General features: G+C 39.0%; 4 protein-coding genes, 1 long non-coding RNA gene and 3 pseudogenes across 12 annotated transcripts; 4 read left to right on the forward strand and 4 right to left on the reverse strand.

Annotated features, from left to right (window-relative positions):
- The first annotated feature begins 366,687 nt into the window (after positions 1-366,687).
- Positions 366,688-386,510, forward strand: LOC125164407 (uncharacterized). The gene is made up of 5 exons (XR_007151754.1): positions 366,688-366,729; positions 367,379-367,603; positions 381,394-381,494; positions 384,066-384,208; positions 385,809-386,510. It is a non-coding gene; the product is annotated as an uncharacterized LOC125164407 (long non-coding RNA).
- A 19,748-nt stretch (positions 386,511-406,258) lies between these two features.
- Positions 406,259-725,934, reverse strand: GRXCR1 (glutaredoxin and cysteine rich domain containing 1). Of its 3 annotated transcripts, none has more exons than XM_047857561.1 (4): positions 532,344-532,745; positions 465,778-466,020; positions 417,165-417,230; positions 406,259-406,511 (listed from the first exon to the last, which is right to left on the reverse strand). In XM_047857561.1, the coding sequence occupies exons 1-4, from the start codon at positions 532,743-532,745 to the stop codon at positions 406,332-406,334; spliced, it is 891 nt and encodes a 296-aa protein (XP_047713517.1). In that variant the 3' UTR covers positions 406,259-406,331. The 3 variants fall into 3 exon arrangements, 1 of the variants encoding a protein (XP_047713517.1); XR_007151864.1 differs by lacking the exons at positions 406,259-406,511; positions 417,165-417,230; positions 532,344-532,745 and adding exons at positions 599,275-599,359; positions 724,508-724,577; positions 725,823-725,934 and having other exon boundaries at positions 465,935-466,020; XR_007151865.1 differs by lacking the exons at positions 406,259-406,511; positions 417,165-417,230; positions 532,344-532,745 and adding exons at positions 599,275-599,359; positions 602,024-602,103 and having other exon boundaries at positions 465,935-466,020.
- TRIM61 (tripartite motif containing 61) lies at positions 418,742-419,347 on the forward strand. Its single transcript, XM_053447923.1, is given in 4 exon segments — positions 418,742-418,818; positions 418,820-419,018; positions 419,020-419,072; positions 419,074-419,347. Coding segments are annotated over 4 exon segments (603 nt in total).
- Positions 655,538-656,002, reverse strand: LOC125164711 (39S ribosomal protein L42, mitochondrial-like; annotated as a pseudogene).
- Positions 725,935-726,075: 141 nt separating the features above from the next.
- ATP8A1 (ATPase phospholipid transporting 8A1) lies at positions 726,076-958,324 on the forward strand. Of its 6 annotated transcripts, none has more exons than XM_047855524.1 (37): positions 726,076-726,408; positions 761,617-761,731; positions 762,982-763,081; positions 764,248-764,346; positions 771,537-771,582; positions 787,413-787,453; positions 794,173-794,246; positions 800,183-800,252; positions 801,309-801,436; positions 805,560-805,671; positions 806,944-807,109; positions 808,365-808,492; positions 811,094-811,171; positions 812,371-812,459; positions 818,912-818,956; positions 828,474-828,546; positions 830,630-830,735; positions 831,924-832,006; positions 836,653-836,702; positions 841,084-841,153; positions 846,189-846,273; positions 848,684-848,823; positions 863,208-863,346; positions 866,893-866,957; positions 885,407-885,579; positions 904,337-904,520; positions 904,614-904,724; positions 911,575-911,649; positions 911,754-911,876; positions 915,364-915,442; positions 920,657-920,718; positions 923,891-923,947; positions 924,875-924,982; positions 945,180-945,268; positions 945,981-946,073; positions 954,027-954,118; positions 955,302-958,324. In XM_047855524.1, the coding sequence occupies exons 1-37, from the start codon at positions 726,360-726,362 to the stop codon at positions 955,397-955,399; spliced, it is 3,495 nt and encodes a 1,164-aa protein (XP_047711480.1). In that variant the 5' UTR covers positions 726,076-726,359; the 3' UTR covers positions 955,400-958,324. The 6 variants fall into 6 exon arrangements, with proteins under 6 accessions (XP_047711480.1, XP_047711481.1, XP_047711482.1 ...); XM_047855525.1 differs by lacking the exon at positions 794,173-794,246 and adding an exon at positions 797,594-797,667; XM_047855526.1 differs by lacking the exon at positions 818,912-818,956.
- Positions 958,325-967,376: 9,052 nt separating this feature from the next.
- On the reverse strand, positions 967,377-972,067 carry SHISA3 (shisa family member 3). The gene is made up of 2 exons (XM_047856486.1): positions 971,284-972,067; positions 967,377-967,944 (listed from the first exon to the last, which is right to left on the reverse strand). Exons 1-2 carry the CDS (start codon positions 971,846-971,848, stop codon positions 967,505-967,507), a joined length of 1,005 nt encoding a protein of 334 aa, XP_047712442.1. The 5' UTR covers positions 971,849-972,067; the 3' UTR covers positions 967,377-967,504.
- A 40,018-nt stretch (positions 972,068-1,012,085) lies between these two features.
- Positions 1,012,086-1,012,186, reverse strand: LOC125165071 (uncharacterized; annotated as a pseudogene).
- A 114,739-nt stretch (positions 1,012,187-1,126,925) lies between these two features.
- On the forward strand, positions 1,126,926-1,129,753 carry LOC125164902 (TOM1-like protein 1; annotated as a pseudogene).
- The last annotated feature ends 23,680 nt before the right edge of the window (positions 1,129,754-1,153,433 follow it).

Raw genomic sequence — 1,153,433 nt, forward strand, 5'->3', positions numbered from 1 at the left:
TATTTATTTAGTTGTATGGATATTAAGAATCACCAAATGTACAAATTCAGCAGACAAGTGAAACAAAATTATGTTATAAAATTATTAATTAAAAATGTTTTAACGTTTATTTATGTTTTGAGAGACAGACAGAGACAGAGCATGAGCAGGGGAGAGGCAGAGAGAGGGAGTCACAGAATCCGAAGCAGACTCCAGGCTCTGAGCTGTCAGAACTCATAAACTGCGAGATAATGACCTGAACCGAAGTCGGAAGCTTAACCAACTGAGCCACCCAGGTGGCCCTAAAATTATTAATTTTAATGAGTACAAGTCTTTTTAAAGGAAAGTGTTTTCTCTTTCTTGGATACAGTAAGCACTGATAAACTTTAAAATACTTTTAACACATGGTTGAAAGCATAAAGGACAATTGATAATGACTTTCTATCAACATGCCTAAAATAATATTTGCCAAACACTGCAATTCATTTCCTCCCTTTTTTCCAGGATGTGAGTTAAAACATACAAGAAAGAACAAAGGGAAGAGTGAAATATAGATGGGTAATAATAACAAATTAATTAAGATTTTTGAAACATTTAAAAAACAAAATTTAATATTGAAAAACGTTCAATAATTTCACAAAATTTGCTGAGTGTTAATTGAAAGTGAAACAAATCATCTAGTTTGTCAGCCTCATCCTTACCTTTTCTTTTTTAATTTTTATATCCACTTGCTGCCATAGAAAATTATCTAAATCCTCACCTGCTGTTTCCAGCAATGTCGAAGACCTATAATAACCACGAAACTCTGCAAGAGCTTCGTTGTACTTGAATCATTCTCAAAATTGTGTGTCTCATTGAAACTGAGAAGTACCGTTTCAGAAAAAAAATCAAGCTGCTATATTTAGTAACTATATATCCTTATTCTAAAGTATCATTTTGAAAACCAGGAGCAGTACTTTCAAATTTTAAAATAAATGGTGACTTATAATAAATTGAAGTATTAATGATTTTAAATATTTTTTTCCTTTCTACACTCTGGAAATCTGATTATTATTTCTCTCTGGAATATGATTATTCATAGTATATATTTAGAAAGTCACATTTGCGCACTTTTTTGTGCACTTTTTTTTCTCTTCAAATGTGTTTGAATTATTGTGCTAAAACACTTCACGCTTTCTAGAATTTTTTTCTCATTACTTTTGTCTTGCATGATACAGTTCATACATGTTAGGTAAATCAAAACCTTTTTTTATTTCTACCTATTAGAACTTACATACATAAATGGCCACTTATTGACATGAGAGTGTATCTTCCACTTTTGTTGATAGCTTAATAGAGGCTACTATTCCACAACAGTTATTATCACCCAACTTTAGTCCCTAGTACCTTAACATGTGACTATTTTGTGACTATCATGGAATTTTTATTATATATTTTTATTACAGAATTCACCTGAAGTAAAAATACACAATGTAATTCTAAAAAGAAAAAAAAAAGAAAAGAAAAAAGAAAAGACAAAGAAACAAACAAACAAAAAAAGCAAGATAGTAATGCACAGCATGATGGACCATCGCAGAACTGATAAGGCAAGAAGCTAAAAGCTTAGATAATGGGATAGTCAACAAAATCAAGTCTTATTCCTCCGAAGACTTAAAGGATTATAATTATACCTAGATCCAGAAGTGAAAAGTAAATAATTTAGAAAAATTATAGCCCTAATCAAAAGCAGTTCTAGAAGGAAGAAAAAAGAATTCGAAAAAGAGATTAGAGTTATATACATGAAAAATATTCTTAAAGATATTCTTGAATACATAAGTGATCTAAATAACATGATAATAAAGCAAGGCACCTCAGTTTTCCCTTACCAGTTGAACTAGTCCCGTATTTTTACTTATACTTAATTCTTTTCCTCTGAAGGACAATATGTTGAGAAAAAAAAAACACTAAAAAAGAACAAAAATAAATTAGTATATAAATACTTTTAAAAATAAATTATTTTTAGGAGTTAAAAATATCATTTTAAGCCCCATTACTCAATATTTTCCAAATTCTTTTGTTTGTTCTTTAGTATTTGGAATAAATTCACTGATATTTGGATACATTTATTGTAAAATTCAGTTCAACTTGCATTAATTATAGTTTTCAAATGCTGAACTCTTGTATAATTTGGACAAAATTTCAATAGAATCTATTACCATAAGTTAAAATTATCAAGATGAGATTTCACTGAAAGTGTTATAGGTCATAAAACCTTAAATATAAATAGAAGTTTGGCTTAATTAAATGCTGATCAACCAGATTTTATTCTTAATTTATTAACAGAGGATTTAGAATGTTCCTAGTAAATGATTACTATGATTACTCAGTAAGCATCCAGGAAACAGAAAAGACTCAAGATATTTTAACAAGAAGGGATTTAATATAGCAAATTGCATGCTTATAAAATTTATGAAAAGTTGACTGCTGATTGAAAAGGAATTAGAAAATGACAAAATAACAGGAATTTACCACTGGTAAACCCAATTGCTTCTAGCATGAAAGCAGGTGATCTGAAACTGCTGAAAATCCTAGAATTGCCGTTTTCCCAAATACCTACCTACCACTGACAGAAGAGATAACGGATTCCTTATCCTCTGTCTTCCTAATCTCATTCCAGTGGCTAAGACCCATTATATCCTTAATCATTGTCACAAAGTATGTGGAATAGTTATTTAAAATGTAAAGTTGTGCCCACTTCCAGTTCTGTGTCTCCCTCTCTCTCTGCCCCTCCATTGCTCAGGCTCTGTCTCTTTCTCTCTCTCTCTCAAAAATAAATGAACATTAAAAGAATTTTAAATAAAGTAAAATAAAATAAAATGTAAAGTTGTAACATACATTATGTTTAAAATGCCAACACAAAGCAAAAACCTATGAAATGTCTCATGTCTTATGTTCTCTGTGTACCTGCAACTGACTTGTCTGTTACTGAAGCGTGTGTGGGTTCAAGGAGTTCTCTTCACCCAGTTTGCATTTGTAAATCTACAGAGATTCTGGCAGCTTTTACCTCATTTCCTTCTCTATATTATCATAGTTTGTTGTAAATAAACTATATCGCAACAATGAAGAAAGTGATGTCTTCCTCTATTGCAGGTTTTTTTTTCTCCTTTGTTACCACATGGTGATCCCTTTGAGGAAGTAATTAAGGTTAAATGTGGTCATAAGCGTGACCCTAATGTGATAAAATTGGTGTCATGAAAGAAGAGAAAGAAACACCAAAGATCTCTCTCTCTGAAGGAACACGAAGGAAAGGCCATGTGAGGACACAGTGAGAAGGGGAGGTCTACACCCAACAAGATAGTCTTCACTAGAAACTAAATTTGCTGGCACCTTGATCGTTGATGTCTAGCTCCAGAACTGCGAGTAAATGAATGCCCATCACAAGTCTTGGGTCATTTCAAGTTTTATGATTCATTCCCCATACACTTGGTCTTCATAAACCCCTTCACCTCACTCTGTGATCACTTTGGGGTGTTAAACATATCTTTTATTTCATTGAAAAATCATAAAATATATTTTTTGCATGCATATATTATAATTTACAGAAAGTTTTATTTTTATATATTATTATACATCATTTAATTTTTTCACTTAGCACACCATTGTTAAGACCCATCCATGTGTGTGTGTGCATATAAAATACCTTGTTTGTAATTGCGGGATACTATTCTATAGTCGCTTTTGACATGTGCAGTTCGCCAATTTTCCAGAGATGACTCACAAGGCCTCGCCTGTTGAAAATATCATGTAAGTATTCAGTATTCAACTGCTGTCTTTTACTTTGTCTTCAGGTTTCTTCTATTTATTTTGGCTTCTTTACCACCAGAGAGCCTTTCTTCATGTCCTAATCATATCTTTTTGAACTGCCTCGTATTCACAGACCCTCTTTTAAACAGCCTTTGTGAAAATCTCTAACTCCCAGATAAATGCAGTCCTATCTAGGCCATCCACATCATGCAGTGGCATTTTGTCTTTAATAATAAAGGAATTGGGGAGCCCGGGTGGCTCAGTCGGTTAAGCATCCTATTTCAGCATAGGTTATGACCTCACAGTCTGTGAGTTTGAGCCCCACATCAGGCTCTGTGCTGACAGAGCCTGGAGCCTGCTTCAGATTCTGTCTCCCTCTCTCTCTGTCCCTCCCCAGCTTCACTCTGTCTCTCAAAAATATATAAACATTAAAAAAATTTTAAATAATAATAATAAAGGAATCAATTAATGTAGAAATTAGACTTCTCCTAAAAAACACATTCAGGCAATTGTGGTTTAAATGGTACTTTTCTTTCCTCTGTATATTTACTTATTTATTTATTTAAAAACATTTTTTTAATGTTTATTTATTTTTGAGAGAAAGAGCATGAGCAGGGGAAGGGCAGAGAGAGACACACACACAGAATCTGAAGCAAGCTCCAGGCTCTGAGCTGTCAGCACAGAGCCCCACATGGGGCTCAAACCCACCAACTGTGAGATCATGACCTGAGCTGAAGTTCAACGACTGAGCCACCCAGGCGCCCCTCCTCTGTATATTTAAATAACAACATTGAAACTAACAAATTCTAACTTAAACTTAAAATGACAAAAATGTTTACAGACTAGACAGCATGATTAAGACTATACCTTACCTTCTACCCATTACCCCTCTCCCACCCCAAAACCCCCAAGGCTCCCTCTGTGAATTCAGCTGTAGCTGAATCCCACTGTGGAATGAAATGGGCAATTTTTGAGTCCTGTTTTACATTTCAATCAAAGAAGGAAGTGTCATTTTCGGTGGGCATTGCAAAGTCCAGCCTTCACCTTCAATTAAAAGAACTCAAGTAGAGGCTCTTTCTCCTAACAGTCCAAAGCAGACGACTACAGGCATTTGGATTTCCTCCTATATATCACTTGCCGTTGCACATTATCTCCCAGCAACAGCTGGTGACACACAGGCACCTCGCCTCTAGGAAAGCCCCCCTCTTCCCCCTTCCATCTGTTTCAGTCCATTTACCTCCGCAATAGCACACTGTTTTAGCTGCTTTGCTTACCATATCTTATCCACAGTGTAATTTAAATCCTTTCAGTTAAGAGAAGAGGATTTTGCATCTTGAAGCCGGTTTTGCTTTGAAAACTATCCGAGGTTGGAGCTCTTCGCAACTTGAGTATCAGTCAGAAATTTTTCATAGGTCGAGTCATAGGAGAACATAGGACGCTTACATGGTCAAAATAAAGTAAGGCTAATATGTACATAGGGTTAAATTCAAATCGAGGTGACCCATTTTTAGTTTCACTAGAAAACAGGAAGAATTTTCAGTTTTTATGAGGGCTGCTAGCGCTCTGTTTCCATGCTCCACTGCTCTGGAAGTAGCAACAGACATGAGAATGGAAACGACTACACCTTCTTTTGCTGCTTCTTCACCTTCACACTTGGTCTGTATGTCCAGAACATGACTATCATAAGATTTGTTCTTTATTAATTTATTTCTCCCTTGGTTAAGTGTGTGTGTGTGTGTGTGTGTGTGTGACCTCCTTTCCCACACATGATGAAAAATAAAGTTCTGGAGTCAAATTGCCAAAGTCTGAGACAAGACCATCATTTTATGTATCACCTTGGGACAATTATACATGTCCTAAGTCTCAGTTTCTTTATCTAAAAAATGAGGTACTGTCTTATAGAGTTGTAAGGAGGATTAAATAAAAAGTTTTGTTTAATGTGTTTAGCACAGTGTCAACCCCATGGTAAATGATCAAATGTAAGCTAATTTAAGTATGGCAGACATAATGAGATGTTCTTTTCTTTGTTTTATTGTGATTCTTCGTAGTTTTCTTTTTTTTAATTTTTAAAAGTTTATTTATTTTTGAGAGAGAGAGAGGCAGAGTGCAAAGGAAGGAGGGGCAGAGAGAGAGAGAGAGAGGGAGACACAGAATCCGAAGCAGTGTCTAGGCCCTGAGCTGTCAGCACAGAGCCCGACGCGGGACATGAACTCACAAACCGTGAGATCACGACCTCAGCCAAAGTCAGAGGATCAACCGACTTAGCCACCAAGGTGCCCCTTTCCTAGTTTTCAAGAAAAGGGAGCTTCATCCTTCTTTTGGTTTCAGGAAGTGAAAATAATACAATCTTATTTTTAATATTGACGTTTTGTTTTGTTTTGTTTAATTTTTTTTTCAATTTTTATTTATTTTTGGGACAGAGAGAGACAGAGCATGAACGGGGGAGGGGCAGAGAGGGAGACACAGAATCGGAAACAGGCTCCAGGCTCCGAGCCATCAGCCCAGAGCCTGACGCGGGGCTCGAACTCACGGACCGCGAGATCGTGACCTGGCTGAAGTCGGACACTCAACCGACTGCACCACCCAGGCGCCCCTTAATATTGATGTTTTAAGAATTATGCTGTAAGTTTAGATACTAATTTTTCTCAGAAAGCAATAAAACACATCAATAATAAGTTATGTTTTACAATGTATTTATTAATTTTCCACTTGCAGTCACTCCTCCCATTCATGTGTGTTTGTTTGTACCTTTGTCAAGCAGCAAATGAATGTAAAAGTGGAAGTTTATTCTTTTGACTCTCAATTTTATTGCTTGATTTACATTTCTAACATTATGGCAATACTACACTGTCTTAAATAATATTGATTTGTGGTAAGTTTTGAAATTTGGATTAGTGAGTTCTCCAACATTGTTCTTCTTTGTTATGATTTTTTCTGTAATCTTTCCATTATTGAAAATGAGATATTAAAATATCCATCTATTATTGTTGAATTGTCTATTTTTCTCTTCAGTTCTGTCAGTTGGTATTTTGTATATTTTGGAGTCCTATTATTAGGTGCATACATGTTTATAATTTTATCTCTTCCTGATGGATTGAAACTTATTATTATGAAATGTCCCTGTCCCTGTCCTCATTTTTTTGTTGTTTTAGTATCTATTTTATCTTATATTTACATAACAACACACATCTTATGGATGCTGTTTTCCAAACTTTTATTTTTATTTACAAATGTTTATTTATTTATTTTGAAAGAGAAGGTGCAAGCGGGGGGGGGGGGGCAGAGAGAGTGAGAGAGAAAGAGAGGGAGAGGCAGAGAATCCCAAGCAAGTTCTCCGCTGTCAGTGCAGAGCCAGACATGGTGTTTAATCTCACAAACCATGAGATCATGACCTGAGCTGAAGTTGGCTGCTTAACTGACTGAGCCACCCAGGCACCCCAATCTTTTATTTTCAATCTTTCTAGGTGTTTGATTTCTAAGGTGTGACACCTGTTGACTGTATATAGTTAGGTCTTTAAAAATATATATATCCAATTTATAAACTGCCTTTTGATCAGATTATTTAATCCACTCATACTTAGTGTTATTATTGATGCAGTTGGATTTACATCTTCCATTTTACTTTTTGTTTTCTATATGTCTCATGTATCTTTTATTCTTATATTTCTCCTTAATGTTTTTTGCATTAATTGAATATTTTGTAGTGTAACATTTTAATTTCCATAATGTTTTAAACATACTGTCTTAGCTATTTTCTTAGTAGTTGTTCTAGAGCTTATCATATATATCTCAACTCATCTAAATCTAATTCAGATTTACACCAGCTTAATTTCAATGAAATAAAGAAGTGTTGCTCCTATATAGCTCTCTTTCTTCTCCCTGTGCTATGTGCTATTATTGTTATATATATTGCATCAATATATGTTACTAACTCAAATATAAATTGTTACAAGTATTACTTTTTTTTGTCTTTTAAGGAAATACATGGGGCAGGTGGGTGGCTAAGTCGGTTGAATGTAAGACTTTTGATTCTGGCTCAGGTCCTGATCCCAGATTTGTGGGATTGAGCCCCATGTCAGGCTCCCTGCTGAGTGTGGAGTCTGCTTAAGAATCATTCTCTCTTTCCCTCTTTCTTGTCTCCCATTCACACACACTCTCTCTCTAAAATAATTTTTAAAAACACAGAGAATAAAGGAGAGTAAATATATAGAGAATTCAGCTTTGTTTCTACCTACCTCCTTTGTGTATTTTTGTCAAATATATTACATTTACTTGTGTTATAACTCCAACAACATACTGTACAGGTAAATAGATATAAATACAGATATACATACACATACAGGTATGGATATATATACGGATGGATATGGATGTGGATACACATATGCAATTGCTTTTGAATCAGTTAAGAATAGAAAGGAGATGTAATATGCATTTACAATGGCTTTTATAATTACATAATTACTGGTATTCTTTGTTTTTGTTTTTGTTGTCATTCTTGTTTTAAATTAGTGTGTAAGATCACTTGATTTCAGCCTGAAGAGAATTTAGTGCTAATTTTATTGGGGTTCCTTTGTGCATGACAAATCATTTTTCTCTTGTTGCTTTCAGGATTTTCTTTTTCTCGGTTTCAACATTACTCTGTGACATGCCTGTGTGTAGATTTCTTTGCTTTTGTCCTACTTACAGTTCATTGAGTTTCTGAGATGTACAGAATAATGATTTTCATCAAATTTGGAAAGACTTCAGCCTTTGACTTTTGTTCTGCTCCCGTCTCTGTCATTAACGAATTAAAACTATAAAAGTCAAACAGAAAATGCAATAAAGCATAATGCATAACTAAACTAAAAACAGGAACAGGAGTCATTTCATAATTTCTTAAAGGAGGCAGTCTGGTGGACAAAGAAGTAATATGCTAATAAATTTATACAAATAAGCTAGCACGCTGTAGCAAAGTAAAATAAGGTGGTTATTGGATAAATATGATTCATCAAAACAAAGAACATAAAACATTTATCACAAAGCTAATTAATTTTTGTATTTTGAAGAGATAAGAAAAGTGATTAAGTCTACAAGCTAAAAGTGAACTATATAGCTAGCTACTAGGTTATTATATTAATCCTTCTCTCAGCCAGCTAAAAAAAAAAAACTTTCAGAAGATACAAAATAAGAAGATAATTGAGAAAAAAATCATCAAACATTTAATGAGCAAGAATATGAAAAATGAAATGTATCGATTTCAATATGATTGAAAGTACTAAGAAGGCAGACTTCTCATTTGTCTAAGCTTTTAGCATATACTATAACCAGGATCAGATGAAGAAAATAATTTATTCTCAATTTTCTAAAGAATGCGATTATAAAGGATCAAAGGTTATATTTAAATATAGTGATATGAGAGGAGACTTTGGGGGGAAATGGCAGAGTGGGAGAATCCTAGGTATACAACCTCCCATGGATACACCTAGCTAACATCCGCATCAGAGTAAATAGCCTAGGAAACAACCCAAAGACTGATGGAAAGGACTCTCTGCAGCTAACTGTAAAGAAGAAGCCACAATGAAGAGGGTAGGAAGGGCTAAAATGTAGTCAGGAGCCACACTAACTTGCAGGACTGTCCTCAGTGGAGAGGGTTTCCACCAGCACAGAGAGGGGAGAGGAGCAGACCCCATACAGGTATCCCAGGCATGAAGGTCCACACTGGGAAGAAGACTCTTTGTAACATTTGGCTTTGAAAACCAGAGAGGTCTAATTTCCTGAGTTCCTACAATCAGTGGGGCTTCACAACTGCCGCAAGCCTGGCAGTGTGCAAGCAGCCCCAACGGGAGCCAACACCACTCCAAAGTGACTCCTGTCCTTGGAAAAGGGGAATAGAACCACATATCCCAGTCCAACTGTGGCCCCAACAGTGGGCTGGGGGCAGACATCAGGTCTGACTGCAGGCCCCACCCACCAGTCAAAACCTCCCAGGGAAAGCACCCTGCAGTTCAGTGCTCTGGCAGCTATGGTAAACGCCTGATCTGACTCAACTCAAGCCCACAACTGGCCCGCTAAACACAGGGACCAAATCCTGCCCACGTCAGGCAAAGAGAGCCAATACAGATGAGTAGACTGGAGACAAACATGGCTCAGCCACAAAGCAGGACACACACAACACATACAAGAGACACTCTTGAAACACCAGGTTCTGGTAAACAGGAGATATGGCACTGTCAGGCCTTTCAGGATGTCTTCTTCAGAAGGCCTCTACCTTCAAGAGCAGAAAACATAGCTGATTTTCCTAACACACAGAAACAGACACGGAGAATTATACAAAATGTGGACACAGAGGAATATTCCCAAATGAAAGAACAGGACAAAATCTCAGTACAAGAGCTAAATTAAATGGAGATAAGTAATATGCGTGACAGGGAATTTAAAGTAATGGTCATAAAGATATTCAGTAGACTTGAGAAGAGTGGAGGACCTGAGTGAGACTCTTAACGAAGAGATAGAAAACATAAAAAAGAACCAATCAGAGAAGAAAAACTCATTAACTGAAATTAAAAATATTCCTGAGGGAATAAATAGTAGGCTATAGATTTCATCTGTAGCAACATTTTTCTAGAGGCAAGGGAAACAAACATGTTTCTGAGACAAGGGAAAGAAAAGCAAAAATAAACTATTTGGACTACAGCAAAATAAACACTTCTACACAGCAAAGGGAATAATCAACACACTAAAAGATAATCTACTGAATGGGAGAAGATAATTGCAAATGACATATGTGATAAAGGGTTAGTATCCAAAGTTTTTAAAGAACTGACACAACTCAACACCGCAAAACCAAATATTCCAATTTAAAAATAAGCAGAAGACCTGAAGACATGAACAGACATTTCTCCAAAGAAAACATACAGATGGCCAACAAACACCTGAAAAGATGCTCAACATGACTCATCATCAGGGAAAGGTAAATCAAAACCACAATCAGGTATCACCTTGCACCAGTCAGAATGGCTAAAATCAAAAACGCAAGAATCAACAAGTGTTGGCAAGGATGTAGAATAAAAGGAACCCTCTTGCACTGTTGATGGGGATGCAAACTAGTGCAGCCACTCTGGAAAACAGTATGGAAGTTCCTCAAAAAGTTAAAAAGAGAACTATCTTATGATCCAGTAATTTCACTTCTGGATATTTACCCAAAAAATATGATAACATAATTCAAAAAGATATATGCACTCCTATATTGATTGAGGCATTATTTACAGTAGCCAAAATATGGAGTCCAATGTCCATCAATACATGAATGGTGTGGAATATTACTCAGCCATAAAAAGAATGAAATCTTGCCATTTGCAAAAACATGGATGGATCTGGAAGGTATAATGCTAAATGAAATAAATCAGTCAGAGAAAAACAAATACCATATGACTTTACTCATACGTGAAATTTAAGAAACAAAACAAATGTACAAAGAGAAAGAGAGACAAACAAAAAACCAGACTCTTAAAAATAGAGAACAAACTGATCGTTACCAGAGGGGAGATGGGTGGGGGGATTGGTGAAACAGGAGAAGAGGATTAAAAGTACACTTATGTGAAAAGCACTGAGTAATATATAAAATAGTTGAATCACTATATTATACACCTGAAAATAACATAACATTGTATGTAATTTATACTGGAATTAAAATTTCTTTAAACAAAGAAAAATTGATAAGTAAATATAATGATATTACCTTTTTATTTAATTCAATTGATAAATAATTATCAACCTTCTGTTTTAGGTACTATTAAAGGAATAAAGAAAGAAAAAGAGAGAAAAGAGCTCAAAAAGCTTACAGTTTAAGAAAGGATACAGACAAAAGAATAAATCTGTCATAATAAAATGTTATAAATGAAGCAATGAGATCATTCACAAAGTATAGTATCATGAGTGTGCTTATAGATATCATAAGGTTTGTAAGTACTTCATGAAGATGTGAACTATGTTAAGAAAAATAAATGCAATTTTTCAAATGTACAAGAAGGAAAGATCTTTCCAAAGGACTGAAGAAATATGTTCAAGAAAACAAAACCATCAAAAAGTCGAATGTATGTAAGGATTATGGAATGCTAAAAGCAGTAAATAACATAGGGGGATATGATCAGGTCAAATGGGTGATTAAAAGATCGTGAATAGCCTTCAGTAAGACTTCAATTGTACATTCAAAAAGAGTTTAAATGCTGAGAAAAAGATATACATTATAACATATCCCATAGCAAACTGACATGATATGATTATCACTTAGAAAAACCTTGCTCTGGAAGCAGCACATAAGATTACAAGAGGTAAGCTGAAAATAGGCGGCTAGTCAGAGAACTAATGCCGTAAGTGGGAGACTTGATGATGATCTAGGATAAAGCTTTAGAATTTTTGATAAAGGAAAGACAGGAGATGCTAGGAGGATAGGAAGGAAAGAACTTGTTGGCAAATTGTGAGATTCAATAGAAAAGGAAGTAGCCAGGATTACTTCCAATTTTCTGGTTTGGGGTTGTGATGTCTTTAAGGTAAGGAATAAAAAGAAGACACAAGTGTGTTGGGGCGAACGAGAGAGAGAAAGAGTTTTGCCTAAAATCCAATCTGCTGTAAATATCTTAGAAAAGTCAAGTGAAGTTTTCATGGGAGAAACGAACAGCTGAATATTCTAAGCTGGAGTTCCAGAGGGATAATCTGGGCTGACGATTTAGATTTCAATCGGTCAATATATAGTGACAGACACTTGAAGCTAAGGGAGAGAAACTAGTTATTTACACAGAATGAGAAGAGATTTTTAAGTGGAATTTGGGGAAATATTCAATACATAATAGAAGAATACTAAGGGAAAAAAAACTATAGACAAGGAGAAACGAACAAAAGACAAGCACATTGCATATTAGCAGCCAAAAGCAGAATTTTATTTCAAAAGGTACATTTACATAAAAGTATCAAATGCTATAGAAGAAATGTGAAATAAGATAATAGACTTATTTGTTTCCAACTGGATCTGTCAATGTAAAAATGTTAGTGGATGCTAGAAACCATAATGCAAATGTTAAAGACAATTTGATGTTCAGACGAAGAGCCAAAAAGGTAGACAATCTTTATAAGAAGCTTGGTGGTAAATGGAAAAATATAGAATAAGGAAAAAAATAGAGAAAGAAGAATCAAGAAAAAAAAATATTATATGCCATGGATTACAGAATTGGAAATACAAGTATAATGGTAAATTGGAATATTTGGCAAAAAGCATAAGGTACAAATTTTTGTAAGATTATGATATTAGAATATTATAATTTTGGATGGTATTTACTGAAAAAATTATCTCAACACAGGAATAGAATACCTTTTTTGGCTTTAATAGCATGGTGCAAGATGAAAGATGTCAGTGGTAAGAAGTTAAAGGAATTTATGGCTTCTGTTTCCTCTGTGAAGAGGATTGAGTTGTACTGGACTAAGGTGTCAGTGGTGTTGGGGGCGCCTGGGTGGCTCCGTTGGTTGAGTGTCTGACTTTGGCTCAGGTCGTGATTTCATGGTTCCTGGGTTGGAGCTCCGCGTTCAGCTCTGTGCTAACAGCTCAGAGCCTGGAGCCTGCTTTGGATTCTGCGTATCCCCCTGCCCTGCTTGTCCTGCCTCTCCCTGTGTGTCAAAAACTAAATAAACACTTGAAAAAAAATTTTTTTAAGTGTCAGTGGTGTTGAAGTTTAGGCTTCTAAAAGTCCCTAAAGAAGTAAACTGGCAATTGCTCTAAATGTGGGAGGAAACAGATGGAAAATAAGATCCTTGTCCATCAGTGATAAGGCTCCAGTAAAAATGTCTAATGATACACATAGAATAATCCTTATGAACATATATATGTGGTTTCCTCAAGATGTGCTCAATAGCTCAGGTGTAGAAACTAGATTGTTCAGATGAATTTTCCAAATGGGTGCAAAAGAAGGACAAAGAAGCAATGGAAAACTCTTTCTTGTCATACGTGATTTTACTCCCAAGGGATTTACAATTTAGAAGAGAGGATCCAAGTCATTGATGTATAACCTTAGCACCGGATGAAGAGTCTTTGGAAAAAAAGAGCAGCGATCTAAGCCCTTATGAGACAAGGTGAAAGGTAGAATTGCCTGGTGCTGACCAAGTGTGCCTTTATCCCAGATCTTTAGTTGCTTTGTAGCAAAACGCAACATCGTCTAAATCCTTAAGTACAACAGACATGAAAGGGTAATGAAAGAAGGAAGGTTGGCTTCTTTAAAACAATTACTAAGATGTGTACCTAGGTCAAGTGGAATAGAGGCAAACTATGTCAGTAAGAATAAAGGTAAACACCATTGTATCCTCCTGGCCTATTTCAGGGATAGAGAGTTATTTTACCTGTGCTCTGGGTTGTTCCACCACTGAGATTTTACCCAGCTTTAAAAACATCCTCTTTTTATTTGCTTTTCCTCTAGCACATAAAACATTACCATTTTTTTAGCCACACTATTCAACTATTACCAATATGCTCACAATTTCCAAAGCTATAATTCCCATCTTGATACTTCTGGGACTCCAGTCCTGAGTGTGAGTGTTAACTTACCCTACTTGAGTATCCCAGATATTTATCCAAACTCAGAATGTCTCAACTGAATATACACTCTCAAATGTGTCCCCCCCTCCTCTTTTTAAAAATCTCACCGTTGGTTAAAATGTGTCACGTTCCATCTAGTCTTTCAAACTGGAAGCTTGAAAGTCCTTCTAAGTCTCTCAATTTCCACCTGAGATTTCAATTCTCGATACCAAGTCCCACCCACCTTTATTGACATCACAGCTCATAAGTCTCTTTGCGTCTACACGGAGGAGGCAATCATCATTTCCCGGAGCCTCCATCCACCCTCACACTTTCGCGAGAGCGAAATAATCGTTCCAAAGTGCAAAATGGGTTATTACACTGTGTGCTCAGTGGCTCACGATGTCCTGTTCAATAAGTGTGAAATTCCTTTATATGGCCCTTCGTCATCTGTTCCTTGCTCAGTTTTCAAAATCCTCTGCCACATCAAGGAACCATTTACCAGTGGTTTTGCCTAAAGTGAGAATAACACAAAGAACAGACAAAACTCCTCGCACTCGTGAAGTTTACATGCAAGTGGGAGGGAGAAGAAAGATAATAAACAATAATAGCAATAACTGCTATGGACAACATACAGCAAGTTCAGGGAAATTGGAGTCTGGGTTTGGGGAGAGATTACAATTATATATAGTGTAGTCAGGGGAGGTGTCATTGAGGTGATATTTACGCAGGGACTAGAAGCCCATGTGAATATAACTTACCAATTTCTCTTACCTTGCACTGTTTTTGCACAGTACTTCTCACCTTCTAACATACATAAATTACTTACTTATTGCAATTATCTCCCTACAACTAAAGGATAAGCTTCATAAAATATACATATTTGCTGTGTCCCTTGATTTCTAGTTCCAGGAATAATATCCATCCCAGCACATGGTGGCCTCTCCATAAGTACTTGGTGACTCTGTGTAGGACATTAAATTGGACTTCAGCCGTATTTGAAGAAAGCATTACGTTAAAACAAACTCTGGGCAATACCCACCCTCATATATTGCAACAGAACAGTTTGCCATGTAAACCCGTTGTGAAAAAATTCGACCAGCTTCTCGGCTCTATACATTAAAGCCTCATGAGTTAACGCTGAAGTGGGAGGCCTGAAGCAACAGCAGCTGGAACAGCATATGCAACTTAGCCCCCTGCCTGCTCAGAAGGAGAGAGTACAGAAACAGAAAGGAGAGCAGCAAAGATTATACAAACATCCCAGCAGCATAATTTACTTTAGTTTGTAGTGAACACTTGGATTGTGGCCATCCTTTGGAATATCCGAGGTGCGCGCATTCCATCTTCCAACGTGCAAGTCATTTGCTCTGATGTTACAACAAAATCTCAGGACTGAATATCTGAGTCTCAGTGAAGTCTGCTCAGATGTGTTTCTACCATACCGTTCCCACTTTCAGTGAGATTTCAAGCTACTGTTTATTGATTGCTAATTACATGCTAGACATAGGTTCATATGTAATCTTCGTAAAATTCCTACAAGATGGATTTTATTATCTCTATTTTATGGTTGAGAGAACGAGGAGAAAGGTTAAATAAGTTGCTTCAAAATCACATAGTAAAAGGCGTGGTGGAGATTTCAAGCTGCATCTGCCAACATTCACAGCTTATACTTTTAACAAGTATTTTGTGCAGCCTTAAATTTCACACAGAACAGTATCCTATCAATTTATTATTGTACAGAATTGTTTCCTACTTTTTTTAGGACAAAAATACACATTACAGCATTTGAAAGAGAGCAAACTTGGCTTTTTGTGTTAAATTCTATTTTTTAAGAAAATTAGAAGTAATCTAACTCCATATCAAATTTGAAGATATTATGAGTTTAATTTTTTAAAGTCTGTAGAACTTCTATTTATTTTAATTTGTTTTTTATAATAAAGGGATGCATGCTAATTTCAATGATAAATTAAAAAAAAATTTTTTTTAACGTTTATTCATTTTTGAGAGAGAGAGACACAACATGAACGGGGGAGGGGCAGAGAGAGAGGGAAACGCAGAATCGGAAGCAGGCTCCAGGCTCTGAGCCATCAGCCCAGAGCCTAACGCGAGGCTCGAACTCGCAGACCGCAAGATCATGACCTGAGCTGAAGTCAGACGCCTAACTGACTGAGCCACCCAGGCGCCAGATAAATTTTTAAATAAAAAAGGGAAAGAAAGTAAAATCACCAACATGCCACCACCCAGAGACAACTACTGTCAATATTTGGTGAGAAATTCTTTATTGTGTACATATGCAAATATATTTACATGGGCACATTCATATAGATATCTGTATTTCTGGAGTTTGTAAATTAAATTTTATTTAATTCCTCATTTGCTATATCCATACAAACCCAATTGGTTAACAGGGAAAAATTGAGATCTTCATCTTGAAACAAATCTTTAATCTGTTTTCCCTCGTTTTTATTTTCCCCTTGATAAGTGCCAATCTCTCTTCCAAACTTGTTTCCTTCCATATGAAGCGAAACTAACAGAAAGGATGCTCAGAGAGGGTAATGATGTCCAGCCTCGGCTCTACTAAATGTACCAAATGGTTGAATCCAATTTGGTATTCTGGAAGCTTGCTCACGTCACTAATAACATGTTGCATAGTTACTAATTCAGTGGTCAATGTAGGCATCAAAATGAGAAACATGTTTGACATTTTCAAGGCTGAGAAAAAGTTAAACTTTTATGAATATCACTCATCAATATATTACAGACTATAGTCTGTAACTTGCATGGTGTGCATACATAACTTGTCTGTTTGCCATTTAGAGACAATTGCCTATTGATTGATCTACCTTAGCAAAGCTTCTTAATAGATAATTCAGGCTGTCCTTTCAAGTAAAATGTTTGTACTATTACCTAATCCAAAGTTCTTTTTTTACTGAGTAAATCTGTATGAACATGTCACTTGTTTCTACCTTGTATAATCTTTTGAGTCAAGTCCTCTCTTCCCAAACCTTGTCTCATTTATATGGCCATCCTACAAATAGAAGCAAAAAATTGTTGATTTTGATGAAGATTGATACACTGTTTAATGATTGATTTTCTAACAGGAAATTGCTCTGGTTTACAATATTTGCTAATTTCCTTGGTGTAAATGCTTCCACCATGGCATATTTCATGCTATTAAGTGACATCACTCAATGCAGAAATGGGAAGTGATGTGCCATCATATACCCTTATACAGAATTTTACCAATTGGAAACAAGAGACATAAATAATCTTAGGATCACAGGTTGTACAATGTGATCAAATAACTAGGAAGTGATGAGTTCTGAGTTTTTCTTACTGTTGTTTTTAGTATGATTTATTTAATTTTAAGTTCATATAATTTAATTGTTCAATAAAGTTTTACGTTTTTCCCAAAAATTGAACATTTTGCTTGTGAGAACTAATAGGGGCCGGCTTTAGTGCACCACTGCATAATGGTTTGAAACTTCACCCAGGATTGTGGTTTTGTAGCAAATCAATTATTTATGGGTTATTATGATATGCTAAGAACTGTGTGAAGTATTACAGCTACTAGGCTGGCTGGGAATTCAGGAAAATCAGGAGTTATGGAAGAGTAACTCAACTGTTTCTGTTATTCAAGTTCATTGCTAACAGCACTACAAGTTGCTTAGGTATTTTCTCTTAAGTTACCACTCTGTTTCCTTTGTGATCATGTTTTCCAATTCTTAGTTTTGAAAGAATAAAAAACACTCATTCAAATCCAGCCTTGTCTGTGGAATAAAATTATTAAATACTTTTGTTTCCATAATGATTTATTACTGCAGAAATTATACATTTTACTAGTGTCTATAATATGTAATATTATCTTTAAATGATATTTTCTTATCACATATCTACTCTAACTTTATAAGAAAGGGGGGAAAATGTTCATTGTTTGAACTGATATTTGTCCTAAAACTCAAAGAATTAATATCAAAATCATGACAAGTAATTGATGGGTAATTAATAACTATGAATCATCATGGAAAGAAAATGATGTTTAGTATTGAGCTGTTAGTCATTATGAGTCATAACATATTTAGTAATTATTTCATAAAAACTATGTGATACTTTATACATATAAATAAATCTTTAAAAATACAAATTCAATTATCTACTTGGCTCATTTTCCACTCTACTTATTTATTTAAGTAAGTAGGAAACAACTGCTAGATGTCAGTCTCTGGTCTGCCTTTGAGAGTCAAAGATGTCTCTTTTTAGGTTGGAACCCATCTTTGTTTTGTTTTGTTTTGTTTTGTTTTTTAGTATATTTGACTATTGGGATGACATCAAAATGAAAAGCTTTCACACAGTAAAGGAAGCCATCAACAAAACAAAAAGGCAACCTACTGAATGGGAGAAGATATTTGCCAATGACATATCTGGCAAGAGGTTAATATCCAAAATATATTTTTTAAAAATGTATACAACTCAACACCAAAAAAAAGTCCAATTAAAAATGGGCAAAGGATCTGAATAGACATTTTTCCAAAAAAGATACACAGATGGCTAACAAACACATGAAAAGATGCTCAACATCATTGATCATCAGGGAAATGCAAATCAAAAATGTCTTTTTTCAGAGAAACCATCAGATCACTACTTGTAGGGTCAAGTCAACTCATACTCAAAGGCCAATGGTACTGGCCAAGAGAAACAAATATTATTACTAGTCAAGAGAAACAAATATTATTGCTAGTCAAGAGAAACAAGTATTTGGAGCCCAGCAAGTCAAGGATTCAGCATGATTCTCCTTTGTTCTCATGTTTGAATTGTAGTACTAGGACTTCTACTCTAACCTTCAACTGCTGTCATGTTTTCCTCTTCCATAAGTAGTCCCTGTCTTCTCCCTTGAGTCTGAATCTTGTCCTGATTTTCTGTTTGGTACCTTTATTACTTCAGGCCTGACTTTCTCTCTACCACTAAGGCCCCCCTGATATCAGTAGTTTGATTATCAGAACTTCTTTCTACCCATTCACTGAATATTTATTTAGTATCCTCAGTGCCACACACTTTCCTAAATACTAATTTACAGTGGTGAATAAAATAAACCATAATATATTGGCCCATCTCATGTCAGTCTTATTCCTTTTGCCACTAAGATTGATTGGTTACACCAATAATTATTATTATAGGCTAAATAGCAAATGTAATAGTTGCATGATATAATCACACACAACACTCAAATGCACAAATGCATGCACACACACACACAAACATACACAATAACTAGGAAATCCCTGCACTACCATTTCAATATTCATTTAGGTTTTGATTTATAATAGCCTTGAACATGCTAACATTTAGGTTTGCCTATATGAGAATGCCAATAGGTTGGTAAGTATTAATTACATATTTTCTAAACCTAAACTCAGCCTTTCATTTTATTCATCCCTAAAGTGTTCATAGAATCACTAGCTTGATGGTCATTTTGGCAAGAAGTACAGCAATATATACATTTTAGAATTTTTGTCACTGAATATATTTGGTTAAATTAAAATAATGAATTACTTAAACAAAAATTAAGAATTTCTATGAGTCCATATAAAGAAACCATGTGTATTATAATCTTCTGCAGCTGAATATATATATGTATATTACATATATATGTATATAACATATATATAACATATAACATATATATGTATGTGTATATACATATATATATGTGTGTGTGTGTATGTATATATATATATATATATATATATATATATATAAAACAAGGATTAGCAAACAGCTCAAACCCACGTACCAAATATTATACTTGGTGTGTTTTGGCATGGCCTTTGAGCTAAATATAATTTTTATATTTTTATAAAGTTGCAAAAGAAATTTTAAAAAATATGTCATTAGGATCATGCATGGCTTACAACATCTAAAATATTTACTATTTCATTTTACAGAAAAAGTGTGCCAACTCCTGATGGAGACTTTGAATCAACACTCTTGCTCAACAATTCAGGTTTCTTGCATATACAAATGATTGTGTATCCAAGATGCTGTTAAAATCTAAATCATAAACGTTAGTTTGTGTCTAAAAACTTAAAAATGCAAATTTACTAGAAAGAGTAAAATGAAGGATAATTCTCTTATTTTCTTTACTGATATTTTTAACACATAAGAATGCTCATTCTGATATCTGTGGATTTTTGCATCTAGCTGAACTGAAGACTTATGGACACTTACAGAAAATAATTTATCTCTGAATTGTTGAGGGATTTCAAAAGCTGTTCATTTTCTTGGAAAATTTTGACATGGTAACTTGGTCTAATTAGAGCCTATTCATATCATGTCATTCCTTTTATCTTCATTTATACAATATTGATAGTTTAAATATTTTAATGAATATTTCAGTTATTTATTTTCGTCGCTCACAGAATGTGGCTAAGGGCCTAGAGAATCATTAATAATGGAAGGGACTCCCTTGTCTTTGTTGAGCTTCCTACGTCAATCTGGCAAAAGCATAATACAACATATGGGTCTCACCACAGGCATTTAAATTCAACCTACTCAGTTTTCTGACACAGCCAGAAGTAGTAGGGAATTCCAAAATTCTACAGACCTTGATGGAAAATATATTCTCATGAGATTACTAAAACACAAATCTTCATATTCATTACTAACATGCCAACCACTATCAATTACTGCTCAGCATCCTGAGGGAAAAAAGTGCAAGTAAATCATAACGAATGACTCCGTACTAAAGTTGGTAGAATCTGTGGAAGATCTCTGGTCCCCAGTATTGGGGCCAAATGTCAATATGCATGGTCCCTCCATGTGTATAAAGTAGCCTGACGGTAACTGTTCAGTCTGGGATTGTTTTGAAAAATATGTGAGATTAACTTTCCAATTTTAATAATTATACTATGGTTATGTAATGGGAAAAAATGAAAGAAAATCTACACATGAAAATGTCTATGAAAGAATGACATTGTGGGGCACCTGGGTGGCTCAGTCATTTAAGCATCCACCTTTAGCTCAGGTCATGATCTCATGGTTCATGAGTTTGAGCCCTGCAGCGAACTTTCTACTGTCAGCTAGAGCCCGCTTAGGTTTCAGATCCTCTCCCCCTCTCTGTCTCTGCCCCTCCATTGCCCTCTCTCTCTCTCTCAAAAGTAAATAAACATTTAAAAAAAAGAATGATATTGTTTTTATGAGTACATTCTGAAATGTTTAGAGGTATAGAGGTATCATGTCTGTAGCTTATTCTCAAATATTTCAGAAAAATATAAATATTCACACATTCACATATATGGGTACATGTGTTATGTATTATGTGTGTGTATTCATCCACTATTTTGAATTCTCAATGCTATAGTTTGTACCCATCATCATGATCTATATAGACCCAACATGGCCTTACCATATTTCTTACCTTTAGAGAGAGCTTCCTTCCCAACTCTAGGCCCCTGGCTTCACTTTCCTTAGAATATTTACTTTAGAAAACTTGTAATTGTAAATTCTTTCTTGCCCCTCAGGAACGTAAATATTTTCTTGGCTTTTGCCAGTTTTACAACCCAACAACATCTTTCTCAGGGATCTAGGAGTCACCCCTTTGAAATGTAATCATCAGGAAAGATAGTATCCCTATAGTCCCATCTTTGTGGGAGAGTAGGAGGCTAATTTAGATAAGTACCAATTAGCAAACATAGATGGACTAATCACATTGGCCAGCCTCCCCTGTAATGTCCTCCAGTACTTACCTATTAGATCACTCCAAAGTTAAAAAATCCTCCCACATTTGTCTCTCAGTAGAGAGACTGAGATTGAGTTCAGTCTCTCTACTCCATTGCAATAGCCTTGAATGGTATTTATTTATTTATTTATTTATTTATTGCCTATTTACCTCCATCAGTGTAATTTGTCTTTGATCACACACACACACACAGTGAAAAAAATGATTAAATGAATACAGTAACATTAACTTTGGGGAAAACCGGAGTGAAGGGCAACCAGGAACTCTATTATTTTGCAACTTTAGACTTTCTCAATTTTTCAAAATAAAAAGCTAAATAATCATATAAACATATATATATATATGCATTCTATAATATCTAGCAAACTATTTGAATAATACTACTAACTACTATTAATACTAAAAGTATTTGAATAGTACTACTGAATTCCAAAATCACACTCAGGATACATGTCACACCAAGTTGAAATGTATCTGTTAACACAATAAATTGTTAAGAAAAGCATTGGGGAATAATTATGGTATGGCATCACACATAAATAGCCATGCTCAAGAGGCTGGAAGCAAATTTTGCTCTTTTGTACAAACGTAAAATTTCTTTCAACTTGAAGACCAATTAGCAATGTAAACTATTTAAAATATTTTACATGAAATTCAAAGGCAGAGATCAAAGGACTGTGGAGACTTGGAGTTACTCTAATCTTACCAATTATGTAGTCCAGTCTCACACTCAAACAGTAATTTGTTCCATGACATCCTAGGAAGTGACTGTCTTGTTCCTGCATAATTACTCCTAATAGCAGGGATCTTGCCCATTCCAATTTTGGATGTTTTTAATATTAAAAAGAAATCTTACCTTATCATAATTTTTACTCATTAGTCTTTGCTCCATCCTCTGGAAAACTTGAAATTATTTCATATGTATGTCTTTTAAATATTTAAAACAGCTTTCATTCATCTTCCCAAACTAAATATTTCAACCAGTTATCCTTTAACCACCCCGATCTCTATTTTGCTGCTATTTTTTTAAATGTAGAATACAATATTCAAATTAAATCAAACAGTTGAGACATGGTCAGACGAACACTGAATACTGGAGGTGGCCAAATGATGGCAGTCACATAATCCAGCTGCTAGAGGTAATAGTGACAGCAACACAAGAGGAAGAGTCAGGTGTCTCGCATGGGTCACGATGATGGAGTAAGCTATGGTATCTGTGGTTCAGAACAAAAGACAGGTATCATATGATTTAATGCACCTGTGGAATTTGATAAACATAACAGATGAACACAGGGAAAGGGAAGGAAAAATAGGATAAAAACAGAGAGGGAGGAAAACCACAACAGACTCTCAAATACAGAGAACAAACAGAGGGTTGATAGGAGGTGTTAAAAGGTGACGGGCATTAAGGAGGGCGCATTTCAAGTTGAGCACTGGGTGTCGTATGTAAGAGATGAATCATTGGGTTCTACTCCTGAAGCCAGGACTACACTGTCAGTTGACTAACTTGAGAATAAACAAAATCAAAGAACAAAACAGTGGTTGTGGTGTCTTCACCAAACTCATTCTCTGAAGCTATTCTGTGGTTCTCACTTTCCCCTCACCTCCTTTGTCCCTGTCCGTTTTACAAAACTCATGCCCCAACCTCTTTAGCCAGTCTTTCAGTCAATTCCTTTGCTGCTTTAACCAGGCAGAGACAGTTTCATTTGCTTAATTCTAAGAACCTTAGTGATATCAAAGTTTCTTTTCAACTAATCACCTGATTATTGAACGTTTATTCTATGAATGCTACATACTGGGCCAAATGCCACACATACAAGTGAAACACGGTCCTGGTCAGACTGTCACAATCTCCCTTAAAACCAACCGCATGGTTATCATTTATGGATTTATTTAAATATCTCAAGTTTGCTTCTAGCTTCATCGCTTGTGTTGGAAAGTTTTTAGTAAAAACACCTGTGCTCCCTGACAGCCAGACCTCCAACTGGAAACATTGTCTTCTTGTCCTGAGTGTGTGTGATGAAGGCAGAGAGTATCAGTAGTCCTAATGTAAGTCTACATGGGTGGATGGTCAACACAGAAAGAAACCAGGCCTAGTAAATTCTGGGGTCTGAGCTAAGAATCTGATCACAGGAAGAGAGTAATCGTAGACTCTGTTATCAAGCTGAGATCAGAATTGGGGAGAAAAAAGTGATATGCAGTGGAGCAAACACCTGACCTAATTCTAGGAATTAATTCCAGGCCATTTTGTCGCTTAATCAAAGGCTAGAGTCAAGTTTTTGAGTTTTGTGACCTGACTCATATCTTTGGTCCCAATTTTTGGATAGCGCTGCTATGTTGAAAGAGCCTAGACCTTCTGGAAAAGTTCTGATTCTAATGAATGGCACTTGCATTCCACCAATGGTCCTTAAAGTAGATCTAAACTGAGTGGTCATGTATTAAACTTCATCTTAATTCAAGGAGCATGTCCTAATTCTAGTGTATTGAAATGAGGCCACGAGATCTGTGTTTATCTTATTTGAATTCTCCTTGGTTTTCTGGAATTCTATCTTATTTTAATTTTATTCCAGTTTAAAATGTGCATTTCTTAAACTGTTCTCCATTTTTGAGCAAAACAACACAGCCATTTGAGTTTGAGCTATTTAAGGAGGTGTAAATAGTAGCACTGGCCCCAAAATAAAAATATTAGTTATTTTCTTCCATTAAATTTTAAATAAGTAGAATCTATCTAATATGCTATTGAGTTTAGCTGATTAACCACTCTTAATTTAATGTCTTCAAAATAGCCTAGCTTTGGGAGAACAAAACAGACTTTGAAATCAGACTAACCTACCTCAGAAACTTGTTTGGTGTGAGGCTTAGGGAGGAAGTAAATGAACTTCTCTGGACTTCAGGTTCTCACTTGTTTATTAAAATCATTTATGCCATCTCATAGTGGAGTTGAAGGTAATAGATACAATAATGAAAAAAATCAGTCCTATCACGGAGACTGGAAAAGGGTAGAAGAGTACGAAATAAAGTTAATTCCCTTTGTATCACCCTTCCTCTGCCTTTCTCTCTCGTTTTTTTCCTTTTTTATCCATTTCAATCCCTACCTATTCTTTCCAGGGTAGCTTCCTAACTATAATTCACACTTGTGAGGGGGCAAGCAGTGAGTATAGAAGTCATGGTGTTGTTTAAAGAATTGCAGTAGGGGCACCAGGGTGGCTCAGTGGGTTAAGTGTCTGACTTCAGCTCAGGTCATGGTCTCGCAGTTTGCAGGTTCAAGCCCTGCATCGGGCTCTGTGCTGTTAGCTCAGAGCCTGGAGCGTGCTTCAGATTCTGTGTGTGTGTGTGTGTCTCTCTCTCAATCTGCCCCTCCCACACTCTCTCCCCCTCTCTCTCTCAAAAATAAATAAACATTTTTTAAAAAGGTGGATTCTGTCACCCTGCTTGCTCAAGAATTACAGTAGAATTGATATATTTAATCATTTCTATGAAGTGGCAACAAATTTATTAACAACATACATGAGTATATGTAAGCAAGTTTCCACAACTCAAAAGTAATACATATAAGATTTTCTTGTAATCAAATTTCTGACATTTCCATTAATTTCATTTAACTTTCTGTTTTTTGGTATTTTGTTTCTTGCTAGTTATCAAAAGTTGAAAAATATTGGGCAGGGAAACTTAAAACTGAGAGATTTTGTTAACATTTGTTTTCATTTTTTTTATGTCTTGTTGAATGGGAAAACTCACATTATTTGACTTTTGTTTAAGTGTGCTTGCTACTCAATGGTCCATGGATACATAATTTAATATCCAATGGTATGATTCTATAAACGTTGACTTGTCATAAAGTCCTCCTACACTGAAATATTTTCCAATTTCTGAAATATGTCTACAGAATCCAGATTCCACTTTTCAAATTGCATTTCATTTAATGGACAATGTATTTACCAAATATTAAGAACACTGCTCGCCATGCTATTTATTTTCCTCTGTAGCATTTACCTTCTCATTCCTGAGCAGAAAATCTCAAGAGTGTCTAAACTGAACACACACCATTAACCTGATCCCAAATGCAATGCATTCAGATATACTTTTTCTATGCTTCCTTAGGATCTCATTACTGAACAGATCTTCATTTCAGTGAAAAGGCATGTACTTTCCCTTTGCTCCATGTATATAATTTTTTGCTGTCATTCTTCTTACTTTCAACCAATAATCAAAATATCTCAACTCTATCAAAAGAGTCTCTTGAATCCCATTATATTTTCCCATCCTTACTGCCTTCATTCAAGCTTTTTCGACTTTCATATTAACTATTACAATATCCTCCTACCTCACCTCTTTTTCTCAAGTTTCCAAGCCCATGTCTTTTCTTCAATGAGTAGTGAAAATCGAAAGTCAAGGATTAGTTCATGAAGCCCTTGAGGACCCTATAGACATTATTCTTTAAGCAATGGAGAATGTTAAAAGAAGGCAAATGGTTTATGTTATGTTGCTGTTCCCATAATAGAGGATATTTCCTTAAGTATTATTGATTCTATCTATTCTAGCTTTTTTACAATGAAAGTGAGAGTTGCTGGATAATTTCCAAGGCATTTTATGACATGTCAGTCATATCTATAAGCACAAAAGTTAATCATCAAAAGGGAAATTGGAAGGAAAATACTACTAAATTTTAAAACTGATTTCATACCTAAATCCATATCTCTATATATTTTGCATAACTACAACTCTAATCAAAACCTCTATACAGTGGTGCAGTGAGCATTTTATACAGTAATAACTTAGCACATTACAGGGCTATGTATGCTGTTTTTTATTTTAATAAATTCTTTTAAGTTTTTTTAATTTATTTATTTTGAGAGAGACAGAGGCAACGTGAGCAGAGGTGGGGCAGAGAGAGAGGGAGAGAGAGAATCTCAGTCAGGCTCCTCACTGTCAGCACAGAGCCAGATGCAGGCTTAAACCCACAAAACCATGAGATCATGACCTGAGCCGAAACTGAGAGTCGGACGCTTAAACGACTGAGCCACCCAGGTGCCCCAATTTTTTAAGACTAAGATATGCTTACACGTATAAACTCTTCAAAAATATCAAACAACAAATATTATTTAATAAATTACCAAAAAACATGAATTCTGAAAAAAATGACTATGAAGATTAGGCCCAAATGAAGTAATTTTTCACAAAATATTGTAATAATATGTCTGGTGGGTAATAAATTGAACAAACTTTAAAGGTGTTTGAACCAGGGGCAACCTGGGTGGCTCAGTCAATTGAGCTTCCAACTTTAGCTCAGGTCATGATCTCGTGGTTTGTGAGTTTGAGCCCTACGTTGGGCTCTGTGCTGACAGCTCAAAGCCTGGAGCCTGCTTTGGATTCTGTGTCTTCCTCTCTCTCTGCCCCTCCTCTGCATATGCTCTGTCTATCTGTCTCACTCTTCTCTCTCTCTCTCTCTCTCTCTCTCTCAAAAATAAATAAAACAGTAAAAATAATAATAATAAAATAAAGCTGTTTGAATCAAGGATATATGCAGAGAGGTGTGTATGAAAGGTAGGGAAATATATAAAATTAGACAATTATGTTGTGTTTAGATCTTTAACATCTAAGAACATAAGGGAAAAGTCACAGGGCAGCACATGACCAATTAAACAGAAAAGAAATAGACAATGTCACTAGCTACACAGGTATAAATTCGGACAGTTTTCAGCTATGGGGAAATATAAGGGTCATTAAGAAAGTTTGGTCAATGGCAATCTAAGCCTCACGATGATTGATTAGCTATCTTGATAATTAATAGATGATTTAGGTATAGTTTACTTCAGTCAGTGAATCATATAAAATGATAAAAATTAATACACAATTAGATTTGGTTTTTATAAATCATTTTGATGATTCTTATGTCACTATAAAAAAAAATCTGATGGAGAAGTTAAAAAAAATTATCCTCCAAAGCAAACTTATTGTTGTTAAAATGTATTATTAAATGTACATTTAAATTATTATTTTTAAAATGATAAACTAAAAGGGCACATATAAAATATTTAAGTCAATTTTGGCACAAAACCAGTAATTCCTCTTCTGGGTATACACCCAAAGGAAATGAAATTGTTATCTTAAAGAGATATCTGCACCCCCATATTGATTGCAGCATTAGTTACAATAACCCAAACATGGAAACAACTTACATGTCCACTGAGGGATGAGTGGATTAAAAAAGGTAGTGTATATACACAATGGAATATTATTCAGCCACAGTAATGTAGAGAATCCTACAAATGAAGCTTGAGGGCATTATGCTAAGTGAATACAGAAAGACAAATACTATATGACTTAACTTGTATGTGGAATCTAAAAATTGAAAGAAAGAAAGAGAGAAAGAAAGAAAGAAAAGAAAAAAAAGAAAGAGAAAGAAAAGGAAAGCAAGCTCATAGAAACAGGGAACAAATGGGTGGGGGGTGTGGAAAGGAGTGAAGATGGTCAAATGGTACAAACTTCTAGTTATAAGATAAAAAGGCTGTGGGGATGTAAAATACAGCATGGCCAATATAGTTAACAACACTGTCTTGTATATTGAAAGTTGGTAAAAGAAAATGTCTTTAAAGTTTTTATCACAAGAAAAAGAATTCTGACTATGTGAGGTGATGGCTGTTAACTAAACTTATTATGGTGATCATTACACAATATATACAACATGAAATCATTATGCTGTTATCACTAAAATTATATGATGTTATATGTCAATTATATCTCAATAAAACTGGAAAAGTAAATAAGAACACTATTCATAAGAACAAAAACCTATAATCATGGTTTTAGTCTTTGTTCATACACAAGCTTTTGAGTTAGCTCATAGTCCCTGTAAACTACATATCAGAGGACGTTCTGCTCACCTTAACTGAAGCTTAAATCCAAAACCAAAACCATATTCTGATTTTTTCAAGGCTGGCTTCAGAAATAAATAATAAAATTTATTTAAAGCATTCTTATCTACAATGATTTCTAAACTATTCTGTTTATCTTTTTTACAGCCATTTTTAACTGCTATCTCCTCTTGTTTTCTAGCTTAAAATATTTTAGATAGCTTGGAGAAATGTGTATTTGTCCAAACTGGTTTTGTTTCATTTTGTTTGTTTTTTTCTAAACAAGAATCTCTCTGCTCTCAGTGCTTTACAAGTTTCTAAGAGATCATTTTAAGTGGCAGTGGAAAACAATGTTTACATATTAAGAAAAAAAAATGTTGGCAACATTTTTAATGCACTGTACTTATAAGCCAAGATATATTAGAGCTCTTTATGGACAAAATGTGTTAAGACACAGAGTGAAATCTACTTACAGGGAAAATAGAAAGGCCCTGATCTCATTCCCGTTTTTAGTATCTAGTGTTGACACGCCTACATTTACAGTTGGCTGAAATTGCCTGTAGTTGGCAATTACCATGCCTGCCTCTGAAAGTACAAAACCATCAAATTAACAATAGAATGAACTTCTGACCCCCAAAAGTCATGGTAATAGCTGAAGAACTGTGCAAGGCTTTGCTAGTCTAAGTAGTGAGAGTCACCATTTCATAGTTCAATGTACACAAATGTTCACATGGGGTGAATTTTTTAATATAAAAAGTTGGGCTACCACGTTTTTTTCTATTTAAATAATATGAATGATTATCCTCTGGTATCATGAAATAAAGCGGCTATTACATTTTTTTGGTGATCTTTTCATGCCAATGGTCTTTTCATGGCTTCCTAAAGTTTCCAGCTTATAGATCATTTTGTTCACTAGCCCCTTTTTGATAGACTATTTTTTGCTATCACATACAATGCTACCAATTATATTTTCAACTTAAAATTTTTTATTGAAGCATCATTGACATATAATGTCATATTAGTTTCGGGTGTGCAACATATTGATTCAACAATTCTATATATTGGTCAGTGTTCACCACAAGTGTCGTCACCCTTTGTCACCAAACAATGTCACTACAGTACTATTGACTATAGTCCCTATGCTGTACTTTGCATCTCTGTGACTTATTTACTTTATAACTGGAAGCTTGTACCTCTCAATCCTCTTTATTGTTTTCACACCACCCCCCGTCACCTCCCCTGAATTTACTCAGCCACAAAAAAAGAATGAATGAGATCTTTCCCTTTACAACAACATGGATGGACCTAAAGGCTATTCTGCTAAAAAATAAGGCAGATAGACTAAGACAAATATCATCCGATTTTAATCATAAATGAAATCTAAGAGACAAAAGAAATAAGCCAACTTAAATATTTTTCACATTAAAATTGTTATGAAACAGAAGTCTAGAAGAGGAATTTAGGGGCAAAGGCTATGCATGTTTTAAAAGAATCCTTATAGGCACTGCTTTTGCTTTCTGAAAACCTGCACAAATTTATACTTTCATTAAAAATTGATATGAGTGCATATTTTTGCACTCTCTTGCACAATGTATTAGTAACTTATCTATTAGTACCCATGAGATATAAAGTATTTTGTTAGTGTTTCAAGTTGTGTGTCTATAATTATTATGTAGGTTGAATATTCTTCTACTCACTTATTGAATTTCACTATGTCATTTTCTGGGATTATCATCGCATATAATTTGTCTATGACTTCTATTAATTTATTTGCTTTAAACATATTTTTTTCAGGAACTAATTTTGGTGTTATGCTTATTAGTAAATTTCAAAGGATGGAAAGTAAGTAATAATATCTTCACATTGTCATCATTAAATAGAAATTTCTATAATTGTTATTGAAATTTTAATTGTTTTTGTTTTTCAGATACTGAACCTCCAAATACTGAACCTATCAGTTTGCTTAAGTATCAAACCTTTTTTAATTTCTTCATGGAATGCTCTCAATAATAAATAAATGTTAAAAAAAAATTTAAGCTCTCAATAATAAGTAAATGTTTAAAAAAAATTAATTAAAAAAAAGGGGGGGGCGCCTGGGTGGCTCTGTCGGTTAAGCATCTGACTTTGGCTCAGGTCATGATCTCACAGTTCGTGAGTTCAAGCCCTGCATAGGGCTGTGTGCTGACAGCTTGGAGCCTGGAGCCTGTGTCTCCCCATCTCTCAGCTCCTCCCCTGCTCATGCTCTGTCTCTCTCTGTCTCTCAATAATAAATAAATGTTAATTTTTTTAAATTTCTTTGTGGAATGTAACTTTTAGATTAGCCGTAACATAATTTTAAAATGTGATAATGCCCCCTCACTATTCTTTTCCATGTCATGGAAGTATTAAAAAATACAATTTGACAAGAAAAGGAAATAAAAGGTATACAGATTGGGAAAGAAAAAAATAAAACTATCTTTGTAAATGACACTATCACCTATGTAAATAACTGGAATAATTGACAAAAGAATCTCCTGGAACTAATAAGCAATGTAGCAAGGTTGCAGGATACAAGGTTAATATATAAAAGTCAATCACCTTCCTATACACCAAAAATGAATGAGTGAAATTTGAATTTTTTTTTTTTTAATTTTTTTTTTTAACGTTTATTTATTTTTGGGACAGAGAGAGACAGAGCATGAATGGGGGAGGGGCAGAGAGAGAGGGAGACGCAGAATCGGAAACAGGCTCCAGGCTCTGAGCCATCAGCCCAGAGCCTGACGCGGGGCTCGAACTCCCGGACCGCGAGATCGTGACCTGGCTGAAGTCGGACGCTTAACCGACTGCGCCACCCGGGCGCCCCATGAGTGAAATTTGAATTTAAAACACAATATCATTTACATTAGCAATCCCCAAATAATATACATAAGTATTAATCTAATAAAATCTATACAAGATCTATATGAGGAAAAGAGTAAAACTTTGATGAATAAAATCAAAGAAGTAAATAAATGGAGATGTATTCCATGTTTATGGATAGGAAAATTCAATCATGTCAAGATGTCAATTCTTCCCAACTGTATCGATAGATTCCAAGCAATCACAATTGCAATCTTAGGAAGTTATTTGGTAGATATAAACACATTGATTCTAAAATGCATATGGAAAGAGGAAAAGATCAGAGTAGCGAATACAATATTGAAAGAGGAAAACAAAGTTGGAGGACTGGATTACCCAAGTTCAAGATTTACTGTAAAGCTACCACAATCAAGACATAGTATTGAAGAGAAAACAAATAAATCAATATAACAGAATAGAGAACCCAAAAATAAATTCACATAAATGCAATCAACTGATCTTTGACAAAGGAACAAAGGCACTACAATGGAACAAAGATAGTCTTCTTAAATTCTGCTGAACCAACTGGGCATCCATATGCAAAATAGGAATCTAGATGCAGAACTTACACCCTGTACAAAAATTAACTTAAAAATGATCACAGACCCATATGTAAAAAGAAAAGATATAAAGTTACTTGAAGATAGCATAGGAGAAAACTTAGATGACCTTGGGTATGAGGATGACTTTTTTAGATATAATGCCAAAAGCATGAACCATGAGAGAATTAATTGATAATTCTTACTTCATTAAAATTAAAATCTGCTCTGTGAAAGACATATACTGAGAGAAAACACTGGCAAAACACACTTCTGATAAAAGACTATTATCCAAAATATATAAAAGACCTTTGAAAACTCAACAAGGAGGGGCCCCTGGGTGGCTCAGTGGGTTAAGCATCCGACTTCCGCCCAGGTCTTGATCTCACAGTTTGTGAGTTCCAGCCCTAAGGGCTCTGTGTTGACAGCTCAGACCCTGGAGCCTGCTTCAGATTCTGTGTCTCCCTCCGTCTCTGCTCCTCTCCCACTTACAATCTCTCTCTCTCTCTCTCTCTCTCTCTCAAAATAAATAAACATTAAAAAATTAAAAAAGATATAAAACTCAACAATAAAGAAACAAATAGCCTGATTTTAAAAAATGGGTTAAAGATCTTACCAAGACACCTCACCAAAGAAGATATGCAGATAGTGAATAAGCATATGAAAAGATGCTTCAATGCAAATTTCAGCAGGGAAATGCTCAAAACCACACTGAGATACCAGAACACATTTATTAGAATGGATCACTAACAACACCAAATGCTGGTCAGGATGCAGAGCAAAGGAACTCCTGTTTACTGTCGGTGGGAATGCAAAATAGCCACTTTGGAAGACAGTTTCACATTTTTTTAAAACTGTGTTAACTCTCTTACCATGTAATCCTGCAATCACACTTCTTGGTATTCACTCAAAGGAGTTAAACTCTTAAGTTCACACAAAACCTGTGTATGGATGTTTGTGGTAGCCTTATTCAAATTGTCAAAACTTGGAAGCAACCAAGATGTCCTTCAGTAAATAAGTGAATAAATATACTGTGGGACATTCAGACAATGGAATATTATTCAGTGCTAAAAAGGAAATGAACCATCAATCCCTGACAAGACATGAAAGAATCTTAAACGCATATTACTAAGGGAAAAAGTCAATCTGGAAAAGCTGCCTACTGTATGATTCCGTGACGTCCTGGAAAAGGTAAAATTATGGAGATGATAAAAAGACAAGCAATTGTCAGATGTTGGAGAGAGGAGGAGGGATGAATAAGCAAAGCACAGAGGATTTTTAGGGTAATAAAAATACACTCTATGATACCATAATGATGGATACATGTCATTATACACTTGCATAAACTCATGGAATATATAATATCAACAGTGAACCCTAATATAGACTATGGACTTTAGGTGATTATGATGTGTCAATGTAGGTTCATCAGTTGTAACAAATGTACCACCTTAGTGGGGGGTGTTGATAACAGGAAGGGGGGTGTTGATAACAGGAAGGGCGCTGATAATGTGTGTGCAGGGGCAAACAGTATATAGGAAATCTCTGTACCTTTCCCTTTAGCTTTGCTATGAATTTAAAATTGCTTTAAAAATACAGTGTTTAAGGGTGCCTAGGTGGCTCAGTCGGTTAAGCATCTGACTCTCAATTTTGGCTCAGGTCATGATCTCACAGTTCGTTGGGAATCACTTGAGATTCTCTGTTTCCCTCTCTCTCTGGCTCTCTTTCTCTCTCTCTCTCTAATAAATAAATAAACATTTAAAAACACTATTTTTAATAAAAATATAGTGTTTAAATGTTTTTAAATATTTATTTATTTTTGAGACAGAGACAGACAGTGTGAGGGGGAGAGGGCAGATAGAGAGGGAGACACAGAATCTGAGCTGTCAGCACGGAGCCCGATGCTGAGCCCAATGCGGTGCTTAAACTCACAAACTATGAGATCATGACCTGAGCTGAAGTCGGACACTTAACCGACTGAGCCACCCAAGCTCCCCCCAAAATATAGTGTTTAAATAGATAAAAAATAAAATAGAAAAATATCGTTTTAATAATGAATTTTAATCATTTAATATTCACTTTCTCCTTCTGTAATTCTACTTTGGTGTAAATATATCTCCCTCTTCTTTCCTTCTTTTGTCAGTGTCTTAGTCTGTTTGGGCTGCTATAAGAAAATACCATAGATGGGTGGCTTATAAACAACAAAAACGGATTTCCCACAGTTCTCGAGGCTGGGAAGTCCAAGATTAAGGAATAGGCACATTTGGTGTCTAGTAAAAGGCTGATTTCTAATTCATAGGTAGCTGCCTTCTTGTTGTGTTCTCATATGGTGGAAGGAATAAGGGCATTCTGTGGGATCACTTTTATAAGGGCGTTAATCCCACTCATGAGGGCTTTACCCTCATGACCTAATCTCCTCTGAAAGGGCTCATCTCCAAATACCATCACACTGGAGATTGAGCTTCAACATATGAATTTTAGGGAAACACAAATATTCAGGTTGTGGCATGTGTCCTATTTTATTTTACATTGCATAATTTGATTTCACTCTTTGAGCTAGGTGCAAGGAATGTGATTCAAGCCTAAGTCAATATTGTCCACATTGCTTTATGAAATGATGGGCATCTGACCTCTTCTGGTCCTATCACAATTCTCTCAAACATAGTCATTCACCCACATACGTAAGTAATGAGGCACAGGAGGCATCATGGGACCCAAAGTGGAGCATTCTTCCAAGAATGAAACCAACACTGAAGAAGGAGGGTTGAGAAATGGACCACAATTAGTGAGGTCCTGGACATGCTAAGTTTTTGAACCAGCCCAGTTTAGGAACTACACTTTGGTTACAAAGAATGCATTCCTTTTTTTTTTTAAATACAGTTTGATCAGCGTTTTTCATTACAAAGAAAGCATACAGATAATGACATATGAAGAAGGTAATGGGAAAAGCATAAATTACAAACAACATTTTGCCGCAAATTACGACTCCCCCATTTTCTAGATGAGCAACAGTTTCAAGATATTTAACTTCCCTCTCAGTTTCAGTTGACTCGTTACAAAATAGAAATAACCCAATTACAAAGCATTTAGTACAGACAGAATTGACAGGATGGGATTAGATGGGATAAAAATTAATATGTTCCTGAGCAATTCAACTTTGATGAAAGTGTGTTACAATGGCCTTAAACGTATTGGCTCAAAGGAAGGATATGACTAAAGGGTCTAGTACATTTATTTGAACACTATTCTGCTTAAAGAGCTCTAGGAAGTGGCACCTTGATGGTTCAGTCAGTTAAGCGTCGGAATTCAGCTCAGGTCATGATCTCCTGTCTTGCGAGTTTGAACCCTGAGTAGGGCTTTCTGCTGTTAGCATAGAGCCCACCGCAAATCCTCTGTTCCCTTCTCTCTCTGCCCCTCCCCTGCTCATGCTGTCTCTCTCAAAACTAAATAAACACTAATAATAATGATAATAATAATAATAATTAATAATAATAATAATAATAATAATAATAAAGAACTCCAGGAAAAGAAGTTAGAAAGCCCTAAAGGTAATTAGGCATAGAGATTAGGGTCTGTGTTAGGAAATTCACTGCAGGAACAGGAATGAAAATGGACTTGCTGGAAGAATATTTCAAAGACCAGAAAAAAAAAACCAATTGATCCTCTAGTTCAGCAGAATAAAGAAATATATTGGCTTAGTTCTACTGAACACTGACATTCTAAATGGCTGTTTTATAAGAAAATAATAAATTTGGTTTATGGTTCAGCAAGAAATTAATATTTGAGTTATACTAGGTTTCAGAATTTTGTAAATCTGTGCTTTTCTACCTGGCTTGTAGTTCACAGTTCAGTTAAAGACCTTGCTGAAACATATGATGCTTTGCTGCACAGCCAAGAGCTACAGAATAGAATAATATATTACAGTGAAATAGTAGATTTGTATTTGGTAGAACAGTGCAGAGGAGTGTAGAGTAGTTGAGATCAGGTTGAGAGTAAAATAAATCAGACAGCATGAATTTGAAAGAAACGCTAACCTAAAAATAGTCATAGGTTTTGCCATGTTTATATATGCTAGGGGAAAAAAAAAAGCAATACTTCAGACTGAAGTTTTTCTCCAACCAGGAACCATGTTTACAAAGATAAAGGAAACTGAAGAGTTGGAAAATGTTTAATAGATATTATAAGAATAAAACCATAGGTTTCTTGGAAACCATGAATAGAGGGAACCATCGAATTATCTAGAATAATAACTCTATCTGTAATATTGACTTGGTTATTTTCATTTCAACTTTTCATTTCTCTAAAAATAGCTCAAATCTTGAGGTAGAATGTGGGTAGAACATGAAGTGCATTCACTTCAGAGGAATATAGATTTCTGCCCTGATGCTTCTGCTACGATTGCAAGCTGCTTATTCTCTATGTTGCTTTATTCCCTCTACAAACAAGAAAAAAAAAAGATAATATCCCAGAGATGATTTACACGGTTGCTTTTTAACAGCAACTTATAAAACATAGGCTGTAAAGCATTCGGAAGATATCAGATTTGGAGCAAATGAATAATCATATGTGCTAAGATACCATGCTACAAAAGACAACTCGAATGTTCCAGGTGTTCACAACCGAAAAAAGGCTAATGACACCAGAGTAGCTATAATTCACAAAAAAGACAAAGATCTAAGTTCCGCAAGCCAGAGAAGGATGCAGTAAACATTGTAAGACTTTATTCATTATTAAAATATGCAAAAATTAAATAGCCAGGGCCTCAAGCTAAGAACCCTATTGCATATAAAATGGATTGCAAATTAGTTATTTAGTTTATGCTAGACTATCAGAAGAATTAATCTATAATTTACGTTAAAGAATTATTCATTTTAATTCTTCACCAGGATCTGTGTGAGCCAGATATGCAAATGAAGAAGAAAAAAAGTCAATTGTCAGTCCCAATATGTTTTACTACCTCGTTCCTTTTGTTTTCAGCTTTTTACATTTACTCATCAACACAATCTCCACAATGCCTGTACTGAGCCAGTTCCTGAGCCACTTCTGATTAAGCCAAGAAATATAGCAGTGCTATAATCTGGGGGCCTATAAAATCAAGTCAGGTTCTCACTTTTTGGTCTATGTTGTTGCCTTGTTTAATATTTTACACAGTCCCTCCCTTGGTGGAGACTCCGTTTCAGCAAATTCATCTTTATTGATCACTTAACTTCATGTTAAAATCCGTGTTCATCCTATAAGCTTTTTTAGCTTCAAATATTATAAATTGAGTTAATCATATGCCTCAGTTCATGACACTTAATCACCACTGGTCACTGCAAGGCTCCTTGTTAGTTCAATTCATAATTTTTTTTTAATCCATCATCTGCTTTCTCAACCTCTTTCCCAGCTACTAAGGGGTAGGTAGCCGCAGCTGCACAATGCAAGTAGGGAGAAGGAATGAAATGCAAAAGTCTTACTCCTATGTATTGTGATGACAATTAATGGCAAACTGCAGATGAAATAAGCAGGTGGTCTTAATGGTACAGACCCTTAAGGAATGAAGCTTGGGGGGTCACTGCACCAAAAAAGAAATCATAAGAAATAAGAATCATAAGAAATAAGAAATCATAAGAAATCATAAGGAAATCATGAGGTGCTTTCTGAGGACAAAAGACATATGAAGTTGCTAGCATAAAATGGAAATTATCGATACCAGCTATGACCACATGATCACTTGCAGCAAAGAGGATTAGCAGTTATAGCTGCTTCTTCCTTGTGTGTGCGTGTGCTGTGCATACACATATGTGTCTGCATGTATATGAAAAAAGGCATTTGTATACGTGTGAGTATGCCAACTGTTATTCTTTTTATTTTTTCACTCCTGTTTCTTTATCAAGGATAAAGGATGTTGCTGTGTTAATAGTGGTAAACCTTATATTTAGTATTTAACTGAAGAGATATCAAAGTTAGAAAACATCAAGGGGAGAGTATAACTTAGAAGAATGAACATTATCTCAAGATGAATAAAGTAAGAGTTTGTGTATCCTCTTTTGGGGGAGTAGATCAGCATGTTTTGGGTTTTACGAGGGACAGTTGTGTTGTGTTAGATTCAAATCCATTGTGTTTATTTAGAAGTTACATATGGCTAAAATGATGTGCATGAATACCAAACAGACAAGGGGTAGACTGTGGTGGACTTTTCTCTGTGGCTTGGTTACGCTGGAAATTAAATTTTCAAGAATGTCCTTCCTGTATGTCTCTGGATTAAAATTAGCCAAAAGAGAAACTCATGAGTGGTTTGGAATGCACAATAGCAATAATGACTGTAATCCTTAAAAGGCATTTGTCGAGTCCAGATGTGGTGACTAACAGATTCAGAGATGTGTGCTGATTTCCCATTCATGGTCACTAAGCTCTCCTCCATGCTCACCCTTGTTCACAGATGCTGCCCTGCGAGCAGTCACCTGAGGCTCACTGCCATATACTTGGCTATGGATCCAGTCTATTGCTCACACACCATTCAAATTATAATTGTATAGTAGATGCCTATATAAACGTATAAATCTCATGAACTACAAACTCTTTCCTATTAAATGAATGAAACAACAGATGCGTTTTAAATTCTACTATTCCAATAGTCTAAGTTCTCATTAAGATTTTTCATGGAAAGCCTATGATTCTAGCCAGTTGAGTTGTCTAGCTCCACTTCTAAGCTCAGCCAGCGCTCTGATCATTTTGAGCCTCTGGTTTGGTTCAGAATTTGAACTCAAATCCTGGAAAATATTGCTTTATCTCATATTTAATTCTGTTTCTTCAGCTCTTGCTTGTCTCCTGATTTCTGACCTTGTTCATTGGTCCTTATCACACAACGAATACACTGCCACTGATCCTGGGGCTGTGCCAATATTATTAGCCCGTGTCATATGGGACTTCTCTCTTTAACTAGGCTTGCATTTCTCAATGTGGTCCCAGGCCAGCAGCAACAGCAATACCTGGGAAGTTGTCAGAGACGGAAACGCATGTGTCTCATCCCAGACCTGCTAAGTTGGAATCTCTGGGGATGGAGCCCAGCCATCTGAATTGTAACAATCCCTTCAGGCGACTCTGAGACAATTAAGTTTTAGAACCATTGAACTAGAGTGTGCCGTTTCCACTCTTCATTAACCATTCCTTCTACCTTGTTCCTAACTTCCTGTGTTCCTGTTAGCCGGCTTTAGTGCTATTTGCCCAGAAAGCAGTCACTGTAATAGTATTAATCTACTTATTTAATTAACATTAGTTCTATTAGGAAATAAATTAGGGAATTTTCTGCAGCCTATTTAATACCTACAATAAATTGTGAGATTAGTCCTTGTTTACATCCTTAATTACATTGTTGCTATGACAAAAACTGTCCAGTTTGTTTTTCACATTATTCCCTGTGGTCTTTATCTTGTTCTTTATTACTGGACTAAATACCTAATAGCTTCTCCTCTTAGAAACTTCTTTTGAATGCTTATGTAGAGCTTTTGCATTCTCTTGATTTGTACATTTCTTCAATTATGTGTTGGTAAGCATAATATGATAATCAGTCATTTGTTTATGAAGTTATTTATTATGTCCAAATCCATAGGTATTAAAGGTAGAAGCATAAATGAAAATCTGTTGTCTAGTGCTATTAAGTTCTTAAATTTCTCTTGTAATATGAATGTTTTTCACTTAAAATATATTTCGTAAAGTAAGTAAATACTGAGATACCAGCACAACATTTGTCGTGTAGTGATTAAACACACTGCTCTAACATTTTCCTTGCATTTCTTAGAGGGAAATTTAACAGTCTCATGGAAGACATATAATGGTGTTTTTGCTGCTGCACAATAGGGGATCCATTTTAAGCTTGAGACCAAGCAGAAAATGGCTTATTTCATCAAAGAGATTTAAACCACCTCTCCTATCACCCAGTAGCAGAGGCTGCTGATTACAGTAGGAAACAAGACCGCTCACATCCCCAACACACACACACACACACACACACACACACACACACTTTTCTCAGGTTAGAGAAAATAAGACTTTAAGTGTCACACAGCCACTTTCTTTCAGATGTAAAACACATAGCTAGTTTTAAGCAGAAGACACTAAAAAGAAAAGAAGTCTTCCATAACAATCAATTTATAAAAACTCAGTTCTTACAGGACTCAATGATAGAAGACTTGCTGTGTGTAGTAATGAATCCCCTGAAGCAAGAAGTGGCTATCCCAGCATGGAGATCTTAGAATGAAATAATGGCAAAAGATTTGCAAGATGATCCTGGCTCTACCTGAAGGTATCCAGCACTGTGGCTTAGGGGTTTTTGTCAGTGCCTTCGAAAAGCATATCCCTATAATTTTATAGCAAGAACCCTGGCACAGCCTTTAATTTCTTATATATTATATATAGAATCAAATCTAGCTAACTTTTTATTATCAGAAAATATGAGTCACTGTTAGAACATCATTTTGCGGTCTTTTTAAAGTCCCATGATAAGTAAATTCTCCAGGTGGTATTATAAGTAACTATGTGAATAGAGTGAACTCTGTTTTGCTATAAACAGTTGAATACCTAGCCAGCACAAACTCTCAGGAATTCTATTGAAGCAAGAATTTTATTTTCATTCAGGAAATACAAAGTAATTGCCTCCTTCCTTCCATGCACTGAGCTAGATCATCTACTCGCCCTCCTGTATTTACCATTTAGTGGAAGAAATAGTAAAAGACACTGTGCACAATATAAAATATAAAATTATTAAGGAAAAATAGAAGTCTGAGAGAGATGATTTATAATGATGGAAGAAGAAGGGTCTAAGTTTGAAAGACTAATGATGGAAATAATTTTTATAAAGAAAAAATTAGGCTAAAATCTAAAACAGATTAAGGATTCAGTTATATGAAGGTACAAGAAAGAATGTTCAAAAATAGGGGCACCTGGGTGGCTCAGTCGGTTGAGCGTCCGACTTCAGCTCAGGTCATGATCTTGCGGTTCGTGGGTTCGAGCCTCGCATCAGGCTCTGCTGACAGCTCAGAGCCTGGAGCCTGCTTCAGATTCTGTGTCTCTCTCTCTCTCTGCCCCTCCCCTACTCATGCTCTCTCTCTGTCTCTCAAAAATGAATAAATGTTTAAAAAATATTTTTTAAAAGAATGTTCAAAAATAAAATTCCTTTTTACAAAGACATATGTTAAGAAATAATATATTTGAGATATTAGAGGGTTAGAATGATCCTATAAGACCCATGTATATGAAGCATAAGAGGCAGAGGTGACCTTGAAGGAAGGACAACTAGATCACACAAGTCCTTTTAGATCAGGTAGGTGTTTGGATTTTTTTTAAATAGGAATAAGAACCCAGTAAGGAATTTTAGACAGGAAATTACATGACTCTATTTACATTGTCAGCAGATAATTTGGAATCATATATGGGAGAAAAAGGAATGAATTAGGATTATGGATACCAGCTACCACGCTGGGGCAATAATTCAGACAAGTTTAGACATTAAGTTGTACAATTTAAATATACAAAATTTGTATATGTCATAGCATAGATGTCTCAATACAAAGAATAAGAATTTTGGCATTATGAGTAAAGCTCTATACACATCCATGTGCGGATTTTTGTGTGGATATAAGTTTTCAGTTTCTTTGGGTTTATACTAAGGAGTTCCTGAAACTTATGATAAAAGTGTGTTTACTTTTGTAAGAAACTGATAAACAGACTTGCAAAGTAGCTGAAGCGTTTTGCATTCCCATCAGCAATGAATGAGAGTTATGTCATACCCTCACTAGCATTTGGTCATGTCAGCATTCCAGATTTTGGTCAATTTAATAGTTGTGTAGTGGTATACTTTTCTACCTCAGATTAAAAATGTCTGAGGGCACAGTAGAAGAGTTTATGGGGAAGGAGAAAAGTGAAGTTTACAGAGTAGTTTGGAGATATCCAGCTCTTCTAGATATCGTATTAGTATACGCACTTTCCTACCGTGTCCCACGGTTCAGTTTTATCTATAAACAGAACCCATTTGATGACAAGTTTAGTTAATTTCTTAGGCTATAATCAGTGTACTAGTTAAAATATACATTTAAAGCTTGGGGTTCTTATAACGATAAGAAGAAAGGAAGAATGAATTTGGAGGGATGGAGGCAATTGGCAGTCCCACCTTAAAAAGTATCTCAAAAGCCAGAAAATCAAAAGAAAGTCAGCATATTAAAGATTTTTTTTTTTAGCTGAGGAAAGTATGTGACCTCTCTCCAAGAGAGACAGGATAATATTCTCCACACATTCTCATAAAAAAGGATGTCTGTGCAATGTAATAGAATTGCCCTTAATCATTACTGCATTGATTTTATACAACAATCTTGCAATGTCCTTCAATAAAAACTAATGGAACAATTCAGTAAAAAACAATTACTCTGTGGTTAAAATGATGAAGGAGATAAGATTTTTAAATATTTTAAATGAATGAGTAAAAGCATTATTGCTCCTAATACAAAGGTAGAATTATCTTCAAGCACACATAATGATTATGTTCTTTAGTAATGACCATGAAAGTTTGCAAGACATAATCTATATTCCATTAATTCACCTTGAAGTCCAATGGCACATATGCAACTTACCCTTATTGAGAAAATTCCTTTAGTCTCTTCAATTTTGTAAGACATGTTTGTATTTATTTCTATTACAGTTTTATTGTACTGTATAATTGCCACTTGTGATTATTAGCATACTTTCACTTGATGAAATTTATTGAAGAGTTAAACAATATTTGTTAATCTTTTCTTGATAAATAGTAATATATTTAACAATAATTTTACTATATATTTCTGCTCTTCCTCTCATAAATCAAATTTAATTTAGAATGTAAATGTGTCTTACGAATATTTTGTTCTCAGTTCCTATTTCCATAGCTGGCATATTATATGTGTTCAATTGTTGCTTGTTGATTTTGTAAACAATTATACAGTAGTATGATTAAAGGATATATTATTTTTCTAATATTTATTTTTGAGAAAAGGACTGAGCAGGGGAGGGGCAGAGAGAAAGGGAGACAGGAGATCCGAAGCAAGCTCTCTGTTGACAACAGAGAGCTCAGTGTGGGGCTCAAACCCACACACCATAAGATCATGACCTGAGCTGAAGTTGGACACTTAACTGAGAACTGAGATTAATTCAATCAAATCATTTTTTGTATATGGTGGGCGTAGATAAGAGCCCCAGTTGATAAAGACTCAGAATCCTCTGCATCCAGTCTGCAAAGGAGTAAATACCATATAATTTCACCCATATGTAGAATTTTTTTTAATTTTTTTTAACGTTTACTTATTTTTGAGACAGAGAGAGACAGAGCATGAATGGGGGAGGGGCAGAGAGAGAGGGAGACACAGAATCGGAAACAGGCTCCAGGCTACGAGCCATCAGCCCAGAGCCTGACGTGGGGCTCGAACTCATGGACCACAAGATCCTGACCTGACCTGAAGTCAGACGCTTAACGGACTCAGCCACCCAGGCGCCCCACCCATATGTAGAATTTAAGAAACAAAACAAACCATCACCACCAACAACAAAAAGATTTTAAAAAGACTCTTTTTTTAAATAGTTTTATTTAAATTAAGATTAAGAATATATAGAATTCTTGAATCACTAGAACACCTGAAACTAATACAACACTGTATGTTAATTATACTGAAATTTTAAAAATATAAATAAATAAATAAATAAAGAGAGAGGAGAGGAGGCCAACCCATTTCCTTCAAGGCTCAGACTACAAGTGAAACACAAAACTTACACACATTATGTCGGCAGCAACGTGGCACTTGGCTGAAGATGAACACTGGCAAAACGGAGTCCCTGGCTTGGTTAACATAATTAAAAGCCAACACAAAATTGAGGAAAGTATATTTACTAACTTATTTTCCAGTGAATTTAGGGGAAAATGCCAATATTCTATTTTAGTACAAGAACAAGTTGGTGCAATTCATTAGACGTTAAAATCTTTCGGAATGTAATTTAAGAAAGAATGATCTAGAAGTTGATCAAGAGACTCAAATGACTTGAAGATCTGATACGTAAGAGAAAATTTCATAGTTGGTATTCTTTTCAGCATTCCTAAATAACAGTGTTGTTTTAAAAAAAATTCAAATACCAAAGAATATAAAATCAAAACATAAAACCCCTTTCTATTTCCTGCCACCTCCCATTTCCTTATTGGATGGTGGAGCCACTATTAAAAGAACATTTGTACACATGTGTACGTATGTGCAAATGTGTGTGTCTGATTGCACATATAAGAAAAATGGAATAATCTCATGCTTATTTTTGGAACTTTCTTATTCCACAAAATAGCATATATTAAATTTCGCCATGTCATGCATATGTAATTCTATAACATATAAATATATATATACATATAATGTTATCATTGATGGACATGTAAGTAGTTTCTAATTTTCTGTTATGACAATGTATAAATTTGTATCTAACAATATATCTTCAAATGTTTCCATGCTGTGCGTATAATTCTCTATTATGTGTATATGAAAGCCTATGCAATAATTCCCTTATTAATGGTTAGTTATTTCTATTTTTTTGTAATGACAATGCTGTAATAAGTATACTTGTAAGTACATTTTGGTGAAATATGCATGCACTTGTGTTTAATTGGTAATTACAAGTGAATTTTCTGAGTCAAAGTAGGTACAAGCTCTATGTAAACTTATTTATAGATTTGGTCCACATTACTCTCTAAAAATACTCTATCAGTTTCATTCCACCAACATTCATTCCATTTCAACATTGTCTCTACTCTGAATCTTTTTGGATAATTTTCAATAATCTAGTTGGTAAAAACATGATATCTTTTTGTTGTTTTAATCGTATTCATTCCATTACTTGTAAGATTAAACACATATGCACTGGATGTTTAATTTCTATTTTTGGTAATTGACTTCATACTCTAACTTTTTTATTGGATTTCCATGTACTTATTTCCAGTGTTCATATAAAGGCACAAATAAATTGCTGCCTTTTTCCATACATTAGCAGTTTTCTCAGTTTTTCACTGAGTTTTCTTTGTTTCTTTTGTAAAAACTAAATTTCTGTGTATTCATATCTGTCAATATTTTTCCTTCATGTGTTCTGGATTCTGTTAAACTTAGGAACCACACTCCAGGATTATAAAAATGGTCTCCCATATGTCTTCTAATATATTTTTGGTTTCAGTTGTTCAAACTAGTTCTTCAATTTATGTAGAAATCAATTTCTCTATAAGATGTAAAATAGGGATCTATCTTTATCTTTATTCAAATGACCTATGCTTATCCTAAATCCATCTCTTCCCTCCTGATTTAAAATATCACATTATTTTTTTTAATGTTTATTTCTTTATTTTTGAGAGAGAGAGAATGAGAGAATGGGAAAGGGACAGAGAGAGAGGGAGAGAATGCCCAGCAGGCTCCTGACGGTCAACGCAGAGTCCACAGCGGGGCTTGATCTCACAGGCTGTGAGATCATGACCTGAACCTACATCAAGAGTCAGAAGCTTAACCAACTGAGCCGCCCAGGCACCCCTCACATATCACATTCTAATGGTATTTTGTTCATATATCTATTTATCTATATCTCTGTCATGACCACACTTTTCCAAAAGATCTTAGATTATGTTGTCATTTGATAAGATGTGTCCGCCGTTATTGTTATTCTTTTTTAAAACATGGCTTAGCCATATTCATGCACACATTCATTCACGTACGTTTCACAATCAATTTGTAAACTATAAATAAATTGTAAAGTGGCATTGTGGTTATTGCAAAGGATTTTACTTAATTTTATTTTATTGTTTTATTTATTGTAGAGAAAGAGAGTTAGCACACGCATGCTCAAGTAGGGGAGGGGCAGAGGGAGAGAAAGAGAGAGAGAATCCCAGGCAGGCTCTACACTCAGCGTGGAGCCTGACATCTCACAACTCTGGGATCATGACCTGAGTTGATATCAAGGGTCAGATGCTCAACTGACTGAGCCACCCAGGCACCCCCAAAGAATTTTTAGACTATGTTGCTGAGAAGTATTATGTGATGAACATGGTATATTATCTCTTTTATTCATGTTTATTCAGATTTTCTTTTACAAAGTATTCAAAAGTCGCATGGTTATATTGGAATGTGTTTCAAACTTTTCTTGATGTGCAAACACATCACAATTTTCTACTACATTTTCTGGTAGGATAATAATGGTATATAAGAAAATAATTAGGGGCGCCTGGGTGGCTCAGTAGGTTGAACTTCCGACTTTGGTTCTCGTCATGATCTTGCAGTCCGTGAGTTTCAGCCCTGCGTCGGGCTCTATGCCAACAGTTCAGAGCCTGAAGCCTGCTTTGGATTCTTTGTCTCCTTCTCTCTCTGCTTCTCTCCTGCTCACGTTCTGTCTCCCTCTCTCTCAAAAATAAACATTACAAATTTTTTTAAATAGTAATTAATTTTGGACTACTGATCACATATCTACCTGTGAATACATGAATTTACATTTACTAAACCTCTTTTATTTGTCATATACCATGTCATATGATTTCCTTCTTGAATTCTTTCAATTCTTACCAAAAAAAAAAAAAAAAAAAGACAAACAAAAAACAAAACCCAGTAATATTATTATCCCCATTTGAGGGAAGGGCAAACTGAGGCTGAAGTGATTCTTTTGGGGCAACTAGGAGTGCAGGGAGACACAAATCAAATCCAGATGTGCCTGTCTCCAGTCGGAACTCTTAACGCTGGGACGGTTTCTAAGTTCTAGTGCTTTATCATCTGAGGTTCACAATTTATAAGTTGACAGCTATTTCTTTTGCAAATATGGGTGATATTTGGTTTCTCTCTGTAAGATTTTTCCCCCTATTTTCTCTTTGCATAGGATGGAATTTATGGTCTGATTTTCTACCAGAAGTTTTATTCAAATTTGCCAATATTCCAGTATTTCAGAAAGACCAGATTTGTTTGAGAACCCACTTTGAGTTCGTTACGAAGAAAGCACTTCAGAATCGTTTCAAAATTTTCAGTGTTGTGAGGAAAATTTAACTTTATTCACAACATCAGATTTCAAATTTTGCAATTTAATTTTGAGCTAAAATTTTATCTCAAAGAACAAATTAAAGCTCCCATTAAAATCAATTTTTTGGCTGGCTCCACAGGCTTTGTCCTGTTCCACGAAGGTAGTCCTCTTCAGAATAATGCTGGGGTTCAGTGTTTGCTTTTTCTAATTTCTAACTTTAAGATAACAGAGAAAGACTTGCCTATCCTGTAAACTGCCCCCCCCGCCGCCCCCCCTTTTTTTTCTAAAATCTATTTTGGTGTCTGTTAAGCTACTATTAAAGGTCATTTTTGGCTTTGCCTACACTGAGAAGGCATCGATAGGAAGAAACTAATATTTGAGTGATTATACACTGCATCAAGAATATTGATGAGCACTTTCTCTTAATTGATCTCAGTTACTCTCATATAATTCTCACCAAAACACTTATGAAGTTGGTATCATTTTTCCTGTTCCTAGATATCAGACAATTATTTTTATATTCCTTGGTGATTTAACTCCTGCCTTTTAAAAATCGGAGCTGCTACCTGTTTGCTTCTCCCTTCATTATCAGTTAACACATGTGATTTCATGTACATGTAACTAAATGCAGGAAAAACTAATTTATTTGTTTGCAAGTATATTTAGGTAATGTCGCTGAGAGGGCTCAGGCTGTTAGACAAATTTCGGGTTAGACAAATTTTGTTTCACGCATTAACACTATCGCTCACTTACTTAATAAACTGGTGCACATCACCTACTTCTCTGTGCCAGAGTTCCTTCAATGGTCAAATGGAGATAATAGCATTTATATGATAGTGTTGTGGGAATGATTAAATAAGAAAACTTGTGATAACTGCTGAGTTACAATATCTGGTACAGTATACATCAATATGAACTGTTGTTTATAATGGTTTCAATGCATCTAGTGAAAAATGAATAGAAATATTTAGTGATGTCTTAGATTTTTTTTTCTGAAGTATGCCTGTTTATTTTTAAAAAATTTTTTAATGCTTATTCTTCAGAGAGAGAGAGTGAAAGAGACAGAGTGTGAGTGGGGGAGGGGCAGAGAGAGAGACACAGAATCTGAAGCAGTATCCAGGCTCCAAGCTATCAGCACAGAGCCCTACACAGGGCTGGAACTCATGAACCATGAGATAATGACCTGAGATGCAGTCCGACGCCTAACAGACTGAGCCACTCAGGCGCCCCTAAAATATGCCTCTGTTTACTGAAAACATCTTGGGGCGCCTAGGTGGCTCAGGCAGTTGAGCATCCAAGTCTTGATCTCGGCTCAGGTCATGATCTCGTGGTTTGTGAGATCGAGCCCCACGTTGTGCTCTGTGCAGACAGCATGGAGCTTGCTTTGGATTCTCTCTCTCCCTCTTTCTCTGCCTCTGTCCAGTTCACACGTGTAGTCTCTCTCTCTCTCTCTCTCTCTCTCTCTCTCTCTCTCAAAATAAATAAACTTTTTCAAAAACCTGAAAAAATCTTAAAGGAAATAGCGTTTTGCTACGAATATTTTTTACCAGTTCAACATAAAACAATAGCAAAAAATGTAGTACATAGGAAGAAAGAGAATTTAAAATCAAGAATTTTCCAAAATCAGAGATGTGGAGTAAGGCAATGGCAAACTCTGGGACTTATGGAGATTTTTCATCAAGAAAATATTGAGGTTTTATTTTTTACTGCCTGGATGTCTAATGCATTTAGTATTGCTTAGAAATATTCCAAACCACAAAACTCTCTAGCAAGTGGAATAAACAAGTCATTCTTTTTTTTAAATGTTTCATGACTCAGTGCTATTGAATGCATATGTAATCCAAATTTCATTTAGTTTTAAACATTTGCCTCAAAAAAATCTCTTTGCCACAGCTATTCATTCATTTGTGCATCTTTCTACACACATTTCATGTCATCTAACTATAAAATTAAGAGATATATTTTAATAAATTATTCAGATATAAATTGCTGCTGCATTTGAAGCATACAAATGCGATTGATCAGATGTTGCCAGAATGTTATATGGGATATAAAAATTAAATAAATAGAATTTGTAATTTGTGAATCTCATAAAAATTAATTATCTAGATAAATTGAGTATATTAGATTCTAAAAAGTTGTCATCTGAAATCAGTGTCATTAAATAATTTATTGTCTTCTATGTTTGCCAAACTAGCAAAATTTTCTAGCCTGTATTTTAGAAGCAGATTGTATTAGAAAATTTCTTGGTGTCTTTGTTTTAAAGCTTCAAGATTAATAGGGCACCTGGGTGGCTCAATTGGTTAAAGCTTCAAGATTAATATTTATCAAACTTTTTTATGTATTTACCACATTCTAAAATAAAGTAGCTAGAGAAATACAAATCTAAAAAAAAAAAAATCATGTTAGGAATTATGGCACACATAGCTATGAAATGCTCAGAGTCCCCTCGAAAAACAAAGACTTATTTCCCAGCCACAAAGCATATGGGTCATCTGGAAACCTCCAGTTGTCAGTTCTTTGGAGTCTACCTCAGCCTTCAAGGTCATGCTATTCTTGGGCAATCCCCAGACACTAATTGATTACAGTAGTGGTTTATAAGCCTGGTGGTGTCCACACATGTGGGCAGTCTTCCCTCTAGAGCTTTCTCATGCCGCAGTACTACCGGCAGGTCTCTGCACCTTGGCGTGGTGACTCCTCTACCCATTCATACTCCATCTCCTTCCCTTCACTTTCCCTTCACAGATGGAGATCTCCTGTAAATCGGCATTGCTAACTTCTTCTCAGTTTCTGCTTCCTAGACAATCCAATCAAGCTCAGGAATTGGACTCCAATGTTTTGCCAAATACATTATCACATTCGAGAAGTGACATAGTATTTTCCTAAAACAAGACGCTTCCCGCAGCACCCAACCTAAAAACTGCTGGAGTACAACTGAAAATTTTTCCCCCAACACCACAGTAACTACACCAGCTTTAGTCATTTGCGTGGTTAGTTTCCATCTTCACGTGTAATTGCTGACCAACCATTTCTCATTAGTGATATTGCATTATTTACAAGCTGAATGCAGTAATGCAGGAGCCTCCAGAACACGCATCTAGTCCAACCTGAATAATCGGACTGATGGGTCAAATCTTCACATTAACATTTCAGTGCAGGAAAAATGACTGCTCGTGCCTCAGTTTTTCGCTTTGTATTTTCTATTTCTTCAGTTACCTCAATAAGGTGTTCATTTGGGGAAAGAGAGTCAACTCTTTTTAGCTGGTGGCTTTGACACTCCCAATATAGAATGCATCCTTGTTCTGAAGGTACCTACTTGCCTCCTTTTGCGAGAGATAATAGGGAAAGCTTGAAGCTTGCATCTAGATTAGCTGAAATATTAATCTTTGTGATAGCACAAAGACAGAGTTTCCAGAACCAGGATGTAGTCAAGCAAGAATTTCATTCCTTCCATAACCTTCTAGAGATGGAGGGAACCTCTAGCTACCATGTGAGTTATAGTAAGACCAAACACCCCAAATTTGGTCTGGCTCATTAGTATCAATTCTGGTGACATCAGTCCTGACAAAGAAGTGGGTTGCATTGAAAATGAAATTAATATGAGTAACCTGAAAGTATGTCTTAATTTTCCTACATAGATACATTTTTGTATAAAGTATTTTTGGGTGATGCTTATAACATGACAACATGTTGATGCTGAACCGTTCTAGAAGGTTTCAGAAATACTACTGTAGGTCAAGCCGGAGTTGGGTATTTGCTCGTACAACAATAAAAATAAACACTGTCCCTTCCTTCCTGTTGTGGTGGTGATGACAAGCCAGTAAAAGGCTAAGGCCACGTGGTGAGGTCGGTGCTATTGAACAAAAGTCCAGGATGCCACAGGAGCACATATGACATGCCTGGAAGCAGATGGGGGAAATTTGAGCCACTGATGGTTGATTATGGGAAATGACGGCCAAACTGAGAACTGAAGGATGTGAATGTGAGGGATGGGCAGGAATATTGTGTAGGGAAAGGAGTAAACTATTTCAAGCAGAGGGAGTAGTATGTGTAAAGATCCACAAGCCAGAGAGAACTTGTTCTTCTATTTTCCTGTATTGGAGATTTCCCTGTAAGTCCTGTGGGATAAAGGGAAAGAAATGTCATGCACGGTTAGATAAGAAACAGTCCAGTTCTTCGTTGAATTAGCCTTTATTGTGTGTTGTGTCTATAGAGTGATCACACAGTCTTCTGCCCCCCCCCCATTTGCTGGAAAATGTCTCCTCTGCCTTGAAGCACTAACTCATGTCTCCTCTCTGAAGACTTTCCTGACATTCAGCACAAGTTTAATAATTTCTTCCACTGTGTTTGGAAGGATAACATGATTTTAGCACAAAAGGGCTGAAAAGTTATATCCATGAACTCTTGCTAGAGCAGAGCTTTTAACGTTGGTGTAAAGAAAGTAGCAGAGCTTACACGATGAGCAGAGCCAAGTGTCACCTCGGGCTCTAAGCAGAAAGCGATTCCTTCATCAGAGGGGACTTCAGAGCATGCTGATAGTGAGTGAAAGGCCACTGGTCCCTCCGAACTGGGCACAAAATACTCAAGCTGGAGAGGCAGAAGCTGCAGCAGCTAGTTGCCATTTATATGAACCATGCAAAACAGCTAGCAAAATCAAGCATCACTTACTGGCGGAACATGCATCCTGCCCCAAAAGTGATTCCATGACGATTATTTGTGTAAACAAGGGGGAAGGTGTTCTGTGATTTATCAAATGAAAAGAAAGAGAAGCTGGAAGCTAGCTCCAGAAACAGAAGCCAGTATCAATACGTGCATTTAGATATCCACAAACAAAAGCATGTTGGTACTACAAATGAAAATATATTTTGTATGAGGGCATTTTTTTTTTTTGGCCACACTTGTTAAGGATTCTCAACTGCTTCTGGAAGTGAGCAAGTGGTGATTTCATGATATATTATTTACTATTTGTTCTATGTACAATTTAAAATTATACATATGTATGTATATATATATTCTAATTACAGAATTTGATATATATATATGTATATATATATATATATATATATATATATATATATTCTAATTACAGAATTTGCATCTGGTACAAGTGCATTCAGAACAAGGGTACTTTTTTTCCTCTTGTCTCAAAAGTCTCTAGTCAGAGAATACAAGCTAGTATTGTCCGTATCATCCTACAGTGTTCTTTTAGATCCAGAACTCCGTTACTCAACTTTGGAAAACTCTGATAAGTACCCCCTGTATAAAATGCTAAGTTAAGGAAGCCTACTTCTGTCTCAGTTTCCTCAGTATATATACACATAATAGAGTACTATGTTCACATCTTAGCATTTTTTATGTGCATGTGTATACATTTATGTATACATGAACATACACATGTTGTGTCCGTGTGTATAGACAGATAGATAAAATATACTATATATATACACCCATCACTGAAATATGAAATTCAAAGTACAGGGGACTTTGCAGGTCTAGTATAGGTGTCTCTCATACTTTTGATGGATGAATTAAAAAATAAATGAATGGATTCTTGGCCAAAAATTATTTGGCATAGGAATGCAGTTGGATTTTAAAGTAGTCTTAAAATAGTATCATTAAATTATGTTTTGAGATATTTAAGTTGAATTAGAGGAAGCTGGCTTTTCAGAGGTAATCAGTGAGAAATCCAGCATTGCAGATGAACCTGGGGGAATCTCTGACACTTATGCAGAATGGCAGCTGACAGAGCGTATCGTGTTAGTTCACTCACATAACAGAGTATAAAATGTTTCTTTGTCTTGCCATATTTCTATCCCTGAGGTGTGTTCTATGATGCTTTTGGGGGGAAGTAAGGACAAAAAGCAGAGGTTAAAGAAGTTCTATAGTGAAGACTGTATTGAAGGTGCCGGGGTAACTCATGAATACAATTGCTATCTTTGAAAATTCTGTAAATCTGTTTTTCAATGGAATATTTTCATAACTGGATCATTTTATAAATGCATTAAGGATCTTACAAGATGAATAAACTCCTTTTGTGAATTCCCTTGTAAAGTGAATAATCAATTCTTAATTACAACATATGTATTGAGTTTTCTTAAAGAAGAAAATCATATGTATTCAAATGCCTTCTGTGGGCAAATTTTCCACCTATCTAGAAAATAACAACATACACCAAAATTAAAATATTGGGCAAGAGCCAATCTCACCCTATCTGGCAACAAGGAAATAACTCTGCTTGCATTAAAAAAGAAATACTTATAAAAGCATGTTAAATGGTGTGGTTATATGCACAAACCACATAAAACATAGAACAACAACAGAAATACAATAATGTAAAGAACAACTTTCCTCTAAAGAAATTAAAGTGCTCTCTAGTGCATTATCTCATTTAACCTTAGCTTCTACCCTGCTTGGAAAGCAACTGAATTTACTGCCTACAAAATATTATGAATTCCCAGTTCTCTCTACACATCCTGAAATAGACTAGCTTAAATTAGACAAGAACTTTATAAGCTTGTTTAAAAGCTGAATCTAGGCTATGGATATTGTTATCACCACAAGGCTGAAAATCACTTCTTTTAAGACACGAACTCCTGCAATCTATATCTAACCTAGAAAAGATTACAAATAGTTGCAGGAAAACCATGAATTTCTCGATTAAGGCAACACCACCTTTAACCAGGCCACAAGCCGGAAGTAAAAGCCACTGGTGATTTCACACATTATACTATTAGTGGAAGTTTAAGAAAAAAATGGCTCCTTAGTCACTAATCTCTTAGTCTAAGACATTAGTCTTGTTTTCCCTGAGTTTCATTTCCTCTTACCTGGTCTACCGATGTCTACTCTTACTTCCATAGTGTCCATCCAGTAGCCAGTCATCCATTTATTTATTTATTTATTTATTTATTTATATTTATTTTTTATTTTTTAAATATGAAATTTATTGTCACATTGGTTTCCATACAACACCCAGTGCTCATCCCAAAAGGTGCCCTCCTCAATACCCATCACCCACCCACCTTCCCCTCCCTCCCACCCCCCATCAACCCTCAGTTTTTAAGAGTCTCTTATGTTTTGGCTCCCTCCCTCTCTAACCTCCTTTTTTTTTCCTTCCCCTCCCCCATGGACTTCTGTTAAGTTTCTTTGTATGGAACCACAAAAGACCCCGAAGAGCCAAAGTAATTTTGAAGAAGAAGACCAAAGCAGCAGGCATCACAATCCCAGACTTTAACCTCTACTACAAAGCTGTCATCATCAAGATAGTACGGCATTGGCACAGAAACAGATACATAGACCAATGGAATAGAATAGAAACCCCAGAATTAGACCCACAAAAGTATGGCCAACTAATCATTGACAAAGCAGGAAAGAATATCCAGTGGAAAAAGACAGTCTCTTTAACAAATGGTGGTGGGAGGACTGGACAGCAACATGCAGAAGGATGAAACTAGACCACTTTCTTACACCATTCACAAACATAAACTCAAAATGGATAAAGGATCTGAATGTGCAACAGGAAACCATCAAAACCCTAGGGGAGAAAGCAGGAAAAAACCTCTCTGACCTCAGCCGCAGCAATTTCTTACTTGACACATCCCCAAAGGCAAGGGAATTAAAAGCCAAAATGAACTATCGGACCTCATGAAGATAAAAAGCTTCTGCACTGCAAAGGAAACAATCAACAAAACTAAAAGGCAACCAATGGAGTGGGAAAAGATATTTGCAAATGACGTATCGGACAAAGGGCTAGTAGCCAGTCATCCTTTTAAAATGAAGGCTACACAGGGTGTTTGGGTGGTTCAATCGGTTGAGCATCCAACTGTTGATTTCGGCTCAGGTCACGATCTCACAGTTTGTGAGATCGAGACAGTGTCAGTCTCTGTGTTGACAGTGTGGAGGCTGCTTGGGATTCTCTCTCTCCCTCTTTCTCTCCTCTTCCTTCACATAGTCTCTCTCAAAATAAATAAATAAACATTAAAAAAATAAAATAAAGTGAAAGTTACAGGAAGTTTATTTGGAATTTGTTATTGGCACAAAGTAAGATATAATAAATATGATATGGTGAAGTTACAAACGAGACCTCTCTTTCTTTGTGATCTTATCATAGTCATCTCTTTTCTTTTTTCAAATATGCTCATTGTAATCTGATGCAAGACTTTTGAATTTAATCTTCCCTCTGACTGGATCTCTCTTTGCCTGAAATTTACAGAGCTCTTCCTCACCTTTACTTCATTTAGATCTTTGCTCTGAAACCACCTCCTCACAAAACCCTTTCCTGAACACCGTATTTAAACAAGAACCCACCCCTTCTCTACAAAACCAGCCACTAAGACTCATACTTCCTTCACTTTTCCTTCGTAGCATTGAGCACTGCTATGATTAGAACAAATGCTCAGTATACAGTAAGGGCTCAATGTATATTTGATGTACAAATACACGAACACATCCAAATAAAATCTCTGTCATTGATCACATGGAATTATTTCACCTAGTAAATAATGGAGGTATTACTAATTAGACATTACTGTTATGAATTTGTTCAGACATTCAGGCTTATCAATACAGGATTTTTAATTTTTTTTAACATTTATTTATTTTTGAGACAGAGAGAGAGCATGAACAGGGGAGGGTCAGAGAAAGAGGGAGACAAGGATGTGAAACAGGCTCCAGGCTCTGAGCTGTCAGCACAGAGCCTGACGCGGGGCTCAAACCCACGGACCTGAGCGGAAGTCGGTCGCTTAACCGACTGAGCCACCCAGGCACCCCAATATAGGATTTTTAGAAGCAAACAGAATATGTTATAAATAAATAGTGATATGACGAAAGAAAAAATTATTATTCACTCTAAGATATTTTACACTTTCACTGAAAATGGTATTACTCCAGAATTCAACCCCAAAAGAAAAGGTCGATTCTGTCTCAATAATATTCCCCTGAGCCAGTGGAATTTAATTGGGGGGATAATAAAATACCTTGAATTGCTAATTTAAAATATGTAAATTCTTTTTTCCCAAAGTGTGTTTCAGCCAATGCTTAAAAATATGATGCATTCAAATTCAGTGAACATGACCGTAAGATTAAGACCGGGAGCCATAGACTCAGAATATTTAATGTTACAAAGAGTCTTTGGTCCAAACACTTGACTTTAAAAGTAAATAGAGAGTTAGCACGGCTTGTGGAAGGTTGAACAACTGTTAAGTAATAGGTTAATGTTTCAATAGAGCATGAAAAACCAGCGCTTTTTGAATAACATCTTTGTTGAAAAGATTTTTCAAAGCCAGAATTTCTGACATAACACTTTGTTACATGTCCTGAAATTAGTTGGAAGTCCAGTATATTAAAATGTAAATTCCGCAGGAAAGGAAGTTCCACCACGTCCTCCATTATACCACTTGTTTTTCCAAAGTATTCCATAAATAGCTTTTCATCAATCTTTGACAATCTATATACATGACATCCAGCCCCTTTAAATGTTAACAATTAAGTATATCATCATATATGCCAAGTAAGTATTCTCCCAAAATATTATATCTATCCTATAATACTTAATTAAAGTCGTTTGACAAAACCATGATGCAACATTATTTTCCTCAGCTTAATTTATTGGAGCAAATTTATAGCATGTCTTCTCATCTAAAAAATATTGATTTATATGATGATTTTTTAAATTTTTTAGATATTGTATTTTCATTTCTAGAATACCTTATTTATTTAGTTAGCCAGGTAGTTATATTTTTGATTTGCATCCATTATCCTTCACTAAGCCAAAGAAAGAAGACTTTTCCTGTCTGTTTTTTGTTGTTAACACATTTAGCAAAGACTTTTCACATGCTGAATGTCCCCAACTTCTGATGATTCAACTTAAAAGAGTTTTTGACTTTATAATAGTGCAAAAGTGATGCACATTCAATAAAAACCATACTCTGAGGGCGCCTGAGTGGCTCAGTCGGTTAAGCCACTGACGTCAGCTCAGGTCATGATCTCGCGGTTTGTGGCTTTGAGCCCTGCATTGGGCTCTGTGCTGACAGCTCAGAGCCTGGAGCCTGCTTCGGATTCTGTGTCTCCCCCTCTCTCTGCCCCTCCCCCGCTCAGGCTCTGTGTCTCTCTGTCTCTCAATAATAAATAAACGTTAAAAAATTAAAAAAGAAAAAACAGAAAAAAACACCATACTTTGAATTTTGAATTTCCATCTTTTCCTAGGACATCGATGGACAAACTGGGCAGCAGCAATGAGTGACAGGTCCCAGTCAGCCGATGATCATGAGGGTAAACAACAGATACCCATATAACCTGTTTTTTTTTTTCCACCTTCCTTACAGTATTCAATCAATTCCGTGAGATATTCAACACTATATCATAATTCTTTTTTTTTAAGTTAAGCCCCAGTGTGGGGTTTGAACTCACAACCCTGAGGTCAAGACCTAAGCTGAGTTCAAGAGTTGGACACTTAACTGACCGAGCTGTCCAAGTGCCCCTCAACACTGTATTATAAAATAGATTTTGGGGGCGCCTGGGTGGCGCAGTCGGTTAAGCGTCCGACTTCAGCCAGGTCACGATCTCGCGGTCCGTGAGTTCGAGCCCCGCGTCGGGCTCTGGGCTGATGGCTCAGAGCCTGGAGCCTGTTTCCGATTCTGTGTCGCCCTCTCTCTCTCTGCCCCTCCCCCGTTCATGCTCTGTCTCTCTCTGTCCCAAAAATAAATAAACGTTGAAAAAAAAAAAAAAAAATTTTAAAATAGATTTTGTTCCAGATGATTTTGCCCAACTGTAGGCTAATGTAAGTATTCTGAGCACATTTAAGGCGAGGCTAAGCTATGATGTTTGATCGTTAGGTTATGGGAGGCAACCCTATCATAAGCTAAGGAAGATCTGTATGTCTGTCTCTTAGCTAGAAAGGTTGGTGCATACCTTAGTATGCCTGAGAAGACACACTGAGGGCTAACTGCTTCTGGAAAACCCCAAAGAAATAAGTTAGCTAAATAAAGAAAATTTAAAAATTTTGTTAATGGCACAATCAATATGCAAGTAAGTTTACTTGAACAAAATCTATATTTTGAAGTCGTTTTTCTAAATTTTAGTCTTAGTGAATGTCAAGTTTTCTGACTAGATTTTAAAAATCTCATGAGTAACCTCTTAAATGGTTATACATCTATGTGTATATTTGACAAATATTATCATTTCATTTACCTTACAATGCTAGTGCCATTATTATTCAAAAATACTTGGCTCAGTGCTTGCCGACTTCAAAATCAAACTAGTTTTCAGACAGTTTTTAGAAATACATTAAGCAAATTATTTTTCAATAATGACGAATATAAATTATTTACTTCACATGACTCAGATGTTCCGTGTTTCTGACAGGGAAACATCATGTTATCTTTAACCTGGCTCTGCTACAAAGAAAACCTCCTGTTAGGTTCATATCTTGGTATCGACAGGTCTGTGCTAACCCTCATTCTTCTGATCAAAGGTCCTACTCTCCTGGTCCCACAAATGGTAAACGTCCCAAAGTAGGCCCATTATAATGTGTAATATGACTTAGGGACTGATCCACGTAACGCTCAAAGCCCATGAAGGGCTGATCAACTTCTCTTTTCATCTGATTGAAAGAGCAATGTTGTGTCAGTCACTGCTGTGAGACTGCCCATTTATGTTAGTAGGAAATAAAGCCAACAGAGAGAGAAGCAGAAACACAGGCATCGTGATAACATTTAATTTTTTTTTTCTTAGTCTTCCCAGTGACCAGCTACACATCTACACTGATCAAGGTGTATAAATATAAGCAATTAGCTATCCCATTTGATTATACCGCAATAAAGAATTTAAACTCTGCATAGCACAAGAACGAAGTCCGACAACATCTTCTATTGTGATTCTCCAGCCCTCTCTTAAAACTGCTCCCAATTCCTGGTTCCCCCTCTCAGCTTCTTCCTCCTAGTGAACGGAATGACAATTTCAAATCCTTGTTGATTTTAGATGAGGTCTCTTTCAGTGATGATTTATAACCATTCACCTACCCCTCACCTTCAGTGACAAATTCCTTTATCCAATTACCATTAAAATGGAGAGGTACAAGAGACATATAAAGGCAGATTAACAGAATTTTGTGTAGTTACAAAAAAGCCACCGTTTTTTCTTATATTCTTTAAAAAAAAAAAAAGGGCTGCAGGGTAAAATTTTTGGATATGTGCCAGTGCTAGACTTTAGTCATTAATAGATGCAATAAGACACTCTCAGGTTGTTCACTTCTTTTTGTTTCTACCCAAAACTTGTCAACAATTTGGATCATTTAATGAAACAACATTCCATGAGCTTGTATAAATAAATACCACTTTGATGTCTCTTTTCTAAAAGGAAATGTCAAAAACTATCCCCTCTAAATCTTATTGACTGAAAAAAAATAAAGACACAAATGAGCAATAACAAAAAGGTGTCTTGTAAAAAAGAGAAGAGGAAGAAAGCACTTTTACTTATGGTATTTTAAGAGGATGATCTACTACTACCTTTTCCATAAAATGGATTTTATAAATTATTTTTATTTTCATACGTATCTTAATTTTTGCCTATTCATAAAATAAAGATAAAGACAATGCTCTTAATAACATCCTTGGATGGTTGGTGCCTTTCAAATTTATCAAACTATTCAAAACAGCCCACTTATCTCTCTCTCTTACGTTTCAAGATTAAAGCAATTAGGCTCTCTCCACAGTATCCTTGCAACCTACCGGGATATTAGGATTGGTTAAAACTAGTTTGTTATGCATCAAAATATAGACACTTTAGGGGCGCCTGGGTGGCGCAGGCGGTTAAGCGTCCGACTTCGGCCGGGTCGCGATCTTGCGGTCCGGGAGTTCGAGCCCCGTGTCGGGCTCTGGGCTGACGGCTCGGAGCCTGGAGCCTGTGTCCAATTCTGTGTCTCCCTCTCTCTCTGCCCCTCCCCCGTTCATGCTCTGTCTCTCTCTGTCCCAAAAATAAATAAACGTTGAAAAAAATTAAAAAAAAAATAGACACTTTCATGATAATTAATGAATTTTGAATGACTTAAAAGAATTCCATTCTTATCCTTGCAATGACTATCATTTGCTTTGTTGTATCTTTTTTTCCTGTGTGGGTAAAAAGAACATGAAGTAATGAGCAGTGTCCTTGGAATTAAGCAGACTGTAATCCGCTTTTTTTTTTTTTTCCCCCCAGCCTCAGTCCACAGAGAGGAACTCTTTCGGGGACCTAATGGTTGTGCTGCATATAAATTATTGAGAAGCTTTACTTCCTTAAAAAAATTTTTTTTTGTTTTCATCAAAATATGAATGCTTCCAGAACACTGTCACGCATATAAATACCATCCATTACGGGTGACTTTTCCTTAAGGGAAAGGAAGTTTGAGAATCAGCCAAACTGTCACCTTTATTTACTCAATAAATCTTCACTGGATTCCTGAAATGTGGAAGTCACTAAAAATCTGTTAACTCTCTTTTTCATTTCCTCTAATTAGTAGAAAAATATTAATCCTAAATGATACATTTTTCAGTATCAGAGCAGAAATTATTGCTGAGTTCATTTCCTGGTACTTAGACCTACGTTATTACTAGACAAACATTTTTAAAAGACTGCCAGATCTCATCTTCAAAGATCTGTCTCCACGGGCTTGCATGAAGGAAGAAAAACTGATCCTACAAAAGTAATAATTTAATGCCATTTTGAAAGGTATCACATGACTTGTGGGTATGCCATCAATTTGAGGCTATTAGATTAAACAACATTTATTTTAGCTTCATTTATTTAGGCTCCTAAAGCCAGTCAGTTATAACATTAATGTTATAACTGATTAATGTTAAGCACTCAAATGCCCAATGGCAAAGAAAAGTGACTATGGAGCTTCTGTTAGTGATTTTTAAAGCACAGAGACTCAAAAATAATCATATCCTCAATTTCAAAATCTATGCTTTTAGTTACTTAGTATACATAAGTATGTATATATATATATATATATATATGCATGTAGATGTATGTATTCTTATATACATATTCTTTAAGAGCAAATTTGCATGTTCTTTTTTGAATTATTTTATTAATGTTTTTTATTTATTTTTGAAGGAGAGAGAGAGAGACAGAGCATGAGCAGGGAGGAACAGAGAGAGAAGGAAGCAGAGAATTCGAAGCAGGCTCCACAGGCTCTAAGCTGTCAGCACAGACCCCGATGTGGGGCTCGAACCCACGAACTGTGACATCATGACCTGAGCTGAAGTCAGACGCTTAACCGACTGAGCCACCCAGCTCCCCTGCATGTTCTTTTTTCTCTTTATGTTAATACATTTCAAAAGCAACCTTGAGAAGACTCTGTTTAAAAAAAATCTTTAGGTTAACAAATGGTTATCCATTTGTTATCTTATAGGCAAGATCTTTTTAAAATGACACCTCTGATTTTACTTGGTAAAACTTCTCACCTGGGGAAATGGGACAATCTCAAATATCTTCTTTAAATGAGTCTCTAATATTTTAATGAAAATCCATCCTAATTCTTTTTTTTTTTAAGTAGGTTCCATGCCCAGCGTGTAGACCAACATAGGGCTTACACTCGTAACCCTGAGATCAAGACCTGAGCTGAGATCAAGAGGCAGAAGCTTAACTGACTGAGTCACCCAGGCACCCCATCTTAATTCTTAAAGAGGTCTTCTCAACTACCAATAAATTGACACATAGATGTCCTATGAATTAGAAAAAAATTAAAAACAAATTCTCTGGTATCCGATAACTCCAAAAATATATACAATTCCAGAAAATAAGATACACAGAGAAGGAGAATCATTACAGAGTATCAGACAAGATTACTACTTTCACTAGTTATTACTAGTTTCACTATTCTATTAAAAGAAAAACAAACAAACAAACAAAAAACTCTTTATTTCCCCAAATTTTTCTTTTCATGGTAGAATTTGTTTTCCTTGGAGAAATATACCAGATGATAAACAAGGGAAGCAGGGAGAGGAATAGATACTTACGCTACTAAAGATATAAAAAGCTATTTCACTTAATAATGCCTATGCAACCCATATACTGAAGTTCTGCCTGTTTTGTTTTAAGACTTCTTTGGTCCTGGGGTGCCTGGGTGGCTCAGTCGGTTAAGCATCTGACTTCAGCTCAGGTCATGATCTCACAGTTCGTGAGTTCAAGCCCCACATCGGGCTTTGTGCTGACAGCTCAGAGCTTGGAAACTGCTTTGGATTTTGTGTCTCCCTTTCTCTACCCACCCCCCTGCTCGCTCTCTCTGTCTCTCTCTCTCAACAATAAAGCATTAAAAAATAATAATAATAAAGATTTCTTTGGCCCCAACAAATTATTTAATGGTTCTTTCGTGTGGAACTCTACCCATAGGAAGAGAAGCAGTCTTTAAAGTCTCTGAATACTAAGGACAGCCCTCACCCCTATACTCTCTAGACCTACCTCAACACATCCCAAAGCAAGATTCGTTCCCTAATGTTTTAGCTTGAGGACTGGACTTGTCTCAGACCCAACAGCTGCTCTTAGTGATACTGCTCACCCTAATTTTTCCCATATTGTTTTCTGCCTCCAAAGGCCTGGCATGAACATGACAGGAAATATTGAAGACCTCATATATGAAGGTAGGACTTCACCCTTGCAGTGACGGGAAAGAATAACCCAAAACATATCCACGAGGCTCAAAGGGATTAGAGGAATTGGTATTCAGCCCCACTGCCAATATGCCCACATGTAGTTGGATCAGGCTGTCTAGTTCAAAACCAGAATGGTTGCCTAAACTCCAAATTCACGTGGGCTAAGAACAAACAGAGAAGTATCACACAGGGCAGAAAGGCACTGGCTCTCTTACCCTCCAGCTGCAAAAATCCAAAAAGAGGGAGAAAAAGTAACAAACATATCCCAGGTCTCCTTACCACACAACTTCAGGAAGCACAAAAGAGGGCCCAGGACATGGCATCTTAACATTAGGATGAAGGATCTTCACCCCATGTGGCCTCTTTAAACTTAGTATGACTCACTAAGTGTCAGGGCTCCAACAGATCCAGGTTGCCTCGGATCAAGTTTTATAAGACAATTTTGAAACTAAAATATACTCTCTTCCAAATAAATTTTAACTGAAAAGAAAAGAAGAGTCTTATTCATAGACTATTTAAAGAATACGGGTAAGGGGCGCCTGGGTGGCTCTGTCGGTTAAGCATCCAACTTCGGTTCAGGTCATGATCTTGTACTCCGTGAATTCAAGCCCCGTGTGGGGCTCTGTGCTGACAGCTCAGAGCCTGGAGCCTGCTTCAGATTCTGTGTCTCCCTCTCTCTGACCCTCCCCCGTTCACACTCTGTCTTTCTCTGTCTCAAAAATAAATAAACATTAAAAAATATTAAAAAAAAAAAAAAAAGAAGGGTAAGTTGGGGCACCTGGTGGTGCAGCCGATGAAGCATCCTACTCTTGATTTCAGCTCAGGTCATGATCTCCCGCTTCAGGGGTGGAGCCCTACCTGGAGCATTACGCTGGATGTGGAGTCTGCTTAAGATTCTCTCTCCCTCTCTCCCTCCGTCCTTCCCCCCACTCACATGCGGGTGTGCTTGTTCTCAATAAACAAATTAATGAATTAATTAAAGAATAAGGGTAAGTGGGGCACCTGGGTGGCTCACTTGGTTGAGCATCTGACTTTGGCTCGGGTCATGATCTTGTGGTTCATGAGTTCGAGCTGCATATCGGGCTGGCTGCTGTCAGCCTGTCAGTGCAGAGCCTGTTTCTGATCTTTTGTCCCGCTCGCTCTGCCCCTGCCCTGCTTGAGCTATGCCCAAAATAAATTTAAAAAATTGTTTTAAGAGAATAAGGATAAGTAACAAGAACTTTACATTTTTTAAGGTTCAGGTGATGTGACCAACTTACAGGAAAATGAAATGATTGGACTACTTCATATTAAACAAAAAAGAATGAAGTAAATGTTCTGTTTAGGAGGTATTTAAACGCTGCAGAGATCATCTTAATAAATAATGATTGTTGTCATCATTATAAAGTGGTCATAATGATTTTTAAATAGTAATAATGAATCTAGAAGAAAGAATTCAGAAAAGAACTCAAGAAGGAATTTATAAAAAAGACAGAAATAAGCAAAAAGAAAAATGTAGAAAAGATTAAACATATTAGGGGCACCTGGGTGGCTCAGTCGGTAAAGCCTCCTACTTCGGCTCAGGTCATGATCTCATGGTTCATGAGTTCAAGCCCCACATCAGGCCTGCTGCAGTCAGTACGGACCCACTTTGGATCCTCTGTCTCCCCTCTCTCTCTGACCCTCCCGCCACTGGCACGCTGTCTCCCCAAAATAAATAAACATTTAAAAAACATATCAAAGGTGTTTGTCTCTGAAAGCCCCAAGCAAATAAATAAAGCTCAGGAAAAAACAATCAAGAAAAGGTGCAAGAAAGTCAAAGTAAGAATTAGAATAAACAATTCAATGTAACCATAGATATAAGAGTGGGTAAAGATGGTAAGAGGTTGTAAAGTACAGTTCTTTATCATATATCAGAAAATTAATGAAACACAGATAGAGATTTCTATTGAAATGCATCATTGGACGTGTTTACTGTGAGTTTTGCAGCACTCCATAGAGAAAACCAAGATCTATTCGCAAGCCTCTCTGCTGTAGCGGTTCACGTAAAGGAAAATGAAATTGAGTTCTGCGGTGTGGGGAGCAGGAAGTGGTCCAACCTCCAGTTCCTGCTTCATCCCGACGTGTGGCTCGGTTATTCAGCTTTTCTTCCTTTCGTGTTCTGTCCTGCATTGTCAGAAGATGACCTTCAAACCCTGGGAAGGAATCATAATATCGAAAACAATTCAGTGTTATTTTGTTAAAAACATTAGAAAATACTCTGATTCTTCAACGTCATCAATTTGTTACTCGTTTTGCATACATCTGTTTAAAAAAGAAAATTGTTACAGATGAGGATTCTGCTACATGAAGAGTTAGGCAAAATGTACATTTCCCTAAAACAAATCTGCACAGTAAACACAGTTTCCTGATCTGCTTATGGAAGGATGTCACCCACAGCATCCAGTAAAAGACAGTAGGATTGGTAGGGATTGAATACATTTACCAGTGTCACAAGGTGAATTCATGGTTGAGCCAGACATCAGATTAGGTCTTCTGACTCTTTCTCATGTAATGATGCCTGAATGAAATCAGAAATTAAAAAAAAAAATGGAATATTCCCTAGAGTGGATCCTCATGAAAATCCTTTTCTAGGAACAGAGTAGCCTGTAATGAACAGTTACACATTTTAGGTAAATCAAAATGAGAAGCAGTGTATTTATGTATCAGTCATTCATTTAACAAAACAGCAGTGAATTTATTTATGAACATGTTTTCCCTTTTTCGTGGCTAACTTGAAATCATTTTATACACTTCCAACTGATCCTAATACATCTGTGTTTTCAGTTCCCACTACCAGACACAAAGGCATGAAATTCTGCTTCTTTGTATCACTATTTTCTACCTAGAAAACACACAAACACACAGACACACACACTCTCTGTCACACACACGCTCACACACACGTCTTCAAGAAGAGTTGAGTAACTTTTCAGAATCCAGTCAGCTAAAGAGAAATGTGAACGGAAGAGGAATCATATGACATTGAAAGAAAGGATAAGAAAAGAAGTGTGATAAGGAAAAGAAGGATCTAGTAATAGGCAGCATGTCAGGATAGACTAATTATTTTGATTGGTTTGTTATTTTGAGCTATGTGGCTCTGAGGTTAGATATCAGTTGGAGTTTTAACTCACGAACAGTAAAATCCCCTCCAGCCAATCTGAGCATAAAAGAACCTCCTGGTGAATCAAATAGTCAAGCTTGTACATCAAACAGCCAAAAACAAACCCCAGCCCACACCTCCAGGTTGATCCCGTAAGACGTCACTCCTCTGCTATGGGCACAGATAGTGCAGCTTGCAACACCGAGGTGTGGCACAGGATGCCAGAACCAATGCTTCTCCCTCCTGGGAAAGACAGAACTTCTTTGAGAAAAATACTACCACAGAGGTCTTGCATTTTCAGTTTGATAAAGTCTAAATCACATGACACAGAAGGACTGGGAAGGTGAGTTTCTGGCTTCTAACTTGAGGTATCCAACTTCTCATTATGGGAAATTCCATGGGCATTGGAAGTTTATTCTAAATATGGCCACGAATCATGAGAAATAGCCACATGGGCCACCTCAGATTTTCCTGCCATTTGATGTCTGGGCAAAAACAACAATCACCACAACCACCACCACCACCACAACAACATTGCTTCGATAAGGTTAGTCTGTTTGCTTTAAGCCTACTGAGACTGTAACACGTGCTCAATCACACTGTGCAAAGCACGTGGGAAGACTGACTTTTCACACCAGACATGGTGTGTTGGGGACAACCATGAAACAAAGACGTGGAGACGGTGACTTTGTTGGATTTGGGACCGTCAGCCATATTGTTGGTGCGATATGGACGGAGCTGAAAGACGGGTCAGTTTTTGGCACACTGGAAAAGTAGCATGGTGTGTGTGTGTGTGCGTGTGTGTGTGTGTGTGTGTGTTTATTCATGTGTATGATATAAGGTTGTTGAGGAATGGAAACAAAGAACAGAAAAAGGGATTTGTTGAGACTACGGGTAGAGCTTGGTGATGTGAAGTAAATGTGCTTGGTAAAAGATGAGGTGATCCAGCCAGATTCAGAAGGATGAGCTACTGAACAAAACGTGAGAGCAGTTATGGTAACAGATTGTTTCTCCGGGGTGCAACTCTTTCCATCTTAGATTTTGAAGATGAGTCAAAATTATACTGCCCTTTATATCAACTTCATATACCGTAATAAAAGTTTTGACTTTCCTTTGCAGCAAACAAGTCATGACAGACCACTTAGCTTCATAAGCACTTTAGCACTTTGTTGTGCCCCAGTGCTGGGTTTACTCCCAAGAATGGCTGCGGGGTCTCAGAAAAAGTCTAAAGATGGCAGAAAATGCCAACTGGTAAGGATGATTCCTATCTGCTGAGTAAAGTGGTAAGGGGGGGAGGCGTGGAAACTGAAGAATGAGAAGATTGCTGCTGAGGGAGGGCAGCAAATAAGAAATTGTTGTTTGAAAAAAAAGACCAGATAGAAACATTGAAGGAGATGATGAGGTCATGACACAATCAGCGGTGAGCAATTTAGACTTTAAATTGAGTGAAACTACCAGGTTAATAACTCCCGCACACTCTGGGTGTTTACAGTTCACTTTCAGAGGCTTCCAGGAAAATGGATTTCTTTTTCTCCCGGAGTTTGAATCAAAGTCCCTACTTCTGAAAAGGAAGACATCATCCTAAGATCAGACACAAGTTAGTGACCAAAACCATTAAGTTCTATTAGAAATAGTTAGTATAAAAAAAAATAGTTTAACCTTTAAGACAAAATGGACATCTTTGGAAGTGAACAAAAAAATACCTTGTAAGAAAGAAGAGCCGGATTAGGGATTTGAGAGCCCCACATACAAAATGGGGAACAGGCTAAAATCAGTAGCAAGAAAAACCATCGTATGATAAAAGGTACTTCTGCACAAAATTCAGAACCATACCCCAGTTAAACATTACAGATACAGTGTTGATAATTAAAATAAAGTTGTTTTTAATGTTTATTTATTTTTGAGAGAGAGAGAGACAGAACATGAAAGGGGGAGGGACAGAGACAGAGAAGGAGACACAGCATCTGAAACAGGTTCCAGGCTCTGAGCTGTCAGCACAGAGCTCCATGCGGGGCTCAAACTCACGAACCAGAGATCATGACCTGAGCCGAAGCTGGACGCTCAACCCTCTGAGCCACTCAGGCACCCCAAAAATAAAATTGTTTTAAGTTTACAAGAAACACTGGAGATATGGGGATACTAGACCAAAATTCCAAACTCCATTTATAAGCTTCCAAATTGAAAAATACTTTATACTCTGTGCTGACAGCTCAGAGCCTAGAGTCTGCTTTGGATTCTGTGTCTCCCTCTCTCTCTGCCCCTCCCCTGCTTGCACTTTCTCTCTCTCTCTGTCTCTCTCTCTCTCAAAGATAAATAAGCATTAAAAAAATAAAAATCGGAAAAAAGAAAGAGAGAGTTCACATTATAATTATAACATCTTTGTCACTGTGGTGTCCTTGTAGAACCGTGTTACTAATACGTGAAGTAAGCAAGTCAGTTTTACCTGATCTACATGTAACTATTAAAGATAAAAGCTTTAGAAGAGGTTCCAGGAAGACCTCTCCTTACATGGAAAATTTATACAATGATGAGTCTTGATATTTAACAATATAATTTGTTCTGAGCTTTAATTAGTTCCAAATGGTCCTAAGGAAATTATTTTAAATTTCTATGAAAATGGGCTTAATTTCCTACTGCTGGATTTTTAGATTTTTAATTCAATAATCAAACATCTATTCTTTTGTACAGCAGTCATTCATGGGGCAGGATGAGGTAGTCTATACCCTTCAACCCGTTTGTCCGTCTCTACAGTATGTGGAAGCCGAGGAGACAGCCATCACTCTACATTTGTGCGTGAACTATTCACTGGACACTTACTTTGTATTAGCTGCACTGCTATCTGCTGGGTAATAACACTTTAAAGCTATGCTGTGAAATGTGATCAGTGTTAACAAGAGAGACACTAGCTCATCTTAGATAGTCTTTCATGGGAGGGAGAAAAAGTGTGAAAATCCAAGACAAACAGGATTGACAGAACAGAAAGGAGAAGTGGAAGCATGGCAAACCAGGCCCAGGGGAAAGGATAGCAACGGAAAACAGGGAGATCAAGAAAAATGAAGTTCCCAAGTAATTATGAAAAGGAAAGTTAGCACAAGCTGAAAAAGTAGAATGCTTAAGTGTGTGTGCGTGAACTCGTGCCCATGTATGAAGAGAAAATACCTATGTTTGCCGTTTCTGCGGGATTCTCATTGACTAGAACATAGATGGGATGTTTTCTGGTAATACTATGAGCTTATGTACATTCACGGCAACTGATAACATAAAGAAGAACATAGAAAAAGGAATCAAAATGGGAAAAGTATGGAAAGGCAAATTTTTTTTTAATTTTTTTTTCAACGTTTATTTATTTTTGGGACAGAGAGAGACAGAGCATGAACGGGGGAGGGGCAGAGAGAGAGGGAGACACAGAATCGGAAACAGGCTCCAGGCTCCGAGCAATCAGCCCAGAGCCTGACGCGGGGCTCGAACTCACGGACCGCGAGATCGTGACCTGGCTGAAGTCGGACGCTTAACCGACTGCGCGACCCAGGCACCCCCGGAAAGGCAAATTTAAAACACTTAGCACCTGAAAACTTCATGCTTCTCGTCTGTCAGCACTACTCATGTCCTAAGCCAATCTGAGCTCTTCTCCTTAAACGCCTAGGAATGTATTTCACTCGGGCAGGATCCAAGAACCTCAGTCCTGAGGATTATCAGGGCAGAGCAAATATCCTCACCTCAGGTTTGAGAAGGCAACGCCAGGCCCTTCTGCAGTTGAGAGGACAGACAAACCCTTCTCCATGGAGCAGGCACGAGGCTCTCTTGGCTACACTCTTCTGGGGATTTTAAACACCTGGATCGTGCTCTCTCTTCCCAGGGCACCTGCAAGATACAGGCTTGTCGGGCTCTTCGTCACCTGGCTGGGACCTGGGGCATTAGGATCAGATCATCTTCTCGTATAGTATTTTTCTCACACTTATTTAGTAGCATGTAAATTTGGGCAAATTTCTTAGTCTTTCTTTGCTTTACTTTGTGCCTACAAAAACAGAGTTACTACCCAATCCTAGGGGATTTTAGACAAGTAGGTGGGTAATACATGTAAAGTATTTGAAACTGTGCCTGGCACTATCAACCATTCAATAAATGTTAGATATCTTCATCAGCATCATCAGCAGCATCAGCATCGTCCTCATCCTCACGATGTTGTTTATGTATTATTGCTGCACCGACTTTTTCCCCCACAGACTTCTGTGTCTACTCTTTAGACTACCTTTAGAGTGGTAATTTCACCTTGTACCCTCGCAGGCCCTAACTGTATCCCCCGATGCATAAAGCAATCCGAATATGCCACCACTCTGTGCAGACAGAGTCTTAACTTATTGACTCTTTCTTTCATTCGCCTATTCAACAACACCTGGTAACCAGCATGTTGGATATTCAACACTAAGGTTAAAGTTGATCTGGGAAGGCAGAAAGAAGACAAATCCTGTTCCCGCTTTTGAAAATAGCTTCTAACTTCCTATAAACTCCTTCTTTAAGCTTTATTTCCCAAAGACTATTTTGGCACACAAAATGATTACTTCATCCAAATCAGTTTTCTGTGTGCTATTACTTCTGAATCAATTATAAGAGGTTCCTATAATCCAATATAAATTTTAAAATGCAAACATTTTTAGTACTTAATAAAGTAATTACCTCTTATTGAACACCTACTATGTCCCAATTGATTTTTTTCTTAACTATTCGTGTAGGTTATTTGATTAAATCCGTACGTTGTGAAGTACATACTGTTATATCCCTTTTATAGGTAAAGATGCTGAAGTTTTGGGGACTTAATTTTCCCAGGGCTGCACAAATGCTATGTAGCAAAGGTCTGATTGAAACCTGTCTGACTCCAAAGCCCACGTTTGCAATCATGAAATGACTCTGCCTTGTCTTGCTCGATCTCAATACTATCCACAAATCAAATTCACTTTACATAGTCGTGCATCTCATGTTGTATCTATAAAGCCCTCATCGAGACTTTCTAATTTTCCCTCACGATAAATCTCTAAAGTGTAATAAATAAAATATCCCTTTACAAATAAATAAATAAACAAATAAATAAGCAAATAAATAAATTCAGTCCATGAGAATCAGAGGACATGGTGTCAAGTCATGTAGTTACCAAGGGGCAGAGCTGAGACACAAACTTCTGACCTTGAATCTCATCTGAGAAGACAAAAATCTGCTGATGTAGGCTTTAACGGTGGGAAAACATGGTCTACCAAAAATTATCTAGACTAGAAGAAGTTGAGCAAGGGTAGCTAAAAAAAAAAAAAAAAAAAAAAAAAAAAAAAAAAAACCACGACAGAAACAAAAAAGCAAGATTCCTAACAGAAGCAGAAGTAGAGGCTAAAATATTACATCAATCAAGTTTTAAGGTAGGAATCAACCAAAGAGACAAAAACATAAATCTGATCACATTGCTTTCTGGTTTTATATCTGTCAAGAGTTCCAGTAACCCATATGGTAAAGGTCAGAAGCCTTATGATGGTTTGCAAACTCTCAGACATATGAACCATGACTTTATCTGCAGTCTCCTTTCTAGTCATTTCTGCTGCCCCACTAAGTGTTTTTCTGCTCTTGGAAGGGCCATGTTCTCCTGTCTGTTAGCTCTTAAAACATGGTGCAAGTTTTAAATTCAAAGACAAAATGGGAGGATCTGACTTGGTCTAAGCAATCACCATCCAGTACTATGCAAAAGCTCTGCTCATAGGCAGTAGGCAAGTCGGTTGATAGTGGTCATTAATCCAGATGCCATTTTCTTCCACCACAACCCCAGGTGATCTGTGGTTACAAAACTACAGATAGGGCCCCTGGGTGGCTCAGTCGGTTAAGCGTGCAACTTCAGCTCAGGTCACGATCTCACGGTTCGTGAGTTCGAGCCCTGCATCAGACTCTGTGTTGACAGCTCAGAGCCTGGAGCCTGCTTTGGATTCTGTGTCTCCCTCTCTCTCTCTGCCCTCCTAGGTTGTGCTCTGTGTGTCTCTCTCTCAAAAATAAATGAACATTTTAAAGAAAAAGAAAAAAAAAATTACATACAGTCGTTGCCTCCCAAAGGAGTTTGTGGAAATGGAAAGTCTAGCTCAAGATGGAAAACTGCAGCAAAAGATCCAGCCAAAATGCAGAGTGGATAAGCAAAACCTTCATTAGCAGCACCTCAAGGATACAGTCACGCATCATCACATAGTGCCTTAAGACTGAATCAATGAATTGTTAATTATTTCATATAAGTTAGTAAGTCTGAAGAGGCTAAACAATGAACTTGGATTAATACCCTAAACAAGCAACAGCTATTAGCAAAGTCATTAATTAGGGTTATGTTTACCCTTTTATCAGCAACTCTAATTATTTGTTTGCTGTTATTACCAATAAACATCACAGGCAGTAAAGGAAAGCATGCTTACATTTCTCAAGTATGAATTTCAGTTTTGCCCAAGCTGAGCTTTAGTCTGGCTTACTATTTTCATAACAAGGTTGCTAAGGACAGGTTTTTCTTTACAACAGATATAGGAACCTCATTAGTGAATTTGCTAATTAGTCTGCCTTTAATAGATAAACACATTGAAGTAGGAGGACAGACTAATCAGTTTTGCTAAAAGAGCATGGTTACCTTCCATTTTAAAAACCCTTGGGCTTATAATGAGACATATTAATTCTAGCGAATCGTCTTTGGAAAATGAGTTACAGCATCAATGCTACATTTTAAAATTTCACATCATTATAACCATATTAAAACCTGACCACTAGACTGATGATCATAACAGCTATTACAATTGTCCCTTTCAAGATAATAATTACATATATTGAAAGTTACATTTGCTATAGTACTATTTTAATTGTCCTAAATACAACTGACAACTATCATTAAGTCTGTTTCATTTCTTGGGACATTCCAAATAGACCATATATTTTGGAGTCTGTATGAACAAATCTGATTTGCAAGTTAATCAACTAATGAAAAATTTTACACACTTTTTAGTTTTTTTCACACTGCATAAATTAAGTGGCAAGTTTCCATAGGTTTTGCCATCTATGATACTACTGTATTATTCTGCTTTCTCATTTCATCAATGCATTGACCAAGGTACCATAAGGAAACACAAATATTTCAATGAGCAAACTTACAAAGGACCCTCAGTTACAGAGGAGTGGGCGGGGATAAGGAGATAAATTAGCAATGGCGAGATACCCGTAAGAGAAATGCAAAACCATTACCATTCCTAGGGCTGAAAAGACAAGGGCATGAACCAGAGTCCACTGAGAACTGGAGTTTTGGAAGAGTGGCCAGCTGGCATACAGATACTTCCAGAAACCTTGTAAAAAGAAAGGAAGGAGCAGAAGAAAATATAGTGTTTTCTTCTGTTCCACTACAGTCTGACAGTGGCTCCCGTTGGCTTGACTCAATCAGAAGACTGTCAGGGAAATGTGAAGGTGTATTCAGTTCACAAGATTCAGTGTCCTAGGGCAATGCATGGTAGAGAAGGACAGAGAGTGGATTAGGATGAGGTAAATGCAAAATTTAGCACAATTAGTAACACAAAGAGATACAAATACCACCGGGTAAATATACATTTTTCTAAGAAGGCTTTTAATATGAAAATTTTATTTTGTAGCATAAAATAATTCAAGTACAGAGAAAGGTATAAAATACTAAGATTTTTTTCTTTTTTTAAAAATTTTTTTACCATTTATTCAGTTTTGAGAGAGAGAGACAGAGTGTGAGCAGGGGAAGGGCAGAGACAGAGGGAGACACAAGAATCTGAAGCAGCCTCCAGACTCTGAGCTGTCAGCACAGAGCCTGACGTGGGGCTTGAACTCATAAACTGTGAAACCATGACCTGAGCCAAAGTAGGAGGCTTAACCGACTAGGTGCCCCTAGAATACTAAGATTTTTCTAATCTCAAAAACTGCCCATGTTTGCTTCATGTATTTAAATATATATATGATATATATATATGTGTATATATATATCATATATATATATATATATATCTCATATATATAGTTGAAGCCCTCCATGTAATTCTGAACGTTGTCCCCTTTCATTCCTAGAGAATTTTATAACTGATAATTCAACAAGTGTATCTAGAATTTTACTTCATATATATACATAATATATAGATATATAAGCATATGTGGCCATATAAAATATGTACATATATAATAAATATGTATACACATATAAATATGTATAAATATGTACATAATATACATAATTATTTCTATAATAAATAGTATTGTTTAGTATGTCCTAGTCTTCAAATAGATTGTATTAGACTGCATATATATATATATATATATATGTGTGTGTGTATGTATATAAATATATATACATACACACGTGTTTTTTACAGGCTCTCTTTTCTCATAACCTTTTAATTGGAAGCGTTCAGATATATACAAGAAATTCTAGTTCATGCATTTTAGTTTCACCATATTCCATTATGTTTGATATGAAATTTCCTTATGAATTTTCATGTTGTAAAGAATTGTCAATATTTAACAATTGGAAATAAAGTTATATTGGACATAGTTCTGCTTCTCTCTTTGTGCCCTTAGGATCTGCTCAGCATGGTCAGACAGATACCATTTCACTTGATGAAAATGTGCTGTTAGACCTCCTCGATCTGTCACTCCATGGCTCCTATGACATAATCACCAAGTTCCCCACAATCCAGTACCCAGTTTCTATCAAGGTGCTGGCAGTGTGAAAACTATTTCTCAGGACAAGAGCTGTTATTTTCTAAAGAACACATGCTCTTGAAGCAAAATACAGTTGTTCAATTTGGCTGCTGATAATGGTTGACTAAAGACAAGGAGAAGAGCCACAGAGAATATAATGCATCTGAAAATTGTCAAAGTAGTAAGGAATTATAAGACAAGGATTTAGAAGAAAATTAGGAGAGGTGAGGCTGTGTCCACAGCCGCTTCACCCTGAAAATTTTGGAGAAGACGGGGTAAGTGAGTGGTGCTTTCCACAGACAGATGGGAAAGACAAAGGTTGGCATTTAGATTCACAAGTAGAGCCCCTTGGAAAATAGCTTGAGTATTTTCATAGGATGGAAGGTTCATACTACCAATGTCTCAATTCCTAATTAAATTAAATTAATCTGGGGTGGCTAGTGAGTTTAGGCCAGCAGGTAGCAAACACAAATACCTGGAGGAATATCTACTGATTCAATTTATCTCTATAGATTTTATGTGCACGGTGTGGTATTCAATCAAAAAGAACCAGGCATGCTAGTGGGAAATGATCACGAAGCCAAATAATTAAACAATAAAAGAGTCAGATCATGCAGTTCTTTATTTTATTCATCATTTTTATAGCACTTAATGTGTGCTAGCCGTATTCTATGTAATTAAAGAAAAATGCTAACCTGATGAAATCCTCGTAACAACCCTAGAAAGTAGACATTATTACCCACCTCACCCCACTCCCATTTTACAGATGGGGCTATTGTAGACGTAGTAATATCCCCAGAAGAGGTTCACATTTTATTGCCTGAAATCTCTAAATACATTGCTTTACATGGCAAAAAGGGCTCTAAAATTCAAGCTGAGGATCGAGTTGAGGATCTGGAGATGGGGAGATTATCCTGGATTATGCAGTTGGGCTCCATGTGATCAACCACAAAGATCCATAAGAGAGAGGCAGGAGGATAAGCGTCAGAAAAAGAGATGGGATGAACAAAGCAGAGGTTGAAGTGATAAGAAGGGGTCATGAGCAAGGAATGTGGGCGGCCTCTTGAAGCTGGACAGAGCAAGGTAATGGACTACACTCCAGCCTCCAGAAGGAACGCAGCCCAGCCAACACCTGATTTTAGTACCTTTGACCTCCAGAACTGTACAACAATAAACTTGTGTTGTTTTACTGCCACTATATATGTGGCATAGAGATTGAATTAATAGCCCATATCTTGTATTTGATTTTTTTGGTTGGTATTTTTTAAATTCATTTTTGTTTTATTTTATTATTTTTAGTATTTTAGTTAGTTAACATACAGGACAATATTGGTTTCAGGAGCAGAAGTCAGTGATTCATCACTTACATACAACACCCAGTGCTCATCACAAGTGCCCTCCTTAATGCCCATCACTCATTTAGCCCATCTCCTGCCCGCCTCCCTTCCAACAACCCTCAGTTTGTTCTTGATTGTTAAGAGTCTCTTGTAGCTGTTTCCTTTTCTTCACTTCCTTCTCCCCTTCCCATATGTTCTTATTTGTTTCTGAAATTCCACAAATGAGTGAAATCATAATGGTATTTGTCTTTCTCTGATTGACTTATTTCGCTTAGCATAATGCAGTCTAGCTCCATTTCATTTATTTTTTTTAATGTTTATTCATTTATTTTTGAGAGAGAGAGAGAGAGAGAGAGAGAGAGAGAAAGTACAAGGCAGAGAGAAAGAGAGAATCTGACAGTGTACAGCCTGATACAGGCTTGACTCACGACTTGAGCCAAAATCAACAGTCAGCAACCCAGGAGCCCCTCTAGCTCCATTTTAAAATATATGAATTGGGGCACCTGGGTGGCTAAGTCAGTTAGGCATCTGACTTCAGCTCAGGTCATGATCTCACAGTCTGTGAGTTCGAGCCCCGCGTCAGGCTCTGTGCTGACAGCTCAGAGTCTGGAGCCTGCTTTGGATTCTGTGTCTCCCTTTCTCTCTGCCCCTCTCCTGCTCCTGCTCTGTCTCTCTCTGTCTCAAAAATAAATAAAAATATTAAAAATAAATTAAAAATAGGTAAATAAATAAAATATATGAATTAAGTGGGCACTATATCTAGTAATTATTTCTGTTGTCTCTCAAACACGTTGATTTATTTCCTTGTGTCTTGGGGATCTTTGCTGTCTCACATTTTCTTGACCATAGTCTTAGGAATCCTAAAGGCCTCAGTTGGGTATCTTTTACTCTGGAAAAGATTTTCATTTGCTTGTGATGGAAATTAAGAGTAGTGCTAACCTAGGACCACATTCATGTCCTTTGAAAATCACAGACCTAATGGAAGAACCTCAGATTTAATCCTGCCCCTTGGCAGATGGGTTTGTTGTGCTGATGATCCTCTTGTCCCTCGAGATACCACCACTCTGTTTATGTTTAGGTGTGTAAGGAGAGGAGATCCTTGTAGATTGTCCTTACTTCTTGAAAGCCCACAAATATATGAAAAAAAAATGGCTTATTTAAAGTGTAGTGTTTTTTTGCTTTTTGTTTTGTTTTGTTTGAGAGAGAGAGAGCAAATGAGCAGGGGAGAGAAGCAGAGGGAGAGAGAGAGAGAAAGAGAGAGAGACAGAGACAGAGAGAGAGAATCTCAACCAGGCTCCACGCTCGGTGCAAAGCCCAATGCAGAGCTTTGATCCCATAACTCTGGGATCATGACCTGAGCTGAAATCAAGAATTACATGGCCAACCAGCTCTTTCCCAAAATCTATTCGATTCCCAAAATCTAGTTTTATAGTGAGAAGCACTTCATGGTATATAGTCCAACAAATTGTCAAAAGCAGACCTTTCTGTGTGTGCTTAATTACTTCCTATTGCTCAATCACATGACTTTGCTTATTTACTTTATACAATAACACAGCTGGACACTCAAGATGTTTCTGTTTTACTTTTACGATAACCCTGTGATACAGCTTTTTGTGTATAATTTAAACTCTATTCTGATTATATCCTTGGGATAGAGCTTTACAAATTTAATTACTGGATCAACACACATATAATATCTAAAGGTTTGAAAATACTTTGCCAGGTTTTATTCCAGAAAGTTTCTATCAATCTGTACCCTCACTAGCAATGTATAATAGTTCATGTATTTAACTTTAGTGTGATCATTTATCCAAATTATTTTCCTTTGGTATGTGAGGTCTAGTACATAGAGCTTATCAATTTCATCAGTAAATACGTCAGAGAAGTTAGAGGTTTCCCTGTCTTATGTGAGTAAAGTATTTCAAGGGCACCCTTTCTTTTTTTTTTAATTTTTTTTTCAACGTTTATTTATTTTGGGGACAGAGAGAGACAGAGCATGAACGGGGGAGGGGCAGAGAGAGAGGGAGACACAGAATCGGAAACAGGCTCCAGGCTCTGAGCCATCAGCCCAGAGCCTGACGCGGGGCTCGAACTCACGGACCGCGAGATCGTGACCTGGCTGAAGTCGGACGCTTAACCGACTGCGCCACCCAGGCGCCCCAAGGGCACCCTTTCTTTGATCACCTGGAGATAATCCTGGAGCACCTGATAGAAGGTTTATAAAAGAATATGAGGAAATAGGATCACAAAATTACCTGCAAAAAATAAACCATACCTATTTTGGAGATCTGCTGAGAGCTGATCCAATTTATGGGATAAGAAATCTTAATAAATTAAACACCTCTAGATCACATACACAGTTTTAAAAAAGTAATTTTCCCGAGGGGGAAAAAAATCTGGACAGGGATTTATTTCTATTAACTAAGGTAAAGGGGAGGAAAAATGATTGTATTAAGAAAACTGCTTTTACTTGCATTACTGCTGACGGGGCCCAAACTAGCAAAACAACCATGCGGGATTTCAGCTGGCTAAATGATTAACTTGGCAAAAGTAGAAGCTGCTGACACACTAATAAGAAAAGATTTATTTGCAAAAGATCTGTTGTTGCCCCTGCAGAAGATTATGTAACTGGATGCTATGTATCTTTTTTTTTCTAAAAAATATTCCTTAAGTGTGAAATATCTCTAGAAGAGTGGAAACTCTTAAAAGGAATGAGGGCTTTGCAAGAAAAATACATAAAATGATATTTTTATCTTTCCACTTGCTTTTCTGTAAGCTATCTACTAAATGAGATAATATTCACTTCTAAGTGTAAGTGTAAAAATAATGTGCTCCTCATTTCAAAGCAGTTTTGACCCATGCACCTGAATAAAATGTGACCTAAACAAATATTCAATATTCTAGAGCGTATTTCTGATTCCTCTAACTTATTCATGTGATGGGAGCCCTCCTTTGCTTGTATGCTTTTGCAATTTTTGAATTTCAAAGAGCTATACTAGCATGTAATAGGTCATAGAGTCATTGGTATACCTAGCCGAGGATTTAGCCGTTTCATTTACCCTCTTGGTCCAGGATTGTAAAAACGTATCCTATGATTAATCAGCTCTGGAAGCAAAGTTCAACAAATAAAAAGGTTGATCCATACTTGTGAAAGTGTCACATATCCCTAATTTGAGGAAGAATTTCATGTCCTAGAGATTCATATTTCCAGACTGCTATCCTCCAGTAAATGTGCTTCTCCTTAACTGTTTTCTGAGCACAAGGCCTAGACACATTTTAATGTTTTCTCTTTTGCAAGTTTCTCTTTAAAAGTTACTTTAGGGGCGCCTGGGTGGCTCAGTCGGTTGAGTGTCCGACTCGGCTCAGGTCATGATCTCACGGTCCGTGAGTTCAAGCCCCCGGTCGGGCTCTGGGCTGATGGTTCGGAGCCTGGAGCCTGCTTCCGATTCTGTGTCTCCTTCTCACTCTGCCCCTCCCCCGTTCATGCTCTGTCTCTCTCTGTCTCAAAAATAAATAAATGTTAAAAGTTACTTTAAAAAGATACTTTAGGGCCCCTGGATGGCTCAGTTGCTTGAGCGTCTGACTTCTGCTCAGGTCATGATATAGTGGTTTCTTTCTGAGTTCGAGCCCTGCGTCGGCTCTGTGCTGACAGCTCAGAGCCAGGAGCCTGCTTCAGATTCTGTGTCATCCTCTCTCTCTGCCCCTCCCCTACTTGCACTCCGTCTCTGTCTCTGTGTCTGTCTCTGTCTCTCTCTAAAATAAATAAACATTAAAATTTTTTTAATTACTTTAAATATACTTTATTATTTTAAAATAATGAAACGAACGGAAACATCTCATTGAAGAATCTTAAAGAACAAAAACCATTGTCATACCATGAAGCATGTGAACAATATTTGACATTAAATATAAATCTTCCCTAACCTGCGATAGTAAAGGTGACTGAAGGCATTCTACATTAAGAAAGGAAGAAGAAAAAACCACAGTGAAATATAGTTGGAAACCTATCGTGTTGACAAATGAAGCCCTGTTCACAACGTACCTGATACTTACTATATGGAAAACATCGATTTCCTTAAAAGAATATGCTTTGTCATTAACTGACGTCTTAAGTCAAATCACAGTATGTTGAAAAAAGTTTCGAAAGAAAGCTAGAGTCAAGGTCATAATGGAAAGAGTTTTACATACATTTTAAATACATACTAGCTTGAGGCTCCATAGCTCAGGGGTTAGAGCACTGGTCTTGTAAATACATACTAGCTGGAAAGGTTTTATTAGTACTGTTTGAAAATGTCCCTCAGATAAAGAGAAGACTCATCGAAAATAATTTTGATATTTTAAATAATAAAAACCATTTTAAAGTGGTCTAACCAACAGTTCCTTCAATCAGATAATTGATTTGCAGTATATGGAAAAATAAATTTTTGTTAGATCTTAGGATGGGATAGATAAAACAACAAAAGCTCTGTAATTAAACATCACACAGACACAGGAGTATTTCTTCACAAGCCTCTTGGGTGTATTCTCATGCTCTCTTTAAATAAAGTTCTTTAGTGCTTTGGGTTTGAAAATGTTGCCTTGTTTCTCTATCATGAATCTTAATTAGATGTCTCACATCCTAATTTATGGGCTTTTTTTTTCTTCAATTGCATCATTTTGTCCAACTACATTAGAATAAATATCTTGAAAATCTACCACAACAGCCATAGTATGTTATTGTTTTTTTTTAATTTTTTTTTTTTAATGTTTAGTTATTGTTGAGAGAGAGAGACAGACAAGAGTACAAGCAGGGGAGGGGCAGAGAGAGAGACACACACAGAATCTGAAACAGGCTCCAGGCTCCGAGCTGTCAGCACAGAGCCCGACGCGCGGCTCGAACTCACAAACTGTGACATCATGACCTGAGCTGAAGTCGGACGCTTAACCGACTGAGCCACCCAGGCGCCCCATATAGTATGTTGGTTTTAAAAAACAATGACTTAAGGGGCACCTGGGTGACCCAGTTGACTGAACGTCTGACTTTGGCCCAGGTCATGATCTTCTGGTACATGAGTTTGAGCCCCACATTGGGCTCCCTGCTGTCAGCACAGAGCTCATAGGACAGAGCTTTTATCTCCCTCTCTCTGCCCCTCCCCTGCTCTCTCTCTCTCTCTCTCTCAAAAATAAATAAACATTTAAAATAAATAAAAATCAATCAGTCAATTGATCAATCAATAAAAACAAAAAAGAATGACTTAGGCTTTTAAAAAATAAATATACAAACCCTAAAGATTTTTTTAAATTAAGCACTATTGTATTGATACATAGTTTCTCAGGGATATAAGTGCCATTGTTCAATTATTAGATGTGTAGAAAAAAGAGGAGAAACATTTGGGTTTTTTTCTTCACAATTGCTATATTTTCTATCAAGGTCCACCAATTACTGGGAAACAGTATAGGCTATCGATACATTGTAATATTAACTTAGATGCAATTAGTAGAATTGAGTGAGGAAATAAGTTCATATTCACCACAAAGAAAAGGAACTCCTTTGTGATGTTCTTCAAGTATTATTATATGATTAAAATTGTTCAAACTTCAAGGAATATCCACTATAACCATTGGATTTAATTTTCTAAACAATTCTACTCCCCACTTTCTATCCTTAATAATACTGTAGAACCTAACCATTTTCTTTTTCTTTGCCTTGCTTTTCTTTGCCTTTACCTGAAGGATATGTATTAAGCCTGTATGTTATCCTCATAGCAGAGTTTTCTTGATCCCAAATTACTTTTATTACTTCAGTTACATTATCCATAGTTTTCCAACTCCTAAAAGCATTCCCTGAATTATACAAAGCATTTTGTTTGTGAATATACAATTGATCATGCACAAGAATCATATGATCATTACTTTTTGTCCCCTGAAAATGCACTTTTGGTGGCTCAAATTTTCTTTTCTACACAGAAGCGCAAAACATCAACAGTTTCAGGGAGTGGTCTAAAAATTCTTCTGTATATGTTTCTTTGATGATTAACTATGCAGATTCCATCAACATCTAAGTATATTTTGGATTATTTTTTCCCAAGTATTAATTTCCACTTTCACATGCTGAAGCCTTCTGCTGTCTCATGGGCATGAATTAAGTCTTGTCTTTGTTACCAGTGGCATGTGAACAGTGGCCTTGTCCACCTCTCCTGCCGCAATGCTGCCTCCACCCTACTAGGTGATTATTGCCTTATATGGAGAAGGAAAATCAAAACTGTGAAGACGACCAAGAAAAAGGTCATTGAAGGACCAGGATTTTGCAATTTTGCAATACTTTTTTTTTTTTTTAGAAAGAGAGTGCACATGCACACAAGTGTGGGAAAGAGACAGAGAGAGACAGAGAGAGAGAATCTCAAGCATGCTCCACGTGAAGCCCCACATGGCACTAACTTTCACAACCCTGGGATCATGACTTGAGCCAGAATCAAGAGTCGGTCGCTTTACTGACTGAGCCACCCAGGTTCCCCTGAAATACTTTTTAAGGGCCGCCTATATATCACTTTGAATAGCTTTCCTGGGATACTTTGACTTAAAAAGATACATCTTCCCCCTTACCAAAAGTCTCACTGGGCACATTAGTCAAAAGGAGCTGCCATAAAAATATCACAGGCTTGGTGGCTTAAACAATGGACATTTATTTCCTCAAAATTCTGGACACAAATAGTCTAAGACGAAGGTACTGGCATGTTTGGTTTCTCTTGAGGCCACTCTCTTTGCCTTGCAGATGGTCACCTTCTCACTGGATCTTCATAGAGCTTTTTCTTTGATGCAGTCATACCTGGTGTCCCTTCCTTCTCTTAAAGGACATCAGTCCCATTGGCTTAGGATTCCACCCTTATGATCTCATTTAACCTCATTAATTTGAAGGAGGATACAATTGTGTCCATAATACTAGGCTTTATTTTCTTTGGAAAAAAAAAAAGTTTCCCCGAAGCTACAGCTATGAAAAAGTTTTGGCATCAGCAACAATTTTGAGTGAGACTGTCTCGTGCCCCCCAAGTTATACCATTCTGTACCCGAACAACCTATTTCTGTTAAGTCCCTATAGAGGATATTTTCTTCATTTTATATACACCAGAAATTAGTGTAGGAAAAAAGGAAGTATTTGTTATTTTATTTGTCCTCTGGAACAGCTTATTTTTTTTTCTTTGCAATTAAATACTTTATTAGAGCAAGACTATAGAAGAAAAGGGGGTCCATACACTTTCCAGGGTATGCATTATTCAATTGTTCCACTAAGTCCCTTGGGTTAATGGATACCAAAAAACTGAAACCAAAAATAAAAAATAAAGATCATATTACAAATCCATAAGTTCATAAGTGCTTGCTATTTCCTCAAACACCTCATGTATGTCCTTCTTAAGAGTCACTCTGTGGGGTGCCTGGGTGGCTCAGTAGGTTAAGCTCCCGACTTTGGCTCAGGTCATGATCTCATGGCTTATGGGTTCGAGCCCCACATCAAAGCTGTCAACGCAGAGCCTGCTTCTGATCCTCTGTCTCTCCCTCTGTCCCTCCCTGCTTGTGCTCTCTCTCTCTCAAAAATAAATAAACTTAAAAAAAAAATTTTTTTTAAAGTCACTCCATATATGAGGAACAAAGACCCACCTTAAAACTTAATCCAAATGATACTGGCCTATCCAAGAAAAAAGGCCCCAGAATCTCAATTCAAAAGGCAGTTTATTTATTTTTAAATGTTTTACTTATTTTTTGTAAGAAAGAGCGTGAGTGGGGGAGGGGCAGAGAGTGAGAGAGAGGGACAGAGGATTCAAAGCGGGCTCTGAATCTCAACTCTGAAGCTCAACCAACTGAGCCCCCAGGCGCCCCTCAATTTAAAATGCATTTAAAAAATTATTTATGGCTGGCTTTGGTTAGTGAGGACTTATGGCTTCAGATATCTTCAGGAATAGGACAAAGCAGATGAATCATAAAGGTTTAGCTTTATAACATGCTCTTCCCAGGTTACTCTGCCTCTCTTGGCATTTCAGAATTCATACACAATATAACTTACTCTGCAAAACCTAGCAGAGTAATGTGAAGCAAACGCAAAAGAAACGTGTCATTCCAAGTTTACTGTGGATTGTCATGGGTAAGAAAACAGGTACAGTTTGTGTGTGTGGTTGACCTATGTTGGTTTCAGATCTTGTGAGTAAATGAAAGATCTGGGGAGGAATAAACGAGCCTCTTTAATATAAGTTAATTCTTTCAATCATTCATTGTTTCAGAACGGCCAAACCGACCAAATTAATTATTACCTTCTCTCCTTCTCCTCCTCACTCTCCTCATTCATCGTGTTGTGTTCTTATGCGTGTATGTATAAGACTGTTACCAGCATAACTAAAATGATCAGTTGGAGGGCAAACAAAGTGAATGAATTTTCACCGTGGAAAAGGAGTTTGCTGGGTCAGTAAAACGTCAGGGACACCCCTGAGCTATGTGAATTAGAAAAGAACAAACAGCTCATCTTCAAAATGAAAAGGAGAATAAGAACTGTGGATTTCCAAATGATTTTCTTAAAGGAAACTAATTCAAGCCCCTAATGTATAAGCTTTAAAAAAAAAGCAAAACTCCTTAATAAAAGCGTTCTCTGTTAGACAATAAATAATCAAGTAATCAATACCTGCTGTACATGGACAAATAATATCGTTGAGTAGACAGTAGAAGAAAAAGTATTATGTTTAAAATATATTGTAAACATTTCAACAGGAGAGAAAGTTCAAACCCCTTGCAGAAATTCCTTCAGGAAGAAAGAGTTCAAGCAGCTGATGAAAATAAGGAGGGGAAATATAAAACAAGGCTTTGTGGCCTCCTTTTCATAGTAAAAAAAAAAAAATTTCCCTTAGGGAGTGGGGATGGTCCCTCTGTTGAATCATTGGAAGAAAACAGTGCAGGAAGCCATATACCCTTGGCTAAGATGAGATAGAAATCTAACACTTACATGCCATCACAAAAGCTAAGAGGATTCTTGTTCTACCACGTCTGGGTTCTCGACAGATATTCAAAATGGGAACAGCTTAAGTAACACCGTGGAAGGGAAGTGGCTAGGAGGAATTTGCTGGCTCACCTTGAAAATGAAAGCATCTTATTCCTAGGTGTCTCAGGGTTTTCTGAAGATTAGAGCGCTTCTTGAGAGGATAAAGAAAAATGGAAGTTAAGAGAGATGAATTCCAGTCAGTAAGAACCAAATATCACAGCTTTGGGTGCTGAATTGATTTTAGAGCATGCTTATAATGGCATATCCATATATCTGTAATTTTCTCATGGAGTAAAACTAATCCACATTACCCTACACTTTGTCAATTGTCTTGACTCTCCATTCAAATTTTGAAGTACCGAAATGTCAGACTGCAACTAAAAATACCTGAGGAAAAAAACCTTTGTTTTCATCCTCCACTTGCTGAAAAATGTTCAATAGCTTAGTAGTATTTATGGTATGAAGTCATATGCTGTGGCAAGGCATGCCAGTATTTCTATCATATGTCCTTAATTTAGTTTTTAAAATAATATCTCCTGGGATTATATTCTTGGTCTCCAAGTGTTATTGGCTCAATTATGTTACCAAAACTCATATGTTGAAGGCCTAACCCCCAGTACCTAAGAATGTCACTGTATTTGGAGATAGAGCTTTAAGAGGTGATTAAGTTAAAATGGAGCCATTAGGGTGCACTCTGACCCAGTATGCCAGGTGTTCTTAAAAGAAGAAGAAATTATATCCCAAACAACACAGAAGGGAAACCTTGTGAGGACACAGTGAGAAGTTGGGTATCTGCAAGCCAAGGAGAGAGGCTCCCAGAAAACACAAATCTGCCAACACCTTGGAGGTTGGACTTCTAGCCTCCAGAGTGTGAGAAAATAAATTTCTGCTGCTTAAACTATCCATTTTGTGGTATTATGGGAGTCCTAGGGAACTAATATATTGTTTTAGTTCAAGGTGATTAAAATTTTTCCCAAAAAATCTATTGAACATTTACTAAATGTCAAATATTATGTATTGTGTCAGTTAAAGCACAAACAAAAACTGAATGGAGATTAGTATCATCCTCATCTTAGAGACATTATTAGTATTTTCCCCCAAATTATACAGTTGGTTAACATTGGGTGCACCATTTGAATTTTACTTTACATTTTATATTCTACCTCCCCGAATAAAACTCGTCACACTCCTACACACCCCGGCTTAATCCTTTTTCCTTTTTGGAGCCCTAGTTTCTTGACTCCTGCTTTAGGATTTTGTTCACTCTGCCAAATTTTCTGTATCTGATATCTCCAATGTCAAAATTACAAGAAATTTAACAGCAAGTGCAGTGGAAGGAGAACAGACCTCATTAGGAATCTTGAATCTACTCCATTCAATAGTTGTACAATGTGCACCCTCCTAATCTCTGTGGGCCTTAAACCATCTGAAGAGTGGAGTCACATCTCCTTTGAGGGCTCTTCTGAGGTTTCATGTAAAGTCTGTGCACAACGCCTGGTTTACAACAGACACTTACGTATCAATTGGATCATAAACAGCATTTAACACAAAATCTGTGACTATCAGAAGACTTCACTGTTGTGTGAGGAACAGAACTATATAACGAGAACATCAAGATTCTTTTAACAAATTTTAAGATTGCTAGCTTCTTGACAATTAAAAATTCATTATTTGCACAATGTTATCAATGAGAGCAAAGCAAATGGTTCTTTGGATCGATATTCCCATCTAAGAATTGTTTTTTCATAGGGTACTGCTACACAAATAATCAACTGTGAAATTATTGAGAGCAAGAGTTGTTGCTACTTTGAGTCGGTGGGCAACAAAAACCAAAGTAAAGAATTATTAAGAAAAAAATTCTATCCGTCAATATTACTTCATTGGTTGATTCATTTACTCAATAAGTAGCTAATGAATGACTATGATGTGCAAAGCGCTGAGATGATGCAGAATTGACAAAAATAAATCAAGAAGGACAAAGTTAATAAAAATACATAAATGTGATGAATACAGGATAAAAAGTGAGAATTTTTGTACTAGAATTGCGCAGAAAATCTCAAGAGAGTCTCTAGGTTGAAGAGATTATTTTTAACTGACTTCATTAGGGTAGGCAACAGAGAAGGCATATAATTTAAACTAGGTTGTTAAAGACGAGCCATATTTAGTCTTTGAGGAAACAGGAGTGTGGAAACAGCAAAGTATGTTTTTAATGGAGCCGAGGAACCAGTGGGCACGTATACAAGAACTCAGTAGTTCCATTCGGCTGTAATGGAGTTTTCCTGATGGAAAAGAGCTGAAAGTAGGCTTAGAAATCATGAGGGTCTTTAATATAAAATTAAGGAGTTTGGGTTTACTCTGAATGTAGTAGAAATTAATTATTTTGAGCAAGGGGCATTACTCAATCACAGCTGTGACCTTTCTGTTAGTAACTCTTGCCCCCTAGTCCACTCCAGCAAGGGGCAGGACTGGCCTCAGATTTGAGTTACAAATCAACATACCTCTGATCCTGCACCCCATTTTCGTAAAACTCCTTTAGAATTCATCTAGATCAAGAGCTTTAGTCTTTTACCTATGGATAGTCTTAGGGGTTCTATAAACTAGGGGTAGCCTGAAAAAGATGCCTCTCTCTCTCTCTCTCTCTCTCACACACACACACACACACACACACGTTTTTTAAATTACCTTTTTGTTGTGTTTAAAAATGTCTATTTGTCTATGAAGAAAATGTTACATTGTTGCTTTTATGTCTGCTCTAAATGGTATAATACACTACTGTGATTACATATGTGGATATAGTCATCACATCATATTTTATTTACAATATCATTTAAAATAGTTTCTGGTTGATATAAATTAATAAAAAAAATCTTTTTCCATTTTTTATATTGAGCATAATTAAGATGGAAACTATCAAAGAAAAGAGAGTTGAATGAAATTGAAATTACTTTTGTTTCTTTTGGCTCTGAAAATTTTATCTTAGACGAGAGAAAGAAAGAAAGAAAGAAAGAAAGAAAGGAGAGAGAGAGGAAGGAAGGAAGGAAGGAAGGAGGGAGGGAGAAGTTACTTTTGATCTTAATTTCATTTAAGCACATGACTGGACATAAAAACCACAGTTTTTTGTTGTTGTTGTTGTTTTTAATGTTTATTTATTTTTGAGAGACAGAGACAGAGTGTGAGCAGGGGAGGGGCAGAGATAGAGGCAGACACAGAATCGGAAGCAGGCTCCAGGCTCCGAGCTGTCAGCACAGAACCCAATGTGGGGCTTGAACCCACGAATGAACTCAGAGATCATGACCTGAGCTGAAGTCAGGCGCTTAACTGACTGATCCACCCAGGGGCCCCAACCACAGTATTTATGGGATGTGTTGTTGTTGTTTTGCCAGTTGTAACCCAAGGCTGAAAAAGCTGTTCCAATGTATGGAACCTGAGAACAGGTCACAGAGCATCGGTATCTCTCATGAGAAGATGGCTTGGTTTAAAGAGCCTGGAAATTAAAGCTGTCATGAGTCAAACCCATCCTGCAGAGCATTCTATAGGATTTCATGTTCCATTTCTAATTATGAAATAGAGCTGCCCATAACTGGGGAGACCTTAATACAACCATGTTTCCTGGCAACAGATGAACTAATTTGTAGCTTATTGTTTAAGAAGAAAAGTGAAGCAGTACCTGTGACAAATGACACCACCCATTCTCAAAACATGTCGCCGTTTTCTAATATACTAGAGAAGGCCACGAAGAATTAGTGGGGCTCTTTTCTCATCAGCATGCAGATACATGAAAACTAACGAAATATCTTTGGTGCAGCCAGCTCCTAGATTTCGGTTTATGTGCACTCAGATGACATCAAAAAATTTCTATTTGCAGAGTTTCTTTCAGAAGCATCAAAATCTCCTGAATTTACTCTTTACTAAAAGTAAATTCTTGATTCTCTGTTCAGAAATAGAATATCTGCAAGGCTTAATAACACTGGTTTTGCTGTTTGGGCAAATAAGAATATGCAAACGAGCCATGATTCATAAAACATTTGTCAAATAGCATCCAAAGATTCTGAAGGAAAGTCTGAATTTTGGCTGCAAGACATTAATTCCAATGAAGCTGCTGATCCCTACTTTTTAAAAATGTTTTAGGTAAAAATTGACAGCATAGGGTGAAGTTGCTTCCTTGTGGCAGAGAAGTTTTTCGCCTCTCAACAAATAATTCACAAAATATCTGAATGAACTATAGGCAGATGTTTGAGTATTTTTTGAATGAACAGGAAAGCTTCCTCAAAATAATTGGACAGAAAGTAGTTCATTCAAGGTTTCCTATATTCATTGAAAAATTTTGGTATACGATCAAGTCTTTTTTTTTTTTTTGTCTGCTTGATCTCAACGTTTGTGAGAGGATTATATTAAAATGACAATTTCTGATTTACATTTACCCTGTGGCTCTGCCAGAAGCCACTTAATATATTTTGAAGTAGTTTATACATGGTTCTGATGAATATAACTTTTTCATCCATTGTTCCTTTTATAAGATTTCTTTTCTCAAGGGGCACCTGGGTGGCTCAGTTGGTTAAGCAGCCAACTTTGGCTCAGGTCATGATCTCACCGTTCCAGGTGAATTTCACTTGTTCTTTATCAGTTTTCATTATATTATTGAACTTTCATGCTACTCCAGCATTAGAGTGAATTAAGAAAAACACATTTTGTCCAAAACAGTTTTTAAGATGAAACTATATATTTAAAGTCACTTTTGTCCGTTATTGTCACCAAAGATTGCGATCTATCATTAATAAAGTTACTAATTTTCTTTGGACACTATTTTGGGGGGGGGTACCTTAAAATGATTCAAAATCTTGTTCTGCTCCTTTAAAATATAGAGTTAATAGAGGCAGCTGGGTGGCTCAGTTGGTTAAGTGCCTGACTTTGGCTCAGGTCATGATGTCACAGTTCTTGACTTCGAGCCACGTGTCAGGCTCTGTGCTGACAGCTCAGAGCTTGGAGCCTGCTTCCTATTCTGTGTCTCTTGCTCTCTCCACCCCTCCCCCACTCACACTCTGTCTCTCTGTCTCTGGATACTGAATAAAAGTTTTAAAACATTTTTTTAAAAAATAAGATTTCTTTACTCTGACCTTATTTTTTTTCTGTCACCTGAAATGCCATTTTGATCATTACTAACATTGTTACATCCACCTTTATAATGGTGCACATTTTCCTGGTATCCTTTTTCAACCCTTTTATTTTTAACCATCAGTATATTTTTAAAACTGAATCTTGAAAAAATTATTGGGTCTTATTTTTTTAATTCAACATAAAGCATCTTTCTAACTGATCAATCAAGCCAACAGATAACTTCCTTGAAAGTACTGTGAAGCTAGAACTCATATATTTCATTGTATTTCATATTTTATACTAATTATACTTTCTACACATTTTTTTTTCTTCATCTCTAGGTTCATTGGATGATGGCGTTGTCTTCTAGCTGTTTCTTTTTTTTTTTTTTTAATGTTTATTTATGGTTTGAGAGGGAGAGAGAGAGATAGACAGAGAGAGAGCAAGTGTGAGCAGGAGAGGGGCAGAAAGAGAGGGAGACACAGAATCTGACGCAGGCCCCAGGCTCTGAGCTGTCGGCACAGAGCCTGACGCGGGGCTTGAACTCACCAACTGTGAGATCATGACCTGAGCCGAAGTCGGACGCTCAACTGACTGAGCCACCCAGGCGCCCCCTCTTCTAGCTGTTTCAAAGCTATACACGTGTCCCACTGAAACCCTTCAACTTTCTTCATTCTTTTTATTTTTTTATCTGTTCTTCAGATTGAATAATCCCTACTCATTGTTCTTCAATTTTGTTGATCTTTTTCTTCTGAGAGCAGCTAAAATCTACTGTTGATTTGCTGCTAGTGAATTTTTAAATTTCACTTGTTCTTTCCAACCCCACATATCTATTTTTAACAATTCATGTGTCCTTGTTGTTATTCTTTGTTTGGTAACATGTTTGCATCATACCTTCCTCGGATTTTTGAAGCATGGCTTCCCAGTCCTACCTAGACTGGCATCGAGCAGGAGAGGCAGCCCAGTGTGTGTGGCTGCACTGCGGGGAGTAGAGAGTGTGGGGTTGAGAGAGGAGAAGGTGTAAGGGAGCAATGAATGGCTCTAATGCCCCCAACTTTCACATTCTTGCCAAGACTTAATAAATATTACTGAATTAGCATTTCTGTACATTTTGTGTTCCCTATATCCTGTAATTCCATAGCATATATCCAGGCTTGCCCTTAGGACAATTTCCAGAGACTCTAAGATGATTTATTTTTACAATTCTCACCAGATGAATTGTTATTTTGCTAGGGAAATGATCCACCAAGATCCTTACCCTACCGTTCTGGAGTCCTGCCCTGCACCTTCTTTCGCACAGACATTTGAATTTGCACAGCCCGCTCAGGAAACAGGACAGTGCATTGGGTTATAGCTTCTATGTAGAAGGCACTCAGAGGTGATGCTGAAAGATACGCGGGTAAAACGTGGTCGATCTCATTTTGGGGACTTAGATGTGATCCCATTGGTAGAAGGAAGCCATCCAAAAAGTTTGAATAAAATCGTGATGTAATCAGATATTTTTGATGTTGGAGAAATAAAATTAAAAATGAAATCCCAAACCCAAACCTACCAGCCCAAAACCTCTCCAAAAAAGTAGAAAAGAATGAAAACAGTTTTAATGTTGAATAAGCGTTAAGCTAGAATGCAACGCGCATCGCAGGCAATCTGTTAAAGGGATCGTAAAGAAGGAAACCAACAAACCTCACTCTTTACTATGAGAGTAGATACACGGCACTGCATGCATCTTCTCAAGATAAACTAGTCTTCAAATAAGAGGACCTGACAGAATCATTGATCACACACAGTTCACTCTAAACTGACCTGGTAATTGGGGTGACCATCTAGGTTAGCTAATTGACGTTATCCACAGTAAAAAAAAGTTCATATCCTTATGACAGAGGTTTGCAGCTTGAACCAGGCACTAGCTAAAGTTAGGTTCCTGCCTTCCCACAGGAACTGGGACATGGGAGGGCTCTCTACCTGATGACTATATTTCAAAGAGATAGCTCTCAGGTCCTTCCTTCAGAAAGGCATTCATGGTTCTTAAATTGACAACAAGTCTTATTTTACTTTTAACATGATTTACATACATCTCAAAGAGTCAGAAAGAAATAAGTTACAGGTTTCCTCAGGGAAATTCTCTAAGAAAAGAGAAAGAGAGGAAGGTCTCTTTCCCTGTTTATACAAGGGAACATCCATTTTCTTTCCTTTTGTTATATGTGTGTTTGCCCTTATAGTTACAACATCATTCGGTTCAAAATGTGAAGGTCTGTGACATGTGTTCATTATCCATTGATCTTGGACAGAACAATTACACAAATCTTTCTGCGTTAAGAAATACAGACAAAATGATACTGTACTTGCATAATAGTTTTTTTCACTTGCCCTATTGCTGACATAATCTTAGCAAAGGCCCAGCACAACATAGTGGAAGAATTAAATATGTGAAGCAAATCTATTTTCTTCCACATTTTATGGGAGCAACAGTCACTGTCTCCCACAAAACCGTGCCTTTGCCCATATATTACCTGAAAAATAAAATATTTCTCATAGCTCTTTTTAGACAGCTTTTCTTTCATGATTCATATTTATTATTCTGTATTTCAAAAAGATTTTAATATCAGATTCTTATAGCAAATCTATAGCTGTAAACCATATACTTTTAAAAATAATTCTTAAATCTGCTATATAGAACACAAAGTAACTTTTTTTGATAGAATATTATAAATTATATGGTGTTTATGTAAGTATTATCTACTTCCTCAAAAAATACAGTAAGTGAGCAAGATAGGTAGAATTATGCATGATATGCTGATAAGGATTTGGGGACTCAGAAAGCCTGGGAGACTTTTCCAGAGTACGGGAGCTGAGATTCAGATCTCAGCTGATCTCTAGAGCTGAGATTCAAACACAGCACTCCTGATGCCCTAGGACTTTCCATTATACCACACCAATATAGGGGTGCAAAATTTTTCTTTTATCTTTCAAAAGTTACTCCTAGCTTGTCTAACAATTAAAACAACATGAGATAGATTAATAGGAGAAAATTTAATTTAATTTTGTATATGCGGGAACCCCACATGCAGGAGAGATTCAAAGACAGAAAGGTAAAATGAGGTATGTAAGTCATCCTGAGTTAAGCAATGGAGTAGGGGCCTGGGGCTTTAAAGGGAAAGAGGACAATTCACAAGGCAATAAGGAGCTGATATATACTAAGTAGATGTTTGCCCTGACATACAAATGGATTGCTCACATAAAATTTATCTTGGAATAAACTCTTATTTTGGGAAAGATGTCAATTTAGATTCTTCTAAGTAAGAGGGGAGCAAAATTTTTCTTGAACCCACAGGGTCTCAGTTACCTTCAGCTCAAAATAGTCCACATGCCAAAGAAGGAAATCTTGGGGAGGCCTGTTCTGAACTCCCTCACTAGCAAGCCTTTTTAAAAATTGAGCATTTAAGCAGAAGAGTTACAAAGCCACTTTATATATTGAATTAAAATTTGGGCTAAAATGTCTGCATTAAAAGAAAAATTAATCATCCAAAAATGCATTCTTTCATTTACAATCTTATAGATACAAAGATTCACTATAAACTAACCAAAAATCCTCGTTCCTATTTCTGAAGAGGTTTTAGTCTATTATATAATGCCTGTATGTGCACTAGTTTATTTATTCTATTTAAGGGGAGCAAATATGCCCCTTTGCCATAAGGTTTACCTCGAGCTGATTAGTTTTGAGAAACAGCAGACAGAAGAGAAGCTCTGAAAACCAAGTAAATGTTATGCTTTAGTTAAGAAGCACTTATAAGGGAAATCTCCATGTGTGTGTCTCCTTTGTACCAGGAAGAAGATGACTAAATCTTATGCTTATTCAGTAATGATTCAGATTCGGTAATATATTTAAAGCTTATCCTTGTAACTTTCCATAACACCTCCACCCCCAACATCTTGGCATTTAAGGTGATGACTTAGGCTATTTCAGAGAGTTACTCAATTGTCAAACTTCTGTTTATTTTTCTCCTGTTAATCTGTCCATTTATTAGAAGAGGATGCTCAGCCAAGAATCTAGAAGGGTAGAGGGAAAATTATTTTCCTCTCTCGCACTGTATTCACTCTTTTTTTTCTTCACTGGAGGTACCATATGTGAAATAAAAGATTTACACCTTGTTTTCTGTCTTTTGTTTTAGGGTAAGCCTCATTCTATCTATGGTGGTTATCACCTAGCCAAGAATAAAAAATCTCCTCTCCCACCCTGGAACCACAAAACCAAGCATTGAGTCTGGAATCAAAGGTATTTAGAAAACAAAAAATTCCAACTTGCTCCAAAAGTTCTCTCTTAGAGGCGTGTCATGTCCCTCCTCCCCACTTCTATGTGAGCTGAACACTCCCACCCAACTCAGACACACACACCCCTCCACTAACCTAATAGAATGGCTACGAAATTCAGTTACAGTAGATATTTTTAAAATTTCAATATTCCCCTGCCATTTTCAACCAATGGCCCTTTGACACTGTCTTTTGGTTTTGCTTCGCCAAAGTTGGTTAACATTAACAAGTAGATTATGTTAGCAATACAAATGACTAATCACAGGCAAGATCACTTTGAATCAAAGAAAAATTGTCTACAGATTAGATAACGAAATAAAGTCTTTTTTCCAGTTCGTAACGAATTAGTAAAAATAAATTTGACTGGTCCAGTACTTGACACATAGTAGGTATTCAGTAAGTTTCACTTTTCTTCTGAGTGAATTTAATTTATTAATGTTAACATTATAGAATTACAACTTTATTAAAAGAAATAGGTGTTCCTGTCAAGGATCCAAGAGCATCATCACATACAGGGTAGAGAAAACCAAAAATTCTCTCCAAAGAGGCAATAGATGACTGGATGATTTCCCAAGAGGACAAATAAAATAAAACTTAATCCCAGAGTAAGTCAATTATAGACCAGTGGCTACAAGTAAGAAATACTTAAACCCTAATAAAATATTTCTCATTTTTATTATAGAGATTTTCTTCAATTTTTATATTACAGTGTGTGGACACCTAAGAAGTTAATAGAGCCCAAAATTATATTGACAGCTCCTTTCCATCAGCTCAATTTATTTAACAAAGAAAGGAACTCCACTGGAAAAACTGTATGGAAAAAAAATTGCACTGGGAAGAAATTCATTCCAATGAGCTATTATCTTTATCTATACAAGATACTTCTAAAAGGTAAAGGGGCTAAGAATCCTGATGATGGAAATATGATATAGAATATCAACAAGATGATAATATGATAGAATTCTCCTAATTGGCACATCTAGGTAGAAAAAATATGCTAATTAATAAGCATTCTGATTAATAGAGGTTTTAGGGATATCTTGTGCTGTAACATATGCATTTGTAAGTAAGATATTGTTTGTAGAAATAACAGGAGATATGATAATTTTTTAAATAAGAAATTTAGATTTTCCAAAGCACATATAGCAACATACTAAAAGAAACTGTCTTATAAGTAACTGATATAATTTGTTTCTGGGAGAATGCCTCAATAGTTTTCTTGCATACGAGATATTTATAGAAATAAATTTGTGCATAACAACATGTCCTCCAATTTAACTTTGACTAGTGTGTGCAGCTGATATAAGCAAGCTCACTCAAAAGTCAATCAAAAGTGAATTCATATCTAGATAATAGATTAACACAACCAGACAATGATAACCTTAAATTCAACCTGAGTCAGACACTAGATTGCCAACCTACTAACAGATTAACTGCTAAAGAAGATGTGACCTTTTTCTAATAGACTTTTACTCCTTTATCTATCCTATTTCTGTGCCATTTTTGCTACGAAAGTAACTGGATTCAGGATCCAGCTCTCTCTACCCATTCTGTAGTTAGGGCTCCTCAGATGCTGATTAAAATGATTGAAGGTAACTCAAGTAGACACCTCTGATAGCAGTTGATTGATTCTGTAGTGTAATTTTCATTCTTTTGCATGTATATTCTATAGGATACAGATAGGACTTGATGAAGAACAGATACGCACTTATTTCAAGGCTTAAATAGTGACGGCTCGGAATAGAGAAAATCTTTAGTGACTATAGTAAAATTCTGTGAATAACAATGATTGGGTTTATAAGCCAAGGAATAGTTTTAAAAATGGATGAGATATACCAGCATACTGTAAAATTTGACTATATCCAGCTGTGTGATCTTTTATAAATTACTAACTACTCTAAGTTTTGATTTTGTTCTCTGTAAAATAAGGATAATAATTTTATCAATTTCAGGTGACAGGTGAAAATGAACAAGGAGATAATCTATGTAAAGGGCTTAACAGTGGAAATGTTTAATAGTGTTAGTCCTTCCTTGCTCTTGATTTAAATATAGGTGTTTTTTTTAATAATAATGTCAGAAATGGATATGGTAAGAAGTGTGACGATTATTTCCTTCTACATCTCCTTTCAAGAGTCAGCTGTGTTTCCTGCCTCGTTACCTTAATTCGAGCAGTTGAGTTGGTACCCTCTCTTACTCTGCCAACACGGTTTACAGTTAATAAATACTGATACAGGAAGGCATCCAACTTATTTAACCAAAAATTTTGGTTTAGCAAAAGCCCTCAAATGATAAAAACAGCACAGCATCCAGGAAATCCTTTTCATTTTTTTTTTTTGAGATCTACTTGATATGTGACATTGTGTAAGTGTAAGGTATACAATATGTTGATTTGATACATTTATGTATTGCATTGTGATTATCATCCTGGCATTGGCTAGCTCTCTATCATATCACATAATAATAATTATTGTTTTGTGTGGTGACATCAGTTAAAAATCTAGTGCCTTAGCAATTTTGCAGTTTATAACACAGTATTGTTTATTATAATGACTATGCTGTGCATTAGATACCCAGGACTTATTTATTTATTACTGGTAAGTTTCTACCCTTACACATCTTTCCCAATTCCCCCATCTTTAGCCTCTGTTAACCACCATTCTACTCCATTTTTACAAGTTCAACTTTTTTAGATCCCAGTAATATCATGCAGTCTTTGTCTTTCTCTCTCTGATTTATCCTACTTAGCATAATGACCTCACATTCCATCCATGACAGCATCACACAACAAGCTTCAAAGGGTGGCTTGGACAGGGTTGCATGAGGGGCCACGTAGTTTACAGCAGAAGAGCTTCCAAAGGCATCATGAGGCCACCACCCAGAAAGAGAAGGGAGCAAGGGGATCTCTGGGGCAGGGGAGAGTAGGCTTGCATGTCTGAGTGATGGCCTTCAGCCAAGGTGGGAGTGTCTGGATCAGGGAACTCCAATGTAGCCGCAGTCTGGAGTCTTTTCTAGTTACAGGGTTTGTGTTACCTGTGGCTGGTGGGTGTCAAGCACAGTTTCACAGACTATGCAAAGCAGAGCAGCTCAAAATAGTTCAAAATAGGCTTATGTTGGCTCTTTGTAAACTATTTGGGGGCCGCCTGGGGTGGGGAGGGGCTCCGTTGGTTAAGCTCCGTTGGTTCTAGTCCTATGTCAGGCTCTGTGCTGACAATTCAGAGTCTGGAGGCTGCTTCGGATTCTGTGTCTCCCTCTTTCTCTACTCCTGCCCCCACTTGTTTCTCTCTCTCTCTCTCTCTCTCTCTCTCTCTCTCTCTCTCAAAAATAGATACACATTAAAACAATAAAAAAAACTGAATGTGTAAGAATTTGAGTTCTTACTCAAAACTTTGAGCTAATGGTACTACCCTGCTGTGAAGAAGCAAATAACATAGAGATCAAAATGCAGAGACCGTCTTTGGCCCATTTACATAGCAGCACCCGATATGGAAACTACAGTCTTTGATAACTTAATCCGAGAATTGATATATCATCATTTCTGCAATATGAAAATGGGTCAAACAAACCCCAGTGTAATGCAAGAGCAACTCACAAGAGTGAGAAATCAGGAGTTAGAGAGATCACTGAAAACCATCTTCGAGGATGGCTGCTACATCTAGGAGGAATCACAGCCGAAGAAGAGAGGCGTGAGCCACAGTTCGATACCAACTCTTCTTACTTCTGCTGCCAGACCTTTCCAAGAGTCAATCTCCGGCTGTCTGAATATTTAATTCCTGACATTTTGCTCTCTAGTCTCTTAATCTAGTTTTCTTATCCTTGCCTGAGCTAATTTTCTGGCTTCAATCCTTTGCTTCTTTGAACTCCTGGCTCTTGTTTTCCTTAGCTGATCTTCTTGGACTTCACCTGTATAAGCCCTGATTTATTGCATTTTCCCACATGTTGTGCACAGCTCAACTTCTTTCCCAGTTCCCACAAACCTTCACTGGTCACTTGTCACAAAATACAACATGGCACTGAACCTCTGGAGCTCAAGGCTGCTACAAAAAAAACCTCCACCAACTTCGTATGAAGACAATTAATTAACACCGTATTATCACATACAATAATAATAAAAGCAATGATCTTTTCTCAGGGTTCATTCTTCAGTGGCTTCTATCTTTGCCCCAAAAAACTCTGCAACAAATGAGCATGTGTCAGGTAAAATGCCTATAATTCTTACTTCAGGAAATCAGAGTCTGGACTGTAGACCAAGTGTCTGTCTGTTGCTTCCTCACCTGCTGCCCTTGACTTCATCCATAACAGAAACTCACATTCAACTGGTTCTCTAGAGAGAAAGAAGAGCACCTAACATTCAACTCTTAGTATGCACATTGTTCTAGAAGGGTGGTGTTATGAGTTTGCACAACGGAGAATTTAAAACAATATTTCTATTTGAATATGAGTTTTAAAAAGTAAGCTTTGATACTTATATCTCACTGAATTATAAAATGCCTCTTCTTTTTCTATGGCTTAACTTGTTTTTAACAGAAGATTATTTTTTTAAGTTTATTTATTTATTTCGACAGAGAGAGAGCGTGTGCAAACTTGTGTGCACGAGCAAGCAGGGGAGCAGCAGAGAGAGAGAAGGGGAGAGAGAATCCCAAGCAGGATCAGTACTGTCAATGCAGCACAGGCTTGAACTCACAAACCATGAGTTCATGTTTTCTTACAAATCGTGAGATCATGACCTGAGCCAAAATCAAGAGCCAGATGCTGAACTGACTGAGCCACCCAAGCGCCCCTAGAAAAGTACTTTCTTATGCCTTCCAAATGAGTCAGTGAGTTGTGAAAATAAATGTATTTGAGAAGATGTGTGTCATGATACCAGTCTTCTATAAAAAGTAAATTTGGGAAATAAGAATTAGTATCTCAGGGGCGCCTGGGTGGCTCACTCGGTTGAGCGTCTTGCTTTGGCTCAGGTCACGATCTTGCGGTCGTGAGTTCGAGCCCCGCGTCGGGCTCTGTGCTGACAGCTCGGAGCCTGGAGCCTGCTTCTTGTTCTGTGTCTCCCTCTCTCTCTGCCCCTCCCCTGCTCATGCTCTGCCTCTCTCTCTCTCTCTCTCTCAAAAATAAATAAACATTAAAAAAATTTTTTTTAAAGAATTAGTATCTCAAATAAAATTAAAAACCAAAATCCAGATTTCCTGAGAGGACTTGTTCCCCTCTTTTTGCACAAGTCATAAAAATACTGAATATATTGTATTCTGTTTTACACTGACAAAGAACATTCCTTTAAGTTGTATTTAGTGGTTTCTTCACCTGATATCCAGATGCACTGTAATTTTTAATGTTACTAAATATATAGTTGAATGAGTTGTACCAGTACATACGTCAATGAGAAATATGTTTTTGCACCGTATAACATTTGGAACAAAGAATCAGACAAGTTCTTCCGGTGATGATGGGTTTGGGTATCTGTGTGTGTGTGTGTCTATGAAGATACTGGAGAACTGAGGGAATAGTCCTGTCAGTTAACATATCATGAATGTTCCTTATTTATTTACTGATACCACATCTTTAAGAAAATGAAGTGTCTTGAGATAGGAGTACTTCCAGGGATCTAAACTTTCAAGTGCTTGCTCCCAGGGGAAATCACCCACACTGCATCTGCCAACAGCGATATCTGTCCTTAAAATCACTACGAAAGGAAAACTATCTCTCCTTGGAACCGTACAAGGGCAATTTGGTGACTAGGTAGTGGTCGCTCATGCCTTCTTTGTTCATAATATATTATTTAAGCACCTGATACAAAAAAAAATTCTCAATTTTATCAGTCTACATGGTTAAGTTAGGGAAGATTGGAATAAATCATTCTAACCTGTCCTTAATTCCTCTAATTCTGTGAGCAGACATGTGGAACAATCCCTGTCTAGACAGAGCTGATGCTTTCTACTATCATTCAAGGGTGATCTTTGAGTCATATCTTCCTGGAGGTGAAACCGATAAACAAGTGTTTTGATTGAGATTAAAGATGCCTCTTTATTGGCTACCTGAGTGTCACAATTAATTGGGTTATTTATGGTTTAAATCTGTTTCTGCGTAAGGAGAATTCATTTAAAATTATTTAATGCTTATTATTCTGTATTAGGCCCTGGAATAAAATGGAGAGTGAAGAACCAAACAAACAAAAACCTGGCTTCTTTACCAGGTTAACTTAAAATCCAGCTAAAGAAAAAGACATCAACAAAGCAGACACGCGATAGTATAATTGTGATCAGTCCTGTGATAAATACAGAGCGCTGTGTAGGCACATAGCAGATTTTGTTCTTGTCTGGAGGGTTGGAAGTTTTCCTTAGAAACTGACTTTTGAGCTAAGATTTGAAATATTTAGAAGGGCTTCACAACAATGTTGAAGGAGAGAGGATGAGGAAGGGATATGGAGAAAGAAGGCTAATGATAAAAGGGTCATATCAGAGTCATAAAATGAAAGAGGAAAAAAGGCAAGTGTAGATGAAGTACAGAGACAGGGAGAGGGTACCATAAGATGGGAGTGGAGATGTGGGTATGGACCAGATAATGCAGGTCCCTAGTGTGAACAACTACAACAACAACAGCAAACATCAGAACAAGTTCAAAATGGAGTCACTTGTGCTAAACCCCACACCAGCAAACCAAGACTTAATACCTAACCTAATTGCATTTCTGCCTCTCCCAGGAGTGGAATTTTAAAACAATCAATCTAAAATTTCCTGATCAACACCAGTGAAGTCATTTGCAGGATAGACCCTCACACTTCCCCCAAAGGAGGTTGGCCTTACCTGAAACAACCCTTTCTTTTGTTTGTGACTTCTCTGTGCCTACCCCCTTCTGCCCATTATAGGTTTCCGTTTTGTGCAGCTCCTCCAAGCTCCTTTTTACCTGCTGAGATGGGACGCTGCCAGGTGCATGAATCATTTAACAAAGCCAATTAGATCTTCAAGTTTACACAGTTTAATTTTGTTTTATAATACTATGAATGTAGTGACCATACAACTTATCCTCCAAACCACTACACTTCAAGAATGAAAGGTGAGGTTACTAATTTTTCCAGGATACCAGCCATAAATCAGGACTCTCCAAGGCAAGTAAGAATAGGTAATATTTCTGTGTATGGACCACGTTAAAGATTTTGGTCTTTATCGTAGAGTGATGGGAACTAATTCAAAAGTAATAAGCAAAGGAGAGACATGATTACATTGATCTTTAGAAAAATCTCTCCGTGTTGAAATAAAAATGGAAGATGAGAGTCATGTTAGAAGGCTCTAGAACTTATCTCAGTTGGAGATGCTAGTAAGTTAAAGATTATTGCAATGGGGAAAAACGATTCAATCAAGCTTAGAATAAAAGAAGTGGGTTGAAGATGAGCCATAGGCTTCTAATCTGCTCATGGTAGATAAAAGGCAATAGATTAGAACTAAAGTAAATAATGTTGAGGACATTTTTCGGATGTTGTCTATACCTTGCAGTTCAAAGACCACCAGAGGCACACCTGCAGTTGAATAAAGTTGGGTTCATTGACTCTTTGAAGTGAGAAAGAATGCATACCATGGAGAACTGTGTTCCATCTCAGTAAGAACATGGGAGAAAGAACATATAAAATTTGGGCTTGTGTTAGGTGATTGGAGGAAGGTGAAAGAAAGCAGAAATTTGCTCTGAACTGGATGCCATTTGTCAATGGGAATAATCGTATGAAGAAAACTGAGGCATAGGGAGCCTGAGATACATTTCTAAGGTCATAAAGTGACAAGAGTGCCTGAGGGGCTCAGTTGGTTAAGTATCCAAATCTTGATTTCAAATCAAACATGATCCCGTAGTTTGTGGGTTTGAGGCTCTTTGCACTGATACTGCAGAGCCTGCTTCAGATTCTCTCACTCCCTCTTTCTGCCCTTCCTGTGCTCTTTCTCCCTCCTTTTCTCTCTCTCTCTCAAAATAAACAAACTTTTAAAAAGTAAATAAATAAAGTGACAGAGCTGAGATTTTAACAAAGGCAGCCTGCCTCCAGAGTTTATACTCTTAACTGCAATTCCATAGTACAACATATATATGTGAAATTGCCATAAAAAAAATGAATCTCAAGACTTAACAAAAAGGGAGGCCTGTTACCTATTATACAAACTTGAAGATGTCACGTAACTCACATAAATTTCATTTATCTCCCCTGCAACATGAGATGGCATAACTTAAAAGCCTGTGGGTATTAAAATGCCAGCGATATGCGAAAATACCTAGCATTGTGTCTAAAACCTAGTAGGCATGCTGTCTATGGTAATTTAGTTTAGATAAAATGTTCCTGGCATAGTTTGGGGTAAGATTTATCCTTATGTTAAATGACCTCAAATGAAAATAGAATAGCCAGGGCTAAAGGAAAATATATCTGGAAAGAGTTTCGCGTTCAATATCTTATAAAGTTTGTGTAACCCATTAGAAGCCAAAAGGTTAAGGGCTGAAGAACAATAAAGGTGAAGAAATACTGAGCCATTATAAAAAAATAATCATAGCTATGAAAAGTTAGCAGAGCTAACATTTAATCAGTCTTCCAAAATGTCCCTGAAAAAAACGAAAGATAAATGGGACACTGGTATGTACTTAGATGACTACAAATTCTACAAGTCCTCTGACTTTGTTGTATAAATAAAGTTATCTTTTCAAAATATCATGAACAGCCAAAATAAAATTCATGTGGTTGTTATGACAACTCTTTCTTTTTCTCTTATGGGAAGGAACTTTAAAAAGTAATTAAGTTCTTATATTTCGGGAGATTCATGGTGGCTTGTGATTTGGCACTCATAAAATACCACTTATAAAATAAGCACTTAATAAAATAACATGTTAAGGGGAAGGCAGTCTGTGGATAGAATAAGATATTTGTTGGATCTGATATTTTACTTGTAGTCCGCTATCAGTTATGGAAGTGGCCTTCACTGATGTCTTCAGCTAACTGACAGAGAAATAGGCATCTTTCAAGATCTGAGAAATGTGTCTTTCACTGGCTGTCAGAACCACTCACACAGTAGCATCAGCTAAAATGCTTGTAGGGATTGTCCAGTATCTATATTTTAATGTTTCATCAAACCCACTCAACACTCAGAAAATATTATACCTTGAAGCTATTAAAAATATTTAAATCATCAAATTGTCAAGATGAAATTGAAAAAGGTGAGAGTTTTTCGTAAAAGACCATGTCTTTAATTTAGCCTAGACCGGTTTGAAAAACCCAAGGCAATGTCCTATAACCCTACTTGATGCATGATGGAGTGTGAATCAATCCTTTGAATGCAAGGCATTTTTTATGTGTCACTTTTTCATTAATATGAAGAAAGCTAAGCACATCTCCACTCATCACCAGGAGCCATAATGTTGTCAGTCATTTTTCCATGGTTATTCTTCCTTATGAAAAAATAAAAGAAAACGATGATATATAAAAGTCATATCAGAAGATACCAAGTTCACCTCATTGTTTATACACAGCCCACATTATCTCTAATATTCTAGAAATATAATTAAACACGAAAAGAATTATGGAAGGTAGCTATCAAGGATTTCCTGTGGGGTTTGAGATAAATGCATTCAGATTGCTCGAGACAAATCTTTGTGTGATTAATCATATAGTATTCATAAAATCTGAGTTGTAGCATCTCTTGTAATTGTATGTTTCATAACATATTTGCTACGTATGCTGTAAGTTTTTTGAACGCCGAAAATTGTTTTATATTTAAAATTTTTCCAGTACAGATCCAGCGTAGTTTTTTGTTTTTGTTCTTGCTTGTTTGTTTGCAATATAGTATATAGGAAAGAGGAGAAGTTTAGTGATAAGAGCAGTCTGAGTTTGGAATCGAAATTTTGCCCCTAGACTGTCTGGGGTGGATTGGGTTGGGTTGGGAAGTTTGTTTTTTCATTTGCAAAACGGACAGCTATTTTGCAGTGTTGCTGTGAGAATCTAGCACATATCAGCTCCTCCAATTTGCTTTACAAATATGAGTCACTTCTATTGGACACTGACTTAGCTCATAATACCTCCACAAAACACCTCAATTTTTAAAAAGAGATTTCTATAGGTAAAAGCAGGCTCTAAATTCCCTCTCTTAAATCTGTCTCTCTGATTTCCTGATTGAATTCCCGGGCTCAGAATATATATCATCCTCACATAACATTTTTTAAAGAACACTCCAAAATTCTAATCTCTTTGCCATGGTGGTGGTTATTTTTTATTTATTTTTCTCTACATTTTGGGGTAAACAAAAGTCCAATATCAAAGTGCAGGGATTGAGTCCTCACTGCTAACAGTAGGTGAAAATCCTTCTCAAATACAGGAAGTTTCCTTTACCCACCCCAAAAATCTGATGGCTCACTTAGGTCTAGTAAACAGGAAGAATTCAATATGGTTTGTTATTTGTTTGTTTGTTTGTTTGTTTGTTTGTTTAACCTGTGCTGGTGATTCAGGTACTATGAAGGAATGTTCTATGACTATTGAGGAAAATCAGGTACTGCCTGAAGAACAGAGCTAAGTCAAATCTTCTATTCAGTGGAAGATACTATTCCAGATACCAAAAACTGTATCTTTTCCTGCTGTAGAGCAACTTTAAAGATGAGCAGACCTACTCCCCAGTGTCACATTCAGTGAAGAGGGCTCTTTTTCAAACTGGCCAGAAGTGGATATATTACGAAGTCCTTTGCTTGAAATAAGTCTATTCCAAGACCATGGGAGAGCTCCCATACATGTGTTCACATAAGCACGTGCTTTATCAAGTGCAAAGTAAGACATTTTAGCCACAAACCATCTAAACAGCTGTTTCATCTCTCTGACATCCCCTTGGTTGTGCCTCCCCTCATGTGGCATTGGAATGAATGTCATTTCAGGGGCGCCTGGGTGGCTCAGTCAGGGAGCATCCAACTTTGGCTCAGGTCATGATCTCAAGGTTCGTGAGTTTGAGCCTCATATCGGGCTGTGTGCGTCAATACAGAGCCTGCTTCAGATCCTTTGTCTCCCTCTCTCTCTGCCCCTCCCTCACTCATGCTCTGTCTCTCACCCTCTCTCAAAAATAAATAAACATTTAAAAAAAGAAAAAAGAAAAAAAAAGAATGTCATTTCAGCTGGGAATTCCAGTGAGGAGAAGTCGAATCGGGAATACAATCACCTGGCTTCTGTGGGATACAGTTGCTTGACTGGCTATTAATTTTGTATACAGTTGGCGATGGTGCTAGCTTCCAGTATTTCTACCAGCCACGTGTTATCCCGACACGCAGGTGCAGAACCAGAAGTTCTCTCACATAAGAATACGCCCCACAGTGTCTATCATGGAAAATAGATGGAGAAAAGAAACAAGTTCTGGAACCAGAAGCTGGTTTGCAGAAAGCTTGTTCAATCATCATCTATACAATTTTAAGCAGGATATTTGGTTCCTATTAATGCCTCGCCAAAATGGAAGCTCTTTCCAGTTAGAAATATTTCTGATAAGGCAGCATACATAATTAATAATATGCCATACATTTTTTCTTCTTCTTTGATAGAATCATGCTAAACAGAATGTATAAAGAACAAGTTTGGAAGAAGGCTACATACACTGGTCACTTCTGTCTAAGTCACATGTTTTATTCATTCTAGTATATAGGGTCACTTTAGCATCTAATGCGTCTTGTCCTAATGAAGTGTGGTGGACCCAGACGTAACTGCATGAAGCTCACAATAAAAGTGGTAATTGATTAAGGTGAAGAAAGAGCTTTTAAATCAAAGTAGTAAGTCGGCTCCTGTTTTACTTGATAATCCAGCTAATGAAAACGACTGTATCATAAGAACAGTTATGAAAAGTATCAAATTTGTTTCTGATTTGACACAAAAACCTGAAGTCAATACAATGGAAAAAAATTAATAACGTTCCTGTGGTATGCAGAATAACGGTCCTCAAAGATGCCTATGTCTTCATCCCCAGGACCTATGAATATACTACTTTACATGGCAAAAAGAACTTTGTAGATGTGATTAACTTAAAGACCTCGAGGTGAGAATATTGTAAAGTACCCTGGGTTATTCTTATGGACCCAGTTAAATTACCTGTTTCCATAAAAGCAGATAATTTTTTTCCCAGTTATGGTCAGAGGGAGATGTGAGTAAGGAAGATAGGTCAGAGAGAGGCAACCTTGTTGGCTTTAAAGATGAAGGAAAGGAGCCACGAGCCAAGGTATGTGGGTAGTCTCTAGAAGCTAAATAAGGCTAGGAATTAGATTCTCTCCAGAGGTTCCAGAAAAGAATGCAGTCATGCTAACACCTTTATTTTAGCCAAGTTGACACCTGTGTCAGACTTCATCACACACAGAACTGCAAGATAATACATTTGTCTTGTTTGTAGCCATCAAGTTTGTGATAATGTGTTATAGCAGCAACAGAAAACTAATAAACGCCACTACAATCATATTAATGAGTAGGGTGAATTAGAAGAATATTTGATGAGTTATTGCACTAGAAAGTTGGACAGGTCCTTAAATATTAAAGGTCAGATATCAAAGTAATGTAGAATGGCCACGTGTTGTAGTTGTTCAGGATATCCAGGTGTACAATTGTAGCTCCAGTTCAATTTATAACAGCACTCTTTTTTACTCTCAAAATTTTGGTTAATAAGTCACATCACCATCCTAAAGAAATTTGATGGGGATTTTCCAAATTTAACAACAATTTCCAAATTGACATTACAAATAACAAGTTGTGAAGTTAAAAGAAAATATTCTAAGCCAGGAGTTGGTAAGCTACATCCGTGGATCAAATCTGGCCACTGCCTCCTTTTCTATTATTGCCCCTGAGCTAAGAATGATTTTTACATTTTACATGGTTACATTCTAAGTGCTTATACAGACACCTGTATAATATTATCAATTTTGTCTGTTGGCCCACGAAGACTAAAATGTCAACTGTCTGGCCCCTTCTGAGAAAATTTGCCCACACTGTTCTAAACTCCCAATAATCAAAACCAAATATTTTGAGCAGTCATGTTAGACAAAAGATAGAATTCTCTTTTCTCTCTGTAGAAAATGATGGTAGGAAGTTATTGTTTTATGAGGAGATGATTAAAGAGTATGCAGAAAATACAGGGGGAAAGCATGATGTGTAAAGAGATCAATTTTTTAATGCTGTTAGTTTTAAATGTTATAATGCTTGTGAATGTGTCAGCATACAAAATTCATAATTCATTGTGTTTTATTTTCTCATTTAAAATAAACATTACTTTCAAACTTCTTTCATATTTGTATGTTTTCCTTTTTTTTCTTTAAGAACTGACATCCTTTTAAAATTTTTCTTAATGTTTATTTACTTTTGAGAGAGAGAGAGAGAGAGAGAGAGAGAGAAAGCATGAGCAGGGGAGGGGCAGGGAGAGAGGAGACACAGAATCCGAAGCAGGCTCCAAGTTCTGAGCTGTCAGTACAGAGCCTGACATGGGTCTCGAACCCATGAACCATGCGATCATGACCTGAGTGGAAGTCGGACACATAACCGACTGAGCCACCCAGGAGCTCCATATTTGTAAGTTTTCTTATGGGAGACCCTCAAAATTAAACAAGCTCCAGGTCTCCCTAACTGGGATGCCCCTCTACAGGCTGGACAAGTTTCTAATAGTCAGTGTCCTTCGAATCCTCTTATTTACCCTCTTCCTCAGGGCAGGAGGCATCCTGGGAGGTCACTCAGTGCAGGCTCCCATGGGCATCACCGTCACAGGCACAGGAAGGTTCCAGCCTGGGGGGTAAAAGCTTCCCTGGGACTGAAGCTGCGTGTGTGTGCAGCACAGCTCAGGGACCAGGACACCACTGGGCTACACTTGGTGAGAAGCCGCGTCTACAAGGAGTCGACAGCCTAAAGCCATGTGGCTCAGAAGGTGCTCTCATGGAGACTGAGCTGTCTGTGAAGGCCAAGTTGCCTTTCTCTACATCTCCCCAACTAGCTACTAAAACCTCTTGCAGCAGCATTTTCACTAAAGGAGGAGTAACGCTCTGGGTTCTGTTCAACTGAAAGTGCCCTAGCAGGTCAGAAACCTACAGACACAGGCCTTAGTTACACAAACACAACACTGCTTAGGGCTGAGAACTTACAGGAGGGCTGGGTCCAAACCGGCCATTCATGCGTCCCGAAAGCAGCCCCACGTTCACCCGTTTCTGAACACAGTGCCACAGCAAGCCAAACAGTCATGTTTCATTCTACTTCTGTATAAAGTTATTTCAGGGGTCCTCACAAAGACCCCATCACAGCGGACTGCGGTGATGTTTTTCCAGCATGCCATGCACACTTGACATTACACTTGCTCCTTTCTGCCTAAGATTTGCTTTGCCCTGCTCAAATGCCACCTTCTTAGAGAGGCTTTTCCTAACAATCCTATCAAAAAAAGCAGACACTATCACTCTTTACAACTTTAATCCAGTTCATTATTTTTCCTGGCCCTTCACATAACCCAATATGTTATCACATATCTAGATTTCTTTTTTTCTCTCTCTCACTGATAAATTACACGATTATGGCGACTTTGCCTGTTGTGGTCCCTGTTGTATTCTTCTCAATACCTAAAACAGTGTCTGACACATGGAAGGACTCAAAAATTATTTACCAAATGAACAATTGAATGATATATGCTTTTTTCCACTGATCAGGGAGCTAACCCCTAACATATTCATATAATTGAGATACACTCCAAGGAATTGCTTCAAGGTGATCTTTAGTCTGTGCAAGAGTATTTGACAGTTTCTTTCACTGGAGAAGAAAATAATGACAACCGGCTTTGGCAGGCTACTCAACAAAATTTGATCTTGGATACAGTGGCCCATTTTATGTACTTTACAAAAAAAAGGAGAATATTAGTAGATGTATATTTATTTCTAGATAACATTTCAGTGTCATGGAAATCATGGGAATTATATTTGTATGGTAACATTAAGGGTTCTTATTAAAACAAAGAGAGAAATTACTTTACCTTTGCCTGAAGTTGGAATGATAATACCAGAGTGGAGAAAAATAAAGATTGTGTTTGTTTTGTTTGCTTGCTTCCTTATTTTGTGTTTCACGGCATAGTCTAAGGATAAAATTTTTACCCAATAATGTATGTATGGAAATAAACAAGGAAAGTAGAAAGTTTTGATGGATATGGAAATTTTATGAATACTGCAAGAGAAATGTTGCCCACAACTTATTTTCCCTGTGATTTATCAGGAGTCCTCAATGTTTTGGCAACTGAAATTGGGTAGTGGAATAGAAGTGATCATTGGAGATAGAATTATTTGTCATCCTGGCTGTTTCTACGCAGGCACAAAAAACTGATACTTTACAGATGCTCAGTGGAGCAACACCTTGAGCAGGGATAGAAGGGCCATATTGTACTTTACGCACCAGCTTTCTCTGATAAATTGCAGCAACACTTAACTAGCCCTCATCACAAATGCTGTGTGACATCAAGAGAAGGGCAGCTAGATTCACACTCCACAAAGACATAAGAGTTACCAATCAGATGAATCCAGTGCTCATAATAGACTCTGAATTTACAGATCAATAGACTAGACCTAAGAGACCTGCACGACACAACCTCACTACTGCGCGGTGAACAACCTCCCCTATGATCCTGTTTTGAGAAGCACGGAGGTGTACATTAACCATTAAACCCATCAATCGACAAATATACTTAAGTACTTATTATAAATATATAAATAAATATATAAATAAGTATATATATTTATTTATTATACTATAATAAATATTTATATAAATATATATATTTATATAAATATTTATATTTATAATATATAATTTATTTTTATATATAAATTATATATAATATAGTTTTATATAAATATATAATTATATATAATATAGTTTTATATAAATATATATTTATATAATATATATAATATATATTATATTTTATATAATATATATAAATATATTTATATATAAATTATAAATAATTTATATTTATAATATATATTATTTATTTATATTTATTTATATTATATATAAATAATTTACATAAATATATATATATATATATAATGCTAGGCATAATGAGGAGGATAAAGAAGTTTGAGAGGGGGTTTCTACATCTTACTCTTCAAGAACCTGAAAATTGATTTGGAAGACACAAACAAAAACACAGATACACAGCATGATTTAAGTGACTAATGCATGGTACTGAAGATTGAAGATACAGATTTCTCACTGAAAGTCATGGCAATCGGGAAAGATTGGCTTTGAAAATGGAGTCTTTTGACAGAGAGGAAAAAAGAAGAGAAGGTGTTCCTGGCAGGGCTAAAGATTACTCAGAGAAGAGGCATTCGACCAATTTGGCAGAAATAGAGTGTACACGTTGAGAAATAGTAGAATATAAGATCTAAAAGGAAGTTTCGTGGGGCCAGAAAAGACAAGTAAAGTAATGTGTCATGTATTCAAGCAGTTTCTCATCTGTATTAGATACGAAACTATTTTTATAGCAAATATTTTGTGATAAAACCTTTATGAATACTCTGAAGTAAATTATAAACAGATCAAAAATATAAATTTAAAGTCAATGTAATATGAAGGAAAACATATATGGAAAGTAATTTATGAGAAAATAATATGTATTTCGGTCTACAAATGCTTAGACATGTCTACAATAGAGTATATAATGAAGTTCAATGGCATCTATATGCGGAATCACCATGAATGAATGTTACAAATGTGTAATAAAGTGTTAACTATTGTGTCTAAAAAACTACATGTACAATGAGGGTTAGTGATATAATTTTCAGAAATATTAAATAATTCTCCATCAAGCTCCAAGACAGTATTCTTTTGAAGTAATTATTAGTGAAATCTTAGAAAATGTATTACATATTAAAATGTATAAAATACTGGGGCACCTAGGTGGCTCAGTCAGTTGAGCGTCTGAGTTCAGCTCGGGTCATAATCTCACCACTCATGAGTTCGAACCCCATGTCGGGCTCTGTGCTAAGTCAGAGCCTGGAGCCCCCTTCAGATCCTCTGCCTCCCTCTCTCTCTGCCTTCCCCTGCCCACGCTCTCTCTCTCTTTCAAAATAAATAAACATTTTTAAAAATGTGTAAAATACTTTATGTTCTTTTGACAAATAGGGTTAGTTTCTAGATTTATATAATTTTAAATAGATTTTTTACCAAATGATGAAAATCATGCAAGATGTCAGGGAATTCTTTGTGATATCAAGCTGCCCTACATGTTGCAGTTTGGCCCCAGGATCCTTGATTATGAAAAACAAAACCTTGCCCACAAAATTTCAAAACTCTTCTTAGGGTTCAGAGTCACCCTCACTGAGAAACAGTGGTATGAACAAGGAATTGTGAAAATGTTTAGAAAAGGAGAAATGTACTAATCTGTTTGTGCTGGATAAAGAGTAGATATGCTTGGTGATAGGAAGAGATATTGTAAATTTATTGCAAAAGTCCTCTTGGAATGGAGCATAGATTCAAAATATTAAAATGATAGTGGAAATAGGAAAGAGAATCCAAAAGTAAAAGAATTGTAAAGGGAAATCAATAGCAATTGATGATTGATTTGATGTGAAGAATGAAAAAGAGGGAGAACCAGAGAAGTTGTGTTTCTTACTGTTTTAGTTTCTTTTGTTTTCATTTTTTGGGTTTTATTTTAAGTTTATTTATTTATTTTGAGAGAGGGAGCATGAGTGGAGAGGGGGCAGAGAGAGAAAATTGCAAGCAGGCTCCATACTATTAGCATGGAGCCTGACGCTCCACTTGATCTCAAGACCTCAACATCATGACCTGAGCTGAACTCAAAGAGTTGGATGCTTAATCGACTGAGCCACTCAGGCACCCCTGTTTTTGTGTTTTTGAGGTAGTAAACCTCAAAAACATTGGTGTGGTTTTTTTTTTGATGGCTGCCAATTTTAAGTAAAAACTATATTTTTAGGCAGTTTTTCATTTATCATTGGGTTTCTCACCTTTAAACATTGTGTCTTAAAGTAATGGAGTGAACATGGCTGATGGAAGAGCTCAGCGTGTTATGTTGGGTGGTATTTAATGAAAGTTAATAGATACTGACTCCCACACTCCTGCCACCTTAATGGTCAATCCATCCCATTTCAGTGATGGACAGCCACTGCATACCATCTACTACACCTGTCTGCTAAATATATCCTAAAGGCCTCCTGCAGACCAGAGTAATTTTCTGTTTAAACACAACCACAACCAACTCTTTTCCATTTTGATTTGCATTCAGCATTTGCAGTGGGGATCATGTTGAAGAGTAAAAAGGTGATGGACAAGTAATCAAAATACAGCAAAAATGTCACGTACCTTTTGGAAAATAATAGGATTATTGATTGAAACCAAAAAAGTTGTAATGGGATGGATAACTAGTATTTGGAGTTAAAGGGAGGGTTTGATATTATAAATGTTATTTTAAGGTGAAGATTTATTTGAAAACAACTTGATAAATAAAAGGCTAAAACCTTCTTTTAAAATGTGTGTGATATTTCTGCATAAATATACGCTACCCCTGTGGGAAAGCCACATCACGTCAGTATTTTTGTAATTCATTGTAATGTATGTAGCTAATAACTCAGATGGGATCTGTAGGTATCATTAATACTCTCTGTCCATTATTTTTGGTTCTTACCTCTACTGAGCATATAGTAGAGTTATATTAAGACGCTATGTGACTGAGTCAGGACATGTGATAAGTTCTAGCTACTGACCTGTAAAAGGAAGTGGCAGAGACGTCTTCTAGACCAAGCATAAATTGGCAGTGTGAAACATCCCAGAACGCGTATTTCCTTCGCATGTATCAGTTCAGAATGTTTGAGAGGGAGGCTGCTCCTTCAGTCTGGGATCCTAAGTGACAATAATAAGAGGAACCCCTTTCCAACATATGGACAAATGAAGCATACAGAAATTAGGGGTTGTTGTTTCAGGCCAATCCAACCAGAGAGTGGTAGCTTCCTACCACAGTATAATTTGGCCAGCCTTGACTTAGGCAGAGTTGATGAATGGACATCTAGGAACCCCTTGAAATTATAGGCAAAAATTTGTCATGAAGTTATATGTCCATTATCTTCAAAAGCTTTGGACATAAGCTATCTGCATTTGTTTCCTAACTTCAAGTTTTGATACCTGTATGGCCTTGAACAATTTACATAGGCTCTCTGTGCCTTCATTTGTTTATCTGTATGAAATGGACAAAAACTAAAACTTCTATATAGTATCATTAATGCTGTTCGCAAATACATCAGTTTTTTCTTCTTCCTGGCATACTGCAGAATTGTATTCCACCTCCCACTTGAAGTTACGATGGCCCATGTGGCATGCTCTAGCCAAAGAAATGTGAGCGGAAGCAACATATATCACTTCTGGGCAGATGTTTTAAAAGAAAGTACATGCGTCACCATTTTGTTTTTCTATCTACTGAGATGTTGAGCAATTTTTGATAATTAGCTATTTCCTCATCCCAGATCTTGGATTGAAAGTGAAGCAGTATGGAACCCAGTCAACTTTGAATGGATATGTATAAGGGTGTTATGCCTGGGAATATTTATCATCTGAGCATAGCCTAGTCCTCAAGGTTGGTTCCTTCTGGAGGCGCTGAGGAAGAATCTGTTTCATGTCTTTCTCCTAGCTTCTGGTGGTTGCTGGCAATTCTCGGCATTCCTTGGGTTGTGGCCGTATCACTTCAACTCTGTTTCCATCTTCACATAGGCCTTCCTCCCTGTGTGTGTCTCTGTGTGTTCTCTCCTCTTAAAGGACACCAGTCCCTGGATTTAGTGCTCATCCTTATCCTGTGTTATATCACCTTTACTTAATTATATCTGTAAAGACCTTATTTACAAATGAGGTCACATTCATGGGTACAGCAAGTTAGAACTTGAACATATCTTTTTGAGGCACAGAATTCAACCCACTACATCTCATAAAGTTCTAATACTGGTCAATGAAAACTACATGAATGGAAATTAGAACACAATATCTTACATTTCCAATCATCGAAAAGAGATTTGATTGTTTATTTTTTTCTACTTAGTCATAAGAGAAAAACAGCTTACTGCATTAAGCACTAAATATCAGAACAGCTATATTCGAGTTCCACTACCGAGTTTCTATGAGAGTTTGAGCAAATAGCGGGGCTACTGCAGCAGTAGAAACTATAAGGAATACATGTCTCAGGCAATACGCAATAATGCATGTAAACTGGAAATACCTTTAAAAATGAGTCTGTGAGAATGCTCTACTGCAAAAGAAAGGGGTCTGGGTGTTGTAGATGAAACAAATTTTGCCCTGAGCATCACAAAACCCAGCATTTTATGCAGTGTCAACACCATTTATCAGTTGTAATATGAACTCTAATACAAATAGGAACTTTACCAAAGCAATTACTGAGCACAAGGGCACCAAAAGCAAATTCGTCCTGATCAGTTCTCTTTTTTCTCTTGCTTCTTCTTTTCTTCTTTTGTTTCAGTAATATGTCTACTGTAGTTCAGGGCAGAATGCCTCAAAGCACGTAAAGAAAATAATGCCAATAAGAGGACTCATCCTGTCAGACCTGCAACTAATTAGGTTACCTTTGCAACGTGATGGTGAAAGTGTCTAAGCTTAACTAGGAAGAGATTGTGCACAGCCTTCAATTTAGAGATCACTAACCTTATAAAGTCACTACAAATGAATGCAGGAAGAATAATACCTATCACTCTGACTGGCACACTTAATTTTTGTGACAGAGATAAAGTTACTGTGGTGACTCTTTCTCTCAGAAGAGGAAATGAGTTGGCATTTCTTTGATGCCTCTCCCTCATCATTCTGTCCTTGGATGCCTGAAGTAGATGCTCCAATCTGATTAGGACTCGTAAAATACGCTTGCTATGTGTTTTCAAAAATCAAATATGTTCTCAATCCCTACCATCCCCATGTCCCACATGACCTCTCCTCAATATACACTTTCTTGTAAGCTCAGAAAATCACACAAGTCTTTGTTTTAAGACGATGCCCCTTGTTATTCAATGACAGGAAGCTGACAAGACAAATTTGCACCCTAAATAGGAACTTTGTTACATTAAAAATGTCACATGCTCATACTAGGAGTCACAGCTAACAATGACAGTACACTGTGCTTATAATTATTGTGAAATTCTCCACGACAAGGTTGCCAAACCCCCTTGCAATCTCATCTTGTGCTACTCACTGGCCTCCCAAATGAACAGCACAGCCTATGACATACTCAGTAGTCCCTCTCTGCCTTTATTCATACCATTCTCCTTCCCCAATTGCTTTTTTCTCCCCTTGAGGTGTTAACTCTTATGTGGCTCTCAGACATATCCTGGTAGGTAGCAAGCCTTGTCTGACTTGCCCAGGATGGAACAAATGGTCCTCCACTAGATGTCCACAAGACTTTGTACCTATCTAGTCACTATGTCCTTTCAGAAAGATCTTCTGAAGTTCCACTCTCCACTCACTTATGCTATTCTCTGTCTTGGTCCTTTACCTGTGGCCTAAGAGCACATATCGTAATTATTTGTATATTTGTTTGTGTACTGACTAGGTATTTCTCACACTAAAATAAAGGCTCCAAAAGGAAGCGTCATTACTCTCTTACTCACAGTTATGCCCTGGAGTTGAGAACAATGTTTGGTATAAAATGAGTACTCAGTAAGTACTTGTTGAGGAAATGAATGGATGATGGACAGATTGAATTTGCATTTATATGTTTATTTTCTAAAAGGGACAGCAGATACGTAAAGGAAAACTCCGTATGATATTGAATCCTCAGTCCCTACTAGAGGGCTTAGAAAATAATAGTGGTGCAGCAGATGTTAGCAAACAGTTAAATTTAAATGACACAATAAATCAAAAAGGTGTTTCCAAGGTACAATGTGGAAAGGGCTTTTCTGCTCATTTTAACCCCATTAAATATTTTTGTTTTCAAAATTTTAAGCATTCAAATATTTCTGACAATTTATTCTCTCTTATATGTGTTCAGTGGCCATATGTTTTTATTTTTGTTTTTTTTTTTTACTCTAGACCAAAAATCCATAGCTGAATAAAACAAGGAAGTAACTACTATAAGAACTGAAGGAGCATAAAAATGTCCAACCTTAATTATAGATCAAATTGTATGAATTTATGACTAGAAGACAGCATTGGTTATCAAATAGTCATTTTACTCAGCAGCTTTTAAAAACATGGCTTCATGATTCCCAAAATTTTCAAGGAAAGTGGAAAGGTGCTGAAAACTCAATGAGGCCTCAGAAACTAATTAAATATTTATATTTTAGTGAAGAAAGCATAGTGGGAAGGAATCCAATTTTAAAATTTTTATCTTCCAAGGATCCCTAAAAACTAGCCCAAACTCAGAAACTTATACTTCACTAATGTCTAGTTCCTTGGATTCAAAACATTCCCTAAAGCTGAACTATTGATTTTATGGTCAAGAACAGACATTAATTTTTACCAAGACAGCATAGAGCATTTTATCAGCTCCTACAGGAGATCTGAAATTGTTTAGTTCCCATTTAGGGAAGACACAGTCCCTATTTCCAGGCATGTACTGACCTGAAGTATGATGGACCTGTGAGGTTAGATACTATTATACTTTTCACAGATCAAGGACTTTAAAATATGATATTTAAAATCTCGCTTCATTTCTTATTTGCTTTTTTGTCCTATCTTGTCTTTTTATCTCTACCTTTCTTCCTCTCACCTTTCCCACTGTCAATAAAAATTGGTGTTCCCATAGCTGTCATTTATTTTGGCAAGGATTTAATGACATAATTCACACTAAGGTCAATTGATTGGCGACAGCTTAATATATACAACTAAGAGTATTTCTCTTAGCTAGACCAGAAAATATATCTTAACAGGATATAGTTTTTACACAAAACAGGAAATTCTGAGAGTTTTCAGCCAATAGCCAAGTATTGATCTTTGGTATGTTGTAAGTGCAAATGCCCCTTTACATGGAAACTATATAGTAGATTCATCACTTCCACAGTGTCATGAATTATTTCTCTCTGATTACTATGGATCTATGAGAACAAGAATAGAACACACAGAAGTCATATAGAGAAAATAAAAGCCACTCAAACATGCTTTCCCTCCTTTTCTCTCTCTCTCACACACACACACACAAATATGCAGACACACACAACACTATTTAATTCCACTTAAAGTCTCTTTTCTGGTGTTCTAAAATTTGGGGCTAATGTTTGAGTATGGGGGTTAAGAAACTGTGGGAAGAACTTCTCAGAATTGTAAGGTATGAAATAATAAGAAGAAAGTGTCCAGCATTATATTAATAGGACCAAGAAGAACATTGAAAACAAAGAATCATCAATGAGAACATTTAAGACAAAAACAGAGCGTGTTCCGGAGAAAGTCTTGGAAAATTCCAAGATACAAAAGACTAAAAACTCATTACATATTACATTTCACATCACAAATTACGTGCAGGCACATTTTTCAATATAGTTCATTAGAGTTTTTACAATTTTATTCATAGTAAAATGTAATATACTCCATTAATACAATGTATAAAAGTCACGATCCAAATTTGAATGAACACTTTCCCATTATCAAATTCTTGGGAAGAAACAAAAGTGCTAAAATTGCATGGCTTTCAAGTTAAATTCCAAAGAAGTCAAAGTCCAAATTGTGTTCTTCCTGTGTCTCATCTCAACGGTCTCAGCAGGAAGACTTCTGAGGCTCTAAATCACAAATTCAGTCTTCACCACGTCAACCCATACATATTTTTCTACATACAACATATTACACCACTTTTTACTTTAATTTTAACAGCAACTATTATTTTTTTAAAAATATGTGTATTGCTTAAAGTGTCTCTGGCTAGCCTTTTTCTAACTTGTATTTCCATGGATAATATTAGAAAGTAGATGATTGAACCCTGCCAAAGCCCCTTTCGGAATCTGTCCTTGCTCCATACCCAATCGTGACTGAATGCAACCCCTGCCAGCTAATCTCTAAAATAGGATGTGGATAATAATACTTTCAAGTATGGCCTCTGGATAACATAAAAATCTTTAAAAAATGATTATCTTTCTAAAAGTAGAATAACTTAACTTATGACATAGAGTGTGAAAGATTTTTTTTCCCCCTGTATGTGGGAGTCTTTGTCACAGATTGGTTAGATGACAGGAATGGAAAAGAAGAAGCATGTGTCAAAAAAGGATGAAACAAGACGGAATTGAATAGAGTCTCTATAAATCCCAAGAAGGAAGATATTGGTAATGACCAAAAATACAACGAATATGAGAAATAAGACTTCGAATGTTATTGAATTATCAATAAAACCTTAAGGTGGTCTCTAATTATATACTCTAGTCACATCTCTGTATGGAAGCCAGGTTGCAGCACACGGAGGAACAAAGGATAGCAGGAAAAGAGAACAGTACACGAGGCAGAGCCATAGTTACCTAACATTTGATCATAGAAGGAAATAAAGAAGAGAATGACAGCTTAGGGGCTACCAAAGTCCAAGGAAAAGAGAGCTTGGTGCTGTTGTTTTTGTAGAACATGACACTCAGAGTCATATATTTCTGTGTGAACTCAGAGTGAAAACAGCATGTGTACACTCTCAAGTTTCTGGGGACAGAGAGCAAACCACATCGTGGTGGAATTACTCGGGATGGAGTTAGAAATACAGGGAGAGGTTCTATAATTGGCGGTGGTTTCCAGAGATAATGCAATACAGATCAAATCTGGAATAAAATGAAGTTAATTTGCTCATGGTTTGCGAGGCTTTAGCTATGTCACCTCTGTCAACTCAAATCACAATTCCTGTTAAAAAATTGTCATGGATTGATTATCCTCCTATAAGCAGATTATTATTCCTACTCTATGTCCCTTCGTTTCCTCTTTACCAGTAGAACAAACAAAAAAAGCCAACTCACGAATTCACATAACAAAGTTATTATCTCCAACCATGTTAGAATATGCTATAAATATTTAAGGCATTTTTATTTATTCATTCATATATATTCATTTATATTAGATTATGTATATATGTGTATATAACATTTACATTATATATTTGTGTGTGTGTGTATATATATATATATATATATATACATATAAAGTTTTATATATATATAAAATTTTGGCCACCCTGAAACAACAGCAAAGGAGGACGTTATTAATTGAAAACTTCTGATTTATTCAACAAAGTAGTGGTAGTTGTTTAATATGAGTTAAAACATATCTGTGATAAAAGTTATGTTTTTAAATCTTTATTTTTTAATTTTGTGCAATACACAGTATGTGCAATGCCACTTAAGCCATCTGTCTTTCATTTATGTTTTTGGTTTTTGTCTTTTTTTTTTTTTTTTTTTTGGTCCAAGAAATATTTTAGGACCTTGCTACTCAACATGTGTTTTATGGAACTGAAGCATGAGTATAATCTGGAAACTTGTTAGAGAAGCAGAAATCTTAGTCTCTACAGTAAACCTACCGGTTCAAAATCTGCATTTTAATAAGATCTCTACCTGGTTTATATAACTATTTGCCCCTTGAAACTGAAATGCTCTGTTCAAAATTAAAACTCTTATTATTTAGGGCAGTATAGTACATTTTGTCTATATGGCAAAAATAGAAGAAAAGCCAGCTGAGCCTTCTATAGTCTTCTTTATATAGATTTAGTAAGATTTATGGTATCTAAAGTTATAACATTAATGTGAAGTTATTTAATTATAATGATTTTATAATTTTACATTATATATATATATATATATATATATATATATAATTTTGGCCACCCCGAAATAACAGCAAAGGAGGACATTATTAATTGAAAATCCCAGATTTATTCAACAAAGTAATGGTAGTTGTTTAATATTAGTTAAAATATATCTGTGATAAAAGTTATGTTTTTAAATCTTTATTTTTTAATTTTGTGCAATACACAGTATGTACAGTTATGATTTTATAAGTTTTGAAATAAGAAATGGCATTTCTCCATTTTAACACTATTGACTACAAATTCCAAAAAATTGCCCTTTGGTGGGCACTTAATTCTGAAATAAAATTTTAAATTATTATCACTGGGTATGTTCAAATCTTTCTTTACAAATCTAATCTTACTGTTATTAAATATTAGAAAATAGATTTTTCACCACGCTGAGAAATAGAAGTAATGAGTTAATCTATGAAACATTTGATGAATGAGGATCCGGTCTAGGGTATCGCACGATCTTTAAATTGCACAATATCTAATTTGTACAAGTGTAGTCAAAGAAGTTTGTTAAAGCAACGCCTTAATTCTTCCGACTCAACTCTACAAGATTCTGCAATTTTAAAAAGATAAAAAATGACTCCTGCTAGTAATGGTTTGAGAACTGCATTAGTCATGTTTTGCGAAGTAACGAATGTCAAAATCTCAGTGGCTTACAATAAACACGTACTTTCATGTCCACGGAGTGCGAGTTGGCTACAGCTTGACTGATCTAGGCTGGGTTGGGCTGGGTGAGGCCAGGCTCCAGGTTTCCTCTTGGGTGCAGGTCTCCCCCATCCTTCACTCTGGGGTTGCAGAGGCTGAACCAGCTATTGTTGAATGCCTTTTTACGCATGGGTTGCCGGAGCATGGGCATTAATGTGGCAACACGGGCTGCTTCTTTGGGCTTCTGCTGACAACTTGCACACTAGTGTTTCCATCCACGTTCCATTGACCCAAGCAGGTCATTTCACCCATCCCAAAATCAATGGAGCAGGAAGTATACCCCACCCATAGGAAAAGGCACTGTAAAGTTACATGGCAAAGAGTGTGCATGTGTAGTCCCAAAATATGGAGAAAACGATTCAATATCTGTTGGCATAAGTAGCTTAAAACTTTCAGGATTTTGGGGGCGCCTGGGTGGCTCAGTCGGTTGAGCGACCGACTTCCGCTCAGGTCGAGATCTCACAGGCTGTGAGTTTGAGTTCTGCGTCGGGTTCTATGCTGACAGCTCAGAGCCTGGAGCCTGCTTCCGATTCTGTGGCTCCCTCTCTCTCTGACCTCCCCCATTCAAGCTCTGTCTCAAAAATAAATAAATTAAAAAAAAAAAAACAAACTTTCAGGATTTTTGACCTAGCTTATGTGCCTTGCCTGACTGGTGGCTTTTTAAAAGCCTTTTAAAAGCAAGACCAAAATGTAGGCATTGAGTTCTAATGTTCCCTAACCCCTTCAAAAAGTAGGGATTAATTCTGTTCGACTGAATGCATCTGAGAAACACATTTAACGGAAAAATAAATAGATTTTGTTGTTCTCAAAACAACCATGATTGGAACCTTAGGTTTTTTTTGTTTTTTTGGTTTTTTTTAAATTTTTTTTTCAACGTTTATTTATTTTTGGGACAGAGAGAGACAGAGCATGAACGGGGGAGGGGCAGAGAGAGGGAGTCACAGAATCGGAAACAGGCTCCAGGCTCTGAGCCATCAGCCCAGAGCCTGACTCGGGGCTCGAACTCCCGGACCGCGAGATCGTGACCTGGCTGAAGTCGGACGCTTAACCGACTGCGCCACCCAGGCGCCCCTGGAACCTTAGGTTTTAAGCTTCCAACTTTAATCGTCAGGTTAATAATCATCTACCATAAAAAGTGGTCCCCAATCTATTTTTCTTTTATTTCAATATTCCCCATAACCATTTCCATGTGTGCAGAGTGCTTTATCTGAATTATATCTGTTACTATTCTGAGAATGTGTGTCAGCTTACTCACCTTTATAATATGGGCAAATTACAGCTACAATGTGTCTACATCTCATGGGGGGGTTGGCAGGATCAAATAAGGTTATATAAGTAAGAATTTAATAGAGTGCAATATACAGAATAAATGCTCAAAATGTATCCATTTCTCCTCCTTTTCCAAAGTTATGTTTTGCCTTTCCTTAGCAATATTTAAAAAAAAATTTTTTTTACATTTATTTATTTTTGAGAGACAGAGAGAGACAGTGCAGGAGCAGGGAGGGTCAGAGAGAGAGGGAGACAGAATCCCAAGCAGGCTCCAGGCTCTGAACTGTCAACACAGAACCCAAGTCAGGGCTCAAACCCACAAAACTTGAGATCATCACCTGAGCCACAGTCAGATGCTTAACCAACTGAGCCACCCAGGCGCCCCTCCTTAGCTGTATTTTTCACGGAATGATAAAGTGTTTTCTCTCAAGAATTTTGGTATTTCTGCCTACGTTGTATATAGCCTTTATATTTTCAAATTGGAAGAGATGTTATCTAATGTAAATATTCATTTTACGAATGAAGTAATTTGTACCCGAAAATAACAAGGTATTGGTTAAAATCATTCAGAAGATCAGCATCAGCATTAGGACCAGAATTGAGGCGCTCAAACTGCCATTTCGGTGGGTTCTTTCTACCAGGCTGTGTGGGCAGTATATATGCTGTGAACATCTCTTCCCAAGCTTATCCCCAAGGCGTAAAAAGGACGTGCCTCTTTCATTTCCTATGCCCCCAAATCACACCCAGTGAAAACATTCCCATTGCAGACCCTATTTTTTTTTTTTTGGCACTCTTTATGTGTTCTACTCTTTCTTACAGAACAGTGAAGGAATCTGAGCTTTTCACTTGGTTTGGATGTGTGTAAATGGCCATTTCTGATCGATCCACAAATGCAGACTACTGAAAAGAATAGTAGAAAACGCTGATCCTTCTTCATCAGTATGGCGTCTCAGGACTGGGCATAGTAAGGGTATGTTTGACAATGCATTGCCTAACTTCTCATATTTTGCTTAATCATGGAGACAAACTGGGAAATTTCACATCTTGGGAGCAGTACAAGGAATTAAAGTTTGGTGGAGGGGAGGTTTGTGTGCATTTTTTTATTCGTTTTTGTACATTCCTCTCTATCCTTGTTTAAATGAATGAAAGTAAATAGACCTTAGCACTACCTAGCACATCTGTTTGGCAAATATTCTTGAAGCCATTTCTCTTAAATATCACTTCAACTTGAGCATTCATTTGCCCCAAGGGATTTATAATCATGGAACATATTACAACTTAATATTTTAAAAGTACAGCTATTTCCTAATTCTCCTGATGTTCATTTAAGTCTTTCTTTTAGACCATCCATACTGCTGAACATGTGTTCACTTCCTAAGATTGACAATTTAGAAATGGAATATTGTGAACATGATAGTGATTTAACTCAAAGAAATCTCAGGGTAAAATCCATTTCTTCTTAAAGCAATGCTGGTTCATGGAAATAGACTTTTAAACACTTACAATCCAAAATGTTTAAGAGCTTGCCTGCAGCTATGTGTCAGAATCAGTGCATTGGGGCAGACTCAGTAACAGAATATTGTCTTTATACAGAATTTACAGAATCGCGTTTCATACAGCATCAATGACAATATTTAATTTTTTTTTTTTTTTGTATGACAGAAACATTCAAATAGCTCCTCCCACAGGCTGAGTAAACCGAAGATATATGCCGGGAGGGACACCACGCCTCATCACCTCACTGGTTTGGCAACGATTATAACAAGGCGGTGAGTACAAAAAAGTTAGGAAGTCTGAAATTTCAGTTGCATAATTTTATCTAATTTTATGAATTCTGTAGTTTGAGAAGCAGCTCTGTTTTCGCTCTTTCTGTAAGTAAGGTCGGTAAGATGTAGCTGAGGCTTGATAAAGTCAGGAATAAGAGTAGCCTGTGGTGTCCTCGCACAGAGATTTTGTACAGAGAGATAAGGCATTTGCCACCTCTGTCTTGGTTTTAATTTTAACTTCCTACTTAATATGCTGTGTGACATTCACCGCTACTTGACACGTGTAACACTTGACACGTGTAAAAAAGACGATCACTACTGTCCCGTGGGCAATGAACTGTACGATTGATGGGACCCAGGTGGCGGTTCTCCACGCACACATAGCCTATCAGTCTGATGTCACAGGATATGCAAAGAAATGGATTAACTAGCGCAGAGCACGACTTGAGTGTGTGAATGTGTGTGCATGTGTGTGTGGGTGTGTGCGTGGGTATGGTGAGCTAGAAAAAAAATTGTAACTGTGAAAAGAAAAAAGGATGAAAAGACACAGAGTTATTTGGAGTGGTTGTGTTGGCAAAATGCTTTCCTTTGGGAGGGAAAAAACCGCAAGAATGAAGACAGAGCTCAGCATGGTTGCCTGATTTTATCTTGGGCCTTCAGAAAAAGCGAAAATTCCTCAACAAGACTCAACCCACTGGCTTCCCTCTTTGGATGTTAGCACACTTCAATTGCTACAGGTAAACGGAGTGTTGGGTTTGATGATCTCTTCTGCCTGTTTTTATGGGATTAATGCCTTTATACCGCTTTATACCATGCACACTGACTTGATTCTGCCCCAAACGAGGCTCAATATAAAGGCTCACTAGTTCCCTTTCTCCCATAGTGGTCAAGTCAGACTCAGAAGTTTTGCAGGCTTAGCCATAATGTGTACACACACACACACACACACCACATTCCCACACCCTCACCACCTTATCCCTGGCTCTATGTCAAATGAACTCCAGCTTTTCTGACTTGGTGCTCCAGCCTCTGCTTGCTCTACAGCCAAGCTCCCATCCTGTGAAAGCCTCCATCCTCTGGGAAGTCATCCAGCCTTTCCAGTTTGCCTTCCCCAGCTAGTCTGGAATTTTATGCATAACGTTTTTTTTTTTTTCACTATATTACACCTTATCCCTGTATGTTCTCCTGCCCCTCTTTACCCGAGAATCCCATCAGACACAAGTGTGTCGAATGAGCCCTGAGCAAACTCTCTCACTTTTCTTTATTCAAGCTCTTGTTACTGACAGAAGGGAGAAATCTGACCTCGCACCTCCAGTCATAGACACACACACATACCCTTGCTGTTCTCCATCGGGCAAAATCCTATTCAAACTATAAAACATGGCACAAATTTTGCCTCCTAATTAGATCATTCACCCCTAAAATACCACTGAATGTCTCAATAGAAGTATCTCTTCCTTTCCAGTATTTCGTGCCTGCCATTAACACGGTATTTTTTAAGCATTTATCCATCTCTGCATTTCTAGAGGCCTTATTATAAGTAAGAAATTATAATTATTATAATAGTTATTATAAATAAGGAACTCGATAAATATTGTTGAAGTGATTGATTTGCCTCTTCCATAAACCTGCAGTTCAGAAAAATTTAAATTGCAACGACTTCAAGACTGAGTTTCTGCATGTAGTTTCTACATTTTATAGCATAGTGCTTCAGGTCAAATTTTATAGTTCATAAAGCCTAAATGGTGGTTTTGTATTCTTATTAATATTAGCTCCTAATTTTCTGAAATTTTTGCTTCCTTAGAACTTTAAAAGTGCTTGAATCCTTATTTTACCTACTTGCTTTTTAGTAGTTTCAAAATCCTAACATCTGTATATGTGTCTCCAGAGTTCTACATAAAGTCCTAAAGTAAGGACTTATTTTTCATTATATTCGAGTGTCATAACAACTAACTGTTCCCCTCTCTCAGCTATCAAAGAAAAGATAGCAGAAAGTGAAGGAGGAGAAATAAATTTTTATTTCCCTTTATTATGATCAGGTTCTTATTCAATCCTGAATTTTCCTTTTAGTGTTTTTTCGTTTGTTTGTTTACTTGTTTTATTATGAATCAGTCCTGTATAAAGCATTCCTTTCCTACAGAAGTTCTGTGCTCAATTTTTACCACCTTCGCTCTAAGACCTCACACTTCACTTATTCTTGATAGTCTAGGGTTCCAATTTCATTGAGCTCTCTCCAATTTTTGTTCTCACTTTTTTTCTTTTTTTATGTACCTATGTATATATCTATGTATCTAGCTAGCTATCATTGACAGAATTCCCTTCCTTGATATTTTGATATTTACTCACCTTTAGCTTTCTATCCTAGTTCAGTTCATTGTATATTGTCTAAGTCTGCTTTGGATACGTGAGGTACTTTCTTTTGAGAATATCCTGCAACAAGTAATATTCTTATCCAATTCCTAATTTCTGTGTTCATCAAAAACAGTCCTCTAAGATTTATTCCTCATGAACAAAACAAGATGAAAATAATAAGCAAATTATACTATTACTGCAAACTGATCAAAAGAAATGTTGAACAAATTAAAAATAGAAATACCATACGGTCCAATAATTTCACTGCTCTGTATTTACCCAAAGAAAATGAAAACACTAATTTTAAAAGATATATGCACCATATGTTTTTTGCAGCATTATTTACAGTAACCAATATATGGAACTGTTCATCAACAGACAAATGGAAAGGAAGATGTGGTATATAAATACAATGGAATCTTACACAGCCATAAAAAGGATCAGGTCTTGCCATTTGTGACAACATAGATGGACCTAGAGGGTATTATACTCAGTGAATTAAGTCAGACTGAGAAAGACAAATATGATATAATTTCACTTACATGTGGAATCTAAAAACAAAACAAATGAATAAACAAAAAGCAGAATCAGATTTATACACAGAAAAAACTGATGGTTGCCAGAGGCAAGGGGGTGGGGAGTGGACAAATCGGGTGAAGGGGACTAAGACATATAGGCTTCAGGTTACAGAACGAATAAGTCACAGGAGTAAAAGACACAGCATAAGGAATATAGTCACTGATATTATAATAGTTTGTATGGTGACAGATGGCAGCTAAACTTGTGGGGAGCATAGCTTAACATACAGAGAAGTTGAATCACTATGTTGTACCCTGAAACTGATGTAACATTGTGTGTCAACTATACTAAAAAAAATTAAATGAAGTTTTGAACATTTTCTCTCTCCAGTTTCCTTTGACGCCACAAATCAAAAAGGAATAGCTTTCCAAGTCGTTGTCACCTCCCCTCACTAACCAGAAGCTCCTTTTCTCCAACTGTAACCATGAACTTCTGATCTAGACCAAGTCGCCTCTGGTTTTGCATAAAATATTTATCTTTCAAAATCTTCATGGTGAACAAGGTGATGTTTACATATTCCTTAGTTAACGGGACAGAGCCTTAATAGACAACTAACATGTGGGACAAAAATTGAATTAAAAATTAATGTGTTTTACCAGAGGATCACAGATAAAAATTCCGTGTATCTATAACTCCAAAGTCTGACTTCTATGTGAAAACATCAATATATTCCGAATGCATTTCAAATGATTTGGGAGTTATGAAGAGCAATTCAAAAAAATTATTATACACATTGCATCTAAGAAATACTCTTCTAACGGGAAAGATAGAAGCAAGCTGTATCATTCCTGGGATGCTGTTTGGATGTCAATTACAAAACAGTGGGCCAGGTATTAGCTGAGGTGTTCTTGCCATCCAGGCAAGCATTGCCCCTGTGCCACTCCGTGCACAGCCTCCCATCGTGCTGCATCTATCAGAAAATGCTTTTCTCTCTTCTTATGTGAATTCCTTCTTTGACACTCAAACTCCAGCCTCATGCAATGTTGCTGCAGTGTTGTCTCAGTAACATGAGCATGTTCTAAACTTGACAAGTAAGTTTGTTCCTCTTAGATACGTGGCAGTTGTGACATTGAAATGTAGCCTGATCTTCCTGGACTAGTTTCCCTCAAGTCTTAGAAATGACATTAAACAACAGGAACAACGGGTGGTGAACTATCCTTGAAGGATTTTTTTTTTTTTCTGACCCTGGTCCAGATTTTTCCTCTGTCTCATTTACCAGACACACATCTTTCTGAGCCTCCAGGATTGTTATCAGCACCTTGCTGTTTGTAGGACATTTGACTCCTGTGTTTTAATACCTGAGCAAATGTTCATTGTGAACCAACACTTTTAGTTCCCTTAGGGAAGTTTTATCCTTTCAAGTGTTTCCAGTTTTCATTTTAGAATACCAAAACAATTTTCATTACATAATTCTGCTTGAAAGTGAACAAGATAATGTATGTTGAGGTTTAAACCTAGATTTCTCCTTGAACTTCCACAACAGTAGGAAGTTATATTTCTACTATACCAAAGAAGAAAATCTTTAACTTCCCTTCACCAGAAGAGGAGCAAACTAGATACTTATTTTCTGCTACGTTAGTGTAAAGTGATGATTTTAGAAATATACCTGTCTTTCCTGGACAAAATTCTTCTAGGTCAATTCTGGGAACAGTGCTCTAGGGAAGTTTACAATTTATATCAGACCTAGTAAAAAAAGTTTAAAGGTTCAGATATGCACCAACTTTTATAATTTTGTTTGTCTATCCAATGTTAAATACATATTTCCTAGAACACAACAGAATGCAATTTTGGAAGCAAATAGACAGTAAGTTTGATATTTATTCAAATTTGAGTTAAGTTAAAGGTTTTTAATGATTTTTGTGGAGAAATTCTCCATTTTTTATTTTACTAAGCTTGCACACACATTTTGATAAAGAATAATTATTTTCTTAGAGTCAGTCTGTGATTAGACAACTTCTCACTTCACACAAATATCTCACCTTCCTTTACAAATTTTATTAAAGAGGTTGGCATAAAAGCACGTTGTTTACTATCCTTATATTAATATGCATATCACATACCCTACTTAATTTTATCCAAAAACAGAGCTTGAAGTTAAAGATCATTTATTTTTTTATATTGGTAATACACGATTGACCTACCTTGTCACGATATTCTCATCTGTCTCATTCCAAGGAGATAAAGAAACATCACGTGAATTCTTTAAGAATTCAAGAGTCAGAACAAACATAGGATTAAGCCTTCTCAGGGCTGCCATATGCAGACACAGTTCACAAAAGACAGCGTTATAGAATTTTTAAGAATATATGCACATTGGAGTCAGAGCCTCTGATTTCTAGTTCCAGCTCCACAGTTGACAACTACGTAATCGTAGCCAAATTACTTAGACATTTTGTAGAGCCATCTTTTTTTTCTTTTTCTTTTATCTTAGTTTATTTTTTTAAATATATAAAATTTATTGTCAAACTGGTTTCCATACAACACCCAGTGCTCATCCCAAAAGGTGCCCTCTTCAACACCCATCACCCACCCTCCCCTCCCTCCCACCCCCCATCAGCCCTCAGTTTGTTCTGTAGAGCCATCTTTTTATCTGTAAAATGGGAATGATATTAAGGCTTCCTGGCACACAGTAAGCACTCACCAAGTTGCTATTCACTTTACTGTCATCAGTATTATGATTCCAGAATTTTTATCACAACCAAGAAATATTTTATGAGGCAGAAGAAAAATGCAAAATGCAACTGTTTATTGACAATAGAGGAAAGCAAAAGTTTACACAGAAAGCTGAGAGTATGATATGAACAAGATAGGTTATTGTAAAAAAAAAAATTGCATTTGTCACCCGGAGAAGGTCCTTGAGGTTACTCTATAAAATATAAGAACTCAAAGGTAAATAAAGATTAAATTAGAGTCCAAGATAAATGCTAATGTACTTTATTGAACTTGGATTGTTGGATATTGCCAACCTAAGCATCTTGTAAGATAGAGAACATAGATATTTCCATTTTTAAAGAAAAAAATTCAAGCCTCTTAGTATGTTTAGTGTATCAAATATTATAAATCAGTACTTGCGCTGAAGGTAGGAGATCCCAGGGTGTCTCTAAGTCAGGCCAATATCTTTGCACTATATTATATTACTTCTTAAATAATCATCGAAGCAAAATACTTGGCTTTTAGGTTAAACTTACATTACCTTTTAGCAATGAAATGCTTCAAATGTGAAACTATGTTAAGGTAGCAGCATTTGGAAAAGTAATGTTAATTGCAGATGATATATGGATTAAAATGCATGTAATCACTGGTATACAGATATTTAATTTCAGACAAACCTATGGTAACAGTAACCATCAGACTAACCTGTGGTAACAGTAACCAACATATTTATTGAAGGTCATTAAATGCACTGTAACTATCACAGACATGATAACTGGCCTTCCACACACTGTCATTTCCTATCAAATCCTATTCAGCATGAAAGCAGTTTCAGGTCACATCCTGGCAAAACTCACCTATTAAAATATACCATTTTTGACAACATCGAGTTTGATCGATTTTTCTTTCTGTTGCTTTCAATAAGGCTTGACTATTCTTTTTCACCCTGATCTGTTTATACTGTGAAATGATGAACAGATTGATTCTGACCAAAAAGTGAGGTCAGGAAATTGTATTCAGTAGTCTATCTGAGTCTTGCTTAGGGCTGTCTGCTAGAACTTTAGTAGAGGAGACAAAAATTAAATTAAATTATATATATATAATATATATCTTATATATTACATATAAGATATATATTTAAATATATAAATATTAATATATTAATTAACTAATATATATAATTAATTATAATTATATATAATTATATAATATATTTATTATAATATATAATAAATATATAATTATAATATATAATATTAAATATATATTTAAATTTTATATATATATATAATCAAACACTGAATGATTTTATTTAAGGATCTTATTAGATATTGCATTTCTTATTTTTTACTTCATCAAAGATATTTATAAAAATAGTACCTTACATAATTACAGAGGATAAGTATATCTAGGAATGCCTATATTTGCTTTTCATCTGCAATAAATTTAATAGTCCTGACCACTGGTATGTATAGAATTGAATTTTAAACCTGTAATTTAAGGACAAAGTCAATGTCTTTATTAGATCTTTGTATTTAATGGGAATGAGATAGTATACATCAGATGTACAGGGAGGAAATATTTTGAAATTAGAATTTAAACAAATTTAGTATAATAAGACTAATTGCCACATTTTAATTTTTTTTAATGTTTATTTATTTTTGAGAGACACAGTGACAGAGTGAGAGCAGGGGAGGGGCAGAGAGAGAGGGAGACACAGAATTCAAAGCAGGCTCCAGGCTCTAAGCTGTCAGCTCAGAGCCTGACATGGGGCTTGAACCCACGAACTGTGAGATCATGACCTGAGCTGAAGTCAGACACGTAACTGACTGAGCCACTCAGGCTCCCCCTAATTGCCACATTGTAAATAAGACTTCGATATCACATTTTAAAATTTTATGTATTCTGTAGTTTTTTAATAATTTACAAAATACTTTTTTTTTAAATTTTTTTTTTAACGTTTATTTATGTTTGAGACAGAGAGAGACAGAGCATGAACGGGGGAGGGTCAGAGAGAGGGAGACACAGAATCTGAAACAGGCTCCAGGCTCTGAGCTGTCAGCACAGAGCCTGACGCGGGGCTCAAACTCACGGACCGTGAGATCATGACCTGAGCCGAAGTCGGCCGCTTAACCAACTGAGCCACCCAGGCGCCCCAGAATGCTTTTTAACATATCTTGCCTCCTACTGACTGCACAGCAATTATATAAGACACATTGTTTAGCCACATTCTGTGGAGAAGAAAAATGTTAATGAAATTAGCAAGATCACTCTTGTTCTGTTGAAACCTGAATTACTGTATCATGCTGGGTGTCTCTTCAAGACTGAAGACAAATCCATGTGTACAGGTCCATTCTGCTATGCATCTAATGGTATTAATTGTAAAAAACAGCCAAACCTTCCTTACAAACAAAGTAAATTTCAATTTGTGCTTTATTATTAAATAAGAATTTACATATGCTTCTTCTCTTGCATATATAATTATCAGCGTATGGAAAACATGACTTAAAATATAACATGAGGTCATTTTGACCTCCTTTACTATGAAACTGTTGAAGTAAAACTTTCACTGGTTTTGAAAAGAGGTTCAAGTTTCTGGGTTTAATCAACTTCATGGAGATTCAGAGACAGATGGAGCTCTGGTTCTTCAGGCTTGAAAATCCAACCTAGAGTTGTTTTAATTCACTTGCTTTGGATTTTTAAACTTAAATAATGTTTTTTGTTTTGTTTTGTTTTGTTTTGTTTTGTTTTTTACATCAAAGAGTTAACAACTGAGATTATAGGTATTTGTTTTTTCCTGATGTCTGAGCAAATGAATGTGTTGGATTTACACGTATACAATGTTCTTCTCGAAATAAGGTAAATTTTCAAAAAGTTTACAAATCACCCTAAGTATTCTTGCACTGTCATTACTCAACAGTTTATGTCTAGTTAGTGTCTGCTTTCATCAATAGAAGAGAAACATTAAAAAAAAAAATTCTTCCTCTTCACCTTGGAATGCTCACAAAGGGAAATGTCAGGACGAGGCCTTGTTGCTCTGTCAATGTTGGCTAATTCAATATGGAAACGCATATTCCAATTCTAACTAATTGTCTAATAAAATCTTCAGACAGAACCTAATTAGCTGCCTCTTAAAAATCCAAAGGAAAGCGGCACTGAATGAAGGATGTTATTTGGTCTATGTCTACATAAAATTACCAAGTTTAAAGTCATCCTGAAAAGAAATCCAAACAGTCCTGGAATTCTACTAAAGCTATGGTTCCATTATTATGTCATTTGAGGGGACACTATCCTTCTTAAAAAGTCATATGAACCTAGAGTTGTACACACGCGCACAAAGCCAGAAATATTTTAACATCCCCGAGAAGCTCTTCACCCCACACAGAGCTAAGTTGGTTCACCTTTCTCCTCCCGATGTCTCCCCAGGGCTCTCAAACAAGACCACAGCAAGCATTACCCACAAGCCTGCCTGAGTGGCTAAGCACTCAAGAAAGATACAGTATCTTTCATGGGAATACCCTTTGATATGTACCTCCTCAGAGGATGTCTATGTCCAGGCGAATGAGTTGAGTGGTGAAAATTATAAGCACCAAAGCAATCTGAGAAGTGAATCATTTAGAATAGATTCTATGACATTTATTACTTCTAGGGCTATAGAGCAAGAAAGGCCTCAGAAATATTTTTGTGTGCCCTCTCTTATTTTAAAGGTAAGGAAACTGAAATTCAGTGAGATTCAATGCATTTTTTTTCCTTCAAATAGACAAGTTCACCTGTTTACAAGCATTGAGTGACATAAAACAAAACCTTATTTTGACCTTTTTCTGCATGGATTACCTGTCAATTGATCTAGATCATACAAGTTAACTGTCTATAGGAAAAATTAAATCCCCTTTAAATGTCATCAAAAGTGCTTCCCCAAATGATTTTACCAGCATCATCTGTCATCACTGGTTACCACCCAAACATATTCTGTGCACCCGTGGAGAACACTTTACACTTTCTAAACACAACAAACTCTCCTTTCATTTATATGTTTACAGACTCTGCTCCTCTACTTAAAATGCTGAATGTTGGGAGTTTCTACATCCCACCTCCTCTTAAAACTTATTCTAGTCCTGAAAGCTGCTGTGCTTGCTTGCTCTTCTGCTCCCATAAAGCCTGGAACAAATCTCCATTGTAGCGTGAATCACACTGAATTTGGGTAAACTGTTTGCTTCTTTGTCTTTTTCATTTTATCAGAGACTTTTGAGAGTAGGAACCACTCATGCTTATATCCTGAGGGTCCAGCATACTTCTCAACCAACAGTAGGTCTTCATTCATACTTGTAGAACCAATCAATAAATGAAATGAGGAGTAAAATCCACGTGTTTAAAATGTAAATCTGGAAGGTTTCCTCCATTACACCATGCTGACTTGGTTCATCCTAAAATCCTATCTTGTTGTTTCTGGGTGTCTTTCCTATGCCAGCCAGTGCTGTACATGAGACCAATTCAGCCTCAATTGAAACTTCCATTTAACACAAATGGCATGAATCCAAACCTTCATTCACTTCATTTAGAAAGTTTAGTTTGAATTAAAATGGCTTTATTCATGCATTCATTCATTTATTCAACACACACTTCAGCTCCTACTAAGTTCCTCTGAGAGACTTTCTGTCCCAGCTCCATCACCTTGTTCCATAAACACAAAGCTTTAGAGAGCTACTCTATGGGCATTCCAGAAAAGCCAGTTTGGCTCTCATCATTTCTTCCAATAGTTACTGTTTTTGCATGTTTAGTAGTCTACTGTAACAATGGCCTAAAATCCAGACTGAACTATGAACTGCATTTACTCAACTATCCCAAGTTGCATAGCTTAGATTTATTTTCTGTAACTTCAGAGGAACAAATTACTAAATTATAGAGTGTTAACTAAGTATGTAATAGCTTTTAATGTTACCATACACAAGAATACATACTTGCTAATTCCAATTTCAAGAGAAAATCGTTTAATCAAGTCCCCTTAAGGATTCCGATGGAATTGGAGGATTTTCTGTTTCAGGGAGCACATCACACCTCTGTGCACTTTTAAATAACCAGATATGTTGCATATATGGTGTTGTTCTTGCCCGTATGTCTTTGGATCCTAATCCAGAGGAAAACCCAGATTATAATCCTTTCATTCCAAGGAACTGAAAATTTTTAATAGAAATAGTAGAACAAGCATGAAGAAGTGAACAGTCAGAGCCAATTTTCTAGCAGAAATCAGAATTAAAAAAATAGTGGACATATGGCTTAGAGACATATGGCACACCATTTTAAGTTAACAACCTAGATAAGGGAAAGAAGAATTATTTCAGCTTTCAGGTCTCAGGACATTGTCCCTCCAATTTCAATGAAATATACACATATGAAAGTAAAGAGATTTAAATTATTTATCTTTTTAACTTCTTATGGTGAAAATATTTTTGCATGACAGACTTTTATCAGTCTTTCCTCAAGCTATTTGTTACAAACGTGGATAGTATTTTATACTAACCTGGCAAAAAAAAAAAAAAAAAGAAGAAGACGAAGAAGAAGGTGTAACTAGGACTTTTCCTTTGGGTAACAGGCTGTAAGCCAGCTGCTTCTCTGAGGCCCTATTTCAAGGTCTTCTGATAAGCAAGGGAGATCCATCTTTACAGGTTACCAATAGTTCTGCCTTCCCATCTGGAATTATCTGAAAATAATAGATTTTATCAAGCGTAAAGTGGCAATTTTTCCTTTTGATAAGAAATCTCAGAATATATTCAGACTTGAAGCTAGCCAAGAAATAAACTTAACCACATTCTCACCATAAAAACAACTGCTTCCCAAAGATCCACATGCAATTAATAAGGTAAAGAAAGCATCCCCATTATGGTAGTGGGAATTCTTACCAAACAAAAATAATTTTGAACTTACAATCTGACTCTTCAAACTGTTAGGATTCTGTTCAGCCTGATTCATTCAATGATAAGAAACTCATAATGAGTTTGTTGAGAGTAACAATTTTATCACAGTCAAATCACTAAAGGAATTCAAAGGGGGTTCTATTTGCCACTTCTTCCCAAACACATTGAATACACCCTTGATTTTCTGCCTTCCTTCCTCCAGAATTCCTTCTTTCCACCATCTTTGCCTGTCCAAGGTCCACCTGGAACTCAAAACACAAGAAGGGTTCCACCTTTGCTATGAAACCATATCATTTTTGAGAGATATTTCTCTTTCTAAACACTCTGGGACACCTAGTCTCCCTCAAATTATTCATGCTCTGTACAGTGCCTAAATATATATCAAATTCTGTCTCATTCCTCTATATATGCACAGTACTCAGAACAGAGTTCTACACACAGTAGATGATTATGAACAATATTTTTTCAACAATTCCACTTTAAGACAATATTATATGAGGGTTAACAGCAGAATTCTGAAATCCTATTGCCTCATTTTGAAACCTGGTACCACCATTTATTCACATGTGACTTTGAACAAAGTACTTAATTGTCATGCACCCAGGTTTCTCCACCTATAAAACGGATGTGATAAACATAGATCCCTGTGAGGGTTGATGTGAGAATGAAATGAGTTACGACATACATATGCCTTTGCACGAAGTATATGTTTTACGAGTGCTAGAAATTACTGAAGAAAGGAACAGCTTCTATATGAAGCTCTGACATGTGCCAAAGTGCTCTACGTAAGTTATCTCATATAATATCCAGAAAAATATGCTGAGTTGGATAACAGTATTATTCTAAAGATTAAAAAGTTGATCAGAGGACACAAAAAATAGGGGAGTAAAGAGTAGAATTAGGATTGAGTCCACATGTTTGACCACAAAGTGCCACCCCTTTTGTCTATAACATTGATACCTCTGAGTATATATTGGGTACTGAGGTCTAAAGTTTATAGCATCTTCTACATGTATCACATCATAATGATTCTTGCACAGTCAGGGGTATTATTATTCCTGTTTTACTCATGAGAAGACTAATGTTTATAAAAACTAGTTTTGAAATTCAAAACTCTAGTATCTTTCAGAGATGAGATAATGAATGGAGTCTAAGTCCCAAGCCAGTACACCTTCTGGGACATGAGGTGTGATTACGGATCTTCTGTTTGTACATTATCTGTGAACACTGTTCTACCATCCATTTAGCGAGAGTGAGCACCTTACATTTCCCCCTGAGAATATGAGCATATCTTAGCTGCACTGTGCAAAGCTCCCAACAATGAGTGATTTCTTCTCTTAGAGCACATGGAGCTCAACCATCACAGCAGTGTCTTGTTTTGCATATTCTCGAGCTCCTTAACTTCTCCTGGCAGGTATTGTATGACTCGTCTCATCTGTCATCATCTGAAAAGCCTGTCACAAGCTTTTGTGAATCGTAAAAGACCTAAAACATTTGTGCGGGAGTGGCCATCTACTTCTTTATTCTTGCACACACAGCTGGTTTTGCAGCCAGACCACATTGTCAGAAGCTGCATTTAGTTGCCAACTGTATCAAGCAAGCCCATGCCCTATTTATAGAATTCTTAGATCCACCCATGTGGGTAAGAAACATGCAAAATCATATTTTTAATCTATAATCTATAAACAAGAGGCACCTGAAGGTATTCTTGCGTGATTAAGGACCTTTAAAGGCAGAAAAAGAACAAATTTCGTTAGTAACAGAAAATCTATTGTAAGTAATAATTAATCATGGTTCTTAAAAATAAAGAAGTTCAGAGACATTAATATTTTATTCTTAAAATTTTCTTACAACAAAAATAATCTGAGAAAACACTTTTTGTTCAGCTTATCTACAATTTTTTTCTTACTCTTATTATCTTGACTGCCAATAACCTTCAATATACAGGAAATTACTCACATTTCTGCTTTCTTATATGTCAACTCATGCCAAAGTTTTATTTTTTATTTATTTTTATTTTTTTTTAATGTTTATTTATTTTTGAAGGAGAGAGACAGACAGAGTGTGAGTGGGGGAGGGGCAGAGAGAGAGACACACAGAATCCAAAGCAGGCTCCAGGCTCCCAGCTGTCAGCACAGAGCCCAATGAGGGGCTCGAACTCACAAACCGCAAGATCATGACCTGAGCCAAAGTCGGCTCTCAACCAACTGAGCCACCCAGGTACCCCTTTATGTTGTTGTTGTTTTGTTTTGTTTTGTTTTGTTTTGTTTTCAAAGTTGTTTTAATCTCTGACCAATGGTTAATATTTGGTATCATCTCTATGGGTGTGTGTGAGTGTGTGTGTGTGTGTGTGTATTTAAATACATATGATGTAGGGGCACCTGGGTGGCTCAGTCGGTTAAGCGTCCGACTTAGGCTCAGGTCATGTTCTTCTCGTCCGTGAGTTCGAGCTCAGCGTCGGGCTCTGTGCTGACAGCTCAGAGCCTGGAGCCTGCTTAGGATTTTGTGTCTTCCCGTCTCTCTGCCTCTCCCATGCTCATGCTCTGTCTCTCTCTGTCTCTCAATAATAAATAAATGCTAAAAAAAAATTTAAATATATGTGATGTAAAAATACTTAGGAAATGCAAAAAATGACTGCAATTTTCTCTTATCACTATCATAATGGTTTTATATGGTGGCATGAAAAAGAATAACACAATTTAGGAAACATGTTGTGAATGTTGATTGAGGTGTTAATGATTGAATTTCTTTCATTAAAATAGCTATTGGTTTGTTTGTTTTTTTAACTCCCTTCAAAAACACTTATCAGCCAGGGTGACAATTCCATTAACATTTATTATATATAGTCCTCTAATTTAAAGTAATTCTTGTTAATGGTTTTTTCAATTTGTTTCCCTTTTTACAAATGTGACCAAGCTATGGGGCACCTGGGTGGCTTAAGTATCTGACTCTTGGTTTTGGCTCAGATCATGATCTCATGGTTTGTGAGATGGAGCCTCATGTGAGGTTCTGAGCTGACAACTCTCTCCCTCTCTCTCTCTCTCTCTCTCTCTCTCTCTCTCCCCTCTCCTGCTCGCATTCTCTCTCTCTCTCAGAATAAATTTGGGGCACCTGTGTGGCTCAGTCTGTTAAGCATAGGACTTTGGCTCAGGTCATGATCTCACATTTTGTGAGTTCGAGCGCTGCATCGGGCTCAGTGCTGACCACTCAGAGCCTGGAGCCTGGAGCCTGCTTCAGATTCTGTGTTTCCCTCTCTCCCTGCCCCTCCCCCACTTACACTCTGTCTTTCTCTCTCTCTCTCTCTATCTCTCTCTCTCTCTCAAAAATAAACAATTAAAAAGTTTTTAAAATAAATTAATTTAAAAAAATCAAATGCATTCAAGCCAAAATAATATATACTGAACTAATTCAAATAGAAGGTCTCCAGGTATTGTAATAATTCTTCACATTTATGTGCAGCAGTGTCTTTCTTCCAAGAGAGTCCCTTGATACACAAGTGTATTCAGAGATCTCAAACACGCTAATATCTCTAGTCCCCACACCATTTTGCCTCACTCAAATTACCCTTTCATCTCTCATGAAAGTATGGACACTCTTGAGTTGAAATAATAAAAATAGAATAAATAACAAACCCTGCTTATGCAAAATATGTCTCATTTCAAGGACTAAAATCAAATAAATCTAATTTCTGTTTCCATAGTTTTGCCTTTTCCAGAATGTAAATAAATGGAATCATATAACACATAGGCTTATGAGTCAGGCTTCTTGTACTTAATGCATTCAGTATGTTGCTGCAAATACTAACAGTCTGTTTCTTTTTGTTGTTGAAAGCTATTCCATCCTATGGATGTGCTACAGTTTGTATAGCCATTCAACAGTCAGTGGATATTTGGGGTTATTTCATTTTGGAGGAGGTTGCTGTTGCTTCTAATTAATGTAGCACGGAAAGGGAAAATTTTACTTTGTAGATGCAATGTTAACAAAGTGATCAAAGTTAGCCTCATTAGTGACTTCATGTTGATATTATGTTGATATCATATCCGTATATGATATTATGGGAAGTGCACTGCACCACTGTGGTCTTCTTCCCCGAAATCCATATCCTTTGGCTAATCATGGGAAAATATCAAACAACCCCAAATTTAGGGACATTCTACAAAATATCTGACCAGTACTCTTCCACACTTTTAAGGTCATGAAAAACAAGGAAAGACTCAAAGTTTGTCACAGACTGAAGGAGACTAAGCAAACATGATCACATGATCGCTAAATGCTATGTGTCACCCTGTATGAGATCCTGACACAGAAAAAGGGACACACTGGAAAATCTGGTGAAATTAAGTCTGTATTTTAGCTAATAGTATTGTACTAATGTTATTTCTTAGTTTTAACAAATGTGACATGGCTGTGTAAGATATTAACATTAGGGGAAATTACGGAAGATAGATCAGAACACTGTACTTTCTTGGCAACACTTTTGCAAATCTGAAATTCTTTCAAAATAAAATGTTTTTCGTAATTAAAAAAAGCACATTTCTAATTGTTTTCACTTCTAAAGAAACTTATCAAAAACTTTAAAAATAAAAGAGCAATAAATAAAACTAAGACAATCAGGAGAAAGAAGCAAATAAAACAAAAAGCAGAAATAGATGAACTAGAAGAAAAGAATAGCACAACTAATAAATCTAGCTTTATCCCTTTGAGAAAAAAATACAAAATAAATACAGCTGTAGTATCTTTAATCTTATATGAACAGAACCTATAAATATCCATTATATATAATATATAATGGTTATATTATATATATCATAACATGTAAATCCTAATACATTTTGTATATGTATGTATGTATCACATAGTGTGTGTGTGTGTGTATAAACAGAAACAATTATATATAATTGGTTCTGTTTCTCTAAATATTAATCTCTGACTAATACAGATTTTTGTACTGTGAGTGGCTCTAGAAGAGCAGAAGATATATCTATATATATATCTATATCTATATAGATATCTAGATAGATATAGATATGGATATACATAGATATCTAAATATTTAGATAGATATAGGTATAGATCTATAGATATATAGATAGATTATAGATATAGATATAGATATAGATAGATATAGATATAGATATAGATATACACACTATGTGATATATATATAAAGAGATGTACTATGAGGGCCTAGTCCATGCACTTATGAAGGATGAGACATCTCAAGATCTGCCATCTGCAAGCTGGAGACCCAGGAAAGCCGATAGTGTAATTCAGTCCAGTACCGAAGCCTTGAGAGCCAGGAGAGTCAATGGTGTAAGTCCTAATCCAAGGTCCACAGAAGATAAAATGAGATGTCTCACTTCAACAGTGAAGCAAAAAAGAGAGCAAATTCTTCCCTCCTCTGTCTGTTGTTTCATCCAATCCCTCAAAGGATTGGATGATGTGCACCAACACTGGGAAGGGTGCTCTACTGAGCTCACCATTTTAAATGCTAATCTCATCCAGAAGCAGCCTCACAGACACCCAAAAATAATGTTTAATATAGGAACCCTCTGGTCTAAGTTGACACATAAGATTAATCATCACAAATCCAAAGATCCCAAATGCATACAGAGATGCTCAGAAATTTTAAGAAAACAACTTCAATAAAACCATATGTAACTCAGGGATTTGGCTGCCCTTTCATATCTATTTTGAATTGTTCCCACCCTCATTATCTTCTCTGTGGAATAAAAAACATCAGCTATCAAAACTTCTGGAAATTCACAGGGAGCCAGAATTTTTTACTGTGACCTCTGGTTATGACTTCTGACTTATCTTTGTAATGTCTTTTGATTCACCTAGGTAATGAAGTCATTTCATTTGTTTGTTTTTCATTTGTTTTTCTTAATCTGTAATAGGCTAGTCACTCAAAGTATGTGTGTATGTGGAAGACTTTATTATTAATAGTGCTAGAAACAAGTGTAGGAGTTTACATTGCAACAACTCAAGTAATTTAAAATCTTGTGGTGATGAATCCGGGTACTAAAAGCCTCCAGAACATTTTCTCAATTCAATTCCCTGCTTTCTAGAAGCCTTCTCTGACAATAGGTCATCCTCTCTCCTTTCTCCCCTCTTGTCTGTTTTGTCCTTCCTCATCCCTCCTAGCACCCCTGAGTTTCCCTCAGATTCCACTCATTTATGAGAGAAGAGCTTAGCAACTTGTCTCATTGCCTTGGTCCCTGATGACTCCCTGACCTGATGGCCTCATCTTCCCATGGCTGCTCCCTTCCCCTGAGTGTGGTTCAAGACAGGTCCCTCAGCTGGAAGAATGCTACATGTGAAAAAATTCTTCATTCCCCACAGCTGGTTGAGTCCAGAAGCCAAGTGTCAGTTAACTTAAAAAACGAAGTGCATTTTAAAGCATTAAGAACACAGGAATAGAAGGAGGGGAGGAGCTGGAAGTTAAACTAAAACAAACAAAAACAAAGGTGAGATTCAATGTCATAAAATGTTAATTTGTTGGTTTGGGTTTTATTGTACAAGTACAGAAAAAGTGAATAAGCCTGAAGGAAGAAACAAGAGGAGAGAGAGCAGGGCAAGAGAAAATTGGGAGAACAAGATTGTTAGGAAAAATAAAGATACAACAGGCACATAATGGGTGTATCCATGTAGAGACTGAGGCCGTGAGAATAATCGGTTTCTATTCACTCCAGAAACCTAATGTGCCCACCATTCTCATACAGCAACTTGACTTCTCTGCACAGTCCTGGAGATAAACATATCCTAAGTTTATGTGGCTGGGAGAAACCTGTTACGGTGATTGATATCTTCTACACTTGTAACTTCCCCTGCAAGTCACAAAAGCCACACTAGCTGGTTAAAGCAGCATCTTAACTGCGAATAACTACATATGAAGTCACCGTGATGTGTAACCTTTGATGAACAGAAATAAAAGTTTTTATCTCCAATATTTCAGTGAAGTAACAGGGAGTGTAACATGATCACAATCCATTTGAATTAATCTGGGGGTCTTTATTAAATAATCTTGAAAGTGACAATTTATTTCACTTTTCCCTGTGAGAATTCTTTTCAAAACTAACAGAAAAATAACTATTTCGAAACAGCATTTTCTATCTTCAAATAAGTTAAAATGTAGTCTTAACTTGCACGGTCAATTCTATCTCAGCCCTGTGTCAACAGCATACACAAAGTCTGTCTCATGAAATAGAATGTTAAACATTTATTAGATTTTTCCTTGAAGCATGAAATTTACATTTATCGCCCAGATTTTTTAAATTGCTAGGCTTGTTTTGATGAGAAAAAAGTTTCACCCTGATTTCCCCTTTTTTGCGATCATCATACGCTTGAATTTTCAACGCAAGCATTTTAGAAAAAGCCAATTTATTTCATTTCAGTCAATTGGACACAATGTGTCATCAGTTCTCCTAGAGTGGGATTTTGGGTTTTTTTAATCACCAGGTTAATCCTCAGAGACCTGAAGAGCAAGCCTGAACTTTCATCTCACTGCCATATTCAACCAAAACAGTAAGCAGCAAGAGGTTTCAACTGAAAGATACTGAAACTCGCCACATCCATAAATGTCCATCTAAAATACAATTTATTGCTGAATACATAGCCTCCCACCCACTATTTCCCTTTCAACATATACTCTCATTCATGTGCAATCTCTGAAGTCATGTCTTAAGATAGATAAAAAAGTGTGCTTATCACTTTTCTACTTATAAATTTATATATGTATGCCAATTCTATCAAGTGACTTGAATGGAATTATAATATCTTTAGAAATCATTTATTATGAATTAATCTACCACATATATTTTAAAATACATACTAGGTAACACTTTCTGAATATGTAAAACATGCTTTCATGCTAACACTGTTCATGCTAAAAGGCTTTTGACTAAACTGAATGACTTAAGACTAGGTTCAAATTTCTCTTGTAACATTTAACACTTTTTAAGATTTTATGTTAATACCGTTAACGTACAGTGTTATATTAGTTTCAGGTCTACAATACAGTGATTTAATAATTCCATACATCACACAGTGCTCATGATGACAAGTGAACTCCATAATCCCTGTCACCTATTTATTCTATCCCTTCACCCACGTCCCCTCTGGTGACCATCAATTTGTTCTCTCTAGCTAAGAGTCAGTTTCTTGGCTTCTGTCTCTCTCTCTCTCTCTCTCTCTCTCTCTCTCTCATTTCCCTTACTCCATTGTTTTCTTTAATTTTTTTTTAAGTTTATTTTGAGAGAGACAGAGAGAGCATGAGTTGGGAAGGGGCAGGGAGAGAGGAAGAGAGAATCCTAAGCAGGCTCCATGCTGTCAGCACAGAGCCCAGCTTGGGGCTCAATCCCATGAACTGTGAGATCATGACCTGAGGTGAAATCAAGAATCTGATGCTTAACCGGCTAAGCCACCCAGGTGTCCCTTTTTAATTTTAATTTAATTTTTTAATTTAAATTTTAGTTAATATACATTGCAAAATTGGTTTCAGGAGTAGAATTCACTGATTTATCACTGATAAAACACCTAGGGTTCATCACAAACACTGCCCTCTTTGTTTTGTTTCTTAAATTCCATGTATGAGTGAAATCATATGGTATTTGTCCTATTTCGCTGAGCATTATACTCTCTAGCTCCATCTATGTCCTTGGAAATGGCAATGTTTGATTCTTTTTTTTTTTTATGGCTGAATAATATTCTAGTGTGTGTGTGTGTGTGTGTGTGTGTGTGTGTGTATTTCACATATTCTTTATCCACTCATCAATCAATGGACACTTGGGCTGCTTCTATATCTTGGCTATTGTGAATAAAGCTGCTATAAACTTAGGGGTGCATGTATCCCTTTGAATTAATGTTTTTGTATTCTTTGGGTAAATACTAATGCCATTTCTGGATCATAGGGTGGTTCTATCTTTAACTTTTTGGGGAACTTCTATACTTTTTCCCACAATGGCTGCCCCAGTTTGCATTCCCTATGTGCAAATCTACACATGTGCAACAGCGTACAAATGTGCCTTTTTTTCCACATCTATCTTGTGTTGTTGATTTTAACCATTCTGACAGGTGTGAGGTAATATCTTATGGTAGTTTGATTTGCATTTGTCTGATGGTAGGTAATGATGAGAGTCTTTTCATGTGTGTGTTGGCCATCCGTGTGTCTTTGGAGAGATGTCTGTTCATGTCTTCTGCCCATTTTCTTAATTGGATTATTTGTGTTTGGGGTGTTGAGTGTTCTAAGTTCTTTATATATTTTGGATACTAACCCTTTATCAGATAAGTCTTTTGAAAATATCTTCTCCTAGTCCATGGATTTCCTTTTACATTTAACATTTTTTACATTATGACTCCAACATAACTGTGCAAGGTTATTTCCTATAATTCCCATGAATTTACACTTAATTTTATTTAAACTAGTTTGCTAGCAATCCTTTCAAAACACCTGGCTATTTCCCACCACCTGCTTTTATCCATGTTCTTCTCCCATTTGAGTAATCTACTTACTTCCTTTCTGCTTAATTAAATTTGACACATACTTCCAGACTTAAGTCTATTTCCAGCTCTTTAGGTTGTCTTTTTTTTTTCTCTCTTTTTGAATCATGTCTCTCTCTCTCTTTTTTTTTTAAATCATTTCAGGTGAAGTGATCTCGATTTTTTCTGAAATCATCTAAATATTATAACCATAAAAAACACGTTACATTTGTTGCTGTGTTGGTTCCTCGCACGGAGAGTATAGAGCCCACTTGCAGTTCTCTCTCTATTCCTCTCTCTGCCCCTCCCCTGTGTGTGCACTCACTCTCTCTCAAAACAAATAAATAAACTTCAGAAAAATAAATAAATATTTGTTGCTGTATTATTCCAAATTGACCAGAGAAGATTTTCACCAAACTTAGGTGCGAAAGCTGTGAGAGGCTGGTACCGGCTACTTGTCCTGCACAAATCTTAGGACTTCATGGAAACCATCCTCTAGAGACCTGCCATCATATTGCAGAGCAGCTGAAACTAGGGTATTAATGTGCACCAGTACCTTAACAATAGTACCAGTATCCTGTACCAGTAATGCAGGCTCTGTGGCAGATGGAAATTAACTATGGGAAAAAGAAGAAGGTGAGGGTAGTATAAAAAGATGGGCATCATTTCCCTGGATACCCGAAACAGAACTCTCACAAAGTTCATGTCTGTATGTATGCCATTAGTGCTAAATATACCAGGGACAGAGAAAATATATGATGGTTCCAAAATGGTTTCCAAATTGTACATAAAAGCTCACAAATGTAGACATTTTGAATTTAAGGAAGAGGATAGTAATTACCTAACTTCGGATGGCTCTTTCTTTTTCTCTTCGGTGATACTGAACATTTATTAAAGGCTCATATAGATACCCTTAGAGAGCAATAATATTAACAGACTAGGCATATAGAATCACGGACTAATCAAAATATTTCCACAAGGAAAATACCTACTCCAAGAGAGAACTAAATATGCAGTGGTTTAGGAGGAACACATGAAAACTCCATTTATTCATTTAGTCATAAATTCATTATGCAAATCCATTAAGTGCACATTATCATATGCCAGGCACTCTGCTTAGAACTGAGTTGTTGTTGTTGTTGTTGTTTTTAAGTTTATTTATTTATTTTGAGAGAGAGAGAAAGAACGAGCAGGGGAGGAGCACAAGGAGAGAGAGAGAATCCCAAGCAGGCTTCTCACTTCTCAGCACAGAGCCCGACATGGGGCTCAATCCCGTGAACCTTGAGATCATGATCTGAGCTGAAACCAGGAGTGGACGTTTAACTAACTGAGCCATCCAAGTGCCCCAAACTGAGGTTTTGTTTTTGTTTATTTTTTTAAAATTGTATCCTAACTCTGTCTCCTCATTGTAAAACGGAGATGCTATTTACCCCTTTTTTAGTTTTCTATTGTGAACTTTAAAAATTACCACAAACTTAATGACTTAAACAGCACAACTTTATCTTTTTTTTTTTTCAAATTTTTTAAGGTTTGTTTTTTTTTTTGAAAGAAACAGAGTGTGAGCAGGGGAGGGGCAGAGAGAGAGAGACACAGAATCTGAAGCAGGCTCCAGGCTTTGAACTGTCAGCACAGAGCCCAACCCGGGGCTCAAGCTCACAAACTGTGAGATCGTGACCTGAGCCGAAGTCGGACGCTTAACCAACTGAGCCACCCAGGCACCCTACAGCACAACTTTATCTTATAGTTAGTTCCATAGATCAGAGGTTCAACATGGATCTCACCAGGCTAAAACCAAGGTATTAGCTGGTCTGTATTCCTTCCTGGAGGCTCTGGGGTAGAATCCCTTTCCTTGTTCTTTGGATTCTTAGAAGATTCATTTCCCTGCAAATACAACTGAGGTCTCCATTTCCTAGCTGTTTGCCAGTTGAGAGATATTTCCAGCTTCTAGAAGTAGCTGCATGTTGGGGCTCATGGCTTTCTTCTTCCATCTCTAAAGTCAGTAATGCAGGTTGAGTCCATCCTGCTCTTTTCTTCAGTAGTCACATCTTTCTGACCTACTCTTCTGCCTTCTTCTACTTCTAAAGGTCCACCCTGATAATCCAGGATAATCTGCCTGTTTAAAATCCTTAGCTTTAATCCCATCTGCAAAATCCCCTTCTGCCATTTAAGGTAGCAATTCACTGGTTACAGGCGACACAGGCATCTTTGAGGATCCATTCTTGAGCTCTCTTCGTGATCCTATGTTTGTTATGAATGTCAACTATGATTATTCATATAAAGCACCCAGAGCACTGTATAGCAGACAGGGAGAGTTTAAGGACTGTTAGTTATCTATGGCAGTTATTGCTGTTGTTAACATTGCCACGATTGTGCCCTTGAGGATTCACATACCAGCAAGAAAAAGATTGTAATAAAATAGCAAAAATAATTGGTATCTATGAAAAATAATCCAACTGTGTATTTCAGGGCTAGATGTGTTTTTAAGCTAATCTGTTCTACAATAACCCATGTAGAAAGATGTCCAGCCAAATGTTTTCTTAGTGTTTAACCATAATATGTGGACTGTTTTTCTCTTTGCTTTTTCCCCTAGTCTTGAAGAAACACTACCATTTGCAGGGATTGAGAATGGATACTTCCTGATAAAAATCTATAACCTAACTTTTGTTATCAGGTTATTGACGTGAGCAAGGAAAGTAACAGGCCAGCAAGCATAATGAAATCCTTCACATAACCACTAGACATATTCCCGATAGAAGACTCTGGATACAAACAAGGCATAAGACCTAAGTGTTGATAATTACTATTAGTGTAAAGATGACATGTGTTTTCTACAAAATAAAAGCAGTCTATGAAGCTATCCGTAAAAAATGCAATAGAAGTTAAATAAGTACCTTTCACCCTCAGTTTTGTGGAAAACATAAGGCCATTCTCACAAAGTCATCAGATCCATTCTTGATATACATTTTAATACATACATTAGTTTTTGTGGAAACTAGAATATGGTCGTGCCTTTGTGTAGCCCCATTTTACAGAAAAATAAAGAAATAAAGCGCTAGGAAATTTAAGTGAAGTTTCTAAGATTAACACTGAGTCAGCACCACCACAAGAAATGAGTGAAACCAAAGATATTTCTACCTCTTATCAGATGCCTAACTTGGACAATCTCATCCACTCAGCAAGAAGGCCATTAGGTTCTGCCCATATTTATAGATTGACTGAAAAGACGAGGTGGCAATTCAGTCAATAACCTTTGACACAAATTCAGACAAATCTTGTGCTCCTCACAATGACAAATTACTCTAGAAAATTAACTGTCGAAAGTGCAGCAATATGATGAAGATTGATTATTTTATTCTTGCAAGTCTGTTTTGAGTTAGAGTAACAGCCTCATTTGGACACAGATGGCACCTAAAGGGAAGGACAGATCAAGTCTTCGTCTCCGCTGAAAAGGAGAAGATGAATTTTCACAGGATAACAAAGGCGATGATTCTTTTTCCCAGAGAAGGAGCTTGTGTTCTGTGAGTGCCTCTTTAAGATTATTTTTTACAATTTCAGCAAAGAAGATCATATTTTTAAAACATTTTGCAACCACTTCTGAATGAACGCGTAAAGGCAATTTTAGCCCCTTGCTTCAACTTTTCTAAAAGAGAAGAGTTTGAGAGACTTCAACTTTGATATATTTTACTGACAAAATAAAATGATTTTAAATATTTTTAGATTACATATAGTGTTTTCATAAAGGTATATATTAGATGTGGGGATATTTTTTTCTTCAAAGATTATAAATAATAGCCTACAGGCTAAATTCTGTGAGAAGCTTAAGTCTCTCCTTGAAATTCAGGTAGGTATATTGGAAAGGATATTAATCATTTCAGCAAAAAAGATCACTAAAACTAAAGTTTCCAGAATCTGTTATTTATTTGATTTCACACTAATATCTCTACCGCCAAGTGTCTTATAGTAAGATAGTATTTTATGGAAGAGGTATTTGAAAATTTTATAGCATCTCCCCGAAAAGTAACTGGAACCTCAGCGATGTATCACAAAAGCAGGTCTGAAGTTATTCCTCTAACGGAATGCTTCTCAATGTATCTTTGCCCCATTATAGACCTATGAAGAAATAGCAGGAGAGGAAGGGGAGAAATGAAGTCATGTCCGGGGAACACAGAGATGGGAAGCCTAAAAGTTTTGTATCTCTCTCTCTCACTTTCTCTCTCTCTGTCTCTCTCTTCCTCTGCCCCTCTCCCCCACTCACACACTCTTTCTCTCTAAAAAAAATTAAGAAATTAAAAAAATATGTAAAACGTTGGCTACGAAAACCTACAAAGATAGGAGGAAGGCAAGACGGTGGGGAATACGAGCAAATGACAGCACCAGTATATATCTGCAAGACCCTGCAGAACCAGGCGTGGTGTGGAGACACACACAAGAGTGTGAGGAAGGATGTGCGACCCAATTCAGAAGAAGCAAACTCTTCAGACAAATAAGACACTATCGCTGCCCTGTGCATTCTAACTAATTAAGCGTAGGAATCAGGCCTTTTCAATTGCAAGGTGTCAAAGAGAGAAAGAAATGCAGCAAAGATCATCAGGACGCATGGAATCCTGTAGTTAACATATCTGGACGCTGGACACCTATTCCTCTGACGGGCCTGTTTGGATGGAATGTGGCCTTAGCAGTTGCTGTGGATATTACAGGGTGCAGCTATTAGAGAACTAGTATGCTTTGGTTACTACTCAGCAGGCTAGAAGAAATCACCAAAGACCCAACAATTCTCCACCTCTTTATTTGATCATCGCTTCTCAAATCAAGTGAGGCTATGGAAAGCAATATGGTATTTGCCGAAATGAGAGTGGTTAAAAAAAACAATCACCTTGTTCGTTTTACGAACTGTAGGATCTCAGGCTAATCTAATCCCCTGGAGATTATAATGCGGTAAGATTCCATCAGGGATCCAGGACTTTCACCTGAGTGAACTTTATGATTTGGCACGTCTGATAAACACAGCAGTAGAGCGTGGTGGGTCCGAGAGTCAGACAGCTATCGCACTTTTAAATACGAGTTTCACCATCTGGGAAAAAATGACTGCCTTGGTTTGTACCTCAATTTCTTGAGTTAAAAATAGAAATGGGAAGAGTACTTGTCTGCTTGTCTTAAATTAGGTGATTTAGGGAAGGTGTTTGGCACCCCACTTGGGATAAACTCTTAATAAAATGCCATTTACTTCTATTGTTACGTGGCTTGTGTTATTGATGACTTAGTATTCTGCCTTTGAATTTCTCCATAGATACTCCCGACACCACCTTCAAGGCAAAAACACAGTAAGAAATTGACAGATTTTAATGCTTTTTTTCTCCATTTTAATTTACCCTCCCATGGTGAATGTTTTTGGAAGACAGTTAGTGATATAATACACCAATACTAATATGTTCAATACAAACACCAAAAATCCCAGTAGCGTAGACTACTGGTAAATTTCGGTGTCATTAGAGCCATAGAAAATAATCATTAGCTTCCTAAAACAATTCATCAAAAAAGCCTTTTAAGTAACAAGTGCTTCAGGCTTTTAAAAAGTCTTGTGGGGTGCCTGGGTTGCTCAGTCGGTTGAGCGTCTGACTATGACTCAGGTCATGATCTCGCGGTCTGTGAGTTCGAGCCCTGCGTCAGGCTCTATGCTGACAGCTCAGAGCCTGGAGTCTGCTTCGGATTCTGTGTCTTCCTCTGTCTCTGCCTCTCCCCTGCTCATGCTCTGTCTCTCTCTGTTTCAAAAATAAATAAAACTTTATAAATAAATAAATAAATAAATAAAAAAAGTCTTGTGACTGGGGCACTTGGGTGACTCAGTCAGTTAAGCCCCTGACTCTGGTTTCAGCTCAGGTCATGATCTCATGGTTACCTGAGTCTGAGACCCACATCAGGCTCTGTACTGGCAGCATGGACCCTGCTTGGGATTCTCTCTCCCCCTCTCTCTCTCAGTGCCTCTCCTACCTGCGCTGTCTCTGTCTCTCCCAAAATGAATAAATAAACTCAAAAAAATAAATAAACAAAAAGTCTTTTGCCTTATTGAAAAAAAAAAGAGAGAAGAAAGAAAAAGGATTTACATAGATCTTTTCTTGAACACAGATACTGTATTACTTGTCATCCCAGGGGCACCTGGGTGGTTCAGTCGGTTAATTGTCTGACTTCGGCTCATGTCATGATCTCGCAGTTTGTGATTTCGAGCCCCATGTCGGGGCTCTGTGCTGACAGCTCAGAGCCTGGATCCTGCTTCGGATTCTGTGTCTCCCTCTCTCTCTGACCCGCCCCTGCTCATGCTCTGTCTCTCTCTGTCTCAAAAATAAATAAAACATTAAAAAAGAAAAGGTTTAAAATAAATTGTCATCCCAAATGTTATTAGACACAGATCTCATCATGACCAACTTAGCTGGTGGCCCACATTGCCTACTTCTGATAAAATTGTCATTATCATAGCTAACTACAGTGTTAAGCAAAATTTGTACTACGAGGCTTCCTGAAGACAGAATGGTAGGCATTGATGATATTTGAGAGCACATTACATCGACTCTGGAGTTAGTGAAGTTGAATTTTGGTCCCAAGTTTGTCACTTTCCAGATGAGTGACTGGTAAACTTATGTAATTTCCTTAGCTTTAGTTTCTCCATCTGTAAAACAGAGCTAATAGTATAAATTCAAAGGATTATAAATATTAAACAGGATATGGATATTAAATAAGATTATTCTAGGATAATGAATATAAAATAGATGGCACAACCTTGACACATAGCTATTCAGCAGTCTTTCAATAAATGTTTGTTAGGTAAATATTAAGGATTTTATAAAAGAAAGAACAGACTTTAAAGTGGCTGACTGATAATACATATTTAGCTGTTCTTTTTCCCTAAATATCACTGAAATGAAAATAAATGGAAGGTGACTTTTGACAAAAAAAAAAAAAAAATGGGGTGGGGCACAAATCCCAAAGGCAAAGAGAATGGAATAGAAAATATCTCTACACTTTAGAAGATGGAAAATAAAGGGATGCATGATAACTGACTTAGCAGATCAAAGAAAGCTGAATCTTTAGCTGGCAGAGATTCCAAGAAACATTCAAACTCACACCACAGAACCACAAAAAGCTTTTGTACATCTGAATAAGGAAGTTAAGGTTGATCAAAAACCAGAAGGATATATTGAAAAAAAAAAAACCTTAAAAGTGCAATTAAACCCAATGGTAGTGCAATTAAACCCAGTGGTACTTTTATAACATAACCCAAAATTCTTTGAAACTCCTCCTATCAGGAGGTGAAGACTGCATACCCTCCCCTTGAATTTGGACAGGCTTGTGACTGCTTCTGCCACTGGAGTTCAACAAAAGTGATATAGTGTGACTTCCGGGGCTAGGTTATAAAAGGCCATGCAGCTTCTGCCTTGTTCATCAGAATACATGCTTTGGAGCCATGTCAGAGGGGCAATAACACTGAGACTACCATGGTGAAAAAACCTCAGGTAGGCAATTCTCATTGACAGTTGCAGGCATCTTCATCAGGATCTTGACTGAGGAAGTATCTTGGACTTGAATTGTCCAGCCACAGCTGCTCTGTCTTCCAGTTATTTGTGTCAATACCAGTCATTTATGTCACCCTGGCTGAAGCCCCAAGTATCCCGGAGGGAGAAGAGCCACCCATGTTGTATTTTTTAATAAATTCTTCACCCACAAGATCTGAAAGCATAATAAAATTGTTGCTGATTCATACTAAGTTTTGGATTCAGGGTGGGATTGATAGGTAGCAATAGAAAACTAAAAGAGAGCTCATTAGGCAAAAAGTTTCCACAGAGTTTTTCCTCTCCTTTTATTTATTTATTTTTTTAAGATTTTATTTTTAACTAATCTCTATACCCAACATGGGGCTTGAACTCAAAATCTTGAGATCAAGAGTTACATGCTCTACAAACTGAGCCGGCCAGGTGCCTACATAGTTTTCTCTTTGCTGATGACTAAGGATCTGTCCATTCCCAAACCCTAGCAGTGTACTGGAGGGAAGAACAGGGTTTCCTGCATACCAGAGGGGATATCAAGCATATTTTAGGGCCGAAGTGTTATATTAAAAACAGAGAGTACATAGAAATTTACATATTATATCATAACTTCCAACATTCTTACTTCACTTGGCAGCTAAGGTGTACCTTCCAGGTTTTATCTTGGAAGAGTCTTATCTTGGAAATCTGATTAGACCAAAAGAAAGACCTAAACATACTAACAGCAGTATCCCAATGATACTGGACCACGAAGCCTCAAATAACAAACCTTACTAGCAAGCACAAAACTTCCAAACATCCTTTTTTAAAATAATTTTTAATGTTTATTTATTTTTGAGAGAGAGACAGGGTGCAAGCAGGGCAGGGGCAGAAATAGAGGGAGACACAGAATCTGAAGCAGGCTCCAGGCTCTGAGCTGTCAGCACAGAGTCTGATGCAGGGCTTGAACTCAAAAACTGCAAGATTATGACCTGAGCTGAAGTCAGACGCTTAACAGACTGAGCCACCCAGACGCCCCTCCAAACATCCTTTTAATGCATCACTCTTAAATGATAAATTTACTAAAGATGATTTGAGAAAAGCAAACAGAAGGAAAATAGCTAATAAAATAGTAACTGTGTAGGGAGATAAAAACTTAGAAAATAAATTAAAACCTCATTATCATTACTATCCAGAGACAAAAACAAAAAAAGATCTTGAAATAAGACATAATGCTATCAACATAACGTTATAAAAAAAATTAACTCTTAGAAATATTACAACAGAAATTTTAAAATTCAGTAAAAAGTTCAAAAATAAGGTTTAGGAAATATCCCACAAGAATAAGCAAAGGCATGTAAGTGGAAAGTTAGAAGGAAAAAATTAAAAAATAAATAAAAATTAAAAAAAAACAGTGTTGGTGGTCCACAATAAAACAAAATTATAAGGTTCCCAAAAGAAATGTAAGAAAATATAAAACATAATCAACCCAAGAAAACTACCCAAACTGAATACATGTTATAAAAAGTTTCAAAGAATGTTCCACCCAGTAAATGCAAACAAATAGATGCCATCTAAAACGCATCACTGTGAATACTAAAATTTCTGGAAACAAAGGAAAGGTCCTAAAAAATTTCAGACTATGATAGAGAAAGATGGAAGAAGATAAAAAGGAAAGGGGTTTGTATAAAAGATTCAGATGAAAACAGCAGTGAACTTCTAGATGGAGACACCATATATATATATAGCTATTGCTATATAAAAAAAAAAAATCATACCCAAAGTAGCAGCATAAAACAACAAATATCTATTACCTCACAATTTCTCTGGGTCAGGAACCTATAAGTGATCTAGGTGGGTGCTTCTGGCTCAATCAAGGTGTGGCTGTTATTTCAAGTCTCAACTGGAGGAGAATCTGCTTCCAAACTCACCCATGGCTATTGGTTGCCTTCAGGTCCTTGCTGATTCTTGGAGACCTCCATTCATTGCCCTGGAGTCCTCACCATAAAACCATTCAGGACATACATGTTGGCTGTTCTCTTCAACAGAATAAGAGAGTGAGAGAATGAAATAGTGAATGTCCCAAACAGGAGCCACAGTCTTTTTGTCCAGTGTCAGAAATGGCATCCCACCATTTCTCCATTATTCTATTAACATTGTGTAAACAGATCTAATCCACACTCAAGGGGAGAGGGCTACAAAGAGATGTGAATATCAGGAGGTGACCATTTTAGTGGCTGCCTGCCATATACTGGAAGTTAAAATGCAATTGAGCAATGCTTTAAAATTCAGAGGGACTAAATTTCTCTAAACTAGAATTCTATGCCCCAAATTATGATTGGATATGAACATAAACTAACAGCATTTTCAGACCTATAACGTCTCAAATTTTACCTTGTATGCACCTTTTCCCTGTGAGGGAATGCTACGGTGCATCACTGGCATCTTCTATGCAAATGGAAGCACTGACTCCCCAGATTCTGGGTGTACTGGCTGCTGAATACTCACAACTAAGTACTTCTTTGGAAATTGTCCTTAACTGAAGAGAGCATTTCTATCTAAAATTATGTTCCCTCCCTCAGAAGAGCCTACTTCCATCCAGTGGCTGGTCAGTGAGGAAGGGTATAAATAATAAGACATCTGTCCTCAGTTTGCAACAACTCTGAAGGGCCATCCCAGCTCCAGAACTCCCTCTGCATCAGCTGACATCTGTGTTCTGTATTGCAGTTCAACTTCTCATTCTACCCAACTCTCTCACTTCTGCACAAGCATTCCTGAGAGCATTCCTGAAAAAACTTCTTGCATACAAATTTCCTTCTCGAAACTATTTCCCAAGTAACCCAACGAAAAACAATTCTTACCAGAAGTAGATGAGGAAGCAGAGTCTAAAAATGAGAGTTTGGAGCTAGATCATCACCAGATGGCTGGCAACAAGTACAGCATCATGGGTGGTAATTGGAGTGATGAAAGCAACTGGCATATTATAACAGGGAAATTTTTAAAATGTGCATTGATTGTAAAGTGGGATGGGAAATCAATTAAAGAAAATGCACCAGCAGGTGCACTATCTCAGGCATTTGATAGGTTCTGAAGAAGCAGTTATTAAAATGGCAGCAGAATAAGATGCTATTTGCTCATGTTATTGATGCACTGGAGAAAGACAATGAGGTTTAATGATGCCAGAGGCCAAAAAAGCTAGGACTCAGATCTAGGACTTAATTATAAGTGAAATAGAGTTCCAGAGAAGGTCTATTTGTCAACTCTAGCAATTGTGCTATGCAAAAATCAGGGTTCAGTTTAGGAAGGAGTGGGAACCTAAAATTTTTATTGGAGACATTTGAGCTTCTCCTGAAACCTGTAGGCCTTCAAAGTGGTCTGTTCCTTCCCATTAAAGTCTAGCATGCTCCTGTTTTTAAAAAGATGATGCAGAGGCCTCTGGATTTTAGAAAAATATATACCCCTCAGGATCTATTTCCACTGATTCTCCTAGATACCAGACAAAAAATTAAGTCCAAATCACAATATAATCCAAAGATATGTTAGCCTATTAAAAAAGATGTACTTGGGGCACCTGGGTGGCTCAGTTTGTTGAGCTTCTGACTTTGACTCAGGTCATGATCTCATGATTTGTGGGTTAGAGCCCCGCGTCAGGCTCTGTGCTGACAGTTCAGAGCCTGGAGCCTGCTTCAGATTCTGTGTCTCCTTCTCTCTGCCCCTCTTCCACTGGTGCTCTGTCTCTCTCTCTCTCTCTCTGTGTGTGTGTGTCTTTTGAAATTAAATAAACATTAAAAAATAATAAAATAATAAAAAGAAGTACCAAACCAAAAGAGCTATAGGGTATCGTCAACACATATCAGTAAGGCCCACAGTAATATGTGTATGGGTGTGGAATCTGAAAGGGCTGATCAAGGTGGATGAGGTAAAAAGTTAGATAAGGAGAATTTATGAAAAACGGATATAAGAGGAGAAAGGCCAAATTTGGTTCATAAATAGGTCAGTCTGGTACATGAGTACAAGCTGAAAATACATTGCTGATCAGAACAGTCCTACTCAGAATGGCCCTGAAATAGTGACGTGAAAAATAATTTCAGTGGGAGAAACTTTTTCTACTACACCTGATATTTCACATTGTTTAGAAAGAAAAGTTGCACATAAATTCACAGTGCAAAGTGACTTAACTTTCTATTTAAGGACCTGGAGAGACAAAGACTGGCAGGTAAGGAACTAAAAGTTGTGGAAGAAACATATGAATGGACCTATCCATGTAGATGAGTGATCATGCAGTGTAAATATCTTTGTATTATATGCCAATGCCCATCAGTGAGTACTCACCATGGAAAAGGCACTAAAAAAAATCAAATAGACAGAATGGCTTAGACAGTTGACATGAGCCAACACCTGTCTTTGGACATTCTTACCTTGCAGCAGTGGATTCTTGAACAAAGTAGTCATGGTGGTAGGAATGAAGAGTATTCCTGATGTCTCACCTACCAAGGCTGATGTAGCTCCTGCTGAAACAAAGGACAATTCTGAGCCTCAATATGACAGTATCTCTTCAACAGTCCCCCTGGTGGTGAGTTGATTTCACAGGACTCTCCACTCTGAAAGGAGCAGCTTATTTTAACACATTGTAGGTATGTAGGAATTAATACATATTCTAGGTACATATTTGCTTTTTCTTCTTGCATAACATCAGCTAGTCTCTAGGGAATCTGAACCAGGAGATTCATGAGGTGACCATTGGATGTGTTCTAGAAATGAAAAATTAAACCAAGAAAGAAACTTAGTAGAGTCAGCTATCACAGGTAGCTTTTCCAACAAAAGAGATATAGGAAGGGAACCCCCAGAAGGATGGTTAGGAAAAACCCAAAATGCCCATTGTGCAGCTATTTTAAAGAGATAGCATTCCAGAATCCTCCAGAAGAGACTTCTGGGAAATATTATGGGAAATATCAGGCTAATGTGTGAGTGTGTGTGTGTGTGTGTGTGTGTGTGTGTGTGTTACATACACTATAAAAATGGATGGAACCACATTTATTACAAAAGTCTTGACAAGAAATACAACAAAACAAATAATTCTCTACATAATTTTTTTCTAATTACCTTGTAAATTTATTTATGCCTTGCCTTGTTCTTAAGTGGATTTGGTGAATCAGTTTACTATAAAATTTTATATGGTATTTCCAATTTTTACTCCAACTCAGCAAGAATTAATTTTATTTTTGCCTATTTCAGAATATAATCAGTGTCTCTGAGGGGTTAAATAACTTGTTCAAAGTTACCCAAGAGGCTAAACCATACCCCAAACCAGAAAAATAGTTCCGTTAAGAGTGAATATAAGTGATTTCTTTTCCACTTCTATTTTTCAAACTTTCCAAAATATAGTTATGCTGATTTTATAGGGAAAATAAGTTGTAAAATAAGAAAAAATAGACTCACTAGATGTCCAATACATATTCATTGAATTTTCAAATGAAACAGCAACACAGAACAATTGTCATTCAAGATCCTCTGGATCTATTTTAAGAGACGGTTAAATTTCATGCCAGGAAATTGTGTTCTCAGCCTAAATTGTCCACGCAGTTTTGAGCAAGTATGTCATTTTCACTTCTTAATCTAATAGCTCTGAATCTTTGCGTTTAACAACTTAGCTATCTACATTTTAGAGGTGGCTGAAAAGACTCTTATTTAAGTAGTATTGTAATTTTTTTTTTAATGTAACAAATAGAGTTTTCTATAATAGTAGAAAGCAGCCTTTTCAAGTAAAACAGGAAAATATTGTCATAGTAAAAAAAAGTCACATCGGTTTGTTCCATTGGTAACTTTTGTATCTTCTCATATTTTATATAATGTGCCCTAAGTATACCTGAGGCATAGATAGGAGAGTAAAATGGGTGATTTTTTCAGTCTGTGGATAGGCATCCTCATTCTCTTTTTTTTTTTTTTTTGAGATAAAAGGCACAAATGAGTGAGGGTAGAAAGAGGGAGAGAGACAAAGAATCCCATGAGGAGCAGAGAGAGAGAGAGAGAGAGAGAGAGTCAGGGCTCACCCTCACCTGACGTGGGGCTCACGCTTACAAACCAGTGAGATCATGACATGAGCAAAAGTCAGAAGCATAACCAACCGAGCCACCCCAGCGCCTGGCAGCCTCATTCATAGAAGGAACTCATCATGTTCACTGAGGAGATGAAAAAATGCAAGAGCTAGATGAACTTAGAGAATATACTGAGTCATAATCCAGTAATACTGCCCCTGTCATCTCTTCCCGCTCAAAATTATAAACGGATCTTAATGAAAAAGGTATTTAAAAGAATTTTGTTAATGTTTATTTGTTTATCTTGAGAAAGAGAGGGAAAGAGAGAAATCAGTGGAGGGGCAGAAAGTGAGGGAGAGAGAAAGAGTCCCAAGTAAGCTCTGTGCTGTCACCGCAGAGCCCAAAGCAGGACTGGATCTCAGGAACCATGAGATCATGACCTGAGCCAAAATCAAGAGTCAGACACTTAACTGACTGAGCAACCCAGGCGCCCAGAAAAGGGTAATTTTAAAAATAATATGCTATGTACCACAATTAAGAATTCAAATTGGACCTGTAGTTAGATACTTGAACTTTAATGAGATCATTTTCTTCATTGTAGCCTCTCGGGATAAGAACAGCAGCTGTGTAGACAACGGTATACACCAAACTTGTTTCTGTCGCCAAAAATTTACTTTAGAAACCATTATTTTAGGGGGAAAATTGGTCAAATATGTCTTGCGTAACTTCATGTACAAAGAAGCATGCTGGGGTAAGAGTGGGCCTAATCGCTATTATCCTGGTCCTCCAAATCGACTTCAGAACTAACTAAGAAAAAGATCAATATAGGAGTCAAGCATATGGGGATCAAGATACCACTTTCATTACTGAGAATACAAATATTGGAAAACGTGAGTTAGAGTAAGTGCCGATGAAGCAAGCTAGCCTTTTCCCCCCCATAATTAGAGAAATGAGTGAGATGACAGAGAAAAGCCATGTGTTGCTCAAACGAAAGGCTGAGTCACAGGGAAACATAAGGAAAGGCAAAAATGGTGCCTTCCAAACATAATATACTGGGCACTTATGCATGATCAAACACCTACAAGACTTAACTATCTCATGCGATCTAGTTAACCATCTATAAGTTAACTCCTATGAGATTTAACCATCTCATGTGATACTTCCTCAAGTGAGGAAGATAAAATAATAATCCATAAATTGCCTAAATACTTGTTTTCTCCTCACACTGAAAATTGCTTGATGGCAGAGTTGACATGTGTCCTCAAACTCTAAGAATATATATTTTAAATAATGAATAAAATAAAATGGAAATGTGAGAACAACAACAAAAGTGGTTTAAAGGAGTGAGTGATCCCTGCTTACTCAGGGCCAGTATCCCAGGGAGGGCTTAGTCAGAGTTTGAAAAAAGAAAGGTATGTAAAGAGTAGAAAAAAAGAACAGAGAAGAAAAGAACTTTTCAGGCAGGGAAAATAGGTATGAGTAAAACTACTGTGGCATATCAATAATACACAGTATATTTTGAGAAAATGGGTAGACCTCATGGGCTGGAGGGGAAAGGTTATATTGTGTTGAAAATGTATTATGATGGAATGGAAGTTTAGAACTAGACTCTTGAAGAAATTAATGGCTTTGCAAGGGAGTTGCCTTGTTTTATATTCTTGTATAGGCAGAGGGAAACTATTGAAGGTTTTTAAGCAAAGCTGTAATATAAAAATAGCATTTTAGGGGAAAAAATAAGCTGGTGGCAAACTACCAAATGAATCAGAAGCATATCAATCTTGGGATAGAATGTTGGAAATGAACAAATGGGCCCCTTAGCTCTCCTCTAATTTCTCACGGTCTTAGACATCCAGATCCGCCATAATAATTAGATTAAGTGTGTATGTGTATCCTTCAGGTAAATTATTTTCAATAATAATAAATTATTATTATTTTAAAATAATTTTAAAAATTATTTCTCTTGTATCATGTAACCTTGTTCCAGTTCTTAAAATTAACTCATGAATATATTTAATGGTGAAAGGCCAAAGAGATTCAGATACAAAAGGCCTTTCTTTGACAACTTTTCTTTTTGATTTACCTTTCTACTCATTCTTTTTTTTTTTTTAGTCTTTGAAAACCCACTTATTGGCAGATGTTTAGCAACTCTGATTCCATATGTGTGATTTGGCCTCATTCTCTACCACACTGAGAGATTCTATCATCTCCTTTATCCCCTCATCCAATTAATCACCACTTTTGCCTTCTCATATCCTAAATGTTTACCTATGTATTGTGATCGCTGTGAAGAAGCGGGATGCACCCTTACCCAAAATTTGGTTCAGATGTCCAAATTGGTGATCCCAGACACATACCAAGAGGATATGATAAGTCTCGTCACTTAGAAAATAAGACTTCCTGGAGATTTAAGGGCAGACTTCCCAAGCTGGTCTGAAAATGGCCTGACAGGGGAAGGAAAGGAGACTGGCTGGAGGTATTTATTGTGGTTAGGATCTGGGGTAAGGATGAGGGTTACAGTGTGTGGGCAAGGGCTTGTATGATTTGAATTACCCTCCAGAGCCAAACGAGAAAACACTAGACTTTCTTACCAGCTTCCCCAAACAGGGATCACAATGAAGAGGTAAGGCTTAAAAGCCATCATCAATTGAACAAAAGACTTATTACACCATGAAACACCATCTTCATCTATCCTTTGCATTGGTGCCCTAGGCTCTCTGCTAGTCTCCCTTCCTCTAATCTCTGTGATGTGCCAATCCATCTTTCACCATCGGTCCAGGCTTGCACCCTTGCCAGTCTGATGATGCCATGATCCTGTTCAGAATTCTTCAGTGGCTCTGCGTCCCTAAGCAGTAACTCTCAATGTCCTCATTGAGCATTAGGGGACTGAATCCCGGACACCGAAGAAAATTCAAAGTGGTTCTCTGCAAGACAAGTATTTTTGAACTCGTTGTATCTGAAATATCATGTAGATTTTATCTTCTCCTACAGGTAGTCATATGACTTTTAGTATAAAAAGTATCTCCCACATACCAATTCAAAATAGACTGAAAATGTAGAGTGCCCTCATATCTTCCTGGGGAAGTCACCATATTGATCTATAGCTTTTAGTGTTTAACCGAGCCTACCCTTAGAGCATTAATACTTTAGTTAGAGAAGCATAACTTTTACACAATAAACTATAAATGTTTCTACTTAGTAAAGGAGATCCTTCACTATCATGAGCCATATCCACCCTAAGTCTCTGTAATGATGATCTGCCTCTGAAAATCATACACAACAAGCCCTCCATGCTCTTGTAGCAACAATGACCCCCATGTTTCACTCCGCTGTGGATTCACATGATCTTCCCTCTGTCTGAAGCACCCTGCCTCTACCTTCCCTGGAAAAAAAACTTTTCTTTTGGGGTGCGGTATACTTAATTCTTCAAATTAAGGATTTTAGTCTCTCTTTGAAGTGTTTCCCTAAATTTTCTCTGAACAGATTACACATCTACATTATAGCGACGATTATTTTGTTTTGTAATTTTTTCATGTCTACCTTCTCCAAAGTTTTCATAGACAGGTGCAGGATCCTTTCAACTACATGAACTAGCATAAAGCCTGTGGTATAGTGGATATTCAATACACTTTTGTTGAGTGAATGAACAAATATTTTTGAAGTGACATTTATAGCAATAACTGTTGCTGTCCTTTCTTTTAAATGCTGTTAAAGAAACATCTCTAGTAATAATATGGTTGGAATTCTTAATTTGCCTCATATGAAAGGTGATTTAAATATTTAAATATAGCATGCATTCATTTAAAAAAGTATTATGAGAATGGCCAAGAGAGAAAAAAGAAGGAAAGAAAGAAAGAAAAAAACCCAACAAGAGGATAGCAAATAGCAAAAAAAGTATAAATAAAAAAGGGGCTTAGAGAAAAAGAAAAGTATCAGAAAAAAAAATTAAAAATCCCACTTGTCTGTGTAAGCTCCCAAGAGTAAAAACCAGGGGCAAAGAAATTCACACAATATCTCAGGGCTGAGTGGTATGGGAGGGGAAAGAGAATTTATACAAACCATGAGGGAACAAACTGGGGCAAGAGAGAGGTAAAAAAAAATTTTAATGTGAAGCAAGCCCATGAAAATATAATTATATTTGCTGATAAGGGGACAGTGGGCTTCAGGTGGGCAGTGAGATAAGCTGAATGCATTATTATGTGTGTGTGTGTGATGGGAATATGTAAGTAAAAGATGAACTTTTTACTACTGGTTATAAGTTATTAAGTTGCTAAATTTTTATCCTAGTCGATTTGTGGGATGTGTCCCCATCCCCAGACCATTGGAATTATGGACCCCAGGATATTTGTTTTCTATAAGCCCTTTCACTTGATAATGATAATGAAGAGAACAAGAATAATGAAATTAGAATAATAATCACAATAATAATACAACCTTTATAAGTTATAGTCCACATTTTCAATTGTGTTAGAAGTATATATATTTTTCCTCTGATATAAAGTGATTCTTATTTTGATCCCCATAGGACTCAGTTGGGAGAAAACAGTATTAGTCTTTCTTTGATCTCTCTTCAATACAACTCCTCAGGATTAAGAATTAATGAAAGTATCAGGGAGCAAAGAGAGAAGAAAAGGAAGGATATAGACCTCAGTAATCAGTTCCCACAGTTGGCCTCTGAGACATCCACCAGCCTGTACGTATGTCAGTTCCCAGTCTGGCAGCTCTCAGGAACCCTCTGCTCTTAGACATACAGCTCTCTTGTCTCATCTTTCCTTCCTAGAGCTCACAATAATTTATTCTAGATTCATAGAGAATCCTTCTCCCCTCAAATTATGGGTCAAGATGTATTGCCTCTACCCAGAATTCTCTCTTCTCTCTGGGAAGAAAGGAAACAAAAAGCCAAGAGAATTGATCACTTATCTTACCACTTAAGTCAATAGTATTTTGTTAGATGAGGAGGGGTCAATAAAACAATAAGGGAAGGAAAGATTATCATGTCACAAGAATTATCCTAACATAGCAGTCATCTTTTATTGCATGCCTATTACATTCCGGGCACTGAGATAATCACTTCATGCTGGTCAATGTTTTGAGTGGTATTGCTCTTAAAGAGAATCTCTTGAATTGAAGAAGAGAAAATTCTCAGGAGTAGTCACTAGAGATAATATGAGTTAAATCCATTGAATTCAGAAGTAAAGACACAGATCTGTGACACACTGGGGGTAGGCAGACAGAGCAAGGAAAAGGAGACAGAAGGTTTGTAGGATTGTAGCAAATTAAGGGCATAATTGGCATTTGATCAAGTAGAGCTGAGGGCTCAGCAAAGATTGAACTAGGAATGAACCATACATAGTAGTCTTTAGCAACAGGGCTCTCTCCTTTTACAAATGACATTATAGTGGAAAAGGTCGTATGTTAATTAAGTCAGTAGTAGCTAGCAAAAAAGTATTTTGCAAAAAGATGTTGTTTAAATAGTCTGACTTAAGAGAGAGTCTGAGAAGGATTTTTTAGAGAATTTTGTGCATTTAACAAAGAACAATATAAGGAAGAAAAGAATTTAAATTACATACAAAGAAATTAAATTGGGTCTGTGTAAGGGGGAACTTCTTCCATTCCAGAGACTTATTTTGTCTGCTAATGCCCTTTTCATGAACCATGTAAATAAACGAAATCTATCCGAGGTCTATACTTCTTCAATTGTCATTTCTGATGTTATTATTGTATGGAAGAGAGCTCTTAAGGGCAAAAAGAGTTCCTTTAATACTTGAAAGTTAGCATAATATGTTACTCCAAAGTATACCAATTAAGCTTAAGGGTTATTGTGAGCTAAAGTCACCTGAAAAACAGCAGGTGCCAGGAAGGCTCTCTGACCTCTCCTTTTTCTTCCTGAAAGCAGGAGATAAAAACTCCATATGGAAGATGCCTTCCCTGTACCAGGAAGAAAGCAACACCCTTATCATCAGACACAGGACGTCTCATACTTAGGCTATCATAAAAAAAGACTAGAAATAACACATGGTGAAGAAAATGTAGAGAAAAGGGAATCCTTGTGCATTGTTAGTAGAAATACATATTGGTACAGTCTCTATAGCAAACAGAATGGAATTTCCTCAAAAAATTAAAAATACAACTGTCCTATGCTCCAACAACCCCACTGCTGGATATATATCCAAAGGAAATGAAAGCAGGATATTAAAGAGATGTCTGCACTCCGATGTTTATTGCAGCGCTATTTATAGCAACTAAGATATGGAAACAAACTAAGTGTCCATCAAGGGATGAATGGATAAAGAAGATGTGGTATAGATACCATGGAACATTACTCATCCATGTGAAAAGAAAGGATTTCTGCCATTTGCAATATCATGGATTAAATTTGAGGGCTTCATGCTAAGTGAAATAAGTCAAACAGAGAAAGACAAATACTGTATGATCTCACTTATATGTGGAACCAAAAAAAATCAATGTCATAGAAATAGAGTTGAATGATGGTTACCAGTGGCTGAGGTGGTAGGGGAAATGGGGCGATGTTGGCCAAAGTATACAAACTTACAGCTATATGATAATTAAGTTCTGGGGATCTAATGTACCACATGGAGATTATAGTTAATGAATATTGTATTATATAAACTTCAATGCTGTTAAGAGAATAGATCTTAAATTTTATCATCACAAAAAAAGAAATGATAATTATGTGACATGATGGAGGTATAGCTAACACTGTGATGGTAATCATTTTGCAATATATATATATATATAAAATCAGTATGTTGCTCCTTAAACTTACATAATGTTACATCTCAATTATGTCTCAATAAAACTGGGGGAAGAAAGAAACAGAAAAATAAAAAGAAGACTGAGGAAAGTTTATAAAAAAAAAAACAAAGTGTCAGTCAAAATGTGAAGGATGTATTAAAAAACAACTAATAAAAATTCTTTCTAAAAGAACATAGTCAATGAGAAAATAAACTTGAAGAAGAAAACAAAAAATAAAAAACTAATGCTAGCATCAATGTTATCTCATTTGGGAAATTTTTTCCTAGTTACCATAGAGATGGGTTTCAGAGGGACCCATATATTTTAGAAGGTCATGAAATGATGTCAATTATTTTTTGACTCCACACATGAAATGTTTAGACCACATTAAATAGAGGAGCTGCTGTGAAATTATTAGATCAGATGTTTACTACATACATAGTATGCTATTTTATAACATTTTGGCAAAATTCCATTTTATTGAAATAGTAGCTTTTAAGTTTAACACAATGGTTAAAATTATTTGTTTGTTATAAAAATTCACAGGAAACACAAAACTCAGCAGCTAAGAACATTTTTTTATCCAATTTTGCTCTCTATGTCTCCTAGCTGGCAGTGGTGAGGGGGGGCGGGTGTGAGCTCTGTGTAGGGGGAGGCGACATTTTAAGATACCAAGAAAAAGTGAACTGCAAAATGCAAAGTGAACATGAAGCTGAAAAATGGCAAAGCACAAAGGTACTAAATCTCGTTTGCTTCAGCTTGTCAAACTTAATTTCATCCACTACATGTAAAAGATCTTTTGGAAAACAATTAAGTTCAAGAGGCTGCAAGGTCTGAAATGATTCCTGAGGTTGCTAGAATTTTTAATAAAAAATCTAAGAAGTGTAAGTACATCTAGGTGTCCCGCAAGACTCAAATTTTATATGGGAATTAACAAAGAACTCCAAAAGTAGCAAGAGGGCCCTCCACCACCATCCGCTATTAGTGCCAAAAGGCAATTGAAACTGAACATTTGGAGGGCAGAAAGAGGGCAAAGGTTGGTTAGGAATAAGATTTAAGGCCACCGTTTCCCTACTTACAATTTTATTAAGAAATATATTATAGAAAACATATTTTTTCAAGGAAGTGTACTACTTTTCTTTAAATTTCAGTTTTACTCAGCTATAACTAACTTATAATGTGGTAAGATGTTTGTTTATTTATTTATTTTAGGTTGAGTCATTCATTTCTATTTCTTTTTTTAACGTAATTGGTAGTTTCATGAAGTATTTACAAATATATTTGCAGATTTAAAAGAACCAATAAGGGATGATGAAGTACGCTGGAACTAGCAAGAACAACTTTAACCACATCTAAACCCAAAGAGGGAAATGGGAGAACAAAGTTACTGGAACCCAGGAGCCAGAACCAGGAAAAAGAGGACCAACGATAGGACTGATTATATCTGGCATACAAGGAATTAGGAGAATAAATATCCACAACTGCCTTTCTCTGAACTCTCCAATCTGCAACCAGTACTAGACACAAATGGACGTCAAAAGCCAAGAGAGGTGATGTATGTAGTCCATGGAGGTCACTCTTGAGAACCTCAGGTTTGAGCAGAAAAGCATGGAGAAGTATCTATAGGGAAAACAAAGAGGTGTGTTTATCGTTTGTCTATTTGCTCTCAGACCTATTTACTTGCCTTTTCCTTGATCTGATATTAACACAGGGAACTGAATTTCCCAGACTCTCCTACCGACTTGTTGTGTTGTTTTTTTTTTTTTTGACAGTCTGTTTTATTTTTTTTCAATTTATACCTTATTTATTTTTAATAAATAATTAATTAATAAAAACAATAATTTTTTGGTCAAATTTGCTAACACACAATGTGTAAAATGCGCTCTTGGTGTTGGGGGTTAGATTGCTATGGTTCATCGCTTACGTACAACACCCAGTGCTCATCCCAACAAGTGCGCTCCTCACTGCCCATCCATCTCTGGTCATTGAGAGCTAGTGGGCAGAGAGATTAGAGGACTCAAGGAAATCAAAAGTTGTGCTGTCTGTCCCAAATTCTCTCTACTTCAGACATCGTCTCTAGATAATATCCTCCATGGTCTAGCTACCATTGAACAGACACAGTCCCAGCTCTCATAAGGTTGGGTAGAGCAGAACAGGGCAGTAATACTATTCCCATTTCAGCTGTAAATTTAGGCTTTTGGACTGACATAATATTGTCTCCCGTGTCCCTCCAGCCTGGGTGCGGTAGTAGATTCATGCTGTTTCTACTGGCTGGGTTGTTTCATGTTTCTCTGCATAAATTCTCAAGTCTTCTATCACCCTTGTATCCAATTACCACTATTGAATTTTCTCTCTTTGCAATACTAGCAGTCATTTCTGTTTCTGACAGAACTCGGATAAAATGCTGGGCTAATTTGTGATCGGGAGACATTTTCATAGACTTAGACTTTTACTTCCTAAGTTTTTTTAATAAATTGAAAGTGTGATTTGCCATCACAAAAAGAATATGGTAAATAACAGTATCATACTATTTTCCCTCAGGCTAATGAGATAATAGAATCAGAATTTAATCAATGAATCAAGTATTTATGTCATACCTAAATGAAGTGATAGCATACTGTATGAAAAAAACTAACAGTAGTTCAAATTGATAAAAGTAGAGGGAAAATTGAGTTACTCGATGGCATAATTGGCAGTGGAGGCATTAAAAAAAATCTTAAAAGAACTTGTGAGTTACAGGTCAGTTTTATAGTTGCATTTTGAACACATATATTGTTCCCAGCCTGCTTTAGTCATGCAAGATCTCCATTGTTTGTTAGGAGGTAAGATAATAGTAAATGATCAATGGTAGAAAGTACTAGGCAGCAAAGATAACTGAGGATTCATTACTAGGTTAATCATGTAGCTATACTGTCATTCAGTTATTCATAACTGCATTTTTAAAAACAAATTTCAATATTGAATTTTTCTTGATATATAAAATAATAAGAAATTGGAATGGGAGGTAGAAATATGTACATGGATTGATCCTACTCAGTATCTATTTATTCCAGGAAAGAATCAGTGTATTTTTTTTTAAGATTCACTGTATTTTTTTTAATATGAAATTTATTGTCAAATTGGTTTCCATACAACACCCAGTGCTCATTCCAAACAGGTGCCCTCCTCAATGTCCATCACCCACCCTCCCCTCCCTCTCATCCCCCATCAACCCTCAGTTTGTTCTCAGTTTTTAAGTCTCTTATGTTTTGGCTCCCTCCTTCTCTAACCTTTTTTTTTTCCTTCCCCTTCCACATGGTCTTCTGTTAAGTTTCTCAGGATCCACATAGGAGTGAAAACATATGGTATTTGTCTTTCTCTGTATGACTTATTTCACTTAGCATAACACTCTCTGGTTCCATCCACGTTGCTACAAAGGGCCGTATTTCATTCTTTCTCATTGCAACGTAGTACTCCATTGTGTATATAAACCACAATTTCTTTATCCATTCATCGGTTGATGGACATTTAGGCTCTTTCCATAATTTGGCTATTGTTGAAAGTGCTGCTCTAAACATTGGGGTACAAGTACCCCTATGCATCAGCACTCCTTTTTCCCTTGGAATTCCTAGCAGTGCTATTGCTGGGTCATAGGGCAGATTTATTTTTATTTTTTGAGGAACCTCCACACTGTTTTCCAGAGCGGCTGCACCAGTTTACATTCCCACCAACAGTGCAAGAGGGTTCCCATTTCTCCTCATCCTCGCCAGCATCTATAGTCTCCTAATGTGTTCATTTTAGCCACTCTGACTGGCGTGAGATGGTATCTCAATGTGGTTTTGATTTGCATTTCCTTGGTGAGGAGCTATGTTGAGCACATTTTCGTGTGCCTGTTGGCCATCTGGATGTCTTCTTTAGAGAAGTGTCTATTCATGTTTTCTGCCCATTTCTTCACTGGGTTATTTGTTTTTCGGGTGTGGAGTTTGGTGAGTTCTTTACAGATTTTGGATACTAGTCCTTTGTCCGATATGTCATTTGCAAATATCTTTTCCCATTCTGTTGGTTGCCTTTTAGTTTTGTTGATTGTTTCCTTTGCAGGGCAGAAGCTTTTTATCTTCATGAGGTCCTCCTCATGAAGACCTCTTCATGAGGTCCCAATAATTCATTTTTGCTTTTAATTCCCTTGCCTTTGGAGATGTGTCAGTAAGAAATTGCTGCGGCTGAGGTCAGAGAAGTCTTTTCCTGCTTTCTCCTCTAGGGTTTGATGGCTTCCTGTTGCACATTCAGATCCTTTATCCACTTTGAGTTTATTTTTGTGAATGGTGTACGAAACTGGTCTAGTTTCATTCTTCTGCATGTCACTGTCCAGCTCTCCCAGCACCATTTGTTAAAGAGACTTTTTTCCATTGGATATTCTTTCCTGCCTTGTCAAAGATTAGTTGGCCATACTTTTGTGGGTCTAGTTCTGGGGTTTCTATTCTATTCCATTGGTCTATGTGTCTGTTTTAGTGCCAATACCACGCTGTCTTGATTACAGCTTTGTAGTAGAGACTAAAGTCTGGGATTGTGATGTCTCCCGCTTTAGCCTTCTTCTTCAAAATTACTTTGGCTATTCGGGGTCTTTTGTGGTTCCATACAAATTTTCGGATTGCTTGTTCTAGCTTCGAGAAGAATGCTGGTGCAATTTTGATTGGGATTGCATTGAATGTGTAGATAGCTTTGGGTAGTATTGACATTTTAACAATATTTATTCTTCCAATCCATGAGCACGGAATGTTTTTCCATTTCTTTATATCTTCTTCAATTTCCTTCATAAGCTTTCTATAGTTTTCAGCATACAGATCTTTTACATCTTTGGTTAGTTTTATTCCCAGGTATTTTATGCTTCTTGGTCCAATTGTGAATGGGATAATTTTCTTTATTTATCTTTCTGTTGCTTCATTATTAGTGTATAAAAATGCAACTGATTTCTGTACATTGATTTTGTATCCTGTGACTTTGCTGAATTCATGTATCTAGCAGACTTTTGGTGGAGTCTATCAGATTTTCCATGTATAAAATCATATCTGCAAAAAGTGAAAGCTTGACTTCATCTTTGCCAATTTTGATGCCTTTGATTTCCTTTTGTTGTCTGATTGCTGACGCTAACACTTCCAACACTATAGTAAACAACAGCAGTGAGAGTGGACATCCCTGTCGTGTTCCTGATCTCAGGGGGAAAGCTCTCAGTTTTTCCCTAATAAGGATGATATTAGCTGTGGGCTTTTCATAAATGGCTTTTATGATCTTTAAGTATGTTCCTTCTATCCTGACTTTCTCAAGGGTTTTTATTATGAGAGGATGCTGACTTTTGTCGAATGCCTTTTCTGCATCGATTGACAGGATCATATGGTTCTTATCTTTTCTTTTATTAATGTGATGTATCACACTGATTGATTTGCAAATGTTGAACCAGCCCTGCATCCCAGGAATGAATCCCACTGGATCATGGTGAATAATTCTTTTTATATGCTGTTGAATTCGATTTGCTAGTATCTTATTGAGAATTTTTGCATCTATATTCATCAGGGATATTGGCCTGTAGTTCTCTTTTTTTGCTGGGTCTCTGTCTGGTTTAGGAATCAAAGTAATACTGGCTTCATAGAATGAGTCTGGAAGTTTTCCTTCCCTTTCTATTTTTTGGAACAGCTTGAGAAGGATAGGTATTATCTCTGCTTTAAATGTCTGGTAGAATTCCCCAGGGAAGCCCTCTGGTCCTGGACTCTTATTTGTTGGGAGATTTTTGATAACTGACTCAATTTCCTTGCTGGTTATGGGTCTGTTCAAGTTTTCTATTTCTTCCTGTTTGAGTTTTGGAAGTGTGTGGGTGTTTAGGAATTTGTCCATTTCTTCCAGGTTGTCCAGTTTGTTGGCATATAATTTTTCATAGTATTCCCTTATAATTGCTTGTATTTCTGAAGGATTGGTTGTAATAATTCCATTTTCATTCATGGTTTTATCTATTTGGGTCATCTCCCTTTTCTTTTTGAGGAGCCTGACTAGAAGTTTATCAATTTTCCTTATTTTTTCAAAAAAAAACAACTCTTGGTTTCATTGATCTGCGCTATAGTTTTTTTAAATTCTATATTGTTTATTTCTGCTCTGATCTTTATTATTTCTCTTCTTCTGCTCGCACTGGGGTGTCTTTGCTGTTCTGTTTCTATTTCCTTTAGATGTGCTGTTAGATTTTGTATTTGGGATTTTGCTTGTTTCTTGAGATAGGCCTGGATTGCAATGTATTTTCCTCTCAGGACTGCCTTCACTGCATCCCAAAGCATTTGGATTGTTGTAGTTTCATTTTCATTTGTTTCCATGTATTTTTAAATTTCTTCTCTAATTGTCTGGTTGATCCATTCATTCTTTAGTAGGATGTTCTTTTAACCTCCATGGTTTTGGAGGTTCTCCAAACTTTTTCCTGTGGTTGATTTCAAGCTTCATACCATTGTGGTCTGAAAGTATGCATGGTATGATCTCAATTCTTGTATACTTATGAAGGGCTTTTTTGTGACCCAGTATGTGATCTATCTTAGAGAATGTTCCCTGTGCACTCGAAAAGAAAGTATATTCTGTTGCTTTGGGATGCAGAGTTCTAAATATATCTGTCAAGTCCATCTGATCCAATGTATCCTTCAAGGCCCTTGTTTCTTTATTGATCGTGTGTCTAGATGATCTATCCATTGTTGTAAGTGGAGTATTAAAGTCCCCTGCAATTACCACATTCTTATCAGTAAGGTTTCTTATATTTGTGATTAATTGTTTTATATATTTGGGGGCTCCCGTATTCGGCACATAGACATTTATAATTGTTAGCTCTTCCTGGTGGATAGACCCTGTAATTATTATATAATGCCCTTCTTAATCTCTTGTTACAGCCTTTAATTTAAAGCCTAGTATGTCTGATGTAAGTATGGCTACTCCAGCTTTCTTCTGACTTCCAGTAGCATGATAGATAGTTCTCCATCCCTTCACTTTCAATCTGAAGGTGTCCTCAGGTCTCAAATGAGTCTCTTATAGACAGCAAATAGGTGGTCTTGTTTTTTTATCCATTCTGATACCCTATGTCTTTTGGTTGGAGCATTTAGTCCATTTACATTCAGTGTTATTATAGAATGATATGGGTTTAGAGTCATTGTGATGTCTGTAGGTTTCATGCTTGTAGTGATGTCTCTGGTACTGTGTGGTCCTTGTAACATTTCACTCATAGAATCCCCATTAGGATTTGTTGTAGGGCTTGTAGTGGTGATGAATTCCTTCAGTTTTTGTTTGTTTGGGAAGGCCTTTATCTCTCCTTCTATTCTGAATGACAGGTTTGCTGGATAAAGGATTCTCAGCTGCATATTTTTTCTGTTCATCACTTTGCAGATTTCCTGCCATTTCTTTCTGGCTTGCCAAGTTTCAGTAGATAGGTCTGCCACTAGTCTTATGGGTCTCCCTTTATATGTTAGAGCGTGTTTATCCCTGGGTGCTTTCAGAATTTTCTCTTTATCCTTGTATTTTGCCAGTTTCATTATGATATGTCATGCAGATCAATTCAAGTTACGTCTGAAGGGAATTCTCTGTGCCTCTTGGATTTCAATGCTTTTTCCTTCCCCAGATCAGGGAAGTTCTCAACTATGATTTGTTCAAGTACACCTTCAGCCCCTTTCTCTCTCTCTTCCTCTTCTGGAATTCCTATTATACGGATAGTGTTGCATTTGATTGCATCACTTAGTTCTCTAATTCTCCCCTCATACCCTTGGATTTTTTTACCTCTCTTTTTCTCAGCTTCCTCTTTTTCCATAATTTTATCTTCTAATTCACCTAATCTCTCCTCTGCCGCTTCAATCTGAGCTGTGGTCACCTCCATTTTATTTTGCACCTCATTTATAGCATTTTTAAGCTCCTCCTATTTCTTAGTCCCTTGATCTCTGTAGCAATAGATTCTCTGCTGTCCTCTATACTTTTTTAAGTCCAGTAATTAATTTTATGACTATTATTCTAAATTCTTCTTCTGTATATTGCTTAAATCGTTTTTGATCAATTCACTAGCTGTTGCTACTTCCTGGAGTTTCTTCCGAGGAGAATTCTTCCGTTTCTCATTTTAAGTAGTCCCTGGGGTGGCGCTGGAACTGCAGGGCACTTCTCCTGTGCTGTCCGTAGTAACTTGCCTTGGTGGGCGGGCCACAGTCAGACCCCATGTCTGTTGCCAGCCCACCACTGGGGCCACAGTCAGACTGGTGTGTACCTTATCTTCTTCCTCTCCCAGAGGCAGGACTCGCTGTGGATTGGTGTGGCCCCTGTCTGGGCTACTTGCACACTGCCAGGCTTGTGGTGCTGCTTTGATGGGATCTGGCATATTAGCCAGGGTGGATCTGCAAGGTGCACAGGGGTGGGAGGGGCAGGCTTAGCTCCCTTTGCCAGCAGTGGTCCCCTGCGGGAAGGGTCCTGCAGCACCCATGGGGAGGCAAATCCATCAGAGGGATGGATCCACAGAAGCACAGCATTGGGTGTTTGTGCGGTACAAGCAAGTTCGATGACAGGAACTGGTTCTCTTTGGGATTACAGGTGGGGGATGGGAGAGGGAAATGGTGCTTGCCAGCACCTTTGTTCCCTGCAAGGCTGAGCTCTGTCTTCCAGGGCTCAACAACTCTTCCTCCTGGTGCCCTCTCACCCTCCCCGCTGTCTGAGAGCAGAGCTGTTGACTTTTAACATTCCAGATGTTAAGTCCCACTGACTGTCAGAACTCATGGATTCCAGCCCCTCGGCTTTTGCAAGTCAGACTTCAGGGGCTCTGCGTTGCCCAGCGAGCTACCCCTCCACCACCCTGGCTCCCTCCTGCCAGTCCGTGTAGCATGCACCGCCTCTCTGCCCTTCCTATTCTTTTCCGTGGGCCTCTCGTCTATGCTTGTCTCCAGAGAGTCCATTCTGCTAGTCTTCTGGTGGTTTTCTGGGTTATTTAGGCAGATGTGGGTGGAATATAAGTGATCAGCAGGACGAGATGAACCCAGCACCCTCCTATGCCGCCATCTTCCCCCTTCTCCAAGATTCACTGTATTTTTAAAGTAGAACTATGCCTATCAAAGAGAAAAAAAATCCTACATTCCCCAGATACATTTGAAGACCTGCATGTCTGATAATATACAAGCAGAAATCATTGGGTGGGACTTCCAGGAAATCTCTCCCAGGGATTCATGAGTCATGTTGTCCTCCCTGTCTCCCCTCCTTCCCATCCTTTCCTGAATTGTACCTGTAACAGTTGCTTTGTAGATATTACGGCTAGCTTTGCAGCCACAAGTTTTCAACCATGAGGCAATCTTCAGAAGAAAGCTACATGTTTAAAGAATGGCAGTGTGAGTGGAGAGCTGAAGTCTGGAATATTAAGTACACCATAAAGCCACAATAGTAGACCTAGACAACCAAAGTTCAGACTTAATTATGGGAGAGAAAACAAATCTCTATCTTCTTTAAACTAATGATACTTAAGCTTTTTGTTCATATCAGACAAATGCAATTAGTAATGGATATTACCCCCTTTATCTGAAGATATCCATCACAAAATGGAAGCTTGTTTGAAACTTGACTCAGAAAGGTTATGAAGGAGGTGCCTGTGTGGCTCAGTCAGTTAAGCTCTTGACTCTTGATTTTGGCTCAGGTCATGATCTCCCAGTTGTGAGATAGAACCCCACATAGGGGTCTGTGCTGGGCGTGGAGCCTGCTTAAGATTCTCTCTCTTCCTCTCTCCCTGTCCTCCCCCACTTAGGCATACATCTCTCTCTCTCTCTCTCTCTCTCTCTCTCTCCAAAAAAAAAATAGAAAGAAAGAAAGAAAGAGAGAGAGAAAGAAAAGAAAGTTATAAAAGAATTAAATAAATTTAAAAATATACTGTTTTTCTTAATGAAAGTGAACTGATAATTGCAAAGTTTTCCATTAGTCCCCCAAATAACTTGTATATGAAACAAAATCCCAGTAAAAATAGAAAATATTTTAACTTGAAAAATTAATCTGAAAGAATAGTAAAATGAAATAATTGGAAAAAATTTAAGGAACTATAATAAAGGATTATTTCCTACTTTAATTTAACTGACATGTAATAAGAATTCATATAATTCAAACAGGGTGATACTGACAAATAAACATATCATTGAAAAGTATAGTCCTAAAACAGACTCAAGGATATATGACTTTGGATCATAAAGTACTTTGTCCAGTAAGAAATAAGAGTGAAAACAAGAATTTTGTAGTCTCTTTCTATGACCTTAGAATGTCTCATAACTAATATATTGAGTCTGTTTCCTTAGGAGAGACCATTTGGATATCAGCACAGTAAACATAATGACAATGAATGAGATTATCAGAGAAGGAAGTAGAGATGGCTTGGTTCAGCGGTCTTGCTAACACTTGTTCTGCTCTTTACAAGCAGAATGCCAGTAATGTAGTCTTGGTGTACACATATCTTTGAATCAAGAGTACTGACATACATATTGAAACCAAATCACAGTTCTAGAGAACAAAGTCTGTACCTGCTGACCTCCACGTATGGATATGGAACATTATCTCTTTTGAACAAGTACTCATAGGAAAGTGCTTCTTCATTTAGAACTGGGGCAGGGAGAGCTGCTTTTATTGAAGGCTATTTGGAATATCACTCTCCAAGGAGACATAACATGATACGGCCATCAAACTCAGGTACTAAGCAACCATGGTATAAATCTACTATAAAATCTACAACTTTGAGGCTAATCCATCAGCAGTGAGTTAAGAATGCACTGCATGCACTTAGAAAAGCTCAATGTTCAGGGGTCTTCTCTTGCCTGAGAGTAAGTGCCCATGTATTATTAACAAAAATGAATGTATCAATATTGACTTAAGGCAGGGTGCTACACTTTGTGAGTGAAAAAATTCAATTACAGTATTTCTAAAGACCTTATGAAGTCCAAATGTCAGGAAAAATATTCAGAATCACAATCTTACTGTGAAAGAGAATAAGGAAAGTAAACAGAACTAAACACAGAGAGTTACTGATGATATTATTTGTATAAATTCAAATGATTCATAAAGCAATATGAAAGCCCTGCTAATTGTTTCTCCTGTATAAAATAATTATACATAACCATAGCTAATTTATTTTGTACAACTTTCAGAAGTTACTATTGATTTTTTAAGGTAGATTATTTTCAATTTATAATACCAATACTACTTAAAACAAAAGTCCTGCCTTTATCTCTACAGACATTTTTAAGAGGTGAAATGCATGTTCTAAGCACACACATGAATATCTGAGTATCTGAGTCCTAACACTTACGGATGGTGTTAGCAAAACTTCATTTGTCTGGAAGTCTCATTATTCTACTATTTTGTCACTATAAGGTAATAGCTATTGGTGCTGATTTTTTGGAAACTTTCCTTTTGAAGTTTTAGTGGTTACAAACGGAGGAAAATTAATTATGCTACCATGAGAAGCAGAAGAAGGAAAAAAGCATCATTCAAATACTTGCGTTAATTTACTAGGGTTGCCATAAGAAAGTATCAAAACCTGGGTGACTTAAAACAACATAGTTTCACAGTCCTGGAAGCTACAAATGAGAAATCAAGGTGTCATCAGAATCATACTCTCTGACCATTGTAGGGGACAATCTTTTCTTAACTCTTCTAGCTTTCAGTGCTTGCTAGCAATCCTTGGTTCACAAATGCATACCTTTAGTCACATGGCTGCATTCCTCCTGTGTCTTCACATATTTCCCTTCTGTGCATGTCTGTCTCTGTGTCCAAACCCTCTTTGTATAAAGACAGCAGTTACATTGTATTAAGACATTATTTTAATTGGACTATCTCTATTTGGTTACTATTTCCAACTAAGATAACATTCTGAGGTACCAGGAATTAAGACTTCAACATATATTTTTTGGAAGGACATAATTCAACACATCATACACATGGGGCACAAGCAGGATGTCTATTTCTATTTGAAAAGGAAAGATAATATAAGTAAGGTAAATACCCCAGTGGGTTTTTATCAACAATATCCCATATTTTATTGAAATGTGCCAAATGGAAATGTTTTATCAAGTCAATTAATAGATACATTTTCAATGTCACTTGGATAGAGGGCTTCCCTCACTTCTGTGAGTGTTATTCTGAAATTATCAGTTCAAATCTTGGAAAAGGAGCCAAAAGCAACAAAGTGATTTTAACAGAATTAAGTGAAGATTATGCATTCATAAAACAAAAATTAACTACAGAAAGGTGCAAACTGAGTGACATGACTCAGTTGTAGTTCATTTGAAAGAAAATGAGAATTTTACTAGTAACAAGTTAAAGGTAAGACAAGTTTGGTAAATATGATGCATTTAACAAGTTAATATGAAACTAATTAATTAACTTTGGGGTACAATGCTGACCTTGAGTCTTAAGATATATATAGTATATCAAAAAATAGGTATCACCTCTATGTCAAGGTCTCTGCCAGATACTACAGTGCATGCAAAGTAAAGAAAGACTTATATTTCTAAGAGAGATAATAATCAACATGTAGGGGATGCAAGAATGCTGAGTAGGCTGCCAAATATACCAGTAGTAAGAATACAAAGTAGAAACTTCCAAGGAAGATGGCAGAATAAGAGGACACTAAGCTCACCTTGTTCCATGGATACAACTAGAAAACACCCAAATCAGTATAAGTAACCCAGAAAATATAGACTGCTATATACAGAAGATTTTATATACAAACCTAATGGTAACCACAAATCAAAACACAGTGATAGATATGCAAAAGAGAGACAGAGAGAGAGAAAGGGATCCAAGTATATCACTAAAGAGCACCAACAAACCATGAGAGAAGAGAGCAAGAGAATAAAGGAAGAAACACAAACTACAAAACAACCATAAAACAAGTAACAAAATGGTAATAAGTACATACTTATCAATAATTACTTTATAAATGTACTAAGTGCTCCAATCAAAAGACATAGGGTGTTGGAATAGACAAAAAAACAAGACCTATTTAATGCTGCTTACAAAAGACTCATTTCAGACCTAAAGACACATGCAGATTGAAAATGAAGTGATAGACAGGATGCCTGGGTGGCTCAGTTGGTTAAGTGTCTGACTTCAGCTCAGGTCATGATCCCAAAGCTTGTGAGTTCGAGGCCCTTTTTGGGCTTTGTGCTGACAGCTCAGAGCCTGAAGCCTGCTTTGGGTTCTGTGTCTCTCTCTATATCTGCCCTTCTTTGACTCGTACTCTCTCTCTCTTTCTTAAAAATAAATAATAAAACAATTTTAAAAATTAAAAAAAAAAGTTAAGTGATGGAAACGCATTTATCATGCAAATGGAAGTGAAAAGAATCTAGGGTAGCAATACTTATATTGAACAAAATAGATTTTAAAACAAAGACTGTAAAAAAACTTAAAAAATAAAACAAAGACTATAAAAAGAGACAAAAAACACTATGTAATAATAAAGAGAACAATCCAACAAGAGGTTGCAACAATTATAAATATTCATCCAACATGGAAGCACCCATAAACGTTAAGCAGCTAATAATAAACATAAAGGACATAATCAATAGTATTGCAATAACAGTAGGGGACTTGAACACCCCACTTACATCAGTGGATACATCATACAAACAGAAAATCAATAAACAGTGGCTTTGAATGACACATTAGACCAGATGAATCTAACAAATATATTCAGAGATTCCATCCTAACACAGCAGAATACACATTCTTTTCAAGTGTAGATGGAATATTCTCCAAAATGGATCAAATATTAGGCCATAAAACAAATCTCAACAAATTAAAAAAAAAAAAACTGAAACCACATCATTTGTCATTTCCAACCACAGGGCTATGATAATAGAAATCAGCCACAAAGAAAAGTCTGGAAAGAACACAAATACATGGAAGTTAAATAACATGCTACTAAACAATGAATGGATCAACCAAGAAAGTCAGAGGAAATTTAAAAAATACACAAAGACAAAGGAAAATGAAAACACAACAGTCCCAAATCTTTGGAATGCAGTAAAAGCTGTTTTAAGAAAGAATTTTATTGTAACACAGCTCTACATCCAGAAGCCAGAAAAATATCAAACAACCTAACCTTACACCTAAAGAAGCCTGAAAAAGAAGAACAAATGAAACTCAAATTCAGTAGAAGGAAGGACATAATAGATTAGAGCATAAATAAATAGAAACTAACTAACTAAATTAATTAATTAGAAAAAATACAATAGAAGAAATGAATGAAACCAGGAACTGGTTCTTTGAAAGGATCAACAAAATTGATAAACTTTAGCCAAGATCATCGAGAGAGAGAGAGAGAGAGAGAAGGAGGGAACCCAAATAAACAAAATCAGAAATGTAAGAGGAGAAATAACAATGAACACTACAGAAGTACAAAAGATTATAAGAAAATATTATCAAAAAATTTATGTCAACAACCTGGAAAACCTAGAAGAAATAGATCAATTCCTAGAAACATACAACCTACAAAAACTGAATCAGGATGAAATTAAAAATTTGAACACGCAGATTAGCAGCAATGAAATTGAATCAGTAATCAAAAATTTGCAACAAACAGAAGTCCAGGACCAGGCAGCTACACAAGTGAAGTCTACCAATTGGTTAAAGAAAAGTTAATACCTATTCTTTCCAAGCTATTAAAAAAAAAAAATAGAAGGAAAGTTTCCAAATTCATTCTATGAGGCTAGCATTACCCTGATTCCAAAACAAAGATAAAGACACTACAAAAAGTGAAACAGAGAGAGAGAGAAACAAGCCAGTATCTCTGATGAATATAGGTGTGAAAATCCTCAACAAAATATTAGCAAACTGAATCTAATACATTTTAAAAAATCATCACCAGGGCAACTGGGTGGCTCGGCTGATTGAGCATCCAACTCTTGATTTTGGCTCAGGCCATGATCCCAAGGAGTACTGAGTCCCATGTCAGGCTCTGCACTGAGTGTGGAGGCTGATTGGAATTCTCTTTCTCTCTCTCTGTGCCCCTCCCACCCCTAGCACTCCTAAAAAAAAAAAAAAAAAAAAAGCCATTATAAAAAAAACAAAAAAACCTCACCACAATCAAATGGAATTTGTTCCTGGGATGAAAAGATTGTTCAATATTCACAAATCAGCCCACATGAGGCATCACATCAACAAGAGAAAAGATAAAAACTATAAAATCATTTCCATAGATGCAGAAAAAACATTTGAAAATGTACAACATCCATTCATGATAAAATCCCTCAACAAAGTAGGTTCAGAGGGAACATAATTCAACATAATAAAGTCCATTTATGAAAAACCCACAGATAATAACATACTCAATAGTGAAAAACTGAGGGCTTTTCCCCTAAAATCAGGAACAAGACAAGGATGTTCACTCTAACCACTTTTATTAGACTTGATGTCCTAGCTACAGCAATTAGACAAGAAAAAGATTAAAAAGCATCCAAATTGGTAAGAAAGATGGACAAATTTTACTATTTGCAAATGACATGATACTGTGTATAGAAAATAGTAAAGACTCCACCAAAAAAATACCAGAACTGATAAATGAATTCAGTAAGGTCACAGAATATAAAATTAATATACAGAAATCTGTTGCATTTCTATACACTAATAATGCAGAAGTAGAAAGAAAAATTAAGAAAACAATCTCATTTACAGCAGTAACAAAAAGAATGAAATACCTAGAAAATAAACTTAGCCAAGGGGTGAAAGAACTGTACTCTGAAAACTATAAAACACTGATGAAAGAAATTGAAGACAACACAAACAAATTGAAAGATATTCCATGCTTATGGACTGGGAGAATAAATCATGTTAAAATGTCCTCACTACCTAAAAAAAATTACAGTTTTAATCCAATTGCTATCAAACAAATAATTTTCATAAATGTATGGAACCACCTTGAATAACCAAAGCAATATTGAAAAGGGACAAAACTGGAGGTATCACAATCCCAGATATCAGGATATACTACAAAGCCATAGTAATCAAAACTGTATGGTACTTGCACAAAAAACAGACACATAGATCAATAGAACAGAATAGAGAGCCCAGAAATAAGCCCATGATTTTATAGCCAAGGAATCTTTGACAAAGGAGGCAAGAATATACAATGGGAAAAAGACAATCTCTTTAACAAATTGTATTAGAAAAACTGGACAGCTACATGTAAAAGCATGAAATTGGACTTCTTTCTCATACCTTACACATAAATACATTCAAAATGGATTAAAGACCTAAATGTGAGATCTGAAACCATAAAAATCCTATAAGAGAGCACAGGTAATAATTTCTCTGGCATTATCCATAGTGACATTTTTCTAGATATGTCTTCTGAGGCAAGGGAAACAGAAGCGAAAATAAAATATCAAAATGAAATGAAAGCTTTTACATAGCAAAGGAAACAATCAACAAAACTAAAAGACAACCTAGAGAATGGGAGAAGATATTTGCAAATGACATATGAGATAAAAGAATTGACACAGCTCACCATCCCCCCTGAAATGAATAATCTAATTTAAAAAATGGGCAGAAGACATGAACAGACATTTCTCCAAAGAGGATATACAGATGCCCAACAGACACATGAAGATGCTCAATGTCACTCATTATCAGGAAAATGAACATCAAAACCACAATGAGATATCACCTCACACCTATCAGAATGGCTAAAATCAAAAGCACAAGAAATAAGTGTTGGTGAAAATGTGGAAAAGAAGGAACCGTCTTGCACTATAGGTGGGAATGCAAATTGGTGCAGCCACTGTGGAAAACAACATGGAGCTTACCCAATAAATTAAAAATAGAACTATCTTATGTTACAGTAATTCCACTTCTACATATTTACCCAAAGAATATAAAAACACTAATTTGAAAGGATATATGTACCCATATGTTTATTGCAGCATTATTTACAATAGCCAAATTATGGAAGCAACCTAATGTCCAACCATAGATAAATGGATAAAGAAGAAGTGGTGTGTGTGTGTGTGTGTGTGTGTGTGTGTGCACGCGTATGTATACGTGTGTGTGTGTATAATGGAATATTACTCCATCATAAGAAGAATGAAATCTTGCCATTTATAACAACTGGATAGATCTAAAGAATATAATGCTAAGCGAAATAAGTCAGTCAGAGGACAAAGACCATGTGATTTCACTCACATATGAAATTTAAGAAACAAAGCAAACAAATAATAAAAGAGAAAACCAAAAGACTGACTCTTAACCATAGAGAGCAAACTGAACTATCCCTGAGGGGAGGTGGGTTGGAAAATGAGTGAAATAGATGAAGGGAGTTAAGAGTATACTTACCATGATGAGCACTGAGTAACGTATAGAATTGTTGAATCACTATATTATACACCCGAATGTAATATAACACTATATGTTAACTATACTGGAATTATTTTTTTAATTATATGCAAACAAACAGAAAATGCAAAGTAGAATTTAGATAGAGGGTCTAAAAAAGCAAAATGTCATGTGAATTCAAATGAATACAAGGACAAGTCAACTTGGAAGACATCAGGAAATATGATACACAAGAAGCTTCTGCTTAGAACTCACTTCTTCCTTAAAAGGCTTTTTTTACCCCAAAATAAATTATCCCATATTCTAATCCTATTTCACCATACTATACATCCCTCAGGTCACCTTTGTAAACAAATAGTCATTCAACATATTATTGGAGTGTTTCCCATCTGCCAGGTGATATGATCAAACAGAAATTAACACAACAGAAACCTATTTTAATGAGGAACAGCAATATTAAACAAATACTTATATTATAAGTTGCTATTGGGAAAGGGTCAAGAAAACTTCATCTGTTCTGAGATAACAACAGGTTTCACTCAGTAGGGGAATGATGGTGATGAAATGGTAGGATCAACTGCCAGGGAGTCTTCATGAAAAATTGCTTAGAAGGTGTTACTGAGGATAAGTAACCTGGAAGGATGAGTAAAAGGATCTACAGTCAATAGAGCAAGGAAGCCAACCTGAAGTGACCCCATCGCTTAGGAGCCAGAGGAATAAACACCCCAGCTCCCTCTTCTTTGATCTCCTGATGATGCCCGCTGTTGGCCAAAATCAAAATGGAAGCCAAAAAGCATAGGAGCCCATGGATGCAGTTCATATATATTCATCTATAGGGTACACAGAAGGGTGGACAACAACAAAGAATGTGTTTGGAGAGACAATGAGCTCACTACCTACAGACAGAGAAAATGATTTACAATATGAAAATCAATATGCTGGGAAATATGTGTATTGGATAAAGAAGAGAAACAACAGATGTTAAGGGGCTTATCACAGTGCTTGGGATGCAGTAGGTACTCAATGTCATCTATTTATCACTATCATCATCATCATCATTATTATTGTTGTCATCATAATCATCAGTAGTAGTGTTTTATTTATTTTTTCAAATGTTAATTGATTTTGAGAGAGCTAGAGAGAGTATGAGCTAGGGAGGGGCAGAGAGAAGGAGAGAGAAATCCCAAGAAGCCTTCATGCCTAGAGTGGAACCTAACTAGGGTCTTGATCTCATAACCACAAGATCATGACCTGAGCTGAACTCAAAAGTCAGATGCTTAACAGACTGAGCCACCCAGGTTTCCCAGTAGTAATATTTTAAAACACTATCATCATTGCTGGAAATGAGACTTTTAAGCAACTAGAAGAGTCATCCACGTGGATTTCATTCAGGACCATATTAGAATTTATGTAGATACAAAAACTGATTTTGCTGCTAAAGTTTTCAGTGAATAACAAGAAGTAACCAAAAATAAAGTGAGTAGATGACCAGAATGAGGATAAGCTAAAGGTAGAGCTTTAAAGAATGTGCTTTAAAGAATCAAAGATTTGTATCAACTAAATTTTGAGAACCTGGTAAGAGTTTGGTTGGTAGAGATGAAGAGACAGAGAAACATAAATTAAGAGGAACAACTGATCGAAACAGGAGTATATACATTGTGAAAATGCAAAGTAATTCATTTTCAATGAATCATAGAATATGAATAAAAAACACTGGAGGAGGGTAACATTAATGTAATTTGCTGCCTTATTTTGTAGGGCTTTGAATATCAGACCAAGGGTTATTGGAATGGAGATAGTGGAGAGCTAGCAAATGATTTTGAGAAAGGGAATAATTTAATTAGAGTAAAATAAATTGTCCTAAGTATAATTTGGACTGAATAAGATTAGTCAATAATTGTACAGGAAGGGAGGCAAAGAATGAACTTTGAATAACTAGTAGAAAGTAGATAGACATTAGGGGAAGAACATTCCACTCAGAGAGAACAGCATATACAAAGGCACAAAAATGATAGCTATGATATTGAATTAGGGTAGTTTTCACTTATTTCACCCATCCTCCACTAACCTCCTTTCTGGTAACCACCAGTTTGTTCCCTGTATTTGTGACTGTTTCTGTTTTTGTTTGGTTCTTTGCTTTGTTTTGTTTTTAATGTTTATTTATTTATTTTGAGAGAGAGAGAGAGCATGCGCACATGAGCTAGTGGGGGAGGGGCAGAGAAAGGGAGAGAGAAAATCCCAAGCAGACTCTGCACTGTCAGTGCAGAGCCTGATGTGGGACTCAGTCCCAGGAACCATGAGACCATGACCTGAGCCGAAATCAAGAGTCAGACGCTCAACTGACTGAGCCACCCAGGCACCCCTGTTTTGTTTTTTGGATTCTACGTATACATGAAATCAGTTATGACCCCTACCTAATAGACGCCAGAAGCACCTCCTCCCAAACCGTGACAACAACAAAAAAAATGACTCCGACAATTCCTATGTGTGTTGGAAGTGGAAAGGGAGCAAAATAACCCATGACTGAGAACCACTGAGTTATAGGAAATGCATATAATTTAATAGAATCAGAGAGTAAAGTATAGCAATGAGTTGACTACATAATGGAGCTGGAAAAATAGAGATAGATAAAAGCTTTTAGATTGTTAAATTGAGGTTTTTATTTTCTCCCGATTATTAAAAAAACAAAAACAAAAAAACAAGAGGCAAAGAAGTGAGCAGAGAAAAATTATAGTTCAGAAGGATCGCACTGGGAGTAATATGAGGGAGCAAGTCTGTTGTCAGGGAGGCTGTTCGGAGGAAATTCTAAAAGCCCTATTTTTATAGCGTCATTGAGAATTTAAAGGAGACAAGATATATTTTTAAAAAGGTTGAAGAAATTAGAATAATAAAATAGGGAGGATGGAGCAATAGTGTGAGGAGAAAAGATGATAGAGGGTTTAAGGGTGATTCTTAGGGCTCTACCTTGAGTAACTGAATGGATGAAAGTACCACATCCATACGCGGGTAATAAGTTTAAGGGAAAATGTGTTCTGCTGAGTGATAAGGGAAAATATGATAAATTCATTTTTGGTTAAGTTAAATTTGAGGTGCCAATGGAAAAACAAAGTACAAATGACCAAAGGTGGATATATCTATATATGTTCATGTTGGATTTGTACATTTAGAAATCATCAGTATAGTGTTTTTCTAATGAGTAGAGGGGGCCAAGGAACAAAACATAGAGAGATACTACTTAAAAAAAATAGAGGACTAAAACCTGGCAAAAGTGTTTGCAAATGTACTCCAAAAGACTAATGGGAGGAAAGCCAAAGAATGAGAAAACTTTAAGAATGTTGATATGGATAATCAATGAAATAATCAGTGAGACCAGTATCACAAAAGTAGGATTTAGCAGCAAAGACACTGAGCACCTAACCAATGGTAATTTTATCGAGAATGGCAAGCAAAGAGACGTGGAGGAAAGTTTAGAGAAAAGGAATGTGGAATATTATTTACACATGTATATATTTGAAAGCTAAAATGAAGGAGATTGAGTAAAACTGAAAGAAAGAGAAAACTCAAGAAAGAGTTGGTTTTCTCTTGAAACTATGAAAATTGATCTACTACATTAATGGAAAAAAAGATAAAAATCATGATTATCTCAATAGATGCAGAAAAAGCATTTGACGAAATTCAACATTCTTTTATGATAAAATTCTCAACAAGTTAGGTCTAGATGGAATGTACTACTGGAAGTCCTAGCCAGAGAAATTAGGTGAGAAAAGGAAATAAAAGGAACCCAAATCAAACAGTAAGAACTAAAATTGTCTTTGTTTTCAGATGACACTTTATTGTATATGGAAACCCTAAGATTCTACCAAAAAAAAACTATTTGTATGAACTAGTAAATGAATTAGTAAAGATTCAGGATATAAAATCAATATACAGAATCAATTGTGTTTTTTATACACTAACAGCAAACTTTTGGAAAGAGAAATTAAGAAAACCATCCCACTTACAATAGGATCAAAAACATTAAAATAATTGAGGATAAATTTAACAAAGAAGGTGAAAAATGTGTACATTAAAAAGTATAATACATAGATGAAAAAATCAAAGAAGACACAAATAACTGGAAAGATACCACGTTTGTGGACTGGAGGAATTAACATTGTTCACATATCCATACTAGCTGGAGCACCTGAGTGGCTCAGTGGGGCATCTGACTCTTGATTTCAGCTCAGGTCATGATCTCATGGTTCATTAGTTCAACCCCCACCTCAGGCTCTGCACTGATAGTGCAGGGCTTGCTTGGGATTCTCTCTCTCACCCTCTCTCTCTTTGTCTCTTCCCTGTTTGTGCTCTCTCTCTCTCTCTCTCTAAATGAACAAGTAATCTTTGCTCATTTAGAGAACAAATATATTTTTATATATTTTATAAATATATGATATGTGTGTATACACACACACACACATATAGATAGATAGATAGATAGATAGATAGGTATGTCCATACTATCTAAAGTGATCTATAGATTCAATGCAATGCCTATAAAAATTTCAGTGGCATTGTTTTTTTTACAGAAAGAGAAAAAAAAATTGTACAGAATCACAAAAGATCCCAAATAGCCAAAGCAATCTTGAGAAAGAACAAATCTGAAGGCATCACTCTTTCTGATTTCAACTTATATTACAAAGCTATAGTAATCAAAACAGTATGGTACTAGCATGAAAACAGACATAGAACAGAATTGAGAGTCCAGAAATAAACCCATGCTTATATAGTCAACTAATTCCTGACAAGGGTGTCAAAAACACACAATGGGGAAAGGGTAGTTTCTTCAATAGGTGATGGAAAAACTGGACATCCACATATGAAAGAATGAAACTTAACCTTATTTTACGTCACTCACAAAAATTACCTTATAATGGGTTAAAGATCTAAATGTGAGACTTGAAACTATTAAAGCTCTTAGAAGAAAACAGGGAGAAAGATCCTGAACATTGGTCTTAACGAAGATTATTTGGATATGACACTGAAAATATAGGCAACAAAAATCAAATACGGACAAGCTAAAAAGCTTTTGCACAGAAAATAAATCAACAAAATGATAAGTCAACCTATGGAATAGGTTGCAAAGCATATATCTGATAAATAATTAATATCCAAAATATATATTAAAAAAAACCTCATGTCACTCAAAAAGCAATCTATTTAAATAATGGCCACAGACACTGAACTTTCTTTTTAAAGTTTATTTATTTATTTTTGAGAGAAAGAGAGAAGGGGAGGGGCCGAAAGAGAAGGGGAGAGAGAAAAAGAATCCCAAGCAGGCTCTGGGTTCAAACCCACAAATCGTGAGACCATGACCTGAGCCAAAATCAAGAGTCATGTGTTTAACTGACTGAACTACCAGGCACCCCAGAAACTGAATATTTTTCCAAAGCAGATATACAAATGGCCAACAGGTGTGTGAAAGAACATTTAATATCATTAATCAGGGAAATGCAAATTAAAACCACAATGAGATTTCACCTCACACCTGTCAGAATGGCCTTTATCAAAAAGTCATAGTGAGTGTTGGTGAGTTAGACTGACTAGGCTAAGCTAGCTTATCTCGTACTTCCCCCATCTATAACATGATGAGATTCATGAAAGTGGTGAGCCTAAAAATGGAAGCAAAAGGTCAAGGAGGATTGTAGCTAAAAAAAAAAAAAAAAATTAAAATAAAAAAATTTTAAGTCCTAAAATTAGAAATCATGCCAGTGTTGTTGTTTTTTTTTTTCTTTTAATGGCTTCCTATTACTTACCAAAATTAGAACAAACATCCATATCAAGGTCCTTATATCTCTTAACTTTATTTGGTATTTGTTTTCTTCATTGCAAAATTGTACTTTTTTAAGGTTGTCTAGGCCCAGATTAGGTTATAAGATACTTCAAATTATTGCTGAAAGTTTCATCCTTTTATTTCCTCAACATATTGTAGTTGCTGCAATTTATTGTGGCTGAAATGATGTATGTGGAGACATAAGAAGGAATTTTTTCAATTGTAAACTACCCTATAAATGGAATGGAATTACAACAGCGTGAATAGTTCAATGATAAATATTTCAAGCTGAGATTTGATGACCTTTTATGAGGAGGAATGCTACCATTTATTAAACACCTAATATGTGCTAGGTAATGTACGACATGCTTTACTGATGCCATTTGATTGATGTGCACTGTAATTAATGAGTAGATATAATTTACTGCTGTGAAAGGTACATATACTGCTTGATCTCTAGTATAGGGCTGCACCTGGATTCAACTCCAGTATGGCTGACACCAAAACATGGGTTCTCATTTCAGAGAGAGGAATTTGGGCTAAATGTCCATTTTAGTCATTAACATCAACATGATTGATATTATTTCTTTGACCAGTTTCATGTTACTATAGAAGACCATTCTTGTGTTTATGGTTAGGCATCCTATATTGCATCTATACTAAAGTACCAAGACCTCAATTTTCTTACAAAAAAAAAAAAAAAGATTAATTCTGTGTCATTTGTATTTTAAGAGCTTTTCTTGGGGGAAAAATTTGTTTTAATATCTGTGTAAGGTACAAGAGTAATTTTCCTTTATAACCTGAGTGAAAAAATGGTACCAGAAATTCTACTGCTCCCTGTGAATTTGAACGATTTGAAATTTCACCACCAGTGTTTCTAGAATGAGATTAAGTACTTGCAGATAATAATGAATGCACTGTTAAAATCATTTAAATGATTGAATGAAGTATTTGAGAGAAGTCATTGTGAGGCATATAATTTCCTTTTTCTCTCCTCTGGTGCATGGATTTCATTCCTTAAGTAAATGGAGGGGAAAAAAAAGTATAGTACCTTGAAATTTCCCATATGAAATCTAGTATTGTTGCAAGACAAAGATATTTTACCCTGTGGCAACATTTTCTTTATAAAGCATCCTTCTTGTCATGTTATTTTTGTTGGAAAATGATTTATTAGAAAGTCTTTACAGTTTGGAGTCTGAATAAATCATGTTGGCTGGATATTAAGGAGCTATAATAATCAAATGTAGAGGTAAGTTCATTAATTTTCCAGAGTTCATGTGAGTCATCACCACTTCTGCCTCACCCAGTGGGTACTCAAAGTGCGGTCCCTGCGCTAGCAATGTCAGGAACTGGGAATTTGTTAGAAATGCAAATTCTAGAGCCCCTACCCCAAACCTTCTGAATCAGAAACGTTTGGGGATAAAGCCCAGCAATCTGTGTTTTAGCAAGCCTTCTACTAGATGCTCATATTGCTAAAGTTTGAAGAAAACTGACCTAATTCATGGTTAATGACTTGGGCAAATGTACATCTGATCCCCAGCCTTCATCTTTAACAGGGATTCCTAATCTGGCTGAACATTAGAATAATCTGCCTGTCCTCCTAAAAAATATTGAGGACCAGACTCACCCAGACAAACTGAATCAGCATCTCTCAGGTAGATCTGATAGGCAGCCAGCTGGACTTGAGAACCACCAATCTATAGCAGCAGAGTTTGTGCTAGGAAGCATTTCAAGTACAGTATCCGCAAATATGGGTGAGAGTCCTGATCTAAGTTTTTATTCATGCGGGGCGCCTGGGTGGCGCAGTCGGTTAAGCGTCCGACTTCAGCCAGGTCACGATCTCGCGGTCCGGGAGTTCGAGCCCCGCGTCAGGCTCTGGGCTGATGGCTCAGAGCCTGGAGCCTGTTTCCGATTCTGTGTCTCCCTCTCTCTCTCTGCCCCTCCCCCGTTCATGCTCTTTCTCTCTCTGTCCCAAAAATAAATAAACGTTGAAAAAAAAATTTAAGTTTTTATTCATGCTATAACTTTAGGCAAACCTTAAAATTTTTACATTCCTCTATCACAAAATTTTGCAAGTGCCCAATGAGTTGAGTTACGTGACAATGCATCACATATTCTAAAGTCTAAAATTTGTGAATGGTCCAAGACAGGCAGCAACTGATCTTGGTTAGAACTGAAGAACATCCAGCCCCACTAGAGATGATGAAACAGAATTTGCACTTTAAAGTGATCTGTCATTCACATACACATTCATGTTTTTGAAGCACTGTTCTAAAGCATGAGGCCAAGATAAGTCATCTTCATAACATATAAAAGAGAAAATGCAGTATTTCCCATCATTCAAATTATGCTTAGCTTTAAATGAGTGTGGGGTTAAAAAAAAAAAGAGAGAGAGAGAGAGAAGAAATTTAGAATAAGCATTTCAGCCTCATATTTTCACTGTGAGTTTCCTCTTTGAGACTGAAAATGAAAAGACTCTGAGTCTGTTTGTCCAGCAAAAACATAAATGAGTACAGGTCCCCTCAAGGCTTGCTGGGTTACTAAGAATTTAAAAGCAACTCAAGTTTGATGAACAGTTCTTTTCATGCATGCTGTTCAAAGGCTGAAAAAGAGTTGCAGAATGTAAGGAAGAGCTGTTGAACAATAAGGAATAGCTAAAGTCTGCAGGCAAATACTTGTCAATAAGCACATACTGATTATTATTCTTATTTATTATTATTGTTGTTGTTGTTGTGATTATGAGCTGCCGTAAACAGACATACAAGTTTAAATCAACACATTATAGGTAAATGTCATTGTAATAACATACCAAAAAGAAAAAACAACCAGAAAACCGTGCTTCATATGGATGGTTTAACATAAGAGTATGATTTCCTTCAGCAGGTACCCCTTGCTATTTATGCAAGCGTAATTATTAAGGCACAAGACATGATTTTCCTTGTAATAAACTTCTTGTATTCCTCTGCTCTTTGGAGGAAGTAATAAACTGCTAGGTGAACAGAAAGTCCAATAAATACTCCCATACACTTCAGCTCATCAGTTGTGTAAATTTTATCGACTTACCAGGATCATGCTATTTGGATTTATTGTCTGTAAGGATAAAAAGCTGTAATAAAGGTGGATAAATGGATCCCATTGGCCCATAAATAACTGTTCAACCAAAAGAGCTGCGGCAGAGTAACTTTGTTTTCCACCATCTGGTGCATCAGAGAATGTTATCAAAGCAGCAGTAGGTGGTGGTGGGAAAACATCCGTTTCATTTCCATCCTTGAGAAAACAGTAGCATTTGGAAAACACATGCATCCTCTTTCCTGGGCCAGCTACCTAAATACCATCCAATATAAAAGGATTTATTTTTTTAATATTTTTCCACGTTCGTGAGTCTCATCGTGTTATAGATGGGGGAGGTGCTAGACTGATAAATCTGACATCTGAAGTATCCCCTAGTTTTCTACATAATAGAAAGAGCACCCTCATGAATAATGCAGAACTCCAAAGCTAGGGAAAACTGGTGGTGGAAAGTTCCTGAGTGAAACACGAATAGAGGCCACCACATTCTCAGAGGATCGAGAAAGGTCCCAGTTCAAAACTTAAATTGTATTAACCTCCATATTAGTTAAAGCGCCTTATGTGAAGTCTTAAAAATTAATCTACTGATTAACCCATTCTTCTTTTTTTTTTTGTAATCCACTTATTTCAAACATTTTAATTTAGCATGTCTAAGCCTCAGGCATTTTGAAATCTCATCTTGTTTATGATAATTCTTTTTCTTGTTGAATAAACCTGTTCCCTTTACCAGACTCTATTCTTTACAAGTCTTATTCCGTGTATTTTCATAGATGTAGAATCAGGGGTACAGGGATGCCTGGGTGGCTCAGTCAGTTAAGCGTGGGACTTTGGCTCAGGTCATGATCTCACGATTCATGGGTTAAAGCTCTGCATCAGGGTCTCTGCTGTCAGTGTAGAGCTCACTTCAGATCCTCTGTCCACCTTTCTCTCTGCCCCTCCCCTCACTGGTTCTTTCTCCCTCTCTCTTTCTCTGTTTCTCTCAAAAATAAATAAACTTTAGGGGCGCCTGGGTGGCTCAGTTGGTTAAGCGGCCGACTTGGGCTCAGGTCATGATCTCGCGGTCCGTGAGTTCGAGCCCCGCGTCGGGCTCTGTGCTGACAGCTCAGAGCCTGGAGCCTGTTTCAGATTCTGTGTCTCCCTCTCTCTGACCCTCCCCCGTTCATGCTCTGTCTCTCTCTGTCTCAAAAATAAATAAATGTTAAAATTTTTTTTTAATAAAAATAAATACATAAGCTTAAAAAAAAGAATCAGGGGTACAAAAAATTGAAATGTAATTTTTAAATAGTTCTATTTTATGTATATTGATGCCTCCCATTCTAATGAGTGTAGAAAACTTCACAGAGTCATTTTTAGGCAAAATGGAGTGAAAAACAACATGATGATTCATATCTAAGATTAATATCTTGCTACACCTAACTTTAGAAAATATCCACATCTGATTCTTCCAAACAGTTTCACATTCTTCTATCAAATGGTTATGATTACCAGAAGCTTAGTAGACAGTGCATTGAAGGAAAAATTAGTGAAAAGACAGAGGTTTGGGGATAAGATCTGGTGTTGACCATGTAATGTTGGGTAAAATATTTTACTTACCTGTATTTCAGTTTCCATATGTACAAAATACTTTTAGACTTGATGAAAGATATATTCCCTTAAATTCTGTGATTGTATAGTTTCTAAATCCTCTGAAAGTTATTTTAGGCGCTCATCAATTAACAGGAAAAAAGAACATATACTTGAAAGCCTTATTATGTGGCCATACCACTAACAACTTACACTGATTAGGCATTTATAAGAAGTAAGGCATTTTTCTGAGTATTTATATATATATTATCTTACTTTTTAATGATAAAAAAACTTTATATGTGAGAAAATTAAGGCTCAAAGAAGTTAACTAACTTGTCTTTTGTCTCATAGTTAATGAGAGGTGAAGCCAGGGTTCAAACCCAGACAATCAGTTTTTAGACCCTACACTATTAACCACATCTTGCAGCTGTGATGTCCTATCTAAAAATATTTTTACTTTGTGGTGCTGGGGTGGCTCAGTGCGTTAAGCACCCGACTTCTGCTCAGGTCATGATCTCACGGTTCGTGAGTTCGAGCCCCGCGTCAGGCTCTGTGCTGACAGCTTGGAGCCTGGAGCCTGCTTCAGATTCTCTCTCTCTCTCTCTCTCTCTCTCTCTCTCTCTCTCTCTCAAAAATAAGTAAACATTAAAAGTATTAAAAGATATTCTTACTTCAATACATTCAAGTCTGTGTCATAATATTTTCAATATATATTGCCATCAGTTTTATTTGTATACATGGTGAGCAAGGTAAGACTCTGAAAAAATTAGGATCGCTCCAATCTGCTGGTTTATAAAGGAGTAAGTTATCTACTCATATACTAGCTTATCTAGTCTCTATAGTACCTAATATTTCCAGAGAGCAGCTTTTTCTCTTAAATAATAAACTAAATAATCAGGTAACACAGACACAATTCAAAATGCCATCTTCTTGAGTTTAGGCTCCCAATCTATTTTGTGCTCTACACTAAGGCACATTTCAATTCTATCTGATAAGTGTATGGCTAAAAATATACACTGGTGTGTATGTATTATTCATGTATTATGTCCTTTAATGGATTTTTACTTTTGTCACTGTGTGGCGTACATCCATCATCTGAGAAGAGGATTCAACCAATTTCCAGTGAAGCAGGTAAGGCCAATGGCAATCCTCATACACTATTTACTGACAAAATCCAAGGTGCTGGATTACCTCACATGGACATCAGAATATTGAATATTCTGAACACTCAAAAGAAGAGTAAGACTGGATTTTAGACAATATCCTCATAGGAAAATGACCCCTACAGCAAAAGTAACAGCTAGCTGAGGAGCTTAGTTCTTAAAAAGGAATTGAATCACCCATACTAGAGCAAGAATTAATTAAAGAGACAAATAAGAAATTAGAGCAAGCATCATACATAACTTCAAAGAAGTAAAAGAGGCAAGAATAAATTATTTTAAAGAGGAACTAAGCGAAATGTGACAAATATTATTTTTGAAATAAAGAATTCAATATGTGTAAGAAATGCCAAAGAGATTCAAGGACAAGTTAGTGAACTGGAATATCTTTCCAAAAGAAATCAGAAGTGAGTGTATAGAGGAAAAACACAGAATAAGAGTAAAAAGGAGTGGAGACCTGAAGTAGACATGTCATCAACCATAGGTTAGGAATCCAGTGAAAGAGAATATAACAAATATAGAAAACAGATTTGGGATTTTCAGACAGAAAAGACATATAACCTAAAAATGAATAAAATTTAACCTGACAATGAGTGAAAAAACAGTAGAATAATTTTGTCCAAATAATAAAAGAAAATAACTGTTATTTTTGGTTTTTTATATGGCCAGATTATCATTCAAAATCTGTGTTGCAAGCAATATGTATTTTTTTAATAGCAACAAAAACTAAGAGATTTCACTACAAATAGATCTCACTAATGAGATTTCCAAATGATGTACTTCAGGAAGAAGCAGATCAGATCAGATGCTTCAATACATGTAAGCCATTAATCAAAAAAAAAAAAAAAAAAAAAAACCACATTTTCTATTCATTGATCCACTGAGAACTTTACAGTCTCATACCGACACAGCATGATATGATATTTCATATTTACCTTTTTTTGCAAGTTATATCTCTTCTTCCTGTTCTCATCTACCCGATGAACACCTAGTAATTATTATAGCCTCAGATCAAAGCTTTTCCCCTATTGGCTGAGTTTCCAAACAATCTTGAGCCCAGTGGAATAAACTTTGTACATACCTCTCTTATAGCTTTTGTTGCATCCATTGTTTATTTAATAAATAGTTACTAAGCAATTACTTTGTTCCAAGCACTCTCTTAGACACTAAGAATGTAATCACAGAAGTAAGGGGTCTCTGCTCTCATAAAATTCCCCTTAGTAAACAATCACAAATTATGTTGTTGCAATTACTACTCATAGAACCTTTTCTATTAGTTAAGTCCCTGAGGGCAGGGAAAACCATAATTTATCTTTGGACTTGCATGTCTCAAAGTCAGTTGACACTCAGGCCCCCACAATCTGCTATATCCAGATGGACACACAAGTTTGAGGTGGCTAAATAGAGCCACTTAATGATGTTTATTAGTAGAATAAATCCTAGTCATTAATGAATAAGTATCACTACTTTATATCTAAGGACAGGAGTTCATCATTTATTGATTTTATGCGTCGTCATCTCTGAGCTACAGCTCACACTTCGATTATGTGAGTAGAAGAATTATTCACGAGATACTTCCAAGTATTACATTCTATTTTTTAATGTGCCAATAAAAGTGCTGCATACTAAGACTTTAAGGCAGAAAGGAAAAACTTGTTGTATTCACAATGAGGTTTTTATTTAGAATTATTCAGGATTAGTGAGAAATTCTGTGCTTTCTCACCTATATGACTTGGGGGGGAATCACTTAACTAAGCTGTGTTGTCTTCATTTGTAAAAAGCATTACTAACAATGCCTGCCCCAAACATTTTTATGGGGATCGTAATAGAAAAGAACAGAAGGATGGGGCGCCTGGGTGGCTCAGTCGGTGAAGCGTCCGACTTCAGCTCAGGTCACCATCTCGTGGTCCATGAGTTCGAGCCCCGCGTCAGGCTCTGGGCTGATGGCTCGGAGCCTGGAGCCTGCTTCCAATTCTGTGTCTCCCTCTCTCTCTGCCCCTCCCCCATTCATGCTCTGTCTCTCTCTGTCCCCAAAATAAATAAACATTAAAAAAAAAATTTTTTTTAAAAAGAAAAGAACAGAAGGAAAGCTCTTTAAATCTCAAAAGGACAATGCAAACAAGATATTCTACTGAAACGTAAGCTCCACAGAGGCAAGATTTTTTTTGTTGGTTTGTTCACAGCTAAATCCTTTACTTCTAGACCACTGCCAAACACGTTGGCACCCAATAAACACTAGTGGAACATTTTAATCAAATATCGGTGGAGTTAATATGTATATATTACAGAAGTAATTTAAAACATTTTAAATGCAATGTTGTCTACTCAGTTGCTAATCTCTAAACTAAACCTTAAAACTAGAGAAATTTGAAGAGTTCCTTAATGTGAAATCTCAAAGGGATTTATTTTGTCAGGTTAATCAATGTGTAATTTTATTACTGTATCCATAAAGTCAACATGAAAATTTTCCTCTATAATGTTGAAAATGGGTTGCAATAGAAATTAATTAAGGAGAAAAACAGGCAGTGTTCGGAGTGTGTGTGTTGGGTGGGGGGTGGGGGAGGGGGTGGATGGGTGCGTGTGCACCTGCATGTGGAAATCTTTGGGGAACATCCCTGCATCTATTTAATTCAGTAGCTCAAAAGTAAGCTCTCTTAAGTGTCATCTTCATGCGGTCTATTATATTTAATGTGATTTTCAGGTACTCAAAGCAGTACAGTGCAATCTATGTCGTTAAATTCTTTTGACGCCTGTTCTGTTTCTACAAGTACAACCCACCAAATGGATCACGTCACCCTATAAGCCTAGGCCCTCATGCCAGTGATAGAATCATCTCCCTTTCTGCTCTGCTGCAGCTAATTCATCATAAGAAAACCCTGGGCTAACTGCAGTAATGGGTCAGTTCTTACCATGAGCTTCCAGATACTTGTGCTGCTTTTACAAATCTCCAGGATGTGATGTACTGAGCAAGAAATTCATCAATAAAATACTTGAAACACTTACCGTGGTAATCTATCTAAATTTGGGAGAAAAGTAATCTTTACAGAAAGGTTCTGCCTACTTATGATGATAGGGGTGTATTAAGAATCACAATTATTAGGATTTCAGTGGATGAAGAGGTGTCTGTCTCATAGAAAACCCCTGAATAATACAAGACATCCTATGAATTATTTATCATTCACAAGGTAGTATATGTTAGCATGCATTGCCAAGAATAAAGTGGTCAGATAAAAAAAAATGTTGCTCTAGAAATGGTGTGCTTATTCCTTCAGCAACTCTAGCCTGCAAAGCATTCTTATTACAAGTCAATGATTGGAGCAAAGGGGAGGTTGGAAGTTGGGTCTCAAAGGTTCAGTATTTTATATTCCAATTTGTCAGCTTCATTTGTCCAGAGAAAGTGGTGCGGTTACCACTAGAACAGACTCTGGTGTGGAGTTTGCAGGGACCTGACTAGGTAATATGGATGGGGGAGTAGCCTGTGTTTCTTTAGCTTAAATGACAACATCCATCCCCTTACAGCCACCTCTTGGCTGCTAGTAACTTCAACCAATAACTACCTTTCCTGGGAATTTGACTTTACTGAGACTAACTGGGGCTGTGCCACTCTCTCCTGGACCACCTTTAAATGCCTGCTCACTCTTTATGACCCTCACACTGAAACCATCCCAGCGCAGCCCTCAGTGTCCTGGAGATTAGAAGAGAGAGTCTCTGCAGAAGTCCAGTAACAAAATGAGATACGTAACTAGGTTTGTGCAAGAAAAACTAGGCAGACAAAAAAGTAGAACTGGAATTTCATCCTAGCATAGTGACCAAGGCACTTGAGGATTTTGGTAAGTCACTCCATCCCCTTGCGTTTATTTCCTACTTTATAGAATAAAAAAAGGTTGAATAAATAGGTTGGGAAAAGAAAAAAAACTGAAAACACACCAGATTGGAGTTTATAGGTAAGGTACAAACAAGTTTCTTGTTTTTTAAGTTCATTTATTTATTTTGAGAGAGAGAGAGAGTGCGGGAGAGGGGCAGAGAGAGAGGAGGAATGAGGATCCCACGTAGACTCCATGCTGTCAGCTCAGAGCCCCACACGGGGCTCAAGCCCAAGAACCATGAGGTCATGACCAGAGCCAAAATTCAACACTCAGATGCTTAACTGTCTGAGCCACACAGGTGCCCCACAATACAAACAACTTTCTATACGTCAGTTTCCTCTCAAGCCCTCAGCAGTACATCCCAACTATATACACTGGGTATGTGGGCAATGGTGACTCAAGCCAGTCGTTTATGGTTAAGTTACATTCAGGGTACGTTCCTTGAGAAGGAATGCCTTTTAGAAACCAATATTCTTAAAATTATTTTCTTTTGCTTGTATTAATTTGATCCCCTACAAAATAGATTTTACTTCTCTGGGAAATGCACATTTATGAAATTCCTTATATGTTTATCTTCCCGAGGCTGGGAGCTCTTCCACAGTAAGGCCTGGGACTAAGTATTGTTTTGTATTTCCTAGCACCCAGCAAGTTACTGGCAAACATAGGAGTGTTTGCATGCATGGATTAAAAACCTGGCCTTTATGGGGCACCTGGGTGGCTCCGGCGGTTGTGCGTCCAACTTCAGCCCAGGTCATGATCTCGCGGTCCGTGAGTTCGAGCCCCGCGTCGGGCTCTGTGCTGACAGCTCAGAGCCTGGAGTCTGCTTCAGATTCTGCGTCTCCCTCTCTCTGTCCCTCCCCCGCTTATACTCTATCTCTCTCTCTCTCAGAAATAAATAAACATTAAAAAAATTTTTTTTTAAACCTGAGCTTTAAGTTAATTACATCATATATAAGCATATTATTATATAATATATATAAGTAACATATAAGGATAAACATATTTATAATTATATATAATATATAATCACATCATATAAAATGACATAATTTATTGTATTATATATAACTACAGTAGAAATAAATTTATATTATATATAAATAATATATAAATATGTATTATGTTATATTATGTTTTTAATAAATTAAAATGTAATGTTATGTTATTCTGAACCAGTCAGAGGGGTATGGGAAGTGGTGTGTGTTTTTAGATTAAACTCACAGAACTTAAATATAAGGACAAATAATTCTATATGGCCTTACATACATGACGGTAAATGGTCAGTAAGTAAATCTACCACTTGAAAAGTAATGTGCTACTCATCATCAGGGAACTACAAATCAAAACTACAATGGGATATCTCCTCACACTTGTCAGAATGCCTAAAATTAACAACACAGGAAACAATTGTTGGTGAGGATGTGGAGAAAGTGGAACCCTCTTACACTATTGGTGGGATGCAAACTGGTGTGGCCACTGTGGAAAACAATAAGATGAGTTTCCTCAGAAAGCGAAAAATAGAACGACCCTATGACCCAGAAAGTGCACTACTAGGTATTTACTCAAAGGATATAAAAATACTGATTTGAAGGTGTGTGTACACCCCAATATTTATAGCAACATTCTCAGCAATAGCCAAATTATTGAAAGAGCCCAAATGTCCATGGACTGATGAATGGATAAAGAAGATGTGAAGATTTAAATATATAAATATATAATATCTATATAAAAATATTACTTACATATTTAATATTACATATAAAATTTTATATGTATATAAAATATTACTCGGTCATAAAAGATAATGAAATCTTGACGTTTCCAATGATGTGGAGGGAGCGAGAGAGTATCATGCTAAGCAAAATAAGTCCGAGAAAGACAAATACCATATGATTTTACTCACGTGGAATTTAAGAAACAAAACAGATGAACTTGGTGGAAAAAAAAAAAAAAAACAAAACAGGGGCAAACCAGAAAACAGACTCTTATCTATATAGAACAAACTGAGAGTTGATAGAGGGAGGTGGGTGGAGGGATGGGGCCAATGGATGATGGGTATTAAAGAGGGCATTTGTTGTGATGAGCATTGGGTGTTTTATGGAAGTGATGAATCACTATATTCTACACCTGAAACTATATTACACTGTGTGTTAACTAACTGGAATTGAAATACAAACTTGAAAAAGCAAAAAAAAGAGGAATAGGATTTAACACTGAAAACAGCAAAACAAAACAAACAAACAAAAAATTAATGTGGTAAAGCGTCTAGAAAGTAACACTTTTCTGTAAAGTATTTCACCAGGTAAAGGTAAGTATGAGTTAGCAAAATTTGTATAAAATGATTAAGCAATAATAAAAAAGTCCAAATGTCAATCTGTACTTTTTCTTCACAGGTCTTTGCAGACTTTTTAATTTGTGAGATTATTTGTATTTTCCCATGTATCCCCTGCTTCACTGTGTGGTCCATGAATGATGGACAGTTCTTTGCTCAGCTTTGAATCTCAGTGCCTAGCACAGTGAGTAGGTAGTATTTTCTTATGTTGATTTGTAACAAAAATGAGAAAATAATGATATATCTTCGTAAGAAGTATTAAACCTCTAATTTTAAGTTCTAAGCAATTGTTTCCAAACAAAAAATATTCAGACTTTTGTTGTGAATACACGCAATAAAGAAAAGATAGAATCTTTTCCTAGCTTTGCCATTAAATCACTTTATGATGTGGGCAAGACCTTTCATATCTTTGTGTTTATTTCTTCATTTGAAAAATCAAATAAGTAAATACTGCCTGGCCACATCCATAAAGAGAAAGGAAATGGTAGAATTCAGATGGCAGAAGCTGGGAAAGATCTCTGACCTATCTAGTTGGAAGAATAGTCTGTGTTTCTAATTATGCCCTTTTAGCTCCCTTTGATGAAGCTCCTTTTTCAATAACGTTTCCATTTACATAGGAACTAAAATTGTATCAGCCTTGTTTTTTGCTGTATATCCAGATGCCTATCACAAGGCGTGGAAAAAATTCTCAAAAAATATTTGTTCACGGAATGATGTAAAAGAATTGGTGAGTTCATTGTTCCCTTCTCCAACTTCCTTACCCTCTTTGATATCCCTGTAACATCGCTGCCTCTACTGTTTCATCCTTCTTGAAACTTCTTAGTTTTAACAGCATCTGTGATACTACACAACATTTGCTTTACTCTCTTTATCCTTTCCTTCTTGGTGTCCTCTTTTTTCTATGTCCTCGAATGCAGGTGTTACCCAAGGTTCAATTCATAGCTTTCCTCTCTAAATTCTTTACAGGGTTTTTAGGCAACTCATTCTAATGGTTTCCATTATGAGCATTATCCATATAACTTTTGGATTTATTTTTTCTGGTGCTGTTCTCTCCACCTTCCAATGTCCAATCTCACATTTCCAATTTTGGGCCTTCAATGCCTTCAAGTCAAATGGCCAAAAGTGAGCTCACCATTTTCCCTTGTCCCCAAACCAGGCTTCCTGTGGCATCTGTATCCTTAACAATATCATTATTGTTCCCATTACCTTTCCCTAAAGCTTCCTGGAAAATCCATCATAAAATCTTGCCAAATCAACTGTGTTTTTTATCATTCTTATCTATTGCATTTCCTATCCTCACTGCCATATACTAAGTCAGCCTTAATTTTTGTTGCTTGACCTACAATGGTAGCATCTTCATTGGTGTTACATCTTGATATTCTGTTCCTGGGCCACCATTACCATGAGGGAAGGGAGCAGGAAACTAGCAAAATACATATTAGCAATTGTAATAGTTGACAGGAATACAAGTATGAATGTCTCTGTCTTCAAGACTTTTACTCTTTGTAGGAAACAGGCACAGATACAAAAGAATACAGTAAAATATGGCAAGTCTAAGACCACATTATGCATAATGTGTTATGAGGGAATCACCTACCTAAAAATCACATTCCCTTGTCTACTTGGAGCCAGGCTTTGTTCTTCTACTCATGCTTTCTGCTCCCTCAAAGACAGAAGAGCACTATAATGGGTCAGACCAAGGGCACTATTCAACCACAGTGTTTTTGCCAGAATAGCCATAAAGAGGACATTGATGACCTTTGCTAGAACTGTCATAGTGGAATGGAGATTAAGAAAGTCAAAAGGTTGTGGGGATAATTTCTGAGCTAGAATTAAAGAAGTGGAGACAACAATTGTGATAGACGCCATGATATGTTACCATATAACCCATTCAGAAATATCATCAGAAGTATCATCCCCCAGGTGCCGGGCTTACTGCCAGAAGTGCCTCATCTGTTGGCTCTCTTTAAGGACTGCCTGAACTGAAGAAAATTATCTGACCCAAGGTCGTGCTTCCTTCCTGAGGCTTGCAGCATAATACCCAGAAAAACAGAGTAATATCTAGACATTTTAAGGATTTATTGGACACAGGATTGAATTAATATCAATATCCATGCATGTGGTTCTGTTCTGTGCATGATCTTAGCTCCTGAGTATCTTGTGAAATTAACGGAGGCCTTTGTTGTGACATCAGTGAGTTCTACTCTTCCTCCTGCCCAATCTTCTTTCCCTCTTGATTCCAAGAGCCTTCCAAGTATATTTCCTGTGTGTCTATGCCCATCTCAGGATCTATTTTCCAGAGCCTGACTCATTGGTAACAAAAGACATTTTCCAAACTGAGCTCCATAATAAATATCCACAGAATGGCTCTGAATTCAACCAGCAACCTGAACAAGAGTTGTTCCACTGAACCCATTCATGCTGGATCAGAAAGCACAGTCCTCAGTCCATCTACATACTGCAAACAGATGCTTACAAATGTAAGCTAGCCAGCGTGGAGAGGTTTCTTACACAGCATTATTGTGGCAAGAGATACTAACCCAAGACATTTTATTCCACATTTTACAAATGAGGAAGCCAAGGCTCAAAAACGTTTATTAATTGGTCAGTATTGTGCAGCTGGTAAGCATTAGAGAAAGACTTCAAACCAATTTTTATCACATGACAGTTCATCATGTGACAGCTTCTCAACATCCATCTGCAGCTTTGCATCACCTACTGAATAAGACTGAAAATTTTTACCATGGTCAAAAGTTTCTGGAATGTGATCTCACTCTATCTATCCAGAATTGTTGTGTAGGACACTTTTTCACAGTAGAAGCATTTTGGTCAGACTGTACTTCTCAAAGATCTTTAAATATGCTCTCTGCTTTCCAACACCTGTTCCTTGATTCCTGCCATTCTCTCCCATGGAACATTATTCCTCCAATCAATCAACAGTTAGGGGGAAAAAAGAGGATATTTCTTTCATGAAAACTTCTCATGGTTTAAGAACAAAGAGTGATCGTTCCCATCTTTGAATTATTGTGTCACTTACACCTGTCTTATGACACATTGCCATACTTCCCTGAACAACAGTACCATATGCTAGGCTCCCAGGAACAGAAGGTCTTTATCTACCCTCTGCACATAGTATAGAGATTACCAGTAGTAAATTCTCAATAAATATGTTTCAGATAAATGACTGGTGGGTAGTAAAGAATTGTGAAAAAATACAAAAGCTATATACCAATGTAAAGTATTATTACCTATGGTTTAAATTCTAAATATGTTATTAAACAAAAAATGGACAATCAATTAGGACAGATGTGGGTTTAAACCCTTGCTTTATTAGTATGTCAGGATTTTTAATCTTTCAGAATAATCATGTCATTTTTAAATTAGGAATACTATCTACCATATAGTGTTAACGTGAGCACTGAATGAAATGCATATATACAATTATTGGCTCAGAAGTTGCTGAATAATGCTAAGTGCCTTTCCCTGTATGCTTCACTCTTCCGGTCTTTCAATCCTAGACTTCCCTTTTCCCTGTAATAATTCCTATGATTGGAAATATTTGTTTGTTGATTTTTTTGTGAGTTCAAAAAATCTGCACATCATAATCTGGTATTCTATCTGTCTGCTTCCATCCACAAATGATCATGATCAATCCATAACATTGAGCAAATCGTTTAACTTCTTTGATATCTTTTTTAAATTTATGGAGTGAAAGGTCTACACTAGATAATCTCTAAGTCCCCTTAAGAGTTTTTGAAGTTCAGTTACAGAACTGAGGTATGGGAATATGTGTCTGGTTTGGTCATCCTCTCCTCTGTATTTCTGTGCTAATATTTGCATATTGATTTTTGTGAATCTTACAGATATAAGGAGAAATATAAGAAGAAAAACATTATATTATCAGCCACCAACAGAGTATCACTAGCCCAGAGATGGTCAAATATCCATAATAATGTTATCGATTTATTCGTTTTCCTTTAAAAAATCTATATTTAAAAGATGGAAAACCCGAATCATCATACTAGGAGCATGGTGCTATAGCATGTTATAGGGGTCTTTACAGCCAGTGTTCATATTGCTACCAAACTGGACAAGAAGTGAAATCAATCACTCTTCCAGGAGCCAGAGAATCTATTTCTGGAATGTTTTATCTTCCACTGTTACTTTTTTCTTCCTTCTTTCCTTATAACATATTGCCTGCCTACCTGCTTTCTTTCCTTTTTCCCTTCCCTTTCTCCCTCTCCTTCCCTCCAGCCCTCTCCTCTGTCTCTGTCTTTCCTTCTTTCCTTCCTTTCTTCTTCTTTTTTTTTTCCTCAATCCTCATTAAGAACCAGTATGATTGATTTTCAATGCCATCATATTCATTGCTTTGGAATCAATTCCTAGAAAATACTGAGGCTATCTCTCATTAGATAGGTACCTTTCCGATAACTTCTGAATTTGAAAAATGGTTCCTCCAAGATGAGGTGGCAGAATGAGCTACCAGTCCATAGTGAAATTAATATTAATATCTAATAAGGGAAAAAGTAGTTAATATCCTCCTATCTTAATGAATTGATTAAGCCAGAGCCAGTGAAGAATAGGCATTATAAGCCTATCACCTAAAATATGAGGAACACACACTTCGTGTGGCAGTCTATTCATTTGAAATAATTCATTACCTGGAAAAAAAAAAGTCATCTTTAAAAATACAATGGGAAATTGCACTCTGAAAATTTGTGTTTACTCATTAATACTCTAGTCTGTGAAAATATGAAACAAGCAAACAGGCTTTGTGAGAAATAAGGGCTTAACAAAATCAAATACGAATTTTATTTTAAAGCTTGTCAGTTCATAAAACAAAACCAGGGAGAAAAAAATGCCAAAGAAGCACAACTTTAAAATTAATAATTCTTATCGGCAGTGAGTGACAGCCCAAAGGGGGAGGAGAAAACAGATGAAAATGCCATAGAATATTAATAATTTATGTGAAAGCTTAACTTTTTCTAAGAAAGATGAACTCTTAATTCTTGTTAGTTCTCCTTGGTATTATCTCCCAAATTGGGGTTCTAAATCGCCTGTTCGTTTTTAATAATTATTGGAATATAAAGTATATGGTGAGTAGCGCCCTAAAATCTTCACTTCTACTTCATGCCCATTCCCTGTTTCCACATAAACCTTTTGACAAATTGTAAAATATTCACAACGCAGAAAGTTAACTGGTCATGTGCTCAGAAGAGATTAATGTCTCCATCTGCAGAAGTGAATGAAGGCAGCAAGACTCCCAAATGCTCTGGGTGTGCAAAATGCTGAAATACAGAGAAATCACTGCATGGTGTTTCTTTCTTTTTTTTTTTTTAATTTTATTTTTTATTTTTTTAAATTTACATCCAAATTAGCATATAGTGCAACAATGATTTCAGTAATAGATTCCTTAGTGCCCCTTACCCATTTAGCCCATACCCCCCTCCCATAACCCCTCCAGTAACCCTCAGTTTGTTCTCCATATTTGAGTCTCTTCTGTTTTGTCCCCCTCCCTGTTTTTATATTATTTTCATTGCCCTTCCCTTATGTTCATCTGTTTTGTCTCTTAAAATCCTCATATGAGTGAAGTCATATGATTTTTGTCTTTCTCTGACTAATTTCACTTAGCATAAGACCCTCCAGTTCCATCCATGTAGTTGCAAATGGCAAGATTTCATTCTTTTTGATTGCCAAGTAATACTTCATTGTGTGTGTGTCTGTGTGTATGTATATGTATATATATATATATATATATATATATACGTATATATATATATATATATATATATATATATATACCACATCTTCTTTATCCATTCATTCATCGATGGACATCTGGGCTCTTTCCATACTTTGGCTATTGTCAATAGTGCTGCGATAAACATGGGGGTGCATGTGTCCCTTCAAAATAGCACACCTGTATCCTGTGGATAAATGCCTAGCAGTGCAATTGCTGGGTCTTAGGGTATGCATGGTGTTTCTTTTTGGAACTTAGACTCAAGATGAAAAATGGGCCGCAGTCTGGTAGTTCAAAATTAACTTTTGGCAGATTAGATCTAATTGTTGCCCTATTCCTAGATCAAACGTCAGCATAGAGTCTTCAGTGAATTTATAATCCAGTGAGCCAAACAAGATCCAAATAATAATATACCTATATATACATTCAAAGTTCAACATTTCACGAGAAGCTACTATGGACCAGCTGCTATACTTGGTGCTGGTTGTTGCACAAAGAATATTAAAATGCTAATTTTACATAAGGACTCACTGCCTTCAGGGTTTTGTTTATAAAATTAGGCAACTACAAAGATAAAATTACAGTTTAATTCTAAATAGCCTCAGAAGAGGGGTGCCTGGTCATGACCTCAAGGTCATTAGTTCCATCCCTTCATTGGGCTCACTGCTGTTGGGGCAGAGTTTGCTTCAGATCCTCTGCCCCCATCCCCCTCTGCTGCTCCCCAACTCACATGTGTGTGCATGCTCTCACTCTCTTTCAAAAATAAAAATAAATAGGGGCGCCTGGGTGGCTCAGTTGGTTAAGTGTCCAACTTCGGCTCAGGTCATGATCTCATGGTTCGTGGGTTTGAGCCCTGCACTGGGCTCTGTGCTGGCAGCTCAGAGCTTGGAGCCTGCTTCAGATTCTGTCTCCCTCTCTCTCTGCCCCTCCCCCACTTGTGCTCTGTCCCTAAAATAAACATTAAAAAAAATTAAAAATAAAATAAATAAAAACATATAGCCTCAGAGAAGAAAAAAAAAATCAGAAGAGCATGGATTTGTAAATGAATACAGATGAAGTAGGTGATTTTGCTAATATTAAAATAAAGTTGTTAGGGGAAGACATCAATGAATTTGAGAGATAGGGGGACCTTTAGAAATCATTTACTGAAACTCATCAATTTTACCAGTGAAGAATTAGGTCCATGGATGTAAGATGAACTGGCAAAACTTGTACAGATTTGTGAATTGTTACTTGTGTAAATTTGAGTAAGTGACTTTCCTCTCTGGGTCTCAGGTTCTTAATCTACAATTTGGCAACAATTCTGTCTTCCTTGTTGGATTGGCTTGAGCATCAAATAATGAAATATACACAGTTTAAAATAGTGCCTGCAAAGAGTAAGCACTCAAAAGAATGTTCTTAAATGGATGCTGTTGGCAAGACAGCCAGCACCCAATTTTTGTGATTCTCAGTCAAGAGCTCTGTTCAATACTCTATTGTATGCTTTTGTATGCTTAACATTTTGCTAAGAGGGTAGATCTTACAGTAAGTGTTCTTATTACAAAAGCTAATAATAAGGAGGACAGGAAGAAACTTTGGAAGGTAATAGATGTGTTGATGACATAGGTTGTAGCGCTGGTTTCATGGATGGATACTTTTCACCAAGCCACCAAGTTATACATTAAATATGTACAGAATTTAGTCAATTATACCTCAGTAAAGTAGTTTCTTAAAGAAATAATTCTGTTCATTAGGCCATACCACCTCCGTGCATGAAAGTCAATTCACCAACACTTAAACTTTAAGACTTGCATAGCACACCCAAAAAAATTAGTCTGCAATGGTATTTTATTAGTAGAAGTCCTGGTGAAGGAAAACTATATGAAAATAATAACAGAATCAGAAACAAGAATGGAAGGAGGGATTAATGTCAGTATCAAGACGACGAGCCTCAAAATTCTTCATCTAACATAGACAGACACAAATATAGAATAGAATCACTTCTTGACTGTATGGGTAACCACAAGAATCACCTGTAGATGTAAAAGGAAGAGAAAAAACAAATCTCTTCCATTCTTATTCTATTTCTCCATAAGAACGATGAAACAACATCAATAAGAAGAATCTGAAATCCAACCTTCTTGAGGTTGTGAAGGATTACTAATGTCTCCTGAGGAAAATAAACAATCTAGGGGATTTGAAAAGCCTTTGTGTTGCATCACCAGAGGATTCTGTGAGCAGCAGAGTGTGGTAGTTGAGAACAGAGACTTTGGGCCAGGTAGAAATTATTTTAACACAATCTTGTTCTAGGTAAAACTAGGTGAACAATAGTATCTCACTCAAAACAAAATTTTAAAGGATTAAATAAGTTAATATGTGGCATACGCAGCATATAGTGAGAGACATGTGAAGTACGTGAATGTTGATAATTCCAAAATCTATGGGCCAAAATTAGTCAAAAAGATGTTTGACCTATCTGGTGATTGAGAAATGAAAATTAAAATAGGAATGAGACCTTATTTCTCAGAATTATGATAGCCAAAAATTGAGCCATGAGAGTTTTTGAGGAGTGCTTACATCAGGCCTGAGGAAAGAGGGGAGGGTCAGTAGAAGGGGCAATAGTGACAGTGGAAGGAACAGGATAAGGGAACATATATACACAAGAGAAGACACCGCCGAAAACAGCACCAGCCCAAAGCTGGCTAAGATCGAGTTGTCAAATAAATGAAAGAGAGAAGAGGGTTTTGAGATGTACTTCTTAAAAAAAATTAAAAAATAAATAAGTATCCTAACATTTCCTATATCAAATTGAGATTTTATTCTATAGATCTGTAACTAAATTCTATAAATCTGCAGGAAAGGGGTTCTGGAGAAATATGCGTCAGTATAGACATTCTATGCAGCACGACAGTTTTGTGAGGCACTCTTGAGAAGGACAGTCTGCCATCATCCTGAACCATTTGAGGAAATAGCTATGAAGGGGGGCACTTTTTTTTTCTTTTCTGCTCTTTTCCAGTTCTATTGAAATATAATTGACATCGAATACAGGATAAGTTTAAGATGTGCAATGTGATTTGATACACGCGTATATTGCAAAATGATAATCACAATGAGGTTACTTAGCATATCCATCACTTCACATAATTTTCTTGTTTGGGTGTATATGTATGGTAAGAGCATTTGAGATCTACTATCATAACAACTTTTAAATACACAGTACAATATTGTTAACTATAGTTACCGTGCTGTGCATTAAATCTCCCGAACGTATTTATCTTGAAACTGGAAGTTTGTATCCTTCCACGAACACCTCCCCACTTCCCCCATCCTCTAGCCCCCCACAACCACCCATCTACTCTCTGTTTCTATGAGTTCGAGTTTTTTTTTCTATTATTTTGTGTATAATTGACACACAACGTTTCATTAATTTCAGGTGTACAACATAGTGATTCAACTTCTCTGTACATTATGCTTCGCTCACCACAAGAGTAGCTACCCACTGTCACCATACAACACTATTATAATATTATTGACGATATTCTCTATGCTGCACCTGTTATCCCGACGACTTATTCATTCCATAACTGGGAGCTGGTATCTCCCATTTGGAATAGGGCACTTTTGACTGAGCAGGCCATTTATGTTGGCTACAAGCACACCTTAAACAGCATTCCACCAGAATCACGAGTGACTAATAAGACATATGACTCTTTTTAGAAGAAACAAACAAACTAAAAAACACAGAAAGAAAACCAGTTGATTTTTAGTGGAAAATACTTAAGATTAAAACGTGTTATTCAGGGGCGCCTGGGTGGCTCAGTCGGTTGAGCATCCGACTTCGGCTCAGGTCATGATCTCGCAGTCCGTGGGTTCAAGCCCCGCGTCGGGCTCTGTGCTGACAGCTCAGAGCCTGGAGCCTGCTTCAGATTCTGTGTCTCCCTATCTCTCTCTGCCCCTTCCCTGATCATGCTCTGTCTCTGTCTCAAAAATAAATAAAAACTTTTTAAAAATTTAAAAATAAATAAATAAATAAATAAATAAAACGTGTTATTCAGTCTTAACAAATAATGTAAAATTTGAACATGATATAAACCATGGTATTCTTATTACCTATGAGCCTATTTTTTATATTAATCAAGAACTATTTTAAATGATGTGCTGTTTGCACATAAAGCTTTAAATCTACTTTCTTTGAGGATCCCAAAAGGTTAATCAATATTTATGGAAGAATGCAGTCATTTAAGTGACTAAAAATTAGAAATCTTAGGAAATAAAATTGACTTTCTTATAGTTAAATATGTTTCCTTAACTCATATGATCATTCCTTCATTAAAGATCATCTTTTGAGTGGATGAGTTATCAAACAATCACCCTCACAAGCCCTTGTTAAAAACCAGGGCCATCACGTATATTCAATCTACACATCTACTTTGAGTAATTCTTATGATGTCACTAGCAAATGTGACTTATTAGGAAATATTCCAAGCTCTGTGGGACGGACCTGGGATTTCTAAACCCATGTCTCAATAAATTGCCATCCCTACAGTTGAACACAAAGACGCAAGTTGCATGATCAATCCCAAACTTTGAGATGTTGTTCTGTTGAAAGCAACAGAAGCTCTTGGAACCCAGAGTGAGAACACTTTTCCTGTATCTAGCTGAAAAGAAACCACGATGGGGGTGAATTAAAAAGAAAAAAAATGTGGTATCGCACCAATCAACCTCCCCAGGAGTTGGTGAAAACACAGACAAATTGGACAGGGACAGCTGCAGAACTTTAGAGCTGACAATTAAGAAGTGCTGAAACACACTGGTGCAAAACCACAGCATCAAGGATTTGAAGCTGCAAAAACAGCTGGGCTGATCCTCCAGCTGAGCATTTCCTCTTCCAGCCCATCTCTGAGCCAAGACCATGAGCACAGGGGAGGACGTGGCAGGTGGGGAGCTGCACATCTAGGATTCATTCAAAAAACAAAAAGCCACCCAAAAATGGCATCTGCTACTTAGAGAATGCCTCTGCACATATGTGAGGAAACTAGAGATGGTGTTTTCTGAATAGATTGGTGCATTTTCATGCATGAGGACAGTGAAAAACATCCCTTGAAGTAAGTACTAAAGGTAGAAGAAAGAATTTTGAATCACTCATGCTGAGTTGAATTCCAATCCAACCCCATACTAACTACATCACTGTGGGCCACCGATTTGTTCTCTTTTAGAATGGGGTCAGCAAACTTTTTCTCTAAAGAGCTAGAGAGGAAATATTTTAGGGTTTGTGGGCCAAGCAAACTTGAAGACGTTACATAAATACTTTTAGAAAAAGAGAGGAAAAAAATCATAAATAGCTTACTGATCAAATTAAAACTATTTATGGACACCCAAATTTGAACTATGTGATAGAAAATATTCTTCTTTTGATTCTTTTCAGCAATTTAAAAATGTAAAAACGAGGGTGCCTGTTGGCTCAGTCGGTTAAGCGTCCAACTTCGGCTCAGGTCATCGTCTCACAGGTCATGGGTTTGAGCCCTGTGTCCAGTTCTGTGCTGACAGCTCAGAGCCTGAAACCTGCTTAGGATTCTGTGTCTCCCTCTCTCTGCCCCTCCCCTGTTCACGCTCTGCCTCTCTCTCTCAAAAATAAATAAACATTAAAACATTTTTTAATGTAAAAAACATCCTTTTTTTAAACAAATTTGTTTATTTATTTATTTTGTCAGAAACAGAGAGAAAAAACCTTAAGCAGGCTCCAAGCTGTCAGCACAGAGCTCCAGGCAAGGCTCAAACTCACAAACCGTGACCAGACAAGAGTCAGACACTTAACCGACTGAACCACCCAGGCACCCCTGTAAAAACCATTCTTACCTCCTGGGGTGCACAAAACAGCTCGTGGGCTGCAGTTGGCTCCCATGCTATAGTTTGCCAACCTCTCTCTTAGAGCATTGCATGGCCTATGAATTTACCAGCAAATGTTACTAATTATGATTATTATTTAATAATTATTTTAAATTACTTACTAATTAATTACAACATTATTCGTAAAAAAGAATAAAGTTCTGATATATGAAAAACATTTTGTTAACTAAATGAAGCCCATCACAAAGACCACATATTATATGAGATGCATATTGTATGCCAGAAAATGGGAATCTATAGAGACAGAAAGTTGATTCGTGGTTGCCTAGGGAGGAGGAGTGTTCAGGGTTAGGAGAGAATGGGTACTGACTGATAAGAAATACAGAGTTTCATTTTGAAACGATGAAAACATTCTAAAACTAATTTTGTGATGGTTCATAATCCTGTGAACATACTCTCCACTGAGCTGGACATGTTAAATGGCTGAATTACATAGTAGGTGAGTTGTATCTCAAAAAAGTTGTTTAAAAAATAAAATATTTTTATTACACATACAGCTTCCCCCACCAAGATGTCTCCTGATCTGTCAAATCATGGCAAACCACATAGATAATCATTTGGATGCTGTCACCAATACTCCAAATCAAACACACAAACATGTAAAAAAAATAATAATACACTGTAGTAGAAGTATTTAAAACAACTTGACATTTATTTCTTCCATAATCACTCATTAAATTCAAGTATGCATTAAGTATTGTATCCTTGGATGTAATAGGTCAACTTATAAGATATCAGAAAGCTTATTGTGTATAAGTTCGGCTTAAACTCACCTTTCTTGAATAATTGAGATAAAAGGCTTATGTAGTTCCCTATTAGGGTTATCAGAAATTACTAACTGCCCTATCTCTCTTCTGTGACCTCGCCTGCTTGCTAAATAGATAACTTAGAATGCAAAATGCTCCCCCACCCCTTCTACCAAGATCTGGCTTAGTCAAGACCAACATGTAAAAAGTCACATACTCGCTACCCTATGGTAGCGTCTAACTAACTATGATTGGTCATTTTAAACCCTCTTAGGACAAAGATCTTTAAATTGATAGGTTCCCACCAAAACTAACGTCTGTGTGTCACAATATAATTGGCTACCATGAAATGTTGTAAATTGTAATTAGTTAACCAAATAATGATGTATTCTGACTTGCTAAAATCCATATAAGCTCACTGCTACCTTTGTTCAGGGCCATTCTCTGCATTTTTCTCAAGATCAGGAGGTCAGGTTTGGCCCGGCGGTGAATAAAATCTTGCCTCACTTCTATTTGGCATCCAGTGGTTTTTCCGACAGCATCCTGTTTCATGGAATAAAAACATAAATAAGGTAGTATCCTTGCCTTGGAATTGATTACAGAACAGGAGTGTTGACAGATATATAAAAGACACAGGATAACTGGATGTGACAAAGTGGTAATTACACAATTGGAAATTTTCAAAAGAAATTATAAGCTACAAAAACTTTTTCTCCCAGACAAATACAGAAATCTTCAGACCAAAATCTGAAGTTAAGACCAATTAAGCTCCATTAGTAAAATTTTTATTTGAATCAGATATTTGAAAGGCAGTGTTTGAAAAGCATTTGCTCTAATCCTCAAAACATGTTAGAGCAGAAGAGAGTTCAGGCAGAAATAAGCCTTGGAGATGTGGATAAACAGTCTTCCTCACTCAGAGGAAGGAAAGAGGGAAGATGGATAAAGAAAGAAAATTGATTTTAAGGCTGCAAATTGGTAAATCAAGATTATTGGGGTTGGACTTTTTCAGGAGAGAAAGAGGTGACATAAGAATGGTTAGATTAGACTCCTGTGGAGCACACACTAGCCAAAAAAAGACAAATCTCATCACTGGCAGCAATGCACAGGCTAGAGAGTCACAAAGTTGTTGAAATCATGCAAAGACTTGGGTAATTTTATCCTTAGCAGATGATAGAGACTAGGGCACTGGTAAGCAGAGAAGGGCACCAAGGAAAATCAAAGAAAGAGGGGGCCCAAGGTTGGAGGGACTGTTGATGTCACCATGGCTAACCAGGTTGTCCTATCTGTGTTGAGAGGCAAGTGAAATCAAGACACAGCCAGTGAACTAGAATGATGATCACAAGGCAAATACCTTCCGGGTCAGAGGCATGAAAGAAAAAAAGCAATTAGGAATGAATATAAAACAATAGCAGATGTAAGGGCGATCTGGCTAACATCTGTCACTCCATTGATCGCCAGGGTTGATTAGAATGATCTGGCTGGCTAGGTGGGTGTCCCCTTCCTCCCTCACCGCTCCACGTGGGTCCCTCCAGAAGCTGTGCACGCTCGGTAGAAGAGGAGGACCCTCCCCGATAGAGGAGGGCCATTGGTCAAGGGTATACGAGTAGCTGTGCTCCCCTGCTAGAACCTCCAAACAAGCTCTGAAAACAATAGCAAGCAGGGCTGATGGCAACTAGAGAAAGTATGCCCTTGTTAAATGAGGAAAGAAAGAAAGAAAGAAAGAAAGAAAGAAAGAAAGAAAGAAGAAAGAAAGAGAAAGAAAGATGGGGAGGAAGAAATACAAAAAGGCAGGAGGGAAGCAGAGAGGGAGGAAGTGAGGAGGGAAGGAAGAGCTAGTCTATTAAACAAAACACCTAGATTTATAGTCCAGACTTAGATTATTTTGACCCATTATGGAAAAATACAGAGAAATTAAAAGATTGGAGGTTATCCAGAAGGTAAGCAGCAGATTCATTAAGAGATTGTGGACTGGAAGTTTATTAAGAGGACTGGACATATTCAGAAAAAGGAAAAACACACTTTGTTGTTTATCTGAAATTCACATTTAACTGGGTGTCATATATTCTAGTTATATGGCAAAGCTAAAGGGATTTTACAAATACAATTAAGGTTTCCAATCTGTTGACTTTGAGTTAACCAAAGGGAGATTATCCTGGGCGGGCCTTGCTTTATCAGATGAGACCTTTAAAGAATGTGTTTGAATACCTTAAAGAAGGCATTTGAGTTCTCCTGCTGGCCTCCAGGAAGAAGCAAACAACCATATCATCAACTTCCTGTGGAAGGAATAGCCTCTAGGATCTGAGGAGTCCAGTCCTACAACCACAAGGAACTAATTCCTGCCAACAACTACATGAACTTGGAAGAGGACTCAAGCTTCGGGTAAGACCTCAGCCCTGACTGACACAGGAATCAGCCTCATGAGGCACAGAGCACAGGAATCAACTAAGTGGTGCCTATACTTCTAATCCATGGAAACTGTGAGATATTAAATGTATATTGTCTGAAGCCACTAAACATGTAGTGACTTGTGACATGGCAATAGAAAACTAATACAGACTATAATCTCAGATTTCTTGAATCTGAGACTGATTCTGCCATTTCCTAGGTTAACTGGGTTAAAAGGACGCTGCCATTCTAAAAAGCAGGCATAGGTCTAACCTCCAGTTGAAGTTCTTCTGTATTCTGAGGGTGAGTACCTCATGCCACAAATCCTAAAAATAATGTAGAATAAAGCCAGTATCACCATTTTTTAGCTTCCCTGATGACGGGTTCATCAGCATTTCTACTACTGGCACTAGAAATTCCCCCTTCCCTGTTTTCCTTAGAGAAGGAAGATTACAATTGTCAACAAAACTTGATTACACGTGAAAAACTAGTCATCTCAGGGACTGCACAGCACTGAACTGAGTTCCTCTTAACAAGTCCTCGCAACAACTTTTCAAGGCTGGGATTATTAGCCACATTTTACTAATAAGGAAACAGGGCTCGGAGAGATTAAAAGACTTGCTGAAGATCACCCAGATAGTAAATCGTAGAGCTCAAATTAGAAAATTATAAGGTTTCTCACCAAAATCTATGTTCTCACTATTGTGAAATAAGCCTTGTCATTAAAACATAGTTCTCTCCATTTCAAGCCTCCATTCACCCACACCATTTAGAATTTAGAACTGGACACAACACTAACATTAATCCTATATTCCAGGTTACTAATGAATCTAGGTTACCTGTAAAGTAGATTTTTCACAAGAAGCCGGTGTATCCTCTGTATAATAAACAGGTACTCTATATAATAAACATGGGGAAGACCATATAGTGGCAAATTTCTCTACCTGAAAATGTTTCTGCCAAGTAACTCAGAATTCACCTAATTCCATGAAGCTTTTACTTCCTGGATGCAAAGAGAAATTATATGAGCTTTATAGAGAAAAATTGCAAATGGCTTCTGCAGCCAAGGATAACTGCTAACACACGCCCAGGCATTAATTACCCTCAGCACATAGCAATTGCATTCATAATTCTAAAATAAATGATTTGGTTTTAATATCTTATATCTTCTATTTATAGATTTATAATTTTCTAGGAGAAATGGATAGCATTTTGCAACATTTGCTCTGGTAGGCAAAGAGCTTAGAAACGTTGGATGAGAAAACAGGATTTGAATATGTAAATCAATCAGCAAGATTGCATCACATTTTATCAGATACCAGAAGCAGAAGTGGTATGGACTTTTTTCAGATGATCTTTTACTAACTATATTATATGTCTTAAGTAAATATTAACTAGCAAGAGAAACTTGTCTAATAGGATGTCAATATCTTAATAATCCTTTTTACTCCACATTTTTATTTACTGTTTCATTGATTTATTAATGTTAATTAACATTGACTCTATTTTTCTCAATAAAATATGTATATTAAAGGCCATAGCCTTAAAATAAATAAACAAGCATATACCCATATATAAAATAACAAATGTACACATACATGTATTTTACATACACACAGTTGTGTGTTAGATACGTGTGTGTGTGTGTGTGTGTGTGTGTCTGTGTGTGTGTGTGTGACATTAACCCCCATGATTTCCCCAAATATTCACTGGTCTGATGTTACAGTGCCCTTTTGCTCATCTAATGGAAGTTTGATAATGGGTCAATTTTGCCTTGCCTTGATTCTCCATCCTGGTCTGATATAAGACATTTCAGAATAATGCAAGCTCTACAGGGCAGAGATTTTTGTCTTTTACTGATCACAAGCATTAGAGTACTGTCTGAGACACAGTAAATACATGCTGCATGAATATAATAAACAAATGGCCTACAATTTGATTAATTTTCCATACATGCAAGTATGGAAGAAGAAAGTATGTTAAGGTGCTAACAACACATCTGACTTTAAAATGAAAAAGAAGCTAAATTTGTGAGATTTCCTCCTTTTGGATAAAGGTTGAGCTCACTGATTTTATTTCAACTGGAAAGATTATAGGTAGGATGACAGCAGAGTGCATATTTCTTAAGGATGAAATGGAATTGTATTCAGTATCATTGGGATCCCCTTAAATAACAGCAGCTTGAGGACGGATGGATCATTGACATGTTTCTTCATTTTTCTCTTCATTACACTCTGAATTTTGTTTTAAAATCAAGGATTCCATGTGAGTTCTTCTGCATATAATAAATAATTACAACATTACATAATAAAATCTTACATTTTTAATATGAGGATAATTACATCCTTGTAAGCATGTACAATGCGAGTCTATATTAATGCAGAAGCCACGGGGCGCCTGGGTGGCGCAGTCGGTTAAGCGTCCGACTTCAGCCAGGTCACGATCTCGCGGTCCGTGAGTTCGAGCCCCGCGTCGGGCTCTGGGCTGATGGCTCAGAGCCTGGAGCCTGTTTCCGATTCTGTGTCTCCCTCTCTCTCTGCCCCTCCCCCATTCATGCTCTGTCTCTCTCTGTCCCGAAAATAAATAAACGTTGAAAAAAAAAAAATGCAGAAGCCACACTGGTATAATTAAGCAATTACAAACATAGCACGACTAAAAAGGATTGAAAAAAATAAGAGAATAAGGGTCTTTCCCTAAGGGACACACTTTCTATCTCCAGAAAAATACTGACAAATATTCCATCATGAACCTTTTATTCATGTATCCAATACGGCACTAAAACCTACTTAGCTTCTATATGTTACTGCAGAGACAATAGCATTTAATTATTTCTTGAAATTTGAAATCATACATACTAAGCCAAAAGATTCCATAATGCTTTATTATTCAGTATTGCAAATTATTTTGTAGAATTATTTTCAAATATATGTGTGGTGAATTCATTACGGTAGAATGGTTCATTGGTTAGATCACAAGAGACTCATTTCAAAAATCAGAAATTTCATCTAGCACTAATTGGAAAGTTAACCCCATAAAATTGTTTTAATGGTCAATATCTTGCCACTCTGCCTAATTTATCCAAAGGGAACAGTATGGGGCTGATGAGTCAGAGGAATGACTCAACCGCTAGGCTGTACGTGGTGGTGGAATCCTGCAAACATTTATTTCATTTCTAGACACCACTTAGATAAATAATGCATAACGTTAAAACCCAGCATGAGATTCAATATTTTGACTTAGGAACAGCTTTGTTCTTTCTTGCAGGACAATTAATATCTGGTTAGATGCCACTGTGAATGATGAATTGTTTCTTAAAATGTTGTCTGATTTCTTTTCACCTCTTCACTCTAGCACAAATAATTTTTTTATGAACCTTGAGAGCCTAGATAATAGTACAAATGCCTTCATGCACCATGGAAATGGCCTTGAGACATAAGCCTAAGGCCAGACCTTTTATGCATCACTGATGCAAACCAGGTATCTTGTAGGAAAGGAAAATCAGAAAGCCAGCTTTCAGGGTTAATGCTAAGATTCATGGGGAGGTATTTTGCTGAGGACATTACTTGAATATGAGAAAGTTTTCCTCACCCAGTTTCCACGGACTTTCCTGTAGTTTGTGTGCTATTTTGCACATGCCCTTGCTATTGCTTAGCCGTCAAGTTCATGTGTCTGCAGAAATATATAAAAAATGAATTATCTGTCAATTCATGAGCAGGGGGAAAAGTTGTGCAGGCAAAGCTTCCTTGTGCTATAAAAAGAAATATAGTGGCTTCAGCTCCTTGGTAGTTCCCAGTCTTACTCCCTGTTGCTCACTCCTGCGTTGCTAAAATGAAGACCAGATGAACTTCAAGAGCTGGCATTTGCCTTGAGCAGTTCAAAAACAGGGCTGGCAAGATTCACAGGTCTGACAATCCCAGGATCAGCAGAATTGGTTGATTAAAGGGAGCAAAATTTAGAGTTTATAATGAAATTTTAACAATGAGCTGTTTAAACAAGTCATTCAGAATTTATGCTTCTGAATAACTTGCTGTAAAACTGAATAATGCACATTTCAAAGGAACACAAAATCTGATTTCTGTTGTTTGGTTTTCTCCAAAAGTGTCAGTTGGGATTTGAACAGTGAGATAGAATAGTTTGATGTCTTTGGGTAACTTCCTTAGCATTGTCCCCACTGTTGAAAGAATTAAACCAAAAGGCAAATTTCAGACAATAAGAAATAAGCTAGTTATGGTTGACTGAAAGTGAATCCATAAAGGCATCAAGGATCACATGGCAATGCCACATACCTCACAAGACAAAACATAAGGGATGAGGTTGGGTTCAGATGTAAATAGAATCACTTTTTCTTGCATTTTCCCTTGTTTCCGTTTGTCTTAGTCGGTTTGAGCTTCTATAACACAATGCTATAGACTGAGAGGCTTATAAATAACAAACGTGTATTTCTCACAGTTCTTGACTGTGGAAAGTTCAAACTCAAGGTGCCAGACGATTTTGTATCTGATGAATGCCCCACTTCCTGGTTCATAGATGGCTATTTTTTGCTGTGTCTTCATGCGGCATAAGGGGCAAAATAACCTCTAAGCAGTCTCTTGTATAAGGCCACTAATGTCATTCATGAGGACTCTACCCTCATGACTTAGTTACCTCCTAGAGGCTCTGCCTCCTAATACCATCACAGAGTTTCAACATATGAATTTGAGGGAGTGGGGTGGTACACAAACATTCGGTCCATTGTACTACTGAAAAGCAGCAATTAGAAACAAAGAAAGAAAACATTTAAATATATCTAGAGAAAAAGCAAAAAAAAAAAAAAATCCAAGTAGAGTTGTCAGTGAAACCATAATTTCTTGACTTTGACTTTCACTTTTCGTCCACGATTTGTTTTCACTATGTTATTATGGCAAACCTAACTATTCTATCAGGGACAAACTACTGTTCGTTCATAAAAGAGTAAGCTCATTCACTCTTCCTCTCTCTCTTTATATTGAATTTTAAGGTGTTTTAAAGAGATTTCAAGTAATTCTTCAAAATAGGTTTTTATACAAACATGTGTTTTCCTAGAGGCATACATAAATAGATAAAATGCAGAGAGCACATGCACATATATTTCTTACTTTCCCACAGAGAACCAGTCTTGTAGTTTTCTGTTCCAGGACAGACAGATACCAAGGCATGCATCTATCTATCTACTAAAGGACTGGCGCATTAATTCCAAGAAGAAACCTTACTGAAAATGGACGTGCTGGTGGAAAGAAAGGGAAGCCAAGCCATAGCTTCTTCCACTCACCTTCCTACCGGTGAAAGAAATAACTTCAGAACCACTGAGAGCATGTATGGCTTCAAGCGATCTTTATGGAAAAAAATGACTACTTGAGAAATTATTTGTTCTGAAAGTTGCTGAATCTTTCCTATCGGCATAACTTATTACTGCACTTGATGGCTTTCCTGCAGTTGCTGTTTTATCCCATATATGAAACTGTAATGAAAAGGTTAATCACAGCTCACCAGGGTTTATTATAGTTAGAGGCTATTAACGGTTTGAATGGAGTCCAGCTACTTCAAACCCTCAAGCATATTGAAAGAAACCAGTTATTAACTGGGGCCATGCCCTACATACTAAGGAGTACATAATAATTTTCACTCTGAGCAAATCTGGATTTAAAAGAATATGGGAAAGTCAAAGGGTCTCTTCTAGCATCTGTTTACTGCGAGCTGCGTAAGTCAAACTTAGCCTTGTATAAAATGGGTTTTTGGGGGGTTGTTTTTTTTTTTGTTTCTTGTAATTGACCTAAGAGTTTCTAGTTAAGTATGAAGAGTGCCAGCTTTGGAGTCAGAACGCAGGAATAAGAAACAAAGCTTTGCAAGTTTTTACCTATATGACCTTGGGTCAATTACTTCACCTCAATATGCCTAAATTCAGTTTCTTTAATGATAAAATGAGTGTAATTGAAGTACCTAATCTGTAGGGTTGTTGCGAGCATGAAATAAGGTAATCCATGCAGAGGGCTTAGCATAGTACCTACCATATAGTAAACATCCAATGAATGTCATTGGATGACATAGAATAATTCTTATTATTGTTAATGTTATCATTATTATTGCTACAAGAAAGTAAGAGATAATAATTTAAAATAATCTGAAACACAAAAGAAAAAAATCTTCAACTTTTGCAAATCATGATATATGTACAAAATTCCATTTATGAATTATTTCAGTACTGAAATGTATCAATACCCTCCTTAATCTCTAGGATTCTTAAGAAAACGTGCTGCCCCTTGTCTATCAATTTTACATTGCTGATTCAACTGTCCTCCAGTTTGAATAAGGTTTCTGTCATGGTTATGGTTATTCACTGAGCTGTGTACAACCTTTATTGTAGCAACTAATGGCATGCATTTTTCCAAATAGTGACAGTGTGCATGGTAGGTCGTAAAGGTTGACTGGCAAACATAATAGTACACTGCTCCACAAAATAAGTGATATCCTCAATTGTACCTTCCTTATAATGCACATTTTTATATGTTTTTATTAGAATGGAGTCAGGGCATCTTAATATGTTAACTAATATTAACAAAGCACTTTCAAAGCAAGAGTTTTTAATATTTTGCGATCTGAACTTTTGTATTATTTTTTGCCCATAAGTACAGTCTTACTGAATAACTGGATTACACATGTTTGTGTAATTATTTTTTTCAATGCTAGAAAGCCCTGCTCCTGCCTATGGGGCTTAAGCAAGCAGCTTAAAAGGCCAGAAAAGGGATATGCCACTGGAGAGAATCAACATCAGTTGGGCCACAAATGGGCCAATGATATTTTCTATCTAGGACATAATCTTTGTTTTCTTCAATGCCAGTCACTAGCTGAAAATCCCAAATTTATTTCATTTGCTTGTGGCGAGATGAACTCTCCTCATTTGCTACATCCCTTCCTCAGACTTTGGTAGAGTAAAGCAAGGGAAATGCAGGGAAATTTGAGAAATGCAGAGGAAAACAGACAAAGAGATATGCATTTTTGTCTTATTGCAGGGAATATATTGAAGATAGTGGATCCACTGATTGCCTTGTAAACAGCACATTCTAGGATCAGACCTTGATGAACAGGTTTCCCCTTCACCTCTTACATTTACAGATTCAAAGCTTACCATCTCCTCCCCTACCTTTTCCCAAAATAGGGCTCTCTAAACAGTAAAACTAGATGGAAATGAGTGGTAGACCATTCTACTTGAGATAGAGAAGGAAAAGCATCTCCATGAAGGGAGGTGGAAGGGAAAAGGAGATAAGGAAAAGGAGAGGAAATCACAAAGATTAAGAAATTACCAAAGGTGGGTGGAACGATGAAAAGCTAGGATGTAGGACAGACCTGAAGAAAGACAATATGAAGTAGTCTGGGGTAGAATGAACAACTTCAAGCTGAGGATAAACAGAAAGGACAATCCACTGAAATGGCATCACTTTCATTCTGTTCAACTTAGAATTAGAACTCAACCCAAAGTAAAAGGTCATTTTGTACATTGTTTTCATGTTATAGGTTGAATTGTGTTCCACAAAAATCCCTATGTTGAAGCGCTAATTCCCAGTACCTCAGGATGTAACTGTATTTGGAAATAAGATCTTTGAAGAGATAATTGAGTTAAAATGAGATCGTTAAGATCTCTAATCCAATATGACTACAAATGTGATATAGATATATGTGTACAGAGAGGAAAGACCATATGAAAACAGAAGGAAAAGAGCCATTTGCAAGCGAAAGAGAGAGAGTCTTCAGAAGAAACCAATCCTGTTGACACCTTGATCTTAGACTTCTCACCTCCAGAAATCTAAGGAAAGAAAATTTCAGTTTAAACTACTCGGACTGTATCACTTCTCGGCCTTTTGGCTAAGGTCAAGTGTACTCAGACTGTGGTACTTTGTTTACGGCAGCCCTTGAAAACTAACATAACCTGATCTCTGTTGTGCTTTGGTCTCAGCAACAGTAACATCACTTCATGATGGACGTAACCACACCACTGCTCAGTTTTTACTGCCTGATCCTGGAATTTAACAAACAGCAGTGCTATGTTTCAGGTATTGTGATAGGTGCGAAGCTTGTAAGGAAGAATATGATGTTTCCTATGCTCTCGAGAGGACTACCTTCTCACTGGGGACACACAAGTGTGTAAAAACATAAATTTAAGTGGAACCCTGGTCAAGGCTTTATGAACAGTATAAGAGGACCAAGAAATGAATGACTGTCCAGCCTTTCTAGTGGGGGAAGACCCTGTGACATGGCCTGATAGAGAAACCTTCTAGATGAAGTGCCTTCAAAAGGTAGATTGCAAAGCAAAGATTAAAACATAATTTTTCTGTTGCCATATGTAAAGATTTTATATGTAACAAAATTTTTGAAACCTAGGGATTTCAAAGTTTTAATGTCATTAGGCTCAATGCCGTTTGATAATGCAATACTTCAGTGTTTAGAATATCAATAACGTACTATTTGGACATCTCTTATGACAATTATTAACTCTTATGCATTATGAAGAACTCTTGTCATCAAACAGAAGACACACGCCTCACACTTGTTTAGAAATGTTGACTTCCGCAGATTAAAATCCCAGACACCTTTTCACTTCAAGTACAGCTTCATCTGGGAATTCAACTGATGACCTGAATTCAACTGAATTCAGCTCTGTCTCTCATTGGCTTCTCCCTCTTTAGATAGACATTATTTTCTTCTGGTTTACTTCATTCTCATGCAAACTATTTCTCTGTCCTGGTTCCTGGCACCTCAAGGTTTGCATCATAATTAAAACTAAGGATAAGGATACCTATAGATCAAAATCTTCTCCAGTCAAATAAAATCAGTGAAAATGTCAGTATTTTATCTCGCTAGATACACATTATTTCATATATTTATCCTAACGATTGTTGTAGCCAGTGGGATAACATACTTCTTAGCCAGACCTGGAGCAGTGTCCACCTTAGGAACTGAGGCATAAATTAGACAAAAGACTAAACCCTACTTGGACCACATGGGCTGTGTTAAAATTGCAGTGGGGTTCAGATAGAGTATAATGAGTGATGCATAGACAAAAATAATAGTTATATAGGTTCTAATTAATACGGAATTCTTTTTTTTTTTAATGTTTATTATTTTTAAGAGAGAGAGAGAGAGAGAGAGAGAGAACATGAGCAGGGGAGAGGCAGAGAGAGAGGAAGATACAGAATCCGAAGCAGACTCCAGGCTCTGAGCTGTCACCATAGAGCCCAATGCGGGGCTCAAATCCATGAACCCTGAGTTCATGACCTGAGCTGAAGTGAGATGCTTAACCAACTGAGCAACCCAGGCACCCCAATACAGAATTATTTCTATTTCACATGTGTGCATGTCTTACCTCTTCTACTTTGAGGATGAGTATAATAATATAATGTATGCCAAACACTGTTCTTTATACATATTAACTCATTTAATAAGTACAACAGGGGCACCTGGGTGGCTCAGTCGGTTAAGCCTCTGACTCTTGGTTTCAGCTCAGGGCATGATCTCAAGTTTCTTGAGTTCGAGCCCTTCATCAGGATCTGCACTAACAGGACAGAGCCTGCTTGGGATTCTCTCTCTCTCCCTCTCTCTGCCCCTACCCCACTAGCACTGTCTCTGTCTCTCTCAAAATAAATAAACTTAAAAAAAAATAAGTACAACAAATGTGTAAGGTACTTTCGTTGTTCCCATTTTACAGATAACAAATCTTGTCATAGACTCTGGGTCTAAAATTCTCCCTTGTCTAGCAAAAGAGCAGGATGCAGGATTGAAAGCAAGAGATGGCTAATGTCCAGGAAAAGATGAGAGCTCTGAATAAGGGTCCTTGCCCCATATTTATTCAGATCAGAAGGTTTACGAACGTGATGGGTATGCACAAAGAGACACAGAAACTGTGGACATTAACTTGGGGACGTGAGGGAAAAGGGGGCTTTTGAAGATATACAGTGTTTGGGGTTTGGGTCAATGTAAAACAAAATCCTGGTGCCGAGCAGATGGGTAGATGTTTGTTAACGGCAGACAGGAGGTACTGTGTCTAATTTAGCTAGCTTAGGGGATGAGACAGACAGGGAAATAACCTCAGGCTTAATAAGGCACCTTTTCTTTTGTTAACCTTCTCCACTCTGAGCTGCTTTGCCTGCAGTGCAGGGGTCCACAGTCCAATTCACCAGTTTACCTAACCTGGCTCTATCCTCCTGTGAAAGCAGCTTTTCTGCTATAGTACTAAATTGGGGGTGCTTCCACCCTGAATATCTAGTCTTGTTTATTTCATATACCCATGTATTGGGCACCTTTGTGCCATTCCTATTTTAGGCCTTTGCCTCTCCCTCTCTATTCTGGGGCCTCTGCACCCCGCCTCTATTTTGGTGTGCCTTTGCACCTCCCTATTCTTGGCACCTTTGTGCCTCCCTATTCTCATGGTGCCTTTGCACCCCCCTATTCTTGGGGTGCCAATCTGGTTTACCCAGATTCAGGTGTGAGCATTTTATGATTTTGTATTTCTTTTTTTTTTTTTTTTTTTTAACGTTTATTTATTTTTGGGACAGAGAGAGACAGAGCATGAACGAGGGAGGGGCAGAGAGAGAGGGAGACACAGAATCGGAAACAGGCTCCAGGCTCCGAGCCATCAGCCCAGAGCCCGACGCGGGGCTCAAACTCACAGACCGCGAGATCGTGACCTGGCTGAAGTCGGACGCTTAACCGACTGCGCCACCCAGGCGCCCCAATGATTTTGTATTTCTTTATGCCTTGTTTACCCATTGGTGCAAACCCGGGGATTCCTAAGCTTAACTCCCACAGAATCTAAGCCACCTGCAGTTAAGTGACTTTCACAAAGTCATATAACAATAGCAGAGGGACAATTCAAATAAAACTTGGTTCCAGATTTCATCAGCTTATCCACTATGTTATGTCACTGTTCCTGTGGGCGGTGTTCAGTTAGTGTACTGAATGGTTAAATGACAAGTGGCATGAAAGATACAACTTCAGCAGCTGAACAGGGAATTAAACCCAGAATTCTTATTTACCACTGGAAAACTTTATCCATAAGACCTTACTGCCTTTGGAACGATTCTCTTTGATGTTCTTGTGATTTAATTTTTTTGTTTGTTTGTTTTCTGACTGAGAGTGTATTTTCATTGTTCTGCATTGCATTCTTACTTGTGAATGAGAAGAGATTTTTTTAACCAGGGTTCCATTTATTTCATCTCATTTAGATCAAGATACTCTTAAAAGCTGCAAATGCCCAGGGAATTATAAATCAGAATGCTAACCTGTGAAGTTCATGTTATCAAATGGTAACGGTCCCATCAGAACATTAAAGATGTGATTTAATACCTTGTTAAAAACATATTTACAAATAGAAATTTTTTACAATACTTAGGTTTTGGTCTAGAAGAAAATGGTATATATGGACATGTATACATTTGGCTGTTTATGTAAATATAGTTATGTTGTCTATACTAGTACATTAGGACAATTTTCCATCTTGAATAAACTTTGGTCTTATCTACAGAATAAATCATTATAAACTGAACCTAATTAATTTTAGTTTTAAAACTATGCATTAGTGGATATTGGTTCTAAACAAACACACACACACACACACACACACACACACACCCTTCATCCTCTACCCCACAGTCACCCCCACTGGTGCTGTTATCACACATCAAACCCTTGCTTAATTGGCTCAGGAGTATCAAAAACTCAGAAGAGACAGTACTTGAAGTTCTCATTAGTTAAGAACAGAGTTGGCCCAGGGCGCCTGGGTGGCTTGTTCGGTTAAGCGTCCGACTGCGGCTCAGGTCATGATCTCATGGTCCATGAGTTTGAGCCCCGCATCTGGCTCTGTGCTGACAGCTCAGAGCCTGGAGCCTGTTTCAGATTCTGTGTCTCCCTCTCTCTCTGCCCCTCCCCGTTTATGCTCTGTCTCTCTCTGTCTCAAAAATAAATAAACGTTTAAAAAAAAAAAAAAAAGAACAAAGTTGGCCCAAAAGTATCAGTTTAGACACCAGATAGAAATTTGGCTTAAATAGAAGCAATAAAGCAAAGCAGTTAAAAAATCTCCTGGGGTGCCTGGGTAGCTCAGTCAGTTAAGCCTCTGACTTCTACTCGGGTCATTGTCTTACAGTTCATGAATTCAGGCCCCACGATGGGCTCTGTGCTGACAGCTCAGAGCCTGAAGCATGCTTTGGATTCTGTGTTTCCGTCTTTCTCTGTTCCTCCCTCACTCTCACTCTGTCTCTGTCTCTGTCTCTCTCTCTCTCTCAAAAATAAACATTAGAAAATTTTTTTGGAAAAAACATATCTCCTTTCAACCAGGAAAATGCCCATATGGTAAAACCAAGCTCAGAACTCTCTACAGGTACCCCCTGCTCTCCAGAAATCAAACAACAGACAAATTGGTTTTTCAGTATCCACAACAGGGTAACAGCTGTCCCAAGCTCTGTTCAACAGTTTAAAAACACAATCAGAGAATTCTTGGCTATGAATTTCTTTCCTTGTTTCTATTTTTTTTAACGTTTATTTATTTTTGAGACAGAGAGAGACAGAGCATGAATGGGGGAGGGGCAGAGAGAGAGGGAGACACAGAATCAGAAGCAGGCTCCAGGGTCTGAGCCATCAGCCCAGAGCCCGACGCGGGGCTCAAACTCACAGACCGCGAGATCGTGACCTGAGCTGAAGTCAGAGGCTTAACTGACTGAGCCACCCAGGCGCCCCTCTTTATTTCTATTTTTAACAAATATATAAATTCACCAGCAAATAGCCCATGTAAAACTAAAAGGTGAATGTTAATAGATGCATTTTAAAAGATATCATTAGTTACGTTTTGTAAAGAAAAATGGTAGATTTCTAATTTGCTACAAATTCTTAGGATATACCCAAACTCAATCTTACTAAATTGCAATAATCACAATAGCAAAAATATAAATACAGAAAAGAAAATACTGTGAGGAACATTCTATTTGAAATCATGTAGGCAACGTAATTTGTAGTGAAAGTATATCCCAATAGTAAAGAAGGAAAACAGAATTATAAATCAGTAAAATTAAAATATAGTCAGACTTTAGTAATACTAAAAATGTTATACATGTGCAATTGCTTTTGAATTAAGTTTATATAAACTTTATATATAATATATTATATGCATATAAGATATATTTTATGTTTGCTTTTAGTTAAAAATAGTAAAAGCCAAGGCTACCTGAAATTTAAGACCAGAGACAAGATATAGATTAACCCCACAGCACAGTGAAAGCAGTTAAGCAATCTCACAAATTTCAGTGTTGTTTTTCAGTTTTAAAAAACCATCCATAAAAGTTTTTTGTTACTTCAGATGAATATTCTGCCATAAATATTCTCTTAACCATTCCTGTTGGTTCTGACCCCATTATGCTCTCCTTTTCTGTTCTAGCCACCAGTTAAGAAGCTATTTATATAGTTTTCTCAGGTGTTAATAGTTCCCTCAGTTGACATCAATGGGCAGAGATGAACATTTAGAATTCAGTTATCAGCTTGCTTGTCATTTAGATTGTCAGTTTCATTCATCTTCTCCTGAGCGAGTCAGTATGAAATAACATAGGCCTATCAAGGAAAAATGAGCCCGTGAGGCCTCTCATTGTTTTCAGTTCCATTCAATATAATTATTACTTCATTCTGTGCCAGACTTTTGGTATTCAGAATTTGCAAAAATTAGGTATGATTATTACCAAGAAAAATGTCAGCTTTTCAGAGCGTATCATCATTTGGGAAATCATGATAGATCTCACGGAGTATTTTTTAAATGGCGGTGAAGTCTAATTTAGAAGTGGAAAAACTGGCCAATTCTCATCCACTTTGGGCTCTTTATTGGTTGGGTTTGAAAGGACAATATAATATTAATATATATCTTAACATCATTGGAAAAGTCCCCACAGAGGACACTGAAGAGCCAACATGAGACAGCCAGAGAAACTGCAGCACTGAAAATCCCTAACAAAGGGCCTGAAATAAACTCTTACAATGAGTGTAACTGAAATGCATGTAAGGAAATCATGTAGCAAGCAATCTTTTTAAATTAAATGGTCAATGGTACACTGGCTGAGGGGAAAACAAGCATATATAGTCTTTTAAAGCAAATAAGGACAGAAACATACAGTACTGTCAATACGAAGCCAAAATCCCTCATCACAATGCGCAGGTTTCCAAGTTTATTTACAGTGTGACCTGAAAATAGGATGTGTCTTCCCTGGGAGCTGTGGTCAGCGTGAGGCCAGAAGTGTGGTGCCATTGCCCAGAGCCCATGAGATCTAGCTACACACAGAAGAACAATCAAGCAATGGCCCTATTGAAAGTACATAGATGGAGAAACAACGCTGCTCAGAAAAATCTCAAGACGGGTGATGGCTTGGAATGCTGCTATCAAGCCACAAATAAAAGGTAGAAAAGGTCCAGAGAAAGATAAATGAAATTATAAAAGAAAATCAAGGGGCGCCTGGGTGGCGCAGTCGGTTGGGCGTCCGACTTCAGCCAGGTCACGATCTCGCGGTCTGTGAGTTTGAGCCCCGCGTCGGGCTCTGGGCTGATGGCTCAGACCCTGGAGCCTGCTTCTGATTCTGTGTCTCCCTCTCTCTCTGCCCCTCCCCCGTTCATGCTCTGTCTCTCTCTGTCCCAAAAATAAATAAACATTGAAAAAAAAATTTTTTTTTTAATTAAAAAAAAAAAAAAGAAAATCAATAAATACTTGAAAGAAAAACATTTCTGAGCAGTTTTTATGTGCTGGTTATTGTGCTAAGTGTATTCACTTGTCATGTCTGTTAGTCCTAGAAATTTTTGTGAACAGCTCAGTACAATTTCTGGCACAAGGTAGGGCTCTCTGAGGTGGCAGTGGCCATTACTGATGAGGGACCATAAGGCAAGCCGAGGGCCAAGCACAGGTTGCTGCAACAACCCCCGTCCCCAGGTAGGATATATGTAATATTCCTCAGGCACTCCTGGCTGCCCAAGGACAAAGGAAAGGACAGAAAACAAATGGTTAATATCACAAGAAACAGGCAATCTTATCAATAGCCTAATCTCTGGGGACTCCCTACTATCTTAATGATAATGCTTTGCTAGAGGGAGAAACAACCTTAGTTTGACAATAACTAGGTCTTCAGTAATCTATAAATCCTCTTTAACATATGGAAATCCCTTCAAGAAACTTCCTCTTGACGTTACCTCTTCCAACTCCACAGTAGATAAGCAGTCACTTTGCACTACCTCAGTGCAGCTCTTTCTGCCCATGGGTCCTATCCCATTGATTTAATAAAATCACCTTTTTGTACCAAAGAGGTCTTCTCTTCATGAATTCTTTCTTTTTTATTTTTTTTATTTTTTTTACATTTAGTTATTTTTGAGAAAGAGTGAGACAAAGCGTGAGTGGGGGAGGAGCAGAGAGAGAAGGAGACACAGAATCCGAAGCAGGCTCCAGGCTCTGAGCAAGCAGTCAGCACAGAGCCTGATACGGCTTAACCAAGCATACATGGTTTTCTTTTTCTTTTCTTTTTTTTTTTTTTTTTTTTTTCCTTTTTGGGTACAGCTGTAAAATATTTGGATATAGGAAATGTGTTATTCTTGCAGCCTTGATATTCAGGGTGGATTGTAAAATATAAATTTTTGTGAGATTTCAAAGATTAAGATTATTTTGATAACATTATTTACAGATTTAAAAGATGTGGTTATCACAAGTCTGTTGAGGGGGAAAACTACTGCATAAAATAACTAACTTAGAATAAATATTTTGCATCAGTTTGAAAAAAAAAAAAAAAAATTCTCCCACGAACTGTGAGATCGTGACCTGAGCCGAGGTCGGACGCTCAACCGACTGTGCCACCCAAGTGTCCCTTCATGAATTCTTTCTTGACTGTCGGCTCCAGACATCACCCCCATCACCCCAAAACCTCATCAGTTACTCTTATTATTATTAATCATGCCTCTTGCGATTAACGTTTCATCAGGGGATAATGGTGTTAAGTGAAGACGAAAGGTGTGTGTTTGGAGTGGAAGAGGGTGGGACGCACATTTGTTAGGTGTCTACAGTGTGCTAGATTTTTACATGTCTTAGTATATATCAACTTAAAATAACTCTGAGAACTAACATTATTATCCCCAATTTATAGAAGAGAATGCTGAAATTTTCTCTTTCCTCTTAAATTATTTTTTTAATCCATACTCTCTTCCTTACTTTTGCTCTTTGCTTTCTTCCTTCTATCCCTTCTCCATTTATTAACTTATTATCTGTTTTCTCCCAAAGAGTGAGAGAACAGTTGGTTTAGTTTCATTACAGAACTAGATATAAATTAAAAAAAAATTAAAACACATACATTTGTATGTGTATGTATACATGTACATGCATATACACATACATACATGTATACACATACACATGTGTGCATATACATATATGTAATCTTATTGAAGTGAAAATGATACTGAAACATGTTGAAATTAGGATTTAGGTTAATGGACCAGTGCATGACACACATTCAACCAGAGGAGAATTACAAATTGGTCTCTCAGATTCCTTACATCCATCCCAAAGAAATATGGGTAATAGTATAAGGGTCATTGGGTACGTAGGATAGAAACAAAACAGATAATATAAAATACTTTTATTTTTTCCTGATACTTAACCAAAGAGAGGACAGAGCAAAACCAGTCTACTCCCTTCCCCTCTCAAAAATCATCTACCAAGGAAGAATAAAAAAAAGTAAAATCCACCTTCAATGAAACAAGGAGATATTTGTAATCCTGAAACACAATACAAAAAGACAGAATAAGGTAAGAGAAGAAGAGTAAATGGCTTAGCTGAGATAAGATCAAACCTAAGCAAAAAGAAAAAAAGGACAAATCAATTTTCCTGTACAAACTCCAGAAAGGCTTAGGAATTGCAGGCACAGGTTACATTTCAAGGCAGAGAGGAGGCAAGGGTCTAAAAGGACAATTGCTTGAAAATCGGTTTCACTGCAAGAAGATCCTCACATTGTGCTGATCTCCCTGCACTTACCGAGTCAGGTGACTATTATTCTTCCTTGCCCTTGAAGGAATAGAGTCTGGAAAGACTGAAACAGAGAAGCCTTTGCCTTGGAAACAGAGAGCACTGTTGTCTCCAGATGGAAAGGTAAAGTGCTTTAGCGAGTACAAGGGTCTAAGATGTGTCCCTTGCTTGAATTGGCTCAGAACTGCAGTGGCCAGGAATCTGTCTGTTAGGCAAGAGTGTGTAGGAACCTCTTCTGCAAAACTGAACCACTGTAGGAAAGAGTTCTATAGATACTGACTGGGGAAAAAAGTCCAGTTCACGACATCACAGTGAAATCACTGATCTACAGCCTACCTCCGTGCAGTCGAGGTTTTATGATTACTGAACATTTGAGCATGAAAGATAAGACATGATAAAAACTAAAACTCAAGATAGAGACAATGTAGGTTAAAATAAGAACATTAACAATATACATATGCAATTTGCATATATAATATATATAACATCTGAAATAATAAAGGACATTGCATCTTTAAAAAAAGAGCAAAATCTAAAGGTTGAAAAAAATTTTTTTTTAAAAAAGGGGGCGCCTGGGTGGCGCAGTCGGTTAAGCGTCCGACTTCAGCCAGGTCACGATCTCGCGGTCCGTGAGTTCGAGCCCCGCGTCAGGCTCTGGGCTGATGGCTCAGAGCCTGGAGCCTGTTTCCGATTCTGTGTCTCCCTCTCTCTCTGCCCCTCCCCCGTTCATGCTCTGTCTCTCTCTGTCCCAAAAATAAATAAACGTTGAAAAAAAAATTTAAAAAAAAGAGCAAATCACATTAAAAGAAAGTATTCAAATAACCAAAAATCTGCTAAAAATTATATATTTATATATATGATTGTATATACATATATCTATATCTATATCTATATCTATATCTATCTATATATATAATAGCAATTTTGATAGAATTGGACAAAACAGGTTGGGAAAAGCTAACAATTTTTTTTAATATCTATATATTGATATATAAAATAGAAAGGAAAAGATAAGATAGCTTGAGGAGCAATCCAAGAGTTTCAACAACATGGTTTCAGAAAGAGAGCAGAAAACACTTGGGGGGAAGAAATAAAAACCATTTCTCCCATCTTGATGGACATCATATTCCAGAATGCAACCCAGTGAATGAAAAACCTTCATACTGAAGCACATCATCATGAAATTTCAGAACACCAGGGATGAAGAAAACATACTGAAAATTTCCAGAGAATATAAACTGGTCACACACAAGAATGATATACCAGAATTGTGTGAGACTTCTCAAAAGCAACTCCTGAAGCAAGAAAGCAAAAGAGAAATTCTTTTAATATTTCAAGGAAAATAATTTTCCATCACATGTTTTATACAAACCTATATTGTGAATCAAATTTATGGGTAGAATTAAGATATTTTCAAATGTTCAACATCTCTAGAAAGGTACTGCCAATATCTATTTTTTCAGGAAGTTGCTAGAGAGTATTTCACAGCCAAAAATGAGGTAAACAAACCAAAATAGGGAAGATTCTTCAAAGCAGAGAGTTGGAAGGAAGCCCCTAGCCAAGAGTTCTATAGAGTAAAACATTTCAGAGTAAACAGAGTGGGATGGTTCCAGGAGGGATAATTTTTCAGAAATAAGTTATAAGTTAGGGGACAAGTATGACCAAAGGAGAAATTATAAGGACTGATATTTTACGGACATAAGACTTACAGGCAAACACCCCACATTACTTTAATCAATCATACCTTAAACATTTAATTTACATATTAGTAACTTTTAGTTGTGTTTCCTCTTAAATAAGCTCATTAGCATAGAATATGAGGTAGGAAACATCACTTCTCCCCATTGATTACTATTATCAATCCTTTATGTGGGAAGCGAAATTTACAAAGTCGTGAATGGGGTGAGTGAAAAAGTTCTATTTAACTATTTGATATAAAAAGGAGCGTTTTGTTTGTTTTCCTAACTGAGCAGCATGTATTCAGCCACTTCTCTATTTAAGACTCTCATTTGTCACTTTCCATAAATGCTGGCAGAAGTCAAACTGTGCTTAAGGCTCTTTCAGGGAACAGCTTGTGACTTTTTTCCAAGTGTTTTTTCAACCATTTCCATGAGCCGGGTATCTGGTGATAGATTTGTTTTGAGCTCTCAGAAGCTGTCGTTATCTGGGTCATGGCTCCACTCTGGACATTGTACCTCTTGACCATATGTTTTGAGAGTGCCTCACACAAGTTCTGCACAGTAGGAAACACTCTTGAGTTGGATGATGCTGTTGCAGTAATTGTACAGATCAAGAAAAATCACACAGGGCCCCCAAACAACTAGTTTGTATTTAAGTTACCCCCCTTTTGCGGAACTGCACTAGATCTTATTTCCATAGAGGTATTGGAATGTGGTCTTAACCACAATCCAGAGAAATTCAAAAGAGAAATACCTTTTTTTTTTTTACATGTTAGTAATTGGTTCTTAATGTCTACATCCTACGTTATGCTCTACATTTTCATGTTCTTTGAAATAATAAGTTATATCATTGGAGGTTTTTGAGAAGACATAGATGTTATGCATATGGACATCAAAGGTACGAAGAGTAAAATGAAGGTGTGGTGTTGCTGCGGCAAATACTTGAAGCTGCTTCCAATTGGATTATTATCCTGCCTCCAAGAAGGCTTCTGAGGTCATCTGAATTTATACCAACTAGTCCACATGCCGAGGATGAATGGTATTTAAACCATAATTAAGGCATGTTGTAGGCTGGGCAAAAATATGACTTCAAAAATGCAAGATTTTTATGGTTCATTTTTGGGTTTCACAACAATAATATAAGAAAAAAATTGAGATTTTACTTCCACTTTAAGAAATGTTTCAAGAAATCTTCACAGAAAGAAAGAAAAGGAAAATTAGAAATTGCTACATCTGTGGTACTTGCTTGGCATGTGGTAAGTATTTCTCAATATTAGACATTTTTCTCTGATTCCTAGTTATTATTCTCTTATTCCCAGTTCAGGGAGAAGCAGTCTAAAGACAGTAAGTAAAAATCATCAAGCAGCCCGGCCAGTTCCAGCAGAATCTCATAGAACTTATCTGGCTTTGGTGAGATGCATGAACTGGTAATAAGTACACTCTGAAGCCCACTTTAGAGAATTTAGAAAATTCAACAGTTGTACAATGCACCTTGTTCATGTGACACGCTGAAACCAAAGTTAACTTTAGACAGTATCAACTGAATGTCTACATTTATCTGTAATATGAATGAAAATCTACAGTTTTTCTCCTGAAGGCAGACAAAAATCTTTATGGTTGTTGAATATATTCAAATATCTTTTGGATTCATTTTTAAAACCTTACATCTCTTATAATGAATTTTTCCATCTCATGGAAAAAATTCGTCCTCCCCGTCTAATTTTCATAAGCCTAAACATAGGCTGCATTTAGCAAGTGTCCCTGAAGAAAAACAAGGTGTCCTTATTACCTTAAGGGTCAGCCTTCACATCAGAACACATACTCCTCAAAAAAAAAAAATAATAATAAATAATAAATAAACGAAGGAAGGAAGGAAGCATTCCCATACGGAGGAAAATTCGTTATCTTGAGTTTATTTTGCGGAAACTTGGAGTTTCCAATCGTATTTCATACAGCAGATTGGTAAGGCAACATTGCCGGCCACTCGACATTCATTTTGGTCTACTTCTTGCTTATCTCCACTAAGAGTTAAAATGGCTTTTGAACCCTAGGATTATCTTTAAAATATTTGTGACAAAGGCTTTACTGAGGACAGACTCTGCATTATTCACGAAAGGTCTAGTTTTGACATATGGTCCGCCACATGAGTTCAACTGCTGGCTGGCTCCCATTCTGCAGGCTCGAGTGCCAGCTGGAATCAATATCATTTTGTAAGAGGGACATAGGCATCATTCTTTTGTAGAAACAGACATTTGTCTCTTGCTTCCAGAGTCATCCGTGCTCTGTACCACACATTTAGATACTTAATCAAACAATATCTTATATCCCTTTTCATGGTTATATATTGGTGAATTCCCTAAGGAATTCACTGAGGTCAGGAACTGTGCTTTACACAATTTTGCATCTGTTACCGCTTTACGACAGTGCTAGCTACGTTGGTAGGTGCTTATTAACCACTGAATTGAAAACTTTATGTAGATACTGACCACTAAAGCTATTTTACATTCTGTTTCTCCAACGTACTAGGAAGGCCCATTCTAGAATACGAATATTTATAGGTTTTACAACTGGGAGCACCTGGGTGGCTCAGTCAGTTGCCCATCCGACTTCAGGTAAGGTCATGAGCTCACAATTCGTGAGTTCGAGCCCCCCATAGATCTAAGGCTGTCAGCGCAAGCTGGCTTCGGATCCCCTTCCCTCACTCCCACCCCCGCCCCCACCCCACCCCCAGCGCCCTCTTTCTGCCCCTCCCCCGCTCATGCTCTCTCTCAAAACTAAATACACATTTAAAGGTTGTACAACGATACCCTCCTCGAGGCGTTTTTGGGGGAAGCTTAAGGGCAACGTAATAGCAGCTCAGTCACGACACTACCTAAAGTTCAATATCCCAGGAAAGGTGGATGTAAATATCAGTGCTCCTATAGGATGCAGAGGTGGGTGATAAAAATAGTCAACTCCAGGCCATCGCATTTTTTTAATCTGAGAAGAGATTCACTGTAAACTGAGGTCCTCCATAAGGAAACTGAACTTGATGTCTAAGAGAACAGGATGTAAATAACTCACTGCCCTAATGAGGCAGAGAACGTCATGGCAGAATTGATTGCCTAAGATGTAATCCACACAGTTCTTAGATCAGAAAGAAAATTGTAAAAGGTAGCAAAAGAGAGAAAAGCTATCCTGGAGTATGGATAAGTAATGTTTTCACAATTGTACACAATTATGTTTAATTATATAGTAAACTATGGAGTTCTCATTTATTTTTTTAAATGGATTTTTCCAGGTTTTTTTTAATGTTTATTCATTTTTGAGAGAGAGAGAGAGAGCGTGAGCTGGGGAGGGGCAGAGAGAGAGGGGGACAGAGGATCTGAGTGGGCTTGTGCTGACAGCAGAGAGCTCTATGAGGGGCTCAAACTCATGAACCGTGAGACCATGACCTGAGCCAAAGTCAGATGCTCAACCGATTGAGCCACCCAGGCGCCCCGAGTTCTCATTTAATAGAATAAAATTTGTGAGTTTTTTGAGAATCTTCATAAAACTCCCACAAAAAAATTATGCTGTAGGTATTTTTAGGTCCATCACAGGGCTGAGGAGACACTTTCAATGATTGCTGTCAAGATTCTGTTGCCAGAGTGGGGAAAAGATGGGCTGTGCATTGAAGGTGCATTGAGGGCAATGTGCCCACCATCCGGGAAATTCCTCTCACTTCTCTCTTACATCTGGCCCTGTCTTTGTTCACTCCTCTGTTTTAGGAGAGGACACATCCTTATTGCCTCTTGAGAAAACAACAACAACCACAACAACAACAAGAGCAGCAACAGCATTTTTATACATTTTTTTTTTCTTTTGGAGAGGTTTTAATATTTTCTCTTTATCCAACATGTTCTGGAATCTCACCGTAACACTACTTTGTATGTTTGGTTCCCCATCATGGTCAGCAATCAGTGGGCCTTTTCTTTAAAATTTTTTTTTTCAACGTTTTTTATTTATTTTGGGGACAGAGAGAGACAGAGCATGAACGGGGGAGGGGCAGAGAGAGAGGGAGACACAGAATCAGAAACAGGCTCCAGGCTCTGAGCCATCAGCCCAGAGCCTGACGCGAGGCTCGAACTCACGGACCGCGAGATCGTGACCTGGCTGAAGTCGGACGCTTAACCGACTGCGCCACCCAGGTGCCCTCAGTGGGCCTTTTCAACTTGAAATTTTCTATCCTCAATCCTGAGAAATTTCCATGAACTATTTCTTTGATAGTTGCCTCTCTTTCATTTTATCTCTTCCTTCTTTCCGGAACTTCTCTGACTTTGCTCTTGGAATTCCTTTCTCTGTTCTTTTCCTTTTCCTCATTTTTTTTTTTTTTCTGTTTCTCTTCCCGGGTGATTTTCCTCAACTTTATTTTTTAAGCCCTCTGTTAAATTCTCACTTCTGAAATCATAATGACTGGTACACTTCTAGCATCTTTTTCCTGTTACTCAATTCTTTATTATAATCTTTTCCTTTTTGTAATAGCATCTTCTATAGTCTGAAGGTGTTAAGTATGATTCTTTTTTCTCTCAGTTTTCTCTGCTTTCCCCTGGGAATTGTGTCTGTTTTCTCCTAATTCACTTTAGTCTTCATCTTTCACAATAGAGGCTTTCTTGGATGATCCTTGGATTTCTGTTCCTATTTAAGAGTACAGCAGGGAAAAGCTCACCAGAAATTTTGTGTGCATAGAGAGAGAAATCGGAGAGCTAAGTGCTGGGCTTTATAAAAAGTCATACTGCTCTGCTATTATCTGTATGTTGGTCTTTCCCCCTTGGCCTATCTGTTTTCTCTAGAGGCAAATATACTCTCATCCTTACTGATGCCAGAATTCTCTAAACCAAGTAGGGAATGGGCCATCCAAGGGATGGGCCCTTGTCATTCAGTATTCAGACTTTCACATAATCCTGCTGTCTTCACTATGGCAACTCAGCCCTGTTTTCAACTCTGCCTGAGAACTGGAACTCAGAGATTATCAGGTTTTACTTTTCAGACAGTAAGATTCCCATCTCCAACCCTCTGAGGATGAAGGCTTCCTGTGGACAGACATCTGGGTTCTAACAGCTCTTATGCAATTGATGTTCTGCAAGAATCCAAGCACAATGTATTTGCTTGTTTCTTTCTTTCTTTACATATTTATTTACTTACTGACTTACTTATTTTAGTTCTTACTGACTCTTTAAATGTTGTTCATTGGTACTTCCCTGCCTTGAGATAAAAATTGCCAGTTGACCTACACACTGAGACTACTTTGAGGCTCACAATGCCCTTTAAGTCACAAACACAGATGACTCAATTTGTCATTAGTATGCTCAGTCCTAAACAAGCCTTTACATTTAATCCAGCCCTACATTTAATTTAGCAGTAAATCTTTTCCCCTTCTCCTGACTTGGTATCTTCAGCAAATAAAACTTCTAGTCCAGGAATGAGTATGTATTCAGTTTTTCTCTTATCTAAAATCCTTACCCATTCTTCCCTCTCCAGCTTGCTTATGTAATTTTCTCTGCTTGCTCCCTTTTCCCTTTCCACAGATGGGGAGCGGGGGTGGGGGGGGGGGGAGTGGAAGACACATTGTCATCAGGGATGCCATTATTGCATGAATTGGAGTGTTTAGATAACAGATGTTTAAGACTCACCTTCTCCTGGTCACCTTTGTGTGATCTTTGGAAATTCCCATTTGGGAAACTTCCATTATAGCTCCTTGATGTGGGAAATACAGGTTTTCCTTTAGATGACATAGGCACCTGCCCTCAAACTCCCACAAGTTCTACCCCACAGGGATATTATTCTTGAGATCTGCTAACCCATAAACAGGAAATCTCTTGGGTTAAAATTAAACAGCCTCCAGAGAGCTCTCTCACTTTGCCCCAACAAATTCAAGAAGTGTGCAGTAACATATATTCTGCTGCCTTGGGTCATTTTATCTTCCTCCAACATTAATTAGGCATCTTGATAACTACAGCTTTGTAATATAGCTTGAAGTCCAGAATTGTGATGCCTCCAACTTTGCTTTGCTTTATCAGGATTGTTTTGGCTATTCAGGGTCTCTTGTGGTTCCATACAAATTTTAAGATGCTTGTTTTAACTCTGAAAAATGCTGGTGGTATTTTCATAGGGGTTGCATTAAATGTGTAGATTTCTTTGGGCAGTATAGACTTTTTAACATTTGTTCTTCCAATCCGTGAGCTTGGAATGTTTTCCCATTTCTTTGTGCCATCTTCAATTTCTTTCATGAGTGTTCTACAGTTTTCAGCGTACAGATCTTTACCCCTTTGGTTAGGTCGATGCTTAGCTATCTTATGGGTTTGGTGCAATTATAATTGGGATCAATTCCTTGATTTCTCTTTCTGTTGCTTCATTATTGTTGTATAGAAATGTAACAGGTTTCTGTACATTGATTTTGTATCCTGTGACTTTACTGAATTCATATGTCAGTTCTAGCAATTTTTTGGTAGAGTCATTTGGGTTTTCTACAGAGTATCTTGTCATCTGTGAATAGTGCAAGTTTGACTTACTCCTTGCCTGATTTGATTGCCTTTTATTTCTTTTTGCTGTCTGATTGCCGAGACCATGACTTCTAGTACTATTTTAAATAAAAATGGTGAGAGTGGACATTCCTGTCTTGTTCCTGACTATAGGGGAAAGACTCTCAATTTTTTCCCATTGAGGATAATATTAGCTGTGGGTCTCTCATATATGGCCTTTATGATGTTGAGGTATATTCCTTCTATCCCTCCTTTGTTGAGAGTTTTTATCAAGAATGGATGCTTTACTTTGTCAAATGCTCTTTCTGCATCTACTGAGAGGATCAGTGAGATTCTGCATATTTTAACAAGCACCCCAAGATCCTTGTTAACCATGTTGATGTTTGAAAACACTAGGCTTTGTTCTGGGAGCATAGTTAGAAGAATATCATGCAAAAAAAAAAAAAAAAAAAAAGAAAAAAGAAAAAAGAAAAGAAACAGAACTTGGGAGCAGTGAGGATGGAAATATTGAGAGAAATTTGAAAAATATTTAGAGAGTTAGGATCAAGAGGAAAGCCATAGGATACAGCTATTGACCCTACTATACATAGTCAATTGCCAAGTAATTTAATGCTCATGATGAACGAATTCCCACCAAGCTTTTAACAATTTATGCCTTGATATATTACTCTCCTTCATCTTCAAAACATATATATATATATATATATATATATATATATATATATATTCTAACTGAAGATTCCTGAAGAATAAATCTGTAAATGTAGAAATTTAAGCTTCCTGACAGGTGGAGAAAAAGATATTTTAAGCTGGCACAAATGATTATGATGAAAGTGAGGCATAATGCAGAAGTACCCAGATGACGGAGCAGGCAGATAATTTAATTCTAGGGGAAATAAATTGCAACTGCCATACTTCAGTTTGAATGCTACTCTAACAGCATGGGTAATTTTTTATACTAAATATTGGAGTTCTTCTGGGAATTAATATAATTGCAAATGTTGAAAGAAAAGTTATGATCAACACAGGCCCCTAGCAGAGTCTTCATTAATCCCCAACATTCAGTTTTCAAATTGTAAACCACAGAGGGTCTAAATATATGGCCTTATGTTGGTTGTATACATATTTTTTGCTATGGTTATAAAAGATGCCCTTGGAAAGACAACACTGAAAGTATTTGTGGTATATGTACCCAGAAAATGGTACATCTGGAGATGCTAACAAAAATCCATTTCTTTTCTCTGTCTCTTGTCCAGTCCCCAGGAATATATATGCTGAAATGATGCTTACATATGGTAGAGTAAAATACTACTATATTCTTTTACAGCACTTTAGAGTTGATAAAGCTGTTCCATACATAGGATCTTAGTAAATTTTCACAGTAAATCCATGAGATGTTTATGATGCTATTTTAGGCATAAAAAAAAAAAAGGAGGCTCAGAAAATTTAAATAACTAGCGCAAGAAGATACATCTAGGAAGTAACAGGGCCTGGAATACTAGCTGATGCATTTTGACAAAATGCCCAATGATCTTTCTTCAAAATATCTTGTATGTGGGGTCATATTAAAGATAGGAACTTTGCCTTGGGATCCCTTTCACCTTTATTAACTTGCTGTCTCTCTCCCCTTCCTTCCCTTTCTCCTCTCCCTCCCTCCTTGCACATCTTCCCACTTCCCAGGCCAAAGGTGCAGGTTATCTTGGATCCTATCAAAGAGAAACTGTTTCAGGTTTCCATTTCTTTGGTAGCACTCTGGCCTCTGAACCTCCTTCTTGACTTTCAAAGTTTAACAGTGCTGTCGACCCATTCCTGGAAGGCCCAGTTCTCAGCTAGCTGAAGTAGCATTGGTCAGTGAGAAAGATTCATATGCCCCAAGGTACCACTGCCTGATGACAGCTTAGATTTCTCCCAAGATTTCTAGACCTTAGCTTTAGATAAGGCTACAGAGAGATGCATCCTTGGCCATAAATGGACAATAAATGTCAGTAGTACCTTGTCTGATGGGTTCTCTTCCTCCCTTTTCCCTCTCCACCCCATTCTCTGTCTTGACCAGAAATGCCAAACAGAACATCAAAGATTAAACTCTGCATTGACCTATTTATTTTGTTTCTTCCCTGTTCTTTCACCTCCCCCTCCTCCCCCTTTTTCCCACTTCCTTCCTCCTCTTCCTTCTCTTTCTCCTTCTCCATCCTCCTCTCCCCTTCTCCTCCTCCCTTCTTCCTCCCCCTCCTCCTCTTCTCTTCTTCCTCCTTTCCCTCCCTCTCTCCTCCTCCTCCTTCTCTTCTCCTTCTCCTCTTCCTCCTCTAGCAGGGCCATGTAATCTGAAGTTTGTCATCACCTTCACCCTCCATAGCAATTTACATTAAACGAACTTTATTTATCTACATGATATTTATGGCTTCTGAAAGTTAGAGTTTGTGACTTCCAATCCAGCTCACAAGAACACTTCATCTTCTGTAATCATTCTCCTTCCCTTCTTTACCTCACATTGACATTTGGTGTTCCTGCTGCCAGAAACAACACTTTCCAACTTAATTTGTCCAACCTTTAATGTTTGATCCTTAGCTTGCTGTGCTTCCTTAGATACAGATTTCATATTCAACTTCAACTTTGTAATATATGATTTCTTTCATCTTAAAAAGGGAAATATGACAATATATATTGATAATTATCAATTCTGGACAGTGGTAGGAGACATTCATTTCAATATTCTATGTATTTTCTCTATCTTAAAATATTTCTCAAAATAAAAACAAAAACTTTAGTAATTCTTACTTCACCAAATCTCTGAGTTTAGTCCTTGAATTCATGCAGTCATTATTTGGGTGCCTCCTGAGCTAGCCCTTCTTCCTCAACCCATGCATTTCCAATTTTAAATGTAATTTTCTCTTCGGGGTAATGAGTTACAGCCTGGAATATTTCTTTCTGAAGCCAATGTATTTTAATACTTTTTTAGGGAACAATGCCTTGATCCAAAGAAATACAGTTTAGGGATGGAATATCACACATGCCCTCTAGTTCAGATCATGTGAAGAGAACCTATATCAGGGGTAGGGTGGGGGGCACATCTTTATGAGATCAGGAATAAGAAGTCCAGGTGGTCCTTTGCTGCTCTACAGCTCTATAATTTGCTCTCCTTTCTCTGGACTGTAACATTTAAGGGCTGCCTTTCTGAACCTGTTGTATGGCAAAATGCTTCACTCCTCACACACTTCCCACTTATCTCCTGATCAATCATCATGTCTCTCAGGGAGACTTGACCTGAGTTCCCAATCTAGGTTGGGCTGCTTCTGTTATTTGCCCCCTTTGTAATTGTAATTACTTTAAAAAATCCATCTTCCCACCAGGCAGCGTGATACCTGAGACAAGAACCAGATCCACCTTTGTCATTGATGCATTTTAGCGCCTAGCCCATTGCCAAGAATATAGTGTGTATTAAACAAATGTTTGTTGAATGAAGGGGAGAATGAAGCAATAATGGGGTGGGGAGTCAAAACAGTTACTGGTTTCCAGAGTGCCTATGAACCAGACAACATCCTTGAGTTTTAGCTTCCTACTCCTGACCAGTCTGCACATTTAATTTCTTCACCTTTTGCCTGTGCTGAGATTCTTAATGAAAGTGTCAGGGGAAATGTTCACAAAAGGATGATTGTGACTTTTATAATTATTAATAACTGAGGGCTTTTGTGACAGAAGTCTCAGTGTCTCTCCTACAGCTGAAGCCCGAGAAGAAAACACATAATTCTCAGTAATGTCTGTCTAATAAATCAGGCTTCAACAAAGTTAATTAACTGGAAAGCACATGACTTGGAAAACACCATTAAACGTCTCCTAGATTAAATGCTGATGAGAGGCTGGACCAATACCCATGTTGAATCTCTGACTTTGCTGTCAATCTTGTGGAAAGAAAAAAGTTGGCTACTTGTGGAACCAACCTGGTTACACAGTGATAAGGAATATGTTAAAGCACTCCTCAGACAAATGGGTTGTGAACACATATCAAAGTTTTATATTAAGCTTGCCCTAAGGGATAAGGTTCTTAGGAAGGCCATCTCAGTGGCTTCTCTTTACTAGAGATATTTCATAGTAGAGTAAATATAAAAAAGGGGTAGTGTCTGATTAAAGATAATTAAGAAAGAGGTTAAAGATTGTCTTAGTCACTTTGGACAGCTATAACAAAATACTATAAGACTGGGGGGGGGGGGTGTTGCTTATAAACAACAGAAATTTCTCATTGTTCTGAAGGTAGGGAAATAAAAAGTCACGTCCCCAACAGATTCGGTGTCTGGTGAAAGCCTTCTTGATTCATAAATGGCCTGCTTCTCCCTAGGTGTTCTAATTACAGGGAGGGAAGGAGAGGGAGTTTCCATGTGTCTTCTCATAAGGGCAGTAAACCCATTCATGAGAGTTGCACTCTTATGGTCTAATTATTTCCCAAAGGCCCCACATCCTAATACCATCATGTTGTAGGTTGGGATTTCAACATATTAGGGGGACACATTCAGTCTATAACATCCCTGGCCTCCCCAAATTCATGTCCTTCTCACATGCAAAATACATTCATTCCATCCCAATATCCTCAAAAGACTTAATTCTTTCCAGTATCAACTCTAAAGTCTAAAGTCTGAAATCTCATCACAATAGTATCTAAACAAAGGTGGGTGGGATTCAAAGGACAAATCGTCCTGAGGCAAAATTCCTCACCAGCTGTGAAACTGGGAAACCAAACAATTGTATTTCTCCAAATACAACAGTGAGACAGGCATAGGACAGACATTCCCATTCCAAAAGGATGAAATAAGGAAGCAGGGGTGGTGAGTCCCAAGCAAAACCTAGTAAGGTAAACATCAAATGATCTTAAGGTTCAAGAATAATCCTTTTTGGCTCCACTCTCTGCCCTCTAGTCTCTATGAGTCAGTGGTCCCACCTTCCACCTCACTGGGGCAGCAGTCCTGCCCCCAGAGCTCTGCTGGATGGGGATCAAACCCCCAGGGCTCTGGGAAGCCTCACACCCAGATCTTTGGGCAGAAATCATCTGAACTTGAAAGCAAGGCCACAGTCTCTCCTCCCCCACTCCCCACCTTTTGAAACTGAGGAGGCAGCTCCAGTGATCTCTGAATCACCTTTAGAGTCATTCTTTACTTGTCATAAAGAATAGCTCCAGGTTTCTGCTGACTTGTTTGATTAGGTTCATGGCTCATATGCATACTAATCTCTTTATCAAATGGTTGCATGGCCACAGCTTCCAAATACAAGGTCTTGGTGTTTGCACTATGGATAGGTTGAGAATTTTCCCAATATCTAATTTCTGGTTCCTTTTTTCTTATCAATCCTTTCTTCGATGTATTTCTCTCTTCTCACATTTACCATCAGCAGTCCAGAAGAACCAAGCCACTCCTTTAAGATTTGTTTAGAAATCTCCTCAGCTAAATATCTAATGTCTACTTTCCACAGAACACTAGGACATGGACACAATTCAGCCAAGATCTTTGCTGCTTTATAATGAAACTCTCCTTGCCTCCAATATCAAGTAGAATGTTCCTTATTTCTGGCTGAGGCCTCATTAGAATGGCCTTTGCCGTCTATATTTCTATAGGCATTCTGCTCGTTTTTACTAATTACTAAGGCATTCTCTAAGAGGACAGAAACTTTCTCTACAGCTCTCCTCTCTCCTTTCTGAGCTCTCACCAGAATGGCCTTTAGAAGTCCCTTCACAATAATCTTGGCTTCTAGCAAGCACCTTCCAACTCTCTGGCCTCTGCCCATTACCCAGTTCTAAAGCTGCTTCCCGATTTTTAGGTATTTGCAATTGTAGCACCCCATGTCTCAGTACCAATGTCTGTCTCAGTTAGTTTGGGTTGCTATAACAAAAATACATGTTCCCGTCCTCTCATCCTCCCTCCAGAGGACAACAGCCATCATTGCCAGGAAAGGTCAGGAGGCACTAGGAGTATTTATTTGCCCTGGCTCCCTGAGCCTACTAATGCCTTTCTTTCCTTTCAAGTATGCGAGTATTTAGTGAGCTGGAGTCTATAGAAAATGTAGAGTAAATTGACACAGATAGATTTAAAACCTTGCCCCAAATCACAAGGCCATTTATAGGGAGATCTAGTTTTGGAACCTAGGTGTTGTTCATCCTTTTCCCACATATTACAATTTTACTATCCAGGAAAACTGTGACAGATGATCTGGGGAATGGAGAATACAAACAAGGTACAGGAAGGAACTGGAACAAGAGACAAGCCTCCATTTTCTAAAAAGCACAGATGTGTTGAACAATTCACTGTCACAGTCATTTTACAGAGTAAAGGTAAAACCATATCAAGTACTTAACATGTGCCAGGCACTGTGCTCAGTGCTTTACCCAAATTATTTTTTTCAGTTCTCTAACTCCACTGAGACATAGAAGCTTTAAATTCCCCCATTTTACAGATGATGAACAGATATCAAAACATGGCTACACAGTGGAATCATCTGAGGGAGAGAGGTCACAAATACCGATATCTGAGCCTTAACCCCAGAATTTCTTATTTAACTGATATGAGGTGGGGCCATGCAGTAGTCATTTTTAAGGCATCCCAGACAATTCTCATATGCAGCACAAAATTTCAAATTCTTAAATTATTTAATAATAGTTTAAAATGAGCGATTCTCTAATATTAAGAGCCATTGGATTGAACTACTAGCCTAAGATCAGTCTTGTAGACCCATACAGATCAAAGAGTTGAACTCAGGTAGCCTGAGTAGGGCTCCCCCATCCGAACATACTATTCTGCCTCTACTTAATGGGTCTCTCATGGCACTTCAGAGTCACAAAGAACAGTGCACTAGATAGGTTTATCCCCATTTTACAGATGAGCATCTGAGGAAGAGAGAAATTGACTAACTTATCAAGAGACGTTGCAAATCAGGGGCGGGGCTTGGATTCCCACACCAGACTTTTGGATGTCAAATCTCAGGAGCAATTACCCTTTGTTATTCATACTCGAACTCCTGGAGGATTATCCCTAGATTAGAATCTTTTTACTGTGCACGGTAGAGAGGTAGAAACAACATTAAAAATGTACTCATGCTCAGAGGCCAGTACTTTTTATCTCTCTCTATTGAGATAAAAGAAGAAATAAGTTCCTGATGCAATGTATTTTCTCAGACACACAGAGAAAGTGGTAAATAATAGTGAAATAGAGTCAAAAGAATGCCCCCCCACACACACACACCAATAAGACGTCAGGTACATGATGCTTAAATTAATTATTGAAAATTGGCCTGATAATCTGGGTATCATTTACAGCATTCCTTCTACAGGAAAATAACAAACTCATAAATGAACTTTTGGGTGACAACTGCAAGGTGGGGGATTGTCTACACTGTATAAACACCAGATGTGAATATTATAAATGTTCATTTGTGTGTGTAGAAAGAGATATGTTTTCAAAATGTAAATATAAACTGAATTCATCTACTTAGAAATCTCAGATGAATATATCCATTTTTTATCTTTAGAGGCTGACAGAGTGGCTTTTATATCTGCACTATAGCATTAAAAATTGTTTCCTTGAAACACATTTCCCATTCTAAGCAGCTAGCACCTGTCATGCAGGCCACATATGGTAGCTTGGTTAGTGAAGCGATAAAGAATTATAGTAGGTAGTAACCACCTGATTCAATCAGCCATCAATCATTTAAAACACATCAAGCTTTGTTTTGACGGCCAGGGCCTTTGCACTAACCAGATAAACAACTGATGCTCCCTGTTCAGACTCACAAAACGCAGATCATCCTTGATCTTCTCTCTTAACTACAGACTGTCTCCCCTTCCAGCAAGCCGGCTTCAGTTGCCTCAGTCTACTCAAATTTTCCAGAAGACATCCTTTTCTCTTGTGCCTCTAACACCCTCCCGCTCATCCCTTATCTCACATGTACAGCCCCTTTCTTTGCATGAAGGCCAGCTGAAACAGCAGGTCTACCCAGAAGCCTTCCCAAAGGCTGTCATGTGGAATTTCACCTCCTAGTCCCCTACATTCCTGTAGCACACCAGATTGGGTTACGTCACCCTTCTTACCAGAGGCCAGCTCGCATTCCTCCCATAAATGCGTGATTGCCTGCTCTGTGCTAAGCACTAACGTCAGCCAGCACTAGGGGAATAAATGGAGTAAATTCTAGATGCCCTTGGTCTGGGAGGTGATACAAATACATAAATAAAACCATTATATAATACCAGAATTATATATAAACCAGAATTGTTGTTTCATATTTTATTTTATTTATTTGATTTTTTAATGGTTATTTATTTTGAGAGAGAGAGCATGTGTGTGAATGAGGGGAGAGGCAGAGAGAAAGGAGGAGGAGAGAGAATCCCAAGCAGGCCCAGCACTGCCAACACAGAGCCCTACACGGGGCTCAATCTCACAAACTGTGAGATCATGACCTGAGCCAAACTCAAGAGTCAGACACTTAACTGACTGAGCCACCCAGGTGTGCCTATTTTATTTTAAAAGTTTTTTTTTAATGTTTATTTATTTTTGAGACAGAGAGTGATGGAATGTGAGCAGGGGAGGGGCAGAGAGAGAGGGAGACACAGAATCTGAAGCAGGCTCCAGGCTCTGAGCTGTCAGCACAGAGACCGACGCGGGGCTTGAACCCATGGACCGCGAGATCATGACCTGAGCCGAAGTCAGAAGCTCAACTGACTGAGCTACCCAGGTGCCCCTATTTTGTTTATTTTAAAATAAACAATACATTCATATTTTACAAAAGTTACAAAAAGATAAAATGATGAAAATTCTTCCTTTTACATTTTCTCCCAGTTATTCAGCTGCCCTCTCCTGAAGCAATGAATATTAACAGTTCTTGTATATCCATATAGGGATATTCCATGAGTATATAAACAAATACATATGCATTTATATATATACAGTATCAGAAAAAAAATTTTACATAGGTGCTCTAAAAACAAAACAAGATTTTGCAGCTTTCCTTTTTTACTTACTTCTGATATTTTGTGTATCACTTGATCAGTACATAAAGAACTTTCTCATAGTTTTTTTTTTTAATTTTTTTAACGTTTATTTATTTTTGAAGGAAAGAGAGACAGAGAGTGTGGGGGGGAGGGGCAGAGAGAGAGGGAGACACAGAGTCCGAAGTAGGCTCCAGGCTGTGAGCTGTCAGCACAGAGCCCAATGCGGCCCTCGAACTCACGAACCGCGAGATCATGTCCTGAGCCCAAGTTGGTCGCTTAACCGACTAAACCACCCAGGCACCCCTCTTATTAGTTTTTAAATTTGGATACATACTGTTCCATCATAGGGATATACCATAATTTATATAACCAAATCCCAGTTGAGGAATGTTTTGATTGTTCTCATTCTTTTGTAACAACCAATGGTACAGTGAATAATCTAATACATAAATCATGTGTATATATGTATGTATGTGTGTGTTTGTGAAGCCATTTTAGTGTGAACAGCCCTGCAAAGCATAAGAATGCTTGTTTCTTTGCCCCCTGAACATATTTCCAAGCTTTTGATCCTCGCCAATCTGATATGGGGGAAAAAAAAAAATCCTACTATCTTAATTTACTTTGCATTTCTTTTATTGTAAGCAAGATTAGGTCTCTAAGAATCATTTGTATTTCCTTTTCTGTGAATTTGATGGACACATTTGTTCCCAATTTTTCTATCAGTTTGTTGTTTCTGATTGATTTATGGGAGCACTGTAAATCAAAGAAATTAACCTTATGTGAAGTGAGTTGCATATGTTTTACCCTCAGTTAATAATTTGTCTCTTGAATTTGCCTTGCAGAAATCTGGTGGCTTTATAAGATTAAATTTATCAATTTCAGTATGGGTAAGAACTTTCAAGTTGTGATAAAAAATACCAAAGCCCTAACTGAACTTCTGAAAGTATATCTGGCTTTCCAGTTAGAGGAAAGAAGAGAAAGTATGGCTTGTTTCCCGTTTGTTTCACTTCTATATTCCAATTACATATATTACAGGGACATATGCTGAGACTAATTAGGCTCCTTTACGAATCAACCAGTCACTACCTGTTATTCCAATTATTAACGCTGCAAAACAAATTATCCCAACACTCGATGCATAATAACATTTGTATGCTCGGGTATTCTTTGAGTCAAGAATTTGGACAGAACACAGCGGGAAAGAATTGTCTGTGCTCTAGGATGTCTCAGACCTGCTGCAGTCTCAAAGCTGGGGGCTGGAATCATATTACAAAGGCTCAGTCCAACCACAAAATGCTGGAGATTAGGGGGAGATTAGGAGATGAGCTGCCCTCCTGAACACCTTCTACAGTACCCACATGTTGCCTGGGTATCCTCATAATATGAGGGCTGGGTCCAAAGGATGTGTCACAGAAAGAAAGAGTCAGACTGAAGCTATATCATAAGATACAGAGCAACACATCTGCGGTACTCCATTGGTCAGAACAGTCTGTGCCTGCCCAGGTTCAAAGAGAGAGAAAAATAGACTCTACCTCTTGATGAGGAGTGGCAAGGTTCACCGGTGACAGGGATCTGTCCTGCACATCTTCAATTCAAATAAGACGTCTGTCTCAGTCTAAGGCAGGACTCACATGTGGGACCTACTCGATTGCAGGGTTATGTCTGGCTTTCTTGTGGCAACAGCTAAAGAATTAGCCCTGCTTCAAGTTATAGGACAGGTTCCTGCTCCCCTTCTAGTGCGTGGGTCTGGTTACTGGGTTGCTATTTCCTCCATCGACCGTCTCAGGGTAATATCGGTAGAAACAAGAAACAGTCAATTCTTGCTTATCTAGGAATATTGGTACCCACCCTCAACCCGCCCTCTGCTGATGATTTTTGAATTCACAATTCTTTTTATCAAACAATGAGAAAGACAAGATGAAAAAGTCCTATCAGCCCATTTGATGATGCATTAGTCACTCTGGCATAGTCAATGCTAAGAAAAAAGAAAGAAAGGAAGGAAGGAAGAAAAAGATGCTATTTACCAAAGTAGAGTATGCAGATTATCTCTGGGTTTCAATTATCCGTATTTGTTTTCTTTGGCTCTGATTAGCATCACTGACTAATCCCATTTTTTAAAAGAATTTCCTATAAAGATTCAATTATTTCATATGGAACATATCCTGCTCTGTTAAACTAGTCAACAAATTCAGTATTTCCTTTGACAAAAATTTAGAGATATTTTAAATAGAAAACCAAACCAAAATAAAACCATTGACGTATGATTATGGCTGTTCACTCAACAGAGCTAAGTAGCATGTTAAGTACAAAAACAGAAATCACATGTGTCCCAAATTGAGCTAAGATATGAGATCCATTTGATCTTTGTACCAGATCAAGATATGAAGTGAAGACAATTTTACAGGGTGGGACAATGAACTACCAAGAACAATTGTCTTTATTCCATAAAGGGGCATCCGCATGGTACAAAATCAGTACCCAAGACATGCCAATAGTCTATGGATTTGTTTTAGAGACCGACAGAGGTAGTCGGCTGATGGGATAAGGTAACAGGGATTTCAAAACAGAGAACTGTGCCAATCATTTTAAATAATGTCTGTAATGCAGCAGGCACCAAAAGACTGAATCATAAAGGCAAGATCTCCTGTCTCAAAGGGTGACCAGCAACTTCTAACCAAGTAAACATGGGTCTCAGTAAAAAAAACAAACAAACAAAAACTATACATATAGTTATATAGTTTTATATATATATATTTACATATACATGTATATGTATATATATATATACATATATATATATGTATATATATATATATATATATATATATGGTTCATTTGATTACTTAGAAGAGGTGGTCTATTTGTATTAGCAGAAGCAGCCAGCCTAACAACAGCAAACACCTAAGAAAAAGTCAGAGCCTGCTAACTGAGGAAGTAGGTAGTTGAGGTCAAATAGTGAACTTGTGAAATCCTGGTTTGGACACACAGAGGAGATTAGGTATCAACCAAAACAAGCATTGGGCTATAAGCTTCCAGACAAGCATATGATTGAATTTCACGTTCTCCTCCATTATTTAGAAAAAAGGTTATTTTTACAATTTTTACCTTGCTCCTTTGCAGGTTGGCTTACTTGAAAAGATCCAAATCTGTCTAAGGTGAAGAAAGGATTCAAGAGAAGCCAAGAAAAGATAGAATCCAAGAAAATAAGGCAGGGGCAGATAGTATTTTTTTATGTTTATTTTATGTATTCTGAGAGAGAGAAAGCAGGGAAGGGGCAGAGAAAGAGAGAGGGAGAGGGAGAGATAGAATCCAAAGCAGACTCCACACTATCAACACAGAGCCTGACTCGGGGCTTAAGATCACAGACCGTGAGATCATGACCTGAGTCGAAATCAGGAGTTGGCCGCTTAACCGACTGCGCCACCCAGGCACGCTGACAGGTAGTATGTTTTAAAAGACATTTTAACATTAAGCATGGTCCTGACATCTAATGCACCTGTTGTTTCCCTTCCCACATACCATCATTTTCATCAAGTCTTCTGAAAAGATCCAATTCTTGATTTTTCTCAATAGTTCAGTGCTGGCTGGAAGGGTAAGTGGGATATGACTCTGACAGGACCGTCATTTAGGATTTTGCAAACAGCCACCACATAACATTTCACTACACAGCCTCCTAGTAATGGACGAGGATAATTGAACACTATCCTTGCAGCAATGAGAGCACCATGGCATCTGATTTTACATTTTGTGCCCTTTTCATATCAAAAGAGACCATTACAAAATCCCTCACGCTGCCCTGAGCGTGTTTTAAATCTGTTGGAAAACTTAACTCAATGATAGTGTTTTACACTGATTTTGTGTCCTGTATGATCCAGACCAATTCATGTTTCAATTTTACTTTAAGATTTACACTTAGCTCTGATCTTGAGTTTCATTTTATCTCCCTCTCTGTAAGCATTTCTTCCCAACTGCCAAAAAAATGATACTATCCAAATGTTATCTCATATAAAGGAATACCTAGGAAAATAACACTACATATAAATATATATGCACACACATATATGTATACACATATGCACATCGATGTATACATAGACGTACATACGTTTGTATCATATATTATTTGAGCAGAGTACTTTTCTGGGCCCGACATCCTTCCAACCTTTATACCGCATTTACGAAAAAGAGACATATGTAACATGATGATGATAATAGTGCACATCTATTGAGAATTTATTACACACCAAGCACAGTTTTAAAATATAACGTATGTAAATATTTCATTTTTATGTGTAATATTTCACAAAATATAAAATACTGTTGATTGTACATGTAACATCTCATTTAAGCTTCAGAGCAGCCTGATAAGACTTAAGTCTCGCAGTAATTACTATAAGAAAAATCTCCATTTCTCAGATAAAGACATGAAGGCTCAGAGAGATAGTTACCTGTTCAAGGTCACACAGCAAATCACGGAGCTTTTAAACCTTAACCATTGACATGAACTGCCTGCAAGGAGAGAAAGAAACCAAAGCCTGGGGGCCATGGAGAACCGTTCCCCAGGGACAGACGGCACCTAAACAAGGGACTGGTGGCACGTGCTTACTATATTTCAGAATTGCTATGGTTGCATGGCAGCTATACCATGTGGACAAAGCCAGAAGAGTGGAGCAACCTGCCTCACCCGGGAGGAGTGTTCATCCCTGACACTGTCTACACTTGCCCGGGCCTGGTAACAAAGAACATTCTAAGATTTAGACAAGTATATGGTTGTTTTTAAATTCTTCCAGACAATGCAGCCCTCACTGCCGACATGGGTAGACAGTCCCATCACCTCACCTGCCCTTGCGAAGTGCTGCCACTTCGCACCTCTGGCTCCCCTCCCCTCCCCACCTTCTGGAAGGTGGAGTTGACAGTGCTTATCTTGCCCTGTCTACAAATGACGCATCTCGTTGTACTTGGGAGTCTGTGAGACGGGTCATTGTCCCATTGACTCCCTTGTCCTCAACGCCAGAGAACCTGGACTTGGGGAGCTGAGTCCCAACAAACATATTCTGCAAATCTCTTCCATGCTATGGCCTGACTTACAGACCTAAGGATAGGACTTGAGCCTGAGTCAGATGCCATTAAAAAGAAATAGCTTAGGTTGGTCTACTACATTAGTGGCTCCGGTATTCGTGTTCTTTCTTCGTCCCCTCTGCTTGAATCTTGGCAGGCCCTCTCTTATTCATTCAAATGTGCTGGAAGTGACACTATGCCAGTTTCATCCCTTTATTTTAAGGTTTGGCAGAGTCGTTATGGAAGGAATCCAACTATCCTAAAGGAAAGGTAAGTGGAGAGGTGACAGGAAAAGACCCTAAGATTACATTGCTGGGAGGCAGTCCGGCCCTCTCAGCATTTCATCTGGGGTCCTGGTCTTCAGCTGACCTTGACTAAATTCAACACAGGCAAAACCAAAAGACCACCCCAGGCCAGGTTGCAGGCTGGTAAGCAGGTAGAATGATTACTCCTTCAAGCCAATAACTTTTGGGTGTCGTTTTTACAAAGTAAACAGACAACCCAAATGCCTAGTGAATAGAAAATATTTAACACATGTGAGTACAAGTGACAGTGGCAGGAGATTGATCCTCAGGGCCCCGAAACTCTAGGTAAGAGAAAGACTAATGAACTGACAAGCAAGATAAGTGTCATGACAGAGCTGTTAATGTGGTACAGCTGAAGTACTGAAGGACATCCGAGGCCAGATTAGTGAGATCAGGAAGACTTCCGAGAGAAATAATAAGTGAGCAAAATTCTGCAAGGAAAGTGGGAGTTCACTAGGAAAAGAAAAAAGAAAAGAAAAGAAAAGAAAAGAAAAACAACGACAACAAAAAACATTAAGAACCTTCCTCTATGTCTCCAGCACATCTAGATCAGTTCCCTGTTCATAAATGAAGAATTAATAATTAATATGTTTGCAAGCCCTCAGTATAAACATAAAATTTAAAGTAATTAAGACTGTGAAAAGGAAACGAGTTAAGCATGCCTCCTCTTGAACGTGAATGGCTCCAGCCCTCAAGCGTATAAGATCTTTTGCCAAACCAGTGCTTCCTTTTCCCTAAGCAGAGAAGAATTCCCTCCATTAAAACAAGTACAGTGTAGGCTAACAGAATGTAGATTATAGTAATTCTCTATATGCTGCATTACTGAATATGCTATGTTGGACCCTTTCTAGAAGAATTCATGGAGACATGACAGCCGCCTTTCAAGAACTTATTACCTAAAAAGATCTCAAAATCAGAATCAAAATCAGGAGTCACATTTACACCATCGACCTTTATATTTCGTGTTATTACTAGATCATTAGGTAACGTTGTGCCCCTATAAGGACAGCATCTGCTGTCACTAGGCATGGCTCTACTTTTGTTTTTACATTTCCCCCAATTTAGATTAATATAAATGTACATTTACTTACAAAGTGAGAAAAAAAGAGTTAATTGAGTTCAAACTATTATCAAAAAAACACTTATGGCTGGGACTATGAAAATTTGAATACTATCTGCTTTTTTTTTAGTTTTATCACTTGTTCAAGAGCTAGATGTTTGGGACTTTTTAAAAAGGGATATAATAAAGGGTGAGATAAAATAAGAAAATTTTTCATTCTCTTTTCCTCGATCCATCTCTTCCTAAAGTAATGGGACAGAATACATAGACTGTATAAAATCCCCGGCTATTAGAAGGCGGCCCGTTGAGATCCAACTCAATGTTTGTGGAGTGAATAAATAAACAAGAGCAGTTATTGCACTAGGAGACCAAGAGAGAGAAGGCATTCATTTATATGGGAGAATAGAATGAGAATTAGAGAAGAGTGTGATGTGCTAGATACTCAGGCCAGACCAGGCAGACAGGGAGATGATTAAAAGGAGGAAGATTGATGGGGTCCCTGAGTGGCTCAGTCGATTAAGTCTGTCTCTTGGTTTCAGCTCAGGTCATGATCTCGAAGTTCGGGAGTTTGAGCCCCGCATCAGACTCTGCGCTGAAGCGCGGGGCATGCTTGGGATCATCTCTTTCCCCTCTCTTTCTGTCCTTACCCCTCTTGTGCTCTCTCCTCAAAATAAATAAACAATAAAAAAAAATGTAGAAGGAAGATTGATACGGTCTTTGAAATGAATGGCCGAGTGATGACGGGCTTCATAGCAGTGAACCAAAAAGAAAATGAGGACTTGAAAAGAAAGCATTTTTTGCAGTGGCCCCTTTAAAATTTATAAATGAGCAAATCAGAGAAGAACTCATGCATTCTGCAAACGCATTGTTCCCAAGAAGGAAAGAAGAGGAAGGTATCCCTAATATCTCCTTCAAAAACTCACTATTGGGGTTAAGAATTTCGCTCTTTACTAGGGAGGACTGAGTGATGGTTTCCACGTAACTGAAAGTTATCATAGGGGAGACCTTTCCCAAATGGAAGGAAACACTAGATGTGGGAATGATTACTTTCCCTGCTAGCATTCCTTAGTTAGTTTGTTTGTTCCTGTAATGCCACTGGGTCTTCGAGGTAACAGAAGAATAGCTACCCCCTTGAGGAAGAAAAAAAAAAAACTACCTTCTATCTGAATAAGCAGTGTTCTCCCTAACTTTACAAGGCAACTCTCCCAATATCAACAGCTGGCCTTTAGACTATTCTTGTAAGACAGAAGGGAGAAAGCCCCAAAGGCTCAAAACTGAGTTAGAGCTCTGAGAATTCAATCCCAAGGCCTTGTTGTACTCAGGGTGCAAGCTGACTCCCAAGTCTAATTACCTTCTGTCATAGATTGTGTTTTCCCAGAGCCATACCCAAGCTAAGGATTTTGGTGGAAATCCTTATCAGAAGGATAAGGGCCTTATCACGAATTTCACTCCAAAAGCAAAACTAAACATAAAGCCGGCATGGATTAGGGGAGGCAGGGAAGAAAAGGTGAAAAAGCCAAAGAAGGATACCATTTCAGATGGAGTTCAAGACTCAACTTGATCCCCAGGGCCTGTTTGGGGACTTTAACCCTGTAAATATAAAAAATATATGTAAATTTAAATAGTCTCAGCTTAAATTTTAATTGGTTGAATATCATAGTCTTTTTTAAAAAAATGTTAAGTATGAACCACTTTAAAAAAAATTTTTTAATGTTTATTTACTTTTGAAGGAGAGAGACAGAGTGAGTGGGGGCATGGGGGGGGGGGGTGCAAAGAGAGAGGGAGACATAGAATCCAAAGCAGGCTCCAGGCTCTTAGCTGTCAGCACAGAGCCCAATGTGGGGCTCGAACCCACAAACCACGAGATCATGACCTGAGCCAAACATGGATGCTCAACCGACTGAGCCACCCAGGCGCCCCTACTTCTCCTTCTTTTTTTTTTTTTTTTTTTTTTTTGTTCAGCTTTCTCATCAGAATACGCAGAAGTTTCCAACTGGTTTCTCTAAATCTGACAAAAGTCTTATCTGACTTTGCCAATCCTCTTGGCCACTGAGTGAATGTTCTAAAAATTCAAGTCTGTCGTGCTCTGGATTATAAGCTTTTAACATTCACCTGTTTTCTAAACATTTGAGATCAAATTAAAGCAATCAAAAGTTTTAGTTTTAACAAGTAATACAATCTTGCAAAATGGTAAGTGATCAGAAGTAGACCCAGACATCTTCATATAGCAAGGCTTAAATATTTTAAATCAGTATCTCTTAATTTAAACAACTGCTATCAGCTCCTTGACCACTCCATTCTTGAGCAACCATACCTTATCCAAAGAAAGAGAATGTAATCTGCAGTTAGAGTTCATTGTTAATCTTGTCTATTCCATGATTTTGGTTTCAAAGTCTAGGACGCCATCATAAAATAACACGATAGATCCTAATGTCAGCATTTTTCAATAACCTTTTATTACACAATGTGCACTTTGTCATCTAAAAGGAGGGGAATCAATTCTGCCCCAGCTATGGGAATTAAATCAACAAAATCATCCAAGGAAGGTGGCATTATTGATATAGGAAGCTTTTCTTTTGTTGTTTGGAATATACTTTTTGAATATTTCAACTTGAAATACATTTTAGCTAAGGTCAGCTCTTGTAGGGCAGTGACCCCCTATAGTTTGTTTTTGTTTTTCTGTTTATTTTACTAAGAGACCAAAAAGTATCCTAAAAAACATTCTACTACTGATTTTTGTTTGGAAAAATTAATACTTAAATAAAATTACGCTCTGCGTTAAGACAGACATAACTCTATCTTATGTAGATAAAATTATAAGTGTAAGTATTTATGATTAATTTTAGGAGACTGGCAGACCCTGATCTATAACTTCCTAATATTTCAGATTTTCAGTCTTTATTTTATACATGATAAAATGAGAGTGACTTGAATCATAATAAGTTGTAAATTTCATTCTAAACTGCTTTTTACAAAGTTGTCAAATACTTCATGGGTCATATCTTTTTGCATACTAAAATTTATCATGTAAATTTACCATGTAAAATGGCAGCAAATCAAAAATAATTGATTAAATATAAACTCACTTTCCGTTACGTTTGGCATCAAAGAGCTACAGAATAGAGAGTTTATTATCATGCATTATTATAGATTTTGAATGATCTATTGGTATTTTCTCTTCTTTATAAATCATCTTAGCTGTCTACTTGATTTACTTCATCAAATCATCCTAAAAATCATCATTATCCAATAAACCAAGAAGGCATATAGGTTTATATTCCAAAAATGTTTTTTATAGTTTATATACTAATTAAGTTGAATAGAAGAAAGAATTATCTCGCAATAATTCATTCCCAATGCAGTGTTTGCGGTGTTTGAGGACATACACTTTCCGACAAAATGACTCCATTTTTTTTAAGCCAACCACAAGTTAATTCCTCAAAAACTTTAACAAATGCAATGATCTCTATATCACTTTGCAATTCAGGAAAGTTTCCAATAATACTCTTTTTTTTCAGTTTATAGGTAAAGAAATATATATGAAAGTAGATCTTTCATTGATTTACTAATTTACATGTTCGTTGATGAATTTCTGTATGTTCAATTAACTCTCAGATCGATAGGTGTCCTTTATGTTTGTGTTTCTAAAAGTAAAATACAGAATTGAAATTATTATACATAAATCTTAAAAAAGAGGTGAAATGATTACAAACTAAAAAATCTTGGAATGAAAAAATTAAACATGAATTATGTAGGTAGGTTAGAAAAATTGATTTTAAAAATCCAATAATTAGTCTGACAGTTTTACTTCAGCCATTTAAATACTAATCACAGTCACATGTGGTAGACACAGAGAAATGATGACCAGATTCCTCTTCAATGAAGGACTCAGTTTCCAGCTTTGAGGAATATGGTCAGCAGACAGCCTCCAGCTCTTGGCTCCTTCAGGGTCTACCTCGGCTGCAGAGGCCCACCTTGTTGCAAATCATGTTCTCCTGGGGTGACTTACATCCAGTAACTTCACAAAAAAGGGTCCAAAGCTTGAACCATTTAGAAAGAGTAAAGAGCAATTCTGATGGAAATCCCACATTCCAGATTCACGCTATGAATTAGCTAAGGTTTCAGACCTGTGCCAAGGTTCAACTTCTTTTGTCCCATTCTGCTTCTTCCCCTGCTTTCACAGGCATTGATCCCTACAAAATCTCTCGTATCCCGAACACCATCCCAGCCTCTGTGTCCAGAAAACCCAGCTGTGACATCTCCATTAATGCATAAGAGAAAAAAGCAAAAGTTAGTCAAATCTAATGTACCAGAGATAGTATTGTAAAAATGTGGCAATGGTACACTGGATTGGAAATGGAAATTAAGAGACTGGGCCACAAGATGGGACTTTATTACTACCTTAGTTTTGTGGCCTTTCACAGATCACTGAATACCTGGAAGACCGGCTCCTCCAATTGTGAAGTTAGGAGACTGGCTACAGATCTCACTGTACTTTCCAGACCCATGACACTATAAGGTAAACCAGTGGTTCCCAAATGCTTTCTGTGGGCTCAGACCAGTCTATTACAAAATTTTCACCAATTTTTGGAAAAAAGAAACATGGAAAGTAGTGACGTTTTCAGAGTTAAATTTCTTCAGTTTGCCTTTTTGCTTTGTATTGTGCTGATTTTGAAGTCAACTCCTTTCTCTTTTAAAAATTTTTTAGCTTTACGAAATATCATTTCTTTCAGACCTGATGAGGTCAGTCAGAAATAGATTTTTTTTAAATATATTTTACAGGCAAAATCAAACTTGGGATCAGTCACCCAGGCTACCCCTGAACTGTTATTTCAAAATTCTACTGAATGGCAAAACTTACTGTGAACCATTAATCTCAGCTTTCATAGAAATGATATGCATTCAACTGATGCTGATACTGATTGTCATTGATTGCTACAGATATATCAAAGTGAATTAGGGATAAGAGCAGACTCAGATTCATGTTCTATGACTCCTGTTTTGTATAAATTTGCATATAGTTCTGGTAGACTTTTGAATTCTAGAAAAGGTGGTACTTCAACATGTATTCCCATTATGGAACCTCTCCTTTCAAAAACTCCCACTTTTTCCCCCTGAAGTCTAGGTATATCCATTTTAAGAAAAAAAGGTGGGATGGGGGGGGGGGCGCAGAATCTTAGAATGAGTGGTCTCAAGAGTTCCATTTCTCAACTCTGAGTTGACCTCTCCAAAATTACTAACAGCTTAGAGAAAGGATGTTTTTCCTAATTTTCCTTGGTTTATCTCAAAAAATGCCTTGTTAGCAGCAACAAGGCATTTACCCAATTCTACCCTCCTCCTCCTTAATAGGCAGTTTAATATAGCATAATGAAAAGATCAGCAGACTGGAAGTCAAGATTTTTGAACATGCCAAGTGATATTGTGAATAATATTGAGATAATGTTTTAATAAGCAAGCACATTTTATAGTGTAAACCACTCAGCTGAGAGGTATCCTACCTCAGCGACTAGTAATATCACTATTCCCTTTCTGCCGCTGATGGCCTCTTCTGCTCACTCTCTTTCTTATCCCGCAAAGCAAATCTTTCTTCTCTACCCTTTTCTTGGCTTTCTGCAGTTTCTCCAAATGTACCTCCTCTGTCTCCATTTCAGGGCTCTCTTCTCTCCTGGATTCAGTTGTTAGCATTTTGTTCGTTCTCCAGAACAGCATCACTGGGCAAGGTGCCGCTGCTCTCCACCGTCCCCCTGCCTCTCCACTTCATGCCCCTCAGCCACCATTTTCCCTTTATTCACATCCCAGCTGCCATTTTTCTTTCATTCACATCCCACAAACTTTTTTTTCACATCCCACAATCCTTTTCTTTTTACTGAAAAGTAATTGATGTATAATATCCTCTTGGTTTCAGGTGTACATCACAGTAATTCAGTATTTTTATATATTATGAAATCTTTCCCATGAGGTCTAGTTACCATCTGTCACCAAACAGTTATTACAATATATTGCCTATATTCCCTATGGTGTACATTATATCCTCATGACTTGTTCATTTTAAAACTGGAAGTTTTGTACCTTTTAATCCCCATTACCCATTTCACTCATTCTGAATCCTCCCCTGCCTGGTAACCAACAGTTTCTTTCCTGTATCTATGAGTCTGTTAAGTGTGTTACTTAATGTACCTTTACTCTCTTTTTCTTGCTGTGTCTCCTCTCTTTGAAAAAGCTTAGCTTGAGACTTTCACTGATGGGCCACTAAGGACCGAATCTATTGTTTCCGGTGCTATATTCCAACTGCTGCAGAAACTGAGGAGATATTTGACACCACACTTTCTCTGAAATGATGGTAGTTTGTGTTATTGTTGTTGTTGTTGTGTTTTGTGAGGGTTTTTGTTTGTTTTTTGTTGTTGTGTTTTGTTTTGTTTTAAGAGGCAATGGCTGTGTGCTTCATTGAAAACATAAAGGTTTGGAGCTTCAGCCTGCTGAATGCTCATGTAGGTTTCTCTTTTCTCCATAAAGATTCTGGCAAATTTCTTCATCTAAAGCAGATAGCAAACCAAACAAAATTTTGCATTTATTTCCACAAGATGTATGTAATTATGGTAGTCCATTTATTTAAGACCTAATTAATTATTATATTTTCTCTTCATTGGGGAGATCTCACCATAATGAGACCAATGATCTTAACTTTCACCCCAACCCCACCTATATCAGAAAACTTTACTCCTCAGAACTTTAGCAACTAGATGCTTGAGCACCAGAGGCTTATCTAGAGGTTTTGGAGGTTTTAAAAAGTAATACCAAAGAATGCTATGACCCAGCCTTTGGTCCAGATTTCTTTCCCAACTATAATTTTATCAGTGAGACGATCGTATCACTTATACCCACAAATCTTTGTGCTGTGGTATTTGTGTTGCACTACCTGGGGAGAAAATAAGATATGATATATCTTATTGACATTTTAGACAATTAATTTTTCAGTTTCTTAAGAATCACCTAAGATATGGGGCGCCTGGGTGGCGCAGTCGGTTAAGCGTCCGACTTCAGCCAGGTCACGATCTCGCGGTCCGTGAGTTCGAGCCCCGCGTCAGGCTCTGGGCTGATGGCTCAGAGCCTGGAGCCTGTTTCCGATTCTGTGTCTCCCTCTCTCTCTGCCCCTCCCCCATTCATGCTCTGTCTCTCTCTGTCCCAAAAATAAATAAACGTTGAAAAAAAAAAAAAAAAAGAACCACCTAAGACAATGCAGTAAAAGTGACTTTTTTTTTTTTTAGAGTAGAAAAAGTAGCACATCAGAAGCCGGGGAAACCACACAATTGTTGTAAGGACCAAATATGATGTAAATAAACATATTTTGCACATCTTAAACATTAAAAACAATAAAAGCTACATAAAAAAGGAAGGTAGAATTGAATGTGCATCTAAACTTCAGTCTAATAAAAGTGTGCCATGCTAGAACAGTAGCAATTAGTCTCTCTATATTTTTTACTTCACAAAATGTAAACCCATAAGATTTCTGATGCCCTCAATGTTTATTAATCACTCATTTCATTAGTGTTTATTTCACACCTACATCCAAAAAGATTTAAAGAGCTATTCAACAAAATTTGAAAGCCAATTATGAAACCGAAAAGATTCAAGAGAGACATGCAGGAATCCTAGTATGAGGCCATTACTGCTGTGAATCATATTTGACTCTGGCTACCTTATAAGATAAAGAGATAGACACTGAGAACATACAAATATAAGAAAAATATTGTTCTTGCCTTCCAAGAGCTTAAACCAATGAGGAAATAAACATGTAAAGAAATAGTAAAATTATACCATAAAATCGAGGGCAGAGGTAAGAGCTTGTTTCTGGGAAGGGGCAAGGATACATCTTCCTGTAGACTCGAGAGAAAATGCTTGGTAAATCTACAGACAGATTTTAAGGGTGAAAGAAGAGACTGGGGATAATGCTTCTCATAAGACTTTTCTTCTTACTAATGCAGTAAATGAAGTTATCTGCCGCTTTGGAAGTGGGTTTATTGTTTCAAGGTCAGTAGAAAAAAGTTTGCAATTCCCACTCTTGAGGAGAACACAATAAGAAATAGATTTTTTGTTATACCTATCACCGGCAGTACTCTATCAATAAATAAAAAATAAAGACAGCTGACTTTTCTTTCAAAATATTGCAAGAACATTCTCTAATGATCTTCCTTCAGGTCAGAGAATATTTGGCAGGCCAAGCAATTTCTATTACTGATTCTGTGTAGACAGTTTTGTTTATTAAATATACATTAGAGGAAATGATTTTTCTCCCTTTAGAGTCTAGACTTATGGCACTATAGACTGATTCCTTTAAATATATGGAAACTAGCTATGTTTATTTTATGAGTTAGAAAGTCTCATAACTCTCAAGGCTCATATCCGATTTGTATCTCTAAAATGTTTTTTTATAAACTAAAATAAACATATAATCCCTTTTCTGCAAACCATAGGCTATTCATCCAAACCAAACAAGATATTTGAACATATTAATTTGAGCGTGGTTTAAAAATACATGGCTGAGCTACGCACTGGGGGCATGCTTTTGGTACCATACGACATTTTAACCCTTGAAGGTCACCCGCTTTTTTCATACCTGCTTTTGAGGAGTATTCTTACTAACAAGCAAATTTCATTTTCCCCTATAGAACAAAAGTGGAGAATCTGGAGGTTATGTGCGGCCTGGAAGGGGGTGCTGCCGTTTATAGACCAGGACTCAAATTTGATCTTAGATTTGATCTACATAACACAAAGTGAACTTGTAATGAATGGGAGAAGTACTCATACTCCATTCAGATCATTTTAATTGCATTATAATTGTTTGGGTAGATAATTTTTTTTAGCTTATAGACTATTCAGTTAAGGACAAAAAATTCGAATTCAACGTCTGTCAGTTTTTAAAAATGGTTAAATTTACAGAACAGCATATCCATGCAACCACTAAAAATGTGGAAAGTTTCTATGTACCAAAATGGAAATGATCACAAAATATAAAAAAAAAAAAGTTGCAGAAAAAAAAAAACACAGAATAAAATCTTGTTTTTATCAACCAACGAAAGTTGAGTGCATGTGTATGTGCTTACACAAGATACAAAAATATTTTGAAGAGTAATAAATAAACAACACTGGTTACTTTTGAAAACATAATTAAGAGGGGTCAAGAAACATTCATTTCTTATCACATAGATATTATATTTATTATACAGATTTATTATTTATTATATAATCTTATAATATATTTTATTGGAAATAAAATATTTTCCAATATTTCTATATTGTTTGAATTAACTACATAAGAGTTAATTAGATTTGTAATTAAACAAAACAAAATGTTAATAGTAAATTTATTGAAGATAAGAATAACCTTCTATTTTTATACATGGGTGATATCTATATAAAAGTGGTAAATATTTTGATATAATCATTGACTAAAGTATAATTTTCCTCTCTGTTCTTATACATTGTACAAATATACAATGTGTCATTCCTTCCACTTTTGCTTTTGTTTTTGTTACAACTTCAAACTTTCTACTTAGAAGGATTTAATAAATAGTAGGGGCCCCTGGGTGGCTCAGTCAGTTAAGCCTTTCAATCTTGATTTCAGCTCAGGTCATGATCTCACAGTGGCTCCTGAGATTGAGTGTGGGAGCCTGTGTGGGATTCTCTCTCTCCCTCCTTCTCTGCCCTTCCTCTGCTTGTATGTGCTCTCCCTCCCTCTCTCTCTCTCAAAATAAATAAATTTAAAAAAAGAGAAGGATTTAATTATCTACTATTGGAAAAGTATCCAGGTCTTGTAACTCAAGAGTCTTACTTATGCGAAGTAACAGCAGCATGTGATAGTTTGGTAGAAATGCAAAATATGCTTCACCTCAGATCTACTGAATCAGGACCTTCACTTTCACAAGATTCCCAGGGGACATTCCCATTAAAGATTAAGAAGCACTGCTCCAGAGCACTAATCCTTATATATGATTTTATAGCAAGTATCTTATTTTTATTCAGATCATATGTTTATGGACTGCCTGGAAAGGTGAGGGCAGAGAAAATCAATAGAGATTAAAAGGGCTAAAGTCTTTGATTCATCTCCATATTGCCTTTCTAGGGTTTATGACTCCAATCCTTTCCTTTGAAATCACCTCAGAACAGATAGGAACACAGAAGATCAAAAATCTGAGTAACTCTATGGAGCGCCTGGGTGGCTCAGTTGGTTAAGCGTCCAACTTCGGCTCAGGTTTCTGAGACCTCAGGTTGTGAGATCTCATGGTCTGTGAGAACAAGCCCCGCGTGGGGCTCTGGGCTGATGGCTCAGAGCCTGGATCCTGCTTCCCAGATTCTGTGTCTCCCTCTCTCTCTGCCCCTCCTCCGCTCATACCCTTGTCTCTCTATCTCAAAAATAAATAAAATATTTTAAAATAAAAAAAAAACTGATTATATTAACTCTGTTCCTAGTCTGATAGAAAACGGCACAATCATCTATGGTTTTAGACACTTGAACTGAAAACAGCTTAAATTAAAACATATGCCACACATAAAATATATTGTTTGTGTAAACATCTATTTATTCCCATTCAAATGAAAGGTGGGAAAGTAAAAGTCAGGATGAAATGAAATGTGGTCAGAGTGAAATCAGTTATATGAGGCTGTGAAATGGGGGAAAAAATGCAGATGCCAGAAGTGTTGTTTTTTGAGTGTATGAAACATTAGGAATCAAATAAAGAAAAACAAGGACTCTGGGCAATAGAGATTGGCCCTGTCACCTCATTCATTTACTCTTTTTCTATTAATTTATGTCCCACTATATTTAAAAATTGTAAAATAACGTTGCCTGTCACATGGTAGACAGTAAAAGCTTTTGGAATAAATGAATGAATACATGCAAGCCTCTTTTGAGTATGGAAACTTCCACTCCCTGTAATACTGCAGAGTAGATAGCCTGAAAACTCCTCTCCACACAGCAAAGAGAAATGCTAGGCAAAATAGATACACTTTGAAAATCAAACCTGTAGTAGCAAATATAAGGGAAATCCCCAGGATGCTAAAGCAACGAGGTCATTAAAAGCCAGAGTGGTCAGCGCAAGGATGGACACCAAGTAGTCTTGGGGAAATTGTTGCTACGATGACCTAGATAGAGTCTTGGGGTTCGATGTTCATAGGATAAGAGACAACCTGTGCAAAATGAAGACTTGGAACCGATATCTCTCACAAAGTCAGGACATTCCAAAGACTCCATCCTCAGAGAAAGGATCGGCTTAAAAGATATGTGCACCCACACAAGGAAAAATTATGGGTCAATATCTGGACACCTGGGCACTGCATGGAAAAATTAGTCTCCCTTAAGAATTTATAACCATGGGACGAGAGTCACATGTTATTGGTGTTTAATTTCAACCACCTATGTTTTCTGGGAGACTAAAAATTAGAATAAAGTGTTTGGGGGCTAATGATACCCCTGGAGTTTATGGCCAAAGCAAATTGAACTCCTCTCTTCATAAATTATTTCTCAGTACAGACTACACAAAATTTCCATGAATAAAACCCTCTGATGACTTAAGAGTCAACAAGCAAAAAAGCAGAAGCATCAGATAATACAACTATTATATACAGATGATAGAAAAAGCATGTTTAAAATGATGAGAGATGTAAATTAAAAAAAAAACAAGGAAAATAAGTCACAATGAAAAAAGAATGGGTAAGAAAAAGAACCAAGTAAAACATCTAAAAATGAAAAATATAATTACTGAAATATAAAATATCACCAAATGAATATTAGGTTAGCTACAGACAAGGAAAGCATTAGTGGGCTGGAAAAGATTATTTGGAGTGAACACTCAAAAAATAAAATGAGAGAAAACATGAACCAGGGGTTAGAAGTCACAAATCTAGTAAGTATTACAAAGTATAAGAAAAGGGAGAATGGGAAAAGACAATGTTCTTACATATAATGCCTGAGAAGTTTCTAGAATTGGTGAAAGACATATTTCTCTGACTCTAGATTTTTTTTTTTCTCATCGTTTTTTATTTTATTTTTGGGACAGAGAGAGACAGAGCATGAACGGGGGAGGGGCAGAGAGAGAGGGAGACACAGAATCGGAAACAGGCTCCAGGTTCTGAGCCATCAGCCCAGAGCCCGACGCGGGGCTCGAACTCACGGACCGCGAGATCGTGACCTGGCTGAAGTCGGACGCTTTAACCGACTGCGCCACCCAGGCGCCCCTGACTCTAGATTTTCAAAGAGGATATAAATTAAAATAAGTCCACACCCACCCATATTGTAGTGCAACCATAGAATTTAAAATTACAACAAAGGTTTTAAAAGCAAGAATTCATATTGTTACAAAGAAACAATTCTAAAACAGCAGACTGTTTTCGATGGAACAGTATCTGCAGACAGTTAATAGAGCTGCAGCCCATTTTTCTATACTGAGCTAAAATATCATTCAGGATGGAAGACACAATAGATTCAGATAATCAAGCCCTGAACTTCCACTAGCAGCTTCCTGTGTTACTTCCTGTCCACAAAGTAATAAAAGCTGTAAATTTTCAGAAGAAACATGAACTTAGAAGAAAGAAGTAAATTGCAAAAGCACAGTAAGGAAGACAATATGTACACAATAATGATTATATCAAACAATAATAATGTTTAATTAGGGGACAATAAATACCAGGTTTAATTAAATTACCGAACAACTATAACACAGAAGGTAGAAGATGGTAACAGTGCTCAGCATTCTAAGGTGTTTGTATCATTCTATAGAAGAGTAGAGATACTGATCATCTTTAAACTGCTTAAACTTCAAAGTGTTTCAAATATTTCATATTAAAATGGTACGATAAATCAGTTAAACAAGAGAAGAATGTATAATAGCCAAATTAGTAAATGGGGAAGATCAGAAAAAAACTTGAAAGCATCTAGAAAGCATAAGGAAAAAGAGGAGAAATAAGATGCAAACAAAAAGAAACTTTAGAAAATACTCAATATGGTGGTGCCTGGGTGGCTCGGTCGGTGGTCAAGTGTCTGACTTCCACTCAGGTCATGATCTCAAGGTTCCTGGGTTTGAGCCCTGGGCCCAGCTCTATGCTGACAGCTGGGAGCCTGCTTTGGATTCTGTCTCCCTCTCTCTCTGCCCCTCCCCTGCTTGTGTGCACCCTCTCTCTCTTTCTCTTTCCCTTTCTCTCTCTCTCAAAAATAGAAAAATAAACATTAAAAAAGAAAATACTCAATATGACAGGAAAATAATCCTTAATTCTAGAGACAGAAATTGTTTGAAGATACAAATTAAAACAGAGAACTATGCCCAACCACCCAACGCTGACCCCATATACATTCCCTAGACAGAGTTTGGGGTACAAGGTGGAACCTTACCTAACATTTAATCAAGTCTTTTCTTAGAGTTGCTTGATTGCAGCAATATTTGCTGACTCTCAGTAATTTAAAGAAAATCACATTTTATTAGAATAATATGGAATAGCTCACGGATAAAACAAATGTGAGAGTTAAAATCTCTGCTATCAGGAAAGACAGAAACCAGAGTGAGAACAAATGACCATTTCCTTTACAGCCAAACAGCCAGAATGAAGATTCTCCATTCTTATTCTCTCAGGCTTCAAATTACCAGCCTGATGGCTGCAGGGGGTGAATAATTTGATTAATGCGTGCACTAAAAAAACAAGCAATTGGGCAAAGCAGGAGGGAGGGGCAGGGAGGTCTTCCCAGAGAAAAACCAAGGTGCCATGATAAAAGAAACCCTAAACTGGAGAAGAAAAAAAAAATACCAAAGGTAATTTGACTCTTTCTGCTGGATCTTTACCCAGGTATAGCAGCAATTTTTATATGATATTTGACTCAAGGGGAACATACATTTCTAGAATTGTTATTAATTTTTTTCTCTTTCTCCATAAGCATTTAGACCAGTGATCACAAATCAAATGACTGCTAGCATCAGACAACTCAAGGAAACAGTATGCACTATTGGAATACGATGATAAAGAGGAACTCACTTGCAGTGTCAGGAATAAAATACAAAATGGTGAAAGTAAGGGAAAACTGGAAATACCTGGACTTACCCAAGGAAGCGGTGGTTACTAAGCTCAAGCTGATTTTTGGAAAAATCTAGAGACAGGAATTTATGCAAAATAGCCAAATGTTTCTCTTGATGCCAAATTTTAACTAATATTGGCAACTGATAACTTTTTAAAATACTGTGGGTATTTTACCAGACAGATCAATTAGACACAATTGCAGGACCAATTCTGTTATCGGCCATCTATGGATCGTGGCTTGTGTCTCAGTGACTTGTGGACTGCATTATCTGTGCATGTTAATGGGAGAAAACTGTGAAACTCTATACTTCCAATTTCTTCCTCCCATCTTCTGGGCTATTATTGGCTATACATTTTAGTACACACACACACACATTATATATAATGTGTATTACATATGTATAATGTATACATTATATATGTATATATGTATAACATATATGTAATATACATTACAAGATAACACTATTATGTTTGTTTTAGATAATTATCTTCTACAGAGGTCAAATATAGAAAGCAATATGTGTTATTTGTAACTTTCTTTTTATATGATTTCTTTTTTTCTTGATAGACTTTTGTCATTTTTTTTTAATGTTTATTTATTTTTGAGACAGAGAGAGACAGAGTATGAACGGGGGAGGGTCAGAGAGAGAGGGAGACACAGAATCTGAAACAGGCTCCAGGCTCTGAGCCGTCAGCACAGAGCCCGACGCAGGGCTCTAACTCACGGACCGTGAGATCACGACCTGAGCTGAAGTCGGACGCTTAACCGACTGAGCCACCCAGGTGCCCCGATAGACATTTTTTAAAGACAGTTTTAGGTTCTCAGCAAAATCAAGCAGGAAGTACACAGAGTTCCTGTACATCCTTGCACAGCCCCCCCCACACAGCCTTCCCCTATCCCTAACCACCCCCCCCCCACAGCCTTCCTTACCATCGATGTCTCCCAAGACAGTTGCACATTTGTTACAATTGACGAAGCTACACTGACACATGATTTTCACCCAAAGTCCATAGTTGACATTAGGGTTCACTCTTGGTGGCATACAGTCTAAGGGGTTGGACAAATGCCTAAAGACAAATATCTACCATTATAGTTTCGTACAGAATAGTTTCACTTTCCTAGAAACTCTCTGTGCTCCATCTACTAAATTTTCCTTTCCCCTCACCCCTGGCAACCACCAATCTTTCTACTAATAAATAGTGGAAATATAAATTGATGCAGCTGCTATGGAAAATAGCATGAAGTTTCCTCAAAAAATTAAAAACAAATCTACCATATGATCCAGCAATCCCACTTCTGGGTATTTATCCAAAGGAAACAAAAATACTAATTTGAAGAGATATCTGCGCTCCCACGTTTATTGCAGTGTTATTTATAATAGCCAAGATATGGAAGTAACCTAATGCATCAATAGAAGGATAGCTAAAGAAGATGTAATATATATATATACATATGAATATTATATATGTATATATATGAATATTATATATATGAATATTACATATGTGTATATATGAATATTATACATGTATATATATATAATGGAATATTACTCAGACATTAAAAAAAGCTCGCCATTTGTGAAAATGTGGATGGATCTAGAGGGTATTATGCTAAGTGAAATAAGTCAAAGACAGACAAATACCATATGATTTTACTTATTTGTGGAATCTAAAAATCAAAACTAAAAAAGAAAAACAGATTCAGATATAGGAAATAAGTTGTTGGTTGGGGAAAGGGGATGACAAAATAAGTGAAGGGGATTAAGAGGTACAAACTTCCAGTTTTAAAATAAATAAGTCATGGGATGACACAGGGATATAATATACAGTATAGGAAATATAGTCAATAATATTGTAATAAGTTTTTATGGTGACAAGTGGAAATGAGACATTGTGGGAATCGTTTTGTAATACATAAAAATATCAAATCACTATGATATACACTAGAAACTAGAATACTGTATATTATACATCAACAAATAAAAAAGAAAGAAGGATTTACACCACTTTACTGGATCACTAGGAATCTCAAGCTTCATTACCTTTTATAAAAGTATAAATAGGTGTGTGAAAACCCCTCCACTGACTTGATGAAAGTTTCTGTGCTTTTTCATCCTTATTATTTCTATCTTGTACCATTTCTTACGGTTTCACTTTTCTCACAACACAAAGATTCTCTCACTACTCTGGGTAGATTTTTATCTAAGGCAATAACCATCTAAAATTTTATGTTAAGGAAGCAGGTAGCTGGGGCTCTGACCTGAGGTAGACTTTTGGAAAGAGAAAAGGTGACCCACTGTGGGCATGAGGAAAGGGAGACCAATTAGAAAGCCCAAGGAAAGAAAGAAAAGCAAAGGCAGAGAATGATCAGGTGCAATGAAGGTGAGCAAAAGGCTCCATGTCTGAAATAGTAAGAGTGAACAGCTTGGGATAAATAAACAAGAAGACACTCCTTCAGGAGCGACAGAGAAAAGTAATGTTATGGGAAATTTATCGCCTGACCTTTGTTCAAGGAAAAAAGGTATTAATGAAAGTTCAGTGAAACATCGGAACAATCCAACAATCAAGAATTATTTCACCAGGGGCATCTGGGAGGCTCAGTTGGTTAAGCCAACTGATTAAGAGTGAGTTTATTAAGAGTGAGGGCATGAGCAGGGAGGGGCAGAGAGAGGGAAAGAGAATCCTAAGCAGGCCCCGCACTGTCAGTGCAGAGCCCTACTCAGGGCTCGAACCCACAAATCATGAGATCATGACCTGAGCCAAAATCGAGTCAGATGCTTAACTGACTGAGCCACCCAGGTGCCCCTCAGCTCTTTTTTTTAAAACTCTTTGTTTCTTCTTGGAAAGTGGCCCTCCTTGGACCCATCTTATTCAGACATGACAGAGCAACATTTTGAAAACTCCATGCGATGGTTTAACTTTAACGAGCAAATGCAATTTCAAGAAAGGAAAAATAATTTTAACTCAAATGATTTGCTTTAAAAACAAGTACAAACGGAATTAAGCTTGAAATACACAAAAACTGTAACATTTACACTGAGAAAGAGAAACCCATCACGGAACTGCTGCACAAAAGCATTAAGAGTGAGGAGCAACTCGATTTCCTACTGTGCAATTTAAATGTACTGAAAATAATTAAAATGAATGTAATTGAAACTGTTTCTGCACCATGGTTCAATTAGGTCATTTAAATGTTGCATGAGAAAATTCTGAAATTATTCTGAAGAAAATAGAGGCCTTGAATTGTGAACCGTAGATGCAGGTGAACTCAGGTGGTCCGGGGGAATAGGATATGAGGCCAGTAGCACCTGCTACCCACACTAGTGGGAACAGACACAGTGCTGGAAGAGCCCTGTGTATGTAGGAAATGGCAGGTCAGTACCATCGGTTTCCATAGAAAAGGAAAAATAATACAATTGAAAGTCAAGCCTGTCTCGTTGGTGCCAGGAATTTGGGGCAACTTTTTCTCCTGGAAGCCAAGCCTAAAAGTATTCAAATGTCACTTAAGGAAGGATTCTTTGGAATTAAAGCAGACTTGAACAGTGGCTGATAGCATTAATGGTTATTAAATTGGAAAACTATAGTAGGATTCCAACAGAGCTTAAGTTGTACTCACCCTGAGATTGAGAAATGTCTAGGAAAGCCTGGTGAAATTGGGCCACCTGGGCTCGATTCGTATAAATAATTCACTATGCTTCTGGGGTAGAACTCACCTAGGAGAAAGGTGTCAAGATGGATAATAATGTTTTGCCTTTACTACAAATATCTGGCCACCAGATTATCTGCTGGCCCAGCTTCTGTAGGTGCCTGGCTGAACACTAGTAAACAGGGACTATAGAAAGGAGAGAGTGGGGTGCCTGGGTGGCGCAGTCAGTTAAGCGTCTGACTTCAGCCAGGTCACGATCTCACGGTCCGTGAGTTCGAGCCCCGCGTCAGGCTCTGGGCTGATGGCTCGGAGCCTGGAGCCTGTTTCCGATTCTGTGTCTCCCTCTTTCTCTGCCCCTCCCCCGTTCATGCTCTGTCTCTCTCTGTCCCAAAAATAAATAAAAACGTTGAAAAAAAATTTTTTTTAAAAGGAGAGAGTAAAACTGAACAGAAGTAACCCCCTAAACTACCAAATGGACATTGACTGAATAGGGACAGAAAAGGATGGAGATGTCTGGCTGGTTCCATTGGTACAAGTCGTCAGATAATGGCAGCTTTGGCAATGACAGGGGTCTGCACGGGTGAGTCTGCAGTGGGTTCGTAGCTGGATGAACACCCGTAACCTTGCATATTTATAGCTGCTTTGTCACAGTCATTGGAAGCACAAGGTACCTCATACAATTTACAAGAGCTTTCCTGGTATTTGCAGACATTTTAAGGCACAGCAAGATCAGAGTCAGGAATCACTTACAAAGCATACTCCCACAACTGCACTGGAAACGGAATTTGATTTTTTGTAAAAAAAAAAAATAAATAAATAAATAAATAAATAAAAATCCAATCATCCCATAACTTTTTTGAAGCACCTATATCAGGTAATGGGAGTTACACCTATTACCATAGGTCATTTTCAGCCACAACCACACCGGGATCTTTGCAGTCCTGGAAATATTAATTATCCTGTGAACAAGGCACCTAGAAACAGGTAAGCTTAGTTTTATTGGCTCTGCTCTATTCTTTTGTTCCACATTGACTGTGAGCATTTTGTCATTGTGCCTTTTATTAACTCAGTATCATTTTGATTATAACATATAATCACGGGGGGAGTTTTGGCAAATACCTTTATTTAGGTATCTTTATTTAGAATAGGATTCCAACATTCAGTTTTTTATAAGTAGAATATTTAAAATATTAGTCTATAGAAAATAAAATGATGGCTCTTACAAGGAAAACATTGCTTTGTGTAGGGGAGTTGTCCTTAAAAAATACCAACATCTTCGGTAGAGGCTTATCAATCCACTTCTTTAAAAGTACACACAGAGGGGCACCTGGGAGGCTCAGTCTGTTGAGCATCTCACCTGGGCTCAGGTCATGATCTTGCAGTTCATGAGTTCCAGCCCCACATTGGGCTCACTGCTGTCAGCCTGTCAGTAAAACCCACTTCACATCCCTGCCTGCTCTCTCTGCCCCTCTCCCACTTGTGCTCTCCCAAAAATAAATATTAAAAGAATAAAAAATAAAAATAAAAAGCACACAGAAAGATCATGGAGAGGGTTCAGAAGAATCAAAGGGATGTTTAAAGAATTGGAAAACAATCGCTATGTAAAAAGGTTGAGAAAATTGGGATTTCAAGACACCTCAAAGGGGAATTATTTTTTCAAAATAATTGGGCTGTTATTCAATAAGGGCTGTTATGAACAGGATGATAGCTGGTTGTTTTTCATCTCCATTTAGAGCAAGATAAGAGAAAGGGGTTGGAGAGAGAGTGTAGGGGAGTTAGGCTAGCTGTTACAAAGGATTTTGTTTTATAGGGATGATAACCCTGGATCATATTATGGACACTGTCAGACACATTCTTGTGCACGGTTGATATAAATAATAATTTTAAATTTAAAAAAAAAAATTAAATTCACAGAGTTGTCCAGAGGTTTCTCAAGATCCTCATGTTCATGTTCAACCAGGGAAAACAAAAACCAGTATCTCTACCTCATCATCCCTTTGTCTTAATAATATGTCATTATTACCAAGTTGTCAGTAACTGGTTAATTTTCACATTAATTTGTCTTATTGAATTAACTTTGGCTTCATTCCCTAGTTTCCCAGTATGCCTGATTGATCGAGGAAGTAGGAGATAAATAAGGTTAGTGTTTTAAAATGTTTCGTGCAGCAGGAACATTGCTAGCAATAACCTCTTCTGTGATTGGTCATATAGATAAGCGGAGCTGCTCTGGTTCCCTGGGAGCGAGACAAGACAAAGGGGCAGAAGATGGGGCAGAATCCTGTTGATTCCACCCCCCCCCCCACCTGCCCTTAATAACTGCCCTTCCAACAACCCCCAAGACACCCTGGAGGAACCCATATGGCTTTTTGAGCATAGTTTAAAAATCAGTGACCCAGATGAGAATGACATATTAACCACTCTCGTGGTGTTTTATAGCTCATAAAATGATTTAAAGTATATTATCTGTGTCCTTCCTGCCTCAGCATTCAGGTTCTATTTCAGCAAATCATTTAAAAGCATCTGGTAATAACTTTTTAAAGGTGATCATAAGTCATTATATTAGTTATAATAAGGAAGGAAAAAAATAGTATAATTTAGAATGGGTTTCTTTCTTGACAAAAATTATGGGGGACGTTTTTGTTTCCATCATTTTAGAAAGCATGTGAGATGAAAAGACTATATATTAATTAAAAGTACAATAGAAAGTTCTACTCTAATGGAGTTTGATATTGGACCAGGGCCAACCTCTCCAGTAGTACATAGTAGGGCCATGATACTTCACAGGGCACCTGAAAATGTTGTATATGTTTTAAAATCAGGATTTATAAAAATGAGCTAGGTCAAAGAAATGGTTTACTCTATAATATTAACAGGTTGTTTTGATTACCTCCTGTCTATCCCATTGCTAAGGGAGGGATTCCCGACCTAGGGTTCTGGCAACGGCCAGAAATGTGATGCTTTGACTATGGACAGATGAGATGGATAGCGGGTTATTGGTCACAGAGATTCTCAGCCCGGTACAAGAGCATGCAGGGCCCCATGGTGGCTGCACTCGGAACACAGTGAACAGCTGGGGGCTGTCGGGGAGGCTTTCTAATACTAAGAAGTTGAGATGCCTCCTGGTTCCCATAGGAGAATGGGATTGGTTGGTTTGAATAATTCCACAGGCTGGCCAGGAACTGAAATCCATTACCCAGGGATAAGCAGGAACTATGCTTGGTCTCTGATAAAGAGGATTGTTTGGTCCGCAGATCTCATCCATGAGAGCAGAGTAGTGAGAAGAATTTATGGTGAAGCCATTTGAGGCCCTCTGCATTTCACAAACTGTCAAGGTAGCACATGATATTGAACTTTCTGGGTCTTATACCACATATATTTGCTTTATACCAATATAGTCATAAAATATACTTTTTATTTTTTTTTAAATGAAGAGACCCACAAAAGCAAAAGTGCCTAGGGGCTCATGAAAGTCATCTGTGGTCCTCTTGGAGACTGATAAATATAGAACTAGCATGCCCCCTGTTTGTCGTAGAACTAAACAAACTTAATTCACTTCAACAACATTCACAATCTTGCTCTGTTCTTAATATTTAAATTTAAAAATGTCCAAACATCAGAAGTTAGTGCAAGAGACATATAAGAGAAGTGCTTAGAGTCCGATTATGTGATTGATGTAATTTTCCTTCCTGAAAAGATAGTATATGTAACCTTGAGCATGTTCCTCAATCTCTCTGAATTATAAGCTACTTATATTTAAAGAAATATTATGGAAATTAAGTCAAGGAAGTAGGGAAAACACCTCTCACAGTGTCTAGCAGGTGTTAGTTGGATATAAATCATCATTGCAATCAAGGCTGATAACTTTATTGTTTCTGAATATTCTTTATAGAGTTTGCTCGGCTTTAGTAGGCACTGAAAATGCATTAAGTGAATGGATGGGTAGGTAAATACATGAACTTACATACACAAGGAGTCCTTGTCTTTACTACATTTTCCTTACCTAGAATGTTCTCTCCACTCTTCCTTGCTTAGCTAAGTTCTGCCCTACGATAGAAGAGCAACTTTCAGTAAATGATTTTATTTTTATTTTTTGAGAGATAGAGAAAGAGCATGAGCAAGGGAGGGGCAAAGAGAAAGAGAGAGAGAGAGAGAGAGAGAGAGAGAGAGAGAGAATCCTAAGCAGGCTCCATACCCAGCATGGAGTCTGATGCGAGGTTCCATCCCACAACTATGAGATCATGATTTGAGCCAAATATCAAGAGTCAGATGCTCAACCAACTGAGCCACTCAGGATCCCCTCAGTAAATGATTTTTTAACGATCTAGTTCCTTTTGATATCTTTCTTCCCTGAACTTCTGGAGAATTTATTCTCTAAGGTACTCATTTTAAACTGAATCTCCAATGCTTTGGTTATTAATTCTTTAGATTATTTCCTATCTCCCTAAACTATAGAATTATAAATGTTAAGGGATAAGGTTATACCTTTTTATTTTCTTAGGCCTAGCGTCATTTCCTTCTCACAGTAGGAACTTAGTCAAAGATAAATACAATAAAACCTTGGTTCGCGAGCATAATTGGTTTCAAAAACATGCTTGTAATACAAAGCACTTCTACATCAAAGTGAATTTCCCCATAAGAAATAATGGAAACTTAGATGATTCATTCCACAAGCCAAAAATATTCATACAAAAAATGATTACAATACTGTAATACAACACAAAATGATAAAGAAGATACAAAATATAAAGAAAAATAAACAAATTAACTTGCACTTACCTTTGAAAACCTTTGTGGCTGATGTGAGGGAGACAAGAGAGAGGAGGGTTATTGTGTAAGACGACTTTCACTATCACTACCAGAATCACTGCTATCTATTGGCTCAATGGAATCTTTTTCTTTTCAAGCAACTTTAACAAGGAACATATCCAATGACATTTGCTTTTGCCTCCTTTTGAGGATTTCACAGAAATGTGACATAGCATTGATGATCACCCATAATCCTTCAGAGAGAGAGAGAAGAACCATTGGCTCGGTAGCGATCATGTGACGTTCAGCATCACATACTACTCATATTGCAAGACACTGCTGGTTTATCAAGTTATAATTTATTAGAAATGTTTGTTCGTCTTGCAGAACACTTGAAGAACAAGTTGCTTGCAATCCAAGGTTTTACAGTACCAGTCTTTCCCTCCCCATTCTTGCTCCTGCTGCTTAATTGATAGCATTCTCATCCCCCCAGAAAAACTTCAGAATTTCCAAAGATAAATACAGAATCCTGGGTATCCTGTAGTGAATGTGATCGCTATCTGTTTGAAGGCAATTTTTTTTATCAGAGAACAAGAATTAGAAGTGGAGGAGGAAGGTTCACCTGCCTGGAAGACTGGATCAACTACGTCCTCTCTGATGATCCAGGCTTTTGTACCACCTCAGTGTTTCCTCAAACCCTTTCATTCTCCCACACTGCCCCTCGATCATTAATGCTGTTCTGTCTTTGGAACATCTCCCATTCATGCTCCAGGTCCAAGTTCTCACTACTGTCAAGTGAGGTCTCCATCAATTCTTGTCTGAGTTACTGAAATAGCTTCTAAATGGGTCTGTCTCCAGCTCACATCTCTGTCAATTTATCCTATTTCTTACAACCTGGATTATCTTCATAAAGCAGTTTATTTTTTACTCAAAAAGGAAATCTCATGATCTAAATTTTCAATTGATTATTCAATATCCAATTATTTACATTATAAAGTACACGTCCAAATCCTTTTGCTTAGAATTGTAGATCTCCTGCAATACTTCAGGAACTATTTTTTGATTTTTATCATGTATCGTATCACATCCTTTGAATATGGCGCAAGCTGGATGACAACTCTCTAAAAAGCAAACAATATTCCCTATTTCTCTCACCACATTCAAGCTCTTTCTATTCAAACTGTCTGTCTGTGATATATAACCTCATAGGTTATATCCCCATCATCCTAAATCTATTTCAAATGTCAAATCTGTTAAGGTTTCTTGTATCCCCTTCCAGGAAGTTTATATCTCCTATTCTCTATGCTTTCTAACTTCTAAACATTTTGTCCCCTCTTTATTCCAATATTTTCACAATTTATCTTAGAGTAATGTGTGTTTGTATGTGTGTGAGAGAGATTTTCTGCCATATGGTAAACTTCTGTTTGACAAAATTGATGTCTGATTATCCTCCCATCTCTAATAGGACTCAGAACGATGCTTTGCCCAAAGTTGGAAGACACTGACTGCTGTTGAATTCAATTTTTCCTAAACTGAAAGAGGAAAGCCTCTAGGGCCTTAGTGTCAGAAATAAAATATTCCAATTAGATATGTTCACCTAAAATGGAACAGAAAGCCAATAAGTGTTCTATGTATTATCTCACTAATTATCTTAATGTCCGCCTTCAAATTTGAGTGCAGACATTATCTACCCTCATCTAAGAAATTTTGTGGTTATTATAAGAAAAAGCAATAAGTAATAAACTGATTTTTCCTTACAAAAACATTTTCAAATATTTTCTAAGAAAATATATTTCACAAATAAAGAGTTCCACGGATATAGGAGTTTTTAAAATACCAAGTTAAAGTTGAACCAATCTCTTTGCCACAGAATTTCAATATATTTTTAATGAATTGTGAATATCAAACAGAATGAAACAGGGTATAGAATTCCCTAAGCATAATGTTGCACAGAAATCTTTTCTTTGAGAGCATATTGCATATTGCTGGACTATTTGGGAAACCAATCTTCATTAGTGTTAACCTGTTTTAACATGAGTTTAAATCTATTGTAGAGACTGCATCATTTTTGTAAGAGATAGAACACTTAAGTACCAACATACTAAAGTATATAAGGATATCAAAATATCTCCTGGAAAACTTAAGGATCCAATCAAAACAGTATTTACCAATGTAAGCCAAGCTAAAAATTCTGTAAAATATCAAAGAGGCTGTATCTATATGGGTCAAAGTCATGAAATGCTTGAATAAAATAGCAGGCTATGATTTTCAATACAAATCAGCAACTAAACAATTTTCATAAATCCATGGGTTTTGTGCATGACTTTTGACTTTATGGAACTGAGCATTTAGGGGCTGAGAAAATGTTGAACAAACTGAAACCATTTAATTTTTAAATATTTAATTTTTACCCAATAAAAATCCCTTGCTTTACAGAGACATCAAGTCTATTTATAAATATCTGTGTTGGTGGAGTTTTCATAATATTTTCATTTTTGTGAATCGGCTCTATCCTAAAGTCAGTCACATGGTAAACAGGAGATTCTTGGGCAAGAATCAGAGATTTAAGAGACAGCTCATCATCGCTACTCCAAGTAATGAGAAAAAAATTAAAATTGTTTGATTTGGTCATAGTAATGATTTAAACACTAAATATTGTCTTTACTATTGTTTTTCTATAAATTTGATGGGTGCTGTCATGAATGTGTAATATATCATGCACCCTGGGGGAAATTACAGTAATGTATAATACTGGAAAAAGTTCTGTTCCTTGGAGACACTAGCACATTGGCCATGGTTATTATTTACTATTATCTCAATTCTCAAATTAATCTCTAAAATTATTCATTTATTTTGTTTGTTGTTTAGGCATCATAAAGATAGCAAAATAATTAATTGAGACTAAAACCAGCTTACAGAATACAAATGATATGTAGTGAACACTTTCTAGTGTCTCTTCCTTGCCCATGAGCCATCATTAGCAGGATTCAGAGATGAGTCATGGTATTAAGTTGATTCAACCATAACATATGTGATCCAAGCTGAGAGCCAGTCCTACTTTTTTCAGTCAGTACAAGGACAAGACACTGAAAGATAGAAGTATCCATGTGTGGCTAAATACCATGTCAGCCCTGGAAAAGCAATCTGACCTAATCATCAATCCCTCCTCATTAAGGGATTAGTGACACTCTATCTATCCCGGGTCACCCTCGTTCATCTTGTCCTCTAGACTATATTTGAAGCTGATCTTCTCCATAGCCTATGCTTACCTTGTTCCATCCCATCACAACAAAAGTGGAAGTTTTTCTGTATCAAAGAATGTAATTCTAGTAACAAAAAACATCAGTCTCCAAATTGGGCTAAAGTTCAAACATCAAATGCAGTATCTTCATCCACCGTATTTCTAAATCTCTAACGCTTGTTCCTCTTTGCACATCTTTTTGAGATGTGGAAATATCCAATGTTTGCTCTGAGACAAGCCAGTCACACTCGCCAGCTCAATCCTACTAACCACTCATTTCCCCCTCTTTCTTTCTATTCAGTGCAGCATCTAGCAGAACTTCATTGTAGGGAAAAAAAGGGGGCTTTGTATCCCCCATTTTTTGGTCAGGAAAAAAGTGCCTTCTAATTTGAAAGCTTCCAGGATTCAGGAACTACCAGGAAAAGCTTCTCTAACAGAACAGCCATAATTATGATTCCATCATGCCTTCTGTGCAACTCTACTAAATATCACCCTGCTGTAGTAGTTGAAGGCTGTCACATGTAATTGCCTAATACACGGTTATCCTATTATTTTATTTTACTTTTATGAAGGCGACTTAAGCACAGTCTGAAAGTCTAAGGGAGAACTAGAGAGCAAGGAGGAGTTGCCTGACAGTGAGGTAGGCATGGTGCTCAGAACTGAACTAGCACTCTGACAGGAAACAGGTTTCTGAAGGTTCTAGTATCGTTGTTATGGCAAGAGTTCTGAAGTAGGGCTAGCTAAATTAAAACATTGTTTCCTACTCATAAGCTATGTGACTGATGAAGTTACTTAACTTCTCTGTGTCACAGTTGCTTTATCTATAAAATGGAAGGAAGAAGAGTTTTTGTCTCATAGGAGTACCATGAAGGCCCAAAGACAAAATGTCCATAGGGAATTCACCAGAGCTCCTGGGGCATAATGAGTCCTTGCTAATATGCACACAAATACACACATATAAAGAACACACACATGCACACACACACACACACACACACATATTTTTTCACATAAAACAAGCTGCTTAATAGAGAATATTAAGCTGCTTAATAGAGAATTTCATAACTTTTAATGAAAATATTTATAAAAACAATAAAAATGAACTCATCCTATAGGGCAAACATCCAGTAATAGCCACAAATTTCCCTCAGTTTACAAACACAGGTATTTTCTCATCTCTTCTTTCCCCAAATTCCTAATCTCTGCTAGAATCTAGGAATACAAACATAAAAGCACACATTTTTGGTATTAGGCCGTCATTTTACACAAAAACAGGCACTTGTAGGCTTGGTATTTGTACGTAGGTTTCCACTCCTCCTTTAACATTTGAAGTTGAAGATTCTAAAGAAAAGTAATATCATGGCCTGCCTGGGGTCATTCGCGAAGTAAACGTATTTTTGACAAATTCCACATTATCTGCTCTCCTATGGAAACAGGTCTTTTGTGATTAAGACTGAATATGTGCATCTTTAGGTCCCAGGAACAGTGAAAAAGTAGACTTGTCTACAAATAGGGGCTTTAATCACTCAATCAGTACTTTTTCTTCCAGAAAGTTGCTTCCACCGCATAGGGGAAAAAGTTGCCAAAATAAATCATCCAGATAAAATATTGAAACACATTAAATTCTAAAAAAGAGCAATACCAGATACTGTACTTTCCAAAACATATTACTAGTTCTATATTTATATTGTCTTTTAAGATTTCTCTTTTGTTATTCAAAATACAATCAGTGTTGGTTTAGCAGAAATAACAAACACTAGGCAGATATGTACAAAATGAGATAAAGACACAAAAAGGAAGAATGCACTTAATTATGACTATGATGTGATTTGAAATAAACAATTTATGAAAGGAATGCTATGATTTTTTTTTTGCTCTTTTTCCTTTTAAAAAGAAAGTTATGGTCTATATGTATATGTGTAAATAGTCCAATGGGGGAAAAATACAAGTCTTATAGATACTATTACCTAATATATCAGTTATTAAAATAAAAGGTATCTTTTTATCAATTACGTCTGGCGATATACATTGAAAATTCCCTTTACTTACATTTAAGTAAAAAATCGAATTGTAATATCTGAATAGTACCCTAATAAATTTTTCAAGAAGCTTCAGTATAACTAGCTGCATCTTTTCTGATGACGTTGAATCTCTTATAGGTAGTTTTTATTAAGTATTTGCCATGTTTCAGGTACTGTAGTACTTTACAAACATAATATTTTCCCCCCCCAAGGAAAAACCCTGTGAAATGTGTATTATAGCCACCATTTCATAGTTGAAGTACTAAATCTCAGTGAGCCAATAGATTTGCCCAAGATCACATGAGCAGTAGTATGTGGTAGGTCTGTTGAAATCCAAAACCTCTTCTCTTAATCACTAAGCTATAATAAGTCTTGTAGGCAGCCTTATGTTGAGTATTCAGTATATGCTAAGCCCTCCATTATCTCATTTACTCTGTACAACTATTCTCAGGAGTACATATCTACTCAAGATGCAAAAACAGAGCTCAAGGTCACATGTTAGTAAGTTAAGCATGTCAATTGCAACACCAGAATCTAGATTTAGGCTTGTCTAACTCCAAAGCCATCCTTTTAATCTGCAAGTCCTACTGTCCAATTGTCATAACTGACTGGAAAAAAAATATTGTTTTATTCTATGTAATTCTCGTTGAGACCAGCATTGCCCTAATAACTGGTAATATATTTTGGAAGTGGTAGGTAATTATTACTATCATTATTACATACTTTTCCATTTCACCTGAGAAGGAATTTTGCAAGCACTTAGAGAGTTTTTGAAAAAATGTCAAGGGTGTTGAACTATATTTTCTGAAACAGACTTGAATATTTGAACTTCGGCTTAATAAATGCAGTTAGAAAATGTAATAGGAAAATTCAAAGTGGAGGAAATAAGATTATGTATTTCTGACCCCAGTGCAGATGCTTTATCACATTGCTAGATCAAGTGAGAAAGTGTCACAGGAAATACCATCATCTTGAACAGCTTGCATTTTTAATGGACTTAACTGTTAAGAGTGGGAATGCAATCAAAATTCTTTAAAAGAGAAACTGGAAAAATATTAACTTTATGGGATCCTTGCATGTTGATTGCTGCCTACCCTTTGTTTCTCAACTTATATAATCACAGGCACTGCCATCAACCTGCCAATTAGTTTAAACTCGCAAGACAAAAATACCTCTAGCCACAAAGTGTATCTCACAAGCCCAGTTAAAGATAAATTTTGTAACAATAGGAAAACCCCTGAATTAGGGGAAATGTCACCCCTGCATACCTTTCTCAGGGATATGGCTTGCTCGTCCCCAAAAGAGTTATGAAGGCAAATACCGACAACAGTGTGTACCAGCAAGGGAAGGCAAAGTATCGGGGCAGCCTGATCCTGGATCAACAAAAATGTACCACAGAGCATATGAGTGATGCGGACAAGTAGGAGCATTCAGAAGGAGAGCAACTCTTAAGATCTAATTACTAGGAGGACATCAGAAGAATATATGAAAACGGTTTAAGTTCTGAACTGAAGCCTTAAGTCTCCAGTGAAGAAAAAACCTAATGGAATGCTAATATGTTTAGCATTGCTCTCACTGTCTTTGCTTTCCACTTAGGTAGTTACAGGTGCTCCCGCCAAGCTGTTATTTTAACTTTGTGAAACAAAATGCCTTTGCCTAAAATTTTATTTAATAAGCATACTTCATTTGTGAGCTTTTGTCTTTAAACATCACAGATGTCACACCTAGGAATAGACCGAATCCTCTCTCCTCCACTCCCAATTTCAAATCACCAAAGTGGGACTCTAGCTGCCACAGATTACAAGTTCAAGGAGCTCACCTCTGAACTAATCAAAAGGAGCCAGGGGTCTAGATCCATTGTACAAATTATCAGAAGCCATTTCCATGGCCATTCGAATGAAGACTCAGTTCTCTCTGTCTCTCTGTCTCTGTCTCTGTCTCTCTCTCTCTCTCTCTCTCTCACACACACACACACACACACACACATACACACACACACATCTAAGAAAAAATATAATGAATGTCCTTCACTCATGCTCAGAACAAGGTTTCAATCCAACTATTTCCCAAAAGTACAGTTTGAGAAGTAAAAAGTGTCACTTAAGGAGAACTCAGATTTTACCTTTCTTTCATTTGAGCTGTCACTACAGCCAGAAGCTCAGGGTAACCTACAGTACCCTTCCTGCAGGCATGACCTAGCCAAACACCTTTCTTTTTGCTGGTGCTGCGTGCCCCTGTGTGCTTCCCTGATGCTTCCCTGTCGAAAGCTTAGGATGCTTTTCTGAATACCTATAGTGAACCCGAATGGGAGGGGAATATAACACTCCAGGAAGTACACCTTTGTTGATAAATCCTTGCCTCTTTCATCCTCCCAGTAGACAGTCCAGAGACACAAGGATATGACTTCTCATGAAGTGATCCAACAATATCATACAGACAGACTCATATACTGGCAGTCAGCTCCACAGCACATTCTCACATTGACTCTCTCTAGACCTACTTAGCTCTCTTTTGTAGTTCACTTTTGCTCCCTGGGATTACACTCCCTGATCACGTACAAACCATACACCTTTGCCTCGGGCTCCATTTAATCTGGGGAAATCAGACTAAGTCAGAAAGGAATAAGGTTCTTGATTCATCAATTCATTCACCAAGCAAACAATACAACCTGAGAAAAATGAAAGCTCTCATATCCTTCATATATTGCTTCAAAAACATTTACTGTGTGACTATTACATGTCAAGTACTGCACTTGGGGCAGTTCATACAGTGGTGCATAAGAAGACTACCTCAGCCCTGAAGAAGCTCACAGTCCCTTTGGAGATGTAAAAATCAAGTCAATAAATAAATAATTAGAAGTTGTGTTCACTGCTAAGCAGGAAACCAGACAGCACTCTGAGAAAGGAAATAGCTAAGGGAGGCTCAGGGCTGCATTGGGAATGTTTAACAGATAGAATTCGTTGTTGCAGGCAACAGAAGCTAACTCTATCTGGTCATCAGAAATTATTGAAAGTATATGAGGTAGCTTACAACATTGAGCAGAGCCTGGGACAAAGCCAGGACAAACATCCCAAGCCCCCACAACAAAACATCCCAGAGCCTGGGACAAAGCCAGGACAAAACCCAAGCCCCACAGCAAAATTGGGCTGATGAAGTAACAGCTGGTGATGTTTCTGCTGATCCACCATGACCAGGGTAACCCACATCTCCTGCCCGCCAATGTCACTTTGGTGTGAAGAACTTGACTTTCTAACCACTGGAATACTGCCACCACTTCCACTATTGTCACCAAAATCCAGACGTCTCCATTGTCTTCAGTGACAGCAAAAAGTAAAGCACCTTTCAGAACTTTTGAGGGGTTATTGAGAGTATGTCTGGTTGGTGAGTCCTCATCATGTATTTGCTTCCTAATGCAAGGAAGCCAGGGATTTTGAGTTACGATGTTTGCGTTGGGGAGGTGAAATTCATGGTGTGGGGATTCCCACAAATGCAGAAAGGCAGACATAATAGGAAAGACGCATTCATGGAATATACAAAGGCCTTGGGGGAAGTTATGGCCCCGAGTTGCTATATAAAGAACTAAAAGATGGGGCGCCTGGGTGGCGCAGTCGGTTAAGCGTCCGACTTCAGCCAGGTCACGATCTCGCGGTCCGGGAGTTCGAGCCCCGCGTCAGGCTCTGGGCTGATGGCTCAGACCCTGGAGCCTGCTTCTGATTCTGTGTCTCCCTCTCTCTCTGCCCCTTCCCCGTTCATGCTCTGTCTCTCTCTGTCCCAAAAATAAATAAACGTTGAAAAAAAAAATTAAAAAAAAAAAAAAGAACTAAAAGAAGGTTTATATGCAGAACTAGACCAAGATATAACAGGACCATGTCGAAGAGAGCCATATCTGGATCACAGAGGACAAAAGTGGCACAAGATGGAGTTGGTGATGTGATATGATGTGAAAGATGGACAGGGCCACATCACTGACATCAGCACATGTTGTCCTTTAACTACTATCTCTGTCTAGCTACCCTCTATTTTTACTGTTTTCAGTGGTGAAATAATTTGGAGTCCACATAAACCACAACTATGAACTTGGAAACTCATTTTCTCTGCATTGTAAATTCAGGGACCCAATAAATATTCATGTGGAATGAATGGATGGCACAAAAGATGAATTTTCACATAAAGGTTTTGGTCTTAAAATTGGAACATTTTAATAAGACCTGAACATTTTCATTTGGATGCTAATATTCTGAAAATTGTTAGTATATGACTAATAACCATGTTCTCCAACTATTTATGATATTTTGAAAGACAGAACTACAAAATATTTTGCTGCATTCACTTTCTAGGTAAATCGTAACCATATACATATTTTCCTAAATCACAATATAAATTCACAAATAATTATTTATGGAGCTGATAAATTTGTTACCAGAATTTCTGCATACATTCATTTTTCTATCACTAAGAATTAGATTTTAAACAATCCTATCAGAAACCCAAACTTGGGCAATATTGAAGGACAAATAGTACGTCATCTGAAAGTTTTGAAGGTATTAATACATACTTTGTAAAAGTGTAATATCATAAAGCTATGTCACACAGTAAGTATTAACACCTCCATTTTCTATTCTTTCTGAAATGACACATGGTATAGAAGCATGTAAATCTTTTACATTGAGGAGAAACCCGTGGGTTCTTTCGTCACAACAAAGAGTAAACTCAGTTTGAGCTATCTACCTGCTACGCATTTTCTGAGTTTGTCGCCAGAGATTACTTATTATAATAACTAATGGCAACTATTAAGTGAGCAGTATCATACACCATCGTGGTCACATGAGGTATCACATTTACCTCTCACATCAGTAAAATGGTTCTTATTCCCATTTGACACATAAAAGAATGATGGTTCACTGAGATTTATGGACTTTCCAAATATTGCCAAGCTAAAAGCACAAAGCAGTGTCACACAGCCGTATGAAGTACGCGAGGTCAGGGATTGTACCGAGGTCCTTGAGCAATGAGTCTGGGGCTCCTTTTACTTTTCCACACTATCACCAGTTTATGAACATTCTTCAATAAACATCTCTACTAATTTGAAAATGTATATATAAATAACTCTACCAGTGACCACTTCATATTATAACTAGTCACGGCAGCAAGGCAACTCAGATTCATATTTTCATCCAATCTATATGGAGGCACCTTTTCTCCATTTTTCTTCACATCTGTTGGGAAAATAGCTACACAGAAGGAAAAGATTCTCCCTCATGTACTCTCCTAGATGGAAAAAGCAGTCAAGACATCTCTAAGGCAGAGTTACTTCATAACTCTCCTTGGGAAACTTCCAGAAGACAGAGCACACGTCCAAAAAGGCATCCCAGATACAGAGATAGCACACATTGTCACACATTGTCAGACATCACATGCTGTCACTTGATATGTTTTATTGCTTCATTGATTCTAATATATTTTATGGTGTTTCCTTTTCAAAGCGATGAGAAAGGCACAACCCCAAGAGCATAGTCCTCACCATGTACAGATTCTTCCCATAGAGGCAAGGACAATATTAAGACAAAAGCCTAGTATTTACTGAGCAATAGCTTTGCAAGCAGGTTCACCTAAGGCATCACCTTTATTCCTCACACTGGATTATGTGCCAAAGGTCCTTCTTCCACGGGAAGGTACGGGGGAGAAAAATCCACAGAGACTATACCTAGACAGAATAGTGCTATTTGTTGAATGGATGTAGTAAGTCCAGCTAAAAACTTGTTGGTTAACAATGGACTTGTTTCCATAGGTCTCTGCATTTCTCTGGAAACTAATCCTCAACTATCTATGTCATGATTTCGTTCTGGAAGCCCCAGAAGGTATGCCATGTGCATTCACAAACAAATTTTTCTGCAGCTCTAAAATGGCAGTGAGGATTTTATTGTTGTTGTTATTGTTGCTTTTACTGTGCTGAAACCACAAAGGTATTCTGTGGCAAAAAACAACACTGAATCCAATCTGGTTTCATTAGGTAGTGATATGAGGCTTAAGAAATTTTGAGAACACAGTATAATAACTGAGAAGTGAATAGGCGGATTCATTTCTGAATTAGGAGGTTCTGCACTTTCTTATCTTGTACTTCTGGCTTCCTCATACTTATATTTGTATTAGCTTTTCTTGATTGATGTATAAAGCTATTATCCACACATTACTTTCGGATGTCACCAGGAGAAGCTATTCTAAGCTGATTCTTAATTTTGCAGATCTGCAAATCTTATTTAGTTAGTTTGCCCAGTGGACAGACTCAGGTCAACAAAATTAACAAATACTGATTTCTAAATCAGATGCCAATTTATTAATTTATAGGAAGAATATTTATTGCCTAGGGACATAAATATTCATATTGGTACTGTACCATGACTGGAAATTTTCAGTCATTTGGATTTATGATTATGCATTTATCAATATCTCTATTTTATCCATAATATAAGTGTTCAGGAAAGTTGGCTCTCCCTACTTTATTAGGAAGAAGAGGTATGATACAAAATATGCAGACCAAAGGCATTTAAGTCATATGCGATAGAAAAGTGCCAAACTCTATTTGATGCTTCGTCTACAGATAACAACTTTTTAGATGTTTCCATCTCAGCAAGATGATGGACATGGACTAGAAAAAATTGCATAGAGAGACATAAATCATTTTCCTCATCTGTGGTCTTCGAGCAATTATATTACAGAATCAATTTAGCTGCTCAGGCAATTGAACTACATCTGTCATTCAAAAGTCCTCAAATGAGAAGGTGATGTAACTTCTTCCTGACTAGCATTCAAAATGGATTATTAATATTATTTTTACTAAACTCAGGTCACACTTTGAATTAAGGGGGAAAGGTGAAAGAAAAATAAGAAAGGAAGAGACAGGGTGGGGTTTTTTTGTGAGTTTTAGGTCTCAACCTACTTTTGTATCCCTAAGCCTTCTCTACTTCCAATAAAATATTTCATCATTTATTCTATCATGCAATTATGACTGTTGTCACCTCACAGATTTGATGCCCCTATTAACGTCTTTGAGGGGGAAATATTATGAAAGTATAGCATATCATGTCTCACACTCACCTCACAATATTATGGCTTACGGTCTCCACCAAAGCATTAATAATCAAAAGCAAAGACGGGAAGCATTCAAAACAGAAAGCTCTACTATAATCGTTTTAAATCAGTTTTATATATAATTTCTACAGTTTAGTTCCTCATTACCTTTTACTTGGGATTATTTTTATGGTACTTTTTATTCTGCAGTCATTTGTTGGCTGAATACTAAGGTAGACCTTAAAAGAAAATGACAGATGTAAGACAGAATAGTTAGACCAGGCTTTCTCACCTGCACATGGATATCAGAGACCTGAATGTAACAGAGACTTGGATATAACTAATGAAAAAATAAACTCAATATTCAAATAAATAGTTTCTATGACAAAATCAAATGACTTATACCATTATCCCATAATATTTATATAAATAGTTCTTTTCACCATTTAATATTGCTTTTAATGGCAAATCTTGTCCTCTTTCCCCCACCAGTACTCTTCTGAAAATGATTTCCAACATAGTTGTGATTATTTCTCTTTCTAGTTTAAGAAATACACCTGCTTTTTTTTTTATTTTTTTTCAACGTTTATTTATTTTTTGGGACAGAGAGAGACAGAGCATGAACGGGGGAGGGGCAGAGAGAGAGGGAGACACAGAATCGGAAACAGGCTCCAGGCTCTGAGCCATCAGCCCAGAGCCTGACGCGGGGCTCGAACTCCCGGACCGCGAGATCGTGACCTGGCTGAAGTCGGACGCTTAACCAACTGCGCCACCCAGGCGCCCCTATACCTGCTATTTTTGATTTAGCTGAATATCTCTAAGATCTGAAGCAGCATGCTGAGTATGCAGAGAATTATATTATGTCTTAAAGTAAGATTGATATGTCATTAAGTGAACAAATTCTTTCATAAATTGCCCCTGAAAACGAAAGGATCAGCTCTTTTATGTAGGAGACTGGAGACTTCACACTAGTAATTTTGTTTGGTCTTCTTAAGTCTACATTCTAGTGTTCAAGAATGGACAGTGAGCTTAAGGCATCTAAAGAAAGCTGGAACTAGCTATCTGCTCTCTCACAGCTCTTCCTGATTCTTTTATTATATTCTCTACAAATGAATTATATCTCAAAAGAGATTAAGAAAACCACTGTCTATAGAAAAAAAAATGACCACCAAAACAATCATGAATGCTCTTTTTATTTTTTTAAAGAAGATCGCTAGTTCAGTTTAACCATTGCTTTCGTTTTTAACTTTCTCCCAAGTCATGGTTATTGAAAAATCATTAATATCAATGTGTATGCAAGCATGTGTCTGTATCTATTTATTGTGCTATATTCTGAAACTCTGTGGCCCTGTTTTCCTTGTTCTTGCTGCTACACATTTCAGTGACTCTCTCCAAGAACACACTGCCCCAAGAGTTTAAACGCTGCCTAGCCCCAGAGAGGAGTTGCATCATCACAGGGGTCTTCTAATGTGTGCTAAATCAAATATTTAATTTGTCCAAATGCTGCAAAAGCCAGTGCAATAATATGGCCAACAATCACTTCCTGAATCTTACAACCCTCAACCTTAGGCTCAAAGAGTTGGGTTTTTATGGACTGACTCCTTTCGTTCTCCTGCTATGTAAGGCCTTGTAACTAATTCTCAGACCAGACATTCCCTGAAGAAGACAGACCCTGCAGTCTGGGCAGTTTTCCTGGGTGGGGTTAATCTCTAGGGAAATAGTGTTAAGGAATCTCTCTACACACATAAATATTTGAGTTTGGGGCATTGGGCTTTAGGAATAAGCTACCCTCAACAATTTTTCTGTCTAGCTCCACATCTCATTTCTACCACCTGAGTTAAAATAAATTAAATTTTAACTAGTTCCTGTCATAAATACTTATTTTCTATATAGGTTATAAAATTTGTTTAACTTTCTTAAGAGTTTACCTTTTCTGTAACTAATTTGGGATGGTCTGCTCATTAAGAATGACTCTTCCATGGGGCACTTGGGTGGCACCTAACTTGGTTTTGGCTCAGGTCACGATTTCATGGGTCATGAGTTCAAGCCCCATGTCAGTCTCTGAACTGAGCATGCAGCTTGCTTAAGCCTCTCTCTCTCTTTCTCTCGCTCTCTCTCTCTCTCTCCCTCCCTCCCCCTCTGACCCTCTCTCCCACTTGCACTCTCTAAAAAAAAAAAAAAAAAAAAAAGAATGACTTCTACATTTAGATCAGCATAAGACTAGTATGGGAGTTCAGTTTTATCTCATATTGAGAGAACTTCTTGATGATCAACATATTACAGATTCTTTGCCTCTACTACTTTAATAAATGACATTATAGGACTAGGACAGGGAAAGTACAAGATAATCCTGGACAAACTTGTGGTGCCAAGAAGTAACAACAAAAAAAATTTTAATGACAGAGACATATCCGTAGGACACAGGAGTTAACTCAAACAGACTTCCAAATACCAAACCTAGGACAACCTGAGGAACAAAATAAAATAATGATAGCAATAGATTATAACCTATAGAATAAACCAAGTATCCATGAATTTATAATTAAATAATCAATATGAATAAATAAGTAGAAAATGTAATATGTAGATGTAAATAAATAAAAGTGCTATAATTTAAAATATAAAAATATTTAATAAACAATGAATATATTTATATAATAAATCATTTAAAAAATAAATAAAAATAATTGATATAAATAAATAATTGAATGTATAAATAATAAACAAATACATTTGGTATATGTTTAAATGTAAATGGTAAAAAAATATAAATATAAATACTATAAATATAAACATAAATAAATAAATAATTGGCCTAAATAAATAATTGAATAAAAATAAGTGAGGGAAAGGGAAAACTCTTTCTTACCATAAAATTCCAATCAACATATTTAGAAGAAATGATGAAAACAGAAAATCCACTATTTAGCAAAGACCTTACTAATAATTGTTTTAGGCAAGACTCATCAATAGATGCTAAAATTAATGAGCAAAAGTATGATGAGACACAGTATTTATACAGTCTCCAAGTATATCCCCTCAGGATAAGTATTCATTACAAAGAGAAAAAGAGTGACAGGAATTCTCCAATGGCAGCCACCACCTTACCCAAGTGATCAAAACTCACATTACCACCAATGAGAAAATTCACACTATGTGTCCCTGAAATGATGCTGTACAGAGGGCACAAAGGCACTTCTGTGCATTTTTGCCAAACCTAATCAGGAGGAAACATCAGACAATCTCACACTGAAGATCATTTAATTCAAGATTGTGTCAAGATTGTGAAAGACAAAGCTGAGAAACTGTTCCAGATTAAAGGACCCTAATGTGACACGGCAACTAAATGCAATGTGTGACTCTAGATCAATGTCTGGATCAGATATAGGACATTAGTAAGACAATTGGCCAGATTTGAATATGATATGCAAATTAGTTAATGGCATTGCATCAATATTAATTTCCTGGGTTTGAGAATTATATTGTGGTTATATAAAATGAGAACATGTGGAAAATCAATGTGAAGAGTATATGAGAATTCTCTGGTTTTTGCAAATCTAAAACTACTCAAAAATAAAAAATTGGAAAAATGTTTAAAAAGATAAAACAAATTTCCAACCCCCAAAATGTTTTCATCTTTCTGACTTTTTTTCAGGAGCCAATTCATGAAAACTATATCATAGGTAACTGTGACACATGCAAGAATCTCTAGCTACCATTAACTACCATTAGCTACCATTAGCTACCATTAACTAACTCTCACCTAGACTATTATAATGGACTCCTAACAATGGCCAGTCCATTATCTATATGATAGTCAGAATGAGCTATTCAAAACCTAAATATGATTATGTCACCTGCTTCCCATGATCTCGAGTTTCCCTAAGGGTCCAAATGCCATCTGCCCTCCAGTAAGAGTCTTTGTCGTATTTCCTCTTCCCATGGTTTGCCTCCTTCTCTTCTTTACCTTGTTAATTCTATTAATTTTTTAGACACCAGTCAAAGCCTTCCCTGACTTGGTTAACTACCTCTATCATAGACACCATAACATACAGTCTGCCCTTTTTAGCATCTATCAGGATTAATTTTACATGTTTGTGTGGTTATTTGATTAACGTTTGCCATTCTCACTGCACTGTAAACTCTATGAGAGCTTAATCAATATTTATCTCCAGCATTTAGCCCAAAGTACAGCACTCAATAAATATTTGTTGAACGAAAGAAATAAATAAGCCATATATGAAAGTATCTCTACATGACTCTTCCAAAAATTTGAAATATGTTTTTTCTCAATGGATAGTTAAAAGTAAAAAAGTATAACTTTTTTTTTACTTTTAACTTCACAAAAGTATAATTTAAAGATATTACCTTATTTGGCTTTTCTTGCTATAAATTCATTTTCTGTGTTTAACATAAACTTGTAGGGTTGCACGACATAAGATTTTTCCTGAAATAAGTAAAGCAGAATATGGGAAGCTTGTCCTTAACATCTTCACTCCCTTCCAAGAAAATGTCAGTGAATTATGTCAAAATAGATAGTCTTAAATAGAAAAATATAAGTAGAAATAGAATGTCAGAAATGAAAATATAAATGTATCAATAGAATTATCAACTTGATGTACTAGAATTCCCATTTGGCTTAGAGCTTCCAGGCAACAGAGGCAAAGGGGGAAATCTAGTCACACAAAGAAGGAATCATATCATTTATTTAGACAGATCTATATTTACTTATTCTTGGAACTATGGAGTTCTCTTTTATATTAAAAAAATGGTAAAGTAATGACTCTGGGTCCACTTGGGAGTCTTCCTTCAGTCTGGTGTCCAGCAAAGATGTATTTGAATCCTACTTTTTGTTAACTTTTAAAGTTTGTAAAGTTGTGAAAATCACTTCTGTGTGAACCTTAGTTTTCTCAGTTAAAATAGAATGAGTGGAAAGAACGTCTATGGGGGTTCTATAAGGATTAAAAGACATTATGTGTGCACACTCAGGACGTGTAGTCCATGTGTGTCTATGCAAACTCCTGTCTATGCAAACTTTCATTTCAAAAAAAATCTGCCAAAGAAATACACACCATGGAAGAGAAAAGGGGTTTTTGAAAGCTATTATGAAAAAAAAATGGCATTTATAGTTAAGATTATTTTTTGTTTCAAGCTTCACATTCAGGATTTAAATTCAGAAGGGCCAAGTTTACTCAGTACTCATGGCTCTCCTCTATTATCAGATAAGACATTTATTGGGATTCTGACAGTTCTGCTTTCTGAATAGGAAAAGCTGAAGGAAGACATAGGTAAGGAGGAGTAGATAATAGAAAGTTGTGATATCTTGGCCAGGAGAGAAGAAGCCCTGGGTCTCCACTCATAATTTAACCTTTTCTGCTGACAAGTGCAAAAGATATTCAACCTAAGTAGACCACATCAGCCTCAAAGTTTCTACTCAAAAGAAGATAAAGATAATGGACAAGAGTGAATAGGAGGCCTTATGTGAGTGCTAAAGACTGAATTGTGTCCCCCCAAAATTCATATGTTGAAGTCCTAACCCTCAATGTAACTATATTTAGAAATAGGGCCTTTGGAAGGTAATTAAGTTTAAATGAGGTCGATAAAGATGGCCCCTGATCCAATGGTATTAGCGTCCTTATAAGAAGAGACACCAACAAAGGAATAAATAAACAGACTCAAATAGAGAGAACAAACTGTTTACCAGGGGAAAGGTGGGTAGAAGAATGGGTAAATATATTTTAAAAGAGGAAAAAGATACACCAAGGAGCTCGCTCTTGCTCCCTCACTGTCATGTGAAGACACAGCCAGAAAGTTGCCATCTGCAAGCCGGGAAGAGCTCTCACAAGAAACCAATGCTGCCAGACTTTCGTCTTGGGTTCTGGCCTCCAGAACCATGAGCCACCAGTCTGGAATATTTTCTTATGCCTGCCCTCTCTGACTAATGCAGTGAGGAAAGCATTTGACTTAATCTTCATCCCAAAAGTACACTGAGAGCAATTTGAGAAAAATATATATATATATGAGAGTTAAAATAAATAATAAAATAATTTATCCTAATAAAATAAGGAATTCAATGGAGGCTCCTGGGTGGCTCAGTAGGTTAAGTGTCAGACTCTCGATTTCAGCTCAGGTCATGATCTCATGGTAGGTGAGTTCAAGCCCCATGTCTGGCTCCATTCTGACAGTGTAGCCTACATTGGAATTCTCTCCTTCCCCTCTCTCTGCCCCTCCCCCACCTACACTTTCTGTTTCTCTCTCTCAAATAAATAAAAATAAAACTTTAAAAAAGAAAAAAAGCATTCAATGAACGCACAGCGCAGAACTCACCAAAGGCCTAACCACTGCACTAGTTGCTACGGAATATTTCAACCACTCTATATCTTGGTTTGGGGACATGTGCTCTTGTTTTGGCTAGATGTAAGATGGCGAAAGTAAATTCCTCCTTGTCTAATTAAAGGTACAGTTAATTTATTCCCCTTTTGCAACACAAATGACAAAGTTCTGATTAATCAGCTCTCGAACAAAAGCAAACCCTCTTCTACGCTTAATTAAAATTCAAATTTCTCTGGAGGGTTGATGACAGTGGGGAGTTGGCATATGCCACTGCTAAATACGTGTTGCTTGCAGGACAATGTTAGAGACAGACCTTGGGGACTTGTGCATCCGTATAAACAAGAATATGCTCAAACATTCAATTAGGTGCCTCCACATTTTTATTCTCAGCAGGGAATGGGTATAGAGAGAGAGGCCAAGAATTTTTAAATTATTGCATCCTAAGGTTCCAATCATAGTCATTATCCAGAGAATAGTTATTCAGGTAATCCCCAGTAAAAGAAAAACCAGGTGAGTTAATGTATACATAAAGATAGCATGGCCACCACCCAAAGTCCAATGTAAATAGTAGGGACAGGTAGCATTCTGATTTCATACAAGTATAAGAGGCAAAACACCGCAAAATTACCTTGACATGCCTTCGTCTAACTGAATTGAGCTATTCCATCAGGAGCAGCACTTCATTCTCTAGTCCTTGGTGCACGTATGAGCCTTTAGCTTTCCATTTCTGAAGAGGAAAGATAATCTCAGGTAAGGGACCACTGAAGATTTAATCTCTAAGGCAGAGATCAAAAACTCTAACTGATACAGGAACCAGGCAGGTAACATAAAGGGGAAAACAAGCTTGGTGCAAAAAAATTGGGAAAAATGGAGACTGTGATACACTGGAGAGCATCGATCCTCTGGTTATTAATGGGCTGGGGTGTCGAAAACTCTCCAGTGTCAGGCTATAGTCACCATGCAGGTGAGAATGAACATATGCCCAATGTATCCCGATTTTTTAAAAGAAAATGGAAATCTATATTTTTAATAGAAAATATTCTGACTTTTACATGTTTACCGTAATGACTATAAAACGATGTTTAGGTTTAAAAAAGCACTTCTACCAACATTATTCAGCCAGTGTGCCACCTCTCCTATGGCTAGATCAGGCAGCTTTTGCAAAGGAAGATTTAAAAAAATTAGGAGGTGAGGGAACCCCTAATTTGTGATCTCTGCTCAAAAGATTAAAATTCAACAATTTTTTAAAATCTTCCTTTGCAAAAGCTGCCTGATATAGTAGAAAGAATACTCAACTGAGATAGTGGCATTGCCCCTGGTTACCTGCTAGGTCCTAGATGTATGATCGTGAACTTTAGGGCCTCCATTTATACACTTGGTAGACTGAACAACTTGTGTCTAAGGTTCCTTTCAAGTTCAACATTTATAGCATGTCAGCAAGATGAGGAAGAGAAGTTAAAGGTCACATCATCTAGCTCTGCATCCAATGATTGAAGTATGTTTACAGGGCAGGCTTTATGGTCACATATTTGAAATTTGAAGGAATGTTAATCCTAGTTGCTACATTTGTCAACATGGTGTAATATATCTGAATTTATGATAATATCAAGGAATAAGATATCTAATAATTTGAGCTAAGGAGTTTACTTGCCTATATCTACTTAAACTAAATACAATAAAGAGTTAACTTCATAAAATATGCAGACTGTTGGAACCACAATTTGTCACTTTCTTAGAATTAGTTTTTGTCCTGGGAAATTATTTAAAAATCATGTATTACTTCAATAAATACTGCTGAGTTCCAAGCATTAATATATAAAGTTTCTCGTCTCTCAGACTCACTAGAATGCACTAAAACAGCAGTAATATGAATTCTCATTTATAGGAAATTCCCTTTTTAATATTTTTGTGATGATAGCTTGCTTCCTATGAGTTAGAGCAATTACCAAGGTCATTGGATATCTCAGTGAAGCCAACTCCTACAGACGTTGTGATACAAGGATTTCTTTTTATAGTCAAAGGCATAATGATCTTTCCACTAAACAACAACAATGCTTTATACTTACAAAGCATTTTTTTGGTTTGCAAAGTGCTTTCATGCATTAAGCTGAACCCCCACTACTGTGTCTGGGGATATTTATGGCAATAATTATTATGTTCATAAGGCAGATAAAGAAATTTAGGTTCAGAGAGCCCTTGGTCATCTAGATAGTGCTTGCTAACACTATCTAAAGAAACTTTGTGCAATAATCGAAATGTTTTATGATCTGAACTCTCCAGTATGGTAGCCACTAAGAATATGTGGGTGTTGGGCACTTGAAATCTGGCTAGTGAGAATGAAGGACTAATTTTTAATTTGATTTGATTTTAATTAATTTATATTTAAGTTGTCATATGTAGCTAATGGCTGCTCTATTGACAGTGAAGATCTATATATTACATATTCATTTTTAATTAATCTATCTTTTTTCTTTTCACTTTGCAATAAGTCTTCTAATTTTATCCATACTCGTCTTGAAATACCTTTCATATAGGTCTTTTACTTACCATTCTAATTTCTAATAAGCAATTCAGATCACTGAACACATGAACACTGCAACAGCCTGCAAGGTGATCTCCATTACTCATGTCTGTTCCCAACTCACTGTAAACATCTTCAAGAAAGAAACCATACTCAGAAGACATGAAGAGATATTTCTCCAATGAAGACATAGAGATGGCCAACCGACACGTGAAAAGATGCTCAATATCTCAAATCATCAGGGAAATGCAAATTAAAACCACAATGAGATATCAACTCACACCTGTCAGAATAGCTAGAATCAAAAAGGCAAGAAACAACAAGTGTTGGCAAGGATGTGGAGAAAAAGGGACTCTCATGCACTGTTGGTGGGAATGCAAACTGGTGCAGCCACTGTGGAAAATAGTATGGAGATTCCTGAAAAAATTAAAGATAGAATTACCGTATGATCAAGTAATTCAGCTACTAAGTATTTACTCAAACAATACAAAAACACTAATTAATCTATAATTACATATTATTTATAATTATAATTATATATAAAATTATATGTTATATATTAAATATATCTTTTATAATCATAAATTTCTATAAAAATTAATATATATGTGTATATAGAGAGAATGGAATATTATTCAGCTACAAAAAAGAATGAAATCTTTCCATTTGCAATCTAGAGGGTATTATGCTAAGTGAAACAAGTTAATCAGAAAAAGACAAATACCATATTATTTCACTCATATGTGGGATATAAGAAACAAAACAAATGAACAAAGAAAAAAAGATACAAAAAAAAAAACCAGACTCAAATATAGGGGAAAAACTGGTTACCAGAGGGATGATGGGTGGAGGAAAGGATGAAGTAGGTAAACGGAATTAAGAGTACACTTACCATGATGAGCACTGAGCAATGTATAGAATTATTGGGTCACTATATTATATGAAACTAATACAACACTGATGTTACTTATACTGGAATTAAACATTAAAAAAAAAGAAGGCATACCTCTTTTTTTTTAATTTTTTTAAACGTTTATTTATTGTTGAGAAACAGAAAGACACAGTGTGAGTGGGGGAGGGGCAGAGAGCAAGGGAGACACAGAATCTGAAACAGGCTCCAGGCCCTGAGCTGTCAGCACAGAGCCCGATGCTCGGCTGGAACTCACAAACCTCAAGATCATGACCTGAGCTGAAGTTGGATGTTTAACCTACTGAGCCACCCAGGTGCCCCAAGAAGCCATACTTCCCACAGCTATCTTTGCCCACAACAATGCTGCATAACAAATAATATATCAGCAGATTTAAAATGTCAGCATTTCTTTAGCTCACAAGTATGCAGACCAACTGAGGATTTGGCTGGCCTAAACTGGATTGAGATGGGTGGTTTTACTGGTCTCAGATGGGCTCATTCATGGGCTTACAGCCAGCTAGGAGATGCTGATCTTGGCTTGGCTCAGCTGGTGATGGCTCCGTTCCACTTGGATTTCATCTCCATTTTAGAACCAGTGAGTTTGCAATAGCACATTGTTCCAGTGGGGATAGCAAGGGTGCAATAGAGCAAGTAGAAGCACAAAAGATCCCCTGATGCCTAGGCTTAGAACTGGCACACGATCACTTCCACCTTATTCTATTCGCCTAAAGAAATCATGTACTGGGGCACCTGGGTGGCTCAGTTGGTTAAGCATTCGACTTCGGCTCGAGTCGTGATCTCACGGGTCATGGGTTCGAGCCTGGTGACGGACTCTGTGCTGACAGCTCAGAGCCTGGAGCCTGCTTCAGATTCTGTGTCTCCCTCTCTCTGCTCCTCCCCGACTCACTTTCTGTCTCTGTCTCTCCCAAAAATAAGTAAAACATTAAAAAAAAAAAAGGAAAAAAAAAGAAATCATATACCCAAACACACAATCAGGAAGCAGAGAAATAAACACTGCCCACAGTGTGAAGGCACTGCGATAGTCCTGAATAAAGGGGATATATTCAAAGAGGGGTGAAAATGTCATTGCCACAATACTTGTTTGTGTGTATATATTCCTTGCACTCCCTATTCCTCATTGCAGAAAGACAGTATCAGAATAAAAACATTTCAAAATGAAAAGAGCATCACCTGAAGATATCAAGTCAGTGTTCCCAAAGTCATAGTGGTATCGTGGATGCTCATTTGTTTCATGGTTATAGTATAGTAAGGGCTTATGGAACAGACACGAAGAGTTCAGAATTCCTTAAGCCATCCTCACACCCTACAGTAACATCTTTGTCATTCTGCCACCTGAAAAATTGGTCTCTTTTATAAAGCTAGTTCCAAGTCAAAATAAATTTATTTCTTAGGAACTTGAAATAACCTATTCTTTGAAGGTAAAGAGTGCTCAAATTAATCTCATCCCCTTAGTGATAATGTTTTCCTCTTTCTCAAAAATATTATTAAACAGCAATATCATATATCATTTAGAGATCAGTTTCTTTGGGAAGCTTTTAAACTTTTAAAAACTTAGAATAATAAAATATATGAACAGGTCTATATTTACCTTAATAACAAAGTTAAAATCTTTTTCTGTTCCTTTTTCTCTTGGGGTTATGCATCTTTCAAGCTAGAATTTTCAAGCTCAAATTCTTCCTTGAATATTTTTCTCTTTTAATTAGTGTTCTTAGGAGTCTTACTGAACCATTTGCTTATATATTTTCCATCACATTTTGTCACATCTACTTGAGTGTGAAGGCAAACTTTATGACAGATCTATCAACAAGCAACTTTTAGCATAAATCTGAGGCATATTTTAAAATTAGTTGCTTACTTAACCAGAAATGAAACATGTTTGTATATGTTAAAAATAATTAACATCCTTAAAAAGAATCTTAAGTTGTGTCTTTATGAAAGTTAGTGAAAATTTAGAGGGTTTATTTTTGTCACTACACAGAAATAAGAAAAAAGGATCGGTGAGAAAATTCTAGCACAGAGTTACCCAATAAAAGGCATTGAAAATGGGGTGTCCTATGAAGACTATTTTTTCATTAATTGTGTTTCGTAGAAAACTTGTTTGATTCATGTTGAAAATGTTGGAAGATTGTATTTTCCTGAGTTCTATACAATAAGTGTAAAATAGTTATTCTTTGGTTTATTAAGTAGGGTCCCCCTTTGTACATTCATTATTGTTGTAGAATAGAACAAAATGATAAATAATATTATCCTGAAGGAATATGGATAAAAGGACATCTTTGGAAATGCTTACTTTTAAAATAAATTATTAAAAAAGATTATTTTTGTCTCCATCATTCTCTCAAAAGTAAAGCAAAAATAATTGAATTTATTAACAATCTGGGTTCTTTCCACTGAAACTTTGCCTCAGCACAGTTGAATAGACAGCAGTTATTTTAACCTGAATGAACTAAAATGAATGACAATAATCGTTTCTTTTATAACTTATTTCAGAAGAGTCCCATAGAACATAATTGGCTTAGGGTTTAAAAGACATATGAAGTATATCAGGGTTTCAGACCTGAGAGTTTTCACTGTGTTCCACACGTGATTCAGACAGAATTGGGCATGTCTGGAAAAAGTATGAGCAGGGTCTATCACAGTTCCATTTGATGAGTCTTTGGAGGGAAAATAATTAAGACTGGATGAAGTGGGAGTACCTGAATGGATTGAATCATGGATTAGAGTTGAACTCCCATGGGGAAAGTGTGTGTGTGTGTGTGTGTGTGTGTGTGTGCACATACATATATGTATATCACAGCTTAAGGTAGCACTTGGTGCCCATTTGACTTAAAAATAGTTGTTTTTTTTTTAATCTTCTCTGTTTGGTTTTATAAATAACATTTCTTTTAATTTGTATGATTTAATTAATGTGGAAAGCACTGAGATGTGATAGAAATTAAAAGGCATTAATTCTGAGTTGTACTGGCCCCATCACCAATTGTTCTTTAACCTCCTTGAAGCTCTGTCTCCTTATCCATGATCTTTTTTTTTTTTTTTTTCAACATTTATTTATTTTTGGGACAGAGAGAGACAGAGCATGAACGGGGGAGGGGCAGAGAGAAAGGGAGACACAGAATCGGAAGCAGGCTCCAGGCTCTGAGCCATCAGCCCAGAGCCTGACGCGGGGCTCGAACTCACGGACCGCGAGATCGTGACCTGCCTGAAGTCGGACGCCTAACCAACTGCGCCACCCAGGCGCCCCAACCATGATCTGCTTTTGAGAGGAATGCATGTAACATATATTAATTACCTCAGACAATTGCTAAATAAATATTGATTTTTTTGCCATCTTTTCCAAGAGATGTTTATTCTGCATTATTGTTTTTTTTTTATTTTTTTAATGTTTATTTATTTTTGAGAGAACGAGAAACAGAGTGTGAGCTGGGGTGGGGCAGAGAGACAGGGAGACACAGAATCCGAAGCAGGCTCCGTCCAGGCTCTGAGTTGTCAGCACAGAGCCCGACATGGGGCTCGAACTCACAAACCATGAGATCATGAACTGAGCCAAAGTTGGATGCTCAACTTACTGAGCCACCCAGGCACCCCTGCATTATTGTTTTTTATATAAGAAATTATTCAAATCCTGGCCTCAGAAATAAGATATGGAATTGGATTTTCTAAACATTCAGCCATTGATATCAATGCATTTTATGGAAGAGTTGGTGAAATAGGAAGTGATTCATGATAAATTGAGCACAACAGTATTGTAAGAGCTTACATAGTGAGAAGTTGAGAGTATCAATAGTATGAAATCACTTAAAGTAAGACAGACAAAACACTAGAAATACTTCTGCTGTGTCATATAAGGAAGATATAGGCTTTTGGAAAATGATACCCCCTGTATAAAGCCAATATGTTTCTTATAAATGATAGTGTGAAATTGACTTTGATGAGGTGACTCCTTTGAGAAGTCCTAAATTAGCTTGTTCAAAACCATCACAACAATTAATTCTGTTTAAGACTTGCATTCAACATAGGAAGCAGAGAAAATATATCACATATGATATTTTTAATTAAAGTTTTTCCAAGTTAAAAGTAAATGTGTTCTAATTATAGAAAATACAAAAAAGAACTAAAAATTTTAAGAAGAAAAAAATATGTTCCAACAGGCAAACACAACCACTGTTAAGACAGTAGCTTTTATGAATTTGGTAGATTTTTCTAACTAATCTTTTATTATATATGTACTAAAATAAATTAAAATATAGTTGATCTCTATGTACATATTTCCCTTCTTTTCCTTCCTTTGTTCTTTCTTTTTCGCCTTCCTTTCTTTTCTCTTCTTTTCCTCCACTTCTTTTTCCTTCTTTTCCAATTTCCAATTTCTTTTTCTTTCACTGATTGGCAATTGAGAATTTTAACAATTAAAAATATTGTTGTGTACCTTAAAATCAGATAACATACCTATCTCAGATCTACATGAAATCACACTTAATAGCCAATTCCAGGGGCTCCTGGGTGGCTCAATCGGTTGATCGTCCGACTTTGGCTCAGGTCATGATCTTGCTGTCTGTGAGTTCAAGCCCCACATCGGGCTCTGTGCTGACAGCTCAGAGCCTGGAGTCTATTTCAGATTCTGTGTCTCCCTCTCTTTCTGCCCCTCCCCCACTCATGCTCTGTCTCTCTCTCTCTCTCTGTCAAAAATAAATAAACATTATTTTTTTTTTAAATAGCCAATTCCAGGTACCAAATTGTAATTAGAAAGAAAGTCTAACCTTTCTTTCAATAGCATTAAAAACAATAAAATACTTAAGAACAAATTTAACAAAAGAAATGAAAGATTTCTACAATAACAACTATAAGACTTTGATGAAAATATGGAATACTTTTACTGTATTAATCTTGTAATATACAAGAGTACTGTTTAATATCTTCTAACAATCCATGGCCACCATCTAATACCACCTGTGGTAAAGGGAAACTTTAAAAAAGGAAAAGAAAACCAGAATTTGTGGTATGCTTATCATGTGACAAAATTTCAGGATCTCTATGGAGCTACTTAAAATCTTCACTGGCCTATACATATTTTGACATATATTTTACTAGAGAGATAATAAAGGTAACCTTTATTAAGCACTCCTGTGTCAGGACCAGGACTCTCTCTCTCTCTCTCTCCACACACACACACACACACACACACACACACATATATATATATATACCCACATAAATATATGCTAATTTATTCTTGACATAAACCCATTCATGTACTCATATTACAGATGAGAAAACTGAGGCAGAGGGGATTTATTTACTGGCTGGGATCAAGAAACTAGCAAGGGAAAGAGCGTAATTTGAACTGAGGTTACTGAACTCTTTTACCGTACCACCTCCAAAATAACATTCTATGAGAACATTTCCAATCACACTTTTTCTTTACTTGTCTTTGCTTTTACTTTAAAATCTGGAATATTGAAAAGCAGAAAATTAAGAAATATCTTACCTGGCTAATGTTGGACATCACTTATTGCTATTTGTACAGGTTTTTCTTTAAGACTCAAGAATCTTACTTAGAATCTGTCTCCCGGTGGGTGACGTCCTATCTCTCTTCTGTCATTCCACACTGAATTTTCCATGATTGGACTGTGTTTTCTGTTTCTACATCTTTTTTGAGGTTGCTCTCATCATGGGCATGATTTTCTATAAACCCTTTTGTACTTTTTAGTTCTCATGATAGCTGAATATTTTATGGCATTTTTATAGTTCTTACTCCTTAAAAAAAACAAAAACAAAAACAAAAAACAGGCGTGCCTGGGTGGCTCTTTCAGTTAAGCGTCCGACTTCAGCTCAGGTCATGATCTCACAGTTCATGGGTTCAAGGCCCACGTCGGGCTCTGTGCTGACCACTCAGGGCCTGGAGCCTGCTTCGGATTCTGTGTCTCCCTCTCTCTCTCTGCCCCTCCCCCCTCACACTTTCTCTCTCGCAAAAATAAATAAACATTAAAAAAAAAAAACACGGGCATCTGGGTGGCTTAGTCAGCTAAACATCTGACTCTGGATTTTGGCTCCAGTGATGATCTCACAGTTAATGGATTTGAGCCTTAAGTCTGGCTCTGCACTGACAGTGTGGAGCCTGCTTGGGATTCTCTCTCTCCCTCTTCTCTCTGCCCCTTCCTCACTCTTTCTCTCTTTATCTCAAAATAAAAAAAATAAAAATAAAACTTTATAAAAAAAAACACTGCCTTTCTTTTCATGATGCTCTTCTTGGTTTTCATTCCTACTTTCTGATTATTCTTCTTTAATTTCCTTGATTATGTGCTCTTTACCTGCCCACTCCTTCAGTGTAAGAGTTTGCAACAATTGTACTCTTCTTCACATTCCAAATATTATCTCCAAATTAACTTGCCCTAACTAAAGGTTGTAGCAATAATCTGTATGCTAATGTCTGCAAAATATGTATAGAAAGCTCTACCTCTACCCTGAGTTCATTAAGTAAACTACTTACTACCTCTTGGAACATCCCGAAGGAATTTTATACTCAATTGTGTCTAAAATAACTCCTTATTGGATCTCAAGAAAACTTCCCATATTCTTTATCCTGGTGTTTACCATGCCCATCTACTCAATGACTCAAGTTGGAATGTGGTTGTTATTCGCAAGATTTCCTTTGTTCTCATGTCCACAGCCAACGAACCAAAACAGTCTACACGGTAGAATGTTACTATTACTTTCTAACTGGTCTCATGGAATATTTGTCACCATTAAAATCCATTCTCTAAACTGCCTTCAAAGCAAATCTTTCTGAAACAAAAATAGTCAAACTATTCCTCTGTTGAAAACAGTCATTGACTTCCTGTTACCTGTAAGATTTAGAACAAATTTTAGAACTTTTACGAGCCAGTGTTTGACTACCTCTCTAGTCTCATGACCTTCAAATTAATGCCCAAGACACCAATTTTCTTTCCATTACACTTACTTGCTTTTACACTTTCTGCCCGTTCTGCTCAGGATATATCTATATGTGAAATACTTACTAATACAAAAGTAGATATTACCCTTTTTCCTGAGAGTTTTGCATTTAGCTTTAGTATATTTATGTTTGATGTTATGATGTTAACACACTATCTGGACCAGTGATTGTGGTTATTAGTTCATGTTTTTGTTCCTTTCACTTCATAAAGCAGCAGTACACAGCACAAATTACACCACATAGTGATGTTCGACAAATATTTTTTTAAACCCCACTGAAATTTCATCAATTTCTGAAAATAGGAAGCAGAAGAAGATATTTCTTTTTTTTTTTAATTTTTTGTAATGTTTATTCATTCTTGACAGAGAGACAGACATGAGGGGCAGAGAGAGAGAGGAGACACAGAATCCAAAGCAGGCTCCAGGCTCTGAGCTGTCAGCACAGAGCCCTACGCAGGGTTTGAACCACGAACTGTGAGATCACAACCTGAGCTGAAGTCGGATGCTTAACCAACTGAGCCACCCAGGCACCCTGAAGATGTTTCTTTATGGCACTATACTATCTGCTTATCATTCAAATCAATGAAAGTTATAATTCAAGCTAATTAAAGGCCACGATGAATTGAAGCATTCAGTTCTTACCAAGTATGTTTAACTATTCAATTGGTTTGTCATGGTAAAAATATAACTTCATTTTAGTTGGGAAAAAAAAAATCCGTGATTTCAGAGGACAAAACTCATATCATCTTGATTGCTTGACATTTTCTGGTTACTCTGCTGCAGTTTAAATAGACCTTGAATGGCATGGTTTAGTCACTGTCCTTTTTTTGCAGCAAAGAAACATGGAACAACTGGAATACCTTATCATCTAATGTTTCAAGGCAATTATTTAAAAACTGTAGCTGTCATTGTAATGCTGAACTTTTTCTGTTTACCTGGAAGAAGCACGCTGACATTCATCACCATGCTGCAAGGTAATGTTAGCTTGCAAGTGTCATGTTTAAACTTTTAAATGTGTAATGTTTAATTTACCTTAGCTTGCTTTAGAAATATTTTATATTTAATCCCTTATCTTCAACTTAGACAACTAATTGCTTTTGAAAAATTACACTAGTCAATTTCATATTTTACTATATGGTAAATGCTGATAAGTAACTCTCATTTATCAATGATACTCAGCTCTATATTAATAATTTTCAAGACATAATACTCTAGGTAACAGTTGTCTTTGGTGATGCTCAGTTTAGGTATAGAAGGTAAGCTCTACAATGAACTAAATGAAAAGTTCAAAAATGGACAATTCTATTAGGATTAAAATAAAAAAAATAATATATCTAAGTATATCACATAAAAATCACCATTACTCTCAAGGGCACCTGGGTGGCTCAGTCAGTTAAGCTTCTTCTGACTTCGGCTCAGGTTGTAATGCCCCAGATTTCGAATCCAAAAGACCACCAAGGAGCCGATACCGATGCAAACGCACAAGGGTTTATTTGCAAGCTCGAGCTTGGGCCCAAGTATACCCGACACAGCGGAGCAGGGACTTGGCCCCTAGGTTAAGAGGCGTAGCAGTTTTATAGGGGCCAGTGGCCAATGAGATTGTAACACACACAGAAAGTTGCATAGTCATGTCAGTCCACACGCAGGTGGCCAATTCAATTACAATTTACCCTATAGTAACTGTTTGAACTAGCCTATCGCTCTGGTCAGAATTGGCGCGCAAGTTTGGTGGGCAAAAGGCGGGGTTTACATTCTTTGGCAGTTAGGGGTTCTGCATTCCTAAATTCCGGTTTCCAGTAAGGGTGTGCTCAGCAGCTTGACTAGGGTGGGGGAGTGTCTTAAGCAAAAAGTAGGTCATGTGGGGGTTATACATGAGATGGTGGGTGTAGCACAAAATGGAGTTAGTCTTGCTCTGCTTGTCCAGGGGTAGGGGATTTTTGTTAAATTCCTTGGGTCCCACAAGGTCATGATCTTGTGGTTCGTAGTTGTGCCTACAGCTCAGATCCTAGAGCCTGCTTCGGATTCTGTGTTTTCTTCTCTGTCTGCCCCTCCCCTGCTCACTTTCTCTCTCTCTTTCTCTCTCAAAAATAAATAAACATTAAAAATTCTTAAAACAAATACATAAATAAAAATAAAAATTGCCATTAGTCTTTACATGGAATAAATATTTCACATGTAAATAAAATGATGGTTACCGTGCAGTGCCTGGTTGGCTCAGTTGGTAAGGCATGCGACTCTTGATCCCAGGGTCATGAGTTCAAGCCCATAAGGGGTGTGGAGTCAACTGTTTAAAAAAAAAAATGATGGTTACCTTTACTTAAATGACCAAATTGAACCACTCTTGTTTTTTAATAGTTACTTATTGATTATATTGTTATTCTTTGTGAACTAATACTGTAATTTCAACAGTTATTTTTTTAAATGCAGTTATAATTCTCTGCACAGATTTTCAACCAGTGTAAAAAAATGAAACATAAGTGAGGTTGAAGAATCAGACTTATAAATAGAGAGAACAAAATGGTGGTTACCAGAGGGAAGAGAGGTGGGGAGATAGGCAAAATGAGTGAATGGGATTGGGAGATACAGGCTTCCAGTTATGGAATGAATAAGTCCTAAGAATGAAAGATGCAGCATGGAGAATATAGTCAATGGTATTATAATAGTGTTGTATGGTGATAGATGGTAGCTACATTGTGGCAGGCAGAGCATAATGTATAGAGATGTTCAATCACTATGTTACATATCCTGAAACCAATGCAACACTGTGTGTCAACTATCCTCAAATTTAAACATTTTTTTTTAAATAAAAGAAATGCGGCTGATCCCAAAGAAAACAATATGCGAAGAGATTATTTAGAAGCCTTGTCTAATAGTGTGTTAAGTGCAATTTTAAACTACCTACAGTCAGTCCACTTTGTTCTTGTTAAGACTTCACTCATCTCACCCATGAGCATTATAGTAGTCTTCTCTAATTTCCTAGTACTAGACAACCAAAGCCAGCTCAGAATTCGATATTACTGTAGTAGAGATCTAATAAGCAAATCTTAGCACATCTTTCATTTTTAAAAATCTTTGATGGCTTTCTATTGCATAAAGAACAAAACTAAAATCCATTATCCTGAACATAAAGACCTTCAAATACATCTACAGTTTACCTTTCAAAACTAATCCCTGTCCCCTGTCTCTCCCTAATAGGAATGCTTAGTCTCCCAAATATTGAATTGTGTTGGTTGTTTTCAATTATAGTATAATATATGTATATACATATATATAACATATATATAACATTATATCTTATACATAATATCACAATGAGAAATAACCCAGTAAATGCTATCCTTACTCCCTGCCCAGGTTCTGAATAAACTGGTAATAAGACTTATCTTTTAGTAAGAAAATTAGGAAATCAAACTACCATTTTTCTTGCTAGAAGAGGCCAGGTTGAGAAATATGACTTTAAATCCATTTCCCAAATGGGTTTGCCAATACTGAGTCTTAAATCTGAAAGACTTACTCATTAAAAAAAATTTTTCTTTTTTAATGTTTATCTTTATTTTGAGACAGAGAGAGACAGAGCATGAGTGTGAGAGAGGCAGAGAGAGAGGGAGACACAGAATCGGAAGCAGGCTCCAGGCTCTGAGCTGTTAGCACAGAGCCCAACACAGGGCTCAAACTCGTCAACCGCAAGGTCATGACCTGAGCCGAAATTGGATGCTCAACCGACTGAGCCACTCAGGTGCCCCAAGACTTACTCATTTATTCATGATGATCTAAACTGGGACAGTCCTATATGGTACACATGTGGTATTCCATACTCTTTTTAGGCAAATTTGCTCCGAGAGAAAGAATGATAGCATTGAGCAAGAATATCTAGTTATTCTTCTCAAATTTAGAAATCAGATATAATAAATGCTGAGATGCATACCATAGAGTTATGCAGATTTGTGTATAACACGTATCGTGATTGGCTTTTCTCCTGATTCCAGACTCCCAACCATCAAGTGAGAATAGAAAAAACTCCTGAACTTCCAAAGAGGAAAGGAAGTAGAAGAAAAGATGAGGCATGGCAGTGAAATGATAGCCAATCCCATCTCAGGAAGCTTGGGAGGGGGAAAGCTCATCTTCTGTCATTGGCATTCATTTTCCTGATCAAATCTGCTCCTATCAAATTGCTGAAATTGGCACCAACAAACCAGACGATTTTTGGAATTGCTGCCTCTATTCTAGAAGTTTCTGCCAACCTTAGGATCCAGAATGATCCTCACTGATATTTAACTTCTAGGTTCATATAGGGAAAATGTGGGACAAAGGCTGGTGGGTATGTGTAGCTGGGAAATAAAGGTCAGGTGAATTGTTGCCTTGGAGTCAATTACATGGGTTCTTGCTGGCTCAGGGAATTCCCTATTGCTTAAGTGGGTAGTTTTGGTTCCCATCATGGGATGCTTTCCCACAGGGTCTTTTGCCTAAGTTGAAAGATAAGCTGAAAAGAAGAACTTAATCAATTTGAAAGAACAGATTAAGATCAAAATAGGGATAGTTGAAGTCCTCCTTCAAAGCCAGATCTTCAGAACTCCAGCCCACACTGGCCAGTCATTAACCTGTCAACAAAGTAACTTACACTCAACATGACTGAGAAATTTTATAGCCTACATAGGAGATGTAGTAAGTAAAGGAGGAGAGGCACATAGAGAAAATCCCTCCTCATTGAATCAAGAGCAGAAAAAACATATATTGCCTTTGAATTATATACTTACCTAGATAATAATAGAGTAATATTTTGTTTTGTTATATTAGATTATATTAAATACTTAGGACATACCCTAATTTGTAAACACTGAATAGTTGTAATGCTAACAATATATATTAAAATTAATATTTGCTTGTATTTTTTATTCAATATGTATCGAAAATGTATTATGTGTATATTTTGGTCCCTAGACCCAATTCCAATGTATGCAGGAGGAATTTTCCCTCCACACTGCCAACCAAGCAATGTTCCAGATACCAGCAAGGTGTCCTACAATCCAACTCAGTTCTGACACTATCTACCTGGAGATTCCAGTCACCCTATAAGATTCTTTCCCCCTCCCATTGCAGATGCCAGTGGCAAGAACAAGTTATCACCTGTGCTTCTGATTGATGGTCTATAGATTGGAGTTTCCAGTGACCCCACCTTGGGCTCAATTACTTTGCTAAAGTGCCTCATAGAACTCAGAGAAACGTTTTACTTACTGGATTAACAGTGTTATAAAAAGATATGGTAAAAAATATGGATGAACATCCAGATGAAAGAGATGCATAAGACAAGGTATGTGGGAAGGAGGTTCACAGCTTCCTTGTCCTCTCTGAGCTTGCCACTCTTCCCAAATCTCCACATATTACCAAAACAGATGCTCTCTGAACTCGCTTCTTTGGGTTTTTATGGAGGCTTCATTATATAGGCACGATTGATTAAATCATTGGCCATGGGTAATTGAGTCAACCTGGAGGTTGGGGGATCGGGCTGAAAGTTCCAACCCTCTATTCAAGGTTGGTTCCTCTGGTGACCAGCCCCCATCCTTAGCTTTTTTTCCAAAAATCACCTCATTAACATAAATCCTATTGTGATGGGGAAGGGCTTGTTATAACAAGACACCCATTTCACTTTTATGATCCTGAAGTTCCCCTCCCTCCCAGACTGAAGGCAAGAGGCTAAATATTGTAACAAAAGATGTTTCCATTGCTGTTATTGATCAGGAAATTCTAAGATTTGGGGAGCTATGAGCCAGAAACTATGGATAAAGAGCAAACACATATTTCTTGAAAGTATTATCAGCAAAGCTAGCATTATGGCAACATGCCTGGGGGCTATAAATCACAGTAACAGTGTGTAAGTTTATATTTTAAGAAAATTTCACTTTTTTTTTTTTTTTAGATGGAGAATGCACAATAAGCAGGGGACAGTGAGAGAGAGAATCCCAACCAGGCTCCATGCTGTCAGCACAGAGCCTGAAGTGAGGCAGAGTCCAACATGGGGCTTGATCTCACAAACTATAAGATCATGACCTGAGTCGAAACCAAGTCTGATGATTAACCAACTAGCTACATAGATGCCCCAAAATCCCACTATCCTAATTGTAATCGCACCTCAGAAGGAGATTATGATTTATCCGTTATATTGTCAGACTTTATAGGATATGCAAAACATTAGTAAAATTTGATATAATTTCAAAAATAGGTGTAGTTGCCTGGGAATGAAATTTCAAGACTAATGAGTTGTTCACTTCATCCTCAGATTTTTTTTTTTGGAAAAAAACATCATTTGATTGGTCATTTCAATTGAACACTTGTCAAAGGCTCTTTTCATAAATGAAAATACTTGAGACAATTTCATTCTAACATTGTGTAGTGCTTTGTCATTGGTAGCCAGATCTGATTATCTGTTGATCATTTCCCTTATGTAATACATGCTTCTTTATTGCATATGGTTTGAATTCTCCATGCCTGTCTTTAGTGCATGTCCTTGCAGAATTAGATAGAGTCTGTTTACAAAGAGTTGCTCATGGTAGATAGAGCATAGAGATGGGGAAAGCGCCATAGGGAAGTACAGATCTTTCCTTCACTTTGCACTGCAAGAGAGATTGTGTCAACCAAGGGGCCTAAACTTGGCATAGCATGACTTGATCTGACCTTCCCATGGCCCTCACATGCTGTCCTGAGAGAGAATGCATAACCCAGACTTCAAGAACTATCATATGTTTAATCTAAAGTTTATGAGAGTGCCAAAGAACTAAACCAGTTATCAGCAGATTGACTAAGGTTTCCCCAGAAAAAGGAATATGCTGATAGTCTCTCAGCATATCAACCTACAGTAACACACACTGTAAACTGTATGTCATTTCTATTACTCTGAATATTCAGTGAGGTCAAGTTGAAAGTTAGAGCTTGGACTCTGCGTTTACATGTAGAATTACAAATGCATCTTACCTAGGCTTCCAATTAGAAACGAAAAAGGAGAGCTGGATCCCTTTCATAAGAGTAGAGTGGTAGCGACAAGCACAGTCATTGGCAAAGGACAGCTGTGCCTGGAGAGTGGAGATACCACCACAGCCATCATCAGCAAAGCCAGCATTGTGGCAGCATGTCTGGGGGCTGAGGCAGAATAATGTGGGAGACTTATTTCTGAGCACTCATGTGACAGCTATCTGTGGAGCTCTTAGAAATAGCTAGAGGACATGTTGAGAGATGCTAATTTCTGTCATTCAAGCACATAAGGATGATGCCTTAGAAATTTGGATATTTGGAATTATTTATTATGATGTGTGGTAGTCATAAGCTGGTCAGGCCAGAGAACATTTGGGTTACATAAACCTCATTTGTTATGCAACACAAGCTATATGAACTTCTTTTTCATTTTTATAACCCAACACAGAGAGATGAAAATTCTATTCTAGCTATTTTCTCCCTAAGGGGGTCTCTCTGTTTTGGAAGAGGTTTTTGAAACTGCTATTTAACAAGAATATCTCTTCTCTAAAAGAAGTTACTTTGTACCCTAAATAAATTAGTTTAATATGTGTATAGACAATTCTTGTTTTATGAATGGAATCTCAGCTGATGGGCGAGCCAGTCAATTCAATAAAACTAATCAATTCAAGGAACAAAATAAAAGAAGAAATTGTCAATCAATTCCGTCAGAAAACAAATTGATGTTTCTTCTTGAAAAGTCTGTGGAGAATAAGATAGCTGGATTTTAGCAACCCGGGTACTGCTGATTTTGCAAACAAAACCTAAGGTACCTTGGTTTCATGTTTTATTATTTCACTGGCTAGTGTAGTCACTCAAAGGTCACAAATCACAAAGATCACAAAGATCTTTGTGGGGTGGAGGGTGGGGAGGTAAGGGGGAGTAATCAGAATGAAAATGTAATAAATCGATAATATATTGATTAGAAAATCTTTGTGGTGGAAGAGACGGTTATATGAAATGACGGTGCATGCTATAACTGAGATTCAGTTACCAAGATATCTTGGACATGATTGTCATGTATTCTTAGTATTCTTTCAGTTAAAGTGAGATTTTCTCCAACACACAAATAAAAAGGTAGCTGTGAGAGGTTGTCAGTCCAAACTCAAATATGTGCAATCTTTTTTTTTTTTCAATCTGCTCAGAGATGTGGCCTGAGTCAAGTTCATCATTAAAAAAGAATCAAAGTAACATAGGATTTGAAGCCATGTTTTTCTTTACCCTAGAGAAAATATGTTCAACATATTTTCAGTAGAAAACATATTATTCAACATATTGTTCAAACAGAGCAACAGAAGGTTTTTAATGATGTCAAGCATCTCAAAAATGTTGATTAATATACTCAGTTGAAAAGAAATCAAGTAAATAAGTTATAATGGGGAGGGAGGGAAGGAAGGAAGGAAGGAAGGAAGGAAGGAAGGAAGGAAGGAAAGATGGGAGGAAGAAACAGAGGGAGGGAGAAGGAAGAAGGAAAGAAAGAAGAGAAAATAGTTTTCCTTTTTTCACTTCCTTACCTCCTCTCCCTCTCCCCCACCCCAAAATAGCTCTATTGTTCTTCCTTGTAGATTCTTAATTTTTGTTGAAAGCAACTTGTCTCCCAAATCTGAAACATTAGTCATTCCAAATTTCTTTGTCTTCTGGATCACACACACTCTGCATTGACCCCCTTTCCCCACACCTAACTACTCACCACATGTAGTGAGTTCTACCTACTAAGCATCTGTGATCCACCTTCTCCTCTCCAACAGATCCAGTTCAAGTCCCTGTCACCTCATTCCTGAACTGCAGTGATAGCCTTTAATGAGCCTGTTAGTTTTCACCTTTCTAGTTCAGGCTTCACTACCAAAAAAAAAAAAAAAAAAAAAAAAAAAAAAAAAAAAAAAGTAAGATTTAGGCAAAATACAGAGTATCTTTGTCACTACAGGAAATAAACCCTTTATCAGCCCAAATCAGTCTCCTTTCTGTAGTGTCTAATTTCCATATATTCATCCCTGTTAAGTCAAACAACAATAAAGGATAAAATCTGGGTTGGGCCTTTTTGTAATTATATGACCTTGGGTAAGTGACTTTGCATCTCTATCTCATTTTCTCCCCCTGCAAAATGGGGACAGTTGTTGTGAGGCTCAGAAGTTATGAATACCTGACAAAGAGTAAACGCTCAATAATCTTTAGTTATGATGTGCGTGTGCAGAATGATCTAGGTGTTATTAGGCAGTAAGTTATCATTTTTGTTGTACTAGTCTGTCTTCACTGCTAGGATAAGAGATCTTTGAAGAAAAAGACTTCACGCTATACTAAATCTCTGTGTCTCCAAAGCCTAATACTGTGCCTTCATTTAGTAGTTTTTCAATACCTATGTGTTGAATAAATGTATAAAATGATGAATATTCACTACTGTAATAGAGATATTAGTGTGTGCGAAATAAAAAGAACTCAGCTGCTCCCTCATGACAAGAAAATCCTTTATGAACGGCCTTTGGCTGATCTCCAGTTGCAATAACAGCACATTTGTAAGTCAATATTCTTGGATACCACAAAATAACTTTTGTGAAGGTCAGAGGGTTGGGATTAATGTAGACAGAATATTTATAAGTCTGTGATCAAATATACAAAGGTAAGGAAGTTTCCATTTTTTGTACCGCCTGTATCTTCTCTCTTCGGATCACCCCTCCATATATGTATATCAGGATGTCTCCAAGACAAATTATACTATCATCCATTTCTAATGATAGTGATTATTAAAATAGACACATTAACCAGGACTTCTATCTTTCATGGTGATCTGGATACTATGGTCTTCTGGTTACCTGATTCTACTGCCAGTCTAGATGAGCTACTGCTGAATATATTCTAGTTTCAAGCTCTTACAGACTATTATTCTTGGTGGCTTTTTATACACGCTTGCATTAAAGAATTGCTTTTTAGATTACAGAGCTATTGGTTATTACATAAGGTGAACGAAAATAATAGGAACATTAATTGGGCACCGATTATGTGCCAGTCACTGTGCTAGGCAATGTACATATGCTGTCTTGTTTACTTTTTACAACACAGATAATTATTTTATCCCCCATCTACATAAGAGGTCACTGAGACCTATAAAGTAGCTTGTTATTATACAGAAGGTATAATTAGTAAGGTAAACTAATTAATTAATAAAGCTGATCATTTTGTCTCTTAAAATGAAGCCATTTTGCTTTTTTTAACCTTAAAAACTAACCACGTACCCAAGAAAATGTTAAGTAATTAAGCATAACTACAATATACGGCCTTTGGGTGAGAGTGGAGCCAGATAAGAAGCGAGGTGATTGGTGAAGGTAATCTAATCACTAAACGCAGACAACAAAAATATTTCCCTGTTTTAGTGAAGAGCCAAGTACAGAATCCAACAGAATTGTGTTGAGTGCTGTTACATTTTTTTTTTTTCATGAAGAAACTTGGAGAACACATGAAAATGAAAAAAAAAGAATAATTTTACCAAAAGATATTTGTGTCCTGGGGTTTTGTTTGTTTGTTTGTCTTGTTAGTCTTGTTGTTTGCCAAAGCCTTCTCCTCTCCAGCCCCCCAATGGCCCCTGCTCCACCGGGCCACACTTAGGCAGTGAAGTGAGCACTAAAAGAACTGATTCATTCTATGCTAAATGTGAGGAAGAAATCTTGGCTTGTCAGCCCAATGACTGTCAAGTTCAGAGTTGACTCCTTAGCAGAATAACTAGAGAGCTAGGTTATTTTATATTGTCTAGATGCCTCTAAAATGGAATGGTGTAGAGCTAATTTAATAAGAGACTGAAAACAATACACATATTTTATGTGGAATGACAACAGTTGATCAGAATATTATACTCCACAGTAATGACTAAAGATCCCTTTAGCTTTTGGATTATTACCTCGTATGTGAGACATGTATCAGACACTAAAGACTGATGATTAGACAGAAATGAAACTGGTCATTGAGCTGAGGATTATGAAAATTGTCTCTCATTTCTTACAGAGCATGCTGGGTAGAGTTTAGAATCTAACAACCTATGATCACTTACATATAATTGCATCTTTCATGTTTCTGGGGAAGAAGAATACAAATCTGGAGCTAATAGTGGAAATATTTTGGGAACATTCTGCTGTTTTCCTCTAAGAAAAAAGTAGTATAAGTAAATCTTGCCATTCTAGGAGACAGAATACTTGATATGACTCCAGTGAAATTGCTAATGCAGGAATATGTTTCTCCACTCATTTTAATCCCAACACCAGAAGCGCATTCATCATTGTATGGTCCTCAGAACTAAATTGATTTGATTTCCCAAGACCAAGTCAGGACCTAAATTTCAGTATGTGTTTAGTAATATTTGACCATTCCATCCCTATACATTAAATTGTGCAAACACCAAACAAGGTTTTCGTGGAATGCTACCATCTTTCTTAGGGTATGGAAAGCCCATCCAAGAAGTGGAATTGGAGAACTGGAGTGGAGAGTACAGGAATCTCTTCTTCACTCCTTACCTGCTTTGGCACCATATTTCTTACAACCTCAGTATCCCTCCAGAAGAAAAGCTCTTGCCAAGAGGCCCTCTTTTATGGTTCCAAATTTTACAGAGCCCCTTATCACTACTTCTCCCCCTGATACTTTCATGCTTGGCGGCAGGCAGGGGGCGGCGTAGTAATGGCCTCTTACTATTGCTGGTCTCCAGGTGCCTCAATATCCCTTACCAATCCCATTAACCATGCCCACATCTCTGGAAGGTGTCCCTTTGTTAAAATGTCCTTGCCTGGTCAATCTAAGTGGAATTCTGTTTTCTGCTAGATCTCTGACTGCTACAGTGATGTTGTATATAATAGGAGTTAAGCAAATATATATTCATTAAATGTTTCCATGCCTACTTTTAAAGCTTAGAAGAAAGAAGGAAGGCAGAAAGGCAGGAAGGCGGGAAGGAAGGAAAAGAGAGAGGGAAGAAGGAAAGGAGACAAACTCATAAAACTTAACCTCGTGATTTCCCACAAAAGACATTTCAATTAACAATGAGGTGCTCAATTCAACATTTTCAAAAATAGTGAAGTGAGTCTTATATTAAACTCCACACATTAATTTAAAAAAAAAAAAACACCCAGAAAGTTTAGTTTTAATTTTGTTTGGTTTTTTTTGTTTGTTTTGTTTTGATTTGTCAAAAATGTTGATAGCTCAGTATGGTACCACTCATTACCTTAGTTATCTCAGAAATTCTAATTAGTGATTCTATGCATCTGAATGATAACCATGTGGCAGCTAATGGTTTACCCTTAATAAGTACAATAAAGCAAAAAAAGTAAAAATGAAAATTTATGGTCCATTAGAGGAAAATCAACAAAAAGGAGCTCTTAGGGTTGAAAGTTTGATAATAACTGGTTTAATACTATAACATCAGTACAAGAGACTCTGCTTAACTCTGAGACGTCTCCTTAAAGACTGCCACACCCCTCAAGGACACTATGCAGTCTAGGGCAGCCACATTCCCAGGGACAGTTAGGCCTCAGAAGCCCCAAGGACTAGCCTTCCATTTCGAATGTGCACATGGCTTCTTTACTTCCAAGAATTAGAGAGGTCCATGAGATGATGGAGTTGACCTGAAGTTCATGTTTATCAACGCTAAACTGGAAAATCAAGTTCATAGGCCAGCCCTAAGCCTGACTGCAGGGTGACCCGATGCATCTAATTCTTCATTCTGCTTCCCCCATACTAACAGTTCATCACCTGGAAGTGAATAGGACTGAATCTTCTGGGAAATGCTCCATTTTATACTTTAATTGTGGAACCAATTCATCCCCTTAATAATTCTCCTTAAATGGAACTAGCCTTTAACAGATGAGTACCGTGTATCAGTTAGTAGTTCCTAGACGGTTAGAGATAGATTTGACTCCCAGTCCCATATGGGGGCCAATAAATGCTGATAAAAGATACAGTCTCTGAAAAATCCTGTTACTTTGATCATCTTTTTCCAAGGCTATTTTCCCTGATGGTCGTATCTTAGGTGTCATAGGCACAACTAGTGACTTCTACCTTGAGATCATGCCTGATGCCAGGAAGAACTTTAATGACAGGCCCTGGGTAAGAGGCTTCAATTTTATATGATTAGCATCTATTTTTTTTTATTCTATTTTTATTTGGGGGGTGGGAGAGATACAAAAGGAGAGAGAGAGAATCCCAAGGAGGCTCCACACTCAGCATGGAGCCTGATGCCGGCTCAATCCCATGACCCTAGGATCATGACCTGAGCAGAAATCAAGAGTCAAATGCTTAACCAAATGAGTCACTCAGGTGCCCCAACATCTTTTTCTTTTCCTTTTCCTTTTCCTTTTTCTCTTCCTTTTAATGTTTACTTATTTTTGAGAGAGAGAAAGAAAGGGTGGGAGTAGGGGAGGGGCAGAGAGACAGGGAAACACAGAATGGGAAGCAGGCTCTAGGCTCTGAGTTGTCAGCACAGAGTCTGATGCGGGGCTCGAACCCATGAGCCGTGAGATCACAACCTGAGCCAAAGTCAGACACTTAACTGACCAAGCCACCCAGGCACCCCATCTATTTCTTTTTCTATCTGTATATGTGTGTGTGTATATATATATATATAGTAGCATCAATATATACACTAACATACAACAAAAATTCACTTCAGTATAGCAATTCTTAAATATTTTATTTACTCTTTATGTCCTTTCCTTGGGGAAAAGGACTTCCTTTTCTGTCGTTTTGTTTTTTTTTTTAATTTTTTAAATGTTTACTTTTTTTATGTTTATTTATTTTTGACAGAGAGAGACACAGAGCATGAGCAGGTGAGGGGCAGAGAGAGAGGGAGACACAGAATCGGAAGCAGGCTCCAGGCTCTGAGTGGTCAGCACAGAGCCGGACACGGGGCTCGAACTCAGAGTGAGAGATCGTGACCTGAGCGGAAGTCGGCCGCTCAACCGACTGAGCCATCCAGGCGCCCCAATGTTTACTTATTTTTGAGAGAGACAAAGCATGAGCAGGGAAGGGGCAGAGAGAAAGGGAGACACAGAATCGGAAGCTGGCACCAGGCTCTGAGCCGTCAGCACAGAGCCCAACGTGGCAATTGAATTCACAAACCATGAGATCATGACCTGAGCCAATGTCAGAGGCTTAACTGACTGAGCCACCACCCAGGCACCTTCTGGTGTTCCATGAATCTGAGAAAAATAGTTACCTGATTTTAAAACGACTAGGCTATCTGAAAATACTAATTTACATGAAGACATCAAGTGAAAAACCTGGAACTTAGGGTGGGGAGATGTAGGTCTCAGAGCTGGTCTGTCCACTGCCTCCCTAAGTGGGGTCTTAGCGGTTTTATCTGTCAGGACCTCAGTTGCTCATCTGTAGAGCAAGGAAACCTGGAGCCCTTGTCTGACACTCGCCCCACCTCCAATTCACCATCTGCACCAAGAGTCTGCTCCTCCTATCGACAGCACTTCTCAGATTTATAATTTTCACAACTTGCAATTCATTACTCCATAGTACAGACTAATATACCTGCTCAGAGTCGAACACAGCATCCCCTTGTAGCGCACCGCCAGACCCTACAGCTGAGTTCAAAGATTCTTTGTGTTTTGAAAAGAGCACTTGATGTGGAATAATGAGGGCTGGGCCTGGCATTCCTCTCTGCTGCTTGTAAATTGCATGACTGTGGACGAATAACTGAAGCAGCATTTTAAACCTAATTCCTCATTCATGGAATGCGGATGACAACATCTACCTACCTACCTTATGGAATTGCTGCGTGCCTTTCAAAAGATAGCTCTGGTGAAGCATACAGAATATATGAAACTCACTAAGTGCACTTGAACTTTTATATTTAGATTGACCTTTAGGAGAATTTATCTATAGAAAAATTCAGCTTTCATGCTTTTTAAAGGTCAATGTGAAAAACGCAAGCGATAGTTACTGCTTTCTTAACAAAACTGCACAAGTTATTAGTAATGACGATGATCCAAAATATTAAAAATATTTACTAAATCACCTGAAGAGTTAGAGTAATTAACGAGTTAACATGACTCCATGTTAAGAGAGGATGAAATCTTGGGGTGCCTGGGTGGCTGTTAGTTAAGCGTCCAACTTGGGCTCAGGTCATGATCTCATGGTTTGTGAACTCAAGCCCCACAATGAGCTCTGTGTTGACAGCTCAGAGCCTAGAGCCTGCTTCAGATTCTGTGTCTCCCTCTCTTTCTGCCCCACCTGGCTCACGCTCTGTCTCTCTCTGTCATAAAAATAAATAAACACCAAAAAAGAATTAAAAAAAAAAAAGAGAGAGGATGAAATCTTTGCCAAAGATTAAAATGATAACTACAGGAAAAATACGACTTTAAAACAAGGCTAAAGCCATGAAACTGTATTAATGGTCCACAGCTGACAGTTGAATTCTGGCTATTGGTGGCTATCGATGTCAGTGTCGTCCCAAAGTAACCACAACCTGAGAAATCAGAAATGCTCTAGCATCCATTCCTCCAACCCAGAAATAAGAGCTGCTGAAAACAATAACGGCAAAAGTAACAATAGCAGCCAGTGCATTGATGGCTCACCATACAGAACTGTGTTTCCATATCTTATCTCACTTAATCTCCTCAGCAACCCTATAAAGTTATGCTCTGCCAATATTTGCATTTTAAAGACAAGGAAACTGAGGTTTGGAGACATGGCAATAACTTGCCCAAACCCAGGTCACTAAACTGGTACTGGAATAAGACCTTAGGAAATGAACTTCCAAAGTTAGCACTAAGAGAAGAGAAAACAATACTTGAACGACTGAACGACTGAATACCGCCCTTCTGGATAGAAGCCTGTGGATGCATCCTGCTTCATTCTGCCTGCCGGTCTGAGAAGCCATTTATTGAAGCTACTCCGTTGTTTAACACGCAAGCATTAATTACCGAAGTAACAAATGCCCAATCAAATAAAACTGCTGTTAGTTGGTGTCCTGCTGCTGAGACACATATGGACAAGCAGTTTGCATCAGGAAACTTTTTCTCGGGTCAAACAAGAGATCAGGTATCAAACTAGCCGAGAGACTTGACCTAAAGAGCAGAGCTTGGTCAGCCCAGCGCCAGCTCCACCCCCTGACGTCACAGGCACCAAGTAAGCTTTCTGTACTGATCTCTATATTCCCATGGGGATCTTAATTTATTATAATCACATAATTAAATGAGTAACGATTGCTTTCTCATTCCATCTTGGGACGCTACTTAAAATCATAGTGACATTATTTAGAATTGTTGTTTTTTTCATTCTTTCTTCTAGTGAAGTATTTTACCCGGCTTTCAGAGTTGCTGTTAATGCTTTCATTTTAGATACCTTTCACGGCACTTACTTCATATTTTAATGGTGTCTTTGGGTTAAGAGTCAACCCAGAAAATACGATCTGAATTCAATAAACTTCACACACTTAGCCAATAATTTTATTTTCACGTGCGAGGCATGGTCTAAAATTTTCAAGTCCGCATGCTCAACTTATTATCTGAATACATGTAAAATATAACTGAATGTTTTCTTTGGTAGATGATTCAGGATTTTATAGGATTCTAAGATAGTTGCTATAAACAAAAAACAGAAGAGACATTACTTTTTTTGTTGTTTCATTATTAGAGAATCGAAGTGATGAAATGACCTTGCCAAGGTCACAGAGCTAATTAAAGATTACCCAGGCTAGACATGCGTCTGATATGAATTCCTCAATAGTCTTGCTATTGGAAGTGTAGTATGAGGACTGGCCGCATGAGCATCACTGGGGAACTTGTTAGGAATGCAGATTCTCAGGGTGCACCCAGATACACTGAATCAAAATCTACAGTTTACAAGATCCTTGGGTGATGTGCATCACGTTCAAATTTGAGGAGCCCAGCTCCATAGCACCCTGTTAATTTTAATTATCTACCTACAAAATACTGTGGCCCTTGGCAGATAGACTAGTCTAGAGCTTAAAAGAAACTTAGGAAAACTGAGGTTTGGAAGTTGTTGTTTTGTTTTTTTTTTAACTTACATTAGGTGATTTTAAGTACACCCTTTTATTATTAGGCACTTTTCTTTAGAAATAACTCATGACTGCGTTTGTAATTACAAATACAAATGGTTATCTCTATGTGCATGTTTTTAATACATATATACTAAAAGAGGTATATATCTCCGATTTTTACTAGACTGTATATTTTTTTCATCTCTAGAAACCCTGCAGAGAGCAGATCTGCATTTCCCATCAAACCTCAGCTTTTACAGCCTACTGTCATCTATCAGAAGCACACTATCGCCACCTGCTGACACTGCCATAGAAAAGCTAGCAAGGTGTTTAACTTATTCCCTCTCTTCTACCAAGATCATTTCATTCTAATTTTACTGTTTGGCACTCATATTTTCCCCCAATCTCTGATTTCTTCCCAATTCTACGACCACACCGTGCGACACTTTTACTCTATTGTTTCCTTATGGAGTAGCCGAACTTCAGCTCACTACAGTCATACCAAAAAGATTTTAAAACCGGTTTCAGTATATAATAAGCAATTAATTACTGTCCTCTCTGCATTGATGTATAACTACCAGGATAAGTGTCCCAAATTATGATTCAAAAAGTAAAATTAACTTACCAGGTGCAGCTTAGTGATCAATGCAGAAGGCCTCATACTTGTGCTTAACAAGTATTCGAGATTCATTAGATATATAAGAAACTTCTCTCTTCTCCACTATTCCTCCTTTGTGTATGTTTCTATGAAAAAGATGCTCTCTTCCCTTTATATTTTATCTAAAAAAAGTTAATATTGCCTGCCATTTATGAATATCTTTCTATCTTATAAAAGCAATTTTTTTAAACCTTAGTTTATTTCTCTCCTCAGCTTGTGATTTAGACCCAGAAAAATCTCTGTTCTCTCCCTCACGTTATTTAAAAAAAAAAAAAAAAAAACTGGCCTCAAAAAAGGCAACTGTTTACACAGTTGTGGAAACACTTTAAAGCTGGCTCCAAATGATTAATTAAAATTAATATAGTCAATGGAAACAAACCTTGAGAATCTCGAAATTTCCTTCAAAAAGCCTCAGAAGTTCCAATGGTACTTTTATCAAAGATAATTTTGATTCCTGTCTTTTTGTTTATGTTTATGTATTTGTTTTGAGAGAGAGAAAAAAAGAAGGAGAGGGAGAGGGAGAGGGGGAGAACAAGCAGGGGCGGGGCAGAGAGAGGAAGAGAGAGAGAATCCCAAGCAGGCTCCATGCTGTCAACCCAAAACCCCGCTAACCGAGAGATCATGACCTGAGCAGAAATCAAGAGTCTGGATGCTCAACCAGCTGAACCACCCACGCGCCCCTCCCTGTTGTTTTTGTTGTTACTGATAATGATGATTGATTGTGGCATCTTTAAGAGGGATCCCTCTAAGGGAACATAATTGCCTACCTCAAATATTTCACTACCGAATGTTGTGTGATAGCCTACTCAAAAGGAATACAAAATATACTTTATGTCAGAGTTACATTGAAAAAAAGAATCCCTGCATTTTACTTTTAAACATCTTAAGCCTCTATGGAGAAAGAATGTTACTTCAACATTAGTAAAATTTTAGAGGATGGATTGAAAGAAGAAAAGTTCATTCCCTGAAGATGTATGTGCCTTCAAATCTTAAAGTGCCAATTCAGTGTGTTAAGAAAAAAAAACTAAACCTAAAATCCTCAAAAGTAATGAGAGCAAAGGAAAGTTGAAGTTTGAGAACTGCTCAGATAAGAATTTGCATGAAGTCACTTCAATTTTCCTATTCCTGTTGGGTTTGGTTACAGTAATAATAATTTTTAAAAGGTATGCATGCTGGGTTTGTTTTGAGAAAATTAGGTTAGATTGTTATGCAAAGAAGAGGAAGAAGGAGGAGGAGAAGGGGAAGAAGAGAAAGAGAGTGGGGAAGGAAGGAAGGAAGGAAGGGAAGGAGGAAGGGAGGGAGGGAGGGAGGGTGGGAGAGAAGGAGGGTGGAAGGGAAAAGAATTATACCAGGTAGAATTAAACCAGCAAGGAAGACTTACTCAAGATTACCGCAGTAGGAGAGAGACATTGAACAAAAGATGGCAGGGTTTTAAAGTGCTGAAGTGAGTTAGTAAAAGTGCACCTGAGAACTGAAGAGGGCGGTTGGTCAATGAGATTAGGCCATCTGTGTTTGCTAATTGGTGTTTCTCTAAATTAGGCTTCTACCCTCTCACAGAGACGGAAAGATAGGAGTGCTATCTTTCCCAGTGATTCCATTCCAAAGGGATGGCTCTCAGGTACTTGACAAAGACATTTCTGGGTTGTAAAACTGGCAAGAGGCTGAGAATCTCTACCTCTAAGGAGCAAAGAAAGAATTTACAATTGCAAGTTTTCTAAAGTAAATGCTCTAAGGGAGGTCAGGGCCAGTTGTCAGTTGTTAATCAAGCTAAGGGTGTTAAAGCTGCCTGGATCAGTATCCAATTGTTGTATCACAAGTGTGTTAATGAGCTTTAAAATGAAGCTTTGGTTTTCTGTATTCTCGAGATATGAGTGTGAAGTAAATAACCCAGATGTTCCTTGCTGATTCAAACACTGACTGTGCAAGTAATTCACAAAGAGAAATCCTTAACCTACAGCAACATGATTAAAATAAGTGAATAGTCTCTCACAAGAGGAGGGCTCTGAAGGACAACACTCATTTGAACATGTTAGTTATTGCAAGCTGGTTTAAAAAGTCTGTTCACGTAATATTATAGGTGACTCTATTCTTTGTTATTGGGTAATTCTCATTTTTTTTTTAAGTTGCAGAGACACCATTTTCCTTCTCTATTAAAAAAAATCCACTTTGAAATTATGTTAGCTATTACCATAAAATTATTGCTCTAAAATCGCTGCCATAAAATCATCACAAACAATCATGATACTTCAATGTCATTCAACAAAAATTGTTTATTTCTCATGTTTTTGCAGGCTCCACTGATCTATACTGGTCTTGGCTACAGTGACACAAAATTTTTCCACTATCCTTTTTCTGCTATCCTTTTTCTGGGATCAGCAAACAATTAGCAAACAGGCCTGGCGACCTCCTTCTCAGGGGCCCCAGACCAGGCAGAAAGAAGCATGCAAGGTCTCTTGAGGACGAGGCATATCATTAACTTCTGCCTAACATTGGCCAAAGAAAGTCACATCGATGAGGCCAGTGGCAGAGCGAAAAAGCATCACAAAATTTGATGGCAGGGACACCGGAGTGGCTCAGTGGGTTAAACATCCAACTCTTGATTTGGGCTCAGGGCATGATCTCATGCTTTGTGAGCTCGAGCCCTGTGCCAGGCTCTGAGCTAAGCTTGGAGCCTGCTCAAGACTCTCGCTCTCCCTCTTTATCTCTCTGCCTCTTCCCCATTTATGTGCATGCTCTCTCACTCTCTCTCAGTCTCTCCCAAAAAAAAAAAAAAAGTATCAAAGAACACAGATACAGGGAGGAGGAAAGAATTCGGGACATTAAGGCAATCTACCACAGGTTTATTCATTAAATATTCATTGAAAACTCGCTATGTTCATAGAATAATGTGGAAGGAGACTTGTCTTTTCTCACAAAGAATGTACAGTGTAAGAGGAATCTGAGCAAGCTTTAATGCTAAAGCAAATATTTACAGTGGGCATTAAGAAACAGACACCATTTAATTCAGTAAAAAATGGAAAAGCATTCCGGGGAAAGGAAACTATATTATAAACAGGAGAATGCCTGTGAGAAAACACAGAGCATATTCAAAAAGGTTCAATCTGAATGAAATAATGAGTACATAAAAAGGAATCATTTGAAATGTTGTTGAGAGAAAACATCCAGTGTCCTTTTTATTACATCACCACCCTCAGTCCGCTTCTCAAATATTAGTGGTTCCTAGGAGTTAGCCTTCTTTCATCCTTGCTTCTCCATACTCCATACTTGGTTAGCCTAATGTCAGCATCCCAATTTAAGCAAATGACTCACAAAGTTGAACCTCCAGTTATAGCCATTCTTCTTATATTCAGAGCCTCTATTTTCAACAGTTTCTAAATATCTTTAACAGAATATTCTAGAAATATTTCAAAGATGATGTATATAATGGGATCTTCCATACTCCAACATGTTTTTTTATATTCCTTATCTCAGGAATCAGCACTCATGCTGGCAAGCCAGGTCCAAGGACCCCAAGGAGGTCCTGCAAGACCAGCCAAGAGGGTCCTTGGCTTCCCGTAGGATGGAAATCAAGCTGGAGATGGCAGGAAGTGACAGCAGAGTTTCCTCAAGATATATAGAGACAGGTGGAGCATCTGGGGGACTCAGAAAGGAAGAGCATGAGTCTCGTCTTTCTTCGGAGTCTGGGGAGGTTTTACTGAGGACAGCGATCTGGTGAATATGTCCCCTCAGGCATCTAAGAACCGGTCAGAACAAAGATGAGGGCATAGGTGTTAGTTTTGGAGCCAGGGGCCCTTGGTGTAAAGATATCTGGCTCCAATGGTCTGGAATACACATATGATGGCTTCATCTGATCCTTCTCACCTCATCCTTCCTTAGATGTTATCTCTTCTAGCAAAATCATTAATTCCTTGTCCCTTACAAGGAGGACATATGCTGTTTGCATTACAAGACATGTGTAAAGTGGAGTGTGGGTGCAGATCTTAGCAAGAATAGAAGCAAGAAAGTAGCAAAAAGCAACTTTTTTATGAGTCCTATGTCAGCACTACAAGGTCCCCTAGCTGAAAACCCAGCAGTCTACCCAACCCCATCCCTCTTCCTAATTTGGTCATATCTAACCATTTAAGTCACATTTATTCTGTCTCATTAACCTTCCACAAATTTACCATCCTTCTTTCTATTTCTACATCATTACCTTAGCTAAGGCCACCAGCATGTCTTACCCATGACATTACAATACTCTCCATACTTACCTCCGATCTCCAGTCTTCCCAATGCCAGAATGACCCATCAAAATTGGATTTTTGATCATATGGTTCCTCTGTTCAGAAAAATTTTAAGGTATTCTCTTATTGTCAGGATTCTCTTATTTGGTCATTTATTCATTCTGTAAATACATCCTGAATCTCAGGCATCAGGACCTGTTCTAGACAATAGGGGCAGAACTAGGTCTCTGCTCTCATGGAGCTGACATTCTAGTAGGACAAAAATAATAAGACACATAAAGAAAAAAACACATGATATATTCAAACAGAATGATAAGCACTATAAAGAATGCAATGAAGGGTGGTGGATAATAGACAAAGAGTAGTCAGGTATGAAGTGCCTATTCTGGAATCAATTTAGGAACATGACACTACTAAGAAAAGATGGTTACTGAGATCTAGTCTGGGAGCAGTCTAACCATAATTAAAGATATATTGACATCCAATATACTTTTTGAAATTTTGAGGTGAAACTGACAGATCTGAATTATGGGTTGAGATGAGGAAAGAAGGATCAATAATGGTTTCTGTGCATTTGGACAGAACAACTGGGTAAATGGTGGTGCCATTGACCAAGATAAGTTAAGCCCAGGAAAGAGCAGCTGAGAATGGAAGAGCAAGATTTCTAGTTTTGCCATGTTAGTTTGAAATGCCAAAAATAACTACTCCATAGTACAGAAATTAAATTAATTAACTGCTAAATTGATTATGAGAATTAAATACACTTTAAATAAATTAAATAGTGAATAAGTTTCAATGGGAACTTAAAAATATATATCAGGGGCACCTGGGTGGCTCAGTCAGTTAAGCGTCCAACTTTGGCTCACGTCATGATCTCGCTGTCTGTGAGTTTGAGCCCCGCGTCAGGCTCTCTGCTGACCGCTCGGAGCCTGGAGCCTGCTTCGGATTCTGTGTCTCCCTCTCTCTGATCCTCCCCTGTTCATGCTCTGTCTCTCTCTGTCTCAAAAATAAATGAAACGTTTAAATAAATAAATAAATACATAAATACATAAATAAATATAAAAATATATATCAATGTGCTTACCTGTTTTGCATTTCCATGAGGATAACCTTGTTAGTCATCAAAATCTTTCCTTTTGGATGATGAGAGAGGTTGATGTAATGGATTAGAGGTAGGATGGGAATCACTGGTTTAGCCTGTTATTAATGAAATGGCCTTCATATTTTGACTGACAATGTAGGGTTTTGGAATTGAAGAAATTGTCTTGAGAGCTATTATACTAGTGTACCTATAATCAAGCATGAGGAATCAGATTCTACCAATTACAGTATAGATAATCATCTTTTCACTAATTCAAGCAATCATTCAACAATTATGCATTAAGTATTTCCTATGCCCCAAGCTTTATTTAGTTCTATCAAAAAAAACTAGCCTATTAGTCTTGCTATACGAAGCTAGAAGGGAGGAGGTCATGCAGAGGAAGGTGGAAACACTAAATCTGCCTTTTCTATCCTAGAAATTGGGAAAAGGGATGATAGAATTGATCAGACCCCACTATCCTTCTCTTCTCACCCCTTTATCCCACATTTCAGTCCATACCTTGAATAGACTCTGTTTTAAACACCAAGACATGTATGGGGATACCAGAAATGTCAGAGCTAGAGCCCTCTTTTCCTGGGCAAAGTAAGAGGAGATTTAAATATACAGGCCATTAGAAGACCCTCAATCAGGGGCACTTGGGTGGCTCTGTCAGTTGAGTCTCCAACTCAGGTCATGATCCCAGGGTCATGGGATTCCTGGTGGTGGGAGCCTGTGTCAGTCTCTGGCTCTATGCTGAGTGTGGACCCAGCTTGGGATTCACTCTCTCTCCCCTTCTGCCCCTCTCGCCTGCTAACGCTCTCTCTCTCTCTCTAAAATAGAAAGCAAAAGAAAAGAAAAGAATAACCTCAACCAGGGCTCAGCACTGCATTCTAATACGGCATGACAGTGAATTATGGAAGTAGCAAGAATGCAGATAGATGAGTCCACCCTGGTGGCTAACCTAAGCTTGGAATGCCTGGTGAGAGACCTCTGAGAATTAAGATGACTCATGGCCCAGGACAGTCCTTGCTCAGAGCAAAGATTGCCTCAATGAGGACCTTAAACTTGGGGCCAAAGGCCAGAACCACAGACTGCAGCGGTGGGCCCAATACATCCGTGCTCTTCAAACTAAGATGTGTGCACCTTTCCAAGGGTTATACAGGCATAGGTGGTTTTAAACAAACCGTTTTCCAGACTCTTGAGTTTCATAATTTGTTTTTATAAAAACTGATCTGACTAGGAACGTGCCTGCATTTCCAAACCCATCTTCCAGCTTTTCAAGAAAGGCACAACCCTCACTCATCCCAAATCTTGGTAAGGTACACTGCTCTGCAGGATAAAATGTCCAACAGATATGTAGTTCAAAATATTCATTTTAGGGATCTTTTGTTTAGGATAACTCAAAATGTCATAAACACACAGAAATTCTAAATTCTCCTAATGCCCTTATTTATATTTATAAATTTCCTGATTTATATGTATATAAAATATATCTTTATATTTTATATTTATATTTAACTCATTTCTGTTAAAGTGGTCCCATGATTCATATCCTATCATTAAAATATGCTCATGCTATCTCTGTACCTCAAGTCCTTTTAATGCTAGAATGCAAATTTCATGTGATCAATCTCATTTGGACGTACATCTAGGTCATCTACCATAGGGCCTGGGACAAAAAGACAGCTCAACAAATATATTTTGAATGAATACATACTTTCCCTCTTATTCAAACTTACCCAACTCCAAGTCCAATGAATGCCCTAACTGTTCCATGAAGACCAGTGCTCTTGAAGAGCGATGTTTGGAACTTCTGCCTCAAGGGTATAGAATGAGAATTAAGAGCACAGACTCTGGGGCGGACCATCCAGGTTCAGATCCTAGTTCTACCACCTACCTCATATGGTAAGTTATTTGTACTCTTTGTGACTGTTTAGGAAAAAAGACCCTAAGGCTTGCTGGGCTTGTTTTGAAGCTTAAATTAGAATTTATATGTAAAACACTAAAACAACACCTAGTGCATTTTAAATACCATGCATTTAAATTATTGTATTTATCAACTGTCAACTAGTAGCATTATTATCTATAGTACTAAGTTGGCTTGTCTCAACAGATACCCTTCATGTGATCCTGACCTGTTTCCCTAGTAACTTGGAAAGACCGTACGTTTCTAAGTTAAAAGCTGTCAGTTTATTCAGGAGGACATTTTTAGTACTACAGGAAATACTATTGGAATTCATTAAGTAGTTTCTAATGTCCATAACAGATTTTTAATAAGTGAAGTATTTTATTAAATTTGGATTAAACTGGGGCACCTGGGTGGCTCAGTCAGTTAAGCATCTGACTCTTGATTTCGGCTCAGGTCGTGATGTCAGTTTGTGGGATGGAGCCCCACATCAGGCTCTGTGTGGATGGTGCAGAGACTGCTTGGGGTTCTCACTTTTCCTCTCTCTCTGCCCCTCCCCTGCTCTCTCATGCTCTCTCTCTCTCTCTCTCTCCCTCTCTCAAAATAAATAAACTTCAAAAATTTTGGGATTAAACTGAATAACCCTCTTAATAGGAAAATTCCACCAAGCATATTTGTTTATCTATAATTTAAAAATCAACAATCTATAGCTGTGCAACCATCATTAACTTTTTAATTTGTCTCATTATCATGGTACTTCTCCACAATTTGTATTTAAAATAAATGACTACTAACCCTGCTTCATTATAGTCACAGATGTCTGCACCCATCCAACTTCCCTCTGCATTCTGGCAAGGAAGCCTGACTTGCAACCACGCAACACTGAAAACATGCTAAAATATGCAACCAAAGAAACGGAATTATTAATGGATTTCCTCTTCACTTGAAAAAAGCTATGGAGACTTTCTTCCGTGAGTCATGGCGCTATGATTTATGCATGTCTTTGTTTACTTGCCAATACACCATTACCAGGAAAAATTGATGAGGCATCAATAATTAAGAAATTCTGAAATCAATAATTAAAAAATTCTTGAAGCGTGACAATTGCTTCAAGAAGTACTAATTCTTCCATGGTTGTCTGAGGTTTGGAGAAAAGTGAAAGCAAATGGATTTGTGGTCATGGTGCTTGGACCAAATAAAGTAAAAGAAGTACTGAGACACAGTGAGAGGAGATAAAAATCAAGAGTAGACTTTAAAAAAACAGGATTTTGGCGATTCCAGCAGAAATATGACTCAGACATAAATGCGGTTGCTTTCTCCTTCTCGAAAAGGAGCGGCTGGGCCAGTGCAAACTTTGACTCAATAATCAAGAGACTTAAGTTGGCAAATATTTTATTTTGAAAAGTACTAGATATTAATTATATTTTATATTAATGGCATATGTAAGAGCATAAATAATATAGCATCCGTAAATGGCATATGTGACATACTATATATAAAAATCAGTTATCTGGAATAGGTAGGTATGCCCACTTGCGGTGTGTTGGTAAATGTTCGGCAACCATCTTTCCCACAGAGGTGTGTGTGTCTGTGTGTGTGTGTGTGTGTATACTTGCCTGTGTATAAATATACATATATATATTTACTTATTAGGATGTGTAGCACACACTTTACAAATGATAAAGTATATATAACTCTTTATTATAAACTCTATATAACCAATAGACTATCATAGATTTTGTTATTGATCTTTGCCAACCTTTTATATCTGTAACCAATTTATGGCTGCAGCTGATGAGCTGCAGTGCTAACATGAATGTTGGCTGATATTTTTGGTTTTGTAACAAGTAAGATAAAAGTAAACAATGAAGATGAAGATTGGAAGTTTACTTATCTATAAGAAATGTAAGTGACACCTTTTTGAATCAGACAATAATTTTGCACACTGATGTTTCCTCAAATTTTTTTGTGCCATTCATAATATAACAGAATGACTCCATTTTACGGTCATTCTACTTTATTCTCATTTTCTCCACCACTTTCTGGAGACAAAACAATCCACAAAACAGTAGACCAAATCCTCAATTGTAGAGTTTGCCAGTTTCTGCGGTGTAAATTGTCCCACCACAGATGCTTCAGATTACAAGCACAGTGGCATTATATAGTATTTCCATTGTATATTATATAGTATTATATAGTATTTCAGTATCCATATGGATAAAACATTCAGTATTATGTAGTATTATATAGTATATATATATATATATTAGTGTTAGTATTATATATATTATATATTAATATAATACTATATTATATTATTATCTAATAATGTTATAATATATAATATTATATATTAATATAATACTATATTAGTATTATAATATATAGTATTATATAGTATCTCAGTATCCATACAGATACAATAGATATAAATCATCTTACTTAATAGCATAGATAATGCAAGTATGTAATAGTATAATTGGGAAGTGATGACTGTTGAATAGAAGTGATTTAATGCAACTAATTTTGTAAAACAGGCAGAAGCCAGTTCCAGCATGCTACTTGGTAAACCTCAAACAGCAATGGCTTTTCACATAGGAAGAATTTAGCTGTTATTTTAGCTCTAAAAAGACCCTACATTTGTAGAGAAGCTCAGGAGAAGACGTGTCCAAGATTAGTGAGCTGACGTGCCATGAAAAAGCTGATTTGAGAAATATTCATCTATTGCTTAGTTCTCCAATTCACTCCTGTTAATTTTGTACCGGTGGCCAAATAAATCAGTAACTTGTAGCAAGTGTATGTAAGTGACATCACTTTTCACCAATTCATCATTCATAAACTGCTGCAGGGTGACTAAAATAAGAGTAAAAATGCATAAACTCTAACAGGAAGAATTACAGTCAGATATATTTAGAAATATCTTGATAGTAACATGACTAAAACTGTGATCAATTTAAACTGTGAACACCGGTCCAAAAGGCAGGAATGTTGCTAACTTATCTTGTACTTTCAATTCTTGACTCAGTACTCAAAACATACTGGGTCTTCAAAGGGTAGTTCCTTTATAAATGGCAAAAATGTATTAAATACTAAGTTTGTGCATATTACTGTGCCAATTCTGTAAGAAACACAAAAATATTATAAGGTAAAGACAAATGATCTAACCTTATTAATCCTGTTATCTCATGTGAATTAGGTATGCTTCACAGACCTAATATGTTTAAAGCACAAAATAAACTGATTGACATCACAATCTCTAACTCTTTTGACAACTCTAATATAGCATATTATGAAAAATAAATATGGCTCTTACCCCAAAATATTTAACATATAGTTGAAGAGGAAAAAAATGCAACGTGTAATATAAACCATTACAAAAACTGCGATTTACAATATAGATAAGATAGATAATATAGATAGATAGATAGATAGATAAATATATTAGAACAACAGACTATGTTTTAAATGATATATCAGATGTTCCTAAAAGCTGGTGAAATTTACCTATGCAAACTACTTAAATAACAGTCGTACTATGGTCAGTCCATGGTGTGGACTGTGGTCAGAATGATTCAAACCTGTGATAATTGAATATGGTTTGAATGATTCAGACCTGTGATAACTGAATTTTTGCCATAGCTATTTCAAAAAACAAAGCTTTCAGATGATATTAACTATGTAATTGACTCATAATGGTATATTTCTATAAGCACATGTGTTTAATTTGCTTTGATATGTTGAAATGTCACTTCTGAAAGAAAATCTACAGAGAGAAATTTCTGTCATCTGTTCCTCTTATAAAGATACCAGTTCTCTTGGAGTAAGGTCACATGCTTATAACCTCACTTAATCTTTATCTTCATGAAGGCCCTGTCTCCAAATACAGTCACACTTTGAGGTTAGGTCTTCAACATATGAATTCATGGGGACACAATTCAGTCTATAACACACTGAATTTTAAGAACAAGTAAAAACAACAACAACTACAAACACTTCTACAACACTCATAATATGCCAGATACTATTTCAAGAGTTTAATGTTCACCCATATAGTCATCATCCCAACAACTCTTTGAGCTAGATACTATCATTGTCGCTATTTTACCGATAAGATAATTTAGTTACATAAAATGTTAACTTGTCCCAGTTTATCCTGCTAATAAGATGGAGTCTGCTTAATAGGATTCAAACTGATACAGGCGCCAGAATAAAATCTACTGAAATCATCCATCGTGTTAAGGATGAAACACCGGATTCCTGGCTCCTTCCTCAGTTTTACGAAGAAGTCTGTCAATACAAACTACTATTTCATACTAAGGTTCGTTGGCTTTTGTGTAGAGGCATTTATATTCATCTGTTTGAATTAGAAGAAGAACAGTAAGTCTTTCTGGAGAAAACCATCAGTTATACAGTGCTTTATGGAAATGGCACTGGCTTTGCTAATGTAGGTGGAGTGCAGATGTATGTGCCCATGTGAACAACTTACGGTTATCTCACAAGAGAGGCTTACATCAGCATTCTGTGCATAAGGACAAGTAAATGAAATAATTGAGAAACTGAGCTATGGAATACATCATTTTATTGAGCTGGCTTGGATCTTTGGTGTCTAAATGGCTTGTTAATGAACTCAGCTGAATAATTCACTAAATGTATTATGAACATTATGCAGAGGCATTTGAAAGATCATATAAATGGTCTGTATTAATATTTTCCAAGCCAGATCACAATAATTCATGAAAAAGGAAAAATCTGCCATGACTGTTATTTATTTTCCAAAGCTTGACCTATTCAGAAATTAAACAGAGAAAGAGTACATCAGATGACTTAATCAAACAAAAATCTATTTTGAAAAGTCACTTGCATTATTTTCTTTAGAAAAGTAATTCTCGGTGTTAGATCTTAACAGAGAGGGCAGTTAAATATATTTAGTTCTCTTTTGTATGTTTTATTTATTTTTCAGAGAGACAGAGTATGAGCAGGTGAGGGACAGAGAGAGAGGAAGACACAGAATCAGAAGACAGGCTCCAGGCTCTGAGCTGTCAGCACAGAGGCTTGAGGGGCTCAAACTTGTGAACCGTGAGATCATGACCAGAGCCAAAGTTGGACGCTTAACCGACTGAGCCACCCAGGCACCCCAAGAATCATGCTATTCATATAAATTGTTTCAGTAAATACTTAGCAAATATACTATCACTGGCCCAACAGATACTTACCAGATAAATTATCACTGGGTTATATTATTATTTCTACCCTACCGTAATTAACATATTTAAATACCTCCACAAATTATATACAATAAAACAGTAAAATGTAAATAAACACATATACTTTTAAATGAGAATAAAGAAAAATACAAATTAGACAAGAAAGCCAAACAGGAAAAGAAAATAATAAATATATATGCTGATATATACTTAACATATTAAATGTAGTATTATATTGCATATAGGCCACAAATTTCAAACGTAACTCAGTGTGCTTCCACTTTTAGACGTTGTTTCTTGCCAGACTCAATAGATTGGAAAAGGTAACTCTAAATTACCTAATCTATTCATCTGTTCTATGCGGCTATCAGGACATGTATCAAATTAATACCCTTAAATTGTTAGCATTTATTTTTTCTTAAGTTTATTTATTTAGTTTTGAGAGAAAGAGAGAGAGAGGCAGAGAGAGAATCCCAAGCAGGCTCTGCACTGTCAACACAAAGCCCAATGCAGGGCTCGAACTCACGTACAGTGAGATCATGACCTGAGACAAAATGAAGAGTTGGACACTTAACCAGTCAACTGAACCTCCCAGGCGCCCCAGGCTGTTAGCATTTGTAATGTCATGCTTTCTGATGCTAGTTAGATATCATCAATAATTTGTCAAATCCATGATTTGTTAAAACCAACTTATATCTTAAACATTTTTCTGCATTTTCTCCGTTTCAGAAGAAATGCATCCAAATAATCTAAAGATGTAAGCATTTCAAAAGGAAAAGAGGTGGGACCTGAGAAGGCCACAATTTTATGTCATTCAATATTTTGATATAATCTGTCAGGACAACACCCTTGCCCACTTTATTCCTCACAGGGGTGTTGAAATATATGCATTAGTAACCCAGAGCAAATTTGTAGCTCATGCAGATTAACTTACATTATTCCAGGCCATAGTTTAAAGGCTGAGAAAAATTCAACAAAAGTTACAAAAAAATCATATTGTTCTTAACAAATATTTCAGCACATCCATAGGGATCAATCAATAGAATAGCCAAACCTAAAACCCATTGTTTCCTCATGTAAAGTATTTGCCTGAAAAACAGACCTGGAGACGGTGAAAGAGGAAATAAGCCTGAGAATTAGACTTTCACAAACTGGCTGCTATGAACTGAATGTGTCCTCCTCAAAAACCTAATCCCCAACGTGGATTTGGAGGTGGGGCCTTTGGGAGGAGAGTCAGCCCAAATGAATGGGATTAGGGCTTTTATGAAAAAGACCCCAGAGAGTCCCCTCTCCCTTTCTGCCACCTGAGGACATGGGGAGAAGACAGCCATCTATGAGCCAGAAAGCAGGTTCTCACCAGACACTGAATCTGCCAGTTTCTTGATCTTGGACTTCCCAGCCTCCGGAACTATGAGAAATAAATCTCTGCTCTTCAGAAACTACCAAGGCTGTGGTATTCAGCCCAAGCGGACTATAACACTGACCACAGATCTGAGGGGGGGGAAATGTTTCTCCTCTTGGAAAGAGAGTACATGATTCAGGGCCCATCCAGAAGAGAATCCTACAAATGGAGTCCATTAAAGGAAACCGCTGGCGGGAAGTAGAGCTCACCAATCAGACCAGAACGTTTTTCAAGTTCTGGAAGCAAAATCTCCTCTCTCCTGACATGACCACAGGGGGGATACAAGCGAAATCTCCAAAAGGCATATCCTTCACCTGCCTGATAACAATGCCAGGTTTTGCCCATAAACACATGTGGACTAGTTTTATTTTTGTTTCAGTCAGCACATCTCTCTCCACATAAGACACCCCTGATAAGCAGTCTTTTCTTTCCACATTGCATGAATCTCTATCAGCAACTATGTTGCTCAAGGCTCATGGGATGCTTGGTTGTATGCTAGGAGAGACACTTGCAGAACCCTGAAATCACTCCCCTTAGGGACGCGACACTAATAAGGCCTTATCTCAATGAGCGCGAATTGCGTTATATTCATAAAGGAAAACACTTTTAACGAAGATAGAAAACGTAAGGCGGCCGTATGATACCCACAAATGCCTAGATTCCCACCCCGCTCCTCAAAGCTTTTTGCATTTCAGATAGAAAGTAATATGCGATATAAAATGCGTGGGAAGAGCTAACATACCACAGCCAGAATCCTGTACGTACAAACTTAGCCAAGGGTACAACCAATAAAGGGAATTTGACAAATACTAAGTCACTATCCTTAGTAAATACGACTTTGTGGCTAACCTGACTCGGGCCTAGATTTTAAACATCTTTGACCACAAACAACTTCTACAAAAACACTTTACACGTGGCCCAGTACACGAAATAGGCATATGTACACTAGTCTGCTGGGGCTGCTATAATAAAATACAATACAGTGTGTGACTTAGATGTCAGAAGTTAATTTTAATTTTCTCATAGTTCTAAAGGCTGGAAGTCTAAGATCAATGTGTCGGCAGATTCGGTTCCTCCTGAGGCCTCTCTTCCCTTGGCTTACAGATAGCTACCGTTTCCCTGTGTCCCCACGTGACCTTTCCCCTGTGCACACCCACCCCTGGTATCTCTTCTCTTCTTATAAAGACACTCGTCTTAGGGCACCTGGATTGCTCAGTGGGTTAAGTGTCCGACTTCGGCTCAGGTCACGATCTCGTGGTTCGTGAGTTCGAGCCCCACATTGAGCTCTGTACTGACAGCTCAGAGCCCGGAGTCTACTTCGGATTCTGTATCTCCCTCTCTCTCTGTCCCTCCCCTGCTCGTGCTCTCTTTCTCTGTCAAAAATAAAAATAAACATTTAAAAAAAAATTTTTTTAAAGACACTAGTCTTACTGTATTAGAGCCTTACCCTTAAGACCTTATTTAACCTTGATTACCTCCTTAAAGGCCCTATGTCCAAAAACAGTCACATTCTAAGTAATGTACTGGGGGTCAGGACATCAACGTATGAATCTGAAGGGGACACAATTCAGTCTGTAACAATGCACATGTGTGCATGATGTGACTGAAATAAAGTTTCACAAGACAGTATCTACCCTCACTACATGCTAAGTCACCTCCTATTTTCTGTTCTATTACGTTATATTCTTATAACAAACAAACCTTGGTTGTGATCCACTAAACTGATTTCATGACCTACAAACTGCAAATTGAAAACCACGAGCCAAGTGTATCTGGCCATATGGTCCACCAAGTTCCTGGAATAGGAGAAACTCTAAGCACATTATCTAGGTCATCCACATGGGGCAGTAACCACTACAGGGTCCATCGATTACAAAAAAAAAAATGTTGATAGTATGTTAAACATTATGTCAAAGTACACTAAGATAGTGATAAGAAAAAAACGTGGAGCTCTGAATTATCAACTGAGTCAGGGTGAAGTAAGTGACTGCAATTGGGGAATTTTTAAGCCCCCTCGCTGCCAACGTAGACGGAGATCACCAGCGTGACTTGGCAAACACAACTGAAGACGCAAGAGACTCATTCAGTCTGGGGGAAAGATAATATTCAGCATGAGTCCTGGATGTAGAAGAAGAAAGGGCTTGTGGAAGAAGTGTTTGGGGGAAATGTTTCACCATCATCTAGGTAATAATGTTTTATGAAATTTTTCTTCAGAAAGACTTGTCTTTCCAAATATTAGAAAATATTCTAAAGGCACAATAACTGCGGGGCGCCTGGGTGGCTCAGTCAGTTGGGCGTCCGACTTCAGCCCGGGTCACGATCTCGCGGTCCGTGAGTTTAAGCCCCGCGTCGGGCTCCGGGCTGATGGCTCAGAGCCTGGAGCCTGCTTCCGATTCTGTGTCTCCCTCTCTCTCTGCCCCTCCCCCGTTCATGCTCTGTCTCTCTCTGTCTCAAAAATAAATAAACGTTAAAAAAAATTTTTTTTTAAAATAAAGGCACAATAACTAAAATAATATACTGTTGTGTGGAGAAGGGCAGTGTTGGGTGTTTTTCTTCGTGGAAATCTTTACAGCTGTGCGTAGTGGTTCAGGTGGCCATCTAGACACCCTCCTCTTTGTTCTGTCCAAGTGCACAGGAATGATACTCACTTTGGGCAGTGTGTAAGACTTTTTTCCGTTGTACCTATTCCACAGGCATATTTTTCAGGATTCCTGTAAGGGATGTGCACCATTAAGAGCCATCACATTCAGAGGTGCCTCAGTCCGTTAAGCGTCCAACTTTGGCTCAGGTCATGATCTTGGATCTCATGAGTTCGAGCCCTACATCAGGCTCTATGCTGGCAGCTCGAAGCCTGGAGCCAGCTTCAGATTTTGTGTCCCCCTCCATCTCTCTCTCTATGCCCCTCTGCTGCTCATGCTCTGTATGTCTCTCTCTCCATCTTTCAAAAATAAAACATTAAAAAATAAATAAAAAATAAAGAGTCATCACATTCAGAAAAGTCTAGAATATGGATGACCTTGTCATCAGGTATTTGTAGTTCATTTATAATCTATCCTATTACAAAGGAAATTTACCAATAAAGAGTGTGGGGTTTTTTTAGGTTATTTATTTTAAGAGAGAGAGAGAGAGAGCAAGCACAAGTGTGTGTGTGGGGGAGAGAGAGAGAGAGAGAGAGAGAGAGAGAGAGAGAGAATCCCAAGTAGGCTCTGTGAAGTCAGCACAGAGTCCGATGTGAGACTCACCCACGAACAATGAGATCACGACCTGAGTCACAACCAAGAGTCAGGGGCTTAACTCACTGAGCCACCTAGTCACCCCACCAGTAAAGGGTGTTTATACTATAAACAATGTTGTCTAGTACCATAGTTGACTTTTAATCTTTATCAGGTTTTCAGAGAAAGAACTAGAAAGTTAACAAAAGTTAACTGAAGAACTAAAAGTTAATTTGACTGCCAGTCAAATTCTCATGCAGAAGGAATTAAAGGTTTTGCTAACTCTTTACTCACAGCCACTTTCTGTTCCAAGGTTATATAGTTACCCATGTCTGATAAACAGGAAACTTTCCTAAGATGAGGAATTGTCAAAAGACCAGTGACTAAAACTGAGCACAGCTCATCCGTGAGTCCATCCCAGTTGGTTTTGGAATGGAAACTATTTCCCCTTCTCACTTGGAAGATTCTGCCACCCAGCTTTTTCTCCAGTCCCAGCTGTCCTTCTCCTACATTCCTCTTCTGACACGAACCCCACCTTCTCCCTCTGAGTATTTTTGAAAATGTACTCTGCAAGCTTATGGCCAAATATTTCTGTTCTACTTTTTTTTTTTTTTTAATGTTTATTTATTTTTAAGAGAGACAGAGTGCAAGCAGGGGAGGAACAGAGAGAGAGGGAGACACAGACTCTGAAGCAGGCTCCAGGCTCTGAGCAAGCGGTCAGCACAGAGCCTGATGCGGGGCTCGAACCCACAAACAGTGAGATCATGACCTGAGCCGAAGTCGGATGCTTGGCCAACTGAGCCACCAAGCACCCCGTAAATATTTCTGTGTCACACACTGAGTTTTAGTTTCTGCTTCGACATGGCCTCCGAATGCATTTGTTGAACCAACAAGACATTGTAGCAGCATGTTTACTGTGCCCTGGGCACTCTTCTGTGAATTGGGGGTGCAATAATGAACACGACCAACAAAGTCCATGCTCTGAAGACTTACATTCTAGTGGTGTAGGCAGAGAACAAAAAAATGGTACATACAGAAGCAAGAAAAATGTGAAATGTGATAATGCCATGCAATAAATTAAAATTGGGTGAAACAATATTGTGTCTATGTAAACTGTAACTAATCTTTCCTTTGTGCATGTATACCACGGTTTACAAAAGAGTGACAAAACTACATGGCCTTTAAACTATTAAATATGTATGAAGAATGTGTTCAGCGATATGTAAAAGGAAAACCTGACACACAGCAGACTTAATTACATGTTTAATTCTCTCAAATCACAGACTTATTTTTTATGTATTTATGTATGTATGTATGTATGTATGTATTTATTTATTTATTTATGTATCTATCTACCTATTTATCCATTTATCTATCTATCTATTTATTTTTTAGCTCATCTATACAGGTCAGTGCCCTTGTAATTCACTAGGCCTTTCCCCCAAAGTCACAAATGGCTTCTATAAACTTCAGGAATAACATGTGTAACTCAGGAACAAACAGGAAGGAGCCAAGGCATGTATTTTTCAAAACTGCCCATGCTCAGCTCCCAGGAGAATTACGCATAAATCTCTATCTCCTAAGTGAGTGACATGGCCACCCCAAACTATGAAGGAAACTGAAAAAACTGAGAAAATAATTGTCATGATTGGTTTACGCCAAGTAAGACCTATTACGTAGGTCTTGTTACATAGGTCTGCTATGTTGCTATCTCAAACAAAATCAGAGTACTTTTAGCAAAGAAGTAATAGGAGATAAACATTTGGTGGGCAACTAAGAGTCACTTCCAGTTACCAATTTTCTTTTTTTTTTATTTTTTTTTTTTATTTTTTTTTTTTAATTTTTTTTTTTCAACGTTTATTTATTTTTGGGACAGAGAGAGACAGAGCATGAACGGGGGAGGGGCAGAGAGAGAGGGAGACACAGTATCGGAAACAGGCTCCAGGCTCTGAGCCATCAGCCAAGAGCCCGACGCGGGGCTCGAACTCACGGACCGCGAGATCGTGACCTGGCTGAAGTCGGACGCTTAACCGACTGCGCCACCCAGGCGCCCCCCAATTTTCTAATTAGATTGGATTTCTATAAGAAGAATCTATAAGAGGAAGAAATACACTATTCCTCTTTAAATTCTGAAGAAACTATGATCATGATTATAATTTTAGTTTTTATTCAAGCCCTTCTGCACCAAATACTATAGTAATATTAAATCCCAAATGAGATTGTGATCCTATTCCCCTAATTCATCTGTAGGAAAATCAATATGTATCTCGATGCCTTATGTTTGTTTGATCAATATTTTGGTCTTCACTTTTCAAAACTAATAATGACACAGGGAGCAATAAAACTCAGTGATACTGAGAAGAAAAAAGTTTTCAGATATAAGACCAGCAGGCCTCCAGAATGCCTTCATAGTGGAGAAAGTTTTAATTTCCTCCATGGACTGAAGGGTAATTCACAGTGGAAAAACAGGTAGGATGACAAATAATAATAATAAAATGTTCACAGGGAAAGATTGATACATTTGTGGAATTAAAATAAAAATTATCATGACCTTTTGAAAGGGTGAGGCATAAGATAGAATCTTGTAGGAAGAAGTAAAATAAAAAAGAACTTATAATAATCTTGTATTCCATCAGAAATATCAGGGTACATAGATGGGAAAGAGTGGCATATGCTTTTAGTACCCTGCCCCCATCCCCTTCTACATGTTAGCTGCTTATAGTTCACGGCTACATGCTTCTCCGGAGAATTCTGCTCAGCCAGTCGGAGCCGCCTTGCTGGGAGATTGTGCCTCCTTTCTCTGTGCTTCCTCCCCATTCCCCTGGCCAGAGAAGCCTGCAGCCAATGACCCAGAGATACAAAAGACTCCTCCTTGCTAAAAAGCTGGACCGACTCAGTAATTTGTACCCCAGCACTCTCCTTGGAATCAGGCAGAAGCTAGTTTCCTGCCAAAACCACATCCTTCCTAAACTGCTTTTCTTGGCCTGTCCTGGGGCCATTCATTCCTTCCTCAATAAAACTCATACACCTGAATCCCTGACTCAGGCTTGGTGGGTGGGGAACACCACAAAGCATAAAGGTGAGACACCCCTTTTCACCTGTGGGAATATTATATTCCTTCAGGCATAGTGAGGACCATGGCAGACATCTTCTATAGAAAGATATCCTATAGAGGTTCTTCATAGTCTCTTGATTGAAGTATAATTTGGTAGTAGCAGCTTCTGATGTTCTAGATAGGTTGTTTCTCCCTTGGGCCTCCTAGGCTCATTGTTATTCGTATAAATCATTGACAAGCAAGAATTCTCTCTCCTCAACATCTATCTGTTCCTCAACTACTCTCTGCTCTCTTTTAGTCCAAATACTGCCTCAATGACCTTTATAGCTCTCTAATGCACGCATCGAGCTCTTTCTGGGAGGAAGTCATCAAAGAAAAAAGTTGAAGATTCTGCAAGTGGCAGCAAGAAGCATAGTCTCACTTCTAGATACTCATATCTGAGTAAAAGAGTCAGGGCACAAATTTCCAAATTCTAGCCCAACCAATGGACCCTCCCACCCAATCCTGATACATGTAACTAAATGTTGGCATAAGTCCTAGACTCTTCTTAATATGTCCCAGCAATAGTTCTGGTAACTGGCTTTTCCTCTCAGATACACACAAATGTGCATGTGTGTTTGTGTGTGTCTATGATGTGTGTATTCTCTTGGTTTATATGCACATATATGCACACACACAATCATATGTGTATGTATGTACAAGAATATATACATACAAACCTATATGTTCATTCTATAGCTTTTTTTTCTTTTTAAAAAAATATTTACTTATTTTGAGAGAGAGAGAGAGAGAGAATGCAAGGAGGGAAAGGTGCAGAGAGAGAGGGAAAAAGAAAGAATCCCAAGTGGGCCCGTGTTGTCAGGGGGCCTGAACCCAAGAACTATGAGATGGTGACCTAAGTCAAAACCAAGAGTCAGATGCTTAAGCAACTGAGCCACTCAGGCACCCTTCTATAAAGTTTTCTATATATATAAATATCACAATTCTATTCCAATGTTAATTAACTTAAAACCACTCTCTGGTGAAGGATATATTTCTTTCAGTTTTGTTGGCAGACAACATGAAAAACATAACTCCAATATTTCCTACTGTATTTTAGAAGGTTAAAAATAAATAAAAGCAAATCTACTTATTTTTATTCTCTTCCTATATCAATAATTTTATGACTTTGTTAACTCTGAAAACCTACTAGGCTTATTACTAAACTCAATTTCTTAAAGCTGTAAACGCAACCCAAGAAAAGCACTTTAGGAGAATTACTACAGTTTCTGATGGTGAAAATCACTCAGTTTCTGCTGTCTACTTTATCCTAAGGTTGCTCAAGAAGCTAAAATGTTTCTTATGACACAAGAGCCAAGTTCTATAATGTCTCCTTTCACAGCAGAGTTGACTAAAAGCTTCCATTTTCCCACTTGGAGGTTTCAAGACAATAACTTTGCATAGTAAGGAAAGTTGCCATAATGTCATTTTCAGGAAAGTCAAACACACACTGATGAAGCTGTTGACAGAAATATAAGTGAATTATGGCTTGGCAAAGCATGAAGCCATTAAAGGAAAAATGTCCTCCAAATCATCCCTAAGGATCAGCAGATTTTATACTTGACAGCTTTTCTTTCCTTAATGGAGTTTCAATGGGAATTATAGTGGCAGAGTTTGCATTAGATTATTCTTTATTTAATGTGTTGAAATATGGGTCCTCATTGGAGTAAGCTCTAGAGAGAGGCAGGGAATAAGGACCATGGAGGCCTGCCTAGAAATGGGAATGAAATCCCACTTAAATCCAACAGTCCCACTTGTTGTAACCCATATTTGAGGGAGAAATGCATGCTTCCTTGAATGAGTGATAGATTGGATGGTGCATGGTGTCCTCTTGTTTTTAAATTCTCTGAGTTCTTTACAGTTTTATAATAGACTGTGTTAAATCTGTAAACAAAGGTTTAGGGATTTCCTAAACCGAATATGACTCAATTTGTGGTCATAATTGGAACAAGTTATTGTGTGCTTTATATCCAAGATGTTTATCCATAGAATCTAAATAATACCACTGGCTTCAAAAGGATGAGACTTTCAAAGGCTAAATCATAAAAGGAAACAAAAATTAGAACATTTATTGTATACCTTGTTTGGGCCATATTCTGCATTAAAGCTTCTATTTCACAATTAATCCTTTCGAGACCATAAGTGGCAGCTGATCCTCTTTTTCTTGGCACCAGAAACAAACTACCTTTAAAAAAAAATACAAGAAGACTAAAAGAAAGCTGTTATTTTGTGTCCTAGAGTGAATATGGTGGGTATTTATTATACTGCTCTAGTTTTATTCAGAAATGTATAACTGAGTTTATTCTAATACCTTTCTTTCCAGTAAAATAGTTCAGAAAATCTTTGCAGTCCTGGCTGAATTTATTCAACCAAAGGGGAGAAAATGGCATTTAAGTAGCAACATTGATTGAGCATATATAAAACCTTTAGGTGTGATAGGTCAGCAGGTTAATAATTATTCTGCCATGAGCTCCATGTCTATTGTGATGCCTTAGGCATCCAGCATCATGTACAGTACACAGGTCAGTTGTACAGAGCATCATTGTCTTTCTATAGGTATAAGCTATCAAAGATTAAGCATGAGTCCTGCATAGAAGATATTAAACCAGTTTGGTTGAATTGACGTGTATGAAACCCCTATTTGAAAACAGAAATAAAATAAAATAAATTTATCTGGAAAAGTAAAAGTGAAGATTCGGGAGAATTTAGTGAGATTCAATATGGACGTGGAAAATGAATTAAAATGTAAATTAAGGGATCTGGTTGTTAGGAGACTAGAGTCCCAATCCTGATTCTCTCCCTACCTAGTTTTGCGTCACTGGGCACTTGCTGGGTGTCAGTTTTACCTCTAAAATGGAATTGTTGAGCTAGATATTTTAAAATTTTCAAGGACCCTTTTTTCTCCAACCTCCAGTCTTTTTTGAAGCTCAAGAGTGTACTAAATAGAACTTTTGGCTATGTGAGCATTTCTGCTGTTCATTTATTTGACCCAATTCTTCAACTAAACCTGATCATAAAAAAAAAAAATTTGATTCCATTGTAGAGATTGCTGGGGAGGTAAAAAAGACAACTGGAGTCAATTTAACTTATTAGCATAGTTAATATATGGGCATTCTTGGCCACTTGTGAGTTGCCTTATTCCTTCTTCTGAGTACCTACCATACTTAATGTATGCACCAGTTACATGGCATTTAACAAATACATTGAATTGTCCTCTTTTATGCCCATGGATCCTATAATTTTCATTGCCTGGATAAACTCTTCAGTGTTTGGGTTGTAATTTGTCTATACTTATTTATTCATAACTTTGTAGATAACAGTTATTGAGGTAAAATTTGCTGCTGCTTATAAGTGGTAAATGCTAGAATAAATGTTAAGTATTGCCTCATTTTTTGTTGAGAAATGTGTTTAAATACATGTATTAGGTCGAGTAAATATATTCCCCTAAAGCTCAATATCTATGAAACAGTGAAAGCTAGAACTGATAAGATGAACAAATATAAATGTAGCCCTTTCTATGTGGCAGGTGGTGTTGTGCTTCTCATACATAATCTCATGATTTCTACCACAACCCTGTGAGGTCAATGCCATCCTGAACCTAATTTCTCAGAGAGATTTAGCAAAATCCACATAGCTGGTAAATGGTAGAGCTGGAATTCACACCAAGGCAGTCTGAAACCAGAGCCTACTGTGAGAGCCTGAATATAAGAACTAATTGTGTCTCTCTAAGTTAACCAGTGAAAATTAGAAGACATAATTGTTATAATATTTTTTTTTCCTAGAACAGAGTTGGAAAATTACAGTCTGTGAGCTAATTTCAGTCATCCACCATTTTTTAAATAGTTTTATCGGAACACAGCCATACTCATTTATGTCTTGTCAATAGCGGACTTTGCATTAAAATGGCAGAGTTGAGTAGTCACCAGAGATTGGATTCCCCCCCACACACGCCCCCCCCCCCCCCCCCCGTCCAAAACCCAAAATACTTACTATCTGGTCCTTTGCAGAAAAAGTTTGCAGATCTCAAATCTAGAGGAATCCTACTCAAGCTTCTTCTTTTTAAATAATCAACCTTCTTCTATTCTTCTTCTAGTAATTCCATAATAAGAAAATGTCACAAATAATGTGTATCCAAATTCATTCTATCCATCCTAGGACTCAAAACATACATACAAGTTTGTACCTTTGTTGCCTCGTTTTTACTATCCAAACCATTTTATTATCTATTTCCTTTTTTCTCATTTTTTTTGTAAATTTAAATCTTTACTTTATTAACATTTATTCCATTTTTTCATATCTACACTTAATATTACAGCCTCCATTTTGACTTTTATGTTTATTAAAATATGTTTCATAGCTTACATTTATTAACATATGTCAATAGGTAAGTGACTTTCCTCATATCCTCTTTTGCTGATCCTGGATCAGTTTGCTACCAAATCCTATTTCCTCCTTTGCTCCTGTTACAGGGCATCTGATCCCTACAGGACGTATTACACATACCCCCCAACAAGTGGTATCCAGAAGCGTTCAGCCAACAGAAAGCTTCCAGGAGGTGAGGAGGTAGGGAGAAGCCAGGGTATTTCCTCCCTCCCTGCAACTCTCCATGGTCTATTATGGTTCTAGATTACTGGTTGGTAAGGAGGGTGGAGAGAATGGGGTTACTGTACATGGGTTCCAGTAATACCTTCTCTTCCCTCTTTAGACGGTCCAGGCTTCCTTCCACGGCTAATTTCCAGACTGTTCCTCCATTCCATTTGGCTTTGTCACCCTTCCATTTCTTGTGTGATCATTTCCCTGCATTTAATTCTTTTGAGTATAAGTTCTTGATGTGATTTTTGTTGTTGTTTGTTTGACATTAATCTATACAATTCTATTTAGTGTGATCTTTAGAAATAGACTGCATTCTTAACATGTTGTTAACTATCACACATGATTTTACCAAAAAAGGCCTGCAAAAGTTCATTATTAAAGTTCTTCACATGTGACGTATGTTTCAAAAAATATACAGAGAACAAACTAAGGATTTCTGGAGGAGAGGTGGGTAGGGGGATTGGCTAAATGGTTGATGGGTACTAAGGAAGGCATTTGTTGGGATGAGCACTGGGTATAATATGTAAGAAATGAATCACTGGGTTCTACTCCTGAAACCAACACTACACTGTATGTTAACTAACTTGAATTTAAATACATTTTTTAAATAAATCAATAAATAAAAGAAAAAATACTACTGCCTGAGCAATACTGCAAATTGAACTTTCAAGGAACAACAACACAAAGTGACTTGCTACTTTCTTTGAACTCTGTTCATGTACAACAGGTTGCCAAATCCCAAAGAAAAATACAAAACCTAACATCACATTTTAGACATGATGCATTTCAATTTAACGGAAATATTTCAAAATTTTAGTCTTAAGATATAAATAATTACTGGAAATTTTGAAATTAAATACAGTATATGGGATTTTTTTTCCCCTTAGGGCTCTCCTTGTCATTTCCTCAGGTTTAAGTTAAATGCTCAATAAGAATTCAGCACAAAGACAACATGGAGGTCTCCCTTAAGTTTCCTGCTTTTCCCCGGGATAGAAACCAAGCATGGCTTGTAATGTGATATTGAAGTGAAAACAAATGATTGTTGATAGACATTTCCAGTTTTAGGGCCCAGAATACATTGTTCTGTCTGAAATGTTTTAATATTTACATTGTATTTTATGTGTGACCCAGTTTTATTCATTCTGTATAAAATGTGATGTTTTTTTCAATTTCAAAAAATTTGGGATAAGATACATTACAGGACATGGAAACCTCCCTTAAGGAATACTTATATGAATATATGGCACTATTCTACTATTGAAACAGCAACTAGTGTTAGAAAATACTTTTTAATTTCTCTTCATGTTGAAAGTAAAATGGCATTAAGGATGTGTTTGGTTGGCTTACAACTGACTGAATTTCTTATTCTTTCCTTCCTTTACTCTCATTTTTCCAACTTCTCTTTAGTCTCAGTCCAAGTATGTTCTGTAATGACATGACAAAGTATGAGTTTTGGAGTCAGAAACATCCAGGTGCACATCCCAGGTTCCCCACTTCTGACCTGGGAACACCTCTTACTTACATGAGCCTCCGGTGCCTCATGTGCAAAATGTGTGTAATCCTATCTCTTCCACAGGATTTTGCTAGGACAAAATCAGATTAAAAGTTTAAGTTCAATCAATTTGTAAGCATTCAGTATATATCTTAGTTCCCTTCACTTTTCTCCTAATTTCCTCTTCCCTTCTAACTTCAGTACTTATATAAAAGCCAACGCAGGCCATGTATACCATTATCTGTGTTACCTTGTCCTCCTTTAGGCTTGGATTGTCTCATTCTAAATGTGTCCATGCGAAGGGTTGGAGGAAAATAGAAAGCAATATGCAACTTTGCCTTTCCATCTGATTTGAAGTTATTCCTGGGATAACTGTTGGCCTACCTCCAGCTAATTCTGCCTTAAACACGTATTTAGAAGGGCTACAAAACTCTCTCTCCTGTACTCCTCCAATCCGTGCTAATCTCTCTTATCTCCAGGACACCTAGCTAGATGTGGGGAGAGAAAGGAAGACATGTAGGTAAAGGAACAAATTTCAAACATGGCTCCAGAGCATCTTGATGGCTTCTGCTCCTGAGGACCTGTAGGGTGGGTCAGCCATTGACTGGGAAGGTCATGTGCCCGGAACAAGTACCTGGTTGTCATGGGTGATACTCCAAGGATTCTATTAAAGTAAGATGTGTGTTGTCAATCATAGACAGCTAGCTCCTGGAGCTACTGAATCCTGTAAACAAAAGATAACTTGTGAGTGTTCAGGGGTGAAGAGAAGGCATATTGATTCCTTAGGAGTGAAAGCCAATATTTGAAAGACATATTTTTAATTTTACTGACGTTTTTTAGTTGTGATAGAAAAATCCTACTCTCCACTGATTATTCATGGAAGTCCCCAAACTTCAGTGAAGAACAAGCAGAACACTCCTTGACACTTGCACAGAGCCAAAGCTGTAAGGGTAGAAGCTATACATTTATAATTCAGTAGAGAATGATTTAGCCTCTTCTGTGGGTACTGTACATCCCTTATTTTTGTTGCATAGGTGTAATTGAGAATCACACCTTTTCTACCACTTAGATGTAGTAGTGTGTTTTTAATAAACGTTTTAACTTTTCTATTTTATATTCTTTAATTGGCTGTCAAATCAAGAACTTTTAAAATTATATACAGGGGCATCTGAGTGGCTCAGTCGGTTAAGCATCCGACTTTGGTTCAGGTCATGATCTCACGGTCCATGAGTTCTAGCCCATGTCAGGCTCTGTGCTGACAGCTCAGAGCCTGGAGCCCGCTTCAGATTCTGTGTCTCCTTTGTCTGCCCCTCTGTCACTTGCACTCTGTCTCTTGCATTGTCTCAAAAATAAATTAAAAAAAAATTAAAAGAATTAAATAAAATTATATACAGTATTTTTGATGCTAAGGCAAGACAAAACAGGGTTGGAGCAAAAGGGCAGGAAGTTGGGAGGAAAAGACTTAGGGAAAGTATTCTGTCCTCTTACTTCTAGGAAGGGTAATAGCCCTTAATGTTTTTTATGATATAAGCTACTCAAGGTTTTCCATTCAACTTTGTTGCTAAAAAAATAATAATAAAGTTTGTGGTGGTGGTGGGAGAAGGAATAGAACAAACATGAAGATTTTGGGAAAATGAAAATAAATTATGTGTACCCCTGGCATAAAACGACCCAGTTCCTGGCCCCCAGAATTGGGAAAAGTCTCTGTATCTCTTGATTTGAACACCTGAACCTGCTATAAGGCCAGTGTCTCTGAGGTGTGAGGATTTAAAGGGACAGGGTTGTGGAGGTGACTGCCAGGACGCACTCTTAGCACACTAGCTGTGAAAGCCAAAGCCCGAAAATTCAGAGAGAACATTGTAATTTGTGATATCTCCCTCTTTGGAATCTAGGAATGAGACTGCTGGATCCCCCATGTTGGACAGAGTGTCTGATTAGTTGATCATGGGGCAGCTAGAACAGAGGACACCAATGGCAGCGATGGACTGAAGAACATGAGGGCTTTTTCTTCCTGGAGAGAGAAATCACATGGAACTTTATTTTGAATTACACAGGTCCTTTGAGCCTTTAATCGGTCAAAGATGGGGAGCCCCGAGAAATGTGATACTATCTTCTTGGCAAGCAAACAGATAAGGACATAGAGTTCATTTTAGCGAAATGCGAAAATAAATATGGCCACAATCAGTACCTTGGCTATTGTGGAATATTGTATACTTGTTGATATTAGTCAATCTCAAGGGCGAGTGGTAAGTTTTGTGCAGCTTTCACTGGAAGAGTAAGTTAAAACCTCTGTTGACCTATAATATCACTTGCATTTTCAAATTGTATAGTTACTAAGGATGTATGGTGAATTTGAATTTCCATTCAAGAAGCATTTTCCAAGTTACCCCATTTTCTTCTCTGTAGTAAGTACCTCAGGTCTTTTTCCACACCGTTTACAAAATACATAATTGTTTCAGGTTTGTGACTAAATTGTCACAACATATCACAGAAATATCATTTGTTTTCATTGTGGTTGTACAATTCACAGTTATGCTTTAATTTGACTTGATTCCTTCCTATCTGATCGATATATATCAGATGTCCAACTGGCTCAGTAGTTCTTCGCAGAACCAGTGGAGGTAAAAGCCAGAAAAATGTGTAAACCATTAAATGGTTGTTATTGTTGTTTACTTTTCTGCTGAGTCTCACCTAGATTTTCCATTTTCAAATTATGTAACCGATATAGTGAATAAGCAAGGTACTCAGAATCCATTCAGAAAACAATTCTATTCTTTATCCTTAATTGTCCATTCAAACTTGGCAGGTTCTTCCTCTAGTGTGGAAAAAATCTGATTCCACACATTTTTTTTAGCAACTTTATTAAGGAATAATTGAAATATAGTAAACTGCATATATTTAAAGTATACAATTTGATGGGTTGCAATACAGAAAGTGTAAATATGTACTTTCAAACCCATTATCATAATCAAGATAGTGAATCACTTCCAATTTCATTATGCTCCATTTTAATCTCTCCCAGCCTCCCTTTCCACCCTCTACTTCCATCTCCAAACAAGTGCTAATCTGCTTCTGTCACTATACATCACTTTGAATTTTCTAGAATATTATATAAATGAAATCATATAGCATGTAATCTTTCATATCTTTAACTCAGCATCACTATTCTGAGATTTATCCATGTTATGGTGTGTATTAATACCACAAATCTACTCACTTGTGTGTTTTTTTTAAGTTTATTTATTTATTTTGAGAGACAGAGAGAGCATGAGCAGGGGAGGTCAGAAAGAGAGGGAGAGAGAGAATCCCAAGCAGGCCCTGCACTGCTAGTGTGGAGCCTGACAAGGGGCTCGAACTCACAAACAGTGAGATCATGACCTGAGCCAAAAATCAAGAGTCAGTCACTTAACTGACTAAGCCACCCAAGAGACCCCTAATCACTTGTGGATGGACATTTGTGTTCTTTCCAGTTTTTTGCTATTAGGAATAAAGCTACTGTGAATATTCATGTACAAGGCTTTGTATGCACATATTTTTTGTAATTCTGGGTTAGATGAAGATTTCTTATATATGAAATTAAAAGCACAATTCATAAAAGAATGAATAAAAAACTGATCTTTTTTTGTTTTTGTTGTTTTGGTTTTGGTTTTTAATATAATTTATTGTCAAATTGGTTAACATTTAATATAACTTATTGGTCAAATCGGTAAGCTGTCTCTTGGTTTTAGTGGTTCATTGCTTGCATACAACACCCAACAAGCACCCTCCTCAATGCCCATCACCCATTTTCCCCTCTCCCTCACCCCATCTCCCATCAACCCTCAGTTTGTTCTCTGTATTTAAGAGTCTCGTATGGGTTTGCGTCCCTCCCACTCTGTTTGAAACTACTTTTTTCCCTTTCTTTCCCCATGGTCTTCTGTTAAGTTTCTCAGGATCCACATATGAGTGAAAACATATGGTATCTGTCCTTCTCTGACTGACTTATTTTCGCTCAGCCTAATACCTTCCAGTTGCATCCACATTGCTGCAAATGGCATGACTTCATTCTTTCTCACTGCCAAGTAGTATTCCATTGTATACATAGACCACATTTTCTTTATCCATTCATCAGTTGATGGACATTTAGGCTCTTTCCATAATTTGGCTATTGTTGAAACTGCTGCTATAAACATTGGGGTACATGTGCCCCTATGAATCAACATTACTTGGATAAATTTCTAGTAGTGTTATTGCTGGGTCGTAGAGTAGTTCCATTTGTAATTTTTTGAGGAACCTCCACACTGTTTTCCAGAGTGGCTGCACCAGTTTGCATTCGCACCAACAGTACAAGAGGGTTCCCGTTTCTCTACATCTTCTCCAGCATCTAGTAGTTTCCTGAGTTGTTCATTTTAGCCACTCTGGTGTGGGGTGGTATCTCCATGTAGTTTTGATTTGTATTTCCCTGTGATGAGTGATGTTGAGCATTTTTTCATGTGTCTGTTAGCCATCTGGATGTCTTCTTTGGAAAAGTGTCTATTCATGTCTTCAGCCCATTTCTTCACTGGATTATTTGTAAAAACTGCTCTTTGAGAAACATTGGTAAGGGAACATAAAGCTAAAGGTGAAGAGAAAATATTTGCAAATCATAAAAATGTTGAAAAATTATATATAAAATATATTTTTAATATCAAAACTCAATAAAGAGAAAACAATCATGTGAAAAATTGGGAATGATTTAAACAGATATCACCAAAGTTTAAATCTGTATTTATCTATGTCTATATCTATAGATAGATAGATAGATGGCAAATAAGTGCATGAAAAGATGCTCACCAATATTCATTACCAAGGAAATTCAAATTAAAACCACAAAGAGATACCACTACACATTTATTAGAAGACTGAAATTAAAAAGACTGATTGTACCAAGTATTAGAGAGATCATAGAACACCAGAGACTTTAAGACACTTCCGGAGGGAATTTAACATGGTTTTTAATAACTTTGGAAAGCGGTTTGACAGTTTCCTAAAATATTAAACATGTACCCCCCAAAATGGGACCACACTTCCACTCCTCATATTTACTCATAAGCAATGAAAGTATATCCATAATATTTTTTTACTCAGAAAATAAAAATTCCTCTAACCATATTTAGTCACCAAAAAATTGTGTCTCTAATAAGTGAAATATCCATTTTTAGGTAGTAATCAAAACTCCGAACTATAGCCAAAATTCAGACTTCCTGTCTCCCCAAGTTCTGGCTTCCTTAAAGTTGGCCCCTGAAGAAGGAAAGGGTTGTGTGACTCACTTCCTCTTACTCCCTCTCCTACCGTCGAATCATCTTCCATCTTTGCACCACTAGCTGAGAATCCTGTCTACTCTAATGTCTGGCCCCAGAGGAGGAGAGGAGATTAGGATTTTATGTGATAATATCAGGATGTGTCACGATATTTGGTTTCTCTGAACATGTTAAGTGTTCACAACTGACTTTTTTTTTCCTTTAAGAGTCTTTGTGGGTCTCCTCAGGACATACTTCTCCTATAGCTTCCAGTTGCTGAAACGTCTCACTGCAGATCCCTGATGTGGGTGCTGCACTCTTTGACAGTAGACAGTGAGTCCCAACAGGCTGGGGACCCAGATAAGATTCCATCCTCCTTTGCAAGATGTTAACCGGTTGCAGACCAGCTCTCTCTGTGCATGGCTCATATCTTATCCACAAAATTCATAAGGACCTAAAATAGTCAAAAATATACTTGAAAAAGTATAAAGTTGGAGTACTAATACTACCTAAGTTCAAGATTTATCATAAAGTTAAATATTTAAGACATGTATTGGATTGGCATAAATTATTGGAACAGAATGCAGAGAACCCAGAAGTAGGTCTATATGGTCAGTTAATTTTTTAAAGCATCTAAAGGCAATGTAAAAAAAAAAGGTAATATTTTCAACAAATGATGTTGAACATTGGATATCCATATGCAAACAAAGTGTAACTTGAATTCATAGCCTGAACCATATACAAAAGAGAATATATTTATTTTCTTGGATTAGGCAAAAATTTCTTAGCCATTCACCTGAAACTGATATAACGTTATATGTAAAATTCTTAGCTATAATGCCAAAAGCATAATTCATAAAAGAAAGCAAAATAAATTGGATTTCATTACATTCAGAACTTTTGCTCTTTGAAAGACACTATGAAGACAATTACGAGACAAGTCAAAGACGGGGGAAGATATTTCAAGTCACATAACTGGAAAAGGGCTTGTATCCGGAATGCATGAAGACCTCTCGAAAGTCAATAATAAGAAAACAAAAATGCATATTAAAAAATAGGCAAAAGATCTGGTCAGACACTTCACCAAGGAAGACACACGGCTGACAAATAAGAACATGAAAAGATGTTCAACATCATTAGTCCTTGGGTCTTTAGGAAAATGCAAGTTATAACCATAAGATACCACTACACACTTATTAGATTGGCTAAAAATGACTTCTTTAAGTTGACTTTACCAACCATGGACAAAGATGTAGAGCAACTGAAATTTTCATACATCGTGGGTGGAAATGTAAATGGTGGAATCTCTTTTGAAAATTCTTCGGGAGTCTCTTAAATTAAGTATGCACCAACCATTCTACCCCCAGGTGTTTGCTCAAAAGAATTCAAAGTTTCAGGCCACAGAAAGGCTTATATATGAATGTCCATAGCAGTTTGATTTGCAGCAGGCAAAACTGGAAACAAGCCAAATGTCCATCAACAACTGAATGTTAACGAAAACTGTGGTGTATCCATACTTATCAAACTGCTACTCATTAATGAAAAGAAATGAAGCGTAGATATACATGCCACAACATGGATGTTATCTCAAAATTATTGTGCCAGTGCAGAAGAAAAAGTGAGTGTATACTGTATGATTTCATTTACATGAAATTCTAAAAACTGAAAACTAATCTACAGTGACAGAACGTAGAGCAGTGGTTGCCTGGAGGTGTAAGTGGTGTAAGTTTCTTGAAACCAAAATCAACATGATGAAAATATTCTTCATTCCCAAAATGTCCTTCTGTCCTTTGATGATTTCTTCCACTCTCCTCTCATATGCTACTCCCCCTGCCTATATGCAGCTATAATGCTGCAATTTATTGTATGTCCATTGTACCTCAGTAAAATCACTCAAAATATTTTTTAGGGCATATTACAGAAATGATGAAAAGCCACTCACGCCCACGCTTGGCAACCTGCAGCTTGGATGTCAGAAATAGCCTTTCGGGTGTTAGATTGGCCCACCTGGGCTGACCGTGACTTGATTCATAGCTCTGGGAACAGGGTGAATGCCCTTTTCTGCACTTGCCACTGAAAGTTCAATACATTCATTGAGCAAAACCACGTGCCAGGAGTAAAAATGCCGGGAAGAGGTAGCTGCCCCCCACACAGCACAGCATGCCCCACCTCCCTAGCCCTTCTCACTGGGAGGCAGGGTGCTCCAGTGGCTCTCTGAGGTTGGATTTGTGACTGAGTCCTGCAACCACCGCTTCCAAACTGTGTAACATTGTGCTAAACACCTTTGCTCTCAGAACTTCATCTTGCTAACCTGTAGAGTGGAGAATATAATACCCACCTCACGAGGGCTATTAGATAAGGATGTAGGGAATGACACATGCAGCAGGATCAGTTTTGCACACAAAAAAACACATCATTCATTTATGATTACGGTTAGAACAATATCAAGAAGCAATCGTCCCAAGAGGCTGCTGGTGCCTGTGTTGTAGGGCATCGTTTCTACGTCGGAGGATGGTCCTAAACTTGCCTGTCCTCATATTGTTTCCACTTTTAACAAAATAAATACCCTTTAAAAAATTAGGTCACTTTTAGCAGAAAGAATACTGTGAGTAGTAAAGCACATTCGAATATGTAAACTTTAGAGCCATTTTAAGTACAACAAGCAGAATAGACAAAAAGAAGGACCACAGTTGCTACACTACAGGGAAGAAAATGTTCCTGAGCAAACAGTCTACTGCTCTGTGCAGACTCTCACTAATTAGAATTAATTAGTACTGGTAGGGCTCCCATGAAATGCACTGAAAATGGATGGCACGTTCATCAACACAGAGTAATGATAAATGACGATGTGTTGAGTTGGGGTGATGTGATTAATAGAATCTATAGAAGTCCAGGCTGCCTTTTACTTGGCATAGTATTTTTCTGAATGGATTCAAGAAGCGGATTTTTTAAAGCACATCAATTTAAATGAATAGGAAATAGTGGTGGTGACAGATGTTCTAAACCCTAGAGAAGTCATGCGGAAGATAATATTGCTTCCTTACACTCTTATAGGACCAACTTGTTTAACAAAGGGCTTTCACATTCTTTCACTGAACCTTCTTATTTGCCTGATGACTTAAACAAAGCTGGTATTAAGCCCCATTATATACTTGAGAAACCAAAATTCAGAAAGCTTGGGTCACTTGTCCATAGTCAAATAGCTGGCACACTTCAGAAATGGGTCTATATTTAGAGCATGTGCGGTATTTTTGTCCGCTTGGCATCTGCTACTATCTATTCTAAAAATAATATCCTGATTTTGTTTGGGAAGAACCATCACTCCTCCTCTCTTCAATCATGTAGCTTTAATGTCACCAACACCACTCATAGGTTCAGAGTGGGTTTTAGAACCCCTACTACATGTGTCAAAGAGGGATCTCTTTTTTTTCTGGGGCTATATGTAAGTTGCTTAGCTGGAAACACAGGTCTATCAAAGGTCACCACATGTCATATGGAAAATGCCGGCTTAGCAGTTCCAAATTAAAGGAGAGTAATGCCAAAAAAGGCAGAGGGAGGAGGGAGAGTAAAAAAGGGAGGAAGGGAGAGAGAGAAAGATCATCTGGGGTCATCATTTGAATCCCTGAATGTAACATCCAGTTGTGCTCAAAACCAAACCTACTCTGGGAGGCAAATCATTAGAGACTTCATGTTTTTATTTATTTTTGAGGGACAAAGAGAGAGAGAGAGAGAGAGAGAGAGAGAGAGAGAGACAGAGCACAAGTGGGGGAGGGGCAGACACAGAATCCTAGGCAGGCTCCAGACTCTGAGCTGTTAGCACAGAACCTTACATGGGCCTTAAACTCATGAACTGTGAGATCATGACCTGAGCTGAAGTTGGATGCTTAACTGTCTGAGCCACCCAGGCGCCCCAAACCATGAAAGACTTAAATACAGAGAACAAACTGAGGGTTGCTGGAGGGGTGTTTGGTGGGGGGATCGGCTAAATGGGTGATGGGCATTAAGGAGGGCATGAGCCTTGGGATGAGCCCTGGGGGTCATACGTAAGTGATGAATTATTAAATTCTCCTCCTGAAACCATTATTATAATATAGATTAACTTACCTGCATTTAAATAAAATTTAAAAAAAAATAGCTGCTAAAAAAAGTTATATGAACCAACAAATTCCTTCTTATTTTGTTTAATCTAGCCTGTTTTTTTGTTTCTGTCACTTTTACCTGACTAATACAGACAAGAATTCAGGTCTTTGGACCCATATTTCAGTGGTCTTCACTGCACTAGAATTCCTCCCTTGGAAAAAAAATAACTATAAAATTATGATAGTTCATAGGTATTAAGTACTTTGGATATGCAAACTACCCTTCCAAATACATATATTAACTCTTTAATCCATACAACAGCTCAGGAGTTAACATGTAGAATCATCTGATGAATAAATAACCAACACACAGAACAATTAAATAGCTTCACCCAATATACATCCCAAATAAATGGAGGAGCCAGGATTTGAACATATTCAGTCTGGTCACAGAGCCAGTGCCTTTTTGAGTGAGGCTATACTTACTCTTTTTTTAAAGCTGAATTATTCTCTGACCAATATGAGGCCAGCAGTTGGGTAAATGCTAGCTTCTAGTGAGCAGTGAATAGGACACATGGATGAAGGAGGAGCCGCCCACAATCAATCTGGGTCCACTGCAGTTGGCAAAATCCAATGGGGATGAAAAGTATCTCCTTACCTGTTTTGTTTTTTCGCTGCATATTCTTAGTCTCCACTAAGACATGAGACATGGAAGCCTTGATAAAGCTGGCACTCCAGTTGGAACAGGTACATTGTATCATAATTTGTAAGACTCCATGTTTTCCTGATGCCTCAACGTCCCCACAAATGGGCTGTGAGTACCATCCGAAGGTAACCAAACACACCAGTGTGTTAAGGCTGGTCTCTGTTACAAGTTCCCCTCTAGCCCTCCCCTGACTAGGATCCAGTGACATTCAAAGGCACCAATGAAATCCCCTCATGTCTTTTGGTTGAGCACTCCACCATGACCCCCAATGAAAACACTTGCCCACACGCCCTCATCTGCTCTCAGCTCCCCTCTGCTTGCTTGAGCCCACTCTCTTGGAGTTCCTTTTGTATGGACCCTTGCATGGTGTGCCATGGCTCCCTCTTCTAGGACCTGTAAGTGTAATAAATTTATTCTACTCTCCTATGCCTTGCTATAGTGTTTTTCCACATCCGCAACAGATTAATCATCAAAGACCCCATTTTAAAATAATATAATTGTTCTTTCCAACATACGTGTACATCTCGAGATTTTTTTTTTTCACTCTCTGCCAGGTTATGCTTAGGTTTACTTAGTCAATCCGGAGTCAGAGGAGTAGAGCCTCAATTAATTATTTTGAAACAAAATTTTACATATTCCTGAATGTGTTCCCACATTTTATTTCATTTGTTTATTTCATTTGCTCTCCCAACAGATCTTTGAGGCAGGCCAGGCTATAAAATTCCCATCTATGAAGATGAGAAATCTGAGATCAGGAGATATCTTGTTCAGGGTCACCCTGATGTTGTGTAAGGGGATGAACCAGCTTCTCTTCCACTACACCATCCCATTTTTTTTTGTTGTTGTTTTCTTGGGTGAATTCTGTATGTTTCTCAATCTCACTTATAAAATATGACCCATTTCTATATCCCCAGGTCCAACCCCAAGCTCATAATCTTCACCTCTAACCCATTTTCTGATGTTGTCCCTGACATCTTTCTTCTTTGCCTTTCAGATATTTCTATCTGAATACCTTTGTTGCCATTAACTTCCATCTCTATTTTTTATATACTGGCCTGTGGATGGACTTCAGCATCTCAAGCCATGATCTACTTTGACAATCTTTAATGGAATATGACCACCACTAACTAGTCTTTTTCCTGATACTCAGTCATTTAGACTGCTCTCCACCTTCCCTGAAATCTTCAGTCACTCACTGCCATCCTCCCCAAACCTCCCAATTTGAACCTGCAGAATAACAACCTGGTTACAGATGGTAAGGACTCCTAGCCCACCATTTGTAGCAGCTGATGGCATTCTTTTAAATGTAGCATTAAAAAAAATCAGAACATACATATGCATCACCTGTGTGCTTGAAACACAGAATAAGGAGAGACACTTATACACCCACATCTTGCCAAATTCTACTGATGAGAAAACTCATCAAGATGACATGACCACTGGTTGACCCCTGAGTTAGACCTCTATAATCAGAGGCTCCTTGCTCCCAGAAACTGTCTCAAGGACACAGCCTTGAGTTAGTAAGTGGTGTTGGAACCATTTGGATGGTATACAGTATTGAATCCCGTTAAGGCCTCTATATAAATTTTTAAGATTTGGTGGGAAGATGGGGAGATCTATTTGTCTTGCAGCTGCCCAAGGCAAGAGTGATGGGTAAATTCCTTGCTTATTAAATCTGACACCTACCAGTCTGGAATGACCTGCTTCTTTCTTTGGTCTCTTCTTGCCCTCCATGTGTGGAGGCCAGTTTCAGATCACACCTGGAAAGCTCCCAAGGAGGTTGTGAACCAGCATGTACCCTGGTCCCAGATTCACCTTTAAATACTTTCACTCCCATGGTGCCTGGGTAGCTCAGTCAGTTTAAGCATCTGACTCTTGATTTCAGCTCATGTCATGATCTTGCCATTTGTTGAGTTCGAGCCCCACATTGGGCTCTGCACTGACAGTGCAGAGCCTGCTTGGATTCTCTCTCTCTCTGCCCCTCCCCCACTCACTGTCTCTCAAAATAAATAAATATGCACTTTAAAAAAGTAAATAATAAATATTTTTTCACTCCCTAAGGGAGTATACTCATGAGGTATTCCACAGTCTAAAATTTTACAGTATTATAGAGTTAAGAGGAATCTGATAGATGAGGAAACTGAGCTCCACAAAGATAAAGGAGTTCTACCGGTCAGGGCAGGCAAATTATTATAACCCACAACACCAAACTTGTAGTGGCTCAGCTTAATGGTAGTCTATCTCTCACTCAAATCATAGTCTAATTTAGGATGGCAGATGTGTATCTTAGGGGCCCAGGGTCTTCTATGTGGGCCCTTTGATTCCTCTTTTTGTAACTAGTGATTGCAGAAAGAAAAGTACATGCAAAATTCCACAAGAGGTTTCAATGGGCCTAGACTAGGGCTACATCAAATCAGCTCACATTTCATTGACCAAAGTTCAGTTACATGGACACATCTAACTGCAAGGGAGGCTGAGGAATATAGTGAAGTGTTTTTGTTTTGTTTTGTTTTGTTTTGTTTTTAATTGCAGACATTACCTGGTTTAAAAGTTGCCTTAAATATTTTACTTAAAAAAAAAGCCATTTAGAAATTTATGCTAGGGGCGCCTGTGTGGCTCAGTCAGTTGAGTGTCTGACTCTTGATTTTGGCTCAAGTCATGATCCCATCATCGTGGGATCAAGCCCTGCATCAGACTCCAAAATCCTCCCTCTCTTCCCACTCCCTATGGGACTTCATTGCCATATTGATCTAGCTTTTCTTTCTACTCATGTGCCCCAGTTGAGAGTTAACCCTAAGGTATTTGAAACATCGACTGAAATAAAGCTACAGTATGAAAGCTGCAAACTGTTTTCTAGGCCTCTAGATTAAATATTTTAATTCCTCTTTGATGCAACCAGCATTCCCCCCATGGAAAATCGCTTCAAGTTGGCTCTTGATATTATTCAAATATTAAGCCAGAAGTTAAACTGTGATGCAAACATTAACTTAAATGCCTATGTTTTACATGGACCATATGACTTTATATATTGCTGAAGTAAGAATTATATTTCAGACTTTTCTTGGTTTTCTATGTGTATACTGGATTTTTGTAGTAGAAAAATAGAAAACAGAAAAATAGAAAAAACCTTTATTTTTTTTCTATTGAACAAATCATCACAAACTTAATGACAATAAGAATTCATTACCATTCGGTTCTGTAGTTTGGAAGACTGACACAGTCTCACTGGGCTAAAATCATGGTGCTGGTAAGGCTACCTTCCTTTCTGGGGCCTCTAGGGGTATATCTGTTTCTTTTCCTTTTCCATCTCCTGGAAGCAGTTCACATTCCTCACCTGTGGTTCCTTTCCTCCCCCTGCAAGTTCAACAACATCATGTCTCTCTGGCCATTCTTCCATAGTCACATCTCCTTCTGATCCTCTTCTGCCTCCCTCTTCCACTTATAACGATCTTGATTATTATATTGAGGCCAGTGGACAATCCAAAATAATATCTCTATATTCAGGTCAGCTGCTGAGCAACTTTAATTCTCCATTGCCACGTCAGGTAATACACTTGCAGTTTAGGAATTAGGACACGGACATCTTGGGGACCCTTGTTCTGCCAGTTAACTGGTGCCAATAACACTGGTTATTGTATCGCGAGAAATACTAAAATGGAAGAGTGGATTCCGACTACGTATGGATTGAGACTTGTAAGGCTGTGGCCCAAATTACTGTGTACATTTGTAAAAGTGAGATGGAAAGCATGAAGAGGACAGTAAAATGTCAGTATTTGTAAAAGAGAAGGGCCAGAAGGGAAAAGCAGAAATAACTGCTTTCATGAATGCCTTTGTAAGTCTCCTGGCATAGGGAGTGTTGATCGGGCACAAGATGGGAAATTTGAAAAATAAGTCTCTTTGTTTGGGCTTTGCCAATCCCACAGGGCATCAGTAAGACTCTTTCACGAAAATTGAAGGGAGGTAGACTTTGGCCTGGTGAGTCAAATCAAGGGAGGGAGATATGACTGAAGCAGATAGATTACTTTGTGAGTATAAGTGATATTCTTCTTTGGGGATCTGAGAAATCATTGGGGTCACTCTTTGGATGGGTTTTAAGTATCTTAAGTATCAGATGATGGGAGCCACAGCTAAAACTTGGTCTGAAAATGTTAATTCCCCTTCAAAAAGTCCTCAGAGACTTTAAAGCATATATATATATATATATATATATATATATATATGCATATACACACAAATATATATAATTCCTCTAGAATTTAGATTTCCTTCTATGGAAGGAATCATTTCATTATTCATTATTCATTTCGTTATTATTTCATTATGCTAAGTGAAATAAGTCAGTCAGAGAAAGACAGATACCATATGTTTTCACTCATATGTGGATCGTGAGAAAGTTAACAGAAGACCATGGGGGAGGGGAAGGGGAAAAAATAGTTACAAACAGAGAGGGAGGGAGGCAAACCATAAGAGACTCTTAAACACAGAGAACAAACTGAGGGTGGATAAGGGGGTGGGGGAGAGGGGAAAATGGGTGATGGGTATTAAGGAGGACACTTGTTGGGTTGAGCACCGGGTGTTGTATGTTAACGATGAACCACGGGAATCTACCCCAAAAACCAAGAGCACACTTTACACACTATACGTTAACCAATTTGACAATAAATTATATTTTTAAAAAGAGTAAAATATAAAAATAAAAAATAAATTTCCTTCTATCATTAAACATGATCAGAGGACCAAAGAAAGCATTTATTTGACTAATGCTGCTTTTGTTTCTATGTTTCAGCAGAGAATTTGGAAGTATTTTTGTTCTTGTACATTCTATTGCTTCTTTAACTTAAGCATCAGTAGCTTGCTCTGTGCATCTTTGCTTAGTGGAAATGTGGTAGCAGTAGTGAAAGCAAATTTATTTGAAAGACATCTCCCTTCCCAACTGTTGTTTCCCAAAACCAAGCCCACTGACAAGATTAAGGTATGTTTCATAGAGAGAGAGAGAGAGAGAGAGAGAGAAGAAATTTGACTTTACAGGAGTCCATTTGAGAAACACATAAAAAGAGGAAGATCTGGAAGAAGACCTTTCTGAGGACCAGGACAGGAGACAGAAGTCTGTGGATTTCATTAGGAGCTAAGGCCTATATACAGCTTCAGACCAATACCTCAAGAGAGGGCCAGACTTTGGAAAAGGGTTACTGCACATCATCTTTAGGGATTTGAGCAATGGCGCCCCAGCCTCAACAGACTCTTGAAAGGGCAGGCCTACGCCAGCCGACTCCATCTTGTTCTGTGTCCTCCACCTTGAGTGACTATGTCCCCGACATGACCCCTTTTCCGGGAAAATCGCAGAAACCTCAGACTGCGCCTCCTCCCCTTGAGTAACCTCCCGCTCACCCGTTCAAACTTCCTGATCAAAACATGCCCAGCGACCTGCGTAGCAGGACTCCGACCCTTCCCCAGCCAATCGGCTGAGGCCACAGCCATTACCTCACCAACTGCCCCTAGGCCCCAATAAAACCTTTGTGCTTTTGAAACTCGCTCTCTCTCCCTGGTATCTCACCGCTGCATCGGTGCAGGTAGGGGATTGAGCTCGAGCTAGCTCAAATAATGGCTCTTTTGCTTTTGCATCGGTCTTGGCTCCCTAGTGGTCTTTGGGGATCACGAATTCTGGGCATAACACTCTCATGCTTTAGGTATGACCTAGATGTAGCAGAACCAAGTGAGGGATCCCTGGATATCTCTACAGTGATTTGTGTCACTGATAACAGATAACATCTATTATCTTCAGGACCTGGATACATTCACGTGAAATCCACAGTGCACTGCACTTCTCCAGAGAATGGGAACAGCAACAATGATGGGGGTGGCGGTTGTCTATTCCCTTGCAAACCACCTCTTTCCAGCAAAAGGAAAGGGAATGCTCAAAAGTGAGCTGATTTTAGAAAGCCAGGGGATGTGCTATTTCATGCTAGTTTATGAGCAAAGATTCTTACCTGGCTTTAGTTGCTTTCCACCCTTTTCTCCATGATTTTATTGTTAGTGACAGGTTGTCTACAAACACTACCTCTGAATTATTATTATAATTATAGTACAGCCCCTAGCTCTTTACCCACCCCCAGTGAAGGAATCAAAGTAAATGGTTACTTTGTTTTCTCAAATCTACCAGTAACACTTCTCTGAATATGTTCTTTCTGTAAAGTCACTAAAGATCTTCCTGGATTGCAGGTACAACCATGATCTCTACAAGGTGGCAGCTTGGATGTTCAAACTGAATTCAGCTGTATTACATATACACCTCCTACTCCTCTACCCAGCCCTAGTGAAGGAATCTTGACCTTCTTAGGCACCGAGAACCCAGACTGAAGCAAGGAGGGGTAAAATGAATGACTGCGAAAACCATTTCTCTCTAGAGGCACGGAGAAGAGGAGGACCTTTTGACAGGAGGTCCCTGTAAGTGTTCATAACAATAGGATTGGCTGATTTTTAGAAATAATAGCAAGAAAAAGAAAGAAATATATGGAGTATTTTGGGAATTGAATTACTCAGAAATAAGCAGCCTAATGATTTCTACTTAGTCACAGTAGATACGGAGTTCTGCATACTAAAAGGAGACACTTCAGGGTCATTATACTGTGGGGTCAATCCTAGTCTTGGTTGATGGCAAACAAAAGCTTTATATTTGCATATCAGAGGCTTTTAAAGTTCTTGTAGGTGAATGTTACTAATGTATGCAGAGAGAAGTTAAGATGTGTGGCAAAGCAGCAATGATAAAAAATTAATGCTTACTACTATGTGCCAATTACTCTTTTAAGTATTGTACACATATTATCTCATTTAGTTTGGCTGATCAGAATGATAGCAAGAAATTACAAATTAAAAACAAGGAGACTTTAAGCTCATCCTTTTAATTTATGGATAATATTAAACTATTGCTATTATGCCAACTCTATTATTTTGTAAACATTTACATTATAAATTAGTAAATATTTCAATAATACCCCATATCAATGAAATTACTATAAATTGTATTGTACATATAGCTGTTAAAACATGAATGTCTTTACATTTTTATTTAAATATTTAAAAACATTAAATAGTATGAACAGAGGCATTCATAGATAATGTTCAAAATCCAAAAGAATAAGACCTATTTTTTTTTTCACTTCATTCTGATACAAAATATTTAAATACAATACCCCTTTCTTTTCTGGTTAATTATTCTCAGTGACATTTTGAGATCAGAATCAGCATATAATTATTCTTTCTCTAAAACCCCTGGAATTAAAGTTGAGCTGACAAAAGAATATTTAAATCTAAGAACTTTTGAAAAATTACCTCTAAGTGAGTCAGCTAGAACTAACTTTATTTTATTAAGATTTTAATTTTTAAAAAAAAAATCTTTCATTCTTCAAGGTGAATAAGAGGTCTTTGATATTGAAAAACACTTATGGGATGGTACACGGAAAATCTGTGACTACAAAAATGAAAGTATGGTTTTCTGGAATATGGAGAATGAAAGGAAACTATGATCCAGCTCCACTGACCTTCTTCAGTTTCTTAAATTGCAAACACATTGGCTACTTCAGAGACTTCCCATAAACTGCTTCCTCTCCCCACAATGCTTACCCTGCTCCAACCTACCCTCAATTCTTTGACAACCTACTTTCTACTTATTCTTCCAGTGGCTTCTGCAGGCAAGCCTTCCAGACCTCTCAAGCTATCTTATGCCTCCCTGGTAGATGTTCTGGTGTAAGCTTCCACTTTCATAGTTTTTCATTACATCTTTAGTTATGCAAATTTTTGTTTGTCACTCTGAAAAGATTGTAAGATCTATTCCATGAAAGCAAGAACTGTGGGGCCCTTGTTCCCTGCTGTATTCCAAACCTTCACCACGATGTCGGCAATATAGCATATGTGCCTTAGATATTTAATGAAAAAAAAATGAGAAAGATAACAGGCATCTTGAGACAGGGAGAAAAGATTATGATTCATAAAGCAATAATGCAAAACTATTTTTATTTCCCATAATTATGCACCAATAAATAATATCCAAATTCTCTATTCAGCCAATATTTGTGGAGCACCAGATCTATGCCAGGAAATGATGGTGAACCAGACACCATCTCTGCACTTAGGGTATTTGTAAGTCTGTGGGAAAAACATACGGTAAGAAACGATGAGGTACTGTTACAGGCATTACGGTAGCATAAGACGGAGTGCCATGGAAGTAGATCGGAGGGGTATCAACTCCAGTATCTACTGCTAAGTTACAAATTGTCCTGAAAGATAGTGGTTAAAACAATTTGTTTTTTTTTGGGGGGGGGGGAGCTCAAGTGGGGGAGGGGCAGAGAGAGGGGGAGAGAGGATCAGAAGCAGGCCCTGTGCTGACAGCAGCAAACCTGATGTGGGGCTCGAATTCACAAACCCTGAGATCATGACCTGAGTTGAAGTCGGACACTCAACCGACTCGAGCCACCCAAGTGCCCTAATGTGTTATTTTTATATCTCATAATTCTGTGGGTCAGCAATTTTAGCAGAATGTAGACAGGATGGCTTGTCCCTACTCACGATGCCTGAGACCTTAGCTATAATAATTAAAATCGCTGAGGACTGGAATGACTAGAGGCTGGCCACGTACCTCTCTCTATCTCTCTTTTTCCACCCTCTACATGTTGCTAGCTTAGAATTCCTCGTAATATGGCAACTCTGTCAGGACTTCTTATATGTTCAGGACTGTAAGAGAGGATGTTTCAAGACACGAGGAGTAAACGTTACCAATCTCTTACAATCTGGGCCTTCAGTCAAAGTAGGCCTGAATGAGATGCATATCTCAAATTTCTATCATATTCTTGACAGGGAACAGGTGTCAAACACCTTGTGGCTATCTACAATCCACTGAACTACCTAACTCCGGCCGGGGCATCAGGAGAGGCTTTGTGGATGGCACAAAAATCTTGGCTGACACCTAAAACAACTGTGAGTTAGGATGAAGAAGTGGAGGGTGGCATAGGGGAGGCATTTCAACCAGAGGTCAGTAGTGCAAGAATGCTCACAGTTTGGCCAGAGATGGGTAGAACTGTGGCAGGAAAGGAAGGGACAGCATAGTGGTGAATGATAAAACTGACTAGCAAAAGAGCAATTCATTTATGAAAGATCAAACATTTCTTCTCTCCACATCCCCATTTCAGTGATAATGGTCAGGATGAAAGTAGTAAGTAGTGCATAATGGGCAGAGGAGAACGGATTGAGGAGTGCTAGTTCAGAAAGACAAAATGTCGAATCCAGACTCTGACACTAACTATACTGTCCTTTTTTTAAAATGTTCTTTAGTTTATTTTTATTTTAGAGAGAAAGAGTGTGTGTGTGTGTGTGAGGAGGGGAGAAGGGAAGAGGGAGCAAGAGAATCTCAAGCAGGCTCCACATTCAGTGTGGAGCCAGACATGGGGCTAGATCCCACAACCCTGGATCATGACCTGAGCTGAAATCAAAAGTTGGATGTTCCACCAACTGAGCCAGTCAGGCACCCTTCTTACTGTAGAGTCTTGGGCAAAATTCCATGAGTCACACTTACTACAACTCTAATAAGATGAATCATTTTGGGGCGCCTGGGTGGCTCAGTTGGTTGAGCATCCGACTTTGGCTCAGGTCATGATCTCACAGTCTGTGAGTTCGTGCCCCGTGTCGGGCTCTGTGCTGACAGCTCAGAGCCTGGAGCCTGTTTCAGATTCTGTGTCTCCCTCTCTCTCTGACCCTCCCCTGTTCATGCTCTGTCTCTCTCTGTCTCAAAAATAAATAAACGTTAAAAAAAAAAAAGATGAATCATTTCTCTTCATAGTGATATATCATATTAGCTCTTTTTATAGCTAACATTTATTGAACATGTGAGATATTGGCTAAAGGCGCATATTATCTTACTAACAACCCTGTAAAGTAGGTAATTTCATTTCATTTTATAAGAAAGGAAACAGGCATAGATAGGGAAATTCTTTTCCTGAAGTTTCCAAGGTTTCAGTGGACCATGAAGTCAGACAGTCTGGTCCCAGAGACACTGTCCCTCTCAGCCAGTTCTTCATGCCTCTATGAAGATAAAATAAGATGTCCATTCTAAAAGTCAACCTCGGAATGTAGCAACCACTAGAGATATTCAATAGATAACTTTATCATTTGAGTAGGATACCTAATTCCTTTTTTTTTTAAATGTTTTTATTTATTTTTGAGAGGGAGAGAGAGAGAGAGAGTGAGCGATCTCACACAAGTCGGGGAGGGGCAGAAAGAGGGGAATCCAGCATCTGAAGCCGGCTCCAGGCTCTGAGCTATCAGCACAGAGCCAGATGTGGGGCTCAAACTCATGAACCGTGAGATCATGACCTGAGTCAAAGTCAGACACTTAACTGACTGAACCACCCAGGTGTGCCAGTACTTAATTTTTCATAGCATATTTTGAAGATTCATAGGAGCGTGTCTAATATTACATGCAGATCCCTGTTCAAAGAAAATTCATTACTGTGCAAACTCAGAAAACCATTCAATCGGCATTGAATGCCAGCTCTGTGCAAGTCTGTTCCAGCCTATGATGTGAGATGTATGCATACAGCAGCCGGAATCCCTGCTCTCAGTTCACTGCAGTATAACCTAGGCTATGAGTTCCATCAGAAACAGGCTCTAAGGCAAGGATTCAAATGTAAATAGTTTATTTAGGAGACAATCCCAGGAAATACCTGCAGGGTGTGAGAAACAAAGCAAGGAAGTAAAAACAGAGCCAAGAAAGTTCATTATCTAGCAATTACCTCTGGGCAATAGAACTTTACTCCCTCGGCAGAGAGACAAGAACTTCAGTTATCCCAAGCAAGGGGCAGGGAAGGTGGGATACCCATCCCTTGACTTCCTGTCCATCATTGGCTATAGGCTGCTTCCGGGAGCATTAATTCCCTAGCACTCAGCCTACCTTGCTCTTGAGCCAAAAGCACTTGGTTAGCCAAACAGCCCTCAGACCAAGAGTCAGAGGTGTTCAGGGTTAACAACATTCTGTGTGTGGAGGCCACCCTGGGCCAAGGGCCTATGGAAGGGGTCCTGGCAGTGTCTGCAATGATAATTACATCAACAAGAAAATAATATACATTAGAATGTGATAAATGCTCAGATATCGTAAGGACAAATGGATGTTACAAATTCTCCCTGTTTAAAATAAGGGAAAAGGGGGCACCCAGGTGGCTTAGTTGGTTAAGCATCCAACTCAGCTTGGGTCACGATCTCGCGGTTTGTGAGTTGGAGCCCTGCATCAGGCTCTTTGCTGTTGCTGCAGAGTCTGCTTCAGATCCCCTGTCTCCCTCTCTCTGCCCCTCCCCTGCTGTCACTCTCTCTGTCTCTCAAAGATAAACAAATAAACAAACAAAAAGAAAATAAGGGGAAAGATCCCCCTTCCTTTCTTAGAAAATTTGCAGTTGGATTTCCCCCATCATGACATACTATTTTTGAAAGCAAGTCTCAAGTAACTTTATCTTTATTGTCTCCTCTGTCTCTACATACAATCCTGTACGTGGAAGAACTTGACGGCATGTGATGTATAAACCCCTATCTATTCCACATCTGTACTGTGAGCATGCATCATCCCAGGCCGTGGGACAGAACAGGGCTACCCTTGGGACACTGGGAATCTTCAGACCGCGGGAGAACGGGAGTGATCTCAGGTGAGGAGCAGCTCACTGACCATGAAACCTGCCTGTGCCGCCTGTACTCTAAACCGTCAGAGACCTTAACTGAGCATTTATAAGATAGGGAAAGATTAAAGGCTGTGACACTTCAGTCACACTAAGAAAACTACGAAGGACATTTTGTAGACTAGAGAGATGTTATATGTCCACAAGAAATCAAAACCTGAAAAGGACAGTTAGTTCAGGCAAGAAAAAACAATGATACCAACAGTAAGACAGAAACTATTTGAGTACTGAAATCTCTTTCAAACCTTTCCTATTTTATTGGGCCGGTTTGTGTACTCTCCCAGTAGGCTCTGGTGCAATCAGCATTTGAAATACATGATTTATTTGTTCAGCCATAGCTATTGGTGAAGGATTAAGCAGTTCTGATTTTATGGTAGCAGGCAGGGACGCTTGGGTGGCTCAGTTGGTTAAGCATCAGACACTTGATTTTGGCCCAGGTCATGAGCTTGCAGTTTGTGAGATCGAGCCCTCCATCGAGTTCTGTGCTGACAGCACGGACCCTGCATGGGATTCTCTCTCTCCCTCTCTCTCTACCCCTCCTCTGCTTGCTCTCTTTCTCTCTCAAAATAAGGCAAATAAATTTAAAAAAATAAAATTTAAAAAAAAAAAAGAAAGTAACAGGCAAAACACGTCGATGTATATGATCCATAAGCCATGCAAATAGAAAGTTGAATGCTAAATTAGAGTCTATGATTTGTTCTCTCTGGGAAAATCCATCATAGACTTCTGGTTTCAGTAACTTTATCTTTCACATTTGAGGTATTTCTCATCTAGTACTTTTCAAGGGCATCATAATTAATTCAACTTTCATTTGTTTGTGGTACAAATGTTTACTGGACTCTTAATAGGTGCCAAGCCCTACACTTGACTCTAAGCATTCAGTATTGAAAACACCGGGACCTACTCTCAGTAAGTTAAATAATCAAACAAGTAATTAAAAGCAAACAAACCATCACAGCACAATGCAGTAAGAACTTCACTGCAGGATGATTACTGATCCAACTCAGCAAACACATATCAAGCACTTCTTTGTGCCAAGCGATATGTTAGATGCTCACGAGGAGACAAAATAAACCAGCACTTTTGCTACTCTCTTACGCAGGAGATCATCTAGTCCCAAGACATAGTCCTGTTCATTCATAATTCAACGTATGTCTTAGGGTGTGGACAGACTACCTAGAGATTTAGCTCTTGGATCTGTAGTCACAGGTAACACCAACTGCTCTTCAAACAGAATGCAACTAATGCAAGGCATTAGGGTAGTGTGCATGCATATCGTGAAGGATCTCCACAGTAATTATTATCAATGTCTTTTTTAAGAATTTTAAATGTATTTTTATGTCATGATTAAGCACAATTAATTTAGTTTATTAACATGGTCATCACAGGAAAGAATTGTTGCTATTTATACTTGATCCCTTTTTAACTACTTTGAAGGCTGCATAAAGTTTGTGCTTTCTTGTTTACTTGTTTTTTAAAAAGAATTTCCGTATTACCATATTTCAGAATGGGAAATGGCAGATAGGGTTTGGGTCCACATAGTAGATCTTCTGAAGGAGAATTAAACTGCTTTTCAATGCATCTTCCAAAGAATTCTTTAGATCATTTCTTTAGTTTGTCATACACTCATCCCTTTATACCTTGTGGCATCTATTTTGGAATGTGGGGCTTAGGCAACTCCCCCTAAAAACGTTTCTATTCTTTTTAAATAACTAGCAGAACACACAATCGTGAAGTGTCTTGGTATATGAGCTTTTTCATTATTAATGGCACATTGAAAGGATTCATCTTCTGTATTTTGCTGTCAAATTCAAACAAATTATGAATCAAATGTTAATGGATGTTGTAGACGTTATAATCTCTCCCAATGCCTTAAGATCTTGGTATGCGTTTTGAGAAAATCAAGTGAACAGTATAAATGTGTACTGATATATTCATCTTCAGTTAGAGTAACTTATTGATCTGCCATTAGTATGACAGAAAAGATATTCATGAGTCAGTGGTTAGGAATGCCTAGGCTAGTAGTTTGCATATGCGAAATTGGTAAAACAAAATGGTGGTAATAAGACAGAGCAGAGACTAGACTTGGGTCCCCTCATCCTGAACCACAAAATCCAGTGTTCCTGGATAGCTGAAAGTCCATGCCCTTTGAGTAGCATATCTTGCAGGGAATCGGAAGCAGGATGCTTACCTGAAGGACAGTCTACTACAAAGACTAGTGAAGATCCAACCAAATCAGTCTGCGCCAAGGTGGACCCCAGCACTGACCTTTCATGGACTCTCTTTCTCATTATAATACTAAAAATCACACCCTGGGGTGGAGATTTAACATGCTAATTAGATTTACAATACACGTTAAAGCATGACATTTACGTGCACAGGCACCAAGAACTCCCCACCTCCACACGCTTAATGACGCTTAAATGACAATGACGCTTAAATGACACCCCTTTCCTGCTTCAGTCTCTTTAAAAATTTCCCAGCCTTTGTTTGGGGGACCAGGCTGAAGACCCCTTTCCTTTGCGCTGTCTCCCTTATGCTCCAGCATACGCCCCAGTAAAAGCCTTGTCTGGAACTCTTGTTTGGCCTCTAGTTAATTTCTATTGCTTGGGGAGCCCAAGGACCCACGTCAGTTACAGATGAGTTACAGTGACTGTCAATGACTCCAAATTCCTCAAAGATCCCCTACACTTCTGAGATCCAAAAATCAGCCAATGTCTCATTCTTATGTATGGTCAAACTCAGCACATTCTAACCATCACAGATAGAACCATTTAAGGAAATAAAACACAATGTTTTAACTGAAGGAGAGAAGTCCTAAGATTGAATTACGCCCCGGTAAGAAGTTATTAAATCAATAGCAATATGCTGACAACACTGGTGTCAAGTTCCGATGGGATGTGACTTAACAATTCCACCTGTCTTCCTTAATTTATTCGCGATCTAATTCTTATCTCTGATGTTAATTATGGCATTAAAAAAAATCAGATTTTCCACTTGAACATTCTCTATCTTTCGTACTTTTGATTAGGACAAAATCACCCAGCTTGAGAACTGCTTTTCAAGAGTTCACCACACACTATGGAAAATTAGAAAATAGGTTAAGTTTTTACTTACTGGTAAGATAAATACACTCGATTATCCCTGGATGGTAACCCTTATACCTACTAACAAGATCAAAAAGAGGGGTTCCTGGGCGGCTCAGTCGGTTAAGTGCCTGACTCTTGATTCTGGCTCAGGTCATGATCTCACCATTTGTTAGACCGAACCCTTCCTCAGGCTCTACACTGCCAGCCCAGAGTCTGCTTGGGATTCTCTGTCTCTGTCCCTCACACTCTCTCTTTCTCTCTCAAGAATAAATAAGTGAATTTAATTTTAAAAAAAATTTTTAAAAGGCTCAAAAAAGAAATGTGATGTATGAAGTTTAACATTGACCTTGTCTGAATATTGAATATTGAAACAAAGTGAGAAAATTAGGACTTGACTTTCTTTCACTTTTGAAATTTCCTAGGCTCTTAGGAGAGGGAAGATCAGAGAGGTGATAAGAATCTGAAGCTAAGCCAAGGTAGATAGCACAGGGAAGAAGGAAGCTAAGGGTAAATTATGGGAATTAAGAAATATCAGGAAACAGTGACTAAAACCTACAGTTGAGACACTGGCAGAATGTGCAGGCTTTAGAGATGCTGGCGAGAAAGTACAGCCTGCTACTCCCACCCCACTCTGAAGCCCAGGGTACTCGTGTTCTTGCCCATGACGTAACCATAAAGCCTTAGGCACATTCAGGACAGTGATGTGGGAGGTGTATTGGCCCTTTGGGGCAGGGTAAATGGCAGTTAACTATGATAGAATCAGGAGCTCTACTTGCTAATAATTCTTTATGACATTTAGTAAATATCCTTTGCTTCTGCCACCGAACATCCCTTTAGGTTTCTTCTTTTAAAACAGTACTCCAAATTTCCTATGGAAAGGGACTTTATGCCTACTTTCATGCCATGCTAGAGGATTTGGGAGATTTGCTTCAGCAGACAGCTTTAATTAGCCATAGTAATTAGTCAAGGGATGGACACATGGCACAGCCAGGAATCGTGAAACAGGATGGAGCTGTTGCCAGGAATCCAGAGGAAAAAGACTCCCATCTCTTTCCCCCTGCCCTTAAACCTGGTTGAATGTGACAGTAACTCCTACAACCAACTTGCCCCTCGTGGAAACTGAGAACAGAGAAATACATGGAAGAAAGCATTGCTGAGCTGAGGAACACAGATAAATAGCATGGGACAAGGCCTTAGGATCAAGCTGCAGCTGAAATCAGACTTAGCCCAGGACTTTTCAAGTATATGAACAAAAAACAAAAAACATTGTTTTTATTAAGCCAATTTCATTAATGCTAATGCATGGGCCTCTGCCTAAAATATAGCAAGTTTCCGCAGCATAGCAGAAGAGATTTAGAATCATACACAGTCGTGTGTAAATCCTAATTCTACCAATATAACTCTGGGTAAATGAATTAACCTCTCTGGAATGTAGTTTTTCTTTTTCTTTTTTTTTAAGGTTTTTTTTTTTTAATGTGTATTTTTGAGAGAGAGGGCATGAGTGGGGGAGGGACAGAGACAGAGGGAGACAGAATCTGAAGTAGGCTCTGAGTTGCCAGCACAAAGCCTGACGTGGGGCTCCAACCCACCAACCTTGAGATCAGGACCTGAGCTAAAGTCAGACGCTCAACCAACTGAGCCACCCAGGAACCCCCGGTTTTCTTATTATATACAAAGAATAAAGCCCAAATGATCAATAAAAAGCCTATGGAAAGCTTCTACATTATATGCCGCATAATAGGCCCTCAGTAAATGATGATTAGTGTTTTTTGGGTCTTGGTTTTTTGCCTATACCAGAGAAATAATGAATCGTTCTGAAAGGTCCTCATTGGCATTAATGAAAAACGAAATACAAATTGTCAGGAAAAAATCAAAGATATGAAAACACTTTTTACTGATTTTGTTAACTAAACTCAGATGTTCTAATGCCTACCAATTATATGACTTTGGGAACATCATCCCACGTTCATCACCCTATTTTAGCTGTTAAGTGACTGGATATGGAGTTCCAATTCCTCTTTTAGTTCTAAACCTCTGAGCTGATAGTTCTTAAGTGCAATAGTTACAAATGAATAATACGTTAATCAACATGCTCCTTACATGAAAATAGAAAAGCCATACTTCAATTCTCTTTACCTGGTTGGTTACCCTGAGGTAATGATTTAGATAGATAACTTTTAAAAAATCCTCTTTTGAGATTATAAACTCTTTAAATATAACTTCAGCCTGCTTTCTTTCCTTCCTTCTTTTCTTTCTGAATAATTTAGCCATTAGGAGGGGGCAAGCCAGGGAGGTGTCAGTCAGGGTTGGGGACAGTGGCACCCATTTGACAGATGTTGGAGCCAGAACAAGATGAAAAGGGTAAGTGGCCCTTGTAAGTGACCCTGGTAGGTTGTTAACAAACCTAAACAGGGCAAGGAGAGCATCCACATAAGGGGCTAAGAGGGTGGTGACAGTGGCGATGGGAGATTGGAAACATGGGGGGACTGAATTCGCTAAGTTACAGATTGAAGATTTGGGGATCTCTGTTTTTCTAGGGAAGAGAGTTTCAAATATGGAAAAGGAGTGAATTAGAATGAACACTTTGTTACAGAACGAGAATTGAGGACATCACTTGAACTCGTGTATATATGTAAATATAGATATATAAATATTATATAAATATCTATATGCTTAAGTGTGTATATGTATTTACATACACACTTCCCCTAATCTGTCCACTGAGGAGGTCTGGAGTAGTGACCATCCCCCAATAGCAATAAGCACATCTGGTGTCTAGATCTTGGTTTCTAGGTGAAAGGGCTAATTTTAAAGCTGGGGCAGAGGATAGAAAGTAAGCCTGGAAAATCTTGAATCAGAAAGAAGACAGTGCTCAAGTGATGGAGACATATTAAAAGAACAAAAAGAACAAAAAAAAAACTGACTTAAAAAGATTATCTGGTCGCATTTAAGACAATCTGAATATCAAAATAAATAACGACTGTAACAAATTAAAAGCTGTTTGAAAAATAGGAATCCATGAAGCCATCCTGCTATAAATAAATGAATACAAATGAACTGATAAGAGAAAGCATTTTGTTTGGCATAATTTCAACTAATAAATGTAGAGTGAATGATAGAATTAGAAAATCACAATTTGGCATAGTAATATTAATTCACCCAAGCCATATCAATGGATGCTAAAATGATTAAAGTTTATGAGCAATGGGAATTTGCATAGTCTCAAAGTACCTCTCTACAAAATAGTAATCACAAAAGGGCACATGAGTAATTTTACATGGAGAAACACAGCAGATGCCACCTTAATCAAATGATCAAAGTTAACATCACCAGTAACCAGACAAATTAAAATTGTGTTCCACCTAATAGGATACAGTGAAAAGAACACAACATTATTTCTCTGATAATCTTGCCAAAAAAATGTATAACTTACATCTAATCATGTGAAAACATCAGGCAAAATCCCAATTGAGGAACATTCTACAAGGAAACTGGCTGTAATCATCAAAATATATTAAGATCAGGGGCGCTGGGTGGCTCAGCCGGTTAAGCGTCTGACTTTGGCTCAGGTCATGATCTTCGTGGGTTCGAGCCCCATGTTGGGCTCTGTGCTGACAGCTCAGAACCTGGAGCCTGCTTCAGATTCTTTGTCTCCCTCTCTCTCTGCCCCTCCTGCACTTGTGCTCTCTCTCTCTCTCTCTCAAGAATAAACATAAAAAAATTTTTAAAAATATTAAGATCAGAAAAGGCAAGCAAAAACTAAGCCATTGTTTCTGATTAAAGTGCATTTTAAAAATTGCAACATGTTATGTACCTGAAACTAATGTAACATTATGTGTCAACTATATTTCAATTAAAAAGAGACACAAAAACTGCAAATTTCAACGTGCAACTTTGGTTGAAACTCTTGGGAAAACTGGTGCTATTCAAACACCTTCTGTAGATTCTATGGTGATCATGTGTCACTGTTAATTTTGATGGTTGTATTATGATTATATAGGAGAATGTCTTTGTGCATAGGAATTATACACCAAAGTATTCGGGTTAAGGGAACATCGCACTGTCGACAAATTCTTAAATGACTAAAACCAAATTCTTTATACTGTTCTTGTAACTTAGTTATCTAAGTTTGAAATTATTTCTGAATTAAAATTATTTTAATAAATAACCAATTAGAGTTAATTAAATATCACAAAAGCTAAAAGTTGGAGACAACTGAAATGTCCATCAAAAAAATGAATAGACGAAGAAATTGTAGCGTATATACAACATAATACTACTAGGTAAATAAATGGAATGAACTACTGATACATGTAATAACACGGATGAATCTCACAGGCGTTACACCGAATGAAAAAGGGAGACACAAAAATATAATTACTGTTTTTAGATACTACTGTGTGATAAGAAATCCTAGAGCAAGCAAAACTAACCTATAAAAATAGAAATAATATCTGTAGTTGCCTGGGTCTCGAGGGGTGGAGATCAGGAGAGACTGGCAGCAAAGGGGCACAAGAGAACTTTCCTGAACGATGGAAATGTGCTATGTTCTCAAGGATGTTAGTTAGGTAAATGTACACCATTGTCAAAATTCCCAAGTCTGAGTTTTATCGTATGCAATTATATCTCACTAAGGTTAATTTTAAAACAAAATATTGCTGGTAATAATAAAACAATAGCAACTGAGAAAACAAAACAGCAAGTAAAATATCAGTAAAAATAAACTTCAAGAAGCCTGTTCTCTTTGGAACTATTTTTAATGAACAGCCATGAGATGGTAAACTATCTGTTTCTTGAAAATCGGCTAGTAAGTATAATAAACTTATTAGTATCTAGGTTAGTTTTGTCTCTTAATTTTAATGCTATATTTTTAATAAAATCCTATACAAAAACAAAATTTCTCAACCAAATCACTCCATCGTGTAAATTTGTTTATTTAAGGTGTCCCTTATCTTAATAGTTTAACTTTAATTAACTGCTGTTTAAAAAAAAAAAAAAAGTTGCGGGATGACTGGGTGGCTCAGTGGTTAAGTATCCGACTTCGGCTCAGGTCATGATCTCGCAGTTGGTGAGTTTAAGCCCCAGGTCAGGCTCTGTGCTGACAGCTCAGAGCCTGGAGCCTCCTTTGGATTCTGTGTCTCCCTCGCTCTTGGCCCCTCCCCCACTTGCATTGTGTGTGTGTGTCTCTCTCTCTCTCAAAAATAAATAAACTTGGAAAAGAATAAAAGCAATTAGAAAATGTTGTGTTTTGACAGCAAACAACTCAATTAGCAAACGCCTGGGTTGGAGTGGTGAGGGAGAACTCTGTGGCTTCCTTATGCAGATCTCTAAATTATTTGAAACGTTTTGTACCAAAAGCTGTATCATGACTCGAATGCACCTGAACACAATTCACCTATTCTTCCCAAACCGGAAGCTTTTTTATTTGCTACAGGACCAACATCTTTGAAGAGCAATATATCAAGCATTCAAGGAGACAGTGGTCGTTCTAAAAGAAGTACATAGTGTCCGAAAAGGGAAGCGGATTTGTGCCATGTAAGTCTTGCAGGAAAAGTACAGCAAGGTTGACACCGGGCGGGCCTTAGATTCTGTGCTCTTGCAGCCCACTGCGAAGAGTGCTGATAAGCTGTTAAGAGCTGGCACTTTCAAAACCTACTCACGACCTGTCCTGTTTAAAACAATTCCTTCCAGATTCATTATGCTGGCGTGAGAAAGGAAAGACATCCAAGATTTGAATATCAAAACTTACATACCATAATTTTGCTCCGCAATTCAAAGGTGGATTATTCAGTGCCCTGAGTGCCACCCGTAAATTATTTAAAGGAAACTAAGTAATCTGAATTCTTCTGCGGGCTGAATTATTTAAGGCATAAATGTTTCCTGTTGAATGCTTTTGTGGTCACATTTTGTGTCTTGGCCTAAGTGAATCAAATCAGCTTTAATGCTGTAATATGAAAACAATGGTTAGAAATAATACATGAAGTGATTGTCATGGTTTTTTCCTAGGAGAATGATGAAGTAGATCTCGGCAATAATACACATTTCTTCTTATATCTTTAGTAAAGCCTGTGCCAACAAGAAATTGCTCCCTTCTGTCTCTAGCCTTCTCTGTCTCTTAAACTTGTATGAAAGTCGATTGCAAATAAATGCTCCTCTGCTAAATTTGTAACTCTCTTCTAAATCTGCCATTGCTAGCCCAGGTTTCTTATTACCTATTACAATATTTTATATCAGCAATAATATACTTACCAGTGTGGCCAATTACCTTGTTGAAGAGAAATTGGCAATCTGTCATTTGATGTGCAATCCAATGCATTGTCTCTGGGGTATAGCTTTGGTTATATTGCTAAGAGATAGTATTGTACTTTATCTGCCTCCCAGGCTTAGGAACAGACTACCTCGAAGCCTTACTAGAACCTCATTTTTGTCATTAAATTTAATTGTCTCACATTTACTGCCACTTTTAGCAAAGTCCAAACTACATGGTTTGGGTTTCAGATTGTATTTCTCTTCTCATCTTCTTACCAGTTGGGAAGGTGGGAGACAGGAGGAGGAAGGTCAGTTAAAACCTCAAAAATCACAGGACAGCAGGATAAATAAGAATTCAGAAGTGAAGAAATGCATCAGAAAGACAGTAAGCAATGATGGAATCCTTTTGTTCATTACAGACTCTCTTGAATTAAATTGAGACATTCTTATTTTTCAGGTAAAATGGTGTTTTCAATTTTTTTAATGTTTTATTTATTTTTGAGAGCGAGCGAGAGAAAGAAACAGTGAGAGTGGGGGAGAGGCAGAGAGAGAGGGAGACACAGAATCTGAAGCAGGCTCCAGGCTCTGAGCTGTCAGCACAGAGCCCGACATGGGCCTCGAACTCATGAACTGTGAGATCATGACTTGAGCCAAAGTTGGACACTTAACTGACTGAGCCACCCGGGCGCCCCTGAGATATTCTCTAAATTGAATAGTATTTTAAATGTAATGAACATCCCTTGTTGGTGGTTTGTGGTGGCAAGTAACAGAATCCAACCCAAGATATATTAAAGAAAAAGAAAAAAACAGCTCAGACAGGCTGAGGAGATGGAATTTACTAGATGGACGCAGGGATATTTCACAGCTTCCAAGGGCAACAATTCCGTGGCTCCAAAAGAGACTGCAATCCGGAACCGGGGAGAGGTAGGGCTCTCATCACACGCTTCAGCCTGTTACGCTCTCTCTGCCCACATCATCTCTCTCTGCCTGTCTACATGGCAGCAAAGTCTGGGTAACCCCAAGCGACCAGGTTTAGATCTGGTATGCGCAAGAGAAGCCCTGCGCCTCCCCTAAGCCCCCTGAAGGAAGAATCTACTCAGTCTCCCTGGAGCCACTGCTTTCCCATGGTCAAATCAACTATGAACAAAGATTTCATTATGTGGCTTTGGGAACTAGGGTTGTCATAAATTTCTATAGCAAAGAAGAGTTTATTGGTTCACGAGCTGGGCAGAAACTCAATATATGCTCACCACAGAAACTTGTAGCTTAACCATTTTAAAGCAATTTTTTCTTTTAGGTCACATCCTTTAATAACTGGCATTCCTAAAGTAATGTGTCAAGCACTAAGAAGTCAGACTTCCAGAACTCTATAGTTTGCCTATATGAGATACTTTGTAAACTGAGTGTCAGATTTTCTCCCTCCAGTGTCTACTTCTGCCAGTAGTTTTCAGGTTTTCATATCTGAAACACAATTTCCTGTTCTTCCATGAAGTTGCCTTCAAAAACTGGGCTACGGGCTCTGCCCTGAGTGTAGAGCCTGCTTTGTATTCTCTCTCTCTCTCTCTCTCTCTCTCTCTCTCCTCTCTCTCTCTTTCCCCTCCACCATCTGCCCCGCTGGTGCACTATCTCTCTCTAAAATAAAATTTTAAAAAATTCAAAAACTGGGCTAGAGAATTCACTGTCAATTTATCACGACCGCCATACCTTTGGCATCTAAACCAGGACTACAGGTAAGGACTGTAAAGGTAAGGACTATATTCTATATTGTCCACAGTCCTCTTCTTTGTGTAGTTCTGGGCTAGAACTTGACAAAGAGAGGCATTTGCATGAGATTGGTAAGGAGCCATTGTTTTCCAGAGGCCGCTGCCCTCTGATGTGTGGACAATCACGAGACCCAGAGTCATCCTAGGGAGTTAAAGAACCACCAGCCTCACCACTGAAGACTGAGCACTGACGACTCCAGCCTTCCTGGAGATGCGTAAGAAGTACATGGCTTCCAGGTGAGGACTTGAGAACTCATTTGTTTGGTGTTGCAGGCTGAGATCCTCTATGCTGGCTCCCTTGACCCCAGCTCTTCTGATAGCTGCAAATCTCAGTCATTCATATACCAAGGTGTTATACGGAGAATACATGAGAGGCTTCTGTGTTTGCAGTTGTCCCGTGTCTGATAAAAAGCTTATTGAATTCTGCTATCAGCGGTTTTTCACATGCTGTGGAAGGCACAGAGCCTATGTTCTTAGTAATTCTACAGTTAAATTCCAGGCATTCCGTTACATCATTTTCATCTTAAATAATACTTCTGCTCATACGATCTGGAGCCCGGTCAGTTTCTCTGAAGATGACCAAACTTCTCAAAAGTTTTCAAACTCAGAAGTCCCACAAAACATTGTATATCTTTTTGGAAGGGCATAATATCACTATGTTTTTAATGTATTATTTTCCCTTAATATATTGAGAGGTCTGTGGGAATGGAGTTTGGCAATGGTTTATAAGTTACCCTTAAAGACTGACAGTCCAGGGGCACCTGGATGGCTCAGTCGGTTGAGCGTTCGACTTCAGCTTAGGTCATGATCTCATGATTCGTGGGTTGGAGACCTGCATCCAGCTCTCTGCCCACAGCTTGGAGCCTGGAGCCTGCTTGGGATTCTATGTCTCCCTCTCTCTCTGCCCTTCCCCTGCTCACATTCTGTCTCTGTCTCTCTCTCTTTTCTCTCAGAAATAAAAATAAAGACATTAAAAAAAAAAAAAAAAAGACTGACAGTCCAGTCATCATGAAAAAGCAGCCCTCAAAACCCGGGCTTCTCTCTCATTCTGTGCTGCTTTGAGGGTGACTGGCAACCCATTTGTGTGCTCTAAAAGTTTTCAGAGGCAAAAGTATCTTTATTTTTGGAACACCTTTGGAAGATCCTTAGCATATAACGCATGGCTCCTCCTTCCATACTTTCCTAGTAAGTATTTACTTTCATTGAAACCGGTTTTGGCTGCCGGGTTTGCCTTGGGTATTGAATGTGTATTAAGTTCACGTCCGAGCACTGGGAGAAAGAGGCATAGTATAAATAAATCAATCAAATGAATAAAGCATTAGGTGGGGTTGTGCAAGGGGGCAGAAGGTGTCTATATGTTTGCAGGAAATCCGATATGAGATGAATGGTTTGGGAAAACACGCGCACAGCTAGAAAAGGGCTTCAAGTGAGCAGGCCAAATGCAATATTTGCGTGCCCACTTCAGTGGCCTTGTCCTGTTCAGATCGGCGTGGTCTTTGAAACCCAGATGTTGAAACTCTCCTTTTCACCTCAAAAGCAAAGGAACTAACTGCATACTACTATGGTGGTCACACGTTGCACTAAACGTGCCTGGGGGTAGTTTATTATTCTCTTGGCTAGACGTTTTGGAAGGGATGAGGGAAAGCTTACAGTTCCTTGGAAGATACTGGTGAGGTTGGATTCATAACTGTCGAAGCGTTTCTTTATGAAGGTCTTTCCACACACTTTGACACCCACCGCTTGGGTAAGTTATGTCGTCACAGCCCGACTAACAGTTTCATGTGAGATTTTGTTCTTCAAGTGCCACTGATTTCCTTAACTTGTTTTCTTATTATAGAACGATACCTGCATAAAAGCAAAACGGACTTCCAGGGTTTGGTGTGACAAGCAGTGAAGAATACTGGCTCATTTATTAGCAGCAGCCACAACCTTTTTTCAGACCATTAAAAAAAAAAAATGATGTCACTGCATTTCGCCCAGATCTGCTGTGGTGGCAAGAGTTTGGGAAAATACCTGTCAGACTGAAAAACAAAAAACGGACATTGTACTTCAATCACATTTAATTCCGAATGTGTTCATCAACGTCATTGTTCACCATTCTGGAAAAAAAAAAGTTATGAACATAATTACGTGTGTCGATTCTCGATCAATTTTGTTCTATAACTGAGGCAGATACTACCCCGCCAATTCTAAGTCATCCTCACTTATCAAAAATTCAAGGGAGTTTTTAGAGACTTTATTTTTCAAACTACCAAGGAAGTGCTCAGTATCTCATCAAGCAGCACATTTTTAGCAAATACTCTACTTCATCACTTGGCTTTTCTTAAGACAACAGTTTGAGGAAGAAGAAAGCATGAAAAAAGATGAAACTTTTCTATTCCCAGGCTCTGAACTATGAGCCAAGGAGGATGATGGCAAGAATCTCTCATCTACTCAGAAAAAGTTAAATAAAACTGAGAGTCCATTAGAGAAGAGTTAGAGATTCATCCCCCTTGAGCTATATTTAAGCTCTCAACATAAGAGGCAACAAGAATTTCAAAAGAAAGCCTATGTCTACATCAGATCTCAGAAGAAGATGTTTTACTAAAAACTTACCATCATTTTCCTTGTCAAAATTATATAACCATGTGGGTTTTGTTCAGATCTCAGAATGTCAAATCTTCCATACTGTGTTTGAGTTCATACCCTATACCTACATCCAGGGCGGTGGGGGGAATCTAAAAATACTAGTAGCCTTTGTGTTAGGACTTCCTATGCATGAAAGAATTGATAGAATTACTTGGCAAAACATTGTACAAATGCAGTCTGGGAAATTATATGGCGGGGGTGGAGGGGGTATTTACACATGTGAATTTTTGTTCATATTTGGTCATTGGATCATTTTAGCCCACAAAAAAAATCACTGAATAATTTAGTTAGAAACATCTTTCAAAGCTGTCAGATGGGATGTCAGCACTAATAGAAACTACCAAGTAATAATATCTAAGTCCTATGTCACTTTTCTTTAATAAGCACAACTAGATATTTGAAGAAGCACAAGATAATGGCATTCCAGTTTTTTATTTGAAGATTTGTCTATTTTATTTGAATCATGATGAATATCTCTCACAGCATCTCCTGGATTTCAGATTTAAAAATTACTGGTATAAGACAAGCAAACACTTTTCACTTTGAACCAGTGACAAAAATACTAGCACACTTTTACAACAATAAACTCCAAAGATAAGTGAGATATTCTATAATCCAACTTTATATTCATTATATGGTTATAGAATACCACTTTCAAACATGCCAGAAGGTAAGACCTCTAATGAGTAACACTGAAGTTTCTAGAACCTGGAAAGACAAATAGAGGAGCTGGAATATTGGTGAATACACTTTAGTATGAAGACATTAACCCAGAGCATCAGAAACTGCAAAATACATAGGTTATAATTATACTTCTTTTATTTGTTTTAACTTTTAATGTTTTTTATTTGTTTTTGAGGGGGGGGGGAGAGAGAACGAGTAGGGGAGGGGCAGGGGGAGAGGGAGACACACGGAATCTGAAGCAGGCTCCAGGCTCTGAGCTGTCAGTACAGAGCCTGATGTGGGGCTCGAACTCATGAACCGTGAGATCATGACCTGAACCGAAGTCAGATGCTCAGCTGACTGAGCCACCCAGGCACCCCTATAATTATACTTCTGATACTACTTAAAACATACACGTAAAGGTTGTAGAGGTAGTTTGTTTCATTTGTTTTGTAAATTAAAGGTCTCTAATTCTGTCCTAATGTTTTTCAATAATCTTTCATGAGTATTCTAATGAGTTTCATCCATTTGTTCCCTTTTAACATCTCTGTGGCGTTTGGAACGCTCATTGCATTTTTGTATACACAGCATCAGGGACCAGTTGGCAGACAAGAGGGAGAATTAATTGTCTCTGAAGCACAAAAAACGTTTAGATGTAGACTGATGCTACGCGTGGGAGGTTCTATGTAATGTCAGAAAAACTTTCATGTATAATCTGAATTGTGATTCCCCTACCTCTATTTAGAAAAGTAACAATTTTTGCAAACCATGAAGTACAATTTAGGAGTGAATCACCACTACCACATATATGCTTTTTTGTATATATACTAAACATTATTGGCAAGAAGTTCATCTGTTCTATTATGGAGGGGAAAAAAACACATGGAATTTAGCCAAGGGCTTTATGAAGATTAGAATATTACTAGTTGATCCAGACTCTTCCTTAAATCCAGTGATCCCGCAGGTATAGCTCAAGTAGTTAAAGGATTCCTTTAATACTTGGCACTCATTTGGCGTCATCAAGTGAGTGACAGAAGCATCATCACTACTGTCCAGGGAGAATCTCTGAAAAGAATTTAATCTCTGTATATTTCATAGAGCTTTTTCTGGCCACTAGACCTACTGACAGTTAATTACATTTGGAATGAGACAATGGATAAATGTGCTGAATCCATGAATGTGGTTGACCTAGCTCTTTCTGAGTCATTGAGCACTGCTCAGAATAGAATTGGGAAGAATAAGGGAAGAATAGAAACCCGAATTTCCTGAACCTGACAACAAATATAGTTATTTTCATGGCTGGGGACACATATCAAGCCATGGAACTTCTCCATTTACTCCACCTCCTTTACCTTCTTATAAGAGGATTTCAGTGGGACCAAAAGAAATTATTCATTCACAGATTTTGACCAGTTGCAGCCATAATTCCCTTGGCCATTCTCTCTTGGTATGCTTCTGTACTTAACAGGATTTGGGTGGCATAAGCAAAAATGTGTGGGCAATCAGATAGTGACTGAGCAAATTTTAGGAATATAGTGTAAGTCAAGAGTCATCCTTAGCATTGACAATATAAAGGTTAAAGTATATTATTAATACCAACAGAAAGGTTGTAGTTTATTCAGAATATCCCATGAGCTAACTAATCAATCAACCATTTTCAGCACCCAATTATATAAATATATATTTAAAAAATGCAAGTGAATCAATTTTAATATTTTAAGAATCAGTAATAGAGTCCAAAAAATGGCCCACACAAAATAATTTTATAAACCAACTTTCGAAAAGAAAATTGCATATAAATCACTCAGAAATACAATTGGAAAACAGAATCATTCATCATAATAACTTTAACAAAAGAAAGGAGGAGGATACACAAAGTAATTCTACCATAATAAAAAAAGCAAAAAAAAGTAGAATAAATAATTTTATTTATTTACAATAATAAACAATAATTTTAACAAAATATTTGAATTCCCTACATGAATAAGCTTTATTGAATTATATATTTTAATAAATTTATTCAATAAATATTTACTAAGTATTTATAACATAACTGTCATTATTCTAGCATTTAGGGCTAATGAAATGAACAAAATCCCTGCCATAGTAACAACTAAATATAATACATTGCTAGCTACCAATAAATGTTATGATGAAAAGCAAAGTGAAAAACAATATGGGGGTTCGGAGGATGATAGTTTTAAATAGGGTAGTCAGGGAAGCTCCCTGGTTGCAGTGACATTTAAGCCAAACTGAAATAAAGTGCTGAAGAAGGGATAGTTCTATGTTTCTTGATTAAAAAATTAGCAAGAAGAGGCAAGCTTAGGTGGCTCGGTCTGTAAAGTGTTGGACCTCGGCTCAGGTCATGACTTCATGGTTCATAAGTTCGAGCCCCGCAACAGGCTCTGTGCTGACAGCTTGGAGCCTGGAGCCTGCTTCATATTCTGTGTCTGCCTCTCTCTGTCTGCTCCTCCCCAGCTCTTTCTCTCTCTCAAAAATAAAGACACACACACACACACACACACACACACACACACACACATTTTTGTAATTAGCAAGAAGAAACATACATACAGAAAGATACAGAGAATGATGCTAGCAAGATGGCAGAATGAGTTTCCAGGGATTATCCCCTTACAGAAACATCCATCCGAACAACTACCCTGAAAAAAATACCTTCCCAAGAGTTAAGGATTCCAGGTGAGAGATTACAGCACCTGGATGGAGCACAGAAATAAGAAAAGACACATTGAAGAGTGTAGGAAAGACAGTTTCACATTACCTACATCACCTTTTCCCCAAGCCGAGGCAGTGAAGCAGAGAGGGATACCCTCCCTGTGGGTTGAGAAAAGAAAAGTGAAGCGAGCCCCAGTCTTCTCCATGGACTTCAGCCACCAGACCCTCCTCAGTACCAGGCCAACTCCTTGGCCCTAGGCTCCTGGCCCACCCCCAGAACAACCTGTGTGGCCCAAGGCTCCAGCAAACCAAAAGTCCAGGTCCTCTCCAGTGGACCCAGGGTCTAGGACTACCCTTGTGCACCCAGTTCCAGGTCAGTCGTCACAGATTCAGGGTCCAGTTTTTGCCCAAGGAATCAGACTTCAAACCTGACCCTGGCAACAAGCCAGCCATCTAAATACCCAGGCACCAGGCCTATCTCTGTGGACTTAGGTGCCAGGCCAGCCCCAGACTCAGGACAAGGCTCATCCCCATGGACCCAGGCACCACACCTGCCCCAGTGTCAGATTGTCCATCATGGACCCAGGCTTCAGGCATAATCCTGTGGACAGAGTCTCTAGGCCCACTCCCATGGACCAAAGCTCTAGGCTGGCCCCTGTGAACTCAGGCACAAGACCCACCTACCTGCTGACACAGGCAATGCAATTATTATCAAAATTCCAATGGCATTTTTTTTTACAGAAATAGAAAACAACAATTCTAAAATTCATTTGAAACCACAAAAGCCCTGAGTAGCCAAAGCAATCTCAAGAAAGAAGAACAAAACTGAGAGTATCATGGTATACTTTCAAAATATACAAGGCTATACAAAATATAGCCTTGTATATTTTATAAAAGGCTATAGTAATCAAAACAGCATGAAGCTGGCATAAAAGCAGACATACAGACCAGTGGAACAGAACAGAGAGCCCAGAAATAAATCCACACATAAATGGTCAATCTCAACAAAGGTGCCAAGAGCACACAGGGAGAGAGAATAGTCTCTTCAACAAATGCTGCTGGGAAAATTAGATACCCACAGGCAGAAGAATGAAATTGGACCCTAATCTCAGTCTGTATACAAAAATCAACTCAGAATGAATTAAAGATTTAATGTGAATCTATTCAAAGAAGATTAGGGGAAAATCTTCTTGATATTGGTCTGGGCAATGATTTTTTGGATATGATCCCAAAATCCAGGCAACAAAAGCAAAAATAGACAAGTGGGACATTATCAAACCAAAAAACTTCTGCACAGCAAAGGAAACAACCAACAGGGTGAAGAGACAGCTTAAGGAATGGGAGAAAATACTTACAAATCACATATCTGATACGTTAATATCCAAGACATATAAGGAACTTAAACAATTTAATAGCAAGAAAACAAATAAGCTGATTAAAAAATTGGCAAAGGACCTGGAAAAGGACTTCTTTTTTTCAAAGAAGACATACAAATGCCAACACGTGTATGAAAAGGTGCTCAATATCACTAATATCAGGAAAATGCAAATCAAAATCACAATACATCACTTCATTTTTATTAGAATGGCTGTTATTAAAAATAGGAGCACCTGGGTGGCTTAGTCATTCAAGCATCCAACTTCGGTTGAGGCCATCATCTTGCAGTTCATGAGTTGGAGCCCCACATTGGGGTCTGTACTGATAGCTCAGAGCCTGGAGCCTGCTTCAGTTTCTGTGTCTCCCTCTCTCTCTGCCCCTCTCTCACTCATGCTCTATTTCTCTCTCTCTCCCTCTCTCTCTCTCAAAAATAAATAAAAAACATTAAAAATTTTTCTTAAAAGAGAAGATACTTAAGTGTTGATAAGGAAGTGGAGAAAAGTGAACCCTTGTGCACTGTTGGTGAGAATGTAAACCAACCATACTGTGGAAAGCAGTATGGAGGATCCTCAAAAAATTAAAAATGGATTTACTACACGATCCAGAAATACCATTTCTGGATATATATACCCAAGGAAATGAAGTCAGTATCTAGAAAAGATATCTGTGCTCTCATGTGTATTGTGGCATTATTCACAGTAGCCAATATATGGAAACAACCTATGTGTCCCTCAATGGATGAATGGTTAAAGAAATGTTACATATAAATACATCAAAGTGTTATTTAGCCTATAAAAGAAGGAAATCATGTCATTCACAACAATATGGATGGACCTGGAGGACATTAGGCTAAGTTAAATAAGTCAGTCATAGACAAATACTGTTTCCTATCACTTATATTTGTGATCTAAAACAGTTGACCTCCCCCAAACAGAGAGTATAATGATGGCTGCCAGGAGATGGCGGTTCAGAGAAATGGGGAGATGCTGGTGAGAGGGCACAAAGTTTCAGTTATGCAAGATGAATAAATTCTGGAGATCCAATGTACAACATGGTGACTCTAGTCCAAGAGACTAGATCTTTAAATGTTTTTATCACACACATATGCACACATATGTGCAAAAGATAGCTAAATGAGGTAATTAAAGCCAGTTAATTAGCTTGATTTTGGTAATCATTTCACAATGCATGCATATATCACAAACATCATATTGTACAATATAAATATATACACTTTTTATTTGCCTATTATACCTTCGTAAGGCTGGAAATGAAAAAGAATGATCCAAATGTACACACTTCATAAAAATATAAGTGAGAAGTTCTAAAGGAAATAACATCAAAGTGTGCATTTGTGCTGTTTTTTTTCTTTAGTTTTATCTTTATTTAAAAAAAAAATTACAGTGATCACGTATAAATTTAATCATCAGAAGTTAGTAATTATATGCACCAAAAATCACTCCTGCAACTCAGATATGCAAAGAAAATGTGCTGGCATAAAAGCCTACTGTAACATTACTTTGATTTTTCCAAACAATTGCTCAAATGTGCATCTTCCTCATTAGCGGGGAATAAATATCTCTCACTTGAAAATTTCTTGGAGCCCTTGGATTTTCCAAAATTCTGAGGAGACCCTGATTTCCTGAGATAGAATCTGATCATTCCACTGGTGCTATGATTTTTACAGACACGGGTCAATACTGAAGACATACCCTGCACAGTTTGATGAATGGTGCTTGTCACTTCTTAGTGAGATTCACTTCCTCTTCCAGATCCCTGCCCAAAACACAGTAAATGAACCAGATCTATTCTTTTTACTTATTTTTTACTTTTTAAATGTTTATTTATTTTTGAGAGAGAGACAGAGCATTAGCAGGGTAGGGGCAGAGAGAGGGGGAGACACAGAATCTGAAGCAGGCTCCAGGCTCTGAGCTGTCACACAGAGCCCGGTGTGGGGCTCAAACCCACAAACTGTGAGATCATGACCTGAGCTGAAGTCAGATGCTTAACCAACTGAGCCACCCAGGTGCCCACAGATCTATTCATTTTATTTCACATTCTCATTTCCAGTCACTGTTCTCCAAAGCACAATGACAAACTAGCCTGGTGTTTAAAAAGCTTTTCGCATCAGCTACAGGCTATGCTGAATTATCTTCCCCAACAAGGACCCACACATCTTTGATTTTCACCCAGGCTATTCCTAAGCATCAAAATGAAATTGTAGCTGAACTAGAGAGAAGAAATAAAGCTGACCCAGGGACAGAGACAATGACAGACAATGATTGATGAGATTTTGATAGGAATTTAAAGTTAAATATGGACTCAGTTATCAAACTACCAACTCCACACTCTGCCCAGTAGTGGGGGAAGGTGAGGGGAAAGAAAATACGGAGGTCAAGAACATGCGAATAGCTACTCTCCTTGTTTCTACAACTGGTCATGAAAGTTGGTTTGTATTTCCAAATTTCTTGCTTGTCTTATTTCATGTTAAGTCTGCCCTCTGTCAGCACCTCAGTAGACTGGGTTCTTTTCCTAGTAGAGTTATTCAAAACCTCCTTTCCAGGTTATCTTACCTTTTGGTTGCCCTGCTTTTATTGCAAGACTGTAATCTTCCATGAACCTTTATCACTGGATATGGCAGTATCTAAAAGGTGACTGAGAAATGTCCTGAATTCCAGATATCTCCCTTCTTGCATATATTGTGTAGCACCGATGCTATTCTCCATAAACAGGATCAGTCTGCCAAACAGTAACTTTTTCTTCCGTAGGTCTGGTGTCACCAGAAGCTAAAAATGCCCTTCTGGAAGTCTCAATTCTTTGTTTTATAGACCATTGCTTGGGGTCTGATGCAAGCTCTTGTCCTTTGAATACTAAGATATCAAGAGCATAACATCATGGGGATAGAGGCAAACATATTGTGAGTCAGACTATAAGAGTAATATTTAGAGGATCCATACTTACTTCCACCTCTTGGTTCCCAGATTCATGTATTCTGAGAATTAAAAACAAAAAACAAACAAAAAAAAACACCAAAAAACAATCCAGCACCATATACTGTCATTGGTTAAGAGTATGCTTGGCGCCCTAAATTCTTATTATTCCCAATTCCATCACTTCTTTTAATAAATAATCACTTTGTTTTTCCAAACCAATCTTTCATGATGTAAATAACGTGATTGAAAAAGCATTCATTGCTTCCAGGATGAGTACAGAGCTTTGTCCTTTCAAAGCTTTCACAATCAATTTCTAAAGGATCTCTAGTCTTATGTGGCAGGTACTGAAATTTAAATGTAAATTCTCCCAACAACCCTATAAGGTAGGGATTAGCGTTACTCCCATTTTACAAATAAGAAAATTGAGGCACAATAAGTATAAGAAAATTACCTGAAGTCACAGCTGGTAAATAGGAGAACTGGGATTCAAAACCAGAGAGTTCAAATCCAGAGCCTGCTCTCCTAGCCCCAGTGACACATTGCCTATCATCATCATCTTTGGGGACACTTGGTACATGTAATGAATGTTTGTCATCCGCCAGGCATTGTGCTCAGCATGGGCCACGACTTCCATCCATGTCTTGGCTTATAGAAATCCTAGCTATTAGCAAAGGCACAGCTTCCAGCTAAGTCCCCCCAAAAGGCTCCCATGTTCAAATACCCAGTTGTTTTGAGCTCCTTATAATATTTAGTGTCCTTACCAGACAATAATCTCATGTCAGAACTTGTATTCTATTTATCTATTGAAAGAGCAGACCTAGGCCGGCTGACTAGTGGCTATGTCCCCAATATGGCCACAGAAAGAAGTTCCTGCTCAAACCTCAGAACACGCCTCCTCCCCTTGAGTAACTTATGTTTTCTAAGAAAGCAGGCTACCGATTGATGCATTCTTCCGAAGTCTGAGGTGGGAGGAAGGGGAGTGTGAGAGGCGTGGAACGTGTGAGTAGAAGAGGGAGAGCTTCTCTCCGGTAGGGGCCAGAGGCAGGAGCCCTCAACCCTGTCCAGGCTTAGAATGACCTGGGAGCATTTTACCCCTCCCCAAACCAATTAATCAGAGTCTCTGGGGATGGTGTTTGGTGCTAGGTATTTATATAGCACAGCAAGGCTGACAGCCAATGGTTGATAGGTGACCAGTGAGAAACGTTCTGGATACACTAAGGCCAAACATGTTAGAGATCCTCAGACACAGTGGTTCTTAAACTTCAGGTGCATCAGAATCTCTTGGAAGACTTGTTCAAACACAGATTGCTGAGCCCCACCCCGGGAGTTTCTGATTCAGTAGGTCTGTGACCACCAGGCCCAACATTTGCATTTTTAAGAAGTTCCAGGTGACGCTGATAATTGCTGATCTGGGACCACACTTTGGCAGCCAATCGGCTGAGTCCACGACCCTTCTCCAGCCAATCAGCTAAGGCCATGATCCCTATAAAACCTTCGTGCTTTTGAAATTCGCTCTCTCTCTCCGGTATCTCACCGCTGCATTGGTGCAGGTAGGAGATTGAGCTCAAGCTAGCTCGAATAAAGGCTCTTTTGCTTTTGCATCGGACTTGACTCCCTGGTGGCCTTTGGGGATCACGAATTCTGGGTATAACACTATGACATGCCTTATCTCCCCAATCATGGTAAGGACAAGGCCACATCATACTGCCTCTGTATCCCTCACAGTGCCTGGTACATGTTTTGACTGAGAGTCACGGGCTTCGTTTTTATTCCAGGAACTCGGGGAGTTTTCTACAATTAACGACCCAATAACGTTACTAACTCACTTAAATGTTTTATTCAGAAACTTCTGCTTCAGAAGTAGGCTCAATAGTTTTCCCCAATTCTTATTTCCGCAAGCATGGAAGGAGAAGAAAAAGGGAAGAGTGCAGCAGCCAGTGGCTGTTCCCATATTTGCAACAGCAAAGGATTGGCAGCAACTAGTGGAAAAAAAAAAAAAAGCCCACGAAAAGTACAGACAATTTTACCTTGGGGAAGAATGTTCTGAGACACAGATATATTTCTCTTTCTTAAGAATAAAGCTTGCTGTAATATTTCCTAGCCAGCAAACAAAAACGTGACAGTAGATATATCGACAATTCTGTCTCCAGGTAAAACCTACAGCAGACAGCAAACCACTCAAAATAGACCTCTAAAGGTCAAAGCAAATATGTAAACTTCAGGGCAGTGAAATGGCATCTGCTTCTCCAGGAAACAGCACCTTAGTTTTGGAACCAGTGCTCCTCCTAGGGGCTTTTCAGGCTTCCCAGTGGCTTCGTTCAGCAAATGCAAAGCAATACGTAATATATTATGTGGATCTAATGTAATATGTGCATCAAAGCAACCAGCGGTGCGTAAAAAAACACTTAAAGATCACTATTCCCATCAGTCTCAACATTTTTCTTTTATTGCAATAAATAAGCGCTCTTCCCAGACTTCCATGCCACCACTCTCCAGATTTTGCACACGTTTTGCTTTCGTGTCTTCGGGTAACATCTTATTTTGATATCCCTCAAACAAGGTTGCAGAGAGAAGAGGGTTAAGATCACGGAAAATATGGAGAATAAAATACAAAAGTGCAGAATGATACCTGAGGCAGGTGCAATGTGGGCAATCAATATGGATTTTCCAGATATCGATTAATATTAAGGGTAGTCTTCGGTTTTGCAGCATGTAAGCAATGCTTTCAGGACATCTTATATTCTTTTATGAAAGCTATATTCCCAAAGTCACCTTCCCACCAAACTGTGCATTCTGAGTTTTCCAGTGTGTCCTGTGCTAAGTTTAATGAAAGAGTTCAAACAGTTCAGAATGGGGCCAGAGCAAGACATTGCCTTCAGAATGAGCGATCCTTCTTTTCTTGAAGGAAGTGTGCTTTGAGACACGGATACCTCCCCAGAGGTGAAAGAATGAGTTTTTTTCCCATCCAGGAATTTCCAGAGGCCAGTGGTTCTCCGAAGGAGAATACTTCTTGGTCAGTGTCCCCTGAGATCACTTCTAGGAAACAAAAGTCCGCTACAGCTGCATGTTCTATGAGACTGTTTCTCTTTTATGAAATTATTTTTTTTAATTTTAATATAAAAATTTTATATATGTAAGGTGCACAACATGATGATTTGATATACATAGTGAAATGATTAATACAGTCAAGCTAATTAACATACCATCTCCTTGGTATGCCTGTGTGGCTCAGTCGATTGAGATCCTGACTCCTGATTTCGGCTCAGGTCATGATCCCAGAGTCATAGAATCGAGCCCTTTGCAGGGCTCCAATCTGAGCGTGGATGGAGCCTGCTTGGGATTCTCTCTCTCTCAATCTCTCTCTCTCTCTTTCTCTCTCTGCCCCTCCCCCACTTGAGTTCACTCTCTCTCTCTCTCACTAAAATTATATATATATATGTATATACAATACATATATATACATATATAATATATACGCATATATATTATATTTGCATATATAATATAATATCACCACACATAGTTACCTTTGTGTGTGTGTGTGTCCAAAAAAGCACCTGAAATTTACTCTCTTAAGCGTCTAGTATTCAGTGCATTGGTTTGAACTACAGTCATGATGATGTGTTTGATCTCTAAGACTTATTTGTCCTTCATAATTGAAACTTTGTACCTTCTGACTAACATCTCTGTTTTCCCCACTTCTCCTATCCTGGTTCCTACCATTCTACTCTACCACTCTCCTCTCAGATTCTGTATTTTCCATGTTTTTAGATGCCACATGCAGAGGACATTATGCTAAGTAAAGTAAGCCAGAGACAGAAAGAGACTGTCTCTAAGTGAGACAGGTGAGGGGGTCTTTCAGTCTTGCACAGAGCAACAGGTCTTCCAAAGTAATTGAATCTCCGGTCAAACCCTGCAGGTCAAACACAGCCTGCATTAGAAGAAACCTGAAGGGTGGGGATGCCTGGGTGGCTCAGCTGGTTAAGCATTTGACTCTCGATTTCAGCTCAGCTCATGACCCTGTGAGTTCGAGCCCTGCCCTGGGCTCTGCGCTGAGAGCGCAGCACCTGCTTGGGATTCTCTCTCTCTCCCTCTCTCTCTGCCCCTCCCCTGCTCACACTCTACCTCTCTCTCAAAATAAATAAACATTAAAAAAAAATTTTTTTTAAACCTGAAGGTGAGGAAGGTGATGGTGAATAACCTTGAGCATATTATCAACCATGTCTCTGGTTATTGTTATGGTCCCATCATTCATCAGTTAGCTAAAGCTTTTTTGAGAGAGAGAGAGAGAGTGGGAGAGAGAGAGAGTGAACGCTCGTGAAAGTGGGGGAGGGGCAGAGAGAGAGAGAGAGAGAGAGAGAGAGAATCTTAAGCAGGCTCTGTGCCCAGCACGGAACCCGATGCAGGGCTCCATCCCATGATCCTGGGATCATGACCTGGGTGGAAATCAAAAGTCAGGTGCTTAACCGACAGAGCCACCCAGGTGACCCAAGCTAAAGCTTTTTAGCCAAGTTCCACTTCACATACATTCCAGATGGGTATACGCTCCCCATTCCCTCTGTAATACATTCCTCCAACGCCTTCTGCCTGCTGATGCTTGCAACGGGGAGAAACACTCTTATCTGCCTGCCTACTTGGGCTATCAGCAGACAAATGTATCTCCCGTGAATCAGTTGTTTCTAACCAAATCTGTTAGATTTATAATTGCGCTGGTAATTATAGATATAATTGTATCACTAAATCACATTAATTTTAAGTGAAATAATTTGTTATAACTAAATGTTACATGGACGAGTTAAATACAAGAGCAAAGAGAAAGATGTTTATTCTATGAGAACTATGTTTAATGCCTTAGAAATAATTTTACAAAATCAAGTACTAAAAAAATTATTGTCAAATTATTGTGGCTGACGAAACTACAAATGAGCCGGAGAGAAGTGCCTGGTGGCTCAGTCGGTTGGGCATCTGACTCTTGATCTCAGCTCAGGTCATGATCTCATAGTTCATGAGATTGAACACCACATTAGGTTCTGGGCTGACAGTGTGGAGCCTGCTTGGGATTCTGTCTGTCTCTCTCTCTTTCTCTCTCTACTCCTCCTCTTTCTCTTTCTCCCTCTCTCTCAAAATAAATAAACATTAAAAAAAAAAGCAGAAAAAACAATCCCCCAAATCTAAAAAGTATTACTGTCAGATTGCTTGCCCAAAGAGTCTTTAAATTTTCACTCCACTTTGAAGAACTCCAGACTGACTTCTTTGCTGGGTGTGATGTTTGTGCATGAAAGACAAGTCAAAAGGCTGTAATTTAGCCTTTTTAAGAAAACCTTGGGATGACAAGAAGATTAAAAAACAAATATTCATTTATAATTATTAGGTATGTATCATTCTTGAAGACCCCTCCCCCCCCCCACACACACACACCAATCTTAGTTAAAAATGTTTTCTTGGACCATCCTAGCCTTGACTGCATCACTGTATAGCCTTTGCCAACAGCCAGCATTGCCTGGCTTTTGAAATACATGGCAAGAATGCAGGCAAGAATATATGAAATGTAATGCCATAAGAGTACTGGGCAGACTTTTCTTTTCATTCCTATTCTATTGATTATGTAGGTGTTCATCTTTGAGCAAGTTATTTCCTTGATTGACTTCCCACTTTATACCAGAAATAAAGCCAGCTTATGTGGACACTTATGATACAATAAATTAATATAAATGTCAAGACTTTAGGAAAGTTAACTGACATTCTGAATCACAGTTTCTTCACAGTACACTAGAGAATATATGAGACACCTTCTAAAAACCCAAGCATACAGAAGGCGTCCAATAAATGTTAGTAAAAGGCAGTTGGGAATAGAGAGTCTTATCTGGTCAGTAAAAAGATACATTGTTGAGACACAACTTTTATGGTAATTATAAAATTGTTCTATGCTTCTGCGTCATGCTCTGTGTTTTTAAAATAGATATACTTTCCTATATATTCTAATTAATCACACAGAACAACAATGTGGGATAAATATAGCAGGTATAATTATTTCCTACTTGCATTTTATAAAACTGAAACAGACATGAAACTTCTAAATCAAGTTCTTCCAGAAAGTTAACGTAAGTTTATTTTTAAATAAGCCTGTTTATGAGCCTATTAGTCTCATTAACTTCTGCAACTCTATGAGATGTCTGAGGTTTTTGTTTTGTTTTGTTTAATTTCATTACTTTTCCATAATGTTCTTCTTTAGAGGCCCACAAATAATCAGCAGAAAACATAACACTTTAATTCCATGCCAATGCATGGCAAAAAGAATAAAAGAAACAAAAACAAATTCCTTCTGAATGCAACTGAGAGAGAGCTTTTGTCCTTCAAGCTCATAATCCGAGATAGGGCCTGAAAATTAGAATCCACTGTACTATTCTAATTCTCCATCCTGGATATACCCCAGACAAGGAGGATATTGGGAGTATGACTAGATTTGCCAATACGTAGCCAATGCCTGAGTAGTTAGGAAATTTCCGGATAGGCCCTATTAGTTAATCAAACCTCAGAAATATGTTGGAACTATGTTAAGAATCTGCTCACTCATGGGAGAAGCTCTTCCCCCCTTTCTTGACAGAAGAGAAGCCTACTTTCAACAACTATAATTTGTACCACTGTCTTAGCTCTGGTCATATTTAATTTCCTCTTTTTGCCCCCTCCCTGCTGTGAGGCAATTGTTCTATAGATTGATTTTGGCTTAATCTGTAGCTTCATATAAGTGGAGTCACATCGTACATATGCTTCATGTCTTGCTTAGTTTATTCACGTAATGTTTTTGAGATTGATCCATGTTATTGCTAGAATCAATAGCCTGTTCCTTTTTATCACCAGGTAGTGTGCCTAGTAATAATATATCATATTAATATACCATTTTAAAATACCATAATTTTCTTATCAATTCTCTTGTCAGTGGGCATTTTGCTTATTGCCTGTTATGAATATAGATTCCATGAAACTCTTACACAATGTGGACATAGGGCTTTTTATTTCTCTTAAATAAATAACTAGGAGTAAAATTGTTGGGCATGCAATTGCATATGTTTACGTTTATTAGAAACCATCAAACGGTTTTCCTAACTGGTTGCACCATTTAACATTCTCATTAGCAATGGATAAGAGATCCAGTCATTTCATATCTACACCCACATGTTACATCTTCCATCTTTTACAATGTTAGCTATTTGGGGCGCCTGGGTGGCTCAGTTGGTGTACCATCTGACTCCTTTTTGTTAACATTTATTTATTTTTGAGAGAGAGAGAGCAGGAGAGGGGCAGAAAGAGAGGGGAACAGAGGGTTTGATGCAGATTCTGTGCTGACAGCCGCCAGCCCAATGCGGGGCTCAAACTCGAACTCACAGAACTCACAAACCCTAAGATCACGACCTGAGCCAAAGTCAGAAGCTCAACCAACTGAGCCACCTAGGCATCCCGAGCATCCGACTCCTGATATTGGTTCAGATCATGATCTCAGGGTCGTGGGACAGAGCCCTGCGTTGGGCTCTGCACTGAGCATGGAACCTGCTTGGAATTCTGTCTTTCCCTCTGTTCCTCTCCCCTGCTCATGCACTCTCTCTCTCTAAAATAAAATAATAATAAATAAAATTAAATGTTAGCTATTCTAAATATGATAGTATTTATGATAATATGATAGTATTATGATAGTATTTATGATCATATGATAGTAAATATGATAGTAAATATGATAGCAAGGGCACACTGTGGTTTTAATTCACATTCCCCTGATGATTAATATGTATATTTCCTCTTGTTTTTGACCATTCATATGTCTTCTTTTGTGTGAAGTGTCCACTGCTTTTTTAGACTGTCTTTATTAGTGTTTTTTTCAGTTGTTTATATATACTAGTTATAAGTCCTTTAACAGGTATTTGTACTGTAAACATTTTCTCCCACTTGTGGCTTCCCTCTTCATATTTTTTTTTAGTGAGGAGATTTTAATTAAGCCCAATTTATCATTTTCTATAGTTAAGTGCTTTGTGACTTACGCAAAACATCTTTACTACCCCAGGATTGTAAGGATAGTCTCCTGGCTTAGCATTAACATTATTTATCTATTTATCTACCTATCTAGTTATTTATTTATTTATTTTTAATGATAATTTATTTTTGAGGGAGACAGAGACAGACAGAATGCGAGTGGGGGAGGGGCAGAGAGAGACAGGGAGATACAGAATCCAAAGCAGGTTCCAGGCTCCGAGCTGTCAGCACAGAGCCCGACGTGGGGCTCAAACTCATGAACTGTGAGATCATGACCTGAGCCGAAGTCAGACGCTTCACCAGCTGAGCCACCCAGGCACCTCTGGCATTAACATTTACAGCAGAGTTTGCCTCTCTGGACACTATTGACGTTTTCGACTAGACCCACTTGAGGGGTGGGGTTGTCTTGTGTTTTGTAAGATATTTAGCAGAATCTTTGGCCTCTAGCTACTACTATATGCCTGAGGCAGGAATGGTGGCATTGGTAGCAGTTTTCGATGTCATTTTTCTTCCAGATGTGAATCTAGTAGTTCCGGATTATTTGTCAAAAAAGACTCTCCATTCCCCACTGCCTTGAATTGGCATCTTTCTTGAAAATCACCTGACCTCATTGCGTGTGTCTATTTCTCTATTCCACTTGTCTGCTTGTTGATTTTACTCTACTTATTAAAAATGTTCATGAATACTCTAGATTGTTTGCATCTTTAATATAAATTTAAAATTGCTGGTCAAATTCTACAGAAAGTCTGATAGATTTTAATTGAGATTATTGCATTGAGACATTGAAACTATAAATATCTTTAAAATGTCATCTTCCAATCCAAAATGTGGCTTATTTCCTCATGTATTTGGGTTCTATACTTTCTCAGCAAAATTTACATTCTAGTTTTAAATGTAGAGGTCTTACATGTATTTTGTAAAATGTATTCCATATACTTAACGGTTGCTGATAATATTATAAACTGTATTGTTTTAATTTATATTCAAATTGTTTGTGATTTGTGTGCTGCATTTTTAATTTTTATAAAAGGACCTCAAGTCCAATAATTTCAACCTCACTCTGAAGTTCAGTACTTCATAGGTTTCTTTGGGTTTTCTACATGCTAGTCATGTGGTTTACAAAGAATGAGCTCTATTTTTTCCCAATCTTTGTGACTTTTTTTTTCTTGCCGGTTTCACTGAACAGGACCTTCATCATAATGTTGAATAGGAGTGATAAAAGTGAACATTCATGTACTCTTCTTGATTTCAGGGGGAAACTAATATTTTTACCATTAAGTATAATGTTAGTTATCGATTTTCATATTCAGTGAGTTCCTTTCTATTCTTAGTTCAAGTGTTAGGTTTTGCTCTAGCAAGCAGCCAAAGGTACCATGATATCATGAAAGTTTTGTTTTTGGCGTTCTAAAGGCACGTGTGTTTTGTTTTTGCCCTTAGCTCTACAATATAGCCCTCAATCCTTGGCTTTACTCTAAATATGGGGCCCTTCTGGGATTTCAAGGAAACGTCCATTGTGTGGATCACTTGAACTCCAAACTCTGACTTTGCAACCCGAGCAGCTGTTGAAATCTCTGCACAACTCTCTGGCCTCTCAGCTACTTCTTTTTTCTGGGGGATATTGCGATTTATGATAAATACACAGTTGGTCTTTGTGCCCTTTTCTGTCACAGAGCTAAAACCCTTAGAATTTAAGAGAACTTCTGAGTTGGTGAACACGTGGGGATGCTGGGAGAGTGATGTGCTCAAAGTGTTCGGAGAGGGCGCGGAAGTTCCTTGCCCCACTCTTTGCCCTATGCTTCTCTTCCATCTGGCTTTTTCTGAGTTATAGCCTTTTATAATAAACTGGTCATCTAGCACATAAGATGTCTCTTTGGGTTCTCTAATCAATCCCAGGCTGGGGGTCATTGGAACCTCATATCTCTAGCTGCTTGGTTAGAAGTGCTGGTGACAACCTCGATTTTTTGGCAGACATCTGAAGTGGTAATGGGAAGGCTGTCCTGTGGGACTGAGCCTTTAACCTGTGGGATCTGACACTTTCTCCCGATTAGACAGTGTCAGAATTGAGTTGAACTATAGGATGCCCAGCTGGTGTCAGAGAATTGCTTGGTGGTGTGGGGAAAACCCCCATACATTGCAACTGGTCCCAGTATATTACTCTGCGTAGGTAGGTTGGGAATCTGGCAAGGAATTAAGTGGAATTAAAGAACAGATTTGGGGGCACCCCTCTCCTTGGTCCTCTCATTTCTTAGAAGTTTCCACGCAATTCCAGGCATCCTGGAGGCCCAAATGTCAACATTTATTTCTTTAATCCAGTAAGTTTGCACTTTCTTTATGAGCTGTATCCTGTGCAAACTGGAAAGTGTTCTCAGAGGATAAGCTGGATAAATGTAGGTTCATTTTGTTTGTTTCCCTTCTTCCAGCAATTGAATTCTTTCCAGTTCCTTTCTGGTTTTTGTTGTTTTCCAATGCCTTCAACAGTTGTTTATTTTTCATTATTTCATTCCAAATAAATGTGTTATTAGTAGGAGGCTTCATCTGCTATAAACTGTTCCACTGTTACCAATTATAATTCCCCATATTGGATTTCTTACAATTCCTCAAACACACAACTTTTTTCTGACCTCTGGAACTCCACATATGCTATTCCTTTACTTGAAGCACAATCCCCCTTGCTCTTTGGCTAACTTATTTCTGATTACCCTTCATGCATGAGTTTAAACATCAGTTGCTCAACAAAGTCGTTTCTTTCCATTTCTAACTCACCTAAGTTGGTCCATCTGCTATAATTCCCATAGTACACTAGATCATTTGTGGTCTAAGACTCATCCTGCTTACAGTTATTTGTTTAATACTTCCTTCCTTCTTAGAGTATACACTGCATGAAACCAAAACCATACCCTATACTGTGCCTCACTGATTAGTAAGTACTCAGTAAAAATTTGTATCTTTTTACAATACTGAGGTGTAAAATGTTTTGATTACCTTTTCACAAATATTGAGAATGTGGTTTATTAAGGTCATTCATAAGAGAATCCATCAGAATACAGACACATGTACTGGTGTGTCCAATAATTATAACATAATTTCTTTTTGTCCACTTTACTAACATTGCCTATGTGTTCAAACAGTCGCACCTTTTTATTTTTTATTATTTTTTAAAAATTTTTAATGTTTACTTATTTTTGAGAGAGACAGAGTGTGCATGGAGGAGGAGCAGAGAGGGAGGGAGACACAGAATCCAAAGCAGGTTCTAGGCTCTGAGCTGTCAGCAAAGAGCCTAACATAGGGCTCAAACTCACGAACCACAAGATCGTGACCTGAGCCAAAGTCAGATGCTTAACCAATTGAGCCACCCAGGCACCCCTGACAACAGCACCTTTTTAAAGGGTTTTCAGTGACAATAGCACAAAGCAAATGTTACAAAACTAAATCCAGATAAGTCTTCTGGCCACGTTTACATCATCACCAAGAAATCCACCTGATAACATTAGTGATTTGTCACTAATTTTTTAAAGCTGTAAAATAGTCTTAAAGATGATAACATTAGTGACTTGTCACTAATGTTATCATCTTTAAGACTCTTACAGCTTTAAAAAATTCTAAGTATAAATATGACCATATTTTTTTCCACTGTCCAGAGCTCTTTTCTTCTCTGTAGCTGAGACACACAGAAATGAGTTATGCATCTAGGGAGTTGGAGTAACTCCTTCTAGACAAAAGGGTGACATTGCAATTGGCACTATTACATACAGTGAGTCTTTTCTTTAGAAACTCAAACACGTTTAACAAATCAGAGTTTGCATATCCTGAAAGGGTACTGGGTACTCCACTAATTTCAATGAGAAGCCGGGGTCTAGCAAAGGGCATGGCAAATCGTTGTTAAACAAACGTTTATTTGATGAGTCAATGAAAATGGCCACAGCAAAAATTGAAAACAAAGGCAATTATACTAAAGTTTATTGATTAACTCATAAACATGACAGTTAAAAATAAAAACACGTATAAACCATATGATTGACTTTAGTTAATAAAACGAGGCTCTCCCTGGGTGAGATCTCCGGCTAACCAGCACAGCTCTTACAGCGTTGAAGGCCGTTCTCGTTGCAAGCAGTGCACTTCAAAGCTTTGAAAGAGTCTGTAAAGCAGTTTCGAAACACTGACATCTTGCTCCCATGGCACACGGAGCACGGAAGAAAGCCAAAGCCTCCACAGGAGGGACACTCCTGTGGATGCTGCACTCTCTGTAGAGGGCGGCAGGGGGACAAGAGAGGACAGAAAAGGCGTTAGCATGAACAACTCAACCAACCTTCCTGTCTGCCTGCATTGTGGATGGTCGTAAAACAATGCTGGCTGTGGACTTGAAATCACCTACCATGTATGCAGAGACCCAGGGGGAAAGCTAGCTGAAGTTTTCTTTAATACCCCGTTGATGGCCATCAATAGCATAACCTTGTTTTGTGAAGACTGCTACATTTTAGGTTAAAGGGTCCAGATCTCAGGAGATCTATCACACGAAAACACGTATTTACAAACCAAACAATTCAGGAAATGGTTATTTTCATTAGAGGGAAGTACTGTAACTTTCCCTTGAGTACCTCTTAACGGTTTAATACCTTTGTTTATAGAACAGTATCACTAATAGTGAGTCTGGAAAATCAAAACACTAAAAGCTGAGTGTGAAAGAGCCACTATCAACTGAAGATTTATCGTTACATTGCACATTTGAATAATGCTTTGTTTTTTTAAAAGCACTTTCAAATGCATTATTGTATAGAATCGTCCCTCATCCCATCCTTTACACATACAGACACCTTCGACTGTAAAGCAGATATTCAGGCATCTTTATCCTTATTTTATTTTTAAGGAAATAGGCATAGAAATCTTAAGGTATTTATCCAAGTCCATAAAACGCCCCACAATGGCTATCTGCCTTTCTACCTCAAGTAAAGATAAAATACTCTCCTACTAAAATGAAAGTAACCGTGCATTGTATTGAGGATAATATTTTGAAAATTATTCACACACATTTCTATTTCCTTCTTTGGGCACATATCCTTTGCCAGAGTTCACTAGTGGTATCCATCAGCAGTGGGGAGATTAGGAGCCATTACAGAATGAAGACGAGGTGAAAAGTGAATACCAAGCTTCTGACTTGCAAAATAGGAGTTTGCAGCAATATTTGAAAGCTTGGCTTTGTGAAGAGAATAATCGCTAAAATAAAACTGGGAAATGTGAATCAATACACACACACACACACAGGCAGAAACACACTCAAACGTGGTTTATATACACAGACATATGGCTGTTCGCTGGAGATTCACAACTGCACGTACTAAAGTCTCCAAAGCAGCCAAATGAAAAGGAACCTGATTAACTGGGTTTAACCCACCGTTTCCCCAGCACTTACAGCTATGATAACTCTTTTCCCAGGAAACAACCATAATTCTCTCACAATTAGTACTTTATGGACTGTGCTTCGGGAAATAAACATTAAGGACATGATTGCTTCAAAATTTATGTCCCCACTTTTCAGATATGCACTTTTTGTATATAGCAAAGTTCACCTGCAATTATAGTTTGACTTAGCTATTATGTCAAGATGGCAAAATGCACATAATACCTCATTTTTAGCGGCACACAATTACTTGATGGAAAGTAGTGGTTGGCAAACCAGATGACACAAAGAGGGAACTTTATCAAGACTACAGGTTCAAAACTCTTCCAAAAAGTTAGATTGAGTGTGTGTAGCAATTAGTTACTTTGTAGGCGGGTTTTTGTCATTTCTTTGTGCAAGTATTGACCAAAACATGGTATAGTGAATTTACAATTTTACATAATATTAAAATGTCTTTAGAAAATAAATTGAATAAAACCAAACCCAGTGGTGGAAAAAGAGGGTAGTTTAAAAGCAAATTATAAGGAAAAAAATGTAATAAAAGCAAATTATAATTAGTAAATAATGGTGTTCTTATCAAATTTAAAAACTATGATAAAATAGATTCTTGACATTCACGAGAGCTGTGCCAGAAGTTTATATTAAAAATACATAATGACTTGTGGGTCACCTGGGTGGTTCAGTCAGTTAAGCATCCAACTCTTGATTTCAGCTCAGGTCATACCCTCATGGTTGTGAGATCAAGCCCCGTGTCAGGCTCTGTGCTGGGTATAAAGCCTGCTTAAGATTCTCTCTCTCCTTCTCTCTCTGCCCCTCCCCCCCATTTATGTACACAGGTGCTCTTTCTCTTTCTCAAAAAAATTATATATATATACACACACACACACACACACACATACAATGACCTACTGATCAGAACAGATATTGGGCTGGCCTAGGTCCTGGAGAAAGGACCTTTAGGGCCCCTGACTCTGGGATTTCACCCTTTAGTGCTAGATTATAACTAGATCTGGGTTTCAAGTAGAATAGTATCATCAAATTTTGCAAATAAAAATACAAGATGCCTGGTTAACTTGAATTTCAGAGAGACTACAAATAAATTTTCGTATAGGTATGTCCCCAACATTGCATGAGACATACAAAAACTAAAAATTATTTCTCATTTATCTGAGAATTATATGTAAGTGGGCAGTCCATATTTAGTATGGCATCCCTCATAGAGAAGTTGCTGACAGGGAAGGTATGAAATGCTCAGTTGTCTTGGGAAAGCAGCTGATGTCTTGGAGCACAGGGTTGGAAAGATTCTGAAGGCATTTCCATTCTCAGTAAAAATTAGCTGCTTCAGCCATAAACTGAGGAGAGGAAAAGAATGGCATACATATTATATAGCGTCTATACCCAACTCTCACACGTGCCTGATTTCACAAATGAAGAAACAAAAACTCTTTTTTTTATAAATTTTTTTTTTCAACGTTTATTTATTTTTGGGACAGAGAGAGACAGAGCATGAACGGGGGAGGGGCAGAGAGAGAGGGAGACACAGAACCGGAAACAGGCTCCAGGCTCTGAGCCATCAGCCCAGAGCCTGACGCGGGGCTCGAACTCACAGACCGCGAGATCGTGACCTGGCTGAAGTCGGACGCTTAACCGACTGCGCCACCCAGGCGCCCCGAAGAAACAAAAACTCTTAATGACTATAAGAAATGTTTAGGTCACAGGGGAATTAGAAAATTGGAACTTGAAGAACTTTCTTCAAGAGCAAATCCCTTTGGGTGAGTACCTAGCAGTGCAATTGCGGGATCATAGGGTAGTTCTATTTTTAAGTTTTTGAGGAACCTCCATACTGTTTTCCAAAGTGGCTGCACCAGTTTGCATTCCCACCTACTAGATATTTACCCAAAGAAAAGAAAAATACTAATTCAAAGGGATACAGGCACCCCAGTGTTTATACCAGCATTATCTACAATAACCAAACTATAGAAACAGCCCAAGTGTCCCTCAACTGATGAATGGATAAAATGTGGTAAATATACATACAGTGGACTATTACTCAGCCATCAAAAAGAATGAAATCTTGTCATTTGCAATGACCTGGATGGAGCTAGAGGGTATTAGGCTAAGCAAAATAGGTCAGTCAGAGAAAGAAAAATGCCACATGATTTCACTCATATGTGGAATTTAAGAAATAAAACAATTGAGCAAAGGGAAAAAAAGAAGAGGGAGGCAAACCAAGAAACAGACTCTTAATAGTAGAGAACAAACTGATGGTTACTAGAGGGGAGGTGGGTGGGGGAAGGCTTAAATAAGTGATGGGGATTAAGGAGAGCACTCCTTGTGAGGAGCACCGGCTGTTGTTATGGAAGTGTTGAATCACTATATTGTACACATGAAACATACTACACTGTATGCTAACTGGAATTCAAATAAAAACTTTTAACAAAAGAGCAAATCTCATGGTCCTTCCTCTTTAGTAGTAGTTTTTCACCTTTATTTACATCCATAATAGTCTCAAATAACATATTACATGGGATCCTCAAACATAGAAGAGTTGAATGATAAATGCTGTGACCGAGGCAGAAGTCGGGGTGGCTCTGAGCGGGTCTTGAGCTCTCACTGCTCCATTAGCCTCCAGGTATCTCATTCCCGTTACACCATCCAGTACAATCTACTCCATTGGTTCTTCTAATAAAAATAAATAATTCAGTCATCCCTAGCTGTCTCCTTCAGAGAGCACTTTTGTTATAATGTTATAGTTTTGTTAGTCTGCGGTTCCAATTTAAAGAGTTCCAACAAGGAGAAAAAACTGGCTTGTATTAAATGTATCAGATGCAGGTAAGTAGATGGTTGTGCCCCCAGTACAGGTGTTAAAGGGGCTAGAAAATTGCCCTAAACATGGACAACGTTCTAGGAAGGAGGAAGGAGGAACTGAGGTTAACAACAGTCATTATTAAAAGCAACAAAACAGACTTCCACTTTCAATGAAGAAGTCCACTGCAGAAACACTGAATTTCAAGCAACTAGCTCTTTAGTGCCCAGTTGCCCAGCAAAGTGAGAAACCATGCAGCCCTGGGTGAGAACAGCACACAGAGCACTGAGTTCACAGAATGGCCCTCCTTTGAATAGTGGTTTGGGTGGAAGCACGTCCCTTTGCGGTGGAATTCAAGAAAAAAAAAGGAGTGAGAAATCATCCTCTCTTTTTACCTCTTTCTGTTCTCATACACTTGGTGAGAGACTTTAAAAAAAGACTCAGAGGGTGAGACACTTTCATTTATTCATTCATTCCACAAATATTGAGTGTCTACTTGCCAGGCACTGTGGAAGGCACTGGGGATAAAGCAGTGAGGCCAGACACATCCCTGTTCACTTCATAGTAGCCCTCAGCCCTACCCTTAGCTTTGAATGGGTCCACGCCATACTGTGGTCATCGGAATTAAAACACACAAGAACTCCAGAGTCTCTCACAAAGGATCGACAGGATGAGGATAAAAGGGTAGAGCTCATGAATGATTGTCAAATGGATTTCCTTTGTAGCACAAACTCAAGTTCAGAAATATAAAGAGATTTTCCTATTATCTAAAATAGAAGGAGGATGCTAATATCAAGGGCTTTCGCTATCTTCCTGGAGATTAGGAAATGGATGCACTTATTATTTTTAACCTCAGATTTACCTATTCCTGTTCTAGTAGAACTTGAAAGTCTCTTAAGTATTCCACTAAAGAGGAAGTAATTTACCTGATTTTCTGTAACCATAAATCTCGTCATCCAGATTGTCTATGAAGCAAATTTATCCATATAACAAATTGTCAAAGAGGGCACACTTTGCATATAATCATCTCTGGATGATTTACCTCTGTCTATGTATTTTGTTTTAAACTACATTCAACAATTTAATTCAGAAAATGCTTGTTAAGTGCCTGCTAAACACCTCTGTCTGATCAAGCTGCTAATAAACACAATCTTTCCTGATGATCAGAGCTTCCAGTATCCGTAATTTGCAGCCTTGAGAAAGAAGCCCCTGAACTAACTGTCGACACAGAGGAAAGTTGTGGCTTATAATCTTAAATTCATTAGCCTAAATATAGGAGTCTGATTTTTGAACCCAGTGTGCTGGACTGCCATAAACCTACTTAAAAAGATGTTCAGATTTCAGAGAGAGGCAGACAGAGTACATGGCCTGATTTCCCAGGTGAGTCAGTGGTCTCTGATGCGTCTATGAATATGCCGTGGCCACCCCCCCCCACCCCCCGCACTGGGAGGGTCACCATCCAGAACTGTGCTTCTCCAGGGAGGGTTAAGACAGTGTCTGATAGCATCAACGTCCTGCAAAAATAGCCTGTGCCATTCTAGCATCCTCCATGTGTAGCTGAAACTCTTGTGTTCTTCACGAACAATGAATAAGTAATCGCCAGCCCTCAGGGGAGAGAGTCAGATTTTACAAGAAAAAAAGGACACGAAATGGGCATATGTTGGCAATCTCATTAGAAATGACAAGAATGTTTGTTCATAACTTTAAAAAAAAAATAGCAAGGCAAGAGCTTACTTGGAGCTTCTCTACCATCTGCAATCTTTAATTCAGTATCTGCCATAACCAGGTGTTTGCTAATACATCTCAAGGCTCCCCGGGCTTCCTCTGTGTGAACACCAGCAGGATCAGCTATCCATCATGGTTATTGTTTTAGGGGAATCGTAGACACTTCTTTGCTTCTAATGTCCAGCTTGTTTATTAATATAAATAAATAAATAAATAAATAAATATTACTAAAATGGTGTTTTCATTTCATCCTTTCACTCAAGCATTATCCTACATAAAATAATTATTTCTCTCTTCCTTTTCATCAGCTCACTGCTTTGTCTTTTCAAAAAAGGAACCTTGGATGAAAGAGGATTCATGCATCTTTTCACTTAACAAATATTTATTGTCTGTTATTTGCCAATCCCTCTTCTAGGCACTAAAGGTACAGAATAGAACAAAAGAGACAAGGATCTTGTGTCCACATGGAGCTCATACTATATTAGCTCAACTATATATTAGGAGCTCACACTATAAATATTAGGAGCTCACACTATATACCCTGCAAATTCTGTCTCAGGAACAGAATCCTCCCAGGTGCACCTAGCTCCACTGAACCCAAGTATCCACACTAGCTATTGTTATATTTCACTTGCTTCTGCTGGCTTTAGCCATATCCTCATGTTTAAATCTACTGACAATTTTCATCAATGAATCAGGCCCACTTGACTTCCCAGAGCAATGTTCATTTGGGCTGGATGTATGCTAAGATGCTTCGACTTGGAAATTTGAAATTATTTGTTGACTCCATTTCTGATGGTCCAACCATAACTGCTACCTCTCTTTCTTCACCATCATTTGGAATAACTGTTATAAACTGGGACCTGAATTATGAGGACCAGGATAGTCATCATCTACCATGTAGTACGAACTAACAGCAAACTAGAACTTGGCAAGATCTGTCTGGTTTCTCTCTAAAGTTATCACCAATTTACCCATCTTTCAGGATGGCCTCCCCTCTAGTTTTGGAGTCCAATGTTAAAGCCTAGTCTGTTCCCTGGACCTCATACTCTGTCTACCTCACAGCGAACTTCTCACTTGAGCTTTGGGTCCTACCACATATGGTCAGATTTCCCAGACAACTACATGCCACTTAATTTGATTCATGCTTACGACCATGGGTTTTTAAGTCAGGGTGATTATAATCATGAATCAAACACTGTCTGTAAGGTCTTCAGAAAGTGATTTAATCTCTGTGCCTCCATTTCCTGGTTAGTAAAAAGGGGATAATAATGGAAACTGACCTGCAGAGTTGTTGTGACGTTTCAATGACTTAATACATACAAAACATCAAGAATGTTACTTGCTACATAGTAAAGACTCCAATGTTTCCAACCTCATGAATATTTAACTCCTACTCCACTGCCAAAAGTCAACTTGAAGAATGGGATGGGTTTAGACTGGACTTTTGCATCCCTTATCCACTTTTCCTGGCTCTTCCAACTGCCTCTCTTGAGGGTCAATATCTTTACCGAGGCTAGTGTGCCTTAAGCCCTAGCTCCTCTCACAGGCAAATTAGGGCTTTCTTTGGATGGCTACAATTTCTCTACCAGTTTTGTTACATGGGAAAAGCAGCCCAACAGAGTTATAACACCTTACATCTGCTACAACAGCAGAAGTCAGTACCATACAATTATTTTCAACATCATGAATACTCTTAAATGTCTGCACCTTATTTATGCCATCTGTAGAATGGAGACAGATTTGATGAAGAGAACAAAATCTTCTTTCCAAAATTCTTTGAGCTGAGAGACAGAGGTTATGTTATATAGCATGATGGTGTTCACCAAGTTGCAGAATTAAGGGATTGTAGACTCAAAGAATAAAAGTCCATGAAGAGCTAAGCCGATCATCAATCTTTAAAAAGAGTAATGAGAGAGATTTACCCTATATGACTCTAAAAGATGCTGTTAAGCCACAGAAATAAAAACAGGATGATATTGCTACAATAAGACTGGCAAAGGAACTCAGTAGAGAGTCAAACCAAGACCCAAGTACACATGGGGATTTATTATGATATAAAATTGGCACAACAGAGCAATAAAAAAAAATAGTAGATTATTTAGTAGCTGGTTTGGGGAAGCTATCTCATCATAAATAAGAAAATGCAAGTGCATTCTGTATGAAGTAAAGACCTAGGTATGAAAAATTATAAAGTTAATAGAAGGGAATGCAGGATAATATCTATGTAACATTAAGATAAAAGACTACTTCATTATGAGGAAGCATGATCAATTTGATTATATCAGAGGATTTCTGTTGGGTGACGGACATCATGAAAGAAACTGAAAAAAGGAAAGGAAACATTGACAATGACTAAAACAAAGAAAACATATATTTAGAATGTAGAAGATTCTTCCAAAACTCAACCAAGGAAAAAAAAAGACAATTCCAAGACTTTTACAGGGAAGGTATAAGAATACACAGTTTACACAAGAAATTTAAAATGTTTTTAATGTTTATTTATATTTGAGAAAGAGAGAGAAAGAAAAAGAGAGAGTGCAAGGTGGGGGAGGGGCAGAGAGAGGGAGACAGAATCTGAAGCAGGCTCCAGGCTCTGAGCTGTCAATATGGACCCCAACATGGGGCTGGAACTCATGAATTGGGAGATCATGACCTGAGCTGAAGTCAGACACTTAACTGACTGAACCACCCAGGTGCCCCAAGAAATTTAAAATTTAAAAAGCATACAATGGGACACTCAAACTCAGTGGTAATCAGAAAAATGCATATTAAAACAATAAGGCAATATATCTTCACACCTACTACACTAGCAAAAACTAGAAAACAGTAAATTAGAGAACAATGTAAAATATTGTCAAGAATCATGGGGAGGAAGAACGTGGGAACACCTAAAAATGTCTTTCCCTACAACAGGGAGTATTTGAAAGGTGCAACCAGTCCAGAGAGCCATCTACTTGGAAAATTAAGTGTATGCTTAAGCAATTTCTACTCCCAGAGAAATCCATAAGGAACATGTTCAAGGTTGTTCCTGGAAGCAGTGTTTGAGGAGGGTACTGAATGACATCTGGGTATCCATCAACGGAAAAGCAGGTAGATAAAAAATAGTGGGTATGCACCACAGAGCTGTACTGTCCAAAACAGGAGCCACTAGCCACATTTGGCTATTTAAATTTAATTTTAAATCAAATAAAATTAAATAAAATTAAAATTTCAGTTTCTCAGTCACACTAGCCATATTACTTGCTATAACAGTGACTATAAAGTGCTCAATAGCCACATACAGCCCATGGTTACCACTTTGGACAATACACATATGTTTCCATCATGGAGTAGTTAGAAGAAATGTATTAAATGTTCACATAGCAACATACATGGTCCTTAAAAACATAGTGCCTAGTGAAGACAATTTGCAACAAAATAAAAAATATTTGTGTAAAATATTACACAACAAAAATGCAATGCTATATTACATAACAGCATGACATAAATTTAAAATGTACACAGAAAACAATAATGCACATTAACCAAGTTAAATCATTTAAATAAAAGATATGCATTAACCTAAACTCATGGTTTCAGGGGGTTGGAGTCGAGTATAGGGACAAAAAGAAAGAAAGAAGTCCATCCACACAGATTTTCAAGCTTAGAGGAGTTGATGACTATATAGTCCATGCCCTCACTGTGTTTGTCCTTCTGGAAGAAATCACAATAGGGGGGTGCCTGGGTGGCTCAGTCGGTTGAGCCTCCGACTTCGGCTCAGGTCATGATCTCACGGTTCGTGAGTTCGAGCCCCGCGTCGGGCTCTGTGCTGAAAGCTCGGAGCCTGGAGCCTGCTTCAGATTCTGTGTCTCCCTCTCTCTTCCCCACTCATGCTCTATCTCTCAAAAATGAATAAACGTTAAAAAAAAAAAAAGAAATCACAATAGGAATGAAACATGATTCCTAAAACCAAGGAGCCCTTGGTTCGTTTGGGACACCCATCAAATACCCAAGGAAAGGTAATACACAAGTCAAAGGATTGTGGTAAGCACCCAACAGAAAGAGGGTTATAAAAATTCCAAGGTGCAAGAGACCAGGAATGATCTGGGGAAGAAAGGATACTGTAAGATGGGCCCTGAAGATGGTGTAAGTAAATGAGGACCTGGAATAAGAGCATTCTAGGCAGACAAAACAGCTTGCACAAAGGAATGGTAGGAAGAAGCCACAGAGAGTTGTCTCTTGCAACTAAAGAACAAAAAGTGGTAGAGAATCAGAGGTGAGGTCAGTGGAGGAGACTAGACCAAGAAGAGCTGGCAGGGCTTATAGATACTGGGTGCCCATATTGCCTAATTCACCTGGGAATGTCCTGGTTCATGTGTGCTGTCCCAGAGAAATCATTAACACACCCTCTTTACTCTCAAAGTGTCCCATTTTGGGCCAGAAAAGATATGACTTTCCTACCTATGGAGAGAAACAGGCTGATAATATAGTTTAGCAGAGGACTTTCTGGTTCCATATTGTTTGATACGTTACATATTTGAACATGCATTTCTCTGATGCTACAATTGTAAGTATTGGAACAAAATTAAAGTGTGCACTTTAGGAGAAATAATTTTTCTGAAATCTTTAGAAATGATAAGCTGGTCCGTGGGAAAGATAATTTAAATGAAAAATTGTAAACGTGCTTCAAGACAATTGCCTGATTCTGAAACACCTCATCAACAGCTCTATTACAGAGAATTAGGCTCTAATAAAGCTGACTGGGATTCTCACCTAATACTATGAGGTGGGGAGACGCTAACACTAAAGTCACTCTAGCTGGAGCAAACCTAATGGCAGGTGATACCAAATGAAAACTGCCACACGTATCCCATTACATATTTGTAAGAACATGGGGAGAAAAATTCAATTAGGAAAACTCAATTACAATCAGAATGTGTTTTAACATTTTGATTACTAAAAATAAGTTGCTAAAAGCACAATTACCTCAATTTTGGTTAAGAGGTCTTGCAGTTCTCCTGATTCATTCATTGACAAAATTTTCTCAGCACCCTATTAACAAGAAAGGGTGGGGTGGGGGAAGAAAATCCATTTTGTTAGTATTGGAGAAAACAAAGTTCTAGCCAGGAGAGCTTAACCCACAAGATTTTGAACACCATTCTTCCCTCGTAAGTAAACTTACAACCAGGAGGCCAAAGAAGGGAGGAAATTTCTTTTTTCCTCCATATATTCTCCCATTTAGTAAGGCTTAGTGGGAGCAAGAGGACGACTGCCAGCAGAAGGTGAGAGCTGGGAATCCCACAAATGTCAGATTATGTCCAGATATGGAAGGTTCCAGCACACCCTTCAGAGTTGTTCAGAGCGCCTGAAGGCAGCTCTGCCATCTGGGAAAGGAAACCATGGAGCAAACTCCCAGCCTGGGCTGTCTCCACCCTATTCCCAGTGGTGTTGACATGACCCTTCCTTCACGTGTAGAGGTAGCAGCAGCTAATAATACTAATAAAATTAATAACCACTGACACTAATTAAGCACACATTATGAGCTGGGCACCCAACATCATCTAATTTGAAGTGGTAGGCTCTATTAATAGCACAAAGTGAGCCTCAGTGAGATTAAATAACAATGCCAAGGCCACCCCGAAAGGAAGCAGAATGGGAATCTGAACACAAGCAGGGAACTCACTCCAGAGCCATTGTTTTTAACTTCTAAAACTTTACTATGAAAATGAGAATGGGGGCAATGTATGCACTTTCCAAACAAATCATAGTGTTTCTTCTAACTACCTGATCTTCCTTCCCTTTCCAGCCTCTTCTTACATTCTCCTGCTCGATTTTCCTTTCCTCGATAAGGAAGGAAATTATTTCTGATCAAAGGCAGAGACCATGTGTGCCTTGTTCACAACATCTCCCTGGCACGGAATAACAGTTGTTGGCACAGAATAGGTGTTGAACCAGTTTTTGATTGATCAACAAAACGGGGAGAAATAGCACCACACAATAAATACTTCTTGGGTTCCTATTTGTGCTGGGCAGGATGGAAAACAAAAATTCACTTAAGATATTTAAAACGTCCTGGTTCATAAGGAGGTCACTATAGACTTTTATGTAAACGTGCAACAAAGTAAACCACAATGCAGAATGGGAAATAGGTGTTGGAACGAGGCTCTGGGGCCACAGCAGTCTCTGGCCAGAGAGGGGCTCAGCCATTTGCTCCAGGAAAGATTCCTAGTCTTGGACCTAAAGCTACTTTCTTGAACAGGAAAGTCATTAAGCCTGACTTTACATCATTGAGTGGAAAAAACAGCAGCCCAGCTAATCTGTTCTAGGATGTAATCGACTCCAGCCTGTGGAGTATTCTTGGCAACAGACTCTAGAGCTAAGGGGCAAAGGGATAAACAGGTTTATACAAGCTATCATCAACATGCCAATCCGGTGAAAATGAAAGCTGGTCAGTTTCCAAGGTCTGTGGGAGGATACCCATCGCTCACTGGGTCCTGAGTGCTAGCGGGCCAGGCTTTCCTACAGAACAGATTACCTCATCCACCACCTTTGTTCATGGCTCAATGGAGTGTGTGACGTCCCTGGCAGGCTTCCAAATAGGGGCTAGCTGTCCCATCTGTCTGGACTACTTGAAAGACCCAGTGTGGGCATAACTTCTGTCTCTCTTGAGTCAGTCTGTCCTGGAAGGATCTAAATGAGACTTTACCCTGTCCATTTTGCCATTATTGTTCTCTAGGAAGGAAATTCATAAGCAATCCCCAGCTGGGCAATTTGATGGAAATCGCTAAGCTACTATAAATAAGAAGAAGCCAGAGGAAGAAGAAGGAAGAGAAGCTCATATCTGAAAAAGCATAATTAAGTGTTGGCCTTCTTCTGTCAGAAGGACCGGAAAGTTTTGTCCACAGTGTAGTTTCTCCACTGATCACTGGAATCACTGCATTTGACCCAGAGAGAAGGCTGTTCCCCATCACAGGAAAAGATTGGAGAATTGCACTGAACCAGGGAAGGAGAGAGTGGAACAGGTAGAAAAGGGGATAACTGTGCAAACCAGAAAATCATTGGAACTGAAGAAGAAATAAAGTGTGAGTTTGAGCAACTTACGTGGTTTCTCAAAAATGAGCAAGAGACTGTTCTTTCGCAATGACAAGATGAGGAAATGGATATTTTAATGAAACGAAATGAAAACCTAACATTTTAAAAGCATCTTTCCACATTAAAACATCTATTAAAGGAGATAGAGGGAAGATATGCAAGGTGAAAACTGGAATTACTGACAGATGTTGAAACTATCTACCATAGATATAAAACCTTAAAGTCCCCTGAACCTTTTTCATGACAATTAAAGGAATATGGCAAGAAGGAGAAGGAGGCGGAGGAGGAGGAGGAGGAGGAGGAGGAGAAGAAGAAGAACAAGAAGAAAAAGAAGAAGAAGAAGAAGAAGAAGAAGGGGAGGAGGAGGAAGAAGAAGAAAAATAAGGAGGGGGTGGGGAGGGGAGAGGGAGGGGGGAGGAAGAAAAGAAGTGTGAAATGGGTGATGCAGAAAAGGGCAACTAGGAAATCATAACATGGGGGAAACCGATCTGCTTATTGACGGCAGAGAAGGCTTTCTGAGCTTGGCAGAATTTGATCTGGACCTTGAAGCTTAGGGGAGGTTTCTAAGATGAGGTAGGCAATTTTTGTAGTGATGTATAGGAGCCTTTAGTTCTGGGTTTTATTTTACTTCAGTTGATCTCATAAAATTCATGTCATCTTAATCACCATCAGAAATGTCAACTTGAAATATTAAAAAGCACTAGGAATTAACACACAGGGCTACAGAGGATATACATAAGTGTACAAGGCGGGTTATATTCTTTAGTTTGTGGGTGGTTTGGCCAGGAGGACAGAAGAGACATACCTAAAGTAAGACCCAAAGTGATGGAAGCACCAAACAAAACATTAAACTCTAAAATGTAGGAATAACTGGTAATATTTTACTTTTGCTGCATTCTATTTCTTTTAAGAGTCAGCCACGCTAAAATGGGAAAAGCCCCTGGGGACTCTGGTCCACCAACTAAAGCAGCAAGGGAATAGATCATTTTTCTACAATGAAAGAAAATGCACCACATGACCCCAAGCAAAACGAATGCACCAGAGAAGCTATCAGGCATCTGCTTTCCAGCTCTTTTCTTCTCTCAGCTGTCAGCGTTCCTTAGCCAGTTGTTTAGAATCCGATGCAGAGACCAGGAAAGGCCTTTCTCATTACCCATCAATACATGGAATTTGCCCTGCCTCAGCCAAATAATTCCAGCACCATCAACACGACAAGAGTAGATTCTACGTTTCAATAGAAACACGGGCTTTGCTCACATTAAGCAACGTACCCAAACTCTGTTCAAGACACACCTGGGGTCTGGTGCACGGGTGGCATACCAAGTGCCGAAGGTGGAGAAAATTCTCTGGAACAGAGACCTGAGAGCTGAGTACTTGCTCCCTCTCTCAACTGCTGCTACTCAATATAGCATCCACCCACAACTCCACCTGGCCCGCCCCCAGATCATTTCCTTGGAAGGAGCCCTCTGTTCTTTGGCCAAGTACTGAACAGAAACAAGAGTCAAAATCCCCTGCTTCCCCACTGGGTTCCAAGTCCCTAACCTCCACCTGACCTGTCCTTGCTGAACTGAAGTGCAAGATTTTACAGGGCAGGACAGGGAAATCTCTGCCCTCTCTGCTCCTAAGCAGCAGCAGCAGCAGCTGAGGCAGGATAGGGATCTCAGCCTTGCTGGCAAGTGTCAGGGAAAATGAGGTTCCTCCCATCCTGAGGCTTGGCTAGCGCTCAACCTGCCCTGCGCTGCTCTGCATTTACCCAGTCCAAAGCTCTCATTCCCTGCAGCTTTCCACCACAGACATTCTAATTATTACTTGGTCTATAAAGACACTTGTGTGCCCAAAGAAGAGAGCGTATTTTTTTTAATTATTTTTTTAATGTTTATTTACTTTTGAGTCAGAGAAAGTGTGAAGCGGCAGAGAGGCAGAGAGAGAAGGAGACAGAATCTGAAGCAGGCTCCAGGCTACCAGCTGTCAGCACAGAACCCGTTGTGGGGCTCGAACCCACGAACAGCGAACAGCGAGATCATGACCTGAGCGAAAATCAGACACCCAACTGACCCACCCAAGCACTCTGAGAGCGTATTTTTTTTTAAGTATTAACATTCTTAGGGGATAATCTTTTCCCGCTTGGTATTTGGTTAAGAGTATCACATATGAGTTTGTTAACTTCTACAATGTAAGTCTATTATTCAGTTCCATGCAAGTAGAAATTAATCTTTCTATTATTGGCATAGTTTGCCAAGACTTCCAGGATACCTATGGAAATATTTCTAATGCATTTTTCAATTGATTCAGAATCTTTTTTTTCTGAAAATTAATTTAATCCTGAAATTAATGATACTAGTAATACGCTAGGTGCTTTACAGACATTGGCTTTTTTAATCATCACTGCAAGATAAGCATTATTATCTCTCTCTTTTTTTTTTAAAGAAGAAACTGAAGTTTGAAGAGAATAAGGAACATGCCCAGCACCTTTTAGTTAGTCAATACAAAGCCTGTCCAGATCTTGAACTCGGATCATATTGTCTCAAAACATACATTCTTTCCATTGTTCCATGCATGCTGCCTTCTCACTGATATAATTTATTAGTGAAAAAATGGTACAGATAGCTCCCAGTCTGAGTAACATGACAGTCTGTGTTGGGATTCACTGTTGACATGGGTCCCAAAAAAGCCAAGTGAATGAAAGCCTTCACTGCGATGACTCCAAACAGGATGAATGTGTCAGAGAAGCTAAAGAACATCTCTATTCTTTTTTTACTTCAGTCTCAGGTATTTTTGGTTATTTCAAATACATTGCATATTCCAGAAAAGGACTTAGTTCATTATAAACTCCAATATATGAAATTAGCTCTATTCTCAAATTCTTTCCCCCTTAAAATTCTGAGCAGTGAGCTGTGACATGTGAACAAGTCACTTTACTTTATATGTAACAAGCTTCCCAGAGATCAGACAGTCTACATAATCTTTTGTCACATGAATCACCAAAAAAGAGACCCACACCTTCAGGCAACAAGAACAGGTTAAAAAAAGACATCAGCCCCCTGCTGATTAGGGCTGCTGGACACTCACCCACCATTTGTGATCCATGAATGTACAAAAGTGGCCACCATACTCATTTGTACTCATGTCCATTCATTTATTTCCACATTCAACACAATTCTGAGTCTCCATTATGGGTTAGGCATTGTGCTAAGTGTTTGAGATATAAACAATAAGCAAAAAAAAAAAAAAAGGCTCCCTGTCCCTGTTCCTGAGAGAATGTAAAATCTTTTGGAGTAGACAGATGTTAAACAAAAGGTCATACAAATAAATGTAAACTATAACCGTCATAAATACTACAAAAGAGTTGTTGGTACAAGATGTTGTGAAAGTGTATCTAATAAGGTGCGATTAACTTAATCAACAAGATTAGGGAAAACCCCATAAATTAATGATTAAGTTGTTATCTTTATGATTGATAGTAGGTAACTGAGCACATAGATAGAATGAAGGAAGGAAATTAATTAGAGCAATAAGGTTACCAAATATCATATGTACATGATCCTTCGTGGTCACCATTCTCTTTCATTCAAAATAAGAAAAACTATGTTCAATGAACCTGCCTATCAGATTCTGCATAGTGTTTTGGACTGGTGCCCTGGAGGAAACATAGGTAAGATACCAGGCCACAGGGTCAGTGATCTATTTTACCAATAAGATGAGGAAAAGTTTAGATTGGTATAAGCCAGCTTGGATTCACCACACTCTTCTAGATCTCTGTGAAGAGTTGTTAGGCCAAGGGTTTCCTTGACCATCATCAAAAAACGATATAAACAAATACAGACATTTAAGTATTTTTTCTCAAGAATTACTTAAAATCACACACACAGGCGTTAGCTGCCTCCAGGCTGATACACCTCCACGCTAATACCCAGGCTCTGAGATTCCACATAGGACACAAATGTTTGGAAACTATTGACCTGAAATTTTTGAGAGGTCCAGAAGAACTAAAAATAATGTTCTCATTAACCAAAACCAAACAGAATTTTTTAAATTTATTTTTATTTTTTTAATTTACCTGCAAGTTAGCATATAGTACAACAATGATTTCAGGAGTAGATTCCCTAATGCCCCTTACGCATTCAGCCCCTCCCCCCCTTTTTATTTATTTATTTATTTTTATTTTTATTTTATTTTTTATTTTTTTATTTATTTTTGGGACAGAGAGAGACAGAGCATGAACGGGGGAGGGGCAGAGAGAGAGGGAGACACAGAATCGGAAACAGGCTCCAGGCTCTGAGCCATCAGCCCAGAGCCTGACGCGGGGCTCAAACTCATGGACCGCGAGATCGTGACCTGGCTGAATTCGGACGCTTAACCGACTGCGCCACCCAGGCGCCCCAGCCCCTCCCCCTTCTTACAACCCCTCCAGTAACCCTCTGTTCTCCATATTTAAGAGTCTCTTCTGTTTTGTCCCCCTCCCTGTTTTTATATTATTTTTGCTTCCCTTCCCTTGTGTTCATCTGTTCTGTGTCTTAAAGTTCTCATATGAGTGATGTCATATATTTGTCTTTCTTTGACTAATTTCGCTTAGCATAACACACTCTAGTTCCATCCACGTTGTTGCAAATGGCAAGATTTCATTCTTTTGATTGCCGAGTAATACTCCATTGTATATTTATACCACATCTTCTTTATCCACTCATCCATCGATGGACATTTGGGCTCTTTCCATGCTTTGGCTATTGTTGATAGTGCTGCTATAAACACTGGGGTGCATGTGCCCCTTCGAAACAGCATGCCTGTATCCCTTGGATAAATACCTAGTAGTACAATTGCTGGGTCGTAGGGTAGTTCTGTTTTTAATTTTTTGAGGAAACTCCATACTGTTTTCCAGAGTGGCTGCACCAGTTTGCATTCCCACCAGCAGTGCAAAAGAGATCCTCTTTCTCCGCATCCTCACCAACATTTGCTCTTGCCTGAGTTATTAATGTTAGCCATTCTGACAGGTGTGAGGTGGTATCTCATTGTGGTTCTGATTTGTATTTCCCTGATGATGAGTGATGTTGAGCATTTTTTCATGTGTTGGTTGGCCATCTGGATGTCTTCTTTGGAGAAGTGCCTATTCATGTCTTTTGCCCATTTCTTCACTGGATTATTTGTTTTTTTGGGTGTGGAGTTTGATATGTTCTTTATAGATTTTGGATACTAACCCTTTATCTGATATGTCATTTGCAAATATCTTCTCCCATTCCATTGGTTGCCTTTTAGCTTTGCTGATTGTTTCCTTCGCTGTGCAAAAGCTTTTTATTTTGATGAGGTCCCAATAGTTCATTTTTGCTTTTGTTTCCTTTGCTTCTGGAGATGTGTTGAGTAAGAAGTTGCTGCAGCCAAGATCAAAGAGGTTTTTGCCTGCTTTCTCCTTGAGGATTTTGATGGCTTCCCATCTTATATTTAGGTCTTTCATCCATTTTGAGTTCATTTTTGTGTATGGTGTAAGAAAGTGGTCCAGGTTCATTTTTTGCTGTCCAGTTTTCCCAGCACCACTTGTTAAAGAGACTGTCTTTATTCAATTGGATATTCTTTCCTGCTTTGTCAAAGATTAGCTGGCATACGTTTGTGGGTCCATTTCCAGGTTCTCTATTCTGTTCCATTGATCTGAGTGTCTGTTTTTGTGCCAAATCAGAAATTTTAATGTATATATACATATATGCATATTGTGTGTATGCATATATGTTATATATTACTTAATTTTTACTTTTATTTGCATTTATTCATATACCACTTCATCTTACTAAGAAACTTGCCTGCAATAAAAGATACATATAATGATAAAATAAAATAAAATTTGAATAAAAATTCAGGACAAAAGAAATGTCCTAAATACATTTCAAAATGATAGCTATTATTGAGACTTAAATTTATTCTAAGGCAGCTCCTCAATTCAAACAAAGTTTGTTTTAGTGTAGTACTCTAACAATGCAATGTTTTACATAACACTTTAGATGGTCTTGCTATTATAATAAATAATACCCCTGCTTTTCATTAACCATAAAAATATAGTCTCTAAATAAATGCCATCACAGAAGTGGCTCTTGACTCAAATAGTACAAGTTTTTTTTATCCCTCCTGCTGGCTTAAATCAGGCTCCTTTTCCTTTTTGCTTAACCACTTCCCTGCGATTTATTTCTCTATATTTAACTGCACACCCTACATTGCTTGTTGGAGTACCTTCTAGTGACTGGGATGCAACCCAGACTCCTCAGCATGGTTGACACAAACCTCCACTATCTGGCTGCACCAACCCTTCCAGCCCTGTCCTTTAATGCTATGTACTCCTAATACTCTGAATTTCTCTCTTTCTCCTGGACATACCAGGTCCTTCCATGAGATAATATGCCTTTGCACATGCTCTGTACCTTTGCCCCAAATTTATTCTATCCTTCGCAGCCTCTCCCAGAAAACTTCTAGACATCCCTCCAAACCCAAATGAAATGTTACCTTATTGATGAAGTTTCTTTGATTTTCCCAGGCAAATATCAGTATTCCTTCCTCTGTGCTCTGAGACCACTTTGTGCCCCCCTGCACTGTGAGCCCAGTGGTGATTAAAACAACTGGGACTTCTTCAAGGACCCAGCGCTTTGCATGGTGCCCCATAGACACTCAATAAGTATTTGCCATATTAACATCTTCAGCCATTTTGTAGTAAATACATTAGTAAATACTAAATGTAGTAAGTGTAGTAAAAAATGTAGTAAAAAAAAAAAAAAAGAAAGAAAAGCATTATATTCCAAATGGCTGTTTCCCACAATGACTGCTGATTTAAAAAGGAAAGATAGGGGCACCTGGGTGACTCAGTCAGTTAAGTGTCTGACTTCGGCTCAGATCCCGATCTTCACAGTTTGTGAGTTTGAGCCTCACATCGGGCTCTGTGCTGACAGCTCAGAGCCTGGAGCCTGCTTCAGATTCCATGTCTCCCTCTCTCTCTGCCCCTCCCCGCTTGCACTCACTCTCTCTCTGTCTCTTTCTCTTTCTCAAATAAATAAATAAACATTTAAAAAAAACAAAAAGGAAAAATAAGCAAAGGCATAAATCAAAAAGCACCTTGGTGAAGGTAAATCTGCAAGCTGATGTGATTTGATGATGGACTGCCAAACACCTACAGGAGAGAGGGGTATGGAGACTGTGTGACTGCTTCCCCTAACCATCACTTCCTTTAGCTGGGCACAGGACAGGAAATGAAGAACAAACCATTGGAGGCTGCGCTCTCATGACGACTGGTAGGCTGGGCTGTCTGGTGCCAGCTACTAAAGGATTTTTCTGCTGTGTAATCAGGAGAGCAGATGGCAGGGCTGGCATTCAAGGGCCTCAACCAACACCTAGCATGACGCCCGCCAAAGGACGTGCTCAGTAAATGTTTGTTTCTGTGGCTGCCAGACCCACCAGAACGGGAGGTTACGTCAACCCTGGAGACAGGCCACCCGAGCCCTGCTGACAATGGCAGACTTTACTTCAGGAATCAGCTTGGGATCATCTCCAGTATGTGAACCAACTCCATGGAGACCCTGGAGTTCTACACCAAACACTTAGGCCTGGAAGATGTTCAAAGCAGGTGTGGTGATATCCCTCCAGTGTCTTAAAAAAGACACAGTAAAATCTCCTCAGAAAATCTCATTCTAAAGAGCATGGTTTTCCTGTGTCCATGGCAGGAAGAATTAACTGCAAAATTAAACTAGTTGACTTGTTTTGTGTAATTATATAATACAGACTTTTGGGTGTTGAAAAACGCCTGCCAAAGGCAGTGATTTAGGTTTTCTGTAATTAATGTTGAGCTACTTTTTTCAGTGTAGCTACAAAGAACACTTTTCTCATGGAAGCAATCTTGATCTTTATAATAAAGCCATATCATCAAAGTAGATGATCATGGGGATATATTATTCTCTTTTCTATGGCAGAAAACCATCTCTCTTGTTCTTTTATTTATTTCTTCTGGTTCCTTTAAAATTAATATTGAATCACATAAAAGTGACATCAAGTCCCTAGGTTTGTTTTTTTTTTTAACGTTTATTTATTATTGAGAGACAAAGAAACACAGAGCGAAAGCAGGGCGGGGTAGAGAGAAGGGGAGACACAGAATCTGAAACAGGCTCCAGGCTCTGAGCTGTCAGCACAGAGCCCGACGCGGGGCTCAAACTCAGGAACCAGGAGATCATGACCTGAGCCGAAGTCGGTCGCCCAACCAACTGAGTCACCCAGGCGCCCCAAAGTCACTACTAGGTTTAAAAAAAAAAGATAATATTGGGGGATCGAGCTAAAAGCCGGAAAACAGTTTTACTTAATAGATTTAAGACTGTTGTCTACTACGTCACATAATTCCCTGCATAAACTGATTTTTAGAATGCAGTGATTAAGTTCACCAAAGCTTTTTTTTCATTCAGCTATAACTGACATATAACATGTTACTAGTTTAAGGTACATAACATAATGATTCAATATTTGTATATATTGCAAAATGATCCCCACAATAAGTCTAGTTAACACCCATCACAGCACATAGTTACAAATTTTTTTCTAGCGATGACAACTTTTAAGATCTACTCTCAGAAGCTCTCAAATATACAATGCAGTATTGTGAGCTGTAGTCACAATGCTGTACAATATGTCACCAGTATTTATTTATTTTATAACTGGAAGTTTGTACCTTTTGACCCCCTTCACCTATTTTGCCTCCCTGTCCCGTGCCCCCCACATTTGGCAACCACCAATCTGTTTTTTTGTATTTATGAACTCGGGATTTTTTTTTTCCTTGAGATTCCACATATAAGTAAGATCATACAGTATTTGTCTTTGTTTGTCTGACTTCACTTATTAGCATGAGGCCTTCAAGGTCCATCCATATTGTCAAAAATGACAAGATTTCATTCTTTCTTATGGCTGAATAATATATATATTGTGTATATGTGTGTATACGTGTGGATGTGTGTATATTGTGTATATGTGTGTATATGTGTATATATATTGTGTATATAGTGCATATATGTATATATATACATATATATGTATATCATAATTTCTTTATTCATTCATCCATTGATAAACACCAAGGTTGTTTCCATCTCTAGGGAATTGAAAACATTGCTGCAGTGAACACAGGGGTGCATACACCTTTTCGAGTTAGTGCTTTTGTTTTCTTTAGATAAATACCCAGAAGCGAAATTGATGACTCATACGGTAGTTCAATTTTTTTAGGAACCTCCGTGCTGTCTTCCACAGTGGCTGTACCAATTTACTTTCCCACCAACAGTGCACAAGGTTTCCGTTATACCCACATCCTCCATTACATTTGTTATTTCTTGTCTTTGATTATAGCCATTCTAACCAGTGTGAAGTGATACCTCACTGTGGTTTTCATTTGCACTTCCCTGATAATTAGTAATATTGAGCACCTTCTCATGTGTCTGTTGGTTATCTATATGTCTTCTTTGGAAAAAAATGTATTCAGATCATCTGCCCATTTTTTACTTGGATTGTTTGTCTTTTTGCTATTTAGTTGTATGATTTCTTTATATTTTGGGATATTAATCCTTTATCAGATATGTGATTTGCAAATATTTTCTCTCATTGGTAGTCTGCCTTTTCATTTTGTTAATGATTTCCTTTGCTGTACAGAAGCTTTTTGTTGATATAGTCCCACTTATATATTTTTACAACCAAAGGTTTTCTTTTTTATTTTTTTAATGTTTATTTATTTATTTTGAGGGAGAGAAAAGAGCACAAGTGGGGCAGGGGCAGAGAGAGAGAGAGAGAGAGAGAGAGAGAGAGAGAGAATCCCAAGCAGGCTCTGTGCTTGAACTCATGAATTGTGAGTTCATTGGAACTCATGAATTGTGAGTTCATTGGAACTCACAAATCGTGGAACTTGAACTCACGAATCGTGAGATCATTGCCTGAGCCAAAATCAAAAGTTGGATGCTTAACCAGTGGAGCCACCCAGGCACCCCAGCCAAAGGTTTTCTGAATACAATTCCAGATTAAATCCTAGTGCCCCCATTTACAAATTAATTTAACTTGGACAAATAATGTAAATAAAGACTCAGCTTCCTGGGGAGCCTGTGTGGCTCAGTTGTTCAAGCATCTGACTTCAGCTCAGGTCATGATCTCATGGTTTGTGAGTTCGAGCCCCACGTCAGGCTCTGTGCTGACAGCTCAGAGCCTGGAGCCTGCTTCGGATTCTGTGTCTCCCTCTCTTTCTGCCCCTCCCCAGCTCGTGCTCTCTCTCTCTCCCAAAAATAAACATTTAAAAAAATTTAAAAAAAAAGACTCAGTTTCCTTATTTGTAAATTGGGTATAATTATGTTTATAATGTTGTTGTAGAGATTACATGAGATATATAAGTCTACAACACTGTATGGCATATATTAGGAATTCAATAAATAGTAGTTGTTTATTTATTATTGTTGTTGTTGAACTCTGAGAAAATTGGTAATTTAGGATCAATTTTGAGCATACAAACATTTCCTGTCTAGAGTCAATAAATAATTTTTAGAAAAGGAGGTCAGTAAGAGTATTATATTCCTTTCAGATGATGCCACCATAAAGTAAAGAGAATGTAATAAAAAGGGAGGTAGAGGATCATACAAAATATTGGGATTAAAATCTCAATTTTGTGATTAAAAAAGAAAGGTTGTATGAAATTTGAGGACTTTCTAGCTACATTGTAGACATGCTAAAATACTATGAGAGATTTAACTAGCTTTCAGCCAAGGTTCTTTGGAAAGTCAGAAACTGAGGACAGTTAGTGAACAATATTACTGAAGACGAGTCAATTATTTTTCTTGGGTAACACAGAATTTAATCACTCAGCAGGAAAAATATATGAGGAAGATTCATGTGGTGAGGGTAGTTGAGAAATATAATTAGTTGATCCAAATGTCAATTATAATTCCATTAATAGGAGGGAGATCCTACTTAAATAGGCCTAAATCCCAAATGGGATCCAAGGATATCTAGACATGGACAGGCTATGGAAGAATCATCACTGCAGCTTAGATGTTCAATAAAAATTACCTTATCTTTAGTATTATGATCTTAGTAAAATTATCACTCCTACCTAGTTGCTACTAGAAAGACTTTTCTATAGTGTACTGAAGTTCATGGTCATGAAATGAAGCAGATGACCCATTTTTATAAGGTACTATAATGTTAAAGAGTCATCAGTTGTCTAATAATTGTTGTTTTTTAAACTCATGAGAATAACTCAATGCATCTTCCAAGATCCTAGCAGGAAACTTGGATGCCCTAAGACTTTAACTGAGGAGCATTTAATGAAAGGATAATCTACAGAAGTGTGGACAACAGTAAATAAACCAATGGGCTTGGTGAATCACCAGGGGGGTGGGCAACAATGACGGTGTAACTACCCGTAGGTCTAACAATCTTGAGGAAGGCATTGTATGCAGTAGCTGTGGGAACTCAGCAACTGCCCAAACTGCACCTCAGTGTGATGGGAGCAGGGAACGTAAATACCTCTGTCCCACCTCACTCAGATCTCCCCCTTAGCCTCCTTGTGACTGAAGTCAGAAGGCGAAAGCATCTGCTTGGAGGAATCTGTAAAGTTTGCCTTTCTGTGGCTCAGAACAGTGAAGGGGAGAGAATGGATCTGGAAGGGAAAACAGAAAAAAGGGAAAACAGCCCACCAGCCATGAATCACATGATTCCTTTCATTCTATTGGAAACGATCCCAGTTTGAGTCCATTTATTATGTGTCTTCAGAACAAGAGAATAAGAATGACGAGAACCTTTCTGTAATCCTATGGTGAAAGGAAGTGAATCGCATGGGTAACCAGATATGTTGGAAAGGCTGAACCACTGGAGTTAAAATTGTGGGTTCAGCCATATATTAAATCCTATCTCTGCTACTTAATTGGGTGTTCAGCTTGGGCAAGTCACTTACGTCCTCAAAACCTCAGTTTTCTCAGCTACAAAGTAAAGAGAAAAATATCACTATCAGGTACAGTTGTAAGAAATAAGTGAGATAATGTATGTTATGTACTTAGCATAGTGCCAGGTACATATAGACCATTAGTAATGAGAATAATATTTGTTGATTTTTGTTGTTTTCAGAAGATTAGTAATGGACTTTCCATTGAGCCTAATTCCAAAGATCCATTTTGAAGGACTCATTGTCAAGTGTTTCTTTTTTAAATCAACTGCTGTGACCTCCTTACAGTGGGACTATTCTCCTTCTATTGGTAGTGTGGAGAGAATATTAATTACCTCTACTCCATTGTCACTGTCCACTCTTCATTGTCCTTTTCATTCCAAAAATCCTCTGAAATTGATTTAGGCATAGCTTTTGTGAAAGAGTATTTTTCCCAGCCTCCTGTGTAGTTAGATGTGGCCGTGTGCCTAAGACCCTCCAGTGAGATGTGAGCAGAAGTAATGCATACAGCTTCCAGGCCAGACTCTTAAAAGCAAATGGATCATCCTACTCTTATTCTTTTTATCTTTTAACAAGGTGGAAAAAAATGTGATGAGTTAAGCCATTTTTAACCATGCAGTAAGGACTTACCCTGAATGGAGATGCAGTAAGACAAAAAATACTCATGGAGCAGAGATCATCTATATCCATAGATCACTACCAGCTCAGACTTACTTGAGAAACAAATAAATATCTACCTTATTTGAACAAATAACCTACGATTCATAAACAGATATAGATATACATACATACGGATGGATGGATGGATGGATGGATGGACCAACAGATTTAGGTAGATATATAGAGACAAAGACAGAGACAGATAGAGAAGATAGAGATAGGATAAGGATGACATTATAGAAGTGAGTTGGAGACCAGCACAAACTTCTGGGTACTGTCCAGAATTTAAGAATTTTTTTTTGGCTATAAGATTTAGGAAAAGAAGTGAAACAGGATGGCAATAACAGCCTTGTCCAGAGAGATTTCTTGTAGATATTTTTAGATTCTTTCTCCATTCCTTTCAGAACTCTCCCTGCCAGAAGTGTCTTCTACTTGGAGAAGGACACCAAGGAACTAATTGTGTAGGCAGGTCAGGAAGGATGACTAAAATTTGGGTCTCTAAATCTGGACTGAGAACAAAGCCTGGTATTCCTTTGTCATCTCCCTTTGTCTTGGCCTCTACAGCCTCCAAAAAAAGCAACTTTGGGATTTTCTCAAAGTTATAAGGCTCTCATGATTCATTTCTTGAGGAACTTGGCTGTTGCAGTGGCAGAACAATGCCAGGAGGACAGTTCTTAAAGGGTATGGGAGGAGGGGGGGTTGAGCAAGGGCCTTAAGTGAAGCTTCTAATAGTTTATTGAGCACCCAGAATTAAACATGTGTTTTACAGCATTACCCACTGAATGTTTACTGCATCCCTACAAGTCCTCTTTTAAAAGCCTCAGTTTTAAACTAGAGAAACTGAGACTCAAAGAGATTATAAAAGTACAAGTGTTACAAGAGTACTTGTTCAAGAGCATCACACAGCTAATACTTGTCAAAGTCAAGGTTCAAATCTAGACCTACCTGGTTCAAAAGACTATGCTTTTATTCACTGAACTTCACTTTTTCCATATATATATTTACAAATAATATCTACCTCTAAGGGTTACTATGAGAATAAAGCATGATATTAACACATGTTAAGCCACAGTTTAATATAGAACATAATAAGTGCACCAGGGGCACCTGGGTGGCTCAGTCAGTTGAGTGTCGCACTCTTGATTTTGGCTCAGGTCATGATTCCAGGGTCGTGGAATCGAGCCCCACATTGGGCTCTGCACTGAGCATGGAGCCTGCTTAAGATTCTCTCTCCCTCTGACTCTCTCCCCTGCTCACGCTCTCTTGCTCTCTCTCTCTAAAAATTTTTTTAAAATAATGCCCATTACTACTATTATTACTATAACTTTTGTACTATACTCATACACCATGATATTAATATATTACAAGTTTTACCTAATGTTCAGTGATGGTAGATGACAAAGACCATAGATTTTAGATCTTGTCATTTCTTGGGTCCCAGAGACTGCTTCAGCATTTCATTTAAGCCATCAATGTAGGCAAACTTCTGCCTTAAAGTCCTGACCTGTGTCAGGTCTCCTATTTGCCTTCCTGAAGCACAGAAGTAAATGGCTGGAAATTGAGGCAATCTGTCAGAGGACATAGGCGGCTGTGTTTCAGGGCATCCAGAGAGTAAATATGAGCCCTCTTACTTAGAAGACAAGCTAATGAAAAAGTTATCCAGAAAATGACCATTTATCTCACCCAACCATTTAATAAGGTAAAGCAAAGCCATAGATAATAAAGAATATACTAATACTAAAAAGATGAAATAAAGTAAGAGAAATGAAAGCATACTTGAAGCAGTAAAACGTAAAATAAAAAAGTGGATTCCAAGATAAAAAGAAGTGTAATATAACCAATGAAAACTAGAGAAAATGAAGCAAATAAAAACTAGGAAAAAGATATTAGTGAAATAAAATATTATAACCAAGGACACAGCAGACTAAGATAATTAAGATAAAGAGAGTCCCAGAAACATTTTAAAAATAAAATGGGAAAAAATATTTGAAGATAGGAAATTAACCAGTTAGGATATTACGAGGTATGATAATAAAAGCCAAAGAGTTTTATTAGAACGTAAAAATGAGGCAGCCTCTGAGACCAGAAGCATAAACCCTCGTATGGAAACTACCAGGCTTTCAAAGCCAAAGCACCTAGTTACTAAACTATAAAAGGTACCACCAAGTAGCCAGGTCCTCTAATCAGCATCATAGCCATCAGTCGATCTTGCCTCCTCGGTTTTTATCACCTCACATCCAACCCATCGGGAAATCCTGTGGATTCACCTGCAATGTTCAGTTTGAATCGACCCATTTCTCATCACCTCTACTGCAATTCCCTGCTTTTATTCCTGCATGCCTCCAATTCTCTTCTCCATGGTGGCCAGAAGAATATTTTACAAATTCAGAAGGGTCGCTTCACTTGCTTTCTCCTGATTCAAAGCAGCAAGCATCTTTGCTTTCCATTTATATCAGAAGCCAGATCTCTTACTGTGACATATAGGACCCTGTGCACCATGGTCCTAATTCTCTAACCCACCCTGTGGGTTAGACTCACCTCTGTCTCAAGCTCACAAACTTCTCATTGGGCTTTCTTTCCATGTTCTTTTACTCTTAGAACATGCCAGCTTGTTCCTGCCTTAGAGTGTTGGCATGTACTTAAATGTACCAAATCTCTACAATCAGAATGCACAACTCCCAGGATCTCTTTATAATGGCCTCATCGTCATGCTCCAAGTCTTAGCTTTAAGTCCCAGATCCTCAGACAAACCTTTCTCAGATCACCCAAATTAATTAAACCTTTTTCTAATTACTCTGAATCACAGATCCTATTAACTTCCTAGCAGTTTACAATCTATAATTTAGTACATATTTATTTACCTGCTCATCTCCTCTAGGAGAATGTTAGCTCCATAGAAGTAGAGACAATAAGCTATTTAATTCAACACTGTATATAACTGGGATCTGGCGTCAGGCTGGACTCCTATTCGTTTCTCATAAATATTTGCTGAATGAAACACCACAGAGCGGACTTCCTTTCCAAGGCTTTGGACTCCCTAGTGGACAAGAATCCTCATGATTCAGAACCAAGGAACAGAAAGCAGGATGCTTGGTCTACATGCCCTTCACCCACACCTGGCATCTCACTTGCCCATGAATGCTGCCCACCTTGGATATTAGTGTCAGGATAACTGGGTACAACAAGATTGAATTCTGTGGCCATCTCCTTGATGGGTATAGTTTGCAATCTGGTCACAGTCTCTTGTCCTACAGTGACTCTTTGTTCTTGAACAAAATAAGGTTGAACGGCACGGCATTGTCATCATTGCCAAAAATGAGCAAACATCAGCAATTTGTTATGGTTCAACTTAATACATACGCGCCAGCCCACAAAAAAGGAGCATAGAATTAAAGCTAAAGAATGTGTTACAAACAAGAAAATGCATCCAACCAGTCTCTCAAAGGCTACCATGACATATGGGCATATTTTTAAAATTAAAGATGCCGGCAAACACCCAGAAACTAAATTCTGTTCAATACAGGTTTTGTCTATATCAGACCACAAGTATCAATAACCTTTTCTATGAGACCAAAATCAACTATCAGCTCTTTATCCCTGACATTTCTGACAGGAAAAAGAAGAAGGAAAAAAGAAAAATCATAGCCCTGGTTCACTTAGCTCAGCATTCAGGAACAAATCAACTAAAATATAAGACGGATATCACATGCATGCCCAATAATCACAAGCAAGGCATTTGGAAGCCCCCAGTAAGGTACACACACTGCTAAGGGTGTATACTCTGAAGAGTACAAACAAATACTTTCCCCTGCAGAGAAACTCCACATAAATCCAGACACCATTTCTCACAGTGCAGAATAAATAACTGTCACTGGCTCCGGAATTCAGTGTTTTACATCAGATACTTTCCAAGAGTCAAAAACTCAACTGAGAGAGCAAGCATGAGCCTCTGCAAAGTTGAGCATCAAACCCCATGCCGAGCTATCATCCAGGGAGGCATGATGGGCTTTTGCCCCTGCTCAAGGTGAATTCAAAACCTAACTAACTAAATTAGACAACCATATTTAAGGCAAGCAAAGAAATGACGCAGAGACTCACTGGAAGCATATTTTACTTCAAACACACTCAACTGAAGATCAAGGAAAGAAAATCTGGCCGTAGTACAAAGCCATCCAACAATCTCTGAGGAAGAGGTAAGAGTTGAATGGAAGAAGGAGGAAAATGCCTGTAGCTGCACATGTTATCCCTGGTGTATGGCTGAAAAATCCATGAACTGGTAATACGGTCTTAGCCTCCTCTCACCATGTGGTTTGATACTAACACAACCATTAAGGTGAAATTAAACTCCAGCAACCCTCTGATATCCAATGGAGTAGGCTTGTTGTCTGCTTGCTGACGCTTACACACTGTTGAGCCAACCATAGGCTTTTCTGAGGTATTAATAAATGAAAGCTTTCTTTTGTTTGTTTTAACTCAGTGAATGATGAACTTTATAGGAGTTTTTTTTGTTTTGTTTTGTTTTTGGTTTTGTTTTTTTAATTCTCACCGTTGCCTCAAGCAAGATACCTTTAAGGGAAAAAGCTGTGGCAAGGATATGCCGTGTTTGGGGGCCGCCTGAGGGAAAAGGTAAGCCTGAGGATGGAAGGAGAAGAAACAAGAGGAGTAGAAACAAAAGAAACAAGTAGAAACAAGAGGAAGGAACATGGCCTCGCCGTTCTGTAGGAGATAGACAAAGATTCTTTGTGTTTGCTTTGAGAGAAAGAGGACAGAGGACTGAGAGAGTGGCGGGGTGAGGGGAGGGAGTGCAGCGATAAACAGGGGCAATCCGAGGCTATGTGGTGAGGCACCTGAAGGGCCCTGCAGCCAAAACAACTTTGAAGACGCTCCTGTTTAATTGGAAGTTGTCTCTGTCAAAGCATGTTTAGCGGGAAGCAAGTCTTGGGAAAATTCTGCTCTGAGTCTTGAGTAAATTCTGCTCCCGCTTGTTTTGTGGGTATCATGTACAGAGAAGCCAGCAAAAGACTAAATTTCATGTCAAGGCTGAGTATGCCACAGGAGAGAAACTGCACAAAGAAGAAATGCATCCGCAGCAGAAGTGATCTCAAGAATGCTAATCTCTCTCTGGGGCGCCTGGGTGGCTCGGGTGGTTAAGCGTCAGACTTCGGCTCAGGTCATGATCTCACAGTTTGTGAGTTCGAGCCCCGCGTCGGGCTCTGTGCTGACAGCTCGCAGGCTGGAGCCTGCTTCCGATTCTGTGTCTCCTTCTCTCTTTGCCCTTCCCCCACTTGTGCTCTGTCTCTATCAAAAATAAATAAATGTAAAAAAATTAAAAAAAAAAAAGGATGCTAATCTCTCTACCCTCATTCCCCTTTCACCCTCCAGAATTCATGAAAATCACAGTGAGGATGTTGGACATGCATCAGGAATGAAGTTTTACACTTTAATTGAATGTCACCCAAATTCTAAGCGGTCAGGAGACCCAGGTGTCATGTGAGTTGTGCTTCGGTTAAGCCCTTTGTTCTGAAATTGTTAATTTTAAAATACTTTTTGATGTCCCAGAAGGACCAAATGTAGGTACTAAATACCAGATCAACAACACGAGTTGTATTTGAAAGTCAAGAGAGCCAAATCTGTTAATTTGTTAATCAGTTGTTTTTTTTTTTTTTTTAAGTCAGTTCTCAAAATTTATCTGAGACAGGGACGCCTGGGTGGCTCAGTCCTTTAAGTGTCTGACTCTGATTTCAACTCAGGTCATGATCTCACAGTTTGTGAGTTGGAGCCCTGTGTCAGGCTCTGCACTGACCGTGCGGAGCCTGCTTGGGATTCTCTCTTTCTCTTTCTCTCTCTCTCCCTGCCCCTCCCCTGCTCATGATCTCTCTCTCTCTCTCTCTCTCTCTCTGTCTCAAAAGAAATAAATAAACTTAAAAAAAAAATTATCCGTGACAGATAAAACTGAGCAATGACCAAAGTCAAGAAGCAAGATGAAAAAAGTAAAAAATTCTTGTTTAAATTTCTGTCTTCAGAGGTCATTATTCCCTGAAACAAACCCTCTGCATTATGAAGTAGTTAGGACATGCCTCCCATTTGCAGATGAGGTGATTCTCTGCTGGGAAATGCAATCATCATGAAATTCAAGTAGGCCTGCCTGAATGCAGACCCTGCTGTATTTGCTTTGTTTTATTTTTTCAATGAAAAGACACAGAGTTTTTTTCCCTTATAAAACTTGGCCACTCGGATGACTTTTATTCAATCATTTATATTTCTTTTTTTAAATAATTTTTAACTTATTTGAGAGAGAGAGTGAGAGAGCACAAATAGGGGAGGAACTGAGAGAGAAGGAGACACAGAATTCAAAGCAGGCTCCAGGCTCTGAGCTGTCAGCACAGAGCCCGAACCCACGAACTGTGAGATCATGACCTGAGCTGAAGTCGGAAGCTTAACCGACTGAGCCACCAGGCACCCTGCAATCATCTATATTTCCATAATTTATTGTTAACTTCACCAAATATTTGAAGTTTCTCATAGATGGCAGAAAAGGAAAATAGCATATAGGTAATCCAAATTTCAACTTCCAGTGATCTATTTAAAGACATTATCTACCCAAAAGGTATCATTCCTATGAGTAATAATCTCCTATTAACATAGAATATTTTATACATCTATCAGTTAAGATAACCATAAGTGACACACAGTTTGTATGCCATTCATTTGCTCAATAAATTGTCAAAATGGTTACAGACTCAACATAAGAGCCTGAATTAATGCGGTAGGAATTAAGGAAAAGGAACAGAAAGAAACAATATTCAGTAGGTAGAATCCAGAGTTCCTGTAGGTCAAGGGATCGTAACCAAGGGTGACCATCCCATTGTGAGTGATGAGAGACAAAGAGGAATACACACGCATATTGTAAGATACTCATCTTTGATTAATGCCTATTTTGTTAGCATGAAAGATTAACTTATAAAATGTATAGTATCTACTGGAGTTTACATTTTTATACAGTCAGGATGCTATTTTAGCATCTTTTATAATTGCAGTTTTGAGGGTATGTAACAGTCATCTTCAAAACACTGCAATTAAGAATGACAGCTCTCCACAATAAATCTAAACTTGGAGGATTTATGGGTTTTGCTATGTAAATTTGCAAAGCGATGAATACTTGACAATTTTTAAAGCAAAAGTAAAAACTGGTCACAGGCAAATCTTTTATGATACTAGAATTAAAAAAAATATACCTTCCAAATACATAGATTATTAGTCAAGATTTTTTCATTGTGCAAACCAAAGGGTTCACATATCAAAAAGTAGAAGTTGAAAAAAACAACGATGATTTATTCTCCAAGTAACTTTAGGTCAAAGTTAAAGATGACTTATTAGGGTCATAAAATAGCAATGGATGTAGTAAATTTATGTCTTTGCTTTGTTCCCTGTCATATTGTAACCAAAGCTATTTCTACCCTGCCATAATGTGTATTTTTAATCAGACAGTATTAGCCACAGCAGAGCAAACCACAAGTCACAAGGACAGATGACTGTAACTCTATTTATGTTAGAGATAGATTTCTGTGACATTGCATATAAGCAGGATTTATAAATCAGATTACATTTCCACTTCACTCCCATAATAATTTTGTTTCTAATGATATCAGTTTGACCTTAAATTTCATCTTTAAAAACCTACTTGGAGAAAATATATAATTTTTTTCTGCAGGTTTCTAAAGTAACCACAATAGTCTCAAAAAATGATATCTACTCTTTATTGATTAAATGCTGCCCGTGATGAAGTAGGGTAATGAAATCTGAAAGCTTTAGGATGTTTATTTCTGAGGTGTTCTCTGGTAGGAGTAAACAGCAGTAGGTAAGGCCTGGTTTTGCCTGAACAATTATACCATAGTTTTGCTTTAAACACCTTCTAAGCCCTCAGACTCCATGAGACCTTGTCTTGAGCTGGCTGAGTGGGCCCTTCAATTCTTCAAAGGTAAAATTCTGTTTATTTTGCACAGTGCCTTAGAAGGGAAGAACCATTAAAAATCTACAATGTCATTCCCTAATTTGCCAATTCATTGTATTGACTTAAAGTGTGGCACACATATACGTAATGTACTTTTTATTTAATGTAGCAGATGCACTGGAATTTTAGTAACGTTTGCCCCACATGTGCTTTCCCAAACACTGCCAATTCGGCTGTATAGGACTGCAGATACAAGTTTCTTATAGCGTGGATGTGGTAAACTAGTGACTCCTAGTGGTTGGTACATAGATGTGCAAATCATCTCTTCCAGCAAAATCCAAACGAAGAGGGAAAATGATACATACCGCTTCATTCCCTTCCAAAACAAACAAAAAACCAAAAAACAGTTACTGCTACCAGAAATATTCTTAAATAGACCGCTTCCACACGTGCAAAGAAAATACATGTATAAATAAACATTTTAAAAAACTCTTACTGATAAAAACAAGCTGGAAATTGTCCAAAGCAGGAAAACTAAAGTTTATTGAAGAATATTGCTGAAATACAACCATAGCTTAATATCCCCATATCTGGTATTTTGTCCCCAAAACACAATTCAAGAGGAACAAAAATCTATATCCAAAATTCTCTATAAAGCAAACCATAAAACTGGAAAGATTAATTTCCAAGAAGAGTGACAGATTTTAACAAATTCAAATATGTCACCATGATGATATATAATAAAGTCATTCTCAAGTTTAATTATAAGTACTAGGGGAAAAGTGAATGCTGTTTTTCATAAATACTAGGCTTAAAAAGCAGAGAAAAATAGTTCATTCGTTGTGAAATGTCACCATAAAATATATATAACCATGCGTATACACATATACATGCATACATACTGGAAGGGAATATAGAAAAATGAACATGATTGTATGAAGGCAGTAATACTATGTATTTTTCTTATTAAAGACTATTTCTTTTTTCCCAGAGTAGTTTTAGGTTCACAGCAAAACTGAGATAAAAGTACAGAGATTTCCCGTATATTCCCTGTTCTCCCATTATCAACATCCCCCACCAGAGTGGCCCATGGTTACAACTGATGAACCTAAACTGACATCATTATCATTGAAGTCCACGGTTTATATGAGGGTTGACACTCAGTATTGTACACTCTAGGGGATTGGACAAATGTATAATGACATATATCCATCATTATAGTATCATACAGAGTATTTTCCCTAAAAATCCTGTGTATTGTATAGTTTTAATGTTTAAATGTTTATTTATTTACTTTTGAGAGGGAGACAGAGAGAAACACAGAGAGAGAGAGAGCACAAATTGAGGAGGGGGAAGAGAGAGAAAGAGACACAGAATCTGAAACACTCCAGGCTCTGAGCTGTCAGCACAGAGACGGACGTGGGGCTTGAATCCAAACTGTGAGGTCATGCCCTGAGCCCAAGTCGGAGGCTCAACTGACTGAGCCACCCAGGCACCCCTATTTTTAATGTTTAAAATGCCTTTTGTTTTCCCAATAAAAAAACGTTCAAGAAAATATCTAAATTGCAAATTTATTTCAAAGTAACACATACAAATAAGCTAACAATGAACTTCTCAAAATTCCGACCTAATCAACTGTTCCTCTCTAGCACCTGCTCACCCTTACAGCCTACCCCCATACTTCCTCAGGAAAGTCTTCCCTAGCACCCTTATCTGGGTAAAAGTACTCTATTAGATGTTCTTAAAGACCCCATTCTTTTCTTGCGGAACATATCGCTCACTTTGTGATTATTAGGATGACTGCTAGAGTTTGTGTCTTTCACTAGATCATAAGAGAAAAACTGTACACGGGAAGCACTCCATACAATTTGTGGGATAAACTGAAAGGCAGCACGTACTCAGTGGGGTATTCAACGTGCACAATTTCCTGCCCCCACTTCAGAAGCAGCTGGAGTCCAGCCAAGGCACAGGTGTGATCCTTCATTCACTTTGCAATTTCCCCCAATCCACATAAGAATTTTGATGACCTTAGAATTACCTAGTATACTGGGGCAGAGTTAATCGGATTCTCTGTCTCTTTATTTCCTCCTAGCAACTTCTCATATCATGTAGAATGAGACACACTGAAAGACTGAAAAATTTTCATTTGGGCTGCCTGTTTTGTCTCCTGAAGCTGTTTCTCTTCCATACCCTCCTACACAATGACTTCAGCCCCTAACCCGTCCTCTCCCTCCTTCCTGATACTGTCCATACTGACGAGCAGTTGTTGCCAATCTACAAAAAAACAATAGTCCCTCTTTCAAGAACCAGTTTTAGCCAATTATTCCTTAAACTTGGTGAATTTCCACTCACCTATGCGTGATACAGTCCTATAAAACATTTTCTCTCTTTTTTTTTTTTTAAGTTTATTTTGAGAGAGACAGAGACTGCTCAAGTGGGGGAGGGACACAGAGAGAGGAAGAGAGAGAGAGAACCCCAAGCAGGCTCTGTGCTGCCAGTGCAGAGCCCGACGTGGGGCTTGAACCCACCAAACTGTGAGCTCATGACCTGAGCTGAAACCAGGAGCCAGACGTTTGCGAACTAAGCCACCTGGGTGCCCTTCCTCTTCTTTTCCCTAGTAACTTAGCTCCTGCCAAGCATTCTTGTGGTGGGCATTATCAAATAAAGGCTGTGCTCACAGAGCTCTGGTCCATTTTCTTCCACACTTGCTTATTTACGAAAGAGAGAAGAGACACGTTTGTTTCACTCCTCAGAATATACACAGCATCCGACACAGCCTACGTGGAGCCTAACAATATTTTTTAGCTGAAATTAAGTCATTGAAAACTAGGGCTCACTGTTCTGAAATTGGCACGAGAGGCTAAAAGCAAAAGTCTGCACCCTCACTACATTCTCCCACTTTTCCAGCTCAAGGTAGCAATGCATCAAGGAATTAATAACCCAGAGTCCAGGAGAAGCAGGAAGGAGACAGATAATGAAGATGAAGGGGGTGTTCCTGAGATGTTGCGGAAGCGAATTGCTTCCATCTGGCCAGGAGCACATTTTCAGCTGTTCCTCTAATTTCATGTATGTTTTGCCTATGAGACAGAAAACACACTTTAACTGAAAGTAAGGAAGAAATGAAGGTAGGAAAGAAAGCAATCCTACCACGAATTAAAGCAGCATTTGCCATTTTCAAAGTTGAAGTATAGTACGTGTAATGGGGGCTAAGAAAGGAGAAGAGAAAAAAAAAGAGTTTTTAAGAAAAACTATGCTTTCATTATCTTTTCTCCCCAAATTGGAAATGTAAGAAGGAAATGCAAGCCATTTTAAAAATTGATAAACCAAAAGAACTACAGAAATGTTAACATTGTTATAAAAATATTTTAAAATCTTTTTAAGAAGGGAATTTAATTATATTTTATATTTAAATAATTGTACTAAAACATGTGAACTTTACCCCGACTCACAACCAGCTCACTTTAACTGATACTTTAGCAGGTACTGTTAGCCATGAGCAGTGCAAAGGCATTTTGGACGTTATGTGCCTGAATCAAGCTACCAAACATTACGGGCTTCTGGGTCCCGATATGAAAACGAGGACAAGAGTTTTTAGGTCACTGAGGAAAGAGCATGATCCACTATGAATGTATATAATATAATGTGAACAAATCTTATTTTCAAGTCTTTTCCACACTAATATTGGAGTTCTAAGCAGGGAAATTGTGACCAGAGAGAAAAATGAAAATTATGCATCTAATAATAAAGTGCTGGCAATCTTCAAAGGCAGAAAAAAATAGCAGGCTGCATAATTAATCTCATGTAATAACAAAGCACAAAATCACAATAAATTAGTCATCTGTGTTCTAATTACTTTAAAGAATGACTGTTGGTGTGCAGAGAAATTGACATCCCAGTGATCCCAGGTTTGACTCATAGCGCTTCCCCTTCTCCTGACTATTAATTATCAATCATGTTAAATTACTTAGCTCTCTGAAGAAGGGCATTTGCTCAGTTTCATTTTAACACCATGCCTATGGTTGTGTTCCAGAAATTTCTTAGGAAGCAGCCATACGGATACCTAGGTGAGACGGTGACAATTACCCCTTGGATCTAACTCCTCTATCCTCCACTAACAAATTTCCCTGGAAAAGAAAAAGGAACGTAAGAGCTACGGAAAATTTGATTTAGTGATAAGAACTAGGACAGGGTAATATCCATATGCCAGGGTCTTAAAGGAAATGCTGTAAAAGGAAGGGCAAACAGGACTGAAATTTCCATGAACTCTGCCATTAAAGGGGCTGTATGACCGGAGGGAAGTGCATGGCTTCAAACATTTGATCAACACCTGCTCATTCAGAGCTGAGTGGCAGTCAGGTGATCTCTGTCCAGCGAGCGTCCTCAAAAAGAACAGCATTGTCTCCAAGGAAGTGAAAGTTGATTCTTAGGGGGTGGGAGAAAGTGATATATACTCTATGATGATATACAAACTCACGCAGATAGAGGGCAATAACGAAAAATAAAAAGGTTGAGAAACACTGTTATACATCGTCAGCTACAGAGAAGGGCTTCTGATCCAGGAATGATTGAGCAGTGATGGCAGAGTTCACACTTGCTCACAGTGCTCTAAGCACGTGCCAGAGGCCTCACTGAAAGAGGCAGCGTATTCTTGCAAATACCTTACGTGCAATCTCCAACTGGTTCTCCTTAGACCACAAAGAAGGCACAGTACATTTGACAAAAGAAAGTTTTTTGTTTTTGTTTGTTTGTTTCCTTGTTTGTTATTTAGAGAGAGAGAGAAAGAGAGTGAGCAGGGGAGGGGCAGAGGGAGAGGGAGAGAGAGAATCTTAAGCAGGCTCCACGCTTAGCCCGGAGCCCCATGTGGGCCTTGATCCCATGATCAGGACCTGAGCCAAAATCAAGAGTCAGACAATTAACCAACTTAGCTACCCAGGTGCCCCAGAGTTAGGTTGTGTTTTTAAAGATAACAGAAAATAGAAAAATACACAAAAGATAAAATAGAATGGCAACACTAAAGAAAAAAATTCTAGTGATGACAATAAAATTTTTTTAAGTTTATTTTGATAGAGAGAGAGTGAGCATGATCAGGGGAGTGGAGGGGTGGAGAGCAAGGGACAGGGAGGATCCTAAGCAGGTTCCTCACTACCAGTGCAGAGCCTGATGCAGGGCTTGAATCCAAAAACCGTGAGATCATGACCTGAGCCAAAATCAAGAGTCAGATGCTTAGCTGACTGAGCTACCCAGGGGCCCCTAGTGATGACCATAAATTTAAATGGATTAATTCTCTTCCTGAAACATAAAGATTCACAAATTATGTCAAATAAAATCCAAGTATAATTTTGTTTACAAAAGAAATACCTAAATCAAAATTACTAAGCAAAAGAATACAGGCAAACAAAAATAAAGTACATAAATATACCATGGGAGATACAGAGTGGGCTGTGTGAGCAGTGATATAAGACAAGAAAAATTTAAGCCAAAAAGCACTGATTTATCAAAGATGATTATTAGAAAAAGCCATGAATGTATCTATCTCTACATATTTAAATATATGAAGCCACATCGATAAAGACTAAAGTATATTAGCTGACCCTAAGAATTTGATGGGAAAAAAAGATTGAAATAAAAATCAGAGTATTTGAATGGTATAATTATAAAATTTGTTTTATTTATTTTTTATTAAAAAAATTTTTTTTTAATGTTTATTTATTTTTGAGACAGAGAGAGACAAAGCACGAACGGGGGAGGGTCAGAGAGAGAGGGAGACACAGGATCTGAAGCAGGCTTCAGGCTCTGAGCTGTCAGCACAGAGCCCGACGCAGGGCTCTTGAACTCACAGACCGTGAGATCACGACCCGAGCCGAAGTCGGACGCTTAACCAACTGAGCCACCCAGGCGCCCCTATAAAATTTGTTTTAATGTTTATTTATTTTTGAGACAGAGAGAGACATAACATGAGTGGGGGAGGGGCAGAGAGAGAGGGAGACAGAATCAGAAGTAGGCTCCAGGCTCTGAGCTGTCAGCACAGAGCCCGACACAAGGCTCGAACTCACAGACAATGAGATCATGACCTGAGCCAAAGTCGGTCGCTCAACCGACTGAGCCACCCAGGCGCCCCTTGAATGGTATAATTATATAATTAAAACACTGTGTTTTATTTATATATATGTATCTGTCAAAATAGAGGTTACCTGTTCTTCTCAAGAAGCCATGAAAATCTTACATAACTTTATTATATATTAGACTACATATAAAACATCAATCAATAAATTCCAAACAGTAATCATCTCATAGGTCATATTATTTGACCACAATGCAATACAATTAGAAACAAATAGTTAAATGTAAAACCAGATTAAAAAATATCTTGGAAATGAACCCATTCTCCAAAGAACAATTCGGTCAAAGAGAGAAAAAAAAAACTGAAATTACCAACTACTTTACATAAAAATTAAAATGTTACAGATTGGGGCACCTGGGTTGCTTAGTTAGTTAAACATCTAACTCTTGATTTTGACTCAGGTCAAGATCTCAGGGTTTGTGACTTAGTGCCCCATATGGGGCTCCACACTGAGAGTGCAAAGCCTGCTTAAGATTCTCTCTCTCTGCCCCTCCTGCGCACACACATACACACTGTTTCTCTCAAATAAAGAAACTTAAGGGGCGCCTGGGTGGCGCAGTCGGTTAAGCGTCCGACTTCAGCCAGGTCACGATCTCGCGGTCCGTGAGTTCGACCCCCGTGTCGGGCTCGATCTCGCAGTCCGTGAGTTCGAGCCCCGTGTCGGGCTCTGGGCTGATGGCTCGGAGCCTGGAGCCTGTTTCCGATTCTGTGTCTCCCTCTCTCTCTGCCCCTCCCCCATTCATGCTTTGTCTCTCTCTGTCCCAAAAATAAATAAAAAACGTTGAAAAAAAAATTTAAAAATAAATAAATAAATAAATAAAAAAAAGAAACTTAAAAAAAATAAAAACAAAAAATGTTACAGATCAAACTTACATACATAGTGAAAGCAGTTTTAAGAAGTAAATTCAGGAGTGCCTGGGTGGCTCAGTCTGTTGAGGAACCAACTTTGGCTCAGGTCATAATCTCACAGTCTGTGAGTTCGAGCCCCGTGTCGGGCTCTGTGCTGACAGCTCAGAACCTGGAGCCTGTTTCAGATTCTGTGTCTCCCTCTCTCTCTGTCCCTCCCCCACTCATGGTCTGTCTCTTTCTGTCTCAGAAATAGACATTAAAAAAAATTTTTTTTAAAGAAGTAAATTCAAATTCATGAGTTTTTATTCCTTAAAGAAAGTAAACTCAAGAAATTGCACAATGATCCTCAAAAGTATCCTATCAAAGCAAAAAGAAGAAAATAATGAAGTTGTAAATTTAGAATTACATTTAAGAGGGTGAGCAGAGAAGAGCAACAGCTCAGGTCCTGATTATACTAAAATGTCCGTGTTCTTTGCTCAATATTTGAATTACATTAAAATGTTAATGCCCTTGGCTTCCATTTTCTTGTTTTTGGAAAGTTCTCTAAAAAAGATACTCTAACTATATAAGAATTACATTCACAAAGATATTTACTGCAGTATTTTCTACAATCCTGAGCCCAAATTTTCAACAGCAGGGGAAAGATGAAAAAAAAAAATGCAGTCAGATAAAAAAAATGATAAAACCATTAAAAAAGACTTTATCATTATGGAGACTCTAAAAGCCTTTTAGGGCAGTTCACAACGTGGGTGGAAAATACTGGGCACGTTTCCTGGTACCCGCAGCCACCACAGTCTGGCTCTAGAAACTCATAAGCAAAGCCAACCAGCTCCATACAGCAGAACACAACCCATGACTGACTCCATTACCTGGCTCCAGGAACCTCTCCAATCATATTTCCCCAGCTTCCTATATACACTTGTGGTAGCTAATATCTAATGATGGCCACCATCACTTCCTTCCCTCCCTGTAGCCATGTCTCATCACTCATGGAAAGATGGAGTCTGTCCCCTCACCTTGCATCTAAGCTGGTCTTATGATTTGTTTCGACCAAAAGAAGTGAGGGATATGATGTTCTGGAACCTCTCAGCCCAGACTTTAAGAAGTCTAGCATCTTCTGCTTCTTCCCTTTTGTACATCAGATGCCATATAAAAAGCTGACTACCCTGAGATCATTAAGTTGTGAAGAAACCCAAGACAGCTACCTAGAGAGGCCACATGGAGCACCAGAAGTGTGCTCTTTGGGTCAACTAAAACAATAAAACAATAAATAAGCAAATAAATAAATAAAATAAATAATAAATAATGTAAAGCAAATAATATAATAATAATATAAAGCAAATATAAATAATAAATAAAATAAAGCAAAGAAATAAAACCTTTAAGTGAAGGGTTCTTGTACTTCCCAGCCCAGCTCAGCTGGCACCCAAAAGCAACTGTGTGAGTGGCCCTAACAGATGCCACACGGAGCAGAGGAATCACCCTGCTGAGGGCACTCAACCCATGAAATTGTGAAACAAAAGAAAGGGTTGCAAATCACTAAACTTTGGGGTGACTTGTAACAAGGAACTTGATACCTGAAACACAGTCGGAACTTTAGTCATACCAAACTAAAAGCACGTACAGAAAGTACCATGTCTGTGAGTTTGCACGTTCTACTTTTTTGTTCCCGCCTTTGCTCACTGTATAAACTTCTAGTCCACTTGAAAGACCCAAGCAAGCATTTTCTCTGCTGGGAAGCCTTCCCAGAATGTCTCAGGCAGTCACTCCTGATGCCTCTAGATGTCATAACACAACGACACAGCACATACTTCTTTCACTGTACTTTCACGCCGAGGGACAAATTTGTTTCTGTGTCTACCTGCACACTGTGAGTTCCTTGTGGGCAGACTGGGGCATTATCCTTTCCATATTTCCATTGCTTAAAACAATACCTAAAAAATAATCTCATGAAGCAGATAGGATTGTTCCTCTTTTATACATGTGGAAACTGACATACGCAGTGTTAAGTTAACCTGCTCAAGGTCACTCAGAAAGTTGAGCTAAATGTATAGAGAGAGAGATCATGAAAGAATGAAATTCTATGAGCTCAAGAAGTCTTTCCAGATAATTCCATCTTTCACCAATCTTTTTCTCCTCTTGTGTCCTATAGCCTTTATAACCTGGAAAAAAAATCCATATGGAACAAAGAATCCTCCACATACTCTTGACTTCACAGTCTCACTGCAAGTTTCTGGTATGCAAACATCACAGTTTATATTGCTACTAAATCTTCCAAAAGGCCTGGCATAGCACATAATAGGTCCTCATTCATTCATTTATTGGTCATTTCAAAAGTATTAAACCAGTCAATGATGAAGAGAAGTTCGGGAAAATGTATCGAGTATTTTTCTACAAAATAAAAATGTAATTAAACATTCAATTATATTTTCAACCTCCACTTTTTATACTGTGAATTGCAATGCATTTTTTAAATACATGTTTTTGAACCCAGGGAAAAGAATGATCTTGACTGAATATTCATTGTGAATAACCCGCCTGTCACCTGAGTTCTGCACTACCCAAAGTGAAAGGGTAGACTGAGCTTCGCAAACTCAGGAAAAATCACATTGTTATTTTTCTTGTATGCTTTGCCTGAGAAGGAACTGAGATTTGCTGTCATTTCTGCATCAGGGCTCTCAATCAGTGACAGAATGAAATTTATTTATTTCCCATTTTGACTTGTAAAAATCTGAAAATTTAGATCTTACCCTTTTTTCTCTCAGAGACAAAACACAATAGACAGACAGGAGCCCGTTTCCTCCGCAAATATTCCCATAGCCAAGGCAACACCTAGGTCCTTCCATCTAACTTCTCACTCCCTTTACTACATGTTTAAACTCCCCTGACTCATTCAAGTTTAAACCAAAAGACCAAGGTTCACACTAAGGTCATTTCAAGCTCCAAAGCACAGCACACTCCAAAAAATGTGTGATACCTGAGGACCCCAAAGAGAAGAACAAGGAAGGACCTTCCTGCCCTCAGTGGACACTAATGTCTTTGGGGCTTTTGATGGGCAACCGCAGTGGTGGCAGGGAAGCTGGATACAATCAGCACAGAGCTAACCTGTATGTCAGAGAAAACTCATAAAAACTTTTTCCTTAGTTAACACCATTTTATAGAGATCTAAGTTGACCTGTTATTCCTTCAGGAAAAAACAGTAAGTCCCTAGAATTCTTTTACCCTGCAATTCATCACCTAGATCTTTCCCAGAACTAAACCGAATCACACCTCCTTAGAAAGAATCAAAGATGTCCACAAGTTAGGCATAACTCTAGATTTCTCTCTAGAAATCTCTTATGCTAGGAATACATGTGGCACAGAATTAGGGGCACAATCCCACCACTTCTTATGAAAATCTTACTCATTTTGCAAAGCACAGCTCAAAGGCTCCCTCCTGCTTAGAACCTTCCCTCATTGCCCTGACTGAAATACATCTTTTTTCTCCTTCTAAACTTTTACGATTAACTTAGCACTTGGCACAACTAGCTTAGAGTGACATAGCATGTGTCATGCTCACTTCCTTCTCCCCCTCACACACATCTCTTACATTTTGACCCTAGATAAAGGAACTGTGCATTTAAAATCTTTGAATCTCTAGAACATTGCACATTGCTTTGTACACAGAGGGCACTCAATGTTTGCTCCGTGACTATTCATTTTATTCCTTGTAGTCTTTTCAGAATTACTACTTTTACAATAGCCTAGAAGCCATACACAGGGACACATCCAAATCTGCCCCACCTACTGTAGATCACAATTCCCACCCTGCATTGTAGCAATATGACCCAAGTTCCAGAGAAATTTAAATAATATAGAAATAATGAAAAAAAAAAAAACTTTAGACGTTTGTTTCTGTTTTCCCAAGTTCCTTAACTGAACTTTTTTTGTTTATTTCAGATCTTTCAACAGAAACCATAGGTGGAATACTATCAGATATGTGGATCACAGGGTATAGTTTGGCATTCTGAGGAGAGCTTGAAATCCTTCCCACTCCCACTACCCATCAGAGGCCCCTTAAGGAAAGGTTGAGGGTACGTCTGGGGCACCACAGAGAACACTTTGATAGTCACTAATTCTGATTCGCCTCCTCAGATTCTCAAATAGGCCACAGGAGTCTGAGAGAGTGGCTGAAATCCACAATAAATGGATGAGCCCTGGTTCCTGGGGCCACTGAACCCTACTGATTCCCCACAAGACTGACTTCATTGCACCCAAAGAGGAAGCCCAGGGTTTGTCTTTGCTTCAGCAGTTCAGGGCTTGTTGTTAGACAGGTACTTTGCTTCGTTTTATTCACCCTATTGATTCTTTGAACCTAATCCAGAGAATAAACACCAACCAGGACCAAACATATGGTCAAGTCTTTAGCTTAATTTTTGTGTTTGGAGAGAAAAGCATCTTGGGCTGAGTTCAACCAAGCTTGGAGTCCAAGGAGTGATTAAAAACAAAACAAAACACAACACAATGTATCATAATCCTACCTGAACATAAGGAAGCCTGCCACTTGGCACAGGAGCTATTTACTTTGTCGAATCCCCATGTGAAATGTTTGCTGGGTTGTAATCATATATAATATCACGGTAACAAACTAGATGTTTATAGAAAAATAGGTCCTAAGGGCCAGAAACTCTAAGAGAAAATACATTCACTTTCCTTTTCCTTATTTTTTTCCTTTCAAAATGTAAATGAATGGTATAAATGTTTGATTCAGGCTCAGGCCCCCAACGGATAAAATATTTATGACATTTGTTTTAAGTTCTTGAATAGTCAGTTCAAAATTGTTCCTCCTAGTTTTTTCTTTTCCTGAAAGGAAATATAGATTTGAAACTTTGTCTATTATCCAGATATTTAAGGCATTTAATTTTAATTGAGCTCATTTATTCTACTGTATATTTAATGTGTTTTCTTATATTGTGAGAGCCCTCTGCTGGTTGAGAAAACACTAAGTCTCTCTGCTCACAAGAACAGAAATACAGCTCATTACCAACCAAAGCTCTTCTTTACTGAGATAGTGATTTCAAGTTCTATTAGAAATGGATGCTCATTAAAATTTCTATTAACTCTCACCTACTCATAGAATGGTACATTATTTTTATGCAGTTTCTAAGATTAAAAAAAAAGAGCTTCAATGCTTACATTATGTCCTTAAATCCAAATAAGAAAACATTGATTATGCACAAATATATTTTCTTTTCAATCAGATTGGGAATAGTTAGCAATTTACATCTAAATTAAGATACAGGCAAATTGGCTCCTGGATCCCTTTATGAGGTGGTATGCTCTGTGTCCTCTTTAATTTGTGTCCAAGTCACAAACAGACACAACTGGTTTGTTTTTGTTTTTTTGTTTTTGTTTTAGAGAGAGAGAGAGAGAGAGAGCGTATATGTGCAGGTGTGCGAGCAGGGAGGGGCAGAGGGAGGGAGAGAGAGAGAGAAAACCTGAAGCAGGCTTCATGCTCAGTGTGGTGCTTGACGCAGGGCTCAATCCACGACCCTGGGATCATGACCTGAGCCGAAATCAAGAGTCAGACGCTCAACCAACTGAGCCACCTAGGCTCCCCTCAACACAACTATTTTATACTTTCATAGTGCCTAGGTACATAGCATCAAATTTAAGCCTCAAGTTTTGATATATTGTGCAAGTAATTAAACAATGTACCTACCAGACACTTTATAAGTATCCTGCCATACAGACAATTACAGCAGGCAAAACTAAATGCGGCAAAGTCTTGATCAAGTGGGACAATTCACTAAAATTTGTGAAATGGTAAAGCCAGGATATATATACTAAGGAAAGACTGTACGGATGAAGCTGTTCCTTGGGCCTATAATTTTGGAATACGTAATGCCTACATGCTTCAAAAACTCTCTCTTTAACGGACTCTAAATTTTTGGAAGGAAAGTTAAATAGCGCATAAACAGGTTTCAAGGTACCTACTACTATATGATTCATGTCATTGATTTAAAGGCAGCACCCAAAATATGAGATGAAAACACTATAATCATAGTCCTTCCACATTTTCTCTGCAAGAATAAGGTAAGAGCCAAACAAATCAGCAAAGCTGAAGGCAAAGATTTGGTCAGTGGAACCAGCACATCACAAGATGTTAGTGGTGATGCTACAGGATTACTGTAGGACTAAGACGATGGTATGTGACTGTGGCAATTTGAAGAGGACTGATGCCTTGATTTAGTTCTACAGAGCTGTGCTTTGAATGCCAAACTGTTACACAAACTAATTTCATGACCACATGCAGTGTTAAAGCATCATTAACAGACTTCGGTAAATCAAAAGTATGCAATCCTCCAACATGAAAATGTCACTGAGCACATCTGACTCAGGCAAAAAGCCAGGGTTAGATGATGTCAAAGGTCTGCACTTCGGTAGTTTATTGCAGTCATTGCCACCAATGTGTTCATGCCTTACTGTGTGCACACCACTCTAGGACGTGACATTGGTGGTCCTCCGATCAGTAGGTGGAGTCTGTTTTCTCCACCTTGAATCTGGGCCTGACCCTATGACTTGCTCTAGGGTCTCAATGAGACAAAACAACCATGACTTAAGCAGAGGTTTTTAATGTGCTTCAGCTTCACGGCTTGCCCTCTTTCACTTCTAGGAACGTCTTTGCCACCATGTAACAAGTTCCAGCTAGGCTACTAAAGAGGAGAAAATCTGAGGAACCAATTTCCATGTAAGTGAGATCATCCTAGACCACTCAGCTCTAGCTGAGCCACAAGTAGACCATAACAAGCAGCCAAGTCCAGGAAACATCACAATCTATACAGTAAATGTTGTTCCAAACCACTAAGTTTTGGAGTGGTTTGTTACGTAGCAAAAGCTGTTAATAGCTACTTCCATCATAAAGCCCAAACTTTGACTATGGTTTGTTATAGTCCATGACCACATTTTTCTGGAGATGGAATCTTGAGTCATTTGATAAATTCTTTACTCTATGATCTAAGGAATGATACTAGCACCAGACTGATCTGCTTGCAGAAAGAGAATGATAGTCATCAAAAATAGCAGCTTATATTTCACAGGAAAATTCTGTTTCCTTGTTGTCTTAATTATTGTCTACTAACCACATATCCATGGGAAAGGGATGTTGAGACCTAGTAAAATGGACCTAAAAACCAAGGGTATAAGGAATTTTTATCTTGAGAAACATTCACATGAAAGTTATATAAGTATTTTAACTAGCCTCAGACTCAGTAGGATTCATTGTATGGCATAGATGCTTAAATGGAGGCTCCATTCATAGAGTGATAGAGATAATATTCATAGAGACAATCATCTAGAAGACTAGCTCCCGTTTTGGGTGCTGCATTTAAAGACGAGACTAGGTCCTAAGGAGAATAATTAAGATGTGGAAGTTCAGAAAACCATGAGACAAGTAAGAGTTAAGGGAACCTCAGAGAAAACTTCCCAATATTTTTGCAAATGAAATTATAGTTATGAATGAGGGAATGGTTTTAATTTCATTTTTCTAGGTTCAAGAACTAAGACCAACAAGTGCAGGAAGTTAAAGGCAGAACTTTCTAATATTTAAAGGGGTACTACAATCAAATAGGTTGCCTTGAACCACAGTGAGGTTGTTGTCACTGGGTGTGTTCAAAGATTGTTTATCTTTGCCCAGGGATATGGTAGAAAGAATTCATGTGCTGAGAGAAACACTTGAGAAGTTGACATTCAAACCGACCTTCTTAATCCAAGGTTCTATGTTTCTGTATGAAACATCTGCATGCATCTCTCTACATTTGTCTTTTCAAAACCTAATAAAGCAAATCTTTGGCAACCTCATCTTGTTGGTAGCCCCACCAGTCTTCCAACTTGGTCTTGATCTGAGAGGATGAGAGAGAAGAGGTGCTAACAGAAGAATCTAAGAAATTAATTCCTTCAGCCTTCTGCCTCTTACTTGGACACACGTTTAAATGGATTAGCTTTGTTCTAATAATAAAGAACAAATCAGATGTCACTTTTTGACATTTTCACGTAAAAAATGTTTTCTGAGTTGAATAAGGTAAAACTGTATTTACTATTAAAAAGAGAAAGAAAATCATTGTCATATTGTAAGGAAATAATAGTGTAGGGTATCTTATAAGTAACTGGTATGTTTCATCTTAAGAAAAAATAGGTGTGTTGCTAATAATTTTTTAATCTCATAAACTCTCAGTAATATGTTGTAGATAGCATTGTTAGTGAAGATATTAATAACCTACCTAGTACCAAAATGAATAAATATAACTTTGTTTATTTATTTTAAATGTTTATTTTTGAGAGAGAGAGAGAGAGAGAGAGAGAGAGAGCAAGCAGGGGAGGGGCAGAGAAAGAAGGGGACAGAGGATCTGAAGCAGACTCTGTACTGACATCAAAGAGCCAGATTCAGGGCTCAAACTCATGAACCATGAGATCACGACCTGAGCCGAAGCCAAGAGCTGGACACTTAACTGACTGAGCCACCCAAGCACCCAACACTATTTAAATAATTATGTTTAATATTTATGGAAAAGTGTCATGAACTGAGATGGAATATCTCTAACAGCCCACATATCAGCTCACATGACACTGAATGGCATTTGACCATAGTACTTGCTTCATATTAAAAACACTACCACTAACCAGAAGCTCAGATGCTGTGCAGCATCCTGCCCCCATGAATCAGACCTCTTGGACATTGATGTCTGAGGATAGACTCAGAATATACTCCACCTTTTCTCCTCTCATGATTTATTGACCCAGCCTTCTCTTAATTCTTTTTATTATCTCTATCTCTCCTCACCTATACATCCTAAGTATATGTTTTCTCTAAAGCTTTTGCCTTAATAATATTAGCAAAGGGTTAGAGTGCACCATGTTCCAGGCACTGTGAGTTTTTATGCTTCATCTCACTTAATTCTCAAAATGCCCAATGTTGTAGGTATTTTATTATCTTCATCTTAAAGAAATTGACCAAATAACTGGACCAATACCCATACTAGCAAGGAAAAGAACTTACTCTTGTATCCAGATGTCTGCTTCCACTTTACTTTGCTACTCTTATTTTCCAGGAGGAGCTCCCAAAATGTGAAAATGAAGATCCCAATGGATACAGTGTAAACCTTGGCAAGTGATCAGATACGAGTAAGAGAAAGATGGAGTAAAAAAAAACCGAGATTTTGAGCCTCTGTGACTGGGAAAATTGTGGGGTCACTAATCAAAACCAGAGAACTGAAATAAGTTAACAAATGATGAGGCATCATTCTATGCTAGTTTTTTTTTTTTAACGTTTAGGTAAAATATCTGTAAAATTAAAATACCCTACAAGATTAGAGCTGCAAATAGACTTGAAGACTAGAAAAAGAGAAAGATAATAATGGATGTGATAAAGAGATAGCAGAAGATGGCAATGGGACTTCTGTTTGGTGAAATTAGAAAACACTGGAGCAGTTGCTTATGTGGGTCACAAAAGAAAACCAACAAAGTATTGATATGAAAATTAGACAATGAGCCTAGATAATGCTGATAAAGAACTTCATTGGAGACTTCTTTGCTATGACTTTAGATATTCTCCAATAATGCCCTTGGTTATACTAGAGGAAAAGAGGAAAAACGGATGAAGGGGGTTGCGTAGGACTGGGAATGGACAAACTTGGGAGCTCCACAGAGCCTGTCCAGCAGGTGATAACAGACTAAGTATTACCATATTCCTGAATACAGTAAGGGAGGGAAACAAGTGAAACCAAAATTGTGACTATAAGCTGAGAGAAGTAGAAAAGGCAAAAGGACACACAATATCACTGATGACAGAACAAGTTCAATGAGAGACAAGGAAATAGATAGAAGGACAGAACATTGTGGCCACAGCAGGATGTTTCTAAGTTTAAGATCTTGAATGTGGAGAAGTTTCACCTGATGAAGTAATTCAGGGTGTGACTATGCTGCTAAATAGTAGAATTGAAAGCCAGGGAGATGAAGGTTAAGAACTTTGCAGACTTGATTTTAAAGGGTCCAAGCTCTAGAGTCAGACACACCCAAAGCTGAATCCTCACTCTGCCACTTGTGATCTGAAGGTATTTAAACTGTTTCGTAAATTCTCTAAGCTTTACTTTTCTTCAGGTATGAAATTGGGGGTGGGAAAGATGATAGTAGTACTATTCACCGTACTATTTTACAATGTACGAGAGAACAAGGAGGCAAAACGCTTGGCAGAGTATATCATTCAAGTTAGCTTTTACTGTTATTGTCATTGTTGTTGCTAACAAAAACTATCCTCAATTAAGTAGAAAAAAAAGGACAAAGAAGCAATCACACAAGAAAATATTGCCTAATTTAAATTCCAAGAACCTGACTTAGGCTTATTTCAGACTTCTCTAACCCCGTGCTTTCTGAAGTGGAGGGAACAGGCCAGAAACAAATAATTTATGACTTTGATGAAGGAGGCTTGAAGATTAAATATTTACTGTGTCTATTACAAATAAGATCCAAGACAACAGGGGTAGACGAATGTTCAGAAGATTCTCCGTCCATTTGGACCTCTGATGAAATTGCTAATGATTAAGAAAATGACCACAAAGGATACTGATGACTTCCAAAAAAAAAAAAAAAGAAAAAAAGAAAAGATAAAGTTCTAAATTCATTGATTCCATAATTAAATACAAAAATATCAGCATGAGATATTATTGTACTCACTTGTGAAGAAGTGGGTCACATTACTAAGTAAAATCTTCAAAGACAACTAAGAAGTGGGATATACTCCAGTAGGCACCGTCTCCAAAGTACTCCTTTTATTGAAAAGTTAGTTACCTAGGGATAAATTCTCAGAAAGCTCTTATATTGTAAAGAAGATTGTGTACATGTATAATGAGAAGGTCTATAACTTTCATCAGATTTTCAAAGAAGAATATGGCCCCAACATTTAAAAACCACTTCTCATATATATGGGAAATATTTTCAAGAGGTTTAAAATAGAATGGTTTCAAAACCTAACAAAACATCTAACTTTACATTGGTTACATTGGTGGTTTATGACACTACTTATTTAATATCATAACACATTCCCATAAAGAAACCAAAATTATCAAACATTCCCCACCCCCCACTCATCCTCCCACTCATCTTTCCTGGGAGCCAGGAAATAAATGAAGTGAGTTCTTCAGTTTTCCAAGCTGTGTACAGGAAAAGGGAACCTAAGAACCTGGTAGACACTCTGGGTTGAGGAAATAGAACTAAAAGCCCAGGAGACTAAGATGGCTAGAGTTTACAGGACAAAGTACTAGAGAATGAAGGGCTTCGTGGAGAACTCTGAAGATGTGCAGAGAGCCAGCTTGCGTTCAGCAGCGTACTCATCAGCACATGCATGTAAGGCAAGTACGGAAGGCTAGCAAAAGAACCTGAAAAGATTAAAAGGGACAGTACCCAGGAAGAGGTCTGAGAAGAATGCCTGTTCCCAGTAATCAGTGGGGCATTAGATAAAGATCCCACAATATTATGCTTCCATAATGGGGAATAATTAGCTTTGGACTAAAGCTAATTCTGTCTTGAAAATCTTCAAAACAGAACCCCAAATAGCAAACTTTTTCCAAGTAACTTAATTGCATCTCAGCAAAAAAGTTTAAGAATATTTATAGAAATACAGGGGCGCCTGAGTGCTTCATCAGTTAAGCATCTGACTCTTGATTTCAGCTCAGGTCATGATCTCATGGGTTTGTGAGATCCAGCCCTGCATCAGGTTTTGCGCTGACAGTGTGAAGCCTGTGTGAAATTCTTTCTCTCCATCTCTCTCTGCCCCTCCTCTGCTTGCTTGGTTTCTCTTTCCCTCAAAATAAATAAACATTTAAAAAAAAGAATATTTATAGGAATACAAAAATTTCCCAACAAGGAATACTTTTACCCAACCAGATAAGATTCACAATATGCAGAATCCAATAAAAAAATTACCAGGCAGGTAAAGAAGTAGAAAATATGACTCCCCATGTGGGAAAAAAATCAATCAATTAAAACCAACCCAGAACTGACACAGATGTTAGAATTGTCAGGCAAGGAGATTAAAACAAGTTATTATACCTATATCCCATATGTTAAAAAAGCCAGAAGATATATTGAACACGTTAAGTAGAGATATGGAATATATATATATTTTTAAAATTAAATGCCTGAAGATAAAATTATAATTCCTGAAATTAAAAAAAATAAACTGGATAGGATTAACACAAGATTAGACTTTTTATAAGAAAAGATTAGGAATAGATTAGGAGACATAGCAAGAGAAACTATCCAAAATGAAAAGGAGTGAGCTATGGAACAACTTCAAGCAGCCTAATATGCATGTAAGTAGAGCCTCTGAAAAGAAGAGAAGGAAGGGAAGATCTAAATAATATTTGAAAAAATAAAAGTCTACTAGAACTGATACATGAATTCAGCAAAGTCACAGGATACAAAATCAATAAACAGAAATCAGTTGCATTCTTATACACTAATAATGAAGCAACAGAAAGACAAATAAAGAAACTGATCCCATTCACAATTGCACCAAGAAGCATAAAATACCTAGGAATAAACCTAACCAAATATGTAAAAGATCTATATGCTGAAAACTATAGAAAGTTATGAAGGAAATTGAAGAAGATATACAGAAATGGAAAAACATTCCATGCTCATGGATTGGAAGAATAAATATTGTTAAAATGTCAATACTACCCAAAGCTATCTACACATTCAATGCAATCCCAATCAAAATTGCACCAGCATTCTTCTCGAAGCTAGAACAAGTAATCCTAAAATTTGTATGGAACCACAGAAGACCCCGAATAACCAAAGTAACATTGAAGAAGAAGACCAAAGCGGGAGGCATCATAATCCCAGACTTTAGCCTCTACTATACAAAGTTGTAATCATCAAGACAGCATGGTATTGGCACAAAAACAGACACATAGACCAATGGAATAGAATAGAGACTCCAGAATTGGACCCACAAAAGTATGGCCAACTAATCTTTGACAAAGCAGGAAAGAATATCAAATGGAAAAAAGGTAGTCTCTTTAACAAATGATGCTGGGAGAGCTGGACACAACATGCAGAAGAATGAAACTAGACCACTTTCTTACACCATTCACAAAAATAAACTCAAATGGATAAAGGACCTGAATGTGAGACAGGAAACCATCAAAACCCTAGAGGAGAAAGCAGGAAAAAACCTCTCTGACCTCAGCTGCAGCAATTTCTTACTTGACACATCTCCAAAGGCAAGGGAATTAAAAGCAAAAATGAACTATTGGGACCTCATGAAGATAAAAACCTTCCACACTGCAAAGGAAACAATCAACAAAACTAAAAGGCAACCAACGGAATGGGAAAAGATATTTGCAAATGACATATCGGACAAAGGGCTAGTATCCAAAATCTATAAAGAACTCACCAAACTCCACACCCGAAAAACAAATAATCCAGTGAAGAAATGGGCAGAAAACATGAATAGACACTTCTCTAAAGAAGACATCCAGATGGCAAACAGGCACATGAAAAGATGCTCAACGTCACTCCGCATCAGGCCAATACAAATCAAAACCACACTCATATATCACCTCATGCCAGTCAGAGTGGCCAAAATGAACAAATCAGGAAACTACAGATGCTGGCGAGGATGTGGAGAAATGGGAACCCTCTTGCACTGTTGGTGGGAATGCAAACTGGTGCAGCCACTCTGGAAAACAGTGTGGAGGTTCCTCAAAAAATTAAAAACAGATCTACCCTATGACCCAGCAATAGCATTGCTAGGACTTTACCCAAGGGATACAGAAGTGCTGATGCATAGGGGCACTTGCACCCCAATATTTATGGCAGCACTTTCAACAATAGTCAAATTATGGAAAGAGCCTAAATGTCCATCAACTGATGAATGGATAAAGAAATTGTGGTTTATATACACAATGGAGTACTACGTGGCAATGAGAAAGAATGAAATATGGCCCTTTGTAGCAACGTGGACGGAACTGGAGTGTTATGCTAAGTGAAATAAGTCATACAGAGAAAGACAGATACCATCTGTTTTCACTCTTATGTGGCCCTGAGAAACTTAACAGAAGACCATGGGGGAAGGGAAAGAAAAAAATAAAGTTAGAGAGGGAGTGAGCCAAACCATAAAAGACTCTTAAAAACTGAGAACAATCTGAGGGTTGATTGGGGGGTGGGAGGGAGGGCAGGGTGGGTGATGGGTATTGAGGAGGGTACCTGTTGGGATGAGCACTGGATGTTGTACGGAAACCAATTTGACAATAAATTTCATATTAAAAAAAAAGAAAGAAAAAATAATGGCTGAAACTGTTCCAAATTAGATTAAAAGAAAAAACTACACATCCAAGAATGTCAATGAACCCTAAGCAAAAGAAACATGAAGAAAGCTATACCAAGATATATCATAATCAAGTTTCTGAAATCAAGTGATTAAAAGAAAAATCTTAAAAGCAGCAAGGGGAAGGAGAAGACACACATACAGAGGAACAAAGATAAGGATGACAGCATACGTTTTATCAGAAGTAATGCAAATGGAAGATAGAGGAGCAATGTCCCTTAAGTACTAAAAGAAAAAAAAAAATCCTTTCAACCTTAGAATTCTATATCCAGCAAAGATATCTTATAAGAACCAAAGATGGAATTTTTTCAGACATAAAAATGCTGAAAGAATTCATCTACAGCAGACCCACACTACAATAATAGTGTATAAGAAGCCCTTCACATAAAAGCAAAGTGATGCTGAATGATTTAATACTCTACACCAAAGAATAAAGAGAACCAGAAATTAAAATTGCACAAGTTAGAGCACTACCAAACTCACCTGATGAGGTCATCATCACCCTGACACCAAAACCAGATAAAGACATTAGAAGAATAGAAAACTATATTGACAGAAAGATTAATGGTCACCAAGGGACAGGGGTTGGAGGAAGGGACTGACTGTCAATTGGCATGAGGAATATTTGGGGGGTGTGGGGGTGGAAATGCTCTGTATTTCAAGTGTATTAATAGATTCACGGGTGTAAATATCTGCCCAAACCCATCAAATTATAATTTAAATGGATACAGTTTATTATATGTAAATTGTACCTCAATAATCTGATTAAAACAAACAAAACAGTGCATCTGGCAGATCCTGTGGTTCAGCTCACTCGTAACCAATCCAATCTCCTTCTAAAGTGTCTTCCTGTACTGTAAAGGCCAGAAACCTAAAAGCTACATTTCCCATTGTCCTCCGTTGTTCTCATATGTGACTGATTGAGTAACCACAGATATACTCATTCACTGGAGACTTTACTTAGGAACAGAATTATGTAGGAAAAGGGGCAGAGAACAAATCATCTGTTTTTCTGGAGAGGACCAAATCCAGAGGCATTTCTGGAGCCAGCAGCTTCCTAATTGTGGCACAGGCTTCTTTGGTGGCCCATTTCTGCAGAGAAGTTATACAAGTTCTCTCTGAAAGCTTGCTTAGAGCCTATATTTCTAGTCTATAAACTACCTATGCTTGGTAACAATTCCTTCATTCTTGAACTGAATAAAATAGCACTTTCAATGGATACCGAATTATCAAGCAGTCACAGCTCAATATCAGCTAGTTTAAGAGACCTGCCTAGATCAACAGCTCTTCTACTCCTCTTCATTACCAGAGTCTCCACTCTGATTCATTCTATGTTTTATAGCTCAGTTCCAATGTGGGTTTTATAGATTTTTACTGTAAAAGTTTTATGGTTGGTCCAGAATCAACACACTATTTCTAACCTATTTCCTACTAGAATTTCTAAGATAACTTATGTCCAAACTTCAGGAACACAATTTTTTTGTGTAAAGATCTCCTGATGCCAAATCAACACGATTATTGCTTTAAAAGTTTCAAGCTGAACTTGCTTCCCCACCCTACACCCCTCCCAGCCCCCAACTAGCTCCTTGACCCTCCCTCCCCCGATGGAGCATGCCAGGACAGTGAAGATTTGTTTTCTAAAGCAATTTCTTTCCCTTGACTGTTTCATTGCTTCTATCTTTACATAGAAGTCTGACTGGGAATGAGGGTCATCAGGAAAAAAGAGCTGAGCATTCTTGTTAATTCCTCTGCTCTTTCCCATTGTACTCTGTTAAGGTCCCTGCAGTGGAGACCCATCCCTGGGTCTGGCACCACCTATCCCTGGGTCTGGCAGGAATGATGCAGGAAAATAAGGGAGCTGTTGCAAAACGGCCTCATGCTCTCTCCACCCCATCTCACTGTCTCCCACAGTGTGCCTCCATATGCCTGTTTCTGTTCTGTCGACTTCATTCTCTGCCCCTCTCGATTTCTCTCTCTCCCTCCTTTCAAACAGTTGTATTGCACAGATGATTCATACATCTTGATTTTTCTCACTCATCTAAATTTAAGCCAAATCAAATGGTTTCGTGTGACCGTTTAAAACATCACAGATGTTAAGGAAACTACCAACATCAGCTTCTTTTCCTCCCTAGGAATCATGCTTCACCATGTGCCAAAACCCAGCAGAGGGCATCCTTCCATTTCAGATGAATGAACTCTGCAGGGAAAAGGCTCTCTCTCCAGTTCCAGCACTGTGTTACATTTACAACTGCACACTGGAATTTAAATAAAGGGGTTTTTGTAGGAGGAGGGGAGTTTGTTGTAGAAGTTGTTTTCTGGGGTGTTTGCCTCCATTTAAATTATAGATTTAGAAGTAAATCTCCTTTATAAGAAAAAAATGAAGAGGAAAAAGAAATCCGTCTCTGGTCTCTTTCCAGATTTGGGGCATTAGCTTCAAATTGCAGAAGCAATAAGGTAGTACATCTGTGATCTTTCCTTCTCTAGGCCACTGTATTAATAAAGTAATCACAGAAAAAAGCAATTGAGAAAAAATCTGCACCCCACCTCTCTTGTCTGTCACACTCTCCCTCTGTCCATCAAATGGAAAGAAAAATAGCATTACTTCCTGTTAGATCATCTTAGAAGTAGGAAGAAGATAAGTATGGTCAAAAGCAGCGCATCAGGTAAAGCCAACCTTTCACCTGTATAAGGAGGCAGTCACCCACTATGTTTAATTGGGTAGATCACAGAAACCAAAATTCCACAAAGGGAAATATCTTCTACCATCATCAGAATTTTTCCAGGGTTAAAAGGCAAATGACCAAAACCCTTATCAGTGATTTTTTTCCTCCTGGTGTGGGTGAGTTTATCAGATCCTTTCATGGTAGGAGAATGTCAGAGAGAAGGAAAGAATATGAAAGGACAATAGAGCATCATATACTCATTCAACATACATTTCTGAGCACTTTGTGCCAAAACCCTTTTCTAGGTATTAAGACTGCATCAGCAAACAAAGTATCAAAGATCCCTTTCCTTGAGGTGATGTGCCAAAAAAGCTGGGGTTTGAGGAGTCTGGCAGACCTAACTTTGAGTCCTGGCCCTGTCACTTGACTGGCTTTGTGACTTGAAGCAAAATAATTAATGTTCTCTTTTGCAAAATAAGGATAAAGTTGTTACTGTTTATTAAAAACATACTTTGTTCCAGGCACAAGAATTGAGCATTTGTATATATTACATATGGTAAAATTCTCACAATTAGTCTGTGAGAAAGGTTCTATTACGCTTCTCCTTTTACAAATGAGAAAACCCAGGCACAGAGTGATTTCTAAATTGCCCAGAATCACATAGACGTGTCGGAGCATGAATTTGAAACAAGGCTGTCTTGCTTCTCAACCAGTAGAGCAGAGTTGTTCTCTGAGGCTATCCTGGGCATTCGATGAGATGAATGTGTAAAGCTGAGAGTGCAGTATAGTATCATTATTACTATTATTATTATTAATTTATCACTCATGACTGCCATTGTTGTAGCTTTCTGGGACCTAAGGGTACATGTTGAAATATGATAAAAGAGGCTCAATGCATCAAATCAAAAGTCCTCTGCCTCAGAATGTAGTCTGTGTCCAGCTCAGGTTAAAAGTAGGATTGCAGAAGTCATACCCAGGAATCATGGCTTCACTGCATTTATCTTTCCATAAGATGACAGGCTGTCTCTAACAGTGATGGCTCTAGACAGAATATCAGAACAGTTTCCCTGTAACAAAACATGAGCATTTCCTGCTCTGGATTTTTTCTAACCTCCCCTGAAAGCTGAGGGTTAAGACCAGATGCGAAACAAAGCCAAGATCCAAATATCCATCTGCCTTTTGACAGCAGCTCTTTGTTCCCTGATAAGTGATCTGGGGGGAGTCAGTCCCACCCCCTCAACCACTGGTGTCCTTTGGCTCTTTGTTCTTACTCTTTCTAAAGTGCACTGTCCAGAGCCCTCTTCTCGGGCTTCTTAATGACTGTGGGATTGTGCGTGCTCTTAGATCGATGGGGGTTAATTAATGCTAACAGTATTATTCAAAGAAAAATGAAGCAGTCATGTTTCCTGGCTTCTCTGGGAGTTTTCTCTTCTTCCTGTAAGCCTAAATTTGTGTCTCACACTGACAAATTACCAAAATTCAGAATAATTTTTAACAACAAGCAGATAAAATTCTGGCTCCAGGCCCCATTTCTTATTGATTTTGTTTCAGGACCACCATCTCAGTTTCATTAGGTAGGAAACTGAGTGTTCGATAATGGGGTATAAGAGAATTCACAAATGTACATCTTTATAAATATTCTGTTTTTCTTGTGTGCACTAAAAAATAGTTTTTATCTCACATGTCAAGCTTCATAATGCAAAACTCAAGTCAACTGAACATTTAAAAAATGTATTCCTATTCAAAAAGGCAATTTAATGCTGATTTTATCTCACCATGCTTCTGTAGGGATGAACACTGTTAGCAACACATCATTTGGGACAGAAATAAGTGCTTCAATTCCTTTGGTTGGAACTCCAAAAAAATAGCAAATTTCCCAGGAGTTATGTTGCAAGTTGCCTTGTCACAGGCTTATAGATTTCTAACAATGCTGGTTGGGTTCAATAAAAAAGAAGATTTTCCTTAGTGGAGTACTTACCCCAAGGTAATGGCCATCGATGAACACGACAGGGAGGGAAGGAGCTTCAGAAACACGCCGGCATCGCTCATCTAGCTCTTTTCCATAGTCACCGTTCAAAGCTATGTTTTTCTCTTCAAATTTTACTCGATGGTTTTGGAAGATCTTTCTAACCAGTTCACATCTTTCAAAGGTTGTTCGTACAACACGAAGGCAAGTGGTATAAATCACTACACGGTCAAATTCTAGGTCAGTTGATGGTTGCTGAAGAAAAAACATTGTAGTATAGTGTCAATATTTGCATTTACTTTCTTACATCTTATTATTTTAAGACAATTAGCATTTCAGTGTGTTATACATTAAAAGTATGCAGTAAAGTTGAAGTGCCATATTTGTCAATTCTAAGACATGTTTTTATGTTAGAAAATCTGTAATTAAAAAGTGGATAACAGTCAACATAATTTAAATGGCATAATTTAATTCACAGTGTTTTTTCTGTTCTCAGTGGCAAATCAAATAATGGTGTATCTTCAATTGATGATGTCTCACATGGCATACCATGTGGTAAAATAAGGAATGATTGAATGATCTCTCTTGTGTTTTGTAGACATTTTTCAATTACTAGATCTGCCTCTTAAACCCAAAGTAAAAAATGTGACAGAACAGTCAAGGTTAGTATTTCACCATTTGAAAACCCTCCCACTTATCAATTTAACAAAGTTTATGGTCTTTGCGCCACTATTTCCTGTAAATAACAAGATGCATATCATAGGATTGTTCTGAGGTTTAAGTAGCACAGCAAATGTGCATGCACTCTGTTGAGCAACAGAGCTACAATGTGCAGCTAGAAAGCTCTGCAGTGACCCAGAGGGAGTGCATAGAAACCAACACCATAGTGGGCAGCGGGTCAGAGCCAGGCATGGAAAGGAAGGAAGGAAACAGGTACACTACAACAGAGGCAAGCAACTCTCACAAGCAAGACGATTCTCTGTGTGTGAATCTTGTCTTCTATGAAGTCAGTGACTGCATTCCTGAGAAAACCTGCCTAGTACTGCTAGGGCCACACAACATAGGCTCTGACAACATTAGGAAAGATCCTTTTCTTCCTTGTCACAGTCTTCCTTGAAGGAGACTAAACGAAATACAACTATACCATGAGACCAAGGGATACGTGAGTTTTCATTGGGCCACAGTTGTTGAAACACAAGGACACAACTTACAAACCCCTGTTAAGGCAAAACTTTGATTGGAAACCAGTCCAGACAACTAAATGCTAGAATCAGAAGGTAGAATACTAAGCTCCACCACTTTCTATTCAAAGAAGTCAGAACAGTGCATCGGAGGTGAATGTAAACATAATCCTAAAAAGGTCTAAAGTCATTAAGATGGCAAGGCAATGATGTCCACCTCACCAAGAAAGAGGACATTTTTTCCTGATGACACAATATATCAGGGATGAAAGAATCACTGCTTCCCTCAATAGAGTTTACTCGCTAAGCTGAAAACCCAGAGACTTGGAGGGACCAAACAGGTGTCATAAATGCTGGGCCAGACCAGAAATAAAAGAGATATTAGTGAGAGGTAAAAAGTCATCTGAAAGATAAAAAAATGTCACTCAGCTTTAGGCAAGCTTCAGGCTGTCAGGCACGTTACTCAGTGTTGTCAGACATGATTAATTAATTAATTAATTTATTTATTTATTTATGACATGATTATTTTAAATATAAGCTTGAAATCTGATTTTTTTAGGTTATTTATTTATTTAAGAGAGACAGAGAGAGCATGAGCAGGAGAGGGGCAGAAAGAGAGGGAGAGAGAAAATCCCAAGCAGGCTTCACACTGTCAGCACAGAGGCAGATGCAGGGCTTGATCCCATGAACCATGAGATCATGACCTGAGCTGAAATCAAGAGTTGGACACTTAACCGACTGAGCCACCCAGGTACCCCAAAATCTGGCGTTTTATGGAAAATTTTATTCTTTCTAAATGCCAGAACCGCATTAAAAATGTATTCAGACCATGTGGACCACAATATTTGAAGGCTGAATTTGGCCTATACACTGTTAATTAATACTGGAGTAGAGAAACATTAGATACATCTAGACTCTGCCACTGGCCATCTTTGTGTTTTGGAGAAGCTAATGAACTAGTAAGCCTCAAACTAGTAAGTTTTGTCAACTGTCAAATGTGATCTACCTAGCAGGTTTGCTGAGGGGACTAAGTAACCAAGAAAATGAAAACAACTAGTGTAGGGCTTGACATGCACTACTGTGCTCAGTTACACTCCACATTGTGGGATTTGTAAGATTAAAAACACAAACAAGAATGAATCAGTGGGAAAAAAATGAGTGGAGTTAATGACAAGAAAGGGGGATTGTTACTACGCTGTAGATGAAGAAGCATTGGTTTTCAAAGAGAGAAACAAAATGCCCAAGAACCTATGGGTTATCTTCATGTTCATGGTTATGGGCAAGTAGGGAATCAAGAAACTCACGACAAATACTGCAGCTCCTGGAAGTGCACTCAGGGTCCCTTTTCTCTGATGACATTATGAGCGTAAGTATGCATTGTTCCTCGGGCTGCAAGGCTGCTAGATCCACATTTGATTCCACCAACATGTTCCACTTTTTTCAGTAGCTACACGTAACTTTTGAAATATTTGAGAAGACATACATTTTCCCCATGAGTAGAGGTGGGAGAGTTTAAGATCGGACCATTCTGCCGTCACAGTAACCAACTCATATAGGATTCTCTTTGCTTGTACCACTTTTCTGTGTGTCTCTGTGTGTCTCTAAGGGGCACGCATTTAAAAAGTAGTAATAAGATGGACCCCTATTAGTGGCCATGTTGGATGCTGTTTAATGTAAAAGGAAACAAAGATATCTCTTTACCTCCTGTTGAGAATGAGCTTCACCTACAATCAATGGATCTCCAAATGTGTTGGATATTAGAATAAATTGGGGAGTTTTTAAAAATGCCCAAAGCCCAGGCCAAGTACATAACAATTAAATCAGAATCACCAGGAGTGAAAATCTCAGAATTGTGATTTTTTTTTTTTTTTAGAGCTCTGAAGGTGATTCCAATGTGCAACCAAGTTCTACTAGTTAGATACCAGTTGGAAATGCAGAAAAAAAGTCTTCACCCTAGATCTGCTGAGTCAGAATCTGCATTTTAATAAGTTCTCTGGGGAATTTGGATTCATATTACATTTTAAGGAGCTCCAGTGCAATTACACTGACAGCTTGACCTGACGGAGAAACTGAGTTTATGTCCCTTTAAAATAACCGCTAGTCATTCATTCAGTGACTAGAATAATTTATTTGCCAAACATGGTGCTAAGGTACTAGATATATAATGGTAAACAAACAATATTGTTCCCTAACAACCTGAAGCTCATAGTTTTTTTTTTTATTTACATAAATAAATATAGATTCACAACCTGTTAAGTGTTGGAAAGGAAATGCACAAGTTGTTATCAGAGGCTACTGAAGGTGTGCCTTTTCTTGTTTCAGAGTTTGAGAAAGTGTTTTCTGATATTTGAGCTCTGCTCTGAAGGACAAGAAGGAGTTAGAGAAATTAAGTAGGTAAGAAAGCATGGGGTAAAGTATTATAGGTAAGTGCAAAGACCTTGAGATGGCAGGAAGAAGGCATGTTTGAGACTCTGAAAGAAGGTCTTTTGGGACACCTGGGTTACTCTGTCGGTTAGGCGTCTGACTTCAGCTCAGGTCATGATCTCAGGGTTCGTGAGTTCAAGCACTGCATCCGGCTCTGTGTTGACAGCTCTGAGCCTGGAGCCTGCTTTGGATTCTGTGTCTCCCTCTCCCCCTCCCCAGCTTGTGCTCTATCTCTCCCTCTCTCACTCAAAAATAAATAAACATTAAAAATTTAAAAATAAAAAAAAAGAAAGAAAGTCTTTTGCCAAAACACAAAGAAAGAGAACTATATTAGTACTGATGATTCTGGACAGATATGCAGGATCTATATCATGTTGTACCTTTATAACCACCTTAAAGATCTGTGAGCTTCAACCTCAGAGCAATGGGAAATTCCCGAAGGTTTTTAAGGAGGAAGGGAGGAATTTACATTAAAAAAAAGTAAGTGCAGCAGGGCGAGTGCAGATAGTTGCACAAAATGTGTATAGCAGGGTCTAAATGAATGATTCCTTCAGGGCTGTGTAGCCCACAACTGGAGCAATCATATTCAGTCTTATTCCCAACTCCCTTGGTCTGAGAACTGAGACTGAATACGGGATAAAATGAGGGTAGGAAATTTGGTTATCTATTAGAATAAGCTGTTAAGTAAAGTGTTCTAAAAAGACCTTATTGAACAATTTTGGGGGGTATGATTTGGAAGTAGATCTTCCTAGAGGTAGAAGTAGGTTGAATGATTTCCCAAAGTTTTATAAGATGAATTTAAATGATATTGTCTTTGGCCAAAAAAAAAAAAAAAATCCTCTTCTACATTTGTGTCATTTTCTGTCCCTCAACAGATTTGTCAAAGCATCTGGCCAGAAATCTAAAAATAGCCGCTCAATGGTTACTGTCCTTCTTCTCCCTTCCTAGGGGTTACCATGGGAATAGCGTAATGAAGGATGGATGCATCTGAGACAGTGCTGAGAAGCCATTGGGATTTGCAGCCTGCTTGTTTTGAGAGAGCCGACCCAGATATTCATAAAGGCAGGCCACTTCTTCCCTTCCACTGATTAAACAGATGAATCTTAGGAGTGACCTGAAGCCTCACCAGAGCCTGCAGCAAATGCAGATATGTTGGCAAGGGACGGAAATTGCTACGCACAAGACATAGAGGTTACGCAATAGCCGATTTATGTCCTCAACCTGCTCCTGCCTTGTAAGAGCCACTGTGAAATTGTAGTATTCCAGTTACTTCATCATCTTGGGGCAATTCTGGAGCCCCCATGCCCACTGAAGCCCCCATGCCCACAGGAGCTGCCACTGGAATTCAGGCCAAGAATTAGTCCCCACGGCTCCCTGACAGAGGATCCCTGGAGCAGACCCAGCTCCTCCGGCTGGAGGAAATCCAGTGGGTTATTTCCATTTGACACTTTGCCTGTCCAGCCTGGCAATGGTTTAAAAAGGCCTCCTGAAATAGGGGCCCCCAGACACCTCCAGGAATTCAGGTCTTAAACAAAAATAAAAACCAAAACCAAAAGTAACATTTTAAAACATCAATGGCAGATAGAATGCTAGAACTTTACATTCATAATCCTTACAATCGCTTACACGTTGTTATTGCCTGCTTTATTTGTAGACTGAGAAAGCTAGGCTCAGAGAGGATAAGTGTCCTAAACAGGGTGACAGAATCAAAATTCAGTAATTTAGAAAACTGGAACCAGATGCACATCTTTCCAAAATCCACATGTTTCCACTGAGCCAAGATGAACCACCAAATCACCCTCTGGTTTTATTACTATCTCCCCAGGATAAAGCTGTTGCCCAAACACAGATGGCTAAAGACCTAATTCATCACCTGTGAGATAAATGTTTGTGATTTAAAGAGGTTTAACTCTTTCCTAAATTATGTTCACACATGTAACAGGAAGTAACATCACAAGAGGGGCATTTTAAACTTTCTTGTTTCAGTCTGAAGATATTCCTTGGAGATGGGGAAGGTGTAGAGATCTTTCCTCCTCTACCTGAGAACAAAGAGGTGAAATGATTAGTTTAGAGCCACACAGCATGTCAGAAGGTAAACTGGGACTAGACTCAGACAGACTTTTTGATTAGCAGGCAATGGGCGAACCTGGCTCCAGGAAACACCGTTTTTATTTATTTATTTATTTATTTATTTATTTATTTATTTTTATCTGTTTATTTTTTAAGTATGCTTCATGCCCAGCACAGAGCACTGCAATGCAGTGCTCGAACTCACAACCCCGAGATCATGACCTGAGCTGAGATGAAGAGTCAGATGTTTAAGCAACTGAGTCACCCAGGTGCCCCCTGGAACTGCCATTTTAAAGAGCAGGTGCTTGCCTGTGGAAGCAGGGCTGTGGGCCTTCGTAAAGGATGAGAATTTTATATCTCTTTCTTTCTCTCTCTCTCTCTGTCTCTGTCTCTCTCTCTCCCCCTCCCTCTCCATGCTATTCTGTAAATCCCTATAGTTATATGCATGTTCTGAGATGCACCCCCCAGGGAACTTCTCTGTGTCCCTTTATAAGACACAGATTATAAAAATAATTATAATAATTATTAGTTACTGTATGACTGCATAGATATGTAGTTCTTGGGACTTTACATGTAGAACTTTCATTTATCAAGAGATAAGGATTATAATTCAAGCTTTACAAATAAGGAAACTAAAGCTTAGAATAAACTTAAGGTGCCCAAATACCTCAGGAAAAAAGGAACGGAACCAAAATTTTAACCTGGGTCTGCCTCCTAAGTCCTTGCTTTTGCCACAGGAAGATACTATATACCCCTCTTAAATACACCCAACCAATGGGCCATACTGTTCTAGAACTGAGTGATGAAATATACCATGGACAAACTGTCACAGGGACAGTCCTAGAAATTCCCCTCACTCATCCCTCCACTTCATTCTACTATCTCTGGCTGGATGTCATTGCTTTACACAGACCTTCACCCATCATCATATGGAAAATGGGCCCTCTACCTTCATACCCAATTCTTTCCTTTATAGCACCTAGCACTGCTAGACATTACCTTGTGTTTGGTTATTGATTTGCTGTCTGTTCCCCCCAAATAAAATAGTACCCTGCCAAAGCAGGAACTAAGTTTTGTAGTTTTGTTTACAAGAATTAAGAACCAAAAATATGACCCAGTACGTCGTAGATGCTCAATAAGTACCTTCTGGCCTCTTTCCCACACATTTAATTAGAACTTGGTTTGAATTTGCCTCTTAAAAACTGTACATTCTTGGACAGTTATTTAATCTCTTCAAATTTGAGTTTTTCTTATCTATAAAATAGGGACACAAATGCCTCCTTCATGAGGATGTTTTCAGATTCAATGATTTACTGAATAGAAAAGCCCTTGGCATGAATCCTGATGCATAATAAACACTCAATAAATGTTACCTTTTGATTATTAGTATTACCATTATTATAAAACGTTATCTACACACACCACCAACAGCACTATCACCCCCATCATTATAACCAACTATGTGAATCAGACTAACTTCATCTTGGACAATTCCACCATGATAACCACTCAGAGAACCTGAAGCCTTGAGCACAGCATCCCCCCCTCCACATTCTTTCTTTTTATTTAATCACACACATAATAACCCTTAAGTACACCCTTGAGGCATAGTGTTCTTGATCTGCCCTGGTGCTATGACTATGACCCACAACTATTCTCAAACATTTCCCCCCAGTTGTTCCTCATCAGTACTCCCAGCCTCTAGGAGACAAAAGCAGGTCTTACAGGAAGTGGGGTTGTGGACATCTCCTCATCTTGGGCAGAAGCCCAAGACTGCTGTCCATAAACCCCTTAATAAGCCATTTCTTATCAAGTTGGACTTATCTGCCTTTTTCTTCAGTCTCCCATCTCCTTCAGCGTTTGGAGGTCACTTTGCACATACCTCCCTTTCATGGAACACCAAGTCCAAATTTACATGTCATCAGCCTCATAAGCCTGAACGGCAAAGTTAAACCTCATATTTACACAATGATCAAAAATTAAATCTTTTTAATGAGTTAAATTTCCAGTTACATTTGTTTGGATGCACCATTAATTCTAAGAGTGAAAACAACAAAGTGGAGCATATACATCACATGCCATAAAAATCCCTCCTTTCTAACTCTGGGTGCCCCCTTGGTGGCATGAAAGAAATGCATGGGCACAATCTTTGCATGCAAAGATTTCTGAAGAGTGTGTTTTCTGTTTTTGTAATGCTCTAAGACCATATAAGTTAATGAATTTCAGTTATTACCTCAGGAATTATCTACTTGTCCAAATCAGTTATTGAGTTGGCCTAGACATTAACTGAAAAGTCAATGAACCTAATGAATCCTTCATACCAAACAAACAAAAATGTATTTTTCCAGAAAGCTAAGCTGAAACAATGTTGATTTCATAGCACATCTGAGTTAATGAAAATGAAGGTGCCCCACTCCTCTGCCATAGAGACCTTAGAAAAATGTCTCAATTCTGCCAACTTTGTATTAATCAAGCACGGGGAAGTTTCACTTGAAAATATAGATTTTTGTCTGTTCTTCAAAAAACAGAATCTGACAACATTAGTTTTGTTGCGTTCTTGTACAAAAACAGTAACTGAAGCTTGGTGGCAGCCACCCTCTTTAGTGGCGTATGTCTCCTGATGCTGCGTGTAATGTCATTCCCTTAGATCTAGACAATTTCTTGCATTAACATTACCTGCATTGCTTCTTTCATTCAGAGCTTGTGATGCTGCATCCAGTCTAGTGAGTCTGTACACACACCTTATATGGGAGGAAACTGAGACTCACAGTTTATTTACTTGAATCAACTTTTGGGGGGAAGCAACATGTAGTGGGGGGGGAACCCATCTTGAGCCAACGCTTTGGCACTTAGTAGCTGCAAGAACTTGGGGAAATCAGTTTACTTTTCTGGAACTAGATTTTCTCTTCTCTAATATGGGAATAGATATAATCCAGCTGACAAAGGAGTTGTAGGATCATATGTAAAATGCACCTGAAGACACACTGTAAATTATAATACTTTACAAACACAGCAGCTGTCATCACTGCCCAGCCATCCAGTTGAGAGAAAAGGAACAAGCCTCTAATGGAAACCACCTTCCTACCAAACCAAACTTCTCCTCCCATATGAATATTTTGGTTTCTACAGACATCGTCAGAAATATTATTTATTGGCCTTTGTTATTCTGCTCATCTCTGCGATAAAACTGCCATCAAGGTGAGTGCCAAAATCACATTCAGGAACATCCAATCCCGGGTGATGTGCTTTACAACACTGAAAAGCCAGGCAGCAACTGAATTAGGAACATCCTGCAAATGGAGACAGTGGGGGGAAAAAAAAAACTTTCCCTCTCATCCTCTGAAAAATTCACATTGCAAAACCAGAAGAGATGAAAGTGTTGAACAATAACATCAGACTAATAAGTGGGTAGAGTGCCTTCACCATTTTCCTAATGCCTTTCATCTTTTTACTTCACAAAAACCTGGCACTCTTTCTTAAAGGTATAGGTGCCCTTTTTCTTCCGTTCTCCCAAATATATACATATCATAAATAAATCAAAATCAAACAATGAAAGATTAAAATCTTCCTCAGTTTTCTACATCAAAAAAAAAAGGCTGAATAATCAGCTAAATGAGATCAATCCCTTTTAATGGGTTGGGATGTGACAGGAATCTCCTTTAGAGGTTATAATACCTGCATCTCATCTCAGCTTCATGGTTTCATAAATATCAGTGTGATGAAGAGAAGTGATCTTAGTCTCTGTGGAATTCCCAAAATAGACTGAAAACCAAGAGCAACAAAGGCAGTGAAAACTCAGAAGTCGAGAAAATTGGACCCAGCCTCAGGCAAATCCTTATTCCTGCCTCCTCCTGGGGTACCCAGGTTTAACTCTTATGTCCTCCTGACTATTCTTATTGTCATGATTCCAACCTCACCTAGGTATGCTCTTCTCCAGATTCCAAACACTGCACACAGGAGAAGAAACTGCTGGAGAGTACTTATGGAAAGCTTGGAAGTTGCCACATGAAGCTGATATATGTATTTTTTTGAGCATTGAGTCCTTCAATTCTATAAGGAACAGAGGCACTATCATTATCCTAACTTTTCAGAGGAGGAAACTGAGACACAGAGAAGTATGTGACAAGTCTAAAGCCAGAAATCTAGCAAATGATGGAGCTAGTATTTGATCTGAGTAAATCATAGAACTCAAATCTTTACATGGTGCTATTGGCCATGTACTGACTCTGCTTGAGTGTATCTATATCCCATTTCATCCCGTAGAGAACAAAATATTAGAGGGAAAGATACAGGATTTATGAATCCTAAAGTTTCATATATGTATGGATTTTAGATACATAGTATATTAGTTTCCTAGGGCTGCTGTAAAAAATTACCACAAACATGGTGAGTGGCTTAAAACAACAAAAATATATTGCCTTGCAATTCTGAAAGTCAGAAGTTCCAAATGGGACTGGGCATAAATCAAGGTGTCAGGAGGGCTACGCTCTCACTAAGGCTCTAGGGAAAAATCCATTAGCTTCCCCTTCCCAGGGTCTAGGGGTCACCTGCATTCCTTGATCTTGGTCTCTTCCTCCATCTTCAAAGTATAGTGTAACAGTCTCTACTTTCATTGCCACATCTGCTCACTGACTTTTGTGCCTCTTTTTTTTTTTTTTTTTTTTTTGAGATAGATAGAGGGTAAGCAGGGTAGAGGAGCAGAGGGAGAGGGGGAGAGACAACCTCAAGCAAGCTCCTGGGATCATGACCTGAGCTGCAATTAAGGGTCAGATGCTCAACGGACTGAACCATCAAGGTACCCTGTGCCTCCCCATTGTAAGTACCCTTGTGATGACATTGGGCCCATCCAATAATCCAAGATAATCTTCCCATCTCAAGATTTCTAACTTAATTACATCTGAAAAGTCCTTTTTGCTGTCAGGTAACATATTCACAGTTTCCAGGAATTGGGACATAGACACCTTTGACAGGATGTGGGTGATGGTGGGAAACCATTATTCTGCCTAGTAGAGATAGATAGTTTTAAGGTACTGGATCATAGGTACAGGAATAAAGGACTTCAAGTTATACAATCTTAAAACAGAAAGGAAAATGGAGATCATTTAGTCCAACTTGGACAAAGGTATGGCAATATCAAGAATATGCTCAAACTTCTGGTTATTGAACTATATCTTCCTCATTGTGCTTAGCAACTTGCTTTATAAACACAAAATAAGGTAATTCTAGTAAGGTAGGTATGAAACACCTTGTTCTTCTAAGACCTTCGACACAATCACTTGTGAGTAGAACTTTCTCCAAGTTGCTACTGAAGAAATGGAAAGGATATTTAAAAAGAAGCAAGAACAAAAAACAAAACAACAACAACAAAAAAAGTCAGGCGCCTGGGTGGCTGGGTTGGTGAAGCAGCCAACTCTCAATTTCAGCTCAGGTCATGATCTCACAGTTCATGAGTCTGAGCCCCACATCAGGCTCTGCACTGACAGTGTGGAGCCTGCTTGGGATTCTGTCTTCCTCTATCTCTGCCCCTCCCCCACTCATGCTTTCTCTCTTTCAAAATAAAGAAACTTTAAAAAGAAAGAAAAAAAAGATTTGTCTGATCCTTATCTAACCAGTGTGCTTTGTCTCCCTTTTCTACCTTTTACCTAAAAATATGCTTTGCTTCCTCCAAACAAGCTAAAACTGGAGAAATTGCTCTGAAAAACCAGATGCTAAGCATGACAAAATGAGGGAGGTACTTTGTGTTACATGAAAAGGAAAACACAAATGAAAATGTTTAAAATTTCTGCATAAAGCCAGAGGTTGAATTTGTCTGTGTTCTCCACAAAAGCAACTGAGTAATTTTTCAGTACAGCTTCAAAGAGATAAACAAATAACTGTAAGATTTCAAAGGCAAGAAAATGTTGCTTTTCCATGTCTTCTCAAATTTCCCCAAATCAGGTTGCCTTAATAAAAGTAACTAAATTGTGAAGCCCATTAATCCCACAGAAGCAGATGTGAAGGAAGAATAATGCTCAAAACCTTACAAGTCATATATTTTTTCAAGTATATACCATACTATTTGAGATGACCAATGTAATTTTGTGAAGGAAGTTTACTTGATATTGATTGCATATTCAAATAAGAAATGCAGGTGTTTTTAAATAAGATTAATCACAGTATTATCGGAAGGAAGAAAATAATTTCTGGAAATGTTTTTCAGCAGACACTGCTTGCTTTAATACCAGAGCTCCTGACTCGAGCTGATTATTGAATTTTGGAGATTCAGTTATTAGGAAAGAAATATGACTAAATTATTGAACGAAATACTAAGTCCCATTAAGTGGAAAATTTCATTGTGAATAATTTTATTAGTAACCTGATCAATACTGGAAACAAGAAAATATTCATTGATGATTTTTTATGCTACAGGCATCATGTAAATGAATCCATTTATTGTCACTAAAATCCTCACAACATGCAATGCCAACAGATATGATTATTCCATTTTCACCGACAAAATAAAAAAGTCACAGAGAGATTGCAAATTTTCTCAAGGCACATAATCATAAAAATCTTTTCTCGTTGGCATATGTAACACCACCTCTCCTAGATTTTCTCTTACATGTCTGGCTGTTCCTTCTTTGTGTTTCGCTAGAGCTCCTCCTTCCTCTAAGAATTCTGGTTCCCCTGGGCTCTCAGCTTGGTCCACCTCCTTGTCTCTAGATGATCTCATCCAAGTTTCAATAGCTAATTGAAGGCTGATGAACTCTCAGGGGTATATCCTCAGCTCAGACTCCACTCCAGCAATCCAGATTAGATATCCAGCTACCTATGTAACATTTCCACTTGGATATACCCTCTACACTAGAATTCAGAATGCCTGAAGCTAACCTCTTCATTGCCACTATACCTAAAACCAGTTGCTTAAAATCTGGGAACAGTCCTGGTTCCTCCAGAGATTTCCCGTATCACCAACCCCATACTCTACAAATGAAGCAGTCCTATCAATTCTTTCTTTGTATGTTTCATGCCTGTCTCCTTCTCTCTGTCCGCACTTTTACAGATTTAACTCAGGTTCGTACAATTTCTCACCGACATTATAGACTCTCTACTTTAGGGGTATGGATTCCAGTTGAATCCACACCACAGTTGCAATCCACATTGCAGTAGGTGTATGTAATTCTGGAGAGGATAATTTTGTAGTAGTCATCTCTGATTCAATTGATAGTACATTGCCAGGCCAAAAGCTGAAGGCTGACTGTTGCATAGCAGCCAACAGGATGCATTCAAACAAACAGCCAAAGGATGCTTTCACTCGTCCTCATTTTATTTTTTTCAATAAAGGGAAGAAAAAAGACCAAAAGACTTGTGTTTACAATTAAGATGAAATAATGTAGTTTCATTCAAATAAATGATGATTTTAGAAATACTGAAGGATAAGACAATAAAGTGGTACTCAAATATACATATATATATACATACATATATATATACATATATACACACACATATATACATATACATATACATATATACATATACATATACATATATGAAGCATGAGGTAGGATAAAAACTGGCTAACCACCTTTAAAATAGAATAGAGAACATCATTATTCTACATTAGTCTCCATCAAGATGGGGTTAAATGCTTGTGCAGATGTTAGCCATGCCTGAGGAAAGGCTAGCCTGTTGCCTTTATTGTCATCCACCGTCTATCTGGCTGCTTCTACTAAAATGGTATTTAAAGTCTCTAGACATGAACAACCACCCTCTGAAGAGATCAACTCACAATTCCAAACCTGCATGGCACAGTCATACCCTCAGCCAGCCCCCGGAGAGAGAAACCACCTTTCTCTCTGGCTCTCAAGCTATGAGAATTCAAGTATAGAAGATGCCAGACATGGAGTTCTCATCACCCCCAAATGTGGAGAAAGCAGAAAGGAGGAAGGAAACAGACTGAAAAGAGAAGTTTGCAACAGCACTTCCCTTTTCATTTCCTTCTCCACCCCTGTCATGGTCACGGTTAATTTACATGAGCCGATAAATAACTTCCTTTTCCTGTATTTTTTGTGTTGAGTTGGTCATGTTTGTCACAACCAACCAAAGATGCTGTTACAATACCTGGGGTTTCAGCAGATGCGACGAACTTTAGTGATGACATTTTTCTCTCCAGGAATAAAAACAAACTTTTTAGGGGAAATCAGACTTTTTAGCAGTTTTCACGTGCTTGGGACATAGCCTATTTCTACACTCATATATCACCTAGGCTCGAATAGAATCAGTGGCTGAAGACTTCAGGAACGACTGGCTGATCTCTTCCCTCTTGACTTCATGGTATGAAGAATTCTGAATCGGGGGGCACCTGGGAGGCCCAGTCGGTTAAGCACCAACTTCAGCTCATGTGATGATCTTGCGGTTCATGGGTTCGGGCCCCACATCAGGCTCTGTGCTGACAGCTCCAAGCCTAGAGCCTGCTTCGGATCCTGTGTCTCCCTCTCTCTCTGCCTCTCCCCTGATCATGCTGTCTCTCTCTCACACAAAAATAAAATAAACATTTAAAAAATTTAAAAATATTTTAAAAAATAATATAAATTTTAAAAAAGTTCTGAATTTGGAGGGGTGAAACCTATGTTGTGAATCTCATCTCTGCTAATCTGTAGTAAAGTGGCCTATAACAAATTGATTCCCACATTCATAAAATAGTTAAAACCCTCCTGCATCCACATCACCCAACTCATGGGGATCAAACAAAATGGATGGCATTACTGTAGTCTATACAGCCATGCATAAGTAAGTGCTATTAATTACTTGCAATTCTCAAGAATAAATCTTTGAGGGGCACCTGAGTGGCTCAGTTGGTTGAGCATCCAACTTCAGCTCAGGTCATGGTTTTATGGTTTGTGAGTTCAAGCCCCACATTGGGCTCGCTGCTTCCAGTACAGAGCTCGCTTTGGATCCTCTGTCCCCCTCTCTCTCTTCCCCTTTCCCGCTCATTCTCTCTCCCTCTCTCTCTCTCAAAAATGACTAAACATAAAAAAAAGAATTAATCTTTGAATCTTTGATATCTTTTCTATAAATTCTCTCCCTTGAAGGACTAACCTATTTGGTTGCCTTCAATTACCACCTTCCTGCTCCTGGCTCCCAGGTCAATATTTCTTTTCCTTTCTTCTCACCTGAGCTAGTCTAAGAAGCATTTCCTTTTTAAAATCTGGACACTGCCTCAAACTCAGCAAGTCTAAGGTCATACTCTTCCCCAAATTCATGTTCTCCCTGAACTTCCACCTCTGGCTTTGGTCTGTCCATCTTCTACTGGGTCCTGGAGTTGCCTTCCAACCACTCCTCTCTATTGATCAGATCCAATCATAAACCAGTTTCTACTGTGGTCGCGTCCCTATAAATTTCTCACACATCTCTATTGCTCTCTTCTTATTGCCCTCATGCAACACTAAACTCTCATCACATTTGCCTATGTTATTATATCCTAACCTGTCTAATTCGATTTTCTACCCCTTGCAATATCTCCTCTCTAAAATCTTCAAATCTTCCTGGTAACTGACTGATTTTATATACATAGGTACACACACACACACACACACACACGCATACACACGCATGCACACACACATTGCAACTATGTAATGTAAATGTTTTTATTTCTTAGAAAGATGAGGAAGCTGAGGCTCAGAGATATAAAACGACTTGCCCTAAATCATGGGGTTATGATGTGGAAAAACAGAGTTGAACACTAGTACGTCTACCTCCCAAACTGATGATGCAGTGCCTTCCACTAACTTGCCACATTGCAGCCCTTCCATCGAGGCCATGTGCCTTTCTTTCATTCTCAAGCATCTTCCTATTCTCCCCTTACCCTTCAATCTATGATTTCCTATGTCATGAATGGCATTACGTCTGACAAATAGTTGTGAAAATACAATATTCAGATCTTCAAGTCTTCCATCCCTGTGTTAAAGTTGAACAGAGAGAGAGAGAGAGAGAGAGTAAGACAGAAAGAGACAAAGAGGGAAGGAGAAAAGGAGGAGAGGAGGAAAGGAGGGAGGGGGGGAGGGGAGGAAGGAAGGAAGGAAGAAAGGAAGGAAGGAAGGAAGGAAGGAAGGAAGGAAGAGAATCAAATTTTCTAAAATTCTTATAGGAAACAGGATACATTGTTATCACTTCTCAAAATATGGCCCATTAGAGCACCTGCATCAAATCCCCAGGATGCAGGTCCCAGGCTCCTCCCCCACTGATTCTGGAGCAGTAGCTCTCCTACTGAAATAAGAACCCCAGAGAATTCTTATGCAAACTACAGTCTACAAATCACCGAAACCTGAAGTCTCTGGATGTTCTTGCCACAAAACGGAATTTTTAAACAGCATAGTCTATTTGTGCTCCTTCGCGAGTGAACAAACATTCCATAGGAACTGTGCCTAATTCTGGTGACTATCAGTGGATGAGACTGACACCCTTTTCTCTTTCTTACTGAAAGAAGGGCTCCTAATTAAAACCTCCTATGGAGCTGACAGTAAGTCAGGCTCAGGCACCTGCACTGTCTTATTTCCTTGCCTGAATTTGTGAAGGAAATGTAACAGAGCTAGAGTGAATATTTTTAATGTTTATTTTTGAGAGAGAAAGAGAGAAAGCAGGGGGGAGGGGCAGAGAGAGGTGGACAGGGAATCTGAAGTGGGCTCTGCACTGACAGCAGTGAGCGGGTGTGGGGCTTGAACTCATAAACCATGAGATAATGACCTGAGCCAAAGTTGACGCTCAACTGACTGAGCCACCCAGGCACCCCAAAGATAGAGTGAAATCTTACACAAAATCCAAATGATCGCTAAAACACTCAACTCATTTGACTTAAACTTCAACTTCTCCAACTTTTCTACTTGTATATGCTTCACATTACATCCAATTCACCAGATCCAGAGTATTCAGAATTAAGGGTATAATTTCCTCCTCTTATATTTTGTTAGAATGATTTCATTGTTGTTATCATGCCTAGGACCAAAAGTTTCCAATTATGATGCTCTAGTCCCACACAAATAACTTCAGCTGTTCTTTCTTTCTTTCCTTGAAGTACAAACAGAACTTGATATTTTTTTAATTGAAGTACAGTTGACATACAATTTTATATTAGCTTCAAGTGTACAACACAGTGAGTCAACAATTATATACCTTACCAAATGCATACCACAGTTAAGTGTAGTTACCATCTGTCACCCTACAAACTTACTACAATATTATTGACTGTATTCCCTATGCAGAATCTTCATCCCTGTGACTTACTTATTTTATAACTGGAAATCTGTACCTCTTAACCCCCTTCAACTATTTCACCCATATCCCCACCGCCTTCCCTGGGGCAACCACCAGTTTGTTCTCTGTAGTTATGTAAATCTGTTTCTTTTACTCCCTCTTTTATTTTTTTTTAAATTTTTAATGTTTATTCATTTTTGAGAGAGAGGAAGAGAGATAGAGTATGAGCAGGGGAGTGGCAGAGACAGAGGGAGACACAGAATCTGAAGCAGGCTCCAGGCTCTGAGCTGTCCACACAGAGCCCAACTGGCTGCTCAAACCCACAAGCCATGAGATCATGACCTGAGTCGACCAGACCGACTGAGCCACCCAGGCGCAGCCCCCCCACCTTTTTTTTAATTTTTAAAAATTTACTTCCTCTTTTAAAGACAGCACAAGAACAGGTTGTGAATTGAAAACCTTGTGAGCAGCTTTTCAAATGACGTGCTCAAGTTGCTGTTTTAGTTTAGAGGATATGCCAGGTTTAAGGATAAGAAAAAGCTTCTTGATGGTTTCCTAACTTGATCCACCTATATCATTTTAAAAAGGAGAAGAGGACATTGCCACATACCTTAAGCTCTGTTCGTTTTGCTTTGTTTAGCTTTTTGTTTTGTTTCTAATTGTGAGGATAATTGCATCCTTAAGAATTTACACTCTCCCTGCTGACATGTACTATAAGATGACTGATCTATTTTAGGCCCTTCTGTCTATTTTCATTAAAGAGGGACTTGATCTAAGCAATCCCAACTGAAGCAGACACTGTGGTGTGATGGGAATAACACTGGCCTAGGAATCAAAAGTCCCAGATCTTATTTCCAGTTTGGCCACAACTTCGGGGCCTTTATATGATCCCTTCAGAACTCACTCCCTCCAGAAGTCACTAGCCTCTATCAAATGAGAGGAGTGGACTAGATCAAGGGCCACAAATTCAAAGGTTTCTCAGGAGCTGGGCAGGTAAAGCATTAACAGAAGATGACAGCGGTAGTGGGGATTATCAGGACTGGATTTTATGCCCTCTCAAAAGGCATTCGAATTGGAAATAATTTTAAAACAGTGTGTTAACCAAACCTCTGGAAGCTAAAGTTAGCCCACAAGCTACTTATGATCCCTGAACAAGATAGTTTTTCAAGTACCTCTCAGCTTTAACCATACGTGATTCTAAAATAACAAGTAATGGTAATTGAAATCACCTTGTCGTAAAGATAACAAAAATTAACATCTATTGGGTTCTTACTTGTCGCCAGGCTCTTAGCTAAAGACTTTACTTACAGTAACTCATTGTAATCTTTATGATTACTCAATGAGGTGGGTATATGGTTATAATCCCTCTTTTCCAGAGAAGAAAATCAAAGCATAGAGAGTTTAAATAACTTGTCCACACTAATCCTTATGTTTTCATGTTGCAATTGCCTTATGTTATCCTCAAGTTTTGTGTTTAAGATACATTAATTTTGCTTTGGATTTATCCCTTTTTCAAGTATAAAGAAACCAGCGAAACAATTATTACTCACATGAACCTGCTCCCTGGAAGCAATGTACCATTCTTAACATTCGACATATTTTCTCCTGGTTAGTGTTCCACGCATTTTGAATTCAGACATCATACTGCATAATTCTGATTTTATTTTTAATTTAGGTGTTTAATTGATATGTTTTATACTACATGTTGTCAGGAGCATTTCTCCATGTCATAAAAAAAACCCTTAGTAAATCTCATTTCTAATAAATGCCTAAAATTCCATTTAAAAAAAATTAGAAAGCACGATGCAACAGAGCAAACGAGGCTTAATCAATTTCAAAGTTGATTAAATATTCAAGTTACAAACCTTAATCAAGAGACTTAATGAAGGATAAAAATAATGTGTGAAAGTTAGGAAATATTTTATATGTTAACATTATTTAATGTTTTACTCCATTAAAGTAATAAATAATCAAAGTTATTTTTGATGTCTCTAAATTACTGAATTAGCATTGTGTACATAGAGGACCAGTTGTTATTAACAAGCTAGAGAATAAGAATGGAAGTAAATTTTTATAAAAAGTGAGTTATCTAAATTGTTAATAACTTTTACAATTAAATAAAAAGTGTTTTTATTGCCGCGCCTGGGTGGCTCAGTCGGTTAAGCATCCTACTCTGGGTTTCATCTCAGGTCATGATTTCACAGTTTGTAAGTTAGAGCTTTGTGCTGACAGTGTGGAGCCTGCTTGGGATACTCTCTCTCCCTCTATCTTTCAAAATAAAATTTTTTTTTGAGAGCTCATGCTCTCCCTTTCTTTCTCTCTCTCAAAATAAATGTTTAAAAAAGTGCTTTATCAATGTCATCTGAAAGTGAATAAAGTCATAGAATCAGAATAACGGAGGTAGAAGAGAGTTCTAGAAACCAGTGGACCCTGTTCCTCGACCCATTTATTGAACTGTACTATAGCTGCCATCAGATCACAGGAATTAACAATTTATTTTAATCCAAAATACCAAACGAGATCATCATTAAAACTTGATAGTTTGGATTTCTGGTTTCAGCGCCAACATGTAAAGGCTTGGAAGTTGTCCCTTCCAAGTAAAAGCCAGATGAAACTAAAATCACTGACTTGAAGGGTCCATCCATCAAAGTACCGAGTTTGCAGGGCAAGTTGCCACCCTGAAACCCAGAGAGACAGATGTATTCAGAGAGACACAGCTGACTTCTGTTTACCTAGAACCAAAGTCTTTGGGGCCATAAAGGGGTAGGGCACTTAAATGGTAATTGTGATACTGCTGGAGGCCAAGTGTGGACGAACATGATAGTGTGACTGCTGTTTTAGGGGGATCTCCAGACTCTCATAAGTTTTACTTCCGGGAACCCCAACAGGTTCTCACAGTGAAGAACCAAGAAAGATTCCCCCCAGGCTCTGCCAGGCTAAGGGGAAAGAGTAACCCCTGTGAAATGCAGTTGGAGCTAATTCCTTCTCCCTAAGTGTAGGCTACACACAGTGATTTCCTTCCAATAAGTACAGCAGGAAAAGTAGGGGAAGAGTGAGTATACAGTGGAGAAACCTGACAAGCCCTGCTTTAGCCGGGAGGTCAAGTTCAGCTTCAACTGTGAAAAGTCACGTTGATAGAGGGTATCCTAACAAAATATGACGAAAATGGTGCTTTCACCACTGTGATCTTCCTCCACAAAACATATGACCCCAGTCTAGTCATGAGAAAAACATGAAACAAATCCTGAGAGAAATTCTGTATCTGTGCAATACTGTCCCAAATTAACAAAGTCATCAAACCCAAGTTAAGTTTGAGAAACTAAATGTACTGTGTTATCTTACATGGGATCTGGAACAGAAAAAGGACATTAGGTAAACACTGAGGAAATCTGAATAAATCATGGATTTCAGTTAATAATGTATTAATATTGCTTCACTAATTGTGACAAATGTGCAATACTAATTTTAAGCTGTTAATAATAATAGAGAAAATTAGCCATGGGATAAATGGGAATTCTGTATTATCGCCACAATTGTTTTGTAAAAACTATTCTAAATAGGGGCGCCTGGGTGCCTCAGTTGGTTGAGCATGTGAGTCTTTATTTCAGCTCAAGTCATGATCCTAGGGTCATGGGATCGAGCCCCACGTTGGCATGGAGGCTGCTTGAGATTCATTCTCTCTTTTTCTCTCTCACTGCCTCTACCCTCTCCTTTGTTCATGCTCTCTTTCTGTCTCTAAAAAAATAAAATAAAATAACTATTCTAAATAAAACATTTAATTTTTAGAAAACAAACATTAATAAACATGAAAAAATCTAACACTAGTAATGAAAAGCTCACAAATTAATGTAAATATTAATAGTTTGCTATAACTCATATAACTAATTAAAAACAGAGAATTGGCTGTTGTTCCCTCATTAAAGACTAATTTTCAGCTTGGTATGTGGTCTCATACATCAGCACATTCTAGTATACTCTAATTTTTATGGAAATTGTAAGTAAATGACAGTCTTATTTTTCTAATATTTCTATTATTTGACAAAGAAACAGAGTCACTCCAAAAAAGGATAGTTCTTGCTTTTCTTCTCCTCCTCCAAGAGAAGAGCAGAAAAATACCTGGTAGAGCATTTTCCAAATTTAATTTCATAAAACTACAAATTTTTTTTCTATAGGAAAAACAAGAGTGAAACAGGAGGTTTTTCATTTTTTTTTAAACAAAATATTCCATTGTTCTCTTGAAAAGCTACAGCTTACTTTAGCATAGAAAACTGGGAAGTCCTAGAGTAAAGACACTTTTTATGGCCATCATGCAGTTTTTCACAAAGCACATATTAACATCTGAAATCACACCATATTTTTAAATAACAAAGTGCATTCAGATCATTCAGGAAAAAGAACTTTAATAGAAATAAGTCAAAATGCCTTTCTTAATCATATCAGATGCCTCTGCCTGGCATTCACACCCCTCTACTCTACAGTCTATTTATCCTTCATGACGTGTCCAGCCCATATTTTGGACTCTTTCACCACAAAACTCTCCTCATACAAAGCTCCTTTCTCTTCAGCTGGAGATTAGTTTCATTTCTGAGACTTGCGTAGGACATTGCGCCTACCTATCTGAAATGCCTCCTTCCTTCCCTCCTCTCCAAAGTCTTCCCTCTTTCAAGGACCAACTTAAGTTATCATACTGCACAAGCTCTCCCTGATCTCTCCTGGCCCTAGCCGTTTCTTTCCTCTTTCTTCCCCCTAATGTCTATGATACTTAACTTTGCCACTGACTGCACAATCCAATGACTTTACTCAGTATTTCTTAAAATGTGTTCCACAGACCATCTGGTTTTTGTTTGGTTTTACCCAGTTTTTCCTGACCATCTCTTAGCACTAGAAATCCATATACTTCAGTAGAGGAAGTGCTAACTTGACTATTATTTGTGTGTCTCTGAATGCATGTGTCTTTTCTTTTACATAACTGCTGGAAAGCAAAAAATAAGTTCTTCACTTGATGGTAACCTACCAAATGTAATGTTTAACACACATGACAAATATTTGTTGCATTAACATCTTCCTGAGAAGTCGTGGTTTGAGAATTTCTAATATCATCTGCATATTCAAGGAACTTGTTTAAAAATCTTTCTCCTATCGGGGCGCCTAGGTGGTGCAGTCGGTTAAGCGTCCGATTTCAGCCAGGTCTCGATCTCGCGGTCCGTGAGTTCGAGCCCCGCGTCAGGCTCTGGGCTGATGGCTCAGAGCCTGGAGCCTGTTTCCGATTCTGTGTCTCCCTCTCTCTCTGCCCCTCCCCCGTTCATGCTCTGTCTCTCTCTGTCCCAAAAACAAATAAACGTTGAAAAAAAAATTTTTTTAAATCTTTCTCCTATCATGAGAGGCCAAGAGTATGGAGTACCTCTGACAATCTCCAACCAAAATCCCAATCTCAGACTCAGATTCTGGGGAGGATATGTTCTTAACCAAATTTATTATATCTCACAGAAAAGTGTCATTAACCACAAGCATAATCTTTGTCCGGGCTCTTGAGCTCTCTCTGGGCTCATTGATGGAGTCTTGTCATCACCAGCCATCTCCTACCCAAGCTGTATTTGCACATGAATTCATCCAAGGCACCAGTTTTCGCTGTTACATTTATGGCTCTGATTTTTTCAAAGTTTATTCACACAGCAGATCTAATACAAACATGGACAAAAGGTAAGCGAAAATATTTTATAAAAAACAAAACAGAAGCCAAGTAAAAAGAAATTAACTCTGTCACATGACAGAGTGCAGGCTTGGAAAATATGTAGTATCCTGTTAGCTAAGATAGAGAGAAATTGTTCCTTTCTGTGCAACCTCAAAATCCTCTCTATAGGTTTGCATTCTCAAGAAAATTATATGAATTCTATGAAAAGAAGTGCTAATCCATGCGTTCAGGCATAAAATAAAGAGAGAGATTCCATGCGTATGTGTGGTACAGAGGCAGGTGTTAAAACTGAGCTACCATTTGTCTCATTACAAAATTGTTCAGTGCATCTCCTCTGCCCTTGTTTATTGCTCATTTTCTCTATTACCAAGATTGCACTTAGAATATGCTAAACCATGTGGAGACTTTTGAATATCTATGGTGTTATATCATACATATGTAATGGGTATATTGCAGAGTCTCAACTCAACATCAAACTGTTCTATTTTTTTCAGCTAACTGCCCAGATGGTGCTTTATCACTAAAGCACTAAAAAGAAGAGGTCTCCTTAAGGATTCTAGAACTTCCCCTTTCAGATTTAGAATGACATCATTTAGATATTTTAAGTAGTACTACTCGTTTTAAAATTTCACTCTAAAACCTAAAGCAGATTCTCCTTTTCCTCTTCCCTGTTCAGCAACATATCTCCTTGCATCTAACTCACTTGGGAGAAAGACAGGGAGCCATGTAGTCTGCTCTTTGCTTCCCCTTTTCCTTTCTCAGAGCACCAGCTCCTCCTCCTTATAGGTGGGGAAGAGGAAGAGGGAAAGGGTGTGAGCATGCTGGCTTCCCCTCCACGTACCATGGCAGCTATTCTAGCCACATGCTAGATAGTGCTAGATTCTAGCCACATGGTAGATAGGCGTGCATGGGCACAGCGCTTACAGGCCTAGACAGCACTGCTCCACTCTGGCAGTCCCTTGTAAAATGGAAGCACTTCTGGATGATCTCCACCTCATGGATTCAGGCAATATCCCCCTGACTCATGGTCTCCTTTTCCCTCCATAAAGCACTGGTTCCAGAAAGACTCCAGTATCACTGCCCTCAATAACCAGGCATGTGGAAGAGTGTCCTCTCTTGAGTGTTTCCTGGTTTCCTCTCTGCTTAGTAACTTCTCATCATGCCATCTTTCTTTAATTCTCTCTTCATGTGCTTCATGTTGGAAGTTTAGAAGGTTCTCTCACGAAGCACATGTCTATTTAAGTTGAGCAAAGTGGTAGTCTCTCCTTCTTTGAGTCTCCCTAAAATCACAGATTATTCTCTCATCACTCTCTCCCCTAACCTTCCTTAGCTTAAAAAAACAGGAGACACCAGCACACTTTTTCCCTCTCTACCTCAAGGGGAAGGATGGTGGTCAATGAATGAGAAAGTTCTCCCAGCAAACCTTACTGGGAGGTAGGCATCTCCAACTGTGGTCACCTCTCTAAAACTCAGGAGCACTTAACTCCTTTTGTACTTAGCCTTGGTCTTTCCAGGGCAAAAGGAAATAAATTCTCTCTCAACTAATAAACCACAAATAACTATGAGGTGACACCTCAACTATGACAGAGACACCTCATGCTTCTTTGAGGCCCCACATGTGGCACAGTGCCCTGTGCTGCTACTCAAAAAATATTCGTTTATTTATTCTAGAGCCACCTGTGGTTGATCCTTAACCATGTGGCCTAGTCGTTGCATTCTGGGGACGCTCATCTACTCATGATGATAAGTAAACTTACTTTGTATGCTTTACAGGCCAGAGAAAGAGACTTTTTAAAAGAGTTTTTAAAGCTTATTTATTTATTTTGAGAGAGGGAGGGGGAGCGAGAGCGAGAGCGAGAGAGAGAGAGAGAGAGAGCATGAGTGGGGGAGAGGCAGAGAGAGAGAGGGAAAGGGAGAATCCCAAGCAGGCTCCTCACTGTCAGTGCAGAGCCCAATGCAGGGCTTGACCCCAAGAACTGTGAGATCATGATGTGAGCCAAAATTAACAGTGGAACACTTAACTGACTGAGAGGCACCGAGAGAGAAAGAGAGAGAGAGAGAGAGAGAGAGAGAGAGAGAGAGAGAGACTTTGATCCATGTTTAAATATTTAGCTTATGAATTCTGAGATGCCTTCAACCACATTTGAAATTTCAATGGATGATACTAAATCAGGAAAGACATTGGTTACCAGCTTTCCAATCTTTGATGTTGACTTTCCAAAAAGGAGTGGCAAGTGAAATGAATAAGCTAGAATCCTGTCTACATATTGCAACACAGTAGTTTCTTCAGCTTCTGGAAGACCTCCTGACTCAGAGGAGGCACTTGGTAAATGTTTTGCTAACAGGCTAATAGAGTACCTGGATAAGAGACTACTTATCCAGCATAATAACATACTTAAAAGGTTTCCTGGTCCATATCTCACCATTTGGCATTTGACAGAAGGATGAGATGGCATTCCTTCTGCTACAATTTTAACTGTGACCTAAAGTGGACATAAATTCATAGGTGCAAAAATGACTCCTGTATTCTAAAAAGATATTCTCTAAAATGGGTGACCAGTGTGCTACATTAACCAGCAACGAGAGCATCATGTGGGCCCCTGATAGAAATGCAGAATCCCAGGCCACAATGCAAACCTACAAAATCAGATCCTTTCCTATGTGTAACAGCATCCCCAGGCAATCCACACGCATAGAGCCCGCAAAAGGGCTAATGCTAGCTTTAACCCTAACTTCACTGACCTTAAGTATATAAAAGAATTGAAACCAAAAAGGAAAAAGGGAAGAGTATTTCCTTAGAATGTGTTGTTGGAGGGTTGTGGCATTTCTCTGTCCTTTACCTAGTCTGAGGCAAAGGGGAACTTTAAGAGAAATAGAGAGAGTTTGGCTTCTTTTCTCTTGGAGTTTATGAAAATGTCTACAGGCAAGAGGATGGCTAAGAGACCTTTGCTGCATGATAAAGAAGTGACATTGAGAACAAACTGCACTGAAACCAACTCTGGAGAGTTGATGTGTTTTCTCTGTGTGGACCACATTTGGACCTTGAATCAAGAAGCTGCCTGCAGCTGCTGGGAATCACGCCCAAAAGAACACTGCTGTGGAAAGACCCCTCCAAGGGACAGACCACAAGCAGCTGGATGCCAGAGGCTGAAGAAGGAATCTGTGCAGGCCTGGTAGGATCGATGCTGCATGCATGCAGAGGATAACCACTGAAAGGACCCAGAGCAGATATCACGGACAGACACAGAGGCATCTCATGAGAGATAGAGTCAGCCTTGGACAGGTGAAACTTCTAGAAGATAACATCACAGATTACATTTTATCAGCCACCTGAGACTTCACCTGTGTCCACAACAAAATCCCTAAACTGGGGCACCTGGGTGGTTCAGTCAGTTAAGCATCCAACTCTTGGTTTTGGCTCAGGTCATCTCATGGTTCACGAGTTCGAGCCTTGCATCCAGCTCCACACGGATAGTGTGGAGCCTGCTTGGGATCTTCTCCCTCTCTGCTCCCCCCCCCCCCCGCCCCGCTTGCTCTCACTCTCTCTTTCTTTCTCAAAATAAATAAACTTTATAAACAAACAAACAAACAAAGCAAACCCTAAAGAAGGTAAAGGAAGTCTAATGGATGGGTGGGGAGAACAAGGCCGGGAAACAGAGATGAAGTCTTCTCACCCCACTCCCCACAGCAGACCTACCAGACCCAGGAGATCACAACTGAAGGATGGAAAAAGTAACTTTGAATGTAGTTCAAAGTTTTTATTATTGCACTAGATTGGACACTGTATTTATTGAGACAGCCTGTGACCAAGCCAGAAGACTTTTACTTAAGAAGGGATACAGTTACACAATCTGCTAGAAAATTTTCCAAAGTTTGAGGGAAGAACTAACTCATATGTTTGAAAGACATCAGGGAAATGGAGCATAGGTATTTTGAGCTCATATTATAACAAATCCAGCTCATTTAATGTACATGTTACACAAACAAGAAAAGATACAGAGAGAAGAAATCAGACATTACTTGATTTTATCCACTACTGAGCTACTATCACCAAGCCTTAGCTTTTAACCTAGACCTTGCTGACTCCATTATACTCCAATCTGAGCAAACCAGTGCAATAAAAAACACGAATTCCTATTTTGGCTCCCAGTCTCAATTTCAGTAAGAGTCAATATTAGCAGTATGATCTGAGTGCCAGAGGCTAGCAAACCAAATAGGTGAATAAAAAAAAAAAAGGACAAGAAACATGGGGAACTTAATGAATATCTCAAAATTAACATGCTCTAAACAAACTTCTGGGTATGCAAACACAGGCCCACTGCTTGGTGGAAATTAGAAGTTTGAAGTTAATCTGCTACAAGGAATAACCTTAAGAAAGAGGAGATAAGACCCGACTCAGGTAGAGCAATGGACTAGAGAAAAACTGCATAATAGAGAATGACTGATGGATGTTTAGCACTGTCATATCTAATAAGACGTCTTAAGTTGGTGCTTCACCTGCACTGGGCTAGCCTGGAATCCCCTTCCCTCAGTCTCCAAAACTTAACTGACAATCTCCTACACACAACTGACCTATGTGAATGAAATTTTAAAGGAATGAAGAAATGTGTGAGGGTGATGACAGAGGGTCAAGAAGGACAGAAAAACAAAAGTGAGATAGAGAATGGATATAAAATAGACACAGAGAATCCACTAAACACCAAAAATCAGATTGCAGAGGTTAGGGCCCTAGAGACTGCTTGCTCAGTCCTGCTGTCTACCAGTGGTGTAGTTGACTAATACAAAAATTGGTACTGAGAAGTGGGGTGCTGCTGTAAGAAACTGAAAACGTGAATGAAGGTGGCTTTGGAACTGGGTAATGGTAGAGACTGGAAGAGTTTGAGATACATACATGCTAGAAAAAGCCACAATTGCCATAGGAATGGCTGGCTCAATCGGTAGAGTGTGTGACTCTTGAGGTTGTAAGATCCACCTCCATGTTGGGCATAGAGCCTACTTAAATGAATGAATGAATGAATGAATGAATGCGGGCTTCTTCCCATTAGAATAAGAATGTCTATGCCATGCCTCTCCCATCATTGTATTTTGAAAGCACATAAGTTGTTTGGTTTCAGTTTCCCAGCTAGAGAAGAGTTTTGCTTCAGGATGAGTCTCACTCGTATCTCATTGAAATGATATTTACACGAAACTTTGGACTTTAAAGTTGATGCTAAAAAAAGAGCTAATATTTTGGAGGCTTGTGGGATGGAATGGATGCATTTTGCATGTGAGAAAGACATGAATTTTGAAGGCCAGGGCAGAATGCAATGGATGATATTTTTAATCTCCCCCAAATTCATATGTTGAAAACCTAACCCCCAGTGTGATGGTATTAGAGGTGGGGCTTTTCAGATGTGATTCAGGCATGAGGGTGGAGCCCTCATGAATGGGATTAGTGCCTTTTTAAAAGAAACCCCACAGTGCTCTTTTGTTCCCATTCTTCCATGTGAGGACTTATGGCTGTTTATGAACCTGGGAGTTCGTTCTCTCCAGGCACCAACTACATTGGCACTTTGATCTTGGACTTCCCAGCCTCTGGAACTAGAAGAAAAAAATGTTTGCTGTTTAAACCACCCAATCTATGGTTCTGTTATAGGAGCCCAAGCAGACTAAAACCGTGGTCTTAGATAAGTATTTGACCTCTTTATACTTGTTTCCTTACCTCTAAAATGAAAATTATAATAGAATTTACTCCAAGGAGTTATTATGAGACTATTTTAGATAATATATGGAGAGAGAATATAAAAATGCCTGGAACTCTTTTGTTGGTGATGTTGTGGCTACTGATGATGATTTTAAGGAATGTTGTGTTTCCCATCATTCATTGGGTGGGGGCTCAGTCATTGTATTTGAATATCACATGAAAATGTGACCTATATAATTCAGAAAATGTCGGAGATGCCCAGGCAGCCTACCCTTATGTTACTATAAGAGACAGCATTTCTCAGCCTTCCACCTGCTCACACCCACTACCAAGTCCCCCATTCCACACACAGAACCAATCTCCAAATCCTCCTGCAAACAAATTTAGGCTTTCATAAAGGAACTCATATATGTTAATGAGTACCATTGTCTCGGCAGCCATTCTGAGCCTACCGTCTTTCTCCTCTCCTGCTCCATCTGTCTCTCCTGTCTACTGACAAGGTTTCTGATGAGAAGATTCCATGAAAACACTGTTGCCAAAGGCCCTCATGCTGTGACTCATGAGCGCCTACTGAAAGCACTCTCTTTTACGGTTCTCTGCTCCCCCCACGCACCCTGGTATACATCACTGCACAAACCTCCTAGTGTGGTAGGTTTGCCTGCTGGGATGAATCCTTCTCAAGGCCTTTCCATCTGAGACATAAATGGTGGCTCCTGCTCATAGACTGGACACCACTTTCATAGTTGCAAAGTGACTGCATATATGTGCTAGCTGGTTGTTAGTGTATAACTTATGGGCAGTATAGTAAGAGGGTGCTGGTGGCAGAGTAAGAAATTATACCCAGAGCACAGACATTAAGTCCAGGTGAGCAATTTCTACAACGAAATAAGGTAGTATGTGGAGTTCCAGAGTGTATTGTATGCATTTTTTAGTTTTCCAGATATTATAATGTTTTGACATCTTAAATTTTTTTCTGGCTGGGGAAAGACTGCCCCTTCTGGGGCTGGCCAATTTTTAGAGATGTAAAGGATTTGGCCAAGAGCATGCCTTACATATGCAAACTAACCAGTCAAGAACCCTAAGCCCTCTCTCTGGTCTGCGTACCATAGAGAGTACCATAGCTCTGCATGACACTCCATGCCTCCTGTCCCTAGAAGCTGTGAGTATAAGAACATTGCTTTCCTGAGCCTGTCCTCTGTCTTCTCTTGTGGCCACACCTGACTGGCCATCTCATAAAAGAATCCAGAACACAAAGTAAAGCAGTTACTGGTCTAGAAGTTGTAGTAAGCCTCTGCCCAGCAGGGGCTCATCCTCGGGAGGCAGAAGGCCGCTGCTGCTAACATAAACATATCCCTTAAGAGAAAATGGAGGGACGTAAGAAACCAAACTTCCTGAATGTCCTCCGGACTAATATCTTTTGGTGCCATTTGCTGAGTGTGTATCTTTTACATCTATTGCAGCAAATTTAACTTCTAATAGACAAGTATCAGAATGTTTTTAATGCCAAGCCTGAGAGCCTCTGTAGGACTATTTCCCACACATGCTCCAAGAGTAGGAGCCCCACCTATTTCACCACGGTGTGTAGTTCCAGGGTATGCTGCTGATTCTAGGACACACACCTGTGACTCTCTACCTGTTGGCTTTCTCTAAGCAGGAAGTTCCGGGGAGTTAATACCTCCTCGTAACAGCCCTCAGCCAGTGATTTATGAAGGGTGGCGAATAAATATCTCAGATTTCTTGCCCCTTTGAAGTGCATTCTATATTGCAGGATTGAGCTCTGGTTGTCAAGAGCAGTAACTTGCTCAACAACAATGTTTATTTGCTTCCTTCCCTTCTCTGTCTCAATTTCCACTCTCCTAAGGAGGCTTCCTGTGATCACTTCCCAAATACATTAGGTACACTCAAACCCTTATCTGGGGAACCCAATCTAAAACAAACATTTACCCTGGATTGGAAAATTCCCCTCCCCCAACCAAGCACATTCTTATTCTATTTTCATTTCCCAGATTTCAAAGCAAGGTTATCTTAGGTCACCAACTTTCCAAGTGGTTATTTTGCTACTTACTTGCATTCCTTTCTACCTTGACTCCAGGCATTTAAGCCATCTTTTGCTACTACTATTGTTTCACAAGTTGATCTGTCTCTTCCAAGTGACATGTAAAGAACTTGAGAGAAGGAATTTGTTCTTAAACACCTTCCTACTTCCTCAAAATGCCTAACATGGTATTTAGCACATATTCACTAAGTATCTGTACATAAGTTCATAGCAAATTTATCAAATATAAGTTGGATACTGTCAGGTGCCAGCCTCAGAGGGACTCCTTTGAGATCTATGAAAGTATAGCCACAGGAGGGATTTAGAGTACTGTCCCCGCAAATTTGGCCTCATAAGTCTAGTATCTGTGTCCACATCTGGTTCTGCTGTAGATTCCTTGGTCATGGTATTCAGCTCATAGCAAGACAACTACCCTTCACAATACTGAAACAGAACACAGTGCATTTCATACTAAACTGTAAAACCTAAGCAACTCTCCGAAGTCTTAGTGTAAAACTACTAGCTGATCCGTTCCTACCCTGCAACTAAACTAGGTCATCTCTAGGTCCTTTGGAATGGTTCAAACTAACTAATGTTCTGTAAGAGGGTCCCTTTCCATACTAGGTAATGTCAATAATGGTATAAAAGTAGAGACAAATAATTCAGAAGAATAATAATGCTTGGGAAATAGTTTGTTTTCTTTCACTCATAAACTGCAGAGCTTACATTGTACAGCAATAAGTTTTGCATTGGCAGCAAGAGATGTACTACAAAACATAGGAGGTGCTCAATAAGCATGAGTTGAATTAATAAATGAATGGAGAAGTAACTCCAGAAGAAATGGAAAGAAGAAAATCACTGAAAACCAATGTGTTACTTAGGGATTGATTTTTATGATGGACAATTAAAAATGTACTCAACACAATAAAGGTCCTATGTGACAAGCCCACAGCTAACATCATATTCCATGATAAAAAGCTGAAACCTTTTCCTCCTACATCAGGAAGAACTATGCTCACTCTCATCACTTTTATTCAACATAGTATTAGAAGTCCTAGCCAGAGCAATCAGGCAATAAAAAGAAATAAAGTGCATGCAAATCAGAAAGGAAGATTTAAAACCATCACTATTTGCAGTGACTGATATTATACATTGTTAACTGTAAAAATATATCATGTTCACAGATTAGAAGAATTAATATTGTTCAAATGTCTATACTAACTGAAATAATCTACAGATTTAATGTAATTCCTATCCAAATACCAACCGCATTTTTCACAGAATTACAGATACTAATACTAATACTAATACTAATACTCATACTCATACTCATACTCATACTCATACTCATACTAATACTAAAATGTATCTGGAACCACAGAAGACCCCCAAATAGCCAAAGCAATCTTGAGAAAGAAGAACAAAGCTGGAGGCATCACAATCCAAGATTTCAGTAAAACCTTGGATTGGGAGTAACTTGTTCTGTGAGTGTTCCACAAGATGAGCAAACATTTCTAATAAATTTGAACTTGATAAAAGAATGATGTCTTGTAATACGAGTAGTACGTGATGTTGAATGTCGCATGATCACAACTGAGCCAACGGTTCTTGAAATTTGCTTTGATATACAAGTGCTTTGGATTACAAGCATGTTTTTGGAATGAATTATGCTCACAAATTAAGGTTTTACTGTTTACTACAAAGCTGTAGTAATCAAAACAGTACAGTACTGGCACAAAAATGGACACACTGATCAATAGAACAGCATAGAGACCCCAGAAATAAACCCACACTTATATGGTCAATTAATCTATAGCAAAGGAGACAAGAATATACAAGGAGGAAAAGATAGTACCTTCAATAAATAGTGCCGGGGAAACTGGACAGCTACATACCAAAGAATGAAACTGGACTGCTTTCTTACACCATCTACACACGCACACCAAAAAAACCTCAAAATGGATTAAAGACCTAAACATGAGACACAAAACCATAAAACTCCTTGAAGAAAACATAGATGGTAATTTCTTTGACATCAGCTGTCACAACATTTTTCTAGATATATCTCCTGAGGCAAGGGAAGCAACAGCAAAAATAAACAATTGGGACTATACCAAAGTTAAAATCTTGTGCACAGTGAAGGAAACCTAACGAAAAGGCAACTTACTGAATAGGTGAAGGTATTCACAAACAACATATCTGATAAGGGGTTAATATCCAATATATACAGAACTTATACAACTTAACACCAAAAAGGACAAATAATCTAATTTAGAAATGGGCAGAGGACCTGAACAGACATTTTCCCAAAGAAGATATACAGATGGCCAACAGACATGGGAAACAAGGTCAACATCAGGAAAATGCAAATCAAAACCACAATGACATATCACCTCATACCTGCCAGAATGGCTAGAATGTTAATATAAATAAATAAACAAACAAACAAGTAAGTAAGTGTTGGCAAGGATGTGGAGAAAAAGGAACCCTTGTGCACTTTTGGTGGGAATGTAAACTGGTGCAGCCAATCTGGAGAACAGCTTAGAGGTTCCTCAAAAAATTAAAGATAGAAATACCTTATGATTCAGCAATTTTACTATTGAAAATTTACCCAAAGAAAATGGAAACACTAATTTGAAAAAATATATGCATCCCGATGCTTTTTGCAACTTATTTACAATGGCCAACATATGGAAGAACCCAAATGTCCATTGATAAATGAATGGATAAAGATGCATTCCATATATGTAATGGAATATTGCCCAGCTATAAAAAAGGCTGAGATCTCACCATTTGTTTAAAAAAAAAAATTAACGTTTATTTATTTTTGAGAGAGAGAGAGAGAGAGAGAGAGAAAGAAAGAGTGTGGGTGGGGGAGGGGCAGAGAGAGAAGGAGACACAGAATCTGAAGCAGGCTCCAGGCTCTGAGCTGTCAGCACAGAGCCCGACGTGGGGCTCAAACCCACGAACTGTGAGATCACGCCCTGAGCCAAAGTTGGAGGCTTATCCAACTGAGCCACCCAGGGGCCCCCGGATCTTGCCATTTGTGACAACATGAATGGACCTACAGGGTATTATGCTAAGTGAAGTATGTCAGATGGAGAAAGACAAATATCATTCCTATGCATTTAGAAACATCTCACACACTTCTTTTTCATGAAGAATGAACATGTGTACATTGCTAACAAAACCCATGAGCTACAGACACATTGCAGATAGCCGAAAGCAACTAAGGGTTTCCATTGACAAATGCATCTTGTTTACAGAGCCATGTGGAACTTAGACACTTCAATAGGGCAGTCAATGCCTTGTGAAGCACATCAGTTGCTAGACCTCCCTGACCTCCATATCTGAAAGACAGTTTTACCCCTGCCTCTACCTGTTACCTCATCCCTCATTCTCAATTGTCTCACCTTTTGGAAATTTCCTTCACAAAGTTTACCACCACCTCAAGGTACATTATGTATTTATTTTAGCTCGCTATTTGATTACTATCTGCCTTTGCAAGCCAAAGGCAGGAACTTTGGGTTGCCCCTGGTGCGCACACAGCCCCTGGAAACATACCTGGCACATACCAAGTACTTCATACCTTCCTGTTAAGAAAAGAAGTAAAAGAGAATGGGAGAGAAGGAAATAGTGGTAAGGAAAATTGATTTTGGAGCTAGAAGTTCCTGTATTGCAACACAGTTTCATTGCTTCTTCTGTTTTTATTGTTTCCGGCTGTTTGTTTGTTTGTCTAAAAATAATGTATTAAGTACAGGTGACACACAATGTTAGTTTCAGGTGTACAACACAGTGATTCAACAAGTGTATATATCCCTTATGCTGTGCTCACAAGTGTTGCCACCATCTGTACATACAATGCTATTACAATACCATTGACTATATTCTCTATGCTGTACCTTGTATCCCCATAACATGAGAAATTTTATTTTTTTAGTTTATTTATTTTGAGAGAGAGAGAGCACCAAAAAGTGGGGAGGGGCAGAGAGATGGGAGAGAGAGAGAGAGAGAAAGGGGATGAGGGATAGAGAGACAGGAGACAGAGGGAATCCCAAGCAGGCTCCACGCTGTCAGCGCAGAGCCTGATGCAGGGCTCAATCTCACAAACCATGGGATCATGACGTGAGCCGAAATCAGGAGTCGGATGCTTAACTGACTGTGCCACCAAGATACTCCAACATGAGAAATTTTAAATGGACTAGGTGAGTGTTTGTGTATTTAAGACGGACATCAGTAGCAAAAAAATTTAAAAGAAATTTTTAAATGCAAGAAAATCACCTCCTGCAAAGATGAGTGACAATGAAGAGCTACCTTCTTTTTTTTCAATGTTTATTTTTTTTTAACTTTTAATGTTCATTTATTTTTGAGACAGAAACAGAGCATGAGTGGGGGAGGGGCAGAGAGAGAGGGAGACACAGAATCTGAAGCAGGCTCCAGGCTCTGAGCTGGCAGCACAGGGCCCGATGCAGGGGCTCGAACTCATCAACCATGAGATCATAACCTGAGCTGAAGTTAGACGCTCAACCGACTGAGCCACCCAGTTGCCCTTCAATGTTTATTTTATTTTATTTTTTTGCTTTTATTTTAATTTTATTTTTTATTTTTTTTTAAATTTACATCCAAATTAGTTAGCATATAGTGCAAGAATGATTTCAGGAGTAGATTCCTTAGTGGCCCTTACCCCCATTTAGCTCATCCCCCCCCCACCCACAACCCCTCCAGTAACGCTCAGTTTGTTCTCCATATTTATGAGTCTCTTCTGTTTTGTCCCCCTCCCTGTTTTTATATTATTTTTGTTTCCCTTCCCTATGTTCATCTGTTTTGTCTCTTAAAGTCCTCATACGAGTGAAGTCATTATTTTGTCTTTCTCTGACTGACTAATTTCACTTAGCCTAATACCCTCCAGTTCCATCCACATAGTTGCAAATGGCAAGATTTCATTCGTTTTGATTGCCGAGTAATACTCCATTGTGTATATATATATATATGTGTGTGTGTGTGTGTGTGTGTGTGTGTGTGTGTGTATACACACACACACACACATATATATACCCCATTGTGTATATATATATGTGTGTGTATATATATACACATATATATATGTATATATACATATATATGTATATATACATATATATATGTATATATACATATATATATGTGTGTGTGTGTGTATATATATATATATATATATATATATATATACCACATCTTCTTTATCCATTCATCCATCAATGGACATTTGGGCTTCTTTCATACTTTGGCTGTTGTCGATAGTGCTGCTATAAACACTGGGGTGCATGTGTCCCTTCAAAATAGCACCCTGTATCCCTTGGATAAATGCCTAGTAGTGCAATTGCTGGGTTGTAGGGTAGTTCTATTTTTAGTTTTTGGAGGAACTTCCATACAGTTTTCCAGAGTGGCTGCACCAGCTTGCATTCCCATGTTTCCAGCTTTACTGAGGTGTAATTGACAAGTAAAATTGTATGATATTTAAAATACACAATGTGATGATTTGGTACCTGTGTACATGTGAAAGGATTCCCCCTCACTGCATTAATCAACACATTCCATCACTTCACAAACTTAACTTTTTGTGTATGTGAGAACATTTAAGTTCTCTTCTATTAGCAAATTTTAATTATACAATATGGTGTTATCAACTATAGTCACTATGTTATACATTAGATCCTCAGACCTTATTCGTCTTATAACTGAAATTTTGTATCTTTTTACCAAGCTCTATTTCTTCCACCCCTCAGCCCCTGGCAACTATTTTTCTACTTTCTATTTCTATAAGTTCCATATATATGAAAATATATACATATATGGAACTTAAATGTTTAACTTTATATATTTATATATAAATATATACATACATATTTAGATTCCACATACTAGTGATACTGTGTGGTATTTGTCTTTCTCTGGCTTATTTCACTTAGCATAGCGCCTTCCAGGTTCACCCATGTTGTCTCACATGATAAGATTTCCTTCTTTTTTTTAAGGCAGAACAATATTCGATTTGATATAAATATCTATGTATATATACGTGTGTGTGTGTGTGTGTGTGTGTGTGTATCACATTTGCTTTATCCTGTTGACAGGTTATTTCCATACCTTGCTTATTGTTAAATATTGCTCTAGAAACATAGGAATGCAGGTATCTCTGCAAGTAATGATATTGTTTCCTTTGCACACATACTCAGAAGTAGGATTGCTGGACCATATGGTAGTTCTATTTTTAATTTCTTGAGGAACCTCCATACTATTTTCCATAGTGGCTATACTAGTTCATTGCATTTTAAATGAACTTGGGCAGATTATGTAAGTTCTCTGAGTATGCAGTATATATAAAGTGGAATTACCTTTATTTCTCCCACAGAGTTGTTTTAAGGAATAAATGTGAAATACAGGTAAAATCATTAATCTATCAATCATTGTTCCTGGCACATTATATGCACATATGTGCATACACGTGTGTTTATTATATAATTCTCACCTTGTTTCACGTAAATATTTCTAAAAGTATTATATCTATGTGAAAGCATGGTAGTAGCTACTGAGTTGTTGTATTTCAAAGTGAATTATATGACCTGTTCCGTTTATCTAGGACCTTCCATAAATTAGGGTCCCCCCCGCCCAGGTCAGATTCTCTGTCTTCATTACAACGTCCTGCTGTCTTTTGCCTTTTCTACTTTAGATCATAAGGGAATTGCTTGCCTTTTTAGTATCATAATCAGTTGTGCAATTTGTGGTAATTTTTACCAATAGTAACAATGATGTTTGTGATTTACATTTTAATATAGAGTGAATTCAAGGCTATCCCCATAACAACTTCATGCTCAGTCCCTAGCTTTTTAAAATGAGGCCTTGAGTGAGAAATATCAGAGTGAAGGCACCATATGAGAAGGTGTAGATTCCTTGCCAATGCAATGATGCTTAGAAAGTAAGCAATATCTATTACATAAGAAAACCAAACATGTTGACGCATCTTTGGAGATTTTTTAGGAATTGGTGTTTGTAGGGATACTGTGTATGAGCATTGCCAACCTGGTGACAGATGGTGGTGCAGAAGCATGGGGCGAAGCTAGGAAGAGAAGAGATTAAATTGGTAATTTGCATGTTGCTAGGAACACATTTTTAAGCCAAATTACAATTACGCTATTTGTACACTGTGAAGTAAAAGAAAATTTCTATACACAGAAAGCAAAGATCAAGGTAAATATTTGTCTAAACAGTCCTTTCCTTTTTAATTGGCAAAGTTACCCACTCTAATAGAAAAGATATTTGGTTTGCATGCATATTAAGTTATTGAGAGGCTTTCTTATTGGCCCTAGAATGGCCACTAAGACTATAAGCTGAGAACACAGAGGCACAGATTACCCAATAATTGGGGACCAACAGACTCTCCTGGGTTTATTAAGAAACAGATAAATAAGCTCTGCTATCCTCCAACCACCTCTCCACTCTCTTCAACCCCCCGCCCCCGACCTTATATCAACAGAAGATAAAGGGGGGTAGAGAGGATTATTACAGTAGCTAGTCATTAGCTTGCTATTTAGAGGCCCCAATTCTTGCCTTCCTATAGCCACTCCCATCCCTACAAGGTAAGAGACAACGGGATGTGCCTATCCGAAGCCGGTACCTTCTTCAAATGATACACTGAGTTCTTTCTCCTGGTGGTCCTAACTAAGCCTGCTTCTAGAGCCCACAAAGATTTCTTCCCTGAGAAGCACAACCCCTCCACCTAAAGAGTGGCCAAGGGTGAATATCTGCAGCAAGTGGCAAGAAGTCAAACAGAGCTTGACATAATGACTCCAGCAACTACACACAAGTGTGCAAGGCCGTGATCAATGTAAAACAATTCCAGGACTGGAAAGATAAGGATGGTAGGCCTTGGGCCACGGATGGAGAGAAGGACAGGACAGTTCATCCCGTGTTTACACACAAGAATACAAGGGGTTCAAGAATTTTAAATTTTAACCTGGTCCTGAAGGTCATTCTGAAGGTGTATCATGAGAAGTATATAAATATATTTATTTAACACTTTGTTGGCTTGATATATAACTTTTTATATTTAGACACAGGGTGTCTAAGCCTCCGTCTATACTCACAGATGTTAGGGGGACTAATAGAGAGGCATCCAGGAAAGCCAACCGGTGTCAGCCAAGATATAAATGAGAAACACTAGTCAGTTTCAATCACTTCTCTCCTTCCTGAAGCATAAGGATGAAAAGAAAGGAGGGTGAGGGAAAGGAAGGCAGATGGTATGGTCTATGAGAAGACCACACCCTCTCATCCCCCCAAATCCTTCCACCCCAAGTCACATCAGCAGAAAGAGAAAGAAAATCCTTAAATGGGATAAGACAAGTAATGCTCTAGGTGTAGAAAAGTTTGGAATAATCATGGAATTTGTCTGAGATGTTAATGAAATTTTTCAAAAGAGAGGTTGGATGAAACATCTTTAAAGACAGTGATTTAAAAGGAATAAAACCATATATTGTGTAAATCTCACCAAATTCAGACTTGGCAAAAAACTCTTTAAAGATGGACTATATGTCCCAACGTGTGTGTATTTCCTATGTACAAGATGCCCCACCGCAACATTCTAACTAGAAAATGACCCACTGTCCTCCATCATAGTATTTCCTGCAGTGGGGTCTTCAGTAATCAAAACCATGATATAGTTCCGAAGTCCCAAATTTAGATGAACCTTAGAGAAAAAAGGAAAATCTAGAAATGGGTAAAACTGGGGATGTGGGTACAAATGGAACCTGTGTGGAAAGCTCATTGGCATTTATTTTCTGGGATAGAGATTTAAAAGGAAATTATTGCAGCCCTGGAAAATAACCCCATAGCAAAGGCAACTGGCAGTAATTCATTGGCCTCTGCTTGCTAAAGAAGACTGAAGGAGAAAAACCAGACAGAAGAGCTATTAGGATCATCTATAATAAAGATTTAATCAGGACTAATGTAATGACTTAGTGTGGGGAATGAGAAAAGAACAAAACATTTGATTTTCTGAAAATTACTTTTCAGAGATTTTTGCAAGAACTAAGAGGAAAACAGGGAGGGAAGAAGCGGGGGGGGGAAGAAGGAGTGAAGAAAGGAGGGAAGGGGAAACCGACTCCTCCGGGTTAACCCAATTTGATAGAGAGGAGGACTCACTCCCATGCACTGCACAGAGGTGGGATCTGAAGTAGAACCTGGGCACCCTTTCGATGGGTGCTCTGTAGATGCTCTAAGCTTCCAGCTCCTCCGGGTATGATTACCACACATCACACTGCTATTTGCTATTTCTCTGTGACACCTTGTCCCAACATATATATCATAATTTAGTAATGGGTTTTGAATGCCGCTCTTCCTGATGTGTGCATTAAGTGCAGATGACAGGGGAAGCAAATTAGTTCTCACACGAGTTCGTCATACGCCGTAAAATAAAAGCCTTTTTGGCTGAATGGGTATGCATATGATTAGAAACATTAAAATACTCTCTTTAGTTGGGATAACTGCCAACGAATATATTCACTGTCTGTGCCTGGTGCTTCCCTCTCCCCCCACTCCACCCTCCCCCTTCACCTTTCCAATTGCTGACTCCAGGGGAGGCAACCAGTTCTAAAAGCCGTTTGTCAGTGTATACCATGTCCTATAATAAACTCTTTCTGCCAGAAATGCAGAGGAAGCACGCTGTGGAAAAGCTCTCCCTTGGATGGTCAGCAGTGTCTAACTCCCTGCCTGCTCTTTACACACAGGCCAGACTTTCAGCTTCCCTCTGGAAGGCACAGGGTCCTTTCCCTTGTGCCACAAGAGCCATGATGCTTCACACAGCGCAGACACTCCAAAGGCATGCTGGAGACATACGTGATAATTCTACACACTCCATATCTCCCAAAGCAAACCAGCAGTAAGATGCATCAGACTCCTTGAGAGATACGGACGTCAACGATAGGGTTCCAAATCCAAAATACAAATGGAGAAGAACTATTACAGAAAATTCTATCTCTAGAAATTAAAATTTTAAGCTCCAAGTAGAAAATAGTGAGTTCTGAGAAATGATTTTTTGTTTTATCCAGTACATTATGGGTTATTGGAAATGGCCAGTGCCATTCTAAGGTTTAGTGTATGCTAAGGAGTCCAGTGAGAACAACCAAGAAAACATGGCCTGTGGGTTTCTATATCATTCAAATGTATTCTTCTCACACTCTGACAAGCTCCCAATGCTGAAGGCGCTGATAGGAAAGGTCTGAATTTTCCTGTGCCTGGGATCACAGTACCCCAAATATACCCTGGAAAAGAATGGCATTTTATAGGGCATCCTTATAAAATGGAAAGCAAAAGAAAATGGCATGGTTTAAAAATGCCATGTCTGGGGCACCTGGGTGGCTCAGTCGGTTGAGCTTCTGACTTCAGTTCAGGTCATGATCTCATGGTCTGTGAGTTCGAGCCCCGCATCAGGCTCTGTGCTGACAGCTCAGAACCTAGAGCCTGCTTCAGATTCTGTGTCTCCCTGTCTCTCTGATCCTCCCCTGTTCATGCCCTGTCTCTCTCTGTATCAAAAATAAGTAAACATTAAAAAAAATTCTTTAATAAAAAATAAAATACATAAATAAAAATGCCATGTCCAAGAAAGTAGACTAAGAAGTTGGACCATGGCATCAAACTCAAATGCCCATGAGATAAGCAGGCAATGAGGGACTTGGGCCAGGTATTAAAAAAAACCACAACAACAGTGTAGATGTGAGGATAAATACCAAGGATCCTTGAAGGTGGAGTTAGGGACATAATAAAGAGGAGAAAAAGCAGCATGTTGAAAGGTGCAACCCTCTCTGACCGACCAGCCACTACGCAGCTCTACCTGATGTCACCTGAGGAAAGCCAGGCCCAGATGTGTCAAGAGATGCTACTAATCTGTATTTATGTAAAATTCCCTGATTTAAAAATATCAGCAGCTAGTAGAGGTATTTTTTTAACCCAGAGTATTATTAAGTCATATGATAGTTATTATTAAAATGTCAGCTGGTAGAGCTCCCAGCTTGAACCTAAGACAGATTCAGACTGAGGTTTAGCATGTATAGTGTAAGACATACAAGGGAAGAGCGACCTAGTGGTTTATTCATGTGAGTAGACCCAGGCACCTACTGGGAAAGAAATCACATATCAGAAGAGAGATGGTTAGAGCATAGGAATTTGTTACCAACTGATGAGAGGCAGCAGACGTGGGGACAAGCATCCTTTGTGTTGCCATCTAGTCCTTCAACACAAAGCACAAAGAGCTTCAGCACAGACCACATGGGCACCTGCAGGGGCAGAAGCAGGGGGTGCTCTCATGGGTTTCTTTCCAGTTCTCACTTTCCAATCAATCAAATCTATCAGTTAATCAATTATAGCCAATAGTTACTAAAGCCAAGTGTAATGGCACGCTGGCGGATACAAGACATGCTCTTGGGGAACACAGAATCTATGTTCTAAGGGAACAAGACACACAAACCTGAAACTTTCAGGAACCATCCCTGTGACCAGCAACAGTGAGAGGCAGAAAATGGAGGTGGAATAAGGAGGAGAAACTGGAGGGTTCCGGAAAGTCAATGGTGAGAGTTAGTCCTCTCACGCAGTGCTTCTCAAACTTTTGTTTGCACAGGAATCCCCTGGGCATCTTATTAAAATGCAATTCTGATTCCCAAAGTCTGGTGGAACCAAAACTTCTGTTTCTTATGGTGAACCTCCAGGTGTGGCTTCCACTCCTTACATGACATGTGGAGAAGCAAGGGGGCTTAACTCTTTCTGGGAACTTTAGTGCTCCAAGAAAAAAACAAAACTTTGTGAGGGCTGGAGTTGCTCAAGGAATATATGATTGTGATCCCAGGTTAACCCCTTCACGAAGGCGAGGCTGGTGTGACAAAGTGGAGGGGGCACTCACCACAGTGACTTTGAGAGAAGTATTAGGTGCATAGAAAACAGATTTCAAACCAGTCTATCTGTACTTGGATATAAGTAAGCACCGGCTATGCTGGAATCTTAAAACGCATATTAGATCTCGGAACATTGAAAAACTAAATATTAAGGTGACTAGTTCATGGACTTCATTTTTTCCTATCACGTTGTCTAATTCCTATCTTGTTTCCCTATCAGAGGACTACGGTTTGCACTTCATCATCCCAGTTGTTCCTGTTCTGGCCAGAAATAGGAGGTAGCCTTTCCACCCAGGACAGCTTCTTTCACGGTGAAACGTATTTGCTCTACGAAGCTCTTATCTAGGAAGCCCTCTGTACCTCTCCTCCGTCCCGCCTGGCCACCTGTTTTGGAGTCTTTAATTAAAACGAGTGTCAGTGGTTCCATTTGTCACTCTCCCTGTGTAAGTAATCATAGAGTCGCGCGTGGTTGCCAGGAGAGCCCTCACCGGCGAGTCTCGGCTGAGCTGCAGACATACAGCATTTTCAGTGGCAGTTGTTCCAACCCTGCACTGGGGATTAATTACTCTGCAGGAGCAGTCTGCCTCATACAACAAAACAATTTTCATTCATCAGCCGTGGGTGTGAAATTAATGAAAACCACAATCTCATTGGAATGCAACACTAAGTCCTCATTTGTGCTGTCAATACCGCAGGAAATGGGATACTTTTTTCCCTCCTCTATATATTTCTGCTTTCAGCAATAAAATCAGATTAGACTTTCATAAATGCCAAGGATTACACTTTTGGATACACACACACATGTGTGCAGAAGGAGAGAGAGCGAGAGAGCGAGAGAGAGAGAGAGAATGCCAAATGTATTGGGAAAACAGCAGCAGCCTCTGAAGGCAATGTATAAAAGCAAATTACAAGAGCTATCCTCCCATCAATGTTCATTTGAAGGAAGTAATTCTTGACTTTATTTCCTCCCAAACTTCCTTCTCTGACTCCAAAGCAACCACACACTATTAAGGTAAAAGATTGTAGGGAGTTAAAGCATACATTTCTAGGCTCAAAGTTTTTATCAGCATGTACATTAATGCATTGTAAAATCTCCATCTAAATTTTAATTATCCTGGAGACTGAAAATGCCCTGGGTAAGGAAGACACCAAGACTAGATCTTGGAGGTCTGGTCGGCCCTCATAGTGATGGCTTCCTGAATCCAAATCATTTGTACGCATCCTCCCCCTAAAAATAAGATCAACAAGGACCAAAAATAAAACTACACATTCCATGCCTCAGCATTGCTAGGAGACAAAGAATAGCATGAGCTTCGAATTAACTTAAAAAAATACATCCAAATTACAACAGGGTTTCCTCCACCACCACCATTAACTTTGTCCAATGAAAGGACAGGCGAGTTATGACATACCAGCAGTTGTGAGCAAACCTACCATCCAGACTTTGGTTTCCTAATACCCTTCTGCACCAGAATGTACCAGAGCTCTCTGAAGAAATGGTTGATTCCTGGGATGAGCAGAGAAAGTATAAAGTGAGCTTGGACTACCTTATGCCAAAAAAGTAAGGAAGTGCTTAAAAATTTGACGTGGGCATGTCAAGAAGACACCAGTGCTAGTTTAAGGGGCTCCTTCCTACTGGACAAAAATGGAACATTTAGAGTATTAAAATGAATAAGGACAGCAATGGATTATAACCCAGTGAATAAGAATCCACAGTCTATATACTGATAATAAATAGATAAATAAATCTATAAACAAAGGAGAAAAGAGAATCTCTCTTACAGAAGAATGCTAATAACTATAGGGGGAAATCATCACTTTGCAAACATAATTCTAAAATTTTATTCATGGAAAAAAATCATCGACATGTGCTTAATCTTTGCTGTGGAAGTTTGATGAGTAACCAGATAATCACACAGCCTCAAAGTACCTCCCAATAAAGTATTTATTAATTAAAATAAGAAAAATGACTTTACAGTGGAGATATTAGACACCATAATAAAAACCAAAATGAATATTACTCAAAGGAATAAATGGACAACATGTGCCTTCAGATGTGATACCCCAGAAAGATATATCACTTATGTAATACCCCAGCCAAAAATATATAACCTGATTCTTTTTTTTTTATTTTTTTTAACATTTATTTATTTTCAAGAGACAGAGAGAGACAGAGTACGAGTGGGGGAGGGGCAGAGAGAGAGGGAGACACAGAATCTGAAACAGGCTCCAGGCTCTGAGCTGTCAGCACAGAGCCCGACGCAGGGCTCAAACCAACAAACCGAGAGATCATGACCTGAGCTGAAGTCAGACGCTTAACTGACTGAGCCACCCAGGCGCCCCCTATAACCTGATTCTAATCATGAGGAAACAGCAGAGAAACCCAGATTGAGGAATATTCTGCTAAATAACTGTATTCTTCAAAATGTAGATGGCATGAAAGACCAAAAAAGGCTGAGGACCATTTCAAAGTGATAAATTTCCATGTGCTACATATTGGAGCATGACTAATCAGCTTCTGTGGTTTTACCTGTTGTTTATAATTTACTTTCTTTTCTCTTGATTAATGTGTCTGTGCATCTCAGATAACCCACTTTATGCCTGGGGACTTCCCTTTAATACTATTTATCCTGTGAATCCTATCTTGCCTGAAGACTTTCTTCCTGGTATTTCTCTTTACTGCTCTCCTGAATTAGATCAAATGTTTCCTAAATTCTGAATCTTCTCATCTCTTGGTTTGTACCTTTCTTTTTTGTAAAAGTGCAGGTTTAGTTGGTTTTTTTTTTTTTTTTCTGAAATGATGTGAAGAAGGCAAACTCTCTTGAGCCTTTGCACATATGGAAACATTTTTGTTTTACACTTACACTTGATTAGTAGTTTGCCTGGAAGGGGAATTATCTGTTCAAAATAATTTTTCCAAGAGATTTCCAGGCAAGATAGCTTTGTAGCTTTAGGTATAGATATGCCCCTGCTCGATGTTCCAAATAGTATGGGAGATTAAAATAAAAAAGAGTGGATTTTTTTTTAATTAAAAAAAATTTTTTTTTTAACATTTATTCATTTTTGAGAGACAGAGAGAGACAGAGTATGAGCGGGGAAGGGGCAGAGAGAGAGAGGGAGACACAGAAATCTGAAGCAGGCTCCAGGCTCTGAGCTGTCAGCACAGAGCCCGACGTGGGGCTCGAACTCACAAACTGTGAGATCATGACCTGAGCCGAAGTCAGACGCTCAACCGGCTGAGACACCCAGGCACCCCAAAAAAGAGTGGATTTTTTAAAAATAAATCAAAAAAAGATAGTCATGTCAAGGTCTAGAAATAGAACAGAAACAAAGTGGTAGGTAGGAATGAAGTCACATAGCTCCCACAGCAATAGACTGAAGCCAGATTCATTACCAGAAATTGGGCTAGGCTAGGACTTACCATCTCATGACAGGTACCTGGGGCAGGGGGGTGGGGGGAGGCAGGGAGAATCACCTCATTAGCTGCCTGGAAATACAGTTTATATGAAATGTGGCAAGACAGGGCCTTGCAAACAGAACCTGAGCCAAGCTACTCTCTGGCTTTGTAACTGGATATAAAACATACCCAGTATCACTAGACGACAACAGTCTTGAGTAACCATTTAACATGTGGTTCTAGACTACAAATAAAGCAGTGCTACCAAAACTACCAAACTGGTCAGTGGAGGGAGAAAGAAATATCCTTTCATTCAAGGTGACTCTACACACCCTAATTCCAAGTATGTGAAGAAAATGAACTGAACTCTAGGAAAAAGTCAGTACAGGTGAAATGAAAATACCAATGCAATCTAAAAAAGACTTTGTATCAGACACCTCTCACATACCACTTCGATCTTCACCATGTCACATCTCTCATATCTTATTCTCCACTGAGGTGACCAGCTTTGCATGGGTTCTGACCAGCTTCAAGTGAGCACAGGGTAACAGGGCTCACACATGGAAGGTCTGTCCTGCATCTCTTACTCCTGCCCAGTGAGTGGACTTAGGTTGACTCAACACTAGACTGATAGGTGCTTTTTTAAGCCAACTGATGATTTCAAATTTTGCCTTATTAAAATTATAAGAACCATAGTTCGTAGCACTAGTATCAGCACTTTAAGTCTCCCAGTTTCTCACTTATGCTCATTAGATAATAAAGGCAAAGTGCAGAATGTTGACATCATCCCACAAACACTGTCACATAATGGTGTTGTCACTGTCCAAACCAAAGTACTGACTACTGTATACAATTCCAAATCTGGCATATGGAAATAGTTCAGGGCTGCCATTTGAATATGAAGTAAAGAACTTCCCATGCACATGAGCTATCTGTAATTTCCTTGTCACGAGCTTTGACTTCCACCTATTTTGCGTGTGTGTTGTTTTTTGTTGTTGTTGTTTATGCAAAGAATTTGGCTTCACATACTTCTTTGAACATTTCAAAATACATTGAAAGCAAATTACGGTGTGCCAATATAAAAATGAAGAATGAATTCTATCACATTCTCTCAAGGTCCCCATCAATACTGAGTTTTTATGATTCCATGGAAACAAATATGACTTTAAACAAACGCACAACAGTCTCTTAACAACCTATATTTTTCTGTAGTGCATATTATACATTTATGCCAGATAATCTCCACAAATCCCTTTGACCCTTGTTTAAATATCACTTTTTTAGGTATCTTTTATCCAAACAAGACACTTTTGAAAGTGACAGGTATCCTAGGAATTATAACAAGGCAGTAATTAAACCACAGGGGAAACTAAGACGTACAGTCACCTCACCTCGTTTTTGCTCTCACTGCTGGCTATACTGACTCTTTGGGTTCTCAGTAAGAATCAAAAATAGCTTTCCAATTTTACCTCCCACCATTTCCCCCAAACAAACTCTGTGCTACAAGTAAACTAGTCCCTTTCTTGACTCCCAAACATATCTTATGTCTCTGCTAAGAGACTCACCTCCCCATTTTCTAAGGTAAGTATACCATATATAATACAAGTATTATATGCCAGGCCCTGTTCTAATCTCTATAAATGTATTACTTATTTTAATCCTCACAATACCCACATAAATTAGGTATAACTACTAACTCAAATTTATAGATGAGGCAACTATAATTTGCCCAAGATGACACAGATAAAGGGTGATATGTGACTTAGGAGTTTGAACCTATGGGTTCTCTTCCAGAGTCACTGCTATCCACCACTACATATACTAGTTCAAATCTCACCCACTGCCTAGAAACCTCCTTGTCCTTCTATCCGCAGAAGATTCCAGAATCCTCTGATCTCCTAGTAATTATACTATCTTATAATATTTCATCTCTCAGTGGGTTATTTTCCCCTCTTTTATCATTATTCATAATGTGTCTTACAAATCTAATTCATGAGAGCAGGAGCCTTCTGTTTATAATCACCAATTTATTGCTTGACTTTTTTTTTTACAGTTTCATTGTTATTGCCTTGTTGATTTTGTATATATCCAAGACATACTTGGATACCTAGAAAACTTCTTTCAAAATATATGCATGTTTCAATTCTTTGAATGGCCTCAGATTAGATTTTCTTTGTTTAGGAGATGCAGTCCACTGCAAAATCAAAATGCACACATTCATTTAGTCCACAAGTATTTATGGGACATGTATTGCGCAGCAAAGTACTGTGGTAGGCACCCAGGATGTGGAAATTTAAAATTCCGTCCTTGTGGACCTGTGTGGAAGGCTGAGTAGTACACAGACTTCTGTGTTAGAGTTATAGTATGTGGCAATAGGGCTTTAGTAGAGCTGCAGTGAGGGTGTTCTGAGAGTTATAGAGGCATTGAACCTAACTGAGGGCAAGCACCGAAGCTTCCAGGAAAGAGGCACGTCTGAGGTTAGTTTAAAAGATTGAGTTAACCAAGAGAGAAAAGTGGCAGCATTTCAAGAAGAGAGATCAGCATGTACCAAAAGCAAAGCGAAAAAAATCAGATGATATAGAATGGCAAAGATTGGTTAAAGTAAGGGATCGGTACATACGGGCTGTAAGGGAGACCATGCCCAGAGATGGGACTGCAAGAGTAAAATGGAAAAGCAGGGAAGGCTTTATACGCCATATGTATCAGCTGCCTCTTTTGTTCCACCTCCCATTGGCTTCAAGAAACAGATCCATATGAGCTTCGTGTCATTTGGTACCGACAGATACTCACTGTGACTCGGTGCCATGTTTCCAGCTCGGACTTTTCTCTGGCTCCTCGGGGTGGGGCACCGAAAGAAGACCCCTCAGCTCTTAGGCATGTGTAGCCTACAAGTGTGTGTGATGAGTGGGGGAATATAGATCTCGTGGGGCGATCCTCACCAAAGGGAAAGAGACCATAAAAGAATGCTTCTCCCAGTTGATGTGGATTCTGAAAGGCATTTTAGATACTCTTCAGAAGGCCCCAGCAGGATGCAGGATCGAAGGACCCTCATTAAACACGGCAGTAATCAATGTACCTTTGCCGTGGCTCTATCCCCTTCCCTCTTTCACATTTCTCCATCTCTCCCTCCTGCCCTGAGATCACCTTTCCAATAAACGACCTGCACGCAAGTCCTCATTTCATATTCTGCTTCTGAGAAGAACTCAGGTCATACAGCAGACTCTGAAGTTAGATTTTATATGTAAATGCTGCCAAGAACCATTGATTTGTTTTCAGCAGGGGAGTAACATGATTAGCTTTTCAATTATACAAGGTCGAAATCCACAGGAGGCGGAAAAACAGAATGGGGAGAGTTTCTTCATATCTATGGCAACATAAAGTTACTGAGAAAACCCCGGAAGTAAATGGACTTTTTTTTACATGAGAAAAAATAACAATAATGGCCTCAAAAAAAATGGCTAGCCAGATGGCACTTTCTGATTGCATTTGCGGAAAAGCAAAATGTGCAGGGATGAACTCTGGCTCCAGGGTAAATTATTAAGTAGGGAGAGTTTGGGGCTTGGGGGCTCTCCTACTCTTCACCTTTTCCTGTTTTGATATTCTTTTCAGAAACGTTTTAGTAACAATGATGAGCTGGTAAACTATTTTCAGGGAGAGGATAAAAGCCCTAATTTCCCGTGTTAGCTGATTTCTGTGCTGGGAATACTCCCACCATAGCCAATTTCAAACAGCCAAGTGTTTCACAACTGACTTGCAAATTCTCTGAATATGTAACAACCCTCTCTCCACCCCTACACTGCTGCCACTTCCACAGGAAAGCCCTGGGGCTATTCTGAACTCTGGCAACCAGTACCCTAGTTTCCTCTCTTTATTGCAATGCAACTGCCTTCCACTGCTCTTCTTTGCAATGCTTTGGTGAGATCCTAGTATCCTCAATTTTGTTCCCTTTCCCACCCAATGCTTCTCCTCCTTTGTCTCCAGATAACATCATTTTATGTTTATAGGGTGTGGTGGGTGCTAGGGTGTGTCCCTACCCCTCCCCTTCGCCAGGCTGGTCCACTGTCCTCAGATACTACGACTGGTGGCTGCTAACTGTTCTCTGCTGCTGTCCTCCGAACAGAGGATAATTCCTTCAGATGAATGGGAGCCTCTTCATCCAGGAGACTGAAGGGGGGAAGGGCAGCCAACTATTGACATTGCGCAGAACCCCACACTGGTCCCCCTGTATTAATAACTCCTCTGAATGAGACCTGATGAGCAAGGAATACTAAACACCTGAATATAAGATACACTGCTTCAGAGTGTGGGAGATAAACCCCACAGAGTTTATCTAGGAGTCTGGTGGTTTGAGGCATGTTGGAACCTTCTCTCAAAAGGAAAGGCCAAATTATTTTTGCCCCTTCTATCTCTAAGAAAGAAATAAAGTGCTCTGTGGACCTCTTCAGGTGTTAGAAGACACACATCCACTTATCAAGTGGCACAGAAGGTTGTTAGTTTGGGGTAGGGCTGACAAAAAGAACAGCTGCAGGCTGAAATACAAGTAACCGAGAATTGTGGGTTCATGCATACAACGCAGCAGATTCCATGTTATTAAAGTATCTGTAGTGAAGAAGAGCATTATGTCCAAATCACTAGCCAGGAAATAGGAAAAGACATAGCACCAGTAGGAAAGACATAGCACCAACCCCTAGGGTTCAGGATCAGGACCAAGACCATGCCATACCATGTGTCGTATCATCCAGAACCTGCCACCAAACAGATATATCATGTTGAAGGTACAGATGATATATCAGCTTGGAGATGAAACCCTGTGGGAAAGGGGCATCATTCTTCAGGATGCCACTTATACCTTAAGCCAGTACTATGTTAGGCTTATATGGTGGTTATTATATGGTGCTATATTTCCAATACCTACAATTCATGGGTCCAGGAACCAACGGAAAGCTGTAGGAATGATCCCATTCGCCATCATTCCTAGGCCTTCACCTGGAGCCTAGGAATTACTACAACTTTAGGTATTATTAGTTTTAAGCCCTTGGTCCCGGAAGGGAATACTTGTACCAAGTAACACAGTGAAAGGCTCACTAAACTTAAAACTACAGTTGATATCTAGTCACCTTAGGTTCACCATGACAGTAATCTAGTTGGTATAAAAAGGAATCATTATACGAGCAGAAGGAATTGACCCTGATTTTCTCAAAGATATAGAACTGCTGGTACATATTAGGGGCAGATAAAAATACAGCTGGGACTCTGGTGCCTCTCTTGGTATTCACATGGTTTTAAATGTAAATGGTCAAGGACAGCAACCACTGACTGACAAGGGCATAGTGATCAGAGGCTCAGACTCCACAAGGACTAAAAATAAGGGCCACCCACTCATGCAAACCACCTAGACCAGCAGAAGTGCTAGCTAGGTAGGAGGAGGGGGTCTAAAATGGATGGTAAAAGAGGAAGAAAATAAATACCAGTTATCACATTGAGACCAACGACAGCGTGGGGGCTATAATTTATATCCCACTAACTGTCCCACCGACTGTGGCAAGGCTATGCCTGGATGAAATGAACTTGATGGAAGAAGCAAGTAAATCTGAACAGGGCAAGAGGTGGACTGTAGTGGATGCACCCAGAACTCCCTTCACAAGGTTGGCTGACCCACCCCCCAAGCAGCATGAATATTGGCTGCTAAAAACTCACAGCTTCCCCTTTCTGGATAAACATCTCAGAAGAACAGATGATGCCCTGACACACATACATAAACACACATACATGGACAGCCAATGGCTGATGACAGACAGACAGAAGCATACAAAATGCCAGCCCATTACTGCAAGGTGGAAACAAATCCATGATACAATTTGTATTCTGAGTACCCAGACTGCAGCTGGTCTCCAGCCAAGACCACTCCCTGGCTGAGCTGCCCTCCCCTGTCCTGATCTGCTTCCTTCACCCCTTACTTTTGAGAGTACTTCCTCAATAAATCACTTTTCACAAGAACCCAATCTCAGGTTCTACTTCTAGAAACTTCAACCTAAGCAGAAGACACTTAGCTGGAGCAGGAAAGTGGGGGGAAAAAATAGAAAAGGATTTCAGGCGGCAGATCAAAATGAAGACAAAAATAATTGGGGACAAATTTTTTTTTTTCATTGTCCTTCGAATCATACTGGGATGTTGTCAGCTTCTATTATGTAAAATAAGTTAATACCCACCTTGCAAATTTGCCAGGATTAAAGAAACAGTATTGTTAGAAAGGTACCTAAGAAAATTTCTGTCACATGTAGACATTCAATAAAGGGTTGCTCTTATTACCAGTACTAATAATATTCTTTTAAGTCAGTGTTTTAAAAAGCTTGTTTGTGACTAGCAGAATCCAGAGCAGCATTGCTGACAGGCTTGCTGAGAGAGAGTCTGCCCTGCTCTGCATGCAGAGAGCTTTCCTATCATTGTTCTCCTCAAATGTGAAATGAGTTCCACCTCACTGACTGCAGAGCCCCTGAGGCTTGGAAGGGGGAGGCGGATGGAGGCAGTGAAGGAAGAAGCCTTGGGAATGATCCCTGTGACTCTGTAGTCATCGTGTTCAGTATTTTATTTTGTTTTTGATTCCACGTAGGCAAGCAGAAGGGAAAAAACAAAGCAATGTGCACTACTTGGGGGAAGTTCCTTTCTGTTTTAGATTGCTCACTTTAAGTCAAATGTGGCATGCGCTTGTTTAAAATTACACAATTAGCGCCCTACTATGGATATGGCAGATAGCTGACAGGCTTAGACTTATATTGCTGTTAGTTAATAATAAATTGCTTACCACCCCTAATATCATTTGATGTCTGCGAAGTTCTAGTGTTAGAATAATAGAATCAGGTAAAAAGCTCTAGGCCTTAGAAAAGATGAATAGCAGCCAGAAATCAAAAGGAATGAATACTGAAAAAAAAAATAATAATAAGAGGAAATGAACCTGGAAAGACAGAAAAAAACACAGATAAGCAAACTAAATATTATGACATGTGATCACTATTAAAGTGCTTTAGTAGCATGATCTAATGTGACTTAAATTGCATAAAATAAAAATTAAATCTCACCAAAGTTGTTTAGTAATGGTGTGGCAGGCACTATTGCTTGTCTATCCAACAGCTATTTCCAAACCCATGCTCTACCAGAGAGGCAATGCCATATATTCATATTCCCAGCCTCTTGTTATAACAAATAGTGGCCCTAAGACCCTATTCCAGCTAATGAAATGTCAGACAGTGCTTCTAGAAAGTTTCCAGAATTTTCTTATTCCTTTTTGTTAGAAGAGGCACACCTACAAAGAATGTTCTTTTTTGCTTTTCCTCTTCTTCTGTTTTTTGCCTCTGGATTAGCTTTAAGCTATGGCAGTCGTCTTGAATCCATGAGGAAGCATCACAAACAAGCTAAGGATGAGAGCACAGAACAGGAAAAATGGAGCTGTTTATCACATTATCAAGCCACCAACAACCTGAGCCTCCTCTAAACTTCTTCTTAATTGATATAACAAATGTCTAAGTATTTTAAGCCATATCTAGTAGTCCACTCTGTGCCTTATAGCAGAGTACATCCCATATATTTACAAATAATTCCCTAATTATTGTTGAAAGGCATAACAAGTCAATCCAGGCTACTACGAAAGAACAGAGAGAGCCTGCCTCTGTCCAGAAGAGGCAGGCCAGGCTTTCAGGATGACAGGTGTTGTACGGGAAAGCTCAGACACAAGGCACTTAGGTAGCTGGCTGAGCTCACAGGTACACAGCCAAGTGCAGCACAGCCAGGCTGGCAAACACATGGCCAAGTAGTCACAGGAAGTTAAAACTACAGCATCCAAGACAAAGACCCAGTGAGGGGCCAAAGCCAATGAGAAACTCAAACACAGAAACTGGCCTCAGGAAAACAGTTTTGTGTGGCAGAGGCTAAGCCAAGTTTAGATGCAGAAGCTAAGATTTCCCAAAAGGAAGTGAGTTCAGCCAACAAAACTTGTAGTACCATAATGCCTTTTAAGGAGTGGCCCAGAGTTCCCATGCAGCCCTAGTTTTAAAAGATGTTATGTGAAGAGAACAGAATCTCTATAAGATTCTGAATTTAAAAGAACTCAGATGTCCTGCTTCTGTCCCCCAGTAAACTCTGAGTACTTACTACATTCTATAGTAACTATGAGTTTGTATTCCTCATAAGAAAGAACTTAATTCCTCTGAGGACAGAAATCATGTTTTGTTCATCTTTGTGCACCCTCACTGCCTAGCAGAGTACTTAACAATGACTGATTCTATAGAGGCCAAGGGCAGGCTTCCCCAAGATAGGCCACTTTGGCATGAACATCATTTTGAGTTAAAAGTCATCAAAACTCAGTAGATGTAGAAAAGCTCTCTTCATGGTCCTCAACTGCCTAAATTTACATTATAAAGGAGAGCCTGTATCAGGAAGAGTTATTAACAGAGACTCCCTTTTACCTAATACACTTATCTGTGTAATAGGGCAACCTTTGTTTTTAAAAACATCTCCTTTCACCTTCCTGCTAATGACCTTCCTCCCCTTTGTATCTTCAGACTCTACCTCTCTCCTTAGTTCATGTAAGCTTCATGTTGCCTTGTTCTTGGAATTTCCAGGTCTATGTGGATTCCCTTACATACACTATTAAATTTTATTTTCTCATGTTCATCTGAATTATGTCAATTTGATTCCAAGTCCAGCTAGAAGGCCCTTGTAGAAGGTCTTCATCCCTAACAATTCACTGTTTGTTGAGGTGGATAATAAAAATAATAACAATATTTATTGAGCACTTATAACATGCCAGGCATTGTGCAAAATGGTTTATATGCAACAGTTCATAGGAAATAATCATGATCATTAACCCAATTTCAGCAACAAGAAAACCAGGGCTTACAAAAGTTAGGTAAATTTCCCCATCACACCCACCCAGGAAATAGCAGACTCTGCATATGAAACTAGGTCACCTCCCTCCAGAGAATACAGTTCTTACCCCTTCATGGAGGAATTATGTATTTTTCACAAAGAAAAGTGGGGATTCTTAGAAATTTGGGTTTTTTCCTGCTCCTGTGAATAATTGATGGAGTTATGTTTTCAAGAGCCTGGACATACACGGGGCTCCTGGGTGGCTCAGTCGGTTGAGCGTCCGACTTCGGCTCAGGTCATGATCTTGCAGTTCGTGAGTTTGAGTCCCGCGTCGGGCTCTGTGCTGACAGCTCAGAGCCTGGAGCCTGCTTCGGATTCTGTCTCCCTCTTCCTGTACCCCTCCCCTGCTCATGCTCTGTCTCTCTCTGTCTCTCAACAATAAATAAATGTTAAAAAATAAAATTAAAAGAAAAGAGCCTGGACATACACAAGATGAAGCTGGGTAGTTCCAAGAACTGGAAAAAGTAGAGGTAGGGTATTCTGAGAGACAATTTATGTGAAAGGCCCATGAGCAGCATCAGTGCAGCATCAAGGGGCTGGAAGAGCAGAAATGAAAATGAATGTGCCAGAATCCACAGACCAGGACCATGGCTAGGTTTTCTGACCCCCTCAAGCCTGCATATCCTGCAGATCATAATGGTAGGGAAAGAAGCCCCAGTGATGACTAGTATAGGACTTCTTGCCCACACTACGAAATGGGAGCCAGTAGTCACTTTGAATCCAGTATGGAAAGAATCAAGTCAAGTGGTCTTTCCAGCAGTGGTTTATTGTGCCTCACATTTACCTCCAACAGAAAGGACGGACAGAAGAGAGAGAGAAAGCCTGTTGTGCAGGCTGAGCGGGCAGCTACCTAATTTCCAGCACAGGCTTTGTGTCTGCTTCAGTCGTCATAAGCTCTCACCACCAAGTCACTTCTTTGGGGGCATAATTCCATCTCTAGAAATCTTAGAAATATGAAAAACACTTTTTGAGAAAGCTAACTTGTAACTGAGGCAGAAAGAACTGGCCATGGAAGATGCTGAAGTAGGCAGAAATAAAGAATAATAAAAGAAAAAAAATATATATATATATAAAGAAAAATCCCACAATTAGAAGAGCAGCCCTGACAGCTGTGATTAATTAAGAGAATCTACGATGCTGTGTCTCAAAACTCCATGATTTAGTTTTTTATATGGTTCAAAAGAGAGGTGGTAACCTTAGTTAAGTTTGGTTGGTTTATTGGTTATTGAAATTTCCTAATACTTTGTTTTAACTGACAAATGTGTATAACTATATGTTGTCCTAGAACTACAGTTAAAAGCACAAGGTACTCACAGAGGCAAATTTTCAGCCTTCAGGCTCTTGCTGCTGTGTTTTCATTGTGAATGAAGTTCCATGACTCTAGAAACCCACTACTACTGAGTATTGGTCTGAGCGACTCACCACACAAAATTTGTGCCATGACTACAAGTTATCTGCTTCCCAGAATCACAGTTATTTCCCTGAGATTGTAGGAATTAGCATCCATGACCCCTGGGAGACAAATGCCTCCCTTCCTGAACAAAGTTTCTGGCACTATATGAGTAATGCGTAAAGATCATTGTTAAAGAGCCTACTAAAAGGAAATCCATGAAACCCTCTGAGGCTGATACAGTCTATGGTACAACCACTTACACATAATTCATTTCTCTCCTCTTTGCACATCTTTCATTTCTCTCCTCTTTCTGTATTAAAAAGACCACTAGTTTAAATTTATTGGTTTCTTATACTTAATAAAATACACTTGCCACTTCATTAGTGATAACTTTATTTGCTTTAAGGTCAATTCTTTTTACTCAGTGCTATTCCATGCTGATAGTTTGCCACAATCAAAACTGTGTTCCATCAACTCCATAAAGTGCTAAGGCATAGCTAATTACAAGACCAGAGCCCAAAAGGATTAACATCTTTGACTAACACAATAAAATTAAATTTTGTTGAATATAGAGTCCTATATGTAAACACAGAAAAAAAAACTAACAAGAGTATTACATTAAATAAAAACAGATGTTTTATGGGATTGAAAGTTTTAACCTCATGAATCTTTCCACTGAGAAAAGATGTTTGAATGAGTCAACAAGCCAACATCACAACAGTGTGATGTGGCCACCAAAAATATTATTTTAGTCTTAAATTATATTCATGGAAGTGGGTGACAGATGGCCTTCACTCTATCCTGGTATGATCAGTTTCAGTAGGTTCAATATCCACAGGATAGTGAGACTTGAATCATTGTCTTGCCAAGACTCTGAATCTCTTCCCTCTAGAAATCTCCACCAAAGGCTAGGTAAGACCTTGACAGAGATTCTGTAGAGAAAATTCAGGCATCCAATGAGTGGTTGGACACTAGTTGCCTGATGGATAAGAGCCCAAGCTTTGGAGTCAAACTTTCTGATAGTTATATCACTCACCATCATGAGACTTTGAGCAAGGTACTCAGAATCTGTGAACTTGTACCAGTTTGCTCCTGCTGCTTACCCAACCACCCCAAACAGAGTGAAATGCAACGTTAAACATTTATGGCTCACTCTTGAGTCTGCAGTTTAGCTGGCAGTCAGCAGATCGGGGCTAAGCTATGAAGGATTTGGCTTCAAATCTGGGTCCAGGTCTGTTCTTCATGTCTCTCACTCTCCTAGGACCAGCCAGCCTCCTGCAGCATGCCTTCTCTTGGAAAGAGTGCAGGAGAGAAAACTCAATCATGCAAGCACATTTCAAGCTTTTACCATCCCATTGTCTAAAGGGAGTCATGTGGCCAACGCTAAAGTCAAGGGGTGTAGAAGTCCACTCTTATCCTCATGCAGTCATGACAGAAGTGCGTCCATGTGTGATACACATTGGAAAAAAGTTGAATCTACCATAAAGTCTTAGTTTTCTCATAGACAAAATAAGTTTACTGTACCTACCAGGTATGGCAGGTAGACTAATGGCTGGCCAGAAATATCCATGTCCTAATCCCCACAACCTATGAATATGTCACCTTATATGGCAAAAGAGGCTCTGCAGATATTATTTCACTAAGGATCTTGAGATAGGACGATGATCCTGGATTACCCAGGTAGGTCCAATGTAATCACAAAGGTCTTTATAAGGGAAAGAAGATGAAGGGTTAGAAAAAAAGATATAACAATGGAAGCAGAGGTCAGAGAGATGCAGAACCAGGACCCAGGGAGCCTCCAGGAGCTGGAAAAGGCAAGAAAAAGATTCTTCAGAAAGCCTCCAGAAAGAGTAAAATCCTACAGAAAGCTTGATTTTAGTCCCATAAAACTCCTTCCAGACTTCTGACCTCCAGAACTATAAAGTAATAAATCTGTGTTATTATAAACCACTCAGTTTATGGCGATTTGTTTCAATAGGAAAGTAATACACTAGGTGAATAATTATTACCATTGTTCAATCCCCCTAAATATGGATACTGCAGGCTTTTTTTCTTTCACATAACCACACAATTCATCTGGATGCCAAAGGCCTTGCTCTTTATTTCTGGGGAAAATCATGAATCCTGTGTCATTGAAAAGGGCAGTGTTTACTTGAGCTCAGCAGAATCTTGAAACATGAGAGGGCATCACTTCTGCCAGATGTTTCCCAAACAGTATGCTAACAGCTGTCAAAAGAAGGTGCTCATGAGTCAGTCATGAGAGGACACTGAACTTGGCTCTACACCAAAGGTAACATGCAGGTAAGCACAGCTGCTCTACCAGCACAGGCTGGTTCTGGAGCACTGATGAGCAGGGCAATCCCACAGCTTGTCCATGCTGACCCTGCTCTAATCCACAAAGCCCACTTTCCAATCTCTAAACCTGCCAATTTGCCCTGAGGTCACAGCCCATCCAACTATTCTCCTTTCCCAAAATGACCCTCATTCAGTCTCTACCAGATTGGCATTCTTTCTCCTTGTTTGATTTCCACTGACTTGTCAGCACATAATTCCCCCAGGTTTTCTCTTCTAACAAAAACTATCTCTTGCAAATCAACAACCTGGCTTTCACTACTCTACCCACTCTGTGGACTAGTCAAGCTTTCAGACTTTTCATACAATAAAGATCTTTAATTCTATATCATTAGTTACATAAAAGGTGCAAAAAAGGGAGGCAACTTAATTCTTCCATGGCCTAATTGTTGGAGGAGTTAATCAAGAGGACATGGCTGTCAACTGATGGGCAGTCACAGGCTTCTCACCTCCTCTCCTGTCCTTGGAATGTATGCCCCCAGCCACCATTCCCACAGCTGAAGCTGTTCAAGGATGCAGCCTTGAGAGAGTAAGGTGTTATTGAGGTCATCTGAATAGTATTTGTAACTGAAGTCAGTTAAGGCCTCTATATAAACTTTTAAAATTCCAGTGGGTATGGAGATATACTCATCTTGTGGCTACCCAAGACAAGCTTCATAGGTAAGTTCCCTTACTTATTAAACTTGCCACCTACCAATCTGGAGTGGCCTGTCTCTTTCTCTGGTCAATTCCTGCCCTCCATGTACAGGAGCTTGTTTCAAATTTAACCCAGGAAGCTCCAGAGGTTGTGAACTAACACCAATTTTGTTGTTTAGGAATCAAAAAAATAATAAATACTTCTACAATTTATTCTATTAACTATGAAGGAATTACATGAACAAAATGTGCACCTACTTCTTCCTAACAAAATGTTCTAAGGCATAAATAATTTGTCAGAAATTAGGTGACATAATGAATTATTACAAAAATAAAATTGAGCAAAGAGATCCTAAATATTACTTGAATAGACTTGTGTACATGAACCAAAGTCCCTTAATAAAAATTTCTGTATGGGGGTGCCTAGGTGGCTCCGTTGGTTGAGCATCCAACTTCGGCTCAGATCATGATATCATGGTCCATGGGTTTGAGCCCTGCATCAGCCTCTCTGCTGACAGCTCGGAGCCTGCAACCTGCTTTGGATTCTGTGTCTCCCTCTCTCTCTGCCCCTCCTGCACTTGCACTCTGTCTCTCTCTCTCAAAAATAAATAAACATTAAAAAATTTCTGTATGACATTTTAACATGTCTATAATCTCTAAAATTCCTTCCAGGCAATAGTGATTGAGGAAGTGATGTATTTATATAGTGTCAACTTATAGACTATTAAATATTTATATTGCTTTTATATAAAATTCAAGGTACCGGGTTTCAAAGAAAATATCAGAAACTCTGTAAGCATGAGTAGGACCACCCAAAGATGTTTGTCTAGCCCTGCTATTATATTGCTTTTATAATGTTTGGAAGCATCAGGTGCTAATTTCCTAATTATGTGGTAACCATTTGCTATCAGTAAGAGTTCATTAAGCAGTTTCAAGTCCTCTTGTAGAATCTGTGGGTTTTCTCAGCATGTTGTTCTGATGTCAGAATTTAGGTAAATTAATGGATTAAGCGTCAGCCTTCCACAAATTAAAATGTCACAGTGATCCCATGTCCTGATGATACAAGTACATAGGAGAGAATGAGAAATATTCCAACTAGATACTCATTGAACTAATGAGAGAAATCTGTAGTAAGATTCATGGAATTGGGATAAGTACTCATGGTCAGAGTCACTGTTACTGACTAATGGAGCCTTGTGGGATGAAGATAAGAGTCATTAATTATGTAGATTACCCTTCAGTCCTTGGGCCTTGAAATGGACCTAAATTAGAAAGAAAGCAAGAGAAGTTGAAGGAAGGAATGTAATAAAATGATGGTCTAGTAACAGAAAGACTAAATGGAGAAAAATATAAGCATGGGAGAAACGAGGAATGGGTAGCAGAGACTATGTTAGGCCAATGAGAAAACAGAGAGGGAAAAGCCTCTGGAAAAAGAAGATAAAGTCAAGTTTTGTGTCTGAATTCTTCCAGAAATCACTTTACACAACAATTCACAATACATTACTGAATAGCCCATGAAGGCAAAAGCTGGGTCTTACTCCTCACATTATCTACTTAGTGCCTGCTCCATAATAGATATGTAGCAAATGGTAATTAAAAGAATGATTGATTGAATCTAGAAGATAACCCACAACAGAAAGAACCGAATGGAGGGAGCTACTAACACTTCACCACGCAAAACCTATTCCTATCCAATAGGAGAATTCTCCAAACTGAAAAGAGATGGAAAAGAAAAAAAATAATCACTTTGTAAGAGAATTTCACTTAATTCATTAACTCAAAGAAAGAACATTTACTGAAGTCCTAATCAGCATCAGTGTCAAACGCTGTGGCCAAGAATAGCAAAGCATTGGTATGTGGAAGGTGGTCATCATAACAGCACTTCAACAAGTTTGAAGGGTTAACTCCTTCAAGATCATGCACTCCTTGCCTGCTAACCTAAGTCCATTGGTCTGTAGGAGAACTAACCGCCTTTTCCTTGAGATTTTGCAGATCACTGGCCTTGACGAATAAAGAACCAGGCTTTCTTGGAAGATAAGCCCTGACCCCATTAAAAACAGCTGCCATCGATGCCAGCAAGTCTGTTGAGGGTCATGTTGACATATAATTAACTGCCAGAGCATCAGCTTCTCCTGCATGTTAGCACCCCCCACCAGCCCCCCAGCCCCACCCCCACCCCCGCCCCCGCCCATTTCTCAACCCTTCCCCTTTAAAACCCTCTGCCTTCACCTAGACTGGGAAGACAGTCTTTAAGACATTAGTCCACCATCTTCCCAGGTTGAGGCTTCCTAAATAACGCAACCTTTCCTTTCCCACCATCACTTGTCTCTTGAGTATTGAATTTCGAGAGGTGAGCAGCTGAACCAGAGTTTGCAACTGGTTCTCTGTCCGGTAACAACAGGAACTTCGGGTGTATCAGTTTGCAATTATATAATTTTCCATAAAAATATATCATTTGTACCAACCCATTTTGGGGTTGTAATGTAGTTTCTTGCATCATTTGGAATTGCATAAAAAATCCTGCAGCTTTTGCTATTCCTGATAGCTAAAAAAGGCAATATTTCCATTAATAGATGCTTATTTTGATAGAATATTACATAATAATTTTTCTGAATGAGATTTTAAATCCTATAACAATGTTTCATATGCAGAGAATATGCTCAACTTATTAATTAATAATGATAGTACCTCATGAAATTGCTATGAGAAATAAATGTCAATGCACATAAATAATAAGGACAGTGTATTTAGTAAGTACTTAATCAATATTTAGTATTATTGTTGTTGTTTTCCAGAGTGGTCCAAATAAACCACTGGGACCAAGAAGTCATCAAGAGTATCGCCTTGTTTTCATTGGAATATTACTCTATTGCCAAAGCTAGATAAAGTTTACTAGAGATTAATAATAAGTACAGCCAGAAATTTCTGTTAATCATTCATCCTACAGTTAGTGAACAACGTTGAGCAGGGGTCTTCCCGGACTTAACCCAGTCACCCCTTCCCAGTGTCAACCCTTGCAATCGGAAAAGAGTTTAATCACATGATGTTATAGAGATGATAAGGTTTGATAAGTTTTAAAAATATAATTTAAGGGGCTCCTGGGTGGCTCAGTCCGTTGGGCATCAAACTCTCGATTTCAGCTCAGGTCAGGATCTCACAGTTCATGAGTTCAAGCCCCACATTGGGCTCTGCCCTGACAGCACAGAGCCTACTTGGGATTTCTCTCTCTCCCTCTCTCATTCCCTGCCCCTCCCCGACTTGTGCACTCTCTCTCAAAATAAATTTTAAAAAATAAAGGTAAGGTTGAGTGTTTTTGTATATAGCACTGTACTTTGAAAACCTAATAAAGCCAAAGCAGTGAAAGGCAGGGTTCCCAGGTTACTAGCTTTGGGCCAGACACTTGATTTCTCAGTTACTACAAGCAGGCATTATCGCTCCGTATTTCACAAAATCTTTGGAACAATCAAGTAAAATAACGTACCCGAAAATATTTGCAAAATATAAATTCTTCTACAAATGTAAAATTATTTTTATTTTACTTATCTTGAAATGTTAAAATGCTTATAAATATAAACACATTAACCACAGATGTGCATGTAAATACAAAGATGAAAAGTTATATGTTTGAGTTTTTAGAAAGGAACCAGCAAATTATAACATGGGGATAGCTATTGTCCTTCTTGGCATCTATTTTTCTCTAATACAGTAGCTTTAAATTTGTAAAAAGAGGGAATTAAAAGTATAGAAATTACAGAAAAAAGACTATAACTGAGGATACAACAGATTATACAAGTTTGAAAATAGGATGAAGACAAAAATTACTGATATTTAATTACTGCCTGAAATTTAATCCCATAGGAACAAATTAGAAAAAAACTGATGACCTTAATTATCTGCATCATTGACCCACCCCAAGAAGCTTTGGAAATATGTTGCTGCTAAGGTCAAGGTGTATTGCAAATTTTTTTTTTTTTTTGCTATAAATTTATTCAAATCAAGAAAACTGTCGTATTTAAACCTCTCAAAGTAATTTTGGCACATATGAAATCATTAAGTCCCTGAGCTCTTTTTAAGGCTGGTTTTTGCACTGTCTCCTCCCCGAGCACCTGGGCCACTCGCTGCCTGTCCTGGCCCCACGGGTGTATCTCGAACCTAATCATGCCCTGAGTGATGAGCGCTATGAGCCACATAGTGGTCTTATGATTTGTCTTGCATGAGGTAACAGTGACTAATTGTAAAAAATAAATACAAAATAATTTTTTTTTCTAAAATTCTCCAGTAATGACGAGTAAAATCATTTATCTAGGTAGAATTATCCTTACAGAATTTCTTAAAGAAAATTAAAACACCACACCTACATCAGAATGTACTGGTAATTTCAGGAACCATTTCTAAACCAACTGATTGATAAATTAGGATACAAGAGGAAACAAGTCTGTCGGGATATCTTTATCTTTGGCTCAGGAAACCCCTCCCTGGTGATCTAACATGATCAGAAGAACAAATGACAGATGAATACGTAACTTCTTTGTTTTCCCCCTTAAATATTGAAGACATAAAGAACATTAAGGAATATTTTTATTAACTCTAGCGAACTGGATGAATTTCCATTTTACATGCTAGGTCAATGATTCTCAAACTTCAGTGTATGGATGAACAACCTAAAAGGCTTCTAATAAATGCATATTTCCAGGCCATCACTAGATTCCACGTTCTCAGATTTCCAAATGAGCCTCTCTTGAGCATTACATTCTTGTTGTTTCTAGGAGAAATGGAAAAACCAAGCACCTGTATCTGAAGAGCTATAATCTAGACGCATTGGAGGCTTTGAGAGATTCACAAATGAAACAATGAACCACCCTCTACAAGGCCCACCTGCACATCTAAGTGACTTTCCTCTCTTTACCTCATGGTCCATTACTACTGTCAAAAACTTTAATTAATATTGCACATCCTCAATTACCCAGAGTTCTATAGAGTAAACTAATTAACACATGAAATGGGAATTTGTTCTAATATCCCTTTTATACACAACTTTCTATATAAGTGTTCCTAAGAAGTAAAAATATTTGAGGCAAATAATTTCAATGACAATTCTCTGCACAGCTGAAATGTTTGCAAGCTCCATGCCAATATTTTATGAGACAGGAGTAACAGAATGGGAAACTAACAGAGAGGAAGCCAAGTTATTTACCGGTTCTTTGAAAGCTTTTATTTATAACTGGGTTTCCTCTCAAGTTTCAAGTTGAATGTTTTAAGATTTTATGACTTAAAACAGGAAGAAAAACCTGTGTCTTCAATTATAGTGCCCTGCTTCAATAAGATTGTGCATTGAAACCTTAATTAAATATTCAAAATATTACTCCTCACTTTTTCCTCCATGAGAGAAATTGCTACATCACAGTTACATCCAGTTAGGTTTGCTGCTTATTTTCTAAGGGATGTGGAAAATATACAGATATCCAGGGAAGAGTCACATCTGGTCCCATAACCATGTATAGAAGTAACTTCATGGTAACTTCTGCTTTTAGTCCCCAGGGCTTCTCTGCTACTGCATTGTGGGATGCCTATGGAAACCTACTCAGTCACCCTAAAGCACATGTCTAAGATATTTGTCACTCCTTATGACACCTATCCTTTAACAAGCAGCGAGCATCCAAATCAGCTCTCTATATAATGCTGCATAGGTTGTATTGCACAACTCTGAGGGGTGCTATTTACACGGACAGTGATGTGAATGGAGCCCCTTGAAATAACACAACTAGCAGCCCCCATCCAAGAGAGGAACTCCTTTAACTTATGTTTTGTCCTGGAGAGATCAGAGAACATTCCATGATGACGATGGTGATGATGATGATGATAAAAGTAATGATGATGGCCAAAATTTGTGAATACTTGCAATATGCTGATTACTTTGCCCACATTATACAGAAAGAAGGACCGGCTAGAAAGAAAAATGGTTAAGTACCAGTCTTTGAGGGACTTCTGCTAGTAATCACTATTGTCCTCTTGAAGCAAAGGGTAAATGGAATATGGGTAAGTTATTAAAAAATGAGTTTCACTGGATTTTTTTTCAAAAGAAAAAGGGTGATGGAATTACACATTGAAAAGTATACAAGTTAACTATTATAAAGTAATGTAGTAATAACATCTGATTATAGAATTTCTTCTATTTCCTATATGTGAATTTATAAGCTCTTTCAGGACAAAGCCATAGGGAGAAAACCATTTTCTCTTGAAGATTTAAGGTATTTACCCATAAATAATAATTTTGGGGGGAGATATGAATAAATTCAAATCACAGTACTATAACTGGTGCAGAAGTTTCGTAAATAACCTTCCAGATCATAAAGCAATTCAAATCATGACTCAATCAAAAGCTAAATTAATCACAATAAATGCAAACATTTTTACACTTATTACAGAGTCTTGGCTTATACTTTGACAATAATAATTTCTGCATTAGATAAAACACAGAGGCCACTAAGATTATTTTAGAAGTCTATACAAGATCTCCAAATTAGTCAAACATAGTCATCAGTTTCTAACTTTTGATTTCCCACCTCATCCCTAATCAGTGAAATCTTTCATGGGTCAATTCTACATATGAAAATAGCCTTTGATTTTAACTGCTTTTACCCTTTAATTTCTTTTTTTTAATCCTGGCGATGTGATCTTTCCAAATACTTCTTTGAAATGAAAAATAATAAAATACTATTGGTTAAAATCCTTTCTCCCTACCACTGTTATATCTGTCTATAATGCAGAGGCACTGGATAATTCATCAAGGAGATTTTATTTAAATATTGAAAATAATACAGAATGGTATTATAATGAAAAATATTGGTTTGCTACCTTAATGATAGTGATTATGAATTCTATTCCTGAAATAATGATCCCTGCTTTTAACAGAAAATCATTTTACCAATGCTTCTGGGCAATTTCAAAAACTTGTCTAAACATTATATCATTGCCAAAGGCCTCCAGACCTGAATAATGCATTCCTACATTACTGTGCAGAATCTATCACATTTTAAAGGCTAACATTTTTCCTATAAGATCTGGATCTCACTCCATACATTTACAGAGGGATAACTTTTTCAAGTGCTACTCTAGAGTTCCCATGGGCAAATGAATGAAGAAAGGCACCTCAGATAAAAGCTGCAACCCCCAGAGCAGTAGGGGCAAGTCGAAGTTTGTCTTTACAGCTTCCTAACATTCCAACTGAATCCAACGCCACTGAATGCAGCTCTCAATGTTCTCTGGTTTAAAATCCATACAAGTGATGATAAGTGCTAATCTGGTATCTGGAAGGTGATAAACCAAAAATTAACTCCTAAGTTGTGCTCAGATGCTTTGAACACCATCATCTTGGTAAAGAAACAGACACATTGTTTTAGTCACTGCACACTGGAAGAAAAGACCACTTAGAAATATGACTTTGAGAATCCATCTAATTTGCTAAGCATAATGACCCTCTTTTTAATCGATGGCTGTTGAGACAATACCTTAGATGGGGGAGTGACTCATGAAGTATGTAGGAGTCATGAATAAGAGAAGCTTGCTTTCAACTGGAGGGCACAGAGGTGTTGAGATGGTGAGTTAAGAACAAAGCCTGGGAAAAACAAAGTGCATTGACTTACCTGCAATACTTTGGTCAAATTGTTAAATAGAGCTTGGCCGGCACTCACTTTGTACTTGACGCCTCTGACTGTGCCATTTTTGCTTAAAATGTGGACTCTTCTTGTACCAAAACCCTTCTCACTGGCAGCCCTCGCTAACACCAGCAAGTTATCCTGGTCGTTCTCATACTCATCACCTTCTGATCCTATGTGGCCGTTTTGCTGTCCATCAGACTCACTCAGTCCATCTACCCCACAGATGCTGGCACATTCAGAATCCAGGGAGCCTGATGGTTGCCCATCTTCATACACTTCCTTCAGAACTCGCCCGCTGTGAGATGACGCGATCCGAAACCGGACTTTCCGTGGCCTGTCATTTTCTGGCTTTATGTCCCTTTTTAGCATGATCACTTCCACCCACATAAACAATTCACATAATCTCTGGATCAGTGTTATTGCATTAGTCCACTTGCCACATAGCAATATCAGAGCCTCATTCTCGCAACAGCAGCACCCATATGAAACTAACATCGAAAGAAGATTCCTAAGAACTTACAGTGCGTCTCTGCTATTAATAATGAATGTGTGTGCGTGTGCTATGGTTACCTTTAAACTAAAACCTGCAAATGATCCCAGCCTTTAAATATTAAACAGCCATGGTGGACTCTTTAACAGGACAAACGCAAGAAAGTGGCAGGTAATGAAACAAAAAATAAGTATGGGGCAAGGAAACGAAAGACCTGAACTTTGAAGCCAATGATGAATGTTGAAAAGGATCTTTAACAGAAGAGTATCTCTACAATTCGCTGTCCAGAGTGGAGGCCAGAGATAAAGTATGGAATCTAATGTGTAGGATGGAACGTGTCATAGTCCTCCCACAGGGCTTCTTTCTTCTATCTTCCACTGTGATCTTTCAAAAGGGCAGTGAACGTGCTACTTGCCAACATAGAGCTTTTAATATTAGTTATGAAATAATCTCTTCGACTTTGTCAGCATTGTATAAGATGCATTTTCAATACACATCTTCATGCACAAGTGGTTTTGCTAAAGAAAAACTTTTTAACAAACTGTGAAAAGAGAGAACATTTGCCTTGTTACTTCCCACTTCCGCTAGCTGAAAATTCTCTCAGAGGGAAGGATTTTGGAAGGAAACATAAGGGACAATTGAGGGAGGAATGGAAAATCCTCCAAGCCAGCCAGATCAGGCAAAGAGGTCCTAGTGATCTGCATTAATAAATATTATATCCAAATCACCCATGCATACAGAACGGACCTCCTAACACCATGCTCAGTGCATTTTCTGACACTTTGGTGAGTGACTGAAGAATCTCTTAAGATACAAGGGCCAAAAATGAACAAATCAGGAGACTATAGATGCTGGAGAGGATGTGGAGAAACGGGAACCCTCTTGCACTGCTGGTGGGAATGCAAACTGGTGCAGCCACTCTGGAAAACAGTGTAGAGGTTCCTCAAAAAAATTAAAAATGGACCTATCCTATGACCCAGCAGTAGCACTGCCAGGAATTTACCCAAGGGATACAGGAGTGCTGATGCATAGGGGCACTTATACCCCAATGTTTATAGCAACACTCTCAACAATAGCCAAATTATGGAAAAAGCCTAAATGTCCATCAACTGATGAATGGATACAGAAATTGTGGTTAAATATACACAATGGAGTACTATGTGGCAATGAGAAAGAATGAAATATGGCCCTTTGTAGCAACATGGATGGAACTGGAGAGTGTGATGCTAAGTGAAATAAGCCATACAGAGAAAGACAGATCCCATATGTTTTCACTCTTATGTGGATCCTGAGAAACTTAACAGAAACCCATGGGGGAAGGGAAGGAAAAAAAAAAGAGGGTAGAGTGGGAGAGAGCCAAAGCATAAGAGACTCTTAAAAACTGAGAACAAACTGAGGGTTGATGGGGGTGGGTGATGGGTATTGAAGAGGGCATCTTTTGGGATGAGCACTGGCTGTTGTATGGAAACCAATTTGACAATAAATTTCATATATTAAAAAAAATTAATTCTCAGAAAAAAAAAAAAGATACAAGGGCCATATTAAAACATACACTGTCGTGAGTGTCCCAACCTGTTTGCACCTCCAGAGGGAGGATCCACACTTGGCCCTCATACTGAACTTCAAGTTTTTTTTTTTTAATGTATAGTTTTATGTGATATAAACTTAATTTACTTTTATTTTAGAAAATTCAGACAATAATAGCACAATGTTGTGAATAAAGTCACACAAAAAAAGAAGAGTCACAAATCACCTCCCTGGAGATGTTAATAATTTTGTGAAACATCTCCCAGTGCCTATGAAGACGGGATGCTCTGATGGTCACAAAACTACATCGCCCAGCCTCTTGCAGTTTAAGAGGAGAAGGAACAAGTGCTAGCTTTCACTGATGGGATGTGAACAAAAGCCATGCTTCATTTGTGGACCAAGGCAGTTAAGAGAGAGAGTGCCCCATCCACACCCTTTCTCCTCCTTCCCCATCTGCTAGCTGGGTGACCCTTGAAGCCATATACTGAGCTTGTCAGAGCCACAGGTTCACAACCGTCACCGCCCCGCACTAAACTATGTTATGAGCAAAAACTAAGCCTTTATTGTGTTAAGCAGTGGAGGTGGAAATTTAAGGATTGTTTGTTAGGGCATCTATCAGTCCTGAATGTGCTCTCATATATTCAACATCTTGCTTTTTTCATTCACCATTATATACTGAGTCATTTCCTATATATATCTCAAAAACATGAATTTGATGTGTATATTAAAAGTCCTTCCACTAGCTGTACCACGTTTTATTTCTCTTTCTGTATTGCCTGATGTTTAAATTATTTAAAATATTTAGGGGCGCCTGGGTGGCGCAGTCGGTTAAGCGTCCGACTTCAGCCAGGTCACGATCTCGCGGTCCGGGAGTTCGAGCCCCGCGTCAGGCTCTGGGCTGATGGCTCAGAGCCTGGAGCCTGTTTCCGATTCTGTGTCTCCCTCTCTCTCTGCCCCTCCCCCGTTCATGCTCTGTCTCTCTCTGTCCCAAAAATAAATAAACGTTGAAAAAAAAAATTTAAAAAAAAAGAAAATAAAATATTTAGTAAAATAATGCTGCACTAAATGTTCTTGTTCAAAAATCAGTGTACATATATCTAAGTAGTCCCTTAGTATCTTTGGGCAAAACTGATGAGGTAAGAATTTTTTTTAATGCAAAGCTTTTGATATAAATTGCCAATTGCTGATACGAAAAGTTGTATACCTTACACTTCTACTAGCATATGAGTTCCGATTTTACTGTCTCTAACCAATGCCAACAGTGCATATTACCAATTTTCAACAACGTTTATTTTGTCAAGTCGAAAAGTAGTATTTTGGTAATGTTATAGTTTCCCAACTTTGAACACTGTTGAGGACTTTCATTCTGAATATTTTCTTCATATAGAGCTCTCACTGAAGAAAAAGATGGAGAAAAATGGAAACCTCTACCTCCTGGCTAATCAAATTAGAGAGCAAATATTAGAGAATTCTATATAATGCCAAAGAAGGAGGGAGAGATGGAGGGTGAAAGGGGAAGAGAGAGGGAAAGATCAAGTATGAGATCAGCTAAGTGACAATATAAAGGGGCTTTAACTTGGCAAAGTAAAAGAGTATGTAGCCAAAGTACACAAAAAGAGAACATAAGTGAGGAAATACTTATTGGGAAAGAAGAGAAAAAATAATTCAGCTCTATGCCCAAATGTCCAAATCTTTAAAAGACACCATAGGGTAGGGCATGAGTATGAGCCTAATCAAGAAAAAAAATCAAAATTCTGTGCTTGTCCCAGTTAATTTTTGTCCTGCATTCCCCATTTAATCTTTCCCACCCCCATTTTTCTAGGTGTTTGAGTTGGACAGAGTGCTATATAGCATGAACAGGATTTTGAAGTCAAGAAACCTAGATTCAAATTCCAGCATACCTCAGTGAAAATACTCTTTTCACCTCTCAAGTCTTCAATTTTCCCATCAGTAGAATGAAGGTAACAATATCTACCCTAGTGAGCTGTGCTTGGAAGTATCTGGAACACATTGCTCCATGTGTTTTTGATGGTGTGTACATACACTATGCATCCTTTGGGTGGAAACAACTAATTTTAGCCTGAATAAGGCAAGACAGTGGCTACACAAGATTGCAGTTAATAAACATACTTGAAGGATAGAGAGAATTCAATAAAACGATTTCAAAGTTTGTGATATTTTAAATATATATATTAAAAATACATAGTGTGTGCATGTACAAAAACACATGCATATGTATTCATATCTAATATTTACATACCATTTTAAAATAATGATATTAGTTAAAAGTCATCTCTCTTTTATGGATGAACTGGAAGTCCTGTAAACTGGAAACCAGCCTGCTACAAGTATAAGGAGGTATCTGCTGGTGTGAGAATATGCCTTGATAACTGTGATTCACATACTTATCAGCTAAAATGAAAATTAAGGTGCTGTAGGGGCACTGGGTGGCTCAGTCGGTAAGCGTCCGACTTCTGCTCAGGTCATATCTCACAGATTGTGAGTTTGAGCCCTGCATCAGGCTCTGTACTAAAACCTCAAAGCCTAGAGCCTGCTGCAGATTCTGTGTCTCCCTCTCTCTCTGCCCCTCCTCTGCTCACTCTCTCTCTCTCTCAAAAATAAAGATTAAAAAAATTAAAAATTAAGGTGCTCTTTGCAGTGGATAGCTTTGTAATTATTCTTTCATTCAGGCAATGAGTATTCCATCAGTATCTACTGAGTGCCACCCAAGGATAAGACACAGTAAGACACTATGGTAAATATAAAGATATGTAAAAGTATGCCCATGCCTTCCATTGGTAACATATGCTTAAACAAAATAGCTAGAGCTCAATGTAGTGTATCTTAAACTAACATATAATCCCATTTCCTTGAAATAGCCAAGTTTCCAGTCATCTCCAATAAAAGACATCAATACTATTAGCAGCATCTCCACTCTTATTCTGCCTACAATTGGTTCCCAGCTGCTGGATGTTAATATAGCAACTTCTAACTACTCCATCAGCCACCTTTTCCCAGAATCAGTTTATTTTTCCCTATTTTTAAATCATTTTGCCAGGTTAGCATCCTCCCTTCAGAAAGAAGTTCCTTCATCTCTTCCTTCGATGTACTCTTTCAATCATTTATTCATTTAACAATATTTATCGAACCCCTAATAAGTATCAGAGAGTTGCTGGATCTATACAGGTGAACAAAACAGGCACATTCCGTGCCTTTAGAAGTAGATAACATATAATAAACAAATAAAGATATAATAAAAATTATAAGCATTACTAAGAAAAAGATATGGGTATAACAAGAAATGATAAAAGAAGGGAGCCTTCTCAGATGAAATAGTTACAGTCAGCCTCTCTGAAAAGGAGACAGTAGAAGAGATTGCTCACATAAAGGTTTGAGGTGGGCAGGAGTAGTTGGAGATAGTTCCTCAGCTGCGGTGGCATGTGTAAAGGCCCTGAGACCAAAACGCAGCAGGTTTGTTCAAAGAACTAAATAAAAGCAGAGTGGCTGAAAATAACTATGACTTCCATCCTACAAAGCCCTTCTCAAAAGGACAATACTGAGGCACCTGGGTGGCTCAGTCAGTTGAGCATCTGGGTGTCGATTTCGGCTCAGGTCATGATCTCACAGTTTGTGGGTCCGAGCCCTGTCTTGGGCTCTGTGCTGATGGCACAGAGTCTGCTTGGGATTCTCTCTCTCTCTCCCTCTCTCTCTCTCAAAATAAATAAATAAACTTTTTTTTAAAAAAAGGACAATACTTGGGGCTCCTGGGTGGCGCAGTCGGTTAAGCGTCCGACTTCAGCCAGGTCACGATCTCGCGGTCCGTGAGTTCGAGCCCCGCGTCGGGCTCTGGGCTGATGGCTCAGAGCCTGGAGCCTGTTTCCGATTCTGTGTCTCCCTCTCTCTCTGCCCCTCCCCCGTTCATGCTCTGTCTCTCTCTGTCCCAAAAATAAATAAACGTTGAAAAAAAAAATTTAAAAAAAAAAATAAAAATAAAAAAAGGACAATACTAACAAGACTTTTCCTTTTTAACCTAATCCTTAATTTATGCAACCCCCTCAAAACTTGAACCAAAAACTTATAAACCGTATTACCAATATAGAAATATTTCCAATACTCGTAAGTTTAACACCAATGGGCATCTGTTTGTTTAAAATAGTAAGCTATAAATTCTAGAATCTAAATAGAGGATAGAATGTTGTATTAACCAAACTAGAACTACTTTGGAAAATACAATTAATGAGCAATTCAAAGACAAAATAAATGCCCGTTGTTCAGTTCCCAGTAGAAATGATAACCTAGCAGCTAGAGCTAAGCCCAGATATTTCTTGTTGGTGTTGGTTTTTTAAGGAGAATATCTAATTATTTCCTTATTTGTAGAGAAAGCAGGGCATTAAAATTTAATTATTCTTTCACTCATTCCATCTCCAAATATTGCCCCACATACTATTCTGTGTGTGATTAACACTACATGGTAGGGGCGCCTGGGTGGCGCAGTCGGTTAAGCGTCCGACTTCAGCCAGGTCACGATCTCGCGGTCCGGGAGTTCGAGCCCCGCGTCAGGCTCTGGGCTGATGGCTCAGAGCCTGGAGCCTGTTTCTGATTCTGTGTCTCCCTCTCTCTCTGCCCCTCCCCCGTTCATGCTCTGTCTCTCTCTGTCCCAAAAATAAATAAACGTTGAAAAAAAAAAATTTAAAAAAAAAACACTACATGGTAAAAAATAATTTTAACCATATTCCTGGCTTTTGGAGCACAATTTTTAAGATTCCCTTGAATCATAGTAAATATGCACATGTCTCCATTTGCTGCTATTTTATAACTATCACATTCACTGTTTTGTTTTTTGGTCTTCAAAGCAGTAAAAATTGATCACTGAATGTGAAGCAGAAACTCTGACAGTCATTAACAAAGTAATTGTCTTTTCTCCAGCAACATTTGTCAACAGAGAAGCAATAAGCCATGACTCACTCCCCAGTACTGTTCTCAGAACTTCTGTTTGGATGGAGAGAACCTATTGATTTTTGTATTCTAACTACATGGTGACTAGAGGGGGAAGGAGATTTACTAACCATCAGTGAAATAGGGAAAATAAACTGTCTCTGAAACTTTTCAGCATATACAATATTGAACCCTTTTTAACAAACATGACTTTGCAAATCAAAATTCACAGTTCAAATACTAATTTGAAGCACAGAGAGCTTCTAATTAGAGAAGAAACTAATTGCATTTAAGAATTTATTCTTTGAATACAGGACTATTTTATTGTTACATAACAAGAAAGATGCAGGCTTTCTTAGTTTATAGATTAATTATGAATGGGGGCTGTGGGTATACATGATTCTGGGTTTGAATCTTGGATCAGCCACCCTCTAAGTGACCTTGAGCCTCAGTTTCCTCATATGTCAGATAGTAGTTCCTATTGCATAGAGTGTTTGAAAAGATTAAACAAAATGAGGTATATGAACTGCTTAGCATGCTGCTCAACAAATGATAACCATAAATTCTTTCAGTTACTTGAACTAGCTACATATACTTTGGAGGACAGTGAGAAAATGGAACCAGATGAAACTAATTGATGGAAGTCAAGGCAATCCCATTCTATTTTTCGTCTGATTCTGGGGCTTCAAGGCTGAACCAGTCTGTCATCACTAAGACCCTGGAGAAGGGCTCCAGTTTCCAAAGCCTTGTTCACTCTTTACATCTCCGGACTGAGAGTTCATGATATATTAAATGCTGTACTGGGGGCAGAAGGCTTCAGTGCTGGCTTACTTCCTGTCACTATGGATCCTGAGCAGCTGCGGCTGTGTCAGAATCCCACGCTGCCCAGCTATGGATTCAACATGCAGCCCAGCATTTCCATCGGATAATTATATAAACTCTCTAAAATTAGCACAACCACAGATGAAGGAAGATCAATAAGGAGTCCCCAGAGAAACGACTTCCCCGAATGGACTTTAACAGTTCAATTTTCTTCTTTGATTCCCCTCTGTATCTTGCAGAGTGTTTTGCATATAAACAGTGCTCAGAAAAATGTTTGCTGAATTAAAATTAGTTGGATTTTAATGTCAGAACAAACTGACCTCACATTCTAGGAAAGAGGTAACTAACCACTGACATGATTACTTCCATCTCTTTCTGTCCTGCTTCTGGTCCATATGTGAGGTGGGAAATAATGTTTACTCTTCAGGCAAAAATATCTGAGTCCTATAAAGTTATTGGTGTCCTTAAAGGCACCATCTACACTACATTACAAATTGTTGGATGGCAGAGTAAATAGTGTATTCTGCCTATAGAATCCGCGTCCCAGAAAGAAAATCAAAGAGAAATAAATCAAGTTTACCTATTTAGTGCTAAAAACTTGACTTGGCTGCCTTCAGCTTATAAAAGCCAAGGGATTCAAACATCCAATCCACTTAGCACCAAGTAGCTATAAGCTCAGGCTTATGCAAGTATGTTTCTCAAGCATGAAACAAGGACTTGACTCTTTTCCCCTGAATAAGGAATTTCATGTGTACTGTGTGGCTAAGATTCTTCAAACTGGGAGAAAAATCACTTTTATATCCTTCTTCAATCAGATTGTCACTATGGAGAATACCCATAAGAAATGTCTTACGGTAGAAAGATTGTTTTTTAATTTTTTAATGTTTATTTATTTTTGAGAAGAGACAGAGTGTGAGGAGAAAGGCAGAGAGAGAGAGAGAGGGAGACACAGAATCTGATGCAGGCTTCAGGCTCTGAGCTGTCAGCACAAAGCCCAACGCAGGGCTCAAACTCAGGAACCATGAGATTGTGAGATCATGACCTGAGCTGAAATTGGATGCTTAACCAACTGAGCCACTCAGGATCCCCTCGGTAGAAAGATTTTTAAACTAACTGCATTATTACTCCAGGATATTGGTGGACGGATTCAACACCTCTTAATTCCCAATAAAGAGATAACCAATGAACTAAATTATGCATACATTTATCCTACACATGGGAAGTATACTTCTCACAATTCTGCCTGGAACCATCCAAGGAAATACAACTACCATGGGATGGAGAAAAGGTTGGATAGAATGAATGAATGTGGCACCTGAGAATAAAGATTAATGAATAAAGCATTAAAAACACTGAATCAGGGGCGCCTGGGTGGCTCAGTCGGTTGAGCATCCGACTTCGGCTCAGGTCATGATCTCGCGGTCTGTGAGTTCAAGCCCCGCGTCAGGCTCTGTGCTGACCGCTCAGAGCCTGGAGCCTGTTTCAGATTCTGTGTCTCCCTCTCTCTCTGACCCTCCCCCGTTCATGCTCTGTCTCTCTCTGTCTCAAAAATAAATAAACGTTAAAAAAATTTTTTTTTAAAAACACTGAATCAGATCCAGAGATACTCAAGGTATCCTGCTAAGTATCATAAAGACCAGAGTTCATCCCTGAGATATTTCCAGAATCAGGATAGAAATAAGAGAACAGAGAAATAGAGTCACAGTCTTAGAAACATCAGCCTAGAAAACTAAAATCAGTTTTTCAAATCAGCAGTGGATTTTAACAGAACATCAGTGCTGAATGTGGTAGCATGAGAATATAAATCCCATGCAAATCCCTAGAGTGGCGATTTATTTTTCCAGGAGAATGTGCTTGCAGAAAATGTAAAAGATCCTTACAGATTTTTAAATCTATTCAGGTAAATAGCAATGCTCTCAGAGACTACCCTGCTAAATTTTTCTTAGTCATTAGTTTTAAGTTGATGAAAAAATAAAATGTCAAGAGAAACATGCAAAGCTGACTGGAAAATATATATTAAAGAAATCCTTATCCTGAGACACACTTCCTTTCTTATTCCTGTGGCTGAATTTTTTTTGAATCACTGAAAATTTGACATACGTTATCTTTTACCAATAAATGCCATAAATTTACCACAAATTGTATTTCATAATCATGTTGTTGTTTTTCTTCCAAAAGCATAATGCCAGAATGGAGCCTTGGGACAACCCAATTCTATTAGCCTACCACTGTTGCCAGGGTAACAGGGGGCTGCTGATTCTACTGTCTGATGTGAAGGTTAAAACTGGCAAGAGAGGAAAAACAGGGAGCCAAGACAGAAAAAAAAAAAAAACACAACTGCATTCGTTCAGAGATCTAGAGTTTCTGTTTTCCTTGTGGGATTGTGGTTTCAAGTCCACAGATATAATAGAAAGTTCTGTAAGAGCACACAAGTGGTCCACAAGACCAGGCAAGTTCCCTTAAAGAGAAGGCATAATGCAAAATGGATTATGAGCTCTGTGGCTGAAAAGGCACACCACCCCAGAGAGCACAGGGTTCAGTCAAATCTCCCAAAGTATCTATTACACATTTAAAAGGGGGACCTTTGCAGATATCTCTTTTTGCATCGTCTTTTGCAAACGAGTTAATGCAGTTTCCAAAGCTTTTGTATATATAAACCTGGAACTCTTAAACTAACCTGATTTGGCTTTGATCTGCTCTGTTTGCATAAAGAACCTTTTTTCCAGTATGAATATATGTCATATTAAAAACAAAATAAAAACTCATTAATCATTTATATTGACTGCCCACCATTAGCTCTGGAAGCTGGGAGTCTCTTGGAAGATTCAATGGACTCCAGGGGTAAGCTTCGATGCTTTGAGAGCCAGGGAGTAAAATAGGATGAGGAGTTAAGGAAACCATTGTCCACACTTATGCATGACAACTGCCACATCCCTGACACTCTGGAGATCAATAATCCAATCACTGGAACATTAGAAGGTAACAACCTGGGCACCGACACTGTGGCTTCACAAGGGGCAGGGGCAGCGGCTGACATCTGCTAGACCTGTCCAGGCAGCTTGGGGGCCAATGGGTATTGATAAGCATGAGCCAAAGGGGAAGAGCATGCCACATGAGGCTGTGCAGTTTTCCATGTGAGACTCACTGAACCCCCTCTCCTGAAATAATTCTGGAGGCTTTGGAGCAAGGGACCCTGAGGTCCAGCCATCCATCTGTTGGAGGCTCTGAGCTACTATAATTTAGGAATCATTTATTTTCACAGGCTGTGGAAGCCTGAATCATATGTTCACCATTGCATAAATATGAAAGGCTCAACCCAGAGTGCTTTTCAGGTACTTCATAAACGGATCTGTGCACCTTAGCACCGTTGAGGATTTATGCCGGGTCTTACCAGTTCTAAGATGTGCATTTTCTCACATGTTAACATCTCTGAAATTGGTGGGCATCTGACCCTCAGATCAGTCTGTGACAGTCATGACATAACTGCCTGCACATTAAAACTTATAGACTGGTTTCACTGGCTTGGAAGAAAATCCAAGACACTGGGGCCCCTGGGTGGCTCAGTTGGCTAAGCGTCCGACTTCAGCTCAGGTCCTGATCACGGTTTGTGGGTTCGAGCCCCATGTCGGGCTCTGTGCTGACAGCTCAGAGCCTGGAGCCTGTTTCAGATTCTGTTTCCCTCTCTCTCTGCCCCTCCCCTGCTCATGCTCTGTCTCTCTCTCTCAAAAATAAACATTAAAAAAAATTTTTTTAAGAAAACCCAAGACAGGAGCAAAGTACACTTTTAATAAACACTGCATCACCAATGCTTTTGACTGCAGGAAGGACTTGTGTGAAAAATCACATACATCAATGACTCTGAGGGGAAAAGTGGTTAACAAGACTCAAACTGAGTGCAAACACATTTAGGAATATCCTAATCGATTTATTTTATATTTATTTGCCTTTATATGTATGCTTAAGAGTGATATATGAGAACAATATCTATATAAATACATCTGAAAGAGCTTTTTCCATATGTTTAAAATTGTCAAGCCATACTAAAATATCATGCCATGGTTAAATTAGCAGGGCTTTTTTTTTTTTTCTTTCTCGGTGGTTCATAAAATAAGGATGCATCCTCCAGATGACAGCATCTTAGATTCAATGAAATATGGGCATATGCTACAATTCCCATGTACATGTAACTTTTATTTAATGCTGTGCAACATCCAGAGGCACAGGCAAGAAAGAACTTCATTACCAGGAAGGATGCATTCTTATTAGAGGTCTGGAACACACTGGGATCCAGAGGATGGGCTATTAATTTATTTGCTATCAGCATGGGGTCACCTTTCTATCCAATGAAGTCAGCCTCAGAGAGGCATCCAACGTTTCTTCCTCACCACTCCCATCTCCCCACTATCCTCCTCCTTTTCTGCCTGTCTGCTCTCTTCCCAGGACTCTGGTTCCACTCGGTTGGCACTGTGGGGTCAAAGCCACTGAATCTGGCTCCTCTCACCCTTCCATGGGGACATCCTCAGGCCTTTCAGATATTTCAGAAGGGAGCATCTCTGAAATCCCCAAGATGTTCTCTTGCCAGTATTGAGTACATCTCACAGCATACATGATAGGTACATCACAGGAAGTCTCCCCCAGGAAGGTGAGGGTGGGAAGGAATGAACTGGGTAAAACACACAGAGAACACTGTCTGTTTGATTTAATCTCATAACACTCCTGACAATAAGGGATTACAAAACACCCACTTTACAGATGGGTACATTGGTACTAAATGGTGAGTCATGCACTAACTCTAACATGGACATGTAGAATGAGGAGTTGGGGCAGTGCATTAGCTGTGACTTACATTGGGGGAAAATAAGCTTTTATTTCACTTAAAATAGTAATGAGTAGAGGCGCGCCTGGGTGGCTCAGTCGGTTAAGAGTCCAGCTCTTGGTTTTGGCTCAGGTCATGATCTTGTGGTTCGTAGGTTCAAGCCCCACATTGGGCTCTGAACTAACAGCATGGAGCCTGCTTGGGATTCTCTCTCTCCCTTTCTCTCTGCCCCTCCCCCTTTCGTGCTGTCTCCGTCTCTCTCAAAATAAACTTAAAAAAATAGTAATGAGCAGAAGGTGTGTTAATAATAACCTCTCATATGTTTATAAATGTTTGCTTAATGATGAATTTATGAGGCCTTACTAATAGGGTATCTAATTTGATTTAAAACAAAACGGCTATTATTATTTCAATTTATATTCACCCAGTTCTCGTAGGGACTAAAAGAAGGCTACAAAAATGCATACAACATAGCAACATACAATAAATTCAAAATAATTCAGAAAAAGAATAAAGATAGGAGGTAAATATTAATATATCCAACCCCCAGACTGAAGGAAATGAGGCACAATGAGATAAAATTATTCCTAATTCATTGCTTATCCCACCAATCTGAGTCCTCCATAAATGAAACATCTGAGTTTCATCTACAGTCTAAGTCTGACATGAATGAAACATGTGAATTGAAGCTGAATGCCACTAACCTTTCAGAAAGCCAGAAAACCAATCCCCATCTTTGTATTTTCACTTTGTCCCTCACAAACTCAACTGCTTAACTTCCCAACCCATTCATTTCTCAGCAAATACTTTTTAGTAGGTTTCTTGTACCCGGCATTGCCCTTGGCCCTGCCTATACAAATACAAACAAGGCTAATCTCCAGTGACACAGAAAGTGGTCTGTTCTACTTCTTCCTCTCCAGGTTGACATCCAGCTCAAACACCAACACAGAGTGATTTGAACATAAATACCTTAACCTCCAAAAGTTCCCAAGGTTTCTGCGATCATGTGTGCTTAAATGGCAGTAACTCAAAAAAATAATGTTCTTCACAGAAAATACTCCTCTTTGTTCTGAGTAAATACACAAGAAAAAGTGAGGCATGTCCTAGTATACAGTCTGCTTTGTGCTCCCTTATTAAGAAATACATTTGTCCTTCACAAATAAATGACTTGAACTATGGTGTCCTGACTAGCACAGTGCATAGTGAATAATATCCTATCATCAAAAAAGAACATTTTCACTGATGGTTACTTCATCTCTTTCGGTTTTCCTCATCAGCCCTTATATAAAAGTCTAACGAAATCTCAGACAAATGCAGAATGTTACATTTTAGAAAAGAATCATGACCAGCCCTCTTATCTTTCTTTTTCTTACAGTAGGATTTCTAGTATTCCTTTTATGTCGATCATGATGTACGCTAGATGCATAAAAAATCTTCAGTATAAAAAGCTGAAGACTCTTTCAAAGGAGAATTGTTAACCAGAATACGGATCTATTTCATCTTTGTACGCTAAAATAAATACTTCTTAATATCAACTCTCTTGCTCAACATGCCAATACTGAATTCTCCAAAACCAGTGTACAGAAAATCATTGATGCTCTCAGAGTATCAGACTAACATTCAATAAAAACTGGAGTATTTGGGGCGCCTGGGTGGCGCAGTTGGTTAAGCGTCCGACTTCAGCCAGGTCACCATCTCGCGGTCCGTGAGTTCGAGCCCCTCGTCGGGCTCTGGGCTGATGGCTCAGAGCCTGGAGCCTGTTTCCGATTCTGCGTCTCCCTCTCTCTCTGCCCCTCCCCCGTTCATGCTCTGTCTCTCTCTGTCCCAAAAATAAATAAACGTTGAAAAAAAAATTTAAAAACTGGAGTATTTGTATCAGAGATGGTGTGAGTAATGGAAGAATAATCAATATGTACATCAGACACCTGAAAATATCGAATCACTGTAGAATTTAACATAACTGTGGGCTTAATTGTATTCAACTTTGTAAAAAAAAACATACAAGGAAGTTTAGCATATAAAGAAGTAAACGTATGGCTGAATGGAGAATTTAAAAAATATTTTTTAATGTTATTTATTTTTGAGAGAGAGAGAGAGAGAGAGTGAGTGGGGGAGAGGCAGAGAGAGAGGGAGACACAGAACCTGAAGCAGGCTCCAGGCTCTGAGTTGTCAGCACAGAGCCCGATGCGGGGCTCGAACCCACGAACTGTGAGATCATGACCTGAGCTGAAGTCTGACATTTAACTGACTGAGCCACCCAGGAGCCCCTGAATGGAGAAATTTTTTAAAAATATCTTCTATCATAAGGTAATTTGGCCAATGAGTCTTCCTCTACATAAGAGGCATGATATACCTGATAGTTGTTTTTTATTTCATTGACTAAATGCAAGCACAGCAACTTAACTGTCAGAACGTATCCTGTACAGGATTGCTCCAGAAGCAGGTTTCCATTTCTCTTTAGTTTATCATTTTACCAACTGAATTATTTCTCTTAATACAGTCAAAGTTTCATTAGTTTCCTCTAACCAAAGAGTTACACTTAGGAATACTCCACCACTGGTAAGAAGTAGACCCCTACCCATGTCCAAATATCAGTGATACAACTTATTAATTTGATAATTATGTTGCCTTAACTGTACACTCGTTTATGTCCTATCTTAGAAGTATATCACAAAACAGGCTATCGGCTAAACAAATGACAACAGTCCAATAATTAAGGTCTAGCTTTGAATACAACATAGAATATTTTTTTTTAATTATTTTTAACGTTTATTTATTTTTGGGACAGAGAGAGACAGAGCATGAACGGGGGAGGGGCAGAGAAAGAGGGAGACACAGAATCGGAAGCAGGCTCCAGGCTCTGAGCCATCAGCCCAGAGCCCGATGCAGGGCTCGAACCCACGGACTGTGAGATCGTGACCTGAGCTGAAGTCGGACGCTCAACCGACTGAGCCACCCAGGCGCCCCAGAATATTATTTTAAATAATAAAAAAGTCACAGTAAAACAGTTTAAAAGTAAATTACAAAAGAAAATTTATATTTAAAAAAATACAGACAGAAAACTAATTAAATACATAAATGTTGGAGGATGTGGAAAATTGAAAGCCTCCTAAAATTACTGACGGGTGTATACACTCATGGAACCGTTCTGGATCCCAAGACCCAGGAAACCCACTCAGAATTATATAACCTAGAGATGTTACCTCAAGGTCCGTTAAGGGGACATGTATGAGGAGGTTTGTTTCAATATTGTGTGGGGTTGTGGGAAACTGGAAACAATAGCCCTGTAAACGCTATGTAGAAATCGGGATCAATGAGCTAAGTTCACACATAACTCCATGTACCTTTAATACATAGTACCGGTATTGACTGAAATAATTTAGAAATCGAATGGGTTCTACAGACACTAATGTACAATTTAAGCAGAATAAAAACAAATGCATGCACAAAGCAGCACTACAAATTTGACAAGAGTGATAGAAATCAAAGTGTATTCCGTACGTGTACATAAGACAGAAGAGGGAGATAAGAGTGAGAAGACGTGAAGCAGGAAATGAGGGGCTCTGCATGGCCCAGTGATGACAGAGGACCCTGAAGAGCACAATGTCATTAACTCACCTCACTGTAACCAAACATAGATATGTGATTATCTTACAGTTGATGTGTTATGGCTAGTTTTTACTTTTGTGTGCGTTTCTGTATTTTCAGATGAGCGTGTTTTATCCTCATACTTACTAAATATAGTTATTCCTCAGATTTTCACGTTCTGTTTTTACAGGTTAATTCACACACAATAAAATTCACCCTTTTAGTGCTACTGATTGATGAGTTTTAACAAATATATACAGGACTCCTTAGACTTTTAAGGGACTTGCTTGGACCAGAGCTTTGGTACCCAGACCCAGTGCTTCTCCCACTACATCAAAATAACTTCTAAAACGTTACCCCCAAATTTTCATGCCTTTCTGTTTGTGTTTCATAATACATCTTACCATTTTTTTTTACCTTTGAAAAATTAATTACCATAATAAACGCCTCCATGGAACCGCATGTGGGAAGACATCATTAGATGTGCCCTTTGTTATGTGAAACAATGGAATTGAGAGAAAGTAATTTTTCACAGTGAGAAATCAGAGACCAGATAGAAAATCAGGAGGCTGCAAGCCTGACATTTGCTTTGGTGAATTTTAATGACTAACCTTTTTTTCTGAATAGCAGTTGACCCATCTTAAAAGGATAGGAAGCCAAGATTTCATACACTGAAAAATATGCCATTTTAGAAGGAGTGGTAACTTCCAACTCAGTCCTGGTTTCCTTCTTTCTACCTTCTTCCTTTCATGGATCATTTTGGGGCTTCAGGGGAGTTCTTGGAGATACAAGAAACAGAGACAAGCAAAAGACAAGAGTAACACGGAAGGGTAAGAAAACCGAGCTGTTGGCATCCAACTGACACAGCACGGTGAGTCTGGACACAGGAAGATGGATAGGATATGAGGTCAGCCACCCAGACGATGGATGATATTCCTACAGCTGTTAGGATATTGTCCCCAACTACACCGGCAACAGCTTGTAGTCTAGCTCAGAAATCAGATCTCCCTCACCCAAAATAAATTAATTAACACCCACCCCTCTGAATTAAATAGCCCTGTCTGCCTGCCCAGCTTCTGTCAGCATTCTTTCTTCCTTAATGCCTGTTCCTTGCTGAGCTTTCCAACTGCCCTCAGCGCTGCCAAGCAGGCAGTTCCTGTTCTTTAATTCAGTTTTATCATGTCGGGAGATTGCAATCAAGCCTTAATAACATTCTGCAGCCCGTAGAGACATTAGCCATCCCTAAAACCCAGCTAACTTTTTGTTACAGGCATCTGTTCAAAAGACAAAACAAACAAAACAAAACAAAACAAAACAACCACACTCAGCCAGCACAGTACACACACTCCAAAGAAGTATCAATGAGGGGGTACAGAAAATGACCTAGCATCATCAACTTTATTCTTTGGTCAGGTTTCTTATTCCTATTAGAAATAGGCAATGATCATCAACTGAAATTCTGTAATCTAAAAGATGACCAAGGACAGCTGAGACCAAAATCTTGAGAAGCACCTTCTACTCTGCTGTCCAGGTGCCTCTCAACTCATCATGAAGTCATGATAGTGAGATTTTGCATCCGTTTCGTGCTTTAGCTTCCGATGGCTCTCACGTGCTGTGTCCTTCACACTGGGTCAAAGAAATAGGATCTGAAGAAGCCGATTTGCAAAATGATCATCCAAATAGCTTCTTAGTGAGAAAAAAAAAACTTTAATTTTCAATCAGGTGATATGTTGGCAGCCAAATATGTAATCATTTGCAAACTCAGAAAACTATCACCCGAAGCACAGCTAGTATATATAGCCTCCTGTGGTATGGGACAGCTTGGGAAGAGGGAAGATAGACCCAATTGTGGGGTAGACTGTGAAGATTACTGACTAAGCACAGACACAACAGAAGAGGAAAATAAGCAAATATGAAAGTGGACTTCTCTAGCTTCTCAGTTTGGCTTGAAACCAATTATTGGAAACAAGTCCATTTGCCTACTGTACTATGTCCCCTCTTAGGGAGTGTGCATGCAACCTCTCCCTGGCCTCAGGAGACCTCCGACCTAACTCTAATCATTCGGCTTTGTCTCTGCAGAATTTCTAACTTCATGCAGTGATTCTCATCGGTGTCTGTGGGCACTGAAATTTAGGGTCATTCTCAGATAATTATTCACGCATGAAGAAACAGAGAAAGCCATTTGTAAAAGAGGGAAAGAGGAAATGCAGATATCCAGAGGAAAACAGAAGCAGAGTTTGGGGTTGGAGGGTGCTGGAAGGACAGAGAAACAGAGAAATGTTCCTTAGTTCCCAGTCTCATTCCCATTACTGGTTCTGGTCTGATTGCAGGAGAATACAGTTAGTTTCCCAGCCTATTTGGTTCAGAGGTCTCTTGAAGAACTTGGGGTGTGAGGAACCCCCACTGGGAACTGGTGCCAGCTTCTGGCAGGCTCCTGTTTCACATCCACATCAGAGCAATGTCCCTGTATATTCTCTTAACAGGATTCCCTCCGAACTGACTCTTTTGCCCACCTCCCCTTTTCTTTCTGACTTCACAGTGGCCTCTTAGTGTTTATGAGCTTGCGTATTAGGGTCTCTCCCTCAGGTCTTAATATTCCAGCAGTGGGTCAGTTCTCTGCAGGATTAGGGGGATTCATAGGCTCTGTGAATGCATCTGCATCTGTGCGCTCTATCCTGAAGCTCTCCAAAGAAAGAAGCAATTCATCTATTTTATATGGGACACAGCTGTCAGGGAGGCAAAGTGCAAGGACTGTAGACCGGAAGCCAACTGGCTGGCATTAAAATACCAGTTCTGAGTCAAGGTGTGCAACGTTGGTAAGTTTATTTTTCTTAACATCCCTGAACTTTCTTTGCCTGTAAACTCTTGGGCCCAAACCCATATGAAAATGTCATTTCTGTAGGTCAGAAATGATAGAGTCTCAGAAACTTCCCAGGGATAAACCTAATAGCATTATACCTGTCTCACACGTGAGTGAAAATTTGAGTGTTTAATGCCTAATGGTTTTTAACGTCTGGCAAAAGTACACCCCAATGAGTAACAGCTTTTCATCTTAATGTGCTGTTGCCTACTGTTATCCAGAATAATCCCTTTGTGCCCATGGGTACTTTATGATGATGAAGAGGAGGAGGAGGAGGAGGACCTAATACGCCATAACGCCCCAATTCTCCAAGCTGCTGGGCTCCCCAGCTGACTAACCCTAGAATATGGTTTCTTAACAGAACATGATCCCACCTAGCTGAGCAAGACCTGTGGAGAAGAGGTAGACACAGGAAGGCAGTTGCATTGTGCCCAACGAATGGAGCCGTGACAGGCAACAGCCGCAGGGTGAGCAGCCCAAGCTCTTTGAGGGCACCTAGAAGCAGAGGCTCATGTGTGAGGCAAAGGTCACACCCAGAAGGAAGAGGCAGCAGTTTACCCTACAGGAGCTTCAGGCTTCAGTTGAGCCACATGTCTAGACAGAAAAGGCTTCTCAAACCAGAGCCACAAGGTGAGCTCAGCCTTTCACAAAGTGACCTCATCTTAGCACCATCTTTCTGTGACCACAGTGTGGAAAAGGTTGTCTCCTGACTGGCAATCCTTCTAGGCCTACGCTGACAATGACAATCACCTACGTCAGTGGTCAGGCTCTGACAGGGCAGGTCAGCCAGTCCTCGTGTGGCGAGTCCGTAAGGTGCCATTCCTAGGAAAGGCAATGCCACGGTGGAGTCCTCTTCTTGTTTTAGAAATTCTAAAATTATAAATCCCCAATCCCCAAAGTCTGTGCAGAAGGGTTCACGTATTCCCTCCTCATGGACCACTTCCCCTAAATAAATACATCACCTGCTTCCCAATTTTTCCCGGTCTTTGTTTATGTCACACTATCATGATGTGGGGTGACCAGACTACTGTCCAGGTTGCTTGGGACAGTCCCAGTTGACATCTGTTATTACAGAATTACTCAACAGTGCCTGTTTCCATACTCGAAATACCTCCCTTAGAAAGTAAATGAGGGGGTGCCTGGGTGGCTCAATCAGTCGGGTGTCCGACTGGCTCAGGTAACTTATCTCGTGGTCTGTGAGTGTGAGCCCCACACTGGGCTTTGTGCTGACAGCTTGGAGCCTGGAGCCTGCTTCAGATTCTGTGGCTCCCTCTCTCTCTGCCCCTCCACCGCTTGCACTGTTTCTCTCTCTTGCTCTCAAAAATAAATAAACATTAATTAAAAAAAAAAAAGGAAGTAGGGGTGCCTGGGTGGCTCAGTCGGTTGAGCGTCCGACTTCAGCTCAGGTCATGATCTCACGGATCGTGAGTTCGAGCCCCACATCGGGCTCTGTGCTGACAGCTCGAGCCTGGAGCCTGCTTCAGATTCTGTGTCTCCCTCTGTCTCTGACCCTCCCCTGATCATGCCCTGTCTCTTTCTCTCAAAAATAAATAAACGTTAAAAATTTTTTTTATAAAAAAATAAATAAAGGAAGGAAGTAAATGATACAGTCACTCTGCTTTCCCTGACAGCTTAGATAAAATTTGTCACTATTTCCCTTAACCTGCTCTAATATTTTTCATATCACAATGATTTATCTCTTATAGTCTGTCTTCCCATTGTAAGCTGTTCTAGATCAAAGACTCAAAACTATTGTGATAAATGCTATATTCCAGCATCTGGAACAATCACTGGAAGGCACTTAGAAGGTATTCCAAAAATACTTGTTGAATGAATTTAAAAATTAAGGAATGAGACAAAAATTTCCCTTCTAAACAGTGATATTTACTTTCATTATCTGGTGAACTAAGAGTAAAGGTAATCAACTAAGCCCATATCCAGTCTTTTCTTAAAATGTTTCAACATTCTAACACAGCAGTATGTTTTTGCAAATTTGTTGCCTTGCTGTATTTCCCCCAACCTTCTCCGGACCCACCGCCCTCCACATTCCCAGTAGAATGTTTTGCCAATGGCATTTAGCAGGCATATTTTCAAATTGCTTCCCTTGGGTGAACCTCTACAGAGTATATGTTTCAACAGCTCTACCCAAGTGTGCAGTGGGTCATATAACCCTGCCCTTTGGCTGGCCCAACAAGATTACTTGGAAATAGAGCATAGCAATTCTAAGAACTTCCAACAGTGAACAAGATAAAGAAAACAGCTTCCTTCACTCCCAGAGATTTCCAGCTCTTGGCTCGTCATGAGGCCTGGCATAATATCCACCCGTGTATACCTCTAGTTAATTCACCTGTTTATTTAACCTGGTCTGAATGACTTCATGCTGCTTACCACCACCAACTCTGAGTCACTAGGGAAAATTCGCCAAAGGGGCTGCTCCTTCCTATTCCTGTAAAGCACCATCCAGTATTAAACTCTCTGGAGCTCACCTCTCTCTGGGACCCAAAATTCCAGATGGGAAGAACTTTAACTCTCTGGAGTTGATTATACATAGATTGCCTTTAGGGAAATGGAACCTTGGAATGAAAACATATTGATGGTTCAAAGCTACTTCCTGGACTATTTCCTTTATGTCCACATGCCCACCAGACATTGCCAACAAGGTGTGCTTCTGTTACCTAAGCACAAATATCTAATAGAACCTCATTATTCCTCATCTTCTTCTTTCTAATCATTTCCACTTCTTCCAAGAGAAGAATCTTTTTAGCAGATTTAGGATTTCTGCTCTCCAACCCTGTCCTCTCTCTTTGTCGCTCTCTACCTGGTTACCACACCCACAAGTACTTCTGCGTGCCCTTCTAACCATACCTCAGGTGTGTCCTTTCTCCCCATCCTCAGAGTCTCTGCTTAAGCCTAAGTCCTCAGTGTGCAAAGAAAACCACACTCAGAACTGGTCGATCTTACTTTATTCCAAACTTCCTACTAACTGGCTTCTAGTGCAGCCAGATAAAAACTCACAAATTTGAGTTTTACATGTAAAAATATAAGCCAGATAATTTGAATGGATGAACCTGAGCACCTAACCTATCTAAAACAATTATCATTTCTTATCCAATAAATTCACTGTTTAATAAAATTACACGTGTACTTTACCCCATAAAAGTTTTTCCATATGGCTATTTTTTTTTCCTTTCCTTTCTACCTTTCCATTTACTTACTTTTCATTTACCTCTTTCCCTATGCCCATTTCCTGTTTCTATTTTTGAAATATCTTGTTTCAGCTTTTCCACATTTGATTTTTATGCTCTGGCACCTGGAGAGCACATGAATAAGTTCCAATTTTAGAAGGTACAGCTGGGCTTTTATGGGAAATGGAAAAGGACAAAACCTCCTTTTAACAACCTGGAGAGTTCATCTGGCTTTTCTAACTGTTATTTTATGTTTCATTTTTTAGAGGACTAAATAACATTCTCATATCAACAAAGCACCAGTGGCCCCGAGTGCAATCCCTTGTTGTAAAAGCAAATAGAGATAAATAACCTGGCTTGTACATTTCAATATTTTATGAATGAACTCTAGCCTTAGGGAATTATTTCAGACTCTAAGTCATAACTCATTCCACGATTCACTGCATATGGTTAGTTAAAAGTCTGAGTCTCTTCAACTGTATCAGTGGACCCTAACCGTATCATATCCTAAATCTCCTTTTCTGCCAAATATTTTAATATCCCTTTTACTATCCTGAAATGAAATGCATAGGCACTTTAATCCATCCACACAGAGATAATACACTCATTCCATAGTTTCTTTTCTACAATTCTAAAGCCCGACAAGCTCTGAAATCTGAAAACTTTTATCAGAGTTTGGCTCCTAAACTCACACGGCCCCATCCCCGACCTGAATTGATGCGAATAATTCATTTTATTTATCCCATCTACTATGAATATGTGCTACAACAAAATCAGTGTAATTGGTTTTAGGTCCCATATTCCACAGAGACCATTACATTATATTAGGTGTATGTACTTCGCTAGTTTTCTAAAATCTGAAAAACAGACTGAAAATACTTCTGGCTAAGAAATTCAGAAAAAGGTTTTCATAACTACGTAACCTACCTTCACACAAAAACTCAGTATACACTCTAATAACTCTAGCAGGAGGAAGAAATGAAAGGATACTAATTTATAAAAACCACACATATTTCATTATGGAAGTCCTTGGACATGATATAGTGGCAGATGTACTGAAGCGGTCTGATGCCTGCACCGGGACAGAGAAGCACCCATCACTGGGTACAACAGGCACAATGCACGATGGAATAATTTTCTGAAATGATGAATAACTTCTGGTAAATTTCCAAACAAAGCAAAATACAATACTCCTTTCAATTTACACCTCAGTTGCATTTCCTGGAAAGTAGACTGTATATGAAAGCTTCATTAAAAAGCATCTGTGTTCATACATCAGATGCAGTTTGTTTCAAAGCTAAGAAAATATGAAATCTGTACAGGATAGATATGTATCTGTTGTGCAGGGCTCTCTCACACATGGCAAGACATCTAGCATCCCTGGATCCAACTTTGTGAAATGACATAGGAGACTCTTCCCCAAATATTAAAAACAAAAAAACACATTCCCATAATTTCCAGAATGTCCCCGCCCCAGAGGACAGTAATTCTCTTACTAAGAACCACTGGACTCATTTATCTTCAGTTTCTCTCAGACCAACAGCCTTAGGAGGATTTGGAAAATACATTCAACTGGAACTGAATCTTAACCAAAGCCATGCTGATACTCTGGAATCTCAGATACCTCCCTCTGCAGTAAGTCCCATCCAAACAGGAATCCTGATCTCATGGCTGTTAGCAGCATTGCATCTGCGGGAATGCATATCACCCCTGCTTCTTCCCCAAGACCTTTCCTTGTTCCTATTCTTCAACTGTTCATTCAACCCGTTTGATTGAGCACATGTCACATTAAACAGCAGGGATTCAAAACTTGCTAAACTCCTGCCCTCCAAAAACTTCCAGTATAGTCGGAGAAGCAGTATAATAGAGATAAATGGAGTGCTGAGGAGTATGGAAGGTAGATGTGATTCTTAGACATAGAAGGTCATAGGGGCGCCTGGGTGGCTCAGTCGGTTAAGCGTCCGACTTCAGCTCAGGTCACAATCTCGCGGTATGTGAGTTCGAGCCCCGCGTTGGGCTCTGTGCTGACTGCTCAGAGCCTGGAGCCTGTTTCAGATTCTGTGTCTCCCTCTCTCTCTGACCCTCCCCCGTTCATGCTCTGTCTCTCTCTGTCTCAAAAATAAATAAACGTTAAAAAAAAGAAGGTCATAGACAGTTTCTGAGAAAAAATCAGTGGCTATTCCTGGTATAATTTCCAAGAATGCTAAAGAAAAGCCTTTTGCAATAAAGGCAAATAGAAAGAGAAATATTGCTTGCACATTTAAAGATAATTTATTGCTGGGGCGCCTGGGTGGCTCAGTCGGTTAAGCGGCCGACTCTTGATTTCTGCTCAGGTCACGATCTCATGGTCATGGGATCAAGCCCCACATTGGGTTCCAGGATAGGCATGTAGCCTGCTTGGGATTCTCTCTCTCTGTGCCCCTCATCTGCTCACGTGTATGTGTGTGTGTAAGTGTGTGTTTGTGCTCTCAAAATAAATAAACTTAAAGATAATTTACTACTTTTCCGAGTTTCATCCTCAATGGAAAGAAAACTGGATGAATAGCAGTTCATTCATTCAAAAACAATCTTTATAGAACACCTATAAATACAGGCTTATCAGACACCTATAAAATATATAACTCTAAGTCATCATTTTCATTTTCATTATTTTCATTTTCCAAAGCAGGGCTTTAGATTAAGAAAATCTACCCAAATATTTCCTTCACAAGAGTTCTTAATATTCCACAGATGTTATCTGATTTTTCCTCACTTTCTTTATAAAAAGGATATATATTTTTATAGCCACAGTTGAGGGCACGAGTGTCCAAAAGCACTGTTTGTCCAAAGACATATTTGTACCACTTCTACTGACTGTCTACTTAGTTTACAAATAAAGTGAGAGGATAAATAAAAAGAAGCTTGGTATGGTAACTTACCATCAATAAGTAATCTTAGCTCTTTAAATAGAAATGTTCCTGGAAAAAAAACCTGTTTTTGCTATTTTGGAAGTAATATCATAACTGGAACATTCAACTGAGAAGTTACTTCTCAAACTTGGAAGATATAAAAACATATTCCATTTTCATGGCCTATTTAGATAAGTTTAGACCATTTGCTGCTTTGAATGCCAAAATAGTCTTGGTTTTTCACTTGTGAACTATATTTTTCTTAATGTCTCAGAAATTAAATTGTGTAATTTTAAATTGTGAAATCTAATTGGAACCAAGAACCTGTATACTTAAAACATGTAATTTGAAGTGAGAAACTCACTTTAGCTTATATTGATGTGTTTCCTGCTATATAGTCTCCATTTTGGATGCTTCATAAATAATAAAGAACAATGATAAAAAAATAACTCTTAATAAGGATTTCTTATGTGCCAAAAATGCTCCATATGTTACCGCTTTTAGTCCTTAAAATAAATCTATAAAATATGTAATATTGTTCCAACTTTACATATGAGAAAACTGAGGCTCAGAGACACTAAATACTTTACTCAAAATCATCAAGGCAGAGCTGATATTCAAACACAAGGCTGGCTGAATCTTGCATTCCAGATTATAGACATCATGGTATCAGAACTGAAAGACCCAACTCATTGATGTTCTTTCCTCTCACACTGCTGGTTCTTGCTTCCAGGAAGCTGGTTCCTGGCTTCTTATTCTTAATGCTTCCTTATTCTATGACTTGTGCTCCCCACAGCTTCTGGGCAGTAGGTTTCATTCAAATAGCTATTCTGAAAATTTTTTTAGTTTTTATTTATTTATTTTGAGAGAGACAGAGACAGTGTGAGTAGGGGAGGGGCAGAAAGAGAGAGAGAATCCCAAGCAGGTCTGCACTGTCAGCACAGATCCCAACATGGGGCTCAAACTCATGAAACTGTGAGATCATGACCTGAGCTGAAACCGATAGTTGGACGCTTAACCAACCGAGCCTCCTGGGCACCCCTCAAACAGTTCTTTTGGAAGCATCTTGTGTAAAAAAATAAACAGAAGTCTCTGAGAAATGGCAGTACAAACTCACTTGTTAGTGGTAGTTCCCTCATGAGCCAGATGCCAAAATGTTGTGAATTTTATGAAACCAGAAATTGACAGTTTCTGCCCAACAGTGCATAATGTTTTACTACTGATCTAGTTGGTTTCATATATCATCATATCCCAGTAACTATAATTTTTCTTCCATTTCTGGGACATGTGTACCTCTTGAAGGACCTGAAAACAGCAGTTGGCTAAACTCACAATGTATAGGTGCAACTGTAAGAATGGGAACATGGGCAAATGCTTACAAAACGTCAGAACTAGAAAGAAATTTAAACTTATTAATGTTTATTTATTGTTGAGAGAGTGAGAAAGAAAGAATCGCAAGCAGGCCTCACACTGTCAGTGCAAAGCCCATTGCTTGAACCCACGAACTGTGGGATCACAACCTGAGCTGAAATCGAGTCACATGCTTAACCAACTGAGCCACCTAGGAGTCCCAGAACTAGAAAAAAATTTAGATATTAAAATATGTTTGATCAATTTTCAAAGGAGAGAACCAGAGTGGTCTCATGAATAGTTAGGAACATTACCCAAACTAGATCTGGCTTCCAATGGAGACATTGTTCCATTACCACTGTTCCATGCTACCAAGTCTGAATAATGCCCAAGATCATATCTACACTCTTGAGCTAAGTTTTAAGTTCACTTTGTCTATTGCTGTGCTCTGTATATTGTTGACTATACAGCCACCTGAGGCTATAAGTATTGTTATGGATCCTCTTTCCTAATAGTTCTTCCTGATAAATGCTGGTCACCTGTTTCTCCATTATTTTCCCTTCTATTCCACACCTGTTGGGCTCCACAGCATCTGGCTTTACAAATTTACCTTGGCATTATTTTCCTTCCCTCTCAAATTTCAATGCAAAGCTTTACATGTTATTTTATTTGGAACAACAGAATGAAAGTGAAGCCTGGTTGAGGCCAAGAAAAAGGTTAAGACCAAAGAAGAGTGTCATCGTTCAGGCAGACTCAGACAAAGGATCAACTGAAAAGAGGAGAGAGGGGAATGAAAAGAGAAGAAACCAGGAATGGACAGCACTCAAGGTGGAGAAAACTGACCAGAAAGGAACAATCAGTATCCAGAAGACTATGCCGCTCACCTCCCATTCAGATGCACAACGGTATTCAATGAGGGGTGGGGTAGGTGGGGCATGACGGTGGAAAGTCCAGGTAGGGGTCATTTTCAATGCAAAGCTAAGGTGAGATGGGGGAGGGGACTGAGTTGGGGTTCTGAGTCCTCATTCTCTGGGAACAGACTCCATTCTGTGCCCAAGTAAATGGGAGACAGCTTACAGACATGGATAGTAAAAAGGGAGCTAGAAAAAGAGCTAGGCCAGAACTAGGCAGGTTATCAGAGACCCATTAGAGTATATAAGCGTTCAGGACTAAGCCCTAGGACCTGATGCAATGAACTTGAGACATAGAAATCCAACAGAAGGGAGAAGGTCAAGAATGAAGAAATTAAGGTAAGGCCGCATTTCAGTGCCTCATGGGGGCTTGCACTGGTTTTGTGGGTTTTGGCAGCAAAACTTGTTTTCCACCACCTGACCAACTAGAGTCTCCTACTTCAGTCTCTCCTGTGTCAGGAAATGAATGGGACCTTATGCCCAAAACTGAACCGGAGAAGCCTGAGGCTGTCGCAGGCCATGGTTAGTATGCAGAACAAAATCAGAGACAAAGGAGTTGATGGTAAAGGGAAACATGAGAGCTGAATCAACATCATGATACTAACCGTGTTAGCACACTTGCTGCCCATGCAAAACAAGGCTTTGAAACGGAGGCAAAGTCTGTTCTGGGAAGTATCTCTTCTCCATGGAACCGGCACCAAAGTCTAGCTTCCTGGAATCTGAGCAGCTCAGGACCCAGGCACTCCAAGGCTATAAAATGTAAACCCCTTTAGTACCCAACAGAGCCTGACACCCTGAGAGGCGTATATCCGTGCAGTCCGTTTTGGAATTACTGCCTCCTCTATCTACATACATCTAAGCCCCTCATCTTAAGTTTTTTTTTTTTTTCAACGTTTTTTATTTATTTTTGGGACAGAGAGAGACAGAGCATGAACGGGGGAGGGGCAGAGAGAGAGGGAGACACAGAATCGGAAACAGGCTCCAGGCTCTGAGCCATCAGCCCAGAGCCTGACGCGGGGCTCGAACTCACGGACAGCGAGATCGTGACCTGGCTGAAGTCGGATGCTTAACCAACTGCGCCACCCAGGCGCCCCTAAGCCCCTCATCTTAAGTACCCCAACGCACATGACTGCTTCTGGGAACAGCAGGCATCTTCCCACATATGCTGTGGATCACAAGCAAAGCCAACTTTTAAGTAGTGAGGACAACTGTGTGCCAGAATCGTCTCCACTACATTTCCTTATATTGCACACACAGGCTATAACTTTCCTAAGGAAAACATATTAAAGTAAAAATAAAGTTAAAGGTGTGTTTTTAAACCTTTCCACCTTCGAGGAAGCAGGCATGGAAGCAAAAGGCAGTTTGCTGTAGTGAAAAAAAAAAAAAAAGGATGTCACTAAGAAATCATGTTTATTTTAGAAGAACTTTAAATAACAAATACCGAAATTCTGATGTCTTGTACTTATTCAAAGGTAGTGTAGTTTCCGTACTTTCATGAAAAGGTTACATTTATAGTTCCTGAGAGAACAGAAATATCTCACAATGTTGGTTTTAGAGAAACAGTTGATAATGAACATCAAAACAGATGTAACTAAAAAAGACCAACATGTGATCTGAATTTTTTTTTTTAGTGTTTTATTTATTCTTGACAGAGAGAGAGAGAAGGAGAACGAGCACAGTGGGGGAGGGGCAGAGAGAGAGGGAAACACAGAATCCGAAGCAGGCTCCAGGCTCCGAGCTGTCAGCACAGAGCCCGACGCAGGGCTGGAACTCACCAACCGTGAGACCATGACCTAAGCTGAAGTCGGACACTTAACCGACTGAGCCACCCAGGCGCCCCTGAATTTTTTTTTTAATCTTCCCTGGCTGTTTTGCATACACCTTGCCCAGGAGGATTATCAGTAAAATTCTAGTGGAGAACAGGAACAACCCTAGGTATTGCAAAGAGAGGATATTTAATAGAATCAGCTACTCAGGTGCTAGATGAGAGGGAAAACCAGGCGTGACGAGGTAACTCGGAAATGAGTCACTGACCATTCCACTTCTGTAGTTTTGCATAACAAAGTACCTCAAACTTTAGGAGCTCAATACAACAACAATCTATCTTTTTTAAATCATTATCTTTCATAGTGCTGGGAGTTGAGTGGGCGCCATTAGATAGCTCTCACCTGCGTTCTCTCATGCAGTTACGTCAGATGGTGGAGAAGTTGGACATCACATGTGTGATATCACATGTGTGATAGTCAATGCTGGCTGTTGGCTGGGACCTTGGCAGGAGTTTGGGGCCAGAACACTCACACAGAACTTCTCCATGTGGCCTGGCCTTCCTCATAACATGACCATCTCAGACTTCTTACCTGATGGCTCAGGCTTCCAAGGCAAGTAATCCAAAAGAGAAAGGATCCAAAAGATCCATCCCTTTTTCCGACCTACCCTCAAACACCACTGTCACTTCTGCCATATTCTGTGGGTTAATTAAGTTTGGTCTAGACAGAAGGGGAGGGGACACTGGCCCCCTGGTGGTAAGAATGTCAGGGAATTTGTGGACACATTTAAAACCCATGAGACAGAGGAAGCAGCTACCAGCCCCATGTCTGGGACAACATTAAGAGACGATGTTACAAGAACCAAGAATTGTGGAGTAGGAACCACAAAGGCCAGTGCTGGAGGCATAGAGGAGTCCACACAAGAATCATAAGAGAAACAGAAGGGAAACCAGGTCTTGCCATTTCAAGCCCACAGAGACAGTGCTAATTATTCCATCATACATACTGCTCTTATATATAGTCTGCATCCTCTATAAATAAGCCTGACTTGACAAAGTATGGACTGGTATGTCAGTAAACTGATGAGTAGATTAATTACTGATTTTTGTTATGACAGTATTTTCCAGTGAACAACTCTATCAAAGTAAGCTGGCTGCTTTTTAAAAACTAAGTCTTGGGGGCGCCTGGCTGGCTCCATCGGCTGAGCATCTGACTCTTAATTTCCGCTCAGGTCATGATTTCACGGTTCATGGGTTCAAGCCCCACATAGGGCTCTATGCTGACAGCATGGAGCCTGCTTGGGATTTTCTCTCTCCCCTCTCTCTCTACCCATGCACTCTCTCGCTCTCGCTCTCTCTCTCTCTCTCAATAAACATTTAAAATGAAACGAAGTGAAAAAAATGAAATAAAATAAATTAAAAACTAAGTCTTTAATATTTTGATATACAAACATCAAGATCATAAGAAAAAACATGCTGCCAAATTAAAATAACCCAAGAGACATAATAGCAAATGCAATGTGTGGTCTTGACTTGGACAAACCAACTGTAAAGGACATTTTAGCCAATTATAGAAATTTGAATATAAGCTGGGTTTAAAGTGAGATAGAAATTTACTGAACAGGAAAGATGAAGATCATTGACTAAGAAAAGAAGCTTACAAAACAAAGTGTACAATACTAATATGTACTAAGGTATTAACCGTGGTGATCCCTGAGGGAGTGGGGATGTGATATTTTTCTTTCTAATTATTCTTGTTTTCTTTCTGATTTTCTACATATACATACATTAGTTCTATAACTATAAAAAAGTTATTTGAATAAAAGCCCTTTTAAAATAATTATGACATATAGGTGAACTCACTATCATATAGAACCTGTCTCTCAGATTTGCAATTTCAGAAACACAATGTCAGGCTGAGGAACAAATTTATGTTCATGAACCCTGAATCCAGACAGAAGCCAGAGACAGAGATATGATTCCCTGTAGGAATCAACATACTTTCTTTTGGATTCAAAGAGATATTAGCGACTCAGAACAAAGTGCTAAAGAAAAGGAAATTGAAAAGTCCTCCTCTAAACTAATTTCCTCTTTCTTGCCTCAGCCCATGAAAATATCCAAGTCTCTCCATCCTAAATTAAAGTTCATGCTCCCCATAGTTCTTTCCTTGACATTTTTCTGTTTCTTGTTACATTATATATTCCTACGAAGCAGGCCACCACCTATAGTGATGACTCCCAAATGTGTATCTTCATTCCTGACTGTTCCCCCTAAACATGGATAGGATTGTCTAATAAATGTTTCCATTTGAATTCTTATGGGAACCAAGAAGTCAATGTATCCAGCAGTAAATTTAATCATATTTTTTTGTAAAACACATTAATTCTCTATTTCTCATCCTTATTAATTATATCAATGTCAATCCAGCAATCCACCTCAGGAATGTGATGGGCATCTCAAATTTCCCTCATAATCCCACCACCCATACATATACCTAGTCATTTGCAGATACCCTGATAATTTATCCTTGCAGAAAATCTATCAGTTTCCAACAACTGATAAGTTGAGTTTTCAAAGTTCCAGTATAAAAGATCAATGTTCAAAACTCAACTGTAATTTGTATATACTAGCAAATGGTGAAGACTGTGGTTAAAAATATAATTTATAATAGCATAAAAATATGAGCTACTTAGGGGTATATCTGTTAAAATATGTGCAAGTCCTAACACTGAAAACTATAAAATACTGAAAAGAGAAATCAAAGAATATTTGACACAATGGAGAAATATGTCATGTCTGTGGACCATCACAAGCCTCAGTCTACTTAAGGGAACACTCTTCTACAATGAATATATAGATTCAACACAATTGCAATAAAAATCCCAGCAGCCTTGTAGAAGTTGAAAAGAAATTCTAAAATTTATTTGGAAATGCAAAGGAACCAGAAGAGCCAAAATAACCTTAAAAAAAAGAGAGAGTTCTTCTCATCCTACTTTAAAATTTATCATTAAACTACAGCAATCAAGTCAATCAGTTCTCAGATAGGCAAATTGATCTATCTGGGCTAGAATAGAGTTCAGAAAAACACCAATATATATATATATATATATATATATATATATATATATATATATATATATATATAATTAATTGCTTTTCCACAAAGTTTCAAATACAATTCAGGGAATAGCCTTTTAACAAATAAAAATTCATATACATACAAAATAAACTTCAATCCATATCTCACACCATAGAAAAATATTAACTCAGAAATGGATCATAGATATACATGCAAAATCTAAAACTATGAAATTTCTAAAACAAAACATGAGGAAATCTGTGCCTTGTGTTAGGTCACAATTTCTTAGATAAGGTATCAAAAGCACAATCTATAAAATAAAAAATTAGTAAGCTGGACTTCATCAAAATAAAGAACTTCTACTTTCCAAAAGACACTGTTAAAAGAATAAAGAAGACAAAATCATGGGCTGAGAGAAAACACCTGAAGACCTCATATTTGAGAAAGGCCTTTTATTCAAATATATAAATAACTATCAGCACATAATAAGAAAAAAAAACCATAAAACAGTAAATGCTTTGAACATTTTCCAGAGAAGATTTGCTGATCACAGATAAGTATATGAAGGATGTCCAACATCATCCATCATTAGGGAAATTCAAATTAAAAACACACTATGATACTACTACACATTAGAATGTCTAAAATTTAAAAGATTGTCCATACCAAGTATTCAGGGAATATGGAAAAACTGGAACTCTCACACAGTGCTAATAGGAATGTAAACTAAACTAGCACAACTACCTTACAAAGTTGTATGACAGTTTCTTAAGTTAAACATACAGCTACTATATAACCCAGGGATTCCTAGTCCCAGATATTTCCCCAAAAGAAATAAAAGCGTATGTCGATGAGATACCAATAGTTTATTTTTGCTTTTTGCCTCCCTTGCCTCCGGAGACATGTCTAGTAAGAAGTTGCTGCAGCCGAGGTCAAAGAGGTTGCTGCCTGTATTCTCCACGAGGATTTTGATGGTTTCCTATTTTACATTTAGGTCTTTCATCTATTTTGAATTTATTTTTGTGTATAGTATAAGACAGTGGTCCAGTTTCATTCTTCTGCATATCACTGTCCAATTTTCCCAACACCATTTGCTGAAGAGAGTGTCTTTTCTCCATTGGATATTCTTTCCTTCTTTGTCAAAAATTAGTTGGCCATACATTTGTAGGTCTATTTCTGGGTTCTCTATTCTGTTCCATTGATCTATGTGTCTATTTTTGTGCCAGTATCATACTGTCTTGAGGATTACAGCTTTGTAATACTGCTTAAGTCCGAAACTGTGATGCCTCTAGCTTTGGTTTCCTTTTTCAACATTACTTTCGCTATTCGAGGTCTTTTCTGGTTCCATACAAATTTTAGAATTGTTTGTTCTAGCTCTGCGAAGAATTCTGCTGTTATTTTGAGAGGGATTGCATTGAATGTGTAGATTGCTTTGGGTAGTTTTGACATTTTAACACTATTTGTTCTTTCAATCCTTGAGCATGGAGTGTTTTCCCATTTTTGTGTGTCTTCTTCAATTTCTTTCATAAGATTTCTATGGTTTTCCATGTATAGATCTTTTACCCCTTTGGTGAGGTTGATTCCTAGATATCTTGTGTTCCTTGGTGCAATTATAAATGGGATTAATTCCTTGATTTCTCTTTCTGACACTTCATTATTTGTGTATAGAAATGCAACCGATTTCTGTACATTGATTTTATATCCTGTGACTTTGCTGAATTCATATATCAGTTCTAGCACTTTTTTGGTGGAATCTTTTGGGTTTTCTACATAGAGTATCATGTCATCTGTGAAGAGTGAAAGTTTGACTTCTTCCTTGGCAATTTGTACGCATTTTATTTCTTTTTGTTTTCTGATTGCTGAGGCTAGGACTTCCAGTACTATGTTGAATAACAGTGGTGAGAGTGGACCTCCCTGTCATGTTCCTGACCTTAGGGGGAAAGCTCTCAGTTTTTCCCCATTGAGGATGACATTAGCTGTGGGTCTTTCATATATGGACTTTATGATGTTCAAGTATATTCCTTCTATCACTACTTTCTTGAGGGTTTTTATCAGGAAAGGATGCCATATATGTGGATCCTGAGAAACTTAACAGAAGACCATGGGAGAGGGGATGGGGGAAAAATGTTACAGAGAGGGAGGGAGGCAAACCATAAGAGACTCTTAAATACTGAGAACAAACTGAGGGTTGATTGGGGGTGGGGGAGAGGAGAAAGTTGGTGATGGGCATTGAGGAGGGCACCTGTTGGGATGAGCACAGGGTGCTGTATATAAAATATAAAATAAAACACTGGGTGTTTTATGTAAAATACAATACAATACAATACAATACAATACAATACAATATAATACAATAACTATGTTAAATTCCTTTTCAAAAAAAAAAAGGAACGGATGCTGTATTTTGTTAAATGCTTTTTCTGCATCTATAGAAAGGATCAAAGGATGGTTCTTATCCTTTCTTTTATTTACGTGGTATATCATGTTGATTGATTTGCAAATATTGAAACAGCCCTGCATCCCAGAAATAAATCCTACTTGATCAGGGTGAATAATTCTTTTGATGTACTGTTGAATTCAATTTGCTAGTATCTTGTTGAAAATCTTTGCATCCAGGTTCATCAGGGATATGATGTAATTCTCCTTTATAGTAAGGTCTTTGTCTGGTTTTGGAATCAAGGTAATGCTGGCTGCACAGATTGAGTCTGGAAGCTTTCCTGACATTTCTCTTTTGGAACATCAAGATAAAAAACTTCTGCACAGCAAAGGAAATAATCAACAAAAGTAAAGGCAACCAATGGAATGGGAGAAGATATTTGCAAATAACATATTGGATAAAGGGTTAGTATCCAAAATCTATAAAGAACTTACCAAACTCAAACTTATCAAACCCCAAAAACAAATAATCCAGGAAAGAAATGGGCAGAGGGCAGAGGACATGAATAAACACTTTTCCAAAGAAGACATCCGTATGGCTAACAGACACATGAAAAGATGCTCAACATCACTCATCATCAGGGAAATACAAATCAAAACCACATGAGATACCACCTCACACCTGTCAGAATGGCTGAAATTAACAACTCAGGAAACCACATGTTGGTGAAGATGTGCACTACTGGTGGGAACGCAAACTGGTGCAGCCACTGTGGAAAACAGTATGGAGGTTCCTCAAAAAATTAAAAATAGAACTACCCTACGACCCAACAATTGCACTGTTAGGTATTTATTCAAAGGATACAAAAATGCTGATTTGAAGGGGCACATGCACCCCAGTTTATAACAGTGCTATCAACAATGACGAAATCATGGAAAAGCTCAAACGGTCATCAACTGATGAATGGATAAAGAAGATGTGGTATATATATGTACAAGGGAATAATACTCAGCGATCAAAATGAATGACATCTATGGATGAATAACTTGAATAACTTGGAATAGAATAAATAACAATATAATATTATTATAAACTGCACACATTATACAATATGTCGGAGATGGCCACTGGGAGAATGGGACTGCCAGTTGACCCTCAAGCTGGACCCAGGCACTTAGAGGCTCCTCACCTCCTCTCCTATTCTTGGAATGCATGCTCTGCCCACCGTTCCCACAGTAGGAGCTGTTTCAAAGCACTCAGGCTTGAGAGAGAAGGTGCTGTTGAGACCGTCTGGATAACATATGTGATTGAACCAAGTTAAGGCCACTAAATAAACTTCAAGGATTCTGGAGGGCACGTGCAGAAAACTACTAGACTTGCAGCTGTCCAAGACAAGCCTTGTATGTAAGTCCCCTTGCTTATTAAACCTGTTACCTACAAATCTGGAATGGCCTCCTTCTTCGGTCTCTCTTTGTCCTCCATGTACAGGGACCAGTTTCAGATTTCATGGGGGAACTCCTGAGATTTCAAACCAATACATCTAAATAAGTATGCCTGCAGGGTGATTAACTCTTATGGTATTGAACTGAGCACCCCACCCACCTCAACTATTCTAAACTCGTTTACATTCCAAAGCAAAGCATTCCAGTTCTCATTGCTGGCCATTATTAATTAATTTTTTAATTGATAAAAACCTTTTGAGGCTTCTTAATATGTATTAGTGAATTAGGATATTCAAATATGTGAGCATAGCCCGTGGTTTGTGTTTCGGTGGACAGGGAACTCTAGCCCTGGGTTTGAGCTCCATCCAGTTCAGCAACTTTCAAGTTCCCCTACTTTTTCACACACAGGATTTTGGTCCTCATAAATATGCTGTATGTATAAGTGTATAAGGCACTAATAAAGAGCTTGGCACATGGTTAGCATTCCATAAATGATAGCTACTACTAGCTAATTTCATACAAATACTTAAATAACTTTCAAAACATTGTTTGAGTCCCAGTTCAAATTAATGCCAAGAAGTTCTTGGTTCTTTCTTGGACTGATGGCAAAATAATTCTCATGTTGTCCTGTAGTATTTCCTTTCCGACTAGACTTAAGCCTTTATTGAATGCATTGAAATGGTAATTTTTGACAGCACATAAATTCTCCCCAAGGGAGAAAAAACTAATCATAATTTTCCTATGTGATATGGAAAGTTAAAATATTTTCTCATTTCTGAAATTGCCTATTTCTTACAAAGTATGCACACTGGTAGAAGAAACATTCTCAGAAAATAGTCAGAAATGTAGGGGCTCTAGAAGAAAAAAAAGTTTAAAGAAATTTTTCAGTATAACTGCTAGAGCTTTACAAATTAATAAAAATGCATTCCCCTATTTTGAGGACCAAGCACCCCAGATTTGCTCCAAAATACAACAGGCGTTGTGTACAAGATGGTTATAAACTGTTCTCCTGGAGGAGAAATTAGTGATGTGGCCTCTTTATATTTCTTCTAGGGCAGACACCACTGGGCTGTATGTACCTGTTGATCTATTTACCAGCCTGCTTTTGATATACAGTTAAAGCAGACGCAATTTCATTTGAAAATCTAAATGTCAAAAGCCCGGGTAATTTTCATCCTAGACAGTCCTCGAAAGTCGGTTATCTTTTTTATTAGGATACCACAGGGGATATTTTAGGTCAGAAATGAAGCAATACGTCTACATATAGTTTTTGAAATGACATTAACCTTCTCCTTCTGACTCATCTTCCTTTACTGATTCATGATCTTTGGGTAAAGATTGCTTCCAAGTGTTCCATTTCTAATCATATCGCTCCTATGAAATTAAATACCTTTTTTTAATTCTTTTTTTTCTTCCAAGATTTTATTTAAATTCGTGTTAGTCAACATACAATGTAGTATATCCTGACTCATCACTTACATATAACACTCAGTGCTCATCACAAACGCCCTCCTCCTTTTTAAAATTCTTCATTGATTTATAACAGTATAGAATTTTCTTACAGCTGGTTCAGCCATATTGAAATGTGTGGCCCAAGACCCACCATTGGAAAGGTGATACCTAATTGGTCCCAGAGTGTACGCATGGTATACATGTCATTATGTTCATTTTTCTTAATTTTTACTTTATCAATTAATATTCTTTATATGCTTTTTAGAATTTTATACTTTGTATTCATTTGCTAAAACTGCCAAAACAAAGTACCACAAATCGAATGGCATAAACAACACACATTGTCCCAACAGTTCTGGAGGCTGGAAGTCCAAGATCAAGGTGTCAGCAGAGTTGTTTCTTTCTGGAAGCTGTGAAAGAATCCATTCTATGCCTCCAGCTTCTGGTGGTTTGCTAGCAATCTCTGGCATTCCTTGATTGTATAAGTACTATCCCAACTTCTGCCTCTATCATCACGTGATGCCCCCTGCTGTGTATCTGTGTATGTAGTTCCCATTTTTTATAAAGACAACACTCATACTAGATCAGGGCCTACCCCGATGACCTTATCTTAAGTAAATACATCTGTAATGACCCAATTTCCATATCAGGTCATGTTCTCAGTTACTGCAGGGTAGGATACACAACTTTTGAAGTAACATAATTCAACTCAGAGCACACATAAACACATACATATGTTACATAGGAAACTTTCCAGCACATCATCATTATACTTATATTTGCTTTCTCTGTGCCTTTTTTCAAACGTGAGAACAAGTTTCTTAAGACCATCAACAATATGGAACAATAGGTAAAAGTATGAAGGTAAGTTACTTCAGTGGAGCTAATGGTTCTGCTAATTCTTGCAGACCATTCTGCCTGATGGACTAGACTACCAGCCACTCTGAAGCACAGGCAGGTTTATGCCCAGCCTCCCCTGCCTGGGATCCTCTATTGTTTACTTGCTGTTGTCTAACTCTCGCCATACATAGCCACCACCTTCTAATAAATTCTATAAGTAGGAAATAATATTTATGGCCAGTAGTTCTGCGTGTGGCCCACCTGATTTGGGTCATCAAGTTTCAAACAATAACAGCTCTGTGATACTGCAGCAAGTTAGACTATTTAAGTTTGTCTCAATAGTATTGACAAGCAGGATAGCAAATAGTTTTCAATTCTCTCTTAGTGACAACTCCAGTAAATTAGTAAACTGAATTTCTAAAGATTTAATTGAAGATGCTAAGTCATCTGGAATAGCAGGTCACTGTAGATTCTTTTTTAATTTGTTTAATGTTTATTTATTTATTTTGAGAGTGGGAGAAACAGAGAGAGGGGGGGGGTGGGGGGAGGGGCAGAGAGAGAGGGAGAGAGAGAGAATGCCAAGCAGGATCTGCACTGTCAGCATAGAGCCCAACACATGACCTGGGGCAATATCAAGAATTGGACACTTAACCAACTGAGCCACTCAGGTGCCCTGGTCATTGTAGTTTCTTAACGTTTGCCATGAGTTGGGATATAGGAGGGGGTATAGTTATTCCATGATCCTAACTCATCCTAAGGCACCTTAAGATAATCAAAATTACCCAAAGACAGTTGTAACCTAGATTGTGGCATCATGATCATTCTGTTTCCCAGATCCTTCTTCCCCCCGATTTCCTGTTTATGAATTATTTTCCTGCCCCCCACACCATCTAATGCACTCATGCATCTAATACTAATGATCTGTCTCTACTTTATTGGCCCTATGAAATCAGTCGTTGGCTTCATCGTATGGATGGTCTCTCTTATATACCAAATATCTTCTAGGTGTTATAGCTAGTAAATTAGGTTGTGCTAAACAGATGCCTTTTCATAAAATTCCTAAGGCAGAAATACAGTGAACACCATATTCTTGCGACTCTTGGCTAGGGCTGCTGTCAAAAAAGGACATGGAAATATAAGATCTTCCATCATCAGCATTTCAGTGGCCACCACTGTCCAGCTCCATGGGCTGAGAGGTAGGCTCTCTGAGAGTGGAGGTTCCCTGCTTCCTGCAAGACTGCCACGGAGGCTTTAGAGACATTAGTCACCTAGTGGGACAGTGATCCAATCTTCCTAAAGACGTTTCTGGAAACCCAACCTAGACCTCTTCCTTTAACCTCTCCAATTATTATGTAAACACCTATTTTTGTGTAGTAAACCTCTTTCTGCTTCAAATACATAAAGTGGTATTCCTAATAGTAGATTTAACTGGATATAAATGAGGGGAAGAACCATGAAGAGTTTATGGCACAGAAATACGATTTCAAGAGCACTAGACATTAGATGCCTTTCTTTATTATTGTTTTTGGATCAATTCCTTGTGGGAGTTTTCATCAGATAATTTACACCAAACCCCAGCTACATGCAGTCTCATTCCTCCTTTCCAGATTATTTCTGATTTGCCAAATTCTTCCTAATTGCAGAGAAATTTACTCTCTTCATTTCCCAACCCCAAATCCAGTTTTCAGGCCAATTTTGTACGTCTGAACCTACCTGGGTGCAGAGCAGCTCAAAATAACTCACATAACAAGAACCACTCCCTTACATGGCAGGTGTGCTTATCCACAACTTTTTCACCCATCAGATAATGACAGTTGATGTGGAAGCCAATGAAACAAGGGTTCACATGTCATGTGAGAAATTTAAGGTGTGGCCATGATGGCATTATCAGGAAATATCAAGGTTCCTCCAGTACACAATAAAAGCACTATGGACTTCCCAAAGGGGTATGACTGGGAGCAGAATGAAAAGCCAGTACCACCGGCCTGTTTTCTCTCTCTCCCGCTCACATCCAGTCCCCGGCTACAGAAATCGATCTCACCTGGGCATTTTCAGTGTGAATATACAAGTCTTTTTTTCCCACCCAGTGTTATTTTCCCAATTGTTATTTTGAGTAATATGTTTCCTTCTACCTATTCCCTTTTCTCCTTTGTAGAATCCTTAACTCTCCACATTTTACAATTTCTGATGCTGTGCTCCAAGTCTCTTAGCTTTTTCCTCAAGATTTCATTCTCTTTGGGTTTTTTGCTGTGTTTTGAAATGTGTCTTCCACTTGACCCTCCAGGCTAATCTCTATGATGACTAATCTCTCCTTAACTCATCCACTCAGTTTTTAAAATTTAAATTTGTCAGATTTTTAAGTTTCAGGAAGTCTTTATAAAGCAGTAATAGAATCTTGAATTTTGAATCTCTCTTCTCTTTCCCTAATTCTCTCTTCCCTCCCCCTCCTCTTTCTTCTTCCTTCCTTTTCTTTCCTTTCCTTTCCTTTTTCTTTTCTTTCCTTTTATCCTTTCTTTTCTTCCTTTCCTTCCCTTCCCTTTCCCTTTCTCTTTCTTTCTTCTTTCTTTTTTCTTTCTTTCTTTCTCTTTCTTTCTCTTTCTTTCTTTCTTTTTTTCTTTCTTTCTTTCTTTCTTCCCTTGTCCCTTCTCCCCCTCACTCTTCCTTTCTCTCTCCCCCATGCTCTGTTTTAACTCAGAGACACTGCTGCGTCCCCTTAGATTGTGATTATTTCCTTTGCGTACACATAAGTCTATTTACATACCAAGCTAATAGGGTACCTGGGAGTGACTAAAACCCAACAAGTGGCAGAAAGTACTGCTGTTCACAGACAGGGATGTGAAAACTGGAAACTCTTCAGTCCCCATTACAACCATCCAGCAGAAGCTTGACTGGTTCTCTCTTAGGCAGAGTCCTCACTCTGCCTTCACAGGGCCCCTCTGAAGCCTTCACAATCAGCAGGTCTGCCTGGAATGCCATGTATAGGCTAGCAAGGTTTTCCTTTTTGGATTACACAGATCTTAAGGTATAATCTCTCTTCAGGAAAAAGAGTTCAAATTCTCAGCCCAGATCAACTTTCAGGCCAAGACAGAATCATCCTAAACTTCCAGCCTATGTCAGGGTCAAAGTTTTCACATACATCCTTCAGTCCAAGCACCTGTTTCTCTATGAAAAGATAGCTGGTATTTAGATTAGAATTGAAAGTGAGTATCAGGGCAATAGGGACATGGCAGGTCACCATATCATCAGAATTCTGATAATTCTGAGGCAGATGGTAAAGATGTTACCAAGACATCTTGAAGATCGAAGAGACAAGACAGATTGAAACCAGCCAATATTATTTGTTTTATGCCTTATCACTTTCCACAAAAGATTTAATATGATTCACAGCAGAACACACACAATAAACCAGCAAAATGTAAGCAGAGATTAAAAATAAGAACCAAGCAAAATATAATTTAGAAGAGGAAAGAAAAAATAAAATAAGTGACTTGTATCTGGAGCCCAATTAATGGGCAGACTAACCAGGAGGTTACCTGGGATGCTGATTTCTAACGCATGAGATAGCATTCCCGGGATAAATTCACACAGTATAAATTGGTCTCACTCCCATTAAAGTAGATAGAATCAAGTCAGAGTTAAAAACACCCTTTACAGTATTACTTTGTCTTTTGAGTAATTTTTCCCTACCCATATATAATTTTAGCGAGTTAGATGCCAGCCAAGTGAGCTGAGCTTTTAAAACTAAATAAAGTCAAAGGTCTGCTTCTGGGGAATGAATAATGTAGTTAACTAAATTGGAAACCTGCATTATGTCTTCTAAGTTGTCTTGGAACTCTACAGTTCTATAATGTCTACAAGTTAGAAAATTATAAAAGGGAAATGGAAGGATAAGAAGCAGATAAAATAGGAAACAGCTTGACAAATATTTTGGTTGGAATTAATGAATAAACACATGACTATGTCCACATAACTTCTTAGAAAACATTTTTCTCACCATCTCCACTACATAAAAGTTTTAAAATATATTTTTAAAATTTCTATCAAAAAGGTATCAAGTGATTGAATCTGCCTATCAGTCTGCCCTATCACACAGCACATTCAGTAAAACACCTCGTGAAGCAGTTCTTCTGACCCTGTTCTACCTTTTTCAGAAGCCAGATCTTCACTACAATAAGTGGGCATGATCTACCTGGTTCAAGCACCTACCTATGAAAATACTTAGAATAATTTTTAAATTCATACTGTTTGAAGAAAAACAATGGTTTCACTGAGAACTGCTCAATAGATACTTTGAAATCTATTTGAAACGGTACATAGCAAGATACACTGAACTTGAACATTAACATACACAGCTTTCTCTAAACAATTCAGCAACATCATCCTGAGGTTAACCAAAAGTTCCTTCTCAGTAAGGAATACATCTTCCTTACCCAGCCCACCAGGAGTATAGACTCTGTTTTGGTCCAATTTCGATTTATCTTCTTGAAAATTCTGGTAGTAACCTTGTTATTTGAGCCTGTTATTATTAACATATTATTTAGCATATTAATTCCGAGACTCTACAAATGTACAAGGTTCATGGAAATGACCAAATCTTTAGTAAGTACTTTTGTTGGATGATGACTTCCTCCAATATACTGTATATTCAGTGCCTTTTGTTTTTCCCTCCAAACTCAGCTCTAAGCCTTTTATCTCTTTTTACTATTGTGATTATCATTCTACATTTTGTTCTCTGCCCTGATGTGGAATCAAGAACTTGTAAGATGAGACACTTCCCTATTGGGGTCCAAGAAGGAAACAACTAACTCCAGTCAGCACAGAACACCTACCATGCCACTACCCGTGAAACATATTTAAGTAACCCCACTTGCTGCATTATCTCAGAGCTGTGAAATAATAGAATACCCCAAATCATACGAGCTGCATTCAGATCCTTAGACAATAACATTATTTCATATTTATAGGATAATGTCTGAAGCCCTTTCTCAGAGGCTCACTCAACTGACAGCTGACACAACCCTGAGAAGCAGGTAAATAAGACCTAATTATCCTCACTTTATAGCTGAGGAAGCTTAGAGTCTCAAATCTGTAAGTCAGGGCACAAATCACAGTCCATAAAGTCAGACAGTTATATGTTCCAATTCCAGTGCTCTCACTTAGGTAGGCTCTTCATCTTTCTATTTGTCTTAGCTTCCTCCACTCTCATAAACCAGTTGTGAAGATTAAGTGGGATAATGTATAAATAAAAAAGCACTAGTAGGATCCTGGCATTTTATTACTGGATGCTGTCTAAATAGCATTTCTCTCCCCTTTTCTCTCCCTCAGAGATGTGGGTCTGACCACCCAACCAATAAATGGTGGAGTCCAGAAGAGAACCCAGCTCTGACTCTTGACCAAGTGGAGAGGTATCAGCTCAGGGGCCAAAATTCCCTTCTATACTCATACTTAATGGTTTGTCCAACCACATGAAAATTGTTGCCACAGAGAGAGAGGGGCAGGTCAGGGTTTTGTCCAGCCTGATGCTTAGACAATTTGGAAGCTCCTTCTTTAAGAAAAGAATACAAAATTGAAAATATAAGGTTAGGTATAAAAGGGCTACCTGGTTGGAATCAAAGAAGTCACAGCAAGTTAGAATTTTTTTAAAACTGACTAAAAATGAAAACATTATCAAACCCTGAAAAATAATATAACATACTTATTAACCATTTTCCAGAAATACCTCTACACTACCTTTTCCTACTTTTTTTTTTTGCTGCATACTCCTTGATCACCTCTTCACCCAACAACTTTGAAACATTACCCAAATACAGAGATTAGACAATAAATCAGTCTTTCCTTGATCATGGCTGATTGTTCTACTTTATTGAAGGCAATTTCACCTGCCATTTAGTTTGGGGCTGACAAGCCTCACTAAAGTAAAACATACTAGATATGCCAAGGGACCATCTGATGTGCTGGAACATGCAAAATACAGAACTTCACCAGTCTGTCCTACTGCTATAGTTTAATGTCCCATAAACACAGGAATTTTTGATAAATTCTATTTCATGTAATTCTCATCAAAAAAAAAAAGATGGAGTTTAATTGACTAGAAAGAACTTCTGCTTTAATTAGGTGTCACTGTGAATGGAGTCCTCCACTTACAATTTTATACATCCAACTGACAGTTGGGAGAATTTTCCATAGACTAGTTTCTGGCTCCATATATTCCAAGCTTCATTTCACCCCTTTTCCTACATGTTTCCGGAGCTGGTTTATATCATGATACCACTGTTTTAGGTCAAGATGCTTATGTGTTCACCAGGATGATGAACAATCACGCAGGTATAATCTGAAGTGACAGAAAATTATGCAAAGTATCTCATAAATCCCCTAGTCAGATCCCCCCAAAATGCATGCAGTTACTTTGACACCACAGACCAGGAGAGGAAGCGTGTCAAAGGAAAATCTGGAGGGGAGCAAGTAGTCTCAGCTGATTGCTGCTAAAATAGCTTATGTTTTTCAAACGTTACAAAACATATGACCATTAGAACTCATTGCTAGGGCCCCAGATGGAGCTAGTGTAGGTGAGAGGGGTGTGTTAGCTTTGCTGAAGAGAAATCCACCCCTGGAGGGACCCATTCCAGAGCAAAGTCAGGGAGACAACTTAATTTCTAGGACCTCAAGCAATTTAAAAGCATAAGCTAACGCCTTACAAAGACTACTTTTGTCCCACCTTCAATTAATTTATTTTCTTTTTTTAATGTTTTTTATGTTTTTAATGTTTTATGTTTTAATGTTTTTAATGTTTAATGTTATTTATTTTGAGAGAGACAGAGAGCATGCACACGCAGGGGGAGGGGCAAAGGAGGGCAGAGAGAGGGAAGAGGGGCAGAGAGAGAGAGAGAGAGAGAGAGACAGAACCCCAAGCAAGCTCTGTGCTGTCAGCACAGAGCCCCATGGGGAGCTTGATCTCAGGAACCAGATCATGACCTGAGTTGATATCAGGAGTCAAATGCTTAACCCACTGAGCCACCCAGGTGTCCCTCAATTAATGTATTTTCTTTGACCACTCTTGTTGCTTTGAAAACTTGAGGAGTATCTAAGCAAAGAAAAGAAAGGATTTACAGCTGGGAAGAAAGATATCTAGGTATTGGTTGCTCACTCTATGACATTTTGATACTTGAGAATATTTTTTAATATTTTAGCTGTAGCCCCAACTTTGATCTGTCAACATTCTATTACCATTTTGGATTCACTTTAACCCTGAGAACTCCAAGCTGAAAAGCTTCTGCAGCAACCAGCCACAGGTTGTTTCTATTCCGGCTTGTTTTCATTTCATGATGGATCTTTGAACAGTCACTGAGCTAATTCCATTTTCAGGCCCATTAATCTGAAACTTCAAATCAAAAGAGAGATGATGCATCTCCCTGATAGGTTTGCAGAACGGCAGCGACAGTGGTAACAGCATCTTAAAACTCCCTGTGCTGCCTCCAGATCAGTATGTGTGCATGGATGGCTCCTTGAATGCCAGAGGAAGGCTGGGCAGAGGGGAGAGGTGGGGAGGGGAGGAAAGGGAAGGGATGGGATCCTTTTACTTGGCATTTCTTCGCTGTTTGTCATTAATACTAACAAGCCTGGCCTTCAAGTACTGTGAAATGGACTGAGATTGTTTTTGGAATCCCCATGTCTTCCACTCCGAGTCTCTCTTTGGTTTGACAGCTCAGTTTCCTTTAGCATCCAGATTTCTCTTTCTTTACAACCCTTCTCCCTTCTAGTAACCTGGTTTGCAGGAAGATATGGGATCTAAAACAAACACAAAATGCCCATTCTCAGCTTTTCAGGTGCAAATGAGCACATCTTCGTGTCCCACAGACACAGTGTTGATCAACACTGGCTGCACATTAAAATTACCCAAGGACTTTTAAAAAATACCAATACCTGGTACCTGGGCCTTAATCCAGACCGATAAGACACTCTGGGGTTGGACCCAAGCATGGAGATTTTTCTAGCATCCCCCCAGGTGAATCTATACTGTTATTTTATTTTCACAGGGAAAGGAAACCTAAGGGAAAATCAGGGGCTCCATTTATGGAATTTCAGGCAACAGAAAGCATGGAAAGTATTTTAGGGAGCAGATGGCAGAGGGCTTTTCCAGCAGCCTTAAAATCCCTTCAGTAGCCGATCTGCCACTGCCATTCATCGATAGAGCCTTCTGTAAAAACGCTGTACCTACAGCAACCAAATTAGAATTAAACCGACCAGCCCAAGTGCCAAGATCTTAAAACAATTCACTTCCACAACACTGAAAGAGTTGCCTTCATATTTCAATTATGGATTTTTTCAACTATTCTGTGCATGTCACAAATACTGACACCAGAGGTCATTATAAAACAGAAATCTTTCCTTCTCTGTTACTGTTGTTTATTAACAAACATTATGCGAGCACCTGCTGTGGAGATGTGCACGGGAAGTGATTAGGAGATTAGAAAATACTGACAGAAAAAATCCCTCTTTAGCTATAAAATCCTATGATTCTGAGGTAAATCTCTTCTCTGAATGCTGAACACTTTAGAAAGACCTCTTATGAGATAGAATTCTGGAGGCATCAAGGACCAAATTATTCACCCAAATTGTCTCCTTTCTGATCTGCCTGAAATTCCTATTTCTTTTCATTGAGTCAATAGAAGTTTCATAGAATTAGCTTGGAAAAGGTGACGTACACTGTAGCACCTACTGATCCCTTGGTATATATTTGGTGACCAAATCCCTAGGCAATTTTGTTACCAAATCACCTAGAACAAATCTCTCAAGGTTTAGAACCCTGAGCTGGAAAGTTCTGTAGGGGAAAAAGGGACCAGGACAGCCCAACTCTCTGGGAAGCAGTGTGAACACTGCAGGCCTGGAAAGGACACAGATTCTCAAAGAAAAAGAGGAGAGTTTCAAGAGCATGGTCCCAGAGAAGATAGGAAACAGGGGTCAGAAAGACATAGACATCACAATCTCCACCTACTTCTCAAGTGTCACCTCGGGCAGGCTGAGCCTCTGTGTATTCAGGACAACCTGTTGCTGTTTGAACCTTTTTGTCTCTAAGGCCTTCACTTTACTTGACCTTTCTCCACCAGTTTATACTTGCCCTCTTACAACCTGGCCCCTGCTACTGTCTGCTCCTAGTTTCTACCTAATTCCACCTTTCACTAGCTGTCCTACCAATGCCTGACCCAAAATATAGAGTAGGATGAGGTCCTTTTATTTATTTTTTTAATTTTTTTATAACGTTTTAATTTATTTTTGAGGAACAGAGAGACAGAGCACAAGCTGGGGTGGGGCAGAGAGAGAGAGGGAGACACAGAATCCAAAACAGGCTCCAGGCTCTGAGCTGTCAGCACAGAGCCCGACACAGGGCTTGAATCCACAAACTGTGAGATCATGACCTGAGATGAAGTCGAACACTCAACCAACTGAGCCACCCAGGCGCTCCTGGGATGATGTCCTTTTAAAAGAAAGCTGAAAAGTAACCCATGGGTTATTGGGAAGCAGAGGAGAAGTAAGATAGGTGTTGATAACAGGAATTGTATTACTAAGACACTGCATGTTTACATGCATAGTGATGTAAATATCATAAATAGTGATGTTAGCAGTGACAGTAAATGTTCTCATTTCTAGGAATGTATTCTCCTCTCCCCCTCCTTCCCTCAATTCTTGTACTATTCTCTGTCTAGAAAGAGTGTTCAGAGAACATGTGAAAAACTCACAAAATCTCCAGAGGGGAAAGATCTGGGCATGAGCTTCCTGCTCCTTAGTGGGCAAGACCTGAGTCCAAAATAATGCTTTTATTGTTTTTATGTAGAAATTCTGAAGTTAATGTAATCTATAGAATTGTGGGAACACATATATAGCATATTTTTATGATGTTACTGTTACATGCTACCTTCTCTAAGAAAAGTTAGCATTTGCTAGACTAACTGTCTTTATACATTAAGATACCATTATAACTACACTTAAAGATAACTTATGTTCCAAAATATTCTGTATCCCAAGCTAAAAGCATTAACTCATGCCTGCTTTTCATTTGCTACCTGTAACCCATATAACATAAAGTTGTTTTGAATACACTGCAAAGTGGGTCTAGATTGGTAAAACAAGCTGAAATCAGAAGTCCTCAATCAATGGAAAATGATACTGAGAGAGGTTCTAATGAAGAATGGCCAATATATTCTAGGTATTATAAATACCATAAATAAATATATCTCAAATGAATCAGACCCAAATTACTGGGTCTAATTTTCAAATTTAATTATAAATATAAATGAGTTTGTTACAATCTAATTGACATTTACAGTTGCCCTACGTTCAAAAAATTACACCATAAAAATCTTAGTTTTGTTTGCAGCAATAGCTTGCTAAAACACAATAATAGTAATTAAATAAGAAGGAGTAAGATTTTGAGGGGAAGCTTGGTGTGAATTTTCTTTTTCAATGGTATTTGAATTAGCCATGGAAGATTAATGAAATGAATAAAATGAAATGTATTAACAAATGAAATAAAATGAATGTGGCAAATACTCGAGTAGAAATATTATTAGAAAAAATTTACAATCACATGGAAATAACTCTTAATTGCTTGTTATATCTCCTAGGTATTACATTTTAGCAGAAACTGCAATGCCTATGCATCTCTACTAGTGGGTTTTGGTCTGAAGAAAGTAATCAAGACATTTGGACAGTGACATCTTCATCGTCTTCTGTCACTTCATTTACACAATTGAATTTCTACCTAAGTGGAAGGTACCCCCAAATCAAATAATGTCTATAATGAATGTCTCTTCCTTCTACTTAGTTCTGCCTCTCAGAGTGACATATCAAAAGACTTCATTAAGTAGCTAATAAATATCAGAGCCTTCCATAGAGTTTCCTATTGTATGTTGGCTCTACTCAGGCTTCTGAATTTGGGAGACACTAGAAACAGAATAAAAGATAAAGAAGATGGGGCACCTGGGTGGCTCAATCCGTTGAGCGTCTGACTTCAGCTCAGGTCATGATCTCGTGGTTCACGGGTCCAGGCCCCAAGTCCGGCTCTGTGCTGACAGCTCAGAGCCTGGAGCCTGTTTCAGATTCTGTGTCTCCCCCTCTCTCTCAGCCTCTCCTCCACTCATGCTCTCTCTCTCTCTCTCTCTCTCTCAAAAACAAATAAAAACATTTAAAAAAAGATAAAGAAGATAAGGGGAAAATGTCTACTGTCCTTAATGCGACATCTTTATAGCTGCCTAGGTGCCTGAAACATCAAAAAGATAACTATTCATTAATTCATTCATTTAACAAATATCCATTAAATGCTTCCTATGTGCCAGGCACTATTCTTGGCACTGAAGATACAGGAGTGAAGAAAATGAGCAAAAATCCCTGCCTTCCTAGAGTTTACACCCTTGTGGAAATAGGCTAAATAAATAAATAACAACATACTAAAATATGTATATATTAAATGTTAAATGAGACATGAGGGCTATGGAGAAAGACAAAACAAGCAAAAAGATTATTATGTTGGCAAGTAGAGTTTTCAATTTTAAACATAATGGTTAGGGTAGATCTTCTTGAGAAGGTGACATGTGAGTAAGGATCTAAAGAAGGTGAGGGAAATGAGCCATGCAGGTAACTGAATGAAAATGGCACTGCAAATTCAAGGTCCCTTAAAGAGAAGTATGTCTAGTGTGTTCAAGAAACAGCAAAGAGGCCACTTATACTAGAGGGAAGTGACCAGCAGATGACACAGATATGGGTTAGGTCAGATACGTTCAGGAAGGACAGATTTAGCAGGGCCTATGAAGGTATTATAATACTTTTCCATGTTTACTCTGCATAAGATGGGAAACCATTATAAATTTTAAAGAAAAAGAAGTGTCATAATTGGATCAATGTTTTTTTTTTTAATTTTTTTTTTCAACGTTTATTTATTTTTGGGACAGAGAGAGACAGAGCATGAACGGGGGAGGGGCAGAGAGAGAGGGAGACACAGAATCGGAAACAGGCTCCAGGCTCTGAGCCATCAGCCCAGAGCCTGACGCGGGGCTCGAACTCATGGACCGTGAGATCGTGACCTGGCTGAAGTCGGACGCTTAACCGACTGCGCCACCCAGGCGCCCCGGATCAATGTTTTAAAAGGGGTCACCTTAGTTGTTCAGTTGAGGCTAGACTGTGTGGAGCAAGAATGGAAGAAGGAGACCAACTAGAAAGGAGCTTAGCCCTGGTTTCTCCCAAAGCTGAGCTTGAGACAATGGCTGCCCACAGATAGATTATTCTGTAAAGTGACCCCAAAGGAGAGGACTTGACACTTAAGAAGAGGGAAACAGGGAAATAAAGCCAATTAAGAGCTTTATGAAGCTTAGCCACTGTGAGCAAGTGGGGTTCCATGCAGGGCAGCCTCTGAAGACATACAAAGCTGACACTCAGAATTTTCCACCTAAAAGAGGGAGGAGGGAGTTTTTCCCCAGCAGCTCTCATTCTCCACCAGCTAAGTATTGTCCCATGGAGATGTAATTCTCTTTAATTCCAGTTTTGAAAATAGAAAGCAAAAGAGTGGCTGAGCAAGTTCCCATAGATATCACACCCAGTGGTGGCAAAGAAACCCTAAGGGAAAGCAAGAAACGAGAAAGCTAGAGATAATCTGAGGGGAGGTACCACCAGGTTACACTTACAAGCAGCCAGGTGTGGAAGCAATGGCTGGAGTAAAAAGGTAAGTTGAGAGTATATGAGGTAGGGCACAAGATTTTTCCCCCACAGGGACTTCAGCAGTAATCCACAACGGTGGGTTGAACAAAAGTCGTGGCAGTAGAGGTGGTGGGAAACTGTCAGATTAGAATACATTTTTAAATGTAGGGCCAAAAATATCTGCTGACCAACTTAATGAGAAATGTGAGGAAAAGAGCACTTTGTGGGGTTTCTGTCAACTGGGTAGGAGAGAATTGTAAAATTATGAGGTTTGGGAGAAGAATAGGGATCTTTGAGTTTGGACATGGTACATTTGATCTTCCTATTAGACAAATGGAAATCTTGACATTTAATTCTGGACTTACAGCACAGGGGAGACATTCAAGCTGGAGCTATAAATTTTGAGGGCCCTGGCATATGCACAGTATTTAAAGCCATAAAATTGTTTAAGATCACCAAGGGAGTGAGTATAGACAGAGACAGAGAAGAGGTTCAAAAATGAAGATATGGAACACTCCATCATTAACATATGAAGTAGAGGGAAAGAAACCAGCAAATGAGATCGAGAAGGAAGCAGACACTGGAATGGAAGGAAAACCAGGAGATAGTGTGCTAGAAGCCAAGTTGAGAAAGTATCGCAAGAAAGAAAGACTGATTAAGCCTATCAGATGGTGCTGATAGGCCAATGGACCCTGAATTTAGCAATGAGATGTCACTGATGACCATGACATGAGGTGCTTGGGGCAAAAGCCTGGTTGGTTTGGATTTGAAAGGCAGACAGGAAGGGCCACCTGGATGGTCACTCAGTTAAGCATTTGACTCTTGATTTCGGCTCAGGTCATCATCTCACGGTTCATTAGCTGGAGCCCTGTATCAGGCTCTTGTGCTGGCAGTGCAGAGCCTGCTTGGTATTCTCGGTCTCCCTCTTTCTCTCTGCCCCTCTCCCACTCTCATGCATGTGCATGTTTGGTCTCTCTCTCAAAATAAATAAATAAACTTTTTTTTTTTTTTTAAGGAAGATTTAGAGTTCATATGTATGGAAAATCCTTTCAAAGAGTTTTACTGCAAGGGGAGCAGGAACTCAGAGAATAAGATGGGGCAAAGAAAGTTCTTCTTTAGATGGAAGAAATAATGACATTTGTATGTGGACAGGAATAATCTAGTTAAGAGGGAAACTGATGATCTAGAAGAGAGAGAGGATAATTGGCCGAGCACTGTCCTTGACTAGGTAGGAGGGGATGGAGTCTAACACACTAGCAGAAGTGTGGGTCTCACTTGGCTTGCAAAGCTCCATCACACCAGTGGAAGGAAAGGTAGAATCTGTAAGTGAAAGGCTTGTCCAAGGAGCTTGTTGAAGTTCTTTTCTGGTTGCATCTATCTGAACAGTGAAATAAGAAGCCAAGAGTGGGGTCAGAAAAAAAGATGCTGGAGCTTTCAGGGGAGAAGAGAAGGTATATATTTGACATCAAGGAAAGTGGGGAAGTGAAGAGTAATTGCCAGGTGTCTTAGTCCATTCGGGCTTCTATTACAAAATATGTTGGCTGCTATTACAAAATAAACAACAGAAATTTATTTCTCACAATCCTAGAGGCTAAAAAAGTACAAGGCAAGGTGCCACAGATTCAGTGTCTGATGAGGGTCTGCTTCCTGGTTCGCAGAGAGCAGTCTTTTCACTGTCAAAGAAGTGAGAAGTCTGTTTTATAATGGCACTAATCTCATTCATGAGGGCTTCACCCTCATGACCTAATCACCTCCCAAAGACTGTCCCTTCTAAATATCATTACACTGAGGGTTACATTTCAACATATGTATTTTGGCAGGGGCACAAACATCCATTGTATGGTACCAAGTAGCACTAAGGGACCAGTAGAGGGTCAGGTCATGAGTTTAAAATGACACTGGTCAACCTGGATGTGAACTTTTCTCCATCAAGACCCAGATTTCCAGGTGAAAACACAGCAGAGGCAGAGTTGGATTTAACCAGGGCTGTGGTTTAGCCAATGACTACAAAGACACTGGACAGAGAGAATCAAGAATCAGGAGTGTGTACAAGACAGTGACTTCTATAATTGCTCTGGAATTAGGCTGATATGGAAGGACACAAGGGCATGAAGTAGATGAGAAAGAGTGAAAAGTGTGAGATTGATCACAGTAAGATCAACCACAACTGCGCTGCCCCACAGTGATTACAATGAATATCTCCAAGTCAAGGACCACAGTGTAGAATCTTAGGCCCCAGGAGAATTTTTAAAAACTTTTTATTTTATTTTATTTTTTTTATGAAATTTATTGACAAATTGGTTTCCATACAACACCCAGTGCTCATCCCAAAAGGTGCCCTTCTCAATACCCATCACCCACCCTCTCCTCCCTCCCACCCCCCATCAACCCTCAGTTTGTTCTCAGTTTTTAACAGTCTCTTATGCTTTGGCTCTCTCCCATTCTAACCTCTTTTTTTTTTTCCTTCCCCTCCCCCATGGGTTCCTGTTAAGTTTCTCAGGATCCACATAAGAGTGAAACCATATGGTATCTGTCTTTCTCTGTATGGCTTATTTCACTTAGCATCACACTCTCCAGTTCCATCCACGTTGCTACAAAAGGCCATATTTCATTTTTTCTCATTGCCACGTATTATTCCATTGTGTATATAAACCACAATTTCTTTATCCATTCATCAGTTGATGGACATTTAGGCTCTTTCCATAATTTGGCTATTGTTGAGAGTGCTGCTATGAACATTGGGGTACAAGTGGCCCTATGCATCAGTACTCCTGTATCCCTTGGATAAATTCCTAGCAGTGCTATTGCTGGGTCATAGGGTAGGTCTATTTTTAATTTTCTGAGGAACCTCCACACTGCTTTCCAGAGCGGCTGCACCAATTTGCATTCCCACCAACAGTGCAAGAGGGTTCCCGTTTCTCCACATGCTCTCCAGCATCTATAGTCTCCTGATTTGCTCATTTTGGCCACTCTGACTGGCGTGAGGTGATACCTGAGTGTGGTTTTGATTTGTATTTCCCTGATAAGGAGCGACGCTGAACATCTTTTCATGTGCCTGTTGGCCATCCGGATGTCTTCTTTAGAGAAGTGTCTATTCATGTTTTCTGCCCATTTCTTCACTGGGTTATTTGTTTTTCGGGTGTGGAGTTTGGTGAGCTCTTTATAGATTTTGGATACTAGCCCTTTGTCCGATATGTCATTTGCGAATATCTTTTCCCATTCTGTTGGTTGCCTTTTAGTTTTGTTGGTTGTTTCCTTTGCTGTGCAGAAGCTTTTTATCTTCATAAGGTCCCAGTAATTCACTTTTGCTTTTAATTCCCTTGCCTTTGGGGATGTGTCGAGTAAGAGATTGCTACGGCTGAGGTCAGAGAGGTCTTTTCCTGCTTTCTCCTCTAAGGTTTTGATGGTTTCCTGTCTCACATTTAGGTCCTTTATCCATTTTGAGTTTATTTTTGTGAATGGTGTGAGAAAGTGGTCTAGTTTCAACCTTCTGCATGTTGCTGTCTAGTTCTCCCAGCACCATTTGTTAAAGAGGCTGTCTTTCTTCCATTGGATGTTCTTTCCTGCTTTGTCAAAGATGAGTTGGCCATACGTTTGTGGGTCTAGTTCTGGGGTTTCTATTCTATTCCATTGGTCTATGTGTCTGTTTTTGTGCCAATACCATGCTGTCTTGATGATGACAGCTTTGTAGTAGAGGCTAAAGTCTGGGATTGTGATGCCTCCTGCTTTGGTCTTCTTCTTCAAAATTCCTTTGGCTATTCGGGGCCTTTTGTGGTTCCATATGAATTTTAGGATGGCTTGTTCTAGTTTCGAGAAGAATGCTGGTGCAATTTTGATTGGGATTGCATTGAATGTGTAGATAGCTTTGGGTAGTATTGACATTTTGACAATATTTATTTTTCCAATCCATGAGCAGGGAATGTCTTTCCATTTCTTTAAATCTTCTTCAATTTCCTTCATAAGCTTTCTATAGTTTTCAGCATACAGATCCTTTACATCTTTGGTTAGATTTATTCCTAGGTATTTTATGCTTCTTGGTGCAATTGTGAATGGGATCAGTTTCTTTATTTGTCTTTCTGTTGCTTCATTATTAGTGTATAAGAATGCAACTGATTTCTGTACATTGATTTTGTATCCTGCAACTTTGCTGAATTCATGTATCAGTTCTAGCAGACTTTTGGTGGAGTCTATTGGATTTTCCATGTATAATATCATGTCATCTGCAAACAGCGAAAGCTTGACTTCATCTTTGCCAATTTGGATGCCTTTGATTTCCTTTTGTTGTCTGATTGCTGATGCTAGAACTTCCAGCACTATGTTAAACAGCAGCGGTGAGAGTGGGCATCCCTGTCGTGTTCCTGATCTCAGGGAAAAAGCTCTCAGTTTTTCCCTGTTGAGGATGATGTTAGCTGTGGGCTTTCCATAAATGGCTTTTATGATCTTTAAGTATGTTCCTTCTATCCCGACTTTCTCAAGGGTTTTTATTAAGAAAGGGTGCTGGATTTTGTCAAAGGCCTTTTCTGCATCGATTGACAGGATCATATGGTTCTTCTCTTTTTTTTTGTTAATGTGATGTATCACGTTGATTGATTTGCGAATGTTGAACCAGCCCTGCATCCCAGGAATGAATCCCACTTGATCATGGTGAATAATTCTTTTTATATGCCGTTGAATTCGATTTGCTAGTATCTTATTGAGAGTTTTTGCATCCATATTCATCAGGGATATTGGCCTGTAGTTCTCTTTTTTTACTGGGTCTCTGTCCGGTTTAGGAATCAAAGTAATACTGGCTTCATAGAATGAGTCTGGAAGTTTTCCTTCCCTATCTATTTCTTGGAATAGCTTGAGAAGGATAGGTATTATCTCTGCTTTAAACGTCTGGTAGAACTCCCCTGGGAAGCCATCTGGTCCTGGACTCTTATTTGTTGGGAGATTTTTGGTAACCGATTCAATGTCTTCGCTGGTTATGGGTCTGTTCAAGCTTTCTATTTCCTCCTGATTGAGTTTTGGAAGAGTGTGGGTGTTCAGGAATTTGTCCATTTCTTCCACGTTGTCCAATTTGTTGGCATATAATTGTTCATAGTATTCCCTGATAATTGTTTGTATCTCTGAGGGATTGGTTGTAATCATTCCATTTTCATTCATGATTTTATCTATTTGGGTCATCTCCCTTTTCTTTTTGAGAAGCCTGGCTAGAGGTTTGTCCATTTTGTTTATTTTTTCAAAAAACCAACTCTTGGTTTCGTTGATCTGCTCTACAGTTTTTTTTAGATTCTATATTGTTTATTTCTGCTCTGATCTTTATTATTTCTCTTCTTCTGCTGGGTTTAGGCTGCCTTTGCTGTTCTGCTTCTAGTTCCTTTAGGTGTGCTGTTAGATTTTGTATTTGGGATTTTTCTTGTTTCTCGAGATAGGCCTGGATTCCAATGTATTTTCCTCTCAGGACTGCCTTTGCTGCGTCCCAAAGCATTTGGATTGTTGTATTTTCATTTTCGTTTGTTTCCATATATTTTTTAATTTCTTCTCTAATTGCCTGGTTGACCCACTCATTCGTTAGTAGGGTGTTCTTTAACCTCCATGCTTTTGGAGGTTTTCCAGACTTTTTTCTGTGGTTGATTTCAAGCTTCATAGCATTGTGGTCTGAGAGTAAGCATGGTATAATTTCAATTCTGGTAAACTTATGAAGGGTTGTTTTGTGACCCAGTATATGATCTATCTTGGAGAATGTTCCATGTGCATTCGAGAAGAAAGTATATTCTGTTGCTTTGGGATGCAGAGTTCTAAATATATCTGTCAAGTCCATCTGATCCAATGTCTCATTCAGGGCCCTTGTTTCTTTATTGACCGTGTGTCTAGATGATCTATCCATTTCTGTAAGTGGGGTGTTAAAGTCCCCTGCAATTACCACATTCTTATCCATAAGGTTGCTTATGTTTATGAGTAATTGTTTTATATATTTGGGGGCTCCAGTATTCGGCGCATAGACATTTATAATTGTTAGCTCTTCCTGATGGATAGACCCTGTAACTATTATATAATGTCCTTCTTCATCTCTTGTTACAGCCTTTAATTTAAAGTCTAGTTTGTCTGATATAAGTATGGCTACTCCAGCTTTCTTTTGGCTTCCAGTCGCATGATAAATAGTTCTCCATCCCCTCACTCTCAATCTAAAGGTGTCCTCAGGTCTAAAATGAGTCTCTTATAGACAGCAAATAGATGGGTCTTGTTTTTTTATCCATTCTGATACCCTATGTCTTTTGGTTGGCGCATTTAATCCATTTACATTCAGTGTTATTATAGAAACATACGGGTTTAGAGTCATTGTGATGTCTGTATGTTTTATGCTTGTAGTGATGTCTCTGGACTTTGTCTCACAGAGTCCCCCTTAGGATCTCTTGTAGGGCTGGTTTAGTGGTGACAAATTCCTTCAGTTTTTGTTTGTTTGGGAAGACCTTTATCTCTCCTTCTATTCTAAATGACAGACTTGCTGGATAAAGGATTCTTGGCTGCATATTTTTTCTGTCTAGCACCCTGAAAATCTCGTGCCAATTCTTTCTGGCCTGCCAAGTTTCAAAAGAGAGATCAGTCACGAGTCTTATGGGTCTCCCTTTATATGTGAGGGCACGTTTACCCCTTGCTGCTTTCAGAATTTTCTCTTTATCCTTGTATTTTGCCAGTTTCACTATGATATGTCGTGCAGAAGATCGATTCAAGTTCCGTCTGAAGGGAGTTCTCTGTGCCTCTTGGATTTCAATGCCTTTTTGCTTCCCCAGTTCAGGGAAGTTCTCAGCTATTATTTCTTCAAGTACCCCTTCAGCACCTTTCCCTCTCTCTTCCTCCTCTGGGATACCAATTATGCGTATATTATTTCTTTTTAGTGTATCACTTAGTTCTCTAATTTTCCCCTCATACTCCTGGATTTTTTTATCTCTCTTTTTCTCAGCTTCCTCTTTTTCCATAACTTTATCTTCTAGTTCACCTATTCTCTCCTCTGCCTCTTCAAGCCGAGCTGTGGTGGTTTCCATTTTGTTATGCATTTCGTTTAAAGCGTTTTTCAGCTCCTCGTGACTGTTCCTTAGTCCCTTGATCTCTGTAGCAAGAGATTCTCTGCTGTCCTGTATACTGTTTTCAAGCCCAGCGATTAATTTTATGACTATTATTCTAAATTCACTTTCTGTTATATTATTTAAATCCTTTTTGATCTGCTCATTAGCTGTTGTTATTTCCTGGAGATTCTTCTGAGGGGAGTTCTTCCGCTTGGTCATTTTGGATAGTCCCTGGCATGGTGAGGACCTGCAGGGCACTTCCCCTGTGCTGTGGTGTATAACTGGAGTTGGTGGGCGGGGCCGCAGTCCGACCTGATGTCTGCCCCCAGCCCACCGCTGGGGCCACAGTCAGACTGGTGTGTGCCTTCTCTTCCCCTCTCCTAGGGGCGGGATTCACTGTGGGGTGGTGTGGCTCGTCTGGGCTACTTGCACCCTGCCAGGCTTGTGATGCTGGGGATCTGGCGTATTAGCTGGGGTGGGTAGGCAAGGTGCACGGGGGCAGGAGGGGCAGGCTTAGATCGCTTCTCCTTAGGTGATCCACTTCAGGAGGGGCCCTGTGGCAGCGGGAGGGAGTCAGATCCGCTGCCGGAGGTTTGGCTCCGCAGAAGCGCAGAGTTGGGTGTTTGCGCAGAGGGAGCAAGTTCCCTGGCAGGAACCGGTTCCCTTTGGGATTTCGGCTGGCGGATGGGCGGGGGAGATGGCGCTGGCGAGCGCCTTTGTTCCCCACCAAACTGAGCTCTGTTGTCAGGGGGCTCAGCAGCTCTCCCTCCCTTTGTCCTCCAGCCTTCCCGCTTTCCGAGCAGAGCTGTTAACTTATGACCTCCCAGACGCTAAGTCGCGCTTGTTGTGGGAACACAGTCCGTCAGGCCCCTCCGCTTTTGCAAGCCAGACTCGGGGGCTCTGCTTGGCCGGCGAGCCGCCCCTCCGCCCCGGCTCCCTCCCGCCAGTCCGTGGAGCGCGCACCGCCTCGCCGCCCTTCCTACCCTCTTCCGTGGGCCTCTCGTCTGCGTTTGGCTCCGGCGACTCCGTTCTGCTAATCCTCTGGCGGTTTTCTGGGTTATTTAGGCAGGTGTAGATGGAATCTAAGTGATCAGCAGGACGTGCGGTGAGCCCAGCGTCCTCCTAAGCCGCCATCTTGCCTATATCGTCTCAAAACTTTTTATTTTAAAGTAATTATTGACTCACAGAAAGTTACAAAAGTAGTCCTGTGTACCCTTTACCTGTGCACCCTCCCACCAATGGTGACATCATTGATAACTATAGTATAATACCCATGAGCATTCTTAGGGTATTGGGTGCCTTGTAATTAGATTAAATTCAATGAAAGAGAGAATGATTCCATAAAAAGAAGTAGCACTCACTCAGTGGTATTCATATACTTGCCCTCTCCTTCATTTGCATCCGGTGCATGGACTTTGAGCCAGATGACCAGACTCGGGGCCAGATACACTTGAGTTCAAATCCAAGCTCCACTTCTCATTGGCTTTGGCATCCTAAGCAGGCTATATTGTGGTATAAGGCTGAAAATTATGCCTCAGTATCACATGCTGCTTTTAAAATGTATGTATCTGGTAAAATCAGGAGGGCCTCAAATAGCCTTGGCTATTTGGTTCACAGACAGCAATAGAGCACGTAAGGTCATCCATCCTCCTTATCAAAAGGAACAGGCATAGTTCTGGCTTATCCCTGAGTAGTGCCTTTCAGTTCCCTGCAAGCCCTTGGAATTATTCAAATCAGGGAAGTCACATCCTCCCTTGGGAACGAGGGCCCACTCCTGATTACGTAAACCCTACCTCCCACAGCTCCTGGTTGTTCACTCTGTTCCTGAGCACAAACCTGTGGAGCCTTGCATAGTGTGAGGTGTCCCTCTCCCCTTAATGAACTGCTATTGGCCCCAGCTGTCCTCTGCATCATAGAAGGCGATCAAAACACATGCATCACCTCTCTCGTCTTTTAATCTATAAAATGGGAATTCAAATACAATCACCTCCCCCAAATCAGATAAACTATCTTACAGTGTCTAGGTCAACAAATATTCCCTTTCTCTCCCCCTGAAGATGAGACCTCAGTTTCAGCGCAAGAACCACTTTCTTTGCAGTGGCTCTTTCTCCTTTCTTGGAACTCCTCTGGCAATTATAACCTTTACTATTCTAATGATACATACATTATCTTTTCATATGTATCCATTTTCACTGCCACGTCACTGCAGAGTATGCCTTTGCTTGTCTATGCCTCAAAACACTCTCTGCAGTTTTGTGATCACAAAAGATGCTCAATAAATAGAAATAATAGCTAACATTTACTGAGTACTTACTAGAAGTCAGGCCCTGAGCTAAGAGTCTTACAATAAACTTCACAATGAATGAGATAGTGATTGACTTATCCAAATACGGTGGCTTAAACCAACAATTATTATACTTCATGATTTTGAGGGTCAGAAATTTGGGCAGAACTTAGCTGGGTGAAACTTCTACATGATGTCAATGAAAGTCACTCAGTAGTATCTGGCTGACAGATGGACTGGTCTGAAGGGCCCAAGATGGCCTCACTTCCATGTCTAGCACCTTGGTGGAGATGGCTGGAAGGCTGGGTTCATCTGACGCCATCAACCACAATACTTGGTAACTCAGGGTATTAAGATTTCTTATATGGAAGGGCGCCTGGGTGGTTCAGTCAGTTAAGTGTCTGACTTCAGCTCAGGTCATGATCTCATGGCTCATGGGTTCAAGCCCCGTGTCAGGTGCTGTGCTGACAGCCCAGAGCCTAGAGCCTACTTTGGAATCTGTGTGTGTCTCTCTCTCTGCCCTTCCTCCACTCATGCTCTGTCTCTCAAAAATAAATAAACATTAAAAAAAAAAGATTTCTTACATGGAGGCACAGAACTCCAAAAGCAAGTGTTCCTATGAGCAAGATGGCAGCTGCATGACCCTTATGACCTAGCCTTGGAAGTCACATCATGTCACCTCATTGTATTCAATTGGTCAAGCAGTCACAAGCCCACCCATTTCAAAGAGAGGGGACATAGATTCAACCTGTTGATGGGAAGTATGTCATAGAATTTTTGGTCAGGTTTTAGTCACTAAAGATATCATACCCACTCTTAAAAAAGTAAATTTGGACTTACAGAGAAATTGAGTAACTTGTCTTACGTCATGCGCCAGGGTGACTGTGTTAACCCCTGAGAAGGATGTCCACCAATCTCGCTCTGAGATAGGGACCCTACAGTATCTGCAATACTTGTTTAATTAAGATACCTTACACTGAAATATTTTAATGCTCTTCAAAGAACTCACAGTATATAAAGAGAGAGCTAGCTGCTTCTTATAGCCCATATATTCCTTAAACAGATACTCCTACAAGTCTGAGCATATAGTTTACAGTAGAGGGAAGATTTATCACTTTGCCAGAGCTAGCATATGGTTATGACACATTTATAGGAGTGATTGAAATGATTTGGAAAGATGTGTCTAAGTTGCATCACATCACCCAAGATTATGAGGCATCCTAAAAAGAAGACTGATTTAGAGGCATTATGGCTAATGTCGTTGCAGTTGAAAATTGCTCTGCATTTGCATATACGTGCCTTGAAAAGCAAAAAGCTAGAGTCTGACTTTTCTGGAAACTGCTTAATTAACATGTTGAATATTAGTTTGTTTAATGCATGCCCCTAGGGGCAAGGTGTGTGTGTGTGTGTGTGTGGGTGTGAACACACAACAAGTGTGTGTGTGTACGTATGTGTGTGTTTCTGGGGGGAGGTGAGGGTAGGGGCCATTAGAGACAATATTACCACATTATTTTGACGTGACTCAGATGAAGAGTAGCAACGTGGCAGTGACAAAAATGCAGATGGTGGCACTGAGAATTGTATTTCTGGTGTGAAATCGATTGAAGAACCGAGGGGCATGGGAATAAAGCGGTCTGATGTGGTAATGAGGCAGTGGAGCTCCTGCAGGCTGAGGCTAGAATCCCAGAGCAGACCCTGCACACTGACTGAAACTTGAACCAACTGCCCAATGCATCCGAACCCCAGTTTCCTTACTTACGAAGTGGAGCTGATAACACCCCAGTAAAGCACTGCTGCAAAAATCAGACTGCACAGACAGTGCCTAGACACGGGTCTGACACTTTGGGGGTATTTAATAAATGCTGTTTCAAGATGATTATCAGGAGACTGTAATTCTTGGTTTCCTCTGATCAAGTTCCCTGAACGGCAGAAACATCACCATCAAATTCCCTGCTATATTAAGGGCATTTTGGCACAGGACATAGTGTATGGTAAGAACTCTATAACTATTTTGGTATAAAATGTATGCATGCATGAATTGAGCCAGAGATGGAGAAGAACAAAAATAATGGGGTTAGGGAAATGCTGTGGCAACATCTCCAAGCGGTGAGAACACAGGCTTTGAAAAGAGACATGCCTCTGAAAATCAGCTATGTCTATCCATAACTGTGGGCTGCTAGAAAGATCATAATGCTTCCCTCATGAGTTGTGGCAATTAAAGGAAGTACTGTATGTAAAGCACCTTGCACAGTGCACACACAGAGAACACATTCCAACACTGACTACTGCCCTTGTTAGTACTGTTAATGTTCTAGGCAATGGACCCCATTCCTCGGGTTTCTTCCTCACTAACTGTGAATTCAGTACATTTGTGCATACACTCAATTAGAGCAAGAATTTTGTAAGCCTGTTAGCTTTTACGTGCCTTCTGCAGATTTACAAATCTGGCTTTCTTTTCTTCTTCTTCTTCTTTTTTTTTTTTTTTTTTTTTTTTTTTTTTTTTTTTTTTTTCCTGCTTAAAATGTTTTGGCTCTAGGTTCATGCTAATTCTATTGATTGGTTAAAGTCACATCTACTGTTTCTTTAACTTAGTGAAGATGCTTAGTGCCACAGTAGAATGGATATAAAACCTCACACTATAATTATCTATTTTCAACCAAAATAAAATGATTTATATTCTATTTCATCTCCCCGAGCAGTTGATATATACACTTATATTTAATTTTATTTTTTATTCTCTGTAAGGCTTGTCTCTATTAATTACATACAAAGCACATTTCCCCCCAATCTGGTAACCAGCTGCAGCATTTCAGTGTTTTCATCACAAAATGTCAAACTCACAATTGATTCTGTGATTCAAAGAAATGGTTGCATAGTCCTCTGAGCTCTGTAATGAAATGAGTTTGTTATATTTCGTATTATACCAAAACTTGACTTTTCCCATTATCTTTCTTTTTAAATTACAAAAGCAATACATGTTCTGGCCTACACATTGATTACTGAAGCAAAGAAAAGTGTTCTCTCAAAGTATTGTATTTCTTAAATGCACTCTATAGATTTTAAGACTTTTCATTCAAATGTTAAGTCTGATTCAATCAATCCCCAGTCTCTTCCTTCCTTAATAAAATTACTACAGTACTATCTTAAAGGAATATTGTAGAGGATTTTTTGTCTATGAATTTTCTGAAAGTAAGTCCATGGATAGGAAATTTATGAGAGAAAAGCATAAGCGGCCAGCAAACACAAGAAATAACATTCACCTTCCTATGTAAGAGAGGAAAGATACCTTTTTCCTATTCCCCTCCTAGGTTCTCCAGATGGGGCTCCCTAACTGGACCGGCAACAGACTGAGAAGAGAAGAAAATCATACAAATGTACTTAATATAAGTTTCACATGAAGACCTGGGGCACCTGGGTGGTTCAGTAGGTTGAGCATCCGACTCTTGATTTCAGCTCAGGTCAGGATCCCAGGATCTTGGGATCGAGCCCTGAATCAGGCTCCACACTTAGTATAGAGTCTGCTTCAGATTCTCTCTCTCTGTGTTTGTTTAAGGATTTAATAAAACAGAGTAAATTTTAAAGACAGATGGCAGAGATGGACAGTGCCATTCATTAAAGAGCCACTTCTTTAACTCAGATTTCAGGACGTATGGAATTTAAATGTCTTCTTATAGCACAATTACTTGAATTTGATAGTATTTCAGCTCTTGTCACAAGAAGGACTGTCATTTCCTGTCTGAAACACTTATTAAGTTACAAAAATTTCTCTTCGATCTTTGCAGAGGTATTTCAATTCCAACCTGGCCACCTGTGTTCTACAATATCACTAACAGCATTCCGTAAATATCTTTCAAAGTTTTATCTGAAGGTGGAAGAATGCAAATTCTGAAAGGCAATACAAACGTGCAAAATATAACCGGGCTGCCAGGAAAAAAAATACTGGCAACATATACAGGAAATCCATTTTGCAATCAACCTGGATCTTATCAAGGTTCTGTTTGCTATACAAATAGTGATGAAGTAGATATCTGAGAGGTGATTGGGGTTATTTACTAAGTAATCACCCAGTGTTCTGTGATTAAATATGGGGCATTAGCTAGAGTTAATAGAAAAGGGACTCTAACAACTCAACACACATGCCTATTTTATCTACAAAATACTGCTCACTTATTTAATGTACCAATGAGTCCAACACAAAATAAATAGCTAGGCAACTGGTTTCTGTTTGTCTTTAGAACGTTCTAGGAGCAGAGAGGCAAAGACATGAACAATCTGATTACTCAGTCTTGCCCACAGAGATGGAGAGAAGACATTTGTGATTTACAAAAAAAAAAAAAAAAGAAAGAAAGAAAAAAAAAGAAAAGAAAGAAAAGAAAAGAAAAGACCTGCACAGGTTTTGTGAGCAAAAGGAAAAGGAGAAAGTGAGTATCTCTTCACCTAGAGGTGAAGGCAACTGAACCTAGAATGGAAAAGAAAGGTGATGGTTGGTGGCAAAGTGATCCTACATGATCTTGAGAAATCCTTCTCTTCCCAGCATCTGGTCACCAGATCTATAGACAAAACAACCTGCTTTTTAAAAAATATCACTTATAAGTTTTTTCTTTTAATGACAGCGATATATTAAAAAGAATAAAAATTAACTATAATTCTCAACAGTATTGTTGATACTACATACTTCCTCCAAGGCTTTTCTCTATGTACAAACCCTTTTGCAGACAATATGCTACTTCAGTGTGCTAGGTAGCCTCCACGTTTATGCCATAATTTGAGTTAAAATTTAATGCGTTCATTTGATAGTTAAATATGTGGCCTTTGGAATGAGAAACCTGGATTAAAATTCAATAGTTTGGAGCAAAATACTTAAATCCTCCATGGTTTACTTTCCTCAATCATAAAATGTGTAAAATATCTTCCTAGGGATCAGGATTCAGTGAAGATTTGGTAAGACAATGTACTTAAAGCACTGCACATAAGAAGATATTAAGCTCTAGATTAATAGCAGCTATTCTTACTTCATATGTGTTTTAAAATTAGCCATGTATACAACTGGGGTGTTCATTTGTGCCGTGTTAATCTTTGGAAGCTGGATTCTGGTACTTCCAGTGTGTATCCTGACCAAAGATGGCTGACACACACTTCTTGGCATTCCCAGGCCCATTAGTTGACAAAGGGAGAAACTCAGTCTGAAATAGTTGGCACTATTAGGAAATACTCTGAAAACAACCCATCATTTTAAATATGGATACCTCAGTTTGTTATCTGTATTTCTCTGCCTTTAAGAGTCTCTTCTGGTTTACCTCCCTCTCTGTTTTTATCTTATTTTTCCTTCCCTTCCCCTATGTTAATCTATTGTGTTTCTTAAATTCCAAATGAGGGTTGCTGGAGGAGAAGCAGGTAGGGGGATGGGCTAAATGGGTGAGGGGCATTAAGGAACGCACTTGTTGGGATAAGCACTGAGTGTTGTTATATGTAAGTGATGAATCATTACATTCTACTCCTGAAACCAATATGACACTATATTTTAACTAACTTGAATTAAAAATTTTTTTAATATAATTTATTTTCAAGTTGGCTAACATACAGTATATACAGTGTGCTCTTGGTTTTGGGGGTAGATTCCCATGATTCATCACTTACATACAACACCCAATGCTCATCCCAACAAGTGCCCTCCTCAATGCCCATCACCCATGTTCCCCTTTCCACCGTGCCACCCCCCCGCCAATCAAGCCTCAGTTTGTTCTCTGTATTCAAGAGCCTCTCATGGTTTGCCTCCCTCCCTCTCTGTTTGTAACCATTTTCCCCCCTTCCTTTCTTGAAAACAGTGTGGAGGTTCCTCAAAAAATTACAAATAGAATGACTCTACAACCCAGCAATAGCACTACTAGGAATTTATCCAAAGGATACAGGAGTGCTGATTCATAGGGGCACATGTACCCCAATGTTTACAGCAGAGTTTTTTTTTTTCAACGTTTATTTATTTTTGGGACAGAGAGAGACAGAGCATGAACGGGGGAGGGGCAGAGAGAGAGGGAGACACAGAATCAGAAACAGGCTCCAGGCTCTGAGCCATCAGCCCAGAGCCCAACGCGGGGCTCGAACTCATGGACCGCGAGATCGTGACCTGGCTGAAGTCGGACGCTTAACCGACTGCGCCACCCAGGCGCCCCAGCAGAGTTTTTTTTTAACGTTTATTTATTTTTGAGACAGAGAGAGACAGAGCATGAACAGGGGAGGGGCAGAGAGAGAGGGAGACACAGAATCTGAAACAGGCTGCAGGCTCTGAGCGGTCAGCACAGAGCCCGACGCGGGGCTCGAACTCACAGGCCGTGAGATCATGACTTGAGCAGAAGTCAGACGCTTAACCGACCAAGCCACCCAGGCACCCCTGCAGAGCTTTTAACAATAGCCAAATTATGGAGAGAGCCTAAATGTCCATTAACTTGAATTTAAATTTAAAAAAAAAAAAAAGAAAAAGAAATAAATACAGATACCTAACAAACACATCTTTATTTGCAGATGCCCCGTTTAGTATGACCTATAGAGATGAAGCATTCACATGATGACTACAGTACCTGGGTTGGGATCCTCACTCTACCTCCTACCAGCCATATGCTCCTGGACCAATCACTTCACTTCACTCGGTCTCCGTTTACTCAGCTGCAAAAAAATAAGTAAAGCTTAGAACAGTGTCTAGCATTAGGTAATTTGTCAGTAGTATCAGCATCATACAGAGCACTTTGTGGAATTTATATCCAGAGAAACACTTATTTAAAGATTGCTTAGTACCACCATGAGACTGAGATCTAGGTCTACAAAAATGGGTTTTCATGTTTCTACTCATCCATAGCTTATCCATGAGAGTTCCTCTCCCAGTCACTCTGCAGATCACTGCAGCAATTCCAGATATTCCAAACAGATGTAATAATATTCTGTGAGGGAGGGGGGCATTTCTTCCCATGACTATCTGTTTATAAGTAAAGAAAACCTTTGCCAGAAGCTCTCATCTGGCTGCTCCTCATATCCCACTGGGCAGGGCTGTGTCACAATGCCTATGGCCAGGGCTAGTCACTGGTAAGGGGAATGACATCACCAAGAATGGCCTGGATTAATAGTGCCTCAACCTAGGCATATGGGAGAGTGGAAAACTTTTAAAAATTGCAGGGAGGGATCGTCCAAGAAAAGGAATTAGGGGAAGGGGGAAGGAAGCAAGGAGAATGATTGCTTATAGGCAATCCGTAAAATCTAACACGAAATTCTCAGTAATTTCTACCATACAGTAAGCACATACTGTATACCAGACACTTGCTTTGTGTGGATTATAATTCTCATAACAGTCTACTCCAGTCGGGCCTTATCCCCATGGCTCCCATGAAGCACTCTTATCTTGAGTCACTTCTCTATCCTCATATTTACTGCTCGGTAGCAACAAATGCAATTAACCCTTCCCTGGACATATCAAAATTGTCTTGTGTTTTCCCTCTGCTCACTACTTCTTTTCCAAACCTTCAGCCGTTCCCTTCTTGTCAATATGGCATCTAAATGATGGAATCCCCCAGGGCTCATGCTGGACCATTTCCATTCTCTGTTCATTCTTTCTCCTGGAGCCAACTCTTACAGGCCTATGGCTTTAACTATAAGGAAAGCTAATGATTCCCAAATTAAGATAGTTTTAAACCAGAAGTCCCAGCTTGAACCCAAATTATTAGAATGTTTTTCTTTTTAAAAAATATTTTGATTTTATAAAGCATATTTCATCTCTTATGTCTCTAATACTTCCTTTTATTTCTCCCAAAACTGGAGGACTAGTTACAAAAGTCCAGTACATCAAAACACACATTTACTGAGCACATTTATCTCAGCCGAGGGCCTTGACTGCTCTGGGACCAAAAGCCTGTGGTAATTTATGAACCTTTAAAGTCTTAGAAAGAAATATCAGTTGAACTCAGTGCAAATATGAGAGTCTAGAAGCTCATTCAGTGCTGCCTCCAAGATCATAAAGAACCTTTGGGAAAACTAAAATTCACTAGCAGCCCTGACATATCAGAAGGAAGCTAATAATGTTGGGATGTCCTGCTGGTCAACAGTCCTCTGGGTTTCCTTAAATCATTCAAAAACATATTACTGTCAGTCACTCAGCTGGGCCTCAGAGAGCCACATGATTGAACTGGCTCTGCTCCCAGTTATTGATTCAAATGTGGTTTCAAGGATAGCAAAATGCTTGGGGCGATGCAAGGCTCCAGTTCAACATGAAAGGAAGGTCAGCCTTTCATTCGCTTTGTTGCTTCACTCATTGACCCCTGAGTACTTCCAAACATTGATCGTGGCAGAGCTGAGTTTTCTAAACTCCTACATCTCCTTTTGTGGGTCATGGGGTTTTAATTAATACCCAAGGGAAAATGCTTTCTCCTGGGACAGGAAGCTGGCATGCCCTAAAGGGTGATGTACAATTTGGGGTTGTAGCTGCAGTACTCACAAACTGCCACTCGGGGGACAAGCCACTCTGTTACCTGGGCCCTGTGACTGCTTCTGAAAACAAAACCCTCTGATGGGATCATTTTCCTCCAGTATTGGAAGAACAATCTAGAAACATGACTGCAAAGTCTCAGGGCTGTGTGTCTACATATACATAAATATACATTTATACACAGAAGCCTTTCAGCTCACACGACTTGAGAAAATCCCCAATTTCCACCTACCCAATGGGGTAAACAATAAAACCTTGGATTGCGAGTAACTTGTTCTATGAATGTTCTGCAAGATGAACAAACATTTCTAATAAATTTTAACTTGATAAACAAGTGATGTCTTACAATACGAGTAGTACCTGGTGCCAAATGTCACATGACCACAACTGAGCTAATGGTCCTTGAAATTCTCATTTATGTACAAGTGCTTTGGATTACAAGCATGTTTCCAGAACAAATTATGCTCGCAAACCAAGGTTTTACCATACTTCTTTCATTTTGCTTGTTATTTCGTCTGATCTAGCAACTAGAGTGGGTTCCAGGGAGCCAAAACAAAGGAAAGGTCTAACCTCTAGAGGAACACAACTACATTTTACACATTTGTGGAGGAAGGGATATGTCAAAAGCTGGGATCTTTCAGAAGATCGGGTTGGAAAGATATTAGTGGCCCAAATACTTCTACACACTGAACACCTGAGCACATGTTTCACATTCACTGTGCAGCAATGTTTTTTTCCTTTTTCTCTTTCTTTTTTGTGGCTGTTAACAATTAAAGGGAAGTGTCGGCACATAAATTGCTCAGTATGACTCCAATTTTGTCTACTTTCTCTAGGTCTCTGCCTCCCTCTTTATTTACCTTGACATGAGAATCTTTATTCTTGCCAAAAGAGGCAGTAGAGGTGGAAACGCTAATTTGTGTGTCATCACTCTGAAAACTGAAAAAGGAACCAGATTATCCAAGGAACACTGTAAGACAAAAAAGGCACTGCTATAAATATACCTGTGAAGATAAAACTTTGAACTTTTTTTTTTCACTTGTCTTCAGGAAATGGCCAAAGGTTATATTTTGTCATAACAGGCCTTGGATGTTAGAAAATATCCCTGAGGCACCTGCATGGTTGTCAGTCGAGCGTCCAACTTCAGCTCGGCTCACCATCTTGTGGTTTAAGAGTTCGAATTCTGTGTCAGGCTCTCTGCTATCAGCACAGAGCTTGCTTTGGATCCTGTGTCCTCCTCTCTCTCTGCCCCTTTCCCCTCTCAAAAAAAAAAAAAGAACTATAGAAGATATCCTTATACATTTACATAAACATGCAGACACACACACAGACACACACACACACACACATAATTTGTAGAAAGCTTAGAAAGAAAACCAAAAGTCAAGATAGATCAGTCCCTGACTGATACCATGGTCAAATATCAGGGATCATGTGCTTATAAAAACAAAATGGTCACCAAAATTTAGGAGTATGACTAGCATAAACAGAGGCCCAGGGTCAGTCAAGCCAATGGTGTTTTTTTCTATGCCAATGACCAACCAATTTCAGGGGCACTGTGACTAACTTCTGGAAGGCTGTAACAAGAGTTCATAGCTGGTCTCGCAAGCAGGACCTAGCACAGAGCAGGATCCACATTTGCTTCTGATCCAGAAAAGGATATTTGAGGAGAAGAGCCATTTCGAGAACCTTGTAGCATTTTCCAACCCAAGACCAGTCTGTCCTGTCTGAGCCCAGATCATTCCCCTGTTGGCTTATGAGATTTATTTAATAAATAAATAAATAAATAAATAAATAAATAAATAAATAAATATAAAATAAATATAAATAAATAAATATAAAAGATAAGACCAAACCAGTTGCCACCTCAGAATAGGGTCAAGTATAAGGAAACATGGAGTATTTCATTGTGGGAGGTAACTGTGATTCAAGTCCAGCTGCTTCTAAGACATCATGGTAACAGCCAAGAACTCATGGATTTTAACAATTCTTTTGGAAGCGAATTGGCATAATTCTTTCTCTGCTTCTGTTAAGAGCTTAGGCTCTGGCATAAGGTGATTTCACATGAGTTCTAGAACGAGACCTGCTACATTCTAAGCTCTGCCGCTTGATCTTGTTAGTTAACCTGTTTAGTCCTGTTTTCTCATCTTTCAGATGGAAATAGTAACAGGATTTACTTCACAAGTTTTCTGGGAAGATTAAACCTATTTAATCTTAGACCATGTGACAGGTCTGGCACACAATAAGCCTTCAATAAATATCAGCTACCATAATTAGCATCATCATTACTAATATTATCACTCTGTTACAATGAAGAACGTAACTTTCTCCCTGGTAAAAACCAATAGTGTCCTACTATCAGAGGACTTTGGTGAATCTGTTATTACCTTTCTCTCCTTACCCTTGACCTCCCTCCTTCTTTAACAGATTGTCCAGCAGCAGTTAGTCATATGTTACTATCTGTTTTTGTTTTGTTTTGTTTTGTTTTTACAAAGGTCCCCTTGATTTCACACCTTCTTCTAGTTGCTTCTTCCTTGCTTGAAAAAAAAAATCTTGGAATCATTGTCTGTATATGTGGTCCAATTTCCTTTCTCATTTCAACCTACCCTATAATGACTTTGGCCCCTAGAGTTACCTCCTTTTTTGCCAACTCCAATGGACACTTTTCAATCCTTATATAACTAGAACTTTCCACCTCATTCAGTATCACTTACTATGCACTTATCAAAACATTCTGCATTTTATTTTTTCTTTATATAACATTTTTGTGATTGTTAGAGTTCCTCTTTGTTCAGTCCCCAGGCCTCTTTGGTTCTCAGTTGTACTCTCTCCATCAGTGATCATGTCCAATCCCATAACTCTTCATATTTCCAGCTAAAACCTCTTCATTCATATAAGCGACTATCTCCTTGACTTCTCCTCTTGGAGTCTTCCAGGCATCTAAATTTGTCATATCTAAAATGAACTCCCAATATTTATACACATGTTCCCAAATATTCTCCTCCTCAAACCACTGCATTTCCATATACCAACACCCATGTATTTGCCTGTTGAAACCAATGTCATTCATGATATTTCCCACCCACATCTAATCCAGTATCCATTCCCATGAATTGTCTCTCTAAAATAGTGGTTATCAGTTAGGAGAGATTTTGTCCCCAAGAGATATTTAATAAGGACTACCTGCCTGTCTGAAGACATTTTTGTTTTTAACAATGGGGACATCAGGGAGTGCCACTGGCAGAGGAAGAGGCCAGGGATTGCTGCTAAATACTCCTATAGTGAACTGAAAAGCCCCATAACAAAGAACTATCTGGCCTCAAATGTCAATAGGCTTAAGGTTTAAAACTCTGCTCTTAAATATGTCCTGAAAGTGTCCAATTCTCTCAGTCTCCACTGCCAGCACCTGATCTAACTCATGACCCTTCAGGCTCTATTGTTTTAGGGGTCTCCTATGTGGTCTCTCACCTCCTTCACTTTTGTCCTCCACTCCCTCATCCTTTTCTCCACACAGCAACCAGAGTAAGATGTGAATATGATCCTATTAAGACCCTACCACCATCCTAACCCCTTTCAATAGTCTCCCCACTGCACCTAGAATAACAGCCTAACTTCTAATCGAGGCCTGGGTCTTATCCACCTTTCCAACTTTAGCTTGACAATTCTCTTATTCTTAAAGCATTTTCCTCTCTTAGGGTCTGCATCATAGCATTCTTCTGGTTTCTCTTACCTCTCTGGAGGCTCCTTCTCAGTTTCTTCTGCAAGAATCTCTTCTGCTCGTTTCTAAATATTGGAGTTCCCCAAGGTTTCGTCCCTGGGCTGTCTTCTCCAATCTATCTATGGTCTCTCCCAGGTTATATAATTTATTCAGATGGCTTTAAAAACCATATATATGCTCTCAACTCAATTGACCCTAGGCTTATTTACCCAACATCTTTCTTGACAACACTGTTAGATTGTTTAATATGTATCTCAGAACATAACTCTTGCACTCTCCATTCCAAACCTGTCCTTCCTCCAGTCTTTCCCACCTCAATAAACTGTTCCACCACATTCACCTAGATGTTAATTTCAAACCCTAGAAGCTGTCTTCTATTCCTTTCTTTTACTCATTTGCCATATCCAATCCAACAGCAGTCCTGTCAACCACTCCTTCAAAATATACACCAATGTGTCCATTTTTTACTGCCTCCATCACTGTTGACTTAGTCAAAGCCAATATTATCTCCCACCTGGGCCATAAAATAACCTCCTAACTGATATCCCTAGTTCTACACTTGCTACTCCACAATCCATTCTGCACAGAGTGTTTAAAGTTTCCTTTTCTTTATTTCACTTGATCCAGTTATTCCCCTGATTAAAAGTGGAAGTGTTGGTATGATGATAAAAAGCAGTCATATTTTTAATGTATGTTAAAGGTATAGATGACAGGATTGCTATTGGATTGAATATGCTTCCCATTACCCAAGTTCTTTCACCAGGGTCCATAAACCCTGAATGAACTGACTCCTACCTACCTCTCCAATCTTATTTCATGCCACTCTCTCCCTCCATCACCTAGTTCAATCCACACTGATCCTAGTTCTCTATGTGAAAACACATGCCTCTCGGACTTTGCACTCACCCTTCCTTCCACTTGGGATTCTGTGTCTTCAAATCTTTGCATATCATTCTGGCATCAGCTCAGATGTAATTTTACAATAAGGCTTTCCTTTCCCACCCAAGCTAAAGTAGTTCCCCAATCACTCTATCATCTCACTCAGTTAGTATGTTTGCACAAGGTACTGCTACATCATACTTTGTTCATTTTTTGTCTTGTTAATAATGAGAGGAAAACTTGACTTAATTTGTTCACTGTAGTATCTCCTTAAGTCTAGAAGAGCTCCCGGCACACAGTGGTTGCTCAATAAACATTTGTTGTGTCATTAAATGAGTAAGTTTAAGAGAACAGTTTAATGTCATCTTTGTTGAGGAGCCATGTTAGCTGTTTTCCTCATCATCTGGTGAGAGTGTTCACAGAGAGTAGCCATTTAACTATTGTAGGCATGTCACCCACGGAACAGCTAGGCAGAAGTGATGTCTCTCTACAGCTAAGACTTTGCTAAACCTAATTGACTGTCTCAGGTGGACACATTCTCCTTTGCAATGACCCAAGAGAATCACAAAGCACCAAAAATAGGAAATGGGGTCCTTATCATCAAAAAGAATGGTGATGAATAAAAGAAAAACCTCCAACATCTATATTTGGGAAAGATTAGGCCAGACTGAAATATAACCATATTATACCTCCTCTTGCTTTACACTTCCATATACACCCCAACTCAAGGTCTAATACCCTCTGAAATAAGGTACTGGTTCCACTGATAACTGCTAGTGGCCAGATGATCAATATCTTATACATATCTATCAGTTCTAAACCAAGTATAATAGAATGAGAGAAATTCAGAGGGATATTTTAATTTAATGACTGATTACTTTAGACTCTAGTTATGTAACTAATATTATAATTAATGGTAGCTTAGTGGATACATTTGAGTGAAAAATTTAGTAAGCTCTTCTCTAGGATTAGCAATAAATTTAAAATGTCCGCTTTTCTTTTGCTGAAATGTGCTGAGGGAACCCTGAACAATCCACAGCACTTTGTGTTCTCTGTCAAGGGAAAGGACAAGTATATACCGCTTCCTGTAGCACAATTTCTCAAATGCCAATGTGAAAAATATCCTTTTCTTTTAAAATTTCATTTGAGCCTAGTTAATAACAAGGCCCCCAGTCAAAGCCCAGCAGAGCAATCAGCTTTGACTGTGTCCTTTGTCACAGCATTGAGAATGTGCCAAATACAGAAAGTTCCTCTCTGAGTCTAAATGCTCCCAGGGCATGTCAGGACTACTAAGTCAAACCAACACATTACCAAAATGAAAGTACAAGCACAGTCTCCTAGTTTCAGAACAGATGGCAAAATAGTAGGGATTCGTGGGTTCCTCGACCCAACCCTAGAGGAGTACAGAAGCAAGAGGGCACGATAGTTTACAGGACACAGAAAACACATACACTCATGAAAACTCTGGGGAACTGAAGCTTTTTCTAAGTGGAGTAGTTGTGGGGGTTGATGACTGACTGCAGCCTGTGGTCAGTGAGAATCGAAACCAGCAGTACGAGGAGAGAAACTTCTAGGTCAGCTCTTTTCTATCTCCACAATAGTTTGGGATGATCATCGTCTGGCCTTTCACGATAGAAATTAGCAACATGAGTTTAAGTCATCCTGGTAAACACACTGCAAAATCTCTGTGAGGGTGAACACTAGATGAAAATGTATGAGTTACTTGGCCAAAGTGGGAAACCAACTTCTCCAACCCTTTTCCCTCAATCCCCTAAACTGGTAGCTTTCAACCTAAAGATACTGTGTTCTTCCAAAGCTGCATCCCTTTATTAATTTTTTTTTAATTTTTTTTTCAACGTTTATTTATTTTTGGGACAGAGAGAGACAGAGCATGAACGGGGGAGGGGCAGAGAGAGAGGGAGACACAGAATCGGAAACAGGCTCCAGGCTCTGAGCCATCAGCCCAGAGCCTGACGCGGGGCTCGAACTCACGGACAGCGAGATCGTGACCTGGCTGAAGTCGGACGCTTAACCGACTGCACCACCCAGGCGCCCCTAATTTTTAAAAATTTTTACATCTAACATATGTTTTTTATTGAAACACACCTGACATGCAACCCTGTATAAATTTAAGGTGTACATGTTAATTTGATACTTATTGTAAAGATTGCTATTATAGCTATAATTAGCACCTCAATCACATCACATAACATAATTATCATTTTTTTTTAGTGGTCGAAGTAATTAGAATTTAATCTGTTAGCACATTTGATGGTTATAATACAATATTGTCTTCTATATTCATTTTACTGTGCATTAGATCTCTGGGATTTATTTACAACCTGTTGCAAGTCTGTACCCTTAAACATCATCTGTCCTCTACCCTATCTCCCCCCATCCCCTGGCAACCACCATCTTACTGTTTGGCTTTTTTAGATTGTACAGTGATAGGACATAGCATTTGTCTTTATCAGTCTGACTTATCTCACTCGGGATAATGTCTCTTAATTAATTAATTAATTTTATTTATTAATTTGAAGGTAAAATTCTTGAGTTGTGTGGTGGAGTAGTAGTAAATGGGAGAGATACGAGTAGTAGTTTTTGGTACCCGGAGATCATATCCTCCCCTCTCCTTAAGCTTACCCAGATGATTCTGGATGAGGGCCTAGTCTCTGGCATATCCCATACACGTTATTAGATGCAAGGAAATGTGATTCCTTGAGTCAAACAAGCAAAAACAGAGACTTGAACACTGCAACCACTGCTAAAAATAAAAATAAGCTCAACCACATAAGTTACTAAAAGCAGAATTATTGGAAATATGGGCAAAAAATTCAAAATAAGCATAAGAAGATAGAGAAGATATTAGTAACATGGAGCAGTAATGAGAAATTATGATGAGAAAACAAATAGAAATATTAGATATGAAAAATACAGCTAAAATAAAGAACACAATAAGTAAGTTAATTACCAAGATAAGTAAGTTGAAGAATGAGTTAATGAGTTGTGAAAAAAAAAAAAAGAACACTCTCAGAGGCAGCAAAAAGGATAATAAAAATTTACATATATATGTATGTATATATATATATATATGTGTGTGTGTGTGTGTGCCATATATATATATATATATATATATATATATATATATATATATATATGATGGTAACAGGTAGACAATAGAGTTCCTATAAATAGAGAAAACATGCATAGAAGTAAAATTTGAACAAACAAAAAGGATAAAATTGCCAGAATTAAAGAAAGAAAAGCCTGCAGACTGAAAAGGGGCATAAACTCATAGGTTATTAAACAGAAGAAATAAGGACAAATCAAACACCTAAGTGCATTATTATTAAAATGAAGGATATCAAAGACATAGTAAGGGAAAATAATAAAAATGTACAAAGGCAAGAACGGCTCCCTTACAAAAGAAAAAGAATCAGAATGGCATCTGACTTCTCAACCACACACTGAATGCAAAAATTCAACACAATCGTATTTTGAAAGTAATAAAGGAAAAGAACTTTCCTCTTAGAATTTTATATCCAAGCAAATTATAAGTCAAAGATGAGAGCACAGTAAAAAGTGCTCTTCGGCACTGAAGGCCTCAGATGGTTTAATATGCTAAGATCCCTAAAAAAAACACTCTAAGCAATCAATAACAGTGGGAGGGGAGACACAGGATATGCTGTTTCAGGAGATACAGAAAGGGGGTGAAATTTTCTGGTACTTGTAGGTTGAATAGTATCCAGAAACAATTCACAATTATATTATACTTATATTACTTTTACATAGGTTTTATTATGTATCAGGCACTCATCTAAATTCTGAACATATGTAATTCAAAGACAACTCTTCGACTATGATCTCCATTTTACTGATAAATAATTTAGGCATAGAAGGTTATGTGGCTTACCCAAGGTCATACAGCTAGCTAACTAAATCCAACAATTCATAAAAAAAAAAAAAAAAAGTTCACATTCACCTCAAATGAGGTTAATCCCAGAAATGCAAAAATAGTTGTATTTCATGAAACCCACCAATACCATTATGTCATTAGCAAAGTAGAGAAAATCATATCAATCACTCAAATGATGCAAAGAGACTTTAATAAAGTTCAGGACCTATCTATTTTTTTCAACAATCTGAACAAACTAAAACTAGAAGGGAACTTCCTCACAGCGGTGAACATTGTATATCCAAACCTTATAGCTAACACTACCCTTAGTGGAGAAAAACAGAGAGCATACCCTTTAAAATAGAACACAATATTTTCACACCACAACTGACTGATACAATTCTACAAGTCTTATTACCAATACTAAAAGAAAAGAGAAATATTTAGGAGAAAGAGAAAAAAATGTCACTCTTAGTCCATAATACTATCATCCAATAAAACCATAGAATTATCACCAAAAAAGCAACTAAAAATAATGTTCAGAAATTTAACTGGAGATAACTTAAAAAATCAATAGTGCTAACTTACCTCAGCCATAACCAATTAGAAAATATAACAGTAGCAAAAAAGAAAGAAAAGGAAAACAAAAACTATAAAATATCTAGAAATTAACCAGGAACACACAATAACTATAGAGAAAACAAAAACTCCAATCAAGGTCATATAAGTTGATATATAAATTAAATGGACATTTTATTTTTTTAGATAAGATAGCTTAACATTACAAAGATATTTATTCTTCCTAATTATTCTATTAATCTGATGTAAATCAATTATAGTTCCAGTTGGATTTTTTAAGAATTAAATGAATTTATTCTATTTTTCAATAGAAGGAAGCCAACCTTATAAAAAATGGGGGAGAAAAGAGGGGCAAGTTGTCAGATATTGATTCTTTTAAATCATAATTTAAAAATTAAGATATTTAAAAATTAAGAGTTGGGGATCCAACTCTTGGTCTCAGCTCAGGTCATGATCTCACGGTTCACAGAATTGGGCCCCGTGTAGGGCTCTGCACTGGCAGCATGGAGCCTGCTTGGGATTCTCTCTTTCCTCTCTCTCTGCCTGTCCCCTGTTCACGTGCTCTCTCTCTCTTAAAATAAGTAAGCATTTTTTTTTTAAGAAAATTAAGATATTGCCACAAGAACAATCATGTTGATCAATGGAACATAATAGCTCAGGGACAAAACATGTATATGGGCCACTCTTATATAAATGAAAGCTAGTATCACAAATTCATGGGAAAACTATGAATTATTTAGTAAAATGGTTTGAGAAAAGTGAATCCCTACTTAACCTTACATATCAAAGTAAACAACAACAGGAATAAATATCTAAAGGTGAAGGATAAAACTAGAAAGTTGGTAGAATAAAATATTCAAAAGCTACAGACCTGGCGAAGGAGAAAGATTGTTTAAACAGAACTTCAAAAGCACAAAGAAATAAATGATTAAGTCGTCTATATCAGAATAAAGATTTTCTGGTCAATAAGAAACTAAGGATAAAGTTAACATATAGTTGACAGAATGGAAGAAGATATTCGCAAAGTACAAAACCAACAAGAGATTAATGTTTACAATATACAAGAAAATCTTTGAAGTGTATAATGAAAGACAACAACCCAAACAGACAAATGAGCAAGAAATATGAATATCCAATATATAGAAGAAACCCAAGACACTGACAAATAGATGACAGGTCAAAGTGACTGACAATTACAGCGATGCATATAAAGTAAGTTACTACAGAATAGCAAAAATTAGGGGCGCCTGGGTGGCGCAGTCGGTTGGGCGTCCGACTTCAGCCAGGTCACGATCTCGCGGTCCGTGAGTTCGAGCCCCGCGTCGGGCTCTGGGCTGATGGCTCAGAGCCTGGAGCCTGTTTCCAATTCTGTGTCTCCCTCTCTCTCTGCCCCTCCCCCGTTCATGCTCTGTCTCTCTCTGTCCCAAAAATAAATAAACGTTGAAAAAAAAAAAAAACAAAAAGAATAGCAAAAATTAGAAAGCTGAATAATGTCACCCATTCATAGGAATACTGGTAGTTAGGAATTTTGTCCATGCTGGTGAAAACATAAACTAGCGCAGCCTTTCTGAAGAGCAACATGGCTCTAGTCAAAATATGAACCACATGACTCAGCAGTTCCATACTTGAGCGTCATTTCCAAAAGAAGGTCTCGCAAGGTCCCTGAAGAGACAGATGTACAGAGTTGTTTACCACATCCCCAACAATGATGCCAGAGTTTCCCATAGGTCATGTGACCAACAGAGAAGGCAGGTGGACATGGACCATCTAGGCAGGCCCCCATGTAAGGCTCAGTTCACCCATGACAGAATCTCCCCAATAAGAAGCTGAAAGATGGCTTGTTTTGGCCAGAGCTGGGAGGAGGTGAAAGGAAAAGAGACAGAGCTGGACCTCACAATGAAAAATGGGTGTTGTCATCCCTTGAAACCTTTCCAAAGACTCATACATGTGTCCTAGGAGGAGTATTTGATTACCTGCCATAGAGAAGGAAATGACTGTAAGTTACTGTTGCTTGGAAAAGCAGCAAAAGAAGGGCATTGTTACCGACCAGTTAAGGCAAGAGATAATTATCTCTTATCCTCTCCTTCCTCCTACTCCAGCAAAGTAAAGGAGCTGGACTTTAAAGAGAGTTTGAAGAAGAGGTATCTCAGAGCTATATCATACCCACCACCGTCCAAGCAACCAGAGCCGAGATCAAGTCCCCTCTAGAGAGGAAAGAACACAAGGCAGTTGAAAAACCATCCATATAATGCTTTTCAGCTCTGTAGTGTCCTTTCTGTAGGGACCCTGCTATAGTCTAAATGTTGTGTTCCTCCAAAATGCGTATGTTGAAATTCTAACCCCATAGGTGATGGTACTAGGAGATGAGATCTTTGGGAGGTGATTAGGTCACCAGGGCAGAGCCCTCATCAATAGGATTGGTACATTTATCAAAAAGGGTCTGGAGGGCTTGCTTGTCCTTTGTGCCATGTAAGGATGCAGTGAGAAATCTGCCCTCACCCATCCATGTTGGCAACCTAACAACAGACTTACAACCTCCATAACTGTGAGAAATAAATTCTGTTGTTTATAAGCCACTCAGTCTGTGGTGTTTTTGCTATAGCAGCCTGAACAGACTAAGACAAATCCCAAAGGAAAAAGGTGGTCAGGGCCAGAGGTTAAGCTGAAGCTGGCTCAGCCAGAAGTAGGAATTCATTTAATTTCCCTTGATTTGTGTCCCATGTAACTTCAAAAATTATTTAAAACAAGCAGAATAGAAACCACGTAATGTTGGTTTTACTTCTAACGTTTGAAAAGACACCCACTGTCATGGAACCCGAGAATCATCATCACGGTGTAAAGGGAATGAGCAGGGCTGGCCTGTCCAACACTGTGTCCAGTCATAGCAGCTCCAGAGAGATGGGCATGAGGACTTTTGCTCAGAGCAAACCACACTAGTTGGATTCGTATCACAGCTGTACCAGAGATCCCTAGAACAACTAAGGTGAAGAGGAGGATTACAAGTGAGACCAGAAGCTCCTCAAATGTCTTCTCCTTGGAAGTCCTGGAGGACACAGTCACTGATCTCCAGATCTTCAAATGTAAATTGATGGTTTAAAAATGATAGAGAAAATAAGGGAGTTAAAAATAAGGGGAAAAAACCTTTCAAGGAGTATAAACTATTAAATAATGGAAAGTGTTCCTTTTCATTATCTCCATCTCTGTTCTCAAAGACAAAATGAAGTTATGACCAAAAAGGAGCCAATCTTATTTCTTTGAATAATCTTAATGTTTCACAAAAGCCATCAGTTATTGTTGCCAAGTCTCAAAAAAGAATCCTTTAACAACTGGACTACAAAAAAAATTGAGCATAATGTGTGTTTTAATTCTAATTTGTATTTGGCTATATAGACCCAGCCATCGGCTGTCAAATGCTTGGTTTGAGATCTAACAGCTAAAGATCTTATTATTGCCTTCTATGTCAGATGTTCAAGCATTAGATGCCCTGAGGAGTTGGTTTTTGATGTAGTTATTATTACTGAAAGCAACAGAATATCCTAATATCTTCAAATATTAACTTTTGCCCTGAAGTAAGACAAGCACATGCAAATGTAATAATTTGGGCCTGAGATGTTGTAAACAAATACAGAAGTAGGAGGGAAATGTCCCAAGTATGAACAGTTAATAGCTAATTGACCCACAATACAGTTGCCTCTCCTGTGAACAATTAGGAGTTGACCATTTAACAATAAATATCAGGTCAGTTCACTCCTTTGCCTCCAATACAATCCCAATATCATAAAGGACAATTTTCTTGTCAAAGCCAAAGTCCTCAAAAGCAGGACTTGACTGGGTATAAAATTCTGTTCTATTTCTTAGTATTCATAATGAAGTTGTTTACAGTTTTATTTGTCACACTCATTCACAGTTTTATATTAAGGAAAGAAAATGACATTTAAGAAATTAATTGAGTTCAGGGCAAAAGATATCTTACATCTGATGTTTCTGGAAGTCTAAATATAAATAAAAATGTCTGTCAAAGCATGTTTCTGAATTTTATAAGACTATAATTATACACATATTTAATAACCCCATTAGGCAGGATGCTTTAGAAAACACTGAAGACTTAGATTATTATGATTAGCATAATAATTAGGTCGTTCATCAGGAAAAACTATGAATAATTCATTCTAATTAAGTAACTGATAGAACAGTAAATCAACCATCAGTGCCAGACCCCAGTAGGTTATGGACGGTAGTAAATCACCAGTGAAACTAACTTCTGGGTACAAGATAATAAATTAAAATATTATGAAATTTTTGTTCTATTACTAGAAAGATCACCAAAAATTCTTTCTTGGTCTTTGGATGTTTGACAGTCAGTGGATTTACCCCAGGTAGGTGATGCACTTTGCTGCTGTATGCATAACTTGAAAAATAGAAAAAAAGATTAGACGTGAAAGATATGAGGGGAAAATGTGCCTATCTTCTAGATAATAAATGTTGCCATTGTGTTACCTCTCTCCAGCTATGCTAGGTGACTAACTTTTGAAATCTGATGTAGGAATATGTATATCATAGGAATGAAACAGCTTATGGAGAAAACAGGTGGTAAGAAACTCCTCCAGCCCATAATGCTGGTGTAAATGATTCTTCAAAAGAACAAAAGATCCTGTCCCCACATCCTTTTGTCACTATATAAAATGAATGCCAATCCTCACAGAGAAAGTAGAGAGCCAGCTTATAAAGCCTGCTGCGATACTGGACCTCAGAACAATGAATTATTAAATATTCTGCTGCATCTTCTGTTTTAGAAGGAAAACAGTCCAAGAGCTATACTTATTTTCTGGAAGAGATGAAGCTCAATTCAAAGATTTTAATAATCAATATCAAGATATAGGAGAAGCCTAGTACAGAGGTCCTATCTAATTTATGGAAATATTAATTTGAAGTTTAGTATACAATAGGCTTTAAGTCAAAGTGTTTCTGTTTTTCCTTATAACCTATAAGATTGTAGTATATGATCAACTAGACCCCAGGATGGAAAGACCAAATAGAACCTTATTTTAGTGTAAGAGTAACTAAAAATAAAACATTAAGGAATATGAAGAAGTTCAAGTGAACATGGGAACTTGGGAATTGTTTTCTATGCTGAGCAGAGGACACGTTGGATGAATAAAACATTTAGCTCCAATATGAACTGCCTGATCCTCCAATTAACTCTCTGGCCATAGCCTTGACTTCAGAAATGCTACTGTTAAAATACTGAATGGGGTTTAGAATAGCAACGGTCACTAACTAGTAATCCAGCAGAATTTACATATCAGCCAGGAAACACTGCACTGTGGATTGGAAATCTCCACACCATAATCCTCTAAGACAGGCTACAAACGTGGGAGCCATCCCTAACTCCTTCCTCTCAACTTCCCATCACACTGGCCTCCCAGTACTGTGGACTTGTCTGTAAACATCTTTCCACACTGTCCACACTCATAGTTCTTAATGGTACTATGTTCAGTCATGCACTGATCATCTCTTGCTTATTTTGATAAAATGTTATCCTACTGGCTTCTGTGCCCGCCTATATGTCCCACTCTGACACAAATCTGATCGCAGAAATCTATCACTTAAAATGCTCCAATAATTCCTCATTTCTTTACTTACAATTGGGTGCTCACTAACTTCCCCAGTACCTGCCTTATCAACCCTGTACTGGGAAATAATCCTCGCAGATCTCAGAGCATGTCATGATCTCAAGTCTCTTAAGTCTTTGCACATGTATGCTGAGATCAGCCAATTGGAGTGTCCACCCCTGCAGTTCCTACTCTAAGGCCAGATGGCATATGATTATAAATTCACACTCAAACACAAGTCCCAAGGTACAATGGTACTGGGTCTGGTTCTGTTTATCCTTTCTCCTTATTTCTGTTATTGCACTGAATTTTGTCCCTCTGTGTAAAGGTAAGAGAGCTTCATCCACCCACACCAGCTCAGAACCTAAGCCAGTCTAGGATGAAATCAATTAGCACTAAGGGTAGACCACAGAAGGACTGCCTGAAATCAGCAGCTAGACCTCCTTAGGTATAACTGGATAACTGTCCTAAAGAAAACATACATAGATACAAAATTAAGTGCCTACAGCAACCATTTCTTATATTTTCATAACTTTTTGGATCATTGAGGACAGATGTTTTTCTGCACTTACTACCCCTAAATACCTATAAAGAGGAAGCTAGCATAATTTCTCATATCCTTGTCTCCTCCAAAAAAATATGAATTTTTAAAATGTTTATTTATTTACTTTGACAGAGAGCACACATGAGCAGGGGAGGGACAGACAGAGAGGAAGAGAGAGAATTCCAAGTAGGCTCCACGCTGTCAGCACAGAGCCTGATGCAGGGCTCGATCCTACCAACCATGAGATCATGACCTGAGCCGAAATCAAGAGTCAGAGCCTTAACCAAATGAACCATCCAGGCACCACCACCCCCCCCCAAAAAGAAATTTTTAACCACAGACCTCAGGTACTGAATAATTCTCTTTCTGCATTAGAGTGATTTAAGTGATCTACTTCCCAGAAGAACCCAGCAACACTGGCCTCGTTTGTTCAAAAGGAAGCATCAATATTATGGAATTAGTGTTGATTTGCGTGTGTGATCAAGGTGTTGTGACTATTAATCAAAAAGAGTCTTTATGCTTTAAAGCGTTTATAGATGAAATTACATATGCCTGGGACTTGCTTTAAAATAATGCAATGCAGGAGGGGGTAATCACAAATGAAACCAGATTGGCCATGAGTTTGATTATTTTTAAACTGAGTAATTAGCACAGGAGGGTTCATTATACAATTCTCTCTTCCTTTGCACATATTTTTTAAATTCCATAACAAAAACCTTTTTTAAAAAGAGAGACTCTGTAGAGCTGGTTGATCACATTTATTCCTATAAAAGGGGAAAACCACTACAAGACATGTCAAGGGTTTCAGGCCTCCTTTAGGAGGTTTTCTGAGGGTTTCCTATAATATCACCCAACTCTCTCCACTTGAAAACATCTCTTTCCCACACCACCTTCCCTAACTCCTATTTATTCTTCACTGCTTAGTTTAGATATGCCCTTTCTTGGAAAGCCTTATCCTAATGTCACCCTACTTCCTGTTTGTCTGAAGCATCCCTATTACAGGCTCTCATAGCACCCCATGCTTACTTTTATCAGGGCTGTTATCACACTAAATTTTGTGTATTTCTTTACTTGCCGTTTTAGAATCTACAACAGAATCCAAATTTTTTGAAAATAGGAAACACATCTTCTTTACCTCAAGAAAGGATTCTTAAAAGCACACAATTTGTTTTATCTTTAGATTTTCTGACAGTTCTCTAGATTTTATGTCTGGCCTGATGAACTTTCTTACTTTGAGAATCTTCTGCATGTGGAGAGGCCAGGAATGAAAAGTCTGTTTCAAATCCACCAAACCCTTAATTGCTTATGTTTCCTCTAAATTATGCCTAAAGATGAACTGTTTCTTTTTTCACTCATCCCTCACTATTTGTATGATAGGCAGTAAGATGAAGCAAGGTAGCACTTTCAATGTTCTACGTGGAAATATTCTTAGCTAGATAACTGGGTACATTAGATACATTTTGTATTATCTGCATTGATGAGAGACCATGAGGCAAGCTGAGGGCAAAGTACAAGCTAACACACTGCACACACACCCCTCCCGCCCCCAGGTGGGACGTGTGTAATATTCCTCAGGCACTCCTTGCTGCCCAAGAACAAAGGAAAGGAAGGAAAACAAATGGTTAACTGATAGAGATCACGGTCCTGCAAGACATGAGTCTCTATCTATTTGTAGTCTCTACAATAGAGACTACAATAGTCTCTACTATTTGTAGTTTCCAAATATCTTAGTAAATTACAAGAAAAAGGCAATCTTATCAATAGCCTAATCCCCAGAAACCTATAGACTCAGTTTCCTGGAGCCCCAACAACACCTCCCCTGCATAGTGATGTGAGGAACAAAGGCAAGAAGGAAATGGCAGGTAAAATTAAATGTCCTTATAACCTGCAGCCCATTGACAAATACTTGAGGTAAATACAGAGTATAACATTTCTCCGGGAACCCCCTACTGCCCTAATGTCAATGCCTTACCAAAAGAAAAACAACCTTGGCTTAACCATAGCAAGGCCTCAGGTATCCTAGGAGTCCTTTTTAGCATATCAAAGTCCTCCAGGAGGTCTCTCTTTTGCCTTTATCCCTCAGCTCCATAGTATATAACCAGTCACTCTTCATAACCCCAGTGCAGCTCTTTCTGCCCATGGGTCCTGTCCCCGTGCTTTAATAAAATCACTTTTGCACCAAAGACGTCTTCAAGGATTCTTTCCTGGCCATCAGCTCTGAACCCCACCCTCCAAAACCTCATCAAAATCACCGCATGAAAAAATGTTGATAAAACTTCTATTACATAACAACAGTCTCTCTTCTTCCAGGTTTCAAAACATTTCTCATTCTTCTCTAATCCTTTACCACTAGGCTACTGGAGGTCCTTTTTAGGAACTGCTCTCATGGACTCTCAAGATTTTATTAACAGTCTCCTCAAGTCCACACACCATCCAGTCCACATGTTTCACTGTTTTCTTTTCATGGCAGCAGCCAATCTCCAAATACCAAATTCTGTTCCTGTTATCTATTGCTCCATAACAACTCACTGCAAAACAGTGGCTAAAACAAGAATCATTCTCTGACATCTTGAGGTTTATCTGGGTCAGAAATTTGCGAAAGGCTTGGCTGGGCAGTTCTGGTTTCATATCTCCTGGGTGAAAGCAGTCAGATGATGGCTGGAGCTGAAACAGCAAGAGCATGGAACATCTGGGGACCGTCCGGACATGTCTGTCTCTTCCTCTTGTCTCAGAGTTTTTCCATGCAGCCTCTGTGCATGGGATAGTTTGGGCTTTCTCACAGCTTCATGGTCTCAGAGCAAACTGTTTACAAAATGACTGAAGGCTCTAAGAGCAAGGTACTAGTAAATGAGGTACAGGTTGCATTGCCTTTTACGACTGACCTCAGAAGTCATGTTCCTTGTGTCGCTTCCTTGTATTTTATCGGCCAAAACAGTCACAAAAGACCACCCAAGAACCCTCTAGCATACAATAGCTACTTAACAATGTTTGTTACATTCCCAGCCCCCACCAAGAAATGACTCAGTAGGATATACCTTCAGTGAATTTGAAGAGTACTTTTTTGAAGTTAAAGAAAGCTTATTTGAGAAACCTAGTTTGACACTTTACTATTAAAAGTTTCCTCTAAAAAAACCATGGAGCTATTATTACATACCAGTGAGTCAGAAAAAATATACAATGACAAATCCTTTAAGATTATTTAACTCTTAAGAGACTGGTGCTTTGGCATTATCTTAGGAGTCTCACTTTTCCTATCCCCCAAAACAACTGAGAAATATATGCCTAACAGTGTTTTTGCAGTATTTATATAAGAATAGATATAGTTCCTAAATTACAGTTTAGGGCAGACACTTCTTGATTGTGGCCAAGTATCAGTCTCTCTCTTCCTATTCCTACCTATTACTTTCATAAGTTTCAAAGGAAAATTAGAACTCTTCTCACCCAAGGGGTGATTATTTTTTAGACTAAGCCAATAATGGTAAATTTACTGCCCTTCTTGCTAGATAACCTGATTCGTTTAAGAATGGGCAAGTAAACAGCAACTCTAGCCTTTCAGATCTGAGATAAAAAAATGAGTTAAGGGCACTTCTCACTCATACAGAGTCAGGAGAAGGGAACAACAGCTCTTCAGCCTTTGAACTTTGTTTTGCAAAGATGCGATGCTTTCAGCTGCCATGGCCATCTTGCAACAATGAAAGGCCCTAAAATGAATAAACGCTAAAATCTTAAGGATAGAAAAGCACAAAGGTAGACAGAGTTTTAGTCCTTCGTGATGTCAGTGAGACACTGAACTAACCAAACTCAGAACTCCCCTACCTCAGGACTTCCTGTTAAGTAAAACAATAAATATCTACCTACGTCAAGCAGACTTAGGTCTGATTCCATAGAAGAGTCTCAGACAGGTGTGTGGGTGCCCGTAATATACCGAGAGAGTGCTTTCTAGACAAAGGGAACAAAAGAAGCAGGAGAGGAAGTGAAGGAGCTAAGCAAGAGTATAGCCTCACCCAGAGTCCAATTTGCAGGCTAAACCCACAGGGAGATATAGAGCATACATATTATACAGCTGGCCTTTTATACACCTATATTAATCAGTCACTGGCTAAGGAATACTCCTGGTGAAAGAGCATGGAAACTCTGATGGCTTCTGTTCTGCTGAAGAGAATGACTGGCTTAGACTATTAGCAGACAAAATTCATAGCATTTAGGGATGAGTACACTGGACTGGTAAAGGAGACCTAAGCCGAAGTCTAATAGCATCCACTAGAGTCCAACACTTGCATCAGTCAGATTCATTTACTTCCCTTATTAACTTCATTCAATTCAGGTGCAGCTTTTCTGAGATTCTGACTGGTCACAATCTCTGGAAAAACTTACGAAAGGAAGGTAGTGGGGCAAACTACAACTGCCACTGCTTAGTTGGTCCCAAGTCCATTAACTGATAGGCATCAGCCATTCTAGATTTCCCATTAACACTGGTTAAGGTACTTTGTCTTGTGGAGTGACCCAGCCCCCTCATCACTGAGGAATTTGAACCATTGTTTACTCGGTGGTTGTTCTGCTTGCCTATGTACTGTAAAAACTGGGAATGGAGGTTCCAGCAGTTGCCCAGTGGGTCCTCCGATTGCCACATATACTCCTCTGTACCCCAATTATGAAGAAGCAGCCCTACTGCCCTATGCTGACCAGAGTATGAACCAGAACTTCTGAATGTATAGAACCAGAACACAAATTGCCAGATATGGGTGACTAGGAGTAAGGGTCAGTAGGGCCACTCCTATTTCACCTCCTGATCCTCAGACCATATGTTCTGCCTATTTTGGACAGAGTGTCATTCAGTGAATGTTGGTTTAAGGTGTATACCACATTCTGAAATCACCCCATTCACCCAGATTACGAGCTCTAAGCTGGTGTCCAACGGGGTGTTCAAGAGGCCCTTCCAAAACTCTTTCGGGCAGGGAGGTTCTAGATGGTGCAATGTGGAGAAGGACAAGTGGGTCCCATTGTCCTGTGCCCACCACCATACCTCCTTTGCCCTAAATTAGGTCTCTTGGTCCAAGGCAATGTTATGGAGCATCCCATGTTGGCGGATCATACACCTTATGAGCGCTAAGATATAAGTGCTGATTGAGGCACTGTGGGCAGGAAATATAAAAGAGTATCCAGAATACATGTCCATCCCAATAATGATGAATTATCACCAAGTGACAGAGTCACACCATCTCTGCTTGTCAGTATTGAGGCTTGGCTGTTGTTTCCCAAAGTTAGCTTAGCTGGAAGGAAGCAAGCATGGGAAAGGGCAATGAATTCATTTTCTGAAAGTCTATTCTTTCTCACGTGTGGTTGATTAATGAAACATTACAGTGGAAGGGGCCTAACGCAATCAACTTCTCTTGATGTGGGTAGTTTCCTAGAATGATCATATTAGGGTTCTTGGTTTCTGTTGCTTGTAGTCTGAACATTCTTCCTCAGAAGTAGTATATAAAACTTGGGGAGAAAAAGTCTGAGTAGTTGTGCCCATGCATAGGCTTGTCTGAGGATGTAGCTGTTCCATTCTTGAACCCATTGCACAAGCACTGGGGGAGTCAAGGACAAAGGCTGTTTGGTGGTGTAGTGGTTCTGCTCCAGTAAATGCTCTCTAGTGAGCATTGACATACAACACAAAGATCCTCACACTTTGTACTCACTCCCTTAGGTCCATCTGCATGTGTCTTCCCAAGACGTCCTTGTCCCTGACCTTCTAATCTTCCTCTTGCGTACCTTTAGCCTAACAACTAAGTTATTTGCTCATATATACACTAACACCTTCATGTCCTATCATCTCTACTTTAAAGGAGGCCATGATGGCATTTTGGATTTCTAGGTTTCAGCATAAACTCAGGCCCTATATTCAATAGTTTCTGCATATAACTCTTAAAAGATCTGAATATTCCCTTTACCCCAGTGTTTAGCTATCCAAGTAAATGATGATAAATTCCTTTGAGAAAAGGACTAAGAGAATCACTACAGTATACATTTGCTATGGTGTTAAAAGGCCTTTCATGATGAGAATTGGGCCTCTCCAACCATTGATGAGTTCTAGGGCTGATAAATAACTAAGGTCTAAAATCTGGTTAAGAGATCATGACTTTCCATTAAAATCTTGTGCCCATCCTTCCTTGATCTCTTCTAATTACATATTTTAAGCAATATCCCTTTTTGGCTACCCATATACTTTGCCCCTAGAGATAGTCCATGTTCTGTGGACCATTTCCATAGATTACTGTAAAATCCTTGTGACCTCATAATTTAGGGGACCCAGGGAAAAAGGAAAATGTGGAGTTCTGTGGCAAGGAATTAAAGAATTATAATGAAATTCAAGATGGTGACAGCATAGCATTAAACAAACAGCGTCCCATCTAAGCACAACTCACACATCCATGAAGTGGTCCTGCCTTCCTGGGTCAGGTCTTGCTGACCCCTATTCCTAATTTACTGCCAATTACAGTTATTATTCCCACTTTGCTTCTGACAGTTAAGTGCTGTCATTTGGCCTCTGCTGTTCTGGGATTCTATCCTCTCTACTGTCATTGTGGAGCTCAGTTTTGGAGTATCTCCTACAATCAGCCCTGCACTACAAAGGAGAGTTGTTACTGAGCTTCTTGGAGACGCTGGTCCTTCCTGCACTGCAGCAAACCTCATTGACCTGGTAAGAAAGAGTACCTGTCATCTCTTCCAAGGAACAGAGTCAGCTGGAAGATTTTCCAATCTTTCAATATATCCATTCTAGCAGGCCCTTTCTTTGAGCATTTTGATCCCTTCCTCCACAGTCTGCAGTGACATTTCTTATACCTCTAGTTCATTTAACACTCACTTCCTCACATCAGTGATTAACACTTTATCACTTTTTCCAAGCTTCCAAGATTCACTCCAGTAGCATCTTGGGATTATTTCCTAGGGCCATTACCAAACTTGCCCTTATCCAAAGTTATACCTACAACTGCTTGGTCCACTCCTAGACAAAGTCCCCAAGATCAGGATCTACACCTAGACAAACTTCCATGGTTCCTGCTGGCATGTGTTAGGCAGTCCTACTGCTGCTTTGTGTACAGTCTCTCCCCTTTCCTCGGATCTGCATTTTCCCAGTAGAGTTTACTGAGACTTTATGTTAGATATGAGTCTGGTGACCAGGAGGGGAGACAGGAACAGATATGAAGGAGCGAAAGCATTGTTTTTAAGGCATTTGCTTCATTTGAAGTCTCTGCATAGTCTTCAAGGAAGAGGAAGGCCTTTCTATTCCAATGAGGAAAAGTGAGTATTTCCCCAGGTCCTGAGGATTCAGAACATTTGGTGGGGAAAGGATAAGGTAGGGCTTAAGTACAACAATCCAAATATTACAAATACATAAACCTTCTATTTTCACATAGTTTAACAATGAGAATGGATCTATATAAACTCCCAAGAAATGCTATAAAAAGATGATACATATTTATATGTACAAATACATATAGCATATATGGTATACATGTATTTAAAAGCATACAAACTAAACAGTTCTTGCCTATTACAAGGGACATGGAAGGGACCTTCACTTCTATACCTTTAAATTGTTTATATTTTTCTCTCAGATCTTCACTGATGAGAGTTAACTAAATCACATCCTCAGTTCATAACGTATTATCATTATTTGTCCTAGTAAGGCTTTCTCTTCTTTATATTATTTACTAATATTTACCTATTTATTTTTGTCTTCTTCTTAGTTCTTTCCTCGTACTCCACTGGCAACTGTTATAAGGTGTTTATACTAACATAGTGCGCTAAAACATCAATCAGATTTACAGAATCCAAGTTATAGCCAGCACCAAGCTTTACTAATAATTATTAAAGTTTATAAGAAAGGAGCTATATCACATCAGAAGACATCTTTCTAAATCCCTTTTTAAAACATTGGGATGCACTTTGGATTCAAAGTGACAAGCACACTATGGCCAATACAAAATAGCACCAGGAAGCCTCTTAGTTTTGTGGGTCTCTCAACCTTTATACTCTCTAGTCATGTAGCAAGAAACTCTATACAATTAACTTCCGTTATTCAATCCAGCTATGGTTCATAAAGCCATGAACTGAAGACTAATTTATAATAAACAATCAGGACATATGAAGTTCATCCTACTATAAAGATTCCTTAGATAAGAAATCAGTATATAGTACCCTCTACAAGATCTTCAATTACCTTCCAATTAGTAAATTCCATTAACTGGATAACGAAGGGGTCTGGCTAAGGTCAGAAGTAATTCAGGCAGGGAGAGAGAAAGCAACCAAGTTAGAGACCTGTTTATTAATCCTTTTATAGTACTTAAAGTTTACCTTTTATTTTGATGCATTCTTGCAACATGCATATTGTTTTATGAGCATGTATGTACACACATTTGCATTCAATATTTACCTAGTTGCTGCATATTTACATTAAAATTCCGCTTTGTACTGGTTTCTCTTAGCCCTATGTTTTAGGATGCATCCATACTGTTATGTGAGTACCTAAGCCTTGCTTCTAACTGCGGCATACTACTCCATTATAACTATCCCCTCTCCAATGATGGACAGCCAGCTTGCCTCACTTCCCTAGTACCAGAAACAATACTTCAGGCAATATGTACACAGAAGAATTTCATTAGGAGATATAATCCAGAGCAATTATTCTAGAGCCATAAGGAAAACAAATATGCTTTATTAATAATATACCATCTCCAAGATGAATACATTCAAACTATACTCCCACCAGGGCATGAGGATCTCCATATCCCCCCATTCCTGCCAACACTCGCCATTACCCAACTGACAGGGGTAATAATTACAACAGAAATGTTTCATTTGGTTTTGGATCCTCTAATTACCAGTTCTTGTGACTATCTTAACATATGCTTGTTACCTTTTTGAATTTCTTTTTCATTATATTGTTTGTTCATTTCCTTTCTACAGCTTCCAAATTGCAGTTAAAATGGCACATTCCCAACTCAACTTCCTCTTAACTGAATTCCAAAACGTTCCATGGCCATTCAAATACCAAAAGACAAAAAGGGAAGTGCAATGAGGGGACAGTCAGAGTAGCAAAAGCTAGTGATCCTCACTAATTTGGCAAAAATAACTTACTCTTGCAAATTTCCCTAAAACATAGAACAATGTGAATGTCTTAGGAGGGTCCCTCCTAAAGCAAATAAGGGGCCCTGAAGCTAAGATTTTTTTTGCTTCACAGTAAATGGATCCAGGGTCCCATGTATATGTGGATCCAGCATGAGCTCGCTATTTGGTTTATTACTGTCTTTGAAGTTGCTTGTATTTTATTAATAAGCATGTATTAATTTATTTTATATATTTTTTTAAACATTACTGAGGATTTCTTAGAATTCCCAGTGACAATTTTATATTTTACTTTCAATTCAAATTTTATGCAGCTCCCCTCCCCCACTTCCTCACCGTGTCTAATAGAGGATGTGTCCTCTGACCAACAGGATTTCCCACCTTTGGACATCGCTCACCACCATGTGCTCAGGGGCATTATTCCCTCTAGTTTTCATTGTCTTTATCAATGATAGAATCTAGCTAATTAAGACACTGCTAAGAAAAATGCAGTCCATCCCCCTTCAAATTAATGAGTTAGTTCATGCATTTGTTTATTCAACAAACAATCTTGTGTCCCTACTATGTGTTTACATGAGTTCAACAGGAAAAAACAACCACGTTAGTCCCCATGAAGTTTAATTTTTACTGTAAAACATTCCCTTTACCAAGAAGAAAGCAGAGAGTATATGGGGAATATATAAGTACTTTTTCCCTCCTCTTATGATGTAAATAATAACAACATGCCTTCTCCTGGTAACCATTGCTTTAAATTTCTAGACACTGCAATGGATCAGTAGTGGTTTCTTCAAAAACAAAGACTGCATGTTCATTCGCTTTTCCAGAGGTCAGCTGATCACTCTACCACTACAGTCATATACACGTGTCTAAGTCACAACGGTCCACACAAAATATTGAGTGCTCTTTTCAATACCCCCAATAAATGCAGTGCTGACATAGTTACTATCTTATTGAATTATAATTCTTTCCCACTGTGTTCATGTCTCTTCCCTCAATATGCTATGAAGAGACATAACTGTGTAAGATATTCCCCCATTGAGGAAGATCAACACACCCTAAAGAAAAAGAACAAATACTTTCACAATAAAGTTGAAAATGATGGCATTTTTCTTTTGAACAAATGTTTGGGGTTTTTTTCCTAACATAGAATTTGTGGTGTTAATTAACTATTGATAAGTATAAGCATGGCAAATTTGTCAGAAACTTTCCAGAGACTTCTATATTTAATGCCCTAGCTTATCTCTTTCAGCTTCATCATCTGTGGTTTCCTGCATCTTGGCAAAGTTCCCAAAACAGACCATGCTGTTTCATACATCAGCATTTTTAGCCTCACTGCAACTTCTTCTTGGAATGTGTTTCCAACATTCCTTTCTTCACCTACTTCTCACTCTTTATTCAAAATAGAGTATTTTGACATTTTGACAAAATACAGCTGGCTGAGCATCTGATTTAGGCTTAGGTCATAATCTCATGATGTGGGAGTTCGAGCTCCCTGCTGTCAGTGCACAGCCCGCTTCGGATCCTCTTTCCCTCCCTCTCTCTCTCTCTCTCTCTCTCTCTCTGCCTCTCCCCTGCTCACACACTCTCTGTCTCTTGCTCGAAAAATAAATAAAAAATTTAAAAATATATAGTTTTGATCCTGATTCTTCTCCAATAGCACAATGCCCCTCTCCTGAGACCCAAAGCACCCTGAGCATCCTTGACCAAACACTTAGTCTCTTGAAATGATCTATTTAAGTGTCTGCCTAGCCCACTAGCCTAAAAGTTCCTCGAGAGCAGGTATTGTCATACTCATCTTTATCTATCCAGCTCCTACCACAGTCCCTTCCACCGAGCATCTGATCATTAAATATTGAACAGAAAACTCAACTAAAATCACTTCTTGGAATAGCACTTTGCATTTATACAATCATAATCACCCCCAAAATGAATTCTGCGGCTAAACAAAATAGTTAGTTTCTGACAGGGGGAATTTGAAGAGCAGAGAAAGGACCACTGGCAATCTTCTGTTAAAGTCACTCCTGGGGCATGTGGGTGGCTCAGTCAGTTAAGCCTCTGACTTCAACTCAGGTCATGATCTCACAAGTTCTTGGATTTGAGCCCCGTGTTGGGCTCTGTACTGATGGCTCAGAGTCTGGAGCCTGCTTCATATTCTGTGTCTCCCTCTCTCTCTGCCCCTCTCCCACTTGTGTGCATGCTCTCTCTCTCCCTCTCTCTCAAAAAATGAATAAGCATCAAAAAGAAATTTTAAGTCATTACTTATCATCGTTTAATTACAAGTTTTAAATGCCAATTTGTAAACTGTGCATGGAACACATTAACAATCTATCCCTTGTTGATATTATTATGTATGGCTTAGTGAAGTGGTTTTTAAACTTTGCTTTTGAGGTTTCAGGTGGAAATTGTTTTGTGTTTATTTTTTGTGTACCTATTTTGAGGTGACCACTTTTTTTCCTAAATTAAGTGTGAGCAGGAAAATCAACAAATGAACCAGGGAAAAGTGAGTGAGCTAGTTGAGGCTGGATGAGGAAAACGGAGCTAGCACCTTAGAATCCCTACTGCTCCTTGGAGCTCCCCACAGCAATTATCTGTAGGCAGCAAGCACTGTCCTTGGCTGGAGCACCAAACCCAGCTTTATGTACAAGGACTCTGTTCCTCCATCCCTGCTCACTGCCTGATTGTTTATTTCAATTTTCTTTCTTTTTTTTAGTTGATCAAGGAGATTCTGAGGCTGCCAACTTCATCTGTATTCATAAGTATGAAGTGCTCATGGCTTCTAGGATTCTGAGGTTACTACAGAATGTTAAGGAGCAGGTTCTGTAAGTGATACATAATTACCTGCTTCACATGCATGCTATCTTTACTATTATTTAACATGTATTATATGAAAAGTGCTAAAGAGAAATGTTGCTCAATTTATAATGTGTATGCGAAGCACCCGGGATCTTGTTAAAATGGAGGCTTTGACTCAGTAAGTCAGGAGCAAGGTTGGATCATCTACATTTCTAACAAGCCCCCAGGGGATGCCAATGCTTCTAGTCCACAGATGGTGCTTTGAGAAGCAATAAAGGATGCAAAGAATGGATGAGCTATTGTCTCCAGTTCTCATGAAGTTCACAGTCTCACAGGAGGCACAGACGTAAACTGTAAGAACTCAAATGCCAGGCAGCAAAGGGCAAGTAATAAAGAGAATGTTGAACACCAAGCAGTTCGTAGCAGAAAATTTGCAACTCGGGTGGTTTTCAAAATCTCCCTTCAAGTGCTTTAAGAAAGTGATGTATAAAAATAAGGAAGACCATCAAGAAATCAGTCAGTAGGTCCCAAAAGAAATTAAATACATTCTCCCAAATGCTTTCCAAATGGTCCCTTTCCTGCTCATTTTCTTAGCATTAGAGAATTGAGATTTTTTTTTTACTATTACCAGCATACTTCTGCTTTCTTGTCCCACAGAGAGCAGTGAAGGAAGAAGGACCCCAGAGAAAGGAAGCTGAAAAATGTTAGCTTCCTCCTGGTTTCTGAAAACAGCTTCCTAGACTGGAAGTATTGACCCTGGCAGAGATGTCGCCTTGCAGGGATAGTAAAACTATCAGGCCAAAAATCTATGCTCGTTATCAAACACCCTGGCCCACTCCTCCACGCAGGTGTCCAGGTGTCAAGCTGAAAGGGAAGACAAATGCAGATCAGCCAGCACCCATAGCCCTGAACTGCTTTGGAAAATTCCACGGTGTGTGACAGGTACTTCTCTGTTCTCACATTTTGTTAACAGGCGAACAGCTGTACATAGGTTTACAAACCTGGATGTGTTTGTCATGAAGCCGCAAGATCACAGCATGGAAGTGCCACGCGAATACAATCCTGTGAATGTGCATCAGGATTTCACTCTCAGAACACTTGCTTCTAGGAAATATATACAACAGCCAAACTGACCTGTAGCCAAGCAGCGAGCATACAATTCTTTTGCTGACAGAGAATCTATTTCTCAGAAAAAACAAAACAAAACAAAAACAAAACTCTGTCTCAGTGTTGTCCCCTCGTCTTTTTTTCCACACCAATGATACTGTAGTAGCGAACTGCACTCTGTAGAAGAAAACATACAGGATTTGGAAAACCAGCCTTTAGGCTTCAGGCAATGCCTCTTAAGTTCAAGCTTCTTATCCTATCCATAAAATAAAGATAATAAAATCTATTACACTTACCTGCTGAGATACCGTGAGGATTTAAAGAAGCAAATGTATGTGAAAGAACCATAGAAAGTATAAAATAATGATAGCAACAGCCAATATGTATTGAGTGAATACTACACACCTGGTACTTTCTACATATTACCTGATTTTATACTCACAGGAACCCAGTAAGGTAGGCATTATAATCATTTTAGAGATAAGGCATGGGGAATAAGCTTAGGAATTCCCTGAGCCTGCACGGATGGTTAACAAGGCATAAAGAATTACAAAGCCATAGGGTGCTCTCACTCAAGCTTGGGTAAACAAGATTAGGCCCCCAGGATAAAGTGGAGGGGGGCAAAGGCCCCAGAATAGAGAGGAGGGCAAAGGCCCAAATACAAAGGTATATGAGGTAAGCAAGATTAGGCATTAAGGGTGAAAACGTCCACCAATTTAGTACTATAGCAGAAAGCTGCTTTCATAGGAAGGAAAGACCAAATTAGGTAAACAGGTAAATAGGGCTATAGACCAGCTGCACTGCGGGTGAAGCTGCCCAGAGCAGAGCTGATTAACAAAAGAAAGGTGCCTTGTTAACCCTGAGGTTATTTGCTCTACCTTTCTCATCCCCTAGTCTAGGCTAGCTAAGATAAACAGACGTGGTAAATAACCTTCCTCCTGGCCACTGGCACCAAGATTTTGTTTTGTATTTACCCAAACCCTTAACCCCGAATATCTTCAAGACCCCCTTTCCCTCACATCCACGAGTTAATGTTCACAGATTTACTGTCTCTTTGTGCATGTCCATCACCATGTTTGTAAGCCTCCTGATCCTAATAAAACTGGAGCAAGGTCCCTTATTTGGGGCTCTTGTCTTTTCTCGGACATTAGCCATCTCTCACATTTTAATCCTGCATCCCGCTTTCTTGCTGGGCAAGAAAGAACTTTAGACTTAGAGTCTACGACAGCCTTAAGGAAACTGAGGCTAAGAGAGATTGAGTAACTTGACAAAATTACATTACTAGTACGTAACCAAGCATAATGCACACTTGTCATGTTTTGGTCCCCAGCATCACTGACTCTTTCCCACAGCATTCCAACTTATCTTTAGGGAACTGTATCTCATTCATTAAGAACAGTCTTCGTAGGTAGAAAATAGTCAACTTCCATTATAAAAGTTGAAGGGCTAGATTTATCTTTCCACTAGACTGGCACTGGAAGAGGGACAAAATGTAGCCACTCTTTTGTGGGACTTTGACTTTTGAGGAAGTAGTGAGAAGCTTTAAAAAATGGGGAGGTCCCATTCAATCAGAAGCAGCATCTTGATCTGACTATTCCTATTTTGAGAAATTTCCTTTTGTTCTTGCTTCTCCGACATGTCCCAAACTACTGGTTTCTGTTTATGTCAAAATATGGTTCTCCAATCTTCAAATAGGTTATATCTCAACAGTTTGCCAATAAATTTACTTAATTTATTGCTTAGTTTACTGCTTTTTTGCTTAATTTAGCCAATATTTGTTTCTTTGCAATAAAAAGATGTTAACTGATATACCATGCCAGGATTTCAACCCAGGGCAGCCTGAAATCCAACACCCATACACTGAGCTGATTAATTATGCCATCTCCTAACAAGGTCACTTTAAGTATTTTAGTATATGTGCTGCCGAAGCGAGCACAAGTCACTTTAGGTATTAAAACATACTTCTCTTCTCCAACCAACAGGTGTATTAATCCATAATAGACTTACAAATTCATATAACTTCTGCTTTCTAAAAATAAATGCAAAAATTATTTCTCAAGTGATAATTTAGAAATCCTCCTAAGGACCATAGATTTAAGGCAAAAGCATAGAGTCATTTGGTACATTGAGTTGTAGAGTTGATAGGAAACTATGAGATCATTTTCACCTAACTTTGTATAAATAGGCATACCAATAAGTAAATGAAAACAACATCTTTCAGGCTTAAACACTCTTCTTTAATTTGGCATAGGATGCGACCATTACACTGCCTAAATGCAACACATTATAGATTAAGTCTCACCAAACACAAAATGTAAACAAGGACTACAGAAACAAAATTTATTTTTCTGAGCTTTGCCTTTTTCAATTTTAAGAAATATCCAGGCTCTGCTAAGTAAGTATATTATTCCAGCAGCCTCTGGAGTCATATAAATGATCATCATGGACATCAAACAACAGACAGCTTTCAAAAAGAAAAAAGAAAAATGGTTCAGCCACAGTTTAATTTCCTCTCTACTTTCAAAAGAACATATATTCACTGGATGTTTGGGAAAAGGACTTTCTTCCACTCTCTTGACACTTTTTTGTTTGTGCTAGATGAAAAAGAGAAGCCATAAACTGATCTGGGCACTTAGATTTGCAACCTCCAAGGTATGGTCAGTTTTTCATGAACGAAACAAAATGTAATCTAAATGCATCACATTGGAATATGTATATAGCACCAAACAAAACGTTTGTTCAACATTCCCTGCAACATGCAAAAAAAAAACACTCACATTTGTTAAATATCATTTTCCCTACTCCAGGGCTGAGAGATATTCATTCAGCAGGTATTTTTTGAGCATATTGAGGGATTATGTTAAGCATGCTTTGAGCTCAAATCAATATCTCACACACTCTGAAATTCCAAGCTGAAGGATCATCTTATAAAACACTAGAGAGTCCTTCTAGTAGTGCTGGTAAACTAATCTGGTCGAATATGCCCAAGTGGAAACCACAGAACACTGAATTTCATCATCTTTAAGATGTTTTCAGAAAGTAGGCTTTATAAATTTAAGCAAAATATACATTTAGCAAAGTACATAAAGATAATTTGATCAAATAATTAATTTCATGATGACTTTTATTAAATGTGTGAGTTTAGAATCATATAAGTATTTTAAATACTTGCTCTAATATAATGAATTCTGTCCAAGTAGAAATAACCATATCCTAAAAAAAATAAGCACAATGAAAATATGGGCATAGAATAATCTCAGACATCTCAAATGGAATTATTTGATGGATTTGGAACATAATTAGAAAAAATTTTATTCATTTCTAAGTTTAGAAGTCTTGGTATATATGGAATAGGACCCTTTTATGAAAACACTGCAGGAAAAAATATCTATAACAACATGGCACAGGAATACCGCCTTTACCCTGAGAATCGCTATTTTTAACCCTTTCATTTACAATTTATTTCAAAAGTTGGTCTAATGCTTTTACTCCATGAACAAAGTTTCATCAAAATGGCCTTTTGACAGAATCAACCTTCTCTTCAGTTTGGAAAGACCATATATCCTACTCTTAAGCAAGCAATCTCTGTTTCATATTTGCGGCCCCATTAAACAGAACTGGAGACGTGACTTTTTTTGTTTTGTAAATCTTTTTGTTGTAAACCTTACTTTTGGTGGGTGCCAAAGGGGAAAAAATAAGAAACGAAATCAATGTTTGTATTTAAACTTGGAATTATAATGAGAAGATATGGAGAGAGAGATAGAGAGAGAGAGAATTGCTTACTCTCTAGAATGTAACCTCATAGATTAATAGCTCCTTCTCTTCCTTCACACAGATTAATAATCTTTTTCTCTCAATGAAAATGGAAGCTATCATTTATTGAGTAGTAATTATGTGCCAGGTACCATAATAAATTCTTCAAGCACTTTGTCTTATGTTACTCAAAGGTCAGCTTCAGGGGCGCCTGGGTGGCTCCGTCGGTTAAGCGTCCGACTTCGGCTCAGGTCATGATCTCACGGTCCGTGAGTTGGAGCCCCACGTCGGGCTCTGTGCTGACAGCTTGGAGCCTGGAGCCTGTTTCGGATTCTGTGTCTCCCTCTCTCTCTGCCCCTCCCCTGTTCATGCTCTGTCACTCATTGTCTCAAAAATAAACAAACATTTAAAAAAAATTTTTTTTTAATTAAAAAAAAAAAGGTCAGCTTCAAGCTACAGAAAACTTTTTTTTTTTAAGTTATTCATTCAAAAATTATTTATTGAGCAAGTACTATTAGACACTATTCTGAGCTCTGAGGATATAAAAGTAAACAAAAAACACAGTCATTGTTTGCATATAAAGAACAAAAACAGGGGCGCTTGGGTGGCGCAGTCGGTTGAGTGTCCGACTTCAGCCAGGTCATGATCTCGCGGTCCGTGAGTTCGAGCCCCGAGTCAGGCTCTGGGCTGATGGCTCGGAGCCTGGAGCCTGTTTCCGATTCTGTGTCTCCCTCTCTCTCTGCCCCTCCCCCGTTCATGCTCTGTCTCTCTCTGTCCCAAAAATAAATAAACGTTGAAAAAAAAAAAAAATTAAAAAAAAAAAAAAAGAACAAAAACAGAACTTAAAAGCATCCACAGATGAAAGGATATCTCTAAGGGTGACAATTCGGCCAAAAACAAGTCAGCAATTACAATGGAAGCCAGCAAAAATGTTGAGAAAATGTATTCAAAAATATATTCAAATCCAACCTGGAATTGTATATTCAACTAGATTATCATTCAAGAATGAGGACAAAACAAGTAAGTTATTAGATGAAAACATATCCCTTCATTAATGCATCCTAAATAAGATCACTTATAATATACTTCTAGAAGAGAACAAATGATCCCTGAAGGGAGATCAAAAAGCACACAAGAATGGAGTGCCAAGTGGATTCCATAAAATACTAATAACGATGGTGGTGGCCATTACTCTTTGTGTGTGGATGTCATCTTACCCATCCTAAAAATTTTATACACATACAGATATATTAATATTTAATTAGTATATATAATTAAACTTTAAAAATATTATTTTTCTCTAAAGAAATTAACCGGAATATAGTACCCTTTTTATGAAGAGAAAATAAAGCCCCATTTTCTTTTAAGCATAATTATGAAAAACAGCTTCTTCTAGGCTCTGCTGTTTTAATCAGTCTAATTTTTATCCTTTTTTATGCTCAAATTGTCACAGCTTGGCCAATGAAAGCTCTTTTTAAGTTGGCTTCTGAGTCCTGTCAACACCACATCAGAACATTTCAAAGTGTACTTGCTTTCTGGCAACAAAAGTTTCTAGACTCATCTTGAAATATCTCTTCCCAAGGCATAGAATTAGCTCCTCCTAGAAGCACTGATATTTTTAGTTAAGTTTTACCGTTTCTCTATGATATCCCTACTTGAAAGTTGAACTCCTCACAGAACTATAACCAACCTCTTTATTTTATAATTTGATATACCGAATTTCTATTATTTATTAAAGTTTATATAACCACTCAATTTTTAAAATTTTGTCCATAAAGGGACCTAGTGGTTCAGTCAGTTAAGCATCTGACACTTGATTTCAGCTCAGACCATGATCTCATGGTTGGTGAGTTCAAGCCCCGCATCGGGCTGTGCATTGATAGTGTGGAGCCTGCTTGGGATTTTCTCTCCCTCCCTCTCTGCTCCTCTCCTGCACGCTCACTCGCTCTCTCTCTCTCTCTCTCTCTCTCTCTCAAAATAAACAAACTTAAAAAATGTTTAAAAAATATCTGTCCATAAAAATTAAAGCCTAGAAGATAGTGCTAATATTTTGAGTAATTTGCACTATTTGTATTTCTGTAATGATTTTATGCACATTTATTGACTCACTCAAATCCTATGTCAGCCCAATACTTCTAACTATTTTCAGGAAGTTTCATAGTTTTTTCTAATTTTTATAGGGTTATATTTCTAAGAGCTGCCATTGTCTTTAGCAAGTTTTAGAATTACTTTTCATTTAACTGTGAGAAAATTTTTAAAGTCAACTACTTGAAAAAAATGCTAGGAAATATACTTTATCCCTCCATACACAGATACAAAAAAAAAAAATGAAAAGCTTTGATAGTTCATTTTTTTAATTTAAATAAGAAAAGTATTGTATCTGTAAGTAATAAGGCAAGTTAAAATTGGAAAACACCTTTCAGTCTTTGCTTGTAGAGAAAGTGAGATTTGTATGCAAAAAGATAAATTCATCAGGGAAGTTCAACATCTAAATCCTCACAGCAAAAGCATCTTTAGATCTCTTCGATGATATTTATATGGCCAAATGGTACCCTCTGGTGCTAGACTAATTGAAAGTGGCACTTTAACATTATGATTGCTCAAATTGAAAAAAGGACCCCTAAGGATAGAGTAGCAATACTCAATTAAAAATGCCTGACTGTTAGAGAAAATGATACTGATTATCTTGCCTCTGAACCTCAAATTAATTTTGCAAGATAATTCTCTACAATTTAAGTAAGACTGTCTCCATTATGTGATTTATTAGAACTATCTTGAACCTCTTGGCCACTAAACATATGACTTTTCAAAAAGTAATTGAGAAATGTGTTTCTTCTTCTGGTCAGAATTTAGTTAAGAGGTTTAAGGATAGTAATTTTGGTATATAGAATCTAGATACATGAATATTTATAATCTTTGTTTGGCTTGGCCAAAACCAAGTTGCAATTACAATCCAAATTCTTCACCAAACCATTAGTTTTTTTTTTTAAAGAATAAAAGCCAAAAGTGATTTTGCCTGAATCTGAAATGATAATCTGTCCCGAATTATTGCCATTAGGTCCTGTATTCATTCCAGTGGGAAAGTAAAGTAGAGACACTGAATCTACATTAAAAGGTAGGCTTTCCTGAGGCTGTTTTTATGCTAGTATCATCAGTCAGTATATAATGAAGTATTTTCTTAGAGTAAAAAATGTGACTTTTCCCCCCTGGGACAATATAGAAATACCAATTTGTGTTGCATGCGCCAATTCCAATTGTTTGACACTAAGTAACTCTAGAACCATACTGAGAAGGATTCTGAGGAAGGATCTGTGGCTCAGTGATGAAGGGTCAGTCCAATATTAACCACGAATGGAGTACTAGATACGTATTTTTGCCATCTTTATTGCAAAATAACTGCAAAGGATTCCTTAGGACATTACTTTTAAAAAGATTAAATAATTTTCCACTTTTTAACTGACTTGAAACATCTGACACATTTTGGTTTCTATAAATACCTCTGAAATTAAATTTCTATGATGTCCAACTACATGGCATTCAATTTAATAGGAAAAAAAAATATTTGAGTGCCTACCAAGAGCACATATGTTTGGAAGTGGAGATAAAACAGTGAACAAAATAGACACAATTTTGCCCTTATTGGACTCTTAAATTATCAGGAAGATAATAATTTTAAAAATAATAAATGAATAGTTGTATCATACTTTGCAACGTACTTTTAAATTACATCTTCTTTGAATTCCTTGGAAGAGTCCAATTTTTCCAGGAGGTATTTTTCAATACATTGTGAGATTTGGTTTGCTAATAATTTTGCTTAGAAATTTTGAATCTCTATTCAGAAAGGAGAATGACTTTTATTTGGTTTTAGCCTCATAATAATACAACCTCATTAAATTATTTGGAAAGTGTTACCTGTTCTTTTCTCTGAAGGGATTTATATGGCTTTGGAACTAATTTGTTTCTTGATGATGTCTTATAACTTGCTTTTGAATTTATCTAAATCTGTTTTATATGTTTTTTTCTGTTTTGGTTTTCACTTTGGCTTTTTTAAATGGAAGGGGGACTAGGTTTTTAAATCCAATTTCTTTAGATGTTATAGATCCATTAAGATTTTCTGGGTTTTATTGCAACTTCATTCAATTTTTCTAAGTAATTTTTTTCTGTGAAATAGTCCATTACAAGTAAGTTTTTTTTATACAAGAGTGCTCATTCTTCACAGTACTGTAATTTTATTCTGCATCTTTAGATATGTCCTTTTCTCTCCCTTTTCTTGGGTAAATTTCACTGGAGTGTGTTCAGAATATATATATTTTCACTAAATTAGCTTTTGTCTGCACGACTTGAATCAATCTGGTCAATTATTTTGGCTTCATAGGAAAAAGGCATAAAATTACCAAAAAATGATAGGCCTTTTATTGTTAAACTAGTATTTTAATATTAAGCTTCTCAGTAATTAAGATATATTTGTAATTATTCTGTGTTCAGACCCATCAAGAGCAACCATTCTTTCATTTTTATGAAATAAATTTCCAACTCTTCCTCATGGCGAATAATAGCATGATGTTTCTTTGTAAGTTTTTATTCACAAGCCCTATATTTCTCTTTAATGTATTCCTTTGAGCTCTTTCTAGGGTCTCTACCAATGTTTCAAATTTGAAACACTGAACTCTGATATTAATCAGAGTCTAGAACTACCTGGTCAATGGTATAAAAAATAAAAGAATGATCTTAGGAACCCAAAGACCAACTTTGCTATTTTTATTTAATGATGTTTATGGGCCTTGAATAAGGATATTACACAAAGTGGGTGAGTGGAGGCAAAGTCCTCCTACCCAGAGGAAATCTTTGCCCAAGATAAGCTTCCTCATCACCAATTTTCCTATTAAGACCTCAGAGACTGTGTCCTCTGACTTCTTTCTTCTCTGCCGCCACACACTTCTTCCAGTTTTCCACAACCCCAAACAACTCGGGAGCTCTCACCCAGTACTTGAAGATTTCCTATGGGTTTATATTACAAAAACAAGGAAGCTACCCAAGATAGCCTTAACTAAGCAGAAGGATTTTTATATTTTTAGTAAGTGTCTAAGCAAACTGACTCCAATGTCCATAAAACCTGAGAAGAAAACTATGACTCCCAGCCCTTTGGCTCTCTCTCTCTCTCTTCATTCTCCCTTTGGTTCTGGTGATGCCACACTTCAGCAGGTGTTAGATGAAGACATTTTATTCCCAGGTCTGGTGGTTCTGATAAGGGTAATAAGAATTAATTCTATCTTAGTTATCTCCATATCCCTCCATAGGGGACAATAAAGGGACATATAGTTCTTTGCATGTAGAAGTCTAAACACCTGTTGAATGAATGAACTAATGACTAACAAGTGAAAGATGGTATTGTGTCCTTGGAGTCACAAGGTCTGAAGTAAGTTTCCTTTACATTTCAGAAAATACAGATGTTTCTCTGTTTCTCATTTTTACTTCTGCTTCATAAAGGAAATTATGATGATCTTAGTCATTCCCAGACAAGGGGTGACAATTTATTTTTCTTTCAAGGATAATTAACTCAAAAGAAAAAAGGTTTACAGAGGTTATCTAAAACATTAGGTAAATGGCTTTGTTTTTTTAAAGAAAATTATAAAGTATGACAATGCAAATCAGCAATAAAAATGAAGAACTGATATATGCTATAACACAGATGCACCTTGAAATCATTACATAAGTGAAATTTATATGAAATATTCAGAAGAGGCAAAGCTATAGAGACAGAAGTAGCTTAGTGGTTTTTAAAGTTGGGGGAGGAGAAAATATCTCTAATGGGTATGAGATTTCTTTGGAGGGTAATAAAATGCTCTGTGATTAAATTGTGGTAATTATTATACAATTGTGAAAATATACTATAAAGCCCTAAATTGTATACTTTAAATGTGTACATGGTACTAAATGTAAATTATATTTCAATGAAGCAGTTTTTAAAAAGTAAAGATTAAGTGGCTTATTCAAAATTTCATGACTAGTTGGTGAAGCCAAAACTGTAATCCACATTTTTCCAACTTGCACAAATCTTTTTTCTCACTCTGCTATTGCCTTATGTGTTTTTATGCCCTTATTTCCTGACAATCTTCATTTCTCTTTTTGTCATTTGTGTATTTGTATTTTGTTCTCTTCCTTTTTCTCATTTCTTAATTCCTCAAAAGCTCTCATACAGTCCCTGTCCAGCTGTTAAATAGCCTATGTTGTAATCATCACAGTTCAGCTTTCTTTATTATTTGGCTATACCTCAGGGCGACTTCTGATACTATTGATCTATTTTTTCCGCCAAAGGGACATAAGGGACTAAGCACATGGAACTTGGTGGGTAAGACTCTGGAGAAGAAGATGACTTTAGCAGGATATGAACAGCAAGTGGGAAACTACGGAACAAAAGAATGATTCTATTGCTGGAATCTTATTACATTCATAGACACGAGAGACCTACGAGGTTGTTTAACTTGATATTCTTACCCAGGAGATTGACTTACAGCTGGTGTGTGAGAAATGCCATTTTCCAGATGACTTCCTCTCCTGTTACAAAGTCTGGCTACGGCTCCCTGCAAAGTGCTGGATCTTCTCCATGTTCAAGTGTTTGAGACACTTATCTTATCTTTCCCCTCGGTGCTGGCTTTTTCCACTCATCTTTTTTTAATTTTTAGTATCCTACTGTAGAAACATTAATTCTTCTCTATTGAGTCGCACTCCTTCTCCAATATTTGTGCAGCCACTGTGATATACCCAACTTGGAGAGAGGAAGGCATAAGATAAATAGTAGTTCATACTATACAAGAAAGTCATAAAATAATACCTTTTCTGTCTTTGCAGGTACGACTAGATTACCTTACTCAAATTTAAGCAATAAAAATAGACTTATCAACCATTGTCAGTCTCTAGGAATGGGACTCAATGTTATTAGCAGGTGATTTTTTTTCCCTTTTCCAAATGAAGATGTCCAATGTAAATTATCACTATTTCAGTTGCAAATCTGATTTTTTTCATCATTCAAAACATTCTCTGTTGGCTTTAAGCAAATTTTATGTACTTACTTTCCCAGAGTTATCATTTACATCCACGAATCTTAAATTATTTGGGAAAATTCTGAAATTCTTGTTGGAAAAATATGTTAATGTTGGTAAGTTCACATCGTTCAACCTAACATATGTAGTAAATATACAGTAGGACTTGCTTAAATCCACTGGGTGGTGATGGTGACATCCCAGGAGAAGGGAAGGTTAAATTGTAGAAAGCCAAGGGGAAACAAGGGAGAAGAAAATTGGTCTGGATGGTAGAAGTAAAACGCCAAGGTGGAGCCCTTATGCCACACTGTTATATTTCATACAGTTAAAAGGGAAGGATTATGCGTGGCAGACAATGTTAGTTGCTTACTCCCTAGCCTTTCTCTCCCTTCTTCCTTGATGACAAAACCCATTTGTGTGTGGGTTAGCAATGTGCCCAGCCCCAAGGACTGGATTATGGTTAGTCTTATCAATTGTGACTTTAATGTCTCATCTTGATTCCTCCCTATTTGGGATGATGGCATGTCATAGTAGTGATGCTTAGAACTTCAGCAGCCACCTTGCCTCCTGATGCAAAAAGGGGGATAAAAATTAAATGCACCGAGGAACAGAAGGGTGGGAAGAAACTGGGTCTCTGATGACATCACAGAGCTGTTGAACTTGATGTACTGCCTCTTTCATATGCGTTGTAAGAGAATAAAATGTCCCAAATGCTCAGTTGGGTGTTGAATTGCAGACCTATCATCTTAACTGAAACAGTATCAAAGCATTTTCAAAATATCGAGAACATATATGATATGATGGATCACAAAAAAATTTAGGCCATTGATCAGGCTTAGATAATATAAGCCTATTCCTGAAGTCAGCTGCCCTGAGTGGGAAAGGGAGTTTCTTCTCTCTGACATGCTCCTCTGAATAGCATGACTGAGATGAAAAGCATAGTTAAGGATAAGCAATGATACTTCTGGGTCCCCTCTGAGTCTTGAGGTGCAATTCACAACAAGAACCATCTTTAAGAAAATAGTGGACATTGGGGCACCTGGGTGGCTCAATCGGTTAAGTGGCCAACTTTGGCTCAGGTCATGATCTCGCGGTCCTTGAGTTTGAGCCCCATGTCAGGCTCTGTGCTGTCAGTTCGGAGCCTGGAGCCTGCTTTGGATTCTATGTCTCCCTCTCTCTCTAGCCTTCCCCTGTTTGCACTCTGTCTCTCTCTGTCTTTCAAAAATGAATAAATGTTTAAAAAAAAAAAAAGAAAGAAAAAGAACATAGTGGACAATGATTAAGCTTTTAGAACTTTTCCTCAAGAAGACAAGCTGTTACATTAGCTGATCTCATCTGATAATCTTTTTTTTTTAATTTCTATTTCTGGTTATTACTACACACAGCATAGAAGACATACCTAAGTACCTAAAAGGAAAGGGCACATTTCATATTTACAAACAGTCCTGGTTGCAGATCAGTGCTAGAGGCTAAGAATGCATGGCTGTGCTAACAGCATGCATTCTATTCCTTCTGCCTATCCCTTAGTTGTACCCTCAGCCACACCCTTTTAATAATGAAAGTAAATGGCATGAAAATATGCCGACATACCAAATACAGTTTTCATACATCTGTCTTGTTGGTAGAAACGTGAATGGAACCTTGAAGGACTAATTGGAATTTTCCAGATGAGGAGAGGATATTCACTAACAGGTAGAAGTGGACGTGCAAAGATTCCAAAACAATTGAGATGTAAAGAGTTAATTATGGCAGGCATGAGAGATCCATGTGAGGGAGGAGTAGCAGATGGGAAAGGCGGGACCTTCTATCTATACTGAAAAGTTTAACCACAAAGAAGATGGTATGAGGGAATTTAGACCAAAAAGTAAAAGATCATTCTGGCAGTTTCAGATGGGATGAATTAGAACGAAAGGAGTCTGGAGGTAAGAAGAAAACAATTCCAACAAAAAAAGATGACAGTGGCAATGGGTATGAGTCAAGAAATAATAAGAGACAGACTGAAGGAATTAGCAATTAATTAAATGTAAGCGTAACAGGACCAGGGGCAGTTTGAAGATAACTCACTTCTGACAATTAACTGGGATGGAGAGTTATGACATCCTTTACAGTATATAATAAAAAGGAGTTGGGTTTTGTGTGAAGGGAAAGAAGGAGATAATGAGTATACTTTTTATAGTGTCGAGTTTGAGGCACTCATAGTTTCCTCAGGTAAAGCTGTCCAACAGATCAGAGGTTCCTAGGTTTTTAGGTTTCACATACCAGCAAAATTTTCAAATAAATATGAGGGACCAGTTTAAGACTGCCAATTTTTTCTTTTGATAAGACAGGATGTGTTCTTTAAAAAACAAAAAACTATCATCTACTAACATCCACATTTCATTCTTACAAAAGGATATTTCAACACCGAAAATTAAGGCATGAATCTTGATACAAAATGCAATTTATTGTTAATTCAATAAGTTAACTTAATTGTTAACTTGCCTTCAATTCAAAACTCAACTGAAGCATCTTTATTTTTTTCAATTCCTCTTGTACTGATGTAATCCTCATCACTGATTTACAACAGGCCCAAATGGCATTTGAAACCACCTCATACAGAGATTTGGAGCCCAACAGAGAAGCTTTAGTTAAAGATCTGAAATCATAAGCATATTATTTGAAGTAGACAAATAATCAAAAGTACTGTTTATCTGGCACTTTCTATGTGCCAAGCACTAAGCACTATGATAAAGGCTTTACATATATCTCATTTCAAAATCTCAACAACTCTAGGAGGTAAGAGGGATAGCTCATTTTTACAGATGAGGACATTGAGCCTAGAGATACTAAGTTACCCAAGATCACAAAGCAGGAAATGGCAGAGCTAATATTCAAGATTTCTCTAACTAGAAGCTCTATGCTTTTAAGTGTGATGTTATACTGCCACCCTGGAAAAGAACATACAGAATAAGAGAGAGCATCTAAGATGGAACTTAGGAACACTGACACTTTAAGTGCTTCAAAACAAAACAAAACAAAACAAAACAAGCCCAGAAGAGAAAAATACGCAGGGCCGTGTAAAACAAAGGAGAGGAGAACTTCCTAAAGAAATGTGTTGTCAAAGGTGAAGGGTATTAAGGGGTTCCAACTACCAGTTATAAAATAAGTAGGTCACAAAGATAAAAAGTACAGCATAGAGAACATAATCGATAATATTGTAATTACTTTTTCTGGTGGCAGATGGTAACCACACCTAGTATGGTGAGCATTTTGTTAGGTATATAATTGTTGAGTCACTATGCTGTGCACCTGAAACTAATATAATATTGTGTGTCAACTACACTTAAATTTTTAGAAAATGCTAAATGTCACAGAGAAGGAAAAAGTAAATTAAACATGTAAAAAATTATATTTATAAAAATCCAGTAAAAAATTATACATGGCATCTACTTCTAATGAAAGTCCATGAATAATACTCTTTGGTCCTGCAGACCCTTGCACATGTCAGCAGTCAATCAATTAGTAGGATCATGAACTTACCCTAGAACCCATGTATCTAACTCATTTTGCAAACCTTAAAGCAACCTGAGAAGCTTAAACCTGAATCATCTGAGTAGTTACATTAGCTATCATTTGAACTCCTGACCCTAATATTAAATAAATTTTTCAGGATCAAATCAAGTCATATTCAAATTTATACAATAATATCTGTTGCAGTCTAAGTGCCTCTAACCAGAAATATGTTTTTAAATGTAATTTATAATTTAGGAACTCTGGGTATAGAGTATTATGTTTGCCACAATCCTATGGCTTATGTTATACAATTTCAATTATAAAAGATCTAACTGGTGCAAAGATTTGAAATGCAATTTCAAATTACGACCACCAGGAGGCATTGGTGCATTGGTATCATGGTTTGAATAATTAAGACCATGCTTTTCATAAGATAAAGACAATCACCCTTACTAAGTTTTAACACAGATTTCCAATCATAAATTCTCCATCCCTTATGTGCCAGTCGTAAATTATTACCTCTTAGCTTCAAATTCTTACTTTTTGCTTGCCCTGTGAGAATGGATCTGGGCCCCTTAAATATTGTCCCCTGTCTGCCACATAATGTCAAACTTTGTCAGTAGACGGTGCTGGAGAGACACTGCAGGAGCAAAGGGTTTTGCTTCCTTGTTCTGATGCACTCACTTGGCAGACTCCCACAGTGCATTTGCAGTGTCTAGTTCCTATAGTGTAGTCCACTTTCAGCACCAGATTCCTGCAGTGTATATGGCTTCTTCAGAGCCAGTCTCCTGAAATACACAGTGGCCAGCAGTACAGTGGTCATCACCACCCTCGGGCAGATTTGTCCCACTGCTTCAAATGATACACCTCCTCAACAACTTTTCCGGGAGCCCTAGAAAGCAGAATTCTGGCCAGTTCCTGAGGACAGATGTCCAGTAAATTCCCCCAGGGTACCCTCACAGTGACTTCTGCGACAGTCACTAAAAGGGCTGTGCTTTTTCCCACAGGATTCAGATCTCAGCTGTGGAGGAGAGGGGCAAAATGGGGTCTATTCTTAGGACTCTCTATCTCAGCCCTGGGTAGTAACTGCACTTATGTCTGTTATACTGTATTCGTTAATGTTCTCTTTACTTATTACTAGCAAAACCCTAGTTGCTCCAATGTCCTGTTGCAGTTAATAATTCTTTATATAAAACCTTTCCTGTTCAAGTTGCTGTAAGATATCTCTCTCTTGATTTTACCCAGGCTAATAAACTTTTATTTATATTCTCCTTTATGAAAATAATGAAACTAATAAACTAAATAATAGTAGCTCTCTATAAACTTAGGAAGTGATAACATCACAACTCTTAAAGAAATAAAAGATTCAAATTATACCTTTCACAATAAATCTTAACTTTGCTAGTTCATCATGTTTCCCAAGCTGGAGCCAGACACCCTTTCTAGTGGGTTTTCCTTAATCTTTCTTTACATTGCGTCTACATGAAAAGGAGAAGAAGAAATATAACTGAAACATCCTGGAAAGACAGTTGAGAATGAATGCTAGGATCCTGCTGTTGTTTAAATTCTCACAATGATGTCAAGTAGTATAATTTCAATGTTACCTGTGGGGGGGATTGACACCTAGAGAGGATAAATTACTCACCAAAGTTCATACACCTAGTAAACAGTGGAGATGGGATTCAATGCTGGGCATGCCTGAGTCCAAACTCCCGACACTTCACCTCAGAGAGCTTCCCAAGATCGATTTTTGCTTTTGTGTAACTGGCTCTCTTCTCTCTCATTTGGACACAGCAGGCTGCTCATTTGGACTAAACTGTTAGTTTGTGTTTTCATCGTCTTTGCCCTCAGAACAGTTGCTTCTCTCTGCATGTCTCAGAAGAAAAAGAAAGCAATAAACAACTACTTAGTATTCAACTGCAATTGGGAGCAGCCAAAAAAAATGTTTTCATGTGTATTTCCCTTCAAAAAGAAATACTTTCTGCAATATACGAAAAGGAACAAAAATTGTACCCCGTCTTTTCTTTTTCCAATCAAAATAGGCTATTTAGGCTACAGCCATATAATTAAACTTTAGCCCTAGAAGTACTCGTTATATTACACTAAAGTAGCACATTTTCAAGTGCTGAAAGGAAAAAAAAACCGTCAACCCTAAATTCTATACCTGGCGAAAATATCCTTCAGGTATGAAGGCAAATTAAGACATTCTCAGATGAAGTAAAACTAAAGGAATGTGTACCTCTAAGGGCAGCAGACCCACCCATAGAGAATGGCGACAGGGAATTCTCCAAACAGAAAGTAAATGACTTCAGAAAGGAAGAAATAACAATGCAATAGGTTTAAAAACAGGGAGGGAGGTTGGGAAGTAAACATAATATAGACTATACTTCTCCTGAGTTTTTTAATCATGTTTCATGTTTGAGGCAAAAACTATAATACTAGTTGATGGGGTTTTTGATGTGGGTAGAGAAAATAAATTTTTAAATTGGAGAGGATTACGGGACCTAAATGGAAGTAAGATTTCTATACGTAAAATGGCAAAATTTTTCCAGTATATTGTTATCACAATTACATATATTCATCATAAAACTAAAGCAACCCCTTAGAAAATGATACATGTAAAAAAGGTTCAACTGAAGCGAGGACCTTTAGATCACATGTTAACATCCACTAGAGAGAATCTACGTCAGAAGAGGCATTTGACAGCCAGAAATAGGATGACTCAGTCACCCACCTTCTATCTTCAGCTTTTCTGGTGCTGGAATAGAACAGCCAAGAACTAGAATGGCCATGGTGGAAGAAATGGACCTTTGCATGGTCTGTGGGTCCAGGGACCATCGGCGTGGGCTAATTCTCACCAATACTGATCTCGCTATTGCCACTGCTGAACATCTAACTTGCCAGCAGTAGAGAACAACAGTGAGTGTCCAAATGGTGCTATCTTTCTATAAGACCAATAAGACACTTATCTCCTGGAAAGAGTAATGTTCCATCCTGTCTGTGCTTGACCCACTATTCCAGGTGCAGCTCTGCCTTTTTGGGGTCACAACTCCCAGCCAGCACCACTACCTAGGGCTCAGAGCATGTCTAATTTACTGTCATGGAATCCTGCATAACATTACCATGTACCTACATACCCACTGTACAGTGAAGGAGCAGCAACAGTGGTCTTGTGTCAACAGCATCCATTGTTCCTACCACATATTGTGCCATCTAAGCTGCCAACCCATTAGGAGATTGAAATGGACTTTTAAATATGCTGCTAAAATAGAAGCTTGAAGAGAACACCTTGAAAGGATAGAGCCCTATCTTTTTATCATTCAACATAGTATCTTAATCCAATAGCCCTTCTATAGTGCTGTGTCCATAACAGTAGAATAAATGGTCTGGCTAAGATGGGATAGAGGAAGAAGCAGTCCCACTCGTTCTCACCCCCCAGAAACCCACTTGGGGAAACACACATAATGTCTCCACAATTTTAGGTTCTGTGTAATCCCTCCTCCAAGGACCCAGCAAGAATCCCACTAATCTTAGAGTTAACACTGCTTTCTCTTCACTTTGGGATCCTCATGCCAGGAGATCAGCAAGCAAAGAAAAGGATTACTACACTGACAGCAAAAATCGACCAGGACAATCAGGAGGAACCATAACTTCTGTGACAGATTAGGGGCAAGGAAAAATATGCTGAGCACTCAGGTAAGCCATGTAACCTTCATTCCCAGCTATAATTGTACATGGGAAAGCACAGAAACCATGACCTGGTAAAGGCAGAGTGACCAAAAGGCTCACACCCTTCAGAATAAGGATGAGGCCTGGGGCATTCCACCAGGCAAACTGCACAGATTGGCAGAAGCGCTAATCACTGGGGAGAGGAATTTAGAATTGGCAGTGGAGGCAGGAAGTGATGCATATTAGTTGTGATCTCAGGACAAACTACAGCAGCAGCAGCTAGAGCTCCTCCCAGTAACCCCCTTGTAAGGTTTTCCAATCAGAATTCTGAAGAGGCTGTGCCATGACCTCTGGGTATCTGAGCTCAAAGGATGGACTATAAAGAATCCTGCTGGTAAACAACCATCATCATGTAAACAGGGGGGGCAAATTTTCCCTCACAACTGTATTAGTTGATAACTCACAGCTACTCCTGTCTCTGGAAACTTGCCCTCACAAGAACAGGAACAGCCTTGCCTAATAGGCTATGATCACCTACCCGTCCAAGGGAAGACCACTGCCAATGACTGAGTTCCATGATGTAGGAGAAACTTTGTTGTGGGAGAACTTTGAAGCTTCCTGCGGGATTAAACAAGCTAGCCTCCAGCTAAGCCCACATTCTGGCTCAGCTTCTTATTTGTCTTTTTTCCTGTTTCATCCTATTGTCCTCATTTCTCTTCAAGTGCTCTTTTGATAAACCACCAGAACAAGAATTCCTGTCCCATGCTCTGCTCCTAGAAACTCAAGCAAAAACACTTATGTACAACCTCACTCTGCTAGACATGCCTTGGGAAACTTGATAGATTTCCACCAAATCTGAAGCTTGAAAGAAAATTGTTAAATTGAAATCTGTAGGTAACACAAACTCTGTTACAGCTGGATGCGTTTCATGTTACTTAACTTAGGAAACCAGAATTTATGGTAAATGTAATAAAACACTAAATATTCAAGAGTCAATAAGCTTCCTATTTCTGCTTTGATGATGTCTTTCCAAAATCTTCATTACTCTAAAGGCAAGAAACATGCAATCACACAAAGAGCTTAACTTTCAAATTAGTTGGTTAGTATGCCCAGAAAATTGCAACAGCAGTCACACAGAACTAAAATAAATGACTTCTGAAATAACTTTCACATAAAATTTATTCTGCTTATTATTAATCATTATTCAGGTGATTTCCACAAAAGTCCAATTAAAAAAATATTCCAAAACAAGGTCACAAATCAGCATTTTACTATAGCAGGAAATATTTCTAGAAATGATATATAATACAATGGATGCAAAAAACATTAAGTTGAGGAAAAAACAAAAATAAAAACACCCGCAGAGAATTCAAAATCTTAATTGGTAAACATAATAGTAGGAAACCTGGTGGGTTCAACTCTTCTCTTGGCAAAACACAGAGCACGTGTATTACTTTCTAACTCTGGCTCTCCTAGACTTTAAGACTAGAAATTTATAATCTAGGTGATCAAAGTAAAATTATGAAAAAAAGTGGGTCTGTTGTACCCACTGTCACCTGCAAACTAGTTAAAGGAGCTTCAATGTTACTACTTGATATGAGCTTAATATGTGAACATGAAGTTTGGAAAACTCAGTAGATTGGAATCTGACTCTCATCGGATGAATTTAAACATCCAGAGGAAAGGCATTTACCTGCTGATGAATGAATCCAGACTGTGAGGTCTACCTACACTCGAGAGTTTATCAGGTCAAAGAGTACATGAAAGATTCCAGTGTCCCAATTATGGATCATGCATAAAAAGGAGAACATATGAAGGTTTGTATTATGTCCTATCCAACAGGACCCACTGGGAAGGGCAATGGGACTTATATATACTCTGCTGGATTCCTAGTAACTGAGGAGAGACTGAGTGATGAACTAGAAGAAAATGCATCACTTATTACAAGATAACTCCAAGTGAGAAGTTCCCAAATATGTGATAGAATCTCTGAAAGCCTCGTGAGAGAAAAACTCATCTTTTAACCCCTCCTGGACCCAGAAGGTATAAAGACAGAGTAAGTCATTTTTAAGTCTAATAAAAATTTCCTGCATCTAATGCTTAAGCACAAAGGGAGTTTACTGGAAGAAAATTTATCTTAAGTATAACCTGAAGAAGAAAAACCGACAGCAAACATCAGACTCAATGGGGAAATGAAAGCTTTTCTCCCACATATGGAATTAGGGAAGCAACCCCAGTGTCCATCAATAGATGAATGGATAGGGGCGCCTGGGTGGCACAGTCGGTTAAGCGTCTGACTTCAGCCAGGTCACAATCTCGCGGTCCGTGAGTTCGAGCCCCACGTCAGGCTCTGGGCTGATGGCTCAGAGCCTGGAGCCTGTTTCCAATTCTGTGTCTCCCTCTCTCTCTGCCCCTCCCCCGTTCATGCTCTGTCTCTCTCTGTCCCAAAAAATAAATAAACGTTGAAAAAAAAATTAAAAAAAAAATAGATGAATGGATAAAGATGTGGTATACACACACACACACACACACACACACACACACACACACACACACACAATGGAATATTACTCAGCCATATAAAATAATGAAATTTTGCCATTTGCAACAACATGGATGGAGCTAGAGAGTATTATGCTAAGTGAAATAAGTCAGTAAGAGAGAGAAAAATACCATATGATTTCACTCATATGTGGAAGAAACAAGGTCAGGAACAAGACAAGGATGTCCACTCTCACCACTTTTATTCAACATTGTACTGAAAGTCCTAGCCACAGCAATCAGGCAGGAAGAGGACAGAAAGAAGAAGGAAGAAGAAAGAAAAAAGAAAGAAGGAGAAGGAGAAGAAGAAATAATAAAAGGCATTCAAATTGGTTAAGAAGAAGTAAAACTTTCATTATTTGCAGATGCTATGATACTATTTATAGAAAACCCAAAAGACTCCACTAAAAATCAACTAGAAATAATAAATGAATTCAGTAAAGTCATGGGATACAAAATCAACGTACAGAAATCTGTTGCATTCTTATACACTAATAATGAAGCAGCATAAAGTGGAATTAAGAAAATAATCCCATTTACAATTCCACCAAAAATAATAAAATATCTAGGAATACACTTAACCAAAGAGGTGAAAGACCTGTATTCTGAAAACTATAAAACACTGATGAAAGAAATTGAAGACAACACAAACAAATGGAAAGATATCCCATGCTCATGGACTGGAAGAATTAATATTGTTAAAATGTCTATACTAGCCAAAGCAATCTACACATTTAACGCAATCCCCATCAAAATACCAATAGCATTTTTTACAGAACTATAACAAACAACCCTCAAATTTATATGGAACCACAAAAGACCTCAAATAGCCAAAGAATTCATAAAAAAGCAGAACAAAACTGGAGGTATCACAATTCCAGAATTCAAAGTATATTACAAAGCTACAGCAATCAAAATAGTATGGGATTGACATAAAAATAGACACATAGATCAATAGAACAGAATATAAAACCCAGAAGCAGGGGTGCCTGGGTGACTCAGCGGGTTGAGCATCCAACTTCAGCTCAGGTCAAGATCTCATGGATCTTCAACAAAGAATGAAAGAATATACAATGGGAAAAAGTCTCTTTGATAAATGGTGTATAAAAACTGGACAGCTACCTGCAAAAGAATGAAACAGGACCACTATCTTATACTATAGACAAAAATAAAGTTAAAATTGATTAAAGACCTAAATGTGAGACCTGAAATCATAAAAATCCTAGAAGAGAGCACAGGCAGTACTTTATCTGACTTTGGCCATAGCAACAGTTTTCTAGATATGTATCCTGTGGCAAAGAAAATAAAAGTAAAAATAAACTACTAGAGCTACATCAAACTAAATAGCTTCTGCACAGCAAAGGAAACAACAAAACTAAAAGGTAAACGACTGAATGGGAGAAGATATCTGCAAATGACATCTCTGATAAAGGGTTCGTATCTAAAATATATATAGAAATTAGAAAACCCAACACCCCAAAACCAAATAATCCAATTTAAAAATGGGCTGAAGACATGAAAAGACATACTGATGGCCAACAGACACATGAAAAGATGCTCAACATGACGCATCATCAGGGAAATATAAATCAAAACTACAATGAGATACCACCTCACATCTGTCAGAATAGCTAAAATTAATAACCCAGGAAACAACAGGTGTTGGTGAGGATATGGAGAAAGGGGAACCCTCTTACACTGTTGATGGGAATGCAATCTGCTGCACCCTCTCTGAAAAACAGTGTGAAGTTTCCTCAAAAAGTTAAAAATAGAACTACCCTATAATCCAGTAATCACACTACTGGGTATTTACCCCCAAAATACAAGAACACTAATTCACAGGGATACATGGACCCCTACGTTTACTGCAGCACTTTTTAAAATGTCCAAATTATGGAAGCAACCCCAGTGTCCATCAATAGATGAATGGATAAAGATGTGGTATATATATACATATATATATATATACACACACACACACACACACACACACACACACACACACACACAATGGAATATTACTCAGCCATATAAAATAATGAAATTTTGCCATTTGCAACAACATGGATGGAGCTAGAGAGTATTATGCTAAGTGAAATAAGTCAGTAAGAGAGAGAAAAATACCATATGATTTCACTCATATGTGGAATTTAAGTAACGAGCAAAGGAGAAAAAGAGAGAGACAAACCAAGAAATACACTCTTAACTATAGAGAACAAACTGAAGGTTACCAGAGGGGAGGTGGGTGAGAGAATGGGTTAAATAGACAAAGAGAATTAAAGAATACACTTAATGTGATGAACACCGAGTAATGTATAGAATATCCATATTACAATATATTGTTCCCCTAAAAATAATACAACACTTAATTTTAACTATACTGGAATTAAAATTAAAAAATTAGTTAAAATATGTATAATCTAAGGAAAAGTTGAGCATTTATTTTTTTAAGTTTATTTTTGAGACAGAGATAGAACACAAGCGGGGGAGGGGCAGAGAGAGAGAGAGAGAAAGAGAGAGAGGGAGACACAGAATCCGAGCTGTCAGCATAGAGTCCATGAGCTGCAAGACCATGACCTGAGCCAAGGTCGGACGCTTAACCAACTGAGCCACCCAGGAGGCCCAAAAGGTAGGCATTTAAACTGTGGGAAGGATACGAATGCAGGTGGCCCTTGGGTGTCATTAGAAACAGGGGCCAGAATGCCATAGAATTTCTGACTCCATCTCTTGCCTCTGCTTACTGTTAAATGTATGGTTTTTGTCCCTTATTTCTCTAAGGACTGTTTCTTCTGTTCCCCAAACCATAGATTGCATCATCTGATAGGGTGCCAAGAGTTATAAAGGTTTACCTATCACAGCTTCTTTCCCTCTGGAGAGACTATGCCATCACTTTGTCCTGAGTACCCACATTCTAGGGATGAAACTCATTTGCCAGCTTGACCAAGGGCTGAAGTCAACTTGTAACATGGTTCCTTCACAGGTACCATGTAGAATGCTCAAAGGGACATTGTGACAAGTGAAAGACATAACTAGTCTCACAGATGCTCACTGCAATATCCCAGCACAAAGACTGTGAATATTAGTTCTGTCATTTAATATCTATGAGAATAAGGGTAAATTGCTCAAGCACTCTGATACTGAACTTCCGCATATGTAAAACATGGGCAACATTTTTCCTACTTTCCATCCAAGGTTTCTGTGAGAAACAATAGAGTGAAGATTCTAATAACACTTTGTAAACTAAAAAGCAAGACAAATGATGATGATATAACAAAACCCCAACATCATAAGTGATTTCTCTTCCTCTGTATACTTATGGATCATATAAATAATACCACATAGTATACCACTGGATTATCTCTTGCCAAATACTCCTCTCACATGTAAAATGTCTTATCTGTTTCCCCAGCTACATAGTACATGCTATGAGGGTAAGAGTTGTAAGCCAAGTGGGGATTGCAAACTGGTGACCTATAGACGTGCTTTGTCTTAAATGTCCTTGGACCATCACACTTTTTCTAGAACACACAATCAAGCCACCCTTTTTAACTTGTCTCTTCAAACCTGTCTGGCCACTGCAGTCATTTGAATCTGTGATCCCCAAACAAGAAAGAGCATGGACTACGGAGAAGAAAAACTGTGAGTTTAAATGCTGGTGGCAAGGGGCACCTGGTGGCTCAGTCAGTTAAGCATCTGACTTCAGCTCAGGTCATGATCTCACAGTTTGTGAGTTCGAGCCCTGCATCAGGCTCTGTGCTGATGGCTCAGAGCCTGGAGCCTGCCTCAGATTCTGTGTCTCCTCTCTCTGCCCCTCCCCAACTTGTGCTCTCTCTCTCTCTCAAAAATAAATGTAAAAAAAAAAAAATGCTGGTGGCAATAATTTCAAAAAAAAATGTTCTCTGGTTATGGATTTTTCTTCCTCCTTCATATTATATATATTTGGCTATCCACCAAAATGTTAACAGACATTGTGGCCGGGAAATACAATATTCTTCCTACTGAAATAATAGGATCTTTTTCCCCCAAAGTTCTACTATTTTTATAAGAGCAAAAATTAAAAGTTATTGTTTAGGAAATGAACGAGTAAACTTGGCTAGGCAACTAGTGTTGGCTTACAGTCATCTTTGTATTGATTTCCCTGGTTCTCATCCCACCCTGCCCTAGGCTATTTGAAAAGCTACAGCTAAAACCCATCCTCTGTTTTGACCATTTTCTGCCCAGTCATTTTATGCTTCAGCAAAATTCTTACTGCCTTCCTTAATGGACCTCTGGGAATAGAAGAACAACTTCAATAAAAGTACAGAGAATTAAATGATGAGACCAAGCCATAACAAACTCTAAGCTTGTCCTAGATTCCTAGAACATATTACATTAGCATAGTTCCTCTAGATTTTAACATATCCTGGTGCATATTATTCAACAAATAAGTGTTTACATTTATCAAATGCTTTCTCTGCATCAATTTAGTCACTTTTTTTGTCTATTAATATGGTGAATTCCCTTGACATATTTTTTTATGCTGAGACTTCAGTACATTCCTAGGAGAACTTGATCTGAACAATGAATTAATTTTTAATTATCAAATGTTTCTATAGCTAATATTTAATTTAGAATACTGGAACATGCATCCACAAGTGAAACTGGCTTATAATATTTTTATTGCTTTTATCTGATACTGGAATCAAGATTGCACTAATCTCATTAAATAAGCTGAACTGCTTCTTTTCTGGAAAAAAAAATTGTAAGATTAATATTTCCTTGAAAATTTAGTAGAAATTCCATGTGAAAGAGACCAAGGGCTACAAAGTTTTGGTGGCAGGGAGGTCTTTTACAACCATTAAATGTCTCTACTGCTTATTGACCGATTCAATTTTTCTAATTTGGGCCCTTTGTATTTTTCCAAGTAGTTTATGCTAAGATCTTGTAAATTACCAAGTATATTCTGACATAGTTACTCATAATATTTTTTACTTAAAATCTGTTATATCTGTAGCTATTTTTCTTTTTCATTGCAAGTTTCTGTTTTCATTCTTTTTCATTTTCTTGCTTGATCTTGCTAGAGAGCTTTAGTTTTGTTGATATTTTTTTATTTTTATTTTTTTTTATTTTAGAGAGCACAAGCAGGGAAGAGGGGCAGAGAGAGATCATCTTAAGTAGGTTCCAGGCTCAGCACAATGCAGGACTTGATCCCATGACCCTGGGATCATGACCTGATCAAGTATCGTACACTCAACAAACTGGGCCACCCAGGTGCCGCATATTTTTATTATTTTTATTTCTTCATTTTATTAATTTCTTTTTTAATGTTGTTAATTCTTCTTCCTTGTTTCTTTCAGTTGGCTTCTTTGTATTCTCTCTGCTACATTTTCAACTCCTTCAACTGAATGTTTAGCCTATTTGTTTTCAACCTTTCTGTGTTCTGGTAAATTTACTTGAAACTACACATTTCCATCAAAGGACTATGTTAGCTGTGTCTTACAAACAGTAACTTATGAGGTTTTATTGTTGTTTAAGGCCTAAAACTTTGTAATTCCTTTCATGATCCCCCCTTTTTTTAATATATAAAAAGACATTTTATTATTGTTTTGCTACATAACAGTGAATATAATCAATTGCATTTCCTCATATGGCAAATAAGACACGAGATAACATCTCTTTGATTCCTGAAAACCTCAATATCATCTGTCTTTTGGAGGATCCAGTTTCCTACAATGTCTATGATACTGTCCACGAGGACACAAACGATGCTTAGTAAAGAACATTTTGCTACGTTGTTCTATCATAGGTTCTTGCTCAAAGTGTTCATTTTTTCCTTGTAATCTGGTTTTCAGCACTTGATCATGTGTTTCTTCATTATTATGCACAGGATCTGGCGGTGGGGTAGGTTTCGTATGTTCATACGGAATGTCCACAGAAGGGTGGTAGCATACTGTCACCCTGTCATCAGATGTCAAAGCAAACTCTACTTGCAATTATGGTCATCTGGAAGAGGAGAACACGTAGGTTTATGACAAACACAATATAAAGCTCTGTTTTGAATTGGAAATAAATGTTTCCAGATAGTTCTGTTCAATATCTCCCGTTTTACTGCTGCTAATACCATGGTGACTCAAGATGCTTATCAGGTGGTATGAAAGAAAATGATCTGAAGAGAAACTGCTTTTAAATTCTGCTTCCAGGCACACCTATTTTCATCCCTGACAGTCACTCATCATAAGTGACTGTCATCTTACCTCAATCCTCATAATCCCCTTTTAATCCAAGGATTATTTATTAATATAAAACCTGACATTTAGGATTATGTAAACTATGCTTATTTTCCTGTTTAAAATTTCTAGTGTTAATCGATTATGGTCAGAGAATACAGCATACATGATATTGATTCTTTGGAATTTAAGACTGCGTTTATGGTGTAGTAAATTTTCCATGTGGGGAATACACAAACACATACAAACTCACATATACACACACATATGTGTATATACACGTGTGTATGTATATACATACACATACATATGTCTATATATATATATAAAATAGTTCAAGCTTCCTTATTACATTACTCAGTTCTTTCACATCTCTATTAGTGTTTGATTTTTTTTTAGTGTTTGATTTATTTATCAATTTCTGATGAAAGCAGGTTAAAATCTCTTGCAACATATACTGATACAACTATTTCTCTCTGCCATTATGCTATTGCAGCTTTGTATAGTTTGATGTTATACTGTTAAAGCATATGCATTCATGATGGTTATACCTCCTTGCCTCTCTCTTTTGGTTTATAATGGCCAATATCAGTTTGTATCCTTTTATTTTCAAATTTCCTATGTCTTTTTTGCCTGATTTGAATCTAAATACTGCACTGTTGATTTTTTGCATTTTATTTTTTAAAATATCATCTAAACTTCCATATTTTAACTGGTGAGAGGACCATTCACATTATTTAAAACTATTATTATATTAGGACTACTTTTTCATAATTTCCAGTGATTTTACTCTCCCCATTTATCTTTTTTGTCCTTTCTTTCCATTAATTCCATCAAGTTTTCTTCTCTGATACATACATACAGCACTTATGCTGAGAATTCTAATGTCAGTCCAATTACTATTCTAGTTGATCTTTTCTTCTGTGGCCTTTTAGAGTTTTCTCTTTATTAATACAGTTACTTTTTAAGCTTATTTATAATTTTGGGAAAGAGAGAGAGAGAATGTGCACAAGCAGAAGAGGGGCAGAAAGAAGGAGAGACAGAATCCCAAGCAGACTCCATGCCATCAGCACAGAGTCCAATGCTGAGCTCCAACTCACAAACTGTGAGATCATGACCTGAGCCAAGATCAAGAGTCAGATGCTTAACCTACTGCACCATCCAGTTGCACCAATACAGTTAACTTTTGATACAATGTGTCTAATCATAGGTTTTTCAATACCTATTCTGCATGCCAACCTTTAGTCCTTTTTAATCTGAAAGCTTACATCTTTCTTTAATTCTGAGATATTTACCATAATTATTTTGCCCTCTCTGTTCCTTCTGCCCCTTCTGGGATATCCTGTTATCCTAATTTGGGGACTTTTATTCTCTATATCCTTTCCTTCATTATTTACTGCTCCTTCTGAAAGATTTCCTGACCAATTTTCTCGCTCACAAACTCAGTCTTTGGCTCTTGTTACCCTGCTATTTATTCCATCTAATTAGTTCTTTATGTCAACTCTTTTTTCATATCCAATATTCTCAACTTGGTTCTTTTTGGTTTCGTTGTTGTTAATTTGTGTTACTAACATACTCCTGTGGTAGGCTGAATATTAGCTCTCCTAAAGATGTCCATATTCTAGCCCCTAGAACCTGTGAATATATTACCTTACATGGTATATTATTTTCCTAAGGATGCCATAACCAAGTACCACAAACTGCATGGATTAAAACAACAGAAATGTATTTTCTTACAGTCCTGGAAGCTAGATATCTAAAATCAAGGTGTTGGCAGGGCATGCTCCCTCTGAAGGGTCTAGGAGGAATCTGTTCTATGCCTTTCTCTTAGTTTTTGGTGTTGCCTGTAATCCTTGGAATTCCTTGATTTCAAGACATATCACTCTAATATACCAATGTAATCAATTGGCATTCCTCTCTGTGTGTCTGTGTTAAAATTTCCCTCTTCTTAGAAGGACACCAGTCACTGGATTAGGGCTGACTCTAATTCAGTATGACTTCATTTTAACTTGATAATATCTGAAAAGATCCTGTTTTCAAATAAAGTCACACTCACAGTTACTGGAGGTCAGGATCTGAACGTATCCTGTTGGAGGACACTATTCACCTCAGTACACATGACAAAAAGAATTTTGCAGTTGTGGTTAACTTAAATATTTTGACATGGGGATATTATATTATCTCGGATTATCCAGGTGGGCTCAGTGTAATCACAAGATTCTTGTAAGAGGCAAGTAGGAAGTTAGAAAAGAGAGATGCTATACTGCTGGCTTTGAAAACTGAGCAAAGAAGGAACCATATGCCATGCAATGTAAGTGGTCTTCAGAAACTGGAAAAGAAAAGCAAGTTTTTTCCTTGGAGCCTCCAGAAGGAACCAGCCTTGATGATACCTTGATTTTTAACCCCATCAGACCCACTTTGACTCTGACCTCTGGTATGTTAAGAAAATACATACCTGTTTTTATTACCAAGTTTGCTATAATTTTAATTGTAATTAAATTGCTGTTATGGCAGCAATGGGAAACAAACACAACCCCCTTATCTCTTTGAAGATCTTTAGTGTGCTTCTTTTAAATTCTTGACTTATTTGTCCCATGTTTCTTACTTGTATGGTATATAATGTTTCATTATCTGTCTTTCATGAACTCTCTGGGAACCTAGTTATTTTTTTTCTGTGAGCTTGTACACCCCTGGGGCTATCAGCTAGTCTGTCTGCTAATATGTACTGGAGAATAGAAGTCTAGTCTCCAATCTGCATCACTCCAGGTGACTTTACCTTTTTATTTTTTTTTAAGTTTATTTATTTATTTGAGAGTGATAGAGCAAGCAGGGGAGGGACAGAGAGACAGAGAGAAAGAGAATCCGAAGCAGGTTCCATAATTTCAGCCCAGAGCCTCATGTGAGGCCAGAACTCACTAACCACAAAATCATGACCTGAGCTGGAATCAACAGTTGGATGCTCAACCAACTGAGCCATCTAGCACCTAGGTGCCCCTAGGTAACTTTTAAAAAAAGAGCAGGGAAGTTAGCCCATGGGTATAGCTTGGACACTACAGACTCAATGTAGACTACTCCACAAGGAAATTCCTCTGTTCAGGGACTGACCTTGCAACTCTTAAAATGAAGTGATACTGGGGAGAGGAAGTCATATTGTGGTCCACCTGTCCTGAGGTTTGAAAGAAAAGATGTAGGGGAATAAAACCATAAAAGTGTGTTCATTATACACCTGCTTGAATCATCTCTTTGTCCCAGCAGTACCTGATAGGAACTGATAAGGAACACTGCCTGACGGCCCAGGGGACCAGGGGACTGAAGTGCTATCCCCCAGTCTTTCTTCCTTTTGCTGTCTGGTAACCCTTAGCCTAAACTTTTGGTACCTGTATTGGCTTTTCTCAATTTTTTTTCCCGGCAATTCCTTATATACAAACTTTCCTATTACTTCTGGAGATTCTTCAAAGCAGACACTGAAATAAGGAACCAGTAATTCATATGAGTTTTCCATTTTTGTTAACTTTCTTTTCTATGTCGGACAAAATGGGACTGCAAAATAATGCTAATCATCCCTCTGTAAATGGGAGGGCAGTGGTTAAATGGGGGGTATAAGACAATATTAGAAGAATCAGGATTGTGTGTGGCTATGAAAAGCTCTTCACTCAGAAATCAACATGATGACCTGGGTAATTTAGAATGCACAAATGGGTAGATGTCCTCATTTTGGAACCAGTTTCATTTGAAATAAGCTTTCTGTGTGATAAATAATTTTTTGTTTTCATGAAGCTAGTTAGCTTCAGGTTATCACTGGGCTTACGCTGTTGGTTCTCTTACATTATGTCTTTATAAGGAGATACCTAGTGAACCAATTTATTCCAGAGGTACAGAGCCAGAATCCAGCCCACTCAGCTCCTACGCTCGCACATGTTACTTGAAAATGCCTTTTCCTTTTCACTCTCTTGTTTGTGGTCTGTGACTACCACCATATCCAAATCACATTTAGGGATTCAACCTACCCATAAGAAGCAGTAAAAATGAAAAAATTCTTCATAGAAGAATAGTTCTGAACAGAAAAGCAACTTGAATTGATATCCACCAAATTTTTCTTCAGACAATTTAACCTAGAGAATGATTCTTCTACAATTAAAGAGGAATTGTTAGAAATCGTTTTTTCCCTTAAATAAATTATATATAGCTGGATAGAGTATTTATTACTCCATCGCTACAAAATTAAGAGAGATCATTATATACACATTCACTCACAAGCCAAAATAATGAGACTTCCAAGAATTAATAAAAGAAAGACAATGAACCAAACAAAACATATACATGAATTAGAACTATTGGAACTAATGGGTCCAAAATTTTAAAAAAGAATAATATTCTCAAAGACATAAAGGATAAAAATAGATTATATACATAAATACATGTATATATATATATATGTATATAATCTCTACATTATATATGTATATAATCTCTACAAAATAAATATATATTTATGTATATAATGTATTTATGTATATAATCTCTACATGTACATGTATATATACATATATATACACATTACCTAAGATTTCCTTCATGTCCTTCCTCCCTCCTTTATCTCTACTAAACATAACTTGTACTATAAGTATTTACTATACACATGCTGGCTCAATATTCTTTTTTTTTAATGCTTTACTGAGATATTATTGACATGCAAAAAAGCTTTTGTATACATCTTTGATGTATACAATTTGATAAGTTTGGACATAAGTATACACGCATGAAACCATCATCACAATCAATTCCATAAACATATTCACTACCACCAAAAGTTTCCTCCTACCTTCTTTATTTTTGTATGTATAATAAGACCTTATCATAACAGCTACCCTCTTAGAAAATGTGTACATACACCATACAGTTTGTTACAAAGGTATAATAATCGAAACAGTATGTTACTGACATAAAAACAGACACATATACCAATGGAACAGAATAGAGAGCTCAGAAATAAACCTTCTCATATATGGTCAACTGATCTTCAACAAAGGTGTCAAAAATACACAGTGGAGAATGGGTAGTCTTTTCAATAAAAGGTGTTGGAAAAACTGGATATCCATATGGAAAGGAATTTAATTGGGCCATTTTCTTACACCATACACAAAAATCAACCCCAAATGCGGTAAAAACTTAAACATAAGGCCTAAAACTGTAAAACTCCTAGAGGAACACCTAGGGAAAAGGGCTTCTTGATATTGGCCTTGGCAATGATTTCTTGAATATAACACCAAAAGCATAGGCAGCAAAAGCAAAAACAAACAAATGGGAGTTACACAAAACCAAAGATCTACACAGCAAAGGAAGCAACCAATAAAGTCAAAAGACAACCTATGGAATGGGAGAAAATATTTACAAACCATACATCTAATAAAGGGTTAATATCCAAACTATATAAGGAATTCCTATGACTCCAGAACAAAAAACAAATAATTTTGGGCAAAGGATCTGAATAGAAATCTCTCCAAAGAAGACATACAAATGGCCAACAGGTATGTGAAAAGGTGCACGACATCACTAATCATCAGGGAAGTACAATGAGATATCAGCTCAATGTTATTAACACACTGTGAGGGAGGGCTATAGTGTTACCACCTGTGCAGATGATAACCAGATTTCATTGTCCCTTGAAAGTAAACCCTGTAAAAGCAAGAAGTATCACTCTCTGACAGGAGGGCAGCTGAAAGGAAAGTAGTCAGGGACTCTGGAGTCAGCCTGCCCTATTTTCTTTAGGCTTTTTCAAGATACACATTATGTCCTTTCATGTGTTGAATGATAAGTAATGTTGGGCACATGCTGCACACACTGAGCACTGTCTAAGCATGGAACTGTTCATTCCTTTCCAAATGTAAGGTCACGATCTCCGTGCCTCATTAGTGAGGCAGCATAGAAAGAGCAGGAAACCTGGCTCCAAAAATTCCAGCTTTGCTGTGGAATTTTAAATAAGGGATTTAACTTCTCTGTAAAATGACAGTAGTTCTTCACCATAAACATTTCTCAGGATTGTTTTCAGGATTCATTTAGATCACATAAATGTGTAAAGAGCCCAAGATCTATCAGGGGTGTTGTGTAATTCTATAAATACAATATATGGTACACCAAAGTCCAGAATTAAAGACATTCTATAAGATAAATTGCTGCCTTTCTTTAACATACTGGTAAGGGTTAAAAAAAAAAGGCAGGGGGGTGGAATCTATGGATTACTACAGACTTAAGACACATGTGAGAACCACATGTATGCAAGAACACTGGAAATTGATTCAAACAAACCAAAATTTTTAAAAATCATTTTGGACACAAACAGGAAATCTGAACACCGACTGGATATTTGTTGATATTAAGGAATTATTGTCAATGTTTTACGTGTGACAGTGATATTGTAGTTATGTTTTTAAGCAACTTACAGATACAAACTGAAATGTTCTTGGATGAAATGACATAATGTGTGGTCTCCTCAAAAAGACCAGAAGGTGTGGGGGCTGGGAGAGGTGCAGGTAGAAGTGGGAAAACATACACATAGTACATAAAGTGTAAGAATTATTTAGAAAAATCTTGGGGGCACCTGGGTGGCTTATTTGGTGAGGCATCTGACTCTTGGTTTCAGCTTAGGTCATGATCTCATGGTTTGTGGGTTCAGGCCCCACCTCGGGCTCCATACTGGTAGCACTGAGCCTGCCTGGGATTCTCAGTCTCCCTCTCGCTCTCTGCCCCCTGCCCCCACTCTCTCTCTCTCAAAATAAATAAACATTTTTAAGAAAGAGAAAAATCTTGAATATGCTATGCTCCCTGTGGAGTGACCTACTATTCACCCATCACAAGCATAATTTACACTATCACAAGTTCTAACAAGACCTCAAAAGTCAGAAATCACAAAATATAGAAACTTGTGATTTTTTTTTAATACTAAACTTTGAGGTCTTAGCCATGCATCAGTGAGAGGAATATCTGTTTATTTCCATTGCAGACTGGACACTTTCAGACCACAGCCTTTTAATTTAACTGATACTTTTTTCAAAGCATAATGGTAAGTGTGGGCTTTATTGTTGTAATCATTAAGGAAATCTCAGGAACTCTTGTGAGAGATCTATGCCCACTAAGCCATAAACCTCAAAAAAACAAAGTGTTCTCAGGGTACTTTTCAAAACTGGTTTGTGGTATACCATTTGTTCTTCAGGCTCCCAGACCCTGGACTACATATGCTACAAATACATTTCAGGTGCAAATTATTTTCCCTGTTAAACTTTATAGTCCATAAAGTCATTCATGCTGATCAAAATTTTTGAAATGCTAGATTTCTAAGTGGTTGAGAGCAAATTATCAGCCAACATCTCTATGTTTAGCAGATTAAATAATCATAATATTAACTACAAGAGGCTTCAGAGCATCTATGCTTCATACACACTTTCTACATATATATATATAAGATATACATATATAATACTATATATAATATATAATATATACATCTTATTGATATATATAGACATATATAATGTAATATAATATAATATAATACGTATATATATACATATATATGTGTATATATATATATATGTATATATATATAAAATTTTGGAACGACTTGTACACTGAAAATAAAAATGTATCTTTAAATACTCAACCTCAAAAGTCCTGAATAGAACCCAGTCCACCCAGCTATATACACCACTTTTGCTTCAATTCTTAAAACCCGTAGCAGTTTAAATGTAGTTCTATCATCACACGATGTCCCAGATAAAATGAAGAGAAAATCCCAGTCATTCCACCTCAACCACATGAATCTACCCTCCTTTCATTAAATGATGGAAATCATATTAATGTGCTGGGGCTGCAGTAACAAAGTGTCACAAACTGAGCGACCTAAACAACAGAAGTGAGTTGTCTTGCAGTTCCAGAAGCTAAAAGCCCAACGTCAAGTATCAGCAAGGCTGGTGCTTTCTGTTGGCTGTGAGGAAGAATTTGTTCCGTCTGCCCCTCTATCTCCAGTCCCAACTTCTGGAGGTTTGCTAACAATCTGTGGCATTCACTGGCTTGCAGAAGCATCACCCTGCCCTCTGCCTTCATTTTCACATGGCATTTCACCTATTTGGGTCCAAATCTCCCCTTTTTATAAAGACGCCACTCATGGATTAGGTGCCAACTCCACTCCAGGATGACCTCACCTAACTGAACTAATTATATCTGCAATGACCCTATTTCCAAATGAGGTCCTATTCTGTGGTATGAGAGGTTAGGACTTCAACACTGAATTTTGGTGGTAAACAACTCAATGAGTAACAGGAATTAAGATAATTTGCTCCTGTGGTATACATATTCAATCATCCAGGACATACACAAGGCAGGAAAAAACCCCAAATCAAATTAGAAGGAGGAACTCTACATATCTAAGTTGTATACATCTATTTCATTTCAATAATTCATTCATGCATGCATTCAAGAAAATGATGAATAAATACCAATGACATATAGGGCATAATAGAGGATAACAGAGTATATACATCATTAGGGACAACCTGACTCATGCTTTATATAGTGCTACACAAACTAATAACTTTTTTAAATGCTCATTCAACATTTATTTTAGTAGCAGTAGAAAGAAACTGATAAATTATTAATAAAATTATATACTTTCTTCACTTCAAAATTATGCATTAAACTTAAAATAACATTTACTTCTACTTGGGAAAATCTTACTGGTCATAGTTTTCTGTCATTCATACCTGAATAATGTTAACAATTCCTATTCACTAAGGGTCAAGGTAGGTTACAAGACTATAGTTACAGATAAGTGTTCAACAAATATTTGAGAGGGTTTTTTGGCAAAATAGTTCCTATATTTCTATAGTTCTATATTTCTCTTTAGTTTTCCTTTGCAATCGTCAAACTAGATAAAATCTTGGGAGGTATACTTAAAAGTTCAAAATAAATCACTCATTGTCATCAAATAGTATTATACTAGACTTCCAGCTGACTGCTGCCTGTAGGGAGCTGTCAATGGCTGGTGTCAGAGTGGTAGCACAATCCCGTGTACCCATGTATCCCAAACATAGTGCATGGAGATAAAAGGACACCTAAGAGAGACCTCTGAAAATGTTCCATTTATTGGCCCTGTATATTAGGAGGTAGAGAGCAAGAACAGTATGCATTTTTCCAGTTGTGTTAAGGATTATTCATAGAACTGCGACTTAATGAACACCATATTTCCCATTCATTCCAGTGAGATTTTAGTATCTCCTGATTAATTGGATCCCCAGGAAGCTCTTTGATCTGTCTCTTAATTGGTTTTTGCAAATTAGTAGGGAAAATGACCACATAAATCAGAGAATCTCAAGATTGGAAACACCTAGTAGCTAGAGGAAATACCCAGAACATCCCTGCGGTCTGTCTTTGCCCAGCTTTACACACCAGGGAAATCAACTGTTTCAACAGTGTGGTGCACAGACTCTGGACTAAATATGTGGGTACAAATCTCATTTCTGGCACTTACTAGCTATGTGACCTTGAGCAAATCATTTGACCTTTCTGTATCTCACTTGCCTCTTAAGCAAAATGGTTGTGCCAACAGTACTTGCTTCATGGAGTTCTGTGCAGATTAAGTACTTTAATACCTATAGACTATTTGGAACAATGCCTGGCACATACTAAACATAAATGCTAGCCATTATTAGAAATTTTTAACTTAACAGTACACTATTTTGCTGTGATGTTAAGTGTTGATTTGAACTTTAAGCAAGCATATTTCTCTGTTGGTATGGAGTGGGCAGTGAAGCAGCTGAACATGCATTCTATCCAATAAGCTTCCTAAAAGGCAAACACTGATCTCTCTTTGCAGAGTAGCTCTGCCCACCAGGAAGATGCTCTGTGACCATTCTGATCCTGTTGGAAATGTTTTGGAAGCACTTTGATAAACAGAAGAGCAGCCTGGTGCACACTCAGCTTACCAAGACTACCTCCTACTTTCCCTCAGCATGCACAGACCTCCTTTTGCCAGACAGTTGAGACTATAGATCCCAACATCTATTAGGGACTTTCCCTCTATCTCCTTCTAGATTAGGGGAGGATGAGAATCAATCTCATTGTCGTGCTGTAGTTGTTTAACCTGAAAGCATGTGTGTTTCGGTTTCTTGGTGTTAGATACAACCCAAGTTACAAGAACCTGAAAACACATCTAAAAACTAAGAGCCAGGGCACCTGGGTGGCTCAGTCAGATGATGGTCTGACTTCAGCTCAGGTCATGATCTCACAGTTTGTGAGTTCGAGTTCAGCATTGGGCTCTGTGCTGACAGCTCAGAGCCTGGAGCCTATTTCAGATTCTGTGTCTCCCTCTCTCTCTGCTCTTCCCCCACTTGCTGTCTCTCTCTCTCTCTCTCTCTCTCTCTCTCAAAAATAAATAAACATAAAAACTAAGAGCCTTCAGCCACCCTAACATAGCCCTTAAAATGTTCTTCTGGTCTAGCCACTCAACAGATGTTTATATCAGTAATTGCAAAATAGAAAAATAATTTTAGAAAACCATAATTAAAGGCCACAAAGTATAAATTCCACAAGGTGAACAAAAGTTCATGGGGGTGGGGCAGAGCAGAGAGACTACCACGTACTGGAGGAGGTAGGTAAGCAAGGGGAAAGGGACTGAGGTTTAGGAAGTTTCTACAGTAGAATCATTTGAACTGCATCTTGAAGAATATGTGACAACAATTTGCAATGTTTTATCTACCCTAAAGGAGACAAGGAAGAGACCCTTTTCCAATCTTAAAAATAGATTACTATAGCAGTGACTATACCAGAATCAACAGCATAATAGGAAGAAAGCGGCACGGATGGCTTAGGAACAAATTTATCCACTAGTTCACTAATTCCTACACATCCATCCTCTACAGAATCACTAAGCAGGGTAAGAGACTATGGAAAGTGCACAGATGCATGTTTATCTCAAGATAAATGGCCAGGAGCACAGAATTACAATCTGCATGGTTAGAGCTAGAAGATGAGAGTTTATATTACAAAAATATTCAAGCGTACCATGGCCTATCTTCCACAACTTTACACTGAATGATTTTTATTTGCCACTCACTTCAGTTGTGATCCTGCGTATCCCAATGTAATTAAATCCCTTTTTAAAAGTTTCTCTGTCAGTTAACATGATCTGTAGTGCTCAGAGGTGATAGTAACACAGCTACTAAGAAAGAAACAGTTGTCCCTGACTTTTAGGTTTGGCAAATACCTCAGTGCGTAGTTATTGCCTGTTCCCATGTGTGATGTACATGTGGAGACAGATGAGTAGCATTAATTCTCAGTTACCCATTCATTTAGTTATGTGTGCAGCTATGGAATGAATGCTCCTAAAGGTAAAAGAAAGAGATGATATACAGTGCCTAATTCTATGCCCTCTTGCCTGCAAGATTAAAATCCATTTGGGAAGAGAAGACCTGTGTCTGTGAAAGAATAAGTCACTGTGCAAGACGGTACACAATTAAATGTCAAAATGAATGTTAGAAGCGGTAGTATTATTGAGAGAAAGCACTGTGAGAGAAACTTAGGAGCAATAGCCGACCTTATCACAAGAGGAGGGGCATGGGCTAGAACTTGAAAAAGGGTATTATTTACATTAAAAAGAAAAGATTTCATGTGCAGTCAGAGAGACTACAATTGAGAAAGGCCAACTCAAGAGAATTGTCTCTACAAGTGAGGAAGTAAAGACAGTAATGGAGAAGCCAAAGATAAGGGTCTGCTTAGATTATTGGATGGATTTAAAAGCCAAACTCAGGAATTTGGGACTCTTCCCATAGACAAGAAAGAATCAATGATACCTTCCAAGGCAAAGCAGTATATGGATAATATAATTTGGTTTGGTTTGATTTGGTTTGATTTTAGGTAGCTTTGCCTCTTCTAATGAATGGGAACATGAATAACACTAAACACCAAATAAGCCAAAAACCATGTAAATTTGCCTTTGGATGGCATTACAAGCATGGCCAGATACTTTCTTGAGAGAGTAAATCTTATAATTTCTTCTGTAAGAAACTTGAAAATAAGAAGAAAAAAAAAGTTTTCCTCCCAATTCATCCTCCTACCTTTACTACAAGATCCACCTAGCTCCGGAATTCTATAGGACATCTTTTGCCCCAGAGAAAAATTAACACACCTTTGTTTTGAAAGCCTAGGTACAAAGGTCTGATTATCGGAGAAGGAGGGGGGTCTGATGGTTATGTAGAAAGAGAAGGTTCAGCATAGGGAGAACTGGTTCCCCAAAAAGTGAAGGGGTTGGGAAAAAGTTTCATTTTGTGAACAGCATAGGCCAGGGCTCTCACGTCTCACCAATGTGGCAGATGGGGCAGGAACTCAAGTTGAGCATGCACAGATACCTTGGAAACTGAGCAAAAGACCCTGTTGGTCAAGATGGAAACAGAGCAACACTCTTTGGGACTGTGGGTAATGGATGCCCTGACACTCAGGGAAACCAAAAGGCAGTTGAGCAGTGACCATGAAACTAAGACCAGAGGTGGTATTCATATGGATTCCCAAAACAGGGATGATTTCTTAAAATCATTGAAGGTGGTTTCCCCAGAAACAATTGGGTGGGGACTAAATCAATCAACGCTGATTTACAAAAATAAAGAAATATGACAGTCGTCACAATTGAGGGCAAGGGAGCAAATTTATATAACCTTATTCTATTTGGTTTCCCATATTCTCTTAAAATAGCACACTGCCTCATTCCTTGAATGAAAATTTTGGTCTGTGCCAAATATAAGGATGCCTAAAAGCAGAATTGGTCAGTCTTGAGGTTGGGTGAGAAGAATCTTCCATGAATTGGAGAGATGCAGGATGAGTGAGAGGCAAGAACCTAGCCCCCCACGACTGAAGTTGTTACTAGACAGCTGAGTTTGTGCAACAGTAATGGAATCTATGCAAATGTGTAACCAGCTATGTATGTTGAATGCCATTCATTCATCAAGGAAAAATCATTTCTACCATCCTTATGCCAACTTATAAACTCTAATATAAACTTTTTTCCAGCTTTATTGAGGAATAATTGACAAAATAATTGACAAAAAATAGTATATATTTAAAGTGAACATGCGGTGATTACATTGTGAGATTATGGTAATCACCGTAATCAAGTTAATTACTACTTCATAGTTAAACTCTTTTTTGTGTATGTGGTAAAGACATGCGAGATTTACTCTCAGCAAATTCAAGTATATAATACAGTATTGTTAACCATAGTCACCATGCTATATATTAGACCCTTAGAACTTATTTATCTTATAACTTCAAGTTTGTTCCCTTTGACCTGTCTTTCCCTATTTCTCCTAATCCCTAGCTTCTGGCAACCACCATTCTACTATCTGTTTCTATGAGACTGGCTTCTTTTTTCTTTTCTTTCTTTCTTTTTTTTTTTTTTTTTTTTTTTTAGATTCCACATATAAGTGATACCGTATAGTATTTGTCTTTCTCTGGTTTATTTCACTTAGCATATAATGCCATCCAGGTTCACCTGTATTGTCACAAGTGGCAGGGTTTCCTTCTTTTTTATGCTTTAATATATCATTTATATAACATTGTGTATTTATATTATATATATATCACATTTTTAATCCATTTATCTGTCAATGGACACATACATTGTGTCCATATCTTGGCTATTGTGAATAAGGCTGCAATTAACATGGCAGTGCAGACATCTCCTCCAGATACCTATTTTGTTTCCTTTGGAGATTTACTAAGAAGTGAGATTGCTAGATAATATGGTAGTTATATTTTTAATTTTTTGAGGAACCTCTATACTGCTTTCCATAATGGTGCTACTGGTCAGACACAAATTTTGATAATGATATTTAAAATGCTAAGTGCTATGGACTAAACGATTGTATCCCTCAAAAAATTATAAATGGAAGCCCTAATCCTCAATGTGATGGTATTTGGAAGTAGAGCCTCTAGATTAGGATGAGGTTGTAAGAGTAAGAGTGCCATGATGGAATTAATGCCCTTGCGAAAACAGAAAGAGATGAGTCCTCTGTCTCTGCCATGTAAGGACACAGCAAGAAGGCAGGCCATTGCAAACCAGGAAGATGGTCCTAACCAGACACAGAATCTGCCAGCCCTTGATCTTTGAGTTCTCAGCTTTCAGAACTGTAAGAAATTAATGTTTGTTAGTTAAGCCACCCAATCTATGGTATTTTATTATAACAGCCCAAACTAACTGAGATAATAAGCAACTACCTCTGGATGGTTATTTGGATGTTGATTCTTCTTAGGGTCTTTCAGATGCATCTCTAAGGAATAGAGTATACACCTGTATACGCACTTAGATAACACTGTTTATCCTGAAATAATTTCAGTGTGAATTACAGACTAGAAATCTAGTTACTACTAGTTCTGTGATCACTCTAAATTTCAGATGTTTTATGTAGGTCATATGGTCACTGTGTTCTACACATGCGATAATGAATATAAAGTTCTTTTCTCAGTTCCAGGCATTCAGGAAAAAATTAATCAATTATAATTTCAACATTATAAATGAAATATAAATGAATTGAATACTTTTTAAGCCTTAACTTGAATTTCTGAGAGTACTGCTTATCCATAGTACTAGAATTATATTCATAGATAAAATTTTAGTCATAATTTAAGAATAATTCCTCCAAGAAACTGAAGCTTAAAGAAGTTCTTGATTTGCTTGAGATAGCATAGAAAATCTTATTATAGCTACAGTCTGACAAGGGTAGGATACTGGCCAATAAAACATAACTAGAACATTTATTAATTAAATCCTCTTTTGTTTCAGTTAGCATAACTATACTCAATGTACCACATCCCAAGAATGTTCCATTCCAGATACCTGTGTTTCTTAGAAGCCATCTCACTTTTTTACTAAGTCAGCTCATTCATTTCTCTCTGGCTCTTTCCATTATCCTCCTTTTGTGTTACGTCAAGAGATAAATGACATCATTCTAGAGGGTTGCCTGGTGGCCCTGTCTCTGACTTTTTTCTACCACTACCACTTTCAGTCCTGGACCAATCCCAGGACTGATTCATCAGTTGGCAAGAAACCAGTGTGTTTCTAGCCCTAGGAACTACCAGTGATAAAATGGAAAGGGCAATGTAGAAACCCAAAGTCAAAGGCTCACTTCCAAATCTTGGTGCAAGACTCAATTTAGAAAGACTGTGTGCAATAATGCCAGTAGGCACTGGAATTTTATAGAGCATGCTGAGCAGTTTGGGGCTTTTCCACAATTTCTGGCATGAACAGTGCATTAAAAGACTATTAAACCAACAATGATTTTTTTTCTCGTTTCTAAAACTCCACCATCCAAACCTTTCCTCCTTAAAGTCCTAGGTTTGAAATGGACATTAGAGGTTCTGACTCCATCTCCCAAACAACATCAGCCTTTGTAACACTCCCCTCAGGTGGCAGCCAGCTACAGTGTTTGACAGACCCAGTTATCAGAAAGTCCATAGGTACATTCAGTTGAAATCTCCCATTTGGTAACTTTTAGGTGATGTTCAGAAAATCAATCCTAAAGCCACAGCATTTCAAAGTTGGCAAGAATCTTAAGAGTATTCTGTTCTGTAGAATTTCCACAAACAAGTTAAGTCTCCTTTCCACGTTAGAGCCTTTTGCTGAGTAATATATCATCCCAAACATCCTAAACAACAAACACTTATTACTTCTCAAGATTTTGAGGGTCAACTGGGTAACTTCCAGTCTGGCTGGCTCAACTGTGGCTGGATAGTCTAGAATGGCCTAATTCACACATCTGGCAGTTATCAGGCTGGTGGTTCTAGAGGTGGTCTCAGCTGGGCTTCTGCAGGGTAACTAAGATCAATGCTTTCCCAGCCTCTGATATGCCATGTTTGCTAATATCTTTTTGGCCAAGGCAATAACACCAGTGTATTGGGTTAGACAGTGTCCCCACTAAGATTCATGTCCTATTCAGAAACACACGACATGATTTAATTTGGAAATAACATAATTGCCGATGGAATTAGTTGAGTTAAAGTGAGGTCATACTGGGGTATGTTGGGCCTTTAATCCAATACAATTTATATCCTTGTGAGAAGAAAAGAAGAGACACAGAAACACACAGGGAGAATGCCATGTGAAGACTCAAAAGAGCCCAAGGCTACACCATCACAGGACAAGAGAAAGGCATGGAACAAATTCTCCCCTAGAGCACACAGCCTTGCCAATACCTAGATTTCAGATTTCCAGCACCCAAACTATAAGAGAATAAATTTCTATTGTTTTAAGCCACCCAGTTTGTGGCAGTTTGTAATGGCAGCCCTAGGAAACTAAATCACATGGCCAAGCAGAGATTCCAGGGATGGAGAAAAAAACTTCACCACTAAACAGGAGGAAGTAAAATGTTACATTGCAAAGTGATTGTGCACATGGAGATGGGAAGAGTTTGCAACCACGTTTTCAATATGCAAAAAGCCCTTAAAGTATATGACATTTATTATAATATCCCCCCACTGATCATCCTTTCTAGGATAATTCCTCCCAATTCCTGTAAAAGGTTTCAAAACCCCTTGCATATAGGCTGCTCTCTCATTATATTACAATTTGTCCACATCCCTCTTAAAAGGTACACCCTCCAAATGCTTTCTCTTCAGTAGTGCTATTGGGTTCTGTATCCATTAAGCTGTGTCTCACTGCAAGTAATAGAAAACATGACTAACAGGGGCTTTAAAATAAGATTATTTATTATTCGGGGTGCCTGGGTGGCTCAGTCAGTTAAGCATCTGACTCGTGGCTTCAGCCCAGGTCATAATCTCACGGTTCATGAGTCTGAGCCCCATATCAGGCTTGTGCGGCTGGTGTGGAGCCTGTTTGGGATTCTCTCTTTCCCCCGCTCTCTGCCCTTCCCCCACTCTCTCTTGCTCAAAATAAACAAACTCTAAAAAAATCTTTTAAAAAAGACTATTTATCATTTTGCTTAACAAGAAGCCCTGGAAATAGCTGACAGCTGGTCCCAAGTTTGGCAACTCCACAGTGTCAGGCACTGTTTCAAAATATCTGAAATTCTCTTACCTTCCTCTGCATGGTTGCAAAAGATCTGCCTGAGCTCTGAATATAGTTTCTTGCGGTTATGTCCATAGGGAGGCAAAGGTGTAGAAAGAGGAGTGAGAGAGGATTCCTGACTGACCCATATCATGTCATTAGGAGGGAACCATTTCCCAGAAGTCTCTCTGAAATGTTCCCAGTCCCTTTGGCCAGAACTGAGCCATATAGCTACTCCTAGTTCCATGGAGGCTTTGAAACCATGTCCCGCTTTGTGAGCTCTTTTGTGGGTCCCTGCAACAGAGAAAAGGGTTGGGAATGGCTGTTGGGTACAGGTCTTGAGTAGCCAACCAAGAGCGTCTGGCATACCTCCCCAGAAACACATGACTTTGTGACGTAAACACACTGACGTGGTCACTACTATACACAGGATCTCTAGAGATGACAAAGAAATTGTAACCAATTCTTTAAATTAGCAAGTAATATGCTCATCATATAGGATAGGGAATAGAGAACAGTAATTAAGCATGAGGGCTCTGAAATCAAACTGTCTGGGTTCAAATCCCACCTTATAATTTATCACGTATATGACCATGGGTAAATTACTTAACTTCTCGTCTCGGGTTCTCCATCTTAACAATAAAGATAGTAACTGTACCCACTCATAGGGTTGTTAAGATTGCACTTACTGCAATGTCTGGTGCATGGAGAATTCCCTACGTCCACTCCCACTATGGAATAAGGTCAGGGCTAAACATGGGACGAGGAACAACAATGCTACGGCACATGTGTTTTCATAAAAAACCTGGAAGAACACTTGAACTAAAAGTGATTGCTTATGGTAGGGAAACAGGGACTTTTTAGTGAATATATTTTATATATTTAAATTATGTGAATATATATGATCTAGCCAAAAAATGTTTAAAGTCCCCATTATGTACAATTATGTACATGATGTACATTATGTACAATTACATGTATTGTTTCACAAAATTATAAGGAAATTATTGTCCAAAATGTTAACAGTAGTTATCTTTGGGTGACTGAGTAGACTTTACGTATTTTTACTTTTCTGGAACTCTTTTGTGGTAAGCAGGATAATCCCCCTTCCCCCAAAGAGAAAAGATGTCTGCATCCTAATCTCTGGAGCCCATAAATATGTTAGGTTACAGAGCAAAGAAGAATTGAGGTTGCACATGGAATTAAGGTGGCTAATAGTTGACCCTTAAATAGAGAGATTCTCCTGGATTATCTGGGTGGGCCCAATAGAGTTATGAGTCCTTAAATGTGGAAGAGAGAAGCAGAAGAGTCAGGGTGATGCCACGTGAGAAAGACTCAAGTGGCCACTGCTGGTTGAGCAAGGTGGAAAGAAAGGGACAATGTACCAAAGTTGCATGCAGCTTACAGAAGCTGTAAAAGGCAAGAACCTCCAGAAAGGAACATAGCCCTGCCAGCTCTTTGATTTTAACCCAGTGAGCCCCATTTTGGAGCTCTGACCTCCGGTATTTAATATAATAAGTTTGTGTTGTTTTAAGCCACTACATTTATGATAATATGTAGCAACAGGTTACTAATACGTTCCTCATGTTTTAAATAATGAGAATGTACATATTATTTTAATAATCAGGAAAAAAATAAGATTAAAAAATGTATATACACATACAAACTTGAAATGTGACCAGAGTACTAAATTACATGTGCTTGTATATATGAGATGATAGACACCATTAACCTGTGATTAGTCAGAGACTTGGTCCCAGGGCACAAAGGCAATCTTCAAAAGGCACAAAGAGGAGAAGTATGTGCTCCCACACTCCTGTATTGTTATTTTTCATTCTTCTCATTCCCTAGCTATTCACTCACAGCTCCACAGACATCAAGCATCCCATATATATCTAGCCTTCGGCAGAAGTGCAAATTTTACGAGAAACAATAAAATCAAACCATAAAAAGGAAAGACATATCAAAAAGATATGTGCCAATACAACATCAATGTTTGAACAGCAGGAAATGTTCTGAGACACCAGATAAAAATCCGTTTCTAATGTGATGCACCTAGTTTTCCAGAGAACAGAAAATTGCCTGTTATAAATGCACTGTCATGATGACGATTGGAAAAAGAATGAAATTGAACCAAATTCCTTTGTATTTCACTGTACTTTTGAAACCTCAAGTGCTAAAAAAGCTGTATATTGTAGTAGCTTGATGCTTTCTAAAGATGACCAAAAAAGCAGTTGGAAAAGCTTCTTTAAACAGAAGCTAAGTCATTCTTATAAGAAAATGCTTATGAGCATTTTCTTAAATTGTGTATTTCCTTCCTGATTAGGAAAGTAATACATGCTCATTGGAGAAAATTCAGAGAATATAGAAAAGTACATAGGAAAAAATATTAATCATTCATATTCAGAGGAAACCACTGCTAAAACTTTTGCTGTATTTTCTCCCATAGGCTTTTTTCATAGTAAAGATATTATATATAGTACATACAATTTTTAGCTTCCTTTGGTTAACATTAAAACAACAGCCTTTAACTCAGAATGTAAAATTGTATACCCACAATTTTTTTAAGTTTGTTTATTTATTTTGAGAGAGACAGAGACAGAGAATCCCAAGCAGGCTCTGCATTGTCAGCACAGAGCTCAATGCAAGGCTTGATCCCATGGACCGTGAGATCATGACCTAAGCCAAGCTCAAGAGGTGCCTGGGGCACCTGGGGCACCTGCGTGATTAATCAGTTAAATATCCAATTCTTGATTTTGGTTCAGGTCAGGATCTCACAGTTCGGTGGGTTTGAGTCCCGTGTTGGGCTCTGTGCTATCAGCACAGATTTTCTCTCTTGGAATTCTCTCTCTCTCCCTCTCTCTCTCTGCCCATTTGTCTGTCTGTCTCTCTCTCTCTCAAAATAAATAAACATTAAAAAAGTAAAAAAGAAAAAAGATGCTTAACCAACTGAGCCACACAAGCATCCCTGTATAGCCATAATTTTTATATTGCAGAAATTTTATATTTGCATCCATTATGTGGATGTACCAAAATATATTTACTTTCTCTAGTGTTGAATAATTATGTTGTTTCTAACCATTCACTATAAATAATGCTGCAACAAATAACTTCACAAAAAATTTTTTCTATATTAAAGATTATTTCTTTAGGATCAGTGGAAGTGGAATAAAATAATTTAGAAGTGTAATAGCTGACTGAAAATGTAAGAATATTTTTGAGAATTTAATATATATGGCTATAATTCTTCCTAAAGATATAATTTTTATCTTCACGCAACCAAATCCAGGGATATTGGTTCACTAACTTGAGCATAACTTAAGACATAACAATTTTAAATTAAGGAAAAATGGATCAAAAGTAGATACAATTTGTCTTTTCTGACCCCCTTCCTAGAGCTGAAACAGACCTAGAATTATACCACCTTGGATTTGTATGCTATCTTCACCATTTCTTAGCTAGGTAATCTTGGGCAGATACCTCTCTAACCCTCAATATTCTCTTTTCTAAAATGGGAGAGAAAATAATAATTTACTCCAAAATATAGTGTTGTGATGAGGACTTAACGGGATAATCCTTGTAGAATGCTTAATATCTGCCACATAGTAAATAATCAATGGTAGCTAACATTATCATCATTACCATTAAAGTACCATTGCACCTATTGGTGTGTATTTATATCCTTCCTGCAAAGTACATGTAATCTCTCTTTATCCAAAACTTCAGACTCCACATGGAGAATGTCATCTTGGGAGACAGGCTTTCTACAACTTATTTGTCATGTGTTCTATACCATCACTGTGATCATCCCTTCCTTTTATCTTCCCAACAATTCTACACACTATTCAGTGCTCATCACAGTAAGTGTACTCTTAATCACCTTGTCTATTTCACCCATTTCCCCCACTACCCCCCTCCACCTCCCCTTTGGCAACTGCCAGTTTGTTCTCTATATTTTAGTCTAGTTTTTTTTTTGTCTCTTTTTTTCTTTGTTCATTTGTTTTACTTCTTAATTTCCATAGATTAGTGAAATCATATGGTATTTCTCTTTGACTTACTCCACTTTATACCTTCTAAATCCACACATGTTGTGGAAAATGGCAAGATCTCATTTTTTTCATGGCTAAGTACTATTCCATTGTGTGTGTGTATGTATGTATTGTGTGTGTATGTACGTATATATATATGTATATGTGTGCGTGTGTGTATATATGTGTATACACACACACACACACACACACACACACACACACATACACACCACCCCTTCTTTATCCATTCATCTATTGATGGACACTTAGGTTGCTTCTATAGCTTGGCTATTATAAATAATGCTTCAATAAACATAGGGGTATGTATATCTTTTTGAATGAGTGTCTTTGTTTTCTTTGATTAAACACCTTGTACTGGAATTACTGGGTTGTATGGTGATGCTATTTTTAATTCTTTTGAGGAATTTCCATACTGTTATTGTTTTTTTTTTTTACAGTGGCTGTACCAATTTGCATTTCCACCAATAGTGCACAATTCATTTTTCTCCACATAATCACCAGCACTGGTTTTTTTTCTTGCCTTTTTTATTATAGCCACTAGGACAGGTGGGTGGGGGATGATTGTCTCATTGTGGTTTTGGTTTGCATTTTGCTGATGATGAGTGATGTTGGGCATCTTTTCATGTGTCTGTTGGCCATTTGTAGGTCTCCTTTGGAAAAATGTCTACTCAGGTCCTCTGCTCATTTCTTAATCAAATCGTTTGTTTGTTTTTTTTATATTGAGTTGTATATGTTCTTTATGTATTTTGGATAGTGACCCCTATCAGATATATTATTTGCAACTATCTTCTGCCATTCAATAAGTTGCCTTTGTGTTTTATTGAGGGTTTTATTATTTCAAATCTTTGTGAATCTTATGAACAGGAAAATAATACTTTATATTTATTTAAATGTACTTTTTGGTTAGGTTAAACACTTGGTTCACTGTATATGTCCTGTTTTGTAAATTTTCTAGTCGCAAGATTTGTTAATTTGTTCTTTAGGGTTAATTTCTATTAGAGTTTACAGCAGAGGCAGGAGAGATACTGAGTGAATGACAAAAGCAAATAGTTTATTATGGGGTCAGTTTCAGAACAGATAACCCAGGGAGCATCTTCTCTGACAAGCAAGTAATAGCAACCACATAAATACTGTAAAGACTCTGCTCTCTGCCTCCAGAGAAGCCCTTCCAAATATTCCCCCAAAATTTAGTGTTTGTACTGACAAAGTTGCCTAGGGAATGAAGTAGGTCCCATCAACACTTCTTAGAAATTCTTACGTTCAAGAGCAAGTTGGTGGTTCTGAAGAAGTCTAGCTATACCTTATCTAGGCAATCTCTAACAGAAGGAAAGGGAGGTCAGCAGAGCAGAACCAAGAACATGCTCCAGTAATGACAATGTTCCTAGTCTATTGGATGTCCATGGAGACAATTCCCTTTGAAAGAGACAGGCTCCCTAAGAGCTACCACTGTGAGATGAAGAACTGATTTTCACCAGTTATTTGTTCTCAAGAATATGCATCACAAATGGATTTGTACTAATGACATTTTTAGAGTGGCTTCATACAATTTTCATTGAATACTTTGTATACTGACTCTTCACCCTGTTAACAGCTTTGTTTGACTCAAGAACAAAATAACAAGCATACTGTGTTTTTTTATTTGTTTATTTTGTTTGGTTTTGCTTGGGAGTAGTTAAATAAAGGCAAATGGATGATGTCATAAAAATAAAACAACATAGAATTATAGCTTGGGCGAGAAGAGGGGGATGAAGAGTTCCAGGTGGGTTTTCCAAGTCTAAATCTCATCCACTTCAGAATTCAAAGAAAAAAATTAGTATATCACAAAAAAAGAGAGAAGGTCCCTTATTGAGCAAGATGCCCTATTAATAGTTTTATATGATATCTACTCCCTGAGACTTTCACTTGCTTGTTTAGAATAACATATATGCAACAAAATACTACTTCACTTTTAGAATTCTTTTAAAAAATTGAAGATTTGTGTAAGGCAAAAACCATGTTCATTGTTTAGGATTACTTTTGTTTTATCTAAAACCAAACCCCACTAAAAATGCTTCAACAATAGGGTATTATTAACAAAATAAGTAGCAAATTAGGCCAGTCCAGGGTGATTAATTTAGTGAGTCAACAATGACAGGACTCCAGGTGGCATTTCTGACTTTTGGAGCTGTCCTCTTAAAGTTTTCACATAGCTGTCATAACTCCAAATATCATGTCCTCCAACAACAACGTCCAATAGGACATTTTATCAGGGAAGAAAATATTTCCCAGAAGCCCACAGCAGAAATCACCTATAATGGATTTGTTAGAACTGGTCACAAACCCCACCCTAAACCATTAGTAAAGGGGAACAGGATTACTATAATTGTCTTAAACCATGATTTGCCCCTGGGTTGGTCTTATTGCTTCCCAACACCTGAACAAAATCCAGGTTCTGTCGGCAAGGGAAGCGCACTGCAATGGCTGATGTGTTAGCCAGGTGTCTACCACATCACATCTTATTCAATGTATATTTCCCCAGAATCTAGTGAAGTACAAAGCAAATATTTGCAGACTAAGTTAATAAATTAGAGCAAATATTGGAATACCTTTGTAAAATATCACCAGCACATTACATGTACTAAGATGACTCAAGGCCTATGAAATATTATCCTATTTTATAGAATACTAAAAGGTAACACTCAACAAAATAAATTTATAATTATTTCTTTGAATGAAGAAATGTCTTGAATTAGTGTTAGAAGGTGGAAGAGGGTCAGTAAAATATCTTCCAGATGGAGAAGGCACTTTAAGACCAACAAATGAAGCAAGCCACTCCATACCATTTACACTGGTGTGTGTGTGTGTGTGTGTGTGTGTGTGTGTGTGTGTGTATGTTTTGAGTAACTTACTAACACAGGGGATTGCATAGATGTAGGATGCAGGCGATAAACTCATTCTTCACCCCCAATCTTCACAGCTATTCTCTGCCCATTCCAGACCTTAATCTTGAGCTTTTATGGAGCAAGGGGCATGGTGGTGAGGTCACGGGGGTAGTTATCTAAAGTGGATCTTTGTGCCAGTCATCTCTACTAGTTATCTAAAGTAGAGCCTTCTCGGTGCAACTTGAATTCTGGTCAGGGCACACATTAACTTCCATGGGGCCTAGAACATAGAACCCCGAGGGAGGTCATTGCATGGACATGAGCAAGGTAGAGGGCCAAAGATGGAGTCAGTATTGTCCACACTCCTATGGGCAGGATTAGAACTCTTTGAAATTTAAACACACACACACACACACACACACACACACACACACAAAGTAGATTGTACCGGTTTGACAAATTTGGGGAGACTAAGTTGGAGGAAACATAAGGAAAACATTCAAAATTGTGCTGCACAACCTTTACCAATTACCTTTAAACTGGCATGAACATTGATGCCGCTTTTCTATTTTCATATAATTAAACTACCTAAATAGCACCTAACTAGTGAACAAAAAAGATTATTAGGTTCGCTACCTATTCAGTTGATTCCCCTCTCTATACTCCCATCATAATTGTGTTGGACCATTTATCATGGTATACTATAACTGATCCTATAAACTGGCCTCCTTCCCTCTTCCTTGAGGGCAGAGACAGGTCACATTCAGCTCTGTACTCCCAGGAGCGTGTAGCAAATACTCCAGAAAGGATTTATTTGCCCAAGACCGAGTAACCAATGTCTACTGAGTAGCTTGTTCCATTTTGCAGGATATTTACGTCCCAGTTATTAAGTGACTAGGTCTCAGCTCCAAAGCCACCCTTCTATGTATCCTGTTTTGCCACCTGGACGTAGCTCTGCCAAGAGGGACAGTGGAGGGAGGCCTCAAGGTGGGGGGGGGGGGGGGGGGAGGAAGAACAGACTTGCTCTTTCCTATCTGCTTCTCCTCCAGTGAGCAGTTCTTTCTTGTAGCAGCTGCTGAACCCAGCTGGTAGTTTTTCCAGCGCTTACAGAACCAGCTTCAAGTCCCACCCTCTCCAGGGACTCCAGGGACACCTCCTGCTCAGGCCTCTCCCTGGAGCTCGGAGACACCAGCACCCCCTGAGCAGCACACCTCCTCCCTACAGGTGTGTTCCAGCCCTACAGGTGCCTTCTAGAACTCTACATTTTAGAATTCCAGCCTCACTCCCTTGGTCCCTCAACCCTAGCTGATCTTTGGCAATTGCTTCCTCCAGAACACCTTAAAGCCTCGTCTGGCCCTTTCAGTTACCTAGTTAACAAATTTATGCCTAGTTAACAATTTTTTATGTTGAATTTCTGTGTTCCAATTCCTTGGTCCCTGACTGATAGGATTTAAAATTCCCCCATTTTACTAATTCATGGCATTAAACATATATACCACGGAGCTAATATATTGGTGCTCCATTCTGGGAAAATATTGTTTTATATATTATTTTTTGAGGAACTCTGGAGCTTAGTGGCGCTTGGCAGAGGGGTAGCAAAGGACCATCCCTGGGGGGCTCTCAGCCTTTGCACTATTACTCTCAACTAGCCCACATTTGCATCAGCAAAGCAAAATCCCTACAGTTATCTGGGCTCTTTCCTGAAAAGGCGATTTAGCAATCATCTATCCTTACATAAACATGCCTCTTGGGGTCTCTCACTCCCCAACCTAAGGCCTTCTTTTTTTTTTTTTTAACGTGTATTTATTTTTGACAGAGAGAGAGCACAAATGAATGGGTAGGTGCAGAGAGGGGGACAGAGGATCCAAAGCGGGCTCCATGCTGACAGCAGACAGCCCGATGCAGGGCTCAAACTCATGAACTGTGAGATCATGACCTGAGCTGAGACTAAGTCACCCAGGTGCCCCCAACCCAAGGACCTTTTTAAAGCCCCCTCCATCAAAACACAATAGGCCTGCAACAGCAGTTCCAATAATCACAATTTTCTCCCTCTTGCTTCAATTCCAGTGATGTTTTACCATCCCTGAGAGTTTGGTGCCCCAGGCAGCTACTCAGTGTCTCTGCTCCCCTGATGCACCCCTGCAGACAGGCATATGAGATAAACTGTTCCGCACAAAGTAGAAAATCAACTTTTTATATTTCTGAGGATTTTATCTAAAAATGACCTTCTACAGACAACACTGGATTATAATAACACCGAGCGCTAGGCATGGATGCAGCAATAGGCACAGGCTATCTCATATAATACAACCATGAGAAAGATACTGTCTCTGTTGTTACTTTTCGTGTAAGGAAGCTGACGCATACAGAAGTTATTTGATCTGCTGATTTTCCTTTACCTCAAGAGCTAATCAAAGCCATCTGGCTTTTAATCTTTCTACTACTATAGACGGTTCTCACACCAGACCTCGACAGTGAGCAATTCTGACCTGGTGTCCTCACAATTCTCTGGAAAGCAAATGCAATTCAAGGCTTCCATTTCTGTAACTGTTTGGGTTCAACACTTTCCGGAATTGTCTGTGAGTACTAAATAAGTCTGAAAATGAAATGCTTTCAAGAAAACTTTGTTCAGTAACAGTATAAGAGTGGACTTTTAATTAGACCCACATAATTTGGCTTTGAACCAGCTAGCTTCTCGGGAAATTTATGACAGACTTTAATGACAGAGTGCCAATTCCTTTTGTAGTCTCTATACCCAGTATGGGGCTCGAACTCAAAACCCCACGATCAAGAGTCACACACTGTATCGAGCCAGTCAGGTGCCTCAACACAGTGCCTATTCTTAAGGTGACTGACACACAAGACTAGACACATAAAACAACCGCACGTGGCCAAAACAGAAAGTAAGTGCAGTAGACTCAGTGTTGGAGACCTCCCTGAGGACCGCACGCATGAACGCCTCATGGAGGAACCAAGGCCGAAGTTGCCCAATAACTGCTATAAGTTTTTAACTGGTACAAGAAATTGAATAGGCAGAGAGTCAATGTTGTCTGACTTGTATCAAGTTGCACTCTGAGAGCAGAATTCTATATCTGTGTCTTTCTTTAAAAGAACAACAAAAAATAAAGAATTTAGGCAATAATCTGACACTGTCAGGCAGCGGTCTGGAGATTTATTATCTAGAACTATTGCAGAGGATGTTTGCCAGAACTTTAAAGATGGGCCAAATTGTATATTGATTTTCAACTTTCTTCAATTTACTTCCATAGACAGTGTCTCTAAGCAATGTTAAAATTGTACCATCTGAAAGAGCATTTTGATCTACTTAGTCCAGAGAGTTCAAAAGCAGAGTCCTACAAAACAGAAGGTGTTTAAGTGTGTGTGTACGAATGTGTGCGTGTGTGTATGTGCCTGCGGGGGCATGCAGGTCCTGGCCCCCTTTGCCCACAGATCAGTTCCTTGTCCTTCCCCTCTCTGCTTTGTACAGCAATGGGGCTGCCCCGTGAGGCTGTATTTCCCAGGCTCCCCTGTTAAATGGCTGCCCCCTGAGGGCAACCAATGAGAGGCACAGGAGAGAGACGGGAGAGCTGGAGGAGGGAGAAGTCAGGGTATTTCTTTCCTTAGTCAGTATCTTCATGGCTCCAGCTCCTGCTCCACAGACCCACTACGGTTCAGGATTCTGCTGGGTGATTTCAGACTCTGGTCTCTGGTAATAGCATAAACTCCCTTTGTTCAAGGAGGGTAATGTCTTCCTGCGACTACTAATCTCTGACTTCTCTCACCGTCCCTGGTTGGGCCTCTCAACTCCTTCCTGGCTGAGTAAATTAAACTGTCCTCTGTTAAAAACATCAGTAGTTCTGTGTTACTGAACAGTGATATGGAAGGGAAGGCTTTCCTTTTTCCTATAATTCCCTACCACATGGAAGGAGCTCCAGTTATGAAATAATCCTGACTTCTCTCTGTCCTGTACCGACTTACCCACTGACAGAGGAGGTAATGAATTTAACGAAGAGTGTGCAAGGAGAAACCGGGCACACAGACAGATCCCAGCCTCTCTCCTTCCCCTTTCCTCTTCAAGTCAGCCCGCCCTCAATGAGTGTGTGTTCTGTTCTGCTCTTAGCCACATGGTGGGAGGGTCTGACCCTAAAGAGGATTCTCGTAGGTTTCCATAGCTGACTGGGGCTGCAGAAATCTGCCTAATTTTAAATTTCTGAATTAGGAAGCCCACCTGCCTATAGATGCAACTACATTGTGCTATTATCAGCATTACCAGTATTAAAGGTAATATTTTGATTCTCTCATCTCTATTACTGTCACTTCTTATATCTCAGTTGGCTCAAAACTCACACAGGGAAAAGGATCCTTATCTGGACTCCTCAGCAAAACAGCATACATAATATTTATATACATGTTATATTCTGATTAATTGTATCCCTAAGTCACTAAATCAATTAAAAATAATAGCTGACCCTGTTGCTTGCATTGTGCCAGGAATTATTCTAAGTGTTTTCCATATAGCTCATTAATCCTCAAGTCAATGCAATATGTATTGTGAAGATTCCAAGTTTACAGCCAGGAAAACTGAAACTCAGAGATGTTATATAACCTGTCCAAGGTCACACAGATAATGAGTGATAGAATCTGTAATCAAACTCCAAAAGTTGGGCAGTAGAATCTCTACCCTGAAGTCCCATCCTATGCTGCCCACATTCACATTTTAACAAATGATTCTGTACTTCACCTAATGTGATTTCATTTTCAGTCCCAGATATATTATTTTCAAATACCTCGTGTAAACCAGAACATAGTCTCCGTTTTTGCCTTGCCTCAACTTTGACATAAAATTCTATATTATTTCCCTCTCCAAAAAGAATCCATTTCCTTAAAGGGCATTACGAAGCAGTGTAGATTTTACCAAAGATTTCATATAAGAAACAGAAGAAGGGATTTGCACCAAATACCTCATGGCAGACTGCAGTGTTTTATGCAACGGCTGCATTCCTAAATACTCTGATCATTCTACTCTGGCAACTTGGAAGATAGTTATTCCACAGATTTAAGTGCAAGATCAGATTATACTATTTAAAAACATTTTGACAGGAAAGCTTATTAATATTTTAGGCAACACTTTCAAATTCAAGTAGTTTAGAATTGCACAAAATAAATAATATGTATATGTTGAGGCTTTCTCAATAAGAATAGAGTTTCCTTCTCCATCCCACCACAGAGCAAGCTAACTCTTGCCTCTAGTCCCCTGTAATCTTAGCATCCACCTACTCCACACACAAAACCTTACATCCTTTACTAAACTCTGCAATTTACTCCTGCTTCTGCCTCCAGACTTGCTTACCCAAACTCCCACCAAAAAGTTCAACAAACAGAGATCTCCCCAGCCACAGGGCCCACTCTACTTAGAAAAAGGAAAGGAGTGAATAGAAGTAAATAGATTAATTCAGTGTTGTATTAGAGCCAGTTTATACTGGTTTGCAAGACCAGTTGCTAAATTTTCAGGAATTTTGCAAGAGTTCTTAAACACAACTGTTATTAAAAAACAAATTACATAAATTTACAATTAAATAAATTGCATTAAAACAAAGATAATAATCAAAACTGATCACTTCCTTGTCATTTTACTATATTTTACAATTATGTGTGATCTTGAAATTATTTGCATGTATTCTATCATTAAGGTGAAAATATCATATAAAAGTGTTCTACCATGCATCACTTCCCAACTCTGTGTTCAATGACATCATATGGGTAGCTTGAAATGAGCTATGGTAGAGTACTGATGCTTGAGAAATTGGCAAAAGTTTAAAATTAGTCATTATTCTTTCCTGGGGAGTCTACTGCTAAACATTTAGCCAACCGCTAGGCAGTTGGTTGATAGGTAGATATATAGATGTATACATATATATATATACATACAAACATATATAGATAGATCAACAATATTTGCCTTGCAAAACACCTCTATATTTTCTTTAACAAAAATTCTTCTAAATTTCAGCTGAACTACTGCATATTATATGTATTTCCCATTGGAATGTAGCACACATGGTTTCATACAGGGCACAAAAAGCAACACTCAAGCAACACCCGTTTCACAGAAACAGACAAGAATAGGGAGGGGAACTAACTTTACAAACCACATAGACCTGGCACAAGTCTCTTTGAAGAGTCTGGGGGGAAATGCTGAGCCAGCACAAGTCCCAGGGAGCACATTTATATATGCTAAATCATAGGTGGTCAGCATAAACATTCTCCAATAGTAGGGTACACTTAGAAACCTCCTCTCTAAATAAGAAAAAAAATGATATTTTAAATTGCAACAAAGGGTAACCAATTTCTATATAAGACAGCAAGACCAAGCAAATTCGCAAAAGTTGTCAACTAGAAAACTGGGGGCTGATTTTGTGGGGCAATCCTCTCCAGTGCCAACCTCAGTAGACCAAATTGTTTTTGAAAACTGTAATGGCACCGCATATCTCTGGGTTTTAATGACAACACACAGCAGAGACTGTAGCTTGAGACCCCAAGGAACAGAGGCAGCCCTGCTTCATGCAGTATTCCAGGCAGCCCGTGTCGTCTATAAGAATACTTGCAAATAAAAAATACCTTTTTATACAGAACTTTAAAATGTTACCTGTTATGGCTATAGTTCTAAACATTAAAATAAACATAGGGGAGAAGCAATTAAACTCACATACTTACCATGTTCAAATCACTGTTCTCATCACCAGGGAGATCCACTTTGCAGATATTTACCTTACACTCGTAAGTGTCACCTGGATAACCTGCGTAGCCAGCTTGAGATACAAACATGGAGTGCTCCTTTAATAATCCAATTACCCCACACCTGAATTATCTGAGCTCTTTCTCCAGCAGAAATCTAGGGGTGCGGGCGAGGTGCTTACTCAGTTTAAGGAAGACCACATTAAGTTCATAAGACAAAACTGGTGAGTTTGATCAGGACACTATGAGCCTCAATTTATAAGTTTCTTTATTTCTTTTGCTAGTGAAATTGAAAATGGGTCCTGGTCTCTGGCTGCTAAGTCATCCTTGCTGGGCCAGATCCTTGCCAAAGGCTGCAGTGATGCCTTATGCTTAGGCTCCCAAGGTTTTACCTCCTTTCCTTTGTACTCAGAAGCCCATCATGAATGGGGGTCAGGATCCAAGCCACGATGCCAGGTCATAGAAGTTTCCAGTCCAAACTCAAGCTCTGTCAGCGCCAATCAAATCCCACATATAGGGACAGTGGCAATGAATCTGGGTCACTAATCAGGACCATCTTCCTTCACGGTATGCTGCTCCCTTTCAGGTCTTTCATAAGCTTTAGTGACAGAGGGCCAGTAAATCCATCAGGAACTTTTCAATCCGTCAGAAAAGTTACCCCATTAAACCTTGGAAGGAAAGAGGATGGTACCTCAGCAAGTCTCCTAGGATAGTCTTTGGATGTCTGTAAACATACCTAAATCTTCCCCAGGAATGAGGAATGCATGTTAAGGAATCCCAGAGGAATGGAGGCTTAGATACTGTCCATGCTGTAGCTGCGAACTCACATTTCAGTTAAGAGGGAATGCTTAAGTTATTCTCCCAGAACAGAAAATCTGCTGTGAGGTCATATTCTGTGTCTACAAAGACAGATGGGCTACGTTGGCCCACTTAAAATGTACGGTCTCACCAGATATACTGCATCTTAAATAATTTAGAAAGTAATCTGGGCTGTGATAAATGTGTACACAAATTCAGTAGGAGCACAGAATACAGGGCAATTAAGTTTGACTGCATAAATAAGGAGAGCTTCCCAAAGCCAATGATATTTGATCCAGGAGTTAAAGTGTGGATAATGAAAACAGAGTGAGGTGCTTATGGACAAAACAGCCCAAGGGAAAAGGATGTTTAAATATTTCAAAGTAAAGGTGAGCCATTTACCAGGGTGACAGAAACACAGGGTGTGTGGGTGGCCAGGAATGAAGGGAGCTGATGAAGTAAGGTTAGAAGGAGACTCATCTTCTGTTCAGCTTTGAGTAGCATGGTAATGAGTTTGAACTCTATTCTGAAGCCACCGGGAAGCCACCCAAGAATTAGGAGCAGAGGAGTAATGTGTTTGTGTCTGTAATCTAGAGAGACAACTGGTACCTATGCAGAAGGCAGACAGATGGGAGGCTGGAGACAAGACCCCGAAGCCATTGTCAAGGTCCAAGGGAGAGAGAGCACAGCCCTGAAAGGAGAGGCAGTGGCAAGCAAAGGGAAAAAGTGGATTCTAGGAATATTTCAGGACAGAGTTAGAAAACACTAGGAAATAATTGTATGGAGGGTGAAAAGCAGAGGGAAAAGTCAGAAATGGCACTGAGGTTTGTAGCGAGGGAACTGGATGAAAGCTATGCCATTAACTGCACTAGGAACTATTAGAAGAGGAGACTTGTAATGGGGCCGCCAATGATGGGTTTCTTCTGGATGCATTGAGTTTGAAGTGCCCGCAGGACATTCATATGGAAAAGCACTTTCTAAATTGGCATTAAAAAAATGCTTTTTTTGCTTTTTGGCTCAAAATGGTAATAACTGTGCTGTAAGGACATCAAAACACTCTCTACAACAAAATTTCTTAACACATGCAAATATTCTGCCACAAAAACATTTCTGGCACCAAGACAGAATAGATAGGTTGAAAATACATATTATACTCTGGGCATCATATAAAACACTACAAATTGATGGGAATGAAAAAGACTATTCAATGAACAGTGGGGATTCACAGTTTGCTATTTGGGAACAACATATAGATTTAGAGCCTTACCTCATAACATCTACCAAATTAAATTAAAGAAAAAATAAAATAGAACATAATGAAGGCGAATATTGATGCAATTCTGAATCTCAGGATGGTAATTATCTTGTATACTTTCAAAGAGTAGAACGAAAATTACAATGTTTATGATTAATAAGTTAAACTATGTAAGCATTTTATGTCTCTTTCAGTAAGAATAATAATTAATCTATCATTAAATTCTTCAATAAGAATTCAAAAGACTTAGAACATATTGAAATTTTAAGTGATAAATATGACAGAATAAAAATCAGCATTATTTAAAAATAAACATCTAATATGATTGCTTAAGAAAAAAACAAAATGGGGGGCGCCTGGGTGGCGCAGTCGGTTAAGCGTCCGACTTCAGCCAGGTCACGATCTCGCGGTCCGTGAGTTCGAGCCCCGCGTCGGGCTCTGGGCTGATGGCTCAGAGCCTGGAGCCTGTTTCCGATTCTGTGTCTCCCTCTCTCTCTGCCCCTCCCCCGTTCATGCTCTGTCTCTCTCTGTCCCAAAAATAAATAAACGTTAAAAAAAAAATTTAAAAAAAAAAAAAAAAAAAAAAAAGAAAAAAACAAAATGGAACAAGCTAGGGATAGACAATAAATATTTATCTTCACTTAAAATGAAGACATTTTACATATTTCTTATAACTGTATGAGAAAACTTGATGCTAGTAAGTTTGCAATAAACACTCTCAAATATAGTTGGTAAGAGTGTAAATGTTTAACGTTTTAAAAAAGTAAATTGGAAATATTTATCAAATCTATGTTTGCCCAATTCTACTAACACAATCTAAAGAAACCATTCAAATGCAGACAATAAATTTATACTGTGAAACACATAAATACTTATCTTTAAATACATTTAGATTTATATATTTCAAAGTATATATGCTACTGTTTGTAATCATGAATAATAGCAAACAATGTAAAAGTTGAAGAGCCTTAGATGTAATTATCTTAGATTTAATCAATGTAACAGTCTGAGTGTAGGAGATGGTTATATTTTTTTTAATTTCTTTTTTATTATTTATTTATTTTTGAGACAGAGAGAAAGAGCAGGGAAGGAGCAGAGCGAGAGGGAGACACAGAATCTGAAGAAGGTTCCAGGCTCTGAGCTGTCAGCACAGAGCCTGATGTGGGGCTCGAACCCAAGAACCATGAGAGAGTGACCTGAGCTGAAGTCGGATGCTTAACTGATTGAGCCACCCGGGTGCCCAGTGTAGAAGATGGTAGAAAGAAAGGAAGAGAAAGAGAGAGAGAGAGAGAGAGGAAGGAACCAAGGAAGGAAGGAAGGAAGGAAGGAAGGAAGGAAGGAAGGAAGGGAGGAAGATCTACCTGTGTAATGTGCACAAATTCCAGATTCTGCCAGTAAAGGGAAGGTGTGTGCTCCTCTCTCTAATTTCCTTCCTATTGGCTGGAATGTGGGAAGGATGGTAGAAAATGGAAGCCCATGTCAATGACAGCAAATCCACAAGGTAGAGCGAGCATCTCCAACACTGAGCTCTCCCCATACTGCCCTTGATGTCTGTACCTGCTGTATACGACCTCTGGGCATCTACTGAGTCAATGTTCTAAATGACAACACTGCATAACTGTATACATAATCAGCTACCAAAATTAGTAAGGTTTTCTCACTGATCAAAATTTGGCCACACACCTGTGGAGGTTTGGGTACATCTTGTGCTAGAGCAGATGGATGAGAAAGAGTGTGTAATCTGTGCCCCATTCTTCTTGTACCATTTAAGAAAGACCAGAATCTCCCTTTCTTATGCTTTAAAAGTGTCATTAACAAAATGCATTGAACTATCGCAGAAAACAGATCAAGGTCTTAAGGAAAATTTGCCAACTGTGAAAATAGTGTACAAGTTGACAACTGCCCCTGGAAAGCATGAACAAATAAAGCCTCTCAAGCAAACTATGAAAAGTTATGGCAGAGATTGCTAATTGTGCCTCAATCTTCATCTTCCTCTACTGCTTTGATAATAGAACCACCAATATTTAACTGGCGACAGGGCTGCCCTGAATGGGATTTACATTTCACAGTATTCCTTATAGCCAGACATGGCGATGTAACTAGATTCTGGCCAACAGGATATAAGCAGAAAAGGTCTATGACAACTTCTAGTACGTGTTCTTCCTTATAGGGAAGGGCATATCCTTCCTCCCTCCCTCTGGCTCAAAGCACATGTGACATTTGTATCTGGGGCAGTCATCGTGGATCCTAAGTTAGAAGCTGTATGTTAAGACGACAGAGAGACCTGATGGAAGGAACCTGAGTCCTCCATGTTTGTGGAGTTTCCTTATTAGTTGTAGATTGCCTACTTCTGCTTCCTGTTTAGGAGAAGGAGAAATAAACCTCTGCCTTCTTTAAGCCACCCTCACTTTGGGCTTCCTGTTAATCCTAAATATTACAAAGATCAGACACATATCATTATTCTGTGCTGCCAAAGGTATCAGAAGGGAATGCAGACAATATACAATTTACTACTATGAAAAAAATCAATGCATAATTAAGGGAATTTAACATGGGAGCCATTATCCCAGGTCAGCAACACCTCAAGAACATCAGTTACAATACCTCAAGAATACCAGTTAGTTATTTCTTTATCTCTTCTTTTAGTTCTCCAAATTATAAATCCTGTGATCCGTAAAAGTTCCTCAGTCATAGCCTCTCCTGCTGACTCATTAAAAAAACAGTGAAATCACTGCTTTGTTATTTTATAGTGTACTCTGGAGAATTAACTTATCCTCCTATGTTATAAGAGAAAAATTAAAAATATAGCTACTTTCAAAAATCAATTGTAAAGATTTGCAGTGCCATGAAAAATCTGGCAATTGGCCCAGACTGAAATTATTGAATATTTTGTTGAAACCAGAAAAACATGCCCCAGCTGGACAGTATGAGAAGAGAAGGACCTACTGTATATATTTCCTGGTCTCTCCATGCTTGAGTTCTAGAGAGAAATTGCCTGCTGAAAAACTAATTTCAAAAAGGTTACTGTTAGTTACTCTAACACTCACTTCAGGTGTATGAACCACTGAAAACCACAAACGATGACAGAACTTAGGCATGTCTCCAGGGTAGCATGTTAGGAGTCACAGAGAAACAAGCCATCTGGCCCATCTGGTATGGTAGTGAGGCATTTAGTGGGGATGATGGCAGAAATGAATCAGGCATAGCTACTGGAGAGTACAAAGAATTCAGAAGATTGAGGGAATTTGATTATCTATAAATGACTTATATGTACAAATATTGCTACTCACATACACATAATAAAAAAGAAGTTCAACAGGTATGTCTCAAAAAAAAAAGTGGAGTAACTATCTATTATCAATAACCCACCATCATTTCGTAAATTTCTCCCTAAGGGCTACAAAGACAACTAACTTCAGTGCAATTCAAAGATTACTAAACATCAGTAACCACTCTGAGCATAACAATAATGGCAATATAATTTTATATAAAATTTGCTTAAATTAATTGTTAAAATATTAAAGTCTGATAAAGAAATAGAGTAGTTAACTGTTGCTTTGCCTTACTTCCTTCTGAAGGGAATAGCTTTCAAAAGCTCTCAGAAAAAAAAAAATCAAGAAGTAACAATGAGAATCAGCCATATTAATGATAAACAAATAACAATGTGTGAAACTAAAGAAAAGACACCCATTTAAAATGGAGTCAGGAAGCCAAAAGGGTGCCCTCTCACATATCACTACTTGTCATCAATGGCAGACCCAAATGAAGAGATGTACCTTACATTCCCAACAGGAAAAAGCCTGTTTTACTACCCCAGAAGGAGGGAAGGTTTTCCCTTTGTCTGACAACAGCCCAGCCAATGAAGAGACTCTAAAACTCAGCCAATGAAACACCACTACACTTTCGACTCCCAGTTTACTCCACTGGACTTTCTGTTTATAACAGCCCTTCCCAACTACCCACTCTCCTCTATAAAAGAGTGTTACTTTCTTTTATTCTCCAGACTTACCTATGGCTTTGGCTATCACATGCTTGCCCCAAATTGTAATTCCTCTGCTATTCCTGAATAAACCAATTTTGCTGGTAAAATAACTTGCTGTTTTAAGGTTGACCTATTGGATGATGAAAAAATAATAGTATCGGATGCCTCTTTTAAGGTCTTTTTTTTTTATTATTATTAATCCCTTAACCTGTTGTGGTTAAGCTTTTTTGGTACCGCGAAAAGCACTGATTATTATTACAAGATATCTTAACATGATTTCAGAGAGTAAATATAAAGAATAGTAAAGTTGAAAGTAGTTTAAAAACAACCACAAATAGTACTTTTAAATGGTTTTCTTCTGAAATTCTAAAATTTAGGAACTAAAAATGAAAGTAGACATACCCCAAACTAAGATTCCATTAATAATGTGTTGCTCACTTTGAACACCAGAAATACATCTTTAAACACAGGCACTACCTTTCCTCTTCTGGAAGAGACCAGGAAAGATAAAAAATGACAATCAATTCCTGTCATTTTAATCAAGGAGTATCACCTTTAAACCTTCACTCTTCCTCCCCATGTCTCCTTCTGACACAGTCATATGGAGCAGCACTTAAAAGAGAATTATTTCAAGGGTGCCTGGGTGGCTCAGTCAGTTAAATGTCTGACTCTTGATTTTGGCTCAGGTCATGATCTCACAGTTCTCCTGAGCTGGAGCCCTGCACTGAACCCTGTGCTCATAGCAGGGCATCTGCCTGTGATTCTCTCTCTCCCTCTTTCTTTGCCCCCTCCCTTGATCTCTCTCTCTCTCTAAAATAAATCAAGATTTTTTTAAAAAAAAACAAAAATTATTTCAAAAAAGAAAGATAGAGAATTATTTCTAAATTTCACCAATATTGTGGCCAGGTTTAACATAGGCCATTATGTGCCCTCTGTGCGAATTACAGAAAGGCATTCTTTCTTCCAGACTGAACCTCTTGATCTTTGTCCCCGTACATAGATTGCCACCCAGAGCATGGCCCCCACTCTTCTCCCAGCCAGGAGCCCTAGTGCAGGGCACAAACTGTCCAACAGTCCACGGCAGCCTTGCTTGCACCTAAAAGATTGAGATATTTTGCCTCGAATTCTTTTCTCAAAAAACTCTGAGAAATTTCCATCCCCTAAGTGGTTATCCTGCACTTATACATCCTTTAATGAAAGAATCAGGAGAATAAATTCCTGGGAGCTTTACTTAAAGCAACAGAAGATTTGTTCTGAAGTTTTGCAGATGCACTTCTAATATCCAACCCACTTACCCAACCACTGATTTAAGCTTTTTCTGAGCTTTACCAGCACTTAGAGGGCACAGTTTTCAAGAAAACCAGAAGGAACACAGCTACGAAATCATTATATTCAGCTACTTTGATTTTTCTTAATTTCTATTTTAAAGATAATCCTACTTTTCCCAAGTTTTTTTTTTCTATTGTGCTTTTTAAGGTATATGTAATATTAATTCACAAGACTAGGTCTAAATGATAAGATCTTTTAAAATATTCATTTATTTTTGAGTGTAAAGCATGCACATGCATGTGGGGGAGGGGCTGGAGGAGGGGGGCGGGAGGGGCGGAGAGGAACAATGGATCCAAAGCAGGCTCTGGGCTGAGGGCAGAGAGCCCTAGGCAGGGCTCAAATCTCCAGATCCTGACCTGGGCTGAAGTCAGAGGCTTAACCGATTGAGCCACCAGGCACCCCCATAAGATTTTTTTAATAATTTAACTTTAACATGGCATTTTTTATCTAAAACAAGTCTACTTTTTGAATAATGCTTTGAGTCTCTTCAAAATAATGAAGTAACTTACTACCTTTAACCCAATTCACTCTAGCACAAATCAAATTTTATTTTCTCACAACTCATCATGCTTACATTTTTCATGTATTATAAAAGTTGTCTCTAACCACTGTGATCTATTTTACAACTTTTATTCAAAAAACATAAAAGAGTCTCTGAATCTTCGTTATTTCTTTTCCCCTTAGCAATATTAAAACCTGATGATGACTCATATTTCAGAGAAAATATAGAGATCTTCTTCTCATAAAAATTGAATATGTATAGATATAAAGCATAATTATATAACATATACCATATCCACATGTATATAAAATACTTGTTGAAAACCACTAAACTCACAAAAATGTAAAAATGCACCTTAATTCAAAGCAAATTTCTCTTAAAAGTAGGCTATAAATATGGGAATTGGGGGGGGGGGGGGACCGATCTAAAAGATTCTCTCTGGCCATCTTTCTTCCCCTGACTCTGCCCAAAATCTGTCAACAAAATCGTGAAGAGTAACAGAGACTAGACCAGTAAAGGGCTGATCTGTCCCATTGGCTACACAAATCATCTTACTTTTCTATTTTTTCTACCTAGTACAAACCCAGTGACCATATAGTATCATTCATTAAAAAATATGATGCATTTATATTTCAAAAAATGATAGATTAACCTTAGACTTAAATAAAAAAATATTAAGAATAATGTAAATTATAGTAAATGGTGATAACATATATAGACATACATATTCATATCTATATTTGTATATACATACCTAATACATAATACACACAAAATAAAGGGGAGAAAGGGGGAAATGATGGAACAGAAGAATGTCAGTTAATAAATGTAGAAATAGAATTAGAAAGGGGCACTTGGGTGGCTCAGTCGGTTGAGTGACCGACTTGGGCTCAGGTCATGATCTCACAGTTTTTGAGTTCTAGCCCCGCGTAGGGCTCTGTGCTGACAGCTTGGAGACTGGAGCCTACTTAGGATTCTGTATCTCCCTCTCTGTCTGCCCCTCCCCTGCTCATGCTCTGTCTCTCTTTGTCTCTCTCTCAAAAATAAATAAACATGAAAAAATTTAAAAAAAAAGAAATAGAATTAGAAAAATCACCATTTTGCAACTCCCTATGTGAAACTGATGCTTATACCATTGAGTGCAAACTTGAAAAAAAAAGCTGAAAAAAGCATCATCTCACATATCACTTGGCATTTACAAGAGGAAGGGATTCCTTTATGTTGCAGACATCTAGCAGACAGCAAATAAGTAAATAACCAAATTGTTCGTAATCTAGAATGGCACAAACAGACATCATGTGCTTCCTAACGTGATGCAACAGGAAATACACAAATGGGAAGCGGGACATTCTTCTAGACAATGAGCCCATATTCCAAAAATGTCAAGGGCATGAAAGCAAACAAAAAAGACTGAGGGATTATTGTAGATAAAGGAGATTAAAAAGACATGACAGCAAAATGCATTGCATGATTTTTGTTGGATCTTGAAGTAAAAAACTATAAGGGACTTGTTCTTTAATAATTAAAGAAATTTGAATATGAACTGCCAGTTTAATAGGGTGTATGAGTAGTACTGTGGTTGTGTAAAAAAAGTTCTTCTTCTTGGAGGTACATGCTAAATCATTTAGAGGTGAATTGTTATAACATCTGCAACTTATTTTCAAATAGCTCAGGAAAACGTGTATGATATGCAAACACATATACACACGGATATACACACAGGAAGAGAGAAAAGTTTATGTGCAAAAATGTTAACTGGTAACTCTAGCAAAAACACGTGTTGCTTATTTGACTATTCTTTTAACTTTTATAGCATTGACAACTGTATTTCTTTTTGTTTGTTTATTTATTCTGCAAAAGAGAAAGTAAAGGAGCAGGGGAGGGCAGAAAGAGAAGGAAAGAGAATCCCAAGCAGACTCTGCACTGCCAGTGCAGAGCCCGATGAGGGGCTTCAACTCACGAACCATGAGATCATGACCTGAGCCAAAATGAAGAGTTGGAGGCTTAACAGACTGAGCCACCCAGGCGCCCCAGCATTGAGAATTTTTTAAGTAAATTGTGGAAGAAAAAGAGCTAAAGGGAAAAGGAAGGAAAGTTAGTTGACCTGAAAGTTCTTCCAGATAATTTCATATAGAAGGTAGCTCCTATTATATCATCTAAATGCTATGTGAAAGGTAACATATATATCATGGTACAATACTTGAGGACATATAATAGGAAAGTGTAATAACGTCTGAAGAAAATGTCCAAACAGATTAAGTCAAAGATTAAATTCAATTAACAGTTAAAATTATCTGGAGGCAGCATGGTGCCTAAACTCTACCATGTAACAGTGAATTTTAATCTCAGCTTTGCTATTTACTAATTGGGCATGATACCTAGCACTAACCGGATGTTTCTTGATTTTTTTTTCTGTAAAACAAAGATAATATTTCTTAACCCATACAACTGCTCTGAAAATGAAATATTGTAATACTGCAGGTCCATGAATCTCAAATGTTAGTTGCACCAGTCACCTGGATCCAAGACCCGTCCCACTCCAAGTTTTGTAATTCAGTAGGTCTGGGATGGAGCGAGAGAATGTGCATGACCAACAAGTTCTTCAGTGGTTCTGGTCCTGCTGGTCTGGAGACCACACTTTGAGAATTCTGGCTACAAATATTCAAATTAAAAAATGTGCATACCCCACCAACAATGCTACAGAGAGAAAGCTGGCCCACCACCGCCTCAGAGTGGCATCTATTACCTTGAATGTGCTCCTTCACCACCCTATTGTGACTTGCACATATGTTTTCTTCAGTTGTAAGATCCTCACTATTCCCATCCCTACCCTGACCCTGAACACATTCTCTTTTGCCTCTCACTTGCCAAGAACCACACACAGCATGTAAACTGCACTGACTCAGTTCCACCACTGTTTCTTCTTTGGAAATAGGGATCACACGTAAAACAAAACAAACACATATATATGTTTATATATATATGTATGTATATACATACACATGTATACATAAGTTTGTATGTATTTATAAATATACAAAATAAAATACACATAAAATAAACTTGGTCCAAGAAAGAGAAGTCGTTCCATAGAATCAAAAATCCTTGTTAATGATGTCTATTAATATTGCTCCAGCGGGTAAGTGAGGTCTGCTTCCCTCTGCTTAGGACTCCCCCTGTGTAACAGCCCAGACTGATGACTTCCGTTTGCTTCAACCTTCTCTAGATTCCAATCCAACAGCAACACCTGGAAGAACGAGCTCTGGAATTGGTCTGTTCCATCAGTCAGTGCCTGGGTACACGGTGTTCAGAGTGAACTATACCTTGTGACAATGGACATCTAGCATAAATCCCAGAGCCAGCACACCTGCTGGATGTCTGCCCTGATTCCTAACTTTCATCGTTTCTTGTTAGACAAAAAGTACAGCTGGGATTGTCATTCTGATGTTACTAGATCCTCCTCACCCCACCCCAGGGGCATGACCTCGGGATGGTGAGACAAATCAAAATCCTAGTACTGGACTCAGAAAGTTCATTGCCATGGGCTTCGTGCGTCTTGGCTTAGATTCTCCCTTTTCATACCACTGTTCAGATCAATTCTAAGCTTACTCTGCACCTTGATTGGGGTTTTTGGGCCTCAACCCCTCATGGATGCTTATCAGAGGAAAAGAACAGTAGATTAAAGAGCGTGGGTTCCAGAGATCCAAAGAATCCTAGTGCAATTACCAGCTAGGAGGCTTTTAAGGTCACTTGAGCTTCAGTTAGCTAATCTGTACAATGGGAAAAAACATAATTTGATTCATAAGATTAAAGGAGATAGTGTATATAAAAGCACTGAGCTCATTATCTGACTACAGTAAGTATATGTTAGATTTAAAAAAATAATAATACTGATTTCAAAGGGACAATGACAATTGATAAAGGAAGGAAAAAGAAGAAAAACATTCCTATTTGTGAAGTTAAACCTTTAGCTATTCCCTGGCCAGCTTCTGCTCCCCATTTCTCCCTCTACCTTAAACTCTCCCCATGCTTCACAGGCCAGTAATAGGACTTTGAAAACTAAATTAAAAATCTTTCCAATGGCTATCTTAAATTCTAAGATTAATGAATGGACATTGTGTTCCTCCAATGGTAGAAAGGCCTTTTAAGGAATAATGGGAACAATTACTACGCTTCATGGAATTTCTTAATGGTGGAGATGTTTCCAAGGCCCTCTTTTATGCAGGACCCGAGTGTGGAGGTTGGAAACATTGCTCCTAATAAAGCTAGAACACAGTGCTCTATTCTGCAATCTCATGAGATGGGATCCTAAGTGAGAGACCTTATGCAGTAGAAGAGAAAACCATGGACCAAGTTAGCACAGCTAGATTTCAGTCAGGGGCTCTCACCAACAAGTTGTATGGCTTTGGACATTATTTTGAAGTTCTCACTTTCCTCACATGTAAGGTAAGTATTCATTCTATAGGATCTCCTCTACCTTTCACAAATTATCATTATTTCTGTTTTAACTTTGGCCCTGGATTAGCCTTCTAACCTGGAAGGAGAATCATATGATTGACATACAGGTTTGTTCAATTCATGAGAGTCCTGACCACAATTGTCATGAACTACCTTGAATAGAGAACAGAAGAAAATAATGCTTCATTAAAGTAAGTTTTATGGAAAGGTAGTTAAAAACTTCGTGGATATACGCTTACTGTATTGACATTTCTATAGCTCCATTTATGCCCTAAAGAATAAAAAGAAATGCTTTTAACCTTTAAAAGATTAGTCAGGTAACAAAACAGGTTGAACAGCATAATTTTATTTTTAAAGAATAGAGAGAGAGTTGTAAACACCAAGGTAATAATGGTATTTATCACTCAGTGATACCTATAGATTTTTAATTTTTTCTTTTCTTTGTCAATATTTTATTTTCTACCATATGCATATTTTGCTTTTGTAATAATAAGCAAAACAAAATATTCTGAATCCTGCTCTCTCTCTTACACTCTTATACAGTTTCTCTGCCTGGAAAATCGTTCAGAATATTATACTTCTAATCTTTTCATGGCTAAAAAGAAGAAAAGCCATTCATAGTTCCCTAGTATGCCTTCCAAGCAGAACATTTTTTTTCCAGTAAATTCTACCCCAGTCCTTTAAAATTCTCTTATTGAGGTCCCTTAAGTTGCTATCCTTAATTGTGACTGTTTCTCATAAAAAGTAAGTATGTGTTCAGCCTGCCGTAAAAAGGTGTTGGAGATTTCAGAGCTCAGATTCACCTCTTTTTCCTTGAACTAGTTGGGAGGTTTTTACCTTGAGTCCCCTTAACAGCTTGAAGGGAGCAGAAAAGTAGAGAGTTGACAACATGGATCCGCTCCAGGTTGAATCATGACTCTGCTATTCTCAAGCTGTGCAACCTTGAGCCTTTTACTCACCCTCTCATATCCTCAGTTTTCTCATCTGCAGAGTGAGTATACAATGTTGCTAGGCCAAAATGAAATCCCACTTGTAAAGAGGCATAGTTCAGTATCTGAAAAGCAACAGGTGCTTATTGGAGCATTTGAAGGCCCAATAAATTTAACTATAATTAATTCTAAAATAAAAATTAGGCTCCTTCCCAAATAACTTTAGAAACTTAACTTTGACAGTCCGATCCTAAAGACAATCCCATTCTCAGTTTTTCCCTATTTTTTTTTTAATTTTTAAGGTTATTTATTTATTTTGAGAGAGAGAGAGAGAGAGAGAGAGAGAGAGAGAATCGCAAGCAGGCTTAGCACTGCCAGCTCAGAGCCCAATGCAGGGCTTGAACTCTGAGATCACAACCTGAGCCAAAACCAAGAGCTGGATGCTTAACACACTGAGGCTCCAGATGCCCCAGCTTTTCCCAATTTCTGAGAGCAATAAATACACTTGAGTAACACTTTAGGCAATATTTCTGCTTTGATTTTAATATATTAAAACTCTACCTACAGTTTCTAAATTTGAAGATCCTTTAAATGCTCAAATGAACTCTTCCTATTTCTTAATAAAAAGATTATTATTTCTCATAAGTATAATTAGTTTCTAATCAATCTAACCATACAAATACAAAATTTTTTGAGCTGGAAGAAAATTTAGATGTAGGCATATCTTTTCCATTCAGACAGATGCCTGTTAACCTAAACTAATGTTTACATATTCAAAAATTAGTTTTTAACTTCCTAACACTGAAACAAAAACAGGACCATTAAATAGAATATTCAATGGGGATGGCACACGGTCTGTTAGTACATAAATTTAATCTCCCTAAAGTTAATTATCAAACTACTTCAGTAGCAACCGATGGAGCAATCCAATACAAAATGAGGACAGAGGGATGCTGGAAGGACCGTTTCCATTACCTTAAATATTTCACTGACTTACTTATTAATTCGTTGTTCTCACAGAGTAAATGATACTAATGGTTACTCTTGCCAGTAATACACTAGCCCTACTATGTGAATAGGGAAAGTACTTAGCCCATCTTTAAAAGTGGTTTATAATAATACCTACTTCACAGAGACATTGTGAGAATTAGGTGAGAAAGCATAGAAATAATTTAGTAGAATCTGAATATAATAAGGGCTCATTAAATGTTATGCAATATTGTTATCATTACTTTTTATTGCTGAGAAAAATATAAGCACTGGACAAGTTAATTCATCAAGATTTTTTTTTTAAAGAAGACTGTATCAGAATAATTTCCCACAAAAAGAACGATGTATCCTGGTCTATTTTCAAAGTTCATTCCTTGACAAATTATTCCTCTTGCTATTCCTTGGCCAGCTTAAGAGAAGACCTCTTTAATTCCCCTACTTTGGTTTTAAACCTATGGGAGTTACATTCACCTGGTTGAACTCAGTCCTTCACAGTGGGTAATTAGAAATTATTTTTCTTTTTAATCAGGAAACCATTTAAACATAAGAGAGTACAAAAGATAATGTGAAAGACACGTGTAAATGAAGCAATGCTAAAATGCCAAGTTTAATGTACGTTAATACTCTGCTTTCTCTACTTCAATTCTTACTTTGCTTTCCAAAAGTGAGATGCTACAGATACGTCTATATCCTCAACCTGCCATTTTCTTCCCCAGTAGTAACTACAATCCTATTGTTGGTGTGTATTGTGTTCATGGCTTTTTTTTTTTACTTTTATTATATATCTAGATTCCATAAATAGTACTATTGCTAAATTTTACATAAATTATACTTTAAGTATCGTTTACAATGCACTTTTTTTTTTTCTTAACTCAGCATTGCATTTTTGAAATTAACTGTCTACTCATGTAGACCTGGACCATTCATTATAAATCTTGCATACTAATTGTTTGAATAAACCATGGTCTACTGGTTTTTTTTTTAAGTTTGTTTACTTATTTTGAGAGAGAGAGAGGCAGAGAGAGAATTCCAAGCAGGCTCAGTGCTTTCAGCGCAGAACCCAACATATGGCTCGATCCCATGAACCCTGAGATCATGACCTAAGCAGAGATGAGAAGTCAGACACTTAACCAACTGAGCCACCCAGGCGCCTCTATTTATTCATTGTTAAGTGGATTATTTCCTGTATTACAAATTTTCTGAAAGAATATCCCTGTGCACAAATGCCTAGGTTGTTCTAGGGTAGAGAGATGAAGTAGTGTCTTGCTAAGGTAGATGATCTTCAACTTTACAAAGGATTCCCAAATTGCTCTCCAAAGTCATCAAGCCAAGCTACACTTCAAGCACCATGTGTGTGATTTCATTGACCCCCACCCCCTTACTATTATTTGGTATCATTATATACATTGAGTGTTTCTTTTCTTTTTTTTTTTAATGTTTTTATTTATTTTTGAGACAGAGAGAGACAGAGCATGAACAGGGGAGGGGGAGAAAGAGAGGGAGACACAGAATCCGAAGCAGGCTCCAGGCTCTGAGCTGTCAGCACAGAGCCCGACGTGGGGCTCGAATTCACGGACCGCGAGATCGTGACCTGAGCCAAAGTTGGAAGCCCAACCGACTGAGCCACCCAGGAGCCCCAATATGAGTTTTTCTAATTTTCTCTTGATATATATTTTCACATCTGCCCTTATTACTTGCCAATCTAATCATCTGCCAGGAATCTCATATCATTTTCTGGAAAAAGTCATAATACAAGAAAAAGAACAAATGAATGCATGATTCTAACAATTCAGCAATTCATGAAGGATATCCTTTTAAATGAAAAGACAAAATCAAGGAAGGAAGGGGATGAATTAACACCTGAAAGTATAAATCTTAACCAAAAAGCATGTTCCTCTGATGAGGTAGCCAGAGGTCAACCAACACAAAAGAAATCTTAAAGTTTAATTTCTACTCTGCAATTTAGGACCAACTGGATTATACTAATGTCTTAAGAAACCACAACAGCTCTAATTTCCTCTTTGTATCTTTCAGAAGCAGGGTAGAAATATTTAAAGCCCAATGTAAAAATTAATAAATATTGCCTGTTGAGATCTCATATTCCATTTAGCTGGCAAATCAAGATTAATCATTTATATATCAGATGAGGATAAATTAATGAGCTCTCTGTAATAGGTTGCTTTCATATAAAGGGAACTGAATACAAATCTTTCATGTTACAAATGTGCTCACTACTGGGCCTTCATAAAAATAAAAACCACAGTGGTCCTATGAATATGAATGCCAATATTGTTTTATATGAAGGAATATTAAACACAATAATAAACTATTACACATTCTTGCCTACCAATATTACACTCATCTCCAGAAATAAGTATAGTAAGTAACACTTGCCTAGATAAATGTAATTTTTAATTTGTTTTGTTGTTGTTGTTGCTTCTGTCATTCTTGTTTTGGTCATTCTATTCTTGTTTATACTTTCTACCAGTGAAAAATGATAATATTCAGCTGTGTAAACTGTGTCTTCATCTGTTCTAATCATTGGGATGTATTCTAGGTAACCTTACCACAAGTAACATAGAAACTTCTAGAAATAATATCTATACAGATATATGGAAAAATAAAGTTGATGCCTGGTACTGGCACATTACATTCTAAGGTAGCCACGAAATTGCTTGGATCTTGATCGCAATAAGACGCTGGAATATTAAAAGTAATTCCATAGTGCTTTATTAATTTCACATGAGATAAAAGGACACTGCATGTCCTTCCATTTTCATAACTTGTTTCAAAGAGGGAGTAGGGAAAAGACTGCTTTGATTTAACAGCCTTTAAAAAAAATTTTTTTTAATGTTTATTTAAGACAGAGACACAGAGAGACAGAGCATTAGCAGGGAAGTGGCAGAGACAGAAGGAGACACCGAATCTGAAGCAGGTTCTGGGCTCCTAGCTGACAACAGCAAACCCAATGGAGGGCTCACAAGCCGTGAGATCATGACCTGAGCCAAAGTCAGACACTTAACTGACTGAGCCACCCAGGCGCCCCTTAAAAGCCTTTTAAAATTGACAATGCTTGATCACTTGGTGTTCAATAGAGTCAATAATTTAACTAAAGTTGTATTCGTAACTATAATCATTTACTAAGATATGCTTTTTTAAAAAGTCAAATTGTGCAGATCATTAATAAAGCAATGCAGTGATTTTAGGTTTTCATTTACTTATTTTGAGAGAAAGTGCACAGGCACACATGCGAGTGAGTGGGGCAGGGGCAGAGAGAGGGAGAAAGAGAATCTCAAGCAGGCTCCTCACTGTCAGCACAGAGCCTGATGCAGTGCTCAAACTCATGAACCATGAGATCATGACCTGAGCCAAAATCAAGAGTCAGACGCTCAACCAACTGAGCCATCCAGGCACCCCTTACTTTCATTTTGAAAACAATGTAGTAGTTATATTTCTTTTACAAATGCTATTTATGAAAAAAAATCACACACAAAATTGCTGTAAGTTTGCTGAGGGAAAATTATATAACTAGTAAAAGAAAACAGAATCAACACCATGGATTATATTCCTGGGTGCACATAGCTCACACAATAACTAAACAGCATGGTGCATTTTATAGCACTGTTGAACACATTCTGTGCTTAAACTTTTTTTTTAATGTTCATTTTTTTTTGAAAGAGAAAGCGAGCATGAGCAGGGGAGGGGCAGAGAGAGGGGGAGACACAGAATCTGAAGCAGGCTGCAGACTCTGAGCTGTCAGTCCAGAGTCCAACGAGGAGCTCGAACTTGTGAACCACAAGATCATGACCTAAGCCCAAGTCAGAGGCTTAACTGACTGAGCCACCCAGGGGTCCCAAACACATTCTGTGTTTAAAGAAAGGAAATAAATACAAAATTTTCCATAGTCTTATATTTAGTCCTGATCTTATTCTATTCTCGAATCCTTTAAAAAAAATTCATTGATTGCATCCCCAGAATAAAACCCACTTGATCATGGAATGTAATTTTTTATATATCGATGAATTCTATTGGCCAGGATTTTGTTAAAGATTTTGCATTTATATTCATGAGGAACATTGTATATGGTTTCTTTTCTTTGTATGGTCTTTGTCTGATTTTGGTGCCAGGGTAATACTAGCTTCATAATGAATTGAGAAGTGTTCCCTCTCTTCTATTTTCTTTTTTTAAAAAAAAAATTTTTAACGTTTTATTTATTTTTGAGACAGGGAGACACAGAGCATGAACAGGGGAGGGTCAGAGAGAGGGAGACACAGAATCTGAAACAGGCTCCAGGCTCTGAGCTGTCAGCACAGAGCCCGACGCGGGGCTCGAACTCACGGACCACGAGATCACGACCTGAGCTGAAGTCAGCCGCTTAACCAACTGAGCCACCCAGGCACCCCCCTCTCTTCTATTTTCTAGAAGAGAGGCTATAAAAATTAGATTTAAATTTTTTTAAGTTTATTTATTTTGAGAGAGAGAGCATGTGCAAGCAGGGGAGGGGCAGAGACAGAAGGAGAGAGAGAGAATCCCAAGCAGGCTCCTTGCTGTTCAGCCTAGAGCCTGATGTGGGGATCAATATCAGGAACCTTGAGATCACAACCTGAGCTGAGATCAAAAGTCAGATGTTTAACCAATTGAGTCACCCAGGTACCCCAGTATTAATTCTTCTTTAAATGGTTATAATTCTCCAGTGCAACCATCTGGGCTTCCAGATTTCTTGGGGGGGGGGGAGTTTTTCATTACAAATTCAACTAATTTAGTAAAGGACTACTCAAATTATTTCATATTGGATGAATGTAGTGGCTTGCGTTTTTTGAGAAACTGGTCCATTTCATCTAAGTCATGAAATTTATGTGTCTACAATTGTTTATTCTCTTATTATCATATTGATGACTGCTTGGCCTGTAATGATATCCTCTGTTTCCTTCCTGATGTAGGTTATTTGTGTCCTCTTTTTAATTTTAATAGTCTTGGTAGAGAGTTATCAATTTTATTGATCTTTCAAAGCTCAAGCTCTTTGTTTCATTGATTTTCTTGTCTATCTTCAATTTCATTGATCTCTGCTCTTGTATAATTTCCTTCTTTCTGCTTGATTTGGGTTTGTTTTGCTCTTCTTTTTCTAGGTTCTTTAGGTAGGAGCTTAGATTACTGAGATTCTTCGTCATTTCCAACATGTGTGATCAGCACTATACATCTCCCTCTAAATGCTCCAGCTAAGCCCCACAAGTTTTCATATGTTGCATTCAGTTCAACGTACTTCTTTCATTTTCTTTGAGATTTCCTTTATGATTATTTAGAAGTGTGTTGTTTAATTAGCATGTGTTGTTTAGTTTCCAAGTGTGTTTTTTTATTAATATTTTTATTTTTATTTTTTTTCATTTTTTTTAATATGAAATTTATTGTCAAATTGGTTTCCATACAACACCCAGTGCTCATCCCAACAGGTGCCCTCCTCAATACCCATCTCCCACCCTCTCCTCCCTCCCACCCCCCATCAGATTGTTCTCAGTTTTTAAGAGTCTCTTATGGTTTGGCTCCCTCCCTAATTTTTTTTTCCTTCCCCTCCTCCATGGTCTTCTGTTAAGTTTCTCAGGGTCCACATAAGAGTGAAAACATATGGTATCTGTCTTTCTCTGTATGACTTATTTCACTTAGCATAACACTCTCCAGTTCCATCCACATTGCTACAAAAGGCCATATTTCATTCTTTCTCATTGCCACGTAGTATTCCATTGTGTATATAAACCACAATTTCTTTATCCATTCATCAGTTGATGGACATTTAGGCTCTTTCCAATAACCAAAGTAATATTGAAGAAGAAGACCAAAGCAGGAGGCATCACAATCCAAGACTTTAGCCTCTACTACAAAGCTGTAATCATCAAGACAGCATGGTATTGGCACAAAAACAGACACATAGACCAGTGGAATAAAATAGAAACCCCAGAATTAGACCCACAAACATATGGCCAACTAATCTTTGACAAAGCAGGAAAGAATATCCAATGGAAAAAGTCTCTTTAACAAATGGTGGTGGGAGGACTGGACAGCAACATGCAGAATGATGAAACTAGACCACTTTCTTACACCATTCACAAAAATAAACTCAAAATGGATAAAGGACCTGAATGTGAGACAGGAAACGATCAAAACCCTAGAGGAGAAAGCAAGGAAAAACCTCTCCGACCTCAAACCTTCCTTCAAAAATAAACAATAACTGGGAAGTCACACTATCCCACTTCATTCTGTACAGCTTCTTGTTTTTCAGATATTTGTATGAACACACTTGCCTTAGAATCAAATTTTTCTCCAGAGAGCTCAAGTTATTCAAAGGTAAAGTGAAAGTAAATCCTCTGTATGGGCTGTTTGTTGGCATATCTTTAACATTATTTTAAAAACAAAATTCCTTTTTTAACTATAACTTTATCTCTCCTATGCTGGTGTTCATCACCTTGCATCATTCTTAAGATGATATAATATTCATTTCCCAATTAAATTAACTTGTCCACATAAAAACTGGTTTGGGTTCCCGTGTGTCAGATTATCAGAATATCCAAAATCTCCCTACGGACCACTCTCTCCTAACTGGTCCAAGAATCCACGAAAGTGACTCAGCCCAAAGAGGCCAGTCCCTACCTCAGTGATAGACACTGTCAGTTGCTATACCAGCAGCTCTTCTTCTTCCTTCTAACAGACCTTGATTTCATTACTTGTCTTCATGTAGCTATCCCCTTCAGGGAAGGCATCTCCCTCCCCAGCAGGTGACTCCTGATTGACTGGAGCCAATCGCAGTTGTTTTTTTTTTGTTGTTGTTTTTTTTTTTTAAAGTTTTTTTTTTTCAACGTTTATTTATTTTTGGGACAGAGAGAGACAGAGCATGAACGGGGGAGGGGCAGAGAGAGAGGGAGACACAGAATCGGAAACAGGCTCCAGGCTCTGAGCCATCAGCCCAGAGCCCGACGCGGGGCTCGAACTCCTGGACCGCGAGATCGTGACCTGGCTGAAGTCGGATGCTTAACCGACTGCGCCACCCAGGCGCCCCCGCAGTTGTTTTATCCCTCTTGGCAGACGTTTGGTTTGGCATGGCATGTGACCCAATGAGACATGGGGAGAAATCTGCCTAGGGACTTGGGGGAAATGTTTTCCTTTCCATAAAAACAGACCCAAGAAAGATTTCTTCTCCCATTCCTCTAATTTGAAAGTACATGATATCTCACACTGCTGCAGTCGTCAAACGACTGTGAGGTAACCTGCTGTCATGAGGAGAATGGAAGAATAGAAAAATGGAAAGGGCCTCGGCTTCTGATGACTTTTTTGAGCCACTGAATTAACCAACTCTTAGAGGAGTCCTACCTAACAGAATTCTGATTATACGAGAGAATCAATTAAGGAATATATTCAGTTAAAAGTAATAGAAATCTGAATTTATAGGGGTTTAAGCAAATAAATTTTATTTTTCTCTTTCAACATGAAGTCCAGAGGTTGGTACAGAGGGGGCTTGGAAGATGGCGGCCATAGAGTAACGTAGAAGGGGCCTATGTTAAACGTATTTAGATATATAGAAATTAAAATATGGGCTTGTAATATGAAAGCAATGTGAGGGATTGTAAATTAGCCAGACCACAAAGTGTGGTCTAGAATGATGACTTGGTCCATGGTTAAGGTTGAGTTTACTTCAGTTTATAAACAGCAAAAAAAGCAATGCAAAAGATACACATGAGACCAAAGGAACAAGTGAGTCAAATTGCTCCCAGTTGTGACTCAATTTCTCACAGAAGTGCACCCAAAGCTATCTAGACTTGAACAGAGAAGGAACCCATCACTTTGGAGGAGGCCAGAATTGTGAGCTTCCTGCCTCTTACGCTGTTAAGCCAAGGAGCGGCATCTCAGGCATCAAGGATCTACTCTGTCATCCTAAAAAAAAAGTTCTACTCAGAACAAAATCTTGCTAGACCTAATTCTGTGACCATTCCATGACTTACAGGGGATTTTAAAACTCTATGGATAAAAGATAAAACTAGACTCAAAGAAACAGATATAAAACAAAAAGACAGACACAAAAACACTAGGTCCTGGAGCTAGACTCCCGAGTTGAGGAGGCTAAAAACCCAAGTCATCGGTGTGCTAGGTTGTACTATGCGATATCAGAGAATATCCTCCGATGGGTGTGAAGGCTTCAACATTGAGGAGAGAAAAGTGGCATGTGATGGGCATTTTAAATCTATTAAGCTTAGTTACTCAACGCTTTTCCCACATTTAAATAAAAGGAAGCACTATGCAAAGAAGTAAGTGAAGCTCCTCGCAGAGTTAATGAACCAAATGCTCCAAGGAGCTGAGCTGCAAGTGTAGGAACCTCTCAGCGGCAACTGCTGCCATAAAATGCACACATTCAATACCACAGGAGGTAAGCTGCAGAGGGTTTTGAAACAGCTGAACGTATGTATAATAGGGTTTGAGAGCAAAAGAACAGAGATAGCTTCAAGTGCCGTTAACAGTAATGGGGCAATAAAAAAGAAGTTGGAATTAGAAATAGTATGGAGTCATTGGGTGCAGGATAGCAGTTTTCAAAGGGTAATCTGGACCAGCAGCATCCATGGCACCAAGCAAGCTAGCACCCCAGTGCCGGGCTCCATGCCAGAACTACTGAATCTGAACCTCTGGGGTAGGAGGCCGGCCATCCAGCAAGTGCTCTCACAAGGCCGCCAGGAGCTCTAATGCATGCTCAGGTCTGAGAACCACTGGTGTGGTGACAAGAAAGCCCAGCCACCAGAAAGTGGGGTGAGGTGACCAAGAGCACCAGCTCCCAACCCACAGCCTCTGGATCTGCATCTCAAATCTTTACTTCTCGTGGTGTGAAATCGGGAAAGCACGTAAATCCTCTCAGCCTATTTATAAGTGTACGTATCTTAGAGGTGTACCATAGGGATTACCAATAACATTCACGAAACCTGCTCAGTAAACAATATTAGCTATCTTTCACCATTAGCGTCATCATAGCAGGGGCTGAAGGCATGACTATTATTTCTCTGGGTATGAAGGCACCAAGCACTCAATGTTCAATGTGTTTTATAAAATAAAAAAAGAAGGTGGGTACAATTTTGTAGCAAGATTTGCATATGAATAGTTGAATTAATAATAACTTCTGGGACTCAACATACTTAACACTGTTTTACATACTTTACATATTTTAATTCATCTAATCCTATTTAATTCTCACAATAACTCTACTTTCACCCCCACTTTACAGATGAGGAAACTGAGCTAAGAGAGGTTACGTACAGGACGAAAAGTTCCAAAGCTAGAAGGTGGTAGAGTCAGGATTTATTTACAGATAATCTGCCTCAGAGTCTATGTGCTTAATCATTATGCTACACTGCTTCTGACAGTTAAAAATAGACTTTGATGTTTAAGGCAGAAGTTTCATTCAGTTGTCTAGAAAATACACTTACATGGAATATCCCATTCTCTGAGGGATCAGAAAAACAATTGCTACCTGCTCTATAAGCATTTCCTCTGTGTGCATTAAATGTACCCAACTGATTCCATGGGCAAGCTGGAAGCCTGAGAAGTGGGATGGCTCTTCCCTCTAAAATGGCAGGAAGAATCAGAGGCAGGAAGAGCTAGGGAGAAATGTACAGTGGGAAAATTCATTGAGCTCTCCAGCTGCTAATTTTCTCAGTGCAAGGGCATTCCAGGATAACACAACAAACTATTACCCTCCGGCAGCAACAGTATCTCTGCTGTGTCTGAGTCAGAAGCTCAGACAGTTGCACGTACTGAGGAAATAAGAGAACAGAGCTCAAGGGGAACAGGCTGATTGCTCCAAGATGCGCTGTCTATGCCTGAGCAAGGTGCCTAGATGCCTGTGTCTCGGTGGAAGGAGGCAGGTTCCTGGACCTTGCTTGGTAGATTTTACTGGGTGTTCGTCGGGGCTTTCAAAACTTCTCAGGGTTCTAGACAAGACAGATCAGACTCCAAAGCTGCAACAAAACCAGGCAGTCTTTTGGGCAGAAAGCTGCAAGGCAGATCAATTTTATCCTTAACTCGTTCAATCTCTGGCTTTTGAATGCCTGCCAAATCCTTGAGGCTTCTTCAAGGTAACCAATCCAAATAATTCACTCATTGTTTCAACGCTCTCAACTGTCAGTAGTTCCAAGACACCCTGTGTTGTGATAAGAAAAAACAAAAGCAAAAACAAAAGTCTCCCTATTTATTTCCCAATGCCAGAAAACAATCTAAAATGAAATTGAGAGAATGTGAGATTAGCTTTTCCTCTTCCTGTTTAGAATGAAATATTCATTGGAGCAGGTTTTTGGCAGAATGGAAATTTCAGGAAGCATGCAACTCTTTTGATTACCTCTCATTGAAAGTGGTATCTCATTTCTCACACGCACATTCCCTGAACATGTTATCTCACGTGTTATAGAAAGAGACATTGAAATACCCATGTTTTACCCTATAAATTTCCCACTAACCTGTAAAGAAAAACCAGAAGCAACAAGATATCTTATAGGTCAGAGTAAAATCTTCCCTTTCACCATGACTGTTCATTATGCTGAGTTTTTCTATAATGAGAACATTTCCTCTAGCTTTATATTTAATTTGTCTACAAAGAGTTGCTAAATGAGAAGGAATTCTGAGCTTTTACTAGATGTGTAATAATATTAACATATTAATTTTTCGGTGTGAGTGTAGTACTTTTTAAGTTCGGTGAGTTTGATCTCATGTAGGAACTAAGCTTCCCACATAACAGAAGAGGAGGGGTACGTAAGGTCTACAGAACAAATTGGCTCAGTGTCTTTTGTAAGAAAGGTGTTCAGAAAACTACTCAGCAGGGAAAGCTTTGGAAATGTCACAGAGTGAGAAAAGTACATCAAATATCCTTTTATTTTCCATTTCATATACTCCCTTTCAAAAAACTCCCAAATATTCCTGCCATTTTTTACAGTTGTGTCTTGGGAATTGAAGAGATGGGGGGAGTGATGGGAATTGTGGGCTCTCCCTCCCACCCCTCAATACTCCACTGAGGCCATGTGAACAGACCCAGGGCAGAGATGTAAGGGGTGGGTACCAGTGGCACAGCGGAGAATGGACAAGCAAATAGCATATCTGGGGAAAATGAAAAAGAAACAAAACTTCCTTTCCAAATATGGAGAGTAGAATTAAACTGTACAATGTATTAACAAATGTTTTAAAACTGTAAAACCGGTCTCCTGCACAGATACTGCCAATTACAAGAGGACAAATAGTAACAGCCTGGTAGTTACAACCTTAACTAGGTGATCAAGATTAACATCGATAGTACTGAAGCATCCACATCGTGTGCCTCCTGATAGGGTGCACTGAGAAGAACACAGCCTCACTTCCTCAGTAATCCTGCCCAAACCACAAGGAGATATCAAACAAACCCAACTGAAAGAGATAGTACAGAACAACTGTCCTGCACTCTCCAGAGTGTCAAGGTGATGAAATACAAAGAAAGACTGAAGAACTGGTCCAGATTACAGAAGACAGAAGGAACATGACAACTGAATGCAACACACTTTCTGGAGAACATTGTTGGAACAGATGTCAAAATCTGAGTAAGGTCTGGGGATTAGAGACAAGTATCATTTTAACATTAAATTCCTGATTTTAATCATTGTGTTGTGGCTATGTAAAAGAATGCACTTACTTGAGGAAACCACACATTGAATTACTTAGGAGTAAGGGGTATCATGTCAGGAAATTACTCTCAAACTTTTCAGAAAAACAACAGAGAAGGATAAAGCAAAAATAGTAAAATATTCTTTGTTACATTTAGCAACTTTCTGTAAATCTGAAACATGTCAAAATTCTGTTGAAAATTTGTAACATAAAACATTAAGATAAATATGCTTCCATAGTCTAATGGGAAAGGAAACAAGGTAGCTGAATCCATTCACAGGGAATCTCTTTGAAGGAATACTGTAGTTTTTAGAGTTGCTTACATGTCTCACCACCCCTTCTTCCTTTCTCCCCCAAATGCTTTTTTTTTAATGTTTATTTATTTTTGAAAGAGAGAGACAGAGCACAAGTGGGTGAGGGACAGAGAGAGAGGAAGACACAGAATCCGAAGCAGGCTCCAGGCTCTGAGCTGTCAGCACAGAGCCTGATGCAGGGCTCAAATTCACAAACCGTGAGATCATGACCTGAGCCAAAGTCGGACACTTAACCGACTGAGCCGCCCAGGCGCCTCTTAACCCCAAAAGTTTAAACCTTCAGTGCTAACTTCCATTTCTACTTAAGAAAATCCCCATTCTCCTGAAACCAGTGGAATACAGTGGACCCAATAGCCTACTTTCCAAATACTGAATAACTCAGTCTAGAATGAAATAAACAGGACTGTAGATGGATGAATAGTGGTACTTTAAGGACCTGCCTGATAGGACATCCTTCCATCGGTGTGAGACAACAACATGCCTCCTCATTCTCCCTGATCAATTAAAAAATAAAAATTGTACTGAACTTGTACATCTCTCTTTTTCTACCACTCACACCCCCTAAGAGTGATTTTCTGAGACCATACAGAATAGGTTCATACTAAAGAAGAGACAGTTCCCTAAACATTGAATAATCTTCACGCAGTCCCTCTTTCAGTAAGAAGACAGCACTTGTCATTATAAATGTACATTCTAACGTCTACTCTCATATTCAGCCTACACTTTCTAAAACACAGGGAAGAGGGGCGCCTGGGTGGCGCAGTCGGTTAAGCGTCCGACTTCAGCCAGGTCACGATCTCGCGGTCCGGGAGTTCGAGCCCCGCGTCGGGCTCTGGGCTGATGGCTCAGAGCCTGGAGCCTGTTTCCAATTCTGTGTCTCCCTCTCTCTCTGCCCCTCCCCCGTTCATACTCTGTCTCTCTCTGTCCCAAAAATAAATAAACGTTGAAAAAAAAATTAAAAAAAAAAAATAAAACACAGGGAAGAGCCTATTGGTGAGGAAGAAAAATCCATCATTTCAAATAACAGTTATCTGTCCTTGCTTGCCAAATTATAGCTACCAGAAGACCCAGAAGAAACTCTGGAATTACAGATTTTCTATACCTTAGTCTGGATAAATACTCCAGGTTGTGTGTTCTCATGGGGGTCAGTAGGAGAGCATATCACCAACTGCAGGGATTTGTAGGGGGAGTAGATATGGACTGAGGGTTTGGAACTGCCAATCTCCAACTTACCTCTGGGATCTTTCTTCGATGTTTCCTCTTCTACGAATCCATTCCTCATCCTAACATCTACTCTCTATTCTCCTCTCGTGACACCTCTCCATTTCTCCCTTTGTTCCCATTCCAATTGCCACCACCCTAGTTCAGGGTCCCTTGACTATAAGCTTAGACCTTAAAACTAAAAGGAGCCAATTATTAAAAGTCTTGGAAGATAAATAAAACTCAATCCAATGTCATGAAAAGAACTGTACATATTAGTACTAGCAGGAAAAAATTTGAAAATAATTCGAAGTAAAATAATACAGTAATAGATTAGCGGAAGCCAATCAAATGGATCAAATATAACTTCTGTATGTGAGGAGAAATGTGAGGTAATGGGGACTTGAATCTTGAGGACTGAGGCCCATTGACAGCCAAAGATATAAAACAAATTTCAAGGGTATCCGTAGTTCCAGAGCTCAGATGTCTCGGTTGATATCTCTGGTTAATATTCAGCCTCAGCTAATTTAAAGTGTAACCTCCAGAAGTACTTGGAATGCTAACCGTAAAATTGTTTGGATGGCATAATTGTTTCCAAGAGAATTAGTAGCTTTAAACTTGGAGAACTAAGTCTATATATGACTAAGTACATCAAACCTATAAGTACTAATATCTTTTAGTAAAGTTTAGAAATAATAATCCAGAGAATTGGACCTACTACAAAAATATGTCATGCTATGATTCCAAATTAAATTGGTGGGACAGGAAAATTGATTTATACCAAAGATTTTATGCTGAAATCCATCAGTTATTTGAAAATTTGAGAAAGCCTAAGACTTATTTTCATAAGTTAAATTTATCTTATTATAATGGTTACTTCAACACTTGAAAGCCTACAGATGACTGAAGGACTTAAAAAGAAAACAAAATTCAACTTCATAAGTGTAGTTTAAAATGCTTAAAGTCATTTTAGTTTATGAATGGAATCAAACATTAAGCAATCATGTCCTCAAAAGTAATTCTTAAAATCTGCTAGATTTTTAAATAGAATAAAATGATCAAGTTGAATTCTATTTTTTTAAGTTTATCTATTTTGAGAGGGAAGGAGAGAGAGAGAGAGAGAGAGCAAGGGAGGGGCCAAAAGAGAGGGAGACAGAGAGTCCCAAGCTGACTCCACACTGTCAGCACAGAGCCGGACGTGGGGCTCAAACCCACAAACCGTAGATCATGACATGAGCTGAAATCAAGAGTAGGATGCTTAACCGACCGAGCCACCAAGTGCCCCGATCAAGTTGAATTTTAAAGCTTAAAAAAGAACTCTATTTTTTAACATACGTATTTAGTACATTAAATACTAATTTTTAGAAAATAAAGTTTGCTTCAGATAGTCCTTTCAGGATCCAAAAGCCATTGTCAAGAACACAGAAAACCCCCATGGACAACAGGGCACCAGTAGCTTCCTAGCAAGGTCTGGGCCTTTTCCCACAAAGTACAATCTGTGTACAGCTGACAGACTTATGTTCCCCAAACGCCATTATATATTGTCTCTCTTCACACCTCAAATTCTCTGATCTTTCTGTTTTCTGATGTGAACAGAAGGGGGAAAAGCTGAAATAGAAGACCTTTCTGTGTTTCTACGTCATCCATTGCCCCATCTCTTTTTAATCTCTAAGATTCTATTTGTTTTTAACCAGGAAGTCACCTTAACAACTAAGTTACTACCTCATTAAATTAATTTCCCTCTCTATTTTCAACTGTCCTCAATTCAATATTATTTTCAATTAGCATTTAATAAATTTGGGGCTAAGCCTCAGCAGTTACAAACCTGTTTAATCAAGCCTGTTTCTAAAAAGAAGCAAAATCTTTTTTTCTTATACATATTTAAAACACTATTTGACCAAAACATAGTTCCACTACAATGTCCATGAAGAACTCCAAAATTTTAACAATGCAACCTTGAGAATGATTTCTGAGATTTAACTGAAAGTATAGCAGAGAATGTAGGTTGCCTACTCTCAAATCCACTCTCTTCTTCCTCAGAACCCCATGTTTTATCCAGGTACATTGCCAGATGAATAAAAAACTAAATTTACCAGCCTCCTTTCCAGCTGTGGCCATGTGACTGAGTTCTAGCCAGTAAGATACGAGCATAACTTTTAGGTAAGATTTCAGTATCAGATGCTTAAAGCATGCTGGGATCCCTTTTTATCCATATTCCTTTCCCCATCTTCAATGTGGATGTTCTGGCTGGCACAACAGAAGTCAGACAGGACCCAGAGGTGACCTTGAGGATGGAAACCACTTGTAAACATGGCAGAGCAGAAAGGGGAGACCCTGGACCTCTGATGACAGTATAGAGCCTATCTTCAGACTTCTTTCATATGACAAAGAAATAAACTTCAACTTTGTATAAACCACTGTTATTTTGGGGTTTTCATAATATTATGGGCAACTGAATCTTATTCTAAGTGACATATACAGGCATATTTTTTAACATCTTTTTAAAAAAAATTTAATGTTTATTTATTTTAGGGGGGCGAGGGGCAGAGAGAGAGAGAAAGGGAGACACAGAATCTGAAGCAGGCTCCAGGCTCTAAGCTGTCAGCACAGAGCCCGATGCAGGGCTCGAACCCACGAACCGTGAGATCATGACCTGAGCTGAAGTCCGGTGCTTAACCGACTGAGCCACCCAGGCACCCCTGGCATCTTAATAAATACTACTAACGAGTATTCCTCCAACAAGTCCCTGAAAATCAATAAATAGAATCCTGCATTAAAATTATATATCCAGGGGCGCCTGGGTGGCGCAGTCGGTTAAGTGTCCGACTTCAGCCAGGTCACGATCTTGCGGTCCGTGAGTTCGAGCCCCACGTCAGGCTCTGGGCTGATGGCTCAGAGCCTAGAACCTGTTTCCGATTCTGTGTCTCCCTCTCTCTGCCCCTCCCCTGTTCATGCTCTGTCTCTCTCTGTCCCAAAAATAAATAAACGTTGAAAAAAAAAATTTAAAAAAAAAAAAATAAAATTATATATCCAACATTTGTGCTATTTGTCATACAAGTGATAAATTAAGTAAACTTGTGTTATTTGACTATACAAAAAAAGAAGGCATTAGGAATATGCCTCTAATACCTAAAATCATTTAATTTTCTGTCACTCGGAGTAGAAAGAGATGTTGGGTTAATTAAATGGTAATAATTTATTAACTAACAAATTTATTAACTAAAATTTGTCTACTACATTGTAATAAATTACCTCATGTATTTCTCACAATATTCCTATAAAATCGACATTATAATTATTTTCCATTTTACAGATGAGGAAACTGAGGCAGAGAGAAATTAGGTAACCTGGTAAGAGATAGAATGTGAATATGAATCTAGCTGTTTGATTGCAAAGCCTCCATGTAACCCACTAGGCAAATCTGAAGTTCAGAAAGGTTTTTAATGGCATTCCCCAAATCAAGCCACTAGAAAGGGCCAGAACTGAGATGCAAACCAGGTCTTTTGAGTCCAGTGAGTTTCATTACATCAGTGTTGATACCAATGAGGTTTTTAGATTAATCATACATTTTCTCTGGGCTACTGAAATGTATAATAGCTTTAAAAGATAAATGAAACACTTCCATTAATTAAGCATATGCTCAAATATAACATACGTAACATTTCAAAGCAAGTAGCAAAGGCAATCTCCCCTCTTTGAATGTCATAAATTGATTCAATAGGAAATCGACTCAACATCTAAAAGGTTCAAATACAGCCATTATCTATGTCTATAGTTATATCTATACTATACAGAGAAAATTATCTATATTTTTCAGATTAACATGTCCTTTATTCTCCATAGTCCCATAAGTATTACTAAAAATTTCTCGTGTTATGTTCAAGTTCAATTTTTTCAAAAACCACCTATTCCATGTGTGTGGGTAGCTCAGTGAGTTACGCATCTGACTCTTGATTCCAGCTCAGGTCATGACCTCCAGATTTGTGAGTTCAAGCCCACATCAGCCTCCACACTGTGAGCGTGGAGCCTGCTTGGGATTCTCTTCCCCTCTCTCTTCTCCTTCCCCACTCATGTTCTCTCAATCTCTCGCTCTCCCTCCCTTTCAAATAAACTTAAGAAAATAAATAAAATAAATAAAAATAAAAATCACCTTTTTCTCTGCTAATTGAACAGATCTTTGTCATTTCCAACTTGGAGTCTCTGCTTCTAATTCATGCTCCTCATTCTGTTATCACAAGGATCTTTTTAAAGCCCAATTTTATTCTGTGTCCAGACCCCACACTGCCTCTCATTTCATTCTGTGCATAAAGTCCATCACTTTTGCTGGTTTGCATGGTCCTCCCTAATTTGGTTACTGTGCATTTATTCAAATTTATCTCTCAGTATTTCCCAAACTACGGGTTTCCCTTTGCCTCCTGCACTTGTAGATCAAGAACAAGTCAGAAGCCAACAGGAGCCAGAAGGAGGTATAAGATGAAGCCAGTGGGCACTGGAAACTGAGGGGTGACGCAGGCCACAGATTGCAGCTGCCTCAGTTAGACAGTATATGACTTCTGAAAGCATGAGCATCAAGCGGGAGTCAGAATAGCATGGATGCAGGAATAGGAGGAAAGAGGTTCCAATTTAACAGGCTGAGGTCAGTTTTAAAAGTACAAACCAGGGGCGCCTGGGTGGCTCAGTCGGTTAAGCGTCCGACTTCAGCCAGGTCACGATCTTGCGGTCCGTGAGTTCGAGCCCTGCTTCGGGCTCTGGGCTGATGGCTCAGAGCCTGGAGCCTGTTTCCGATTCTGTGTCTCCCTCTCTCTCTGCCCCTCCCCCGTTCATGCTCTGTCTCTCTCTGTCTCAAAAATAAATAAATGTTAAAAAAAAAAAAATTAAAAAAAAAAAGAGTACAAACCAAATGGGAAAAAAAAAAAAAAAAACGGACAAGAGAAAAAGGCAGGGAAGAGGGGCCCACATTTAAAGTCTGGCATAGGGAAGCCCATCTATACAAAAGTTCGAGCGTCTGCTCTCCTACTTAGCACTTGCTCACTGTGTTCTCACCTCCAGTGTCTCTAGCTCCACAAACCTTGAACCTGCAGTGACTTCACTTCCTTTCCATCCTTTCTTTATAGTGTTCCCCTACCTTCTTTTCTTTGGGGGATGACGAAAATGTAATCCTGGATTGATTCTCTTTCTCCATTTGGTAGATTTCCTTAGAGTTCAAAGTTGCCAAGAAACTACGGTGATAAATAATTCCTCTTTCCAGCAGATGTTGTTTCCGATTTTTTAGGGTCAGAGGGACGAAAAAGACATTGTTATTTTCCAATAAATCTGCTAAACACTGCAGTGAATTATGAACCCGAGCAGAGGCTACATCATCCAAGAGGCCAAAACACAACTGGCAAATATTTCATAGTTGAAAGTTATGGCTTATTTCAGTTAATCAGGAAATGATTTTTTTAAGCCTGGCATTCTTTCTAAATTAAAAGTCATGGAGTTACAAAACTGTATTTATAATTATATTTATCTCATTTACTGTTATACTCAATTGTTCAAAAAAAGTTCTGAGATTTTCATCTCTTTCAATAGTTTTTTCCTCAGTATTGTCATCTTTCCTCCCTGAAAGAGCACCTAATTGACATGGCAAGAAAAAAAAGAGATTTTCTTGGGTGTTTCTTTTTATTTCCAATATTGGCTTTCTGGGCAACATCAAGGAAATAGATTATAATAAAAGTTCTTGCTTTTAGTGGTTATCCTTTCCATATAAAAAATATCACACTTTTTTCAAGATAAAAGCCATCACATCCAGTAGAAACAAACTGTTAATATACCTTTTTTAGATCTATAACAAAGCCACATATAAACAAATTTGAAGAGTTCTAGATACAATGTGAAAACCCAGAAATGCTTTGTAATACACTCAATATATACAGGTGTAGACTACATTTCCTTAGAGTATGATATATATTTATATTTGTTTACATAAGTATTTGACTAATGTCATAAGTTCTATAAGGGCCTGAAACTTATTTGTTTTAGCTGACTAATCAATCTCCAATACTCAGCTCAGTATCTAGAACATGGTAGGCACTCATAAAGTGGAGAAAAAGCATCTCTAGTTACACATAACAACCACACCAAGGGGCAGAAGGAAACTTTTGAAATTAATAGATATGTTATCTTTTTTTTTTTTTTAATTTTTTTTTTCAACGTTTATTTATTTTTGGGACAGAGAGAGACAGAACATGAACGGGGGAGGGGCAGAGAGAGAGGGAGACACAGAATCGGAAACAGGCTCCAGGTTCTGAGCCATCAGCCCAGAGCCCGACGCGGGGCTTGAACTCCCGGACCGCAAGATCGTGACCTGGCTGAAGTCGGACGCCTAACCGACTGCGCCACCCAGGCGCCCCAATAGATATGTTATCTTGAATGCAGTGGTGGCTTCACGGGTGCATATATGTCCAACCTTGTCAAGTTCTACACTTTAAACATATGAAGCTTATGTCAATTATACCTCAATAAAGCTGCTTTTTTAAAATGTCAAAATCTATAACATGCTATGCTAAATGTATTACCCATGAAGTTCATGGGGTATTTCACAATGACATTTTACAAAGGATCAGCATTACTAGAATGTAATGGGGTTGGGGGGAAGCATTAACAGTATTAATTTTCAATTCCTGGCTTTGATAGGAAAGAGACTTTTGAAGTAAAAATCTTACCATTTAATTAGTCTCTTACCAGTTTCAAATAAGAAGTATGAATTTAAGTTCTCAACAGGATTGTTTTTAATTAGTTCCTTACCAGTTTCAAAAAAGAAATATGAATTTAAGTTCTCAACAGGATTGTTTTCCCTTGAATGTTCATTTACTTTTTCAGTAAAATATTCAGAAAATTCTTTTCCTAAATAATTGTATGTGAACTTAATGCTATTTTAAATATAATGGATGATAGTTTTTAAATTTTTTTTTTTAGTCTTTAAAATTTCTATTAAAAGTTATTTCTTATAATACCAAGCCACATTTTAAAACTCTAGTTTCATTTAAACATGAGTAGAGTATTTTCAATTATAGTGAAGAAAAAATCATTGTACTTTTTGTTGGGAATTCCCAGTATATGAAGAAGATAATAATGTTTAAAGACATTATAATAAAGACATTATAATTCTGAATTAAAAACTTGCCAAGGTGTTTGAAAAGAGAATGATGATACAGTCATGAGAAATGAATCACAGGCTTGAGAGAAAAGTATTGATCTTATCACTATGAGTAAGAGTAAGTGCCTGAATTATTCAATGACAACAGAGTTAGAGCTTTTAGTTGAAACTGGTTCGTTTTTAAAATTTCATCACTTAATTTTGACAAAAGCCAATATGGTATTCACAAGATTTTTTCATTATCAAGTACTTCACAATAAATATGCTCTAAATTATTTCATGCAAATGACTCTGACAAAGTAATATATTCCAGTATATATGTTTATGAAGGGCACAACCTCTTGTATCTTTAAATAGCATGCTACCCATTCTTCTACCTATTTCCAGTATCGAATCTTAAGGAACCAGATCAAACACAGTGCACACAATTTTAAGCTCATCCATTCATTCTACAAATATGTATTGATACTGTGCTATATGACAGACACAAATTGGAATGAGAGAAACGTAGCAAGACCTATTTCCCCTAAACAGGTAAGCAAATAAGAAAACTTCAGATAGAGATAAGTGCTATGAGAAAGACAGAATAAGGCAATGTGGTGGGGGCTGGCACTGGAGGGGAAGTGGGGAAACCTAAGCTGGGTGGGCTGGAATCATCTGACTCCAATGACTGAATGAGGAAGCAGAAGGAGAGGAGTCTGAGAGGCAGGTAAGGAGAAAATCATAAAGGGTCTGAGTTTCATTCCAAGTGTTCTGGCAAGCCACTGAAGAGTCTTAAGAAATAACATCAACTGATTTGTGCTTTAAAATAATAACCATGGCTTCTAGAAGATGAATGCGGGACAAAAATAAAAGCAGACAGATGAGTAAGGCGGCTTTTACAGGTGAGAGATCATGTGACTTGTACAAGAGTGGCAAAGATGAAGAGAAGTGGGTAGAATTAAGATATATTTTAGAAACAGAGCCTAAAGAATGTGCTGGTTTGTTGGAGGGGTATGCATGTGAAGGGATGGTGACACAAAGAGAGCAATCAAGATGGGAAGACTTTGGGAACGTGCCTTACAAATCTAACAATATATTATCTTAACCTTATACTATCTGTTGAATCAATATAATAGCAACTATATACCAAAGGTAACAAGCATCTTTCCTTGAAATAACCAGGCAGATTTGCAATCTGATAGAATTTTGTCATAACTCAATTTTAAACTAAAAGATAATTGTAATTATCTACAATTTAAGATTAATTTACCCAATTATTTTATGCACCTGCAAAAGAATATAGAATTTGGTGGCCAGCACTATTCAGTGTCTGTATTTCATAGGAGTGTGGAAATCAACTTTCCACACCTCAGTCCTAATCAGATGCAGGGTTCTCAGGCATGTCTCTACCTTTGGGCCACAAGTTCACAAAACACATCAGGCTTTATTATAAATCAGTATATTAGTGAGCACCTATATGACTATGAGTTCCTCCCAAAGGAGACCAAATTCTTAACCCTTGGTGGCCCCAAACAACAAAAGACCCAGGCAATATCAGGTAAGTGAAAACCCACTAAGGTAGGAATATCCTCTGACATCTCTTTTTGACTTTCTGGCCTTGATAATTTTTGGCTGACAACTTTGGAGATATTTTTTTTTAACATCTTTATTAAGTTATCATTCATATAACATAACAATTCATCCATTTAAGGTGTACAGATTCCTGAGGAGAAGCTTTGTTGTAGTCAAATTGATCTCTCTGTTCCTCCCAAGGATATATGCTTTTCTATCATTCCAGTTACCTTAAACATTCACTAAACAATCACTATTGAGTATTTACTACATGTCAAGCATCCCTACCTGAAATGTCTCCTTTCCACTTCTACATCCTGAACTCTGACTTTAAGACCTAGTTCAATCATGTTGATCACCTCAGCTCTTGGACTCTCTCCTTCTCTCGATGTCTATAATCTATTGGACTTTAAGTGTCAGCCATTTTGTCATATTGCTGGTTAGCTTTCACATGTGCATTATGTGTCTTTGTCACCTAGCACTCTGGCTTGGTGCCTCACACATTTTATGCATTCGATACATATCTTGTGGAGGATGATAAAACCTGGTCCTTAGAGAAGCTGTCCTTGAATAACCCTGTCCCTCCTAAATCCACCAGTAGCGTGGTCATAGAACCTGAAAGTTTTAAAATGATCTTGCTGACATCTGAATTGTACTACAGGTTCTGTGACAAGGTCATGTTGCCAGAATCAGAGTTCCCTGCCAGAGGCTGGCACGTTGTACTTCACACAACAATGGAAGGTGAGAATATCTGAGAGGGCTTTGAAATCAAGCAGATGCAGGGGCGCCTGGGTGGCTCAGTCGGTTAAGTGTCCGACTTCGGCTCAGGTCACGATCTCGCGGTCCGTGAGTTCGAGCCCCGCGTTGGGCTCTGTGCTGACAGCTCAGAGCCTGGAGCCTGTTTCAGATTCTGTGTCTCCCTCTCTCTCACCCTCCCCCGTTCATGCTCCGTCTCTCTCTGTCTCAGAAATAAACGTTAAAAAAAAATTGAAATCAAGCAGATGCAGATTAGTGCAATATTCTACTTCAGTCAGGTTTCTGCCCCAATACAAATGTGTGTGGTTTCTAGCCATCAGGAATGAGTGGTTTTTCAGAAATGAGTTGATTGGCATACTATCACCATTATGGATAGTGACAGAATGATCTGGGAAAAGGACACACAGTAAGCTAGACTGTACCATGCAATGATCGTCTCTGTATGAAAGACAGTGGTCATTTCCTATATGAATCGCATATGTTGTCAACTTTCCTGATGGGTTGGTAATGGGACACACACACGCACAGAACCATATAAAATTGATTTCTCTAGAAAATACAGGTAATCTCTGAAACTCCCTTCAGTTAAGCATACAGGTAATCTCTGAAACTCCCTTCAGTTAAGCAGAATTGAACTTCACTTGAGGGCTCGTTAGGAATTACAAAGGTGATTGCTCATAAATCAAAAACCATCATGCTGCTGTGCACTGATTTTGAATAAAAACTGGCTCTGGCTTTATATAAAACTATATCTAAAATGTTAATCATAAAAGCACAGCATTTTCTCTGGTTTCTGTTCACTAACTTTTAAAGCTGATGTTTTGTTTTGTTTTACTGTCTCCATGGTTGTACTTACCCTTTTAATTTGTTCCAGACTCATGTTCATGAAGCCAGAGGATACCTGCTTTATACAGGAAGTCCTGGACCTGGAAGAAATAAAAATGGCCAGTGATGACAGTCCTAACAAGACTGCTTATTTCTTACTTTTCGAAGACCATACTTGCAAATCATGACCATCACTAAAACACAATTATCTTGAGCCCTGCTCTACCCTTGCTGATGCTTCAGGAATACTGGAAATACATTTTCTTTGTTCTAATCCCAGCCTTTGAATCAGAGCCTAGGAGAGTGGGCTCTTCATAAATATGCATTGACCACATAACAGGGAGTATTAATGTAGGGCAGGGCTCTGATTAGCAAATGTTACCTGCAGGAGGCAAAGGAAATACCACAAATGGAGATAAGATGCTGTTAGTGGATTTCATTTTATCTTGAGGGTTGGGAATAATCACTTATCTCTCTGGTCAAACCTCCTCAGATCTCTCCCTTCAGGATCTGAAAACAACTCACATAAAAGGCCTCTCTTCCACGGGATACTGGAGGAAGAGCACAAGATGAAGGAAGAAGCAAATTGCTTTTAATTTAATTTATTCCTTTCTTGCCATTTCAGCAGCTCACCAGAATCTACATAAAACCTTACATCCTAACTTGAAGATAAAATCAGCAATAAAAGAATACGGTACTAGTTTCAAAAACTTGTTAGCATAGACCTTGCTATACAAAATAAAAGGTAATGAGGTTAGGATGATCACTAGGGTATGCAGCAAATTAAAATGTAGCATTTATGGATTTTATGCTAGGACACTTCCCCTTTTCAAGTAAAACTACTGCACTCAACTTCCTGCAGGTTTGACTCCACGCAAAAACCCAAAACAAAAAAGTCCTTTGTGAACCACCTAGCGCAATTGTTGAATTTACTGCAATTCCCGAGCGTCGTCGGACTGAGCGCACACACTGGCGGGACGCTACTGCCCACTCGCAAGCAGTCCGCCTGCAACCAAGCACCGTGGCCGTAGGAGCACTGGCGCGGGGGTGGGAAGCCCGGCCTCAGAGCCTGTTGCTCGCGGGCCGGGCTATGGGGCAAGTAAGGCTCAGGCAGTGAGGGTTGCCGGCCGCTCTGGGAGGCTAGAATTCCACCCAGGCGGCGAACTCGGGATCCCTTTCCATTGCCCGGACTGGCACTTAACCCTTGGCGTTCCAAGCCTTCTCGCCCCCTTCGCGGGTCCACTCGGACCCAACACCACTTTCTAGACCAAGGCCAACTCCATTGCTATTAAAAGCCGCAGGGTAGTGGGAAGGAGATACACGGAGATACAGGGGCCAAAGCACACCTTCCTCTCTGGTCAAGACTTCGGCAGAGTCAGAACCGTGTGGAGCAAGGACGGGACGAGCCGAAGCTGCGAGACGGAGCGAGGGCGCCCGGGGGGTGAAGAGGAGGCTGGGAGCTGACCACCCTTCCCCCGCAGGAATGGTGCGGCCCGGGGCGGGGCGGGGCGGGGCGGAGGAGGTTCTCCCGGCTCTCTCCCCGCCCCTCTCCCGACTTCCCTGCCGGGCTGCCGCGGGAGCGAGTGAGCGCGAGCCTCGGCGACCCCTCCCCCGGCGTCGGCACCCGAGCTCCTCCCCTCGCCGAGCCGCCCCCTCGGCGGCTGCCGGGAGAGCTCGCTAGCGCCGCAGACGCCACCACCTTCGTAGTCTCTTCCTCTAGCTCCGGCGTGCGGGGGCCGTCCGGCGGCGGCGCTGCCCTGGGTGGGCAGCGGGGCCCGCGCGGCCGCTGAGCACTCGGCGCCGCGCAGCCAGGTCTCCCGCCCGCGCGGCGCCGTGACAGGTGCAGAGTCCCAGCTGAGGATCCACCTGCGGCGGGCGCAGCGATGCCCACCATGCGGAGGACCGTGTCGGAAATCCGCTCCCGCGCGGAGGGTGAGCGGCCGCCGCAGCGCGGGGCTGTGCGCGCAGCGCGCACGGGGGTGGCTCAGGGCCAGCTTGGGGTCGGGCCGTGTGTGTGTTAGGGAAAAGATGCCCCCGTCCCACCTCTTCCCCTAGGTAAGTCTGGCTGTCGTGCCTGCCCTGGCAGATCCTTCTCCCAGCGCCGCCTGCAGTGCATTCGCAGACCCCTTCCCGGCTCTAGAGCCCTGAAATTGGTGTCCTCGGCGGGAGCCCCAGGGCTTGCTTTACACCGCAGCGTGACAATTCGGTTCCTGTCACCGAGGGCTCTCGTCCTGCCCACCGCCCTCCCCGCTAGCGCACCAGCCACCCTGTCTCCACTTGGCTTCTTCACCCTATTGAACAGACCCCAGCCCGCCGCCCCCGCCTCTGGCACCCACCTTTTTGCTGCTCCCTCCCCGCGGCTCCCCAAGGAGCGGGGTGCGTTTTCCAGATTCAGGATCCTTTGATCCACAGCCCCTTGCCTCTGACAGCGTGAGGAGCCTTAATTGCGGCTGGGTGCCCAGCGGGTTCTGTGCATTACGGTCTGCAATTCTCCCTCCTGCAGTGGAGTCCACCCAGCTTCCGTCTGCGATCTCATTTTTGTTTTTCCTTTTCCTTGATGTCCTCACTTTGGCCAGCTAAGCTGACTTTTTAGCTAGGTGGAAGCCGTTTTCTTTGCTCCACCCAGGGCCAGCTGTTGAATGGCTACACCTGTCAGCAGTGAGCAACAGATGCCCAAGGGTATAGCAAGTGAGCTTTTGGAGGGCTGAGACACCCTCTTCATCTTATCTCAGGAGCCCTCAGCATTCTTCCTGGCAAGTGACAGTCACTCGGTAAACATTTCTTGATTTTGCTTATGGCAAAGCCAAGGTTGTACATATCTCGAGTTTTGTTTTGTTTTTCTCTCCCATAAACCAGGACTTGAATTTGCAAAGGGTGGAATAACATGGTTTTGAGAACTAGTCTATCTTGCCGTCATCACTGGTTCCCACCCTCCCCCCTCCACCCCCACCCCTTAATGTGAGGCAGGTGGTAAAGTGGTTTTAGAAAGGTCTAGCAGTTAGGAGACTAGGACTCCAGGGCTTGAGACAGGCCATTTTACTGTTTTTCCTCCTCAGAATCTTCATGTAAAAAAAAAAAAAAAAATGGGGACATCGAGTTGTAGTATCTGTGGTTTACTTCTTAGAGCGTTTAGGCAATACTAAATGAAACCGTTCCGAGTAGTGGCCACACAAGAGTCAAAGCTGACCTGTGTCCTACATAGGAATTTCGTACATACTTATTGTTATTTGTACTGTAATGGAAAAGTATGTAAGACATGACAATTTTGGATACAAGGTGAATAAATGGTGGTATCATTTCTTAAAAGTACACGGTAAAATATTTATTCGTTCTTTTTCATCTTATACATCTGAGTGAAATGAATGAATATTTCTAATCATCTGAGTGAGCCATACAGGTAATGAAAATAGAGTGGTAATAATTGGGATTGTTTTTTCAAATAGCAGCAACTAATGAACCATGTATCGTGGGAAATCAGAAAAAGAGAAAAGACCAGAAAACAATGCAAAACCTGTGGCATGTGAGTGGGTGTTATTAATACCGAAATGCTACAGTATTGTTTTTTATTGTTATGTGTATTTTTCCAAGCATTTTCTCAACACTCCTGGAGGTAAGTGAAGGTGGTCTCATCCGATAGTTGAGGAAACCGTGGCCCACGTTGAGGTACTTGCCCAAGGTCAGGTAGCTAGTTCAGTGACACGTTTGGACTTAGAGCTCTGGGAAAATAAGGACTTTTTTATTTAATCTTTGTATTCCCTGTGCATCCCAGTGTCAGGGCCGTAATGGAGCTTGGTGAATGACTCTTCCCTCGCATACTGGTTGGTTTCAGTTTATTATGTGCTCAGTAGGTTGCTCAGGACTATGGTGAGGACAACATAAGTAATGACTCTGTGGGCTGGAGATATGGCTCATTGCCTGCCCTGCCCACACTTTCCTTTCCTAAGGAATATTCTCCTTTGACAGCTCCTGCTGCCTAAAGGGCCTTGTTCTGAACTGCAACGCCTTTGGCTCAGCCGATTGGACCAGGGTGGTCTCATGACTCAAGGGCAGACAATCCTACAAGGTAGCGCAGACACTTGTAACCTTGTGGTTTGGCTCAAAAAGATTCTCTGTGGTGAGCATCTCTCTCATGGGAAGAGTTAAGCTTATAGCCGGAGGGTGAAAATTGAAACAGAAAGGGACAGAGGTGAATAGGCTAGTGGAGGAAAGAATGGCTGGCTCTAATAGGTCACATGAATGCTGCTGTCATGAGGAAGCAGGAACTATGGTAAACAGAGAAAAATAGGAGAGAGAATGGATTGGATAGAGAGAATGGGGCAGAGAGACAGATGCTGACAGGCGGTAGCCCAGCCTTGGAACTCCTCCCTCCCTGAGTTTTCTAGTCACTGTTCCCAAGCAGTGTTAGAATAAGCTCTTTTTTTCCCTCCAAGTGACTTAAATGGGTTTCTGTTCCCTGCAGCCAGATTGGCCAGATGCACGGCTTTCCTGTGTACAAGTTATTTACATCCCAATTAGGGCTAGAGAACTTACCAGAAATAAGGAATAAATAGTCCACGAGGGGATGCTATTAATTGAACATTGTGCTTTCTATGGCTGACGTACATACCATTGGACGTCAGGACATAGAACATGAGGCCTACTGAGTGAATGCTTCATTGAGGAATAATTTGAGATGAGTGCTTCCCAAACTTTAAGGAGCACATCAGTCATCTAGGGATCTTGTTAGGTATAGATTCCAAGTTGGTAGGTCTGGGATGGGGCTGCAGCTGTTGCATTTCTGACAAACTCCCAGATAATGCTGGATGGCACTGGCCTTCGGGTCTGTGTAGCAAGATTTCAAAGGATATTGCCTTTTTTTTTTTTCTTTCAGTAGTTGGGAGGGTGTTAAAGGTAGAGAGTAACCAAATGAAAAAATGGTGAAAGTCACCATAGCTTATTTGAGAGATATTAAGGAAATTAGCCAGGAGCAGGGGAAACTTTGAAGGAGCAGGATATAAATATGTATAGGTAAATTACTGCTAGATTACAAGGTATTTCAAATACCAAGATGAGTCATTTGGATACAGAATCAAGTATTTGAAGGAGATCTTAGAGTTTGTCTAATCCATTTCTCCTTCAAGCATGAGTCCAGTGTGTAATATATGTAACAGGGCCAGTTAGGCCCCAAATCATCATAGGGGAATGACATCCCCAAAAAAGTAAATGTCTTAGAAAGATGCATCTGGAAGCATGTTGGATGGTTTGGAGAGAATGGCAAGATAGACTCTTATCATTAAAAAAAAAAAAAATCTAGTGATGACAAAGGTCAGGATTAGTTTTGAAGTACAGCAGTGAGAATGGGAAGGGAGGAACCTGAGATATTGCTGAGTAAAACATTAACTCATTCAGCAGGTATCTGTTGAGCTCCTACAAGTTCTATTTCAGGTACTTGGGATACATTGGTGAACAGGATACAAAAAAGCTCTGCCCTGGAGGTGCTTACATTTTAGTGAGTTAAGAGACCAGGAAAACAATGAATTAGCAAATTATAGAATTTGTTATGTAGTAAGTACTACAGGAAATATAACAGGAAGGTACGATGCATAAGGTTGGTGGATGGATTACAATTTTAAATAGGTTGATTAGGCTGGCCTTCACTGAAAAGATGCCATGGAGAAAGTGAAGGAATTAGCCTTGTGGAGATCTCGGGGAAGGAAGAGTATTCTAGGTAGAGGGAATAATCACAGCACAGGCCCCCAAGACAAGAGAGTCAGGAGTGTTAAAGGAACAGTGTGGGGGAGAATAGTAGGAAAGGAGGTCACAAAAGTCACATCATAGAACATAGCAATATAGATCGGGAGACAAATGGATTAAAATAAAAGGAAATTCTGAAGCAGGAATTTTGAATTCTAATGTTTGTAAGATCTCTAGTATCTCATTAAAGCCGCATTTTGGGGGTGTTACTCATGAAGATTTTCTTCATTAGATCTGCAGGACTGAGAATCTACATTCTTAATGAACGTCCCAGGATGTTCTGGTATAAGTGAAACACATTTTGAGGACCTCTGCTTTAGTCTTGAATCTGATTGACTGGGAAAATTATTAAAAGATAAGGAAATTGAGGAGAGCCAATACAATGAGAAGTAGTAATTGTGGGATATCCAAGGGGATGTGTTTTGAAGATACTTAGAATTGGAAGTTAGATGCGGGCAAAATCAAATGGGAATCTTGAGTTCAGAGGTAATAGGTAATCCCTGAGAGTAGATAAATTTTCCAGAAAGCAAAACAGGATGAAACAGAATACTAAGAATTCTGAATTTCTTCATTTTTACCCCAGCTAAATCAAATGAGTCTCTAAATACAACATTAGGAATGTTAGAATCAGGGACTGAAATTGTGGTGGTTTATCCAAAATTTTCTCTTGTAACACGAGAATGGAGGTAAGCAGTCCAGAGCAGCTATGCTTGATACATAAAATTGGAAGGGACATTGTCTCCTTACACCTTTCTGCTTCACCATCTTCCATGAAGTCATAACATGGTTGCTGGGGTTCCAACCATCATGGAAAAGCTCCAGGTAGGAAAACACAGAAAGATGAAAGACCAAAGGGTTTTCCTGGAAGTACCACACAAAGACTCTTGTTTGTTTTACTGTGGCTTCCATCTGCAAGGGAAGCTGGGAATGGAATTTTCTAGCTAGCCACATTACTCAGTGTTTTATTACTAAAGGAGAAAGAAAGAATGGCTATTGGGTACACAGCTAACAGGCACAGAGACCTTCAGGTGTTGAGATTGGCAAAGGCTCTTGCTTGAAATAAAGGAGTGTTCTGGAGCTCATAATTGATAAAATAATAAGCATTAAATTGTTCAAAACTAAGGAAATGTACACATACACACACACCTGTCCAATAGTTTGCATTTACTTCTGCTGAATATTAGGCTAAAATGTAAGACATTCATTTGGTTGTGTAAAATATGTGCGAAGTGACCAATTTAGTTGTTTTAGGCATTGTTTTCCTAAACTAGTCTGTGTAAATGGCAACTTTAAAATGTTTGCAATTTTATAGCATATTGTGTTTTATTTACTTAAAAGATAGCAAAAGGAACATTCGAGTAGTTTCTATAAGAATTGTTAAAGGGAAATTTGGGGGAGGTTTCATTTGTCCAGGTAAAAGATGACTAAGAATACCTGTTCCTTTAATAAGCATGTACTATGCACCTGCTGAGTGCCAGCTAGTCGGGTGATGAGACAAAAAGGTGTGGTGAATGAATGAGATCCCAAAGGAAACCTGGAGATCGGTTTTAGATTCAGAACTGATACGGCATTGTGAGAGAGTGGGAATGTGAGTATAGTGATACTTCACAAAATCAGTATTTGAGAATCCCCAATACATTCCATTTTGCTTAGTGCAATTCTAGAGATAGTAAGTGTGGCAGAACTAAAATTTTTAAGGTTTTCTAAAATATAGCATATCGTTCACATTTTCATCATGTCATTTCAAAAACAGTGAGAACTGAATCATGTGCTACTTTACAACCATAGGAAAGTTTGTATGATGAGTATAGTTTTGAAGTTGGGTTTCTCTAGTATGAACCCTATAATATAGGTTTCTGTTCACAGAGTTTCATTAGAATGTAAATGTTGTAAAGGCAGCAGTCTCATTCTTCACTACTAGCTGGAGCCTGTACCTTTCAAAGCTATTATTCTCTGGATTGTAAATTCCCTAAACTAAAGGCGGGGATTTTTGTCTATTTTGTTTACCGATACATGGCTCCCACTGAGGACGTTGCCTGGAATGTAATAGAAGCTCAGATATTGTTGAATGAATAAATTAATCTTATGACTTAGAGGTAAGATGATCTAGAGATGCCTTACAACTAGACCTATTTGACACCCTCCTCCTGCGAGAGCAATTTAAAAACAAAACAAAACAAAAAACAAACAAAAACAACAGTGTGAACAGTGTGATCTGTTTACTGCTCTACACTGCACTTAGGGTAGTGGCCCTCCATGTTTGTCACATGAATGGATAACTCTGAACTTTGTTTTTAATGGAAAAGCCTAACATTGTTCTCTGGATCTTAGAAGTTTCACACTTGCTCATTGGAAAAAAATGCGCACTGTAAAAGGTGTCAGAAAGACAGTAAAAATCACCCCAAACTATGCCTTCCAAATATAACTACTGTTAACATATATATATATATATATATATATATATATATATATATATATTTGCAACTACTTTCCAGTGGGAAACAGTGATAGTTTATATTCTCTGCCTAGAGCTGAGCCTAGAATTTAGTAGGGGCTCAATACTATTTGCTGAATACATAGGTCATTAATTTCATGAAAGCTTAACATTTTTATGTTAGTGTATAATTACTAAGGGATTTTCTATGGCATTTAGGTCATTTCAGGTTTTTAAAAAGGCTTCTTGAATAAGCATTTTTAGACATTTGTACACTTTTCTGATTATTTCTTTGTAAAAAGGCCCTAGGAAAGGGATTTCTGGATCAAAAGTATGTATCTTTTAAATGGCTATTGATACATATTTCAAAATTGCTGGAAAGATTGTATCAATTTATACATCTACTAAAAGTAACCAAGAGTGCATACTTCTCTATTACTTCTCCAACATTGTATTGCCACCTTTCTCACCCTTATGAATATCCAATGCAAAAAATGAATCTCTAAGTTTACATTGCTTTCGGTTATTAGGTTGAATATATTTTGTCATAAAATGACATGGAATTTGTTTTGTATTGAAATTTAAGAGCTTCTCATATGTTAAAGATAGTAATTTTTCGCTGCTTATAGTTTGTTAACTTCTCTATAGTGTTTTCTAGTGTATGTTAATTTTCAGAAGCATTTTTTAAATTAAAAAAATCATTGTAGTTGGCATACAATGTTACATTAGTTTCAGATGTATAACATAATGATTGAACTTCTCCATGCATTATGCTCTGCTCGCTGCCAAGTGTAGCCACCTTCTGTCACCTCACAGTACTGTTACAATACAATTGACTATAATCCCTATGCTGTACCTTTCATTCCTATGACTTTTTCATTCCATATCTGGAAGCCTGTACCTCCCACTCCCCTTTACCCATTTTGCCCATCCCTTCTACCCCCCTTGCCTCTGACAACCATCAGTTTGTTCTCTGTATCTGTGAGTCTGTTTCTGTTTTTTGTTTCTTTGTTCATTTCTTTTATTTATGAAATTCCACACACAAGTGAAATCATGTAATTTTTCTTCCTCTGACCTTTTTCACTTAGCAGGTCCTGTAGGTCCTGGAGTCTATAGGCCCATCCCACAGGGATGTGTTGTCTCAAATGGCAAGATTTCATTCTTCTTTATGACTGAGTAATATTCCATTATATGTATATATGTGTGTGTGGATCCATCCATCGGTGGATTCTTGGGTTGCTTCCATATCTTGAGTATGGTAAATAGTGCTGCAATAAACATAGGGGTGCATATATCTTTTCAAATTAGTGTTTTCGTTTCCTTTGGGTAAGTACCCAGTGGTAGTAATACTGGATCACATGGTATTTACATTTTCAATTTTTTTGCACAATCTCCTTATTGTTTTCCATAGTGGCTATACCAGTTTACATTCTCCTTAATGGTAAATGAGGGTTCCTTTTTCTTCACATCCTCACCAACACTTATTTGTCTTTCCAATAACAGCCATTCTGACAGGTGTAAGGTGATATCTCATTGTGGTTTTGATTTGCATTCCCCTGATGGTTAATGATGTTGAGATACTCTCATGTGTCTCTTGGCCTTCTGTACATCTTTGGAAAAATGTCTCTTCATGTCATCTGCCCATTTTTAATCAGATTATTTGTCTTCTTGATAGTTGTATAACTTCTTTATTTATGTTGGATATTAACCCCTAATCAGATATATTATTTGCAAATATCTTCTCCCATTCACTAGGTTTCTTTTTCATTTTGTTGATGATTTTCTTCATTGTGCAAAAGTTTGTTTGTTTGTGTGTTTGTTTTGGTGGGATCCCAATAGTTTATTTTTGCTTTTGATTCTCTTGCCTCAGGAGACATCTCTAGAAAAATGTTGCTAAGGCTAATGTCCAGGAGATTATTGCCTACTTTTTCTTTTCTTTCTTTTTTTTTTTTAAGTTTACTTATTTATTTTGAGAGAGAGAGAGAGAGAGCACATGTGTGTACACAGGCAATTTGGGGATGGGCAGAGAGAGGGGGAGAGGGAGAATCCCAAGGAGGCTCTGTGCTCAATCTCCCAAACCGTGAGATCATGACCTCAGCCAAAATCAAGAGTCAGATGCTGAACCGACTGAGCCACCCAGGTGCTCCATGCTTATTTTTTCTTTAAGGAGTTTTATTCTTTCATATCCTGCATATCTCATCTCTTTAATCCATTTTGAGTTTGTTTTGGTGTATGACATAAACAAGTGGTCTAGTTTCATTATTTTGCATGTAGCTCTCTGGTTCTCCAAACACCATTTATTGAAGAGGCTTTTTCCCCTTTGTGTATTCTGGCTTCCCTTGTTGTCATTTTAAAAATAATTTTTTTTAAATGTTATTCACTTTTGAGAGAGACAGAGCATGAGCAAGTGAGGGGCAGAGAGAGAGGGAGACACAGAATCTGAAGCAGGCTCCAGGCTCTGAGCTGTCAGCATAGAGCCTGATGTGGAGCTCCAACCCACGAACCCTGAGATCATTACCTGAGCTAAAGTTCAATGCTTAACTGGCTATTTATTCATTTTTTAAGAGAGAGAGCACAAGCAGGGTAGGGGCAGAGAAAGAGGGAGACACAGAATCTGAAGCAGGCTACAGGTTCCGAGCTGTCAGCACAGAGCCTGACATGGGGCTCCACCCCACAAACCATGAGATGGTGACCTGACCTGAAGTTGGATGCTTAACCAACTGAGCCACCCAGGTGCCCCACCTTTGTTTTAGATTAATTAACCATATAAGCATGGGCTTATTTCTGGGTTCTCTATCCTGTCCCATTGATGTATATATTTTTGTGCCAATGCCATACTGTTTTGATTACCATAGCTTTGTATGTAGTATGGCTTGAAATCTAGGATTGTGGTCCCCTCCTACTTTGTTCTTCTTTTTCAAGATTACTTTGGCTATTCAGGGTCCTTTGTGGTTTCTTATAAATTTTAGGATTCTTTGTTCTAGTTCTGTTTAAAATACTATTGGTTTTTGATAGGCATTGCATTGAACCTATAGATTGCTTTGGGCAGTATGGATATTTTAACAATATTCTTCCATCTATGAGCACAGTATATCTTTCCATTTGTGTCATCTTCAATTTCTTCAATCAACGTTTTAGTTTTCAGAGTACAAGTCTTTTACTTACTTGGTTTTTAGGTATTTTCGGTGGGGCGGGGGGGAGTTCAGTTGTAAGTAGAATTGTTTTCTTAGTTTCTCTTTCTGCTATTTTGTTATTAGTGTATAGAAACACAACAGATTTATGTGTATTTTGTATCCTGCAACTTTACTGACTTCATTTATTCAATTTCTTGGTGAAGTCTTTAGGGTTTTATATATATTTGTGTATATGTGCATATATAGTATGTGTGTGTATAACCATGTAATCTGCAAATAGTTTTACTTCTTCCTTACCAATTTGGATGCCTTTTCTTTCTTTTTCTTGTCTGATTGCTGTGGCTAGGACTTCTAGTATTATCATAAGTAAATGTGACATGCATTGACCTACTTGTCTTATTCCTGATCTTAGAGGAAAGGCCTTCAGCTTTTCCCCATGGAGTATGATGTTAGCTGTGGGTTTGTCGTATATGGCTTTTATTATGTTGAGATATATTCCTTCTAAACCCGCTTTAAGAGTTTTATCCATGGATATTGAATTTTGTCAAATGCTTTTTCTGCATCTGTTGAGATGATTATATGGGTTTTTTCCTTCATTTTGTTAATGTGATGCATCATGTTTTTAAATTTTTTTTAATGTTTATTTATATTTCAGAGAGAGAGAGAGAGGCAGTGACAGTGTGTGAGCAGGGAAGGGGCCAAGAGAGAGAGAGATGGAGACAGAATCTGCAGTAGGCTCCAGGCTCCAGTCTCCAAGCTGTCAGCACAGAGCCCCAATGCAGGGCTTAAACTCAGAAGGCATGAGATTGTGACCTGAGCCAAAGTCAGACACTCAACCTACTGAGCCACCCAGATGCCCCAAATATGGTGCATCATGTTGATTGATTTTTGAATATTGAACCATTCTTGCATCCTGGGATAAATATCAGTTGATCATGGTAAATGATTCTTCTAATGTATTGTTGAATGTGGTTTGCCAATATTTAGTTGAGGATTTTTGCATATATGTTTATCAGGAATATTGGCCTCATATGGCCTGGTTGCTGAGTGAGGATATGTAGCTGGGGCTGTGCAAGCCTGGAGTGTTCTGGGATGCTTTGCCCTTGAGTGCCCTTGGCAAGATGGCTGTAGCTATCGTGGGTGCTGTCCAGGGTGTGCCAGCATGTACCGCACTGGGGCCCACTTTGGTGGGATGGCTTGAGCTGGTGTCGGCGAGGGGTCCAGGCTCACTGAGGCAGCAGACCAGCTGGGGTGCCCAGACTCAGCTCCCATCTGCTCTGTCAACAAACAGTGGCGCTCATCAACCCGTCTAACTCTGGAGAGTATTCCACGGCTCCCTTGTGGTTTAGCACATTTCTGGATAACTTCCTTTATATTCTATTTGCTGTTTTAAACTGTGGCTGGACAGGGTTATGGGCCCACGCTCACTGAGGCAGCAGACCAGCCAGGGTGCCCAGACCCCAATTTTGTCTGCACTATCCAGGTGGAGGGGTAATATAATGTAACAGGGCTGCTGGTGGCCAACCCCACTGACTTGGGGAGTTCCAGCAGGCCCGCCAGTGCTTGGTGGATACAGTTCTTTTAAACTGAAGCTTTTTTTCTGTGCCCCAGGACAGATGAGTCTGCTTACAGTCCCTCAGTACTGCTGTTCATGGTGTTGGAGGTAGGCATTCCCAGTTGTTACCATGTCTCTGACTCTCCTGCCACCCTCTATGTGGTTTCTCTAACTTTTGTTGTACAGAAGCTGCAGTCATCCATATGTAGGTGTAGATTCAGTGTGTCCACCAAAGAGGGGATTTTAAGGTCTTTCTAGGTCGCCATCTTGGACCCTTCCCTACATCCAAGTTAATTTTTATGATGTATCATCTTTCAGTTTTGTCATTAAAATTTATGCTTTAATGTCATATTTCCCATTTCAAGGTAAAGGTAATTTTTCACTTACATTTTTCTTCTAGTACTTTTGCATTTCAGGTTAAACAGCTGTATGTGCAGTTCCTGTGGGGTTTATTTTGTTGTGAACTGGGAGGTAGGGATCTAATTTTATTTTTCCTCAAATTATAATCCACGTGAGATAATAATCATGTATTTAATACTACATTCTTTTCATATTGCTTTGAGGTGTTTCTTTTATCTACTAAATTGACATATATAGTTGAGTCATTTCTGGGAGCATTCTCTCCCCCTTTTCTCTGCCCTCCCCTCTCTGTTTTGGTCTCTTTTGACCCCTACTATCAACTTCCATTACCGCAATTAGGAACTATCCTCATAGCTCTCTTACTCTTGCTGCTCTTTTATCTGATTTTTTTCATGTTTATTTTTCCACTTGACCCAGTGAATGCATCACTTGGTCAAGATTAAAAATGTTTTGAGAGGGGCGCCTAGGTGGCTCAGTTGGTTAAGCGTCCGACTTGGGCTTAGGTTATGATCGTGCGGTTTGTGGGTTTGAGCCCTGCGTTGGGATATATGCTGACAGCTCAGAGCCTGGAGCCTGCTTCAGATTCTGTGTCTTTCTCTCTCTCTGTCCCTCCCCTATTCTCTCTCTCTCTCTCTCTCTCTCAAAAATAAGTAAACACTTAAAAAAAATGTGTTGGGATATTTATTGAGATTGCATTTTTATGAATTTACTTAGAAAGTTGACATCTTTCATATGTTGGGTCATTGAAGCTTGGTTTCTTTTCTCCATTTATTGGTATTTCTCTCCTGTATTCTCTCCTGGTATTTATCTTCAAATAAATCCTGTCTACTTTAATAATTTGGTCATAGATTTATATTTTATGAAGATATTGTCAATAGAATCCTTTCTACGTTGTGTGTTCTTATTTGACTGCTAACACATGTGAGGTGTTTGATTTTGACACTGACCATCAGTCTGAATTCTTTGAGTAGTTTTTCAGATAATTTTCATCTTTAGAAGTTGTAAAGTTATATTGTATGTCATGAAACAAAGTATTTTAAATGGGGTTTTCAATTAAACTTGATCAGGTATGTTTTGGTTACACTATTTTTTTGGCAAGATTGGTTCATTTTCATCTGCTGAAGTCTTGTGGACCCTGGTTCCAACAGACTACTTTGAAGGTTTCATATAAGAGCCCTTACAATGTAGCAGAGATACTACTCTTCTGCTAAGAGTACAGGTCAGAATTTAGACCAACTGGGATTTAACTAATGATTCCATGGAATCTGTTTATGTCAAATTGGCATTCGTATCTCAGATCAACACTAAGAGAAATAGAATGTGAGCTATAAATGCTAGACACGTGTAGTTTTTAATAATCTGGTAGCCATAGTTTAAAATGAAAAGAAACAGGTGAAATTAATTTTAGTAATATATTTTCTTTTACCTAGTATATCCAAAATACTATTTCACCGTATTTTGGATGTAAAAATTAATAGTGAGGTACTTTGCATTCAGTTTTCGTGTTATGTTTCAGAGGGCTGCGTATTTTGTATTTATAGCACATCTCAGTTTGCACTAGTCTCATGTTGTCAGTTGCCCACGTGGCTAGTGGCTGTCATTCTGGGCAGCACAGTTTGCAAACTACACCTCTACCATGTGTTTACATGTTAGGATTTACTAGCATTCTTCAGAATAAAACTTCACAGTGGAAATCATGGCTCGAAGTAAGCGTATTAAAAATATGTGTGTGGCTGTGCCTCTCACCTTCTTTTCTTACAATAGAAGGCTGTCAAGAATACGCTCATAAAACCTTGTCAGTGCTTAAATGATACTGCTTTTGACATGGCCCTTGTGGCAATTTAGAGGTTTTATGTAAGTACATCATGGCATCTTTTGGAGCTATTGTTTTTTGTTTTTCTTTTTTTAATTCTCTTTTTAAATCTCTTTAATGAGCAAAAGCCATCCTGCTCTACCTTCCTATTATTTTCTGCTTAAATGTTAACACGTGATGTGTATACATAGATAGTAACTTTGAGTAGTGCTTTTATATACAGCATTGCCCTCACTTTGGTTAATCTAAGGGGACTGTAGCACTTGGCTTCCAGTCATTTACACAGCTAACTGGGCAAAGGGAAATGTCCATTTTATTTTATTTTTTTTTTTAATGTTTATTATTTTTGAGAGAGAGACAGAATGTGAGTGGGTTAGGGGCAGAGAGAGGGAGACACAGAAGCAGAAGCAGGCTCCAGGGTCTGAGCTGTGAGCACAGAGCCCGACACGGGGCTCGAACTCACGAGCTGTGAGATCATGACCTGAGCCAAAGTCAGATGCTCAACCGACTGAGCCACCCAGGCGCCCCGAAAATGTCCATTTTAAATTGAGCCTCTGTTCATTATTTTGTGTGAGACATCTTTGAGGATCGGTGATCTTTTTTTAAAAAATTTTTTCAATGTTTATTTTTGAAAAGAGACAGAGTGTGTGCGGGGGAGGGGCAGAGGGAGAGAGAGTGGTCGGGGGGAGACACAGAATCTGAAGCAGGCTGCAGGCGCTGAGCTGTCAGCCCAGAGCCCGAAGCAGGGTTTGAATTCACGAACTGTGAGATTATGAGCTGATCCGGAGTCTGAGGGAGCCACCCAGGTGCCCTGAAGATGACTGATCTTGATCTATCTGGGGTTGTATTTAACAGGATCCGATTAGTCAGGTGACAGTTGAGGCAGAGGTTATTATTAAGAAGGCCAGAGTTAGCCTGCATTCTCGACCAGGAAACCACTTTAGTAGGCCAGACCTATTTAGAATACAAGATTGGCTTTCATGAGGGAAGCAGGCAAACAGTGGTGTACGAGGGTGGATCTGAGAGTTGGTTTATTCTGACACAGTCTAGAATAGCTTCTGCAATTGGCTTGGGTCTCATTGCTTACCTCAGGTCCTAAAAGAAATGCAGCTTGGTGTCAAAGAAATCCCTTTCCAGCATCTGCGTCCCAACTTTTCCTCTGATCTCTCCCTCACCTTTGTGTGGACTTAGCCCTGCCCCAGCCCTGCAAACCTTAAAGATAGGAGACATTTAAGGAGCTCTGACTTAGCACTCTAAGGATATGGCATGAATCACCCTGTCACCATTTCCTTGACCTTGGTACCTATCACAGCAGCTCAGAGCTCCTGGAGTGGGGCCCTGCCTTCCTTACTCTGGGAGAGGAGACCCTCCTTCCTGACCATAGCTTGAAACTGTACTTGTGAGCAAGTCTGATGCCAAACCAGGCCTGCCAAGAGTTCTGAATATCATTTGCTTTCACCTTCCCCACTATTGCTCTTGGCCAGCTGTCTGGACAAATCCGTCGCTCCATGTTGGAGCTCTTTGATTCTGGGTGCATCTGTTGTCCATGATGATTTTTCCTGGATCCCTCCCTTGCCCTGCCACTGTATTGTTATCCTAATGGCTGTGACAAGCTTGACCCTTTCCAGTTCCCACCTATCTAGTCTATCTTACTTTACTTTTTTTTTTTTTTTATAACCCAGGCCACGTCCTATCTGACAAAATTAAATAAATAAAACAAGATCTCTGTGTATAGATTTTACCCCAATTTGATATGGTGCTCTATACCTTAAGCTTAAGTTGGGCTCATTCCACCATCAATGCCAGAATGATTGTGATAAAAGTTCGCCGGTGGACTTACTCCACTTTTGTAACTTTATTTTCACAGTTATGAATAGTGGTTAGAGAAATGACGTGAAGAAGAATGATTCTGTCTGCCATCTTTAATGTAAAGTGTGTCCGACGTGGTCAGGCAGGGGGAGGCTTGTGTACTGTGGATTGTTTTATAGCCTTGTTGTGTGTACCTCAGTGCTGCTCGACCCGGGTTGCACAGCGAATCAGATTGGGAGCTTCTAAATAATACTGATACCTGGATGCATCACAGACCAGTGGAATCAGTCTGGTCCATTGGGCATATGGACCAAGCACTGATATTTTCTCTCCCAGGTAATTCTGAAGTGCAACAATGCTGAAAAACACTGGGGTAGTGAATTTGCTTACTTTGCAGAGAGGAGGAGGAACAGACTGTATAAAGCCATGTAGGTTGCCAACCATAAACCAAGTGCATGTAGGTATTAGGGTAAAATTTTTTGTCTGTTTCCCAGTTACCTACTGGGTCTAATTATCCTCCCCTTGCTTACCCTTCTCAGAAATGGTAACATTTATAGGATGATACTCGATTATTAGATTTTGAAGACTTTCTTTAAAATTCTGAATGCTTAATTTGTATAACCAAATGAGGAGTAAATACATTCAGTTTATTTTTAGCTGTTGTTATATCTACTCTGGGAGTGTGATGAATTTGAGCCTTTCTGTAGTGTCATTACTAGTTTTTTGCTAGCCTACCTACTTTTAGTGTGTGGTAGTTAATTAATCTCTTTATTCAGCCTATATTTATAGCCTACGTATGTAATCATCTGCACCTAGAAGAAATACCTGAATGCTTTGCTAAGGGTCTGAAACTTCTGTGGCAACTTTATGTTAAAGGGTTTATTTTCTTCAGTTTATAATTTTTTCTTTTTTTTTAAAGTTTTTATTTAAATTTCAATTAACATACAGTGAAATATTAGTTTCAGGTGTACAATATAGTGGTTCAACCCTTCCATACATCACCTGGTACTCATCACAAGTGCCCTCCTTAATCCCCATCATGTATTTCACCCATCCCCCCCAACCACCTCCCCTCTGGTAGCCGTCAGTTTGTTCTCTGTAGTTAAATGTTTGTTTCTTGGTTTGCCTCTCGCTTTTTTTCCCTTTGCTTGTTCGTTTTGTTTCTTAAATCCCACATATGAGTGAAATTATTTGGTATTTGTCTTTCTCTGACTTATTTTGCTTAGCATAACACTCTCTAACTCCATCCACATCTTTGCAAATGGCAAGATTTCATTCTTTTTATGGCTGTGTAGTATTCCCTTGTGTGCAATCATCCATACATCTTCTTCCTTATGCATTCATCAGTTGAAGGACACTTGGGCTGTTTCTATAATGTGGCTATGGTAGATAATGCTGCTATAGACATCAGGGTGCATGTGTCCCTTTGAATCAGTATTTTTGTATTCTTTGATTTATCCCACAATGATGTTCATTCTTTTACCAGTTAATGTACAGAAAATGAAAACTTACAAGTCCTTTACCTGCTTTCTCTGGTTGCTGAGATGAAACTCACTTTTGAGACACTGAATTTAGCCAGTGGGTTTCTCTGTGGCCACATGTATGGGTCTGGGTGTCTAACTTCAGGATGTGATTATTTCAAACTGAGGATTAGAAAAGAAACTCCAGGGTGCCTTAGAGCCAGTGCATTGTGTCTGATTGTTATGTGACTGTTTTTTATTGTTCTCTTCTATCCTTGTTGTCTTGGCATTTAGACTTTTTTTTTTCCCAAGGTGATAATGTGACTTGTACTCCACAGATGGAAATCTTTTTTAAAAGCCTGATTTTGGGGCGCCTGGGTGGCGCAGTCAGTTAAGTGTCCGACTTCAGCCAGGTCACGATCTCGCAGTCCGTGAGTTCGAGCCCCGCGTCGGGCTCTGGGCTGATGGCTCAGAGCCTGGAGCCTGTTTCTGATTCTGTGTCTCCCTCTCTCGCTGCCCCTCCCCCGTTCATGCTCTGTCTCTCTCTGTCCCAAAAATAAATAAACGTTGAAAAAAAAAATTTTTTTTAATAAAAAAAAAAAAAAGCCTGATTTTGACCTAGGAATTGAGGGAAAGTTACGAATTGTTGGCTCAATTTAACCCCAGATGGCTACTTATTCTTGTCTTTTTGTTTAAAGTTCAATGAAAGAATCATTACACAAGTTGGCCTTTTGTTGACTTCTCAGTGAATTAGGAAAGAAGGAAAAAAAAACTCTCTTAATTTTCCCAAATGCCAAGTTGAATCTTTCTTGATCTTATTAAGCGGCTTTCCCTGTGGAATTTATCCGTATGGTTGGTGAACTCCCTTATGTTTTAATTTTAACTAAGTCTGAATACCAAGATTGCAATATGTATAATAGTTTTCCTTATGAGATATCAGACATTTTTTCCATATGTTCAGCTGGAATTGTCCTTTTTTTTAAATTTTTTTTAATTTTTTTTTAGCATTTATTTATTTTTGAGACAGAGAGAGACAGAGCATGAACAGGGGAGGGTCAGAGAGAGGGAGACACAGAATCCAAAACAGGCTCCAGGCTTCGAGCCGTCAGCACAGAGCCCGACAACGGGGCTCAAACTCATGGACCGCGAGATCATGACCTGAGCCAAAGTCGGCTGCTTAACCGACTGAGCCACCCAGGCGCCCCTGGAATTGTCCTTTTTAAAAAATTCCGTTGACTCAAACTAGAATCAACATCTTTACTCTTTATACTTCGTGTGTTATTAGTCTATTTGGTACCAGACTATTTAACATGGTAGCCACTTAAAAAGTGGAGTGCCTTTGTTTTCAGTGGCACAACAACAGAACTTGAGACTATAACTTTCTTAGCACTGTCACCACTCTCCTCAGCACCTTACACTGTCACCTTGTAATAGTTGGCTTAAGAGAAAATGAAATGAAGCATTTGGGCTCCCAATAGGCTTGGAGTGATAACTGACCTCTGGCTCGCCCAAGCTGTGTGGCCTTGGGCAAGTCACATAACCTGAGACTCCATTTTCCTTTGACATAATTCCTACCGGTAAATCCTCTGCCTGTTGTGCAGAGAGTAGCCTGGCTGCATGCTGGGACCTCCCAAGGAGCTTGAAGCACACTGACCCCCGGAGATTCTGATTTCACCTTGGGAATAGGAGAGGAAACAAGGAGCAGTGATAGTGGCTTTGACTACTAGGTATCAGTGGAGGCAACAGGAAGTGGTCAAATTGAGAACATGATCTGAAGGTAGATTTAACAGATTCGTTAATGGATAGGATGTGGAGCATTAGAGAAAAAGAGGAGTCAAGAATTAATAAAATTTTAGGCCCTCAGCCCAGAATGATGGTGCCATTTACTGAGATAGAAAACACCGGCATGAAGGACTGAAAATATCCTTGCATCTTAGAAAAGAGTGGGAAGGCCCACATGTGCCCATATGTATGTTTGTGTGCATTTCTTTAAATTTTCTTAGAATATTGCACTTATTCTAAAATCAGGATTTCCATCTTCTACCTCCTTCATCTTCTTTGAATATTCTTTAGAACCTCAGTAAACATAACTATCAGTGTCTTACCTGCTGCAATGGATTTTAGAAGTCCAGGAACTGTATGGATTTAATCTATTTGGGATTGATACTTCTACTGTCATGACTTTTCACTCCATAATCAGAATGAGAACTTTCTTTCATGTCCTCATCATGCTCTTTTGGTTCTTGAGGTGTTCCAAGCTGCAGGGACATCCTTCAGAGTGGAGAAATTAAATGAAAGCACTTGCTATAAAATAGTAGGCGCTAAGCTAAGCAAATATTACTTGACCCTGTGTCTGCTGAGTGATTGGGATAAGATCAAGCTGTTCAGATTTTGGAAGCTGAGGTTTTTAATGGGCTGGAGTGGTTTTAAAATCTCAGTGAGTATTTTCCCCTTTGCTCAACAATGGCCAAGCCATTCCAGCAGATCTACAGGGCTGACTTGGTGATTCTAATTAGTGGTGATAGCCTGTGGAGACACAAGCACTGAATTACTAGGCTCTCCCTGCAGTGGGTGATTTTTATTTAGAGTGCTAGAAGTTCTTGAAGCATCTGTTCAATCCATCCTTGCATCATTCTTGTTCCACCTGCGAATTGGGTAGGGTTGATGGCAGTCTCACACATGTGTAGGTGTCATTGCTTTGATGTCACTGAGCACAGTGCTGGGTCTCCTCAGTCTCTGCAGCCCACCAGCTGTCATTCAAACACCCTGGTTTAATCTGCTCGGTGGAGGTTTCTCTCTTGTTCTTTAGCCACATCCTGAAGGAAGCCAGCTCTGCCTTACTTGCTTTTGTGAAGGTGACTCCTAGATCTTTGAGCCTATCTTGTCTAACCGGTCTTGGTAGGTTCTTTAATACTAACCACAGTGCCTACTGCAGACCAGCCGTCCCCAGCCACACCCATTCTTAAGGTCACGTTGGGATTTGGTGGAGTTCTCTGGTGTTCCTTTATGGATTTCCCCTTTTTCTAGCCTTGTTCAGTGGACTTGTTGGATACTTTGCATGCCAGATTGTGACACTGCTCATCTTCAATAGGCAGATGAGAGTGTCACCCTTTCCTTACCCTGGGCAGCGTCCTGTAGAGTAAAATGCTATTCTTGCTTGTGGGCATTTTATGTTGCTGTGTGTGCTAAACCGACTTCTCTGCCAAAGTCGTAATTAGCAGGTAGGCTTTAGGTTCTTTGCAGGGAGTTTTTGATGGTTGAGGCCTTGTTAAAAAATAAAGAAGTATTATTTCTCTCTTGCAAAGTCACAATGGAGGTAAGAAGCAGGTGGCTGTCAAACTCCGCTGACTCATCCTGAGAATAATACAGCAGCAAAACAATGTTATTTGACTTTCTGCTGCTGTTAATAAAATGAGAACTAGTCTGTTGGAGCCGGTCATGTGTCTACCTGTTTTTACATTATAAAATGCATAAATGGCTCTAAAAATGAAAGTCGTAATAATTCAGATAATTTTCATGATTGTTTATTTGTATTTTTTCCCCAGTATGTTTTCAGGGCTGGCTCATTCAGTTATATCTTCCTAGGAACGCTTTGCTACCGAAGAGGTTGACTAGCTTGCCAGAATTTTTATCAATTCATAATGCTTTTCTCCATGTATAAAGTGATTAAAACTTGGTCATGTATTGGCACTGTATTTATGGTTCTCTGATGACCTCAGAATTTTCTTTAAAAAAATCGTTTTAAAAAGATAGCCCTGTAGAATTGCAGAGTGGGAGGGAGCTGAGAGATTATACTGTGCAACACAGTCCCTGACACAGCCGGCCTAGCAATTGGTTACCCAGTTCCTGCTTGAATACCTCTCAGTGTGAAAATAGACAGCCCATTCCATTCTCAGCCAAGCCTAATTCTTAGCAAGTGCTTTCTAGAACCTTCAGTTTATCCAAACTCCCAAAACCCTCTCCAATTCTGATTTTTTATGTCATTTGCACGTTTATTAGTAGTGCCATGTATGTCCTTATCCTGTCATTGGGATCCAGGCAGTCTGGCTCCAGAGCCCTCTTGAACTTATGTTTTTAATTTTAACTGTCCCAAGGGATCCTTTTGTATCAGAGCATAGATTCATGGGACTCAGTCTTCGGGGTCACTCACTGTGGACAGTATTGTCCTGTGTTTTCCCCTCTGTAATGTACTTTATTTCAAAGATACTTTGTACCTTTGGCCTGCATGTGGCTTCAGGGTAGTGTGACCCCCTCCAGCCCCACTCTCTGTGACGGTCCCTGCTCAGTGCTGAGTCTGCCTGCCTATGTCTCTGGACCATAAGTCCATATTCCCAGGAGGGGATCTGATTGGCCCAGCTGGTTAGGTGCCCCTTGTTAACCCTGACACACCAGGCCAGGGTAGTAGGTCAGGAGAGGAGTAGAGGGGCAGGAACCAAGGGTACCTCAGGGTAAGCTCCTTCAGAAGGGCTTGAAGGCAGGGGGGAACCAAAGGAAATTTCCAGTGTGAGCCCTGTCTGAGGATGTTGGTCAACTAGTTGAGAATCTACATCGTTACATGATCATGAAACCTATGTGTCTGTGTTTAAAAGAATAGAGCCTAGCTGAAAGCCTTGTTGAAATCCATATGCTGAAGTCTCCATTTTTAACAAGGAAAGAGTCTGGGCTTGCTGGTCCCCGATGGTCTCCTCCTTCCTTTAAACCATTCTTTTAGTCCTCTACACTTGATTTTTGACTGGCATTGACCCCAAACTCATTGGCCAGTAACAGTATTGTTCAGACCTAGGTAATATAAAAGACCTTTTTTTGAAGGGGAAATTAAAAAAATTTTTGTAATGTTTATTTATTTTTGAGAGAGACAGAGACAGAGTGTGAGTGGGGGTGGAGCAGAGAGAGAGGGAGACACAGAATCCGAAGCAGGCTCCAGGCTCTGAGCTGCTAGCACAGAGCCCGATGTGGGGCTCAAACCCACAAACCGTGAGACCGACCATGACCTGAGCCTAAGTCGGACGCTTAACCGACTGAGCCACCCAGGCACCCCAAAGGGGAAATTTTTTAAAAATCTGAGTATATATCCCATGTATGAGAAATACCCCTTTTTTTTAAGTTTATTTATTTTTGAGAATGAGAGAGAACACAAGCAGGGGAGGGGCAGAGAGAGAGGGAGAGAGAGAACCCCAAGCAGGGATTCTCCGCACTGTCAGTTCAGAGCCCGACGTGGGACTCAAACTCACGAACCGTGAGATCATGACCTGAGTCGAAATCAGGAATCAGATGCTTAACCAACTGAGCCATCCAGGCGCCCTGAGAAATGCTGCTTTTAAAAGAGTGAAATCCAAGTGCCTAGGTGGCTCACTCAGTTGGGAGCCCAACTACAGCTCAGGTCATGATCTCGTGGTTTATGGGTTTGAGTCCCACATCGGGCTCTATGCTGACAGCTCAGAGCCTAGAGCCTGCTTTGGATTCTGTGTCTCCCTCCATCTCTGCACCTCCCCCACATGTGTTCTGTGTGTGTCTCTCTCTCAAAAATAAACAAACATTAAAAAGGTTTTTTTTTTTAAAAAAAAGAGTGAAGTCCTATTCAATGTTAACTGAATTCTCATTGCTAAAGGGAAATGTTTTCAGCTGGAGAATTTATTTTCAGATTTTTACCATAACCTTTAGAAATTGTAGTTCCCGTTATATAAATCTGTGAACTCTAAAAGCACCTCTGTAGACTATGTTCGTAAACAGTTTCTAAAGTACAGGATTCTCTTTCTTTTCTGTTTAGAGCACTGGGACAGCTGTTTCTTGCCTTCAACTTCTGTAACCTCTCACATTCACCATGGTGTCTTCTATGATGAGTGACAATCCACGTAATGATTCTGCAGGTTCTCATAGCTCTGCAGGTTTGAAAGTGTGTGTGTGTATGTAGATGCAGACCTAGATATGCTGTCAGATATGAGTTCATTTAGAGCAGCTAGGTGCGGGCTTTTCTTTTTTTAGCAAGCCTCTACCTTCTTTTGTGCCTCATTCCTCTAACTAATGTTTGTTCCAACTTTTCTAAGAAAGTCTTAAGTTGATCACCCTTGATGGAGAATGAAGCAGGAAAAGTAGGAGTTGAGAAGCGCTGTTATTTCTTTTATTTTCTGTTAACATTATACCATCAGTTGCAGGCGGCACACCTGTCCCAGCAATTCCTTGTACTCCACATGGAAGGCAAGAAAACATTTAGTAGTCTCTAACATTTTTTTAATATTTATTTTTATTTTTGAGAGAGAGAGGAGAGAAAAATACATGGGGGAGGGGCCGAGGGAGAGGGGGAGGCACCGAATCCGAAGCAGGCTTCAGGCTCTGAGCTGTCAGCACAGAGCCCAGCATGGCACTTGAACCCACAAACCTTGAGATGGTGACCTGAGCCGAAGTCGGACGCCTAACGGACTGAGCCACCCAGTCGCCCCAGTCTAACATTTTTAAAAACACCTTTCCTTTGTTCTCAGATGTTTGTGCATCTGTTATTATTCGCTCTTGCACTTGTGAGCCGATTTCCAACCTTTTCCGTGATCTTGTTTATGTCTTACTGGTCCAGTGGCACTGCTCTCTTTGAATACACCTCCCTTTCCCCTGTGTCAGGACTTCCACAGTCAGTCAGCATGTTGCTTTAGACAGCCTTCCAGACTTCTGTCCTTTTTGGGTCTCGATGATAAAATGTGTCCTCCCAAAGTCTAGAATACATATGTGTCTGGTTTAGCCTGGTATTCCCCTTTTTTGCCTGTCAAAAGCTCTTTGGTACAGTTATGTTTTCTACAGTTTCAGTTCTGTTTTATCACTTTTGCACTGATTAGAGTCCAGTCCATGGTGGCAATTCCTCATCTTGTGCCTGTACCTTCTCAGAGATGAATTTGAATGCGAGACAAGTCAATGGTGCTTTTAGCTAATTGAGACTTCGAGGAGATGCCTGGTGGATGTCTGGCAGTTGAAACCCCTCACTGCTAGTGCAGTCTGTTTCTGTGCCAAGTTTTAAGTCTATATCTAATATATATATTCTCGGGAACGTACCATTTATTGCTTTTATCTGACCAAGTGATCTATGGGCTGTTCTCAAGGAGGTATCGTTAAATTCCTTCCATCTTTTATTGTTCTTCTTCCTTTCCTGTTAAGCATGATTTGGCATTAATAAAAATGTTCGTTATTATTTCTAACAATTCAGCATGCCCAAGATGATTATTTTCCAAGGTTAACATGCAAGGCTGACGGCCAAGGAAATTGGGTGCTTACTATGTGTGAGGTTCAACACTAGGCAGGCCCTAGATTTTCATGTGATACTGCTTAAGGAAAGCCTTTCTTCCTGATGTCAGGAATACTTATTTTAGCATACACCACTTAGAATTGATAGTACTACTTTTGGAGTTTGCTGCAATTCAGCATGAGTTCAGGAAATAGCTATTTTTTTTTTCCTATTCTAGATAAGAAATGTTGTCTATGTGGTTTCACGCTTATTTATTTTTAGATCAGTTCCCACAAAGACACTTAAAGAAAAATATCTTTACCATTTATTGTATGACAGGTCCTAATAGAAGAATATATTAGTGGGTATCAAGACAGGCAAAAAAACTGTAAACTACTGGGAATTTTTGGATGCCTGATATTAAAATAGAAAATTTAGTGAACATTTATCACATGCAAGAAAATTTCCTGATGTGTTCTTCGTTTCTTCCTGATATTAGAGTAACCTACCAGACAGTTACTTTCATGTGCCCTTATGCCTGTCCTGTCTCAGTGCCTAAGTTCGGTTTATCTGTAACATCTATTATTCTCAGCTGCTGTAATGTAGCAGTATTCTTACACAGAGAGTTGTGACACTGAGGCTTTTCTTTCCAGGAAGCAGCTTTATTCATGCCGGCACTGTTCAGTTGGGTTCGTACCCGAAGAAGTGAGCCCCGAACACCACATGGCATAGTTTTTTTTATACATTTTCTATTTCTTTGTCTCCCATATATGGTAACACACAAACATGCAGTCTGATTAAGTGGTCTCATGTTACAAGGTCATGAGGGATGTTGTCACATACTGGTATAGGCAGGTTGCCTTAAGGTTTTGTTTGTTTGTTTCCATTCCTTAGTGAGGGGACCCTACCACAATATACCTAAACTATAGGTCAAAAGATTAATATTGGAGTGATCAAAAGACCACTTTATATTCAAAACTTTTGTAGGTGATACTTCAAGGAGGAATGGTCGGAGAGGGTGCTTTCACATCTAAGTAGCATCTAACAAGACCATGAGGGTAGGAGAGATTTATGGTTGGAAAAACTATCGATATGAAACAGGGAAAGTAGAGGAGAAATAGAGTTAGAAGTAGGGTCAAGCTTATTTGTTGAATGAATGAATACCTCCATTAGTGTTAAAACTTCAGAGCTAGGTTGTACTTTAATCAATTTCCCTGTATTGTCCTGCTATGGTACTCACTGGCTCTGACCATGAGCAGTTCTCCATTAGAAGTAGTTCCCTTATCTTCATCATTTTGAGAAAATTATTTAAAACCCTTACAAAAGAGTTCACTCCTTTTTTTTAAAGACTGAAAGCAACCCATTTTTGAAGCAGATAACCGTATTTTACATCATTGGAGTAAGTGGATGTCCTTTGTTACAACATTTTGTTGTAACTCAGTTGGGCTTGAGGATAATGAGCTACCATTTGCATGAATGAGAAAAAAAAGGAGGGGAAGTTAGGAAAGCGAGGGATGTGGAAAGCTTTTTGACTGTAGTGCAAATTCTTTAGGGTGAGAACCCATAGTTATCCCAGAACATGCAGGACTCAGGGCTTGGTTAGGACAGCTGTTAACATCAGAGGAGATCGGCTCTAGCAAGTAGGGCCAGTTGGGGAAGGTTCTAGGCAGCCTGGTGATTTTGTGGGCAGGGAAGTTGCATTATGGTTGCAGGTCACTATTCCATGCAGAGCAGGAAAGTCAGCTGGTGATTGGTGGCCTGGGCCACATATGGTGTCAGTGGTCTGCATTAGATGGACATTGGGAGAAAACTTCCAGCAGAGGACTGAAATGCCTCTGCTAAAATTCCATGGTATGGAAGCTGAGCATATTCATGAAGTAGGTAAGAGTAGTTCCCAGAATCAAACAAAAAGCTTTATAAGAAAGCCAAGGATGCTCCAAGGCAGTTTGACTAATAGATGGATAGCTCAGATCAGTCTTACGTGTGCTCAACCTTTCCATACATCCAGATTGCACATTGACCATTTCTAGTCGACCATGGGCCATGTGCCTACCTTTAAGTCAAAAAGGGGAACACTAACTTGATGCAGCAGACCCTAAAGACTGCCAGCAGTTGTGCAAGAAGAGTTCTCCAAAGAAAACCAAGGATTTTTCAGGAGAAGCAGATGCTGAGCTGAAATGAGCAGCAGATGTCCACTGCACTGAGCCTAAATCAGCAGTCAGGTATAAATCAACAGGAAGGTATATTGCTGCAATTGAAAATTTCATTTCCCTTCTGGCTATTGCAGCCATGATCTAGAAATTTGAGACAGATTGCTAAATAATTTCCATTTTCCATACTTTTAAAGGTGTTTGATTTCTTCAATGCCATCTTTGAAAATGTAGCGTGTGAGTCTTAACCTCTAAAGCACCCTGTTCCTTGTTCCCAGTGCCGTGGTTTTTCTTCCCTTTGTTCTTTCTCTCAGCAGCTGCTGCCAAGCTCACAATCGAACATTTGAAATCACTCTTCTGCTCCAACAGCACAGGATATGGGATTTCAAATCTCTTTTGTACCTCTAGTAACTGCTTCTGTGTTTCTAATAAACTATATATATATAGTAAGATACCATTAAAAACAAAATAAATACAAGCCTGTAAATTATATTTAGCCAAAGATTGCTTTGTTCCAGAAACTTGAGCCAAAAACAAAGCAAAACTACTATTACATGATGACTTCTAATTGTTATTTTTCTCACAGAATAAAAACATACTAAAATTTTGGAAAGGATAATGCTCATGGTTTCCCAATAAGTAGCCCCTAACTTTAATTACACCTAAGTTTTGTAGTTGTGCCTCTAAAGTCTCTGGCCAGTTTTTCAGTTCATATTCTTTTTTTTTTTTTTTTTTTTTTAATTTTTTTTCAACGTTTATTTATTTTTGGGACAGAGAGAGACAGAGCATGAACGGGGGAGGGGCAGAGAGAGAGGGAGACACAGAATCGGAAACAGGCTCCAGGCTCTGAGCCATCAGCCCAGAGCCCGACGCGGGGCTCGAACTCACGGACCGCGAGATCGTGACCTGGCTGAAGTCGGACGCTCAACCAACTGCGCCACCCAGGCGCCCCTCAGTTCATATTCTTTTATTAGATCCAATGACTGTTGCAAGCAAGACTGTTTGTCTGATGACCTCATTTTGTGTCAAAAACCATGAGCAATTAACATGGCCTCTTTAATGTCTAATATTTGAGGCCACTGAGCAAAAGGATATACAATTGGACTCTCCGGAATATGTTAGGAGATAACGTAATAGGTAACTCTGATTCCAGTTTTAGCCTTACTTATAACTGCAATAAACTTGAGACTACAGAAACTCAGTGGTGCTATAACCATATTACCAGGCAACAGAATGATTTTGTATTTTGTTCTTTTCTCCCTCCTACCTACCCACCCCTGCTTTTCTGTTGCATAACCCCCCACACAGATGACAATTTGGGGGAAAACATTTACTTACTTAATATTTATAAAATCATAGGGTAAAATGCATTATTTTGCTGCCTAGATTTAGACACTGGTCACAATTTTCATTATAATTTATCCACAAATTTTAAAAATGTTAATACCAGGGTGCCTGGGTGGCTCAGTCGGTTAAGCGTCCAACTTCGGCTCAGGTCATGATCTCACGGTTCCTGAGTTCTAGCCCCGCATCAGGCTCTGTGCTGACAGCTTGGAGCCTGGAGCCTGCTTCGGATTCAGTGTCTCCCCCTCTCTCTGCCCCTCCTTAACTTGTGCTCTGTCTCTCACTCATTCTTAAAAAAAAAATAAACATTAAAATTTTTTTTTAAATATTAATACCTACATTAATGTCCTTAAGACTTGTTTTTCTCATTTCAAGTATTTTGAAAGGGTGATTAATTTTATAATATCTGGATATAGGATGGGCTGACAGGAAATGTATGAGTGACAAGGTTGTGCTACATTGTGCTAACATAATGTCATTTAATTCTCTTAATAACTGTTTTATGCATGAGGAAGCTGAGGCTCAGAACACAAAATAATTTGTGGTGTTCTCTACAAATTTGTATACAGATCTGACCATAAAGCCTATTCCTTTTCCCCACAGTCTGCCTCTCTGATTATAGTAATAAAAATAATAGCTAGAATTGTTGTATGAGCATGAGGAGCTAGGCACTATCCCAAGTACTTTATACACATGCATTATTTCATTTATTCCCCACAAAAACCTGTGAAACAAAGTCGGCAGCTAGAGTTAAGTAATTTGCTTAAGACAACCCTAGCTCGGGGCACCTGGTGGCTCAGGTCATGATCTCGTGGGTCAGGAGTTCAAGCCCCGCATCAGGCTCTGTACTGACAGCTCAGGGCCTGGAGCCTGCTTCGGATTCTGTGTGTATGTGTGTCTCTCCCTGCCCCTTCCCTGCTTGCATCCCCCCTCCCCATAAATAAATAAATAAATAAATAAATAAATAAATAAATAAATAAATAAAAATTAAAAAAGCTTTTTAAAAGATGACCCTAGTTCATAACTGATGGACCTGAACTGTATCTCTCACTCCATGGTCTGTGTTCCCAGTTATGATTCTTTAATGCCTTCCTTGAGTATACCGTTGGTTTCAGTATTATCAATTGGTATGTTGTAAAAAGAAAATGATGCATGATTTTTAAGGATAGGAGTGTTTGTATGGAGAATTCTGTTAAGGGGTTGATCATTTGTTGCATTTGTTATTTTTGTTTGTTTGAGTGATAGTGCAAGCAGAGGAGGGGCAGGGAGAGAGGGTGACACGGGATCCGAAGCAGGCCCCACACTGACACAGTGAGCCCGACACAGGGCTCAAACTCATGAACCGTGAGATTATGACCAGAGCCAAAGTTGGATGCTCAACAGACTGAGCTACCCAGGCGCCCCAGTTTTGTTGCATTTAAAATCCTAAATGTCTCCCTCATCTTGGGTTTTAGCTTCAGACAGTGTGTATATGTGACATCATACAGGGGTACGATGGTAATGTGTGCTCTGGAGAGGCTGTAAGGGTCAGAGCAGCTCCACCTCCAAAAAAAAATGTGTATGCATCCATTTCATCTCCTGTCATCACTATGGCACGCAGGCCCCATCATCTTTTACCTGAATTGGCCCAGTAGCCTCGAAACAATCTTCCTGCCTACAACTTTTCAGTGGATTCCTACCACATTAAGAATATATATTCAGGTTTCTTACTGTTTTCCAATCTGGCCCTGCCTCTCCTTATTTGATGCCTTCCTATTCACTGTTACTGATCCTTATGTACCTGGAAATGCCAACCTTATTCTTGTCTTTAAGGCTCTTCCCCAGCTGGGTTTACCCAGCTCTTCCCCAGCTGGGTCATAAGTGGGTGCCAGGTAGTTGCTGGCAATAGATGATAGTCACTACTTACCTTTTCAAACACGGGCCGCATCCTGCTCTTCCCCAGCTGGGTTTACCCTGTCCCTTATTTAATTCCTGGTTGAGGTCCCTCCTCAGCCTCTCCTTGGGGAGGCATTCCCTTACCACTCAGTATAAAGCCACAGTAGTGGTAGTGGTAACAACAGCAACAATGAGAACAGCTAACGTTTAGTGAGCTTTTACTATATACCAGGCATTGTTTTCTGTATTTATTAGCTCATGGGGGCCTCATGACCTCCCTTTGAAGTAGATGCTATTATCATCTCCATCATAAGATGATGAAACTGAAGCAGAGAGGGTTCCGTCAATCACTCTGTCAATCACTTGGTTTATTTTCTTCATCACACTTACCATGATCTATATTTATCTTGCTCTACTCTAGAAAGCCAGTTCCTGAGAGAAGGGACTGTGTCTTATTTTCTGCTGTTCCTGAAGCTTTTTGCTGGGACATAGTAGGCACTTATGCTGAAATATGTTGAGTGAATGCATGAATGAATGAACAAATGAACGAACACATGATCAGTCTTATTGGGGCATGATATTTGTGGTGAAAAATAGAAAATTTCAAAGATGATACTTCGGCTCTAATTGTATGAAAAAGACTCAAAGCTCTTCACTTTAATATCTGTTAGACATTTTTCTTCTCTGTTGCATTATATTGTGTGCATACAAGCATGTGACCATGAATCTGGGCAGAGGAAGAAAGACTATATGTGAATATACTAATTAACCCAGTAGTCACTGGTCATAAGTGGGTGCCAGGTAGTTGCTGGCAATAGATGATAGTCACTACTTACCTTTTCAAACACGGACCGCAGTCTGACTTTGTAACTGAGTTCTACTGTGGGCCATGTAAGGCAGCTGTTGCTGTGAATCATCTGGCTGAAGTAGGGAAATGTTTGTTTTGTTTTTAAATTTCATTGCTCTTCTGAACAAATGATGTATTGACTTTTTTCTCCCTGGTTCCTGGCAAATACTAATCTCATAAGACTTTGGAGCTGAAAAAGAACTTCAGATCCTTAGCCTACCTTCCTCATTTTTACAAGGGGAGAGAAATAACCCCCAGGGATTACATGGTTTTCACAGGGTCACATAAGTACTCAGTGGAAGAACCACAGCTTGCCTCACAACCACCAAGTGGGTTTAATGATCAAACACCCGTTAGGGGAGGATGAACGCTTGTTCACTTCAGGGCCATGATTAGAATGCTGACTCGTCAGCACCTTCTATTTACTCGGTAATGAAAATTATTGCTGAAAGCCGAAATGGTCACCAGGAGGATGTTGCTTCTATATCCCTCTTTAGTAATACAAGGTAGTATCTTCTTGTAGCACATTCAGTGGCTAAAAGTGGTATGTAACTCTTTGCTTCCCTATATTGAAACTCTTGGTCCTTCAGAAGTCTAGAAATAGCATTTGGTTCTGTTATAACTAAGAATGCAGAAATGAGTCTGGTAAAATCCCTGGTTTGTGAAGTAATTTTATCATTTAAATACTAACTTTGCATTAATTGAAATAGTTAAAAACAATTCGGAAAACAAAAGTGCTTTTCTGCTGGGGAAATAATGAGCAGGATATGACACTACATATAGAATTTTCACTGTACCTGGAATTCTGAATTACTGAATCATTGCCTATTCTTTCTTGCATAAATAGGGAAAAGTATCCTCCTTATTCATTTCCACAAAAGCTAGTGCAGAATAGTTTATTTTAGGAGACTGGTTTCCTTCTGATTGGTTTTAAGACATTACGGACATTGGAGGGTGCAATGTTGAAAGAAGCTAATGTGGTTCAGAAGGCACCGTTGAGACTTGCTTCATGTCTGTTCCTTACAGTGCTGTGTGTGACTGTGCCTGCCAGGGTTCGCCCTGTAGCACTTTTAGTTTAGGAAGAGTAATGATGCTATTAGCAGATGTCAAATGCCTGAGTGAACACTGAGGACACAGGGGTGACTAGGGTTTTCCTGGAATATTCAAGATATGGATCTGGTGTCAATATCATTAATTTCTGTGTCTGTACTTGGGACCATATTGAGATGCCCCCCCCCCGCCCCCACTCCCCCAAGAACTTGAAAATGCAGAAAATGAGCTTGCTTTCTTATTTTTTTTGTAAGCTCAACTCATGATAGGAGCAGACTCGCCTGCAAGAGAGACAGATCTGTTCCTAGGCCTGTAAGGTTTGATGGTAAAAATCCCATTCACAGATTAAATGTCAATTTCAACTTGGAGAAGGAGATGGTCAGGAAAGAGGTGAGTCGGGGAGTTAAACGTTGGTAGCACCCTTCCCAGCTCTGTGGAGGGGCAGAGAATTAGTTGTGTGCAACAGATTTGAAGCACAGCCCCATTGCCAGGTATCCCAACAGACTTTGAAGATTTGGGCTCTACAGGTGCGTCTACCCCTGTTGTGAGATTGGGTGCGTCAGGCTGTGCTAGCCCGATGCTGTTAGACTCTTGTCATCTACCAGTGGGTTAATTGATCAGATGTTAAGGGATTGATATGTTACCCATATGTCCAGACCTAACCTGCTTATTTCTATAATGTAAGATGAGAGTTCCTTGAAGATTCTAAGTATAACAGTTACAGACTTTCCCATTCCAGTTTAGTAAGAATACCAGCCTTTCTCCCAGATGCCTTCATGGATTATTCCTGAGGACCTGTGAGGCTAGGCACATGCACTGAGATATTCCTGAGAGTTCCTGAGGTCCCTGTGTCTACTTACTGCTGGCTTGCTGCCACCTGCAAGGAGTAACTAGGGATTCTGGGCCAAATGCTAGGTGGTACTTGTGACACCTGGCTTTCGACATCCTGGGAACGGGCTTCAGGTGCCTGTGGGGTCTCTCTGTCACTGCTGATGGAAGAGCTTGGGTGGCTGAGCTCTCTGGAGCCCTGAAGAGACAGGACAGGGCGACTGGCAGCTCCCATTGGCGGAGTGCCTGGCTCCCTGCTTTCAGTGCAGCTCTCCCTCCCTCCTTCAGTATCACACCTGCGCAGGGCATCCCGCTGCCTGAGCCCCAAGGGTTCATGACCTGATCACCTGCCAAAGGTCCCACCTCCTAATGCCATCAATTTGGGATTACCTGTCTACATATGAATCTGGGGGAGACACCAATGTCCAGTCTATAGCAATCCATATATAAAATTTTGATTATATAAAACCAGGGGGGAAACCTGTATCTAAAACGTGGTGCGGTGAAAGAGAGTTATTAACCGTGCGAGCAGAGGCAAAGCTGCCCGTGTGCTTCATTCAGACTGTAAAATGGATATGACAGCACTCACTTGGGAGCCATGTGGCCTCCAGAGTGACCATCCTCACTCTGCGCCTCTCTACTTGGAAAGCTTTCAGTGGCTCGCTGCCAACCAGAGGATGCGTTCCAGACTTCTTCGCCAGTATGAGAGGTCTCCCGAGATCTGCCCGTGTGCTTTTTCAGCACATCGCACTGCCTTTACCTTGCCCTTTGTCTATGCTTCAGCTCTGTTGCGTCCTCTGCACACAACTGCGTCCCCATACTCGTGTTGCCCACCTCTGTAGAAAGCCTAAGTGATTTTCTGGTTTCATATAGCAACCAACCCCACAGGCAAGCTTTTCTTATACATTTTGTTACCAGCACTTGGCTGCCATTAGTTCTTTATCAATGGGTGGAGAAGCATTTACTTGCCCTCAAAAGAAGAAAAAAAAGAAAAAGAAAAAAAAAGAAAGAAAGAAAAGGCCAAATAACCACTCCTTTGTCATTTGGTGTTTATTCAGCAAACATTTGTTGAGTACCTCCTGTTGGTTGGTACTGGTGTTCGGATGATGAGTAACACACCTTCTGGGTGTGGCCTCTGGGAGTTCCCATTCTGGGAAGGAGAGACAGACTCAGAAGCAGGCAGTAACAAAATCTTCTGATTTGGGTGTTTTGCTGGGGACTGGGAAGTGCAGAGGGCTATGGGAATACAGAGAAGAAACACTGACTTAGCATCTTAGAGTACTTCAGAAGAAACCCTGTCAGCAGGTTTTATAGGAGGAGTTGGAATTGCCTGAATAAAAAGAGAAGAAAACTGGGTTTTTAATAGAATACTGTTGGTGGCTCTTTCTAGGAAAGGGGTAAGGACTGATTTAATCTAGTCTCAGTTAATTCTTACTAGAAGGTAAAAGAAGCAGTTTAATGTTTTATGTTCTTTTAGAACTTCTATGTATTTTTTTTAATGTTTATTTATTTTTGAGAGAGAGAGAGAGAGCACGTGCAGGGGAGGGGCAGAGAGAGAAGGAGACACAGAATCTGAACCAGGCTCCAGGTTGTGAGCTGTCAGCACAGAACCCGACATGGAGCTCAATTTCATGAACCATGAGAACATGACCTGAGCTAAAGTCAGATGCTCAACTGACTGAGCCATCCCGGTACCCTGAGAATTTGTATGTATTTTTAAAGTGTTGTCAACTTTGTGATAAGACGTTACTCAGTTGAAATTGCTTGAATCTGTTGCATTGTTAGAATGATCCTGAGGGACGCCTAGGTGGCTCAGTCCATTAAGTGTCTGACTTTTGATTTCAGCTCAGGTCAGGGTCTCATGGTTTGTGAGATCGAGCCCTGAGTTGGACTCTGCACTATGGAGTCTGCTTAGGACTCTCTCTCCCCCTCTCTCTCTGCCTTTCCCCCACTTGTTCCATCCCTCTTTTTCTGTCTCTCTCTATCTCTCTTTCTGTCTCTCAAAATAAATAAACAGGGGCACCTGGGTAGCTCAGTCGGTTAAATGGACGACTTTGGCTCAAGTCATGATCTCACTGTTTGTGAGTTCGAGCCCCGCCATCAGACTCTTTGCTGCCAGCCTGGAGCCTGCTTCAGATTCTGTATCTTCCTCTCTCTGCCCCTCCCCTACTCACACTCTGCCTCTCAAAAATAAATAAACATTAAAAAAAAATTTTTAGGGGCGCCTACGTGGTTCAGTCAGTTAAGCATCCGACTTCAGCTCAGGTCATGATGATCTCACTGTCCATGAGTTCAAGCCCTGCATCAGGCTCTGTGCTGACAGCTCAGAGCCTGGAGCCTGCTTCAGATTCTGTGTTTCCCTCTCTTTCTGCCCCTCCCCTGCTCGCACTCTGTCTCTCTCTCTCAAAAATAAACACTAGGGGCGCCTGGGTGGCGCAGTCGGTTAAGCGTCCGACTTCAGCCAGGTCACGATCTCGCGGTCCGTGAGTTCGAGCCCCGCGTCAGGCTCTGGGCTGATGGCTCAGAGCCTGGAGCCTGTTTCCGATTCTGTGTCTCCCTCTCTCTCTGCCCCTCCCCCGTTCATGCTCTGTCTCTCTCTGTCCCAAAAATAAATAAACGTTGAAAAAAAAAAAATTTAAAAAAATAAAAATAAAAAAAAAATAAACACTAAAAAACAAAAAACATTTAAAAAAAAAGAAACATAAAAAGAAGGAATGACCCTGAGATGACTTGAAATTGTCTTAAGAAATTTGAAGCTCATTATGAACATAAATTGCAGTTAGTGGAAAGATTAAGATGATTACAGTGAGTTGTGGTCATATCAGAACATGGTGGTTGCCTCTATAAACCTTAATGTTTATCTTGTTTCTGTCTTCACCCAAAAAGGAAAAAAAAAAATCCCAGAGAGGTATTAAATATGTATACTTGGGGCGCCTGGGTGGCGCAGTCGGTTAAGCGTCCGACTTCAGCCAGGTCACGATCTCACGGTCCGTGAGTTCGAGCCCCGCGTCAGGCTCTGGGCTGATGGCTCAGAGCCTAGAGCCTGTTTCCAATTCTGTGTCTCCCTCTCTCTCTGCCCCTCCCCCGTTCATGCTATGTCTCTCTCTGTCCCAAAAATAAATAAACGTTAAATATGTATACTTAAGTTCTTTAAATATATTTTGAATTACCTCTGTCTTATTCTTCTTCTCTAAAACTGTAAAGTCAACTAGTTTAAAATGTTTTGTTACTTTTGGATGGATTCTTACATAACAGAAGGAAACAAGTTGAACATTTATGGGGGAACAATGAGTAAAAATTTGCAAAATTTGCAAAGATTTTAAAATGGGTCAGTTTTTATATGACTATTAAATGCTGACTTTTAGTTGAAATATTAGATGTGGGTATTTTCCTTTTCTATTATGAAGGAAACAAGAACACCAATCAGGGAGAAGCTTATAGCTCTGAACAAATTTTAGAATCTCAAGTAGTTATGAAGTATGTTGTTGTCTGGATGATAAAATGAAATGTTTCTCCTTGAATCAAAAGACTGTCTCTCTTCAAGGTTATGAGAAGACAGATGATGTTTCAGAGAAGACTTCACTGGCTGACCAGGAGGAAATACGGACTATATTCATCAACCAGCCCCAGCTGACAAAATTCTGCAATAACCAAGTCAGGTAGGAACTGCCAGAGATGGCTTGTCAGGCCAGCCATCACAGCGACACCCGATAGGCCATCTCTCCTCTCTGGCCGAAACAAAAATGCTCACCAAGAGCTTTCGGTGAAATCGGTTCATATTTGAGAACTTACTGGAGGCAGTGTGAATTTGCTGTTTTCTTCATCCTCTAGTTAATAAGGAGATATTAATAAGAATCTGGAAGCTGGAAGCAGGTAAACAGAAAGGGTAAACAGCCATACCCTACCAACTGTACCAATTCTATGTATAGTGTCTGTAGGGCGAAAGCTGCTCATGGGTAAATGCCCTTGTCGTAAAGCTGTTACAAGAAGGAGTGGTTATTGTTAGTCAATTATTTGGCTAACAAAATTTAAGATTTAGTAAGAGGCCTTTGCAGTCCCTCACCAAGAACTCCTTTTGGTTAAATAGTCTTTAAATTCTGGCTTTTGATAGCTGTAAGATTGAGTATGGTGCTGAGGAATGGAGGGCTGTTGCGTTCCTGCACTGGTACATTTGCCTTCCAACAACAGCATAAAAATTATCACCGTTGTAAACACTGTTCACTGAGTGGCCTCTGGATGGAGTGAGCACCCCGTTACCCCTCTCACGAGCCCAGTGTTTCTCCAGTGGCCAAATTCCTGGATTTGAGAAATAACCATTTAATATTAATAATTACAGGGGCGCCTGTGTGGCTCAGTCGGTTAAGTGTCCGACTTCGGCTCAGGTCACGATCTCAAGGCTCCTGAATTCGAGCCCCACGGTGGGTTCTATGCTGACAGCTCCGAGCCTGGAACCTGCTTTGGATTCTGTGTCTCCCTCTCTCTCTGCTCCTCTCCCACTCACACTCTGTCTCTGTCTGTCTCTCTCTCAAAAATAAGTAATATTAAAAGAAAAAGTTTCTGGCCTTGCTCAAATTCCTGATTTTTTGGTAAGATTTTATTTTTTATTAGCGTATTATATACTCTCCTAACTAAAGTTGCTTTTCTTTGTAAGCTACTCCTAGTATGTTAAAAAGGATGATCGGCCAAAGAGAACAAAAGAGATTATGCAGAAAATTAAACCCTTACTACTTAATTAGATAAGTCTTTTCATTTACTTTCATCTAGGTTAATGACCATTTGCAGTATTCTCCCAAGTTGAAATAGAGGGCAGCTGTCCATCTCATTTTTTATATGATGGTAATAGAATTTTGTAAATGTGGGTGCTAATTATGGATTAATTTTTTATGCTACCTTTCATTTTGTTTTCTAGCACTGCGAAATACAACATAATCACCTTCCTTCCAAGATTTCTCTACTCTCAGTTCAGAAGAGCTGCTAACTCATTTTTTCTCTTTATTGCACTGCTGCAGGTAAAGTCATGTCATAAAACTTTAGTTCAAAGTCAAATGTTCAGATATTAATAAATGTTTTTGTTAAGCCCATGACCCATCTCCTGAAGCGCATCTAAAACACAGAGAGACAAGCTGGCTGGGGTGGACATTTCCAACTCCTGCTGCAGGCGATATCAGAATTCCACTACTTCTTCAAGCCTTTTGATTCATTTTTGTCAGCTTATTTTTAGCATTCTATACATTCAATATGGCGGGGAGGAAATTTGATGGTAAAGAGGGAGGGAAGTTTTTCTTCAAATAGTAATTAAATATTAATTTGTTTTAGTAACAGTAATAGTTCTGAACCTTAGAATATAAGAATTACCATTTTAAAACATTTCTTTTTGGGGTGCCTGAGTGGCTCAGCCGGTTGAGCCTCCGACTTTGGCTCAGGTCATGATCTTACGGTCCATGAGTTCGACCCCTGCATCGGGCTCTGTGCCAACAGCTCGGAGCCTGGAGCCTGTTTCAGATTCTGTGTCTCCCTCTCTTTCTGACCCTCCCCCGTTCATGCTCTGTCTCTCTGTCTCAAAAATAAATAAACATTAAAAAAAAAATTTTTTTAAACATTTCCTTTTGTAATTGAGTAAGTAGTAATTCAGGGAAAACAAATTTCATTGTATTAAAAAGCATACATTCATTGTAAAAATAATAAGAAAACACAACAAAGCGTAAAAAAATTAAAACTATTATTTTTCCACCACTCAGAGACAACTACCCTGAAATTTGGGGTGTATATTCTCCTGGCCATCTTTCCCCCTGCCCCTCCCAACTCTAAATATTATTTATTCACTTAGCCTACAAAAAGAAGATCGTATAATACATATGTTTTACATTCTGCTTTAACCATACAACAATGCGTGGCTATTTTCCCATGTGGTTCAGTGTGTTTTTAAAATATCAGTTTTAAAGATGGTATGGTATTAATTTAATTCCCCTACATACAACAGCTTGCCATGAAGCGAGCTATCATGTTCTTCCAGCCACTTACTAGATACGAGCCAATTGCCTCACCAGTGTTAGTCTGCCGTGAGAGTAAAATCACTGAAGCATATTTTAAGAGGCACTAGGACGTGGTTGTTTTTAAATATGTTATAAACTTGCTGGTTCTCACTGTATTTCTTTTTTTTTTCCCCCCCAAATAGCAAATACCTGATGTATCACCAACAGGTCGCTACACAACACTGGTTCCTCTCTTATTTATCTTAGCTGTGGCAGCTATCAAAGAGATAATAGAAGATATTGTAAGTATTTGATTTTTTTCATAAACAAATGTGATGGTTATTTTATATACATATTTTTATACATTTTTCTTTCAGTTTAATTCTTGGCAGAGGCTATTTAAAATGCTCATTCAACTTAAAAATATGTAGAATATATTCTGGAGCTCATTCCTCTTAGTTTCTACAGTTTTACTGTTACAGAACACTTGTTAGAGTGTTCTCCACATTTGTAGTTTAGTAATAAAAGAAATGAATTAAAAACATTTTTTTAATGTTTATTTATTTTTGAGAAACAGAAAGAGTGTGAGCAGGGAAGGGGCAGAGAGAGAAGGAGACACAGAATCCGAAGCAGGCTCCAGGCTCTGAGCTGTCAGCACAGAGCCCAACGCGGGGATTGAACTCACGAACTGCGAGCTCATGACCTGAGCCGAAGTTGGACATTTAACCGACTGAGCCACCCATGTGCCCCAAGAAATTAAATGTAATAATTGGCTTGGAGAGAAAACTATATTTGAACATGAATTTCAATTATGCCCAATTTTCAATTTGAACTTTATTTCAAGTTAAACATGGTACCCTCCAAATTATCTAAATGTAAAGGGCTTTTCATGTATTTTTAATTTATATGCATGGTTTTTACTTTATTAAATACTTTTGATTCCTTTTCATCGTTAGTAGTTCTAAGTTTCCTTTTATTTTCTTAAAAGAAAGTACCAACATATATGCTATTTTTATTATTATTCTGTAGTAGCTGAGAAAAGAGGAAGTCCATTTCTCTTTTATAAAATAAGTTCCCCAAAATAAATTCAGACTTTTCTTTTTTCCTCTGTTTTACCGTTATTTTAACTACCTCAGTTGAGGAAGCGAATGTATTTTTTCCTATGCTCTTTAAATACTTGGCCAATCTGAAATGACTTTCTGTCGGGCCTTAGGCAAGTCAGATGGTAAGGTGAGGAAAGGCTGAGACATTCTCTGGGAAGCTCCAATTTAAAGTTGCACAAACATTAATATTATTTCTGTAGAGAATCAAATTGGGAACTCATACGAACGCATGAGCCATAGCTTCGCTAGACTCATTTGAAATGGGTCAAATGTCCATTTGAAGCATCAGTCTCAAAAACCTCCAAGTGTCTAGGAGTACAGACAGAGGTTGTCTGTTTGCATGTCTGTAAAACATCACTATCCTCTTCCCTGGAAATAGCATGCTTGAAGGGAACCACAAACTGAAAATGTCAGGGACTCTCTTTTTACCTGTATTGTTCCACACAGACTTACCTTTAAATCCTTCAAATTGTACTTGGATTTGGCAGTCCATAAGGATCGGTCTTTACTATAATTTGTCACTTTCTTTGCTTTATGTAGTCCCTTTTCTCTCTTTGACATAATTTTGATTAAGCATAGGTTATTTACTAGACATTGTGCTGTTGTTTTTGTACATGTTTTTCCCATTTCATTTCTTCAGTACCTTTAAAAGTTGGATATTAATCCCGTTTTAAAGGTAAGGAAACTGGGGTTTAGGGAGGTCATGAGCCTGTCCAAGAACGCAGTTGGGATCAGAGCTCTGTCTCATCCAGTGCTCTTCTATATTGTAGCAAGTCACCAACAGTAGGATCGATCACATTTATTGAGCTTCTGGGATCCATGTGTTGGTTCGATATCCTTTACATTTATTAAGTCTTACAGCAACTCTTTAAAGGATTATTGATATCCCCCCCATTTTACGGATGAGGGAGAGGAGGTACAGAGGAGCAAGGTCACTTGCTCAGGGTCATCCAGTTAATAACTGGGGCTGTCAGAATTCAAAAGAAGGCAGTTTGGCTCCACAGCCCTGCATTATCATCCCTGCTGTAAGCTGCCTATCTTTCTTCTTTTCCTTCTAACAAACCTCTAAGTTCTCTAGCTATGGTTTTTAGAACCCCTCTCTGTGGAAACGTATAAATATTATTAAAAGGTGAATAAAATATTATCCAAAAGGTGTTTTTCTTTTAAATAGAACTCTTGTTGGCACAATGTAGTAATTGTGTACTATCAGAAAGCAGCTTGCCAGGCAATTCCTGGAGGATATAATAATACTTGTGGGGAGAAATAGTATTACGTGGAGTGCTTTTCCAATAAAATCATTGTTAAGAAATTGAGTAAAATAGGGGCACCCGGGTGGCCCAGTTGGTTAAGCATCTGAGTCTTGATTTGGGCTCAGGTCATGATCTCCTGGTTTGTGAGTTCGAGCCCTGCATTGGGCTCTGTGCTGCCAGCATGGAGCTTGCTTGGGATTCTTTCTCTCCCTCCTTCTCTGCCCCTGCCTTGCTTGTGGGCGCGTGCATGTGTGCTCGCGCGCACTCTCTCTCTCTCTCTCTCAAGGTAAATAAACTGAAAAAAAAAAAAAAAAAAAAAAAGAAACTGAGTAAAATAAGTCCTTAAGAATGGTTTAATAAGACATTTATGTCAACTTGTAAGGTGATAGAAAGTTTGAAAAAGTACTCCCTAGGGGGAAAAAAAAATCAAATGGTTTAGATGATTGCCCAAGGAGTATCTTTATCAGTAATGTATCTTTATCAGTAATTGCAATGAATACGTATATTTGTCCATTCCTTCAATGAAATGTATGAAGCAGTACTTAGGTGCCAAGAATTTACTAGGTTACGTGTAGGATGTGCTGAACTTTTGTTGCAGTAGTAATCATGTCCCAAATATCAGTGGCTTAAACCTAAGTTTCTTTTCACATACTCAAAGACACTGCAGGTATTTTTTCTGGGAGGAAGGGAGGGCAGGACGCACCATGTAGTCACTCAGGGATGCAGCTGAATCAAGGGTCTACTGTGTGGAACGTTGGTGGTCACCAGAGCAGAGGGAGAGAGAATGGAGGTCCAGAAGTTTTTGGCCCAAAAATAAAGCACATCACATCTGCTTACAGTCTGATACCAGAACTAGTGACAAAACAAAAAGGAGGTTAATCTCAGTGTCCATGAAAATAGAGGAGAACTAGATAGTGGTGAAGACCAGTAATGTCCACCACTCTTTCGTCAGTGAATAAAACACAGCTTACATTACAGTAAACCTTCTTTTATATTGAACACTTACGGTAAAACAATTCCCTCCAGGTGAGACACCTAAGACGTATGCACCCAGTGCATTTTAACACCTGATGCTTTGCCTAGCTCAACAAAATGCAGTTTCCTGTTTTTAATGTGCAGGTAGCAAATGACATAAATACCTACTTGAAAATATTCTGAAATTAGTGGAGAACTTTTCATTAAAAAAAAAAAAGCATCGTGTCAAATGTCAACTCTTATGATAAGGGGCAAGGTTGGTTGCTAAATGATGATATTCACCACAGAAAACATGTCTTCTTTGCTATACACTTGTTAACTTAAGCTCTGATCAACTTTATTCATTATAAAACAGATGCTTTTTTAAAGTCTACAATATTCAGAGACCAACTACTGGGAATGTGTTAGTGAATAAAAGTAGCCATGATGGAACTTGCAGCCCAGTAGAGGAGACAGACAATCAAGTAACCACACCGGCTATCAGCTATCATAAGAATTAAATGATGCACTGGGGCACCTGGGTGGCTCAGTCGGTTGAGTGTCCGACTTTGGCTCAGGTCATGATCTCACAATTTGTGAGTTCGAGGCCCGCATCGGGCTCTGTGCTGACAGCTCCGAGCCTGGAGCCTGCTTCGGATTCTGTGTCTCCTTCTCTCTCTGCCCCTCCCCCACTTGTGCTCTCTCTATCAAAAATAAATAAAAATTTTTTAAAAATTTAAACAAAAGAATTAAATGATACACTGAAGTCCTTAGAACAATGCCTAGTTATAGTAAGGTGATGAATAAATGCTAACTGTATTGTCATCATCCAAATATCCTTTTGACTAAAATATAGAAAATGGATTGTAAGGAAAGAGAGGATTTGGGTAGACTAGTTAGAATAATATTCTGGTAATTGCTATAAAAAAATGAAGAGGTCTGAGACCGAGTGGTATTGTAGATAAAGCAATACAGAAAAATGAATTCCATATATATTTAGGAGTAGAATTGACAAGACTTATCACCATCCAACATGCTTATTTTGTTCATATTTTCTCTCCAACCACTAGAATGTAAGCTCCATAAAGACTAAGAGTTTTGTGCTTTTTCACTGCTGCATCCTCAGGGATGTTACCCTCAGTAACAGGGCCTGGCTCATATTGTTTTGTAAACATTATTGAATGAATAAGAAATAGATTGGATGGAAGTGAGAAGGAGAAGAAAATGCTAAGGTTAACTCTCAAGTTCCTGGTTTGTGCAAGTAGATGGTATCTGGTTCCATGTCTGAAACAAGGACCACGTCTTGGGGGTTAAAGTCCTAGATTGCTTTTTGGACATAGTTCAAGGCCTCTGAGACTGCCAGAGGGAGATGTCAAGGAGGCAACTGGATATAACCATCTGGAGCTCCAGTGAGAGTGTTGGCTGGTAAATATGTATGTATCAATTATAATTGAAACTGCAGGTATGGATGAGCTGAGCCAGGGAGAGAGTATAGAATAAGAAGCGAAGAGAGCCGGGTATAAGCCTCGAACAATTCCATCACTGAGTAACAAGAGAAGAGACAAAGAAGGGGCCAAGCTACAGATGGAACACCTGGACAATGATGTGATAAATGCTTAGGAAGCAGGAGACAGCTCCCAGGAGGGTGTGGTCAACATTACGTACTTAAGTATCCTGAAGTTCATGGCACTATTTACACAGTAGTTTATTGGTGCACTGTCAACTAAATATTGATAATATTAAATAGTTCACGAGCCCTCAGTGACATTAAGTGAATTCTCGTTATAGGACAGTGGAGTTATTTGAACTCACAGAGTAACTGCATTAATATTCTTTGAACTGTTCATTTTAGAAGGAATAATGATCTGTTTGGAATTAGAGATATGATCTTTTTACAGTACTAAGGTTAGAACCTGCCTGTCTGGCTGGATCCTTATGTACACTCAACACAATTGTTTCTTGCAAGCAACCTAATTTTTCTGTGGAGGGAAGGCTGAGGAAAGGGCTGCTCCTGTACAAGAATTCTCTGTAGATGGAAAGTAATGTTTAGGATCTCCTTAGGTTTCACTAAGATTAAATTTCCTGTTTAAGTGGAATGTTTCATTAATTAGCTTTTATTTGTCTCCTCCAGTTGGAAGTCTAACCATTGTCTGTAATAGATATGCATTGTTTTGGAAGTATTTATACTTCATTCAAATATCTAAATTTGCTTTGAACCATTATTTTGAACCAAAATTTATTTTGGGTTACCTTCTAATTTTATTAAGATCATTGTTAACAAGAGTATTTTAGAGTTTTATCAATTGTGGGGCGCCTGGGTGGCACAGTCGGTTAAGCGTCCGACTTCAGCCAGGTCACGATCTCGCGGCCCGTGAGTTCGAGCCCCGCGTCGGGCTCTGGGCTGATGGCTCAGAGCCTGGAGCCTGTTTCCGATTCTGTGTCTCCCTCTCTCTCTGCCCCTCCCCCGTTCATGCTCTGTCTCTCTCTGTCCCAAAAATAAATAAATGTTGAAAAAAAAAATTTAAAAAAAAAAAAAAATAGAGTTTTATCAATTGTAAAATATTCTCTACTGATTCTACAAATTTGAATTTTTTTTTAATGTTTACTTATTTTTGAGGGGGGTTGGAGGTGGAGAGAGGGAGACACAGAAACCAAAGCAAGCTCCAGGCTCTGAGCTGTCAGCACAGAGCCTGACACGGGGCTTGAACTCAGGAACAGCGAGATCCTGACCTGAGCCAAAGTCGGACGCTCAACTGACTGAGCCACCCAGGCGCCCCTAATGCTCCAAATTTAAACAAACTTTAAAAATTCATTTAAGAACATTTGCTGGTAAATCATAAGCTTACTTTTGGAAGCAGTAATTTGCCTAATGAAAGTCTACATTATTCCAGTTTTGTTAGTGAGTGTTTTGTTCTGAGAAAGAATTGTAGTGTGTTCCTACATATGGATATGGCAAGAATTATCTTCTACAAGCCTTCCACAGAGGCGTTTTGAATGCCCTGTTTGCACTTTGTACAGTTCAGTGGCTGATTGTTTGGCTGAACTGAGTTCACACTGCCTGCTATTATGTCATCCCTCCTTAGTATTGCTGTGTTTGGGAGGAGGGCTAATCCACAACTCTGGCCTTTTCTCTTGGAGAGTATTGTCATTTGTGTACTGTGATTCTAAAAACTGTATTTCTTCTCAAATGAAAAAATTAGGAACTCAGTTTTATGTGCATTCCAACCCACCTTAAAGTCATGTATATGCAGCTAAATCTGACCTTGAGCTTTATATGATAGAATCTTTGAGCTCAGAGTTAGATAAATTCAACACTTTCCTGCAACGTCAACCGAGGCTGATGTGTTACACTTGATGCTGTAAGTTTAGACAGAAGCTATGAAAAACCTCTAGTTGAACCATAGACAAGATAGCTTCCCTTGGCCACTCAAATTCTCACCTTTCCTCTGACCTTTAGTTTCTTTTACTCTCTGCTCCAAAACCTTGGCTTATGTGACTCTTCAAACTCACCCACTTAGACTTAAGCTAACACACCTGTTTACCTTTTTTTTTTTTTTTTTTGATGCTTTTAAGAGGAAGGAGAATAGGATCCTGTGATTAAATGGTTCATAATGGGGAGAAGGGACCATTCAGAAGCAGTGGATAGAAGAAGCTTTATGAAAATGGTATATGTGTTTGGTTCTAGTCATTGGCAGACATCAGCATGCCATTAAATTATGGAAGATGTAGTTGGCCTAATTAGATAAGGAATTTCATAAGAAGCTGAAAATACTTCAGTACCATTATTAAACGGTAGTTATTACAGCTAATTCTCTTGGGCAGTTGCCTTTTTTAAGTGAATTATTTAAGTTAAAGGGTAAATCAGCCTTCTCTAGTACATTAAAATTTTAGTCTTACCTGTATACTAATGTAGGATGCTTCTGAGGACCCTACTCTGTGCTCCCAGAAGAGGAATACTGTATGAACATTCTATGGATTGTGTTTTCAATTTTAAAATTCCCACATACCCTCTGATTCTTCTTATCGGCACACCCCAGCATGCTTATAAAATTGATATGGGTATAAAAGGATAAAAGCCTTGAGAAACATAAATTAAAAGAAATATTTTTTGTATAAAGATGCTACTTTGTTTTATTCATCTCATCCACTTTTTCACAGTTTTTGTTTTTTGCTTTTAAACTTTAGAAACGACATAAAGCTGATAATGCAGTGAACAAGAAACAGACACAAGGTAGGAATTTTACATTTTAATTTCTCTTATCTGTCAAATACACTCTGGTAATATATATAGATCACATCAATGAAATGTAATTCAATTGAAAATACCTAAATACCTTGTATCTCTTAAGTTTTTGTTCCAGGGGAGACTCTTTTTTTTTTTTTTTTTGTAGTATTTATTAGCATAATACTTAAGTTCACATTAGAGTGATTTACAGTAGTAATACTTTTGAAAGATAACATTTTTAATATGCATAAGTACCTCATAGCAATGCATTCCCGAGTACTGTCCATGAAATCAGTTGTGTTTAAATGCTGCAAAATGTCTATATTTTGTTAGTGATCAATAGATGTTACTCTAGGTAAGATTTAAAGAAAATAATCAGATGTGAAGCTACTTGTTAAAAGGCATGTTGGAAACACTTTGTGTTATACTGTACACACAGATGATATATGCTCCAGAAATAAATAAAACAAAAACCCGGCCAGCTTCTGGGAAGTACATGGCATTTTGACCTCGCTTTTTTGTTGTGGGTCTCATTTTGACGGAGCAAGAGTCAAAATGACCTCTCACACAAGTAAATAGACCATAATGCTCTTACATTCTTAAAAAAATACCCAGGATCACGTGAAATAGACACCTTACCCATCCCTGAGCTTGCCCCATCTGAGAATCTCATTTCTCTCTGAAGTTTCCTAATGTGATGAGGATCAGTCATGTGTGCCCAAATCAGCTGGTGATTAAAAACAGTATTTTTATACTGCTGTGATTTTTATGGGACTCTGCCAAACACCCTGCTTTTCTTCCAAAGGGATCATCTGCTTTTACCTTCCACTAGAGGGATTATCTGCTGATTTTTGATACATTTGTGAAAGGTACATTAATTAAAGTATCCTCTAATACATTTACAAAATATTTACTGAGCTTATAATATTTATTATGGGACATACGAAAAAGCGTAAGATGGGAACTATATAAAAGCCCAAGGGTAAAATATGATCTTGTGTGGAAAATGAAAGTTTTGGCATACATGATCTCAATGTCTCTGTAGATTTTTGTGGCAAATAATGGTTCCTATGTCAAATACTAGATGGGTCCAAGAGAAGGGAAGGAAATTGTGGGGTAATTTGAGATAGATCTTGAATTTTGGGGAACACTTTGGATGAGCAGAGGCATCCAAATGGGGAAGATATTACATGTGTTTTGGGAAAGAGGGAAGAGAGGTTATCCTGAACAGAGATGAAAAAGGCTGCTGGATTGCTTTGTTGAACTGTTACCAGATTGCCAAATGAAGAAAGGAGATTCATATCAAAGGGAAGCAAACACATGATTAAAAAATAGGGTCAGGGTCAAATTTTCCAGGGCCTGAATGCCAAGCCAAGGAGATTCCAACTTTTCTTGAGTATACTGAGTAGCTATTGAAGGTTTACAAGTGGAAAAGAGACAGGATGACCATCAGATTAAAGTTGAAAGAACAGAGTGGAATGGAATAGGAAGCTATTAGAAGCCTGGGGACAAAGTACTCCAGGAATTTGGGTGTGAAGAGACAACCATTAGGAATTGAAAGGGGAAAAAAATCCACACGTTACAGGTTCTCGTATTTTGGACAATGTGCGAAAATACATTTGCGCTTGTTGCCATGTTGCTTAGAATATTCAGCAGAATCTTTTGAACCAAAAATATGTAACTGTTTTTTTTTTTTTCCAATACATAGCGTATCTTGTAGCAAAGGGCTATCTTCAGGGACTAGCAGTTATTTATTTTCAAGCACTGGCCCAAGAAGTCAACATTGTATGATTGAAGAGCAGCCATCATAGCTAAGATGATTGTAGGCTACCACACCTTGTACTGATGGGTTTTCCAATTTTCCAGGTACTACCTACTGCCGGAAATACTCACTTTTCTCTCCTATTTAGAGAAAATATTCTTTCTTGGTTCATCAATTTATCCTGGATTAACAAGATTAGCTCTCTGGCTAAAAATGAAGAAGAGAAAGCTTCTGTAGTGACATAAAACTCATGTCGAAAATAAAATATTAGAGCTTAGTAGCTATAAAAACCACTTCAAGTCAGCAGAAAACTTGAAAATTCTATTTCCAAGAAACTATGGCTCTTAGTTTGATACTTGAATTTATTTTCTGAGGGAATAGACTTTTCTTTTTTTCCTCTTTGCCTAGCTGAATGTTGGTTGTCTTTTTGTATTGTAGTTAGTTAATAGGAGGTAACAGAAATGTTTGAGTAGGATACCGTTTGCTGTCAGATAACTCAAATTGCTTGATATAAAAGCCATCTGTTGTCATTAGACCAGAATGAAATTCAATTTGCCTTCCTGAATTGGAGGCAAGAATGGGTGTAGGAGTGGGAAGGGGGGTATTTTTGAAAGAATTAAGTTTTGACAGACATTTGAAGTATTTAACTTAAATTTTCATTTTATAAATGTTTATCAAGACCATGTAATATTTAAGAGGACACCATTCTGTCAGATTCAAATATTAATCATATATTCTTACAGAAATAAATATTTTGTCTCTTCATTTTACATTGAAACACTCGAGAGTGACTTTTATCTCTGTCATTCCCTAACGACTTCAGAAATATAAATTCATAATTTCATTTACAACATTTTCAACCATTTAACTGGAGATTGTCTGATGCTTAATTTTCATGAACTAATGATTCCAAGCAGGGATTAAATTACGGATTTAGGACCTAGTGCATGACTTCATAAACTTTACATTTTGCGTCTATCATCAGTACTTATGGGAACAAAGCATTTCTTGTCCTAGAGATAGAGAAGTTGCTTAGGTAAATGGTTCAGCGGGCTGGCCAGTGAAAAATTGCATATTGGTCTCTGAGGTCCTGGTTGCTGAGGGAGAGCAGTGTAAATAGATGGCCAGAAGTCCAGGGAGGATGAGTGAGTCTTTGAGTTTTGTGGTTCACTCCTCCCAATAAATTGTGATTGCTTCCCGTGTTTTTGTTATGTGATGGTTTGTGTGTACTAGGTAGGTGGGCCCTTTTACTCATCTTTCTGTTCCCCATGTCTCTTAGCTCAGGGGCCTGCCTGTATGGATGAATGAACCACTCTCCATCTATAGACTTGAGTACAGACAAAAAGCAAGAAGAGACTAGAAATGAAAGGAGCTGCCTTAGAAATTCATTATCTGGGCTGTAAGCAAGATGAAGAGCAGTGTTTTCAAAACACTGTGTCCCAGACTGTTCTGCAGGCACTGATAAAATGCTAATGTGACAGAAGCTCTTGCTGCCTCTGCACCTTGTCTGTTGAAGCCATCATATCATCATTTTACTCTGCTTTGCCTCCTGTGAACACAGTACTGGGTCCACTTATCACTTCCATTACCCAGAGCTCCAGAGCAGGGCATTCAGAATGCCCTGGTTTTCTTTGCATCTAAACTTACCTTCATTTTCTCTGATTTCTTCCTCTATATTTGAACTCACGGTATCTGATATACCTCACTCCATGTGTACACACAGACACACACACACACACACACACACTGGAAGCAGTCTCTCATAGCTTTCCCTAATCTGGGTGGTTTTGCCAAATTTAGCTTGGCAGGAATTTGTAGAATATAAATTTGTTATTATCATTATGATACGTAAATTGAAGACAATCTCTGTATGAATTTATTACAGTGGTTGAGCTGCTTCTCTTTTGAATACATAAACATATATTTGAAATGCTATTGTGGCTAGCATGCCAGCATTTCAAGTGGAACACTAGTTTCACACAAGATCACAATACGGACGCCTGGGGAAAAATGGGGTTCAGGTGCAGACTGAGAGAGATATTTAGGATCTTAAAATTAAAAATGTCCCCCAATGAAACATATTTGCTTTTTTAAAATCCCAGCTTTGGCTGTCTTCCCTGAAGGGTGGAGTGTATACCTTTCACAGGGGAGAATGGATGGGAGCCACCTGTGACACCTGGCAGCCCGTCAGTCACCTGATCTGATGCCATAGTTGAACGAGGACCACCAGAAATTCCTAGTTGGATTGTTTCATACATTGCTCTATCATGTAGCAGACATGAGATTAACTTTTTTAAGGTTTACTTATTTTGAGAGAAAGAGAGTGCGTGAGCAGGGGAGAGGCAGAGAGAAAAGAAGAGAGAGAATCCCAAGCAGGCTCCGAGCTGTCAGAAGAGAGCCCAGCATGGGGCTTGAACCCATGAACCGTGAGATGACCTGAGCTGACGTCGAGTCGGAAGCTTAAAAGGGACTGAGCCACCCAGGCACCCCTAGAGTAGGTTTTTAATAGTTGTTTTTCAGTTTTAATGTAGAAAAGGACAACAACAAGTAGGCATGTAGCTAAAAATAGATCTCAGCTTTACTTGTATCTTCCTTCCCTGGAGCTACATCAGCCTTTTCAGAAGTGGAATTGAGTTGGTACTGGCTGATAGTCACTAAGGGGCTTCTTCCCTGCAGGGCACGTAGTTGCCTGTCTCCCACTGGAAACCATTTCACCTTTAAAGCCCTTTGTGAAAAAGGTGTTGAGTTGGCCTGGGTGGAATATGTAACCCTGAAATGGCCTACCATCAGGCTGAATCCATCTGGTTAAGTTCATCCCATGCTAAGGGACTTAAGGTAGTACCACTGTCCTGCTTGTTGAAAAAGCCGGAGTGCTGCCTTTTTGTCTCCCTGGAGGTCTCCCCACATCTGGTCTGTGCAGTAGGCCTGAACATATACTCTGCCACATGTGCATTGTCTTACCTATAAATAGTTCCTAGAAACTAGTGCTTCCAGGATCTTAAACATCAGGCTTAAAAATGGAGCACATGTATGGCCTAAATAATGTTTTCAGACACTTGTAAGACTGTTAATATTTTCAAACTATCACAAAGATCTTAGAGTTGTATAAATTGAACTGGTTAGGTATTTTCAGCAACAGCTCTGGATGGAGACCAGGCATTTATATGAGGGGAATACAACCCCAGATTGTCTTCCGTTTGTCCCATAAATAAAAGTTGTGCACTGAGGAGCAAAAAAACCACTGAGGAAATTTAGGGCCATTGTTAAAGAGGAAAAACAGGTGTGATCCAAAGTTCGAACATTAGTTACTTCACTTGAGTAAAGTCCTCACCGCGCATCCACCTTGTATAAGACCCAGTGCAGAAAACACAGAAAGAAACCAGTCTGTGTTCTTGTTCTACAGGAAATGTAGAACATTTCCTGTCTCTGGCAGAGACATAAGATGCCCACTAATACTATGATACAAGATCGAAAAACTAGAAGGGACCAAATGAGAGAAGTGGGGATTCCAAAATGTCATTTTCCAGGCTCGTGAAGAACGAGTGGGCTTTCAGTAAGCAGAGCTATTGGAATGGTAGCAGTGGGTGATTCAGGAGGAGGTGGGAAGGCCTGAGATGTATTCTGGGAAATAGTCTATTTCAGCTAGAGCATAAGATACTTGTCACAGAGCAGTGGAGGCAAGCATTGGAAGGCAAGTTAGGGTCCTTTTTTGGAGGCTTTTGAAAACCAGCGTGGAGAAGTCGGAAAGAAATACTGAAGAGCATGGCTAGGTTCCCAGTTGTGCTTTTGAAAGAAGAATTTGGGGTGGTGCAGGGAGCAGACAGGTTAACTTGTATTTTTTAAGTTTAATTTATTTTGAAAGAGAAAGAAAGAGTGTGCGGGCGAGCATGTGGGGGAGGGGTAGAGAGAGAGAGAGAGGGAGGGAGAGAGAATCTCAAGCAGGTTCCATGCTGTTGGTACAGAGCCCAACATGGGGCTCAATCCCACAAACCATGAGATCATGACCTGAGCTGAGATCAAGGGTCAGATGCTTAACCGGCTGTGCCACCCAGGTGCCCCAAGAGATCGACTCTTGCTGAATCAAGGAGAGGGGTGGGGCAATGATGACCGGGAAGGCAAAGGAAAATGCACAGCGAACAGATCCACCTGGGCTCGGCAAAGGAGAAGGAACCTCGTCAAGCAGCAAATACCACCGAATTAGACTGTGACACCCACTACGTCCAGCATTTAAGAAGTCGTGAGTCTTCCCGGGTGCCCCAGCTCTAAGCTGCAGAGCTAGAGCCTGGCTGCAAGAATGGTGAGATGGATTGATTACTGCGGCAGTGGAGGGAGATCTTTCCTTCAAGGAATTGTTCAAGTCAGTGAGGGAAAAAGCGAATGATAGATGACTCCGTGAGCAGGATTGAAGGGAAACATTTTGAGAAAAGGGGATTGCTGATCCTCGTGCTCTCTGATCACATCATCTCACCCATATTTTCGTTTTTATAAGTCTCCCAGAAACAGCTTTCTGGGAGATGCCCCTAGAGTTTCTGTAGGCCTCCCCAGGGGCCCCAGGATTTCATTCTTAAGAAGGTCTCAGTGGGGCGCCTGGGTGGCGCAGTCGGTTAAGCGTCCGACTTCAGCCAGGTCACGATCTCGCGGTCCGTGAGTTCGAGCCCCGCGTCGGGCTCTGGGCTGATGGCTCAGAGCCTGGAGCCTGTTTCCGATTCTTGTCTCCCTCTCTCTCTGCCCCTTCCCCGTTCATGCTCTGTCTCTCTCTGTCCCAAAAATAAATAAAAAACGTTGAAAAAAAATTAAAAAAAAAAAAAAGAAGGTCTCAGGGACACTGATGCTGCCAGTGAGGCCCATTGTTACAAGTTTTGTAAGTGGGTAATAGAAGTAGTATCACGGATGGAAAAGCCATATGTAGAAGAGGGATAAGAGCAGAATTCAGAAAGTTCCCTTTGTCTTTTGTGTTGGCGGACTCCAAGCAGATTGTTGCTTGCCTTGCCTTTTTTTTTTTTTTTAAGTTATTTATTCTGAGAGAGAGCGGGTGCACATGCAGGGGAGGGAGAGAGAGAGAATCCCAAGCAGGCTCCTCACTGACCATGCAGATATCGCACAGGAGAGTTTTGTGCAATGTCAGCTTATGCCGCAGAGAGGTTTCTGCCTTAAAACTGTCTTTGGAATGCAAGGGTCTACAGAGTGACTGAATTGATGCTTTAATACGGGTATGATGGTTTTCTTTCTTTGCGAAGCTCAAAGGCACAGTCTCAGCACTGCCCTGTCCTCCTCAAGGCACTGAAACTCCTCTCTAATGCTTACAACCAAGTAGAAACCAGAGTGTACCACGTTTTCTGTGGTTTCTCCATCCTCTGTGTCCTCGCTGGTGCCCATCATCCTTTCGGATAACTCGCCTCTTGTTACCCACTTAAAGAAGTAGCATGATTGCCCACGAATGGCACCCCAGCGACTTCCAGTAACAGCCCCAGTGATGAACTCTTTCATTTACAGTGGTGACAGCTTCTCTCTGAGAAGCCCAGTGTTAGACTCTAAGTGAGCACCTGTACCTGTGCAGCATTTGATTGGGTCCTGAGAGCCTGCCAGTTTCTCCAGGGCCTTTGATTAGGGAACTCCCAAGGGACTCTAACAGAATGTTTTCATTTCAAAACAGAAATCCATTACAACAAAGCTGTTAAGGAGTATCCTGCTAAGTAAAAACAGGTTACGTTTGAGGTATTTGTTGAAAGTCTGAGCTCTCTTCTGCATGCTGTCAGACTAATTAGCCCGGATGAAAACTGTAGCAGGTGTGTTTGGCTGGAACTGCAGAGAGAGGAGTTTTGCATTTAAAGGAATGAGCTAGGGGCGCCTGGCTGGTTCGGTTGGTTGAGCGTCCAACTTCAGCTCAGGTCATGATCTCATGGTTTGTGGGTTCAAGTCCCACATCGAGCTCACCGCGTCGGCACAGAGCCTGCTTCAGATCCTCTGACACCCCCTCTTGCTGCCCCTCCCCCACTCATGCTCGCTCGCTCTCTCTCTCTCTCCCTCTCTCAAATATAAATAAACATTAAAAAAAAACTAAAAAATGAAAAACAATAAAGGAATGAGCCATTAATGCACCATAGGACAGGCCATTCTCAATTCTGCCATGGCTTGCTTTCAGCCCCCTTCACTAGGCATCACTAATCATCCCCACAGCTCACCTACTTAAAGGTGATATTCTAGAGGTATGGGGTAAGTTCTGATATTCTAGAGGTATGGGGTAAGTACTTTGGGTCCCGGAAAAGCTAAAAGCTCAGAAAAGCACCCAGCGTAATTTCTCACTTCCTCTAAACGTGGTTGCAGCTGGGTCAGAGGAGGTCAGTGATTAAAAATAGCTGCGTTGTTATTTCAGTCACCAGCATAATACACGTGATATTGCTTATTTTAATTGTTCTATGGTTGGGTGTTTAGGAACCAGTTCTGAAGTAGAGACAAAGTGAATTATATGATTGACTTTTATCTTTAGCCAGTATTCAAGCCTTCATTTGTACAGAAACATTTTATATGTCATGAGCTGATTTTCAATTTCCCCAGAATTCTGTATCCTAAGATGGGTCTAGCCTCAAGTTTGAAGAAAGCTATGCACTTCCGGTCTTTATTTCTGGTTCTAGTTTTATAGTTCAAGAACAAAAGAAAGGGAAAAGGAGAAGGTAGAAATGTATTCTCAGTTCTCACAAGCCTCCAAATGATGATGATGCTGTAGGTCCCTGGACCACCGGTTGAGCAGCGAGGGTCTGTAGTACATTCAAAGCAATGTTACCGCACTGGGTTAGAATTCTAACTCAGTGTAGAGACATAAAGGTAATTTACACTTTGACTAATCCAGGCCACTATAGCCTTCAGAATAAATAACAAATACCCATTTAGATTGCCAAAAACCAAATGATTGATAACAATTTGCGCTTGTCTAGGTTTAGTCAGTGAACTTCATATGTTGCATGTGAGAGTATAGATTGCACAGGATTCTTGGGCCGGTAATGTGGTTTATATCTGATGTCTGATAAAAGTACAAACACAAATGCCCAGAGCCAGCAATCTTCCTCTTAGGATCCTGTCCAATAGAATACAGTCATATAAATATATTTCGGTGTTGTTTGAGGTGGTAGGGGAAAAAAAAGAAATCAGAATTTCCATCAAGAGGAAGATAGTTGAGGGACGCCTGGGTGGCTCAGTCGTTTAAGCATCTGACTTTGGCTCAGGTCATGATCTCACGGTTTGTGAGCTCGAGCCCTGTGTCGGGCTCTAAGCTGTCAGCACAGAGCCTGGAGCCTGCTTCAGATTCTGTGTCTCTCTCTCTCTCTGTCCCTCTCCTGCTCGTACTGTCTCTCTTTCTCAAAAATAAACATAAAAAAAATTTTTTTAATAAAAATTAAAAAAAGAAAGATAGTTAAATACATTAGTGTGTAGCTGTTGTGTAAACCAGAGTTGTTTCACAGCTGGACTGAAATACCCAATGCTTATCTCTGGGACACCTGGCCATGAGCAGAACAAGATGCACTAGCTGGTGATTTATAAAGTGCTGTCTAGGGTTTGAAACTCCCCTACAGGCACCCAAGACCAGCTTCTCTACTTAGTTTAAGGATGTGTATAGATTGATGGCTTACTTGCTTTATCCTGTTATACAGTCTGCTTTGGCTAATTGACTAGGGGCTATAAAAGACCTCTTGGAAACTTTTCTCCAGGCTTCCTTAAAATTAAGATTTATTGTACATTTAATGGAGGTTCAAAATCTGTGTCCTAGATGAGTGTGAAGAGATCCTGGAGAACTGTGCCTGGAAGTTTCTCAGACTCCTGATGCTTCCCTGTCCTTTCATGTTTCTGCTACACCATATCCTCTACCTTGATAAAGCTTTTTGTGGATATGTTCTACAGAGTCTTACAAGACTGTTCAGTTAGCTGACCCATTGTAATGGATGTATCCATGTAGTGGCTTGTTTTTCAAAACTGGCTCATCTCTGTGCTTTGTTCTGAAAGCATCTGTGGCATGTTAAGTGGAAAACCAAGCTGCAGAGAAGTAAATTTTTAGAGAAAAGAAAACAAAAGTCCATATGTTCATGTTCTTTTTTTAAAGTTCATTTATTTATTTTGAGAGAGAGCAAGTGAGCAGGGGAGAGGCAGAGAGAAAGGTAAAGAGAGAGAATCCCAAGCAGGCTCCATACTATCAGTGCAGAGCTCAACATGGGGCTTGAGCTCATGAACCATGAGATTGCAATCTGAGCCGAATTCAGGAGTGGGACACTTAACTGACTGAGCCACCCAGGCACCCCCATATATTCATGTTTGTCTAGAGAAAGGTATGTGATGATGCATCAATTAGTATTCCTCAGCTGAAGAAAGTGGCATGTGATGAGAGAATGTCAGCTCACCTGTTATACAGCTCTATCTAGCTTGTTACAAACATGCATTGATTTTATAATTGATAGAAAACATCGTCCACTGAATATGTATTCAAAAGTTTCTTAGACGTGCACGTTTTTGCAGCCAGCCACATCTTCCAGTGTATCTCTTCAACGATGAATTTCGAGGGAACGTTTGGGTGGAGGCAGAGAGCCCCTAGGAGGTAGTAGGAGGACAGGTGGATTGAGAGTGAAGGAAGTGCAGAAAGGTCGGTTAAGGGAAGGAGGTAGATCAATTCAGTTGTGCAGAAAGAAGCCTTGGGAGCAAGGATGCGGGGAAGGAGCAGAGGGAAAAGGGGGACATGAAGCAGGTTTGGAGGATTGTTTTCCATGGTTCTGCGAAAGTACTACACGTTTCCACCCTCATTAGTGGAGCAAAGACTCCCTGGCTGGTCTGCTGAGTTTGGGAAGCCTGTCATGACACTTCCATCCTGTTCAGTGGGACCCAGTAGAGTGGTTCAGGGCTATTTTTAGATGTGAACGAACAAACATCTGCGAAGTGGCAGCATTTCAAGGAGGGCTCGTTTAGATTACAGATCTGGAAGGGGTGGCCTGGAGCTGACATCAGAGGACACTCATGTTAGTGCATCCGATGGTTACATAAACATTTCCAACTGCTCACACTGGCTATATATATATAGTCCATACACTGGAATCATTTTAGGAACTTATAAAACTGAGAAGTCTATTTTAAGCAAGTGTTTAAAGAGTTCATTGGCATCGTTTAATGTAACTGTTTTTTATTGAGTTATAATTCACATAGCATAAATTTATTATTTCCAAGTATACATTGTTTTTTTCATGTATTTATAGTTATACACCATCACCACTGATTCCACAATATTCTCATCACCCCAAAAAGAAACTCCATACATATAGGCATTAAATCCCCACTCCTCTCTTCCACAAGCCTCCAACATCCACTAATCTACATTCTGTATCTATGGATTTATCTATTCTTGACATTTTATACAAATCAGATCACACAATATGTGGCCTTTTATGTCTGGCTTCCATTAAGCATACTTCAGGATTCATTTTGCTGTAGCATGTATCAGCATTTCGTTCCTTTTTATGGCTCAATAATATTCCATCATGTGGATGTGCCCCATTTCATTCAACCACTCATTAATTTATGGGCATTTGGGTTGTTTCTACTTTTTGGGTATTATGAATGAATAATGTTACAATAAACATTTGTGTACAAGCTTTTATGTGAACATATGTTTTCAGTTCTCTTAGATACATACTTAGGTGTGGAATTTCTGAGTCATATGGTAGCTATGTGCTTAACTTTCTGAGGAATTACCAACGTGTTTTGTCATATAGCTCTTTTGTAAACATTGTGTATATGTTGTTTTTAACATGGGATTTACTGGGGAGGCAGGGTTGTATCTTTAGTAAATCTATGTAACTATTACTGAGGCTTCATATGGTCCCAAACACATTAGTGAATCCAGCTTTCCATCCAGCAAGTATTCACTGAGTGCCTTTGTATCACTCTTTTGTAACACGGGGTATTCAGCAGTGAACAGAATAGAAAATGTTCCCATTGTCACAGCTCTTACAGCCTTGGGCAGGAGATGGCCCTTACATAAATTGTCTCTCAACTAAATACATAGTAAAACTGCCTTAATACTCTGAAGGAAAAGTGCAGGAAGCTTATTTGGACTTGAGGGGAGTGGTAAAGGAGTGGGTGTCATGAAATGTCCCTTGAAAAGTTGTGTTAAAGCTGAGATCTGGAACTTATGTAGGTGTTACCTAGGTGAGGATGGAGGGAAGGAAGGTTCCAGTCACGGAAATGTGCAAAGGATTTGAGGCAGGAAACAGCATGTTGCTTTCACCACAGGGTATGAGGAGGGGCAGAGGGAGCTACGGGAGGTGGTGGTTGACTAGACAGGAGCTGTTAATCAAAGGCCTTCTAGATGTTTGGACTTGTTTTATGAACCAAGGGGAGCCAGTTGAAGAGTTTTGAGCAAGGGGTGACCTAATCGTTTATATGTATATTGTATATGTATATTACATATATATTTATATGTATATTAAATATATGTAAATATATATAATATGTATAAATATATAAATATATGTGTATATAAATATATAAAATATATAAATATATAATATATATAAATATATAAAGTATATAATATATAAATAACATAATACATAAAATATGTACAAATATATATCGCTTATATATATAAATATATATATATTTGTGTGTATGTAAGGATATGTGGACTGATACATAATAATCCATAGTTGTACAAATATAGATAATCATTATATATAGTTATTATAGCTATGCTATAGACACTAAATTTGAAAGAGATCAAGAGTGAATGTGGGAAACTAATGGTGAGGCTAATGCAGACCTCTAGCTGGGGGCACATGATGGTTGCTTCAAGTAGGGGTGCTGGTGTTGGTGATGGTGGAGGAGATGCAGAATTGGAGATGCTCAAGACATAGAATCAACAGGAAACTTTTAGTAGTAAAACGTCTTCCTAATTTTCAGTGATTTTTTTTTTACATAAGAGCAGAAGAGATTTTAAAAATAAAGAGATGAACAGTGAGGCATATGAGAACAATAAAACCACCTCAAACAACAATATAGCATCACTAATCAGAAGAATTTAAGTTTCTTAAAAGTATTGCTACCAAAACAGTGAGAAAACCTTATCTAAATTAATAAGTGAATTTAACAAAATTACCAGATAGCAAGGTCATTATATGAAACTTTAATTCATTTCTATAGACTACCAGTGACCAGTGGGAAATGAAGTAAATATACCATTTACAATATAAGAAAAATTTATCAAATATCAATAGATAAATCTAATGAAAGACTCCTATACGGTAACCTACAAAAACAAATCTGAGAAAAATTAATGAAGATGTAAATAAATACAGAGATAGAGGTTGTCCAGGGATTGAAAGACTCAAGCCCCACATCAGAAATCTCAGGAGGTATTGTTTTAAGAATTAATGATTTGATTCTAAAATTTATGTGGAAATGCAAAGGACGTAGAATAGCCAAAACTATATAAAAAAAGAACAAAATAGAAGATTTACTTAATGTCAAAACTTGCCATAAAGTTACAATAATCAAGATGCCATGTATTGTGAAGATATGCAAATTGATCAGTAAAATAAATACAGAGTCTAGAAATCTATCTAGTACCGCACCATGTTACTTTAATTAGGAAAATGTAAAATCTTTTTTTTTTCAATTTTCACTTTAAGGAGAAATATTTTTTTTTCTCCAGATTTTTATTTAAATTGCAGTTAGTTAACATACAGTATAATATTAGTTTCAGGTGTAGAATTTAATGATTCGTCACTTACAGATAGAATCTCAGATACACACATACTGTATGAGTCCATGTATACGAAATGTAAGACTAATCTATGGTGACTAATTTATATTTGCCTCTAGAGATGGAGGGATGGATTGTAAAAGAGCATGAGGGATCTTTCTGAAGTTTTATATGTTGTGATGAGTAATAGATTCACAGGTGTTTACAGTTTTCAAAACTCATTGAACACTTAAGATCTGTACATTTTGTTATACCTCAGTTAATAAAAGAAAACCTCGTAGGCATGAGCCAGGCAGTTGCCCTAAATAAGGGAAGCAGGCTGGGTATGAGAACACAGGAAACCATGAATGTGGTGAGCCCCATGGAGAAAGGTGGCCACTGCTCTGTTCGAGGCTCAGGCGGGAATTGAGTGACCTTCTGAGCTTTCCAGATAAGCTGAAGTCTTCATTTTCATGCCAAATTTCAATCCTAGAAATATTGGGCACTGATTTTTTTTAAAAACCCAAGTACTGCAATTGGGGGAATATATGAGATAGATCAGAAGAAACTAAATGGCAGTAAAGGACTCTGGCTGCTGTTGAATAATATTTTTCTAATTTAAAATACTGTAAATTTGACCCCATTATGCAGTGTCAGTTAATCTTAGTTGTAGTTGATTTGAGCAGCACTTGGCTAGCTGTCTTTGTTGAGAAGTGTACTTACTACATTGCAGCTACTGGATTAAGCCATTAAAAGGCAGAGCCCTCTCATTTATTCTTTATTCTTTGTAACAACTAATTGTGAGAAAGACACTGCTAAGCAGTGACAGACGACATCTGTACCCATGGCCTTTTACTCTGTCTCATGCCCTGACCCTCTTGTACTCAGGGAACAGCATTAAGGAGCAGGTGTAGTCCTGGGATCAGTTTGATAAACTCTGCGGGCATTAGAGTTTTGTATTAGAATGTAGTGATCACTTTTGGATGCCTGCAGTTCAGATCCTTGACCCATAACTGTACGATATTGTAAAAATTGGAACTTTAACTTGGTCATATAGTTATAGAAATTGTACTGGAAATATTTTAGTGTTAGCTCTTCAACGTGGAATTATTATTGTTTTAATTTAATGAAATGGATTCACCAAAATGCACTGTAGGATATTCATTGTTGGACTTATTCATTTCTTTAACAAACATTTGAGTGTCTTACTAGGAGTGCTGTGAGGTACCATGAGAAAATGAATAAGACACAGCCTTGTGTTCAGGGAATTTTGAAAAGCAAAAAAGATTGTATTTACATTAAACTAATTTATATCGTAATACTAACTGCAAGACCTGTTGGTATGTGACTAATGCTGTTTTTGCTGTTTAACGTTTTGGAGGTTATTATCATTGTGATTTACCTCAGAGGGCTCAGGTTTCAACTTTTCTAACATCAAAAGAATCTGAATCTAAAGTTTTGTAGCGATCAATTATTTCTCCTGCATATATTTACTGAGTAGCTCCTTTGCACCAGGGACTGTGCTGTTTCCAGGGAATATTATTAAATGGTGCAAATACTGGCTTTGCCCTCATGCAGTTTACTGTGGGGATAATTTGTTGACTGACCTTGACCTATTCCTTAAGTACTAAGTGCTGTACTTTCTACCTTGCATTATTATCTTTACTGTTTTTATTTTATCTTTTAGTGTCTATTGGTATATTCAATACTATGCCACAGACACATACTGGGGATGAAAAAAGATGTACTGAGCAATGTTACTGCTGTGAAGCAGTAATAAGACAGTAATAAAGTATCCCTCTATCATAATTTAATAGTAGCCTCTTCTTCCATTTCTTCTCAGTAAACCAAATATGGAAACTTACGCAATTTTGCACTATTAGAAAACTAAAGGCGCAAATTCTTTATCTGTTTATGTGTTAAATTTTTACTAACCAATGTGAAATCTGTTTCTTCTGTGCCTGTAAACCCTTTCTTTTTTTTTTTTAAACATTGCTACTGTATGGCTTCTGAAATGCTCTTTTAGCTTGTCACTCCCTTTTCACATCATTTGTGTGGCTTTCTCCTCCAGCCGTGACCTGTAATTCTTCTTTGTGCTCAAGAAAGCCCTTGAGCACCAGTGAGATTACCCTCTGCTAGTAATGTTTTATTGTGGGATCTAAAATGTGCATGGGTTGTTTTTTTAATTCTTTGTGTAATTTTATACCATCTTTGCTGTTATAATTAATTTTTAAATCTATAAAAATTGCTGCTGGTTCATTTTTTGAAGCTGTCCATTTAAAATGATCATTGCCTCAGAAGCAGGCTTTTAATAAGTAGTAAAAATGTTTCTAAAAATGTCACCTTTTCTTTTTCCAGTTTTGAGAAATGGTGCTTGGGAAATTGTGCACTGGGAAAAGGTATGCATTGATTTTTATTTTGTTCCAGAAGAAGTGCATCGATGTGTACTCTAATAGATACAATTTTTGTGTGTGATGTAAACAAATGTCATGAATTCTGATACGAAAGCTGTTTAGTAATTAATGTTGTAAACATACATGGAGTCTTTAGTCACTCTCATTTAATTCTGAAATATGCTAGAAAGACTTGAAAAGTAATATTTGGAATTCTTTGTTTTTCATAGTATATTTTGAGTACTGTTTTTCATAGATTTCATTTAACCATGAACTGTTTTGTGTTGAAACTTTTTGCTTTAATCATCTACTGTCCAAGCAAAACTAAGAATTAGAGTTCCTTAAAAAAAAAAAAAAAAAAAAACTTACTAACCTAAACATCATTTTCTAATGAACTGGAAATCAATTCCATAGTCTCGAGAGGTTAACAGGCTCACAGGACATGTAACATGGCAGTTAGTGAGTTGAGTCATCATTTAACATGTGTTATCTAAGTGCTTTTAAGACCTCAGTTTCAAAAGGTAAGCAATTGTTACTAGTTCTCCCTTAGTCCTGGAAGACCATTAACTCTAGTCTAACTAGAGTCTAACTCTATTCGCAAGCGAAGAACCTTTATAACTTGGTGAAAGACTTTTGGAGGCAAAGCCACTCTACCTGGGGGATTTTGTTCTCTGAGATTGCTAGGAACAGCTTAGGTGTCCCACTCAGCTGGTTACTTGCCTTCCAGTATTTCCCAGCAGCTTAAAGGCCATTCCCTTAATCCTGCCCTGTGATGTTCATAGTCACCTTGTGTCTCTGCAGGAAACAAATTCCCTCTCAGTTGACTGCATTTTTCTCATTTTAAATCAGTGGCCAAAATAAAGACTGACATCTCCCTTCCTGCGTGTTTAAAAACTCACTACTCTCTCTGGTCTTTGACATAAAAGTAACAAAGAGGAAAATACCTTGACTGTGCTTTCCTTAGTCCTGTCATAGTCACCGCTCAGAGAAGCACAATAAAAAAATGAAAAAGCTCAAAAAATTGCTTCAAAAGAAGTTTCCTTTTGCTCTTCTTTGGCACTTGTGGATTTAAACATTTTAGAAGATTGGTAGGATGTAATCAAGTATGACGAATTGAATTGTATTATAAATGTGTATCATTTACTAGGTTTGTCATAGTAATTAGCTTAGACACGTTTCTTAATAAATTGATATATCAGTTTCTTACCATCTAATCCAAAGTAAGCAGTCATAAAGTCAGGAGATAAGCATGTATGACTTTCCTCTAAAATTAGCCTATTACAATGTCTTATTTTACTGATGTCTTTTTTTTTCCATTATTTCAAGATTGAATGAATTACTGTAACTCAGTTTTTCACAGACAAGAAATCAGCAGCCCATGATTACCCATAATGTTAGCATTCTTTGTTGTCTTGGAGATCAGTGCCACACCCTCCCTGCGCATCCCACTTAGAGAAGCAGAGGAATAAAATTTAAAGTGTTGCCAAAAGTTACCCAGCCAGCATGAACTGATGTTACTTAATAATTTGTATTAGATACTTAATTAACTAGAATTTTTAAAAGTTGGTTCAATGATGAATTCAAGATAAATACTCAAAAATTAACAGCATTTCTTTTGTTGGAGATATCAAATTAGAAAAATACAATGAAAGATCTCATTCCCAGTGGCATGTGAGATGCTTACAAATAAATTTAAGATATGTATATGACCTTTGTAAAGACAACATCAAAGCTTTTTAGGTGTTAAGGATTGACATAAATGGGCAATTATGTCAAATTGCTAGCAAAACCAAAAGTACCAGTTGTTCCAAAGTATTGGTGCAATATAATCCCAGGGAAATTATTACTTTTTCCTCAAGAGTTGACTAAATTGGGGCGCCTGGGTGGCGCAGTCGGTTGAGCGTCCAACTTCAGCCAGGTCACGATCTCGCGGTCCGTGAGTTCGAGCCCCGCGTCAGGCTCTGGGCTGATGGCTCGGAGCCTGGAGCCTGCTTCGGATTCTGTGTCTCCCCCTCTCTCTCTGCCCCCTCCCCTGCTCACACTCTGTTTCTCTCTGTCTCTCAATAAGAAATTAACGTTAGAGGGGCGCCTGGGTGGCGCAGTCGGTTAAGCTTCCGACTTCAGCCAGGTCACGATCTCCCGGTCCGTGAGTTCGAGCCCCGCCTCGGGCTCTGGGCTGATGGCTCAGAGCCTGGAGCCTGTTTCTGATTCTGTGTCTCCCTCTCTCTCTGCCCCTCCCCCGTTCATGCTCTGTCTCTTTCTGTCCCAAAAATAAATAAACGTTGAAAAAAAAAATTTTTTTTAAAAAAGAGTTGACTAAATTATTCATCTTAATTTCAAAAAGAAACAGTCAAGAAAATAGAAGAATCTTTTGGGAAAATGAGCTGTGTGCAAGGATGAGTAAAATGGAGAGCAGAAGTTATTAAGATAGTATGGTTCTGTTGCCAAAATAGGCATTGATAAATAGAGTAAAATAGACTAGAAGAAAAGGGACTAGGATGCCCTGAAATAAAGCCCATTTAATATTTAATAAAGAGGGCAAAGAATCATTGATAAAATAATTATTTAATAAATGATGTTGGAAATCACCAACTTGCAAGTTTCAAGAAATAATGTAGTTTATATCTAAGTCACATCCCATGCTAAAATAAATTCCAGCTGGCTTAAATGTTAAAATGTTGGTCTTGAAAAACATACAAAGAGAATAAAGACTTTAAGAAATATTTGGAGAAGAGCAAGATCTCAAGCTGTCTGGAATTTGATCCTATAAATTTTTTTAAAAATGCACAGCAAAAGCCACTACAAATAATTAGGCACAATAGGGAAAAATAGTTGCACCAAATAGGACAAAAGATTGAAATTGTTATATAAATAGGAAATAAAAGTTGGCAATAAGCAAGATCTGTAATAAGCAACCAGATTCAGTGTAATATCAACCTAGTTATGAAAGTTGCAAATTTAAGCAATATTGGTGTCTCATTTGCTATACTTCTACGTTACTTAAGATTTTTTGTTCTATGAAGTATTTCATTCACATACTATTGTGGATTAATAATTTAGGTCTTCATATTGAGAATCATAAAAAGGGGATTCTGGGAATTTAACCTGAGAAAATAATGATTAAGTAGAGGAAAAAACCTGTACATGCATAAAAATATTTATTGTAACATTTTTTATAACAATGAAAAGGTAGACTAATGTGGATATCCACCAGTAGGGAAAGTGTTTTTTAATTTTTTTTTTAACCTTTATTTTTGAGAGAGACAGAGACAGAGAGTGATCAGGGGAGGGGCAGAGAGAGAGGGAGACACAGAATCCGAAGCAGGATCCAGGCTCTGATCTGTCAGCGCAGAGCCCGACATGGGGCTCAAACCCACGAACTGTGAGATCATGACCTGAGCCAAAGTCAGACACCCAACTGACTGAGCCACCCAGGTGCCCTGGGAAAATGTTTTTTAAATTACAACATTCTACACTCTGGCATATTTTGTGATAAGTAAAAGCTGTAATTTCAAATACTGTGGCATCATAGAAAGATTTTATACCATTCATTCAGCAAATATTTATTGAGTGTATGTGCCAAGCAGTGAACAGCAAGCAAGACATATGAGGGTCCCTGTGTCGTGAAATATAATCATAGGTGAGAAGAACAGAGGCATTTACGCTAAGATGTCAACTATGTAAAAATGGTTTATTGAACACTGAGTAGACAGGCAAGCAGCCTTGCTTGTTGGGTTAGCCAGGTTGTGGGACAAGTCTTCTCTTTAGCTTATGTCACATTTTGTGCAATTAAAAATAAAATCAATAAACTGAAACCAAGAGTCTGATCCTCATGCCAGGGTAATACAATAAGCATATTACCCTTAGCGGCGCTAATGGGGCTTTCTTTCAGGACTTGATTTCTTTGTTTTTCTAAATGTGTGGCTACTGCGGCTACCTTTTAATTGTCCTCAGAGGACCTACAGTTTTGCACAGCATACGTCCAGTCATTCACAGATGGGCACACTTCAGCTCTCAGACATTAATAGAAGACTTTTCTCTGTTGCACAATGTTAAACTGTCTGACTTCCAAAGCAAGTATTGCAGTGACAAAGCCCTATACAAGGTACTGCATCTCCACTCTTGACGTGTAAGCTACTGCCTTCCATGGCCCTGACCGCAAAGTCTAGTTCTTCAAATTGAGATGCAGCTGAAATTGTTCACAGGTTTTGGAGATAGTTCCAGGTGGAGAATTTAGGAGGGATCTTACACTCAGCACATTCTCCTGGCTTTGTAGAGAAGTATGGAGTGGTGGGCTTTTTGCAGGTGTACAGGTCACTCCCTAAAGCTGCTTTAAGACATGAAGTTTCCAGCATGAAATGCTTTTGTTTGGATTTAGAATTTATGTCTCCAAAAATTCCTTAGTAAAAATATTAATATGCTGGGGTCTGTAATTGGACAAAGATTCTAAATCAGTCCATTACAGTTTGATAAACTTACTCTTTTACATAATCCTCAGTTGTAGGTATGAATGTCAGTGACTTGAGAAGGCTCAAGGTGATGGTCTAAAGCCCTGAATATTTCCTTAACATCAGCATTTGGGGAACTAAGTGCTCTGTCATGATGTTCCTCCACTGAGAACATGTGGTCAAGGAATTTGTACCAACTTGACTTTCTCTTCTGTCCATTAATCTTATGCACACACTAGGCTGGAAAGGGGGAATGCCACATTAGGAATGCAAAACCAAAAAAAGAAAGAGAGGTGCTTGGTCGTGTTTGAGAAGCGACCTAAAACAGGCATCATAACGAGGGGGCAGGTAAGTTCCCTGCTGTCCTCATAGTACTGCAAGAACTGCTTTAGCTCTCGGTGGTAAGCCTTTGGTTTTCACAGGCCCCTGAGTAACTACTTCATACCGTGTAAGGTGCTAATAGTTTCTTTCAGTCCTCAGTTGAATGACCACAAGCCTTGCTTTTGTCTTAACAATGAATAAAGATGTGGGAAAGCAGTGGGATCAGTAAGGGATTTTTGTAAGTCTGACTGTTAAACTCTTACACTATAATGTGGACAACTATTCGATTTTATGAAGCATATAGTCTGATTGGGTAGCAAACATTAACATGCAATAGGAGATTAAAGAACATTTAAATGGTAGCCTGGGTAACATTCTCTCCAAATGCTGTAGCTCCATTGACCTTATACTTCTTGATCTTGGGTGCTATCAGAGTACGATCACAACACATAACGGGCCTGTTTACACCTATACTTGCTGGGGTTTTGTTACTTCCCCTTTTTTGGGGGTTGGTGTGTTTGATTCCAACGTCCCTGGAAATTTGTCCGTTTCCAATCATTCAGATTTCAGCTAAAATCTCCCTTGAATCGGAGCTTCCCTACTTGGATAGCCAACATACCTACCATACACGAGAAGACCCCCTCCAACCTTGCCTAACTTCCTCCCCCGGCATATAAAGTAACCACAGTGGTCTGACTCTGCAATAATTTCTTATTGTGATTCCTACTGAGGACACAATTCTCTCCTCCCCCCATCCAATAAAGTGTTATTTTAGGGTTCAAGAAAAAGTTGAGAGAGGAAAGAACAAAAAGGCTTTAACAATAACAAAAAAAGACTTTTCTTCTCTTGATTAAGTATTGAAGCTTATTTGGAGGTTTATTTGGCTGCTAACATGGCACTTTCGTGATCTAATGAGAGTGGTTATCAGTGTAACTTGGTCCAGTTGTGACTTAGTTGGAGTCCTAATGTTTGCTCAAAACTCTATGACACTATATCACTTAAATCACCTCTAGAAAGTTTCTGGGCTTATTATATCTTTAATGTGTCTTTAGGACATGTTCACAAAAATGCTACTGGGTAGAAAAGCCAGGAAGATATTAAGCTGTTTTTTTTTTTTTTAATTTAAAATACAACATAGGGGCGCCTAGGTGGCGCAGTCGGTTGAGCGTCCGACTTCAGCCAGGTCACGATCTCGCGGTCCGGGAGTTCGAGCCCCGCGTCGGGCTCTGGGCTGATGGCTCAGAGCCTGGAGCCTGTTTCCGATTCTGTGTCTCCCTCTCTCTCTGCCCCTCCCCCGTTCATGCTCTGTCTCTCTCTGTCTCAAAAATAAATAAACGTTTAAAAAAAAATTTTTAATAAAAAAAAAAGTAAATAAAATAAAATACAACATAGATTTACTATATTTACTTACGCAAAATCAAGCTTTGCAGCCAGTCAGATAAGGGTTTGAGTCTAACCTCTTCCTCTCACTGTGATCTTAGGGAAATAACTTAGAAGCTAATAAGACTCTCTTTTTTTCCCTCTCTAAACTGTAAATTATAATCAAAACCTATTTTATAAGACCATCATGAGGAATAATGATCATACATATGGTAGGTAGCTTTTCCAGTTGCACTGAGATTTCCTTAAGCAGGGTAAAGATCACCTTTGGTAAATTCCTCCTTTTTATTTTTATGTCATAGAGAATGTGAGAAGTTGAGATGTCAGTGGATAAAATGGATGGATTTATTAAGCTAAGCCCTGTAGTTGGAAAAAAAAGATACAGTGTTCATATTTTAAAGGACTGTCCCATCCTTGGCCTCACTCCTAGATCATTTTATGCCGTTTTGTGAAGATAAGTGGTTCTTGTTTGCCAGTAACCATTTTTTACTGTGTTCTATGCTTAAATACAGTGGGTTGTATATTTGTAACTATCTTTCAATGCAGATAATTAACCAATTCCCAGTTTTCTTTCAGGTAAATGTTGGAGATATAGTTATAATAAAAGGCAAAGAGTATATACCTGCTGACACTGTACTTCTCTCATCAAGGTAGAGATTACCTACTGATGCTCAAACAGTGTAGAGGATGGTTTCTCTACCCTGCATTGACCTTGTGATTTCTCCAAGGAAATAAGGAATAAACGAAGAATTTCAAACCTCTCTAATGATTTTGAATTAAACATTAAAAAATTGATTGGACTTAATGGACTCTTTCTTATTTGCCATATAGAATAAGTGATAGGTACTATCCTGTGTAATTCAAAAGTTATCATTACAATTAGAAGTCTGCTCTCTCTCTGGCTACATCCAGATCCTTGTGTGTGGACCACTAACTCATGAGATTTCCTGTTGTTTATTTTATATCATACATGGATGGGGTTCTATTGATTTTTATCTTGCAGTCCTTGTTCATGATAAATTCTTCTATGATGCATTAATATATCCCTCCAAACTTTCTTGATCTTTATGGGACATTAGTGCAAGAAAATGGATGAATGATTTCTTTTTTGTCGTCATACCTTTTGAAACGCCATACTCTTCCAACAACAACAACAAAAAAAATTGAAGTATTTTGCTCTTTTAAATTCTTTCCATGACTGAATTTAGATAATTTTTGTTTTATTCGTATTTAAGACAGTCATGAATTAGTATTCAGAACATATGGCACCGTTACCTTTTAAAGAATGTGGTTTTCAAATGGTTTGGGGTTTAAAAACTGTAAAACTGGTCCTAATATAAATTAAGAAAAATGTTTTTTAATATCTTAGAGGTTGTTTATCATCATTTCCTTGGACAGTTTTATTTGTAAAATCCACATATAAATATGGACAGTGTCCTTTTTTCAAAATCTATTTAATCAGGTCATTATTTAAAGTGATTGGATTTATAACAAGTTAGTGACACTTAACCGAGCAAAAAGTTCTCCAGATATTTATAGAAATAAGTCTATGGGTAGTTGAAGTACTGTAGGTAGTTGTACTTTCATACTTTATAGCTGGGAGATTTTTGTGTCACCTATAGATTTTATTTCTGGAAAAATTAAAATTAATGGGTTTCTAAATCAGCCTTTTCGTTACTAATTTTCTTTGCTCATAGCTTTAATTAGGGTCAGTTTCTAAAACTGAAGTAGAGGTACTGGTCCACATGTGGCTGTGTGAGAATGAGTTTAACGGTTGAGCTTGCTGTCACTGCCTCAACATACCAGATGGCATCAGGTACTAGAGAACACTCTGCCTAGGAGACAGGAAATCAGGATTCTTACCCTGGCTTGGTGATTTTGAACAAAAGACTTCATCTCCCAGGCCTTGATTTCACATCTTTTAAAGTGAGGAAGAGGGAGTAGATGATGAAACTCTGATATTCCCTGATTCTCCTTCTTCTTTAGATTCAGTAAGTTTTTATTTATTTAAGTTGTAAGAATGCCTAGCCAACAGAACAATGGGCACTCGGTGGTACTAAATAAAAGTTTGATAAATGTAGTGGATGACTGACCATCTAAATGGTCAAAGTTCAGAGTGATAATACAGCATTCCAGCAATTTAAGAAAGTAATCGTGTTTTCCTGATTACGCCTATCAGAGAGACATAATTTACCATAGAGAATATCATGTATGTGTACCATTAATTACACTTTTTATTTTTCGTATGCTCCAAAGCATGAAGATACTTGACTATATTGCCCTGACTTTATACATAATTTTGAATTGAAAGTTTTAAAAAATACTTTTCATCAGCCTCTATCCACCCCCAGAAACTCCCAGAAAGCTCTGTGCTCATATTTTTTTTAAAGTTTGGAGCATTTTTACAGGAGTTATTTCCTCAACGTTAAAAACACTCACTGGTGTCTCACAGATACTGTAGTATAACTATAGATATGGTAGATGGAAATAGTTTCTATCTTTTTTTTTTTTTAAAGATTTTTAAGTAATCTCTACACCCAACGTAGGGCTCAAACTCACAACCCCAAGATCAAGTCTCATGTTTCACCAACTAAGCCAGCCAGGTGCCCCAATAGTTTCTATATCTTACTATAGCAGCCACAGAGATTAACTTCCTCCAAAGATTATTACTTCTTAAAAGATTGTGTGACTCATTGCATTTAGTTATTCAGTAGGACTCAAAGTATAAAGCTTCTTCCATTAAGTATTTATATCCCAGTGGCAAAGTGCCACCTTTCAGGGTTGTTTTTTCTCAAAAAGTTTTGCACTACTCTTGTGAATGTACATTAACCTTAACAAATAGGTAGAAGTTTGTGTCCTCATTTAACAGGAAGCGTAACTTTGACTTCAAGTCTTATTTTTTGCCATTTAACTTTACCTAACGACTAAGTCAAGGTGGGAATATTTAATCCCTAATTAATCTGATCCCTTCATTATGCCACACTGTCCACTATCAGAATAAGGACATGGTGATTCTCACCTACAGATGAGCATTGTTTAACAATAAACATAAACAACAGTTTGTAACATTTTAATTTCCAAATATTTTCAATTATTAATTACTAATAGTGCACCCTTTCTGAGGTAGTTTGAAAATAAAGCATGAACATTGTTGAAAGTTACTGTGTTTCATTGATTTTTCACTTCCATTTGAAGAAACAAGTTTTAGTTTATAACAAATACATGTATAAGTTTAGAAAGTAAAATATAGAGTAAAATAACTCAAGCTGTTCATTCAAGTCCACACAGGTTCCTGGCATGTCTATTTCATACCCTCTCTGAAAAACTTCTCCTGGGTTCAAAGGCTTATTACCCTGTTAAGACAATGCATCACCAAGACTTAATGAATTATTGAACAACTCAAAAGGCTGCGGTTATGCCTTCTAACTTCCTAAAACCCATGTCTTTACAGCTTTGCATTAAAGGTAATGATATGTATGCAGTTAACTTTCAAAATGTTTCAGAATCAGAAAATTTCTAATATTTTTTTTTAAGTGTATTGGGGATGGTGGTGGAGAGGACTAATATACTTGGTTTTTCAAAGAATTGTTCCCACAGTTCTTTCCTTCTTGGGTAGGAGTGGTCATACACTAGATGGCGTGAGAGTGAGGAATTGGAGAAAGGAAAATCTGTAAGATAAAGTAACTGTATAAAATTTTGTTTTTGAGAAGACAGTCTTGTGAATAAACTTTAAAGAAGGAGCAAAAGTTTCCACATTAAAAATTGAAAATTGGGCTTCAAATTGAGTAATCCTTTAATATTTCACATTTTCTTGTGCCTTTAGACCTGATCAAAATAAATTTTGAAAAAATGGACATTAGACATTTTTATTAACATGGATTATTTTCTATAATAATTTCAAACTTTCTGTCTCTTTTGTCCATTTGTTTGGTTCTTCTTTTTTCTGTTTTTCATTTTTTTTTTTTCCGTTTCAATTATTTTAAACTGGGACCTGTAGGTGGCAGTAGGGGAAATAGTGAAAGTGACCAATGGGGAACATCTCCCAGCAGATCTCATCAGCCTGTCCTCAAGGTTAGAACCACTGAGTCGTACAGGATGTGTGTATGTGGATCCTCACCCTACAGCAGAGAACAATTACACCCAAAGATGGTTGAGTTCTATGTCTCTTCCTGTAAAACACAAAAATTTTTATACTTCTTGGAGATAGACATTTCACAAATGTTTTAAAGGCCTTTTATGAAGGCAACATTGGATGCTGTTTGTCCCTCAGGTGGGAAGATTCAGCTCCTATTGTTCTCAATAGGAGTTCATGAGGCATGCCAGTAAAGGTAGATTTTAATTTCCTGTGCATCATTAATATATATCCATATTTAACAACATGCCTAAATACCGAGGCTGAATTTAATACCTCTCCAGGATACTGTTTTGAACAGTGTTAAGCTTTTCATGAAATGAAGTCATTGAAATTTTGCCTTATTCTTATATTTGAAACTTACTGTGAGTTCTGTAGAATCCCTTCAGCAATTATGACTATAATTTGGGCTTGTATAGGGTTTACAGAGGACCCCCTGCACAAAGCTGGATGTTGTACATTTTGTACCGCATGCTTTGGGATCAGTTTTTATCCCACTTGTTACTAGTGGCAAAGTGCATGTTCCCATGGTAAAGTTCAGCCGTCTACCAGTGTCTGTATTGTGATATGCATCTTGTTTCATCTTTCCACTTACTAATCAAAAAGCCTGCTTTGCCTCTCTGACTGTAGCTTGCGTTTGGATGTCACCATAATTTGCTGAAATATTTATTATGTAGCATGATCCCTTATGTAAAACTTCTTGCTGCTTTTTCATAACACTATTAAGAACTGCTTCAGTAACAGCTGTCTTAAGGGATTAAGAATGTTCTGAATTCGGATGCATATTTTATTTGCCCCACTTCAAATAGAAGTCAGCCGTTTAACTTTTTAACTTCCTAGTCATGTAAAGTCCTAGAAAAATTGCTTTGTGAAAAAAAAGATAGAATAGTAGTCTCATTTTAATGTGAGAATGGCCTTGGACATATTGATCAGTAATATTTTAATGCATTTTACTGGCAAAGTATGGAATCTGCATTGTTCACCTAACATCTGTCACCATGCTTCTATATTGTCGGAAGATATGTTTTAAAATTTCATAAGCCATTTATGTTTCAAATGTATATATAAGTTACAAATTAGCAGTTACTAGAGCCAAGTTAAATGTTGGATAGATGATATGTTGAATATAATAGAGCGAAAATATAAATACTGAAAAATTTCTCCAGTTGGGAAAAAAATATAAGCCCTTATGGGAGAAAAAAAAATCCACTGAGTGAATTGAAGAACTTGCAAAGTTACATTAAAATGAATCTGTAAAATATTTGATCATTGACCGTATGTTTCAGCAATTTTCACAAATCTCCAGGCCACAAAACTAAGCTACCTGCCCATTTCTGAAACTTGAAATAATGTGTTTTGCACATGTACAAATTGGAAGTTGATTGGAAGATTCAGGTATTTGTAACTGACAAACTTTTTCCGTTCTAACTTTGAATACATATGCTTATCAGAGATTACATTTATACTTCCATGATGTTACCAAGGCTTATTGTATAACCAAGTGCTAATGAGATTGATTTAACTTCAGCACGTTTTTCCTTACACTTGAGGATACAATTAGATGACAGACTCACCTGTCTATACTTGCTGGGCACATAAAGTCAGATTGTGAAGAGAAAGGATATACACAGTCCAGGATGTAGTACCTGTGATAATGCTGGAGAATGTGCATCCCTTCTGCCAGCCACCACTCACTAAACTTTTCCAAACACATTCTGGTGGGGACCCATGAAATGGACCTCCTAGGTGCAGGTCAAGGAGCAATATGGCCAAGTTGGCTGGTTTTAGTTTTAGCTTTTTCTGCCACAAGAATCTCTGAAATAACCTTAAGAAAGAGAACAGGAGCAGAAAAAAACAAAAACAGAAGTATGTATCTAAAGTATATAGCTACTTCCATTGTAAAATCTCACACAGTTTTTAAAAGTAGCCTTAAAATTTAAATATTATGGTTCGTATGATCCTGTTCATCTTTTCTTAAAAGGTAGTCACTGAAAGTTTATAGAAGCATCAATCTGGAATTTTCTAATCACTTTCCTTAACCAATTTATACATGGGCTACAAGCATGAAATCTCACTTGCTATTTTTGAGCTAAAGATAAAGCTGGACACAAAACTGCTTTTACATTTCAGATACAGTCTGTGTCGTGTCGTTATGGATGAGCAATTTAAGTATCACATGACAAATCTAATCATCCACATTAGCTTGAAGATCAGTACTGATTGGCATCAGGAAATTGCTTTGTGGTCGTTCTAGCTGAAAAGCTGATCCATGAGTTGTGACGCATGGGTTCTGCCTCCCAGCATTTAGCACTTAGAATGGAAATCATCATGAAACTAGACGACTAAAGCTTTGTTTAAAACAAAAGGCTTCAGTGAGTCTAAGCATTTAAATAAGTTATTATTTTGCTTTTCTTCCCCCACTAAATCTCTCTGCTTTTCAATTTTAAATAACAGTGAGCCCCAGGCCATGTGCTACATTGAAACATCCAACTTAGATGGTGAAACAAACCTGAAAATTAGGCAGGTAAGATCTAATACAGGTTTATGTAATTTTTACTGATTTATTACACGGAATCAAGAGCTTTATTTCTGGTGTTGTCTTGAATTGAAGTGACTATCTAATTGCAAATACTTTCTTGCTGAGCCACTATGAAGAGGTGTCTTTGAGATGAAGACTCAGATTTACTTGCCTGATTAAATATAGTCCATCACACAGATATTATTTGTAACATTTTTAATATTTCATGTAATAGCCAACAGCCCGATGATGATAATTTTAGTAGTTCTAAGTACTTTGACATGTGTTCGCGTATTTAATCATCCCCATTCGCCTGGCCCAAATTATTATTTGGCTTTGCTGTATCGAAAAGGCATAGTTTCCATTGCTGTTCTAAAAGTCTCACTAATCTCAGGGAATAGTTAGGATTTCTGTATTTGCTTCTCATACCATCTCCGATAGAAAGCAACGGTCTTTTTAAGGAGGAGACTTTTAAAAATGTACTCTCTGGGGTTCTAGGGGGATGATGGAAATGACAAGTGAGAAGTTTGGGATGTGATGGAATTAGGTCATCAGGGCACCTGAACTCAGAGTGCCCTAGGAAGCGGGGTCCTGTTCACTGCCAGCCAGTAGAAGCTAGTTGGCCAGAGGGAGGAACTATTTTTGAGTTTTCCTTCTCAGTGGACTAACAGAAAAGAAATGTAACGATTCTCTTTGGACATAGTTCTATTTATTTTGCATTCTCTTTTTGAGATTCAGCAGGCAGACTGTGTAATGCTAAATATTAATTTTATTTTTGGAAACACAGTTCTTTGAGGACTTCAAAATATCTTTGCAGTCAAGTTAATAGTCTCAAGTATGTTTTAGATCTTTCACAAAAGCTACCCTATTCTTGTGTTCAAGTAGAGAGGAAGGTGACCCTTAATTATGATTTGACAAACAGTATTGTGTAAGGGAGGAGACTTGCTTATAAAATAGTGGGACCTCTTAGATCCTAAGACTGAGATGAATTCAGAATCCCCCCTCCTCCTGCACACAATGCAATTAATATACTCTTTTGCTTTTTAAAAAATTTCTAAACAGGGCTTACCAGCAACATCAGATATAAAAGACATTGACAGTTTGATGAGAATTTCTGGCAGAATCGAGTGTGAAAGTCCAAACAGACATCTGTACGATTTTGTTGGAAACATAAGGCTTGATGGACATAGGTATGTAAAATTGGTCTTTATAAGAACCCAGAATTCAGGAGTGCCTGGGTGGCTCAGTCAGTTAAGCGTCCAACTTCGGCTCAGGTCATGATCTCACAGTTCCTGGGTTCAAGCTCCACGTCAGGCTCTGTGCTGACAGCTCAGAGCCTGGATCCTGCTTCAGATTCTGTGTCTCCCTCTCTCTCTGCCCCTCCCCTGCTCATGCTCTGTGTCTCCCTCTCTCAAAAATAAACATAAAAAACAAAACAAAACAAAAAACAGAATTCACTGCATCTCAGTGTATTGCTGAGTGTTTTCCAAGCCTGGGTGCATATTATTTTCTCATGCTCTAAGTTTGAACACTCAAAACCTCTTCTTAAGTATTTCTGTGTTACTTCTACCAAGAGTCTTTTTGCAGAAATCTTAGCTCTTAACTCCATGCATATGGTACAACTGAAGAGTTCCTCAAGATGACAATTGGATATTTTCAGGGATATGCCAGGCTTGTGGCACATTAATTAGTGGCATATTCTTTGGCCAGAATACTTAATGTCATAGGCCTATCTGCAATCTCCATGGCTTGGGTCCTTTCCTGTGATCTCTAGGTGCCTCAAAGATATCAGATTCTATCCACAAGGAGTTGACTGTACTGGATAATTTCTTGTCTTTCTTGTCTTCTCTGTATAATTCCATATGCTCTTTTCTAGGCCGTGTTATCATCTACAGTTATCTTTACTGTTACATCCTTTCTACCCTTCATTCTTTCCCACTTCTCTTTCCTGTCTCTCTCTTCATAGATTCAACCAGTATTTCTCAAGCCCCCAGTGGGCTAGGTAGGCTAAGTACAGAGATGGAGCAGGAGACTGCAGTGAACAAAAGAGATAAATATGCCCGCCCTTGTGAGCTTACTTTCTTGCAGTAAGGAAAGGGCAAATAGACAACAAATGATAAATAAGAAAATTCTGTTCTAGGTTAGAAAGTGATAAATGCTTTGAAAAAAAAAAATAGCCCAGGACAAGGCAGATTGGGTGTCCTTGAGAGCAAATCACTTTTGAGTTAGAATGGTTGTAGTAAGCCTCATTCATCAGGTAACATTTGAGGCCTGTGAGTAGGAGGAGAGTAAGTTAGCCATTTATACATCTGGAGGGAGAGAATTCCAGACAGAAGGAATAGTCAGCGCAAATTATTAGTTGTATTTACTGCATCATTTTAAAGTGGGAATGTGCCTGGAGTAGGTATGAAATTTCAGGGAGGACAGCGTGGTTGAAGTAGAGTTACCAAGAAAGAGTAATAAAAGAAGGGTAGGGGAATAAGAGGAAGCCAGACCATGCAAGGCTTTGAAGGCTATTGTAGAGTGTTACTCTGAGTGAAATGGTGATCCATTGGAGGGTTTTTAGAGGGGATATCAGCGGTTCAGTTTTGGGCCAAATAAGTTTGTGTCAGGGAGGCAAATGAATATATAAGCCTAGAGCTTGGGATAGAAGTCTGGGTCATGAGATAAATTTGGGAATAGTTGGCATAGATAATTAAAGCCATGGAAGTGGAAGAAATCACTGAAGGTGAAAGGGTATGGAGAGAAAGGTGAGGAGTCCCAAGGACTATCCTAAGACTGCAACATTAAGGTTGGGAAAACGGAGAGACCAGCCAAAGAAACCAAAATCAGGTTGATAGGAAGAAAGCCTAGATGGAGTGAGGAAAGTCTACCAAGGCAAAGGGAGTGACAGACATAGGTCAGATATTGCTGTTGGTCAAGCACAATGAGGCTGAGAATTAACAGTTCCGTTTAGCAAGTCGATATCCTTGAGCTTGGTTAGAGCAGGCAGAGCCTGATGAAGTGAGTCTGAGATAGTGGAAGAAGAGGAGTTGAAAATACCAAGTGTAGACAGCCTTTTCAAGGAGATTTGTTAGAAAAGGGAGCAGAAATGGAGCAGAACCTGGCAAGGAAGGGTAGGGTCTCTCCCATCTGCCACTTCTTCCTCTTGCCCTCGCTTTCCTTCTCCTCTGTCTCCTCTACCCCCAGGTATAGGTAGTGGCCAGCTAAATGCACTAGTCATTCCACCAGCCTGAGAGATTATCAGTGCCTTCATTATTTTATAATTGCATTATTACAGTGTTTGAATTCTAAAGAACATGTAAGATATACCCTAAACTGTCATCCTCATTCAGATCCACCAAAAGCTTTCCTGTAATTCATGAATTATATATTGTTCTAAAATTTGCACAGAGTGACCTCACAGAGTGAACATATGGTTATAGACTAATAATAGAGTTGGCCACTTATATAAGTAATGTTTCTGTAGTCTGACATTCCTAATTGGCCAACTTCCATTTCTTATCAGTTCCCCATGAAATCAATGCAGTGAAAGAGAAACTATACGATAGTGCCAAGACTTTGGGTAAGATAGAATTTATACAATAAGCTTTAATATATATGAAAGGTGGAAACAGATTTTCAATACCTTCATATTGTGGCACATTTGACTTTTACAGTGATTACCCAGAGCTCTTGGAGCCCCTTTATTTGGAACATGTGTACTTTGATTCCATTATTAAGGATGAGGGTCATTGTCTAATGCCAGAAGCTTTGGAATTCCACCTCTGATGAAATGTAGTAATAACTAACTTATGTTGAATCTTCATAATTGAAAAGGAGTATTTTTGTTTGTTTTTGAAGAGTTTGTACCTAATTCCAATCAATCCATACCACAAATGCCAAGGTGACAGTTGTCCTATTGTACCTCATTGTATATGTGAGGAATGGTTGGCACTTACGTGCTTCAAGTATAGGCTAGCAGCTTCCCAAGAATTTTTGGAAACGTGCTTTAGGCCTAAGGTCCCCTCCCAACTCTGAAACATCTTGAGACATATACACAAAGGGTTCCCTTCCAGCTGGGTCTGAAAAGCATGCTGTTTACAGAAAGAATGAGAATTATAGATACTGTAGTCTTTTTCTAAATTGGCATACACCGTTTCTTAAAGGCTTACTTAAGTAGAAGCCTTCAGGTGCTGTTATGACCTGAACTGATGTCACCTGAGCCAGTGATCATTGGGCAGTTCTTGAAAGAAGGTCTAAGGCCCAAGCTGCTACTAGCTTTAGCCACCTAACAGACCATGAAAGCCCACCAGGAATGCAAGACTCAACCTCACTTTGCCCTCTGCTGGCAAAGAAGTTCTGTAAGAAGTTCTGGGTTCTCCGGAGACTTTACTTGGACCAACTGTTGCCTTCTTTTTCCAGGTTGTTTTTTTTAATGTATTTTTCTTTATATTTGACATTTCTTTCTTGCTTTTTTTTCCTAAAATGAAGACCTAGTGATAGAAATCCTTAAGCCATTACATTTTGTGTAGTACATCTCCATCAAGAATCCCACTATATCTCTGATAGCTTGTACCTCTCTGTGTAAGGTTGTGTCAACCAACAACTTACCAGTGTGGATAGTTTTACAAATAACTTGCAAAAGACTCAAGTTGGCCTTTATTCATGAAAAATGTGTTTTAAATTAGATGGAATAGATACCTTCAATTTGCTGTCATTTCAGAGGAATGTTTTAAAACATTAGATGCTTACCATTTATTGGAAACTTATTCATAGTTCTTAGATAATTGATATTCGAATATGATAAATTATCCTAGAGATTTTAAATACAGGGACTTAACCTCTGCAGGGCAGGGGTGGCAATGCAAGTGGATGATGAGATCTATGTATTTACCTTGCCTTGTATATTATTTGGACTTTTATTATGCACAAAGCTGTTTTTAATTAGGTGTGGGAGGGGAGCAGATCCCCTAATCTCACCACTTCCAAACATCTTAGAAACCTAAACAGACTTACTAAATCAGGAAGAGTCTAAAATAGGTTTGAAAATTAACCTCTGAGTTCTAAAATACTGCCTACTGTCTTGGATAATGAAGTTGTAGGAAATGGCTGGTTTGGTGCTAAGGAGAAGCAACTGGAATGCTTCCTTCCAGCTGTCCTTGGGTAAGAAAATTATTCTTACTGGTAGGAAAATTACTTCTTTTCTAAAAATAAAGTGAATGTGAGAAGGGTTATTTTAATAACAGAACCTTTGTTGGAACTATGTAATAACTATAGAATTCTTAAGCATTTTAGAAAGTGTTTCTAATGTCACAACATGATCTGTCCTAGCACTGTCCCCCTGGGAGCAGATCAGATTCTTCTTCGAGGCGCCCAGTTGAGAAACACACAGTGGGTTCATGGAATAGTTGTCTACACCGGACATGATACCAAGCTGATGCAGGTGGGATTCTTATCTATGAAAACTTTTTGGACCTATTCTCTTGAAAAATGTGCTATTTGTAGCTCTCTATGCAGTAGTGTGAAACATAGCAGACCATCTGTCACAGATTCCTGAGCCCCACTCTATACATTCAGAATCTCATTCTTCGGTGTGTGGGGCTATGAAATGGTTCATGCACACAAGAACAGTGGAAAGTTCATCAGGCATCAACAGTGCGTGAACTCTTAATGATTTTGTATGTTGGCCCGTGGCAGCATTTACTAACTATTGCAGTGATTAATACTAGATGTCTGTGTAATGACAAATGCTCTACGTTAAAGTGTTTGTCTTATAATTTTATTTTAATACAGTGATCAAATTTTATAACTTGGTTTCACTTTTTCATAAAACGAAAAGAATCTGAAAGTCAAATGTTGACCATTTTTTGGTAACATTTTTAATGTTAGCCCATGTTTAATCAACTTTAGTCTTCGCACTTCTAGTGTTTACATGTGCCTGGGGATATAATAGTGTTCACTGGTTAGGTGGGTAGGGAATACCATTTTAAGATACTAAATGAAAAACTGGTTTCAGTTCTGATAACTTTGTAAAGTTGTGGAGACATTATCAACAGGCAGACAGGACTGCTATTAATGATTCCACCCCTAGCCATTCTATAAATTCTGTAAGCCATTATTTTATATCTATTATTACAGATTTAATTTTCTCTTCTGTGGACGCCTTGGTTAGCACGGACCTAGCGTGATGATTTTTATCATTAAATACAGCTGAGGAAACTTCTGTCATTTCCTACAGCCAGGGCCACTTAGATGGTTGCTGTATTCAGTAAAAGAGTTGCTAACTGCCACCAGAAATGTGGAAACCAGAGATCCTTTAAATGTGGTCTTCATAGTTTGGAACTTCCAGGTCTCTGGGTGTGGGTGCATAGGCCACCTTCTCTGCCTCTCTTCCAGAGCTGAGATGCTAGATGCTTCTAGTCTAAGTAGTCAAGTAATGCATTGTTCATCTTGCCTGCCTCAATGCAAAAGTTGTGTCTACAAAGGAGTATCATTTCCTTCTCTTTTTATTGTTTTACATTAGATAAAGATATGGGCGGGTGGGGAGGGAAAGGTGGTTAACATTTGACAGCTTATTTCTGTGTAATTTTCATGTATCTACTCATGTCTAGATTTTGAGGTGTGACTTACTCTGTCGTCTTCATCAAAATGCCAAATATACATTACTAAATCAATGTGTCCACATTTTTATTGCTCATATTGTTTCTTTTTACAGAATTCAACAAGTCCACCACTTAAACTCTCAAATGTGGAACGGATTACAAATGTACAAATTTTGATTTTATTTTGTATCTTAATTGCCATGTCTCTTATCTGTTCTGTGGGTTCAGCCATTTGGAATCGGAGGCATTCTGGAAAGCACTGGTATCTCAATCTAAACTGTAAGCATTAAAGTGCCTATTGTACTTAGTTTTTCTTTCATTAAAACGTGTATTTATTTCACGGCTGACTTGAGATTTCCTATTATTCCTAAAAAGGAAACCTTGTTGCTAAGATAACTGGGCATTTAATTTTTATTTTTCAATGCAGTTTCCAGCAAAAGGAAGTAAAATGTTAGAGTCTCTAAAATTTGAGAATTCTTAAAAATATAATGAGCACTCTGTAATAACATAAAATGTTATTTTGTATTTTATTTAATGTTATTCATTTATTCTTTAAAATATCTTAACATGGGTGGTTAGGTAGCTATCTGGGTAAAGAAAGCAGATTGATTATATTTAAAGCACCAAAAGTAAACCACATGCTTGTAAAATGTTTAAATTGAACGTACTTTCACTTGAACCTATGAATGCAGTTAAATTCCATGTTAATGGTCATTCTGTCTCAGGGAAAGTCCTATTAAATAGGTTCTTTTTGGACCATCTATCCTTTTACTGTTATGGGATTAATGTACCATCTCTGAATATTTCTGGAAAATAAGTTTGCATTGTCTTTTGATTGCCAATACATATTTAATTTCCAAACGCACAAAAACAAATTCTAGTAAAACCTGGTAGCAAAATTGATTTTTTTCAGTTTTTATTATATTGATTTAGTTTTGCAGCTGTTCCAACTTTTTTTTTTTTTAACAGTCATTGATTTACTATTTCAACATTAGAACTGTTATGAGTACCATCAGTTTGTTTCTTGTGTGTCTGGGGTAGCTGTTCCATTTTCTTTATTGAAGAGGAAGAATGTAGTTTACCTAAAGTACAGCCCTACATTGTTTTTGCTACTTGGGTTAGTTTTCCTGCTGCTGTTTTTGTTTGATTGCTTTCCAGGCATGCTTTAAAGTCTTTTTTAGGAGTTTATATAAAAGTGATTCTACCCAATTGAGATTTTACATTTATAAACCCACAATCCTATCCCTGCTATCTCTAAACTTCCTATTTGGAACAGGATTTGAAATACTTGGTAGTGCTTCATTCTTTCATACCATTATGAAGCTCTTAACAGGACTAACAACATATTGAACACAAATAGTGCTGTTCCATCCTGAATGTATTTGAAAATAAGGAGATGTTATCAGCGCAGTGAATCCCGCCTAACTATATGCATCTGTTGTATGATATGGAAAATTTTTGTTATGCTAAAGTTCTGGCCAATGCAGATGAAAAATAAAACTGTAAATGACTTTCTTCCCACCTCCCCCAACAGATGGTGGTGCTAATAATTTTGGACTGAATTTCTTGACCTTCATCATCCTTTTCAACAATCTCATTCCTATCAGCTTGTTGGTGACATTAGAAGTGGTGAAATTTACCCAGGCATACTTCATAAATTGGGTAAATATGAATTATTATTGTTTTTCATCATTCTAAGTATGCATTTTGTTTTTTTCCTGATAGCGTCTTTTGATCTCTCAGAAACAAAATCTTAATTATACCTTACCTTTTGTTGACTACAAGATGGCATTTCAAAATATTTATGGCTCTAATATAATTATAACAAAAATCATTTGACATGTAAAATCAGTAGCAAAATCTCTCATCTCAGAATCACACCAGTTTACGGACCTGACATTCTGGGGAACAAGATTTCCAGGAAACCTATTTTGGGTTTCATAGTGATCTTGGGGAAAAGGAGAACCATGGGGTGTGGAGCTAAAATATCTAGACTATAGTTGTAGCTCTGTATTTCCTAGCTGTGTGAACTTTGCCAAGCCACTTGACTTCTTTGAGGCTGATTTTCCTGGACCCTTACACAGGAATGATAAGACACAGTTTACCAACATCTCATGGTGGTGATACAGAGCAAAGAAATCTCACGACAAAGAAATCTCACAGAGAAATCTCACAAAGAAATCTCACAGCCTCCTCAACGATTAAGTGCTGGAGAAATAATACCACATTCATTACTTGTAACAACCAGGCTGTCTATCATGTTTTATGCATCTATGTAGTTTATTTTTCCATACTGTAAACAAATTCAGCTGTGCTTAAATTTTTCTTAATTTTTTTCTTCTGAAAAAAATTTTTCTAATCTTGGGGAAAAAATGTGCTAGACATCTGTTTCCTAAATATTTTCTTTATAAAATGTGTTCTTAATTTTATTTTACCACAGTTAAAATTAATGAATTTATGTAAATTGAATACATCTTCAGACTTAATCTGCCAGAAAGTTTTAATTTTTCTTTTTTTTTTTTTTTGAGAAATTCTGGTACTATCTTTTGATGTTATTTTTTTTTTAATAATTTAAAAGTCTTTCAAATGGACAGTATTGGGATTTTCTAAAATATAACTGACGATACTTTTGCCACTGCTCATGGTGAATGACCTGCCTCAGCAGTCAATTGCTAATTCATTCAGAAGACCAGTATAATTTAGAAATCTAAACTGAGCTGCAGGGGTGGTTTATTTCATGCAAGGAGATACATTGCTGAAGAATTATGTAATAAAATTTGTGTAAATAGAATTAAAAACAGGATTAAAATTAAGGTTTCCCACTTACAATAAGAAATCATAAAGTGATTCATTATGAAAGTCAAATAACTAGTCACTGTATTATTTTTTACTTGGATTTTCAAAAATAATATTTTCTTCAAATAATGACATAGTTTGAATGTTGGAGTAACCTAGCAGGCTTATGCTTTTTTCAACTACCTTTCTGTTATACAGAGATTTAATAACATTCTTGACAGGTCTTCCCTTACCAGAAAGCTCTTTCTTGTGTGGAAATGAGATGAATAATTGCTCCCCTTTGATACTGGTTCTACCTGATCTTTTATGAAAATCTCTAAAACCTTGTTTCTGAATGATAGCCTTGCAAAGTATTAGAACTCAGCTACGATGCCTATTGTCCTATGGTATCTTCTCCCATATCCTTCTGTTCCTTACTAGATTTGATTTCCAACCTACTCCCCATTCCTTTATTCCTCTCTGAACATTGTCCACTTGGTTAATATCCTGCTTAAAACATGGCACCTACAACAACACAGCCTACTTTAGAACTGATCCCCATCAGCAGATGGGGAATGCAGATGTGGGAAAGATCAGATTTGTCCTTTTCGTTTGACATGTGAAAACCTGTGAACCCTGACTTGCCAACAAAATATTATACTGTAGAAGATATTAATTTGTATAAGATTAATAGTCACACCTCATAATTTATGTGAACAAAGCAAGTACAAATGGTACAAAGCTGTACATTTTTTATTGGGTTTTGAGAAGGGCACTCATTTTACTTTCAAGTATATACAGTGGCAGAAACTTAGGCCAAGAAAGTACAACCAGACAGAATCTCTTAGGTAAATTTTCCAGGGGCTTTCAATCTTAATTATTTGAGCAATGTCTAGTTGCTATTATTTTAGCTACATTAAGGACTTATATTGTGTTGGACGCCTTAGGAAGCACGTTACATACGTTATCTTATTTAACCTTACAATAGGTCACATATCTAGAAAATGGTAGAACTATAATAAATCAAGATTGCCTGATTCCAGGGGCACCTGGGTGGCTCAGTCGGTTAAGCATCCGACTTCAGCTCAGGTCATGATCTCATGGTTCGTGAGTTTGACTCCCAGGTCGGGCTCTGTGCTAACAGCTGAGAGCCTGGAGCCTGCTTCAGATTCTGTGTCTCCCTCTCTCTGCCCCTCCCACATTCATGGTCTGTCTGTCTCTCTCTCTCCCAAAAATAAATAAACATTAAAAAAAAATTTTTTTTAAGATTGCCTGATTCCAGAGATATGCTCTAACTACCAAGCTGTCCTGCCCTTACCGGGAAATATAATATTCCATACTGAGTCCTTTTCAGGGAAATCAACTGAAATGGTAAAGTGATGGCAAGAGATGAGAGTGGTTACATATATAGCTCCTGAGTTAAATGAAATTTCAGTCAACCTCTTGACACCAGTTGCATTCAGTAATTTCTTTTATTTTGAAAAAAAGGATCTCGACATGCACTATGAACCCACAGACACTGCTGCGATGGCTCGAACATCTAATCTGAACGAGGAACTTGGCCAGGTAAACTAAATTTCTTAGTGATGTGTTGAATTGGAAGTCAGATTTGTTGTCATTTCTGCCATAGGTGGCAACTTCATCTGAATCGACAGCTCCGAATGTCCCATTGCTTGAATGATCGGCATACGTACGTGTTAGCAGATAACTATCAATTTTCATTTGTAGTAAATGAATTTTTTAAAAACATTATGTAAAACATATTTTGCTCTCACCTAAAGTATTTCACTAAGGGATGTCCTTCAGTATGTAATCTGGTTAGTAGTAAAGTGTTGGCTGTTTTTGAGTTATAAACTCTCACTATTAAAATTGCTCGTAGCTTTTGACCAGAAAGGAAGAAAAATGGCTAAGTCGATCAGTGATGTTATGTAAGTCCAAGTATGAAAGTAATCAAACAGGAATTTTGGACTTAAAATTGATACTATATTCACATATATGTGTATATTTGTAATCAATTTACACATACTAGCTGAGGAAAAATTCTTCTTTTTTTTTTTGCCATTTGCAAAGTCTTACTTTTTAAATAGCATTTAGGCCAGAATTATCCTTTTTCTTACCCATTCAGATGTTGCGTGAAGTTAATTGCACAAGCTATTCCCCCTTCTGTAGTTGTGTGTTATGTTGAGAAGTGCTGGTTTTAGTGCTCCATAAATGTTAAGTAGCAGGAGTGGTGTTTTCTAGTGGAAATTCAGACCATATCACGGCAGATTGCTACATGGCTACAGGGTTTTCTAACATCCTGATAGTCTTCACTGTTCATACATGAGATGATTCATTGCTAAAATACTTAAAAAAAAAAAGCAGTTGAACATATTACTTAATGTGCAGTTAATAGCATTCATTGTAGCCCTAAAATGTAACAAGATTGATAAAAAGAATTATTTAAGGGGTATTTTCCTCTTCTGTGAGAGAGTAGCATAAAAAGACTTCTGAAGGGGCTCCTTGGTGGCCCCGTCAATTAAGCGTCCAGCTTCAACTCAGGTTATGATCTCGCAATTCGTGGGTTCAAGCCCTGCATTGGGCTCTGTGCTGACAGCTCAGAGCCTGGAACCTGCCTAGGATTCTGTGTCTCCCTCCCGCCACCCCACCGCCGTCCCACCCCTGCTTGTGCTGTCTGTCTCTCTGTCTCTCAAAAATGAATAAACGTTAAAAAAAAATTTTTAAAGACTTCTGAAATTTTAATGAGAAATTTTACACTTTTTTAGGTCAAATACATATTTTCTGATAAGACAGGCACTCTGACCTGCAATGTGATGCAGTTTAAGAAGTGTACCATAGCTGGAGTTGCATATGGGTGAGTTTTTTCCCCCTAATTAGAGTATGAATATATACATTTAATTACTGCTAATAGTTTGGTACATTTTGAGAGTTCTCATCAGGGGAAATTTTTTTAATTGAAAGCCCCTATTTTGACGTCAGCAGCCATGTATGTTTTGTGTGTTGCAGTCTGGATTTGTTTGTCATTTGGAATTACCTAGGGGGTGGAGGCTCTGCCCAGTAGTATATCCATATTTAGAGTTGCTGAAGGTCACTGTCTGGCTCCCGTCACAGGGTACAAACACAGTTCCCTCTGCATTGCCATAAAGTTAGAGTACAATGTTGTAAGAACATGCAAAGTGTCCTTGGGCAGTTTCCAAGTTACAATATTGTTGTTTCCCTGATAGTTATCCCTTCGATTTTTTTTTTTTTTTCCTTTTACCACCTCTCCTCTTTGCAGTCACAGAGCAGTCTAAATTTCTGATGATGGGAAGGAGGTAGGGACACGAAACTCTTAAATCCAGGGCGTGATGAATGCCATCAGAAATATTTATCAGGCTCACGATGTTCTTTTGAATGTGTTTGTTTAGAACCCATTTCTTTCTTTCTTCGAGTTATGTTGCCTAAACCATTCAAAAGCCTTTTGAAATACTTTATAGGGTAATGTGAGAAAATTAATTTGTACATTTCCTAAAAGGACATGATCAAAAGTTGAAACACTCTCATTGTCTGGAATGACCTTGACCATGACCTATTATCAGATTTTCCAACTGTCTTTATCTACAAGTGAGACTGGGAAATACTGATCTCTTTACCATTCAGGCAAGGGCACTCGCATTTGGGTTTTCTGGCTTGTACCCACTCTTCCCCATTCACACTCTGTCTCCAAGCAGTAAGCTAGTATAAAAATTATGGGTGAATTTTGAAAATGCCATAGTTAAAATTATAAATAAATAGCCATTTGTTAAAAATTCTAAAAACAAATGGTGACTCCTGTATAAGGGTCTACAAAGAGAAGTAGATGAAGGCAGATATTCTTTGGGTTCACAGAGACAGTGACTAAAAATGGCTTCAAACTATGTGTGTAATTGAAGCTGAAAAGACATTTGATTGAATGGCTTTTTCACACTTGCGGAGACAGGATGTTAATTTAAGAAGCGTGCTCACTGTTTCCAGGGCTGGATGCCACTTTGCATCTTTCCTCTTTATCCAGAGCTCCCCCAGTTCCCCTAGAAAAGGCTCTCCTTACTCCTCCCCACCAATTGCTACCGGCATTGTAATTTAGTTAGCTGCCATTTTGGGGGAGACAGAGCCACATTTTGTGACGTCATGTGTATTTGACCCACAGTTACCCCAGGCAAGAAAGGAAAGGCCTATTGTGATTCTACAGGATTCTACAGTTTGTTGAATTATACTTGCTGACAGATTTGTGGAGATTGTTTTTACAAAAATTCTGCATTCGTAAGTGAATTTATTTTTAGAGTGGTCTGTTTGATAATTGACATCCTTTTTTTATTTTGCCAGTTTCCAGTTGAATAAGCAAGTTCTTCAAATTAGTAATTATTGATTATGAACTTAGGAGAACAGAAAGCTAGAATGAGGTCTAGCCTTTCTCCTTCATTTTATCAAGTGTTTTCTTATTCTTGAAACAAGTCCTTCAACACTTCCAGGCAGGAGTTCTAAATAGCAGGGTTCTCCTGGATCCATTGATGATAATCAGCATTAACCACTGTTATATGACCTGGTAGGGTTGAGACTGGTAAATATTAAAGTAGTATTAAGGGTTGGGGCGCCTGTGTGGCTCAGTCAGTTAAACATCCAACTCTCCATTTCAGCTCAGGGTATGACCTCATGGTTTGTGAGTTCAAGCCCCACATAGGGCTCTGTGCTGTCAGCTGTTTGGGATTCTCTGTCTCCCTGTCACTTCCCTGCTTGTGCACTCACGCTCTCTCTCTGTCTCTCAAAAATAAATAAACTTAAAGAGTTAAAAACTGTCAAAATTTAGATTAAGCTTCCAGTAAGACAAATTCTTCTTGGGAAAATAACATCTCTTAATACTGAGGTGCAGCCATAAGACATGACCCCTAGTCCTAGCTTTGTAACTGACTCACCATGTAACTATCAATAATTCTTTTCAAATGTTCTAAATTCCTTACAATGAGGATAGTGAGATACGGTATCTCTACAGTTTTTTTCCAGATATAAAAATCAAAAAAGAGGGGCGCCTGGGTGGCGCAGTCGGTTAAGCGTCCGACTTCAGCCAGGTCACGATCTCACGGTCCGGGAGTTCGAGCCCCGCGTCAGGCTCTGGGCTGATGGCTCAGAGCCTGGAGCCTGTTTCCGATTCTGTGTCTCCCTCTCTCTCTGCCCCTCCCCCGTTCATGCTCTGTCTCTCTCTGTCCCAAAAATAAATAAACGTTGAAAAAAAAAATTTTTTAAGAAAAAAAATCAAAAAAGCGTGTTTAGAAATTAAAAAAAAAAAAACAGGTGTTTCTTTGTTTGCAAAATTTAACTACATAAACAGACATACATCTCTTTCCTGGGTGATATATCATGTTTCTGAGAATCCCAGAAGCCTTGCTGAGTGAAGCTAGTTGTTAAACTGCTTCCAATAATTATGTTGTATTGGGTATGTGCTTTTAGGATCCTTAGCCCTGATTGCGCTTCATCAGCATCCCCTCCCCCAAATATCCTGATGGACATTTGGAATGTCAACATTGTAGAGTTGTTCATATATGAAGTTGTTGATCCGGGAGGCTTCAGACACTTAGGTGTTTACAGTAGGAGGCACACCACTGTTCCTTAATTCCACCAAACTCAGCAAGAAAAGTAATTACTGTCAACCATCTTCCTATGAGAATTTCCTCAGGCACTCTCGGGTCATCAGAACCCAGACAGGGAAATAACATGGTTTTGCAATCCCATTTGCACTATAGCAGTGTTAACACTTGTTTAATATGGGGAACTATTATGTACATGCACTTTCAACTCCAGCAGAAGAAAGGATGGTATTTATCCCCCCAGGATATGGCAAAGCAAAGAACACCACACATTTTCACAGACTAACAAATGCCTTTGGGGTCACAATTTCGGAACTGATCCTCCTTCAGCATTTTTAAGAAGTAAAACAAACCCTAGTTTTACCCTAGGTAATGAGTTCTGTTGGCTTTTATGAGTTTAAAGGATAAGACTTGAAGTATAATTTTTTCCTAGCATTCCTTAGATTTGTGAAAAGATTTTTAACACTGAAAGCAGTGCTTCAGAATTTAGTCTTGGTAAGTTTTCTCTCATTTGCCATAACCACTGCCCCAAATTGGATTTATGGTGGGCAACGAAATAAAGATTTGTACATGCTTAGCAATAATGATTATTTTATAGCGATCCACTTTGTCAGATTGCCACTGTGCTTGAACTTATTAGATTGTTTCATTAGATCTTTCTTTGATTAAATGTAAAATGATGTCATTTGTAAATTTAACTTACTACAAACTAGAAATTCTACTGTTAAACATTTGTTAAAGTGTCATTTCCACAAATTCCTTCCTGTAGAGAATGAGTCAGTTTTATCATAGTGACTTAAATACCATGAATGGCTAAAGAGGCTTCTATGTTCAGTGTCTAGGACTCTCTATACAGTGAATATTATCAGCATATATAATACAGTCCTAAGTATAATCCTTTGTTGATAATTTAGACCTTACTATTAGATTAAGCTGATAAGCTGGGCAAGGCTTAACATAGTACAGTCTCTAAAGTTAAAAAAAAATTTCTAGTACAGAAACTAAACTGATTTTTGTTGACTTCGCCATTTAATCAGTGTCAAAAACATTTCATTGACATTTTCCCTTTAAGTAAATAATGAATTTTCTAAAAAGCAATCTTTATGGAGGGACGCCTGGGTGGCTCAGTCAGTTAAGTGTCTCACTTCAGCTCAGGTCATGATCTCATTGTTCATGAGTTCAGGCCCCACATTGGCTTTCTGCTGTCAGATCCTCTGTCCTCCTCTCTCTTTACCCCCCCTCCCCCACCACTCATGCTGTCCCTGTCTCTCTCTCAAAAATAAACATTAAAAATATTTTTTAAAAAGCAATCTTTGTATATTAATACAATATGTGAATAGCTTAACATGATGGTATTTTGTTTAGCAATATGTTTACTGGAAGGATCAGTACACTGAGAAGAGATTCACCACAAGAAATATCACAATTGTCATAAAACTTCCCCCCAAGGTCTAGATTATAACCAACAAATTTATCTTACCGCCCACCATGGTAAGAGCTGGGTAAACACCATTTGTTTGCTTATTTACATACCTGAACAAATATTTTTATCTCCTTCTCTGTATGTGACGTTTTGTTAGATGATGGGGATGTAACAGCTTTTAATCTAATTAGTTTATGATCTAATTAGGGGTTAATGGATGTGAATTAAGTCATCAAACAAAAATAAAACACAGTACAGAGGTCCATTTGAGTCTGTGATGGGGATTTGATCAAATCAGGCAGGTCAGGGACTGCTCTCTGAAAAAGTGATACTTGAGCTGAGATCTAAGAATGGGTTTGGTTAAGTGAAGAGCTTACCAGGCAGATACAGCAGTGTTGACATGCACACACCAGCAAATGACCAGATAGCACCCCCGAGCACTCCAGCACCCCCGAGCTGCTGGAGCAGCAGCCGTGGACACACTCATGCAGACAGGTTCAGTAGCAGGTGTGTGGTTCTCCTACTGCTCATCTCATTTGAATAGTGCTCAGCTCAGCCTCAGCCAGGGCTGGACCAGAACCGGGGAGAGGGACCCTGAGCCTTCAGCTTTGCATCGTTTAACCTGTATGACTTGAGAAGCAACAGCCTGTCTCCTGATGTGAGATTTGCCACTGCTGTCCAACACCAGTGCAACTTGGCAGAGCCTTGGCACGGTGTTTTTGCTTGGGTATCACTGGCCCTCCTCTGGTATAGTGTGGAGGGCTAGAGTCCAAGCTTTGAGGTTGATGAGAAGTGATTGCCTTAAGTGCTGGGCTTCAGCCAGTTTCCACAGAGTGTTTCTGGGAGTCCAGCCCACAAGAGGCTTGATTAGCCCTTCCTCTCAAGCATCAACAAAAGTCCTTTGGTAAACCAGAGGAGAATAGAGAGAGAGAATAGAGAGTAGAATAGAGAGAGAATAGAGAGAATAGAGAATAGAGAGTAGAGGGGACTGCCTTTTATGACTATGCCTTGCATACTGCTCTGGAGGAGGTTTAATGCTTTGGAGGTGGAAGAGGTGCCTTGGAATGATGAGGCCCACATATGTCATAGCCAGTTGGGTGGAAAGGTAAAGAGAGTGGGATGGACACTGAGGGAGTGAAAGGACACCACAAGTTTTCAGTGAAATGTTACATTTGTCAAAAACAGTGACTTTACATTTGTACTCAACTCTGTATTTTTTTTAAACCCTACCTAACAAATTTAATTAAAAGAAAAAATATGGAGTGGTCATATATCGTTAAAGAAATGAGAGATGAGAAAATCTGTTCTAGCTGCTGAGAGAATAGATCTTACCTTTTCCTACCACAAAAGAAGAAATGGTACCCATGTGACGGAGGTGTTAGCTAACACTGTGGTGGTAATCATTTTGCAGTATGTAAGTGTATCAAGTAATCATGTTGTATACCTTAAACTTGTACAGTGTTATACATCGATTATATCTCCATAAAGCTGAAAAAATTTAAACAATGAAAATAAAAATTTAATCCGTGAAGAGAGGAAAGAAAATCTGCTCTGTCATGTAGTAAATGAACCACTTCTGACTAAATACATGACTGGCTGGTTGAAGCAAAAGCAATACATCAGTCAGACTTTTCCTGGTTCTCAAATGAGCTAACGGATGAAATTAAACTTATTGATGAATGTGTGTTCTGTTTGAGATAACAAATGGCTTAATGAGTGAATTATGGTTTCAGTGACAAATTCTATCAGTTCATCTTTTAAAATGCAGTTCCATTTAATTATAGAAATGTAATATTTTACTGTAATATTATACCTGTTTAAAGACACATTACTTCATGGTGGTTAAATTTATTTCTCAAATGTACCTGGGAAATTTTATCAATATGATCGTTTGTTCCTAGGTATTAGCATGTTTGTTTAATTAAAATACTTTATTCTGATTATACAACATGTAATTAATTTTCCATTGGTTTTAGCATGTATTTAAACCTCTAGGTTGAAATATTTATTTTTGAATATTCTGTGAATAAAATGAGTAAATTCCATGGTCAAAAGGCAATTTGGTTTTCCTGTTATAGAATAATTTTGTAAACCTGCTTAGTTACCATAAATCATCATGTTCTAATTCTATGCTAACTGCCATTCTTTCAAAATCAACTAAAAGTTCATTTTCTTAACTTTTTCAAGATCCATCTTTCAGTACTTCCCTTATTCATGCTTTTATGTTTTGAGCCTTTCTGTGATTATTTTTTCCTCTCTTTCTGCCCCTCCTCTTGCTTTCTGAAGCCATGTCCCTGAACCTGAGGATTATGGCTGCTCTCCTGATGAATGGTAAGCTGCATGGACCTTTCTGTCTCATTGATTCCTTTAAGAGATTTGCATTTTGTTGTTTTGATAAACACATTTCACTACTTTCAGGGGGGAAAAGCATTATCAATAAAATAGGGTAACAATGCTGTGAAGTATGTATTTCTTAAAATCCATCAAATATCCTTGACTTCCTATTGCATAACCTTTAGTCATGTTACAAACATTTAATTTAATGGTTAGGCCTGCTAGAGTTCTGCATTATGTATCTGTAATAAAGTCTGTAATGATCAACTTTGGGTCCCTGGGCTGTGAACTAGCTGATTTCAGTTGGAACTCAAGAAGTTTGATGTTTTTTAGCGCAGCACTGCCACCTTCTGCTGCTATTTACGTACTCTACAGAGCCACAAAAAAGATGCTATTGAAACCTACCTAAGAAGTGGAAATGCTCTTCACATCTTTTCATTCGTTTGCTAAATCTAAATGAATATGGGCTAGAAAAGGAATATTTTTAAAATTAAATGTCTGGGACAAATGTTGGAAGACTAATGCTACCAAGGACTAAAGTTAACTGGAATCTAATTAATTTTAGAATTAATTAAAGATGGCATTTTATAGTTTTAATTTCTGGATTTTTGTGTTCCCTTAAACCACCCCCCCCCCATGGATTTACATTTTCATTTAGAACAGTATAAGTTTATTTTGCCGTTTCTATAATTCATCATGATTTAGTGGCCAATGAAACTTCAGAAAACAGGTTCTTTTAGTGCTGGTAACTATAGAAAACATTGTGGTTTTATAAGTGGTTATATTTTTATTTTCAGGTTATGTGTGTGTTTTATGATTTAACCACATTTCCAATATGCATGGAAGTCCAATAACATTATTTAATCTTTTTCAACTTGAATTTTATTGCAATAAAGTGGAGATTTGGTAACAATTTGCAGTAAACCTCATACCTATAATACTGATAGAGACAGCTGTTTGGTTCATGTGATAACTGATGAGTCATCACATCTAAGCTCATTGCTTGGAGCGTCTTCCAATTTCAACACCTACACACAACTGAATAATTTTTACCATTTTTAAAAATATTCCAAGGCTTATTACTTTTGGTAGATAATTCAACTTTAATGCTGTAGATATTCCCTTTTGTTGAATCCTTCGAGAATGTAGTAAAATTTTGACTATCTTTTTATTTGTTGTTTTTCCGTAACAATATAATTCTATTAATACTGTTCACTAGTGTAGAATCTATACACATTTTTCTAAGAAAGCTCATTTCTTCTTTTTTTTTTAATGTTTATTTTTGACAGACAGAGACAGAGCATGAGCAGGATAGAGGCAGAGAGAGACAGAGAGAGACAGAATTCAAAGCAGGATCCAGGCTCTGAGCTGTTGGCACAGAGCCTGACGTGGGGCTTGAACTCACGAACCATGAGATCTGACCTAAGCCAAAGTCGGACGTTTAACCAACTGAACCACCCAAGCGCCCCAGAAAGCTCATTTATTCTTAAGAGAAGGAAATTACCATTACCATGTTTTCATTAAGATTGAATGGAAATGTTAAAAATTGTTGTTTATTTACTCAGGTCATTTAAAATATCCTACTTTCAATAGAAGTTGTTTTATTACTTTTATCGCTATTGGAAAGAGAGGATGGCATATTATCTAGTTAACTTCTTTTTGTAAAACACCCTTTTGGAAAATGTGATATTTGATACTCTAAACTAGATAACTCTAAGAAATGCCAGATTTTGCATAAATTGTATGATTCCACTTAAATATTAGTATTTTTAAAAATAACCATAGGGAAGGCATTTATCACCTTGATAATAAGGTGAGCTTTATTTTAAATATATGCTTAGATTCCCCATCTATCAGGTAGTTACCTGTAGACCTGCAAAGATGAAAGAATAGATGGTACTTGAGTCTCTGTTCTGTCCCGGCTTTCTGCAGTGGTCAAGGATGCAGACGTTGGATTCTGACCACCCAAGTTCACATCCTGATCCTACCAGTGCCCTTGAAAAAGTCACCTAATCTCTCTGCCTGCCTGTCCTCATCTGGCAGAATTTGAACATCATAGGGAGGTTGTGAATATTGAGTGAGTTCTGTTTTTAAAGTGCTTAGAATAGAGTCTGGGCATAGTATACTCACAGCGACTGTTAGCTCTGATGTCTCTCATTCAATCCTGATGACACATTTGAAGAGTTGTGATTGACGTGACCATATTAGAATTGGTGAAATTTAGGCAAAGTAACTTGCCCCAAAGTACACAACCAGGAAATGTGGAAGCCACAGTTAAAACCTCACCCAGCCTGGTTAGACAATAGGTGCTAGTCACGTTATGTCCTATAGAACTTAAAGAATTTTGGGGCGCCTGGGTGGCGCAGTCGGTTAAGCGTCCGACTTCAGCCAGGTCACTATCTTGCGGTCCGTGAGTTCGAGCCCCGCGTCAGGCTCTGGGCTGATGGCTCAGAGCCTGGAGCCTGTTTCCGATTCTGTGTCTCCCTCTCTCTCTGCCCTTCCCCCGTTCATGCTCTGTCTCTCTCTGTCCCAAAAATAAATAAACGTTGAAAAAAAAAATTAAAAAAATAAAAATAAAAAGAACTTAAAGAATTTTAAAAACATATGCTTTTAGAGCACAAAATATCCTTACCATTTCAGGCTTTTTTTTTCTTTCTTGTTAAGGTGGCAAGAGCAGGTACAATTTAACTGTTTTGTGAAAAGTTAGCACAGGGAGCAAAATTTTGCACATTCATAAGTGTGGAATCTCCCCAACCTCATCCACTTGATTTTATGTTGCCAATAATACCAAGATCAAAAGTGTGATCCTGAAAAAGAAAAAAAAAAAGTGTAATCCTGGTTGAATCTTATGCTCCAGGCATCTGACCACATCTTCATGATGCTGGTCTTCAAGGATAAGCTAGAGAGTGTAGATGAGTATATAAACCCAAAATCAAAGTTCATTCCTGTCTGTCAACAGCTTCACATTTCAATGTGAAGTTCATTGAATTCCATATATAAAACCTGTAGCCAGTATATATTTTACTGCCCTCCTTGAACCATATTCACCACAAAATGTCAAGTTTAAAAAACACATAATATTTAACACTTAAATGTATGTAGATGATTGTACATTTAATGGAATTTGAAGGCAAACCTATAATACTCTCTTGAGAGTATCTTCAAACACATTCCCTTGACATTAAAGATAATGGATGACAGGTGTAGCTTCACTCACTTAAATATATTAGTGTAAATAGTTTACAGAGATAAGATCATTTCCCAACCAGTAGCTACTTCAAAGTTGGTATGGTTTTTTTTTTTGTTACTGCCAAGTATCGTAAGCTAACATATAACCTTACAGAGTAATTCTTTTCTATTAAAAATCTACCAATGGAAAAAAAGGTCTGCTTATTCTATTCATGTAGCCCTAAGATATGATTATTTTTCAAAACTGTATATTTCCATAGCCATTTTTTTCTTTTCCTAATGTTCACTGTGGAAAATTTCAAACGTAAACAAAAGTAGACAGGTTACGCATTCACTCACTTCAATAATAACGTACTCAAGACCAATTTCATCTTTACTTTCCCTCACCATTATTTTGAACCAAATCCTAGATAACATATTTGTTTTCCTTAACTATTTAATATAGATCCCACACTATTCTGGTATATTTTTAAGTTAATGCTAATGAAGATGATTCTCCAGAAGGATTCCCTTATTGTATTTTGTGCTTAGTCATTTCACTGTGGTTATTAGTATTATCATAATATCAGTAGATAGTACTATTTTCTGGTCTTATTTTCTCATTTTCTTCTGATATATAATTATGTATGGAATGAGTGGCATTTATTTTTTCTGCTGCAGCAGCTAGACTCATGAAAACATTCTTCCCGGTATGACTGTATAATAATGAGATCTAACACATCCAAATTAGTGTTAGTCTTGAAAGTAGTTACGTTGACAGGTAATTTATTTATTCCAATGATGCAGCCGTTTCACAGAATGTTTTTGGAACTCCTCCTTTGTAATTGCCTTCAAAAACATTTTGAGCCATATGGAAAAGTAGGTCTTACTACTTTGGTTAAAACCAATGTCCAACAAATATATTATCGAATTCTATCACTTATTCATATTCCTGGACTTGGCTGGACACGACTCTGAATAACAAAGTCCTTTTTTTTTTTAAGTATGAAATTTATTGTCAAATTGGTTTCCATACAACACCCAGTGCTCATCCCAACAGGTACCCTCCTTAATGCCCATCACCCACTTTCCCCTCCCTCCCACCCCCATCAACCCTCAGTTTATTCTCAGTTTTTAAGAGTCTCTTATGGTTTGGCTCCCTCCCTCCCTAACTTTTTTTTTCCTTCCCCTTCCCCATGGTCTTCTGTTAAGTTTCTCAGGATCCACATAGGAATGAAAACGTATGGTCTCTTTCTCTGTATGACTTATTCCACTTAGCATAACACTCTCCAGTTCCATCCACGTTGCTACAAAAGGCCATATTTCATTCTTTCTCATTGCCAAGTAGTATTCCATTGTATATATAAACCACAATTTCTTTATCCATTCATCAGTTGATGGACATTTAGGCTCTTTCCATAATTTGGCTATTGTTGAAAGTGCTGCTATAAACATTAGGGTACAAGTGCCCCTATGCATCAGCACTCCTGTATCCCTTGGGTAAATTCCTAGAAGTGCTGTTGCTGGGTCATAGGGTAGATCTATATTTAATTTTTTGAGGAACCTCCACACTGTTTTCCAGAGTGGCTGCACCAGTTTGCATTCCCACCAACAGTGCAAGAGGGTTCCCGTTTCTCCACATCCTCTCCAGCATCTATAGTCTCCTGATTTGTTCATTTTAGCCACTCTGACTGGAGTGAGGTGGTATCTGGGTGCGGTTTTGATTTGTATTTCCCTGATGAGGAGCAATGTTGAGTATCTTTTCATGTGCCTGTTGGCCATCTGGATGTCTTCTTTAGAGAAGTGTCTATTCGTGTTTTCTGCCCATTTCTTCACTGGATTATTTGTTTTTCGGGTGTGGAGTTTGGTGAGTTCTTTATAGATTTTGGATACTAGATCTTTGCTTGCTATGTCATTTGCAAATATCTTTTCCCATTCTGTTGGTTGCCTTTTAGTTTTGTTGATTGTTTCCTTTGCAGTGCAGAAGGTTTTTATCTTCATGAGGTCCCAATAACAAAGTCCTTTCTAAAAATTAAATCTCCTTTTAAGCGATTGTAGTTTGCAACCGATAGCATCATTTAAAAGTAGGAGGTACAGAAGTCTAGGTGGCTCAGTCCCTTGAGCTTCTGTCTCTTGATTTTAGCTCGAGTCATGATCCCAGGATAACAGGATCGAGCCCTACATCAGACTCCGCATTCAGCATGGAGCCTGCTTAAGATTCTCTCTCTCCCTCTGCCCCTTCTCCCCTGCTCATGCACACAATCTCTCTATATATAATAAAATAAAGAAACTTAAAAGCCAGAGGCGCAGATCCTTTCAAAAACTGGTGCTATAGTCACACTACCTTTGTCTTCCTGTGTGTGCACATGTGTATTATATGTATGTGCATAATGTATACATTTAGTGTAGGCTGTGGCTGATGTGGATTTTATTCTTGTTTTTAATTTTTAATTTAAATTTTATTTTTTAAAGTTCATAATGCAGTGACATGTTGCAAATTCAAATGGTATAAGGAAGGGAAGATTTTCCTCCTTTCTCTCTCTCTGAGCCCTTCATTTCGCCTCCTGGAGGCCGGCAGTGTAATCAGTTTCAGGTGTATCCTTCCAGATCTGTTCTACATATATACATGCACGTATTTTTTTCTCATGTATTTACAGAAAGCAAAGCATACTATATGCCCTGTTTTGTACCAGCTTTTCTTTTGACAGTGCATCTTTTTGGTTGGTCCAAGATCAAATGAAGAGATTCCTGGTTTTTGTATAGTATTCGTTATGTGGATGTACCACAGTTCTTTAAAGCAACATCTTTCTTAGTACTTGAGTTATTTCTAATCTTTTGCTATTAAAAAAATGTGCTGCGAAGAATGAATTTGTACGTACATTTTGCACTAGGTAGATAGCTAGTGTAAATTCCTAGAACTGAAAGTACTGGATCAAAGGATACATGCATTTTAATTTTGGTAGAAATTACCCAATTGTCCTTTTGAGAAGTTATGTCAATTTTCATTCTCACCAATGGTATGATTTATCTTTTTCCATAATCACAACAGCACAGAATTGTCAAACTTTATTTCTGCCAAATTGATAAATTTAAATTTCATTTCTCTCATTTTCAGGTAAACCGGAGCTTGTATTTAAAGCGCTCGTATTTCCTCATCTGCTCATTGTTCTGCCATATTGTTGATCTCTGTCATATTGGTTTCTGGGAGTTCTTTCTATTTTACAGAAACTGACCTTCATTATATGAGTTGGAAACAGTTTTTCCCAGTTTTTCATTTGGCTTTTGATTTTTGCTTGCAGTAGTTTTTGCTCTGCAGAAACATTTAATTTTATGCAGTCAGATTTATCTACTTGTTTTGTGAATTACGCATGTGATACGTAGGCATTTCCCACTCCTAAGTTATTTAAAAAATTTTCCCCTATCTTTAGTATCTTTATTAAATTTTTCATCCATCTGGGGTTTATTTGGTTTAAGGTGAAAAGTATGGCTCCACCTGTTTTTTTCCTTTATTTCTAATGACCTTAGAAAACATTGTAATGAGTGTTGAATTTTTTTTTTAATTTTTTTTTTCAACGTTTATTTTTTTGGGGACAGAGAGAGACAGAGCATGAACGGGGGAGGGGCAGAGAGAGAGGGAGACACAGAATCGGAAACAGGCTCCAGGCTCCGAGCCATCAGCCCAGAGCCTGACGCGGGGCTCGAACTCACGGACCGCGAGATCGTGACCTGGCTGAAGTCGGACGCTTAACCGACTGCGCCACCCAGGCGCCCCATGAGTGTTGAATTTTTAAAAAATGTCATAGTCCATGTCATATATGAAAATAAGTAGTACTGACTGAAGCCATATACATTCTAAATTTTCTGTTAATTTTTATTGCTCTAGGGGATCTTCATTTTTGTATACTCAGGGAATAGTTATTTACAATGTATCCTAGTTTTTAAAGAAGCCTTCAGGAAGCTACCATTTATGTGGCATTGTGGGCCACCTGCTTCTTATTCTCCTTACCTTAACGTTACACTCCCTATCTTATTCCTTCTTGCAAAACACCATAATTTGTCTCCTTGTGTGCCTCATGCCAGTTGAAAATTTCTGTGGAAAAATCTAACAAAATGTTGACTTGACATTTGTATTTGTGAGCGGTTTGCTGATTCATACAGTTTTGTCAACTGAGTTTAAATTCTCACTTTTACTTTTAAGGCAGTTGGTTCTTATTTTGAAATGACATGAGCCTTCTAATTTTATGTTTACTTTTACTAAAAGTGAAAGTTTTGTAAGATTTCAGAGAGGAGTAGTGAGAGCTCCATGCCTGAGTTATCCAACCCAGGCTATGTGGATTAGCAGATGATTTATTTGTGGTTTTTATGATCTTAGAAAAGAAGCCACTTCCTGGTTGAAGAGTTCTTATTTAGCATTATTCATGGTAGAAGAAGCTTCATTGGTAAATGGAGGGTAGGATGTGTGCGTGTAAAGATTTCAATTGCACATCTAGAGTTATTTGTTATAAATACATTTGAAAGTTGTATCAATTATGGGAACTGTGATTTATGAGATTAAAGGGTTTCTGTTGAGATTAACAAGACATATCTTCAGATTTGTGAAAGCTTTTAGTCTGGAATCCTTTGGAAAGAAGATAGGCCTCCACATGCAAGATGTTACTATGATTATTCCTTGACATTTCAATTTATCTAACAAATAAGTAGGAATGTATAACTAACAACCATTAATGAATACATTTTAATAATAGGGAGACTTTATGGAACCTCAGAAATAAACTGTTTTTAAGAAATGGTAGTATTTGGAGGAAAACTTATGTCAATTTTTTATGTTCCCATTGATAAATCATTTAAAAGTTACTGGATTTTTCCCTCTATCTTTAAAACTAGAGGAAAAGTAGTAATGTGTTTATTCTGTCTCCTAGGGATGTTTTGAGAATTCTAAACTACTACATGCTAATGAAGATGTACTATATTATAATTTTCATAATTAATAGATCAAACTACTACATGTAAATGGAGCTGTATTTTATTATAAACGTTCTAACTTCCTCCTTTGGTTTATGGGAAAAACATATTTCATTGATACTGTGTATGTTTCATTATTTCAATTTCTTTTTTTCTTCAATTTCTCCTTCCTTTCAAACTGCTGGATTTAAAATACGAAACTCTTGCTATTTGGCATATTGGCATTGATAATATTCTGTAACTTGTAAAAATTGTGATTAAGAGCTTTCTGGGTTATAGCTATTTATTACTGGATACATATTTTTTCTTGGTGAATTCCAGAATTTTTTTTTATGCACAAAAGGTTAGATGTATATATTTTCACTGAACCATTGCAAAATACACCCTTTAGGTTTGACATTCCCACTTAAATGCTGCTTGTTCTTTTAATCTCAACATCTTGATATTAAACCACATGGCCATGAGATTAATAATAGCTAGATTATAGATGCAATTTTTATTCCATTTATTTCATATGTAGTACATAAGTGTTTGCTCATCCAACGATAGCCACACCACAAAAAAATCCCATATATTTTTATGATTTGTTCTTCTTATATAGACACAGAACAAGTGATATATACATAAATATACCAGATATCTGTTAGTGACAGATGTTGATAAGATATATAAAAAGCTTATTGCTTATATTTTTATATTCCATATGATAATTCTATAATGCTAGCCACTACAAATAAAGATTTCTCATTGGCTAAAGTAAAAGAATCAATATTGTTTTTTATAAGAACTTGATTCTCAAACTCTAAAACCTGGAAAAAATTAACGGGAGTAGAAGAAATTAAATTCCAGGTACTTTAAAAGTTTTATTACTTTTTTAAAAAGTTTTTAAACTTCATGTGGCCACAGTATAATTTCACTCCAGAAAAATGAACTATAAAATACTATTTTTGGGGCGCCTGGGTGGCGCAGTCGGTTAAGCGTCCGACTTCAGCCAGGTCACGATCTCGCGGTCCGTGAGTTCGAGCCCCGCGTCAGGCTCTGGGCTGATGGCTCGGAGCCTGGAGCCTGTTTCCGATTCTGTGTCTCCCTCTCTCTCTGCCCCTCCCCCGTTCATGCTCTGTCTCTCTCTGTCCCAAAAATAAATAAACGTTGAAAAAAAAATTAAAAAAAAAATACTATTTTTATTATACTGCAAAAGTCCATTACATTTTAGAATAATTGAAAATATTGTATGATTCAATTATGAAATCTTTGATATCTGGAAATGCAGACTATATTGAATCTATTAAGGGTTTGCATAATGATTTATTTAAAAAGTTAGTCACAAATAGAACAATGACTTGTATCAATGAACCAGTTTTGCTCCATTTATTTTCCCCTTCAGGCAGAGCTCACAGTTTGGAGACGAAAAAACATTTAGTGATTCATCATTGTTGGAAAACCTCCAAAATAATCATGTAAGCAACATAAAACCATTATCTTTTTGTTAATGAGTAAAAGCTAATGAGTATTTTTCTGGATTATCGTCTCTCTTTATATATTCTTTTTTTTCAGGATCATTTTTAATACTTACCAAAATCTATTGTTATTAAATCCTTTTACCTGGTCAACACAAATTCATGGTTATTAGAAATTCAGTTTTAATAGTATTGTTAATCAATATTCTGTCTTTTCAAAATGTCTTATATTAAATAATTATAGAACTCTGTATGAAACAACTCACTATTCACCATTTCAGAATATCTGTAGAAATGGTAGAAATGAATTACCTGCTCAAAACAATAGGCGAGTGCCAACTCTGTACAGTAAGAAGTCCAGATACCTGCTGCTCAGAGTGACTGCTTGACTTACGAAGTTATTGTCACTTATAAAAATTCTGTCAGATCAAATGATACGGCTTCCTGAAGTTGACACCCCAGAACTTCATCAGTACTGACTCATCACCCCAGCCCTCATCAGTACTGACTTCTAGAATATATCCTGTTTGTTTTCTTTCCTTCCTTCTCACTTTCACGACCCTCGTCCAGACTCCCAGCATTCCCCAGCCAGTCTCCTTGCTTCCATTTTTTTTTCCCCTCCAGTTCTTGCTGTGCATGGCAACTGGAATCATGGAACTGGAAGTCACTTCCATCACTTCTCTGTTCAAAACCGTTCTCTGGCTTCTTAACTCACAGCCATACACGGTCCGGCCCCTACCTAAATCACCAACCTCGCTTGAGCTACTCTTTCTTTCCCCCAGCCCATACTGGCTTCTATTTTTTCAAACACACTTCATTCTTTCCTTCTTTAGGACCTTTTCAGTCATGTCTGATTCCTGCTTGATGCAAAACTCCTTGCCCAGTTCTTCATGAGGCCAAACGTCATCAGACTGGCCCAAATCACATTACATGATATTTGCACATTCTCTCCTTTATGGTCCTTTCACACTATAAATAAATATTTGTGTATTTATCTGTGTTCTTTCTTTCCCACAAGTTAAGCTTCATGCAGCAGGGACCATGTCTGTTTTGTCTACTGTACTAGCCTGAGAACAGATTTTTCAAATAATGTTATGATTTACCCTTCCAATCACTTCAGTTGTGCTTTCGTTTAGTTTGTTGTTTTTTGTTTTGTTTTGTTTTGTTTTTTGACCAAGACCATAGGAGAATATTTTTTATTTGATATTTCTTTTCATCGGGGGCCAAACAGGAAGATGTTTAATTTAAAAGATCTGACTTCTTGGGGCGCCTGGGTGGCTCAGTCAGTTAAGCATCTGACTTCGGTTCAGGTCATGATCTCACAGTCCATGAGTTCGAGCCCCCACGTCAGGCTCTGTGCTGACAGCTCAGAGCCTGGAGCCTGCTTCTGTGTCTCCCTTTCTCTCTGCCTCTCCCCTGCTCATGATCTGTCTCTCTCTGTCTCAAAAATAAATAAAAACGTTAAAAAAAAATTTTTAATTAAAAAAAATAAAAGATCTGACTTCTTTTTTCCTATATGCTCTAAGTTCCTTGCAGAAAGGATCCACTTTTATGTCTTCCTCAGGCTGTAAGAATCCATTGTACATAGTAATTGCTCAACAAAATCTTTGTATTTAGTAAAACATGTTTCAGATTAGGGTTGTAATTTGTAGAGAGAGGGAGGGCAAAGCTTTACAGAGAGGTATCCTGCCATCATCACCGCAATAAAGTGGTGGAACCCTACTAAGATCAGATGCCAAAAGCTTAATCTAATCAAGATTTAGAACCAGGTAAATGAGCATTTTAGAATTTCTCTCATGTCTTCTAAGGGCAGGATTTGACTATATCTACCTTTTTCACTGTGCTGTTTTTATTTGGTACCACCAAGTTGTCTTATATAATTGTTTGAAAAATTAATGAAAGCATGTAGGAAGGAATGATTTTAAAAATACATTCATAGTAACTGTTGGCTTCTTAGTTGTCTATGCCCTCACACCTTCAATGCTTTACAGCTACAGTCTTAATAGGCATGAAGTAATATTGCTATCGTTAGTGTCAAAATGTTTAGGTGAAAAAGGCTGAATTATGTGTTTATTTCTTACAGCCAACTGCACCTATAATATGTGAATTTCTTACAATGATGGCTGTTTGTCACACAGCAGTGCCAGAGCGAGAAGGCGATAAGATTATTTATCAAGCAGCATCTCCAGGTACAAAAGAAGGAATTATAATATATTTTTTCAGTGGAAAATTGTTCTGAAATTTCAGGTTGTCTAGAAAAAAAATCAGTTTAATTTGAAAATGAAATAACCAAGTTATGGGGTTTTTTTTTATTAAAAAAATGTGTTTACTAATTAGAAAAACTTGGCTTTCAGAATTATATAGGTTAAAATATGTAACTTCATATATGTAACTTTTGGTATATGACATAACTTGTGTGGAAATTTGAATAACAAAATTCACACAAGTAAAAAGTACTAAAAAGTACTCACACATAGTAAGTTCTCCCTTCTTTGAAATAACAAATTTGCTTTCCTCTTTTGGAAATGGTAATCAAGGAGCTTGAGTATTTCTTTGGATGAAGAAAATTCACACATTTGAAAGGGATTCAATAAAATATGTATTAGCATGGTTATCAATATTTAATACTTCAGCTTAATTTTAAACCTGTTTTCAATGTAATTAGGCAGTCAGTTTGATGATTGCAAGACTTTAGGAAAGAAAGAATATATTTTAAAGAACTTCATTTTAAGTGTTTTAGCTGTATTCTAAACCAGCACCCATGACCTTGTAGAATGTACCAAATTCCTAAAAGGCATAAAAAAATTACATCTCATTTTGATGTAGTATGGTGATGAAAGTAATACATGATAAAATAAAACATCAATTCATTTATATCCATTTCTTTTTTTCCTTTGTCCAAGTTTCTCTTTTTTTTAGAGTTGGCACACAATGTTATATTAGTTTGAAGTGTTGACAGTGCATTTATATCCATTTAAATTGAATCCTCAATTAGTATTTTTTTTTACATTCAGTGTTTTAGGAGAAAAGCACAAATGCTAGACAATTTTGTGCATTTGTTTTGAGAAAGGTTTTCTAGAGAATATGTGGAACCAAAGGTACATTTAAATTTTCCTTCTTAGCTGTGTATGACTAACAGTAAAATATGTCTCCTGGTTCTATAGATGTCTCAGATCCTTAAGATGATTCTACTCATTCCTTTGGCATTGTCATATAATTTTAAAAGAAATGGATTTCAATAACAGGGGCCAGAATAAACAGAATTTTAATTCTTTTAAAATTAAACAGAAAATATATTACAATAATGTGTTTCTCTTGTACTGGGGATAATTTTTCATCTCACCATGTATTTGCTTTCATGTGTTTTCCTAAAACAGATGAGGGAGCACTGGTCAGAGCAGCCAAACAACTGAATTTTGTTTTCACTGGAAGAACACCTGACTCAGTGATTATAGATTCTGTAAGTTATTTATTTTTAAGTCTCTTTTTCATCAAAGGAATGACATATGCATAACTTCAAAGATCAAATCATATCAAAGGATCATAATAAAATAGACGTTCCTTACTCTAATCCCCTTCTCCAGAAGCAGCCATATCTCTTTCTTCAGGCATGTAAAAATCTCATATTTTCAAAAGCGTATGGGATTAATGATATAGGTCTTGATTCTTCACTTTTAAACCTATCTACTGACTTTGTCTTCTCTTAGGTTAAATGAGGATTTATCTCTCTTGATTCACTATCCCTTCCTGATATTACTGTAGTTACATGACAGTTTTTAGTTAAACAGGTATTCAGACCCAATTTTTAAAATAGGCAAAAGACTTGAACAAACATTTCACAAAAGAAGATATATGAATGGCCAGTGAGCACATTAAAAAAAAAATCATTAGTGAACAGTGAGATTCAAATTAAAATCACAGTGAGATGCTATATACCCACCAAAAAGGCTAAAATTAAAAACACTGGCAGCACCATATGTCAATGAGAATGTGGCGCAAGTGGAGCATCCATATGTTAGTTGATATGTTAAATGGCGCAAGACCTTTGGAAAAACCCTTAGAGTTTTCTAACCCAGGTAAACCTGCACCTGACCCAGCAATGGTACTCATCACTCATAATGACCCAGGAGAAATGAAAGCATGTGTCCCCAGACATCTAATGGAATGTTCATGGCAGCTTTATTCAGAGTAGTCAAACGGTGGAAACAAACCAAACGTCCACCAACAGGAGAACAGGTAAACAAATTGTGACATACACATACAATGAAATATCCAAACAGTAAAAAGGAAGGAATTATTGATTCATCAACAACATGGGTGAATCTCAAAAACACCATGTTGAAGCAGAAGAGGCTAGACACAAAGGCATACATGCTCTCTAGTTTCATTTATATGCAGCTCGAGGGGCACCTGGGTGGCTCAGTTGGTTGAGCGTCCAACTCTTGATTTCAGCTCAGGTCATGATCCCAGAGTCCTGGGGTTGAGCCCCATGTTGGGCTCTGCACTGAGTGTGGAACCTGCTTAAGATTCTCTCTCTCTCTCCCTCTTCCTCTGCCCATCTCCCCTGCTCACACACTCTCTCTCTAAATTAAAAAAAAAAAAAAAAAAAGACACACACACACACACACACACACATATATATATACAGCTCAAGATCAGCAAAAGTGATCGTGGGGATAGAATTCAGAACAGTGATTGCCTCAGAGTCAGGGAGGAAATGGATTGGAGGAGGGCACAGCAGTTTATGGGGTGATGGGAATGTTCTCTATCTTGATTGGGGTGGTTCCACAACTGTACCATTGTCAAATGACACAGTTTTCACTGACCTATACACTTAAAGTCTGCATACTTCATTGTATGTAAGTTGCATCTCATTAAAAAATCATCATTTAATGTTTGTTATTATGCCTGTACCAGTGTTCATAGTTGAACGTTATTGTATTCAGGAATTTTTTTCTCTTTTTGTTTTTCCTGTTATAAATTATTTCCTGAAAATAATTTTTCCTTTATTTCCTAAAGATAAGTCCCTTATCTTTTTTTCAATTGCCTTATTTATTTATTTATTTATTTAACCTATTAGTGATTGTTGCCATACCTTCTTGGTACACTCTTATCAGTACAGCCACATCATATAATCTGTCAGTTGGCAGTTCTTACCTTGAGACCTCCCCATCCCTCTAGAAATTCATCATTCTTTTTGGTCTGTGCCAGCGTCGTCTAAAACCTGCTTCTACAACACTTGGGTTTTGTAGATTTTCTTTTGATTTTCTTCCATTTTGAACTATTTCCTGTATCTCAGATGTTCTTCATGAACTTCCTTGTTTTGATGCGATACATTTCTTGTTTGTTTCTTCAGGTTAAAAAGTCATTCTCAAAGCAGAGGACATAGTAGTGATAGTCCTCCATAAGTCCAGCTCCTGACTCTCAGGATCTCAGATACACTAGTTGATGGGTCACCATTCTGTTCACAGTTGTCATCCTGGAATTGGTTTGTTGTCTTCCTGGGGACTTTCTTTCTTTTTTTTTGTTTTTTTTTTTTCAAATTTTTTTAATGTTTTATTTTATTTTTGAGAGACAGAGCATGAGTGGGGGAGGGGCAGAGAGACAGGGAGACACAGAATCTGAAACAGGCTCCAGGCTCCAAGCTGTCAGTGCAGAGCCTGATGCGGGGCTCGAACCCACGATCGTGAGACCTGGGCCAATGTCGAATGTTCAGCTGACTGAGCCACCCAGGCACCCCTTCCTGGGGACTTTCTTTACCTCTATTCTGTGTTAGATCTTTTTTTCCTAAATCCTATGTCTTCCTTGCTCTTGGTTTGCTCTTTTACTTTTGTGGAATACATTCTTTAGTGACTTTCTGGAAGAGATACATAGGGAGTAATTTATTTATTTAGATAGTCTGAATAAATATAGAATTCCAGGATAGAAATTATTTTCCTTAGGAATTTTGACTGCTCCACTATATTTCCGGTTTCCAGTACACCTAACTGAGAAATCAGAAGCCATTATGATTCCACAGGTTTTATGGCTTGCCCCTGCCCATTCCCCCACATTCTAGAAGATTCCAGGAACTTCTCTCTTCCAAGAGTTGGGCTATTTCATAAAAGTGTACCCTACCGGGAGTATTTTTAACCCTTTGTCCTGAGCACTGGTGGACCCTTTTTTTACATTTGGAAAATTAAATTCTGGAAAATTTTTCCATTTTCCTTCCCTCTTCCCAACCTACTTTCTCTTTTTAGAATTCTTGAAGTAATCTTTAACTTTTGTCTTCTGCTTTTCATGTCTTTCCCTTCTCTACTTTTTGAAACTGTTCATCAACTTTATCTTCTCAGCCTTCTACTAATTTTTTTTATTTCTTCTATCATGTTTTTGGTTTCAAGAAGCTTTTTTGTTCTCTCGATATTTCTTTTTTAATAGTATCCTGTTCTTCTTTCATGAATATAATACATATATTACTTCTCTCAGAGGAATAATGACAGTTTTTTGAAATTTTCATCTAAAAAAATTTTACAAGCATTTAACAAAGCATTTAATTACAAAGCATTTACAAGCATTTAAACTACAGATTTTTCCGGAATATAAAATGGTCTCAAACTGTCACTGCAGTTGCTTTGTAGTGATTATAGTTTTGGGAGAAAATGTACTTCACCAAAAACTAATCAACTTCTAAATGTTCTTTTCCTAAGTTTTCTCATTTTCTACTTAGGAGAAAAGAACGGCATTTAATTACCGTATCCCTTCATAGGGAATGTATGGTAGACTCTACCAGGTCTTTGACACACATTGCAATATGCAGAATAATAAGGCCAGTTTCCTCCTATACTACCAAAGAGCAGTAGCCAGGATATAAATATGAATCCTAAAAACATAAGAATTATTACAAACAGTCTCATTGTTTTAAACATTTTCTTCATGGTTCCCATTAAAAAGCATGTACTGGCTAATGCAGCAGGATTTCCAAGGGTATATAACACTGCAAAAAAAGTTTTATGCCACCAGAAAGGCACAGTTACCCAGTTCCAGTAATAGAACAGAAAATGCCACATATGAATCATGTGACAAAGCCTTCAGTCTAGTTTTGAAACTAAGTGAAGAGACATTCAGGCTGCTCAGGAGCCTCTTGTGCCCATCAGGAAACCCAACACTGAAACTCTGCAGCTCAACTTGAAATTTTGTTTTTGAATTCTTTTTCCTCGAAATTGCTTTTATCTGTTTGTTTTTGATATCTCTGTTCCATGTTAGTGTCCTTAGATGTCTGTTAATCTTATGGTTCAGAATGAGGAATTTGAAAGCCGATGTGACGGTTCTGAGCCTACAGGGGTATTTGTCAACGCTGAGCTTTACTCTAGGGTGGTCTGGAGGGATTTGTTTGGGAAGTCATAGTGTTTGTACCTGTAAGGCTTCTCTCGGGCTTATTGAATTCCCCAGAGAGTAATGTTGCAATTTCTGCCTGGGAAGGTCTGGCTGAGTAGCTATGGGTATTGGGACCCAGCATTTAATATGAATATGATCGCAGTGCACAATGTATCTTCAGCTGTGCCAGTCAGCTTCTAGACAAAAGGATGGGCCAGTGCTGAGAGCTGCTTTTCAAGTGGCTCCTACCCAGTTCTTCCCATTTTAGGCCCCTCTTTTGTCTCAGAATTCTAGAGCTCTCTGCTTTCTCACATCCTTAAACCATTTAAGGATTATGTGGTATAAATCAAGTGGATTGTCAGCCTTTCCCATGACCACTATAGCATTCAGCCTTCTTGTATCTGCTAAGATACCATTCATTGATCTGTGTTCTAGCTTGCAAATTTCTGGTGCTGTTGTCCTCTTTCTGACTTTCCTGCCATTGTAAGGTTTGTTTTGTTTTTGTTTTTGTTTTTCCTTTTTTTAAGTGTTTACTCTAGTTTTAGTGAGACTTTGGGATAGACAGAAATTAAATGCATATGTTCAGTCTTCCATCTTAACCTGAAAGTTAATAAATTCAATTAAAGAGGATATATTCAGAAGGGACGCTTTGTTTGTGCTATTTTTTACATTAAAACTTCATGCATAGGGTTTATTTCCAAAAAGCCAAAGATACTTCCAACCTGATGTAATCACGTATTCCTTTTCTTCTAGTTGGGGCAAGAAGAAAGATACGAATTGCTCAATGTTCTGGAATTCACCAGGTAAAACAGCTGCTCTGTGATTTATATCTGTGAGATGAAATTCTATACATTTTTGTTTTTCTCTTTTAAATAACTAGGAATGTGCTTTATTTATTTAGCTAAATTTATTTAGACAAAATACTAAAATCATCAGTGTAGTTTATAATTGTCATAGCTGCCAATAAGTTATAAACACCCATCTTCAGAGTATTGCAGGACATGACTCCTGGAGGCAGTGTAAAAATATTTTTGAACATAGCTGGTCTGCATCACAACTGCAGAGTATAGGACCAAGAGTCCCATGGCTGGTGATCTGGAAACATTATACTTAGATGCACTAGGATTTATGTGTAGTGAAGATGAATCAGAGTCAAGAACCCAGCAGTCTAATTCTGTGTTCATTGTATCTAATTATCTTTGAGATTTCAGAAACCATATCCATCCCTCCATTAGGTATAAAACCAGTTACCATCTAGTAGGGAAAAGCAGAAATCAAAGAGATTATCCTACTTTATTTCTTAAGGTCAAATAATAGATGCCTTCTAATGATAATCAGTGATATCTCCGTGATTTTGGCTTTTTTATTTCTTCATGACTATGCAGTTTCCTAACCTACATTCTTAGGGCAAATAGGCCTCAGTTAACAGGATGGTTTTTAAAGATTGCATCACCATTAACAGGGCACTTAAGGTTAGGCCACAGCCAGGAGGTAACATTGCTCTTCAAGGAAATAAGAGTTTACCTAAATCCTTGAACTTTCTCCTACATAAGGCAAGCTTATACACTCACTGACTAGAAAAGGCATTTCCTACATTATGGAGGTTCCTCAAAAAGTTAAAAATAGAACTACCCTACGATCCAGCAATTGCACTACTAGATACTTACCCAAAGGATACAGAAATACCAACTCAAAGGGATACATGCACCCTGATGTTTATAGCAGCATTATCAACAGTAGCCAAATTATGGAAAGAACCCAATGTACATTGACTGATGAATGGGTAAAGATGTGATATACATACACAATGGAATATTACTCAACCATAAAAAAGAACAAAATCTTGCTATTTGTAACAAGGTGGATGGAGCGAGAGAGTATTTTGCTAAGTGAAAAAAGTTAGAGAAAGACAAACACCATATGATTTCACTCATGTGCAGTATAAGAAACAAAGCAAACGATCGTAGAGGAAAAAAGAGATGAAAACCAAGAAACAGACTCTTAACTAAGAAGAACAAACTGATTACAGTTAGAGGGGAGGGGAGGGGGGGGATGGGTGAAATAAGTGGTGGAGATTAAGGGATGCATTTGTCATGAGCACTGAGTATTGAATGGAAGTGCTGAGTCACTAAATTTTACATTTGAAACTAATAATACACTGTATGTTAACTGGAATTTAAGTAAAAACTAAAATAAATAAATAGAAACACTTGTAACTTACTGGGAAAAAAAGTCATTTCCTTTTCTATGCCAGCTTTGGCTGCTATCTTGGTTGGGAGTGACCGCATGCCAGTGGTTAATATAAAAAATAATGGGGTCTGTCTAATGTATTATTTAAATACTGCTCTCTTTACTTGTATGTGCTGAAAGGCTCAAGGGAAAATGCATGAGAAGTTGGATGAGTAACTATAATAGAGCATATATCTATATATGTATATATAGATATATATATATTTCCAAAATATATTCCTGGCCTCTTTTTTTCATGTCAAAGTGGCTGTTTTTGCTAAGTCCACTTGCATTATACCCACAAGATACTATAAATAGTATATCATTAGCATTTGGGTAAGTTTGTTTATTAACACATACCTGGAAGCATCACGAAGAAAAATAAAGCACGGTCAGGGGTTTAAGGTCTATCAGGATGCAGCGATGGGGCAGGCGTAAGGATAAAAGTGAGAGAAGTGGCTATGGTGGTATTAAAAGAGGCTCTGGGAAAAACATTAGTGGTTCAGACTAGGATGATGGTAGTGCAAAGAAAGTGAAGTTGATAGAATCCAGATACCTTCTGGAAGAATGTCAGGGGGCCTTTGGGGTGGATTGGAGGTGGAAGAAGAAAGGAGGAAGGGGTTAGAGCCTCTGGCATAAACAGCTGAGTAGGTAGAGGTGCCGTTTATACAGATGGCAGATGTAGGAATAGATGTGCAGGATGAGATGTTTGAATCATTACGTTTGAGATGCCCCTGAGATATACGGATGGAGGTGGTGGGGGCAGGCCGTGGATATGAGGGCCTGGAACATAAAAGAGAAGCCTATGATTGAAATATAAATTTGGTTCTTGTTGGCCTGTAAATGGGCTTTCTCTCTCTCTCTCTCTCTCTCTCTCTCTCTCTCTCTCTCTCTCTCTAAAATAATTAAAGCCAAAGAAATGAGTTGGATCTCTTAGATATAAAATACAGAATGAGAGAAATAAGAAAGGCTGAGGATTGCTCTACGACTAACCCCAACTTCTAAGGGTTGATTAGAAGAAGAGAAATCTGCAAAAGAAACTACTTTGTGGTTAGAGAGGTAGAGGATAAAGAGAGGATAACTGCATAGAGCCAGGAGAAGAGGTGGATTTCAAGGTGACCTTGGTCTTCTGTGTCAGAGACTGCAGTGAGGTTAGGTGAGCTGAAGGTGGAAAGTATATGCTGAATTTAGCCACTCAGTGGGAAGGTCAAGAGAGAAGTCAGGTGGCAGTGATGGGGGGGCATTCAGGGGATATAGGTGGAGACCATGCGTGTAGCAGTTGTTTGGGGTTGAGTTGTGAATGGGGATGTGGCTCTCTTGGGGCACATTCTTTGGGCTGAGTTTTGTAGGAGAGAGACTCAAACATGCGCAACTGATGAGGAGGACCCGGTCTAGAAGTGGAAGACGCAGACTTGGGAGGGCAGCAAAGCTTGAGGAGTGAGGTTACTGAGGAAGAAGAGAGAGAGAGGAGGTTCACATGTGAAAGGAAGTCCTCTGATAAGAAAAGAAATACTTCCTTCATTGTCAGGAAAAGAGGCAGAGAGGACGATGCCCAGCAGATAAATGTGAAGGTGTTAATGGCAAAAAGAACAGAGATTTTTTGTCTGTAGCTTTCATCAAGGTGAATTGCAAAAATTCAAAGGATCCGGAGTACAAGGGTTCATTAGAGACTTGGAGAAGGGAGAAGGTGTTCCAAATCCTGCAGATAGAGAGCAAGTTTATTAGAAAAAGGTGACATGTTGCTGAACAGTAGTGAGCACCCAGGTGACATGGATATCTTGGATTTCCTAAACTCGGTGGCAGGGTGACTTTTCTCCAGCTATGTCCATCTACTGTGGTGCCACAGAAAGCATTCCCTGCCCAGGATTTGTGAGTTTTGCCAGGAGAAGAAAGGAGCAGAAAAGTTGATGAGTTTGGGACCGTCTCATTAAAGTTGGATTAAGGAGGCACCAAGAAGGGCTGAGACAGAGTATAGACTATTCAATGTCATTACGGAGAGGGCCCAATTGAATGTATTCCCAAAGCACAGGGACAGCAATCGGAGGTACTAATACAGTGGGGATTCTAGATGGAGAAACAGAAGACTAAATATCTCTAGATACCTCAGAAAGAAACTCCTGACTGTGTGGTATGCTAGGATACCATATCTAACTGCTCCTTATATTGGACTCACCTCAGTTCGTAGCAGAATATTGTAAGGTAAACAAATAGATACAGACCCTTGAGAAGTCCTTCTTCTCCCTCATTTCTGGAGAGAATGCTTATATGCGCTTGTTTCTAAATGAGGCATATCTTATGCAGTCTGTGCCACTTCTATTCAGTGTCATTTGCTATCTCTTTGCAAATGCAGTGCAAGATGCTGTGTGTTTGACTACCATTTTTATATCTCCAACGCAGTGTTAAAATGCTTGTGCTCATTAGCTTAGCTTTGTCATATAAATTGGGCTTTTTACATGATGCCAGTGGTTTGCTAGTAATCATTGAAAAACAATCGTTGTGAATGCATAAGTCAGTTTTTAAGTGCCAGTGTTTGCCTTTCTGTGTGGTTTGGGTATATATTTAACATAGATTATTATTTCTGTTTGTATTTAAAGCTGTAACATACAATTCCTCTTAAAAGACACTGACTTTAATATTTTTTAAATCTTAAAACATTGAGCCAGAACTATCTTCTGCTCAAGTGGGTACTAACTCTTGCAGGCTTCCTGGGATCTGTTTTGTAAATTATTCCTTTAGGGCAGTGGATGGTTCCCTGGTGCCTTAAAAAGACGTAATGTAACTTTCAAAGATACCCAGCCATACACCCAGGGGACAGTTTGTGTATGTGGAAGGATAGGACTCATAATTTGGTCACATTTATTTTTTCACTGTGAGCGTTAAAATATGTGAGGCATGACAAACATATATATGCATATTCTCAGTATGATGACACATTATGGAAAACCTCTCTTTCAGCGCTAGAAAAAGAATGTCGGTGATTGTTCGCACTCCATCCGGGAAGTTACGACTTTACTGCAAAGGAGCTGTAAGTTTTTATTTTTGTCTTTAACAGTTCTGATTTATGACGGTTTATAATGTATACGTTCAGCATTCTGCTATGGAAATGTAACACAGATGTTTAGCATAAAGTTGCTGACATCCACTTTCCTTGGTGTTTTATAGTAATAGTGTTCAGCCTCTTCTGGTGAAATGCGGAATTCCTTCTGGGTAAATTTGGTGCTTTGAAAAAATTTGGCCTAGGTTATGTATATAATTCAATTTTTGATACATAATATTTGAGGTTTATATTATAAAATACATTAGAAGACAAAGTAGAAAATGCTTTGAAATTATATTAGAAATGTAATGATCCACACCAGTTTGAATCTAATTTTTTTAAAGACCATAGAAACATGGGGAAAAATTGGATCATAGTGACTGCTGTAATTTTCATCATATGGTCATTACTATTTGTTTTGCATTGTTCTAATTATAACAGAACTTCTAACTATTGGTTGGCTTTTGTATATTGGCAGGTTATATTGACAAAAATAGTAATTTGTCATTCGAAGTGAATTTTCCTAGTTAAAATATGTTTACACTCATAGAAATCTAAAAAAGGGGTCTACGGACCAGAGCCACTTTTTGTTCTTAAAATTAGCATTTTTCTTCTGAATTATCCTTTCTGGACACCTAATCTACTTGGACTAGTCAGATAACTTACCAACTTAGAACTTTCCAATTTTAAATATAATTGCAACCTTGATTTATTGAATGAAACCTGGAAACTGAACTTATTAGGAAGCCAAAGCTTATTACTTAACTTTTTGTTGAAAATGTTTTTCAATGCCTTGGTTTTAAAGCATTGAAATGCAATTTTGAATGCCATGTTTTTAAAGCATTTTGGTAGAATTATTTCGTGACGTCTCATAAATTTAGGTTTAGAATTCCTCCGGTTGTTGACTGAAACAAGTAACATTTATTCATTGTGTGCACTTTATCTACCAGCCTTTCAGCTGGATTTTGGAAAAAGGAAGATAAGACCCAACACTTGTCAGGAGCTGAGCCTAGTCAGGAAAATATATATAAAGAGAAGACTAGTATACAATATTGAGGTATACTTTAAAGCTCTCCCACATTCCAAGGGTAGTATTTAGTGATAAGGGAATGATGGATATGTGTTCAGTTAACACTCAACTTACATCCTTCCATTCTTAGTTTTGAGTAATCATCCATCTAGAACCTTTGGGGAGTTAAAGCACTGAATAAACTGTAAAAACACTGGATTTCCTTTTTGTATAATCATGGAGAGTTTGTATACATTAACTTGCTTATTGCATTGTTTCCCCTCACTCCCAACCAAGTTGGCTGTGAAATGCCGCCGAATGCTAAAAAGGCAGAAATATGTAAAACAGCAAGGTACACTTGAGAACTGCACACAGTTTGGCAGGGAATAGCAGAATTCAAGGCTGGCAAGGTGAGCATGCATTAGGTCATGCATTATTTTCATGCTCACGAACTTGTATTTTTTTCTGAATTGTTCTGATGCCATTTAGGAAGATGGCTTAAGGCAGAAAAGAGATGCATACAGAGTTATCAGTTGATGCTATTGACTATAGTCCCAAGAGTTGATAAGGATCTGAACCAAGACAGTTGCAGAGAGGATTGAGAAGGTGGAGATTTAGGACTTAGTAACTGATTACATGTGGGTGATGAGGGAAACCATGATCTAGGATTATTATCCAATTTCAACTTAACTGGGTAGACGAAGTGGTACCACGTCCCATGATAGAGGGTTGGGAACTACATCTGGGCCATGAGGCAGAGATGTTTGGATTTTACAGGGGAAGGAATCTAGGGTGCTGATACAGATTTAGGAGTTAACAAGTATAGCTGGAAACTAAAAGCAGAGGATTGATGGGATCTTGTAAGGAGATATTACATGAAAAGAAGAGGCTAAAAGTGAAGAGTAGAGGATCTAAAAAGAGAGATTTAATCAGGATTGGGGAGCAGTGGTTGGAATTTGGTTTCTGTGAGACAATGGGGGCAAATAGTGTTTTCTGTAAAATGTGGATGGGAGCCTCTTTGATGCCTGAGACAGTGATGAGGTTCCTAATTATGAGAAGAGACTAAGAAAAGCTCATACCAACTCTGCTGGGGGGGGGGGTATATAAAACCATCAGATTGGGGTACACACAAGCAGGGAGAGAGTGAGAGCAAAACTTAGGGACACATGAGGAAAGTCTAGTGCCGAAGAGAGAACAAGCATGTAAACCACTGGACACGAATTCACTCCAGGTGAAATCATTTGTACAGACAGGTCTGACCAAGGATGCTTAGAGCTCAACATGATTTAACAAAAAACAACAACAACTATTTTTAATCAAAAAGAAATTGGGGTTGAGGGGTGGGGGTACATGTAAGCTAAATTGGAAGTCATAAAAGATCAAGAGAAAACATCAGTAAATGGAATAAACTCTAAACAGAGTGGAAGGGGCAGGGGCGGAGTTAGTGAATTGGAAGACAGCACTGAAGAGTTCATCTAGAATACAGCACAGAGAGATGGTGGTTCTCTGTGTGTGTGGATATGGATGGTTTATTTTTTTATTCTTTTCCAGGTTTTCTGCAATGAAGTTGCCTTGCTTTTTTAATTTTAAATGAAAAAAAAAGGAAAAGTATACAATATACAGTTTATGTCTGCATTAGTAGCCTATTTTTAAAAAGTTATATCGACACGAATAAATCTTAATTTATTCAAGAAAATAAAAACGCTATTCCAATAGGGGGCGCCTATAGGGGCACCTGGGTGGCTCAGTCTGTGAAGCGTCTGACTTTGACTCAGGTCATGATCTCTCAGTTTGTGAGTTCAAGCCCTGTGTGGGGCTCTGTGCTGACAGTTCAGAGCCTGGAGCCTGCTTCAGATTCTGTGTCTCCCCATCTCTTGGCCCCTCCCATGCTCATGCTCTGTCTCTCTCTTTCTCTCAATAATCAGTAAATGTTAAAAAAAATTTTTTTAAATACTAATAATTAAAAAAATAAAAGATGAACAGGAAAACAACTTTTCAAGTGAAAATCGACCTAAGATGAGTTATTCATCTTGAAGCTGTAGACTCTTCACGTAAACACCTGGAATCTGTGCCGTGCACTCCAGGAACATCCCCTCTTGCACTGTTTTCTGATCTTACCTTGCTGAGGGGCTAGGACACCAGATAAGTAAATCCAGTTAGGATTTTCTGTAAATGTAGACTCGGTAGGTTCTAATCTGATCCTAAGGGTGCACACACTTTCGTTCCTGTGAAGAAACCTTTTTTGGTCCTAACCACGTACCATATACTTGATGTAGCTCTCTGAATTAATGAGCATTACTCTGGGTAAAAAGTTGATCTTCATGTATTTCTGACAGGTAAGCATGGCCAGTTGTGACTATCGTTTAAAAACATACCATATAATTCATGTATATTCTGTCTCTTGCATTCCTTGATACCATAAAAGATAGAAAATTCTATTTTGGACATCAGTGTCTTCCGCTAGAAAATTTGGCTACGTTGCAGAATTTAATCTTCCTTATCACTTTGGTTTTCGTGACTTTAATTTTTTAAAAGATTTTCTTAGTTTCAAAGCAGCCTATTTAATTTCTTTGAAAAAGTCATCAGCCTCTGGAAAAAAATAGATTTCACAAGTTATACCTTTCATTCCTAGAAAGGAACCATGAGGGGAAATTACCATTTCCTTTTGCTTTGCCCCCCCCCCTTCCTATTCCACCACTAAAGAATGAAAAGAAATTCATAATTGGGGCCTGGAATATTCCATCTGTCCTGAGGTCACTAAGTTCTTGTTTCTCTCAAGGGTTCTAAATCATACTCCATTAGCCTCCTTCCAAATCTCAGCCCTGAGACTGGAGACCCCAAAATGGGTAATACCACTGAGAAAGTAATTGCAGGTAAATGATTTATTTTTTCCTAGTCTAATAAAACCATGAAGGCCAAGCATTAAAATTCTTAAAACATTAAATCCAAGCTGAGGAATAACTAAAGGAACAATAAGCAATTTATAAAGGGGCAAAAATCAGAGAACTGTAAGTGGTGCACAACATTCACGCCGAAAGGCACTTTAAAGATAATCCAGTAATTGCATTTTACAGACTAAGTTAATTGAGCTTTCAGAAGATAAAGTGACACAATCAGAAATATTCAGCTATCAGGCAATGCTAGATTTGTTCAGAATTCTCCTTATCATGCCCACCAACCCTCTCAGTGGATTTGGCCTTGTGTTTCTCAAAGTTTGTTCTCTGTGAGCACCAGCCCCATAGAGATGCCCTAATCCCTAGCCCGGGCTCCATAGTGAATGAGTCTGGGGAACATACCACATGGCCCCCTTAGACATCTGTTCACATTAGCATTTTAAGGGCTCTAAGTATTCCTACAGGGCAAGCTTTGTTCAGCCCAGCACTTCCCAAACTTTTTGAGTACTGGACCATTTTTCCCTGTGGCACCCAGGAACACTGCAGCGTCCTGCCCTACCTTCAGGGTTGGGGAAGATCTTGCAAGATAAGTGAGGTACTGCTAGAATATGAAATGTTGATCACTGGAGTAACTATGGATGTATTCAGAAAGGAGAAAGATGTGGGGCGCCTGGGTGGCGCAGTCGGTTAAACGTCCGACTTCAGCCAGGTCACGATCTCGCGGTCCGTGAGTTCGAGCCCCGCGTCGGGCCCTGGGCTGATGGCTCAGAGCCTGGAGCCTGTTTCCAATTCTGTGTCTCCCTCTCTCTCTGCCCCTCCCCCGTTCATGCTCTGTCTCTCTCTGTCCCAAAAATAAATAAATGTTGAAAAAAAAAAAAAAATTTAAAAAAAAAAAAAAAAAGAAAGGAGAAAGATGAAAATATATGACTCAAACCTTATTTCTTAGTGTCACTAGGGAAACAGTGTTATTAGGCAAAAAATATTTTGTGCTTTAAAATTAATGCTCAAAGTGATTGCTTGTTTTTATACTGATTTGCTGCTAATAATGCTGCCAACATTAATGTTCATTAAGCTCAAGATGCTTACTTTAATTGCATTCTACCTTCTGTTTGTTTTCGAGGACACTGTAATTTATGATCGACTGGCAGAGACTTCAAAATACAAAGAAATTACCCTAAAACATTTAGAGCAGTTTGCTACAGAAGGTGAGTATAATACAGCAATACAGCATGATTAAAATAAAAAGAAATCAAATACTTCTGGTGTCTTGCAAGATTGTTGTTTCTTGACTTAGAAATTCCTAAAGTAAGAGAACAATTAATGTTGATAATTTAGATTATACTATATGCTGTTCCTATTATTTTTGCTTGCTTTTCTGTATTAAAATTTTGAGAGACTTAGCCCCCAAGTTTTGGGGGTATAGGGCCTATAAATCTGTTCACTTTTTAGAATGGGTACTATTCACATTATAAATATGTTGTATCTCTAGCAGTGTAGAAGGAAGAGAAACAAACAAACAAAACAACTGGCTATGCTAGTCTGAATAAGAAAGAGGAGAAAAATAAGCCTATATGGCTATAAGAATAGTTATTCAGTATAGTTTTAACTCAAGACTTCTTAGGCTCCTACCACATGACAGGCTCTGTGTGAGGCTTGGGATCTAAACATGTTGAGTCCTGTCTCTGTGTCCTCCTGAAACATATGATCTGTATAGCAGAGCAGTGCATAGTCTAGGGGAATGATCTAGATTAGATGGGAGGACTCGAGAGTCCTTAAACAGTAGGGTCTGTTACTACAAGAATTTGTAGAGCCTTATCTCTGAACTTAATAGAAGTAGTCAGAGCTGTATCTAAATCTCCCATCTAAGGTTTCACTCTTGTCTGCTTCAGCTACAACGGTCACCAAATGCAGCAAGCCTGACCTCTGATCAAATCCTTTTTCCTCTTAATCCAAAAGCTGCAAAAAGATAGGAACGTTTTAAAAAGCATGAGGTTTTGAAAAGCAAGGGCATAAAGAACCTTCTCCCAGCTCTCCAAAAATGCAAGAGCATGGAGACACTCCTGTTCATAGAGTTCAGATTCCTCAAGGCGCATCCTCAGCTGGGCTCAGCGGGTACAACCTAGTCAGCATCCTGCCCAGGTTCTTTTTCTGGAGGAGGGTTGAGGGAGCATCTCTCTCTTCTCTGGTTATGATACGAGGATAGTCCAGCTCCTAGACAAATTTAAGTTTTCTTGGTCTTCGCCTCCACCCTATTCTTTCTGGCCCTGGGCTGAACATCGCTTTTACTCCATGGCTACCCCAGAGTAAGTCTTCAGCCAAATTTCCAAAAGAGAAAAACATGTCCTAATATGGCCCCAAAGATTTAGCTTCTACTCTCCGTGAGCTGGCAATGGACAACCCTACTCCTTTCTTGGAAGATAGAGTCCTCTGGGCACTTTATGTTCTCTGCTTCTTATTTCTGACATGTTCCCTGGTCATATTTTATTTGGCTTGAGGTCACTAGCACCTCGTTATTCTATGAGTTAATGACTTTGAGGGAGGGTGTTGTCTTCTCAGGAACCCAATTAACTGCATTTGTCCTGGCTGACAAATGCTTTTGCTTCTTCCTTGTTCCAATCCACCGTTTTTTGTTTTTTGTTTGGCTGAAGGTGGTTTCCAAGTGAGTTATGAAATTGATAGACACTGATCACGAGGAGTAGGTCATCTCAAACATCAGATTTGGTTGTTTTCCTAGGGTGTTTCTGATGAGTACTTTTGTTTTGTCACTATCCCTCAGGTCTTTTAGACTCTTTATACTACACTTTTATGGTGATAAAGCACAATAATAAATACAAGCATATATCCCTGTATGAGGCACATGGCTTTCCTAGGAGACCCCATTGGGGTCCCTCTTTTTCCTCATAAGCATCTATGAAGCATCTACAAGCCAGCTACTGTGCCCAGTACTAGAGTTAGAGGTATGAAGAACTCAAGGCCCCTTCCCTCCAGGATCTGGACACTAATACAGGAAATCCACAAGAAAAACAGTATGAAACATTGTCATTCACACCATAGGTGTGTTTGGGGATTTCTGCCTGTGGGGTCTGAGTGAGAGGAGAATGCTTCCGAGAGATGACGTTACGAACTGAGTCTTAAGGCAGATGCAAGGCAGACAGTTGAGGGAATTGGAGGGGGTGAAAGGGGGAAAAAGTGACCAGCGCGTGCAGAGACCCTGGTGTATAGGAGGTAAATGGCAGAGAAGGAGGTTGAAGACAATTGGTACAGGGTAAGTGAGCCAGATTTGGGGGTTTGGACTTTATCCCGGGGAATAATTGAAAGATCTCAAAAAAGGAATAATCTGATAAGATTTGGATGTTGGAAAAGTCACTTTGGGAAAGGCACAAAGGATGTATCGAAAGAGCTAGGGATCAGAAGCAGGGTGCCAGTTTAAGGTGAGGGGAGCACAAATACCCATTTTACACTAACGTGGTGTCACAACTGAATCAGACTTCAACATATTGTTTGAATTGAGCCAGTCTTTTCAAAATAAGACTTATTTATATAAAAATGGAAGGGTCCTACTTCTGAATAAAATCTTATTTGGTGTTGGGGGGGATATATGCTACCTTTTTTCAGGATTACGAACTTTGTGTTTTGCCGTGGCTGAGATCTCAGAGAGCGACTTTCAGGAGTGGCGAGCCGTCTATCAGCGTGCCTCCACATCCGTGCAGAACAGACTGCTCAAACTCGAAGAGAGTTATGAGTTAATTGAAAAGGTATGTGAAAGACCATTTTGCTCATACAGAAAATTTGGTTTCCAGAAAATTTCAGTCTTTTCAGGAGCCAATAAATAAAGACCAGAACATTTTGACACACCATTCACTGTTGAATCTCCTTGGGTCGAAGCATCAACAGATATTAATTATGGTTAAAACTTTTACCGAAAAGTCTCTGGAATTACTTTGTGTAGACCTTCTTTTTTTTATATAATTTTGGATTGGAGTTAGGCTAGTTTAGCTGTCTTCTTGCCAATGTACACTATTGCTTCCGCATCATTGAAGATAAGCATGCCCTCCTCCACACACACGTGCACACAAGTTACATACACTACGTGTGTGTGTATATATATGTATATATGTGTGTATATATGTATATATGTATACATACATATATATGTATATGTGGAAATACGTTTGGAAATAACTTTTCTCCTGCCTCATTTTATACACAGCCTGAATATGTATATATGTATATATGTATATAAATGAAGATTTATAATATGTAATACAAAATAATGTAAAAATACAGCTTGTGTGACTCTATACCTAATAATGAAGAAGACATAAGTGAACAATTCAGTGCTTATACCTGGCTATTCATTGTGTGTATACACACACACACACACACACACACACACACACGTATGCATACATATACAAACATCCCTCATTTGTGTCACAACCAAAAATACTCTTATTTTACAGATAAGGAAACCAAGGCTATTCAGCCAAAAAGCGATGGATACACTATGATCGCTGCTTTATAAGTAGCAAGAAATCTCACCTCCTTAATTAAGAATGGCAAACATATTTGTGTAGTACTTACCATGTGCCAAATGCCTTTGTAGCCCTTGAATCTATTAACTGGTCCTCACAACATCCCTTGGAGGCAGGTAATGTTAATGACTCCAGTTTCACAGATGAAGAAATCAAGGAAACAGAGAGGTTAAGTGATTTGGTTGAGATTACACAGTTCATAAGAGGGTGAGCCAGAATCCTCATTCTGGCTCCAAAGTCCATGCTCTTAGCCACTCAGGTATCTTCATTCTAACCTTTCACTTTCCATCAAATAACTTCTTTACTGCATAATTCCTTGACTGTATTCATGTTTGTACTACATAGAATCTGGTTTGTCTGTTAGCTTCAGCTTACTGGATCTTGCCTGCAGGTTAGTAAAAGTTGACATTTTTTTTACTCCTTCCTCTTTTTCAAACAGTTTGCTCTCTGGCACTTCCTGTCTGAAAGGTGGCTAGTCCCACTGATGCCTCCTTCCCCTTTCTGCTCCCATATGCTGCCTCTGTGTATAATACTGGGGAATGTCATGCCCCAGCCGCAGGTGGTTTTCTCTGTTGTATACAGTGGCCATTTGTGACTCGAGATACTGTTCTCCTGTCTCCTCAGTGGACTGTGATCACTTGAGAAGCTAGTTTGTTTCTCATACATTCCTTGCATTTGAACTTATTTTTGTATCTTGCTTATTTCTCAGAAGACTTGTGATAGCATATATGGTACCTTCCAACTTAATACCCATCCACCCCCCAGTTTTAGAAGCACACACACAGCTTGTTTTCAGTTAACTTGTTGAATCAGTCTCTCTACGTCTCTTTTTTTCCCTAACATATTTATATATGATTATGTCTTTGGGGCATAATGTGGTAAAATAAAATACTTTATTATTTACAATGCCATGACCATAATCTCTTTCAATCTCTCCAGCCAAAGTTACATGTTTCCTAAAGTACTAATGGTTTGGGTTTTTAAGCTGTTGTTTTTTTCTTATTGTTTTGAGGACTAAGAACAAAAAAACTAACGTTTGGAAATAACTTTTCTCCTGCCTCCTTTTGTACACAGCCTGAATATAATGTAGCCTTTACCTCCATGGTAATGTGATAGAATTAATATATAAGAAGTTACAATAAAATATTTGAAAATGGATTCTAACCATTAAATGTTGTTTCTGCATAAAGCATACTGTAGAAAATTCTGGAGTTGAATGTTTAACATGCCTAATAACAGTTTTACTCTGAACTCCCTAGAGTTTATAGATTAGGTTTTATAGGTTTAACAGTTGTTGCAGTTGGGTGGGTGTGGGTGTGTGTGTGTGTGTGTGTGTGTGTGTGTGTGTGTGTGTGTGTGTGTAGTAAGTGTAATATCTGGTATTAAAAGCCTTGGGACTTCCATCTTTTAAATGAAATAGAAGTTCAACCTTTCTCCAGCAGATGGTGATCGTGAGTCACACGGAAAAATTTAACTTGTCTGGGAAATGCATTACATGTATATATGTATATTTTTAGCTTACACATACAGATGCCTCCCTCTGACTGCCTCTTTCCTAAAATGAATGAAAAGGAGATTGATAGCTAATTCCTTTTTACTTTCTGATAAGCCATGGTCTCTAAGTTTTATTGAAAAATCTAAGAACCAGAAAGGTGAAAGGATTGGTTCCCTTGCTCAGCCAGTTTCCAAATAAGGGCTGGATTTCTGTGTCCATTCCTATCCCTAAAACCATAATTCCACTCAGGTGTTTATTTCATTAACTTTAATTAGGCTGCTAATAGGTGTTAGGTATTGGGGAAGCACAGGCAAATAAGGAACACTCCCTCAGTGGAGGACCTGAGCATCATGGTCTGAACAAATTCCTTAAGTGGGGAATTCGGAAGGAACCCGAAATGGTGACCCACAAGCTTGGTCCAACGGTAGCTCCAGAGACATAACTTTTAAAATGAACTCCAGGGCTCCTGGGCAGCTCAGTCAATTAAGCATCCGATTTAGGTTCGGGTCATGATCTCCTGGATCGTGGGTTCGAGCACCGTGTCAGGCTGTATGCTGGCAGCTCAGAGCCTAGAAACTGCTTTGGATTCTGTGTCTCCCTCTCTCTCTCTGCCCCTCCCTTGCTTGTGCTCTGTCTCTGCCTTTCTCAAAAATAAACATTTAAAATTTTTTTAAATAATAAAAAATAAAATGAACCCCAAAAGATTATTTTACCAGTTAAAAGAGGTCAGAGATTTTTTTTAGGGAAAAAGAACAGGCACAATAATACTGAAGAGTCTCTGTAACGAAGAGTTATTTTTCTGAAAATACTTTTCCCATCCTGATCATTTGAAGACTCTAGGATTTTTAATGTATCTAGAGTCAGGGTGATATCACTGCTTCCTTGGTCTGAGCTTGCATTCTGGGTTAAAATCGCTGGGGTGAGTGTTCAGTAGGAATTGTGGGTGATTGTCATTAAAACCACCCTACTGAGGCAGGTTTCAACATGGCAGAGCACGGGTCCTGCGGGTGCATTGCCCTGGCTTTACATTTAGCTGTCATAATGTTAAGGGTCAACCGTTTTTGGCTTCTTCTTTGGCTACTTTATTTATTTATTTTAATTTTTATTTTTGTATCTGTTTTTATTTTTAGAGACTGCATGAACAGGGGAAAGGGGCAGAGAGATAGATGAAGACAGAGAATTCTAAGCAGACTCCATGTTCAGCACAGAGCCCAAAGGGGCTTGATCCCACGACCCTAGAATCATGATCTGAGCCCACATCAAGAGTCAGATGCTCAACCGACTGAGGCACCCTAGCGTTCTTTGGCTACTTTAAATGAGACGTGTGGATTATGTAGTCTCTTTTTATGTGATTGCAATCTGTTTTTTTGGGTGGACCACAATATTAGACTTAGCATGTAGATAGTGAATTTTAAATCTTTCTTCTAATAGCAAAACCCATTTAGCAAACAAAGTATTGCCTGAATCATAATATGTATAAGAGATACAAGCAGAGTTGCTCTGATTAAGGGTGGAGGGGTGGAGAGGAACCCCAAATTGGCTCTCCCCTCAACCTCAGCACCTTGCCCTCATCATGGTCAGTGAGAAGCCTTTCATGATTCTGGGCTTCACTGAGCACCTTTTGAAACCATATAATATTCCATCTGTGTGTGAAATTTTTAGAAAATGTGCTTCTCAAAATACTATAGATTTTCAATGCTTTTCAGTTTTGTTAGGAAGAAAGAGGGCACGCACATGAGTGGGGGAGAGGGGCAGAGGGAGAAGGAGAGAGAATCTTAAGCGGGTTCCATGCCCAGTGTGGAGCCGGAGTCAGGGCTCAATTCCATGACCCTGGGATCATGACTGAGCTGAAATCAAGAGTCGAATGCTTAACCAACTGAGCCACCCAGGTGCCCCTCAATGCTTTTCACTTTTCAATGAAAAACCAGATCGTCACTGTGGTCCCTGCACAAGAGGTTTCTGAACATACTTGAATTAACGATGCAAAATGCCATTGACATGTTAATGGTAGTATTACATTAAAGACATTCAAAATTTGAAAGATTCGTAGAGCTTTTCCTGAAAATGAGAATATTTTTACTATGTTACAAAATAAGTGAAAATTTTGTAAATAAGATTGTACTTTTAAACCCTACTCACTATCTTATCCCTCCAGTGTTTGTTCAAAGAAGTAACTCAGTTTTTGAAATTTAGTTAAAACCTTATTCCTTTGGGTGCAGTAACTCCTAGCATAAGCTGAAAAAATATCCAAATAGACCGAAAACATCCAAGAAGATAATGACTTTGGTCCCTTGGCACAGTGCTTTGTTACTTTTCTTTCCCAGCAATCTGAGCACTAGAAAGCACCCCCTTCATCCTCCAGGGCACTATAGGAAAGAAGAATGTATAAGAGATTTGAAAAAGTCCTCTGGATACCGTTATCCCTACTGACTGTCGTTAGAGGAGAAGTTTTAGGACTTTTACATCCATCTGTAAATATCAGCATCGTCTCTGCTCATGCTTTGGACTCCAACCCTTGTATTCAGATGGTAAACTTTTCAGGATTAAAAAAAAAAAAAAGAAAGAAATTCTAATGCTATGGGTTGTTTCAAGATGTTCCTGAAACATCTTTTTTTCTGTTACCAACGGAGGCCAAGACGCAGCATTGATTCCTAGGAAGACAAAATCGTACAGGAACAAGAAGGGTCAGTCACATGGCTAAAATGCAAAAGGGATTATTAGAATCATATTAGATACTTGAGGTGTCTTGACCCGGTTTAGGAAGGGGAATTGTAGCACCACTTTGGATTTTATGGACGGTAACATCTCTGCATGTCTTTACCACCACTTCTGAGAACCTCGTTTCCCCCTTCTTCAGACAGTATACCTGACTTGCTTTATGTACTTTAACCTTGCTCTTTTGAAAAACAATTCATGTATTTGGACTTGTAATTTTAGATTATGAAACCACCTATACTATGCTGGTCTGCATTTTTAAAAATCTGATTTTTAGAATAACATTTAGAACTCATTGGTATGTATTTGGTCAGGAGAAATTACAGATAAGTAACAGAATGATTACGGAGCTTTATGCTTCATTAGCAGTGGTTTCCCTGAAATTTCTCACCTTGTTCTTTGATCTGTCACTTTACATTTATTCTAACGTCCTTCTAAAACAATTTTTTTTTTTTGCCTCATCTTCATACTCTGCTGCTGGGTTTCCTTGAAAATTTATAGTACAGAGGGCTCTGATCTTATCAGGGAAGATTTTCTAATTAAACCATTGGCTGAAATAGGAAGGTGTCCCTTCATGGTAAATATAGATTTCTGAAAACGTTTTATATTTATTTGCTTCAATAGAGAAATGCAATTATATCTTTAGCATTGCACAGATTACCTACTGATCGCATCTAGTATTTATGAAAGCAAATTATTTATCTTGAGCAGTAACCGAAAACAGAGTGAGATATAATAGTGGGCAGTGATTGAAGCAGTATTTCCCTGGTGATCAAATTGGTGTTTTCTTTTTTCTTCCTGTTATGAGGCATAGATTGTGAAATATGTTTTTAAAAAATAGCAACTTAGCTGATGCAGTTTTGTTTAATAGATTATGGTTCAGAGAAGATCATTTCTGAGCTTGAGAGTAATCAAGGTAGGGGTGCCTGGGTGGCTCAGTCGGTTAAGTGACCGACTTCGGCTCAGGTCATGATCTCACGGTTCATGGGTTTGAGCCCCGCGTTGGGCTCTGTGCTGACAACTCAGAGCCTGGAGCCTGCTTCAGATTCTGTGTCTCCCTCTCTCTCTGCCCCTCCCCCATTCGTGCTGTGTTTCTCTCTGTCTCTCAAAACTGAATAAACACTAAAAAAAAATTTTTTTTAAAGAGTAATCAGAACACTGCAGCTTTGACAATCTAGCTCTCCTTTGAATCAGAGAGCAATGTTTTACACACATTTTGTGATTTCTGTTAACTGTACCCTCCACTAGATTGAAGCCTCATGAGAGCAAGAACTGTTTTTCTCGTATTCGTCACTGTGTTTCCAGTGCCTGCCTGTCTGGCCCATGTTGACTACTGAATAAATATTTGATGAATAAATAAATGATTCAGTTAAATAATTTATTCAGAAGCTAAATTTATTTAGTAGGTGCTTGCCTAATGAAAGCCTGGCCCCTATTGCTAATGTATGTAGTCCATGTTTTCTTCACATGGAGGATGTTCGTGTCACATGTGTTGTCACTAAGGATTAATTTAAGGATATGTCGGGGGAAAAAAGAGCTAATAATTCTAAAGAATGCATTCTGTAGAAATGTGGTCACAGCCATTTTGAAAACTTCCTAAATTACTTAACCTGTGAACGTGACAAGCACACGTTTGAGAATATTCATCAGCAGACGCCTGGACACATGGCGGGCTGAGTTCTGGGATCTGGGGCACAGCAAGGGAAAAGGACCGAGAAAAATCCCTCTCTTCGGTTTCAGTGGGCGGAGACAGGCAGTGCACTTGTAAACTGAAAAATGAAGTTCCAGACAGGGCTTAGTGCCCCGAGCACTGAGATGAGTCCCCAAGGTCAGACCGTGAGGTGGAGTGACCTTTTTTACATTATCTCCTTAACTTCCCCCTCGAACGTGGCTGACATTTTTGGGACTTCATGAAGACTTCTTTGATGTGGTGTGATAAATAGATCAACCATGATACACAGTGTGACTAAACACAACAGTCTAGCACCCTTCGCAACACGTGGCAACGAGTGGTTTAGAGGATTCCTAGAAAAATATAAAACTTAATGGAAAACAGGACTTTTCTTGAGCATTTATGACTGCCAAGTTCACAGCAACTTCTGTATTAGAATGTAATGCTTTTTCAGATAAAACTACCGCTTCTATTCTTAGAGGCTGCAAATATCCCTTTCATTTGTACTAAAAAATGAAATGTACTAGATGAAAATTTACATGATGTACTGGTGATTTCATGGTTTAAAATTCCAGTAGTTTCCTGTTTTACTGTTTGCTTAAGAATATTTGCAGCCTGTCAGCTCATCCACTAAGACCTGACACTTTTTGAGCATTTACTAAGTTCCAGGTCCTCTGCTCTTTACCCTAATTGCTTAAAGGGCCTATAAAGTGGAGTACACGAAATGATCCATTGGGGTGAGAGAATGTTACAGCTTCTGTTACTAGTTATATTTGATCTCAACTTTTTTATAATTTCTCTTTACTCTGCAAAGTACAGAATTTATTGATATTAACAGAGTTTGTTATACAAAAATAGAACAATGTCCTAGGTAAGCACTCAACATTTTTTCCTAACATACTACTCAAAAAAAAAAAAAAAAAAGTTTTGAGATCATTTCTCAGAAAGATCCTATTCAGTCTGTATTAATTGGCCTTACCTTGCTGATTTAGAAATTCTTAGGAAAGTTACTTGCTGAGGGATACATATCCAGTGGTTGGCAGAGCAGGGATTCAAATCCCAGTTCGGTCTTAATTCCAAATCCCATGTTAATAAACCATATGTTATTCTGTGGGTGTGGTTTAGAAGAAAGCAAGAATGTATGTAAAATATGGTAAACTTGAAAAATAAAACGTAACCAAGCGTGTAGCTGCCTAATCACCAGATCAGCACTTGAGAGGCATGGCATTGTTAGGACATGTCCCCGTAGTAAACAAGATAACCTCTGTGCATCATTTTCCTTAAAAATGAAGGTAGAAATTTGTGTTTCATGATTTTCCCCCAACTCATCTTGGGAATCGTATTTAAAGTACTTAAGGTTTTCTTAGTACTCTTTCTCTGTTTACATGCTTCTCCTTTTTGGCCTGATAGATCTCTTACGACGAGCCTTTTGCGGTAGGCTTTCCACACTGCGTATTGCTGCCTTCTCGCCCAGAGAAGATGGCTGTTGTTTTTGCAGGCTACACCCAATCGCCTCTCAAATCCTGATTCCTTTCAGCTGGGTGTGTGAATTCTGACCTTATTTGGCAAGCCCTTGGCCGCATGAGAGCTCAAATATGATTTCCGTGGTTCACAAAGCACTAAGTTAAAATCTACTTCTTGGCCTTGGAAAAATTAACCGGTTGCACGATTTCTCCAGAAGCAGGCAAGTGAGCCATTCCAGTGATTTAATGCTCTTTGTCCTAGCGTTCTGTAGCCCCACTTACACTGGAAGGAAAGAAGTATGAGATTCTCCTTTTTAAAATAAAACCCCATTGTTGTATGCTAAACGAGGTTGAGAAGAAAAACTACAAGAGTGAATGTTGACCAGTGGAATGCAGAACAGAGAGGACGCTGGCAACCTTTGTGAGCCAGCATTATAACATGACTAAGAATCACATACCCACCAGCACATCCGTATTCCAGGATTGCCATATTTTCAAGCTGAAAAGAATGAGGACTGCCATAGCCTCTTAATTGGTCTTAAGGCCTCTATTTTTCCTAATCCATCCATAGTTGGCCACCAGTACACTTTCTGGAATGTAAATCTGATCCTGTTCCTCTTCTAAAACTCTTCTCCAAATAACCTTTGCCTTTGGAACCCTGCACATAACACCCAGACCCTTCCATTTCCATTCCCTACCAGCTTTTCCAGCCCCATCTTTTTCCTAACTTACTACTCAGTTTGAGACTACTGATCCAATTTCATCCTTAAAACAATCCTACTAAATTAGTAGTCTGTAAATCACTACCACACCTCGCTTCATGTATTATTTCCATATTGTCTGAACGGCAACGTCTCAAGTACAATATGCTTTTGCATACTTTCTGCCTTTGCACATGTGATTTCTTCTGTTTAGAATTCCTTTGCCCATCCTTCCCCCACCCTGGCTCAGCCTTAATTCCTCATTTAAGGTCAAGTGTTAACTCATGTGGGATTGAGTTTTTGAGCCACCCAGACTAAAGAAGGTATCTCTTCCCCATGTGTCTCTTTTGTACCTGCAGAAAATGTTTTGTTTACTTTTAAGGTAGCATATAGCATATGTAATATGATCATTTGGGGAGAACACTTTTTCTCTGACGGTAGCCCTGTATTATAGTTAAGAGATTTTTGTCTGCAGTTTGGGATTGCAAGAAGAGAGAATTTGGACCAGAGGATCTGAGGTCAGGCTAAGAAAGAATGGTCGGATTTGGACAAGGAAATATCCAGAGCAGTCAGTCAGGGTGGAACCCAGTGCAGAAATGGGCTGCTCACAGCATTCTGCACCAGGGGTCTGCAAACTCCAGCACAAGGGCCAAATGCACCCACTGCCTAGCTCTGTAAATCAAGTTTTATTGGAACCCAGCTACACCACTTGGTTACACATGGTCTTTGGCTGTTTTCATGCCACGACAGAATTGAGCAGTTGCAGCAAGCCCCAAACCCTACAGTATTTACCCTCTGTCCCTTCACAGAAAAATGTTGTCAAGCTTGCTCTAAAAAAGCAGTTGTTGTAGTGAGGTCCTCAAACCCAGAGCATGTTACCATTGCACATTCCCAGGCTTCACCTCAGACCTACTCCATGAGAAATCTGTGTGTAATAAGCCCCTCAGGTGACTCTGAAAACCACCACTCTAGATTCCTGGCCCCATGGCTAATTACTCGGGGCTTGATGATAGCCAGGCAGCCGGGGTCTAGGAGAAACAGATACCAGTAAAAGGAAAGGAGGTACAATGAGAAAACAAGATGAGAGGGAATCCAAAGAAGAATCTCTAAGGGTACATTCTAAAATAAAAATTCCCTGCAGAGGAAGGAACCCACTGTTTTATCCCACCCTCTTGCCCGGAAGTACCTGCCCAGAGTATGTCTGTGAAAGAATGAGGGCAGGTGTGTGGGTGTGCTTGGAGAGGAGCCAGTCCCAAAGTGGGATTCCGGAGCCTTCCAATGGAAACAAATAGGTACCCTTAGCAGGCGTGGCTCTGGACCGAGTCTGAAACCCATTCAGAGAAACAAAGTTATTACCAAAGACTGAAGAACAGATACAAATGTTTAAAAACCTAATGATTTGAATAAAACCCTAACTCCTTTAATCTCAGTTTTACTTCTCGTTCGCTGCCTTTGGGTATTTATTGATTCCTGGGACTTTGTTCGTACCGACGTAGCTCAACTGTACCTCTATTTGACCCTAATTTGCTCAACCTCCCCAAAGCTATTAACTGAATTAATAAATGTAAAGCACTTAGCAGTGTCTGGTACATTCTTTCTAGTAAGGAAATATTTCATCTTCCTGGTCACAATCTTATTTCATACTGAAATATAGGTTATTCTAGTATTTATCTATATTTACTCTAGGAGGAAAACTTTGCTTACCAGCATTCTGTCTTTGTCTTTAAAGAAGCTTCCGCCAAATAGTCCATGTTGTAATCTGAAGCCTAAATTGTTTTTTGAGTTTGATTATTAAACTTTTTATCATTTAGGAACATTATCACAAACTTTTTAAAAATACAAAGAAATCTAAGTACTAACCAAACATTTGCTAACATGGTAATAAGTCATTCTGAGGTTCTGTTATTTGGCAAAATATACAATGAATGGGAAAGACATAATTTCTAAATCTATCATGATACATTTTACCATACAGGTTTTAAGTACTCTGCATGAAGGCTTTTATCTTGACTAGGGTTGAAATTTTACAATTATGTGCCTTTTTAAAATTCCGCCTACTTTATGAACATCTGAAAGAGAAAATAAGATTGTGGAGGGCTTTACTGGGTGAATAAATATTATTTCATGATTTTTCAGTGATAATTAAATCTCCATTATGTCAAAGAGTCCTCAACCTGAAACCTTTATAACTTTTGGCATAGTGACATTTTGAAAGTAAAATTAGTGTTGGACTTTTTTTTTTAATTCCATAAATGCCAGGGGAATTTTATCATGTTTCAACACTTGCTGAATATGTAATTCCCATAGTGCACATTAGTGGCCATCTGTGTAAGGTAATACATGTTTGGGATGAAATTGATTACGGCTTAAACACTCCTGTGTTATGATCAGGAAAAGCACGCAAAGTTCACATCTTTTTTTCTAGTGGTCATTATGTAGCTAAAGATATTAATTTCCAGGGGCAAACAGCCTATCACTCAAGATCTTAATCTCACAATAAATGACACCAGGGCCAAAGGAAAGGAGGCTGTGGGGCCTTCCACTAAAATTAGTAAACGCTGTGCTCCAGGAGCTCTCAGGATAAAAGAAAAAGTAACAGGCTTGGGGACACAGTTTTTCTTTTGTAGGCTTCAGGGTAGACCCACTGCAATTTTGCTGCATATTCAGAACTGTTTCATTACCCTTTTGAGAAAATCCTGTTATTAGAGCCACCAACACACCCCAGGTTAGCCTGCTTGTAATTTTTCTCTGCATGCTCATTGCTGGCCCTGCCTCTTTAGTCCTTTATGTTATTTTTGCCTGGTTTAAAGAGTGTCTCCTTTTCATCTGTGTAAAATCAGATGCTTTCCTTCCTTCAACTATGGCTTCAATGTGATCTCACCCATGCAGTTATTTTGTTTTTATTAGATTCGTGCATGGTAATATATGCCTGTAGACTTCTTGAGCTCGTTTCTCCCCTTGGAGCTACAAGATACACAAATACACTTGTTTATGTATTTCTAATGAATGCGTTCACATCTTGACTCTCCCATTATCTAGTTACCTCAGGGTTTTGTGAGACATTACCAGAAAATAATTTTTTAGTTTAGAAAATTTTAAGAGCTTGTATTACTGAACTGTCCCCCACGATCGTTAAAAAAAATCTTATCATGCTTTCTGTGGATTATTTGACATTTGAACACAGGTATATTCTGATCTTCCCTGGGATGTGGGCCAGGATGATTTAGCTGCAGATGCCCCGAAAGTAGCTGAAAGAATGGATAGAGTCATTGTCTAAACGTTGAAATATAGCCATTGTGATGTTGGCATAGTTGATGCTGAACTGTACTTCCTTTGTGTTCTTGAACTTCTTGATGATAATTATTCATCAGGTTATGATAGATTTCAAATCTGCTTCCCATTAAAGATAATAAAATAATAGTATCTCCTTAAAGAAGGGAATTTGCCTTCCTGTCTTACATATTATAAACTAAGAAGTCATGCGCCAAGAGTATCTAATAGCTGTATAATGTATTTGGAATATATTGAAAAGAATGTAGTCTAGACTGCAACAGTACTGGATAATATCTAGATTCCGGGATCTTTCTTAACTTTTTTTTGTCATTCACTCAGCAAACACTGAATGCTGACTGCCAGTGTTCCAGAGATACAGTGTAAAGGTGAACAAGATGTGGTGCCTCCTCTCGAACAAAACTATGGGTCGTACATTGAAACAGTTAATCTGAATATGGTACATTGAAATGAGTAAAGATGAGCAAAGTTCTGTCAGAGCACCGTAGAGGAGAAGACTTGTGTTAGAAGTACGGCTTCAAGGAAGCAGTTAACTTTTGAGACTGGCCTTGCAGGATGAGCTGGGTTTCCCCAGGCAAAGCAGTGGAGGATGTGTGTGCCTCTGTATACGTACATGCATACAAAGACACATGCACATATACGTACACACCCGTGCACATGCACGCCCAGCTATATTTAAGCATTGTGGCAAAGACTGTTGGCTGGCCAATTTAACACCCGTTCCCATCCTCCTCTGTCTTGTCATCCCGCTATCGAGGCTGGAAAAGCTCAGTACTGATAGTGAAGCATGGCCATGGAAATATAAATAAACAAAAATGGCCATGTTTGGAAATCTGCTAGGGACTTTTAGAAACACTTTTGCTTTCAAGTAAGAGATGGATACAGTTGCCATTGCCCCCTTATTCTTGTCTTCAGTTGTGGCAGTGATAATTATAGCTGTGGCAGCCACCTTGAGACATTGAGAAAGTCTTGGAAACTGACTTGAACTATCAGTCTAATGCCTGTAACTGCCTATCCCAATACTACTTAGGGAAGGAAAACCAAATCTTCATTTAAGCCATTGTTAGACTTTTTCTATTATAGCCAGAAGCATTCCTAAGTAATATACCCATAAGCCCTCTCTCACTCACTCATGTTTGCTTACATATATTTTAACCTTATTTCCCATGCCTACAAGACTTAGGACTAATTTTAAACTTACACTTTGGTAAATAGTAAGCAGAACTTAATGTTAGAAGAAAGAAAATGGAATGCTTTCTTTGTTATTACCAATTTAGACACTATCCTTAGCACTTGATTTCCCTTATATCTATACTGTCCTTGTCTGGTGTTTTAAAATAAAAATGAAGGCAAGAAGGGAGAAACAGCTTGAAAAGAAAGATAAATGTTGACGTAGAGGATCATCCTGGTGGTTAGGTTACAGGGAAAATCCAAGAATCAGTTGATTGTGGCTTAGTTTGTCAGTTTGCATTCCTATGTATTTAGGACCAAGAACCATCCCCTGTACCTCTGTAGTGAGCCAGGTTTCCCTAACAACCAAAGAGTTGTTCTCATTTTTCCTCTATTTAGGAAGATGAGAGTAGAAACCATTCTTCTTTCTGAGTGATTAGAAGAGCTTTCTGCAGAACATACTATGTTCAGTCTTGTATGAAACACACCAACTAGTGAGCAAGCAATCTTTAACGGACTCTGGCCTTCCACAGCACAAATACGGAGTAATGTGATAATTACCAACCTATTCTTTCTTACAGAGACTGATGCTGCCACTTGGTTTATTTCTCTCTTCCTCAGCATTTCTAATTGTCTGCTATGTGTACGTTTTCTGACACTGCATCAAATTATAATTTAATTGCATAAGCATTTATTTTTTCATAAGCATTTATTCCTACTCTTTTTCAAACAGGTCGTGAACATTGCTTCTTTGCTGTGTTGATCTTCCATAGTTTTTGTTGTTGTTTTTTTGTAGCTGCCTGCTCGTCTTTAACTCCCTTTTGATTTCTCCCTTGTGTGTGGCTTTTTGTTTCATTTTTTGTTTTTGTAAGAATCGGCTGCCTACCTTAGGAGTAAGGTAATATAGGTATCTTCAGTTTCATGTCAAAGTACTGGATTAAAGTCAGGGATCCTTAAGAGAAAACTCAGTGGGATACTTGCAATTTACATCAAAGTCTACATATTACCATTATTCTCTGAAAACATATACATACTTTAGTTCTTAAAGAATCTAAAAGGGTTTTCTTCTTAAAATTTTTGCCACTCATTTTCTCTAGAATCTTCAGCTACTTGGAGCTACAGCCATTGAGGATAAATTACAAGATCAAGTGCCTGAAACCATAGAAACTCTCATGAAAGCAGACATCAAGATCTGGATCCTTACAGGGGACAAACAAGAAACTGCCATTAACATTGGTAATTAACCTAATTCAACCTTTAAATCGTAATGCTTTTTAACAGTTTGACGTATTTTAGAAGATAAATTTGAGATATTTCAAGATTTGAAAGGTTTGGTTTTGTAAGATTTCCATATTTATAATATTGTTGGGCTTATCAGTTCATTTATGGTCCCAATGACCCTTTAAATTTGCAGTGGTTGTATATACCTGCAAACCTCAGCTCTTGCAATCACAAAGTAACCCTCTCTCACCTTTCTATCTCTGCCTCCCCTCACCTTCCATCCATAATTGACACATGTAGATAACATGTCTGCAGTTGTCTGTCAAAGTCTGGAGATAGGGACTGTGGCAGACTCGTGTATCGGCACTTGTTTATGTGACCAAAGGTTATTTCTGAGATGGGAGGTAATGTTGCCAGCTTTCATTTATCCTGCAATCGTGTCATTTTTCACAAAGAGATTTTATTAGCTCATGTCACCATAACAAAATACCACAGATTGGGTGGGTTAAACAACAGGAATTTATTTCCTCGCCGTTCTGGAAGCTGGAAAGTCCAAGATTGTCTGCAGGTTTGGTTTCTCCCGAAGCATCTCTTCCTGGCTTGCAGATGGCCGCCTCCCTACTGTGTCCTCAGCTGGCTCTCTTCTGTGGGTACACACTCCTGGTGTCTCTTTCTTGTCTTATAAGCACACAAGTCCTATTGGATCATGAACCTGCCCTTCTGACCTCGTTTAACTCAATCTTCTGGAAGACCCAATCTCCAAACATTATGGGTTCAGGTTCCAACATGTAAAACTAAGGAGACACAACCCTTTGCATAACAGAGGTCTTACTGAGAAGAAAGTTGGTATTTGGTTTAAGGCCCGTATACCAGTAATATGCAAGGAAATGTCACTCTTTTTTTTTTTTCTTCCAAATTCGGTAATAATAGTTTGCCTGAGCACTGTAATCCCTGACATAGATTCAACCTCTGGATATAAATCCTATGAATTACATCCAAAACTCTACCAAAGTGGAAGAAACCATTCAAAGGTATTGACAGCATGAAATCACGTTTTTAGAAAGTCTGTATCAAGTATCATTATTTAAGAAACATTTCACTAGTACTCCTTTTAGAAATTTTAGTAATCGCAGCATTCTGTAAATATAAAACTACAACAGAGGGGCGCCTGGGTGGCTCACTCGGTTGAGTATCTGACTTTGGCTCTGGTCATGATCTCGCGGTTTGTGGGTTCGAGCCCTGTGTCAGGCTCTATGCTGACAGCTCAGAGCCTGGAGTCTGCTTCAGATCCTGTGTCTCTGTCTCTCTCTGCCCCTCCCCCACTCGTGCTCTGTCTCTCTCTATCAAAAATAAAAAAGAAAATGTAAAAAAAAACACAAAAAACTACAACAGATTTATAGCAAATTGCTGGAGGTAGAGGACAATTAATTTTTAAAAGATGCTAGTATCAGTGTAAATCTATAAGCCAAACAAATGGTTAATTTTGATTACAAAAAGTATCACTGGTGTTAGACACAAATGGAAAGATGATGTACAAGAATACTTTAGAGTTGGGACACCTGAAAAACAGAAATAGGCTGAACAAAAAGCATGATGACAGCTAGAGGAAGACCGTAGGGTGGCAAAGAGTGATATGTGAGGAAAATAAGTGCTGCTGAGGACAATTGAGGGACGGAGCCATTACGACAGTTCCTATGAAGAGTATGGAGGTGGCGTTTGGTAACATTTAACTTCTAGAGTCTTGGGCCATAATCTTTGGGGTCTTTTTCCTAGGATAAAGTAGGTGAGATCCATTCATTTCATTCATACAGCAAATGGGCATTACACAGGAGGATTCAGTTTTAAATCAGGAGGTCAGGAAGAACTCATTGAGAGGATGACCTTTGAGAAATGACCTAAGAGAGGAAAGGGAGCTTGTCGTTGGATGATTAGGGAAAGCTATCTTCTGTTCTAAAAAGAGCAGAAATGCAAAGCGGGGAGCAGGAGAGCAGGTCAGCCGCATGACAGGGCCTCCCAGATTGCTGTAAAGGCCTTGCATTTACTCCGAGTGAGATGGGAAGCCACTGGATGGTTCTGAGCAGAGGAAAGATGTGGACCGACTTTCCTGCAAGAACGGTCAGTCTGGCCGCTAGGCTGGCTGAGAATGAGCTGAGAGGGAAGCAGGTGTGGAAGCAGGGAGACCAGTGAAGAGGCTGTTATATCAATCCAGGTGAGGCATGTTGGTTACTTGAACCTGGATGGTAAAGTGAAAGTGGTGAGTAATGGCTGGAATATGTATATATTTTAAAGGCAGAGCCCACAGGATTGACTAATTGATTAGATGTGAGGTATGAGAGAAAGAACGGACTGGAGCATAATTCCAAGGCATCGTAGCTGCTGTGATTGAAGGATTGAATTGCCATTAACCAAAATAAGGAAGACCGAGGGGAAGCAGATTTTCTGGGAGGAGATCAAGAATCCAGTTTTGAGATATGTTAAGTTTGAGATGCCTGTTTTACACCTAAGTGTCTGCTCTTACATAGGCACTGGGATATGAGAGTCTGGAGTTCAGGAAAGAGCTCTAAGTAGGAGATATGAGTTCCAGAATGGTCACTGTTCTGATGGTAATTAAAACCATTGTATCTGGGCACCTGGGTGGCTCAGTCAGTTGAGTGCCTGACTCTTAATTTCGGCTCAGGTCATGATCTCACGGTTCGTGAGTTCAAGCCCCACATCAGGCTCTGCACGGACAGTGCAGTGTGGAGCCTACTTGGAATTCATTCTCTCTCTCTCTCTCTCTCTCTCTCTCTCTCTCTCTCTCTCTCTCCTCTGCCTGCACACTCTCTCTCTCTCTGTCTCTCTCTCTCTCTCTCTCTCTCTCAAAATAAAAAATAAACATTTAAAAATATATATATATCGAAAGAGATCACAAAAGGGGTAAGGTAGATGATACTATTTTAAATGTGATGGTAATATTTTAAACACCAGCCAGCCGAGTTGCTTGTTTTTCTCCAGCCAAGTTCAGCTGTACACAAGTGGGTTCTGAGTAGGCAGTGTCAGTTTAACCAGCAGGTGATTTTGCCCTGCTGCAAGTACAGCAAAGCGAGGAAAGGCAGGACGGTAGAGGATATGACGGTAGTCCAAGGGCAGGGGGACAGTGGTGGGATCCACGGTCCACAAGATAGCCAGACAACCTTTAGCACCCTTCTCCAAAAACAGCCATCTCCTCATGTTGGTCATCATGAAGGATGTTCCATATAAGTGTGGTGCTTTTCAGGACATTGAAAGTCATTACCACGTTCTCTTTCCATACTTGTTTCTCAAGACAGCTTTAACTTACCAAATATTATCCTTGTAGCCCTCCTATAACAAGCAAGAGCATTTCTTTTTTAACTTCTGCAAACCTGGAAAACAACTATCACCGGTCCTAATAAAATAGATAAAGCTTTAGTTTTATCTAATAAAATAGATGAAAAGTAAATAAAATTTGATATTTTTACAGTATTATCACTTTAACATCTTCACCACTGCTCTGTAGAGAAATGAATTATATCAATTAATCTACTCTATGTTTGGACATAGGACACTCCTGCAAACTTTTGAGGAAGAACATGGGAATGATTGTTATAAATGAAGGCTCTCTTGATGTAAGTAAAATTATCTTTTAAAAAAAATTCCTTTAATAACTTAACCATCTTGTTTTATTTTATATTCAAATAGCTATAAAAATATTTGATCTTCCTTAGGTTAAAAGAGATTTATTACTCTTGCTCTGCTGTAACATAATGCATATTGTTTTGAACCACATTGTTGTAAATAGATCCCAGCTTTATGTCCGTGACAGCTAAAAGAAGTTGCTAAATGATTTGCTTGATGGTGTGAGACAAAACTTTTTCTGCTTTGCAGAAGCATTATGTCAGGAGGTTACTGAGTGACTGCAATTTGTTCATGTCTACCTGGGAATTTTGTATGTTAAACATTTAATATCTTCTTTAGCTTCCAGTGTTAATGTGTATTTTGCTTCTCTTAAAAAAAATTATCTGTGAAACCTATTGGACAGCATGAAATCAGCATTCCTAAAAGGAAAGCCACGTTGTTTTTTTTAATGTCCTAACTTCTGGGCTGAAATATAAATTCCTTTTTTCATGGCTGTGATCACACAAAGTTATATTTGGGAAAGAGGGAAAGATTTGTGAGGTGTACCGTGTAAAATAGAAGTTAACCCCAAAAAAAATTTTTTTTAAATATGCAGGTCAAATGACCTGTTAAGAATTTTAAAGTAAAAAGGTGACTGTTTGTAACTTAAGGTGGAAGACAGAACAAGGGAGGTGACTATACAACTGCTTGAAATAGACATTGTGACGCAAAGGGCAGAGAAAACCTGATAATTAAGGACGTGGGTGAAGCCGAGAGGCCAGGTATGTAGAAAGGATGGTGAAGAGGCAGACATTTAGTAGAAGTCAGGTGGCAAACAGAAATTACAGGTCAGAAGTATTTGACTTCCGATTTTTAAATTGGAATGACGATCTCTTCATTATTTGTCCTCAAGACAATCCTTGGGATCCTTTTCCCTTTCTTGTGAAACCTTTGAGAAACTTGTAGCCTAAAGAATAATACTTGATTTCGAAACCATGAAAGTTGGCCACATCTTTATTAATAAGCATATTGTGTGAACCACGCTTTAATCCTAAAAACACAACCAAAAAAAAAAAAAAAAAAAAACCACCTAGCCTGTGGTTGGAAGAATGTCCTTTTTATTTATTCATTCAGCAGGCCTCTGCTAGACTCCGAGGACACACCGCTGGGTAAGCACTCAGCAGACTCTGCCACTTAGGGCTCACAGTTGTCTCTGTTCCCCACCCGTCATATTATTAATTTTGGGTTTATTCAAGTTACAGTGTTATGAAAAACCAGAACTAAGATAGCCATACCCTTCAAAAGCTTACAGATAATAAGGGGAGTAAAATGCATATAAGTAACAGTACCAAACAGATGCATAGATAAGGTGGATATATTGCTATGACACAATTGTGAGGCTTGGAAGTGTTTATAAAGTAAGCGACCATGAGTTAGATGGAGATGAGTGGTTGAGTAATGGAGGAATCCTTGAAGCAGAAAGTTAATACATGTAAGTTCAAGGTATATTTGGGGGCATAAAAGAGGAGTTCAGTCCTGGCTGAACTTAAAAGGCTATAATTGTCTAAAGTATTTTGTTTGAATAAATGCAGATACATAGGGTAAAATCCAGGTTACAGAAAGGGACAGGTACAAGCGTGAAAAACTGAGTCTCCCATCCTTACACCCACGCTACCCAGTTTATCTCCCTAGGAACAACCGCTGTTCCAGTTTCCAAGTGTTCATCCCAAGATATTCTGCCATGTCTGAGGGATATTTGTGTATATCTATGTGCACGTGCTTTGTTATTGAACACAAATTACAGCACACTATCCATGCCACTCTTTGCTTTTGTCACTTAATATTATCTTAGCAGTTGTTCTCCAATAATGTGTGTGAAGCTACCTAATTCTTTTTAAATGGTGACACAGTGTTCATAAGGAAACGGCAAAGAAATGACAGTGGGGGGTGACTGTCATTAAAACTGGAAAGATAGTCTCAGGTCAACTGTGGAAAGCTGGGCCAGGTTTGAGAATTTGCCTCCACAGGCAAGGGAAGCAACTTCATCAGCCCTTTAAGAGAGGTATGATGTGTCAAAGCAACCGACCATAGACAAGTGTGGAAGGCTGGAGAGTCATGGGGTGCAGGCAGCAGGCCAGGATAAGAGTTAGGTAAGAGACGATGGGGATGCCATTGCCATCCATGTTATGGGAGAGAAATTCAGGGAGACTTCTCCCATGTGGTCCCTGGAGAAAGAGGAAGCCATCAAGAGTGGCTCCAGAACTGGGCCATGGTTGTTCACAACATTACAAGAGCCTCCATGGAAGCATTTTCCTAGTCCCTGTAGACGTGTAGGCCTTTGTCAGCAACATGGGTTACAGGTAGTAGAGGGTTTTTCTGACACTTGAAAGAAGTCAGAGGTGAGACCTCTGACGTCAAAGCAAAAGCATGTCAAGCCATGCTTGACCTGTCACATGATCCTTTTTGTCTGGATGTAAGCTTTCATCTTACATAGCTTACGACAGCAACGCTTCTTGTTTTCATCTCTTTCATAATTTTTCTCCAACTGGGATGAGCATGTTCTTTTTGTGTTGCAGGTATCGAGTGATAGAACTAGTAATCTCAAGAATAAAAAAGTAAAGGGAAATACCGAAGATAGTCAGCGTGCTGCATCATGTATTGTTAAGCCAATGGCATTTACTTGCATTTTGGAGTTTTCAGAGTGGTAACCCTAAGACATAACTGCCTCAAGGGGTACCTGCACTCCCTATTTCTACTGGACCAAACATAGCTAGGACTCTCAAGGGAATTCTCAATTTCAGGAAAGCAGGTCCGTGTCTATGTATTTTGGTTTGCCAGCCTCTCTCAATGCCCAGCAGACTGCCTACCCCATAAGTGCTCCATAAACACTTGAGAATTAAGTCACAGAGTAATTTTCAATTAAGGGTTTCCCTTTAAAAAATATATATTGTATATCAGTTTTAAATTTGGCAGTAATCGATCTTACCTGGTATTTTTAAAGTAAAGTAGTTAGAAAGGTTCTTAGCAATTCAGGTGACAGTGTGGTGTGGAAGATCATAGGCAAACCCTGGCTGACGGATTAGCACTCACTTATCCAGCTCTGGACCGCCATGCATTCTCTCCCTGCTGGCAGGGGCAGGCTGTTCTCCCAGGGAGTTAAGTGGTGACTTTACAAATCTGGCCGTTGGGGTCAGACCCTCTCTGGTGCACTCATTTGCTTCTCAGCAGGAAAGGACACATCACTTTGCATAGCTCCTTCAGGTCTTGTGTCATAAAATCCACAGCTGAGATTTCAAGGAAATCATGAGATGTGCTAGAACACCTGCAGAGAAATCATTATTTATTTTCCATTGTCACAGAAAAGAAAAGCATCCTGTGTGTTCACATTGTACTGATGAGGATACACTATGGGATTCCCATTCCATCAGCACAAACAAATAATTAACATTTAAGCAGTAAACTTAGTAGGAACGTAATGTCTCAGGAAATAATACAACAGTAAATAGATTGTGGGTATATGTTTCATCAAGTGGCAATTTTAACGAACGCACTTAAATTATTCCATTAAATGTTACAGTTCTGCCCTATTCTGAATGTGGGACCCTGGGCAAATTGAAATTAGGTAACTGCTCTGAGCCAATTTTGCTGCCTGCAAAGCAAGGATAATGTTACCGTTGGCACAGGACTGCCATGATTAGTACAGGGCATGGCACGTACGAGAAAGAGATATTATAAAATTTTGTAGAAAAATACTATTTCAGTAGCCTGCAAGTTGTTTTGCATAATGACCATTTTTATTATGAAAGATACATTATTCCCCCATCTTTTCATTTTTTTCCTAAGCAAGATATAAATGTGGATCTTCTTTTGCAGAAGTGATACCTAGTGCTATGAACTGTACACATTTTATACCAAGATATTCCTAATACTGTTAACATTTTAAAGCTGAATCTTCTTTTTCAACTTGTATAAGTAAACTATTATATTTGAGGTTCTTGAGTTTCCAAATAGAAAAGACTTTTTCCTGGCAATCACAGTAAAGGAATTTTTTTGTCTTCCCATAATCTAGCGCATGTCCAAAAAAAAAAAAAGTTATTTGGATTTCTAATTTTCTCATTTTGAGTTTCAGTACAGTTATCTGTGTTGAAAAATTAATGGCCGTTCAGCATTTTTAAAACCTTTAAGTAAATATATAAAACCAAACCACAGTTGAAAATACAGAATGAAAGTCTTGCTCCACAGATCTGATAGGGAAGTCTGACGGGCTTTTCTGCATCTGCCCATTCCTGGCTTCCTTCATGGCAAGAGCGGTCTCCCCTGCCAGCAGCTGCCCGGAGCACAGCCGGGTGCTTGCACCCAGTTACCTACCAAGCTACCATTTAACACTGACAGTGTCAGCAAAAGAGTTTGTTAGGAACCTTGATCATGTTTTTCTCTTAGTTTAAAAAGTAAGAATTTCATGGGTCCACACCATTAAGAATCCTCTGAAGTTGGGGGCTCCTGGGTGGCTCAGTCGGTTGGGCAACTGACTTCAGCTCAGGTCATGATCTCACAGCTCATGAGTTCAAGCCCTGGGTCAGGCTCTGTGCTGACAGCTCGGAGCCTGGATCCTACTTCGGATTCTTTGTCCCTCTCTCTGTCCCTCACCTGCTCACACACTGTCTCTCTCTGTCTCAAAAATAAACTTAAAAAAAATTTTTTTTCTAAAGAATCCTCTAAAGTTGATCAAAATCTATTAGATATTTGTAATAAATTGATCATTTGGGTAATATACTTATATAATTTTTTACTGTGCTACTTTGAATCACTTTATTAGAAGTTCTGACTGTGTTCGTGGTATGAGACATTTCTTTAAGGGTCTGCAAAGGCAGGAATTTCAAATTCCTGGCGTGAAGGGTATATTGTACTTCTTCTGTAATTCCTTAGCAATGCCCAGGAAATATGGACCATTATCATAACCATGATTATTATTATTTCTTTTAGCATGATTATTCCCGGGGCTGGGGGGGGGGGGGGGGCGGACATCCCACTTCTCAGAAACCCCTTCCACTTAATGACCTAGCTTGAAGGGATTCTTCTAGCATCGCTTTTATATCTTTAATTTGTCATGATTTGTTCAAAGTCTGTCTGCTAAAACTGGAAATGTCTAAAAATGTGAGCTAAGAACTAGGGAATCTCAATTTGTCTTTAGCTCCCAGTATCTAATTAAGGCCTTTCAAAATGTACAAAAAGCTCTCTACATCCAGATTCCACTGTTCTCATCTGTCAAGTCTAGGGTGAATGGGAGGGACCATAATTTCTTAAGCCATTAACTCTATAGGTGCCAGAACAATCTTTCTGAGCCTCACATAATATACCCTTAACCTTGATCTCTCCTTCTTATAGCATTTCTTTTACGTGGGCAATTGTTGGATGTGTCCTGGGAGGTAGGGCTGGATCTTAAATCCATTTTCCTTTCTACTGTCTGGCTTCCCTAGGAAACAAAAAAGAGCAGAGGGGAAAAGTATTTACTATATATTTATTGAATTAACAGGAATGATGGTTAAATATGTATGTAGAGAGCTTGGAGAAATAATTTCCTACACTCATAGTCAAAAAGGCTTCCAGTGTTTTCCAGTTGAACTCCCGAGAATCCCTGCCTACCTGTCCTGGAGATCATCCGGGCAGTTTTTCTAGGTAGTCTATGCTGCTGTAGACATTCGCATTCAGCCTGATGAGGAGTCAGCACCAAATATATGGGAAGTAGTGAATGGATCCCAAGGGAAAATGCAGCTTTCTGACTTTTTGTGAAAAGAGAACCCTGCTACCCCTGCGGGATAATTCTAGTCCTAAGAAAAACGCTAGCTTAGGTTTATGAAGCTTATTTTTTGTACTAGGTACTGGAATAAGGACTTTATAGGAACAATCACACTTAAACTTGACAACGTTAGTAGGCAGATACCATTATGCCCATTCTAAAAGTTCACCTTGACCTCCAGTGCTAATCAGCATTTGAGGATGTATCAAAGTACTTGGATTCCAGAGTCTAAGCAAATAGATTTTTCTGGGCTTCAGCTGCCAGCTACTCTTATAAAACAAAAATAGTAATAATATCCATCTATGGGGTACATTGTGCGGATTAAATAAAACAGTACCTTTTAAATACTTGTAAACAGCAACCAAGATTTGGTAAGCACTTAAAAATATGGACCATTATCATAACCATAATAATTATTATTTCTTTTAGCATGATTATTCCCGGGGCGTGGAGGGGGAGGGGCATCTTCTTGCCAGCTGCTGTAAGAGGTGATTTGATTTGATTTGGTTTTAAAATATTTATTTATTTTTGAGAGAAAGAGCAGGGGAGAGGTGGAGAGGGAGAGAGAATTCCAAGCAGGCTTTGTGTTGTCAGCTCTGAGCCCCACTCAGGGCTTGATCTCACCAACCATGAGACATGACCTGAGCCAAAATCAAGAGTCAAACATTTAACCAACTGAACCACCCAGGTGCCCCCCTACCCAGCCCCTTAAGAGGTGATTTTAAACAGCCGTCCTTCTCACTACTTAAACGTCTCTCCTTAATTTGAACATACGACTCCCAGGTTTGATTATGGATACCAGTGTTTTTCCTCACTGATATATTATTGTACAGAAAATGAATTGTTAACCACATTTGGTATTAACAAGCCTAAGAATATATATTTTTCAACACCTTGGTAAAATAAAGCCCTTTCTGGGATTGCCTTTTTTTTTTTTTTTTTGCTAGCTGAATTTGATTTTCTAACACCGTGTAAGCCTCAAGTATAACTTACAGGACATTCATGACATAAATGGTGAGGTTGTCATCTGTATCCTTTTAAGCTCGACTTCTATGTATTACGCAGACAAACCTCACTGTTTGGGGAACCAGCCACTGTTGAATGGCCTCTGAAAGCAATCCAGAATAAGCAAGTTACTGACTTGACTCCAGAAAAGGAGGGGGGACAAAAGAGAATTGGGGCTACTTCAGGTTTTGTCTTGATGTGTCCCATGAGTCCAATACAATACATTTTGTATTGCTTTGAAAACCAGTTTAGGCAGCTTTTAAACCACACTGAGTTTTCCTCCACTGCCAGCATGGCGGCGTTAGTATTGGGAATTTTCTTTCACCATTAGCAAAGCTGTTTCAGCTTTTGGGCCTGAAAATTTTAAGATCTTAGTTTAACTTTCAAGGTGTTAATATATCCCTATCAGAAGCAAAGTTACGTTTTTATAGCATCCCATTGCAGGATGATTGTTGAAATAGTGTCTGACACACCGCTTCCTCCAAATAGCTCTCAGCAAAGAAAGCCAACTTTGTTACTTTTGAAAGAAATGAGTTAGTAAAAAATGTAAACATTACAAAAAATGAAAAGAGCATATGAACAAATAATCTGTTCTCTTTTCCTCTGATTGAAGATGCTGCCTGCCACAAGCCAAAGTGTGTGGTTGAAAAAGTTCCATCAAACACGTTGTTTGGTCTCATAAAAATTAAATGTGTCCCCTTTCCTTAAACAGAACTCCATAATCTTGGCTGCTGTGCAGAATCCTCAGTGAAATCGTTCACAAATTCATAGTATTTCTATCTTGAGAAATTCTTCCTACCCGCAAGCCTGAATATGCTTTATCTCTCTCCCTTTCTCTTTCTCTCTCTCTTTTCTTTTGGCTGAACATCTGAACTCCTCCAAGAGTTCCCTGAGTCCTAGAATTACAGATAAATGCTTTCTAACCCTTGTGTCCCTGCCACTCTCCCCACAGCTTGTTGTCATTTGTGAGGGTAGCAGGCCATGCCTTGTGACTTTTTTTGCATCTCCACCCATTTCTTTTGATGAGTCAGTACAACCATGCAATTGACAGGTTAGAGGAAACCTACTATGTGCCAGGTGTATCTGCCTACGTTAGCTCTGCTGCTCTGTACTGGCAGAATTCGTCTCCCATACAGAGACTTTGAGTTCACACAGCTAGCAAGTGCAGAATCCAGCACTTCGACCTAGACCACTCTAAGTCCAAAACCATTTTTTTCTTTTTCTTTTTTTAAATTTTTAATGTTTTTATTCATTTTTGAGAGAGAGAGAGAGCATGAGCGAGGGAGGGGCAGAGAGAGACAGAGACACAGAATCTGAAGCAGGCTCCAGACTCTGAGCTGTCAGCACAGAACCTGACACAGGGCTCGAACTCGTGAACCATGAGATCAAGACCTGAGCCTAAGTGGGCTGCTTAACCGAGCCACCTTGGCACCCCTTTTCCTTTTGTTTTTAAATAACCATACCTTCTCCAGTGGCAGTGGAGACTCAGTCACAGGAGGAAGCATTCTGGGAGGCATCCCCCACGTTTTCTGCCTTGTCCCTCTACTTTGTTCCTACCTCCTTTCCCACTCACCACTAGGACTACAAAGCAGCTGAAAGACAGATGCTCTTCTGGAAAACTGTGGCATTTGGGCATCTTGTATTTATGGAACTCGGGAAAGACTACATTTCATTGTACTCACACAATGACTGTATGGAAGACTTTATTGAATGTACCTATGAAATAATGGAAATGGTATGGATTTGGGGTTTGCACTGAGAATATACAGCAGATAATGATTCTTCTGCATTCCTACATTAATTAATTCAAATCATTAGGAAATGGACCCAACATTAGCTTTCTTTGTGGTTCTTTCTTTGTGGGGTAACAATTTCTCACAGGCTTCCTGGTTGTTAACTTTCTCCAAACCATTGATTTGGTAATTTGCATATTTCCCCAAAAAAAAAAAAAAGGCAGCTGTATGTTCTGAGCATCCTCTTCCTGGCTGAATCAAAGGCAGTATGAGAGACTGGATGTCTGCCGACCGAGTTCCTCTAGAATTCTTCCTTCTGTGTTTAAGTCACTGCCGCCACCAGAGAATATTTAATACCAATCTCAAAATAAGTGTTTAGGAGGCTTTCAGTGGTGGTTTAAAATAATTACCATGAGAACTTGGGTAAAAGCCTTTATCCACAAAACTATTTAAATTATATAATTATATCCCCTACCTCACTCTTCCTTCCTTTCTCTGGATTTGTTTCTCTTTGCTGCGTGCCCATACCCCAACACTGAACCATAGCCTCAGACCCAGATTCGACACTTCTCTGCCTCTCTCTCTCTAGCGTACCCCAAGTGAGACTAGATGCCTCATAAGGAGTTATTTGCCTGATGGAACCGATCATAATCCCACATCCCAAACCTCTGCCCAGGGGCCAAGAGCAATTTATCCAGCGCCACAATGTCCTCTTCTTACCTTCCATTTTGTGACCCCTAACCTTTCTGATGACGTGACCCTGCTGGGAGATCGGACTGTTTCCTCAGTTGCAGTGTTTTATATGTATTCCCACCGTGGAAAACTCGTACCTGTGTATCAGCAAAGCATGGGAATTTTTTGTGTGTCTCTTTCCCCTCTTCATTATATTTAGCAATATGTATTGATTAAATGCATTCCCTTGGCCGCTTTCCACTAAGCGGTTTTGGAGGACCTCTTTGACCATATGTTTTTAATGATTTCACCTTCTGTCTGCCCTTATCCACTTTGGAAAAATTACTCTACATTAGTTTGGTTCTATACAAATACGTTTTTTAGGGTTATGTTCTCATATAGTCTGGGAGTTTAAAAACACCAAAGCTTTTTAGTCAAAAACTATGTCCAAGAATGCTGGTGATTCTACTGGAATAAATACTAAATGGACCAATTATATATAAATGTAGTTTCTCTCTACTCTCAGGCATACATTCTTTACAACTTACTGCTGCCAGCAGTAGCCAGTGGAATAGTGGATGTATGTGTTATACAGGCGTATATGGAAGGTCCAGTGTTCCACTGAATCAATAACACATTGTCGAAAAATAAGTAACACCCAGTGGTTTATCCATGTTGCTATTATGGGAGTCATAACTCACTCTTTAAGAACTTGCTAACATTGTCCATACTTGATATGGTCATAATGTATTATTAAGAATGTTCTTGGAATGTTCTGTTAATTTGTAATTTGAGGGTGTGAACATTTGGAAAGTGTAAAAGTAGAGAAAGAATGAAATGTTATTTGACCATAAATTTGTAAATACCTCATGGCTTAAATGATGATGAGGTGAGGCCACAAACCACAAAAACAGCTAATAAAGTATGTGTTAGTTTAAGATTCTTATATATATATATTCTCTTATTTGACATTTTAAATTAACTTCTAATAGGTTTTAAAAGGTAGACCTTTAGCAAGTTAAAGTAAGGTTTTTTTCACCCCCCCCCCAGGAAATATTTATTTGTCTGCTATTAAAAAACAAAACATATCTATAAAGTTATGGTGTTATATCTTAAGAACATGCCAGCAAAGCAAGGCCTCTGTGGGTTTTTTTTTTCCTTTTACAAAAAATATATATATTTATTGGGGGGGGGGGATGAGAGGGGGACGGGTAAGAGTGAGAATCCAAAGCAGGTTCCACGCTATCAGTGCAGAGCCCAATGGAGGGCTCAGTCTCATGAACCATGAGATCATGATGGGAGCCAAAATCAAGAGTTAGACGCTTAACCAACTGAGCCACCCAGGCGCCCCAGCCTGTGTGTTTTCTTTATCATTAGCTATTTTAAACCTAGTATTTATGAAGCACATTTGCATGTTTAATGCTATTGCATGTAACTTTACATATATATAATTTTGCATTCTTTATGGGAGCTTAAAGTCTAACATATATATTGATGTGGGCATCTATACACACACACACAGAAAAACGCCAAGTCAGTTTATAACTTTCAAGTTATTTTCCACTCAAGAGTTCTATCAGATTGGGACAAACTAATTTGTTAAAGAAAAACAATCTAGTTTAGTTATATAAATAGTCATCTTCCGGGGCACCTGGGTGGCTCAGTCGGTTAAGCGGCTGACTTCAGCTCAGGTCATGATCTCGCGGTCTGTGAGTTCGAACCCCGCGTCGGGCTCTGTGCTGACAGCTTAGAGCCTGGAGCCTGTTTCAGATTCTGTGTCTCCCTCTCTCTCTGACCCTCCCCCGTTCATGCTCTGCCTGTCTCTGTCTCAAAAATAAATGTATGTTTAAAAATAAATAAATAAATAAATAAATAAATAAATAAATAAATAGTCATCGTCCTACCATATAGCAAGAGCCATATGCTGTATGTGAAGAAGTGATGCTAACTTTTCTAGAGTTGAGGGCAAGACAGATTTCCAGATACTTTTCATGTGGCAGAAGTGGCTGGTAGAGTTGAATGTTAAGTGGATTGAAATAAATTGCCAGTGGAAAATTTCAAAAGGAAACTTACAATTCTCCTCATGATACTAATTGTGTTGTACTAATATTGTACAGTATTTGACACTTTGAGAATCCTTCTTTATCAGATGTTGGTACCTCCATTAAACCTAATGTCAGAGGAAGGGAAAGAACTAGTCTTTTTGGATGTCAGCTATGAGCCAAGCACTGGGTTGGGTGCTTGACTCACAATTAAAGGAGCTATTTTGTCCCTACCATAACCCTACAAAACAGATATTAACCCAGTCTCATGAATGAGAAAAGTTTGATTCCAAGAAGTAAAGTAACCTACGAATAAAGATATCCATAAAGGGCAGAACAGCGACATTCTGATACCATATTATTGCCTTCTAGCTTCTGGAATGTTAGTTCTTTACAACATGGCTTCGTGCTCTTGCTTCAGATGTGATCCGTGTCCAGAAGTATCTTGTGAACTCTGATGGCCACCCTTGACTTTCTGACAAAAAGAGTCCGCTTTTTTATAGCTGTGCATTTACACATTGTATACTGATGCCTGCTTTCTCTGCATCAGTTGGTGACTTTGCACATCAGCTGACAAGTTTACAGTGGCCCAGCTTCCAGCAAATTATCTTGTTTTAGCAGAGTCGCCATCCTTGTTCAGCAAGATCCCTGCAGGTGTTTTCCTGTAGCGTTGGGTTGCATTTTGCCCTTTTTATGGGAAGCAAGTGAAAACAGAAACCTGTGGTGTTTCCACTAAACCAAGAAGTACAAGCTTCATAAACTTCAGTCCATCTGACAAGGGTGAGAGTTGTGTGTCTCCCAAGTGTGATTCATCATTAGCCCCAATCGTATGCTTATTTCACTTAACCGGTGATGAACTCATGAAGGAAAAGAATAAATCCAAGAACAATGAAATACATTGTTAAATACTGTGTCTGAAAGTCAACGTGTAATTCACAATGTTGATATATCATTTTTTCCTTTCTGGGAATAGAATTCTCCTTAAAACATAAGTTTATCATTTGACCTGCACATACTTTAACAGATTCCCAGGAAGAAATATAAATGCCAAGTGTCTGTAGTCACCCAAACACCAACATATACTTTGTGATAAATAAATATACCTCTTTCCTTTAGCTTTTGCCATTCTGGCTTGGCCTTGCTGATGATACCCTCTGGGATGTAGATGAGTGATGAAACATCACTTATTGTCCCTGTAAGTAACCGTGGCCCTGGAGCACAGTGTGGAAGTCACCACCATGAGGTCTGGCATATTGGAATATTTATCTGTAATCTTTACCTCATCTCTGCTAGTGAGATTTGGCCAACTAGTCTTCTAGTCAAAGGCTAAAGGCTTTTATTTACCTTTCCTTAGGGGTATTTCCACATTCTCTATGAGGGTGTTCCTTGGATATGTTCCTAAGTAAGACTGTCTATGTATAAACCTCTGAAAAGAATCAGGAAAAAAAACCAAAGACTAGAAAAATGGCTGAAAAGAGCCATTTTATGCAGTTGCTTTCTACAACATTACATTTTAGCCCATCAAAAACATAGTTCTTAGGTGGCCTAGCATGTTCTTTGCACATCTGGCCTCTGGGTTCTTTAGACTCTTCCAAGCAGAGTTTTTGCCAAAATGGAAGTGACATCTTGCATGCTATGATACTTTCCAAACAAATCAGGGCTTTCAATTTGTTTCACTGTAAAATTGTGTCAGATTTCATTGTCTAGGCTCCCCTATGTGGTTTTTATCAAGGATTTCCTTGGTAAAGGTCATGTAAAAGCACTGAAAAAGATTTCCATAAAGCTACAAGTCTCTGATTTCTTAAAGTTTGTTGTTTTATTTTGTTTTATTTTATTTTGTTTTGTTTTGTTTTGTTTTGTTTTGTTGCAGGGTTTTATATGAACATGTTACCTATTTTTCCAGGCTATCCCCTAAAGATTGAAACAGAACTCCGTGAAAGCCTTCTGGTCAGAGTTATCTTTATGAGGAATTCTACTGGCCTAATTATCTGCCAAACATTTTTCTTTCTTTTTCTTTTCTAAGCATATTTCTTAGAAAGCAAATAAATATTGTTTACTTGGCCCACTGTTGCATAACCTTGCTTGATCATGAAATAGCTAGTCTAGGTGTTTATTATTTTTATTAGACAGATTCTATGAGACAGAAAGAGATGTTAGATCATCACTACCACCTTGTTCTCCATTTCCTCTATAAGAAGATAAGCACTTTGGGGCACCTGGGTGGCTCAGTCAGTTGAGCTTCTGACTTTGGCTCAGGTCATGCTCTCACGGTTTATAAGTTCGAGCCCCATGTTGGGCTCTGTGCTGACCGCTGAGAGCCTGGAGCCTGCTTCAGATTCTGCATCTCCCCCTCTCTCTCTGCCCCTCCCCTGCTCACATCTCTGTCTCTTTCTGTCTCTCAGTAATAAATAAAAAGTTAAAAAAAAAATTACAAAAAAGTAAAATCTTAAAAAAAAATATCCAAGACATTCTTGGAGTGTTATAAAACACAGGAGTTGTATACTCAACAAAAGCAATCTTCAAAATAGTCGCACAAAAAATATTGTAACTTCCCACAAGGTATTCTGCAATCATTAATAATTTGGTTATTCTTTCATTACAAAGCCTTTATTTCTTTGTCAGAGGCCTCAGTCCCCAAAGGAAGAAGAGATAAATGACTATACATCGTGCTGTGTTGTAGAAGTATAAACAAGTATGTGGACAGTCCAAAAGATAGTAGCATCCCTGTCACCTGGAGGATTCAGGAGCAATAGAGCCATGGTCGTTTATTTGTTCACTGTTTTTAGTTTGCAGTCCTAAAGGGAGAAAAACAGTGGACAGAAGACACTGGAGACAATGGAGAGAAGGAAGATGCAGGAGAAAAGTGGAGGGACCAGAGGCGAGAAAAATTCATTTCTTCCCCTGCCTCAGAAATTAGGGAGAAAAAAGTAAAGGGAAGTTTTGAGGTTGAGGAAGGAAAGTTGAGGGAATTCTTCCTGGTATAAACGTTCTCAGTAAAGCAGATAGATGTTGGCTGACGTGACGAGGGCCGAATTTGGAATCTTGGGAGAAGAAAGGGTCTGGAGTAGCCTGTGGGAAAATGGAATCCAGTGGGCATGGATGAAAGCATGGATCAGTGGTAATGAGCACCCATGCAAGAGGAGAGAGCTGGAATAGAGCCTGTCCTCGTAGTGAGGTGGTTTTTCCCTTCCATGTTGTCAAGACTAAGAACCGAGGAGAGTATTGGTTGTGGCCTAAACTGTGAATTGGCGAGGCAGGAAAGCATGGCAGGAGGTGTAGGGGCTAAGAGCTTCTAAAGAGCTCTTGGCTGTGTGCAGGGCTTAGGGGAGGGGGAGCTGAGCTGAAAGATTGATTGGAGTGTCCATATGGGTAAGGGACACTTACCCATATGGGTAAGGGAAAGCACACAAATCCTGCTTTCCCTCCCTCACCTGTATGGCTGCCGAGTAAGGTATCTGGACCCTTGCCTTGCCCCTCGCCTATCTGTGTCCCCAGATTGCCTTTACTTCACACCAGCCATGGTTATGGCAACACACACTCCTTTTCTTTCAGCCCACAAATAAGACTGTGTAGAATCAGGAGATATTACAGAGCTTTCATTTTGTTCTACTCTGTGGTCCTTTATCCTTTTTCTGATTTAGCTTCTCATTTATATATTTTCACTTTCACATGTCACTAAGTTTAAATGTTTAAACATTTCCCCCTCCAGTAGCCAAAAAGAAAACAAAGCAACAGCTAATATACTAATAAATTTATTTCTAGCTACAGGAGATAAGCTTCAATGCAATGTGGCCATAAAGTATGGCTCCCAGGCTTAGGGGAGAAGCAATAAACTTTAATAAATAAAATAATTTTAAAATACTCCTGGCAGTATAAATAAGAGTAAAATATAACATGTAACAGCCAACAACAGAGCTCCTTACAAAAGAAAGCTATAAACTAAAATAAGGAAATGTTTGCAGCTTTTTGTTGTCGCCCTGCACTCTAGGTGGGCCGCCTGGAGAATTCACAGTGGGAAGTTTTGGACTCACCTTCTGAAATGTTGCCCCTATTACATGTCCTGACACCTTTTGATTTGCTGAAGATCTGTGATAATCACCAAGGAAACCCATTGGGTACTAATGCTACAAATAAGACAGTTCTCAACACATTTCAAGGTGTCAGAGAACACTTTTCAAAAGGAGAGAGAGTAGGAGGATGCACCAGACCGCGTCCCATGGCTTCAGTTAATGCGGGAGCTTACAAGGCTCAGGGCTCACTTGACTTTCAGTCTTGCTCTACCGCTGATCTTTAAGGAAATGTGGAGTTCTCCTGGGCTCTACCTCAGCTTTCATTTGGGTTTTCAGCCCAGGAGTCACATGGGCAAAAGCATAAAAAATACAATGGCATTTTAGTGATCAGTGCCTTGGTTTGAAAGACTGTTGAAGTGATGGATTGTTCTCTAAAAAATTAAGGAGCAAGCAAGACAAGATCTCCCTCCCTCCCTCTCTTCCTCTCTCTGTTTCTCTCTCTCTCTCTCTCTCTCTCTCTCTCTCTCTCTCTCTCACACACACACACACACACACACACACACACACACACACGCATGCATGCACACGCTCACTCACTCTCAAATCAGAAGTGATAAAAGACAGGGAATTGAAGAGCTGCCAGTAGAATGAAATCAGAATTTATCAGTGCTTTCATTCAATACATTGGCAATTCCCAACCATTTGTAATCATGGGCAATATATTTGCTGCTGAGAAATGGGTTAAACGTACTCTCTCCCTTCAAGGAACTGAAGACTTTGCTGGCCTAGAGTGAGTTACACTTGGTCACATGGGCCGAGTCTGGGAGGGCTTAGTGGATAAACTTGGTTTAGAAGGTGATAGACTAACCTCTGGAGGGAAGGGCATTCCAAAGATGGCATGAAGGGGTCAAGACTGTGAAGGGAAATATGAATGAAAATTAGTTGGGGCTAGATTTCAGAGAGTCTTCAATGCCGATTTAAGAGTTTGGACTTTATCGTGTAAACAGTAGGAAGCCATAGAAAAATTTCAGAGCAAGAGATGTGGTTTGTGTTTTACATTTGTTTTATAAAGAGAAATCTCTGTTGGCAGTAAAGACGAGATGAGAGACAGATGATGAGAGCTCTAGGGAAACAACAGAGGGAATGATGTGGGCATTCCATTTATAAGTTGCTATGTCTGGTACTGTCTCAAGTTGGGGTGGGGTTTTTTTTTAATTCTTTTTTTTTTTTTACTATTTATTTATTTACTTATTTATTTATTTTTGCTGGATTATATGGAGAAAGGCAAGCTAGCACAGAACTTTTTTAATTCTGAGTTTGATTTCACCCATTAGTAGCCAAGTGTTCATGGGCAAGGAAGTTAAATTCTGTCTCCTGTTTCTCATCTGCAGAATGCGGGTAGCAATGATGCCTTCTGCATAGGGTTATAACAAGTATTTACTAAATGTATACGTATGCATAGCCCTTAGAACCTTGTATGTGCTATGTGCTAAGTATTTTATTTTTATCTTTTTTCTCAGTTCATTCATTTACTTGCTCGTTTAGTCTTTGTTAATTTGTTTTTAAGGCAATCTAGAGTAATCTATATTGTCATTAGTAAATTTTGTTTGCAGAATTTTTCTGAAATTTTCACCTTCTTTTCTCAAGTGCTCTTGGACCAAATTTTTTTAGCAGGAAATAGGAGGATAAAGCCTGTAAATTCAAACAGCTACTTCCCCTGGATGTGAAGTATAAACAACATTTGTGTAGAGAATGCTGCTGCATGGTGGTCCTTAGTGTCACTGTAGATCATGAGGAACAGGGGAGACGTTAAGTGAAGTTCCAGTATTGGGAAATTTGGGCAGGCTTACTTTACGGCACAATGTGGTTATATTATTCTGATAAACAGATTTTGAAATCCCAGAACACAGTGTGAACTACATTCAAATATGAATGCAGAAACACCTTCAGAAACCTCCAATAAACATTTTAATTCCCTATGTCTTTACTTCCCTGTTTGTGAGTGCAACTGAAAAAACAGTGCCACATTCTTAAATTGGAACAATAATTATGTCCCATGGATGCAATAAAAATTATAAGTACTTTTATTAAAGGTAGACTTTATTTTATATATATATATGTATATATGTATACATAATAATATATATGTATACATATACGTATATATGTGTATACATACATATATACATATATGTATATATATACATAATAAGTACAAATATATATATACATATATATTTATTGTATTTATTATATAAATAACTGCAGGCTAGCATTCTGAACAACTCCAGTAGTAGAGGAATTGTTCCTTATATTTCCTTGTGCAGAGCCAGTGTTCTGTTTCTTCTCAGTGTTCAGACTCTTGTAAAACAGAAAGCCGGCCCCATTAGGTTATAGGAAGAGTCTATAAGATTTGGGGCGGCGGGGGCAGGGAAGCTAAATATCTTGAAACTTTTTGCCTTTGAAGAGCTGAGAAAGCAGTTCTTGACGAGGGAGATAAATACAACCCCTCTGTATAGTTGAGGTGAACAAAGCTTTCCTTGATACTAAAGGTTTTTAATACTCTTTATTGATGGGAAGGGTTCTTTTATTTGATCCATCAAGATTACCAAGCCACATGTCCCCATCCCTAACTGAAATACGGCATCATGAAATCATGATTAAAGTTATAGGAACCAATTTGTGAAGTGGCAAGAGATGACAGTTACTGCATTTCCCCTCTTGGTTGCTGGGAATTAAGTTTCAGTAGCATTGAGGAATTCTGAAAAAATAACTGTAAGTTATTTAAATTATATTCTTCAACTTTTCCCTTGGATTCATGGCTAAGCAGTTTTGACTAGTTCATAAATTAGGACAGTGTTGTTGTTTTGTAATAAGATAATTTAGTGAAAATATTTTTGCAGGACTGTGATTTGTGTGGTTAGAATAATGAGCAAAGATTGCAGAGGAATCAGTGATTTGTAATCCCAACCCTGGTAGGCACAGATGTGTGACTTTAATGGAGTAATTTATTTTTTCTGATAACATTTGTCCAATCTCCTTTGAGGAGCTTTTGTGAGAATAAAATGAGTGGAGTTATGTGAAAGCAATTTAAAACAGAAAAGCACTAAAAATAACTAAATGTAGTTGCTGAACATCCTGAAGGCATCTTAGTGGAACAAATGGGAGTAAAATGTTGAGAGTGTTTGTTTGATTTTACAGGCAACAAGGGAAACTCTCAGTCGCCACTGCACTACCCTTGGTGATGCTCTTCGAAAAGAGAATGATTTTGCTCTTATAATTGATGGGAAAACCCTCAAGTATGCCTTAAATTTTGGAGTAAGACAGTATTTCCTGGACTTGGCTTTGTCATGCAAAGCTGTTATTTGCTGCAGGTAAGTTCTCCTTAATATTGTCAGATTTCAGAAAAGAGCACCTCGCTCCTAAGTTCTTGATTTTTGAACTTCCAGATTCTATCCAGAATTTGTAAATGTCAGGTTATTTGTTATTTCACTCACTCAAGACTGAAGGTTTACAACCTGGAATAGAATTTAGTAGCAGAGTCTTAGTGATCATTAGTAATTATTTTTCATAATTTGAATCAACAAGTTAATTGCCATATCCTGTGTTCAAAATCAGTTATTTACCTACATTTCCATGTTTGGTAATTTCTGTAAATGTTCTCTTTTCTACACATCAATCTTAGATCCTGCTTCAAGGACTTAACTTTAGGAAATGGCAGGATGGGAGGTGCTTGGCCATTTTCCTCAAGACTGTTTCTTGACTGTACATTCCTCTTTCCTGTAATTTATGATATTGCCCATTTCCTAAATTAGAATCTGTTTTGAGTTATCAAGGCTTGAATCCATAGAACTACATTTTTGTAAACTATTCACTCCAGTCCTTCCCAAACTTCTTGTCAAAAAATCTTCCCCATATCTTAGTCTTCATTGTTGCCCTATATCCTAAAATTTAAAGTGTATTGATGGGGCACCTGGTGGCTCAGTCGGCTAAGTGTCTGCCTTTGGCTCAGTTCATGATCTTGTGGCTCTTGAGTTTGAGCCCCGCATCAGGCTCTGTGCTGACAGCGCAGAACCTGCTTGGGATTCTCTCTCTCCTCTCTCCTCTCACCTCTCACCTCTCACCTCTCTCCTCTCTCCTCCCTCCTTTCTCTGCTCCTACCCTGCTTGTGCTCTCTCTCTTTCTCAAAATAAATAAACCTTAAAATTTTTTAAAGAAAGGAAGGAAGGAAGGAAGGAAGGATATTCATGGGACAGCTGGGTGGCTCAGTTGGTTAAGTATCCAACTGTTGATTTTGGCTCAGGTCATGATCCCAGAATCATGGGATGGAGCCCCACATTGGGCTCCATGCTAAGCATGAAGCCTGCATAAGATTCTATTTATCTCTCCTTCTGCCCCTCTCCCCCATTCACCCTTTCCCTCTCTCTAAAATAAAAAATAATTAATTTTTTTTTTTTAATAAATAAATAAGGGGCACCTGGGTGGCTCAGTCAGTTAAGCATCCGACTCTTGGTTTCGGCTCAGGTCATGTTCTCATAGTTCACGAGTGCAAGCCCCAAGTCGGGCTCTGCACCAATAGCATGGAGCCTGCTTGGGAGTCTGTCTCTCTTCCTCTCTCTTTCTCTGATCCTCCCCCACTCGTGTTCTCTCTCTCTCTCTCTCTCTCTCTCTCTCTCTCTCCCTCTCTCTCAAATAAATATTTTTAAATTAATTAATTAATTAATTAATTAATTTAATGTATTCATGACTATGCCCAGTGTCTTCACCGTGGAACCCAGGGATTTCCTCTTTGCCGTCCACTTACTGAGTCTTACCAGCTGGTCACACCAGGTCCAGGTGGCAGTGTCTCCAGTGTTTCTCCTCCTGGGAGATGAAATCTTAGCAAGGCTTCTGAAGAATTTCTCAGAATTTGTTCTTTTAACATTATCTTTAAATGTTTTCTATTTTCTTTTATTATTATTTTAAAATATATATTTACTGATAAAAGAAGGTTATGCTTTTTAAACCTTTTTTGTCTGGGCTTATTCTCTTAAATATCCTGCCTATAATCTGCCTCCACATTTATAAGCCATGCCTTGTAGATATTTCCGAAATTTCAGCTGGAACCTATTTTGTGAAACATATTTAAACCTAACTTAATAAATACCTTTTATAAAGCATCATTTTCAACCTATGAAATTATACTCAGAGAATTAAAAGTGCTTATTCCAGGAATCGTATTACTTTAGTCATCTATTTTTCTTCACTGTGGTATGTATTGATAAATGTTGCTGTAAAACAGCTCTTGGATAGCATGTTGTACATACTTCATATTAGTAATATTCAGGCTTTCTGGTTAATCACGAAGAAAGAATTAGAGATTCATTTATCTTGATGGTCTCATTTGCACTTTGCTATCACCATCCTTTTTAAAACTCTGCTTTTTCCAGTGACCTTTCTTGATTCCTTGCTAATCTCTTGACCAAGTCTTAGTAGTGTTCAACTCTGACACCCTTCCATCAGGATAATTGTGTGCCAGGTCTAGTTGTTAATCACTTTCACTAATGGGATCACAAGGATCAACAAAAGATTGCTCAAAAGCACATTAAGTGATACGACTGTTGGCTCCTGCTTGAAAACAAAACGGAATACAGAGCTCTTTAGATTCAGTGATCGGTTCCCTTGGTCTGGCCCTACTGTGTGCTGAGCAGATGGGCCGCACCTACAAGGATGAATAAGACTTCCTGCCTGCTCTCCTTCATGTATCCTTTTTTTTTCCTTTTAAGTAGAATCACAGTTGCTTTGAAAGCTGTGGGAGGCCAGTTCTCATAATGCAGTCCCTGCAGCTGATCTCATTCTTAGAGCATTGCTTAACACAGTACCTCCCACCATTCTTCCAAAAGCTGAACCACAAAATTAAACAATAGCAGAGGGAGAGAAACACTAGAAAGCGGAGTCAAGGGAGAAAAAATATGTTGTGAGCTTGTGAAATTCTCTCCCGAGATCCTTGTTCTGGATGGCTCACAAGTCACATGGATCTCAGGGCTCCTCTGGGCCCAGGTCCCTGGGAGGGAATCACACTCTGCCATGCACGTGCAACTCAGCTCTGAAACTGAGCTTATAAAGATGTGTGTGGCCCCTTCCTCCCTCCGTCCTGTTTTATGCATGTTTGAGGACCTGAAGGTCCCTATGCAGACACTGCGTTTTATTTAGAGTTTTTAGGGCTTTTTTTTTTTTTTTTTTTAAGTAAAATATCTTTCCTCAGCTTTTTCTTCTGAGTGCCTTCATACTCGCTCTTTTCCCCTAAGGACTGTGGTTCAACTTCCAGTCTGGTGTTGAGAATTCATCAGTGCCACTGCTGTAGTTATGTCTGTTCACCTTCTTGGCCGCCTAGTGCCTCCTGGCATTTTATCCAGTGGCGCAGACCGTATTCCTCTCATTCAGCTTACTAACCTTGAAGTACAATTTCCATGATACGCTTTTGTCACTTGTGAGGAATAGGTGGGCAATTCTGTAGATCTTTCTTTACCATTAAATGCAGGTGGCACTCCAGGTTCCCAGAAGATGACAATCTCCCAGCCTCAGGAAATTCTCTATTTTCTGCTATTAGAACATACACTCCAGACAGATACTGAATATTATTTCAAAATACAGTACTGTTTCACAAATTTGTTTGTGTTCATTCTGTCTTTATGGGTTTCTCCCCACCCAACTATTTTCTGATATTCCTTTTTTTTTTTTTTTTTTTTGGTCAGTCCTCACGTGAAAATCATCCAGAGTCTGCTCTGGGCCACCAGCTAGAGTGGAAGTGGAGAGGAAAGCCTTCCCGTAATGGATAATGAGGCTCTCAATATTAGTTCCATCTTCAGGATTACATCAGCCACTTTCTTCCCTGACATTATCAGCAGAGAGGGCAGAAGGCAGTTTTCGGTGTTTGCCTAATTGACACAGTTATAAAGATGAGCGTTTTTCCTGAAAAGCCTACAGTTGAATTGAAAGAAACAGTTGTTCTCAGTCAGTAGTCATTATATCTCTCACTCACTGCCATTTTCTGAAGGGACTATTCAGAGACAGAAATAATCCCCTCGTTCCAAAATTATTCAGGGCTTTGGAGTCCTGGTTTTGGTTTACAAAGGGAAGGTTTCATGTTATACTTCAAGTAATTTTTTTAAGTATGTAAAACCCAAGAAGTAAAATGAAATCTGTTTTTATCTGCCCAACATGTCCTGTATTTTTATAGATACCATGCAGGTTTTGTTTTTTTTTTTTTTACTTCTGTGTACACTTACCTGTATAACCTGAATAGTTTAATAGGAAACATGCATGTAACGTTAGAGGAGTTTCTGATCAGTTTTCCTGGTTATAAACATAAACTCCTTGTGGTCCTTCTTTCCTTCTTTTCCCTTGCTCAAATGCACCAATTCCATCATTTGGTGGGATCAGATGTTTGAAGAACGTGAAAACTCTGCATCATTTTCAACACCCCTTGCCCCCCACCACTCCCGCAAAATACACATATACACAAATATGTAAAATTGAATTCACCATTTTAGGGGCTTCACAGACTCCCTAAAACTCTTACACAGGTAGGAGAGGGAAAAGCTTGCTCCAAGACTTGTGGAGATTTCTGTGCCCAGCGAAAATCAAGACCTATTCTGCAACGTTACTGTACCAGATAAATAATTCCTCATCTCAGTTACCAACATTTTATGCCCTAAGTTCTTAGAGCTTGCATAATTGGTACATATAATGGCATTTTATCTGAGGATTCATAAAATTCTTGTTCTAATTTTACCTCTCTGGCACTTTGGCTGCCTAGTGGAATTTCTCTGGCTTTGGTTTTGTGACCTGTAAAAAGAAGAGCTTGGCAGAGAGCAATGATTCAAATCCTACACAGAGCCTGGAGGTCTAAGCAGCAGAGAGTAGAGCTTCTCTGACATAGAGCCGTGGGAGAGCCGTGCACATACACGCCTTCCTCAGTTATTTCCTTCCAGCTTGAAAGCCGCTGGGCCAGAGGACCTCTCCTGGCCCTTTCACTTTCTGGACAAACCCTTCTTCTGTGGGCCACTCTATGCTGGGACGGGTCTGTCTACCGCTTGGATCAGCTTAATTTGTGGAAGCATCTGTTCTACCTCTTTCAATATTCCCTCCAGAAGAGGGTGGGAATGTTGCAGGAAAGTATTGCTGTGTGTTAAATAGCATGTGGTTTCTGAGATCCTCATCAGTTCACATAACCCAGCCTTTCAAAGAATTTTACATTTTTTCTGTAGTTGTCAGTTTAGCTTAAACATATTTTGAAACTTATGTTCTGTGACAGTTGGTTGAAAATTGGCCTAGAGCCTCCAGCTTTTAGACTGTCTAGTAATCACCGTTCTTCTACATAATTTATGTACTTATGTCTTCTGAAAAGCAGAAGTTAAATTGAAGTAAGCATTTTTCCCGACTTGCAACATCTCTAATCAAAGTTTAACCCCCTTTTGGGCCATTTTCCCCATAGTGCATTAAAAAAAAAAAAAAACACTTCAGTGAGAGTCGTCACTCAGGAGTGGCATTCCAGGCAAAACCTTTCACCCTGGTCTGATCAACCGGTCCTCCTAGAAAAGGTCTAAAGGGACCCTTTGAATACTCTGTGTCATAGCATGACTGCATTAAGCAAGGGTCAAGACAGATCTACTTCTTGAATCTTTTGGGATTGTCTTAAACTTGAAGGATTTCCCTAAATAAATGTTCTGCACTTAAAGGGTAGTCATAAAGCACAAATGAAGCTAATAAATGCTCAACAGACATTCCTTTAAAGAAAAAAGTTTGTGAACACCATTGGATGCCAAGCAGATGTTTGACTTTGAGAAGACTTACAAACTGTTAATGAATGTCAACCCCGTGTTTGCTTCCAAGAAAATATGAATAAATGTTGGATATGTTGAGAGAATATTTCTTTCATACATGTATGGCTAAAAGAGGACATGCTGAATAAGTTTTATAACTTCATAAAATGCCCATGTTTTGCTTTAACATCATATAATGAGCTGTTCAGCCCTGTCTGTCTCATTTGCTACTCTACCTCTCCTGAGTAATGTTAAATAATAAGGCCATGGTACCATCTGGTAGCCACTTATGTTATACAGTTCCCCACCAGGGAAGTCCATATTTGACAGTAAAATATTAATAAATTTCAACACTTAAGAATTCCACTACAATTCAACATTATATAGTTTTAGATATGATCAGTTTAGATAAACCACCATCACCCAACAGCCGCACGTGCACACGCACACACGCACAGACACCGATTAGAACTGCAGATCATATAACTCCAGTAAAACAGAGTTAACTTGTACTGGAAAGTATATAAAATATAAGCATGCAACTTAGTGAATTTTCATGAAGCAAGTACACTCCTGTATCAAGTACTCGAGCATAACCAGCACCTCAGAAGCCCCCGCACGCTCCCCTCCCTGTAGCTTTATTATCCTCCCAAGAGTAAGTGCTATCTTGATTTCCATGATCATGCTTCTTAAATGCTATCTTACTCATTTCAGTCTTTTTCTGTTTTATATCTTGCTAACTTGGAATAAGTGTACGTATCTTCCATAACTACTTTCAAATTCTTGATGATTCTTTTCTGTTCAGCAATTTTAAGTACAGACTCTGCAGCTTTCCACTGAGGCCTCCCTAAAGCTTTACATAAATCAATAGTCAGCACTCTAATGTGTCTTCAAAAACAAATCCACCTAATAGATTATGTACAGTTCTCTTTCAGTTCTATGGTGATAGAATAAAGGGCTTCATTTTCCGATTTGTTAAGGACATGGTATATGGAACCTACAATATTTCTTCAATCTGTCTACTGACCTGATTTTGTGGGGGAAAGGAAAGCAGAGTTACTTTGGTGTAACTGGTTCTCCTTGAACCCATAGGGTTTCTAGTGATCACCTTCTTTCTAATAAACCCATGTGAGCCATCCCCATTTAGAGCAATTAGAGGCTTGGCATTTTGAGCCAGGCTAGGGCTTCAAGAGTCAAGACCAGGTAGGATGTAAGCCATGAGTGTTGAACAACTGTAGGGCATGGAGTAAAGAGAAGGAAAAGAGCACATCCTAGAGGAAAATGATCTTGCAAAACAAGAGGCATATTACCAAGGAAGCAGACGGAGAGACGAAAAATGGATATAATAAGCTTTTAAGTTAAGGCATGAAAGAGGAGGTGGTTCCAGATAGTATTTTCCAAGAGGAAGGGAGTATTTCATAGAGCAAAAGTGAGCAAACGTTTTCTGTAAAGGGCCAGATAGTAAGTATTTTAGGCTTTCTGGGCTATACAGTCTATGTCACAGCTACTCAACTCTGCCACGATAGCGTGAAAGCAGCTCTGGACAAAATATAAATGAAGGGGGTGACTGTGATCCAATAAGTCTTTATGTAAAAAGCAGGCTACCGCCCAGATTTGGCCCTGGGGTTATAGTCTATTGACCCCTGCATGGTGTCTGTGGCTCGTGAATGAATGATAAGCGGGAGACATTCTGACAGAACATCCATGAGGTTCACTCAAACCTCCCTAGGCTGTAATTTCCAGCTTTCTTTTCTGGAAAACTGAGACATTTGCCAGTCTCTCTCTACCTGCCTGTTTCCCTTTCTCCATGATTCCTCAAAAATGACTGACATTATTTCCGTAGTGACAGCTATACAGCCACTCTAGAGGGTCCATTAAATTTCTCTGTGTCCTGGGATTCAAGAAAAACCGTTAAAATGTGGAATTTCCAGAATTCAATTTGTTTTTGAATGAAGTGTCAATAGATATTTATGTGTCTCAGTAGGAGATAGATGAGGAACTAGGACCACAGATATCAGATCCTGCTCTGTCACCGAAATGCCTCCCCTCTGTTCTAGGGGGATGTGCCAGCAAGATGCAAAAGGACAATTCCAGCCACGGGACCAGGCGGGAAGAGGCACAAGCTAGCCTTCCCCTTAAGCTGGAAGTGGTCCAAAGCCAAAGTGAAGCAAATTCTTGTTTGATTTTTATGCATTATTTTAGCTTCTGCCCTACATGCCACTTCCTCTGCACTCCACCTTAGGAAAACATTCTTAACTATTTAACATGTTCCCTTCCAAATGCCACACTTTATTTGTATATGTGTGCCACTGTGAAAAATACATAATATGGTTATATGTGTGTTGAAATGAGAGATCTATATTTATAATACTCCAGCACAAATTTGTTGCCTCTTTAATTTTTCTACAGTTGGGAGACTATCCATGTTACCAGATGGAAAGCAAGTTTATTTCTTCTCACCACTGCTCATTGTTATCTAATGCATCAGAATAATATACATCATTTTATTTATGCTCATAGCAATGGCCATATAAGTTGCCTCTAAACCTTTGCTACCCTGGAAAGTGCTAAAGGGAATATCCTCTCTACATAACCATGCCAAGTGTTTTTTTATTATATACTTAAGAATGGAAGTGTGTGGCTGTGACTATATCTATATTTTGTTTCAATCAGAATTGCCGCATTGCTCCAAAGCAGCTCTACTCAGAGTGTGCATTCCCAGCTTTATGTGAGAAGGTTGCTGTTTCTGCACCTTAACATCAACGCTGGGCATCCCTGAATTTATAACTTTGTCAATTTGATGGTTGAAAAGCACCTTGTTGTTTTCACTTCTCTGATTACTAGGGAGATTAAGCATCTCTTAATATAAAGAGAGACAGAGTGTGAGTGGGGGAGGGGCAGAGAGAGAGGGAGACACAGAATCTGAAGCAGGCTCCAGGCTCTGAGCTGTCAGCACAAAGCCCAGCATAGGGCTCGAACCCACGAACCGCGAGATCATGACCTGAGCCAAAGTCAGACGCTTAACTGACTGAGCCATCCAGGCACCCCTAGCATCTCTTAATATAACTACTTACCTCTCTAGATTTCTGCTTTTGAAGTTCATTCATTCATTCATTCATTCAGCAAATTTTTTTTTTAATTTTTTTTTTTCAACGTTTATTTACTTTTGGGACAGAGAGAGACAGAGCATGAACAGGGGAGGGGCAGAGAGAGAGGGAGACACAGAATCGGAAACAGGCTCCAGGCTCCGAGCCATCAGCCCAGAGCCTGACGCAGGGCTCGAACTCACAGACCGCGAGATCGTGACCTGGCTGAAGTCGGACGCTTAACCGACTGCGCCACCCAGGCGCCCCTTCTCAGCAAATATTTTTTGAGCACTCGCTATGTTTGCTATGTATAAGTTCTATAAATAAAGCAGTGAACAAGAGGAAAATCCCTGCCTTCACATTGTAGCTGTTGTTCAATAAAATCATTACACGTATATATCCAAAGGTAATACTGTGTATGATTGTGTGTATAAATGGTCATAGTTGATTTATTATATATCAGATAGATTTATATGAAATCCTTGGTAATAGTTGCTATAAAGAAAAGCAGCACACTGAAGAAGAATAGGGGTACTGAACTGTCGGCTGGGGGTTTTTATGGCCTAATTGAATATTTCTGGTGAGAAATCATACATAAGGTTTCTTTCTGGGGCGCCTGGGTGGCTCAGTTGGTTGAGTGTCCAACTTCAGCTCTGGTCATGATCTCACAGTTCATGGGTTTGAGCCCCGCGTCAGGCCCTGTGCTGACAGCTCAGAGCCTGGAACCTGCTTTGGATTCTGTGTCTCCCTCTCTCTTTGCCCCTCCCCCACTCACATTCTCTCTCTCTCTCTCTCTCTCTCTCCCTTTCTCTCTCTCTCTCTCTGTCTCTCAAAAATAAACATTTAAAAAAAAAGATTCCTCTCTGACCATCATTGCCTTTTCTGTGCCTTAAATTCTGTTTTATGTTATATTAATAATGCTAACCTGGCTTTCCTTTGTTTTATATATGCTTTGTCTTTTTTTTTTTTCTTCTAAACCATTATGTTCAATCCTTCTGTATAATATAGTGGTTAAGAATACTGTCTCTAAGTCCACATTGCTTAGGGTTCAATCCTGGCTTCACCACTTACTTGCTCTTTTTCCTTAAATTATATAATCTTTCTGTGCCTCAGTGTCTTCATTTGTAAAATGACAATAATAGTAACCTCTTATAGGGTTCTTCTGAGAATTGAATGAATTAAAACAAGTAAAGTTAGAACATAGTGAGCAAATAAGTGTTATTATTACCTGTTATTATAAAGCGTGTCTCTTTTAGACACCATATTGCTGAATTTGTTTTTTGTTTTTTGTTTTGATATAACCTGAGAATCTCTTTCAGTTAGTGAATTTAACCTATTTATATTTATTATAATTATTACTATGTTGGCCTCATTTCTTTTGTCTTATTATTTTTTTAATGTTTATTGATTTTGAGAGAGCAGAGGAGCAGAGAGAGAGAGAGAGAGAGAGAGAGAGAATCTAAAGCAGGCTCCAGGCTCCAAGCTGTCAGCACAGAGCCCAATGCAGAGTTCGAACTCCCAGACCATGAGATCATGACCTGAGCTGAAGTTGGACACTTAGCCAACTGAGCCTCTATAACTGCTTGTTCTGCTTATAACTGCTATAACTGCTTGTTCTGGTTTCATGTTTTCAGTATTTTCCCAAATTCTTCCAAGGTTTTGTTGTTTTTTTAATCATACTTTTTCAAAATTCTTATATCTTTTTATACCAGTTCTGTTTCCTTATAAGTCATTATAAGGCTTTTTTTTCCTTTTGTGCTCATGATATCCTGTTTTACCTGTGAGATTTTTTTCCCCCATTTTCCCTAACAGCAGCAAAGTCCTTTGGGAGAAAGATGAAAGCTACATCCTAACTTGCGGTAAAATTGGAGACAGGGCTCCATCTGAGCTTAGTGAATCCCTGTCCCCTGCCCCTCATTCCTTTACCCAAGTGTTGCTTTTCTTAAAGGCAGCCATGTTTTGGTGATATTACCTGCATAAGGTAACACTGAAGGCCTTGTTAACACACCCACGTCATTGGCACCTGTCCCTGCCTGGCTCCATGCCCTGAGGTTGACCAAATGGTTCCAACTTTCCTGTCCCAAGGTAGGAGATGGGAATTTTCCTGGGGTCTTAGTTTTAGGGCATTGTGGATACTCCCAAGAATTGGGGTGTCTTTCAACATGTTATTTGGGGGAGTTTGAGTTTCTACAAGCTCTAAGCCTAAGCCATAGTGTTTACAGTGAGAGAGGAACCCCTTTGCTCCATGCAGCCCACTCTCACCTCCCTGACGCTGGTCAGCCTGGGCTTCCATGGGGACACCACAGGGAATGAACAGTGCATCTGAAAAGCTTTCCCTGCCTGTTTGTGTATTTATGGCCCTGGAACACCACTCTTTCCCTCCACCCATTTACCTTCTGACAGGTATCCAGCACTTCGTCTTTCTCCAAAGGCTTCTCATCGATTTTTGCTGATTGTGACCCTCAAATTTACCGAGCTTAGGATTTGATTTCAATTTCGGGCAGTAGCCAACACTACCACTTGTTTCCTCTTCTACTAGATATTTATAAGATTAGAGACAATTCTTTGGTGAAACCCATCCACATAGGACAGAATTCCTAAGAATGAGGGAGGGAAGGAAGAAAGGAAAGGCAAGCTGATTTTCTTACAGCCTAAGGAAGTTCCAACCCTTTCTTACCTACTCAGAGTCACAAGAAAAGAGAAGAGAGCAAGTGCCCATATAGGCTCCAACCAGGAAGAGATGGATGGAGGCCATAGCTCTTACCACTCTGAGAGCAAGGTCGCAAAAGAGCAGAACCTGAAGGAGAAGCACTCTTGGCCTTCTGGAGTAGACATGCTTCCCACTTGGACCACACCACTCCTATAGGCAAGGCTCCCTAGACAGAAAGAGGTAGCTGGACCTTGTCCCATGCAGGAGAGATTTCTGTCTCTAGCACTTTTTGTCTCCTTGGAGCAAGAATTCATAGACCACTGTCCTATGTAAAGGCTCATAATATTTAACTCCTGGTACAGTAGGTCAGGTCAGTGAAAGTTCTTAAATTAATAACGGGCAGAAGGATGGCCCTAAGAAGAAGGCTCTTCTCCTTCTCTTAATATTCTTCCATATAGGGGCGCCTGGGTGGCTCAGTCGGTTAAGTGTCTGACTTCAGCTCAGGTCATGATCTCGCGGTCTGTGAGTTCGAGCCCCGCGTCGCGCTCTGTGCTGACAGCTCAGAGCCTGGAGCCTGTTTCAGATTCTGTGTCTCCCTCTCTCTCTGACCCTCCCCCATTCATGCTCTGTCTCTCTCTGTCTCAAAATAAATAAACGTTAAAATAAAATAAAATAAAATAAAATATTCTTCCATATAAATATCACCACATACCAAAGGATCACTTAAATACTTAATAAGCAAGTGATGCCTGAATGCACATCCCCAGCTCTGAGTTTTTTTCCAAGCTTAGTTCTGACTTTTCAGTCAGTATAGTTAATGATGCCACTAGGATATCCCAATGCTCTCTAAACTTCCAAGTGTCTATAACTTCCTGAGACCTTTCCTCTATACATATTCCTGCCTTTTCTGTTGATGTTTAGGCCATCATTTTCTTAGTCACTCACATTTGAAACCTCAGGGTCATCTCTGATCCCACTTCCATTCAGACCCCACACCCAAGCCATATGTCCTTTCTTTTCATTTTCTTTTCAGTTCAGATACATATGTAGAGAGAGATGTAGGTATCTACATATATAAAAAAGATACATTTTGGGGGCAATCCAAATTAATATTTTTTTTTAATTTTTTTTTCAACATTTATTTATTTTTGGGACAGAGAGAGACAGAGCATGAACGGGGGAGGGGCAGAGAGAGAGGGAGACACAGAATCGGAAACAGGCTCCAGGCTCCGAACCATCAGCCCAGAGCCTGACGCGGGGCTCGAACTCACAGACCGCGAGATCGTGACCTGGCTGAAGTCGGACGCTTAACCGACTGCGCCACCCAGGCGCCCCTAAATTAATATTTTTAATGCACTGCTTCTACCATGCTCTTTTTTGGCTCAAAATCTTTTTAATTAACACCTCCTGTTGCATAGAGCTAGTAGCTGTGATATTCAAACTTTCTTATCCTGACATGCAGAGGCCCCCTGTCATCTGGCTCTAAGCCATTCGGACTATACCCACTTTCCCTTGAAAAGGTGGTATGTTTCCTTCTCCACCTAATAATTTTCCATCTGTTTTTCCTATCCATGTGAGAAAACCTGGAGAATGCAATATCCTTTATGTACTTCCTCTGCATTCTAGATACAGAGCAGATTAAACAGACTTTGCGTCCTGACAGCAAACAGTAAATAAAAAAAAATAAATGAGTGAGAGTTGTAGTGTTAGTATAATGAGATAATGAGATGAATTTCTTTTTTTTGCAAAATTGCCATTTATTCAGTTCTACTACCATTTTACATTTGCTCTGGGCTGAGTCTTGAGCTGGGTTCCAGATACTAGATGATGAAAGAAAAGAGAAGAGAAGGAAGGAAGGGGAAGGAAGAGACAGAGAGGGAAAGAGAGAGAGAGAGAGAGAGAGAGAGAGAGAGAGAGAGAGAAAAGAGAGAGAAAGAAAGAAAGAAAGAAAGAAAGAAAGAAAGAAAAAGAAGGGGAGGGAGAAAAAGAGAAAGGAAAGAAAGCAGGAAAGAAAGAAAATGAACAGTAGCATTGTAGACAAACTATTCTCTGGTGTTGATACTATAATAAAGATTTCTATCAGGAATTTTTTTCCTTTTGGGGTATTTATAAGGTACATTTTCCAGTTAGTAGTTTGGAGTGTCTGTGAACACACACACATAAATGCGTATTCAAATATACACTATCAATACAATCAGTCCCTATTTAAAATATTATCAGAACCAATGAAACTGGAGACAGGAGTAGTTCATCTATAACAACCATGATTATGGGGGGAAAAAATGTTTGCATCTAATAAAATGCATTGCGGAAGGACATCTTATTTAAAATTACTTTCCCTTTTTGCCCTGTGAAAAGGCTATCTGCATTTTATTTCTGTAGACTCAATCCCTGTATTATAAGGTCCCCTTGTTGCCTCTGACTGCACAGTATATCAACAGATGTTGCTTTTGGAGGCTAGGAAAGCACTCACTCATCAGTCATTTGAATAACACAGTTCTCTTACCTAGAAGTAGTTGAATGTTTCATTATGTACCATATGCTAAGTATAGTTTTGAAGATGCTATATACGTGGCTGTTTTCATTCCAGTAATCGATGTGTTTCTAGAAGTGTTCTAATATTTATGTAATTTTGGTACATGTAACAGATTTTTTTTTTTTGGCCAAATTTTAATTCCTCTTCAATTCAAAACTTTACAAATGAGCCTAACAAATTTTAGTTCAGAGTCAAGATCTCAAAAGTTTTTCTCTTAGGTTTTTTTTTTCTCTTTTTATATTTTTTTTTATTAGCGGAATATGACTCAGTGGGGAATAAATAGACTGATAGTCACAAGGAGAAATCTTCAGAAGTGTTGGAAAATACAGCAGAACCCCCTACTAATGATCCTGACCTCTAAAGAGTCACCAGGAGCACTTCTCAAGCTTAGTAAATACAGGGGCTCTATAAGCACAGGGTCACTATAAAAACACTTCAGGAAAATTAAGAAATACTCTCTTCCTCCTTGTTCTTAAAACGTTTCTCTGGATTCACCTTCTAATAGCAACTTTATAGTAACTTAAGTTTTCAGTATGTTTTTGAGATACATTATCAATATTATTTCTAGTGTATATATAAGATGTTTTTTAGGTTAGTAACCTAAAAACATAATACAGTAAGATAAATTATTATACTCCTTTTGGCTACCTATAAAAAGTCCCCTAAAATATTCTGTCTTTATCCGTATTCCATTCAAAAAGGCAGTTCATTTAGCTAATCCCATTAAAAGAGTGCAAAATGAGGCTCATTAAAGATGTGCTCTCTATATACCTGCAGCTTAAGTGGTAAAAATTGTCAGTACACTGATCTAATGTCCACTGGACAATGAGAGTTTCTACATAGCAAATAAGAAAAATATTGAACGGCATGTGCAGAAACTATAGCCAAAATAATATCTGAAAAGCTATTACACTCAGTGTGCTGCTAGTTTGTATTGCAAAAGACCACCTTCTGTTTGTGGAGCCACAGGAAGAAAACTGTATCTTTAGAGCACATACTTGATTAGTCTTTGTCCACAGAGGCTCTGGCTTCTCCCAAAGAAGAAAAGAGCAACAATGGAGGAGAAGAGAACTATGTATAATTGAAGTCCTAACGCAGACCCATGCGTGGTTTTAAAAAAAGTCTAGAGTAGAAAAAGTGCTTTTATAATGTTTCTGAATTATACACTGTGTCACTATTGGCGTTTGTAAAATTCAGTTTTTAGTTACTCTCAAACATGGATCTCTAGTTTTTTGATAGACATTTGGGAAAATTAGCATGTAGTAACATTGTTCTAGACTATTCTGGAAATTGTACAAATATAGAAGCATGTTTATGAAAGTCAAGAAAATAAATAAATTCTAATGCGTGACTTCAGTTAGTGACTTCTTATAAGATAGGACAATGGTAGAAGGAATATGTTCTAGATGATTTCGAACAGTGAAGAAGTTTAATATATGCTATTTGCTGGGTTTTTTTTTTTACCTGACAATAAGCTCTCCTCTCCTTGTCAAAGCCAAGTCATATTCTGACTCATCAAGGAAGCCCCTTTCAAGCAATTCTGATTTCCACGTCCTCTGAAGTTATGAAGTACTGGCAATTATATCAAAAAGCTTTATGCTACACTCCTTTTTAATGTCGTCTAAGTTTGTTTTGCTATCTTGTAACTGCCTTGTACCAAGGAACAGTTTTTAAAATGGATGCTGTAGGGGCACCTGGGTGACTCAGTCAAGTTAGCATCCACCTTCACCCCAGGTCATGATCTCGTGGTCCATGAGTTCAAGCCCCACGTCAGGCTCTGTGCTGACAGCTTGGAGCCTGGAGCCTGCTTCAGATTCTGTGTGTGTCTCTCTCTGCCCCTCCCTGCTTATGCTCTGTCTCTCTCAGTCTCTCAAAAATAAACATTAAAAAAATTTTTTTTTTTAGTGGATGCTGTAAAAACAGTAGAACTTTTTAACTGATTTCAGCTCGACTAACGTGGATCCTCTTGAACCACCTTGTCTCCCTAAGAGATGCCCACAGTGCATCTAGGCCAGACCTGAAAGGATGCTTCTCAGGACACATCTGCACTTTTGCTTTCATGAGATGACGTGGTGCTTACTAGGAATCAGTCAAAATTGTTGCTAGGAAAGCCCGGTATAATACTCTAGAGAGACTTTCAGAGTTGCTAAACCATTTGCTGTATACTTTAGAGTGGGGAACAGAACAGTGAGCTGGGGTGGAGGCATCATTACGTTCTGGTCTCCACTTGAATGAAACCGGCCATGGAGTGTGCCTCATGAGTGAGGTTTGTGCAACAAAAATAGGCAGAATTTCAAACAGTAGACCCCTCTGCAAAGTAAGGCTCTTTGCTCTACATCACAAGCTTGTGGGTTCATGAGTTAAATATTTTATGTATGCATATTTTATTTTTTATGAATCCCCACTTAGCAACGGCTATGTCAGACACATCAGATATGAAGGCTTCTGCCGTTTGTTGAATCTTCTTCCAAGCCCTTGTCTGCTGTTAGCTTGTAAAGGAAGCAGATGCCGCTGCTAGTAAAAGTTACAGTGTAACTTTGGGGACGCCTCTCGCTATATCATCATCTTTTAAAACACACACACACACACACACACACACACACACACACACACACACAGGCATTGTTCTTGCCAAGGGGATTAATACTCCATTTTTAACACCTGAGATAACCATGCTCACGAAGTTGGTGAAAATCCTCAGCCAATTTTAATTTGGGGACATTGAAAATTATAGTGGCAGGCAGAAGAAATAGTGGTTGGTTGTGATAGCCATGAAGAAAGAAAACAAAATTGATGCTACTTCCAATCTCTGGTCTTACCTCCCCATGCAGAGATTTCTCTTTTTGACACATTCAGCCGATGAAAACAGATACCACCGTTTTCTAATTCCATCGATCCCATGGCGTGACTTCACAGTTATTTACATTGTGATCCTGTTAACTTACAAAGGCAATTTGATGAATGTTTTCAAATGATTCTCTCTTTTCATGTCCATTTCCCATTTGCTATTTAGATCATTTCTTGGTGAGCATGCTTTTTTGACATTTACTACATGTTAGCTGTAGTCCATGTTTAAACCATTGGCCTACAGCCAGTGGGCTTACCAGTTTATATTAGTCTGTTAAGAAAAATTAAATGAAATGTGAAAATGAACGGAAAATTACCTCAAAGAAAAATGGGGGCTAACCGTGAAAAAGCCCATAATGGCTGGTACTCACCCATTCCCTTGCAGTGTTCACAGTTGGGCCATTTTGTGCTATTGCCAGACTCTGAAAGGAAATCCAAAGAAAGAATTAAAAAGAATTCTTTCATGTAGCAGCCGTTTATTGAGTACCTATTTTGGATCAAAGATGAGGAGGCTGGTTCACTCTGCAAGTAACTCACAGCCTAATATAATGATTCTCAAACTTTAAATAAAATCTGGGGCTGCTCTGATGGAAAGCTTTTCAGAAAGGCAGTAGGGCCACCTGAAGGTACATATCTTGTGCAGAGTATCCACTGCTGGGAATTGTTCCTAAGGAAATTTATAATAATCAGGAAAATTATAAGGTAGCATCTTTCAGAGTAGGGTCTTCATTTTAAAATAGAATAATAAATGGTTTTCCAGATGTTCCAGCAGATAGGTATCAGATACCTACTCCACTTCACCTTGATAAAGAATTTAACTCTGATCACTAACATTGTGTGTGGTAGTTGTTTCTTCATACTTAATTACTGTCTTCATGCTTTTTGGACTCAGTTCACTGTTTAGTTTTCCTCTTTGTTTTTAATTGCCAATAATTGTGGATGATATAGGAATTACGCTGAGGCATTCTGTCTTTGAACCCTTCTGTCATTGCCATGGGGTTTATTTCTTAAGTGGCTCTTTTATTTTTAAGTAATCTCTCCACCCAACGTGGGACTCGAACTCACAACCGTGAGATCAAGAGTCTCACACTCCATCAGCTGAGTCAGCCAGGCACCCCCTTAAATGGCTTTTAAAAATCTGTGATAAATTGATCCAAAGTTAACACCAAATATGATTTTAGTATAGATGCTGGTGTATTCTGTTCCCGACCCCTGTCTGTATAAACGGTTGCTTGTGGTGCCTGGGTAGTTCGGTCAGCGTTTGACTCTTGATTTCAGCTGAGGTCATGATTTCACAGTTTGTGAGTTCAAGCCCTGCATCAGGCTCCATGCTGACAGTGCGGAGCCTGCTTGGGATTCTCTCTCTCCTTCTCTCTCTGCCCCTCCCCTGCATGCTGTCTCTCTCCTCTAAATAAATGAGAGAGAGAGAGAGAGAGAGAGAGAGAGAGAGAGAGAGAGAGAAAGAAAGAAAGAAAGAAAGAAAGAAAGAAAGAAAGAAAAGGAAAGAGGAGGGGAAGGGAAAGGAAAGGAAGGGAAAGAGAGAGAGGAAGGAAGGAAGAAAAGGTTGCTTGATTCTTCTTGGCCGCTAGTATCTTTGGAAGAAAATTGAGGCATATGAACTATGTAATCAGGCATTTGGTGTTTATTGTGGTTGATTGACTCATCATGGTGTATGAGAACAGATCAAGAGGTTAGCCAGTTCCCTACTGCTCCTTGGAGTTTGAAGTTGTGCATAGTACATTATCTAACATCTGCTTACAGAGGCTCAAAACTTTTATTTCCAAGGTACAGTATAGGATTTAGTTAGTGTAACATTTAGACTACCATCCAGCAGCTGTCCTGACCTTTCTCATTCAAATGTGAAGAATTTGAAATTCTGATGTTGCTTATTAGGAAGCGGTGGAATTTCTAAATTCAAATGTGATTTTGTTAACAAATTAATGCACCCATTCCGGTGAAGTAGTGTTTAACGGGGCCCTGCAGCTCCTACCTTTCACCTACAGGCCTGCTTCTTAGACTCTCTTTTTCCCTTAGAGTGGCAACCAGGGTAACAGAACTGAGCATCTGCAGACCAAAGACTTGTACACAATGGTACTTCATAGAACTACCCCTTTGGATCTTCCGCTGCTTTTATCCTTCAAGACCGTAACACTTCAAAACTCCTTTTCTCAGAAAGCAGAGCTAATTGACACTTTGTTCTAATTGAAGGGTTTCTCCTCTTCAAAAATCTGAAGTTGTCGAGATGGTTAAGAAACAAGTCAAAGTCATAACGCTTGCAATTGGGGATGGAGCGAATGATGTCAGCATGATACAGACGGCCCATGTCGGGGTTGGGATCAGTGGCAACGAGGGCCTTCAGGCCGCGAACTCCTCGGATTACTCCATAGCTCAGGTAAAGCAGCGTTGCTGCAAAATGCGCCGTTTGTCCCCGTCAGCTGGACAGTAGGAGGAAAAAAACACTAATTCTTTTCCACTTTTATTTTAGTTCAAGTATTTGAAGAATTTGTTGATGGTTCACGGTGCCTGGAACTATAACAGAGTCTCCAAGTGCATACTGTACTGCTTCTACAAGAACATAGTCCTCTATATTATTGAGGTAATAGCAGGTTAAGTGTGCAGTCCTTGTCACGTGCATATGTGGTTAAAGAAGTTTTCTCATTGTTTTCGTGAATCCTTCATCTGCCCACTTTTTATAACTTACAAACATGTTGGCCGCAGAGAATGATCAGTGTTTAAATTCCTGGCTAAAATTGTTACATTGCTTTGGTAAGGTAATGTTGAATTAGAATTGTTAATGAAGGAAAACTGTTTTCAGTTTTTAAAAGACTACCAACTACATAGCATTTGTTTTATACAGCTCAAAACCACACTAGAGAAAGCAGGACACTGTTGAAGGATACACACATGGAAAACTACCTTAAAAGAAAGTAAGGGAATGACAGACATAAAATTGAGGGCAGCAGTTCTACTAAGGGGTAGAATCAGAAGGATACACACATAATTTTTAGTATTGGTCATCTAGTCGTTCTCATTATGCTCCAAACTTATATATATATATATATATATATATATATATATATATATATATATCCTTTGCTACCCAGACCTGTTTTGTCTTCTGAGCTGGTAGTTATTGACAGTTCAGATAGTGAGGAAATTGTCTAAAAATTATTAGAACGTTCAGTTCCTGTGTCTGGATAGCAACAAATCGCTATATCCCTTTTCTGGTATCAAATATAACATTATTATTAAAATTAAAACTTAACCCCAGGTCAGGAATATCACTTCTAAAAGAATTCATTCTGTTTTATAAACATTTTTGCAGCACCTACTAGGTGCCAGGCACGTTCAGCAACTACGAAGTAAATCGAGCTTCTGTCCTCCAGAAGCTTGACAGTAGAATACAATGTAAGCCATATTTGTAATTTTAAATTTTTTAGGAGGCACAGTAGCAACAAGTAAAAGTTAAAGCCCAAGTTCATTTTCTTTTTTTTAATATAATTTATTGTCAAATTGGCTAACGTGCAGTGTGTAAAGTGTGCTCTTGGCTTTTGGAGTAGATTCCCGTGGTTCATCGCTTCCATAAACACCCAGTGCTCATTCCAACAAGTGCCCTCCTCAATGTCCATCACCCATTCTCCCCTCTCCCCCCCACCATCAACCCTCAATTTGTTCTCTGTATTTAAGAGTCTCTTATGGTTTGCCTCTCTCCCCAGGTTAATTTTAAAATGATATTTTAGGGGCGCCTGGGTGACTCCGTCGGTTAAGCTTCCAGCTTCGGCTCAGGTCATGATCTCAAGGTCTGTGGGTTTAAGCCCCGCATCGGGCTCTGTGCTGACAGCTCAGAGCCTGGAGCCTGCTTCAGATTCTGTGTCTCCCTCTCTCTCAGCCCCTCCCCTGCTCATGCTCGCTCTCTCTCTCTCTCTCTCTCTCTCTCAAAAATATATAAACATTAAAAAAATTTTTAATAAAATCATATTTTATTTAACTTAGTATATTCAAAATTACCATTTCAGCATGTCACCGCTTTAAAAACTCAATGCAGTATTTTACATTCTTCATTCCAAGTGTTTAAAATCTGGTGCGTATTTTACATCACAGCACATCCCCATTTGGACTGATCACATTTCAAGTGTTCAACAGCCACGTGTGGCCTGTGGCTAAGTGGACAAATTGAACTACGTGGCTAACCAGGACATAATAAATAAGTTATTTACTTTTTTTTTTCCAACATCTAGATATCATTAGAAGCTGTGTTTGTAATATTTAAGTTCTAGGTGATACCAGTTTCTTGCTCCCCCTGCTCTACAGAGTGTGACGATAAGATCCCCGTAGCTTTTGGGGGCGCCTGGGTGGCACAGTCGGTTGAGCGTCCGACTTCAGCCAGGTCACGATCTCGCGGTCCGGGAGTTCGAGCCCCGCGTCAGGCTCTGGGCTGATGGCTCAGAGCCTGGAGCCTGTTTCCGATTCTGTGTCTCCCTCTCTCTCTGCCCCTCCCCCGTTCATGCTCTGTCTCTCTCTGTCCCAAAAATAAATAAACGTTGAAAAAAAAAATTTTTAAAAAAGATCCCCGTAGCTTTTGTTAGGAAAACCCTCCGTCTTCCACTCCTGTCAGAGGGCCTCCCACACCCTCATAAATCTGCCCAGGGCTCTCTCACACGTTTGTTTATGCCACCTTGCCCTCTAATCTGCTGTTTCTACACTTCTGTCAGGAGAGACACAAGCTAACCATTCGCTGTATGGAAATGGAAATAATAGCTCATACTTTACGCCAGAGAAGTCACACTGTAAACAAACAAAACATCGGTGGATTGGCACATTGGTTGGGAACTGCTGTATGTTTGGTTCAGCTGCTCTTTATGCCTCTGTCAGAATGCTGATCTCCTTATTAAAATGTTGATAGAACATAGTTCTTAAGATTCAGGCTAGGAAAATTGAAACTTAGTTTAAAGTGTGCAGGCACTTTCATTTACTGGTCACTAAAATTCTGCAATTAGGTTACAACCCATTAGGTAAAATAAGCAAATGCTTGGAGACCTAAACAGCATAATCTACGAGTTTATTGTTCATCACTGCTGAATTGGGTCTGGAATAGTCTGTGTTTTAAAGAAAAATGCACTTCTAAAATAGCTTATGAGATCCAAATATAGATGTGTTCTCTGTTGTATGTGTAGATTTGTGGTTCTTTTCTAAAATAATAATTTTTGATTCCCAATCCCCTCTATACTTCTAGTTTTTCTTAATTTTCTTCTCATCCCAAAACATTGATATTCAAAAGAATATCAGATTACATAGGTGGTAACAAATACTTTTGAAGACACCAGGAGTTTAAAAACACTAGCAGCAATAAATCTACTACAAAACTTTAGTTTTGTGCAATGAAGTGAGTAGTCAGCTCGTTGCTTTTTCTTAAAATCTACATTGACAATCAACAACGAAGTGGACAAAAGTTACGTACTAATGGGGGAAATAAAATATATTCAACTGAGACACGAACACTGCAAGCTCTGTTTCCGCTCCAGAGTTACGCGATTTGTGGTTGATTAGCCCTAAATTTCACTTGGCTTTGAATTTAAAGCCTCTTCACGAGATATTTAGCACTGATCAAATACTTTACATATTGAAAAGGAAGTAAGTCCTAAACTCTACTGGAAATCTCATTTTTAAGGTATTTTTCTTTTAGCACTTTATGGAAATATATTTTGAATATAATTCAACTGTCTTGGAAAGGAATTGACCTTTTAAATCAATTCCCAGATACCCAACTTTTGCCAGCTAAAACAAGTTCTGCAGATGTTAATGGCTCATGTCACTACTGTGAATGAATAGACAGAAAACACATCACTGGGTGTCTCTAGCGAGGATAACTGCCAGTCTCGAATCTCTCCTTTCAGTTTTTTGTGCTGATCAGGCGTGGGAGCAGAGGACTCATTGACTATTTGTAAGCTGCTGTTTAATATGCAGAAATGCTCCATGAGGAAAATGTCTGTGAAGCTTTAACTGCCACGCCTCTGTTGGGACGTGGAACTTAGAAAATAATACCAGGTCTGAAGTTTCTTTGCTAATAAAGGAACACCATGGGTTTTATAGATTATCTGCAAAACCTGCTTTTCCCATTGCTGTATTGCCAGGAATGTCACTATCTAGTGACTCCATTGCCATAAATTACGGCCAGACAAATAAATACAGATTCGGCAGGTGGCAATATAAAACACTCACTTGTGGTGGCCACCCAGCGGCAGCCCTAGGTGTTCATTGAAATTGCTCTTTCTAAAGGGATTTTTTTTTCTCTGAAATAGCTGACTCCTTCCTAACAAAATAGGACCTTTTCTTTCAAATGATTGGTCGCATCCAGGTTTTCTGGTAAGATCCCAAAACAATGTAGTGTTTCTAATTTCCAGAAGCTTTGATTAAAGTCAATGAGGTGATACTTTCCCAGCACGAGTTGTGCTGGGACGTGGATTTCTTGTGAATTTAAATAATCTCCAAACCTCCGCAGAAAGACTGGTATTTTCTTTCTGCATCCATGGTTTTGGTTGAGTCAAAGAAGGGGCTTTTATGTGTTTGTAGTCATTTAGGTGTTGTTTTATTTAGTATGGGATAGTTTTCTAATATATCTTTTCACTACAAATCACACTAGCTTGAAATCCTTTCAGTAGACTTCTTTATTAAAGGCCTTTTTAAAGTGTATGTACACTCGAATGGCAAAATATTTGTATGAAAGTGCAGCATACCATAGTAAAGGATTCTGTTCATATTCTAGTCATGTCTCCTTTCTCAAAAAAGAAACTGGAATAAGAATTTTTTTCAAATGCAGGAAGGTAATTTCTAAAAACATGTTCGCATTCCTTTCAATAGGAGAAATGAAAAGGTAAAAATGTGTCTATAGCTTTCCACTTAAAACTTGCTGCTTTTCTTTCATAACGCGGTGAGGCCTCTTTAAATGAACTTTGAATGCAGACTTGCTCGTTTATGTGCAAATTATTTTGAATGTTAAGCTTTCTGTAAATATTTATTGATTTGAGGGAGGTTCTTAAATTTCAGGCTCATAGTGGCATTTGAATCAGCACAGAATATTATATGCAAAGACGGTAGGAGACCATTCACATTTACAAATGTTTACTCACACGCAAACGTAACATAATTTTCTTATTGTACACAGCATCGATGACTGCAGATACATGTATTACTGGACCCTTGTGATCCAGGTCATGTGCACTGGATAAATTTGGTGTGCATCTTTTTTTCCGACCAACAAAGACTGGACCACATCTTCATAGTCTAGTGAGGCCATAATTTGAAACTTGGTGTTTAATAATTCCATATATTGCTATCATACTCTAAGGCATCAGAAGGAGCTTCTTAGAGTGTATTACTACAATAAATCACAGACCCCGTCAGGGAGAACATTACCGCCACCCAGAGTATCACAAATATGTATTTACATAATCCATATCTGAAAAAGGCCAAATGTGAAAACGCAAGAGAGCATTAAAGTTCATCTTGTCATCTTGTGTCTACTTACACTTTAAAAAAAAAAAGAGAAAAAAGAGTGTAAAGTCAGCAGCACCACCCTAAGGAATAAATGTACCTTCATTTAAAGATTCTAAGTTCTCTTAAAGCACGCACACATGAATGACCTGACTACTAGTCTAGGGCAGACGTTCAATTTTTTTCTGTAAATAGATGTAGCAAAGAAAGCAAGAATTTCAGATGCGACTCCGGTCCCTGTGCTGTTGCTATTGTTGTTGTTAATGTGTGTTACAGCCCTAACACAACTTGGACTTATTTTTCATGTGCTACTTCTCCTTTGTTTTCTTTTCCATCTCATGAAGCAGACATTCGTTTTTATATATGCTCAATCAATCCTTTCCTCCATAAAAAGGAAGAAGATCAATGTGGGTACAGAAGCTGTTCATAGGGAGGCCAGCCTGGGTACATATTGATAAATGGTGAATTTGTAGCAATTCATGCTTCCATAATGAGGTTAAATGAAACGTGAAGTGTGGCAAAGTCCCCGCAAGTCTGATTCAAAAATTCACTTGACTGGCATGTCAGGACTGCTTTTCTGGAACAGGTTTTGTTGTTGTTGTTGTTGTTGTTGTGCTTTGGTTTTGGGTGTATGGTTATGTAATCTCATTGCCGGCTAGGCTTCTCTTTCTTCCGGATCAACTTGAGATTTAGTTACATTTTCAGTCTGCTTTCTTAAAAGTAATATATGTATGATTGACTTACTAATATTCACTTCATTTTCTGTTTGTCTTAAACATGTTAAAGTTTTTTGTTATATTGCCTTTTAATTTTGTATCCAAAGTTAAGTCTTCCATTTTTAAGAGAATTGCAAAATTTATAAGAACACGATGCTTTATACTTGAAGATTTATTTATACTCAAAGCATAAATTCACATTACCAGATATTTTTAATATATAAATTCAGATTTCACATTCTGATGGCTGTAATTATCAAGAAATGCTAAAAGGTTTATCAACTTTTATCCTGTTAGGTCTACTTCTGAGAATTCATCCTTAAAAAAAAACAAAGGGACACAAGGAAATTTTTGGAAGTGATGGATATGTAGGTTGCCTCCATTACAGTGGCAGTTTCACGAATATATACATATGTCCAAACTTAACAAATTGTATACATTAACTGTGTGCATTTTTTTGTATATCAGTTATACCTTCATAAAGCTTTTATTTCTAAAAAAAAAAAAAATCCGTCCTTAGAAAATAGAGATATGTGGGATTTCTGTACAAGAATTTTAGTTCAGAATTCTATACCATACCAAAGCTGAAAGCAAACAAAATATCCCAAAATAGTTAGAGTCACGCTATAGAAGATGTCCATCTATTAATGTCATTTTAAAGGATATGTAACAACTTGAGAAAATGTGTATTTTGTACTGTTAAGAGGGAAAGGAACAGGATATGACACTAACACTTTTCCAGTAAGGTAAACTTGTGAATGTATATAGATAACCTATATGAATACAGCCAACACAGAAGAAAATCGCTATGGTATTGTCATAGGAAATCATTTCATTTGCTAAATAAACAAATGTTCTTTTATAATAAAAACAATAATATTTAATTACCAAAAGTTAAATCTTTCAAAAAGGAATTAAACCTCTAAAAATTTAGTGGCTTAAAATATATTCCCTAAAGTACCTTTTAGAAAATAAAGTTATATTTAATGTTTTTAATGTATGATTGGCTATTAATAGGATTCTTTTTTGACCCAACACCTAAAGCCAATTCTGACTTAAATAGCAAATATCTTCTGAAAGCATCTCTTCAAATTAAAAAATAAATGCCATTTTTAAGAAAGTTGTGAAAATAATATGTTAATATGGCCATTATACAGTGGTTGAGTTTTCAGGTTCTAAGCAATGCATTTATATTTTCTGTGTTCTAATTTGAGGGATTTGGGGTTGTTTTCTTCCTAGATCTGGTTTGCCTTTGTTAATGGCTTCTCTGGACAGATCCTGTTTGAGAGATGGTGTATAGGTCTTTACAATGTGGTAAGTTGAGGACATTTGATTATTTTTGTTTCATTAAATACTTTGAGATAAAGGTTCACCCTGCGTTAGATTGCTTGGAGTAATAACCACTTTGTGCCCTTTAGATGTTTACAGCAATGCCTCCCTTAACGCTCGGAATATTTGAGAGATCATGCAGAAAAGAGAATATGTTAAAGTATCCTGAATTATACAAAACGTCTCAGAACGCACTGGACTTCAACACCAAGGTAGGACAGGATGTCCCGGCGCATGTTTGGGGCGGGCAGGGGGACTTGCTCTCCTGTTTTAATTACATGGGGCATCTGGTCTTCCAAAGCTAAGGAAACAACTCCAGGGTTCCGACCACGGCAAGTCATATTTGCCTCAGGTTCTGATATGGACTGAGAAGGGTTTTTATATGTTTGTTTTCTTATAAAATTAACTTGTAACCACAGTTCACTGGGGTTTGCCAGGCAGCAGTAAATTGGGTCTGAAAGACAGACAAGAGTGTCCTTTTGGCCCTCCGGCTTTCTGTCTTTGCAGCGTTGCGGGGAAAGGCTCACTCCTCCCAGGGGTCAGTCATCCAGGACCGATAAGGTCTGTCTTTACATGTGTAAAGTGGTGGCGGGGTGGATGATGTATCATTCTTTATCAATTCTCTGTTTTGTGAAATAACTTCAACCTCATAAGAATATTAGATTGTATTGGGCATTACAATCTCTGGCCAATAACTCAGTCATAATACTCAGTATTTCCAACCCATGAAATTTTAAATACAAGATAAAATATCTAACGTTTATCTAAAATCACATTCTGAGTTTGTACCCTACATAACACACCATGGACTATTTGTCATCCTTTGGGGTCATGGTGTTTATTCATCCCAACAACAAAAATATCTCATTTATTTTTGCATAGTTTACTTTCCCTCAGGTTTATATTTTAAAGTCTTTCCACCAGTGTTTGTTAATAATTCAGGTTTCTGTTCAGGGTAAGTGAAAGAAAAATGTTTAATTTTGTAACCGTCAAGGTAGATGCTATTTTGAAAATATGATAAAAGCCACGAATATAATACACCTTCACAGAACTTTTCCCATCTAGTACAGTACGTGGTTATTGGCATATTACTAATAATCAGATGTGACCTAAATTCAATGCTTTGAATTTAGGACAGTTACCGTAGGATATTTTTAATGTTTATTAATTTGTAAAACCCTCAAAGGACATTTTTTCTCAGTATACCAAGAGAATAAAGTAAAAGGCATTTCACTTCCGCTAAGCTCACACTGGAAACGCTGACTTGATAGCCAGGGTGTCATTCATCTTCTGAGACAAGGTCTTCATGAATGCGCTGTGCATGCATATCCAGGTGTGCAGATACGACTTGTTGGCATTGTTTTTAATAACTGAACTTGGTCAATTAACAACAACAACAAAAGCTGAAGTGTCCTGGGCCACTGGTTCTGAAAAGTATTTCTAATAGTCTCTGAAAATGTTTAGTGCTTATAATGTGCAATATGCATGCTTTAATTTTTGAATGTCTTATTTTTGGATTTTTAAATTTTTTTTAACGTTTATTTATTTTTGAGAGAGAGAGAGACAGAGTACAAGTGGGGGAGGGGCAGAGAGAGAGGGGGTTGGGGGAGACACAGAATCCAAAACAGGCTCCAGGCTCTGAGCTGTCAACACAGAGCCCAAGGCAGGGCTCAAACTCACTAAATACAAGATCATGACCTGAGCCAAAGTCAGACGCTTAACCAACTGAGCCACCCAGGCGCCCCGATTTTTGGACTTTTAAAAATTTGTTTATGATGTCCAGTTTTTATTAAATGGCACCACTTTGCTGTAAATTCTTTTCGTTACCTGTGGTGGGTATTTTCAAATGACGGTAAGACACAGAGCAGATACAATGGACTGTGAACTGTTGTTTTCCTGGAAAAGTGATCTGAGAGCTGGGAAAGTTCCAGGGCTACTGGCATACTAACAGTAATTCTCACTAACCTGGACAGTTGTATCAAGCTCAGTCACAGGTGTCCAGTCTACCGTAGCTCAAGCTCCACGATACTCTCTCAAAAGTTAACTTCCCAGCCACAGACTTGGCCATGGTACTCTTGCTTAAAAACATAAATTGGTCCTGCCATGAGTATCCGAAGCCATTCCTGGAAAGTCACATCTTTTCGTGCCCTCTGCACATGGCAACTTTAGACAGTCTTGTGGCCAAGGAAAAGGTAGTTTATAGTTTCAGTGTGGAAGCATCCTTCCTTGTATCCTTTGTTGTTCTTTTGTTGTTTACAAAGTATTTCATTGTCTGCAGAGCCCATGCATTTCAAAAGTCATCAGATCAAGACAAACAGATTATACAACTTCTCTATCCTTTGAATATTTATATACAAGTTGCCAACCATTTTTAATAGTATTTATGGATTGTCTCATGATTTCAGTGAAAATTCTTTGATTAAATCCCATCTAAGTGTTTTAAAATTCAGGGACAAATGGCTACAAAATGCATAGTTGTATACACAGCAGTTGCTGTGGGTCCCCAGTGTAGAAGCATTGTTGCCCTGAATGATGATGATTACGTTTGTTATGGTAAAAAGGGTCGGAGGTTCTGAGGTCGTGACAGGGGTTAAAGGATTAGCATGTGACAATAAGTATCGGTCAGGAAAATGGAAAAGTAGAACTAATTTTTCTTGCACCCACCTGTGCTTTCTGTCAAATAAAAACTTGTGGTAATGACATAGTGAGGAGAAGAGACAAAGGTTAATGAGTAACACAAGTTCAAATGTGTAATGTATTGGAGCGTAAATTGGATCATACAATCCGCTGTGGCTGGGTGAGCTAACAAAGGAGATTGAGATCACAGTGGAAAATTTTGGGAGGCAGGCAACTTAATTTCTGTTGTTTGAACAGCTTAAAACTATTAATACATGCCAGTTTTATTTAGCATAAGTTTTGCTTGCAAGAAGCACTTTTAAATGACAAAACTGCCGCACTTCAAAGGACCATAAGAATTGTAAACGGTTTTTCTATAACTTAATCTTGCACATCCCTGCCACGGAGAAAGTACCAGCCATACATGCTCCCTTGTTCTTAAAGTACAATCGATATAGAAAAGTACTAACTAAAACGACGTTACACTTGTAGGAACTTTGATGTTGACAGGTGTTAAAAGTTGTGGAAGCCTTTTATAAATTCAGTAACAGTGGTAGTGCGGTAAAGAATTACACAAGTGGTGTACCTGTTATTTCTAGCATGTAGTGTGTGTAGAGAGAGAGGTGGGGGGAGAGAAAGGATGCATTACATCCTTACCATTGAAGCATGTACACTTGTACTGCACATGGGAAAGAGAAAGTAGGGATTTCACCAAATTACAGTCTTTTCAAAAGTCTGTTCTTCTGGAATTATGAAAACAGTCGCACCTAAAGAATTTCAGGATCTACATGTCTTTTAAATATTATTTTCCTTTGCAGGAAGAAATTTAAACTTTTAATACTTGGCTTTCAGAAAGCAGAAAAAATTTCAGTGAAGCTGAAAAAACATTTTGAGAAACATAAAAATAAATAAATGACCCATGAAGGTCTAAGAGGCAGAAAGTGTCTGTCAGTTCTATTAATGCACAGTGGTGGCCCGACAGAAACACGTTTTGTGAATCTAGCTCACAGATAAAAAGAAAGGTCAGAGTTCACAGAGCTAGTTTATCGCAAATGGTTCTCATGGATTTTTGTTTTCCCTCAGGTTTTCTGGGTTCATTGTTTAAATGGCCTCTTCCACTCAGTTATTCTGTTTTGGTTTCCACTAAAAGCCCTTCAGTATGGTGAGTAGAAAGGATATGAATGCTAAGAGATGACTTTTTACGTTTTTAGAAAAATAACTCAATGTCAATATATGTTAAAAATTATAGCAGTGTTTGATTTTATGCTGTTTTCCTTAACTTAAAATACATGCATCCAAAAACTGTACACACTTTAAAGATTTTTATTATTCCTTTGGGAGCAAAGTGATTTAATATATGCAAAGCCTTTCTTCTCCACTTCTCATGTTTTCCAAACTTGCAGAGAGTTAAATTTTAGGGCTCTTTTTTTCCTCCATTGATGTAGAGCTTGAAGACAGTAGTGCTAATATTTTATGTAGTCCATTTATTATACCTGCGAGGCTTGTACCAAGCCCTTTATACTGAACCTGACTAAGACACGCTCGTGTTTTCAAGTCGACGTGAGCCGACATCTTGAATGAGATTTTTAATATGTTTTTATGGTCATCTTGGAGTGTAAGCTTTTCCTCTGCTTGTTTTGAGGGAGTGACTTTATTCCATCAGTCCTGAGAGAGAGGATGATGGTGAATCGCCTCTGCACATAAAAATGATAAAGTAGCCACTTTAGAAAGCGATCCCTGTGACTCCCGAGCGGGTACTGCCGTGTCCCCCGGAGCAGACCTTGCTGGAGATCCCGAGGAAGGCAGCCGGCCGCTGGGGGCCTCTGCCCCCAAACTACAGGCATTGAAAACACGACACCTACCCCACCCCAGGTCTGTCCGTCCTTTAGAAGTGCAGGCCTTCCCCCGCCAGCTGTGAGTTAACGATTGGCAATAGAAGAGCCAGCATACGGCCCCTTCTTGCCCGCCTACGCCCTGTTCTCCACAGGCAAGGTGGTCCTGGTAAAAGGGACATGGACCAGGTGCCTCGCTCTTCACAAACCCACAGACTTCTGTCGAGTTTAGAACGAAATGCACAGCCCTCACGGGGGTTAACTCCTCCACCTGTGTCTTCCCTGCTTTCCTGGCCGCGGGGCCCCAGCCTGCCGCTTGGATGCACTGCTGACTTCGTCCTCCAGATATTCCAGCGGGTTCTCTCCCTCCATGCCTCAGGCCTGGGCTGCCAGAGAGCCACCAACACTGCCTTCTCTGCTTCTGCTCCTCCTCATTATCCTCTGTCCTCTTCGTGAGGTCTTTGACTACCAGGGTGTGACATATTTGCTCACTTTTTATTGTCTTTCTCCTTAGTTAGAATGAGAGTTCCAGGAGCGCCTGGGTGCCTCAGTCAGTCAAGTGTCCCACTTTGGCTCAGGTCATGATCTCATGGTTCGTGGGTTGGAGTCCCGCATTGGGCTCTGTGCTGACCGCTTGCTCAGAGCCTGGAGCCTGCTTCAGATTCTGTGTCCTCCTCTCTGTCTGCCCTTCCCCTACTTTCTCTCTCTCTCTGTCTCTCTCTCTCTGCCTCTCAAAGATAAATAAATTTTAAAAAATTAAAAAATCAGAGTTCCAGAAGGGATTCCCGTGTGGTTCAGTGTTGTACTTGCAGTGTTTAAAACAATACCTAGTTAGTGAACTGTCCCTTCATGGGAGCACGTGGCACATATGGGGTGAATGTTACAGGGAGGGTGAGGGCTTCATGTCTGAATCAGAGATTTTTCATCTCATTTCTTTGTTAATTTCCCTGCCAGTACACTAAATAGTTCTCATTTTCTAAGCCATGGAAATGAGTGGTAAGAAAATCCAATTAGAGTATAGCCTCTTGACCCAGATGGGCCAGGAGAACCAGAATGGATTTTTTTTTTCTTGAGATAATAATTCACATGCCATAAAATTCACCTTTTAAATTGTACAATTCAGCGTTTTTTAGTATATTCACAGAATTGCCCAAATTCACCACTGTCTAATACCAGAACATTCCCATCACCCCCTAAAGAAGCCCCATACCCGTTAGCAGTTACTCCCTATCGCTTCTCCCCCCCAGCCCCTGGGAGCCACTCACTGCTGTCTGTGGGTTTGCCTGTTCTGGACGTTTCGGAAGAATGGAATCGCGTAATATGTGGCCTTGGTTCAAGTTGCAGCATGAATCAGTACTTCACCTCTTACAGCTGAATGATGCTCCGTTGTATGGATTTCCCATGTTTTGCGTATCCATTCTTCCGCTGACGGACATTTAGATTGCTTCCACTCTTTGGAGCCGTGGGACATTGAGATGTAGGGTACGATGTGGGACCTTAGACAACTTCCCTACGTAAACCTTATTTTCAGATTGCAAAATCAATATAGGTATGAAAGACTACACATGGCCATCTCTTGATATTTCAGCATTGTAAATTAGAAAAAAGAAATTCGATATCCAAAGTATCTCAAGTCGAGTAGCATCTAAAAACACCTGAACAGTGACAGAGTTTGAAAGGAATTCCCAGGTAACTCCACCTCCTGGCGAACAGATCCTAGGACTCCCTTTGCATGTTCACAGTTTCCCAGAAACTGCCCGAGCCAGCTACTGTCAGCAGAGGCAGTTGATAAAAAGGGTGCCACCTGTAGACCTAGCCCAGTCAAGGGCATGCGTGCTTTCTCTTCTTACGACATGAATGGCATCTGGCATAAATTACCTTGTAACATTCTAATGTTGAGGGGTTTGTTGTGGGTTTTTTTGCCTTATTTTTAATTTTTAAATAAGGAGAGGTTTTAGATTTGGGGTTTTGTTTTTGTTTTTGTAGCTCTTGAAAGGATGAGGTACACAAGAAATGTAAGGCTATAGAAAGTACAGCAAAATATTCATTTCTTTACTTCTCACAGTATGGCCTATAGATACCTATAAATACCCCTGACCTTTTTGGGCTACCCGAGGTCAAAATTTCAAAATTTTTATCGTATTATCCAGACGTGATTTTTCTTTTTTCACGGTTGATACAAAAGCAAGGTGGGTAAAATTGCTGATACCTTAGCACGCATAGTGGTACCACCGGACCACTGGGCAGTGGTATTCTTCCCTGCCAGGCACCCACATTAAAAAACAACAACAGAAGCCAGTTTCGCTTAAGAATGCCCTTGAAGAAGCTGTAAAACCGATACCTTTGTTAAATCCTGAAACCTGGTGCACGTCTTATTAATATTCTGTGTGACGAAACGGGAAGGGAGCAGAAAGCCGTTGTGCTGCGCACCAGTGAGACTTGAACCGGGCAGAGTGCCCTATGCGCCATGCGAGTTCTGACCTGAACCAGCTACTTTCAAGAGGCTGCAGAATCCTGCCTGGGTTGAAGATCCACTCAAAATGTCAAGTGGAACCACCGATCTTACTGTAATTAGAGCACTGAAAGCTCACTGATACAGTTTCAGGTTCCACGTGTAACCTTCACGAAACTACTTGTTGAGTTTTGATGTAGTATCAAAGAATATCGTTAGAGAAGATTCTTAAAACACTCCTCTATGACTCCATCTCTCCGTGAAGTTGAAGTTCCCTCATATATTTCAACCAGAACAATATGAGAATCCAGCTGCCTTCCATTAAGCAAGACATTAGATTAGATTATGAAACAGTGCCCAATTTTCTCACTAACCTGCTCTGTTTCTGGGAATATTGTTTATAAAAATCTGTTTATATTGTATGTATTGTGTTTATTACTATTATTTTTAGATAAATCAATACGTATTTTTAAATATTCTGCCTGAATTTCTAACTTAGTAAACACCGATAGATATAAACCACACGAACAAAAGCTTTGGGGGATCCTCAATAATTTTTAAGTGCAAAGGAGTCTAGAGATGAGAAAGCATGAGAACGAATGATTTGCCTGAATGATCCAAATGCTGAATCCAACAAACCCCACAATAGGCTCTTAATTTTTTTTCTCAATGTGATCTTCAAATGAATCTTCGGCTTCTTCATGATGAACCAGTCGTGACCAGAAAGCTTATTACTTGGACCCAAATGTGATCATTTTTGATAACTTATATATTTTGGTTAAGGGACCTGTGTAAATGCGTGGAAAACAGGAAGTGATCATAAGACACTTTCAGTTATTTTATAGATTTATGAGTATGTTAATTTGGTTGTATGGAAATTTGCAGGTTAATTGCAGACACTTACAAGTTTGTCCACAATGTACTCATAAGACATAGCACGTCAGCTCCTATATCCCTAATCATGGAATACCCCCACAGAGAGGAGTCCTCTCTATTGCCAAGCCATTAAGCAACCCTTCCTGACTACTTGTAACCAAAAACTTTAGAGAGGGTAGAGCCACATCATGGAGCCCCTACCACATGCTCCCAGTACTGACACTGTGCTTGGTGCCTTACATATGACGCCTCATTTTAATCTCAAAACTCCTCCAGGGTGGTTCGTTTCACTCCATCTTTTAAGTGAAGAAACTGAGTTGGCTGGAGATTGATTATACACCAACGTGATACAATTAGTCACAGAACCAAGCCCCAGTCTGTGTCGCCCAAACTCACCTGATTATTCCTTCTTTTCATACCAGTGCCACTCTGCCTGGTTCATCCCATACGTTAAAATATTTTGTCCTTGCATGTGAGACTTTGAATAAATTGTTGCCTATTTGTATAAATAGGATATCGTATTGCCTATGCCATGAGTTTTACATTTTTCCGTGGTGCCAATGATATGATTATTCATTTATTTTTATTTCTTTAATTTTTTTAACAGTAATCATTTTTCTTTGTTAGCTACCACTCCCTTCATCTAAAGCCACGTTAGTCAGTCATTTCTGGAATAACGAAATACTTTAAAATATGCCCCTAAATTCAGCCAGACCTTCCAAGAGCTATATGCCTGGAATCATATTGGTGCCCTCAGTCTTCTGTGAGCTGCATTTATGAATCTCTTTTGGACCAATGCCAACAACTTTATGAAGAGAAAGTACGAAGCTTCCCTAAAACCTTCATCTATATTGTTAACAGAGTTCTTTATTAAGGGTTCGGGATGCTTTCCTGTCTCAATGTCCATAACATTAGGCTTTGCTTAATACTTAGTTCGATTTTTTTTCCCCATCTCATGGATCCTAAGAATTGGTTAACAAGTTGGTTTTCCTCCTTCATGTTGGCTTTTGGAAAAATTGTTTTCACTTTGTGACCCACATTCATAGCGACTTTGTGAGACTTCTTACAATTTTTTTTAATTCGCTAGTTGCTGGCTCTATTGTGTGCCACTTGGTTCCCCTTCTTTTGTTTAACACATGTAAATTGATTTATATTTGAAAGGATTCTGAAAGGACCTCATTTTCATTTCTAACAAGCCTCTTTTCCTGTCATACAGGTACCGTATTTGGAAATGGGAAAACCTCTGATTATCTGCTGTTGGGAAACTTTGTTTACACGGTGAGTGCAGAACATTTGCCTAGTTTGTATATCAAATCAAATCCTTTTAACTGTGTGTACTGCTGGATTTAGAGTTGTTTACACTTCCCCTTAAAAAAGAAATAAGATGAGGGGCACCTGGGTAGCTCAGCTGGTTAAGCATCTGGCTCTTGATTTTGGCTCAGGTCGTGATGTCGCAGTTCATGGGATTGAGCCGCGTGAAGGGCTCTGCACTGACAGTGTGGAGCCTGCTTGGACTGTCTCTCTCCCTGTCTCTCTGCCCCTCTCCCACTTTTGTGTGCTCTTTCCTTCTCTCTCTCTTTCAAGGATAAATCAATTAAAAAATAATAATCTAAATAAAAATGAAAATAGATGTTTTGACTATTAAGAGGTTTTTTTATATTAGGTTCTTAATGTGTCATTTAGGCTCACTGACTTTATAAGACTTTGGTTGCTATTGTTTCCAGTATTCCCTCTTTACACTTAGTGCCCCCCATTTGCCCTTTTTCTCTTCCTTGTCTCTTTTTCCTCATTTTTATTTTACTGCCCTTAATTTTTTTTTTTTTTTGGCTTTCCTGAATTTATGGCCAATATTATCATACTGTTCTTGGGTATTTAACCAGTAATTATTCTAGAGTCTCATGATGACTGAAATGGGAGAGGAATCACTCTTTGGGGACATTTCATCCACACAAGGCATGGAACCCACTGTGTTAAGTCACTATCCAAACACTTATGGAGGACGCAGACGTGTGCAATCCCGTTCCTGCCATAAAGGTCCAAAAAATGTTTTAAAACCACTTTAACCTTAAAAGTCAAAACTATTACTTGACTGCTAATGCCCGAGGTCACGTGGTTGGTGTCTGGTAAGTTTTCTACTCACCTTCAACTCTGAATTCTCAGACCAGCATTCCCTCCTCTCTAATCCTGTGTCCCTGTCCATGACCCCCTGATGAAGGCAGTGTGCTGCTCCAAATACTAAGTGGCTGTCAGTGTGGCCAGTTCAGTTGGTAGAAAAACTATATTATGATGCTTAAATATCAAGTGTTTAAGTTACCGAGTGATAGGATGTTAAGGCCAGTAAGTAACAGAGGGATTAAGTTTTTTCCAGAGGTCTTCTTTCCATTGACATCAACCAACTGAAGTAGTGACAGAGAGAGAAAGTGTGTCGGGTCAGGGGCACTGATGACTTGGTCTCATGCAGCGTGGGTGCCAAAACAAATAAGTAACTACTTGATAGAGTACGTTTAGAAATTAATCGGAGGATGTATCATGGATGTGTTTTAGGGACACATTCAGGCACTCAGGTCTCAGGAAGGCGTTTTTCTTATGTCAACCTACGCCTCTTAGTTTTGAACTTTTATAGGGTTTGTTAATGAGCACTTACATTTTAAGAGTTTTATTTCTACAGATATTAATCCTAAATTGCCGTTAGATATCTTGCTGAGAAGACCCAAACGCTTCACTTGAACCTGGCTTTATGACCCCACGGGGAAGCCCCTAATGTCATTTGCAAACCCTGAAAGTGCCTGAAACACAGAGCTAGCAAGCGTGCCCTGACCACCCGTGCGAGGCTGGTGTCACACTGCCACCGCCTTCAGTGCCCAGAATCCCTTTGACTACTGACAGGTTTTGAAACTTTTTTTTTTATACTTTTTAAATTTTTTTACTGTTTTCATTTTTGAGAGAGGGAGATAGAGTGTGAGCAGGGGAGGGGCAGAGAAAGAGACAGAGACAGAATCCGAGGCAGGCTCCACGCTCTGAGCTGTCAGCACAGAGCCCGACGTGGGGCTCGAACCCACGAACCGTGAGATCATGACCTGAGCTGAATGAAGTCGGACGCTCAACCAACTGAGCCCCCCGGGCGCCCCTTAGAACTTCATTTTTAATTATAAAAAGATAATAGCAGATAACAGTTCAGCGCCAAGCACTGGTCCTAGTGTTTTATACCCACACCCCTGTGAGGGAGGTGACCTACATCAGTCCCAGTTTACAGGTGAAGGAGCGGAAACACACATGTCAAGTAACTTGCCTCGTGCCTTGACCAAACTGCCTAATAAATGGTGGCGCATTGAGCACAAGTAGCGTGACTGCAGGGCATGTCCAGTTAACCTTTGAGCCACCCTATCAAAAACACAGGACAGTTCATTACAGCAGGTTCCCTTACTGCAGAGTTAGTAGCAGAGTCAATAACGGGTGTGTGCATCACGGAGGGCATAACAGGCTTTTATATCCTAATCGGTAGGGTTTTTAAGTAAGTAGAGTTACAGAGTAAGTGTTCAAATTTCTAAACAGCCAGTTATATTACTTTTAGAATTTATCTCTTAAGTTCGGAAAGTAGAGGCTTTAAGTCTCATAGATGATATTTCTTTAATGTTTTTAAAAAGTTTTTAACTTTATTTTACTTATTTTGAGAGAGAGAGAGCACGGGAGAGAGCACGGGAAGGACAGTGAGAGAGGAAGAGAGAGAATCCCAAGCAGGCTCAGCACTGTCGGCGCAGAGCCCAATGTGGGGCTCGAACTCACGAACCGTGAGATCATGACCTGAGCCAAGATCAAGAGTCGGTCGCTTAACCGACTGAGCCACCTTAGGCACCCCATTACAGATTATATAAAATAAAAAAATTTTTTTAATGTTTATTTATTTTTGAGACAGAGAGAGAGCATGAACAGGGGAGGGTCAGAGAGAGAGGGAGACACAGAATCTGAAACAGACTCCAGGCTCTGAGCAAGCAGTCAGCACAGAGCCCGACGTGGGGCTCGAACTCACAGACTGTGAGATCATGACCTGAGCCAAAGTCGGAAGCTCAACCGAGCCACCCAGGCACCCCTAAAATCAAATTAAAGCACACTTGAATCCAAGTTACCGCAGGTTTGCATTCACCGTTCACGAATTGTACAGGAAACGGCAGGCACAAACCTCGTGGATGGACCGTGAGGCTGTGCAGGTGAGGAGAGCAGGGATGGTGGCAGGAGTGTGATGCTGCTAATGGGCGGTTCTGAGTGGCCACGGCCACCATGTGCAGATAGCCCACCTATTTCTTTGCTTGGTGGACATACAAGGCAAGCTGTGAATCATCTACCAGTCCCATAGTCTAATTCACAGTGTAATACTTAGTCTTTATAAACCTCACTTCAATCATTGGAACTGTCACATTTATGAAATAAAATAACATTTTCCCTTCTGTCTTAGTTTGTGGTGATAACCGTGTGTTTGAAAGCTGGATTGGAGACCTCATATTGGACATGGGTAAGAGTGTCTCTATCCACAACCAAGGCATTTCCCGTTTACTTAGGTGTTAACTGTGAACATTGTTGTTCTTTATACTAATTTTACGTATCCCTGTTCCCTGGTCCCACAGTTTGTTCATCGTGAGGGGTCTTGGGTGGAAGGAGGAGAACTGGGGATTCTAGTTTGTCTGATTTGGAAACAGTGAATAAAGAAAACTGAAGTAGGTTTATTGACCACAAGAGTGTCAGAGCCTTTAATATATTATTGTGTATTGTGAATATCCCAGGAAGGAGAGAGGCTTCCAAACTTATTTGACTAAGAGTCTTTTCTTAGTAGAATGTGTCGCAAGATGCATTTGGCGGAAAACCTGCTGGAAAATGATTATGAAGACCAGCAATATTAGCAAAAATTTGTCCTCAGATATTTGTAAATACCCAGTTTGGGTAAAAACACGTTCCAGTTTAGAACATTAGTTTTGCGGTATCCAGGTAGAGAGACCCAAGAAGCAAAAAGAAATGAAAGTTTGATGTTCAGGAGAAAGATGGGCACAAGAAATGTGGAGCTGACCGTCATCAACATACAGGTAGCATTCTCCCACGTGTCTAACTTCTCCCAGAGACAGCATGCAAAGTGAAAACAAAGGAGGTTAAACATGGCAGCAGATGAAAAAGAGGAGATTTGGAGGAGAAAGCCCCCAAAGGAGACAGAGACGGAACACTTCTAAATGCCAGTAGCACAAACATCCTAGCCATGGTTGGAAGACATTAGCATTAGCCCTGATGAAGGATCTAGTTAAACACGCCCACATCATTATTTAGAAATTCCTATAGATACTATTTGATGGATGTAGTATAAAATTAATAAGGGAATTTGTGAAAGCTTCATTAGTGTTTGTGGAGCCGGCCTACCTAAAAGTCTCGTGACTCAGATTCTCTTCCTTCACAGTTCAGCCATATTGCGATTTGGGGCAGCATCGTACTCTGGGTGGTGTTTTTTGGAATCTACTCATCTCTGTGGCCTGCTGTTCCGATGGCCCCTGATATGTCAGGAGAGGTAATGTGTCCTGATAACTCCCAATCCAACTAATCTTAAAAATTGGTGTTCATTAACGAACCTTGTTTGGCATGGATTTGTATTAAAATAGTATTTGGCCATTTAAAAGCTATTTTTAATTTCCACAGTTGCAAGTGATAAATCTTGAGAGAACATTTTAAACTTGGACATTCTACTTAAATCTGACTTACCCTTTCAAAAGCCTAGCTGGAACACTAAAATGTGGTCAGGAGCTTTATTCATGTTAAGAATCTCCATCTAGAAGATGCCATTTTAAAATTAGACTATAAATCCACAAATACATTTTGAATCAGAGATTTGGAGAAATGGTTAGCTGATGTCTTTGGGACAGTCTGTCATTTCTTCTGTTATCTCTCATTCTAGGGAAAAGTGTACCGTCACTAGATTAAATGCACTTTTAGAGTCGTCTTAATGAGATTGGTTTAGTTTTCATTTTGAACGAGTTAGGGCATCTGACGTTTCAGCCTTATCACAGTCCATTTTCAATTCTGTCTTTTAGGTTCTGGTTACACTGGTAGGAATTGAGTTATTAGGTGTTCATGGGGGAGTGTCACAAGATCTCCTTTCCTTCAGAAGAGATTCCAGCAGTAGGAGGGTTTATGATTTCAATTGCAGGAAATTTGACATAAAATGTATAAAAGAAAATGTGGAAAACATTTCAGGATTTCCTGTGACCTCACAGTAACTTGCAAATCAAGGAAATGTGAGCTCTGTTACAGTACATTGTTGTCCTGCAGCCACAGGAAAGATTTCCAGTGGTTTCCATGGATTTGTTGCCCCTAAGTACTGCCTGAGTACCTTTCACTTTTGACAGTCTGGTTTATAGATCATTTTCATGAAATTTTATCTGACAGCATCCTGCTTTTTATAAATTAGCAGAATGCAGACACGTTTGAAAAAAATTTTTGTGGTTCAATTTATTAGAAAGAGGTATTATATACTATTACAGCAAAACCAGACGTATCAAGGAGCATGTACTTCCTTCCACCAGAGGTGAAGGCCTCTTTGGAAACATGTACTATGAACTCTGGAAAATTTACAGCATGTATTGTGAGGAAAACAGAAAGCTGTGAATGCATCTGCTTACCTTGCTTAGAGTCCTTTTTTCCTGAAGAAGTAAAATCAGAGACTATGTGTGTCTGAAGATACCATTTGGAAAATCAGTCCTTTGTTTTTATTTGATGTTCTCTGTCTCACCGGACCTGCTTTTCCCTGAGGTTAAAATTCCAATTCAATATCATTTTCATTAGACCTCATTTTACCTCACTTCTTAATGTTTTATCTTCAAAATGCATGTCACAGAAGATGTTGAGATTCAGATAGTTTAAGCCACTGTAGCCAACAGCTTTGATGACAAGAACAGAGTCTTTGACCACCTACTTCTAAAAGAAGTGTGAAGTTTGATTGGCTTTTTGCCAACCAAATATAATTCTACCCTTGCCTGTAGAATTCCTGGTATTACCCACACAGAGAACTTAATATCATCTCTTGAGATTTGCGGTGATGCTGTGTTTAATTCAAAGTGAAGTGAATGTCGGTACTCCATCACGTTTCTCTTCACTTCACATACAGGGGGAAGTGCTAATAGGGATTCTTTTTCTTGTTATTACTACCGATTCTTTGAATACAGTGTTTAAATACCTGGGGCTCCACTGAAAATATGAAAAACGGATTAATTTAGCTGTAGACTTGACTGTAAGACTGTTGAATTTATTCAAAGAAAAGAATACTTTAAATTTATATAGTAGTTAGTGCTTACAAAGTCTTTTGCTGTGTGTGTGTGTGGGTGTGTATGCACGTGTGCAAATGAGCCTCATGGCAACTGCCAAAAAAGAGTTTAACAAGAATGCCACTCATATTCTCAGGGACAGAGAATTTACATTTACTGTTTCCTGGGCACTAGGGTTAGATCCCAAGAATATTTGTAGCAATACTCAATTTTTTGGACTTTTTTTTAAGTTTATTTATTTATTTTGAGAGAGCGAGCATAAGTGAGGGAGGGGCAGAGAGAGAGAGGGAGAGAGAGAGAATCCCAAGCAGGCTCCATGCTGCCAACATAGAGCCTGACGCAGGGCTAGAACTCATGAACCATGAGATCATGACTTGAGTGGGAATCAGCAGTCAGACAATTAACCAACTGAGCCACCCAAGTGCCCCAGTTTTTGAACATTTTTATTATGTGTAGAGAGTCACTAGTTCTACTATAATCCAGTTTAATTTCAGAAAGAAGCAACTACCCTTAGGTTTACGTTTTTCTAAGCTTAAAATTCTATATTTCAGTCAAGAGTGTAGCCAGATACATAGCATACATATATACAAACATGAAAATATATGAAAAATTTATTTATGTACCAATATCTATACCTGTATGTATTATACCACATATATATATACATATATTTATACACAGCATATATATATATAATACCATATATATGTATACCATATATATATATATATATATGTGTATATATATAAAATACCATTTTGTTATGAAAGTTAACAGATGAATAAATAAATCTTTTTCAAGATGGCTGGCCAATTATACACACACACACACACACACATATGTGTGTGTGTGTGTGTATATATATATATATATATATATATATATATATATATATATATAATTGGCCAGCCATCTTGAATAAGATTTATTCATCTGTTAACTTTCATAGCAAAATGGTATTATATACTACATATATATTATTGGGTGTTACATATAGTAATATATTACTATAAATAACATCAGGATAAGTATAAATATTAGCATTCCTCAACTTGACATGTTTTATGTGATCCACATAATGAAACACGGGGCCCGGGGTAGCTCCCAAGATTTAAGGCTCCTCCACAGGATTCGTGGTGTGGTGTGTAGTAACTTTCTGTTGCAACTCCTACCAAGTCTCAGTGTCTAATTCCAAGACTCTACCCAAGGACCCCAGTTCTTTCCTATATTGATGTGGCAGCAGTTTCTCCCAGAACAAAATAATTAATTAAATATGTATGCATGTTTGGTTGCCTAAAAGCATAATAAGAGCCCACAGGATAGTCCAGAATTCCTAGAACTGAAAATAGTAGCCCTACTGGCCCATCCTGGTCCAGGTGATATTTTAGGGGATGGTGATACACTGTGTGGCGTCAGCAAGACAGAGCACTTATTCAAAAAGGCAACCAAGATCTAGGAAAAATAATACCTAGTGTATATTAAATACTTAGTGTATTGAACACTGTATCCAGGGAACTTCTCTAAATACTTTATATGCATTCATTCAGTCAATACACCAACTATTTGTTGAGATCCTTCAATCATTCAGGCACTGTTCTAGACACTGGATTCATTAGGAAATAAAACAGACAAAAACTCATGTACTTCTCAGCTCACCTTTCTAGTGGAAGAAGACAGACAAATAATTAAATGAAACATATAGACAAGTACAAGTATTATAGAGAAAATTATAGCAGGTAAGGAGGGCCAAGAGCCAAGATTTCAGTCGTGTTTCCCATACAGCCTTATGGCTTTTACTTATGGCCAAATCAAGAGCCAAAGTGACTGGATCTGACTTAGGTTTTCATGGCAGGACCATGGCTGCTGTGTTGTAAACCTTTGCAGAGGTTATCACAGTAACCCAGGCAGGAGATCACAGTGGCATGGGTCAGGAGGACAGCAGTGGTGCAAGTTGTCAGATTCCAAATCTCCATTAAAGGTAGAGCCAGTTGGGTTTGCCGACAGACCAGATGGCAGGAGTGAGAGTGAAAGAAGCCAAGGCAGACCCCATAGTGTTGTCTGTGAATTTCATTAGGAGTGCTTGTCCTCTGTTCCCCGGATCCTCACTGCAGACGGGTTGTAACCACTCTACAGATGAGAAAGCAGAGATGCACAGAAGATACAGAGGCAGATTTCAGCACAAATAAAACATCTAAAGAGCCAATGTGTAGTGACGTCTAGTGGCAGAATAGGATGCTGGGCTCATTGAGGAAACCCTTTCTGTGCCACTGGGCCACCAGTGATTCTTAGGCAGAATCTATCATCTGCACATCCAAGGCTGCCTTCCAACTCCTAAGATTCAGATTCTCTATGTGCTTGTCTTCACTCAGTTCTCTCCAGAGGAACATCTTAAATGTTGCAAGGGCACAGACTATTTTGCTCTAGTTAACAGGATCTCGGGGTGCAAATTGTACACAAATTAGGCAACTTACAGGTACAGGTCTCATGCTTCTATATTCAGCTTGATGCATCTTCACACATAGATCAGGATTTTATAGTCCTTTCCAATCTACATTCTTAGTTCATCATTGCAGCCCCATCTGAAGACAGAGTTGTATCTTTCAACATGTTGAAAGAAAATCCTTGCAACACTAAGAAGGGAAGGGAACCAACATTTACTGTGCACATACCATATTCTCCAGGCACTTGTGTTTGATTTCAAGCATTCCTTGTTTTATTTAAACACAGATAATAAACCTTTGTGGTAAGCAAAACAATAGCAAGTGACCTAGAGAAGTTACCCCAGGTTTTCTTTTCAAATTCTGGTTTCCGCTAACATCCTAAGGATCGAAATACCTTCCCTTTGGGGCCCTTGATCTTCCTTACTCCCAAGTGGGAAAGTCTTTTTTTTTCTTTCCTTCCTGGAACTATGTTGTCTGCACTCCATTGATTTCTCTGATTTATCTGTTTCCTGGGATACCTGGGGCCCTCATCAGTTTCCCTAAGTTGGCCAATTACAAAATTCCCTCAGTTGGCCCATCTCTCTTAAAAAGTCCCCAAATTTTTAACTATCCCTTTTCAACACCTACCTAACTTCCTAAATACATTTATAGAAATTCCATCTCATTTCATAACCTAGACTCTTGGCTCTTCTTAACAGTGATACCAGTATATATAATACCATTCTCATTTTTTAAAACACAAAAAATTGAAAACCCAATCATCCCATTATCATTAGAGAATGTACGGTTGCCACTCTGATGGTAATAGGTCCTCATTTACTGAAGGCCAGTCACCGTTCTAGCACTTTCCATGCCTTCACTCATTTAACACTATGAACATTTAACACAACCCGGTGAGGTAAGTTGTGTTATACATTTCACAGATACATGGTGGTTACATAATGTTCTCAAGGTCACAGAACTTTGAGTGAGCTGAGATTGGAACTCAGACACAGTCTGTACCCTTAACCTCCTTACACACCGTTCTCTGTTTCTTCTTATGTTTCTTCTCCCATCTCCACTAAGGCCTTTCCTGCCAGCCTCATCAACTTTAAAGATGTTAGATGCCTTTTCCTATCAGTGCCACCAGTCAAAAGACTTCCATCTGGTCAGTAAAGTAAGGAATGTGTTGTCTGTATATATTATTTCTATCTTCAGCTGTACTCAAGAGCTACACTCATTTATCACAGATCGAGGGTTCTTTTCACACCATCGGATCACTTCTTTCCCCCTTACTTCAGCACATTCTACATGCGTGAAGTTCCAAAAATCTGTTCCCCAAATATCTCAGAGTTTAATGCAGTCTTCAGTCACTCCAGCTACAGCCAGATTGGGTGGCTCTCAGTTGGTGGCAGGGTGTTCCCATTTGGGAACATTCCTTCCTATAGTTCTGCACTTTGTTTCCATTACAGTAATTCTACATCTCTGTCCAGAATAAAGATTCGACGATAATGATTAACAAGTATTCCAGTACCACAGATATTGAAATATTAACTATTACAACCGAATGCTGATATCGGGGTGGGGGCAGTGGATGATGCAAAGGTAGAACATCCGACGATGAGAAATTATTGAGGAAAGGAAAAATAAAAAGAAAATAGTGCGACAGGCTTGGCTGTGACTTTAAATATGTCACTGTCTTCCTCTTCACAAATATGGTTGTGATTTAAGAGAAGGACTTTTTTTTCAGACCTGACTTGTATTTTTTCACACCAGTACAACAATTTATGGGGCAAGGTAGACCCTGGGGAGAAGTGCTATGTTATATAAACATATGCTAGCCTGCTTTTCCGACTTGTCTAGATGATGTTACTGAGTTTTGGGGTTTTTTTTTTTTTATTTCCAGAAGAAAATATTTTAGTCACTATGGTTAGTACACCAGATTAAAAACTGAAAAGGAAGCTACATCGAGGATCGTTTCATATCACAATTAATACCAGAAGCTTAGTATCGGCAAAACTTTTAAATTCATCATGGCTTTGCAGACACGCACTGTAAAGTCCTCCCAAGCGCCGTCTGGTTCTGCTTTCCCTGGCCTAAGGGATCTATAAAACTACCGAAGGAAATTGAAGTTAAGGAACAAGCATGTGTTTTACAGAATTTCAGATCTCTTGATTGAGGTTGGTAAAGTCTCTCCGAAAAACAATAAAAATCTTTGTTGAACTCTTTGGTGTCACCCCTGTAGGAACGGTATTAATAAACAACATTAGTGTTATGATTTTCCTAAATTGTGCCATTGCCCACTTTACCGACACGATAAATTACTTTACATATGAGGAATTTCCTGGTTGAAATAGTCCTTATTCATCTATCAGCTTTTAATTACCTAGATAGCATGTAATGATTTATTGGTCACAAGACCAGCCCTTGCCGATGGGGTGGGGCAGTGTTACGATACGATGAAGCTTCATCCAAGGTTACTGTGCTTAGCCAAGGAGACTAGAGGGAACAACTACACCGAATTCTCTCAGATGTTCTTCAGTGAGCCAACAGTTGGAAGCCCATCCAGGAAAACATGCCGTTGGTCAACAGCCCTCATGCCCCTGACGGTAAATGAGACAGGCCAGACTTTCACAGTCCTTAAGGCAGCTGGTTGCATAGCCACTTCCAAGCCCATTTTGTAGAGAGAAGCCTACGTAGAAACATGAAGAAGCAAAGAGAGCTATGGATATGACAACTCTAATGGCAAATCAGGACATGTTGAAATTAGAGCTCTCCTTAGGCTCCTTACGAGAACTGGCATTGCTTTCTGTAGGTACAGCATATTTTCCAACAATGCAGGGCAAATGTATATTGGGTGACTAATGTATGCCAGGCTTCATATTAGGCAGTGGAGGATGCAGAGATGAATGGAGTTGGTTCTTTCCCTTAAGAATCTCATTGCTAATGAGGGGCGCCTGGGTGACTCAGTCGGTTAAGTGTCCGACTTCAACTCAGGTCATGATCTCATGGTTCGTGGGTTCAGGCCCCACGTCGGGCTCTGTGCTGACGGCTCAGAGCCCGGAGCCTGCTTCAGATTCTGTGTCTCCCTCTCTCTGCCCCTCCCCCGCTCACGCTCTCTCTCTCAAAAATAAATCAACATTAAAAAGATAAAAAGAATCTCTTTGCTAATGATGGGGTGCTGATATCATAAATGTAAGAGATGATATGGTACACCCAAAGTGCCATGGCAGTGAGCAAACCACAGGAAACTGAACAAAGCCTGCTGTTAGTGTGGCAGAGCTCTGACTGTTCTCTGGAATCAATTCATTTCTTGTATTCGTTCATTCCATAAATGTGTGTTGAGTGTTTAATGGGTGCTAAGCACTGTGGCTAGGTAATCAGTTAATTAGGCCAGATCCCTATTAGCATGCAGATTGAAGGGACCAGGGAATGGGAGGGAGAAATAATCACTAAGTCAGTTAATGCGTGACTAAAGGTGATTTCACAAAGTGATAGAAAGAAAACAGGATAATATGCTAAAGGGAAGGACTCTAATGGCTGCTCCAAAATGGTCTTTTTGAAGAAGGAATGATTAAGCTGAAACTCAAAATGATATGTGCGTAAAGAACAGCATTTCAGGACTGAAGGAACAGAAGGTGCCCATGCTCTGAGGCAGGAATGCTGGAGTGGAGAGGGTGGGAAGGAGTCAGTGAGATGGGCAGAGGGCAGATCACCACACCCCCAAGCTCAGCATTCTCACTCATGAGACCAGCACAGCTTGTTTCTGGATAACAGGCCTGGGATTCCATCAGAAATGCTCGTAAAGGAAATCACAAATGTCACTGTATGATCTGCTTCAGTAAAGCTCATAACTGAACACGATTGTTTATCTTAAGATAAAGAGATCATCAGTGAGTGGTCAAAAGCTACTTTGTTCCATGTTGTCACTTCAGCTTCCTAGCGTGTATCATCCATACCAAGTTATCTTATGGCTTTTTTTAAATATAGTTTATTGTCAGGTTGACTTACATACAACACCCGGTGCTCATCCCAACAAGTGCCCTCCTCAATGGTTATGGCATATTTTTTTGATATTAAAAAGGGTGGATTAAATGATAGCAAGTTATTTCTCTCTCATGTAAAAGAAGTTTAGTGGTGGCAGGCAGTCCAAGGCTGGTATGGCAGCTGCACCATCATCAAGAACCAGCTTTCTTGTATTTGCTGCACTGGCCAATCTTAGTGTACTTCCTCATAGTCCAAAGTGGCTGCTTCAGCTCTAGCCACTTTACCAACATTCCAGCCAACAAGAAAGGGAAGAAGAAGAAAGATTAACCTTTTATCTTTGATGCTGTTTCCTAGACAGCACCCACCACATTTCCGCTTAGATCTCACAGGCCAAGAACTAGTAACACGGCCACACCTAGCTGCAACAAGAGAGCCAGAGGAATATAGTCTGAGCTAGAGGACAAAGTGTCCAGCCAAGAGTCAAGTGTTTGCATCTAAGAAGGGGAGAGGGGATATACTGGGGAACAACTAGAAAATTTTGCCATGAAAGTCAGTAATTTTTCAACCTAAGCCATTTAACAACCTTTCTGTGTCTTTCTTATAGCAAAGTGCTTTTTGAATTTTTGAGTTTTTTAAAAATAATTTCCTAAAAGAGATGCTAACTGTGTGACAGGATGGAGGTGTTAGCTAATGCTAATGGTACCCATTTTGCAATTTATAAATGTATCAAGTCAACACATCATACACCTTAAACTTACATAATGTCACATGTCAATTATGTCTCAATAAAGCTGGAGAGTGAATTTAAAATTTTTTGAAAATAATTTTCTACAATCTGAAATATAGGTCAGCATGTTTCACAGATTGTATTACTAGTAATCAAACGATTGATGTTTTATGAGGTGGTTTTTGAGATAAAGAGCCATCACAAAATTATAAAAACCTGCAGGAATGATAGAAGAGGTAAACAGATTGAGCACTGAGATAATGAACCCTGTCTTACACAACTTCCCCAGGAACATCATAACATTTTTAAATTATCTCTCATAATAAAAAGAATATTTGGTTACTAACTCTGTTCTCGTTTTTCTTGTACTTTTAAGTTTTTTAAATAGTACAATAAGATTAAAACAAAACAAATTCTGTTCTTAATTATTTTCACTGTCTGGGAACTAGATCCCTAGAAAATAAAGTTTCAGAGCCATATATATCCTAGCGCTCTTGATTCCTTTTCAGAAAGATTATTTTGCATGTTCAGCTCTCAGTATATACGTGTATAGAGTGAAATTTTACTTTCCTTTTTTAAAAAAGTTAACTTATCAATTCAGGTCCCAACTAACTCTTCCTGCCCTGCCTCCGAACATCTTTCTTAATCGTTTATTTTCTCATTACTCCCTTTGCCAGAGGGTGGAGATACAAAGTCTGCTGCTTGCATCATACAGCTAGATGGAATATTGGTTCTGAGTCCCCCAGGGTGATCGCTCCTGCTTGAGCCCCTCACCAACCATCCTGAAATGTCCACTGGGAGGGAAAGCGCATAAATGCTATGAGCTGGTATCTAATTTGCATATTTGTCTATGATTTGGAGCCATGTGCCTATTTTCTAAGAGTTTTGATTGTTTATTTGGAATATTCCAAGCCAAGGGTTTCCTTTGTCTCTGAGTAAGCAAGAGCTTCTGGGAATAATTGCAAACATACTGGAGTTTATTTGAAACACCCTTCTCCTTAGTTATTTTCTGGGTGTTCTGCTCTGTCTGTTTTTATGGAGAAAGTAATAATTCATCCTATATAAGAGCCCAAGTCAGCTCAATACAACTGAGAATTACAGAGTACCTGTGTGTCACGATCTATAATGGGTGTCAGTGGATCATTATGTGAAAAAAGAGAGTCCTCTTGGGGAGATTGAGCCTTGTGGATAAAATAACAGATCAACAGGTAATTATGATGGATGCTAATTACTGTGATCAGGATACACAGCGGCTAGCAGAAGAGGGGGAGAAAGACTTTCCAAGGAAAGGGCAGCCCAAGCAAAGAAGGACTTTGGGGTTGCTAAGGTAGAGAATGTCTGGAGCTAGAGTTGAAAAGTTAAGCAAAGACTCGGTCACAGAAACCTCCTTAAGTGTCATCAACATCATTACTTTAAGCCATGGCAAATGGCTTTTCATTGGGATGAAATACATAGTGTTCTAGAAAGTACCTGAAACCATAGAATAAAGATTTGGGGCAGAGGGCGTGATAGATAAATGCTAATAATAAACTACGAGGGGTGAAAAACATTTTAAATTTTGACGCGAATATAATATGATATAATTGAAAATTTGCAAGAATTTTTTTCAGCTAAAATAAGACATCAAAGACCTTTCTCCGTAATAAGCACCAGAACATGGAACTTGGCATGTGAATTCCTCTGTCTTTGGGTTTTATCAGAGGGAGGTTTTGAGCTACACTATCCCACATGTGTAGCCCCTGAAGGATTTCAGTGGAAGTTCATGTCTTCAAGCCAAAGTTCCTATGAGCTTGAAGTTTCTCTGGTTAAAGTATCAGGTGGTGAATGTACCACTTAGTGCCGACCCAGTGATCCTTAGTTACCTCCAAATTCAACCCCACACCCAGGTACCACGATTAATTTAGACAGACAGGCTCAAGCCTCTGGGAAAGCCTCACTCAACTTAGAGACATTGACAGGGTCACACCATGGTGTTTCCCAAGCCTTGGACACAGAGACATTTTCAGAAACATTTGCAAGTTTAAATTCAAATGGCACAGTAATGTCCGAAAGCAGTGTTGATTTTGATGAGCCGATATGAAGCTCCCATACATCCGTGGTTGTGTTGCCAGAAGGAGGCACAGTTCTGATACACTAAGTCATATTCTATTTACATAAAATTGATATTTTGCCACAAAAATATAGATGCTCAAGTTGTGGATTTCAACCTTCAAGGGACCAAAAGGATCCTTGTATCTCAGGTTCTGTGAATCAGCTCTCCCGGTTCCCCTGAGACTAGGGACTGAGAAAATGACCACTTGGGTAACTGAGGCTGGATGAGATGGGAGTGGACGTGGACACAGAGTGTGCCTTTTCTGAAGAAATATCCAGCTGGCAGAGCAGAGACGAAGCATTGAGGCACGGTAGGGAGACAAGAGCTGTGACGTGCTTGGCAAGACCCAGAAAATTTGTATGAAAAGAAACAATACCTGAAAACCTGAGGTTGAGCACTGAATTTTTTTTGATGAAAATGATTTCATGAGGAAGATGCTTACAGAGGAGACCAGAAGGATTAACTGAGAGGAGCAGGTGAGAGAAGTTAAGTGAGCTTTTAACTTGCTGGATGGCTTTGGAAAAAGAGAGAAGTGGGAGATGGCAAGATATGAGGGTCGCCACACCGTAGCACAGACCATCCCTGCACAGGAAGGGTTACTCTACCAAGATGTTTCAGAGGTGCCATGGCCGGAAAGAACAGTTGCCCTCTTGGGTCCGACACCCTACTGACCAAATCCCAAGAAGCATGTAATGGGATATATAAGTTATATATAATAAGTGCTGGGATTTTTTTCCCCCAAAACTTGTTAACTCCCTTGGAAAAGCCCTAAATCTTCAAAGATAAGCCCTCTTACACAAAGAAAATGAAAGGTCCCATTCACAGCAGCAACAGGAGAGACTTTAGCCAGATATGTATATGGTTGATGAGAAGAAAACTAGAAAATCAGACAAATGACAGAAACACAAAGAAACAAGTTGTTTATGTTTCCGAACAGGAGGATCACTGTTGAATCATCTGTTCTTCCCAATTAGAGAACCATTTGGGAAAAAAGCAAATACGTCTTCTCCTCATTATTGTAACTAAGCCTAGGAAGATAATCCTAAATGCAGAAAAAGAGGTTAGGATTTGCCTGAAAATAGTGGTTTTATTATAACTATTTTGAAAGTTTCTGTATCAGTGAAAATTGATGATAATTTTGCTTATTAAAGTAAAATTCATAATTTTGATTTATGTGAGTAGCTTAGAGTCACTAAGGAAAATAGGGAAAACGTGAGAAAAAACATTATTCCAGTATTCAAAGGTAATCACTGTTAACATGTTGGTCCAGTCTTTTTTTTCTTTTAATACCCTTAATTGTACACTTAACTTTGATTAAACAATTTATTCTTTTTTTATGTTTATTTATTTTGAGAAAGAGCAGGGGAGGGACAGAGAGAGGAAGTATCCCAAGCCAGCTCTGTGCTGTCAGCACAGAACCCCACATGGGGCTCAAACTCAGGAACCATAAGATCATGACCTGAGCCAAAATCAAGAGTAGGGTGCTTAACCCACTGAGCCACCCAGGTGATCCAACAATTTATTCTTTCAACAAATATACAGTTTGTTGAAACTGTAGGACAGTTTCTAGTTGCCAAGGATACAGCAGTGAACAAAATCGAAAACTCTGCCCTCAGGCACTTATATTCTGGAAGGGAAGGGGGAGGAGGAGAGGGAGATGGAAACAAGTATGTCTGTTCTGTAGCACACTGGATGGTGGTAGTAAGTGCCGTGGAGAACCGTGGTGTAGGAAAGAGGATAGAAACTACTATTGTGATAGTGGGGTGCTGTTTTAAGTCGGGGTGGTCATGGAAGGCATCACTGGAAAGATGACCTTGAGCAAAGATCAGAAGACACAGTGGGAACTGAAGCCAGGGCAGAAGGACTAGCAAATGGGTAGAGTCTGGATTTGCAAGGGAGGACGGTTTTGTTCTTAGAATCCTTACAAGTTTTAAACATTTTTTATTTGACAAAATGTACATAATTCACTACTTGTCATCTTAAGCAATTTTTAAGTCTATGTAGTTGTATATTTTGAGAGAGAGAGGGCATGGGGAGGGCAGAGAGAGTGAGACAGGGAGAGAAAGAGGATCCCAAGTAGGCTCCACACTGTCAGCACAGAGCCAGATGCGGAGCTTGAACTCATGAACCATGAGATCATGACCTGAGCCAACACCAAGAGTCGGAGGTTCAAGTGATGGAGCCCGCCAGACACCCCAATCACTTTAAGCATTTTTAAGTTTGGCGGTATTAAGCGCATTCGCAATGTTGTGCAACCATCACCACCATCCATCTCCAGAACTTTTCCATCATCCTGAACTGAAACCCCCCGTTCCCCCTTCCCCCCAGCCCCTGGCAACCACTATCCTACTTTCTGCCTCTGCATTGGACTATTCTAGGTGCCTCATATGCGTGGAATCATAGAGTATATGTCCTTTTGTGTCCAGCATATTTAATTTAGCATAGTGTCTTCAGGATTCATCTATTATTGTAGCCTGTGTCCAAATTTCATTCTTTTAGGCTGATATCCAATTGTATGTATAAACCACATTTCATTTATCCATGTGTCTGTTGGTATTTCCACCTTTTAGCTGTTGTGAATATTGCTGCTGTGAACATTGGTATGGGCTCTGTTTTTAAGTAGAGCAGCGCAGACTTGCCAAGACTGGATGTGCAGTTTGGGAGAAAAGGAGAAAGCAGAGATGGCTTCTCAGGTTTGGGGCCAGAGCAGCTGGCAGAATAAAGGTTGTGTTTGTTGAGATGGGGAAGGCTGAGATTATGTCACCTCCTTTTTATTTGATGTCGCAAAGTATTCATGTGGCTATTAAAAGTCCTCATTAATGTCGGTAGGAGACATTCCTTGTCTTCCTGCACGTTCGGCATCCTTTCCCGACTCCCCTCTAAAATGTCCTCTTTTCCAGTCATCCTACTTTTCCCCAGTTCACTCACTGAAATCTTTCTGTTGATTCAGATGAGGGAAAGGGTAGTTTGACATACGTCACTTTTAATGTATGTTGCTCAGCATTTTTAACAGAAAAGACAACCTAGGTTGAAAAAGGATTGTTAAGGAGCAGGATCAACCTTTTCTCCCACCTCCCCAGATCACATAAACACCTCGTTATAGCTGCTCCCAGGATAACTCCTGCCAGAACACAAGAAACCAAGCAAACTGTAACCGCCCTATCTCAGGAGCATAGTCCCAAGGCTCCAGCCTTCTTGACTTTCAGTCTCTCCAAACACTGGATTGTAAGAACATATTTATTAATCAACATTTATTGAGTACCTGCTTACTGGTTAAGCACTTTGGTTGTGAGAATTCATCAAGATGTATTTCTTTCTCTTATAGAGTTTATGGTCTAACTGGAAGATAAAGAAGCACCTAGAAAATGAGTGATAGGTGCCACCAAAACGGAAGCCCAAAGTAGTGTCAGCTAACCCAAGTCTAAGGAAGGAAGTGCAATCTGATGTGAAAATTGATTAAATGGGAACATCCCAAGAACTGAGACACGTGTATAGCTAGAGATGGGGGCTGGCTTGAAAGATGACTTGTGGGAAGTCATCAGAAGTCAGGTAGACAAGGTCTTGAAATCATGTTAAGGATTTTGCACTCTATCCTCAGGGCGGTACGAAGCCACTGAATGGGTTTAATCCAAGAAGTGCTAAAATCTAATTTGTACTTTGGAAGTGTCCCTCTGGCCTCAGTGTGGAGACAAGGCTAGAAGCAGAGCAACACTGGAGTCAGAGGTCTAGCTTGCAGGCTTTTAGCAAGGGTGGGCACATTTTTGGACAGGGATAATGGCAGCAGGGTTGGCAAAAAGCGCGTAGTAGGTCCAAAGATACTGTGCACAACGGAAGCTGGTGGTATAAAGAGACCAGACTAGAGCCCAGTTTTGCGTCATACACAGTTGGTGACGAAGCCATTCTCTAGATAGAGTGCACAACGGAAGAGCAGGTTTGGGGGGAAAACAGTGTGTGTTCAATTTGAGACGGATCAAGTTCAAAGTAACTGTGCAACATTCAAGTTCAGAGCTGGACAGTCTGAAGTACAGGCAAGAGATGTAAGCCACGGGAAGAGATTGTGACTGATCCCCATATAGATAATAGAAAACACTAACCTTCTCAGGGTGTGTGTTTACGTGATACCAGAAGCCTCCTGACAGAATAGCAGGATATCTTACCTTTCCCTTTGTTTAGGGCTCTTTTAGACAATTAGTTTTCTAATAATTACAGTCTGTGAACAGCATCTTTAACAGCTAGGATAATATTCTCTAATATGGGTATACATTTACATAACCAGCCACATGGTGTCCTGTTAGTTTTCACTGATGTTTTGCTATTTAAAAGAACCCACGAGGAATATTTGCATTCCCCCAAATTAGCTCCATGGGATGTGCTAGTAAGCAGACTGTGGCAAAAGTATTCCATGGTAGATAAATACATTTAGAGAAACCTTGATTAAAAAAAACATTGAGGGGTGCCTGGCTGGCTCAGTTGGGTGATCAAGTGTGACTCATGAATTTGAGCCCCACATTGGGTGTAGAGATTACTTAATAAAACTGGAAGGAAGGAAGGAAGGAAGGAAGGGAGGGAGGGAGGGAAGGGGAGGGGAGGAAGGAAGGACAGGAGGGAGGGAGGGAAGGAGGGAGGAAAGGAAGGAAGGAAGGAAGGAAGGAAGGAAGGGAGGAAAGGAAGGAAGGCAGGGAGAAAAGGAGGGAGGGAAGGAAGGAAGGAAGGGAGGGAGGGAAGGGGAGGAAGGAAGGGAGGGAAGGAGGGAGGAAAGGAAGGAAGGACAGAAGGACAGACAGGAGGGAGGGAGGGAAGAAGGAAGGAAGGAAGGAAGGAAGGAAGGAAGGAAGGAAGGAAGGACGGAAGGACGGAGAGACAGACAGGAGGAAGGTTGGTTCAGTAGAGGTCTTTACAGTGATTTCTCAAAGCCTCAAATATGCTGCTTTGTGATGTGACCCTTCAAGAGAGTGCTGCTATGGTTTGCTTATACCTTTACTAAGCCTTGGGACATTACATCAGCTTTTCGGGGGTAGTGCTCTCAGGACTAGTGACCACAGAAGTCTCATGGGATACTAACCTATATGCAAAAGTTGTCTCAAATTTCAGCACATAGTTCCAGAAACTGAATTATCAAATTAACAGGAATGAATATGTTTATGTACTTGATGCACATTGCCAAATACCTTTCCCAAAGGTGAGTACATTGCCAATAGAAATATAAATTGTTACAAAGAGCTGTTGCCCCCACACCAGCTGTGATAGTGAATTGTTTAAATCTGATCTAATATGTGGTGTTTCTATGACTACAGAGAAGCTCAGCACTTTTCCATGTTTCTGGTTACTTACTGCTGCTTTTGTGAAAATCTTCTCTGGTCTTTAGCCTCTTTGTTGGGATCTTAGCTATTCTTATGAAGACAAATGGTCTATTTTTATTATCAGATATTAATGCAGAATTTCATATATTTCTGGCATTCTCCCAGTTTCTTGTTTATCATTTACTTTTTAGTTATGTTCTTTTAAAACATATGGCACTTATACATTTTTATAAATCCATTCTTTACAGCATTTCTTTTTGTAGTTTTTTGTTTTTGTTTTTGTTTTTTTTTACTGTTTTTAAGCTTAGAAAGGCCTTTTATAAAGCTTTATCTAGACACTTAATAATCACTTCTTGGTTTTTGGTTGTTATTGACATAAACTCTTAGCCTCCTTGGAATTTATATTGCTGCCCTCCCTGAAAAACAACTAAGCAAGATTTATAGCACTCTTTTCTGACTAATTTTCCGTCCCAAATTAATATATTATGCCCAGGCAGTCTTTAATAATTGTTATGAAAAAGGTAATTTGTCTCCATTTCTTAAATTAGCAAATTGAGATGAATGGCAATTTATTTATTAGTGGTCAGTTACCTTGGTCAGTTTCAGTCTTGAGACCAGCATGTATTGTGACATTAATGCGACAAAAACCATTACATTTACAAACTGGCTCAGACTTAATTTGATACTGTGACAAAAATTTTGTTCCTCAAAGCTCATAGGAGAGATCACTAGAAAGTAAAAAAGACCTGGGGTGTTTTAAGAAATTTGAAAATTAAATGAAGAAAGGAAAGTCTGTTCATCTGTGTCAGTAATAAAAGCAGCCACTCTACCAACACCATGGGGTTTCATTCTTCCAGCCCGCTTTCTAGCTGAGGAAGCAGAGGCTGGGAGTTACTAACCACAAATGGGAGAGCAAGGAAGGGCAGAGCCAGGACTCCTTCCAGGGCTGTTTATCATCAGTCCTGCTCCAGTCAGGGTCCAAGGAGATAGTCTTAGGATTCCCCAAAGGGCCTCTCTTTTAGACAACATCTGTACTTTATCCAAGAATAAGAATCCTAGTGCACCACTCTGACGTTTATAGCGTAAAAAGAGGGTTAGCGTTAAGAACCACATCCCCGAAGTTGCGTAGGCAGGTAGCACCTGTAAATTCTCTCTCCTACAAGACTGAACTTGGGGGCCCTGAAGGGGAAGAAGTGTTTCTCTCTAGTGTGGGAACTAGGTGCTAGGGGATCACCTCAGGTGGGGCCCTCTTATCTGGGCAAGCCCCTTGGCTTGGCCAAAATGCCCGTCCGCGCCTGCTTTCCCAAATGTTCTTTCCCTGCAAGTTCATTCACGTGGAAGTTCCAGAGCAATTCCTCCTTCCTCCGAACCTGCGTGCGTTTTCAGGTTCTCGGGCTGCGTTAGTCCATTTGGGAAGCGCGCACGATGCGATGGTGAGCCAGCATCGCTGTGCAGAGACAAGCGCTCGCTTGTTCCCAGCGCAGGCCTGTGCCCTCCAGTTTACCGGCTTTGCGGCGACTTCGGCTGATCCTTTCTCAAGTCCCCCGGGAGCCACTTTTGTGGCAGCCTCCATTTGGCTTCACAGGGCCTCGAGGAGGGGCCGTGGGGGCCGCTTGGCATGGCCCAGCAGTCTCCCACGTTCAGAGCAATTTGCAAACTGCTCTCGGAGGGAGCCCGAGCCCAGCCCCGAACAGGCCGCTCCTGTTACCCCCATTGTCTGCGGGGATCGGGCGCCTTTCCCCAGCTGACCTGCCTGCGAGTGGCGAGATGTGAAAAGTTAGAGACAAAAATGGTCTCTACAGACTGAGGGGGAGCTTTCTTGTACAGAAAGGAAGGAAATACCTCTGTGGGATTTTATTTTTTCTCCCCCCCCCCCACCCTCCCCTTCATCCAAAAAATACAAAGAGACTCTGTCTTTAATGCGAATGTCGGCTTTAAATCTTTTAGGTTTGGATTAACTCTGCAAAAGAAAAAAAAAATCTGACAGGCTTTCAGATATGACGCAGAAAAACTTTTTTCCCCTCAATTCATGTTGTTCATTTGTAAAGCCAAAGGCTGGTGGACTGAATAGTGGGCGCTCCTTGTTCCCCATTCATAGTTAACATCACAATGGTCAGAATTAGCAGCCCAGAGTCTCCGCCACTTCTGCCTTTTCCGCCAGTGACATTTAATACAAGGTGGCAAGGGCAAGCATAAATCTTTCTTCTTTGGCCCCTAAATTAAAATAGATTAAGATTAAGCCACGCAAACGAGGGCATTTTCCATTATGCGATTTAGAATCTTAGCTACCTTTTCCCCCCAGGAGGAAAAAGAAATGTGGTGGTTTTGGGGGTTGTTGTTGTGGTAGTTTTTTTTTTTTTTTCTCGGTCCTTACCTCACTAAGAAGCTGCCTTCAATCTAAACAAATCCCACTGATTTGATAGACATTTCCTATTACATAGTAATTGTTGGTTTTCACTATAGACGATGTCAGCAAACATGTTGAAGATCATGTTTTGCTTATAAAATAAAGTGACTTTTATGTGAATATTTTTCGTCTTGTCGGTGTCTAGAATATAGGTGCTATTTCATTGAATCCACGTGGCCACATTTATTTTCTGAAATTCTTTTGTAATACTGTGTTTTTATTTTGAACATGCTCAGAGCTATTTAATCGTATATATGGGGAAAAAGAAACCATAGCATCCTTGAACTGACAGTCTATATCAATGAGCCCATGTTAATGCAAAAAAAAAAAAATTAAACATCAGTACCTGGTCTTTAGTTGAGGGTCGGAATGAATAGGTAATCTCAAACATAATCTAAAAGTAGTAATCTTTGTATTAGGTACGGACTGATTGATTAGGAATGTTAATATGTAATTGCATATTGGCCTGTAAGAATAAAACTCTAGATCATTTTTAAGTCCTGAGCCACACCTGGTTTAAAAAAAAATCCTTGTGAATTTGAGTAGAGTGCAAATATACATGCATTAGTTGACTGCTTTTTAATGGAGTTCTGCCCATACATTTATGCACTTAAATAGGTACTGAAAACTTACTCTAGTAAACAGAGACTCAAAGTGAAACAAAGTATTTCTTTTGGTTTTACTGTATGGCATATTCCTTTTAAACTCTGTATAATTACATTACAAAGGGATTTTATTATAATTGCAAATAGCTAATAGGTTTATTAATTTTTTAAGCATAGAATCATTTTCTTTGCAACCCAAAAGGTTCTGATATAGCCATTTAGTATTTGATACAAAGGAATGATTATAAATATTTTTAATACACTTTTTTTGAGTTTTACACAGTAGATATTTGGTTTGACTTTAGCAGTAACAGGACATATCAATGCAAGTTATGTAAATCTTTGAACAAAAATTAAGATTATTCTGCCTAATATCATAGATATCTTAATTTGATTATACCATATCATGATTTATCTGGATGATTTTTTAATGTAATATTTTACAAAAGCAAAGTTAATTTTTATTGGCCAGAAATAGTAAATTTAGTTTCTAACTAGGATTTATTTTACATGTTGTAGTATAAGAGAATTTAAGCCAGAGTATATTTGACGTTTGCTCCAAAAGATTGATTTTGATATTCTAAGTTATAAAAGAAGGTCAAAGTTTATTACTCCACATAGTGACCACAGTAATAAAAATCTCACATAAAAGTATGAAAAGATTTGGCACATGGTAAAACCCTGCTATATTAGCTACTTGAGGGGGAAAAAAATAGATGTAGCAAAGACATGTTTTAACACATTTGGCTTTTGATTCCAGATTCTGCACAAGTTTGGATTTAGTTACTGTATATCCTCTTGCAGAATGAAATATTTTTAAATTATTTTGCTTAAAATCATATAAAAACTAAACACGAGTGATGTATGTCTTAGTTTTTAAAGGAATGTTGTTTCTGATGGTTTACCCAGGCTGCCATGTTGTTTAGCTCCGGAGTCTTCTGGATGGGCCTGTTGTTTATCCCCGTGGCGTCTCTGCTTCTTGATGTGGCCTACAAGGTGTAAGTATACTATTCGGCTGTGTACACAAAAGTATAGATGTGTGTTAACCCTCAGATTTCTCCAGTTGTAACATCAGCTCAATGATATTAGTGAGAATTCGTAGTGTTAATTAGTTCTGCCTGATAAATAAAGAAGAAATGAGTGATTCAGAAATTAGAAAAGTAAGTTAATTTAAAGACTGAATAAGATGTAGAGCAAGTATTTTCTATTAATAGTAGACAGTACATTTTTAGAAAACAGCCAGAAAAATCCAGGTAGAAGAAAAAATTCTCTTATCTCCAAACACATATATATTTTATTTATGAACAATAGTTGTGGGAAAAAAAGGTTTTTGCCTGCCTGTTTCAAAGCTTATACAAAATATAGAATGAAAGGAACTAAAACTGTACTCATTTTTCTCAACGATTATCAGTTTTAAAATGCTGTCTCTTCCCACACAAAAAAAAAAGATATCCCTAAAGTTAATTCTATGATGCTTATTTAATAACTCTGAGAGTTTTAACTTGTATAAACCTAAACCATTCCTTTTAAGACTGTTGTTTCTGTAATTGCATCATGCTCAAAATTACTGTAATTTTTAGATTCTTATTGAAAACTGGTTGCCTGTACTCTGATTACTGTTGTACCTAGCAGCACATTAATAAACCAGTTTTGTAAAGTTTGAAGTCTTCGTATGAAGAGTTACATGCAAATCTTTTTTTTTTTTTCCAGTATCAAGAGAACTGCTTTTAAAACATTGGTAGATGAAGTTCAGGAGCTGGAGGCAAAATCTCAAGACCCAGGGGCAGTTGTGCTTGGAAAGAGGTAAAAGACACACTAAATATGTTCTTTTCCAAGTGAACTTTTGTCTTTCATTCGTGGTTGGAAATAAGTGGTAAAACTTATATTTATGACTTTACATGGAAGTAGCAGGATGGATAGATTTCAGAATCAGAGGGATGCAGATTCAATCAAATCTGTCACTCACTAAGCTATGTGTGACCTTAGCCAAGTCGCAAAATGCTCTTGAGCCTCAGTTTTCTCATCTAGAAAATGGGGGCAATATTACCTACCTCATGAATAGTTTTTAGAATTAAATAAGATCTAACTGATCAAGCAGGTAGCTTGGTGTGTGGTGCTTAATGAGCTTTAAATAAATGGTGGTTACAAATATTAGTGTGTTATTAAAATGAAGGGAAAAAAAGACTTTTAGCTTGACACTGTATCTGTAATAAAATAGCCTGTCAGGAAAATCAGAGCTTGACATAGGGCAAAGTGCCCTACAGTAGCAGTAAGTGCTTATTAGGAACTGACCTTGGCATGGGTCATCTATGAAGTGAATTATGTGTTCCAAGTCCTTTCCTCAGCACCACTCCCTCAAAAGAGCAAGGTTAGACCCCTAATCCAATATACTAAATTCACAAAGCATTATAAGAAAGAGATTAAACTGATTTGAAAGCCGTCTATAATAAAACACAATTACGAAGGTAATACCAGGAATTTACTTTTTTCTTCCTTCTTCGCGCTAACATGAGCTCAAGTTGTGTCTACACCATAGGAACTGCTTTGCTCGGGTGTCTGTCGCTGTCATCACAATCCACTGTTGTTACCCAGTTTGACAGGATTAAGTAAGTGTCAGACTGGGAACTCAAGCTGAGACCTTGGCTTCCAGCCTGGGCTCACTCTCCTCAGGCCAGGAGGGCTCGTCACACACCCACCAGTCTGTGCCTCTCTAGCACAAGTCCTTGCACCGCCATTTGTGGAGCGCTCACTACATGCTAGGTGCTGCACTGATCGCTTCATATGCACTGTCACACTGGATCGCCATGGCAGTCCTGTACAAATTTGTCACCCCAGCAGCACCTGGCGGGGTGGCTCTGTCGGTTGAGCGTCCGACTTCAGCTCAGGATCATGATCTCACGGGTCCGTGGGTTCAAGTTCCACATCGGGCTCTGTGCTGACAGCTCAGAGCCTGGAGCCTGCTTCAGATTCTGTGTCTCCCTCTCTTTCTGCCCCTCCCCCACTCACACTCTATCTCTCTCTCAAAAAATAAATAAACATTAAAAAAGAAAAAAAAGGAAAGAGTAGCATGCTCTCCTAACTGGGCCCATCAGGCACCGCACTGCCAGGGTTATTTTAGGAATCCTGGAGAATGAGATGGATGTAAAATTTCAAGAAAGTTAGCTAATCTTATCTACATTTTCAAAGAGGGCGAAATTGTGATTTCTGGGTAGTCTAGTGATGTCAGACTTATTTCAGCTCCAGAACACCATGTTTATACCTCCCAGTCTGCACAGGCTGCTCCCTTGTTTAGAAGCTGCCACCCTCCTCCAGACTGGGCGGCCTGATTCCTAGTTTTCAAAACCCGGCTCCGACGCAATTACCTCAGGTTTTCTTACATGAGATTAGTTCCTACTCTGCTGTCTGGGTACTTTGTGCCTCTGTTGTCACATTTACTTTATTGTATCATAATGTGTGTGTTTGTTTCCCCTACTAGAAGGAGCTCCTTGAAAGAGAGGCCCCCTTTTTAGTCTTTACCGAGACCCAACACCTAGCACGGTTCCAGGAACATAACGGCACTTGATAAACATTTGTTGAATGGGTGATCGAATGGTCAAGAGAATGACCTGAGGGATGAATGAATGAATGAATGAATGAGTGGGTGAAAGGATGGCTGAGTCGTGGGTGGTAAATAGATGGTTGACTCATGGGTAGTTAAATAAAAATTCGATAAATAAGAACCTAGAGTTACACAGGTTACACTCTCCAAATTAGTCATGTCCAGAGAAGTAACAGTGGTTTACTTCTTTGTCCTAGAATGATGCCATCTTGTAAGCTGGCCATCCCCAATTTGTTTCAGTCTCCACTAAGCTCTATTGTGAAGTCAAGCTGTACATAAAGGGAAACTGCATCAGAGAAACTATAACTTGTAAGCACTGTATCCAGATTAGCACTTACAATAATGTATGTCTTATGTTTACTCATGTTCAAAAACTAAAACATTTTGGTTGAGACCGTCTTGTTTAGTGGAAATAGTAAGTCAATTACCATATTATCCAGTGAATTAGGAATATTCCCTCCAATCTTACAATGAAATTTGGGGGGATGGGGTGGGAGATGTGTTTGATCATCTAAGTACAGTATGTTGCTTTCAACCTTGGGTTACGGTGGAATTCAATTTAAGTCTAAAATGTTGGGAGAATAAATGGCAAGTCTTGCCCCTGATCACTAAGTAGGTATAGCTTATTATTTTTGGTTAAGAAAATAACTTATATGCCCTGAAACCCTGTCTCTGCTGTTACTTTTTTGTGGATAGGCCCCAACGCTCGGGAGCATAAGCATCTATAATTCCAAAATACAAGAAAGTTTGAAATTCAATTTTTCCTCACAGGTTTATAGCAAATATTTGCTGGAAGAACCTAAACCATTTGTTCCATATATATAAAGGCATTGACAGTGGTTGTTTTTTTTTTCTATGATATAAATATCCATACATTTTATAGCAGAAATAATAATTAGTTTTTGGAATAGAGGCCTCTCAGATCTCACTGGAGATCTACATCAATAAGTTGTGTGTAACATCTTTTCTAAAACAAAATAACACAAACAAATGTGAATTCAAAAACCCAGTGCCTTAAAATAAGGGATGTTTACACTGGGCTCATTGGAGGCAGAGCAGTCTGGGATACCTTTCATACGCATGAGAAGCACGCATATATGTCTTTTACAGGCAAATGTGATAATGAGATCCATCATGTTTTATTATCCAACCGTAGACATAAGCCAGCATATTATCATCAGCCACTGCTAAATAGAATTTTTCCCCAGGATCTTCAGATCATTCCTCATTAATTTGTCCTTCACTATAGCCTCGACTATTTTTTTTTTGAGGCCATGAAAATTCATGTTATTTTATTTTATTGTTATTTTTTAATTGACATAGAAGTTAGTTAGCATATGGTGCAATAATGATCTCAGTAGGTTCCAGTGATTCATCCCCTATGTATAACACCCAGTGCTCATCCCAGCAAGTGTCTTCCTTAATGCCCCTTACCCATGTAGCCCTTCCCCCACCCACAGCCCCTCCAGCAACCCTCAGTTTGTTCTCTGTATTTAAGAGTCTCTTATGGTTTGTCCTTCTCCTGTTTTTATATTATTTTTGCTTCCCTTCCCTTATGTTCATCTGTTTTGAATCTTAAATTCCTCATATGAGTGAAGTCATATGATATGTGTCTTCTCTAATTTCGCTTAGCATAATATCCTCTAGTTTCATCCAGGTAGTTCCAAATGGGAAGATTTCATTCTTTTTTGATGGCCGAGTAATACTCCATTGTATGTGTATACCACATCTTTATTCATCCGTCTTTGGACATTTGTTCTCTTTCCATACTTTGTTTATTATCGATAGCACTGACTACAGCCTTGACTTTAAAGAAGAGAGTATGGAAGTATGGATGTCAGATAACTTGGCCATGTGGATGGTGATGATGGTTTCTCTCGGCCTTTCCCTATATTATGTATCTTTAAAAAAAAAAAAAAGCAATTGTAACACTGCCCCCAAACTAATAGAAAAGAAACTATGTTTCTCAGTTTTCACACTGGATTTCTATCAGTGTTACATTCGAACCTCCGTAGAGGTTTAGGACAGGAGCATATATCACATGTTTTCCTCCACCCTACTCTTATCACTGTGATAATGGTTCTACTCAGCATTTGTAAAGAAAAGTGACAGAATGACAACTATTATCTCCTCCAGAGCAGAGATCAGGACAGTTATAATCACTGTTTATCTCCCCCACCACCACCTACCACAGGACAGCTGCCACGTCTGGATGGTTTTTTACTTTCTGGGGATCCATTTTAATGAGTCAACCAAAGTAGCTTTGTCAACCCAATATAAAGTCAAATGCAAACTTACCAATCTTCAAAAATAAACGAAAATACCTTAAGGCAATGTATTCCAGGACAGTAAATGGGGTTTTACCTAGGCTTTCCTTAGTGCTTTTAAATGAAATATTATTTTAAAACACAGTGTGTTGAAACACCTTACCTCCACCAGATATCTAAGTTGAAACATTTTAGTGGGCTTGGAAATAAGGTAACAATATTTAAGTGGTAGTTGCATAATTTCATTGAACAAATTAAGAATTTGCATGGCTTGGTATGTAAATGATGAAAGACCATACAAAATTTAGTAACTACTGACTAACAGTTGTAATTAAGATCGGGTTTTAGGGGTGCCTTGGTGGCTCAGTCGGTTGAGCATCCAACTTGGGCTCAGGTCATGATCTCGTGGTCTGTGAGTTCAAGCCCCATGTCAGGCTCTGTGCTGACAGCTCAGAGCCTGGAGCCTGCTTCACATTCTGTCTCTGTTTCTCTCTCTGCCCCTCCCCTGCTCCCACACTGTCTCCTCTTTCTCTCTCTCTCTCTCTCTCTCTCTCTCTCTCTCTCTCTCAAATATAAACATTAAAAAAAAGGATGGGGTTTTAATGAGAAGGTATCTAAAGTCTTTTTGTTCTTCTCACAGTGTTAAGCTGTTCAAGAAAAGCTGAACTTTTTAACATATCCATTAATGTTTGCGTGTCACCAATGCAATGTATAATGTGCCTTGATAGTAACATCAGTACCCATAAACATCAAGGGCCTAGAACTGCATAATTTTGAAATGATGAGTAGTTCCCAAAAGGTAGGATAAGACTAGACAAATACAAATCATCATCACTTATTATTTATTAAGCACCCCCCTGTGAATGGCATTTATATTTCATAGGAGGGACTCTGTTCTACGAGAACTAAAGCAAGCGTTCGGTGTTGTCCAGGAAACAACAACAACAAAAACCTAGTAGTTTCCCTACTGTGGAACTGGAGTGGAAACATTGTAAATCAAAACTCACATGCAGCAATAGACATGTCGTGTTGAGCTAATGTTGAATATAAGCCAAGGCATCAAAAAGGATCCTCACAAAGTTGTCTTCTGTTTTGTGATGATCTCTGTTTTGGTGGATTCTTTTTTTATAATAAATTCCTTGGAGAAGCACCTGGGTGGCTCAGTTAGTTAAGCGTCCGACTTCAACTCAGGTCAAGATCTCACGGTTTGTGAGTTCGAGCCCCACGTCAGGCTCTGTGCTGATGCCTCAGAGCCTGGAGCCTGCTTCAGATTCTGTGTCTCCCTCTCTCTCTCTGCCCCTTTCCTGCTCATGCTCGCTCTCTCTCTCTCTCTCTCTCTCCCTCAAAAGTAAATAATAAACATTAAAAAGAGAGAGAGAGAGAGAGACCAAAGAAAGAGGCAGGCCACTCCAGATTGGTAGCTGTCAGGTTTAATTGGCAAGGGAATTTACATAAGGAGATTGTCTTGGGTGGTCATAAGATGAGTAGATCTCTGCCCCACCTGCCAGAATTTTAAAAGTTTATATAGATGCCATGGGGCGCCTGGGTGGCTCAGTCAGTTAAGTGTCCGATTTCGGCTCAGGTCATGATCTTGCAGTTCACGGGTTCCAGCCCCGCATCAGACTCTGTGCTGACAGCTCAGAGCCTGGAGCCTGCTTCAGATTCTGTGTCTCCCTCTCTCTCTGCCCCTCCCCTGCTCACGCTCTGTCTCTCTCTCTCTCTCTCAAGAATAAATAAACATTAAACAAATTTTTTTTTAATAAATTCCTTGGGAGCTGGGAGAATGGCAAGGTTGGGAAGGGCTAGCATTTGTGGAGTGCTTCCTAAGTGCCAGTCACTGTGCTAGAAACCATACAATTCCCTGAATCCCCACCATTGGTTAGGGATTATCCTCCTGGTGTGTATGAGACGACCAAGAAAGGTTTGCCTGAGGCTCCTCAGCTAATAAGTAACAGACTCAGAATTAAAGTTAAGATTCCAAAGCCCATGCTCTGCCCCCAGTAATGCACTCCTTTCCTGAGAAAGCTTTCTTACTGCGCTTTGTTTTTGAACACTAGGCATTAATTAACTTGATGCAACAGCTGAGTAAAAGGATAGCCTCATATGAATGATTATTACAAACTACATTATCTTCCACATCTAAGTTTCGTAATAGGACAGATAAAGTTCCCACATCTGCCTTCTTAACATTTAATGTTATAATATTAAAGTATTATGCATTTAGGAAGGCCAGCCTGAAACCTGGAAAATGTATTTGGGGGAGAAGAAGCTACATCCTGATACATTGCCAACCTCTAGTTGTCTGTAGTCATTTCCATCTTAAACACCAGAGACTTCCCAGCACCCCGTCCGCAATGCTCTGCTAACAAAATCAGACCACCTGCCGCTAAGGCTGCCGACTTCCTCAAAGCAGTTACGTGTTTTAGTGTTCCTCAGGGTCTCTGGGTCTGTAATGTTAGATCATTTTAAGAACAGAGTAGAAAAGCGACTCTAAAAATGGCCCCTTCTCATTCCCCATATCTGTTTATTTCACTGGCAAAAACAAGTTTTACAACTATTTGCAAATCCACCAGAGTTTTAGATTAATTAGCTTTCTTGCCTTAATGTAGCTAATTCTCAGTGACAATGAAGTATGTCTAATAAGTACCACTTACAGCATCCCTCGACTTGAAAAATATGTGAAGATAACTACAAATGTCAACATTGCTAAATATTTTACTTCAGCGAAAGCCTGAACGTTTGCATAATTACGAGTTCATTCTGCGGAGGATTCTTTTATTTTTATTTTTTGTATATGATAACAATTGTTCCACTTCAGGATTGCAGAAAATTTGGCAAAACACAAAGCTGACAGAACAATTTAACTAAAACTTTTATAGTGGGGGAAAAACCCAAGATGGAAATTTTTCAACTGAGCGCATTCCAGTGATTAAAACAAAATTGCGTAAACATTTGCTGTAGCACATGCGGATTACTTACTAGGATTCTTATGTTCTTTGATATCAAAGCAAAGTTTTATACATCAACCACTGGAGAAATGGCATGATTGGGAGGCCTGGTGTGATGTTTAAAGTGTATTTCACAATGATTACTCGAACTCATTGATTTGACAAATAATTGGCTTCCTGCTGTGGGAGACACCATTCTACACGCAGTGGAAAAAAACAGATGCATTATTTCTTGCAGTGTTGCTTCTAGGCGCTACATAATTAATTACGTGGATTTGTTTCTGTGGAGATTATTCTAAGCGTTTATTGAGAAATAAATATTTTCCTTGTCGTTTTACCTAATATTATTTTCTGAAAATAGTTTTATTTTAAAATGAAATTAAGGAACACATTTCATACCACATTGGAGCAGGTAATGGAACTTTTCTAATTAAAATGCCTATGAAATCTCTTCTTTGTGTAATTTTTAGGATTTCTTTGCATCACTAAAAAAATATTATTTTGTACCAAAATATGTGCAAAGTAGGAAAAAGAGTAATAATTTTTGTGACTCTAAAAATGCCACGCTCACTACGTACGTAGTAAGTCAACCAGGATTTTAGAAGTTAATGACGCTGCTGGCAGATTTTGTATTTTCTTATTAACTGTGTTGTACAGGTTCTGTATTCCCATTTGACTTAAATATAACTAGGGGGTGGAGAACTCTTTTGGCTGGATTATTGGGAACAAAACTCTCCTTAGCTCTGGGGAAAGCTGGCCTTGGAAGTATCTAAATACTTGAAATCTCATTTGCTATCTGAGAAAACGGGGCAAAAAGAATCCCTAGACTACAGACCTCTCAAGCAATCTTTTGTTTAAGTCTGATTCTCTGGTGGTCCTGTGGGCACACTGGGGTCTCTGCCGAGTTGATAATTCATTTCACACATTTGCACCTGCCCCACAGCCTCACGGAGAGGGCGCAACTGCTCAAGAACGTCTTTAAGAAGAACCACGTGAACTTGTACCGATCTGAATCGCTGCAACAAAACCTGCTCCGTGAGTATCTGAGTTCTGACTTGCAAATAAATTCTCTGCCGTCACGTCAGAGCGTTTAGGACAGCAGGGTTTGGGCTTTAGGAATATTCAACTTTTTAACATTAACACCGAAAAAAAGTTTTGCGTACTGGCAACACGTTACATAAATGACCAGTGAGAGAAACCTCTGACCACAACCGTCTCCTTTCCAGCAGACAAGACAAAGCATGTTAAAATCCTGCTGCTTTCACTTGAAGAAATAATATCTCCACGTGCCCCTTGCTTCCTTAAATCTTAAGACGAACCAGTAAAATAAATCTTAAGTCTTAAAAGCTCCCTCCGTACTGTTATCTTTTCTACTTGAACAACTTTGCAAGGGCTTTTTCAGCTTTCATACGGCACAGAAACATATATTTCCCCCTTCAAAAATGTTTATGAATATTTAGAGTTGTAAGAAATTATTAGGTATCATGCCCTCTTAACATTTCAAGGATCTAAAAGAGAATATAATATATAAAGCCCTGTAGTAAATGTATTTGTGTTAGTCATATATCTTTTGTTTCATGTTGTTTCCACATGTAATTTATTTTCATTTACGTATACTCATGTTTAATGCTTTTGCTTTCTATACTTCAAGAGGCCTTTTCTAAAGATGTGACCCCCTTGGGGGCCGTTGCTTATCCCCAGCCATGTTGGGGCACAAATGAGTTTATTTGTAGACGCCAAGAGCCAAGGATGATGTTGTCCCAAGGAAGGAGTCCCCTTTTCCACCTTTGGCAGTTACATGTGTTTAATTGTGAATCCTCCTCACTTTTGTTCTTCCTTCTGGCTCATCCACCTGATGTGTATGGAAATGCATGTGCCCACTTGACTAGACTCCCACAACCTCCAGTAGCCAGGAAGCAAAAGTTGGAAGGCTTGGCTTGGATTTGAGATGCCATGAGGAAGACCGAGGGGGGTTGAAAGCATCCGTGGGGCAGAGTTCATAGAATCTCAGCTGACAACCTGCAGTCAGCCCACTCTTCCTGGTATAGCTGAGTCTGCATCTTTCTCCGGATGTTAAAAATTCATGTCTTCGTGCACACTTTTGAGGGCAGGAGGGCTATATGAGATCCCCCCGATCAGAAAGTAAGTACTAAAAACTCAGAATAGAGATTCCCAGTGACTTCACGGTGATCATTTCTGTTTCCTCTCTAACTTATAGATGGGTATGCTTTCTCACAAGATGAGAATGGGATCGTCTCACAATCTGAAGTGATTAGAGCATATGACACCACAAAGCAGAGACCCGATGAATGGTGATGGGCGGGGCTTCGAGGCTGGCTCCACCAGGTCTCTAAGGAGAGCTCCCAGGTCTTCCCGGAATCTGCTGACCAATTCCAGTCTGGTCCAAGGAGGGGAAAGTGGATCTGAGCTCATCTCGTTGATTGACCTTCAGATTCATGTATATTATAGACATAAGCACTGTGCCACTATACTGTAATACCATCTCTTTCTGATTTTTTAAAGTATTTGCTGAGTCTTTGTAAGCAGAAATTGAAAATGACCTTGTATCTTGCCAGAATGCTTTCTTAAAACTGAGAATAGGTCAGGAGTCTTATGCCGTTACTCTGGGGCTGTAACTGACTATCGGTTGATTGGATATACCACAAGGCAACCAACCATTTAAAAACTCTAAAATGGTAATAATTTAAAGGGACTCTTGATATCCAGACTTAGATTTCAGAATATGCTGAAAAAAACCAGCACTCTTCTCTAAGGAACTGACTCACCTTACTGAGCAAAATTTCTAAACAAGACATTAATAAGTGTTTGTGTCAAAAATTGTCTTGATAAATGTTTGCCAAAGAAGTTCAATAAGTGTATTTCTCATTCAGTAGTCATTTGCCCAGAAATTTAAAAGAAAGTTTACCTCCAGTTCTGCTGTAGGATCTGCATGCTTGACTTTTCAAATGTAAGAGTGATTTGCAAAAATGAGTATTTCAAGGCATTTGCTACTCAAATCTGTGATGTTGCACCTTTGGCCTTACAAATGCTTCTTTCTTGTTTGTCTTGTTTACTTGTTGAAGTTGGAGGGCACACGTGGTAATGTGACTCTGTCATTATGATACTGATTTTTAATCTGTATATATGTCTCAGTCATTTCTGATGAGGTGTCTCTAGATTTTTCTAAACCCCTGGCTTCCGCTGAAGATTGAGTGATGTCATTTTGTCTTAAAGTTTTCTCTCTCAAGAAAAATTTGCTTACATATTTATGTGAGAGTCCCAGTGCTTCTGTCGAGGTGTTTGGAATACCATGTCGGATAAATGCATGGGCTTTTGTAATGTACATAGGCTCGGCTTTTGTCCTGTGTTTTGGTTCTTTCTATAGTTCCTGCTAGAGATGCCTGCTGTCTTATATGGCACACCCCGTGTTATGGTGACCACCCCTGTATTTAACACTGAGAATTACTTCACAGTTCACTTTTCAAATAGCTCCCCCAAATTAGTCACATGCTGCTAATTGGGACAAATCAGTGGTACATTTTCCCCATTTTAAAAACATCTGTTTTACTCAAGCCTGTTGCTTTACAGCCAGAGACAGTCTTCATCACGAGTAGATTTTGTTGCTATGGTTTTAAATGTATGTCCAGTTTAATTTAATTATTTTCAGCATTTCTGAGACATGCCCTAAAAATGCCTATTTTGCTACCAACGATAAATGGTGAAGGGGCTGTTTAAAAACCACAACCAGTTTTCTATACTATTTTTAAAAGAATGCTTTCATTTAAAAATAAAAATAAAAAGGAATTCTAGTTTTCAGATACACTTCAGAGATTGAAGCAAACTTTCTGCCTTTTATTCAGAATCCTGTTTGCCTTTAAGTGGACTTACCAGCCAAATGGGTAGAACTTCCTCTTGAAAAAAAAAAAAAAAGTCAACTAGAATTGCAAAGAGAGGTGATTTGAGTTTAATAATGTCTCATTCTTTTAACCCTTTTTCTTAATCTAGATTTAAAATTAGGTTATACGTCATTTCCTTCTCTGTATTTTTAGCTATTTAGTTACAAGTATGCCCCCCCCATTTTCTGTAAATAAGAGAGGTTATAACACATACATAATTCTAAGGGGAGCAAGGGGTTGACATAGTTCACTTCCTAGAGCATTCCCCTTTGGGGTTCAGATTAAGAAAATTCTGAATCGAAACATCTAGAAAGTCCACACGTGTAAGAAGAGTCTGAGATCACCTTCAAAATTCTGCAGTCACGGACTTGTCCGCTGAATGGAGCAGCTTTCCCAGGCCTCGCAGTGGTGATAGTCAAAGTCAAGCCACGCAAATCCAAAAACAAGAATGAAGTACCCCGTTCCAGAGAAGCACTTCCTCGCAGGTACAGATAAGAACTCCTCCTCCTCGTCAGCGGCGTCCTTCTCCAAAATGTTAATAGCAAAACGTGATGAATATAATGGAACTGAATTTTCCGGCTTCAAAAAATGAAAAGTTTTATTTTTATCTTAAAACATGGATTATTTCTATGGAGCTCTTAACATGAGTAGAAGAGAATACCCATGGTTAATTAACGTACGAGATCATGGTCTGAAATATGGCTAATTTCTAGTCCTATTTATGAATTATTAAGTCAATTCCTTTGCTTCTTGGGTGAGAGAGGGGGTTGGGCAGCAGGGAGTGGTCGCCTTGGTAAAACTTAAAACACAGCATTACGGTGGCACTGATTTTATAGTGTTAGAGAAAACCCTCTGATTTTTTAACCTTCCAAAGAGGGGGAAAGTAACACAGTTTTACCAGGATTAAAACAAACAGCTGAAATGACTTTCAACTTGTATTTTCTGAAATAAAGGACACATACTCTTCAATTAAAAAGTCCCTTGTAGGGACTTCGGCAAATGCTAACACCGTTGCTTTACAATGTTTACAATTCAGAAAATACTACTTGCAGCAGAAAATCCTCGTTCATTTAACATTGAAAAGCTGGGAGTTGCTTCTTTAGTGTTGGGTAGTACGCAGTGATATTGAGCATGAACTTCCTAAATGTTTTATATATACATATAAAAATAGATCTGTGTCTCACACCCAGAAAGATGCTATCTGGCAGAAATTGTTAGCAGGAGAATGATGTTTCTCAGGAATGTAGCAAATTTAAAATGATATATTTGCTGCCCACCCTCCCACACCCCACTGGATATCTCACGTGAGCCAGCTTCAGCAATGTTGCAGATTTAATGGGAAACCTTCTTCTCATCAAGTCAGGTGAATGTGTATTCTATTCAATAATATTATTTATTTACATGAATTATATGGTCATTGAATGGAGTCACTCATTCCTCTTAATTTTCAGGGGGGAAAAGTGAGTTCCAGAAATCAACACCTATTCTGATCATGAAGTTTTGTTTTATAATTCTGCAGTTCAGCCTTCTCGTATCAGATATGAACATCACATGATAATTTGTTCTGCATTGTGTGCACTGTACGTCACTTGTAACTTGTCATTGAAAATAGTCTTTCAGGAACTGAGTGCAAGTCTGAAAGTAAAAGATTGTATATTTGTAGTTTTTAAATTATTTATAACAATGTCCTAACTGTTACCATGCTACGTGATCATCAGTGTTTATTTTTGCACAGTTGCCCTAGGAGAGTTCCCGGTTCTAAAACTTATTTCATCAAATAAGTCTATAACCTTATAAATAACCATTTATAAAATTTATCGGGAAAACACCCACCCCATTCACATCATGTGGACCAGATCTGTGGAATTCTTTTTGTAAATTAATGTAATACCATGCAGTTCGGTGCCTAATAAATGCTTTTTAATGATGAACATTTCTATAATGCTTCTTTAAGAGATCATAATCTGATTTTTCTCACGTTAAAATAACTGAAGTCACTTGTGAGACTTAGTTATACTTTGCTGCATTTTAATTAACCTTCAGTGGCTATTAAAATGGAATGTAAGTTAAACTTTGAAGGAAAGGAAATAAATGTTTTCCATTTCTCGTCTTGATTTATTTTCTGTATGAAAGCAGCTGTGTTTTTGATAGGTTTATGGTTTGCATGAATTAATATTTAAAGTGGTCCAGGCCAATGCATGGCTACTGCTGTAAATCTTGATGTTTATTTCTGCCTTATAAAATTCTGTCATGGCCTACCTGGAATTCAGTATTCAGTGGACAAATTGATTGGTTCTCTGCACAACTTTTTTTTAATAAGTAAATTATTTTACAAACAAATTTGCAAAAAATTAATTGCAACTTTTGTTTAGCTTGCTTCTAAGAACTTTTCTTAATAAAGCTCACAAAACTTCTCAGCAAATAAATCTCCCGTAAGGAGGGGAAAAAAGCTAGATTTTATACATGCTTACTTTGAATTAACAGCAACTTTCCATAGGTAAATCTGCTCTTGCAAAAACCGAGAGCAGAATATTAAAAAATAATAAATATTTTTATGTTTCATGGTTCTAGAATAGAAGCCATAAATGCAGTAAATACTGTTTGCTGTTTGTTTAGCTATTTCAAGCTTCATTTTTCACATTTTCAAGTTTATTAAGTTAAAAAAAAAAGGCAGCCTTGGGAGGCAGCTACTATGGAAAATTGCAGTTTGCATTTAAGATAAAATAGTATTTTCAGCTCCATGAAAAACCATTCCTGCTGAAACTGCTGTAGAAATTGTGAAGCTGCATGAGTGGAGAGTATTGAATCTGTGATCATAGTTTTCTCAGGTTTGTTTATCTCGATGTTCAATGCACTGTGTTTCATAAATAGTTATTAAAGTTGAGTAATATTCAGTTCTATGCAGTGTTATGTGTCATTGGCCTTTTGTGAATGTGCATGTTTTAAATTGCAAATTTTAAACATTTTGTCCTCTAATTGTTATTAAAAATGAAATAAACTGTACCATTGCATAAAGGAATTGTTGCAGTTGTAATTGCTAGTTTTAAAAACTTTGTTGCTTTATAAAACTTTCAAAGCCAGTGTAATTATAGTCTGAGAAGGTGTCTCCACTTAATGGCACTTTAACATTTTGTTTATAACCGCAGTGATCTAGAAAATAGCCCTTCCTTTTAATCCAACTAAAGGAGACATGAGGGCGAACATGTGAAGTCTAGTTTGGTAAGAGACATGGTTAATTTGAGTACCCTCCCCCCCAATTTCTTTGAATAAAATTCCTGTATTTTGATTCTTCAGTCAGAAAAGCCTCCCAGGATTATCCCCATTCCATATTTAAATCAGCCTACAAGTCAACAGCTGATTCACGGTTCCATCCTTTTATTTCAGCAAACCTACCCAAGCTACGTGGCCACATTTAGCCAGTAACATGTGAAGGAAGTAACCCAAAAATGTTACACATGTGACACAAAAGCACCAGAAACACTGGGTATGAGGACAATAGTCTTATCAGAAACAAGCATCATTTGGTAAAAGAGAAACAAATGAAGCAGCGATTTTGGAAACTGCTGGAATGGGATTCGCTCCCAGAGAAACACTTGAGGGAGCAGTTTGAGAAGCCTCTGGTTTTACTAGCGAGGGCTGAGGGCCCCACTTCCTCTCCCTCAGTCTTTCCAGGGACATGGGCTGCACGTGGGCCTCCCAAGCAAAACCACAGCAAAACGTGTACAGAAAAGTCACCTGTGAATTATGTCAAACGATTTTCACCTGCATCTCCACGCCCCCTCGAAATGTGCACACTGTTTATACTGACCCCATGGTTTCGGATGCTAATACGCCCTAAATACTAAAGGAAGCAGCAAACTTGAAATAACATTCTCATAAATTCAACATGTCTTCCCCATTTAAAGTTTGTGTGCGTATGGCATCTCTAAGCTCAGCTTCCATTTTGGTAACACAGAGCCACTCATTCTAATGAAAAAAGGTCTTCCTAACCTGGACAATTTCATTAGGAGGCTAGTCAAAATTTCTGGAAAATAAGAAATCTGTTTTACCATTGTTTTTATTTCATGTACAAACTAGGATTTCAAATAACAACTCTCTGTCAGAATAATTGCATTAGTAACTAATTGCAGTTTTAAAACGGCCATATCCATGTCAAAATATGTCAACAGTTTGTCTCCGTAATAGTTTAATATATGTTTAATTTCTTGTTTTTCCTGAGTGTATACTAAATAAGTTTTTTAGGTTGTGCAAAGGTAAACAGATCCCAGCCCAATGAACTGAATCAAATTCCTAACTGTGATTGTATATACTTTCAGGAACCTTTTTCATTATCTCACTTTAGAAATCTTACGGGTTTAAGTCAGTCTGGCAAGTTCTCCACCAAATGGAATAACAATAACACCAAGAAAAAGCAAATAGGCAGGGAAAATAAGACGGAACAATCAATCCAATTGGACAATTAAAAGTACAATCTGTTGGCTTTAAAATGAAGATTCATTTTAAAGCAAATTTATTAAATACATTTTTCTAAAGCAGATGATAAAACGTACAGGTCATGAATACGCAGCGGGGTGGGAGAGTGCTCTATCCCTGGCAACGTGGGGAAGTTGGCCAGGTAGCAAAAGGGGCCATGGATTTTCATGACTCACTCCATCAACCACAGGGCCATTTTCTCTGTTCCCTGCACTCCAATCAGCAGTTAGGTCTGCCCACCCCACCCCCCACAATTCTTAGCCTTTTTGTTTCTATTCTAGGGTATTTCATCTGCTATTATTTGTCATTAATTACAACACAGCTCCCTCCCCACTAGAATGCAAGGGATTGGAAACAGTGACTCTAACTTATTTCTCAAGATAACCCAAAGCAATAAGGTACCACTAATATGTCCATTTTACAAATGAGAAAACTGAGGGGGCGCCTGGGTGGCTCAGTCCGTTAAGCATCTGACTTTGGCTCAGGTCATGATCTCACGGTTTGTGAGTGTGAGCCCTGTGTCAGGCTCTGTGCTGACAGCTCAGAGCCTGGAGCCTGCTTCGGATTCTGCGTCTCCCTCTCTCTGCCCTTCCCCACTCACGCTCTCTCTCTCAAAAACAAACATTAAAAAAAAAAAAAAATTTTTTTTAATGAGAAATCTGAGACACAGTGAAGTGGCCCAAAGTCACTCAGCTTATAATAAGTGACAGACCCAGAAAACTAAGCCAGGCACTATAACTCCAAAATCCATGCTAGATCATCTGGTCTCCCAAGTTTCTCATGTGTAAAGGGAGATGTGTTTGTCATCTAGTATTTCTATCCACGCTTTACATTTAATTCTGTGTTTCATGCTGTAGCACAGCTCTACTGACTGTTACAATCCCCTCTCTCTATAGGATTTGTACAATATTACACAATCACTTTGTCCCCAATAGATTTTCTGAAAAGTAGGTTGGCTGATTTTTTCCCAAGAAAATTAGACCTTCTAGAAATTCTAGAGCTTGCATTCCAGTGGGGAGGGAGCTGTGTGGTTATGTATCATAAAGAATGTAGAATTTCAAAGCAGACTGCCTGGGTTCAAATCTTGGCTCTGCTATTATTGTCTGGCCTTGGGCATAGTGTTTAACCTTGCTGCTTTGATTTCTTCATCTGCAAAACAGGCGTGATAACAACCCTCACTTCAGGGGTGTGAGGATTAAATATTACAGTTCATAAAGACTTGAGACACACGTGGTGCTTAGTAAATGTTACCCATTATTTGCATAAGTGCCTTTCAAAGTGTAGAACTTCCGTTCTTCAAAATAATCATGGTTTTAGGATGTTTGGACTCTAATTCTTGGGGGAAGTAATAAAGCATCAATCAGCCCGATTTCCGCCGTACTTTGGTGCTGTGGCAGGTTGTGGCGAGCCTCTCTTTGGAAATTTCAGGTGATTTGATGTGACCCTTGCTCTCTAGGCTAAAATGAAGACGTGATCAAGCTGCTCTCCTTCATGGACCTCGTCAAGGTTCCCCTTACATGTGATGTATATCCAACCACCCTAGTTTTCAAGACCTCTGATACTGAGCCTGCTCATCTCTTCACCCTCACTCTTTGAATTGTCTAGTTTCCACACTGCTCCTTGTTCTTTTATGCCGGTGGGTGCTTCTCTGCCATTCTACCAGTTCTTTCCTTTGCTTAATATGCTCTTCCTCTCATTCCTAGCACTGCTCTCTGCCTCCCCCACCCAGCCTTCCTCACTCAGATCCCATGCATCCAGAGGCCCAGGTTCGATCTCAACCCCTCCAGAAAAGCGAGGTGCCCTTTGTATGTGCCGCCTGGACACTCTACACGTCCCCTATCATTGCAGTTACCAGAATGAATTCTAAGCGTCGGTTTGTGGGTTCATCTTCCCCTAAGTGACTGCGAGCTCCTGGAAAGCAGGAAAGACAATGTGCTTCTTTTATAGAGCCTCTATAACAGCTTATCACAAGGACTTGCCGTCATGCCTGGGTCTGTGGAGATAGTGGCTTTTTGAATCAGACCTGCGTTTTATTCATCTTGACACTCCCAACCCCTAGCACAGTGCCTCACCCAGAGGCGGTGTCCAATAAATGCTTGCCGGACGGACCGTATCTGGAAATCTGCCACAGGATGGCCAAGTTGCCTGCCTTGGATGTGTAAATAATAACATCAGCTACATATCGTTCAGAGAGAAGTCCAAAGGCATGTATTATGTCAACAAGTAGGTGGGGATATGATTTGATTCAGCGTCACTGAGTGCCAGGTTACGATGAGGACACAATGTCTCCATATATTTTAAACAGCTTAGAGCCCATGAACTTGATTGGCGCACACGGCTAAGGAAGAGAAGTTTGCGGGTGTGAACATTTTGAATTCCTTAGCATTATTTTGCCTAATGGAACTGCTCTCCAGAGGGATGGCAAATAGAAGTACAGCCACTAGAGAAGGCTGACAAGCTAGATGGTTTTCAGCGGAGGCTGTTCTGCCCTCTAGAGGACATTGTGGAATTGTGTGGAGACAGCTGGGATGGAGGGGGAGGGGCAGGTGTCGTGGGTATTCATTGGTGGGTCTTTGTCTTGACAGAGATCCTACAATGCACAGGTTAGTCCACCCAACAAAGACTTGACCGTCGGTGTGACTTTGGAATGTTCCTTTGGGTGGAAAAACCTAATCCTATTTTACCTATAAAGTATCTTTGACACCGTTTTAATATACACTGGATTTTCCAGATACATAACGACTGTGAAAATCAAAAGGAGATCAGACCTTGCTTTGTTTGGAAAAATCACATTAACAGCAATAATGCAACGGGGGGTGTGGGTTGCCAGTCTAGCAACCCTGCATCAGTCTGGATGTGGAGCTATCGCTTTTCGGTCGTTCTGCGTAGAGGTGCAAATCTAGGACCTTCGTTAGGTCTACTGAAACTGTCACATTTGGAAGTATTTTCCTTTTCTTTCTCCTATTTACCATGAAGACACTGTACTGATTTTTGAAAATTGTATCTGTAAGTGATTAATATTACCTATAAATTTCAATTTAGGACGGTTAAAGGGATGGCACAAAATATTTGTTCTAAGGAGAGCTCACTGGGCCCAACAGAGTTGACAGTCATTGCTTTGGAGATTGGGACTGGGTTTCATGCTTTACCCCACAGTGGATTTCATGCACAGAAACTTCAAAACCTCAAAGCAGGCGTTCCCTTGCTGTTTCAACCTGGTTTTGCATGAAGCTCCAGGGCCAACTGTGTGACCTTGGGCAAGTGACTTCACTCCTCCAAGTGCGTAAAATAGGAATTCTAATGCCTCCCTGTTTGAAGTTGTTTGGAGGATGAAAGGAATTAGCACATATAAATATTTGGAATAGCTTTTGGCTCATAAGAGCCCAGCAGAGATTAGCTTTTAAAATATCAAAGGAGCAATATATAACAAACATGAATAAAACCAGTCTAATGACAAAGGAGTGTGTACCAGAGGCATGCTCACAAGTGTTTCTCCTTTTACTGTTCGGCCATCCCTCTTTCCCTTCTTGCCTCCCTCCCAAACTGCCCCCCCCCTTCTTTCTTTCTTATTTTGGGCAATATGGGATATCCGAAGTCACCACTTTTGGTCACGGGAGAAAGCAGAGGACCAGAAGTCAGAGCTCCTCTGCCATCAGACCGAGCAAAGGCACGATACCGATACCGTTGAATTTGCTTCCTCAGCTCGGAAGCAAAAGGGTAAGGCCAAACAACTCCCCCAGGTTAGAATTCTACCTCTAAGTGGCTCTATTAAAAAGAGCTACTGGGGCGCATGGGTGGTTCAGTCGGTTACGCGTCTGACTCTTGGTTTAGGCTCAGGCCATGATCTCAGTCTGTGGGTTCCAGCCCCACATTGGGCTCTATGCTCACAGTGCAATGCAAAGCCTGCTTGGAATTCTCTCTCTCTCCTGCTGTGCCCCTCCCCAACTCGCACACTCTCTCTCAAGATAAACTTTAAAACAAAAAGAGAGAGAGCTACTCAAGGGGGCCTGGCTGGCTCCATTGAGCATCTGACTCTTGATCTCTGCTCAGGTCATGATCCCAGGGTCATGGAAGGAGCCCTGTGTCGGGCTCTGTGCTGGGCATGGCGCCTGCTTAAGAGTCTCTCTCTCCCTCTGCCCCTCTCCCCATTTGTTCACTCTCTCCTTAAAATAAAATAAATTATAAAAAGAGCTACTGAGGGATGCCTGGCTGGCTCAGCCAATTAGAGCATGTGATGCTTGACCTCAGGGTCCTGAGTTCAAGCCCCACTTTGGGTGTAGAGCTTACTTTAAAAAAAAATAAAAATGGTTGTATTTAAAAATATATATATAAAGAGCTATTGAGGGCCACATATCATAGCATGAATTCGTATAAACCGAGGCTCCAAAACAACACCCACAGGGGTCAAGTAGGTAACAAAATTGAGGGAAAGGGGCCAGGTTGTGGAGACCAGGCAGGAGGCTGGTGAATGACGAGTGTCTTGTCTGAAAACGGCTGGCCTGGCCCAATGGCAGTATAGGAACCTCAGTGCCACATCTTCCTCGTGTCACGAGAAGCCAGAAATCCAGACTCTTATGAGAAATGTCCCGATTTTTAAATCTCTAAGAATTTACTTCCTTTGCTGCTCTCCACAAGCCCTGATGTGGAAAAGAGCTTTTTAACGTAATGCAAAATCAGCGTAGGATTTTTAAATTTCAAAATATGAAGTGAAGACGTCTTCTTTTATTTAAATTTTTTTTTCAACGTTTATTTATTTTGGGGACAGAGAGAGACAGAGCATGAACGGGGGAGGGGCAGAGAGAGAGGGAGACACAGAATCGGAAACAGGCTCCAGGCTCTGAGCCATCAGCCCAGAGCCCGATGCGGGGCTCGAACTCACGGACTGCGAGATCGTGACCTGGCTGAAGTCGGACGCTTAACCGACTGCGCCACCCAGGCACCCCGAAGACGTCTTCTTTTATTGAATAGCAGAGACTATCATTAAGAAGAAAAAATGAAGCACTTTGATCTAAAATTTCAAGTTCACAAAAACATAAAGTACTTTATTTATTCTAACCCAGCAGGATATATGCCCAAATGTGATCATCAGACATGGAACTGAGTGGCACGTAAGATATGTAATATTCGGTGATTATAACCCAATAGATGGACTTTGAACGCCACAGTTATTATTAACATAAAAAATTTCAGTGTGGACTACTAAATAATTAGTACCGTCAATGTGGTAAATACATTAAATTACAAATCTTTACATCTGTACAGGACTCATTTTACAAATAAATGTTTTAAGACTCAGCTGTCCAACTTTCATTTAAACACTAAATGCTGTTGAACAAAAAGTCTGCAATAAATATTCCCTCCGGTGGGTGCGGGAAACGCTTTTACATAAGATCTGTTTACAATGAATATCTGAGTAAATATTTAAAATTTTAAACTCCATGTGGTTACTGAAATCTTGTATTCTGAAAAAGCTCTTATATTTTAAACAAACTTTAATTATTAATTTAAAAAGTAACTCTTCTCACGATGCTAACGTTATTCATGGTTAGGTTTCTCCCAAAATCGTAAATAGGTTGCTCACTGTCCCTTCAGGTTGCTTAGTTGTTAATTTTTTTTTTTAAGAGAACCTTCAATAATTACTATCAGGTATTTTACTTTGCTTATTTATGTATATGTTTGTACTAAGACTCACTAAACAACTCAAAAGAACATGTAGGCCTTTCCTAAACATTACAGCTGAGTTGTCTAATTAATACATTTTCAGCCAATTTGCAACTGTAAATTGAAATGGTGCCTATTTTGAATAAAAGCAGCATAAGTTGAAATGTAATAATCACCACGTTTTCAAGGCCAGAAAGCAATTCTCTTAACGCACCCGTCTGTGATGGGAGCCGGGAACCTTAAGACTAAGAAGGCGCTGTATTTTCCTAGCACATTCCTCCATGACATCGCCGGCTCCCAGGGAAATTTCCCCAGAAATACTTGCAGCAATGGCGACAGCACTCCACCTGTCTGCCGTTGTACGACGGGCTGGATTTATCGCTGTGGCCCGTCAGCTGGAACTGAAGTCTGGGCAGCTCTTCGCAGGCAGCGGGGGCTCCTGCTGGAGTGGGTAAGCGAAGTACTGGGGTGACACCAGGAAACCGGATGGCTGGGTCAGGTGGATTGGGTGGCCCGTGGTATAAGGTGGAGGTGGGGAGGGCACCAGGCAGCCCGGCTCTGCTCTGGCAAAGGAGAATCTGCGGATGGAGCCCCCGGTGGAGCTGGAGCTGGTGGCCGTGCTGGACTGTCTGGAAGGTGCCCTGAGGCTTGTGGAAGTCAAGATCATGGGCAGGGTCTCCGTCTGATAGCTGCGGAGTGAGAATCGGATTGGCTGCTGTGAGGGCTCCTTGGGTCTCAAGCAGGTGCAGCAATAAATAGCCACTAAAGAGCCCAGGATGATGAAGGCAATGAAGATAGAGCCAACGATGAGGAAGGGAACGTAGACGGGCTCTAAAAGATAAAACAAAAAAAGACACACACAGGTGTTTGGACAAGAGTCTCCCAAACTCCAGGCACCTTTGGGGGGGGGGGGGAGGTGAGTGACCCAGTATGACCACCGCTGTCAGCCCAGCCTCTCAGAGCTGGTAACTTCTAAAGTGCAAACTGAGATGACCCAATATTCTTACTCCGAGCAGGGAGGAAGCAAACTGATACTGTAGCCTCTGTTAGCAATTAGCCGTTATATTGCACATCTGGAAGTCAGAAGGAACAGAATCTACCCTCCTGTTCATGCACTGGAGGGAGGGAAAGTGTGAGTTTTTTGGTTACCAGAACTTCTGGATGTAAACCCAGGTTTTTGGTAGTTTTACCACAGTGGGGCACTGAGGGCTCTGACCTGTCTCCGAGGCTGAAAATTCATCTCCCATCCAAGAATCTCCAATTTAAGCAAAGAGAGCCAGGCCTGTAAATGAGCCCTCCGTTATGAGACTATGGAAAGAACCATAGAAAGAAATCCACGGGGCGCCTGGGTGGCTCAGTCGGTTAAGGTCTGACTTCAGCTCAGGTCATGATCTCACAATTCATGAGTCTGAGCCCCTCATCCGGCTCCGTGCTGACAGCTCAGAGCCTGGAGCCTGCTTCAGAGTCTGTGTCTCCCTCTCTCTCTCTGCCCCTCCCCTGCTCACTCTCTGTCTCTCTCAAAAATAAATAAACATTAAAAAATAAATAAAAATAGGGGCGCCTGGCTGGCTCAGTCCACTAAGCATCCGACTTCAGCTCAGGTCATGGTCTCGTGGTTCGTGAGTTTGAGCCCCGTGTCGGGTTCTGTGCTGACAGCTCAGAGTCTGGAGCCTGTCTCAGATTCTGTGTCTCCATCACTCTCTGCCGCTCCCCCACTTGTGTTCTGTCTGTCTCCCTCAAAACTCACATTAAAAAATTTTTTTAAATAAATAAAAATAAAAGTTTTAAAGAACTCCATAGTGGGCCCAAACGAACTGTGTCTGTGACCGCATCTTAAATTGTCATCTCTGGACACTTCTTCCTGGAAGTGATTTGGGATGCCCACTCCAGCTGCCACACCTCTTCCCCTCAATTTCCGCCCAAACTGTGGGTTGTGGCCAACCTTAGATCATGAGGTAGCTCTTGGTGTTGGTGGCCCCAACTTTCCATGAGGGCATCCCTCCGTCAGAGCAAACCCATTTCCTTCTCTCTGTGCACGGCAGACATAAAATCTCCTACCCCTGAGGCACCTTTGGGACATTCTCCAAGCGTCTCTCCTGTCTGATAGGGCCACCTCTGGATGCAGCCTCCAGCTTAGAAGTAGAACCAAGAAAACCTGCATTAAACTAAGACCCTACTGTGTGCCTGACTCTTACTTATGACCTGATTCAGCTCTCCTGGACACTCGGTGAGGAAGGCATGGTACTCCCTGTTCTCCAGATGTGGAAACATACTCATTTTTGACCTCCCCAAAGACACACAAGCAGTGATGGACAGGGAACTATCAACCCCGAGGGTTGGGGTTCCTCGGTGTAAGGTGTAAGCTCTACCGCCTACCGCCCCTTCTGCCATGTTTAGAAGCACCCTGTGGAAGGGGAGGGGAACGTGACTGACTAGCCACTTACTCCCCCACTGTCTAAACATTCATACACTCACTTAATTCACAGTTTGTCTCCTCTGAGAGCAATATGTGCATTTAAAAGGTTTTTTTTTTTTTTCTTTAACGTTTATTTTTGAGAGGGGAGAGGGGGCAGAGAGGGAGACACAGAATCCGAAGCAGGCTCCAGACTCTGAGCTGTCAGCACAGAGCCCGATTCGGGGCTGGAACCCAACAACCTTGAGATGGGAGGCTTAACCCACCGAGCCACTCAGGCGCCCCAGCAATACACGCCATTTTAGAGCTGAGAAGAGGCCCAGAGAGTTAAGTCACTTGCCCAAGTGACCCAGCTGGCAAGCGGCAGTCACAGGCCAAGGTCCCTGAGATTTTGGCTAACCGCACCTCAGTGAGTGTGGATGCTGCCCTCTCTCCTGCTGGCCTGGGCAACACAGCGGAGCCTGGAGGCCCAGGACGGAATCCCCGCTGCAGACTGCGCTCTTAAAGAAAGCAAATGGGTCCCCCAGGGTGAGTGGAGGAAAGCCAGGGGAACGAGTCTGTATTTTTTTTTTTAACACACCAGGATGGCCTTGAGTTCTCTGCTTCCCCCGCCCCCCCCCCACCCCGAGCATCTTCTCTCCAGAAACCAATTCCCCAATCCACCAGAAGTTAAAGTCCTTGAGAGTATAATCGGGTTCTAAGACAAACCAGGGTCTGCTTTTCCTCTGGGTCCTTACGCTCTCGGCGGGCGGGGTTGGGGCGGAGGGGGGGGACTTCGGGCACCATTAATTCTTTCCCGGAGAACTTCTGGTGCCCGCTTCTGACCTCTGCTGTGGCGTTCTGGGGTGTCACCCATTCTTAGCTCCGCCCGCTCACCGGGTTTCCACCGGTAAAACCATCGCCTCAAGCTCCAACGGGTTTCCCAGACGTTCCCATTCAGGTGGAAAGCTTTATTTTCTTTCCCTTTTTTTTTTTTTTTTTTTTTTTTTTTTTTTTTTTTTTTTTTTTTTTTTTTTTAGGTGTAAAGTTCCTCTGCTGGGGTCTTGATTTATTCCGCTCTGAAGTGAGCGGAAATTTGACCCGTGTTTTCCGACAGGAGAATAGGGGGCGGGCAGCCCCTGCGACCCTGGTTTCTAAATCTCCACCTCGAGGACCTGGGCATTTCTGAAAGGCGTGACAATAGGGGGTGGGTCGGAGAGGGTAATTCGATGCAGAGAAATGAAAGGAAGTCGGGAGAACGAGACACAGGCTTAGGAAAGCTACCAAAGATCCACCAAAAAAAAGCGGGGAGGGAGGATAAACGTGGCTGTAGTTCCTTAGCCCGGCGGGGCTGCAGATGAGCGCTCCCCGAGAGTTGCGACCCCGCCGCCGGCAGTTCCCCAAGCTCCTGGGGTGACCCGGGAGCTCGATGGGGAGCCCCCACCGCCCTAGAAAACCGCAATCCGACCTGGCGCTGTCCCGGTAGCTTCTTCCCCTGACCTCCCGCGTTCCCGAGACCTACTACTGTCTTGCCCGGGGTCAACGGGTGCAAGCCCTGTGGTCTTCGCCGTCCCTTGCAAACTTTCCTCGGGCCGACCCGTGGAGACCGCGCGTGGCGGGAATCGGGATTGCAAAGCAATTAGGGCGCCTGACCCGAAACGCGACCACCCGCTCCGGCCCCGATGCCCCCACCTTGGCCGCTCCAACGCGCGCAGACCCAGGACCGCCTGGGGCGCACACCCGCGGGCGCCGGGCTGGGGCCGAGGGCCCGCACTTACGCGCGGTGATGCCCGGGTGCTCCAGCTCGCCGCGGTCGTTGGTGCAGCTTCCCTGCTCCAGCCTGGCGTCGGCCGCGGCGCAGCAGTAGCGCAGCGCGCAGGAGCCGCAGCAGATGGTGGCGTCCGGGGTGTCGAAGTCCTCCGGGCACTGGAAGCCCTCGTGGTAGTTGCCCTGCACGTCCACCCAGCCGTGGCAGTATTCTCCGGACTGCTGGGCGCCCGCCGGGCTCCAGCGCAGCCAGCCCAGGAGGAGCCAGAGCGCCAGCAGCGCCCCCATCGCCGCTGGGCGCCCGGGGCGGCCGGGAGGGGGACGCGCGCGGCCGGAGAGCGGAGGGCTGAGCGCCTCGGTGCCGCCTCCCCCGGGGCGCGGCGCGGGCGACTGGCCGCGGCGTCCGAGGCCCCTCTGGCGGGGGTTAGCGGGGGCCGGGGAGGCGGCAGCGGCTGCGCGGCGGACTCCGCAGGCCAGGCGTCTGCATGGTGCGCGGGGTCGGAGGGCGAGGGCCCGCGGGAGGCGCCGGCAGAGGCTGCTGCTGGGGCTGCTACTGCCGCCCTTCGCCGGTCTCATACTGCGACCCGCGCCAGGGGCGCGCCGAACCCTCGGCCGCCGCCCTCCCCGCTCCTCAAGGGAGCCATCGCGTCCCGAGCGGGCGACCCCAGCGCCGCGCCGCGCCCCTCCTCGGGGCAGTCGCCGGGGGGTCCGGAGCGGAGCCCGAAGGAGGAAGAATTCGAGATCCCCACGTGCGGGCGCCCGGACCGGCGGCTCCTGCACCCCCTCCCCTGTCTGTCACCGGAGCAGGAGTCAGCCCCGCCGCGGCCAAGTACAAACGGCCTCCCGGTTGCTGACGGCTCTGCCTGCAAGGCGTCCTTTAAAAAGGAAGAGGGAGGGGGAGACGCCGAGGGTTAAGAAAGAGTCCGCCCTCCCGGGTCGCGCCGCTGGCGCTAATCACCGCGGGGGCGCGGCGCGGGCCGCCGATGCCCCTGCGCTTTCTGGTTAGTGGGCCCCCCTCCGCCCCTCCCGGTCCCCCCCCCTCCCCCCGCCCACCGCGCTCCCCCAGGACTGAGCTCTGGAAGTGCGGGCATCAGGCCTTCACACACACACACACACACACACACACACACACACACACACACACACCCCAAGTCTCGCTCGGCCCACAGAGCTCCGCAGAGCGAGTGCGAGGGCTGCGGGTTTCTACCGCCATCCACGCGCGTCGGCGCGCGGGTGGAGACGCGCGGTTGCAGTGTATGGGTGTAATAAAAAGCGGGCGCGGCGACTGAACTTTGTCGAATCTTCCGTCGCCTGTTGCACAGATGCGGACTCGATCCTGGGACACCTGTTCTAAGGGTTCAGAAAGGACAATGTGATTTTAAGGGGCCGCCGACATTTGCGCTAAGTTTTCCACCGAAAAGTTTCCATTTCTAAGAGGAACGGCACGTTTTCACAAACAGACACACACACGCACTCCCCCCCCCAGCCCCCCCAACCTGCGTGCGGGCGGGTGAAGAATCGCCGGTCACCTCCACCAGCCGAGGGCAGCTCGAAAACCCTCAAAAAGCACGACTTCGTTCACGCCCACAAAGGAAATAAGGGAACAAAATTAATGATAATTGAGCAGATCTGAACTTCTGTTCGGGCAAAGAAACACATTTATTTAAATGATGTGTCCCCTGTGTGCTATTTTCGGGGGCACCGCTCCTTTAGCGGCGTAAGTGCCTTATGAAACTGGTGTTATGTGAAACCCAGGCTAAATTCAGGCATTTATTTTTACTGCGTCCTGAACTTCCTCTCATCGTTTACTGCTATGTGTGAATATGTTCCACGTATCTCAACCAATTTGTCAAACACTCTGAATGCCCGTGCCACTGATTTAGATGTTGGCAAGTTAAGTGAAACAAAAGAGACAAAAGTTTGCTGTGCACTAGCAATAAAAAGTGTCCGGTCAAAAGCATTTACCACGCCCGCGGCTTCCCCGTGATCCACAGTCAGTTCAGAGAAGCTTTTTTTTTTTTTTTAACTCTGAATAAAACGGTTTCTTTCTTAAAATCCAAGTGAAAGTATATTCCAAGTAAATGATTTCTTCTGATTCCTTCATTTAAATATTGGGATTAGCAGTTAGTTATGAAAACGTAAAAACAATGCCCAACATTTCAGATGGTAAGTAGGACTGTATAAATATTTTACTATATTGCTGTCTTAGAAATACATATTGCTCGGGACAATAGCTATTAAACAAAACCAAATTAAGTTCAAGCTTTTATCCACAAACATACAATGGGAGAGTTTTTCTTGACTTAAGCATACTGAAAAATTGTTTTTGCAGAAATTTCTTGGGTGCAATGTTTTTATTTACAAAAAAAAAATGTTCTTGCCAGACTTAAAGTTTTTGTTTTTAATTGTGTGTTAGGAGTGTTGTTTGGATTGTATATATCCTGAGCAATTAAGGGAAAAGGTCATTTAGAACCACAGCAAAAGGGAGCTCTAGTGATCATAATAAGATGATAAAACCGCAAAGACATGTTTACTGCTAATAACTTTCCCAGAACCACACCTCTTTATATTATTTTTGTTAAATTTGAAGGAATTCCATTACATCACAACTGGAAGAAGTTCTGCGACAGCAACGTTTGCTAGTCCCCCAAGGGTCAAGTTTCTCTCATTATCCAGCTGTTCTTTGATAGCATTAATATTTTAAGGAGTGATTTGTTGGCGCTTACCTCCCATTAATTACATTCTCCGTGCCACAGTGGGATTCTTTTCCTTAGGACATGAACTGTAATGAATTCCCTCATTCAAAGCTCCTGTCTATTTGACTTATTTAGAGGGCATTTTACTCAAATTTAGTTGGATATTTACTCATGGAAAACAACCAAACCTTCGAGTTACTTGATACTCCACAGATCGGACATGTGTGAATATTTGAGCAACTGTGTGCCACGCTTTCATATCTAGATCCAGGTGCCTTACAACAATCAGCTCAGGGGGTGTGCCCAGGGGAGGAAATGTGTTTGGTTCTTTGTCATGAAAGAGCTCCTCGAATTTACACTGACAAATTAAACTGCAAAATTGATGTTCTCAGAATGCTCTTTGTGAATAGTAAAAGAATATGTATCTTTTAAACATCCAAATTTTCTGTTATTCTGTTACTACTTTAATAGTAAAGGAGGATTAAAAAGTTCTCTTAGACCCCCCCCCCCGCCCCCCGCTTGAAGACTCTAGAGGGAAGACAGAGAGATGGAAAATAAAATCTATACCATCTGGGGTATTATGCAGAGGTTTGGGAAATTCTATATTTTTCCTTATCTCAGTAACACAAATTCCATATTTTGGTGAATAACACAATCATAAGGGATCATTTCCTCAGCCTACATTCTCTGGTGGCCCTGCCTTCAGGAAATTCTATAGGAAATGAGTTAAATGGTATGATGTCTGGAATTTGCTTTAATAAACACCACTAAAAGAGAAAGAAAGAGTGAAAGGGGGCGAGAGAGAAAGGAGGGAGGGAAGGAAGGAAGAAAGGGAGGGAGGGAGGAAAGAAGGGAAGTAGGGAGGAAGGGAGGGAGGAAAGAAGGGATGGAAATAAAGAGAGGGTAGGGAAGAAATGGAGAATGGAAGGTGGCATAGAAGACTCTGAAACACAACTGGCAATCTGTTCATCATTGTAGCTGCGTGAAGGGTACTTGTAAAATTGAAATGCAATTCTTTCTATTTTTATGCGTGAAGAAAAGCTACATATGCAAGTGTTCTTCTATTTTTCATCGATAAGAATTGATAGCAGCATGAAACTACCACAGAGGAGTAAAGAAAAGGAAGGCCAAAGGAATGCATTGGAAAGGGTTGGAATCAAAATGTACTAGGAAAGGGAGGCGACAAGGCCAAAGGAATGCAGAAGTGAAAAATTAATTAATTAATTAATTAATTAAAGGACAAGTCACTTTGGTTACGGAAATCCTTTCCAGATCATTTGCATTGGATCCAGGAATAAAATAGAAAACAGAAAGTGTTCAACCTTCCATTAAGTTCCTTCCTGAAGTGATTTCTTATCACCTACCTTCCTTTTATAATTTTGCCCAGGACTTAATGGAATTTTCTTCCTTGAGTCACTCACTCACTATAAATCTCTTATTCCACAACCCTGTCAATCTGAGTTACTAGAAAGGTATTTTTCCTCAAATTTGCTTTAGCACATATCCACCACTGGAGAATAAATAGCACCGGTGCCCAGAAGTGTACTCCCAGCCCCCAGCAGCCCAGTTCCCAGCTGGTCCCTCCACCTGCCCTGTGCATTAGCCAGCCTCAGAGTCGTCATTTATGAAGAGGAGATTGGACATAGTGCCCTTAGAATAGTGTTTCTCAAACCATAAGGTGCATAAGAATCACCTGGGGGGGCTTGTTAAAATGTAAGTTTGATTCCCAGGGTCTCTGGAGGGGCCAGAGATTCTGCATTTCCCAAAAGCTTCTAGGTGATGCCAGGGCTGGTCTGAGGACCATCCTCGGCATCCCTCTGGGCCTCCTCTGCCCTTGCCCCCACTCACAGGGGAAGGAATGAATGGAGCCAAAGGGACCTGACCAAAGCCTATTTCCTCACTTTCTATCTCACTCTCTGGGCCTTAAGATACCAGCTTCGCCTCCAGACTCAAGCCTACCTCTATGGTTCACGGAAGCCATTTCCTGGTCATAAGTGGTTCTAGGGCCAAGTGGTTAAAAACATGTAAACACAGGCTAAGGAGTCCAAATCTGTACAGGAGAGGCTCCCTGCAGTGCAAGATGGAGTCTGAGGTGGGAAGGAAGGGGCAGGGCAGACCAGGCTGGTGGCCTCCAGGTCTATTCTCGTCCCAGCTCACACATGTTAGAGTGAGCCTCAGTAAATTGTCACAGAGGGAATAAGTGCATGATTGAATAAAAGGCAAAATTAATGCTCTCCCTTAGTGATGTCATAGCCTTTACCATATCTCACTATAAGACAGGACATCTGTCTTCCCCGTTAGTTTGGCCTCGTTTTTCATTATTACATCCGGGAACCTAGCAGAGTATCTGGTACACAGTGAGTGCTCAGTAAATGTTGAGCAAACAAATCACTGTAAACAATAGGTGACTGGTTGAGCACTTGTGACAAGTGAGTGACATCTGTCTCACTACTATAGAGCGCTGCAACAAGTGAGTACCTGGGAGTGAACCCGTGGAGGGCACTGTAAATTTCTGAGGCAGGGGGTATTTGTAAGAGCCAGCTCCCGTAATCTAACTGTACATGCAGCTCAAGTACTGACAGAACAGAGCAGTCACCAACCATCCTCCATGGAGACGGTGGCGACACTTGTCTACGAGAACAGAACAGTGATGCAGAGAAAACCAGCCAGCACGGTGGAAAGAATATTCTAGTTGAGAGTCAGACAAGTCTGGGTTTGAGTGTGCCTCTTTCTGATCATGTGACCTTGAGCAAGGCCCTTTCCAGCTTACTGAATCTCAGCTTCCATGTCTCTCACATGAGGGGAGTGGGAGAGAATAACCCCTACCCTGAAAGATTGCTGTAAGGGTTCGAAATAAAACATGTAGGAGTCTGGCTCAGGATGGCGGCTTCAGAAATAGTAGATATTACCCACCACCAGCTGGTTTGAATCTATAGTCAAATAATCATGGCAAGTCTCCTGCTAACCAGAATGGGCCTGTGCCCTGATTAATTTGAGCGGATTATTTACAGTTCTCCATCGTTCATTCCCTTATTCATTCAATGCGCCCATTCATAACCACTGGCAATTGAATATTGATTATTCGCTTTTAGAGTTGCTCTCCTGAGAAATGCCCCAAAGCTAGGAGCAGAGGGGGATAAGGGTGGGTGTCAGACGATCATAGTATAGGGACAGGCCCTGCTGGAGAGACTTTATTTCAGCTGGATTTCTACAAGGTGCAGCCCCCAGCACAGGTGGGCATTTAATAAGCATCCGATTAGTCTGTGATTCCATATTATGTCAGTAGAGATGTAATTTATTAACCTGGGCTCCTGGCATCCTTCCAGTGTATGTATTATAGAATGACATTTTTCATGCAGAAATATAAATTAAATTAATTGGCATCCGTATTTAATTGAAACTTCCTTGACAGTAGATGGATTCCCCCCAACACCACCCCTTTCTCAGCAAGGGGCATTTCCTTCTGAGTGCTTGCAGACTGAAGAGAGGCCAGCCCCAATTCCTGGGGCTCCCCAAGGAGCTGGCTTTCAGCAGGGTTTAGAGCAGCACGGAAAGTGAATTGACCCTGGAAAAATGGTAAGTTGCTGCACCGTGGCCATGTGTTCTTTTGGTGGGGGAAAGGGTTTTAGAGAACAAAGAAAACACAGAATTGTTCTTGTCTTATTTCTGTCTTCTTACTCCCCTTCTCACCTCTACTAGCCACACAGAATGTTTTGAAAATTTTTAAGTACGCTTACAGTTTGTAGGTCATATGGGATTCTTTGGAAAACTACCATATAGTTGCTGCCAAAGTTATCTTTTATTTTAATTTTTGTCCTTTTCAAGTAGCCTGTATCTGGTTAGCTCTGTTGGTAACATGGGGGGCCAATGAGGCAAAGGTCCTAATTTCCACTCCTGTGGGTCAACTAATTCTCCTCTGTCTCAGGAATACAGAATGCACACTTGACCTTGGCTTGCAAACACCTGCTGTGAGTTATTAGAGGGCATCAGCAAGAGAACTTGACTCTAACAGACACAATCAAATATGCAGCATGGAAAATGAACTCAATGTCATACATTCCTACAGCAAATGGGTCAACAGTGTTATCATCGTAAATATCAGCGTCTAATATGTAGCGCTCACGTGCCCCTCATCCTCTCCTCAAAACTGGGCTCTGCAATTCTTTCTGCTTTATCTCCTCCACCATCTGATTTTATCCAACCATTCATTCTGTACAATCACCTCATTATATACTTCTTTGACATACTGTCTGTAATCAAGGACAAGAAGAAAACTCACCCTTAGCATCTTTCTTTGGCTTCTCCACTTGAACTGGGCTTGAAACATAGACCACATTTGTAGTTGTCTGCTTGGCTAGTCTCATTTAGTATATAAAAATCTAGGATTCAGTAATTCTTTAGTTTCTGTGCCATTCTGCCTCTTCCATTAAGAACTTACCTGTTTGGCAACCTTAGCACTCTTGAAGATAGGAAACGCAGGCAACAATCTTCCTTACCTACATGTGCCGCCCTTCCCCCCTCACACACACATCATCTTCCAAAGAAGGCATAGAAAAATCACAAAGTCTGGTACTAAATGTAGTTCGCTTTATTGATTAGAGAATGCTATACATACCCACACAAGGCCTGTCTTTCTGTATCTATATCTTTCTATCTCCCTGGATTTTTCTCTTGGCTTGAGCAGAATTCCTCTCCTCGTTCTAATAACAGTACCCCACTTTCGCCCATTCCGTGTGGGCCCAGAGGGACTGTCAGTCATGGAATTCTACTCCTGGCCAAGGGTTGGGAGTGAGATCTCAGTGATGCAATCAGAATTCCTTATCTCCCTGGACTTTGTGATTGGTTCGGGGTGTGCATGTGACTCAAGCATGGCCACTCAGAGTCCTTCCACGAGATTTGAGCAGGGCTTCCCTTCTTTTTAGACTGTGAACTGTAGAGGGGCGCCTGGGTGGCTCGGTCAGTTGAGCGTCCGACTTTGGCTCAGGTCATGGTCTCACAGCTTGTGAGTTCGAGCCCCGCATTGGGCTCTGTGCTGACAGCCCAGAGCCTGGAGCCTGCTTCGGATTCTGTGTCTCCCTCTCTCTCTCTTTCTCTCTCTCTGCCCCTCCCCCGCTCACACTCTGCCTCTCTCTCTCTCTCTCTCTCTCTCTCAAAAAATAAATACACATTTTTAAAAAACCTTTAGATTGTGAACTGTAGAGATGTTTGCTTGGGACAGTCAGAGATGTGCTCCTGGCCTTGTAAAGTAAACCTGACTGAGAATAGAGCCAGCTCACAGAAGCAAGAGAAGAATCATAAGGGAGAGACCTAAAATGTTGCAGTCTCTGTCCTCTGCAATCCGCACGATCCTCATCTTCCTTGATCCGCACAATCCTCGTCTTCCTTGTTACATGAGATGACATGTTCACTTTTGGCTTAAGCCGGTTTGCTTTAGGTTCTGATCACGTATCACTGGAAGCTAATCTGACCACTACAGTAAATATTGTGGAGCCAGCTTTAATAAATGACTGCTGCCTGGAAGGGGGTGGGGTGAGGGGTGGTAAAGTTATCAAGATGGGATGATATGAAAGCACAGCATCTGGAGCTATATTGTGAAGAAACAGATGCTTTATTCACCCCATTAGGGCTTTAGGACAGTATATTTTAAGTTGTGAGTCAGAACACATAGAGTGGGTCGTGAAATCAATTTACTGGTCCATTAATGGTATTCATTTAAAGATAGAATTGGATACAAAACAGAGAATGCATCACCCCTAGTAAAGGTAAGTTTGACTTCATGACTTTTTAGATATATGTGTAAGTATACATGTTCTGGATAGTGATATAAAATAGCTTTTTTTTTTTTTACTGAGGGGCCTGATCAAAACATTTGAAAGCCCTTTTTAGAACAAAACTCAAATCACAACGTGGAATAGAGCGAAAGAGTCAAAATATTTAGCACGCCACTATTCCTGTGTTCTAAAAAAGAATGTGTTCTAGAAAAGGTAGCTGCCTATTCTCCATAACTGATAAGTTAGCCCTGACCTTGCTAGGTGTGCAGATGGGGGAAGACACGTGGGATGCATGCACAGAATTATAGGCAGTTAAAGGTGTATCAGGCTAGTTTAAGCTGCTTCCTTTGAATTATTTATTCAGTTAGTTGAAGTTCATCTCTTTATCAGGACTGTCTCGTGCCCTGGTCCTCCCCCTGGGTAGAAGGGGCGAGGAAGAGAAGCAGTTCACTTCAGCTTGTGAGGGCAGGAGAGAGCACAGACTGCTCTCCAGATCCTCACTGTTACGGGTTGCAGGGGTGCCGTCCTGACCTGGTTTCTGGAACAAGTCCACTGAGAAAGTCTGTGGTTAGCAAGCACGAGGCTTTTTCTCTATGCATGGAAAAGGCCCATAACCCTCCCTTCCCAGGCCCCATCTGGGCTTTGACCAGTGAATGTCTCACTGTGAGTACCCTCCCTGCCACCCCAGCCTCAGGTCTAGCTTGTCCTGAGCAGTTGGCGTCTGGTTTTGGCTATGGGGCAGACCCCCTCAACATGGCAACCCATCCAGACAGCACTATCACCTATTTTCCGTGTTTCCCCACAGCACGAGGAACCTTTTAGATCCTTGCACAGTACACAGGAACCAAGAGAGGCTCCAGAACGCTAACTCAATCTCTCTCTCCCTCTACCTGTCCACCCCTCGCTGCCATTTTAACTGGTTTCCTCACACTGGAGGAAGACCACACATCATGATTATCTCCCCCAAGAGTCCCAAATGGGCTTGGAAAGAAGTAACCAGAGCATACTTGTCTCACCAATTGCTTCTTAAATATATGTCCCTCTGTGGGGCATCTGGATATCTCAACCGGTTGAGCGTCTAACTTTGGCTCAGGGCATGATCTCCCTGCTCATGAGGTCGAGCCCTGCATCAGGCTCTGTGCTGACAGCTCAGAGCCTGGAGCCTGCTTCAGATTCTGTGTTTCTTTCTCTCTCTCTCTCTCTCTCTCTCTCTCTCTCCCCCTTCCCTGCTGGTGCTGTGTCTATGTCTGTCTGTCAAAAAAAAAATAAGAGTGTGGGCATACATATATATATATATCCCTCTGTTACCCACACTCTACTGGGGCCCAAGGGGGCACGCTTTCCCTTTTTCCCGTGGGTCAGAGTCTTCCCTCACATCATTTACTGAATTCTTTTTACCAATGAATTATCATAAGTCTGAAGACCTATAATAAGACCTATGACTTATAAGTCATAAGACCTATGCACAGGCATAGGTCATGTATATATATCTAGATAGATAGATATTAAGTTTATTTATTTATTTTGAGAGAGAGAGAGAGAGACAGGGAGTGAGCACAAGTGGGGAACGGTCAGAGAAAGAGAGACAGAATCTCAAGCAGGCTCCACAACATTAGTACAGAGCCCCATGTGGGGCTTGAACTCATGAACTGTGAGATCATGACCCAAGCCGAGACCAAGAGTAGGACACTTAACAAACTACACCACCCAGGCGCCCCCGGCATCGGTCTTAATAAGTAAAGAAGAGCTTGAGGAATTCAGAAAATGTTCAAGATTCTCAAAACCGTTGTCTTTCTACGGATTTAAAAACAAAAAATCCCATTTTGATAGTCTAACCCTGGGCCTTACCTTTTCTTTCCCTCTGTTTCTTGTTTTAATAAATTCTGAACACCCCGAGGTAAATGGTTGCCCCTGGCTGGTTAGGGGGAAAGTTACAAAAACTGAGCTATTGTTTAAATTGTTTAAATTAGTGACAGAATTTAATAAATATTATCCTTTTATAAGAATAATTTATGTTCATAATTATCATCACATGTGATGGTTAACTTGGAGTACATTTAAGTATTTTAAGTACTTAGTGTCTGTACTCATAAACACACACATACACATTCTTGGTATCTACACCATGAGATTTTGGGATAATTCCTCACCATTATTTATAAGAGTGGGTGGGCTCATAAGCTTTGTAAGCATGGAAAGAGCTCTACTTCTCAGTCCAAAAAAAGATTTTTCTAGGCAGAAGACAAAGAAAATTTATTCTTCTAGACCAGTGGTCAGCAACCCTTTTGTAAAAAAGCCAGATAGTAAATATTTCAGGCTTTGCAGTCTGCGCACTCTCTGTTGTAACTCCTCAACTCTGATGTTGTAGCACGAAAACAGCCATAGATGAACACAAGTGCATGGACATGGCTGTGTCCCAATAAAATTGTATTTATGGGCACTAGAATTTGAATTTCATGCAATTTTCACTTGTCACAAAATATTCTTTTTCTGATTTTTCTTCAGCCATTAAAAAACGTAAAGGCCGTTCTTAATTGTGGGCCATATCCAATAGGCAGTGGGCTGGATTGAGCCCACCAGCCATAGCTTGACAACTCTTATCCTAGATCCCTTTGTAAATTTAAGTATTTTAATTTCCTCTTCCTTTCCATTTATGACGCTAGTTGTAGCAATGGCAGCAACCAAGGACCAGCTTTAACGTACTGACTTTACCACCCACCTCCCTACTTGTTGGCACGTAGGAGAAATGCTGTCACACACCTGTGCTAAACAAGGAGTATGTGACCTGGACATTTTGAGTGACATCTTTCCAGATTTGCAAAATACAGTCAACTGAGCCACAGAAGGGTCACAACTCTTGCTGCCTCCTCACCAATCCTCTGAGTTCCTTTCCTGGTTCCACATTGAATGACAGAGGCCAAATCCTGGAGGATACTACATTAATGGCAAGAGGAGAAGGTAATGCAAGACCATTCTGCTGAGACTACCATCTCTTCTGATCTAAATGATATTCCTGCCAGAACGATGTCTTGTGACCGGTCATTAGAATTATTATGTCTTGGGCCTTTGCAAATTCATAAGGCAAAAAGTGAACCCAGAAGCGACCTGGAGGGAATAATTCAAATACCAAGATCTAGTTTTGATTCCTTAACACCCAGGCCACTAAGCATGTATCATGAGTCATTAAGAAAAGTTTGCATCATAATCCATATACAATCTGTTTAGGAAAAAAAATAAGGGTATGATACAATTAGAAAATGTTCCAATCCAAATAGTTGAAATGATCACTGTTTTGCTATTTTAGATCAGCTATTTAGAACATTCAGCTATCAAGAACGGCTCATCTGAGTGGGTCAGGGAGAGCCCTATTTTACTGTGGAATTGCCTTCTGGGAGATTTGTCACTGTCACTCAGAGTATAGGATTTGCAAGAGCCATTTATGGCAGTATGTGTGAGGTTAGATACATCTAATTTCTATGTAACACTATTTTTATTACCCAAAGAAAATTCTAGCTAAATAAACCAATGTGTGAAATATAATTTCTCACCAGAATTACACTGGCATCAGACTTCTGGCCATCATTCATTTTCACATTACATAATTTAAGTTGATTGAATGAAAATATTCTAACATCTTGATGGTATAGCTAGACCTCAGAGGTTTCATTATAAGAAAGAAAAATAAGTTATTCACACAAGAAACACTCTGTTTCGGGGAACTTCATATAAAATGGTGATTATTAGTGAACATTGGGGTTTTTGGTTTATTAAAGTTAACTTTGTGATCACTTTTTTGCAGATAAAACATTAACTTATTTCCATTGAGTTAAGTTGTTCCTATAGGTTAAAAAGAAAAGAAGAAAAGGAAAGAAAAGAAAAAAAAGAAAAGAAAAGAAAAGAAAAGAAAAGAAATCCCCTGAACAAAGGTCACAAAATGACAATTAATTTTATGAATTCAGTGTGGAGGGTCTTTCTGAATAATTTTTAAGTTCCTACTTTGTGTTAGGTACTATGGTGAGTGTTTGCTATGGGTTAACTTGTTTAATGGTCACATCAATCCTCTGAGAAGATTCCAAATTTAAGAAACTTGCCCAATGTTCTCACCCACTCCAGAGTCTGAATCCACCTGCTGGGTGGTCTGTGTAGTAGGAGATTGCTCCAAATGAGAACAATAGGGAAATATTTCATTAAACAATTGGTTGTTTTATATATGTGATACCAAAATCCAAGTTGATTCATTTTTCCCAATAAATAGATAATGGTTTTCCCTCAATTCACCCAACATCGTTTGAGATTTAATATATTGATTAACTTCTACTTGGGGAACCCAGGCCCCCATAGTCAGTTGACAGATTTGCAGTAAGCTAGAGAATTAGGCTTCTCAAGCAGCCCCTTCATCCTGAACGTTATGCACACTTTAGCCTAGCTGACAGTCTAAACATGTTAGTATTGGAGTGAATGTCATCCCACAGTTTCTTTTTATTTTTTTTTATTAAAAAGCTCAGATTCCATGGATCACAACTGAATTAAAGTTTTCATCCTTGGACATTTCTTTCAGCAATTAAAAACGGGGTTTTTTTTTCAGTAGTAGTTTGGTTATATAATAAATTAAAATCAACTTTGGAGATTTCTTTCACTCACACTTGTGTGATATTCAACTCACCCTAAGTGTTATGGGTTGGAAATGACTGGCCTTTGGAGCAGAGCCAAAATATGCCTCCGGTCCTGTCTAGGCTAGTTCAAGGCAAGTGAGCTGAACTGGACACTGTCATGTGAGGCTGGAAAAACTTTAAGGAGACTAAAGTTGTCACAGGTACACAGGACTTGAGATCCCCCAGTAACTAGAAAAAGCAAATGCTTATCTTGTCAGAAGACTGCCTTCAAACAAATACGAACTACAATCAAAATTAAACACTAGGGGAAAATGCCATAAATAAGAGTCGGTAGACACAACCAGAATACATATTTAACCCCCTGAAGACTTAAGAATTTCGAATTATTAGAAAAAATGTTTTTAGGGGCGCCTGGGTGGCGCAGTCGGTTAAGCGTCCGACTTCAGCCAGGTCACGATCTCGCGGTCCGTGAGTTCGAGCCCCACGTCGGGCTCTGGGCTGATGGCTCAGAGCCTGGAGCCTGTTTCCGATTCTGTGTCTCCCTCTCTTTCTGCCCCTCCCCCGTTCATGCTCTGTCTCTCTCTGTCCCAAAAATAAATAAACGTTGAAAAAAAAAATTTTTTTTTAATGTTTAAAAAAAAAAAACAAGAAAAGAAAAAAATGTTTTTAAAATCTGTATGTTGGGCCCAAAAGAAAGAAGATGGAATAAAAAAATAAGCAATTAAGAAGAGTAGAGTCAGGGCACCTGGGTGGCTCAGTCGGTTAAGTGTCCAACTTTGGCTCAGGTCATGATCATGTGGTTCATGGGTTCAAGCCCTGCGTCAGGCTCTATGGTGACAGATCTGAGCCTGGAGCCTGCTTTGGATTCTGTTTCCCTCTCTCTCTTCCCCTCCCCTACTTGTGCTCTCTCTCAAAAATAAACATTAAAAAAAATTTTTTTTAAAGTAGAGTCTATTTTTTTTTTAATGTTTATTTATTTTTGAGACAGAGAGAGACAGAGCATGAATGGGGGAGGGGCAGAGAGAGAGGGAGACACAGAATTGGAAGCAGGCTCCAGGCTCTGAGCCATCAGCCCAGAGCCTGACGCGGGCGGGGCTCGAACTCACGAACTGTGAGATCGTGACCTGAGCCAAAGTCGGACGCTCAACCGACTGAGCCACCCAGGCGCCCCTAAAGTAGAGTGTATTAAAAATTACCAGGTAGACTTAAGAAATAATTAAATACAACTTTTTTACAGTAAACATTATCATAATATAAAACACAATAAAAAAACACAAAATAAAATACAATGGATGTGTTAAACAGTAGATCTGACACAGATGAAGGGAGACACAGCTAGTAGACTGTAAGATGTATCTTAAAACATTTTTAAGGGTGCCTGGGTGTCTTGGTCAGTTAAGCATCTGACTTTTGCTTAGGTCTCATGATCTCACAGTTCATGAGTTTGAGTCCTGCATCGGGTGAATTTGTGCTCTGATTCAGGTGAGCTCTAGCCTCACTTAGGATGAATGCAAACCCTGCTTTGGGTGAGCCCTGCTTCCCTCTCTGTCTCTCTCTCTCCCTCTCTCTCTCTCTCTACCACTCACTCACTTGCACCTTCTCTCTCAAAAAAAGAAAAAAAAACATGTTTAGAATGAAGCACAGAGAGCTATGAATATGGACAAAGGATTAAGAGATATTAATGATATACCAAGAGGTCTTACATACCCTATTTTGAGTTCCAGAATGAAATGGTAGCAATAATGAAGGAGAAACAATATTTAAAGATATAAAGGCTGAAAGTTTTCCAGGAACACAATGAAAGATATAAGTCCACATATACAAGAAGCAAAACATGTACCAAGTAAAATAAATAAAAAGAAATCCATACCAGGGTGCCTGGGTGCCTCAGTCGTTTAAGCATCCCACTCTTGATCTTGGCTCAAGTCATGATCTCATGGTTCATGAGTTCTAGTCCCACATCAGGCTCTGCACCAACAGTGCGAAGCCTGCTTGGGATTCTGTCTCCCTCTCTCTGCCCCTCCCCTGCTCTCTCTCATTGTCTCTCTCAAAAATAAATAAATAAACTTAAAAAAAAGAGAAATCCACACCTACACCATAATAATGGTACTGCAGAACACCAATGAAAAAGAAATGAGCTTAAAAGCAGGCAGTGACGAAAGGCAAATTACCTATAAAAAGAAAAAAAGACAATTAGACTCACAGCCAACTTCTCAATGTCAATGTTGGAAGCCAAAAGACAGTAAAATAAAATCTCAAAGATACTGAGAAAAATTACCATTAATCTAAAGTTGTATAGCCAACAAAACTATATTTCAAGAATAAGGAAAAAACAGACATCACCAGAAAAAGAAAAATTGAGTGACTGAAATTAAAATGTCCTAAAATAATTTTATTCTTCAGAAGAAAGGCTAAGACATTAACTTAACCTCTGCTTAGTCATACTTGTTAAATACGAATAATAATATTTCAAATATACTGACTAAAGAATAGAAACATCCATACTTTCAAGCCAGTAGGTGGGAAAAAACGAAATAAGATATAACATAAAAACAAGATGTCATCGGGGCGCCTGGGTGGCGCAGTCGGTTAAGCGTCCGACTTCAGCCAGGTCACGATCTCGCGGTCCGTGAGGTCGAGCCCCGCGTCAGGCTCTGGGCTGATGGCTCAGAGCCTGGAGCCTGTTTCCGATTCTGTGTGTCTCCCTCTCCCTCTGCCCCTCCCCCGTTCATTCTCTGTCTCTCTCTGTCCCAAAAATAAATAAACGTTGAAAAAAAAATTAAAAAAACCGAAACAAAACAAGATGTCATCAACTTTTAAAAGAAAAGGAGAAAAAAACTAATGATATAAACAAGTTCACATATGTCAGTAATCACAATAAATATACACTGACTAAAATAACAAAAGATTTTTTTTTACTGGAAAACAAAAAAATAATAATAGGCTCTTTACAAAAGACACACTTAAAACATAAGGACTTAGAAATGTTGAAAGTAAAAAGATTAAAAAAAAACGAGGCAAATAAAACTTTGAAAAGCTGGTATAGTTACTTTACCATGAGACGAGAAAAACTAGAGACAAAATCCTTATTAGGAAATGGGATGGTCACATTATAAGCTCACCATGGATACAGAATGATTTTAAATTTGTGCACACTCAAATGAAACCTTCACATACATAGAGAAAAATCAAGAGAACTACAGAAGAATATTATCAGATAAGATATTGGGAGATTTCAACACATCTACCTCAATTGTTCATAAGTCAAGAACACAAGAAATCTTTGTGAAAATTTGCAAAGTAAAAATTTGAAAACTACAGTTAACCAACTTGATTTATTGGGCAGTTCTAGAATCCTATCTTTATCAGTGACATAATACACAATGTTCCCCAACACATATAGAATATTTCAAATCTTGACTACATACTAATTCACAAATTAAGTCTCCAATTATCACATATTCCAGATATGAGTATCGTATAGATTACAGTCTATGGGAAAAAAAATCATGAAATTCAATAAATGTTATTGGGACTGTTACTGGTTATCCTCAAAAAATGCTTTGAATTTTTACTTCACACCAGACACATGAATCAAAGACACTGGGAAATGCATGGGTAAGCAGCAGGTCTGTAATTCACTCTCTCCAGGTGGGGAATGAGGAACAATGATGCCAGGAAAGAAAGAACACAGCCTAATCTCTTTGTAAACATACTAATGATGGCCGCCTTGGCAAATGAGAATTAATGGAATTTGTGGATGGAAATGTCTTTATCCATGGAATGCTTTTAGCAGGATATATCTAATTGTCCAGAATTGATCATGGCAAACAAACTTGAGATCTATGGATTAATGGTGCATAGATAAGCACATTTTCTTTTCAAAATGGCTTCTTTCTGTTAAAGTGATGTGAATCTCATACATTGCTTAGAAAGGATCTAAAGAAATGATATGAATGGTCCTAGACCTCCCCTTGCTTCACTTATTGCAAAATTAACTGTATTCTTTAAATTATTAATAAAGCTTAAAAAAGAAAAGCTTAACACTGGGTGAGACCTCTCATTCCTGTGAGTCTGATTTGAGCGACTCATACTTTGTGTTACCACAGACACCATAAAGAAGGAAAGGGAGAAAAGACATGCTACAGCCTGGCAGAATTTATTGGAAATACAATTCTCAAGTGAGGGATTAATCTACAGAATATATAAAGAAGTCCTACAACTGGAAAAATTGGCACATTCCATGAAGGATTACTTCTCTGAAGAGAGTTCATAATTGGCCAAAAGCATATGAAATGCTATTCACTCTTACAAGTAATTAGAAAAATTCTAATTAAAACCACAATGGAATTTCCTTTCATACCCACCGCATTGCCTGCATAACAAAGATATGGAGAGATGATAGCAATGATACACAGTGGAAGTGTAAATTTTCAAAAAGCAGCTATTTTTAACATACCCTAAGATGTACTCTATAAACCAGAAATTCCACTCCTAGATAAGACATTCGAGAAACCCATGCACATTCTCGCCCCAGCAGACAAGATGGTTCATAGCAGCACTAGATGCATCAACTGTAGAATAGATTAATAAGTTTAGGTATGTTAACAAAATTCATTATAAAGTAAATATAAATAAATGAACTACATGTAACATGGGTGGGTCTTAGAGTCATAACACTAAGTTAAAAGATTGAAGACTATGTATACTTTTTCTGAACTTCAAAAACAAACAAAATTTAATTAAAAAATTTTAGGGATACATACGTATTTGGTAATACAATCTTAAAGAAATAACACAATAAGGAGAGTGGTTACCCACATGTAATAGGGAGAATAATGCCCCCCCCCCAAGATGTCATGTCCTAATCCCCAGAAGCTGTGAATATGAAATCTTGCATGACAAAAGATGCAATTAAATTAAAGATCTTGAGATGAGAAGATTATCCTGGATTATATGGTGGATCCACTATAATCACAGGGGTCCTTAAAGAGAGAGGCAAGGGGTGCCTGGGTGGCTTGGTCGGTTAAGCGTCCGACTTCGGCTCAGGTCATGATCTCACGGTCCGTGAGTTCGAGCCCCGAGTCGAGCTCTGTGCTGACAGCTCAGAGCCTGGAGCTTGTTTCAGATTCTGTGTCTCCCTCTCACTCTGCTCCTCCCCTGTTCATGCTCTGTCTCTCTCTGTCTCAAAAATAAATAAACGTTTAAAAAAAATTAAAAAAAAGAGAGAGAGGCCAGATTGTCAAAGAAGAGATATTATGATGGACGCGGAGGTCAGATAGAGACAGAGATTTGAAGATGTTACCCAGCTGGCTTTGAAGATGGAGGAAGAAGCAATGAGCCAAGGAAGGCAGGCAGCCTCTAAAAGCTGGAAAAGGCAAGGAAACAGCTTTTTCCCTGGAGCCCCGAGAAGGAATGCAGCCCTGCTAACCCATTTTATACTTCTGATCTCCCCAGCTGTAAGGTAATAAATTTATGTTGTTTTAAGCTACTGAACTTGTGCCAATTTGGTAAAGCAGCAATGGGAAATTAACACACTGTGAGAAGGCATCAGAAGGTTGAGACAATAAAGTTCTACACAGATGCAATAATATTGGTTTAGTGCTAATTCCTAAGTTAAAAGAAGGTTTCATGAATATCTGTTTTATAATTATGCTTCATAACTTACATAAGTCATGTGGGGTTTTTTTTAGTATCAAATATTATGCCAAAAGACTTTCACATGCACACACGGTGAATACAGAGGGCAGCAGGTTTGGGAAGAGAATAATGAGGTGTTCTCTTCCCCCACATATTGTGTTTGAGATACTAAAGGGACATTCAAGTAGAGAGGATCAGAAGGTGGAGGGAGGAGCCAGGAGCTGGAAGAGGTCTGTTGAGCCTCAGACTCTTGATCTCGGCTCAAGTCACGATCTCTCGGTTTGTGGGATGGAGTCCTGCATCAGGCTCTGCACTGACAGCATGGAGCCCGCCCGCTTGGGAGTCCCTCTCTCTCTCTCTGCCGCTCCCCTGCTGGTATGCGTGCTCTCTTTGTCTCTCAAAATAAATAAACTTAGGAGCATCCAGATGGCTCAGTCGATTAAGCGTCTGACTTCGGCTCCCCTCATGATCTCACAGTTCGTGGGGTCTGGCTCTGTGCTCACAGCTCAGAGCCTGGAACCCGCTTTTGATTCTGTGTCTTCCTCTCTCTCTCTGCCCCTCCCCTGCTCACACTCTTTCTGTCTCTCAAAAATAAATAAAACGTTAAAAAATTATAAAAAATAAATAAACAAGAAAAAAAAGGATGAAAAAAACCCACAAAAGCAATTGAGGAGTGCTCAGGTGGGAAAAAAAAACACAGAGAAAATAATTGTGTGTGTCATTTAAATACTTAGTAATTTATGCACATACTTTTGTTGTTGTTGTTTTGAGAGATAGTGTGCACACGTGCAAATGAGGGAGGTAGAGGGACAGAAAGACACTCTCAAGCAGGCTCCACGCTCAGCACAGAGCCTGACACATGGCTCGATCCCACAATCCTGGGATCATGACCTGGGCTGAAATCAAGAGTCAGATGCTCGACCGAGTGAGCCACCCAGGCCCCAATTCACATACATTTTTAAATTCAGAGTGGTGTTATTCTCAAGAAACGCCGTGATAACCCTCTTGGCAAGGTATTGGCCATACCAAAAATATCAGAACCTGGGTGGATCTTACTGATCTTCTGGGGAAGCCCAGGTTAGCCCCGAGCGACTCCTCCTGAACCTTAGCCACCAGACTCCAGAGTTCCCTCCTTAGAGACCCAGAGGCTGCTGGGCACTGTGGACATCGGGGTCTTGCTCTACTATAGCAGGATCCTGTCAGTTTGAAGGCACCATTTCCTTACCTTTGGTCAGTCACATTTCTCTGCAGGGATGTATCCACCTCTGAGATAGAGACTTCTTGATGAGTCTAAAAATATAATCGTGGCAGTAGCCACTGTTCTCAGATTTTAGGTAAATGGAACTGAGACGTTGTGCTGCTGCTGCTGTCGTCCCGTCTGTCTTGCGTGTGACCAGGGCTCCGCACTCCCCGGAGCTGCCAGGCCTGCCTCCTCACAACACTTGTCTTGGAGCACAACTGGTCCCTTCTCAGGCCTGCAAGTGAAACCATGAATGTAGGAAGTTATGAAAATTACAACCAATTCTGCAGAAAATAAAAGTAATTGGGGGTCATGGTGGGAGCACTGTTCACATATGGCACTTGAAAATTTTACACTTTGGATGTGCAGACCATATGGGACAGGGTTTTGTTTGTTTTGTTTTACATTTTTAAAGCACGGGGTGTGTTTAGTCCTTGTCACTTTCGGGCTGAACACAGTAGAACCGCAAGAGGCAACATCTGCTCGCTGGAGTGTTTCGCCAGTGCTCCAGATGTATGCAAAACATCCTTGGTTTTACTGCCTTTCAAGGATATTAATCTTTTCGGGGGAGCAAATTAGCAACTTGACTTCTTAGTGTTCACAAATATTTTAATAATGATAACCTATGGAGATTTTCTCTTATCTACAAATCAGTCTCACTTCCTTATCTTTCAAGATCTGAGCTAAAGAAAGAGTCAATTTAGAGTAGGAACACAGACATTTGTAGTAAGTAAATATACATGAATGTGCTTTAATAATTCAATTATGTAATTTGAAGCAGCAAGATCTATTCCCGGGGATTCCATTCCCCCCTATCCAGCCCTCGAATTAAGAATTGAATGGTGCCATCTGTTGGTGAATTCTTGGGTATTGCTAGACCCTTTAGTATTTCAGGATGCTGAGATCATCCTCATTCGTTCATTCCATTACACTAAACGCTAATTATGTACCAAAATCTGCACCAAGTACTAGGATGGAAATTAAAATAAGACATGATGACCAACATTTAATACAAGTCTGGGACCTGTGTTCTATTCTGAAGGTCTAGAATTCCACATACTTCTACTGTAGCAAAGATGATGTTACCGTTTCATATTTTAGGGAACTGTATGCAATGCGTTCTGTTAGTCATTTTAGAATCCTAGAAAGAGATTTGGTCATTCTAGACCTCTTTGTTCACAATGATTTCGTGGACCAAACAAGACACATGTATTTATTGGAAATTTTTAACATTCCTCAACTTAGATTAAATAAATTAGAACCATCTTACTAGCTAATAGATATTTGTAAGATGATTTATTTAGGTCAAAACTTAATAAAGAATAAAAAAACTAGTAGCTACTATAATTATCTATTTCTCATTAGATTAAAAAAAAAAGCCTTCCTTTAAACCCCTATTCCTCAACACCTCCATTATTCTGCTCCCCTGAGAGGCAAAATTTCTTTTTTTATATTAAATTACTTATTTATTTATTTTGAGAGAGAGAGAGAGCATGGGGGAGGAGTCGAGAGAAAGGGAGAGAGAAAATCCCAAGCAGCCTTCACGCTGTCAGTATAGGGCTTGATGGGCTTGATGCAGGGCTTGATCTCACGAACCCTGAGATCATGACCTGAGCCACAATCAGGAGTCAGACGCACAACTGATTGAGCCACCCAGGCACCCTGCGGCAAAATTTCTTTAAGAAGTAGTCTATAACTGATTTTGTTAAATATAATTTATTGTCAAATTGGCTAACGTGCAGTGTGTAAAGTGAGCTCTTGGTTTTTGGAGTAGATTCCCATGGTTCATCGTTAACATACAACACCCGGTGCTCAACCCAACAAGTGTCCTCCTCAACGGTCATCACCCATTCTCCCCTCTCCCCCACCCCCCTGTTCTCTGTATTTGAGAATCTCTTATGGTTTGCCTCCTTCCCTCTCTATTTGTAACTATTTTTTTCTCCTTCCCATGGTCTTCTGTTAAGTTTCTCAAGAGCCACATGAGTGAAAACATATGATATCTGTCCTTCTCTGACTGACTTATTTCACTCGGCATAATACCTTCCAGTTCCATCCACGTTGCTCCAAATGGCACGATTTCATTCTTCCTCAATATAATTGATTTTTTTTAATGTTTATTTTTTTTAACGTTTATTTATTTTTGAGACAGAGAGAGACAGAGCATGAACGGGGGAGGGTCAGAGAGAGGGAGACACAGAATCCGGAACAGGCTCCAGGCTCCGAGCTGTCAGCACAGAGCCCGACGCGGGGCTCGAACTCATGGACCGCGAGATCATGACCTGAGCCGAAGTCGGCCGCCTAACCGACTGAGCCACCCAGGCGCCCCAATGTTGATTTTTGAGGGAGTACATGAGCAAGGGAGTGGCAGAGAGGAAGACAGAGGATCTGAAGCAGGTGACAGTGCAGAGCCCAATGGGGGGCTCCAACCCATTAACTGTGAGATTATAGACCTGAGTCGAAGTTGGAGGCTTAACTGACTGAGGCACCCACGCGCCCCCATGATTGATTTTTTTACAATACGCCTCAGTCAGCTTTTTGTGACACCTGTACACACACACACACACACACACACACACAGAAACCATCAAGTTCACTAACAATCTCCATGTTGCTAAATCCAGTGACCATTTCTCAGTCTACATTATACCTAATCTCTCAGCAGCCTCCAACACAATTGCTTGGTTTCTTGTTCTTAACACATTTCTAGAACACCTCACTCTCCTGGTTGGTCTCCCTATGAGGCTGCTTTTTTTTTGAGGCTTCTTCATAGGATGACCCCTCTCCCCCAAATCTCTATATAGTAGAGTACCCCCAGGGTTCAGTCTTCAGACATTTCTTTTTTACTAGCTAAGCACTATCCAATAGAATTATAATGCAACCCATGTATATATTGTTCAGCTTTCTAGTAGCCATGTTTTGAAAAAAAAGCAAAGAGAAACAGCTGAAATTAATTTTCATGGCACACTCACATCAGTATATCTAAAGTGTTATCATTTCAACATGTAACTAATATTAAAACTATTAATGAGGGGCACCTGGGTGGCTCAGTCGGCGAAGTGTCTGACTTCAGCTCAGGTCACGATCTTGCAGTTTGTGGGTTCGAGCCCCGCGTTGGGCTCTGTGCTGACAGCTCAGAGCCTGGAGCCTGTTTCAGATTCTGTGTCTCCCTCTCTCTCTGACCCTCCCCCGTTCATGCTCTATCTCTCTCTGTCTCAAAAATAAATAAACGTTAAAAAATTTTTTAAAAATATTTTTAAAAAAACTATTAATGAGTTATTTTACCTTTGGGGCACCAAGACTTTGAAATATGGTACATATTTTACACTTACGTACATCTTCCTTCAGATGGTACATTTTCATAGGAAATGCCTGATTTGACAACATTTACAATTGAAAACTATACCTATGTTTTTCCAAGCACACTTGAAGTTTTCCCATAACTGAATCATGTGTCCATTTTTATATTTAAAATTAAGTTAACATTAAATAAAACTCAGTTCCATGGTCCTGCTAGCCATGTTTCAAGTGCTTGATAGGCACATATGTTTACCGGTAGCTACCATATTGGAAAGCACAGCTCCAGATGAGTGTCGTTTATTTCATGGATGTAAATCCTATCTATATGCTCCAAATTAGATTTGTAGCATGGACCTGTCCCCTGACTGATATATCCAGATGCTAATTCAACATTTTACTTCGATATCTTACAGGCAAACCAAATTTAATATTTGATTCTGTTTTGGCATCCTTCCCCACTAGTACCTGCTCCTGAGGGGTGAAAAACTAGAAATCTTCTTTGATTTCCCTCATTCTGTCACGTTCCACAACCAACCTGTCAAATCGACTTTGAAAATGATGTTCAGAATCTGACCATTTTTGGCCCCTTCCATTGCCGCCTAATCAAGCCTCCATCATCGCTGTGCTGCAGGGGCTGCTCCCCAGTACCTCAGCCTCTATCTCCCCTGCCCCCCGCAGTCTATCCTCCACACAGCACTGCAACAAATGTATACAATACAAATCAAATTATTATCTCTTCCTTTACTCAAAACCCTTCACCGTCTTCCTGTTCTGCTCTTTACTGTGTGCTCTGCTCCTGTAGGATCCGTCCCTGTCTTTACCTCCAGTCTCATCTGATGGCTCAGCCCTGAGTCCAGGCCTCTCTAGTCACACTGCCTTTCCCGGTCACCTCAAGCTCATGAGGTTCCCACAGCCTTCAGGTCCTTCTCAGCTATCCGCGTGGCTTGCTCCTGCTTTCCAGGCTCTGCTCACAAGTCACTAGCTATCCTATCCAAACAACCACCCTCCTCCTCCCCAGCCCCAGCCTCTCTGTCTTCTTGCTGCCACTTTAGTTTTCTTCCCAATGGCCATCGTTACACTGGAGACTAGCCTATGTTTGTTTGGTTTTTGTCCACTTTCCCTCTAGGGAATAAGCTCCATGAGGGCAGAACTTGAAACATTCTTCTTGTTCCTCTGGACACTTCATCTTATTCTGGTTCCATTTGTAAGGAGTAGGGAAGCAGCCACTCTCCCTATAACAAGTAAGAATTGGACAGACTGAAAAATCAACAACCCTTTGTGGATCCAGAGAGAGGAGGAGACACAGAGCAAAATGCTTTCCCTTGGGACCAGAGAAACAAAAGGCATATATAGGGAATTGTGGCTGACAGAGCAGAGACTCCTGAGGGGAAACCAGGGTAAGAACCAGGGCTTGATGGGAACCTGGAAATATGATTGGCAAATTGCTGGAGGCTCAGGGGAGCCAGGTCTGAGAGGTAAAAATCTCCAAAGATACCCAGTGATAGGGAGACCTCTGCCATATTGTGACCTCCTGGAGCTCAACCAGACTCCCACAACAAATATCAGAGAAAAATCCCCTTGAACTTCCGGCGGGGGGAAGAGAAAAGGAATCATTCTGAAGGAGGCCACAGCATTCTGTCCTTCTTAATAAGGCCTCTATCGAGGGAAACTGGTTAACCAGAGCCTAACGGCCTGAGGAAGGGAAATACTGAACTGCAGCTGATCTAGTCATCTTGTCCCCCTCTAAAGGAAGAGAAAACAATGCAGAGCAGTCCTGAGGGTCACAGCTCAGGAGCACAGGCCCCACTAAAACACTGAACCCTGCTCATCCGGGTGTCAAACGCTTCCCCTCCCCACACCTCACCACTACATTACTAACGGCCTAATTACAACAGTTCTTTTTGGCCCATACATCATGTCCAGCTATCAAGGAAAAAAAATTGGAAGGCAACAAAGGCAATTTGAAAAGACAGAGCAAACATCAGAACCAAACATGGCAGAAATACTGGAATTATGACTGGGAATTTAAAACTTTGATTAATATGCTAAGGGCTCTAATGGATGAAGTAGACTGCAGGCAAGAACAGATGGACAATGTAAGCAGAGAGATGGAAATTCTAAGAAAGAACCAAAACGAGATGCTAGAGATCTTTTGTTCATCTGTTTATTTAATGTGATCCCTCCAAAAAATAAAAATAAAAAAATAATGTGATCCCTCCAAACAGAGAACCATGCCATCACTGATGGTACAATTATTCATGAATGACATTTAAACAACACAAATAACATTTTTAAATGATTCCTATTGTGAAGCATTTTATTGGCATTTAAATAATATTTGGCCTGACCGTCCACCATCCATTTCTCTAGTTTGGAGAGTGTCACTCTTTTTTTTTTTTTTAAGATTTTATTTTTAGGTAATCTCTACACCCAGTGTGGGACTTGAACTTACAACCTCAATATCAAGACTCACATGCTTTATTGCCTGAGCCAGCCAGGCACCCCCAGAGAGGGTCACTCTTAACATCAGTCAACAAGCTGATGAGAGAGAGAAGCAGGAGTGCTCACTCCTCAACAGATGCCAGAGGCGGCCAGAGAAACATCACCCCCAGCTTCCAGAAAGAGCTAGCCCAAGGGCAGGCCAGATGCACACCAGCCTGAGGTGCTAATCTTGAGAGGGCACTAAAACATGGGAAGGAAGAAAATCAGAAATAAGTTGCCAAATAACCCAGGTCTCAAACACGACTTTATACCTAACTAGAAAAATCAAAAGTGATTCTCTTAGCTTAGAAGTAAACAATGCCCTAGAACAGAAATAACAGAACACTTTTTGCTGATGGTGTCTAACCCAGCTAAATCAATATAAAAGAAGCACCCAAAGTGTGCCAAATGCTTACACCGTCACCCATGTGGCACAGAATGACTCGTCTCCTCCTGAGAGATAGAGGCAAGGTCCCCATCCACCACGGTTTCCCCATTTCTCTCTCTCTCTCTCTCTCTCTCTCTGCCTTGTTAAGAGTCTGTATGGTTATTCAGTGGATAAGAGTGCAGGCATCAAGAGCCACACCGCCTGAGCTGAAATCCCCACTCTGCCACTTATTAGCTGTGTGGCCTGTGGCCATGTTACTTGGTCTCTCTGTCCCTCCATTGTTTTTCTTTTTTAAAGTTTTTTTTTTCAAGGTTTATTTATTTATTTTGAGAGAGAGAGAGAGTGAGTGAGTGTGTGTGTGTGTGCACATGTGAGCAGGAGAGGGGCAGAGAGAAAGGGAGAGAGAGAATCCCAAGCAGGCTCCACAATGTCAGCACGGAGCCCAATGTGGGGCTCAAACTCATGAACTGCGAGATCATGGCTGAGCCGAAATCAATAGTTGGACACTTAACCGACTGAGCCACCCAGGCACCCTCTTTTTCTAAGACTGCCTACCAAGATTAACTGAATAAATAGCTGTCAAACACTTAGACAGTGCCTCACACATAAAGATGCTACGTAAGTATTATTTATAATTATCGTTGATATCTCCACCCCCAGGATAGAACCCAGGGGGAGAAGCATACATTTAGATAGGAAGGGTTTAAAGATCTTTCATTTGCTTCCAACATTTAGTTGATTTTTATTCCAATTAGATTTTTTTTGAGAGAGAGAGCGAGAGAGAGAAGGAGCATGCAAGCTGGGGAGAGGGGCAGAGGGAGAGAGAATCCTAAGCAGGCTCCATGCCCAGTGAGATTATGGCCTGAGCTGAAATCAAGAGTCACTTAACCAACCGAGCCACCCAAGAGCCTTTCAAGTTAGTTTTTTTCCCAGTACTTGCTCTCAAGGATTTTATGATCTTATACACTCACTTAAAAAAAAATGGTGAGGGGCACCTGGGTGGCTCAGTCGGTTAAGCGTCCGACTTCGGCTCAGGTCATGATCTCATGGTCTGTGAGTTTGAGCCCCACGTCAGTCTCTGTGCTGACAGCTCGGAGCCTGGATCCTGCTTCCGATTCTGTGTCTCCCTCTCTCTCTGACCACCTCCCCCCACCCCCGTTCATGCTCTGTCTCTCTCTGTCTCAAAAGTAAATAAACATTTAAAAAAATTAAAATTAAAAAAAAATTTTAAAATAAAAAAATGGTGAATAAAAGGCACACTATAATCTGGTGCCGAAAACAGGAGAAGAAGAAAAGATACACTGTATTCATAGGATCAGAGTGATGTGATTCAGTGTGTTACCTCAATGACATATATGAAATAGTAAGGTTCATTAAAAATCATCTCAGAAGAGTATTTCATGACATGGAAGAATGTTTGTAGTTTATGGTCTAGAGCAACAGATAAGTTACAGAACAGAATGTATGGTGAGATCCAGAGTTTTAAAATGTATAAAAGTAGATTTTTTAAAAGACTGGATAATGTCAAAATGCTGGTTGCAATGATCTTGGATGATTTTCTTTCTTGTTGGGACTTAAGCTATTTTTCAATATTTTTTAATTGGCATGACATTTCTTCTAAATCAGAAGGGAATATCAGCAATAAATGTACTATTCTTTTGAAAAGCGATCTTAGAGCTGTCTTATTTTAATGGCTGCCAACTGGGGCAATATTGTTCCCCACCCACCCCAAGATACTGGCAAATATGGGTGGGGATGTCATGTTGACTGGGATCCCTATTGATATTTAGGGCCAGGGATGCTAAGTGTATTAAAGTCCTCCACACCCCAAAATGCCAAGGCACCCAAATGACAGAATTGCATCTAATGCATCTATGTCACAATAAAGGGCACTGAGTCCAGAGAAGTGAGGTGCCTAGAGTAACAAAGCATGTTAGTGCTAAGTCAAAACAAGGATCTAGCTCTTCTGGCTCCCAGCTCAGATGTTTTTCCATTTTCCTACTTCACGGAAAAGGTGGCATTTGAGACGGGTTAGAAGAATGGGTAGTATCGTAGGTTGAATAAAGGCCACCCAAAGGTCTCAGGTCCTAATCCCTGGAACCTGTAAATACAACAAAGGGGAGATCTTCAGAGATATGATTCAGTTAAGTATCTTAACGTGGAGAGATTACCCTGGATTACCTAGGTGACCCAAATCCATTCCCAAGTGTCCATATAAAACAGGTGTGTGGGGGGTGGGGGGTGTTAAACACACATTAGAGAGGCAATGTGACCACGGAAACAGAGACCGGCGGGACATGGCCATAAATTCAGAATGGCTCGAGGCCACCAGAAACTAAAAAAAAAGCAAAGCATGGATTCTCCCCTAGCCTCCTGCAGGAGAAAGGCCATGTTGATACCTTGATTCAGCCTAGTGAAACTGATTTCAGATCTTTGGCCTCCTGAACTTCGAGAGAACAAATTTTGTTGTTTCCGCCACCAAGTTTGTAGTTACTTGTTACAGCAGCTGCAGGAAAACTAATACAAGTAAAATACGATGAGGTCACAGAAAGCGCATTCTGAGACAGAGATGGTATCTGAAGAGATACCATGAACAAAGAAACGATAGTAGAAATAACCGCATTCAGGGAACAGTGAGAGGACCAGTTAACCACTGAAGCCAATATACAGGGAGTGCAGTGGAAGACAAACTTTTCCTAAATTACCTCATAATTTCTCAGCATTTGTTAAGGTTCACAAATTCAGGGCATTTAATTTAAAACCATCAGAAAGTTTGATGCAATATTCTGGTTTCTATTGCTTTCCTGTATTTGCTTTCGTGAAGTATAAACAAACTACACAAACTAAATATGTAAAACATAGCAAGTTTAAATCTTATGTATACATTTCTCCCCCGCTGAAAGGCAATTTACATAAAGCACAAACATAAACAACATCTGTGTATATCTCCAGTAATATATTAAGTGACAGTGATGTTCTCTTTAACCAAAAATGTACTTACGCATTCAAAATTACCATTTGCATAGAATTTGGGGAAAAATGCACATTTTTCCCCAACGGAAATTACCCTAATGTGTCTTAAAATATGTAAACATGACCTAGATGTATCAGAGTGGTACTTGTGAAATATCACACATGTTCAAGCTTATCCAAGTAATTATATTTTATAGCTCTTAACATGGCATGTATCTCTGAACACACACATGCACATACACTCCACATACATTCACACATGGAGTTCAGACTTGAATATAGTGTTCGAGTCCTTCTTTGGACAATTAAGACAGAATTTTAATCAACTTTTCTAAGAATAAAACTTGTACCTTTTGGTGGTGGGAATGTGGTACTTTTCTCCACCATCTGAATCCCAGGGACTAATAGTTTGCTCGTTTAGGTTCCTGGGGTCTCCATACATGCACATAGAAGCAGTGTGCTCATAGCCACCAGCCCCGCCGTCCACAGAGCCACCTTCGTGGGATGAAAACACGCAATCAGAGATGGAATCAAAGCTTGAGGGTGAGTGTCTTCCTTATTTGTACCTACTCTTCTTGTTTAAAATCAATTCTCCCCATTCTCTTTTCTCTCCTCCTCTCCTACACAATCCTTATAGAATCACCAACACTGTTTCTTGTCCAAAGACTGTCTTGGTTGAGTCAGGGTGATATAATGGTCAAGTGCATGAGCTCTGAAGCCACACGGACCTGCATCCACGCGCTGACCTCCGCGCTTATCAACAGTGCAGTCTATGGCAGATTACCCACCCTAGGGGACCCTCCATTTCCTCATCTGTCAAATGGGGGGTATACTGCAGTGCCAACTTTACTGTGTTATTATGATGCTTTAATGAGTCATTAGCAGAAAATAGGTGTATAGTGTGAGGAAAGAATCCAAGCGCCGCCCAACACCTCCCCTATGTTCCCAAAGAGAAACTGTGCTCCATACAGCATGAGCTGGCAAGATCACAAATTGCATTGTGTGCAAAGACCCAGAGCACATCCAGAACACCCCTGTTCCTTCCGCATTAGACCATGCAAGCCTTTCTTGGAACTGCTTAGCTATGCATGCATCAGTGGCCCTCAGGCATGCCCCAGCTCTCTGCATTTCAGACCCCAAGAGAAAGGGCTGGGGTCCTCTTCTGCAGCAGGAAGCAGGGGATGTGCAGCCACATCGTTCATCTGCTGCGTGGGGACCACGCATTGCAAGGGGCTATACGTGAACGACATCATATCTAAATGGCATCCATTGTAAGAAATGTCGTTGTTTGGGTAGCAATAAGAAAGTAAAAACACTTCCAATTAATTGTCACATGTCATTGACTGTCGGAAACATTCTTGACTCCAGAGATACTAAAATGTGAAAATAACGTGCAGCTCAGAAACCATGAAATACGATATTAGAAGGAAAGGGGATGTGTGCATGAGAAGGTACTTGTGCCTTCTCTAATTAAATAGGAAAAATGCTTTCTTACAGATGCAGAAATGAATTTAAACATCAATATGCATGAACTTATAAATGACATCCAATTCTTAAATCCCCTCTAAACTACCCTTCCACAGTTACTTCCCACACTCACATACTGTCGTTTTTACATATTGCCTTTTGGTGGCTGACTGTTGGTGCTATCAACATTTCATTTCCCTTTGGACACCTTTTATATAAATAATCTCCACTATTGCTCCCTTGCTCTCCTATGTGTACCTTGCTCCTATTTCAATGAAATTCAAAGATCTGAATCTCATTTTTAAAAAACCTTCCAATAAAGATGAGTTATCAGCTGCTCAGTTTGTCCCTTTAATGCTAGAATCTGTTATACGTGATTATTAATTCCAGGGCTTCAGCCTTAGGTGAAACTTCTAAGCAGAGTGGAAAGGGTCCCCTATCCCTACTATACAAAGGGGTGTCCCTGCCAGCTTCTCTTGGAGCTGCTTCTTCTCAAAGGCGCCCCTTCATTAATAGGGGCTTTTCTGGGCAGTGGCTTTGCCTATGATTAATTATCATGAACCCAACTTGGACCTTTGGCTTTCTGGCTCTTAGCTGAGTAGCCAAGATATTTCTCTAGACTGAGATAGTTGGCTTCAGTTCTAATTAATGATCAGTTGTTATCAGCTTAGTTTAGACTTTTTGCTCTCTGACTTTTTGGCTGGTTAGCCTAAACACTTCCCAGATCCAAAGAGCTGGCTGAAATTTATGTTCCCTTTTTTTTTGGCACTGTCTTGATCATTTTGATGCTTTCCCGGATCTGGAAAAAGATTTTAATTGTTTACAGTCTTGATTAATGGGTTTGCTATTGCTTTGATAGTCCATAATTTATAACGATAAGAAGCCTAAAAACAAATGGGCATGTTTTATATTGCTCTTCTGGGATATTTTGGTCAGTCCTTTTTAAGGAGTTACTGTTTTGTTTCCCTCTCTATTACTATTAAGTTACTAATAATTTTGTTATAATTGAACTTTAAACTATCACTATTTCTAACTCCTCTCTCCCTGCGGTATTTATTAGGCTGTAGAATTTCTTACTGTTATTTCAACAGAGTCCTTTCTCAGAGTCCTCTGGTTGTATATCTGAAGCAAGCCACTCACTAAGACAGTTTTGGTATCTGTTTGCATGCAAACGTAGGGCATTCTTTTTTTTTTTTTAATGTTTTTTACATGTTCAATGTAGTCAATTTTATTTTATTTTTTTAACATTTATTTATTTTTGAGACAGAGAGAAACAGAGCATGAACGGGGGAGGGTCAGAGAGAGGGAGACACAGAATCTGAAACAGGCTCCAGGCTCTGAGCTGTCAGCACAGAGCCCGACACGGGGCTCGAACTCACGGACCGCGAGATCGTGACCTGAGCCGAAGTCGGCCGCTTAACCGACTGAGCCACCCAGGCGCCCCCAAACGTAAGGCATTCTTATCCTTCCTCTAGCACCTATCACAAATTTCAGTGAAATGAATTGGCCTTTTACTCTCCACCAAATAAATGAATCCCTTATGCTCCATAATCATTCTTTGGTACATTAGCACATTTAGCCGAGTAAATAATCCCCATTTCAAGTGGAACCCCAAGTTCACTTTTATTAACAAGTTCTGTACTGGACTCTCAACTGGTCATCTGAGTTCTAGTTCACGTCAGAGACTCTTCTTGGTATCAAGTTATTATTAATGAAGGCTGTTGCTGCTTCGAATTAATACCTCCTTAACCCAGTCTGGATGGCCTCTGTTTCCAAAATAGTTGGCTTAGATGGGAATATATGGCTCCTCTCTTAGAATTCTCTGTAGCTATTTTCTTTATTCCCAAAAGTAAAAGAATGAAAAAAGAAAAACACAAAACCCACAGTATTTGAGGAAGGTGATGGTGTCAAGTTTTTCCCATTTTTATAATGATGTTCGCACGTCAAGTTTCACATGACATTTTCTTGACAAGGACACGGGAAGCCAAAGTTTGCTCTCGCTTATGTTGGGTGCCTTAAATCGACAGAGACCTGTTCTACAGTTTATTAATTTCTGTACTGTTTCCGCTATTTTGATATGTTTTCTATTGACTATTAATACAAATTTTACATGTGATAGAAACCATCTCTCTGCAAGGTCACCAGGGACTTCCTCTTGAAAGAAATTCTACCCAGTCTCATTCTGTAACTGACACTCTGGACCCTTCACTCTTTGACACACTTCCTCCCTTGGTTTGCGTGATCCTGCGTGGCCCTAGCCCTCTTCCTCCCTCTTCAATCCTGCTTTCTCGTCTCCTCCACAGCACCTCCCAACCCCCTTAATCCTCCAGCCTCTAATACTGGGCGACCCCAAGCACCTTCTCCTCTGTGTCTACACTTTGCCCTTGGGAAGACATGGCCTCCTACAGCCTTTCCCACGGCCTCTACAACGCATTGCTTCTATTATCACAACACTCAGTTCTCTCACTGGAATTCTGATTCATGTTTCTGTTCAGAGAATTTCCTCTTGGCTATCTTGTGATCATCCCACATTTTGCTTATTCATATATTTAACCAATATTTATTGTGTGCCCATGATGTGCCAAATATGGTGCCAGACCCTGAAAATACAATGATCATCAAAACACCCTTTCTGCTCTCCAAGAATGCATAGCTCCATCAAACTTGAAGGTGAGAACTGTAGCAAATGATTCATAACTAAGTAAAACAAAACCCAACAAAAGAAAAACACGCTGCTCTTCTTGTCTCCCGACGTTTTCTTTCATGGATCTTGTTTTTGGTGTCATAGCTAAGAAATCTTTCTATAATGCAAAGTCACAAAGGTTTTCTATGTTTTCTTCTAGAAGTTTTATAGTTTTAGGTTTTATATTTAGGTCTATGATCCATTTTTTAAAAATGTTTATTTATTTTGAGAAAGAGAGAGAGAGAACTAGTGGGTGAGGGGCAGAGAGAGAGAATCCCAAGCAAGCTCCTGACTGTCAGCACAGATCCCAACCGGGGGCTTGATCTCATGAACCATGAGATCATGATCTGAGCTAAAATCAAGGGTCAGACCCTCAACCCACTGAACCACCCAGGCGCCCCTGGGTCTATGATCTATTTGGAGTTAATGTTTATATTAAGTGAGAAATATGGGTCAAGGTTCATTTGTTGCATATGGACCTCCAATTATTCCTCTCCCTAATAAAATCAAAATACTTCTAACAAAGTGAGCTCCCTTGGTACCATTTCATCAGGGCCTCTCTCTGGTTAAAACTTACCATAGCTTCCTGTCGTGCACCACTAACAGCTAACTCTGCTCAGCTTCCACAAGCCGGTGCTAAAGTGGCCCACTTTACCCCCACAACCTTCCATACTAACCACGCCAGTGTCCTCACTGTGGTCAGCGGACATTGGGAGCTATCGTTTCTGGACTACCCAAGGAAGGTTAATCAGAGTGTTCCTCTGACATCGTAAAATGGATATTAAGAGAGTGAAGCTCTTTCCTGCCAAAGCTTCTTAGCAAAAGGGCCAAATGAAGAAGAAAAGGAGGCCAACACAGGGAGGGAAGTGATGGATTGACCTGACAAGAGACCCCACCCACCCTCCTGGCTCTAGGAGTTGGCATGTGACTCGGTGTCATCCTCATGGCTGCAAGGCAAGGAAGGTCTAGTTCATTAGTTGACAGAAAGTCTTACACTCACGCTAAATGCAAAATTCAGACGGTGGTGGAAGAGTTATCACCTGCTCCCCTTGAGTCTAACTTTATCCTTCCTCTCTGGTTTCCTCACTCTCCCCTCGCTCTCCCCCCACGTCCTCCCATAGTCCCTTGGGTGTGTTTGGCTCTCTTCCCCCGTTCCTGGCCTTGCTGCTGCTGCTGCTGCTGCTGCTTTACTTCTTACTTTGGCTGCCATTTGGGCTTCCCCTTAGGAAACTGGGGCAGGAAGCTACATAGTCTTTGTTTATGGGGAAAGAATGAAGGGAAAAGCCCTCTCCCGGTCAGACTTCAGAGTGAACCATCTACAGACAAAGAGATGAAGCAGATATAAATTTGTAATATTAATTTATAATGAAACAGATATAAATTTCACTCAAAAGATTCATTATTTTAATAAATCAAATTAAATCCGATTCCCAGGGCACATGCTCTACAGTGGTAAGAAATTTAATTAGAATCGTTTAATCAAAACCGTAGAAGATGGCACAGTCTAAGTTGGCAGCTTTTTGAGGATTTGGCCGATTTAAGGGCATCTGGAAATTCCGTCAAGGTGGTCTTGAAACGTATTAGGTGACTGGACTCCAGTGGTGTCCACCGGGGAGTCAAATTCTAATTTATTGCTGGTGAAAAGACACATAGAGACAGAACCCGGGGAAGGCCTAATTCTTATCTGCTACACTGGTCCTTCCTGAGCCCAACTATCTAATGCCTCCACAGTGGAGACTGCTCAGAGAAAGGGACAGCTTTAGATTTCCCTCCTAGATGCGCATCTGGTTGGGGAGTCGCTGGAGAGGATTAGGAAGCCCCTTTCCTCCTGACCTGGGTGAACTCTTCCCCTGCCCTCCAGGGGCCTTCTCTCTGCCCCTGGCCCTCTGAGCTCCCCATTGCAATCTCTAACGAAGACCTGTGCTGTGTGTTTACAGATTTGACAAATCATACGACGGATAGCTTGCCCTGCTCAGAGTAAAAGATACCCTTTTCCGGATGGTTTCTCTTTTCTCCGACTGTTGTAATTCATTTCAAAATTCCTCTCTGAACTTATGCCCATATGAGTAATCTGACTGTCCAAAGCATGATCTTCTCAGAACTCTGGTTGAGGGGACATTTTGTGAGAAGACCCCTCCCTGTCTTCCTTCCATGGGAAACAATTTTGTTGCTCTGGTTTCAATGGATGTGGACAGGAAATGTGATTCTACATTTTAAAAGGGGACGGGGGAATCCAAGTAGATTTAGAGCTCGTAATTGTGATTTACTTTGGCTTTTTAATTTGAATATTTTAATTGCCTACTTTCCAAACTGAGTTTTAAGAAAATAAAACAATAAAAGAAGATTTTGTGACTTTGAGTCTACCTTTAAAGGGTTATGTTTTATGATTTCTCTTAAGAGAACCATATGCCCCTCCACTTCCAATTATTCCTTCCCTCCTCTCCTCACCTCTAATTTTCTTTTCATCCTTTATGTCCCTGTGTATGCACATGCGGATCCTCTGATTTTTAGTAAGTGTGTCTGAAACAAAATGCAGAGAAAAGTACAGGTAGGTAGAGAAAGAGACGTTTGTCCCAACTCCTGACCGTCAGGCAATTGCACTGCCTGGTGTTTAATCCTCAAGCCTCCAAGGCACAAGGTAAGGAAGCATTGCCCGAAGCCCCACCTCACTGGCTTTCTTCTATTTCCTGGGATCTGACATTTTCCCAGTCTTTGAGCGTGCTGTTACTCCCATTAGGAAACCTCAACACCGGTTCCCCGCTCGGAGGCTTTCTTCATCTTTAGGCTTTAGTTCGAATTTTGCCTCCTTTGAGAAGCCTTCCTGACAGCCACAAATGGTCCATGCCCCCGACCCTGGTTTTCTCTATCCGTGTCCTGTTTGTTTCCTCCTTGGCTCACATCATGATTTATAATTGTCCCATTTATTTTCAGTTCCTTAAGTTTATTGTTTGTCTTTGGTCTTCCTTTGGTCTGCTGGCTCTGACAGCGAGCTCGAAGGGAAGGGTTGGAACTTGCCAATTGAATTCAGCACTCTAGGGATAACACCTGGCACATAATAGGCACTCAATAAACATCCTTTTAATGAATGAATGAATGACTATCCTCTCCAGAGAGGCTGGGTGCGCCAAACTGCTCTGAGAAGCTTCTTGCTGCATTGATTCTAAATTCTGCTCAGGGAGACCTCTAAGGAGGGTGCACCAGCCAAGTGGGTTGGGTGGGCTACTTGTAAGGCCAAATCCAGAGGAAGTCACCCCAAGGAACACTTAGAAGGACAGAGTGAAGCAATCCCGGAATTATTTTCTTAATGAAGGGAATTAACTCGGAACTCAAATTGAATCAAGTGCCTAATATAGAGAGCTCAGAGCTAGCCCCTTTTTGCTAACTACCCTTATAAAATGACCCCTGACCCATGCAGGCAAAGCCCTGGCAGCGTTGTGCCAACTTTAGCAAGGGGGGGGGGGACTTGCTTTTAGCCCCAGGTAAACAATAAAATTAATTTAAATATTCTTGAGGTAAAGTCTCTGTACAACTACAAAAGACAATGACTTTCCTCTTGTGGAGCTTATGTATTTTTTTTTAATCTTGAGTTTCTCAAAGGCAAAGACTGTATGACATTCGTCTTTATATTCCTATCAGAATCTCTGATGTAGAAGCATATGATTAGAGGAGCCTAACACATTAACCCCAATACATTATTTTACTTACAAAGTCCCACACTCTTTACCAAAGAGACCCTTCCCATCAGATAGAGCAGGGAGAAAGGAAACCACGTCTTGCCATAATGATCAGGGCTGGAAATCTGCTTTCCCCCACCATTTGCAGGCTAGAACATCTATACTAGATGCAGAGCTGAGAAAGAAACTGAAAGGAATTGGGTTTTAACCGGGTCAATTATTGATGCTCAGCAGATGAAACAAGAGCTATAAATAGAAGCGAAAGAAAAAAAAAAGTTGGTGGGAGTTTACTGAGGATTAGGGAACTTCCTAAAGGCCACATAAGGGCACATAACTGGTCTTCCTTTGCCACTGATGGTTCAGGGTAATTGGGTGGATTCATCCTTAAGCAGGGAGATAGTGTAGACTCGTGGTTATAGACCAGCAGAAGACAAGAAAAGGATCATGGGTCTATGCGCTTTCCAGAGGGCTGGCCAGCCTGGGGTAGGGATTTAATTGCCTGGGGACCAGAGACCCTATACTGACCCTATACTCCACCTCCCTTCCTCTCTCGCTCTTAGTTTTTCATTTTTCTCAAAGGTTCGCTGAGTGAAAAGGAAGGAAAGCATTTTTGTCTGTGCCTCCGCCTAAAGAAATAAAGATCTACAAATCCTTGGAGACTGTGGGGTAGGAAGAGTGGAGGAAATGTGAAAGAAACCCAAGGGAGAAGTGAAAACTCAGGCCAAGAAAGTCAGGGGCCACTTGCACAGAAGTACTTGCCTCTTCTGGGGCTGTTTACCACACAAGCTTTTCTTTTCTTATCATTTGGGGAATTTTTGTGATTTACTCTCTTTCATGGTGTTAATTCCCACACAAAGCATTCTGATGGAGTCTGATTTGAACATGATGCTCTAAAGTTCCAAGCTAGTTGTGTGTGTGTGTGTGTGTGTGTGTGTGCGCGCGCGTGTGTGCACATTTCTTTAAGATTGTTCATTGTCGGGGCACCTGAATGACTCAGTCCGTTAAGCATCCGACTTCGGCTCAGGTCATGATCTCGTCATTGGTGGGTTCGAGCCCCGCGTCCTGCTCTGCTCTGTGCTGACAGCACAGAGCCTGAGCCTGCTTCAGATTCTGTGTTTCCCCCTCTCTCTGCCCCTCCCCTGCTCGCGCTCCATCTATCTCTCAAGGTAAATAAACAATTTTTAAAAACTTTAAAAAAAATAAAATAAAATTGTTCATTGTCAAAAGGAGGGTGATATAGGTTCCTATATCTTCTTTCCCTCCTAAGGGTTTGGGCCACCAGAAGGTAATCACTAGCACTTCTAACTAAATTCAATATACTTGGAAAAGTTCTACGTGGAAAACAGAAACACAAAATTCATATTAAGTTCATTTTTAATTGAGTTGCAGTGTGATTTAGACCTTGAACTTCTCCAGCCAGCCACATAACCAGAGAGACACGTCAAAGACAGGAATCCTGCGGCCCTCACCAAGAGCTGGAGGGGCCTAAAATGTTCACCATAAAACAGACCTTTGCTAGATCAACCTTTTCCCTTGGGGATACGGCAGCTGAGGTTTGGTGTGGACAAGTGACTCAGTCGAAGGTCACTAGCGCTGACTTTCCCACGTATGCGCTTTGCTGTTTCCGTGTTGTAGTCATTCTTATTCTCCTCACACTTCACTAACCAGTATTTTATGCCTTCACAGAGTTCTGAAACTTCAACATTTTTGTAGTTGGAGCTGTCGGTTTTAATTAACTAAAAAAACTCTGATTGTGCCGGACATGGAGCCCGAGGTTAGGTTTGAAGGCCAGTAAATGCAAATGGCACTTTCCCTGTCCCAAGGAGCTCTTCCTCTAGCACGAGGGATAAGATGTCCCCAGTAGCTGGAAGACAGGGGAGGGGGCCCTTGCCATAGAAAGGCAGAGTCAGATAGATGGGGGTTCTGAGAACTGCTTCCAAACGGGAGAAAGTGTTCACGGAAGGGGGGTGTTGGGCTCATTCCCCCTGGGGAGTAACTGGAGATGTGACCGTGACCTAGAGTAAGGGAAAGAGGAGCCCCCCCCCCCCCCCATGAAGGAACAGAATAAAAGCCAGCTGTGAAAGGAGTGCACGAAGGCAACAGAGTGCTCGTTTTCACTTAGAGAACACTCTGTGTGAAGGGCATTCGTGTGATAGAAAAACCCTCCTGAAGGCCCTGAAAAGCAACATGTAGGACAGTGTATTAGTCCTCGACGTTTGTTTGTTGCTACCGTAACACAATTCCATAGACTGGATCGCTCAAACAACAGAAATTTACTTTCTCACAGTTCTAGAGGCCGGAAGTCCAAGATCAAGGTGAGGGCAGGTTTGGTTTCTCCTGAGGCCTGTCTCTGGGTCTTATAGATGGCCCCATACTTGCTGTGTCCTCACATGGGCTTTGTTCTGTGTGCAGGCACCTCTGGGGTCTCTTCCTCTTCCTCTTTTTTTTTTTTTAACTTTATTTATTTATTTTGAGAGAGAGAGAGAGAGAGAGAGAGAGAATCCCAAGCAGGCTCCACACTGTCAGTGCAGAGCCTAACACAGGGCTCAGACTCACAACCAGCGAGATCATGACCTGAGCCAAAATGAAGGGTCAGAAGCTTCTCTGACTGAACCACCCAGTCGTCCCTCTTCCTCTTCTTATAAGGACACCAATCATATTGGATTAGGGCCCCACCCTGATGACTTCAGTTAGCCTTAATCACCTCTCTAACAGCCCTATCTCCAAATACAGTCACATTCTGGGGTACCAGCAGTTAGGGCTTCAACATAGGAGTTCTGGAAGGACACAAATCAGCCCTAGAAACTCTGTATGATTATACTACTTCAAGATAGATTACACTCTTGTAAAAGCCACCAGGCATTGGGGGGCTCAGTTGGTTAAGCGTCTGAAGCTTGATCTCAGCACATTGGGCTCCACACTGGGCATGAAACCTGCTTAAAAAACAAAACAAAACAAAACAAAACAAACAAACAAACAAACAAAGAGCTACCAGGCATTAATATAGCCTATTAAAACAGGCTACACATTTCCCTCCCACACATTTCCCATGAATCTTTTATTTAAGTATAAAGATTAAAGGCAGAGGTCCAAATACTGCATAAAAACTTAAGAAAACAAACCTGCGTTTCTACTTCTAGGAATTTACCCAAGAGAAATACAAAACATATGTCTGCACAGAGACTTGTCCACAAATGTCCATGATAGCATTACTCATAATAGTTAAAATGTGGAAACACCCCAAATATCCAACTGATAGCCTATAAACAAAATGTGGTATATCCATACCATGGAATATTATTCAGCCATAAAAAGGAATGAAATATGGATGTGTACTACCATGTAGATGAATCTTAAAAACATGCTGAGTTAAGCCAGGTGGAAAGGGCTACACACTGCATGATTCTATTTATGTGAAATGTCCAGAAAAGATACATTTGTAGATCCAGAAGGCATATCTGGGGTGGCCTGGGGCTGGAGAAGGGAGTGGGGACTGATGTAAGTGAGCCCAAAGGAATGTTTTAAGATAAAGGAGAAGTTAGGGGTGCCTGGGTGGTGCAGTCGGTTAAGCGTCCAACTTCAGCCAGGTCACGATCTCGTGGTCCGTGAGTTCGAGCCCCGCGTCAGGCTCTGGGCTGATGGCTCAGAGCCTGGAGCCTGTTTCCGATTCTGTGTCTCCCTCTCTCTCTGCCCCTCCCCCGTTCATGCTCTGTCTCTCTCTGTCCCAAAAAAAAAATAAATAAAAAAAAAAGGTTGAAAAAAAAAGATAAAGGAGAAGTTCTAAGCCTGGATTGGGGTGATGGTTGCACAACTCCATAAACTTATTTTAAAAACACATTGAATTATATACTTACAATGGATATATTTCATGATATGCAAATTCTCCTTCAATAAAGCTGGAAAATATTTGCACACCATCCTTGTGTGGGGGACCATGTTGACCTTCTCTTTATTATTCCAATTTTAGTATACATGCTGCCGAAGCAAACACAATAAAGCTTCATTAATAAACATTAACAAACATTAATAAAAAACATTAATAAAAACTACATAGGAGGAATTGAAAAAGTCACACACACACAAAAATAAAATAAACTTCAAAAATTTCCTGTCATTGGGCAGGAGAGTGTATGCCTTCCATCCATAGTCTGCAGTAGGAAAAAGCTAACCCCCCATCCCAAGTGAGTTCTTGGTTCTGTGCGGTGTGGGGTAGAGGAAAGGGGATAACTTTGCAGCTCCGGGGGGGGGGGGGTGTATGCTGTTTCCCCTCCACTAACCAGTTCCTGGTGAGGTCTGGCAAGTGATAAAATCCTGTAACAGTAACCCTGGAAGGGGCCTCAAGGGCCACTTTGTGCAAACCTCTCATTTAATTGAAGGTGGAGTTGGGGCTTGGAAAACTTCATACAAACTGAGTTGCTCAGGAACCACAGGTCAATGGAGTCTATGTCAGGTGCCCCAGTTCTTACTCCAGTCATCCATTGGGCTGTCTCTTCATATCTCTTAGCCTTTCTCAGCCTCAGTTATCCCACCTGCAAAATGGAGACAGTAATATCTACCTGTTTCACAGAGTTATATGAAGATCCAATGAGATCAATAGTGTGGAAATGCTTTCAAAAATAGAAAGCCTCTACTAATGTAAAGTGCTGTTGTAGTCACATTAGCAGGTAAGTCATGGGTCAGTCTAGCTCAGAATCCAGACCAAAGATCTATAAGACTATACACATCCAGGAAATGAATTCGTCTGACCTGATGTGAGCATGAATCTCTGGTTAAAGCTGCTCCCCAGCATCATGAGGGGGTGGGGGTGGGGCAGTTTGGGCACCATTCCTTTAGTTTTCCAGAACATTCTCATTCCAGAACACCATTATCTTCCTGCTGTCTATCCATGACACTTTAATTATTTCAATGACAATGAAATTTAGTCTGTGTACATTCAACTATGATTACTCAAGTAACAACAATGGAAATGAAGATTTGATTTAGGTGTCTATAACCTAAAACTTATTTATTTTATTCCCCTCCTTTGAAAACTTACCCATTTCTGTTGGGACCCAAGAAAGGGCCCTCTGTGTCTAATAACACCCGGGAATCCCCAAGACTGTACGCTAAGTGTATTTTTGAGTGTATTAATCTCTGCTAAAGGACTCTCTCAATCCAACACCCTTCCCTGAGCCTCCTGCCACCCACACAGGGGCGGATCTCACTAGGAACCCACAGCAAAATGAGAGCCCAGCAAACCAGTCATCATTACTGGCCCAGGAAAAACACCAGGTGCAGAGCCCAGCACAGAATGTGATCTGAGAAAACACTTATAAATCAAGCAGGTCCCAGGGAGTGAAAGTACAAGTTAGTAAAAAATAACAACAAAGTGACCGTGAAATGTTAAATCAGATCAACCCAACAGCAAGCTAATTACTGGGGCCTCTGTAGAAAAGCCAGGGTGAAGACTGACGTTAAGTCAGGAAAAAGCTGGAGAAGCATTCTCACCTCCCACATCCGGTTAACTTTTCATACATTAGGAGGATTGGTCCTTTAATTGTGATATTTGTTTCAAATGTTTTCTCCCAGTTATCTTATGACTTTGTCATGATTTTTTTTTATTTTACCGTGCAAGTATATTTTATTTCTAGGTAGCTTGAATTATCAGTCTTGTTGCATCTGAATTTTGAGTTGCATTTAGAAAGGATGTCCTCATACCTATAAGAGAAAGTTAGCCAGATTTTCTAACACTGAGGGGTTTCATTCTTGATCCAGCTGGAGTTTATTCTTACATACAGCTATCCTGTGGTCCTCACAATGTTTATTAAAAATCTATTTTTGCCTGGGGTGCCTGGGTGGCTCAGTCAGTTAAGTGTCTGACTTCGGCTCAGGTCACGATATCGCGGTTCATGAGTTCAAGCCCCACGTTGGACTCTTTGCTGACAGCGCAGAGCCTGGAGCCTACCTCAGATTCTGTGTCTCCCTCTCTCTGCTCCTCCTCTGCTCACACGCAGTCTGTCTCTCTCCTTCTTTCTCACTCTCTCTCAAAATAAATAAACATTAAAAAAAATCTATTTTTGCCTTAGTCGGTGGAGATGCTACCTTTATTGTGTATTATGTTTCCACATATATTTGGGTCTATTCTTTAACTTTCTATTCTATTCTATTCCAATGGTCTATCTACTCATGCGTCAGTATCACGTTGTTTTGATTTCAGAGGCTTTATAATAAAGTACATTGTAATATCTGGTAAGTAGCTCTTTTCCCCCAGTGTTTTTCCAACTATTCTTGTAAGTTTTGTTTTGTTTTTCTGTATGAACTTTACTATCAACTTGCATAGTTCCAGAAAAGGGTTTTAATGGTATTTTTGTGGAGATCACATTAACTTAGAAAGACCTGGTGTCTGTATGACATTTATGATCCTGAATCATCCTATCTAAGAACAGGGATTTCCTTCCATTTAAGTTTACTTTTATATCTTTTAAGAGTGTTTTTATTTAATGTTTTTAATGTTTATTTATTTTGAGAGAGAGGGAGATAGAGGGAAAGAGATAGAGAGAGAAAGAGAGAGAGAACGTGAGTGGGGGAGGGACAGAGAGAGAGGGAGACACAGAATCCAAAGCAGGCTCCAGGCTCTGAGCTGTCAGCACAGAGCTCAACGTGGGGCTCAGACCCATGAATCGCAATATCATGACCTGAGCCAAAGTCAGACACTTAACTGGCTGAGCCACCCAGGTGCCCCTTAAAAGTGTTTTAAAGTGGGTTTTTTTTCCCTTATAAAATCTGCACATTTATGTCTAAGTGTTATATCTTTTTTGGTATTGTTACAACCCATTACTTTCTGAAGCCAAGCTGATCCAGGCACTTGATTTTGGGTTCTAAATAATTCCCAATTTTCTTTTCATTTCCCTTTGCCTTGCCCAGTCCGCAAGTCTCACTGGCATGACTTGAGTGTATGTCCATTGACCACGCTGGGAGAACAAGAAACAATAGTAGGTCTAGAGTTTAAGACAAGATGACATAAGACAGTGGTGAATAAGGTCTTTGGGTCTTAGCAAGAAAGAATTCACATCTGTCTGGGGGCAAAGATAAGAGTCACGGGTCTCTCACATATTTAAAAATCTAAAACTGGATTTAACTCGTCTGCTTTTCTCAGTCAAGTAAACTCTATCAATCTTCATGACGTCTTAGACAATCTTCTAAATCCTCTTTCCTCTTCTGGGTCTGATATAATACAGTATACTTATGACTAATAGTATTGAGTTGATAAATCCCTTCTATAAATTTTCCGTTCTTAATATTTCCCTAATACTTTCATGATCCAAACTCCATGTGGCCACAGAAATTTCTGGTAGATAGTTGTCTCCAAGACTATCTGTAAAACCAGGTGAAAGGCAGGCCCTGTGAATTGTGGTACACATCTCAGACTATACATTTCTGTCAGATTTCAGACTTGGGGTCTCTAGATGGTTTTCTCGGGTTGGTACATGGTCCTGCTGAAAGCAATCAATGGTTGGATTTTACTCCACACCAGCCTGCTCTCCTTTCAGCCAAAGCTTCTTTACCAATGGTACTTTTTTTTTAATAGATGTTTATTTATTTATTTTTGAGAAAGAGAGAGCATGCACGGGGAGGGGCAGACACACACACACACACACACACACACACAGAATCTGAAGCAGGCTCCAGGCTCTGAGCTGTCAGCATAGAGCTCAACGAAGGGCTTGAACCCACAAAACCTGAGCTGAAGTCAGACGTTCAACTGAATGAGCCAGCCGTTCAATGGTACTTTAATTCCTTAGACCCAAAGAGGACAAAGAAATCTAGACAAATCATAGGAAATGCAATATTGAAAAAGCCATTTGAAACCTAAGGCAATTGGAGACTCTGAGCTTTTGGTAAGAATAAGAAGGAAAACCCCTGCTGGGCTCTCTCACCTCTTTCTCCACCAGTTTCACTATTGAAACTCCTAACACCCCTCAAGGTCAAGCTTAACTGTCACCTTTGGTACATAATTTTTCATGAAACCCCTCTACCTCCCAAAGATGTCATTGCTCCCTCATCTGTTTTCCTATTAAATTTTAAGCATGTTCTATTATCATTTTAATCGCATTTTATTACAGTTCTCTCATTATTTGTTTATATCTCTGTCTACCAACTAGGCTTCAGATTCTTGGAGGGCAGAACTGTATCTCATTCATCCCAGTATCCTCTAGATCTCATAATTTAATTGGATTAAACTGACCAGAGCAAGAGATTTGAACTTTTTTGTGCTATTCACTGTTTGAGGTCTATTAGTCTCAGCCTCAGCAGTAAGGCTCACATTCACACCAGGAGACCCCAAACAGAGTTCCTTGGTGAAGGTACGCCATGTTCTGCAAAGCCCGTCTCCCTTTCAGCCCACTGATGAACTTTTTATTGGTAATATGTGAATGGTTATGAGGACCAAATGAGATAATTCGTCTCAGGCACTTATCAGTGAATGTTAATTAAAATATTAGTGACTTTATACTACACAGACTGATGGAAACTTGGATGACAAACTATAGAGCTACTACTGAGTCAGAGAAATTCCTTAGTGAATTGCTTTGTGATCCAACAACAGTTTCCCATCTTTTTTCCACCCCTACATAAAAGATAAGGGGCATATTGCCAGGGCCATTCCTATGGAATGGCATGTAGATAAGGATACATGCAAATGATAGGCAACTTCAGGTGTATTTGCTGGAACTTTCTATCTCCTTTCCCTATATCTCAAGAAAGCTTACTGGAATGTCTGCGATTAAAAATGGCAGCGTTTTTTTTTTAACAATAAGATGTCTATTCTTATTATTTGTTTAATGCACAAAACTCAGTTCTTCGTTATTACTAATAAATTATTCCAGCATACCTCTGTTTTGACTCCCCAGTATTTTGTGAAACCCAGTTGCTAAGATCCATTATTATAAACCCCAAGGGCACAAGACTGACCATTGTCACACTGTGAGATGTTCACAAACTCTTCTGCTAACCATATAATTATGAAAAGTGGGCTCATTGTGGCTCCTTGGTGGCTCAGTCGGTTAAGCATCCAGCTCTTGACTTCGGCTCAGGTCATGATCTCACGGTTTGTGGGTTCGAGCCCCTCATTGGGCTCTGCGCTGACAGTGTGGAGCTTGCTTGCGATTCTCTTTCTCCCCTTCTCTCTGTCCCTCCCTGACTGGTGCACGCACTCTCTCTCTCTCTCTCTCTTTCTCTCTCTCTCTCTTTCAAAATAAATAAATAAACTTAAAAAAAAAAGTGGGCTCATCTGTGCTATCAGAACATTCTCATGGATAGTCATGACACAGAATGAAACTGCACTATCTCCGAAGATATTTTAAAGCTCAGCATCCTGGCAGGAAAGAGAGGGCAAATACAAAAAAGGAGATAAAACAGAGTTTGATGCAGGCACTATTTATTTACCACGCAGGTTTAAGGGAAATCAACAAGTGATGGTAAAACACCCAGGTGCTAGAATCAACAGGAAGTTACTATGACCTACTTCTTGAAAGAGACAGCAGGAAATCAGCCATGAACCCAAAGAGAGCTGTTGCTGTTGGAAGAGGCTGCCTACAAGATGCAGCCACTGACAAGCCCTGGCCCGGCAGGCAGTGAGCCGGGGGAATAAATACTGGAAGGTCTTTACCTTCTCCTGCCTGTGCCTTCCATTGGCCAAACCTAACGGGAATGCACAGGGCATGGACCGTGGATGCAGTCTGTAAAGGCCAGTCTTCTTGGACAGAGAACAGGGTAAGGGATGCAAAGTGTATCCAGAGGGACAAACAAGAAACATCCAGCACTATTGCTGACGAGCTCTTTTCTTCTTGATTCTGCACTGTGATTTCTAGCCCGTTTGGTGGGCAGTGGGGGGAGGGGGAGAGAAATGGATAAGATTTGAGTCATTTTCTACTTGGTCTGAAAGAGAAAGCACTTTTTTTGCCAGCAAAACTAGAAATAATAGACTCACAAGTGTGCAATTAAATCCTGGAAATACGTGGCTTTTCATCTCCATCTTAGATAAAAAGAAATCTCAGCTATGCCTTTCCCGGGCCATTTTAATTAACTTTATCAACAAAGTTCTAAATGTCTAACTCCCTTTATCTTCCTTTTCAGAATATCAATTGGGCAGAATGTGAAGATAAAACTTAACAGAATTTACAGTGAGGGGGAAGGGGAAAAAACTGAAAAAACAGAAAAATTACAAGTTTTTTTTTCACCCTCTTCCTTTTTAATTCTTGTTGTACTTAGTAGGATTCTGATGGCTGACAGGACTAAAAATTCTGTGTGTTCACTCTGATGACACATCTCCTGCTCCAGCTGGAATCCTTCTGAGAAACTCGCAGAGATCAGGATGACCCTCTTTAAACGGACAGGTGGGGCCTCCATTTTCAGTGCGAGCTAGCTCAGCCGACAGTTTTGAGAGAATACCAAATTTTTCCTCTTTTTAATTAATTGATTATTAAAATGACAATTTATCCATGTTAATTAGATATGATTTGAAAAATACGAGAGATACAAAAAATACAAATATAAAGAAAAAAATGGAAGCCATGCATATCCTTATCTAACAGTGGAAACTCTTGTTAATGTTTTATTATATTCCCTTTCACTCTTTTTTCTATACGTTTTTTTCCCAGATAGACATTACACACTGCAGGCAGATTTTCAGTCCTTCTTTATTATAATGAATATAATAGAATAATATTCCCCAAGTTATCAGGTAAACTTCAAAATAATAAAATATAAAGACCGCATAACATTTTATGTATGGGTGATGTCTTAGTCTATTTGGGCTGCTATAATAGAATAGTGTAGACTGGGTGGCTTAAGCAACAAACATTTATTTCTCACAGTTCCAGAGATGGGATTCTAAGATCAAGATACCAATATGGCTGGGTTCCAGTGAAGGCCCTCTTCCTGGTTTACAGACTGATGCCTTTACTTTGTATCCTCCTATGGTGGAGAGAGAGAGCTAACTCTCTTCCTCTTCTTATGAGGGTACTAACCCCATCAGAGGGGCTCTGCCTTCGTGGCCTAATCACCTCCCCAAAGCCCCACTGCCTAATCCCATCCTACTGGGGCTAGGGTTTGAACACAGGAATTGAGTGGTATACAAGCACATAGTCCCCAACAGATGGTTCGATCCCCATGTATTTAACCATTCCCCTATTATTGAACACGTCACTTTTTCCAATTTAGGTTTATCCAGTTTCCTTATTATGAATAAGACTACAGTGAACACCATTCATAATTTTTTTTTAATCTATAAATTTCTGAGAACAAATTTCTTGAAGCAGAGCTAGGAAGTTAAAGTTTCACTTCCGATCTTGCCAAACTGCAAACCAAAAAGATTGCACTAGTTTACCTTTCCACCCACAGGATACCTTTCCACCCACAGGATACAAGAGTGTCCGTTTTTATAGAACCTGGCTGACACTGAGTCCTGGAATTTACTTTTATCTCTGTTAAAGGTGTTTTGTTGTTGTTTTAATGCACATTTCTTTGTTTGGTGAGAGCGAACATGTTTTCACACATCCGTAGGCCATTTAACTCCCTTCTTTGTGAATTGTCTGTTCCTGCAGTTCGGCAGCTAAGCTTTCTTCCAAATCTTTGTTCCTCTCCTGAGAATCACAAAACTTTATACAACTTTATTCCAACTCATTGAGTGTTTTCAGATGGTTGGTTGCTTTTAACAGAGTGAGTTGATTCCAAAAATGTCATTTCAGTTTGGTTTTTGACAGAGAACGGCTATATGCTCAGTTGAATGCTGCCCAGACTATTTTCCAAAACCATAACTAAAGTTATCTTAATTGTCTCTCTGAATATATTAAAATACACAGTAGCCTACAGTTTTTAGTTCATAAATCCAAAGCTCTTGGAAACACATTTCTTTTGTGGGCCTCTCTAGGCCTAATTAGGACTATATGATCCTTTTTAGGTACTGGGCAGAGTGAGAAAAAAAAATAGTTTGGTCAAGCATCGGCCTTTTGACGTGAGTTCTCAACTTGATATAAAGCCCAGAAATGTTCCTGCAAATGTGTTCTTGAGTGCCTGCGTGCTTCCCTACTGTTTCTATGGTAGGTGATGAGGAGATTGTTTCAATCCCTTGTTGGGGCCGCTAGAAGTCAGTGAGCCCAAAGGAGGGATGGAGGAAGTCAATGGGAGTTAAGTACATGGAACCATTTCCCGGGTGACTTGACCAGTAGTAGCAAGTGGTATTCGTCCCGTGCTTTCCATTTAACAAAGCACTTTCTCCTACATCAGCCCATTTGATATCAGAACAACCACACGGGATGTTGGAAACCATCACCCTCCTTTTGCAGGACAGTTAAATGACTTGCTCAAAGTCACACAGCTAGTTAGTGGTGGTTAGTGCTCAGACTCCTGGCTTCTGTCTGTAAATGTGATTCCAACTATGTTCCTCTGGCGCATGGCTGCCTTGTTTACTGAGCACCCTTTAACAATGCAGTAGCATCATGGAATCAGAATAAAGAACAACAACAACGATGACAAAAGCCGGCACACAAGTTACAACCCTGATTGGCATCATACTCAATGTTCTGGAGAGAAGAAATAAGAGAGATTTATGCGATTTTTTCGATGAGAAGGGACATACCTGGGTCTTTGCATACGCCTTTCATTATGTGAGTAATCATTTTCGCTGTGCACTATTGAAGGCTGTGACATCTCTTTCTTCTCTCGTTAATCCAGCTTGACCTTTCAAGGCGTTATAGTCATTTTTTTTTTGAGAGCGCACATGCGTGTGTAAGTGGGGGAGGGGCAGAGAGAGAGGGGGACAGAGGATCCGAAGTGGGCACCACACTGATGGCAGAGAGCCCCATGCAGGGCTTGAACCCATGAACAGTGAGACCATGACCTGAGCCAGTCAGATGTTTAGCCGACTGAGACATCCAGGCGCCTCAGTCATTGTTGACTCTACAAAATGCTATAGGGTGTGCTTAGCCAGAGCAAGCAAGTAGACAGCTGGATGAGAAAGCCTGGAAAACCACATCGCAGTGAATATGCGTCTTCTCCTGTAGGAGTCTACTGACCCTTCGCATCAGAATCACATTTGCCAAATTTGAGGGATTTCTGAGGCTGAAAACAAACATGAAGGGATATTTTTCCTGGACTTTGGGCCAATGGTGGCCCCAGTGGTAGATTTGGGAATTATTTCTTACAATGTGATCATTTTCACTGGGGATTTGGTTGCTTGATGGTGAAGTAAAATGAGCAATGTTTTTTTCTTTTAACATATATAGGTGCCTAAACATTGTGGAGCTTTCAAGGGGCGCCTGGGTGGCGCAGTCGGTTAAGCGTCCGACTTCAGCCAGGTCACGATCTCGCGGTCCGTGGGTTCGAGCCCCGCGTCGGGCTCTGGGCTGATGGCTCAGAGCCTGGAGCCTGTTTCCGATTCTGTGTCTCCCTCTCTCTCTGCCCCTCCCCCGTTCATGCTCTGTCTCTCTCTGTCCCAAAAATAAATAAACGTTGAAAAAAAAATTAAAAAAAAAAAAAAAAAAAAAAAAAAAAACAACATTGTGGAGCTTTCTGGGAGAAAATGAAGTTAGACTCTAAATCCCCGTCCTCATTACCAGGAAGACACAAAACAATGGACTGGTCTCAGCCCTACAGAGACCTTATTATTAGAACACACCATGTGGTTCCTATTGAGAAAACCTCACTCAGGATATCGGAATCCCCACCACAGCCTGATTGGAGGCCTCTGAATAAGCTGACACTGAAACCCACCAAAGCCACCCAGCAATGGGCATTTTCCCCCAGGGTTATTGTCTGTGTGAATGTAATTATTCAGGTATTAGTAACACTCTGGAGCCCAGGCAGCTCTCCTGACTGAGCACCATGTAAAAGTGAGAGAGTGTTGTTCCTATCACTTTGTTTTTGATGTTTATTTATTTTGAGAGAGAGAAAGAGAGTGTGTGCCCAAGTGGGGGGAGGGGGAGAGAGAGAGCGGGAGAGAGAATCTTAAGCAGGTTCCGAGCTGTTGGCACAGAGCCCGACAGGGGGCTCAATCTCACGAACTGTGAGATCATGACCTGAGCCGAAATTGAGAGCTGGCCGCTTAAATGACTGAGCTATCCAGACTCCCCTTGTTCTTACCACTTTTTTTTTTTAAACGTTTATTTATTTTTGAGACAGAGAGAGACAGAGCATGAACGGGGGAGGGGCAGAGAGAGAGGGAGACACAGAATCGGAAGCAGGCTCCAGGCTCTGAGCCATCAACCCAGAGCCCGACGCGGGGCTCGAACTCACGGACCGTGAGATCGTGACCTGAGCTGAAGTCGGATGCCCAACCGACTGAGCCACCCAGGCGCCCCTCCTACCACTTTTAAAGGAACCGATAAGCTATCTTAGTGCTGGGTGATAATCCAGGAAACACAACTCCAGCCTCAAATAGAAATAAGGTGGAAGTCTGGGCAGCTCTGTTGTGGGTGTGGGACTGTGTAATTCCCTCCTGTTCCTCCTCCTATACCTTCTGCCGTGGTGAACGGCATCACCACCATCCTTCCAGAAAAGCCTCCGAGATGATGTCAGAATGGGAATAAAACCCAGACTGTTATCCCTGTGCTCTTTCCATGTCATCCCCCTGTCTCCCACTAACCAATGGAGATTTCATCGGCCCTGACCAAAATATCTGCAACATGGAGTCTGTGGAATTTGCCCTGTCAAGTTCCAGGATTCTAAAACAAGAAAAATATCTCAGTAAAGGCATTTCTCTGCCATCCAATAGGAAGATCCACCTGTTAAGTCATACTACTCGTCTTTTAATCTGGAGCTTGGAAGCTAGGCCTCATCCCTGTGTGTAGGCATGTAGCCATACCACCTTGATGGGACAGTCAATAGCCTAGGCGGTAAGGCAGAAAAAACACTCCCTTGCTCCCAAGAGTCCAACAGGCCAGCTAAATGCCGTCGAAGAACTGTGCAATTGAAAAGCCACTTCATCAAAGCTGGTCGTCTTCAGGCACGTGGCGAGAATTAAGAACTTTCTTGGGATATCATGGATAATTTATTTGGAAGAGCCAGAGTTAGTCAAGTTTGTGTGTTTTCCATTTATCCTAATATCTGAGGATAACATAAACATTATGAGCAAATTTTAAATTTGAAAATGTCTCTCTGGCATTCAAAAACAGCCAACACATTAATGGCAATTAAAAAATTACACAACATCAGCTGTGTATCTGCACACTGCCCTTCTTCTGCTGACCTCAGGTGGTTTCAAACTGCTACAATCCAAAGATAATGTACAGAGAACTATGAAATTTAGGGGTGCCTGGGTGGCTCAGTCTGTTAAGCATCTGACTCTTGATTTCGGCTCACGTCACGATCTCATGGTCATGAGATCAAACCCTGCATCCGGCTCTGCACTGACAGTGCAGAACCTGCTTGGGATCCTCTCTCTCTCTCTCTCTCTCTCTTTCTGCCTCTCCACATGCTGGCTCTCTCTCTCTCTCTCTCTCTCTCAAAATAAATAAATAAGCATTTAAAAAACTTAGATTTGCATTCACACCGCATACTTATTAGCAATGGGTGAGACAGGTTATGTTCTAAGTCCATAAATCTATCTTTACTAAGTACTAGAAATTGCACTAGGCTTTTCAATTAGATGACTTCATTAACCCCATGTTGTCTCCCTTTTAAGCCAGTTTGTCTTTTTTTATTTTTTTAAATATAATTTATTGACAAATTGGTTTCCATACAACACCCAGTGCTCATCCCAATGCCCTCCTCCATGCCCATCACCCACTTTCCCCTCTCCTCCACCCCCATCAACCCTCAGTTTGTTCTCAGTATCCAAGAGTCTCTTATGGTTTGCCTCCCTCCCTCTCTGTAACTTTTTTTTCCCCTTCCCTTCCCCCATGGTCTTCTGTTAAGTTTGTCAAGATCCACCTATGAGTGAAAACATATGGTATCTGTCTTTCTCTGATTGACTTATTTCACTTATCATAATACCCTCCAGTTCCAACCACGTTGCTGCAAATGGCCAGATTTCATTCTTTCTCATTGCCAAGTAGTATTCCATTGTATATATAAACCATATCTTCTTTATCCATTCGTCAGTTGATGGACATTTAGGCTCTTTCCATAATTTGGCTATTGTTGAGAGTGCTGCTATAAACATTGGGGTACAAGTGCCCCTAGGCATCAGCACTCCTGTATCCCCTGGGTAAATTCCTAGCAGTGCTATTGCTGGGTCATAGGGTAGTTCTATTTTTAATTTTTTGAGGAACCTCCACACTGTTTTCCAGAGCGTAAGCCAGTTTGACTTAAGCATCTCACACTTGCATGTGACTGAGATCTGATTAATACAGTGCCTCAGAAAATATGTTGACCAAGAAAATTAAAAAATAAGTCTCTTTTGATTGTCTATTAAGTAACTTTTACAACTGATCAAAGTATATGTCAATTTTATGATTACAATTTTCTGCAGTAAAAATTGGGGTTTTGAAGTTAAAAAAAATAATTCTGCACATTTACGTATCATGATTATACTCTTTGAATCAAATGTTTATGGGGAGAAAAAGGAAAGGAGAGGGACATCTCCATCAATCCAAAAAGGGTGGTTATTTGATTTCTTGGGAATTGTCTCTCTTGTCATTCCCCAAAAAACAAGAGCACCTGTGCTAAAATATAAGGCTTTTCTCATCCCCTGCCCCCCACTTAGTTCCCGTTCTGCTAATCTGTGATCAAATAACCCATTAACACTTTGCTTCATCCAGCAGGAAGAAAAGATAGATTTTTAAATCTTCCAACATTATTTAGCAAAAGCAGAGCACACCTCTGCGTGTTTTTTACAATTCTGAATAACTGTTACAAGTAAAGCAATATTTTAATTTAGTGACTCAGGTAACCCACAAACAACTAACTAAGGAACATGTTTCAAAGATTCATTAGCCAGTCAGGTATATGAAACCCAGAACATATTTTTCCCAAAAACATGATCTTGTCTTTGGTCTTTGGTGGATAGATTCCTAGGCCACCTCCCAAAGACTCCTTTACCCATAAGGAAGTGTATTTTAGTATGTAGCTCCTAGTCCTTCAGAGGCCCCTAAGCCAGGTCTGGGGCTCCCCTCCACTGTAGTTAAAACCAGGTCACATCACTGATCAGATGGCTTATCTCAGTTTACCCTCCTGTGAAGTGGATATATTGATATCTACCCTTTTAAGGAATAAACGAAATAATGGAAATAAAGCATTGAATATAGAGTTTGACTCAGAATACATAGTGACAATGACTATAATGGTGGTGATGACAAAAACTTTTGAGTCCTGGACCCCTCAGGAGCCAAAGGGTCTGAGAAGTTTCTTGTATCAAGTACACGTTTACATTGTATTGATTGAGAAAACCTATAAGGGCTGAAGTAACACAATCCCGGGTGGCTTAAAGAACGGCAATGTAGGGGTGCCTGGGTGGCGCAGTCGGTTAAGCGTCCGACTTCAGCCAGGTCACGATCTCGCAGTCCGTGAGTTCGAGCCCCGCGTCAGGCTCTGGGCTGATGGCTCAGAGCCTGGAGCCTGTTTCCGATTCTGTGTCTCCCTCTCTCTCTGCCCCACCCCCGTTCATGCTCTCTCTCTGTCCCAAAAATAAATAAATGTTGAAAAAAAAATTTTTTTTAAATAAATAAATAAAATCTTATTAAAAAAAAAAAAAAAGAATGGCAATGTATTGTCGCAGAGTTCTGGAGGCTGGAGGTCCAAAATTAAGGCAATTATTTATAGTAGGCTCCTTCTGAGGGCTGTGACGGAGAATCTGCTCCGGGCCTCTCTCCCCGCTTCTGGTGGCCTTAGGTGTTCCTTGGTTTGTGGGTGGCATTCTCCCTGCATCCTCACATTGCAGTCACTCTACTCATGTCACTCAAGTTTCCCCTTTTCATAAGAACACAGTCACATTGGATTAAGGCCTCCTCATGACCTTATCTTACCTTGACCCATCATTTGCAAAAACCCTATTTCCAAATAAGGTCTTATTCACAGGCACTAAGAGTGAGGATTTGAGCCTCTTTTTTAGAGAATTCAATTAAACCCATAACAGTGAGTAGGTGAAAGATTTCACTGGGCATCTCTCAGGGAGTGTTTTGATGGGCTTCATGATGGAGTAGGAGAGGGAGTCTCAGCGCCTCCACATCCATGAAGGGAGGAATGGGGTCCAGTGGAACCTTGGCTATCAGAGGAGAGCAGCAGTCTGGGACTTATCCATGTGAGATGGTGATGATCCCAGAAACTGCTGGTACTTCTCAAAGCTAAGGCATATCACCCACCGTTTTACCCAAATAGCTCTCCAAACACAAGCCTCACACTTTTTCTTCCAAGTTTACCTTGTTTCAGATCATTAGATTGACTCCCTCCCTGAGCTACATAAGCATCTTAAGAAACTAGCTATTCTCTCTGGCTTATTAGAGTCTCGAACGTATCATTATATTATTCAATTCTTAGCAACGGTTTTGCAACACCTGGGGTTTCATCAATTTCTCACAACTCCTCAAAGTGAAATGAATTTTGTATCCAGTTAAAGGTTTAAAACAAGCACAAGCCTCCTAGAGTTTTCAGAGGATGAGGTAATCATGAACTCTAACAAATGACATTAGGGCGTCCCGGTTCTCCCTAAGTTGGGAATCATGGTACTAAACAGCACGCCTGACCTCTGGAAGGAAAACCAACTCCCCCCGGTGACTAATTTACAACCAGGAAGTAATTTCTCCACCGGGAGCCTGTGGATCAACAAAGTTTCTTCTTGGTCTTCTCCCAGGACTGCAGTGAACCAGGCAGGGGGGTGATCTAGGTTCACTCTTCCTGCGGGAGGAACAACCCCCAGGCTCCCGCAGGGGGTCGGCGGAAGGGGATTCTTCTCTAAAACTGCTCAATTACTCAGGATAATGTTTTGAATCTCCAAACATCACAGCTAGCTAGTTTCAAGCGATATTTTAAGTGAGACAGAAGTTCAGGTTTCTAACAATCTGGTGGATAAAGAACCCTCAGGAATACTAAGCTGAGGAAAGGATCCTTTGCGGGCTTACTTCTCCCTCTAGCCCAGCTGACCACTTTGCATCCTGCAGGGTCAGCTGAAATGTCTGGTCTCAGAGACACCTTCCACGATTATCCCCATCTTCACTAGTCTTTACTACATCATCCTAGTTAGTTCCTTCACAGTCCCACAATCTATTCGTAATTATTTCGTTTACTTGGTCTATTGTCTCCATAAGAATGTAAGTTTCAGAAGACCAAGAGGCTTGTTCGTGCTCTTCTCTGCTTTAGTTCCTGTGTCTGAGCCTGTGCCTGGCACAGAGTAGATGTTCAGTAAATATGCGTTGAATGATTACTGTTCTAGATGACCAGCAGGTGAACCTGTAGCCTCAGAGCCCCTGTTGACCAGTGTTCAAGATGTAGAACATCTTGTAGGCTGGATCGAGCAATAAAATATTGACCTGCAAAATATGACTTTCCTCAATACTCACTCTGGCCTAAATAAACAGAAGGAGCCCTGAGGAATTATCCTGCAAGGCTGATTTAGTGGAATCATTGGCACTTGTGTAAAATTTTGGAGAATAATGTCCTAAGCCCAGATGCTATTTTTAAGAACTTAACACCGGGAAAACCCTTCTGGGGCTAACTCTGTGGGAATGAAGCCCTTTTTCTGTCATGGGTGATGTATGAACTGATGGCTCATGGAAGGTGGGGCTCAGACTAACTTATCGGACTTTTTCCTTCTGAGTTATAGCTCAGCGAGCAGACTTGACCGATTACAGTCCCTGACAAGAGCTGAGCAGTCTGTGGGCTTGTTTACATTACCAAAGAGAAGTGACAATATGGCCCAATTTAGTGCCTACAGTCCAGCATAACTAAACAAATTCTCTTTCCAGCCCCAGTCGAGGTTCACCTAAGCTGAACTGGATTTATGGGAAACAAATGCCCAACAGAGCCAATCAGTCTATGATGCTTGTTTGGGGCCAAATTACTTTAAAAGCCACAAATGAGGACCCTTTAGGAGCTGAATTAGAAGAAATCTGTAAGTGATGCAACTAGATTTCTAGCATCTGGAGCTGATGCATGTCGGGCAAGGCTGTTTGCAGTAGCTCCCAGGGAAGTTTACAGGGTCACCCAGAGCCGCTAACCAGTAACCATCTCACAGAGGGAGACTCAATAACTCAGGTGTGCTTCTGCTTGGCTGTGGACTTTTAATGCCAACATTCATCACTGAGTTAGGGGTTTCAAGGACAAAGACCTTCTAGAAAAGGCAAGTTGATCTGTTCTCCGAGCAGGTACAGAGATGGGAGTCCACTGGGCAAAGACACAGGACTTCCTCCCCTGGGAGCAAAAATAAATACTTGGGGGGAAAATTGCACAACTTCTGTCCTAAAGAAAGTGGGAAAAGTTCCAATGAAATCTCCCTCACATCCCTTCACAGATATACGTTGTGTTTAGTTCCCAAATGTGGTAGCATTTCCACATCCATCTTCTCTCAGAAAGCGTTTCCTAACCTTTGTGGGGGAGGGGGAATCATGGAGCTTCACAAACGCTGTGGCCCCTCTAATGGAAGAAATGTAAAACAGTTTTGGGGGTCTCCACACCCCATTTAAAGCCCATTCATGGACCCACTAGAGATCCCTATATTGTTGGAACAAAAGTGGCCCACCATTGGTTCAAAACTGGAAGATGTTGGGGTGCCTGGGTGGCTCAGTCAAGCTAAGCGTCTGACTTCAGCTCTGGTCGTGATCTCACAGTTCATGGGTTCCAGCCCCGCGTGGGGATCTGTGCTGAGAGGTGGGAGCCTGGAGCCTGCTTCAGATTCTGTGTCTCCCTCTCTCTCTGCCCCCGCCCCCCCACCACTCATGTTCTGTCTCTGTCTGTCAAAAATAAAAGTGTTAAAAAAAAACCTGGAAGATGTTGTCAAGACATGATTTTACAGAGAGAAAGATGGGAGAAGAAAGACTTCTTCACCTCTGTCTTCCCCAAAACCCAGGTGCCCAAGTCCCAAAACAGAGATTAGGCATATGCCAGTGACACATGGGAATGAAATAGACTAAGACAAACTGTCCTGGTTTGCTAATTTGGCTACTAGAGCACCTCTCTAATGATGTCCAGTCACTGCGACTCTCGTCCCTCCTGCAGCTACAGTGATTCAACAAGGTTTATGGCCAAAAATAACCATTACAGGCATAATGAACACTGGGATAGGTGTTTTTCTGCTATAAACCTTCGGAAACGGGTATTATCACTGTTATTTTACAGATGAAGCTATAAACTGTAAGGGTGAGGGAAACCAGCATTTTTAAACACCCTCTACATTTATTTTATAAATATTGGCAATCCTGAATATGTGAATCAATACGCCAAATTTATTAACGAGAAAGCTGAATTTAGAAAGTTTGAGTGATTTTCCAAGGTCACAGAGTTGGCAGGCAACAGAGCCAGGAGCTGAACCCAGAAGCGGCTGGCTCCCAAGTCCATGGTCTTTCAGATGCACCATCCAGCGAAGAAACTCATCTGCTTTTATGGGGAGGTGCCCGTTCCGGAGCCAGATTCCCAACCTCTAGAAATGTCACCTGTCACAGTTGACTGATGATCAGACCACCCCTGTACTATCTCATTCATTCTGTATAAACACCCTATGAGAACGTATTGTTGGCCCCATTTTGCAACAAGGAAGCGAGGCTTGGAGAGATGACGTGACTTACTCAACATGCTGCTCGTCCGTGTGCAAGGGCAGTGGAGCATGATGGTTAGGAGAACAGACTTGACACCAGGTTGCCTGGCTCCATTTCTTACAGGCTGGGTCACCTTCAGCAAGTTACTTAACCTCTCTGTGCCTCAGCGTCCTCATCTATGCAATGGTACAGATACCTCGTGAAGTTGTTAGGAGGGTTATACAAGGAAACATTCATAAACCACTTAGTGAAGTGTTGGTTAAATAAAATAGGCATCAACCTGGGACGAGCTGCAGTGATAACGTGAACATCCTTCACTGTCAGAGTATGTCAATCTGTTGTCAGGAACTCTCTTCCATCCTAGAGAGTCCTGGAGGGCACAGTCTAGAACAGGCGCCCACAGAAGCAGAGGCCGTATGCCAACCTTCTCAAGCTTCGTGAAATGCAGCCCAGGTGAAGCCTGCCTTTTCTGTGGGCCAAGCAATCGCTTCCAATCGCAGCCCTGCTGGTATATTCCAAGGGGTTGGCTCATCCCAAGCACCCCCTCATTCTAAGCCCCACAAAGTGCATCTTATCCCAAGGGAAAACTCAAGAGCCTCAAACCCCAGTGGCCTTTGAAGCTGAGTGGCTCCCTGGGCGGTGTGTGTGTGGGGGGGAGTACTTTCTGGGCTCCCTGTGTGGGGCCCCTAGGAAGGCTAAGGGCATGACCTTTCACAGAAGCCTTGTCTCCTCCCTCCGCACCTCTGCTTGTTTTCTGGCCGACAAGCCTTGTCCCAAGTGGGCTCACAACAACTTACAGAGTGCTCGGCTTCCACACGGGGCAGCAAATGAGCATTTCTACGCTTCTGCAGAAAAAGGTCAGCTTTAGATTAACGGCTTCTCATCACCCCTCTCACCTTGGAAACTGCTCCACTGTGAAGCTTGGAGTCTACAAGCCCTGAACTGGTTCCAACTGTGCTGAAATCCAGGAGGAAAAAAGAAAACCATTTCCTCTTGTGAATGGGCATCGGTCGTGAGGCAAAGAATTTCTTCAAATTGAGTCTGACAGCAACCGCCAGGGCCCCAAATGAATCTTCTCAGGCGTGACCCCAGATGTGTACACGACCTCTGAGCAGCCCATGCACAGGGGGGAAAAAAAGGGCAAACGACTACTCCCATAATTCCTGGTTTAAAGGACCTATCTCCCAGAGCTCTTCGTCAAGATGTTTCAATTGTGGTAAAACACACATAGGGCAAAGTTTACCATTTCAACTCTTTCCAAATGCGCAATTCTCTGGCATCAAATATAGTCACGGTATCGTGCAACCATCACCGCCATCCATCTCCAGAATTCTTTTCATCTTCCCCAGCTAAAACCCTGTAAATGATAACTCTCCATCCTTCCCTTTCTGCCGGCAACCACCATTCTATGAATCTGACTCCTCTAAGGACCTCACGTGACAGGTCTTTGTCTTTTTGTGACTGGTTCATCTCAGAACAATACCCTCAAGGCTCATCCATGTGGTAGCTTCCTTTCTAAGGCCAAATAATATTCCATTGTATGTATGTATCCCACCTTCTGGCTGCTGTGAACATCAGTGTGCAAATATCTGTTCAAGTCCTGCCTTCAACTCTATTTTTTTTTTTTGAGAGAGAGGGAGAGGGAGAGAAAGAGAGAGGGAGAGAGAGAGAGAGAGAGAGAGAGAGAGAGAGAGAGAGAATCCCAAGCAGACTCCACACTGTCAGCGAGGAGCCCGACATGGGGCTTCATCTCATAAACCTCGAGATCATGACCTGAGCCGAAATCGGGAGTCAATGCTTAAGTGACTGAGCCACCCAGGTGCCCCCTTGCCCTCAATTCTTTTGGGCATATCTCCGAATTAGAATTGCTGAATCATATGGCAATCCTACATTTAATTTTTTGAGGGACTACCATAGTGTTTTTGCACAGCAGCTACACTATGTTCTATCCCCATCGACAGTGCACTCAAGCCTTTCTCAGGCCACACCCTTCCTTTGCCTCCTGTAGTCACCTCTCCCTCCAATATCATCCCCCTCCCAATCCAGCTTCTCCACTACTGCCCTTGAAGAGGCAGTAGGATACCCTGCCGAGACCAAAGTATTTTTAGTCAAATAAATTGAGATTTGAAAATCTATTACTTTCAGAAACTCGATGTCTCAGCGCTTCCTCCTCAATGGAAGTCCAAGAAATGTTATCGTAGCTTCCAATAACAGTAACCACTAGAACATGGTGCTCAGTGCAGAGTAGTTTTTGCCTGTTTGTTTGATTTTTATTTTTCTGTCTCGCTCATCAGGTTTCAGTACCTAGAAGAGCCAGCCTGGCATACGGTAGAGACTAAATAAAAATGTGTCGAATAAACAAACTCTGTCAGAATCCCAGCCTCCTTAAATGTTTTTCTTAATCCTGATGTCACGTATCACTGTAAAGCATCTTAAAAGAGATCTTCAAAATTCTATCCTGTATCCTCAAATACCTGGAAACCGCACACGAAGCAGAACATTTTACACAACATTGAAAATAGGTAGGTTTTTAAAAAAAAAAAATACACAAATAAAATAGGTAGGGTTTTTTTTTTAAAAAATTACTTAATCTTATTGCATTATATAATTAATCAACAGCTACCATTCACCAAATACTATACGGGATACAAAAGAAATAAAACCAATGATTTCTATTCACAATGAAATTTAATGTGGTGAGGCAAGCAAGAATGAATCCATGGAATAATGAAAGGTCATACAAGATGGCAAATTCTGCCTGAGAAGTTTGAAGAAGGTGAAGCCCTCTCTTTTTTCATAAGTTGTGCCCTGAGCAGTTCCCTTGCCCCCTGCCTTAGTGAGGTATAATTGACAAATAAAATCGTAAGATCCTTAAAATGTACTAGATGATGATTTGATATATGTACACTTTGTGGAAGGCTTCCCATCGTGGAGTTAATTAACACGCCCTATCACCTCACGAGCTTACATGTCACTGCACACCTTCTATGCTTTATATACTGGGTCTAACCCCCGCCTCCAACAACACTCCGCTTCTTCCCAGTTTACAAATGAGAAAACAAGCTCAGAGAGGTCCAATACTCACCCCCACGTGACACCGTCAGTAAGCAGCTGGCGTCTGGATCCACATGCGGATCACCTCCTTGCCTGTGCTCTCTAGAATGCTTCCCGGCACGAAGGCTGGATGGGGTGAGGCCCGTTGAATGTGGGAAGTAAGGGCAGGCAGGTGAGGACAGCACAGCATGAGCAAAATCATGAGATTCAACCCAAGTAAAGGGCTGTGCGGAGAAGTAGAGAAGGTTGAGGCTGTTGAGATAGAACGAATCAACCTACTTTCAACAATCTTGAAGTCAGGTGGAATTTAACCAAGCATTGCTTGTTACTTTGTAACGATTACATTCTGAAAGAGTGGAGGGGAGAAGAGCCGGTTAGGCAGGGGAGAGATGTTGCCGAGGTTATCTGAAGCCACAGCCAGCCTGTGAGCACAGGTAGAAGGGTGTGAACAGGTTCGGTAGACAGGACACCGTCCCACATGGCTCACTGAGGCTGTCACAGAGCCCCCCAACAAGACTTCACAGGGAGGTTTAACCACACCACTGGCCCCAGCTGATTCTTGGCTTCAACTACAAAACCCAGGCAGTGACAGGCAGGGTGCCCCTGGGACAACTACTTAGAACTCCTCACTCATCCTTTGTGAAAGAAAAAGTTCGAGAAAAAGAGAGAAAGCAGCATGAAAACCCACACAGGTATTTCATCACCTCTTCCCTCTCAACAGTTTCCCTTTGCTTCCATTTTTTTTCTTTTATTACTCTTTTTTGGTCTGTAGTATCTCCCAAATGCTAACCATCACTTGCCTCCTGTGAAGTTCAAATGCAAAGGTAAGCTTTTATTTTCCTAAGAAGACATACTGATGAAAATCTTGAAGGTTCAAATTAAATGTCCAGACAAGCTTCTAAATCAGCACTTAGTTCCTGGTCTCTACAGATCTAACTTGGCCGGCTCCCCAGCAGGAAAGTACTCCTTCATTTATCTAGGCGTTCGCCTGTTCCACAAGTATTCACTGAGCACCTATTATGTGCCAGGCATGGTCCGGGCTCTAAAAGCACGATGGTGACCTGACCTCTGCTCTTCTGGAACTTAATCTAATTGGTGGTAGAAGAAAACAAAAAAACAATGACACAAAGGCTCTGGAAGGAAAAACTTTTTAAGCTATGGCAACACATAAGAGAGATTCCTACTTTTATCCTGGAGGGGGTGCCAGTTTGGAGTTCTGTCCTCAGTTCCTTACCCCTCCCTGTATCTGTACTCTTGTCATGGTTTCATCACAGTTGCCCCTTGGCTTTGGGCTTGACCATGTGACTTGCTTTGGCCAGGGGCATGTGGGTAGAAAGGATAGTATGGCAGTTCAGAACCCAGGACATAAGAAGCATCACCTATTTCCACCTGCCTGCAGTGAGAGGCAGAGCCACCCAGGCGACCCAGCCGAAACTCCCTCAACCCACCGACATGTGAGCGATAATAAATAATGATTGTGCTAAGCTGCTCACTAAGTTTTGGAATGGTTTGTTACACCAGAACTAAGTTGGAAGACAGAAAACGTATCTAGTGAGCCTGAGACTTGGGCACGACGGCCAGAAGATCACAACTGGAAGCTGGTTGCTCTCAGCTGCATACGATATGGTTCCACTCAGAGAAGAACTGGTCAAGTTGTGCGCAGAATTCAGAAGGCACACAGAGAGCCCGGAACCGCCTGGGCTGGGAAATAAAGTTGCTTCTTATTCTCAGACTTTCCAGCCAATGAAAGATTCTCAAGTAAGATACAGTCTGGAGACAAAGATCAAGTCAAGGTGTGGCCATCAGGATACGGCTTAGAAACGAAGACCGATCCAGTTAACTGCCAGTTAGGCCAAGTCCTCCAGGTAATGACCAAACTGTAAAAGAAACAAGGTGGCACCCAGTACAATGTTTGCAAACTTTAGCATGCTTCAGAGTCAGCCGGAGAGCTTGTTAATACAGATACTTTGGCACCACCCCCCTTGAGATTTTGAGTCAACAGATCCGTGAGGGGCCCAAGAACTTGTATTTTGGAAAGGCTCCGAGGTGATGCTGATGCTGCATGTTTCGGTCGCCCTGGTCTACAAGGACATCCTCTTAGCTGGACAACCAGGTTGGCAGAAAAAGTAAGGGCATTGTCCCACAGCAGCCGGATATGCCCAGAGTGACAGCAACTATGGAGACAGAGAGACAGAGACAGACAGACAGCGACGGGGACAGAGAAGCATGTCCCAAATCAATTTTGACATATGAGTACACTAGAATAAAACACATTTAAAAACTCATAAAGAAAAAAAAGAGAGAGAAAAAAACTCATAAAGATGTCTTCCCCCATTTTATTCCTTTTATTTTCTTGTTTATAACAGATCTATGTGCTGAGACATTGAGCCCTTAAATTAAAGTTAATGGGACTGGAAGGAATTTGGTTGGAGCCACGTCATTCAACTCTTTGGACTTCTTCTGAGGTAAATCCTAAAATCACAGAGTGAGTACTTATCAAAGCTAAATGTAAAAGTTCTATCAGCTGAAAACCCAATTCAATCCTATTGCAGTATTTTTTAATTTATTTTATTTTTTAATAATTTATTGTCAAGTTGGTTTCCATACAACACCCAGTGCTCATCCCAACAGGTGCCCTCCTCAATGCCCATCACCCACCTTCCCCTCTCCCCTCACCCAGCATCAACCCTCAGTTTGTTCTCAGTATTTTAGAGTCTCTTATGGTTTGCCTCGCTCCCTCTCTCTAACTTTTTTGCCTTCCCCTCCCCCATGGTCTTCTGTTAAGTTTCTCAAGATCCACCTATGAGTGAAAACATAGGGTATCTGTCTTTCTCTGCCTGACTTATTTCACTTAGCATAATACCCTCCAGTTCCATCGACATTGCTACAAATGGCCAGATATCATTCTTTCTCATTGCCAAGTAGTATTCCATTGTGTATATCAACCACATCTTCTTAATCCATTCGTCAGTTGATGGACATTTAGGCTCTCCATAATTTGGCTATTGTTGAAAGTGCTGCTATAAACATTTTTGAGAGAGAGCAAGCGAGCCAGGGGAGGGACAGAAAGAGAGGAAGACAGAAGATCAGTAGCCGGCTCCATGCTGACAGCGGAGAGAGAGCCTGATGCGGGGCTTGAATTCACGAGCCAAGCTGTGAGATCATGACCTGAGCCAAAGTCCGATGCTTCACCGACTGAGCCTCCCAGACGCCCCTTCTATTGCAATTGTTTTTAATGGAAAGAATTAGGAACTATCACACCTGCATAAAGCCTGGACCCAGACATTAGTCCTTCATTTTCTCAGTGCTTGTGACATCTTCCAAAAAGACCTTCTTGGACTTACACATTAACCGCTAATTATACAAATTATACTAATTACACAGATGTTTTCACTGAAGGACACCTTGTTTAACCTTACATACTCAGAAAGATTTGGGGAAAATTAAAGTATCAATTTCAACATATTACTACTAAGATAATATTTTTTATAAATTATTTTATAAAATATATATTTTGGTCCAAACCTTGAATTATTGAAATCCTATGGGTAAGGAAACACGTATGGAATAAAATTTTGGTTGGTGTTTTTGACTGTCTCTTCAACACTAGTCATTTGCAAAAATGTATTACTAAAGACATAGCTCATTTTTCTAAGACAAAGTGTGCTTCCTTTACACTTTTTCATTTCTGGCTTTTATTTGTAAACTCAGAAAGGTTTTTTGAAAGTATTATTGGCAAAAGCACTTCTAGCCTTGACTAAGAAGGGCTACAACTGTGTGAAATAAAAACCTGGGAGCCCCCAACTTTCTCCAGGTTGGAAGCATTCTGAAGAATTTGCTCAGATGCCGAAAAGGACATATTTTCTCAAGCCCCTTTCAGAGTGACAAGGCAGATGATGGAAATGAAGGACAAGGGTCCTTCCACTGCCATTTGCCTCGGGGTAAACCATTATCCCCGATTCTTTATCTCTCCCTGGCCATGGCTTCATCATGCTCGCCCTTTGACTGTGGGCTTGATCGTTTGACTTCATATGGCCAGTAGCATGTGGGCAGAAATAGGAGTATGTCAAACAGAAGTGTTTATTTTCATTATTGTCTTCCCATTTTTCCACCTCTGTGTGTTGGGTACATAACAGGTATATAAGATAACTTGTCATTTTTGTCCATAAGTATCTGGGTCAAGAGAAGTCATGTCTGGCTGGACGAGATATAGATCATGACCTCTTGATCGTGAGCGAATGTCATGACTGAATGACATTCTCTGGAGCTCTAGGATAGGGCTGAGGATATTTAACGTGTTGTAGGGAAGTGAGTAACTGTGACCAAAAGGGTAGACAGCGGTAGGTGGAGTTGTTGGGCACAATCCTTTACTCCTCTTCCATGCATCCTTACCCTTGCTAGGGCCTTATCCTGCCCTTTGACTTTGGGCTTTGCCATGTGATTTCCTTTGCCTATGTACCAGTGAGCCTTTAACATTTTCCACTTAGCTTCTTATACCTCTGCCTTTGCCGTGAAAATATATGCTGGCTATACCACTAGTCCAAGAAAGGTGTGAAACACGTGGAGCAAAGCCACGGTTACACAACAAGAGCTAAATGAAACAATGTTTCACATTGTTTGCTTGTTACACAGCAAAAGCTAAATGAAACAATGGGGGGAAGAAGCCTTTCTGCAGAAGCTTCAACTAGGCTGATCGTTGGAACTGGAGCAGAAATGGCAAATAAGCATACGGAAAGATGCGCAACGTCATACGTCATTAAGGAAATGCAAATCAAAACCGTTATGAGATGTCACCGCACACCTATCCTAATGAATAAAAACCAAAACACTCACAACGCCAACTGCTGGTGAGGACGTGCAACAATGGGAACTCTCATTCACTGCTGGTGGGAATGCAAACTGATACACCCATTTCGGAAAACAGGCAATTTCTTCTGAAGCTAAACACAGTCCTACTGTACAACCCAGCTTTTGCACTCCTTGGTGTTTATCCAAATAAGTTACATCCACACAAAAATTTGCATACCGATGTTCACCACAGCTTTTACCATAATTGCCCAAACTTGGAAGCAACCAAGATGTCCTTCAATATGTGAAGAGCTAAACAAACTGTGGTCCATCCCTACAATGGAATGAGCTGTAAGCCACACACACACACACACACACACACACACACACACACACAGTGCAGGAAACTTAAGTGCAAATCCCTAAATGAAAGAAGCCAATGTGAAAAGACTGCACACTGTATGTGCAGCTATATGAAGTTCTGGAACTTCCAGCTATATGAAGTTCTGGAAAAGGCCAAAGTCGTGGAAGCAGTATAAAGATCAGGAGTTGCCAGAGGTGTAGGGGGAGACAGGAGGGAGAAAAAGTGAAGCACAAGGGCGCCTGGGTGGCTCAGTTGGTTAAGCGTCCAACTTCAGCTCAGGTCATGATCTTGTGATTCGGGAGTTTGGGCCCCGTGTCGGGCTCTGTGCTGACAGCTCAGAGCCTGGAGCCTGCTTCAGATTCTGTGTCTCCCTCTCTCTCTGCCCCTCCCCTGATCATGCTCTGTCTCTCTCTCTGTCTCAAAAATAAATAAAAACATTTAAAAAAGTTTTTTTTTTAAAGAAAGAAAAGGTGAAGCACAGGGGAGTTGTAGGGCAGTGAAACAATTCTGTGCAATACTGTAATGATGCCTACGTGACATCATGCATTTGTCAAAACGATAGAACATACAACATAAAAGTGAACCCTAATGCAAACTATGAACTTTAGTTAATAATAACATATCAATATTGGTTGATCAGTGGTAACAAATGTCCCATGCTAACATAAGACGTTACTACAGGGTGAAATTGGGGAGTACAAAGGAAGTAGACGGAGAACTCTCTGACTTCCTGTTTGATTTTTCTGTAAACCAAAAACTGCTTAAAAAAATAAGGTCTAATTAAAAAACTGTAAGAAAATAAAAAGGTAGGAAGAACCCTGGACAGTCTGAAGAAAGAAAGAAAAAAAAAAACTGCAACAGAATTTAGCCAGATGAAAAAGAGTAGGGCACGATGGAATCAGAGTATTGTAGGAGAGGGCAGCATGGCCTAAGACTGGGTGATGGGAGAGAGCATTTCACAGTCTCAGGAATGCATACAGTGAAAGAGGGTAGGGAAGTAAATAAAAATGTGGCTCACAGGACACTACACTGTGTGTGTTAATCCATTCATGCTGCTCTAACAGAGTATCACAGACCGGGTGGCTTATAAACAACAGAAATTTCTTTCTTACAATTATGGAGGCTAAGTCCAAGATCAAAGTGCCAGTGATCAGGGGTCTGGTGAAAGCCTGCTTCCTAGTCCATAGAAGACTGTCTTCTCACTGTCTCCTCACATGGCAGAAGGAGACAAGGGGATAGGGGCCTCCTATATGAGGGCATTTTGATGTTGGGATTAATAAGAAGAAATATGTATTTGTCTTCATCCCAGGTCTTGGCACAGAGCCTCTAAAACCCTTGGAATTTCCTAAGTGACAAAGTCATAAAGGTGTGGCTGCTATGTTAAGGAAGTGACTTTTGGAAACCTGATAGGTAACCTAAGGATGAGGGCTGGTCACAAAGGGAACCAGCCATGTGGTTAGAGAGTTGGAACTTTTCACCACCCCAACCTCTGGGGAGGTGAGAGGCGCTGGAGACTGAATTCAATCACCAGTGGCCAATGATTTAATCAATTGTGCCTAAGTAATGAAGTTTGATAAAAACCCAAAAAGGACAGGGTTCAAAGAGCTTCTGTGTGGCTGAACACATGGAGTTTCAGAGTGATGAGCTCGGAGGCCCTGTGGCCTTTCCCACAAAGCCTACCTCTCTTACAACTGTCTGTCCCGGTGTTACATCCTTTCATAATAAACCAGTGATCTAGCAAGTAAAATGTTTCCCTGAGTTCTCTGAGCTACTCTAGCAAATTAATCAGACCCAAGGAAGGAGGAGGTCGAGGGAACCTTGATTTACAAGGAGTTGGTCAGAAGTACCTGGACTTACAACTGGTGTCTGAAGAGGGGACAGTCCTTTAAGTGTAAAGCCCTTTAAGTCCTTAAGTCCTTTAAGACTGAACCCTTAACCTTGGGCTGCCTGGGTGGTCCAGTCGGTTACTGATTTCCGCTCATGATCTCATGGTGAGATGGAGGCCCGCATCGGGCTCTGTGATGAGTGTGGAGCCTACTTGGAATTCTCTCTCTCTCTCTCTCTCTCTCTCTCTGCCCTTCCCCCATGCGTGCCTGCACGTGCGTGTGCTCTCTCTCTCTCTCTCAGGATCAATAAATGAACTTAAAAAAAAAGACTGAACCCTTAACCTGTGGGAGCTGATGCTATCTCAGGGTAGACAGCATCAGAATTGGGCTAAATCGTAGGATACCCCGCTGGTGTTGCAGAATGGTTAGATGTGTGGTGTCAGGTGTTGTGAGTGTGGTAGCAGTGTGAGAGTAAAGGGGGCACATGCAGGAGGAAGAGGGAGTTTTCCAAGAGAGGCACTTATCCCAGGCACCAGCTCCACCTTCATGGTCTAATCACCTCCCACTTCTAAACACCATCACACGGGGATGGTAGGTTTCGACATTTGCATGGGGGTGTGGGACATGTTGAGGAGTTTCATTTTATCCGGAGAGCAATGGGGAGTCACTACAGGATTGTAGGTATGGTAGTGACCTGTGCTTTCTGCTGTAGAAAGACATTCTGGTCACATCCTGGAAAGTCATTAGGAAAGGAAAGAAGCCTGGAGGCAGGGAGGCCTTTAAGAGACTGTTGGCCAGGCTCTGGGCTGACAGCTCAGAGCCTGGAGCCTTCTTCAGATCTTGTGTCTCCCTCTCTCTCTCTTCCCCTCCCCTGTTCCTGCTTGGTCTCTCTCTCTCTCAAAAATAAATAAACATTAAAAAAATTTTTTTTAGGGGCGCCTGGGTGGCGCAGTCGGTTAAGCGTCCGACTTCAGCCAGGTCACGATCTCACGGTCCGTGAGTTCGAGCCCCGCGTCAGGCTCTGGGCTGATGGCTCAGAGCCTGGAGCCTGTTTCTGATTCTGTGTCTCCCTCTCTCTCTGCCCCTCCCCCGTTCATGCTCTGTCTCTCTCTGTCCCAAAAATAAATAAACGTTGAAAAAAAAATTTTTTTTAAAGAGGCTGTTGGCAGTAGTTCAAGGGTAGGGTCCTGGTTGCTGTGCTAGTTATCCTTCATTCGAGCCTTAAGATTTGCACTCTGCACCTGTCTCTGCCCCACTTTGTGCTTGAGAAGGCTGTCCCCTGAGGACTGAATCCCTGGAGCTTCGGTTGGTTTGGCCAAGAGGAGGTGTAACAGGGGACTGGAGGACTGGAGGACAGGAGGAGGGAAAGGTTGGAGTATTTACCCCGACTCCCTTACTCGGTGCTACATGGCCACAGCTCTGTGCCCCTCCTTGACACAGCCTCCTCCTCCTTCACTCTCTCTGGGCTTTGGGAACACAACATCCTCCACTCTCTATAGCTTAGGAGTGTCCCTATGTCCTTGGCATACTGGTATCCCTGCTCTCTGGGTGTCTCATCTCCCTTGTGTGTTCCCCTAACCTTGACCACACGCCCTCAATAGTCTTCCCATTAAAGTCTTTATTCAAGCCATCTGGGGTGAATTTAGTATCCTCCCAGGCTGAACCGATACACTTGCTTTAACTTAGGCTGTGATGGTAGAAAGAGACAAAAGGAAACAGCTGGAGAGATACTTAGGCGATGAACTTGACAAGAGACCTTGGACGCAGCAGGGGCCAGGGAGGGAAGCACAGGTGAGAAAAATTGTGGGAAACTACTGGGTTTTAGCCTAGACCCCAGGATGGATGGTGATGCCATCTACTATTCGGTGTGGCTTCTTGGTGCTGGTGAATTTAGGACAAACCACAATTACGATGACCATACTTGAATGTTAGTAAAAATTGCGTGGTTTTTTTTTTTGCTGGCATGGTATAGTCACTTTAAAACATACAGTTCAATGATTCACTTAAGAGTAACTCTCCAAGCCTAAAAACATCTGTCCTCGATTAAACAACAGATACCACTTACAGACCATGTCTGTTTTCAAGGGTTTTCGAGCAGTAATTAATCAGGCAAATGAAAAAGCACAGTCCACATCATTGTATCCAATTAGAAGAAACCTCTGTAAGTGTAGGGCACCAAACTGTTTGGTTTTGTTAAAATGTACTGGGATGAGTGACTGGTTTTATATCTTCGAAAATGTCAATATTTACTTTAAACTTATAGCCAAATTAAAGAAAAACAGAAGTGATTGGTTAACTGTCACAGAATATATGGAGGGCGCTCTGGGGTGGCTACCGCAGGGCACCGTGAATGAGAAGAAGGACACCCAAGACTTTGTAGTTTCCCCAGCTGGGGACATTTCAAGCTTCCTTTTTGTGGTGTTGCCTGTTAGTCTCCCATCCATCATCCACCCGCGATGGTCTTGTTCCCCCCTCTACACATCTGCCCAGAAGTCATCCTTCCTAGACCGTACTCCTTCTCCATATCCCATCCACGCCTGTCGCTACCTCAACTACACAGCTCCTACTACCAAATGCAGGAAGTCCTGGCAGATTGCCACTGCTTGAGCTTTCTGCCTTCACTCAGAGGAAGTAAAGGAGCGCCATTCTCATGCTTCCTCTGAACTACCAGGCTCCTCGGGTAATTAAATTGTCATACTCCAACAAACTCAGCTGCCGGCTAATTGTTGGCCTGCTTCCCCAGTGACTTCCAGAAGGCATCAAGGAGTCCCTGAAGGTCAGCCCTGGAAGGGGCATCGGACCCACTCCAGGAGGAGACTGAGGCACCCCATGTTTGATGGCGTCAGAACTAGAACGCACCCTTCGGACTCCCGATCCAAAGTTCTTTCCGTTCCCCTCTCCAGTGAGAAGCTGGCTGGGTCTGTCCCGTTGGTCGTTAATCTATCTCCCCTCTCAGCTGTTCAAGTCTGTCATGGAGGAATTTCAGGGAGTAAAACAAAGTAGAAACAAAAACTATCATTATTATTCCAAATAAAAGTCTGCGCTTGATAGACTAAAACTGCACTGGAAAAGACAACTAATCTCAAAAAAACAAAAAACAAAAAAAACCCCACCCAACCCACACAGACAAACAAAATCCACTCCCTCTCATATTATAAGAGCAGAACATGTTCACTGAGAAGAAGAGAGAAGAAAATTAAAATAACCCACAATCACATCACCCACAGACATGTTGGCATTTTACAGTGTTTCCTTCAAGGTTTTATTTTCCCCCTCTAAATCCGTGCGTGACAAAAGGTTTTTAACATCCTATATAAGAAAAAAAGTAACATTTTAATTTTGAAAATCCCAAACATTAAAAATAAAACTATGCTATACTCAAGAAGTTATAAAATAGAATAATGAAGGACAGTGTGAGGGACAAGGGTAAATGGGTTTTCTGTGGAGGAAGAAAGGAAGGTACTTGCTTATTTGTGGTTATTTATATGGGATTCTATAAGAGTGTCCTTTAAGCATCAGGGCGGTCATTCTGGTGCTCCATGCACATGGGCTGTGTCTAGTCATTGCTTGACAAGTTCCCAGGGCCTCTGGATCTTCTGGAAAACAGCCAGGGACTCCAGCCAATAGGCAGCCAATGGCCTTTTCTGATGCCCAATGTCGGAGGACCATTACCCACTCCGGCTCACCACGAGGCCAAAGGGGGCACTGGCTTGCTTGAGGAGGTTTCCATGTTCTCATCCCCAAAAGTATTACTGAAGAAAGGAGCTACCAAGCCAAACATTCATAACACCGAACACAGACCCCGGACTGAGTTCTAAGCACGGACCACACCCTAGGCAAATGCAGAGTGTCCCCAGACTGGGGGAAGAGATTAACACAGATGTCCAGAGCTCTCTGAATTTTAGGACAAGAGGATCATGCCAGAATTCAGCTTCTCCCCTTTCCAGGGATCCCAAGTATAGGGGTGGGAGGCTCACCTGTGCTTAGGAAACGTTCTGGTTTCTCTGATGAGAAGGTAATTGGGATGATGGCTAAGAACAGTGGCTCTCGCATCTATAGACTGGATTCAAATACTGCCTCTGCCAGTTACTCTCTGTCAGCCTGGGGGAAGTTACTTAATCCTTCTTTGCCTCAGTTTCCCTTCTGTAAAATAAGGATGATAAAAGTACTAGCGGTTGTTATTTCGAAAAGATATACACACCTCGTGTTTATTGAAGCATTATTTACAATAGCCAAAATATTAAAGCAATCTAGTGTGCATGAATAGATAAATGGATAAAGAAGATGTGGTATTTGTGTGTATATATATATGTATATGTATATATATATGTATATGTATGTGTATATATATACATATGTATATATATGTATATATATATGTGTGTATATATATGTATATGTATGTGTATATGTGTATATATATATATATATATATACACACACACACACACATACACACACACACACTATGGAATATTATTCAGTCATAAAAAAGAATGAAATCTTGCCATTTGCAACACAGGATGGAACTAGAGTGTATTATGCTAAGGGAAGTAAGTCAGCCAAAGAAAGACAAATACCATATGATTTCACTCATATGTGCAATTTAAGAAACAAAACACATGACCCAAGAAAAAGAGAGATAAGAAATAGACTCTTAACTATAGAGAACAAACCGATGGTTAGCAGAGGGAAGGGTGAGGTGGGTGAAATAGGCAAAGAGGATGAAGACCACACTTATCTTAAGGAGCACCGAGATGTGTAGAGAACAGCTGGATCACTGTATTGTACACCTGAAACAAATACAACACTATATGTTAATTATACTGGGATTTGTTTTAAAAAAAGCACCAGTGGTTGTTGTCCCATGGTTGTCGTGACCATTAAAAGTAATAATGTATGTAAAGTGTTGGCAGAGTCCCCAGAGCCTATAATTTCTAGCTATTACAGTAAAGGGCACTCTTCCTGCACACACACACACACACACACACACACACATTACACGTTCCCCTCCCCTCAACACACATACTCACCAATGACTCTGAACCTCACGAGCACACTGATTGGCCAGACAGAGCCCTCTTCCATCAGGAACCCCGGAACGTAGTGCAGAATGCCTCAGTGTTGGGAGGGGGCAGGGAGGGTATCCTCCTGGGCCCTAAAACAGCCCTTCTTGTGCCTAGAGTAACATAAAGTCTTTCACGCACACAGGTCTTTCACCTGTTTGCTCTCTTTCTACTGCATCTCAAACCACTGGCTCATTTGGCTCCTCTGAGTAGCTCTCAGGACCCGTGTGAATTAGACCAGACACCCCTCCCCCAAAACCAACGCCGCCCTGTGGCCAGACATGGGTTTCCACCCCGCTTGCCCTTTTGCCAGCCCTCTTTACATGAACACCTGTGCCCCGTGTCCTGACTAGGAGGATGGAGATCGTGCCACACCATCCTCTCCTTTCCCCCTTCTCTCCTCGCCAGCACCCTACCCCAAACTACTCCCTCCTTCCCCCTCAACTCCCTCCTGAAACAACACAAGCAACAAAAAAGCCTTAATCCCTATCAGCTCATGCAGACAGATATTGGTGGGCGTAGGGAGTATTACCTACACATGAGAGTTATCTAGTATGTCAGTGCCACGCGGTCAGGAGACCCTATTAATGTATATTATCTCATTGAATCCACCCAGCACCCTTCCGTTTTATAGATGAAGAAACCAAAAAGCCAGAGAGGTTAAGTGACCAACCAAATGTCACACAGTGGTTAAGTAGCAGGGAATATCACACCCAGGCAGGTTTTACTGCAACATTTGTTTGTAACTACTAGTCAGGTACCTCACAGCTAATATGATCCAACTTCCCAACGGTTAAAACAAGCACTACTGAAAGCAATCAAATATTAAGATGTAATCAGATATTATCAAAGCATAGTTATACAAAGAATTCTGTGAAGTAAATAAAATATGAATCAATATATTTATCAAAAGTGATCAAAGTGTAATTAGGATGGGTAATCAAATCAATCAAGTATTAATATACATTAGCATTTTCAACATCTAATTATAGAGCACGTAATCAAAATATAGTGGCGATGGCGGTAATAACAGTCCTTCTTCAAAGTTCCATCTAAAAATCTAACATTCTTGGGGTGCCTGGGTGGCTCAGTCGGTTAAGCGTCCGACTTCAGCTCAGGTCATGATCTCACAGTTCGTGAGTTCGAGCCCCGCATCGGGCTCTGTGCTGACGGCTCGGAGCCTGGAGCCTGTTTCAGATTCTGTGTCTCCCTCTCTCTCTGCCCCTCCCCTGCTCATGCTCTGTCTCTCTCTGTCTCAAAAATAAATAAACATTTTAAAAAAATTTTTTTAAAAAGAAAAAAAAATAAAAATCTAACATTCTTATCCAACAAGAGCCAAATCCAAACTCTAATGAACCTTATGGATACTGCTCAGAAGCTTTCTCTGATCCCACAAAGACCCCTCTAATTTGGGTGTTTGTATAATTTATCTTTTAAATTTTAGAGTGAAACTGTAATTCAGTAATTACATTAGGTCAATAGGTCCCAGGCAAACACAGCTGCATGGACGCCCTACCTGTAATCAGCTCTACTCAATTCCATTTAATTCAATTCAACCCAAATTTTAAAAAATAATTAAGCCCATATATTTTGCAGAGCTGATGCTAGATATTTAAAATACAATGGCCATGGGACGCCTGGGTGGCTCAGTCAGTTAAGCATCCAACTCTTGACTTCGACTCAGGTTATGATCTCATGGTTCATGAGTTCGAGCCCCATGTTGGGCCCTGCACTGACAAGGCAGAGCCTGTTTGGGATTCTCTCTCTATCCCTCTCTCTCTCTCTCTGTTCCTCCCCTGTTGTGCACTCTCTCTCAAAATAAATAAACTTAAAAAAATAAATATAATGGCCAGCAAAGCATCATTCCTACCCTTATATTTCCTGTTATGAAAGACAGGGGAAATTAATTAGGAAATTAAGCCATAGTGCAGTCAGTTCTACAGTGGGGACAAAATGGAACACTATGGAAACACAGATAGTGAGCACGATCGCAATGATCTATCGCCTACATAATACACCACCCTAAACACAGTGGCTTGAAATGACAATCGTTTTATTATAGCTTATGGTTTTGTGGGTCACAAACGCAGGCAGGGCTCAGCTGCACGATTGTTCTGTTAATCACGGCATCAGTGGAGGTCACTCACTGGGATACATCTGGGGTGTGGACAGGTCTGGAGGGTACAAGACAGCCCAGTCACATGTGTGGCACTTGGGCAGAGATGGCTAGAAGGCTGTGCCTGGCTGAGACTGTCCACTGGAGTACCCATGTGTGGCTTCTCCAGCACGGTGGCCTTGGGTACTTGGATTTCTTACATGGCAGCTTGGGGCTCCAAAAGCAAGTTTTCCAGCAAATAAAGGTGCAAGTCGCATGACGTTTTATGGCCTAGTTTTAGAAGTCACACAACTTCACTTCTAACGTATCATAGTGGTTGAAGCAGTCAGAAGATCACCCAAACCCCCCCCCCCCCCCGCCGGGAGGTGACACAGTCCCCGCCTCTCTATGGAACAAGAGTCAAAACTTTGCAGCCTTGTTTTAAAAACACTTCAAGAACCAAAGACAATCTTTGAGGATAAGGGAAAGATTCTTGAGCTGAAGGGAGAGTAGGAATTAGCTCAAAGCAAGAGCAGAGGGGGATGAGTGGAGGTTTGTAAAGGCCCCTAAGATGGAAGATGGCAAGGATCACTCAGGGACCGAAGGTGCTGAAGCCCAGAGTGTGAGGAGAACCAAGGCAGAACTTGCATCCGAACTGACACACACCAGAGGCGCCCGGGTGGCTCAGTCGGACTTCGGCTCACGTCACGACCTCACGGGTTGGTGAGTTCGAGACCTCGCTGCTGTCAGCACAGATCCCGCTTCGGATCCTCTGCCCCCTCTGCCCCCCTCTCAAAAATATAAATACTTATAAATATAAATACTTATAAATACAAATATAAATACTTATAAATACAAATATAAATACTTATAAATATAAAATAGATGCACACAGGATGGTGACAGTGAGTTCAGAATCTGGGACATAAAAGGTGTTTCATAAATGGGAATGAATGAACAAATGAATGGAAGGGCAGATAAAGTCATCGTAGGGAAGACTGGGGCTGTGGATGGGTAAATAAATGCTGTGTCTACTGCAGGGCAGAGGGTTCAGTCACCACCAAGCATGGACGCACCATCGAAGTGGAGATAGATGTGGGCGAAACCACCAGACAAAGATACAACTCTGCCTCCCTGCCCTGGCTAACCTCATTTGTGAGGAATGAAACTCTACCTCTTCCTGGCACCTGTCGATCCCCTGAAAACACACGGTTCTGAGCCCCTCTTGTTATCCCTCAGCCCAGCGGTAGGGACCCCTGCACCCCCTTAAGGCCGTGAGGTCCACAGCTGGCCTTGCAGTCTCCCACCCTTCCTTCGTCCTTCCTTCCAAGTTCTTATCCTGTTACCTTTTAGGTAAACTCTCCTGGATATGCAGTACTAAACTAATAAAAATAAGTCCACTTTCCAATAGCTATTTATTAAGCCATTACTAGCATGTAAATGGCCCTGAGCTAGATCTCAAATACGTCATTTGCCCACCGCATCTGTGAGCCACCAGAATATTTCTTCTTTAAATCAACGCATTCTCTTTTTTTTTTATTTTTTAATATTTTATTTATTTTTGAGAGAGAGAAAGACTGAGCACAAGCAGGGGAGGGGCAGAGAGAGAGACACACACAGAATCGGAAGCAGGCTCCAGGCTCTAAGCTGTCAGCACAGAGCCCAACATGGGGCTCGAACTCACGAACTGTGAGATCACAACCCGAGCCAAAGTCGGATGCTTAACTGACTGAGCCACCCAGGCACCCCTCATTCTCTTTTTTTAAAGTTTATTTATTTATTTTGAGAGAGAGAGAGGGAGGAAGAGAGAGAGAGAGAGAGACAGAGAGAGAAAGCACAAGTGGGGGAGGGGAAGAGAGAGGGAGAGAGAGAATCCCAAGCAGGGTCTGCACTGTCAGCACAGAGCCCAATGCAGGGCTTGAACCCATGAACTCTGAGATCATGACCTGAGCTGGAGTCAGATGTTCAACCGACTGAGCCACCCGGGTGCCCCTAAATCAACTCATTCATTAACTTCGTTTGAGCCGCATCCTAAACAGACACATCAGTGAAACCATGGATCTGGTGTGCCTGTCATACTTTTTTCTTATTACACATTAAAATAAATATATGCGTAAAATGTATGCTACTACAAAATAAATATATTCAAAGACAAATATTTGTTGGCCTGCTACTTAAAACCACCCCACTTGCCACAGATCATACGTACACCATACCTTGAGAAACGCTGCTAATAGAGAGATTTTCTTCAGGAGTATAAGGTGCTTTCTGTGTCGTCACAAAGCATTACATCTGGTGAGAGATCAAGGGCGAGGAAGATTTCACAGGAAGTGGATAGATGGAAACAAGGCACACTATAATCAAATCCCAAAGCGTGTAGCCACGGCAGGAAAGAAAAGGAGAGGTCAGAGAAACAGAGAAGCTGGTCGGGGACAGAAGGGCTGCCTGGCGAGGAAGGATTAAGGCACGCTGAACCTATTGATCTGGAGGTGATACTTAAGATCCACCAGTAGGCTCCCCAGAGTGGCAGAACAAATGGCACTGCCCCCTGGTGACAGGCCTGTCTGTCCTTGTGGTCTAATAGCCCAGAATTCTCCTGAACAGTCTCTTTTACAAACTGCTTGTTGTTCTTCAAATGCACTGTCCTCTCTCCCTCCCCTGTACATCTGCACTTGTCTATCCTTCTGCCTGGAAAACTCATCTTCACTTCTGTACTTCTGTCTTTTAGGCAATTTCTATCCAGTCTTTTTTTTTTTTAATATTTATTTGTGTGTGTGTGTGTGTGTGTGTGTGTGTGTATGGGAGAAAGAGAGAGAGAGAGCACAAGCCAGGGAGGGGCAGAGAGAGCAAGAGAGAGAATCCCAAGCAGGCTCTGTGCTGTCGGCACAGGGCCTGATGTGGGGCTCAAACCCACAAACTGTGAGATCATGACCCGAATGGAAATCAAGAGTCTGATGCTTAACTGACCGAACCACCCAGGTGCCCCTCTATCCAGTCTTTTAAACGCAGTTCAAATATCCCCTTACTTCCCTCATGACCACTGGATACATTTTACAGCATTTTCATGCAAATTACAAGGAGTTTTACTTCCTCTTGGTAAACACAGTCCATCTGATGGAGGGCCACCGTACTTGGTGAGGGAATGACACCTTGTACGGATGAAAATGCAACCCTTCCCCTGGCGTCTGTAGCCCTGTACCAGAGCCCACAGGCTGCATTTCTGTCCCCCTGACCTGGAACCCTTGTGAGGTGCACACCCTGCACAACATAAGTGGCAGACCTGTCTTCTCCCCACAGCACAACTCAGGCAGAGTTCACTGCATTCCCATCTCAGTGTTTCTTGATTTATTCATGTCCCCAATAGACAGGCAACAACTGAAGGTAGAAAGAGCTTCATCTATCTCTGTATCTATGGCAACTAAGAGAGCACCTATAAAGTGGAACAGAATACATATTTGCTGCGCATATAATGATCAACCAACACATACATGTTGGAATGATCCAGAAAGCAGTAAGTGTTCAGAATCTTTGAGAAAAGAGAATGGATTTGAAATTGGAGTTTTCACTCCATGCCTTCTCACATGGCCCACTACACAAATTGTGCTAACTTGTTACATCGTGGGCGCAGAAAATACGTGCCAAGTGGCCATGGAGTGCAATGAACAACAATGACAGAGCAGCCAGACAGAAAAACCACCTGCCCCTCCTTCTAGTCCAAATTAACCAGTTGTTTGAGGAAGGGATCACACCTGCCCCATGCCATGCTACCCCCCAGAACTAGTAAATAATATTCATGCAACAAATAATGATGGAACAAAGAAATTAAACACACATTCCTTGCTTATCTTATTATAGAATTTAAATAAGGATGGGTGGATGGATCTGGGCCTGGTACACCCAACACTGTGTTAAGAGCTAAGTTTACACAATGACTCAGCTATTTTTTTTAAAAAAGCTGTTTTGTCAACTATAACCGTTCACATCACGATCTTTATCCCCATTCCTGTTGATTGTAAAAAAAAAAAGAGACTTAAACTTATTCCAAGGCAATAAATGAGGTAAGAATTTATTGCGAATTAGACTTTTGATTTGAGATGGGTTTTCCAAAGAAGAGGAGTTGTTCGGACTGGATAAAGATCATGATACAATAGCCCAGAATTGGGGGAAATGGCACGGTGAGAATTTTGAGGCAAGGGATTCCAAGACTCTTCAGGCACAAACTGTTGACGTTTTCCACCGAGGAGTTGGGAAGAAGCTTTTGGGCAGATGCTGTGTTAAACTTTTGCCTGGACAGCAGACTCCTGGAAAAATAAAGTCAAGCTAATGAAGACAGAGGCAAAGTACAAAGTCACGTTAATGAGGGCAGGAAAGTATGGTTCTAGTTCTCAGCGCCTAGGCTATTGTGAGGATAGACGGTTTGGGTTCTCAGGTAGACCAGAAGACTTTCTGAACTTTGGTCTAGATGGATCTGAAGATTTAGATAGCACTCACCTGGCACCCTCAGGGAAGCCCTTTCAGCTTCTAAGGGCAAACCCCAAGTCTACAAGGTTAAGGATGGAACAGTTGCAAGATTACATAAGAAAGGGCATCCAACCCAGTCTTTGAGAGTTAGGTAAGGCTTCTTAGAGAAAGAAGCAGCTAAGCTGAGACCTAAAGCATGAAAAACATCAGCCAGGCAAAGGCGTATGTATGTTGGTGCGGAGGGTACGTTTCAGGTGGTAGGGATAGTATGGGCCTGGGAGCAAGAGAGAGAAGGATGTCCTGGAGAGCTGCAGGGCATTCAGGAGGGAGGAAGGGCCAAGGCTGTGGGCTGGATCTTGAAGAGCCTTGTAAATGGTGTGTGCTAAGGAGTTTTTCAGGAAGGTAACGTGGAGCCACTGAAGAATTTGAAGCAGAAAGGAAAACCGTGCTCTGATACACATATTTAAAGAGAAGGGAAAATGGTTCTGGGAGGAACATGCATGCAGGGAAACAGTTCTACTCTTCACAATGTTGGAGTCACACTGACTCATTTTTATGTTCTCCTCCCTTCAGAATCCCCAAACTCATGGACTCACAGACCCTAAGGGGAGAAAAGAATCCTGAAAACCATCCAGGCCAAACTTCCTTTGCAAACTATACTGCAGACCAACAAGGGTTCAATCCTCTCCTTGACCCCAGGCTGGAAGGGGAGGATGGTGCGGGGCAGAGGGCTGAGCAGGACAATGTCACCGGACGCTGAGAGACAGAGCGGATCATGGGAAAGAGCGTTCTGGCCCATCCACCCACCCAGGCAGTGACTGACTTCTCTCCACACCGATCTGATCCAAGTTAAACACACGCTTTTCAAAACATGGAGAAATGTGTACCCAGAATGTGCTTCAACAACTCAAAAGCCAATTATGGTCCATCTAATCTAACCAAAGCTGATTTCCTCAGGTGGCCGAATGAGAGGTCAAATGGCCAGTCCTGAGGATTTCCACAGAGCTCCGCCAAAACATGAAGTTCCCGGCACGTCCCCAGGGCCGACAGCTCAGCTGCTGAAGAGTCAAGCAGTTGAATCCTTTAATTTCCCTCCCATTCCCGCTAATTATAAATACGACATTGCAGTGAACTACAGCAAACTCCCCTAGAGGTGAGGCTTCAGTGTTATTCACAAAGGAAACAAAACAATCCTCCATATTTTATTTTCCCACATGCACATCATTTTCACGAATCCTGAAAAAACAAAAAGACAAAGAGGTACTATTTGCTGATGAAAAAAATCTACATATCCATATTCATCTATTTATATAAATAGATTTTGCTCCCATGCAGACTGTGTGCCATTTCTGTAAAACTGCGACGGTGTGAGTTCGGTTCATGGAGAAGCCGTGAGTGCCCTCTAGAGGAGTTTCGTCTCTATTGCATGCACATCGAAGCCGCTCTCGTGCCCGCTGAGTTATGGAGAGAGCATAGATTTCCTAGGATATACATGCAAAGTTTCAAGTGCATTTTCAGCTTCTCTTTTTATTCATGTGGTTTATAACTCCGGGCCAAAGCCAGTGATGTGATCAGAGTAAGAGCTGGACAGGCCGAAGTTTGGAGAGCCTTATCAACCCCTGGAGAGATGCTTCTCTCTCTGCCAGGGTGACCTCCAGAGCTGAGGACAGCTTGGCACCCCGTGGAAAAGACGTCACAAACAGGAAAAGACGTTACAAATCCTTGGTGTGTGCTTTCCTCACTTGCGTGCTGGCGAGAGCCATCATTGCCCAGAATGTGAGTCCCTGTAACCCCTACACAATCACCTCACTGTCCTTACTCTGAGGTCCAACTAACCTTGGCAGAGAACCAATCAGTACCATCCTGGCCACCAGCAACCTGCACTAAATTCTTAAAATGAACACCGAGGAAATCCTGGAAATGTTGCATCACCAGCTATGGAGTGAGGCGCCGTAAACCAATAGCTTCTTGATACAAATGTCCTTGGAACTCTTCTTCTTGAATATAATGCTGAGGGTTGAGGATGGTTGGGTAATAGCAAAGGATGAAAACCTGCTTCAAAAAGATGAATAACTCACACGTGAGAAGCCCTAACGTGTGGCGTGACTGGGAACCACGTGCTATCCTCAAGCCATTTGTGTCATCACCAAAAAAAAAAAAAAAAAGCCCTTTTCTGTCCAGCGCGTTGAAAATATTTGAAGAGAGATACCCGGTGATTCACCTTAATAAAATACTGAGTAAAATCTCATTAAATTGAAGGGAAATGATGTGGGGAAAGACAAACTTTGAACTGACTTGGTTGAAAATAATAACATTACACATCTAGATAATTCAGCCAGCGGTTGCTTCAGACCGTGTCACATCCAGGATCTGGCACTGCCGCTTCCTCTTAGTGCGGTGAAGCAAGCGGTTTTTGGAGCCAGAAAACCCTGATTCGACACTGTTTGAGGGTGCAGATCCCACTCCACAAACACGAAACAGTAAACTTCAGTTTCCCTAATTTAGCTTCACTTCTGTAATGAGCCCCTGTTCCACCAGGGGGCAGAAACCGGATCCGAGTCAACTATGGTTCTTTCTTGTTTCTCCCAGGTGGCACCTGCAAGCCGGGCAGCCTGTGGTCCCGACCGGCACCTCTACCCTGTGGCACAGCCAGGAGCCTCCTCTTCCCATCAGATTTCAGCTGCATCTCTCTTCACAGTCGCCACCAAGCACCCTCCATCCTCCCTAAGGCCCCCTCCTCTGCTCTGGTCCAACCCTGTGCCTCTCCCGAGTGTGGGGGACCACTCTGCTGCTGGGGAGTTCAGTGAGGCTGCCCCGGGCTCAGCCGGCCATCAAGCACCCCACAGCCATGCTCCTCAGGGTCTCATCCCCACCTGAGAGGGGATCACAGATGTCTCTGCACTTGGACCCCGCCCGCTAAAACTAGCTGGGCTCTTATTTTCCCTGGTTCCTCACCCCCAGGCTGGCTGGAGGATGAGGCATGAGAGCCTCCCTTTCTCAGGCACCCACTCCCTGACAGGAAGCGTCTCCTCACTTCCTCTTCTCCAACCCTCCCCACCCCAACTGTGATGGTGAACTTTATGTGTCAACTTGACCCAGCTAAGAGATGCCCAGTGAGCTGGTACAACAACATTATTCCTGGATGTGTTTTTGAGAATGTCTCCCAAAGAGATCAGCATTCAAATTAGTGGACTGAGAAAAGAAGGCCACCCTCACCAATGAAGGTGGGCATTATCCAATCCATGGAGGGCCTGCATAGGACAAAATGGTGAAGGAAGGACGAATTTGCTGTTTGAGCTGAGACGTCCATCATTTTCTGCCCCTGGACATTAGAGCTACTGGTTCTTGGGCCTTCAGACTCAGACTTATACCATTGGCTACCCTGGTTTTCAGGCCTCAGGACTTGGACAGGTGATATATCACTGGCATTCATGGGCCTCCAGCTTGCAGACTGCAAATTAGGGGACTTCTCAGCCTCCATAATCATGTGGACCAACTCCTATAATAGATCTCCTTCTGTTTATCTTTCTATATGCTATGGGTTCTGTTTCTCTGGAGGCCCCTGACTAATATGCCAACCCAGAGAATCTCTAGCCTGGAGGACCGAGGCAAGGGCTTCACCTTACTCTGAGTCAAGTTTTCCTATACTCCGAGATGCCCGCACAGTTTCTGTAACAATCCCGGATGTCCATGATGCCAAGGACTCTAAACACTGCAGGGATTGGTATAAGGGTCACAATGAGAAATACCAAGGGGAAAAGAGTATGTTGCTGCTCTAAAATTTACTGTGAACTGTAGGCAAGCTCCTCATTCTCTCTGAAGCTCTGTTTCTTCATCAATCAAAAGAGAAAATGGCATCTCTCACATAGGGTCATGAGAAGGGTAGACATTAAACTCCTAGCTCAGCACCTTATACATTAACCTCACTCCCTCATACCTGCTCAATCTGTTAGTACTGTTGGAGAGCCAAGAGAGTAGAGATCAGTGTCCAGAGCAACTGCTTTCTATTGAAGAGAAAAGGCAGGTGGAAAAGAACATAGACACCCCCAGTATGGCTGGCAGAGGAAACTTGGGAGAAAGAAGAGCCAGGCACATGACTGGGAAAAGGCAAGAACAAATGGGCAAAATGACCAGGCCACTGAGGGCTGTTTCAGCCACACGTGTAACACGCTTCATTTCAGGAAGATGGATCCAGATGCCTGCTTAGCCACACCCACCCATCCAAATGATGCATCAGCAGCCAGAGGGGCAGAGTTTAGCAGGCAGATGGTGGCCCAGCTACCCAACCCCTGGTCTTGAAGTCTCACATCTGCCACCTACTGGGCAAAGTCCTAAAATGGAGCACCACCTCTGATTCTCTACTCTGGTCCAACTGACCACCTTCATGAAACTCTGCCATCCATTTCACCATGTCCCTACCCAAACGTGTTTCATTTTCAAATGACACTTCTTGGATTTCATCCATCTTTAGCAACACTATCTCATGCAGCCAATTAGCTGATAATTAAAGAATTTCCCAAAGCTCTGGTTCCTTGATGTCAGAAAGCCATTTGCTTTTCTCTGACACGTCTATTAGTCTATTATTTCCATTTAGCCTATTTGTACACAGCACTCTACTGTTCCAGACTCTCAAATTACTGATTTTTATGCTTCTTCCTTAGCGCTTAATGCAGTTCATAAATTTCACTCTAAAAGTTTAAGCATAAATCACACTAAAAGCCCAAGTTGCTAAAGAAAACTAGCAGCAAATCAAGCTTGGTATATCAAGCCACCAGCATCAATTCTACATTCACACACTTCAAATTAAGGGTCCCCCTGCCCTCCCATTATTTAAATGCAGTTTAAACTTTTTCTTACAACTTTCCCTGACTTTATATCAAGCCCCAAACAACAACAACAACAAAAGCAAAATTCAAAATATTCTTTTCGTTGTTGTCATTCAATACTGAACTTCCTGAGGTATATGCATAAACATCACCCCAGGATAGAAACAAACAAATGAAAAAGGAGCCCCCTGAGAAACCCTTTTTCACTTCTGGCCAAGGTGAAAGGTTCTAAGTTCAAACTGTTATGGAAGAAAATTAGATAGATAGATAGATAGATAGATAGATAGATAGATAGATAGATAGACAGACCTGATGTCTATATATGACTTAGGCTGATGTCAGTGGCATTGGAGGTGACATATGGCTGACAAAGGCAAAGCCATGTCATCAGTGCCTGACAAACCCCCAACTGACTTAGGCCTAGACATTGACCTTAACCAGCCTGCCCTGGTTACATTCCATGGGAGTAATTTGGTCATGTCTTTTGGAAACAGATGAACGAGCTTCGGGGAGCTCTCCAACGTGGAGATCTTTTTCTTTATTGGTAAATAAATATTCCACCTGTGAGATGCAAAGCATTCAAATGAAACATCAGAGACCATTCTGTGACTCCCTTTAAAAGGCAGAGTTTCTCTTAGACAACATAATAATAATAATAATCGGCACTTTTCATCCTCAAAGCAATTTTCACACATTAAATAATCAATCTGTCCAACATCTGTGTGAGGTGGAGGAATAAGGATTATTATTTCTGCTGGGGAGAGAGAAACGATGAAAAAGCTGAATGGCCGGGGCTCAGCTGAGGTCAAGAAAATCCTAGACTGAAAATCAGGAGACCACACTCCAAGATGGGTCCCGCTTGGGACTTGAGGCAAGAGAAGAGAGGCTGCAGGATTGGTGAGGAGGATATTACAATATTTCAGGTGAGACTTCTGCTTTCTGGGTGATGGAGACAGGAGTAGGCATTAAAAAGAGAAGCCAGAATACTATGGGAGACCATCAGACCCTACCAAGGAAAGAGTCACTTAATTTATTAATTCTTTCACTGATTCATTACTTGATCCATTCACTCAGGACCTCGCTGAAGATGTGCTAGCTGAACAATGGAATTTATCCATTTACCACGTATTGGGTGGCTGCCAGCAACCGTGTAAGGTTTGGGAGACACTAAATGGAAAAGGCACAGCCCCTGATCTTAATTTCCTAATGTACGACATGGAGATAAAAAGTGCTGACCTCTCCATCGCAGAGATCACTAACTCCTATCAATTCCATTTCTCAGGCATCCCTGCAGATGATTCCATCCTCTTTACTGTCATAACTACAGTGGCCCTTGCTCCGGTTCTCATCATCTCTGGCTACAGGTCTCTATCCTCAGATCCTGCTTCTGTTTTGTTTCTAGAGCACTTTTTTATGTGATGCTAACACTCTCTTGCTTAAAGGTGTTCAGTTATGGTCCATGTCTTCCAGAATAAATTCCGAACAAGGGCCTCCCCATTCAGGCTAATGTGTCTTTCTCCAGTCTCATTGCCATTATGCCGTATACTTCAGCAATACAAAAATACTCTTGGTTCCCTGAGCACAGTATCATGGGATGTTTTGTTTTGTTTTTGCCTCTCTGACTTTGCTCATGTTTTCTTTCTGCCTAAAACGCCCTCCACTTGACCACTCGACCTGGCCTGTCTGCTGAGACTTCATCCTGCAGCTGTTCCTTGGTCCTGCTCCCCTTCTGGGCATTCCCTGACCTTCCCAGGCAGGATTGATCACTCTTCTGTGTGACCACATTATCTTCTACACACCCCTCTTGAAATTATGGGTGTCCCTAGTTTTCTGGGAATTCATAGCATGAATATTTGCTGTAATGAATTGCAAAAATTTTCACCCAGCAGCCTCTCCCCAAGTCAGAAACCCATCATAACAAGTTTGTATGCTTAGGTGGCGTGCAAACACAGGCAAGGGGGAGCAGCATGCCCCGTCAGTTGTTCTCCCCAAAGGATCTCGGTGCAAGCGCCTGTCATTCTGTACTGTGTATTACTGTTCTCACATACCCCGCAACCTTCAGAAAAAATGTCACTGAAGATGCATCCGAGAAAGCAGTTAAGTGTAACGTGTCTGGGAAAGTCCACACATTAGAAGGGACAACGTGTGCTCAGAGAGGTACACACACAAAGGACCCACATTTGGCCATGTATGCATCCCCATCTACTGTGCATACTATTTTTTTCTATGCATGAGAAAATGCAAAAGGAAATGTTAATAATGTCATTGGTTCTGAAAAGCTTCAATAGATGTGGCATGGTACCTTTTATTTTTTTTTTAAGTTTTTATTTAAATTCCAGTTAATGGAGGGTATAATATTAGTTTCAGGTGTACAATACAGTGATTCAACATTCAACATCCAGTGCTCATCTTAACAAGTGCATGCCTTAATTCCCATCACCTATTTAACCCATCCCACCACCCACCTCCCCTCTGCTAACGATAAGTTTGTTCTGTATAGCTAAGAGTCTGTTTCTTGGTTTGCTTCTTTCTTTTTCCCCTTTGCTCATTTGTTTCTTAAATTCCACATATGAGTGATACCATATGGTATCTGTCTTTCTCTAACTTATTTTGCTTATCATAATACTCTCTAGCTCCATCCATCATTGCAAATGGCAAGATTTCATTCTTTTTTATGGCTGAGTAATATTCCATTGTATACATATACCATATCTTCTTTATCCATTCATCAGTTGATGGACATTTGGACTGTTTCTATAATTTGGCTATTGTAGATAATGCTGCTATAAATGTCGGGGTGCACGTGTCCCTTTGAATGCGTATTTTTGTATTCTTTGGGTAAAGAATTGCACCTGGTAGTGCAATTGCTGGATCATACAGTAGTGCCAATTTTTAACTTTTTGAGGAACCTCCATACTGTTTTCCAGAGTAGCTGCACCAGTTTGAATTGCCACTAACAACAACAGTGGGTTCCCCTTTCTCCACATCCTCACCAACACTTGTTTCTTGTGTTACTGATTTCAGCCACTATGGCTGGCGTGAGGTGACATCTTACTGTCATTTTGATTTGCATTTCCCTGGTGATCAGTGACATTGAGCATCTTTTCATGTGTCTGCTGGTCATGGCATATCTTTTAAATCTAGAGAAATACTATATTCAGTGGACCAGTGGCCACAATCAGGATGGGATGCACTGAGGGTACGTTCTTACTGAAGGGTATTTTCTAGATATAAAAGTAAAACATGATTCCTATCTAGTGCTCTTCAGTATCATCGTATACTGCACAAAACAATAAGGAGTTCATTAAGTGCTAAACATTAGATGATTGGTGTTTAAGATGTTTTATATTAAACCAGAAATGCTTATTGGATAATTGTATAGATGTTCACAAGTGTTTTGATAGATTCTTGGAGAAACTGATTGGGATTTTTGGATGGGATAGGGACACATTATTTTTCCAATTTAAAACAAAAAGGCGTAGGTTCTCCTATTGAAAATAGGCAATCCAACAACTTTTCTAAAATTAAATTTGGATGAAGATAGCTATATTTGCTTGCACAGCTATCTTCCCCACAAGACTAAGTGGTCCTGAGCTAGGGACTTATGTTTTGTTTACCTATGTATCTCCAGGCAGAAACACAATGCCTGATACTCAGCAAATACATAATGGATGGATGGATGGATGGATGGACAGATGGACGGGTGAATGGATGTTCTAACTGTAATATTACTAGGTGTCTGTTTCCCTGGAATCCACCAACGGACTCTCAGCCTTGTTCTGCTCTCATGCAGTGGCCAGAAATATGACTTCTCTGTCTCCCTCATGCTATGAGAGTGATGTGAAAAAAAAAAAAAAAAGATCTTGGAAGCCCGTTTTGAGAGCATGAGACTTTAAATAAATGCAAGTGACTTAATCGTGGACGACTGAATAGAAGTAGAAGCACAACCCCAGAGCCCATCACATTCACTCTTGCCCTTGGTTCTTGCACTTTATTTAGAGTGAGGTATAAATTCCTAGAATGGCATCTCCCTCCTTCCAGAAGAAAAATCAACCTAGTTCCTTTCTGATAGGTACCTTCTGCAGGAGAATTTCTCTTTGCCTTATCAATTTCCTAACAGGGAATCATGTTTGCTCTGTGCTCAGGACTGTCTCTGTAGCTACCTGTAGGCTCTTTTAATCATGCCTAAAGATCAATAACCACCAAGCCACAGGCCACACTGCATTCTCCATCAACTGAGTATTTATAAAGAAAAAAAAAGATCCCCCAGGGTTTATTGAGTTAAAAAAAAAAGTTTTCTATAGCCTTATTTGTAAGTGACCCTTCCCACCTATTATATGAGCTAAGAATCCAGGCACCAGCTCCCAGGAATCAATACCTACTCAAACTGCTCCATCAATATGCACGTTCATTTATTCCCTTCAAGGTTATCTTGGCTCCTTCAGGGCAGACACTCATTTTCTCCATTATAGCCATGCCCTTTAGGTTAGGTAAAACTAGTCAAAGGGAGAAACCTCTCGTACAAGGACATCAGCTTGTGTATTTGCAGCCATAAGAAGCAGGCAGTACTCACTAGCACAGGGATGAGAGTGTGTGTCCAGTATCTCCACTTGCTTTTCTTGTTTATCCAGGGAATTTGCTGCCTAAACACAGCCTCTCCAGGATTTCCCTGGATAGACATCAAGGTCACCAACTCTGCAGGTAAAGTACAAGCATAACATCTTAAACATCTTAAGCTATTTTGTATCAAAGATCTTCGCACTTAGGTACCTAATAAATGTTCACTGCATGAATAAAACATACTATCCTCCAATTTTGAGGATAACCACTTGCCCTGTGACCTCACTTCTCTGACAGATCTAAAAGGAGTTATTGTTTTCCAGTTTATTTGGCTGTTGTTATTTGGCTGTTTATTTGCTTGTTGTTAGAATGGAGTGAGTGGTAACTTCTCAACTCCTTATGTGCCAAAGCGGAAACCAGAAGTTGTAGGCATAATTTCTACCTTATAAATTTGGACATATAGGAAACATCTCATTACTTTACATATATATATATATATATTTATATACTTATATATATATTTATATATATATATGTCACACACACACATCGCTAACTATTATGCAAGGCACTGTTTTAAGTGCTTTCTTTTCTTTTCAAAGCAACCCCAAGGAAACATCAAAGGGAGGTTCTTTTATTATCCCCATTTTGTAGGTAAGCAAACTGAGGTTGAAAAAAATTAACAGGATCCTTGCTCCAGCCACTTACGTAGGTAGCCCTTTCAAATTCAACTTAATTTAATCAGCCCTCATGCTCCTAAATGGGAGGCTCTCGCTTCTGCTTGGGTTGTGGGGTGTCGTATTCAGAGCAGACCACGACTGGGGGTGGGAGTGGGGAGGGCAGCAGCGTTCCTGCCCATGAGCTCCCTGTCCTTGTCTACTCATTCCCCCAAGATGAGCAGCTCTCTCATGTGTGTCCCCGGGTTCGCCTGGAGTTTGCGAAGGACACTCAGTAGCAGTACAAATATGAAAACATTCTGTATCTTCCCATCTTCTAGCTGCGCTGCATCTAAGCCCCTTCCTTGTTCTTCCACAACATCTTGGACAGATTTTATAATTTCCAATCGCTCTTGATTATTACAAGTCCAGTCCTGTTTCAAACTTACCTCAAAGGTGCTCTGAGTCTCGTTTCTTGCCCTTTCTTCCAGCAGAGGCCGAGGGGAGAGCACCATGGTGCACCGGGGCTGATGCTGTGGGCAGTTGCAAGCCCAGGGAAGGGTGGCTGGCAGCTGGATCGTTGTGAACTTTCTTTAGCACCGGGATAGACTTAGCTCCTCTTGTTTTTAACTCTTAGTCCCAATTACAGGACAAAAGGAAAAGTCCCCAGGGACCTCCCTCGAGAGTGCGGCAGCGGCCAGGGCTGCTTTCTCTGCCTACTTTGGAAGGGACCATTAGAGTTGCTCTGCCTGCCTGTGGCACCGGTATCCCCTAACTCCACTGAGGACATGGCCTTCCCAAAGAGGCGGAGTAGAGGGGAAGACGCGGCGTGTTTTTCCTCCTCTCCGAGGCTTGGGGAAGAACGGGCACAAGAACTGAGTGTTCTGTGCCAGCACTTTGACACACTTCCACGTTTACGCTTCTCAATAATTCTGTGCACAGTAAACACAGGTTAAGCAACTGAGTCTAGTAACTTGCCCTGTTTTCAAACATTAGCCTATGTCTGAAACCTCTTTCATTCTAGCACAACCCTGCTTGCTGTGAGGGTAAACCCTGCAGGCAGGGAGAACCGACCATGAGGGAATTCATCATGGGACGTATCTCAGAGTATCGGCTCACGTTGATGTTAAATATGGTACGCCTGCGTATCTTATCTCACTAATTATAATTTCTCTGAAATCAGGAATGCATTGATCTCCCCCCCCCCCCCGCCAATAGCATTTGGAGCAGTGCCTTTACGTGAAAGCTTTATAATATTTGTTGAGTGAAGAAATGAAAGAATAAGAAACAAAAAATACAGAATACAAATACCCTGACTCCGTGACCTTATCTCAATAATGGCACAATGTGAGTAGTAAGTATTCATTAACTTATGTGGAATTGAACAAATTACATAGAGTTTTATGTGTGTGGCAGGTTAATGTCCACAAGGAGAGAGTCCAAGGACAATGGTATAGGTTTCACTGAGAAACAGAATTTGAAGATTGGGATATAGGAACGAACCAGGTAAAGTTTTGACAGAAATGAAATAAAACACTATTTGCAAATCTTCTCCTGGCCAGATGATGTCTTTCTGACATTTTCAGTTGAAACTGTTTTGTACTAGCAAACAAAGTTAAGATTCTTGAAGCATGTGTTCAAGTCTGACTGCAACTCAGTCATCTCAAATTTTCTTAGTCACTTGTGAAGGATAATCATAAAATAATGAGACTGATATTTATGTGTGGCTTGTAGGAACAGTTTTGTTTTTCTACAATTGCACATCCTATTTTCAAAAGGTCTTTTTTTTTTCTTTTCAACCTGAAGCAATGGCAAGGGATCGATATTCAATCAGTTTGTGCAGAATATGATGATGGATTTGAGATCACCAGGGTCTGGAATAGTTTGACGCCAAAAAGTCAATAATTCTCATTCATTCACTCAACAAACATCTACTGCATATTTACGGGGCACTAGGCATCAAAATATCAAGATGAAAGACGTAGTTCCTCTCTTCCAGACACCACAGACTTCCTGGGAACTGAGATGAATGGGCACCTGGCTTTAAGACAGTGGAGTAAGTGTCATGGTAGAGGCAGGCAGGGCTGCCACAGAAGCACACGGGGCGGGACTTAATCCAGACTCTGGGGGTGTCAGGAGAAGCTTCCTTGACACCATGAGGAGTGAGGAGTGCTCTGAAGGATGAAGGGTTAGCCAGATGAAGAAGAGGGAAAGTGCACCCCCGACGGAAGAGAAAGACACACGAGAGCAGGCCAGTGTGCTGTGCGATGACGAGCTTTTTCCCTGGAGTCCAGGCAGAGCACCCGGGAAAGTGCTGAGCAAGTGGCGTCTGTTGCTTATTATCAGGAGCAGAAGCCTGGATCTCAAGGAGTCAAACTGCATTCTTGGCATTTTTTTAAACAGTGTGTACCTATAACATATAAAAAATTCAAGTGTTAAACTGTGAGCAAGACAGGTGCATAGACCATGTGTAATCACAGGAACCCTGAACACAGGAGTGCTGGGTATCCACAGAGCAGTCTGCTTCTGCCCCTCACAATACTCAGAGAAGTGCCACCACCACCACCCTCATGGGGTCATCAGCCCCACAGCCCGGGGCCCAGCCTCGGCCCTCAGCATCCTGGGCAGACGGCTCCTCCCCAACCTTGGTCCTCCTGTGCCTGTGCGCGTGCCTGTACCTGTCCACATAAGCCTAAGAAAGGAACAGTTTTGGTTTACCGTTGCAACGGGCCTTCGGAACATACAGCTTGGGTCCAGGTGGGTCCTGCGTCATCTTTCTCAGTGCCCAGCTTCAGGGATTGATGTGAGGAGGGCGGTGACGGGCTCTATCAGGAAACCTGTGACAACCCACCCAGTTGTAGGAGAGATCCTACAACCTTGATAGTACCCATTGAGAAAAAGGGAAGTGTTCAAGCTTGGGAGGCAAGCTTCATCTCAGGTTTGCTTTCTACGGGGAGAGCAAAAGGCACTGTTTCATCTCTGTGTCCAAGATTGCACTGAACTCAGGCACTCCATCCAAGTGCTGGATGGATCTGGAGACTGGGAGGGGGAGCAAAGCCTCTGGGCAGGAGGGTAGCAGCTCTCCAGGCCATGAATTCGGGATGGAACAGGACCCCAGTCAGGGGCTGTAGGAATAGGAAAAGAATTGGCAGGTCTGGGCCAAAGGATCTAGAGCATGACCGTAGTGCCAGGGAGTAATATTTTCAGAAGAGAGTCCTCCTGAGGACTTCCTTCTCTCCCCCTTTTTTTTTTAAGTTTATTTATTTCGAGAGAGAGAGAGGGCATGAGCAGGGGAGGGGCAGAGAGGGAATCCCAAGCAGGCTCCATACTGTCAACACAGAGCCTGACTTGGGGCCCGATCCCACAAACCATCAGACTGTGACCTGAGCAGAAACCAAGAGTCAGACACTTAAGCAACTAAGCCACCCAGATTCCCCAACAACTTCCTCCTCTTGCACAAGTCTGCATCAAGGTCGTAAATACAATCTCTGCTGACAGGCTGCCCCCATCACCAAGTTGCCATATAAGCTCTGATTTCCCTTTATTGATAAGCTACACAGAGAAAGGACTGGAAGGATGCCTTTTATCACACCATTTGTGCAAATCAGAGTTCATACTAGGTGCCAACCCATTGGTAAAGTTCTCTTGGCCAGAAAGCAGGTCTGGGGAAGGGAGCTATACTCATAAATACACTGGGGCCATTCAGCTATCTCAATACTATGAAACCCAAACCCCAGTACTTGGCCCCAAGTCTGGGAGCAGATGAGTCGATTGCTGCACCTAAAATGAGACCCTTTGACTTCTTTCCAGTCCACCCCCAAGCCCCCTGTGCCGGCTCGCCTAGTGTCAGGACGTGACAATCTAGGACCAGGGACAGAACAGCGATATGAACATGTTCTGGAGCACCCAGCGCTAGCTAGCAGACTGTGGCTAGTGGCAGAAAAACAAGATTGAAAATATAACGAGACTGTGGAGAATTCTTCCAATTATCAGACATGTAGAATTTAAGTGGAGGTTTCAATTGTCAACAATGCCTAGTCAAAACAGGAGTTCTATTCTGTTAGGCATATGCTCAGTAATGCAGCATGTATAATTATAAACATGCCATGTATTATTTCTGTCTTCTGATGGGAATCTCATGAAATGGAATTTATAGAGTCCCTGTGTCCGTAGGATACAAACCTATAGTGGTACAATCAACAGTGAGTGCATCTGTGTGGGAAGTCACATGTTTTATGCATCCCAGTGTATACTGAATCACGCCTTACCATATCTGAAACGTCTTGTCCCGATGGTCTGGCAGCTCCAGATAAAGGTATGCAAATTTGCCACCAACACAGCAAAATGGCCTGAAAAACAAATATTCCGATGACAAAATTCCTCAGTCGCTACATGTAATCTGAGTAATTTGATTACATAATTATGTAGCTCCATGGAAGCCTTCTAAAAAATGCATTTGTATTCTTCTTTTGTATGCCTTAATTTCAGATTCATTTTGTATATTTTTGCAGATTATTGATTAAATATGACAAAATGAAACATTCTGGTAGAAGCCAAAAATGTGAAAAGAACCCCTTTTTACAACTGTCTGTCCTTTAAAGTATTATAATTTGTGGTGATTTATTTTCTCATTCTAAATAGATATTCACTTTCATGCCTAATTTTATATGTATGATTTTGAATTCTGTTTTTTAAAGAGGGCTCCCAAAATTGCATATGCTTCCGATTCCACAAAACTGGAACTGCCCCTACTACCTAATTATCATGATGCTAACTTGTCATACCCAATTTGCCTGCTCATGTCTGCAGATATTTAATGAGTACTTACTATGTGCCAAGTACTGTGTAAAGTGCTCAGAATTTTTATTTGATTTTCAGGACTATTCCTTTACAGAAAACTATCAGAATATCTTCCTGGTCCATCTGAGAAACAATGCAAACATCTAGAATTCAGTATATTAGAAATATTAATTTTTTAATTTGTATTCCTTGGATATCCTTTTAACTATAAGAAGATATAAAGTGGAACTACATGGAGTTTGAGTTTTCCTCAAAGCTGAAATTCTCCCAGATTACATATGCTAAAACCACTTTTTTATGAGTTTTCATTTGGCCGATCATCAATAATGGCCTAACTTTTCTGTAAAAACTAGATGAACGGAATTCTGGGATTGTGCAATAGTTAAAGATTACAGTTTTAAAAAAGAAGCTCGTGCAATCCTCTGGCAAAACATGTATTAGTCAAATATAACTTCCATGCAAAAGAAATGTTAATGAGAAGTTTGACTGCATTTATATGACATCCAGTAACGTTTAATAGTAACAACGTAGTTAGATACCCCTTCTTCATAAAAATGTATGCTGTTTTTTTTATATACGGTCAACCCAGCTTTCACATAAAACTATTATCTCATTCTCTGTGCCTTTGCTGGACTCTTAGCCCAGTGACTAAGCTTGTTCACTAGTGTATCTGTCGTGCCTGGAATGGTGCCTGGCACACGGTACACGCTCAATAAATATTTGTTGGACAAACGAATGAGCCATTTCATAACTTTCTATTCAGGAAATAGGAGTGTGTTTCACCTTCGCATCCAGAAACCTTTGGTTGTTCCAAAATACTAACTACCAGATCTTTTAGACTATTTGTTTCCTTTCTTCATGCCTAATGTCAGATTTACAAGCATTATCCCAACGCAGAGTGCCTGGATAATGTATGTGGCATTATGATGTTTTATTATCTGTCGATGTTCCGTTCAGAAAAGACAGCCTTACAGTTTTGTAATCATCCAGCCAATTTGCCCCTCCAAATTTGAGAATTTCAGCAGGCCTCCTAACACAGCATGATCAGTTCTGAGTGTGAAATTCCAGGCATACAAACAATGATGATGGAGTGACAGCGGTCAATTACTTTAACAATGCCTAATAGCCCTTTCCTGGGGCTCAGCGGTTCTGGTTAAAGTACTTACAGGTTGATCATAGTCAGTGATTATTACCTTATCAAGAATCATCTTATGTCTGCTATGTTTTCCTTCTGGACAGAAAAAAGGCCCCATTAATCCTCAAATCACTCACACTTCATCTTTTGCTCATGTACATCCACTCTGTGACTCCTTTGCTTCATTCTTTCTGGCTCACAAGACTCTTTCTGGTCCAGAACACTCGTATGGTGACCATATAGACAGAGCCCCAAATTTAAATTCATGTTCTGACAAACGGTGTTTTTCTTTTTGTGAATTTATTGTTAGAAAGCCTCAAAAATTAGAAAAAATAAATTTTATGAATTCTACATTTAACCAACAACAGTAAACGTAGGTAAGAATTAATACAAAATTCTGCAAAAAATTACAAATGGATTAATACAATTTTTGTCATTTTCATCATCTCTGTGGAAGCTGATGACAGGGTTTGTGCTCATTTGTAGAATTCAACTTGTGAAGTTAAAAACTGTTCTTATTTTTTTTCAAACATCTCTTAGAAAATCTGAGTAATTCATTTGATTATCAAGAGAGATCTTGTATCAATTACTTTAATAATCCTCCAAAAGCTGTCAGCAAAAATGAACTGATGAACTGGAATCACATATCACGTGGTATAAAATCTTGGAATAGTAATGTTTTTCCATGAAAAGCTTTCTGGAGAATTTTGTTTTCTTCTGCTTCTACTCAGCAAACAAGTATTGAGGTAATAATTTAAGGATTCCATTTTGAACAGTCTTCCCAGCAACAGAAAACAAAATATCCTAGAAATTATTCCATGCCTTCTTCAGATAATCCTTTTTAGGGCCTTTTAACAACTTCTTGTTGGTTTTTGCCAAATAGAACAAAAACGTTCAAGGCTCTGTAATATATCCCTTCTCAAGGTGGGTAATTCTCCTCCCAGCCTGTGGTCCCTTTCACCAAATCCACATCACAATGAATAGTTAACAATATTAGCAACTTTCTTCTGAAATTCTTTTATTTTTAGAATGAAACCATTCACATTTTTATCCTGTTCTTCAATTTTGATTAAAATGCAAAGATTCACATGGAGAAACACTTGTCTCTCCATTAAAAAAAAAAAAGTGTCATGGAAAATTGCAATGGCCTTGTTTTGATTTAGGGTCTTTGGAAAATGTCTTGACAATGGAACTTTTTCAGCTGATAAAAACTAAGCACGTGATGACTGTAACATTATTAGCATTCTTCTGAGAACAGGCATCTGTATCAGAAATCTTATGTTTGAATAGGACCAAATTTGTCTTTGATAAAATCACACAATTATTTCAATGTCTTCACTCGTATTATAGAAATGTAACAAATTTTGAATAATTTTACAATAACAACTTCTACATCAATTGAAAAAATCTGATGAATTATTAATACAACCGTTGCAAATGTGTGCCATGTAGCCAATCCTTCCCAAGATTCTGATATTGCCATTATTGGAAAAGAATCTCAAAGCCGGCATGAGAAATAGTGGATGACACATTGACGAACTAATCAACAAGGCTGCTGATGCTGAACCCAGAGGAAAGATGGTCATTTAATTGGCCACTTCAGTCACCTGGAAGGATGTCACTTTCGTGAATTTTTGCACTAATTTCAGTGTTTTCATTAAAATATCTTATTAATTAGTTGTGCATCATAAATTACATCCACATATTCAGAAAAACATTTTAAAATTATTATTATATGCTGGAGAAGTAGTACAGGTAGTGGTTGAAAGAACAGACTCTAGGGAAAACTGCTGGGGTTCAAATCCTATATCAGTCACTTGTTAGTCAGGAGATACTGGTCAAGTTACTTAACTGTGCTTTGCACCTCAGTATGCTTATAATGATACTAATAATACTGTCTTTGAAAAACTACTATGAGGATTAAACAAATTAATATTTGTATCGTGCTCAGAACAGTGCTTGACACATAGTAAGCACCATATAAACACTTAAGTACATTTGTGGCTAGACGAGTGTATCATGATTCTAAGACCCAATGTTTCACGTGATATACCACATTAATAAAAGAAAGGATAAGAACCATACAATCCTTTCAATACACGCAGAAAATGCATTTGACACAATACAGCATCCTTTTTTGATTAAAAAAAAAAAACTTCAACAAAGTAGGGACAGAAGGAACCTATGTCAACATCATAAAGGCCATATATGAAAGGCCCACAGCTAATATGATCCTCAGTTGGGAAAAACTGAGAGCTTTCTCCCTAAGGTCAGGAACACAAAAGGGATGTCCACTCTCACCACTGTTGCTCAACAGAGTTTTGAAAGTCCTAGCCTCAGCAATCAGACAACAAAAAGAAATAAAAGGGATACAAACTGGCAAAGAAGTCCAACTTTCACTCTTTGCAAATGACATGATACACTACATGAAAAACCCAAAGACTCCATCAAAAAAACTGCTAGAACTGATATGTGAATTCAGCAAAGCCATAGGATATAAGATCAACATACAGAAATCGGTTGCATTTCTAGATACCAATAATGAGGCAGGAGAAAGAGAAATCGAGGAATCAAACCCATTTACAATTGCAACGAACACCATAAGATACATAGGAATAAACATAACCAGAGAGGTTAAAGATACATATGCTAAAAACTACCAGAAGCTTTTGAAAGAAATTGAAGAAGACACAAAATAAATGGAAAAACATTCCATGCTCATGGATTGGAAGAACAAATATTGTTAAAATTTCTATACCACCCAAAGCAATCTACACATTAATTGCAATCCCTATCAAAATAACACCAGCATTCTTCACACAGCTAGAACAAACAATCCTAAAATTTGTACAGAACCACAAAATACCCCAAATAGCCAAAGCAATCCTGAAAAAGAAAAGCAAAGCTGGAGGCATCACAATTCCAGACTTCAAGCTGTATTACAAAGCTGTAATCATCAAGACAGTATGCTGGCACAAGAACATAGATCACTGGAACAGAATACAGAACCCAGAAATGGACCCACAAATATATGGCCAACTAATCTGTGCCAAAGCAGGAAAGAGTATCCAATGGAAAAAAGTATCTTCAGCAAATGGTGTTGGGGAAACTGGACAGCAACATGCAGAAGAATGAACCTGAACCACTTTCTTACACCATACACAAAAATAAATTCAAAACGGATGAAAGATAAATGTGAGATAGGCAGGAAACCATCAAAATCATATAGGAGAAAACAGACAGCAACCTCTTTGACCCTGGCTGCAGCCCCTTCTTACTAGACACGTCTCTGGAGGCACGAGAAATAAGAACAAAAATGAACTACTGGGACCTAATCAAGATAAAGAGCTTCTGCACAGGGAAGGAAACAATCAGCAAAACTTAAAAGGCAACTGACAGAATGGAAGAAGATATTTGCAAATGACAGATAAAGGGTTTGTATCCAAAATCCATAAAGAACTTACCAAAATCAACACCCAAAAAACAAATAATCCAGTGAAGAAATGGGCAGAAGACATGAATAGACACTTTTCAAAAGAAGACATCCACATGGCTAACAGATACATGAAAAGATGCTCAACATCACTCATTATCAGAAAACTACAAATCAAAACCACAATGAGATACCACCCCATACCTGTCAGAATGGCTAAAATTACCAACTCAGGTAACCACAGATGTTGGGGAGAATGCAGAGAAAGAGGAACCCTTTTGCACTGTTGTTGGGAATGCAAACTGGTACAGCTACTCTGGAGAACAGTATGGAGTTTCCTCAAAAAATTAGAAATAAAACTACCCTACAACCCAGCAATTGCACTAGTAGGTATTTATCCAAAGGATACAAAAATGCTGATTCAAAGGGGCACAGGCACCCCAATGTTGATAGTGGTGCTATCAACAATAGCCAGGTATGGGAAGAGCCCAAGTGTCCATTGACTGACGAATGGATAAGAAGATGTGGTATGCATATATGCAATGGAATATTACTCAGCAATCAAAAAGAATGAAATCTTGCCATTTGCAACAATGTGGATGGAACTAGAGTGTTTTATGCTAACTGAAATAAGTCAGTCAGAGAATGACAGAGAAAGACAAGTATCATATTATTTCACTCATATGTGGAATTTAAGAAACAAAACAGATGAACATAAGGGAAGGGAAGCAAAAATAAGACAAAAACAGAGAGGGAGGCAAACCATAAGAGACTCTTGAATACAGAGAACAAACTGAGGGTTGCTGGAGGGGAGGTGGGTGGGGCGGATGGACTAAATGGGTGATGGACATTAAGGAGGGCACTTGTTGGGATGAGCCTGGGTGTTATATGGAAGTGATAAATCACTGGGTTCTAATGAAACCAACACTACACTGTGTGTTAACTAACGTGAATTTAAATAAATAAATAAAAAATAATAAAATCACACAATACTATTATAGTTTCCTTGAGATCCCAGAACAAGGATGTTTTTTGCAGTTGCTAATCTTTTTGTTTGTGCAGATGAAAATTTGGTTTTAAACAATATGAAAATTAGCCTAGATGTACAATCCACATCTCTGAAACTATGATTGTGCCTTGTGATATGAAAAGCAATGCTTTTTTTGTTGGTTTTTTTTTTTGCCATAAATTCCATTTCAGCAGAATTATATTTTCAGTAAAACTAAAGAGCAAGCTGATCTTTGATTGACTATGTGAAGTTGCAATAGCCCCACAGAAGATTCCACTGAAGTCTTAAAGAAAATAAGCACATGAACAGATAAATGCAAGGAAGCTACAATTTGCATCAATAAGCACAAAGAACACGTCTTCACGAAGTAACGGGGAGAGAACGGGCTAGGGACAGCCTGTTTTGAGCACAGCTTCTCAGATTCCCCTGTGTCCTCATGTGGGAGTTATGATTAGGGCCGTGGCTCTGCTCTTCTGTTAGATCCTGCCAGGCCACAGGAAGCAACCTCTGCAGAAGGGATTTAGTGTCCCCTACCCCAACAGGTCACTCTTGAACTCCAGCACTGCTCTCCATATTGCAAAACCATAACATCTGGATCTAGCATCTGGTTCTGGGAACCATCTCTCCCTAACCCACAAGAGCTACCTTACTCCATTCCACAGCTTGTATCAAGGGATAACAAAGTACAGGCCACCAGCCAAGTCTAGCCAGTGCCTGATGTTTGTTTTCTCCAGCCCACCAGAATGATTTTTAGCACTTTTAAAAGGGTTGAAAAAATAACCAAGAGAAGAGTACTATTTTTGTGACAGGGGAAAAAAATATCTGATAGTCACATTTCAGTGTATCTCTGCTGTTTTATTTGAACACAGATGTGGTAGACAGAATTCTAAGATAGCCCCCAATATTCCCACTCCCTGGTATACATGCCCTGTGTAATCTCTCCTCCCCTCAAGTGTGTGTGGGACCTGTGAATATGATGAGGTGTCACTCCCATGATCGTGTTACCCTGGATAGCAAAGCTGAAGTGATTTTGCAGATATAATTAAGTCCTTAAATCAGTTCAGTGTGAGGTAACCAAAGGAACACTACCTTGGGTGGGCCTGCCCTAATGAGGTGAGCCCTTAAAAGATGGCTAGGACTCTCCCCAGTCTCCTGCTGAGATGAGTAAGATGAGATAGCTCATCTATCCTTAACACACTGCTCTGAGTTAGCTGCAAGGAAAGGCATTCTACCAACATGCACTTGAACTGAGAAGAAGATCCTAAGCCTCGGATGAGGCTTAGAACACCTTGACTGTAGCCTGAGCAGAGGACCCAGCTAAGCTGACTCCTGACCTATAGAAACTGTAAGTCAATAGATGTGTTTTGGGCTTTGGGTTTTTTTTTTAATTTTTTAAATTTATTTTTATTTTATTGTATTTATTTGTTTATTTATTTATTTTTGAGAGAGAGAGAGAGAGAGAGAGAGAGAGAGAGAGAGAATCTTAAGCAGGCTCCATACTGAGTGTGGAGCCCAATGTGGGGCTTGATCCCACAACTCTGGGATGTGACCTGAGCCAAAATCAAGAGTTGGACACAACCAACTGAGCCACCCAGATGCTCCTAAACGTGTATTGTTTTAAGCCACTAAGTTTGTGATAGCATATTACACAGCAATAAAAGCAACATGACAGCCATGCCCATTTGTGTAAGTGTTGCCTGTAGCTGCTTTGGGGGCTACAACAGTAGAGTTGAGTGGCTGCGACAGAGACTGTACAGCCCACAAAACATATATTTACAGAAAAAGTTTGCAAACTCCTGGGTTATATATAATTATGACCCAGCATCACACATACCAACCACATCACAACCATGATACAGGGATGAGTCTATGGTTACACCTAAGAGATGAAGGCTGAAAAAAGAACAGATACCCCATCGGATCTCCAGGTTGTATACCTGAAGCTAATGGAACATTGTATGTCTATCAACTCCAATAATAATAAAAACACATAATAAATAATAAAATAAAGTCTTATGGGTGGGATGATTAGGAAAAACCTGTCTCAAAAGGGTTGTTGGGTCCATGATTTTCTGATTCTTCATTTTCCATACTATGAGCTCCTCATTCATATATACTATGAGTTCATATATGATTAAACCATTATAGATGAAAAAAAAGAAATAACAGATGTCTTGCTATAAGCAGAGTTGATCTTCCGGATGAAGGCACAAAAACTTACATGTGGATTGTAATGCTTCCTTAAGGAGTTCTGTTCTTTTGAATAGTCTCATGAAAAAGGCTCCTTTCTTTTCTAGTCCCTGTATTCATTTGGAAACAAACCAGAATTTTATAATTAAGTAATTTTAAACTTCAAACAGTTTTAAACTACAAAGTAAAACTATGCTTTATTATACAAGAAATGCTCAATATTGTTACCACCTTATACTGCAGTCAACTTTGTCTGCCAGCGACAATTACATGGGCTTTTACATGAATGCTGTTTGGGTGAGTTCTCCATCTAGAGGCACCAGCATGCATGCTCTTCCCACACTGCCATGGCTGGACACAATTGTAGCCCCTGTGCGCACAGTTGTCTGGTTCACCAGTGTTCCTTCAACCTGTACCCTCTCCTGCCACACCACGGTATGACTGATGCATTTGTTCTGAAGACGCAAAATGTCTGCTCTGCCAGCTGGAGACTCAGGAGTAACGTGGGCAGATGGGAGCCACTGCTGCATCCTTAAGGTCTAGTGAGGAAGACCTGCACTAAATAAGAAATTAAAAGTGAAGGAAGGGAGCAAAGTACACTCTGTGGGAACATACATCCAGCGTCCTAGATTAATAGCTGTCCTGGAAGCCTTCTCTAGGGAAGTGCCGTCTAAGTCGTGGACCTAGGAATCTGTAAGAACCTTAATAAACATGCCTGTTTCTACTCCAGTGAAAACCTGGAAGTTTTAGTGGTGCATTAGAGTCAGCTGGGAGAGTCTGTTTAAAATCCTGGAGCCCAAGCTGTACAGGACACTAATCAGAGCAGAATCTCAGAGCTGGGACAAGGGCAACAGCACACCGTCTAGGTGATTCCGATGAAGGCCCAAGGCTGACATCCATCTTTCCCTCTCTCCCTCCTGTTCCAAAGGAGTGTTCCCTCTGCCAAGCTAAGGCAAGTCTCTCCTACCCATTCTTCAGTGCCCCATCCCTCCCACCCTCTCAGAAACTCTAGTGAAGATCTCCCATCTCCTATTTTGCCAAGTTAATCCAGTGTCACTATTGGCTCCCTCCTCTTAGCATTTGGTCATGTTCAAGTCTGACCCATATTTTTTTTTTAATTTTTTTTTCAACGTTTATTTATTTTTGGGACAGAGAGAGACAGAGCATGAACGGGGGAGGGGCAGAGAGAGAGGGAGACACAGAATCGGAAGCAGGCTCCAGGCTCTGAGCCATCAGCCCAGAGCCCGACGCGGGGCTCGAACTCACAGACCGCGAGATCGTGACCTGGCTGAAGTCGGACGCTTAACCGACTGCGCCACCCAGGCGCCCCTGACCCATATTTTTTTTAATTCCCTCCATCCCACCCACTCACTTCACCTGCCACCCTCTCTCCTGCTTTTTGCAGCCCAACTTCCTCAAAAAGTAGTCCACATGATTTCTCTATTAGCACTCGCTGTTCAACAAACACAGATCTGGTGTCAACCTCCAGCTCTAGCTCCTTGTCACTAAACTTAAGGAACCCTTTCAGCCCTCATCCCATACCATCTCCCAGTAGCACCTGACATAAATGGGTGCCCCCACCCTGCCTTCTCAAAACAGTCTCTCCCCTTGGTATTTCTTGGGGTTTGGGGCTGGATCTTTTTCTCTTTTTTACCCCCTACCCTCCTCAATTCTTTCCATAGGTGATCTCATCTCCCCCCACAGCAGCCAAGTACCATCCCTATGCTGCTGAACTTTTAAAGTTCCATACCAGTGTTTATCAAATTATGATCTCTGCAGAAGCTAAAAGTTCAGATTCCATAGCCTAACTCCAGACCTACCAAAGTCGTCTCTGAAAGCAGGACCTAAGAATCTGAATTTTTAACAATCTCCTCCAGATGATTCTTTTGCACACAGTCAAGTTTGAGACTTGCAGTTCCAGACCCATGTACCTAACTGCCTATAGCATATTTCCACTTGGAAATTTCAGAGGTACTTTAAGTGCATCAAGTGGGTATGGACATTCCTAATGTTCACTAACACCCAGTTGTCCTCCTTCTTGGGTACACAGAAGATAACATATCGTAGACCTCTTTGCAGTTAGGGAATATCATGGGACTAGCTCTGTTCTGCACAATGGACTGTGAACAAAAGTGACGTATGTCACTTCCAAATTGAGGCAGTGAACGCTGGATTTCTCTTCCACTGCCCTGGCAATCTAGAAGTCACTTGGAAATCTGGAAGTTGGGATGAGACAACAGAGCCACAAGATGAAAGTGACTGCATTTCTTTCACTGCTTGGAGGTGAGCTACTCTAGAGAGCCACCAAATGCACAACATTGTGTGAGCAAGAGGTAAAACCATGTTGGGTTAAGTCACTGAGATTTTGTGATGAGCTTATTATAGGGGCATTATTTAGCTCATCCAAAATGGAGACACCTGTTCTCTCTGCATCCTCCCATCTCCAACCTACTCCTCTCTCTAGTGTTCTCACTCCACTCAATTGATGGGACCAGAAACTTCATGTCGGTAGTGAGTAGATATTCTTATCTATTTTTTCATGTTTTCTTAGAAGAGGAACAGTCATCCACTGTCCAGAGGGGAGCAATATTGGAAAACTCTTCAACTCAGCTTCTCCACCATCCCCTAATAGGTAGATGGCAAGGATGAGTTACTTACCTTATGGATGAGATTCACTGAACCACCTTTACTGTTACTTATTTTACATACCTGGACACTGTACTTTAATCCTAACCTGGTTTTCAGGTCTGAGCTCAGTTGATATAGAACTAAAAAGGAAGGAAGGAAGAAATGGATGTCATCCCTAAACCTAAAGAAAAAGAGACCAAGCTGCCTTGCTTTCCACAATATTCCCAGCACACAGCTTATGGAAAATAAAAATACTTGTTGACTCACTGACCAACTTCATTTAATTACTATTTGCTGAGATACTTGAATTTCCATGATATTTCAATTGTTTACAGAGAAAATAGTACAGGACTATCATAGAAAATCTGGGTACAAAGGCCCCATACTTCCTTTACCACCAATATTCCCTCATGCCCAACTCATACTTAATTTTTCAGGCATATGAGAAGTAAAAGCTGGCTTACAATATTCCTTCCTGTTCCTCATCTCCTTTTCTCCTCTTATTTATAGGCTGATTTTATATGCTCAGGGTGGTTAAGGACATAGTCTGCTCATGTCTTTGTCTTATGTCAGTCTAAATGTTGGTATTTCCATGTTTGTGAAGTTTTCTGAATCTTATTACATGGTGCGTTATTCTACTCTAGAATCCCTCTGTTCTTATCCTTAAGAATTTAAATTAAACTAAAAGCTGACCTTGTATCATTTTCTTCCTTGTTTGAAATTCCCTTCATTCTGTTTTTGTAGGGTTCTATAGGGTAATATTTGCATATCTAGTTATTTCAAATAGTTTATTTAAACATATCTCACAAGGGCCCACGAGGTGCCAGGCATTGGGGTAGATGTAAGGGACAAAATGGTGAACAAAAACTGATGTAGTACCTGCCCTGAAAGAACTCATGGTCTACTCGGGGCAGTAGACTGGCTAATTAACTTATTGCACTAATGAAAGCAAAATTACAAACAAAGAAAAGAACCTTGGAAAAAGAACATGATTCTATGCCTGCATCTTAATAAAGTCATTTGACAGAGACTGGAAGCTACTAGAAAGGGGTTCCCCAAAGATCTAAAGGAGGGAGGAAGTATAGGGAGGGGTACAAATGGGAGTGCATGTCTGAGGACTCAGCAAGGAACTGAACAGTCCAAGGAACTGAACAAGGTTAGTGGCTAAGGCAAAGAGGAGCAGAAATGTGGTAGAGAGAGGGTTCAGGGGCAATGGAGCAGGGGTATGGTCAGATACATATTTTGAAAGCATGCCTTGAACTTCAGTATGAAGTACAGGTAGCTTAGAGAATACAGGGAGGCCAAGTTGGGAGGCTAATCCATCTTTCCTGGCAAAAATGATGACAAACTGGCCTTATGCATGTCAGTGGAGAATGAGAAAAGTGATCCATCTGAAAAATGTTTGGAAGGTAAAAGAACTTATAAACTTTGACAGCTTCCATGCACCCGACACTGTTCTAAGCACTCTACAGTGGCACTGTCGGACACAGTAGCCACCAGGCACTCATGGCTATAAGCACATTGAATGAGGCTAGTCCAAACTGAATTGTGCTGTAAGTGTAAAATACAGATTCCAAAGAGCCAGAACAACAAAAAAAACACGTAAAATATCTTATTAATAATTTCACATTGAAATGGTAATATTTTGGATATATTGGGTTAAGTGGAATATATTATTACAATTAATTTCACCTGTTCCCCTTTCCTTTTGTTTTAATGGGGCTATTGGAAAATTTTTAATTAAATATATGGCTCTTGGACTACTTCTACTTGACAGTGCAGCTCTAGACGTACTAACTCTCCTAATTCTGCCAACAACCCCTTTAGGCTAAATACCACTTATTGGAAACTGAGGCATGGGGACCCCAGTTCTAAATGGCTACCAAGAAAGTAGAAGGAGAACTAAAATTTGAACTCATACAATTGGGTTCTGGAATCTACACTCTTAACAACTACACTTGTACGGCCTCTTGAAAGGATATGAAGCTAACACCTCAAATTTCTAGATTTTGCTATAGTAGCCTAAACACTGTTTTCATAATTGGTGCACATGGAATGCTAATTATAAATATTAGCCCGATATCTTTTTAATATATTTGCTACTGAGGCACTCTTTTGTGTCTAAGGACAGATTATGTCTCTATGCCTCCGTTTTCTCATCTATAAAGAGCTAATAATAAAAGAATTTATCTCTTATCATTGTTGCAAAGACTAAATGAGATGATACATGTAAATTTGGAATAGTGCTTGACACACAGTAAGCGATATAAAAATTATTATTATTAAAATGAGTTTATGATGTTTGTACCAAATATCCTGCTTTATACTTTAAACTTGCCTCATTTTATTCTTTATTTACCTTTTGCCTTTTATTTTAGTTCTTATCTTGTACTCTGTTAGTTTAAAGGTAAGCACAGTCTGGCTATAAAGAGTTAGAATGCTCATCTGAAGTCTATGCAAAAATATACTAGAACTTTTCTTAATGTCCTAGGATTGCAGCTAAGGCCCAGTATACCACATGGTAAATGTGCCATTATTTAGGGATAGTTTCCTCCCTCCAGGGCTTACAAGAATTTCCCAGAAATATCTTTGGATTAGTCCTACAACTGCCTACCTTCCTTTGCATCACCCCAGTCAATATAAAGCGGGGGTTAAGAGTGGGAGGTGGCATTAGGGGGAGTGAAGTGTCTGAGACTGTTCCCTCCACTCATCCTAACAGGGGCCTCAAGAGACTCACTGGTCATGAAAGGATGTCCTGAAGGAAGAGGGGACCAGCCTTTCATTTACCAGTTATGACTGCTTAGCTACGAGACTTGCTGACTTGTCCCAAGTGCTTGTGACCATGTAAAAGATAATTATGGGGAAGCAATGTGGCAGGGTGGGAGAAGCAGGCATGAGACTGCCAGGGTATAGGAAGCCAGGACCACTCTCTTGAGTTTGAGAAGAAGGTATGCAAGGTAGATCTTGCACTGCTGAAGAATTAGCTCTGGGAGCAGAGACTGGGGACTGTCACAGCATTAAGGCCAATAAGGTGCATGCATCAGAGAAATTCAGTGGAATGCACCAGCCCAGGGTCCTCTGAAAGATGCAGCTGTATCTTGGAAGGACCTGCTAAGTCTCAGGGAACTACTTGGGAGTGAGTCCCAGGTCAGGGGACAATGATGACTGACCAACATCCACATCATTCCTCTATGGACACTGAGGAAGAAGAACACTCACAACCAACCAAGAGGAGGATGTGAACTTGCCCAGGATGTCAGGAAGATGTCTGTCCTTTCCTCCACTCCCCCATCACCTTAGAGAAGTTGAGTTTTTAGAAGGAAGAGGAGACATCCAAGAGCAAAATATCCTTACTACAGGTTTTTGCTCTGTGGTTACCATAAGGCTTACATATGACAACTTACAACAGTCTATTTTATGTTGGTAACAAGTTTGATCCCATTGTAAAGCTCAACATTATTACTCTGCCCCCAGCGTTTTGCATCTTTTTTATCTTGTGTATCCCTTAACTAATTATTATAATTATAGTTACTTTTACTACTTTTTACCTTCATACTACTTTATAAGAGATTAATCCACTACCTTTACTATATTTACCATTCCCGTGAGATTTATTCTTTTACATGTGTTCCTGTTACTAATTAGAACCCTTACTTTTCAGCTTAAAGAAGTCCTTTCAACATCTCTTGTAAGGTCAGTTTAGTGGTGATGAAGTCCTTTGGCTTTTGCTTGTCTGGGAAACTTTATCTCTTCCTCACTTTTGAGTGATAACTTCGCCAGGGAGAAGATTCTTGGTAGGAAAGGTTTTTTTTCCTTTTAGCACATTGAATATATCATGCCACTCTTTTGTGACCTGCAAAGTTTCTGCTGAAAAATCTGTTGTTAGGCTTACAGGGATTCCCTTATATGTAACAAGTTGTTTTTCTCTGGTTGCTTTTAAGATTCTCTCCTTGTCTGTAACTTTTGACATTTTAATTATGTGCCTTCCTGTGGGTCTCTTAGGATTCATCTTATTTCAAACTCTCTGGGATTCCTAGATCTGGATGTCTATTTCCTTCCCCAGGTTAGGGAAGTTTTCAGCCATATTTCTTCAAATGGGATTTGTGCCTCTCTCCTCTCCCTTCTCCTGGGAGCCCTGTGATGGGAAGGTTAATCCATCCATCTGATGTCCCATATGTCCCTTGAGCTATTTTCACCTTTCCTTGGCCTTTTAGCTTTTTGCTGCTCTAATTAGCTGAGTACCACTGCCTTGTCTTTGAGTTGATGGATTCTTTCTTCTGTTTCATCTGGTCTACGGTTGAGCCCCTCTAGTGTATTTTTCACTCCCGTTACTGTATTCTTCAGCTCTGTGACTTCTTTTATTTGGTATTACCTTATATTTCACATCTCTTTGATGAAGTTCTCACTGTGTTCATCCTTTCTACTCCCCAGTTTGGTCAGCATCTCTATGACCATTATTTTGAACTCTTTATTAGATGAATTGCTTATCTCTATTTCATTAACTTTTTTCCCCCTTGAGGTTTTATCTTGTTCTTTCATTTGGAACATATTCCTCTGTTCCTTAATTTTGCTTGGTTCTCTATGGTGGTTTCTATATGATAGACTGAAACAACCACTTCTCCCAGTCTTGGAAGAGTGGCTTGTGTAGGAGATGACACCTGTTCAACCCTGCCTCAGCTCTTGGTGTTCTCTTAAACCTCTGTGCTCATCCAAACAAGCAGCCTATTATATTTTCAATAGCTCCCAGTAGTTGAGGATGTGCCAAAACCTGTCATGTCCCAAAGGGGAGGATTTCAGCATTTAGATTCATGATGACTAAAGCCAGACCCTCAGGCATCAGCTTTTTAAAGTGTGCAAATATATATAGTCCTATAGGACTGCAAGTGTAAGCCCCACTGGCCACCAGAGCCAGGGATCTGGAGGCGTCCCCTGAGTGTCAGCCACACAAATCGAGATGAGTATATAACTCTTTCCTGGGTGATACTGGTGAGTTGGGACAAATCACAGGAAAAGCACCAAGATGGCATCCACAGCCCATGCTTCTTTATTTGTTATTTATTTAATGTTTATTTATTTTTGAGACAGAGAGATAGACAGAGCATGAGTGGGATAGGGGCAGAGAGAGAGGAAGACACAGAATCCAAAGCAGGCTCCCGGTTCTGAGCTGTTAGCACAGAGCCCAATGTGGGGCTTGAACTCACAAACCACGAGATCATGACCTGAGCTGAAGTTGGATACTTAACTGACTGAGCGACCCAGGTGCTCCTTCAGCCAATGTTTCTTGAGAGCATTTCCACAGGTCACTAAATATTTGCCAGACCTGAGTACTACCCCTCAGACCAAAACTCCAAGACAAGCCTCCTTTACAGAAGGACTGGGGAATGTATCCCAGTCTGCTGTCTGTGCAGTGCCCTGGGGATGACAGCCTGCCAAGAACCATCTCTCTGATTTTTACAGTCTCTTGGGTCCCAGGAATGCAAGCGCCCCTGGCCACCAGAGCCAGGCAATCAAGGGGCATGCCTGAGGTGACAGCTGCAAAAACTGGAGCTCCAGACACAAAATGCAGGACACCGGAATCATGTAATGCTCCCTCCAGGAGACACGGGCACTCTGGAGTGCAACAGAGGGTGAGAATGAAGACAGCACCTGCCCTATGAGGTCTCTGGAAAGAATTACTGTCGCCACAAGATGCGTTCCTAATCAGAAGCCCACCCCTCAGGCTGCACTCACGATGATCAGCTAATGGGCTTCCAGCACAGACAAACCCAGTTCCTGGGCTTGTTGCCTCTTGTGGTGCCCTAGGGGTGGTAAATGTTTAAGAACTGTTTCTCTGTTGGGGTGCCTGGGTGCTCAAACATCTAACTCTTGGTTTCAGCTCAGATCACCATCTCATGGTTCATGAGTTGGAGCCCCGTGATCCAGCTCTGCACTGACAGCATGGAGCCTGCTTGGGATTCTCTGCTCCCCTCTCTCTCTGCACTCCTCCCCCCTCAAAATATATAAATAAGCATTAAATAAAAAAAAGAACTGTTTCTCGGTTGGTTATAGTCCTGTAGAATTCACGGGCATAAGCTCTACTGGCAACAAAATCCAGGCAATATAGAAGTGCCTCCTGGCAGAAGTCAGAAAAATCAGGGTGCTAGACAGGGGTAGGAGCTCCTTCGTGGGGGACATGGATTATTACAATCCTATGGGACCAGGAACACAAGGTCCTCTGGCCTCCAGAGACGGGTGACCAAGAGGCATTCCTTAGACTACTTTGTAATAGCTTTGGTTTTAAGTCAGAATAAAAGCAACCTTGAACTAAGTCCATGCTGTCCTTTTTGGCCATTTTTACTGCTAGTCAGACCTCACCCACATACATGCCATTCTTCCTCTCCCTCTCCCTAGGCAGAGACATTGCTAATGCATCACAGCACTCTTTCCTGCCAAGTCCAAATGTGCCCCCATGACTCTTAATACCACACTTAGACAGCCACTGCCATCCAACCAGAGTTAGCAAGATTGGACCTAACTTGCCAACTCTGAGACTGAATTTTATGCAGAAGACAGAAATATTAAACAACTCCAAGCTAAAGGAAGTAGGAAACCAAAACCTGTCTGTGCTATTGCTATTTTTTCAAACCAGAGAAGGCACGCAATAAAGAGTATGGCTATGTGTCGGCTATCTCACTTCAGATTTTGATTGTTCTCATGGCTTTTCAATCTCACATCTATTTTAAAGTTTCCTCTCCATTTCCAAGGTGCTTCTGATTCATTCCCTTCTCATATCCCCTTAAACATGGTGGCCACTCAGTGGCTCTATCTGGCCTCTCCACCTAAGAGCACTTCTCCATTTTAGACCTTCCAACATTTAATACCCTCTCAGTGTCACCATCAATAGAGCTGTGAGTGAGCTCAACCTTTCCCTGGAAGTGGTGATTTAATGTGTGAATTATACAGTTATTAGAATGGGTGTCAGGGAAACAGTGTAATATATGTAATGTGGAGGCTGATGGGCCGGAGGAGCTGGAACCGTCTGGATGATTTCTGGCACTTCTTTTAATGCTATGTCAGTTATTCTTATGACCAATCATTCAAAGCTGTCTATTACCTTCTAATAATAATAATAATATTTTTCACTTAACGTTGCACCTTTCACCAGAGGATTTCAAAGAGCTTTGCAAACATTCATTAGCACTTTATGAAGTGGGCAGGTAATATATAAATACCAAGTCACATGTCCCTGAATAGCAGCCATTAATAGTTCCCTTGACACCACATTCAGGTTAGTGCAGAAACAAAATAAGACCATATAAATGAAAAGTCAGGCGTCATCATTATTGGCATTTACTGAGAATCCACAGAATCCTACCAGAGATAGGCTTCATTTTCTTGTCTCTTAATGTGGCGGGAAGGGTGGTCTGTTTCCCCCTCTTGCTACCTCTCCCCATACACAAAAACACCTCTTCCTGAGACACAGGCAGAACAATGTACACACAATCCAGAGCACTGGATTCTTTTAGCCTCATGACTCTATGAATCCCTGCCTGACGGGAAAATTCTCACTGCCCTGAAGATTATCCATACACAAGAATCCTTGAGCCCTACCCGCAGAACAAAACAGAATGATTGAAATGCATACCAGAGGCTAGGAAGGGGATGCTGCCAGACCCCGGGAGGGAGTGAGGGGAGTCAGGACAAGTAGCTTGGGTATGAGCGATGACCACCTGAGAAGCAAGCACAAGAGGTGACCCTGAGAGCCAAGGTTCCCAGTACCCCGGGTGAGGAGCTGGAGGCAACAGGGAGAGGAGAGGAGTCATCTCTAACCCCCATCCTCTGTGTAATTTGTGAGAATTAGAAGATATGATTAGAAATAGAACCAAGAGCTGGCTCTGCACATTCTTCTTGAGGTGTGTGTGTGTGTGTGTGTGTGTGTGTGTGTGTGTACACCTACCAGGATATTAGACTAGGCCAGATTAGGCTATGGTAATAAACATCCTCCCAAATCTTCAGGCATTAACGCAACTTAAGTTTTGTTCACACTAAATCCACTATAGGTCCAGGGGGCTCGTCAGGACATCTGTTCCCCATGTAGTGGCTCACCATTCCAGGCTCCAGTCTTGGGTTTCTCCAACTCAATGTGATACTTCTTAGTTGACCATGCTAGGAGAAAGAAAATAACACACCAGCATTTAATTCCTTTCCCCAGAAGGGACACGTGTCATTTTTATTTCCAGCCTATTAGCTAGAACTAGTCACTCTGTTCCACCCAATGAATGGAAGGGAAGGAAAACATACTCTTTCATAAGTCTGAGGAGGGGAAGAAAATTGGAAATATCAGTGAGCATTAGTGACGTGTATTACAGCTAGTAGGTACACACTACTGGTTTGGTTTGGTACCGAGGCAGCAGAATCTTCTCTAAACCTCAAAAACAACGTCATCAAGGATAGCACAAGAGTGTACCATACCTGGGTTGGTTTTCCTTGCCTCATGCTCTGTGGACTTGATCAGTTTGAAGGTAAATAAAACCTCAACATGATATAGCTGATACAGGTAGGGGTGGCTTTGCTTCTTCCTGCACAAACCTTTCTTCCAAAAATTATTCCTGTCATGCTTTCTCTCTTATTTTTACCCAGTAATAAAGGAAAGTCTAGGTTAACATATTTCTCCTTCCCCAATCCCAAATTTCCTTTACACAAAGAGTGTTCTCTGACTACAAAAACAGCATGCAATGGGGCAAATCCATTGAGCCAATATTTCCATGCTTTCTAAGAAAGTTCTGTCCTCTCCTTGAAATTCAAGAAATGATGATCATTACTCTGATTTATGTGATATTCAATCTTGATTACCCACCAATGCATTATCCGTATGCATTGTTAATCATTGTTGATATTATTCGGTTAGGAAGATATTTTTCATATTAATTCACACACTATCTCTTCTTTTAAAAAAAGGGACTTTTCTTATGGAAGGTTTTTTCTTAAACCAAAACAGATTTTGTATGCTCCCTATCAGAAAAAGTATGGAACACCAATGTACTAACTCCCTTCCTCCCACCCCTTTTGAGCCCCCTCAACTCTTCATTCTCACTTAGAAGCTCATACAGAGCAGAGTCTACTGTGTCAGAAATACGCCAAGGCAAAGAGGAAGAAAAGGAGAATTCCTCAGGTCGCAACCGAATTCCCAGCAATCTTTCATTCTAATTCTTTCTAAAGGTGGACAGAATGGATTCAAGAAGTGTAAGACTAAACGCAGGGGACTGTTTCCATACTTCCTGTCTATGTGACTTTGGGCAACTTAATTTCTTGACTAATCTGTTTACCTATCTGTAGAAATGAAACAGTAATACTGCTGACATCATAGTATTGTCATAATGAATACATGAAATTATGTATCTGTGACATGGCACAAAGAAGGTATTAAAATTTATCTCCACTTTCTGAAAAGTTTGCTCCATTTACCTCTCCCTCTCCTTTTCTCAATTTCTCCCTCCTTCTCTCTTTTTCTCCTCCTCCTTTCTCTCTTCCCACCCCTAACCTTTCCCAAGGCAAAAATTGAGAGGCCCACAATGAACTTCCTCTCCCCAAGGCCTAATCCCATTAGGCCTTTATTCAAGACAAAGCTCCATTAGATCTTGGCCAGGTGAAATTCCATCAGGCCTTAAACAAAGGAACAAGTCTCTCATTATATATATATTAGGAGGTGTCAAGAGAGGAGCACTGCTGATAACAAATCTACATATACTATTCATTATTCCTTAATACAAGAACATGTGCAGTGATCCTTTAGCGTATCTTCCTTAAGAAAAATGGTCTTTATATTAATATTCCCTCTTCCAAGTTGAAGAGAACGATTGCATAACAGACAGCTAAGAGGTTTCAGGTGCCACATACAGAAGGTAACCAGTTAAATCCTTCTCGAGGAACTTCTACCCTCAGATTTGCACACCCTTATTAAAGTACCTCCCTCGTGCTTCCCCATGAATCTCAACCCATCTTCTGGGAAACCTCAGCCTCTCCTTCTGGAGATTTGCCTCAGTTGCAAATCCATCCCCCACCACACCCTAATCCAAGGTATGTTTCTCCAAGTCTGAGTAGTGAAGCATACAGCAGCACCTTGACCAGGGCTTCAGAGGGAGGGTTAGTAGGGGCAGGCTCCCAGCTGCATAGCACTGCTCAGCATCGGGGGGACACACATCTACCAAAGTCAATCCATTCCTGACTTCCTGCTCTATCACTGTGAACTGAAAGCACATCTATTTATTCTCCCTAATTTTATAAGCTAATAACAGTTGGGCTAAGCAGACACATCCTCCAAAGACAAGGAATTCTCATTCATTCATTCTACAGATATCTGTTGGGCACCTACATGTGCCAGAAACTCTCCTAGATTTGGGGGACAGTTGCTTCTCCCATGAAGCTTGCATTCCAGTAAAGGGATGTGGTGTATATCTCCTGTTTGCCCTACCATATCCTCTCTCCCCTCTTTTCAAGCCAACTTTATGTCATGGAGACTTACCTTTATGGATTGCATCAATTGGTAGTCTTGCCCTTCAGCTTCTGGTTGGGTTAGGCCAATGAGGAGCACCAGCAGAAGTCTGGACGGAAGCAGGAGAGTTAGGTCTGAGTGTTTATTTCCCTTGACACCTTGTCTGCTGGGCCACAGTCCTGCCAAATGGCCTCTCCTGTAAATTACAGCTATTCTCTCCAGGCTCAAGTAGCTGCTCCCAGCCCAGCGCCATTCAGGCCTTGGGGTATTAACAGCTCTCTATTATTATTGCTGCAAGTAGTACTACCTTCCCTGGTTGGTTCCCCTTCACCTCCCTAAATCTTTGGAAATGGTGCTTTTATTAACCTCTCTTCAACTGCCCCACGCGAACGGGACGTTCTTTGTGGGACTTTGTTGATGCAAGACACACAATCAAAATCATTCCTGATACTGCTTATAAAACCTAGATGATTATAGGAGGAGGTAGGGTGGGGGTGGAAAGGCATTATACAGGGTAGTCAGGAAGGGCTCTTTGAGTAGGTGACCTGACTAAGGAACAGAGTGCAGCAATGCTCTGGGACAGAGCTTTCCAGACAAAGGGAAAAGCAAGTGCAAAAGATCCAAAGCAGGAATGAGCTCTGTGTATTCAAAGAAGGAAAATGAGGCCAATGTAGGGAAGGAGAAGTGGGACGGTGATGCAGAAGCAGGCAAGGGCCAGATCAGGTGGAGCCCCGGCCAGGTTAAGGAGTTTAGATTCCATTTGAAGTAAAATTGAATGAGATTAAAGGGGTTTAAACAGGAGGGTGGCATAATCGGAGTTACATCTTTGACAGAATTCCCTCAATTGATCTGTGAGAAGAGGTACTTGGGGACAAGGGAGAAAGCAGGAAGACTCCATTGGAGTTGCTGGCCAACAGTTCAGAGAAGTGATGGTGAACCTGGACTAGCGTGATGTGGTAGAAATGGACAGTCAACAGTGTTGGGATATAATACCTTTTGGAGAAAAAACTCACAGGACTTCCCAGTGAATGAGATGTCAAGAGTGAGGAAAAAAGGAATCACGGGTGACCAGGTGGTTTGGGGCTGAAGCCACTATGTATGTGATGGAGCCATTAACAGAGGTGGTAAAGACTGGGAGCTGAGAGAGGGGTGCAGGTTTTTTTTTAAATTTTTTTTAACATTTATTTATTTTTGAGAGAGAGAAAGGGAAACAGAGACAGAAGACAGAGCGCAAGTGGGGGAGGGACAGAGAGAGAGGGAGACACGGAATGCGAGGCAAGCTCCAGGCTCTGAGCTGTCAGCACAGAGCCCAACGAGGGGCTCGAACTTACAGACCGTGTGATCATGACCCGAGCCAAAGTCAGAGGCTTAACCAACTGAGCCACCCAGGTGCCCTGGGAGGGGGGCAATTTAGATCAGACATGCAAACGCAGATGTCAGGCTAAGAGATGTAAGTGTCGGTGTTGTCAGCATATAGAGGAGGATTTAATGCAGAGGGGTTGGACAAGCTGACTGAGGGAGGGAATGCAGTTCTTCAACACCATCTAAACCTGGAGAGATGAAGAAAAATCATTTTCTAACTGCTCATAAATTTCAAGGTGCTGTTCTCTCAAGAGCGTCACTGTGTCACATTAATATGCAGAACAATGTTTAGTTTCCTCCCTTCATTTCCTATTTCCAAATTGTGTATCTTCAGGCCTGGAGAAAATAAGAAAGAGGCCCAGCCATGAGTCATATACTTTCAATAACTGTCCCTTAGAAATGCAAAGAGGTCTTGCGCTCACAGGGATGACCTGATTAAATTTTTTCCCATGAACTCTCTCTCCCCTCAATTTCTATGTGGGGGAAAGGAAGGGATAGCTTTATTCATTCTTGTATTCAACAAACATTTACTGATTGCCTATGATGGGCCAGTTTCTAGCTGCTTAAGTTAGCAGAAAACAAGGAAGAAAACAAAACCTTCGCTTTACAGTACTTACCTTCTAGTGGGAGTAGACAGAAAATAAATAATACAATTTAAAATTTTCTTTTTAATGTTTATTTATTTTTGAGAGAGAGAGAAAGGGAGAGTGGCAGAGAGAGTGGGAGACACAGAATCTGAAGCGGGCTCCAGGCTCTGAGCTGTCAGCACAGAGCCCAACGTTGGGCTCGAACTCACAGACCGCGAGATCATGACCAGAGCTGAAGTCAGACGCTCAACTGACTGAGCCACCCAGGCACCCCAACCAATACAATTTTAACAATTAAATGGTACAATGTCTTACAAACTGGTAATAGCTATGGAAAAATGACATCAGAATAAGGGGCATTCAGATCATGGAGGGGGGTTCCAATTTTAAATAGGGTGGCCAGGGGGATCTCGTTGGGTAGGTGATGTTAGAGCAGTGAGTTGGAGTTGAGAAATTAGCTAAGTTGATTAGGAGATAGTGTTTCAGACAGAGGAAACAGTAAGGGTCTAAGTCAGCAATGAGCCTGGCATGTTGAAGGAATAGCAAAGAGGTAGGTGTGACTTAAGTAGTCAGGCCTAGAATGCCCTCCTCCCCAACACCCACTCAGTCCTGTCCTCCAAAGCTCCATTCAAATCCTATCTCCTCCATGAAGCTCTCCCCAGAGCCCACCATTCACACTAGTCTTCTCTCCAGAAGACCTCAGTACCCACAAATGAGATCACACAGCTTAGAAGTTGTCTGCAGGTATCTTTATTAATTTTGCTTCCACAAATAAACTCCAAAGCTTTCTGAATTCAGGGGACCATTCTTTGTATTCTTTGTGTCATCCACGGCACATGATAACTAAATAATAAATATGATTTGATTTATTGGCTAAATGAGCAATTCTTAAATCATTTTTATTTGACTTTGAAATGCAGGCACATAAATATGCATACACATATGTCTAGAATCTTCTCCCTGTCTAGCACTGACCCCTTTCCAGGATCTGGCTTTAATATCAAAAGACTGGGAACCAAGATGGACAGGAGGGATGGAAGGGTAAGGAAGCTTCACGTGATAATGATTTGTCTGAAAAATGAATGCCTGAGCCACAGAATTCAAGAATAGATTTTAAGGGGCACCTGGGTGGCTCAGTCAGTTAAGCATCTGACTTCGCTCAGGTCATGATCTCACAGTTCGTGGGTTCGAGCCCCGCGTCAGGCTCTGTGCTGAGAGCTCAGAGCCTGGAGTCTGCTTTGGATTCTGTGTCTCCCTCTCTCTCTGCCCCTCCCCTGCTCGCGCTCTGTCTCTCTCTCTCAAAAAATAAACATTAAAAAAATAAAAAAAAAAAAAGAATAGATTTTAAGAATGGTACAGGACAAGAGAAGTAGAGGGAAAGGTGAAAAGGAGATTTTGTAAATTTAAAAATTTTAACCATGTGAATGTATTATTTCTTTAAAAAGGGGGATGGGGAACAGTGTGGGAGAGACTAGTCTAGGTTGGCAATGTTGACAAATGTTTTGCTCTTCAATGGGTTTTCCAAAGTTGAAAAAGAAAGGTGATGTCCCTGGCAGTCTGCAGCATTAATTAGAAAGATGAGATTTCACTTTGCAATTAGACTTCACATTTTTCCATTTCACTTGGTGCAACCCAAGAAATAACTGTTATAGGAAGAGCCCTTTTCCATCCATCCTCACATTGTCACTCTACACCAGAGTCAAGACTTCATCTCTTGTCATCTAGGGGAGCATTAGGGAAAACACCTGCACTTTGTCTCTCTCCTCTATCACTGGCTCCTCTCCACAGAAGAGGATGAGACCGGAAAGAGCAGGGCAGTCATGGGCACATTAGTCAGGGCCATTCCAGGCAGTGGGGGCCAGCTATGTCCCACGCTTTCCCTTTCCCTTTGCACTTGGCTTCTCAGATCTGCATGTACTCAACAACATGGATAGCTGTGTTTCCTCTCCCAACCAGTTTGTGGCAGGTCTGGCCAGGTCTCGACCTTTGTAAATGTGGGTTGAGAATGGTTAGGTCAGGACTGGGAAAGTATCAAAGGTTCTGCCTTGTAGAAGAAGGAAAAGGCTTTGCCACATCTTCCAGCTCTCCTAGTAATAAAGCTGATCATCATTTTGCTCCTTGTGTTCTCAATTGGTTAAGAACCTACAGAAAGGGAAGAGGGATTAATTAGCACCCTCAGACTTCCAACATAGTTTAAATCTCCTGATAATAAGGCATCTTAGGGAAGTCCCTAAGATTTCAAAATTCAAACACATCAGCACCGTTCTATCTAGTGATAAAGTAAGTGATAAAGCAAGATGATTCCATAACCATTGTTCCAAGAAACAGTGGCAAATGTTTCATGTAGTAAGATTGTCAAGGAGATTTTTCCAACTAAGAAATCCTCCAGAGTATTCATTTTAACAAATAAGAAGTAAGACTATTAAAGATATATTTTAGTGCTGATGAAAATTTTCTAATCAGCACCGCACGTCACCTGCACTAAGGCACTGAGAAGGACACATCATCACTTCAGTGGTATTCCTAACAAAGATGCAAAACTTGAAATAGACCATAAGGAAACAATCAGACAAACCCAAATTGGGGGTCATTTAAAAAATAAGGGACCAGTCCTATTAAAAAATGTCAATGTCAGGAAATACAAAGAAAAGACCAAGGAATGCCTGCAGCCTCCAGTAGGAGGCTAAGGAAACATTGACATCTGAATACAATAAATGATCCTGGAGTGAAAAAAAATAATTGCCAGAAAGGACACTTTGGGGATAAGGGACAAATTTGAATATGGACTGCATGTTAGATAATGGCCTTGTATCAAGGTGAAACCTCCTAGATTTAATAAGTTCATGATGTTGATGCACTTAATGTTCTTAGAAATTGTTTGCTGGCAAACCATAAGAGACTCTTTTTTTTTAATTTATTTTTTAATGTTTATTTATTTTTGAGACAGAGACAGAGCATGAATGGGGGAGGGTCAGAGAGAGAGGGAGACACAGAATCGGAAACAGGCTCCAGGCTCTGAGGTCTCAGCACAGAGCCTGACGTGGGGCTCGAACTCACGGACCGCGAGATCATGACCTGAGCCGAGGTCGGATGCTTAACCGACTGAGCCACCCAGGCGCCCCATAATAAGAGACTCTTAAGTACAGAGAACAAACAGGGTTGCCGGAGGGGTGTTGTGTGGGGGGATGGGCTAAATAGGTGATAGGCATTAAGGAGGGCACATGTTGGGGTGAGTACTGGGTGTTATATGTAACCGATGAATCACTAAATTCTACTCCCGAAACCATTATTACACTGCATGCTAACTAACTTGGATTTAAATTCAAAAAGAAAAAAAGAAAATGTTCACTGATACCATCATGATCTCTGCAATTTACTCCCAAAGGTTCAGCAAAAGATAAGTAAATAAAATACGTTATATATCATACATCATATCATAGATAGGCATAGATACAATGAAAGTGGCAACATAGTAATAATAGGTAGATCTAGGTGAACATACATGGCAATTCATTATATTGCTATTGCGACTTTTCAGCAGATAGGAAACTTTTCAAATTAAAAGGTGAAATTAAAAAAAAAAAAAAGATACTCCCAACAAGATACCGTAACTCTTACGTATTCTTCACACTTTGAGAGAGGATTAAATAAGTCTTAAGGATACCGTAAGAGATAGAAAATCATTTTGTAACAAATCCCCCGTGTCTCAGTGTACAGAGGCTGTAATTTAGGTCACCTCACATGGGGCTCTGTCTGAGCCACTGCTTTCCAATCTGCATGTCAAAAACAGACCCAGGGTAGAAAGTGGTGGCCCATAAATTAAGACTTGATCCAACTTGTTCCACCTGGGGGCCATTTGTCAGCCCTCTTTATTTTCCATCCTTCCATGGGCTTGCTTCCTTCCATCTTCCCCACCCCTCCTTCAATTTGTCGCTATGTTTTAAAAATACAACTGTGCCTTCATAAGGGCATTAAAAAAAAAATTCAAAAAATTACCCAACAGTCAGACTCAGCAACATTGCAGATTGTGTTTTTAAAACATATTCACACTGCCCTCAGGCCTTTGCCAAGGAAATAGATGTGTATAAATGCACTTTATGAGAGGTTTTTTTGTGATACCAGTTTTTATAAATTTCCTTGGGTCCAAGGAAAGGGTCCAAGACAGACATGCCTTATGCCAAAGAGCATTAAGGTGGGGGTTCAATATATTATTATGACTACTTCATACAATCCATTTCCATCATAAATATCAGGTGATTTGCAACTTTCAATTTTGGTTACAGAGTCAGGAAATCTCCCCCTCCTCTTCAGCAGCCCCTCCCCAAAGTGATGCAACACTTATGGTCCCCTCAATATGTGTCAGGCACTGTGCTCCAGAAACATTATCTTATTGGATATTCATTACATTATTAAGTATATGGTATTATCTCTATTTTACAGACAAAAAATTGAGGCTCAAGTGCTTAATTTTTTACAGACAAAAAATTGAGGCTCAAGTGCTTAAGTCCCTGTGCCCAACCAACGTGCTGATAGGGTAACAGAGCCAGACCGAAAGCCAGAGCTACCTGACTCCATAGTCCAGATCTTAACTACATACCTATTTCCCATTGTCTGCAAAGCACCATCCTGGCTTCCTTTGACCAACATAAGGCCATGAGACTCCACAATCTTGAGAAAATTCTAGGAGATGCCAAGTAGGAAAACAAAGACATTCGTACCACAGGAAGAATAAAAAGTCGTTTCTGTTTAAACCCTCACTTTTTTGAATTGCTTGAACTTCACATTCACAGGGAAAAAAAAAGCCACCACATTTTACTGCCATTTGTTCTCTTGTTGAGATCTTCCTGGACAGTTCACGATGGTTTTTTTGAGCCAGAATCAAGTTCTTCTGCCATCTAACCAAAACTTCAAAATGCCAGTTTTGTACAGACTATACCAAAAGCTTCAGGGTATAACTCACACGTAAAAAAGTACAAGACTGAATATGAAAATCTGAAATACACACTGCATAAGTAATGACAGTAAAAAGCCAATGATATTTTAAAGATATTTTAAAGATTTAGTATTTATCATTGTAACACAGCTTTTCTGTTTGATGTTATACAAAGCAATGAGCTCACTTCTGAATCAATGCTATTTTATTGCTTGCTGTTATATTTATGGAATGTTACTGTGAACAAAGCAGAGCAGGCCAAGTCTATTCCCAACATAACCTATAAATAATGTAAGTAAATAAACTAAGCAAATCTTCATGAAGCAATGCATTATTTACTATTCCTTGTTGCTGAAATATGAGTTTAAATTTTGGTTACATATTAATGTGAGATCTTAGCCATTTCTAGGTCTCCCAGGGGAGTCAAATCCTGAAGTTTAACTCAGAATTAACCTTGCATGCCTTCCCAACTCTGTAACTAAAAGCCACATTCCTCTCCATAGCCAGAAGCTAGCCTATGTAAGCACTGTGGCCATCATAGGCCAATGACCTCAAATTAGCCCAACAAAGACTATATTAGCATCACACTGTAACTGTCCCAAGTGGGTGTTCTATAGTCTTTGGCCAGTTGGGTTTTGCAAGACAAAATCACGTGGAGGACCAATTGAGAGTATTTTACTTTCATACATTATACTCTGAATGGGAGTCACTCAGACTTTCTTCAAGTTTCAGAGTGTTTTTAAAGATTCATTCATTCATTCACTCAAAAATTATGAGTTGAGTGCTACCATAATGCCAAGTTCTGTTCACATTAGGATATCACAGCAAACAAGACTGGTAAGGGACTCTTTACAGAGATCACAGTCATACAGGAGTAGAGAATTTGATAGCAAACAAGTAAACAAATGAACAAGATAATTTCAGTAGTAAGGAAGAAAATAAAAGAGAGTAATATGATAGAAAATGATGGGGTCACTTTAGAAAGGGAAGTTAGAGAAGGGTTCTGTAAGGAAGTAACATTTGAACTGAAGCACCCTAAAGACTGGTAACTTTAATCAGAGTTTCTCCTTATTTCTCCTTCTCCCCCCTTTTTTTATGTGTTCACTGGCAGCTAAGAGCCACTGATCCATGAGGAAGGGATAGTTCAAGCCCCGGTGAGAAAACATTCATTCCAAGGTAAGCTCAGGTGGAGTCCCCTTGCAGAGAGGAGATGAGAATAATGGTAGGCAATTGCCAAGGAGTGGACAGCCATCCCTCACAGAGACGGATGATGCCTGGGAACACAACTCAGCGGCAAGAGACAGATGAGCGCAGGGTGTGGGTACCAAGGGATCACAACAGAAGTAGAGGCAGGACAGCAGAGTTGCAAACAAACCGAAGGTGAGTGCAGCCATTGGCAGCTTGGGTGGACTCAGGAGGAAGGGTCTGGGGTATGGTCTGAAAAGACACTGCTGAGCTGAAGGCAGGAGGTCCTGACCTAGAGGCCAACCAGACTCCATCACCTCCTTCATTCATTCTTAAGTGACCCTTACTTGGGATCACTCACAGCAGAAGTCGTCTCACAGCCCCAGGATGCTGGAGGTTTTACTTTCATGACGGGGTTGTCCTCATCTCTTACCATGCTCCCTGATAGACTTAATTACTTGAAATGAAACAACCAGAAAACATCTCCAGGGGTTTCCCAATCGATGCCCCACCTCTAGACAGAATAAATTAACAAACTACCCAGGACAGGGATTAAAAGCTTCGTTAGATGACCATGCCCTAAGTAAATTTGTGAATGGAGTGCAAGCTGCCTTTCTACCTACGATTGTAGTACCCTTCACTGTGTGAGGTTAATGGGCCATCTTTTCCTCATGTCTAACATTTATTTCAAGCTGTCTGCACCTGTTTTATTAGTCTGCCCCCCTCAGTAAAGTATCAGGTGGAAAAGACTATAATAAATGAACTCATTCTAAGTAGTCAAGGACTAAAAAAAATGGTTTACTGTTAATCAATTGTAAGCATTATTAAAGATTTATCCATAGAATGAAAGTGAGACAAAGGAGGAAGAATGGTTGTCATCTACCAAGGATGCTAAATAAGCCAATTAAAGAAAGAGCACGTAAGAAAGACACGAGAAATTATTTTTATTTATTTATTTTTTAAAGTTTATTTATTTATTTTGAGAGAGAGGGAGAGCACACAAGCAGGGGAGAGAGAAAGGGAGAAAGAATCCCAAGCAGGCTCCATGCTGTCAGCACAGAACCTGACACAGGGCTCGATCCCACGACCGTGAGATCATGATGGGAGCCAAAATCAAGAGTTGGACACTTAACTGACTGAGCCACCCAGGTGCCCCTGATTATTTTTATTTTTTATTGACATATACATAAGAAAAGTATGTTTATCATAATCATACAGGTCAATGAAATTTTCAAATTTCTTGTACTGAGCACCTAGATCAAGAAATTGAGCATGACAAGCACCTCCCCTCATGCTCCTTCCTGTTACTCCTGCCCCCAGGGGCAGCCACTTTCCTGACTTTCAGCCCCATTGATGAGTTTTGCCAGCTTTTGAGCTTTATGTAAATGGAATCATAGAGTATACTCTTTGGTGCCTGGCTTCTTGTGCTTAACATTATGTTGTGAGATTTGTTCATAATGTTTCATGTACTTACAATTCTTCATTATCATTGCTGTATAGGATAAGAAGTTGTCTTATAAATGTCAATATTTGACCCTCAAGACTGAATCCTAAGCACACTTAAAGGGGAAAAATATAAACTCATCCCCAGAGTAAAATTAGCTCCCTTGGCGGAAATCATTTTTATTTTGTTCATTGAGCACTGAGCTCATAATGCATTCTCTTAGACTTTCTTATTTAATTTGAAATTTACATCTGAGCTACTCTTAACATCAGGATACAGACAAATGACTTCAAGTCACAACCCTTTCTCACTATGAGAGAAATGAAGCCAAGCTGTTCTCTTGCTCCAATTTTATTTCTTCTCTCACAAGTAACTATGCTTGAAGATACACCAAGAACAGCTGCCAACAACCCATCCTCTGGGACACTCATCCAGCTCAGCCAGTCAGTCATTTGTTGGCATGCATTCATAGGTTGCAAACATCAAAAAGTGCTTGTGATCATTACTGAGGCAATTCTAAGCCTTGCAAACACACACACACACACACACACACACACACACACACACACACACCCCAAAGGCCTGGGCTACTATGCTAATTCCCCAGCGTGTGCTTTGTCCATGCCACCAGCTTGCCTCTTCTAAATAACTCGCCCCACATCAGACACCAGGGGCATAGTGAATATGGGGAATGGTGGCGTTGTACTAAGAGATTCCCAGTTCTTACTGGATACCAAACCAACTCTAAGTTTTACTAGGACAGCAGTAACATGAAAAATGAGACAGGTAGAAGTTGGCATCAATTTGATTTTAGTTGTCATGCCAACTCTGGCAGGAAATGGTCAGGGCCAGCCTATGAAAATTTCTAATCATTGAGTATCTTGAAAACCAGAGATTTCAAAACAGCAGAACATTTTGATACTTACAGCTATATGATACTTATGGTTCAGTACAACAGCCTGTAAAGCCCTCAAAGGTCTTCTAAATTGGTGGGAGAAAAGAACATTTCCATTTGGGATAGGTTTAGTGCCCTTTGCCCATATTGACAGACAATATTGTGGAGCAGTAGGAAGAATACCATATTCCAAGTCAGATATGAGAGTTGGAACATAGCATTACTGGCTGTGAGACTGGTGTCCTTTGAGAACTTTCAGGCCCTAGGCCTCTTCTTTTTAGAGGCTGACCCCATATAATTTCCCAGCCAAAGGACTTTTTATTCTAACTTTTATAAATTGTTCTCACTGTCCAATGTAATTGGTTTTAACATTGGTAATTTGAGTAGAAAGGAAAGTGCTTGGGATTTGGGGATCTGGGTTTTTGGGATCTTTGGGAAGGCTTACTTCCCAGAGTATATTTGGAAAAATATTACCTAATTAGATGAGAATTGACCCATCCTCAATAAGTTGGTTTTCTAGGGGCGCCTGAGTGGCTCAATTGATTAAGGGTCAGACTTCGGCTCAGGTCATGATCTCATGGCTCCTGAGTTCAAGCCCCATATTGGGTTCTGTGCTGACAGCTCAGACCCTGGAGCCTGCTTTGGATTCTGTGTCTCCCTCTCTCTCTGCCCCTCCCCTGCTCACACTCTGTGTCTGTCTCTCTCTCAAAAATAAATGTTAAAAAAAAATTTTTTTTTTAAAGGTGGTTTTCTATTCTCAGGCAAAAAAAAAAAAAATTAGGCAGGGGCGCCTGGGTGGCGCAGTCGGTTGAGCGTCCGACTTCAGCCAGGTCACGATCTCGCGGTCCGTGAGTTCGAGCCCCGCGTCGGGCTCTGGGCTGATGGCTCAGAGCCTGGAGCCTGTTTCCGATTCTGTGTCTCCCTCTCTCTCTGCCCCTCCCCCGTTCATGCTCTGTCTCTCTCTGTCCCAAAAATAAATAAACGTTGAAAAAAAAAATTAAAAAAAAAAAAAAAATTAGGCAGAAGCAAGAAGTAATGCCAATCTGACAGTGCACTAACTTATTTGGTCTTTTAACATTTTAAATAATTTGTTTTAATTTAAAAGGAGTAAGTGCTCACTGTAACAAGTGACACAATCTACAATATATTTTTAAAAATTATGCATCTCCCTCTTCATTTCCCTCTATCCTTACCTTCTTCCCAGAGAAAACCAATAGTAACAGCCAGCTGAGCCCTTTTATTCCTTTTTTGGTTTATATAAAATATAGATACAGAAATTGGATCATACTCTTCACATAATTTTGCAGTTTGCTTTTCCTTCTTGAATTACATTATGGACATCCTTCCAAACCAATAAATAGAGGTGGAATTCATTCTTTTAAATGGTTGCATAAAATTCCAATATATGGATCTCCTTATTCAATAGTCCTATTGATGAAAAGTGATGTTGTTTCCAGTTTTCTTGTTTGTTTGCCAATAAAAGCAATGCTGTAATAAATATTAGTATACAGGTCCTTATATACCAGTGCTTTATTTCTATTGGCTAGAAGCCCACTCACTTTGCAAGGTCAAAGCTTAAGTGCATTACTCATTTTAATAAAGATCATATTACTTTCTTTAATACATCCAGACTTGATTTCTTATATGACGAGGTAGGGATTATAAATTTTGTTGTCTTCCACATGGGTAGTCACTTTTGCCAGGACCTTTTATTAAATAAACCATGCTTTTAATAAGCTGCAATGCACTTTTGATACATGGTAAATTCTCATCAACACCTGGATCTTTTTCTGGTGTTTTTAACTATGTTTCTCTGATCTATTTATCTGATTTGATGCTGATACCAAACAATTTTTTATCATCATGGCTCTGAAATTAGTTCTAATATCTAGTAAGTATGTCTTATTATTCTTTTGCACAATTTTTCTTGACTATTTTAAGATACTTATTCTGCCATTTGAACTTAATTATTCTCTTTTTAAAAATCCCATTAGGTTGGGGCGCCTGGGTGGCGCAGTTGGTTAAGCGTCCGACTTCAGCCAGGTCACGATCTCGCGGTCCGGGAGTTCGAGCCCCGAGTCAGGCTCTGGGCTGATGGCTCAGAGCCTGGAGCCTGTTTCTGATTCTGTGTCTCCCTCTCTCTCTGCCCCTCCCCCGTTCATGCTCTGTCTCTCTCTGTCCCAGAAATAAATAAACGTTGAAAAAAAAAAATTTAAAAATAAATAAATAAATAAAAAATCCCATTAGGTTTTTGAATGAAATTGCAAATATGTGTTCAATGATTTCCAAAGAATTAAAAATTTGGGGCACCTGGGTGGCTCAGTCTATTGAGCATCCGACTCTTGAATTTGGCTCAGGTCATGACCCCAGGGTCATGGGATCAAGCCCTGTGTTGGGCTCTGTACTGAACATGGAGCCTGCTTAAGATTCTCTCTTTCTCTCCCTCTCTCTCTCTCTCTCTCTCTCCCCCTCTGCCCCTCCCCCCTGCTCGTGCTCTCCAAAATAAAATAAAAAAGAAAGAATTGAAAATTTTACAGTTTGAAGTATGCCCCTCCATTTATTCAATAAGATTTTTTAGGTTTTTTTTAAGGGGGGGTACAAATCTTATAAAATTATTCCTATGTAGTCTGAATTTTTGTTGCTATTATCAATGGAAGATTTTTTCAAAGTCTATTTCTAGTTGACTAATACGAATAAAAGGAAAAAATATATATTGTGTATATTCATCAAATAACAAAACACCTCACCAAAAGCTCCCATATAACATAGTATTTTTTTTAGTACCATGGGTTTGCTAAATATCTAGTCATACCATCTCCAAATACAGCAATCTCATCTCTTCTAATATTTATACTTATCATTTACTTCTCCCATCTTATTTCATTTGCTACTACCTCCAAATCAATGTAAATAACTATGGTCATAGATGGGAGCCCTATTTTGTCCCTGATTTTAAGCAAAATAACTTCATCACTGGATTATTACATTTGCTAAAAGAATGTGATAATCTTTTCATGTGTAAGTAAGTTTTCCTATATTCTTATTTTGCTTGTAGTTTTATCAATAATGGCTATTTAATCTTATAAAATTATATTATAGTATCTAATGATCAAATAATCCTATGATTTTTTTCCCTCTTTTAGTTTGTTGATTTAAAGAACTATCATGTAGATTTTCTGATATTAAAACACATTTACATTACAGAAATAAATCCTACTCAGTCATGGTGTGTTATTCATTTTATACAGGACTAGATTCAGTAAACTAAGGTTTAGTTAGACTTTTTGCAACCATATTTCTAAGTGAAACCAATACATAAATATCAGATTACAATGGCTTTGTAAAATGAACTAAGGAACGGTCCACTTTCTTTCCGTGGCCTGAATTTATTAAATAACATAGAAATTTTCACTTTATAATAACTTGGAAAAAGCACTGTCAGATATTGTTAGGGAGGATATTATTGTTATACGGTTTTTAAACATGACAAGGAGTAGATGTTTGGAAAAATCTGTAAGTTGACTAAAGTCAAGAAACCAGTAAGGGGTAAAGCTAGGAATGGAACACCAGGCTTCTGATACCAGAACTGGATCTTGATCTACCTTGTACCACCTTATGTCTCCAGGTAAGACCCTCAATTTTAGACCTAAACAAAGGTTAGAAGAAATCCCATAGCAGGCCCAAGAAAAGAAAGCCACCCTTTGGACTCAACAGAGCAGTAATAAGCTTTGCAAAAGCTTCTGAGAAGCCACAACCAAAGAGCAATCCTCTTGGTATTTGGTTCTTCGAAACGGGATCACCCAGACGGACCACTAATAGTGATTCAAGATGGCAGATTCACTGAGGCAACCAGTAGGACTGTACATAACTGGGTGATGATAATTCATGTATATACAGTCCTTTATAATTTACAAAGGGTATATTCAAAAAGGTTAGGTCACTTGTTAAAGATTATATCTACCACCCCGTAACTCCTTAAATCATGCTCCTTGTATATTTCCTTCACAGCATTTATCATTCTTATTGCAATTATTGTACTGATTTGTGCTATTTGTTCTTTGCCTTCCCATTCCTCCCCAACCACAACAGAGGTAATACAAAAGCAGAGGCCATACTGTATTACTGTTTTATCCGCAAGTCTGAACACAGCAAAAAGACATTTAAGACATATTTGTGATGTGCTTGAAAAAATAAATACCATCTACCATTTATATCTGAAGTGATCCCTGTTTAAATCCTATATAGAAAGAACACCAGCTTTCCCTCCAGATATGGTGGCACCGCTACACACACGCTTAGGAATAACACTGCTCCTGCCTCTCTAAATATAAATTGTGCTATACATCCAAGTCAGGGCTCTCCATATCAATCTTATACAATCACCTTATTTGACAGTGACATTCTTTTTAAAGGCAAATCAGTGTGAACTCTCAATATCCCAAATTAGATCAAGCACACAAGTTCAAATGAGTTGGCCATTAATTACTCACCACCACTGGCCCAAGTTTGAAACCACCAGATCTCATTTTTCATTGGGCTGACATCCTGAAAGGCACCATTTATCAGGAGACCTCCCTTGTATTTTTTTCTTTTTCCTCCATTGTTTCCCTGAATTAACCAAAGCAATATTAAATAAGTTGCTAAATACAGATATTAGCTCATTTGTAGCTAATTATTATAGGTAAATGGTGCAGTAAATGAAGTACCCTACACCCTCCCCTGGCCTTTTTTTTAAAGCTTTTGTGATGTTCTCCAGGTAAATCCCATGCATAATGTAAGAGTGGCAATGTTGTTTGCATAATAAGCTATTTTCTACCACAGAAGCAGAAACATTTTATCGCTATAGAGAAAGCTCAAATTATGAATACATTTTCATATAAGTTGATTTATGTGAAAATTACAAATAAATGCAGAGCTGAGCTGCAAGTGAATTGTTTGTTCCCAGTTCAAGGAGTGGTGTTATTTGAAATTAAAAAAGAAAACAACTCCACCACATCCTGCTAAGAGAAATATTTTTAATGTTATTCAGACTGAAGCACATACTATATGATCCAAGAAGAAAAGCATTACCTGGTCTGGCAGTAGGACCTGAGACCGCAAAAGCTAAGATAAATATGTGCAATGATTTTGGAAGCCATCTTTTCATGAATAAAAATATACATGACATATATATATATATATATATATATATATATAGATACACTTCCATGATATATGTATTCTTACGTGCACTTGGGGTGCAAAGATTCTCAGCAAACTCTAACTACTTCTTTCAATAGTCAAAAGAAGTTGAAGGAATGAATGGAAGCCCATTATCATCTTGGCACAAGTAAAAGCTAAATGTGTATTGAAGACATGAAAATGGTTTTGTGTAAGCCCCAAAGCTTCTCAGACACCTGCAGGACCCTCAAAGTGGGATGCACATTTCTAATACCAGGCAAATCACTTATCTTACTAGAAGCCCCCTAAACCAGTATAACCAGTACAGTGTTTGGCATCTAACTAGTTGATCTGTAATAGGGATATAAAGCTCGCCACAAAGCTAACATCTAAGATGTGGAGGAGTTGGGTTTTAGGGAAAAGAGACATCAACATGGCACACTGGACACATCCACACAGTAAAATAAATGTGACCTGTTTAACAATTCAGGCAATATGTCTATACTTTTCCTAGCCCTTTAAACTTCCCTGTATTATCCTCATGATGGACCACGATCACAGAAAACACTCCAACCAGGCTATTGCCGCACACCTCAACCCACTTATGCTTTTTTAAATGCTAACTAATTTCTTATCTTTCAAATTCTTAGTTCTGATAATGATCTCTGACTCCCTTCACATTTTGCAGCCCTTCCTAGCTCCCAAATGGGCTTACTGGTGTCTTATTCAGTTCTTGGCTCCGTGAGCTACCCAGAATCTGATTGATGTCCAAAGCCTTGAGAGAATCCTATTTCCTCCCCCAACCAAGTACTCAGCCCCACCAAACACCACTGCCCCTTCCTGTCTTCATCTCTGAACCAGAGAGGCCACTCAGAATAGTATATACAGATAGCTGGCCTAAACATGGACCTCAGAAGTCTCATCTTTACTTTCCATTTGCTGTCAATTCACTGGCTGGTCAAGAGATGTTGCATATGTAGATGTGACTTTTTGCAAGCCCTCTCTGTCATCTCTAAACCATTGATGTGTGTGTGTGTGTGTGTGTGTGTGTGTGTGTGTGTGTTGTGTGGTAAGTGTATTCCAGTCAAAGCACAGGCAGGCATCATGTAACTTGCTTGGCCTTGTTAGATCAAAAAGACCAGAGCCAGTCCCTTCTCCATGCCCCAGATTCAGGTATTAAATTACTACCCAAGGATCTCTGCTACATCTGTTCTGTTTTATTTCGTATCTGTTTTATTTCATATTTATTTCATATCTTCTCTTCAATATTATGTCGGGAGTCTGGGTCAGATGTGAAAATAAGTAATGATGGGGAAATGCTATCTTAATTACACTGCCTTGGATTCTCACATTCAATAGGCCAACAGACAGGGAGGAAATACTTGATCCCCTATTCTCACTTCCCTGAATTTTAGGCTAGTAACTTATACTTGAAGCTTAACAGTAAGAAGCCTAGAGAGGATGGTCTGTCCACATCTCTTCCTCTTCTACTATCCTCTGATTCTTTCAATATGAATAGGCCAAGAATAAGCATATTTCTTTTTAAGTCAGATGAAGGGAAGACTCACTCCAATAAACACTACCACAGAGTTTGCGCCCCTTTATAACTCAGAAAGAAAAAAGTAAAAAAGTCTTTAAAGGACAAATACTGCATGAGCCCACTCGTATGAAGTACCTAAAATAGTCACATTCACAGAGGCAGAAATTATTCCAGGGAAAGGGAGGAGGAGAAAACAGGGAGTTAGTGTTAAATGGGCACAGAGTTTCATTTTGACATCCATCTGCGGATGGATAGTAACTATGGTTGTATAATAATCTGAATGTACTTTACGCCACTGAACTGTATGCTTAAAATGGTCGGAAGGTAAATTTATGTTACGTGTATTTTGCCACACACAAGAAAATAAAGGATATTTATTGAGCCACATTTTTTAAAGTAAAAAGGACTTTTAAAAATACCAGCTTTTCAAATTTTAATAGAACAACTATTGAGTCATTGATTTATCGCCTACTATTTGCCTTGCACTCTGCAAGATCCTGGGGATAGTGTATTTATTGCAAGAGACAAATACTCTACCCTCATGGAGCTGAGAACTTGTGGAAAGAAATGGATATTAAAAAAAAATTACAATCCGGGGCGCCTGGGTGGCTCAGTTGGTTAAGCGCCCGACTTCAGCTCAGGTCGTGATCTCACAGTTCTTGAGTTTGAACCCCACATCAGGCTCTGTGCTGACAGCTCGAAGCCTGGAGCCTGCTTCAGATTCTGTGTCTCCCTCCCTCTCTGCCCCTTCCCCACTCACTCGCTCTCTGTCTCTCTGTCTCTATCTCTCTAAAAAATAAATAATAAACATTTTTAAAGTTACAATTTGATGGGTGCCTGGGTGGCTCAGTTGGTTGGGAACCTGACTTCAGCTCAGGTCATGATCTCACAGTTCGTGAGTTGAAGCCCCATGTCAGCCTCTGTGCTGACAGCTCAGAGCCTGGAGCCTGCTTCAGATTCTGTGTCTCCCTCTCTCTCTGCCCCTCCCCGCCTCATGTTCTGCCTCTCTCTGTCTCTGAAAAATGAATAAACCTTAAAAAAAATTTTTTTTTAAATTACAATTTCATGAGAACTTTAAAGCAAAAGGTAACGCTGTGCAGGACCATCTGGCAGATATCACCCTCCTAACCACGTCGGCAGGATCAGAAACTTGAGGGATAAAGGACAGTTCACTAGGAGAAAAGCTTCTAAAAAGATGCTCAGCCCTCCATGTATCAATGTACCATCTCCCCACTAAGGACTCTTGGGTTCTGGATTTTCTATAATGCTTATTATCCGGCAGTTTTCTGGAGACCAGGCTCACATGGAGGACAAACATCCTTCTCTTAGTTCAGTCTCAAATACCAAAAGGCATTGGGACCCAGACACTAGGCCAAGGTCAGCAATGCAAGAGATGGCATGTTAGTCTCCTCCATCACCTTTCCTTTCCAGAGTTCTCACTGGCATTCACTGAATCACGGATTTCTCTAAGGGCCCAACAAGGTTCCTTACAAAGTTGGAAGAAATCCTTAAAAAGCAAAATGGTTAGTTAAAATTTGTCATTAATAACTCGATAGTCTGTTACGTATTTTAATGTTTCCATACCCCCATGTTTACCATTCATCCAGTTAACCTTATATTTAAAGCAATTTTCCATCATTCTTGATATCTGCATTATTCCAACAAATAGCACAAGTTTGGAAGCAATATCCCCCATACTATTCCTACTTTAAACACACACACACACACACACACACACACACATATACTCACATCTCTACTAGATTATAAACTTCACAAAGGCAGGGCCCAGGTCTGTTTCATTCTTTAATGAATACTCTCAGTGGTTCCTACAATATCATAGATGCTCAATAAACAGTTCTCAGATGAATCCCCCTCTCTGTGCCAGCGTCTGAAACCTCTGTCACATATAGCCATGACATAGTCTCTGTCATACATAGATATGAAATAGCAAGGTTTGGGAGTCAGACAGACCAAGGTCTAAATCCTGGCTCTGGCTCTGCCATTTACTAAAAATATAAATTTAGGCCAATTATACATATATCATTTTTTATTCTATTTATTGGTTACTTATTTTTGAGAGAGAGAGAGCATGCACTAGAGAGGGAGAACGCAAGCTGGGGAGGGGCGGGGGGTGGGCAGAGGATCCAAGTCCAGCTCTGTGCAGACAGCAGCGAACCCAATGTAGGGTTCAAACTCAGGAACTGCGAGATCATGGCCTGAGCTGAAGTCAGACACTTAACCAACTGAGTCGCCCAGGTGCCCCAACGCCATTTATATTAACACTCCAAACATCAAGAGTCCACACCTGTGAAATGAGAATAGTAAGACATTTCTCAATGATGTTAAAGGATGGAAACAGATGGTGTACATGTGTGGCACATAGAAACACTGTGAGGAGGCACAGGTAGTTAATGCCACTTTACAGAAGACAGTGTGACCCACTAAAATAACCGCCCCCAGGATAGAACTCCGTCAGCTTCATATGGTCGCGTGCTTTTTTTAATGTTTATTTTATTTTTGAGAGAGTGCAAGCAGGGGAGGGGCAGAGAGAGAGAGAGAGAGAGGGACAGAGGATCTGCAGCGAGCTCTGTGCTGACAGCAGACAGCCCAATGCAGGGCTTGAACTCACGGATCACAAGATTATGACCTGAACCGAAGTCGGATACTTAACTGACTGAGCCACCCAAGTGCCCCCATATGCTTGCTTCTAAGCAAAGCAAAAAGGGCAAAAAGTGGAATTACTGAGACTGGGGCTTAGTCCCATTTATGAGATCAACACAATGTCTTGCGCCTCTGAGAAGGGTCTAAAAATCAAATCACAAAGGACAATACGAAACAAGCCCAGCAGTGCTTCTCAAACCAATGTGCACGCGAATATCACCTGGGGATTTTTTGTTAAAATGCAGATTTGGATTCACTGGGGTGGGAGATTCTACGTTTCTAACAAGCTCCCAGATCCTGACCAGCTCTGCAGGCTCCCGCTGTCTACAGACCACACTTTGAGGAGCAAGGGTTTAAAGCACTATGCAAAACACTGAGTGTTATCACTCCGAGGGCCATACCATCATAATGGTAATAGAGAACCATCTCATTTGCGTGCTCCATGCAATGACTTCCCCCAAGTACTGTGATTTTCTCTCAATGTCTTTTAAATGCCACAAAATCATACTTTGACCCTGATAATGATCATGATAAACACATCTGAATAAAAAGACCCCCCCAAGCTCCTGCTAGGCAATATCTTTAAGCTTAGGGCCATCTTGTTTGTAGTTGCCTTGGCTTTTCCTCTTTTCAATCTGCTGTCAAGTCGGTGAACCAGACTCATATCAAAGTCAATTTGAATTCATTTTGAACAATTTCAACAGATACTATTTCAAAGGGTTCTGCTAACTTCAAAAATAATATTCATTACCTGGTCGTTGAAGGAAACTGCTCTCAGGATATTGTACCCCGCCATCCCCTAATTTGGTAATTCTATCAGGAAAAGCAATTAAGTTTGTCTGACAAGACTTGTTTTTATAAATCCATGATGCTTACTGTTCTTAATTTAATTCTCCTCTTACCACTTATAATTTCATTCTCATCTGACAGTTCGTATTTTCTCTCTGAGTGATTTTTCCCCCTTTATATTACTAATCATAGAAAATTCCGTGAATAACATCAGCCTTTGGGGGGGGGGGGACAGGAAAATGGTGGGCAGTGCACAGACTTTCCTCGGGGAAGGCAGGAATTCTGCTCCTTACGATCTCTACAGCCCCTACAGCAGTGCTTGGCACACAGACAGTGCTCAATAAATACCTGGTATGATGCACCATGCCAGGCAGTGTGTAGGTAAAGGAGACTATAACCCAGGCCTTTCCCCTTGTTTTACATTAGTCAGGAGGCAGACATTTTTAAAGAAATAACTACAAAGTTAGCTGAGGGAAAAACGGTACTATGACAGGATTTCCAGTGGAGACTAGACCTCGACATTTCATTTTATTTTCAAAGCTGGAAAAACTTCCATCTAAGATGCTGTCAGCAGTTTCTGTCCTATTTACTGGAGTCCTGAATTGCCTTGACAATGTATACGTTACAATAGCACAAAGGAGAGGGTGGTCAACCATCCTGGAAAACCTGAGCTCAGGGAAGACAACAGGTAAGAAAAGTCACCTGGTGAGGTTTTAAGGGATGAACTGTGGTTGAGGAAAAGGAGGTAAGAACATGTTTTGTACATGGGGAGGAGTGTGTGCAAAGTCATAAACTTGCACAGCAGTGTGGTATGTTCAGGGAAGCATAGGCATTTGCTCTGGGCAGAACATAGGGCTCTGTGAGGAAGCAGCCAAATATGGATCCAACTTTACCCAGGAGCCAGATGCTGGAGGACCTTGTACGCTGAGCTTACAAATGTAATTGCAATAGGGAGTCACTAAAGCATTTTTAAGCAGGGAAGTGAGATGACAAGATGTGTGCTGTGAAAAAAAATTAATGATTGAGAGAATTTAAGGGATGGATTTGATGCAGACAAGACCAGAAGCAGAAGAAGAGGTGAGAATTGCAATAGGCTAGGTAAATGGTAACAAGGGTTTGAAGCAAGTACTACTAGTAGGAAAAGCTACAGTGTGCAGGGCACAGAGCCAACACATTGCAAGCATTATCTTACTGAATTCAGAGACCTAGGGCAAGAAAAACCACGGCGGGGGGGGGGGGGGGGATGGGGTGGGAGGGGGGGGGGAGGTGTTGAAAGACTATAGGTGGGAGGATCAGCAGTGATGTACTGGATGTGGGGAGGTAAGGGAGAGGGGAATGTAGAATGATTTCCCTGTTTTGTGACTTGTTGATGGCAGTGTCTTTGATCCATTTAGGGAAGATTCAAGGAAGAATATTATTTCGGGAAAATACCATGGGTTCCATTTTCAATATGTAGAGTTTGAGGTGCTCATGGAACTTTTGTGTAGAAATGGACAGTTGAATAAATGAGTCTGGAGCTCAGAGTTTTAGGCAAGAGACATGTTTGGGAATTTCCCCATATATAAATGGAGGTACAAATGGTGGGTAAAGAAGGAAGACCACACAGATGAAAAAAAAAAACAAAAAAACAAAGCAGAAATGGAAAACACCAATATTTAATGACGGGCAGAGAACAAAGAAAAGGGAGGAAGACTTAGGAGTGGTAGTTAGAGAGACAGGCTGAGAACCAGAGAGGATGCTGTCAAGATGGCCACAGGAGAAGACAGGTTCAAAAAGGACAGAGTGGTCAACATTGTCAAGGCTGCTCAGATATATTCATTACATTTATTTGGATATGAGAGGCATCATTTATTCTTTCAATGGGGTTTACCTGCACACTGACGTAATACCTACTGAAAACTTTCTTGCCCATTGGAATAAGGCAAAAGATGGATGAAAAAGCACCCTCTGAAACTGATGGCAGAAAAGATCAATGCCTAGCATTTGATATTAGCCATCTATTGCAAGTAAGTCAGCCTACAATGGCCCACCAATGTGCTCAGTAGGAGGACACTGAAGTATGAAAACATGAAACAACCACCTACTGTATTGTATGGCGACTTGGCTGGCATGAATTCATGGACTGTCAGAGTTGAGTGGGTGTGTGTGCTTTTCGTTAAGAATAACAATGGGTTGGGGCACCTGGGTGGCTCAGTCGGTTAAGCGTCCAACTTCAGCCCAGGTCATGATCTCGCGGTCTGTGAGTTCGAGCCCCGCATTGGGCTCTGTGCTGACAGCTCAGAGCCTGGAGCCTGCTTCTGATTCTGTGTCTCCCTCTCTTTCTGCCCCTCCCTTACTCATGCTCTGTCTCTCTCTGTCTCAGAAATAAATAAACATTAAAAAAAATTAAAAAAAAAGAATAACAATGGGTATTGGGAAAAAAATGGCCAATAAGCACATGAAAACATGATCAACATCACCAATCATTAGGGAAATTCAAATCAAAACGACAATGAGATACCACTTCACACCCATTAGGATGGCTGTTATTAAAAAACAAAAACAAAAACAAAATACAGAAACTAAGAAGTATTGGTGAGGATGTGGAGAAACTGGGACCCAAGCCATTACTGATGGGTATATAAAATGGTGCAACCACTGTGGCAAAAAAAATTTTGTCTTCATAAAATTAAATATGGAATTAACATATGATTCAACAATTCCACTTTTAAGTACATGCCAAAAATAATTGAACGCAGGGACTCAAACAGGTATTTGTATACTCATACTCTTAGTAGCATTATTGACAATAGCCAAAAGGCTAAAGCAACCACTTGCCAAATGAATGGATAAAGAAACCGTGGTATATATATATATATATATATATATATATATATATATATATATACATACACACAATGGAATATTATTCAGCCTTAAAAAGGAAGGACATGCTGGCATGTGCTACAACATGGATGAACCCTGAAAACATTATGCTAAATGAAATAAACCAGTCACAAAAGGACAAATATTGTATGATTCCACTTACACCAGGCTGCAAGGGTAGTCAAATTCATAGAGAAAATAGAATGGTGTTTGCCAATAGCCTGGGGAAAGGAGGAATGGGGAGTTATTATCCAATGGGTACTGAGTTTCTGTTTGGGAAGAAGCAAAAGTTTCTAGAGATGAATGGTGGTGGTGACTGCGCAATATATTTCCTGCCAGAGAACTGTATATTAAAAAATGGTTAAAATGGTAAATTTTATGTTACGTATACTTTGCCACAATACAACAATGAGTATTGGGGAAGAAGATGGAGTCTATTTTCTTCTAAGATTTCCTGAGAGAGAAAAGGTTCTGGTTGTAGAGGGCTAGAGATGAACAGTTTTTCAGAAAAGAAACATCCCTAGAAAGAAAAGACCCGTTGTCATGCCGTAGCTTATAACACTAATAGAAATACTAATACTACCAATATTACTACCATTTATCGAGTGTTTATTATTGTTTTAGTAATGCTAAGTATTCTATGTAATTTTTTCATTTTCAAAAAAAAAATTTTAAGTGAAAGTGACTATGTCTAATTTGTAGATAAGGAAACTGGGGCTCAGAGATGTTATGTCAATTGTCAAAGTCACAAGGAATAAGAGGCAGAGTAAGGATTCAAATCCATCTGAGAGCCCATGCTCTCACCCCCTTCACCATGGTTTGGGACTCTGTATCCAACTATCATGCAAGGCTTCCATTTAGAATATGTTTTAATTTATCCAGAGAACTATTAGCATAGGAACTTGTCTTGTTCCTTAAGGTGAGAATAATCTCCACCAAAAACTAATCAATAGGTACTTGTCTTATGCATCTCTTGGTAGACGCAACATTGAGGAATGGTTGTCATATGGGGTCTGCAGCCAGGCAGCCTGGGTTCCCATCCTGTTTTTGTCCTTCTATTTGGTTAACTTTAGGTAAGTTACTTAACCTGTTGGAGCCTTAACTTCCTCACCTGAAAACAGGCATGATATGCTAGGATCAAGTGAGTCCACAAATGTAAAACAGATAGAATGGTGCCTGGTCACTAGAAAGATTCAATCAGCATTAACTACGTTATCTTTTATTATTTTAAACCATTTTGTGCCTCTGGTGCTAATAGTGGATCATCCACACTGAAGAACAAATTTGAAAAATCTGGAGGTACCTGAAAAGCTCTGGTGTGTTCTCAGGACCAATCTCCAGCCTCCTCTCTGCAGCTCTCCAGTGCTAACCCTGAGGAAAGAATTCAAGCAGAGAATCTATTGTGTGCAAGCACTGTGCCAGAAGCTAAAAAGATGAAAAAGATTTCATCTGGATCCTTGAGGAGACCCTACTAAGACAGAGAGATGGGCATAAACAAATAACTGAGATACGATATGCTACAGGGTAAGAAAGGGCTGTGCTTCAATTGCCATGGAGACAGATCTAGAAATAATAAAGTTGCCTGGGTTCTTACTGCTTCCTTTAAAATATCTCATTAGTTTATAGGCTCTCAGAGTGGGAAGTCACCTCCAATGTCACCAGTGGAGTCCAACCTTTACTCTGTGGAAGTCCCATGGGCTGTACCTTAAGAAATTCACTCACAACTCAATCTTTTGTTTTCTTCTCTTGCATGGATGTGGACTGCACCCTTGGAATTCAAAGAAAGGAAAGTACCTTAAAAAAGAGGAGGGGATTAAGAGTACACTCATCTTGATGAGCCCTGAGTAATATATGGAGCTGTTGAATTGCTATACTGTACACCTGAAACTATTATAATTCTGTATGTTAACTATACTGAAATTACAATACATAGATACATACATACTTCATCAAGAAAAAAACCCAGAAATTCAAAGTTATTATTTCACAGAGGACAACTTTGGGATATGTATCAGGAAGGATATCTTTCATCAGTGGTTTGAGAAGGAATCTCTACTACTTGCTTTTGTGCCCAGAGAGAAGAATGCCTAGGCTCCCCTGGAGGGCAGATCGGTTCCAAGCGGCTACAGAGCATGATCATCCCTTAAAATCATAAATATGGGCCACTGACACATACACAAATGCTCTTAGTAGCCTTATTCATGAGAGCCAAATACTAGAAGCAACCCAAATATCCAAATAATAATAGACTGATAAATAAAATGTGGCATATTCATACACTGAAATACTACAGAATGATGAAAAAGAACAAACTATGGATACACTTAACAATGGAGATAAACCTCACAGACACAATGCTGAACAACATTGGCCAAACACAAAAGAATATATACCGCATAAGTCCATTTATAAAGTCCAAAAACAGGCAAAACTAATCTTATATATTAGAAGTAAAGGCAGTGGTTACCTCTGGACAAGAAGGAGGGGAAGTGGTTGGTAAGTGGAAGTAAGAAATCTTCTAGGTTCTTGGTAATGCTCTATTTCTTGACCTGAGTGTTTATTTTATAATTCATTCAGGTGTACATTTATGATTGATGTGCTTTTCTTTATACGTATTTCAATATAACTGGCTTATTTAAAAAGAGGAAGAGGGAGCACCTGGATGGCTCATTTGGTTGAGCGTCCGGCTTCGGCTTAGGTCACGATCTCATTGTTTGTGGGTTTGAGCCCCACATCTGGCTCTGTGCTGACAGCTCAGAGCCTGGAGCCTGCTTCGGATTCTGTGTCTCCCTCTCTCTCTGCCCTTCCCCTGCTCGCACTCCGTCTCTCTCTCAAAATAAACATTTTTTAAAAAATAAATAATAAAAAGAAGAAGAGAAATTACAAAAAGAAAAATCCTAACCTAACGCAAAGGGTACAACTAGATTAGGCTACTTGCCTTCTCAAATACTTAAAATGACCACCATTGCCTATAGGAGTAACATGCCTTCTCATTTAACTAGCATTTGCACTCACTGTCCTTTACCAAAGCAAGCAGACATGCCACCATTTATGTAGCAGAGTTTTGTCACCTTAGAGGCAGCTAGTCTCCCTATACTCAAACAAGGTTTTGCCTTTGACTCACACAAAAATTACCTTTGTGGCCAGGGAGCAGGCTTTTTTTGCAGACAAGTTTAGCCATTTAAAGGTTAAAATATCCAAGAAACGTAATACAAGACGGCATGACGTAGATACCAGAGATGTGACACAGAAGCACTGTATCTATGTCTCAAGAGGCGAAAATCCTTGGGGGGGGTCTTCTTTGCTGATTAGATTGCATCTGGGGTTCAGGTCTGGTCATCATGCTGTGAAAGGGATAGAAATCAATCAGACATGACCTCAGAGAAAGATCATCATGATGAAAGAACTTGAATGCACATCATGGAAGCAATGACCGAAAGATCTTCCCAGTCCATGTGCCTTGGCATTGTGCTGTGCTCTGAATTCTCTAAAGCTGTGCCCAGAGCTGGATCACTCAGCTCTTGAGCAGGACCTGGACAGCTGAAGACCCATGCCAGCCAGCTCTGGCCCAGGCAGCTCTGGTAGGTTCTGTGCAAGAACTGTCCAAGCATTGTGGGGTCTGTGGATGCCTTTCACGGTCCCCCAGGAGGAAGACATGAAAAGTGACATTGGCACCTGCTACTCGGCCTGGATATACTGAGCTTAAACAAGATCTATCACCTCTACCTCTACCTTGGCAGCCAGAGGCAGAGCACATCTCCCCATCCTGAAAGTGGGGTGGAGAAGCTGCTGCTGAAGTAGTCAGTCCCTATTCCAGGTGCCCAAAGGGCACAGTTACCCTAAGGACTCCAGGTGGAGGTGGGGAGTAGAAGGAGTGCTCCAGTGGGTGTGACCACTGTGCTGTCCAGAGCCTCTTTCTTCACATATAACAACCACTTCCCTCTGCATATAGCTGATATACCCCTCCAGGAGATATCCGTACTGCTGAGCGTCTGCTCTAACAATGCACATGCATTCTGCAAAATAGAACTTCAGCATATTTTGAAATACTTAACATGAAAACATTCAATTGGATTAGTAGTCCTTTCTCACCAACATTAGAAATTTCAACATTATATTTGTCAATGAAAGTGAAGAAAGAGCTATTAGAGCCTATAATTATAATTTCAACTGCTGTATGTCTTTTACAGGCTGAAAAAATGGTATTAAATTTTTAATCACAGCTTCTTGTCCATCACAACTATTGAGAATTTGAAGAATTCATCATTAACAAGTCTTGATCAGGAATTATAAGTAGCCATTTCAAACATAAAACCTGATACTAAAGGTTATGTTCATGGAATCAAACTAAGCTTTCATTTTCAAACCTTTGAAAAGATTTTATTTGGAAGCTTTCTACAGTTCCAATATTTAATATGTTCCCTAGTATTTTATATTTTATTTTCCTCTCATAATTATATATTATAAAGAAAAAAATGTAATGAATTTTTCACCAATCCCCAGACAGACATTCCTAATTCCTCTCAGGTTCACCCTAGGGTACTCTGCAAATATCATCTTCAGTATCTGCCTTAGATTTCAAAAGGTTGGGAGACACTGGTAGAAAAAAAAACGTTAATGTAGAAAGAGAAACATCACGGAGAACCAAACTGGAAGAACTCATATGGAGGCCATAAATTCAGTTGTTCTGAGCATCCTCAAAGGGGTAGACTTGGTCCTCAAGTGAAGGCTCCAGGGAGATGGCTTTCAGTCAAACCCCAAGAGTCAGCTCTTTGCAGAGAGAGACCAGGAATGTTCTGACAGAGTCTAGCTGACCACTTGGCAGAATGGTATAGATGGAGACTAAAATTTTAGAGCATGACTGACCTAGGGAGCCTGTACAACCTCTTTTGACCTTTATATTCTATGACTCCATACCAGCCAGTTCAGGAAGACTTCCAGGCTCTCTCTCCCTGGCATTTCTTAAATTCTTGGTATGGAAAGACATGAAATCATCAAGGAATAAATAAAAAGCCACTGGCATGCCAGGCCTGGCATAAACATGTTGAAATTAAGATCAATATGATGGGGCGCCTGGGCAGCTCAGTCAGTTGAGTGTCCAACTCTTGGTTTCAGCTCAGGTCATGATATTGTGGTTCGTGAGATCGAGCTCTGTGTCAGTGCTGATACCACAGAGCCTGCTTGGGATTCTCTCTCTCTCTCTCTCTCTCTTTCTCTCTCTCTCTGTCTCTCTCTCTCTCCTCCCCCCCCCTTCTCAACTCATGCTTGCTCTCAATCTCTCTCAAAATAAACTAAAAAAATTTTTTTAAAAAGATCAATATGATGCACACAGGAGTATCTCTGTGTCTACCGTCTTTAACCTTGAGAAGACATATGGGGACACAGACATTGACCACAGCCCAGGATTCTAGCCTTTATTAAACCACCCACTAACTACTAGATACTGGGAAAGTCAATTTCCTTCTAATTTAATTTTCTTATCAATACAAACAATGGGGATGAGATGGAAAAGCTTAATTGATTTCCAAGGGGGTTCGCAGCTGTAAATTTTTATCTAAGATTGTAGATATAACTTCTTTGGTTTAACTGTTCTCATATATACAATGAATACAAAAGGGCCTCTCTCACACAGGGTAGTTCAATTCAACATTACTAAATAAACATACACTGTATGTCAGGCTCTATGCTGAACACATATCAAACCTCAATAGAAAGGAGAGACTACAAAAAAGCAGGTTAAAAGCCAGCATACACAATGAGACCCTTAAAAGACCTTAAGGCACTGAAATAACTCAGGTAATATGGAAAATGAGGATGTGGAAGAACAAAACCAAGATGGTGGCCATCGGGGAAACGAAGTAAGTTCTCCCACCAATTGTGTCCCCTATAGCAGCACAGCAACATTGTGTGTGCCTTGAACAAAAGACAGTCCATAGCTATTTTAGGACCTAGGGCTTCCCGAGAGGGACAGGAAATAGAAGACTGGAGATTGAACAACAAATAAGCATGAGTGGCACCAGCAGGAGAGGCACCAGCTGGTTTACCTGAGACAAAATGGAGACAAATTCCTAAAAAGTTACTGATGGAGTTCTAGAAAGCCAGAAGGTTCTATAAAGAGCACACATGCTCAGCAAAACCTTATTAGCCTGCTTGGGAAAGAGAATATACCTACAGCAGCTGTGGATGAGTTTTGCAGACTGAAGTTATCCGAGAATTCCACCCATGCAAACGCAAGCCACCCATGTTAATGTTCCATGGTGTCTTCCATTCATTTATCAACTTAATGCCATTATGTAATATAACTTTGCCACAACAGCATTTGTTCTATATGCCAGATAATCCCAGAATGCTGGGAAAGGGAGATTTTGTACGAGGCAGTGTTCTTTGAAACAAATTACTTCGGAGAATTCACAAACAATTAAATGGAAAGAGGAGAAGCCTCATAGAATGAATATGATCCGGTTCCTGTCATGGCATTCCAAAGCTAACTGGGTGCACAGACATGCATTCAACTATCAGTGTGCAAACACTGTGAGGACGGGACCGGATAACAAGTGTTAACAGTGCCATGAACCACAAACCACGATGTCCATCACATATAAGGTGCAGCAGTAGTGGTATTGTCACAGGGCAGTTCCTCATTTAGACCAACTTCCCTACAATAAAAAGGCAGAATTTTTCTCTCTGATCATTTGAGTAGCATCTAAACAATGTCTGTTTCTAAAAATCATTATTCTAGGCAAGGCTATGTTTGTCACTCAGCTGCGCTGTGTCATTTCAACCAAGCGTTCTAACACCACTTCAGTCCATTATATAATCCCCAGTTTTCCCCCATTCTGAATGTCTTTGTTGTTTATTGCTCTGCTCTCGCACAGAACTTGTCTGAAAGGTCTGGGTGCTTTCAATCGGGCCTTATCAGAGATCCTGGTTATTGGAACTCTCTGTATTTTACAGCCTCCATCTCATTAATGCCAGCACTAATTTGTGGTCCCATCCAATACCACCCCCATAAGATCTGCATGAATACTCACTGGATTTCAATCTGCCATTCAACAAGCATGAAGTCCTTTATGTTCATTATTAGCCAATCAAACAGCTCCAGTTCCTTTTCTCTGCATTTTTTTCCCATAGTGAAATCATTTTGTTATTATCCCAAAGCAGTTGCTTGGTAGGAAATATTAGAGAAAAAACAATGACAACGGTTAACAGCCCTTCCTCCTCTTCCTTTTCTCCAGCAAATGCAACTGTTTTAACCTGTTCCTGAGACCTTCAACAGCAACTCCAGTTCCAAATGAGTCGCCAATTTGTTTGTGAAAATCCTCCTTCCCTAAGATAGCTCTTACCCTGAGATACCTTGCAGTATATTATAAAATGGGCCTATTTTTTACCCTCCGAGAAGCAGAAGGACTGTTGAGATGAAAACTAATCCATGTTCCAGCAGAGAATTAAACCAGGTTGCCAAACCCAAGTGGACGGATGGACTCAGTGCCACGTGTGCTAGGGTGACCTCATTCTGAGACCTACCACCTTCTTGTTCTGAAAACTGGAGCCTGGGGTCATTCTCATGGAATGCTCCTTCATTCAATTTACATGGTTAAATGACCTCCCTTTCACATCATTTCAACCCCATGCATCATTACCAAAAGTACTCCATTCTGCTATAATGTTCTGCATTTCTTGTTCCAACAAATGCCTTGTCCTTCAAGGTCCTCCTGTCATTTTCTGTTCTGCAACAAATTACACTTGCAAAAATGGGCTCAAGAAGGTTTGGCTTTTCTTATTTTGAGATAAATTAAAATCAGGGTGAAAGTTAGTAAATAAAGGGAAACAATATAGAGCAGAGTGTCTGGTTCAGCAGAAAGACTGAGCAAATTTCCAAAAGGGTCATTTTTTTCTCTTTCCTTTTTAATGATCAAAGGCAGAAAATCTCAAAAGTGAGTCTTTTCTCACACAATAAGGATCTGAGAACTATTTTTTTTTCACCTCCTACTGAGACCTGGTTTCGCAGGCTGTGTTCCCCAGGAAGCAGACTCTGAGATGCTGATTTGGGTACAGAGGTGTATTTGGGAGTGCCCTTGGTTCAATGCCCATGGGAGAAAGGGAACAGAGCAGGATAGGGCAGAGGGGGAAGCTGGGCTATGGAGCAGGTACAACAAGTCTCAGCCAACCCCAGAGGGAAGTCTGGACCAAGAATGGCCCTTCCGAGTTCTCCCCAGCCAGAAGAGGGGGAGGGGCTTTTATATTTTAGCACCATGGGATGAAGGCTGCCCCCAGTCGGGGGGTGTAACCTTGGGCTCCACCAGGTGGCAATTCCCAAAGACAGATATTAGCCAACAACCTTCTCAGTAGCTAGGGGACTGAGCCCTTTAATCCTTAAGCAGGGGTCTGGGAAATGCATCACATCCTCCAAAGAAGGGTAAGCCCTTATAATATAAAATTTCTGATTAACCACCGTAAGCTGAAATAGGTTCCATGGAAGATGTTTTGCCAAAGCTATATTTTTTAACTTTACTTATTTATTTTGAGACACAGAGAGGGAGAGAAACAATCCCAAGCAGGCTCCACACTGTCTGTGCAGAGCCCGATGCTGGGCTCAAACTCACAGAACTGTGAGATCGTGACTTGAGCTGAATTTAGTTTAACCAACCAAGCCACCCAGGTGCCCCCAAAGCTATTTTTTAAGAATGTTTATTTATTTTTGAGAGAGAGAGTGTGAGTGGGGGAGGGACAGAGAGAGGCTGCTGGGGGAAACAGGACCCCAAGCAGGCTCTATGCTGACAACAGCGAGCCTGACGTGGGGCTCAAACTCACAAACCTTGAGATCATGACCTGAACCAAAGTCGGTCGCTCAACCAACTGAGACACCCAGGCACCCCATCACCAAAGCTATTTAAATCCTGATTTGATGGCTGGCATCAACAACTGCTCAACAGTCTGATCCTTATGGGTTCAAACATGTCTATACACTAAAGATGTTGTCGTTCATGATGGCCACGAAGGACAATTCACTAAAGATGCTGTGGTTCATGATGGCCACAAAGAAAAATCCTGAATTCTTCTCCTCCCGTGGACACACCAAATCTACAACTACATGTGGCACAATTTCCTCTGGAAAAAAAAAACAAACAAACAAAGCCAAAACTAGCTGAGAGACTCCTACATATCCACCAAATGAGAAGAAACCCACATCCAAGCAGGGAGGAGAAGACAGTCTCATCATAAACCACACCCTGGGGTGGCAACTCACAATGGTGAGGGAGCTCAAAATACTGAGCTTCTCTCTGAGGAGCAAAAGGTATTAAACCAATATTGGGAACCCCAAATCTTTTTTTTTAATTTATTTTTGAGAGAGAGCCAGACAGAGCACAAGCAGGGAAGGGGCAGAGAGAGAGGGAGACACAGAATCTAAAGCCAGCACAGAGCCCGATGCAGGGCTCGAATTCATGAACTGTGAGATCATGACCTGAGCTGAACTTGAACGCTCAACTGACTGAGCCACGCATGCACCCCATGGGAACACCAAATCTTAAGACCTGCATCTGAAGGATGAGCCTCCAAAACATTGTGTTTTCAAAGTCAACAGGGCTCGTGTCCAGAGATCCACAAGGCTTTAGTACAAACTGAGAAACATTTCTAAAGGACTCACCCTCACCAGGGTCCAGATTAAAAAGTGCCCAGACTTGGAGGGAGCCAAGATGGCGGAACAGCATGGAAGTTTTTTGTGTGTCTTGCATCAATGAAATACAGCCAGACCAACACTAAACCATCCTGCACACCTATAAAACTGATCTGATGATTAACAAAACTATCTGCACAACCTGAACCACAGAATTCAGCAAAAAAAAGAGAAAAAATTCATTTTTATTTTCAATTTTTATTAAAAATATTTTTAATTTTTTTACTGTATTTTTTATTTTTGTGTAAATTTTTCAAATTCCATTTTACTCCCATCATTTTATTTTAGTCTACTTCAGTGTATTAACTTTTCAAATTTTCAAACAATTTCCTTTTTTTTCATTTTTCTCTTTTTCATTTCTTTTCTTTTTCTTGAATAAAGAGAAAAAATTCATTTTTATTTTTAATTTTTATTAAAAATATTTTTCTTTCATTTTTTTCTACTATATTCTTTATTTTTGTGTATATTTTTTCAAATTCTATTTTACTTCCATCATTTCAATTTAGTCTACTTCAGTGCATTCATTTTTTTCAAATTTTCAAACTATTTCCTTTTTTTTTCTTTGTTTTCCCTTTTTTCTCTAATCTATGAAGCCACTTTTTTTTTAATGTTTATTTATTTTTTAAGACAGAGAGAGACAGAGCATGAACAGGGGAGGGTCAGAGAGAGAGGGAGACACAGAATCCGAAACAGGCTCCAGGCTCTAAGCTGTCAGCACAGAGCCCCACGCGGGGCTCGAACTCACGGACCGTGAGATCATGACCTGAGCCAAAGTCAGACGCTCAACCCACTGAGCCACCCAGGTGCCCCTTTCAAGCCACTTTCAACACCCAGACCAAAACACACCTAGGATCTAGCATCATTTATTCATTTTGTGTGTGTGTGTGTTTAATTTTTTAATTTTAATATTTTTTAATTTTAATTTTTTCTACCTCATTAATTCCTTTTCTTCCTTCAAAATGATGAAATGAAGGAATTCACCCCAAAAGAAAGAGCAGGAAGAAACGACAGTCAGGGACTTAACCAACAGAGATACAAGCAAGATGTCTGAACCAGAATTTAGAATCACGATAATAAGAATACTAGCTGGAGTTGAAAACAGATTAGAATCCCTTTCTGCAGAGATAAAAAAAAGTAAAAACTAGTCAGGATGAAATAAAAAATGCTATAACTGAGCTGCAATCACGAATGTATGCCGCAGCAGCAAGGATGGATGAGGCAGAACAGAGAATCAGCAACACAGAGGACAAACTTAGGGAGAATAATGAAGCAGAAAAAAAGAGAGAGATTAAGGCAAAAGAGCACAATTTAAGAATTAGAGAAATCAGTGACTGATTAAAAGGAACAACATTAGAATCATAGGGGTCCCAGAAGAGGAAGAGAGAGAAATAAGGGTAGAAGGGTTATGTGAGCAAATCATAGAGGAAAACTTTCCTAACCTGGGGAAAGACACAGACATCAAAAACCAGGAAGCACAGAGGACTCCCATTAGATTCAACAAAAACCGACCATCAACAAGGCATATCACAGTCAAATTCACAAAATACTCAGGCAAGGAGAGAATCATGAAAGCAGCAAGGGGAAAAAAGTCCAAGGGAAGACAGATCAGGTTTGCAGCAGACCTATCCACAGAAACTTGGCAGGCCAGAAAGGAGTGGCAGGATATATTCAATGTGCTGAATCAGAAAAATATGCAGCCAAGAATTCTTTAGCCAGCAAGGCTGTCATTCAAAAGAGGAGAGATAAAAAGTTTCCCAGAAAAACAAAAATTAAAGGAATCTGTGACCACTAAACCAGCAAAAAATTTTAAGGGGGACCCTCTGAGGGGAGAAGAGATGAAAATATAAATACATACATACATACATACATATATAACCAAAAGCAACAAAGGTTAGAAAGGACCAGAGAACATCACCAGAAACTCCAACTGTACAAGCAACATAATGGCAATATTCATAACTTTCAGTACTCACTCTAAATGTCAATGGACTCAATGCTCCAATCAAAAGACATAGGGTAACAGAATGGATAAGAAAACAAGATCCATCTATATGCTGTTTACAAGAGACCCACTTTAGACCTAAAGACACCTTCAGATTGAAAGTAAGGGGATGGAGAACCATCTATCATGCTAATGGTCAACAAAAGAAAGCTGGAGTAGCCATACTTATATCAGACAGTCTAGACTTCAAAATAAAGACTGTATCAAGAGATGCAGAAGGGCATTATATCATTTAAGGTGTTTATCCACCAAGAAGTAAACATTTATGTGCCCAAATGTTGGAGCACCCAAATATATAAGTCAATTAATCACAAACATAAAGAAACTTATTGATAGCAGTACCATAATAGTAGGAAACTTCAACACCCCACTCACAGAAATGGACAGATCATCAAATCAAACAATCAACAAGGAAACAATGGCTTTGAATGACACACTGGACCAGATGGACTTAACAGATATATTCAGAACATTTCATCCTAAAGCAGCAAAATATACATTCTTCTCCAGTGCACATGAAACGTTCTCCAGAACAGACCATATACTGGGACACAAATTAGCCCTCAGCAAGTACAAAAAGATCAAGATCATACCATGCATATTTTCAGACCACAACACTATGAAACTCAAAATCAATCACAAGAAAAATTTGGAAAGGTAACAAATACTTGGAGACTGAAGAACATCCTACTAAAGAATGAATGAGCTAACCAGAAGTTAAAGAGGAAATTAAAAAGTATATGGAAGCCAATGAAAATGATAACCACAACCCAAAACCTCTGGGATGCAACAAAAGTGGTCATAAGAGGAAAGTATATAGCAATCCAGGCCTTCCTAAAGAAGGAGGAAAGATCTCAGATACACAATCTAATCTTATGCCTTAAAGAGCTGGAAAAAGAACAAATAAAACCCCAAGCCAGCAGAAGACAAGAAATAATAAAGATTAGAGCAGAAACCAATGCTATCAAAACCAAAAAAAACACAGTAAAACAGATCAATGAAACCAGAAGCTGGTTCTTTGAAAGAATTAACAAAATTGATAAACCACTAGCCAGTTTGATCAAGAAGAAATAGGAAAGGACCCAAATAAGTAAAACCAAGAATGAAAGAGGAGAGATCACAACCAACACAGCAGAAATAAAAACAATAATAAGAGAATATTATGAGCAATTATATGCCACTAAAATGGGTAATCTGAAAGAAATGGACAAATTCCTAGAAACATACACTACCAAAACTGAAACAGGAAGAAATAGAAAATTTGAACAGACCCATAACCAGTAAGGAAATCGAATTAGTAATCAAAAATCTTCCAAAAAACAAGAGTCTAGGGCCAGATGGCTTTCCAGGGGAATTCTACCAAACATTTAAGGAAGAGTTAACACCTATTCTCTTGAAGCTGTTCCAAAAAATAGAAATGGAAGGAAAACTTCCAAACTCATTCTATGAAGCCAGCATTACCTTGATTCCAAAACCAGACAGAGAGCCCACTAAAAAGGAGAACTATAGACCAATTTCCCTGATGAACATGGATGCAAAATGCTTCCACAAGATATTAGCCAACTGGATCCAACAATACATTAAAAAAAATATTCACCACGACCAAGTGGGATTTATACCTGGGATGCAGGGATGGTTCAATATCCATCCACACAACAATCAATGTGATTCATCACATCAATAAAAGAAAGGACAAGCAAGAACCACATGATCCTCTCAATAGATGCAGATAAAGCATTTGACAAAATACAGCATCCTTTCTGGATAAACACCCTCAAGAAAGTAGGGATAGAAGGATCATACCTTGAGATCATAAAAGCCATATATGAATGACCCAACACCAATATCATCCTCAATGGGGGAAAACTGAGAGCTTGAGGAACAAGACAGGGATGTCCACTCTCGCCACTGTTATTCAACATAGTATTGGAAGTTTTAGCCTCTGCAACCAGACAACACAAAGAAATAAAAGGCATCCAAATTGGCCAGGAGGAGGTCAAACTTTCACTCTTTGCAGATGACATGGTACTGTATATGGAAAACCCTAAAGATTCCACCAAAAAACTGCTAGAACTTATCCATGAATTCAGTAAAGTCGCAGGATATAAAATCAACACACAGAAATCGGTTGCTTTCCTATTCACCAACAATGAAGCAACAGAAAGAGAAATCAAGGAATTGATCCCAGGTACAATTGCACCAAAAACCATATAATACCTAGGAATAAATCTAACCAAAGAAGTGAAAAATCTATACACTGAAAACTCTAGAAAGCTTATGAAAGAAATTGAAGAAGACACACACAAAAAAATGGAAAAAGATTCCATGCTCCTGGATAGGAAAAACAAATATTGTTAAAATGTCGATACTACCCAAAGCAATCTACATATTCGATGCAATCCCTGTCAAAATAACACCTGCATTCTTCACAGAGCTAGAACAAATAATCCTAAGATTTGTATGGAACCAGAAAAGACCCCTAATAGCCAAAGCAATCTTGAAAAAGAAATCCAAAGCAGGAGGCATCACAATCCCAGACTTCAAGCTATACTACAAAGCTGTAATCATCAAGACAGTATGGTACTGGCACAAAAACAAACACTCAGATCAACGGAACAGAATAGAGAACCCAACAATGGACCCACAAACATATGGCCAACTAATCTTTGACAAAGCAGGAAAGAATACCCAAAGGAATAAAGATAGTCTCTTCAGCAAGTGCTGCTGGGAAAACTGGACAGTGACATGCAGAAGAATGAACCTGGACCACTTTCTTACACCATACACAAAAATAAACTCAAAATGGATGAAAGACCTCAATGTAAGACAGGAAGCCATCAAAATCCTTGAGGAGAAAGCAGGCAAAAACCTCTTTGATCTTGGCTGCAGCAACTTCTTACTCAACAGGTCTCCAGAGGCAAGGGAAACAAAAGTGAAAATGAACTATTAGCACCTCATCAAAATAAAAAGCTTCTGCACAGCAAAGGAAACAGTCAACAAAACTAAAAGGCACATGATGTAATAGAAGATATTTGCAAATGACATATCAGATAAAGGGTTAGTATCCAAAATCTATAAAGAACTTCTCAAACTCAACACTCAAAAAACAAATAATCCAGTGAAGAAATGGGCAAAAGACATGAATAGACACTTCTCCAAGGAAGACATCCAGATGGCCAACCGACACATGAAAAAATGCTCAACATCATTCATCATCAGGGAAATACAAATCAAAACCACAATGAGATACCACCTTACACCTATCAGAATGGCTAACATTAACAACTCAGGCAACAACAGATGTTGGCGAGGATGTGGAGAAAGAGGATCTCTTTTGCATTGTTGGTGGCAATGCAAGCTGGTGCGGCCACTCTGGAAAACAGTATGGAGGTTCCTCAAAAAGCTAAAAATAGAACTACCCTACAACCCAGCAATTGCATTACTAGGTATTTATCCAACTGATACAGGTGTGCTGTTTCGAAGGGACACATGCACCCCAATGTTTGTATCAGCACTACTGACAACAGACAAAGTATGGAAAGAGCCCAAATGCCCATTGATGGATGAATGGATAAAGAATATGTGGTGTATATATACAATGGAGTATTACTCGGCAATCAAAAAGAATGAAACCTTGCCATTTGCAACTATGTGGATGGAACTGGAGGGTATTATGCTAAGTGAAGTTAGTCAGTGAGAGAAAGACAAATATCGTATGACTTCATTCATATGAGGACTTTAAGAGGCAAAACAGATGAACATAAGGGAAGGGAAACAAAAATAATATAAAAACAGGGAGGGGGACAAAACATCAGAGACTCATAAATATGGAGAACAAACTGGGGGGTGGGGGTGGGAAGGGGGATGAGCTAAGTGGGTAAGGGGCCCTAAGGAATCTACTCCTGAAACCATTGTTGCACTATATGCTAACTAATTTGGATGTAAATTTTAAAAAACTAAAATTAAAAATAATAATAAAAAAAAAGTGCCCAGACTTTCTGTGAAAGTAGGTGTATCTGCTTGTCTGAAAGCAGTGGCCTGAGGGACAGGTATCTAATTTAACATACAGCAGGGGGTCTGCTGAAATACCCCCCAGGTATGGCTGCTGGCAGTGCCATCTTCCTACTTTCTTTCCACCTTGCCCTGCTCACCAGCATCAACAGAGAGGAGCTCACACCAGCCTCAGGCACCCTGATTTTTGCAGCTGCCTAGATCTCACAGCTCAGGGGGCAGTGGAACTTACATGTGTGGGCCTTGTAGGACTGTTACCAATGGAGAAAGACTTCCTAACCAGCGACCACCTCAAGGTACATCAAGAGGAACCTGGTCTTTCTGTGAAAGAACTAATAGCAGTGCACACTCTGAAAAGTTCAAGTCTGGAAGTTAAACTGGAACACCAATAATCTGAAGCATTTGGAACTGGTCACACATGAGCATCATGTGGGAGTAGCGTCCTGTGCTACAAGATTCTGACTCTCCATTTCTTCCCAACCACTCTTTCCACCAAGAATGGCTTCTGTGGCTTGATCCCTAAGTGGTCTTCTAGGAAGACCATGTATGTTGACTGATGCCTACTATGAGATGAACAGAATCCTGCCTCTGAAACAATGTCATATCTGTATCCTACAAGTGATGGACAAAACACCCCAAAATACAAAAAGGCTACATATGCTAGCATTCAGACAGAAGACTGGGGCCAGTTCGTGCACGTGTGTCATAATTAACACTGCCCATCATGGGCAAAAAAGATGCAATAAAAGCTCTGAAGTATGGCACAAAAACAGACACATAGACCAATGGAATAGAATAGAAACCCCAGAACTAGACCGACAAACGTATGGCCAACTCATCTTTGACAAAGCAGGAAAGAACATCCAATGGAAAAAAGACAGTCTCTTTAACAAATGGTGCTGGGAGAACTGGACAGCAACATGCAGAAGGTTGAAACTAGACCACTTTCTCACACCATTCACAAAAATAAACTCAAAATGGATAAAGGACCTGAATATGAGACAGGAAACCATCAAAACCTTAGAGGAGAAAGCAGGAAAAGACCTCTCTGACCTCAGCCGTAGCAATGTCTTACTCGACACATCCCCAAAGGCAAGGGAATTAAAAGCAAAAGTGAATTACTGGGACCTTATGAAGATAAAAAGCTTCTGCACAGCAAAGGAAACAACCAACAAAACTAAAAGGCAACCAACGGAATGGGAAAAGATATTCGCAAATGACATATCGGACAAAGGGCTAGTATCCAAAATCTATAAAGAGCTCACCAAACTCCACACCCGAAAAACAAATAACCCAGTGAAGAAATGGGCAGAAAACATGAATAGACACTTCTCTAAAGAAGACATCCGGATGGCCAACAGGCACATGAAAAGATGTTCAGCGTCGCTCCTTATCAGGGAAATACAAATCAAAACCACACTCAGGTATCACCTCACGCCAGTCAGAGTGGCCAAAATGAACAAATCAGGAGACTATAGATGCTGGAGAGGATGTGGAGAAACGGGAACCCTCTTGCACTGTTGGTGGGAATGCAAATTGGTGCAGCCGCTCTGGAAAGCAGTGTGGAGGTTCCTCAGAAAATTAAAAATAGACCTACCCTATGACCCAGCAATAGCACTGCTAGGAATTTATCCAAGGGATACAGGAGTACTGATGCATAGGGGCACTTGTACCCCAATGTTCATAGCAGCACTCTCAACAATAGCCAAATTATGGAAAGAGCCTAAATGTCCATCAACTGATGAATGGATAAAGAAATTGTGGTTTATATACACAATGGAGTACTACGTGGCAATGAGAAAAAATGAAATATGGCCTTTTGTAGCAACGTGGATGGAACTGGAGAGTGTGATGCTAAGTGAAATAAGCCATACAGAGAAAGACAGATACCATATGGTTTCACTCTTATGTGGATCCTGAGAAACTCAACAGAAACCCATGGAGGAGGGGAAGGAAAAAAAAAAAAGAGGTTAGAGTGGGAGACAGCCAAAGCATAAGAGACTGTTAAAAACTGAGAACTGACGGTTGATGGGGGGTGGGAGGGAGGGGAGGGTGGGTGATGGGTATTGAGGAGGGCACCTTTTGGGATGAGCACTGGGTGTTGTATGGAAACCAATTTGTCAATAAATTTCATATTTAAAAAAAAAAAAAAAGCTCTGAAGTAAAGGATTTCCCAAAACTACAATCATTAAGAAATCCAACTGACCTTGTCACTTACTGATCTGTGCACACAGAACTGTGGTCCCAGTTTTCAATCTCTGATTGTGAAGAAGGAATTCATTAATGATAATCTAGTTAAGCTGCTGAATCCCAGGTATATCTTGCCATTAGACATTCAGAGTAGACTCTTAAACTTCATTAAGATTTGGTCACAGCATCTCCCAGGAGGTGTGGATGTAAGCGAAGTGAAAGAAGTGTAGCTTGACCTTCTTAAGAAAGGTGTTCAGTTTCCTCCCTCAGATGCAAGGATGAAACAGTAAGACAAGAGACTGCTCAGATCTCATTGAATTCTATTGAACCAGCTCTTCTTTCTATAATTGTTCTCGAGAGCTCTACTATTACACTGGTCCCACAACAGATTGGACAATTGCACAGTGAATTAGATATGGTGAAAATGAATGTGAGGGTGCTGTCCACCATACTGATGCAGACTCACCGTGTTCCTGGGTCTGAAAATCTTGAAGACATAGAGCTACTGCAGAAACTTTATATAAAAGATGGGTCAGGAGACACAGGATGGGATCATGGATGTGCTTGTGGTAGTGGAGAATGAAAATGTAACTGTTGAGCTAATTCAAGTGAATGAGGATTTAAATAATGCTATCTTTGGATATGAGAGATTTACTCAAAAACAACGAAGAATTTTGGAGCAAAATAAGAACCAGAGGAAAGATGCCAATACCACCAGGGAAACTTAAGCCTCGTCCTGCGATCTCCTTGTCCTGAGTCCCAGCCCTCCAATGCGTGGGGCCACTCTGGGAGAGCTCAGCCACTCTGGGACATGAACGCTCAGCTTTCAGACTTACACTTCAGCTCTCCAAATCCTGTTGTAACAAGTTGAAACCTACTCTTCATCCACAAGTAGATTTGCTAGCCTTGGCAAATACAGAAACATCCCTGTTTACCCAAAGGACCAGCCAAAATCTCCCCTCAAGTCTTACATATGAGAGTTTTCTGAAACATTCAAATGCAGTGTTACTATAGTTGGGTTAGTCTACAGACCATTCCAGCAACACTATCAAGCTGGAGACTGTCATCCTAGCCCAACAATCACTCAGCGATGACAAAGAATGATCTCCAGCCACCTAATTACTACGAGGTAATGGAGTCTGACCCCTTGGCTCCTGATGTCACTACAGAAGCTAGGTATGAAAACACTGATGCTTATCACCACAAAGGAGCTCAAAGCCACAGTGACTGCTGAGGTGAAAGTGGATGACTGGCCTGTTAACTACATTAGAGGTGCCGATTCTCTAAGAGGTAGACCCTGGGCAGCTCTGAAGCTCAGAAGACAAGACCTACTCACGAATCAAAATGGTGGAACACTTCTCCTCTGCAATAATGAGGTTTAGCAGAAGAGTAACAGTTCCAGAGTAACATCAGTGGCTCCTGACCACAGCACAAGGTGTATGTTATCTCAAAAGAACTTGGTTTAACATATATTCACTTTAAAACTTCAGCAGAGGGACACCTGGGTGGTTCAGTTGGTTAAGTGTCCGACTCTTGATTTTGGCTCAGGTCATGATCTCATGGTTTGTCAGATTGAGTCCCACGTCAAGCCCTGTGTCGGCTCTGTAATAACACCACAGAGCCTGCTTGGGATTCTCTCTCTCCTTCTCTCTCTCTCTCTCTCTCTCTCCTGGACGTTCTCTCCCTCTCTCTCTCAAAATAAAAAATAAACTTAAAAAAAAATACTTCAGCAGAAGAAAAATTCATTGCACTAATGCCAACCAGTTTAGTTGCAGCATCTTATGGTTCACAGGCCTTCCTCCATTTAGAAGACAAATAAATCATCACATACTGAGAGAAGGGTAGATGAAGATTCTTTTATTACAAAATAATAAGACTACTGAATACCTTCATTTAACCAACGTTGAATATAAACGTCAATTTGTACTTCTTTATAAATAATACTCTTATTTAGAATGACGACTTGGAAAAGCCTGGATGATACAGTTTAATTATATTTCAGGTATCCCAAAGAGGTCACTGGGCTTTGTATCAGGTTGCCTTTGATTTGTTATGATTCTCTTTTATCCTTTATAATACTGAAAGTTCTTTTTTCTCCCCTTTTTGCCACAATTTAATATTTCTATTTGGAAACAAAGACTACTGAGAAACATTCAGAATAAATTGTGATTTGTTTATGTCACAAATTACAATAACAAATAAATTACTATGAAAACCCAAAAATGTATATTCACCCCATGTTCATGAAGTACAAACCTCTATTATGTCTGGTATAGAAGAAGTGGGTTGACGTCTCAGTTCAGCTACCTCTGTGCCTTAAAGTAACACTTGAACTTCCCAAGATTCTGCTTCTTCACCATAAAACAAAGATAACAGTATTTACTACATCTTCCTCAAAGGGTTACTTAAAGAGGCAATGGATGTTAACCCACTTTATAAACCACAAAATGCTATACAGATAAGAGCTTCTACTATTTGGCACACAGTAAGTGCTCAAAAGATATATGTTGAGTGGATAAAGGAATAGGGTTCTAATTCCCTCACCTTCCAGCGAGAGTTCATGGCTGCTGGCTTCCTTCCTGCACACCGCCCGGTCTGGGTCTCAGTCTCGAAGTTTGTGTAAGAAACAGGAGGATTTAGCATGAAGCAGAGGGAGGCACATGCTTTGCTGTGACAAATAGCACAGCAAAAAGACAGGAATTCTCTCCCCTGAGGTTATACCAGGAGAGATCTCCAGAAGCAACTGCTATCATTGTCTGGTTGAGTCTAAAAAAAAAAAATAGCTCTTTATCAACAATGCCTCAACAGACATTATTTTTATAACATGCTCCAATGTTCGAGCAGAAGCGATTCAACAAGCTCTCCCGGCAAGCCGACTTGTTTTCAGGTATCTCCAAAACAGTCTCAGAGGGTGCGGGTCTGTGGGCCCCTCCCCATAGATCTAAAATCCCAGGCAACTAGGTGGTTCAGTCGGTTGAGCGTCTGACTTCGGCTCAGGTCACGATTTCGCGTTCTGTGGGTTCGAGCCTCCCGTAGGGCTCTGTGCTGACAGCTCACAGCCTGGAGCCTGCTTCCAATTCTGTGTCTCCCTCTCTCTCTGCCCCTCCCCTACTCATGCTCTGTCTCTCTTGCTCTCTGTCAAAAATAAATATACATTTAAAAAAAATTTTTTTTAATAAAATAAAATCCCCAAAGCTTGGGGCATGTGGGTGGCTCAGTTGGTTGAGCATCCGACTTCAGCTCAGGTCATGATCTCATGGTTCATGAGTTCGAGCCCCGTGTTGGGCTCTGTGCTGACAGCATAGAGCTTGGAGCCTGCTTGGAATTCTGTGTCTCCCTCTCTCTCTGCTCCTCCCCTGCTCATGCTCTGTCTTGCTCTCTCTCTGCTTCAAAAATAAATTTAAAAAAATTAAAAAACATTTTTTTTAATCCCAAAAGCTCTGAAAACCAAGTTCCTTCCCTAACCCACCTGGTGGTAAAAACTGACCTGAACTGATAGGCGGTTGTTTATGATCTATGTTTACTCCTCTAAGTGCATTTCACTTGGTAGAAATATGACCAAGTTTTATTATCGGGTGCTACCCAGACCCCCCTGGTGGCGTTTTACAGCATACAGGGTATGCTCTGTAGGCCCAGCCTATGCTCCGATATGGGATTACAATAGATCTATAAGATTTGTCAAGACCTATTAAGGAGCTTCTATGTATCAGAAACTATTTTAAATGCTTTGCATGTATTACCTCAATTAATCTTCACATAATCTTATAGGCACAACCGAACATCTGTCCCATTTCACAAATGAGGATATTGAGGCACACAGAGACTACGTAAATTGCCCAGGCCACACACCAAGTAAGTAACAGAGCTCAGGATTGATACCAGGCAACCTGACTCCAGAGTCTGCCCGCTCCCTTGGCAGCAAAGTCATCTTGGCAAACCCTACAGGAGTCAGCAACAGGCAACATCAGTTGAGCCTTAGGAAGCATATTCAACATGTATGGTGCCTGTGGTATTCAGTAATTTCTACTTGTATCAATTAGGATCTTCCAGAGAAACAGAACCAATAGGGTGTGGGTATGCAGTGTGGTGTGTGTATACGTGTGTATAGAGAAAGAGAGAGACTTTAAAAAAGTGGCTCACATAATTATGGGGGTTGGCAAATACAAAATCCCAAAATCTGTAGGGCAGGCTGGCAAGCTAGGGAAAAGGTGATCTTGCAGCTTGAGTTGAAGGTGGTCTAGAGGCAAAATTCCCTCTTCCTTATGGGACCTCTGTCATTTTCTCCCACAGCCTTCCACTGATTGGACAAGGCCCATTACAGAGGGTGATCTGCTTTACTCAAAGTCTACTGATTTAAATGTTAATCACATCTAAAACATACCTTCACATCTAGAGTGGTATTTGACCAAATAATTGGGCCTAGCCCAGTTGACACGTAATAGTAACCGTCATGCTGCTCTCAAAATTATCCAGTCTGAACTGGGTCTGTTTATGCTTACCATTATCATTTTATGAGATTGCAAAATGAATGGTTAAGCAGATAATTCAATGTTGCCCCTGAAGAAAGAGATGCTTCTGAACAGGCCCCCTATGACCCACCTCTGTGCAGACAGGGCATGGGAGTTGATAAGATACAAGCTGGGGCCCTCATTTTCACTGGAGAAGGCTGCACCCTGCATCTACGGCACTACATTTGTTAGTAGTGCTCAGTTCACAAGTGAAAGAAATCCAACTTGAACCAGATTAAGCAAATAGAGGTTTATTATCAGGATGCTGGAACCAATGATGATAAACAGATCCTCTCCCTCCTCCAATGCTGAGAGTCAAGCAATTAGAAGACATTTCACCAATGAAACAAGGGAAGGGGCAGCTGAGGAATGAAGCGCAAGTTTCTGGCCTAGCACAGCTCCTAAATATGGCCTTCAGCCCCATGCCCTCCACACACCCACCATCAACCACCCCTGGCCCACCAGATGCAAAAAAAGTCAAAAAAGCACTTTATTCCAAATCAGGACAAAAGTGAATTAAGGGTGTATCTTTATATGTCCTATCTTCCAACTGTCAGAAAATAGAAATGGCTCCTAAGAAGGGATGGATAAAATAGTAGATACCCGGGGCCCATTTTCTCTGCCAGATATGAAGGCTCCGGGCCCCTTCAGTGAATCTAGGGCCTTGGGTGGGGTGAGGGGTAAATAGTCTGGAGCACAGAGTCCCCGGCACATGGGAATATAATCCACCTTCACTAGCTGAAGTGAATTCTCATAGAGGACATTTAACAAAACCAGATTCCAAAACAGAAGATGGGTGTTCTGATAAAGATTTCCCATAGCTTCAACCACATTTCTCCTCATCCCTCAGGTACAAAATATAAAAATAAAAACAGGGATGAACGAAAACTAAATATCCAGCATTCAAATAACTGAGTGCGGGAAAGGATAAAGCTTCAGCCCCAGTGGAAGGGGAATTCATCCACACCACATGAAAACAGATAAACCGTTTGGAAAAGCTTCTTGGTAAGGATAAACAAATAAGAGGACATCCAAACACATGACAGCAAAAGAGGAGGAAGAAATGCCAGGGAAGGACGGGGGAAAGGAGAAAGGAAAGGAGGGAGAGAGGGTCCAGCGGGAGCCCAGTGGGTCCTAACCAGCCGACCACGAGGCAGGACCCGGGCTGGGTCTTCTCAGTGCTCTGTCTCCCTTGGTCCCTGCCCAACTTCTGAGCAGGATTCCCTGTAGTCTTCCCACCCGTGGGTCGCCCATCATCCTTCTGATCAATTCCTTTCCTGCTTAAATTAACCAAAGTTAAATTTTGTTGTTTAAAACCAAGAACCTAAAATGATACAGATGGTAAGCAATTAATCCATTTCAGTAGAAAACTAAGATGAAGTAACTGAGGGAATTAGAGATACAAAAACAGGTGTAAATGGTATAAACATTGCCAATATACAATAAAATAATATAACTAACAAAAACAGGAGATGTGGGAGAAAAGGGGAAGGAAGTGAGAGTGCTAATTTCCTCAACCTTTCCTAGCAGGGAATTAATAGATACTAATTAAAAATGGAAACACGTACTTTTAAAAAATATAATGACTCATAATAATGTTTCTTGTAATCATTTTTTAAATCTTAGGGTGATAATTTAGGGAATGCAGGTGAGAAAGCTGAAATTGGGAAATAACAGACTGAACCAAAATCTTAACAGCTGGTTCATTCGATCAAAAGTGCAACATATGTGCCTACTAGGTGCCAAGCATGATGCTAAGTGCAGAGGTTCTCATGGAGGACAACCCAACAGGTCCCTGCCTTCATGGGGCTGACAGTCTAAAGGGATAGCCAGGCTTAAACAAGTGGATAAAAAAATAAATATGAAATTACAAATATGATAAATGTGTGAAGGGAAAGAACATACTTGACAGATGGTGGGCAAGACCCTCTTGGCAAGGGGATAGACATTTAAAAAGAGACTTTAGGGGTACCTGGCTAGCTCAGTCAGTTAAGGGTCTGACTTGATTTTGACTCAAGTCATGATCTCACGGTTCATGAGTTTGAGCCCTGCCTCGGGCTCTGCAGTGACAGTGTGGGGCCTACTTGGGGTTCTCTCTCTCTTCCTCTCTCTGCCCCACCCCCCCCCAAATAAATAAAATTAAAAAAAAAAAGAGACTTCAAAGTTGGGGGAAAAATAGCTTTACAAAGATTGAAGGGAAGGTAATAAAAGACACAGGGTACCACATGTACTGGAACTCCAAGGCAAGTGTCTTAGTCCATTTGGGATACTATAACAAAAATACCATAGACTGGATGACTTATAAATAACAGAAACCTATTTCTCACAGTTCTGGAGACTGTGAGTCCAGTCCAAGATAAAGGTGCCAAGCAGATTCGATGTGTAGTGAGAGCCCATTCACTGATTCAGAAGGAAAGAACTTGGCATGTTGGAAAAAGTGAAAGGTGAAGTGAGGACAAAGGGGCATAGAATGATGGGGATAAAGATGGCAGAAGCTAAACCATGCGGGGCAGGCTTGTGTGGACATGGAATGGTATCCAGCTTTTATTCCCAGAGCAGTGGAAGGTCTCTGAATAGTCTTCAACAAGGGAATGGCAGAATGAAAAGCACATTGTATAACACCCACCATGCTGTGGTTGGAAAGTGGTCTGGAGGGCTGCAAGAACAGATGGGCAAGACAGGTTAGAGCAGTGGTCCAGGAGACAACTGATGTTGGCTGCGCTTGGTTGATGGCAGTAGAAATGGAGAGATGAAGACCAACCGGAAAGCCGTTTTGGAAGTATAAAATCTTAGGTGATGAACTAGATGGAAGAGGTAGGGGAGAGAGAAAAATCAAGAATGACTCCCATTTCTGGGTTAGGCTACTGGGTGATAATCATATACTGAAACAGTAAAAGCTTGGCAATACATATTTTGAGGAGTGACTCTTAAGAATTTCAGACATTTCATTACTAAGATACCTATAAAACATCTAAGTGGAGATGTCAGATATACCATTAGATCTGAAGCTCAAAAGAGAGGTTGGGGCTGGAATCATCATCACACAGATGCTATTTAAGAACATGGGAATACAGAGGCACCTGGGTGGCTCAGCTGGTTAAGCACCTGACTCTTGATCTCAGCTCAGGTCTTGATCTCAGGGTCATGAGTTCAAGCCCTGCATTGGGCTGTGCACTGGGCATGAAGCCTACTTAAAAAACAAACAAAAAACATATTTAGAAAAAAAACCACGGGAACGGAGAGGACCTCCGAGCAAGGGAGTATGGAGAAAAAAGAGGACCTATGACCAATTCCTGAGAATATCTGGTACTCAGAGGTAGAATAGAGGAGAAGGATGTAGGGAGGTAGATATAAAATTAGAAGAGTTATGTCCCAGTGTGAAAGAGGAGGGGGTTTTCAACTTTGTGGACTGCTGCAACTAAGCCAAATAAAGTGAGGACTAAAGAGGACCCATCATACTGGGCAGTCAATGAAAATGACATCAGTATTTTTGGTGGAGACAAAAGACAAAAGACAGGCAGCTTTTTTGAGAAGTCAGACAATGATGAGAAGCAGAGAAACGGAGCAGTTACAAGAAAAAGATGGGTTCAAGGGAGGAGCCTGAGGATGCTTGTGTGATCCAGTAGAAAGGGGAGAGAGCAAGGTAAGGAAAGAGGAGAAGGCACAAAGATAACACGTGCAGGGAGGGAGTGACAGAAGAGAAGGGCAAGGGGACGGATGCAGACACAGGAAGAACTATCTGCTGATGAGGTGATGGAAAGACAAAGGTGCTCCCACATAACGGCTTCTATTTCCCAAGGAAGACAAGTCCATCGGCTGAAAACTAGGTGGGAGAAATGAGGAAGGAGACATCTGCAATATGAAGCAAGTCATAAAATGGTCTCTGGGAGAGCAGAAAGCAAGTCGATTTTGAGGTTGAGGTAGGACTGCCACACAGTACAATGTGGCAATGCCACCTGCTCAGGTGCGAGTTCAAGGAAGGCAAACGTTTGGGTTCAAGGTCAGAACTTCGCCAGATAAATGTAACAAAAAATGAAAGATTCAAGGGAATTCAGGATATCTACACCACACTGACTGCAATGATTGTGGAATCTGAGTGGGACCAGGAGCAAGAACAGGGCAGGAGGGAGCTGTAAGATACAGAGAAAGGGGTTTGATCAGCACACCTGAGATCTCAGTGACAGCAAAGAACCGTCATGGTGGAGGGCCATGCAGGACAACCGCGTGCACAGGAGGTTTCAGTTGAAGATACTGATGACTGGAGCAGGAGTTTGGGGAACGGTGCAAAATTTGGTGGCGATTAGTGCTTACGTGGACTAGAATGGAGATGAAAGTCACCGGCTCGGGTATTGGATGGATCTACTCTTAGAAGTTGAGGCCATCAATCGTGACAAGCACTTTGGGGCACCTGGGTGGCTCAGTCAGTTAAGCATCTGACTCTTGATTTTGGTTTGGGTCACAATCTCATGGTTTAGGAGTCCAAGCATCAGACTCCATGCTGGCAGCGAGGAGCGTGCTTGGGATTCTCCCTCCCTCGCTCTCTGCCCCTCCCCCACTCATGTGCGCACACTCTCTCTCTCTCAAAATAGATAAACTTTTAAAAAAATAATGACAAGCACCAGTGTGACTAGAAAGACCAATGACGGCAGACAAGCCTCCAGGGAGTAAGTGGGAGTGGAGGGACAAAGATTAAAGGAGAGACTCTTCAGCACCTGGTCCCACATCTGCTCCTCTTCCCTTGACTCTTTCCTCATTTGGCTACTGCTAGTCTAGAGTCCACTGCCTTTTCCCACTGAGGAAATCAGCTTGAGGACATAAGGAGGCAGTGGGATAAAGAAAAACACAGGGTAGAAATGTCAACCCTGACTCCAGGAATGTGTGGGGACCAGAAAAATCAAGTTACCGATGGGGAACAGTCTCAATAACTTTTTCTCCCTATAGAGACTCCTCATTAGGGGTTGTGGCAACTCCATTCAGAATGAAGACTGCCCATGTAAGGCTACAAGATCTATCCATGGGAGTGCCCTGCCTGGGAGGAAGAAAGGAAAACAGAGATAGGAGGAAGAGGGAAGAAGAGGAAATACATGTTAAATTAGCATCTATTATGTGCCAGACTTGTGTAAGGCTCTGCAGGTTGCGCACTACACAAAGGTACCACATTCAAAGTGTAGATACCATAAATTTGTATATTCTGACAATTTTCTGGCAGATAGTAGTGTTATGGAATGAATTGTGTCCCCCTCAAATGCGTATGTTGAAGCCCTAACCAACAGTGTGACTATATTTGGAGACAGGGCCTTTAAGGAAGTAATTAGAGTTAAATAAGAAGGGTGGGCCCTTGGGCACCTAGCTGGCTCATTAATTAAGCATCTGACTTTTGATTTCGGCTCAGGTCATGATCTCACAGTTTGTGAGTTCAAGTTCTGTGTCAGGCTCTGTGCTGACAGTGTGGAGCCTGCTTGGGATCCTCTCTCTCCCTCTGCCCCACTCCCACTTGTGCTTTCACTCTCTCTCTTAAAATAAATACATAACATGTTTCTTTAATTTAAAAAAAAAAAGCTGAGCCCTAATCTAATAAGACTGTCCTTATACGAGAAGGAAGGGATACCACTGATGTGTGCCAGAGAAAAGTCCATGTGAGGACACAGTGAGAAGGTGGCCATCCACAAACCAGGAAGAGAGGCCTCAGGAGAAACCAACCCTACCAGCACGTTGAACTTGATCTTCCAGACTCTAGATGTGAGAAATTAATTTCTTCCTTTTTTCTAATGTTTGTTTATTTTTGAGAGAGAGAGAGAGAGAGAGAGAGAGAGAGAGAGACAAAGGGTGAGCTGGGGAGGGGCAGAGAGAGAGGGAGACGCAGAATCTGAAGCAGGCTCCAGGCTCTGAGTTGTCAGCATAGAGCCCGACATGCAGCTCGAACCCATGAACCATGAGATCATGACCTGAGAGGAAGTCGGCGCTTAACCGGCTGAGTTACCCAGGCGCCCCATGAGAAATGAATTTCTATTATTTAAGCCACCTAGCTTGTGGCATTTTGTTGGCCAACTCCAGCAAACTAATATAAACAGCAAAGTATTTTTTGTTATAATCATCAGTATATTAGGAAAATTCTCTAATAGGTAGAAGTAAAATCATTTGAGGAAGGGTTTGATATTTTCTTATTTACATAAAATTGTTATAGAGACCAGCAGTGACCCTGAGAGTCACAACGCCAGACGGTTTCTTTTGTTACTTTAATCAATACATAACCGTATAAAATAAAGAGTATAAAGATGAAGAAAACGAAGCCCAGAGAACTTCAGTAACTTGATCGAATTCAACCACACACTGATAAGAAACTGAGCTGACATTTGTATCCAGATCAGCCTATTCCAAAACTCATGTTTCATGCTCTACCACACTGCCTCCAATTACAAGTTCTAGTATTAAAAAAAGATGCTGCAAATGTCAATTGTGCCTTTACTCTGCCTCAGACACTCAGCTAGATGCTTTCATCTACAATAGTGAAGTAGGTCTTATTAAGGCTATGTTAGAAATGAAGAAACTGAGGCTCAGAGAGGTTAAGGGGCTTGCCCAAGGCCACACAGCTTAGCAAACTGTAACCTATCTGTTTACTGCCCCTTTCTCTCCCTCTTCACCTCATACTCCACCTCTGAACGTTCCCTCTTCTCATAAGCTGCTTTTCCCAGGCGATCCATAAACACAAAAGAACCTTTCTCCTGTTTGACACATTATTTATATCCTTTTAGTATAATCAACATTATCAAAAGTCATTTACAAAGTAAATAAAATAGCGATTGTCTGACAATGCATTTGCTCCCCAAAAATAAATGACGATCATGTTAGAATTAAATAGTAGTTGCATTTATTGAATAAATTTTGAGCTCTTCTTCTTGATGCATATAGTTTTTCCTTGGCTAACTTATGAATTTCACCCTAAAGATTAATTTGGCTCTCTATAAAGAGCATAAGAATTAATATTCACCCAAGATAGGAATCTTTTTTCATTTTCATTTTAGTGGAAATCAATTTGTTAAGATATTATTGAGTGCAATTTGTTACTTATTCACTCCCACTTTTCTGTTCAAGTCAGGGTACTTGGAAATATCTATATAAACACTTTTTGTCAATACTACCAAGATTTATATTGCCAAGTTACTGTAACGGTTATCTCTGAGAGCTGTATGAATTATGCTATGTAATGTTAGATTTTATTGAACTTATGTAATAGAGAAGTGATCAATTAAAAAAAAAAACAAAAACGTGGGGTTCCTGGGTGGCTCAGTCAGTTAAGCATCCGGCTTCCGCTCAGGTCATGATCTCACAGTCCACGAGTTCAAGCCCCATGTCAGGCTCTGTGCAGACAGCTCAGAGCCTGGAGCCTGCTTCCGATTCTCTCTCTCTCTCTCTCTCTCTCTCTCTCTCTCTCTGCCCCTCCCCTGCTAGTGCTCTCTCTCTCAAAAATAAAATAAAAACATTAAAAAACAACAACAACGAGTTTTGCCTCTAGCAGGCAGTATGTAGAAATGACATCTGAATAGGAGAGATACAACCAAAACTGGATGTGGCCCTCTTCATGCAACCTAGTCCGATTTGCAGGCATTTTCATGAATTCTTTAACACATTTCCCACGGTGCTCACTAAGCAAGATGCTGCACTAACAGTACCATTTGGCCAGATCCTTAGAATTAGGATTTATGCAGGTGTCTCTCTGACTGCCTGCCTGTGTGTCTTTCCTATGACTCCCATGACAAAGTACCACAGAGCAGCTTAAACAACAGAAATGTATTGTCTCACAGTTCTAAGAGGTTAGAAGCAGGAAATCCAGTTGTTGTAGGACCATGTACCCTAGAGAATGCAGAGCATGTACCCAGTATTAGAGAATAATCTGCCCCCTGCCTCTGTCCTAGCTTCTGGTGGTTTCCTGGCCATCTTTGGCACTCCCCTCCTCCGTCCCCTCCCTTGTAAACACATCACCTAAACTCCGCCTTCATGTTCATATGGGCCTTCTCCCCGTTCACATATCTGTGTCCAAATTCTCCTTTTCTATAAGGACCCCCAGTCTTGTTGGATAAGGAGCTCACTCCATTCCAGTATGACTTCATCTTAACTAATTACATCTGCAAAGACCCTTTTCCCAAATAAGTCCCATTCTGAGGCTCTGGAGGTTAGGACTTCAACACATGCATTTTGGGTAACACAATTCAACCTAAAACACTCATACTTGCTCAACATATAAGCATGCTCTACTAATTCCCCTTATTATAAATGAAACTGAAAATTAGTAACAGTAATGTCTATTATGACCTTAATTCTTTCTTCCCTTTCAGAGTCAGCTTCTCACAAGAGTAATCTATTTCTCCATGAACTTACTCCTAAACCCATTTTAATCCAGCCTGGCATCAAACATTCTTATCAGTGTCACCAATAACCGTCTAACTTTTCAATCATCTTCCTTTTTAAACCGTGATCCTGCTAAACTTCCCTGTGGCTTTTGAAACTGTGAGTCATGTCCTCCATCAGGAACTGCATCCTCTCTTGGTGTCGACATGACTATCTTGAGATTTTCCTCTTTCCCACCCCATCCCGGGAATTCTGTTCTTGGGGCCACCAGTCTTCTCCCAGTCACTCACCCTTGGTCCATCCATCATCACCCACCTCTCGTCTGCTGATGGCTCAAGCCCTGTAATCTAACACGCAGCTCCCTTCTAAGTCCTAGGACATCCCCCAGAACTTTACTCCCCACCTCCTTCTGTGTGTTCCAAGTCACCTAAAATTCAACATATCTAAACAGAAAGCCTCCTCCTCCTGTGACCTACATTGAAGAACGTCACCTCCACTGAGCCAGATGCCCTGGTCAGAAATCTGGAAGTCACCCTGCCTCTTGTTAACCACTCTTATCCCCAAACAGAAAGTCACATAATTCTAGCACACCTTCCCAGAGAGGGCCTTGGAAATGTAATGCACAATTCAGAACAGAGTTTAGAAAAGACTCCCTAGTAGCCTGAAATTTGGGTGGTTCTCAAAAGGACAAACAACAAACTTGAGCTGCTCAAGGCCACCCAGTGGAGTAGATGGTGCCTGCCTTTTGGGAACCGACTCCTCCATGAGCCAAACCCCACAATCCCCAGCTCCTGTGCCTCAGTACTTCCTACCTCGCCTCTGGGGCCAGCTCCTCCATTAGGCAAGCTTCGCACAGTGCCTAGGGCCACGATCCTTTCGGGAACCCACAAAAAAATGTTTTAATTTACGTTCTTTTTAAGTCGGAAGAAAAAAATGAATACAATCTACCAGAGTGGATTACATTCATCTATATGCCAATGAAATCATAAAATATGATTTTTGACATTTTTTATGGAGGAAGGAGCCCACAGAGCGAAAGTACTTAGGGGATAAAGCAACCTGCTTGGGTCTGCCTTCCCTCTGTGACTGCCTTGCCGAGGGCCCTTCTTTCGGTCACAAAGGAAAAGATAGACATATTAATTCACACTGAAGCACTAAAGATTGATAATTTACTGGGTAGCCATCCGAGGAAGATTTGCTTCAAATTTGTCTTAAGCCAAAGAGAAGGAACCTTTTTTTTTTTTTTAACATTCACTGCTCCTTTTTAAGTGTAGAGGAAATACCTAAGCATTGTAGGAATTTTAGAGAATTCACAAAAGTTTAAAGATAGAAATAGGGGCGGCTGGGGTGGCTCTGTCAGTTAAGCGTCCGACTTCAGCTCAGTTCATGATCTCACGGTTCATGGGTTCGAGCCCCATGTTGGGCTCTGTGCTGACAGCTCACAGACTGGAGCCTGCTTCAAATTCTGTGTCTTTCTCTCTCTCTACCGTTCCCTGCTCTCGCTCTGTATCTCTCTCTCTCTCTCTCTCTCTCTCTCTCTCTCTCAAAAAAATAAACATTAAAGAAAAAAGCTTAAAGATAGAAATAATCTATAATGCTAGAGATCATCACTATTAACAAGTTGATGCATTTTCTTTTGGTATTCATGTGTGTGTATATACATTTATTCTTTTTTTAAAAAATGTTTTATTTATTTTTGAGACAGAGAGAGACACAGCATGAGCAGGGAAGGGGCAGAGAGAGAGGGAGACACAGAATGTGAAGCAGGCTCCAGGCTCTTAGCTGTCAGCACAGAGCCCGACGCAGGGCTCAAACTCACGAACTGTGAGATCGTGACCTGAGCCGAAGTCGGACGCTTAACCGACTGAGCCACCCAGGCGCCCCATATACACATTTATTCTTAATAAAATGGAATTCCTCTTCTTAACTTATGGCATTTTTAATGCCATAATTAATATATTTGTGCAAACATTTTTGTCAATTTTTTTTTAGTTTTACTTTTTTATTTAGAAAGAGAGAGTGAAAGAAAGCACAAGCAGGAGAGGGGCAGAGAGAAAGGGAGAGAGAATCCCAAGCAGGATTGAGTATGTCGTCAGCACAGAGCCAGATGTGAGGCTGGATCTCACGAAGTGTGAGATCAGGACCTGAGCCAAAACCAAGAGTCAGACGCTTATTGACTGAGCCACCCAGGTGCCTCTTTGTCTACATTTCTAATTATTTCTTTAAGATAAATACTTCAAGATTACTGGGTCAAAAGCTATAAATGTTTTTAAAGTTTCTGATGCACACTGCCAAATTTTTTATCACAAATGTTATATAACTTTCTCATCCTTGATGCCAAATTCCCTATACCCCAAGCAAGACTAGAAATTATGCTTTATGATCTCTGGGAGCCTGATATGCAAAAACTGGAATTTCTTTGTTCCAATATGCATATATTTGATTACTTGCGATATTAAAAGTATTTTTTAAGAATTTGGGGGGTTTTTTGGAGAAAGAGTGAGAGAGAGAGCAAGCACGAGCAGGGGAGGGGCAGAGAGAGAGGAAGAGAGAGAATCTTAAGCAGGCAGGCTCCACTCCCAGTGCAGATCCCAACCCAGGGCTCTATCCCACGGCACTGGGATCATGGCCTGAGCTGAAATCAAGAGTCGGACGCTTAACTGACTGAACCACCCAGGTGCTCCTTAAAGGTACTTTTTTTTTTAATGTTTATTTATTTTTGAGACAGAGAGAGACAGAGCATGAACAGGGGAGGGTCAGAGAGAGAGGGAGACACAGAATCTGAAGCAGGCTCCAGTCTCTGAGCTGTCAGCACAGAGCCCGACGCGGGGCTCGAATTCACGGACCGTGAGATCATGACCTGAGCCGAAGTCGGACGCTTAACCGACTGAGCCACCCAGGTGCCCCTAAAGGTACTTTTTAAACATTTACTAAACAGTTGTTTCTGCAGTGAAATTCTGTTCATGAACTTAAGTTATGATACTAGAATGATGGTCTTTTCCACATTAAGGGCGCTCGTCTATACAATAAAGATGTTAACTTTTATATGAGTGCACTTTTTGTCCAAGTTTATATGCTTTTCAATTGGGTGTTATATTTTTAATCATACAGACGTTCTTAATTAAAATTCAATAAAATAGATCAGCTGTTCCTATTTCTGCTTTCAAAGTTACACTTTAAAAGCCCTTTGCCATCCTAAGATATTTACTTTCATTCTAACACTTTATGGAGTTTTGTTTTTACATTAAAATCTTCTCCATATTGAATGTATTTTGATGTAAGCAGTGAGAAAACACATTGTCATTCTTTTTTCCTACGGAATTAGAAAAGTATTCAAAAATTACATTTGAATAATCCATCCAGCCACTCCCTGATTCTGTTTTCCTTTATTAAACTGGAAGCAAGTCTGTCTCTTGACCTTCTCATCTGATTCATCACCTGCTGCCTCATTCCTGGCCAAGCACTGTTTTAATATGTGTAAACTTACCATGTATTTAAAAATCTACTGGGCTGGGACCCTATTTTTTTATCCTACTTTTTGAAATTTTTTGGTTACCCTCATACTTTTTTTTTTCATCTTGCAGATGAAGGAAAAGTAAAAGAGTGATGAAGGGAGACAGAGAGAGAAAGAGAAGGTAGAGAGAGGGTACTGAAGATAAAATGATTCGAGGCTATCTTAGTCCCTCTTCAGCCTGATTTACTCTAGCTGAAGAAATTCCATTTCCATCAACATTTAATGAATGCATTGTGACCTAATATGTCAGTTCCCCCTCTTTAGTGTCAATATCTAACTTTAATCAATTTCATTTTTTTTAACACTTTAAGGTCCAAAGAATATAGACAAGGCTTTCATGTCTTCAAGACTAAGAAATACATTTATTAGAGCACTGAACATCCTGAAGACCAATATTCCAAGATGTCGTGATTTCCTGAGAAGAAAGACTTTGACAAACATGTCTCCATAGCAGGAATTCACATCCCAGGGCATACTTCACTGACAAGCACCTTTAATATTATTTTATGGAGATCAAAGTTCTGAGGTTTTATTATGTCATATTTTAAACAATCTATTTCAGATGGTAAATATCCATCTCCCCAAAAACACAAAAATGCTCATAAAAAGTACCATAACCCAGAGCATTCAAAGAGTTTCTATGCAATCACCACATGATGGGCTCAAATAAAGATAGGTTTTCACAGAAGGTGCAGAGGATGTCAAATTTCTCTCTCTACCACCTAGATCTGGACTCCATCTTGAACATTCCAGATAAACTGCCTCTCCCATCCTGGGAGATGGCTCTGTGCAGGGCAAAAAGTCCAGCCTTGTGGCCAACAGATTTACCTCCAAGTTCACATCGACTACTCCTTTGCTTTATGATGCCACGTCAAATGCTTTGCTTTCTGTGATTCAGTTTCCTTACCTATGAAATGGATAAAAATAATGCCAAGTTTTGGGTGATTGTGGTAATCAAATAAGTTAATGCATGCAAAATATTCAACAGAGAGCCTAGGAGGGGCAGGCTTCGTATAAATAATGACACACCTTTACTGGGGCTTTGAGGTTGAAAGGCTTTATGTCTTTTTCAAATCAATCCTATTAAATCACAGGCCTTAGCACATTGTTGTCGCTCAATAAATGTCAGGGAACAAGTTAATAAGGCAGTACCTCTCCAAGATAATAAATTTAAAAATTCCTGAAAACTTCTTACAATATCAATTTACTATATATTTTTATATAGTAAATATATGTATTTATTATATATATTTTATATACTATCTATTTTTTCCTATCCACCAATGTAACACAAAGGGAAAAAAGAAAAAATGATCAACTCTATTATATATGATAATTTATAGTGTGTTTTTATTTTTTTTTTAAGTTTATTTATTTTGAGAGTGAGAGGGCAAGTGGGGGAGGGCAGAGAGCTGGGGGACAGAGGATCCAAAGCAGGCTCTGTGCTGACAGCAGCAAGCCTGATGCTGGGCTCAAACACATGAACTGTGAGACCATGGCCTCAGCCAAAGTTGGCTGCTCAACCAACTGAGCCACCCAGGCGCCCCCTATAGTGTGTTTTTAAACCTCAGTTTTGCATCATACAGACATGTGCCACCTGGACTACACGTGCTCCTGAAGTGACTGCACGTGTTCCTGAAGACGGATGTGAACAATCCACCCATTTTGAACAGACAGCTATTCCCACACAACTAAAAGGTATTATAAATTCTCTAAATAACCCTCACTTTTGGGGCGGCTGGCTGGCTCAGTCAGCAGAGCAAGTGACTCTTAATCCTGGAGTCATGAATTCAAGCCCCACACTGCATGTGGAGTCTAATTAAAAAATAAATAATAAATTTTAAAAAACAACCTTCACTTTTAATTTTGCCATTTTCCTTTGTGGTCGATACAAAGGAACAATTCAACCAGCTTAAAAGCAGGTGGTCCAGCTAAGGTTAAGATTGATCACTTCATGTCTTCATAGTAGTTTCCTTCTTTGCCTTAATGGAGCAAAACGTAGGAGATGTTCATTTCCTACCTCTTTAATTTTTCCACTTGCCACTTGTTTTTATAAATATCACAGGCAACATAAAACAATAATATTCAGAAATCTGAAAACAGTAAGAACCTTTCTTAAAAAAAAAAAAATCTATCCAGAAGCCAAATACATAAAATAGGCCAAAATGAAGTTGCCCTGGTTGAAGGCAGGCGGAAGGCCTAGAGCCCTTCTAGAGACAACCACTCCCAGCCCAACAACCCAGGTCTCTGCTACCCCAAGTCTCTTGAATAAAACATAAGTCAGATCATGTTATACATGATGCTCAAGACCTTCCGACGGCTGCCACTCACACAGGAATTAAAACCCAAAGTCCACACCTTGCCCAACTTGTTCTGGTCTCTGACCACCTCTGAGTCTTTTATGTCCTAACACATTTTCCTTCTCCCCTCAGCCCCCCATTCCACCCCGACCACCATCCTGATGCCCCAATCTACCACTGCTGCCAGCCTTACTACTCCTTGAACAAGCCAAACATGCTTATTCCCCAGCTCTTTGCCTCTGCCGTGCCCTCTGTGTAAGATGCCGCAAAACCATATGGTCCCTTGCCTGATTCCTTTCAGATATTTACTAAATTGTTATCTGCTCAGAGAGGTCTTGCTGGCTGCCCTGTACAAAGCAGTATGCCCCCACCCAAGTCCCTCTCTATCTCCTGTCATTTTTCCTCCTTAGCACTTATATTATTGACACATTTCTCTACTTACATATGTACTCATTTGTTGCCTGTATCTCACGATTAAATGCGAGCCCATGAGGATAGTAATTTTATTTTGTTCACCACCAATTCATGATACAGCACCAGACAGACACGTGGTAGGTGCTCGGTAAGTATGAGCTGAGTGGATGAATGTGACACAGCTGTGCATGCTTCACAGGGCAGTTTTAAACCTCTTCCATGTGCAAGTCAATACTCTTCTATAGACAAATATGGGGACACTGTCAAAACTGGCATATGAGAGGGACACTGAAAGTGCCACGTACACAACACCCAGAAGTACCAGTCGTTTGGACATCCACGTTTTGTGTCTTAGGCTTAGATTTAGAAGAAACAGAGATGGGTTTGTGAATGGTCGCAAAGAGTCTCATGAGTGCAAATTTTTCTTGTGGTCCGTAATGTGTGGAAAATGAGCCAGGTCCCAAGGTCTCCACACGAAGGGGATCCCTGGCTTCTCACTTTTACCCACTCTCTGCCAAAAAAAACTCTATCAATTTCCAAAAACAACTTATACCCATGTACAATGCCTTCATTCCACTTATCATCAAGCCACATCACCAAGGCCTAATGTCCAAGGTCTCCATACTGAAATCCTCATTGCACCTTCCTTATGCAATGTTTTTTTTCCCTTTAATTGTGTCTCAGGATCCAGGGATTTCCCTTATCTGTACTCTTAGGGGCTTTCCATGGGCTGACCCAGCCTACCAAAGCATGAAGCCAATGACTACTTTGAAACATACCTAGAAACACGAAACTCTGTGGCTTAAGTGAAGGACTAGCTTCGGGAATGATTTACTTACTATTTTTTAATGTTTATTTATTTTGAGAGAGTGAGCACAAGCAGGGAAAGAGCAGAGAGGGAGAATCCCAAGCAAGCTCCGTGCTGTCAGCACAGAGCCTGATGCGGGGCTCAAACTCACAAACCATGAGATCAGGACCCGAGCCGAAATTAAAAGTCAACTGCTCAACCAACTGAGCCACCGAGGCACCCGGGAATGATTTAAATAAAAAAAAAATGGACCCCCAAAATTACTCAACCCAAGAGTTCTCGCATTCTCATTAATATCCACTTAACACTGGTATTATCAGAGTAGAAGCAGGTGCAAAGAAATGTGGCCCTAATCACAGGAAATAAGATGGGTTATTTTGGATGTTAGTACAACCCATGTTTAAATTGGACTTAACATACCACAGTCAGCCATTCTGTAATTAATAAATTAGAGTTTTATGTATAGATCCCTGAAAGCCTGATCTTAAGAAGTTTTGTATTTTTTTTTTCCCCTCTGCCTGGAACATTCTTCTCTTCTTTACTCCTAGATAACTCCTACCCACATTCCACATCTCAACTCCCCTCACTATGAGTCCCTTAGAGAGGCTGTCCCGGACTCCTTTCCCACACCCCTATAGGCTGTCCGACTGCCACCTCCCACACAGTCTCAGAAAACCTGGACTTTTCCTTTAATGCTTTGAACTCATCTGTAATCAATGTGCATTTACCTGACCTGTTTAATATCTGCCTCCCTTACCAGACTGTAGGTGAGCTACATATGGGCAGGAGCCATGTTTGGATTGCTCACCGTTGTATCTCCAACACCTAGCATGGAATAAGTGTTCAGTGGATCTGGTGAATAAAAGAATGAGTGAATGGAACGCAACCTGAACCATGTGTTGAAATGACCATGGATACTTGCAACAGCCCCACTTTATTAAAATAACAATTCCCTGTTATTTAATAAACAGCCCCTATATTAAAATAACAATACAAAAAAAGTAGTGATCCCTTGGAGCCAGATGTGGATCATTTTCTCAAGGCTCCCACTCCCAAACCTCCCTAATGAGATCATTCAAATCCTTTCAGGTACGCCTACTGCGTCAGGAAGCTCATGGAATCTTGGGCTTGAGTTCTGATCAAAACTTGACCTTAAAATTTTTGAAACATTAGTAAGAATGGTAGACATTGGGTCAATCATCATCCCAAAGACTCTGGTAGACATTAAACAAAGAGCAACTAAAAAGAAAACCCCAAGCAGTATTTTTCAATGCCAAATGCAGGAGTGCCCTTGGCACCAGGTCATTCCTTCGCTTCTGGGAGGTGAGAACTCCCTGGGCGCCCAGAGAACCAGCAGACTTTAGGGCATGAGGAGACAGCAGCTCCCAGTAGACACTGCCACTACCGATGGAGGTAAGGTCCTCCGGATGGTGACTTTGGCACTGTGTATCAACTAAGAAGAGCCAAAGCAAGAGAAAAAGAACATGATAGACACCAAACAGTGTCTACATCTGACCTTTAAGTTGTGGGGCTCATCTTTGAGGACTCCGAGCAATATTTGACAGGTGAGGTGCTTTCAGGGCATGAGACTGTGCAGCGTGAGAGAGTAAGAAAAGGAAATCTAAACTGATGCTGTAGCAACTTCGTTTGTATCCTTAAGGTGCTGTGCTTGGTAAACTTTGGGCAACACCATTATACATTAGGCATAAGGAAAAGGAAAAGAGAAGAAAGTTCAGAACATTATGAACAGGAAGCAAGGGGATCTGGCATTTAAAAAGAAAAAAAGATCCCCTCCTTAGAGAGAGAGCAAGCGACAGCATTAGAATCACCACCATGGGCTACAAATATTACAAAGGAGCAGGAACTGATGGGTGAATGCCAAGGCAGCAAGCAAACATAGCATGGCAGTGATGCCCGGAATGTCAAAAGCTTGGAAGTTGTCCTAATCCTTGTTTAATCTCCATGGGAGTTTTGTTTTTTTCTTCCATAGAAATGCATCTTTAATTTCATAATGAAAATCAAGAGGCAAATGGATTTGATTTTATAGCCAACAAACAAAAAGGTATCTACTCCATTAATGAGTGGACATTGTACTTCTAAAAAGAAGGGGTTCCAGACGATGATCGTTTAGCCTCTGAGGAAACTGCCTTCAGTTCACACATTCAACAAATTTTTATTGGGCCAGACACTGTTATAGGGGCTGGGAATGCTGAAGTGAACAAAACTCTCTGCCTCCAGGGGGTTTGCATCCCAGTGAGGAGAGGCAGACCATAAACGAAGGAAGTAAACAGAGAAAGTACTAGTTACAAGGCCTTTGGAGAAGAAGCAGAGAGAAGGCTAGTGAGCATGGCAGCAGGACAGGGTCCGTCTCACGAGATGAGATTTTGATCTCACTCAGGGCAAGCTCACTCACGCTGACAATATGGTCACAGACCTGAAGAAGGTGAAGGAGCAGGTCCTATGGATGGCAGCAGGGGAGTGAGGAGAGTTCCAGGCAGAGGGAATAGCAAGCAGAAAGACCCTGAAATGGGGCTGCCCTTCAAGTGTTCCAGAAACAGCAAGGCTGGTGTGGATGGAGTGTGCTGGTCGTGGGAGTCGAGATCAGAGGTATGGGACAGAGGGGCCGGCAAGAAGGCCTTTGCAGGCTTTGTGTGAGTGAGAGGGGAAAGCATTGCAGGCCTGAGCAAAGCAGTGATGTGACTGACTGTCCTTTAAAAAGCATCACTCCAGGGGCGCCTGGGTGGCGCAGTCGGTTAAGCGTCCGACTTCGGCCAGGTCACCATCTCGCGGTCCGTGAGTTCGAGCCCCGCGTCGGGCTCTGGGCTGATGGCTCAGAGCCTGGAGCCTGTTTCCGATTCTGTGTCTCCCTCTCTCTCTGCCCCTCCCCAGTTCATGCTCTGTCTCTCTCTGTCCCCAAAAAAATAAAATAAATGTTGAAAAAAAAAAAAAAAAGCATCACTCCAGGGATACCTGGGTTGCTCAGGTGGTTAAACTTACGACTTCAGCTCAGGTCATGATCTCACGGTTTGTGGATTTGAGCCCCGCATCCGGCTCTGTGCTGACAGCTCGGAGCCTGGAGCCTGCTTTGAATTCTGTGTCTCCCTCTCTCCCTCTGTCCCTCCCCTGCTCATGCTCTGTCTCTGTCTCTTTCCTTCAAAAATAAACATTAAAAAAAATTTTAATAAAATAAAATAAAATAGCATCACTCTTGGGGCACCTGGGTGGCTCAGTTGGTTGAGTATGTGACTCTTGATTTCAGCTCATGTCATGATCTCACAGTTCGTGGGTTGGAGCCCCATGTCAGGCAGTGAGAAGCCTGCTTGGGATTCCCTCCCTCTCGCTCTCTGCCCTTCCCCCACTCACGTGTATGTGCTCTCTCTCTCTCAAAATAAATAAATAAACTTAAAAAAAAAATAAGTATCACTCTGGAAGCAGCACTCAGGTGCTAGACATATTTGATCTGAAGCCCTCAACCCCCTCAAAAAATTAAGACTTAAACTTCTAGAGTTCCTACCCGTCCATCAACTCCATTTCAATACTCCTGCTGAGATTTTCAACACTTGGCTGAGGGGTCATTTTGCAAAAATGCAGAAAACAGCAATTCTTTTTAAACATAGCACAGAGATGCACAGGGTAGTACAGGATGGAACAGAGCCGCTTCTCCACAACGAGTCAGGTTATACATGTGCAGGAACTGTGACCACACTCACAGTTCCCTTCTGGTCCAGTCAGATTTGGGGGTACAGTGGCTGAAGGGAACATGAAGAGAGAAAGAAGGAAGAAGCGAAAGGACTGCATCTGACCCAAAACCTAAATTCAGTCTTGAGGAAAGGGCCAGGTACTGCCGCCCCAGCCTGAAGTGCGCCCTCCCTGTGGGAGCTAAGCTCGTACCCTGATGCTTTGATGTAGGCAGGCCGGGTCCAAAGACCCCCCAGAGGGGGGACCGCAGGACCAACCAAGAGGGTTCTTGGCTTCCTGCAGGATAGAAATCAAATTTGAGCTAACAGGAAATGAAAGCAGAGCTTACTGAATGGCAGACCAAGTGTCTGAGAGAGTCAGAAAGGAGACAGTAAGTCTTGTCATCGCTTGGGGTGAGGGGTTTATATTAGAAAGGGGTCCATGGTACGTGTTTCTTCAGGAATCCAGGGCGGGGTCCAACCAAAGGCAAGTGACAGGTAAATAGTAAGTGCTCTTTCACAGATCATCGAAGTTGGGGGTATTGATGCCAGGGCTGGCCGAGGTTTGACCACAGCTAATGTCCTGGAACATGACGGGCTCTTCTTAGATGTTATCAGGTGTTTAGGGGCCTGGGATGAAACTCAGAGAATGATTAACTTTCTTGCTTCCCCCTTGGCGTGGGAACATAGCTTCTTCAGTTTACTGAGATGCAAGGTAAAATACAGAACGTTAGTCAATGGGGCCTAGCAGAAAAACAGCAGACGTGGAGCCTTTCTAAACATGGAGTCCCTTCAGTTTTCCTATCTCAGTTCAATGGTGACCGTTAGTCCTACGGATTCCAGGACAGTCATGATTTCATAGAGCGTATCCCACTGGCCCCACAAACCATTAAAAATTGTCCCTGAAGAACTTCCCACAAGGCTGCCAATAGAAGACATCAGAGGTCTGTGTCAGAGAGAGAAGAGAAGGGTAGGCTGGAGGAAGGGACATCTACCCAGGGGAACTAATAATGCTCAGGAGTCATGAGGAGGAGAGCGAGGGGGAAGGTCAGGATGTGCCCAGTAGCTGAGTCCTAGGCTGGGGCCGCCACTCACTGCGATGCTCCTGGGTTCGTAATCCTGATCCAACAAGATGGTGGGCATCTCCACAGGCACTCAGGCCAGCCCTCTTCCATCTCCCCTGCGTCCTCCTATCACCTCTGAGGAAGGCCCCCGGGGAAAAGCAGGCAGGTTTTAGACACGTTGCACAACGGGATTCCACTTTCGTCCAGCACGCACACAAACACACAGGCACGTACTATAAGAAAAGAACATACAGAAGACTGGAAGTCAAGTGGTTACTGCCAT

This window comes from Prionailurus viverrinus, chromosome B1 (assembly GCF_022837055.1).
Source record: "Prionailurus viverrinus isolate Anna chromosome B1, UM_Priviv_1.0, whole genome shotgun sequence".
NCBI lineage: Eukaryota > Metazoa > Chordata > Mammalia > Carnivora > Felidae > Prionailurus > Prionailurus viverrinus.

Coding starts and splice junctions, on each gene's coding strand:
- GRXCR1 (XM_047857561.1), bottom strand. CDS start 532,745: ATGTGGGTGGAAGTGATCATGCTAAAAAGGGACATAAAGCCAGAAAAT. Junction 466,021..532,343: donor ATTTGACCAAAGTATTGCAG/GTAAGTCAATGC, acceptor TTTTTTCTTCAG/CAACCATCAACTGACCTAGA. Junction 417,231..465,777: donor TCGATGGCCATTACCTTGGG/GTAAGTACTCCA, acceptor TCTTGTTAATAG/GGTGCTGAGAAAATTTTGTC.
- ATP8A1 (XM_047855524.1), top strand. CDS start 726,360: ATGCCCACCATGCGGAGGACCGTGTCGGAAATCCGCTCCCGCGCGGAG. Junction 805,672..806,943: donor ATGATACCAAGCTGATGCAG/GTGGGATTCTTA, acceptor TTCTTTTTACAG/AATTCAACAAGTCCACCACT. Junction 812,460..818,911: donor ATAGCTGGAGTTGCATATGG/GTGAGTTTTTTC, acceptor TGCTTTCTGAAG/CCATGTCCCTGAACCTGAGG.
- SHISA3 (XM_047856486.1), bottom strand. CDS start 971,848: ATGAGACCGGCGAAGGGCGGCAGTAGCAGCCCCAGCAGCAGCCTCTGC. Junction 967,945..971,283: donor GCACCCGGGCATCACCGCGC/GTAAGTGCGGGC, acceptor TTTATCTTTTAG/AGCCCGTCTACGTTCCCTTC.